General features: G+C 41.1%; 1 protein-coding gene and 1 long non-coding RNA gene across 6 annotated transcripts; both read left to right on the forward strand.

The window, feature by feature from the left end:
* The first annotated feature begins 166,412 nt into the window (after window positions 1–166,412).
* sgcd (sarcoglycan, delta (dystrophin-associated glycoprotein)) lies at window positions 166,413–710,122 on the forward strand. Of its 4 annotated transcripts, XM_072264009.1 has the most exons (10): window positions 501,117–501,317; window positions 504,357–504,414; window positions 513,955–514,114; window positions 531,457–531,645; window positions 593,826–593,927; window positions 623,092–623,179; window positions 633,227–633,346; window positions 657,893–657,965; window positions 692,849–692,972; window positions 709,177–710,122. In XM_072264009.1, exons 3-10 carry the CDS (start codon window positions 514,097–514,099, stop codon window positions 709,351–709,353), a joined length of 891 nt encoding a protein of 296 aa, XP_072120110.1. In that variant the 5' UTR covers window positions 501,117–501,317; window positions 504,357–504,414; window positions 513,955–514,096; the 3' UTR covers window positions 709,354–710,122. The 4 variants fall into 4 exon arrangements, with proteins under 4 accessions (XP_072120111.1, XP_072120110.1, XP_072120112.1 ...); XM_072264010.1 differs by lacking the exons at window positions 501,117–501,317; window positions 504,357–504,414; window positions 513,955–514,114 and adding exons at window positions 166,413–166,475; window positions 325,043–325,119; XM_072264011.1 differs by lacking the exon at window positions 513,955–514,114 and having other exon boundaries at window positions 501,118–501,317; window positions 709,177–710,121.
* A 209,449-nt stretch (window positions 710,123–919,571) lies between these two features.
* LOC140200535 (uncharacterized) lies at window positions 919,572–1,049,786 on the forward strand. 2 transcript variants are annotated; one of them, XR_011886655.1, is made up of 4 exons: window positions 919,572–919,791; window positions 979,637–979,675; window positions 1,036,273–1,036,387; window positions 1,046,357–1,049,786. It is a non-coding gene; the product is annotated as an uncharacterized lncRNA (long non-coding RNA). The 2 variants fall into 2 exon arrangements; XR_011886656.1 differs by lacking the exon at window positions 919,572–919,791 and adding an exon at window positions 971,670–971,926.
* The last annotated feature ends 22,931 nt before the right edge of the window (window positions 1,049,787–1,072,717 follow it).

Consider the following 1,072,717-nt stretch of genomic DNA (forward strand, 5'->3'; position numbering starts at 1 on the left):
TAATTGTAATTTGTCCTATAAAATTTAACTACTTCATCTCAGAAATAGATGGATCTTTCAACATTCCTAATTGTCTATAGGCTCAATAGACATCCCTAAAGCTAATAATATAGCTTGATCTTGAATTGTGTAGTCATTATTTACTTACAATGGGTGGTCATGAGATTGACACTGGCCACTTCAGCAGAATTGCTGCTCAATTACCTTTGTGAATAGTGTGTAAATAATGTTATGTGCTACCATTATGTTGACTGATTATTTTTTATTATATGTTATTGAGGTTTTATTAAACCTGACAGTCTATTAACATAAACAACAGGAATTCTGCAGATGCGGGAAATTCAAGCAACACACATCAAAGTTGCTGGTGAACGCAACAGGCCAGGCAGCATCTGTAGGAAGAGGTACAGTTGACGTTTCAGGCCGAGACCCTTCGTCAGGACTAACTGAAGGACGAGTGAGTAAGGGATTTGAAAGTTGGAGGGGGAGGGGGAGATCCAAAATGATAGGAGAAGACAGGAGGGGGAGGGATTCCGTCTGGGTAGCCTCCAACCTGATGGCATGAACATCAACTTCTCTAACTTCCGCTAAGGCCCCACCTCCCCCTCATACCCCATCTGTTACTTATTTTTATGCACACATTCTTTCTCTCACTCTCCTTTTTCTCCCTCTGTCCCTCTGAATATACCTCTTGCCCATCCCCTGGGTCCCCCCCCCCACCTCCTTGTCTTTCTTCCCGGACCTCCTGTCCCATGATCCTCTCGTATCCCCTTTTGCCTATCACCTGTCCAGCTCTTGGCTCCATCCCTCCCCCTCCTGTCTTCTCCTATCATTTTGGATCTCCCCCTCCCCCTCCAACTTTCAAATCCCTTACTCACTCTTCCTTCAGTTAGTCCTGACGAAGGGTCTCGGCCCGAAACGTCGACTGCACCTCTTCCTACAGATGCTGCCTGGCCTGCTGCATTCACCAGCAACTTTGAAGTCTATTAACATAAATGGTTTAAGTTGCAGACGTGCTGATGTCTGCTGACTTTAATGACTATATCTGCTAATGTCAATTAGTTTTCACACTCTGTGCAGCAGCTCATCCCAGTGATGTCATTGGCCCAGAAGGAAAGATTTCTAGTTTATGGCCTGAGCAAAAAAAACACAGATTATGATTGGCTGCCCCTCACAGAAATCACCCAATCACTTCCATTGATTTATGGTCAGGCACTCAGTCAAATAACTAGATATTAGTCTGTAAGCAAGCTATATTCACCTACTACCCACAGAAACACACCGTAAGGTAATTCACAGGGACATAATAAAATTTCAAATGATATCATGCCACAGAAAATATAAAGAGGTGACTAGAACATTGGAAGCAAAGGATTGTAAGGGCAATTCAGTACAATGAGCCTAGGCAAACATCTAGTCAACCATTCTCTGCTCTTTTCCATAACATTGTAAATTATTCCTTTTCAAGTATCTATCCAATGCTCTCTTGAAGGCACTAATTAATTCTCTCTCTGGTACCGTTGCAGGCAGTGAATACCAGATAATCACTACTCCCTGCATTTAAAACATTTTTTTCTCTGTATCATTTGTCCTAAATTTTAAGGAGCCATTTCCTAATGAATACAGTTGACCTTAGCTTAAGCTATCAAAACCAGTACAGCTTGATCAATCATTGTCTGGTCCAAGGAGAACATTCCCAACTTCTCCAGTTTAATCTGCACATGAACTCTTTCATCCTATGAACTGCATGTATTTGAACTGCGGGGCATTTGGGAATGGAAATCCTGAAATGTAGCACCCAGAAGTTTGTAGATATAGCTGGTGATTGTACAGAAAGCAGACAGCAAAGGTAAGTTAGGCAGAATGGGAGTGAAAGACCATAAGTCAAAAGATATTCTGGAAGGAGATGTGGAAAGGAACAGGGATTGATTATTCACCGTCAGTGGTCCAAGGTCTTAGCAGGTTAGAGAAATTGTCATGATTAGCTCCCCATGGATGTGATTTCAGAAAGATCAGTGAGAGCAGAACATGAGACAATGGTAGTGGCTGTTCATTAGGAACAGTAGTGGTATTTAGTGAATCCTTTGGAGATCCTATGAGCAGCAGGTTACCATCGCAGTTTGCATAATATTATTATAGTGCCAGTGACCTGGGTTCATTTCTGTTGCAGTCTGTAAGGGCCTTGTATGTTCTTCCTGTGACTATGTGGGTTTCTTCTACAATTTCTGGTATCCTCCCACAATCCAAAGACATACAAGCTAATTGGCCACGTGGGTGTAATTGGGCGGTGTGGGCTTACTGGGCCGGAAAGGCCTTTTACCGTGCTGCATCTCTAACGAAATTGCAGAATGTTGTATATGAGACCTACCCAAGGACAATTAATCCTTGCAATAGTGGCAATGATGTCAGAAGGAAAAGAGACATGTTGGAGTAGATTCTGCATGGATTCAAAAAACCTTAGGGAGAATACAATAAATGGGTTGTGACATAACCATGTGGCGAGAAGAGGTGAAGGTCAGATGAGAGAACTCAGGATGGGCGAAGTGATGAGAAGTTGGCCTTGCTAGGCTAAGGTTTGAAGGGATAGTAAATATGTACCCTGAATAGCACAGAGGAAGTTAGTGTGCAAGGGCCTGTCAGAGATTAGAAGACAGGTTCTACTTATTAATAAAGGACATTGAGTAGATAATCTCAGCAAATCCAAACTTAAAGTTTTAAATCCAGTTTGATGGTTTTTATTCAGCTTGTCCTATAGATGAACCAATATCCAAGTGCAAAGATTATTCTGGACTGGTGTAGGAGCCACTTTCCATACAGAAAATAAAAAAAGCATTTTGCAGGAAGATTCTTCAATGGAGTACAAGCCTAAATCAGAAACACAAGAGATTCTGAAGATGCTGGAGATCCAGAGCAACACGCACAAAAAGCTGGAGGAACCTAGCAGGTCAGGCAGCATCTATGGAGAAGATTAAACAGTTGACATGTTGGGCTGAAACCCTTCATCAGGACTCCATCAAGTTACAGCGTAGTGGGTTTGATACAGCGTCCAGCAGAGAAAGACGCTGGACTCAAATGTAGCAGTAGGTAATATCAGCAGAGAAGCAAGTGATAATGGACTTGAAAGGGAGAATTTGCGTATGTGTGTAAAAGTAAATCATAGGGATCAATATGAATGAAAGAGCTGATGCAAAATACAGCTGGATAAAAAAAAGAGGACTGCAGAAGTTTGAATGTTAATGTTTGCTTTATGAGACAGTTCAAATAATGAAGAACATTGGAGCAGTTCTGATGGGTCAGACGAGTCAGTGGCCACAGGAAGCAGGCAGAAGAGCAGAGATAAATCAGCAACAGGGGATCAGAATAAAGACTGTAAAGGCAACCAGCAATGGAACATTAAGCCGGCCCAAGGTGGAGGGAGAAACATCTGAAAGAGAAGCAGACCAGCTACTACAAACAGACATTCCACGAGAAGGCAGGGCATTAGCTCTAAGTGACTAATAAATGTAATTATTTATTATTATTTGATTCTCAGTAAAGATCAGTCTGAGATTGCTCTTGAAAATTGCCAGGGAGGCAAACTGCAATGTGCAGTGTGTGTGCCCCAGCACATGAGCACCACCAGGAAGATTACTGCTGATACTGCTCTCTGCCTTTTTTCCATTTGTCCAAGAGGTCAGTACAAACTACTAATGCCAATCGACAAAATTCTCAAAGGTAGCCTTCCCCCTCCCTCCCAGCCAATGTCATTGCTTGGGTCGCTGACTGTACTACACAGAAGATCAAGCCAACATTTAACTATTAATTGCTGAATTAGTCATTTTGAGGTATCCACTGGGGCTCCTCAGGCACACACAGCAGCACTAATTCTCCAAAACTTCCTGCACTCTCAGCAGCCAGCCGAGTAATTTTTATGAGACATCAGTCTTTTGTTAAGAATAGCCTCTGGCTGCGCTCTTTTATTACACTGCCAAATATACAAAACAAAATCACAAACTGTAGGAGTGAGAGTAGGTTGCTTCCTGGATATCATTAGCATGTAGTATATCCATTTGATACATCAGCAGATGTTTTATTGCTACCACAATGTACTTATTTCGAGATGCAGCGTGAATCAGGCCCTTCCAGCCCAATGAACCACACTGCCGAGCAACCCACTTGTTCAACTCCAGTCTAATCATAGAACAAGATACAATGACCAATTATTCTACTAACTGATACATCATTGGACTGCGGGAGGAAATCGGAGCATGCAGTCACAGGAGAATGTAAAACTCCTTACAGACGGTGCTGGAATTGAACCTCAAACTCCAACATCCTGATCGGCAATAGTGTTGCGTTAACCACTGTGCTACTGATGTGCCCTTACATGATAGGTGTAGAATATAATTTTTAGTTGTAGTCTTATTGTGCAGCATTTTGAAAATAATATTTTAATATAGACATGTGCATGGGGCTTTATTTACTCTGCTCTTTCATTATTTATATGTTACATAACATTGGCACTGAAAAGTTCTTTAACAATTGAAATAATTTTAGAAAAGTCTGGCTTTTCACTTCTAAAGTTTAAGAAATGAACCAGAGACAAGCCTACATCGACAGACTCCATCTGATGATACTATCAGGCTTGTATTCTCCTACAATAATGGTATTCACTATCTCTTAGAAGTATGCATGTGTTTATTAGAATAAACAATTGATTGGTAATATCTGAATAAAAAGACATCCTTGACATTTGAGCACCATCCAAAGAGATTAGCTTTATTTGTCACATGTGCATTGAAACATGTAGTGGAACACGTCGTTTAGCAGCAAATCAAATCAATGAAGTTTGTGCAGGCAGCCCACAAGTGTTGCCATACTTCTGGAGCCATCTTAGCAAGTTTGTCAGTGCCTGTTTTTGAAATTTTGCTTCTCTCTTTTAAGTATTTGCTCTGGTAGAATCATAGATACAGCTGTACAGCATGGAAGCAGCCACTGTGGTCCACCTCATCCATATTAACTGAGATGCCTGCCTATGTACTAGTTCATTGAACAAGGAAGATTGGTTGTGCTGTTCAAAGAAGAGTGGGGATGTCACACAGTGCCCAAAACAGTGCTTACCAAAACTACCAAATCATTTCATAAATCTCCATCAAATCTATTTCTACCCTTCTCCACCCTAAAGTGTGAACCCCTTTACCAGTCTGCCCATTCTGTAGGCAGAGCCAAAGCCATCATGGGTGTTATGTCTTGTAACTCCAAAAAATTAAACTAATTCAAAGGAAACAAGAGCCGGGAATGCAAGTCTAACTTAGTTTTCTACCTTAAGTGAGGCATGCATGTATCCTATGGTTACATACTTTTACTTCTAACCTGTAATGAATTATTTAAGCAAGAATGCTTAATCAAACAATATATTTACAGTATCACTCAAATATTAAATACACAACACTCCTTTCTGCATAGCTATAACATGCTCCTCCCTGTACCTTGTTTGGTGAATAAGGTGGCAAGCTAGCCATTTCTTTAGCATTAGTCTATTTTACAATAGACTTGGTGCTGAACCCAGCACATTTAGAATGCATGCAAGGAGCTGGCCGGATTCGAACCCAGGACCACCCACTCCGAAGACCGGTGCGGATGCCGCTATACCACCAGTTGGCTACTTACATATGGAATAAACTCCATCTCAATATAGAATGTGTCTCAGCTTATTGTATATACAGTAGACTATATAATACAACTACTAAATAGATATCAGAACATAGTAAATTTTAAATTGTCCCATTCAGGCCTAAAGATTTTGGATGGTTTCTTACTCTTGAACGACAACGTCTTTCCTGACAAGGAGGTCACTGTGTTTGGCAAGTGAGACTAGTGGCTGTGAAAAGGTGCTGGGACCTCCTCCATGGTGGTTTAGGAGTTGACTCTAAGACTGCAGGAAGTGCTTCTGGTGGTGGTAGCCACCTTTCTTCTTCTTTCTTTTTCTTCTAGCTTGCGCATCTTGATCTTGAGAAGGAGCATTTAGTTCACTGGAGTATTCTCTTAATAAGCCTTCTATTGGTTTCTTTATGATCTGATCACTTTGCTTGGTTTCCTCATCCACATCATTTGATGAATCCTCTGTTATCGTATTTCTATTGACTCCTCTTTTTTGCCCTTCTATTCATCCAGTAGGGCTTTGGTCTTTGCATTTTCTTTTACAAGCTGCTTTTGTCTCCCATTCGAAGTTCATGTAATAATCTTAATGCATGCAGAGTAGATTCTATTTTTTATATACTCACAAAAGCCCAATGCTTACAACTTTCCTGAAACTCCTTGAACTCTCTTCCAGCTTAAAGCCAAGCCAAATTTCGAGAGTGCCTGAATAACTTATCAGAAGCTTACTCAGATATATTGCTTACAAAAACGATTGTAATCAGACCACAGCTTTTGTCATTTTCTTGATTCCCCTGAGCAGCATGGTTCTTCCTTGGTCTAATATGTTTTCCAACCAGAAGTACAGGGGATGGCACCACACCTGTTAGCCCATTGTTTGGTAATGTTTAATGGTAACCAACTAGAGACAGTTGTAGCATCATCTAGTACCTTGCTTAATTTGCTTTCAATTGATTCTATTATAGGGAATGTTGCAGGAAAAGGGTGGATAGATCTCCAATCAAGCTGTAGTTGTCATGGTCACTTCCACTCCCACAATGCTGGCCCTCCTGTTTTTACCACATACAAGCCCAATGTAGCTTGCTGGTTGTTGTACTTCACTGTTATCAATATCACACCCAATGGAGTTACCTTTTCTCAAGTATAAATTCTAAGTTGGGTATCTGCAGGCTTCAATTCAATATCTTTGAAATGCCATTCAAGCTCATTTTGTGGAATAACTGAAACAGCCAAGCCTGAGTCCAATTCCATGCAATTAATTTTCAGTTCACTTCTGGGGCAAACCATATTGCTTGCCTGTTGTTAGTTTTCACATAATGAACTTCAAGGCTACTCAGTCCTGTGTCACTTTCATTATTATCAGAATTTTTGTCAAGAGTATGCAGACTAGTGCTCTTTTTGAAACGTCAACTTGATTTTTTTTTTAGCTTTTTCTCTTCCCCATGCAGTCCATTTATTTTTGTCTGCCTGACAGGCTCTTTGTATGCGTCCTACTTTGTTGCATCTTCTGCAAGTTTCACTTTTAAAATGCATTGGGTCTATTTTGTGTGAGCCCCTGCTGCAACGGAAACATAATCTGTTTGGAAAGGGAGGCCTCCGTCTATACAATGCAATTTAGTTCATTCCTGACTATTACTCAATTGTACCTCATCCTGCGGTTTCCATTGAAACAGTGATTTCAACTGCTCTTTTAAATGTAAGTTGTTCTTCAGTTAGGAGTCCTTTTTGAATGCTTTCTTTTAAGATTCCACAAACTAAATGATCTCTCAGTTCATCATTAAGCCTATGCCTGAACTGACAATGCTCAGACAATCAGTTCAATTCAGCCACATATGCTGAAATGGACTCCCCTTCCTTGTAATTCCACTTATGAAACCTAAAGTGTTCTGCAATCAACAATGCATTTGGTTCTAAATATTCCTACATTACTTTTGCAAAATCAGCAAAGCTTGTTTTGGCTGGTTGGCTTGGAGCAGTCAAACTCCTAAGTAAACTGTTTGCTTTTAAATCCAATGAATTCAGCAAAATTGGCACTGGCTTCTCATGGCTATTCCACTCACTTTAAAATAGTGCTCAATATGTTCTGTATACAATATCCAGTTGCCCGTTGAGTAATCAATGCACCAATCTTTCCATGTAGCCAGCAATTTCTGTTCTTTTTTAATGACTATTATCACACAGTACTCACTGTTTATGAACCCGTGAATTCTTTCACGTTTTGTATTTTTTTAATTTGACCATTTTTCCTTCAGTGAAGAAAACGTGCTAATCCGAAGGGAAAAAAGTGCAGCGCTTCTTTTTTTTTTAACTTGACCGTTTCTCACAGCATTTTTTTTAACTCGACTGTCACCCTGTGCTTCAACAGGTAGGTAGTTGAGTAGGATTTGTTTAAAACTTCCTGTTATGTCTTGTAACTCTAAAACATTAAACTAATTCAAAAGAAAGAAGGAGCTGGGAATGCAAGTCTAACTTAGTCTGTTACTTTAAGCGAGGCGTGCACGTATCATGTGGTAGCGTCATGACATATGCTATTTATGTACTTTTACATATAACCCATAATGAATTATTACTTAACAACAAATAATGGCTAAACAACCTATTTACAATATTACTGAACTATTACTGAAATATTAATTACACCACAATGGCTCCTATGGTCCCCACCACTGAGGACATCTTCGAAAAGCTGTGTCCCAAGAAAGTGTCGTCCATTATCACCGTCTAAGACATGCTCTCTTCTCATTAGGGAGGAGGTGCAGGAGCCTAAAGGCAAATACTCAAGATTTTAGGAAGAGCTTCTTCCCCACTGCCATCAGATTTCTGAATGGTCCATGAAAGTATGAACACTATCTCACTATTTTGCTTTTTGCACTATTTATTTTTTAATATATTTTTTACTGTACCTTATAATATTTTCTTTATTATGTATTGCACTGTACTGTTGGCACCAAACAACAAACTTCATGAGATATGTTAGTGATAATGAACATGGTTCTGATTTATATAGTTGGAATTTCACATTCCTTAGATCTTTCTACTAAACTTTTTATGTATCTTCCGCAAATCTGTTTTTTTTTGTCCTACTCATTGTTTAGTCACCACACAGGCTGTGGTAATGTTTTATATAAACAAATGGATTTTATGGTATTGTATATGTACTTCGCATCAACTCCTCACTGTTTCATGGAATAGCTTAATCCACAGAAGTACAATAAGAACAAGAAAAATATCAAGAAGTACTAAGTATAATTGTCAAAAAGAGCTTTAGTATAGATTAAAAAAGACTGTCATATGGCCTTTATGAATCCAATTACTGCAGCACTTCTGATAATAAATGGCTAACATTATAAGTTAATTGGAACAGATTTAACTAAATATTTGAAGAACTCAGTTTTCAATTATTGCTTCCTATTTTATCAAATGTTTGTAATTATTTATAATACATATTAGTAGGCCTTCTAATATAAGGATTCATTTCATTGAATGCACCCTGAAAGATAACTACCAAATTTCTGATGAAACTGAAAAAAAAATTCTCTGCAGTTGAATCGTTGTCTTCAAAGGTATAAAAATGCAGTCTCTCTCTCACCAGCTAGGCATTGGAACCTAAAATGACAGCCAAGCGATTTGATCCAGTCACACATCATTATCTTTGCAACGATCCAACAGCATATACTAATTTGTAGAATCTATTTCTGTGAATTCTGACAGCACACTAAGGCGGCACTTGAGAGAGGTTTCCCATAAATAGAGGTAAGATTAGTACAAGTGCTTTTCATACAGCTGGAATCCATGATAGAAAAAATATGGGCTTGCATTAAACGCTTTTTACATCCCAAAGTACCTCACACCTAATGGAGTAATTTTGAAGTTAGTCATCGTTGCAGTACAAAAAGTACAACTGTCGATTTACAGAAGGCAAATCCCACTTATAGCAATGTGCTGAAGTCCAGATAACCTGTTTTAGAACCGTTGACTGAGTGATAAATAATAGCCAGGACACCAGCGTTAGTTCGGGTGTCTTCAGGATATTTGCAGGAGGCTATTTATATTTATGTGAGAACAAATAGACCTGAATTTTCTGATTGTGGCTAGCTGCTTAAGTTCACCAGCTCTTAGATCCATGAAAACCTGTAAACATTCAAAAAAAATTGTTAACATACTATACCTACAGTATTACATTTTTATGACTTAATTGTTTTAAAGCACAAACTTAGATACATGTGTTATTTTTCTCCATTGGAGTGGATGGAGGAGAATGGCACACATATAGTGGGAATATCCTCATAATAGTTGCTAGAGAATTACAGAAATAAGAACAGTAGATGTTGGGAATACACAGCAAGTCAAGCTTCTTTCTACAGAATGAGGAACAGGAAGAACACCCTCAATATACTGGAGGAACTCAGCAGATCAGGTAGCATCTATAAAGAGGAATAAAGAGTCAATGTTTCAGGCTGAGACTCTTCATCAAGTACTGTTGAAGGATCTTGGGTCTAAATGTTTACTGTTTATTCCTCTGCATACATCAGGGGTTTTGAATATGGGGTCTATGGACCCTTTGCTTAATGGAATTGGTCCATGGCATTAAAAAGGTTGGGAACCCTCGCCATAGATGCTGCCTGATCTGCTGAGTTCCTCCAGTATGTTGACTATGTTGCTCTGGATTTCCAGCATCTGCAGAAACCATTGAGCTGAAAGAGAAACAAGACTAAAGTTTCAGGTCATAAGAGATTCTATGGAGAGATACAAACAGTTCACTTTCCAGGCTGACACCCACCCTCAGGACATATGGGGTCATTGCTGTTTTGCTTAGCACTTTTTCTGTTTTTATTTGATCAGAACCACACTAATGAAGGATCCTTGTCCCTGAAATGTCAACTCTGCTTCTCTCTCCATAAATGCTGCCTGATCTATTGAGTAACTCCAGCATTTCGGTGTTTATTTCAGATCTCCAGCAACTGAAGTTGTTTTTTTTTGTTAAGTTTAGCTTTATTTGTCACATATGCACCGAAACAGTGAAACGTTGAGTGGAATGTGTTGTTTGAGACAAATCAAATCAGTGAGGATTGTGTTGGGCAGCCCGCAAGTGTCGCCACGCTTCCGGTCCCAATACAACATGCCCACAGCTCACTAACCCTAACCATATATGTTTGGAATGTGGGAGGAAACCTGGAGGAAACCCACACAGTCACAGGGGTAATGTACAAACGCCATACAGTAACACCGGAATTGAACCATAACTGGAGCGGTGAAGCAATGTGCTAACTGTGCTATGCTACTGTGCCGCCCCATTTCAGGGAATGACAAGAAAATGGTATCTCACTGCTCTGCTGTAAGGTGGAACGTGGAATTCTCTGGCTAGCACGTTTTAGGGAGATTGGAACTTCTACCTTCATGCACGGTTGTTCTGTGCAGTATTTCTCATGAAAATCTGGACCATGGGTTCATCTAGATGATGGCACCTACATCAGCACAGCAATGCCATCAGTAGTCCTCTAGCATCAACACCTCGATTTCTGAGGTCATGTCTAAGGTCTGAGCCTTGAAACCAGAACAATCTCTCTGAAAGATGAGGCGGATATAATGCAATAAATGTATTTCACATGTCATTTGCAAATGAGGTAAATGAATCTTTTGCTTTCCTTCCTTAAATTATATATAAAAGTTGTGATGAGAAGATGAATTATGTGTGAAAGAACACAATGTACTATTGAAATTACAACAATAGAATAAAAGCTGCCAAAACATACCTGTCATAAAGTAATACAGTCAAAATGAACTGACAAATACAGACAAAAATCAAAAAGCAATATAAAACTGAATACTAAGAGAATGAAGATAATAGGACTGTATGCATAGAATGGTGAAACAGAAATTACATGAAAGAGAAAAAAAGACCCAGTGTGTATTTATGGCTGGGTAGAACAAAAAAGGAAGTAGAGCTGAAGAAGGCATTTCCTTTGAAGTACAGAATGATCGGAGAGTTAACGGTTGCTGGTAAAGACAAATAATAGTGTGTTGTCTTTGAGCTAAGACAGAAAATGGTCATCATTTGATCTGTGTCTTTGTATTAAACTTGAGGAAAGACTTCAAAGGAAGCAGATGTTCATGGGTACCTGAAATATGGACCCTTAATAAGAATGATTGGACTCTATAAATAAGTGAAGGGAAATTTATCAGAGGGAGATATCTTTCTACTGTTTTTTATCTTTTTGTATTTGATTTGAAAGCCTCGGAACATTTTACCCTTGTGGCCTTGGAGTGGTGCTTGCACAGACAAGTGTGAGGGAGGTACTGTAAATGGAATAAAGCATATCCTTGCTTTAGTTGGCAGAAGGGTAATAAAAGCCAAAACATTGGGTTTTGTTAACATTGTATGACCCCTGTCTGTCGTACAAGCGCATTCCCTTCCCAGCCATGATATTTCTGACCTACCTGATTAACACTGAAGCTAGTTTTCCAAATCTTCATCAAAGCTGCTGTAGCCTGTTGGAAGCAGCCTGATTTGTCATTTATTATTGGAACAGAGAGAGTCTATGAACTGCTTATCAGAATAGACAGAATAAGAAGGAAATAATCATAGCCATTGACCAAGTGGAGATGTACCCAGAAGTGATCACAATTTTGTAAGAATTGTTACAACAGGTGAACCATGGAGAGGGATATTCAGAATGAAACAAGATAAGAGAGCGGTGAGTTGGGTGTAGATTAGAGGGTATAAAGTTATTCAAGGTATGTGATCACATTAACCATTCTTATAGAATGGACCCTGCGAATTCTGGCCAGGTCCTTTACACAATAGGCCCATTATTTGCAACTGGTGCTTATGTTCATCTCATAACCAATCTGATCTAATTTGGATGTGCAGGGTCTACTTTGCTGGCCTAAAATGTCTTAAACTCCAGCTGTGTGGCCTGAATAGCAACACAGCTCCAAGGCTGTGCTTAATCCTGTCTGCAAAACTATCTCTGAAAGCTTTAGACATCTTGAAATCCCCACCTAGCTCCAGCAGCTGTCCAAACTCTTTAAATATTTTATTTTAAACCTATTGAATTGAAGTAAAGAATTTACCAGATATGAGTTATTGAGTTTCTTTTAAGAATAAAAATACAGGGGATGAGACAATTAAACCAAACCCTTCAAAAATTAAGCAAAACCTGAACATTTTTAAAAATGTTACTTTTTCCTTCCAATTGCTACAAAAACAATTATGTTATGACGTCTTGAGTTTGGATGTTAGAAAGTTTCAGCAAGGCTCAGTAATCTGAGTAATTGCTCAGTAATCTGAGGATGTCACCAAACCTCCAGACTTGCTGCTACTAAAACAGGTAAATGTGGTCAGTTCTCATAACATTGGGAACACGTGGTGTTTTCACATACATGAAATAGTTAATCATATAAAATATTAAATGGGGAGTCAAAGCATTTTATCCTCCATTATAAAAATGCACTGAAGATATTACCAGTCATGATTTTAAATGAGCTTGATTTTTGCAGCACTTCTGTCCTTGGGAGATTGGATATATTGACAATATGACATAAAATATATTAAGGAACTTCAGTGGAAAGTTAGATTACCAGATACATAAATGTTTTCCAAGATGTGCATTAAAACGACTAGAAGTGGCAGTGTCATCTAAGGGAAAACTGGCAGGCTTTTTTACACCAGCTGTAGATTTTTGGAATAGGTTAGCATCAGCTATTAGTGAATGATAACAATAAATAGTTATAGAAGGAATTGATTGTGTCACTGAGAAAATGAAATCAAAAATAGAGTTTCCTCACACCTTGCTTTTTAAATTTTTTTTATATATATGATACTAAGAGCTTTGTTGAATATGAAATCTAAGAAAGGCACACTTATTATTGTATAGATTATATCACAATTGGACTGGGAACAAACATGAGTCAGAAGTGAAAGACTAGATTTCATGCTGTAGGTATATTGCTTTTGTAACTGACATAGATTGATAACAATGTCCAACAGGATTTTCTTGTGTTGCTTTTAGGGGCAGTTCTATGCTTATCTCACTAGGTGGCTCTGCAGGGCAGTGTTTTTTTATACGTCTATGTGTTCCCAGGCTAAAGGGTGTCAGCCATCTTGGCTGAGGTGAATTGTGAGTTTTCAAATGTAATTATTCCTTTTTTAGTCTTTTATTTTTTTTAAAAAATCTTCATTACTTCCACTCTCCAACTAACAGGTTTTGTTGCTTGCTCTGTTCACTGTTTGTTTCTGTATAATAATGTATTGAATAATTATACTTGTTTTCATTGAGATATCGCAGAAGGAGGTCATTTGACTCACTATTTCAATGCCAAATGTGTCAGCATGGACATTATTTATTCATTTTATATTTCAATTCGACCTCCTCATCCATATGTAACTCCACTCAAGCTCTACCTTGTCTCGCCAGCACCTCCTCTCCTCTCCTTCTGTCGTACTTTGCATTGCCCTCTATTCATACCCTCTAGTCATGCAAAGTTCTCATATGCCAACTGTTTGACCCTTTAATATACCCAGGAATCATGGATTCATGCAGACTTTATGACACTGAAGAACATTCAGTCCATCATGCTGTGACAATAAAAAAAGGGCTATCCAATCATAATCCCACTTTGGTACTATAAGTAAAACTTACGAAAGACGCTTTTTTATTGCAAAGATTAGTTCTGCCTTTGTTATTCTTTCAAGCACCAACACTCAGACTCCTACTAGTGATTGAGTGAAAATTAATCTGTATTAATATTCCTTCCAGTTATTTTGTCTCTGCCCTCTAATTTTGACCTATCATCTAAAGTATGCAGGTCCTTCTTGTGTCCTGCGTTCTACCCTTCATAATTTAAAACATCTCAGTTAGGTCTCCCCCCCACCACTTAATCTCCCCTGTTTAGAAAAAAATCCAAGCATTCTTCATAACTAAAATTTTCTATTGCTGACAAGAAATAAACTCTTAAAAAATGAATCACCTCTGTAATGAACTTAAGAAGGATCCACAGGTAAGTCTCCAGCCTGCTGTACAGTTCTTGTTGGCAGCTACAGCTGTTCAGATGAACAAAGTGCTTAGATGGAAAGGGAAGAACTGATGATTTTTTATCTGTTCTATGGATGGCCCATTTGTCTGGCTGGGATACGTTGTATCCAAAGAGTGATCATCATATAAGCAGATTCAATCGATCAGTTCCCTTGCTATGCTGTCCTTGGCTCACTGTTCATTTCGGCACTGGAACTCATTGAGTAAAAGTGACCAAAGGAAAAAATTATGAGCTCTGATTTCTAAAAGAGTACAGGAGGATGAATCAATGTTAGAGAGTGAAAAGGGATTATAAACTCTGTGACCACTTTATTAGGTACCGGGTGTAACCTGCTGTGGTCTTTTGCTGCTGTAGCCATTCACTTCAAGGTTTGATGTGTTGTCTGCTCAGAGATGCTCTTTTGCACACCACTGTTGTAACATGTGGTTATTTGAATTACTGTCACCTCTCTGTCAGCTTGAACCAGTCTGGCCATTCTCCTCTGACCTTCCTCATAAACAAGGCACTTTTGCCCACAGAACTGCTGCTCACTGGATGCTTTTTGTTTCTTGCACCATTCTCTGTAAACTCTAGAGTCTGTTGTGTGTGAAAATCCCTGCAGATCAGCTGTTTCTGAGATACTCAAACTGCCCCGTCTGGCACCAACAATCATTCCACGGTCAAAGTAACTTAGATCACATTTATTCCCCATAATGATGTTTGGTCTGAACAACAACTGAATCTCTTGCAACACATACAAAATGCTGGAGGAACTCAGCAGGCCAGGCAGCCTCTATGGGAAAGAGTACAGTTGACGTTTTTGGGCCGAGACCCTTCATTGGGATTTCCAGCAGCTGCTGTTTTTTTTCTTGTTTGTAACCGAATCTCCTGTCCATGTTTGCATGCTTTTATGTATTGAGATGCTGTCACGTGATTGGCTGATTAGCTATTTGGATTAATGAGCGGGTGTACAGGTGTACCTAATAAAGTGGCCACAGAGTGTACATAGAGGATATTGTCAGAGTGGAGCCCAGAGATGATAAAGAGAAGTACTGAGAGGCACCAAGGAATAAATTGAGAAATGTAGGAGTTAAAAAAGGAGGTAACAAAAGCAATCTCCGTGTTACAGAGAAGGTCCAGGGAATATAGAAAGAGAAACTGATAGGTGTCCGGACAACATAAAGAGAAGCAGAGAGAGGCGTTTATGGAAAATTGCAAGTTTTTAAGAGGTGTCATTGGGATAGAAAGAAAGTTACAGGCAGGTGTTCATGGAATGTAAAGAAAGTACAGAGGATAAAGTGATGTTTATGAAGGTGTGCAAGGGAAATAGAGTGACTTGCTGAAAGGTATAAAATGGATACAGAAGGAGTTACACGCAGATGTCTGTGGGATGTAGGAAGAAGGACAGAGAGGTGTCCATAGGACACAGAGATGGGTATGTACTAATGAGCAGGGGTGTTAAATAGTTATTGAGAGATGTCCTGTAGGTACAGGGAGTGTTTCATCAAAGAGTCCAGAGAATGCAGAGAGAGGCCAGGAGATACAGAGCTATGTACCGCTGTCCAAGAGATCTAGGAGAATACAGAGAGCTATCAGGAAATGTGGAGACATAGGCAGGTATCCAGGAGGCATTGAGGAAGTTAAAGTATGGTGTCTGAAGGATAAAAAAGAGAAGTACAGAGAGGGGTTTCCAAGAGAGAGTATACACAGAGAGGTAAAAAGAAGATTGTGGTGAATATGGGGAGTGGTAGAGAGATGAATTTTGTGGCAGAAAGGCAGCGAGATGTGCAGGGGATAAAGCAAGAGGTTCAGAGAGGGTGTAAGGGAATGTAGTAAGTGGAGCAGAAAGATTTACAGAGGATAGAGGGAGATATAAAGGGATGCCAAAGTCCCTCAGGAAGAGGTACATAGAATGTTCTGGGAATAGAGGGATACACAGAGCACTGAAGAAGTAATCTAAAGAGAGGTACACAAAGATGATTAGTGGTTACAGAGAGAAGAATGGGGGTAATTATCACTATATTGGGGAAAGAGGGGTGCAGGCATAGAGGAGGATGTAGCCTCATCAAGGTGCAGTGGAGAAGGGACAGAAAGAGATCCAGGGAATCAGGAGATGCAGACAAAGGGGTGTTTTGAGAGGATGGAGAGATTCAAAGGGTATACATTGAACAACAGAAGATGCTTGGAGGATATAGAGAGGGAGAAACTAAGGGGTCATGAGGGTATTGAGAGGGACTGAGGTTGGGGGTATAGAGAGTGGTACAGAGAGAGGAATAGAAAGAAACAGAAGGTGTGTGGGGCTAAAGAGAAATGGACAAAGGGAGTGGTCCGGAGGGTACAGAGAGGGTCAGAGGGTATAGAGAAAGGGTCAGAATGAGGTCAGGGTTATGTAGAGGGAAGGAAAGAGGCAGCAAGAGAGAGAAGGAAGTGTTAGGGTGTGGAGAGGGTGAGAGTGGGATCGAGATAGAGTGGCACAGGGAGAATCATTGAGAGGGATATAGGATGAACGGAAAGAAGTGCTGTGTGGAGGCAGACTGAGCGATGATGAACCTTTGCCACTGAAATTGATGGCATCGCGGAGAGATGGAACGGAGCTGATTTTCTATAATACCCCAGGCTGCACCGAGAGCACAGAAACATTTCTGACCAACAATGTGTGGCTCTGCCGCTGGTATCTCGCCGCCCTTCTTTTTAAAACATTCCCTTTATTTGCCCATGTCCCTTTTATACCTTCTATATTTTGAGAGCGCGCAGAGGCTGCGCTATAAAAAAAACACACCACTCCCCCCCCACCACCTTTTTTTCTCTAATCCCAGGAAGCTGAGTCGCTTGCGTTCGAATCTCTTTTACTCGGTCTTCCCCCCACCCCCAACACCTCCCCCCCCAACAAAAAACAAAATTTTGCAGGGATTTGTTTGTTTCTCCCCCGGCCGTGAAAGGACAATGGTGTTAGAAGGGAGAGCCCGAGCCGCACTCCTGTCTCGGCTCCTGGGCTGGAGACCTCTCTGCTGCTGGTGATGTCTGGTGGAATCTCTTCAGAGCCAGCGAAGAGGACAGGGACTACCGTCTCGGGTTTGTGTGCAGAGGAGCGCGCCGGTCCGTCTTCAGACTGCTGTCGCTGAATCAGAGGGAGCGAAAAAGGCAACGAGAGAGTGGAGGGGGAAAAAAAAACTCTTGGATTTTTTATTCTCCTGGTTTTTTTTTTAAATCCCCGTAGCCATTAGAGGACGGAGATCCCAGCTGAACAGCGGCTCATGGAATTTACTGTATTGGAGAGTCTGTGGTTCTAGCAGGCAACCCTTCAATCAATTGCATACTTGAGTTGTGTGGACTGCTGGGTGTTTTTTTTGGCCGCTGTTCAGAGGTAGGTTTGGATCGTCACCGGAGCTGAGTTTTCTCATGGCTACGAGATTGACGCGTGAGTCTTTTTATCCCAAGTGTATGACGATGTTTATTGTTATCATTGTTGTGTACTCCCCGATCTCCGGCGGCACGGGGGGATTGCACTGTTCGTGTTTGCATTTGCAAAGTCTCTTGGTATTTCCTCTGCACCTGGGATATGCGATTAGGACTTCACTTCTTCGGGCACTTAAAATCGGTCCAGTTTCTGTTTACGGCGAAACCTTAACCTGGGGATTAAAAAAAACACGAGCAAGTTATTTAGATTTTCTTTCGGGCGTAGGAAAGGATGTCACACTTCTCCGCGACGTTTCTAAGTTGTTTTACGTTTTGTTATTACCAAAACGTGAAAAGTATTCTTGTTTAGATTTTCTTCTACCTTGACTGAAGGTGTATTGTGACACGGTTTATGTGTGGGGGTGTTTGAAAAAGGGATGGGAGAAAGGACAGGACTAATTCGGACGATGCTCCACGGAGATTTTACATTTGAAAAGATTCTACTTCTCACATACATTATCGACACTTGGTAGAATTTCCCATCTGATGAACGTTCTTCTTAATAGCTGAATGTTCTTACAGCTCTTACAGCAAGGGAGATATATACTTAGAACTAGAAGGCAGCGCATCGTAACTTTCCACGATTGCTCAACATCACTCCGTACAATATATTCCGTTGGATCTCTCCTTTTCCCTCCCATCCCACTAAAGCTGGGATAAAATGCAATTAAACATGGCAGTTATTGAAAGCTTCGCGATGCAATGAGGCATATATAATGACATTTGTCTTTGGTTCTGATTAGGAGCCAGTCTCTACATTTTATATTTTAAAGGGGAGCGTAAATGGTTTTTAAATTTATAGGTTTCCTGTAGCCTAAGTGCTGAAATGGACCTTTCCAATCGGGTTGGACTTTAGTAGTTGTTAACATTCTGTAGTTGTTGTTAAACTATGAACGTTGAATAACAAAAGAAAACATTTTGTTTTACAATCACATATGTTGTTGTTCTGAAAATGTGTCAATTAGTTTAAAAAATGTTACCTTTTTGGTCAAATACATGATAAATTTTCTTGCTCGCATTTAGAATGGAAAGTCTCTAGTTAAAGTTGTCGAAGTGTAATATTACCTTCCTGCCAGAAGTGATGCTGTAGAATTAGTTTTAAGTCAATTAGTTCTTGATATTGAATAACAGAAACTTAGATGCTTTGATCAATGATTATCTGCTTTGCAGATTTCTGTGAGATTTACCATTTATTTGTAAGAAAAATCTACACTTAAAAATATATTGAGAATGACGAATCTGCATATGTATGTATGAAACCAATCTTAACAATAATAAAGGGCTTTTTTATGTTACTATCATATATAGTTGATCTCCAGTGGCATTGTGCACAGATAATAAAGATATAGAAAATTCATCAGCTGGAAAATGGGGACAGAGGATAATTGATATAATGTGGGGAGATGAGATGTAATTAAATGTTTTGCACCTGGCACTCATCCATTTCAATTTAATGTGTTAAATTTATTTGCAAGTTAGTTCAAATATATAAATTAACAAAACAATAGCTTACAACTGAATAGTGAGGAATGCAAGATAAATTCCCATATCAGTATTCCTAATGCTGCGTTTCTTTCCTTGCCCAGATAACATTGCTATGCCTCTTCTGAAATGAGACTTGATACAGATGGATGTAGTTATACGGGGGTAGTTTAAGAGTATCCCGTGAAGTGCTCATATTACTGGCTGAGTCAAGTTCAAATATAGCCAAGTTATTTTGAGAATCTGACTGTTTTTCAATTCGTGATCAACTCAAATGAAAATAAAGCGATTGTATCTGAGCTCTCCCAATATTTCTGAAGCTGGATATATTGACATTGAATGAAATAGCCTTCAGTTTTATCTCTAGATCTCTCCTTCCTAATTCTGATAGCAGTTCCTTAGTGATCTGTGAACCTCCCCCACCCCCCGCACTCACCCATTCTTCATCTTCATTGCACTCACTAGTTGAGACCTTGTGTTCAAATGCCAAAACCTTGAACTCCAAACTTCCATCCAGCTCCCTGTCTGAATGTCTGTCTGTCTGAAGTGGGATTTCTTAACGGAAATGGAAAAAAAAAGTTCTCTGCAGTCTAAGTTACTTTATCGTTGATATGCTTCTTTTGCATGACTAGCATTTTTCAATCTAATCCTGATTTATAGAAGCCTCTCTCAATGACTCAAAAGCTCAGAAGAGCTTGCCAATATTGCAGTGCTTGGTAACTACCTGAATAGCCAAACGTTATTGGGATCTGTGCAGTTATTGCCCAGCCATATTTTCAATGCCTTTCGTCGGTCAGTAGACTCACTGTGGTATGAGGCTGTGCTCAAAACCAGCACCCTTTAGAGATTCTTTGCATTGATTAATACCATTTAGATCCATTGCCAATTGTGTGGAAAATTCATACCTAATTTGTAAATATGGCAGGGACTCTGAGTACAATTTCTTTTGAAATGTCAAAGCAGATATTTTCCATTGCTATAGTTTGTTTCTATTATTAGCAGAAATGCAGATTAATTTACACTTAAATTTCACATTTGCCTGCCTTTACTGTAAACTCCAGATGCAAAATGAATGGACAATACTTCTAAGAACTGTTGTGATCAGTCTTTGCAAAACATTTGACGAAGAATAATTAGAGGCTTTTGGTCAAAGCATTGCTCGATGTAACTCCCATCAAAAGGGAAACTTGAAAGAAACTCTAAGGCAAAGCATTAATGTTTAGCACTGTTAGAGCAACAAATAGGGTAACATAGTTCATGTGATTCAGCTTATACTGAACGACCCAGGTGTATTTGCCTTCATCCCTTCATCTGCGCTCATCCTATCCTCCTACCACGAGACTTCGTCTTGTCCTTACCTACCATCCCGTGAGCCACAACTTCAGCCATCTCCAGAAGGATCCTACCACCAAACGTATTTTTACCTCTCCCCCACGTTCTCTCCACTTTCTGCAGGGATCACTCCCGCCATGCTTCCCTTGTCCATTCATTCCTCCCCACTGATCTCCCTCCCAGTACTTATCCCTGTTAGCGGCCAAAGTGCTACACCTGCCTATTCACTTCCTCCCTCGCCTCCATTCAGGGACCCAAGCAGTCCTTCCAGGTGAGGCAACGCTTCACCAGTGAATCTGCTGAGGTTGTCTATTCTGTCCGGTGTTCCTGATGTGGCCACCTCTGCATTGGTGAGATCTGTCGTAAATTGAGCGACTGCTTCGTTGAGCACCTCCACTCTATCCACAAAAGCGGAACTTCCTGGTGGCCAGACATTTTAACTTTGATTCCCACTCCTGTTGATATATGTCGGTCCGTGGCTTCCTCTTGCTCCAATGTTGTGGCCACCATCAGCTTGGAGGAACAACACCTTGTATTACCTCTGGAAAGCCTCCAACCTGATGGCATGAATTTCAATTTCTCCTTTAGGTAAAATAAAAATTCCCTCCCCCTCCCCTCTTCTATTGCCCATTCTGGCCTTCTACCTCTTCTCACCTGCCTATCACCTTCACTTGGTTCTCTCTTCCTTCCCTTTCTCCTATGGTCCACTCTCCTCTACTGTCAGATTCCGTACTCTCCAGCCCTTTTCATACCCACCTAGCTTCCCCTAACACCTTCTAGCTCACCACCTTCCCCTCCCCTGCTTTTTTTTCCTTTCCAGTCCTGAAGAAGGGTCTCAGCCAGAACATCAATTGTTTATCCATTTCAGAATCAGAATATGAATCAGGTTTATTATCACTGGCATGTGACGTGAAATTTGTTAACTTAGCAGCAGCAGTTCAACATAACCTAGCAGAGAGAAAAGAATAAAAGTAAAATAAAAAATAAACACATAAATCAATTATGTATATTGAATAGATTCAAAAAATGTGCATAAACAGAAATACTGTATATTAAAAAAGTAGTGAGATAGTGTCCAAAGGTTCAGTATCCATTTAGTAATCAGATGGCAGAAGGGAAGAAGCTGTTCCTGAGTCACTGAGTGTGTGTCTTCAGGCTTCTGTACCTCCTACCTGATGGTAACAGTGAGAAAAGGGCATGCCCTGGGTGCTGGACACTGCCTTTCTGAGACATCGCTCTCTAAAGATGTCCTGGGTACTTTGTAGGCTGGTACCCAAGATGGAGCTGACTAGATTTACAACTTTCTGCAGCTTCTTTTGGTCCTGTGCAGTAGCCCTTCCATACCAGACAGTGATGCAGCCTGTCAGAATGCTCTCCACAGTGCAACTATGGAAGTTTTTGAGTGTATTTGTTGACATGCCAAGTCTCTTCAAACTCCTAATAAAGTATAGCTGCTGTCTTGCCTTCTTTATAACAACATCGATATATTGAGACCAGGTTAGATCCTCAGAGATCTTGACAACCAGGAGCTTGAAACTGCTCACTCTCCCCACTTTTGATCCCTCTATGAGGATTGCTATGTGTTCCTTTGTCTTACCCTTTCTGAAGTCCACAATTAGTTCTTTCATCTTACTGACATTGAGTGCCAGGTCGTTGCTGCGGCACCACTCCACTAGCTGGCACATCTCACTCCTGTACACCCTCTCGACACCACCTGAGATTCTACCAACAATGGTTGTATCATCAGCAGATTTGTAGATGGTATTTCAGCTATGCCTAGCCACACAGTCATGTGTATATAGAGAGTAGAGCAGTGGGCTAAGCACACACCTTGAGGTGTGCCAGTGTTGATTGTCAGCGAGGAGGATATTTTATCAGCAAACCACACAGATTGTGGTCTTTTGATTAGGAAGTCAAGGATCCAATTTTTAGAGAGAAGTACAGAGGCTCGGATTCTGCAACTTCTCAATCAGGATGGTGGGAATGATGGTGTTAAATGCTGAGCTATAGTCAATGAACAGCATCCTGTCGTAGGTGTTTGTGTTGTCCAGGTGGTCTAAAGCCGTGCGGAGAGCCATTGAGATTGCGTCTGCCATTGACCTATTGTGGCAAAAAGCAAATTGAAATGGGTCCAGGTCCTTTCTGAGGCAGGAGTTTATTCTAGTCGTGACCAACCTCTCAAAGCATTTCATCACCATCAATGTGAGTGCTACCGGGCAATAGTCATTAAGGCAGCTCACATTATTCTTCTTAGGCACTGGTATAATTGTTGCCTTTTTGACGCAAGTGGGAACTTCTGCCCGTAGCAGTGAGAGGTTGAAAATGTCCTTGAATACTCCCGTTAGTTGGTTAGCACAGGTTTTCAGAACCTTACCAGGTACTCCATAAGGACCTTCTGCCTTGCAAGGGTTCACTCTTTTTAAGGACAGCCTAACATCGGCCTCTGAGATGGAGATCACAGGGTTATCAGGTGCAGCAGGGATCTTCATTGCTGTAGCTGTGTTCTCCCTTTCAAAGCGTGCATAGAAGGCATTGAATTCATCTGGTAGTGAAGCTTGGCTGCCATTCATGTTATTCGGTTTTGCTTTGTAGGAAGTGATGTCTTGCAGAACCCTGCCAGTGTTGCCGTGCATCCAATGTCGCCTCCAACCTCATTTGAAATTGTCTCTTCACCCTTGAGATAGCCCTTTACCAATCATACCTTGTTTTCTGGTACAGGCCTGGGTTGCCAGTCTTGAATGCCACAGATCTAACCTTCAGCAGACGACATATCTCCTGGTTCATCCATGGCTTTTGGTTTGGGAATGTACAGCAAGTCTTTGTGGGCACATACTCATCCACACAGGTTTTAATGAAGTGGGTAACAACTGCAACGTTTCATTTCCGTAGATCCTGCCTGACCTGAGTCCCTCCAGCATTTTGTGCGAGTTGCTTTGGATCTGCAGAATATCTCGTGTTTAAACTTGCAGTTTTACATCTTGGTCATTTTCTAAAAAGTCATCACTTTGAAACAAAATATTGGTGACTGATATGGCTTTGTTAAAATTATTTCTGTGACTGAATTATGCAATCATATACCAAATCTAGCGGATGGCTTTGCCTGATTATGTTAACTTATTTCTGAAAAATAAACCCTAAAAATTGCCCATAGAATACAATCTATAAAGTTAGTTGCTCCATTTCAAATGGAAAAATTGAAGGTACTATCAACCACTACTTGAAAATACATAGCTCTGAAGCTAGCTATTCCAACTTGTATTTTTTTTTAAAAATTGCATGTTTCCCTTCAGTGACTGAGAGCAATACCACGGGAGTCTCAATGCGCTCTGTGATAATTTTTTATGTTAAAATTTTGAGCCTGAGATTGAATTATTAGCGGGATTGAACAAAGCAGAATTTTATTTATTTTGACATTTTGCAGTGTCAGTGCTGCAAATCTTCTGACTCCATTGTAAGATGGTCACTCAGAATTAGAAAGGAGCTGCTTGAAATATTAAATTGATAAAACAATGAATGTGAGAACTCTGGGAAGACTGGAATATTGGTCACGCGTGCTGGGCATTAGAATTATTGTAGAAATAGAGAAGGCAGCATTTTCATGCACATTGGCTGCTTTTAAAACAATAAATGTGCACTTCCTGTAAATGTTGCACTTAGTACAGTATTCATTCTTTTTCAATCTTTTTATTAATTTCATAATAATAAACATACCGTAGTATTGATACAAAGTTGTTGGGATTACTTTGTTATGATTAACATAGTTAAATATAAACCCAATTGACACATGAGTATTAAGCCTCCCAAACATACAGGATGCAACTGATTTGATTCAGCCTGGAGCCCGGCCCTCCGGGATTAAGTGTCGGCTTTGGGGCCCGACCCAATCGACAGCCTCGGCTCCCGGCAGCTGGAAGTGGCAGCGGAGCCTCCCCCGACACTTGGCCTGACCCGGAGCGCCCGATGACGTGACCCGCCGATTGATCCCCGCGGGACGCGTCCACCAACCTCAAAGAGCTGTCAACAACACACTGCATCAATGGAAACCCGGAAAGATGCACTATTTACCAAGGAAGCGTGGAAAAGGAGCTGGGCTGCTGGTCACATTGAAGCTGAGGGGTTTTAGGGGCCTCTGCCCACCATCCTACTAGCTAATGTGCAAGCCATAGAGAACAAGGTGGATGATCTTAAAGGGAGACTCACCTACTGCAGGGAGATGCAGAACTGCTGTGTATTCTGTTTCACCGAGACCTAGCTCTCCCCTGCCACCCCCGACGGTGCCATCCGACCGGAGGGATTTTCGATCCATCGGATGGACCGCACAGTGTCTTTGGGCAAGACAAGGGGAGGTAGTGTCTGCCTACTGATCAACACTATGTGGTGCTCGGACACATTGGCACTGACAAGCTCCTGCAGCCCAGACCTGGAACACCTGTATGTGAAGTGTCGTCCCTACTATCGGCCACAGGAATTCACCTCGGTCATACTGACAGCGGTCTACATTCCCCCCCAGGCGGACGTGGAGTGTGCTCTGAACATACCGTATGCCAACATCAGTGAACTTGAGACCAGGTATCCGGAGGCTTTGCTCATTACAGCTGGGGACTTTAACCAGGCCAATCTCACAAAGGCGCTGCCAAAGTTATGCCAACATGTCTCCTGCCCCACTTAAGGCCCGAAAAGACTTGACCACTGCTACACAGCAGTCAAGGATGCCTACCATTCCTTCCCACAACCTCACTTCAGAAAATCGGACCATCAGGCCGTACTCCAACTCCCGGCTTACAAACAGAAACTGAAGCGGGAGGTCACAGTGTCAAAAGTAGTGTCGCGTTGGATGGAGGAAGCGGATGAGGTCCTCCGTGACTGCTTTGAATCGCTGGACTGGTTAGTATTCAAGGACTCGGCAGCTAACCTCGATGAGTATGCCTCAGCTGTCACGGACTTTATTTGGAAATGCATGGAGGACTGTGTGTCTCGCAAGACGATCCGGGTATTCCCTAACCGGAAACCTTGGATGGATTATGAGGTCAAGTCCCTTTTGAAGGCTAGAGCTGTGGCTTTTAAGTCCGGGGATACCAGTCGCTACACGGAATCCAGGCGTGAACTCCGGAAAGCCATTAAGGGCGCCAAGAGGCAATATCGAGCCAAGTTGGAAGCCCTGGCTAACCAGAGGGATGCCAGTAGACTATGGCAGGGTCTAAATGAGATCACTGGGCGCAAAGAAAAGACTGGGAATATCAATAACTGTGGCGCTTCTCTTCCTGACGAACTTAACGTATTCTACGCAAGATTCGAACAGAAGAGGAGCGTCCCGCTCCCTCCGGATGAACCGGACCTGGTGGCATCGAGATTCATCATCACCGAGGAGGATATTAGAAGGGCCTTCCTGAAAATAAATCCAAGGAAGGTGATGGGCTCAGATGGCGTCCCGGGACGGGTTCTCCGGGCCTACGCAAGCGAGCTAGCTTGAGTGTTTGCTGACATCTTCAACTGCTCCTTGCTTCAGTCTAAGATCCCCTCATGTTTTAAGAAGGCAACGATAATCCCAGTGCCGAAGAAGAGCAAGGTGGCGTGCCTGAATGACTATCGACCTGTGGCTCTGACATCAATCGCTATGAAGTGCTTCAAACGATTGGTTATGGCACACATCAACCACAGCCTACCGGTCAACCTCCACGCTTTGCAATTCGCCTACTGGAGCGACAAGTCAACGGCAGATGCCACCTCTCTGCCCCTACATTCCTCCTTAAAACACCTGGAGAATAAAGATGCGTACGTAAGGCTCCTTTTCATTGACTACAGCTCTGCCTTTAATACCATTGTTCCAAATAAACTGATTCTTAAGCTCTGGAACCTGGGCCTTAGCACTCAGATCTGCAGCTGGATCTTCAACTTCCTCACAGACAGGACCTAGGCTGTAAAAATAAGGGACAAGCTCTCCTCTACAATCACTCTGAGCACCGGTGCCCCACAAGGCTGTGTACTCAGCCCCCTGCTGTACTCACTGTACACCCATGATTGTGTAGCCAAGTTTCCATCAAACACAATATATAAGTTTGCTGATGACACAACAATTGTAGGCCGTATCTCGGGTAACGATGAGTTTGAGTACTGGGAGGAAATAAAGAACCTGGTGGCATGGTGCGAAGACAATAACCTATCCCTCAATGTCAGCAAGACGAAGGAATTGGTTGCTGACTTCAGAAGGAGTAGTGGACCGCAAGACCCCATTTACACCGGTGATGCGCAAGTGGAACAGGTCAAAAGCTTTAAGTTCCTCGGGGTCAATATCACAAATGACCTGACTTGGTCCAACCAAGCAGAGTCCACTGCCAAGAAGGCCCACCAGCGCCTTTACTTCCTGAGAAAGCTAAAGAAATTTGGCCTGTCCCCTAAAACCCTCACTAATTTTTATAGATGCACTGTAGAAAGCATTCTTCTAGGGTGCATCACAACCTGGTATGGAAGTTGTCCTGTCCAAGACTGGAAGAAGCTGCAGAAGATCGTGAACACAGCGCAGCACATCACACAAACCAATCTTCCGTCCTTGTACTCACTTTACACCGCACGCTGTCAGAGCAGTGCTGCCAGAACAATCAAGGACACGATCCACCCAGCCAACACACTTTTCGTCCCTTTTCCCTCCGGGAGAAGGCTCAGGAGCTTGAAGATTTGTACAGCCAGATTCGGGAACAGCTTCTTTCCAGCTGTGATAAGACTGCTGAACAGATCCTGACACGGATCCGGGCCGTACCCTCCAAATATCCGGGCCTGCCTCTCAGTTTTTTTGCACTACCTTACTTTCCATTTTCTGTTTTCTATTTATGATTTCTAATTTAAATTTTTAATATTTACTATCGATTTGTACTCCAGGGAGCGGGAAGCACAGAATCAAATATCACTGTGATTGTACATTCTAGTATCAATTGTTTGGCAACAATGAAATATAAAGTATATAGTATAATATACAAAAAAAAAGAAAGAAAATCATGAAAAAGGAAAAAAAAATAAAAATATACTCCAAAAGAGAAACTAACCTAAACAGTGTTAATCAACTAAACTAAGAAAAAAAAGACGTGGCTGTTATATAACATCAAAAAAAAGGAATCATTAGTGTCGTTGACTCCACTCCTCTCAACGTATATTAGAACGGAATAGAATAAGTTTCGAAAGGTCAAATTACATCATATGAAAATATTGGGTAAATGGCCTCCAAGTCTTTTCGAATTTAATAGAGGGATCAAAAATAACTCTTCTATTTTTTTCTAAATTTAAACACAGCATAGTTTGGGAGAACCAATGAAATGTGGTGGGAGGATTAATCTCTTTCCAATTCAGCAAAATAGATCTTCTAGCCATTAATGTAAGAAATGCAATCATCCGACGAGCTGACGAGGTTAAGTGACTTGATTCTATCATTGGTAACCCAAAAATTGCAGTAACTGCTTAGTACATTATTCAATTACATTTTGTAGACTTATCATGGAAAGTTGTTGGGTGCTATTCCCAGAACAAACATATCAACACCAGCACCCTCTCCTAGCACATTATCTCCAAGACCGAACCTCTAATTACACTCAGTTAGATCTGAAGTCTGGGGCATGTCCTTCACATGCCTGACATCAGACTTCTGAAACAGCTACTTTGGGCTCCAGTGTAGCAAGGGTTTACCTGAAATACAGAGGCAGAGATCCAAGGATATTTTCAAAGCCTCCCTGAAAATGGTTCCATTCTTGTGGAAGTTGCTGGACCACATCTGCTCAAAATGGAGGAGCAACATTTGAGAGGGCACTGAAAATCTGGAATCAACATGTCAGGAATATTCAGAAGTCCAGGAAAGAATGCACTGCCCGCTTCTTCAAAGGTCAATGGTGAAAGTAAATTTATTATCAATGAGCGTATGCGGTACGTCACCATATACTACCCCGAGTTTCATTTTCCTGTAGGCATTCACACTAGAACAAAGAAATAGAATAGAATCAATAAAAACTGCACACAAAGACTGACAAGCAACCAATGTGCAAAAAAAGACAAACTCTGCAAGTACGAAAAACAAACTAACAAATAGATAAATAAATAAATAAAACTGAGGACAAGAGTCCTTGGAAGTGAATCCATAGGCTGTGGAATCAGTTCGGTGTTGAGTGAAGTTATCTGCGCTGGTTCAGGAGCCTGATGTTTGAAGGATAAGAACTGTTCCTGACCTGATAGTGTGGGACCCAAGGCTCTTCTACCTCCAACTGGATGGCAGCAGGGAGAAGAGAGCATGGCTGGATGGTGTGGGAACTTGATGATGGATGCTTCAGTACTTTATCAAGTACTTCCTGCTTCACCTTAACTACCTCAGAATTCAAGGAACAGGAATGGAAGTCAGTCACCCTAACATAAATTTGAGCGTTGAAGAGCTGTAAAGAGCTGTTAAAAGCCTTTAACTTTTTTTCTAAAGTACATATTGATATTTAATGTGGTGCATTATTGTGTCTATGGGTCAACATCCACAGGAAATGATTTTTACTGTGCTGCATTTCTTCTTTACTTTTGGGCAGCTCTGAGTGTACTCCATAAATTCTTAACAACCTCGTTCACTTTAACCACACATTGCAATGAAACTGATGCTTCTCCACAAGTATTCCCCTAGCAATGGCAATGCCCTTAATGAAAAGGAGAATTAAACTAAGCAACATGAATGTCTGCTCCTAGAAACCACAGAGCTTACTTTCTACTAATGCTCTGAAAGGCATTATCAGCATTGCCATGACTGTGCCAGACTACATCACCTTAGATTGGATTCCCCTTCTTAAATTCTAAATCTAGTTCAGAACTGGTAGAAGCAAAATAAATGTTTTTACACATTTCATTAAACTGAAAACATGTACAGATCTATTCTCTGAAATACTTAGGAAGACTGTACCACGATTTCTTTCAGAAACAGAATGTGCCTTTAATGAGTTTTATTTTTGAAAAGAAATTGACTGTTCAGCACAGTATGGGGCAAAGATACAATACATGTTAAGGCTTTATGTTGTCGAGTTTAGAATTTAGTTTATTTTTCATTTCTGAATTCTAATTTCCTGTCTGAGCGATCGAGGATTACCATTGACTTTTGATGTAGCTTCGCGATCTATCCCCAAAAAAACAACACACACAAGTTGCTGGAGGAACTCAGCAGGCCAGGCAGCATCTATGGAAAAAACTATAGCTGATGTTTCGGGCCGAGACCCTTCAGCAGGACAGGACTGGAGAAAAAAGTTGAGGAATAGATTTACACCTCTCTGTTCCAACCTACTCCTCATCTTTTATCTCCAATCCTGCCGAAGAGTCTCGGCATGAAATGTCGACCGTACTCTTTTCCATTGATGCTGCGTGGCCTGCTGAGTTGCTCCATCATTTTTTGTGTCTTGGTCGGATTTCCAGCATCTGCAGATTTTCTCGTTTGTGACTGTATCCCCAAAAGATATTGTTTTGGTACATGTATACATATTTGTTGTGGGTTGGTGTTCGCGTACGTGTGTGGCCTCTGGGCATCCTCCTGCTTAGTAAACAAATGTTTGTCTCGATTCCAGTTTCCTACAAATACATTTTCTAAGCTGTAATTTCATCATTAAGGATTAATGGCAACATTTGAATGCATTGCTTTGGAATTTGGGTCTTAAATGACAAGGTCCATTCTGTTGATGGGAGCAGGGTTCCTTATTTCAAAAGAAGTGAAAATAGACTTGTGCTCTTATTTTTTAGAAAAGGCAGTGATATCTTTGACTGAGGAAATGTAGTTGGGCACATAAATATTTTGCAGGTTCGCATTATTTTTGTAAGGATAGGAAGAGGGTATTGTTGTCCACACTGTACATGAGGCCAAGGTCAGTGGTAATAGTAAGGGTGGGCACAGAACAAAGTACGAACAGTATACAGTATGTCACCATATACTACCCTGAGACTTCTTGTCTTGTGGGCAAATCTATGATGCAGTGACAGTTCTTTATTGCATAATCTACTCAACTAATTAATATGTGAGACCTTGACTATTCTTTTGATCAATAGCACAGAGATTTGAAGGCATTATTTTGTGTTATCCTTGCCTTTACTTCTTGAATTCCTGCATAATGGTGCAAAAGGCACCTCCAAATAGTGTCACAAAAATTGATATTGAAGACAGTGATGACATATATTATATTTTTGTAAAAAATATGTAGTACAGTATGGGAAGAATGTATTGAGGGAAGAATGTATTGAAGGATGAGAGTAAAAGGTGTACTGTAGTAGCCCAGTGACACACTGTCGAACAGACTCTTACTTCAGTTTAGCAGGAGATGAATGAGAGTCTTATTAAAAGGGAGTTTTTTTTAATCAACATTATTATCCCTGTAAAAATGTTCTAGAGAAATAGTAATAATGCTCAGCTTATGGCAAAAGTAATTTAGAATTGAGTTTGATTTAACATCCTCATTAAGAATTCAAACTGTATATAGAAGTTTTATGTAAGTATCTCATGGCTCCTGAATCATTTTCATCCTTCTCTTCTGTAATTGTTATTGCTGGAAACTGAGGTTGCTGAAACCTTATGCATTTGGTCTAATCCATGTTTGTGGAGCACCCTTTCACATTATGCTGAATACTGCCAACTTTCCTCTTTTTGGTAATCAAGGGCGGCTGTGGCACATGGCCAAAGTTCAAGTTCAAAGTAAATTTATTATCCAAGTATGTATATTGTATTTCACCATAGATGCTGAGATTAATTTTCTTGCAGTCATTCAAGAAAGAGGTTTGTCTTGCAGTTGTGATGCTTCAGTTAAAAATTTTGCCTATTACGATCACCTGAATATGAATTTAAAACCCTGTCGTGTTAATAACTTCTCTTCTGCAAGAATGTAATGCTGAGATTTTATAAGGCATTAGCCAGACTGCATGGTGTATTGTGAGCAGTTTTGAGCTCCTTATCTAAGAAGAGATGTTGGCATTGGAGACGATCCAGAGGAGGTTTACAAGAATGATCCCAGGAGTGAGAGGATTAATATATGATGAATGTTTGATGGCTCTGGGCCTGTACTGCTGGAGTTTAGAAGATTGAAAGGGTATCTGAAAGGCCTAGCTAGAATGGACTCGGAGGGGATGCTTCCAATAGTGGGGGTGTCAAGGGCCAGAGGGCACAAATCCAAATAAAAGTATGTCACTTTAGAACAGAGATGAAGAGGAATTTCTTTATCCAGAGGGTGATAAATTTGTGGAATTTATTGTCAGAGATGGCTGAGGTGACCAAGTCATTGGGTATATTTAAAGTGGAGGTTGATTAGTTCTTGATTATTTAGGGTGTCCAAGATAATGTGGAGAAGGCAGGAGAATGGAGTTGAGAGGAATAATAAATCAGTGGAACAGACTCAATATCCAGTGGCCTAATTCTGCTCCTATGTCTTATGGTCTTTTCAGCTCCTGGTTTATCTATTGCCTTGTCACAATCACAGGCTAATCTCGTCTCTGCTCTGGACTAAGAAATCAGCTTCCAAGGCAAATGAAAACTGGAGAACTAGTTGAATCGTGACCCCTGTAGGCAATAATCTAGATGTGTACCATTTAAAATGCAACAACCTTCTCAAAAGCTTGCAGGTATGCCCTCTGTAACTCACCAACCATTGTAGTTACCTAAAACTGTTCAAAGTGCCAAGTAAAATTATTTCTGAAGTACCTTGAGAGTAATTTTCTTTCAGGCATTCACGGAAAAAAATAGAGTGATGGAGTGTAGAGTCATAATCATAGAAGACTCAAGCTCAGAATCAGGCCCTTTGGCCCATCTAGTCCATGCCAAGCAATTATTCTGCCTAGTCCAATCGACTTCCCCAGGCATGGTCATTTGGTTCCAAACAATTGGTTTATTGATCATAACAGAATGTCTCTCTCTGGTGCTTCCCACTCCCTCCCATCTCCCTTCCCCTTTCCCAATCATGATTCCCCTCTCTCTGCCCCCTTCCTACTCTCAGTCCACAATAGAGACTCATATCAGAATCAGGTTTATCATCACTCACCTACGTCATGGAATTTGTTTTTTTTTCTGCGGCACCAGATACTATCCTGAGATTTATTTTCTTGAAGGCCTTCACAGTAGAGCAAAGAAATACAATAGAATCAATGAAAAACTACACCCAAGTAAAGATGAATAAGCACCCAATGTGCAACAAAAGTCAAAGTATGCAAATACAAAAACAATTAAGTGATTGATTAATTGATAATAGCTATTGAGAACATGAGTTGTAGAGTCCTTGGAAGTGAGTCCATAGGTTGTGGAATCAGTTCAGTGTTGAGGTGAGTGAAGTTATCCACGCTGGTTCAGGAGCCTGATGGTTGTCAGGTAACAATTGTTCCTGAACTGAGTGGCGTGGGGCCTAAGACTTCTGTACTTCCTGGATTTCAGTGCTTTGAAAGGGATAGAGAGGGCGGAAAAAGGGGAGGAGGGGTAGCATTACTGGTCAGGGATACTATTACAGCTACAGAAAGGGTGGGTAATGTAGCAGGATCCTCTTTTGAGTCAATATGGGTGGAAGTCAGGAACAGGAAAGGAGCAGTTACTCTACTGGGGGTATTCTATAGGCCCCCTGGTAGCAGCAGAGATACAGAGGAGCAGATTGGGAGGCAGATTTTGGAAAGGTGCAAAAATAACAGGGTTGTTATCATGGGTGACTTTAACTTCCCTAATATCGATTGGCACCTGATTAGTTCCAAGGGTTCAGATGGGGCAGAGTTTGTTAAGTGTGTCCAGGATGGATTCCAGTCACAGTGTGTGGACAGGCCGACCGGGGGAATGCCATACTAGATCTAGTACTAGGTAATGAACCGGGTTAGGTCACAGATCTCCCAGTGGGTGAGCATCTGGGGTACAGTGACCACCGCTCCCTGGCCTTTATAATTATCATGGAAAAGGATAGAATCAAAGAGGACAGGAAAATTTTTAATTGGGGAAAGGCAAATTATGAGGCTATAAGGCTAGAACTTGCGGGTGTGAATTGGGATGATGTTTTTGCAGGGAAATGTACTTTGGACATGTGGTCGATGTTTAGAGATCTCTTGCAGGATGTAAAGGATAAATTTGTCCCGGTGAGGAAGATAAAGAATGGTAGGGTGAAGGAACCATGGGTGACAAGTGAGGTGGAAAATCTCGTCAGGTGGAAGAAGGCAGCATACATGAGGTTTAGGAAGCAAGGATCAGATGGGACTATTGAGGAATACAGGGAAGCAAGAAAGGAGCTTAAGAAGGGGCTGAGAAGAGCAAGAAGGGGGCATGAGAAGGCCTTGGCAAGTAGGGTAAAGGAAAACCCCAAGGCATTCTTCAATTATGTGAAGAAAAAAAGGACGACAGGAGTGAAGGTAGGACTGATTAGAGATAAAGATGGGAAGATGTGCCTGGAGGCTGTGGAAGTGAGCGAGGTCCTCAATGAATACTTCTCTTCGGTATTCACCAAATAGAGGGAACTTGATGATGGTGAGGACAATATGAGTGAGGTTGATGTTCTGGAGCATGTTGATATTAAGGGAGAGGAGGTGTTGTAGTTGTTAAAATACATTAGGACAGATAAGTCCCCGGGGCCTAAACGGAATATTCCCCAGGCTGCTCCACGAGGCGAGAGAAGAGATTGCTGAGCCTCTGGCTAGGATCTTTATGTCCTTGTTGTCCATGGGAATGGTACCGGAGGATTGGAGGGAGGCGAATGTTGTTCCCTTGTTCAAAAAAAGTAGTAGGGATAGTCCGGGTAATTATAGACCAGTGAGCCTTACGTCTGTGGTGGGAAAGCTGTTGGAAAAGATTCTTAGAGATAGGATCTATAGGCATTTAGAGAATCATGGTCTGATCAGGGACAGTCAGCATGGCTTTGTGAAGGGCAGATCATGTCTAACAAGCCTGATAGAGTTCTTTGAGGAGGTGATCAGGCATATAGATGAGAGTAGTGCAGTGGATGTGATCTATATGGATTTTAGTAAGGCATTTGACAAAGTTCCACATGGTAGGCTTATTCAGAAAGTTAGAAAGCATGGGATCCAGAGAAGTTTGGCCAGGTGGATTCAGAATTGGCTTGCCTGCAGAAGGCAGAGGGTGGTGGTGGAAGGAGTACATTCAGATTGGAGGATTGTGACTAGTGGTGTCCCACAATGATCTGTTCTGGGACCTCTGCTTTTCGTGATTTTTATTAACGACCTGGATGTGGGGGTAGAAGGGTGGGTTGGCAAGTTTGCAGACAACACAAAGGTTGGTGGTGTTGTAGATAGTGTAGGGGATTGTCAAAGATTGCAGAGACACATTGATAGGATGCAGAAGTGGGCTGAGAAGTGGCAGATGGAGTTCAACCCGGAGAAGTGTGAGGTGGTACACTTTGGAAGGACAAACTCCAAGGCAGAGTACAAAGTAAATGGCAGGATACTTGTGTAGTGTGGAGGAGCAGAGGGATCTCGGGGTACATGTCCACAGATCCCTGAAAGTTGCCTCACAGGTGGATAGGGTAGTTAAGAAAGCTTATGGGGTGTTAGCTTTCATAAGTCGAGGGATAGAGTTTAAGAGTCGCGATGTAATGATGCAGCTCTATAAAACTCTGGTTTGGCCACACTTGGAGTATTGTGTCCAGTTCTGGTTGCCTCACTATAGGAAGGATGTGGAAGCATTGGAAAGGGTACAGAGGAGATTTACCAGGATGCTGCCTGGTTTAGAAAGTATGCATTATGATCAGAGATTAAGGGAGCTAGGGCTTTACTCTTTGGAGAGAAGGAGGATGAGAGGAGACATGATAGAGGTGTACAAGATAATAAGAGGAATAGATAGAGTGGATAGCCAGCGCCTCTTCCCCAGGGCACCACTGCTCAATACAAGAGGACATGGCTTTAAGGTAAGGGGTGGGAAGTTCAAGGGGGATATTAGAGGAAGGTTTTTTACTCAGAGAGTGGTTGGTGCGTGGAATGCACTGCCTGAGTCAGTGGTGGAGGCAGATAACACTAGTGAAGTTTAAGAGACTACTGGACAGGTATATGGAGGAATTTAAGATGGGGGTTATATGGGAGGCAGGGTTTGAGGGTCAGCACAACATTGTGGGCCAAAGGGCCTGTACTGTGCTGTACTATTCTATGTTCTATGTTGCATGTTCTTGCGCAATGGATGCAGTGAGATGAGAGCATGGTCTGGACATTGGGGATTTTTGATGACGGATGCTGCTTTCTCTTGGGTGTGCTCCATGTAAATCTACTAAGTGGTGGGTCGAGCTCTGCTTGTGATGGACTGGACTGCATCCAACACTTACTGTACTCCTTTCCTCTCCTGGCCTTGGTTTTTCCACACCAGGCCGTGATACTGGAATCAAAGTGAAAACACTTCCCGACTGTGACCTGCGATCACCAAAGGGAAAGTCTGCTTAATCTGTATCAAAGTGCACAGTAATTCTTGGCTTCTGGAGATTGATTGTCTGCTTCTGATGCTGAACATCAGTGATCTACATTTACATTTCACAAAGTGCGCAGGATTCTGGTGCCGTTTGGGAAAGAGGTGCTTTGAGGAGTGTTAACCTTTAATGGTTACTGATGTAGGAGATTGCGTCAGTATATACATATGCTTATAAGTTGTTCTTCCACAACGTAATTATTTTTGAAAGAAGGAGTGACTGAGAGATGCAAGAGTTTAATAGAATCACACTCCGTAGCATCTAGTAGTTGCTGGCTGAACATACCTCAGTGTCAGCTCTTGTATGTCTACCCAGCACACTGGATTCACTCATCATCACTTCTGTGTTTCTCTTGAACATTAACGTCAACTTCTGCATGAGTACAGCATGCACCAAATGAAATGGACTGTTTTGTTTTCATTTAGGAGCCTGTGCACCATCCCTTTTAAATAAATGATGTGCACTGGCTACATTTGCTAACATCTAGTCCTATCTTTACTGTAAGAAACAAAAGTTCATGAAAATTAGAATAATATTAAAGGAAGAGTAGTTATTTGAAGTTTCATATATTAAAGTTTGGCATTCATTTTGGCTGGTGACTTTTGTGTATTTCCGATTGACATGAAACAATATTATTTTACAATTACCTCCGTGACAGCTCTATTATATATAAGCAGTAAACTGCATTGTTGCCTGACCACTGGAGGCAGGACAGGCTGTCTAGGTGATGGAAGAGTTGGTATTCTATCCTCATGCATGTCCTATGAAGACATCAAGTGAAGAAATTGGCACATGTACCACTTTGAAAGCCCTACACCTTCTGTGGTGATGATGTACGCTTTCTATATAAAAGCAAAGTGTGAGACCTTGCTGCACTTTAATGTAGTCATCCCAGAAGGGCTATAACCTGTCCAGGAAGACTATAGCAGCAATAATCAGTTTTGTGAACTGACACGTCAGTCTATCTGGTTTCTGCAAAAGGAGCTGGGGTCATTTATATTTAAATAAACTTGTTTATCGTTTAATCCATTATTCTTAAAAGGCAATTGCTTGTGCGTCAAGCAACGCACACAAAAAATGCTGGTGAACGCAGCAGGCCAGGCAGCATCTATAGGAAGAAGTACAGTCGACGTTTCGGGCCGGGACCCTTCGTCAGGATACAGGCCTGCTGCGTTCACCAGCATTTTTTGTGTCTGTTGCTTGAATTTCCAGCATCTGCAGATTTCCTCGTGTCTGCTTGTGCATCAGCCTCCTAATCATAGCTATGTTCTACTGAATTTCACAACTTGTGTCGATACTAGTACATGATATCTCAGAGTATGCTGGAGGGCTTCCCTTCCTTGCACCGCTTGCCTTGGGTTACAGTGTGTGACCAACAGAGCTGAGGAAGAGAACTCAGTATATTAAAAAAATCTCTTCTAAAGGAGCTTTCGAACATAGAAAAGTATAGCACACGAACATTCCGCAATATTGTGCTGAACTAATTAAACTAGAAGTTAAACACATAATGAAACTACTTCCATATGCTCTTATCCCTCCAACCCCTGTGTATTCATGTACTGATCTAAGAACCTCTTAAATTCCTCGATTGTATTTGCCTTCACTACTATCTCTGGCAGGGCATTCCAGGCACCCATCACTCCGTTAAAGAACTTGTCCTGTACACACGAGGAAATTTGCAGATGTTGGAATTTCAAGCAACACACATAAAAGTTGCAGCAGGCCAGGCAGCATCTTTACGAAGAGGTACAGTCGAAGTTTCAGGCTGAGACCCTTCGTAGGACTAACCGAAAGAAGAGCTAGTAAGAGATTTGAAAGTGGGAAGGGGAGGGGGAGATCCAAAATGATAGGAGAAGACAGGAGGGGGACCTCTTACTAGCTCTTCTTTCAGTTAGTCCTGATGAAGGGTCTCGGCCCGAAACGTCGACTGTACCTCTTCTTAGAGATGCTGCCTGGCCTGCTACGTTCACCAGCAACTTTTATGTGTGTTGCCCTGTACATCTGCTTGAAACTATTCCCCTCTTACCTTAAATGCATGCAATTTAGTATTAGACGTTTTGACTCTGGAATAAAGATACTGGCCTCACATAACCTTATATACTTCTATCAGAAAACAGTAGTCTTAGAAACAGGAAATCTGTCTCTCATTTCTAGGACTGTGCATTAATTAGACACAAGATATCACGGAAGTTGTTGGTTTGCTCTCTGTCTTCTGACATGTTTGTTTGAGATGAACACAAGGAAATCTGGGTATGATTTTCCAATTTAATGTGACAACTGATGAAGAAAGATATTCAATACCCACTGAGATTTTGTTAACATCAAGGACTGAATGATCTGCTTCCACTGCAATAGCTGCATGGATGTCTTTCCTGATGCACAGGACAATGGATTCCTGGGGCTGGTTTATAGTTGTTTTTCACCATGAGAATCCCCGGAGCAATATTTGGATGCACAGCTGCAAGCTATTTTCCCTTGTTAGTGCTCGTTTCCGCTCAACAGCATTCCTTATGTCTGTAACATGAATATTCAGGAAAATAATTGGATTTTTGTCAGTTCGTGCAAATAAAACCCATTGCAATTAAATGGTTAACATCTCAGCAAGCTGCAAAACAATATTTCCCTAGTTTCTGAAGGAGAGTCATTTATAATCACAGCATTAGCTTAAAGGGAAATGCTAACAAGATATATTTAAGTATAAATATGTAAATATCATGCGAGTAGGTGACGTATTGACCATTTACAGTGTGATGTATGTCCTGGTGTTTGTTGTTGGCCTACTGAAAAGCACACCCCCTTAGTTGGAAACTCCTCCTGGTGTTATCTAGACATTATTATAGTTGGAATTTACCAACACCAGAAGGATAATTCCACCTCCAAATGTACCTCATTTGGCGGCAATCTTTGTCGCTGACAAAGATTGACACCGGAGAAAATAAAATTAAACAAAAGCTGCAGTGCTTCCAGAGTAGTTATCAGGAGCACCCCCCCCCCCCCAACTGGAGGGGAAACAAGGATAGGCATTACAGTACATTTTTGAAAAAAGCAGGCATGTTGAGCAAGAGAGAGAGTGAAAAGGGTCAGGCAGACGAAATGGCTGTTAAAGTGTTGGTGTATTGAATAGGAGGGTTGCTGAACATAATGGAGTTACACATATTGGAGTGTTAATATAGCAGCATCATTGTTTAGGCAGGAAAAGGGTGAAACAGCAGCTCTAGCACAGACAGTCTACACAGGTATACAATTGAGCAATGACTCATTCGCAGTGTGAATGGAAATATTCAGTATACTTGGGATAGGAGGTCACATTAATAATGCTGAGGCTTTGAATACTGTTGTGGATGAGCAGAAGAAAGGGATTTTGCTGATGGAGGTTGATTCTGAAACATGAGGTGGACAGCTTGATCTGGTGGAATACCAAATGTTTCTCTTGCAGAGGTGGTGCAGAATTAGCAATAGTATTCGCTGATTCTCCAGTCGAGGAGGAAGAGTGCCCGAAGTTACACTTGTGGAATCAGAAATTGAGAGAAAACGTGAGTGATAATGTTGGTTCATTGAAAGTTCTTGATGTGTGGGTATATACACACTGCTGATAGGGAGAGCGCTGCAGGATTTTCATTCAGCAATGGTGAAGGAACAGTGATTTATTTCCAAGATAGAACAGTGTGTGGCCTAAAAGGTGGTGGTGTTCCTATGCTTCTGCTGGCCTTGTCCTTCTTGCTGCTGGAGATCATGAGTTTGTAAGATGCTGTCTAAGGAGATGTTAAAATGCACCCTGTAGATGATGTAAGTTGCATCTACTGTGTGTCATTGGTGGAGTGAGGGAATAGTTGTAGATGATATACCCATCTAGCAGGCTGCTATGTCCTGTAGCCCCTAGTGTGTGGGAAAGTGGTAGAACTGGGGGATACTAATGGGAATGTGGGTAGGATAAAACTTGGGATTAATATAGGATAATGATCCATCTTAAACACAAGAGGATCTGGAGGAACTCAGTAGGTCAGGCAGCATCTATGGAGGGGGATATGGAGTCGTTGTTTTGGGCTAAGACCCTTTATGTTACGTGACCGGCAACAATGAATATCAATTGAGACAGGTTATATAAAAACAACCAAACATTTATTAAACACGGATAAACAATAAAAAAAACAAACAAAAACTTTAAACGGAAGTTAACCGCTATGTAGCCGTTCAACAAATCGTCACTCGGCACTGGTTCTTAAAGCGTTAAATGCGAAAACAGTTCTTAAGGTGGTAAAGTCAGATATAGTCCTTAAAATGGTAAATTCGAAAGTACAACAGACTTATACGTTTAATTGGGAGAGACTTCTCTGGAGAAGGATTTCTTTATAGACGCGACTTTCCTGTTGGTTCTGTCCAAAGGATTCATGATGCAGGAAATAAACAGTTTAAAACAACTGACCTTAAATTCTAGAGAGCAAACCTTTGCATGAACTCTTTTCTCTTTTGGCAAGAGTTATCCTCGATGCAGGTCGCTACTCCTTCAACGAAGACTCAATAAGGTCGATCCTTTGTTAAACAGCCGAACGATACCGACTCCTCTCAATCCTTTCGGTCCTGTACTTGGATAAAGTCTTCACTCTCCCGTACTACTGGAAAAAGGTACATCAACACATCTAGCAAAAATTGCCAGTCCAGCACTATTGTACCTTGCAACAGAACGTAACACTCCGCTTTAAAAATGAAACTGCGTCATAAAAACAAATACTCAACAGAAACAGAGATACATCAATGTTCTAGCTAGAAAACTAAAAACTAAAAACTAACTGCGTCATCTGAGGTCTTCCCTTATATACCCATGGTGCACATGTCATCATGTGACCTCACATTGGCGGGAAAATTACATCAGATGACCTCCAAAAGACCATTACATCATTCTCACAAAAAAAAATCACAGATCTCCTTGAGTTATGTAACATTTATCAGAACCACAGCAATCCTGATGAAAGGTCTCAGCGCAAAACATCAACCGTTTATTCCTCTCCGTATATTCTGCCTGACATGCTGAGCTCCTGCAACATACAGAGTGCTGCAATGGATGGTCGAAAGTCAGCATGGAGATTTGTGGGCTGAAGGGCTGAGAAATTGATTCTGTGCTGCATCTTTCTATAACTCTATTAACCTGTGACTCTATGAAGTAGGTGCAGCACCAGAGTCTCAAGCATTGTTGAGAAGGTCCAAGCATCTGAACAAGCCAGGAAACAGACTGAAGATGTTTTTGTTTTATTGAGGGAGAGCAGTGTGGTATATTTGTGTGTAAAAATGTGAATAAGTCTTCTGTGCATCTAATATAATGAGATTATCATAAATGTGACGTAAATACCTGTTATTTGTTAATTTACAATATAAAGGTCATACACTTAATCTTAAAGCTCCTGGAGACTTTTACGCATTATTATAGTTAGACCTTATCAGCCTTCTGAGGCTGCTGCACAGACTAATTCCACACACACTACCCCCAGTATATGAGAGCACTGGTGATGAATAATAAAATCGTTTATATGTCTCACGTATAGTTGATTTGCTAACTCTAGTAGTGAAGTTGCTTGCGGACGTACTAAACCTGACACTGTGAAGGGGCCTGAAGTACAGCTGAAGAGATGCATCCATTAACCCTGGAGTGCTTCAACAATTGTGCTTCAGCAACTCTGTATGTTGTATCAGGACAGATGAATTATTAAGCTCAACAACTCCTCACAGCCAATTCCTCTGTGGGTGGCATGGAGACCAACCAATAAAATAAGCATTTCTGCTTCTAAAATATACTTTAAGCATTGTGGTCATCAGACTGTCTTGCCATTTCTGATTTTATATTATAGTGTGAAATAATTTATTAAGAGATATTGAAGGAGAGCAGCAATGTAAAACATTCTAATGTTTGTTGAAGGCTTTATTTATATCTTGAGAATTGAGAGTTAAGAGCTTTTATTCAGCAGCTCTAGTGTTTGAGGAGGCTGAAAGACTGCATTCGATCGTCATTAGTGGATCCAATTCTTACTTAGTCTTTTTGTACTTTCTATTGCACCCTCCTACATCTAACATCCTTTCACTAAACACTTCCAACCCAGTGTAGAAAGCATGCATTATTCATTTGCATGTATTTGTTTATTGAATCGACAGGATCCACTTTGATCCTAGAGTTGAGATGATGGAGTCGTTAAGCAGCAAGGAGAAGCAGTGAATGAAGTGATGACAACAACCTCTATAGTTTTCACTCCTTTTGTGTCTGATTTACAAAAAAAGGCTTCACCAGCACAGAACATCATAGAGTTTGGTACTTTTGCAGGGTACTGACTACAAAAATGAAGGAAGTATGCACATAAGGTGTTGGAAAGTTGGGAAATCATGTTGCAGGTGCATATAACTTTGATTAGGCCACATTTGGAGTATTCTGTGTAGTTCTGGTCACCCCATTACCAGAAGGAATAGAGTCATAGAGCACTACAACACAGAAGCAGGCCTTTGGCCCATCTAATCCATGCTGAACAATTATTCTGTCTAGTCCCATCGACCTCTCCACCTGGGCCACAGCCCACCATTCCCCTTCCATCCATGTACTTACCGTAATTTCTCTTACGTGTTGGAATTGAACCCATATCCACCACTTCCACACTTGCGCCACGCTCTTAGTGAAGATGTTCCTCCTCAGGTACCCCATAAATATTTCACCTTTCACCCTTAACCTATGACCTCCAGTTGTAATCTAACCTAACCTCAAGGGGAAAGGCTTGATTGTGTTAACCCTATCTATACCCTGAATAATTTTGAATACTTCTATCAAATCTCCCCTCATTCTCCCACATTCCAGGGAAGCAGAGATTTTGGAGTGGGTGCAGAAGAGGTTCACCTGGATGTTGGCTGGATTAAAGATTATTAGCAATGAAGACAGGTTGGATAAATCTGGATTATTTTCCCTATGTGTTGGAGGCATGAAGTTATGAGAGGCATGGCTAGGGTAGATAGAGTTTGTTTCCCAGGATGTAAGTATCAAATACCAGCTACCATAGTATAAAAATGAAAAGGGAATGTTCAAGAGGGATTAACAAGGCATGTCTTTTAAACTCAGATCGGTAAGTGCCTGGATCACCAGGAGAAGTGATGGAAGCAATACTAGACAAGCATAAGAACAAACAGGGGATGGAGGGAAAGAAACCATGTGCAGACAGGTTGAAATTGACATCCTGGTTGGAATAGATATCAAGGGCTGAAGGACCTGTTTTATATGCTGAACCTTGAGACCTTCGTTGGTCAGAATCTACCATTGATGTTGCATCCTTGCTGCATATATACGCAAGCTAGGCAGTCAAAATGAAGAGCAAGCTGCTGCCCATGTAGCAAGCTCTTCCTCTCCACACAACCGATGAACCCAAAGGAACGGCAGAGACCAATACAGTTTGGCACCAGCAGCATCGCAGGAGCTGCCAGTCAGCGTTGAACTCAACATAGGACTGCTTTAGGGTCTCCAGCTCTGGATTTGCCCCTCAGAGTTTACTCATGAAGCCTTCCCATGAGTGGGTGTAGCTGCAAGGCAGCGGTGGTTTGAGATCAGAGTTTTTCTTCTCCTAGCTGGGCTGCCAACAACAGCTGCCAAGCCCCGTCTGCCCATAGGTGCCAGTAACCCGCCTTTGCCCATTTTCCTGTCAGTAGAAACAGCTCTGACGGGCTTAGTAGCTAAGCTACACGTGAAGGTCAAGAGTCGGACTTGGTTGTCAGAGGTTATTTAAGGTGCACGCCACTGGGAGTATTTAATAAATATTGAGAGCTTGTCCCCATTACCACCTGCGGCTATAACAACCTTAATAAACCTGTACGCTGCACAACCCTATGTTATGTGTTCTATGTAACATATTCCAGTTTAAGATGGCACTGCCGAAGGCGAGTGACAACTTTCTGACCATTACCAAACAAGAAATACAACTAAATGCATTTTAAACTCTATTAATAATACTTTTTCTGTAAAAGATTATGGAAAACGATCACCGCAATCAATGAAGAGGCAAGCAAAGGCACTGCTGAGTTGAGGGTCAAAGCAGGCGGGTGCGAGATGGAAGTCAGACGAATTCGACGCACTCTTGAAGTGAAGTCGGGGTGAGCTCAAGGGATATTCAAGGCGATATTAGTGTGAGCTCGAGGTATATTGTTGGTGAAGTTGGGGTAAGTGGAGCAGAGCAAAGTCAGAGCAGATTGGGAGCTTGTCCACCTAAGCCAAGAGCGAGGTTTGATTGACCTAAGCACCAGGCAGAAACGTGGCGGCAGGGTCCAGGCCCAGAGCATTTCAATCTAACAGCACCTGGGCCTTAGAGCAAGGAACGACCTGATGTTTGGACAATTTAAACACTGGGCCAGGTGGTTTGAAAAGGCAGGGTGTCGGGACAAGCAGTGAGGTTGGGCCGGTTCTGCTCACTGCCCCACACTGCCCTGCACTGCGCTGAGGCTGTGACCTGCTTCGGCTTTATACCTGAGGACTTAGTTTCGTTCTAAATGCTGTTTGCTTACTTTTATTGTTTGCATGATTTGTTTTTTTCTCTCTCTCTCTGCACATTGGGCATTAGGCATTCTTTTGGGTTTCTTATTTTGTGGCTGCCCGTAAGGAGAGGAAGCTCAAGATTATATAATGTATACTCACAACACGCTGGAGGAACTCAGCAGGTCGGGCAGCATCGTGGAAAAGATCGGTCGACGTTTCTACGGATGCTGCCCGACCTGCTGAATTCCTCCAGCGTGTTGTGAGTGTTGCTTTGACCCCAGCATCTGCAGATTATTTTGTGTTTGTATAATGTATACATACTTTGATAATAAATGCACTTTGAACTTTGAACTATGATTCACAGCAAGCACCTACAAAGATTGGTATGATAATGACCAAGTAATTCTCCTAAGTGACGTTGAATAAGCAGTAAATAATGACAAGTTTACCAGCGATAATTTCTTCGGTCTTCTTTGAAGTTGAGCCATGTGATCCACCGGACTGTACCTCTTCCAAAATGTGGAATCTCTAGCACTGATTGTTTGCGTTCACTCATTGGAGTGGGACAGCGACTTGCCATCAGCCAAGGAAGGTACATTGATGCAGGAGGTGAAGCCATTGTCCCCCTTCTTTCAGCAACCTCTGTTCAATGCCATCAGTTGTTGTTTGCTTGTCCTCCCAGTGACCATGTAGGTATCACCCCGGGGATGTTCTGCGTTCCTCCGGGATCCCTAAGATATAATATTTGGTAAGTTCTTTGATCACTATAAATTGACCTTAATATGTGGGGAGCTGGGAGGTTGATGAGCATGTTAGTGAAAATTGGGTAACTGGAAAATAACTGGGGCAATGGGATTGCTTTGAAAGTTAACATGGGCCTATTTTCTGTATCAATGAAAAAAGTGGCAGTAATATCCCTCATTTTTACATTCTGATGAAGGGACTTTTTCTCTCCACAAAACCTATTGCAATCTTTTTATGCTGTTTTCTATTATTACTGGTTTGGTGAGAAGCAATATGGCAATTTTCACTTTTTAACTTCTTGTTTGATGGAAAACTACTTAGGAACCTAAGAGTAACACTTTATAGACAACTTTCACTTTAGATACCTGTAGAAAGGCTCACTTCTTATCCTGGAATAATGTTGATATGATAATATATTTGTTAGAGAGTCATAGAAAAATACAGCACTGAAACTGGCCCTTCAGCCCATCTAGTGCATGTCGAACCATTTAAACTGCCTACTTCCATCGAATGTCATGCATTCTAGTGGGAGAAAATAGTAAATAATGAACTGATATGATAAGCATATTGACTGATGAATTAAGCATACTGGATTATGACTCAGCTTCTTTTGTGTTTGTGAATACATCAAAATGAACCATTATTTTGATTTCTAGAGCAGTAGTGTGCACACAAGCGTGCTTGGTGGCTAATGCTGTTGGCACTGAGTACATTTAATCAGAGGTACAATCTGCTAAACTGTTCAAAATAGAACATAGAACAGTACAGTACCGGAACAGGCCCTTTGGCCTACCATGTTGTGTCAAGCTAGATTGGTGAACCATTTTGGTGATGTTAGAAATAGTATGTATACTTTTTAGCAATGGCTGAATAGAGGCATCATTTGTTTTCATCAGAAGAACAAAGTGAAAGAATAAAACTTTTGGCAGTGTATTGTTGGAACATTTAATGTCAAAGTAATTATACATTCCATTCAAATATTTAAAAGAAAAATGGTTAAAATATAAAACGATTCTTCAGACTACCACTATGGGCTGATCTCCTTCAATGCTGTGAAATTCTGATGCCAAATTCTAACCAAAAAAAGATATTTAAGCTTGCTATGGTATCACAGTGATACCTAAGCAGAGTCATGTTTACAATTCTGTCAGAATAATCCGAAGTACTGACTAATTTATCCACAAACATCCTCCACATTGATCAAGGTGATTTAGTATTTTCCTGATGCTATTACATTTAATATTAGTTAACTGAGCAGAGGTCAAGGATTGCATCCTGGACATACATGGATGTTGAAACAAAACATGTATATCCGAATTATATTTATATAAAAATTAAATCACAATTGTATCTACAAGGCAGTACATTGCAAAGAAACCTGAGAATAAAAAAGTACATGTTTTTTTTTAACTCAGTGCAATATTTGAGACAACCACATTCTGTTATCTTAAGTAAACTATGCTCAGTGGTGCAGATGATTAAAGTGAAATAAATTTAAGAAAACATATCAATTTATAGAAGAGTGAAGATAAAACTACCAATCCAGAGCTAAGCACTAAAGCACACATCAAATTGTTTTGTTTCAGTTAATTTGGTGGCTATGCAGCTTTCCAAAGCACAGAACTGTATCAATTTATAATGGAAACATACAACATAAAAGTCCAGTTTAAAATTGCCCCTCTCCCTTGACATTCTTTCTAAAGAGTGGTAAACTCGAGAAGCTACAAACCTCTGCTGTCCAGTAAATTATTTTGTACCATTTGATTATATTGTAACTTATAGTAATTTTTACGTCTTGCTTTTATGCTGCTGCAAATTAGCAAATTTCACAACATATGTGATAATAAACCTGATTCTACTTCTGATTCCATGTCCCTAATCCCACTATCCAAATCACCCATTGTCACTATGCTCACTGACCTTTGTTGGTCCAGGGTAGATAGTGCAGTTTTAAAAGATTATTGTCCTTGTTTTCAGATTATTCTGTGGCCTCAAATATCCCAAGGCCCTTAAAATGTCTGCGGTAACTGCCCCTCCACAACTCTGATGTCTTGAACTTTAATTTTAATAATTCCCCTGTTGGAATCTGTACTTTCAGCTGGCAAGATACTTATGTTCTGAAATTTTATCCATCAATCACTTGTTACTCCTGCAAGACATTCCTTGAAGCAGGGGTTCCCAACCTTTTTTATGCTGTGGACTCCTACTATTGACCCAGGGGTCTGTGGACTCCAGGCTGAGAACCTTTACCTTAAAGCCTATGTGTTTGAACAAAATTGTCTGTAAACATACACATTGCAGATCCAACAATGGGCATTCTGCTGAAGAACATTGTGGGGTAATTTTCATAATAAAAATATAATGATACAAGATCTTTATAAGACCATACGATATAGGAGCAGAATTAGGTCATTTGGCCCATTGAGTCTGCTCCACCATTTCATCATGGCTGATCCAATTTTCCTCTCAGTCCCAATCTCCTGCCTTCTCCCTGTATCCTTCATGCTCTGACCAATTAAGAATGTATCATCCTCTGCCTTAAATATACATAAAGACTTGGCCTCCACAGCTGCCTGTGACAACAAATTCCACAGAGTCACCACTTTCTGGCTAAAGAAATTCCTCTTCAACTCTGTTCTAAAAGGATGCCCCTCTAATCTAAGGCTGTGTACTGTGATCTTAGACTCTCCCACCAAAGGAAACATCCTCTCTACATCCACTCTATCAAGGCCTTTCACCATTTGATAGGTCAATGAGGTCACCTCTCATTCTTCTGAATTCTAGTGAATACAGGCCCAGAACACTTTTCATATGACAAGCTATTGGATTCTGGAATCATTTTTGTGAACCTCCTTTGAACCCTCTGCGTTCCAGGTATGTGGTTCGACCATTTTATCTTGTGTAAGAATAAGAAATAAGCTCTGATATTTTTTTCTTTAAATCTCTCTGATCCTCTACCCCACTTCCTTCATGTTAGTCAAAACTACCCTTTGTTCTAATACTTGACACATCCCTATTGTCACCTGATGTGGAGAGTTTAGATTGCTTACATTGGAGATACAAAAGATGTCAGATGCTCAGATCTGGAGCAACAAACAATCTGCTGGATCAAGCATATCTGTGGGCGGAAAGGAGGTGTTGATGTTTTGGTTCTAAACCGTGCATTCGGACTGAAAGATGAGAGGCCAGGATAAAGAGGAGAAGGGGAGTGGGAGTGGAGGGAGGGGTGTAAAATGAGGGTAGAAGCAAAAGGTAGTAAGGTGAAAAGTAAAAGTGGCAGGCTGACAAATCCAGGGCAAGCATCAAAAAGGGCCACTTTTCAACATAATTGTATAAGGGCTAAGAGAGTTGTAAAAGCACACCTGAAGGCTTTGTGTGTCAATGCAAGGAGCATTCATAACAAGGTGGATGAATTAAAAGTGCAGATTGTTATTAATGAATATGATATAGTTGAGATCACAGAGACATGGCTCCAGGGTGACCAAGGATGGAAGCTCAACATTCAGGGATATTCAATATTCAGGAGGGATAGACATGAAAGAAAAGGAGGTGGGGTGGCATCGCTGGTTAGAGAGGAGATTAACACAATAGAAAGGAAGGACATAAGCTGGGAGGATGTGGAATCGATATGGGTAGAGCTGCATAACACTAAGGGGCAGAAAACGCTGGTGGGAGTTGTGTACAGGACACCTAACAGTAGTAATGGTTGGGGATGGTATTAAACAGGAAATTAGAAATGTGTGCAATAAAGGAACAGCAGTTATAATGGGTGACTTCAATCTACATGTAGATTGGGTGAACCAAATTGGTAAAGGTGCTGAGGAAGAGGATTTCTTGGAATGTATGCGGGATGGTTTTTTGAACCAACATGACGAGGAACCAACTAGAGAGCAGGCTATTCTGGACTGGGTTTTGAGCAATGAGGAAGGGTTAATTAGCAATCTTGTCGTGAGAGGCCCCTTGGGTAAGAGTGACCATAATATGGTGGAATTCTTCATTAAGATGGAGAGTGACATAGTTAATTCAGAAACAAAGGTTCTGAACTTAAAGAAGGGTAACTTTGAAGGTATGAGACGTGAATTAGCTAAGATAGACTGGCAAATGACACTTAAAGGGTTGACAGTGGATATGCAATGGCAAGCATTTAAAGATTGCATGGATGAACTACAACAATTGTTCATCCCAGTTTGGCAAAAGAATTAACCAGGGAAGGTAGTGCACCCGTGGCTGACAAGGGAAATTAGGGATTGTATCAATTCTAAAGAAGAAACATACAAATTAGCCAGAAAAAGCAGCACACCTGAGGATTGGGAGAAATTCAGAGTCCAGCAGAGGAGGACAAAGGGCTTAATTAGGAAAGGGAAAAAAGATTATGAGAGAAAGCTGGCAGGGAACATAAAAACTGACTGTAAAAGCTTTTATAGATATGTGAAAAGAAAAAGATTGGTTAAGACAAATGTAGGTCCCCTACGGACAGAAACAGGTGAATTGATTATGGGGAGCAAGGACATGGCAGACCAATTGAATAATTACTTTGGTTCTGTCTTCACTAAGGAGGACATAAATAATCTTCCGGAAATAGTAGGGGACAGAGGGTCCAGTGAGATGGAGGAACTGAGGGAAATACATGTTAGTAGGGAAGTGGTGTTAGGTAAATTGAAGGGATTAAAGGCGGATAAATCCCCAGGGCCAGATGGTTTGCATCCCAGAGTGCTTAAGGAAGTAGCCCAAGAAATAGTGGATGCATTAGTGATAATTTTTCAAAACTCTTTAGATTCTGGACTCGTTCCTGAGGATTGGAGGGTGGCTAATGTAACCCTACTTTTTAAAAAAGGAGGGAGAGAGAAACCAGGGAACTATAGACCGGTTAGCCTAACATCGGTGGTGGGGAAAATGCTAGAGTCAGTTATCAAAGATGTGATAACAGCACATTTGGAAAGCAGTGAAATCATTGGACAAAGTCAGCATGGATTTGTGAAAGGAAAATCATGTCTGACGAATCTCATAGAATTTTTTGAGGATGTAACTAGTAGAGTGGATAGGGGAGAACCAGTGGATGTGGTATATTTGGATTTTCAAAAGGCTTCTGACAAGGTCCCACACAGGAGATTAGTGTGCAAACTTAAAGCACACAGTTTTGGGGAATGGTATTGATGTGGATAGAGAATTGGTTGGCAGACCGGAAGCAAAGAGTGGGAATAAACGGGACCTTTTCAGAATGGCAGGCAGTGACTAGTGGGGTACTGCAAGACTCAGTGCTGGGACCCCAGTTGTTTACAATATATATTAATGGCTTGGATGAGGGAATTAAATGCAGCATCTCCAAGTTTGCGGATGACACGAAGCTGGGCGGCAGTGTTAGCTGTGAGGAGGATGCTAAGAGGATGCAGGGTGACTTAGATAGGTTAGGTGAGTGGGCAAATTCATGGCAGATGCAATTTAATGTGGATAAATATGAAGTTATCCACTTTGGTGGCAAAAACAGGAAAACAGATTATTATCTGAATGGTGGCTGATTAGGAAAAGGGGAGGTGCAACGAGACCTGGGTGTCATTATACACCAGTCATTGAAAGTGGGTATGCAGGTACAGCAGGCAGTGAAAAAGGCGAATGGTATTCTGGCATTTATAGCAAGAGGATTCGAGTACAGGAGCAGGGAGGTACTACTGCAGTTGTACAAGGCCTTGGTGAGACCACAGCTGGAGTATTGTGTGCAGTTTTGGTCCCCTAATCTGAGGAAAGACATCCTTGCCATAGAGGGAGTACAAAGAAGGTTCACCAGATTGATTCCTGGGATGGCAGGACTTTCATATGATGAAAGACTGGATGAACTAGGCTTATACTCATTGGAATTTAGAAGATTGAGGGGAGATCTGATTGAAATGTATAAAATCCTAAAGGGATTGGACAGGCTAGATGTAGGAAGATTGTTCCCGATGTTGGGGAAGTCCAGAACAAGGGGTCACAGTTTGAGGATAAAGGGGAAGCGTTTTAGGACCGAGATTAGGAAAAACTTCTTCACACAGAGAGTGGTGAATCTGTGGAATTCTCTGCCACAGGAAACAGTTGAGGCCAGTTCATTGGCTATATTTAAGAGGGAGTTAGATATGGCCCTTGTGGCTAAAGGGATCAGGGGGCATGGAGGGAAGGCTGGTACAGGGTTCTGAGTTGGATGATCAGCCATGATCATACTGAATGGCGGTGCAGGCTCAAAGGGCCGAATGGCCTACTCCTGCACCTATTTTCTATGTTTCTATGTTTCTAAAAGAGTCCGAGGTGATTGGTGGATGGAGGAAGGGTGTAAGATGACAGGCAGGTAGTGCCGGGTAGGGGACATGAGTGGGGTGTAGATTTGGAAAATAGTGGCAGGTGAATGATAATTGCAGGAAGACACAGAGTGTAAAAATGTGCAATAATGCAGTGCCTATAAAAAGTATTCAGCACCCCCCCCCCCCCCAGGAAGTTTTCATGTTTTTTTTTACAACATTGAATTGCAGTGGATCTTATTTGGCTTTTTTGACACTGATCAACAGAAAAGAATCTTTGTGTCAAAGTGAAAACAAATTTCTACAAATTGATCTAAATTTATTACAATTATTAAACACAAAATAATTAATTGCATAATTACTCATCCCCTTCAACTCAATATTTAGTAGATGCATCTTTGGCAGCAATTACAGCCTTTAGGGTGTGTGGATAGGTCTCTATCAGCTTTGCACAACTGGACACTGCAATTTTTGTCCCATTCTTCTTTACAGAATTGCTCAAGCTCTGTCAGTTTGCATGGGAATCATGAGTGAACAGCCCTTTTCAAGTCCAGTCACAAATTCTCAATTTAATTGAGGTCTGGACTCTGACTTGGCTGCTTCAGGACATTAACTTTGTTCCTTTTAAGCCATTCCTGTGTAGCTTTGGCTTTATGCTTGGGGTCATTATCCTGCTGGAAAAGAAATCTCCCAACTCGCAGTTTTCTTGCAGACTACGTCAGGTTTTCCTCCAGAGTTTCCTTCTATATTGCTGCATTCAATTTACTCTCTACTTTCAGAAGCCTTCTAGGACCTGCTGCAGTGAAGCATCCCCACAACATGATGCAGCCACCACCATGCTTCATGGTAGGGATTGTGTGTTTTTGATGATGTGCGGCGTTTGGCTTAAGCCAAACATAGCATTTTGTCTGATGGCCAAAAAACTCAATTTTGGTTTCATTAGACCATAGAACCTTCTTCCAGCTGACTTCAGAATCTCCCAAATGCCTTTTGGCAAACTCTAGCCATAATTTCTTGTGAGTTTTTTCAACAATGGCTTTCTCTTTGCCACTCTCCCATAAATCTGCAACTGGTGAAGCATTTGGCAACAGCTGCTGTGTGTGCAGTCTCTCCCATCTCAGTCACTGAAGCTTGCATCTCCTCCAGAGTTGGCATAGGTCTCTTGATGGCCTCCCTCACTAGTCCCCATCTTGCACGGTCACTCAGTTTTTGAGGACGGTTTGCTCTAGGCAGATTTACAGCTGTGTCATATTCTTTCCATTGCTTGTTGATTGACTTAACTGTACTCCAAGGGATACGCAGTACTTAGAAATGTTCTTGTATCCATCTCCTGACTTGTGCTTTTCAATAACTTTTTCACACAGTTGCTTGGAGTTTTCATTTGTCTTAATGGTGTAGCTTCTGCCAGGATACTGACTCACCAGCAGCTGGACCTTCTTTTTCTTCTCGGACTTTTAATGGAGGTTGGCAGTCCAACTTAAAAGTGCACTACTGCCAGCAACTGGACTGGAGTGTGGTGTAGAGAGTTGGGAAATAAAACCCCTACTGGTTCCTTATCAAATGAGGCCTAAATTAGATTATAAATAATGAAAGACAGTATTGTGAATTAAATTAAAGTCACTTCCTTAACTTAGTAACATTTTAAATGAAAACTATCGATGCTGAAAGATAGTACTGCAGCCCGCATTTGCTCTCGTTCAACCTCATATGCTTCACATTGTAAAAGAATGTGTTCAACTGTTTCATAATGATGACAAAACCTACATACCCCAGAGACATGCTTTCCAACAAGTTATAAGGAATAATTAAGCATAGTGTGCCCAGTTCTAAGTTGAGTCAATATAATTCATTCCCTTTTTGTTTTACCCCCTTCTCTCATCAATCCAACAGTTTTATGTATTATGTAAAGGTGTCTCCCCTTATGCCATAATCCTCTAATACCTTGCCCCACCAACCCCCTAGCTTCTGACTTGCAAAGGAGAAGGTCTGTCTCCACAGTTGAACTCTTAACAGCTCTTTTGGCCAAATAATCAACCGCCCATTTCCCTCAACACCTTTATTTGCAGGGACTCATAAGAGGTAGAGGTAAACCAATATTTCAAACATGAAATAAAGTGTGAAGAGCTTCCGGCAGTAAGTCTGACCTACTGTCAGAATTACCTCTTTTAAGACTAGTCAAAACCGAAAAGGAGTCTGAACAAATTATAACTTTCCAAGAACAAATTTCCTCCACCCACTATAAGCCCAAAATGATAGCAGCCAATTCTGCTGTATATACTGATAAATGGTTAGTAAGATGTTTCTTTACTGTACCTGTAATTCAGGCACAAAGCAGTCACAGCAACAAATTATCTTTTGATCCAGCAGTAAAAATAGTTAACATATCTCTATCATTTTCCTTAACATATTGATGAATCAACCTACTCAGCAGTTGGATCTTCCAGATACTGGTGTATTTTTACTAGTCAATAGAAACACCTCGACTGCACTCAGATGATCTCCATTTAACTAATTATGTGATTTCTAAAACAAATTGGCTGCGCCAGTGATGATTTGGTGCGTCATATTAAAGGGAGTAAACCAATTATTTTGTATTTTATATTTGTAGTTAACTTAAATAACCTTGAAGAGATCTGTTTTCACTTAGACATGAAAAAGTCCTTTTCTGTTGATCAGTGTCACAAAAAGCAAAATTAAATCCACTGTGATTCAATGTTGTAAAACAATAAGACATGAACACTTCTGGGGGGGGTGAATATTTTTTATAGGCACTGTAGATGGAGAAAGGCGGGGAAGGTGGATAGCTGCTGGAGGGATAGAAGCAGGAAAACAAAATGCTACCCATGTTCTGATAAGTACAGGAGGTGATATTAGGGGAGAGGTGAACGGCAGTTGGTGGTGGGATGGAAGGAACCTGCCTGTGAAGTTAGTGAATGTGAGGCAGACAGGGATGAAAATGAATGGAGGGAGGAGGAAAGATAAGTAAAAGAGGTGAGAATGGGAACCATTAGGAGAGAGGCGAACAGCAGCTGGAACTACATCGGGTGTTGGTAGGGTAACCTGTGTAAAGTGGGTGGATGGAACCAGGAGGGAAAGCGGGGGCTCAACACAGAGTTCTTCCAGCAGAAAGCTTGTTTATCCAATCACATTCCTGGGAAAGCAGCTTGGACCATGTTACTAAACACAGCTGTATAAATACAATTGTATTGTAGAAGCAATTATGGTGAGTACAATTTGAAAGTAGACAGGAAAGTAAACTTCGGAAAGCACAATGACTTTTTTCATGAAAGTTTACCTAAAAGCAAATTTAAATGATGGATGGAAATTTATCTTCTCTGGTATTTGTAAAGATCCACTTGTGAAAAGAGGTTGTATGATCTCAAATCATATTCTAGCAAGAAGTTCAAAGTATAAAACACAGGAATTGGCACTCAGAGAGAGGGTCATAAAAATATGGCTGATGTACAATCTGAAAATAACTAAATGGGAAGGGAGACTGTTCCTTTTCACTGCTCTCTAAAAAAAGCACAACATTATTTTATTTAATTGTATCATTGGCAGGCAGTATACATATCACAGCAACAGTGCCAAATGTCGCAGTTGTTTTTCTGTATGTGTATGTTTGTGAAGGACTATTTTTATGGAAATTAGCCTGTTATTTAAGAGGGAAATTCACTCTACTGCTTTTTTTTTGTACACTTATGAATATTTATGAACAGATTGAGTCAATAAAAATAGCAACAGCTGTAAATTTGAAATGAGGGATTTGGGTCTCACCCACCCCTCCAGCTTGCCCTCTCCTGAGGGGAAATGTATCATTGTACCGTGGAAACATTCTTGTGTCTTGTCCTATGATCTCAATATTTTGTCCACAACCTCAGCATTGTGTTAGGAATTCACAAATAAACTCCTGTTCAACAGCTGTTGGGGTACTGTAAAATGCATAAAAACCTCATCATTTTCTGCAAATGTCACATGTACTGCTATTAAGTATGAGCATTATGGCATGCTGTGATAATATTTAAATCAGCCAGTATCTGTAAATTAAATATTTGCCACCGCAGACCTGCCCTTTGATGTTTTTAAGTCGATCTGGAGTATATGCTTAACCCATCTCCATGAACTATGAGGATAACATTTCTCAATCTCATTGTAATGTAACTGTATTCGCCATAATGCTATGCCAGCTGATGCTGTGTGGGAGCAGCTACATTTGATTCAGATTCCTTCATCACATGTACATTGAAAGTCACTGTGAAATAAATAGTCAACATTTCAGGCCAGGACCATTCATCAGGACTGGGAAGGAAGGAAGCTGGAATAGGAAGGTAGGGGGAGGGGAAGGACTACAAGCTGGCGGGTGATAGGTGAAACCAGATGAGGGGGGAGGTGGATGGGTGGGGGAGGGGCGCTGAAGTAAGAAGATGGGAGGCGATTGGTGTAGAGGTAATGGGCTGAAGAAGTAGGAGTCTGATTGGAGAGGATAATTGACCGTGGTAAGAGGGAAGGAGGAGGGGCACCAAAGGGTGGTGATGCATAGGCAAGGAGAAGGAATGATAAGGGAGCCAGAATGGGAAATGCAAAAAGGGAGAAGGGAAATGAGGAGAAATTACTAGAAGTAGGAGACTTTGATGTTCATGCCATCAAGGTAAGGTAGGAGGGTAGCGTTCCTTCTCCAACCTCACTATACCAATAGAGGAGGCCATCACCTCTTCCCTCTTCCTTTCTTGTCCTGATGTTTATGGTTTTCACTGTATAACACAAGAGATTTTGCAGATGGTGGAAATCTAGAGGAACACACACAAAATGCTAGGCAGCATCTATGGAAAGGAATAAACAGTCGATGTTTTGGTCTGAGACCCTTCCTGAAACATTGAATGTTTATTCTTTTCCGTAGATGCTGCCTGACCTGCTGAGTTCCTCCAGTCCATGTAACTTATAAACAGGAGGACTGAAAGGGGCCATAAAATATCCTTGTTTTGAGTAAGATTAAATAAAATCTGAAGGCCTTTTATACATGCAATAAAAACAAAAGCATAACAAGGAAAAGGGTAGGACCAATCAAGGATAAAGCAGAGAATTAATGCTGAGAGCTACGGGTAATGGGCAAGATACTAAATGAGTACTTTACATTATTAGCCAGTGAAGGGGCAGGGCTTCAGGCTCTTGGATGATTGGGATCTCTTCTGGGGGAGGTATGACCTGTTCAAAAGTGACGGGTTGCACCTGAACCCGAGGGGGACCAATATTCTTGTGGGTAAGTTTGTTAGAGCTGTTGGTGAGGGTTTAAACTAATTTGGCAGTGGGATGAGAACGGGAGCAATAGGACTCAGGACAGGACAGATGGTAAAAAAGTAAAGGTAGCGTGCAGTCAGACTGTCAGGAAGGGCAGGCAGGTGATGGGACATAGTCGCAGCCAGCGGGGTAAGTATTGGTGCATTAGGGATGCAAAATCAAAAACGGTAGCAAATACGGTACTCAAGGTGTTGTTCCTCAATGCGTGGAGTATCAGAAATAAGGTGCATGATCTTGTTGCACTATTACAGGTTGCGAGGTATGATGTTGTGGCCATCACTGAATCGAGGATGAAGGATGGTTGTAGTTGGGAGCTGAATGTCCAAGGTTACACGTTGCATCGGAGGGATAGGAAGGTAGGCAGAGGGGAGGCATGGCTCTACTTGTAAGGAGTGGCATCAAGTCAGTAGAAAGATGTGACATAGGATTGGAAAATGTGGAATCCTTGTGGGTTGAGTTAAGAAACTGCAAGAGTAAAAGGACCCTGATGGCAGTTATATACAGGCCTCCCAACAGTGGTATGAGAGAGTAGTTGGCCAGAGTAAATTGGAAGCAACTGTTGGCAGGGATGTCAGCAGAGCAGCAATAGTGTGCATTTCTGGGAAAAATGAGGAAGGTGCAGGACACATGTATTCCAAAAGTGAAGAAATACTCAAATGGCAAAATAGTACAACCGTGTCTGGCAAGGGAAGTCAAAGCTAATGTATAAACAAAAGACAGTGCGTACAACAAAGCAAAAAGTAGTGGGAAGATAGAGGATTGGGAAGTTTTTAAAAACCTACAGAGAGCAACTAAAAGAATCATTGGAAAGGAAAAGATGAAATATGAAAGCAAGCTGGCAAATAATATCAAAGTGAATAGTAAAAGCTTTTTCAAGTATGTGAAAAATAAAAGAGATGAGAGTGGATGTCGGACTGCTGGAAAATGAGGCAGGAGAAATAATAACGGGGGACAAGGAGATGGCTGATGAACTAAATGAGTATTTTGCATCATTCTTCACTGCTGAAGACACTAACAGTGTGCCAGATGTTGTAGTGTGTGAAGGAAGAGAAGTTGGTACAGTTACTATTAGAAGGGAGAAGGTGCTTAAAAAGCTGAAAGACCTAAAAGTTCATAAGTCACCTGGACCAGGTGAACGGCACCCTAGGGTTCTAAAGGAGGTAGCATTAGAAATGTTATTTTAAAAATCATTGGACTCTGGCATGGTGCCAGAGGACTGGAAAATTGCAAATGTCACTCCACTCTTTAAGAAAGGAGGAAGGTAGCAGAAAGGAATTTATTGACCAGTTAGCCTGACCTCAATGGTAGGGAAGATGCTAGAGTCAATTGTTAAGGATGAGGTGATGGAGTACTTGGTGACACAGGACAAGATAGGACAAAGTCAGCATGGTTTTCTTAAGGGAAAATCATTTGGAACCTGTTGGAATTCTTTGAGGAGATTACAAGTAGGATAGATAAAGAGGATGCAGTGGATGTTATATATTCGGACCTCCAGAAGTCCTTTGACAAGGTGCTACGCATGAGGCTGCTTACAAAGTTAGGAGCCTGTGGTATTACAGGAAGGTTACTAAGATGGTTAGAGCATTGGCTGATTGGAAGAGGCCAGCGAGTGGGAATAAAAGGATTCTTGTCTGGTTGGCTGCCAGTGACTAGTGGAGCTCCACAGGGTTCGGTGTTGGGACCACTTCTTTTAAGCTCTATATAAATGAGTTAGATGATGAAGTGAATGGCTTTGTTGCCAAGTTTGCAGTTGATACAAAGATTGGTGGAGGGGCAGGTAGTGTTGAGGAAACAGGTAGGATGCAGAAGGACTTAATGGGCAAGAAAGTGGCTAATGAAATATAATGTTAGAAAATGCATGGTCATACACTTTGGTAGTAGAAATAAATGTGCGGACTATTTTCTAAGTGGGGAGAAAATCCCAAAATATGACACACAAAGGGACTTGGGAGTCCTTGTGTAGAACATCCTAAAGGTTAACTTGCAGGTTGAGTCGGTGGTGAGGAAGGCAAATGCCATGTTAGCATTCATTTCAAGAGGTCTAGAATACAAGAGCAGGGATGTGATACTGAGGCTTTATAAGGCACTGGTGAGGCCTCACCTTGAGTATTGTGAACAGTTTTGGGCTCCTCATCTTAAAAGAGATGTGCTGGCATTGGAGAGCATCCAGCAGAGGTTAACAAGGATGATTCCAGGAATGATAGGGTTATTATACGAGGAATGTGTGATGGCTCTGGGTCTGTACTCACTGGAATTTATAAGGATGAGGGGGAGAAGCTCATTGAAACCTTTCAAATGTTGAAAGGACTAGACAGAGTAGATGCAGAAAGGATGTTTCCCATGGTGGGGGAGGCTAGGATGAGGGCACAGCCTCAGGATAGAGTGAAGAAAGTTCTTTAGCAAGAAGGCAGTGAATTTGTGGAATTTGTTGTCACGTGCTGCTGTGGGGGCCAAGTCATTGGGTGTATCTGAGGCAGAGATTGATAGGTTCTTGATTGGACATGGCATCAAAGGTTACAGGGAGAAGGCCAGGAAATAGGGTTGAGGAGGAGAAAAAAAAAGATCAGCCATGATGAAATGGCAGAGCAGAGTCGATGGGCCAAATGGCCTAATTTTGCTCCTATGTCTTATGGTCTTTTGGTTTAGCCCTAGCCTAATCACAGGATAACTTATGATGACCAATTCAACCAGGTAACTGGTATGTCTTTGGACTGTGGGAGAAAACCAGAGGATTTAAAGAAAACCAACGCATTCCATGGGGGGGAAGTACAGAGTCCTTACAGATGATGTCGGAATTGAACACCAAGCTCTGATGCCCTGAGCTGTAATGACGTAGTGCTGACTGCTACTCTACCATGATACTCTGGGGCAAGTTGCCATCAAGGAGGAGTAGGCATTTGGGTTATTGAAGAGTATTATAGAATATACAGTAAGTCTCCGGTGTCTGATGGGATTCATCTCAGGGGAGTTATGAGGAAAGGCAAGGGAGGCAATTGTTGACGCCTTGATGGAGATCTTTGCATCCATTTTAACTAAAGGTGAGTCTCAGATATCTAGAGGGTCACCGGTGTTGTACTGAAGGGCAGGCTGGCACAGCACCATTATGGTTAGCAGAATTGCTTTGCAGCTGCAGCAGTTACTGACTGAGGTTTGATTCACATTGCTCTCTACCTGGGCAGAACGCTTGGCTGTTCTTCCCTTGACCGCATGAGTTTCCTCCAGGAGGATGGCGGCACGTGTGTTAGAGTAGAAATTGTCAACAAACCAATTAGAACTGGAGTAAACACTATCTGTGGAACCTGGGAATTTTGGTGAGTCTGAAAGGATTTTAGCAGTATCTGTTAAAGGCATGAACATGTGTGTGTGGGTGTATGTGTAGCTCTGTAATTTATACAGCGATAGTAGCCTAAAACTACTTAGTAAGTTAGATGTGATATGTTAAAATCACAAATTAGTATTTAATTGGTTATTATATGGTGCAGGAGACCAGTGTTACATCAAGACTGCAAGAAAACAGTTTTTTTCTTTTAATCTTTCTAGTCTGTTATAAAATTTAGGGTTATTTAACAATAAGAAGAGTAATGGTGCTTATTCATGGTGCTTAACAAAACATAATGTATTTAACGACAATATTAAAGGACAATTGAATGCCAATAGTTTGCATTTTATTTGAGTTTAGTCCAACTCTTTTATGTGCTTTTATATTTTGAAATTCATGTTGTTTTCACATTAACTGTTTTTGAAAGTTCTTGAATGTCAACGTCATTGAGAAGAAATTGCAGGATTCACAGCAGGCTAAATAGGAGGTCCTGGCTTAGTGATCGGTCAATTTTTTTTCACCCATTTTATAAATTCTTTGGGTGGATTTCTCAGTGTAGGTGCTGGGAGATTACTGCAATTCTGCATTCCACCATTGGTCTTCAGGAAGAGCCCAACCAGAAAATAGTCGATAGATCTCTGGTGAACAGTTGTCAGTGCATTTTCGGTTTCATGCACATGAAAATCCCAATATCATTGACATTCATGTAGTTACTTTACATGCAGAACTGCTACATGTAAAGGCCTAAAGTTCCTGCATACTTGTCTTATAATTTTTTTTAATGCTGTAAATATTAAACTTTGTGATTTTACCGTGATCTGTTTCATGCACATGGATGATAGAAAAATGGAGGGTTATGTAGGAGGAAAGGGTTAGATTTATCTTGGAGTACTTTAAGAGGTCAGCATAACTTTGTGGGCTGAAAGGCTTGTACTGTGCTGTAATGCTCCATGTTGTATGTTGTATAGTCTATGTTACCAGGGATCGAAGCTTTGTTGCTGTGGATTGGACAGTATGGTTAGCATGTGTTGTAAGTCTTTTTCACACTCCACTGTTTTATCTGTAAGGTTTGAATTTTATTTGTTTCTGTTTTGTGGATCCATACGCAGTGACTTCACACTTCCCGAGCAATTAGTGTTGTACTTTGTGTGGAATTGGATAGTTGTTCAGTGTTGGCTATGTCTTTCCTAACAATTCAGTGCTTGCTAAACAACAGACGTTAGTACTAAAAAATGATACAGTTTATTCAGCTTTGTATTTAACGTCAATGTGGAACATTCCCAGTTCAGGATAAATGTAGATAAAATAGCATGAATGTTGTCTTTTGAGGTGCATGAACTCCAGAATTTAGATTTTGAGAGGTTAGATTTTAACCCATTTGATTGAAGCATGTACAGAATAGAATGTGCTTTCTGTATTAGTGAAATACAATATCTGTTAAGGAATTTCACATTGGCACACTTTTAAAAATCATTTTGACAGATACTGTATACCTGATGCATTTTAATGATTCTTACAACACTGAATGACATATTTGCCCTGACCTAGCTGTGTTTTCTATCCAATTAGTTATGTTAGTCTGCTCCTGCAAATGTATACATCCATTCTCTTTTTGAAAGTAACTGTTAAATGTGTTTCCAGCTCCCTTTTGGGCATAACATTAAAATGTGCAACATCTTAAGGTGCATGATGCATTGATAATGAAGTAAACTGGATTTTATTCTTGCAAGAAATACTTAGAGAATCTATTGTTTTATTACAGAAATATTTTATGTATAATCATAAATTTTATTATACTTAACAATTTTCATAGATTCTGCAGATGCTGGAAATCTTGAACAGCACACACAAAATTCTGGAGGAAATCAACAAGTCAGGCAGCATCAGTGGAGGGGAATAAACAGTCAACATTTCAGGTTGATGAAGGGTTAGTCAGAAATGTCAACCCTAGATACAATCTGACCTTCTGAGATCCCACAGCTTTTTCTGTTGTTCGTAAAAAAATTGATCTGATTCTCAAGAATGGCTTAATTTTGAATATTGTCACCAGCTCCAGCGTTTGGCATGCGATTCACTAAACCTGGAACCTTTTACAAAAGAATAAGTTGAACCATAGATATGGTGAAGGTTTAGAAGATGACTGTTTCGGGGTCTTGAAAAAAATGATTGAAAAATATATTGTGGACGGTGCTCCCAAATATTATGTGATGCCTCTGCATGACATCAGATTATGAAGGTATCGAACAGAAAATAAAATGGTTGATCTTCTCAACTATTTATTATTTTTTATTTACTGATACAGCATGGTGTTAGCCTCTTTCAGCCCAACAAGTCCGCGCCGCTCAGTTACCTATGTGACCAAGTAACGCACTAACCCTTACATCTTTTGGATGTTGGAGGAAACCGGAGCACCCAGAGGAAACCCATGCAGGCATGAGGAGAACATACAAACTCCTTACAGACGGTGGTAGGAACTGAACCTGGATGCTGGGACTGTAATAGTGTTACATTACTGGGCTGCCACATGCCTACCTTGAGTCCGAATGCACGCAAATCCTAACTTGTACACTTTCACTGGGACTTTGCTGAGAAAGGATAAATCACTGTTTTTTTTTGCTGAGAAACATCCAAAGTTCTTCCACCTTTCATGACTAGTTAAGATAGGAGGTGCAACTTAATTTGCTATGGAAAAAAATTTCATTCATTTTGCAGACAGCGTTTGTTCTGCACTCAACAGGAATTCTGCAGATGCTGGAAATTCAAGCAACACACATAAAAGTTGCTGGTGAACGCAGCAGGCCAGGCAGCATCTCTAGGAAGAGGTGCAGTCGACGTTTCAGGCCGAGACCCTTCGTCAGGACTAACTGAAGCAAGAGTGAGTAAGGGATTTGAAAGTTGGAGGGGGAGGGGGAGATCCAAAATGATAGGAGAAGACAGGAGGGGGAGGGATGGAGCCAAGAGCTGGACAGGTGATTGGCAAAAGGGATATGAGAGGATCATGGGACGGGAGGTCTGGGAGGAAAGACGGGGGGGGGTGGTTCCCAGAGGATGGACAAGGGGTATATTCAGAGGGACAGAGGGAGAAAAAGGAGAGTGAGAGAAAGAATGTGTGTATAAAAATAAGTAACAGATGGGGTATGAGGGGGAGGTGGGGCATTAGCGGAAGTTAGAGAAGTCGATGTTCATGCCATCAGGTTGGAGGCTACCCAGACGGAATATAAGGTGTTGTTCCTCCAACCTGAGTGTGGCTTCATCTTTACAGTAAAGGAGGCCGTGGATAGACATGTCAGAATGGGAATGGGATGTGGAATTAAAATGTGTGGCCACTGAGAGATCCTGCTTTCTCTGGCGGACAGAGCGTAGGTGTTCAGCAAAGCGGTCTCCCAGTCTGCGTCGGGTCTCGCCAATATGTAAAGGGCCACATCGGGAGCACCGGACGCAGTATATCACCCCAGCCGACTCACAGGTGAAGTGTTACCTCACCTGGAAGGACTGTTTGGGGCCCTGAATGGTGGTAAGGGAGGAAGTGTAAGGGCATGTGTAACACTTGTTCCGCTTACACGGATAAGTGCCAGGAGGGAGATCAGTGGGGAGGGATGGAGGGGATGAATGGACAAGGGAGTTGTGTAGGGAGCGATCCCTGCGGAATGCAGAGAGAGGTGGGGAGGGAAAGATGTGCTTAGTGGTGGGATCCCGTTGGAGGTGGTGGAAGTTACGGAGAATAATATGTTGGACCCGGAGGCTGGTGGGGTGGTAGGTGAGGACCAGGGGAACCCTATTCCTAGTGGGGTGGCGGGAGGATGGAGTGAGAGCAGATGTACGTGAAATGGGGGAGATGCGTTTAAGAGCAGAGTTGATAGTGGAGGAAGGGAAGCCCCTTTCTTTAAAAAAAGAAGACACCTCCCTCGTCCTAGAATGAAAAGCCTCATCCTGAGAGCAGATGCGGCGGAGACGGAGGAATTGCGAGAAGGGGATGGTGTTTTTGCAAGAGACAGGGTGAGAAGAGGAATAGTCCAGATAGCTGTGAGAGTTGTTCTGCACTGTCTCCTCATTCTTCACATTGCAGTTGATGCCATTTATATCATCAAGCATGGCGTTTCTGCCTACTCCGTAGACTCTCACTATGGAAACCACAAAAGGTGGACATAAAATATTTCATAATGCTTTCTGAAGGAAGATCAGGAGTTGTCACTGGAGGTGTGACCATTTCTTAACCCTCAGCTACCAATACCTAAAGAAATGATGTGATCATCTTTCACATACCAGCTTGTGGAAAATTTTGTATGTGTATTTGTGTTGTATGCTATGCTACAAAAGTGACTGTGGCTAAATCTCTGTTACCCTGATGCTTGAACAAGTGAGGTTATTTATTTTTCCATTTACACATATAGTATGGTAAGAGGCCCTTCTGGCCCAATGAACCCGTGCTGCCAAATTACATCCATGTGACCAATTAACCTGCTAATCCATGCGTCTTTGGAATGTGGGAGGAAACTGCAGCGCCTGCAGGTCACAGGGAGAACGTAGAAACTTTTTACAAACAGCCTCGGGAATACAACTTGGGTTGCTGGTGCTGTAAAAAGAACAATGTGCTAACTGCTAAGCCACCATTCGAAACTGAATAATTAACAAGTTGTTGAGATTTGGACATGCTAGGAGGTATAGATTGTATGGACAGCTCGAGACTGTTTCCCATAGCGGAAATGGCTAATACTAGGAGATATAATTTTAAGGTGATTGGAGGAAAGAATGGCGGGGGGGGGGACCCAGAGGATGGGCAAGGGGTATATTCAGAGGGACAGAGGGAGAAAAAGGAGAGTGAGAGAAAGAATGTGTGTATAAAAATAAGTAACAGATGGGGTACGAGGGGGAGGTGGGGCATTAGCGGAAGTTAGAGAAGTTGATGTTCATGCCATCAGGTTGGAGGCTACCCAGACGGAATATAAGGTGTTGTTCCTCCAACCTGAGTGTGGCTTCATCTTTGCAGTAGAGGAGGCCGTGGATCGACATGTCAGAATGGGAATGGGATGTGAAATTAAAATGTGTGGCCACTGAGAGATCCTGCTTTCTCTGGCGGACAGAGCGTAGATGTTCAGCAAAGCGGTCTCCCAGTCTGCGTCGGGTCTCGCCAATATATAAAAGGCCACATCGGGAGCACCGGACGCAGTATATCATCCCAGCCGACTCACAGGTGAAGTGTTGCCTCACCTGGAAGGACTGTTTAGGGCCCTGAATGGTGCTAAGGGAGGAAGTGTAAGGGCATGTGTAGCACTTGTTCCGCTTACACGGATAAGTGCCAGGAGGGAGATCAATGGGGAGGGATGGGGGAGACGAATGGACAAGGGAGTTGCGTAGGGAGCGATCCCTGCGGAATGCAGAGGGGGGGGGAGGGAAAGATCTTAATTTCTATGATATTAGATTGCTATACACCCCACACCTTGAAAATTAAAAATCTCCTGAGATGAATATCTTTGTAATTTGCTTTGGAGTTTTCTGAAACCACCTCTGGATCTTCCTTCGTTTGGAAGTAAACAGCATAGCTACGAAAGTGGGAGTCCCACTGACTGATTTTGGTGGGTTCTTGAGGAAAGGTTACGCAGATTATGACTAAAAACTATTAAGTTCAGAAGAATGAGAGGGGATCTCACTAAAACATGCAAAATCCCTATAGGATTTGATAGGATAGATGTGGGATTGACCTTTCCCTTGGATGGGATATCACTAAATAGGCGGTCAGAGTGTCAAATCTTAAGTGTGTATACAGACTGTATAGTGCAGATGCTTTCTAAATTGATTTTTATTTTTATTTTGTTTCTATCAAAAATGTGTTTTTTAAATAATCCTTCCACTACCATAGAATTAATTCAAAACTACATTTCAGGGATTAGAGACAGAGATCCATAAAATCACCAGCTTCCTGATATGCTCTCTCATCAAAGAAATCTTGAAGTGCGGAAGGGAACCACAAAACCTGTAACATTTCTGTTTTTAAATCAATGGGGCTCTTAATAATGCAGTTTTTATTGTGAATCTCTCTTGCCTCTTAATAATTGTTAATACTTGCAATACAATTAGATCTTAACTTTCTGGAGCGATTGAACTAATAACCTATAGATAACAGATTTTCGACTTTGACTGGCATTGATGGTCACGAAGATGATTAGACAATAGAACCAAGCAATCCTCTTAGAGATAATTGACCCATTGTCTCACTCGCAAGCATCACTTTGCAATCATTTCAGATGGACAAGGGGACAAGATGGTATTTAATCATTGGTTACTTGCTATTTCAACTTCACATCACCCTCTTGGCATTATGGGATTAAAAAGAAAGTAGATCAGAGTGATGGATTGCTGTGAAATCAATGGCCAATATCAAAATCAACTCATTTCAATAGTAGATAGTGGGTTTTCCAGTGAAGATTACCAGTTACCTTGTGGAATATAAAATTACCTAAGTACTGTTTTAAATTTACTCTTTATTAGCAGCCTTACAATATGAATGACAAAAGACGTCAATGGCTTTACTGTTGCATAACGTCTTGAGGACAATTGGACAGAAAGCCTATTAAAAGCTACATTTCATGTCTGCATTCTTCCTCTGGGGAGTGCTTCATATAATGGATTGCACATTCTACACAGCAGTTCACTAACTGCAAATTACTGAGCTCTGTGTTCCAAGTTTCACCAGTAAACTTCTTTATTTAGGTAATCTTCAAATGTAGAATGGCTCTTTTTGTTTTATCTGGGAGACATGAATTTACAGGAAAGGTGACAGAGTAGTCTTTTTCTAATTTGCAGATGTATTAGCCCCCTGTGGAATTGAGTTGAAGGAGTGGTTATGTTATAGTCTTGAATCAAAGGAGAATCAGTAAAGGTTTTCTCATTTTAGGGATACACACATTGAAATAAAGGTGAACGTATAATCTGCTCTGGTAAAAAGGATTCTGATCAATAAAAGAAAATTCATTCATGTGTATATAAATAAAGTTTAATTTTCTTGGAATTGTGTCTTTGAGATGAAATCCAGCTAATTAACAATAAACTGATGATATTATATTGTGCATTGAGTACAGTCAGGCATTTCTGGATTGTCACAGAGGTATTGTCAGAATAAATGAATTGTGAAACAAAGCTGGAGGAGGGTTAATCAAAGGTAATAAAACAGATAACCTCAGGTCAGGCAGCATTAATAGATCGTAGAGTTATGGAGTAATACAGCATGCATACTTGCTCCTTGTTCTAACAAGTACCTGCCTACCATGGTGCTCACCCAGTTAGTCGCAATTTCCTGCCTTTGGCCATATCCCTCTAAGCCTCAACCCTCCATGTACCTCTTCAGATAATTATTAAATGATGCTTTTGTATCTGTCTCACCAATTCCTCTGGCAGCTCATTCCATGTACTCATCACCTTCTGCATGAAAATGTTTCCCCTTGGTCCTTTTAAATCTTTCCCCTCTCACCCTAAATTTATGCCCTCTTGTTTTGGATACCCCTACACTGGTTACAGACTGTTACTATCCACCTTACCTACGCCTCTCAGAATTTTATTTCAGTAAGGTCGTCCCTCATTGACTTACGTTCCCCGTAAGGTCGTCCCTCATTGTCCTACATTCCCCGGAATAAAGACATAGCCTGGCCAACTATTCCCTATAAATTAGGCTCTATAGTCTTGGAAACAGCTTCATAAATCTTTTTGCACTCTTTCCAGTTTAATAGCATCTTTCCTGTAAAAGAGTGGACTAAAACTATACACAGTTCTAGAGACCAGTGGCCTCACCAACAGCAATTGCAACATAGTTTCCCATTTCTTGATGCCCTGACTGATGAAGGACACTATGCTGAATGCCTTGTTCATCACCTGTCTACATGTGACAGTGCTTTCAATGACCTATGCATTTCTCCTACCTGCTTCTCTGTTCCATTGCACTCCCTAGTGCTCTACCATTCATTGTATAAGTCCTACACTGGTTTGACTTTCCATAATGCATCACCTCACACTCATCTGTAGTGAGATCCATTTGACACTTCTTTGTTCACTTCTCTAATTGATCAGGATCCCCCTGTAACCTTCAATAACCTTATTCACTATCAACAGTCTCCTAATTTCATTTAATCCATGAATTTACTGATTAAACCTTGTGTATTCCTATCCAAATCATTTGTATGTGGTCCTAACACTGACCCCTGCAGAACACTAGTCATTGGCCTCCATCTGAGATGAAACCTTCAACCACCACCTTCCGCTTTCTATCTTAAAGCCAGTTTTGAATCCATTTAACTAGCTCTCCTTGAATTCCATAGGACATATCATTTCAGACCAGTCTACCAGTTCTACTTTCATTGAAGGCCTTGCTGAAGCTCAAGTAGGTAACCTCCACTACCCTACCCTAATCTACAGTTTTGGTCAGCTCTTTAAAAAAAACTCAAAAAAGTTTTGCGAGCAAGACTTTCCACGCACAAAGCCATCCTGCCTCCTCCTAATCAGATCCTACCTCACCAAATGCAAGTCGATCTTGTCCTTTAGAATTCCCTCGGGTAATGTTCCCACTATAACTGTTAGGCTGACTGGCTTGTAGTTCCCTGGCCTGTCCTTTAGAACTCCCTCTAGTAGCTTACACACCACTGCTGTTAGGCTGATCGGCCTGTGGTTCTGTGGCTTGTCCTTGCTGACCTTCTTAAACAAACTGTGGTAAGAGAAACATTTAATGTTTCAGTTCCTAACAAGATAATTGAAGATTTGGTCAAATGGAATTTTTATTTAAAGGAAATGTTTTTTTATATAATGGTGTAATTTTTCAGAAAGAAGAGAAAGGAAGAGAAGAAAAACAGGAAGCAGAGATACGAAGGGGTGGAAATCAGAGAGGAGAACATGGCGGGAAAGAGGACTGTTTGATTTTGTGGTTGAGGGTGGGGAATATAGAGGGGGAAATAACAGAGGTTTAGTAGCAACAACGGTCAAATTACTTCATTGTCTCTTGATATTTGTTGTTGGAGGTGGTGGACAGAATAGTGAGAGGAGATTAAGAACATTGGTATGGGGGGAGGGGTGAAAGAAATTTGTGTGTTAAATTAGTTAAGTGCCAGGACTGGAGCTGTGGCTCCTTATCCATTCATCATCCTTCATGCAAAACATTATGACTGAGTCCCAGCCTTTTAAATGAGAGTTGCTTGCAGCCGTCTACAGAGCCCATGATAGGTCGTTGCATGTGTTAACATGGCCACTAATATACATAAGCAGAAAAACCCAGTATCTAAACATGCATTGCATAATAGGTCATAAGATCATAAGGTACAGGAACAGAACCAGGCCATTCGGTCCAGATCTTGGTGCACAAATATATCAGCGATGACCTAATTCTGCTTATCAGATTTGGAATATCTCGCATTTTAGTATCGTCAATTTTACTTGCCGCCGGAGATTTCTGCGATCATTTTGGTAGCAGTATACATTCCATCTCAGGCTAATGTCATACAGGCTCTAGATCATCTGAGCAATGGGAGCAACATGCATGAAACAGCACACCCTGGTGTCTTCACCATCAGTTTGGGGGATTTCAACCAGGCCAGCCTGAAAAAGTCACTAAATAATTACCATCAGTAAATCACTTGTCATACCAAAGGAAACAACACACTGGACCACTGTTACACCACCATCAAGAATGCCTATTGTGCTACTCCCTGCCCTCACTTCGGGAAGTCTGATCACCTTGCAGTATTTCTACTTCCTGAGTATAGGCAGAGACTGAAGACTGCAGCACCAGCAGTGAGGACCAAGAAGGTATGGACAAATGAAGCACAGGAGCGCTTACAGGACTGCTTTGAATTGGTGGACTGGGCTGTATTCAGGGATTCATCTTCGAACCTGGATGGGTATGCTGCAGTTGTTACCAACTTCATTAAAACGTGTGGATGAATATGTGTCGACGAAAACTTGCTGTGTATTCCCAAACCAAAAGCTGTGGATGAACCAAGAGTCATCTGCTGAGAGCTAGATATGTGGCAATTAAGTCTGGTACCCAGGTCTGTACAAGAAAACCAGGTATGACTTGCGAAGAGCTATTTGAAGGACAAAGAGATAATTCCAAGCCAGGCCAGAGGCAACATTGGATGTACAACAACTATGGCAGAGTTTGCAAGACATTACCTCCTACAAAGCAAAACTCAATTGCATGAATGGCAGCGATGTTTCACTACCAGATGAACTCAACGCCTTCTATGCCCACTTTGAAAGGGAGAATATAACCACAGCTGTGAAGAGCCCTGCTGCACCCGGTGACCCTATGATCTTTGTCTTGGAGGCCGATGTTAGGCTGTCTTTAAGGAGAGTGAACCCTCGCTAGGCAACAGGCCCTGATGGAGTACCTGGTAAGGCTCTGAAAACTTGTGCCAACAAACTGGTGCGAGTAGTCAAAGACATTTTCAACTTCTCACTGCTATGGTCAGGAGTTTCCACCTGCTTCAAAAAGGCAATAGTTATACCAGTCCCTAAGAAAAGCAGTGTGAGCTGCTTTAATAACTAGTGCCCTGTAGCACTCACATCTATAGTGATTAAACGCTTTGAGAGGTTGGTCATGGCTAGAATGAGCTCTTGGACGCACTGCAATTTGCCTATCGCCACAATAGGTAGACACAATCTCAATGGCTCTTCACATGGCTTAGACCACCTGGACAATACAAACACCTATGTCAGGATGCTGTTTATTGATTATAGCTCAGCATTTAACACCATCATTCCACTCATTCCCGATCGGTAAATTACAGAACCTGGGCCTCTGTACCTCCCTCTGAAATTGGATCCTCATCTTTCTAACTGGAAGACCACAACCTGTGCGGATTGGTGATAATATCTCCTCCTCGCTGACGATCAAGACTGGCGCACCTCAGCAACCTTGCACTCGATGTCAGTAAAAGGAGAGAGCTGATTGTGGACTTCAGGAAGAGTAAGACGAGGGAACACAGACCAATCCTCATAGAGGGATCAAAAGTGGAGAGAGTGAGCAATTTCATATTCCTGGTTTTCAAGATCTCTGAGGATTTAACCTGGCCCCAACATACTGATGCAGCTATAAAGAAGGCAAGACAGCGGCTATATTTCATTAGGAGTTTGAAGAGATTTTGTCTGTCACTCAAAAACGTCTATTGACGTACCATGGAGAGCATTCTGACAGGCTGCATCTCTGAGGGCACAGGAAGGCTACTGCACAGGACTGAAAGAAGCTGCAGAAAGTCGTGAAATTAGTCAGCTCCATCTTGGGTACTAGCCTCTGTAGTACCCAAGACATCTTCAAGGAGCGGTGCCTCAGAAAGGCGACATCCATTACTAAGGAACCCCTTTACCCAGGATATGCCCTCTTCTCATTGTAAGGAGGTACAGAAGCCTGAATGCAATTCAGGAACAGCTTCTTCCCCTCGGGCAGATGATCTCTAAATGCACAATGAACCCATGAACACTGTGTCACTTTTTAAAAATATGTATTATTTCTCTTTTTGTAATATTTTTAATGTACATTCATATATACTTTAACTGTTTTACTTTTATACTTTCTTCCATGTATTATATTGAACTGCTGCTGCTAAGTTAACAAATGTCACTACATATGCCGGTGATAATAAACCTGATTCTGATTCCGATAACCTTTTATGTCCCAACTAATCAAGAACCTATCAATCTCTGCTTTAAATATACTCAAAGACTTGGCTTCACAGCCATTCATGGCAATTAATTCCACAGATTTACATTCTTTGGCTAAAGAAATTCCTTCTTTTTTCTGTTCTAAATGGACGTCCCTCTTGTCTGAGGCTGTGACTTCTGATCCTAGACTAACAACTATAGGAAACATCCTCTCCACATCCACCCTATTTAGGCCCTTCAATATTGGGAAGGTTTCAATGAGCTCCTCCCTCCCCATTCTTCTAAACTCCAGCGAGTATAGGCCCAGGCTAATCAAATGTTCCTCAAATATTAACCCTTTCATTCCTGCAACCGTTCTTGTGAACTTTGACTGGACCCTTTCCAATGCTTCTCCAATCTGTCTAAGTCCTTCTGCAGACTCCTGCTTCCTCAACTCTACCTGCCCCTCCACCTATCTTTGTATCGTACACAGAGTTTGCCCACAAAACAGTCAATTTCAACATCCAAATCATTGACAAACAACTTGAAAAGAAGTGGTCCCAACGCAGACTCCTGTGGAATACCACTAGTCACTGGCAGCTGACCAGAAAAGGCACCCTTTATTCCCATTATTTTCCTCCTGCCAGTCAGCCAATCCTCTATCCATGCTGGTATCTTTCCTGTAATACCATGGGCTCTTACCTTGTTAGGCAGTCTTGTATGTGGCATCTTGTCAGCTGCCTTCTGAAAAGTTCAAAGTTCAAAGTGAATTTATTATCAAAGTACATACCTGTCCCAATGTATAACCCTGTGATTCTTTTTCTTGTGGGCAATCACAGTAAATATGAGAAACACAACAGAATCATTGAAAGACCACACTCAACAGGGTGGACAACAACCAATGTGTGAAAAAAACAACAAATTTGTGCAAGTGCAAAAAGAAAGAGAAAATAAAGAGAAAATAAAGAAATAAATAGTAAATAAATAAACAATAAATATCGAGAACATAAGATGAAGTATCCTTGACATTGAGAGAGTTCAGTGATTGAGCAAGTGAAATTGAGGTGAAGTTACCCCCTCTGGTTCCAGAGCCTGATGTTTGAGGGATAATAACTGTTCCTGAGGTTTCTGTACCTTCTTCCTGAAATTCCTCATTTCTCTTCGATGCAACAATCTTGGCCTTAGGTCCTCAGTCTTGTTCTTCAGCGACTGTACACCTGCTAACACGATGCTTGGTATTTGGACTTTCGTTCATTAGCAAAATCTTCACCAACCTCTATTGATGTATGGTGGAGAGTATATTGACTGATTGTATCGCGGCCTGGTATGAAAATGCCAATGCCTTAGGACAGAAAATCCCACAAAAATTAGTGATAGGCCCACGGGTAAAGCCCTCTCCACCACTGAGTGCTGTTGCAGGAAAGCAGCATCCATCATCAAGTGCCCCCACCACACAGGCCATGTTCTCTTCTCACTCTTCTCATCCTCACCAAATTCTACAAAGGATGTATTGAGAGCATCCTGAGCAGCTGCATCACGGCCTGGTTCGGAAATTGCACCATCTCGGATCGCAAGACCCTGCAGTGGATAGTGAGGTCAGCTGAGAAGATCATCGGGGTCTCTCTTCCCGCCATTACAGACACTTACACCACACGCTGCACCCGCAAAGCTAACAGTATTGTGAAGGACCTCACGCACCCCTCACACAAACTCTTCTCCCTCCTGCCATCTGGCAAAAAGTACCGAAGCAGTTGGGCTGTCACGACCAGACAGTGCAACAGTTTCTTCTCCCAAGCCATCAGACTCCTCAACTCTCAGAGTCTAGACTGACATCTACATAATTTATTATTATATTGTAATTTGTCTTCTACTGTGCCTATTGTCTTGTTTATTAATTATTGTACTGCCCTGAACTGTTTTGTGCACTTTATGTAGTTCTGTGCAGGTCTGTAGTCTAATGCAGTTTTTATGTTGTTTTATGTAGTCCAGTGTAGCCTTGTGCTGTCTCACATAGTCTAGTGTAGTTTTGTGTTGTTTCATGTAGCACCATGGTCCTGGAGGAACGTTGTTTCGTTTTTACTGTGTATTGTACCAGCAGTTTATGGTGGAAATGACAATAAACTTAACTTGACTTGACTGCTGCCTTCAGGCAGAAGGTACAGGAGCCACAGGACCCACATCACCAGGTGCAGGAACAGTTGTTACCCCTCAACCCTCAGGCTCTTGGATCAGATGGGATAACTTCACTCGCTTCATCACTAATCTGTTCCCACAACCAATGGACTCACTTTCAAGGACTCTTCATCTCAAGTTCTCAATATTTATTGCTCATTTATCTATTATTATTATTATTATTTTTCCTTTTGTACTTGCACAGTTTGTTGTATTTTGTGTGTGTGGTTGTTGTGTTTCTTAGATTTACTGTGTATGCCCACAAGAAAACAAATCTCAGAGTTGTATATGGTGACTTATGTGTACTGTGACTCTAAATTTACTTTGAAATTGAAACTTTGAACTTCTAGATGACATGCTGAATCTTCACAAACTAAGAAGGTAGAGGTGCTGCCTTGCTTTCTTCATAATAACTCTTACGTTTTGGACACAGGACAAATCCACTGAAATGATAACACTAAGAAATTCCAAGGAACACAAGAAATCCAAGTAAACAAAGTTCAAAGTACTTTTATTATCTAAGTAAGTACACTTTATACAACCTTGAGATTCACCCCTTTACAGGCAGCCACAAAACAGAAGAAATGCAATAGTACCCTTTAAAATAAGAAAACAGTCATATACCCAGTGTGCAGAAATAAAATGTGCAAACAGTAAAAGTAGGCAAATAACATTCAGAACTGAAGTTCATAAAAGTGAGTTCATAGACAACAAAGCCAGTCACAGCTGGTCCAGACCATAGCCAGATGAGTAAATCTTGCCAAGTGGAGAGTTAAACACTGGCCCATCCCTCGCATCCAGCTGCGATGCCCTGGCCTTTTCAATCTGGCCTGGTGCTTAAGTTGGCCAAACAGCAGGTCACTCCTCAAGGCTGATTTATACTTGTGCGTACCAGCTTGTGCCGAAGCCTACGCAAGTGGGCTATGCCGTTGTGAGCATTTATACTTGTGCGTTGGTGTGTGTGCGTCGCTGTGCAGTTCGGGCATGTACACGCATGTGCACATCACACATGCCCCTGCAAGGCTTCATGGTCATGGTAGTCTTTCTGGGGGTAAACAAGTTGAAAGCGAGTGTCTTTTTTCGTAAAAACGAAATGTGTCCTCCATAATTTCAGAGGTCTGTAAAGCTTTTTGGAAAGCATTGCAGCCAGAGTTCCTTCCCTGCCCTTCAGTCACCCAATGGGAAGCTATTGCAGCGAAGGAGGAAATGCGATGCTACCAAGCGGACCAGTCACAGTTGTTGTGGTCTGCGTTGCCGCGACTTGTAGTGACATTTTGGGAGAGGTGCGCTTCAAGCTACAGCGTAAGGATCCGTGTAGGCACTGCGTAGGGTTCGTGGCTACACTGTACCTACGGCGTCGATTTGACGCACAAGTATAAATCAGCCTCCACTCTCAGAACCAGGCCCTGCTGCTTTAAAATGCTCTCGGGTGCCTCGATTCGTCCCATACCCGACCTTTACATTCCAGTCTGGCACTTAAAGTAGTCAAGCATTGGCTCATTCCTCACTCTCAAGATTAGCCACTTTATTCCGTACACTGTGTGCATTAAAATATAACACTGTCAGTCCTGTATTCATCACTCTTTTCAATTTTGCCACCATGTTACACTTCAGCTCATCGCACTGACTGCAATTTTGCCCTACCATCTGCCTATCCTTCCTCACAGTCTCACTACAGACTGTATCTACTTGTATTCTAACTGCCCCATCTTCAGCTCTATGACTCCAGTTCCCATCCCCCTGCCAAATTAATTTAAATCTTCCGCAATAGCTCTAGCAAATCTCCCAACAAAGATCTTAGCTCTCCTCAGGTCCAGGTGTAACCCATCTTTTTTGTGGAGGTTGTACCATTCCCAGAAAAGATCCCAACGATCCCAACGAAATCCGGCCCCTGCAACAGATCCTTAACCGTCCATTCATCTGTCCTACTGTCCGCTTCCTGCCTGGACTAGTATGTGGCACGGGGGTGGGTGGGGGGGGGGGTTAGTGGTCAGAGATTACTACCTCCAGGGCCAGATGGTCTGCATCCCAGAGTGCTTAAGGAAGTAGCCCAAGAAATAGTGGATACATTAGTGATAATTTTTCAAAACTCTTTAGATTCTGGATTAGTTCCTGAGGATTGGAGGGTGGCTAATGTACCCCGCTTTTTAAAAAAGGAATGAGAGAGAAACCAGGGAAGTATAGACCGGTTAGCCGAACATCGGTGGTGGGGAAAATGCTAGAGTCAGTTATCAAAGATGTGATAACAGCACATTTGGAAAGCGGTGAAATCATCGGACAAGGTCAGCATGGATTTGTGAAAGGAAAATCATGTCTGACGAATCTTACAGAATTTTTTGAGGATATAACTAGTAGAGTGGATAGGGGAGAACCACTGATGTGGTATATTTGGATTTTCAAAAGGCTTTTGACAAGGTCCCACATAGGAGATTAGTGTGCAAACTTAAAACACATGGTACTGGGGGTAAGGTATTGATGTGGATAGAGAATTGGTTGGCAGACAGGAAGCAAAGAGTGGGAATAAACGGGACAGAATGACAATAAACGGGACAGAATGACAGGCAGTGACTAGTGGGGTACTGCAAGGCTCAGTGCTGGGATCCCAGTTGTTTAGACTATCTTATATTCTTATGTCTTATGGTCTTGTGTCTCATGGTCTTATGATCTAAAATATATTAATGACTTAGACGAGGGAATTAAATGCAGCACCTCCAAGTTTGCGGATGACACGAAGCTGGGTGGGAGTGTTAGCTGTGAGGAAGATGCTAAGAGGATGCAGGGTGACTTGGATAGGTTAGGTGAGCGGGCAAATTCATGGCAGATGCAATTTAATGTGGATAAATGTGAGGTTATCCACTTTAGTGGCAAGAACAGGAAAACATTATTATCTGAATGGTGGCCGATTAGGAAAAGGGGAGGTGCAACAAGACCTGGGTGTCATTGTACAGCAGTCATTGAAAATGGGCATGCAGGTACAGCAGGCGGTGAAAAAGGCGAATGGTATGCTGGCATGCATAGCAAGAGGATTCGAGTACAGGAGCAGGGAGGTACTACTGCAGTTGTACAAGGCCTTGGTGAGACCACAGCTGGAGTATTGTGTGCAGTTTTGGTCCCCTAATCTGAGGAAAGATATTCTTGCCGTAGAGGGAGTATAAAGAAGGTTCACCAGATTGATTCCTGGGACGGCAGGACTTTCATATCATGAAAGACTGGATCGACTAGGCTTATACTTGCTGGAATTTAGAAGATTGAGGGGGGATCTTATTGAAATGTATAAAATTCTAAAGGGATTGGACAGGCTAGATGCAGGAAGATTGTTCCTGATGTTGGGGAAGTCCAGAACGAGGGGTCACAGTGTAAGGATAAAGGGGAAGCCTTTTAGGACTGAGATGAGGAAAAACTTCTTCACACAGAGAGTGGTGAATCTGTGGAATTCTCTGCTACAGGAAACAGTTGAGGCCAGTTCATTGGCTATCTTTACGAGGGAGTTAGATATAACCCTTGTGGCTAAAGGGATCAGGGGGTATGGAGAGAAGGCAGGTACAGGGTTCTGAGTTGGATGATCAGCCATGATCGTACTGAATGGTGGTGCAGGCTCGAAGAGCCAAATGGCCTACTCCTGCACCTATTTTCTATGTTTCTATGTATCTGGGTTGTATTTTTGCAGAAATAGAGAAAATACTACAGGGTTCACAAACTTTCTAGCACCACTGTATATCAATTGCCACTTTACAATATCATAGTTTAGTCACAAGACAGTTGAATTGTCTTCATAGCCAATTAAGAGTGTATGGAATATAATGTAGAAAATAAGATAAGTAGTTTGTACTGAACACGAAAATGATAATGATCAGATAGTCCTTCTGTTGATTAAAGATTGGTGTAACATGACCTCTGCTGCTCACCATCCCTCTTGAAAATCTTCTGTAGCCATTCTTGACCCCAGCGCTTGGGAGGCAACACACCATCCTGGTGTCTTTTTAGTGGCCACAGTATTTCCTATCCGTACCCCCAACTATCAAGTCTCCTATTGCTGTCGCTCTGCCTGACTTTACCTTACCGGCTGAGCCTCACAGCCAGCCAAAATGCTACTGGCTTGACTGCTTGCTGCTGCTGTTGTGCCCTGACAGGTCATCAGCCCCAGCGGTATCTAAAGGGGTATACTTGTTGCTAAGAGGAATGGCACAAACTGCTTATTCCCCTTAATTCTCCTGGTAGTCACCCATCTACTGTCTGAAGCCTGGTGTCTGGGTGTGGCCACCTCAGTATACGTCTCATCCGTCCTTATGGTCCTGAGTGCATCCAGCTCCAGTTCCTTGACCTTATCATTCAGGAGTTGAAGTTGCGTGGACTTCCTGCAGATGTAATCACAGAGAGACCATTAAGTTCTCTAAAACCCCACAGTTTGCTGCTGATGCTCACTGCAAAGGGAGGTCATCCAACTCCATTCCAATGGACAGGAGATTCCATGGAATTTTCTTTTGGTCTGCTGGAGCAGCAGTGCAGATGCCAGCACCAATCTGCACCTCTGGATTCTCATAGTCCGACCTCTATTGACAGTATTTATATCCTTACGAAGACCTCCCAACCCAGGGTTGCTACTCTATCCCCCAGTCCCACCTCTTTCCTTCCACAAAACTGGGCACTTGTCTTCAGTCCCTGAGAGAACACTTCCATATTGTTTTTATTTTCCGTTCATGTATCTATTCATTCAGTAGCAACATTCCCGAGCAGATGGAAGAATGCCGTCTGCATTTTGATATGTTGATTTAAGAAGATGGAGTCTGCTAGGCTTGGCATTGACGCCTGTGAGAACCTGCAGCTGGGAAGAGCTAGAAATGCGTTGCTGAACCTACTGATACAGAGCGAAGAGACAAAGACACTCTTCCCTCTGTAAGTTCTCTCCAAAGACACTGTTCTTCCAAACACACAGTAGATTCTGCAGATTCCAGAAAAGGGTCCTGATGAAAGGTCTTGGAGCCCAAGACATCAACTGTTTATTCTCCTCCATAGCTGCTGCCTGACCTGCTGAGTTCCTCCAGTATTTTGTATGTAACTCTTCCAAACACACAACTGAGCATCTCTGCGTAGCTTTCACAAATAATATCACGATGATCTAACTCAAGGGATTCTGCAGATGCCTGAAATCCAGAGTAACACACAGGAGGGACTCAGCAGGTCAGTCAGCATCTATGGAAAGGAATAAAGAGTCAATTTTGCGGACTAAGACCCTTTGTGCGGACTAGAAAGGAAGGGAACAAAACTTGAAAAAGAAGGCAGTGTGGAGGAGGGGATGGAGTACATGCTAGAAGGTGATAAGTGAAGCCTGGTGAGGAGGGTGGTAGGTGGGTTGGGGAGGGGGATGAAGTGAGAAGCTAGGAGGTGATAGGTGGAGAAGATAAAGGGCTGAAGAAGAAGGAATTGGATAGGCGATGATAGTGGACCATGGAGAAATGGTTGGAGAAGTGTTACCATAGGAACAGGCAGGTGAGGAAAAGAGAAGGGGAGCCAGCACGGAGAATGGAAAAGAGAGAAGGGGGAGAGGGCAAGTTTTATAGGAAGTTAGAGAAATTGATGTTCATGCTGTCAGGTTGGAGGCTACTCGGGTGGAATATGAGGTGCTGCTCCTTCAGCCTGAGAGTGGCCTCAGGTGATCTAAATGCAATTTTAATATCATTAAAAGATGGCAATGCAATTTCTAGCCCAGAATCTGCATTTGCTGTTGATGATTTTGCAACCTTAGTATTATAATGGAACACACAGCTGGTTAGGAAATAGAGTCATCTATAGCTGAAATGAGGTTTCAAGGACAACCTCTTTTGTATTGGATTTATACGATCGCTTATCATATTTTGCAGTGCAAAATCTATAATGCAGTTTTATTTCTGAATTTAATAGATGGTAACAGATCTATTAAACACAGATCCTTTTAAGAATATGATATGGTGGCTTAGTGATGATGGTATTATTCCAGTGACCCAATGATGGTGACTTTCAATTTCATCATGAAATTGAATTCAATAAATCTGGTAATGTGTAGGTCAGCACCAGAAGCTGGTATTTTGTTGATAAAAGTTCAGCTGGTTCAAATAATGTTCTTCAGGAAAAGGCCTGCTTGGTCTGGTTATGTGATTTTAGTTCTCTGCTAAATGATCCGGTGTTCTCAGGACAAGGTATGGATGGCAAGTTCTGCTGTGTCAATTTATACACATTCCAATAATAAGTAAAACACTATTCTTTCTGTAGTGTGTTGTGCTGATGTTATGATGGTTTAGTTTTAATGATAGCTTCACTCAGGATAAACAATTTGTCATGGTCTGGTCCGTGAAGTCCGCATTCCGGTTCACAGTCCGGTCTATTGATCCTTGTTCTGGGTTTTCCTGTTTTCTCCCTTTTTCTGTTGAGTGCCTCAATTGAGGCACCTGATTCTCATTTTGGGCTGGCTACATAAATAGCTCCTAGGTTCAGATTCATTTACTTGACTGTTACCTTCTCTTCCCCTTCCGCCTGAAGCCTCGCCTGCGTCCTCCCCCGTAACGCCGTCAAGTTCAACCGCCGGAGCAAGATCAGGGCCTTGCTGTGTCAAGATAAGGAACAGTCTGTCGTTGTTTGGAATTGTCTCTTTGTGTCCTCGCCTTTGCTAGTTAGGTCCAGCCGTTTGCTGCTACCTTATGTTGAGAACCGTCTCTTTGTGTCCTCACCTTCGCTAGGTAGGTCTGGCTGTTTGCTGCTACCTTGAGTTGGGAACCGTCTTTGTGTCCTCGCCTTCGCTAGGTAGGTCTGGCCATTTGCTGCTACCTTGTGTCAGGAACCATTTCTTTGTGTCCTCGCCTCTGCTAGGTAGGTCCGGCTGTTTGCCGCTACCCTCACTGGAGAACTGTCTCTTCGTGTTCAGTGTACTGTGTATAGAAAGAGCCCTGGCCCTTGGTCCTGTTCCCAAGGAGGGGTCCCAGCTCTGTGTTATATGTTCCTGTGATCAAGTCCAAGGCTCCGAGGTTCCTGAGTACCAAGTCCAAGATTCCAAGGTTCCTGTCTCCCAAGACCAAGTCATGGCTTCGTGTTCTCATCCTGTCCATGTGCCTCGCCCAGCCCTGTGCTGGAGATCCCTCGTCCGGTGCTGCAGTTCCCTTGTTGTGTCCAGGAGTCTCACATCAAGTCCTGTAGCCACGCCACATCCTGTAGCCATGTCTTGTCCTAGCCTAAACCCGGATTCCAGGGTTCTGAGTCAAGACCCAGGTTCCTAGTCCTAACTAAGACCCAGGTTCCGGGTCCTTCTCCAGGCTCTAGTTCCGGAGTCCCGTGTCCCTAGTCTAGGCTCCTTGTTCCTATTCCTTGTCCGGGTTCCGTGTTTCTTGTCTATGTTCTAGCCCAGGCCCTGCATCCTAGTCTCGTCCAGGGCCTATGTCTATGTCCAGGGTCCTTTCTTCCCCACTCCCCTTGCTTTCTTGCCAAACCTAGTCCTGTTCGTAGTACTTCAGTGTCTGTGTCTTGCATTTGGGTCCGCTCCTATCGCCCCCTTATGACACAATTGGTCATCTTTTCTCTATTTTCACCACTTTTTGTGCCATCCTATATGTATGTTTGTGGATTTTTAAGTCTTTTCAATTCATCTTCTTAATGTTAAAGATGCCCTTTAATATAATTTTCCTTTGTGTGACTTTTTCAGTTCTGAAGTTCTCAAATACTATGGCTTTGAGGTGTTAGGAGCATTTCTAATAAAACATGAAATCTAGTATGATTAATCTCAAAACTGCAAACAAACAGCCAATTTTAGTGGCTTCGCAATCAATCTCAACCACCAAAAGTTTGATTTGATTTTTGTTTCTTCTTCTAAGTAGCTTGCTGCGATCTCTCTGAATTTCATTAGTAATGCAATCATTTCATATCTAATCCAAATTTTATTCTTACTTATCAGTGCTTTCAAAAGCAGATCCATCAATCCTCTTGTATTGTTTTCCAAGAGCTATTTCATCTCCGGGTACAAAAACAGCAGTGTGGGATACTGTGAATGATCAGTAGTGATGAAAATGTAGCAGCTAGTGGTGTTGCTTTGGTAATTCTGATCTTTTTAATGTTTCTCAAGCAACTAATGGGCTAATTAATCAGCATAAGTATTGAGTAATTTGCTAATTCAGAGTGCACACGTTTGGAGGAAAATTGCTCCATGGAATTCCATTTTAATAATCAAACATGAAAGGCCATATGATGGGAATCTAGAAGAGTAGGTTTTGGATTGGGAAAATACTTACAATGGTTACTTTGTTGGGTACAGGAGTAGAACTGGGTGAGGTCTTCTGCTGCTGTAGCCCATCCACTTCAAGGTTCGGCATGTTGTGCACGCAGAGATACTCTTCTGCACACCACTGTTGTAAGGCATGATTATTTGAGTTACTGTCACCTGCCTATCAGCTTGAAGCAGTCTGGCAACTCTTTGCTGACTGCGTTCATTAATAAGGCTTCTTCTGTTTTTGCACCATTCTCTGTAAACTCTAATGACTGTCGTGAGTGATACTCATACCACCCTGTTCTGACTCCAACAACCGTTCCATGGTCAAAGTCACTAGCATCATATTTCTTCCCCATTCTGATGTTTGGTCTGAACAACAACTGAACCTCTTGACCATGTCTGTGTGCTTTTATGCATTGAGTAGCTGCCACACATGATTGGCTGATTAGATATGCTGAAGAGCAGGTGAACAGGTGTACCTAGTGACGTTGCCACTGAGTGTACAAGGGTACACGGGAAACCCAGAAGTAATTGAGTTTGCTTACCAGGCAACTTTATAATTCAGACACTTCATTATTATTTCTATTGCCCTGAGTAAATTGAGGAAGCTCAGTGATGTCAGTTTCAACAGGGATTTTTAAAGTGACATTGGAAACATGACATTTGATGGATGCTGAAATTAGCAGCGCCGCATAGAGAATGGGGAATGTGCAGTGCAATGCTGAGAAGCAAGCTCTGCCCCTCAGCTTAGTGACTGATTGTCAGCTGCCATGCTGCTGTCTCAAGGCTATGGAGTGAGATAATCTTCCTTGCTGTAAAACAGAATAAGTTGTGGCTGGAGGTTACCAGTGAAATTGGCATTTGAAGTAAGACGATGAAATGTGTTTACTGACCTTGCCAGATTAATAAACTTGAGTATAGCGGCTCATTCACCAAGATGCGCATTATATCTCAACACCTTCGCTCTAATATTTTAAACCTACTCTAGTCTTTCTTCTCACACCAGTTCACTTTGCTTGTTTTGCATTTCCTCATATCCCCCTTAGTTGGGCTCTCTGACCCAGTTTCATCTTTACACATTATCAGATCTTTCCTTTAAAATAACCTTCATCCATCTGATCAAGACTTAACATTGCCCTTCCTCATGTGATTCTTCATTCCTTCTTTATGGAAGATTCAAGCATAAGACACTGGTGGGGGTGTTGCAGAGAATTGGAAACATTGACAAATTTGAGTAACTCCACCTTCCAGGAAACCCTGGAAGTTCAAGTGCATGGCTAGTGGGTGTTTTAGACAGCTGCTAATTGACAAGAGGTTTCATCATTACTCAGTTGCATTGCATTGACCACACTATGATCACTATGATCACTATGGTCACACTGTGGTTACTGCATTGACCACACTATGATGACCTTGAAGTCATCAAACATTCAGCTTACAGTGAACTGCACTTGTATTTACTGACAAAATTGTATTATAATAGGGGCTGCAGCAGGATGTGGTAGGTGCTGTAAGTATGAGATTAAAAATACGAACTCCCAAACAAACCAGCATCATTAAACAGTAGTAGTGTGATCACTTGAATTGAATACAAGGTTTTTCTAAGGGGTTATTCCCTTAATGGAGAAAGCCTATGTATGGTATGGAAACAGCAATGTCCTTGAATGGAAAATCCTACAAAAAGTAGTGGATATGGTCCAGACCATCATGGGTAAAACACCATTGAGTGAATTTGCATGGAGTGTTGTTGCAGGAAAGCAGCATGCACCGTCAAGGACCCCCACCACATAGGCCATGCTCTCTGTTTGCTACAGACATCAGGAAGAAGGTACAGGAGCCTCAGGACCCCCATCAACAGCTTTAGGAATAACTATTACCCTTAATCATCAGGCTGCTGAACCAGAAGGGAAAACTTCACTCAATTTCACTCACCCCATCACTGATCGTTGATTGGAACATTGTGCGGATGCAACAGGAGCATTCCCATGTAGATCCGACAAAGAGCTTGAAAAAGTACCAAGTTTTTTGACAGGAGTCGTTGATTGGAGTACTGCATAGACACAACAGGAGCACTTCTGCGCAGCTCTGACAAACAGCTTTTAAAAACCCAGTCTCTGTAAAAAGAGGTGCGCCCAGCAGAGCGGTCATTGTGGGAGTAGTCTTGATTCAGAGTAGTACGGTTTAGACTCAACAGGGCTTTGCCGAGGTCAGGTAGAGGCTAGGTAAGTTCATTCCTTATTTCTTATTCAACTCTAAGGAGACTGAGGGCATGTCTACAGAGCCAGTGTTCTGTTCTGGGTGTCAGGTGTAGGATTTCCAGGAGACTCTCAGCCTCTTCGATGGCCACACCTGCAACCAGCTGCATCGAGATCCAGCTCCTTAGAGACCGTGTTAGGAAACTGGATCTGCAGCTCGATGAGCTTCAGCTTGCTAGTGAAAGTGAAGCAGTGATAGACAGGAGCTACAGGGAGGTAGTTACTCTAAGGTTCAGGAGACAGATAATTGGGTGACTGACAGGAGAGGGAAGGGAGAATGTCAGGTTGTGAAGAGCATCCCCTTCAACAATAAGTACTCCATTTTGAGTACTGTTGGGGAGGACGACCTGCCTGAGCAAAGCAGCAGTGGCTGTGTCCCTGGCACTGAGTCTGGCCCTGTGGCTCAGAAGGGTAAGGAACTGAGGAAGATGGCAACAGGAAGAGAGGACTCTATAGTCAGAGGGAAAGATAAGCGAATCTATGGACATGAAAATGAAACATGGATGGTAGTTTGCCTCCCAGGTGCCAGGGTCCGAGATGTTTTTGGATACGTCCACAATATCCTGAAAAGGGAGGGTGAGCAGCCAGAGGGTATGGTACATATTGGCACTAATGACCTAGGAAGAAAGAGGGAGTAGGTCCTGAAAAGAGAATATAGGGAGTTAGGAAGGAAGCTCGGAAGCAGGAGCTCAAAGGTGGTAATTTTGGAATTGCTGCTTGTGCCATGCGACAGTGAGGATAGGAATAGAATCAGGTGGCAGGTAAATGTGTAGCTGAAGAATTGGAACAGGGGGCAGGGATTCAGACTTCTGGATAATTGGGAATTCTTCTGAGGCAGGTGGGATGATAAGTTGGTAGCCTAAGGTAGAAGGAGATGAGTTATACCGCTCCCGTTACATGCACGTGCAGTTCAACTCTTTGAGTGAAAATGCAGAACGTTTGAAATTAATAATTCATCTCCTTCTACCTTAGGCCACAAACTTATCGATCACCCCTGCTGTGGACCACTTTCTGGAGGTCTAAGACGCCGACTTCTACAAAGAAGGGATCCGTATGCTCCACAACTGCTGGACTAAGTGTGTAAATGTAGGAAAAATAAATGTGCTAGGTTTTCTAAAATTGACTCCTTCTACCTTAGGCCACAAACTTATCAATCACCCCTCATATGAGGGCAGACTAGCCAAAAATATAAAGCAGGATACCAAAAGTTCTTTTCAATTCTATAAAGAGTAAAAGTTGATAGTGGACCACTGGAAAATGATGCTGGTGAGGTAGTAATGGGGGACTAAGAAATAGCAGATGAACTTAATGGGTACTTTGCATCAGACTTCACAGTGGAAGACACTAGCAGTGCGCCAGAGGTCTGTGAGTGTCAGGGAGCAGGAGTGAGTGCCCTTGCTATTACAAAAGAAAAAAATGCTAGACAAACTGAGAAGTCTTAAGGTTGATAAGTCACCTGGACCAGATGGACCACATCCCAAATTCCCGAGACAGGTTGCTGAAGAGATAACGATGGCATTCCTCATGGTCTTTCAAGAATCACTTGATCCTGGCATGGTACCGGAGGCCTGGAAGATTGCAAATGCCATTCCACTTTTTAAGAAGGGAGGAAGGCAAAAGACAGGAAATTATAGACCGGCTAGCCTAACCTCAGTGGTTGGGAAAGTGTTAGAGTCTATTATTAAGGATGATGTTTCAAGGTACTTGGAGACTGATGATAAAATAAGTTTAAAATTAGCATGGTTTCTGTAAAGGGAAATCTTGCTTAACAGATCTGTTAAAGTTCTTTGAGGAAGTATCAAACAGGGTGGACAAAGGAGAGGCAGTGGTTGTCATTTACTTAGATTTTCAGAAGGCACTTGATAAGTTGCCACGCATGAGGCTGCTTAACAAGATAAAATCCTATGGCAGTGCAGGAAAGATACGGGCATGGATAGCAGAATGGCTGACAGGCAGGAGGCTGCGAGTGGGAATAAAAGTGTAAATAGCTGGTGACTAGTGGTGTTTCTCAGGGGTCAGAATTGGGACCACTACTTTTCACGTTGTTTGTCAATGATTTAGATAACGGAATTGATGGCTTTGTGACAAAGTTTATGGATGATACGATGATAAGTGGAGGGGTAGATTGGGCTGAGGAAGCAATGCGATTGCAGCAGAACTTAGACAAATTGGAAGAATGGGCAAAAAAGTGGCTGATGGAACACAGTGTTGGGAAATGTATGTTAATGCATTTTGGTAAAAGGGACAATAGTGCAGAGTATTATCAAAATGGGGAGAAGGTTCAAACATCAGAGGTGCAGAGAGACTTAGGAGTTAATTTACAGGCTGAGTCTGTGGTAAAGAAGGCAAATGGAACATTGGCATTCATCTCAAGGGGAATAGAATATAAAAGCAAAGAGATAATGCTGAGCCTTTATAAGACACTAGTCAGGCCTCACTTGGAGTATTGTCAACAGTTTTATGCCCCATATCTCAGAAGTGATGTGTTGTCATTGGAGAGAGTCCAGAGAAGGTTCATGGGGATGATTCTGGGAATGAAAGTTTTTTTGAGGAGAGTTTGGCAGCTTTGGGCCTGTACGCACTGGAATTTAGAAGAATGCTGGGGAATCTCATTGAAGTCTACCGAATGTTGAAAGGACTAGATAGGGTGGATGTGGAGGGGATGTTTTCTATAGTGGGGGTATCCAGAACTAGACCGCACAACTTCAAAATTGAGGGGTGACCCTTTAGAACAGAAGTAAGGAGAAATCATCTTCGCCAGAAAGTAGTAAATCGGTGGAATACTCTGCCACACACTGCGGTGGAGGTCAAGTCTGTGGGTGTATTTAAAGCAGAAGTTGATTGTTTGCTGATCGGCCAGGGCATCAAAGGATATGGCGAGAAGGCAGATGTGTGGGGTTGAGTGGGATCTGGGAATGGCGGAGCAGACTCGATGGCCTGAATGTCCTAATTCTGCCCCTATGTCTTATGGTCAAACTGTTCCCTTACTTTCAAAGGCTCTTCATTACATGTTCTGAATATTTATTGCTTATTAATTATCATTATTTCACATTTTGTTTTGTTTTTGCATTGTTTGTTGTCCCTTGCATATTTATTGTTTGTCAATCCTGCTTGGTGTGGTCCTTCAGTGATTCTATTACGTTTTGTAGATTTACTGTAAATGCCTGCAAGAAAACGAATCTCGTGGTGACATATATGTACTTTGATAATAAATTGACTTTGAACTTTGATTTTGTTTAACGTGTGGAGGCTGATGCACAGGCATCCACCGTGCAGTCGTTGACAGATCAGGGTCAGGGTCCAGTGTCATGGAATACAAGGCTTTTCACTGCTGCAGCCTTCCTCCAGCTTCACTGCTGTTGCGATGTGTCATCATCGTCTGCCGACTCCACCGATGAGATATTGGTTGGATTGCTCTTTGTCTAGAACCTCCCACTTGACCTTAGCACCAAGAACAACCTTACCAGGAACTAAGCTCCAAACGACATTGCTCTCGGGATCCCAGGAGCTCACAAGCCTCTCCACCATGACAAGGTGACAATATTCGGAGAAGATATATTAAGTATATAGCATGGAGATTTTGATTGGTTTTGGATAGTTCTGTAGAAGTTACCAATCACTAACAGGGCATGATGAAAATCTGTCATGTTCCCAGATGGCCAGCAAGTCCTGATTGATTGCTTTTGCTAAATGAAGAGTGAATGTATTTTTAACATCATCATACTTACCATACATAAACTGAAGAGAAATGCCTTTCTCAGGGTCTAAGGGGTAAGTGTAAAACTGTTGTCTGCCGTAATGACTTAAGATGTATGGGACTGGCATATCTGTTGATATAACCAGGCCACAATAGCTCAAATAGGAATCTTAAACATTTAATTTTGTGGTAATTTTAGTGGCTTACCCCACCGAAGGATAGAGATGTTTTTTGCGCTTTTCAAGAAATTATTTCAGATGTTTTGCCCTGACATTGAGACCCTCCACTTTACTTATCCCCATTTCCATTAAAGTATACATGCTCATTTTTCCATTCCTAGTGTGTTGCCCTTTCCTGCCCTTCCCATGACGAAGAGTTGTTGGCCTTCATCAACCGTGAAATTGAGTTTAAGAGTCGAGAGGTAATGTTACAGCTATATAGGACCCTGGTCAGACCCCACTTGGAGCACTGTGCTCAGTTCTGGTCACCTCACTACAGGAAGGATGTGGAAACTATAGACAGGGTGCAGTGGAGACTTACAAGGTTGTTGCCTAGATTGGGGAGCATGCCTTATGAGAATAGGTTGAGTGAACTCAGCCTTTTTTCCTTGGAGCGGCAGAGGATGAAAGGTGACCTGATAGAGGTGTAAAAGATGATGAGAGGCATTGATTGTGTGGATAGTCAGAGGCTTTTTCCCAGGGCTGAAATGGCTAACGCGAGAGGGCACAGTTTTAAAATGCTTGGAAGTAGGTAATTTCTAAGTGAGTACATGTTCGACACAGCATTATGGGCTGAAAGGCCTGTATTGTGCTGTAGGTTTTCTGTTTTTTTTTTGTCCTCTGGTGTAAGTGTTTAGTAGTCAATTAGACCCCCAAGAACACTGTATGTTAGCACCAGATTTGCCCCTGAAAAGATCACAGCATTTTTCTGTAAGACCCACCCATTGAAATTTCATGGCCCTCCTGTGAAAGAAGTCTGCCCAAAGATACGTGTTCCAATTAGAGCAACACAAATGCATGGCACCATGGCACAGTAACCTGTGCTACTGCCTCACATTTTCAGGGACCTGGGAATAACCCTGAACTCAGCTGTGGGGAGTTTATATATTCTCTCCGTGGCTGCATGGGTTTCGTCTAAATGCTCAGAATTCCTCCCAAATCCTAAAAACTGTACATTGCACCTTAGTCTAGTGTAATAGAAAAAAAAGAGAGAAAGAATCAAAGGGCTGTTATTTGATGGGCATGTATGGGAGAGAATATGTTATAGGGATATAAACAGAGAAGGAAAGGGAATAATTGGAATCCTCCCCTAGGAACAGTCATGGACTGATTAAGCTGAATGTTCACCTTGCATATTGTGATAGGACTGTCATATCTGTGCAGGTGCTGCTGGATCTCATAATAACTTCTCCCCATGAGAGCCACTGTGCGGTTTCATGAAAGGCTGTAGTGGAGGTGAAGGATAACTCCAGGGAGTTGTTATTGTGCAATCTTCGGAATGAGTGGCCACATCCAATCTTTTGTCATGATGGAGTCCTGTGCCAAAGAGAGAAGAATGATTATTGAGGTGAGATTCGCAACGTGATGCATGGAGATGCATTAATGGAAAATGCTGCAAGCAATGATATAGCAAAGAATAATGATTGTACAAATGTTGCAACCATTGCAATATGTTTGTCAAATGTAGTCATTAAAACATTGGAGTCAGATCATTATCCTTTAATTTGCATTCCATTAAGGACTTCAGATGTTAATGCTTCTTATTTCTTTCTCTCCTGACATAGGAAATTTAATTTCAATTGAAGGCAGGTCAGAGGGGCTGTTTCATAAAATAGGATGTCCTTGCATGTACGTCTGATTCTGTTTTGAGGTCAGGTACAACAGCAAGACTCCTGATCAGAAATGTCTAGTCTATTTTGTAGAGGCTGTGACTTCACCTGGAAATAGTGATTAACACTATTCACCTTGGCTATACTCTATACTGTGTTGCACATACTGAAAAAGAAACAAATGCTGTGTATTTGAATTTTGAGGTGTGCCTATTAGCATTATTTCCATTTTGATTCACACCTATCTTTGCCAACTTGAGCAAAAAGTGAACAATCTAGCTTCCACACATCAGTCAGAAAGATTGTACTAATTTCTGAGCAGCCTTATTGTTCTTCTATCTTTGTTGTAAATGAATTCTGGATAATTATTTTCAATTTTACACTTGTATGCTGTACAAATAGTCTTAGCAAATAGTTGTCTGAAGGTCAAAATTGTTGGCTTCCAAATCCTTACACAGTCTACCTAAAGGTGGTTGTGACCAGTTCATTAACCATTAACTTTGATATAACTTTTTTTATTGGCTAGCTCCTGACTGTCTTTGTTTTAATCCTTCATTTGACCCAGTGAGAAATCTCATTGAAAACATCTTGCTTATCTTTGGGGGAAAGAATCACTGAAATCTTGTTTGGCATTTGAAAAGAGGACAATGTATGTCTTCTTCAGTAAGTTTTGAACCTGTAATAATCTATCAATTTCTATTATTTTGTGTCATTCATACAGAGTTCAAGGATGTGAAGTCACAATTATATTTTTGTAATTGTACTATGTTTGTGTCTCCGATTATTTTCATTTTATCTTTTCAATACCTTAAAAGATTAATCAAGGAATGGAATCAATAATTTTAATTATAAAATGTGAATAGCTACATACACATACAAAGATGGCTATTAATCCAGTTTTTTGACTAGCATTTGTTGATATTACTTGTTTCTCTACTACAATTTTTCATTTCTGATTTAAGGAAAGTACTTCCTATATCTCAAGCTCCACATAATCTTGACATCACTCACTCTCAATCAATCAATGCCATTCTTGCTTATATAAATCAAATAGGGATTCACATATATTTTTTTCACTTTGATTCTTTTATGTAGTTTTGCAAATGGAACAATATAAAACCAATTTCATTAAGTCTGGGATGCAGACTTTGTGCATCCAAATATAGAGTAAATAATAGAAATAAAATATTTTCTTGTTTCTTTTAGGGCAACGTATGAAATTCTTTTGGAGGAAAAGCATAGGCCTTTGCTGCTTCCAAAATAGAACAAAGATTGGTCCAAAAGCCAGCTTCTCTTCTGCTAGATCAAAACATGAGAGACCACGTGTCTCATGCCATGGTTTTATTGGGATCTTAGTGAGAAGGCTAGAAAACGTTGTGATGATATTGAGTGTACCTATTCAAGAGTCCTAAACTTGTCAAAATTCAAACTCTGTATACGTCACCATTAACTACCTTGAGATTATTACCCTTCAGCCAGCAGACTCTTGAACCAGCGTGGGCATCTTCATTTACAGTAGAACAAAAAAATCAATGGAAAATTACTCACATACAAATGATGACAAGCAACCAATGTGCAAAAGAAGACAGACTGAGCACATACAATAAAATATTTTTCTCAGCTTAAGCTAGTAAACCCTGAGGTACAGGCATAGCCAAGCACTCTCATTTCTCAATTGCTAGGAACTTTCAGACTCTTCTAGTGATATTTAGTATTATTATTGTTGTGGCTGTGAATAAAGTCACTGGAGAGACACTGACGCTAGTGGATATAGAAGTCTTCATTCAGCATTTTAGAAACTCTTGGAAGAAGATGCCTGATTGACCAAATACTACATGACATTTTTATATGCTAAGGATCAAAGGTAATAGCACGACAATTCCATAGTTACAATGTATCTACAATGCTTCCTTTGAATTACATATAATTTTCAAACACCTCCTTCTTCACACTCACACTCCAGACACCCAAAAATGAAAGCTAATCAGCATTGTCCTCCCCTATCTCTCTCTCTCTCTTTTTCTCTCTGCATGCATGCATATGCAGACCTCAAGTGCAATCAAACCCAAGCTGCAATTCCAGGAAGACTATGGTTCGGAGTTGCATTTTAAATTCAACCTGCAATCCACATTCACATCTGAAGATTGGTTGCTGTTGAAATTAATATTTGCTATATGCCCTAACTCCAGAATATGCTGTAATAGTATCATTATTATATTTTTCATTTCTTCTTCTTCTTCTTATTGTGTGTATCTATTCAATACAATGGCTCCAAAATAGAGGCACTCATTAATACAATCTCAGAACAGAGTAATGAAACAAGAACACCGAAATGGCAGAAGGGATTCAGAAACAAAATTGAAACCTTAAGAGTAGAAATAGCCCAACTAATGGAGTATAAAATGGATAACCCAAGCAGCAAAGTTAAGAAAAAAGCTAAGGAAATATAAGGCCACACAAGACAGAAAGAACCTAACAAAAACATTGTACAATTTTTAGAGACCCTTTAACAAAAGCTTGGTGCATAGACTAAAGCCAGACTAAATAGATAGATGAAATGCGGCAGATGATGAAAGACTTCAGGAATAATGAAAAAGATTCATACAGAACATTGACACTAAATTTGACCAAAATGTCACCAACCCCAACGCATAATTACCAAGAAACACAAAGAATAATGAACTTTTGGCCTATTATCTGGTCAAATATGGCAATGCACAATCAAGAAGCAAGCTGGAATTGGGAGGAACAAAAACACACTCATATAATTGAAGAATATCTGATGAAGTTACAATGGATATGCTAAACATGGTTATAAATAATAGCCACAACTGGAAAAGTACCTGTAATGATAATATTCATAACTATTGGTATAAAATATATTTACGTTCATGCATATCTTTTAATATATATCAATAATACTCTTAAAAATGCTGAAAAATTACTTGAATTTTTCACAGAAGGTAAAATATATCTCTTACCTAAAGGAGAAATCACAAACGACCCATCAAAATATTCTCCTGTTACTTGTTTACAAACTACTTATAAAATTTGTGACTAATCACCACTCACTTATACTTCTTTTTCAGATTATGAAAACATTCAGTCCTCTTCTATTGTCATTTAGAAATGCATACATGCATTAAGAAATGATACAATGTTTCTCCAGAGAGATACCACAGAAAACAGGACAAACCAAAGACTAACACTGACAGAACCACATGATTATAACATTTAGTTACAGCAGTGCAAAACAATACCATAATTTGATAAAGAACAGACCATGGGCACGGTAAAAAAAAAGTCTCTTACAGAAGAGTAGAAAGGATGTAAAGAACAACTGAGAATAGATTCTGTAACTCTAAATCAAGCCTGGCAGAAAAGCAAAGATCTTTCATGTTGCTATATTGACTACCGAAAGACATTTGACTCTGTCCCACAATCATGGTTAATAGAAGCTTTAAATATATATAAACTACACCCGATACTTGTGAAATTCCTTCAACATCTGATGAAGCATTGGCATACTATAATCATCCTATTTAATAACAACCAAAAAGGAACAACTGTTGTGAAAATAAATCAAGGCATTTACCAGGGTGACTCTCTAAGCCCACGATGGTTTTGTCTAGCTCTAAAACAGCTCTCTTCATTTACTCAATTGGATGAAAATTGTGTTTCAAATCAGAGACAACCAAGCAAATTATACCTTGCAACACCTTCCATGCACGGATGAGTTGAAATTGTATGCCTCTTCATCAGTAAAGCTAAAGCAATTAATTCAAATAGTAGAACTATTTTCTAAAGATAAACATGAGCTTTGGACTAGGTAAGTGCAGAACTTTAAACTTAACAAAAGGTGCAATAGAGCTCTTAGAGTACAAAACAGAGCAGCAGGATACAATACAACCAATTGATGAATATGAAACATATAACTATCTGGAAGATCAACAAGCTAAGAAAATAGATCATAGTGTGATAAAGGGATCTTCTGATATGATAACACTGAGGAAAGATGTGGATTGGCTCAAGGACCTCTGGCTTTCTCCTCCTGGAGTCAATAATCAGCTCTTTGATCTTGCTGACTTTGAGTGAGAGGTTGTTGTGGCACCTGTCAGCTTGATTTTTCAATCTCCCTCTTATATGCTGTATCATCACCACCTTTGATTCAGCCAATCAGAGGTTCACGGGGCATTTAGAGAATGGCTTTGAAGGCCCATGACACGTGCTTCTTTTTTTTCCTAATCATTTTAAATGATTAGGCATTTGCATACATTCCATTGCCTCCTTGAATCGTTCTGATCTTCAACTGAATTTTGTAACTACTTGAGCATTTAACAGTTAATTTGTTCAATCCAAATGAATAATGATAATTTATTAATTTCATTGTGAAATTGGACTCATCATGAATACCTCTGACAAAGCTATGATGAAAATTGGGATTAAGTCATTAATATCTCCCTCAGATATTTAAGAACAGCTGGTGTAGCAACCAGAAAATGTGTATATTGGTCCAATAAGGTGTGTGTCTTCCAGATTAAGTTGTGTGAGTGGTTGTAAAGATGTGTGTTCGTCCATCGTCGAGAGCTGAGTGCCAGGTTAGGACCAAATGTGGACTAACCACCTTGAAAAGGGTGCGATATGTTCCCCCACCAGAGGTGCTAGCCTTCCCTGACACCCCATACACCCCGAAGATAAAAAAGATACAGTGAAGATGCAGTGCGGCAGAGCCATTGCCATCCGGAATTCTTTTGCACTCCTGTCAGCAAGATCCCTATAATAGATTAAGGAATGTAAAATAGATGATGACCATATCTTTTGCTCATTATGTTTTGGAACAATGTTTGTGGAACATTGCTATAAACAGCTACATTTACTAAATAGCAGTATTGACCATGACATTAATAACTGTGCTTAAAAATGATCATGTTTTATGTAAAGTGAATTGTAAGGTTTTAAGGCAATGAAGGTTGTCACATAACTCCAAGAATTTCTTGTAACTTGCTGCACTGTGTTTCAGTTTTATGGGAGTGCAGATTGGATTTTATTTCTCTCAGTAGTGAATAATAGTAAACAATAAAACAGTAGTTATAGAGGAAGCCAACTCTGGAAGTGGCATTTAGTCAGCAGTGGCAATTAGAGGAATTACCGAGGATTTAATTTTGAGTAGACTGAGCTTTGGCATACATTATTTTGCAGAAAATTGAGCAGGAAACAGACATTTTAGCCCATCATGCCCTTGCTGACTATCAAACTTCCACCTGTGCTAATTGTACACGAAAATTATCTTTACTTTTTCATCTCCATTAAATCCTCCTCTGATTCACCAAATTCTCTTGCCACCCATATACACTATGGTTAATATATTGTGGCCTTTTGCCTGGCTATGCATTTTGTGTTGATATTCAAAACTCCAAACTGAAGAAAATATTATAAAATACGAATGAAATTATTCAATAAAATTATTTAATTGTACAGTATAAAGTGAGGTGTTGTGGTTCTATGGATTAGTGGAACATTGGCACATAAAACAAACACAATTAACATTGTTAATGATTGCATATCATGAAGGAAGATAATGTATATTTGATCATTAAAGAATAACATCATAAGGACAACAGTCTGTAGGTTGTAACATTAAGGGGTTGAGATATAGTGTTGCACTGTGTTCATAGGTTTGATTGAATGCCTATTGTAAGCAATATGACCTGAAGTATTGTTAACAAGTAGAATTTGCCCTTATATTACTGTGTTTTGTAGGTTTGCCAGCTGTCCAGAATCTCCCTGGTGCCTGAAATTGGAATTGGTTTATTCGTGTCAGATACACCAAAAACAGTGAAAAGCTTGTCTTGCATACTTTTCATACAGATGAAACACGGTGCATCGAGTTAGAACAAGGTAAAATAATAACAATGCAAAATAAAGTGTAACAGCTGCAGATAAAGTGCAGTGCAAGTGAACAATAAAGTGCAAGTTTATAATGAGATGGCTTGTGAAGTCAGGAGTCCATCTTGTCACTCTAGGGAACCATTTACTATTCTTATAATGATGGGGTAGAAGCTGTCCTTGGGTCTGGTGGTATGCACTTTCAGACTTTTGTATCTTCTGCTGGATAGAAGAGGAGAGAAGAAAGAATTTCCGGGGTGGGTGGTTTATTCGTTTATGCTGGCTGCTTTACTGCAGCAGCAAGAAGTACAAACAGAGTTCATACAGAGGAGGCTGCTTTTCATGATGTGCTGAGCTGTGTCCATAAATTTCTGCATTTTCTTCTGGTCATATGCAGAGAAATTGCCTTACCAAGCCTTTATGCAAGCATTGATTAAAAAACTACTTGTATTTTCCACAGTTATTACTGGGAACAATCAAGGAGAAATATTAAAAGGACTTTAAAGTATTAAAAGGAAACACTAAAATTCTTCAACACTTTTGATTTTGCTTGTACAAATACCAGTGGGAAGGTTTTGGATTGGCAAGAACGGTCGGCAAGGGTAATTATGAATCTTTTTTCTAGCTTGTATTGCAAGCTTTATATCAAGATGTTGGCTATTGGAGTGGTAGAGGAGTGGCCTGGGACAATTAGAGGGAGGAAATCTTGGCAGGAAACCTTGAGAAATGCAATGGTACCAAGGTGTTGGAGAATTAGCACTGCAGTATGAACAGTGTAACAAGGCAAGTTTTACTTTGCTGAGTTACTTTTGGTTGTCAGAACTTTCAAGTACAAGTTGTCAATCTATGTGCTAATAAAGGTCAAATACATTCCTTAAAACATTGCATGTTTCTTCCATGCAGTACAATTGAATGTTAGACAGTCTGACTTCAGTTTAAAAATTTTGTGAGATGTGAATAAACAACAAAAATGCATTTAAGGGAACATTATGAAGAGCATATTGAGGTAGAAACAGCTGCCTCTGAACAATCATTTGGCTCTTCACCATGTCCACCAGGGAAAATCTAGGCTGCGTTACAATACACCTTTGTTTTTTCTTTAATGAGATTGCAGCAATTCTATAAATAAAATGAAGTGAAAATCAATGTGATTATTAGAGATGGAAAAGGCATAACTGTATCTATTACGCTGTCATAAATCATTCAGGTTAGAAAGAAAGCATTTCATAATGACGAGTTTCTTATTTAGAGTGTTTGAGTTGTTATAGTTTTTAATTCCTTCACATTTAATGCATTTCTCAGCATACTGACATTAGATCCCTCCTATCCAGGCCATACCTTCTCTTTGCAGCTACCATTATGCAGGGGGAACAGAAGCCTGAGGTCCTGGACAATGGGGTTCAAGAACAGCTGCTTCCCTTCAACCATTTAGCTTCTTGCACCATCTAGCAATATTCTAATCACCTTGACAGTTTCTTAACACTATGACCACTTTGCACTAAAATAGATTTTTTTTTCTAATTGTGTTTTCCCATGGTAAAAATTGTGTATAATTTATGTTTTTCTTGTGAATGCTGCTGATATGATGTGATGTACCTGTGAAGATGCTGCAAGTATTTTTTTCATTCTACCTGTGCGCACATGTACTTACATATATGACAATAAACTCAACTTTGACCTTTGACTTGTACCAGCCCACTAGCAATGACCTACAGAGTAACAAAAGGTAGATAACCAAAGGTAGTGTGTTGTGTTTACTTATTTTTTAATTTTGAACATCTCTGTAATGGATGGTCTGTTTAATTTTAGAGTCAACTACCATTAAGAGCTCAGTGATATATCCAGGACTAGCACCCATTGAAATCCTTCACTCTTCTCACTTCTGGTAATTTCCCCTGCTCCCTCTTCTTTCTTTATCCATCCAACATTCTGGTCCCCTTCTTATGCTTCTTTTCTCCTCACCTGCCCATCACCTCCCTCTGGTGCCCTTCCTCCTTCCCTTTGTCCCATGATACACTGTCCTCTCCTATCAAACCCCTCCTTCTTCATAGAAACATAGAAAACCTACAGCACAATACAGGTCCTTCAGCCCACAAAGCTGTGCTGAACATGTCCTTACCTTAGAACTACCTGGGCTTACCCATATTTCTCTAAGCTCCATGTATCCATCCGGGAGTCTCTTAAAAGACCCTATCATTTCCACCTCCACCACCACCGCCAGCAGCCCATTCCACACACTCACCATTCTCTGAGTAAAAAACTTACCCCTGACATCTCCTCTTACCTACTTCCAAGCACCTTAAAACTGTGCCCTCTCGTGCTAGCCATTTCAGCCCTGGGAAAAAGCCTCTGAATATTCACATGATCAAAGCCTCTTATCATCTTATACACCTCTATCAGGTCACCTTTCATCCTCCGTCGCTCCAAGGAGAAAAGGCCAGGTTCTCACGTTAAGGCATGCTCCCCAATCCAGATAACATCCTTGCACCCTTTCTATAGTTTCCACATTCTTCCTGTAGTGAGGTGACCAGAACTGAGCACAGTACTCCAAGTGGGTTCTGACCAGGATCATATATAGCTACAACATTACCTCACAGCTCTTAATCTCAATGCCATGATTGATGAAGGCCAATACACCATATGCCTTCTTAACCACAGAGTCACCCTGAGCAGCTTTGAGTGTCCTATGGACTTGGACCCCAAGATTCCTCTGATCCTTCACACTGCCAAGAGTCTTGCCATTAAATCTATATTCTGTCATCATATTTGACCTATGAAAATGAACCACCTCACACTTATCTGGGTTGAACTCCATCTGCCTCTTCTCAGACCAATTTTGCATCCTACCAATGTCCTGCTGTAACCTCTGACAGCCCTCCTCACTGTCCACAGCACCCACAACCTTTGTGTCATCAGTTCATTACCTCTTCCACTTATAACTAACCAGGCTTTTTACTTAATTTCACACCCACCCACCAATTTTCCCCTCACCTGGTTTCCATAAGACCATAATATATAGAGGCAGAATTAGGCCATCTGGCCCATTGAGTCTGCTCCACCATTTCATCATGGTTGATCCAATTTTCCTCTCAGCCCCAATCTCCTGCCTTCTCCCCATATCCCTTCATGCCCTGACTAATCAAGAATCTATCAAACTCTGCCTTAAATAGACATAACGACTTGGCCTCCACAGCTGTCTGTGGCAAAAAATTCCACAGATTCACACTCTCTGGCTAAAGAAATTCCTCCTCTTCCCTTTCTAAAAGGACACCCCTTTATTCTGAGGCTGTGCTCTCTGGTCTTGGACTCTCCTCTCCACATCTACCCTATCAAGAAATTTCACCACTCGATAGATTTCAGTGAGGTTACCCCTCATTCTTCTGAATACCAGCGAATAGAGGCCCAAAAACATCAAACACTCTTCACCTATCACCTGCCGGAATTCCAGAGCAACACACACAAAATGCTGGAGGAACTCAGCAGGCTGGGCAACATCTGTGGAAATGAATAAACAGATGATGTTTTGGGCTGAGGCATTACTTCAGGATTGGAAAGGAAGGGAGAAGAAGCCAGAATAAGAAGATAGGGGATGGGGAGGAGGACAAGCTCGAAGGAGATAGGTGAAGCCAGGTGGGTGGGAGGGGGGGAATGAAGTAAGGAGCTGAGAGATGATAAGTGGGAAAAGGCAAAGGGCTGGAGAAGAAGAGATCTGATTAGAGAGGAGAGTGGATCATGGGACAGAAGGAAGGGGGAGGATCACCACAGGAGGGTGATAGGCAGGTGAGGAGAAGAGTGTAAGAGGCCAGAGTGGGGGAAATGAAGAAGAGAGAAGGGGGAGAGGATATTTTTAACCAGAAATTGATGCTGGAGGCTACCTAAGTGGGATATGAGGTGTTGTACCTCCAAGCTGACAGTCATCTCATCGTGACAGAAGGGAAGGCCAAGGACCAACACGTTGGATTGGAAATGGTGATAGGAACTGAAGTTCCACTCCATCCACAAAAAGGCAAAATTTCCTGGTGACCAACCATTTCAATACCTATCCCCATTCCTGTTCTGCCCACATTTTGTGTGTGTTCATCCATCACCTGCAACTTGTACTCCTTCCCCTCCTTCCATCTTATACTGGCTTCATCCCCCTTCCTTTCCAGTCCTGATGAAGGGTCTTGGCTAAAACATCGACCGTTTATTTCTTTCTTCAGATGCTGCCTGACCTGCTGAGTTCTTCCAGCATTTTGTATATCTTTCTCATGGACTTGAAATGTAAATTTTGTTTCTCTCTCTACAGAAGCTGTCTTGCTTGCTTAATATTTCCAGTGTTTTGCTTTTATTTCATTCTGGATACATTTTGACGGGCTCTTATTATTCTTATTGGAGGACAGTCATGTTGACAAGCATTTTGCTTTCTGTTCACAGTGTAATCACCCTCATCTTGTGTTTACTGACGTTATCTGTACTTCCTCGTGACTTCACAGGTCAAGGATAGCAGGCCCTTCTTTTCCTGTGACATAGAGCATGAAATTAATTTCTTTCCCTTCATGCGTCCCTTTGATTTACATCATTCTAAGTTGTGAAATTTTGCCTTTCCTATGAGTTGCAGGCATAATGTTGCTTTTTCAAAGATGTTTTCCTTCAGATCTCCATATTCTAACTGGTTTTCAGGGAAGATCTTCAATATGAAGTAGGTGTTGGAACATTAATATGCATTATAATTTTAATTTGAGTGTGTTAGTTATGTGGTTATTTCTCACTCTTTTACTGCTGTGGATGGGTTCTGTTGCCATTTCTTTGGAAACTGGTAGATCCAGTGGTTATGATGTTTCAATATATGTTGTGTCCACAAATTCTCTTTCAACCTCCATGGCCTGATGATATTTCTTTTCTTTTGGTCATTTTCCTCCTTTTTCTGGCAAATCGTTTATATGCTTTCTTCTTTGACTTGTACTTCTATTGCTTGCATAAACCTTATAATCCATTGATTGTCTTTGAGCAAAGGTGAGCTACAACTCCTACATAGTCTTCTTTTGGTGATGTTTTCATTCTTTTCTTTCTGTTTTCTAATAGTACCAATGCTGTTTTCCTTCGTAGAAATAGTCAGGAAATCCATTGTTTGAGTAGTCAGCATCTTCATCTATCTACTTCTGGTTTCCCATTGTTTGTCTATTTTTATTGGCTGTACTATAATGAGTTATTTCTTGATCAAAACCTATTCATTGCAAAATGTGCTGAATCCCAAAGACTCATCCCGATCAGTGACTTCTATAAAGTGGTATTCTCACGTGGGTTTCTGAGCCTTTTAATGAAATTGTCAATATGTTTTGGATCTCATGTCTGTTTCAATTCCAGCTTCAGGTGTGAGCTGAATTTTTCAAATATCTTATTGAGACCTTTATTTTCTCGTTTACATATTTCCCAGCCATTGAAATAATCTAATCCTCCCTCAAATCCAACTCCTTATTTCAGGTACCCACAATCTGCAGGTTTTGTATTCATTTTCTAGTCCTTTTTTTCTCAGCACATCGGGGTGTAGCTGTCCCTTTCATTACTCATATCTGTAAAAAGCTGCACAAAACCACTTTTCATTTTCGTTTATATCTTCTGAATATTTCCAAGAGATAATCAGCTTGCAGTCATTACAGTCGCCTTACACACACTCAGTGCATGCAATAACCATGGCGAATTATCATTTTAAGAGATAAATTCAGCATTGACATCATTCATGTGTTGTTGAATTTTACCCATTTGACTGTTCCCTGAGCTCTAATTCCTAATATACATTAACAATCAAATTCACAATTATTTAACATATGTACTAAATATACAGTGAAATGCACCTTTTGTGTTACTAACCAGCACACTCAAGGATGTACTGGGGCAGCCTGCAAATGTCACTGTACATTCTGGTGCCAAAATAGCTTCTTCTTCGACTGTCCATTGATTTTTGATGTTGACTGAGGCCTGGGCAAGGTTGTATGGAAGACCGGCAGTTGCCCACGCTGCAAGTCTCCCCTCTCCACACTACCGATGTTGTCCATGGGAAGGGCACTAGGATCCATACATCTTGGCAGCGGTGTCATCGCAGAGCAATGTGTGGTTAAGTGCCTCGCTCAAGGACACAACACGCAGCCTCAGTTGAGGCTTGAACTAGCGACCTTCAGATCACTAGACCGACCCCTTAGCCACTTGGTCATGCGCCACACTAGCCAAAAAAGCATGCCCACAATGTTCAGCAGAACAATGCAAGCAGTAGCAACAACAACAAAACAACCTCCTTTCCCATGCTTTTCCACTCATACACAGATAGCCCCAGGACAGGCCCCCTCTAGGCCTTCAGTCCTTGGCCCTGGGCTTTCAGACTGACAGACTCCAGTCTCCAACGACGAGTCCCTGGCCTGGACCACTGACTGGCAGACATCAGGCCTCCGACCTCTGAGCAAGCTGACTCAGGGATGTGAGTGACCTATTCCAGCACCTCGTTTGTAGGTTCCATAGACCATAAGACATAGGAGCAGAAATAGGCCATTTGGCCCATCGAGCCTACTCCATCATACAGCCATAGCTGATCTTTCTTTCCCCTCCTCAGCCGCACTCTCCAGCCTTCTCCCCGTAACCTTTGATGCTGTGAATGATCAAGAATCTATCAACCTCTGCCAACAACCTGGTCTCCACAGCTGCCTGTGGTAACAAATTCCACAAAATCCACACCCTCTGGCTAAAGAAATTTCTTTGCATCTTTGTTTTAAATGGACATCCCTCTATCCTGAGGCTGTGCCCTCTTGTCCTAGATTCTCCCACCATGGAAAACATCCTTTCCATATTAACTCTGTCTAGGCCTTTCAACATTTGAAAAGTTTCAATGAGATACCCTCTCATCCTTATAAATTCCAGTGAATACAGACCCAGAACCATCAAACCTTTCCTGTTCGATAACGGTTTCATTTCCAGAAGCATCCTTGTGAACATCCTCTGAACCCTCTTCAATGCCAGCATATCTTTTCCTAGATGAGGAGCTCAAAACTGTTCTCAATACTCAAGGTGGGGCCTCACCAGTGCCTTATAAAGCCTCAGCTTCTATTCCATCGGAATGGAGAACTTTTCTGCCAAGCACTTCAGCATTCCAGCTTTGCTCAACAGCAGGCTACTGTGCTGTGAAAGGTTACCCTGAAGATGTATGTCAAATTCCTTTTGAGTGACTGATGCAACCAAATTCACTACGATCCATTTCACACTTTTCAAGAATACGTCATCTTCCGAGGACTCAAATCTTCTCAATGCATCTGAGCAGCTGAGTTCATGGTACAGATGAATTTTGTTGGTCATTTTGATCAATCTGTGCCTTAAATTATGCCTATTTTCAGGTTATATAGGCCATGTGTTGCTGAGAAATGCACTTGAAGTACTGCCTAGTAGTGTGTGATGTGGCACGTTAGTTCTACATAGAATGTTTGCAAGTATAACAACATAGAATTCCAATACAGCATCTGCAGATTTTCTCTTGTTAATAACGGTATAGATTCAGGTTTCCTGTTTGCTGAAATGTAATGGATTATTCAATTGTATGCGAGAGGTGGAGACTGGCGTACTACATACCACAGTTTATGCACATTAGCCCTTCTGAGTAATTTCTGCTTTAAACCATTTTTTCCAGGCTTAGAGGCCATCCTGGGGACTTATATCTGAAGTTAAAGTGCTTTTAATCTACTTTTCCTAGTATGGTTTTGATAAACAGACTCTTGACCCCAGGTCTAGCTCATTCTGTTTTGTCTATCACTTGCACTGCACTTTCTCAGTATCTGTTGTACTTTGTCCTGCTTTCTATTATTGTTTTAACTTGTGCTACCTCCATGAATTGTGTAATGATTTGATTGTATGAGCAGTATGCAAGACAAGGTTTTCACTGTACATGTGACAATAAGGAACTAAGTCCTAATCAATCGGTACACTGGTCATGACAAAAAACCTTTGGGCCGTCTTTCCAGCTTATCAAACGTGAACATCACGTTGGAAATTTCCTGCCTTCCAAGGGGTGCTTGTCTTTACAAGGTAACTAGAAGTCTTACAAAGATGGCTGAAACTTATCCAGCCATGAACCAAATGGTTGACTTGACCAGAATTCAAGTTGGAACAAAAATGGGGAACATTCCCAGCATGCCTCTCTTAGTCACAAACTGATTCCTGAATGATGTGTCTTTTCACAACTCAAGATTTATGAACTCTTTGATTTTAATTAAAATACGTTGTGTGTATAAGTAGCATCTTTCTGCAGTGTGTTTACTGCCTCTGAAAGAAGAAAATGTTTTGATTAGAATAGGAATTATGCTTTCACAAGAATTTTTTTGTGGGTCATGGGGTGGCAGATTTGATTTGTGAGCAGATGGCTAAGCTTTTTATTTTCTCAATGTTTTCTTTAACTAAAAATTCCTTGGCAAAGCTTGCTTCCGCACCAAGCCGTTGGAATCAAAACCATTTTTCATGCAAAGAAATAAATCCCTCACAACATCAGAAAGGTTTACTTGATTATTATACTGTAGCATTTGAGAAAATCTGTCCTCTTTTCAACCTTGACACACTTCCCTATTCTCTCAATTACTTGCTGGCAAGATCGCTTTCCTTTTACTACCATCATCCCGACACAAAGCCATATCTGTTCTGCCTGCAGATGCACATCCTGCTTTTCTGACTATGCTTCGAAAATTGAAAGCATGTCTTAAAGATTTTTACATCAAACTTCAATAAGTCTTGGCTGAGTATTAATATTTTTGGTCTGATAAAACTGATCAAAGACTTGGAAAAACTCGATGTTTCTTAATCGTACACATAGAAAATTACAGCTGAGGAGTGAGATCTGCAAATCACTTGCTTTTATAAGAAACAGGTCCTACATAACTCCTTAGAAAAGGGCAAGACAGCATTGCATAAAAAGCTGCATATGTAAAAATTGGAAATACAGTTTGGAGCAATCTCATTTTGGAGCAATAGCCTAAACGTAAGCATATTTTCCTTTTTGCGTGTATTTCTTTAAATAACATTCAGATTAGAATAGATAACTCTTGTAAAATTTAACTGCAAATCTTAAAATCAAGCACACAAAAGATTATGAGAATGAATGTAAACATGGAGGGATTCAAAACAACTTTAGAAAGTGAGGCTGTAGGGGGAGAGGAAGCGTAGTTTCTATAGCAACAGAAGTCTGAGTGTTGGATGAGTGTCAAGGGAGCACAAATGTGGAGTGTTATCCCATTTTCTATAAAGAATCGGCTTGTTTTTCTTGGGTGGGTTGGGATATCGGACCGATAGCACAGCTGAGACTAGAGCTATTTCACACCCAGGCGTTGCAATAACAGATTTCTCATCAGCAATGGATGCGCTAGCTCATCTCATATGGTAAGTGGGAAGATTGCAAACATTCTCATCAAGAATAACACGGCGAAGTAAAGTCATGATGAATTACATGGCAACAAGTTCAATTGTGCTTTCTTCCTCAGCAACACTCTTCAGAATTCCATGGTGACCCACATCCACTGGAAGGGATTAAAGGTACAAATCCAGATTAATCTTCTGCTGTAATTGGTGAGAAAGCAATGCAGCTGTGAACAATTATTTCCCCATGTGGCCTGAGAGTCATGTTTTTACATGCAACTATATCTGTGGAAAAGTTAAGTAATTCTGCAAGGGTGGAAGAAAGGTGATTTCTCTGTCTAGTTGGGGAAAGGGGCTGATTAAATCAGAACAGCTTGAAGAACTATTTTTAACTTTTGCCTTTAAGGCAGCTTGATTGCATTCATTGTGCAATGGTATTAATATTCAAAATGTTATCATTACTCGATGTCTAATGGCATAGGAGTTTTCTTCGGTGAGTGATGCTTATTCACTTTGGAACTGTACGGAGCTTCTGTCCAGCAGTTTCATAATTCACTACCGTTTAATTGTAACTTAGCTTTGATTGTCGACACTAGTTTCTTAATTCATTACCATTTACCTTTAAATATTGGTCATTTTAAGCATTGAATCTTTTATGACCTTCAGGGGCATTATGCAATCTTATTCTCAGTCATAATGAAATATTTTGCCTATTTTGAACAGTTGCTTACAAGCTTAATAAAAATATTAGATCAATAATAATATAAGACACATTGTACTTAAAAATAACAGTGACTAATAATATCAACTACAAATAAAGTTATAGTAGAGTCTCAGAGGAGAGTAGAAAGAATCATAAAAATTTTATTCATGGCTACTATTAGTAGTGAAGTTTGAGACTAGTTGACAAGTCATGAAGACTATACCAGGAAGGTCTTGGGCATCCTTTTCAAAATTTTGACATGACCATGCAAAAGGAAAAGATATTTATAGAAGCATTATTGATGTCGAAGCTGCTGGAGGATAGAAATCAAAGAATATGAGTACAATGAACTGTGGTAGATTCAAGTCTGTCAAAAATAAAACCCCACTGGTGCTCACCCACTGGTTATTTTAAAACTTGCATTAATCTTATAGTTTATTCTGTATTATGCAGTGGGAGTTTTGCCTGATGCCTTTTGGATAAGTATTCCCAGGCAGTTGGGAAGAATTGAGAAGATAAAATGATGAATATGATAATCAAAATTGAAATTAATATTTTATGTATTTTTTAAAAAATATTTACATGTTAAGTGTTTTTAAGGTGATGCTGCTATGGTTGGCTGTGCCATTTAATCTGTTATTCCTTTAAGTCCTTGATAAAGCTATTAAAGATCTGCAAAGTGATTTGGACCAGCTGGGAAAATGGGCTGAAAAATGGCAGATGGGGTTTAATTCAGATAACTGTGAGGTGTTGCACTTTGGAAAGCAAACCATGGTGAGAATTACACTCTGAGTGGTAAGGCTCTGAGATATGCTGTAGAACAAAGGGTCCGTGTAATACAGATGCACAGATCCTTGAAAGTGGCATCGTAGATAGATAGGACCATAAAGAGAACTTTTAGCACATTGACTTTCATAAATCAGGATACTGAATTGAGTACGGGAGTTGGAATGTTATGTTGAAGTTATACAAGATATTGGTGAAGCTAAATTTTGAGTATTGTGTACCATTCTGATCACCTACAGTACCTACAGGAAATATATCAATAAGCTTGAAGGAGTGCAGAGAAAATTTACATGAATGTTGCTGGAACTTGAAGACCTAAGATACAGGGAAAGGTTGAATAGGTTAGGACTTTACTCCCTAGAGCACAGGAGAATGAGGGGAGATCTTATAGAGGTTGGCACAATTATGTGTGCTATAGATACGGTGAATGCATACAGGCTTTCTCCTCTCAAGTTGGATAAGAATAGAATTAGAGGCCATAGATTTAGAATGAAAGGTGGAATATTTAAGGCTAAATCTAAAGAAGAACCACTTCACTCAGAGGGTGGTGCGAGTGTGGAACGAACTGCCAGTGGAAGAGATAGGTAAGGGTTCATTTGTCAGACTTAGAAGAAGTTTGGACAGGTACATGCATGTGAGAGATATGGAGAGCTATGATCCGGGTGCAGGTACATGGGACTAGGCAGAGAAGCAGGCCATAAGGACTAAATAAGCTAAAGGTCCTGTTTCTGTGCTGTAGTGCTCTATGACTCTATAACCTCTTATCTGAATCTTTAAATAGTTTACCACATCTTGCCAACAATCATCATCTTCATCAGGTGCCATGCCCAGTTTGACCTTTGACTGCCATGGCCCACACACTCCTGTTTCGGGTCAAGTGGATCAATTCATTGGTATTCATTTCCAGTTCTCTGGCTGTTGTCTCGATCATCATTTGTCTTTGTCTTCCTCTTACTTTCTTCCCTTCAATCTTTCCCATAATTACTGTGCATTCTAACTCCTCTTTCCTAATCACCTGTCCAATGAAGTTACATAGCCTTTTCATGATCTCATACGTTATTTCTCTTTTTGTGTTTGCTCTGTTCATAACATCCTTGTTAGGTATTCGTTTATTCCATGATATTCTTTGCATCCTCCTCAAAAACCACATCTCTGCTGCTACAGTTCGTTTCCTCATGTTACTAGATATTGTCCAACATCCTGAGCCATATAACATAATGTATAACATATAAATTATTGCCCACTATAAATTATTATAATTTGTAGTGATTCAGTGATTTGGAGCTGCAATACTTCTTCCATTTTGTGTATCCCCACCCCTTGTCTCTTCATTGGCTTATTTGGTCACTCCTGAGCCAGGCTGTGGATTCAAGTCCCGCTTCAAATACATGATCAAAAAAAAATCTGTGCTAAGTATGAGTGAAGAATTGGGCTGAGAGGTGCCACAACAACCTCTTACTTACTGTCAGCAAGACCAAGGAGCTGGATATTGCCCTAAGGAGGAGGAAACCGAAGATCCATAAGCCAGGTGGAGAGGGTCAGCAACTTTAAATTCCTCAGTGTTATCACTTCAGAGGATCTGTCCTGGGCCCAGCATGTCAGTGCAATTACAAAGAAAGAACAGCAGTGCCTCTACTTCCTTAGGAGTTTGCGAAGATTCAGCATGGCATCTGAAACTTTGACAAACTTCTAAAGATGTGTGGTGGTGAGTATATTGACTGGCTGTATTACAGCCTGGAATGGAAACACCAATGCCCTTGAATAGAAAATACTCTGAAAAGTAGTGAATGCGGCCCATTCCATTACAGATAAAGTCCTCCCCACCACTGAGCGTATTTACATGGACTGCTTTCGCAGGAAAGCGGCATCCATCATCGATGGCCCATGCTTTCTTCTTGCTGCTGCCATCAGGAAGAAGGCAAAGGAGCCTCAGGACCCACAACCTCCAGGTTCCTGAACAGTTATTACCACTTAACCATCAGGCTGTTGAACCAGTGGGGATAACTTCACTAGCCCCATCACCAAACTGTTCCCACAACCCATGGACACACTTTCAAGGACTTTTAATCTCACATTCTTGATATTGATTGTTTATTTATTTATATTTTGTATTTGTACAGTTTGCTGTCAATTGCAATGTGTTGTTTGTCCAACCTGCTGTGTTCGGTCTTTCATAGATTCTATTATGTTCCTTGGGTTTACTGAGGATGTCTACAAAAGCACGAATCTCAAGGTTGTATATGGTGATATATGTGTATTTATTAATAAATTTATCTTGAACATTGGTTATTAGCACACTGCTTTTTGTAAGGGCTTGCTGTGCATGAGTTGACTACTACAATTCATGACTACTTCATTGGCTGTAAAACACTTGAGGATGTTGTGAAAGGATTAATGAATGCATAACTTTCTTTCTATAATAATTATCTGTGACACTAAATCTGATGTTGCTTTAAAATGTAAAAGCAAGGAAATGTTAGTCTTTTTTAATAAAGCAATTTAAATTCAATTGGAGAATGCATTTAATGCTATTAAAACCGTGATTCATTATTTCCATTGAAGGCATTACTTTAATATCAGACTGATATCTTCCTGCTTGCTGGTGATAAATGTCAAATATCAACTTGCTGCAGCACAGTATAAAACAATTTAATGTAGCTGACCTGCAGTGGAGCAAACAGAATAATAATAGTGTGAGTTATGGAGATAGTGTTTCATATCATTCTGGTGTGCCATAATTATTTGTTTAATTGGATGCAGGCTTCCTCTGAGTGGGACTTGCTCTTACTACCCATGAGCAAATGAGCAGCGCGTTCTTAACTCTAAATGTATGTCCCCTGAGGCTGCATGCATGGATCCAGGATCTTCAGGTCTGGCTGCAGTCCTGCTGAAGGGTCTTGGCCCGTCGACCGTACTCTTTTTCCATAAATGCTGCCTGGCCTGCTGAGCTCCGGCAGCATTTTGTGTGTGTTGATACAGAATACTGAATGATTGTACCACGGCCTGGTATGGAAACACCAATGCCCCTGAATGGAAAGGCCTACAAAAAGTGATGGATACAACCCAGTGCATCTCTGGCAAAGCTGTCCCCACCATTGAGCTCATCTACAATGAACACTGCCACAAGGAGGCATCATCCATCGCCAAGGACCTTCACCATTCAGGCTATGCTTTCTTTTCTCTGCAGCCATCAGGAAGGTGGGACAAGATCACTGGCTTTAGGAACAGTTATTACCCTTCAAACATTAGGCTCCTTGAGCCAGTGTGGGTAACTTTATTCACCAGAACTCTGAAATGATTCCAGAACGAATGAACTCACCTTCCAGGACTCTGTAATTCATGTTCTCTGTATTATTTTTATATTTATTTACAATACTGTGGAAAAGTCTTAGGCACATATATATGGCTAGGTTATCCAAGACTTTTGCACTGTACTGTATTTGCCAACGTGGAGCAAAAAACGAGTTTGTAAATCTGGTGTGACCGAAGGACTTTGGGAATGGCGATGGCAGAGGGTTGTGGGACAGGTGGCAGAGAAGAAGTTCCAGTGGTGGGGGTGGTGTGGGGGGAGACACACCCAGCCCTGAGACACCAGGCAACATCATGTGATTCCAAACAATTGGTTTATTGGCACTTCCCGCTCCCGTCCCTCTCCCTTCATCTTTTTCCAACCATGATTCCTGTCTCCCTGCCCCTCCTCACTCTCAGTCCACAATAAAGACCCATATCAGAAACAGGTTTACCATCATTCACATATGTCATGAAATTTGTATTTTTTATTGCAGCAGTACAGCGTAGTACATATAGTTACTACAGTACTGTGCAAAACTCTTAGGCACCCTAGCTATATATCTGTGCCTAAGACTTTGGCATAATACTGGATTTGCGTAATTTGTTTTTTTTTGCACTTTGGTTGTTTGTCAGTCCTTGCTTGTGTGTAGTTTTTCATTGATTCTATAATGTGTTTCTTTGTTCTTATGTGAATGCCTGCAAGAAAATGAACCTCAAGGAAGTCTATAGTGACATAGACTACTTTGAAATTTGAACTTTGACAAACATATGTTAAGAACTTGCTGGAATTGTACTTTTTAACTTCATGGCCTTGTTCTATGACTAAACAGAAATGGATGCACATTTAAATGGTCATAAAGCATGAAGTTTTAAGGCTGTTAGTGGAGCCAATAATTTGGACGTCCTCTTTTGCAATCATTCTATGAAATCCTTCTTTTAACCATTTGAACAAAGTGTATTGAACTAAATCAGGATAAGGCACTGCCTTTCTAGATTTCCCCACCCTGTCCTTTAACCATGCTGCTAATTTTATGAAGAGATTTGACTGTGAGAAAAGGATCTGGCATTGTCTCCCTGCAAGGAGGTGAGAACTAGGAGCAATATGCATCTAGAGATGTGCCAGCCTTGATTGATGCTCATAATGACCTCTAATATGATACAGTCCGTGAATTGAAATTCTGCAGGTACAGTTGTAAATTAAATATTAAGAGATAAATTATTGGAGTCTGAGAAAGCAGATCAGTGTGAGGATGGAAGGATTATTAATAGCATCACACTTTAATATTTGAATATTTATGAAGTATATTAGAACTGCAGAGTTTGTCATTGGCCTAAACTGGTTAGATTGGAAAACCATGCTGTGTGCTTTATTTAATGCACTCTTGCCCATTATCAACTTTAAATTCTGATAAGGTCATTCTTAGTAGGACAATTTAGGAAATCTACTTGAAGTACAAATCTAAATAATTCAAAAAAAGGGGGGATTTTGATGATTTCATCTTCCTTTTTTTAATTGAAGTTGATCATCAAACAAACATTTCCATAAGATGTATTTCAGATATTGTACATATACATCATATAATCATATTTGCTGCAAATCTCCAGATATTTATCTGAAGTATACACCTATAGAAAAAAGAGGAAAGAAAGAACAAGCAAAAGGAGAAAACTATGTATAAGTAGGGAATGATTTTTTTTTACAACATATTCATTGATTTGTGAGAATAAAATCAGGCCTATGGGGTGTTATGTAGTTGAACCATTTTTCCCATATGAATCAAATTGTTCCAACTTATGATTAACAGATGCTCTTATCTTCTCCATTTTGTAAATGTCCATTGTAATTTCCATCCATGTGCTTAAAGTCCATCTTCCTTCTTAAAGATTTATTGTCCATTGTCTCATTTCTTACAAACTAACTTCCCTTGAACGAAACATTATGTATGTATGTATGCATGATTTGTTTGCACATTGTTTGGAATGTAATATATGTAGGTCCTCTTATACACGTGTCCCATTTAATATTACTGCTGATTTTAACTCTCAAATTTACTAGATTAAATTGAATCACTAAATCATACCATAATTGTTATTCTAATCTTTTTCTCTTCTACATGTATTTGCTTTCATTTGAATTAATTATTGACAGGTTGTACTCTTTGCGAGTCAGTGGCTTGCTGCTTTGCACAGGTCAGTTTGCACCTGACTCCCATGTTAAAGTCAGAAACAGGGTTGTTATCACTGATATGGACTTCTGGTCAAGATGGCAGCAGCAAACAACGATCCCATGGGTGATATCTTTCAGACAGCAAAACTTCCCAATTATTTCACTTTTTCGACACCTTCTGCTTGTTTTTTTTGTTTTGTTTGTGTTACGAGAAATAGTTGGAGCCTATGATGTATGGTTTGAAACTCGATCGAAGAATCCAGTGCTGTGCTGGGTCTGGAGAGCTGCCTCGTGGAGATCAGAGACTGGTGGGGGGTGGGGTGGTGATGGAAGGCTGAAAACGTCCAAGAACAGAAGCTCACTCATGGAAAAGACCAGAGATGATGTGTTGGGTTATGAATAACTCCATCTCAAAGCGGCGAGGAAGATTGAAGCATCGAGGTGAATGCGGAAGGACTCAGCGATAGTTTGGCAGCTGGATTGGTGCGTTCAACCCCGGGTGGGTAGTGTTTGACACTGAGTTGGCAGCATTAGGACCCGGGTTGGTGGTCACTCTTTACGGAAGGAATGAATTCGTGCAGCGTTTCTCCTAATATGCAGCAAAAAGACGTTTTCCCATATTCTGGAATCAGTGTAATTATTGGACTGTACTTTATATTGGTTTTCCTTCAGATTTTCAGTGTTTTCTTTTCTTGTGGTTGATCTGCCCGTGGGTGATCTGTTATTTTTTTTGTGTGGGCGGGGGGGGGAGCGAGTTGGGAATTTGGTGCTTCTGTCATTTTTCTTCTGCAAGTGAGAGATCAGGGATTGTTATGTGTAGAGGATCATTGCTTTGCAGCTGTTTGTTGCTGCGGACAAGGGGGGGATTATTGGGTCTGCAAGTTTTGTTTCTTTTCATTTTCATGCCAGTTGGAGGGGGAGTTGATTTATTTTCTTTCATCAACACCCGTGGTCTTTCTGTATTTAATGGCTGCCTGGAGTAGACAAATATCAGAGGTGTATTACACATGCATACTTTGGCAATAAAATCAACCTTTGAACTTTTGAACCTTTGTTGTGAAACTTACCTTGCGGCAGCAGTACAGTGCAATATATCAAAAATTGCTATGAGTTACAATAAGAAATACATAAAAATTTAATTAAATAGTGCAAGCAGAGAGCAAAATAGTGAGATAGTGTCCATGGGTTCGTGGACCATTCAGAAATCTGAGAGTGAAGGGGAAGAAGCTGTACGTAAAATGTTGAGTGTGTGTCTTCAGGCTCCTGTACCTCCTCCCTGATCGTAGTAATGAGAAGAGGGCGTGTACTGGATGGTGAAGGCCCCCATTAATGGATATTGCCTTCTTGAGACATCACCTTTCGAAGATGTCCCAGATGGTGGCTAGGCTTGTGACCTTGATAGAGCAGGATGAGCTTCCAACCCCCTGTCATGCTTTCTGATCCTGTGCACTGGAGCCTCCATACCAGACACCGTGGCAGCCAGTCAGAATGCTCCAATGCACATCTGTAAACACTTGCTGGAGTCCATTATATCGTAACACAGAAGCCAAGAACAAGTTGGAATTCCTTTATCCAAATACATACTGAGCCAAGGAGCTGGGTACACTTGGCACTAACCCCCTTAGCTTTAGGCCAGCACAGCTAGATCTAGGAATTGCTGACTTTGATTCCAAGTGTAAACACTGCTTTTTTAAAAATTTAATCAATTTTAATATTTTCAATTAGCTTCTGTAACTTGGAAGGAGTTTTTAATTAAATTTATTATTTTTATTTTGATTCCTTTTTAATTATTTAAATCAGTTTGAACTGTTAGTAAATGTCTGTGATCATCAGTACTATTTAATCGCAATTTAATCTCTGGGTGCTGCCTCAGGATCCGCTGCCTGAGGTCTAGTCACTTTACATTAATTAGCCTGCTTCGTGAGGTGGCCGTTGTACTGAGGCCTTGTGGAAGGCAGTGTGGGAGGGGGAGGTGGATGCAAAAGTAAATGCCAGGAGTTAATATAGGCAGTGGACCATGGAGAGATAACCCTCTGAAGCCTCGCCCCATGCTGAATCCTGTCCATGTTTTTGTTTCATGGAGATTGCCAATGTGCATTGTGTTATTGGAGCAAAATTACAGTCAAACGGAAAGTAATGATTGCAGCTTCAGCTGTGCTTTCCTTTGTGTTTGGGCACTGAACCTAGGGCAAGTGAGTGGACAGAACCTGTAGTTTAGGCTGGGGGAGGTAACCTGTGGTGGAAATGAGTAGGGAGTGTGCTTTTGGGTTGTACTGTAGTTAACCTCCAAATCCTGTCTGTAGATTTGTCTGACCCTTATCTCCGTGCCTCTTTCCCTTCTTTTCCAGTTTTAATCTTCTCGTCACCACACACTGCTATGCTGGTTCTCCTCCCCTGCCTCTCCTCTCCTCCCCTGCTTCTTTCTCCTCACTGCCCCACCTTCCTCCCTCTTTCCATGCTCCATCTTTCTGTCCTATTACATGACATAGCCTTCAGCCCTTTGTCACTTTCACCTGTCTCTTCCCAGTTCCCGGTGCCATTCCCACTCTCTAGCCTATCAAGCCCTTGTGCAGGGCAGGATTGCTGGAAGGTGGACCAGTCCTCCTGCACCACATACATACCTTGTCCTGAAGGACTTGGAAAAGGAAACAACTGCTTTCAGTCTACAGGGATGCTCTAATAGACACCATATTCAAGAAGGAAAACAGGGCAGATTGTAGCAATTACAGAGACATCTCCCTCCTGTCAACAACACGCAAAGTGCTTGCGCGTATCCTTGTCAACTGACTCCTTTTGCTGTCAGAAGAAGTTCTCTCTGAATCACAGTGTGGTTTCTGTCCATCTAGAGGTACCGCAAACATGATCCTCACAGCATGCCAATTAATGCTGTGAACAAAAGCAACCCTTGTAGTTGGCTTTCATAGATTTGACAAAGGCATTTGATACAGTAGACTGGCAAGCTCCCTGCGTATACTGTCAAGACATGGTTGTCCTGCCAAGTACTTATGAATACTGAGGTTACTGCATGATGGCATGTCAGCCACAGTACCCAGTAATAGTGACACTGAATCAGAACCCTTCACTGTCAAGACAGGAATTAAACAGGGCTGTATCATGGTTCATGCTTCAAGCTAATTGTCATTCAACCATGAATATCACCAAACAAAACAGTGTTACTCTGGGGCCAAGGTACAAAACACAGTACCAACAGTCATACACAGCACAAAGCACATATATAGGACATATAAAATATCAGTAAAATACAGTTTGCATATACTCTGAAGAAGAGCACCAATGTATCCTGAGTGCCTTTGCTAAGGCATATAGAGCCCCAGGATCTAGATTTGAATAAAAAAAGGCACGGGTCCTATATCAGTCACTGCCAAATCAACCACTTATCCAGCCCTCCATAAAGGTTGACAATATTGCCCTTGAAAATGTAGACCACTTTCCCTACCTTTGTAGCATTTTCTCTACAAAAGCAGACATTGACTCACAGATCAGCCACTGCTTGTGTAGTGCTAGATGACCCTATGCAAGATTAAAGAGTATTTAAAGATTGTGACCTACAGGTCCAAACAAAGCTTTTGGTCTGTAAAGCAGTCGTCATACCTATATTGCTGCATGAAGCTGAATTATGGACCACATACAGTAAACACCTGAAAGTCTTGGAACAGTACCACCAAAGGTATTGAGGATCAGCAGGAAGGACAGACGCACTATCACCAGGGTTAGGGTACTGGAAGAGGCCAACATGAACAGCATCTCCATCACAATAAAGCAACACCAATTCTGATGGATAGGTCGTGTCATTCAAATACTTAACACATGTCTCCTTAAACAAATCCTTTACACCCATTTGAAGGAAGATCAGAGAGCCCCTTGTGGGCAAAGGAAATGCTTTGAAGATAACATCAAAATCAGTTTGAAGAAATTCAATATTCCATCTAAAAACTGTGAAGACACTGCACCCGATAGATACACCTGGAGGAAATCTGTGCAAGAGGGAGCGGCGCTATGAGAGCGAATTCTGCTGTGCCGCAGAGAACGAACAGCAGCTGCCAAAGGAGAGACCGAATAGCCAAAAGACCCAGTCACTAACCACAGCTACCAGTTACTGTACCAGAATACTGTATGTGGATCCCAGATCAGCCTCTGCATCCACCTGAAGACCCACCAATAGACAGCCCCTTAGGAGAACTTCTTACCCGACTTGAGCGATCCCATGTATCTATCACCTGTCTACCCTTGCTGCACCACTTCCTTCCATATTTTTATACTGGCTACACCGCCCCCCCCACCTCCCCCATCTTCCAGTCTGGAATCTAGACCCTTAACTTGAAATGTCAGCTATCCATTTTCCTCCTTCGACCAATGGAGTTCATTCAGCATCTTGTGCATCCCCCCCCCCACCCACCCAGTGGGAAGTCTGTTGTGTTTTTCTTGTATTTAGCTCTGTATAGTCTTGCCTGTTGCAGACTTAAGCAGAGATACAGTGATTTTTTATATATATATATATATATAAGTGAGTGCTGCTGGCTTGACCAATATTTAGTGTCTGTTTTAAAGTTTCACCATCCCATTCACTTCCTGTAATGTACGGGAAGGAGTGTGAGTATTTATGAACTGATTGCACTATATGGAATGACTTTTGATATTTTATAGGAGACATATCCATTAGTTGAGAGTTAGTTGCTTTTTTTGTGTTAGTAAGTGGCAACAGCAAAGAGCTTAAAGATAACATACTAGCTGTGCTCTTTTCAGAGATATTAACATTCATTGCTGGGATCTGGAGTCACACGTGTATCGGTTAAGGTAAGGAGGGTAAATTTCATTCCCTGAAGGTCTTCAGATGGGGTTATGTGACAAATGGTCAGTTCCGTAGACATTTGAACAGAAACAACTTTTTAGCATCTTAGACAAGCTCTGATAGTCTTCCTCACTGTCCACTACTCCTCCAATTTTGGTGTTATCTGCAAATTTGCTGATCTAGTTTACTACATTATCATACAAATCATAGATGACAAACAACAAGGGACCCAGCACTGATCTGTATGGCACACCACTAGTCACAGGACTCCAGTCAGAGGCAACGATCTACAACCACTCTCTGGCCTCTCCCAGGAACCAATGTCTTTTTATCCAATTTGCTACCTCACCTTGAATGGAAAATGACTGAACTTTTTAGATCAACCTCCCATGTGGGACCTTACAGTCCATATAGACAACATCCACTGCCTTGTCTTCATCAACTTTTCTGATAACTTCCTTGTAAAACTCTATAAGATTGGTTAGACACGACTTACCATGCACAAAGCCATGCTGACTATCCTAATCAGTCCCTGTCAACCAAATACCTATGTATCTGTGTGTGTGTGTGTGTGTGTGTGTGTGTGTGTGTGTGTGTGTGTGTGCACCCTCAACCCCTGGTGGAGTCATCGGGGTGCTGTCATGACAAGCTTTTTCTGGTATGCAGGTTTTTTTTTAGTTATAGTCATAGTCATAATATATTGATCTTGGGAGAAATTGGTTTTCATTACAGTTGCACCATAAATAATGAATAGTAATAGAACCATACATAGTTAAATAGTGATATGTAAATTATGCCAGTAAATTATGAAATAAGTCCGGGGCCAGCCTATCGGCACAGGGTGTCGGGAGTTGTAAAGTTTGATGGCCACAGGCAGGAATGACTTCCTATGACGCTCTGTGCTCATCTCGGTGGAATGAGTCTCTGGCTGAATGTACTCCTGTGCCCACCCAGTACTTTATGTAGTGGATGGGAGACATTGACCAAGATGGCGTGCAACTTAGACAGCACCCGCTTTTCAGACACCACCGTGAGAGAGTCCAGTTCCATCCCCACAACATCACTGGCTTTACGAATGAGTTTGTTGATTCTGTTGGTGTCTGCTACCCTTAGCCTGCTGCTCCAGCACACAACAGCAAACATGATAGCACTGGCCACCACAGACTCGTAGAACATCCTCAGCATCGTCCGACAGATGTTAAAGGACCTCAGTCTCCTCAGGAAATAGAGACAGCTCTGACCCTTCTTGTAGACAGCCTCAGTGTTCTTAGACCAGTCCAGTTTATTGTCAATTCGTATCCCCAGGTATTTGTAATCCTCCACCATGTCCACACTGACCCCCTGGATGGAAACAGGGGTCACCGGTACCTTAGCTCTCCTCAGGTCTACCACCAGCTCCTTAGTCTTTTTCACATTAAGCTGCAGATAATTCTGCTCACACAATGTGACAAAGTTTCCTACCGTAGCCCTGTACTCATCCTCATCTCCCTTGCTGATGCATCCAACTATGGCAGAGTCATCCGAAAACTTCTGAAGATGACAAGACTCCGTGCAGTAGTTGAAGTCCGAGGTGTAAATGGTGAAGAGAAAGGGAGGCAAGACAGTCCCCTGTGGAGCCCCAGTGCTGCTGATCACTCTGTCGAACACACAATGTTGCAAGCACACATACTGTGGTCTGCCAGTCAGGTAATCAAGAATCCATGACACCAGGGAAGCATCCACCTGCATCGCTGTCAGCTTCTCCCCCAGCAGAGCCAGGCGGATGGTGTTGAATGCACTGGAGAAGTCAAAAAACATGACCCTCACAGTGCTCGCTGGCTTGTCCAGGTGGGCGTAGACACGGTTCAGCAGGTAGACGATGGCATCCCCAACTCCTAATCGGGGCTGGTAGGCGAACTGGAGGGAATGTAAGTGTGGCCGGACCATAGGCTGGAGCAGCTGCAGAACAAGTCTCTCCAGGGTCTTCATGATGTGGGAGGTTAATGCCACACGAGGTTGAGTTGTTAGCTCAACACTCAACCTAGGGACGGATGGAGAGCATGCAAGGGAACCGGCCGGATTCGAACTCGGGACCTCTCGCCCTGAAGTCCAACGCTGATGCCACTACGCCACCAGCCGGTCAACCCATATATCTGGTCACTTAGAATACCTTCCAATAACTTTCCCACTACTGATGTCAGGCTCACCAGTTTATAACTTCCTGGCCTATTCTTAAAGCCTTTCTTAAACAACAGAACGACATTAGCTATCCTCTTCTGACACCGCACCCATGGCTAAGAAAGTTTAAATATCTCTGCTAGGATCCCTGCAATTTTTGCACTTGCCTCCCACAGGGTGTGATGAAGCACCTTGTCAGGCCCTGGGGATTTATCCACCCTAATTTGCCTCAAGACAGCAAACATGTCTTCCTCTGTAATCTGTATAGGACCCAGGACCTCGCTGTTGCATTGCTTCATGTCTATAGACCCTGTGTCCTTCTCCCAAGTAAATACAGATGGAAAAAAAATGATTTAAGATCTTCCCATCGCTTTCAGATCCACACATAGATTACCACTCTGATCTTCCTGAGGACCAATTTACTACCTCATCTTGAATGCTGAAAGACTGAACCTTCTTGACCAAACTCCCATGTGGAACCTTGTCAATTGCCTTGCTGTTGTTTTTTGTTTTGTTTTTTGGAGAGTTCTGATGACTTCACCTGCGAGAAGTGAAGTTATCCTCTCTGGTTCAAGGGCCTAATAGTTGAGGAGTAATAACTATTCATGAACCTGGTGGTGTGGGTCCTGGGGCTCTTGTACCTCCTTCCTGTTGGCTGCTGTGAGACGAGAGCATAACCTGGATGGTAGGGGTCTTTGATGATGCATGTTGCTTTCCTGTGAGAGTGCTCCTTGTAGATGTGTTCAATGGTAGGGTGGGCTTTACCTATGTCCACTACGTTTTGTAGGCTTTTTCCGTTCAAGGGCGTTGGTGTTTCCATAACAATACAGATCTATAAAGTATATGCATAAGATTAGCTTATATATATAGTCTTCCTGGTAGCAGCAGGACATAAAACACAGTGGGACAGTGACTATGTCAGTGTAGATTCGAAGTGTGGAGTGTAAGTGTAAAGTAGCAGTATATGGTGGGGGAGGAAGGTTGCTGAGGGGCTGCAGAGAGCAGTGGCTGACTCGTATTTTAGTTGTGGTGGGGTGAGTTAGTGGGTGGAAGTGTTGATCAGCCTGATGGCTTGGGGGAAGTAACTGATTTTGAGCTTAATTGTCCATTGCTTCACTGGATGTAATCTAGCTGTGTATGTTCAGTAACTATCCTAACAGTCCAGACTCTACTTTTTCCTCTCCCTCCATTTAGCAGATCCTGACCTGTTGGGCATTTCTGCCAGTTCTGCATTTTTCAGCCTTTACATTTTTTTCACTTGTGTTTTTATTTTCCGCTGTCTCTGCCAGGCTTTCTTTTTCAGAGTTCAAAGTTCAAAGTAAATTTGTTCGTAAATGTCACCATTTTCTGTCTTGAGATTCATTTTCTTGCAGGCATTCACAGTAGAACAAAGAAGTAGAATAGAGTAATTGAAAAACTACACACAAACATAGAGTGACAGGTGACTAATGTGCAAAAGAAGACAAACTGTAAATTCGGGGGGGGGGGGGGAATCGTAAATAAATAAATAAACAAATAATACTGAGAACATGAATTGTAGAATCCTTGAAAGTGAAACCATAGGTTGTATTCAGTGATCAGTTCAGTGTTCAGTGCTGAAGTTATCCATGCTGGTTCAGGAGCCTGATGGTTGAACTGTTCCTGACTGTGGTACTGTGGGACTTGTACCTCCTCCTTGATTGGCAGTGGTGAGAGGAGGGCGCGGCCTGGATGGTGGGGTTCACTGATAATGATGGATGCTTGACTCTCTGTCTCTTTAAGTGCTCTCATTTCAATATACTTACACTCCTCTGTTCATGTTCTCTCCCCTCCCTTCCTTCATCAACTAATCAATTTGCTACCCACACTGCAACTTAAAACTAATCTCATTCATCTCTTTCCCTGTTCTAATGAAGGGTCACCAATCTGAAACTTTAATTTGGTTTTCCTTCCCACGGATGCTACTTGAGTGACCTAGTTTTTCCGGCAGCTTTTATTTAGGCTCCATTTAATATCAGCCTGTTGGTAACCTTGATGCTAACCTGTTGGCTGGCAATAAAAAAGAACGATAAAATGCTTTCAGCTGTAAATGGTTCTGACTTGGCAAATGAGGAGTTTATCAGCTGCAGGTCATCGCTGATCAAGTGGGCAGAATGTATAAAATGAAGCCACTTGACAAATTTGCAAAGCAGTTTAGGGATTTTTGTTTTTCAGGGGAGCCTGCTTTGTCATTTTGAAAAGTAGTTCTGTTTTACAATTTCAGAATATAAGAGTCCATAAGACCATAAAACATAGTCACAGAATTAGGCCATTTGGCCATCGCGTCTGCTCCACCACTCAATCGTAGCTGATTCTCTTTTGCCCTCCTCAGCCCCACTGCCCAGCCTTCTCCCTGTAATCTTTGATGCTGTGTCCAGTCAAGAACCTATCAAGCTCTACCTTAAATACAGTCGACCTTCACTCATCCGACTACCTGTAATCCAGTTCCTTCAATGATCCGACACTTGATTAACGTGTGCACCCAATGACACGGCCTCCAAAGCTGCCTGTGGTAATAAATTCCACAAATTCACCACCCTCTGGCTCAAGAAATTTCTTCACACCTCTGCTTTAAATGAATGCCCCTCTATCCTGAGGCTGTGCCCTCTTGTCCCAGACTCCCCCACCATGGGAAATATCCTTACCACATCTACTCTCTCTCATCTACTCTTTCAACATCCGAGAGGTTTAAATAAACCCCCCTCCCCCCATCCTTCTAGATGTGAATACAGACCCAGAGCTATCAAATATTTCTCATATGGTAACCCTTTCATTCCCAGAATCATCCTTGTGACCCCCCTCTGAACCCTCTCCAATGCCAACATGTCTTTTCTTAGATGAGGAGCCCAGCTCTGTTCACAATACTCAAGGTGAGGCCTCACCAGTACCTTATAAATACTCAGCATCACGTCCCTGTTCTTGTATTCTAGACCTCTTGAAATGAATGCTAACATTGCATTTGCCTTCCTCACCACCAACTCTACCTATAAGTTAACCTTTAGGTTGTTCTGCACAGGGACTCCCAAGTCCCTTTGCATCTCAGATATTTGGATTTTCTCCCCACATAGAAAATAGTCAGCACATTTATATCTTCTACTAAAGTGCAGGAACATGCATTTCCCAGCATTGTATTTCATTTGCCACTTTCTTGCCCATTCTCCTACTCTGTATAAGTCCTCCTGCATCCTACCTGTTTCCTGAACACTGCCTGCTCCTCGAACAATCTTCATATCATCTGCAAACTTGGCAACAAAGCCATCTATTCCATCATCTAAATCACCTTTACTCAGTATAAAAAGAAGTTGTCCCAACACTGAACCCTGTGGAACACCACTAGTCACTGGCAGTCAACTAGAAAAGGATCCTTTTATTCCCACTTGGTGCCTCCTACCAATTAGCCAATGCTCTAGCCATGCTCGTAACTTTCCTGCAATACCATGGGCTTTTAACTTAGTAAGCAACCTCATGTGTGGCACCTTGTCAAAGGCCTTCTGAAAGACCAAATATACAACATCCACTGCATTCCCTTTATCTATCCTACGTGTAATCTCCTCAAAGAATTCCAACAGGATTGTCAGGCAAGACCTTCACTTAAGGAAACCATGCTGACTTTGTCCTATATTGTCCTGTGTCACTAGGTACTCCATAACCTCATCCTTAACAATTGACTCTTAACATCTTCCCAACCACTGAAGTCAGACTAACTGGTTTGTAATTTCCTTTCTTAAAGGGTGGAGTAACAATTGCAGTTTTCCAGTCCTCCTTGCACCATGCCAGAGTCCAATGATTTTTGAAAGGTCATTACTAATGCCCCCACCATCTGTACTGCTACCTCTTTTCAGGACCCTAGTGTGCAGTTCACCTGGTTCTGGTGACTTATATACCTTTAGGTCTTTCAGCTTTTTGAACACCTTCTCCTTTGTAAGAGTAACTGCACTCACTTCTCTTCTGTCACACCCTTCAACACTGCTAATGTCTTCCACAGTGAAGAATGATGCAAAATACTCATTTAGTTCATCTGCCATCTCCTTGTCCCCCGTTATTATTTTTCCTGCCTCATTTTCTAGTGATCCTGTATCCATTCTCATCTCCATTTTGTTTTTTACATATTTGAAAAATCTTTTACTATCCACTTTGATATTGCTTGCCAGCTTGTTTTCATATTTCATCTTTTCCCTCCTAATGATTCTTTTTGTTGCTCTCTGTAGGGTTTTGAAAGCTTCCCAATACTCTGTCTTCCCATTAATTTTTGCTTTGTTGTATGCCCTCTCTTTTGCTTTTACATTAGCTTTGACTTCCATTGTCAGCCACGGTTGTACTATTTTGCCATTTGAGTATTTCTTCAGTTTTCGAATACATCTATCCTGCACCTTCCTCAATTTTCCCAGAAACTCATACCATTGCTGCTCTGCTGTCATCCCTGCCAGCATCTCCTTCCAATTTACTTTGGCCATCTCCTCTCTCATAGCACTGTAATTTCCTTTACTTCACTGAAATCCTGTTATGTCAGACTTTACTTTCTCCCTATCAGATTTCAAGTTGAACTCAATCATATTGTGATCACTGCCTTCTAGGGGTTCTTTTACCTTAAGCTCCCTAATCAACTCATGGAAAAATATAGCACAGATACAGGCCCTTCAGCCCCATGACTCTATGCGAACCGTGGTACCTACCCAGCTAGTCCCAATGTCCTGTATTTGGCCCACATCCCTCTCAGACCTGCCCCTCCATGTATCTATCTAAGTGCTTCTCAAATAATATAATGCACCTGAGTCAACCACTTTCCCTGGCAGTTTATTTCATATACTCATTGCCCTCTGCTTGAAGAAGTTACCTCTCAGTTCCCTTTTAAATCTTTCCATTCTCACCCTCAGTCTATGCCCTCTAGTTTTGATCTCCTCAACTTGGATGAAAGTTCAAAGTAAAATTTATTATCAGAGTACACACATGTCATCATATACAATCTGGAGATTCCTGTTCTTTGGGCATACTTAGCAAATCTATAGAAGAGTAACTGTAAACTGTAAACATCAGGAACTGTTAACTGTAAACAAACTGTGCAAATGCAGATATAAATAAATAGCAATAAATATTGAACATGAAATAACAATAAAACAGAGTCCTTAACTGAGTGTGGCTATCCCCTTTTGTTAAAGACCTTTACCATCCACCTTATCGATACCTCTCATAATTTTAAATAGCTCCATAAGGTTGCTCCTCATTCTCCTGTGTTCCAGGAAATAAAGACCTTGTCTGACCAGCCTCTCCCTACAACCCATGCTCTCAACTCCTGCAACATTCTTCTAAATATTTTTGCAAAGGATACCTTGATACCTTGAACACATATTTTGGGTTCAGTGGTATTCTTCCCAACCTCTTCAGGTTCTACAGTGACTCATCCCACACAGTCTGCAGAATCTGCTGCTAATGGTATAATGTAGTGTGATGGCAGAAGAGAATGCACAGAGTTGTCTTTCTAGACATGTAAACTGTATCATGTGGTGTTTGCATAAGTCTTCTTGCAGTTTCAAGAATGAAGAGAGCAGATATAAATTCATCTTCTTCTATACCCTTCCATCAAAGACAATGATTGTCCAGTGATTAAATTATATTTTGTTCATAGTGGAATTGGTGGATGTGAGTTCATTTGCAACATCAAAGAGAAGTTTGGTAAGTATGTAAATGGATGGGAGGGATATGGAGGACTATTATCTAGAGTTCAATTCTGCCATCCCAAGCCACAAACAAAATTCACTCGAACCTCTTTTTTTATCAAACCAATTTCTATGGACATATGGTTGAAGCTATCCTGACTAGTTGTATCGAGGTCCGGTACAGCAGTTTGAATGAGCTCGAATGTGAGGAGCTGCAGAATGTAGTGAATTCTTGCCCAATAAGTCATGGGCACATCCCTTCCCACCACTAACAGCATTTACAGGAGGCATTAACTCAAAAAGGCAACATCTAGCATTAAAGGTCCCCACCATCCAGGCCAGGCCAATTTTTGCAGCTACCATTGGGTGGGAGGTACAGAAGCCTGAAGTAAACCAGCTTCAGGAACAGCTACTTTCCTTCAACCATTTGGTCCTTGAACCCACCAATAAAAGCCTTATTGACTTTGACCACCTTGCACTCAGTCAGTCAGTCAGTGTATGCCGTCCCGAATCGGGGGTTGGCAGCTATGCACCTCCATCTTCTTCGATCTTGTGATAGCACCAAGTACAGCCTCTCCTCCAGTTTGTTCTCGCTGGCCATCTTGGCACCGCCCGCCACCGCCCCCGCCGAACTCGAGCCCGAGGCCGTGTCGGCCTCCAGCCGTGGCCACTTCTTTGAGCTCGGCCCTTCCTTAGGCGGAGGCCCTGGGCAGGTCCAGGCACACGGTGTAGCGCCCAAGTTCATCATGTCTCTTCTAAGTGCAAAGCATACAATTCGTAGATACGTGGTGAGGCTTTAATCTCTTCCACGGAAGAAGGCTGTTGGCTCACAAGGAACTCATCCACCCTTTGTCTGGTCTTGTTTTTTCAGTCCTGCTAGGTGTCCTCACAGCCTCCTCACCAGACTAAGTCTGGTGGGGGAGCTGGCCCAAGTCATTGACCACTCAACCACGGCCCCTGGCCGAACGCCGGGTGCCCGCCCCCCCGCCGAATCTCTCCGAGTGTCTGGTGCCCGACGGAAAACCATGGTCAAGCGGCTGGTGACCAAACTGGAACTTTGCACTAAGATGGACTTTTTTTGTGGTCTAATTGTGCTTTCTTGTAAAAATTGTGTATACATTATGTTTAATTTATGTTTTTCTTGTGACTGCTGCTTATATGATGCTATGTGCCTGCAATGCTGCTGCAAGTGTTCCATTGCAGTTGTGCATATGACAATAGACTCAACCTTGACTTAAACTCAGTCATTGAACTGCAGTACGCATAGGTCCAGAGGGTAAGCTCTAAGTCATCATTGACTGTCTTAAGCTTCCACTGCTGGACATTGTGTTACCAACAATAAGAGACAAAATGAGAGTCTGGAAAAATTAGGTCACTTTCCATATAATGGAGCCACCTCATAGCAAAGGCAGACTTTAATGATAAGGTTGCTTTCAGTTATCAGCACAGCCTTTTACATTAGCATAAAAAGGTTTTTTGATGCTGATGGCCCAAAGCTTATGGTCTACTGGGCAGCATTAAACCTTACACATTCGTACGGTGCTGAGGTATGAGTGACCTACAGCAGGTACTTTAAAGTACGGGTGAGGGGCGTTGCCAATGTTGCCACTGCAAAATCCTCAAAATCTTTTGGTAGGATAAACAAATGAACATCTGTGTTCTCGTCCAGACCCACACCCTCATCATTGAAGCTTTAATTACATTCATTTGGCTCCAGAGGTCAAGCTACTTTACTTACATGACTGACAGCAGATTTAAGAAACAGAGACGCTACCCTGAACTTCGTCGGTGACAAGACGTTACTGGGAGTACAGGAAACAATTCAAAGCTATCCTCTCAAAATCTCAGGGAATACCTCACACCTGCCATCCTAGAATGGGTCCACGTGCTCTTCAGGTACTCAAGTATGTGGAACCCTGGTGTAAACACTGGAAGGAATGCACCAACTCCCATATATCCATCCACACTAGCATCTCCTGTTCCCCCTGTGGCAAAATCAATGGTCTCACATTGATTTCAGCCATGTCAGAACTCACAGAAATGGAGTGGAAGCAAATCATCCCCAATCACCAATGAAGTGGAATATAGATGAAGAGTTTCTGATCCCCGTGACCTATTTATACACTGTGCTCATTACACTTTGCCATTGAAAGAAAGATTCATTTACTCCTATTCTGTTTTCTGTTATCCTGCTGGCCATAAATTCAAGCAACATGTACTTGCCAGTCCACGAGCTTTTATTTTCTGCAATAATCTTTGATGTGACACCATGTCAAATACCTTTGGGAAATCTTAATACATCCATCAGTTCAACTTAATCCACAGCACATGTTACTTCCTCAAGGAACTCCAATATTCTACTTATTTTCTGTTTGTGATCGAGAACCGTGCTGTGTTCCTGTTGTTTATTACCTTGTGTTTCGATTTACAACCTGCTCCTCTCTGTCCGATTTTCTGGTATGAGTACTAGATGGTCTTTTCAAAAGCTTAATTGCACAGAAAATGGCTATAGTAAATCTGACCTGTGCACTTAAGGTCACAAAATACTGTTCCCTTTCCCAGAGCAAGGCTTTGGGATTTTCTTTTGACTGTTGGCTACATCATATATTGAACACACACAAAATGCTGGAGGAACTCAGCAGACCAAGTAGCATCTATGGAAAAGAGTAAACATTCGGCGTTTCAGGCCAAGGCCCTTCATCATTTGTGTGTATCGCTTTGGATTTCCAGCATCTGCAGATTTTTCGTATTGTGTACCTTATACATTGGTGATTCCCGAAGGAAGGATACTTCTGACACTTGTAGCTACCATCTCTATGGAAGCTGTAACCTTGCCACCCAATGTATAAATGAGGCTGCTTTGCCCATAGACTAGACTGGATGGTCTAGACTAGACTAGATGGTCTTTTGGACCATCCCAGAGGAGGTTTATGAGAATGATTTGGGAGTGAAATATTTAAGGTATGAGGAGTGTTTGACGGCTCTGGGCCTGTACTCAGTGAAGCTTAGAAGAATGAGGGGGATCTCACTGAGACCCATAGAATATTGAAAGGCATAGATAGAGTGAATGTGGAGAGGATATTTTCTATAGTGGAGAAGTCTAGAATAGACAGCCTCAGAATAGAGGGCTGTCCTTTTAGAACAAAGATGAGAAGGAAGTTCTTTAGCCAGAGGGTGGTGAATCCGTGGAATTCTTTGCCATGAATAGCTATGGAGATGAGGTCATTGGGTGTATTTAAAGAGAAGGTTGATGGGTTCTTGAATAGTAAGACCATCAAAGTTTACAAGAAGCAGACAGAAGAATGGGATTGACAGAGATAGTAAATCAGCCATGATGGACTGGTGGAGCAGACTCGATAATCTGAATGGTGTAATTCTGCTCCTATGTCTGATATGGAAATTCAGAGTGTGATCTAAAGGCTCTTCAGCATTGCAGTGGCCTAATGGATGCTTTAGCACAATGTGCAATCACTTACTCTTTCTCCCACCTTCTGACTGTGAGCTTTGAATATATAGATCTTTACTATGCCAAACGGGTGTTGGCTGATACAGTATTTTAATTACCAAACCAACTCTGCATGTGGGCTATTAAATTAACAAATGTGCAGAATCCTTTAGTGCCATTTTCTGTGACATTAATGTTGCACAGCTCGGCAGAAATGGTGCTCGGTGTTGGACAGCTGGTCGGAGGCTCGGAATTTTCGGATGGACTTGGAGTCAGACTGTGGTCGGATGCTTCCAGGATGCTGCATCGGCAAGTTGGTGGCGCTGGAGATTTACCGTCTGCGTGCGACGATGGGACTTTTGAGAGACTTCGAGACTTTTACCGTGTCATGGTCTGATTTTATCAAATTACGGTAGTGCTTTGCACTGTTGTAACTATATGTTAAAATTATGTGGTTTTGTTAGTTTTTAAGTCGGTTTGTCATGTGTTTCCGTGATATAATTTTGGAAAAACACTGTATCATTTCTTAATGCATGCATTACTAAATGACAATAAAAGAGGACTGTGTGTCCTCATAATCTAATCTAATCTAATAATAATTACAACATGGAGGCAGGCCCTTTGCCCTACCAATCCATGCCAGCCATCAAGTACTCATTTAAATCTAATCCTCTTGCAATCCCATTTTTATTCTCCACATATTTACATCAACTTCACCCAGATGATACCTCTCTGACATCTTTGGAGATGGGAGGAAACTGGAACACCTGGAGGAAATCTATGCAGTCACGGATAGAACATGCAAACTCAAACACACAGCACTGGATGCCAGAAGTTTGGCTAGTGATTGGAAGTTCTGCTTTCTGAGAGGATAAGAATGTTGTTGATGTTAGCCTTCATAATAAACTGATTATGTACTCCCATTTTGCAGGGACACTCATTGAGCTGGCAAACAATGCTCCTGCAAGAGTTCCCAAAATTAATCCCTTAGATCAAATTTCAAGTTCAAGTTCAAGTTTATTTGTCTATCTATGAATATAGTCAAATGATAAAGTGTTACTCAGGGGCCAAGGTGCAAAACATAGTACTAACAGTCATACACAGCACAAGGCACACATACCACATATAAGATTGTAGTAAAATATAGTCACACATATAACAAAATATAGCGTAGGTCCCTGAGTCCATGAATGTTGTAGTGGTCTGCAGTCGAACACAATGCAACTTGTCTTCTGCTAAGCGAACACTGGGGGCAGGATTGACTCCAGCTTGGACTCTGTACCACCCCACTTCCAGTGGAGGACAGCGATTCTGATGCCTCTTTTCTGGGCAGCTGTAAGCAGTCGACACTGCGACTTGAGGCCTAGTCCTTGCTCCAACTGAGGCCTCGTAACTCCCCTGCCATCTACCAATAAACCAGTGAAGCGGACTTGCAACATTCCACATTAACAATGTCTAACAGGGTCTTACAATCACAAGCAAAACGATTAATATAATCACTCACTGTTAGAGTGCACACCACCTTTGCACACTGACTCTTCCAACACCTCTCTGACACAGGCAGCAGCACGATTCACACCAAGTACAGCTCCTTCAGTTTCTCCGCCAATGAGAAACTTGCTGATGGAGTAGACCTGCAGTACTTTAAGCTCTTAATGTCCATTTTGGTTTTGTGATTGTAAAAATATGTTTTAAAAAGACCAAAACAGCTTTGGTTGGCCCCATAGAAGCTGCTGTATTCGAGCTTGCCACCATCTTACTGGAAGGGTTTCATCTGATTCACTTGGTGATTCTGTGACTGGAAATTTATTGAAGCTCAGTATTTCATGACGTTCTGCAAGTACTGAGTCCTCTGCTATTTATGATATATATATAATTGACCTGGATGATAAGGTAGATGGGTGGATTAATGCAGTGGTCCCCAACCACCACCGGGCCGCAAAGCATGTGCTACCAGGCCACGAGGAAACGATATGATTTGGCAACGTGACTGTGTTGTTGACTTACTGGCTGGCACCTTCTTGCCTAGACTCTTGGCAGCAGAAATATTGCCAAATGTAACTGACCAAGAAACATTTTTCTTAAAGGAAAACGTTTTAGAAAAAGGATGGTATGTAATTTTCGTGCAGATAATTTTAGCATGTAAAAAAGCCAGGAAAAAGCCCAAAAGCCAAATGAATTTTCTGACGCCAACCAAATTGGAAAAAAGCCAGATTTCTGGAATTGGAAACCCAATCTGGTATCCCTGTATGAGTCAGCTGCACCTTTCCTCATTCCCTATCACACACACTGTTGAACTTGAACACACGCGAGGTCATTACCCACACGTCATCCATGTCAGCACGGGAAGAAGATCAACTCTTCAAGCTGGCAAATGACAGCGGACTGAAAAGTATGTTTTGACATAACACCTCTGCTGGCATGCTGGATCAAAGTCTAGGCTGAATGTCCTGAGGTAGCCACAAAAGTGCTGAAAAAATGGCTTCCATTTCCGACATCATATCTCTGTGAAGCGAAATAGACTGGACATAAGGAACCCCCTTCGAGTATCGCTGTCTCCCATCACCCCTCGATGAGACTGTCTTGTTGCAGGGAAACAAGCCCAGGGCTCCCACTGATTCAGTGATATAAGTGTGTTGCAATGATTTTGTATGCTCATATGAGGAAAATATGCGCTGTGTGTTTAATATTAAATTCGTTAGATAAACCCTTTTAGAAATGAAATTGAGTCTATTAGCCACATATACGTGACCTATCACCTATATTCTGGTTGTGATTAACACAGCCCCCCCCCCCCGTCAGCCAGTATGCAAGAATATTGTCAATATTAAACCGATCCGCGGTGCAAAAAAGCTTGGGGACCCCTGGATTAATGCGTTTGCAGGTGGTATGAAGAATGGTAGTGGTGTGGATCGTGCAAAAGACTGGCAAAGTGTACAGTAGGATGTCAATCATTTGCAGATATGGGTGGAGGAATAGCAGATGGAGCTTAACCTGGCCAAATGTGAAGTTTTGCACTCTGGGAGGGCAAATGTAAAGAAACAGTACACTGTTAATAGCAAGACCCTCTAATGGTGTTGATGTACAGAGGGATCTTGGAGTCCAAGTCCATAGCTCCCTGAAAGTGCCCATGCAGGTTGATAAAGTGATAAAGAAGGCAGATAGCATACTTACCTTTATTAGTCAAGAAACTGAATTGATGAGCAGTAGCCTCCTCCCTGATGAGAGTGAGACAAACTGTGTAAGAGCAAGGTGCACGGGTTCCTTCATGATGTTACTGGCTCTTTTCTGGCACCTTTTTGTGTATATGTCCCTGATGGTGGGTAAGTTGGTGTTGGTGATGCATTAGGCAGTTTTGGCTACCCATGATAGAGCCTTCCTTCAATGCTGCAGTTCTGTTTAAATGTCTAATATTAGAGGCATTTAAGGTGAAAGAGTAAGTTCAAAGGAGATGTCTGGGCAAGTTTTCTTTACACTGAGAGTCAAGACAAGTCAAGTTTATTGTCATTTAACTATATACATGTATATAATGTATATAACTATATAAGGTACAGTATATAGAAACGAGAAGGTTCTCCGAACCGGAATGTAAAGCACAGTAGTACACTTAACACACATAACACATGATAACTTATGGAGGTAAGGATAAAACTTACAGATGTATCGCACATAAATAACAAAATAAGATGCATTAATATTAAATATTGTAAGGTACAGAACAGATTAACCAGTGATACTTTGAAGACGATGTTGCAGGGAGTTCAGAAGCCTAATGGCCTGGGGGAAGAAACTGTTTCTCGTCCTGACCATTCTTGTTTTATGCATCGGAGTCTCCTGCCTAATGGTGGAAAGTCAAAGAGGATGCTGGATGGATGGGTGGGATCCTTGCTAATACTAAGGGCCCTACGAATGCAGTGCTCCTGATAAATCTTCTGGATGGATGGTAGGGAGACCCCTATGATCCTCTCTGCTGTTCTGCAAAGGACTGTGAGGAACATTTGTTCCGATGCTCGACTGATCCCATACCAGATGGAGAGTGGTTGTTGCTTGGAATTCTCTGCCTTAGGGCAAAAGGTAACAGAGATATTCAAGAAGCTGTTAGGCAGGAACATGAATATGCAGGAATTGGAAGAACCTGGACATTGTGTAGGCAGAAGTGATTAGTTTAGCTGGGCACTTCATTACTAATTGAATTATTTCAGCACACATGTGGGCCGATGGTCCTACTCCTATGCTGTACTCTTCCATGGTCCATTTTCTATTCCCAGCTGCAGACAATCTGATCGTTTATGGCTTGGGTTTCATTTATCTGAACGTCCCTTATCTCGCTGCGGCCCTGAGAGACAGGGCATTTAGACAGTCAAACAAAGCGTCTGAAGTTTCACTTTGGGGAGTGGATTGCGATTGTGGATGACCAAAGTGCTTTTTGATAGAAATACTTTATTTTAATTATAATATTTTAAAATTAATCTCATCCTTTATGATAGATGATAGAGACATTCTGTTCCCACTGGTATTATATATTTATTAATGTACTGAGCTGTCTCACACTGTGACTTTCCTGACAGGTGCTTGCTCTCATTACATTTGCTTGCAGAAAATTCTTTAATTTGAAATATATAATGAGGCTTTAAATTTGCAAAACCCATTCCTGACAATTGACAAAATGAACTGGTGAGCCATTGGTGTGTGTTCTCCTTAGTGAATGATTAAACACTCTTGTAAAGCTCAAAATAGAGACAAGGAACAGATGGAGAGGTAATAGAAAAGAATCTTGGTGATAGCTCGGTACCACTCAACCACCATGTCTGGTTTGACTCCAGGAATGACACACAGTGTACCGCTGCAAAACATCCCTTTGTCACAGTGTAGCTTCCCATGTCAATAGAGTTTTCAAATCTGCAGAGAGTTGTACTATTTATACATGTATCCTCAAAGTGAATTCAATGATGTGGCATCAACTTATATACAAATTTGTTTTGCTTTTGTCGTATATGGAAATGTTAAAACCGAGTGATTTTTTTCCTTTGCATTGGTAGATTGCACATTCTCTGAATACTAACCTATACCATCCCTGAGTTTTTTTATTTACTTCCTACAAAAGCCTTTTATATCTTGCATATAGCACGTATTATTTTTGCAGGGCTATTATTAAGGAGACCTGGCTGGTGGCGTAGTGGCATCAGCGTCGGACTTCGGGACAAAAGGTCCCGGGTTTGAATCCAGCCAGCCGGCTCCCCTGAACGCTTTCCATCCGTGCTGAGTTACAAGCTGGTGATCTCTTTGGAAATTCACCTGGCAGAAGGCAATGGCAAACCACTGCTGTAACTTGCCTCGTACGCGATTCCTCACTACGTCAGAGAAACGTGGAGGGAAATCGCCTGCTAACCGGAGAAACTCCGGATGCGACGTACCTTTCCTTTTATTATTAAGGATTTGCAGGTGTGATTTTGCTTTTACATTGTTGTAACTAGGCATTATCGTAACTTTCATCTATAGAATCATGACCAAAGACCAGTAGTCTACATTCACAGTACAGTACAAGCACTTCAGCCCAAGATGCTGTGCCAGACCTTTAAACTACACCAAGATCAATATCCTTTCCACATAGACTTCAATTTTACTTTTATGCATGTGAAGAAATCACATCCTTAAGAGTCTCCTAAATGCCCCAAAAGCAGGGGTGGCCAACCTTTTACATTCTGTGCGTCAATTTTTTCACGCAGGAGTCCAGATGTGATTTTTTCACGCACGAGTTCTATATTAACATTTTTTACAAGAATTGAATGGGGGTACAAGAGTTGTATGGCACATCTGAACTCGTGAGTGAAAAAGTTGACGCATGAATGTAAAAGGTTGGCCACCACTGCCCTAAAGTATATGCCTCTACCTCTACCTCTATAGTGCATTCCTTTACTTACCTCACTCTTCATCAACATTCCTCAATTAAAATTATGTGCTCTCATATTAGCCATTGCCACCCTGCATGTCCACTCTGTCTCTGTCTCTTATCATCTTACACAGCTCTTATGTAGTCACATCTCATCTTCCTTCCCTCCAAAGGGAAAAACCCCTAGGTAGCTCAACCTTTCCTCATAAGATATGAGTTGTAAAATATAGGAAATTAACCAACAGGATATATGCTCCGGACCCAGGGAGTCTTCATTAAATTGCAGTTCATTAAAAGTTTCTACATTTAATACTTTGACTAGAATATTTTCATCTTTTGAAAGAGTATGTTTTATTGACCATGGTTAACTTTGTAAAGAAACATTTTGAATGAAAATTGACAATGTGGCATCTAATTAAATGCCCTACTCTGCAGATTTGTATTACATATACAGGCGACTCCAAACCATCCAGGGAACGAGTATGGCAGCTGGAAGCTCAGGGTACATCTCTATTGTCTCAGGAAACTCGGCTGCCAGGATGGACTCCTCTTCTGCTGTCCTCCTGGCTAATGTACAGTTTCTGGAAAATAAAACTGAGAATCTCAGAGTTAGACTACAGTACTGCAGGGATATCAGGGACTGTTGTGTACTCTGCTTCACAGAAACATGTGTCACCCCCAGCATTTCAGACACTGCGCGGGCTTCACCATCCACTGCATGGACTGGACAGTGGCGTCAGATAAAGGCAGAGGTGGCGATATTCGCTTCATGATTAACGCATTGTGGCAGTTAGATGTCATCTGTTCTACTTGCCAAAGAAGTTTTCTGCCATCATCCTGGTTGCAGTGTATATTCCACCACTGGCAAACGTCAAGCTGGCACTGGAGGAGCTGAGTACCATGTTCAACAGTCAGGACACAATGCACCCTGATGCCTAATGATCGTTATAGGGGACTTCAAGCAGAACAACTTGAAGATGTCTTTGATCATCTACCACCAACATGTCACCTGTGGATGTCAACACAATATTATTCCACCACTAAGAACGCTCATGGTGCCACTCCGTGCTCACACTTTGGAAAGGTTGTCCAAGTCTGGTCACAACACGACTGCAAAGGCGTGGTCAGGGAGGTGGAAGGGTGTTTACAGGACTGCTTTGAATTCCTGGACCATGTTCTGGGATTCAGCTTTGGATTTGAATAAATATGTCACTGCTGTCACTGACTTCTTCAAGAACTGTGCAGAAGAGTGCGTTTCTTTGAGAATGTACTGAAATTTCTCAAACTAGAACCTAAGGAGGAAACAGGAGATCTACAGTCTGCTGAGAGCAAAATCTGTGATGTTCAAGGCAGCTAGCTCAGAACTCTATAACAAGGTCAGGTACGACCCATGAAAGGCCATTGTAAGAGCGAAAAGGCAAATTCATCTGAAATTAGATACAATTGGATCCATAACAACTGTGGTAGCGTTTGCACACCATTGCTTCCTATAAGGCAAATCCTGACAGTATGAATAGCAGTGTTGAAACAAGAGAAAATCTGCAGATGCTGGAAATCCAAGCAGTCCTGCTGAAGGGCTTCGGCCTGAAACATTGACTGTATTCTTTTCCATAGATGCTGCACTCACAACACGCTGGAGGAACTCAGCAGGTCAGGCAGCATCCGTGGAAAAGATCAGTCAACGTTTCGGGCCGGAACCCTTCGTCGGGACTGAAGAGGGAAGGGGCAGAGGCCCTATAAAGAAGGTGGGGGGAGGGTGGGAAGGAGAAGGCTGGTAGGTTCCAGATGAAAAACCAGTAAGGGGAAAGATAAAGGGGTGGGGGAGGGGAAGCAGGGAGGTGATAGGCAGGAAAGGTGAAGAAGGAATAGGGGAAAACACAATGGGTAGTAGAAGGAGGCGAAACCATGAGGGAGGTGATAAGCAGCTGGGAAGGGGGCAGAGTGAAATAGGGGTAGGGGAAGGGAGGGGAGGGAATTACCAGAAGTTGGAGAATTCTATGTTCATACCAAGGGGCTGGAGACTACCTAGATGGTATATGAGGTGTTGCTCCTCCAACCTGAGTTTAGCCTCATCATGGCAGTAGAGGAGGCCATGTGTGGACATATGCGAATGGGAATGTGAAGCAGAGTTGAAGTGGGTGCCAACCGGGATATCCTGTCTGTTGTGGCGGACGGAGTGGAGGTGCTCGACGAAGCGGTCCCCCAATCTGCTTCTGGTTTCACCGATGTAGAGGAGGCCGCACCGGGAGCACCGGATGCAATAGATGACCCCAACAGACTCACAGGTGAAGTGTTGCCTCACATGGAAGGACTGTTTGGGGCCCTGAATGGTGGCAAGAGAGGAGGTGTAGGGACAGGTGTAGCACTTACGCTTACAGGGATAAGTGCCGGGTGGGAGATCCATGGGGAGGGACATGTGGATCAGGGAGTCACGGAGGGACCGATCTCTGCGGAAAGCAGAGAAGGGTGGAGAGGGAAAGATGTGCTTAGTGGTGGGTTCCTGTTCAAGGTGGCAGAAGTTGCGGAGGATAGTGTGCTGGATCTGGAGGCTGGTGGGGTGGTAAGTGAGGACAAGGGGAACTCTGTGCCTGTTGTGGCGGGAGGATGGGGGTGAGGGCTGAAGTGTGGGAAATGGAGGAGATGTGGGTGAGGGCATCATTGATAATGGCGAAAGGGAATCCACGATCCTTAAAGAAAGAAGACATTTGAGATGTCCTGGAACGGAAAGCCTCATCCTGGGAGCAAATGCGGTGGAGACAGAGGAATGGGGAATAGGGAATGGCACTTTTGCATGTGGCAGGGTGGGAAGAGGTGTAGTCTAGGTAGTTATGAGAGTCACACTAACTCTCTGTGAATCTGTGAGTGAATCCCCACAGCATCTAGAGCTCCTGTGATCTCTGTCTCAGAGACTGATCTTGGAACATCTTTCAAGGGCTGAATCCTTGCAAGGCATCAGGCCCTGAAGATGTACCTAGCAGGCCACTGAAAACCTGAGCCAACCAACAGACTGGAGTGTTCAAGAGCTTCTTCAATCTCTCCACTGTTACAGTCTGAGGATCCCAGCTACTTCAAAAGGGCAGAAATCAGACCGGTGCCCAAGAAGAACAGGGTAAGTTGCTTCAATGACTATTGAATGGGAGCACTCTAGCCTTCTACGCTAATGAGATTGTTTATGTCTAGAATTATCTCCTATTTGAACAAGAACTTGGGCACGCTGCCATCACTTATCGCCAGAAGAGCCCTATAGTGGACATAATCTAACTGGCTCTCCACTCTGCTTTGGAGCACCTAGCCAACAGCAAAACATACATCAAGCTGCTGTTTATCAATTACAATGTGGTGTTCAATTACATTATCCCTCCAGTATTAATCACCAAGCTTCTAAATTTGTACCTCTGTACTTCCCTCAGCAACAGGATTCTCAGCTTCCTTATTGAAGTCAGAACAGGTCAGTGATAGCATCTCCTCCTCACTGACAACCAACACAGGTGCTTGTGCGTGCTTACCCACCGCTCTTCTCTCTATATACTCATGAATGCACGGCTAAGGATAACTGAAATGCTATCTGTAACTTCACAGGTGACAGCACTGTTGTTGGTAATATCTCAGATGCCAGCAAAGAAGCGTACTGGTATGAGATAGATTAGCTTGTTGAGTGATGTTGCAACAGCAATCTTGCATTCAGTGTCAGCAAGGCCAAGGAATTGACTGTGAGTTTCAGGAAGGGGAAATCAGGTGTACATGGGCCACTCGTCATTGAAGCATCAGTGTGGAAGGGATGAACAGCCTTAACTGCCTGGGCGCCAACATGTTGGAGGGTCTGTCCCGGACCCGACAAATGCAATCAGGAAGATGGCACACCAGCAGTTCTTCTTCATAAGGAGTTTGAGATTTGCTATGTCACCAAAGACACTTGTAGACGTTTCTGGATGTACGATGGAAAGCATTCTGACTGGTTATGTCGCTGACTAGCATAGAGGCATAAATGCACAGGATTACAAGAGGCCATGGAAGGCTGTAGACACAACCAGCTCCATCACAGGCACAAGCATCTCCACTAAGAACAACTACCTCAAGAAGGTGACAGGGATGTTTTAATGGTTCATGATTTAGGACATGGCCTATTCTCATCACTGCTCAGGGAAATTTCACAGGATTCTGAAGACCCATACTCAATGATTCTAGAACTGCTTCTTCCCCTCCATAATCAGCTTTCTGAATGATCCATGAACAATAGTTAATTATTCCTCTCTTAGGTATTATATTTAATTTGCAATTGCAGTGATTTTATGTCTTTGCGCTGTACTGTTGCAACAAAATAACATACTTCCTGCCGTATAGAACAGTGACAATGAACCTGATTCTGACCCTGAGTCTGATTCTATCTGTTGGCATCACTCGTCTCTTCCTGATATGTGAATTTGAAGCCTCTTTCAATGTGGATTCTTTTTATTGTCCTAATTTTCTCATTTACATGTCTGAGGGAGTGACTAATTAAATAGAAGGGATTAATTAGACAATGTTGGTAACTGGTAGCTGGTAGCTCCCAAACCAGTGTTGATATTTCTAATTGCAGTTTTTTGGAAAAAATCTGACTGAACATTGTAATTCAAATATGATTGAGTGTTTTTTTTTGCTAGATGTTCTAATTATGAATGTAGCCTAACATTAATATAAGAGTTAACTACTACATAGGTTTGATGAGTTGTATAAATAATTTCAACTATCTTACTCAACCCCAGCTCCCTCCACTGAGCTACTGTACGTAAATATAATTGTGAAGATAGAATGTTGTTTTTCTCTAAGCTGGAAGAAAAGTATAATCAAAATAGGCTATTCACAAATTCACTGTTTTGTCTCAAAGGCATATGCATCACTGGGCAGCAAATTTAACTTAAAAGAAAAATCTCCACATTCCTCCCACAACAAAATACTGTGGGCACTGGAAATCTGCACTATGGATACCCGTGTTTTTTGGATGCAGCTCTCAAACTTCTGACCTGCACCATCAGTAAGGACACAATAAGGACAGAGGCAACAGAAAAAATGCAGTTTCCTCTCTAAATTGACACCATCCTCACTGGGAAATACATCATGACCCATTATTGTTGTTGGTCTAAACCCTGGAACTAAAAGGAAAGATGCTGACCAAGAATTGATAGAGTTGAGAAGGATTTCCAGTGCAAATGTGTCAAGGGTAGAGTTAGATGGTGTCATGGAAATGGAAAACTTTAGCAGAAAACTGTATTTTTTTTGAAGCTTACTACAGGGTCAACTGTGCCACATAGGCTGTGAATAGTCTAGTTCCATTATACTTTTCAGAAAGAGATTAGATATTAGGGTCGGGGAAATTTAAGTTAGTTAGAGGACATTTCTGCTCATCCATTACTGGATATTAGACAAGCAGTTTGATAATTTAGATGCTGCTTCTCTCTGAAAATGAAGAAAATAACTTTTAACCTAATATAATAACCAAACAATTTCTCTGTCTATATTGTAGTGGAGAAAAGTATTTCACAAGGACAATCTTAATTGCTTGGCTGTAATTGGTTTTGTAAGAGATAGTGTATTTTTTCTGTTATGTGGGTAATAGCAGCAACTCCATCCCTAGTGCCTCCTCTTGAACTAATGCAGTCCTGGAGAAGTGCCTCATCACTATGCCAGGTGCAGCTGAAAAGGGTGTTTCATGGTTTTGGAGATGATTCTGAATCGGGATTAAGAGTCTGCAGGTGGATGTCAGCACACTATACTGCATCTGTAGGTGGAAGGCGTATTTGATCGTATTTGATACTCTCTGTGTGAAGAAGTTTTTCCTACAGAGAGAGTGGTGAATCTGTGGAATTCTCTGCCACAGGAAACAGTTGAGGCCAGTTCATCGGCTATATTTAAGAGGGAGTTAGATATGGCCCTTGTGGCTAAAGGGATCAGGGAGTATGGAGGGAAGGCTGGTACAGGGTTCTGAGTTGGATGATTATCCATGATCGTACTGAATGGCGGTGCAGGCTCGAAGGGCCGAAGGGCCTACTCCTGCACCTATTTTCAATGTTTCTATGTCTGCACTGTGCAAAATAACAAATTTCATGACTAATGTCCGTGACAATAAACCTGATTCTCATTCTAATTCTGACAATTTTCCAGACATGTTGACTTTTACCAATGTTCCCGGCAGATTCCCTTTGATATCACACAAAATACCAACTTGCAAACACAAGAGACTGGCGATAATGAAATCTGCAGCAACCAAACAATTGCTGGCTCAGTGGGCCTAGCATCATCATTCAGAGGACCGAAACCATCAAATACACCTTCCACCTACAGATGCAGTATAGTGTGCTGATATCCACCTGCAGACTTTTAAAAACATGACAAATTACTATGATACAATAGTGAGTAAATAAATAAAGTAAAAGAGGACTAGTGAGGTAGTGTTCATTGGTTCATGGACCATTCAGAAAAGTAAATGTAGCATCATGCCACACTTGGTCACATGGGCTATGTAAATAAACTCTGCCACCTTTTGTCACTAGGTGCTGCTATTAGCAAGGTCATTACTACATAGCGGAACTGTTAAATACACTAGAAGAGTATGATGACACAAGATTTGTACTGCACGGCCATTTCAGTGTATGTAAATAATAATTTTGATGACAGTACATTTACATGATCTTCAACACCTCCATTCATATGAATATTTGGAAAACCATATGTCATATGTATTGAATTAAAAGAATTTTAATTTAAATTTTAGAAGGTTTTAAAATAATATACCTTAAAGACTGCAACTAGCGGGGCACTGTCTACGCTACCCCGAGCTACTTGCCAGCCTAGTCATCATACGGGAGCCCAAGCACGGGGGGGATGAACCCTGGGCACCATCCCAAGACTATGGTCAACACGCTCCTAGAAGACAGCGGCGCGGCTAATGTAGACGAACTGAACATACTAATGAGGGAGAGGGAGAAGTGGAGAGTCCGTCAACATCCCTGACGCTGACCCCCCTAGGCTTGAGTCGACGTAGTAGTAGTACCTTAAAATAAATTACATCAAGCAAACAAGAAGTTTAGTGAGCACATTCTTAATAAAAAATAATACCTGAAATGTTTCAGTGAGAAATTTTTGCCATTGTATATCGAATATATTGGTTGCAACAATGTTTTACCTGTCCTTAAAGGGCTTGAGTGGAAGACTTAATAGTAGAAAGGATATAAATATGAGTTAGATTATCATCAGTATTTCCACAGAAGTTCTCATTTCATTACCAAGTTTAAACTGAAACAGAAATCTTTGGCTACGTCTACACTACGCCGGATAATTTTGAAAACGAAGCTTTTTCTCTTCGTTTTGACCCTCCGTCCACACTAAAGCGGCATTTTCATCCCCTGAAAATGGAGATTTTCAGAAACGGTCTCCAGAGTGAATAAATCTGAAAACGCCTAATATCTGTTGTAGTGTGTATGGGGTAAATGGAGAGATTTAAAAATGCTGTCATGACAACACCATAACAACAATGCTTTTTCTGCTTCTGCTTGGTACATAGAAACATGGGAACATAGAAAATAGGTGCAGGGGTAGGCCATTTGGCCCTTCGAGCCTGCACCGCCATTCAGTATGATCAGGCTGATCATCCAACTCAGAACCCTGTATCTGCCTTCTCTCCATACCCCCTGATCCCTTTAGCCACAAGGGCCATATGTAACTCCCTCTTAAATATGGCCAATGAACTGGCCTCAACTGTTTCCTGTGGCAGAGAATTCCACAGATTCACCACTCTCTGTGTGAAGAAGTTTTTCCTCATCTCGGTTCTAAAAGGCTTCCCCTTTATCCTCAAACTATGACACCTCGTTTTGGACTTCCCCAACATCGGGAACAATCTTCCTACATCCAGCCTGTCCAATCCCTTTAGGATTTTATACATTTCAATAAGATCCCCCCTCAATCTTCTAAATTCCAGAGAGTATAAGCCTAGTCGATCCAGTCTTTCATCATATGAAAGTCCTGCCATCCCAGGAATCAATCTGGTGAACCTTCTTTGTACTCCCTCTATGGCAAGAATGTCTTTCCTCAGATTAGGGGACGAAAACTGCACACAATACTCCAGGTGTGGTCTCACCAAGGCCTTGTACAACTGCAGTAGTACCTCCCTGCTCCTGTACTTGAATCCTCTTGCTATGAATGCCAGCATACCATTCACCTTTTTCACCGCCTGCTGTACCTGCATGCCCACTTTCAATGACTGGTGTACAATGACACCCAGGTCTCGTTGCACCTCCCCTTTTCCTAATCGGCCACCATTCAGATAATAATCTGTTTTCCTGTTCTTGCCACCAAAGTGGATAACCTCACATTTATCCACAGTAAATTGCATCTGCCATGAATTTGTCCACTCACCTAGCCTACCCAAGTCACCCTGCATCCTCTTAGCATCCTCCTCACAGTTAACACTGCCGCCCAGCTTCGTGTCATCCGCAAACTTGGAGATGCTGCATTTAATTCCCTCGTCTAAGTCATTAATATATATTGTAAACAACTGGGGTCCCAGCACTGAGTCTTGTGGTACCCCACTAGTCACTGCCTGCCATTCTGAAAAGGTCCTGTTTATTCCCACTCTTTGCTTCCTGTCTGCCAACTAGTTCTCTATCCACATCAATACCATACTCCCAATACTGTGTGCTTTAAGTTTGCACACTAATCTCCTGTGTGGGACCTTGTCAAAAGCCTTTTGAAAATCCAAATATACCACATCCACTGGTTCTCCCCTATCCACTCTACTAATTACATCCTCAAAAACTTCTATGAGATTCGTCAGACATGATTTTCCTTTCACAAATCCATGCTGACTTTGTCCGATGATTTCACCGCTTTGCAAATGTGCTGTTATCACATCTTTGATAACTGACTCTAGCATTTTCCCCACCACCGATGTCAGGCTTACAGGTCTATAATTCCCCGGTTTCTCTCTCCCTCCCTTTTTAAAAAGTTACATTAGCCACCCTCCAATCCTCAGGCACTAATCCAGAATCTAAAGAGTTTTGAAAAATTATCACAAATGCATCCACTATTTCTTAGGCTACTTCCTTAAGCACTCTGGGATGCAGACCATCTGGCCCTGGGGATTTATCTGCCTTTAATCCCTTCAATTTACCTAACACCACTTCCCTACTAACATATATTTCCCTCAGTTCCTCCATCTCTCTAGACCCTCGGTCTCCTACTATTTCCGGAAGATTATTTATGTCCTCCTTAGTGAAGACAGAACCAAAGTAGTTATTCAATTGGTCTGCCATGTCCTTGTTCCCCATGATCAATTCACCTGTTTCTGACTGTAAGGGACCTACATTTGTCTTAACCAATCTTTTTCTTTTCACATATCTATAAAAGCTTTTACAGTCAGTTTTTATGTTCCCTGCCAGCTTTCTCTCATAATCTTTTTTCCCTTTCCTAATTAAGCCCTTTGTCCTCCTCTGCTGGACTCTGAATTTCTCCCAGTCCTCAGGTGTGCTGCTTTTTCTGGCTAATTTGTATGTTTCTTCTTTAGAATTGATACAATCCCTAACTTCCCTTGTCAGCCATGGGTGCACTACCTTCCCTGGTTAATTCTTTTGCCAAACTGGGATGAACAATTGTTGTAGTTCATCCATGCGATCTTTAAATGCTTGCCATTGCATATCGACCGCCAACCCTTTTAGTATCATTTGCCAGTCTATCTTAGCTAATTCACGTCTCATACCTTCAAAGTTACACTTCTTTAAGTTCAGAACCTTTGTTACTGAATTAACTATATCACTCTCCATCTTAATGAAGAATTCCACCACATTATGGTCACTCTTACCCAAGGGGCCTCTCTTGACAAGATTGCTAACTAACTTTTCCTCATTGCTCAATACCCAGTCTAGAAGGGCCTGCTGGCTAGTTGGTTCCTCGACATGTTGGTTCAGAAAACTATCCCGCATACATTCCAAGAAATCCTCTTCCTCAGCACCCTTACCACTTTGGTTCACCCAATCTATATGTAGATTGAAGTCACCTATTGTAACTGCTGTTCCTTTATTGTACTGTGCAAGCACTGCCGGACGGCTGTTATAAAGCGCGGTCGGTGTGAACGGCGTGAGAGAGTTAAATTGTAAAGTGAGCTTTTTTGACTATTTAAAAACGCTGTCATGACGTGCCAGAACAGATGGCCGCAGCGCGGCATTTCGTTGTTTTCTTGAACGCAACATCCCACACAACCTAACAATTTCTGAACAGACGGCAACGAGACTGAAGCCAGAAGAGTTAGAAATGTACTCACCAAATACTTTGACCCATAGCTTACTGAATAAATAAGTATACTCACTTTGCCCTGTTTTCTGTCCTTGCTTGTATGAAGGTGGTTTACCTATTTATGCAAGTACTTCTCTGACAATAGATGTGTAACAGCCTAATGTAACATTGTATGGAAATACAAGATAACACTGATGCAGACATGTTTTATACATTTAACAAGGTGCTTTATTAATGCAACAGAGTTAGTCAGTTTTTCAATGTTCATTGTCAGCCGGGTCATACTGTCCGTGAACTCCCTGTCGGTTGCCTCCATACACTCCAGTATTTGTTGTTTTTTTTTAGTTTTAAGTCCGCCTGTGCGAGAACCAAGAGCAATTCCTTTGAAGTTTTTCTACTCTGTAACTAGACAAACGCGCACTAAGTATACCGTTTCCTCTTCGCTTGTTTTCTGTGTGTCCTGCGCGTGCCCAGTAGAGGAGATTCACCCAAATATCCATGTTAGTGTGGACAGAGATATTTTGAAAAATGCTTTGTGTGTACGCCTGTTGTTTTTACTCGAAACCGGCATTTTGAAAATTATCCGGCGTAGTGTGGACGTAGCCTAAGTTATACTTCCATGTTTTATTGAGTTGACACATACCAGGTGAAATAATTTATTTGAAATGGATAAGGGAACATAAATAAAGGATTTAAATCAGTGGATTAAAGTGGGTGTTAAATAGTGCTAACAAGATTCATTTGCAAGTGTAAATTTAACTCACATTTGCTGTTTCTGGAGATCTGGAGTGGTGTTGCAGACTCTCACAAGTTTAGCACTCAAGTGCTAATTAGACTCATTTCTCATTGAGCATAAATTGTAGGCTCCACATTGATTCAGATAGCAGGTAGGGAAGAAGTTAAGGATGTATGGGGTTGAATTAGAAAGGGTTGCATCATTTAAATTTCTGGGAGTTATATTTGATTCATGATTAACATGGGCAGACCATATCAGGAAAGTTGAGGAGAAATGTAAAAAAGTAATAAATGTGATGAGATGTTTGACTGGTAGGGAATGGGGAGCAAGTTGTTCAGCTTTGAAGAGAATGAATGTGGCTTTAGTAAGATCTGTATTAGATTATGGAAATATAGTATATGGATCAGCAGCTAGGTCTCTTATAAGGAAACTGGATGTGATTCAGGCTCAGGCCTTGAGAGTATGCAGTGGGGCTTTTAAAATGTCACCAGTGTCAGCCCTACAGGTAGAAATGGGAATAATGCCTTTGGAACTAAGAAAGATGCAACTGATGGCAAACTCCTGGGCTAACTTACAGGGGCACAATGATTCTCACCCTACTAAAGGAGTGTTGCAGGAGTGCTGGGAAAATGGGAGGTTTCAGAGGGATACCTTTAGTTGGGTAGGGAATGATATCGCAAAAGAATGTGGAGTATTTGATCTGAGGATAAGTCCTTCAGTAGTTTATCCGGTTGTAGCTCCATGGAAGCTTGTATGGCCTGACATAGACTGGCATTTGTTAAAGGTAAAAAGGAAAGAAAGATATAAAACAGATTTGGTAAATGCATTTAACTGTCATGTGATGGAAAAGTATAATGATTATACTCACATTTATATGGATGGTGCGAAGGAACCTGAAACAGGAGTGACAGGGTTTGGGGTGGTAATACCAACAAAAGAAATTGGAATCAGCAGAAGAACATCTAATAAGCTAGGGGTGTTTACAGTGGAGATGCTGGCAGTGTTGGTTGCGTTGCAATGGGTGCAGAAAGCCAGACAAGCCAAAGCATTGATATGTTCAGATTTATCCTCAGTTCTAGCAAGTTTAAGGTCTTTTCACACAAACAGTCGGCAAGATGTACTTTATGAAGTCCTTCAGTTAGTTACAAGAATTGCAAATCAGGGAGGTCAGGTAAAATTTCTATGGGTTCCAGCACATGTAGGGGTGAAGGGGAATGAGAGGGTGGATGAGTTGGCAAAGAGGGCGTTAAAGAAAGAAAATGTGGAAATGCATATTAGTATCAGTAAAGCAGAGGTTAAGTGTGTAATCTGGGAAAAAGTCAACCGAATGTGGCAAGAAAGATGGGACAGGGAGGGGAAAGGGAGGCATTTATATCAAATACAAAAGTGTTGCAGTTACTAGGGTAGGTAATGGAAACAGAAGAGAGGAAATTGTGTGGACTAGGTTAAGGCTGGGGCATTGTGCATTAAACAAAACATTGAAAATGATAGGGAAACACCAGACAGGATTGTGTGAGGAATGTCAGGAAGAGGAGTCAGTAGAACATGTAGTTTTGTGTTGCAGGAAGTATGGGATACAGAGAGAGATGATGAGAAATAAATTAAGGGAGTTGGAGATGCAGGAATTCACATTAAAAGGGTTGCTGGGCATGGGTGAGAGAGCACAAGTCCGGGTATTTTTAGTGTTTTTAAGGGGTACAGGGGTTTTTTATAGAATATGACGAATAAACAGGAATAGGACACTAGGATGGGGAGGGTGAAGTGTAGGTTTGTGTGTGTGTATATATATATATATATATATGTATATGTATGTGTGTATGTATATATATATATACACACACACACAATTGGGTGAAGGGATTTAGAATGTATGTCTAGTGCACATTCCGGAGCAGAGAGTGGCGGTAATGCACCATTAAGCTGGATGCCAACCGCCGTAAAACAAGATACAGACAGACAGACTCAGATAGCATCATATTCAGGGACAAAAGGGGAAAAAAAAGATGGCAGAGGTTCTCAAACGTGTACCCGAAGAGTTCTGGAGAAGGAAGGATGCTCTTTGCAGTGAAATTCTAGTAATTTGGTATGTAATTGTTTTAAAATTCTGCAAGTTCAGCAAATGGCTCATTTATTAGTCATGAATGTGAGCTGGGGTTACTGAGTGCAAATAGGATGTGCGGTCAGAGCTGGAGCTGAGGTCTGATGTGCTTGTTTATTTCCAGTTCCTTTTAACTTAACTGATGAACAGGAAAATTGTATGTTAATGCATAATATTAAAAAAAAATGTTTGACTATTTAGTATTGGTTTATTATTGTCACATGTGACAATAGTAAACCCATACCAAATAACCAAGCATATTTTTGCATGCTGTTTACACAGATCAAATCATTTACAGAAAGTGCAGTGCAGGTAAATGATAAAGTGGAGGATCATAATGAGGCAGATTGTGAGGCAAAGAGTCTTTGAATGGACAAATAGTCAGTCTGTTTTCAGTAGGAGTTGTGTCCAATTGTTCATAAAATGGTCTGGCTCTGTAAATGTGCCAGCAATTCTGGATTATCTGAACTTTACTGAAACTGAACGGAGGGGAGGTCAATGTCACACTATCATTCACTTGCCTCAGCTTCTGTACAAGCATAGCTGCTTCTCTTCAGCCATGCTTTCTCTGATTTCAAGGATCAACTGTGTTCAACATATACATTTACATGCATCAGGAATTTGCTGTTGGTGTGTTGGTATGACATATAACAAAAAAAACATTCATATCCAGAATGAGGTTTTCATGAAGAACTTTGTTTTGTCCAGTGAGTCTTAAAAAGATGGACGAACACAACACTTTCTCTTTACACTCAGTGCCACTTTATTAGGTGCCCCCTGTATCTAATAAAGTGGCTACTGAGTGTTTGTGGTCTTCTGCTGTGGCCCATCCACTTCCAGGTTTGACGTGTTGTGCATTCAGAGGTGCTCTTCTGGACACCGCAGTTGTGACATGTGATCATTTGAGTTGCCATGCCATTCTTGGCTGCTTAAATCAGTCTGGCCATTCTCTTCTGACCTCTCTCGCTAACAAGGTATTTTTGCCCACAGAACTGCTGGATGTTTTTGTTTCTCACACCATTTTCTGTAAACTCTAGAGACTGTTGTGTATGGAAAGCCCAGGAGATCAGCAGTTTCTGAGATACTGAAACCGCCCCATCTGGCACCAAGAATCATTCCATGATCAAAGTCACTTAGGTCACATTTACGTCCCCATTCTGATGTTTGAACTGAACCTCTTGACTATGTCTGCGTGCTTTTATGCATTGAGTTTCTGCCATATGATTGAGTGATTCGATAGTTGGATTAACAAACAGGTATACCTAATATATTGGCCACTGAGTGTACACAGACTAAACGTTTTGCTTGCCTGTTTATATACTGTTGACTGGAGTGTTCTCACAGACTTCTTGTAATACGTCTCATAGATCTTCACAGCTTCAGCAGCTTATCAGTATGAAAATATGTTCACTTGTTTGATTTTGAGAAAAGATGGGGTTCATTTGCTCGTTATTATTATTTGAGTTAATTGATAGATTTCCTCCACATATCTAATTGTAAATTTTTGTTACATTTTATTTTCCTTGCTGGCCGTTTGATTATCTTTAGAAGCTTTTTGTATGATGCATGGCTCCGGGGTTGAACACCTAACAGGGTTTTTTTTCTCACTTTTTCTTACTTGGTAGGTTTTTTCTCTTTTTTTTAATCACCAAATTTTTTTCAATCTTTAAAATACTTTTTTTTTTCTTGAGACATTGTTAGTGTTGCTTACTTCAATGTACTCTTGTTAATTTTGGATAATAATAAAAAGATTTGAAAAGAAAGAAAATATGTTCACTTCTTTAAATTGCATGAAATATCCAGAATAACACATGAATTACTCGCAAACAACAGGAATTCTGCAGATGCTGGAAATTCAAGCAACACACATCAAAGTTGCTGGTGAACGCAGCAGGCCAGGCAGCACCTGTAGGAAGAGGTGCAGTCGACGTTTCAGGCCGAGACCCTTCGTCAGGACTAACTGAAGGAAGAGTGAGTAAGAGATTTGAAAGTTGGAGGGGGAGGGGGAGATCCAAAATGTTAGGAGAAGACAGGAGGGGGAGGGATAGAACCAAGAGCTGGACAGGTGATAGGCAAAAGGGGATACGAGAGGATCATGGGACAGGAGGTCTGGGAAGAAAGACAAGCGGGGGGGGGAACCAGAGGATGGGCAAGAGGTATATTCAGAGGGACAGAGGGAGAAAAAGGAGAGTGAGAGAAAGAATGTGTGCATAAAAATAAGTAACAGATGGGATACGAGGGGGAGGTGGGGCCTTAGCGGAAGTTAGAGAAGTCAATGTTCATGCCATCAGGTTGGAGGATTACTGCTGGTGAACTGTTTGCTTTTTTAAACCCAAATCAAAAGGCTGCCTTAGGAGTCAATGATCTGCTCCAAACTCTTTGTGCACAGAAGTACTGAAATTCCGGTAGTAATGGCATCTTCTCGCACCATGGAAAACTAGACAAAAGCATAAGCTAGTAGGGAGTAAGGGTAAACAATCTTCCCAACGGTCTATTATCAGAACTGAATCACATGGAAATATAGAAGATAGGAATAGGAGAGTGTCATTTGGCCCTTCAACTGCACTGAGCCATTCAATATAAGGATATCTGATCATCTGCTCCAACCCCATTTTCACACAGACTCCCCATGCGACCTGATTCATTTTGTGTCACAAGATTTATCCATCTTTCTTAAAAATATTCAACAACTTGCCCCATGCAAGGCAGTAAAGTACCCACAGTTTAAAAAAAAAAAAAAAAAAAAAAAATCTCCTTTTCTAGTCCTAAACCTCTTGTACTTGAGACTGTGAGTCCTCATTCTAGAAAGCACAGCCCCAGGGGAGACACACTTTCCATATCTAGTCTATTTAACGCTGTCAGAATTTTAGATTAAGATTAAGTTTATTTGTCACGTGCATTGAAACTTGGAAGGTCAACAGTGTCGCCATGTTTCTGGTGCCAATGTATCATGCCCAAAACTCTCTAACCCTATCTGGTATATCTTTGGAATGTGGGAGGGAACTGGAACTCCTGGGGAAACCTATGTAGTCAGCTGAAGAAAATACAAAGCTCTTACAGACAGCGGATGGAATCGAACACAGCTTGATGATTGTTGGTGGTGTAAAGTGATTGCGCTAAACACTATGCTACCTTACCACCCTTCATAAATTCTTAGAAGTTTTAGTTGGATCCCCTCTTATTCTTTTGAGTCCTAGTGAATACAATATAATCAATATTTGTATGGCAGCCTCAGCTTTCCAGGTATCAGAGTTGCATGAAATCAACATAATCTTTGCTCCTCTTTTAAATTCCTCTGAAGTAGATGTGCAGACAAGTGCCAGTCACCAAAGGATAACTAACTTTCCTTAGAATGAGCAGTTTAAGTGCTAGTTAATGTTTTGGAGAGCTGTGGGTGGTTATTTCTATCAGTATTTCAGCTCCATTACCAAGACAACATCTTGTGCTATATGCGGGTGAAATCAGCTCAAAACCATATCCTGATCACCTCGGAGGAAGATTAATGTCTGAAACTCCTGGCAGAGTCCGAAACTTGAACCTTTAAACTATGAATTTGAAGATTATCCCACTGACTGGAAGACCTTTACTTGACATTTGGTTGTTAATTTGATATCATTAGTTTCATATTTACACTCCTATTTATAAGTCTGTACCACATGTGGCTGTCAGTAAATCACCTTTCACCTGCATTTCTGTATTCATTGCTTTAAACACTTAACATTTTAGAAACTTCTTTTTAGCTCTGCCATCAGATTTCTGAATGAACCATGAAAACTACCTCATTTTTTAAAATTCTCTTTTTGCACGACTTAATTTTTAAAAATATTTCTAGTTGTAAATGATAGTTTTTTAAAAAATGTATACAATTGAGTTTCTCCTACGAAACAACAAATTTGATGACTTGTGTCATCATTCTGATTCTGAAATGTCCCTTAAGCCCCAATGGAATACGTGGTTTCAGAGAATGTTTTCTGGTCCTGCTAATCTATCCAGTCAATTTCAGCAGTGATAACACATAGAATAAACCCTGAACCAATTATACTGTCTAAAACCAAGAACTTGTTCAAAACCAAGAGTCAAAACTCCTTGGGTTTTACTTTCTCTGAAGGAGAGGCAAATCTCCTAAGCAAAATTCAGTTTGGACATGGGTGAAATGGAACTTGTTTCAAACAATGGACACTGTTGTTTGTCAAGGCATTGCGTAGGGGAGTTAGGAAGTTTCGTTAGTTATCTAAGATATTGTTGAGTCCACACTTGGAATATTCTATACAGTTTAGGTTGTCCTAGTATAGGAAAGATGTTATTAAACTAGAAAGAGTGCAGAAAAGATTTATCAAGATGTTGCCTGGACTTGGAGACCTGAGTTCCAAGGAGTGATTGTATAGACTTGGACTTTATTTCCTGGAATGTAAGCGATTGAGGTGTTACACAACATAAGTTAATGAGGGACGTAGAGAGGGTGAAAGCACATGGTATTTTTTTCTACCAAGGATGGGTTACTTTGGTTTAAGATGAGAAATGAAGAAATTAAAAGGAACATGCTTCTTCACACAAGTGGTGGTATATATTTGGAATGAGCTTGCGTAAATAGTGGTTGAGACAAGCACATTAGCAACATTTAAAAGCCATCTAAGTAATTACTTGGTTAGGAGAGGTTTAGAGGGCTATTGGCCAAATTTGAACAGAAGGGACTAGTTTGCTGAGCATTAATGTCAGCGAAGATGAGTTGGGCCAAAAGGCCTGTTTCCATTCCTTATGAGCATATGACCACATCATTGCACCTTATGTTCAACACAAACTCGATGGGTATAATTCTGAGGGAAAAAATTCCTCTCTGAAACTGCCATGCAATGTTATGTGAACTTTGAACTCAATTTATAGATGCTCCTCGGATGTACTTAAGAGGAAATAGGGCTTTAAAAAGAGAGAGACACTTCTTAAGAAGCACATGAACTTTAATTGTAGTGACAGATCAAATATGCATGTTCTTGTATCTCAGCTGCTTAGCTAGAAAACATTTTCAGCAGTAAATACTGCGCTGGTGATTGTTGGAAGAAAAGCAATATTTATTTCTATATTTAAATCCGAGGAATTTCTTCAGTATAATTTCTCACTGAAAATTAACCAGCAGCAGTTGTTATATTAAATATTTTTCACATTATGTTGCACATATTGGTGAATGTAGAAGTTGAGAAGGAGGTGGAATCATTTGAAAACTGAATTGTAGAAAAGGAAATATGCTGAAAAATATCTCGGGTGGACAAGCCACTGTACATGCTAGAGTTCTCTTTAGTTATGAAAGTAGCTTGTATACACCCACTGGCCACTTTATTAGGTACAGGTGTGGAACCCAGTGTAGTCATCTGCTGCTCTAGCCCATCCACTTCAAGGCTCAGCATGTTTTGCATTCAGGATGCTCTTCTGCACATAGTTGTAAAGTGTGGTTATTTGACTCACTGTTGTCGTCTTGTCAGCCTGAACCTCCTCTGATCTTTCTCATAACAAAGGTGTTTTCACTCGAAGAACTGCGGCTTACTGGAGGTGTTTTGTTTTTGATTGGCTGATTAGATATTTACATTAATAAGCAAGGGTAACTAATAAAGTGATCACTGAGTATACTTTCCTTTGGAGTGGCATGGTTGGCACAACACTTTACAGTACTAGCAAGCCAGGCTCAACACCCACTGCTGCCTGTAAGGAGTTTGTACGTTCTCTTTGTGATTGCATGGGTTTCCTTCAGGTACTCAGGTTTCCTCCCAAAGTCCAAAGATGTACAAGTTGGTGGGTTTGGGCTAGGTTAGTTGCTGGGTGGTGTGGCTGAAAGGGCTCGAAGGGTCTATTCCACACTGTATCTCAATATAAAATATACTTTCCTTGTTCTTTGAGAACAAAATAACCTGAAAATTGTAGATTAACTGGTATAATGTCAGAAATGTAATGGGAATTACTTAGGAATGCATATGTTGGATGCAATTATTGAGCATTTTGAAGTGGAAGAGTTAATCATAGACAATGCACAATGAGCTTGCATTTATTACAGACATGTGCATGATTAGGTAGACAAAGGGAAATTTTTATATGTGGTTTATCTGTAGTCACAAATCATTTTTGATAAGATGTCTTCTAATATTTACTATATATGTGAAAATTTATATTAAATGAAATATGACAGAAAGGAGCTGACAGAACAAAATGTTGAGAGTAAATGACTATTGCTTAGACACTTTAAACACTCAAACGAATCTGCTCCAAAATTTCCACAGAATCTTAGAAGCCTGCTTTGGTTTGTACGCAGTGTAAATTGATGCATTATATGCATGAGCAGAACAAAATCTGGAAATTTGGGAGGTAATAAATTTGGACAGCGTTGAGGATTGCAGATGTCTACTGGAAGGCAGGCTAGTTTACAACAGAGGAGGGTATGTACTTGGTACATGTGACTTAATTTGCATAAAATCAATATACTCTGGGAAAATTAGGAAAGAAAAAACAAGAAATGGGATTGTACTTTTACCAGGGATGTGAGAAGAAGTCCCTGGATTTTGGGGGAGAAGTTTGAATTGGATGAAATATAAACAAGACAATATTGTATCAGATATACGTACATAATCTGACTTGAATTGGACTGAATAAAAGCATGTCATATACTGATTCACAAATGAGAACACTTTCCTCCTGTTTTATGTGTATTTACCAATTTTACAGATGTATCATGGAAAACATCCTATATGGATGCATCAGAGCTTGGTATAGTAACTGCTCTAAGATGGCAAGACATTACTCAGCTGTGAACAGTGCTCAGTCCATCACGCAAACCAGCCTCCCCTCTGCTGATTCCATCTACATTTACTGTTGATTTGGGAAAGCAGCTAACATAATCAGAGATCCCTGTCACTCTCTTCTCCCCTCTCCCTTCTTCCAATGGGCAAAAGATACAAATTCCTGAGTGTGAACCACCAGACTCTTCCATCTCACTGTTATCAGACTCCTAAGTGGACCTCTCATGCACTAAAAGATGAACTCTTGATCTCCAATTCTACCTGGGCGTGGCCATTGCACTTTATTTTCCTACCTGCATTGCACTTTCTCTGAAACTGGAACACAATATTTCTTTTTACTACCCCAATGTAATTAATGTAGCTTCATTGTTTGGATAGCACACAACACAATAGTTTTGCAGTGTACATTGGTGATTGTGACGATAATAAGCCAGTTCCAGTGTCCAATTTTACCCCCTTGTTCCCTGAAATGACAAATCCAATTGAATAGCATTGCCAAGAAGGCTAACTGAGGCTTAGTTTTACATGTAGAACATAGAATTATAATCTATTCATGTAAACCATTGAAATGTACAAATAGCACCCTATTATAAAATGAGTGTTCATGAGAGTAACAGACAGCATAGACATTCAAAGTGTGGGAAAGTATAGTAAATGGTTGCAACTTAAGATAGTGGACTGATCTAAGATGGCAAGATCATTCTTGGCCATAATGAACTTGAATTGTGGTCTTTAATGTTAAATTGCATTTGATAAAGTGATGAGGAAAGGACTATTCCTTTAATTTAGGATTATTTGATAAGTGGACATCAGTTTAAAATGCACCACACACAGATTCAGATGTATTCACAAATATTCAGAGGCTAGTAAAATACCTTTGCTGATGTTTTTGGATAGAAAATGTTACTATATAGTAAGTGATTAACTGCATTATATTGCCTCCAAAGAATAATATTTGATGCACAAAAAGATGAAAACTACAGAATTATAGTGTGCTGTTAGGAATCCTTTTGTATAACTCCAATAAAATCCACATGATTTCTAACTGTAATGCAAACTTCTATGGTATATTTGGTACAGGTGGTCATACTGTTTAATTTAACCCTTGTGAAAATCAAGGCCAAGTATTTACTAATCTGGCATTCTTCCTTTCTTTCCTACAAATCCAACTCCTTTATCTTCAAGCAGCTCCATTTTGACTCTAGGCTTTCTTACATTACAACTGCACAGCTCTTGAAATTGGTCAGAATCCAAATGTATCCACAAATTTTGAGTAATTAATGATTAATTTTAGCTCAAATGGACTTTGTTCCCATTTGTTCACCTGAGATTCTTTGGCATCGTAACAGAATGGAAGAAGGGATATAAAAATTATTATTCAAACATGACAAAGCAAAATGTACCTGGACAGCTATCAAAACTGATTTATTTCTGTCCATGAACTCATTCAATCAGAAAGTAAGTAAATGGTTGGCCATGAAAGCAGATCTAAATTACTGAGGTAAGCATTCAACTGGATAAACTTTAGTGAACATTTTATAATCAAGCACCATTCATGCAATAACATTATTTGTGGAAAACTATTATGTAGCTTAAATAGCATGTTATTGGTAAACCTTGCAAGATTTTGAAATGCAAAATAACATGTTGGGACCATTGTAAGAGAATAAAATTGATGTTCTTTGTTAAGTGGGAAACAATACGATGTGGCTCAAACAAAGTTTATTCACCTCAGGAAAATATAAATTAGAAATTATTGAAAGAATTGAGCACAGAAAGAAAAAGGAAGTAAACCTGTACTTGGAAGTTGATCAGTTTCACTGGTTCTCTCCAATATATACCCTAAATAGTCTGGAGAATGCGCCTTTTTCTGTTGAAGGAAATATTTAATTCATTCACTGGATATGTGCATCGCTGTCATTTATTTGTCCATGCCTAATTTCCTTTGAGATTTATTGTCTTGTGCCTCTGCAGGCCATTTAGATCACACGACCTAGGAACAGAATTCTGAGTCTGTTCCACCATTCTATCATTGCTGATTTATTATGCCCCTCAATCCCATTTTCCTCCCTTCTCCCTGTAACCTTTGATGCCCTTATTAATCAGGAATCTAACAACCACCGTTTTAAATATACCAGATGACTTGGTACATTTAAAATGGTGGCATAGCCATCTGTAGTAATGAATTCCACAGATTCACCACCCTCTGGCTAAGTACTGTGAATCTGCGGCTGAGTGCAAGCAAGCGTAAAACTCTGGAGGCATTTTAAATTCAGGCCGGCAAAGGTGCAGACTTCCTTCCGTGAAAGACGGGAAGCTTGAAGACTATTGCCTGAAGAACTGCTGGTCATTGGCCCTTTGGGCCTTCGCATGTCCCTGCTCCTTCTGGATTACTTGTTCAGTAAGGCATGCAATATGACTATCTATCTGGAAATGGCTTAAAAACAATCTGGATCATGATTCATAAGTATTTTACATTGGAAGTTAATGCAATAAATTTTAGTTTGAAAGACAGCTGCATACATCTTAGGAGAATCATCTTAGTGCATAATTAGAATGAGGTTACTGACCCAATGGATAAAATATGTTCAGGTAAGTCCTATTGTATACTTTGGAATCCCAATCAGAGAATCATAGAACATAGAATAGTACGGCACAGTACAGGCCCTTCGGCCCACATTGTTGTATCGACCCTCAAACCCTGCCTCCCATATAACTCCCCCACCTTAAATTCCTCCACATACCTGTCTAGTAGTCTCTTAAACTTCACTAGTGTATCTGGCTCCACCACTGACTCAGGCAGTGCATTCCACGCACCAACCACTCTCTGAGTAAAAAACCTTCCTCTAATATCCCCCTTGAACTTCCCACCCCTTACCTTAAAGCCATGTCCCTTTGTATCCAGCAGTGGTGCCCTGGGGAAGAGGCGCTGGCTATCCACTCTATCTATTCCTCTTAATATCTTGTATACCTCTATTATGTCTCCTCTTATCCTCCTCCTCTCCAAAGAGTAAAGCCCTAGCTCCCTTAATCTCTGATCATAATCCATACTCTCTAAACCAGGCAGCATCCAGGTAAATCTCCTCTGTACCCTTTCCAATGCTTCCACATCCTTCCTATAGTGAGGCAACCAGAAATGGACACAATACTCCAAATGTGGCCTAACCAGAGTTTTATAGAGCTGCATCGTTACATCGCAACTCTTAAACTCTATCCCTTGACTTATGAAAGCTAACACCCCATAAGCTTTCTTAACTACCCTATCTACCTGTGAGGCAACTTTCAGGGATCTGTGGACATGTACCCCTAGATCCTTCTGCTCCTCCATACTACCAAGTATCCTGCTATTTACTTTGTACTCTGCCTTGGAGTTTGTCCTTCCAAAGTGTACCACCTTACATTTCTCCGGGTTGAACTCCATCGACCACTTCTCAGCCCACTTCTGCATCCTATCAATGTCTCTCTGCAATCATCAACAATCCTCTACACTATCTACAACACTACCAACCTTTGTGTTGTCTGCAAACTTGCCAACCCACCCTTGTACCCCCACATCCAGGTTGTTAATAAAAATCACGAAAAGTAGAGGTCCCAGAACTGATCCTTGTGGAACACCACTAGTCACAACCCTCCAATCCAAATGTACTCCCTCCACCACGACCCTCTGCCTTCTGCAGCAAACCAATTCTGAATCCACCTGGCCAAACTTCCCTGGATCCCATGCCTTCTGACTTTCTGAATAAGCCTACCGTGTGGAACCTTGTCAACTGCCTTACTAAAATTAATATAGATCACATCCACTGCACTGTCCTCATCTATATTCCTGGTCACCACCTCAAAGAACTCTATCAGGCTTGTTAGACACAATCAATTATCACTGTTTTGTATGATGTGAAATTCGTTGTTTTGACACAGTGAAAAGACATAAAATTATTGTAAATAAGTTAAATAGTGCAAACAAAAGGAATAATGAGGTAGCGTTCTTGAGTTCAAAGACTATTCAGAAATATGATGGTGGTTTAGTTTTTAATTTTTTAAAAATATGTTTTTAATTTTAAAAAGTTAAGAGTTTTGTTTTAAAGAATTGTTTAAACTTATTTAAGGAGTTTTTAATATCCCTGACAATAGAAAATATTGGAAAACATTTGCTGTGTTGTTAAAGACTGTCTGGTGACCCAGGAGCAGATGCTCGAGATGGTATCTGAGGCCTACCCATTACATGGAGTTCATTTCTGCTTTGTGCACCAAAATTTGGGTGCAGAAAGACAACTCACTAAACTCTCCATGACTTGGAAAAAGTGCGGAAGGGCACAAATGGCATTTGGTGAGTCTGGGCAGTTCTTTGTGTCAGCTGATCCACCAACTCATCACGAACCAGATGGGTCTTTATTCAACAATCCAGTAGCTTCATGCATTTCTAAGATTAGTATTTTTTCCAATTATGTTGCTTAATCTGTTAGATTTAAATAGAAGTGTGATATGAATTCATTTTTTCTGTATTATCAATCCAGGCTTTTGAATTATTCACTCTTTAACATAAGTTACATGCTATTGTATTTGCATTGGATTTCCAGCAATGCAGATCATGTATTTTACATTTGAAGTTAGTGCAGCAGTTAATTTGATTGACAGCTGCATGCGTATAAAGAACACATTTAAAGGGTCAACTTAGAGCTTCTTCACCTCACAAGATGTTTAGAAATGACAGCTTTACTATCATCCAAAAATAGAACGTTTGATGGTTCAGCTCTAAAGCTGCAGTCAGGTAAATTGCAAATAGACCATAATTTTCCTAATGATGTCTTTGACACATAACTAACTATTAAGTATAATTGTCTCAAGAATCCAGGAAAGCAGTGTGATATAATAGGAATGTTTTGTTTTAAAATTTCTGAATAAGCAAGTATGCAAGTATCTCCAAGCAGGAAGTTTAACTTGTACTGAATGAGAGAATGTGTTGTGACTTTACTGAGACTTATAAGATTTTGAGAGGGATTCAGGGGATTAATGCTGGAGAGTCTGGAACTGTGGAATATAGTTTTAGTCTAATGGGCATTGTGCTTGTGTTGGAATATAAATTTTCCAGGTTTTGATGGTGTGTGTGTGTCTCTTGGTGTGGTGGGACAGGTGTGTTTGTGTGCCTGTTCTCATAAGTTATATGTTTTTAAAGTTATAGAATTATACAGCATTGAAACAGGCCCTTTATCCCAATTCACTCATACTGGTAAGGCAGTAACCATATAGTAACCATATGGTCTGTAAAATTTCAAAGTTGTTCTAGAATTTTGAAGGATGTTGTTTCAGATCTGTACATATACATGTATTACATTCTGCAAGGTTGATCTTGATTTTAACAGGGTTGATCTATTCTACCCCTTCTGCCTTACTCAACAATGTGTTGACATCAGTGTGATGATATTACTTAAGGTAGGTTCTGACCAAGTGGTTAAGGCGTTCGTCTAGTGATTTGACGGTCGCTAGTTCGAGCCTTGGCTGAGACAGCGTGTGTGTCCTTGAGCAAGGCACTTAACCACACATTGCTCTGCGACGACACCAGTGCCAAGCTGTATGGGTCCTAATGCCCTTCCCTTGGACAACATCGGTGGCGTGGAGAGGGGAGACTTGCAGCATAGGCAACTGCTGGTCTTCCATACAACCTTGCCCAGGCCTGCGCCCTGGAAACCTTCCAAGGCGCAAATCCATGGTCTCACGAGACTAACAGATGCCTATTAGGTTCTGACCTGCCTCCAGAGGAAGAAATGGTGAAAACAACTAAAGAAGACTGTAACCCATCACATTAGCTCTGCAACACTGAACAGCTTGTTGATAATCTACTCCAGTTAACAAAGATTTGTAACCATAGCATTATTATGCTACTTGAGACAGTTGTTACTCTTTCCCAGCAGAGGTGGTTATTGTAGTGTCTGCAGACAGGTGCATAATTTATCCAAATTAGTTCTTGGTGAAGATGAATAGCTATATAATGATATCGCTATAAAGTTCAGAAAGCTGTTCCTGCAGAAACTTTGGCTCAAGTGGTTTCTGCTCACTGGAGTGTTAAAACATCTTTTCTATATCATGCCCACATGTTATCCGTTTGGAAACATTGGTAAATGCAGCATCAATTTCCACCTATACCCCGCTAACACCAGCATCTGTACCCAGCTAACAGCAGCATCAGTTCCCTCACCAGCATCTCTCATGTTTCTGTTTAAAATGTTGGACAGTTTGCTCGACATCCAGTGTTGGATGAATAGAAGTCTCCTCCAGCTAGATGATCAAATGACTGAGGTTTTGTCTTTATTTTCCCTCTTCCCTAGCCTTCAAGTTTATCCTCTCTGTGGCAGTAGTGTGAAACAGGCAACACTCATTCCTGTATACATCAAAACTAGTCATCTTGCACTGCCTTTCACTGCTCATCATAACAATAACAGCTCTCTGTGTGTTGAGCTTGTGCCTGTGGTAATCCTTCAGGAGACCAAGTTCCTCAAGAAGTTATTGTGACTCAGCTCCCTCTAGTGGTTGGATGATGGTGAAAACAGCTCCACATGTGAGACTACCGATCGCTAAGCGTTCTTGTTTTCTCGTTTGATGAGGGGAGTCATCAGGTTATTATCAGACTCCCAACTGTGACTTAATCATAACTTGAACTGTCCATAAATGAGCAACAGTGTGTGGGCGGAGGATCACAGAAGCAGCTGTGACGGGAGAGTGAGCAGGCACATGAAGAGCAGGCCTCACTGTCTCCACGAGTAAGCAAGTCCAGTCTGCTTAGTGTTCCCAGCTCTGCGTGGCTCAGGTCAACCTGATGTTGAGGCTTGAGAGTTGGGAATGGGGTGGTGGGAGCAGAAACACCTTGTCCTATTCCCACCAAGCAGCTGGCAAATCTATCCCACTGTTCTCACAAATGCTCGTTCATAGGTACATGCAGTGGGGATAAAGGGATCCTATTCTGGTTGGCTGCCGGTTACCAGTGGTGTTCCGCAGGGATCAGTGTTGGGGCCGCTTCTTTTTACATTGTACATCAACAATTTAGATTATGGAATAGATGGCTTTGTGGCTAAGTTTGCTGACGATACGAAGATAGGTGGAGGGGCCGGTAGTGCTGAGGAAACGGAGAATCTGCAGAGAGACTTGGATAGATTGGAAGAATGGGCAGAGAAGTGGCAAATGAAGTACAATGTTGGAAAGTGTATGGTTATGCACTTTGGCAGAAAAAAATAAACGGGCAGACTATTATTTAAATGGGGAAAGAATTCAAAGTTCTGAGATGCAACGGGACTTGGGAGTCCTCGTACAGGATACCCTTAAAGTTAACCTCCAGGTTGAGTCAGTAGTGAAGAAGGCGAATGCAATGTTGGCATTCATTTCTAGAGGAATAGAGTATAGGAGCAGGGATGTGATGTTGAGGCTCTATAAGGCGCTGGTGAGACCTCACTTGGAGTACTGTGGGCAGTTCTGGTCTTCTTATTTAAGAAAGGATGTGCTGACGTTGGAGAGGGTACAGAGAAGAATCACTAGAATGATTCTGGGAATGAGAGGGTTAACATATGAGGAACGTTTGTCCGCTCTTGGACTGTATTCCTTGGAGTTTAGAAGAATGCGGGGAGACCTCATAGAAACATTTCGAGTGTTAAAAGGCATGGACAGAATGGATGTGGCAAAGTTGTTTCCCATGATGGGGGAGTCTAGTATGAGAGGGCATGACTTAAGGATTGAAGGGCGCCCTTTCAGAACAGAAATGCGAAGAAATTTTTTTAGTCAGAGGGTGGTGAATCTATGGAATTTGTTGCCACGGGCAGCAGTGGAGGCCAAGTCATTGGGTGTATTTAAGGCAGAGATTGATAGGTATCTGAGTAGCCAGGGCATCAAAGGTTATGGTGAGAAGGCAGGGGAGTGGGACTAAATAGGAGAAAATGGATCAACTCATGATAAAATGGTGGGGCAAACTCGATGGGCTGAATGGCCTACTTCTGCTCCTTTGCCTTATGGTCTTATGGTCTTATGGTACCTTGGGTATTGGTAATCCATGAAGTAGTTGGTAACCGAGGATGGAGGAAGTATAATTAACTACTTAAATGAACACTGCTTTTGAAATTTTGTATTTCTTTTTGGAGTGTCTAGGTAGCAAGGTTTAGTGGTTTACTAAATTTGATTTTGTTGATGCTTGTACTTGCATCATAATGTAGTTCAAGTCAAGGTGACCAATATTGCCTCTTCCTTTCAATATTGCAATCCAATCATGCATTAAATAAGGGGGAAAGAATGGAATACATTTTTTTGTTTCAAATTGTATTACAGAAGAAGTTTGTAGGTGTAGATATGTACTACATTTGATTAAGATCTTTGGCTCCAGCCAAAATAGGACTCAGAGTTCTGAAGAGTTGCTTACTTTTACTGAACCATGTAAATGCTCCACTCCCAGTCCTGTGGTTCAATGGTATAAGCTTAAACTGCAAGATTCAGTATCAGAGAAAACTCTTGTAGACTTTATGGCATATTGAGGAGTTTGCTGAACACTTCAAACATGTTGGAAGAATGTCACAGTGTTTGTGGAATGCAATATATGAGTATTCATAGAACATGGAACATTCAAATGAGGCTGCCAGTGTGAAGAAACGGAATATTAACCAAGCTCAACGAATGGAGAAATTGGTGAAAGAAACACAGCATGTGTGACATCCAGGAGCTTTTGTCAATAGCTTACTTTTAAATTGTAGAGTCATAGAGCAGCACAACATGGATAGAGACCCTTTGACCCAACCAGCCCATGCTGATCATGGTGGCCACCCAGCTAGTCCCAGTTTCCTGTGTTCAGCCCGTATTCCTTTAAACCCCATCCCTCCATGTACCCATTCAAATGATACCGGTGTACTCCTCACCAGCCATTTCCTCTGGCAGCTTATTCATTATACACACTGCTTTCCGTATGAAAATGTGCCTCTTATGTTCCTTTTAAATCCTTGGTCTCTCACACTAAATCGCTTTCACCTAGTTTTGCTCTCTGCTACCCTGGGAAAAGGCAGTCACCATCCTCCTTATATTTTTAAACATTACTGTAAGGTTGCTCCTCATTTTCCTATCTTCCTAGGAATAAGACCAAGCCTGGAAATTCTCTCCCAATAATTCAGACGCCCAACCTCCTAAATCTCTATGCTCTTTCTTGTTTAGCACTCGGTAATAAATGAGACCACAGCAAAACTAGTAGCATGAATCCTGTTGGGAAGAATAACAAAGGTGGAGATGGCAGTGATCTACTGTACACAACATATAAGCTGTACTTCCTAAGTTGGGATTTTGCTGGAGCAACATTCAATGACACCGAAGGAACTCGGGTCAAGGTGTGTCTATGGAGAGAAATACACTATTGACATTTTGAGTTGAGATCCTTCATCAGGACTAGAAAGACAGGGAAAGTATGAAAAGGTGGGGGCAGGAGTGGAGCAAGAACTGGGTGGTGATTGATCGATCTAGGTGAGGGGGGATCCTTCACTGTATCATTTCTTCAAGGTGTGTCTATCTAGACTTAGTTACTATCTTCTCCTTGAAGAGAGCCTGTGAGGTCCTCTCTGCTGCTCTTCTGTTCCTAGACCATGTGCTCATTCAGACCCTAGACCCCCACCCCCAACAATAACTCACCAGCTTTTGCTCCACCATTTCCCTCACTATTTTATAATGGCCGTCTCTCCTCTTTCTTTCCAGACCTGGTGAAGGGTCTTGACCTAAAATGTTGACTTGCCTATTTCATTCCATAGATGCTGCCTGACTTACTGAGTTCCAGCTTTGTGTGTTGCTCCAGATTTCCAGCACCCGAAGTCTCTTGTGTCTTCAGAATTCTGCTGGACCTTTTTCTTGCATCAGTGTTCATTGAAGGCAGAAGGCTATCAGTGGAACTTAAACTGATGCTGCAGAACTGGTGACCTATGAGCAGGAGACAGACTGGGGTAGGACGTGTACGGTGAACAGTCAGGCCATGAGGAGTGTTATGGAGCAGAGGGACCCACAAAGCATGTGTATAGTTTTCTGGAAGTAGTTTCACAGGTAGATAGCAGGGTGAAGAAGTTGCTTGGCATACTGGCCTTCATTGAGTACTGGAGTTGGAAAATTATGATGTAGTTTTATAAAATATTGATGAGGCCACACTTGGAGTATCAAGCCTCTGTAGTATCCAAGACATCTTCAAGGAGCAGTGCCTGGGGATGGTGGCGTCCATCATTAAGTATCGCCACTACCCAGGATATGCCTTCTTCACACTGTTAACATTGGAAAGGAGGCAGGCAGTCAGCAATTCAGGAACAGCTTCTTCCCCTCTGCCACATGATTTCTAAGTGGACCTTAAAACCATGAACACTACCTCACTACTTTTTTATTTCTGTTATTTTGCACTAGTTATTTTAACTTAACTATTTAATAGACATATATTCTTAATGCAACTCAGTTTTTTCTCGATTTATTTATCATGTATTTCATGGTACTGCTGCCATAAAGTTAACAAATTTCACAACATATGCCAGTGATATTAAATCTGATTCTGCGCATTGTGTACAATTTGGATAACCTTGTTTAGGAAAGATCTTATTAAACTAGAAAGCGTGCAGAAGAGATTTACTTGGATGTTGCCCAGACTTTGGAGCCTGAGTTACAAGGGGAGATTGGATGGACTAGAACTTTATTCCCTGGAAGGTGGGAGATTGAGGGGTGACCTCAGAGTATATATCATGAGCGGCAAAGACATGATGAAGGCATGTAATCTTTTTCCAAAGTGAGGAATTACTAAAAACAAGAAGGTATAAGTTGAAAATCAGGGCAGCTTCTTCACACAAAGGGTGTTGTGTATTTGGAATGTGTTGCCATAAATAATGGTTTGAGCAGGATGCATTAGCAACATTTAAAAGCTAGATAGTTAAGTGCATAAATAGGAGTCGTTTAGAAGGCAACGGGCCAATTATGGGCAGATGGATGTCAGTACGGATGTGTTGGGCCAAAGGACCTGTTTCCCTGCTACATGAGTCTGATTCTGCAACAATCAGAGATAAAGTTGGATTTAATCGATCGTAGAACAGTACAGTACAGGCCCTTCGTCTTACAATGCTGTGCCGAGCCTTTAGCCTGCTCCAAGATCAATTTAACCTTGCCCTCCACATACTGTAGCACTCAATTTTTCTATCATCTATCTGTCTATCTAAGAGCCTCTTTTTATAAAAAATTTCCTAAATTATCTGCCTTTACCACCCTCCACCCAGTAGCAGCATGTTATATGCAGTCACTATGTAAATCTAACCAGGTGACCATTGTATATAATTTTTTTTTATTGTTATTGTGCACTTGTGTACCCACCTTAGTAATGCTGAAATAGCTACCTGTGCCTTTAAATTGGAGAAGGGAAGATGGTGGCGTGATGCAGCTCGCAGTGGCCACACTGGTGGTGATGTCTGTTATTTGTCAAGTATGGTGCCGAGCACAATCCTGATTTGATGGAGACGGACGTGAGAGCACGGAGGAACATCTGGTGAAACTTCTGAAATGCCTGCTTTGCTGCTGCTGCTATTGTGTGGTCCAGAACCTCTGGAGGAGAAGGCCCCGAGTCCTTGGCTTTGTTTGTTGCTCGGCGGCCGGGGCGGGGTCAAAGTGCTCAGCAGAGGATGGTGCTCGGAGAGGCTGTGTCAGAGGCTCGAAGTTTTCGGATGGACTCAGAGTCCGCTGCGGTCGGGTGCTTCCAATGGTGCTGCATCAGCAAGTTGGCGGTGCTTGGAGGTTTATGGCGGGGAGTGTTCCTTCCTTCTGCTGCCTGCGTGAGATGATGAGTCTATCGGGACTTTGAGACTTTTTTTTTTTACTGTGTCCATGGTCTGCTCTTTATCAAAGTATGGTATTGCTTTGCACTGTTGTAACTATATGTTATAATTATGTGGTTTTGTCAGTTTTAGTCTTGGTTTGTCCTGTGTTTTCTTGTGATATCATTCTGGAGGTACGTTGTATCATTTTTTTAATTCATGCATTTCTAAATGACAATAAACAAGGACTGAGTGTCCTCATAATCTAATCTATATAGCTACCCGTGCCTTTAAGCAGCTACCCATGCCTTTAAGAGAAAATGATGATGTCACTTTACATGGGTGGAGTCAAATGAAGAGTTGCCATGTTCCAGAGGGAACAACGTTCAAGTACCTTTCCCAGGTTTGGTGAGGAAAGATTTTCATGAGTAAGTTGATCAGCACTGGTTTGTGTGATTGGGTGACATTCTTTATCGGCCTACTAGAGTGAGTGAGGAGAACCTGTTTCAGGGTCTAGCTTATATGTGTTTGGAAGTTAAGCTTGTGTGTGCCAAATAATTGCCACTACCCTATTGGTTTCTATATTTTGTTTTATTTATTTTCATACTGCATACATAACAAGGGTGTGGTCCGAAAGTAAACTGAGATTGTAACAGCAGAAACTGTTTTTTTTAAAAATTCATTTAGTCATTTTTATTTTGATACCCTCTTTCTGCATTAAAACACCTAAAACAGATACAGGAATTAAAGACCCGAAAAAGTATTTGTTGTCCTGTGTGTCTTTTTCCCCAGGCCACAAAATGTTTAAAAAAAAAACAAACAAACTTGCCTGACATTTCCCTCTATACTTTCCTCCTCATATTAACCTTTTCAGCTCTAGGAAAGAGGCTGGCCACTTTATCTATGCCTCTTATCATCTTAAACACCTCTATCAAGTCACTTCTCACCCTCTGCTACACCGAAGAGAAAAGCCCTAGCTCATCCAAACTAATGTCAAGACATGCTCTCCAATCCAGGCAGCATTCTGATAAATCTTCTCTAAAGCTTTCACATCCTTCTGAAACGAGACAACCAAAACTGAACACAATATTCCATGTGTGCCCTGAGAAGAGTTTTGTACAGCTGCAACACTTCCTTGCAGTTCTTGAACCCATTCCCCCTACTTATGAAGGTCAACGCACCATGTGTCTTCTTACCACCTTATCAACTTGCGCTGCAAAGTGGTGGGGTCTGTGAATGAGATTGCAAAGAGATCAAGGCCATGAAGACACTGTGTGTACCAGCTGTAGTTGGAATGTATGTAAGATGTTTTGTAAGGGAAACCAAGTTGCACCTGAAAGAGAATGATTCACCTCAGTTTTCAAAACACACCTGTACAACTAAGTGCAATAAATATGATGAGTCATGAACTGGAATGACAAGAGGAAGTAGCTTTCATCGTTTTCCCCTCTTCCTCGCTATTAATAAGGGTCTTTAACCTGAAAGGTTAACTGTTTCTTTCTCCCAGAACAGCCCAGAACAGTTTCTATTATGGTAGGTATTGTTGAATGAGTTGAGTTTTCTGTCTGTTTTGTGCTAACCATTCCTGTGGTGAAGAGAATTGGCATCATTAGAAACTGTGGAGATTACAAGAAAACAATCAGCAGAGAGGCGAAGGTAGTCAGAGGCCACTAATGTCTGATAGAATGTTTAATTTGAAATTAAATATTTATAGCTTGGGTGCATTCCTATGACTATAAATGCCTTGGAAGTTGGATTTCTGCAGGAGCATCACAGTACATTTAAGGAGATGACAAACATATGTTAGCATAGACTTAACATAAATTAAACAGAACTTGCACAACAAAATAATCATTCAGAATATTACTGCTAGTTGAGAGAAGAAAGTACGATATTCTCTGAGACAGGGTCAAGGTTTTACAGGGAGGTTCAAGGAACTGGTGGCAGTGGGGCAGAAGATGAACCTTGGGGTGTGAGGCATCGGGCTCCTGAATCTCTTGCCGAAAGGCAGCATTGAGAAGAGGACATTGCTCAGACAGTGGGAGTGCTTAATGACAAATGTTACCTTCCTGACACATTGCCTCTTGTTGGCATCATCAATGGTGGGAGAGCTGTACCCATGACTAAACCACCACTCTATCCTCTTGCATTCCTGTGTGTTGGAGCTTCCAATCTGAGCTGCAATGTACCTAGTCAGTATGCTTTCCACTGAATACTGACATTTATTCAATCAGTGGAGAGATTTTTATATCCCCTGGTATATATTTATCAGCAGATTGAGTTGTATAAAGGATCAAAGCTGTATATTGTGTAAATATTCCCCTTTGCTTATTCCAGTATGGGACAGAATCAGCTCTTGACTATTTTCCTGCGAGCATGCATTGGTTGAAGCCCTCGTGTTATATAACACATTGGTATCTGGAAAGACGGAACAGAAACACAAAGAGAATCTAGAAGGTTACTTTAATTCTATGGAAGAGGAATATGACTGAGGAAGGACATGAGTATCTTTGTTTTTTCAGTCCTCTATCTTGTCCTCAATGTGGCAGCTGAAAGATATGAGCCAGTTGTGTGAAAGTTTCCAGCAGTGTTGAATGCACTTTGACTGACTATCTTGACTGAGCTGAAAATCAATTTATAATTTATAAACCTCAATGATAGTTTTTGCTGTATTCCAAGACGTATAGCAGTTTCTGCTGAACTCACAGATTCTTGTTTAATTTGATTCAGTGAAGCCTTTACTGTTGGAGTGTGATATACTTTATGAAGAATTGAGAATATGTTTTTGCATCAACACACTTTACAAACCTGAAAAATATTACTCACAACTAGAAAAATAGATTTACCTATAATCTATGTACTGAAAAATCCTTCAACTGTTTTTAATCATTGGATCATCATGATTTTATGAACCTTAAGTTCAGCTGTTTTGGGGGATCCAATAGAATACCTCAATTGGCCTCAGCCAGAGCCAGTGATGGGTGTTAATAGCTTCTTTCTATCAGGATCAGAATCAGCTGTTTCTTCTTGTCATTATTTTGGTGCTTTTTCTTTTTAGTATCATCTGGACATGTCCCACATCCTTACTGTAGACAACACAAACCACAGACAAGAAGCATAATCTGATTCTAACTGCCACACTGAGTCATTTGGACTTGGCTTATCAGAGATATTCCTTTTGTTTTCACTCCTCCACTAGGCTTTGTTCCTCGGTCTGTCTCTACCACTGAAATCGATCATCTTCTGTCTCTTTTCCATCGGCTCCTCCCACTTTCCCCAGACTCGACGGGTAGTCATGGGCACACGAATGTAAGCATGGTCATGGTAGTTATATAGCTTTTCTGTGCTTCTTGACTATTTTTGTATTTTTATTCAAATAAAAGGTGACCACATTTCTTCCTCCTCAGAGAGCCAAGGTTTGTTCAAAAGATATGATTGTCTTGTTATTAATTCCCTCCAATGGTTGGATGACAGTGGGAGTAGAATGACTTTTGCACACAGAAGCACATTATGATTGCTGTGTTGCATTTACTCGATACTTGCACAGACAGAACAGTGCTATCATGATTAAGCCACATTTCAATTTACATAACATCATCAGCCAGTACCCCTACCACTACTAAAACTCTCATCCATGGTTCTATTACCACCACAAATCACTCGTGGCCATCCTACTTCATGTAGTCTTGAAATAATCTATAACGGTTGGCCATTTCCTGATTATTGCTTTCTGTTCAGCCATGGTCATTGTGCTGCTACTTAGACTCTTGGGCAGTGTCTCACATAGAATTCTTCCTTATTTCCCTTTATTGTAATCTCCTCTCCCTTCCCTAGTCTTCAATTCTGTCTATCTGAACCAATCACCTCTTTCACATTCCCTTCCCAGTGGCGCTACCATGTTCTCAAGCCCTTAATTCTATTTCCTCTGGCTATTGCCACTTTGTAGTGCTTTTTATTGCATTACTCCAGCTTGTGCTACTAGACTCTGCTGTTGCTTTGCATTTGTCACTGTATTTATTGTTATTATTATCGGGTACAGTATGGTGCAAAAGTCTTGGGGTGCTTAAGATGTTTGTGCCATATTGTAGTAATTTGTATTTTACACTACTGCTGCCACAAAGGAAAAACAAATTTCATGATGTGAATGACAATAAACCTGATTCTAATATGGGTCTCTATTGTGGACTGGGAGTGGGAAGGGGGCAGGGAGAGGGAAATTGTGATGAGGAAAAGGGGAAGGAAGAGCGGAGGAATCGCCAGAGGGACATTCTGTAATGATCAATAAACCAATTTTTTGGAATCGAATGACCTTGCCTGCTGTCTCAAAGGCTGGGTCATAGTCATACTTTATTGATCCCGGGGGAAATTGGTTTTCGTTACAGTTGCACCATAAATAAATAGTAATAGAACCATAAACAGTTAAATAGTAATATGTAAATTATGCCAGTAAATTATGAAATAAGTCCAGGACCAGCCTATCGGCTCAGGGTGTCTGACCCTCCAAGGGAGGAGTTGTAAAGTTTGATGGCCGCAGGCAGGAATGACTTCCTATGATGCTCTGTGCTGCATTTCAGACGAATGAGTCTCTGGCTGAATGTACTCCTGTGCCCACCCAGTACATTATGTAATGGATGGGAGACATTGACCAAGATGGCATGCAACTTAGACAGCATCCTCTTTTCAGACACCACCGTCAGAGAGTCCAGTTCCATCCCCACAACATCACTGGCCTTCCAAATGAATTTGTTGATTCTGTTGGTGTCTGCTACCCTCAGCCTGCTGCCTCAGCACACAACAGTAAACATGATAGCACTGGCCACCACAGACTCGTAGAACATCCTCAGCATCATCCGGCAGATATTAGAGGAGACTGAGGTCCCCAGGAAGTAGAGACGGCTCTGACCCTTCTCTGAGCCTCAGTGTTCTTAGACCAGTCCAGTTGATTGTCAATTCGTATCCCCAGGTATTTGTAATCCTCCACCATGTCCACACTGACCCCCTGGATGGAAACAGGGGTCACCAGTACCTTAGCTCTCCTCAGGTCTACCACCAGCTCCTTAGTCTTTTTCACATTAAGCTGCAGATAATCCTGCTCACACCATGTGGCTGCACCTGTACCAATCCCTACCCCGCATTTGGTACCCCTTTTGTGCCAACTGTCTCACACTCCTCCCCACGGCACTCCACCCTTGCCATTAATTTAATTTTTATTCTTTCTTATTTCCCTTCTAATATTTGTATGTTTGTATATCTGTGCACTTGTAATACTACAATGACACTTGATTTCATGTGGGATCCATAAAGTGTCTGGTCTGTCTATACCTAAAATCCTTTGCTCCCACCAGAATTACAAACTTGCTCTCTGCTCCACTTTGACAAATATAGTACCCTGGAAAACGTCTTGGATACCCTAGCTATATATTCAAGGGGGATATTAAAGGAAGGTTTTTCACTCAGAGAGTGGTTGGAGTGTGGAATACACTGCCTGAGTCAGTGGTGGAGGCAGATACACTAGTGAAATTTAAGAGACTACTAGACAGGTATATGGAGGAATTTAAGGTTGGGGTTATATGGGAAGTAGGGTTTAGGGGTCGGCACAACAATGTGGGCCGAAGGGCCTGTACTGTGCTGTACTATTCTATGTTCTACATATATGTACCCAAGACTTTTGCACAGTATTGTATACTGCTTAATCTCTGAGCTTCACACTTCATTGCACCTTGAAGCTTCCTCTGGAGAAATTTGGCATGTCCCCATTGACCCCTGCCATTTTTTATCGATACACCATAGAAAGTGGTAGTACACCATCAGTGGTAGAGAAGTTATTGGAGAGAAAGCTTATGGATGGGATTTATGAATGGGAAAACAATGGCCTAATTATGGAGTGCCAACATGACTATAAGCGGGGCAAGTCATGTCTTATTAACTCGATTGATTTTTTTTTTTGACGAGGTGATGCGAGTGATTAATAAAGTTAAAGCTGTGGATGTCATCTACGTAGATTTTACTAAGATGTTTGACAAGATCCCTCATAGGTTGCTCATCCCGAAGATTAAGATGCATGGGATCCATGGTGAATTGGGCGTTTGGATTCAGAGGATGGGGCGGGCTGGACGCAGGACAGACAAGGAAAGAAACACAGCAATGATTAGAAGCTGAAGACGAACTGTTAACAGTGGAATTAGTAGTGAGTATTTACCCTACTAACTTGAAACCCTCAGGGTGAAACCCCTGGAGGAGAGGCAATAGCCATAAAAGATTTATTGAAGAACACGCAGCAGCTTTAATGAGACAATATTGGCAGAGACCAGTGCCCAAAATCCGTACTGTGTGGTCAGGAACTAGACTGTAAAATCATACCAAGGCATTTGGTCAAGTTTTTGTACAAGTTTGTGAACAGACTTACTGTGGATGATAAACTATTTCATTCCAATGAACCAAGAAACAGATGGCGAGCTGCCCAGGATGAAGAACCAGCGTGGGAATGGAATGTGTAATTTCGCAGAGGATTTAATACAGTTGGATGTACAAGTTTATTATCATTCGAACAATCTGAACTTGGTTTTCTGCAAGAACTTATTATTTTTGCAAAGACTTTGATAAGTTACTGACTGAGATTTACTTTGTTTAAGAGTTGTGATGTTGGAGAATTGTCGTGAAAGGAGTTAAACTGTGTGTATATATTATTTTTGAATTTGAATTTAAACTTAAACTTGTAGATATACTGCCTGGAACTGAAATTGAAGTTAACTATAATATTTGAGAGTAGGAATTGTATTTGGTTTTCTAACTAACTAGGGATGTAAAAAGGAAAGTTTAGTGTGTAAACTTTTAAATAGGGAATAACGCCAGATCTAATTAGTTAGAGAAATTGGAGTAACAAAGGTTACTTTAATGAATATCACTGATTCTAACTAAACAGGAATTTGGCTTTTGTTGATATGTAAGATTTGGAACCTAAACAGAATGTTTGAATTCTGAATTGTTCTTGCTCATGTAAATATTTTGTACATATTGTTCTTTTCTTATAAACAAAGCCTTATCTCCAGAAGTGTGTGGTTTCTATTCACTGCCTCCTTCCAATACCTAGAACCTTCTGATGCCCTATTAGCTACCTAGTGTAATTTGATTTTCTCAAAAGAGTGCGATGACTAGTCGCACATGATCAGACCGGTGCTACACAGGTGTTACAAGTGGTTGAAGGGACTTATTCTAGCTGGAGGTCTGTGATTAGAGGTGTTCCATGGGGATCTGTGGTGGGACCTCTGCAGTTTGTGATGTATATAAATGTCCTGGATGAAAACATAGATGGGTGGGTTAGTAGGTTTGCAGCTGATATGAAGGTCAGTGGTGTGTTGTACAGTGTAGAAGACTGGCAAAGAATACAGCAGTCTATTGATCAGTTGCAGATATGGTGGAGAAATGGTAGATGGCGTTTAACCCAGCCAAATGTGAAATGTTACACCTTGGTAGGTCAAATGCAAAGAGACAGTACACTGTAAAGGGCAAGACCCTTAACAGAGCTGATGAGCAGAGGTATCTTTGGGTCCAAGTTCATAGCTCCGTGAAAGTGGTTACACAGTTTGATAGGGTGGTTAAGAAGGCATATGACATGCTTGCTTTTATTAGTCCAGGCATTGAGCTGAAAAGTCAGGAGGATATGTTGCAGCTTTTTAAAACTCTAGTTGGGCTGCATCTGGAGTATTACGTAGAGTTCTGGTTGTCTAAATATAGAAAGGATATTGAAGCTTTGGAGAGGGAGCAGAAGAGGTTTACCAGGATCCTGCATGGTTTAGAAGACATGTGCTATATTGAAAGTTTGGACAAACTTGGGTTGTTTTCTATGGGGCAGCAGAGACTGAGGGGAGATCTGATAGAGGTTGATAAAATTATGAGAGGCGTAGACAGAGTAGACAGACAGGATCTTTTCCCAAGTGTTGAAATGTTTGATACCAGCGTGCATGCATTTGAAAGTGACAGGGTGATTTCAAAACAGATGTGAGGGGGATTTTTTTATTATTACACACAGAGTGGTGGATGGCTGGAATGTGCCACTTGGGGTGGTGGTAGAGGCAGAAATGTTAGAGATTTTTAAGACATGTTTCGATAGGCACATGAATGTGATGAAGTATTTAGACATTGTGTAGGCAGAAGAGATTAGTTAGCCATTTGATTACTAATCTAATTGGTTCGGCATAGCATTGTGGGCTGAATGGCCTGTTTTCGTGTGGTACTGTTCTATGCTCTATGCTCTAAAGCATCCTATCTGGACACCTGCTTGGTATGGCAACTGCTTGGCACGGCAACTGCTTGGCACATGACCTTAAGAAACTGCAAAGTTGTGTGCTCAGCACATTACAGAAACCAGCCTTCCTTCATGAACCATGTCTATACTTCTTGCTGCCTCAGTAAAGCAGCTGGCATCATTAACGACACCACCCAGCCAGGGCATTCTCTCTTCTCCCCTCTCCCATCTGGCAGATGATACACAAAGCCTGAAAGTATGTATCACCAGGCTCCAGGACAGCTATAAGACTACTACATGGTTCCCTAGTATGATTAGATGGACTTTTGCCCTTGCAATTTACCTCTTTATCATCTTGCACCTTATTGTTTACCTGCACTGCACTTTCTCTGTAGTTGATTCTGCATTCCTTTCTTGTTTTACACTTATTATTGTAACTCGTTCTTCCTCAGTGCACTGTGTAATGATCTGTTGGTGTGAACAGAATGCAAGATAAACTTTTCCTGTAATTTTTCACATATGACAATGATAAACCAATCACAATACTAACCCATTATATGAACATCAACTAATCCGAATATCAATGGTAATCAATCTTTCTATTCCCTCACTCTCTTACCATTCCTGTCTCTGCAAATCTTCTCATTTTTGAGACATTGCTTGGCATCTTTTATTATCGGAGGTTTCGGATTTCAATATACAATGGTGCTAGAAAGCTTGTGAACACTGTAGATCAACACTAGTGTACCTCAGGGGTGTGTGCTTAACCCACTGCTCTACTCTCTCTATAGCCATGACTGTGTGGCTATGCATAGCTCAAATACCATCTATAAATTTGCTGATGATACAACCATTGTTGGTAGAATCTCAAATGGAGATGAGATATGTCAACTAGTGGAGTGGTGTCGCAGCAATAACCTTGCACTCAGCGTCAGTAAGACGAAAGAGCTGATTGTGGACTTCAGGAAGGGTAAGACAAAGGAACACATACCAATCCTCATAGAGGGATCAGAAGTGGAGAGAGTGAGCAGTGTCAAGTTTCTGGGTGTCAAGATCTCTGAGGACCTAACCTGGTCCCAACATATCGATGTAGTTATAAAGAAGGCAAGACAGCAACTGTACTTCATTAGGAGTTTGAAGAGATTTGGCATGTCAACAAATACGCTCAAACTATAGATGTATCATGGAGAGCATTCTGATAGGCTACATCGCTGTCTGGCATGGATGGGGTGGGGGAGGGCTTCTACACAGGACCGAAAGAAGCTGCAGAAAGTTGTAAATTTAGTCAGCTCCATCTTGTACCCAGTACCCAGCACATCTTCAAGGACCGGTGTCTCAGAAAGGCAGAGTCCATTATTAAGGACCTCCAGCACCCAGGACATGCCCTTTTCTCCCTGTTACAATCAGGTAGGAGTTACAGAAGCCTGAAGGCCCACTCTGTGATTCAGGCATAGTTCCTTGCCTTCTGCCATCTGATTCCAAAATGGACATTGAACCCATGAACACTACCTCACTTTTTTAATGTGTATCATTTCTATTTTTGCACAATTTTTAATCTATTCAATGTACGTGTACTGGGATTGACTTACTTATTTTTTTCTTGTATGTTATGTATTGCATTGAACTGCTGCTGCTAACTTAACAAATTTCATGACACATGCCGGTGATAATAAATTATATGATTATGAATTCTCTATTTCTGCAAAAATATGAGCTAAAATGTAATCTGATCACGCAAGTCCTAAAGCTAGATAAAGAAAACCCAATTAAATAAATAAATAATTATACTTGTTCATTTATATAGTGAGAAAATTGATCCAATATTGCATGTACTTGTTGGAAAAACTGTGACCCTTGGCTTTCAGTAACTGGTGTGACCCCCTTGTACAGCAATAACTTCAATGAAATGTTTCGGGTAACTGTTGATCAGTCCTGCACATTAGCTTGGAGGAATTTTAGGCCATTCCTCCTTACAAAACTGCTTCAACTCTGGGATGTTGGTGGGATTCCTTGCATGAACTGCTTGCTTCAGATCCTTCCACAGCATTTCTATAGGATTAAGGTCAGGACTTTGACTTGGCCAAGCCAAAACATGTATTTTCTTCTTTCTAAACAATTCTGTTGATTTACTTTGTCTTTCAGATCATTGTCTTGATGCACTATCCAACTTCTATTAAGCTTCTGGTGATGGATTGCTACCCTGACATTCTCCTGTAAAATATCTCGATACAATTTTGAATTCTTTGTTCCCTCAAAGAATGCAAGCTGTCCAGGCCCTGAGGCAGTAAAGCAGCCCCAAATCATGATGCTCCTTCCACTAAACTTCACAGTTTGGATGAGGTTTCAGTGTTGTTGTGCAGTGCCCTTTTTCGTCCGAATATAGCAAAGTGGATTTCTGCCAAAAAGTTCAGCTTTTGTCTCATCTGTCCACAGAACTTTGTCCCAGAAGCACTGTAGAACATCCAGGTGATCTTTTGTTAACTTGAGACATGCAGCAATTTTTTTTTGAGAGAAGTGGTTTCTTTGTTGTGTCCTTCCACGAACACGATTCTTGTTCTGTATTTTTCTAATAATGGACACATGAACAGAAACTTTAGCAAGTTCTAGAGATTTCTGCAGGTCTTTTGTTGTTGCTGTAGGATTCTTTTTGACCTTGTTCAGCATTGCACATTGTGCTATTGGTGTGATCTTTGCAGGATCCCTACTTCCAGGGAGAATTCTTCTAAAGTCCTCTGAAAGTTCTTTTGATTGACATATGGTGCACATAATCAGATCTTTCTAGAGAAGAGCAGGTTCTGTCAGTAACCTGACTTTGTGTGTCTTTTTTATATAATATAGCACCTGTAGAAGCCACACCTCCAATCTCATCTCATTGATTGGAACACCTGACTCTCAATAGCTTTTGAAGAGGGCATTATCCCAGAGGTTCACTTATGTTTTCCAACAAATGCATGTAATATTGGATCATTTTTCTCAATAAATAAATGAACAAGTGTAATGGTATTTTTGTGTTATTTATTTAATTGGGTTCTCTTTACCTAGTTTTCGGACTTGCATGAAGATCTGGCATTTAGGACTGGCATTCATAGCAAGAGAATTCGAGTACAGGAGCAGGAAGGTACTACTGCAGTTGTACAAGGCCTTGGTGAGACCACAACTGGAGTATTGTGTGCAGTTTTCGTCCCCTAATCTGAGGAAAGACATTCTTGCCATAGAGGGAGTACAAAGAAGGTTCACCAGATTGATTCCTGGGATGGCGGAACTTTCATATGATGAAAGACTGGATCGACTAGGCTTATACTCTCTGGAATTTAGAAGATTGAGGGGGGATCTGACTGAAACATATAAAATTCTAAAGGGATTGGACAGGCTAGATGCCTGAAGATTGTTCCCGATGTTGGGGAAGTCCAGAATGAGGGGTCACAGTTTGAGGATAAAGGGGAAGCCTTTTAGGACCGAGATGAGGAAAAACTTCTTCACATAGAGAGTGGTGAATCTGTGGAATTCTCTGCCACAGGAAACAGTTGAGGCGAGTTCATTGGCTATATTTAAGAGGGAGCTAGATATGGCCCTTGTGGCTAAAGGGAGGGGGTATGGAGAGAAGGCAGGTACAGGGTTCTGAGTTGGATGATCAGCCATGATCGTACTGAATGGTGGTGCAGGCTCGAAGGGCTGAATGGCCTACTCCTGCACCTATTTTCTATGTTTCTATGTTTCTATCTGATCCCTATCTCGGTTGTATTTTTGCAGAAATAGAGAAAATTCTACAGGGTTCACAAACTTTCTAGCACCACTGTATATCAATTGCCACTTTACAATATCATAGTTTAGTCACAAGACAGTTGAATTGTCTTCATAGCCAATTAAGAGTGTATGGAATATAATGTAGAAAATAAGATAAGTAGTTTGTACTCAACAAGAAGATGATAATGATCAGATAGTCCTTCTGTTGATTAAAGATTGGAGATTTGCCAGGACATTAGGGCGATGCACTTTTTCATACTGGCTACCTAATTCGAGATAACACCTCAGCCAGCTGGAATGCAGTTGATTAACTAATTCTGTCTATCAAGTTTGATGGTTACATAGCTGTCAGGGATTGTGGTTGATTTTATATATACACACCTTTTCTAGGTAAGTATTCTCTGCACACTGCAGCTTTATCTGGAGAAATTACCTTACTTTTAAGAGATGAGTTATGATAGATTCTTTTTTCCCCTGCTTTTTAAATAGGCTCTGTTTTCTTCCTAAATTGATTGTGTTTGCCGTGTAATAGACTGTTTGCTGTGCAGCACATGGCCTGCTCTAGCACAAATTATTACAACTTTGCTTCAAAATAGTGCCATTGGAACCTTTCCATCCACTCTAGGATTTATTAGAAACTTTTGAGAGATTTGTATTTGGGTGGGGTGGGGGGAGAGAACAGTTCAAGGAGTTGTTGACACAGCACAAAAAAATACCAATTACCTTGGTTGGAGCTGTGCAGAAGGAATGAGGATGATTAAAGGTAATAGGAGTGTTTCTTCAAGTTGAATCTTGGGCTCTTTATCAATCAGTTGTGGCATTTACAGGAGCCTGACCATCTGCTGCACTCAATCAGTGTCAGTGCACATCATATCACCGGCCACAGGTGCTGCAGTTCTGGGCTGAAATTAGCTCAAGGTTTTCCTGGGCCTAAGTTGCTGCGGCACCACGTCAGGTTTCACTCATTTGCCAAGTATTTAACTTCCATGATTTTATGATTTCTGAAATAAATACATATCAGGACTGGGTTGGATCTCACATAGAATCATAGAGAAATGACCAAATAAAAACAGATCCCCTTGCCCACCTGGTTCATTCTGATGCTTATGATCCACGCCCAAGAATTATAAATATGTGACATGATCAAAAGTACCCAGCCCTTGATTGTTCAATTCCACCAGGGTAACTTTCTACAGATTTCTGAACTTTTGTTATGTTGCCATTGACTGGGGCATGTGCCTTTGATTGATGAATCAATTTTTCTCTCCAATGAATAAAGATGTTTCTCTTCCATTTTTTATTAAGAGATTGTCTTTTTATGGCCCCTTAACTGTGGTTTCATCTGCAAATGAAAATATCCTCTCTCCATCTGTCTCATTGTCCTCATTACCCGAAAAACTTCTGTTAGGTCACTCAGGCGTCTCTTCACAGAGGTTAGCCTCAGTGGGTTCAGAAAGTAAAATCGAAAACATTATAGATGCTGGAGCTCAGCAGGTCAAGCAGCATCTGCAGAAGGGAAACAGTGCTGATGCTTGCCAGCGATTCTGCCGGATGTGAGTAGAGTTATCTGCGTAAATTGTCATAGAGACATAGAGCACTGTTGTACAGAAACAGGCCCTTCAGCCCATCTAATCCATTCTCAATTATTATTCTGCCTAGTCCCATTGACCAGACCATGGTTCATTGCCCCCTACACGCCTCCTATCCAAGTGCATATTCCAAACTTCTCGTAACTGTTTAATGCCCACCACTTCCACTAGCAGCTCGTTCCATCTCTCACCATCCTCTGAGTGAAGAAGTTTCCCTCTCATGTTCCCCTTAACATTTCACTTTTCACCCTTAACCCATGACCTCTCATTCTATTCTCACCCAACCATATACATTGCCCCAATACATTGTACAATAGTACATTAAGAAATGATGCAATATAGAGAAATAAAAAATTTGGGTCAAAAAGGTAGTAGATGACTACATAAACTAAAGGAAGTGTTGAATAAAAATAGAGTAGAAGACTAACACACAAACTTAGCCAATTCTGCTACAAGCAAAAGAAACTCGAGTACAAAGGAAAATGGAGTCCCAGGAAGGAAGGATTTTGAGTTGTCCTGAAACACTTCCTTTTATTTTCTGCAAGATATTACTGAGCATGTCAAAGAGTTTGTTTTTGTGCAGCAAATTAAATGGCATATATTGGATAAGTTCGGGGCATTTAAGAAACTCTTAGATAGCCATCCATTTTTCAATCATCCATGTGCCCATGTAGAAAGGAAGGGTTAGACTGATCTTGGAGTAGGTTAAAAGGTCAGCACAATATTGTGAGTTGAAGGGCCTGTTTTGTGCTATAGTGTTCTATGTTTGAGTTGGTTTCACATTCTCTCTGTAATCACTTAAGGATGTTCAGTGTTTCAGTTATATGAATTGTAATTCTGTTGTTAGGCTCATTTTGTTTTCCCTATCTCTTTGCTAGCCTGAAGTTCAACTTGAAGTTCAATCATATAGCACTGTTTATTTCACTAAAACATGATTACCGTTTCCAGTGTATTTTGCATCTTCTGGAAATTCAACTTGACACTTCTTGGCAGAGGCTGTTTATCAATCAGACATGATATCAGCATCAGGCAGGCATTGAATGATGATATTTCACTTATTTCTGACATGTTGGTGGAGTTATTAGATCACATTTCCAGGGGATGGCCATCAGTTCAGAGAAAAGCACATTTTTCTTGGTACCACACATGGTGCTGTTAGAACCCAACTAGAAAAGACCAAAGCTTGCTTTCTAGTCTTTGGCACTCATCTTTCACCCTTAGCCCCGTAGCCGCCTCTCCCTCAACAGTGCTGGTTCCATAAGACACAGGAGCAGAATTAAGCCGTTTGCCCATTGAGTCTGCTCTGCCATTCCATCATGGCTGATTTATAATCCCTCTCAACCCCGTTCTTCTGTCTTCCCTCCTGTAACCTTTGATGTGCTTACTAGTCAAGAACTTATCAAACTCCTCTTCAAATCTATCCAGTGACTTGGCCTCCACAGCCTTTGTGGCAGTGAATTCCTTAGATTCACCACCCTCTGGCTTAAGAATTCCTCCTCACCTCTGTTCTAAAGGGGTGTTCTTCTATTCAGAGGTTGTGTCTTCTGGTCCCAGATTCCCCCAATATAGCAAACATCCTTTCCAGGCACTCAATCTATGCCTTTCAATGTTTGATAGGCTTCAATAAGATCCCCTCTATTCTTCTTTACTCCAGAAAATACAGGCCAGTACGTTCCTCAAAAACGTTCGTCATATGTTAACCCTTTCATTCCTGGGATCAATATGGTGAAGTTCTTCTGGACCCTCTCCAATTCCATCCAGTGCACTGTTTTCAGATAAGGTACCTCTGTTCCACTTGGCACTTACCTTTGTGCCTTCAACCAAGCAAACTTGGAGTGTAGGATCTACTGAGAATAACACTGTGCAATGAACACATGGCACGGCTAATGCCGATGCTTTGCAAATTCTAGGCTGACGTTTGGAATATTTGAAAGAAAATCAACAAAAATAAAAGGATTATTTTTTCCCCACCTGTTTTCTTGTTCTCTTGCACTTTTGTCAGTTCCCTGCTGTGGAGCAGGTTTTCAGGTGATCATTAACATGTGAGCCTTTAATGACTGCCAGTAGGGCTCCTAACCTTGGGAGGCATCATGGTTCTATTTGAGTCTCAGTTACTGTCTCTTTATGACAGCACCTTGTCATTGTGGTAGGGATCAGGCAAGTCATCACTGATTGTATATGGATTCAGGTACTAATAACTGCTTTTGCTTCTGCTGCTTAAACTTCTTTAAAATGATCCATAATGAGCCCTCAATTTATTGAGAGCTATGCAAATTCATCTTCCTGCAAATACTTGACCTGTTCAGAAATGGTTGTAAATCGTCAAAAAATAATAAATCCAGGCAATTCTTTCAGGACATTTTCAAGGAGCGGTGCTTCAAAAAAGCTGCATCCATCACTAAGGACCCCCCCCCCACACACAGGGGTCGGCAACGTTTTTGCCTCTGTGGGCCAGATCGCGTATTAATGAGTGGACGGTGGGCCAGATAAATGCCATTTTTAAAAAAACTTGAAATATGGGAATTATCCATTTAAATATATCTAGTTATGTTTTGCCTCAAATTAATGAATAACGCATGCTAGAAAATCATTTGTGCTCAAGGTTGCCTACCCCGATAGAACATGGGTTGTTCTCATTGCTACCATCAGGGAGGAAGTACAAAAGCCTGAAGGCACACAATCAATGATTCAGAAACAGCTTCTTCCCCTCTCTGATTTCTGAAGAGATATTAAACTCATGAACACTACATAACTACTTTTTAATGTCTATTTTTGACTGATGTAATTATTTAATATATGTATTTACTGTAATTCTTATTTTTCCATTGTTATGTATTGCATTGTGCTGCTGCAAAGACAACAAATTTCATGACATATGCTGGTGTTATTAATCCTGATTCTGAGATGCTGAAAATCCAGGGTAACGCAATCAAAAGGCTGGAGGAACTGGGCAGGTCAGGCAGCACCTAAAGGCAGGGGTTCCCAACTTGAGGGTCATGGACTCCTGCGTTAATGGTAGAGGTCCATGGCATAGAACGGTTTGCTGTATGGAGAGGAACAAACAGTCGACGTTTCGGGCAAAGACCTTTCATCAGGCTGAGTTCCACCAGCATTTTGCGAGTCAGTAAAAAGTCTGGTTATCTCAGAAAAGACCAGAAAAATGTGCAGCTGTGTAAGAACTGATAATTTACTGTCACCTTAATGGAAGGCATATAAACAACTTCATATTTTTCTTAATTACTGAATAACTCATCTCTGGTGGTCAGCATCTGTTCCAGCATTCAGTAACAAACTAACAAGACAGCAATGCCCTGACTTTTTTTTTTAAAAGCTGCTGTTTCTAATTATGATGTTCATTCACAATTGAAAGATACATATTCCTCCTGTGCTCGTGAAGCAGCTCACAAAACATTAACCTTACCTTGGGCTGTCAGTCACCATTAGACGGACACTTCAGGCTTGCATGTTGAAGTCTTTCAGCACATTATTTAAGCCACTCAAGGTGACTGCTTCAGAATGACACAGTAAATGCAAATGGCACTCCCACAAGCTTCCTGCACCGTCCTTGCTGTGGATGCTACAATGAAGCATGGAAAAGCGTCCAGTAAAGTGTGTTTGCTCTCCTGTGGGCTTATTTTTTTTTTGTATTTTAGGAACTCAGCAGAACTTAGTTCTTTCCACACACCAATCTATCACCTGTGGAACTGGGGGGAGCCAACCCACTTGACCATTGATATATCACCATCAGGAATGCTTACCGTGCCATCCCATGTCTACACTTTGGAAAGTCCGATCATTTGTTTGTACTACTGCTCCCAGTGTATAGGCAGAGACTAAAGACCACAGCATCAGCAGTGAGGGCCAAGAAGGCATCACCTAGGGAAGCGGAGGAGGACTGCTTTGAGCTGATGGACTGGACAATATTCAGGGATTCGTCTTCAAATCTGAAGGAATACACCACAGTTGTCACCGACTTCATCAAGACCTGTGTGAGTGAGTGTGAGCTTTCATAAACATACTGGACATACTCCAACCAAAATCCGTGGATGAACAGAGAAATCCATAGTCTGTTCAGGGCTAGATCTGTTGCATTCAAAACTGGTGATCCAGAAAGATAAAAGAAGTTCAGGTATGACCGAAGGAAGGCTATTTTAAGAGCCAAAAAGAAAACCCCAGTTCTGATTGAGGTTAGAGATGGAATCAGATGGACATCAGCTCTGGCAAGGTTTGCAGTCCATTAAGTGAAACTTAATATCATGAATGGCTGTGATGCTTCACTCCCAGATGAGCTAAACACCTTTTATGAACACTTTTAAAGGGAGAATAATACTACACCTGTGTGAATCCCTGCAACATCTGGTGACCTTGTGACCTCTGTCTTGGAGGTTGACATTTGAATAACTTTCAAGAGGGTTAACCCTTGCAATGTGTCAGGCCCTGATGGCATACCTAGTGGGTCTTTGAATACTTGTACTCACCAATTGGCAGGAATGTTCAAGGAGATCTTCAATCTCTTACTGCCACAGTCAGGTTCCCACCTGCTTCAAAAAGGTGACAATCACACCAGTGCCCAAGAAGAGAAAAGTTGAGCTGCTTCAACGACTATTGCCCAGTGGCACTCATATCTACTGTGATGAAGTGCTTTGAGAGATTGGTCATGGCTAGAATCAACTCTTGCCTAAGTAAGGACCAGGACTCATTGCAATTTGCCTATCGCCACAATAGGTCTACAGTAGATGCAATCTCAATGGCTCTACCCTCGCTCTTAGATCACCTGAACAATAGCAATCCTTACGTCAGGCTGCTGCTTATTGACTACAGCTCAGCATTCTTTTTATTGTAATTTATAGCTTTGTTATTATATATTGCAAAACAACAAATTTCACGGCATATGCCGGTGATATTGAACCTGATCCTGATTCTGAATTGTAATTGAGCTGGGACACATGGGAAGCGATAGGTCCTGAGGGGGCAAAGGGAGAATAATTGAGTTCATCAGTGTCTGACCATCATGCATGTGCAGTATATGTGGAAAGACTGAGCAGTGAGTAAGAACCTATTGTGTCAAAGATAAAGACCAAAATTTCCTTGGACAAATAACATTTAAATCCATTCTTGTGTTTTTATTTACATGTAATTTTGAGATGGTCAGTGAATTACATCTTTCTTAAAAATTTTATTGTGTTCTTTTCTTGAGTTCAACTTAGAAAGTTCGTAAACTCTATAACTGTCAGAAGCCCTTAAGGTGCTCTTGTTCCAGAGCAGCATAGTTAACACCTAACGTGTCCTTTTAAATAATCCTCAAGGATCCTATCTACATCTTTCAGTAGACAGCAAGATTTGTCTGGCCCAGTTTAAATATAGATTTATATAACTTGCCTTTGTCATGTGCAGCAGAACCAAGCCACTGAGACAGTTTCAGTCAATGGTGATAAAAGAACATTAGAAATAGAATAAGGCCATTCATCCCACTGCGTCTTGCTCCACCAGCTCAGCTCATCTTTTACCTCTGTGCTACTTTCCAATACCAGCCCCAGGTTCCTCAGTTCTCTTAAATTCTGAATATCTGTGGAGGTCTATTCCAGACAAAATTAATTGAGAGGATCAAAAGCAACTGCAGAAAGTTGTAAAATTAGTCAGCTCCAGCTTGAAGACCAGCCTCCATAGTACAGAACATAGTACAGCACGGTACAGGCCCTTCAGCTCACAATGTTGTGCCGACCCTCAAACCCTGCCTCCCATATATCTCCCCACCTTAAATTCCTCCGTATACCTGTCTAGTAGTATCCAAAACATCTTCAAGGCGCAGTGCCTCAGAAAGGTGACATCCCTCATTAAGGATCCCCACCACACAGGACATGCCCTGTTCTCATTGTTACCATTAGGAAGGAGGTACAGAAGCTTGAAGGCACACACAAAACGATTCAGGAACAGCTTCTTCCCCTCTGCCATCTGAATCCTAAATGGACATTGAACCCATGAACACTACCTTCCTTTAATTATTTCTGTTTTTGCACTATTTTAAATTTAACTACTTAATATAGCGTGTGTGTGTATGTATATGTGTGTGTGTATATATATATATATATATATATATATATATATATATATATAAAATGATTTTCCTTTTTTCTATATTTTCATGTATTGCATTGTACTGCTGCTAAGTTAACAAATTTCACAACGTGCTGGTGATATTAAAGCTGATTTTGATTCTGATTTTAATAGTTATGTCAATTCTCCAGATTCTTAAAGTTAAGCTTTTGAAAAGAACAAACACAATTTCATTATGACAGATTATCAACCAAAATAAAATCCAGCTCTGTACTGCATTATAAGCCTGTGTGTAAGGAATTTGCATCCCTCTATATCTTTGAGGTCTCTCACTGGCATTTTAGTAGGATTAAAAGATAAAGATTATCATAATTTGTTACATGTAATCAAAACAGAAACATACTGCAAAATGCATCGTTAGTGTCAAATTAAGTCAGCAAGGATAATGCTGGGCAGCCCATAAATGTCAGCATGCTTCTGGTGGCAAAATAGCATGCCTCAACTTCCTAGCTGTACGACTTTTAAGGCACTATCATAGGCATTTGGACATCGACTCAGGCCTAGGGGGCTGGCGTTGGGCACGATGACAGACTCTTCACTTCTCCCTCTCCCTCATCAGTGTGTTCAGTTCATCTATATTAGCCACGCTGCTGTCTTCTAGGAGCATGTTGACCATAGTCTTGGGAGGGCGCCCAGGGTTCATCCTCCCATGCTTGGGCTCCCATATGATGGCTAGGCTGGCAGGTAGCTCGGGGTGGCGTAGACAGTGTCCCGCTAGTTGCAGTCTTCTCGCCTCGATTTTAGTGGTGAGCATCGGTAGGTCATCATAGAGCTCGATGTTCATCATGTGCTGTTGCCTACTCACGTCAAGAGCCATCTGGAATATTCGTGTATAGCAACCATCTAGAGACTTTCACATCGTCTTGGTGAGTGTCCATGTCTTGCATCCGTACGTGAGAATTGACTCTATGACTGCTATGAAGATCCTCTTTTTAAGCCCTCTGGTCAGGTACAACTTCCAGATTTCCTTCATGTCGTTCATAGCCCTCCATGCCAGCGCCTTCCGTATCTTTATGCCCTTCTCCGAACTCATCAAACTTGATCCGAGGTACCTGAAGTTAAAGACTTTCTTGATGGTATCATTCTTTACGGTCTTGAGAGTACCTTCGTTGCAGTTAAACGCCATGTACTCTTGTCTTTTTAGCATTTAGGTGAAGTCCAACTTTATTGCACTCAATTTCCACTTTTGTCAGTACCTGCTGTAGTTCCTCCATCTGGTCAGAGAGCAGGAGTATGTCATCTGCAAAATCGAGATCTGTGGGTGTAACTGGTCTGACCCTTTTGGTTCGTCCTGGTTTTATGGTAAAACTGAGCTTGTCATGATCTTTGATAGCTTGACATAGAGCATAATCAAGGACGATTATAAAGATGTAGGGTGCCAGAGTGTCTCCTTGCAGCACACCAGCTAGGAGCTCAAACACTGCTGTTTCTTTGTCTGGTGAAACAACTTTCGCCATGGTTTTGGTACAGCTGGACTCTATTGCTCTCAGTAGAAGGTCTGGTACTCTGTAAGCTTTCAGGATCTTCAGCATTTTGCCTCGGTGAATGGAGTCAAAAGCTTTGTGAAAATCAATGAAAGTAAGCACGGCTGGTAGGTTGTTCTTCTTGACTTCCTCGATGATCCTATGGAGAGCAAGTATTTGCATTACTGTTGGGCGCTTCTGCCAAAAACCATTCTGATTGAACCTCAGCTTAAGGTCAATGGCAGTGCGAATCCTGTTCTAGATCATCCAATTGTATAGCTTTGCTAAGGTGCAGGTCAAGCTGATGCCGTGGTAGTTGTCTGTCTTCGTGAGTCATCCTGACTGGGATGATGTTTGAGAGTGACCACTGTTCTGGTTTGTCGCCTTTCATCAGTGCCGTATTACATATGTCCAGCACGATGTCATCCAGGTCGCAGTTTTTCAGGACATCTGGTGGTATCCCATCTGGTCCAGCGCTCCTGCCGTTTGAATGCATATTTGGCCTTCCTCAGTTCCTCAATGGTGAATGGGCCGTCATTGATGTCGACTTGCTTTAGTATTGTGGGTATGTCCCCTTCTTCCGTGATTGTTGGAGGGCTTCCCAGCAGGTTCTTAAAGTGGATAAACCATGTCTGGACATGGTCCTCTGCTGTTTTACCACTTATTTGACCTGATGGGGACTTCTTCCGTCTGCTGATCTCGTTGACTAGGCGCCATGCTTCTCTATGCTGCTTGTCTTCATTAGCAGCCTCTACCTCTCTAATCCTCTCAGCTAGTTCCTCTTCCTTCAGTTGGTCGTAGGTGGTAAAGAGATTCTTCTTTGCTGTCTTGAACTTGTCTCTTAGCTCTTCTGTTTCGCTCCTAAGTTCGGCATGACAAGCATTGACCACACTTCTTACTGTGACAACGTCAGGATGCTTCAAGATCTGGCTCTTCTTGATTCGCTTCACAGTAGGCAAACTCTTTGTTGCATCTGTGTGTGTTTCCCAATTTCATTGCAATATTATACTAAATGTATAAATTAAGTGAGTAAGAGGACACCTTCAGGTTGTTTATAGGGACTGAACCTACCCAAGATCCACAAACCTGCCTGTCCAGGTAGACCCATTGTCTCAGCTTGCTCCTGCCCCACCGTACTCATTTCTGCATACCTCGACACCTGCTTTATCCCCGCTTGTTCAATCCCTTCCTACCTATGTTCGTGACACTTCTCACGCTCTGAATTTTTTTCGATGATTTTAAGTTCCCTGGCCCCCACCGCTTTATTTTCACCAAGGATGTCCAGTCCCTATATACTTCCATCCCCCACCAGAAAGGTCTCAAAGCTCTCCGCTTCTTTTTGGATTCCAGACCTAACCAGTTCCCCTCTACCACCACTCTGCTCCGTCTAGCAGAATTAGTCCTTACTCTTAATAATTTCTCCTTTGGCTCCTCCCACTTCCTCCAATCTAAAGGTGTAGCCATGGGCACCTGTATGGGTCCTAGCTATGCCTGCCTTTTTGTTGGCTTTGTGGAACAATCCATGTTCCAAGCCTATACTGGTATCTGTCCCCCACTTTTCCTTCGCTACATCGACGACTGCATTGGCGCTGCTTCCTGCACGCATGCTGAGCTCGTTGACTTCATTAATTTTGCCTCCAACTTTCACCCTGCCCTCAAGTTTACCTGGTCCATTTCTGACACCTCCCTCCCCTTTCTAGATCTTTCTGTCTCTATCTCTGGAGACAGATTATCTACTGATGTCTACTATAAGCCTATGGACTCTCACAGCTACCTGACTATTCCTCTTCTCACCCTGTCTCTTGCAAAAATGCCATCCCCTTCTTGCAATTCCTCCGTCTCCACCATATCTGCTCGCAGGATGAGGCTTTTCATTCCAGGACGAAGGAGATGTCTTCCTTTTTTAAAGGAAGGGGCTTCCCTTCCTCCACCATCAACTCTGCTCTCAAACGCATCTCTCTCATTTCGCGCGCATCTGCTCTGACCCCATCCTCCTGCCACCTCACTGGGAATAGGGTTCCCCTTCTCCTCACCTACCACCCCACCAGCCTCCGGGTCCAACATATAATTCTCCGTAGCTTCCGCCACCTCCAACGGGATCCCACAACTCAGCACATCTTTCCCTCCCCCCCCCCCACTTTCCGCAGGGATCGCTCCCTACACGACTCCCTTGTCTATTCGTCCCCCCACCCCTTCCCACCAATCTCCCTCCCGGCACTTATCCTTGTAAGCAGAACAAGTGCTACACATGTCCTTACACTTCCTCCCTCACCACCATTCAGGGCCCCAGGCAGTCCTTCCAGGTGAGGCGACACTTCACCTGTGAGTCAGCTGGGGTGATTTACTGCGTCTGGTGCTCCCAATGCGGCCTTCTATATATTGGCGAGACTCGACGCAGGCTGGGAGACCATTTCGCTGAACACCTATGCTCTGTCCGCCAGAGAAAGCAGGATCTCCCAGTGGCCACACATTTTAATTCCATGTCCCATTCCCATTCTGATATGTCTATCTACGGCCTCCTCTACTGTCAAGATGAAGCCACACTCAGGTTGGAGGAACAACACCTTATATTCTGTCTGGGTAGCCTCTAACCTGATGTCATGAACAATGACTTCTCAAGTTCCATTAATGCCCCACCTCCCCTTCGTACCCCATCCATTATTTATTTATTTTTTATTATTAATTTTTTTCTCTCTCTCCCTTTTCTCCCTCTGTCCCTCTCACTATACCCCTTGCCCATCCTCTGGGCTTACCCCCTCCCCCTTTTCTTTCTCCCATGATCTTGTCCCATGATCCTCTCATATCTCTTTTGCCAATCAACTTTCCAGCTCTTAACTCTATCCCTTACCTCTCCTGTCTTCTCCTATCATTTTGGATCTCCCCCTCCCCCTCCCACTTTCAAATCTCTTACTTTCTCTTCTTTCAGTTAGTCCTGACCAAGGGTCTCGGCCCGAAACGTCGACTGTACCTCTTCCTATAGATGCTGCCTGGCCTGCTGCGTTCACCCGCAATTTTTATGTGTTCCTTGAAATTCCAGCATCTGCAGATTTCCTCGTGTTATAAAATTCTTGATTTGTTTTGGTTAAAACTTGGGAGTCAGCAACCACAAAGCTCTAGAAATTATAGGCAACTGCTGGATTTTGCTAACACTATGATAAAATCATCCTATGTCTTGTTCTTGCTGTTCAGTATATTCTTGTTTAGGAACAAAGGAACAGGAGTTGGCCTTTCAGTCCTTGACCATAGTCTGCCAGTCTTTTTTTTCTCTGACTGCTTCATACATTTTAAAGCCTTTCAGTAACAAAAGTCTATTCAAACTTTAAGGTTCCACATGTCTGATATTCATCCTTTTACTAGCAAGAGTATTCCAGATCTGAATTATCCTTTGTGTGGAGAAAGTGCATTCTGATTACATTCCAAAAAAAGGTTAAGATCTCATTATCCCATTGGAATAAGTAACTTCTTAATACCAATCCTTTTAAAACCTTTTATTATTTTAAACACAATTTTAAATTAGTAACTGTCACCATTGGCTCCACAATCGAACAAATCAATCTTGCCCTGTTAATTATAACAACTAATTAAAGTGAATTAGACCATAAGAGACCATTAGATACAGGAGCAGAAGTAGGCCATTTGGACTTTTACAGTTTAGCTTTGGATATGGAATTCTGGACTGCTCCTGCCATTACATCCTTCTTGGTTGCAGCCCAGAATGTGATAGCAGTCTAATCGCATAAAGCAGAATATTAACTTTGGTACACATTCATCATCTGAGCCATGCATTAAACACAAGAGCATAAAGCCTTGTGTGCTCTTCTCTAAATCTGAAGCCACTGGAACTGAGCTGGGGAAGGGCTGTACAATTCGTAATGGCTATATTACATGTTTCACATTTGTGACTAAGGCTAGATTTTTATCCTCCTGAATCACTCTTGGCTATTTATATCACGTAATCTCCTGTGACCTTGCATTCTGATAAATACATGTGGCTGGGACAAGAAAATAGTTGCCAATTAAATATATAAATATTTGAAATCCACAAAATCCTCGTATTTTAACTCAAAGATCCCTCTGCTCCCTTGGATACCTGAGTAGATATTATTGCACATTCTGTGGCCTCCTTTCAGGTGCAGAAAGAAAATAAATCAATATCACTACACAATTGCTGTCAGGATGTCAATGGAACCAATCACCATGAGGTTGTAAATGGCAAGGACCTCGTTGGAAAGTAAGTGAATGCTTTTGAAGGAGATTGTTGAGGTGGTTTTAAATCTTCCACTGAAGAGTGAGTGTGTGAGCACATGGTTATCAGAGCTCACAAATGTGCAAAATTGAAGGAAAGATATAAAGAAAGGTAATGAGAAGCTAAAACAGGGTATTTTTCTACCCGTGAGATTGCTTTGGTCAGATGGATTGTCCACTACACAGGCTTTTGGTGTCAGAAGGCCTGCTTTAAGTAATATTAATCCAACCTTAGAAATTGCAAGAAAGCAATAGCTTAGACTATAGGTTCATCAGGGGATTTGCTGTCTGCCTGTTAAGATGACTTTAAGTGACCTGTGTAGGAAACTAGAGGCAAATGCTGCATGGTAAGCAATATCAGACAATGTCCGAGTTCATTCCAACTCACTGGCCTCACCTACGAGTCTCAGGCCATGTTCCGTCCTAGACTTCTGCTCTATTTTACTGTGTGTTTAAAACTAACAAGAGTCTTGTCAAAGTGATGGAAGATAAAGTGGTACCGATGTAAGTAGGGCTGAAATCCAATAGGCACAGAGTTAATGTAAAAGGAACAGAGAACCATGGTGACACCAGGTGACATTTCACACGGCTATCCATCCTGATCTGAAAATCACTGCCTGAAATGCTGCTGTAGAGAACCTGAATGGGTCTGATGTGTGCCTGGTAGCACCGTCCCATGCTGTAACAACTGCCTGATGTTCTGATTCGGAAGAAATAACAAAATGGTCCATACTTTGAGGAACAACCGTTTCTATTTCCCCTTCACAAATTAGCATGATTTTGTACGATCAAGTTTCAGCTGTCAACATTTGTGAATTAGAACAAAATGGGATAATCTAATTTAGAGCTCTTAGAACTGTGGTTAACTTGAAAAATTATAACAATTGAATATTCCAAAAACAAATGGTTTTGAATTAAATTCTCAGAAAGCATATAACGGTATTTTAATGCTATTATTGTATGTTTGGACTCTTACCTGAATATTTTGGGCACATTCATACTAATCGCTATCCCTGATATCCAGAGGATACACCTGTCTGTAACAGTTTCTAATGGGTAAATCACAAAAAGTGAAAAAGTGTGGCTTGATCCTGTCTAAAGTGGAATTTGGCTCTTTCCTGTTGAAGTCCTGGTAAACAGAAAATTGTACCACGCACTTCCTGTTGTGATTCACCCTATCACTCCCCACTAACCCTCTCCCTCAAACTGGAAATTTTAGAGCCCTTCATACTTTAAGACAGTATTCTCATAAACACAAGAGATTCTACAGATACTGGAATTCTTGTGCAATACACACAAAGTGCTGGAGGAACTCAGCAGGTCAGGCAGCATCTATGGAGAGGAATAAATAAACTATGTTTCAGGCCGAGACCCATCATCAGGACTGGAAAGGAAGGGGGAAAAATCCATCAGTGTGCATGGCTTGAGTTCATCACTTAAGAACAGGAATTGGATCAAAGGTTCTTGAGTGTAAACTGGCCATAATCTTTACTTGTACCAAATCCTATTCATCCATCCACCTGGTGCTTATGACCTACACTGGCAGTTTGAATTGATAATTCCTGTTCTTACTTTCAAATTCATTTATGACCTTGTGTGTAACATTCGCTAATACTACAATTGTCCAGAGCCTTCTGCAGTTCTTTACTTCTGGCCTTGTCCCTTAATATTTTGCCATGGCCAAACCTCTGGAATTATCTCTCCTAATTTCAGCTGTCAAAACTTAATATATTCTAGATTTTTTTCATCTATGCTAATATTTCTTGCAGTGTTTGGTTTCAAAAGTTCTTTGACAATTGCTCCAGGGGAGCACTAAGGACTGTTCCAATATGTTAAGTGGACTATATGAATACAAATATGTCTAACCCTCATAAACACAATAGACCAAACAGAATATAACCATTAGGCATAGGATCAGAATTAGATCACTTGGCCCATTGAGTCTGCTCCACTGTTCTATCATGGCTGATTTATTATCAACCCCATTCTTCTGCCTTCTCACTGTAACCTTTGATGCCCTGACTATCCAAGATCTATTAACTTCTACTTTAAATATACTCAGTCACTTGGCCTCTGCAGCCAACCATGGCAATGAATTCCATACATGCACCACCCTTTGTCTAAGAAATTCCTACTCATATCTGTTCTAAATGGACATACCTCTATTCTGGGTGACCCTGGTCCTAGACTCTTCTACTAAAGGAAACATCCTCTTCACATCCACTCTCTCTAGGCCTTTCAATATTCTATAGGTTTCAATGAGAACGCTCCTTATTCTTCTAAGCTCTAGCAGGTACAGGCCAGAGCCATCAAATACTCCTCATACATTAACCTTTTCATTCTTGGAATCGTTCTTGTGAACCTCCTCTGAACCTAGTCCAATGCCAGCACTTTTTTTCGATAAGGGGCCCAAAATTTCTCACAATACTCCAAGTGTGATCTGACCAATGCCTTAAAAAGTTTTAGCATCACATTCTTGCTCTTATATTTTAGTCCTCTCAAAATGAATGTTATCTTTACACTTGCATTCCTTACCCCTGACTCAATCTGCAAGTTAACCTTTTGGGAATCCTACACAAGGACTCCCAAAGTCCCTTTACGCCTCTGATTTTTGAATGTTCTCCCCATTTAGAAAATGGACTACGTCTTTATTCCTTCTACTGAAGTTCATGACCACACACTATCTTCCATCTGCCACTTCTTTGCCCATTCTCCTTATCTGTCTAAGTCCTTCTGGAGACTCCCTGGTTCCTCATTATCTGCCTCCCCTACCTATCTTTGTACTGTCGGTTCAATTCTGTCATCCAAGTTATTGACAAATGACACGAAAAAAGTGGTCCCAGTACCGACACCTGTGGAACTCTCTTGTCACCGGCAGCCAATTGGAATAGGCCCCCTTTATTTTGACACTTTGTCTCCTGCCAGTCAGTCAATCTTCTATCCATGTTAGTGTCTTTTATGTAACTATAATCTTTCAGGGCTCTAATCTTGTTAAGCATCCTCATGTGTGGCACCTTGTCAAAGGCCTTCTGAAAATCCAAGTATACAACATCCATTGACTGTCCTGTTATTTCCTCAAAGAATTCCAAGAGATATATCAAGCAAGAGTTCCCCTAACAGAAACCATTCTGAATTTGTCCTACTTTATCATGCGCATCCAAGTACCCCAGAGCTTCATCCTTAATAATGGACTCCAGTATCATCCCAACCACAGAGGTCAGGCTAACTGGCCTATCATTTCCTTTCTTCTGCCTCTCTCCCTTCTTAAAGAGTGGAGTTTTCCAATCGTCCAGAACCATTCCTGAATCTAATGATTCTTGAATGATCATTACTAGTGTCCCCACAATCTCTTCAGCTACTTCTTTTAGAGTACTGGGGTGTAGTCCATCTGGTTCAGGTGACTTATCTACCTACAGACCTTTCAGCCTCCCAAACTCCTTCTCCTTAGAAATAGCAACTACGCTCACTTCTACCCCTTGTCACTTACGAATTTCTGGCATACTGCTAGTGTCTTTTACAATAGAGATTAATGCAAAATACTTGTTAAGTTTATCTGCCATTTCTTTGTTCCCCATTCCTACCTCTCCAGTGTAATTTTACTGTGGTCCAATATCCACTCTCTCCCCTCTTTTACTCTCTCTCTCTCTCTCTCTGTATGTACGTATGTGTGTGTGTGTGTATATATATATATACCTCAGACAAAACATTGGTATTCTGTGGGATATTTTGGGCTAGCTTACCTTCATATTTCATTTTTTTTTCTCTCCTGGAAGTTTGTATTTCTTTCATAGATGTGCTGCCTTCTTTGAACCACTGTAATTATTCAGCTTCAAAGTAAAACGTTCGTCACTGTGGCTGAAAAGGAACTCATCATTTTGCTTTTCAGTCAACTCAAGCATAAGGCAATCAAACCAGCTGCGTTTGAATATATGAAATTGGCTTGAAATTGTCTGGGCGACTGCTGTTAGAAATGATGAGGCAGCTATATTACCCTTCTTCTGTGCCAGTATCTTCAGAATTTGTTACAACATTATTGGACAACACTCCACTTTAATAATAGCTACTTTGGAAATCTGAAGGAAGAAAGTTATTCCTTAACATTGATTTCACATTAACTTTTCCTGAAAGGAAGTTCAGGGAAGCATCACCCAACACTTCTCTACCTCCATATTGTCCATCTTAAGTTAAAGTGAAAGAAACGGAGACTTGCTCCAGTCAGGTTTAACCTAAGAAAATTCAAAGCAAGAAAGCAAATGCAGTGCTGTGATTTAAAACAATTTTGACAGGTTACCATGACATCAGAGACAGATATTATCTCATCAGTGCTGACAGGCTTGTGGAATAACAACTTTCCCCTTCACTGGACAAATTACAAACACACCTCTGGTTTACTTTTAAAAAAACAATAAACAGCTACCTGCCACCCAAATGTGAATGAAATTAAACTTTATCCATATCTACATCTCAATTGGATCTTCTACAATGATGATAATTAAAGCCTCATTGGCCATAATGCCATAAGACATAGGATGAGAATTAGGTCATTTGGCTCATTGAGTCTCTTCATTGAACTCAGGATGTGAGGTACATCAAACATTAAAACAAATCCTGCAAAAAAATGTTTTAAAAAGTAAGTAAATATGTACCTTCAGTCGCCACTTTATTAGCTACCTCCTGTTCTGAGTGTATGAGTGTATGTTCATGGACTTCTGCTGCCGTATCCTTCCACTTAGAGGTTTGTGCATTCAGAGGTGCTCTTCTGCACACTGCTGTTGTAGTGTGGTTATTTGAGTTACTGTTGCTGGTCTGTCAGTTTGAACCAGTCTGTCCATGCTCCTTTGACTTCTGTCATTAACAAGGTGTTTTTTTGCCCACAGAACTGTCACTCACTGGATGTTTTTAGTTTTTTGCATCATTCTCTGTCAACTCTAGAGACCATTGTGTGTTTCTGAGATACTCAAACCACCCCAACTGGCACCAACAATCATTTCACAGTCAGTCTCTTTAATCGCATATCTTCCCTATTCTGATTTTTGGTCTGGACAACTGAACCTCTTGACCATGTCTGCATACTTTTATGCATTGAATTGATGCCATATGATTGGCTGATTGAATATTTGGATTCAAAGCCAGTGTGCACATGGCGGGTTGGAGAAGCATCTCCACTGAAGGAGGTGTAAGATGTTCCTTCTCTCCGCTAGTCTGTAGGCCATTCTTAGCAAGATGTACCACCTGCTTAGCCCCCTGGTCAGGGCCATGTGAAGCCATGGATGGTTGTATGAACAGCTGGTGTATATCACAAGTCTTGGTCATAGGGCCACTGACACCAGGCAGACAATCTCTGAAGAGTATTGATAATGGCTGGGGTCACCCATCTTGTAAAGATACCTCCCAGGAGAAGGCAGTGGCAAAACACTTATGTATAAATATTTGCCAAGAATATAAGATCATGATCGCCCACATCATCCATCATGGCACATAATAATGAAGATGTTGGTACAAGTGACCCAATAAAGTGGCCACTGAATGTACATTGTGAGAGACAAAACACAGAAAGAAGCATAGCAGGGTGATTCAATTAAGCACAACCAAGTCCCCCATTAGGGACTTGGATTGTCTAAAGTGTTCTCTTCACCCAGACTGTTAGATCAATCTGATAAAATCTAGAGAAAGAATTTGAAAATTATTAACAAATCATTTACAGTAAAGAAAGTATTTTAATTAACTGGCATGTATCCAAGGATTAAAATCAAATAACTATTCATTGAAGGATGAGTTGGGCATTGGAAAACCAGTGGAAAAGCTATATCTTTTTGATGCATGACTGTCAGCTTTGTGGTGGCCTCTTAGGCATAACTACACAAGGTCCTTGAATTTTCCTTTGAGGAGTGATGTTTCTTACTGTCCTAATCTTCACTAAGAATGAGTAATGGCTGTGTGTAAATAGTTTTAAAGCTAAATCTTGTTTGAATTAATAGAAATTAATTATGTTCGAAACTGATTTTAATATAATGCTGATCTCTTTGGTTAACTGTATTGAGCAGTCACTTTGTTCTTCACTGGAGGCTAAACTGGTCCTGGCATCTGTTCATTTTGTGGAAAATAGCTGTGGTATTCACATTTACCCTACTCTATTATAGTTGCAATCATGTTCATTCTTAATCAAATTCCATGATTAGGGATCTAAAGAAGTATCTTATTGCTTTTGGAAGCAAGCCTGGATTTATCTACGATCTTTGAATAGTAAGGGTTAGATAAATCCTGGCTGAAATTGTAACAACGAAAAAAATGGCTTTATCTGGAAGCAGTTTCCCCCACAGAAGATCAAAAGCTTTGCAGTGAAGAGCTTTAGAATGTCAACAAGCTCATTGTTCAAAACTGGAAAATGGACGATATAACAGAGACCAGAAAAATGCTGTAAACTTGACTATCTTCAAGATCAGATACAAATCCTTCAAAAGTGATACTTTGAGAGTACAAAGCTTGTATGAGCCTGTCAGAATAAAAGATAAAGATAACAAGTGTAGGGATCCCTGGTTTTCAAGCGATATTGAGACCCTGGTTAAAAGAAAAAAGAAGGTACTTAACAGGTATAGGTAGGTAGGAACAAATGAGGTGCTTATGGAGTATAAGAAATGCCAGAGAACACTTAAGAAAGAAATCAGGAGGGCTAATAGAAGGCATGAAGTTTCCAGAGCAGACAAGGTGAAGGAGAATCCTAAGGGATTCTACAGATATGTTAACAGCAAAAGGGTACAAGGGATAAAATGACAAGGTAATCCATATGTGGAGCCAAACAGATGGTGGAGATCTTCAATAATTTTTTTTTTGCATCTGTATTTACTCAGAAGATGGACACAGAGTCTATAGAAGTGAGGCATAATGGCACCTACTTCATGGACCCTATACAGATTTCAGAGGAGGAGGTGTTTGTTATCCTGAGGCAAATCAGGGTGGATAAATCTCCAGGCCTGACAGGTTGTTCCCTTGGACCCTGTGGGAGGCAAATGCAGAAATTGCCAGGTCCCTTGCAGAGATACTTAAATTACGCTTAGTGACAGGAGAGGTACCAGAGAATTGGAAGATGGCCAATGTTGTTTCACAGTTTAAGAAAGGCTCTAAACAGAAAGCACGAAATTATAGGCCGGTGAATCTGACATCAGTTCTAGGAAAGTTATTGGAAGGTATTCTAAGGGACCAGATTTGGAAGTATTTGGATAGGCATGGACTGATTAAGGTTTGTCAGCATGGCTTCATGCGTGGTAGGTCATGTCTCACCAACCATATAGAGTTTTTTGAGGAAGTTTATCAGGAAAGTTGTTGAAGGCAAGGCAGTGGATGTTGTCTACATGGACTTTAGCAAGGCATTTGACAAAGTCCTTTATGGGATGTTAGGAAGTTTTGTTCGCTCGGCATTCAAGATGAGGTACTAAATTGGATTAGATATCGGCTTTGGGGGAGAAGTCAGAGAGCGGTAGTATGATTATGATTATGAAGACATGTAGTCCTCTTTTATTGTCATTTAGTAATGCATGCATTAAGAAATGATACATTATTTCCTCCAGTGTGATATCACAAAACACAGGACAAACCAAGACTGAAAAAACTGACAAAACCACATAATTATAATATATAGTTACAAACAGTGTAACAATACCATAACTTGATGAAGAAGTCCATGAGCACAGTAAAGTTCAAAGTTTCTCAAATGTCCCACATCTCACACAGACGGGAGAAGGAAGAAAAGCTCTCCCTGCCATGCCGACCACAATCCGACTCTGAGTCATCCGAAAACTTCAAGCTCTGATCAGCTCTCCGACACCGAGTACTGAGCGCCATCTCTGTCCAAACGATTCGACCTCCTTCTCAGTCGCCAAAAGCAGGCAAGGCCGGGGATTTTGAGGCCTACCCTCCGAAAGATTCCCGACCACACAGTAACGACAGCAGCGGACAGGCATTTCAGAAATTTCTCCAGATGTTCCTCTGTGCTTTCACGTCCATTCTCCATCAAATCAGAATTGTCCACGGCCCCTATTTAACAGATACGATATCATTTTTCACCGGAGAGCTGCACACCTAGTGGAGGGTTGCCTCTGTGACTGAAGGCTTGTGACTGGCGGTGTGCCACAGGGATTGGGCTGGGTCGGTTGTTGTTTGTCATCTATATCAACAAACTGGATAATAATGTGGTTAACTGGATCAGCAAATCTGGAGTGTAGTGGACAGTGAGAAAGCCTATCATGATTTGCAGAGGGATATGGATCAGCTGGAAAAATCAGCTGGAAATTAATGCAGACAAGTGCAAGTTGTTGCTTTTCGATAGGACCAACCAGGGTAGGTCTTACACAGTGAACGTTAGGGCACTGAGGAATGTTGTAGAACAAAGGGAACTGGAAAACAGTCCATCATTCGTTGAAACTGGTAACACTAGAGCCATAAAGAAAGCTTTTGGTACATTCATCTTCATAAATCAATGTATTTAGTACAGGAGATGGGATGTTATGTTGAAGTTGCATTAGACATTGGTGAAGCCTAGTTTGGAGTACTGTGTGCAGTTTTGGTCACCTACCTACAGGAAAGATGTAAATAAGGTTGAAAGAGTTCAGAGAAAATTCATAAGGATGTTGCTGGGTCTGCAGGACCTGAGTTATAAGGAAAGATTGAATAGGTTAGGAGTTTATTCCTTAGAGCGTAGAAGATTGAGAGGAGATTTGATAGAGGTATCCAAAATTATGAGAGGTTTAGATAGGGTAAATGCAAGCTGACTTTTTCCACTGTAGTTGGGTAGGACGACAAACAGAGATTGGGGTGAAGGGTGAAAAGTCTAAGGGAATCATGAGTATTAATTTCTTCACTCAGAGGGTTGTGAGAGTATGGAATGAGCTGCCAGCACAAGTGGTGCATGCGAGCTTCATTTCAACTTTTAAGCAAAGTTCAGATAGGAACATAGTTAGTAGGGGAATGGAGGGGTATGGTTGAAGGGAGTAGGTAGTTTAAGTGGTTTTGGCATGGACTAGATGAGCTTGTTTCTGTGCTCTTCTTTTCTATGACTCTAAATCCAACTGTGTTAATGGTAGTGGATTCTTCTTGCATCCTGCTACATGGAAGGCCACTGTCAGATTCCTAAACCATTTCCTCTGTATGGCCAAACAGCTGTAAGATGCAAGTTTATTTTGATTCAGTCCCAGAATCACAGTGTGGATTCTGTGCATTGAGTGGTACAGTGAACATAATGTTTAGCTTAAACAAAATGAAACACCAGAAACAGGGCTGGCAGTTATACATGGCCATTTCTGATGTTTGCCCACATAAATTCATCTACATGACATGTTTGCTTCATGACAGCATGCAAGTCATGATCCTGTTGAAGAGATCCATAGAAGAGCCAAAATCATTGCAAACTGTGGTCAATGCTTTGTTGTCCAAAACTTTCTAATTGCAATATCTCACCTCACCTCTAACAAGCTTGCTGCAGTGTGAGGTTAATCTTAAGAACTAATGGGAAACTATTCAACCCATCTTGACTGCATTCTGCATTGAAGGTCATTCTAGTATCGGTTCTCAAGCTGAAGCATGCAGGCAATGCTTGTGCCTGCACACACACTAGATTCCGAGTTCTGAGCCACAATCTACTTAAAGATATGGACAAGGAAATCAAAACTTCAAAGCTGTATAACATGAAGACCGAGAACCCAACAAACCTGCCATTTACTAATGCCATTGATCTAATGCAACACCCACAAAATGCTAGAGGAACTCAGCAGATCAGTCAGCATCAATAGATAGAAATCTATATTTGACATTTCAGTCAGCAGAAACGAGAGAGCTTACAGAATTGATACTTAGAATGGTGAAGACGTATAGAATAGAAGTAAATACTATGAAAAATAAGGTGATGGTAGCCTTCAAGACTACAAATAGCAATGTTGATGTGAGGATTGTTAATCAAAAACTAGAAAAGTAACATTTTAAATATCTGGGAGCAACTTCAGAAAAGCAAGTCTAAATTAAATTGTGTAATTGTGTAAGGGTGAAAGGAGCCTGATGGTAGTTATATACAGGCCTCCTAACAGTAGCTGGGATCTGGACTACAGATTACAAAGGGAATAGAAAAGGTGTGTCAAAGGGGCAATGTTATGATAGTAATTGGCGATTTTAACATGCAGGTAGATTGGGAAAATCAGGTTGATACTTGATCTCTTTCTTTCTTTCTTTATTAATCTTTTCATTGATTTTAAAAGAGCATATATACAAACAAGAGGAGAATTATCTCAAATATATATATCAATAACAATACAAACAGTGAGTGAAATAGACATTATCAAAATCATACATGGTATTAAGCTAATATGTAGTATATAATAGAAAAGAAGACAGCTAATTCTCCTCATCAACTCAGAGAGAGAGAAAAAAAACTTCAAATGTTTAAAATGAGAAGGAAAAAAAACCACTACACTATATTAAAAAAGGGTTAGAAAAGGGACTGGACAGTCCATTCTGAGGATACGACCAAAAAAAAGGAAAGGCTTTCTGATTAAATCTAAAACTTCAAAAAAAAAATTGGAAGAGTAATAAATCAAATCAAATGAAAATATTGAATAAAAGGTTGCCAGATTTGCTCAAATTTAAAGGATGTATCAAATGTCCGACTTCTTATTTTCTCTAAACTTAAACAGGACATAATGGAGGAAAGCCAATAAAAGACCGTAGGTGGATTAGAATCCTTCCACTTCAATAAAATGGCTCTCCTATCCAATAAAGTTGAAAAGGCTATCATACCTTGAGCGGGAACAGGAATGTTTCCTGCTTCCGATGGGATAATCCCAAAAATTGCTGTAAGCAAATTAGGTTGTAGCTTCAGATCCAAGACTTTTGTTAGCTTTTTAAAAACATCTCTCCAAAAGTTATCTAGCTTTATACAAGACTAATACATATGAGTTAAATTGGCCACCTCAATATTACATCTGTCACAAATAGGATTGATGTTGGAAAAAATACGTGCTAGTTTATCCTTTGACATATGGGCCGGATGCACTACCTTGAACTGTATCAAGGAATGGCGGGCACAAATAGATGAGTTATTAACCAAATGAAAAATTTTACTCCATTGGTTATCTGAAAATGACTCTTGAAATTCCAATTCCCAAGCACGTTTAATTGCACGTTTAATTTTATCATTAGATATCATTCGTAAATTCAATAATCGTTTATAAATTATAGCTATCAACCCTTTTTGAAGTGGTTTAAGCTGAAAGAGAGCATCTGTCATATTAGGTGGATAAGCAGAAGGATAATTTGGCAGCAAACCACATAAAAAATTCCTAATTTGTAAATATCTAAAAAAGTGTACATTAGATAAATCATATTTATCCACTGAGAAAAAGACATTAAACAGTACCCTAAAAACAAATCTGTAGAAGTTATTATTCCTTTGGTTTTCCAAATTAAAAAGGCCTTATCCAAAATCAATGGTTTAAAAAAATAATTGGAATGGATATTACCAGAAAGAATAAAATTATTTAACTCAAAAAATCTACGAAACTGAAACCAAGTTCTTAACGTATGTTCAATAATGGGATTAAAATCTTTTCTACTAATCTTAGAAAACAAAAAGGGAAGAGGAGCTCCCAGTAAAGAGGCCAAAGAAAACCCCTTCACTGAGTTTTCGTCCAAATCCAACCATGAAGGACATTCATGTATGTCTGAATAATGAATCCAAAAAGTAATATATTGAATATTAATTGCCCAATAATACATTCTTAAATTTGGCAAAGCCATACCACCATCCTTTTTATAATTTCTGCAGTAAGGGTTTACTCAATCTAGAATTTTTATTATTCCAAATATAAGATAAGGTTTTAGAGTCTATTCTGTCAAAAAATGTTTTAAGAACAAAGGAAGGAACTGCCTGAAATATACCTAAGAATTTCAGTAGAACTATCATTTTAATAGCATGAATTCGACCTATTAATGATAATGTCATAGGTGACCATTTAGAAAACATTTGTTGGGTGTAATCAATTAATGGGAGAAAATTATATTTATACAGGTCCTAAAAGTTTTAGTAATTTTAATACTAAGATAAGTAAAGTAATTTTTAGCAATACTAAAAGGTACTTTGTGATAGTGATCCAAGTAATTATGAATGGGAAATAACTCACTTTTATGTAATTTTAATTTATATGCAGAAAAACTACTGAATTCAGAAAATATAGATAACATAGAAGGAATAGATTTCCTAGGATCTGAAATATAAACTAACAGGTCATCTGCATACAAAAAACCATGTGTACTTTCTTATTACCCTGAACAATATTGGAATCTCTAAGAGCAAAAGCAAGGGGTTCTAAAGCCAAGTTAAATAACAAAGGGCTAAGAGGACATCCCTGCCGAGTACCTCTGTATAATCTAAAGTAAGGAGATTTTTGATTATTAGTTACAACCACAGCCATAGGGGCATGATAGATCAATTTGATCCAGGAAATAAATCCCGGACCAAAATTAAATCTTTCCAAAACATCAAATAAGTAAGACCACTCCACCCTATCAAAGGCTTTCTCTGCATCAAGAGAAACAACACATTCTGAAATATAAACTAATAATGTTTAATAATCTTCAAATGTTGAAATGTGAATATCTATTTTTAATAAATCCAGTTTGATCATTGGAAATAACACTAGGTAAAATACTCTCAAGTCTATTAGCCAGATCTTAGAAAGAATTTTAAAATCCACATTCAGTAGAGAGATTGGTCTATAGGAAGCACATTCAGATGAATCTTTTTCTTTTTTAGGAATAAATGAGATTGATGCTTCATAAAAAGTTTTTTGGAGATTCCCAAAGGATATAGAATCAGTGAAAATTTGACATAAATGAGGTGTAAGTATTTCAGTGAAAGTCTTGTAAAATTCCACTGTATATCCATCTGGACCTCCAGAGCCTTACGTGGTTGGGAAGAGGATATACCCCTTGCTATTTCCTCTTGTTTAATAGGTGCATCTAATGTATTCATACCTTGGATAGAAATTTTAGGTATATTCAATTTTTGCAAAAATCTATTCATAAAAGTAATATTGCCTGAAAATTCAGATTTATAAAGGTTAGAGTAGAAATCTATAAATACCTTATTAATTTCATAAGGATCTACTGTTTCAGTTCTATCAGATCTTCATATTTTCAGGGTCTGTCTTCTAGCCATGTTTGCATTTAATTGACTCACCAGTAATTTGCCTGAGTTGTCTCCATGTATATCAAATTGACTTTTAGATTTAAGAAGTTGCTGTTCAATGGGAAAAGTCAAAAGCAAATCATGCTGTGTTTGGGGTTCCACCCTTTCCTTAAAGAGATCTTCACTAGGCAATACTGAATAAACTTTATCTATTTCTTTAATCCTATCAGTAATCACTAAAAGTTCCACCTTGGTTTTCCTTCTTAAACCTACTGACTATGAAATTATCTGTTCCCTAAGAAAAGATTTCATCGTGTCCCAAATAACCAATTTTGACATTCCCTCAGTTGTATTTAATTCAAAAAATAGAGAAATTTGCTCTTTAATAAAGTTTACAAAGGTTGAATCTTGTAGCAATGTAGCATTAAATCTCCACTGATGTATCTTCAGAATATTATCAGAGAACTTTCATAGGTGCTTGATCTGATAACGCAATCACATCATATGCACAATCAGCAACAGAGGGCACCAATCGCGTGTCCAGCAAAAAATAATCAATTCTTGAGTATTTATGTTATATGTATGGAAAAAAAAAGAAAAATCCTTATCTTTAGGATGCGTAAATCTCCAAATATCGACCAAGCTGTATTTTAATAAAAAAGAATTAACGCAAGTCGCAGCTTTATTAGGAAGCGACGGATTGGTGGACGATCTGTCAATCGATGGATTGAGACTGCAGTTAAAGGTACCGCCAATAATCAACTTATATTCATTTAAATTCAGCAGCACAGAAAATAGCTTCTTAAAAAATTCAGGGCTATCTATATTAGGTGCATAAACACACACCACAGCCACCTTTTGACCACACAACAGACCAGTAACAATTAAATATCTTCCAATTAAATCAGTAACAGTATTAAAATGTACAAAAGGGATTTTAGAATTAATAAAGTATGAAATAAGGGTCCCTGCCAAAATTAAAAAAAAACGATTTTCATCCTGCCTATGGATATGAGTCTCCTGCGCAAAAATAATATTTGAATGAAGTGTTTTTAATTTCTTAAAAATCTTTCTGCGCTTAATAGGTTGGCTCATTGTGTTCAAATTCCAGATACTGGATCTCAAGAGTGAATTTGTTGAATGCCTATGAGATGGCTTTTTAGAGCAGTTTGTCATTGAGCCTACTAGGGCATCAGATGTACTGGATTGGGTGCTATAAGACCATAGGAGCAAAACCAGGCCATTCAGCCCATCGAGTCTGCTCTGCCTTTCATCATGGCTGATCCCGGATCCCATTCAAACCCATACGCCTGTCCTCTCAGCATATCCTTTGATGTCCCACCAGTCAGGAAGCTATCAGTTTCCGCTGTGAATATACCCTTAGAGTTAGCATGCACCATAGCACTCTTTGACTGAAAAGGTTCCTCCTTTCTTAAAAGGTCAGTCCTGAAGGTACCTAAGTCACCTGGACCAGATGAACTGCGCCCTAGGGTTCTGAAAAAGGTAGCAGTAGAGATTGTGGAGGCATTAGTGATGATCTTTCAAGAATCATTGGACTCTGGCATGGTTCCAGAGGACTGGAAAATTGCTAATGTCAATCCACTCTTTAAGAAAGGAGAGAAGAAGAAGAAAGGAAATTATACAGCAGTTAGCCTGACCTCAGTGGTTGAAAAGATGTTGGAGTCAATCGTTAAGGATATAATCGTTATGGAGTACTTGGTGACACAGGACAAGATGGGACAGAGTCAGCATGGTTTCCTTAAGGGAAAATCTTGCCTGATGAACCTGCTGGAATTCCTTGAGATTACAAGTAGGATAGATAAAGGAGATACAGTGGATGTTGTATATTTGGACTTTCAGAAGACCTTTGACAAGGTGCCAGACATGAGGCTGCTTACCAAGTTAAGAGCCTATGGTATTTCAGGAAAGTTACTAACATGGTTAGAGCAGTGGCTGATTGGTAGGAGGCAGTGAGTGGGAATTAAAGGATCCTTTTCTGGTTGGCTGCCACTGACTAGTGGTGTTCTGCAGGGATTAGTGTTGCAACTGCTTTTTATGCCGTATATCGATGATTTTCATGATGGAATAGATGGTTTTGTTGCCAAGTTTGCAGACGGTACAGAAAGATTGGTGGAGGGGTAGGTAGTATTGAGGAGACAGGCTGCAGAAGGACTCCGACAGATTAGAAGAATGGGCAAGAGAGTGGCAAATGAAATAAAATTTTGGAAAATGCATGGTCATGCACTTTGATAGAAGAAATAAATGTACAGACTAATTTCTAAATGGGAGAAAATCTAAAAATATGAGGTGCAAAGGGAGTTGGGCAATTTGGAGGTTGAATTGGTGCTGAAGGAGGCAAATGCAATGTTAATATTCAGTTCAAGGGGATGAGATTATAAGAACAGGATGTAATGCTGAGGCTCTATAAGGTACTAGTGAGGGCCCACCTTGAATATTGAGAACAGTTTTGGGCTCCTCATCTAAGCAAAGATGTGCTGGCATTGGAGAGGGTCTGGAGGAGGTTCACAAGAATGATTCCAGGAATGAAAAGTTTATCATATGAGGAATATTTGAGAGCTCTAGGTCTGTACTCACTGGAATTCAGAAGGATGGGGAGGGTAATCTCATTGAAACCTTTTGAATTTTGAGAGGCCTAGACAGAGTAGATGTGGAAAGGGTATTTCCCAGGGTGAGAGAGTCTAGGACAAGGGCACAGCCTCAGGTTAGAGGGGCGAGCATTTAAAACAGGGGTGCATAGAAATTATTTAGTCAGGGTGGTAAATTTGTGGAATTTGTTACCATTGGCAGCTGTGGAGGCCAGGTCATTGGGTGTACTTAAGGCAGAGATTGATATGTTTTGATTGGCATGGCATCAAAGGTTATGGGTAGAAGGCTGGGGAGTGGGGCTGAGGAAGTGGAAAAAAAAGGATCAGTCATAATTCAATGGTGGAGCAGACTTGATGGGCCAGATGGCCTACTTCTGCTCCAATGTATTATGTTCTTATGGTCTTGTATCCTCTGAAATGGTAATACTGAGGAGTTTAAAGTTGCTGAACCTCTCCACCTCCGATCCCCCAAAGTGAACTGGCTCATAGGCCTCTGGCTTCCTCCTCCTGAAGTTAATATTGGGAGTTGTTGCAATTTTTGAGATTGCTCAACGGTTGCAGCACCCTGAACTGATGTGATGTGGCTACCCTGATGGATACTCTGCCTTCTGTTTACTTGTGCCTGGTTGTTTTATTGCTAGATGCAGAATACGTCTCTTGGTAGTGCAACATTACTGAAAGGGAAATCACTAGATCTAATAGATATAACAGTTACATATTCTAAAGGATTAGGGTCAGATCATGTTTACCTTTTAAATTGTAATTTTTCATTTACCAGTTAAACTTATTCATCCAATTGAATAATGTTTATCTGGCATAAAAATCAAACTGATGCATTTCCCAATTCTATTTAGGATTCTGTTTAAGAGGCACTTTAATCACTGTTATCCTCCTATTGCGTCAGTGCTAAACTCACATCCGTCAGTCCCTAGTCAAATCTTCCTTTTTGGTCCAACCAAAATTTATCTTCACTGACTGGATGACAGATGTTCTATAAGATAAGAGCACAAAGTGTAAAGCAATTACTCAGTTTCCCATTTCCCTGTGGAGGAGAATTGTAAGAGATTCTGTGATTCTTCCATCTGATACCAAGAATTTCATAAACTGCATGTATCATTTATTTTGTCAGTTTTTTGAAAAAAATTCTTGAAGCAACTTCACTCATTCTAGTCGTAAACGTTCTCCATAAACTGCACACTATTGCACTTAATTCAGCTGTATCCATCTTTCCTCCGTCCCACTGTACTGGATGAAACAGTTTCAGTCAAACTTAGAATAGTCACTGAATGATGGTGTTTTCCTCTTGTTCTGGTCAATATTTGGCTGTTAGAATCCATCACTGTTGATTAGCATTCAGTTTCAGTGAATTCACCTGGAGAGGCATAGATAATGTTCGGAATTGCTTTTTTATTGAAAAACCCAGGGACTGAATTTGAGAGAAATCAGGAAGAAAGATGATTATTTTTATAACCTTGGCACTTTCCCTTTCTCATAGTTAGCTCTTTCATTAGAATGAATGGGCTATATTGACACCAGCTTATGAGAGAAGTGGAGTGGGATAGGATTTTAATCTCCTCCACCTACCTGGAAGGGATGAAAAGGTTTAAAGTGGGATATCTGACCACTCTGTTCTGTTCCCAGTGGTAACCTGATGACCATAAAGGCAAATGCTCAGCTAAGTTCAATGAATAAATGCATCAAACAAAAGAAGCAAGAAATAGATTGGAATTAGAGGCCAATTAGGCTAGAGTAGGGATTGCAATATTATGTTGAGCAAAAATGATCAGAATTGGATTTGCTTTCTTTAGCTTACGTGACATGAAATTTGCTATTTTGTGCTAGCAGTATTGTGCAAAGACATAGTACTCTAAATTATAAAATAAATTAATCGTGCAAACACTAATGGGGTAGTGTTCATGAATTCATGGATCATTCAGAGAAATCTGGCGACAAAGAAGAAGCTGTTTCTGAATCACTGAGTATGGGCCTTCAGTCTCCTGTAACTCCTCCCTGATGGTAATAATGAGAAGAGGGCAAGTGATGATCCTTAAAAAAAAAGGATGGTGATGGTCCTTAAAAATGGATGCTGCCTTTTTGAAGTGCATCCCTTGAAGATGTCCTTGATGGTGATGTGGGGGGGACAGTTTTGACCATGATGGAGCTGGCTGAGATGACATCCCTCTGCAGTCTCTCACAATCCTGTACATTAGAACCTCTATACCTGTCCTTTATGCAACCAGTCAGAATGCTCTCCACCATGCCTCTAGAGAAATTTGCAAGAGTCTTTGATGACACAGCAGCTCTCTCAGACTGATAATGAGGTAGAGCTTTTTACAGGCCTTTTTAATTGTATCAGTGTTTGGACCCCGATGGACAGATGCTCTGCGATGTAAACACCCTAGAACATAAAGCCTGCTCACCCTTTCCACCACTAATCCTTATATCCCCTGAATAAGGATGGTTATGTGTTCTCCCAATTTCCACTTCCTAAGTCTGTAAACAGATCAGTGATTTGCAACTGGAAGATGCTGGCAAAACTAACAGTATATTTTAACATTTAGGCTTTTATGAATAGGCTTTTATCTGATGTTAGTTGGCAACCTCATCCCAGAATTAACAAATTTAGCTCCGAGTCTAATGTTAATGCACTCAATCTCTTTTCCAGTACTGTGTACATTGTTAATACTGAAGATCTAGTATAGCTAATAATAGAATAGGTTTTGTCTGTCTTTCAAATTAGATGTTAACTAGAGGCCCTGGTATTTCCTTTAGATGTTTGTAAAATATCTCAGAAAACCATCCAAAGAGGAGAGTGAGCCCTCTTGTTTGTTCTAAGCAAGAATTCCTGCAAACAGTTTATCCTTTTTTTCTAAAGTATTTCTTTCGTGGAGTCCAAAGTATATTAATAGTCAGCTCGATTTTCCAAAAGTGATAGTACTGCAGAATTACTTTATTGGATGTGAAGTCCTGAGATATGATGCACACCATCTAAAACTTTGGTTGTCTAGTTCCAACATTCAGATTTTTGCGTCAAAAGCCCCGCTCAAGCCTCTGTTTAAAAAACTCTGGTAATTTTCCTGTTTATCTTCACAGCTTGTAAGTGTTATAATTTGGAGAATCACAAATAGAAGCTTGAAATCATTTTTACATTGTCTCTCTTTCAAAAACACCTTTCCTTTTCACTTAGGGCCTGGTCTGTTGGTTCCAACTTCCATTTCTTTACCACAAGCCTGTTGCAGATTTTCTCAGTTCTCATACATGCTTTAAATTACCCCATATCCCCTGAGTCAGCTTCAGTTTTCATTGTGTGAAATTTCATGGACCGGTGTTTTTGCCAGTAAACTCCTTCTTTCATACTTTTATTGTGGTTTGACATGAAAACATGTTCTATACCGGGGTGGCCAACCTTTTACATTCCATGCGTCAATTTTTTCACTCACAAGTTCAGATGCGGCATACAACTCTATAGCCCCATTCAATTCTTGTAAAAATATGTTAATATAAAACTCGTGAATGAAAAAAATCGCATCTGAACTTGTGCATCAAAAAATTGACACATGGAATGTATAAAAGGTTGGCCACCCCTGTTCTATACTGTTAATTCACATTTTCTGCTGGCTTGGCACCTTCCCATTGCACAAACCACTTTAGCCTGGCTTGGCACTAAACCTGCTGGACAATTGTTGAACTCTGTAAAATTTACAAAGTAGTTCCTTCAGTGTTATGGAAAGGGCTATGGCGAAAATGCTTGAAAATTGAGTTAATAAAGAGTTAAGGGGAGATATTGGAACTCATAGTGATTGTTCATATCTCAGAATGACCTAATCTTACATTCTCAAGATGATGCCCAGCAGACATTGTGATCCAATTCATGCTAAATTCATTTCAGTAAAACTATTAGTTACATTAGGGATTTGAGAACAAACATCAAAAATATAATCTGAGTAACAAGAATATAAAAATTTCATTAATTCACATTTCTGTGGTCTTACTTTTTGATAGGATGCTACTAAAATGTTTAGAAAACAATTGTGAACATTTTGCAACTTGAAAACAGAAATTCTGCTGTGGCTTATTGGTTTTTGAATACCATAGAGGAAGACATTGCTGCGGACTTTTGCATTTGAATTTTCATTTGAATTGATTGCAACATCTCTGTCCTGTGCATATTTGAAATAATATTAAGGATAGTGCGCTGCAGTGGCAGTTAGCGTGATGCTACTACAACTCGGGCATCAGAATTTGGAGTTCAATTCCGGCGTTGTCTGTATGTTCTCCCAGTGACCATGTGGCTTTCCTCCGGGTGCTCCAGGTTACTCCCATAGTCCATAGATCTACTAATCTACAGTTAGGGTACGTCCACACTACGCCAGATCATTTTGAAAACAAAGCTTTTTCTCTTCGTTTTGACCCTCTGTCCACACTAAAACAATGTTTTCATCCCCCGAAAATGGAGATTTTCAGAAACGGTCTCCAGAGTGAATAAATCTGAAAATGTCTAATATCCGTTGCAGTGTGTACAGGGTAACCGGAGCTTTTTAAAACCGCTGTCATGACGTGCCGGAACAGATGGTGACAGCGCGGCATTTCATTGTTTTTTTCTTCTTATTATTATTATTACTACTTTATTGTCGCCAAACAATTGATACTAGAGCGTATAATCATAACAGCGGTACTTGATTCTGCGGTTCGCAGAACCTAACAATTTCAGAACAGACGGCAATGAGACTGAAGCCAGAAGAGTTAGAAATGTACTCACCAAATACTTTGACCCATAGCTTACTGAATAAATAAGTATACTCACTTTGCCCTGTTTTCTGTCCTTGCTTGTACGAAGGTGGTTTACCTATTTATGCAAGTACTTCTCTGACAATAGATGTGTAACAGCCTAATGTAACATTGTATGGAAATACAAGATAACACTGATGCAGACATGTTTTATACATTTAACAAGGTGCTTTATTAATGCAACAGAGTTAGTCAGTTTTTCCAATGTTCGTCGTCAGCTGGGTCATACTGTCTGTGAACTCCCTGTCGGTTGCCTCCATACGCTCCAGTATTTGTCTTTTTTTGTCTTAAGTCCTCCTGCGCGAGAGCCAAGAGCAATTCCTTTTAAGTTTTTCTACTCTGTAACTGGACAAACGCGCACCAAGTATACCACTTCCTCTTCGCTTATTTTCTGTGTGTCCTGCACGTGCCCAGTAGAGGAGATTCGCCCAAATATCCGTGTTAGTGTGGACAGAGATATTTTGAAAAACGCTTAGTGTGTACGCCTATCGTTTTTTCTCGAAACCGGTGTTTTCAAAATTATCCGGCGTAGATTAATCAGTCATTGTAAATTGTCCTGCGATTAGGCTAATGTTAAATAGGTGGGTTGTTGGGCGGAGCAGTTCGTTGCTCTGGAAGGGCCTGTTCTGTGCTGTATCTTTAAATAAAATAAAGAAAGAATGCTAACCAGCACATATTGAACCCGCACTGTTCTTTATACATAAGACTTGGCAATACCATGTTCAATAATATTAAAAGTTCACTAGTGTCTTTAACTGTGGTATTTGGCACGTGGCTTTATCTACAGCAGTGCTGACATTTGAGATCAGTATTGAAAATGACAGGAACTATTCATTTTGGTGGTTTCCTCCAGCTGCCCAGGTGGATTCACACATACATTAGAGCTGTCAAATGATTAGAAAGTAATTGGCAATTAATTTGGTGATTAAAAATTTAATCTCAGCCATAATCACATTTAATTGATGCAATTACAGCATTCCATCTCATTCAAGTTTGTTTTTATTACCAATGACTAATTCGATTTCCAAAGCTTTACTTCATCCATCACCTGTGCTGTGTTATTGGGTTACTCGCCATTATCCCCGCTCTGGGCGTAATCACAGGCTCTGCTTGCTAATGCCCATGATTAACATGTTAAAGAAATTAATCGCTATCGGAAAAACTGCTATAGGTGGAAAAATGGAATAGAAGTATATGCTAAAGGGCTAAGGTGGATGTTGCGTGAGGAAACTCAAATGAAGAATAAATACAAACATTGGTGAAGGAACATTAATGACATTGTTTTGCATTGTGAAATCTCATGTCATTAATTGTAAATTCTAGCTGTAATTAATCAGCAACCGTACTTGTATGCATTGACCTGAATATATGTAAGGGACCTCAAGTTTGATTCAGTTTTTCAGGCACCTCAAAGGTTCACTAGTGTTTTCTAATGAATGATTTAAAATAGTTTTTGAAATTGAATATTTTTACTTATGGTTGTCCTTTTGACATTATGATTCCTATTTCTTAACTATATTTTGTACAAACATTAAGAAAGAATAAAGAGTGAGATTCTCCTTTTCACGAGTATCCTCAGTTGTAATGTCATTTACCTGATATCTCAATATTCACCCTCATTCACTCTCTGCAAAAGTAACCTAAGTTTCAGAGGCATTTTATTCAGTAAAAAACTTGCTTAAACAGTTGGAATCCTTAAAGTTGCTTTCTTTCTTAATTGCATCCTTTTAAAATCTTCCTTACCAAACGTCGCTGAATTACTAGCCCACTGTCATATGGAGCAATTTACTAAATGATTGACAGCTCTGAAGAAAAAATTACAGTTTAAAAAACCAAGATAATATACAACACTTACTTTCTGAAATAAAAAGATTCAAAGGTTCATTTATTATCAATGTATGTTTGCAGGATACAACTCTGAGATTTGTCTTCTCCGGATAGCCATAAAACAAAGAAAAACATAGAAGTTGTTCAAAGAAAAATATCACACACAAAAAAGACACATCTCAACGTGATCACCACCCCCCCACACAAAAAAATCTCACAAATGGCAATAAGGACATCAACCCCTCCACGCAAAAAACAAATTGTGCAAATGGCAAGAACGTCAAACCCTAAACCTCAACAGCCCCCCACAAAAGAATCTAACAAATCGCACCAAATGGCAGCAAGAAAGAATGGGTGAAAACACCAATTATAAAAAACATCAAACTGAAAGAATTCAGTCCAATCCGTAAATCACAGAACTTTGTTAATATCCTCTGACAACGTTGAGGGAGAAAGAGAGTTGCACCACTCAAATGCAGAGGCTTTTCCTCAGGAGGAGCAAGCAACAGGCCGTCACACACAGCCACCTTCCCTCAGGAGCGGCAAGCGATAGGCCGTCTCACACAGCCACCTTCCCTCAGGAGCGGGAAGCGATAGGCCGTCACACACAGCCACCTTCCCTCAGGAGTGACAAGCGATAGGCCGTCACACACAGCCACCCCTCAGGAGTGACAAGCGATAGGCCATCTCACACAGCCACCTTCCCTCGGGAGCTGCAAAGAAGAGAGCCACACAGCAGCGAGTTTTCTGCATTCACCTCGATGTTTCAATCTTCCTTTATGCTTTAATTGGCGAGAAATGGAGTCGATCATGGGCTCACTCCCTGTCTCTAAGCTGCTTCTCCTTGAGGCCGTTGGTCTTCTGGAATTTTCACGGAGATAGCAAAGCACTAGGGTCACTTAATTGATCTCCAAACTGTGAATCTCTTAACAGTTTCAAAAACGCATTTAAGATAAGAAGAAGAGGTAGAAGAAGTGAAACAAACAGCTTCATGGAGTATCTGGAACAAAGGGGAAGTATTGTTCACTGGTGCTATCTTGACCAGAAGACACCTACTTTACTTTCTGACATAATAAAAGACAATAAAATATACCAAGTGCCTGTACAGTTTTCCAAAATGATGTACTTTCCTTTGGCACAAGCTCCCTGATAGTTTGATCAATTGTCCCTCCTGAACTGGTCCTGACTCGTTTTAGCCTTCAGGAGCTTGTTGTCAAGCATTGATATTCATGATGGTGGAATTTTTATATACTGATTCATGGTATATTCATTGCTGCTTCAGCCAAACAACCCTCTTTGGTTGGCTTCCTGAGATGTTGCCTATTCTTCCAGCAATGGGCACACTGCTCCACTGTGAACTGATACCATTAGGGTGTGGTGTGTTATTTTATTATCACTATTTGTTACTTAGTGAGCCACGCCACCCAGTAACCCACCTATTTAACCCTAGCCCAATCATAGGGCAATTTACAATCACCAATTAACCTACTAACCAGTGCATCTTTGGACTGTGGGAAGAAACCTTTGTGGTCAGGGGAGACCGTATAAACTTCTTACAGATGGCACCAGAATTGAACTCTGAATTCTGACTCTCTGAGCTGTAAGAACCACTATACTATCATGGCACTTTTTTGTTTTCTTTTTCCTTTTTCTGATTTGTGTTTTTGTTGAGTCACATTGGTGTTGATCTGACATGTACTTTGTCCTCATTGTTTTTTCTGACCCATAACGGATGGTTTTTGATGCCTCTATTGTAGTAGTGTACCTGTTTTCCTCAGCCTTTATATCATTTTTTTTTCACTTTGGTTTCTGGAGGATGTTGAGAATAGAGATCTAAGGTGACAATCTAAACCTCTGCACTGGTTTGCTTGTCATCCTGGGGTGTTGAAGGCCAGAATGTAGGGGCCCAACAATGATGATTGGGCCTTCATCAGCGATTTGGTGGCCCCTTCTATGTGGCTCTCCACTTTTCTATTACTCCATGGAAAGTGCGATGATGCTCTCTGGTGATCAAAGTGCTAGTCCTTTGGCAACCTTACAAAGTTCCAACCTGATGGCATGAACATCGACTTCTCTAACTTCCGCTAATGCCCCATCTCCCCCTCGTACCCCATCTGTTACTTATTTTTATACACACATTCTTTCTCTCACTCTCCCTTTTCTCCCTCTGTCCCTCTGAATATACCCCTTGCCCATCCTCTGGGTCCCCCCCCCCCCCACCCAGTCTTTCTTCCTGGACCTCCTGTCCCATGATCCTCTCGTATCCCTTTTGCCAATCACCTGTCCAGCTCTTGGCTCCATCCCTCCCCCTCCTGTCTTCTCCTATCATTTAGGATCTCCCCCTCTCCCTCCAACTTTCAAATCTCTTACTCACTCTTCCTTCAGTTAGTCCTAATGAAGGGTCTTGGCCTGAAACGTCGACTGCACCTCTTCCTAGAGATGCTGCCTGGCCTGCTGCGTTCACCAGCAACTTTGATGTGTGTTACAAAGTTGTCTTCTCTGCCCTGTGGCCTATTATCAGAAAAGGACCACACAGATCTAGTAATCTGGTACACACAAAATACTGGAGGATCTCAACAGGTCAGGCAGAGTTGGTGGAAGAAAATGAACACTTAACATTTTGGCTAAGTCTTTCATCAAGAATTAAGGAGGACAAGCTGGGTGATGATAGATGAGTGAGCCTAGGTGGGGGGGGGGTGAAGTAGGTGAGAATGAGAGTGGGAATAATGCAAAAGGCTGGGAGGTGCTAAGTAAAAGTTGCAAAGGGCTGAAAAGGAGGGTTAGGAGGGACAGTGGATTATGGAATAAAGGAAAGCTGATGTAGAACCTGAGGGAGGAAGATGCAAGACAGAACTGACGTAACTGAGTCAGGCTTGTAGGCCTCTTTGCTCGCACACGCTTTTTCAGTTTTGCCCACAAATCTTCTATCAGATTGAGGTCAGAAAATGGTGTCAAATCTTGTTCATCCTTGGGAGCAATTTCCAAACTCCTGAAGGTACCACGTTTATCTGTACAAACAATAGTACGCAAGTGTAAACACCATGTGACCAGGCAACCGTCATACCGCTCAGGAAGAGGACGCATCCTGTCTCCTAGAGATGAACGTACTTTGGCGCGAAAAGTGCCAATCAATCCCAGAACAACAACAAAGGACCTTGTGAAGATGCTGGAGGAAGCAGGTAGACAAGTATATATTTCCACAGTAAAACGAGTCCTATATTGACATAACCTGAAAGGCAACCTGAAAGGCTGCTCAGCAAGGAAGAAACCACTGTTCCAAAACCACCATAAAAAGCCAGACTACAGTTTGCAAGTGCACATGGGGACAAAGATCTTACTTTTTAGAGAAATGTCCTCTGGTCTGATGAAACAAAAATTGAACTGTTTGGCCATAATGACCATTGTTATGTTTGGAGGAAAAAGGGTGAGGCTTGCAAGCCGAAGAACACCATCCCAAACGTGAAGCATGGGGGTGGCAGCATCATACTGTAGGGGTGCTTTGCTGCAGGAGGGACTGGTGCACTTCACAAAATAGATGACATCATGAGGAAGGAAAATTATGTGGATATATTGAAGCAACATCTCAAGACATCAGCCAGGAAGTTAAAGCTCAGTTGCAAATAGATCTTCCAAATGGACAATGACCCCAAGCATACCTCCAAAGTTGTGGCAAAATTGTTTAAGGACAACAAAGTCAAGGTATTGGAATGGTCAACATAAAGCCCTGCCCTCAATCCGATAGAAATTTGTGGGCAGAACTGAAAAACCATGTGTGAGCAAGGAGGCCTACGAACCTGACTCAGTTACACCAGTTCTGTCTGGAGGAATGCAGCAAAATTCCAGCAACTTACTGTGAGAAGCTTGTGGAAGGCTATCCAAAATGTTTGACCCAAGTTAAACAATTTAAAGGCAATGCTACCAAATACTAACAAAGTGTATGCAAACTTCTGACCTGCTGGGAAAGTGATGAAAGAAATAAAAGCTGAAATAAATCATTCTCTCTACTATTATTCTGACATTTCACATTCTTAAAATAAAGCAGTGATCCTAACTGACCTAAGACAGGAAATGTTTTCTAGGATTAAGTGTCAAGAATTGTGAAAAACTGAGTTTAAATGTGTTTGGCTAAAGTGTATGTAAACTTCTGACTTCAACTGTAAAAGTGTGTGTGTGTGTGTGTGCTGTGTTTTGTGGTTTTGTGTAAGGGACCAGTTATTAGACAGTACTGGGTAGTTTGTTGAGACGGGTCACCAGCTGCAAAAGCTGGTTCCTGACCATCTGGGGTGCCAGAGGATGTATGTATATTCACTTGGTGGGCAACAGATTAAGTGTAGCTTAAGTGTACTGAGAACACTTGGGTTGTGTGGGAGATTCCAGGTGCTAGAGGGTGTGTATACTCATTTGGGCAATTGTCAGTGTGTGTCTGACTGCGTGTGGGAAAACTTGAGAATCATAGCCTAAGACAATGATAGTGCAGAGATATTTAACTTTTTATGTAAAAAAGGATACAACAGAACTATGGGCTCAATTATGAAGAGGGGAGAACTCACAGAGTTCTCCATAAACTCCATAAACTTGAACAGGGATTGGGACGAAATTGGGCGGGTTAAGACTTGGAGCCTGGAGGAACATTGGCAGTAGTGGAAACGCCAATCAAAGAGGAAGGGAGATAAAGCAGCAGCCATTGTACACCAGGGATATTTACAAGAGAGAACAAAATGACTGGAATCACATAGTGCGCAAATAGTAGAGATACAGAAGGAAAAGGATGAAATAGAGAGCAGCAACAAGTAGAGCTGGACAGATTGAAGGAACGAGAGAGAGAGAGGGAGAGAAGGAAAAAAGAGAAAGAAAGAAAATGAACTATCAGATCAATACAAGAACGAGTTAGGGATCTGGGCAGACTCAGAGGTAAATGGGATAAGGCCCAGCAGGTGGGAGCTTGCTGGCAACAATCATGGGAATGACAGCTGAAGAAAGTCATGAGGTAAGTTGGGAAGTGCAGGACCAGGAAGTTGACAAGTGGGAAAGTGCCCACAAACAGGACTGGTTTTAGACTTGGGGATAATGGTGGGATCCACCTACTCCACAATATGTTCATAATCAAGGGAAATTGATTGAAAAAAAGGGAAGCGAGTTCATAATGAGGTTGTAGCAGATACAGCTGCTGGAAGGACACAGAGGACTTGCATTGTGTGTCAACAACCAGGGCACCTAGCAAAGGACTGCCAGAACAGTAATAGGATGGAAAAGATGAAGGTTTGTTAAAGCTGTGGCCTCATGCCATGGTCAAATGCAATGTCACATAAAAGAAGGTGTAGCAGTCACACACCAAGACAGGCATTAATAACAGCAGAATCTCCACATTGTCCCCTGACCTGATTATAGAGCTAGTAAAGGTAGCATCCAAGTCAGACAAACAGCTATTGGCAGCCCCCATTACCAGTGACCCACAATTAGAGCAGGAAGGTGTGAGTCTCAGGTGCCTGAAATCGGGGGAGCGCATCTCCCAGTTCATTCCTGTTTTTTTTTCCCCAAAGAATGAGGGTACTGTCCTGGGAATAAATGCATTAAAGGAGGCAGGTGTCATCAAAGATTCAGGAAATGGAGAAATTACATGGACAAATTGGTAAGTTGATGGAGGAGATCCTGAGAGGCAGGATTTATGAACATTTGGAGAAGTATAATATGATTAGCAATAGTCAGCATGACTTTTTCAAGGGCAGGTCATGCCTTACAAGCCTGATTGAATTTTTTGAGGATGTGACTAAACACATTGATGAAGGAAGAGCAGTAGATGTAGTGTATATGGATTTCAGCAAGGCATTTGATAAGGTACCCCATGCAAGGCTTATTGAGAAAGTAAGGAGGCATGGGATCCAAGAGGACATTGCTTTGTGGATCCAGACCTGGCTTGCCCACAGAAGGCAAAGAGTGGTTGTTGATGGGTCATATTCTGCATGGAGGTCGGTCATCAGTAGTGTTCCTCAGGGATCTGTTCTGGGATCCTTACTCTTCATGATTTTTATAAATGACCTGGATGAGGAAGTGGAGGGATGAGTTAGTAAGTTTGCTGATGACGCACAGGTTGGGGGTGTTGTGGATAGTGTAGAGGGCTGTCAGAGGTTGCAGCGGGACATTGATAGCATGCAAAACTGGGCTGAGAAGTGGCAGATGGAGTTCAACCCAGATAAGTGTGAGGTGGTTCATTTTGGTAGGTCAAATATGATGGCAGAATATAGTATTAATGGTAAGACTCTTGGCAGTGTGGAGGATCAGAGGCATTTTGGGGTCCAAGTTCATAGGACGCTCAAAGCAGCTGCACAGGTTGACTCTGTGGTTAAGAAAGTATACAGTGTATTGGCCTTCATCAATCGTGGAATTTAATTTAGGAGCTGAGAGGTAATGTTGCAGCTATGTAGGACCCTGGTCAGACCTCACTTGGAGTACTGTGCTCACTTCTGGTCGCCTCACTACAGGAAGGATGCAGAAACCGTAGAAAGGGTGCGGAGGAGATTTACAAGGATGTTGCCTGGATTGGGGAGCATGCCTTATGAAAACAGGTTGAGTGAACTCGGTCTTTTCTCCTTGGAGCGACGGAGGATGAGAGGTGACCTGATAGAGGTGTACAAGATGATGAGAGGCATTGATCATATGGATAGTCAGAGGCTTTTTCCCAGGACTGAAATATCTGCCACAAGAGGGCACAGGTTTAAAGTGCTTGGGAGTAGGTACAGGGGAGATGTCAGGGGTAAATTTTTTACGCAGAGAGTGGTGAGTGTGTGGAATGGGCTGCCGGCAATGGTGGTGGAGGCAAATACGATAGGGTCTTTTAAGAGACTTTTGGATAGGTACATGGAGCTTAGAAAAATAGAGGGCTATGGGTAAGCCTAGTAATTTCTAAGGTAGGGACATGTTCGGCATAATTTTGTGGGCTGAAGGGCCTGTATTGTGCTGTAGGTTTTCTATACTTCTGTGATTCTAAGCCAGGGTAAATGAACACGTACTGTGGGCTGTGTGGGTTTGCGAGCTGTAGTAATGGTGGGGCAGTTCATATTACACACTCCACACATCACTGTAGAGCTCCTGAATACCGGGAGGCTGAGAGCAGTGACCGGTAGTCAGAGGGCAGCGTGGGAGGCAGTTCTCATCCTTAAAGACAAATCAGTAACCACAGTGAGAGACACTGGAGTGAATCTTGCCATCCTACAGAGAGAGTGGCAACTGGAAATAGAGCAGGTGAGTACATGGATGAGAAGCCATGGACTGGATTGGCTGTGGTGATAGTGACAGGAAAGGAATTAGCTCGGTGCAGATGACAGAACTTGTGCCTTTAAGGGTCTCGTCAGTACTTTTTTCGATAGCTGCTGCCTGGCCTGCTGAGTTCTTCCAGCATTTTGTGTGTGTTGCTTGGATTTCTAGAATCTGCAGATTTTCTCTTGTTTGTGATTGGCTTTAATAGAAACACTTTTCTACAGCAGGGGGAGGAGACTGACAGTGGGTATGCTTTTGGGGTGGTGCATTGCTACCTGATGACATGGGAATGAAGGGGATTTGTACCCTCAATGGGTGCAGGTATTCAGCATGGGCACTGAATACAAGAACAGCTAGAAGCAGTGAAGTTGTTTACAGAGGTAGCAGTGATTAAAGTAAAGACTCATCAGAGAGAGGAAAGTAAAGAGCGGAAGGGGAATGAGTGGGCAGACCTCAGGGCAAAAGAGAGGCGGAAGGCCACGAGCCAACAGAAATTACTGGCGTTGAAGGAAAACCTACTGGAGTCAATCTAGTAAAACTGTCTGAAGATGTGGAGGCAGAGGAGAAAGAGATGTGGAGAAAAGGAGGGATGCTTAGGGAAGGGGTAGCTGTTGTCCCAGCGTGTATTAGGGAGATATGGCTAAAGTGGTGCACCAGGGAATGCGCAATATGGTCATGAGCCTCCAGCAGTCTTCGCCATGGTCAGGGACATCGAGAAATTTTGTCGGACATGTATCATTTGTGCCCAGTTTAACCCCAATGGGGCAATAAAAGTGCAGCCAGCAAATTAGTCACCCCTGAAGGGGCCCTGCTGGTGGTGTAGTGGCATCAGTGCTGGACTTCGGGGTGAGAGGTCCCGAGTTCGATTCCAGCCGGCACCCTTGCACGCTCTCCATCCGTGCTGGGTTAAGAGCTGGTGATATCTTAAAAAAAACTCACCCGGCAGAAGGCAATGGTAAACCACTGCTGTAACTTGCCTCGTACACGATTTCCCAATACGTCAGAGCAGCGTGGAAGGAAATCGCCTGCTAATTGGAAAATTCCGGATGCGACATACCTTTCTTTCTGAAGGGGCCCTGGGAAAACATACAAATAGACTTCATGGAGTCCCTGCCAAAAGCAGGAGGAAAGCTACTGCCTGGTGATCTAGGATCACTTGACCCAGTGGGTATAGACTTTCCAATGAGAGATTGTACCACCAGTGCAGCAGCGTGGATTTCAGCTCAGGAAATTCTCCCCAGGTGAATTTGGATGAGAAAGTACATTTTACAGGGAACGAGGTGAAGAAAATGTGTAAGCTGCTCAGGATTCAACAGTGATTCCATGCACACTACCACTCTCAGAGCTCAGGGGTAGTAGAAAGCATAAATTCAACAATCAAAACTGCCTTAGCTCAAGCTGTAACAGAGACAAGAAAGACACGAGTTGATGTATTGCCAGGAATCCTGATGAGATTGTAAGCAAACCCCAAACTGCACACTGGGTCTTAGCTCTTATGAATTACTGATAGCGTCAGCAATGAGACTCCCTTATAGGGTGATTACAGGTTGCAGTGAACCTGGAACTTATAGGGTAAAGGACTCTTGTAACCAGCTGACAGTCTGAACAAAGCGACAGCAGCATGTTGCTGATCAGAGGGAGCCAGAGGGAGAGATGATCCTCCCACACCTGGGACACCGAGTCACGATAAAGCAGCTGTCTAAAAAGGTAGAGTTCGCCCCCAGGTGAATTGCACCACCGGTAATGCTTCTGACAAATGACACTTGTGTTGGTATACTGACCTGGCGAGGCAGGCTTTGGAAACACTGGACCCGGGTTAAACCGTATGACTCTCCTTCTTGCCACCCTTACAGACAGAACAAGAGATCAAGTCCACCCGTCAGCGGTGTCATTACAGAGAATCCTCGTGATGAACACCAGGCTGCTGCGTCACCAGATGGAAGTAGAGCCACAGATGAAAGAGAATGAAGTGCAAATGCAGGAGAGAGCGAGAGAGAGAGAGAGAGAAAACTGCGAATAAAATTTAAAATGTAAGGAGCAGAATTAGGCTATTTGACTCACTGAATCTGCTCTGCCATCTCATCATGGCTGATTCATTTCCCTCTCTACCCCATTCTCCTGCGTTGTCCGCACAGCGAATCGCGCCCTAACATGGTAACTATACTTTGTAATGAAGGTTGTTTCTTGGAAGTAGCATTGATCAGAATAGAAAAGTATCGGGGAAAATAGATGTGAAAAGATCTGAGTTAAGGCAGAGACACCAAGTTTCACAGCCTCAGTGGCAAGGCAGACCAAGAAAGCCGGAAGAAGTACACTGTGTCAGAAGGCTGCCACACCAGCTGAAGGGGGAGTGAACACAAATAAGCCAGGCCCTTTCAGTGGCTGGGCCAGCTATTGGAAGGACAGTCCAAGAGGGGGTGCCACCGGGACGAGGTCCTTGCAGTTATTCAAATATAGACCAGTCCAAGCCCTCCTGTAGATTGATCAAAAAGACTGGTTGTCAAAATAATTCTGACTATCTTCTGTCAGGGCATGGAGCATGAACTGTTGTCTGTGAACATGAAATAAAGTTACCTTGCTGTGACCCTGCCCTCAGAGTAACTACCAATAACCACTACTGCTAGTCAGATTGAATGGAGTTCATGAATGAACAGCTCCGTTCAAGTCCAGCCACAAATTCTCAGTTGGACTGATGATTGTCCCACCAAATGCTGTTTTAATGCTGGCCATGGTCATAAATATGAAATAACCCATAAAGGACAGGCAACAAGAGAGGAATCATCTGTATGCCTAGATTGATATTATACTTGATGCACATGTCAAAGCGAGAGTTAAACAGCATGAGAAAGCAGTCATGGGCACTAACATAGGCATAATGCACAGTGAAATAGGCACTGAATTTAAAGTGAAAATAACGTGATATTGGCTTCATTTGGGAAAGTTGACAAATTTGATAGCACTAATGAAGGCTGTGAGTTGTGTATCGAGAGGGTTGAACTTAATTGCATTGCAAACAATGTGGAGGAGCAAAAGAATGCCCCAGCACCTCTTAGCTTAATGGCGTGAGAACGTAAGTCTCTTATACAACTTAGTAACTCCTGAAAAGTCAGCAAGCAGGACGTTCGATGAAATTGTTACAATTTTACAAAACCACTGGAGCCCTAATTCACTGGGAATAGCTGAGAGATTTAGATTTTGCAAAAGGATCCAGTCTAAAGATGAAAGCCTTTCTGAATACCTTGCAGAACTCTGGAAACTTTTCCAGTTCTGTCACTTTAGAGTTGGACTTTCTGATGCATTAAGGGACAGGCTTGTATGTGGCATGCATAGTTAAAGCACTCAAATAAGGCTACTGGCGGAAAGAGACCTAACCTTAGAATGGGCATTCACCATTGCAATATGGTTAGAGACCGTAGCAAAGGATGCAGCAGAACTAGAGAAAAGGAGTTTAGAATGTGAAACGCAAAAAATGTCCCTGAATGATGCAAAAAGCCAAAAATATTATCGATGTGGCAAATCCTCGCACGATGCAAATGACTGTTGGTTCAAAGAAAGAGTCTGCAGGAAGTGTCACAGACAAGGTCACATAGAGAGAATGTCCAAGGCAGACAACAAGCCCAACTGAGTGAAAAGTCACAAACACAAAACTGAGCAACTGCATAAAGTGACCGAATGTGAAACAGACAACACAGAGTCTGACGAAGTTGAGCTGTCATGCCTAGAACTGCATAGTATTACCAAAGTAGATCACAAAATCATCTGGAACACAATAGATGTGTCTGGTGTAAAGCTGAAAATGGAGCTGGACACAGGGTCAGCTTTGTCTATAATTTCAGAGGCTGACTATAACAGACTGTTTTCTAAGATGCCACTAGAGAAAACTTCAGTGATGCTAAAGACTTACACGGGCAAAAAAAATGTACCCAAAGCCAAACTGAAAGTGAAGATGACGTATGGAGGCCAAACACAGCAGATAGAACTTTATGTATTGAAAAGTAAAGGGTCAGCACCTTTCGGATGTGAATGGTTGAGAAAAATCCAACTAGACTGCACTCAATCTAAGTTCTCAGTGTGCCGCAACAGACACAGCAGCTCATATGTTAGCTTAACCGGAGACTGCCACAACTGCTTATTGCTAATGAGAAGGCGTTTGAGAAGGGGATTGGTAAACTCAAAGGCATGAAGGCTAGAATTGAACTGGATGAAACAGCAACACCAAGATTACATAAAGCGTGTCCAGTGCCTTACGCAATACATCCTAAAGTGGACGCTGAACTGCAGAGCTTGGGAGGCGACTGGAATTCTCTTCAAGGTTGAATTGAATTGAATCGACTTTATTACTTACATCCTTCATTAACATGAGGAGTAAAAATCTTTACATTATGTCTTCATTCAAATGTGCAGTGTGCAATTATAATAATTTATAATAAATATTCTGTACAACAGGATGCTCAATATAACAGAAATACAATTGTATCAGCATGAATTAATCAGTCTGATGGCCTGGTGGAAGGAGCTGTCCCGCAGCCGGTTGGTCCTGGCTTTAATTCTGTGGTAGCATTTCCCAGATGGTAGCAGCTGGAACAGCTTGTGGTTGGGGTGATTCGGGTCCCCAACGATCCTTCAGGCCCCTTTTACACACCTGTCTTTGCAAATATCTTGAATAGTGGGAAGTCCACATCTACAGATGTGCTGGGCTGCCTGCACCACTCTCTGCAGAGTCCTGTGATTGAGGGAAGTACAGTTCCCATACCAGGCAGTGATGCAGCTAGTCAGGATGCTCTCAATCATGCCTCTAAAAAAAGTACTTATAATTTGGGGGTCCATACCAAACTTCTTCAACTGTCTGAGGTGAAAGGGGCACTGTTGTGTCTTTTTCACCACACAGCCTGTATGTAGAGACCATGTGAAATCCTTGCTGATGTTTATGCTGAGGAGCTTAAAGATATTCACCCTCTCAAGCCCAGATCCTTTGCTGTCAATTGGGGTTATCCTGTCTCCATTCCTCCAGTCCAGTCCACAATCAGCTCCTTTGTCTTTGCGACATTGAGGGAGAGGTTGTTTTCTTGACACCATCGTGTCAGGGTGATGACTTGCTCGCTGTAGGCTGCTTCATTATTATTTGAGATTAGGCCAATCGATGTAGTGTCATCAGCAAATTTAATTAGCAGATTGGAGCTGTGGGTGGCAACACAGTCATGGGTATACAGAGAGTAAAGGAGGGGGCTTCGTACACAGCCCTGAGGGGGACCTGTGTTGAGGGTCAGAGGGGCAGAGGATCAGAGGGTGAGGGTCAAAGTATGGGTGGAACAATTGGGCTATGCCCATTCTTACATGATAAAGAAAGGGAAGGCTGGAGCCGTTCGCATATGTGGGAATGCCAAGGTGAACATCAACCCTCTGCTGCAGTATCTCCTGCCACAAATAGAGGACATTTTTGCAATTTTTGCAGGCAGAGAGAGGTTTTCAAAGATTGACTTGTCACAAGCCTATCTGCAAATGGACATTGAGGAGTCAAGCAGGAAGTTCCTCACAATGAATGCTCACAGGGGACTGTTCCAGTATTATCATCTCAGCTTTGGCATCACATCAGCTCCAGCAATCTGGCAAAGAGCAATGGACCAAGTGCTCCAAGAGATCCCATGAACACAATGTTACCTTGATGGCATCATCGTGACTGACAAAAATGATGAAGCTTACCTCCAGAACCTTGGTAAAGTGTTTACTAGACTGAGTGAGTATGGTCTGCGTGTAAAGAGAGAGAAATTTGAGTTTTTCAAGAATGAAGTTTCATGTTGTGGACAAGTCATTGACAAACAAGGCTTACATACGTCACAAGAGAAGACTGAAGCAGAGCTGTAGGCACTCAAACCGGAAAATGTGTCACAACTCAGGTCATACTCGGGCCTTGTAAACAACTACCACCAATTTCTCTCAAACATTGCTACAGTTTGCATCCATTGAACGTACCGTTAAGAGACAGGAGCAAGGTGGGAATGGACGGACATATGTGAAAAAGCATTCAAGGAAACAAAGAGACTAATAACATTTGATGAACTGCTCACCCATTATGATCCATCCCAGTCCATCAGACTGGTGTGTGATGTGTCTTCCTATGGCATTAGAGCCATTTTGTCACACATTATGAAAAATGGGTCTGAACACCTGATTGTGTTTGCTTTAAGATGACTGACAAACACAGAACGCAACTACACACATATCGACTGAGAGGCCCTTAGTCTAGTTTGGGGAATACAGAAGTTCCATCACTACCTCTACAGACAAAAGTTTACTCTAGTGACAGTTCACCAGCCCCTTGACCCCTTTTCTAGTCCCAGAAAGGGAATTCCAGTGATGACTGGTTACAATATTGGGCACTATTCCTAAGAGCTCACTCTTATGACACAGAGTTAAGTGGTACCAAACAACACAGCAACGCTGATGGCTTGTCACACCTTCCACTAGTGGCACTGAAGGAGAAAAGTCTTCATACTGTGACCCGGTAGAAGTGTTCCACACCGCATTGATGGACCAGTTACTGGTAACAAATTCTGAAATACCAAGGGAAACAAGGAATGACCTGACATTGTCAAAAGTCTATGAAATCACCATGCAAAGATGGCCAGCTCATGGTAACCCTATGTTTCCAGCGTTGTCAGTGAGATAAGACAAACAGCTGGTATGTCAAAGAGCACTGATGTGTGGATCTCATGTTGTGATTCTCTCTAAACTGTGCACCAGAGTGTTTGAAAATCTGCAAGAAGTACACCGGGGTAGAGTCAAAATGAAGAGTCTCACTCAGAGCTACATGTCGTGGCTGGGAATAGATAAACAGATTGAAGACTTGGCCAAAAGCTGTTCTGGATGCCAAAGTTTTCAAAATGTAACCTCACAGACACCTTTACACCCTTGGGAGTGCCCATCATCACCATGGCAAAGAATACATATTGACTTTGCTGGGGCATTCATGGTCTCCATGTTTCTGACTGCTGTGGATGCTCATTTGAAGTGGCGGAAGGTCGTACTTAATGAAGTCAATCACGTCAGCAAAGGCTGTCTCCACGTTGAGGACTATCTTTTCCAGAAATGGCTTATCAGAACAAATCGTGAGTGAGTGACAACCAAACACAATACATATCAGAAGAATTCCGGCTGTTCATGAAGAAAAATGGCATCAGATATTTCAAGTCAGTTCCTCACCACCCAGCAATGAATGGTTTAGCTGAAAGGTTTATCCAAACCTTCAAGAAGTCCATTAAAGTGATGGACAAGGAGGACATTTCTCTACAGAGCAAGGTAGACAACTTCCTTTTTGTGTATTGGAACTCTGTTCATGTGACAACAAATTAAACACAAGGAGGCAGAGTGGAGTGATGATGGTACCAAACGGCGACTCCTTTGGTTGTATCTTCGGAAGCAGCTCTATTTCCATCTTTAGTATCTTTAATTTTCCCTTTCAGGGTTCTTTTGAAGACCCTGACCTGGAGTTACACACTGACTATGGGTCTTTGCGGGCATGGGACTCGCTCTTGGGGTTTCATGACTGGCCATTGTTCGGCACGCCAAGGGCTCGGCCTAAGTGTTTGGCTTGGCTTTGGAAGCCTGGGATCTTGGGGCTCTGGAGACAGGCGGATCGAGGGTCGGTGTTGCAGCAGGAGACCCTTGTGTCGTCGGGGAGCAGGAATATCTGTGGCTGTGTGCCCAGAGACTCGTGATCATTGGGCACAGAGCTCGAAAAAAGTGATGTGGCGGACTTTTAACATCATAAAAGGGATTGTTGCTTGCTGCCCGCGCAGGAGGGAGGGGAGCTGAGGGGGGGTACTTTGGGGTTCCAACATTTAACTGTCATTCATCCTTTGGGGCACTCCTGGGTTTTCATGGATGGTTGTGAAGAAAAAGCATTTCGGGATGTATATTGTATACGTTTCTCTGCTATTAAATGTACTTTTGAAACCTTTGAAACCTGCAATGCTGTTCATAAGCAGGAATCTAAGATCTTGCATAGACCTTCTGAAACCAGACCTCCAGAGGGAAGTACAGAGTAAACAGTTCAGTCAGTTGCTAAGTGAAGCAGCAAGGAGCATTGAGTTTGGACAGGAAGTTCTAGCGCGTGATTACTGAGAAGACAAGTGGACACCTGGTAGGATAGCTACAAGAACTGGACCACTGATGTACACAGTGGATGTTGGAGATCAGACACGGAGACATCACGTGGACTATACACTGGATGCTCAACCGAGGAAAACACCTGAGTCGACTGAACCCATCAGGATGGACACATTACGGTCACCAGACTTACCACTCAGTGATGATCATGTCACTGACACCAGAGTCCAAGAACGTTGTCTTAGACAAGGCACTTACGAACCATAAGTCCAGAGGCACGACGAGAATGTTATCGTTGACAAGACTCCCGCCAGACGTAATGCTACTCCACAGGTCCAGACATACCATCCTGAAAGAAGCAGAGTGCCACCCAAAAGACTGAATCTTTAGAACTGTACATATATAGTTTATGTTGCATTAATCTAAAGGTAGAGGAAGTGTTATGTATGGATCTATTTCTTTTAAAGCATGACCCCCAGCCCAGCACTACGTATTAATCAGTTGCCTGCGCATGCTCATTGTTCTCTCTATCTCCTTGCAACGTGAAAGTACCAGTTAAAGCCATCACCTGTGTGTGTGCTTTTATTTAACTAATATTTAGTTATGCACAAAGACAACAAGTACCACTAGGAGAAATGTATTTTCCACAGAGTAAACTTATCAGAATAGAATGTATAGGATCATAGGCTCTGGCTTGAAATATTTTGAAATTTTGCTTCCATGTATCATAGAAACTCTCTTATTTACCCAAGTTCCCATATTTTTTTAGGTTCCTTGCTAAATATATATCATACTTCTATGCACTCAACTGATTTTATATCAATAGTGTTATGAAAACACTTTATTTCCTAGGACTCCATGTTCAGATCATGGGCTGTATTGAATGATTTTATCTATTCTGTCATCTTCCTTACTTTAAACACTACTATCAGGTTACCTCTTAAAATCCTCTTTGTTAGAAAACAACAAATTATTCTAATCTCCCTTCATAGCAAATCTGGGACTATGTTTGAAAAGTTGACTAGGTTGGAAAGAGAACCTGATATCATATTATAATTCACGCAGGAGAGAGACATGGTGGAGATTGGAAACCTAAAGATGAGCACAATTATCCAAGTGAGGTTTGACCAGTACTCTCATAATTGCTGCTCTTGATTTAAATGCCCTTGATTATCCATTTTCTGCACCATTTGGCTAATGTGTTAATGCTTTTTGATGAACAAGAAGTGCCTCAGTTCTCTTTGCACATCCTCATTTTTATTTATTCCCAACTGCAAACCTTGTCCTCGGTTTTGATTATATCAAGTTTTATTTTCTGTTACTCTAATCACATACGCAATTTATCCTACTTCTCCCACTGCTATTGAATTTATAGCCCTGTTTAATATCAACTGTAAATTAAAAAGTATTCCACTCCATTCTCTAGCCCAGCTTGTTTTTTTTTTAAGTGTAAGGGGGTTTCGTCTCTTATGTTACTGCGTAGGCTAATTAAAATGGTTTCTTTGTTATGTTATACTTGGGAATGCTTCTTTGTTATGTTAAATGCTGAGAATGTCCTCCGCTAGCAGTTTGTTGAATCACATTACTGATAAGAAGATGTTGTGAACCAATTGCGATAGTTGTTATGTTTTTGGTGTGTCTGTAAAATATTGTATGCACGGAGTTTTGGGGCAGAAGGCAGGAGAGAGAGCGAGAGAGGATGGACCAGGTGCTGTGATGTCCGCTAACGGGGTCGGACCCCGAGCAGGGCGTTCGGCGAGGAGAGGAGACGGACTCGTGTGGAGCGTCTGGTCGACCACCGTTGTTGGTCCCAGGCGGCCGGTCGAGGTGGTCCGAAGGGTCACAAGGGTCTGGGGGCTGTCCTGTACCAGGAACAGGGAAACGGATTGAGGCCAGTCGTGTTTGTCAGCCGGAGCTTGTCGCCATCTGAGAGGAACTATCCCACTCACAAGCTGGAGTTCTTGGTGTTGAAATGGGCGGTGGTGGACAAGTTGAGTGACTATCTATACGGGGCCCAGTTTGAGGTGAGAACTGACAACAACCCCCTCACTTATATCCTGACCTCGGCAAAGCTGGACACTACTGGGCACCGGTGGTTAGTGGCCTTGTCTGACTATGAGTTCAGCCTGAAGTACCGGCTGGGGAGTCGGAACATCGATGTAGCTGTTCTATCTCGTCGGGCGCACGATGAGTCGGGCACGGCTGAGGAATGGGAGAGTGTCCCTGCCCCGGGAGTGAAGGCCATATGTCAAGTTGGGAGCGACAGGGAAGCAGGAGCCCTGATGGGGCCGGATCGGGCGGTGGATCAATTGGGGGTTGACGATGACACGCTACCCACTGTTTACTGTAATGTGACTGCTCTGAGGAACAGGCAGCTGCCGGAGTTGAGCCCCCAGGAAGCGGGGGTGGCTCAGTGTGATGACCCAAGCATTGACACCATCTGGTACGCAGTTAGACAGGGGGATATGGCCCAGGTGGAGAAGGCGAAGCATGCCTCCGTTCCCCTACTACTGAAGGAGTGGCCTCGGTTGAAGCTGAAGAACCACGTCTTGTACTGGGTCACGTCACCCCCGGACCACCCCCGGCGCTGGCAGCTGGTCATGCCTGTGAAGTATCGGAAGACTGTGCTCCAGGCACTACATGATGATTCCGGGCACTTAGGGGTAGAGAAGACCTATGGATTAGTCAAGGACCGGTTTTACTGGCCCCGGATGAGGGGGGAGGTGGAAGAATACTGTAAGACCGTAGTCATTGCATCAGGAGGAAGACCTTGCCTGCGCAGGCGGCTCCGTTGTCCCACTTGCAGAGTGCGGGACCCATGGACCTGGTGTGTATGGATTTCCGTCTATTGAGCCAGACACCAGCAACACCGCAATGTCTTGGTCCTCACGGATCGCTACACTAGATATGCGCAGGTCAAGTTGTTGTACAGTTCGTTTTACAACTGGTGTCTGAACCATTTACCCTTGACAACCGCAAGGGCACCAGAGATTTTGGGTACCAGTGCCAGGAGTTATTCAGAAGACGGTGATTGGTTAATGACCCTGGAGTTCATGGGGGCATTGTCTGGACACCCAGCGCGTCGAGTTGCTTCTGAGGACGTATGTAGCAGCCTTGAGCCGGTACCGAATTTAAGCGAGCGACCCTGGGGCTACATAAGAAAGAATTAAGTTCAGTTTCTGACCCTGAGAGATTCTAGCAATGTGCTGTTTTGTCCTAACTAGAACAATCAAGCAGATCATTTCTTGTAACTTCACATATAGAATCTTTATTAGTCGTAAAAAATGCATGTAAATAACATCCCCTGAACTTCCTCTCTCAGTTCCTCGAAAAATCAGGTTGTTTCTTTTTCATACATCTTGTTTTCTCCAAACCTCAGTGACATTTTTCTATCAATTAATCATTTTCCAAGAGCCCAATTGTAGATATTTCTTGATAACTACTGTAGGATTCTATGGCATGTAAATTTTCTTACTTTTTGACCCTGCTGATTTTCCTTGAGTAGTGCTATGAAGATACAGTCATAATTAAATATAATTTAATGCCACTAGGTTCAGGAGGAGTTATTGCCCCTCGGCCATCAGGCTCTTAAACCAGAGGGGATAACTTCACTCAACCTCATACCCCATCACTGAACTGTTCCCACAATCAATTAGTTCACTTTCAGTGGCTGTTCATCTCATGTGCTCGATGTGGTTGATTTATTTATTTTTCTTTTGTATTTACATAGTTTGTTGTCTTCTGCTCATTGGTTGATCCTCTATCGTTTTGGGTGTGGTCTTTCATTGATTCTATTATGGTTCTTGGATTTACTGAGGATGCTCACAATAATATGAATCTCAAGGTTGTAAATGGTGACATATATGTACTTTGATAATAAATTTACTTTGAACTTTGAACTTTGTAGACATTCTGCGTTGTGTTCTGATGTGCCATAAGGGATGGGAGCAGAATTAGGTCCTTCTTCCCGTCGATTCTGCTGTGTTATTCCATCATGATTGATTATCCTCCTTAACCCCTTTATGCCTATGGGCAAGATGTAATGTTTGGATCAATCAGGATGAAATTCTCAATTAAATATAATAAGAATAATAAGTGCTGGAAACACAGAGCAGGCTAGCTTCCATCTAAAGTTAATGTTTCATCTCATTTCTTGTTTCTCATTTCAATACTGACTTGACCAAGTATGGAAATGTAGGAAAAGAGGTAAGGAATGGAGGAAAGCTATAAAGTTAGGCTTATGAAAGAATGGGAGCCATAAGGAATTAAAACACAAAAGAGGAAACAGTGATAAGTGAAAGGATATGATGATTAGCTAAGAGGACCAAAGATGGTTTCTGTATATGGAAACAGCAGAAACATTACCACATTCCCTGTCAGGAAAACTGGGAGCAATACTGATATTTGTCATTACTGATACCTGATTTATGAATTTTTACCATTAAATCATGGGCTATTTGGTGTACTTGTGCTTGATTTTCAATCTATTTTTTGCTATAATGAGTGATGTATTGCCCTCTGATTACTTCAATACATGATATCTAAGTATCTGTGATTCATTTCATCCTTCTCAATTCATGGTGTTACACTTACAGAATGTTTTCAAGGAAGGCATCACTTTCATAAATTGAGGCATGGCTGTAGTTATGATCTGGTACTACTGAATGTGGTATTTGAAAAGGTGAAAGGTGAAATGCTTTAATTTGAGCACCCATTGTATGTCATTAGAACAGGTTGGAAATCCAAGCTCATACAGGTCAGAATGGAAGAGGGAGGAAGTATTAAACTGGCAAGAGACAAGGAGCTCACAATTGCAGACTGAACAGAGGTGTTCCTTGATATAATTCCCATTCTGTGTTTTCTCCTTTGCAGAGTCATAAAATCATCACTGCCAGTAAGAATACAAAATACAAGAAATAGAAGCAAATCTATTCTACCAATCTGTAAGATCATGCCTGATGTAACCTTTCTTTCAACACCACTTTCTTGCTCGATCCCCATATCCCCTTGACTCCCTTTTAGTTCAAATATCCATCAATTTACATATTGAATACATTCAGTGACCCCACCTCTCAGATATAAGTAAAGCACTACTTCACCTGCATAGAATAGGTGAACCATAGATATTAGGAAGTGAGGAGGTGAGAGCACAGGGTTTACTTCCTGAACCTGCAGTGCAAAGTGATATGTGAAGGGAGTAGATTTCAGAGATGACTAAAGAGGGGACTAGAGTAGCAAGATGAACACTGAAGGCGGAAAGGAAGATGGATATTTCTAGCTTTTTCTCAGATTTGTCGCATCTATTGATCTTAGAGTGTATATTGGGAGATCTACTGTTTCATATCAATTGGCTCAATATTAAATTCAAGCTGAATTAATAATTATGTATCAACTTACTGTTTACATTTGCGGAGAGAAAACACATAAAATGTATTAATTGCCAATAGTTGCACAATGCTTCAATGTTTGTGAGTTTCTTGTACCACATTTTATTAAATAAGAATGTGTACATTTTTAGTCTAATATATAAATGCTATATTTCAGACTGAGTAATCCAGATATCTACCACCCTTGGTGTGAATAATTTTGTTGTATAATATTTTCTATGTGTAGAAGCATGTTATCTTGTAAATGTTTTAGGTATGGGACTAAATCTTCTCATAATAAATTATTGTATTATTAGGCTTAAAAGGTTCACTCTTATACAGCAGTAGTGACTGGACAAAGTAAATCAATAGGAAAGAAACTTAATTGAAGAAAGCTCTATAAAGCAGAGCTTGGTACCTTAATATAGGCTAATAGCTCCATTAAGTCAGACAAAACTAAAGATGACTGATAATTTCAGATGCAGTGTACAAAACCCTGAGGTAATAGTGTTGAATCAAATTTAGATCATTCAGTGTAACATATGCATTGTCTGAACATCCAAATGAATTTTGTGTTAAAATATATCCCTAAATCATAAAAGTGCAAATTGACAGTGGCTCTGAATATTTTGAGTTAGTTTGTCTCTTTGAGTGGAAAAACAGAAAATAATCAGTTTTTATGTTCAATCAGACCTCATTATCTGTGAGGGATGAAGGAGTTGACTTTGTGGATAACAAAAAGGGTGGATGCACTAAAGCTCTCTCCTGTGTAAAAGCAGTAATAGGCATTAACCTGAGTGGCTTCCACTTGTTCCTAAATCACAGCTCTGAATGTTCAAAGCACACAATTTTGGTGGTGATGGGAGGGATATACCTTGCTGAGATTCTCCCATTTCTCCACAACACCCTTCACCTTAATGGTCTCAGTAAGTTGAAGGATTCTCAAATCCATGAAGCCATACTTGTTTCAGTGAATAATTACCACAGCTCCTTTATGTTTGGAGCCATACTATACCTGGTGAGACTTTGTAATATAATTTTTATTGAGTTTTCAAAAAGAATACATGAAAAGATAAAATCTACCCTCCCCCCCTCCCCTTAACCCCCCCCCATATATAGTCCTACCTAAAAAGAAAGAAAAGAGAAAAAAAAAGAGCCGCCTGGGCATTGGAAGGTTTCCACATGCTCCATGGGATTCAAAATAAATTTGATATAATTATTCATTACTTTCCCCAAGGGACCAAGATCTTTATCAGAGCACTTAAATATGCCATCCTATCTTTTGTAAATAAGGGCGCCAAATATTCAAAAATGTTACATATTTATCTCTTAAATTATAAGTAATTTTTTCGAGTGGACTAGAACTAGCCATTTCATTATTCCAACAATCCATACTTAAATACGAATCAGATTTCCAAGTAACTGCTATAGTCTTCTTAGCTACTGCCAATGCAATTTTTATAAATTCTTTCTGATATTTATTCAATTTAAGTTTCGGCTTAATCCCTTCAATATCACCTAATAGAAATAATACAGGGTTATGTGGAAGTTGAGTTCCAGTAATTTGTTCCAATAAGACTCTTAAATTTATCCAAAAGGGTTGAATTTTACCTGGTGAGAATTTGAGGATTTTCGAGTATTGAACCTGTCATTCAGAGTACAGCCATACTCCAGCTCCCACTTTCAGTAATTAGTTCTCATCCTATACGGGAAGAGGCTGAATATGTGTTTCAATTTCCTGGACAGTCCTTTTAACAAACAGATACTATAGTTGACGACTCTGGAGGATTAAGCAGTATTTATCATCACTCCCAGTAATATACAGCTGGACAAGTACATGGATCCAAGCATTCAGGTTCAGATTAATTTATTATTTATTATGTGTACATCAAAACGTACAGTGAAATGTGTTGTTTGCGTAAACAATGAACACAACCGAACGATGAAGAAGGGCCAATCCTGAAGAAGTGTGTCGGCCTGAAACATCGACTGTTTATTCATTTCCATAGATGCTGCCTGACCTGCTGAATTCCTGCAGCATCTTGTGTGTGTTGCTTTGGATTCCCAGCATCTGCAGAACTTCTTGACTTTATAACCTAAGAATGTGCTGGACTCGCAGACATCAGACCTCTGTCTCACAAGCTCGCAGATGTGGGGATTTGGTAAATAGGCCTTGACTTCCATACCGACTGACTTTGGTCTTTGACCTTCAGTATTTACCCCTGGACTCTCTGATGGTGGGACTTCAAACTCCAGGCCTTGAACTTTGGTCTGATTCACTGACCTAGGGGATCATCAGCTCTTGTACATCCTGACCACACAGACAGTCCACTGATCTTAGGACCCACCAACGTGGAGGGACTCACCAACCTGTGGGGGAGAGGGGGGAAGTAGTTTTCATCCACAGTACTTTCTAACCTGACATCTGTCCACTGGGATCACTGGCCTTGGACTGCGAAGCACTCCAACCTGAACTCCAGCCTGACCTTTAACTCATCCTTTAACTCCTCCACATCCCCATCTCCCAACCCAATCCCAACTCTCCAATCTGTCCCCAAAACCATCCCTGTGAACTTAAAAGAACCTCAAGTGACATTGAAGCTAGGCACCACCTTGACCGGAATCTTAAAGTTGATAAACAAGACCAAATGTACACAGACATTAAAACAAAAGGTTTGAAATAGCATGTGATCCAGAATTGCTTGTGATGTAACTAGATGGCTTAGGCTTACTTGTTTGCTTATTCCTAAGAAGTGGAGCATAAAAGTGTGACGAGAAATATCAAATGCCAATTTTTCTAGAGTCCATATATGAAATGATTAACCAACTAGCAAGACCACACAGTAGACACTACTGCACAGAAATGAAGCTATCCATAAGCCCTCAGCAGCTAATTCACCCGCTGCACATAATAAATATCCCTTCCCACAGCTTACGACATTACACTGCATGTATTTCTAATTCACCCTACTCATGCATATCAGCAGTACTTCAACCAATTTCTTGAAAAGTGCAAGTGGATTCTTTGAAGTTACTTAGCTAGGAATTCCATTTTATTAATTCAACAGAGTAGTTTCTCTGAAAAGGGAATGCTAAATGCAATTTATGATTCCGTGGATGCATAGCACTTAAGAGAATTGTAATATGGTCCTCTATGCCTATAATGCACAATTGCCATTGCTTCTGCAATGTTTTAGCACAATTATGCACTTTGTGAATGGTAAGATCCCTGAGTGTGAGGGTTTACCTCAATGGAGGATGAACGCCGGCTTTACCTAAGTTAGAGAGTTAATCTTTACCTGAGCATCAATTGGAAGACTTCTGGGAGTGGTCAGTGTACGTTATAGAGTAACAGAGCATGGAAACAGGCTATTTGGCCCAATTCGTCCACGCCAACCAAGGTGCCCACCTAGACTTGTCCCATTTGTCCCCATCCTTCTAAAGCTTTCCTCTCTATATACTTAAACAAATGTTGTCTCGTTAGTCATTATTGAACCTACCTCAATCTCATTCTTTTGCAGCGCATTCTATATATGCATCATTCTCTGTGTTAAGTAATTACCTCTCAGGTTTCATTTAAATCTTCATTCTCTCATGTTAAACCTATACCCTCTAGTTTTTGGTTCCCTTTCCCTGGGAGAAAGACTGTGTGCATTCACCCCATCTACACTCAGTGGCCACTTTATTAGATGCTACAAAGATATTACAAAGATCTAATCAGCCAATCGTGTGGCAGCATCTCAATGCAAAGAGAATGCAAGCTTGGTCAAGAGGTTTAGTTGTTGTTCAGACCAAACATCAGAATGGTGAAGAAATGTGATCTAAGTGACTTTGACCATGGAATGATTGTTGTTGCTCGATAAGGTGACTTGAGTGTCTCAGAAACTGCTGATCTCCTGGAATTTTCATGTACAACAGTCTGTAGAGTTTATAGGTAATGGTAGGAAAAACAAAATAAAAAAAACCAGTGAGCACAATTCTGTGGGTGAAAACACCTTGTTGATGAGCAAAGTCAGAGGAAAATGGCCAGACTGGTTCAAGCTGACAGGAAGGTGACAGTAACTCAAGCAACCACATGTTACAACAATGGTTTGCAGTAGAGCATCAGAGCATCTCTGAATGCACAACAGATCAAACCTTGAAATGAATGGGCTGCAGCAGCAGAAGACCATAGACACAAAACTATTTAGAGTCTTCTCCAACCAGAAGCCTCCAGATGAACTAAAAAATCCGCAATCTACCAAGGGCTAAGTCAGTAGCATTCAGGTGGGGTGACCAAGAAAAATACAAGAGTTCCAGGTACGAGCTCCAAGAAGCCATCTCACACACTAAGTGCTAATTCCTGGCCAAACTTGAATCACAGAAGGCTGCTCGACAGGTGTGGCAGGACTTGAATGATATCACCTCCTACGAAGTGAAAAGTGATATAGGTGACAACAAGGTTTCTTTCCCAGATGAGCTCAATGCCTTTTATGCTCGCTTTGACTGACAAAACATGGAGGCATCTTTATGAACTTCTGCAACCCCCGATGACACTGTGATATCAGTCCCTGAGGCTTCAGGAAGGTAAATCCACAGAAAGCGTTCAGCATAGATGGGGTACCTGACTAAGTACTAAAGATCTGTGCTGAGGAATTGGCTGGAGTGTTCACCAATGTCTTTAACCTCTGGCTTTGGCAGTGTGAAGTACCCACCTACTTCAACAGGCTTCAATTATACCAGTGCCCAAGAAGAATATAGTAATCTACCTCAAAGTCTGTTGTCTACGAGCACTTAGATCCATTGTGATTAAGTGCTCTGTGAGGTTGGTAATGAAACATATCAACTCATATCCAAAGAGCAACTTGAATCCGCTCCAATTTGTGTATCAACACAACAGGCCAACACCAGCTGCCAGTTTGTTGGCTCTTCACTCAACCCTGGAACATCTGGACACTGAAGATGCATACATCAGGATGCCTTCAATGACTGCATTCAATACCATTATCTTCTCAAAACTAATAAAATTCCAAGACCTTGGTCTCATAATCTCAAAATGCAACTGGATCCTCGATTTCCTCACTTTCAGACCCCAGACAATCTCCTCTACAATTACCATCAGCACAGGTGCATCAGAAGGCTATGTGCTTAGCCTCCTTTATATTTATGACTATGAGGTCTAGCATAGTTTCAATGCCATATTTAAGTTTATTGACAACACCACTGTCATTGGCTGAATCAAAGGTGGTGATCAGGAGGGAGATCAATCTGGCTGAATGGTATCACAACAACAACAACCTCTTACTCAATGTGAACAATACCAAAAAGCTGATTATTGACTATAGCAGGAGGAAACTGGAGGTTCATGAGCTATCCTCATCAGGGAGAAATAGGTGGAGAGTGTCATCAATTTTAAATTCCCTTGCATTATCATTTCAGAGGTTCTGTCCTGTGTCCAGCTCATGCGCCATCACAAGAAAGACACAGCTGTGCTTCTACTTTCTTAGAAGTTTGTGAAGATACAGTATGTCATCTAAAACTTTAACAAACTTCTATAGATGTGCACTGAAGAGTATACTGTCTAGTTGCATCGTGGCGTGGTATGGGGACACCAATGCCCTTGAACAGAAAAGCTTACAAAGTGTAGTGGATACAGTCACAGGTGAAGCCTTCTGGAGTATTGAGCATATCTCCAAGGAGTGCTGTGACAAGACAGTAGCATCCATCATCAAGATCTTCAACCCCCCCCCCCCCCCCACGGTTCAGCCCATGGTTGCCGTTGCCATCAGGAAGGAGATACAGGGATCTCAGGAACCACTCCACCAGGTCTAAGAACAGTTATTACCTCTCAACTATCAGGCTCTTGAACTAGAGGGGATAACTTCACTCAACTTTACTCATATCAACACTGAACTGTTCCCACAACCTCTGGACTCACTTTCAAGGACTTTTCATGTCATGTTTGCAATATTTATTGCTTATTTATTTATTATTATTCTTTTTTTTTCTTTTTATATTTGTACAATTTGTTGTCTTTTGCACATTGGGAATTTATCTTGTTTTGCGCAGTTTTTCACTGACTTTCTTGTGTTTATTTTTATTTACTGTGAATACCTGTAAGAAAATGCATCTCAGGGTATTAAATGGTGATATCAATGTACTTTGATGATAAATTTAATTTGAATTTCTGAACAGACAGAAATACACCAGTGGTCACTTTGTTAGGTACCTCTTTTTATCCAATGAAGTGGCCACTAAGTCTGTCCCTCATGATTTTATACACCTCTATATTGTCATTCTTTAAAAATGTCTTCCAGCTCCCTTATAAGTATTCTGTTCAGTTCATGATACTGATGGCAGATCTGACTGGGTGTCACTCTCTGACAGCACTGTTGGAGATGCCACAGAACCCATTTTCTATACCTATGTTTGCCAAAGGCCAATTGCCTGGTGGCTATGGCTAGAGTTTGCATGTCAAAGGCCATGGTTCCTGTGCAACTTGACAAGTAATATGAAGTGTCTGCTTCAACTGGAGTTCATGTAATTCCAAACACAGTTCAGGAAAGTTTCAAATGATATGGTTGTATCACTTTGCACCAGCCTTTAGCTTTTGAAAATCAACATGATTTCATTCAATCCTTGTAGTGCCCTTCACCCAATTTATGCTTTTGTAGTGCATTATATTTATAGATAAACAAGTGTCACAAAAAAGATAATTGCATGTTTTCTCCTTCAAGGGTTGAGAATTAAATCAAAAGTAGCTTCGGCATGTTTTCTTGGGTGCAAACTAAAATTCAGCCGACGAATGATAACAATATCATATATCAAGACTGAGTGCAATTGGAAGCACTCCAAGAATAATTGTCTTTTCCACTCTTCTTTAAAGTGCACGCATAATGTTCAGAATCTGAATCCAGTTTATTATCACCGGCAAGTGACGTGAAATTTGTTAACTTAGCAGCAGCAGTTCAATGCAATACACAATATAGAAGGAAAAAAGAAATAATAATAAATAAAATAATTAGCTTCTTTCGGTCCTGTGCAGTAGTCCCCCCCGCCCCCACCAATATCAGACAGTGATGCAGCCTATCAGAATGCTCTCCACGGTACAACTATAGAAGTTTTTGAGTGTATTTGTTGACGTGGCAAATCTCTTTAAACTCCTAATGAAGTATAGCCACTGTCTTGCCTTTTTTATAACTACATTGATATGTTGGGACCAGGTTAGATCCTCAGAGATCTTGACACCCAGGAACTTGAAGCTGCTCACTGTCTCCAATTCTGATCCCTCTATGAGGATTGGTATGTGTTCCTTCATCTTACCCAACCTGAAGTCCACAATCAGCTCTTTCGTCTTAGTGACATTAAGTGCCAGGTTGTTGCTGTGGCACCATTCCACTACTTGGCATACCTCACTCCTGTATGCCCTCTCACCACCACCTGAGATTCTACCAACAATGTGAACACGAGGAAATCTGCAGATGCTGGAATTTCAAGTAACACACATAAAAATTGCTGGTGAACGCAGCAGGCCAGGCAGCATCTATAGGAAGAGGTACAGTCGACGTTTCGGGCCAAGACCCTTCGTCAGGACTAACTGAAAGAAGAGATAGTAAGAGGTTTGAAAGTGGGAGGGGGAGGGGGAGATCCGAAATGATAGGAGAAGACAGGAGGGGGAAGGGATGGAGCCAAGAGCTGGAAAGTTGATTGGCAAAAGGGATATGAGGGGATCATGGGAGGGACAGGAGGCCTAGGGAGAAAGAAAGGTGGGGGGAAGCCCAGAGGATGGGCAAGGAGTATAGTGAGAAGGACAGAGGGAGAAAAAGGAGAGAGAGAAAAAATATATAATAATAAAAGATAAATAAATAACGGATGGGGTACGAAGGGGAGGCGGGGCATTAACTGAAGTTAGAGAACTAACTTAGAGAACTGGGTAGCCTCCAACCTGATGGCATGAACATTGACTTCTCTAACTTCCATTAATGCCCCACCTCCCCTTCGTACCCCATCTGTTATTTATTTATCTTTTATTATTATATATTTTTTCTCTCTCTCCTTTTTCTCCCTCTGTCCTTCTCACTATACTCCTTGCCCATCCTCTGGGCTCCCCCCCCCCGCCTTTCTTTCTCCCTAGGCCTCCTGTCCGTCCCATAATCCTCTCATATCCCTTTTGCCAATCAACTTTCCAGCTCTTGGCTCCATCCCTTCCCCCTCCTGTCTTCTCCTATCATTTCGGATCTCCCCCTCCCCCTCCCACTTTCAAATCTCTTACTATCCCTTCTTTCAGTTAGTCCTGACGAAGGGTCTTGGCCCGAAACGTCGACTGTACCTCTTCCTATAGATGCTGCCTGGCCTGCTGCATTCACCAGCAATTTTTATGTGTATTCTACCAACAATGGTTGTATTGTCAGCAAATTTATAGATGGTATTTGAGCTATGCCTAGCCACACAGTCATGGATACAGAGAGAGTAGAGCAGTGGGCTAAGCACACACCCCTGAGGTGCACCAGTGTTGATCGTCAGCAAGGAGGAGATGTTATCACCAATCCACACAGATTGTGGTCTCCGGTTAGGAAGTTGAGGATCCAATTGCAGAGGGAGGTACAGAGGCCCAGGTTCTGCAACTTCTCAATCAGGATTGTGGAAACGATGGTATTAAATGCTGAGCTATAGTCGATGAACAGCATCCTGATATAGCTGTTTGCATTGTCCAGGTGGTCTGAAGCCATGTGGAGAGCCATTGAGATTGCATCTGCTGTTGACCTATTGTGACAATAGGCAAATTGCAATGGGTCCAGGTTCTTTCTGAGGCAGAAGTTCAGTCTAGACATGACTAACCTCTCAAAGCATTTCATCACTGTCAATGTGAATGCTGCCGGGTGATAGTCATTAAGGCAGCCCGCATTATTATTCTTAGGCACTGGTATAATTGTTGCCTTTTGAAGCAAGTGGGAATTTCGGCCTGTAGCAGTGAGAGGTTGAAAATGTCCTTGAATACTCCTGCTAGCTGGTTGGCACAGGTTTTCAGAACCTTACCAGGTACTTCTGCCGTGTGAGGGTTCACTCTCTTTAAAGATAGTATAACATCGGCCTCTGAGATAGAGATCAGATCACAGGGTCATCAGGTGCAGCAGGGATCTTCACAGCTGTAGTTGTGTTCTCCCTTTCGAAGTGTGCATAGAAGCTTTGAGTTCATCTGGTAGTGAAGCATCGCTGCCATTCATGTTATTGGGTTTTGATTTCTAGGAAGTAATGTCTTGCAGACCCTGCCAGAGTTGCCGTGCATCTGATGTCACCTCCAACCTCATTTGAAATTGTCTCTTCACCCTTGAAATAGCCCTCTGCAAATCATACCTGGTTTTCTGGTACAGGCCTGTGTCGCCAGATTTAAATGCCACAGATCTAGCCTTCAGCAGATGACTTATCTCCTGATCCATCCATGGCTTTTGGTTTAGGAATACACAGTAGGTCTTTGTAGGCAAACACTTATCCACACAGTTTTAATGAAGTCAGTAACAACTGCAGCATACTCATCCCAGTTCGAAGATGAATCCCTGAATAGAGTCCAGTCCACCGATTCAAAGTAGTCCTGTAGGCACTCTTGTGCTTCCCTTGTCTGTACTTTCTTGGTCCTCATTACTAGTGCTGCAGTCTTCAGCACCAGTAATATGGGAGCCCAAGCATGGGAGGATGAACCCTGGCCGCCCTCCCAAGACTATGGTCAACACACTCCTTGAAGACAGCGGCGTGGCTAATGTAGATGAACTGAACACACTGATGAGGGAGAGGGAGAAGTGGAGAGTTCGTTATCGTACCCGATGCCGGCCCCCTAGGCCTGAGTCGATGCAGTAGTAGTAGTATTCTTCAGTCTCTGCCTATACTCAAGGAGTCAAAGTACAGTCAGGTGGTCAGACTTCCTGGAGTGAGGGCTTGGGGTAGCAAGGTAGGCATTCTTGATGGTGGTATAGCAATGGTCCAGTGTGTTGTTTCCTCTGGTATTACAAGTGATCTGTTGATGGTAGTTGCTTAGTGACTTTTTCCCAGACTGGCCTGGTTAAAATCTCCCAAAACAATGGTGAAGGTGTTAGGGTGTGCTGTTTTGTGCATATTGATCTCATTGCTCAGATCATCTAAAGCCTGCTTGACATTGGCCTGAGGTGGAATGTAAACTGTTACCAAAAGGACCCCGGGGAACTCCTGTGGTAAGTAAAAAGGTCAAAGATTAAAGACAAAAATGAAGGTACAAGGTCATTCTAAAGAGAGGGTTGTCTCTGTAGAAGAGCAGGCTGCCTTCAAAGACCCATTGTTTTTGCCTCCTCTTGCCCCACAAAGCTTATCTCTCCATACCTTGACTTAATTTTTTTTTCCCTTTCCCAGGCCTTTTCTACCTACATTCAGGACACCTTTCATGTCCTCCACCATTTTAGCAATTTCCATCTCCCTGGTCCCAATTCCTCATCTCTGTCTTGGACATCCAATGTCTAGGCACCTCCATCTCCCATCAGCAAGATATTAATGGCCTTGGTTTATTGTCTGGAGAAAAGAACCAGCTCCCCTCCATCAATAATCTCATCTACCTTTCCGAAATCACTCCTAACCTCAGAAATTTCTCTTTTGATTTATTTCACTTTCTACAAATCAAAGGTTTAGCCATGGGTGTTCACAAGGGGTCCAGCTATGCCCATCTTTTTTCTTGTTAGCTACATGGAGCAGTCTTTGTTTCAAACCTACTATCAGCCTTCCTTAATTCTTCGTGCACTGTATCTATAAAAGCATTGAACATAGAACATAAAACAATGTAGCACTGTATGGGCCCTTCGGTCCATGATGTTATGCTGACCTTTTAACCTTGGAGCTGCTTCCTGCACTCATGTGGAACTCATCGATTTTATTACTTTTGACACTAACTTTCACCCTGCCCTCAAGTTCACTATTTCTGACACTTTCTTTTCTAGATCTCTGTCTCCATATCAGGAGACAAACTATCCATTATAAATCTACTGACTCCTTCTCTCCTGTGAGGATGCATTCTTTTTTACTCACTTGTCCCATCTTTACTGAATCTGCTCTTCAACAAAGGAGGAATGCAGAGGAAAGGAAATTATAGGCCTATTAGTCTGACCCTGGTGGTAGGGAAAACGTTAAGGATGCGGTTTTAGGGTACATGGAGGCACATGATAAAATAAGCTGAAGTCACCATGGTATCCTTAAGGGAAGATCTTGCCTAACAAATCTGTTGAAATTCTTTGAAGAAATAAGAAGCAGGATAGACAAGGGAGAATTGGTGGATTTGACAAGGTGCTACCCATGAGTATACTTAACAAATTAAGAGCCCATGGTATTACGGGAAAAACACTGGCATGGATAGAGCATTGGCTGATTGGCAGGATGCAAAGAGTGGGAATAAAAGGAGCCTTTTCTGTTTGGCTGCCAATGACTAGTGGTTTTCCACAGGACCATGGGTTGGGACCGCTTGTTCTTGCATTATATTCATTGATGTGGGTTTACAATTGATGGCTTCATGGCCAAGTTTGCAAATGATATGAAGATAGGTGGAGGGCCAGGTAGTACTGAGGAAGCAGAGAGCCATGGGCAAAGAAGTGGCAGATGGAATACAGTTCGGGGAAGTCTATGGTCATACACTTTGGTAGAAGAAATAAAAGTGTAGACTATCTTCTAAGTGGTGAAAAAAGTTCAAAGATCTGAGGTGCAAAGGGACTTGGAAGTCCTTGTGCAGGATTCCCTGAATGTTAATTTGCAGGTTGATTCAGTATTGAGGAAGGCAAATGCCATGTTAACATTCATGTTGAGAGGACTAGAATATAAAAGCAAGGATGTAATGTTGAGGCTTTATAAAGCTATGGTAAGGCCTCACAGATTATTTTGAATAGCTTTGGGCCCGTGATCTAAGAAAAGGTGTGCTTGCATCTGAGAGGTTAAAAGAAGCTTCAGAAAAATGATTCAGGGATTGAAAGGCTTATCATACGAGGAGCGTTTCATGGCTCTGGGCCTGTACTCACTGGAATTCAAAAATATGAGAAGGGGATCTCATTGAAACTTATTGAATGTTGAAAGACCTCGATAGAGTGGATGTCAAGAGGATGTTTCCTATGATGGGGGAATCTAAGATCAGAGGACACAACCTTAGAATTGAGGGATGCCCATTTAGAATGCAGCTGAGGAGGAATTTCTTTAGCCAGACTGTGGTGACTTTGTGGAATTCATTGCCACAGGTGGCTGTGGAGGCCAAGTCATTGGGTATATTTAAGACAGAGGTTAATAGATTCTTGATTAGTTAGCAGGCATGTTGGGTTAACACTCTTGGAATTTGGATGAGTTGTTAGAATATATCCCTAGAACAGTTAAGGTTGTACTACCACCTACTTCGATGAGATCTGGTATACCCATCAGAATGTATAACTTTTATAAAATGATGGACTTATCCACAAAGCTTGCACTGTGTTTCATCAATGGGATATAACACTTTGTAAGGATTAAACACGAGAAATTCTGCAGATGTTGGAAATTCAAAGCAATAAACACAAAATATTGGAGGAACTCAACCGGTCAAAAGGTGGGTAGAGGGGAAGGAGGATAGCCAGGAGGTGATAGGTAGGAAATCAGAATTAAAATATTTGTTCATTCCATAGATGCTGAGTTCCTCCTGTATTTTGTGTGTGTTACTTTGTAAGGATGACTTCCACCTCCATAATAACACTGTTTTGAATTCTGCTTATCTTGTGTTTCTGGCAATTGTTTCCTACTAAGGGTCTCAAACTAAAGGTTCTTTTTCTGATATTTAGTTTCTCTTCTGATCGTATCTATAGAAGCATCTTGTTTCTATGTTAGACACTGATGCTGCCTGATCTGCTACATTTCTCCAGTACTTTGTGTGTGTCACTTTGTAAGGGTGACTTCCACCTCATGGTAACACTGTTTTGACACTGACAATGATCTTGCTAACTCCCCCAGTTTAGACAGTTTGCTATCCTTTCCAAGTTGCTATCCATTAAAGTTGCTTAGACCTGAATTTTTCACTGAGCTACATTTTCCTCAGGATTCAGGAACTTCATACTGTGCGGCAAGTGCATCCAATGTTGATAGATTGAATCTCTTGCTTCTTGTCTTGTGTAAAAGAGTGTCATTGTTTCATTTATCAGCTTCTATTGTGGAGAAAATTACACTGTCATCACAATTTTTGTTTCAACTTGGTCATTAGTTGTAGACATTCTCCACCGTGTAACAGGCATGTGTTTTCCCTCATGTCAATGTCACCAATAAATCCAGATTCTGTCATTGTTCCTTCAGACCTGTGAAGCTACATTTCCCTGTGGGACTGGATTAAGGATGGATTGGAATGAACATTGTAATGAAAGGAGTTAGACATAGCCTTTTCTGTCTTAGTGCTGAATGTACTAAGTGTAACCATTTATTTAATGTATACTATATATACAATGCTAGCTTGCTTGTACGGAGGTGGATTAATTTGATTAAGTGTAATAATTTATTATCTCCTCAGCAGATACATATAACTTTAAAATTGACAACAACAGCACTGCCAGGTCAAACCCGTCCATGTTGCTAATATAAACTGCGACTGTTTGCACTTGCAACTGTGATTAATCAAGTAAGCTTCCTGCTGAACGGGATGTAAATCAATAATTGCTTTCTTTATCACCGTGCCGGAAATATGGGGTATCCTCAGTCTTATAGGGGAAGTACAGACTGAGTTCTTAAAAATGAAGTGAACTATAATAGCATAAAAATAAAATTGTACAACATCACCAATAGTGGAATTAACCAGAAATTAAAAAAAAAATGTTCATATGGGAAGAAAACATAGGCTAGAATTTCCATCAGCTCATGCATAACTTTTATATATTTCATGGTAGATTTATATCCAAAAATGATAACTAAAAGTGCTTGGCAACTCTGTATGTATATAAGATTCTTTCAGATGTTATAGCACGATAAGACACAGGAGCAGAATTAGGCCACTTGGCCCATCGAGTCTGCTCCGCCATTCTATCAAGGCTGATTTATTATCCAACTCAAACCCAATCTCCTGCTTCTCCCCAAAACTTTTGACTAACCAAGAACCTCTGCTTTAAGTATGCTCCATGATTTGGACTCCACAGCCATCCATGGCAATGAATTCCATGGATTCACCACCCTCTGGCTCAAGAAATTACTTCTCATCCCTGTTTTAAATGGATATCCCTCTATTCTGAGGCTGTGCCCTCTGGTCTTAGACTGACTCATATAGGAAACACGTCCACTCCATCTAGGCCTTTCAATATTTGATAGGATTCAATGAGATCCCCCCTCATTCTTCTAAAGTCCAGTGAGTACAGGCCCAGAGCCATCAAATGCTCCTCATATGTTAGCCATTTCATTCCTGGAATCATTCTCATGAACATCCTTTGGACCGTCTCCAATGCCAGCATATCTTTTCTTATATATGGTGTTCAAAACTGCTTACAATGCTCCAAGTACGGTCTGACTAATGCCTTATAAAGTCTCAGCATCATACCCTTGCTTTTATATTCTAGCCCTCTTGAAATGAATGCTAACAATGCATTTGCCTTCCTTGCCACCGACTTAACCTGCAAGTTAATCTTTAGGGAATCCTGCACGAGGGCTCCCAAGTCCCTTTGACCCTCTGATTTTTGGATTTTCTCTCTATTCCGAAAGTAGTCTATGCCTTTATTCCTTCTACTAAAGTGCATTACCATACACTTCCCGACACTATATTCCTTCAGCCGTTTCTTTGCCCATTCTCCCAATCTGTCCAAGTCCTTCTGCAGGCTCCCTGCGTCCTCAGCACTTGCTGCCTGTGCACCTATCTTAAAATTATCTGCAAACTTAACCACAAAGCCATCAATTCTGTCATCTAAATCGTTGACATAACATGAAAAGAAGTAGTCTCAATACCAATCTGCTGTGTCTATGACACATTAATGTATGGAAATCATTGACTACAGTGCATTAATGTCAAATATGATTGATGATGCTGCTGCAATATTCTCGTGCTTTCTCATATTAAGTGGGAACCAAATGCAGGAGCAAGGCTTCACAGTAAGAGAAGACTTGTCTATTCCAGTTTTGTTTAAAAGGCTGCTGTTGTGGATTATGTCAACACCAGGAATCTTCAAAGATGGCCTCACGATAATCCATCTCCCAAGTAAACTTTCCTCCTTTCTTGACTGGGAGGCCAGTGGTAATTCCTGGACCAAGCGGAAATGTTTGTCAGAGATGTATGGGGATTCATCAAATTTGTAAGAAATGTTGGAACAGATACTAGAATAAACCTTTTATACCTTACACGAAATTCTGATATATACCTGTACTTGTACATGGAGGAAAATATATAGGCCCATATACTTTATGTTCATGAAAGTCACTAAAATGTAATGATTAATGTTTTAATGAGAGGTAAGACCATACAATGTTGGAGCAGAATTAAGCCTTTCAGCCCATCAAATCTGCTCCACAATTCCATCATAGTTGATTTATTATTCTTCTCAACTCCATTCTCCTCCATTCTCCTCTCTTCTCCCCATAACGTTTAACACCCAAGCAATCAAGAACTTACCAACTTTGGCTTAAAATGTATTCAATGATCTGGACTCCACAAATTCTAAAGATTCACTACCCTCTTGCTAAAGAAATTCCTCTTCATCTCTGTTCTAAATGGATGTCCTTCTATTCTGAGTCTGTGCCTTCTAGTCCTAGAATCCCCCACTACAGAAAACATCCTCTCCACATCCACGCTATCTAGGCCTTTCATTATTGATTGGTTTCAATGAGATCCCCACTCATTCTTCTAAACTCCAGTGAGTACAGGTCAAGAGCCATTAGACAGGCCTCATACATTAACTTTCCTTCCCAGAATTAATCTTGTCAACCACCTCTGGAAGCTCTCCAATGCCAGCTCATCTTTCCTTCAATAAGAGGCCCAAAACTGCTCACATTACTCCAAGTGCAGTCTGACTAATGCCTTATAAAGCCTCAGCATTGTATTATTTCCTTTCTACTCTAGTCCTCTTGGAATGAATGCTAACATGGCATTTGTGTTTCTTACCACCTACTCAACCTATGAGATAAGTTTTAGGGAGTCCTGCATGCATGAGGAATTCCAAGTACATTTGCACCTCTGAATTTTGCATTTTCTCCCTATATAGAAAATAATCTACACCTTTATTCCTTCTACCAAAGTGCGTGACCATACACTTCCATACACTATATTCTATCTGCCAGTTCTTTGCCTATTTTCCCAATCTGTCCAATTCCTTCTGCAGGCTCCCTGCTTCCTCAATACTACCTGCCCCTCCACCTATCTTTGGATCGTACACGGAGTTGGCCACTAAGCCATCAATACCATCATCCAAATCATTGACATATCGTGAACAAAAGTGATCCAAATACCAACCCATGTAGGTCATCACCAGTCACTAGCAGATCCAGAAGAGGCCCCCTTTTTTTCCCAGTCTTTGCATCCTGCCAATCAGCCAATCTTCTATCCACGCTAATATCTTTCATGTAATACTATGGGCTCTTATCTTGTTAAACAGCCTCATGTGTGGCACCTTGTTAAAGGCCTTCTGAAAATCCAAATAAATAACATCCACTGACTCTTCATTGTTGAAACTACTTGCTATTTCCTCAACAAATTCCAACAGATTTGCCAGGCAAGGTGTCCCTGTAAGGAATCCATGCTGACCTTGGTCTATTTTATCATGTGCATACAAGTGCCCTGAAACATCATCCTAAATAATAGACTCCAATATTTTCCTAACCATTGAAGTTGAGTTAACTGGCCTATAATTTCCTTTCTTCTGCCTTCCTCCCTTCTTAAAGAGTGGAATTTTCCAGCCCTTCAGAACTATTCCAATATCTAGTGATCCTTGAAAATTCATTACTAATGCCTCCACACTCTCCTCAGCTACCTCTTTCAGAATTCTGGGGTGTAGTCCATCTTGTTCCAATGACTTAACTATCTTCAGACCTTCAGCTTCCCAAGCACCTTCTTCTTGGTAATGGCAACTACATGTCTGTTCCCTGGCATTCTCATGTTTCTGGCATACAGCTAGTGTCTCCTACAGTGAAGACAGTTGCAAAATATTAAGTTTGTCTGCCACTTCTTTGTCCTCCATTACTATTTGCCCAGCGTCATTTTCCAGTGATCCACTATTACCTCTCTTCTATTCTTTATATATCTGAAAAAGATATTGGTATCATCTTTTAGGTTATCGGCGAGCTTACCTTCATATTTCATTTTATCTCTCCTGGCTTTTTTAGTTATCTTCTGTTGGCTTTTAAAACTTCCTAATGCAATAACTTCCCTCTTATTGTTGCTATATTATATGTCGTCTTTTGCTTTTATGTTGTTTTTGACTTGTCTTGTCAGCCATAGTTGCCTCATCCTCCCTTTAGAATACTTCATCTTTGGAACGTGTCTATCTTGCATCTTCTAAATTTCTCCCAGAATCTCCAGCCATTGCGGTTCTGCTGTCATCCCTGCTAATGTTCCCTTTCAATCATATTTGGCCAGCTCCTCTTTCATGCTTCTGTAGATTCCTTCTCTGTAATACTGATACATCTGACTTTAGTTTCTTCATCTCAAATTGCGGGGAAGATTCTATAATATCATGATCACTAACTCCTAAGGTATTTTTTTTTACCTTAAGCTCCCTAATAAAATTTGGTTCATTATACAATATCCAATCCAGAATTGCCTTTCCCCTTGTATGCTCAACCATGAGTTTTTCTAAAAAAACATCTTGTAGGCATTCTACAAATTCCCTCTCTTGGGATCCAGCAGCAACCTGATCTTCCCGACCTACCTGGATACTGTAAACCCCCATGACAATCATAACATTGCCCTTTTTACATGCCTTTTCTATCTTGCATTGTAATTTAATGCTGATTATTACTTGTGTGTCAAATGTATGCAGCAGGTATTGCATACCCTACGCCGTAGCCTGACATGCACCTCCCCAAAAATGCAACTCATTCGTCATGGCGACGCAGACCACAACAACTGTGATTGGTCCCACTTGGTAGCATCGCATTTCCTCATACATATTTCCGGTTGCTTTTCTCCGCCATGTCTGTACACTGATGCGAAATAAATGGTTGGAGACGATGAACCAAATCGTCAAATCTACCTGCTGACATTCGAAAATATTTGAAATACATTTCCTTGTCCATGTCTCTCACGAAGAAACTCAACACAGTGGCATAGAAACCCCACTGCCAACTAGGGTTTTGGCAGTGAATTGCAGAGCGACGCAGATACAACTACGCATGCTTGCTACGGCGTAGGGCTACGCAAAATTATAAATCAGGTCTACGGCGTAGCCCGTACGCACAAGTATAAATCAGCCTTTATATACCACATCCTGACTACTGTTCAGAGGCCTTACATATCTCCCATCAGGGTCTTTTTCCTTTGCAGTTTCATAATTCTACCCCCAAGGATTCTTCTGATCCTATGTCACCTCTTTCAAGTATCCAATTTCCATTTTTCCAACAGAGCCACCCCACCTCACCTGTCTACCTGTCTGTGCTTTCAATACAATTTGTATTCTTGTGTGTTAAACTCCCAACTATAATCTTCTTTTAGCAACAATTCAGTGATGCCCTTAGCATCATACCTGCCAATCTCTAACTGTGCTATGAGATCATCTACCTTAGCACATATACTTTGTGTCTTCAAATCACGGCCTTCAGTCCTATTCATTATGCTTTTTAATTTTGCCCTCGTATTACACTACAACTTGTCCCACTACCATGCAATTTCACCCTATCAGCTGTCTGCCTTTCCTCACAGTCTCGCTACACACTGCATCTACTTGCATACCAACTGCTCCATCTTTAGCCCTATCACTCTGGTTCCCATCTCCTTGTCAAATTAGTTTAAACCCTCCGCAACACCTCAAGCAAAATTCTCCAAATGGATATCGTTCCCCCTTGAATTGAAGTGTAGCCCATCCTTTTTGTGCATATCTGCAGAAGGGATCCCAATGATCCAGAAATCTGAAACTCTGCCCCCTGCACTAGTTCCTCAGCCACTCGTTTATCTGTCCTATCATCCTTTTGCTCCCCTAGCTAACATGTGGCACTGGGAAGTCCAGAGATTACTATCTCGGAGGTCCTCCTCCTCTTTTGCCTCTTTCCTATTTCCCCATACTCACCTTGCAGTCTCTCTTCCCCTTTCTACCTATCTCATTGGTACCAATGTACACCACAACCTCTGGCTGCTCACCCTCCCTCCTGAGGATATTCTGCAACTACTCCAAGATATACTTGATCCTAGAACCTGGGAAGTAACACAGCATCCTGTTGCCTTTTTTTGCGGCCACAGAATCTCATGTCCATCCTCCTAACTATTGAGTTTCCTATTGCAATCGCTGGACCTCCCTGCTGAGCCTCTTTGCCAGCCACGGTGCCACTAGCCTGGCTGCTGTGCCCTGATAGATCATACCCCCCAGTAGTATCCCATGGGGATACTTGTTGCTAAGGGGAATGGTCACTGGGGAACCCTGCACTAACTGCTTGCTTCCCTTACATTTCCCGGTGGTCACCCATCTACTATCTGAATCCTGCACTCTTTATGTGACCACCTCAGTAAATATCTCATATATGAGGTTTTCAGCCTCATCAATGGTTCTGAATACATCCATCTCTACATCTCATTTCCTAGACCTTCCTAGTCAGGAGCTGAAGTTGGGTGCACTTCCTGCAGATGTTATCATCAGGGAGACTGCTAGGTACACTGCAATACCACACCTTATAGGATGAGCATTCCACTGCCTTAACTACCATCCTGTAGACATTTGTTATAACTTTGGCTTTAAGTTCTTAAGCTTTAAGTTTCACAATCAAATAAATGATTCCAAAACACTCAGCACCCTTAGACTCTGCCTTTTTTTGCTGAAGTCTGTTGAGCCAAAGCCTGACCACTTTAGCACTGGCCCACTCATACAACGGTCATTCCCACTGTGGCCATTGCTGCAATGAATGCTCCCACAATGCACACTCCAGTTACAGGTTGCTTCTTTTTATAGGCCCTTGCTAAGTTATTAATGACCCAAGCAAAATCCCAATCTGCAGAAAAGTCCCGACATACCCCGGTCGCTTTTTAAGTCTAGCGTGTAAAGTCTGCATGGAACTATCTTGAACTCACTTCACTACTTCCCAATTGCAGACAATTCCTGACAGGCCCCAGATGGATTTTAAATCTGGCGTGTAAAGTCCACAGTGAACTGTCTCCAACTCACTTTACGATCTTCCGCTCTGCAAGCTCTTATCAAATGCCTAATTATTCACAATCCAATATCTCCTCGGGAACTGTGGTGTGCAGATTTTGAAGATTAGCTTTATTCGTCACATGTACATTGAAACATCGAATCATAGTGAAATGTGCTGTATTGTGTCAATGACCAACAAGCTCCGAGATGTTGGTCTGCAAGTGTTGCCATTTTTCTGGCACCCACTTGGCATGCAACTTACTGACTCTACCTCCTATTTCATTGGAAAGTTGGAAGAACCTGGAGCACTTGGAGGAAACCCACACAGTTCTGGGGAGAACATACAAGTTCCTTACAGACAATGGCAGGAAGTGAACACTGATCTTACAGCTAATGCTGTAAAGTGTTATTCTAACCACTATGCTATATGGAGTAAGAATAAATAAATTTGCAATGCCTTAATGAAATTATACAGGCTCACAATTGGAGGTGGAGAAATAAAAACCAAAATGGTAGTAACAGGTTTCAGTGAGCCGAGACCATTCTTTCTCAGCTAGTTTCATACACAGGTAATAAACTAATTTCATAAGTATATCAGTGAAATCCATACCTAAGAGTTTCAAATGTAATTCTTTTTTTTTTTGGACAGCCATGTGATGTGTGGGTTGGATAAATTAGCTTTATTATTGAGCAGCACCACGGTTTTTCAATCAGAACCTGTGTCATACCAGAGTCTGGGTGATTGTGATCAATATCTGTAACTGTGATCAATGTCTCAGGAGATAAGATCATAAGACATAGGAGCAGAATAAGGCTATTCAGCCCATGAAATCTGCTCCACCATTCCGTCATGGCTGATCCCGGATCCCACTCAACCCATACACATGCCTTCTCGCCATATCCTTTGATACCCTGACCAATCAGGAAGCTATCAACTTCCGCCTTAAATATGTGCACAGACTTGGGGTCCATTGCATTCTGTGGCAGGATACTTCACAGGTGCATTACTCTCTGGCTAAAAAAATTCTTCTTTTTCTCTGTTCAAAAAGGATGTCCCTCAGTTTTGAGACAGTGTCCTTTAATCCTGGATACCCCCACCATATGAGACATCTCTCCGCATCCACTTAGCTAGTCCTTTCAATGAGATCTCCCTAGTTTCAATAAGATCCTCTTCTAAATTCCAGTGAATATAGACCAAAACACTCCTCATATGTTAATGCCTTCATTCCCAGGGTCATTGTCGTGAACCTTCTCTGGACTCTCTCCAACGACAAAACATTATTTCTGAGAAAACTGTTGAGAATACTTCAAGTCTGGCCTGACTAGTGTCTTACAAAAGCTCTCCTTGCTTTTATATTCTGTTCCCCTTGAAATAAATGTCAACATTGCATTTGCCTTCTTTACCACAGACTCAACTTGTAGATTAACCTTCTGGGAGTCTTGCACGAGGATTCCTAAGTCCCTCTGCACCTCTGATGTTTGAAGCTTCTCTCCATTTAGAGAATAGTCTTCACTATTGTTCCTTTTACTAAAATGCATTACCACACATTTATCAACACTGTATTCCATCTGCCACTTTTTTGCCCATTCTTCCAACTTGTATAAGTCCTGCTGCAATCGCATTGCTTCCTCAGCACTATCTACCTCTCTACCTGTTGTTATATCATCCACAAACTTTGCCACAAAACTATTAAATGCATTATACAAATCATTGACAAACAAAGTGAAAATTAGCGGGCCTAATACTGACCCCTGAGGAACACTACTAGTCACTGGCAGCCAACGAGAAAAGGCCCCCTTTATTCCCACTCACTGTCTCCTGCCTGTCAACCATTCCTCTATCCATGCTAGTATTTTTCCTGTAATGCCATAGGATTTTATCTTGTTAAGCTGTCTCATGTTTTGCACCTTGTTAAAGGCCTTCTGAAAATCCAGGTAAATGACATCCACTGCCTCTCCTGTGTCCACCCTGCTTGTTACTTCCTCAAAGAACTCTAATAAATTTGTCAGGCAAGAATTCCCTTTACAGAAACCATGCTGACTTTAACTTATTTTATCATTGCTCTCAAAGTACACCAAAACCTTATCTTTAATGATAGTCTCCAACAATTTCCCAATCACTGAGGTTAGGCTAACTGGTCAATAATTTCCTTTCTTTTGCCTTCCTCCCTTCTTAAAGATTGCAGTGATGTTTGCAATTTTAGTCCTCTGGGACCATGCCAGAATCAAATGATTCTTGAAAGATTATGACTAATACATCTGTTATCTCTTCAGCAGCCTCTCTCAGGACTCTGGTCCAAGTGAACTTAAGACCTTTCAGTTGGCCTAGCACCATTTCCTTTGTAATGGCACTCACTCCTGCTCCCTGACGCTCTTGGACCTCTGGCACACTGCTAGTGTCTTCCACAGTGAAGACTGATGCAAAGTACCCATTAAGTTCATCTGCCATTTCTTTGTCCCCATTACTACCTCACCGGCGTCATTTTCCAGTGGTCCGATATCCACTCTCACCTGCGTTTACTCTTTATATAACTGAAAAAAACTTAGCATCCTGCTTTATTATTGGTTAGTTTACCCTCATATTTCATCTTTTCCCTTCTTATAGCTTTTTTACTGCCTTTTGTTGGATTTTAAAAGCTTCCCAATTATCCAACATCCAACTTACTTTTGCCTCCTTATTTACCCTTTCCCTGGCTTTTATGCAGTCCTTAACTTCCCTTGTCAGCCATGGTTGCCTACTCCCGCCATTTGAGAATTTCTTCTGTGGGATATATTTATCTTGCACCTTGTGAAATGTTCCCAAAAAGCTTCAGCCACCTCTGCTCTGCCATCATTCCTGCAAGTATCGTCCTCCAATTCACCTGGGCGAGCTCCTTTCTCATGGATTGTAATTCCCTTTGTTCCATTGTGATACTGAGACACGTGATGTATGCTTCTCCCTCTCAAATTGCAGTATGAATTCAATCATGTTATGATCATTGCCCTCTAAGGATTCCTTTATGTTAAGCTCCCTACTAAGATCTGGGATATTATGCAATACCCAATCTAAGATGGCCTTTCCCCGAGAAGGCTCAAGCACAAGCTGCTCTAAAAAGCCATCTTTTAGGCATTCAGCACATTCCCTCTCTTGCAATCCAACAGCAACTGGATTTTCTGCATCCCCTTGCATATTGAAGTCCCCCATTACAGTTGTGACATTACCCTTATTACATGCCTTTTCCAGCTTCCTTTGCAATCTCAGCCCCACATCTTGGCTAATATATAATTCCCATAAAGGTTTATTTACCCTTGAGTTTCTTAACTCCATCCATAAGGAGTCACCATCCTGTGACCCTATGTTACCTCTTTCTAGAGATGTAATCAGCCACACCACCACTTACGTCTTCCTGCTTGTCCTTTCGATACTAAGTACATGCTTTGATGTTAAGCTCCCAACAATAGCATTCTTTCAGCCATGACTCAGTGAAGCCCACAACGTCATACCGAGCAATCTATAACTGCCCCATGAGTTTGTTCACTTTATTCCAAATGCTATGCTTATTTAAATACAACACCTTCAGTCCTGCATTTTTTGCCCTTTTGAATTTTGCCTCTTGGTACAATTTAACTTTTTGCTCTGTCAGCATTTGTACTCAATCATTGATTTGTCCTTTCTTACATTTGTGTTGCATCCATCATCTACTTGTAAACCTACTGGCTCATTCTCAGCTCTGTCATACTGGTTCCCATCCCTCTGCCATATTAGTTTAAACCACTACCAACAGCTCTAGTAAACTGCCCACAAGAATATTGGTCCCCCTTGGATTCGAGTTCATCCTGTCCCTTTTACACAGGTCCCACCTGTGCCAGAAGATGTCCCAATTATCAGAATCGGAATAGAATAAGAATCAGAATCAGGTTTATTATCACCAGCACGTGACGTGAAGTTTGTTAACTTAGCTGCAGCAGTTCAATGCAATACATAATCTAGCAGACAGGGAAAAAAATAAATAAAATAAAACATAATAATAAATAAACAAGTAAATCCATTACGTACATTGAAGAAATTTTTAAAAAATGCAAAAACAGAAATAGTGTATATTAAAAAAAAAGTGAGGTGCTGTCCAAACCTTCAATGTCCATTTAGGAATCGGATGGCAGAGGGGAAGAAGCTGTTCCTGAATCACTGAGTGTGTACCTTCAGGCTTCTGAACCGCCTGCCTGATGGTAACAGTGAGAAAAGGGCATGCCCTGGGTGCTGGAGGTCCTTAATAATGGACACTGCCTTTCTGAGACACTGCTCTCTAAAGATGTCCTGGGTACTTTGTAGGCTAGTGTCCAAGATGGAGCTGACTAGATTTACAACCTTCTGCAACTTCTTTGGGTCCTGTGGAGTAGCTCCTCCATACCAGACAGTGATGCAGCCTGTCAGAATGCTCTCCACGGTATAGAAGTTTTTGAGTGTATTTGTTGACATGCCAAATCTCTTCAAACTCCTAATAAAGTATAGCTGCTGTCTTGCCTTCTTTATAACTACATTGATATGGTGGGACCAGGTTAGATCCTTAAGAGATTTTGACACACAGGAACTTGAAGCTGCTCACTCTCTCCACCTCTGATCCCTCTATGAGGACTGGTATATGTTCCTTTGTCTTACCCTTCCTGAGGTCTACAATCAGCTCTTTCATCTTACTGACGTTGAGTGCCAGGTTGTTGCTGAGGCTCCATTCCTCTAGTTGGCACATCTCACTCCTGTACACCCTCTCATCACCATCTGAGATTCTACCAACAATGGTTGTATCGTCAGCAAATTTATAGATGGTATTTGAGCAATGCCTAGCCACACAGTCATGTATATATAGAGAGTAGAGCAGTGGGCTAAGCATATACCCCTGATGTGTGCCAGTGTTGATTGTCAGCAAGGGGGATATGTTATCACCAATCCGCACAGACTGTGATCTTCTGGTTAGGAAGTCGAGGATCCAATTGCAGAGGGAGGTATAGAGGCCCAGGTTCTGCAACTTCTCAATCAGGATTCTGGGAATGATGGTATTAAATGCTGAGCTATAGTCGATGAGCAGCATCCTGTCATAGGTGTTTGTGTTGTCCAGGTGGTCTAAAACCGTGCAGAGAGCCATTGAGATTGTGTCTGCCCTTGACCTATTGTGACGACATGCAAATTGAAATGGGTCCAGGTCCTTGCTGAGGCAGGAGTTCAGTCTAGTGATAACCAACCTCTCAGAGCATTTCATCATTGTCAACGTGAGTGCTACCGGGCGATAGTCATTTAGGCAGCCTATATTATTCTTCTTAGGCACTGGTATAATTGTTACCTTTTTGAAGCAAGTGGGATATTCTGCCTGTAGCAGTGAGAGGTTGAAAATGTCCTTGAATACTCCCGCTAGTTGGTTGGCACAGGTTTTCAGAGCCTTACCAGGTACTCCATCGGAACCTTCCGCCTTGCGAGGGTTCACTCTCTTTAAAGACGGCCTAACATCACCTTTTGAGACAGGGATCACAGGGTCATCAGGTGCAGCAGGGATCTTCACAGCTGTAGTTGTGTTCCCCTTTCAAAGCGTGCATAGAAGGCGTTGAGTTCACCTGGTAGTGAAGCATCGTTGCCATTCATGCTGTTGGGTTTTGCTTTGTCGGAAGTAATATCTTGCAGACTCTGCCAGAGTTGCTGTGCGCCTGATACACCTCCAAACCTCGTTCGAAATTGTCTCATCACCCTTGAAATAGCCCTCCGCAAATCATACCTGATTTTCTGGTACAGGGCTGGGTTGCCAGACTTGAATGCCACAGATCTAGCCTTCAGAAGACAACTTACCTTTTGGTTCATCCACGGCTTATGGTTTGGGAATGTACAGTGAGTCCTTGTAGGCAAACACTCATCCGCACAGTTTTAATGAAGTTGATAACAACTGCAGCATACTCATCCAGATTCAAAGATGAATCCCTGAATACAGCCCAGCCCACTGATTCAAAGCAGTCTTGTAGGTGGTCCTGTGGTTCCCTTGTCCAAACCTTCTTTGTCCTCACTGCTGGTGCTGTAATCTTCAGTCTCTGCCTATACTCAGGGAGTGGAAGTACAGCCAGGTGATCAGACTTCCTGAAGTGAGGGCGTGGAATAGCACGGTAAGCATTCTTGATGGTGGTGTAGCAATGGTCCAGTGTGTTGTTTCCTCTGGTATTACAAGTGATCTGTTGATGGCAGTTGCTTAATGATTTGTTTCAAACTGGCCTTGTTAAAATCTCTTAAAACAATGGTGAAGGCATTAGGATGTGCTGTTTTGTGCATGTTGATCCCATTGCTCAGATTATCTAAAGCCTGATTGATATCGGTCTGAGGTGGAATGTAAACTGCTACCAGAATGACCCCAGAGGAACTCCTGTGGTAGGTAAAAAGGACAACATTTTACTGCTAGATATTCCAGGTCTAGTGAGCAGAATTGGGACAGCACTGATATATTTATTCACCAAGATGAGTTAATCATGAGACATACTCCTCCACCTCTGTTTTTGAGACACTATAGATCTGCCCTGACGGTGTATTGTAAACCTGTCAATCTGAATCGCTGCATCCGGTACGGAAGGGGTTAACCAGGATTCCATGAAACACACATGCTCCTCATATCCCTCTGATTCAGCACCCTGGCTCTGAGTTCAGCAGCAGTACTCTTAATGGATACGATTAAATTATCCAGAAATCTGTATCCCTGTCCCCTGCTCTAATTCTTTAACCACACATTTATCTGTCACCTCATTGTACTCCTACCCTCACTGTCGCATGGCACAGGCAGCAATCCTGAGATTGCTGTCCTTGAGGTCCTGCTTCTCAACTTCCTTCCTAACTCCCTGTATTCTTTTCTTCAGGACCTCCTCCCTTTTCTACCTATGTCATTGGTACCAATATGTACCAGGACTTCTGGCTGCTCACCCTCCCTTTTCAGGATATTGTGGACACGTTCAGAAACATCGCAGACCCTGGCACCTGCCATCCATGTTTCTTTGTCTATCTGTCCCCTTAACTATAGAGTCCCTTATTGCTGCCATCCTCTTCTGTTCCCCACTCTTCTGAGCCACAGGGCTGACTTAATGCCAGAGGCACAGCCGCTGTTTCTTCCCCCAGGTAGATCGTCCTCCCCAACAGTACTTATGGTTGAAGGGGACGACCACAGGAGTGCATTCCACTATCTGATGTTTTCCTTTCTCTCTCTTGACAGTCACCCATTTATCTTTCTCCTGTCGCCTTGGGGTGACTCGCTTCCCGTAGCTCCTGCCTGTCACCTCCTCACATTCCCTTACAAGTTGAAGGTCATCGAGCCGCAGCTCCGGTTCCCTAGCACGGTCTCAAAGACCTGGTTGCATTGCATTTGTGAATGGATCAATGACATGGCTACATGAATGGCACACTGTGCCATTAACATTATTCAAAAAGTCATATCATGCTCCTTAGACATGTGGCAGCCTGCATCAGTCTGGCAATTCTCCTTTGACTCTCTCATTATCAAGGCAGATTTACCCACAGATCTGCTGCTCACTGGATGTTTTATGCTTTTTGCTCCATTTTCTGTAAACTCGGGAGACTGTTGTGCATGAAAACCCCAGGAGATCAGCAGTTTCTGAGATATTCAAACCATCCTGTCTGGCATCAACAATCATTCCACCATCAAAGTCACTTACATCACATTTCTTCCCCAACCTGATATTCGGTCTGAACAACAACTTGAATCCGTTGTCCATGCCTGCATGCTTTCGTGCGTTGAGCTGCTGCCATGTAATTGTCCGATCAGTTACTTGCATAAACAAGCAAGTGTACCTAATAAAGAGGCCACTGAGAGTATAGTGCTTGTATTAATATGATGCACTTCACAGAATAAATTTCCAGTAGAAGCAAGAGTTGTCATGTAATGACATTACAAACATTAACAAGGAGGCAGCGAGGAGCCATATAATTCTTGGAGTTAAGTGATTTGCCTGCTTCTTCACAATGTGTTGGGCAACAAAGAATATTAGTGCTTGGCTGTAAGTAGCAAGAAAAACTGATTTTCATAAGGCTCCGTAGTATTTCTGAGCCGGTAACAGCTGTGATCTGTCATATTGGGCACACAATATAACATGACGCTGCCCTGTGGGGAAGAATTAAAAACAGAGGTATGGAAGACTGATTGTTCCTTTCTCTTGTGAATATGCTGTGGGCTAAGCCACAAATTCCATGATGATTGTATAATATTGAACATCGTATTACTCTGTTTTATTCAGAGGAATTATGACCATTCTGTATATTGAATATATTATCTCTGGGTGCTGCTGGAAATAAATACAGGAATGTGGTATAGAAACAATGGAATGGAAGCATACACTCACGTGGCTCTTGCTAAGTTCATTCAGAACCACGAGCATGTGAATATTAAGAGGAATAGATAGGTTGGACAGCCAGTGCCTCTTCCCCAGGGCACCGCTGCTCAATACAAGAGGACATGGCTTTAAGGTAAGGGGTGGGAAGTTCAAGGGGGATATTAGAGGAAGGTTTTTTCACTCAGAGAGTGGTTGGTGCCTGGAATGCACTGCCTGAGTCAGTGGTGGAGGCAGATACACTAGTGAATTTTAAGAGACTACTAGACAGGTATATGGAGGAATTTAAGGTGGGGGTTTATATGGGAGGCAGAGTTTAAGGGTCAGCACAACATTGTGGGCCGAAGAGCCTGTACTGTGCTGTACTATTCTATGTTCTATGTTCTATGAATTTCATCCCTGCATATTATACTGTTAGGAAATGTAGAGGAGCCTGTGGATGAGAGCTGTGTTTAAATATACTATAGGTGATGAGTTGGAAACAAGTGTCAGGAGACTTTTGTTAGCTGGGTAGAGTCTGGGAGGTACTCATTGTTCCCTATCTCTCCATTCCTCCCAAGGCCCATTTAATGACAAGTAGCCCCCTAGGTCCTCCTCCATACCAGTGCTGTGTAGACCTCCTGTCTGATCCTCGCTGGGAGAGAACAGCTTCAGAGGACATCAGATGCATCCACCTCTACCACAAAAGGTTCAGAGGGGTTCGGAGGCAGAGAATGGGAGTGGTGGTGAATTGTCTCTTGAGCTCCCCAAAAGCCTGGTCTGCAGCATTAGACCAGGTTATCTATGAGGCAGATGATTTTGTGGGGGAAGTGAGAATGGTGATTTGGCTGTATTTCCTGATGAGGGAGTGCATTTGGGGCCATTCAATGATGGTACACACTTTCTCTGGGTCTATGGTTAAGCCTTGGGGTGAAAGGACATAACCCCGAAGAAATTTACTTGTATATGGAACTGACATTTCTCAAACTTGCAGTACAGTTGGTTTTCGAGGAGATACTCAGGGACTGAATGGAAGTGACAGACATGGTCTTGGGGGTCCTTGAACAAGTTGAAGGTGTCATTCAGGTAGACGAGCACATACCTGTGTAGCATGTCTCTTAGGAGCTCATGAATGAAGGCTTGGAAAATGGCTGGACTATTGAAAAGTCTGAAAGGCATCACCAGGTATCTGCAGTGGTTAGTGAGTGTTATGAAAGCTGTCTTATACTCAGCTCCTTGGCAGAAGCGGATCAGGTTGTATGTGCTCCAAAGATCCACTTTGTTGAAGATCTGGGCCCTGCAGGGAATTTCAGATGTTCTATCCACCAAGGAGAGAAGGTAGCAGTTCTTAATGCCAATTTTGTTAAGTCCATTGGAGTCAATGCAGGGATGAAGGCCCCCATTTTTCTTCAAATGCTGCCACTGATCCTCTTGTCCACATAGAGGTGTGGAGGATTACAGACAGAGTGAGTCGGGCTATGGTGCTGGAGAGAGGGACTGGAGAATCTTACTGGATAGAAACCCACTGCCTCTACCTGGTGGTGCAGCTTTCTCGGATGTAAAGGGCATTTGATGTGCGAGTGATCAGCTGCTCTGCAGTGAATGGATAAGTTGTTTCTCCACCGATGGTCACGCTCTTGGGGAGTTAAGGGATCTTTTCCTAGGTTCTGGAGGCATTGCCGATGAGGATCCTACAACCTGAAATGGTTCTGCGAACTGAACTGGGCTTCTGGCTGGTGATTGGACAATCATTCCATAAGAAGCTTGACAACATGGTATAGGCCAGAGTGTTGAGGCTTTCAAGGTTGGGAGCATCTTCCAGGTAGAAAGCTCGCTCTGAGATGCTGTGCTGGTAATAAGTTAGCAATGCTTCCACATTCCAGCTGCATTCCCCTATGAAGGTCCTGAATTCCATGGTGCAATCCAGCACCGAGCATGAGCCTGTTTTTTTTTTGTATTGTTATTTCTGTTTTTGTACATATAAATATATATATATTTATTGTAATTGATTTACTTATTTATTATTTTTATTTTATTTTATTATTTTTTCTATATTATCATGTATTGCATTGTACTGCCATCACAAAGTTAACAAATTTCACAACCTATGCTGGTGATATTAAACCTGATACTGATTCTCATTCTGTTATTGGGAACCCCTGCTACAAGTCCCTGAACTCCTCCATCCTGATCAAAAAGGCGCAACAGCGCCTTTATTTCCTGCGGAGCATGAAGAAAGCTCACCTCTGTCCCAGGATACTGGTGAAATTTTACCGCTGTACCATTGAGAGCATACTCACCAACTGCATCTCAGTGTGATATGGCAATTGTCACGTATCAGGCCGTAAAGCACTCCAGCGTGTGGTGAAAACTACCCAGCGGATTATCGGCACCCAATTGCCCACCATTGAGAACATCTACCATAAATGCTGCCTGGGCAGGGCGAAAAGCATTATCAGGGATGCATCTCACCCTAACCATGGACTTTTTACTCTCCTCCCATCTGATAGGCACTACAGGAGCCTCCGCTCCTGCACCAGCAGGCACAGGAACAGCTTCTTCCCTGAGACTGTGATCCTGCTGAACCTCACATCACAGCGCTAAGCAGTATTGCATCCGTATTGTACTGTCTCAGTACTTTTATATTTGTGTGCTGTAGCACTTTTTTATTCGCAGTTATTTTGTAAATAACACTTCTTTGTATTTCTGGTCAGATGCTAAGTGCATTTCATTGGCTTTGTATCGGCACTCGGCACAATGACAATAAAGGTGAATCTAATCTAGTCTAATCTAATACTTCAGGTGTGTCCTAACCAATATATTATAGAGTTATAACATTACATCCTTGCTCTAATATCCTATGACACATAGGATACATCTCATATGTCTTCTTATCAACTTATCTACTTAAACCGCCACTATAATGAGTCTTTGAGGTCCCTTATTTGACATTACTTTGTATTTATTAGGATTAAAAAAGCAAATGTGTAAGGAGGAATGCTATCTGAGTTTACTTCACCAGTAGCTGCAATTTGAGGAAGCCTGCAATGGCTACAAGTATCCTCGTCTACTCTGATTGCTCTGGTGAATGGAAGCAACAGCAGATAAAGACTTCTCTCCTTGGGTATGGAGCTGAATGACCTCTTTAACGCAGTGAAGTGCAGCAGATTGTGAATTATGGCAGAAATCAGTAACAGCATCTGGAAACATTCTGAAGCTAGGAAGCTGTGAGTGACAGTGATCTTGACATCTAAAGGCATATGTACTTAAGGTCACAGGCAGTCATAAATCTCAGTCAGAATTCCTTTGGTGAAGGTTATCCAGTCTGTGCGTTATTTATTAGAATTCTGCTCATGAGCACACCTAAAATGTTGGGTGATGAGCCCCCTATGCCCCTTTGTACATGATCATTACAGGTACTTGAGATGTCTTGGATGTTGTCCATCTCTGTGCCATTGAGCAAGTATAGTGGTAGGCATAGGCAATTCTCCACTAGACGTCAGTTGCTGATGATGAAAGCCCATTAAGAGATGAATTTTTAAGTAGTGTACTATGATGGGAAAAATGATGAGCAAACAAGAAATACTAGAAAATAAATCCATTTTCACCCTTCTAGTGTACTTGAAATACTTGTATAAATTATTTTGAAGTGCTTGCAATAATTACCTGTTCAAATTCTGTCCAGTAGAAAACTGGAGCAGATACTTTTAAATATGTTACATCCTAGGGTGAGTGGTATTTCTTCTTCATTATTCGTGCATGTAATAATGCTATCAAGAGGCATGTAACTGACTAATTTCATTGTAACTTAAATTTGTGTAAAAAAGTACAACAATGACTTATATTTTTCAATTACAGTCCAATAATGTTTGGCCGCACGGTAGTGTGGTGGTTAGCACGATACTTTACAGTATAATACTTTCTCCCTGTGACTGCCTGAGTGCTCCAGTTTCCTACCAGTGTCCAATGATGTACCAGTTGGTCATTGTAAATTTTCCTGTGATTAGCATTGGGGGGTTGCTGGATGGTGTGGATTGAAAGCTGGGGGGGGGGGGCGTGTGGGCATATTCTGCTCCGTATATCAATAAGTAAATGAGAGGATCTCTCAGCAACTTGGAACAATGCATCTAATGATAACTATATCCTGACTAAATATCAGGAGTCAGATATCCTTCAGGGCACTAGGTAAACACAGAAATGGGTACAACTTGCTCCAGTCTAGCTTAAGTTTACTTTCAGTTGATCAGGACTGTTTCACTGGATTGCAAGATGGAATTTCTTTGCCAATAACTATAAATTATGCAGAGAAAGTGAAAGCAAAGTGATATCCTGTACGAATCACTTAGTTAAAATGAAATGTTCCGTTTAGGTGCACTACTTCAAGAAGGATAACCAAGGTATGAAAACAGTTTGTAGGCTTTTAAAAATTTTATTCTTTGCTCATTAAGGTAGTTGAGATGTACAGTCAACCCAGGTGTTAATCTTTCTAACAACCATGGAATTGATTTTCATTAAAAATACAACAACCTTATAGAAAGGAATGCTTACAATCTACAATTCCAAGTTCAGAATGATTAAATTCCAGTATTTCAGGAGCTTTTAAGGTTATTTCTGTGTCTATATCTCTCTCGGTATTCTTCATAATCTGTTTTATCCATTTCCTCTGGGCCAGCCAATAGACTTTATTCATTACCAAGATGTGCATATCACTAGCATTCCAGTATTTAGTACTCTTGTGAAGATGCTGGTGAATTACCCTTTTGTCCCTCGGGTAAATGCACTCCATTGGTTTGATCAGGAGATCCTGTCTTTAGATCCAATGATATTGACAAAACTGTGATGGTTTCCCACACTGGAATTATTTGCTAATTTCTATTTGGACAGATATTTCTAGCAACACAGAAACTGGCAGCTATATTTGCGTCTGATATTTCTGCACTTCATTCTCTGTCCTTTGGCTGTAAGATGTTTTTGGGATCTCATGATTCTCTTTCATTCTCTTTGCAAACTCTCAAAAGGAAAAAAAAATCTTTCAAATTCAACTATTGCAATGCATATTCATATTGCAATGAATAATGCAGTCACTTCTTTTAATCAAGAACTTAATGAAATTTATCATGCAGTAAAGTTTTTGACTTTCTATTATTAAAGGAATTAGGCATTAGAAACTGAAAAAAATCTCACACCTGTCCTAATTTTACTGTTTTTAAAATGAATGAAAAGTCAGTTCATTTAATTTCAAAACAGAGACTACCTTGAATGCCTTGGAAGAAGAGGACTGGAGGGTTTCATTAAAAATGAATGTTCTCAAGTCCTCTTATGTAGCAAGCAGAAACTCTGGGGAAACGACATTGTTAAACTATACAATTCTTATAACCTGTGGCATAAATTGTTAGACTTTTGTAGTCAGGTGACTTGAATAAGTTATGAGCTAGGGCAGGCACATTGCTTGTTATGGAGGTGCTCTCTTTAAATTATGTAATCGTCCGTAAGATGTCCTGAACTGAGGCAGTAATGGAATTTTAAAAGCTCCCTCAGCTCCAGACCACAGTATGGTACAGTATATGGGATAGAATTATTTTAAAATTACATTTGCCCATTAATTTTTCTGAAACCCTTGTTACTATATTATATTTGGCCAGAACAGGTATTTGGGCACCTACAAAATTCTTATGGGACATGACAAGATGATGCAGAGAAAATGGCTCCGCTATTTGTGATCTCTAGATCTTGTGATGACTATAACAATTCACTGTGTTGAGATAGGGGTCACCATTCAGGGCAGAGGTTAGATTTCTTCACAGAGAGGGCAATGATTCTTCAGAATTCTCCATCCAAAGGGCTGTAAAGACTCAGTTGCTGAGCATGCCCATGACAGGAAATGTCTTTTTTAGATGTCAGGTTAGTAGAGGAAAATGTCAGCTTTGATCTTTTGTCTAAGACCCAAAGAGTCTTAGAGATATTCAGCATGAAAACAGTCCCTCCGGCCCACTAAGCCACTACAACTATCAAGCACTCATTTACAATAATCTAACATTACTTCTATTCTTCTCACATTACCATCAAGTCGCCCCATATTTCATGTTGGGGCAGGCATGAAGGGCCACGCTGCTGTCAGGGACGTGGTAGGCCAAAATACCTGATTCTATGATGTATGAGTCCACGTCTCCATGACAGTGGTCGAATGGCTTTCTCCTACTTTTGTTTCTATGTTTTCGTACAATGTACAACATGCTGACATTTATTCCATGCTGGAAGAGAGTTATGCTTCTGATTAACATCTTAGAGGTAAAAGTTGAACCTGAAGCACTTGGAGGATGAACACCACAGGTCCAAAACCATTGACTTCAACTTGATTGAGGGCAATTCTAAGGTGGACTAGGAAAATAAGGTGTGAGACTGCTCAAACGTTGAGCAGTAGTATATTTTTAAAAAAGCCCATTGACAGTGCTCGGCAAGACTTTATCCCAATTACAAAGAGAACATAGAAATGGCAGATATATTAAATCAATTTCCACTTTCTTCACCGTGGACTGTCAAAGATAACATATGAAATATTTCAGATAACATGGAAGAACATAGCAACATCCCACTCACAAAACACAAAGCAATAGAGAATCTCACAAAGCTAGTTGTGGACAAATTGCTAGGCTGGCACCTGAGAGCTTTACAGGTAGTAGCTGCAGAGATAATGGACTGATTTGTTGAAATTTTCCAAAACCCATTAAATTTTGGGAGGATACTAGAAGACTGGAAAACAGGCAATGTGACTCCCTTGTTCAAAACCTGATGAAGAAGGAAGGCAGGGATCTCTAGACCAGAAAATTCATTAGAGTCAATAATCAAATAGGAAATAACTCATTATTTAGAAAAGCTGAATATAATCAAACATAGTTAACAGAGTTTTATGAAAGCTAAATCATGTTTGACAAATTTGTGCAGCATGTGACAGGCGTGTTGTTCGGGGGAACTTATAGATATAGTGTACTTAGGTTTTCGAAAACCTTTGCCAAGATGGTACAGACGGGATTGAAGGACCACTTTGTCATGCTCCTTCATTCTGTCCACATAATTTCCCAGTGGCAAACCATTTTAATTCCAGTTCCCATTCCCATCCCAATATGTTGGTTCCTGGCCTCCTCTACTGCCAAGATGAAGCTACTCTCAGGTTAGAGGACCAACACTTCATATTCCTTCTGGGTTGCCTCCAAATTGAGATGTCAACATCAATTTCTCCAACTTCATGTAATTTATCCCCCATCCCATTGCTCTCTTCTTCCACTCCAAATTCTGCCTCCCTTCTTACTTCTTCTCTTCTCCTTACCTGCCTATCACCTTCCTCTAGTGCCCTTTCTCCTATGGTCCACTGTCTTCACCTATCAGATTCCTTCTTCTTCATCTCTTCACTTTTTCCAACTGTCACCTTCCAGCTGCTCACGTCTTCCTCCCTCCCTCACCCACCTACCTTCCCCTTCACCTGGCTACACCTATTACTTATTAGCTTGTAGTCCTTCCCCCTCCCCCACAACCTTCTTATCCTGACTTCTTTCCCCTTCTTTTCTAGTCTTGCTGAAGGGTTTCTAACCAAAATAGTGACTCTTTATTCTTTTCAATAGGGGCAGCCTGACCTGCTGAGTTAACTCCTGCATTTTTTAAGTGTTACTTGGGTACCAAAGAGGTTGGTGCATAACATATGAGCTCCAGGCATGGGAGGAAGTGTTAGTATGGACTGAAAACTGGTTATCCCATAGAAAATGAAGAGTTGGGATAAACCTCATTGTTGGTGGAATGTAACCAGTAGAGTATACCAGGTATTGATTCCTGGCCCTTAATTGTTCATTATTTTCATTAATAATTGGGAGGACAGAACAAAAATGTGAGGTTTCCAGTTTGCTAGTGATATGAAATGATCACTGGTGGAAGAGCATGTTGTGTTGAGGACCCTTGTGATTCTGCATTGGGGTATAGATGGATTGGATGATTGGGTAAAAACCTGGCAAACGGAGTTGAATGTGAAGAACTGTGTGGTCATAGGTATCAGTAAGAGGAATCAAAAGGTGGATTAATATCCAAATTGAGAGAGACCGTAAATCAATAAAGCTCAGAGGGATCTAAGTGTTTTCAAGTACATGAATCATAAAAAGCTGGAAGATTGAAGCACGTAGTTCAGACGGCAAATGACAGTTTGGCCTTTATTGTGAAGGGATTGTAGTTTAAAAAGAGGAGGTTTTATTGGAGTTGTACAGGGTGTTAGTGAAACTATTTCTGCAGTACAGTGTACACTTTAAGTCCCGTTCCCTAAAGAAGGACATAATAGTATTGGAGATTTTCAAAGGAGATACTCCAGGCTAATTCAGGGCATGAAAGTTTTCTTCTATATTCCTTTAAGTTTGGAAGGGTGCTTGAGAGGATAGTTGTTGAGTCGTTTTTATTAGTGGGAAAGTCACAAACAAAGAGGCATAATATTAAATAATGGGCTAGTCATTTCAAACTGAGCTATATAGACATTATGACTCTCAGAGGGTAGAGGATCTCTGGAATTCTTAGCCCCTGAAGGTGAGTGAGGAGATTCAAAGAGGGGAAGAGATAAATATGTGAAAGATCAAGGAAATGATATTCTTGGAGAAGTGGCACACAGGAGGAACTGAGGCCAGCATAAATCAGCTATGATCATATTGAATGATGGGACAGACTTGAGGCCAACTCCTGCTCCTATTTTAGAGTTACAGATTTTTACTGCATGAAAACAGAGCCTTCAGCCCAACTCAAGTGTGGTGGATACAATAGGGTCTTTTAAGAGACTCAGAAATTTACATACACCTTAGCCAAAAATGTTTGAACTCAGTTTTTCACAATTCCTGACATTTAATCCTAGAAAACATTCCCTGTCTTTGGTCAGTTAGGATCACTACTTTATTTTAAGAATGTGAAATGTCAGAATAATAGTAGAGAGAATGATTTATTTCAGCTTTTATTTCTTTCATCACTTTTCCAGTGGGTCAGAAGTTTACATACACTTTGTTAGTATTTGGTAGCACTGCCTTTAAATTGTTTAACTTGGGTCAAACGTTTTGGGTAGTCTTCCACAAGCTTCTTACAGTAAGTTGCTGGAATTTTGTTCTATTCCTCCAGACAGAACTGGTGTAATTGAGTCAGGTTTGTAGGCCTCCTTGTTCACACACACTTTATCAGTTCTGCCCACAAATTTTCTATCGGATTGAGGTCAGAAAACGATGTCAAGTCTGGTTCATCCTTGGGAGCAATTTCCAAACGCCTGAAGGTCCCACGTTTATCTGTACAAACAATAGTACGCAAGTATAAACACCGTGTGACCATGCAGCCATCATACCGCTCAGGAAGGAGACATGTTCTGTCTCCTAGAGATGAACGTACTTTGGTGCAAAAAGTGCAAATCAATCCAAGAACAACAACAAAGGACCTTGTGAAGATGCTGGAGGAAACGTATAACATATAACCATATAACAATTACAGCATGGAAACAGGCCATCTCGGCCCTTCTAGTCCATGTTGAACTCTTACTCTCACCTAGTCCCACCGACCTGCCCTCGGCCCATAACCCTCCATTCCTTTCCTGTCCATATATCTATCCAATTTAACTTTAAATGACAGCATCGAACCTGCCTCAACCACTTCTGCTGGAAGCTCGTTCCACACAGCTACCACTCTCTGAGTAAAGAAGTTCCCCCTCATGTTACCCCTAAACTTTTGCCTTTTAACTCTCAACTCATGTCCTCTTGTTTGAATCTCCCCCACTCTCAATGGAAAAAGCCTATCCAAGTCAACTCTAGCAATCCCCCTCATAATTTTAAATACCTCTATCAAGCCCCCCCTCAACCTTCCACGCTCCAAAGAATAAAGACCAAACTTGTTCAACCTTTCTCTGTAACTTAGGAGATGAAACCCAGGCAACATATTAATTAATCTCCTCTGTACTCTCTCAATTTTATTGACATCTTTCCTATAATTCTGTGACCAGAATTGTACACAATACTCCAAATTTGGCCTCACCAATGCATTATACAATTTCAACATTACATCCCAACTCTTATACTCAATGCTCTGACTTATAAAGGCCAGCATACTAAAAGCTTTCTTCACCACCCTATCCACATGAGATTCAACGTTCAGGGAACTATGCACCATTATTCCCAGATCCCTCTGCTCTACTGCATTCTTCCATGCCCTACCATTTACCATGTATGTCCTATTTTGATTAGTCCTACCAAAATGTAGCACCTCACATTTATCAGCATTAAACTCCATCTGCCATCTTTCAGCCCACTCTTCTAAGTGGTCTAAATCTCTCTGCAAGCTTTGAAAACCTACTTCATTATCCACAAGTATATAGACAGGTAAAATGAGTACTACATTGATATAACCTGAAAGGCTGCTCAGCAAGGAAGAAGCCACTGCTCCAAAACCACCATAAAAAGCCAGACTACAGTTTGCAAGTGCACATGGGGACAAAGATCTTACTTTTTGGAGAAATGTCCTCTGGTCTGATGAAACAAAAATTGAACTGTTTGGCCATTATGACCCTTGTTATGTTTGGAGGAAAAAGGGTGAGGCTTGCAAGCCGAAGAACAGCATCCCAACCATGAAGCATAGGGGTGGCAGCATCATGTTGTGGGGGTGCTTTGCTGCAGGAGGGACTGGTACACTTCACAAAATAGATGGCATCACAAGGAAGGAAAATTATGTGGATATATTGAAGCAACATCTCAAGACAGCAGCCAGGAAGTTAAAACTCGGTTGCAAATAGATCTTCCAAATGGACAATGACCCCAAGCATTCCTCCAAAGTTGTGGCAAAATTGTTTAAGGACAACAAAGTTAAGGTATTGGAATGGCCATCACAAAGCCCTGACCTCAATCTGATAGAAAATTTGTGGGCAGAACTGAAATAGAGTGTGCGAGCAAGGAGGCCTACAAACCTGACTCAGTTACACCAGTTCTGTCTGGAGGAATGGAAAAGAATTCCAGCAACTTACTGTGAGAGGCTTGTGGAAGGCCACCCAAAACATTTGACCCAAGTTAAACAATTTAAAGGCAATACTACCAAATACTAACAAAGTGTATGTAAACTTCTGACTCACTGGGAAAGTGATGAAAGAAATAAAAGCTGAAATAAATCATTCTCTCTACTATTATTCTGACATTTCACATTCTTAAAATAAAGTAGTGATCCTAACTGACCTAAGACAGGGAATGTTTTCTGGGATTAAATGTCAGGAATGGTGAAAAACTGAGTTTAAAAGTATTTGGCTAAGGTGTATGTAAACTTCTGACTTCAATTGTACATAGAGCTTAGAAAAGTAGAGGGGTAGGTAGTTGGGAAATTCTAAGCAGTTTCTAGAGTAGGTTACTGGTCAGCACAACATTTAGGGCCGAAGGGCTTGTAATGTGCTGCAGATTTCTATGTTTCATCCATGCCAACTATGTTACCCAATGAACTAGTTCCATCTGCCCCTGTTTAACTCACAGCCTTTCCTATTCGTACTTATCTACAAATGGAAAAGAACACTTTTCTTGTGCTCCTCTCCATTTGTAGAGATATGAGAGTATGAGAAGGATTAAAAATGCTGTTATGTTTTCTCAATTTGTATATCCTTTGTTTTGCTGATAACCTACAAGGAATATTTTCCTTTCGTTTTTGTACCCTTCCTGTTAGGAGGAACCCAAACTCAAAAGAGTTTTAAACTCTGCAGGCTAACTTCTGTTTAAATTCGGTCTTAATTTTAATTTTTCTGAACCTGTGGCCTTTGACTTAATCCATTGTTCTAGATTCCTACGTTACCTATCTTTGCTAAAGTAGCCAAATTCTTGCCCCTTGACAGTCAACAGCAGTGGACTTGCTGAAATCTCAATCATCAGCATCCTACTGACTAGAAACCTAACTTCAGCAAGACACGAGACAATCAACATCGAAGATAAAGCGAAGCTTCAGTATACATCAAATGGACCAGCTTCATCTTCTCCTTTTCCACTTTGAGTGCCAAAGATTCCAAAGAATCAGGATGTTGTGTTTGTTCAAGGAAGCTTTGAACACATTGTTGAATCTCTTCCTCTGCCTGCTTTGTCATCGCATTCCTTGATAAAATTACGAATAATCTTTGTTTTAGGAGTCTGGTTCATGACCAAGAGTGAGCCCACAACAGATTTATTTTTAACTCAGCCATGGAATCAGCCAGGGACAGAGGCCATCCTGCCTCTCTTGCGTTTTATATAATTCACTTCACTCCTTGTTCTTTTCTCATAGCCACTTTTCAATCCACTTCCTTTTTGAAAGTTACAGTTTTGGTTGCAACATCCTTTCAAGCAGTACATTTTAGATTATAAAAAACCTGTTACATAAATTTGTCTTCTGGCCAATCTTGTTTAGCAGCCTTATCAATTTGTCAATCAATGTATCTCACCTTCAGTCAGTACATATCAACAGAGGATTGCTCTAGTGTAACAGTAAAATCCATCCTGAATCCAGCAATTCATGAACAACATAATTAAAACATCTCTCAAACATACTAATCACATGTGGTAATATTCAGCAAATCATCCCAACCTAGACATGAGTACTGACCTAGGCTGTCATAGTGTAGTGATGCTCATCCAAATCTAGATGCTTAATCAGAAGATACATACAAATCAACCAAATATGATTGGTTGGCAGACTTGTGTGTAAATCTGCTTAATATGTTCACTTCAAAATTGTTACATTATATTCACAGAGAAGCAAAATATTGTGGGTGGTTGTGTAAATCTCAGGTTCGGCTAGCGGCTTAATCTAGGGAAAGACAGCCACTGGCCCTGCCAAACTTGAGAAAGCTTGTTTGGATGGATACTGCGTGACGTGTTCCCCTGTTACAAATCAGCACCACAAGATAACAAACAGTACACCATATGCAATTAAATGATTGAGCTTTATAATTCTTAATTTGACTATATGGTTAGTAAAGAAACAAAAGAGGAAAAGGGCCTATTCTCACGAGACAATCTAATGCACAATGTTGGAGGTCACGGTTCCGTCCATTCGTTTCCCTGTCGACCTCTTCCTAGCGTCGCCGACCCTCGGACCCTTGCTCCCAGTCCACTCTGTCTGGCGGTCTACCAACTCTCTGAGAGTGGCCATTACATTAGCAGTGAAACCTTACAGCACGTTACAGTTATAATCTGAAATAGAGGTAGAAATTCCTGCTTATCAATAGCAGATTAGGTTTATCTATGGAGTGAGAAACATAGCCTAATGTTTCTATTCAGATGTCTAAATTTCATTTCCCCATCAGTAGCAATAAAACCTGAAAATGCTGGGGATACTCAACGAGTCAGACAGTCTTGGTGGAAAGCGGAACAGTGTTGATGCTACGGTCAGTGACCTTTTCTCATCATTGGAAAATAAGAAAAGAAAAGTGGTTTATTTGCAGAAAAGAGTATAGTAGTGAAGAGAGAGTCTGTGATTTGTGGATTGGGAGTGTTAAATATGTCCCCCACACAACAGAACAGAATTTTAGAACCAGAATCAAATAGAGACCCTGTTATAAAATATTTAGTCCTCTTGACTGGGGATAAATTTCTGACTTTATCTTTCATTGGAACATCCATTTGCTTTTCTTTATTCAGCCTCCCAGGTTACAAACAGATTTCTGGCTTCTAACCCTCTCTGTGGATGCTCCTTAATTCTTTATTTATATTTGGGTATATTACAAACTTGCCTATCTCTCAAGGTTTTTTTTTTGAGCAAAGGGAAGAAAAAACATGATCCTGTTCTTTTTACAAATACTGGTAGGCTTACTGTGTTTTGCCAACGTATTTCTATTTTATTTTAAATTACAGAACCTGGGGACCCGTTCTGGAGAAAGAGGGACCTATGTGGACCAGACGGGATACACTATAACAGTGCCAGGAATAATACCTTCATGGGAAGGGTTATTAGTGCTCTCAGGGAAGGTTTAAACTACTTGGCAGAGGATGGGAAGTTAAACATAAAATCAAAAGAAAATCAGAACTGGAAGTGGAAGGTAGTGAGAGAGTTTGAAAGCTAAATTAAAAAAAAGTTTAGGGAATAGATTTTGAATGAAGGTATATTTTAAACACAAGTCATTGCATCAGATGAGCTGATTTCACATGGTATTATGTTTATAATAGCCCTCCTCATCCATGTTGACTAAATATTTCTAAACTTTTCCCATTTGTATGTAATAGGGCCATATCTCTCTATGTCTTTCCTATTCAGGTACTTGTCCAAATACCTTTTTGATTGTAATTGTAGCTGCCGTTACCAGTTACACTGGCAATTTGTTCCAGATAACCACCACCCTCTGTGTGAAAATCATACCCCTCAGATCTCTTTTAAATTTCCTCTCTCTCACTTTAAACTTGTGCCCTCTGGTTCTAAATTGCCCGGCTCCTGAGACAGGGTCTGACTTTTTAATCCTATCTATATCACTCATAATTTTATAAACCTTTATAAGAACAGCCTTTATGCTCCTATATTCCATTAGTAATAAATCCAGCCAATCAAATGCTCACCATTTCAGCTAATATCCGGGTGAATCTCTTTTGCACTCCCCCTCATGCTACCGCCCCCTCCTCCACAAATGAAACTGTCCCTGCCGAGACCCAACCAATATTCAGGTATGGACTGATATCTGGCACATAATACCTGCACACAAAAGAGCCATTAACCACCTACCCTTGACAATGAATAGCATTGCCATTGCTGCACTTCATAACATCAGTACCCAAGAGGTTACCATTGACCAGAAACTCAACTGCATCCATCACATAAATACTTTATCTCAGGTCTACCAAAGCGACTGATATTTAGTGGAGACTGCCTTATCCCCTACAATCCCAAGGCCTCTCCATCAATGATGAAGCTCAGGTCAGGAGTAAGATGGAATGATATTCCAAGAAGATTGCCACTATCCATGAGGAAGCAGCCTGCCTGACTGGCACCCCATTCACCACGCTAAGCATTAATTTCATCTACTGCCAATGCACAATAGTGGCAGTGGGCACTTATACATTCAGACCATCCTGACAGTTTCTCCAAATCTGTGTAGTTTGAAAAGGAAGAAAAATATAACCGAATAACTGAAAGAAAATTAGTAACAGGTAAATTATTGGAATTCATGTTCAGGTAAGTTATAGAAAAGCAAAGATTAATTACAGATTAATTGCATAGATTTGTTAAGGTAAGTTTCCTCTATCAAATTTGCTAGTGTTTTTGAAAAGGTAACAAAAACAGTTAATAATGACAATGCATTTGATGTAGCCACATGGATCTTAGCAAAGCTTTTGACAAGGTTGCACATAGTATGCTGGTTTAAACAAATAAGATCCTGGAATCTAAAGGTGAGTGGCAAACATAATCCCAAACTGGTTCAGAGATAGGTGTCAAAGAGTAACTGTTCAATGGTGTTTTTGTGATTAGAACACTCATACAAGTGGGGTTTGGCAGATTTTAGCACTTGGCATCTTACTTTTTGTAATATCTGTGAATGACTTGGAGTTAAATGTCAGTGCTATATCAGAAAAGTTTGCAGATGACACAGAAACTGACTGTGAGGAGAGAAACTTTGAACCAGAGGACAATTTGGATGAATTGGTCATTTGGACAGAAAAGTAGCAAATGTATTTAACCCAGAGAAGAGTTGGATAATGCACTTGTGGAAGTGAAAAAAGACAAGGAAAATTATAATAAATGTCAGGAGGTAGAGTGGTGTTCAGGAAAAAAAAATGTGTCAACCATATCCAAAAATGGTAGGAAATGTTCTGAAGGTTGTTAAATAGACAAACAAGATCTTTTCCTTTATTAGGCAAAGATAAAAGCAGGAAGTTATGTAAGAAATGTGTACGCTACGTACACATAGCAAATGTACTGTGTACGATTTTGGTCACATTATGAGAGAACTGCGATTGCACTGGAGGTTCAAAGATAGGATTATCTTTTTCAAAGCGGCATTTATTCCCCAAGATATTTCTGTTTTTTCTCCCTTGTTGATCAGTTTGAAATAGACGTCTGGAGTCTAGGACGACAATGGAAGGTTTGTTTGCATATCTACGCTCAGTGACCACTTTATTAGGTACCTCACTGAGTGTATATTTGTGCTCTTCCACTGCTGTAACCCACCCCACTTCCAGGTTCGACATGCTGTGTATTCAGAGATGATCTTCTGCACACCTTTATTGTAACGCATGATTATTTGAGTAACTGTTGCCTTCCTGTCAGCCTGAACCAGTCTACCCGTTCTCCTCTTCTAACCTCTCTCATTCACAAGGCATTTTCATCCGCAGAACTGCTGCTCACAGAATTTTTTTTTTGCACCATTCTCTGTAAACTCTAGAGATTATTGTGCATGAGATTAGCATTTTCTGAGGTACTCAAGCTACACTGTCAGGCATCAACAATTATTCCACGGTCAAAGTCGTTTGCTGTAGATCACACTTCTTCCCCATGCTGTTGTTTGTTTGAACAGCAACTGAATTCCTTGACCATGTCTGTGTACTTTTAGGCATTGAGTTGCTGCCACATGATTAGCTGATTGGATATTTGCATTCACAAACAGATGTACAGATGCACCTAATAATATGGCCACTGCATGTATATCAATAGTGGCTTTGCAAGGGAGATCATTGCAGCAATAATCTTCATTTTCCCTCTTTCTGTTAACCTGCCCACACCAGTAGCATGTCTTAATATTGTTGATATCTCCCCCATCAATAACACTGTTAAATTTTTCTCTGAGATTGTAATGTCTTAATTTGGGGAATCAAACAGCATTTGCAAATCTCTGTACTTATCAAAGTCGACAAGAACATCACCAATGTGTTTAAGTCATTTTCATTGAATATGAAGGATAAATCGCCTGGTGTAATAAAGTTTTTGGAGAAAACACAACCTACCATTCTGTAGTGACAGTTTAAAGTTTATGCTTTATTTCTTCTCCTCTTTGTGTCTGATATATGTACTGTTATGTGCTTAGCTTGGATTATTGATTTCTGTCTTGTACTGTCACAGGTAATTAGGTTTTATTTCCCCATGAAAAAAACCCAAGTCATCTTTCTCCATCTGCTCTCTGATGCTTCAGACAGTGCAGATGTATGCAGAATGGCTTTGTTCCTTACAGGGAAAGTTCAAGGATATTTGAGCCATATGTCACTAATGGAGATTTGCCAGCCACTACATTAATCTGGAAAGCATAACCTTAAAATTGAAACGATCAGGATGACCCACCTGTGTGACTTTCTGAAATCCACTTGGAATACTTGATTTTTTATTTTTCTTTAACAATCCAAAATGATGGTAGTATGAGTGACAGTGAAAAGACATAAAAATATACGATAGAGCTGCAGGAACTGGGCCCCTGAGTCTGTTTCACAATTCAAATAATCATGGCTGAATATGGGGCAAATAAAACAAAATCTGTCAATTTGATATCCAACAATTATTCTTAAAAGGACTTTGGTCTTTGTGAAGTCTTCTGCTGAATATTACTATGGATTTTTGCAGAGGATCTGGACCAGCTAGAAAAATGGCAGATGGAATTTAACGCAAACAAGGGTGACATGTTGCATTTTGGGAGGACTAACAGTGTAGGTCTTACACATTGAGTGTCGGGTGCTGAGGAGTGTGGTAGAGCAAAGGGATCTGGGAATACAGGTCCGTAATTCATTAAAACTAGTGTCACAGGTAGATAGGGTCATAAAGAAAACTGTTGGCACTCTGGCCTTCATTGATCAAGGTAGTAAGTATACAGAAGCTGGGATGTTATGTTAAAGTTTTATGTATAAAATGTTGGTGAGGCCTAATTTGGAGTATTGTATGCCGTTTTGTTGGTGATCAACAGAAAAGATGTAAATAAGATTGAAAGAGTACAGAGAAAGTTTTCAAAATGGTGCTGTTACTGGAGGACCTGAGTTATGAGGAAAGATTGAATAGGTTAGGTCTTTATTCTCTAGAACTTAGAAGATAGAAGGGAAATTTGATAAAGATATACAAAATTATGAGGGGTATAGATAAGGTAAATGCAAGCTGGCTTTTTCCACTGAGTTTGTGTAAGACTACAAATGGAGATTATGGGTTAAGGGTGAAAGGTGAAATGTTTAAGGGGAAGATGAGGGGAAACTTCTTCACTAAGAGGGTGATGAGAGTGTGGAATGAGCTGCCAGCGCAAGTAGTAGATGTGATTTCGATTTCAGCATTTTAGAGAAGTTTGGATAGGAACATGGATGGGAGGGCTATGGTACGGGTGCAGCAATAGGACTATGCAGTTTAATGATTCAGCATGGGCTAGATGGGTCAAATAGCCTGTTTCTGTGCTATAGTCTTTCTTTGAGTCTATTCTTCTCTGATATTCAGTGGGTCAAGTTTTTCCACATTCACCAAGCCAGTCCTAGTAGAAGGGATGTAACTGTTTTATTGATAGAAATATTTTGTCTGTAGAGTGCTGTAACAAAGAAGCTGAGCTATTATTTATCAAAGTTGGTAAATAATGGTTGACAAAATCTTGATATCGGCAGATCATAGAGGGATAGAAAAGTATATTACAGTGTTTGCTGCCACATTAAGGCTACAGTAATACCTGTCTTGAGCAAAAGCATTTCACATATCCGAAACTTCTGTTATTCATTAAAATGCTTTCTCAGGATTTTTATAAATTATTTGAACATAAGAATACAAGAAGTAGGAGCAAGAGAAAATAATTTCATCTTTTGACTTTGCTCTGCTATTCAACAAGATGTTGGTAATCTTTAATCTCAACACTATTTTCCTTACTTTCCACAAAAATTCATTGACTTCTTTAATATTCAGAAATGTATTATCTACATTCAGTGGCCACCTTTTATGTACCTCCTAGGCCTAATAAAATGCCCACTAAGTGTATGTTTGTGCAGTCCATCCACTTCAAGGTTTGATGTGTTGTGTTTAGAGATGTTCTTCTGAACATTACTGTTGTAACGTGTGGTTATTTGAGTTACTGTCACCTTCCTGTCAGCTTGAACCAGTTGGGCTACTCTCCTCTATCTTCTCTCATTAATAAGGCATCTTCACCTGCTGTCATAAGGGGGCGCTGGGAACGGACCCAAATGCAAGACACAGACACTGAAGTACTAGGAACAGGACTTGATTAGAGAGCGGAGACAAGAACACAGACTTGGGCTAGGACATTGGCTAGGCAAGCGGGACCAGGACAAGGAACTGGGAACTAGGAGCCTGGGTTTGGACTCCAAGCCGAAGACTAGACAAGGACCCAGAACCTGGGTCTTGACTCAGGCTCGGACTCCAGAACTAGGCTCGGACATGACGTGGCTTCAGGACATGACGAGGCCTGGGTTCTTCGAGGCGAGGACATGACGAGGACTGGGTTCTTCGAGGCGAGGACATGACGAGGCCTTGGGAGACAGGACTAGGCAAGGCTACAGGACAGAACGAGAGACTCCTGGGCAAGACGAGGGAACTCCAGCACAGGATGAAGCACATGGACAGGATGAGAACATGAAGCCCTGACTTGGTTGAGGGAGACAGGAACACAGAGCCAGGACCCCTCCTTGGGAACAGGACATAGGGCTGGTACTCATACACAGAATGCTGAACACGGTGAGACATTTCCCAACACTAGATAGCAGCAAACGGCCAGTCCTCCCTAGCAAAGGTATGGACACAGAGATAGTTCCAAACAACGAAAGACAGTTCCTTATCTAGGCACAGCAATGCTCCGGTCTAGCTCCAGCAGTAGAACTTGATGTAGGCGAGACGAGGCAAGGCTTCAGAAGGAAGATGAAGGGAAGGGAACAGTCCAGCAACTGAAGCTGTCTGTCTGTCTGTATCTTGTTTTACGGCAGTTGGCATCCAGCTTAATGGTGCATTACTGCCACTAGCAACTGAAGCTGAACCCAGGAGCTGTTTATGTAGCCAGTCCAAAATCAGAATCATGTGCCTCAATTAGAGCACCCAACAGAAAAAGGGAAAACCAGAAAACCTGGAATAAAGAACTATAGATCGGACTGTGAACTGGAATACAGACTTCTCGGACTGGACCATGACACCTGCAGAATTGCCAGTCACTGCATGTTTTTTTTGTTTTTCTTACCAGTCTCTGTAAACTCTAGAGGCTTGTGTGTGAAAATTCCAGAAGATCAGCAGTTTCATAAATACTCAAACTGCTCTTCTTCTTCTTCTTCTTCCTCTTCTTCTTCCTCTTCCTCTTCCTCTTCTTCTTCCTCTTCTTCTTCTTCCTCTTCTTCTTCCTCTTCTTCTTCTTCCTCTTCTTCTTCCTCCTCTTCTTCTTCCTCTTCTTCTTCTTCTTCTTCTTCTTCCTGTTTAGACGCATCTAGGCATATCTAGGCCCTCTGCAGGATGTATAATTAATTACAGAACTTCAAGGAACTCAAATTCTCGAATACAACCTAGTCTCACGTATAAACTGAATGATAGACTCTTCAATCAGATGTTGATTCTCTTGATGGCCAAACAAAGATTTAATAGAAAACCAAAATAAATTTAAGCCAGACAGCCTCTTGAACAACATGTTTCTTTCAATTTTGTATCGATTACAGCTCAGCAAAACATGCTGGACTGTCTCTGGACTACCACAGTCACCTAATCCAGTAGGATGTTTTCCTATTATCTTTAAATAATAGCTTAGCCTGCAATGCCCCAACCTAGTTCTTGTAAATTTCACCATATCTCTACGACTTAAAAGGTAACAGTCTGAGACCTTTTTCACTAGTGGGTGACTAGAAAAATAATGCCTGCCCCTTAATTCATTTTTCCAATCCACCGGCCACTTCTTCTCAATACCTTTTTTAATCTACTTCTCAATTCTGCTCTGCCTAGGGGAACTCTAATTTCTACTTGCCTGCTCCGTAAGGAAGACTTTGTAATGCCATCCAGAATTTCATTTCCCTCCACCCCAGCATGCCCAGGTATCTATGAAAATCTAACTGCACAACCCATCTTCCCTACTCTAAACAAAACTAAAAGAATCTCAATAACTATGTCAGGACGAGCTTTTGATTTACTCCCTTTTATAGACTCTAAGGCAGCAGCAGAATCCAAACAGATGATAACCTTACATGGTCGAGAGTCTTCTATCCACCATAAGGCCCGGAGGGTTGCTACTAATTCTGTTGCAAAGACAGAAACACCATCTGAAACCCGGTGACCAATCTTAACTCCAAGTTGAGACACATACATCCCAAATCCTACCCTACTGCTCTCTGGGTCCACTGAGCCATCAGTAAAAATCTTCAGATAAGATCCCCATTTATTATTTAAATATTTATTTTTGATCAACTGAACCTCTTGACCATGTCTGCAGGCTTTTATGCATTGAGTTGCTACCACATAATTGGCTGATTAGTTATTTGCATTAATGAGCAGGTGTACAGGTGTACCTAATGAAGTGGCTACTGAGTGCATGCTAGAATGAATCTCCAGTGTAGACAATTCCAAAAATACATTCTTCTTATCTCAGTCCTAAATGACTTGTACCTTATTCTGATTCAATTACTTCTGATTGTAAACTGCCCATTCTGGGAAAGCATTCTCTCTGTGTCTAGCTTGTCAAGAATTCCTTTGATTATTAACATATCCCAATCTGTCAGCATTTAAAAAATATATTGAATTTCCCCTCAACTGAGTTGTTGACATGGATTGTGAAAAGCTGGGGTCCACGGACTGATCTCAACAGTACCTTACTAGTCAATGCAGGCAGATATGCTAATTCTCCCTCGTTTTTTTCTGCCCAATAATAAGCTCTCAATCTATGTCAATATATTATTCCCAATTTTGTCTGCTCTAAACTTGTTGACTAGCATCTATATGACAATCTTTACGAGAGCCTCCCAAATGTCCAAATACACTATAATCACTAATTCCCCCTTATTTACTCTGTTAATCTCCAGTCAATTCTGCGAACATAATTTTTCCTTTACAAATCCATATGCTGTATGCTCAATCTCATTCATGTTCTGTTATTAGTTTCCTCAATATAGATCCTAGCATTTTTTCCACCACTGTCTTTAGACTAAGAGGGTGGGGGTTTCCTGTTCCCTCATTTCTTAAAGAATGGTTTATCCTTCAACTCCAGAATCTAAAGATTTTAGATGATAACCAGAATAAAGATTAAGAATTTCTTAATCAGCTCCCCATTTAGTAAACTGATTATGTATTCTGTAATTATATTACCACCTATTTTTAATTATGCCTCAAAATCCTCCAATTTAAAAATCATACTGCTCTTTAATTGCAACACTGCACATTTTTATAATTAAAATGTCTGTTATTTTCCTAATTTTAATATTATTCCTGTTTCTAAAAACAGTGCAATTCTGTTTCTGCACAAATTTGCATTAGGTATTTTAAGGAAATTAATTTCATACGTTTCATAAAATATATTTGTCTAACAGATTAGCCGTCTACTTTACCAGCATCTTAAAAGGTGTTCATACTCAGGCCATGGCTGCACAGCTACAAAAGCAAACTTTGAACTATGGTGAGTGAGATGCAGTTGCTGACATGCACAACAATGCATGAAGTGTCTAAGGTATTGGACAACTAAGACCTTAACTAATGACTCAAACAAATAATCTGTTTGAATTCTGCTGTCAGAATTTGAAGTGAGTTTGAGATCAATGTGTTTGTTTCAATGATACCTTTCAGCAAAAGAAAGCTGTGTTCTGTCCTGTGTGTTTGCTTCTCTACCAGTGGAATTGACTCAAAATGGCACTGTTAAGTGTTTTAGAGAGCCATCTAGTCATATCAGGGTTTGGGCAAACGATATCCTAGCTGATCTTTTAAAACAGAATTATTATCTTGCTTTTCTGGGCCCTAAAGATAACACATCCTTTGCCCTCCTACTTTTTTATTATCTTTATTTGCTGATGAGAAATTTCCTTGTGAAGGAATATCAGAAGTAAGTAGTTTTGTCTGAGATAATGTATGCAGAATGATTCAGCATGAAATTCATGTGAACACACATAAGATTGGTTGTAATAGAGCAAAAAGACCTGGGTTTTAACAAACCATTTGAAAAAGGCCGGGGGTAGAGTAGAATAATTTTGATTTTATTCACTGGAGTTTGTGTTCAGTGCTAGAATTTTGGAGGTCTGGTTTCTTTCAGGGTTGCTGTATAAGCTGAGGAAGATCTGTAGGTGCTAATGATATCTTTAGTAAAGTTAATACAAATGATAATCTTTACAATGCCTCTTGCAGCTATAATGTTGGCAATGAATGCAAAATCCAAGGAATGTTAAAACAGTTGAAAGCTGTTGAAATGTTTACAATGAGATTCATAAATCCACATAACCAGATTTAAGGAGCAGTACTGGCTCAAAATGTATTATCCATCAGCTTTCCATTCTCCTTTCACTGCTTTTCAGGAGCTTGGCTTGAAGGGCTTTGGGCCAAGGACAGGGAAACGGGATTAATCTGCAGTTCATTTTTGCTTCCATGGACTAAATTGCCGTCTCAGTGTCAGAAATTACTGTGATCCTGTGATATTACTCAGAGTATTTCACATACTACATCCATCGATATTTTGTCCTCTGCGCGCTAAATCTGCTTAATTCACGAATAATCCATCTCAAGATGCACTATTGCCATGTCACCCACTTCCGTCATTCCCATCGCCTGCAATCTGCGTTCTCAAATAGGCTGCATTTACCACTGTGCCTTCTGGTATCAACAATGTCAGCTAGTTACTATTTCTACCCACCCTCCCCCCAACCTTCCACAGACTTTGGGAATTTATCAAACATTCAATACAGTTAGCAGTTTTGTGGGCATTTAATTGATTGTGTTATGTATAATATGAGAATTTTCTGGAGCTTGGCTTTTGTGCTTCATATTCAGCAGTGGCTTATCTCTACACAAAGGTAACTTGCATGATCTTGAATGTTATGAGTAGATTTCTATCTGACATACTATACTGAGTGCATTCATGTCTGAATCCTGCTAACAAATCTCATAGATACCCATACATACATAGTTATGGGGGCACTAGTGATTATTTGGAAAAAATGTCATGTTTTCTGACGGATATACAGCACAAATCCATCTGCCTTACTGGGGACAATTGTGCTCATGGCAAAATATCTTTAGGGTGTTGATTTCCATAGTAACAGATAAAGTTTCTAGTTTTTCCATTTTCATTCTTTATAGCTCATATTCACCAAAAATAGTTACCGAAATTTATCTTTTATTTCATCCATTAAATATCCTTTTAGTTTTTGTTGCTCACAGCTACCAAATTAAGTGAAAATAAAGCATTCCAGAATTAAATGATATGGATCTCAAGGGTACTATTGTGTAGAAAAGAACATGAAGTTGAGTTGAGAAATCCAGAAGAGATTTAGTTTGGTTCAGAACCATTCTTAATTATGAGCAATTAGCATTTTCTGTACCTTTCCCTAAACCCAAGAGTAGAACATTGAATAAAGCCTCTAGGATAAAGTTCAGCATTCATTTTCCTAACTGTCATACAAAGATCCACTTCTATTTCATAAATTATACGTCAAAAACAGGAAAGGACACTAATTATTTTAATAATTTTCAAGCAATGAATATATTTAAACTCTTCCATTCTACAGCTCACTTTGAGTAGAGTTTATAATAATTAAAATGGAAGGTTTGGACATTCTTGGCTGGTTGGGCAGAACCTGTGATAGAGTTGGTGTAGTTGAAAGGGAATTGACCTAAAGCATGAATTTGTTCCTCGCATCACTAACCGATTGAGAATTACAAAGTTTTAGATTATTAGATTATGAAGACACGCAGTCCTCTTTTATTGTCATTTGGTAATGCATGCATTAAGAAATGATACAATATTTCCTCCGGTGTGATATCACAAAACGCAGGACAGACCAAGACTGAAAAAACTGACAAAACAACATAATTATAACATATAGTTAAAACAGTGCAACAATACCATAACTTGATGAAGAAGTCCATGAGCACAGTAAAAAGTTTAACGTCTCTCAAATGTCCCACATCTCACACAGACGGGAGAAGGAGAAAAAGCTCTCCCTGCCATGCCCGACCACAATCCGTCTCTGAGTCATCCGAAAACTTCGAGCCTCTGAATCAGCTCTCTGACACCGAGTACTGAGCGCCATCTCTATCCGAACGATTCGACTTCAATCTTGGTCGCCAATAGCAGGCAAAGCTGGGGATTTTGAGGCCTTCCCTCCGGAAGATTCCGGACCGCGCGGTAACGACAGCAGCAAACCAGCGTTTCAGAAATTTCTCCAGATGTTCCTCTGTGCTTTCACGTCCGTCTCCATCAAATCAGAATTGTCCATGGCGCCTATTTAACGGATACAATATCATTTTTCACTGGAGGGCTGTGCACGCGCGGCGCACTGCTCTCTCTCCTCCCACTGAGTTTATAGTATATGCCGTATTTTTATATTATGGTAAATCATGATGTTGAATGGAACAAGTCCAGAAAAATGACCATATAGTTGCTTGAATTATTTGAAATGCTCCACTAATTTTTTGTAGTAGAAAACTTTCCATTTTACTGGGTCTCTCCTACACCTAACTTCAAGAAGCCCTTCAGGGCAACTAAGCACATCTTTCATAAGGGTAAACTTAAAATCTTAATGAGATTTTTGTCTAATATACTATTTATAATAATGAGGTAAATTATAAGGAATAAGTAGGTTAATCACAATGTTGTTGTAGTAATACTGAATAAGTGTAAAGTTTGGATCTTTGTATCAGGATGCTAAAGCAGGGACCCAATCGTAGACCAAGTACTATGTGCACTGTGATACTTACTGAGTAACAAATCCAGAGGGGCAACAAAGTCAGCGTCAAAGTTCAGGCGGAGATCAAAAATGCCAGAGAAATCCAAAAACCAAAATTGGGAAACGCAGAGTCGATAATCAGACGGACAGAGCTGGAGAGGCTCCAGAAAACTCACTGCCACAATCTGGCAACAAACAGGTGAAAACACAGGACTAAAGTACACTGGGTAATAAACAGAGAGGCAGATGATAGGTGGAACATGATGAGACACAAGTGACAGCAGAACAGGTAATAATGAGAAACAGGTGAGAAGCAGAGTACTCAGTAATACAGGAGCTGGAGTAGAGCAAGAGTGGGGGCAGGAGCAGGAGCAGGAGCACATGGGGCATGAAATCAAACAAGAGCACATGGCGATACAAGAACACAGAATAATGGCTAGGGGGAAAACACACAAATAGACAAAGTTCAACTTGAGGTACTGACACTTTGATACTGAAGAGTACTTGGATATGAATTTACACCCACAATATGAGGTCTCATTCTGGTCTAGCTGATTATATTTCGGAAGTGAAGAAGTCTAAGTAATTGGGTATCTAAGGCATATTTTGGGACAGCTGTTAACAGTTGGATTCTAAGTTTGAATCCAATGGCAAAGAAGTACTTTCCATTTCAGATATGTTGTGATTACAAAGCTCTATAGACCTTTCATGGGTTTGGAGCACCATTTAAAAGGAACTACAGATTGTTTGACGGTATCCAATCTCTTGCAGAGGATTGGCAACCTGTGTGAGCAGGTCAAGTGACATATCCTTCACCAATCCAAGTGAAACATTTGCACTGAGGCATACAGAGTTGAAATGAGGAACTGTAAGTTAGGCAGTAAGTAAGTTAATGTAAAATCATCCTATTTAAGCAAAATAAATTTGCGAAAAATATGCAATCAATAAGATAAAAGTGAAAGGAAAACAAGTAAAATATATTATTTCAATGATCAAAGTAAATTTATTATTAAAATGCATATACGTCACACTATACTACCTTGAGATTCTATTTTTGCAGACATTCACAGTAGAACAAAGAAGTACAATAGGGTCAATGAAAAACTAGACACAATAACTGACAAACAACCAATATGTTAAAGAAGATAAACTGTTCCTTGCGGCAGTACAGGACCAGGTAGTCAACACAAAAAATTATCAAAAATACATAATGAAAAACCAACAAATTAAAGATGATAAATGTAGAAAATGCCATAAAAAAACAGGGAAAAAAATCCAGTAAATTACAGGATCCTCTAGCAGTTTAGCACAATCTGATTACTTACACAGGTGTAATCAAAATACTATAAACACAAGCCTGATCCAGATTTAGAGTCAGAATACTATAAATTGTATTATGACCAATAAGTTATTACAGATAGAACAATCCATAATGACCATCAAGATGAACAAGCAAGAACAACTTATTTAATAGATATAGCCATTCCAAACACACATAATTTACAGACTTCAATAAGTGAAAAATACCAGAAATATGCTGAATTAAAAGAGGAAGGTGAAAGACTTTGGAACATGAACCAGGTATACATTGTCCTGATAATAATATCTACAACTGGTGTCATCTCGAAGGCACTACACAATTGCATTAAAAAGTTAGGGCAGCACGGCAATATCTAATCTTCAGAAAACCACAACACTAAACACTACTAGAATAGTCTGAAAGTTCCAAGCAATTGACCAATGAATGTGCTTGGCTACCCCTGTACCTCAGGTTTTACCAGCTTGAGCTGAGAAAAAAATAATAAAGTAATAATAAATAAAATTGAGAACATGAATTTTTAGAGTCCTTGAAAGGTAGAATATAGGTTGTGGAATTATTTCAGAGCTGAGATGAGTGAAGTTGTCCATGCTGGTTCAGGAACCTGATTGTTGAAGGATAATAACTATTCCAGAACATGGTGGTGTGGGACCTAAGGCTCTGGTACCTCCTTCCCAGTGATTGTATGTAAAACTTTATTAATCAAAGCTCTAGTAATGTTGCATCATGTCCAGCAACTGTGTGTGCTGTTGTACTATGTAAATATTGTGCACTTGTGTTTATAGATGATGACCCTTCAATATCAACCTGAAATGTTAACTCTGTTTCTTTCACCACAGGAAGCTGATTGACCTGCTGAGTGTTTTTAGCATTTTCTGTCTTTATTCAGGTTTTCTCCATGAGCAGTTTAGTTGTTATTTGATTAATATTTTTCAGTGTTTGTTCAGAAACATTTTAAAGCTAGCAAAAATAAACAATAAAAAATTGAAAATGACTAAACATTTTAAAAGATTGTCATTTGTAAATGTATTAAAATTATTTAAAACACTTTGCCACAAATATTATTAAAATAGAATTTTCCTTATTCATACTATTTATTCTCTTAGACACAACATATAAATTAAACTGAATGTCTTTATAGGTCCTGCATCAGATGTAATTTGGTTTAACACTTTAGAACAGATTTCTCTCTGGGTTTTCCACGTGGACTCCAACCTTGGGACCCAACTGGTAAATTGTTGGTGAAGCTTGGCTACAAGCTCATGATTTCTGCTTTTGTGTGAGAATCTCAAACTTGTTGGCACTTGCAAGGGTGGGTGCATTTGCAGTGTTTGTAACAGCAGATACATGCAATTGCATATACAGTATGTCATTTATAGATATCAGCTATTTCTAGAATTGACAAATAATGGTTTTTCATAGATTACTGGAGTATCATGCACGGAGTTGAGTAGGTAAAGCTGGGCAAGTTTTAAAATTGGATAAAGAATTTTACAAAGAAGGTAATTTTAAAATTATAAGAACATTCCTTCCCAGCGCAACAAATATTATCCAGAGATGCATACATTTTATGATATTTGGTGCCCTTTTATCATTCCTACTTTCCACAAGAAAACCAATACATGTGATGCTGCTAAGCAACAGAAGCATGAATAATAAAAGTACATATTATGTTTGGATCAAGCTTATTATGGTTGGATCATAAAATTTAGGTTATTATAGAACAAGGTAAATGATTTGGCTCAGTGGAATTTATCACCTCATTTCATGCCTGGAATTTACAAGACATTGGTAAAAACAAGAAAATCATCAGAGATAAATAGTATGCACAGATAGTAAGTAAAATGAGACTTAAATCCCTGAAATCGTACTTTGAGGGAAAGAAGTTTGTTCCATCATTCGAATTTAATAACTGGAATAAATCTGGAGGGTTTAGTCCTCATGGTTTTAAGGCAAGATCCTTGCATAAAATGAATGTCAGTCATGACCTCAACATATCCCAAAGTCTTTGGAATATAACAAAAACAAAAACTGCAGATGTTTGACACCTGAAATAAAGTTAGAAAATACTGGAAATGCTCAACATCTGTAGAGGGAGAAATTAGGTTATTATATCAGTCTTGGTGAAGGGCCTTCAACTTCTAACATTAACTGTGTTCATTTTCCCATAGATGCTCTGAGACCTGCTATACTTCACTCACTGAACACTGAACATTACATAATCTATGGACTCACTTTCAAGAACTCTACAACTCATGTTCTCAGTGTTATTTACTTGTTTGTTTGTCTGCTTTTTTTCTTTTTTTGTATTTGTACAGTTTGTCTTGTGTCTAGTTTTTCATTGAGCCTATTTCTATATTCTACTGTGAATGCCTACAAAAAAACTGAATCTCAGGGTAATAAATGGTGATATATACATACTTTGATAATAAATTTACTTTGGACTTTGAACATTGAACAATTTCAGTTTTATGTCAGATTCTCTGTATTTCTTTTTGTGATTTTTATTTACTATTGAATTCGCCAGCACTTTTCTTTCAGGAAGGCCAACCTTGAGCAGACTCTCCTCTGCTCTCTGACAGGATTTCTGTCTGCCTCTTTTGTCCTGTTCGGCCTCAGTGGTGTTGGTTCTTCTTTCCTTCAATGCGGAGTTCTAACAAAGGGCCTTCACCATGAAGCTTCGACTCTCTTTGTCCATTGATGCTGCCTGACGTGTTCAGTGTTTTCAGCCCTTCTGTTTATATTTGACAGACAATGAAATACTGTCAAATGTTACAGTAATTCAAACAGCTAAGCATTTAAAAAATATATTCCCATTTGCTGAGAACATCTGACTTGAGATTCATTTGCCACTCGCCATTATTTTTGTGTTCTTTATCTTGTTGTGTTATCTTTTTGTGCTGCGTCAGATCCAGAGTAACAATCGTTTTGTTCTCCTTGTGTGCCGCAAATGACATTAAACAATCTTGAAATTGGTTCATCTTATTTCATTACTTTTATTATTTTGAGGTGCAACATGGAAAGTGTCCTTCCGGCTCTTCGAGCCATGCTGTCACAACCCACTATTTAACCCTCGCCTAATCACAGGACAATTTACAATGACCAGTTAAACTACAAGGTAGCGTAGTGGTTAGTACAGTGCTTTACAGTACCAGGACCCGGGTTCTGTTCCTCCCACTACCTTTAAGGAGTTTGTAGATTCACCCCGTGACCACGTGAGTTTCCTTCTGGTGCTCCGGTTTCCTTCTACAGTCCAGAGACATACTAGTTGGCAAGTTAATTGGTCATTGTAACTCGCACAACACGCTGGAGGAACTCAGCAGGTCGGGCAGCATCCGTGGAAACGAACAGTCAACGCTTCGGGCTGAGACCTGGTGAAGGGTCTGCTGTTCGTTTCCATGGATGCTGCCCGACCTGCTGAGTTCCTCCAGCGTGTTGTGCGTGTTGCTTTGACCCCAGCATCTGCAGAGTATTTTGTGTTTACAATTGGCCACTTTAAGTGGTCCCGGATTAAGTCTGGAGTTTTGCTGGATTGCGCAGCTCGAGGGGCCGGAAGGGGCCTATTCTGCGCTGTACCTCGGTAAATAAATAAAAACCAGTACATCTCTGGACCGTGGGAGGAAACTCAAATACCCGGAGGAAGCCCACGTGTGCACGAGGAGGAGGTACAAACTCCTTACAGGTGACGTCGGAATTGAACTCCCAACTCTGATGCCCTGAGCTGTTATAGCCTGGTGCTAACCACTACGCTGCCGTGGGCGCAGTTAAAATGGGCACAAATTGTTGATTATTTATTGGCAATGTTGCTGAATTATGGATTGAGTTCAGCAAGCTAAGCCTGTGAAAATACTGTGCTGTGATGGATTATAGAGATTAGCTTTATTTATCACATGTACATCAAAATATTGAAGCATACAGCGAAAGGTGTTGTATTGCGTCAAACACTAACAGTCCGTGTATCGTGCTGGGGCAGCCCACGAATGTTACCGCACTTCTGGTGCCAATATCACATGCCCACAACACACTAACTCCTAGCTGTATGTCTTTGGAAACCAGAACACCTGGAGAAGACCCATATGATCACGGGGAGAACATTACATCCTCCTGATTGTATAAAATTATCATCTTTTGCCATTGAAATATGAGAATTTAATGAAGAACTATTCTGCATTAAAATTGCCATTCTGGAGGCAATGACGAAGGGAGAAGTCGATAGGAAGCTACAAAGCGTGACAACAATCATTGTCAGCTCCCAGTGGAGGTTGGATGTAGGGGATTCGCAGCCCATTCTTTAGCAACTTGGGCATCGAGGGAGAGAGGAAGAGGAGAGCCATCCGCAGTACCACCGATGCAGCAGAGAGGGCCTCAAGATGGCTGTGGCTCAAAAAAGGGGAACCATGGAGTCATAAGTAGCTAGCCATCTGGACACAAGCTGGGGTCAGATCAGCCCCGGCTGGGTCACCTGAAGGAGGGTGTACGATGTTGAAAGACTTGAAACACCCGATGATTCCAGGAACATCACTGAAGATGTGTCCAGAGGCATCAGTAGATGCATGTACACAGCCAAATCATTGTGTCTGGAGGAATAAGAATGATGCTTGTTGAAAGACTAATTTATAAAGATTTATTGCAGGCAACTCTTGGAGACATAAAAAAATTGTGGAACTATGCTGTTCAGTCTGTGGTTGCAAAAGCTCACCTGTAATTAACCTTTATGAGTTGGTGTAACTGTAGACTGTTCATTCCATTCCCTGGCTTTACACTAAGATTTACAGCACATGAATTAACTAGTGAAATATTTGGTCTGTAGACAAATGTTGTAGATGCTGGAAATACTCAGCAGGTCAAGAGAGAAACAATTTATTGCTTGTGCCATACTGCTGTTCAGCTGCTGTGCCATTTCAGAAGGTAGTAACAAGTCAACCACATTGCTGTGGTTGGAGTCATAGGCAATAAATAATGATCTTCTCAGCAACAGCACATCCTGTGAAAGGATGTACATATTAGTTCATGTTGATATTCTTGTTGTTTGTGCAACTTGTTTTCTTTGTGCGAGAGGTGGGGCTGATATTCTTGTTAACGTTTGTGTGCTTTGTATTTTGTGTGGGGGATTTGATGTTCTTGCTGCCATTTGTGTGATTTGTAATTTGTGTGGGGGTTTGATGTTCTTGTTACCTTTTGTGTGATTTGTAATTTGTGTGGGGGTTTGATGTTCTTGTTACCGTTTGTGTGATTGGTATTTCATGTGGGGGATTTGATATTCTTGCTGCCATTTGTGCAATTTGGTTTTTGTGTGGGATTTGATGTTCCTGTTACCTTTTGTGTGATTTGTATTTTGTGTGGGATTTGATGTTCTTATTACCGTTTGTGTGATTTGTAATTTGTGTGGGGGGATTTGACGTTTTTGTTGCCGTTTGTGTAATTTGTACTTTGTGTGGGATTTGATGTTCTTGTTGCCGTTTGTGTGATTTGTTTTTTTTATGGGGGGGTGGATTTAATGTTCTTGTTGCTGTTTGCACAATTTGTTTTTTTTCTCGTGGGGGATTCGATGTTCTTGTTACCGTTTGTGTGATTTGTTTTTTGTGTTGGGAATTTGATGTTTTTCTTGCTACTTGTGTAATTTGTCATTTGTGCGGGGGATTTGATGTTCTTATTGTCATTTGTGTGATTTGTATTTTGTGTGGGGGGGTTTGATATTCTCGTTGCTGTTTGCACGATTTGGTTTTAGTGTGAGGGATTTGTCATCCTTGTTGCCATTTGTGTGATTTTTATTTTTGTGTGTGTGTTGGGTTGATATTTTTTTTTTGAACCCATCCCATTGTTTACTTTCTTGGTTTTCTTGGTCTGTGGAGAAGACAAATCTCAGGGTTGTATATTACATGCATACTTTAATAATGAATGTTCTTTGGATCTATGTATTAGTTGAAGCTGTCTAAAGCTGTCTACAGAATATTATAAAATTCTTGGTGATTATAGTTCACGGCTTCAAAGTACACTTATTATTGACAAATGAAATTGTTGAGAAATAGATCATATCTGAAGTTTTTGATCCATTATTCAAATTCAAGCAGTTCCAAGTCCTTTGTGGAACAGATGAGAAGGAAATAAATTTCACCTGTTCTTTGTGAACAATGCCCAGTATCTAGACAAATGGAACCATGCCATTTTACACCAATTATATTCGTCATGGGGTTTTGGATCTCATGCAATTTGACGTAGAGTAGAATTTGGAATGCGATTATCCCAATAAAACAGTTTCATTTTAATTGTCTAAATGCAGGTAAGATGTGCCTCCTGTGCTCTGAATATGGCATTGAGGTCACTTATTGACAATCTGCTGTTTAATTCTGAAGTATGGAATCTGACATTGGAACTGTCAGGCAAATATTCTTCCTCCCAGTTGGAGAATCTTCTCCACTTCATTTGTGAAGGAGAAAGACAGTTCAGAAGCTAAAAGAAAGATTTACTGAATTACCGATTTAAATCAATACCATCAGGCAAACTGCTCTCTTTGTAAATCTAGCTTTAAATGGAATCTGCACTTATCCTGTCAATAATTACAGGACTAATATTATATATGTCTTCAACCAATGTCTAAGTATACTCCACATAAACTGAAATCCCTCTTATACAATATCTATATTTTTTGTCACTTTGGAAAGGTATATTTTACATTCATGTGGAGTTCTGATCTTGTATTCTTTTTAATATGGGATTCACACTTCACATGGACTCATTGTAATGCAAGACTGTCACCTGATTAATAAATTGTTAATCACCTGATTAATAAGTTTTAGCAGGTAGATTTTGTGCTCTATTGGCAGTTCAAAGTTATGTTTTATAGTTTGTCATTTTTCTTTGATATTCTTTGTCTCCCTTGAACTCAGATAGAATCATAATCTTCTATCACAGGGTCAATGGTATGGGGCAATCAGAAGACCTTGAGACATAGGAGCAAAATTAGGCCATTTGGCCGATTGAGTCTGCTCCGTTATTCAATCATGGCTGATCAGTTTCTTCCCCCCACCCCAGCCCTACTCCTGGGCCTTCTCCCCATAACCTTTGATGCTGTGTCCAATCAAGAACCTATCAAGCTCTTCCTTAAATACATGCAACAACCTGGCCTCCACAGCTGTGGTAATAAAGTACACAAATTTTCCACCCCCTGGCTAAAGAAATTTCTCTGCATCTCTGTTTTAAATGGACACCCCAACATCCCGAGGCTGTGCCCTCTTGTCCTAGACTCCCTCACCATGGAACCATCCTTTCCACATCTACTCTATCCAGGCCTTTCAACAGAAGGTTTCGATGAGGTGCTCTCTCATCCTTCTAAGTTCCAGAGAGTAGAGAAGCAGAGCCATTAAATGTTCCTTGTTTGATGAGCTTTTCAGTCCTGGAATCATTCTTGTGAACCGCCTCTGGCCCCTCTCCAATGCCAGCACATCTTTTCTTAGATGAGGAGCCCAAAACTGTTCACAATACCAAAGGTGAGATCTCACCAGTGCCTTAAATAAATAAAGAATACTGGGGAGAGGATGCAGTTTTCTATGTTTAACGATGGGGTTTAATGTTTCCTCTATATTGATTTTAATAGGAAATGTCATTCTGGTGATAAAATGTGTCTACTGTTGTGGCAGTAATAACAATAACACTTTAGTTACATTTGGAACTGGGTTTTCTGTCCACTTGAGAATGACTTGTTTAAACAACCGTAGTATGTTAGAAACAATGACGCTAATAAAATCCTGCAGATGTTGAATACTTGAAATAAATTCCAGAAAATCTTTGAAATCTTTCTGGGGCAATATTTATGCAGAGCATGATAAAGTTAATATTTGGAATGGACTAAAATGTTCATCTAATATAGAATAGAATAGGTAATTTGATGTTCATGGGAAAAAATGTTCATATAAGCTGATATTGGTTTATATGAGTTTGTTGGTGAAGTATGCCCTTCATAATGTCCAGGGCCTTGAAGTTCAAATCTTCAATTGACCTGACTACTGAAATTACAAGGTAGCAAGTACAAGCTTTACTTGCTTTGTGCTTCCCGCATAGAATTTCACAATACTGGAATGGTTGCATACAAAACATTTGAAATTGCATTATGGGAATCTCACAGCCAATCTCAAATGCACTTCTTAAAGACAGATGATAGTGTGGTTGAAAGATAGTTTGAACTTGTGAAGGTTGCTCTGTTTTTTTATCTATACAACAACATAATTGCTTTGTTCTGAATACTGAATCAAAAATATCAAATGTGATCTTTTCTAAAACAACTCCACATATTCCATGTTAATAAACACAGAAAGTAATACCACGTCCAAGTTTTAAATAGTTTTCTTGGGTATTCACCATTAGGTCTTTTATTTTCCTACCACCTTCAATAGGATAGGTTTGTTTGGGAACCTATGGGATGGGGAGGATGTCGGGAGAGATTGCCATATGTAAGTATCATAATACCTGGTATATTTGCCTTATGTCGATCATTACCTCAAAACACCCTTTTTTACTCTTTACACATATTGAATAAATGAGATAACCTGCCCACACTGCCTTTAGTTCAGCAGTAGAATATTTATGCCTAAGATGAACTGTAAATAATTATGTAATGGAAAGGCCTCTCTCTGCAAAAGCATAAGCTTCTGCAGCATGACGTTGTCATCCATCTTATCCCAGGAGTCATGTCTCCTGTTACTCAGATTGCTGTGCTCACATGCATCAAGTGTATCACTCTGGAAAGCAGGTGTCAGCTTGACTGAAAGCTGTAAGGCTTTTTCAGCTTGTGGGGGCTCCGTGAAGTGTTGGATGTAACAGGGAGCACTCATGTTTGCACCAGGACTCTTAACCTCAACCACTCATAAGTGTCAGGTATTTCCACTTACTTATGGTTCAGGTTGGATATGACCCACTAAGAAAAACATTCTACAGGAACTATTTGTGGTGGCTTCATTTTGTGGCACTTGTTATGAGTATCCCTTGAAAATATGGAAGTATGCCCTCTACACTGATGTCTGCTTGCCTTGTAGTGGAGCACCTTGATCTTGCTGTCCGTTTTCAGCTCCTTCCCTGTTATTTAAATCTTCAAGAAACTGTAGCAACAGACTGAAAATACTGTGGATGCTGGAATTCGGAATTAAAAAATAAAGCATGTGTTTACGACCCAGCAGCTCAGTGATTATTTGTAGAAGAAACAGAGGTAAAATTTCAGGTTGTTGACCTTCTACTGGTGTCATTCAGAGATTGTTAATGCCAAGATTGTTCCTGTGTCATCAGTTAACACAACCTCATCATGGTCTGATAAAAACATAACAATTTGTAAGCTTCTAGTTGTGTAGATTATTAATAGCTTTTAAGATATGTAGGACTCGCTGGATGAAATCTGAGCCTTTTATGACATGTCAATTCCCACTGATCTGCTAATAATTCAGAGCCGGATTTGTCTTGTCAATCAGCAGTAATGCCCTGGAGTATAATTATAGGACTTATACCTGGCCTGCTACGGACTGATAATAAATTGTTATGTAGACATCCTGAGCAGAAATGTTATTCATAACAAAAGGCCATTATTTAAAGTTCAGAGATTATAATAACCTTGATGTGATTATTGATATTATGATAGTTTATCTACCTCTGTATCTTTCTTTGCTATTAGCTGAGTCCAGTATTTGCTCACAACTATCTCAGGGATCAATCCATTGATAATCCAGTAAGACGTGACTTCCCTGACTGTAATACCTTTCTGGCCAATTGGACTTATACAGGTTTTCAACTTTAATTTTATTTTTAATTTGAGGTACAGCATGGAACAGGCCCTTCAGCCCAATGAGCTGCACTGCCCAGCAACCCACCTGTTTAACACTAATCTAATCCTAGGACAATTTGCAATGGCCAGTTAACATACTAACCGGTACGTCTTTGGATTGTGGAGGAAAATGGAGCACCAAATGAAACACAGGCGATCAAGGGGAGAATGTACAAGCTCCTCACAAGCAGTGCCAGAATTAAACTCTGCATGCCTCAAGCTGTATTAGCTCGCGCTTACTGTTGTTGCAATGAACTTGCAACTAAAATACGGTTTCATTTCAACTGGGTTTCAGATGTCACGTCAGTGACAGTAGAGTTATATATCCACAATGGATTGCATTTTAAAATGAGAAAATTAAACTTTAAAACTTCTCTATCTCTCTTGTTGAAACCTACTAACAGCACAGTAACAGCTAAAAACACTCTTTCTTATGTTCTTGAACTCAAAAGCTTTTGACTGTGGAGCTTCACCTTGTGACTATATTGATAATATCGAAGCCTTCTGGATACCAAAACCACTGGAGGTGAAGAAGATATTTTATTTATACATGACTTGCCCCTCACTCCCCCCTCAACCCAAGCTCTCTAACTCCCAACTCTGTTCTTATGGTTTGGATATGTACAAAGGTTTTGTTTTTTTCACAACATTCTGGGATATACTGTATACTTCTGGAAGAGTTTAGTATCACAAACTGTCTCTACCGTCCAGCTGTCTGGCTCTGTTAATGTTGGTACAGTTCACCACTTTCCCTGCAGGTATAACCACAGACTAAACTGGACTGATTTACCATTGGATTGGTCTGTCGTGATTCCAATCTTCCACTTCATTAGCAAAAAGCATTAGTATTGGTTTATTATTGCCATACGTACCAAGATACACTGAAAAGCCTGTCTAGCATGCTGTTTTTACAGCTCAAATCATTTCACAGTACATTTGAGTTTAAGGCAAAACAATAACCATACAGATTAAAGTGTAAAAGCTACCAAAATTAAAAGAGCAATGAAGGTAAATGATAAGGTCCAAGATCATAACCAGGTAAATTGTGAAGACAAGACTCTATCTTATCATACAATAAGTCCATTCAGGAGTCTGATCGCAGTGGGATAGAAGCTACCCTTCAGACTGGTGATACATTCTTTCAGGCTTTTTTATCTTCTGCCTGATGGGAGAGGGAAGAAGAGAGAATGTTGAAGGTGGGAGGGGTCTTTGATTTGCTGCTTGCTTTACGGAGGCAGTGAGAAGTATAGACAGAGTCTATAGATGGAAGGCTGGTTCCTGTGATACGCTGAGCTGTGTCCGCAATACTAAGGTTTCTTGCAGTTACATGCAGCGCAGTTGCCATACCAAGCCTGTTACGCATTTTGACAGAATGCTGTCTATGGTGCATCGATAAAAATTGGTAAGAGTCAATGGGGGCATGTCAGCTTTCTTTAGGCTTGTGAAGAAGTGAGCCTTCCTGACGCTAACATGTTTGGACCAGGACAGGAGGTCTGCTCCTGTTTAATGAAGTATGGCGTTTATACATGACATCACCTTGATAACCACAGTTTTTGAAATCGAGACATCTGAAACAGAAGTTAGACAAAAGGCAATCCAAGAATCTATGATGTCATTCTTACTTTGAAACTGAGAGATCTCAGGAATCAAAATAGAAAGTATAGGTTTTGCCACAATGTGCCTTAAAATTTCCATAAAATGTGAAAATTTATTGGACTTCATGTGCCATAATTATTTTAGGTTTGAGATGAATTATCTCAGGCATTAGAACATTGGAACAGGAACACCTCAAGCCACTTAATGAGATCACGACTGATCTGTGACCTTACTCAATTTATCAGCCTTTTCTCCACATTTCTCTATACTTTGAGCAGAAAAGTCTCTACTCACTTGGTCCAAGCAGGGCATTGTGGATCAAGCTCTCACTTACTGTAGCAGCACCGCAGAGAGTGGTGAGTGCATGGAATGGGCTGTCGGAGGCATTGGTGGAGGTGGAAACAATAGGGTTTTTTTAAAAGACTCCTGGACGGGTACATGGAGCTCAGAAAAATAGAGGGCTACGGGTAAGCCTAGGTAGTTCTAAGGTAAGGACATGTTCGGCACAGCTTTGTGTGCCGAAGGGCCTGTATTGTGCTGTAGGTTTTCTATGTTTCTAATAAAAATAATTAATAATAATCATATTGAAAAACATCTGGACTGCTGTCTGGTCTGAGGAACTTGAATGGAAAGGGAAGGGCGATGTTGTGGGGATTGTAAGTGAAATGCAAGATGATCTCACGTATTGGAGGTGGAACGAACTGCAGATAATGGAATCTGGAATGACAGAAACAAACTGGTTGAGGAATATACAGAGTCAGGCAGCATCCACAGTTGTTGTTTCGGTTTGAGGCCCTTCATCTGAACTGAAATTGATGTTCCTCTTTCCAAAGGTTTAATCTGGTCATGCTCTGTCAGCAAAAATGCCTGTTTCTGTGGGTTTCTGTGGTAGTTCATGCTATAAATTTTTGTGCTAACCCTCTGACACCAATCAATGTTTTTTAAAGAGTTTAATGTGAACAGCAAGAGAAAACATGTCAGCCCATTTCATGATCTTCAGTAGACATACTCATTGAGCCTGGATTCCTGTCAAGGGCAGACTAATTCAAGAATATTACTAAAAAGCATACTAATTGGCTCTTTTGCCAATCAGTCTGCTCCTGTTTAATTAAGTATGGCATTTACACAAGAAATCACCTTGACAACCACTATCATGGAGGTCCAGAGTATTATAAATCTGAAACAGAAGTTGGACAATAGGCAAGCTACAAACTATAATAACATTAGTTTAGTCTTCTAACTTTAAAACTGAGATCTCAGGAAATAAAATAGAAAGTACAGGTTTTACAACAATGTCTCTTGAAATTTCCATAAAATGTAAAATCTTGTTGGACTTCATTCATGCATTATAATTATTTCATTTTTGAGATGAATTATTTCAGGCATTAAAACACTGGAACATGAGCACCTCAAGCCGCTTAATGAGATCGCGACTGATCTGTGACCTTACTCAATTTATCAGCCTTTTCTCCACATCCCTTCATACCATTCATTAACTAAGATCTATCTATCTCAAATTAAAATTAATAATTGACATAGCATCAATTGCTGTTGAAGATGGAGAGGTCCAGAGAGTTTAGTGAATAAGTATGTACTAAATCTTACTTCTGAGTGGATTGGCTCTGAACTTAAGTCTTGCTCCTTCTCTTCAATTCCCATCCCACCTCCACCTGTTGTTTCCCTTAAGCTGTTGAAAGCTTCAATCAAATTTTCCCTTAACCATCTATATTTTAGTAGAACTGTTTAAGCAGTTCAGGGCCTCATAATTAAACCCTAGAAGTGTGGAAGCATTTTAGCAAACCAACAACATACTAGCCAAAGCCAAAGCAAGGGGAGGAGAAGATGGCGGCGCGACGCAGCGCGCGTGGCCTCTCCGGTGAATGATATCTGTATTTGTTAAGTAGGGTACCGTGCACAATTCTGATTTGATGGAGACAGACGTGAGAAGCACGGAGGAACATCTGGAGAAACTTCTGAAATGCGCACTTCTCTGCCGCTGCTACTGTGCGATCGAGAATTTCCGGAGGGGAAGGCCCCAAATCCTCGGCTTTGCCTGTTGCTTGGCAGCTGGGGCCGAGGTCGAAGCGCTCGGCAGAGATGGTGCTCGGTGTCGGAGGGCTGGTCGGAGGCTCGAAGTTTTCGGACAGACTCAAGAGTCGGCTGTGGTCGGGTGCTTCCAGGGTGCTGCATCGACAAGTTTGTGGCGCTGGAGGTTCATGGCAGGGAGAGTTTTCTTCCTTCTACCGTCTGTGTGAGATGATGGGACTTTCGAGAGACCTTGAGACTTTTTTTTTACCGTGCCCATGGTCTGTTCTTTATCAAATTACGGTATTGTTTTGCACTGTTGTAACTATATGTTATAATTCTGTGGTTTTTGTCAGTTTTTCAGTCTTGGTCTGTCTTGTGTTTCTGTGATATCATACTGTAGGAACATTGTATCATTTCTTAATGCATGCATTACTAAATGACAATAAAAGAGGACTGCGTGTCCTCATAATCTAATCTAAAAAAAAAGGCAATATATCCTCCTGAAGGAATATATTGGAGGCTCATCCTGGAGTTGGAGGACTGCCTGTGTGTGTGGGTGGGAGGGAGGAAAGGGGTTTGTTTTGCTTTTAATATTTTCTTGCTTGTTGTATTCTCTGTTGTTCTGCTGAGAATTGTAGGCATGCTAGGTTGGTGCCAGAATATGTAGCAAGACTTGGGAGCTGCCTCCAGCATATCCCTGGTTTGTGTTGGTTGTTACTTGGTGTTTCAATGTACATGTGACAAACAAATCTGAATCTGAATCTGAACTAGGCCTGCTGCCCTGAGTTGTTCAAATCAGGCTAAGTGTAATGCCAGCATGGATCACCGTAGCTTCCCTCTTCTTGGATCATTAGTCCAGTATCAATATTCCATTATAAATTTGTACAATCATTACAGCATTTAGTCAATCAGGCCTAAGCTGCCTCTGTGCAAGAACAATCCATTCAATAAATTTCCTGAATCGTTCTTCATCCTATTACTGTACTTATTTTCCTTCAAATGTGTATCTAAATTTTAAAAATCTGAGATTGAAACAGCAACCACTCGCTCAACTTCAGCAAAATTAAAGAGCTGATAATTGATTTCAGGAAGGGGATAGAGGGTAAACCTTGGCAAATCTACATTGGAGGATCAGAGGTGGAAGGAGTCAGTGGCTGTAAATTCCTGGGCATTAACCTGTCTGATGACCAATCCCAGGCCCTGCACACAGATGCCATCATAAGTAAAGAGTGCCAGTACTTTTACTTTCTTAGGAGGTTAAGGAAGTTTGGCTTGTCATTGAACTTCAAGAGGTGTATTTTTCAAAGCATGCTAACTGACTGTGTCATTGTCTGCTGTGGCAATTTGAATGTCCAAGAATGTAGGAAGCTCTAGAAGGTAGTTGACTCTGCCAATATATCTCAGATACATTCCTCCCCACTGTTGACAGTATCTACAGGAAGTACACATACAAATGTGGATTAGCTTTATTTGTCACATGCATATAAAAATATACACAGAAATGTGTTGTTTGCGTCAAATCAAAACAGTGAGGGTTATGCTAGGTGGCAGGCAAATATCACCATGCTTCTGGCACAACATACAATGCCCACAACTCACTAACCCTAACCTTTTTGTCTTTGGGATGTGGGAGAAAACAAAAGCACCCAGAGAAAACCCACATAATCATTGAGGGAATGTACAAACTCCTTACAGACAGCAGTGGGAATTGAAACTTGAATTTAGGGCTGGTGCTGTAAAGTGATGCGCTAATCCCTAATCACTATGCTACCAACAGCCACTGCCCTACCCTCAACAATCATCTTCATTACCTCCTCAAAAATCTCCATCAAATTTGTGAGACAGGACCTATCATGATCAAAGGCTTTCCCTAATAAGTTTATGCACACGCTCAGCGATTCTGAGGGGAGCAGCTTCTTCCCCTTTGCATTCGATTTCTAAATGGACATTGAACCCATGAACGCTACCTCACTTTTTTGTTATTTATGTTTTTGCACTACTGTTCTTAATTTAACTATATAATGTACAAAGTACATATATATACTTATTGTAATTTATTTATTTCCCACATTTATCATGTCTTGCATTGTACTGCTAATATATTTCACTGACTAAACCTGATTCTGATTAAAAATCTCTTTCAGTAATTTCCGTACTACTGAGGTAAGATGTGCCATCCTATAATTTCCCTGTTGTCTTTCTTAAACAAAGCAACAACATTGGCTATTCTCCAATCTCTGGCACCTCACACGTGGCTAAAGGGGATATGAAGATCTCAGTCAAGACCCCACAATCTACTTGTTTCCCTGTATTCTGGGGGAGATTTCATCTGGCCCAGAAATCTGAACCACCTTGATGTATTTCAAAGCATCCAACACCTCCACCACCTTAATATCTGCATGCCTAGAATACCACTTTCTGCTCCCTGATCTCATCATCATCTATGTCCTCCCTTTGGTGAATACTGATGCAAGCTATTGTTTAGAGACCAAACCCATTTTATCTGGCTTCTTGCATAAAGCTCCTCCTGTGTTCTTGAGTTGTCCTCCCTTTTCTTAGCAACTCTCTTTCTCTTAATGTTTGTATCAAATGCTTTGGGATTCTCCTTACCCCTATGTGTCAAAGATATTTCGTGGCCCCCTTTAGCCATCCCAATTCATTGATAACGTTATTTCCTTAAAGAGCTTGTCCAATTTCACCTGCCTAAACCTCACATATATTTCCCTACTCTCAAATGAATTTCTGTTATGCCTACAATGTCATAATAACAAGTTCCTGTTATGGCTAAGCTCAACTACTTTGTCCATTATACTTATTGCTTCTTACCATATCCATTAAGTTGGTCATTCCTGTCCTTCTTTTCAGCCTAATTGATCTACCTTCCCCTCAATTCCTCCATTTCCTGATATAGTTTTCAGACTCCTGCCTTGCCAGGTTAAACCCTCCTGTGTAGCATTAGTAAACTTTATTGTAAGAATATTGATACTGCTTCAGTTCAATCTTTTCTTCTTGCAGTGAAAGTCAAAGTAAATTCATTATCAAAGTACATATATGACCCCAAATGCCACCCTGAGGTTCACTTTCTTGCAAGCATTTGCAGGAAAATAAAGAAATGCAATAGAATATTTGAAACTCTATACATAACTGAACACTGACAAACAACGTGCTAAAGAAGAAAAAATGTGCAAATATAAAAAAAAATATTACTGAGAACTTGAATTGCAGAGTGCTTGAAAGAAAGCCTGTAGCTGTAATATCAGTTCAAAGGAGAGTGAGGTTATCCATGGTTCAGGAGCCTGATGGTTGTCGGGTAATAACTGTTACTGAACCTGGTGGTGTGAGTTCCAGGTCCCACCTGCCCTGGAAGAGATCCCAATAATCCAAATTTCTTAAGTCCATCCTCTTACATGAACACTTTAGCAAATATTCAAGTGTGTTATCTTCTTATTTCTGACTTCACTGGCAGATGGCAAATGCAGTGATCCTGAGACTACAAGCCTGCATCTACAATCTCACAGTAGTCATCATTTTAATTCCGCTTCTCATTCCATTTGCAATATGTCAGTCTATGGCCTCCTCTACTGTTGTGATGAGCCCACATTCAGGTTGGAGAAGCAACACCTCATATTCCATCTGGGTATCCTCCAACCCGATGGCATGAACATAGATTTCTTGAACTTCCGGTAATGCTTCCCATCTTCACCATTCCCCATTCCCATTTCCCTCTCTCACCATATTTCCTTATCTGCCAATCATCTCCCTTTGGTGCTCCTCCCACTTTTCTTTCTTCCATAGCCTTCTGTCCTCTCCCTATCAGATTCCCCTTTCTCCAGCCCTGTACCTTTTTCACCTATCAACTTCCCAGCTCTTTATTTCACCCCTCCCCTTTCCCAGTTTCATCTTTCACCCTGTGGTTCTTTCTCCCCTCCTCCACTTACTTACTGACTCCTCGTTTTTCTTTCCAGTCCCGATGAAGGGTCTTGGCCCGAAATGTTGGCTGTACTCTTTTCCATAGATGCTGCCTGACCTGCTGATTTCCTCCAGCATTTTGTATGTGTTGCTTGGATTTTCTCTTGTTTAAGCCTGGAGATGGTCTTATTTTAACTTGCTACCCAATTTCTTAAATTCTTCATGCAGCAATCATCTCTCTTCCTGCTTATGTCTTTATTACCAATATGGGCCATCACTTCTGGCTGCTCACCCTCCCCTTTCTAGTGATAACCAGCAATATTCAGTTCTGGCTTGTTTCTTTTGCTGGAAGATCAGCCATTTTCAGTGGGATCACATGATCTCTTGCATTGAGCTGATGGTCTCCAAGCAGCACTTAACATCTAACTCTATATATATATATCCTTCTGATCATCCGATACAACACAGAGCCTTTGGGGATGGCATTGTTTTACCCTTCATATCATTGTGCTGATGCTCTGAGCATTTGAAACTGTATAAGGAGAGTCTTCATTACCACCATCTAGACTCTATCTTGACGAACGGTTCATGAAAGGAGATATTTTCCCAGATCCTGTCAGGTTGAGGAACTGCCCATTTTGGTCCCTCCTTTCCTCTCCCCTTTTTCCATGCTTATCATTGATTGTGAGGGATCATAGCTTGATTGTGAGGGAAACATCTTCCCCTGCAAATGGTGAGATGAGGGATGCGGATAAGGAGAAGCACTCCTCCTAGTTGTATAAGTATGCTGTCTCTAGGAGCAGGTGGGCAGGAGATGGGTGGAAAATTCAGCCTTCTGGCTCCACAATTAATTAATTAACAAAGGCATTTTGTGAGATAGCCTTTGGCAGTTCTACTTAGGAGGTCTTCAAGCTGACAGATATGTATGCCAAAATAATACATAAAGAACCTCAAGAAGGGCTGTTTGCAGATCCCTATTTGAGGAATGGTCTCGGATGCCTACTCAGTAAGGTGTATTACACACCTTGGCAAAAATTATACACAGAAAGTCACATGGATACTGTTACTGTAAACTGCACAATACCAAATTTCTAGGCTAGTGTTTCTATGATATACTAACAGGGAATATTAATGTTATGTTACATGATATTCAATGCTGTCTTGGTCAATAGAATATTTAATAAACATCATGTACACTAACTTTACATTAATTTATACAATGGCAAAATCTACGCTTACTAATGAACCATGCAATGAGATTTGCATCAAGTCCTTAAAAAAAAATTTCATATATTGCATTATCGACAGCTCTGTACCCTGCATAATATTTTTAGGCAATGATATTGTAGATTCAATTTTAAGAGTTTAAGATCCGAACAAATTAATTGCACAGGGAGCTTCACAGAACTCGCTACTGGCTCAGGATCAGTATTGACTACTTCATCAGAATCAGGTTTAATATCACTGGCGTATGTTGTGAAATTTGTTGTCATTGCAGCATTTAGTCACATTTACGTTAGTATAACATTCTTATTCTGTGGCCAGACTTATGATGGTACCTTTAGTGTTTTATCAGGATGAACAGAATGAAGCACTGGTATTACCAAAATAGTAAGGAATAATCCAGTAGAGAAATTAATAAATAGTCAGTACTCCACTTTAATTCAAATTTCATCCCCTAGTCTGTTCAATTCTCCTATGCTTTTTATCACATTTCGTTAGACTGACAGCTGGAATTCTGTGGGATTTGTACTGGACATGTTCACAGTAGCTTTCAGGGTTAAATGAGCTTCATGGTTACACACTGTAATGCCTCACAGTTTCTGTGCAATTATTGCTGAAAGGTCACCGTTATCATTAACGGGAAGTGATGCTGAAGAAGGCAAATATTTCTGGCGATGAGAGTAATAAAATTACGTCAAAGGAATGTTGAAGAAAGGTACCTGGCAGTACGCAGAAAAGAAGTCAATAGCACCCAGCGCTCTCCTCAGGGGTTGGCAAAATGAAGCCACTGCTGGTGTGTGTGTTCAGTTTGGGGAGGGTTACTCAGTTAGCACTTAACACCCCTCAGTAGTCAGGCGAAGGGCATTGGTCTATAACTGCTGAGGGCAGGTGACGGACACACTAACAACCTAAAGAGAGGCAATATTGATAAGGCTGTACCAGGATACTGTATTTTGGGTTGGCATATATGCATATAACAGAATATATTGTCAGCAGTCTGCTGTGGATTTATTGTTGGCTTTACATTTTAATTCTCTTTATTAACTTTACAGCTCTTTCACTGCTTACCATTCACAGCTGTACTGTGTGGACAGGCCATACATTCAAAAGCTCCACTTACAATTGAAACCCTCAGCACGAATTTCTGGAAAAGAGCTTCACACTATAAATCATTTTAACTCTATTTAACTGCATGATGCATGGTTAACTAACTGGTACAGTATGGGCTGCAGGTTGCCCACATGTCTGTCACTGTGTATGCTCCTTCAATTTACAATATCTGAAGACAAATTATACGCCCTCTCAACAATGTAACAAATAATGTGAGTAAACTGGAGGAGAGCCCAGAACTTAACAAGTCTATAATTCGTTTGGAAGGAGCCAACGTGAACATCTTTGCTCCTTAAAAAAAATAAACGAATTGAAGAAATTAAAGCCAGACCTTCTTTTGTGTTGGGTAGTTTAATCATTATCATGCTCATATTTACTAATAATGCCCATTTCATAGTTTAAAAAGATTAAAATTAATTGGCCCAAGTAGGCGAATAATCCAACCATCAGTGGAAGAATTAGCTGAGATATCCGAAAATATATTAAAGTCACAGTCTTTGAGGAGTTGTTTAAAAGCTAGGAAATTAAAACGTAAAACCAAATAGTATGCATGGTAAGTCAAAAGTCAAAAAAAGTCAAGTCAAGTATATTGTCATTTAACTATATACGAGGGGTGATTGATATATTCATGGCCTAAGGTAGAAGGAGTCAATTTTAGAAAACCTAGCACATTTATTTTTTTCAATATAGTCCCCTCCTACATTTACATACTTAATCCAGCGGTCGTGGAGCAACTGATCTCCTTCTACCTTAGGCCACAAACTTATCAATCATCCCTGATGAGTTATTAACTTCAAACTTTCTGCATAATCACTCAAAGCGTTGACCTGCATGTGCATATAACGAGAGCTGTATAACTCATCTCCTTCTACTCTAGGCTACAAACTTCTCAATCACCCCTGCTGTGGACACTTTCTGGAGGTCCAAGATCTGTATCCTCCACGACCGCTGGACAGTGTGTGTAAATGTAGGAGGGGACTATGCTGAAAAATAAATGTGCCAGGTTTTCTAAAATTGACTCCTTCTGCCTTAGGCCACAAATTTATCAATCACCCCTCATATGTATATGCCATCAAACAAGACATTTCTCCAGATCAGGGTGTAAAGCACAATAGGACATGTATCACACAATAACTTGGGAAATCACAAACGAGAAAATCTGCAGATGCTGGAAATCCAAACAACACACACAAAATGCTGGAGGAACTCAGCAGGCCAGGCAGCATCTACAGTGGAAAAAATAGTCTCGGCCCAAAACTTGGACGATATTATTTTCCGTAGCTGCTGCCTGGCTTACTGACTTCCTCTAGCATTTGTGTGTGTAACTTAAGAAAGTAAGAATAAATTCTACAAATGAATAAACATAAATAAACAAAGTAAAATGCATAAATTAAATATTGTAGGTACAGATGTGGCGGAGAGTTCAGGAGCTTAATGGTCTGATGGAAGAAACTGTTTCCCATCCCGACCGTTCTTGTCTTTATGCATTGGAGTCTCCTGCCTGATGGTAGAAAGTATCAAGAGGATGCTGGATGGGTGGGTGGGAGGCTTTCTCATTGTAGCACTCACTCACTAAGATATCCCAAAGAAGGAGTATCAGACGCAGTAGATAATCCCGACCGATTTGCAGCTGAAGTGTTGTCTCAACTGAAGGAACTGTTTATTGCCATGAATGGTGCTGAGGAAGGAGGTGAATGGGCAGGTGTAGCACTTCTTCCACTTGCAAGGATAATTGCCAGGAGGGAGATCAATGGCAAGGGATGAATGGATAAGGGAATCATGGAACAAATGATCCCTGTGGAAAGCAGAAGGGAAAGATATGTTTCATGGTACGTTATCATTGGGAAATATATGTTTCCCAATGATAACATCATTTCTAAGTAGTATTGTTATTATATCCACTTACCTTTCAAATACTGATGTGTACACCAGGTCTTCAAGGATTTCAAAACATATCATTAAAACCAATGACTTTAGCTGATGCACTTCACTGCTCTCGGGTTTTACAAAGATCATTTGCTGCTTCATTTGACAGTAAACATAATCATTATGTATATTTTTATTATGGGTTAGATCAAATTTATTGGAGAGCCATGGTACATAGAACTCGATGATTGAGGTAAATTCAAGGGGGAGAAGTTAGGGTATTTTTGATGTCATCAGGAGCACTGGTATTCTAGGATACTGAGCATGCTTTGAGGCCAGCAAGGACAGGATTATTTGATTGGTGGGATTTACTTGCTAATACTTCTACAAATTAAAATTTGTGATGAGGCATTCAGACACTAGCAAAAAGGCTGAGAAGTCAACGATAGTGAAAGTTAAGAGTAAGCCTTAACTATTACAGAGGTGATCTTGGAGTCAGGATTGAAGTTAAGGAGATGTTTGGAATAAATGTTTAGGACATTGTTGCAGGTCTTCTGATTCTTCCAGTTCTAAACTGGGCTGTTAGCTGAACATTTGGGAGAGAAGTTAACTCAAATAAAGGTTAATTTTGAAATAACAAAAAAAAACTACATACAGCAGAGGATGGACACAGAGAAAGGGGTTCACTGAATAATTATTTTGTCTTACTTTTTGTGAATTTATCTAATAATATACAACACTGGAAAAGAATTAAAAATATGAATACAGCTGGTTACATAAAACAATTGGCACGTCAAAGGGGAATATGATAAAAGTAATAGGTTTGATAAGAACTGTCCCAGATGATGTGAAAGCACTTTAGGATATTAATGAGAGATACAATAGATGATGCACTGGGCTTTTTATGAAAATCTTCTACAAAATCTATAGTTAAGCATTTCCAAAGTTTTACAGGTTGCATGAGAAAACTGATGGATTACTAGTGTTGTTTGTGCATCCATAAGGAGAGATGGAACAAAGCTTGGAACGATAGGTCATTATACTTATTCAGAGGTTATTAGACTAAATTAGAATCAGATTTATTGTCACTGACTTATATGATGTGAAATTTATTGTTTTGCGGGATCAGTAAAGTGCAGAACCATAGAAATAGCTATAAATTACATAAAAAAATAAATAGTACAATAAGAAGGAAAAATGAGGCATTTTTGAAAAATGGACCATTCAGATATCGGATGGTGGGGGTGAAGAAGCTGTTTCTAAATCACTGAATGTGGGTCTTCAGGCTCTTATATCTCGTCTCTGAAGGTAGTCATGAGAACAGGAATGCCCCAGATGGTGAAAGTCCTTATTGATGGATATCATCTTCTTGCTGTATTGCCTCTTGAAGATTCCCTCGATTTTGGGGAGGTTGTGCCCATTTGCAATTCTGTGCATTGAAGCCTCCATTCTCAGATATGATACACCAATCAGAATTCTTTCCACGATGCATCTATAGAAGTCCATAAAAGTCTTTGGTTATATACCGAATCTCCTCAAACATGTAACAAAGTGCAGCCTCTGGTGTGAATTTTGAAGGTAGAAACTGTGCATGCTCCAGGGACATTGTATCAAATTATGAATGGCCACAGAATGTCTGGTGGAGAACACCATAAATAGTGAAATGATATTGTATTACTCCAGACCTCAGTTTAATTTTACTTGATAACCTGAGGTTATTTACTTCACTTTAAGCAAGAACATGAATATTATTTCTGGTTGCTGTGAGGGATTTGTACTTAGTGGACAATCATCACCAAGTGCTGTATATCTTTAAGTAGATTGATGCATACGTAATAAAAATGTATACAAGTCTGATGACAAAATATATTGAGTTCCTCTGCTTATTTTTCAGCTTGCAGAGGAATGTGCACTCTCTTTAAACATAAGAAATCGATGAGGCAGAATACTACTTGGCCATTTAGCAATTATGTGCTATCACTTACTATCTGATGAAGGCCAGAACTGTAATTGAGCAGTAAATTATATGTTTTTTTTTCCTGAATGATGAGGAATTTTTGATGTTTTTAATCTTTTCAGGATAACTTTAGATTTCTAAGGCATAATATCTTCTTTGTAACACACTTTTAACACTTTGATTGCCGCAGAACTATTTTCTGGTTATGTTCTATAAGTAATGGTCTATTTAGACTGAGAATGAGTTGGTTGGTTGGATGAATATCCACTTGACTTCTCAGAAACAGGCTTATGATCACCGGCATATGACATGAGATTTGTTAACTCAGCAGCAGCAGTTCAATGCAATACCTAGTATAGAAGACCATAAGACCATAAGATGTAGGAGCAGAAATAGGCCATTTGGCCCATTGAGCCTGCTCCACAAATCAGTCATGGCTGATCCAATTCTTCCAGTCATCCCCACTCCCCTACCTTCACCCCATACGCTTTGATGCCCTGGCTAATCAAGAACCTTTCTATCTCTGCCTTAAATGCACCCAGCGACTTGGTCTCCCACATCCACTGATGAAACAAGCTCCACAGATTTACCATCTTCTGACTAAAGTAATTTCTCTGCAGCTCTGTTCTAAATGGATGTCCTTCAATCCTGAAGTCGTGCCCTCTTATCCTAGACCCCCCTATCATGGGAAGTAATTTTGCCATATCTAATCTGTTCAGGCCTTTTAACATTCAGAATGTTTCTATGAGAACCCCCGTCATTCTCCTGAACCCCAGAGAATACAGCCCAAGAGCTGCCAGATGTTCCTCATATGGTAACTCTTTCATTCCTGGAATCATTCTCGTGAATCTTCTCTGAATCCTCTCCAATGTCAGTATACCCTTTCTAAAATAAGCAGCCCAAAACTGCCCACAATACTCAGTGTGGTCTCACGAGTGCCTTATAGAGCCTCCACATCACATCCTTGCTCTTATATTCTATATCTCAAGAAATGAATGCCAAAATTGGAGGTTAGACTTTAGGGTATCCTGCACAAGGACTCCCAAACCCTTTGTACCTCTGCGTTTTGAATTCTCTCCCCATCTAAATAATAGTCTGCCTGTTTATTTCTTCCACCAAAGTGCATGACCATACACTTTCCAACGTTGTCTTTCATTTGGCACTTCTTTGCCCATTCCCCTAAACTATCTACGTCTCTCTGCAGGCTCTCTGTTTCCTCAACACTACCTGCTCCTCCACCTATCTTTGTATCATTGGCAAATTGAGCCACAAATCCATTAATCCCATAGTCCAAAAAATAAATAGTAATACTAATAATAAATAAATAAATAAATCAATTACAGTAAGCATATATTGAATAGATTTAAAAATGTGCAAAAAAAAAGGAATACTGTATATCAGAAAAAGTGAGGTAGTGTCCAAGGGTTCAATGTCCATTTAGGAATCAGATGGCAGAAGGGAAGAAGCTGTTCCTGATTTGCTGAGTGTGTGCACACACCCTGAGGTGCACCAGTGTTGATCCAGTGAGGAGGAGATGTTATCACCAATCCACACAGATTGTGGTCTTCTGGTTAGAAAGTTGAGGATCCAATTGGAGAGGGAGGTACAGAGGCCCAGGTTCTGCAACTTCTCAGTCAGGATTGTGGGAATGATGGTATTAAATGCTGAGCTATAGTTGATGAACTCCATCCTGACATTGGTGTTTGTGTTGTCCAGGTGGTCTAAAGCCATGTGGAGAGCCATTGAGATTGTGTCTGCCATTGACCTATTATGGCGATAGGCAAATTGCAGTGGGTCCAGGTCCTTGCTGAGGCATGACCAACCTCTCAAAGTATTTCATCACTGTAGGTGTGAGTACTACCGGGTGATAGTCATTAAGGCAACTCCCATTATTCCTCTTAGGTACTAGTATAATTGTTGCCATTTTGAAGCAAGTGGGAATTTCCGCCCGTAGCAGTGAGTGGTTGAAAATGGTCCTTGAACATTCCCACTAGTTGGTTGGCACAGGTTTTCAGAGCCTTACCAGGTACTCCATCGGGACCTTCTGCCTTGCGAAGGTTCACTCTCTTTAAAGACAGCCTAACATAGGCTTCTGAGACGGAGATCACAGGGTTATTAGGTGCAGCAGGGATCTTCACAGCTGTCATGTTCTCCTTTTCAAAATGGGCAGAGAAGGCGTTGAGTTCATCTGGTAGTGAAGCATCGCTGCCATTCATGCTATTGGGTTTCGCTTTGTAAGAAGTAATACCTTGCAGACCCTGCCGGAGTTTCCGTGCATCCGATGTTGCCTCCAACCTCATTTGAAATTGTCTCTTTGCCCTTGAAATAGCCCTCCGCAAATCATACAGTACCTGGTTTTCTGGTACAGGCCTGGGTCGCCAGACTTGAATGCCACAGATCTAGCCTTCAGCAGATCATGTACCTCCTGGTTCACCTATGGGTTTTGGTTTGGGAATGTACAGTAAGTCTTTGTAGGCACACACTCATCCACACTGGTTTCAATGAAGTCAGTATCAACTGCAGCATATTCATGCAGCATAATCTTATGGGATTATGTCCTATATCCCAATTCTTAACTCATGTTGATCCATCTATTTGCTGTTTTCAATTAATTGGCTTTGAAGCAAAAGTTATGTGCAAAAAACAACAGATAATCAAAATTCTTTTTTGAAAAAAACATTCAAAATATGAAAAATCGTCAGCTTGTGGTCTTCTAGTCACATAAGGATATACCTACATTTAATAAGTAGAGCAGGCAAACTTTTGTAAGAGAAAAAGTGAACTGGACAGTCCTTATCAGCAGAATAGTACATGTAAATTTATTATAAACTATTTAAAAATTAAGCAGCTAATATTTTGAGCCCATAAATAAAAAAAACTACATAATTTGGAAGTCTGAAAAAATAGAAAATGCTGAAACACTCAGGCAGACTCTGTGGAAGGAAATACAGAATTACTATTTCAGAACCTTCAGCAGAACTATTAAGGTAAAAATGAGGTGGGGGCACAATTAGACTGGATTAGGAAATAGATTTAGATTTTTGCTGGTCCATGAGCCAGTCCTCATTGGAGGATCAGAGATAGAGAGGGTCAGCAACTTTAAATTCGTTAATGTTACTATTTCAGAGGACCTGTCCTGAGTGCAGCACTTCAGTGCAAATATGAAGAAAGCACAGCAGCACCTCTACTTCCTTAGGAGTTAGTGAAGATTCAGCATGACATCTAAACATTTGACAAACTTCTATAGATGTGCAGTGGAGAGTATATTGACTGGTTGTATCACAGCCTGGTATAGAAACACCAATGCCCTTGAATGGAAATCCTACAAAAAGCCGTGGATGCAGTCCATCATTGAAATGTTGTCACAGAAAAGCAGCTTCCATCATCAGGGACCCCAACCATCCAGTACGTGCTCTCTTTTCGCTGATGACATCAGAAAAAAGGTAAACCCTCAGGAACGGTTATTACCCTCAACCATCAGACTCTTGAACCAAATGGGATAACTTCACTCAATCTCAAGGAATTCTGCAGATGCTGGAAATTCAAGCAACACACATCAAAGTTGCTGGTGAATGCAGCAGGCCAGGCAGCATCTCTAGGAAGAGGTAGACGTTTCGGGCCGAGACCCTTCGTCAGGACTTCACTCAACTTCACTTGCCCCCTCATTGAAATGGACTCACAATGCATGGACTCACTTTCAAGGACTCCTCATCTCATGTTCTTGATATTTATTGCTTATTTATTTATTATTATTTCTTTCTTTTTGTTTTTGCGCAGTTTCTTGTCTTTTACTCACTGTTTGAGTATGGTTGGTATGGTCTTTCAGTGATTGTATTATGGTTATTATTCTATTAAGGATTTATTGATTATGCCTCCAAGAAAATGAATCTTAGGATTGTGTATGATGACATATATGTACATTTATGATTAATTTACTTTGAACATTGAAATACTGCTAATAGGGTGATACTAGGGTGGCTAATGAAATTCCATTACCTAGAGAGCTGCCTGGTTGAGGGATTGGTTTCAATAGGTGCATTTAATGTCAAAGAAATGTATACAATATATATCCTGAAATTCTTTTTCTTTGCAAACATCCACAAAAACAGAGGAGTTCCCCAAAAAATGAATGACAGTTAAATGTTACAACCCCAAAGCTTCCCCCCCCCAGCTTCCCCCTCCCACACATAAGCAGCAGGAAAATGACTAACCCCGCCTCCTTCCCCACCAGCAAAACACATCTGCACCCCCCACTGAGCACTCAAGTGAGCAGAAAGCCTCAATTAAAACACAGACTTGCAGTACCCCAAAGACTACTCGTTCACCCGGTAATTTGACATACCATTTGTGGGTTGTGACTGTGTACATACATCTATTGATGCTTCTGGACACATCTTCAGTGATGTTCCTGGAATCATTGGGTGTTTCGGGTCTTTCAACATCATACAACCTCCTCCTGGTGACCCAGCCGGGGCTGATCAGACTCCAGCTTGTGTCCAGATGGCTAGCTACTTATGACTCCATGGCTCCCCTCTTTTGAGCCACAGCCATCTTGAGGCCCTCTCTGTCGCATCGGTGGTACTGCGGATGGCTCTCCTCTTCCTCTCTCCCTCAATGCCCAAAATGCTGAAGGCTCTAACTAAAGAACGGGCTGCGAATCCCCTACAACCAACCTCCACTGGGAGGCACCTCGCTCTCCATCCAGCCTGCTAACAGTTGCTGACCAGTCCTGCGTACTTGGAGAGCTTCCTTTCAAAGGCCTCCTCCAAGCTATCTTCCCATGGGACTGTCAGCTCCAGCAGCACCACTTGCTCAGTAGACTCAGACACCAGGACAATGCCTGGTCGCAGGGTGGTGGCTGCGATATGGTTGGGGAACTTCAGCTGCCCTTCGAGGTCCACCAACAGCTGCCAGTCCCTTGCAGAGGTCAGAATGCCTGCAGATGTTCTTTTGGCAAGTATTGGCTGCTCCCCAGCTCTGACAAAGGCAATGGTCTGCTTGGAGGGTCGAGACCACTTCGCCCACTCAACTCCTGCGCTGACGGCTTCAGCGATGGTCTTCAGGACCTCATCATGCCTCCACCTGTACCGTCCCTCACCAAGTGCCCTTGCACAGCCACTGAGGATGTGCTCCAGGGTTCCTCGCTTGGAGCACAGTGGGCACGCAGATGACTCTGCCTTGCCCCATGTGTGCAGGTTTGATGAGCTTGGAAGCACATCGTACACTGCCTGGATGAGAAATTGGATGCGGTGTGGTTCGGCTTTCCAAAGGTCATCCCAGGTCACTTTCCTCTCAACCGCATTCTCCCATCTTGTCCAAGCTCCCTGTTACTTCATTCCCACCGCCTTGCAGGCTCTCATCTCCTCCACTACTGCTCTCACCTCCTCCTGAACTAGACGGCACCTTTCCTTCCCTCTGGTGTCCATTTGGGGAGTTGGAAAGGATCCTAGCCCAGCTCGGCCTTGTGTGACCACTCCCACCAGCCTCCTGTGACGCAGCCTCGCCTCTGCCTCCTGAACAGCTTCCTCTGCCCTCCACTTCCTGCCAGTACTTACTTGGATCCCTGCTCTAGCCACCTTCGGGTCACTTGAGTCCCTATACTGTAGCACTTCTCTGGCTCTTGTTACCTTGAATTCTTCCTCCAAGGATTTGAAGGGCAGTTGCAGTTTGTTGTGGTGTCCATAGAGTGCGATGCTGCTCAGGCTCTTTGGCAGCCCCAGCCATCTCCTAAGGTGTTTGCTAACCCTCCTCTCTAAGGTTTCGACTGCGAGATCGAAACTGCATAGACGAGGAGGGGCCACAGGATTCTGGGAAGAATGCCATGCTGATACACCCAGGCTTTAATCTTCTCAGGTAGGCCAGACTTGTCCACAGATTTCAGCCAGTCATCCAACTCGGTGCAGGTTGCCTGAATGGATGTTGTGTCCCTTAAAGAGCTGTCAAAAACTTTGCCTAAGCTCTTTACTGGCTTTTCTGTGATAGTTGGATGCCTGCGATGCTGAACCGGAACTTGTTCTCTATGTTCCCTTTCCTCAGCACTATCGATCTTGATTTGGCAGGTTTGAAACGCATCTGGGCTCACTCCACGGGCTTTTCAAGCCCTTGCAGAATCCTCCAGCAGCCTGGGACTGATTCTGTGGTGACTGTGAGGTCATCCATGAATGCCCTGATAGGTGGTTTCCGTTGAGCGGAATTCATTCTGGGCCCTCTGGACTCTGGTTCAGCAGACTTAGTGAGCATGTTCATGGCTAGGGAGAATAGTGTCACTGAGAGTGCACCCTGTGATGATGCCAACCTCCACCTTGTGCCAGGTTGATGTAATTGCTCCTGAAGAGACCCTCATCCTGAAGTTGCTGTAATAATCAGTGATAAGTTCTCTGATTCTGCTGGGGACGTGATATTTGGTCAGTGTGAGCTGCACCAGCTTGTGCGGAATGGAGCCATATGCATTTGCCAGGTCCAGCCACAACACTGACAGGTTGCCCTTGTTCTCTCTGGCCTCCCTGATGAGCTGTGTCACCACACCGATGTGCTCCAGACAGCCCAGCATCCCTGAAATGCCACCCTTCTGGACTGATGTATCAATATAGGTGTTCTTTGCTAGGTAGGTGCACACCCGGTTGGAAACTGCACTGAAGAAGATCTTCGCCTCGACACACAGCAGGGAGATGATGCGAAACTGATCTATCTGGGTGGCATTTTCCCTCCTTCGGGATCCACACCCCTTCAGCCACTCTCCACTGTTCTGGGATCTTCCCCCTTCTCCAGAAGATTCTCAGGATCTTCCACAAATGCAGCAGGAGTTTGGGGCAGTTCTTGTACACTTTGTACGAGGTGTTGCTTGGTCCTGGAGCTGAGCTTGCCCTTGCTTTGCGGACGACCTCTCTGACTTCCTTTAGTTGCAGCTCTGACATGTCGAACTGCACATCCGGTTCATGTGGGTCTATTAGGATGTCGCACTCTCCCAACTCCTGCTCTCTTTCAGGATCATTATATATCTTCTTCAGATGTTGGTCTATGTCTTCCTGTGAACAGGCCAGTTTCCCACTGCGCTTCTCCCCCAGCAACTCCTTAGTGAACTTGAAGGGGTTGGCGATAAAGGCAGCACGTTTTCGAGCCCTTTCACGACTCCGCCTCCGATGCCACTCTGCCCAGCGGAGGACCCTGATTTCTTTCGTAGTATGCACATCAGCTGGGCCAAGCCAACGCGCTCCTCTTCTCCTGCCTCCTTGTATTGTGACTTCAGCGCTTTCATCTCCTGCCTGATGTTGTGGATCCTCAATGCTCTTTGGTTCTTCGAGTAAGATGTTTTGGAGCCTTCCTTCTCCTCTTCTCCGAACCGTTCAGCTGCAATACTAACAATAACTGTTGTCATGGTTTGCAGCTTCCTATCAACCCCTCCCTTCGCCGTTGCCTCCAGAATTTGGTTAACATCGTCATCAAACTGCTTCCACAGTGAAGTCATGTTAGCTGCAGGCCATTTGATCCGCCTCCTGTTAGATTTCATGTTCGAGGGATTAGTTTGCAACACTTGGAGGTTCCGGGCACTATGGGGTGACTCCGGGCCTGGCCCCTCCTTCGCCTCACCAGGTTGGATACCTGCACGTTGTGCTGCTCCTGCTCCTGCAAACTCTTCATCCTCGCTTGGTGGATCTTCAAGCCGCGATCGTTCTTGCAGATTTTGGCACATGCACACTGCTTCCTCATCGTCGTTTGTTCATTGCCTGGGCCTGATGTCGTTGTGTCCATCCGACTGGGGTGCTCATCCTCCCCCACCTCTCGGGCACCCCTGGGGGTATCTTTTCCTTAGATTCTTTGTAGCTTTTGTGGGGGTCCTCCTCTCAGAGGATGCAGATTGGGTTGCCAGCCCGTTCTGCCCTGGTTACCGTCTCTCCGGGCTGTCACTGACTCTCCAGTCGTCACCACTCTTTTCGTGGTTGTCACCCAGTCTTTCCTGGTTGTCACTGATTAACTCAGGGTGTAAGTTGTGTACATACATCTATTGATGCTTCTGGACACATCTTCAGTGATGTTCCTGGAATCATCGGGTGTTTCGGGTCTTTCAACATCATACAACCTCCTCTAGGTGACCCAGCTGGGACTGATCAGACCCTAGCTTGTGTCCAGATGGCTAGCTACTTATGACTCCATGGCTCCCCTCTTTTGATGTAATGTGACCTAAAGGAACATAAAAGTATTCAAAGTTGTTGCTGAGACCTGGAACCCAAAGGAGGATGCTGGAAGTGTGCAGCATATTAAACAATACCTGTGGAATGATAAAAACGAATTGCATTTTACATCTGGGACTTCTTACAGCCAGCTGTCATGCAAACAGTAAAAATAAAATATCTGAAGTTGTTGAATTCATGATTGAATTTAAAAGCTTTCAACATGCCCAGACTGGAGATGAATTGCTGCTCCTTAAACCTGCATTGAGTCTCTGAGGAAAAGTCCAGGAGACTGCAGACAGGTAAGTCAGAATGGAAGTGGAGTGGACAATTAAGGTGCTAGACACCTCTGTCTGGCTGAGAGAGGCTGAGAGCAAACGTTCAAGAAACCTGTAAAAAACAGTAGAAGGCTCTGGTAATTATGATTAAGGAAAGCCAAGGTGAAGGAAAAAAGGAAGTACTGCTGAAGATTTAGTGATTGCTTTGTGCTGCACCTCCATTGAGTCATAAGGGGCAACCCTGAGCTTCCAGTTGCAAGTCATATTAATTTTCCTTTCCAACTGCGTTCCAATCTGTCGTAAAATGGTTTCCTGCACTGACCTAATGAGGCCCAGCATAATCCTATCATCTTCCACCAGCATATGATGCAGCCTTTGGGACTCAATACAGAATGAAGCAGTTTTGGGTACTGGTTTATCTGTTTGCATCAGCACTGGCCAGTTCTGTTGTAAATAATCCATCTGTAACATTAACCCAGATCTTCTCTCTCTACATAGGCACTGTGTAAGGTAGTGTAATTTACTACATTCTTCTTTGGATTTCAAGCTGCTTCAATAGCTCTGCCCTGCAATAACAACTTCTACATGTACTTTTTTTTTTCTCTCTTTTCAACTTCCCTCATGAACCTAACAACCAGAAGGTTCCTTACACAGGGAAACTACCTTGACAACCCTGGTCTTACCCTGCCTGCTATATCCCATCTATCCCTACTCCACTCTCTCTGCAACATGAAATTAAGCTGTTTTCCAGCTTTCACCGAGATCTAGGACCCGAAATGTTAACTTAGTTTCTCCTACCACTGGCAGTGTCTGACTTGATGGTTGCTTCTACAGTTTTTGTGGGTAAAGTTGCATAAAGCCTGATGCGACAAACAGAGTTGATAAAATTCAAAATCTGTAATAAATAAAATCTAGCATGTTAATCAAGAATTTATTTAACCTTACTTGCCTGACAGGAACACTTAAAATTATTGCAGTTACTTAACACTCCTCAATCTACCTTGCTAATGTAGACACCAACTTTTCAGTAGGTTTCTGGATGGGCAGCCAAGTTACCAACCCAAAACTAATGATATTTCTCTTTAAATCAGCGAACTGATGTTATTGATACATTGTCTTTAGCCTTAACTCTATCCTGAGCAATAAAGAACCTTGTTTGTTTTCATATGACTGAATGGAGTCTGAATCAAATAACGTGATGGAAGTGCCTAGGCTTGTGAACTTTTTCCATTATTTTTAATTGCAAACACAGGGGACCCTGTGGCACACAAGCGAACACAGGGGACACTGTGTCCTGAACTCCCAAATTCCCTCAGTAAAACCATCCAGATTTCCCAGATCCATACACACCTGACAATTGACTGATGGACATGACCTGCAGGATTTTCTAGAGACTATTTCTGCCTCTTGCCCATCTGGAATTAAGTTTGGGTCTGCAAGAGTAGAGATGCCTGTCAGTTTAATTATCCAATCCACTTCTACTCTGACTTACCTCTCTGCAGCTTCCTGAACTTCCTCACTGAGGCTCAATGCTGGTTTGAGTAACATCATTTTATCTTCAGTCTGGGCATATTGCACTGTAATGTGATTTTGATTCAAGTTCTACGATGGGTGATTGATAAGTTTGTGGCCTAAGGTAGAAGGAGATGAGTTATTAACTTCAAACTTTCTGCATAATCGCTCGAAGAGTTGACTTGCATGTGCATGTAACGGGAGATGTATAACTCATCTCCTTCTACCTTAGGCCACAAACTTAACAATCACCCCTGCTGTGGACACTTTCTGGAGGTCTGAGATCCGTATGCTCCACTACCACTGGACTAAGTGTGTAAATGTAGGAGGGGACTATGTTGAAAAATAAATGTGCTAGATTTTCTAAAATTGACTCTTTCTACCTTAGGCCACAAACTTATTAATCACCCCTCGTAAATTCAGAATTACCTTTTTGCGTTTAAAATCCTCGTTAGATCCATCTACAGTCTCAACTGAGTACTAAATCCCTTTCAGACTGATGTCACCTTCCACCATTCCCCACAGCTCTATTATTCAGTGCTTGCTCTTGCCATCTTCAGTCCTTTCTTTATCATTTGTCCCTAAAACCCATCGTTTTTTTGATGCGCCTCCCCTAACTTGCTCTCTAAACCTCAATATTCATATTTTTATTCATTTTTTTCCTGTCTGTGATGAGGTATATTTGATTTGGATACTTCTTGATTTCAAAGTATATACAACACAGAAACAGATCATTCAAATTAAAGACGCACTAATGATTAAAGAATAACACATCTTCATCTAACATCCATATCAACATAGCCCTACATTTTTCTTTCATGTCTTTACCATTTTAAATCCATTCATTCTCGTCAAGCTAACTGTTTCTTTTGGTGGTAAGTTACAAATTCTAACCACACTTTGGAAATAGAATTTAAAATTATAGATGTGTTTGAACAAGCCTTTGATTATATTCATGCTGTTCCTGGTATTGGTAGCTGGGATATAGTTCAACTAGTCACACTGACCTGCCCCGGTAGGATCTCATGGCACATTCATTGTATGCCCGGATGAACAGATTATGTAGGACTGATTGCATTTCTCTATTCACAGCTTGTAGTTCAAGGTCCTGAATAAAATAAACTGGATGACATGCAGACCATGAATAAAAATTGATTTCAGATCTGCTACATGTCGTTTATAACTGGTCTGAGTAGAAAACCATGAGCAGCCTATGGAGGAATTATACAAGACATTTGGTGGAGATTTATTGTAGAATTGTATTGTTGTATAAATAATGTAAATTGAGAATAGTTCTGATCTATATTCAGTTGGACTTCAGAGATAAAAAGACAGATGTAGGGAGAGAGTAGTGGAGTGAGCTATTACAGTCTCCTTTCCTTTCTAGGACTTCAGACTGAACCCAGCCCACAATGATAGGATGGAAGTTGTTTTGCAGAAGGAAATGATCCTCTGATGCTGAAGGTAAGATAGTTCATAAAGTGAGGAATAAAAAAAGGTCAGTTAAATTGAGATTATAAAGTGAAGGGGAAAAACTATTCCACTCTGAAGCAGTAAGACCTTGATCAGGTTGTAGAACAATTATTCACCTTTGGTTTCCTTCGCTAAAGAATATTACTTTTTGGTGGATCCTTCTATGGTCAACTTTTAAGATTGTAACTTTTAATTATTTGAACTTTGACTTAGAAGATAAAGTAGTGGACCAAATATTAACCAAGTCATAAGACACAGACCATAGGACATTTGGCCCATTGATTCTGCTTTGCAAACCTAAGAGGGTCAGCATTAGGATGCTTTCAATTAACATAGAGTTATTAATTTTGAAGTGAAAAAAATTGCTTTGAGGTGGGACTACAAATAATTATGCAATATGTTTATTAAATGACACAATCATAAATTTGTTATGCATTCAAGATGCCAATTAGTTTGTCATGTTTAATGACCTGGTAAAATAAAGATTGCTGTTGTGCGTGGTACGTAGCATTTCTGGTTATAAATTAGTTTAATTAAAATGCCAAGCTCTTCACAAAATTTGGAGTCAAACTGTTAAAAGTAACAGTTCTCTACATGCATGGTGCTGAATTTTAACTCTGCAAATGATTTCATAAATTAATTTTCAGAGGGTGATTTATGACTTAGTGCACATAGTAAATTTGTCAGTCTTTCGACTTGGTTTGATGTAAGAAGACATTAATACTTATGAGTAGAATTTGCAATTTAGTATCAGCTGAAGTACCAATCGAGGAAATAATTCTGATGTTGCCTCATGTATGTTGGCATTGCATGGGGACTGAAATATTGCATTGTCTTTTCAGAAGAAATTAGTTATGTGCCAGATTTAAACTGAGGTGAAAATAGTAACTTCTCAGCTGACTTACTTCCCTGTGCTCTGCTGGATTCTTTCGTGTTTCATTCTTCATTTTCCAGTTGCATTGTTTCTACAATTCCAAGTTGCACTACAAAGAGCAATAGGCACAAAAAATTAAGGAAGGATGCCATGTGTACAAGAATGAAAAATAATCTGTGTTTGGTGAAAGAATGCAATTAATTTACAAGCATATTGCAAACATAGTAATCAGTTGTAATGTCATATATGAATTATTGATATTTATTTGATTTGTACTTTTATATTGGATCAAGTAATTGTTAAATTTGCCTGTTGCTAAAATGCAGATTCTATGGCTGATCCAGAATCAATTCACTAGGATATACGGAGAGTGACTGCCTGGCTAACTCACATCTGGTGTGGCTAGCAGAGCTGTTGCCTCACAGTCTCATAAACTAAGGTTCAGTCTTAACTGATGCTGCTGTCTGTTCTTACTATGCACTTTCTCACTGTGTCTTTTCCCCACATACTCCAGATTCTTTCCTTATGTCAAAGATGTGTGCATTGATGTTAATTGGCCACCATAAAATGCTACTAATGTAGTGGCAAATGGTAGAATCTGGGTGCAGTTGATGAGAATGTGGGGAAAATAGAATGAGATTAGTGAAAGTGGATGTTAGATGGTCTATATGCCTTGGTAGAATAATGAGACCTTTTTCCATTCTGTACGACTCCATGACCCTATCTTACTGTAGCTCTGAACAGGAAGCTCTATCAAATCCATCCAGTTTACATTTAGGTTTGTACCAGTTGTGCATGCGCTGTGCATAATTGCCCATGAAACTAAATCCTAATAAAAAGGAAGCTTTAGTCAGGGTAAACTGCTGTATTTTTTCTTCATCGTGTCCTACATAACTGCAACTGTTTTGAAATAAAAATATTTGAAATTTGAAAAAAGAAATGGTTGAAAAGCTCATGGTCATTTTGAATGTTGAAAATATAAAAGTGTTCATAAATATTTTAAGATTTAACATGTTTTATGCATTTAAAACGACTGAGGTAGCTGAACACATATACTAAGAAAATAATGAACTTTTATCTGAATTTTTAGAGGAAATTATACTTTGTGCATTGTAAGCAAAAGTGTTTCAAAAGTGGTACATATCTAAATTTCTGGAGAGTTGAGAGAACGAAGGGAGAAGGGATTGCAATTAGTTCGGTGTTGATAGTTGGCATAAACTCTTTGGGTTGCTTCCATGCTTTCATGCTGTATCTCTCTAGCAATCAAAGTTATTTGGGGACTCTGGGATTGTCTGTAACCAAGAAGGATTTATGAACTATAGTGAAATATGTTGCCATTGATTGTAGCAGATTATTTATCATTTGATTATGAGACAGAAAATCATTGTCCTGGATTTTGTATGGAATCACACAACACTATCAATCAGTTACTGACAATATCTGTAGAATTCCTGCACACATGTGGAAGCCACAATGTTGTTGGAAAGTTGTGGCTTTTCTAAAGAGTATGTTTTGACTCTGGACTCCTTCTGGAATTCAACAGCAGTCTGTGAAATTTTAGTAATTCCACAGCAACAATAATAGGAAAACTATCCAAATTACTGGTGCCATCTTAGACCCGGTGAAGGAATAGTATCTCTATTCAGTTGTTACATTTAAAAATTTTTTAGAGCACTTAACTGTTCTAATTGTTATGAGTTTGCATAAAGTTTAGCATTTTTAAATATGTATGAAGGGATGCATAAACATTGTGTTCCTGGTACCCTGGACAGTTTGCTATTCCAGATTGCAAACAATTCTGTTCAGTTGTTTTACGGGCAAGGCTTCTTTGACAATAGACAAAAGGTGCAGGAATAGGCCATTCGGCCCTTCGAGCCTGCACCGCCATTCACTGTGATCATGGCTGATCATCCCACAATCAGTACCTGTTCCTGCTTTCTCCCTATATCCCTTGACTCTGCTATCCTTAAGAGCGCTATTTAACTCTTTCTTGAAAGAATCCAGAGAAGTGGCCTTCACTGCATTCTGAGGCAGAGCATTCCACAGAACCACAACCCTCTGTGTGAAAAAGTTTTTCCTCAACTCCGTTCTAAATGGTCTACTCCTTATTCTTAAACTGTGGCCTCTGGTTCTGGACTCCCCCTACATCAGGAATATGTTTCCTGCCTCTAGCGTGTCCAATCCCTTAATAATCTTATATGTTTCAATCAGATCCCCTCTCAGCCTTCTAAATTCCAGTGTATACAAGCCCAGTTGCTCCAAACTTTCAACATATGACATTCCCGTCATCCCTGCAATTAACCCAATGAACCGACGCTGCACTCCCTCCATAGCAAGAATGTCCTTCCTTTGGCTTCACTTTCTCCTCATTATTGGACCCCTCTGCCTCCACATTTTGTCTATTCTTTTCAATTATATTGATTGCGAAATTGAATTTTCCTCTGTATCTATGATAGGTATAGTAGCTATATACACTCAATGGTCAATTTATTAGGCACACCTGTACATAGCTCATTAATACAAATATCTAATTTGCCAATCATGTGGCAGCAACTCAGGCATAAAAACATGCAGACATGGTCAAGAGGTTTGGTTGTTGTTCAGACCAATCATTAGATTGGGAGAAAATTTAATCTAAGTGACTTTGACCATGAAATAATTGTTGGCACCAGATGGGGTGGTTTGAGTATCTTGGAAGCTACTGATTTCTTGGGATTTTCACGCGCAATGATCTCTAGTGTTTACAAAAATGGAAAAAAAAATCATCCAGTGAGTGGTGGTTCTGTAGGTAAAAGCATCTTGTTAAAGAGAGAGGTCAGAGGAGAATGGCCAGAAAGACGAGAGTAACTCAAACCATGCATTACAACAGTGGTGTCCAGAAGAGCATCTCTAAATGCACAACGTGTTGAATGTTGAAATGGATGGTGTACAGCAGCAGAAGACAATAGCAGGTTCCACTCCTGTTACCACTTTATCAAGTATCACCTAATCACAACTCAGGAATGATAGAATTGTAGATGGCACAGTAGCACAATGCTTTACAGTACTAGCAACCTGGGTTCAATTCCCACCACGCCCTGTGACCGCATGGTTTTCCTCCCACAGTCCAAAGACGTACCGCTTGGTAAGTTACTTGGTCATTGTAAATTGTCCCATGATTATGCTAAGATTAAATTGGGGATTGCTGGATAGCATGGCTCGAAGGGCCAGAAGGGCCTATTCTGTGCTGTGTCTCAATAAATAAATAAGTGTAAGTGAGCCAAACGAGGAAGGATGTAAAGCTTTGAAAAGAGGTATTAGATGCTCCACATATGATGGAAAATGACCAACATGAAATAGTTAAGCATTAGGCTGAAAGATACCTCAGTTTTAATTAACTGATCATATCCAGTCAATGTAAAACTATAATCAACAAAGCCTAATAAAATACTTAAGTACGTAACTGCAACTTAGATTATGAGAACACTCAGTCCTCTTTTATTGTCATTTAGAAATGCATACATGCATTAAGAAATGATACAATGTTTATTCGGAGTGATGAGAACAGGACAAACCAAAGACTAACACTGACAGAACCACATAATTATTAGTTACAGCAGTGCAAAGCAATACCATAATTTGATGAAGAACAAACCATGGGCACGGTAAATAAAATCTCAAAAGTCCCCAAGTTGATTGACTCCCGAGTCCCCAATAGCAGGCGGCAAAAGGGAGAAACTCCCTGCCATAAACCTCCAGACACCGTTAACTTGCCGATGCATTGGAAGCAGCCGACCACAGCCGACAATGAGTCCATCCGTCCGAAAACTTCGAGCTTCCGACCAGCCTCTCCGATACAGCCTCCCGAGCGCCTTCGATCTCACCCCGGCCGCTGAAACACGCAGGCTTCGGGGCCTTCTGCTCCGGAGATTCCGGTTTCCACACGGTAGCAGCAGCAGCGAAGTGGGCATTTCAGAAGTTTTCCAGATGTTCCTCCGTACTCTCACATCCGTTTCTCCATCAAATCAGAATTGTGCACGGTCCCCTACTTGACAGATTACAGATATCATTCACCGGAGAGGCCGCGCCTGCTGCATCGCGCCGCCATCTTCTCCTCCTCCCAATTTGGGGAAAGTAATGAACAAGCTGTAGAATGCTTTAGTTAAAGCACACGTGAAGTATTGGTTCTGGGTTCTAAGGGAACAACTGTAACATTCATTGCCGGAGGCAAAGCGAAGAAAAGCCACAAGGCTGGATCCTATTACCCTACAATATTATCTGTGAAGCCATCAGAAACTCTGCAGGAATCGTGAAGCAAAGATCCCATTGTCATGAGAGCTCTGGATTTCTGCAGCATTTATAAACTTTGTTCTAGAAGGATGTGACTTCAAGCAAATTTATAATGAATGAGGTTCACGGGCAGAGTTGTTTGAACTTTGATTGCATTCCGAGACAGGGTGTTCTATTTCTGTGTCATTTTTGCATCAGGTAGTCGTATCACTCACTTCCTGCTTTGATTTTGATTACCACTGCTCCTGTACTCCGAGGCCGAGGTGAAGTCAAAATAGTTTTTCAATGGTGCCTTGATTGAGTTCCCTGTTTCAGAATCAGGTTTGATATCATTGGCATATGTTGTGAAATGTGTTTTTTTTTGCAGTAGCAGTACATTACAATGTTGTTCGTCCATCGTTGACATCGAAGAGGACCTCGACACCATAATGATGGTGTCGAGACTAGCGTGTGATTTAGATTTAAGTGAGGGAGAGTTGTGCAGCGTCAGCCTCACTCTCTCTTCCCAATTCCCATCTGGATCCAGTGGCAAGACCCAGTCGAGATGGCTGGAGATGGGACTAGGCGCAGTGGATGACCAGGACGTCTTCTGTGTCTTGTCCTGCTCTACACGTTCCACGATGCTTGCAGAGACCGCCTTCTTGGCCGTTGGACCTTCCATTGGTCTCGTCCGCTCAATCCGCCGGAGTCTGTCTTCACATGCTGGGATAGACAACTCCCTATCTCACCGAGGGTTTGAGACCCGTTGGCTACCCTCACCTGGTTTAGCCGGCTTGTCAAAGCCGTTGCCCAGGGTGTGGCCGCTGTCGCATGCAAACAGCTATGGGGAGCCACAGGTGAGAGCTGAGTGCCAGGTGGGGACCAAAGGTGGACTAACCGCCCTGAAAAGGACGCAACATGTTCCCCCACCAGAGGTGCTACCCCTCCCTGACACCCCATACACCCCACATTACAATACATAATAATGAAAAAGTATAAATTACAATAATAAGTATATATTAAAAAAATAAATAACTAGTGCAAAAAGACAGGGAAAAAGTAGTGAGGTAGTGTTCATGGGTTCATTCTCCATTGAGAAATCTAATGGTGGAGGGGAACAAACTGCTCCTGAAATAATAAGTGTGTGTCTTCAGGTTCCTGTACCTCGTCCTTGATGGTAGCAATGGGCATGTCCTGGGTGATGGGGGTCCTTATTGTTGGATGCCATCTATTTGAGGCATTGACTTTTGCAGATGTCCTCAATGCTGGGAGGCTAATGCCCATGTTGGAGCAGGCTGAGTTTAAAGCTTTTCAAATCCTGTTTAGTGGCCCCTCCATACCAAATGGTGATGCAGCCATTTAGAATGCTCTCCATGGTACATCTTTAGAAATTTGTGAGTGTCTTTGGTGTCATACCAAGTCTCCTCAAACTCCCAATGAAATACAGCTGCTGTCATACCTTTTTTATAATTGCATCTATGTGTTGGGCCATGACAGATCTTCAGAGATATTGACACACATAAACTTGAAATAGATCACCCTGCTGAAGGGTCTTGGCCCGAAACGTCAACTGTACTCTTTTCCATAGATGCTGCCTGGCTGCTGAGTTCCTCCAGCATTTTGTGTGAATTGCTCACCCTTTTCACTTCTGATCCTTTGATGAGGACTATACTTTATTGTCGCCAAATAATTGATACTGGAACGTACAATCATCACAGCGATATTTGATTCTGTGCTTCCCACTCCCTGGATTACAAATTGATAGTAAATATTAAAAATTTAAATTATAAATCATAAATAGAAAATAGAAAAATGGAAAGTATGGTAGTGCAAAAAAACGGAAAGGCAGGTCCGGATATTTGGAGGGTACGGCCCAGATCCGGGTCAGGATCCGTTCATCAGTCTTATCACAGTTGGAAAGAAGCTGTTCCCAAATCTGGCCATACGAGTCTTCAAGCTCCTGAGCTTTCTCCTGGAGGGAAGAGGGACGAAAAGTGTGTTGGCTGGGTGGGTCGTATCCTTGATTATCCTGGCAGCACAGCTCCGACATTGTGCGGTGTAAAGTGAGCCCACGGACGGAAGATTGGTTTGTGTGATGTGCTGCGCCGTGTTCACGATCTTCTGCAGCTTCTTTCGGTCTTGGGCAGGACAACTTCCATACCAGATTGTGATGCACCCTAGAAGAATGCTTTCTACGGTGCATCTATAAAAATTAGTGAGGGTTTTAAGGGACAGGCCAACTTTTTTTAGTTTGTGTTCCCTTGATCTACCCTTCCTTGAATGGAAAATACTACAAAATGTAGTGGATACAGCCCAGTCTATCACTGGTAAACCCTCCCCATCTTTGGGCATATCTATTCGAAACACTGTCATAGGAAAGCGGAATCCATCATCACGGACTCCCAGCACCCAGGCTGCTCCTGTGTCTTATGGTCTTACGGACAAGCTCTCTTCTCACTGCTGCCATTAGAAGGAAGGTACAGAAGCCTCCGAATTCACAGTTCCAGTTTCACGAACAGTTATTTCCCCTCAACCATTAGGCTTTTGAACCAAATGATGAATCTTTACACAACTTCTCTTTCCCCATGATTTAAATGTTCCCACAATCTATGCACAGACCTTCAGTGACTCTTATCTCATGTTCTCGATAGTTCTTGCTTATTTATTTATGTTTATTATTTCCTTCTTTTTGTATTTGCACAGTTTGTTGTCTTTTGTACACTGGTTAAACACACAAGTTGGTGTAGTCTTTCACTGATTCTCTTACGGTTATTACGGATTTATCGCGTATGCCCGTGACAATGAATCACAGGGTTATGTATAATAATTTGATTATAAATTTACTTTGAACTTTGAAGTCCACAATCAGTTCCTTGATCTTACTGATGTTCAGTGCGAGGTTGTTTCAACACCATTCAACCAGCTGATCTATCTCTCTCCAGTACAGCTCCTCGATAATGGTTGTGTCATCGGCATATTTATAGATGGCATCTGAGCTGTGCCTAGCCACACAGTTGTGGGTGTAGAGAGAGTAGAGCAGTCGGCTAAGCACACATCCCCCAGGTGCACCGGTCAACGAAGAGGAGATGCTATTTTTGATCTGCCCAGAATGTGATCACCCAGTGATGAAGTCAAGGGAAGTACAGAAACCCAGGTTTTGGAGCTTATTGATTATAAATGATGGTATGGTTGTGTTGAACTCTGAACTGTAATCTATAAACAGTAGCCTGATATAGGCATTGCTATGCCCAGGTGCTCCAATGTCGAGTGGAGAGCCAATGAGATCGCATCCGCTGTGGACCTACTGTGCCAGTAGGCAAATTGCAGCAGAATCAGGTCCTTGATTAGGCAGAAGCTGATTCTAGCTAGAACCAATCTCTTAAAGCACCTCATTACAGTAGATGTGAGTGCTTCTGAGCAATAGTCATTGAGGTAGTTCACTCTGCTCTTCTTGGACACTGGTATAACTGTTGCCCTGCCCTTTTGAAACAGATGGGAACCTCCAACTGCAGCAGTGAGAGATTGAAGATGTCCTTGAGCCCTTATGTCCATCGGCACAGGTTTTCAGAACCCTACCGCACACACCATTCCTTGAACAAGGTTCACCTTCTTGAAAGACGTTCTGATGTTGGCCTCAGAGACAGAGATCACAGGGTCACCGGATGTTGCAGGGATTCGTACAGGTGTAGTTTTATTCTCCATTTCAAAGTGTTCATAAAGGCATTGAGCTCATCTGAGAGTGAAGCATCACAGCCATTCAGGATGTTAGGTTTCACTTTGGAGGAAGCGATGGCCTACAAACCCTGCCAGAGCTGGTGTGCATCCAATTCTGTACCAAACCATAACTGGAATTGTTTTCACACTCTTAAAGTAGTCCTACCTGGACTTCTTGTATCATACTGGATCACTAGTCTTGAATGCCACAGATCTAACCCACAAAAGGCTATGAATTTTTTGGTTCAACCGTGGTTTTTGGTTTGGGTATGTCCAGTACGTTCTTAAAGGCACACACACATACACTCAGGTCTTGATAAAGTCAGTGACAACTGTGACATTTTCATTCAGATTCAAAGGTGAACCCTGAATATTATCCAGTCCATCAACTCAAAGCAGCCCTGTATGCATCTCTCCGCATCCCTTGACCATATCTCTTGGTCCTCACCACTAGTGGTGCGGTCTTTAGTCTTTGCCTACAGTATATGCTGGGAGGAGAAGTGCAGCAAGGTGATTGCACTTTCCAAGGTGCAGGCGTGCGATGTCACAGTAAATGTTCAAACAGCATGTTTCGTGGACCTTTTGTTGACTTTGTGATTTCTGTCGAGACAGACAAATTTGAAGGAGTGGCATTCAAAAGGGTTCCTTGAATCCTCATGGCAAGTATGATGGAGCCGGGGAGTGTAGGTGGTGGTGGGGGCGGGGAGGGGGGCAGCATTTGAGAGCAGAGGGTTCATGGTGAAATTCCCATGGATTGATTGGAGTAGGTTATGATATGTTACAGTATGTCAATGGATATGTCGTTGGGTTCAAGATATCTGATATTTAGCAACAAGTAAGCCATTGACTTGGGCTTGACTTAAGGTACTACTGACTGCCTATGTGGATGAATTCAACTGCATATCATTGGGTTTAGTGTGACAGCTTGTTAACCACCAGAGGGCAATAGTCTGTGGCACGTTATATGTGCGTGACCTTCTTAATTAGAATATCATTTATTGAAAAAATTTCTATTAACATTATTAATTAAATGAATGAAATACAAGAAAAGACCTCCCAGTCAATAGATCAACCTTCTGTGAAGTATACACAGCCACATCTGGTCAAATCATTGTCATTTGCGGGATTGTTCCCAGCATTATAAAAGTGACACAAATTCCCAGTGGCTTACCATTCCTTGCTACCCTGGTTACTTCCTTTTTCACTGTTTATTAAAGAGCTATAAAATATTCAGCCATCCTCAAGATTGACACAGTTATTAGAGTATATGCTAATTATTGGCTAAGTACCAAATTTGCGGATTTGTGAAAAGCAATAACTGTTTAAAAGCAAAATCACTCAAGTAGCTTAACCCCAATGTGCTCAGCCCTTCTCAGCCTTTAACAAGGTTTCCTCACTTACAAGGTTCTCCTTGTATGAATTCAGCAGAGCTGAAGGAGACTGTTGTTGTTCCCTTGGAGACCTTTGCTGGTCTTGTGCATGCAATATTAACAAACAGTAACCCCTGTGTAACAGCAAGCTGAGTTTTACTAAATGTCTGACAAAAAAAATCTCCAGATTTAAGGTCTCATGGCACATATATTTAGTGAAATGTAATGTGCTTTTTTCCTGAGCAATCTCAGATTTGAAAAAACTGATAATATTACTGAATCACATCACCAGCTGTTCTGCTTTACTTGTTCAAGATCAGGTATTTTGCAGATGCCTCTTTAACTCTGTAAATATTTTTAATTATCAGTCTCTCTTTGCCTCACCTTGGTTTCAGGAAGATTATCCTCATTCACATCCATAGCTGTTATCAGAATATTGCTTATTATGAGGGTTCATTAGGATTAATGTATATTAATGTTATCAACATCTTTTGTGAGAAAGGCCCTAAAGTGTCAACAGATTAAGCTCAGGACGTTCTTTCACAATGCTCCAATATTGCACTCTGGCTGCCATATTTGTCCAAAGGCGTTGGTAAAGAATGACCATCTGCATGAAGCAGTAGAGAACTGAAGACATCAATGGAATCCCCAGTAGCATGAGTCCCTGTTTAGAAAGAAGACTCGGGATGGCTTCATGCAGGAAATAGCCAATTTTGGACCACTAGTAATGACAGGTTTGGTGATGCATTTTTTTTTGCTGCAAGGACAAAGTAGTTACCCCAAGAAAATATTCCTTGCAGTGGATTGACTGAACTATTGTGCCAATTATCGCTTCCAATTATGGATCAATTCCACACTGGTTTACAGCCAGGAACCTACTTTGAAGACCAGTGAAGATCTCACTTTAGAAGACTGATGAGATACATGTAGCATCACTTTCATCCCATCAGTTTTGAAATGTGTTATTGTAATTCTTAAGCTCAAGCAACAAATAGTGCTCTATGAAAATGGGGAACTATGTCATGTCCAGTTTCTGCACAGCACCGTCTGGAGTCTGGAACAGAGGAATACAATAGAAGGGTTGCTTCAGTGAAGGAATGGCATTCACCACAAAAACGAGCCTTCCAAGGAGGAATTTTCTCCTTGACTAGGATTCAAAAGAACAAGAAAGAACCAGAGTGAAAAATGCAGGAAGTGCAATCTATAAAACAAGAAAAAACTGTTTATCACAAATGCCTGACTGTTGCCATAATGGCTTTCGAAGCTTCTAAATGGCGCATGGCAATTCAAGCCTTAAAGAGGTTGGGAAAGTAGAATGCAAACAGAGCAAGTAATCTTTTGGAACTTCCTTTTAGCTACGCTCAGATAATGTTTCAGTGCTTTGGATCATCATGTTTCCAGTTTCCTGCTTAGATTCACCACCTCAGGTTCTCATCTGCTCTCGCCCACTCTCTGTGGGGGGATGGAGTACAGAATGAGCTGACCTCTTTCGCCAAACACAAAGCCCCCTCATCCACTGAGGCAGAGTGGCAATAACACCTCATGTAGTCCTGAAGCCCTACTCCAGAACATACTTTGACAACCATTAACAAAATAAAAAGCTTTTTACCTGGTTTTAAATATTTCAAAACTATTCCAGTTGATATTAATAATTAATATAAAAATTGATATTAATTTAATTAGTACACCATTAAACAATAAAAAGCTAATTATAATAAGTAATGTACTTACCTTCAGATATCTTTTTCTACAGGAACCCTCAGGTGTAGATCTGAAAGCCAGATTTCCTTATTTATTAATTTTCTTTAGTCATTTTCTGGGACCTAGGCATCGTTTTCAGGGCATATTTATTATGCACCTTTAATTGAACATACTTATGATGAGACACTGCACTCTTTCTGGTGACCATGTTCTCACAGTGCCGTTGGATATGGTGTCCTGCAATTTAGACTGAGCTATGATAAAGGATTAGCAATGTGTTTCCTGACAATCTGCAAGTGGTGGTGTTCCCATGCACCTGCTACCCTCACCCTCCTTGGTGATCGTAGGCTTGGGAGGTGCAGCGCATTAGCCCTGGAACAAATGAATGTTGCTGGCAATGAATGGGATAGCAGTCAAACAGGCTGCTCTAGCTTTGATGGTGTCAAGTTTCTTGTGAGTTGGTGGAACTACAGTTATCCAGGCAAATGGAGAATATGCCATTATGATCCTGACATGCATTGTAGATGCTGGGAGTCTCACTCATTGAAGGTTAAATATCCACTGCAATGCTCATGTAGACACAATATTTATGGGGCTGGTCCAATTATATGGCCAATCAGTGGACGTCCCCAGATGTTGATGGTAATTCCACTGAATGTCAAAAATAAGTGGTTGGGCCCCCTTTTCTTGGAGATAGTCATTGCCTAGTATTTTTACGGTGCGGTTGTTACCTGCCAGTTATCAGCCAGTGGCCAAATGTTCATGAGGTCCTGCTGCATGCAAGTATGGACTACTTCATTTGCTGTGGATATAAAGTGTATCTGGATCCTTCAACACTGGAGTCAGGATGTTCAGTTTGGTGCTTCAATACTTGATTTCCAGGATGTATTAGACTTTCACATTGTGCTAGTTATTCACTGCCCTTTAGCCCTTTACCTTTGCCACATATCACCTACCAGCTTCTCACTTCATCCCCCATACCTCGCCCACCCACCTTCCTCCTCACCTGGCTTCACCTATCACCTTCCAGCTTGTACTCCTTCCCCATCCTCCACCTTCTTATTCTGGTTTTGTCCCCTTTCCTTTCCAGTCCTGATAAATGGTCTCAAGCCAAAACATTGATTATTTCTTCCTTTCCACGGATGCTGTCTGACATGCTGAGTTCCTACGGTATCTTGTCTGTGCTTCTCTGGATTTCCAGCATCTGCAGAATCTCCTGTGTTGATGAACTTAGAGCATAAGACAGTACATGGAACTATGACACTGGGGCTGTTACAAAAACTTCGGTGTCAGAAGGGCAGCAATGGCTGCTGGATGTTCCAGGGCTTAGATGTTTCAAATGGGACAGGGAAGGAGGTAAAAGAGGTGTGGGGTTGCATTCCTTATCAGGGATAATATCACAGCTGCAGAAAGGGGGTATTGTCCACTGGGTCAGTGTGGGTGGAAGTCAGAAACAGAAAGGGAGCAATCACTCTAGTGGGAGTATTCTTTAGATCCCCCAATAGTAACAAAATTCAAAATTTGAGGTATTGTGGCGAGCATTTGGTCCATAATGACAGATAAGGAAGCTCTTTTACTCACAATGGTTTTATTGTGATAAACACAAAACAGACTGGGCACCATAACCCGGAGAGTGAACCCAATCAGTCTCACACCGACGGGGGAGGTGACCATCACACACCCCGGTTACAGTTAGGGTGACCCACAAATACACAAGCAAATAATTGTATAACCCAAGCTAAGGTGTAACAATAAACAAACTGGAACGTCCCACCATAATCCCATAAAAGCATTTTAACACAAGAACAATAAACAGTACTGGTCATTAGAAACGCAGGGGCGGGCTGTCGACCACGCCCACACCCAGAATGTCACACTATATTTATTAACAATGTTATACAACCTTGAGATTTGTCTGCTTACAGGCAGCCACAAAACAAGAAACTTGAAAGAACCCAATTTTTAAAAAGACCAACACCCAATGTGCAGAGGGAGAAAATAAAAAACAAATCATGCGAACAGCAAAAGCAAGTATTCAGAATGAAAGTGAGTCCATAGATCCGAAGCCCAGAGCAGGCCCATAGCCTCAGCCTCAGTTCATCACACAGCAGGGCAAATCGTCGCGAAGCTCACAGACACGGAGCTAGGAGCAGCTGGAGCAGGAAACAACTTCAGCCTCAGTGCCGAAGAGAGCAGCAAGCAGAACCAACCCAACTCTCACCTCTGGTCCTGACACCCTACCTTTTCAGTCCATCTGGCCCGATATTTAAATTGTCCATACACTGGGTCATCCACTGTACTCGAACTCAGGCCCCATTACATCAATATGATTTGGGCTGGACCCCGCTGCCACGTTCCAGCCTGTACCCGACCTTCCCAAATTTGCCCAGCACTAAGATCAATCTAACCTTGTTCCTGGTTTAGGTGGATGGGCACTGAAACTCCTCCGCTCCGCTCACTCCAACTCCGTCTCAAACATGCCTCGAACTTGCTCCAGCTTTGCATCGCACCTGCATGCCTCGACCTTCGAGCAGCCTCTCCTTCACTTGCCTCTTCATTGTTTGCAGTGATTGTTTAGCACTAAAACAGAGACACTGAGGAGCAGATTGGGAGGCAGATATTGGAAAGGTGCAAAAATAGTAGGGTTGTGTGATAGCTTACCTAAAATTGATAGGCACCTCCTTAGTGCAAAAGATTTAGAACAGGAGGATGCCTAGAGTAGGGGTAGGACCAAATAGGGATAGAAGAGAAAACATGTGGCTGGAGTTGGAGGAAGTAGGAGAGGTCCTTAATAAATGTGTTGCTTTAGTATTAAGCAGTGAAAGTGATCCTTATGAATTTGAGCTCAGTGTAAAATAGTTTGTTATGTTTGAACATGTTAATGATAAGAAAGAGGTTATGCTAGAACGTTTGAAAAACATTAGGATGGATAAGACCCCAGGCCAGACAGGATATACCGCAGTTTTCTATGGGAAGCGAGGGAATAGGTTGCTGCATATTTGGCAGTGGTTTTGTATCCTCAGTGGCCACAAGAGTAGTACCAGATTGGAGTGTGCCAAATATTATTCCTTTATTCAAGAAAATAATAGGAATAACCTTGGGAATTATAGACCAGTGAGTCATATGTCAGTGCTGGGTAAGCTACTGGAAAAATATCTTAGAGATGGAATTTATGTGCATTTAGAGAAACAGTCTGATTCAGGATAGTCAGCATGGCTTTATGAGGGCAGTTCATGCCTTATGAGCCAGATTGAATTCTCTGAGATTGAAGGTAGACCAGTGACAGTACTGTATGTGGATTTTAGTGAGGCATTTGACAATGGTTTTCAATGGTAAGTCAAACTTGAAGGCAGAGTACAAGGGTAATGGTAGGATACTTAACAGTGGGGATGAACAGAGGATCTTGGGGGTCCATGTACATAGATCCTTCAAAGTTGCTGTGCAAGTTAATAGGGTGGTTAAGAAGGCATATGGAGCATTAGTCTTCATTAGAAGATTGTGTTCAAAAGCTGCAAGGAACTGTTGCAGCTCTATTAAACTCTGGTTAGATCACACTTGGAGCATTGTGTTCAGTTCTGATCACCTCATATTAGAAAGGATATAGAAGCTTTAGAAAGGATGCAGAGGAGATTTACTAGGATGATGTCTGGATTAGAACATATGAGGATAGGTTGAGCAACCTAGGGCTTTTCTATTTGGAGAGAAGGAAAAAGAGGTGTGGCTTTGAGAGAAGTGTACAAGATAATAAGAGGCATAAGTAGAGTAGACGGGCAGAGAGATTTTTCCTGAGTAGAAATTACTAATTACAAGGTGTCATCATTTTAAGGAGAAAAGCATGGGGGGGGGGATGTCAGAGATAGGTTTTCTACACAGAGAGTGATAGGTGTGTGAAACCTATGATGATGGTGGAGGAACATACATTAGGGACATTTAAGAGACTCTTAGATGGGTACATCCGTGAAAGCAAAATAGAAGTCTATGTGGGAGGGAAGGGTTAGGTTGACCTTAGAGCAGGTTAAAAAGTCAGCACAAAATTGTGGGTCAAAAGGCCTGTATTGTTCTATACTGTGCAATGTTCTGTGTTCAATATGCTGTCAAGGAAAAGTGAAGCAGTGCTACAGGCCAAAAATTGAAGCTCAGTGGAACATATCTAATTGATTGTTTCAAAGTTTGATGTGATTGTAGGAATTTGCAATTCAAGTACACAGCAAGTAGCTATTGTGACCCGGAGAGGACAAGACAAATATACGAGGGATGATTGATAAGTTCGTGGCCTAGGGTAGAAAGAGTCAATTTTAGAAAACCTAGTACATTTATTTTTCCTACATTTACACACTTAGTCCAGCAGTCGTGGAGCATATGGATCCCTTCTTTGTAAAAGTCGGTGTCTTGGAAATCCAGAAGTGGTCCACAGCAGGTGTGATTGATAAGTTTGTGGCCCAAGGTAGAAGGAAATGACTTATTAACTTCAAACTTTTTGCATTTTCTCTCAAAGAGTTGAACTGCATGTGCTTGTAACGAGAGCTGCAGAACTCATCTCCTTCTACATTAGGCTTATCAATCACCCCTGATGTAGACCACTTCTACAAAGAAGGGATCCGTATGCTCCACAACCGTTGGACTAAGTGTGTATATGTAGGAGGGGAGTATGTTGAAAAATAAATGTGCCAGGTTTTCTAAAATTGACTTCTTCTGCCTTAGGCAACAAACTTATCAATCACCCCTCGTATTGGGTAGTGGCATCTTCTACAGAATATTGTTAAAGGTACTTCATTACAAGGGATGGGTGAAGGTTTTGGAGCAGGTTCTGTAAAGGTTTTCCGGGATATTGTCTAGATTAAAGGGTGTTAACTATAAGGAGAGGATGAGCAGACTTGGACTGTTTTCTCTGGAGCAACAGAAGCTGAGGGAGTGACCTAATAGAATTATGAAAAGCATAATATCAGAGTCTTTTTCCCAGGGCTGGAAGGTCAAACGTTTTAGGGAAGATGAGACAGGCTTAAAGGAATTGTGTAACACAGTTTTTTTCATGTGGAGAGTGTTGGCTGTCCGGAATGTGCTGCCAGGAAAAGTCATGGAAGCAAATATGATAGAACCTTTCAAAGGCATTTTGATAGACACAGCAACGGACAGAGAAAGAAGAGATATAGACCATGTGAAGGCAGATGTGCAGGGGGCCTGTTCCTGTTCTGCAGAAGGAAGGACTTTTAAAAAAGGGCTTCGAGTTTCTGGTTGGTTGCATATTTAATTGAGTGTAAATTGGCTAAAATCAGTGAGATTGCTATAAAAAGTAATGGAATTTTAAGCACAACTGGTATTCCACACAATCCATTTCCACTGTTCATGGAAGCTTAGTCTCGGAAATGGCCGTGGACCCAGAGGTAGTAAATCAGCAGTGGGACTTTCCACTATTCATTTCCTTGCTGGCTTCACAGGAGACTATAAAGCTCAGCTGTATCTCATGGGTACAGCAATATAAGACAGCTTTGAATGGATTTTGGAAATTTAAAAAAAAACTTATTGTGATCTGACTGACTAAAATATTTGTTTGTATTTTTTAAAGAAGTGCATCTGTGGCCTTTATTAATTAAACTGTACCAGTTTCAGGATCTTAAATTATCAAGGAACATTAAAAAAAACTAATTTAAAAGAAACTGTTCTAGAAATTTAATCCTGCAGGAAAAAGAAATATTTTTACACACCAGTATTTAAGCAATTCCTGTTTGCATATTTAACACTTAAACAGGTACCTAGACATCCCTTCCAGGTGGGGCAAAGATAACATACATCTCTTCCGACCTGTCTGTTACATTTAGCAATTGTAATGTGGTCTTCTCTACATCAACAAGACCAAGTTTAGACTAGTAGATCATTTTGCAGAGGTCTTGCACTCTACTTAGGTCTCTTCTGTCTTGATTCAACTCCTTATCCTCTCCCTCACCTGGTTCCATGTGCCTTTCCTCCCTTCCTTTTCTGATTCTATATTTCACCATTTTCCCCTGCACCGACACATACCCCTTTCCCTCATTCACAGTGTTCCATCTGCCCAACAAGTCCGACGATCCCTCCTCCATCCCACTCATCTGGTCCTACCTATTATTTACCAGCATCTATCTCATCCCCCTCTCCCCCTTCAATGCACTACAATCTCGGTGCTGATACAGAGTTTTGACATGCAACATTGACCATCTCTTTGCCTCCACAGAGTTGTATTCCTACAGCAATTTAGTTTTGAAAGTGTTCCACTGTTCCTCAACTGTCCTACCAAATAGCCTGTGCTCCCAATCCATATTAACCAACTCCTCCCTCATCCTGTTGTAGTCCCCCTTGTTCAAGCATAATACACTAGTTTTAGATCTAACTATTTCATCCTCCATATGTATGTGAAATTCGATCATACTATGATCACTCTTTCCAAGAGGATCTCTGACAACAAGATCGTTAATCTTACCTGTCTCATTGCACAGGACTAGATCTAAGATAGCATTTTCCCTTGTAGGTTCACTAACATACTGCTCAAGAAAGCCATCACGGATGCATTCTGTGAAGTCCTCCTCAAGACTTCCTTGACCAACCTGATTCACCCAATCTATGTAGAAGTTAAAATCCCCCATGACAACTGCCGTTCCGTTCTTACAAGACTCAGTTATTTCTTGATTAATCGCCTCTGCCACTGCAATATTTTTACTAGGTGGCCTATAGACAACTCCCACCAGTGATTTTTTTTCCCTTTACTATCCTTAATCTCTAGCCAGATGGACTCAGCATTCTGCTCCATAGATCCTATATCGTCTCTCTCTCACACTCACCCTGATCTCATCCTTAATTAAGAGTGCCACCCCACCTCCTTTGCCTTCCTGCCTATCTTTCTGTATTACCTGATAGCCTTGGATATTTAATTCCCAGTCATCTCCACCTTGCAACCAGGTTTCTGTAATGGCCACTAAATCGTATGCCTTGGTACTGATCTGTGCCACAAGTTCACTAACCTTGTTTCTAATACTACGGACATTTAGATAAAGTGCCCTTATACTCATCGTCCTTTTAGAATCTCGTGACCTATGCGATTTTTGCTTTTTACTTTTATTCACTCTACTCTTACTTTATCCTACACTAACTTTGGCTTTGGTCTCTACATCACTTCCCTCTTCTTTTCTGTGTGGGTTCCCATCCCCCTGCCGTATTAGTTTAAAACCTCCCCATCAGCAATAGCAAACAATCTTCCTAGGACATTAATCCCGGCCCCGCCTAGTTGTAGACCGTCCAGATGGTACTGTTTCCACCTCCCCCAGAAGTGATTCCAACGCACCAAGAATCTGAAACCCTCCCTCCTGCACCATCGTTCAAGCTACATATTCATTCTAGCTATCCTGCTATTCCAACTCTGGCTAGCACATGGCACCGGCAATAATCCTGAGATTATTACCTTTGAGGTCCTACTCTTTAATTTATCTCCTAGCTCCCTAAATTCAGCTTGTAGGACCTCATCCCGCTTTCTTCCTATATCATTATTACCTACATGAACCATGACAGCTGGCTGCTCACCCTCCCCTTTCAGAATGCCTTGCAGCCTCTCCGAGTTTTCTGTTCCAGATTCTGGTATCTGCAGTCTATTGGGAATTCATTAGTGTTTGGTGTCTATACTGAAGATGGAGATTTCCTTCCCTTCCCCCCCCCCCCCCCCCCCAGTTTTAGTGAGAGATTTTGTGTAGGTCAATTGTAATCATAACCAACAAACTGCTGATTCATCTTGTCGGAGATTGACCAGTTTCACCAGATTATTTGACCCTGAAGAGAAGAAGATGCCGTTGGGATAAGAAGGATATTACAACTATACCCTGTCCAGCCTCCTTGGATATACCCTGTATCATAACCTCTGAAAACTAAGAACAGAAAACTCAGGATTGATTTCTATAAATAAATTCAATTTTCGTCAGCCCTTCAACTCTTCTACTTCTCAGCTTCCAGTTTCTTACTTCATCCCCCCACTCCCCCACCTTTCCCCTCACGTGGTTTCACCTATCACCAGCCAGTTCGTATTCCTTCGTCTTCTTCCACTTTCTTAACAAGGCTTGCCCCCTTTCTTTACTGTCCTAAAGAAGTGTCGTCACCTAAAACATCAACTGTTTATTCCCCTACATAGATGCTGCCTGATTTGTTGAGTTCCTTCAGCAGTTTTGTGTGTGTAAATCATGCTGCTATTGCTGTATTTCCTCTCGGTTAAAGATACAGTCGACAATGGTTCCCTAGTTAATTCAGTGCTGGCAGAGAGTTAATCTGGGGATTTTTGTTGTCCAACATACAGAGGATATGCTGGAGGAGCTCAGCAATTCAAGCTGCATCAACGAAGAGGAATGAACAGTCGATGTTTTGGACAAAGACCCCTCATCAGCACTAATTTTCCTTGTCCACAGGATGCAAAGCATATCATGAGGCAGTGACAATTTGGGAATGTCTTTGAAAAGTGATTATTACTTTCATTAACATGTCTGTGTGCAGCAGTTTGTGTCCTGTGAGTGCTGATGTGTTTGTCATGCAAGAATCTTTTGTGGTGCTATATGAGATAAAATTATGTATTATAAAGGAATTTACATTCTTTAGTTCTCTTGCATATTTTGGAACAGATTTGATCATCATTAATGTGCTCATTTAATCCCACTGAGATGAAGCAGTTGATCTGGGAAGAATCAGCTGCGTGCTTTTGAGCTGCCTAAGAATTTGCCTTGTTCAATAAAATATGTATGTTAATGTACATCAGTTCACTGACGGAATCTTGATGTGTTTGTATTTTGTCTATGTAAAAAGACAGTGAAAAGGTAAACTAATATTTGATAGACAAGATAGAAACAATGGAACTCTAGAGCTCTGTTATGTGTCTGTCAGTGAAAAAACTGTCTAATCCCACTTACCACACACCAAATATTTATTGTGTTTCTGCTAATACCTTACAAATTGTTCATTAATTTATTCATTCTGGCTATCCCAGGTGTTATTATTGATCCTCTGTTGCCCTGGTACTCTGTGCCTTGCTAGGGGGTATTCTTAAAACATCCACATTCTTGTAAGTCTGGGATCATCTATAAACCAGAACAAATAAATACCGTAGTTTATCCTGATGGGCATTAATGAAGCAGATTGTATTTTTACAACAATCCAGTTGTTTCATCATTACTGACACCAGCATTAGTTTTTAATGTTAGATTAATTCAGACATTTAGATATAAATTCCCTAGTTATCATACTGGATTAGAATTTGATATCCAGATAAATAGTTTACTTGTATCTAATCCATTTATACTCCTTATAAATTTATACCCCCTGACATCCTGAATTCTGAAGAAAACAACTTATTCAAATATTCTTCATTGCTAAAATTTCCCTTTCTCTTTTGAACCTTATCTGTACAATCACGGCTTTCTGGTAATGTGATGATCAGATTGTAATAAGAATTTACTTGCAACAGCATCACAGGAACATAGCGTAAGAACACAATATTCACAAGAGAAAATTAAACATATTTATACAAAATTGTACAAGCAGGAACACAAAGAAAAACAAAGTCCACTGCAGTGCAAAATGAGTTCAAGTGATCATAGTGTTGCTATGCTGAGATACTAATTATGGTTTTGCAAGTTGGTTAGAGGAGGTAATTGTTCCTGAACTTGTTGGAGTGGGACTTTTGGTTCCTCCTGTCCTAATGTAGTTGAGAGAAGATGGCCTGGTTTGAGTAGTGAGGGCCTTTGATGATAGTTGTTGCCTTCTTGAGGAGCACTCATTTAGGTACTTTTGATGATGTAGAGGGATGTGCCTGTATGAGTCCAGTACTCTCTGCAGCTTCCTTTTAGCAAAACCCATGTGCTCTTATATTTTCTTTCAGTCTCAGGTAATCAAAGAAACTATTAATAATCAACTTTTAAAAGATCCAATGAAGGGTCTCTATCTGAGATGTTGACTGTTTACTCTTTTTCATAGATGCTGCCTGGCCTGCAAACTTCCTCCGGTATTTTGTGTGTGTTGCTTTAGATTTCCAGAATCTGCAGCTTCTTTTTGTGTTTGTTAACAATTAATTTTAAAATACTTTCTCCATCTTTTTTGCTCTCTTCATTTCTTGTAGATATGCACTCCAACATTTCACTGCCCTTCTGTTTATTGTATATTCCCTCACTTGCTTTTCCTCACTAAGTGTAATATCGTACAGTAATCAAAATTGAAATCCATTTGATGCTTTTTGATTTGATGCTACTGATATTTCCTGCAACCCACAGATTTCTTTCACATTATCAGCCGTAGAAATAATTATTGTAATACCTCCAAATCTCTTAATTACAGCTTCTCCATCTGAATCGTATTCATTGTTGTATAACACAACCAAGGGACCTAGAACTCTGCCCTGAAGAATCTCAAAGAAGCACTCATCGTATGCACAAAGACTCATCAAACATTATCCTTTGGTTTCGCTAAGCTAATTTTGAATTCTGCTTTCCATTTTCTTTTGAATCTCATGAGCTTTTACTCTTATCAATCTGTCCTATGGGACCACATCTAGAATTTTATTACAATCCATGTAGAACACATAGACCTCATGGCCATATAAGATTGTGTGCATGTGCTAATATCATAATTATGGTTGCAAGGTGGTCAAAGCTGGCAGCTGAATATTCATGATAATTTGACATTTCAGAAGGAATAAAGAAAAAGGATAAGGAAGTAGATTAGCAAAGGATGAAATTTCTGTGGTGGGAAAAATGATACCGTCGTAAAAGGTAAAGAGTTTGAATCAGTTCAAACAGAAGTAAGAATTAGGAAGGGTAAGAAGTGTTGGGATGACAATCTAAGTCACTAAACAGTAATTATATTGTAGGACAGAGTATAAGTCAAGAATAATGAGCTGTGGTAAGAAAGGTACTGAAATTATTATGTGTGATTTTAATTATCATACGGATTGGAGAAATCAAACTGGCAATAGTGGCCATGAGGAGAAACGCATTGCATATATTTGCTATAGTTTTATAGAGCAACATATTGAGGAGCCAACCAGAGAGCTGGCTATTGTAGATCTGGCACTGTATAATGAGATAGGATTAATTAATGATCATATAGGAAAGGATCCCCCAAGAAAAAGTAATGGTAGCATAATTGAATTTAAAATGCAGCTTGAGGGTGAAAGGACTTGATTTGGAACTAGTGCCTTAAACAAAAATATAATAATATAAAGAGAAAGTTGGCTGAAATGGGCTGGGGGGAAATAGATTAAAAGTAGATCAGCAGTGGCAGGCATTTGAGGAAATATTTTATAGATCTCAGCTAAGGAAATGAAAAACAAAGGTTTTATAAGAGAGAGGCATGCTCCATAGCTATGGATGCTAAAAATGTTTTAAAGGAAATGCATACAGTTTTATAAAGATTGTTGTTAGGCTAGACCATTGGGATTGTATTTTAGAAACCAGTAATGGATGAACTACAAAAAAAAGAGAACTAGAAGATGAGATTAAACTAGCAAATGCTATAAAACAAAGAGTATGTGCTCTGCAAGTAATAAAAGGGTTGAGAATAGCTATACTATTGGGAAAAAGAAAACAATAGAAATTCTAATTAATTATTTTGGATAAATGTTCACTGTTGGTTAGCCTTTAAAACACTAAAGGCACTAGAAACAATTCAGTCATAATAGATAATCCAGAGGGTATAGTGATGGAAGAACTTAAAGCACTTTTTATCACTAGGAAAGTACTAGATAAATGACTTGGGCTAAAGGCCAGCAAAGCCCTATGGACACAATGAACTTTACAATATCACAGACCTTCAAAGAAGAAAATAACTGATATGGTGGACCCTTAAGCTAAGACTACCAAAATATTTTGGATTCTAGAGAGGTCCCAAAGGATTGGAAAACTGTTGAAGTAATGTGATTTTTCAAGGAAGGAGAATGAGAATTTTCAAATATATAGCTGTGCAGGTTGGGCCTACACTCATTGACATTTTTAAGAGAGGGAAGCTTATTTGCATTTCTAAGGGAGAAGTGCCAGAATGAATGCGGGGGGAATAATTTCCCTGTGGTGATATCAAGAACATGGGGCCATAATTTCAGAATATTTTCATCAGAATGATACAGATGTAAGAAGTGATTTATTTTATTGGAAGCTTACAAAACTTTGGAACTATCTACTGCTGAGAGCCTGGAGGTGGAATCACTGAATATATTCAAGGCATAGAGTGACATATATTTGAACTACAAATGAACTAAAAAGGAATCAGAGTGTATGGAGAAAATGGGAAAGTTAATATTGAGCCCAAGACTAGATCTTATTGATTGGCAGTGCAGGATTGACTCCTACTCTAATTTACTATTTTCTTATTTCATTTAGAACCTGCTATCCATATTAACTTTCCTTGTTATTTCAAGGTAGAATTTATCATCCTTTCCTTATTGCCTGTGAATTGACTGACCCTTGAAAGTCCAATTTAGAGGACATTTAAGAATCAGTCACATTAAGTGTCTCATAGAGTGCAGACATAGAAAGGATGGTAGACATTCTCTCTGAAGTACATTAATTAACAAGATGAATTGTCATGCAATCTGGTAATTACAGAGTCAACATTTTAAAGACTTTTTTAAATTTCAGATTATGAAGTAAATTTGAATTCCACATCTGCCATTGAAATATCGAAGTTATTGTGAACCTTGCGTAACAAATCCATGCTGATGATCTTGATTAGTTTCTAAATTAGTGTTGTCATTCAAGCAGTTTTCCAGTGATATTTATCACTTGTAACATTGAGCGGACTAGTCTGTAATTACTTACACTCCATTTTTAAGAATGATTCAGGGGTCATACCTATGGCGAGAGATGAATGGACAGTTACTGTAGTTGACTGAGTTGCGTCAGGACTACAGGGAGGTGCTCTGAGTAGGACACTCCTGAAGATCTCCAGGAGGAATGATACATTTTTTGCATGCCTGCACTTTGGGAAGATTCCAATGTAAGCAAATCCCTGTGCGCATAATGCTTACTCTGGGGGGTGAAAGGTAAAGTGAAGAAGTTGTCATCTTCCTGTGAACGCAGTCTGGGTGGCTTCCCTCATGCAGCTCTGATCAACGAATTGTGAGTCATGGCAGAAATCACAGAGAGCAGCCAGAATAAGAATAATATTGATTCTGAAAAAGATTGTGTGACTTTAGTCTTCTGTTTGCATTCAAGCAGTTGGGGAGTAGTTGTGAGGATTAAATGAATGTAAAGAATCAAGTTTGAATGCTTATTCTTTATATAATATAATTTTAGGCAAAACTGCATTAGTTATAAAAAAAGGCAAAATGACTGCATACATAGGAATCTGAAATACAAGCACAGAATATCAGAAATAGTCAAGAAGCCAGGTAGCATCAATGGAGAGAAACTCTGACAATAATTCATGACATAAGCATTAACTTCACAGAGACTTGCTGAACTGTTGACTATTTTGAGCATTTCTAGTTTTCTTTTCATGGTTAGTAGAACCTTCTTGTTCTCTAAGTAAGTATGTATCATTTTTCGGATCAGCAAGGTTGAAAGTAGCACTGGAGGTGAATACTGCATGTTGATCTGTTGTAGAAGTTGCAGGGGTTTTTGTTAGGTGAATGTTGCCAGGACAAGTGAAAGTCTTGCCAACAGATCAGTAGCTGCATTTCCCAGCAGGCCGTAAGACATTTAGGTGAAAGATTGTTCTACTTTGGGTGAAACCAATTTTCAATCTCACAGTTCTGCTGTTGTTCATAATTGTGTGATGAAGTGAAATAAAATGAGCAATTGGAAAACTGCATTTTTGGAGGTCTGGAGGAGATGGAATAATCACCTCAAAGACTTACATGAAAGATGCTTCTGTTGACGAGTGGAATGAAAACATTTTCAGTTATATGACCGAAAACCAGCTGATTCTTAGACAACTTCTTCAAGGTCTCTAAACCTCCTTGCTCCTGGTTACTAGCCCCAAGCTTCTACAAGTATTACTTCTTTAAGGTAAGAGTTAACTAGTAAAGCAACAAGCCTTGCGGGGGGGGGGGGGCCTGGTAAATGGATAGTCCTGTAGATTATCTTTCTAATTCTTCAGGAGACCTGGTTTATTTTGCATTGCCTAATAAACAATTTTACTATTATTGTGAAGTGAACCTCTTAATTAGTTTGAAGCTTAGAGTGAAAGTCAGATATCCAGTAATCAGTAAATAATCTATCAGAAACTTTTGAGTATATTAACTCTTGGAGCTCAATTGCAGATTCTTTCTTTCTATAGAATTTTACCTTTCCCTTTTGATTAGCAAAATGCAGCAGGCAGGCTTATTTCTTCCTATTTATTGCTTCTAAAAGTGCAACCTTGAATTCTTTTGACATTTGATGATGATGTAACATAATACTACCGCGTTTCAACTTAGTTCCCTATTAGTTCTGACATTCTGTTTCAAATCTGGATGACAATAAGAGATTTTCTTTTGACTAGGTCATGCTTTGAAAGCTTAAAACTGATAGTAATTCAAATGATCAGCTTCGTTACATTTTTGCTGATATGTATTAGAATAAAAAAAAAGTTTCTTAGTCTGATCGAGAGTGAATTTAATTTTCAATCTACAGATCCCAGTTCTACTGGTAAACTTTCTTGAATAATTGATTATAACATTCACCATATCCATGTGATTGTTTTCTTGGCTTTATTTTATATAATCTATGGAATATATTGGGACACGGTCACTGATTCACTTTAGCAAGGCCTTTAATACGGCCTTACATGGGAGGTTGGTCAAGAAGGTTTAGTCCCTTGGCTTGCAGGATGAGGTAGTAAATTGGATAAGACATTGGCTTCATAGGAGAAGTCAGAGTGGTAGTAGATAGTTGCCTCTCTGACTGGAAGCCTGTGACTAGTGGTGTGCCACAGGGGTCAGTGCTGGGTCCATTGTTGTTTGTCATCTATATCAATGATCTGGATGTTAATGTAGTAAACTAGATCAACAAATTTGTGGATGACAGCAAGATTGGAGGTGTAGTAGACAGCGAGGAAGGCTATCAAAGCTTGCAGTGGGATCTGGACCAGCTGGAAAAATGAACTGAAAAAGGGCAGATGGAATTTAGTGGAGAGAAGTGTGAGGTGTTGCACTTTGGGAGGAAACATGGGGGTCAGACTTACGCTGTGAGTGGCAGGGCACTGAGGAGTGCAGTAGAACAGAGGATTCTGTAAATATATAGCCTTAATTCCTTGAAAGTAGCATCACAGGTAGGTAGGGTTGTAAAGAAATCTTTTGATACATTGCCCTTCATAAATCAAAGTACTGAGTACAGAGTTAGGAGGTTATGTTGAAGTTGCATAAGGCTTTGGAGAGGCCTAATTTGGAATATTGTATGCAGTTTCAGTCACCTGTCAAGAAGAAATATGTCAATAAGATTGAAAGAGTGCAGAGAAAATTTATAAGGATGTTGCCAGATCATGAGGACCTGAGTTATAGGGAAAGGTTAAACAGGTTAGGACTTTATTCCCTACAGCATAGGGAAATGAGGGGAGAAATGACAACAGTATACACAATTATGAGGGGTATGTATAGGATAGTTACAAGTAGGCTTTTTTCACTGAGGTTGGGTGAGACTAGAACTAGAGTTCATGGGTTAAGGGTGAAAGATGAAATGTTTAAGCAGAACATGAGAGGGATCTTCTCCACTCAGAAGGTAGAACAAGATGCCAGTGAAAGTGGTGGAAGAGGGTTCGATTTCAAAACTTAAGAGAAATTTAGATAGGTACCTGGAGGGAGAGGTATGGAGGGTTGTGGTCCTGGGTGCAGATTGATGGGCAGGTTAACAGTTTGGCATGGACTAGATGGACCATAGGGCCTGTTCCTAGGGTTGCCATCTGTCCCGTATTAGCCGGAACATCCGGTATATTGGGCTAAATTGGTTTGTCCCATATGGGACTGCCCTTGTCCTGAATTTGACTGGTACTACTCTGTAATCACCAAAGGGTACACTTACAGACAGATCCTAGATGTGATACAACAGCGTGTGTGCGTGTTGCATGTGCTGTTGACGCCACACACGAGTGATTCACCTCTCTTCCAATCACAGGCCCCATTATGCACATCAATTGTGTGCTATATTTTGCCAATTCCTGCCAAAACAAAAAGTTTCAGTAATGTTTGGTGTTGTTCGGTCGGTTTGGCATGTACCAATATAGATAAACCTCCAAAAAAGAAAAGACTGTGCAGCTATAACACACAATGGGAAGCAAAAAAGATGTGGGTTAAGCCCGTCAGCGGTGACTCGATGTCGACGAGTCTTTATGCCATCGGGAATTCTCAATTGGCCATGGAGGTGAGATTGACCTAAATCAGCAGACTTCGACAGAAGTGCACAAGAAGGCCACACTAGCTAAAGGTGCAAGTAATATTGGTGCATTCTTCGTGAAATCTACTGTGGAAAATGACAAAATCGCAGCAAGTGAAGCCTTGTATGTGTATGGTTAAACACGGCCTCAGCTACAACAGCACCGACTGTCTTGCTAAGCTCAACGGTGCTTTTTTTAATGACTCAAATATTGTGAAGAAGATGCACTTGGGAAGAATGAAAGCTGAGATGATTACAATGCGGGATATTATGGATGATTTGTCCCCGGCTGAAGAAGGTGAGCCCGTGGAGCCCGCGTATTTCTCAGTTGCTACCGATGCCTCAAACAAGGGAAATAGAAAAATGTTTCCAGTGTGCGTGAGATATTTCTCTGTGTCTGATGGAGTGCTGTGTAAGTTACTTGACTTTTAAGAAGACAGTGATGAAACTGCAAATGGCGTACATCAAGCTCTGATGAGCTGTCCGGAAAAGTATGAACTGGATATTAGACACATCACAGCCTATGCAGCAGATAATGCCAATGTAAACTTTGGAAAACCCCACTCAGTTTACCAGTTATTGAGCAGTGCCAACAATCGCATTCTGAAAGCTAACTGCCCAGCTCACATAGCTCATAACGCCTGCAAGAAAGCCTGTGATCAGCTGTCAGTGGATATTGAGACAATGTTTCAAAAAGGTCTACAGCTACTTCTCAATATCTGCTTCCCAAAGAGAGGAACTGCGTTCATTTTTTGCCTTTGTTGACATTGAGTGGCGTGAAATTCTGCATCATGTTTGCACACGATGGCTCTCTCTTCATCCAGCTGTCGAACGTCTCCTGCAAAGCTGGCCAGCTCTGACGTCATACTTCAGGTCCCTTGAGACCTGTCCTGTGGCACTGAAGAGGGTTTTTGAGGATGAAGAAAAAGCTGGAGCTACTGAGATTTATCTGTGCTTCTTCCATAATGTGGGGTGTGTTTTTGACCAACTCGTAAAAAAGCTGGAGGAAACAAAGCCCTGCATCACAGATGTTTACGAGGAAGTCCAGAAGTTCAAAATGAAGATGCTTCAACAGAAACAGGACAGCTTTTTTGGATACTAGACCAAGCAGCTGATGGACAAACAAGTGCCAACACAAAGGTCCAAGCAGCAACAGGACTTTGTGAAATTCTATGACTCTGTCATTACGTACATTGACAAGTGGTTCGATTTTTCACCAGAAAATGTAATGATGAAACTGAAACCGATCGGCCTCTATGAGGAGCTCTCCTTCACTGACCTGGAGCAGGTGGTGGCTGCCCTCAAAGTGACAGAGACAGTCAATATGTACTAACTCTATGAAGAGTTTTGTGCTAGCCGGGAGGAAATACAGAAAGCCAGACAGGATACCACAAAATCCACCAGTGAGAAGCTGGTGGCAGTTTTCCAAAACACAGGAAAAGCCAACTTGATGAACATGTTCAGGATTGTCTCATTTGGCCTCAGTGTGCCAGGCTCAAATGCCTTTGTAGAGAGGATCTTCTCTCTGATGACCATGAACTGGTCAGACTCAAGAAACAGATGCAGCACAGAGCTGATCAAAAATGAACTTCAAATATCTGTGAACTGTGACGTCATGTAAGGACTTCTCTCTGGCTGTGCAAAAGGACAAAGGACTGCTTGAATCAGTCAAGAGCAGCAAGAAATATCCATGGAAAAAGTAGACTTGGTGAGTCCCCCCCTCTTTCCCTCTTTTGCAGTGATTATATGATTATATGTCTACTCTATAGGCACATACAGATAGGGTTATTTGGTGTTACTTCATGTTTGGCTGGTAGTCAGGTTATGCTTTGTATTATGTCTGTATGTATTATGTCTAGTCTGTATTATGCTTTGTTATAATTTAGTGTTACATTTCATACTGAAGATATGTATACATGTTTCATATATTGGATTTGTTTACCTGTTCAGGGTTGTTGTGTATCTTTCTCTTTCTCTCTCTCTCTCTCTCTCTCTCTTCCCCCTCTCCCTCTCTCCCCCTCTCTCTCTCTTCCCCCTCTCCCTCTCTCCCTCTCTCCCTATCCCTGTCCCTGTTACCATCTGTTAGCTGCCAGCCCCCTCAGTCACTTCATCCTGGGCCTGCACCAAACCCACACCGCCGTGGCACGCCACCTTTTGTCCCTTATTTGGGAGTGAGAAAGTTGGCAACCCTACCTGTTCCTGTGCTGTAGTGTTTTATGACACTATGTCTCTTCACAATACTGGAAAATAGCCAATGAATCAAATTAACAAAAGGAGGTTTCATTAAAGTAAAAAGCTGACATTAAGGGAGAACATTCTTGCTACGGCTCATTTCCAAACAGATGAACTAGTTCTCCATCCACACGTTTGTAACATTGTATAGAAAACATCTGGTCATTCTGCATAGTTCTTAAAGGGAACACACCCCATATTATATTAACCAAATGTGATACCTTCCTCCTTAAATAACAAAAAAGGGAAAAAATCATTCAAAATAATTATCTTACATCTAAGTTCTTCAGTTTGGCGCAAAGGTATCCAGGTACTTGAGCTGTTAAAATGACCTTCCAGATCTCATCTTATGTCTGTGACTCCAATACGAGAAATTCTCTTCTATTACGATCTTACGTGATCAATGCAATGACCTATGCTGAAGTATAATGGACTTCCGACACATGGTGTTGACCTGATGTGGATTTCATCTTCGGTTTTTCCATCCCTAGGCAATAACAGATCATTGGCACCTCTGTGGTAGATGTTTGCTGGTCTTTGGCTCCCTTTAGTTGCTTCCTTATACATTTTTCTCCCCACACCTGATTCTAGCAGCCACTCTGTTGTTGTGAATAGTTCTAATGCATCTTTTCATAAGGGACGGTATTGGAATACCCATTGGCCTTTGCATTGGCGTATAGGTAAGGCTTCTCTGATACGGGTCTGACACTATTGATTGATGTTGTTCGATTCCTGGGCCACTTTTGCAATTCCGTTGCTCTGACGGCAGTGAGGTAATGCTGTCCAGTTATCAAAGTGTGAGTGTGGTGAATCATGGCTTATAATAAGTCATCAATTTCTCAGGGATATTATATCTAACAAACTCACTTTTGAGCCTGTGAATAAATATTGATGAACCTATTTCTCCCAAATTTGAAAATTAATCTACTGTCACTGAATACATTTTCCCTTCTGATGAAGGAGATTTGATTTGATTTTTTTCCCCAGGGCCTGTTTGGAATTTGATGAGACTTGACTGTTTTCTTTTGATAGTTCCTTTAAATTAGTCTGCAGGTCTTGTATTTCTGCATTTCATCTCGCAAAGATTCTTAGCCAATGGATGCTTGCTCTGCAGAAGCAACTATTCATGGGCAGATGTACGAAATTAACATATTTGGTTATGTCACACCGCTTTGCCTTGGGAAGAATTACTTTTTCGCTTCTACTCACTGTACTCCTCACGTAGAAGTATGGTCTGATCCGAGCTCATACTCTGTCTGATTTCATTGTGTTAGGGTCTATATTAGATCATTTTGTTTGACAGTCCCTTCAGTCAAGTACATCAATAAGAAAACGTTTCAAAATGCTGACTGTTGCTAATACAGTATCATTGCAATTTTTGTGCTCTTGAGATGAGCTCAGCGAAGTGTGGGTGCTTTATGAGTTACCTTGCCCAGGCGATGCTTGATCTTTATGGCATGCCTGCATCCTCACAGGTACTTCCTGCAACCTCTTGGTTGCTCTACAGAGGAGTCTCAAGATACTAGTGATCACCATGCAAATGTGCAGTCCTCCTATTTGAGTCTTGGTGAAACTTCTCCAAACTAAAGATCACTGCAGTTGGCATGATGGAAATACCCATGATACACATCCACTGTAGGTGAATAATATTGTCCTAATATCTCAGCTGACCCACCATCAAGTACGTTGTTTACGAAACCAATTTTAAGGATTTGTTACTTGTTACATACACCTGTTTGAGTGCATTCTCCAGTTACCCTATAAGGTAACTGTAGTTTGCAGTGTTAGTTCCTTCTTTTTGTTATTTCAATATGATTTCTGGGATGGCCATCTATTTAGTTTGTTTGACCATGTCTTCATGAGTTTTCAACCAGCAATATTCCCCTTACTTTATGGTCATCTGTATGAGTAGCTCATACATCCCATTCATGTGGAGCGGGATTCATTTAAAGAGTTGACAAACTGCTGAAGCATTTATAGTCCTGTGGCATCTAGCTCAGCATTCATTTCACTTCCTTGTCTTTTGCTGGATCTGGCTTTACAACATCAAAGAAATTCAAAGGAATACTTTCTAATTTCTAGCTTCAATTTTTATTTGGTCAACTTCAGTTGTTCTGCCCTTAATTTGCTCACTGAGACTCTCCACTTCCGGTTGTGTCCTAACTCTGTATCTTCCATTTTCCCATCTTCAAAGACCAATGTATTACCTGCTGCAGTCTTTACATCACTGGGTGCCCAGTTGCAGCGTCCAGTCCTTGTGAAGTTTCTGCGCTCTGCTAATTCCAAAAGGCTCCATTCTGCAACTTCTGTATAGAAATTGAACAGTGCATTGAAACAAATTAAATAAAAACTCACTTCAACAAGTTCCACAGGCCGGATCTATTTTTTTAGTCTCTGCTCTTTTTAAGATAATATCAAAGGATTATCTCTGGACCTGGTTGTGAATAAAGAACTAAAAATGGTCAACTGTTTATTTCTAGACAGATTGCAGAGCGCTTGGGATGCTGCTAATTAATTCTCCTTTGTTTCCTATAAGGGCTTTATGATATCGTCCAATGAGATACAGAAGGTATTAATTTTCAGTTTTCTAAATTTCCTTCTGTAGCAAGCTTAATTTAAGGCTTGCTCCACTTGATGTATTCTTTAGACAGGTTACTTGCTAGGAATTCTGCTTGAGTGGACATCTTTATTTCTTTCAGCGTGCCTCATCTCAGCTGAATTACATAGCTCTGCCTTATGCTTCATTTCCATGTTATGGAGCAGCTAGTAGAGCTACTGTCTCAGGGTTGAACCCTGACCTTCAGTGAATCCATGTGTCATTTGCACATTCTTCCTGTAATTATGTTGATTTCCTTTGGGTGCTTCACTTTCTCCCTCATCCCTTACTTCCTTGCCACTGTAAATTATCACTAGTGAGAGGGAGAACATAAGGAGAATAGACAGATTTATTTGTTTATTTACTTAGCGATACATTGTCATATGGGCCCTTCTGATCCTTCGAGCCATGCTGCCCCAGCTTAACAGTAACTTAATGATGGGACAATTTACACTGACCAATTAACCTACCCTGTATGTGCTTGGACTGTGGAAGGAACTGGAGCACCCAAGGGAAACCCCACACATTCCACGGGGAGGACGTACAGATTCCTTTCAAATGACACTAGAAATGAACACCAAAATCTGACTTCCTGAGCAATATACCGTGGCGGATATGAATACGGGCAGAATGAAAAATGGGATTGATGTAGGATTAGTGTAAAGGTGTGATTGATGGTTAGGGTGGAATCATAGGGCCAAAGTGTCTGTTTCTGTGTTATCTCAGCTGGGAGAGATCAAACCAGTTATCCTAATTCAGATAAGCTGTGCAAAGTTTATAGTTTTATTTATCAACATTTCTGGTGTCACAATCTCATTGTCTTTTTACTGAAGTACTATAACATTGTCAGTGATTCACATTTAAGAAAAAAAGCACTTTGTTGTAGAAAAGAAAAATTAATAGTGAGGGCAACTTCTTCACCATGACTTATCTTGACATGACTGATGTGTTCCACCCGGATTTATTTATTGAAATATAGTGTGGCACTTTGAGCCACAGCACCCAGCCACTCCCAAGTTAATCCTAGCATGATCATAGAACAATTTACAAGGACCAATTAACCTACCAACTGGTGCGTCTTTGGACTGTGGGAGGAAACTGCAGTACCGGGAGAAGACCTACGTGGTCATGGGGAGAATGTACGAACTCCTTACAGGCAGCACAAGGGTCATCCATACTGTAAAGTGTTGTGCTTACCACTATGCTACAGTGCTGACCAATCCGCATTAACAAAAAGCTATACTAACACATAAAGAACAATTGGTCACATGTTACAATTCTTAAAGGGTCATACAAATCTCTTTGTGGGCCAAAGGGCCTGTATTGTGCTGTAGGTTTTCTATGTTTTCTATTTCACGTGGGAATAGTTCTGCTTATTTGGAATTTGAACTCAAACCTTTGCCTTGATGAGAGCAGTTGGGTAAGAATGTTAACTTGAAGAATGGAATACATTTTTCAAAGTACAGTATCATCCAAGCATAAAGCTGTAAATTAGCTGTCCTTGACGTGTATTGCCCAGTTTACTACACGATTGATTTCAAAGGAACTAACCCTATAATGGTTTTCTTAATAGGTGTAAAGTTAAATAGCTACCCATGATTTGGGTATTTTGAATAACAGTGGCAAGTTCTCTAACTTGCATCTAACTTAGATAAACTGCAGAACTTCAATTGCACTAATGATCCCTTGGAAAGCTGGGATCCAGAGCTCCATTTTGAACTAAAGAAGCATAATTTTACTGCAACACACATAAAAGTTGCTGGTGAACGCAGCAGGCCAGGCAGCATCTCTAGGAAGAGGTACAGTCGATGTTTCAGGCCGAAACCCTTCACCAGGACTAACTGAAAGAAGAGCTAGTAAGAGATTTGAAAGTGGGAGGGGGAGGGGGAAATCCAAAACTCTTCTTTCAGTTAGTCCTGATGAAGGGTCTCGGCCCGAAATGTCGACTGTACCTCTTCCTAGAGATGCTGCCTGGCCTGCTGCGTTCACCAGCAACTTTTATGTGTGTTGCTTGAAATTCCAGCATCTGCAGATTTCCTCGTGTTATACTTTTACTGCAGTGTGTTTTGGAAGTACAAACAGAAAAATAACTGCATGATTAACAATCCCAAGAATCTAACTCTGAAGTTTTCCTATTGTCCTATTTTCAAATTTATGGGAATAAGTTTTGAATTGTAATAAATAAATAAACTTATTTTTTGAACATCACACTCATAATGCTGGAACAACTCAGCAGTTCAGGCAGCATCTGTAAAATGGAATGAACAGTTGCCGTTTCAGGCCAAGACCCTTCATCATTTTTTATTCCTCTCCAGCATTTTGTGTACATTGCTCTAACTTTCTAGCATCTTCAGAATCTCTTGTGTTTATGATTTATTTTTAAAATCATTTTTAAAAGGCAGCAGTATTCACATTTAAACTATTTACTGCTGAGGCCTTTGTTTACATTAAAAGCATTGTACAGCAGATTGGCAGACATCCCACCCTGCAAAAACTCATTTCAGGGAGGTAGCACCATCAATTTGCGGGAGGCTTCCGGGAGAGGTGGGATGTCTGCAATAGAGTAGCTCCTTAGCAGCTGGCCAGCTAGTTTAAATAACGTTAGCTATGCTAATGAATGAATGACACCTATTAAACTCACCTCAGCATGTCTTTTACAGTCTTAATCCACCATGGGCAATAGAAAAGTCACTGTTCCAAACAGTGCAACAAGCAACACTGTCATTATTTTGACCCCTATTAGGCAGGGGTACACTTTAGTGTGGTCTGGGGTGACGTACGTTTTACATATTTTTTTTGGAACACTCTGCCATGGCGCACTCTCACTTGTGCGCTCTCTCTCTCTCTCGTGGTCACTTGGGCGCTCTCAAGCGCTCTCGCTTGCTTTCTCTCTCGCTCGCGCACTCTCGCTTGTTTTCGCTCGCTCGCTCTCTCTCGCTCGCTTTCTCTCCCTTGCATGCGCTGTCTCTCGTGGTCGCTCTCGCGCTCTCTCTTGCTTTTCTCTTGCTCGCTCTCAAAAAAATTGATTTCCGTGATATTGTATATAATTTGCAGGCATCAGGGAGCCACTACTAATATGTGGCAGATTCCCGGAAGTTCCGGGCGATGTGGGATGTCTGGATTGACCAGTTGTATAAAATAAAGAAAGTATCATTGTGGTCTGCTTTTTGCCTCTTCTCCTACTGCTAGTCTGCTTCTTGACAGCACTGGACATTACAGTGATCTAACAAGAACAACCTGCACTCATGAAGGGGCAGCGAGACACAGTCTTCAATGAGAACTAATGTTCACATTTTGAAGGCATCTTGCTCTTTTTATTTAGCTTCAAAAAGACTATTATCTGATGCCAAGGGAATCCAAATTATTCAAGTGATTGTTTTGCTCAATCCTGTTCTGATAGTGGGACAGGAAACATCTGAACTTGTTGAAACTAACTGTTGTCTTCCCAGGTGTACAGTGAAGCTTATGTAGACTCGTTCAACCAAACAAAAATAATAGTACCCTCAGTCGTGTTCTGTGCAACAATTTCATTGCAGCTGGTCTCTAAGCAGCAAGCCAATTCCGTCTTTTATTCAGGAATCCAAGCTCTTTAAACTGTCATCAACACCCTTCTACTTCAATTAGCCACACTATTTCATCTTGACTGATAAGCAACTTACTCTTCGTTTTTAATTAATAGTCTCCCCGCTACTTTATTTCAGTAACTCTCACCCAACCACAACAATTAACAGAATTATTGTTATCAGGTTAGATAAGGGTGACTTGATTTGAAGGAGCAAGTAATTTTTCAACCTTCTGAGTAGCAGATGATATGTCCTGAGTTATTTCAGATCTTTCAGAACATGTTTTAAAATGGAAGTTGGGATTGTGTTCTTATAAACATTAGACTTATTATTTTATTATAGCAAGTGCTAGGTTTTTACATGCAGCTTGCATTTATATTGCAACAATAATATAGTTATTATACCAAAGCAATTCACAGAACTGTAATCAAACAAATTATGTTGCCGGGCATAATAAACCGTTTACTGTCTATTTGTAATCGGAATTTAATTTTCCTCTGACATTCAAACGTAGAATTATGGAGCAGAAATAAGTATATCTCCTGTGGCTTTGTTATCACTATTCTTGACTTTTCTTCTGTACATCTGGCAGCCTCCTCTTGCTCTACTCTGTAATTTGATGTCACCTAAGCTCTGTTCTCCATTTTGTACTCACACCCTGATCATTCATCATATCTATGCTTGCTGAATTCTAGATTCATGTTACTGACCCTGAGGAAGTTTTGTTTGGAGTTATGCCCAACCCGTACATGATAATCTTCTGGAGCTCCTGACGACTTCCAATGCAGTCTTGGAAACCCCATGTGCTCAAGGTGTTTGATTCTGCACTCAGTGACAAAGAGATGAATTTTGTGATGGCCTGCAGACTGTGAATTGTGGCATAGATCAGCTGTTTAGAATCAGGTTCATAACATGAATTTATTGTTTTGTGGCAGCATTAAAATGCAAAACACAAAAAAGCAATAGTATTAGTTACAATAAAAGTAGAATAGTAAATAGTTCAAAAGAGGAAGCGTGAGGTAGTGTTAATGGGTTCTCGACCATTCATGAACTTGGCTGTGTCTGCAACCCTCTGCCTCCTCTTTCCATCCTGCACTTTGGAGCCTCCATGCCAGGCAGTGATGCAACCTAGTGGTACACCTGTAGATCATCCAGAAATTAAAGTACTGTATGTGGTTAATAATGACCTGCATGCAATCAGGTGTTTAGACAGGACTGGGGAATCAAGAATAGGGGACAGTTCTTGTTCCTCAGAATGATGCGTGGTTGGAGTGAGATTAGCAATGGTGACAATTCTGTCACTAATGGCAGAGGAAACCTTTGCCTCTGGAAATGCTGGTATTCGGGAAGTTGGCGGTAAAGCATATCTCTGGTTCACCTACTTACAGATAGAGTCCCTTGGCCAAAACCTGCATCCTCTTGTCTCTTTAGGTTCATCAGCCTTGCACTGGCATTACTCAGCTCTGATCATACTAGCAGTCTAGTAAAAACGCTACTTTGTCCCATAAATCTAGCAAACTAGCTGACGTAGTTCAATCAAATTTACCCCAAACTGCTATTTTCTTTTTTTTTAATTTAATTTTTATTTGGATAAGGAATTCACAAATATCATGTACTTTTTTCACACATATAACCTTTTCCATTTTTTTATATGTATAAAACAATTATTTATGCATTCTTAAGTACACATTGAGATGATATAAAAGGAAAATAAACATTTAAATAGATAATTATGTACTGTGGTAAATCTAACCTATTAGGCTAAGTAATGGAATTAGTTGTTAAGAAAAATGGTAATAATGGTTTCCATATAACCCTTCTGGACCATTTCCACTGGTCCAAAATGTTGTATATAAGCCTATGTATCAACCATTGTAGGTGTTTATATCCTAATTTGTTCATGCTTGCTCCTGCCCGCAGACATAATTATCCAATCCCTATGTACTTATTTACTTAATTTTTTCATTTTTTTATCCCTTTCCCAAATCTTTCCCTTTCTTTGTGTTAATTCTCTATTTTCCAAAAGAAAACAAAAAAAAAAACAAACATTTAGACTAGGGGTACTTACGTTAGCAATATTACTGTGTTGATGAGAAGAGCAGTATAAATCATTAGGAGAGTCACCTAAAGTCTGCTCGCATTGGGGTTATATATTCAATCCATTTATTCCAGATTTGATAAAGTTTTTCTTTTTGAGTTGTCAGGGAGTAAGTCAACTTTCCCATTTTAAATATTTCCAAGATAATTTCGCACCAATCTTCTAATGACCTCTCCTTCTAACTCTATCACTTGCAAATATGTGAGTAATTAACAAATCCTTTAATCAAATGCATGGCTTCTCCTTCCTGTCTAAACCTTTTATTTTTTTGTCAATGCTCTACAGAATATGACCGATACAGAAGCATGTATCACTTTCTAAAAGTACTGTAGCAGTCAGTTGGGCTGTTGGGGATAATAAAGTAGGGGGAAGCTTAAGTGGGAGGGGGGGTGAGTTAAGTTGCAGGTCTGAATCGTGAGAAATAGTACAGAGGCCATAGGAGGAGACGAGGTGAGGAAAATGGGGATTTGGGAGTGTTGGTATGGAGGGGTCGAGTTGGGTGTGTGGGAGTGGAGGTTGGGCAGCAAAAGGTACTAGACGGATGTAGAAGGGACTGTGGGTTTAGGAGGCGTATGTGGGGAGGGGGGTGGGTGTGAATGTGAGGTGAGGGTGAGAGTGGCCAGAGTGAGTGAAGGGGTCTGGATGTGTGGTGCTTGGGGAAAGGGCAGTGTCAGTGTATCACTTACAATGGAAGGGGGCGATGTCGGGGGGGGGGGAGGAGATAAGCTTTGCTCTCTAGGACCCCAGACTCCATGCCCAGTGGAAGTGAAGTTGGTGTTATGCTGTTTGGAATATGATGACCAATTTGTACATCGTCACCCGGTCTGTTACTGATAGCAGTTTCCGGAGATAGGTTTAGGGTTGGTTACTTCCAAGGAGCAATTAAGGAGACAATTTTTGCCAAATTCACACAATATAGATCTTGCATTCATCACAAACATAGATCTTGCATTACAGGAAGGTCTTCCCAGAGGATAGGTTCATAGCCTTCAGATTACCTGTGAACGATAGGTGGCAAAGAGGAACCCCTTGTGGTATGGTGGTTTGAGTGATGTGTGAAAAATGGCAAGATAGACCATCTCTACTGCCTTCTACAATATATATCCTCCTCACTGAGATTTTACCAAGGAGAATTTAATGGCAACTAGTTCATAATTTTCTAATATTCATTCAGAAATTGTCAGTTTTAATTTGAGCAGTGTATTTATGTAACCCAGGTTAATTAAACGCAAAATTGTAAAGTTAGAAAGTTCTACCTGCGGAAGGATGAAAATGAGGTTTACCGATTTTTAAGAAAGAGAGGATTTGAAAAAAAATGCTATGCGAGGGCAGGGCGGGCTGGACACAGGACGGGCAAGGAGAAAAACGCAACATCGATTAGAAGCTGAAGACACGAACTGTTAAGAGTGGAATTAGTAGTGAGTATCTTTACCCTACTAACTTGAAACCATCAGGGTGAGGCCCCTGGAGGAGAGACAATAACGATAAAAGATTTATTGAGGCTACAGCTACAACACGCAGCAGCTACAATGAGACAACATCGGCAGAGGCCAGTATCCAAAATCCCTACTGTGTAGTCGGGAATTAGTTCTGCAAAATCATACCAAGGCATTTGGTCAAGTTTTTTACAAGTTTGTGAATTGACTTACTGTCGATGATCGACTATTTCATCCAACAACCCAAGATGGCGAGCCACCCAAATGAAGAACCAGCGTGGGAATGAAATGTGTCATGACGCAGAGGATTTAATACAGTTGAATGTATAAGTTTATTTTCATTTGCAGAATCCAAATTTGATTTTCTGCAAGAACTGATTGTTTTGATAAGTTACTGAATGAAATTTACTTTAACCGTTGTGGTATTGGAGAATTGTGAAAGGAGTTAAATTGTGTATATATAATTTTTGAATTTGAATTTAAACTTGTAGATATACTACCTGGAACTGAAACTGAAGTTAAATTAGATTTTAGATTTTTTAGATTAGGTTATAAGAACACTCAGTCCTCTTTTATTGTCATTTAGAAATGCATACATGCATTAAGAAATGATACAATGTTTCTCTGGAGTGACATCACAGAAAACAGGACAAACCAAAGACTAACACTGGCAGAACCACATAATTATAACATGTAGTTATAGCAGTGCAAAGCAATACCATAATTTGATGAAGAACAAACCATGGGCATGGTAAAAAAAAAACGTCTCAAAGTTCCCGAGTCCCCGATAGCAGGCGGCAAAAGGGAGAAACTCACTACCATAAACCTGCAGGCACCGTCAACTTGCTGATGCCTTGGAAGCAGCCGACCACAGCCGACACTAAGTCCGTCCGTCTGAAAACTTCGAGCCTCTGACCAGCCCCTCCGATACAGCCTCCCGAGCGCCTTCGACCTATCTCCGGCCACTGAAACAAGCAAAGCCGAGGATTCGGGCCTTCTGCTGCGGAGATTCCGGTTACCACACGGTAGCAGCGGCAGTGAAGTGGGCATTTCAGAAGTTTTCCAGATGTTCCTCCATACTCTCACATCTGTCTCCATCAAATCAGAATTGTGCACAGTCCCCTACTTGACAAATTACAGATATCATTCACCGGAGAGGCTGCGCGCGCTGCCGTCGTGCCGCCGCCATCTTCTTCTGCTCTAATACTTGAGAATAGGAATTGTATTTGGTTTTCTAATCAGCTAGGGATAATTAAAAAAGGAAGTTTAGTTTGTAAACTTTTAAATAGGGAATAAAACTAGATCTAATTAGTTAGAGAAATTGGAGTAACAAAAGCTATTCTAATGAATGTCATTAATTCTAACTGAACAGGAATTTGGCTTTTGTTGATATCTAAGATTTGGAACCTAAGCAGAATGTTTGAATTTTGAATTGTTCTTGCTCATGTAAATATTTTGAACATTTTGGATTTTTTCATATAAACAAAACCTTATTTCCATAAGTGTGTAGTTTCTATTCACTGCCTCCTTCTGATACCTGGATTCTTCTGATGTCCTATTAGCATCTAGTGTAAACTGATTTTCTCTAAAGAGTGCAACGACTAGTCACACATGATAAGACTGGTGCTACACAGGTGTTACATTTATACATCAATGACCTGGATGAAAATGTAGGTGGTCTGCTTAGGAACCGTGCATAATGACATGAATTGTGGACAGTGAGGATGGTTGTCAAACATTACAAAGGGATATAGATCAATTGGAAATTTGGGCAAAAAAGTGGGAGATAGAGTTTAATCTGTACAAGTATAGGGTCAAATGCAAAAGAAAACTATACAGTAAATTGGTGTATGCTTAGAAGTATTGTTTTACAGAGGGATTTTGGGGTGCAAGTCAAGAGCTTCCTGAAAATGGCACCACCAGTAGATAGTGCAGAAAGAAGGCATACGGCATACTTTGCTTCATTCCTCAGAACATTTAAGTATAAAAGTTGACAAGTTATATTTCAATTATACAAAACTTTCGTGAGATCACATTTGTATGCTGTTCTGCTTGCGGCAATACTGGAAAGAGGTGAAGGTTTTAGTTACAGGAGGCTTTACCATGGCTATAAGGAGAGTATGGAGAAACTTGAATTATTATACTTATACTTTATTGTCGCCAAACAATTGATTCTAGAACGTACAATCATCACAGCGATATTTGATTATGTGCTTCCCACTCCCTGGATTATAAATATTAAATATTAAAGATTTAAATTATAAATCATAAATATAAAATAGAAAAATGAAAAGTAAGGTAGTGCAAAAAAACCGAGAGGCAAGTCTGCATATTTGGAGGGTACGGCCCAGATCCGGGTCAGGATCCATTCACCAGTCTTATCACAGTTGGAAAGAAGCTGTTCCCAAATCTGGCCGTATGAGTCTTCAAGCTCCTGAGCCTTCTCCCAGAGGGAAGAGGGACGAAAAGTGTGTTGGCTGGGTGGGTCGTGTCCTTGATTATCCTGGCAGCACTGCTCCGACAGCGTGCAGTGTAAAGTGAGTCCAAGGACGGAAGATTGGTTTGTGTGATGTTCTGTGCCGTGTTCACGATCTTCTGCAGCTTCTTTCTGTCTTGGACAGGACAGCTTCCATACCAGGTTGTGATGCACCCTAGAAGAATGCTTTCTACGGCGCATCTATAAAAATTAGTGAGGGCTTTAGGGGACAGGCCAAATTTCTTTAGTTTTCTCAGGAAGTAAAGGTGCTGGTGGGCCTTCTTGGCAGTGAACTCTGCTTGGTTGGACCAAGACAGGTCATTTGTGATATTGACCCCGAGGAACTTAAAGCTTTTGACCTGTTCCACTTGCGCACCACTGATGTAAATGGGGTCGTGCGGTCCGCTACTCCTTCTGAAGTCAACAACCAATTCCTTCGTCTTGCTGACGTTGAGGGATAGGTTATTGTCTTCGCACCATGCCACCAGGTTCTTAATTTCCTCTCTGTATTCAAACTCATCATTACCTGAGATACGGCCTACAGTTGTTGTGTCATCAGCAAACAATTATTATTGGTAGAACTTCAGAGGCTGAGGCATGACCTGATAGAAGTATGTAAAATTATGGGAGGCATAGATAGGGTAAAGTTTTTTTTTCCCAGGTGGAAAGGTGAAATAGTAGAGGGCATGGGTTGAAGGTGAGAGGGGGGATATTTAAAGGAGATGTGTATGGCAAGCTGTTTTACACACAGAATGATGAATGTCTAAAATGCCCTTGGTGGTGGAAGCAGATATGGTAGCAATGTTTAGGAGGCATTTAGTTTTCTAACAGGAAATAACAGGAACAGACATCAGCCTGGATTCTGTACGCACATCTTCATTGTGGATCCTGAATACTCTTCCAGATGCAAGTGCCAGCACACTGACTTGCACTTATAATTTAGAGATTAGTTACAAGCTTTTCTTGATGACATTAAAGTGCAAGATGGCTTTAAATGAAAATCCTTCCATTGTTACAAATGCAAGCCCAAGAGACTGGCCACAGACCTGCCATTCATTTGCCATTTCAACTATTTTGTTGAGTGAAAGAGTGAGGGAAACTTAACAGCCTTTTTAATCACAGGATCCCATTTTAATATGGATCAACAAAGTATTTAACAATGCTTTCATTGAAGGGCTATGGATTTGTGAGTCTACATTTCTCAGGCTGTCTGATAGATGCAGTAAAGCAGCATGTACAAATCTTCCAAGACCCAGAGTCACGCAGTTCAAGTGGTAATTGTTGAACTTCTATTCTGACAATTAAAATCCTCTTTCAAGGCACTATCTGTCTGAAAAGAAATGCAGGGTTTTAGAAATTCACCTGTTGGGTTCTTCTCATGAAAATATAGATTCACAAAGGCTGTTTGTTATGTTTCTATGGAAATCCTTGGGTGATAAGGTAATGGCTGTAAATACCACTTCACTTCAGAGACTAACAATCTTGGTCTTTGCAGCAGAAAAGATTCCAGACAATTTAACACAATTTCTGACAGGGGAGGAGAAGAAATAAACCATGAGGAAGAATCACAGCAAGGGCAGGATGTCAGATTTGTCAAATAATTCCCAATATTAAAATGTTTATTTGTAAATATTTATTTTTAATATCTATCATTCTCTATGAAAGGTCATAGTTTCAAAGAGAATGCTTATAGCTGGATCTGCATTTGATTTCTGAGCTCTTTGATTAAGTTGTTGTCAAACTTAAGTATAATGAATAAAAAAGTAACTTAAATAGACAATGGTTGAATCTGAATTATTTCCTTTTGCTTACTAACATTTGGAATATTATTAACTTCATATTTTATTTATAAATTCAACTTAAGCTGAGATGTGTGAGATGGCATGTTTATCATATAAATTGGCATGCTCTGTGCAGTCTGAAGCTTGTGTCTGTGAGGGGATGCCTTTGAGGTGTAGCACATTGGAACCCCCTGGAAGGAATACCTACACACAAGCTCCAGGAGAATGCCATGTGCCAAGTTGGATTTGCATATCAAAGACTGTTTATACTAAAAGCTTGCAGCTTCCTAGAGAGAGGCAAAAGAAATCTACACATAGCTGTTGGCAAATATGTCTTCAGGTCATGTCGGTAGTCAGCAATAAAACAGTGTGAGATGCTTCATTGTATAAAATATATTTTAAATCATTATAGTGGGGATGTAGCATTCCCTTTTGCAGGTACAAAAGTGCAAACAATATTAAGTTGGTATACCCTTATCCACTGATCTCAACTTGACTACCAAATTTAAAATCGATATAGATCCTGCTTATTTGGATTATCTAGTGTTAATTAGGATGTATAAACAGAGAAGTTTTGTATCACCAGCAGTTTCTATTGTTCATGGATGATTCTCTTTTGATGTTTGATACATTCTACTGATTTGCACAAGCTGTATATAATCTCCATGGGTGTCCTGGTTCTAAACTGAGTTATAGAAATCTACAGCACATTACAGGCCCTTCGGCCTACAATGTTGTGTGATCCATTAGATTAGATTATGAGGACACGCAGTCCTCTTTTATTGTCATTTAGTGATGCATGCATTAAGAAATGATACAATGTAGCCTACTCTAGAAAATAGCTAGAATTACCCTACCACATAGTCCTCTATTTTTCTAAGCTCCATGCACCTATCCAAGGGTCTCTTAAATGACCCTATTGTATCCTCCTCCACCATCGTCACTGGCAATGCATTCCATGCACCCACCACTCTCTGTGTGAAAAACTTACCCCTGACCTCCCCTATGTATCTACTTCCAAGCACCTTAAAACTATGCCCCCTTATGTTAGCCATTTCAGCCCTGGGAAAAAGCCTCAGGCTATCCACACAAACAATGCTTCTCATCATCTTATACACCTCTGTCAGGTCACCTCTCATCCTCCATCATTCCAAAGAGAAAAGGCCAAGTTCACTCAACCTATTCTCATAAGGCACGCACTCCAATCCAGGCAACATCTTTGTAAGTCTCCTCTGCACTCTTTCTATAGTATCTATATCCTTCCTGTAGTGAGGTGACCAGAATTGAACACAGTACTCCGAGGTCTTATATAGCTGTAACATTCTCTCATGGCTCTTGAACTCAGTCCCACAGCTGATGAATGCCAACATGCCATACGCCTTCTTAACAACTCTGTCAACCTGCTCAGCAACTCTGAGTGTCCTATGGATACGGACCCCAAGATATCTCTGATCCTCTGCACTGCCAACAGTCTTACCATTAAAACTACATACTGTCTTCAAATTTGACCTAATAAGATGAACCAATTCACACTTGAACTGGGTTGAAGACAACCTGCCACTTCTCAGCCCAGTTCTGCATCCTATCGATGTTCCGCTGTAACATCTGACAACCCTCCAGACTATCCACAACACGCCCAACTTGGTTGTCATCAGTAAACTTACTAACCCACCCTTCTATTTCTTCATTTAGGTCATTTATAAAAATCACAAAGCGAAGGAGTCGCAGAATAGATCCCTGTGGAAGACCACTGGTCACCATCCTCCATGCAGAATACAAGCCATCTACAACCACCCTTTCCCTCTGTGGGCAAGCCAGTTCTGAATCCACACAGCAAGGTCTGCTTGGATCCTGTGCCTCCTTACTTTCTGAATGAATCTTGCATGGGGAATCTTAACAAATGCTTTGCTGAAACCCATATACACTCTATCCACTGCTCTGCCTTCATCAATGTGTTTTGTTACATCCTCAAAGAATTCAATCAGGCTCTTAAGGCACAACCTGCCCTTGACAAAGCCATGCTGATTATCCCTAACAGATTATGATCCCTAAGCAGATTACGTAGTTTGATTTTGCAATTATCAATGTAGTTTTGATGCTTATGTGATATGGATATTGAATTGTGTAAGGTAAAGGAAACAAGTAGGGTAGTTATGGAAAGTATGACAATTAAAGAAGAGGAAGTACTGACACTTTTAAGGAATATAAAAGTGGATAAGTCTCCGGGTGCGGACAAGATATTCCCTAGGACTTTGAGGGAAGTTAGTGTAGAAATAACAGGGGCTCTGACAGAAATATTTCAAATGTCATTAGAAACGGGAATGGTGCCAGAGGATTGACGTATTGCTGATGTGGTTCCATTGTTTAAAAAGGGTTCTAAGAGTAAACCTGGCAATTATCGGCCTATGAGTTTGATGTCAGTGGTGCGTAAGTTGATTGAAAGTATTCTTAGAGATAGAAACATAGAAACATAGAAAATAGGTGCAGGAGTAGGCCATTCAGCCCTTCGAGTCTGCACCACCATTTATTATGAACATGGCTGATCATCCCCCCCTCCCGCCCCGCCATATACCCTGTTTAAAATTTCTCCTTTTCACTGTGTCCCGCACCCAGCCCATTCTCCCAAAATATAACGTTCTTTAACTCGGCCACAGATATATATAATTTTCTGGATAGACAGGGTCTGATTAGGAACAGTCAACATGGATTTGTGCGTGGAAGGTCATGTTTGACAAATCTTATTGAATTTTTTGATGAGGTTATGAATAATGGTGTATAGTTCCCTGAAGATGGAATCTCATGTGGATAGGATGGTGAAGAAAGCTTTTGGTTTATTGGCCTTTATTAATCAGAGCATTGAGTATAGGAGTTGGGATGTAATGTTGAATTTGTATAAGGCATTGGTAAGGCCAAATCTGGAGTATTGTGTACAGTTCTGTTCACCGAATTGTAGGAAGGATGTCAATAAAATTGAGAGAGTACAGAGGAAGTTTACTAAAATGTTGCCTGGGTTTCATCTCCTAAGTTACAGAGAAGGGTTGAACAAGTTAGGTCTTTATTCTTTGGAGTGTAGAAGGTTGAGGGGAGACTTGATAGAGGTGTTTAAAATTATGATGGGGATTGATAGAGTTGACGTGGTTAGACTTTTTCCATTGAGAATGGGGAAGATTCAAACAAGAGGGCATGGGTTGAGAATTAGAGGACAAAAGTTTAGAGGTAACGTGTGGGGGAACTTGTTTACTCGGAGAGTGGTAGCTGTGTGGAATGAGCTTCCAGCAGAAGTGGTTAAGGCAGGTTCTATGTTGTCGTTTAAAGTTATATTGGATAGATATATGGACAGGAAAGGAATGGAGGGTTATGGGCTGAGTGCAGGTCGGTGGGAATAGGATAGGGTAAGAGTTCGGCACGGGCTAGAAGGGCCAAGATGGCCTGTTTCCGTGCTGTAATTGTTATATGGTTATATGGTTATGTTATCTGTCAATTTGCCAATACTTCCCTGGTTTGCAAATGCCCAACATGTACAACTGTTTGGAAGACCAGTGCTATGGATTTGCTGGCAGAGCGGCAGGTATTTTCTGGTGTGGAGGAACTCACTTCAGGACTGCACGGCTGACTTACGAACTGGTCGGATAATGAGAAGTTCAGAGGTATGGAAGCCTAATGTAACCTGGCGACAACCTGTAAATGGAATGTGCACAAGGTCAACATTTGATGCTAATCGCTAAATCCATTTCATTTCCTGGTGTAGGCTCAGCAGGCAGTTTTGGCAGTGGACAAGCCCATGAAGACCACAGGCAGAGAAATGTTCTTGATTAACAGCTGGCAAATTTGGAACATTCACTTTCCTGCAGGAATCTGGAAGTTAGTGACATTCATAAAAGCTCTGAACTGCCAGAATTTCCCAACTATATTATGGCCATCATTGTTAAAAAGCTGATTCTGGAACAATGAAGAACATAAAGTCAAATTTAATAGCAGTTTTATTAAAGGTTGAGAATTTAATAGTGCAACATTCAATCATCACAAAGGACTTTAAAAGGAAAAATGTTTCTTGGTAGACCTTAATGAGTTTTTTTGAAGAGGTAACAGAAAGGCTAGACAAATTGAGTTATAATTTATCTAGACTTTCAGAAAGCTTTTGATAATGTACACCTTAATAGACTAATGAATAAGGTCCCCTGAGCTTGCATTCTTAGACAATAGCAAAGTGAATTGTTAACAGGTTTCAAGGCAGACACTAGAGAATGGAAGTAAGAGGTAGCTATTCACAGTAGAAACTGGGACCATTCCCATTCACACTTTTAAAAATTAGCTTTATTTGTCACATATATGTTGAAACGTCAAACATTAGGTAAACATTTATACTGGAATCAGTTTTATACTTTATACTGGAGTCAAAAACACAATTTCCAAATTTGCAAATGATACTAAACTTGTGGTGGTGAGGTGGAAATGTCAAAATTGAGGAGCACTGGATTAAATTACAGAAGGACCTAAATGAATTTAAAGAATGTGTAAATAACGGACAACAGAAGTTCAACAAAGTTAAACATGAGGTAAAAAATTTGGTAGGAAATAACAGGGAGGTCACATATGGAAAGCTCCCTTCTGGAAAGCACTATAGGACTATTAAAACAAAAAATCATGCAATTTAAAAGCTTCTTCCCCCAGGCAGTTAATCTGATTAACCTCTCTAATTAGCCCACTCTCCTCTTTATTTTTATATAATTCTTTATTTGGTATAATTGTTGAATATTGTAATTTCTTATAGTATGTAGCCGCAACGTACCGCAGCAATTTCCTAATACGTGTAAGTGTATATGACGGATAAAGTGATCCTTATGACTTGGAAGTGTGAATCTATGTGCATAGAGAAACTAAAGGATCCGATGGTACAATCCACCAAGAATTAAAGAATGTGCCAAAATGCATAAAAAAGTAAAATTATCCCTCTGTCTCTGCTACATCTGTTCTTGAGATGAGGCCTTCCAATCCACGACATCTAAAATATCCTTTTTAAGAAAATAGGGCTTCCCCACTGTTATTGATGTGGTACTTGCCTGTATCTCCTTTATTTCCTGCATTTCTGCTCTGCCCTGCCCTTACTCCACTTCCATTCCCATCCTCCATGCAAAACAGGAATAGAACTCTGATTTTTTAAAGCGCAGCGGAAGGATCCCAACCTAGAATGTCATTTGCCCATTTCTTTCAATAAATGCAGCCAGAGCTGCTTAGTTCTCCCTGCATTTCGCATGCTGATCCAGATTCCAGCATCTGCAGTCTCTTGTTTCACCCGACCATAGTTCTGATCAAAATGCCCATGAAAGAGCAGAAGTTTAAAGAAAAATTGAAAGACGGCAGTTGACATCAGGAAGAGGTACAGTTGACGTTTCGGGCCGAGACCCTTTGTCGGGACTAACTGAAATAAGAGCTAGTAAGAGATTTGAGAGGGGGAGGGAGAGGGGGAGACCCAAAATGATAGGAGAAGACAGGAGGGGGAGAGATGGAGCCAAGAGCTGGACAGTTGATTGGCAAAAGGGATATGAGAGGATCATGGGACAGGAGGCCCAGGGAGAAGGAAAAGGGGGAGGGGGGGAAACCCAGAGGATGGGCAAGGGGTATAGTGAGAGGGACAGAGGGAGAAATAGGAGAGAAAGAGAAAGAATGTGTGTATATCTTGGCTCCATCCCTCCCCCTCCTGTCTTCTCCTATTATTTTGGATCTCCCCCTCCCCCTCCCATTTTCAAATCTCTTACTAGCTCTTCTTTCAGTTAGTCCTGACAAAGTGTCTCGGCCTGAAACGTCGAGTGTACCTCTTCCTAGAGTTGCTGCCTGGCCTGCTGCGTTCACCAGCAACTTTGATGTGTGTTGCTTGAATTTCCAGCATCTGCAGAATTCCTCGTGTTTTGAGTTGACATCAGGATGGCATTTGAAGGAGTTTGTCAAGAATTCCAAGCAAAACTGTGTTCTGTGGAGGCCATAAAGGCAACATAATACAAGGAGAGATGCTGAAATCTGGAGCAGCAACAATCCAGTCCTGATGCTGGTTTTCAATCCTTAATGTCAGTAATCCATTCCTCCTCCTACTGATGCTGCTCTATCAGTTGAGTTCCTCCAGCAGATTGTTTTTTGCTGCTGACACATAGGGAAAAGGCTGCGCTTATTGTGGAACAGTCTTTACAATCACAGGATATTACTGAAGAATTATTGTAATAAATGTTTACAGCCCCATTACCTTTAGCTGCTTCATCAATGACCTTTTTAGACTTGGCTTCCTCTGCTTTGTGCTGCTTTGGTTCCACTCCCTGTGCTTGCCCTGTGGATGTATTTTACTCTTGATTAATTCAAATTCTCTGTTCAATCTGATAGCTGTGTTTAGAACTAGATTTTCAGCATAAATTTGGGAGCTCACTGTTTCAAAGAAATTGTTAAAGTAATAAAAATATGTTGAGTTCATTCAGAAATAAATGAGTTTATTAACATAAAGATTTGTTTTTGCACTACCGTTTTTGTATCATTCCTTTGTGGTATGTCTTGTTTAGTGAGTTTGGGGAATGGGGTCGAGGAAGGTTGCACAGAAGGAGGTACATAAAATTTAATTCCAGAACTCGCTCACGGAAAAGATCTGGCAAATGAACTGCAATGAGTAACACAAACAATCTTTGCTGGCTTGGATGGATATGGTTAATTTCCATCTTTAGGTCTTGTTACTGGTTTACAAATTTTAATTTCTTTAATTTTATCTGGTACTATTTTATGCTCTTTGTCAATAATCTTTGCAGTTCTTTAATTCAATCTGGTACCAAGAACCTTAAATGAAACTATGTGTCAGGATCTGTAACAAATCCTACTCTAAATGAAACACCTTGTCTGGTGAAGGCATTTGAGCCTAGTTTGATTCATCAGAAACAGATATATTTGAGTGCTACTTTAGTCAAATATTAAGTATAACATTTTGAAAAGTGCCAAGCATGAATCATATATCAACAATACACTGAGTTTTGCCATTGATCAAAAGCATAACTGGTTTAGCTCTGAAACAATATCAACCACAACAGTCAGTCAGACAGAGCTCTTGATGCTCTAGGGCAGGGGTTCCCAACCTGGGGTCCTCAGTTAACGGTATTGGTCAATGGCATAAAAAGGGTTGTGAACCCTTGCTCTATATAATACTTCAGGTGTGTCCACCATCTTCCATTTAAGAGTGTAATGGAGTACACTCCACTTGTCTGGTTGACTGCAGGAGTATCAATTTTCTGGAAGCTTGACACAATCCAGAATAAATCAATCTGCTTGATTAGTAGCCTATGCATCTGCCTGAATATTTATTTCCTCATATGTTGTCTGCAGCATACTGCATTTCTAAAACCTATCCAGAAGTGCTGCTCTGGCAGTGCTTCCCAAACCAGAGATTATCTGCCTCCAAGAAAGACAAGAATATGAACTAATTCTCCTCCAAGTCTCAACTCATCCTGGCTTGGAAACGTATTGCAATTTGCCATCATTATTGGATCTAAAACCCTGGAACTCACTGAGATTAATTTCATTTGGAACATTCCAGATGCCCAGTTAAAAGGGGTTTCAAGAAGTTGGTTATGGCTAGAATCAACTCCAACCTCAGCAAGGACCTGGACCCTATAAAATTTGCCTGTTGCCACAATAGATCTACAGCGGAATTGATCTCATTGGCTCTCCACGCAGCCTTAGATCGCCGAGACAAAACAAATACCTATGTCAGGTTGCTATTATTTGACTACAGTTTAGCGTTTGACACCATCATTCCTACAGTCCTGATAGAAAAGCTACAGAACCTGGGCCTCTGTACCTCCTTCTGCAACTGGATTCTCAACTTCCTAACCGGAAGACTACAATCTGTATGGACTAGAAATAACATTTCCACCTCACTGACAATCAACATTGGTGCACCTCAGGGGTGTGTGCTTAGCCCACTGCTCTACTCTCTCTGCACCCATGACTGTGTGGCTAGGCACAGCTCAAACGCCTTCTATAAATTCGCTGTTGATACAGCCATTATTGGCAGAGCTTCACATGTGACGAGAGGGCGTACAGGAGTGAGGTATACTAGTTAATTGAGTGGTGTCGCAGTAGCAACCTTGCACTCAATGTCAGTAAGGCCAAGGAGCTGATTGTAGACTTCAGAAAGGGTAGAACGAGGGAACTCAAACCAGTCCTTGTAGAGGGGTCAGAAGTGTAGAGTGTGAGCAATTTCAAGTTCCTGGGTGTTTATACCTCTGAGAAACTAACCTTGTCCCAACATATTGATGCAGCTATAAAGAAGGCAAGATAGTGTCTATATTTCATTTGGTGTCTGAAGAGACTTAGTATGTCACCTAAAACATTCACAAATTTCTACAGATATTCCGTGGAGAGCTTTCTAACTGGCTGCATGCACCATCTGGTATGGGGGGGCTATGGCAAAGGATTGAAGTAAGCTGCAGAGAGTTGTAAAATTAGTCAGCTCCATCATGTGTACTAGCCTCCATAGTATCCAAAACATCTTCAAGGAGAGGTGTCTCAGAAAGGCAGCATCCATCATTAAAGACCCTCACCACCCAGAACATGCCCTCTTCTCCTTTTTACTGCCAAGAAGGAGGAACAGGAGCCTGAAGGCACACATTGAATGATTCAGAAACAGCTTCCTTCTGCCCCTCTGCCTTCTAATTTCTGAATGGACATTGAACCTGTGAATACTGCCTCACTACATTTTTATTTCTGTTTTTGCACAACTTATTTAATTTAACTATTTACTATATATACTATTACTGTAATTCACATTTTTTCTACGTTATCATGTACCGCAAAGTTAACAAATTTGACGATATATGCTGGTGATATTAAAGCTGACTGATTCTGGTGAGAACTTTCTCTTTAAACATGGCTCATGGTTTGTACTTCTTTGGCAAACTAATGAGTTCACAAGAAGGTATAGAGTCATAGAGAGACAGACTTTTTGGCCCATCATGTCCATTCTGACGATGAATCATCCACTTAACTCATCCTGCATTATTCCCATATTTAACTCTCCCCACGTTCTCTTCCACTCTCCCCAGATTCTAAACCATCTGCTTATCAGAAACGTTAACCATGGCCAATTAACCTGCGCATCTTTGAGATGTAGATGGAAACCATAGCACCCAGCAGAAACGTACACAGTCACAGGGAGAACCTGCAAACTCCATGGTTTTGTGAGCCAGCTGTGCCAATTGAGTCCACAAGAGCTAGTTATACAGTAGCAAGTCTACTTGAATTTTCAAGAGGTATAGGGAATAAATAAAATAGATCCATAAACTCTTAAAAGGATGAGATGAAATAAATTGCAAAATATTGTAGCTACTTAAACCATATATGGATGAAACCAGACTAGGTCCTGGGCAAGAACATAAATGTGATAACTTTTCATGTCAAAAGTTAAAAGTTGAGGGATACATCCACAAACATGACACACAATCATTCTTCAGGCACTTATTAGTGGGGAATGCATCTTTTTTGACTTCTTCTGTCAACTGAAACTTCAGAGTAAATTTATTGTCAAAGTACATATATGTTACCATATATAACCCTGAGATTTATTTTCTTGCAAGCACTCGCAATAAATACATAACAGAATAACAACCATAATACCCTACCAACTTGGGCTTTCATCCAGTCTACAAAAGAGAACAAACTGCGCAAGTACAAAAAGAATGAAATAATATTAATAAATAAATAAGCCATAAATATCAAGAACATGAGATGAAGAGTCCTTGAAAGGGAGCCCATAGGTTGTGGGAGCATTTCAGTGATGGGGCGAGTGAAGCTGGGTGAAGTTTATGGTGTGAGTGAACCACCTTGGATTCTGGAAGGCTGGAACATGACTACAAGCACTAGGTCAGAGGGATAATCTAGGAACTAACAGAGCTGGTAGTGTTGCTTTTCAATGAAAAGACTGCGCAATTATACCAATGTACAGGCTTATGAAAGGCAGGTTATGACTAAAAGATAAACATTAAATTCTTTGAATGTATAATGGATGGATTATGATAATATTATAAATATTTAACAGATTCTTTTTAAGGTGACATTGTTAACTTGTCACATGAGATCGGCGAATGTGGAAAATCTGCGTATGCGAAGGATAGTGATTAATGGTCATTGTCCTTAAACAGCTATAAACAACTGAGGATATCAGGCTCAATTAAGATGCTTCTGCATTTCATAACAGTGATTAATGTTCTTGATGTGAATTTATCATAGACTACTAAGATCTACAGAGATTTAGTAACTGAATATATGAATTTCAAACAGCATTTATTATTGAGAAATGAATTGTAATGTCTTTCAACAGATGCATTTTTATTGGTGGTGTTGAATGGTAATGCAAGTGCATGGACTTAGTTAATATTGAGCATGGTGCCAATAGGAAAGCCAAATTGCTATTGCAATCATGTGCCAACACCTAAACATATTATTACCACACCTATTACCTTTCTGTTAATATAAAATGGATACAAGAATTTCCACAGATCATAAACACAAGTGTAACAATGTTCTGTAACAGTGGGTTAGAACACACTTGACCCTATCTGTACCTCTTGGTCACAACCCCTCCCCGCCTCTATGGTCACGCTAACCTTTTCAAGCTGTGTAGCTCCAAGCATCCTGCTGGTGTTATGGGAACAAAAAGGTGGAGCGGGTCATAGGTGGTAGAGAGTAAGGCTCCCAGCATAAACTGGTGCCTTCTGACAACTTGTGCTGTCCAGGCACTATCTCACTACAGTCCAATATCTCTGAAGATCAGAAGCTTGGAAAAGCAGAAAAAAAACAAAATAATGTAAAAAAAATCAAATTATTAAGAAATATTTAAATAATAAATTTATTTAACAGCATTACTGCATTTAACTTATTAAACATACAAATATTCAGTGAAGTAAGAAGAAAAAACAGAAATATCTGCTTTTACACATACACAATGCTGGATGAACTCAGCAGCTCAGGCAGCATTGGTGGAAGGGAGTAAAGAGTCAATGTTTTGGGCTGAGACTTCACTAGGAATAGTTCTTAAGTGAAGATCTGTGACTCGGTCAAATAAGACGGTAAGACAGAAGCAGATCTAAGTTATTCGACCCATTGACCACCATTCCAGCATGGCTAATTTATTTTCTCTCTCAACCCCATTCTCCTGCCTTATCCTCATAAGCTTTGATGCCCTTACTAATCAAGAACTTATCAAACTCCACTTTAAATATACCCAATGACATGGCCTCCACAGTCTACTGTGGCAATGAATTCCATAGATTTCTCTACCCTCTGCCTAAAGAAATTCCTCCTCTTCTTTTTTCTAAATGGACAGCCCTCTATTCTGAGGCTGTTCTTTCAGATCCTAGACTATCCCACTGTAGGAAACATCCTTTCCACATCCACTCTATCTTGGCCTTTCTATATTTGATATGTTTCAGTGAGATTCGAGATTCCCTCATTCTTCTAAACTCCAGTGAGTACAGACCTTGAGCCATCAAATGCCTTCCAGTAGTAGCGTGAGGTTGATGTGCCAAGGACAAGCCGCAGTGAACAGGTCTCAGGGACTGAGTCTGGCCCCATGGCTCGGAAGAGAATAGAGGAGAAGACGAGTCATCGAGGTACCTGTCTCCTGGAACTTATGGGTGACTACCTACTACCTATCAACTCCTCCTTCTTCCGCATGAGCCTAAGGTTATCCAGCTGCAGCTCCATTTCCTTAACACGGTCTCTGAGGAGGCACAGCTCAGTGCACTTAATTATCAGGGAATTTGGAGGTCTGTCCGAGTTCCAGTAGCTCACACAAAGAATAACCTTAGATTTATTGCTGACTTCACATCCAGATTTAATTTCGCAGGTTTCACCCAGTGCTGGAATCAGTGATCATTTTATTATTCAAGCAAAACTGCACACAAAGATTAAAGTTCCCCCTAAACCACCTCGTAAAATTCCGCTTTGGAGAAAGGTGAACGGTGAGGAATTCGAGGACTTAGCAAAACAACTTGGGAGAGACTTCTTTAACTTACAACCAGTCAAAAGATCTGTTGAAGACAGCTCGGTGTGGCTGAGAGACTCACTAAATGATATTGTTACGAATCATGTTCCTCATAAATTTATTAAGGGCCGTATGCGTTCTCCTTGGTTTTCAGCGAAATTAGAACATCTCTGTAGTAAGAAAGAGAAATTTTACATCCGTGCCAAAAAAAGTGGTACAAGACTGGACTGGAACAAATTCACCAGAGTGCGAAAGCAAGTCGACTGTACCATTAGGAGTGCTCATAAACAACGTGTTTCTTCAATTCTTGAGGGGGAGCATCCAAGGATTTTTGGAGATATGTGAAATCCAGATGGACAGACAACACTGGTGTCCAGATGCTAAAGGTGAACAACTGTCTGATCACTGAGGACCAGGAGAAAGCTGAAGCTCTTGCAAACCAATTTCAAAATGTTTTTACGACTAAAGCTATTGTGCCAGACCAGATTCAGAATCAAGCCCTTAAGATCACAGCTGAAGAACTAGCTCCTGTTCTGCATTTTATTTTCCAGCAGTCGCTTGACTCAGGTGATCTTCCCCTGGACTGGAGAAAGGCAAACATCACTCTTTAAGAAGGGTCAAACCACCAACCCAGCAAATTATCATCCTATTTCTTTAACAAGCACTTGCTGTAAACTCTTGGAGCATATCATTGACAGCAATCTGATGAGGTACCTTAGCAGACACAATATTCTTGCTGACAACCAGCACGCTTTTAGGAAGGATAGATCATGCGAGTCTCAGCTTATCCTGACAATAAATGACCTGGCCAAGAATTTTGATAACAATGTCATCAATGATTTAGTAGTGCTCGACTTCTCCAAAGCATTTGATGTTATTCCCTACCAAAGATTACTTAGGAAGATCGACTTCGACGGTGTTCGCTCCAATACTAAAAGATGGATTTCCAGTTTCTTGACAAAACATCTTCAACGTGTGTGCGTGAATGGAATAAGTTCTAAATGGCATCCAGTGTTAAGTGGTACACCCCAGGGTACAGTGCTGGGCCCACATTTGTTTTTACTTTACATTAATGAAATCCACGAGAAAGTCTCAAGCACAACCAGACTTTTTGCTGATGATTGTTTGATATACTGGCCAATTAAGTCAAGTGATGATGAAGGTGCTCTCCAAAAAGATCTTGATAGTATGGTTGAGTGGTCTGAACAATGGGGCATTCAATTCAATCCTTCCAAATGTGAAACCATACGTGTCACCAGGAAGAGAAAACCAGGTAAAACGTCATATAAAATCCTAGGTGTCATCCTTGAAGAAACCAAACATATCAGGTATCTTGGTATCAAAATCCAGAATGATGTACGCTGGAATAGTCAGACGCATCATGCAACAGTGAATGCAACAGGAGTCCTAAATTTTTTGAGACGCAATTTTCATCATTGTTCAGCTTCAATTAGGGAGAAATTGTACCTCACCATTGTTAAGCCACGTTTGGAATATGCAGTTGCTGCATGGGACCCATATACAAACAAAAACACTACTTCCATTGAGTGACTCCAAAGACAGGCAGCCCGATTTGTCATAAATACCTATGAGAGAGAAGCGAGTGTTACTCAACTTTTAAATTCATTAAAGTGGAACTCTCTCCAAGATAGACGTGAAGCACAGCACCTGACCTGTTTTTACAAAATGTTAAATGGTCAACTCGACATAGACTACCAATCCCATATCAAACCCAAACCTATTAGGAGCAGGCGAGGGCACTCAACTCAATTTGAAATACTAACTACCAAGTCAGATGTGTACAGCAATTCATTTTCCCCCCGCACAATTAAAGCATGGAATAATCTTTATTCTAACACAGTCACACAACCAAACCCAATTAAATTAAAGGCAGCTTTTCTTCTTCCAAAATCTCCTTATTAAGCCCACCCTCCGCCACCTCCAGTTTAAATTCCATGCGGAATATTCTGGAGGATCAAGAACCAAGAACCAAGAACCCTGAACCCTGGACCCAGTTTCACTGCTCCAGCTGTGTTCCCATTGTGTCAGAACTTTAGGGTCCATCCCATAGTTGACCACTAGAAGCCCTCAGTGGGCTAAACATTCCAGTCTTACTGCATTACTTGTATGGTTATTGACTACATCTATGCCTAGTTATTCTGAGTACTTAAAAAACTTGATCATGTGCCTGTTTTGTAATCCAGTACAGTATTGCCTTTGAGCGGGTTTTTTTTTGCCCTTGCCTTGCTATTTTTGTATTTTGGACCTGTTTTATTTTGGAATTTTGGATTCATTCTGTTACTATTTTTTGGGATTTCTTACCTGCTCCTTTTGACTCCTGTTTTTGTTAGTTTGAAGCATTTCTGTTTTGGATTGTTGTCTTTGTTTTGGAATGTTGTAATGTACCTGTCTGAATATTCATTCTGGGTCCGATGTGATCTCTGGACCTGGGTTCAATTCTCTCTCAGCCCCTTGGGTATAGCGTTAGAGCTCTGGACTGCCATGCTGGAGACCTGGATTCAAATGGAGACAGGCCTGACAAATAGACAGAGAAAGAGAAGAAAAAACACTTACTACAAACTCAATTAGAACCTACACCTGCTCTAGCCAAAGTCTGCCCACCGGCCCACTCACTGGCTGCTCTGTTTACACTTCGCTACCTTTTGGTTCTTCATTGGTCAGGGCATGAAGGGATACAGGGAGGAGGTAGGAGACTGGGGCTGAGGAGAAAATTGGATCAGCCATGATGAAATGGCCAAGCAGACTCAATGGACCAAATGGTCTAATTCTGCTCCCATACATTATGGTCTTGCGGTCTCTCGGTGACTCAAATAAAACTCAGTCCTAATAAGACTTGTTCTTTTCAAATGGCAGCAATGCTGTTCTCCGATTCACTAATACAAAGAATGATTCATTCCTGACAAGTCTTGTCCTTTTCAAATGACTCCTGCCCTGCAACCATGCTGATCTCTCACTCGCTAATCCAACTGAATTTCAAAAGAAGTGAGATCAAGTGAACGTCGTCACGCAAGATGTGACATCTAGAGCTGCAGCAAAGCTGGGAGACCATATAAAAAGTGTATCTGGCCCCTCTGCTCATCAATTTACAGCGTGCACCTGAACTTAATGATGAGTCCGACAACAGAAGCAGGTGCAAATGTGTCACATTCCTGACTTCTGCATTCCAGTGCATAAACCTGAACGTTGAGAAGACAAAGGAAATCATTGTGGACTTCAGGAAGGTGCAGACAAGCCATCCCCCTCTGCGAATATATGGCTCCTCCACAGAGAGAGTTAAGTGCACCTAGTTTCCGGGAGTTCACATCATGGATGACCTCACCTGGTCCCTTAATATCACCTCCCTGAACAAGAAAGCACAGCAGCGCCTCACATTCCTAAGAAGATCGAGGCAAGCAAAGCTCCCACCCGCTATCTTAACTGCGTTTTGCAGGAGCACGATTGACAGCATCCTGACAAGTTGCATCTCTATCTGGTATGGGATCAGCTGAGCATCAGACCTGAAGTCCAAAGGACCGTGAGAACAGCAGAGGGGATCATAATGGTCTTCCTACCATTCATCAGGTACATTTATCAGGAGTGTTGCATACACAGGGCCGTGAGTATTATTGAGGATCCCACCCACCCATTCAGGCATCCTCTTTAATTTTCTACCATCACAAAAGCGAGAACAGTCAGAATGAAAAACAATTTTTTCTCCCAGACCATTAAGATTCTGAACACCCAGCCACATCATATTCGAGGTGTCACTGGTTAATCTGTTCCATAACTTACAATATTTAATATTAATTCACGTAAGTTTGTTATTTATGCGTGATTTATCTGTAGATTTTATTGGTACCTTCATAAGTTATTGTGTGTTATGTGTATTATGTGTTTTACACCCTGGTTCACAGAAAATTTGTCTCATTTCTATATACATTATATACATGTATGTAGTTAAATGACAATAAACCTCACTTGTCACTTGTCATCTGGATCACATTTGCCACACATCGTGCAGCCAGCCAGCAATTCCACCCAGACCTGGTAGCAAACTGTCACTATAACGTGGCTTATTATCACTTATTGTGTTGATGTGGTTTGTGTTGGATCCAGTTGTCATTATGACAAGGAACAGGGGAAAAAGAATCATTATGTGAAATAAAGATACCTTCTATTTTAGATAGTTGATTAATAAAGTTATGTTTAATCACATTTGGAAACAAAATGAAACTATATTAATGGGGAAGCATGAGCAAATAGTCTGTATATTAAAAAAACTAAAACGAAATACCAATAGAATAATTAGCACTTCCTTGTGACATACTACTTATTGCCTCATGTTTGAATATTTTCTAGCTTTTGCGACCTGCAGTTATGACTTTACGTGTAGTAGTAGTAGTCATACTTTATTAATCCAGGGGGAAATTGGTTTTCGTTACAGTTGCTCCATAAATAATAAATAGTAATAGAACCATAAATAGTTAAATAGTAATATGTAAATTATGCCAGTAAATTATGAAATAAGTCCAGGACCAGCCTATTGGCTCAGGGTGTCTGACCCTCCAAGGGAGGAGTTGTAAAGTTTGATGGCCACAGGCAGGAATGACTTCCTATGGCGCTCTGTGTTGCATCTTGGAGGAATGAGTCTCTGGCTGAATGTACTCCTGTGCCCACCCAGTACATTATGTAGTGGATGGGAGACATTGACCAAGATAGCATGCAACTTAGTCAGCATCCTCTTTTTAGACACCACCGTGAGAGAGTCTAGTTCCATCCCCACAACATCACTGGCCTTACGAATGACTTTGTTGATTCTGTTGGTGTCTGCTACCCTCAGCCTGCTGCCCCAGCACACAACAGCAAACATGATAGCACTGGCCACCACAGACTTGTAGAACATCCTCAGCATCATCCAGCAGATGTTAAAGGACCTCAATCTCCTCAGGAAATAGAGTCGGCTCTGACCCTTCTTGTAGACAACCTCAGTGTTCTTTGATCTACCTGCAGTAGATATGTGAATGGAATGGAATGGAATGGAACTGTGCTTTAGTTGGGAACATTCCTGTGTCTTTGGTTATGATGGAGGAAAGAGCATTAATGAAACAGTTGAAGACTGGGCCTAAGAATTGCCCAGGGGAACTCCTGAGCAATATCCTGGGGATGAGATTATTGATCTGGAGGTCTGCAGTTGGGTGGGTTCTGGTGAAACCTAAAATGAATATTGGTGAGCAAATTATTCTTGAGAAACGAGCTGCTCAGTGGTAGACAGCACTATTGATAAATCTTGCATTAATTTGCATTTGACTAAGAGTGGTCTAATTGGGCGGTAACTATCTAGATTGTGGTTATCTTGTTTTTTGTGTCGGGACATATTTATAGTAGGTAACTTTCCACTTTGCTGGATAGATTTCAGCAATGTAACTATACTGGATGTTCTGTTGTGAGTCTGATAGGACTCAAGTCTGTCAGTCAAGTTTGGATTGGAGTGAGCATTGTTCTGATAAAACATTTGCGCTGGGTTGAGAAGATGTATGCTAGCCTAGCTACATTCTTTATCCCAGTCCTGATGGTTTGCTTAATATACATTTTCTGTAACATTGTGCAAGAAGCTTAGCAAGAATAGTTACGTTTCTGCACAGGGTCAGATAAAGAAAAACCCTTTCAGTATTCTGGAAAGGTTCAGGCCTTATATTGGCTGTGGTTGGTTTGGGTTAAGTTTGGTCAGATTTTAAATTTAGATTTTCTTGTATACATACAAAGTATGCCCAATTCCTATTTCCCTGGACCGAGGAAATAAAAATCCATAAATATTAACAACTGGTGTATTGTAATGATTTTGTGGATAGTGACCTCTGGCAGAAGAACAGAAGTTTTCCTTCAGTTAATGATCTTCGACGTAATAGAGCAGCATCACCCTGAAAATTAGAAATAGTACTCTAATATTGATGTCTTGCTATAAGGGATTACAGCTGCAATAGGCTCCAATTAAGTACTTCATAACCCGTCTTTTTTAACTTTGTATCTGAGTTGGGCATGTGTACACAGGGATTAATTCAAACCGCAGAATTTAGTGAAGTTAGTTGAAGTGCAAAAGGCGAATTTCGGAGGGCATCAGAGTTATTACCTTGATATAAGTGCAGTCGAGAAAGGATATAACTGGTTCAGTAGCTGAAGATAGATGATTCTCGATAAATGTATACCTGATGCAATATCATTCCAATGCACCAAATCCCTTCCATTGCATTGGAGACAATGATAATTAGAATGGAAGTCCCATGGTGCTCATTTAGTAGATAGATTTTTATGGTAAGTTCTAGGTCATGAATGTGCTGCTATATTAACCATCCGTCTGAAATTGAAAATGATGACTTAAGGCAGCTAATACGAGAGCGTACTTTTCAGTTTCTTACAGGCCAGTATCTCTGTTTTCTTCATCTGAAATAATTTTTAACTCATTAAATTGAGTAATGTTAAGACTGGAAATCAAATCACTTCATTGCAGTTGGCAGCAAACAGTTCTAAACGAGAGTTTAATGCTAAATAAAGCTTTCACTACCATAGTCTGAAACTTGGAAGAGGATCCTCCTGTGACCGAGATGTAGACTTGAAATGGCTTGAAATAGCTGTGTGCACTTACAGGAATACTGCCTGATAGGAACCTATATTGTGGTTTCATCTCTTGCTTCTACTTCAGTTAATGATTAATAAACTAAGATACTAAACTAAACTTACTCAGCACATTGGTTCCACCGCACAATCAGTTATCTTTTTTCTAAGGATTATTAAGCTTGACCACTCAATGTATGACAAAAGTTCATTAAAAAGATGAGTTAGAAATTTTTGTGACCTGCAAGAAGTTGTGTGTTTCTACCATGCTATCCACTTATCAGCTGTGTTGGATTTTTCCCTTTCTCCTTTCTTTGAGAATTATGTCAAGACTCAACAAGCACAATTGGGACAACCACTGATCCCATTACTTGTAATCTATTTAATTTGAGGTTTTTAATCAGCATTTTTAAACAGGATCTTAACTTTTTCTGATAAGCTTGGATGAGGCAAAGTACAGTCAGATAACATTTGGTCCCTGAATGTACCATCTCTCTGCTGACTGCAAGTTACAAATGCTCCGGGCTAAAAACGTGCTCAGATTTTAAAATGTCTTCTTACCATTTATACCAGACTACAGATCAATTTTAAATAAAAGAAAAGAATAAGGTATTAAATATTTAAATATATTTTCCTGCTGCCTATGAAGAACGCTTGGGGCTACATATGGAAATAATGTTAAATACAGTCGATAAATATGCTAAATTTGAAATCCAAGTCCCCATCAAGACTATTGCTCTCTCATATTCTGACATTGCCTACAGTATGGTCCTCTCAAAGTTCAAAGTAAATTTATTATCAAAGTACATATATGTTACCGTAGACTACCTTGAGATTCATTTTCTTGCAGACATTTACAGGAAAAAAAGAAATACAACAGAATTTTATGAAAAACTATACATAAAGAGGCAAAGAATGACAAACAACCCATGTTCAAAAGAAGATAAACTGCACAAATAAAAAAATAGTCCTGAGAACAAGTTGTAAAGAGAGTTTGAAAATGAACCTGTAAATTCCAGAATCTGATGAGAGTAGTGGTGATTGAAGTTATCCATGCTGGTTCAGGAGCTGATGGTTGTAGGGTAATAACTGTTCCTGAAGCTGGTGGTGTGGGACCTTAGACTTTTGTATCTCCTGTCTGATGGTAGTAGAGAGAAGAGGGCATGGCCTGCCTGGTGGGGGTCTTTGATGACGGATGCTGCTTTCTTGTGGCAGCGCTCTGTGTAAATGTATTCTGTGGGGAGGGCTTTGCCTGTGAAGGACTGGCCGGAATCCACCACTTTACCATTCCTGGGTATTGATTTTTCCATATGTGTCCTTCATGCAACCAGTCAGGATACTCTCCACCGTGCACCCGGCCATACCGCTCCATACTCCTCCCATCCACGTACCTATCCAAACTTCTCATGAATGTTAAAATCAAATCCGCATCTAATACGTCCACTGGAAGCTCGTTCCACACCTGTACCACCTTTTGAGTGAAGAGGTTTCCCCTCAGCTGCCCCTTTCACCTTTCACCTCTCACCTCAAACATATAACCTCTATTTCTATTCTCAACTAATGTACAGGGAAAAAACCAGCATGATTTCACCCTATCAATATGCCTCATAATTTTTATACATCTATAAGATCTCACTTCATTCTCCTGTGCTTAAAGGAATAAAATCCAAATTTATTAAACCTTTCCCTATAACTCAGATCTTCAAGTCCTGGCAACATCTTTACCTGCCCCATCACCTCTGTCTCCCTTCCCTTTCTTCCATGGTCTTCTATCAGATTCCCCCTTGACCTGTCCTTTATCTTGTTCACCTATCAGCTTCCCATCTCTTTACTTTATCCCCCCCCCACCTCCTGGCTTCATTTATCATCTACCAGCTTGTACTTCTTTCACCCCTACCTCCCACTTCTTACTCTGACTTCTCATCCTTTTTTTTTCCCAGTCCTGATGAAGTGTCTTGGCCTGAATTGTTGACTGTTCACTCTTTTCCGTAGATGCTGCCTGGCCTTCTAGGTTCCTCTAACATTTTGTATGTGTTGCTGGCTAAAAAGAGTTAACATATGAGAAGCGTTTGATGTAGTCACATCAAACATCACAGTCACATCACATCACAGTTCTGAAGAATGAAGAGTAATCTCAATGAAATCTACTGAATATTCAAAGCACAGACTCGAGGAAATCTGTAGATGCTGGAAATTCAACAACGCAGACAAAAAATACTGGTGTACGCAGCAGGCCAGGCAGCATCTAATAGAAGAAGCACAGTTGACGTTTCGGGCCGGGACCATTCATCAGGACTAAATGAAAGAAGAGATAGAAAGAGATTTGAAAGTGGGAGGGGGAGGGGGAGATCCAAGATGATAGGAGAAGACAGGAGGGGAGGGGTGGATCTAAGAGCTGGAAAGTTGGTTGGCAAAAGGGATACCAGGCTGGAGAAGGGAGGGGAGAAAGAGAAGGGGAGAGGGGAGCCCGGAGGGTGGAGAGCAGGCAAGGAGTTATAGTGAGAGGGACAGAGGGAGAAAAAGAGAGAGAGAAAAAAGGGGCAGGGGGAAGTCCTAGCGTGCAATTGGGGAGGATGTTTCCTAAGATGGATGAATCTTGGACCAAAAGATTAAACCATCTTTGGCTAATTTGATATTTTGACTCTGACACCAACATAGAATGAAGTCTCAAACAAGAGGAATTCTGCAGATGCTGGAAATTCAAGCAACACACATCAAAGTTGCTGGTGAACACAGCAGGCCAGGCAGCATCTCTAGGAAGAGGTACGGTCATCGTTTCAGGGCAAGACCCTTCGTCAGGACTGAAGTCTGGCTGTTTAATGTTGTGAATTCATCTGTTCCGTATGTCCTTATGATAGTGAAGGATATTCAGCCCATTCAATCGATGCTGGTTTACCTCAGTTCCCTCATTCTAACACACCCGTACAAATAGAACAATATACAATGGCCATATAACCTACCAGCCTGTACATTTTGTGTGTAGGGCATCTGGAGAACATCCATGCAGTCATAGGAGGAACATGCAAATTTCACACAGACAGCACCAGAAGTCAGTATTGAACTTGGAGTCATTAGTGTTGTGAGCAATGCATTTGCTGATGTACCATTGTGCTATCCCCTCTCTTAGAGTGCATTCACTTCCTATTTCTTTTCTTTATATAACACACAGTTATGTTTAAAATATGCCATATTCTGTGGGAATATCTCAACTCCAAGAGGAATGTCAGTAAGTGAAGGGTGGCAGAGGAACAAAGCTGCCAGGGATCAATGAAAAATAACATTCAGGGACTTTTTATTATTGTTCTGGGAGCTGATCTGGATGTTTATCCAATGTTCAGAAGATGAAATATCTGCCTCCTGCTGCTGGCTGGCTTGTTTCACTGAATCCTCTTAACACTGCATCTGAAAACTGGTTGGTGGGTGGATTGTGTGGGTGATGGATTGATTAAGAGATGGAATTGTGGTTTATTGATGGGTCATTCTCCCAGTTTCTATTGGTTTTGCCATTTTGCAGAGTCTCCACTGACCTGAAGCCACAATGTACTACTTTCTTTAAGAGTCTTAAGTCATTAGAGAACATCAACAATGTGTGAAATGGGTTTGGATGACTGATAATGAGGAGAATGAATCACACAAGCAGCTTACTTACTTGGTTTGATTTAATAGTGGCAGCTGTCTTGAAGTCCTAAGATAACCAATTTTGGTCCAATTTTGCCTTTCATTCAGTTTACTAAAGCTTTACCAACATCTTTCATCTGAACCAATTCCAGAGTGATGTCAGAGTGATGTTATCAAAGTGATTTTTGAATCTTTTAATTGGATTCGTTAGATGCCCTTATTTGTACTAAGTTCCCGATTTAGTTTATTCCTGTTGAGTTCATGTTTCTGGTGCAGAACATAGATGTGAATCCTGGTGTGGTTTCCTGTATATCGGTAAGGCCCGATGTAGTTTGGAGAAGGGCTTCGCGGAGCTGCTATGCTCTGTCCGGCAGAAAAAGCAGGATCTCCCAGTGGCCACCCATTTTAATTCCACCTCTCATTACCATTCTGACTTGTCATACCATGGCCTCGTCTACTGATGTGATGAGGCCACATTCAGGTTGGAGGAGCAACACCTTATATTCTTTCTGGATAGCCTCCAACCTGATGACATGAACAACGACTTCTCGAACTTCTGTAAATGCCCCCCCCCCCCTTTACCATTCCCCAATTCCCCTTTTCCTCTCTCACCTTATCTCCTTGCCTGCCCATCACATCCCTCTGGTGCTCCCCCTCCTTTTCTTTCATCCATGTACTTCTGTCCTCTCCTATCAGATTTCCCCCTTCTCCAGCACAGATTCTCTTTCACCAATCACATTCCCAGCTCTTTACTTCACCCCTCCCCCCTCCTGGTTCACCTACCACCTTGTGTTTCATCCTCCCCCGAAGCCCGCTTTCCGCAGTGATCTCTCAGTCTGTGATTTCCTTGTCCATTTGTCTCTCCCCACTGATCTCCCCCCCAGCATTATCCCTGCAAGAGGCCAAAGTGCTACACCTGCCTCTTCACCTCCTCCCTCAGCTTCATTCAGGGCCCTAAACAGTCCTTCCAGATGAGGCAAGACTTCATCTGCAAATCCTCTCGGGTTGTCTGTTGTGTTTAGTGCCCCCGATGTGGCCTCTTCTACCACTGGTGAGACGTGTCATAAATTGGGGTACTGCTTCACCAAGCACGTCCCTGCCGACTGCCAAAAGCAGTACTTCCAGGTGGCCAAACACTTTATTTTGATTAATTTATTGAGATACAGTGCGGAATAGGTCCTTCTGGCCCTTCAAGTCACACCACCCCGCGATCCCCCAATTGAATCCTAGCCAAATCACAAGACAATCTACAATGACCAATTAACTTATCAAAAGGTACATCTTTGAACTGTGGGAGGAAACCCTCACAGTCACGGGGAGAATGTGCAGAACCCTTACAGGCAGTGCTGGGAATTGAACCCAGGTTGCTTGTAATGTAAAGTGTTGTGCTAACTACTATGCTACTGTGCTGCCCAATTCCCATTCCCATTCTGACATGTCAATCCACAGCCTCCTCTTGTGCCACGACAAGGCCACCTTCAGGGCATAGGAGCAGCACCTTATATTCCGTTTGGGTAGCTTCCAACCTGATGGCATGAACATCGATTTCGTGTTTTGGTAAAAAAATGTTTTCCCTCCCCCTCCCTTCTGTTTCTATTTCACATTCTGGCCTCTAACCTCTTCTTACCTGCCTATCACCTCCTCCTGGTTCCCCTCCTCCTTCCCTTTCTCCTGTGATCCACTCTCCTCTCCAATGAAATTCCTTCCTCTCGGGCCCTTTGCCTTTCCTACCCACCTGGCTTCACCTATCACTTTCTAGTGATCTTCCTTCCCCTCCCCATCTTTTTGTTATAGCACTGTCTCCCTTCCTTTCCAGTCCTGAAGAAGGGTCTTGGCTCGAAACACAGTATTTCTTTCCATAGATGCTACCTGACCTGCCGAGTTCCTTTAGCACTTTGTGTGTGTTGCAGAAGGTACGAAAGTCTGAAGGCAAGTAATACCAGTCGCAAGGACAGCTTCTGTCTTGCTCTAATAGTATGACTATTAAATGATGCCCTAGTGTAATCAGATGGACTCTTGACCTCACAATCTACCACATGATAGTTTTGCACTTTATTGTTTACCTGCACTGCACTTTCTAAATAGCTGTTACACTTTTATTTTGCATTATTATCACTTTCCCATTGGACAACGAGACATTGCAAAATGCATCCTATCATTGCGTTCTGTAGTGTGAGCTTTGATAACATATTGATAGGAATATGAAGGAAGAACAGAAAGACATTTTGGGGAAGTTTTCATTAATTATTGCAGTTTGATTTGATGCTGAACCCTTGTTACTTCTACAGTATGATGTGGGTTAGAAATAAGAGAGTGCCATGTAAAAGTCACTTGGAAGTGCATTGTGCACTCTGCACCTTTGTTAATCTCACCTTTCTACTTGTATTACCTTTCAACACCGCACCATACGCATATGTCACATCCTCTCTTCCTTCTAATTAATCAACGAAAGGCTTGCACACAATGAGTCAGTCCCTAAAGATTGCAGGCAACTTGCTTTTAATCACATTGCCTTTTAAAAACTGGCTTTGTGTGGGAATGTGTGCTTGCTTTTTTGAGAAAATAAAGCCTTTACATTACTTTTACTGCAAATTTCCTTTCATTTTAATATCTATGTTATTAAGTCACCTTTTAGCATATTGTCAGTTTTCCCGGATTCCTGGAACTTGTCAGAGGGAACAGTAGTATTGAAGGGGGCTGAAGCATTGACAGGCCAAATTTATCAGCGGGTGTTACAGTTCCTGTTTTTTTTTTGTGTGACTTAAAGCCTTGGTTGGCAGAACTTGTGGTGAGAGTTAACTTTGTATGGCTTGAAGTTTAGTTGCTAAACTTTGTAATTCAGTATGTGCAACCTTGCTTCTCTAAATGGTCACATCACCCTAAGCGTTGCTACTGCTGCTTCAGAACTCAGGCACCACAATGAACAGCAGATGGAGCCCATAGAGCCGCAGGGACAGCAGCAAGCTGCTGCTCACAGACCTTCAGGAGTCACTTCCAGGGCCCTGATGGAGGTATTTACAGAATTTGCAGTTGCTGACACACAATGCACGAGGCAGATAATTGATGGCTTCTTATCATGACCAACAGATATATCAGCAATGAGTCTGGGCAGAATGAATGTGTGCTCAGGTTTCTGAGCTAAGCCAACTTCTCACATATGAAGGGTGTCAACAGACATCCCACCTCTCCCGGAAGTTCCGGGAGTCTCCTGCATATTGATAGTGACTCCCTGACACCCGCAAATTATATACAATATCGCAGAAATTGATTTTTTTGAGAGCGAGCGAGTGAGAGGGCGAGACAGAGAGAGCAAGTGACAGACGTCGCGAGAGAATGACAGAGAGAGCATCCTGATTAGTCTCTCTTTGTTCTAGGTAGACTTGTCAGTTTTCTCTGTGGGCGGGCTTTACAGTCGACCTCTCTCTCTCTTTCATTGTCCATCAGTTCAGTTTAGTGTCCTGCAGCACCATGGCAGAGTGTTTCTATTGCCCATGGTAGGTTAAATGAATGTAAAAGACATGTTGAGGTGAGTTTAACAGGTGTCATTCGTTCATTAGCATTGCTAACATTACTTAAACTAGCTGGCTAGCTGCTAAGGAGCTACTCTACTTTGATATCCTACGTGATGAGGCCAAACTCCCTGTAGACTTGCTTAAAATTGTAATAGAATAAAAAAAGACTCCATTATAATATAATATAAATACATATTTTAATGAGCGGGGGGGGGGGAATGGTGTTGTGGGGAGCGGGGGTGGAGGTGCTACCTCCCTGGAATGAGTTTTTGCAGGGTGGGATGTCTGTGTCAATGATTCATCATGTAGTGATCAGTGCTTTCTCAGATCAAAATGTTTATCAAGTACAGTACCTTTTGTTCCATCAATATGATGTAAAATTTGTACGAGCCCTGAGGCTTAGTAGGCAACTGAGCTGTGCATCACACACTCAGAGATCTTTCCACTGCACAGTTCATCAGAACAGAGCAAACCGAGGAAAGCGTAAATCCTGGTTTTAGGTTTTGTGGGGTACACAAAGATTACCTACGTGGCCGCCTAAGCACCAAGGCTGCTTGGGAAAGATAGACAGAGACAACAGATGAGAGGAAAAAATGTGCTTCCTGCACTGCTTCTACCTTTTGCCCAGTAATTAGGATCCTTGAGGTCTTCTGACAGGTTGATGAGTCCAGTGCTGGGGAGTAGGATTCTCTCAGTGGACCGACTTTGTCTGGTCAACCACCGCTGAATGCTATTGAAAGTTTCCCTGTAGTAGAACCCTCATCCACTGAGCCTGAAATTATTGGATATAGGTCTTGCTACAAACACTTGAGCTCATAACTCTAGTGAGATAGTGAGGGAAATCCACACTCACCCAACTTGAGGGGCAAAGGCTACATGCATTCACCCTATCTATCTCCTTCATAATTTGGTATAACTCTCAAAGATCTCCCCTCATTCTCCTCTACTCCATTGTATTGACATACACCAATGTTACGTTGGACTACAATAAGGAATGTGAGAAGTTGCTGTGTTTCTTTACTAACACAAGCACGAGGAATTCTGCAGATGCTGGAAATTCAAGCAACACACATCAAAGTTGCTGGTGAACACAGCAGGCCAGGCAGCATCTCTAGGAAGAGGTACAGTCGACGTTTCGGGCCGAGACCCTTCGTCAGGACTAACTGAAGGAAGAGCTAGTAAGAGCTAGCTCTTCTCTTACTCGTTCTTCCTTCAGTTAGTCCTGACGAAGGGTCTCGGCCCGAAACGTCGACTGTAGCTCTTCCTAGAGATGCTGCCTGGCCAGCTGTGTTCACCAGCAACTTTGATGTGTGTTGCTTGAGTTTCTTTACTTTGTTTTTTTATAAGTTGCTAACCGAGTATTCCTGGAGATACAGTAAATATTTTCATTTTGTTATTCCATTGGAGGAAGGTGATCAGTAAAACACTTACTCAATGTGAAGTGTTGGGACTAAGCAGATTGCAGCATTGATCCTCCAAAATATTTTTTCAGTAATATTTTGGAATTCTTTTTCAGAAATGTTCCAGAGAATGTGGAAATAAAACAGTATCTGGTTATTACCACCAATTTGAATAGTTATTCAGACATAAATAGTATTTTCTGCTGAAGGTGTAAATGCCATTTGCTGCTATCCCTGGAGCTCCACAAACTCTCTGCCTGGGACAGTCTATGTAACCAATAAATGCAGATAATCAACTCTTTAAGAACATATTGAGCCAAATTATTAATGCTAATGTAGTTGGCTGCTTGCTAATCCCTGTCTTCCATACAGTAGAAATGCGTCCTGTAGGTTGAGCAAATCTATTGCGTTACACATTAGAGACAGAGACTCTTGGAGGTTTTATTGTACAGCCGCTGGCTTTCAAACACGCAGCGCGGCAGCACAATAAAACAGTCGTTTTATCAATAAAATATAACTGCTGGAAACAACAGCTGGTCATGCAGCACTTATACAGAGGGAGAAATGAGTCTGGCATGGCAGGGCAGCACAGTGGAGTAGCGGCCAATGAAACAGCATCACAGCGCCAGTGATCTAACTTCAACTCTCACCGCTGTCTGTAAGGAGTTTGTACATTCTCCCTGTGACTGTGAGGGTTTCCTCCGGGTGCTCCGGTTTCCATCCACATTCCAAAGCCGTACAGGTTGGTATGTTGTGGGCAGGCAATGTTGACCCCGGAAGTGTAGCAGCACATCCTGGGACTGTGTTGGCCGTTGACACAAGTGACACGTTTCACTGTATGTTTCAATGTACACGTGCCAAATAAAACTAGTCTTTAATTTTTATCTCTGAAGTTGATGTTTTAGGTTCACAACCTTTCATTCTAACTAGGCATAATGTGAGAATGTCTTAGAACCAATAAAACCAGAAATATGGGCAAATATATTCAATAACATCTGAATAGGTTATTCCTCCCACGTTATCTACAAGTACAGTATGTATAAATATTCCTGTTTATTTCACTTCAGCAGCTGAAACCCATCGTCACAATCCCCTCCTCTCATCTTTCTCCACCTGCTTTATGTTTGTCCTTTCCTCTAACTCTTGGTCTACTCCATCTGTTATTCACTTCTCACTGTTTTCCAACTGCACCCCAGCTCACTTCCTCACCCTGACACTACCTGCCTGTCATCTTATATCCCTCCTCAATATTCCAATTGCCTCAGAATCCTTTCTCACCACTCCTCTTCTCCTCTTAATATTGAGCATCTTACCCCTACCCTCTCAGTCCTAATTGAGGCTTTTGACCCAAAATGTTGACAATTCCTTTCCTCCCAAAGACGCTGCATGACCCACTGAGATCCTCCAGCAGGCTGTTTGTTGGAAAATTCTGCATCAGATGCAAATGAGAAGATATAGTATGGTTATGTTACTGTTTTAGTCACCTGGAGCCCCGGCCTAATGATCTCAATTATGTAAGTTCAATATCAAATTGGGATTCAACCTTTTAAAAATATACAATAATAAAAACTTGGTATTACGAAAAGTCAACAAGAAGTAGTTAGATTTATATAGCAAAAAATAAAATAAATTGTCAGCCAGCTGTTTTGCTGGTTATCTTATTACAGAACAAGAATTCAGCTGTCCTTAAGCCAATATGACCTGGGTTTGTGATTCCATGTCAATTTGGCTAACAGCATCTTTGGTTCATTAAGTCACTCAATAGTATTGCCTTGCCAAAGTCCCACAATTTGAGGAGAATGCTAACCTTCATATTCTCAAGGCAATCACATCACCAGTCCGAATCTTGAGAGCAAATCACTATCCTGTTTGTTGCAGATTTCAAAAATGCAGAATGTCAGCCTCATTTCTCCCAGAATTTATCATTCACTTATTGTCTGCTGCTATTAATTGATTTGTCAGTCAAATAACTCTGGAGTTCAACACTTCACTTCGAATCTTCGAATGCATATACTACTGGTCTGCGACATGCACGTGCACAGAACACATGCGTGTGCGTGCATGCCACCCCCCCCCCCACACACACACACACATGCACACTCAGTAACTGGAGTTGCAGAACTGATAAACACATTATATTTTTTAATTTTTGAAAGAAGTATTACACTCTCACTTTTAGACCTTTATTAGATACATTTGATTACATACTGACCTCAATGCACTCTTTGATAATTGGTTAAAGTGAATATGTATTAAATTTTATCCTGCTGATATTGCTCTTTAATAGAAAGAGGCCTTAATTAATATTATAGATTGAGGATTAAGCAAATAAATGAAGTCAGTGTAATTGTGTACTCAGCCGGTTCCCTGATTTGTGCTGGTGGATTTGGCAAAGCTCTTTCATGTTATGTCAACGCCACGAGTGAATGATGCTTGAAGATAAACTGAAAAATGATCAGTGCAACTCAGTATATGACACTCATCTGTTGACTGTACTCACTGGGAATATTTAATGTTGCAGCTCATTTTCCGTGTCATTTGACAGAATTTCCAAATTAATATCCCATATCCATCACCAAACGCCTCCTTTGAAATGGACTAAGCCGAGCTAGAACCATTTTGAGGTTGTTTTATATAATTATAACATGAATAGGTTCAAATCTTTTTAATGAATTCAAATTTTTTGTCTAATAGTCTTTAAGAGATTGTTTGCTTCCTGCCTACTCCCTCTCCCATTCCTCTGGTTTCCTCAGATATAGTTTTTCATACCATATGCTACTCACAGCTGAGAGGATGGAAGATTAAGTTCGTTCTTTGCCTCTTCATGTAAACTGCGCAAGAGCCCAAGGCTCCGAAGTTCACCCTTTAAGGTGTATCTGTCTTTTCTCTACCTCTCTGTCCTCCATTACAAAGCCCAGTAAAATTTAATTGTTTAAAAATATTTAGATCAATTGCTCTAATGCTCTGTGTCAATTTTTGCTTGGCTCTGCCTTTCTGAGATGCCTTGTCACAAGTGCGGTTTTGAAAAACCAAATTGTTGTTGTTGGGCGAGTGTTGCCACTTCATGTTCACTTACAGTGGCATTCAAAAGTTTGGGCACCCCTGGTCAAAACTTCTGTTACTGTGAATATTTAAGTGAGTAGAAGATGAACTGATCTCCAAAAGTCATAAAGTTAAAGACGAATCATTCTTTTCAACATTTTAAGCAAGATTAGTGTATTATTTTTGTTTTGTACAATTTTAGACTGAATAAAAAGGAAAGGAGCACCATGCAAAAGTTTGGGCACCCCAAGAGATATGAGCTGTCAGATAACTTTTACCAAGGTCTCAGACCTTAATTAGCTTGTTAGGACTATGGCTTGTTCACAGTCATTGTTAGGAAAGGCTAGGTGATGCAAATTTCAAAGCTTTATAAATACCCTGACACCTCAAACCTTGTCCCAACAATCAGCAGCCATGGGCTCCTCTAAGCAGCTCCCTAGCACTCTGAAAATTAAAATAAATGATGCCCACAAAGCAGGAGAAGTCAATAGAAGATAGCAAAGCGATTTCAGGTAGCTGTTTCCTCAGTTTGTAATGTAATTAAGAAATGGTAGTTAACAGGAACTCTGGAGGTCAAGTTGAGGTCTGGAAGACCAAGAAAACTTTCCGAGAGAACTGCTCATAGGATTGCTAGAACGGCAAATCAAAACCCCTGTCTGACTGCAAAAGACCTTCAGGAAGATTTAGCAGACTCTGGAGTGGTGGTGCACTGTTCTACTGTGTAGTGACACCTGCACAAATATGACCTTCACAGAAGAGTCATTAGAAGAAAACCTTTCCTGCGTCCTCACCACAAAATTCAGCATCAGAAGTTTGCAAAGGAACATCTAAACAAGACTGATGCATTTTGGAAACAAGTCCTGTGGACTGATGAAGTTAAAATAGAACTTTTTGGCCGCAATGAGCAAAGGTATGTTTGGAGAAAAAAAGGGTGCAGAATTTCATGAAAAGAACACCTCTCCAACTGTAAAGCACGGGGGTGGATCGATCATGCTTTGGGCTTGTCTTGCAACCAGTGGCACGGGGAACATTTACTGGTAGAGGGAAGAATGAATTCAATTAAATACCAGCAAATTCTGGAAGCAAACATCACACCATCTGTAAAAAAAAAGCTGAAAATGAAAAGAGGATGGCTTCTACAATGGGATAACGCACCTCAAAATCCACAACGAACTACCTCAAGAGGTGCAAGCTGAAGGTTCTGCCATGGCCCTCACAGTCGCCCGACCTAAACATCATCAAGAATCTGTGGATAGACCGCAAAAGAGCAGTGCATGAAAGACGGCCCAAGAATCTCACAGAACTAGAAGCCTTTTGCAAGGCAGAATGGGGGAAAATCCCCCAAACAAGAATTGAAAGACTCTTAGCTGGCTACAGAAAGTGTTCACAAGCTGCGATATTTGCCAAAGGGGGTGTTACTAACTACTGACCATGCAGAGTGCCCAAACTTTTGCTTCAGGCCCTTTTCCTTTTTTGTTATTTTGAAACTGTAAAAGATGGAAATAAAAAAGTAATCCTGCTTGAAATATTAAAGAAATGTGTCATCCTTAACTTTATGCCTTTTGGAAATCAGGTCATCTTTTACTCGCCTAGCTATTCACAGTAACAGAAGTTTTGACCAGGGGTGTCCGAGCTTTTGCATGCCACTGTATCCCTCATTGTGATGGTATTGGCTTCACTGTGCACAAATCCCTAAACTCAGAAGGAGATTTTAAGCCCTATCTGATACAGGTATGATAGGTATCCTCACTATAGAGAGGCTATACTGTTTCGACATACTCTCACCTTAATCACTCATCTTCCTCTTTATCAGCCCCATTCTTTATTGTATCCCATTGAAGGAAGGACAAAGGGAAAATAAATAACATAATGTAAAATATAGTGTTATAGTTATAGTCATATTGAATGCAGTGCAGGTAAACAAATAAGATACAAGGGCCATGATGAGGTAGATTGAGACATCAAGAGCTAATCTTTATCATACAAGAGTCGATATTAGTGGGATAGATGTGGATTTGACTAGCGGTTTGTGTTTTTATCTATTGCCTAATGGAAGAGGAAAGAAGGGTAATATTATGCTGCCTGCTTTCTTGATCTATAGACAGGGTCAGTGGTAGGCAGGCTGGTTCTCATAATGGAGTGAACTGTCTTCACAATTCTCTGCAATTTCTTGTGGTCTTGAACAGAGCAGTTGCTATACCAAGCTGTGATGAAACTGGATATGATGCTTTCTATGATGAATTGACAATAATCTGCCCTTCTTCCCACTGACCCTACTCTATTTTACAATTGCTCTATATTTGTAGTACTGATGATATCTTTAACACCAGTGTTTCTGATGTTTTCTCATTCTCCTCAGACTGTAATTAACATCCTCCTTAACAATGTAGTCCCTTTTCTTTCTGCCCCTATCCCTTCACGGCATCCCTGAACTATACGACAACACCAGCCTCCCTCTTCAATAAATCAACATTGCTTGCATATTTAACTTGATGCCACCAGTAAGCAGACAGAATGCAATATGTAGGGGGAAGTTAACTCACCCAAAAAGTGAATAAACATATACACACCCAGTGAAGTCAATTGTGTTCTGTGGAAAAACACTGACAAATGTTGAAAGGAACAAGTAATAGTTTTTGAAGATGACAATACAGACAGTATAGTAAAAATAACATGGTGGAGAGGGTGTTATAAAAATAGAAAGCTCTTGAAATTTTAAGCAGATCAAGCAGCATGAATGGATGGAATGAATTTATAGTGATCTGTAGTTAGGATATAGAATATTTGAATTAGAAGTAGCAGAAGGAAAGATAATTAAAGTGGACAAATGAGGAGAAGCTGATGATCATATCTATAAGTTGAATGAAGATACAAGAGAGAGAAGATGCAAGAATTTGGAGCAACAAATAATCTACTGGAGGTACTCAGTGAATGTGTAACCTGAAGTGTTTTCTTCCTTACCAGTCGAAAGTGGATAATACTATGAACCACACATCGAAAGGATTCATGTAAATTGTTCTTTCAATGAGAAGAAAGATTTATGGCCGCAGATATTTGGACCAAAAGGAAGCTTTGAAGAGAATGTACCTTGATAAATAAAGGTACTCGGAGGAGTAGAGCAAGTTATTACAGGGGCAAAGGTACCTTCAGTGCTGTGGAATGGGAGAGGGGAGGAATATCACTTTTAGCTTCTCACTGGAAATGTGCCTGCTTTTCTTCTGTCTTACCCTCTTGCTAAGACACTTTGTTTTACTTAAGACAAACTAGGTGCACCAAGTTCTAATCTGTAAACTAGCCACATTTAGAATGTCGGACCAACTTAGCGAATGATGTCAGGACGAGAAGAAGTTTTGTCATTGATTTGCTGGAGTTAATCTTTTGAGTTTAATTGATGTTGCCACTATTTAACCTTGTGTTCTCTACAAGAGGGCTTAACACGCTTCTGAAGTTGAAGAGTAGGAAACTTTTTCATTATTCTGTATTAGTATTTCTTGATTTTGAGAATGCAATGTTTTAAATAGATTCCATTTGAGTGGAGAGTTTTAAAAACATCTAGCAATCTAATTTTCAGTTGGCCTGAACTGTCAGTCCCGCACAGACAGGCACCTCCTAGTCTCCACCTAGTTAACAGGAGTGACCTGCCACTCAGTTCCACCTCATCACCTGCAGCCTATTTAAACCCAGTTCTTACCCATCGTCCTTGTTAACACATCAAACAAGCCAGCCTCAATCAGTTGCACCTAGTCTTCAGTCAGCTTGTTGTCTGTGGTGTTTTGTACCTGTTCTGTCTTGTTTTGTGACCCCTTGTGGCTTATTAGTTTGTAGTTGCTATTAAAGTTATCACTCGCTGCTAACTTGTCTCTGCTGCTCTGCTCTTGGGTCAAGCCTCCTCTGCACTTCTCGACAGGACGGGTGAACCAGCAATTACCCAAGCAGACTTGGCTTGCCTAAAGGAACTTGTCCATCGATATGAGCACACAAAGAAGCAGCAGGAAATCACTGGCCACCTGCTCACAACTCTCAACAAACTCTCCACCTTGATGCAGCAACCTTGCACCAGTCAACCTCCCTCCTCAGAACCCCAAATTTTGATGCCCAAACATTTCAATGGATCCCCAACCTGATGCTGCAATTTCCTGTTCCAATGTGTCCTGCACTTCGAGCTGCAGCCATCTCTATATACTATGGACTGAGCCCAGATTGCCTTTGTTATCTCTCTCCTGACTGTGTAAGCTCTGACCTGGGGTGCCACTAACAGAGAAAATAAAACCACCATTTGCAATAAATATGAGGAATTCACCACTGAGATGCACCGATTTTTTGACCATCCGGGAAGTCGAAGGGAGGCAACAGATTAGATACTTTGCCTGTATCAAAGCTCACCTTCAAGTGCTTGAAAGATGAGCTGTCTACCTGAGAGATACCCACCGACCTTAAAAGCATCATCACTGGCCCTCTGTATTGGTAAGTGACTCTCATAAACTATCGCCCTGGTTCTCTGGTCCCTTCAAGATTACACATCAATCCTGATGAAGGGTCTCGGCCCGAAACGTCAACTGTACCTCTTCCTATAGATGCTGCCTGGACTGCTGCATTCCACCAGCATTTTGTATGAGTTGCTTGAATTTCCAGCATCTGCAGATTTCCTTGTGTTTACGTCAATCAGTCTCTCTGTTGGTTTACTTGTTATTATTTACATGTTTTTTCTCGTCTGCGTCCTTTAACTGAAATTCTGAAGAATCACATCTTCATTTCCTTAAAAAGAAAAAACAAATAACAGAATTAACCATTAAACAAATCTGAACAAAACTGAAACTCTGAAGCTGGGTCTTCGCTATCTGGGCCATGACTCTTCTTGTGCTGCTTCTTTTTCTGCTTTGCTGCTTTAGGCTTTTCTTCATGTATCTCAACTAAACTTTTTGGTATACTCTCACATGTCTCCTGGTTAGAATCTGGAACTTCAGGTAAGCAGTTCACGCTATCCTCCTCAGCAATCTGCTTCCCTGCTTCTGTTTGGACTGTATCTTTCCTAATTTCTTCCACTTCCATTTGTAATGAAATACGAATCTTCTTTGCTTCATCTAATTCATTCATTAACTGTGTAATCTCTTTTTTATGCTGAGACTTCATTATTTCAATAAAACCTCTCAATTCCGTTACTTAAGCTTTCACTTCTTGCTTATCAATGTTGAAAGGCATGGACAGAGTGGATGTGGCAAAGTTGTTTCCCATGATGGGGGAGTCTAGTACGAGAGGACATGACTTAAGGATTGAAGGGCGCCCATTCAGAACAGAAATGCGAAGAAATTTTTTTAGTCGGAGGGTGGTGAATCTATGGAGTTTGTTGCCACGGGCAGCAGTGGAGGCCAAGTCATTGGGTGTATTTAAGGCAGAGATTGATAGGTATCTGAGTAGTCAGGGCATCAAAGGTTATGGTGAGAAGGCGGGGGAGTGGGACTAAATAGGAGAATGGATCAGCTCATGATAAAATGGTGCAGCAGACTCGATGGGCCGAATGGCCGACTTCTGCTCCTTTGTCTTATGGTCTTATGGCCTATACTGGGCCTACTGTGAGTGTTCTTGCTCTGGACGGTGATTTAGACTGAATCTCATATTCTCTCAGTGTCTCTTTCATTATCACTTGCATTGAAGCAACCTCTTCCTCCCATTGCTTTTTCACATCATCAATTGCCTCCTGTTTGGTCGTCTCAGACACTGCAGCAACTGCTTTTATATTCTCCATGTCAGCATTGTCATAAAGCGCATCTATATAAAATTGCTCACGTTCATCTTCAATCACTGTATTTACTTGTTTCATTTCATTTTCCTTCTTTCTACTTCTACAACAGCATGAAAACTGATTAATCTTACCACAGTTATAACAAATTTTGCCATATGCGAAACACTGATTTGGACTGTGTTCCCGTGCACAGCGATCACGTGACTTTTTTTTACAAATGCCGTCTTGCTCTCCGTCGGTTTTGTCGATGTATTATTATATTTCTTGATATATTCATGCTTTTTAACAGCGTTTACATTGTAGTTTTCAACAAAAAGCTCTTCAGTCTGCGACTTTACGGTCTCAGAAGCTTTGCAGATCGCGAAAGCTTGTTCAAAATTTAAATCTTGCTCACGCAAAAGCCTTTCTCTCAGAGCATTATCTCGAATGCCACAAACCAGTCTATCTTTAATAAGAGAGTCTGTGAGCAATCAGAACTCACACGTTCTACTACGCTTTCTTAACTCAGTCACATAATGATCAACTGTATCAGTAGCCTTCTGCGCACATGTGAAGAATTTATTCCGCTCATACGTTAAAGTACGATTCGGTATACAAAATAATTCAAATCTGTCCATTATCGACTTTAAATTTAAATTATTTCCATCTTCAAAGACAAAATTATTGTATACCTCTACTGTGTCATTCCCGATCACGTGGAGTAAAAGCGCCGCTTTGACTTTGTCCGATTTTTCTTCATAATCGATTGTCTATAAGTACAGTTCAAATTGTTGCTTGAATATCCTCCAATTCTCAGCTACATTCCCAGTCAGGTGCAATTTTTGTGGGGTTTGTACACCTTCCATTTCACCAATTACCATTCGAACTTTATTCTTTTTTTTCGATTATCTCCATTTCACAATTCTCCCATATTATTCTTCCAAAAGCACTTCTGACACCATGTTATGTTGCTTCTATTTAAACATTCCGTGGGTTAACAATAAAGAATCATATCCTGGAAGAACTAGAGAACTTTTATTTACAGAAATAAACAAACACCTCTTAACCCCGCCACATGCTGAAACATTCTGGCAAACCCTGTGCATGCTCTGTGCTGACCAATCAGGAACTGGCAGATCATTGCACGTGATATCACCACAGAGCCGACTAAATTTACAACCCTCTGCAGCTTCTTTCGGTCCTGTGCAGTAGCCCACCCCCCATACCAGACAGTGATGCAGCCTGTCAAACTGCTTTTTACGGTACATCTGTAGAAGTTTTGGAGTATATTTGTTGGATTTATTGGATATTTAGTTTGTTGCATTGCATATGCAGAACTTTTGACATGAATTTAGAGTAGATTAATTGAGCCCTTTCCTGTTTCAAATGGAGACCAGCAGAGTCACAATCACAATGATAATGAATATTGCAGTATTTAGTGAGTTTTAATTTGATGCTAAATTCCAAGCAAACAAAGTTTTTAATCCAGGCATTATTTTCTCTTTTTTGTACATAAGCCAACAAATTAGCCAAGAGTTTATTTACTGCATGTCATTGCCAAAGGCAGGAACCATGGGATGAGAGACATATTGGCTCTTGATGATATAGTATTCATAGTTTACATAGTATTCAATTTTATTTCCCGATGTAAACTGGCTTACTTCTTCAACAAGGCAAGCTATCCAGTGTTTTAAGAACAATGTAGCCCATGGTCTAGTTGGAATAAGCTCTGAAAGAATTAAGAGCACAGAATAATCCATAAAGTAGTTGATGTAATTTAGCAAATGAGTCAACATAATTAGTTTAATTAGCAAAGTTTTATAATGTATGCTAGTTGACTACCAGTACATTATGTAATCTTTTGACTGCAATGATTGAAGTGGTGATGATAGCAACTAAACTTGGCAGCCAAGAACTAAGGCTCAGACTTTTCCTCCTGCTCGTCTAATGTTGTAAGAACTTGCAGAAAACACCACAGTAGTTAGTAAAATCTCAGGTAGTTATGATGGGGCAAATAAGAGTGAGATAGATCGACCGATTGAGCGGTATCACAACTACAAGCTCACATTCAATGTCAACAAGACCAAGGAGTTGATTGTGGACTTCAGGAAAGGGTAGTCGGAAGAACACATACCTGTCCTCACTGAGGGGTTAGTGGTAGAAAGGGTGAACAGCTTTAAGTTCCTGGGTGTCAACGTCTCCGAGGATCAGTCCTGACCCAGCACATTAATATATTCACACAAAAGGCATGCCAGCTGCTCTACTTTGTTAGGAGTTTGAGGAGACATGATATATCACCAAAGATTCTTGCAAATTTCTATAAATGTAGAGTGGAGAGCATTCTGGCTGGGTTGCATCACAACCTAATGCTGGGACTTCAGTGCATAGGATTGCAACAGGCTGATAGGCTTAGCAGGCTCCATCATGAGCAATCCTGTCCCCATTATTGAAGACAGCTTCAGGAGATGGTGCCTTAAGAGTGCAGCATCCATCATTAAAGACCCTCAACATTCAGGTTGTGGCTTCTTCTCATTACTACCATCAGGGAGGAGGTTCAAGAACCTCATAACTCACACTCAAATGATTTAGGAACAGCTTCTTCCCTGTCATCATCATATTTCTGAAGAGTCCATGAATGCTCTCATTATTCCTATTTTTGCACTTTTTATTTATTTTGTAATTTATAGTAATTTTATATTTGTGCTATACTGCTGCTGCAAAACAGTAAATGCATACGACAAAAAGATGGTGATAAAAACAACTCATTCTGATTGTGATTCTGTCTTTGGAGAAGAACTGGGAAAAGCCTGAGGTAATTTGAACCTTCTGCAATGTTTGAAACTGTGTGTTTCTAGTGCTCTAAGGCTGTTAACAATGTTTTCTTCATTGACATCCATTGATTACACAGAACATGAACTATCCATCAAACATTGTTTAAAATCTTACCAAAACTCTTGAAAGTAGTTCGTGATTATTATTTACATTATTTCAATTAATAATATGAAGAAGTCATTTACAGAAGGCAAGTGCACTCTTGTCACATTCTAACACCAGTTGATGTCATGGCTGAAATCAGGCTTCCTTTTCAAAACTAAGGTCACAGCTACTGGAAGCACTCAACTGGTCAGTTATGGAGAGATAATTAGAATTAATGGTTCAACTACAGGGTTTATTTTTTTCAGAACTTGGAAAACTTATAAAGTGGACATGGTATTTAAACTGGTAAAGAAAGAGTGAAAACAGAGGGCATTTTGAGAAGACTGACATTCAAAAAATTGTACATCTTAAACTGTAGTCTTTTCTTTTTTATTGAATTTAGAGCTGAACTTTTGGTGATGGTCATCTCTCGCCTATCTGCCTGTCCCATCAATACGTGTATCCTTGGGTGTTAAGCTCCCAACTATAATCTTCTTTCAGCTATGACTCAACAATGTCTTTAATATCATACCTGCCAATCTCTAACTGTGCAACAAGATCGTCTACCTTTGTTCTGTATATTGGATGCATTCAAATGTATCATATTCAGTCCTATATTCATCACTCTTTTTGGCCCCCTGTTACAGTTTAATTCATCCCAATGACTGCAATTTTGCCCTATTATCTGCCTGTCCCTCCTCACCATCTCACCACACATTGTGTCTAGTGGTATACCAATTGCCCCATCCTCAGCCCTATCACTCTGGTTCCCATCCCTCTGTAAAATTAGCTTAAAAACTCCCCAAAAGATCTAGCAAACCTGGCCGCAAGGTTGTTGGTCCCATTCGGGTTCGGGTGTAACTCATTGTTTTTGTACAGGTTATATATTCCTCAGAAAAGATCCCAGTGATCCAGAAATAGAAACTCTATCCCCTGCACCAATTCTTTGGCCAGACGTTCTTCTGTCAAACCATCCTATTCTTACCCACACTGGTGTGTAGCACAAGCATCCATCCAAAGATTATACCCATGGAGGTCTTGCTTTTCAGCCTACTGCCTAACTCCCTATATACTCTCTTCAGGACCTCCTCCCCTTTCCTCCCTGTGTCATTGGTACCACTATGTACCATGACTGCCAGCTGATCACCCTCCCCTTTTAGAATGCTGAGATATCCCTGACCCTCGAACTTGGGAGGCAGGATACCATCTATGTGTCTTTGTCATTTCCTCGGAATTTGCTGTCTACTCCTCTAATTGTGGAATCCTCTACCAATACTGCACTCCTCTTCTCCCCCCACCTTCCTTTCTGAGCCACAGAGAAAGACTCAGTGCCAGAGATCAAGTTACGGCAGCTTCCTCCTGGCAGGTCATCACCTCCAACAATATCCAAAGCTGAATACTTATTATTGAGGGGAATGGCCACAGGGGTACTCTGCACTGGCTGTCTATTCCTTTTCCCTCTCCTGACTGTCACAAACATACCTGCCTCCCTCAACTTAGGGTTGACCCCCTCCCTGTAGCTCCACTCTGTCACCCCCTCGTTTTCCTGTATGAGTCAAAGGTCATCCAGCTGCAGTGAAATTATCGTTGTGGAATATAGCATGGATACAGGCCCTCTGGCCTGACTAGTCCATGCCAACCATGGTGTGAACCCAGCTAGTCCCAACTTCCTGTGTTTGGCCCGTAACTCTCTTAACTCCGCCCCTCCATGTACCCATCCAAGAGTTTCTGAAGTGAAATGTTGTACTTCCTCTGGCAGTTCATCCAAATATACTCATCACCCTTGCTATAATGAACTATTTAATCGATTCCATAGATTAAAACTGCATTTTGCAGCCTGCCACATATGCTACGTATTTTAAAAGGTAGATATCTGTAAATGCGTTGTTCCTCATACAAAGTACATTTTGTAATCATGAATCCAGAGTGACTCAGTATCAGACATTTTGGCAAGAAATCATTCTCACATTTCAAAAATTATATTTGTGTATCAGAATCTGGGAACTAATAGAAGAGTGCATGGGAGGTTACCTGCTATTTCCTGTAGGTAATTAATCAATTATCTCAGCCCATATGGTATGATATTTATCAAGAAACATGCTAATGACATTGCCAAATTGGAGATAGCTTAGCTGTTGCTAATCCAAATCAAAGATTTCCAGGAGCTGCAAATCTGAAATAAAATGTAAAATATTGGAAATACTGAACATATGTGGCAGTACACGTGGAATGAAAAATACAAATTAGTATTTCCGGTCAATGAGTTTCATCAGGACATCTGGAATGGCATTGAACCAAAATATTTTCCCCATTATATCTCAACTAATGCTGCCTGATCTGCTGAATGTTTCCAGCATATTGTGTTCTATTGCTTGCCACCAAGATCTTGATTAAAAGCTTTAGCGTACTTTGGTGATGAATTCCAGAAATGGCATATGATCTATTTTATAATGATGTTGTAAAGTGGATAAGGGAGGAGGGGTTTTGTTGACGTATGAACCTTACCATTAAAAGTGTAATTGTTCCAAAATAAAACATCAACCACAATAGTAACCAACAGCAAGTTGGGTGGCACCTTCAACCTGTTGACATTGGCTTCACACAGAGAACTGAAAGATGTTCTGGGTTTAATGAGCTACAGTATATCAACATGCTCCTATTCTATTTATGCCAGCATAAATGTTACATGTACAAATCAAGAGAGAAAAAGGAGACTTAGTCCCTTGAACCTGCTCCACTTTTTGATAATTACATACCTGAGCTCAAGTTCACATTTCCAACTACCCATAGTAACCTTCCACCTTCTTGCTTAGTAAAAAATCTATCCACCTGTGCCTTAAGGATATTCAAAGATTCAGTTTTCACTGTTCTTTGAGGAAGAAAGTTTCAAAGAATGCATAACCCTTTGAGAAGAAGTATTTTGGCTCATCCTTGCCTTGTGAGTAACCCTTTATTTTGAATCAATGATTCCTGGTTCTAGATTCTCCCACGGAAGGAAGCTGTCTCTTCACATATGCACTGATAATTCCTGATCTTTGGGTTTGGGATTGAATCAAATCTCATAGTTGAGGTACCACATGGATGCTATCTTGATACGATATAAACACCAATAGTATGTTGGTAATTCTTGGTGGAGGAAATTCTCTAAAAAGTTGTCAGCTTCCTCTAGGTTGGGTGATTAAAAATATAACAAAATGACTTTACATGCAGAGAATCCTGTAGTAAGGTCTATTGAATTGAGGGTATTATTTTTACTTGGGTGTTTTCCTGTATTATATAAGCAGATTGGTTAGAAGATTTGCCTTGGGCTTAGCATAAAACAGCCGGTAGCATCTTAAGCTACTCATCAGATGCCGTGTCTGACTATTGATGCAGTTGATCCTGTAAAAAAAAATTGAGCAGCTGGAATAACAAGGGTCTAATGCACACTGCTCCCTGTACTGCCTCCTAAGATGAATTTCTACTTCATTATTTAGTATCTGATCACTATTTATGGGACTATATTCAAGTTGGTTGCAACACACATAAAAGTTGCTGGTGAACGCAGCAGGCCAGGCAGCACCTCTAGGAAGAGGTACAGCCGACGTTTCAGGCCGAGACCCTTCGTCAGGAAGTTTGTCATTCAAGTTGGTTGCTTTGATTCCCAACATTACAAAAGTCATTACACCTACAATGTATTGCTTTGGACACATTGAGGATATAAAAAAAGTTTTATAAAGCTTCTTATTTTAATCATTCCTATTTTTCATTTCTCTGGGTCTAGACAGTTCTGATGAACAACAATGTCTAGTTCTCTTCTCTTTAGGATCATGGTTGTTTGTTTGATATCTACTTTTTAGCCCAATGGTCACAACTGATGTGATGACTATTAGACTTACTACAAAATGAAATAATTTTGTAATGATAATAGCCTCATTACAGGAACGATGTAGAAACTTTAGAAAGGGTGCAGAGGAGATTACTGGAATGCAGCCTGGATTAGAGTGCAATACAAGTTAATAGCCAAACTTCTTTGTTTCTTGAAACAACATGCTGTCCATTACAAACAGGATGACTTTGAAATGTCATGGGAAGAATACATAGTGCGTTTTCAGATAAGGTAGTGCTTATGCAAGATAATAAGTGACAAAATGACTTAAGCCATGATGACTTAACTGTAACTTGAGTGGCTCAGCTAATATGTAAAGACATCCTTGAACAACAGAATTTCATGATAACATTCAATAAATCCTGTCTTTCAAAAAGATAGAGAGCATTTATGTCAGGAAGTCTCTGAGGAATGTGTTTTTGGTTTCAAGAGTATAAATTGTTTACAGAAGGAGTTTAGAATAGAAACACACCGAGTCTTTATATGTGGCATTTGCCTTTGATGTCGGCAAAATATGATGCATAATGGAATAGGGCTTTCAACAGATTTTCAGGGAACTCAGAAGAAACAGAAACCAAGAACCTGCTTACTATTTGAGGAGTTCCATATGTTAGAATATGGTATGTCTATTGTTGAATTGAAACATGTGGTTCTGAACCAAAAAAAATTGGAAGGTTGCTAATTCTTGAATGTTGGAGAGTTGAATCAGTGAAATGCAAGACTGAGCGTCCATACTACTCGGAAATGGCTTGGAGTTTACAAATAGTTGCTTGTTCTAGTGCCAGTGGTCTATAGATTAAATGCCCAGGTAAGTGGCACTGAGCTCATTCCACCAGGTTATTGCTATTCCTATCATTTCTTGGCTACCTCATTTGGGACAATTTATAGAAGTAGAGATTTGGTACTGAGGATAGAAAGGAATATTGCAATGCTGTGATTAATGGATGGAGATGTCTTGAGCTCTTGAGAACTATTTTTGAATCCCATGGATAGAATTCAGTCAGATTAGCCTGAGCTACTGAACAGGGCAAAATTATTGTTTCAGACAATTGACTTAGAGAGTGGAATCCATGAAACTCTCCTTGATAGTAAGTAAACAATAGAATTTCTGTTGGTAAAAAAAAACACAAGAGATTCTGTAGATAAAAATTGCTGGTGAACGCAGCAGGCCAGGCAGCATCTCTAGGAAGAGGTGCAGTCGACGTTTCAGGCCGAGACCCTTCGTCAGGACTGGAAAGGAAAAGGGCAAAAGTCAGAATAAGAAGGTAGGGGAAGGAATACAAGTGACAAATGATAGATGAGACCATGTGAGGGGGAAGGTGGGTGGATGGGGATGGAGGAAAGAAGCAAGAAGCTGGGAGGTGATAGTTAGAAGAGGTAAAGGGCTGAAGAAGGAGTCTAATAGGAGAAAACAGTGAACCATAGAAGAAAGGGAAGGAAAGCAGGAAACAGAAAGAGACAGTATTCACTGAAGATCTCACCCTTGGATTTATTCACTCTATCAGTCTAAGGGAATGTCTGCTGTAATATGTTTCTTTATTCTGCATTTAGTCAAATTTTCTCTATCATTGGCATATAATGGACATTTGTTGGCAGTTATTCAAAAGAGCCTAATGACTGCCAACAACTATCCAAAAAGCATGTTGAGCCTTATTTCAGCAAGCATTATTATTCAGTTCTGCTCTCTTTTCCACCCTATCCAGCAGGATTAAATATTTAGTAAGGCAATGAAGAAGGCCGTTGGTCCCATTAAATATCTGCTGGGTTTTGGTGGGGCTGTTTTACCAATTACATCCCCCCAACTTTTTTTCCTATAGTTTTGTTCTTGTATAAGCTCTCAGTTGCTTGTCCATTTGAATTCCCTGATGGATTGTACTCTCATTGTTCCTCCTGGCAGAGTTTATTCTAATACCTGTTCTAATATTTTGTTCCTTATAATTAATAAAATTTTTGACTGACCGTGTTTGAATCAGTTTTGGTAAAAATGTTGGCAAATTGGTGATCATTTGCATAATGGATAGATTTGGAATTAAAGTACAACTTATGCTGAAGAAATCGAGGTCATATAGTCTGATGAATAATAGGAATACATTTATCCATTTTGAAAAGACTAAAAATAATGATGCTTTATTTGTCACATGTACATCAAAACATTGAAACATGCAGTGAAATGCATTGTTTGTGTCAACAACCAACACAGTCCAAGGATGTGCTGGGGCAACCTGCAAGTGTCACCATGCTTCTGACGACAAAATATTGCGCCTACAACTTACTAACCCTAACACTAACCCATACATTTTTGGAACGTAGGAGGAAACCAGAGCACCCAGAGGAAATCCACACAGTTACAGGTATAATCTACAAGCAGCTTACATACAGTGGTGGGAATCGAACCCCAATCTTCCAGTCACTGGAGCTGTAATGAGTTATGCCAGCTGCTACATTACTATGCTACCCCAAATGATAGCAAAACTGAGCTATTTCAAAGTATGCCTTAACTTAGGGCTGCAAACCATTCAGGGGATCTAATTCTTGAAGTAATTTCAGATAAATCTAGACCGGGGATATTTGTGACATCATGGCCTAAGGCAACGTGATACTCATAGGTCAAGGCAGTCTTTTGTTGAGAGTTTGAGATTTGCCACAGATTACTGTTTTGATAGTGACCTCTTCATTCAGAATCTGAATCAGAATCAAGTTTAATATTACCGGCGTATGTCGAGGAATTTGTGGTTATGTGGCAGCAGTACCTTGTAATAAATAATAAAAACTGTGAATTATAGTAACTATATATCTACTTGGTCAAGGGGAAGAAGCTGTTTCTAAATTATTAAGTGTGCGTTTCCAGGCTCTTGTACCTTCTCTTCTGAAGGTAGTAATGATAAGAGGGCATATCCCTTTTGAGGCATCACTCCTTGAAGATGTCCTAGATGCTGGGCAGGCTAGTGCCCATGATGGAGCTGAGTGAGTTTACAACTGTCTGCAGCTTATCTCAATCATATACATTAACAACCCTGCCATACCAGACAGTGATGCAACCAGTTAGAATACTCTCCATGAAACATCTGTAAAAACTTGCAAGGTGTTTTTGGTGACATACCAAATCTCCTCAAACTCCTAATGAAAAATAGTCGCTGTCATTCCTTCTTTGTAGTCACATTGATGTGTTAAATCCAGGGTAGATCTTCTGAGATATTGACCCCTGGGAACTTAAAATTATTCACTCCTTTCACTTCTGATCCCTCTGTGAGGACTGGTGTGTCTTCCCTTGTCTTATCCTTTCTGAAGTCCACAGTCAATTCTTTGGTCTTACTGACATTGAATGCAAGATTGTTGCTGCAACCCCACTCAACTAACTGATATCTCTCACTCCTTACGCTTTCTCTTCACTGTCTGAAATTCTGCCAACAATAATTGTGCCATCAGCAAAATTTTTAGATGGTATTTGAGCTCTGTGTAGCCACACAGTCATGGGTGTAGCAAGAGTAGAGCTGCAAGCTAAGCACTCATCCCTGAGATGTGCCAGTATTTATTTTCGGCAAGTTGAAGATGCTATTTCCAATCCGCACAGATTGTGGTCTTCCAGTGAAGAAGTCAAGCATCCAGTTGCAGAGAGAGGTACAGAGGCCCAGGTTTGGTAACTTTTTGAACAGCCTTGTAGGAATGTTTGTGTTAAACACTGAGCTGTAGTCAATAAATAGCAGCCTGACATAAGTGTTAGTACTGTCCAGATGAACCAAGGCCACATGAAGAGCCAATGAGATCACATCTGCTGTAGGCCTATTGTGGCGATAGGCAAATTACAGCAGGTCCATGTCCTTACTGAGACAGTAATTGATTCAATGACAGAATGAGCTGATAATACACTCTCAAGAATCAATAGGGTCCCAAATGTCAATATCTCACTGGCTTTGCTGATCAAGTTTATGTAAATGAGTATAAAAATTGCATTATTATCTGGTCAAAAGAGCCTTAGGGCTTGAACAAGGCAATAGAGAGTACAGATGGAGCAGACTTGTTCAAGGTATCTGCCAGTTCAGAGTTGTACATGTTTGCTTCTTAAACCTGTTGGATAAAGCAATTGTATTTGAAAATCCAAATCCTCAGGATTCAACACATTTTTCTTTAATTTCGTACTGTCTTCTTTCTGGAGCACTTTGATAGTTTGATGCATAACATTTAACTGTTACATTAAAGGAGATAAGCTGCTGAACTGAAGTGTTGGACCATCTGCACTTTAACCAGAGCATTTTGCCAAGTACCTGTAATTAGATAAATTTCAGCCATTCTAATTGTTAATTACACCATTCTTTTGGGGTAATAAATGTTATTAGCTGTTTGATCTGTTTTTATACTGTTCATCTTCCTTTTATCTAATTTTTGCCGTGATATTTGTCATATGTTGAAAGACTAGAGCGACTGGGCTTGTATACTCTGGAATTTAGAAGGCTGAGAGGGGATCTTATTGAAACATATAAGATTATTAAGGGATTGGACACACCGGAGGCAGGAAGCATGTTCCCGCTGATGGGTGAGTCCGGAACCAGAGGCCACAGTTTAAGAATAAGGGGTAGGCCATTTACAACGGAGTTGAGGAAAAACTTTTTCATCCAGAGAGTGGTGGATATGTGGAATGCTCTGCCCCAGAAGGCTGTGTGGAGGCCAAGTCTCTGGATGCTTTCAAGAAAGAAATGGATAGAGTTCTTAAAGATAGCAGAATCAAAGGTTATGGGGATAAGGCAGGAACTGGATACTGATTGTGGATGATCAGCCATGATCACAGTGAATGGCGGTGCTGGCTCGAAGGGCCGAATGGCCTACTCCTGCACCTATTGTCTATTGTCTATTATTGTCTATTTCAATTGTTATTACGATTAGTTTATAAGGCTCATTAAAGCTGTTAGTAAGAACACATGTACCCAACCAGTGGCGAGAAAAATTCTACCTACTTTACTTGGTATCAGTATTGCACAGTCTTTGTTAGATGGAAACCATTCTAGACAAGCTATCGTATTTGTTCTATCAAAATATGATGAAAAGGACACTACTAAAATGGTGAAATTCAGGTGAATTGATGCTGGAAATCCAGAGCAACAAACACAAAATGTTGGGAGAATTCAGCAGGCAGGCAACATCTTTGGCAGGAGGAGAAGAGAAGCAGCACGCCATGCGTGCGCAGCCCTCCGGTGAAAAATGATATCGTATCTGTTAAATAGGGGCCGTGGACAATTCTGATTTGATGAAGATGGACGTGATAGCACAGAGAAACATCTGGAAAAATTTCTGAAACGCTCGGTCGTTGCTGTCGTTACTGCGCGGTCGGGAATCTTTTGGAGGGAAGGCCTCAAAATCCCCAGCTTTTCCTGCTGTTGGCGACCGAGAAGGAGGTGGAATCGTTCGGATAGTGATGGCACTCAGTACTTGGTGTCGGACAGCTGATCAGAGCTCGAAGTTTTCGGATGACTCAGAGTCGGACCGTGGTCGAGTATGGCAGGGAGAGTTTTTCTTCCTTCTCTCCGTCTGCGTGAGATGTGGGGCATTTGAGAGACTTTGAACTTTACTGTGGTCATGGACTTCTTCATCAAGTTATGGTATTGTTGCACTGTTGTAACTATATGTTATAATTATGTGGTTTTGTTAGTTTTTTTCCAGTTTTGGTCTGTCCTGTGTTTTGTGATATCACACTGGAGGAAATATTGTATCATTTCTTAATGCATGCATTACTAAATGACAATAAAAGAGGACTGCGTGCCTTCAAATGATGCAGCCTGACTACTGAGCTCTGCCAGCATTCTCTTCTCTGTTTTTTAAAATAATGTTATGGTCATTTCATATAAATCTTCTTCTTTGATGAGTAATCACTCTGTTGCCAGCTCACAGTACATTATCTTTTAACCTAAGTGACAGCTGTGTAAAAATTACCTTAAATACAGGAAAATTGTGATTGCCATTAATTAAAATGGTGCACAACTTTGATAAGCGCACTCAAGCTGTGTTTTTGGAAAACCTAACCACTCAAGGCAAGCAAAAAATTCTTGATTAACAGGCAGAGAATTTCTGAGCCAAATTGCTATGGGTTCAAATCCCACTCAAGAGACTTGAGTACAAATACCCAGGCTGACATTTCATTGCGGTAATGAAGCAGTGCTACCATTTTTCACTTGGGAGATTAAACTAAGCCTCATCTGCTCTACCATTTTGATGCAAAGGATCCCATTGTACCATTGTGAGAAACTGCTGGAGGTTACCTCTGGTGTCCAATATCCATTCTATTATCAATTTCACCGTACTTTCCTCCTTTTGAAGGGCTTCAGTATGCAAACTGATGTGTTTCTTCCATTCTAAATATGTTCCACAGCTTGCAAAATGTTTTGGGAATGTGTAGAAGGTAGTTTATAAATGCAATAAACTTTAAAAAAAAGTAAAAATCTGGATCATGTTGCCATAAGAGCATTTGAGAAATCAAGATTGGGAGATGCATTTAAGGAAAATAGAAATAAAAATCTGAAGGCATTAAGAAAAAGAAAATTATTCTGATTCAGAAAGTTCAGATTAAGAAGGATGGAATGAGGCTCCAGTATTTCTGAGCATGATGGCTTGTTCTGGCTTGATGAAATTTGAAATTTAAAAAAAAAATGTGGCATTTATAATACATCACCAGGTAAAAAAAAATATATTTCAGTTCATAATGCTGGAGTGCTTAAGACCATGCAATATCAATTTCTGAAGAACCAGTGGTTAAAACTGTTCTTCGTTTAGCACGTTTATGCAGATTAAATGGACACAAGATGAATAAATTCATTGTGTGTGTGTGTGTGTGTATGTGTATGTACGTATATCTATGTGTCCAAGCCATTGCTAACACCTTTGAGCTCATATTCTGGGTGGACACTTAAAACTTAAATCAGGCATTTGTAAATTTCATTGAAGGACCCAGTCCCCTATGGGGAAAAATGGTTTCAGGTTAAAGGACAACATATCAAACCTGTTACAGCCAAAAGTCATTTGTCTTGCCAATTATTTTAATGGAATCAAGGAAGGCAGATATTGTAATGATGGAGTTCAGATCAGATTTTATCATTACTTTATCACCGTATGATGGTTTTTTAGTGACAATTCTCAGACTTTGTCCTTTTTAAGTAAGCAGTAAGAACTGTTTGGTTTAATAAATCACATGAACTGATTTATTCTTTTCTCTCAGTATTACCACATGCAATCATGTAAAAATAATTGCAAGAACAACTTTTATGTTGATGTGCTGATCGTCTGCTTAGTTAAGACTTCATAGACTCTACAATGATCAAAGGATTGTGGTCCGTGATATCGAGTAGTAAATAATTCATTTCATAAACTATTGTTATTTTTCTGTGGTTTTACATTGTGCTTGAGTTGAGGTGTGGAAACTGTGTACTTCCATTGTCATTTCAAGATTTTTCTTTGATATGGTTGTGTAGTTTCTAAATATGTACGAAGTCGTGGTCCTACATTGACGTGTGATTGACTCCTTGCATTGGATGGATGACAGAACTGGATTTATTTCAATTTGTGCTACCCTGTTTATGAGATCTTGTTTGCAGTAATCCACAAAAGAAAGCAAATGGTCCCTGAGACTAGTGAACAACAACATCAAATTCGATTGCAGACCTGAAAAACATGTCATATTGCAGAAGAAAGTATGCACAAAATGGAGTCAACTTCTTCTAATTCTCTTCTTTGGAAATAATGCCTTGTAGTTCTGAAGTCTAATTAATTATTAAAATGTAGTAAATCTACTAAACTATATACTAAAAATTGTTACGGGTTAGCAACTAAATATGCTGACTTTTGTGAAACAGCCAAAGACCCTATAAAAATCAATAATTTATAATGACACATGATTTAGCTTATCTATTTTCTTTCAGGACCCTAACCTTAAACTTTTCCAGAGTAAGTTAATTTAGGTCTCAAATCCAAAATGCAATTTTCCTCCATTGAATTCAATGGCAGTCATTTTAGTACAATATATTTATGTACACTTATGATTATTTAACTTAAATAACAAGGATGAATTACTGCAGTTTCTTCACAATACAAATGAAGGATATATTTGGAATAAGTACACTAAATTACTTTAGGATTATGTTCCACTGCATGCTCAATATAATTGCTTGTTATCATGCTCGCCCCAGAGCTTTTGAATTTTGCAAGAAAATGAGGTAAACTGCAAAAAACAAAAATGTTATGACTGTAAAACACTGACCTTAGCCTTAGCCTAAATTGCAGGGCTGTTTTTGAAATCCATTTCTTGAGGCTGTTGATTAGCTTTTATATATTCTCCAGATTCAAGAAGCTATTAAATACATTTGTGGGAGAGGGTCAATTATTAGATGCAATGAGAAAGGTGGATAAGATTTGCTGAACAGAGTATAGTGTTGCAAAGTAGATGGGACAAGGAAGATTGTTTATTTTTCCTTAATCAGACTCCCTGTATTCTGAATATATTAAATTATTATTTTTTTCATCACTTTGTGCTTCTGTTCTAAGCTGTAGTATTTGCTCTCTTATTTTATTTAAATATAGATAATTTACTTATTTGCACTTCGTCCTATATTTTCAAACAAGATTCAATGTTTTACTTTAAAGGCCATTAGTCAAATGTGTGGAAATTATTTAATAATTTACTTTATGTGACAAGTCAAAGAATTTTGATTTTTTTGGGTAGTGCATCTTAAAAGAAATCCCATCTCTGCAAACGATTGAGCTTCTGCATGAAACAAGGCATGATGGCGATTTAACAGAATCAATGGCCCTCACTACCATGTATGCATGAGGGGAAGAAGACCGGCAGGTTGAGTTTGGATTGTGCTCCACAAGGAAGGGAGTGGTGTGGGTGAGGAAACTGAAGGGATGGGGGGGGGGGGAGAGTTAAGCCAAGTATAAGAAGATTGGGATCTCATATCTATCTCTTTGAGGAGTGGGATGGTGAATGGGTGGTGGGAAGAGATTAGATTAGATTATGATTATGAGGACATGCAGTCCTCTTTTATTGTCATTTAGTAATGCATGCATTAAGAAATGATACAATGTTCCTCCAGAATGATATCACAGAAAACAAGACAAACCAAGACTGAAAAACTGACAAAAACCACATAATTATAACATATAGTTACAACAGTGCAAAGCAATACCGTAATTTGATGAAGAACAGACCATGGGCTCGGTAAAAAAAAAGTCTCAAGGTCTCTCGAAAGTCCCATCATCTCGTGCAGACAGTAGAAAGAAGAAAAACTCTCCCTGCCATGAGCTTCCAGCGCTGCAAACTTGCCAATGCAGCACCCTGGAAGCACCCGGCCACAGCCGACTCGAGTCCGTCCGAAAACTTCGAGCCTCCGACCAGCCCTCCAACACTGAGCACCAAGCACCATCTCTGCCGAGCGCTTCGACCCCCACCCCGGCAACAGGCAATAGGCAAAGCCAAGGATTTGGGGCCTTCCCCTCCGGAGATTCTCGATTGCACAGTAGCAGCGGCAGTGAAGTGGGCATTTCAGAAGTTTCTCCAGGTGTTCCTCCGTGCTTCTCACATCTGTCTCCATCAAATCAGGATTGTGCACGGTACCTACTTACAAATACGATATCATTTTGGAGTGGTCCTGCACGCTGCGTCGCGCCGCCATCTCTCCTCCCCCCCTCCTTAGGGTGCTGGGATTGCACTTTGTGATAGAATGTTTTGATCATTGTCTTCTGCCTACAGTTATAGTATTGACTGCATTTTCAGTTTCACTGTTGTGTCTGTGATACTCCGCTGAGGATTAAATGACACTCATGAGAAACTTCAGTTTGGTGTGGTTTAAATCTATCATCATATGGAGAGTCTAAAAAGGCTGCAGGGGATTATGGGGAGATTCAACAGAGTTGCTCAAAACCATGATGAGTTTCATAGACTAAATAAGCAAAAGCATAACCAAGCACGATGTGATTTGAACTGATGTGAAGACACTAATGCGTATAGTGAGTTCTTCTATTCTGGAATCCACTGTCTGAAAGTAAATTTGGAACCAGGAACTGGATAAGTACTTAGTGGAAAACTGTCCTTGGGTGTAGAAGAGGGGCAGGGAAATGGGAGTGACTTGATAGTTCTTTCAAAATCCCACGTGGATATGATGGGTCTCATGGCCTCATTTTATGATGTACTGTTATATAACTCTATGAAAGCAAAATCACTGAACCAAGAAGTGTTCAAATTCCCACTTCTACAGAGGTTTAGATATTCCAGCTTAGAGAAGGAACACAGACAAAAATGAGACCTCTTTGACATGCTTGCAGTGCATATACTCTCAGACATAGGACATAGGAGTAGAATTGGGCCATTTGGCCCATTGAGTCAACTCAGCCATTTGATTGTGGCTGATTTACTTCCCCTTCAGCCCATTCTTGTGCCTTCTCCCTGTAACCTTTGATCCCCTTATTCAGCAAGAATCCATTGACCTCCACTTTAAATATACCCAATGACGTGACCTCCACGGCCATCTGTGGCAATAAATTCCAGAGACTCACCAATCTCTGGCTAAGTAAATTCCCCTCATTTCTGTTCAATATGAATGCTCTTCTACTCTGAGACTGTGGCCTCCGGTCCCAGACTCTCTCAAAATTGGAAACATCATTTTCACATCCCATCTATCTAGGTTTTTCAATGTTCATTAGGTTTGAATGAGATTACCCCCCACCATTCTCCTAAACTCCAGCCAGTTCAAAGTTCAAAGTTCAAGGTAAATTTATTATCAAAGTATGTATATGTCACCAAATACTACTCTGAGATTCATTTTCTTCCCGTCATTGACAGTAATACAAAGAAATACAATAGAATCTATGAAAAATTACTACAATTTCCGTTTGGTTTTTCTTCCGGGGCGCCTTCAGGCAAACTCATTTCAGCACAGCTCGATTGGTATGATTAAATATTCCCATTTCAGCTTGATACAGCTGAGAATCACAACTGCAACCAAGGTCTGTACAATTAATAAAGATGTTTTAGTGTGATTGAACAATCTACTTCTGCCTAAAACTGACTGAAATAATGCCGATTGTGGGTGTACTTCTCATCAGGCTCTTCAAAGGAACCATTGCTGTTCCTCGGGGCTACAAGTCCATTTAAAAGAACGGAGTTTTTGACTCCCAATATGAACTATTCTGCTGGTAAACATACAGTCTCTAGTAAATAAAATTGACAATCTCAGAGCTAGGGTGTTGTATCGTAGGGACATTAGGACAGCGTGCATCATCCGCTTCATGGAATCATGATTAAACCCTTCCGTACTGGACGCAGCAATTCAGATTGACGGGTTCACAATACACCGTCAGGATAGGACTGTCAAGTCTCTCAAAAGCAGATGTGGAGGTGTATGCCTCTTGATCAATTCCTCTTGGTGCACAAATGTGACAGTAATATCCCCAATTCTGCTCTCTAGATTTGAAATACTTTGTAATGAAGTGTCGGCCATTTTACCTGCTGCAGGAGATTTCTGCGATCATTTTGAGAGCAGTGTACCTTCCATCTCAGGCCAATGTCAAACAGGCTCCAGATGATCTGAACAACACGATCAACATGCACGAAACAGCACACCCCAACACTTCCACCATCATTTTAGGGGATTTTCACCAGGTGGGAAGAATTTAAAAGGAGAGCATTTTTTCTTCAGTCGTTTGATCAAGGCACAACTGCGCAGGTGCGTGGGCATCAGTGAGTTAGACCAGCAAGAAGAATTTAAAAGGAGAGCATTTTTTCTTCAGCAATTTGATCAAAGCACAACTGCACAGGCATGTGGATATCAGCGAGTCAAAACAGCAAGAAGAATTTAAAAAGAAGACAGCTTCATAGAGTGGGCACTGGACAAGAGGGAGTCAGAGTGGGATGGGTTTTGGCTCAACAGGGCTTTGTTTATAACAAGTTGTCGAGGTAAGTTACTTGTGAAGAATAGGAGCAGGAAGTATGTCTGCGAGGCCAGTGTTCTGTACTGGGTGTCAGATATGGGATGTCTGGGAGACTCCCAGCCTCCCAGACGGCCACATATGCGCCAGATGCGTCAAGCTGCAGCTTTGTAGGGATCGGATTAGGGAACTGGAGGTGCAGCTCGATGACCTTCGTCTGGTCAGGGAGAGTGAGGAGGTGATAGGTAGGAGCTAGAGGCAAGCAGTCACACTGGGGCCTCAGGAGGCAGATAAATGGATAACAGTCATGAGAGGGAAGAGCAAGAGTCAGATACTAGCGATTACCCCTGTGGCTGTCCCCCTTAACAATAAGTACTTCTGTTTGAGTACTGTTGGGGGCGATGACCTACCTGGGGGAAGAAACAGTGGCTGTGCCTCTGGCACAGAGTCTGGTCCTGTGGCTCAGAAGGGTAGGGAAAGGAAGAGGATGGCAGCAGTGATAGGGGACTCTATGGTTAGGGGGTCAGACAGGCAATTCTGTGGATGCAGGAAAGAAACACGGATGGTAGTTTGCCTCCCAGGTGCCAGGGTCTGGGATGTTTCTGATTGCATTCACGATATTGTGAAGTGGGAAGGTGAACAGCCAGAGGTCATGGTACATATTGGTACCATGGTAGGAAAAGGGAGGAGATCCTGAAAACAGACTACAAGGAGTTAGGAAGGAAGTTGAGAAGCAGGACCTCAAAGGTAGTAATCTGGGGATTACTGCCTGTGACACGCGACAGTGAGTATAGGAATAGAGTGAAGTGGATGATAAATGTGTGGCTGAGGGATTGGAGCAGGGGGCTGGTATTTCTGGATTATTGGGACCTCTTTTGGGGCAGGCGTGACCTGTACAAAAAGGACGGGTTGCACTTGAATCCCAGGGGGACCAATATCCTGGTGGGGTGGTTTGCTAAGGCTTTTGGGGAGAGTTTAAACTAGAATTGCTTGGGAGGTGGGAATTGAAGAGACAGAGGAAGGGGCGGTTGGCTCACAAATAGAGAAAGCTTGTAGGCAGTGTGAGAGGGTGGATAGGCAGATGAAAGAGATCGGATGCGCTCAGACTGATGGTTTGAGATGTGTCTATTTTAATGCAAGGAGTATAATGAACAAAGCGGATAAGCTTAGAGCGTGGATCAATACTTGGAGCTGTGATGTTGTGGCCAGAGACTTGGATGGCTCAGGGGCATGAATGGTTACTTAAGTGCCAGGCTTTAGATGTTTCAGAAAGGACAGGGAGGGAGGAAAAAGAGGTGGGGGTGTGGCACTGCTGATCAGAGATAGTGTCACGGCTGCAAAAAAGGAGAAAGTCATGGAGGGATTGTCTACGGAGTCTCTGTAGGTCGAAGTTAGAAAGAGGAAGAGGTCAATAACTCTACTGGGTGTTTTCTATAGACTACCCAATAGTAACAGGGACATAGAGGAGCAGAAAGGGAGAAAGATTCTGAATCGATGCAATAATAACAGGGCTATCGTGATGGGAGATTTTAATTTTCCCAATATTAATTGGCATCTCACTAGTGCAAGGGGTTTAGATGGGGTGGGGTTTGTTAGGAGTGTTCAGGAAAGTTTCCTGACACAATATGTAGATAAGCCTACAAGAGGAGAGGCTGTACTTGATCTGGTATTGGGAAATGAACCTGATCAGATGTCAGGTCTCTCAGTGGGAGAGAATTTTGGAGATAGTAATCACAATTCTATCTCCTTTACCACAGCATTGGAGAGGGATAGGAGCAGACAAGTTAGGAAAATGTTTAATTGGAGTAAGGAGAAATTGTGAAGCAATCAAGCAGGAACTTGGAAGCATAAGTTGGAAGCAGATGTTCTCAGGGAAATGTACAGCAGAAATGTGGCAAATTTTCAGGGGATATTTGTGCGGCATTCTGCATAGGTATGTTCCAATGAGACGGAAATGATGGTAGGGTACTGTAACCATGGTGTACAAAGGCTGTTGAAAATCTAGTCAAGAAGAAAAGAAAAGCTTACGAAAGGTTCAAAATCTAGGTATTGCAAAACTGGGCTGAGAAACGGCAGATGGAGTTCAACCCAGATAACTGTGAGGTGGTTCATTTTGGTAGGTCAAATATGATGGAGGAGTATAGTATTAATGGTAAGACTCTTGGCAGTGTAGAAAATCAGAGGGATCTTGGGGTCCGAGTCCATAGGACACTCAAAATTGCCGTGCAGGTTGACTGTGTGGTTAAGAAGTCATAGGGTGTATTGGCCTTCATCAACCGTGGGATTGAGTTTAAGAGCTGAGAGGTAATGTTGCAGCTACATAGGACCCCGGTCAGACCCCACTTGGAGTACTGTGCTCAATTCTGGTCACCTCACTACAGAAAGGATGAGGAAACTATAGAAAGGGTGCAGAGGAGATTTACAGAATGTTGCCTGGATTGGGGAGCATGTCTTTTGAGAAAAGGTTTAGTGAACTTAGCCTTTCCTCCTTGGAGCGACAGAGGATGAGCGGTGATTTGATAGATGTTTACAAGATGATGAGATTTGATCGTGTGGATACTCAGAGGCTTTTTCCCAGGGCTAAAGTGGCTAACATGTGAGGACACAGTTTTAAGGTGCTTGGAAGTAAGTACAGAGGAGATGTCAGGGGTAAGTTTTTTACGCAGAGAGTGGTGAGTGTATGGAATGGGCTGCCGGCGACGGTGGTGGAGGCGGGTATGATAGGGTCTTTTAAGAGACTCTTGGATAGGTACATGGAGTTCAGAAAAATAGAGGGCTATGGGTAACCCTGGGTAATTTCTAAAGTAAGTATATGTTTCGCACAGCATTGTGGGCCCTTTATTGTGCTGTAGCTTTTCTTTGTTTCTAGGCCAGCCTGAAAAAGCCACTGAATAATTATCAACAATAAATCACTTGTCGTACCTGAGGAAACAACACACTGGTCCACTCTTACACTGTTATCAAGAGTGCTTACCATGCTACACCAAGCCCACACTTTGGAAAGTCTGATCACCCGGCTGTACTTCTACTCCCTGAGTACAGGCAGAGACTGAAGACTACAGCACCAGTAGAAATGTTTGAAGCCATTTTTGTTCATGAATAGTCTGAACTCTTTTGGTATGTATTGTGGTCCGTTATTGCTCACAATTTGTTCAGGTAAGCCATTTGTGGAGAAGACAGTCCTGAGAGCAGAGGCGGTCTTTGCTGGGGTGGTTGACTTCACTGGTATGTCCTCTGGCCACTTCAAATGAGCATCCACAGCAATCAGGATCTTGGAGTCCATGAATGGCCCAGTGAAGTCAATAAGCACTTTTTGCCATGGTGAAGGCAGCCTCTCCCATGGGTATGGGGGTACATTTTGAAGTTTGTAGAATCCCAAACAGCTTTTAGTCAAGTCTTCAATCTGTCTATCTATTCCTGGCCACCACATGTAGCTCCGGGTGAGACTCTTCATCTTGACATCATGTCATGGTCCTTCATGCAGATTTTCCAACTCTCTAGTGCACAGGTTAGAGGGAACCACAACACGAGATTCATACATTGCCATTCCTTGAAATTCTTGTCTCACTGAAAACTCTGGAAACAGGATTACCATGAGCTGGCCATTCTTGCATGGTGATGTCATAGACTGTTGACAATTTCAGGCCATTCCCTGTTTCTCTTTGTATTTCAAAATTGGTTACCTGCAACTGGTCTACCAATGTTGTGTCGAACACCTCTACTAGATCACAGAATGAAGACTTTTCTTCTTCAGTTGCCAACAGTGGAAGACGTAACAAGCCATCAGGATTGCTGTGCTGTTTGGTACCCTTGAACTCTATGTCATCAGAGTGGCTTCCTAGAAAAAGAGCCCAATGTTGCTACCAGGTAACAGTCATCACTGGAATTCCCTTCCTGGGATTGAAAATGACACAAGGGGCTGGTGATCTGTCACTAGCATAACATTTTATCTGCAAAGGTAATGGTGGAACTTCTTTATTCCCCATACTAGCCTCTCAATCAATCTGTGTGGAGTTGCATTCTGCACTCATCAGTGATATTGAAGCAAATGCAATCGGACCTTCAGATCCATCTTTCATCATGTGTGACAAGATGGCTTCAAATGCCATAAGGGGATATATCGCGTGCCGGTCTGATGGGCAGAGATAGGGCATAATGTGTAAGCCGTTCATCAAATGTTTTTAGTCTCTTTGTTTCCTTAAATGCTTTTTCATATCTTTCTGACCATTCTCACTTTGCTCCTGTCTGCAACAGTGCATTCAATGGGTGCAGCACTAAAGCAATGGAGAAACCAATGTTCATAATTAACAAGGCCCAAGTTTCTGGTTTGGGTTCCTGTAGCACTGCTTCAGTCTTGTGACTTATGTAAGCCATGCTTGTCAATGACATGTCCACAATATGAAATTTCATTCTTGAAAAACTCTTATTCCTCTCTCCTTGCACGCAGGCCATACTCACTCAGCCTGGTAAGCATTTTACCAAGGTTCTGGTGGTGCTCTTCATCATTCTTGCCTGTCACAATGATGTCATCAAGGTAGCATTATGTTCCTGGGATGCCTTGGAGCATTTGGTCCATTGCTCTTTGCTAGATTACTGGGGCTGATGTGATGCCAAAGACGAGATGATAATACTGGAACAGTCCCCTGTGAGTGTTGATTGTGAGGAACTTCCTGCTTGACTCCCCAATCTCCATTTGCAGATAGGCTTGTGACAAGTCAATCTTTGAAAACCTCTCCCTACCTGCCAAAGATGCAAAAATGTCTTCTATTTGAGGTAGGGGATACTGCATAGTATGCTCACTTTGAAAACCCAATATATGCGAAGAGCTCTGGCCTTCCCTTTCTAGATCACTGGAACAATGGGTGTGGCCTAATCACTCCAGAGAGAATGCCAGATGCCTCCAAGCTCTGAAGTTCCGCATCCTCTTTTGGACGTAGTGCCTAAGGCACTGGATACGCTTTATGAAATATTGGTGTTGCTGCTTCATCCAACTCAATTCTGGCCTTCAATCCTTTGAGTTTACCAATACCCTTCTCAAACATCAAAAGGGCCACCACTGATCTGTTGATGAAACATTGAGAGCTTTGATTCTGTTACAGTCTAGTTGGATTTTTCTCAACTATTCGCATCCAGAAAGTGCTGCTCCTCCACTTTTCAATACATAAAGCTTTAAATGCTGTGGTTTGCCTCTGTACGTCACATTCACTTTCATTATGCCTTTGGGAGACACTTTTTCGCCTGTGTAGGTCTTTAGCAGCACTGAGGTCTTTTTTAACGGTAGCATAGAAAACAGTCTGATGTAGTCAGCCTCTGAAATTATAGACAAAGCTGACTTTGTGTTCAGCTCCATTTTCAAGTTTTACACCAGACACAACTATTTTGTGATCTGCTTCAGTAATGCTATGCAGTACTAGGCATGACAGCGCACCTTTGTCAGACCCTGTGTTTTCTGGTTCCATTTCACATTCAGTCACTTTATGCGTTTGTTTAGTTTTGTGTGTGAAATTTTTCACCCTGTGTGTTTTTTCTCTTTGGTTGTGCTTTTTGTCTGATTTGCACACTCTCTCTCTGTGACCTTGTCTGTGACACTTTCTGCAAACTTTTTCTTTGAACCAATAGTCATTTGCAATGTGGGAGGATCTGCCGCATCAATATCAGTTTTGTCTTTGGCACCATTCAGAGACATTTTGTGTATATCACATTTTAAACTCTTTTTCTGTAGTTCTGCTGCATCCTTTGCTGCAGTTTCTAACGATACTGCAATGGTCATTGCTCATTCTAAGGTTAGGTCACTATCTGACAGTAGCCTCTTTTGAGTGCTTTGACTATGCATGCCACATTCAAGCCTGCCCCTAAGTCCATTTCCAAAGTCACCGTATTGGGAAAGGCTGTGCAGTTCTGCAATGTATTCAGAAATGCTTTCATCCTTTGGTTCCTTTGTTAAATCTTAATCTCTCAGCTATTACCAGCAGTTTAGGGCTCAATTGATTTTGTAAAATTGTAAAAATTTCATCGGACGTCTTGCTTGCTGGGTTTTTAGGGGTTACTAAGTTGTGTAAGAGCCTGTACGTTTTAGCACCTATTAAGCTAAGAAGCATGGCGGCTTTCTTTTTCTCATCCACGTCGTTCACATTACAATACAGTTCAACCCTCTCGATATACAATTCCCAGTTCTCATTAGCACTATCAAATTTGTCAACTTTCCCGACTAAGATCATTGTCACATTATTTCTACTTTAACTTTGCTGGTTGTGTGTCTCTCACTATGTACTGTGCACTGTTACATACACAGCCTTTGTTAGCGTCCGTGACGGCCTTCTCTGTCTTGATTAAATCTTTGCTCTCGCTGTCCCTCCCTGAAGTCTGTCCTTCCATAACTGTCGGTGCCATTAGTGATATTTGCTGACATTCAGGTTCGTACTCCTCGCCAATTCGTTGTGCCTGTACAACTATATATCAATTAGATTAAAAGCACGAACGCAGGAGATAGCTTTAATTGGTGTATTCACATTGCAATAAGAGAGAGAGAGCAATGCACATGTGTAGGCAACAGGTCAGTGCACATAGGTTATTTATCAGTCCAAATGTAGTGCTAAGAAGAGTGATTGCTCTAAAAGAAATAGATCCATACATTATAGTATCTACTACTTTTTGTAGGCTTTTCCATTCTAGGGCATTGGTGTTTCTCTATCAGGCCAATGTGCAACCAGACAGTGTACTCTCCAACTTCTATTTATAGAAGTTATATAAAGTTTCAAATGATATGCTGAATCTCACAATCTTCTAAGTAAGTAGAGGTTCTGTATTGTCTTCTTTGTTATGGCACTTACAGCATGTGCTGGACCCAGGACAGATCTTCTGAAATGATAATGCCATGGAAATTAACGTTGCTAATCATTTCCAACTCTGATTCCCCCCTTCTGCAGTCAATAATCAGCTCTTTGACATTCAGTGCGAGGTTGTTGTTATAGCACATTTAGCCATTTAGGTGGAAGAACATAGAACTTAGAAATCTACAGCACATTACAGGCCTTTCAGCCCACAATGTTGTGCCAACCATGTAACCCGTTCTAGAAACTGCCCTGAATTTCCCTAATGCAAAGCCCTCTATTTTTCGAAGCTCCATGTACCTATCTAAGGGTCTCTTAAAAGACACAATTGTTTCCGCTACCACCGCCGCCGCCAGCAGTGCATTCCACGCACCCACCACTCTCTGTGTGAGAAACCTACCCGTAATATACCCTAGATATCTATTTCCAAACACCTTAAAACTATGCCCCTCGTGTTAGTCATTTCAGCCCTGGGAAAAAGCCTCTGGCTATCCACACAATCAATGCCCCTCATCATCTTATACACCTCTATCAGGACACCTCTCATCCTCTGTCGATTCAAGGGGAAAAGGCCAAGTTCACTCAAACTATTCTCATAAGTTACACTCTCCAAATTAGGCAACATCCTTGTAAATCTCCTCTGTACTCTTTCTACAGTATCTACATCCTTCCTGTAGTGAGGTGTCCAGAACTGAACACAGTACTCCAAGTGGGGTCTGAACATACCTCACAGCTCTTGAACTCTATCCCATGGTTGATGAATGCCAACACACCACAGGCCTTAACAACGCTGTCAACCTGCGCAGCAGCTTTGAGTGGCTTATAGACACGGACCCCAAGATCTCTCAGATCCTCCACACTGCCAAGACTCTTACCATTAATATTACATTGTCTTCAAATTTGACCTACCAAAATGAACCACCTCACACTTACCTGGGTTGAAGTCCAACAGGCTCGTAAGGCACGACCTGCCCTTGACAAAGCCACGCTGACTACCCTAATCAGATTATGTCTCTCCAAATGCTCATAAATCCTGCCTCTCAGAATCTTCTCCAACAACTTGCCCAGCGCTGAAGTCAAGCTCACTGGTCTGTAGATTCCTGAATTGTCTCTACTCCCTTTCTTGACCAAGGGAACAACATTTGCAACCCTCCAATCCTCCGGTAACTCTCCAGTCTGTATTGATAATGCAAAGATCATCATAAGAGGCTCAGCAATCTCCTACCTCGCTTCCCACAGTAGCCTGGGGTATATTTCATCTGGTCCCGATGACTTACCTAACTGAATGTTTTTCTAAAGCTCCAGCACATCCCATTTTTAATGTCTATAGGAAGGAGGATAGTTGGAAGGTGACAGGTAAAGTCAAGAAGAAAGGGAAAGTAAAGGGCTGGAGGGGAAGGAATCTATAGGAGAGGAGAGTGGACCATAGGAAAAAGGGAAGGAGGGGGGGATGCAGTGGGAGGTGATAGGCAGGTGATAAGAGGAAGAGGCCAGAATGGGGAATAGAAGAAGAGGGGAGGGGGAGGGAAAACATTTTTTACCGGAAGAAGAAATTGATATTCATGCTAGCAGGTTGGAAGCTACTCAAACAGAAGATAAGGCTTTGCTTCTCCATCCTGAGGGTGGCCTCATCGTGTCACAAGAGGAAGCCATGGGCTGCCATGTTGGAACAGGAATGGGAATCGAGCGGCAGGGTTGCGTAGTGGTTAGCACAATGCTTTACAGAACAGGCTATCTGGGATCAATTCCCACCACCACCTGTAAAGAGTTTGTACGTTCTCCCCGTGTCTGTGTGAAGATGCTCTGGTTTCCTCACACTGTCCAAAGATGTACCGGTTGGTAGGTTAATTGATCATTGTACTATGAATGATCCTGTGATTAGGCTAGGATTACATCAGGGGGCGAGCTTGTGGGGCCTATTTTGTGCTGAATCTCAATCTGTTGCAGATGTTGTGGGGATGGAACTGGACTCTCTGACGGTGGTGTCTGAAAAGAGGATGCTATCTAAGTTACATGCCATCTTGGACAATGCCTCCCATCCACTACATAATGTACTGGGTGGGCACAGGAGTACATTCAGCCAGAGACTCATTCCACCGAGATGCAACACAGAGTGTCATAGGAAGTCATTCCTGCCTGTGGCCATCAAACTTTACAACTCCTCCCTCAGAGGGTCAGACACCCTGAGCCAATAGGCTGGTCCTGGACTTATTTCCTGGCATAATTTACATATTACTATTTAACTATCTATGGTTTTATTACTATTTATTATTATGGTGCAACTGTAATGAAAGCCAGTTTCCCCTGGGATCAATAAAGTATATGACAATGACTAAATAAATAAATAAATAAATGTAAGATGAAAATTAGCGGGCCCATTGCTGACCACTAGTCACTGACAGCCAATCGAAAATGTGCCCTTCACTCCAGCTCTTTTTCTTCTACCTGTCAGCCAATCTCCATGCTTGTTTCTTCCCTGCAATATTAAGGACTCTTACCTTGCTTAGCGTCTCTTGTGTAGCACCTTGTCAAAGGCTTCTCAAGTTACAAGTAACCAATATCCACTCAATCTTCTTTGTTTATCCTGCCTATGTCCTCAATGAATTCCAAAAGGTTGTCCAGCAAGAAAATATGCTGACTTTAGAAACATGGAAAACCTACAGCACAATACAGGCCCTGTGGCCCTCAATGCTGTGGCAGACATGTACTTACTTCAGAAATTACCTAGGGTTACCCATAGCCCTCTATTTTCCTAAGCTCCATGTTCCTACCCAGGAGTCTCTTAAAAGACCCTATCGAATCTGCCTGCACCACCGTCGCCGGCAGCCCATTCCATGCTCTCACCACTCTCTGCGTAAAAAACTTACCCCTGACATCTCCTCTGTATCTACTTCCAAGCACCTTAAAACTGTGCCCTCTCACATTAGCTATTTCAGTCCTGGGAAAAAGCCTCTGACTCTCCACATGAACAATACCTCTCATCATCTGAAACACCTCTATCAGGTCACCTCTCATCCTCCGCCACACCAAGGAGAAAAGACAGAGTTCACTCAACCTATTCTCATAAGGCATGCTCCCCAATCCAGACAATATTCTTGACTTTGTCATGTTTGGCAAGGATCGCAAGACCTTACATCTGCAGACCCCAGAGCCTGCTGGCCCCGATGCTAGCAGGCATGAACTTCAAATTACGGCCCCCGCCATTGATCTCGCCGGCTCTAGCACCCTAGGGCATATTCAAAACCCGGACTCCAGCAACGACCATGGAGACATTCAAAGTGATTGCACAACCACCAGCTGCGACTCCAGCCTCGAACTCCAGGCCGGGTCTTCACGTGCTGCTATTGTGACTCCCGTCTCCCCTTCACCCACCAATACTCTGCAATCCCGTCTCCCTCATATTCCATCAGCTACTCCTGGGCCCTCGGAGGCTCCTTCTTCCTCTCACCCCAATCCTCCCCTCTCCACTGACACCACCAGCCCCTCTCCCCCTCCCCCCTCTGATCCCACTTCTCATCCGTGCCGGGTCTTTACCATCCCCTCCAACCTTCAGCTGTCTGAGGCAGAGCGCTCTGTCCTCAGTAAGGGCCTTATCTTAGTCCCCCTTCGCCCACACCTCAGCGAGTTCCGCGTGCGCCATGACGCTGAACTCTTCTTCCGCCGGCTCCATCTTCGAGCCTACTTCTTTGGCAAGGACTCTCCCACCCCCACTGATGACCCCTTCTCCCGTCTTCAACCCTCCGGCTCTTCATGGACACTCCGCTCTGGTCTTCTGCCTGCTCTGGATCTCTTTATTGCTAACTGCCGATGGGACATCAACCGTCTCGATTTCACTGCACCTTGTTCCTATTCCAACCTCACTCCTTCCGAACGCTCTGCTCTCCATTCCCTCTGCACTAATCCTAACCTTACTATAAAACCTGCTGATAAGGGGGGTGCTGTTGTAGTCTGGCGTACTGACCTCTACCTTGCCAAGGCACAGCGACAATTTGCGGATACCTCCTCTTATTTACCCCTCGATCATGATCCCACTAAGGAACACCAGGCCATTGTCTCCCACACCATCACCAACATCATCCGCTCAGGGGATCTCCCACCCACTGCTACCAACCTCATATTTCCCACACCCCGCACTTCCCGTTTCTGCCTCGTACCCAAGATCCACAAACCTGCCTATCCAGCTAGACCCATTGTCTCAGCTTGCTCCTGCCCCACCGAACTCATTTCTGCATACCTCAACACTGTTTTATCCCCCCTTGTTCAATCCCTTCCTACCTATGTTCATGACACTTCTCACGCTCTGAATTTTTTTGATGATTTTAAGTTCCCTGGACCCCAAGGCTTTATTTTCACCATGGATGTCCAGTCCCTATATACTTCCATCCCCCATCAGGAAGGTCTCAAAGCTCTCCATTTCTTTTTGGATCCGAGACCAAACCAGTTCCCCTCTACCACCACTCCGCTCCGTCTAGCGGAATTAGTCCTTACTCTTAATAATTTCTCCTTTGGCTCCTCCCGCTTCCTCCAAACTAAAGGTGTAGCCATGGGCACCCATAGGGGTCCCAGCTATGACGCCTTTTAGTTGGCTTTGTGGAACAATCCATGTTCCATGCCTATACTGGTATCTGCCCCCTCTTTGCCTTCGCTACATTGACGACTGCATTGGCGCTGCTTCCTGCACGCATGCTGAGCTTGTTGACTTCATTAACTTTACCTCCAACGTTCACCTTGCCCTCAAGTTTACCTGGTCCATTTCCAACACCTCCCTCCCCTTTCTTGATCTTTCTGTCTCCATCTCTGGAGACAGCTTATCTACTGATGTCTACTATAAGCCTACTGACTCTCACAGCTACCTGGACTATTCCTCTTCCCACCCTGTCTCTTGCAAAAATGCCATTCCCTTCTCGCAATTCCTCCGTCTCTGCTGTATCTGCTCTCAGGATGAGGCTTTTCATTCCAGGATGAAGAAGATGTCCTCCTTTCTTAAAGAAAAGGGCTTCCCTTCCTCCACTATCAACTCTGCTCTCAAACGCATCTCTCCCATTTCACGCACATCTGCTCTCACCCCATCCTCCTGTCATCCCACTAGGAATAGGGTTCCCCTTGTCCTCACCTACCACCCCACCTGCCTCCGGGTCCAACATATAATTCTCTGTAAATTCCGCCGCCTCCAACGGGATCCCACCACTAAGCACATCTTTCTCTCCCCCACCTCTCTGCTTTCCGCAGGGATCACTCCCTAAGTGACTCCCTTGTCCATTCATCCCCCCCATCCCTTCCCACCAATCTCCCTCCAGGCACTTATTCTTGTAAGCGGAACGAGTGCTACACATGCCCTTACACTTCCTCCCTAACCACCATTCAGGGCCCCAGACAGTTCTTCCAGGTGAGGCGACACTTCACCTGTGAGTTGGCTGGGGTGATATACTGCGCTCGGTGCTCCCGATGTGGCCTTCTATATATTGGCGAGACTCGACGCAGACTTGGAGATCATTTTGCTGAACACCTACGCTCTGTCCGCCAGAGAAAGCAGGATCTCCCAGTGGCCACACATTATAATTTCATGTCCCATTCCCATTCTGACATGTCTATCCACGGTCTCCTCTACTGGAAAGATGAAGCCACACTCAGGTTAAGGAACAACACCTTATATTCCGTCTGGGTAGCCTCCAACCTGATGGCATGAACATTAACTTCTCTAACTTCTGTTAATACCCCACCGCCCCTTCATACCCCATCCGTTATTTAATTATTTATTATCGTATATTTTTTTCTCTCTCTCCTTTTTCTCCCTCTGTCCCTCTCACTATACTCCTTGCCTATCCTTTGTGTTTCCCCCTCCCCCTTTCTTTCTCCCTAGGCCTCCCATCCTGTGATCCTCTCATATCCCTTTTGCCAATCAACTTTCCAGCTCTTAGCTCCATCCCTCCCCCTCCTGTCTTCTCCTATAATTTCGGATCTCCCCTTCCCCTCCCACTTACAAATCTCTTACTATCTCTTCTTTCAGTTTGTCCTGACGAAGGGTCTCGGCCCGAACCGTCAACTGTACGTCTTCCTATCGTTGCGGCCTGGCTTGCTGTGTTCACCAGCATTTTTTATGTTTGTTGCTTGAAATTCCAGCATCTGCAGATTTCCTCATGTTAACATCCTCATAAATCTCCTCTGCACTCTTTCTATAGTTTCCACATCCTTCCTGTAGTGAGGTGACCAGAACTGAGCACAGTACTCCAAGTGGGGCCTGATCAGGGTCCTATATAGCTGTGACATTACACTTCGGCTCTTAAACTCAATGCCACGGTTGATGAAGGCCAATACACTGTATGCCTTCTTAACCATAGAGTCAACCTGCGCAGCAGCTTTGAGTGTCCTATGGACTCGGACCCCAAGATGATCCTTCACACTGCCAAGAGTCTTACCATTAATACTGTATTCTACCATCATATTTGACGACCAAAACGAACCACCTCACACTTATCTGGGTTGAACTCCATCTGCAGCTTCTCAGCCCAGTTTTGCATCATATCAATGTCCTGCTGTAACCTCTGACAGCCCTCCTCACTACCCACAAAACCTCCAACATTTGTGTCATCAGCAAATTTATTAACCCATCCCTCCACTTCCTCATGCAGGTCATTTATAAAAATCATGAAGAGATGGGGGTCCCAGAACAGATCCCTGAGGCACACCACTGGTCACCGAACTCCATAAAGAAAATGACCCATCTACAACCACTCTTTGCCTTCTGCAGGCAAGCTAACTCTAGATCCACAAAGCAAGGTCTCCTTGGATCCCATGCCTTCTTACTTTCTCAATAAGCCTGGCATGGGGTACCTTATCAAATGTCTTGCTGAAATCTATATACACTACATCTACTACTCTACATTCATCAATGTGTTTAGTCACATCCTCAAGAAATTCAATCAGGCTCGTAAGGCATGACCTGCCTTTGACAAAGCCATGCTGACTATTCCTAATCATATTATGCCTCTCCAAATGTTCATAAATCCTGCCTCTCAGGATCTTCTCCATCAACTTACCAACCACTGAAGTAAGACCCACTGGTCTATAATTTCTTGGGCTATCTCTACTCCCTTTCTTGAATAAGGGAACAACATCTGCATCCCTCCAATCCCCGGGACCTCTCTTGTCCCCATTAATGATGCAAAGATCATTGCCAGAGGCTCAGCAATCTCCTCCCTTGACTCCCACAGTAGCCTGGGGTACATCTTATCCGGTCCCGGAGACTTATCCAACTTGATCCTTCCCAAAAGCTCCAGCACATCCTCTTTCTTAATGTCTATATGCTCAATCTTTTCTATCTGCTGTAAGTCATCCCTACAATCACCAAGATTCTTTTCCGTAGTGAATACTGAAGTAAAGTATTCGTTATCTCTGCTATCTCCCCCGGTTCTATACACACTTTTCCACTGTCACACTTGATTGGTCCTATCCTCTCATGTATTATCCTCTTCACATTCTTGTAGAATGCCTTGGGGTTTTCCCTAATCCTGCTCTCCAAGGCCTTCTCATGGCCCCTTCTGGCTCTCCTAATTTCATTCTTAAGTTCCTTCCTGCTTGCCTTATAATCTTCCAGATTTCTATCATTACCTAGTTTTTTGAACCTTTCGTAAGCTTTTCTTCTTGACGTGATTTAAAACAGCCTTTGTACACCATGGTTCATGAGCCTTACCATCCTTTCCCTGATGCATTGGAATGTACTTATGCAGAATGCCACGCAAATATCCCCTGAACATTTGCCACATTTCTGCTGTACGTTTCCCTGGGGACATCGTTCCCAGTTTATGCTTCCAAGTTCCTACCTGATAGCCACATAGTTCCCCTTACTCCAATTAAATGTTTCCCTAACTTATCTGTTCCTATCCCTCTCCAATGCTGTGGTAAAGGAGATAGAATTGTGATTACTATTTCCAAAATGCTCTCCCACTGAGAGACCTGAGACCTGACTAGGTTTATTTTCCAATTCTAGATCAAGTAGATCCTCTCCTCTTGTAGGCTTATCTACAAACTTTGTCAAGAAACCTTCCTGAACACACCTAACAAACTCCACCTCATCTAAACCCCTTGCTCTCAGGAGATGCCAATCAATATTTGGGAAATTAAAATCTCCTACCATTACAACCCTGTTATTATTAAACCTTTCCAGAATCTGTCTCCCTACCTGCTCCTCAATGTCCCTGTTACTACTGGATGGTCTATAAAAAACACCCAGTAGAGTTATTGACCCCTTCCCCTTTCTAATTTTCACCCACAGAGACTCAGTAGACAATCCTTCCATGACTTCCTCCTTTTCTGCAGCCATGACACTGTCTCTGATCAGCAGTGCCACGCCCCCACCTCTTTTGCCTCCCTCCCTGTCCTTTCTGAAACATCTATAGCCTGGTACTCTAAGTAACCATTCCTGCCCCTGAACCATTTAAGTCTCTGTAATGGTCACAACATCGTAGCTCCAAGTACTGATCCATGCTCTAAGCTCATCTGCTTTGTTCATGATGCTTCTTGCATTAAAATAGGCACATCTCAAACAAACCATTGGTCTGACCACATCCCTTCTCTACCACCTGCCTATCCTCCCTCTCGCACTGTCTCCAAGCTTTCTCTATTTGTGAGCCAACCGTCTGTTCCTCCATCTCTTCTGTTTGGTTCCCACCCCCCAGCAATTCTAGTTATTCTCTCCTCAATAGCCTTAGCAACCTCCTCGCCAGGATATTGGTCCCCCTCAGATTCAAGTGCAACCTGTCTTTTTCGTACAGGTCACGCCTGCCCCAATAGAAATCGGAATCCCTGCCCCCTGCTCCAATCTCTTAGCCACGCATTTATCCTCCACCTCACTCTATTCCCATACTCACTGTTCTGTGGCAAAGGCAGTAATCCCAAGATTACTACCTTTCAGGTCCTGCTTCTCAACTTCCTTCCTAACTCCTTGTTGTGTGTTTTCAGGACCTCCTCCCTCTTCCTACCTATGTCATTGGTACCAATATGTACCATGACCTCTGGCTGTTCACCTTCCTACTTCAGGATATCATGGACGCGATCAGAAAAAAATCGGTCCCTGGCACCTGGGAAGCAAACTACCATCCACGTTTCTTTCCTGCATCCACAGAATTGCCTGTCTGACCCCCTGACTATAGAGTCCCCTATTACTGCGGCCTTCTTTCTTTCCCTACCCTTCTGGGCCACAGGGCCAGACTCTGTGCCAGATGTGCGACCACTGTTGCTTCCTCCAGGTAGGCTGTCCCCCCCCCACCCCAACAGTATTCAAACAGAAGTACTTATTGTTAAGGGGGACAGCCATAGGGGTACTCTCTAGTACCTGCCTTTTGCCCTTCCTTCTCCTGACTGTTACCCACTTATTTGTCTCCTGAAGCCCAGGTGTGACTACCTGCCTGTAGATTTTCTCTATCACCTCCTCACTTTCTTTGACCAGATGAAGGTCATCGAGCTGCATCTCCAGTTTCCTAACCTGGTCCCTAAGGAGCTGCAACTCGACGCACCTGGTGCAGATGTGGCCTTCCGGGAGGCTGGGAGTTTCCCAGACATCCCACATCTGACACGCAGTACAGTATAGCTTTCGCCTTGTTTTGTTGTATGCTTCCAAATATACTGAAGTCCCATCCTTTACAATGGGCTTCTAACATCTTGCCCGCCACTGAAGTCAGGCTAGCTGGCCAGTAATTTCCTGTCTTTTGCCTCCCTCCCTTTTTAAAGACTGGAGTGACATTTACAATTTTCTAGTCCTCCGGAACCATTCGAGAAATTGGGGAATCTTGAAAGATCACTATTGATGCCTTTATAATCTCTTCTGTTATGTTTTGTAACTGCAAAACATTAAATACTTCAAAGGAAAACGGGAGAGCTGAGAGATGCATGTCTTTTTGCTTACTTTAAATGAGGCACGCAGATATCACGTGCTTATGATGACATATGTAATTCATGTATTATTTATATATAACATAATTAATTATTGAAATAAACAAGAATGTTTATTCAAACATATATACAACTCAAATATTACTGAAATATTAAATACACGCCACTCCTCCTTGCTTAGCCAGAAACTCCAACCCATTATAGAATGCACCTCAACTTATAAACACAATATACTATATAATATAACCACTGATAGCACCGGTGAACCTCAGTGATTTCTGGCTGGTGGCTAATAAAGCAAGTAAAGCAACTAAATACTTCGTTAATCACAGTTTTTCTGACAAATGATCATCCCAAGTAATAGTCTGTAACTTCCCTTTGGACTTGGAGACAATTCAATGTGGCAGAACCAAGACAAGGCGAGGTGGTGGACCCTTGTCAAGAGCGAGGAAGACCTGAGGTTTGATTGTTTCAAACGTCATGCTGAAGGCCAAATCGTGGCGGCAAAGTCTGGGCACCAGAGTGTACCGATCCGACTGGACCTGAACTTTGGACGGAGGCTTAATTGCAGTGCTGAATCGAAAATGTTGGTTACAGGCCAAATCGAGGCAGTGAGTTTCTGCCAAAAGAGCGAATCGAGGCGATGGAACCCATTGTTTGGACGTCGATTTTGGCGCTGGACCAGTTTGAAAAGGTCAGGGTGTTGGGCCTGAGGCGAAAGTTGGGTGGGTTCAGATCACTGCTCCACAACCTGGCTCTGTGCTGAACTATGGGACTCCCTTTGCGGATTTCAGTTCAGAACGTTATTGCTTGCAGTTACTGATTGCATGATGTGCTTTTTTTTCTCTCTGCACATTGTGTGTTTGAGGGTCTTTTTATGGATTTTTTTGTGTTTGTTTTGTGGCTGCTTGTTAGGAGAAGAATCTCAAGCTTGTATAATGTATCAGGTAATCTCGAGGTTGTATAATGTATATATACTTTGGTAGTAAATGTACTTTGTGGGCACGTGGCCAAGTGGTTAAGGTATTCGACTAGTGATCTGAAGGTCATGAGTTTGAGCCCTAGCCGAGGCCGCATGTTGTGTCCTTGAGCAAGGCATTAACCACACAGTACTCTGCAACGACACTGGTGCCAAGCTGTATTGGTCCTTGCCCTTCCCTTGGACAACATCAGTGTCATGGAGAGGGGAGACTTGCTGCATGGGCAACTGCCGGTCTTCCATACAACCTTGCCCAGGCCTGCGCCATGGAAAGTGAAGACTTTCCAGGCGCAGATCCATGGTCTCACAAGATTAACAGATGTCTTAGAAATGTACTTTGAACTTTGTCCTATACAGACATTTACAGTACAGTAATTTTTAAATTGCTGTGCAGGCTTTCTTAATCTTGTGGGATCACATTTTTCCTGACAAGGGGGGATCACTCTGCTTGGCTGGTGAGACTTGTGACTGTGAATCAATCTTAGGGTCTGGAGTCTCCTCCATGCTAATTGAAGTAGTTGAATCTGAGACTGCAGAAAGTGGTTCTGATAGCGGGAGCCACCTTTCTTCTCTAAAAGTTGATTCCATTGTCCTCAACTAATCAATGTGTTGTCTCCAGATGATATCAGATGCAATCTACCCTGTGTAGAAAAGTGGTCCAGTTCTGTCCTTAATCCTTCTGAGTACCCGATTTTAATCATCCCTGTAGTCCCTCACCAGGATTGTTTGTCCAGGAGTGAAACATCACACCTCCTTGTTTGAAGAGCCTTCAATTTGCCTCAGCTGTTTGTCCTGCATAATCCCTTTGAGATTGGTTTTCAGGAGATCCAAGCATGAACGCAAGGCATGACCCAGAAACAGCAAAGCGGCTGAGTTGTTGGCCATGGAGTGTGCTACATTGTAATATGAAAGAAGGAAGTTGGTGAGGTCCTGATTCAGTGACAGTGTAAGTGTTCTGATGACATTGCACATGGTGCATTCTTTAGATTCTGGACAATATTTTCCACCAAGCCATTTGTAGCTGGGCTGTATGGTGCAGATGCATTATTCCATTCATTTTCAGGAATGGATGAAATTGTTCCACAACAAACTGTGGTCCATTGTCATTGACTAAGTATTCTGGAATACTTCTCAACACATCAACAGTGTGCAAGGCTGTAGTGGAAGCTATTGAGAACACTTCTGGCCTCTGTGTAGCTGCATCCTCTACTACCAAGAAATCTGTGCCCATGAATGGTTTGTCAAAACCCGCATGGATTCCTGTCAGGGTTATGCAGGCCATTCCCAGGGATGGAGAGGTTTTGCTCTTGGCATCTTCTGGACATGTTAGCAGTGCGTGATGAACTGCTTGATCTGTTGAACTATCTCGGGCTACCAGACAAGTTTTTGAGTTGAAGCTTTATTTTTAACCACGGCTAGAAAATGTAGTTCTTTCAGCACTTTAGCACTCAGCATGGATGGTAAAACAACTCTCAATCCACCCTAACGTAATTAGGTCAAGAGCAAGTTCATCCCAGTGCTGGTAAAACAGGGAAATAGAGTTTCTGTTGCACATTCCAGCCATTTTGGGTGGCCATGTAGAGCTGAGACAGTGTGGAGTCTTTACTGATTTCCTTTTGGATTATCTCTGCCATAATAGGGAGAATTTCAATTTGCTTCAGGAAAATATGTCATGCGGATTGTCCATTTTCGCAAATGTTTCCATTATTTCCTTTTCCAAGTGCAAACAGGACAATCCATCAGCGTTCCCATGATTGTTCATCCTCTTAAACTCAATGCTCTAATTGTGTCCTCCAAGAAACCGAGCCTATCTCTGCATTTGTGCTGCTGTTGTTAGTGGAACACCATTCCATGGATTGAAAATGGACAATAGTGGTTGATGATCAGTAAAGAGGGTGAAGTCTCTCCTAAACAAGTACTGTTTGAAATGTTTTGCACCCCCAACCAAACTCAAGACCTTTCTGTCAATCTGTGTGTAATTTTTGTCTGCAGCAGTAAGTGATCATAATGCAAAGGCACTGGGGCATTCACTTCAATCACACATAATATGTGACTTGACTACATAAGGCAGGGCATACAGGCAAGCTTCACTGGATGATATGCAGCATAATGTGTGAGTACAGAGTCTGATGTCGCCATTTCCTTTGTCTTTTTGAAAACCACCTCACACTGCTTTATCCATTGCCATTTCTTCCCAGTCGGTAGTAAGGAGATCAAGGAGTGGATCACAGTAGCCAGGTTTGGCAGGAAACTATTATAGTGGTTGACAAACCCTAAGAAGGACCGCTACTGTGACGTATCTTTTGGACTTGGGGCATCCATACTGCTTGAATTTTCTCAGTACATCTGTGTACTTCTTATGTGTTGATGGTGTGACCACAGTAAGTGATGATTGATTTAAAGAATTCACATTTGTTGCATTTTGCTCTAAGTCCATAATCTTGGGATCTTTTTAACACAGTCTTGAGATTTTGGAGACATTCCTTCTCATCTCTACCAGTAACAATGATGTACATAAGACCATAAGATATAGAAACATAGAAAACGTACAGGACAATACAGACCCTTCGGCCCATAAAGCTGTGCCGAACATGTCCTTACCTTAGAAATTACGTAGGGTTACCCATAGCCCTCTATTTTTCTGAGCTCCATGTACCTGTCCAGGAGTCTCTTAAAAGACCTTATCGTATCTGTCTCCACCACCGTCGCTGGCAGCCCATTCCATGCACTCACCACTCTCTGCATAAAAAACTTACCCCTGACATCTCCTCTGTACCTACTTCCAAGCACTTTAAAACTGTGCCCTCTCGTGCTAGCCATTTCAGCTCTGGGAAAAAGCCTCTGACTATCCACACAATCAATGCTTCTCATCATCTTATACATCTCATTCAGGTCACCTCTCATCTTCCATCGCTCCAAAGAAAAAAGGCCGAGTTCACTCAACCTTGTAAATCTCCTCTGCACCCTTTCTATGGTTTTCACATTCTTCCTATAGTGAGGCGACCAGAACTGAGCACATTTCTCCAAGTGGGGTCTGACCAGGGTCCTATATAGCTGCAACATTACAGTACCTCTTGGCTCCTAAACTCAATCCCATGGTTGATGAAGGCCAATGCACCGTATGCTTTCTTAACCACAGAGTCAACCTGCACAACAGCTTTGTGTGTCCTATGGACTCGGACCCCAAGATCCCTCTGATCCTCCATACTGCCAAGAGTCTTACCATTAATACTATATTCTGTCATCATATTTGACCTACTAAAATAGGAGCAGAATTGAGGCCATTTGGCCCATTGAGTCTACTCCACAGTTCCATCATGGCTGATCCAATTCTCCTCTCAGCCCCAATCTCCTTCCCTCTCCCCATATCCCTTTATGCTCTGACCAATCAAGATTCTATCAACTTCTTCCTTAAATATACATATAGACTTGGCCCCCACAGCTGCATGTGGCAAAGAATTCCAGAGACTCACCATTCCCTGGCTAAAGAAATTCCTCATCTCCATTCTAAAAGAAGCCCCTGTAATCTGAGGCTGTGTCTTCTGGTCTTAGACTCCCACCATAGGAACCATTCTCACTATATCCACTCTATCAAGGCCTTTCACCATTCGATAGGTTTCAGTGAGGTCACCGCTCATTCTTCTGAATTCTTATGAATACAGGCCCAGAGCCATCAACGCTCTTCAAGCCATTCAATCCTGGAACTACATTTGTGAGCCTCCTTCGAACCCTTTCCAGTTTCAGCATATCCTTTTTAAAGGGATCAAACCTGTTTACAATACTCCAAGTGCGGCCTCATCAGTGCTTTATAAAGTTTTAACATTGCATCCTTGCTTTGTAATTCTAGTCCTCTTGAAATGAATGCTAACATTGCACTTGCCTTCCTCACCATTGACCTAACCTGGAAATTAACCACTGGGGAATCCTGCATAAGGACTCCCAAGACCCTTTGCACCTCATTTTTTTGTATTTTCTCTCCATTTAGAAAGTAGTCAACCCTTACATTGCTTCTACCAAAGTGCACGACCATACATTTCCCATCTGCTTTTCCTACGATACTTAGTGAATTGAAATATATGCTGCTCAGGACACTAGATGCACCATGCTCAAACTTTTGGTTCCTAATTTTGTCTGAGGTCTCACCAACATCTGCCTCCACAGCCTCTCGACTAACTGTTCTGGCACTCTGGTTCCCATCTCCCTGCAACTCTAGTTTAAACCCCACCATGAAGCATTAACAAACCTTCCTGCTAGGATATTAGTCCTCCTCCAGTTCAGGTGCAAACAGTCTCTTCTGTACTGGTCCCACCTTCCCTATGATCCAAAAATCTTATGCCCTGCATCCTACACCAAATCCTTATCCACATATAAACTATATAATTTTTCTAGTTCTGGCCTCACTAGCATGTGACATGGGTAGCAATCCTGAGATCATAACACTGGAGCTCCTGCCCTTTAACATAGCACCCTGAACTCCCAAAGCAGAACCTCATCACTTGTCCTACCCATGTCATTGGTAGCTACATGAACCACGATTTCTGGGTGTCCACTCCCACTGGTAACAATAGGTGCCTGGACAGTCACGCAGCACCTAGCCCATAGCTTTCTGCCAGAGTGCAGGTGCAGCTGCTACTCCAAAAATATGACTATTATTGTGATAAAGCCCTTTGTGAGTGTTTATGGTGAGAAATACTTCAGAGTCTTCTTCCACTTCTATCAGTAGGCGGGCCTCAGCTAAGTCCATTTTGCTGAAGTGTTTTCCTCCAGGACGGTTTGCAACAATATTCTCTATCTTGGGCAGAGTTTATTGATTTACTTTAAATACTAGGTTGATAGTGATCTTAAAAATCACTGGAGATCCTGTCAGACTCATTCTTCTTGGCTACTGCAACCATTGGTGTTGCCCAAGGGCTCCACTCAACCTTGGAAAGAATTCCTTCAGCTGCCATATAGCTCACTGCTACTTTATCACGGGTGGTATGAGGAACCAGATGGATTTTGCAAATCTTGGGTATGGCATTTTCATTTAACACTATTTTATACTCCTGGTATGTTGAGTTTTCTAATGGCATCCTTGAACACTTCTGTGGCATCATCCAGTACTTTTCTTAATTTGCTTTTAGTTGACTATTGCAGGGGATGTGGCATGCAAATTGTGGATGGATCACTAATCAAGTTGGGTTGTTTCAGCCAATCATGTCCCCACAATGTGACTGTCCTGTTGTTATCACACACGTCCAACGTGGCTTGTTGGTTGTTGTATTTTACTGTCATGAATGTTTATTAACTTACCTTCTGCCCTCTTTAAAAAAAACTCAACTGTCTCCGCAGTGAATAGAGACTAAATACTTATGGAAATAAGGTTTTGTTTATAAGAATAAAACAATATATACAAAATATTTACATCAGCAAGAACAATTCAAAATTCAAACATTCTGTTTACGTTCCAAATCTTAGATATCAAACTACAACAAATTCCTTTTTAATTAGGATCAGTGATATTCATTAGAATAACCTTTGGTACTCCAATTTCTCTAATTAGATCTAGTGTTATTCCCTATTTAAAAGCTTACAGACTAAACTTCTCTTCTAACTAACTAGGGATAAGTAAAAAAATATACAATTCCTATTCTCAAGTATTAGAGTTAACTTCAGTTTCAGTTCCAGGTAGTATATCTGCAAGTTTAAATTCAAAAATTATATATACACAGTATAACTCCTTTAACAACAATCAAATTTGGATTCTTCGAATAAAAATAAACTTATACATTCAACCGTATTAAATCCTCTGCATCATTACACAGTTCGTTCCCGCGCTGTTTCCTCAACTGGGTGGCCTGCCATCTTGGTTTGTTGGATGAAGTAGTTGATCATCGATGGTAAGTCAATTCACAAACTTGCACAAAACTTTACCAAATGCCTTGGTATGATTTTGCAGAACTAATTCCCAACTATATGGTAGGGATTTTTGGACACTGGTCTCTACTGATATCGTCTCGTTAAAGCTGCTGCATTTTACAGTTGTAGTTTCAGTAAATCTTTTATCGTTATTGTCTCTCCTCCAGGAGTTTCACCCTGAGGGTTCAAGTTAGTAGGGTAAAAATACTCACTACTAATTCCACTCTTAACAGTTTGTGTCTTCAGCTTCTAATCGATGCTGCATTTCTCGCTTTGTCTGTCCTGTGTCCAGCCTGCCCCGCCCTCGCATAGCATTTCTTTAATTTTTTAAAAAAATTGATAAACCTCACTTTCATCCCTCGGCAGGTAGATCTTTCTAACATTACAATTTTGGGTTTAATTAACCTGGGTTACATCTTCTTCCCCTATAGCTTTTTTAAAAAAAAATTGCCTCCTATAGGTTTTTAAAAGCTTGCCGATCCTCCAGCTCCCCACTATTTTTTGTTATGACGTATGCCCTCTGTTGTGTTCTTTATATTTATACGTATCATGGGTTAACAATTAAGAATCATATTCAAGAAGAATTACAACTTTTATTTACAGCAACAAAACCAAACCGCGTTTTTACCAAGCCATGTTCCAGATCATTCTATCATTTATGCGCATGCTTAGAACTCTTTCCAATCACGTTCTTACACGTGATATCACCACATCTTCCTTTCCTTAAAAAGAAAAGGAATTAGCAACATTAACCACAATAAATGCATAATTTAACATTGTCTCTATCGGTCTCTCTGGGGGTTTACGAACATGAGTAGACCTTCTAAGTGGTTCACACAGTTCTTGTGTTTTATTGTTATTTCCATGTTTTATCTGGTCTGCATCAATTAACTGAAACTCTGAAGTTGGCTCTTTCTTGAGGTCTTTGTGATTTCTTCTTAACACTGCTCCTTCTTCTGCTTGGACCATGTATGATCTGGGTTGTACTTCTTCAACTACCGAGCTTTCTTAATTCCTTCCACTTCCATTTGTAATGAAATAATGAATCTTCTTTTCTTCATCTAATTCATTCATTAACTGTGTAATCTCTTATTTATGCCGAGACTTCATCATTTCAATAAAACTTCTCAATTCCTTCACTTGTGCTTTCACTTCTTCAATTGGATCCTGATTCTTGTCACTCTTTGGCTTCAGATCAGTATTGTACTGTACTGGCAGTTTTGGTCTCTGACCTCCTGCAGAGGTGAGATTGTGATGAAATGCATGGCCCATTGATGCATGGGCGTTACTTCCAGAGGGCAAAATTGCAACTCCTCGTTTTGGTGGCAATGCTTTGTCAGATGCTGGTAACAAAGAGATGGGTCTGGAAGCTTTCATTATGACTTCTAACCGTCCATTCTGTCGCTGTATTCTGACTCTCTGTCACTGTCCAGGACTAATACTATTTTCACCGAGTTCAGTCTCTCACAGGCAGATAGACCCAGTATTGACTGTACATTCTTCGGCACCACCACAAATGAAAGCATGTGCACAATATTTTTGTGTGATACTTTTGCCACACATGTTCCTTTAACTGGAATGTCTGCACCTGAATACCTAGTCACTTTTATATTTGTCTTATGTAACTTTGGTCTTGGCTTTAATGCATTAAACTCAGATTCTGCAAGAACATTTACTTGTGCTCCAGTATCATGTTTAAACAGAATATTGTTTTGGTTCACTTGCAATGGAATAGTCCAGTCATTCTTACTTAGTTTGTTTTCACAAAGCACATCTATATAAAACTCAAGTTCAATTTCAAGCACTGCATTTACTTGTTTTATTTTCTTTCTACTTCTGCAACAGCGTGAAAAATGATTACTCTTACTGTAGTTGTTGCACATTTTCCCTTATGCTGGACACTGTTTAGGCCGGTGCTGCCACCCACAGCGATCACATAGCTTTTTCCTCTCAGATGACGTCTTGCTCTCTGTCAGTTTTGTTGTCGTTTTTTTATTTTTTCAAATATTTTCACAGTTCCTCACAGCATCTACGTTGTAGTTTTTAATGAAAAGTTCTTTAGCCTGTGATGTCACGGTTTCCGAAGCTTTTCAAAGCATCAAAGCTTTTTCCCAAGTCTAAATCTTGTTCTCTTAACAGTCTTTCTCTCAGACCATTATCTCAAATGCCACAAACAATTCTGTCTTTAATGAGAGAGTCCATCAGTTCTCCGAACTCGCATGTTTTACTATGGTGTCTCAACTCAGTAACATATTGATCAATTGTTTCAGCAGCTGTCTGCGTACATTTGAAAAATTTATACCGCTCATACGTCACAGTATGCTTCGGTATACAAAATGCTTCAAATTTGTCCATTATTGACTTCAAATTTAAACTATCTCCATCTTCAAAAATAAATTGATTATATACCTCAATTGTGTTGTCACTTATTACATGGAGTAGAAGCACAAAAGTAGAATTTCAAAACGTTGTTTAAATTTTCTCCAGTTCTCAGCTACATTCCCAGTCAGCTCAAGTGTCGGTGGAGGTTGCAAATCTTCCATTTTTAAAACCGTTCGCTGTTACGTACCCCGTAACTGGGTTGCCAAACCAGCAGAAATGGATCACTCAGTTGGAGTCTGGATTACTAGAACTAAGAAAGTTTTATTAAAAAAACAAGCAACACAGTAATCAAAAGGATAATAAATGCAACAGTTCAGCAATGATAAACACACATGTGCACAGAATTAAGATAACAGCATCAATCAAGCTCTATCGTTGTCTAGGGGTAAATGACCAATTTCAAAGTGACACAAAGTTCAGTCCAATTTAGTTCAGTTCACAGTAATCGTTGCCATGGCGATGGACAACGTGGGGGGAGGGAGAGAGAGAACGACAACGACTGCTCATTCAGAACGGCTTCCACTCACAGACCGGCGATATTGCTCACAAGCAGCTTTCGGGTGGGTCCTTTGTGATGTCACCTGAGGTCACCGACTGTGACCCCTCCTCCAGATGCGGTCGATCCTCTGCAGTGAACCCGGCACCCAAGCGAGGGTGGACACACACTGGGTTCCCGCTGATCGTACCTTTCCACCCTGTGCGTTTAAGGCTGATTCCCAGATCAGCCGTCCAAGCGCTTCCCACCGACTCGTGAGAGGCGCACCGCTTCCAGGGTCTCGTTACCTCGAGTGTCGTGTGTGTCCTGCCTTAGCGAACCTGTCCCTTTTTATCCCCCTGCTGGGGTATCGCCTGTCCATCACTTCAAACAGTTCAGGGTTCAAAGGGGGAGTCGCTCCAGATAGCTCTCTCTCCCGTCCCTTCATTACACATCTCCAGATCGCCTGTCCATCACTTCAAACAGTTCAGGGTTCAAAGGGGGAGCCGCTCTAGACAGCTCTCTCTCCCGTCCCTTCATTACACATCTCCAGACGCTGCTTCATTGTTCCTTATCTCTCCTTCCCCTGAGGACAGGTGGCAGACCAACTGCTGATGCCACTGATGCTAACCCAGGCCAGCAAACATCTTAATTTATGTGTATTCTCGTCACATCGCGAACGCCAAAACAGTTTGAATTCTTTTCTTCAATTATCTTCGCTTCTACTGTGTTAGCGAATGTACTATTCTTCCAGACCTACTTCTGACACCATGTGTGTTCTTATATTTATACATACCGTGGATTAACAATAAAGAATCATATTCTGGAAGAATTAGAACTTTTATTTACAGCAACAAAACCAAACCACATTTTTACCAAGCCATGTTCCAGATCATTCAGTCATTCTTGCGCATGCTCAGAACTCTTTCCAATCACGTTCTTACACATGATATCACCACACCCTCTCTTTAGTTTTTATGCTCTCTTTGACCTATCTTGTAAGTCACAGTTGCCACAGCCTCCAATTAGAATGCTGCTTCTTTGGAATGCACTGATCCTGCACCTTCCAAATTACTTCTAGCAAGTCCAGCTATTGCTGCTTTATTGTCATCCCCACTGTTGTTCCCTTTCCATTTACACTGGCTACCTTTTCTCTCATCCTCTGTAGTTACCTTTATCTCACTGTAATACTGATACTGTAACAACACAGGTGTGTCTGAGCACAATTGCAGACAGTATTGGTCAAATGACTTCCAACCTTACTTCAACAGTCAGAAGCACTCAACACAACTGTCTTGTCACATTCACTTGTTCAGATTCAAACTATAATACACAGGCAACAAGAGTTCACAGAGAATATAACAAAATGGCTTCAGATAAGATGTCCTCCAAGATTCAAGGTTTCAGGAGAAAATCAGGCAAGTCAGTTCACAAAACAAAAGTGTTTCCACAGGCTAGATCCCAGGTAACTCTTTTCACAGAACCAGCACAGGAGAGTAACTTTAGTAGATGCTTCTAACCTGTAGAGCATCAAGATTGAGCAACTGGTAGACACAGCCACCAGCCTTAAACACTTCTCAGTCAGTCTCAGGTGTGTCTTGTAATCCAATTGAGATTCCCCCCAGTGATTAGGGTTGAGGATCTCTACCCCAAAACGTGGCATCTTTGCTCTTGGAGGTGTTAGTGTCCCCTACTGGGCACTTCAGGTGTTAAAGGTACAACTGATTTTAGCTTCACTCTCTCAAACTGCAGGGTGAATTCTATCATATTCCAATCTCTTTCTCCTAAGAGTTCCTTTACCTTACGCTCCCTAATCAATCTAGTTCATTACATAACACCCAATCCAGACCTGCTTTTCCCATAGGAGGTGATGGAGTCCTGAACTTCTGGTAATGCCCCCATTCCCCCTCTCCTTCATCATTTCTCATCCCCTTTTCCCTCTCTCACCTTATGGCCCACCCATCGCCTCCCTCTGGTGCTCCTCCCCTCTCCCTTTTCTTTCTTCCATGACCTTCTGTCTCTTGCACCAATCAATTTCCCAGCTCTTTACTTCATACCACCTCCTTCAGGTTTCACCTATCACCTTATGTTTCTCTCCCGCCCCCCCCCCCCCACCATTTAAATCTACTCCTCAGCATTTTTTCTCCAGTCCTGCTGAAGGTCTCGGCCCGAAACGTTGACTGTACCCTTTTCCATAGATACTGCTTGGCCTGTTAAATTCCTCTAGCATTTTGTGTGTATTGCCTGCTTTTTCCATAGCTCTAAAATGCCATCTCATAGACATTCTTCAAATCCTTCTTTCATGAAACAGCACCAAGGTGATTTTCTTAATCTACCTGCCTATTGAAATCCCCTATTACCATCATAATATTGCCCTTTTTACATGCATCTCCTGTCACAACCACAACTCTGTCACGCTGTCTGTGCACCCTTGCAGAAGGGCTGCAGAATGGGATTAGCAATCATACTTGAGAGTATGCATGTTCCAGCCAACTGGTGTTTCATTGTGGTAGTATTTCCTCTCATTCCAGTCTTGCTGAGGCTTGGCTAAAGGCAAGGCAATACCTGCACTTCTTACCTAATGTCCTGGTTCTGAGAAAGAACACTTCCATTTTGCCTGACATTAAGAAGCGATATTTAATTAGTATGAAACTATTACAGCATTTCGGCCATAACCACACGTTCCTGTGATTTTCTGTCTTCCATTTTAATTTGTAACCCTATACTTGCTACTGTTTGGAGGTCTGTATAGAACTCCTATTTGAGTCTTTTTACCCTTGCCATTTCTTACAAGATGTAGAATCCCACAAGGATTTTACATCTTCTGATTTTATGTCACTTCTTTCTAGGGATTTGATTTCATTTACTACCTGTCTGTCCTTTCACTACCAGGGATGTTGGATGTTAAGCTCCCAGCTGTGTTTTTCTTTCAACCATGACTCTGTGATGCACACAACATCCTACCTGCCAAGTGCTACAGGAATATCTACCTTATACTAATGGAAGCTTGAAGAAGAAGAGGAAGCTGACTTGATTTTGCCTTCTCTTTGAACGGCAGCTAACATCCTTATCAGTATGAGACTTGGATAAAACGTGGATGTACAGTATGACAAAAAATAACTGATTTGAGTGTCTCACAATGCCTTGGAGCTTATGTGTTTAAAGCTTTAATCATTTTGCATTTGCCCATCTGGGCTGAGGGTGTTTGGAGCTCTTGCAAGATTTAAGAGAATATGAAGGTTTTGATCTTGTTGGTGCTGGCTGTTGTCAGTGCTGAGTTTGAAGATCTGGGACATCAATGCCCAGCATGTGATGGAGCTGCTAATGAAGCCACGAGAGAGCAGAGAGTAGCAACACACAGCCCACTGTGATGGATCTACAGTACAGGAGAACGCTGATCTCATGACAGAGACAAATAGGTTTGCTACTTTGCTTATTACAGCTTGTAAACTGTGTAGGATTAATGAAAAAAGTGTTTTGTGTGTTCCTTACTTTTTGATGGTATCTCCTTAGAGTGACCCATGTTTTCATTGACAAATGAAAAACTGAGAAGAGAATTGATGGTGATTCTACACACGAAAACCCCTCCTGATTAAAAAAAGACGACTGGTCAAGTTATGCAGTTTCTGAGAGGCTTTATTCTGATTACTATTGATGAAACGTGATTCTGCACCATCCATTGAAAATAACAAGATTTCCATGCAATAACATAAAATGAAGGACATTTGTAAAATTCTTAAATTCTAAAGCTTGAAGAATCTTGCTTCCCTGGCACCTCATCATTTTTGTTTCCTTTCAGTTGTCTTGCCAGAGGGAGTCTAAGTAACTAGACTCTGATTTCAGGTGGAAAATTCTTTGTCTAGGTAAAGAAGAGGCTCTATAATTACACAGGTCTGGCATCTAATTCCCTCTAAATGGCCAACAATGGTGATCACTGATGATCAAATCAAGAAAATACAGGCTCCAATGTACAATTTGATGTGTATTGAGACTACCTTTTCTGAAACAAATAAATAAAATGGGATCTTATTATGTTTTCAAGGATCCAGTTGCGCAAGGAGTTATTGAGGCTGAGGCTTTGGAGCTTGTAGATTAGTTTTGAGGGGATGATGGTTGTAATCAATGTAGAGCATCCTGATGCAGGCATTTTCACTGTCCAGGTGTTCCAGGGTTGAGTGAAGAGCCAGTGAAATGGCATCTGCTGTTGACTTGCTGTTATAGTAGGCAAAGTTTACTGGAACCAAGTCACTCCTCAGGCAGGAGTTGATAGGCCTCATCACCAACCTCTCACAGTGGATGTCACGTCTCATGAATCTAGCTGAACTTTTTGACGTGGTGTCCAAAAGGATTGAGGAGAAGAGCGGTGGATGTTGTCTATGTAGTCTTTAGTTGGTCCTTTGGTGAGACCCTGCATGGTAGACTTATTTATTTATTGAGATACAGCGTGGAATAGGCCCTTCCTGCCTTTTGAGCTGCACTGCCCAGCAACCCCGGTTTAACCCTCGATTTAGCCTAATCACAGGACAATTTACAAAGACCGATTAACCTACTAACTGGTACATCTTTGACTGTGGGAGGAAAGCAGAGCACCTGGAGAAAACCCATGCATTCCACAAGGAGGATATACAGACTCCTTATAGATGGTGTTGATCTTGAACTCTGAGCTCCGACACGCCGACCTGTAATAGCGCCATGCTAACCACTACACTACCATGGCGCCCTATAGTGACTAGCCCAGAAGGTTAGATCACATGGGATCCAGGGTGAGCTGGCCAATTGGATACAAACTTGACAGTGGTAGGAGGCAGATGATGGTAGTGGAGAGTTGTTTTCCAGGTTGGAGACCTATAACTAGTGGTGTACTGTTGGATTTTCTGTTCCTTGTCCTATACAGTATATTAACAACAGTAAGACAAAGGAGATGGTGATGGACTTTAGGACGACCAAGCCTGCACTACTCCCTGTTACTATTGATGGTGAGGATGTGGATGTGATGAGGACCTACAAGTACCTGGGGATGCACCTGGATGACAGACTTGAGTGGAACACCAACACAGAGGCTGTGTACAAGAAGGCCAGAGTCACTTCTACTTCCTGTGGAAACTAAGGTCCTTTGGAGTATGCAGGCCTCTCTTTCACTTATTCTACCAGACTGTTGTTGCCAGTACAATCTTCTATGAGGTGGTGTGTTGGGACAGTGGCATCAACACGGGTGATGCCAATAGACTCAATAAACTGATTAGAGATCTTGGCTCTGTTATAGAAGTCAAACTGGATGTACTGGAGGCTGTGGTAGAACAAACGACCCTATGGAAAGTCCTGGCAATTCTGGACAATATTTCTCACCCTCTGCCTGTCACCTTGGCTGAACAGAGGAGAACTTTCAGTATTAGAATAAGACAAATGTGCTGCTCCAAAGAATCATTCTTACCCTCGGCCATTAGGCTCTACAATGAGTTAATCTATAGCCGGGGAAGTGATGACCCCTCCTGTTAGACTGTTATTAACCTCTGTTTACCAGAGCTCTGTTTAAGCTCTGTTTACCACACTCTGCTATCGCGGACACCCTGTGCAATACAGTGTAATATGATCATCACTTCTTAACTGGACAGTGTGAATGTGCACCCACTACTGAATAATATTACAGCAATTCTTGCACTACGACCTTGTCAGTGTGAACTTGTAAATCTTGTAACCATTGACTTGCAAATCTTGTTTTTAAGGTAACTTTTTAAAAAATTCTTTCTTACTTCTCTTCTAATATTTGTATACCTGCGCATTTGTAATGTTTCTGTGATGCTGTAATTTCCTTGAGATCAATAGAGTATATATTTATCTATATGGATGAGAACGTAGGTGGCATGATTATTAAGTCTGCAGATGGTAGATATGGTAGACAGTGAAATAGGTTGTCTAAGGTACAATCAGATATAGGTCAACTGGGAAAGAGAGTTGATATAATAATACAAGTGTAAACTGTTGCATTTTGGTAAGTTAAACCATGGCAGGTTGTATCCAATGAATGACTGGACTCTGGAAAGTGATATTGAACAGAGGAACTTAGGGATACAAATACATAGTTCTCTGGAAATGGGAACATAATTCACCAGGGTGGTGAGAAAGGCATTTGGTATGTTTAGCTTATTCATCTGAGGCATTGTGTGCGGTAATTGGGAGATCATGTTAGAGTTGTAAAGATCTGGCACAGTTGTACACATTTGGAGTACTGAAGCAATTCTTGATACCACACTATAAGAAAGATATGATTAAGCTACAGAGAGTGTAGAAAAGATTCACAAGGATATTATCTGGATTAGAGTGCTTGACTTAGTGATTGGACTGTTCCTGTCTTCCCTGGAGCAAACGAAGATGAGAGGTAACATAATAAAGGTAGATATAAATTTATGAGAGACAATGTCTGTTTAACAGGGTAGGATTGCTTAGAACACAAAGGTATAGATTTAAATGAGAAGATGGAGGTTTAAAGGGTATATGAGTGATACATCTTTTACACAAAAAGTCATTGGTGTCTGGAATAAGCTCCAGCGAAGGATGTGGAGACAACAACATTTAAGAGGCACCTGTACAGGTACGTCAATGAGTAGAGTTTAGAAAGATATGGAATTAATGCAAGTAGCATTAGTTCAGGTAGGCATAATGGCTGGCACAGATGTGAAGACTGAGGAACTTGTTTCTAAGCCAGACAACTCTGAGATACTGGAGCTGTAGACCAGGAATCACATAGAGGGCATACTATGTAAAGGTCGTAAATCTCTTTTCCTGGGGCCATAACTGTATTAGAGGTGTTTTGTAAAAACCTTACGGTTTTGTGGCCCATACTGTACCAGCAATTATCCCAAAATTTATTCAATTACTTGAATTTAAATTCTCCGGTCGAGGTTTAAATTTATGCCCACTGATCTATAGTCCTGTTCTCTGGATACTAGTCCATTAATTTAACCTCTGTGCTCATATACTGCTGCTTAAAAGCTGTGTTGTCCCGTAAGTCAGTGGCCCCTAACCTCCAGGCCGCGGACCAATACCGGGCCGCAAAGCATTCAGGGGTGCAGCGGTAGCCGGAGTGCACCCAGCACATCTTTAAGGCTTTTTTTCTTAAAGATGTGCTGGGTGCGTTCCGGCTACCGCTGCACCCCTGCATGCTTCGTGGCCCGGTATTGGTCCCCATGGCAAGGTCCATCTGCTCATGTACCACTGTGCTATCGGTTCTAGTGTACAAGACTTCTTAGGAAGGGATGGGGAGAGAGACAAATATAGATTCAAGAATAGGCATTTCAAACTCTCTCTGAGAGATAGTGGCTGGTTTAAATCATTAACCCCATTTATCCACTTTAAGCCCAATGCCCTTAACGACAAGAATCTATTCACTTCAGATTTTCCAATGACCTCTGTTTGTATCCAGTGCTCTTTGCATTGGAAAGCTTCAACTTCTTGCACCCTTTGTGTATAGAACTGATTCCTGACTACTCTGCTGATCAGCCAGGCTTCATTTTAAGGTTGATTCCATTTGCTAAAGTTCCCTCATGAGCTAAAAAAAAGTCTATACCTATCATGAATGTTTGTTTAAATTTCAGATATATATATTTTAATATTTAGCATTATAAGGCATACAGGCATAGATTTGTAATTTTTTTTAAATCTTGAAGTTTCAGTGATGATTTATTAAATTTGCAGTACACTCCTTCTAATAGTGTTAGGGCCATCATTTTCAGAGCAATTTGGGAGTAGATGAAAAGAAAGCAGCTGGTGTGCCAGGCCAGGAGGAAGGGAGAGAAGAGTGAAGAGCATTTTAAATCCATGAGCGGGTTTGGGAGGAGGGCTGCCATCCCTGTGCAAAGAACGAGAAATGAACTTCTCGGCCCAGAAAATGAGTTGGGCTTTTGGAGCTGGGTGGAAATTTTTCCACCCATAGATTGTCATTGTCAGGAATTCCTTATGCCAGAGAGTAAGTGGATGCTCAGTTGCTGAGTATATTTAAGATGCGATCTTTAGATTTTGATCATTAAGTAATGCAACAGTAATGGGGATAGGGTGGAAGAGTAATGGAGAACTCAGAAAAATAATGAATGCTGTAGCAACAACGCGGCTACCTGGACGATCTGCTCCGCTGTTTTTATTTGAATGAATTGGCAAGAGGAAACACTCTCACAGATTTGTCAAGAATTAGATTCTTCCTTATGTCGATGGTAACCTTTTCAAGTTTGCTTGACCTTTAAATTAATGAATGTTAAATAAACTTGCAAATTAATTCAGAGAAACACCCATGCCTCATTACACTTTAATTATGGGCTATTACACGTAATGTGGATTTATTCAGGGGTATTTTAGATTGTAAGTTCTTTAGAAATAAGCATGGATTTTTCTAATATACTCTGTAAGCAGATTTCACTACCCTCGATGGCTGTAGAAGTCCTGACATTATGTTTATCCAGAGATTGGTAGATTTCTGGATATAGGGATCGTGCATGAAAATTATGTTGAGGTTGAAGATCAGCCATGCTCTTGATGAATGGTGGAGCAGGACTGAAGGGCCATCTCATCCTATTTCTAATTCTCCTGTGCTTATATACACCCAGTGGCCAGTTTATTAGGTACACCTGCACACCTGTTAATTAATGTAAATAATTAATGCAGCTATCATGTGACAGCAACTCAATACATTAAAGCACGCAGACATCATCAAAAGGTTCAGTTGGTGTTCAGACCAAACAACAGAATGGGAAAAAATTTAATCTAAATGACTTTGACCATGAAATAATTACTGGTGCCAGATGGGGTGGTTTGAGTATCTCAGAAACTGTTGATTTTCTGGGATTTTCATGCACAACAGTCTCTAGAGTTTATAGAGAATGATGCAAAAAAAAAAAAAAAACAAAAATAAAAAGAAGTGAGTGGCTGTTATGTGGGGAAAAAATGCCCTGTTAATGAAAAAGGTCAAAGAAAAATGGCCAGACTGGTTCAAGCTGACAGGAAGGCCAGAGTGCCTCAAATACCTGTTAAAACAGCAGGATGCAGAAGAGCATTTCTGAACACACAACATGTTGAACCTTGAAGGGGATGGACTACAGTATCAAAAGACCATGAAAGTATACTCAATGCCTATATTATTAGGTACAGGAGGCAATTTGATGATGCTATTGGTGATAAAGGTGTCGTAATATGATTCTGGTATTTCTGGAAATGATTGTTGAAGGGAGTTATGTTGGTCTCTTTCATTCTCTTATCCACCTTTGCCTTAAAGATTTCAGGTTAGTACTTTCTTTGAAGACTGAAATAACTGAAACAAGCTGATGGAATTTTAGTCCTTGTATTTTTTGAAGTCACTTAATTTTATATTGAGTGCAATAGATTCAAAATGTGGATTGTCTTCATTAAGAGACATGGTGGACACAACCATCACTGCAGTTTGCTCAATAGAGTGTGGATTTGTTTGATAAGTTATTATGACTCCCTCTTCTTTTGCTATTTGGATATATAATGGATTCTGATTAATTGGGACACATCTGGACCAGTACCTTTTGGACCAATTAAGCAACTGTTCCAATTAACTGAATCTTCATGGAAATAGTTAAAAGATATAAAAGTCAAACTGCCATTTAACTGAATAACAAATTATGTGTTTAAATGAAATACATAACCAATTAGAACACTACCAATACTTCTACAATACTATAAAACTGTATTAGTTCCTAATAGTTATCAACAGAGGAATTCATCTACTCTGCACTTTTGATAGACTGTAAATGAACACAATGAGCACAGACACGTAGAAAAGATAATGAACTATCTTCATACAATACTTTAGGATGATTGCATTCTCCAGGTCTTCATTTTCATTGTAACATTCAAGATGATTGTCAATACCTTCATAATTCCTAACTTGTTGAAGTAGTGACATCATTTATTTTCACTCTTGGCCATTCTTGGCATCCCTAAGCCTGCTTGAAATCACTGTGAGTCAAGCATCTCCAAATTGTCTTACTGCTTATTTCTCACCAACTATCAGTGACAAAAATCACTGCTTTTTGAACATGAACATACTCAACTGGCACTATTTAGAAACCGATCATTCTAAGCAAGATGTAATATGTAACAGCCAAGCAAGTGCACGTGACTGTCTCTAGTTAGAACCTATTCAGCAACAGTCTTCTGTCCCAATTAAGTGGCATACTGTCCCAAATAAACAAAGGGAATCTCGGCTATTTCCTCGATTTAGTTTCTGCTCTTTATGAGTTCTTCCAAATAAATGTCTGCCCTGATTATCTGATGGACCAATAAACCAGAATCCACAGTATATTGCTTTTAAATAAATCTTTTGTAGTTATAAGTATGTGTGTTTGTAGTAGGGGTGGAATCAAAAATGGTGACACAGTGAACTGTGCACCCATCTTTCTCATAACTGTAAATCTCTGTTTTATGATCTGCTTCCCCCACAGTTGCATACTGCCCATAATCACAAGTTGAGAAGTGGAAAATGGCAAGTCTAATCATCAACAATAATTTCTCAGTGGAATAAGAGACTGCCAACACCACTTGAGGCTGAATATAAGGGCAGAATATGCCCTGGAATTCATACAGATTCTAAATTCAGCATTGGTATGGAGCTATTTTGGATTTGTTTCACTGTTAATCTTACAAAATGAATACTGAGTCAAGGCCTAATCTCATTTAGTTAAGTATTAGTCTTTATTAGTCTATGGAGAATGGTCACACACTTCTTACCACAGCAATTAGAATTAATGAAGCATCATTAAGCTATCACTAGAGGAACACTATCAAACAAATTTTAACATTGGGCTACATAAGAAAGTATTAAGACGGATAATTCAAATGCACAATCAGTAGGATAAAGTTGAAGAAATATTTTAAAGAAGAAAACACAGTAGAGGCAGAGAGGTTTAAGGAGAAAATCCCCAAGCCCAGTTGTTCAGCGGTTAAATACACTTCCGTCATTGGTGAAACATTTAAAATGATGGATGCTTAAGAAGCATAAGTGGTATCTCATTTATAAAGCACTCTTTAGACCCATGAAAATTCATTTAATGTGTTTAGAACAGAAAGATATCATGGTGTCTCTCTGTGAGCAAATGTATCCCTACATCGTAGTAAGGACTTCCAACATTCTCATGGTTCCAACATGATGGCTGTATCCAAGGGGGGGTTAAATACTCTTCTTTACTAAATTACTGTAACTGATTGGGTAGCACTTCTACTCTTTATGAAATTCATCTAGAATTAGTTGAAGAAAAATCAATGAAAAAAAAATCAGATGAGTTCTCTAAGATAGGCAGTCTGCTCTGTCAAGTTACACAGCTCTATGAGAGAGGGAGGCTATTTCATGCTAGTTCACAGATGAATCCTTGTCTCTCACTAATCTTCCTGGAAACCTATTCTTCACTCAGACTATTACCTCCTGACCCAATATGTCTTTGGGATATGGGAGGCTACTGGAGCACCTCAAAGATACCCACATGACCACATGCAGAGCATAGAAACTCTGCATTGACAGCACTGGACATAAGAGCTGAAGCTGGGTTAGCCAAAGTATCAACAGCATCTCGAGTTGCTGTGTCATTCTGCTGGGAGATACTCTTTTTATAAACTTCCTTTATAAGACAAATACTTTTTTTGGAATTATTGTACCCTTCTCTAAGTTATGTTGAACTGCCTGGAGCTAACTTTGCAATCAAACAAATTACTGATTAGAAAATTAGAAAATATTCACTTCTCAGCCCATTGCACCTGATTTTTACAGGAGCTCACATTCAGCTCTAAGTCAATGCCTTCATTTCAGCTTGCTATCCTTGAATCATTATGTGGTCAGTGTTCAGTACATGAGCACATTTAATGATATTTCACTATCATTAGGTTTTCAACCAGCTCATTGAAAAGTAGGTGTTTGCTTTGTCTGTTTGATTTGCTGCCACCTTTTGCAAGCAGCCAAAATAGCATTGGTGTAGCTGGTTGTATTTGTCTCAGTCTGAATCAGAAGGATGTGCCACAGCTGGATTTTGCTGCAATATCTGTCATTCAGGGCTTCAATTAAAAATAAATTCCTCTGCAATTAAATTAAATATCTCATCAGTGCAATGTATCATTCTGATCAGTTTTACTCACACTGGTTTTCAACACTCTCCTAGTTAGGGAAAATGTTTTCTCCCGTGTGTATCAAGATGTTTATTTTACGTTTGCTAAGTTGATGAACGATAATGATCATAGATCTAATGGTATTGACTGATAAGCATTGCTTGAATTTAAGCTCAGGATGCTGAGAGGAACCTTCCCACCTGTTTGTAGGAATTTTATGCAACTGATGCCAGGGAGAAGCTCAAATTTCCAATATGCAACTTTTAGCTGTCTTTATGCTTTAATGTATACCACTAAAGTGTTGCAACTATTGTAAATGGTTTTATTCTAATTAATTTGTTTTCCACACTTGTCAATTCCTATAATCCTAGGTAAGACTGTCAGTTGACATAAAACTCTAGGCATTTTCTTTTTTTCATACTGTTGAAACTGAACATTAGCAAATAGATAACTCCCTGATTTTTTCACTTTTATATAATTACTTGGTGTAAAATACTTACAATCTAGAGAGAGAGCTGAAGTTATTTCATTAATTTAAACAGAATTCAAAAATAATGATATAACAAATTAAGATCCCTAATTTTAGTGTTTGAGTTGTAAAAAAGTGGCTTCACCAGTAAACTGGAACTGATATTTATACATAAAAGTGAAAAAATAAATAAAGCTCTTGTAAAATCTGAGAACTGTAAAACAAAGATTATAAAGGATTTATTTCTATAATAACGTTGCTTTAAATATCCATTTTGTCAAGTTTTTTCCAACTTTGCCAAATTAAGTCTGTGAATGACTACCAAGGAACACCAATTGGGTCAAGAGGGTGCTCTTCTCAAAAGGTTATATCTAAAGACTAGCTACATAAATCTGATCCCATTAACACTACAGCCAGTATTTGAGTAACTAAAGTCATAGATAAGGCTTTAAATTTATGCATGGGTGAAGTGGGAGGAGGGCGCAGTTTAGTGCAGAGTAGTGAGATGGATAACGATAACTAAGAATCTGACAAGAAAGGACCAAGCATACAAATATAAGAATATATCCCCAACTAGAGGCAGAGCAGCAAAAAGTGCTATAAAGATCAAAACTGATTGTTATTTCTGTGATTGATACACATAGTGGCTATAGTTCAAATAGCCAGTACAAAAGCATGGTTGCAGGGTGACTGAGACTGGAAATTAAATAGTCCAAGATATCATGTTTCAGAATAGTTCAACCTACGAGGAGTGATTTATAAAAATGGGCATAGATTCTCAACATTATAAATGAATAAATAATTATCTCATTGAGACACAGGAAATTCTTAAGTGGTTTGACAGGATGGATACAGAGTAGTGTTTCCCTTAGCTGCATTATAGGCATTTTGACGTTTGAAGTGCAACTAATCAAAGGTATTTTAGATATGCCATTAAATAACTTTTACAGGGTCAATCTTACTTGACATTCTATCATTTCAGTAAGTGTTTTCTGCTTGATTAGAATGACTATTGTTATAATGTTTGTCCTTCCAAAGTGTACCGCCTCACACTTCTCCAGGTTGAACTCCATCTGCCACTTCTCAGCCCACTTCTGCATCCTATCAATATCTCCCTGCAATCTTCGACAATCCTCTACACTATCCACAACACCACCAACCTTTGTGTCGTCTGCAAACTTGCCAACCCACCCTTCTACTTCCATCCAGGTTGTTAATAAAAATCATGGAAAGCAGAGATCCCAGAACAGATCTTTGTGGGACACCACTAGTCACAATCCTCCAATCTGAATGTACTCCCTCCACCACGACCCTCTGCTTTCTGCAGGCAAGCCAATCCTGAATCCACCTGGCCAAACTTCCCTGGATCCCATGCCTTCTGACTTTCTGAATAAGCCTACCATGTGGAACCTTGTCAAATACCTTACTAAAATCCATGTAGATCACATCCACTGCACTACCCTCATCTATATGCCTGGTCGCCTCCTCAAAGAACTCTATCAGGCTTGCTAGACATGATCGTCCCTTCACAAAGCCATGCTGACTGTCCCTGATCAGACCATGATTCTCCAAATCCCATAGATCCTACCTCTAATAATCTTTTCCAACAGCTTTCCCAGCACAGACGTAAGGCTCACTGGTCTATAATTACCCGAACTATCCCTACAAACTTTTTTGAACAAGGGGATAACATTCGCCGCCCTCTAATCCTCCGGTACCATTCCCGTGGACAATGAGGATATGAAGATCCTAGCCAGAGGCTCAGCAATCTCTTCCCTCACCTCATGGAGCAGCCTAGGGAATATTCCGTCAGGCAGCGGGGACTTATCCATCCTAATATATTTTAACAACTCCAACAGCTCCTCTCTCAACATGCTCCAGAACATCAACCTTACTCATTTTGTCCTCACCTTCATCCTCTCATTGGTGAATACTGAAGAGAAGTATTCATTGAGGACCTCGCTAACTTCCACAGCCTCCAGGCACATCCTCCTACCTTTATCTCTAATTGGTCCTACCTTCACTCCTGTCATCCTTTTTTCCTTCACATAATTGAAGAATGCCTTAGGGTTTTCCTTTACCCTACTCGCCAAGGCCTTCTCATGCCCCCTTCTTGCTCTCCTCAGCCCCTTCTTAAGCTCCTTTCTTGCTACCCTATATTCCTCAGTAGACCCATCTCAACCTTGCTTCCTAAACCTCATGTATGCTGCCTTCTTCCACCTGACTAGATTTTCCACCTCACTTGTCACCCATGGTTCCTTCACCCTGCTATTCTTTATCTTACTCACCAGGACAAATTTATCCTTTACATCCTGCAAGAGATCTCTAAACATCGACCACATGTCCATAGTACATTTCCCCGCAAAAACATCATCCCAATTCACTCCCGCAAGTTCTAGCCTTATAGCCTCATAATTTGCACTTCCCCAATTAAAAATTTTCCTGTCTTCTCTGATTCTATCCTTTTTCATGATAATGTTAAAGGCCAGGGAGCAGTGGTCACTGTCCCCCAGATGCTCACCCACTGAGAGATCTGTGACCTGACCCGGTTTATTACCTAATACTAGATCTAGTATGGCATTCCCCCGAGTCGACCTGTCCACATACTGTGACAGGAATCCGTCCTGGACACACTTAACAAACTCTGCCCCGTCTAAACCCTTGGAACTAATCAGGTGCCAATCAGTATTAGGGAAGTTAAAGTCACCCATGATAACAACCCTGTTATTTTTACGCCTTTCCAAAATCTGCCTCCCAATCTGCTCCTCGGTATCTCTGCGGCTACCAGGGGGCCTATAGAATACTCCCAACAGAGTAACTACTCCCTTCCTGTTCCTGACTTCTACCCATATTGACTCAAAAGAGGATCCTGCTACATTACATGCACTTTCTGTAGCTGTAATAGTATCCCTGACCAGTAATGCCACCCCTCCTCCCCTCCCCCCCCACATCCCTTTTAAAGCACTGAAATCGAGGAGTATTGAGAATCCATTCCTCCCCGGTGCCAGCCAAGTCTCTGTAATGGCCACTACATCATATGTATCCAAGCTCTCAGTTCATCACCTTTGTTCCTGATGCTTCTTGCATTGAGGTACACGCACTTTTGCCCTTCTACCTTACTATCTTTATACCCTTTATTCTGCTTCTCTTTCCTCAAAGCCTCTTTATATGTTAGATCTAGCCTTACTCCATGCACTGTACATGCAGTTCTTGCATGACCTTTATCCTCCTCCACCTCACTATCTACTCTAACGCTCTGATTCCCCTTCCCCTGCAAATCTAGTTTAAACCCCCCCCAAAGCAGCACTAGCAAACCTTTCCACAAGGATATTGGTCCCCCTCCATTTCAGGTGTAACCCGTCCCATCAGAACATGTGCCACCTTCCCTGGAACAAGGCCGAATTGTCCAGAAACATGAAGCCCTCCCTCCTGCACCAACTCCTTAGCCACGTATTTAGCTACATTATCTTCCTATTTCTAGCGTCACTGGCACGTGGCACGGGTAGCAATCCTGAGATTGCAACCCTGGAGGTCCTGTCCTTCAACTTTGCACCTAAATCCCTAAACTCTCTTTGCAGCACCTCCTCCTCCTTCCTATACACGTCATTGGTCCCTACATGGACCATGACATCTGGCTGCTCACCCTCCTTCCTGAGAATACCGAGAACTCGATCCGAGATATCGTGGACCCTGGCGCCAGGGAGGCAAGAGACCATCCGGGATTCTTGATCTCTCCCACAGAACCTCTTATCTGTCCCCCTAACTATTGAACGCCCTATCACTACTGTTCTTCACTTTTCCCTCCTTCCCTTCTGAGCTGAGGGTCCAGTCTCAGTGCCAGAGACGCGACCACTGCAACTTGTCCCTGGTAGGTCGTCCCCACCAACAGTGTCCAAAACGGTATACTTATTGTTGATGGGAACGGCTACAGGGGTGCTCTGCTCATTCAGTCTACTCCGCTTCCCTCTCCTGACAGTCACCCAGCTACCTGCCTCCTGACTTTTAGGGGTGACTATCTCCCTGCAAATCCTGTCTATTTCTGCCTCTGCCTCATAGTCATAGTCATACTTTATTAATCCCGGGGGAAATTGCTTTTCGTTAATAAAGTATGACTATGACTATGAGGCAGCATATTTAAAATAAGGTCTGCTTTCATGGAAAGATAACAATTGCATGCACTCTCATCAGTGTCTCTACATAAGGTGGAGATGTAAACAGCACATTTTCTATGCTGCAGATTTTAAATTTTAAATAATGTCTTGTTGTCTATGTCTAAAGTGTCTTGTTATTTTGACCCTTCATCAAGAACCAACCCACTAGCATGGGTGTGAATTAGACGGAGATATCAGTGTGTTGTCCAACCTCATATAATGGAACTGGCTTTACCCTTTGAAGAGTGACAAGCTCTGATTGTGAGACGTTTTTAATTACCTTCCAATGTATTTGCTAACAAGATCTTCAGCTACAAACTCATTATTGTCTTTATCAAATTTGCATGGTACTCTAATGTGAATTGTCATTGGATGTTTACTACATTAAAAGCTCTGTATAAATGCAGAACAAAATACTACTGGAAATCATGAATAAAAATAAAATGCCTGATAGGTGTTCGTCCTCAAATGTATTTTCTATTCACAGATTTTGCCTGACCAGTCACCGGCATGTCAAAAGAAAACATTTTGAGCTCTAGTACCTTTTAATCCCTCAGAATTTACAAAAAAAAAGCCTACTTTCATGCTTCTCTTCTATAAAAAGGGGGATCTCATTACCCTTGCATTTGCAAAGTTAAGGTCATTGTTCTTGGTCTCAAATTTAATACAATTTTTGAAAAATTGCAAATATTGCTATAACATAAATCTATTTTAAAATACAATCCTTGCAGAGAATAACATCTTTTTGGGTAACAAAGACCAGGCACAGGCTAACAGAGCAACAGTAGCCATTAAAACTATTGAACATTAGCACAGTTGGACAGGGTGACAATAATTATTTGTGGAAATGAGACAGCAGTATCAGATAAATACTGAAATAAATTCAGTGGATATAATACTATCTGTTTCAAATTAAGCATGTTTTCAATGGAAATTGCATGCTTGATGTTAAGGCTCATTTGGTGCATAATTTAAATAAAAGCTGAAATTAAATTTTCATTCCCTTTCTTATCAAATATTTGCTGACAGAACTTTGCAAACTATTCAATGGGATTAAAAACTGGCTTGTTTACAGCTTAGATGTATAAAACTCTTATAAGTGTTTTTGTCACGTGAGGTAAAAGTTCTGGTTTCACCGATATATATATATACACGTGACTTTGAGTCTTATGTGCAAAGAACAGTGTTACTTCAAGTGCACTGTACAAATATGTATGTTGTATAGCAAAAAAGAATGAAATGCTTTCTATAACTTTTCACCATGGAGCAACAATATTTTTCTCTTAACAGTGAATGGATGACCTATGTGTAACTACACGGAGTCTTCGACAAGAGTGATTGTCGCAGACGTCCACACATTTTTGCTTGATTTACAGTAAGGCTAGTAGACGTCCCCTGCTTTCTCCTACGGTTGCATGATTCAGTAGACAGGAGGAAGAATGGATGCATGATAAGAAGTAAAACCACAGTGCATTCCGGTATAGGATAGAAACATAGAAAACCTATAGCAAATTACAGGCCCTTTGGCCCACAAAGCTGTGCTGAACATGTCCCTGTGCTTTGCCCATAGCCCTCTATTTTTCTAAGCTCCATGTAGCCGTCCAGCTTAGAAATGGGAACAAGGATTGAATTTATAAGATATTCTATGGGTGCCATGGTAACGTAGCGGTTAACACAACACTATTGCAGCTCAGGGTATCAGACTTTGGAGCTCAATTCTGGCATTCTCTGTAAGAAAGTTTATCCAGTACATTCTTCCTTAGTGCATGTGGGTTTCCTCCCACAATCCAAAGATATGCTGGTTAGTGGGTTAATTGGTCATTGTAAATTGTCCCGTGATTAGGCTAAGGCTTAAATTGATGGTTGCTGGGTGATGTAGCTCGGTGGGCCAGAAGAGCCAAGTTGTAATGTCACGTAACCCGTGACGGGAATAAAGAACCAGCAAAGATGGAAAACACTTTGGAGTTCAGTATTGCTATAAACTAATAATATTTATTAGTAACTACGCAATACAGTAATATAAAGGTAGATAAATCAAACAGGTTAGCAATGATTATATATATATGTATATCAGTAAGTGTGGAAATATATGTATGAAAAACCAAGCTTCTTTAAGTCTAGGGTATTGAGTTGAGTAGTGATGGAGAGAGAGAGAGGGAGAGATTTGAGTCTTCAGGTGAGCTGACGCCGTCGATCTTCTCGTTGTCCTTCGAAATCCTTTAAAAGTCAACGACTGTGACTTCAACAAAGGGGACCATTTTTCTGTGGTGGAGCTATCGCCTAGGCGAGGGTGGACACATGGACTACTCCCCACCAGTCAACCCCTTTCCTTTTCACTGCAAGAGCGACTGATTGATCAGCCTGATCGATCCTCCAAAAATCCACTTTTTCTATGGGCAGAACAAAGCTCATTCAGTGTCCCAAAACATGTGTCTAAGGTCTGCATCATCTGACCTTCTCTTTATCTCACCGTACTGGATACCAGCTGTCATTCAAATAACTCCTTTTTCTCTTCTCTGTGTAAGAAATGCAAGCAGGCAAATGTCCTTGAGAAGTATCAACAACCTGTGAGCAGTCTTCATCTCTCTCTCTCTTTTAAAAACAAGCTGTTGGTGTTAAAGAACACTCTCTCTCTCTTTTCAAAAGCACAGTTCCTAGGGGTAATTCAGGATCCCGTCACAGTAAATAATATAAAATGAAATAACTAGAAATGGAAATGGTACCACATGGCCAATGTGCAACTCAATTACATTTTAGCTACCATTCTTGGATATCATTAAGGTAAACAAATGCAGCCTGACTGTGGAGTGATGGAATGATAGCTTGTGTTGAAGAGTTTGATGTGATAGAACAATGGTCTGTGCTGATGAGGTGGTAGTCTATGCTGTTAGGAGTGATGACCTGTGTTAGTGAATCTGGTATGAGAGAATAAATGTTTTGTGTTGATAAGAATGAAGAAAGGCTGCAGTTATGTTCCTTATTGATTTCTTACTGGAAATTGGAAATAATGTATTTCCTTTAGAATCATAGAAACAGAAAGCACAGAAAGATTCCCCATGGTCCAACTCATCCATGCCAACCATGATGCATTACATTTAATAAGCAGCTAATTGTAACAATGAAGTGGAGATGTTACAGTGAAATGATATGGATGAAAGAGAATAAAAGAAAACAAATGAAACTTAAAGATGAAGGTGCAGCCTAATTTGTATTTAAGACACTAGTTAGTTAAAAATTATGATAGTAAAAAATCCAAAATTTTAAGAGCCTCTCATTGGAGAGAGAAAAACATTAAAAAAGTGATAGTGATGGTAACTGGCAAGTTATTCATAATAAAATGATTCTGAAATACAAATGGGACACTAGACTAAGCTCTGAAAACTGATTTTTTTTTTTATTTGCCTTAAAATATTTTTGCTCTGTTAAAAGCACAGACAGAGATCATTTGACTCATTCATTTCTGGCTAGCTGGCAAATGTCCTATTGCTCCTCTTCTTTCTCTGTATTCTGTAACCAATTCTGTTCATTTCCATTTTTGATTCTTTTTCCATTAACCAACACTAAGGAATTATTAACTGTAACCAATAAGCTACTATAAACCATTTAGGTCATGCTATAAAATGCTGCCTAAGAAAAGTGGTTCTTAAAGAACATTATGTCCTCCTTATAAGTTGATTTTAGAGAAAAAAATAACCTTTTTTTATAGATAAAGCCTATATTAGAAAGTGTTTAAATTCTGTCCAATGAACTTTAGAGAAAGGAAAGCAGAAAGCCAAAGTGACTGCTTTCTGACACCTGGAACCCTCCCACAGACCTTTGTTACCATGTCCAATCAACAGAAGATTAATTCTAGAAGATTACTTAGTATTTAGCAGTGTTCATTATATTCCAACACTTCAAACAATTGATGGCAGCCAAGAATAGAAAGCCAGCTGCCATCTACTGAGTCCCAAGATGTAGAACTAGACATTGATTGTTGGAAAATCGTTGCCTGTTTTCCTGTTGTTTTTCTTGTCTCTGATGTTTCTACAAGGTTTTGGAAATGTGTTTAGTCATCTGAGATTTAGATAACGGGAATGTTCCCTGAGCTTTCGTGATTCTTCAGAATAAAAATACTATTTAGTTTGCAGTAGTGCCACTGAATTCAGGTGATGAAAAGTACAGCTGAGGCATGGATATTTTTGAAAAAAAAGTCAAATAATCAAGCACAACATGTAATAAATATTTAGGTAGATTTTCAACTTGATGCCTTATGGTACAATATGCTTTGCAAAAGTGACTCCTCCCATGGAAACGGCATATTTTTCTTCTATTAATTTGAATGAAAATGAAAACCAGCAATTTCTACAGCAGGCAGCCTATTGTAAGTCAGTTTTATGGTTGAATAACATTGAAAATATAATCTATTTTAATTTAGATTCCAATATGTAATCCATACCGGTTGATAGAATTGCTAGGATTGTTCTAATATATAACTGGGTAGCACTTTTACCATTGTTTATCTGGGTTTTATATATGATGCATAAAATATTTTGTGTTTTGACTTTGCGATAAATCAGCCTAAGTGACATTGACAGGCAGCTAAACTTAATCAGTTACAGTTGGACAAGGCTGATTGGGTGGACTACAATTTAGTGAAACAATCACAAAAGGATGAAGTTAGGTGCACAGAAAGATAAGAACACGTGAACATGAGAAATAGAAACGGGGGTATATATTCCCTCAATAAAATCAGAATTGATCTGATTTTGGCCCGACCCCTAGCTTCTGCTGAATCTCCATAATTATTTTCCCTCTATAGCGGGGGTTCCAATCATTTTTCTACCATAGACCCTTACTATTAATCAAGGGGTCCATAAGCCCCAGGTTGGGAACTCCTGCACTGTAGTATAAATATCTATCTACCTCAGCCTTGGATATTTATCTTGGGGGTACAGCGTGAAGTAGGCCTTTTGAGCCCTTTGAGCAACCCCTGACAATCCCGATTTAATCCTAATCTAATCATGGGACAGTTTACAATGTCCAGTGACCTACCCATTATGTCTTTGGACTGTGGGAGGAAACTGGAGCACCCCGGGGAAGATCCACGCGTTCCATGGCAAAACCTACAGACTCGTTGCAGATGATGCCAGAATTGAACATCAAACTCCAATGCTCCAAGTCATAAAAGCATCACACTGATCACTTGCACATCTCTAGAAGGTAGAGATAATACTCCCTCAACTCATAAATGGGTGACCCGTTACTGGAAACTGTTTTAGAATCTCCTGTGTTTATAAAAGATGGTGTCTGCTTTTTATCACCATCTCACCAGTCAAGTAAAATTCTGCCTGAAATAGCCTTATTATTTGAAGCTTCCATTCAGAACTCTTGTATATGAGCTGCTGACACTGTGTGAAATCAGGGCATGATGTTTTCAGAGAATATTGCAACAGGTGGTGTTTCAGAAAGCCTGGGGTATACAGTTATTATGGGTATAATACAATGTACGTTGTACAAATTAGAATAACACTCTTCCACATAACTATATAAGCAGGGTTGTCCCTGTGCAGTATGGTCTTGGTACAATTTTTAAAGCACAGAAGTATTTCCAGGCAATTATCTGAGATTGTTATCTTCGTGATCATTGTTGTGTTTTGGCAGGTGGCCCAAGAGCTACTATTGCAGAGATATTAAATACTACATTAAATAGCCTTGAGGAGAAGCCAAGAGCTTTAGAGCATATGTTAGCTCTTCAATGAAAACTAATTACATCATAAGACATTGGAGCAGAATTAGGCCATTCAGCCATCGAGTCTGCTTTGCCCTTCCATCGTCGTTGATTTATTATCCCTCTCAATGTTATTATTTCAGTTTTTGCACTATTTTTAATTTAACTATTTAATATACATATATATACTTACTGTAATTGATTTACTTATTTATTTTTTATATTATCGTGTATTGCATTGTACTGCTGCTGCTAAGTTAACAAATTTCACGACATATGCAGTGATACTAAACCTGATTCTGATTCTCCTGCCTTCTCCCCACAACCTTTTCGACGGCTTTAATAATCTGTTACTATTAGTTTACTAATTGGAACCTGTTGTTACTAATCAAGAACCTATCAACCTCTGCTTTAAATATAACCATCAACAATGAGCATAGGAGCATTCTATCACAAGCAGACAAGAGTTCCTTACATGCAGGTATTCTTAAATTGTTTCTTCCTAATTTAACTAATGCTACTACAATGGTATTTTTTTCACACTTTAAACACTGTTTGGTTGCTTGTTTAATCAAAGCAATTTATATTTAAAAGTCATTTTAACTGAATGTCTTAACAAGTAGTATAAAGTATAAAATTAAAGCTTAGAGAGGGAATCCAGAATTTGGGAATCTGAGCAATTGAAAGCATAGCTGCTAATCCAGATTAAACTAATTTACTGAACCCATGATCAGGAAATGTCACTGATATTGCTGAGTTGGGACAAGTTACAGTAATAGAGAGTCATGAGTTCTTGGAGGGTTTATACATCAGGTTTGAACATTTGATCTGAAATTTAGGCTGTTCAGATCACTCTTGTAATGTACACTGCCTTCCTTTTACCATTTAACAGTTGACATTTGTAACCTCCAAGTATTCAGATTTAACTCTTTATTTCTCATGATTTCCTTCAAAAGTTTGATAACTTTTCTCATCGGCTAAATATTGAAAACTTTCTGATCCTTGACAGAAACATATACTTTACAGTTTGTCCACATTTCTTTGTTCCCCATTAATACCTCCCCAGTAATATTTTCATCAGTCCTGTGTCTACTCTTGCTTCTTTTTAATCTTTATATATCTGAATTTTTATATTGCTGGTTATCTTACATTCAGAGTTCTTTCTTTGTCTCCCTATTGCATTTTAGTTGCCTCCTGTATGTTTTTAAAAACTTCCCAATTCCCTTGTTTCTAAGGTCCACCCAAATGACCTTGTCAGATGATCCCTCAAGAATTTCCTCTCTAAGCACAGCTGTTATGTCCTTCCTTATCAAAATATAACACCCCTCCAATCTTACCTGCACATCAGTCATGCCTAGAGAGTCATTATCCAGGAAATTGAGTTGCCAGTCCTGCCTTCTGTTATGAACACAATATCTCAGTCCCTGGAAACAATCCACGACTTCAGTTCACTCATCTTACCTGTTTAGCTATGTTTATTGAAATAGCTGCAATTTAAAGCAGTGGTCCTACCTGTCCTTATCAGAAGCTAACAGGCATAATAACTGGTTAGTTTTACCAAGAAGAGACTTTTCATTAAATACATTCAAAGGTTCAAAAAAACAGACAAAAATTCATTTATTATCAAAGTAGGTATACAGTATACAACTCTGAGATTCATCTTCTCCAGATAGCCAAGAAATAAAGAAAACCATGGAAGTCATTCAAAGAAAAAACATCAACCTCCCTGGCACCTTCACTACGGAAAAGGACCTTGACAATTGTAGGGATGACTTACAGTGGACTGAAAAGCTTGAGCATATAGATATTAAGAAAGAGGATGTGCTGGAGCTTTTAGAAAGCATCAAGTTGGTTAAGTTACCACGACCGGACAAGATATACCCCAGCCTACTGTAGGAGGCAAGGGAGGAGATTGCTGAGCCTTTGGCAATGATCTTTGCATTATCAATGGGAACGGGTGAGGTTCTGGAGAATTGGAAGGTTGCAGATGTTGTTCCCTTATTCAAGAAAGGGTGTAGAGATAGCCCAGGAAATTATAGACCAGTGAGTCTTACTTCAGTGGTTGGTAAGTTGATGGAGAAGACCCTGAGAGGCAGGATTTATGAACATTTGGAGAGGCATAATATGATTAGGAATAGTCAGTATAGCTTTGTCAAAGGCAGGTCGTGCCTTATGAGCCTGTTTGAATTTTTTGAGGATGTGACTAAACAAATTGATGAGGGTAGAGCAGTAGATGTAGTGTATATGGATTTCAGCAAGGTATTTGATAAGGTACCCCATGCAAGGCTTATTGAGTAAGTAAGGAGGCATGGGATCCAGAGGGACCTTGCTTTCTGGATCCAGAATTGGCTTGCACACAGAAGGCAAAGAATGGTTGTGGACGGGTCATATTTTGCATGGAGGTCGGTGACCAGTGGAGTGCCTCAGGGATCTGTTCTGGGACCCCTTCCCTTTGTGATTTTTATAAATGAGCTGGATGAGGAAGTGGAGGGATGGGTTAGTAAATTTGCTAATGACACAAATGTTGGGGGTGTTGTGGATAGTGTGGAGGGCTGTCAAAGGTTACAGTGGGACATCAATAGGGTGCAAAACTGGGCTGAGAAGTGGCAGATGGAGTTCAACCCAGATGAGTGTGAGGTGTATCGTTTTGGTAGGTCAAATATGATGGCATAGTATAGCATTAATGGTAAGACTCTTGGCAGTGTGGAGGATCAGAGAGATCCTGGGGTCTGAGCCCTTAGGACATTCAATGCTGCTGTGCAGGTTGACTGTATGGTTAAGAAGGCATACAGTACATTGGCCTTCATCAACCGTGGGACTGAGTTCAAGAGCCGAGAGGTAATATTGCAGCTATATAGGACCCTGGTCAGACCCCACTTGGAGTACTGTGCTCATTTCTGGTCACCTACCTACAGAAAGGATGTGGAAACTATAGAAAGGGTGCAGAGATTTACGAGGATGTTGCCTGGATTGGGAAGTATGCCTTATGAGAATAGGTTGCGTGAACTCGGCCTTTTCTCCTTGGAGCAATGGAGGAAGAGATGTGACCTGATAGAGGTGTATAAGATGATGAGAGGCATTGATCGTGTGGATAGTCAGAGGCTTTTTCCCAGGACTGAAATGGCTAGCACAAGAGGGCACAGTTTTAAGGTGCTTGGAGAAAGGTACAGAGGAGATGTCAGGGGTAAGTTTATTACACAGAGAGTGGTGAGTGTGTGGAATGGGCTGCCAACAACGGTGGTGGAGGTGGATATGATAGGGTCTTTTAAGAGACTCCTGGATAGGTACTTGGAGCTTAGAAAAATAGAGGGCTATGGGTAACCCAAGGTAATTTCTAAAGTAAGTACATGTTCGGCACAGCATTGTGGGCCGAAGGGCCTGTATTGTGCTGTAGGTTTTCTATGCTTCCCTCCCCACACACAAAAAAAAACAAATATTGCAAACCCCAGACCCCCAACCCCCTCCCTCGAACAAAAAAGCTAACAGATCGCTCCACATGGAAAACAGCAACAAGGACATCAAACCCCAAATCCCAACCCTCAATGCACCAAAAGGCAACAACACAGACCGGGGGAAAACCCAGCATCCAAAAAATACCCATAAAACTCAAAGAGACCAGTATGAACTACGGTCCACAGCCCAATTCATAAATCACGGAATTTCGATAACATCCTCCAACATCGTTGAGGAGAGCGGCTACTCAAACACAGAGGCCTTCCAAGATCCGTCACTCACAGTTGAGAGATTGCACGGCGGCAAGCGGGAGGCCGGTATTTGCCTCGATGCTTCAGTCTTCCTCGATGTTTTAATTGGCAAGAAATGGAGTCAGTCAAGGCTTCTCGCCCACCTCTGAGCTTCTTTGCTTTGAGGCAGTTTGTATTCGCATTCCCCTCCTGGAATTTTCATGGAGAGAGCAGCGTGCTAGATCACTCAATCCATTTCCAAAGTGTAAGTCACAGTTCCAGAAACACATTTAAGATAAAAAGAGGGTATAGAAAACATAGGAAAAAATGAAAATAAGCAGTTCCATAGACTGTTTGAGAGACAACGCCCAAGGAGTTGCTGTTCGCTACTGCTACCTTGGCGTCTTTTCTCTGTCAAAAGCTTGATTAAAAACTACAGTTTTGAGCAGCATACAGCTGTTAAAAATTTCTTCTTGGCTTGCTGATATTTATCTAAAGATCATAACAATTGAAAAGCCTTCTGAGCTGTAGTTTTGGGGCTAAATCTTGTTCAAGCTGCTAATAGTTTTAGTGAAGGAAACATCAAGGATACTTGTCTTTATTGTGTCTAAGGTTTTGCAGCTTGTATGGATCGCATCTTATAACGGGATATCTCCTGCATGTTATAGAGCAAGTAATGAGTGCTGCTGCCTCTCAGCTCTAATGGCCTGGGTTCAAACATAACCTCCAGTGCTGTCTATGTGTAGTTTACATACGGTTTCCCATGGTGTTGATTTGAAGTAAATGATTTTGAAGTAAAAGTATTAAACATCAAGTTTGTTGTCATATGCACAAATCTGGTGAGGTACGGGTACAATGAAGAAATTGCTTGGAGCAGCAACACCAGTGTGCATACAGAACTACACAATTTGAACTGTACATAAACTATACAAGACCGTGAAGTAAAAAGACTGTAAAAATCAAGCCATCATTGCAAAAAAAAAAACACAGCCAGGGAAAAGACCATGGTAGTGCAAGAGGAGGTCTGTAATGTTCTGTTGCTGAGGCTGGGTTAGAGTTATGCAGGCCAGTTCTAGAACCTAAGAGTTGTAGGAAAATCTTTAATCTGTGCGTTTGAGCTTTAGGCCTCTGTAGCTCCTGAATCAGAATCTGAATCAGGTTTAATATCGCAAGCATATTTTGTGATTTTTTTTTTGCAGCAGGACATTGTTATATATAATATGATGAAAACTATAAATTACAATAAGTATATATTAAAAAAATAAATTAAGTAAGTAATACAAAAAAGATAGGAGAAGAGAAGTGAGGTACTGTTCAGGGATTCACTGTCCATTCAGAAATCTGATGGCAGAAAGGAAGAAGCTGTTCCTGAAACATTGTGTGTGTGTCTTCGGGCTCTTGTACTTCCTCCTTAATGGTAGCAATGTGAAGAGGACGTGTCTTGGATGATGGGGGTCCTTAATGATGGATGCAACCTTTTTGAGGTATTGTCTTTTGAAGGTGCCATTGGTGGGGCTGTCTGAGTTTACAGCTTTCTGCAGTGTTTTCTGAACCTGTGCAGTAGCCCCTCTATACCATATGGTGATGCAAATAGTTAGAACGCTTTCCACGGTCTATATTCTTGTTGCCCAATGGTTGCAGCAAGAAGACGGCATAATACAGATGGTGAGAATCCTTGGCAATAGATATTGGCTATGTTGTGTTACATGAACAGTACCATTTAACTAAAAAAGCATATAAAAATAAAGCAAAATATATATTTTTAGATAGTACCTCACCTTCCTCTCTGCCCCTGAATCTTTGCCTGACATTTCCCTTTTAAATCAGTGAGGTCACCAATGTTGCACCAAGCAAGAAAGTAAGGTTCTGCAGCTGGACTGCATGTGGAATCCAATGGTGGAGCAAACTGACATTATTTGGCTTTCAGTGTGCATGTATGAATGCTGCAACTTAATTCAGCTTCAGTAGCTGAACACTGGTTGTTCAATCTGAATTGCTGACAGAAATCAGTTCTGGGATGCTGTAACAAAAAGTATTTTAAAAGTTTCATTCCTAGAAGTTTTGTGAAAGTTTTAGATGAGTTGCTGAATCTTCTAAGAGAATAGAGGCACTGCTGTGTTTTCTTGGTAATGGCACTTAGGTGCTGGACCAAGAAGAGATCCTCAGAAATGATGACACTGAGGAATTTAAAGTTACTGACCCTCTCCAACTTTGATACACCGGAGGATTGGCTCATGGACCTCCGGTTTCCTGCTCCTGAAATCAATAATCAGCTCCTTGGTCTTGCTGATATTGAGTGAGAAAGCAGAGAATTCTCCTCGTGTATGTGAGGTGTTGCTCCTGCACCCTGGAAGTGCCTTCATCGTGGCAAAAGAGGAGGCCATGGACTGACATGTCAGAGTGGGAATGGAGATTGGGTTTTAGTTGATTGGCCACCAGGAAATTCTGCTTTAGGTGGATGGAAAAAAGCTGCTTGACAAAGCAGTCCCTGAATCTCACCAATGAGGCTACTCTTAAGGTAGAGGAGCAACACCTCATATTCTGTCTAGTAGCCTCCAACCTAATGGCATGAACATTGGTTTCTCCTTCCAGTAATTATTTTCCCTCTTCCTTCCCTCTTCTTCTATTCCCCACTCTGACATTGTAACTCTTCTCCTCACATGCCTATTATATCCCCCTTCTGTCCCTCTTTTTCCCTTTCTCCCATGGTTCATTCTGCTCTCCCATCAGATTCCTTCTTCTCCAGTCCTTTACCTTTCCCATGCATCTTGTTTCACTATCACCTTCTAGCTAGTCTTCCTTCCCCTCACCCTCCCAACCTTTTTATTCTGGCATTTTACCCCTTCCTTTCCAGTCCTGAAAAATGGATTCAGTCCAAAACTTTGACTGTTTACTTATTTCCATAGCTACTGCCAGACCTCCATCATTTTGTGTTGCTCTAGATTTTCACCATCTGCAGAATCTCTTGTGTTTAAAATCATATCCTGACAAGCCTAAGTTTGATACAGCCAGCAGTAACTTCACCAATTCATCAGACTCGAGTATTTGTTGAGATATTAGCCGTGATAGCTTGGGCTAAAATATTGTGGCATTATATTATGTGGCATCTTTTTAATGTATATCTACTCATTAATGCAAATATCTAATCATCCAATTATGTGGCAGTAATTCAATGCATAAAAACATGCAGACATGGTCTGGAAGTTCACATGTTTTCCTACCAAACAGATTGGAGAAGAAATGTAATCTAAGTTTCTTTGACTATGGAATGATTGTTGGTGCCAGAAGCGGTGGTTAAGTATCTCAGGAACTGCTGTTCTCCTGGGGTTTTCACGCAAAGGAAAGTCGAGTTTAAAAAGAATGGTGAAAAAAAAGTCACCCAGTGAGCCACAGTTCTGTGGGCAAAAATGCCTTGTTTTTGGGAGAGGTCAGAGGAGAATAGCCAGACTGGCTCAAGCCGACAGGAAGGCGACAGTAACTCAATCATGTTACAAGTGTAACCAGGTGACCGTTGAATATCATTTTGTTTTATTGTTAAAGTGCACTTATGTATTCACCTTGGAAATGCTAAAATAGTTGCCTCAGCTTTTAAGAGAAAACGATGATGTCATTTTGCATGGGTGGAGTAGAATGAAGAGTTGCCATGTTCTAGAAAGGATGATGTTCAAATGTTTTTCCCAAGTTTGGTGAGGAAAGATTTTTGCAGATAAGTTGATCAGCACTGGATAGCGTGATTGCAAAGTTCCTTAATCAGCCTATGTAGCATGAGCGAGGAGAACTCACTTTACCGTCTAGCCTATATGTGTTTGGAAGTTAAGTACATGTGTGCCAAATAATTGCCACTAACATATTGGTTTTGTATATTTTGTTTTAGTTATTTTCATACTTCATATGTAACAAGGGTGTGGTCTGAAATTAAACTGAGATTATAATAGCAGGAAGTGTTTTTTAAATTTATTTTGTCTTTTTTTTGATGCCCACTTTCTGCAATAAAACATCTAAAACATATAAAGGAATTTAAGACTCCCAAAAAATATTTGTTGTCTTGTCCCCAGGCTACAAAATTTGGTACCAGGAATGGGACAATTCCAAGCCAGTTTAGAGGGTTTTTGATTTTTGTATGCAGTACAATATACAATCCATTATACAGTAGTGGTGAAGAACAAGACATCCACCCCCGTGGGATGGAAGGAGAGCCTGTTATCGCACGGAGACTGTGGTAGAGCCTTGAGACCAATCTGGGACATGGGACTGACACCAGAACGTAGAACTCTGGCAGTGATTTTCTGCAAGAGATGTCTGCAACCCCTTTTCCAGGCTTGTTGTAGAGACTTTAAAGACTTGAGTTTTCAAAATGTTGCACTCAGAAAATGAGTAAACTGAATCTGATTTGAATGAACAAATAAGAGTGTTACACAGTAGGCATGAGGAAGCCATGGCACTATAGATAAATCAAAAGACCCTGTTTATACATTCCAAGGGAAAGACATATTGCTCCATTTACAAGGGATGTCGAGAAAGATGGAAGGTCTGTTGATGACTTTATTGAAGAAGTTGAACGGGTGCTTCGTGCTAGAAATCAGTCTGACTGGGATCAGTATGATTTTGTTATGTCACTGTTCAGGAGTGCAGCTCTAGAAGAAGCACATACGCGCAGTGATGCTGAGGAGGACCAGGCTGATGACTTGTTCACCTATCTTACGGAAGTTTTTAGTGACAACCATAGTAAACCCCAGCTGTTGCATAACTTCTATAGTCGCAAACAGCGTGAGGGTGAAGACATAAGGGAGTTTTCACATGCCCTAGCCCAAGCTCTTAACTTGCTACCAAATCATTCCCCTGATGCTGTGGTCAATAAGAGGGTGGTGCTCAAAGATCAATTTATAGAGGGCATCAAAGATCCTTCCCTTGGAAGGGAGCTCCACTGATTTGTGCAGAGCAACCCCGAGACCTCAAGATAGAAGTGCGGGAGGAGGCCTGTCTGTGGTTTTCAGAAGAAAAGGAAGTACAAAGACCTTAAAGTCAAAGTGTAGCAGGAGCCAGGCACAGTGCTCAACTCTCAAAGCTCAGGAATCTAAGTCTTGTCATTCTAGACGATGTCCTTAAAGTAGTTGCAGAGCAGGGCAAAACCATTAGTGAGTTGATTCAAGCAATGAAAGATCTTGCTATACAGAGAGGTGTTCCACATGCTACTAGCAGTAAACCTAAGTTACAGGGTAGGTTCACAAAGGAGGGGGAACCAATATGTTTCAAGTGTCAGATGGGAGGGCATGTAGCAAAGAATTGCCCACAGAAGCGAAGTGCGAAGTATGTAAAGCCTGAATCCTCCAGCCCTCAGGTTGTTGTGAGTTGGACATTTCGAGGGAATCTCACAGCCTCAGATAATGTACAGCCAGCCTGTGACCATGTGCTGCAACGTACCACAGGGACATGCCCAGTTGTTGAGCTTAAGGTATCAGGTGTCTCTGTCCATTGTCTGTTAGACACAGGTAAAGTGAGCACCATGACTGAGCAGATCTTTCAAGAACACTTGAATGGAGAGGATGAGGTTATGTTGTCCACCTCTGGCTGGCTTAGGTTAACAGCCACTAACGGTCTTGGTATTCCTTACCTTAGGTATCTAGAGCTAGAGGTTCAAGCGATGGGCATGAAGGTACCCAATTGTGGCTTTCTAGTCGTCAGAGATCCTGTTAGCACTGACCTACAACCTGTCCCGTGCATTGTAGGCATGAACATTATAAGGCAATGTAGACAACTTGTCTACGCCAAATTTGACATGACCCTAGAAGGAAAGTTGGATTCTGATAGGAGAGGTGTTTTCCAGAAAGTGCAGATACGCACTACTGAAAAGAAAGCTATAGTCCCAAGTATCGGGAAAAGAAACTGAGTACATATCTGCTGAATCTGTTGTTACCATTGTGGCTAGGAAGGCCACTGGAGATGCTGAGACTGACCATAACATGTTACTTGAGCTACTTAACACCCCTCTACTAGGCGGTCTTGTAGTTATTCCCATGCTTGTTGACTCTTGTTGTACATTACCAGTACAGGTTTTAAACCTCTCTCGAGAGGATGTATGACTGTCACCTAGGACCTGGCTGGGTATACAATCAAAGGTAGAATGCGCAGATAGTTATCAGCAAAGTGCAGTAAGATTTCAGCAGATCTCAGCTGGCATTAAACAAGTAACTGTTGGTGTAAAGGAGGGTAGTAACCCCATGCTGAAGTCAATTCTAGACAAACTTGACATTGGGGGTAGTGAAGGACAACAAGCTCAGCTAAGAGCTTTACTGGCTAACTACCTGGATATCTTTGCAGTTGAAGATGAAGACCTTGGGTACGCTGATGGGTCAAGCATGAAATTTATTTAATTGGTGAGCCCATTTCACAGCCATACCATCGCGTTCCGCCAAATCAGTACAGTGAAGTGAAAGAGCACATCTCAAAGTTGTTGAGGAAGGGTGTGATTCAGGACAGCAATGGTGCATATGCCTCACCTGTGGTGTTGGTCCGGAAGGCTGATGGTAGCGTAAGACTGTGTATAGATTATCAGAGACTGAATATAAAGACTAAAATGGTCACTTTCCCCCTCCCACACATTGATGAGAGTTTTGATGCTCTGCGGGGAGTGCAGTTCTTCTCAACGATAGTCCTTGTGAGTGGTTATCACCAAGTGGTGGTAGAGGACTGCAATAAGCATAAGTCTGGTTTTTCAACCCCGTTTGGTCTATGTGAATATATTCACATGCCATTTGGGGTCTCCCATGGGCCAGCAACTTTTCAAAGGCTCATGCAGGCAACCATGAATGATTTAGTCCTCCAAATTATGCTGGTATATCTGGATTATATTCTGGTGTATTTGCAGACTTTCCAGGAACACTTGGAGAGGCTTGACACTGTGCTTCAGCATCTCAGGGGGACTGGTCTGAAGGTGAAATTGGAAAAATGTCTTTTTCTGTAGTCAGAGGTTAAGTTCGTAGGACACCAGATATCAGCCAATGGGATAGGCACAGATCCCGAGAAGGTCTCAGCTGTTCAGCAACGGCCAGTACCATCTACAGTCAATGATCATTTCTTGGCTTCTGTAGTTATTATAGACGGTTCATTCAGGGTTTCTGAAAGATTGCAGGTCCGCTGCATGACGTAGTGAATTTTTGTCTTGGTGCAGGGAGTCCTAGTAAAGCAAACCAGCTGTTAAAACAGTCTTGGATGGAAAAATGTCAAACTTCCTTTGGCTTCCTCAAAGAGAAACTGACCACCTATCCTCGGCTTTGCTGATTTCACACAGCCTTTCATAGTGGAGATCAATGCAAACAGTCACGGACTGGGAGCTGTTTTATACCAGCAACAGGGAGAGACAAAGAGGATTATTGCATATACAAGCCAATGACTGAGAAATACTGAAAAGAATGATAGGAATTATAGTAGCATGAAATTAGGGCTGTTTGCACTTAAATGGGCTATAGTCAAATTTTGTGGTTACTTATTGGGTTCCAAATTCCCTGTAATAACTCATAACTATCCTTTATCCCACTTGAAAACTGCCAAGTTGGGGGCAATTGAGCAGAGCTGGATCTCACAGCTATCAGTGTTTAATGTTCAATATCGTCCAGGTCAGGGCAATACCGTGGCTGATTCTCTCTCTAGGCAGCCTTTTGCAGGGGAGCCTGAACCTATCTCAGAGGAGGCTGAGTTTGATGGTTCTGTGGTGAACTGTAGTCTGATCGGTCACAGCACTGCTCTTGACGTGGCACTGGTTATAACTGGTCTTAAAAGCTGTAAGATTAAGCAAATTTGAGCTCTTGAAGCTGGCACCAGTGATGTAAGTGATCTGATGCAAGGAAACAGCCCAGCCTTCCTGGGTTATTCTACTGGGGATTGGCACACTTTTCAGCAGCAAGACCCTGTGTTAAGTGTTTTCAGAAACTTATGGGATAGAAAAAGAAAGCCAAATGGCAAGGGACGTAGAACTCTGCCTAAAACGGTTTTGTCTCTGTTAAAGCTCTTGGACAGTGTCAGGGTGCAAAAGGAGTTACTGTATCGTGTAGCTGAGGATGAGAAGCACGGGGAGTGTCATCAGCTTCTGCTACCTACCAGCTTGAGGAGTAAAGTGTTAGGGTGTATACAGCCATCAAAGCATAGAGCATACTCTGCACTTGTTGAGAAGCAGATGTTTTTGGGTGGGCATGGGGATGTGGCACAGTGGATCAAAAATTGTCTGCGTTGTGTTTTAACTAAAATGCCACAACCTAAGATCCGTCCCCCCATGAAATCATTGCTTGCTTCCCTGCCTCTCGAAGTTGTCGCTGTAGATTTCACTGCATTGAGCCGGCAGCTGATGGGCGTGAGAATATCTTGGTAGTCACCGACATTTTTACAAAATTCACCAAGCATTCCCAACTCAGGATCAAAAGGCAGATACCACAGCAAAGGTGCTCTTGAGGGAACGGTTCATGAAGTTTGTTGTTCCTGCGAGGTTGCTTTCTGACCAGGGCCGTAACTTCGAAAGCGAGGTCATATCTGGGCTTTGCAAATTGTACGAGGTAAATAAAAGTTGTACTACTCCCCATCATCCTACTGGCAACGCTTAGTGCGAGCGTTTCAACAGGGCGATGCATGATTCGTTGCATACGTTGCCTCCAGAAAAGAAACGCGGGTGGCCAGAGCATCTACCCAAGTTAGTCTATGCGTATAATGTGACACCACATGCAACCACCAGATATTCCCCTTATTACCTGCTGTTTGGTATTGATCCCCACTTGGCAGTGGATGCTCTCTGGGGTGAGAACAGTCTATGGACAGGAAATATGACTGGTTAACTATACACCAGAAATGACTGAGTGATGCTCATGCCAGAACAAAAGAATACTCTGAACCGAAGGCTGCAGAACGCATTGCCTCACAGGATAAAATTCATTGTCCCAAGATTGATTACCTCTGCAACAGACCATTATGTTGCAATAAGATTCAGGATGCTTGGAAATTGGGGTGGAGGTGCTGGACAACACATACACCATGGCACCTTTGGGGGGAGGGCCTATCAAGAGGATAAACAGAGTAGACATCAGGCCCAGTGAGAACATTCCCACCCCAGTTCCTCAGAGGAGACTGCAAACTCCTGTAATTGAGGATAATCCTTCCCTGGGACATGAATCAGATTCTGAGGATTCAGAGAATGATGTGATACTGGGAGAAGATGTGTGAGAACAGGGTGTACATAATCTTGACCCTAGCCTTGACAGCAAAACTTCTGGAACTGAGACCATAGTGCCAGTGACATCTGATACAGGGTCAGATGTTGGTAGTCTTCCTGTTGCAGCATCCCTCAGGAGTAAAAGAGTAACTGCTGGACAGCACTCTAACGCACGTCACAAACCAAGGTCAGATCCAGATGTGGCCTCCATAAGTTTTGCAGCAATGTCACAGATACTGGCCACTCGAAGTTCAGTTCTATTCAGAGAAGCAGTTAATGAGGTTAAAAGTACTCTTGCAGCGAGTGAGTGATCGAGGACACTTACTGGTTTGCAGGGGAGAATGTAACTGTTGCATATCATTTTTTATTGTTAAAGTGCACTTACGTATTCACCTTGGTAATGCTAAAATAGCTACCTGTGCCTTTAAAAGAAAACAATGATGTCATTTTGCATGGGTGGAGTAGAATGAAGAGTTGCCATGTTCGAGAAAGGATGATGACTGAATATTTTTCCCAAGTTTGGTGAGGAAAGGTTTTTGTGAGTAAATTGATCAGCGCTGGATAGCGTGATGGCGAAGTTCCTTAATCAGCCTATGTAGCGTGAGCGAGGAGAACTCATTTCAAGGTCTAGCCTGTATGTGTTTGGAAGTTAAGCGCACATGTGCCAAATAATTGCCACTACCATATTGGTTTTGTATATTTTGTTTTAGTTATTTTCATACTGTACACATAAGGGTGTGGTCTGAAGTTAAACTGAGATTGTAACAGTGGGAACTGTTTTTTGAATCTATTTTGTTGTTTTTATTTTAATACCCTCTTTCTGCAATAAAACAACTAAAAAAAATAAAGCAATTTAAGACCTGAAAAAGTATTTGTTGTCCTGTGTGTGTATTTTTTCCCAGGCCACAAAACTAGAGTGGTTTGCAGACGAGTATCTGAATGCACAAAACATTGAACCTTGAAGTGGATGGGCTACCACAGTAAAAGACCATCACTGGGTTCGACTCTGGACCTAATAAAGTGGCCACTGAGTTTATGTCTCAGTGACATTGTTGATTCCACACATTGGTAATTGTTGTTGATGCCTTGAATGAAATACGTTGCGACAGATCAGCGTGAGTTCATCTTCATTGTGGTAGCAAAAAGGAGACCTGCAGAGACATCAAATTCAAAGGACATGGTGCAGGGGTTTAGTCTTCTTTCCTGTTCCCTAACCAAACTTGAAATATTGATAGTTTCTCTTTCCACTGGGAGTGCCTGATCATAAGGTATCCTCCTCATATTTTCTCTTTTTATTTCAGATTTCCAGCTCTGATTTCATTGAAGCAGTAATTAAAGATTGCTCTTGGTGTTCAAGTTCAATGAGGGAAAAGGAAATGGAGTTATGCGTGAACTTTTGCCCATCTTAATTGCATATAATTCCTATTAGCTTCTACATTATTTCTGAAACAAAGTGTGATTCACCTATTTTACAGCTGAAATTAGGAGCGCCAGTTGGATGTTAGTACACATTGATCTCTCCTCAAATAACGTCTGCCTCTGTACTAACCTTGTATTCTCAATGCCAACGGAGACATCTGTTTCCCCAATTTCCTTGGAAGCGTTAAATCTGCAACTATCATGTAAAAATAATAATATTTATTCAACAACATCAGAAACTTACAAGTTGCAATACTTTATTCAGTCTTTTGGATGGCTTAAAGCCACACATTTTAGCTTCTTGACATTTCTTAATTCTCTGTGGGCATGAACTGCTGTGTGTTATGTGATTGCTTAATACCATGCTACACAGAAATCCATTCTCAGACAAATAGCATTCTACGTATGGCAGCATCACGTGAGATAGAATTCTCCGCTCTGCTAAAAAATTATCAACAAAATGCCAGCTCATGTAGAAATTTTTTTTATTGCTGAGAGCCATCCGGTTATTCATGTGTGACTTTATCCTTAATGTGCTATTTTATTGAATGTTAAGACTGATGGCTTTGTAGGTAAATGTAACATTATGTTATTAAAACATTCACATTATTCTCCTCACAAACTTCACTGAATATCCTGTAACTATATAAAAAAAGCATATAAAAAGTAAATGCAAAATAATTGGAGTGTTTTTTCATTATCCGAATCATGAACCGGAAGTATCCCAGATGCAATCACTCATACCTGCTATTATTTATTGTGATAAACATCAGTCTTATCCACAGCCATAAAAAAAATTTCTGATCCATTGTATTCAAATGATGCATAAATCATTCAGGATATCCTACCATTTTCTGTTGATCATACAGGCAACAGAATGGCATAAAATATCCAACAAGTGACTTCATTTAACTACTTAATGGAAGGGAATAATGTAGTACTGGGGACTAGAAAGAACATAAGAAATAATGCAGGAAGTAACGCAGCATTAGAAGACGACACAGGATTATATGGCCTCTCATTTGTAATCCACTGTTCAATAAGATCATGGCCGACTTTTTACCTTGGAGTTACTTTCCTGCACTAACTCCATATCTCTTGATTCCCTTACTATTTAAAAATCTATTGATCTTTGTCTTAAAAATTCCCAGTGACCAAACCTCCACAGTCCCCTTGTGTAGAGAATTCCAAAGCTTCACTTCATCTTGCTGGAATTTCTTCCCATTTCTGCATGAACAGCCTGCACTTAATTGTAAAACTGTGACCACTTGGTTCTAGAGATGTCAACTAAAGAAAAAACTACCCTGTTTCTAAAGATGTTTCTAAAGATCATTCCTCATTCTTCTCAAGCCAGGTGTGTGTAGGCCCACCGGTTTAATTTTGTGACAAACCGAACATCTGAGACATCCACCTACTGACCCTTTACCTGACTCCATATGAGTGAAGATACAAGAATGAGTCTGTTTTCTGTAGTGAAAGTAGAGGCCTATATGAAATGGTTGTCTTTCGCAGGTTGAGATGCGGTGCCAAATAAAGAATATTGTAAGAGGTAAACTATAATAACTCTACAGAGGAAAGAACCAACTTAAATTTTCAGGGGAAAAAATAACATTCAAAGGAAGTGACACCCGCAGCAAATTGTGGTGGGCAGTAAGCATATTACTTCAGTGTAAATGTCAAATGAAGTTAGCACATAATATTCAAAAGCACTGTATTGAGAGAAATACCCAGGATATGCAGTGGCAACATCTAAACTGGGGATGCAAAAGGTGTGCAGCTTTGTATACAGGACTGCATAATTAGTCAGCCTTTAAAATATTTTTAATATTATTTCTTAGATCTGTTTTTTCCAAAATTGTTATTGGCAGAATATAATTATCCGGAACAAAGTAAATGGAGAGAAATAAGTGGAGAGAACACTCAAGCAATGAAAACAACTTGAGGCTAATCAGTTTAACCTTAGTCATGAGTAAACTTTTAGAGTCAATAGTCTGAACAAAATAGCATTTGGAGAAGTTTGATTCAATGAAGGAGAATCAGCACAAATTCTTACAGGCAGATGATGTTTGACTAATCCAGTGCTATGTTTTGGATGAGCTACCAGAGAATTTTATTGAAGGGAATGAGGTTCATTCCCTGAGGAATGTGGATTTTCAAAAGGTATTTGACAGTTTCTCATAGAAGGGAGATTGGTAGAATAACATGAATAACAAAAAAAAGCTAAAGGACAGAACATAGAGTTGTGCTGAACTATTACTTTTTAGACTGCAGGATAATAGGCGTTAGTGGTTCTCAAGGGTGATTCCAGAGAAGAATGAGAAGGAATCCTGGAAGATGGAATTGAGTAGAATAAAGATTAAACCCAGAATAAGTAAGGTCCATTTCAAATTATTATTTCTAAGCAAGTGTACTCAACAAATACACGTAATACAGTCAGTGACTACTTTATTAGGAATCCCCTGTACCTAATAGAACAACCACTGAATGGAAGTCTGCGGTCTTCTGCTACTGTATCTCATCCACTTCAAGGTTTGATGTGTTGTACATTCAGAGATGCTCTTCTGTAGACGATTGTTGTAACATGTGGTTATTTCATTTAGTGTCACCTTCCTGTCAGTTTAAATCAGTCTGATCTCTTTCATTAGCAAGGCATTTTCGCCTACAGAACTGCCATTGACTGAATTTGTTTTCTTTTGCATCATTGTATGTAAACTTTAGAGACTGATGAACGTGACAATCTCAGTTTCTGAGCTACTCAAAACACCCTGTCTGGCACCACCATCATTCCACAGTCAAAGTCACTTAGATCACATTTCTTCCACATTCTTATGTTTGGTATGAACAACAACTGAACCCCTTGACCATGTATGTATGCTTTTATGCATTGGGTTGCTGCCATGTGATTGGCTGATTAGATATTTGCATTAATAAACAGGTGTGCCTTATAAAGCGGCCACTAAATTTATATTTTGGAAAACAAACAAAACTGTAGATACTGGAATCTGAAGCAAAAAAGATGCAGTAAGCCATTCAGACAACATCAATGGAAAGAGAAACCAGTTAACATTTCATTTTGAAGATGATCAAAGGTTCTGATGAAGGGTCTTTAACCTGAAACATTAACTAATTTCTCTTTCCATAGACGTCACTGGTTAAGTTCCTCCAGCATTTCTATTAATATATACTTTCCTTGTTTACTGATGTGTTTAAGGATACCCAGGGTGAACACGCTACTTGGAAAGGTCCAGAGATGAGAATACTTATTATCTTCTGTTCTTTAAAACTGAAAGTTCATCAATATATTTGGGTGAAACTCTATTCAGTGTTCTTGAGTGCTGGAAACAGTTTTGCCAGAGCAGAAAATGACAACGAAGATTTAAAAAATTGCATAGTATTGTAGGAGAATGTGTTCAAGTAGAGAGTTTTTGCTTTACGTTGAGCTTTTATTGAGTAAATATCACAAATGCTGAAGTGCTGCTTTTTTTTGCCATTTACAGCAAGTCCACTGGAGCCAGTCTGTCTCCTGCTTCTGTTTGTATTTCTATTTTCATGTGTGAAAGGCTGGCTGAGCAAAGCTCCAAACGCCTGATGGCCTGTGTCGTGTGGAGCACACTCCTAGGAAATGTAATATTGCTTTCAAATTGTCTGGCAGTCAACCCTTGGGCTGTGGCTTATATCTGTTCTGACTGTGCAACCTTCAGTGAAGCAGGATTCAGACTCATGGAAACAATAATCTGCCCTCTTCTCCCAGCCTTTCTCCCCCCTCATCTCTCACCTCATGCTGATCTAACCTTGAAAGTCAATTTTAAGCTGTATTTTTTCTTTTTCTCTAGCCTCTTGTATTTTCAGAATCAAAGATGGCTGATGGTCTGGTATTATAAAATATATTCTTGTGTATTATTCTGGAGAATTGGCATTAAACATTATGTATTATAAGATTTATTTAAGAAGCAAAGATGCTCCCCTAATCATCAGGGCTGCAGCACACAGTGCAAAGTAGAAGGGGCTGAGGTTTCACTTCTAGGGTGAGAGCACAAGCGCTGTTCCTCCCGAGATGACCTCCTCGCTAATGATACATCGTACAAGTTCACCAGAGAATCCTGCACATGGGCTCTTAAGTCATTTGCATCTCTGATTTCTGAATTCATTTCCTGTTTTCAAAGTAGTCTATGACTTTATTCTTTCTACCAAACTGTATTTCATTTGCCACTTCTTTGCCCATTCTCCCAAACTAAGTCCTTCTACAGACTCCTTGCTTCCTCAACACTACCTGACACTTTATATTGTCCACAGTCTTGGCCACAAAGCCATCAATTTCTTCATCCAGATCACTGACATATAATGTGAAATGGAGCGGTCCCAGCTCCAACCCCTGTGGAACACCACTAGTGAACGGCAGCCAACTAGAATAGCCCCGTTTTATTTGCACTCCTTGCCTTCTGCCCGTCCTCAATCCCTAGTATCTTCCCTGTAATACCAACGTTCAAAGTTCAAAGTAACTTTATTATCAAAGTACAAATATGTCACCATATACAACCCTGAGATTTATTTCCTTGCGGCGATCACAGTAAATACAAGAAGCACAATAGAATCAATGAAAGACCCCAACTGGATGGACGACAACCAGTATGCAAAAAAACCCAACAAACTGTGGAAATGATCAAGAAAGAGAAAAACATATTTAATAATAATTAATCAGCAATAAATACCGAGAACAGGAAATGAAGAGTCCTTGATAGAGAGTCTAGTTCAATGGGAACAGTTCAGTGATGGGGCGCCTGAAGTTATCCCCTCTGGTTCAAGAACCATGGGCTCTTATCTTGTTAAGCAACCTCATGTACTGCACCTTGTCAAAGGTCTTCTGAATATTCAAGTATAAACCAGCGACTCTCCTTTGTCTATTCTGCTTGATGTTTCCTCAAAGAATTCTGTGGTAACTTCTACTTTGAAAAGGCACACCCGACAACTTCATGCCCAAAGAGACAACTTTATCTCGAACGTCAAAACCGTTATTTATATACAGAGGGTTTCACAACCCGTACGGTATGGCAGGAACACTATATACACAGCACACCGGAAGTAAAAAGAACGGAAGTAGAACCCCCCCCACCATTATCCTAATTCATATTAACTTACTTTTAATAATGCTCACATTACAACACTTCTCCCCCTTTAAAATGCAAAATTCCCCAAATGTAAAAAACTAGGAAATAAAAACAGTAGAGTTATTAACTGGCGTACCCTTGAAAACTTATACAAGTATCTCAGCAACAGTTTATCAATATAAAACATCTGGAAAATATGACAGATTCAACATTTAATCTAACAACAAAAAAAATTGTCCCGTCAAAGATTCAGTCTTTCAGGAGGTTTACGAATGCGCTGTGATCTGCGCACTACTCCCAGTGACCCAGCAGGCACCGCTGGTGAGGGTGTTTTGGGTGGATCTGGTTTTGGAGGCATGAGAGGGGTCTGTGTGTCTGCGTGAGAATGTCCATCCTCCTCAGGGGACCCCGACCCCTCTGCCAGCGTCTCGCCCTCTGACAAAGTCACTGATGGACATGCTCCCACAGTAGGCTTTCTCACAAATGGAAATTCCATGGAACTGTCTGACTCTGAGCCGGTATCATGACGCAGACGCACATGATCCTGATGTCTGCGGAAAACACGCCCATCAGTCAGCTTAACAACATAGGAGACGGGACCACTCTGCTTAAGAATAACCCTAGGCAGCCATTGCTGATCGTTTCCTCACATAGACATTGTCATCCGGTTTTAACTGCCTCTCTCGTGCATGTTGATCATGTCCCTCCTTCTGCTTTTCCTGCTTTCTCTCCACTTTAGCTTTCATGTCCGGGTGCAGCAAGTCCAATCTTGACTTGGGCCTACGCCCCATCAGCATCTCTGCTGGAGTGTGGGCAGTCATATTCTGTGGCGTGAGGCGGTATTTATACAGGAAACGTGAAAGCTGAATGCTAAGAGAGTCCCCTGTCATCGGCTTCAGGTCTTCCTTCACTGTCTGAACAGCCCGTTCAGCCAAACCATTTGAGGCTGGGTGGAAAGGGGCTGTCCGAATGTGATGAATGCCATTCTGCTGCATGAACTCACTGAACAGCTCAGTGGTGAACGTCGGGCCCTTATCAGTGACCAGAGTGTCAGGCAACCCGTGCACTGCAAACACTTGCCTGAGTTTGTCTATGGTTGAGGGGGCTGTGATGTCGATCCATTTAGAATGCGCATCTACCATTACAAGAAACATCTGCCCCATAAAAGGGCCAGCAAAGTCCAAATGTAGCCTAGACCGGGGTGATCTGGCCACTCCCATGGGTGCAAAGGAGCTGGTGGTGGCATATTCTGATTAGTCTGACATTGCGTGCATGATTTTACCTTGTTCTCCAGATCCTGATCCATTCTTGGCCACCAAACGTAGGATCTTGCAAGGCTTTTCATTCGAGACACCCCTGGGATGAGTCTCATGAATTTCCTCCACAATCTGTGAATGGCCAGGGGAAGGCACGATGACCGTCGCCCCTCAGAAAATGCAGCCATCCTGCAGACTGAGTTCTGTCTTGCCTTTGGCATAAGGCCTCAGTTCCTCTCCTTCCACAACTCTGGGCCAACCTTATAAAAGAAAATGTTTGACTTGGGACAGGACTGGGTCCCTCTCTGTCCACTGCTTGATCTGGGTCACCTTTACAGGTGTCTCTGACAGCCTCTCCAATGAAAGCACAGTCTCTGGAGGCACATATGTAGTATCAGGTGTCTCAGGTAAAGGTAGTTGACTCAGTGCATCAGCATTTGCATTATCCCCACCTGCTCTGTACACTATAGTGTACTGGTAGGCTGACAATGTAAGAGCCCAACGCTGTATCCTAGCTGAGGATAGCAGTGGGATGCATCTAGTCTCGCTGAACAGGCTCATCAGTGGTTTATGGTTGGCAAAATTGTAAATACGCATACGTAAAGGTACTGATGAAAGTGTTTCACCGCAAAAACAATGGCCAGACCTTCTTTGTCTAGCTGTGAATATCCCTTCTCAGCAGCTGTCATGGTACGTACGTGAAGCAAAGCCAATAGGCTTTTCTGAATGGTCCTCCATTACATGTGAGAGAACTGCCCCAACTCCATAGGGCGAGGCATCACATGCAAGGGTGATCTCCTTGTCTGGGTCATAGTGAACAAGCAGCTTCGCTGAGTGAGGGAGTTCTTTCACTTCCTTGAAAGCTTTCTCCTGCTCTTCACCCCACTGCCACTTAGTGTCATTGTGAAGCAGCTTATACAGTGGGGTCAAAACCCTTGAGAGGTCAGGAAGAAACTTGCTGTAATTATTCACCGTGCCCAAAAATGATCCGAGTTCTGTGACGGTCTTGGGGCTTGGGGCTTCCTTAATAGCTCTCACTTTGTCCTCCACAGGGCAAAGCCCCTCAGCTATGACCTTGTGTCCCAGGTGAGTCACACTCGATGCCAGGAACACACATTGTCCTCGTTTCAACTGCAGCCCTGCATCTGAGAGCCCCTTCAGCACCCGTTCTAAATTAGCCAGATGCTCCTCCTCCGTAGCCCCCGTGATCAAAATATCATCAAGATACACTGCTACGTGTGGAATCCCCTGCAGCAAAGTGTCCATTATCCTTTGGAAAATGGCAGGGCTGGACACCACTCCAAACACCAGGCGATTGTACTTGAATAATCCCTTGTGTGTATTAATTGTAACGTACTCCTTTGAATCCTCGTCGAGCAGCAGCTGTTGGTAGGCATGGCTCATGCCCAGCTTGGTGAACAGCTTACCCCCTGACAGGGTCGCAAACAGGTTATCCACCCGTGGCAATGGGTACTCCTCCAGCCCAGAGACCTGATTCACCGTAAGCTTATAATCCCCACATATCCTCACCGTTTTGTCTGCCATCAAAACTGGAACAATGGGAGCCGCCCACCTTGAAAACTGGACGGGCTCAATGATGCCCAGCCTCTGTAAACGTTCCAACTCTTCCTCGACTTTGCCTTTCATGGCATAGGGCACCGACCTGGGCTTAAAAAAACGAGGTGTAGCCTCAGGGTCGACATGGAGTTTCACTGTCACACCCTTTAGTGTTCCTAGCTCGTCCCTGAAAACGTCACTGTACCGCTGCAGAATGTCCTCTGTCGTGTGGGCATACTTAACTTCATGCCAGTTTAGCCGGATTTTGTGAAGCCAGTCACGACCCAAAAGACTGGGCCCCCAGCCCTTAGCTATCACTAGCCTGGCTTCAGCCTTCTGACCCCTGCTGAAATGCCCACATATAACACCCCTAAATGAGGTATGGGCTGCCCCGTATAGGTCCTAAGTTTGAGCTTTGACGGTCTAATGGGAGGCAGGTTGGACCCCCATGTCCTCCTGTAGATCTCCTCACTAATGACTGATCCAGTGGCCCCTGAATCAATCTCAGATTTAATGTCCTCTCCCCTGGCAGTGACTGTGGCATAATATGGTTCAGGTGGTTCCTCATCTGTTTCCACTGCAAACATGTTGTAGGCGCACACTGCCTCTTCATCTGCTTCTTCTAGATGGTGTGTGGCTGCCTGAGCCTGTTGAGCTTTCCCCTGCTCAGGCTTAATCTTACCCTTTGAACTTCTGCACTTTTTAGCTAAATGTCCCTTTTTGCTACAAGCATGGCAGATAGTGTCTTTGAATCTACAATCGTTGCATAGTGCGTCCCTCCACACCGGAAACATTCCACCCGCTTTGCCTGTTTTCCAGTCTCCCTCCTGACTTGGTGCACTGCCTCCGACTGCAACCCCCCATGTCCTTTCTGGATATCCTTGACATTATTAGCAGCCATCTCCATGCCTTGGGCAATCTCTAAAGCTTTCTTGAAAATCAGCGGTGGGGTTTCCTCTAACAGGCAGCATTGTATGTCGTCATTATTAATGCCGCATACCAATCTATCACGGAGCATGTCTTCCAACATCGCTCCAAAATCACAATGCTCTGACAGCTGCCGAAGCTCAGCCACAAAATTGAAATTTCTACTTTGAAAAGGCACACTTAACAACTTCATGCCCAAAGAAACAACTTTGTCTCGAACGTCAAAACTGTTGTTTATGTACGGAGGCTTTCACAACCCGTACGGCATGGCAGGAACACTATATACAAAGCATACCGGAAGTAAAAAAAATGGAAGTAGAACCCCCCCCCCCCCATTATCCTAATTAGTATTAGCTTATTTTAATAATGCTCGCATTACAACAAATTCCAACAGATTTGTCAGGCAAGCTTTCCTCTTAAGGTAAATCTTACTCTTTATTCTGGAGACTTCAACAACCTTTCTTGCACTCTGCTTCCCTTTTACAGTACCATACTTTTCCAAGCTGTTGAACCAATCTCCCTAATATAGTTTAAAGCCCTATCCACAGCCCTAATTATGTGGTTTACCAGGATCACAGTCCTAGCATTGTTCATTTGGAGCCCATCCCTTTGGAACAGCTCCCTCTTTCCCCGATACAGGAGCTAATCACTCACAAATTCAAACCCACTTCTCCCACACCAAACATTGACCAAATATATTTAACTTTCTTAACTCTGTGCTAATTTGCATTTGGCTCAACTAACGAGAGATCAAATAACAAGTAATCAAGAGATTATTACCATTTTGGTTCTGCATTTTAATTCATTCCCTGAATGGTTTAGTGGGATTTGCAGCAATCCTGAATGTCCATAGGTGTCATTACATCAATTAGCCTGTTTGTGAAAATCCAGATCTATTTAGCTACCTGTGGAATTAAAATTCATCTCTCTGGATCAATGGTCCAGGACCCCAGCTCCCAGCACAGTTAATTAATTACAGCACTTCCCTACATTGTATAAAGAAAACCATTATGGGAATCATATATAGGCCTCCAAATAGCAGCCAAGGTGTGGGGTTGAGATTGCAAAAGGAGCTGGAAAAGGCATGTTATAAGGGGGATGTCACAATTGTAATATGGGATTTCAATATGCAAGGGGATTGGGAAAATTAGGCTGGTGTCAGATTGCAAGAGACGGAATTTGTTGTGTGACTACTAGATGGCATTTTCAGAGCAGCTTGTGCTTGAACCTACGAGGGGAAAGACTATCTTTGAATAGGTGTAATAACCCAGATCCTATTAGGGAGCTTAACGTAAAGGAACTTTTAGGAGGTAGTTATCATAATATGAATGAATTCATGCTATAATTTGAGCGGAAGAAACATAGATCACATGTATCAGTATCACAATTGAATAAAGGGAAATATAGAGTCATGAGTGAAGAGCTTGCCCAGGTGGATTGGAGGAGGATACTGGTGGGGATGATGGCAGAACAGAGAAGGCTGAAGTTTCTGGGAGAAGTTCACAAGTCACAGGATAGATATGTCCCACAGAGGAAGTAGTTCTCAAATGGCAGGGGTAGGCATCCCATGGTTGAGAAGGGAAGTTAAGGATTTCATAAAAGCCAAGGAAAGGTCATATAATGTAGCAAAAATGAGTGGGAGGTTAGATGATTGGGAAGCATTTAAAATTGAGCAAAGGACAACTAAAAAAGCTATAAGAAGGGAAAAGATTAAATATGAGGGTGAACTAGCCAATAATCTAAAGCAGGTTACTAAAAGTTTGTTCAATTATATAAAGAGTGGAAGGGAGGTGAGAGTTGATATTGGACCACTGGAAAATTATGCTGGTAAGGTAGTAATTGGGGTCAAAGAAATGGCAGATGAACTTATTGGGTACATTGCATTATTCTTCACTGTGGAAGACACCAGAGGTCTGTGAGTATCAGGGAGCAGGAATCAGAGCTAAGGTCTTAAGGTGGATAAGTCACCTGGACCAGATGGACTACATCCCAGAGTCCTGAGAGAGGTTGCTGAAGAGATGACGGATGCATTGGTCATGATCTTTCAAGAATCACTTGACTCTGGCATAGTCATGGAGGACTGGAAGATTGCAAATGTCCTCATGCAAGACTCCCAGAAGTTTAATTTACAGGTTGAGTCTGTGGTAAAGAAGGCAAATGCAATGTTGGCAATTATTTCAAGGGGAATAAAATATAAAAGCAAGGAGATAATGCTAAGGATTTTTTAAGACATCAGTCAGGCTGTCAGTTGGAGTATTGTCAGCAGTTTTGGGCCCCATATCTCAGAAAGGATATGTGGTCATTGCAGAGACCATAGGAGATTCACAAGGATAAGTCCATGAATGAAGGGATTAATATGTGAGGAGCATTTGGCAGCTTTGGGCCTGTACTCAGTAGAATTTAGAAGAATGCAGGGGGATCTCATTAAAACCTACTGTATGTTGAAAGGACTAGATAGGGTCGATGTGGAGAGGATTCTTCCTATGGTGGAGGTATTCAGAACTAGAGGGCACAGCCTCAAATTTGAGGGGTGACCTTTTAGAACAGAAGTAAGGAGGATTTTGTTTTAGCCAGGGAGTAGTAAATCTGTGGAATGCTCTGTCACAGACTGGTGTGGAGGCCAAGTCTGTGGGTATATTTAAGGCAGAAGTTAATAGCTTCCTGATTGGATACGGCGAGAAGACATGTGTATGGGGTTGAGTGGGATCCGGGATCAGCGATGGTGGAATGGCAGAGCAGACTTGATGAGCTGAATGGCCTAATTCAGCTCCCATGTCTTATGGTCTTAAGGAAAAGGAACAATTTTTTTCTGAGAGTATGGAGACACAAGTCAAACAAAGTATAGATAAAGTTTATACGGTCACAAATATTCAACAAAATACTAGGGCTCATCTCTTGAAAAACAAAGACATCAAAGTTTAAAGTTCAAATTTCAAAGTAAATTTATTATCAAAGTACATATATGTCACTATGTATGTTATTCAACAAAGATTCATTTTCTTGTGGGCATATTGAATAAATCTATAATAAAATATTAACCCATCACAGAATCAATGAAAGACCACACCATTCTTTCAACCAGTGTGCAAGAGTCAACAAACTCTGCAAATACAAAAAAGAAAGAAATAATATAAATAAATAAATAAGCAATAAATATCGAGAACATGAGATGACGAGTCCTCAAAAGTGAGTCCATAGGTTATGGGAACATTCCTAATATGAGCAGCAAACAGTGTACGTTATTTTGAGTAGCTCAAATGTTCTTGTGCACCATGTAGAGGAATTTAATCCAAATCTGAACTTCTAAATGCAGTCAGGTCCTTTGTGCATCAGTTGTGAAGTTTACAAGATTTATTCCTCCATGCATAAAATGTCGACCCACATGGATAATACTGACGCTTGGTTCTAGTGAGATATGCAGGGTTTTCATTTGAAAAATTGATGATTTCTTTCCTCCCACAGATGCTGCTTGGCCCACGAGGTCCTCCAGCAGAATGCTTGTTTGTTCCAGATTCCAGCATTCTTAATCTTTTGTGCCTTCAATGTATTGCTTAAATAATAATGCCTGAAAGTTAGGTGTCTCTGATGTATTGACTTTGTTTTCCTAAAGAACAACTACGCTCTAAAAAATTACTGTGATCAAACTAGAACCAAATTTTACACCCTTGCCTTGATATTCATTTCCAAAGGGTGGGGTTCATTCAAATTGCAGTCTAAAATTCTGAATGGAAATTCTTGACTCATTATTGTCAACCACCCCATTGATGAAGCTGCAGTTTATATTATTCAAATCATTTCTCAAAATTCTTCTCGGGGCTTTTTATTTCAGGGAAGGTATTTCAAGTCCAGGTTCAAATTCAGATTTAATTGCCTTTCAACTATACATGAATACCCATGAATACAGCCAAACAAAACAGCATTATGCTGGCACCAAGTCGCAAAACACAGTATCAACAGTCATACACAACACAAGGCACATATAGCACAGATAAGTTAGCAAGCACATTTAAGATATCGGTAAAATACAATCACACAAAAAAATATTGTGCAAGTCCCTGAGCCCCAGCATGTTGCAGCAGTCTTTAGTTGAATCCGATACAACTTGTCTTCTTTAAAAAAGCAAACGAGGAATTCTGCAGATGCTGGAAATTCAAACAACTTGTCTTCTGTTGAGCGAACACTATGGGATAGCACTGATTCCAGCATAGACACCACACCACCATCACCTCTGTCACTCCAGTGGAACACCTGACTCCGATGCCTCCCCCGGGCGGCTGCAAACAGACAGCACCACAGCTTCAGGCCTTATCTTCACTATGACTGGGGCCATGTAGGTCTCCCGTCACTCGCCAGTGAGCCAATAAATTGGGCATGCAGATTTCCACATCACCAATGTCCAACAGGGTCTTGCAATTACAAGAGAAGTGACTTAAGATAAACACTCGTTGTTTGATTGTTCACCTTTGGTCATCCTAGTTGGAAGATATTGCTCAGATCACTTTCCTTTTCATTATCATTAATTAAAATTAAATAATTCAGATTGTTCACAGTAAAAATAAAAAAAGGGCTATTGTCAATATGGAGATACAGAAATGTCATTTCCCAAAATATAATTAAAACCAGTGAAGAATATGAATTGTAGACTGTTTCCAGTAAAGTACTAATGGCTTACACATGTTTAAATTGAATACAAACCGCCTCCTAAAGAGAGCAAGGAATAGTGCATAATTTAAAATCAACTTTTAAGAAACTTGATGTCTGAGTTAGAAGATATGTAGGACCTTGTTTCTCGGTTAGGTTCCTAAAAACAACAGTGGAAGAGGGTCCAAATCAACTGAGCTGCCTTCTATTCTGCTGCCCTCTTGGAACTTGACCAAAGTGATGTAAATCAAGCTGACTGGCCGAGTAGAATTTAGTCATGGAACGATTACTTGGTCAGCAGTGCTTGTGCTCTGCATAAGATTCAGGAAATTCTTTAGGCCTGTGGTTGAACTTGGCTGGGGGACACACTATTGGAAAATTTTGAGTCGGCCCGCTAGTCCATCCCAGCCCAGTCCAGCCCACATGCTATAGTTGGTAAGACGCTTCTCTGCTGGATGTTCTGACACACCCCAGTCTGCCTCAGATTAAAGGACTGAAAGGTAGGGTAAAAACAAGTGCTATTACTTTAAATGTTCTGCTGCTCTTTAATCACATTCTTTGGTGTGCTTTTATCTGTGCTGCATGCTTTTTTGTACTAGATTAAAGGCTTAAAGACTTTTTCCCTGTTGCAAATGAGTGACTTTATAGTTAAGTTAAAATAGTGAAAGGCACTTGGCTGAGAAGCAACAGCTGTCTGTGAGTTTTAAAGCACGGATAACTTCAGAGCTTACTGTTGCCATCAGGCCACTCTAAATTTAGACAGCTGCTCAACAACTCTCGGCTTTTAAGGAGGTTCTCCTGAACGCTCAAGTTTGTTTGGAAGTGGAGGAAATTCAAAGTGTCTCAGGGCAGCTGGCAGCAGTGTCTGCTTTTAATTGTTAACTGAGAATGTACGAGTGAAATGAAAATCGAAACATTTTTCAGCTTCATGTTAATTTGTTCAGGATGATTTTTCCATAAGGAGCAACCCCCCCCCCCCACTTCGATGGAATGTTTAATTTGAAAGTATATACACTGATATGTAAAGTAATGATGACAGTAAAAGCACTCCTTCCTCACTAATGCCTGCTTGCAGAGCCACCCGAATCTCACATTTTATCTGAATATTTTAACTCAGTACGTGGGCTATTGTGATAAAGTGCAGCAAAGGCTGGTATTATTAATGCCGGGGAAATACTTATGAACTTTTCTTATCATACTCATACTGGTGACAAGTTATTTGACCTTGCTATTTGTCACTGACTAGCTCAATGCGACCAGTGTTTGATCTTCTGTGTCATTCTTCGACTTTGTTTTATGCAGTTAAAATAAGGCGAATGTTGCAGAGCTGATATTTATTTTGCTTCTACAAACAACCTCTTGCTTCTCTCTCTTGCAATATCCACCTCTCCTCCTATCCTCCACATCCAAAGATCTTAACACGCAGAGATTTAATATTCTCTTTATACCCCGTCCAACAAATTTTATAAACCTACTTTCAATTCTTGGAGGAAAGCTAATGAAAATGGAATGACCTGCACTTCTTCATCTTCTACCTCTAGCATCTTCTTCAGCAACATGATGTCCAACAGTGGACTACAAAAAAAAAGTGCAATTGTTGTTTTAAGTGGGAAATGCAGGCGTGAGTTTGTACACAGGAAACACAAGCATGTGGATTAAGAACGCTGGCAATAACCCGTTGAGTTACAAACTGGGACTGGATAGGCTGGGCGTACAGGAGACTGCAGACACTGGAAACTGCAGCAAGAAGTAAATTGATGGAATAAATCAGCAACATCTAAGGAATGAAATGCACAGTCGATGTTTTGGATTGATACCCTTGAGATGTAGCGGGAGTATAATCAGTATAAGGAGGTGAGGGGAAGGGGTAGAGCAGGAGCTGGCAAGATTTAGGTCTTGGTGAGAGGGGTGAAAGGAGATGGTGAAACAGTGGAAATAGTAATCGAGGACGGAAGGTGATAGCTGGACGCAACAAAGGGCTACAGATGCTGGAATCTGATTGGGAAGTCAGTTGGAATGTGGAACTAAAAGGAAATGGGGTATACAGATGCGAAAAGTGGGGCGGGGGGGGGAGGGAGAGGAACCATTTGGAGGATATATGGAGCTAGCAGCTGGGAGCACCAGAAAGCACTGGCAGACAGAACCAAATGCTCAGCAAAGCGATTGCCTAGTCTGCGCTTCATCTCACCGAGGTAGGGGAAGCCACAGCGAGAGAGCTGAATACAGTGAACAACAATGAAAGCCGTTTAGAATTGTCAATTGTGATGAGGTAGGGGCATGTGTTAAACTCCTAGAGGATAGGTTGGGACTGTTTTCCCTGGAGCAAAGGAGTGGCCTTATAGAGGTTGATAAAAATCATGAGAGGCAGATAGAAGGGAGATGATCATGGACCTTTTCCCAAGGCTGGGGAGTCTAAAATTAGTGGCCATGGGTTTACGTTGAGAGGGGAAAGATTTAGAAGGGATCTAAGTACAACCTTTTCATCTAGAAGGCAGTGGGTATATGGAACCAACCATCAGAGGAAGTTATAGAGGTGTGAACAAGTACAACACATAGAGTCATAGATTGTTAGAACAACACAGCATGAAAGCAGGCCCTTTGGCCCATCTAGTCTGTGCCATACTTGAAATGGTTTAAACTTGATACATGGATGGGCAAAGTTTAGAGGGGAGATAGGAAGACAGATGGGACCAACGGGTAGGCACCTTGGCTGGCATGGATGAGTGGGACTGAAGGGCTTGTTTCCCTGCTGGACAACTGTGGCTTAATGACTCTTAACACTTGCCTTTTCTCGTTAGAAGGAGTATAGATCATTTTATAGTTGTGTACAAAAGCTGCAAAGGCCTCTTTTTAATGTCCTATGTAACAGTGGGGCTTTCTTGCTGTGCAGTACTCACACAGTGCTGCTCTGAAGCTCAAGCCTGTCGAACTTGAACAGCCTATATAGCAGAGGCAAGAGTGCTATCATTTGAGCCACCATTGACACAGCAATCTAATTTGCTTTCATAACGTCAGTCCAAATAGCCCCTTTATGTCTATGCAGTCATATTATCATTAGATTTATATCCTTGTGGTTTGGTAAAGAAAGCACTAATGTCTTTATCTTTTGAAGAAAACTGATTTTATGTCTAGCCTAATTAAAAAGCTTCACTGGCATATTTTATCTGGGGATTCCTTTGAGATGTGGTGCATTAGAAATTCAAAGTAGTTGTCCTTCCCTGAATCTTGATGAAGCTTGATTCAGGGAAAAACTCTTCCTTGACAAGGTTTGTTTTGTTTTGTGCTGTTAACTTACTTTGATTTTAGCTATAATAAAAACAATTTCTTTTGCTCTTCTGTGATCTGTTTGATTGTGAAGCATTATAGTGGTTACTGTTGTAAAGGCTACAGCATATATGCATGAGTAGGCTGTTGCTTCTGTTGATTTTTTATCTATTACTTGCTGGAAGTGTAAGCTGATAGTGATATGGTGAGGGCAACAAGACACCTGGTATCTCTATGAACAATGAGACTGACAGCTTGTCTCTTTAACAAATTAGATTTAAAGTTTGAGAAAGAAGTAAAGTCAGGAGGTACAAGAGGAGCAATAAATATAAGGTAAACAAACCAAGTGTGAGTCATGAGTTAAGACTGCTTCCTTCTATATTATGACATTAACTGTTCTGATTATTCAAGTTAATCTTCCTTACTAATCCTCATATCCATGATTTCCTCTGTATTCAAATCTATCGCACAACTTCAACACTCACTAAGTGAGCCGTCGTAGAATTCTGGGGCACAGCATTCCAAAGATTTGCAATCTTCTCAGAACAGAACTCTCTCCTCATCTCAGTCCTAAAGGCTGATAACTTACCCTGAGTCTAATCCATTTCAATCCAAGACTCTGTAGCTAGGGGATTCTCTTGGGATCAGTACTGCCAATTCACCTCAAAAAATTATATTGTCTCAGTTAGACCATCTTTTTAATTCTTGTGAACTTAAGTGATTTGCTTCATAGAGCAACCCTCTCATCCTCTTATGAACTTCTGCTCCAATTCTAATAAAGAAATACACCTTTTTTCAAGGAAATAAACCAAAAACTGCATACTATAAACACTGGTACCATTCCTATAAACTAAAAAGACATACCAACAAGTTGCAGATGAACAAGCCGTCCATTACAGTAATTGAAATTAGACAAATGGATTTTAATTCACCCTGTGCTTCTTCCATATTTCACAATCTTCTTTATCCTATTCTTAATAAGTCTGAACTCCTCTCCATATTTGTACAGTTTCATATAGTTTCTTTGCCACTATGATGATTTCACAAATATATGTTATTTCCTTAGTTATCCTTTTTACACAAATGGTCTAAAAGCTTTTTGAGAACATACATCTCAGCATATTGTTCACAATTCACAATTAATGCTGTGAAGCTAGCTTCCTTAAGCACATAAAACTCCCGACATTAATAAATCAGTTATTTGATATGCTACATGTATCCATCTGATCTACAAGTGTCCTTGAACTAAGCCACTTAGAGTCAGCTGGTCTGTTTTAAACAAGTCAGATGAAATAACCCATTGTTTTATACTACACCTTGAGCAGCAATAAAGCAGGTGTCGTTACTTTCCACAGAGAGAGTGCCTGTGCTACAAATAGAGCTTGTTTGCAAAGCTGAGTTTTTAACTTCAGACTGATTACTGCTTTCCATTTACATTTGAAGAACTGAAGACTGACTCCCACTACCTGAAGCTAAACAAATTGTTAGTTGGAAGTCTACTTATATATCTGGTTGTTCTTACAAGTGGCAGCTGCTGTGTTTCAAAAGCAGAAATTAAGGAGTGACTATCCATCACCATAGTTCCATTATGTAGTGAGCTAGGAGACTGGATAAGAGCAGTAATGTATGTATGTGGTGCAGCTCTATTCATTTGAATGGGGTCACCAAATCTCACTAAAAGATAAGCAAAGACAAGTGGCTTGTTTAAATTAATAGTAAGCTTAATTTTTGTACATGAATCTCTTGGCATTTTAAATGAATTTATTTTGAAGTATTCATTGGTGACATTTAGAAACAGTGCAAAGGGCTTTTTGACAGCACTAGCTGTCAGAGAACTGTCGGAGTGGTGTATAGGTAGGGTCTTAGTTCTCAGTGCCTGTGGTGTCAATGCTACAACATTAAGAAAGGCTGGAGTAAGGGAGATGTATGGGCACAAAGAATGTGTGTGACAAGGGTCCCCTGCAGGTGGAGAAAGCAAAGCTTAAGCTGGATCCAATGCTATTCAGTCCAATGTTCTGAGCTGGAGGCAGAGAGGTGAGTGAAGTTGTATTTATACTCATACTCTTAGCCAGCAGCCTTGGCATTCTCTGATAAGTTTACTAGGTATTCAATATGTAAATCATAAAAAATAATAGATAGGTTTAAAGTAAGGTTTTTTTTGCAAGGCAAAGGTCAGAATAGTATTTGTTGGATTTTCAGGTTTTGGAGACTTGAAATGCATTGCATGCCACTTAAACCACCAGAATTGTCAAATTTTCACACTTCAAGCCAAATTGACATCAATTGCAGAACCTTATTTTTCCAGCAATATGCACCTCTTTATCTTTATGATCCAGAGCTTCTAATCTTTGTCTGGAAATGGTTGAAAATGGTATGTTTTATATGAGCCAAAATAACATTATTGTGTGTTCTTTTAAAGAACATTGACCGTGCCCACAGTTTGACAGGATATCCTGCTGAACTTTTTGTTGTGCCAAGGTTCCCAGCATTAGGGAAGAGATTTAAGTCACTCCAGCACTGGGGAAGGGAAATGAAAAATTAGGATTGCCGGTACATTTAGCTGAATCTTGTATTCTTCTTAATTCAATAAATAGATGAACTTAGGAAACTGGTTTCTTTCCTCTGCTGTACCAACACTTCATTTGGTGATAGGTTTATTACGGTCCCATGTTCTGAGATGCAGTGAACACTTTGTTTTGTGTGCCTTCCATACAGATCATTTCAAAACATAAGTACATGGAGGCTGTACAAAGGGAAAAGCAATTACAGAATGTGGAATACACTGTTATGGTTACAGTTACAGAGAAATTACAGTGCTGGTATGCAATAAAGTGCAAGGGCCATGACAAGGTAGACTGTGAGGTCAAGAAATCTATCTGTAAGACCATATGCCCATAAGACAGAGGAGCAACATTCAGCTGTTTGGCTCTTCGAGTTTGCTCTGCCATTCCATCGTGGCTGATTTATTATCCCTCTCAATCCCACTCTCCTGTAAACTTTGAAACCCCTGACTAACTAAGAACTTATCAAACTCTGCTTTATCCAAGAGATAAATGCAATACTCACTTTTGTTATCTAGCGCTCAAATTTATTGCAACAGACTCCTTCAATAGAACCATAGAAACTACAGCACAGAAACAGGCCCTTTGGCCCTTCTTGGCTGTGCCGAACCATTTTCTGCCTAGTCCCACTGACCTGCACACGGACCATATCCCTCCATACACCTCCCATCCATGTATCTGTCCAATTTATTCTTAAATGTTAAAAAAGAACCCTCATTTACCACCTCGTCTGGCAGCTCATTCCATACTCCCACCACTCTCTGTGTGAAGAAGCCCCCCCTAATGTTCCCTTTAAACTTTTCCCCCCTCACCCTTAACCCATGTCCTCTGGTTCTTTTCTCCCCTTGCCTCAGTGGAAAAAGCCTGCTCACATTCACTCTATCTATACCCATCATAATTTTATATACCTCTATCAAATCTCCCCTCATTCTTCTACGCTCTAGGGAATAAAGTCCTAACCTATTCAACCTTTCTCTGTAACTGAGTTTCTCAAGTCCTGGCAACATCCTTGTAAACCTTCTCTGCACTCTTTCAACCTTATTTATATCCTTCCTGTAATTTGGTGACCAAAACTGAACACAATACTCCAGATTCGGCCTACCAATGCCTTATACAACCTCATCATAACATTCCTGCTCTTATACTGAATACTTCGATTAATAAAGGCCAATATACCAAAAGCTCTCTTTACGACCCTATCTACCTGTGACGACACTTTTAGGGAATTTTGTATCTGTATTCCCAGATCCCTCTGTTCCACTGCACTCCTCAGTGCCTTACCATTAACCCTGTATGTTCTACGTTGGTTTGTCCTTCCAACGTGCAATACCTCACACTTGTCAGTATTAAACTCCATCTGCCATTTTTCAGCCCATTTTTCCAGCTGGTCCAAGTCCCTCTGCAGGCTCTGAAAACCTTTCTCACTGTCTACTACACCTCCAATCTTTGTATCATCAGCAAACTTGCTGATCCAATTTACCACATTATCATCCAGATCATTGATATAGATGACAAATAACAATGGACCCAGCACTGATCCCTGTGGCACACCACTAGTCACAGGCCTCCACTCAGAGAAGCAATTCTCTACCACCACTCTCTGGCTTCTTCCGTCGAGCCAATGTCTAATCCAATTTACCACCTCTCCATGTATACCTAGCGACTGAATTTTCCTAACTAACCTCCCATGCGGGACCTTGTCAAAGGCCTTACTGAAGCCCATGTAGACAATATCCACTGCCTTCCCTTCATCCACTTTCCTGGTAACCTCCTCGAAAAACTCCAACAGATTGGTCAAACATGACCTACCACGCACAAAGCCATGTTGACTCTCCCTAATAAGCCCCTGTCTATCTAAATGCTTGTAGATTCTGTCTCTTAGTACTCCCTCCAATAACTTACCTACTGACGTTAAACTCACCGGCCTATAATTTCCTGGATTACTTTTCAATCCTTTTTTAAACAACGGAACAACATGAGCCACTCTCCAATCCTCTGGCACTTCACCCGTAGACAGCGACATTTTAAATATTTCTGCCAGGGCCCCCGCAATTTCAACACTAGTCTCCTTCAAGGTCCGAGGGAACACTCTGTCAGGTCCCGGGGATTTATCCACTTTAATTTTCCTCAAGACAGCAAGCACCTCCTCCTTTTCAATCTGTACAGTTTCCATGGTCTCACTGCTTGATTCCCTCAATTCCATAGATTTCATGCCAGCTTCCTTAGTAAATACAGACACAAAAAACCTATTTAGGATCTCCCCCATTTCCTTTGGTTCCGCACAAAGCCGACCACTCTGATCTTCAAGAGGACCAATTTTATCCCTTACAATCCTTTTGCTCTTAATATACTTGTAAAAGCTCTTTGGATTATCCTTCACTTTGACTGCCAAGGCAACCTCATGTCTTCTTTTTGCCCTCCTGATTTCTTTCTTAAGTATTTTCTTGCACTTCTTATACTCCTCAAGCACCGATTTACCCCCTGTTTCCTATACATTTCATAGAACTCCCTCTTCTTCTTTATCAGAGTTGCAATATCCCTTGAGAACCAAGGTTCCTTATTCCTATTCAATTTGCCTTTAATCCTGACAGGAACATACAAACTCTGCACTCTCAAAATTTCCCCTTTGAAGGCTTCCCACCTACCAATCACATCTTTGCCAGAGAACAACCTGTCCCAATCCACACTTTTTAGATCCTTTCTCATTTCTTCAAATTTGGCCTTCTTCCAGTTCAGAACCTCAACCCTAGGACCAGATCTATCCTTGTCCATGAAACTAATGGTGTTATGATCACTGGAACCAAAGTGCTCTCCTACACAGACTTCTGTCACTTGCCCTAATTCGTTTCCTAACAGGAGATCCAATATTGCATCCCCTCTAGTTGGTCCCTCTATATACTGATTTAGAAAACTTTCCTGAACACATTTTACAAACTCTAAACCATCTAGACTCCTAACAGTATGGGAGTCCCAATCAATGTATGGAAAATTAAAATCCACTACCACCACAACTTTATGTTTCCTGCAGTTGCCTGCTATCTCTCTGCAGATTTGCTCTTCCAAGTCTCGTTGACTATTGGGTAGTCTGTAATACAATCCCACTAATGTGGCCATACCTTTCCTGTTTCAATGATAGCAGCAACATTGAATCACAGGGACTCTGACATATCTCTGTCAAAAACTCCATAATTAAATATCACGGCAGTTCTGGCTTCAGTGCCAATTATGCCAGTTAAGTGCAGAAGCAAGGCTGAGAATGATTATTTCAAGAACAATGGTAAAATAATGTCTCAGAATTTGCTGACACTGATGACCTTCCTCCACTGACTGATAAACAATGAAAAAGTTTGAGCTTGCCATTTCGCTCAGTTCGAGATCCGGTGAGTGAGAGAAGTTTGGGGCTACGATCCATACTCCCTTGACGGAACGTCATTATACCATAGGTCTTTGTCCCACGTATACAGGTCAACTTTCTTCCATATGAAGGTCTGGACCTTGACAGGGTCTGGCTGCCATTTAGCCCTTCATGTTGTGTCTTGGGGCTACATCTTTGCCAGATGACATACAAATTCAATGCTCTTCTCTTCAATTTCTTTAGCCTACTTTGTGCCAACGTAGTGACCTTCACGTAGTGAGCACCATTGACTTAGGGCCCCACTGTTGTGTTTCAAACTCTCAATTTCTTCTTCTTTACAAGAGATGGTCTAATGCTATTGCTTAATAACGGCTGCCAACAGTAAAAAAAAAGTCCATCTCTGACTCCCTTTCGTATTTGGAAACCCTGTTTCTTTGAGAATTTAATTAGATGGTGACCCAGTTTAAAACCGTGTGGTTACAGCTTATCGCTCCATCCATTGGCATTCCTGAGGCTGTCAGCAGATAGGCTAAAGTGCCAAAATGCAAGAAATTATCTGTCCATCCCAGTACCTGATACTCTTGGGAACCAGGATTCAAAGTTCAAAGTAAATTTATTATCAATGTACATATATGTCACCGTATATTATCCTGGCATTAGTTTTCTTTCAGGCATTTACAATAAATACAAAGAAACACAAAAGTATCAGTGAAAAACTGCAAACAGCAAAGACAGGCAAACAACCTGTGAAAAAGACAACAAATTGAGCAAATGCAAATAAAGAGAAGATAATACTAACAAATAAGTAATAAACATTGAGAACATCAGTTGTAGAGTCCCTGAAAGTGAATCTATAAGTTATGGAACCAGTTCACTGTTGAGTTGAGCGAAGTTTTCCACTCTGGTTTAGGAGTCTGATGGTTGAGGGGTAATAACCGTTCCTGAACCTGGTGATGTGGGACCAAGGCTTCTGTAATTCTTTCCTGATGGTAGCAGTGAGAAAACAGCATGACCTGGATGGTGGAGGTCCTTGTTGATATATGCTACTCTCCTGCGACAGTGCTCCTTGTAGATGTGCTTAATGGTGGGGTGGTCTTTATCTGTGAAGGATACGGCTGCATCCACTACTTTTTGTTAGGGTTTCCATGCCAGCATACCAGTCCATGATATAATCAGTCAGAATACTGTCCAACGCGCATCTATAGAATTTTGTTAAAGTTCTGGATGACTTGCCAAACTTTCGCAAACTTTTAAGGAAGTAGAGGTGCTGTCGTGCCTTCTTTCTAATTGCACTTAGGCTGTGGTATCAGGATAGATCCTCTGAAATGATAACGCTGAGGAATTTGAAGGTGATGACCCCCTTCACCTCTAATCCCATGATGAGGAGGGGCTCACAGACCTCCGGTTTCCTCCTCCTGTTGTCATTAATCAGCTCTTTGGCTTTAGTGACGTTGAGTGAGAGGTTGACAACAATAGTGTCATCAGAAAACCTAAATATGGCATTGGAGCACTACTTAGCCACAGTCATAAGTACAAAATGAGTAGAGCAGGGGTTAGTCACACAGTCTTGTGGTGCATCTTTGCTGATCGTTATTGTGGAAGAGATATTGTTACCAATCCAAACTGACTGGGGTCTGCAAGTGAGGAAATTGATGATCCAGTTGCACAAGTTGTCTAAGTCTTTCCAACTCAGTGATTAGCTTTGTGGGGTTAATAGTGTTGAATACAGAGCTGCAGTCAATGAAGAACATCCTGATGTATGCATTTTCACTGTCCAGACCTTCCTGGGTTGAGAGAAGAATGAATGAAATGGCATCTGCTGTTGACCTGTTGTGACAGTATGCAAATTGGAGTGGATCCAAGTTGCTCCTCAGGCAAGAATTGATAGGTTTCATCACCAGCCTCTCAAAACACTTCATCACAGTGGTTCTTCTGGTGGAAGTGATACCTCATCCCTTGCACAGCTAAGTTCTCTTTCTCCAAAGGCCTCCAACGCATGTGTGCCCTGGCAGAGTTCAGCGAGTTCAGTGAGACAAGCACGTTCAAAGTAAATTTATTATCAAAGTACATATAAATTACAATAAACAACTCTTAGAATGATTTTCTTAGGGGCATATACTCAATAAATCCATAACCGAATAATAACCAAAATAGAATTAATGAAAGATCAAACAGTGTGCAAAAGACAGCAAACTGTGCAAATACAAATAGAGAGAAATAATAATAATAATTAAATAAGCAATATATATTGAGAACATGGGATGAGGGAAAAGTCCATGAAAGTGTGTCCTTAGTTTGTGGGAACATTTCAATGATGGGGCAAGTGAAGTTGAGTGAAGTTATCCCCTCTGGTTCAAAAGCAGGTCGTAAATGTTCCTGAAACTGTGGTGTGAGTCCAGAGATTCCTATACCCTCTTCCTGATGGACGCAGCAAGAAGAGAGTATGGCTTGGGTGTTGGGGGTTCCCTGATGATGGTTGCTGCTTTCCTGAGACAATTCGCCATGTAGATATGCTCATTGGTGGGGAGGATTTTACCTGTGATGGACTATAAGACCATAAGACATAGGAGTAGAACTAGGCCACCTGGCCCAGAGAGTCTGCTCCGCCATTCAATCATGGCTGATCCTTTTTTTTTCTCTCCTCCTCAACCCCAGTTCCCGGCCTTCTCCCTGTAACCTTTGATGCCAAGAAGTGGCAGATAGAATATAGCGTAGGGAAGTGTATGGTCATGCACTTTGATAGAAGGAATAGTGCATAGAGTATTTTCCATAATGGGGAGAAAAGTGAAAAATCAGATGTGCAAAGGGTTTTGAGATTCCTCTTGCAGGATTCCCTAAAGTGTAACTTGCAGGTTGAGTCAGTGGTAAGGAAGACAAGTGCAATGTTAGCATTCATTTCAAGAGAACGAGAGTATAAGAGCAATGTGTATTGCTGAGACTTTATAATGCATTGGTCAGACTGTACTTGGACTATTGTGTCCAGTTTTGAGTCCCATATCTAATAAAAGATGTGTTGGCATTGTAGATGGTCCTCAGGAGTTTCACGAGAATGATTCTGGGAATGAAAGGGTTAACGTGTAAGGACCATTTGATGGCTCTGGGCCTGTATTCGCTGGAGTTCAGAAGAAAGAGGGGATATCTTATGGAAACCTATCAAATATTGAAAAGCCTGGATGGAATGGATGTGGAGAGGCTGCATCCTATACTGGGGGCATTTAGTATCAGTGAGGAAGAACCTCAGAATAGAGGGACATCCATTTAAAATGGAGATGAGAAGGAATTTCTTTAGCTAATGGGTAGTGAATCTGTGGAATTCATTACCACAGACTTCTGTAGAGCCCAAGTCATTAAGAATATTTAAAGCAGAGTTTGACAGATTCTTGTTAGTCAAAGTGTCAAAAATGGGGAGAAGGCTGGAGAACAGGGTTGAGAGGGTTAATAATTCAGCCACTGTGCTTTTGGTGAGGGAATTTCATAATTGAGACCAAGTTACAATGAAGGATTGGCATCTTCATGCAACAGTTGGGCTGAAAGGCTTGTTTTTGTGCTGTATAACACTCTTACTCCAGAATTCTATGTCAGGATGGTATGAAACTTGGTTGGTGACATATAGATAATTGTGTTCCTATGCATTTGCTCACCTTACCTTTGTGCATTGCACCCCATCACAAAGCCTCACCGTTAGCCTTTATCCTCTCCCATTTTCCTCTGCAGTTTAAAACTTGTCACAAATTTTTCAGTTCTAATGACAAATTTTTGTGCCCTAACACGGTGATACTGTGTTTCATTCCACGACTTCTGCCTGATCTGATGGGTATTTTCAGGGTTTTCTATTCCTCATTCAGATCTCCAGTGGCCACAAGATTCTGACCTTCTGACTTAGAACAATAACATTGGCTGTAAAATTTGGACAATGTCAGGCCTAAACAAAATTCATTGTTGTTACATTTTTGTCAGATTTTTGCAACTATTCTAGTGTCTTTGGAGAGAGTGTGGCCTGCTTGGAGAGTATTAGCTACGAGAGTGGTTGGGCAAGCTGGGATTGTTCTCCCTGGATCACTGGAGGCTGAGGGGTAACCTGATAGAAGTATTTGACATCATGAGAGGCAGAGACAAGGTAGGTAATTAGAGTCTTTTTCCCTGGGTGCAAATGTCAATTAGTAAATGGCATAGCTTTCAGGATTGTGGGGGAAAGTTTAAAGATTTATGAGACAAATTTCTAACACAGTATAGTAGGTACTTGAACCATATTCCAATACAGAATAGTCGCATGAATAGGGGGATATTAATCAAATGGAATTAGTTTGGATTTGCACAGGTTTCTTGGGCCAAAGGGCCTCTTCCTTTTAGAAACCATAGAAACTACAGCACAGAAACAGGCCCTTTGGCCCTTCTTGGCTGTGCCGAACCATTTTCTGCCTAGTCCCACTGACCTGCACACGGACCATATCCCTCCATACACCTCCCATCCATGTATCTGTCCAATTTATTCTTAAATGTTAAAAAAGAACCCGCATTTACCACCTCGTCTGGCAGCTCATTCCATACTCCCACCACTCTCTGTGTGAAGAAGCCTCCCCTAATGTTCCCTTTAAACTTTTCCCCCCTCACCCTTAACCCATGTCCTCTGGTTTTTTTCTCCCCTTGCCTCAGTGGAAAAAGCCTGCTTGCATTCACTCTATCTATACCCATCATAATTTTATATACCTCTATCAAATCTCCCCTCATTCTTCTACGCTCCAGGGAACAAAGTCCTAACCTATTCAACCTTTCTCTGTAACTGAGTTTCTCAAGTCCCGGCAACATCCTTGTAAACCTTCTCTGCACTCTTTCAACCTTATTTATATCCTTCCCATAATTTGGTGACCAAAACTGAACACAATATTCCAGATTCGGCCTCACCAACCTCATCATAACATTCCAGCTCTTATACTCAATACTTCGATTAATAAAGGCCAATGTACCAAAAGCTCTCTTTACGACCCTATCTACCTGTGACGACACTTTTAGGGAATTTTGTATCTGTGCTCCCAGATCCCTCTGTTCCACTGCACTCCTCAGTGCCTTACCATTAACCCTGTATGTTCTACGTTGGTTTGTCCTTCCAATGTGCAATACCTCACACTTGTCAGTATTAAACTCCATCTGCCATTTTTCAGCCCATTTTTCCAGCTGGTCCAAGTCCCTCTGCAGGCTCTGAAAACCTTCCTCACTGTCTACTACACCTCCAATCTTTGTATCATCAACAAACTTGCTGATCCAATTTATCACATTATCATCCAGATCATTGATATAGATGACAAATAACAATAGACCCAGCACTGATCCCTGTGGCACACCACTAGTCACAGGCCTCCACTCAGAGAAGCAATTTTCTACCACCACTCTCTGGCTTCTTCCATCGAGCCAATGTCCAATCCAATTTACCACCTCTCCATGTATACCTAGCGACTGAATTTTCCTAACTAACCTCCCATGCGGGACCTTGTCAAAGGCCTTACTGAAGTCCATGTAGACAATATCCATTGCCTTCCCTTCATCCACTTTCCTGGTAACCTCCTCGAAAAACTCCAACAGATTGGTCAAACATGACCTACCACGCACAAAGCCATGTTGACTCTCCCTAATAAGCCCCTGTCTATCCAAATGCTTGTAGATTCTGTCTCTTAGTACTCCCTCCAATAACTTACCTACTACTGACGTTAAACCCACCGGCGTATAATTTCCCGGATTACTTTTCAATCCTTTTTTAAACAACGGAACAACATGAGCCACTCTCCAATCCTCCAGCACTTCACCCGTAGACAGCGACATTTTAAATATTTCTGCCAGGGCCCGCGCAATTTCAACACTAGTCTCCTTCAAGGTCCGAGGGAACACTCTGTCAGGTCCCGGGGATTTATCCACTTTAATTTTCCTCAAGACAGCAAGCACCTCCTCCTTTTCAATCTGTATAGTTTCCATGGTCTCACTACTTGATTCCCTCAATTCCATAGATTTCATGCCAGCTTCCTTAGTAAATACAGATGCAAAAAACCTATTTACGATCTCCCCCATTTTCTTTGGTTCCGCACAAAGCCGACCACTCTGATCTTCAAGAGGACCAATTTTATCCCTTACAATCCTTTTGCTCTTAATATACTTGTAAAATCTCTTTGGATTATCCTTCACTTTGACTGCCAAGGCAACCTCATGTCTTCTTTTTGCCCTCCTGATTTCTTTCTTAAGTATTTTCTTGCACTTCTTATACTCCTCAAGCTCCTGATTTACCCCCTGTTTCCTATACATTTCATACAACTCCCTCTTCTTCTTTATCAGAGTTGCAATATCCCTTGAGAACCAAGGTTCCTTATTCCTATTCAATTTGCCTTTAATCCTGACAGGAACATACAAACTCTGCACTCTCAAAATTTCCCCTTTGAAGGCTTCCCACCTACCAATCACATCTTTGCCAGAGAACAACCTGTCCCAATCCACGCTTTTTAGATCCTTTCTCATTTCTTCAAATTTGGCCTTTTTCCAGTTCAGAACCTCAACCCTAGGACCAGATCTATCCTTGTCCATGATCAAATTGAAACTAATGGCGTTATGATCACTGGAACCAAAGTGCTCCCCTACACAGACTTCCGTCACTTGCCCTAATTCGTTTCCTAACAGGAGATCCAATATTGCATCCCCTCTAGTTGGTCCCTCTATATACTGATTTAAAAAACTTTCCTGAACACATTTTACAAACTCTACACCATCTAGACCCCTAACAGTATGGGAGTCCCAATCAATGTATGGAAAATTAAAATCCCCTACCACCACAACTTTATGTTTCCTGCAGTTGCCTGCTATCTCTCTGCAGATTTGCTCTTCCAAGTCTCGTTGACTATTGGGTGGTCTGTATAACAATCCCACTAATGTGGCCATACCTTTCCTGTTTCTCAGCTCCACCCATAAGGACTCAGTAGACAAGCCCTCTAATCTGTCCTGCCTGAGCACTGCTGTAATATTTTCCCTAACAAGCAATGCTACTCCCCCACCTTTCACTCCTCTGCCTCGATCACATCTGAAACATCGGAACCCCGGAATATTAAGCTGCCAGTCCTGCCCCTCCTGTAGCCAAGTTTCACTAATTGCTACAACATCATAATTCCACGTGTCAATCCACGCCCTCCACTCATCCACCTTCCCCGCAATACTCCTAGCATTGAAATATATACACCTCAGAAGATTTTTACCACCACTCACAACCTTTCTATCAGTGGATTTGCTTAAACTTTCAATATCATTTATTTTCACCCCAGCCACACTGTCAGCTCTGGCACTCTGGTTCCCATCCCCCTGCAAATCTAGTTTAAAGCTAGATTCTGTACTATTCTACAAATAAGAATCAGCAAAGCAGTCTGAACATCTTGCAGCTCTTTATTATATTGTAATTAAGTTCTTTGAAGCCATGCATCACCCCAGCACAGTTCTTACACATCTGCTAGATTTAGATGTGCGCTGGTAATAGATAGTAAATTTTGTGAGTAGGGCAGGGTAACTCAAAGCATGAAATCCTTGGAAGATTATAAACTGATATGGGATATACAAATGCAGAACACTCCATGGTCTCACTGTTTAGAATGTTTTATGCCTGTATAGAATAGAGGTTTACTTGTAAGTTTTCCATTTCTAAAAATAAGATTCGAAAATACATGGTGGATTTCTTTGGGAGATTTAAATATTTCCATGTAATGTTTAACAAATGTGCAATGATATTAAACTTCCCAACGTGGCAAATTGGAGGAAACAAAATTGCTGATGTATGTTTAAAAACAGATCATTCTTGGTGGTATTTAGAAGAGTTCCGAATGAGATGTATGTGCTAGCAGACTCTTACATCCACTTCTAAGTAAGGAGAATAAAGTTAAAGAATTATCGCTGGCACTAGTAATTTGCGTAGAAACGTAAAAAATGTTGTCAGACATGTGTTCTCTGTTCCAATTCTAATGAAGGATTCATGGTTGAAAATTTACAGTACTTTTTAAATTAACTGTCTTACTAAGCATTTTGAATGCTTCAGTTTGCTTCATCTTTCCACTGCATTGAGTTTTGGCTACCAGTTCAGAATGAACAAATAAGGATTGGGATTATCCCATCAAAAGCATTTAGGATTAGTCAGTGATTTAAATTTTGTGGGTATTTCAGAGTCATATTTCAAAAGGGTTTTGTCAAAAATACATTCTTACATAGAATGCATCTCTTGGAGCCACCAACTCCCATTAAATATTGAATCTATTATGAGTTTTTCCAGGCAGTCCACCCTAATCCCAAATCTAAATTATTTAGAGGATGAACGAAAGTTCTGATCTCCCTCTCCCACTGAGGGAAGGTTTGAAGAAGTGAAAAGGTGGCTGTTTTGCTTGATGCACAGAATTATTTTTCAAGAAAAGATCTCAATTTTATGCTAATAATATTTCCCATGAAACTGTCATCAGCTTTGTGTTATCCATATGGAAGCACTAGAGTATTGATAACTATTACAAATGTCTTAGAGTTGTGTTGTCTATCACAAATGTCTTGGAGCTGTGATGTCTATCTCAATGTATTGCCGTGCTGGACAGAGAATGTGATTTTGCTTTATACTTCTCTGCTGCTTGGAGGTGTAAATTTGGATGCCACAGTCTTCTGTAGAAGCGAAGTCATTAAGAATATTTAAAGTAGAGTTTGATAGGTTCTTGTTAGTCAAAGTGTCAAAGATGGGGAGAAGGCTGGAGAACAGGGTTGAGAGGAATACTAATTCAGCCATGATAGAATGGCAGAGCAGACTCAATGGGCTGAAAGACCCAGTTTTGCTCTTATGCCTTAAGGTCTTCTGGTCTTACCAATCCATCAGTCAATGCTGTTAAAACGGCTTTACTTTTTGAAAATTGCTTGCACAAATTCACTAACAGTCACTGTGGAGTAGCTAACATAAATTCTCATGAGGGCTGCTGTTAGACGAGTTGGTAGTTTATCATCGCCCATCACCTCGTACCCCACTGAAAAGCCAGGATCAGAATATTCTGCTCTGCCAGTTTAGAAGGTGCAAAAAAACCTGCTCTAGGTTGGACCTGGCACTAACACAGCTTCTCCATTCACATCAGCTTATATTTCTCACATATTATAATTTTTTTTAATGTCAGAAACTTTCTTGATTAGAATCAGGCACATTCATGCTGAGGCAGGCTTTTTGTCCAGACTGTGTAGCTCGTTTCAGTGGGACTTCCGAGCTTCCTGAGCAGACATAGGGCACAGTGCAGGCCACTTTCCTTTGCAATGTTCTCTGCCAACCCTTCTCTGGGCAATTCAACTATCAACACACACACAATGCCAGAGGAATTCAGCCAGTCAGGTGCATCTATGGAGGGGACTAAGCGGTTGACATTATGGGACAAAACCTTTCATCAGGACCGGAAAGGAAGGGGAAAGTTGCCAGAATAAGAAGGTGAGTTGGAGGAAGTAAATACAAGCTGGCACGGTATATGTGAAACCTGGTGTGGGGAAGGGTGGGTGGATGAAGAGAGAAGATGGAAGGTGATAGGTGGAAGAGGTAAAGAGCTGAAGAAGGAGAAATCTGAAAGGAGTGGACAATGGACCACAGGAGGAAAGGAAGGAGGAGGGGCACCAAGGGGAGATGATGGGCAGGTAAGGAGAAGAGTAGAGGTAAGACGGCAGCCAGAATGGGAATGGGAAAAAGAACAACTATCAACAACCCCTTTATCCACTCATGGTAACTCCCACAACTTTAATGCCCATCTCTCAACCCAATCCTCACCATCAAATCTGCCACTACACCTGACACACCTATGATACAGGAAACTCTTGTCAATTATTGACACTGTTACCCCTCGCCACAACGTCCATCCTTCATTGTTACTTCCAAACACTGAATCACAACTCTTCAAGTACACAGTAACAACCTTCTATGAATGAGACTCACGTGATCACAACCCTGCCCCTAACGCACACCCACCGTTCTTCACTGCTCTTGATCACAAATCCTAGGACTTGCTCCAGACCTGAATTTACTCAATATTTTTGCACCTTCTAAACTGGCAGAGCAGAATATTCTGATCCTGTCTTTTCAATAGGGTACGAGGTGATGGGCGATGATAAACTACCAACTCGTCTAACAGCAGCTGAGTTATTTAAACAGCAGCTGATTACCAAATATCACAAAAAAAAGTCTGAGGATGAATTTCGTCCTCAAAGCAGCATTGTTTGAGATAGGTAAAGGTTTTCGCTCTCGAAGGCCACATATGTTCTTCGGTATAATCCTGAGTATGTGCTCATGCAAAGGTTTCCTTGTAGTTAAGAATAAAATGATGAATATAGATTGGAATGGGTTAAATTCTCAACAGTGTTTATAAATGTGGATTTGATTGAAGTAAAACATTTTTGCAGAACAATGGTGATTTTTTCAAACTTCCTGCAAAACACTATTATTATGCTGTGACAACCAATTAAAATGAGCATCAGCAAAAGGTGGTTCCTAGAAATGTTATTTTTGCCTGGGTGAGGAAGACGTTATATATGTGCAGCTGCACAATCCCTGGTGACAGAGAGCTGCAGTGGCTTAGTGGCCCATTCTTAAGCTACCTACACTGTTAGGAATGCTAGAAAGTAACCATTATCCCAAAGGGGCAAATTGAGAGTGGATAGTGAAATTGGAAAGGGAAATGGAAAATACTGAAAATGGTGTAAAGCTGAGTGTCATCAAGGGGATTAAATGAAATTATGTTTCATGTTTAAAGCTTTTTGCTTAGACTTTCCCTAAGAGCTGATCATTTTCAGAGTAAGACCTGGCTGACTTGGGTGTGTGGGTCAAGAATCAAGTTATCCAATCATAGCATCTCTTAGACAGGTCCAGCAAGGGTTGTTAGTAACAGACAGAAGAACACATACTTATATGGAAACTATTTGATGAAGCTATATAGCAACCACAGTAGGACCACCAGACATAAATAATTATTTTCGCCAAGCAGTAAGACTGATTAACACCTCCACATGGTAACACACCCTACCTTAGCCTCCACCATTGCCACTTTATTGTTTCCTGTCAAAGTCACCTTTGCTTGAATTTCCAGCATCTGCAGAATTCCTTGTGTTTATGCACAGGCAGTCCTGTACCTAGCATCTCTTTATGTACATACAGCCAATTTCTGTGTATAAGTTATCTTATGTATTTATATTTATTGTGCTTTTTTTATATTGTGTTCTCTATCTTATTGTGTTTTTTTTGTGCTGCAAAAGATCTGGAGTACCAATTATTTTGTTCTCCTTTACACTTGTGTACCAGAAATGACTTTAAACAATCTTGAGAACTGGGAATTGAGAATTAGCTGTCTTGGGAGAGAAGAGTATGGGAAGCCATTTCTCTGATTTTCAATCCAGGCACCTGGTCCGTAAGGCATCAGGGTCTGTCTTTGTGTTGAAGTGGGCAGCACAGTGGCATAATTTTTAGCATAACACTATTACAGCGCCAGTGAACTGGGTTCAATTCCCACTGCTGTCCGTAAGGAGTTTGTACTTTCTCCCTGTGACTCTGTGGACTTCCTCTGGGTGCTCTGGTTTCCTTCAATGTTCCAATGAATCAGCTTTTCATTCTGTCGGCTTTGGCTCACGGGGGCTATCATATCCTATTTGACATGAAGTCTCAGTAGCCAATTTATTAGTTACATCTGTACATCTGCTTGTTAATGCAAATATCTACTCAGCCAATCATGTGCCAGCAACTCAATGTATAAAAGCATGCAGACATGGTCCAGAAGTTCTGTTATTGTTCAGCCCCAACATCAGAATGGGTTAAGAAATCTGATCTAGGTAACATTAACCTTGCAATGATTGCTAGTGCCAGAACGGTGTGGTTTGGGTATCTCAGAAACTGCTGATCTCCAGGGATTTTCATGTACAGTTTATAGAATTTATAGAGAATGGGGCAAAAAATGAAATGCATCCATTGAGTGGCAGTTCTGTGGGCTAGTGAGAGAGGTCAGAGGAGAATGGTCAGACTGGTTCAAGCTGACAGAAAGGCAACAGTAACTCAAATAACCACGTTACAGCAGTGGTGTGTGGGAGAGCATCGCTGAACGCACAACACGTCAAACCTTGATGCAGATGGGCTTTAGTAGCAGAAGATGACGAACGTAGAGTCAGTGCCCACTTTATTACATACAGGAGGCTCCTAATAAAGTAATCTCTGAGTGTATATCAATACATTAAAAGTATTATTCAGTTACAAGTACAAGATCAATCCTATCATGGGTCCTAGCCTTCATTGTATCCAAGGCATCTTCAAGGAGCGGTGTCTTAGGAAGACAGCATCCAGCATTAAGGACCCCCACCACCCAGGACGTGCCCTCTTCTCATTGTTACCATCGAAAAGGAGGTACAGAAGCCTGAAGACACACACTCAGCGACTCAGGAACAACTTCTTTCCCTCTACTATCTGATTCCTAAATGGACATTCAACCTGTGAACGCTACCTCACTATTTTATTTATTTTTGGGTTTATTTTCTGCACTGCTTACTTTAACTTAACTAGTTACTAGACATATATTCACTTACTGCAATTCAATTTTTTATTGCTATATTTATTTATCATGTATTTCATTGTTCTGCTGCCATAAAGTTAACGAATTTCATGACATATGCCGATGATAGTTAACCTGATTCTGATTGGTGGACTGTCATCGAACACTTACATCATTTGAAACTTGACTGTATTGAGTGCAGTAGCTCTATAGCACAGGAAACTTTCTCCCATTACGGTAAAAATAAATGATTTGTGCTTATACACGTTATAATTTCAAAGGAAAGAAATCTGATAGAAAATTGATAACACAGGTCAGAAAAAGCTGTCAGAGCTCTGGGCATCTGGAGTTTTAATGGAGCAGAAGTGGGGGGGGGGGTGGGAAGTTTGAGGAAGAAACATCCAGGGAAAAGAGGGAAAAAAAGCAAAGGAGAATAGGAAATAATACACACTACTGTGCAGAACAATGAGCAAAAACAATGAAAGCAAAGAAAATAAAATAATAAATTCAAACCTGTGAAGCATGTTTAATGGGTACAGAGGAGCATGTCCCAGGACAATGTGGGACATGAATATTGTGCAGTTGAAGTAGCAATTATGTGTGTACAGAGGAGATGAATTGTCTAATAAGAGATGAGAAAACTTAGACTGAAGTTAAAAAAGCTAATACACAGGAATAACTTGGGTAAGTGAGATCCCCTGCAAATTTGAGTTAAGGAGAGGGTAAGGTAGGGACCCCTTGGTCTAGGATCTAGCATAGCTTAGTTGTATAGGGTAACTACAACTTGTTCTTCTCTTGAATAATACAAAGCTGTTAACTGGCTGTATTGAACCAGTGAGTTGTATGTTTTATAATCCATCTGTTCATGACTTTCTAAATCAGGAACATCTTTTATTAAAAGGCAATTCAGATTTTGTTTTCCCATTCCCTCAAGGGCTCAGCAAGCAGCTGGGCCCCGTAGATTGAAAACATTATGAATTTGATCATCATCTTGTGAGGAATTCGTGATACGGGAGGTTGCAGGAGGGAATTTGCACTTTTGTTCAATGCCTTTTGATTAGAGAAGGTGAAAAAAAATCAGATTCATTTTCTCAATCAATACCCAGCAGACCCCCTTCAGAAAATAAATGCATGCAGACTTTGGATGAAAGTTGGTCATGATGTTTTTCAAATCCATATGACCAGCTTACCATAGAGACAGAAGAGAGTGTAAATGCTGGAAAATGGAGCAGGAAACTATCTGTGGAGGAACTTGGGGGTTGGGGGGGGGAGGTTTGAACAGCATTTCCTGGGGGGAGTGGGGGAGGAATTGTCAAAGTTTCTTTACTATTTTGGGTGAAATTCAGGAAGGCTTTTGGCATTGATAAATCCCCTCAATACTCTGCTATGGTGTTAGCAATAGAAGGAGAGGAAAAACACGGATGAAATAATTGAAGACTGTGTTTCTCCATTTACTTTGGAAACAAAAACTTGCAGAAAAACAGTACTTCCAAGCACATCTTAAATTTACTTCGAATTTTGAACTGTGTTCTTGCCTCAGTTGGTATCAAAATTGTGGAGGTGGGAGGAGAACAATCTAAAATGCGATGTGATGAAAATCTGAAATTCCTCACAATCAGAAAAACACTCGACCCATTGTATCTAATATACGGAGGAATGTAAATCGCACACAATCTTACTGCAGTTTGCTAGCATTTCTGTATTGAAAAATGCTGGGCCTTAATTCACCCTTTGGACCATTTTGGGTTGGACAGGCAAGGACGTGAATCAGAATCTTACTCTGTAAGCAAGAAGTTTAGGCATGGCACCGAGGTGTAGCAGTTACTGTAACACGATTGCAGTGCCACTGACCTGGGCTGCATTACTGCTGCTGTTTGTAATGAGTTTGTACATTCTCCCTGTGATCATTTGGGCTTCCTTCAGCTGCTCCAGCTTCCCCCACAATCCAAAGACATATGGGTTAGTAGGTTATTTGGTCACTTGGGTGTAACTGGGTGGCATGGGCTTGTTGGGCCAGAAGGGTCTGTTACTGTGCTGTATCTCTAAATAAAAAGTAAATAACTAAATAAAAAGAACAAATTTCCATGTATTTTAACTCTAATTGTCCCATATCGGACCACAAAGCACTCCAGCGTGTGGTGAAAACTGCCCAGCGGATTATCGGCACGCAATTTCCCACCATTGAGAACATCTACCATAAACGCTGCCTGGGCAGGGCGAAAAGCATTATCAGGGATGCACCCTAACCATGGACATTTTACTCTCCTCCCATCCGGTAGGCGCTACAGGAGCCTCCGCTCCTGCACCAGCAGGCACAGGAAGAGCTTCTTCCCTGAGGCTGTGACACTGCTGAACCTCACATCACAGCGCTAAGCAGTATTGCACCCATATTGTACTGTCTCAGTACTTTTATATTTGTGTGCTGCAGCACTTTTTTATTCGCAGTTATTTTGTAAATAACACTATTCTTTGCATTTCTGCTGAGATGCTAAATGCATTACATTGGCTTTGTATCTGTACTCGGCACAATGACAATAAAGTTGAATCTAATCTAATCTAATTTCATTTCTTTCTGACCTTCCCAGTCCATTCACAAGGATTGGAGAAAAGGATGTTTCATATATGTTTACAGGAAGTGGATTGGCAATTATTATCCATTTGTAACAACCATTGGGAAAGCAGAAATTCTGTCTATCTAGCAAGAGACATCAATGAGCTGCTTCTTGTAGGGAGTGAGGGGGTCCGGGGAGATAATTTTATATTGAATGAACTCCATCCACTCATAAGAGATTGTTTTTCTCTCTATATGCAATGCATACACATTAGAGTTCCAATAATCTCTATCCAACTATTTTGAAGTCCTGATGGTTTAACTTCTAGTTCACTGAGAACTTACTCCCATGTTCCCTACAACTCGCCTAAGTTCCAAGCTGCTTTTCACACATTGGGCCGTTGCTTCTGTGCTCCATTCAATACATAGAAACTCCATTTCCCACGCTCCCTTTCACCAGTATGGGCCCAGCTTTCATAGTCCCTATAACTCACTTGGGGCCCTGGTTCCAACAATCTCTTTCAATCACCTGGTACTATTTTCCATGTCCAATTGTAACTTACCTGATACATCTTTTATGATCCCCTTAAATTTAACAGGTTTACTGAAAATGTTATTATTCTGTAAAATATCTAAAAATAAGTGAATTGAAAGTGTACTGAACATTTAATAAAGTGACATCTGTGAGCCCAATACCATCTGAGTCCTCAGCATGCAGCATTAACAGTTTTACTGCAGTTTACTTCATGTCCAAGCTATTTGATTTTGGCCTTGAATTCAGATAAATTGCCTCACAGTCCTGCATCCCTTCTGAAAACTTAAGCATCAAGGATCAACTTCATTCGCCATATACATTTACAATAAATAGAAACTTACAGTGTATTCTGGTTAACAGGGACACACTGGGACCAGTACATTTTGGCCCAATTAAGTGGCTGCCCCAATTAGCTGAAGTTTCATGGAAGTAGCAAAAAAGTATAAAGAAGACAAACTGAGTAACAAATTATGTATTTCAATGAAATACGGAATAAATCAGAACTAATTGAACTACAGTACTATAAAACTCTGTATTAGTTCCTAATCATTATCAACAGAGCAATTCATCCAGTGTACACTGCAGTTTCTTTTGACAGTAAATGAACAAAATCAGCGCAGCACCAAGTGCAAATAATGGACTGACTTCATGCAATGCTTTTGATGATTACATCCTTTAAGTCTTCATTTTCTTTGTAACATTCAAGATGATTGCTGATACCTTCAAATTCTTCATAGGTCCTAACTTGTTGATGTAGTGAAATTGTTTCATTTTCACTCCCGGGCGTTCCTGGCATCCTGAATATTGAAAGCACAGTGAGCAAAATAGTTCCGAATTGTCTTACTGCTTATTTCTTGCCGATTATCAGTGGCAAAAATCACTGCTTTTTGAAGAACCACATGCAACTGATGTTACTTTAAAATTGCTCGCTGCAAGCATGGTGTAGTGTCTAATGGCCACACAAATGCACAAACTGACACTAGTTAGAAACTGTTGAGCAACTGTCTTCTGAACCAATTAAGCAACATAGTGTCCCAAATAAATGAAGAGGATCCTGGCTATTTTTTGATTAGTTTTTGTTCTTTAAGAGCTGTCACAAATAACTCCCTGTCCCAATTAACCGATGGACCAATTAACCCAAATCTATTGTATATTAAAATAAGTTAAAATACGGAAATGGAATAAAATAGGTATAAATACATAAATGCTAGCAAGTATTTAGAATATAAACAGCATTATAAAAAGTGGTTTCAAATTTTTACAATGCGGTGCTGTGACTGAGCTAATAGATAGAGGGGGGTGGGGGCTCACCAGAATGATTGATCATATTAACTGCCTGGAGGAAGAAACATTTAAGATGGTGTGAAGTTTTTGTTTTAATACCCTTATAGTACATTCCAGAAGGGAGCTTTTGTAAAATGCAGTTTGTAGGATGTGTTAATGTCGACATAGATTTTTCTTGCCCGCTTATTTGTCCTGGATACATATAAATCCCACTGTAATAGGAGACTGCATTCAATGACAATAATAAATCCCCACTGTCTTACAATTAGGTGATCATAATTAGCCAAGAAGATACTAGAATAAAATTTGGAAAATTGGAAAATTATATACATTTCTTGTCCTGCATTGATGGTAGACTGCAGCCAATGATAAAATCAAATCCCCATTGCTTTACAATTAGGTGATCATAATTAGCAAGAAATTACTAGAAAAAAATTAAAATTGCAATTAATAGACATTTGTTTAGGAGAAGTTACAGGAACAGACCTAGAAACTGGATCTGGATGTGGGAGGCACAATTAGTAAGTTCATTGATGACACAAAGATAGAAGATAGAATATAGAACTGCAAAGCACAGAAGCAGGCACTACAGCCCGTCATGACTACACCAACTGCAATGCCTGTCTCACTGGTTTAATCTCACCTTCTCCATTTGTGCATGAATCAGCCAATGATAACCAGATTTACTTCACAATGATGGAAAGAGCCAAAACTTTTCCTGGTGAAGAAAGTATCGAAAGGACAGTAAGAGATTTCAATTGAATACTTCTAGATATTTAGTTTTGCAATTAGTGGTAGCACCTCAGTATCAACGTATTAGGATTATACTGCGAAGACGTTTAATCCTAACCACCTACTAAAAGTCTTGGTTTTTGAGCTATATTTTTCTCTTCCCTAGTTCTAGTTATGCCTCTTTTTGATTCAGAATAGATGATTATTTTGCAGTCACTTAAGTGGCATCTTCCTCTCCAAAGTCATCCTCTTCTCTCTCCACCATTACTGCTTTTTATGATCTCATTTAAACCATTTTTGCATTGATGTTATTAGAAAATATTATTTAAACTAGAAGTCAAATATTAGTGTAGTCAGCAGTATTATAATGCAGAGTCACATTTTAGAAGAAAAACAACTGTAGAAAAGATCATTTGGAATCAACTGGAGTTAATTGTTTTTTTTTATCTAATTTGGGCTGGGTTGCTTCGACATAAGTATAGTCACATGAAGGAAAAGATGTTACGTACAGCCATTCTTAAACATGCACTACAGTCTGATTTCCAATTAAACTTTACTTTGTGCTGGAGATGTAAGGGACACGACACTGGACCATTTGTACTGTGAAGCAAAGTGAGTGATTCAACATGTCACAGAATGAATATTGAATTCACGGTTATCACCATCATCTTGCTGAGTGCAGCAGACAGCAATTTCATCAAATACTTTCTTTACAATGATACAAATCATACATCATCAGGGTGAACCATGTCTTATGTTACTTATGTAAATTATCACCTTGATGGAACTGCCGCATGAATTTTCTTTCTTTGCCAAAAAGAAAGGTTTACTAGATTTTTTCTTACCTTATTCCCTGTATTTCAGTGAGGCCATCCTAATATTAGCCTTTCAGTTCCTTCTTAACTTACCTCTTCTGTTTATTTCCCTGTGATTCCACCCTCAACCAACATCAGAACATTCTATTCCTCTCTAATCCAGTGATCTTTTTAGCTGTGTGCTGTGTGTTCAAGCAACATTGCTTTCACTTAAATTTTTGATGGATGTTTTTTGTAAGTAAAATAATTTTGCCCTTTAAAAAAACAGAATAATGTTGAGGGGTAGGAGGGAGATGTGATGATCCAAAGTGAAAATTATATTTGACATTTTATATGGATTTTGTTTAGGTTTTGCTGAAGTTTAGCTTCTTCTAATTCATTTTTTCCTCTGTGATTAAAACTGTTAAAAGGGAATCCATTGGGAGCTCTGCATTTTATTCAAATAATGTTTGAAGATTAATAATGTACGTAATTATTCAATTGCTTCATTTTTGTGCTTCAGTTATCCAAATATGCTCTGGAAAATAAACATAAAAATAGGTTGAAATGTTTGTTTTGGTCCTTATCACACAAGCAGTTGTAGTTGATTTAAGGAAGCAATTATGCAGTAAAGCAACACCCTCAAAACATTCAAGTTAACAATCTCTACTGTATATGAAATTTCATCAGAGTTCCATTATTAATGTAGAAAGGCAAATTAATTCTTATCAGATGAAATGAAAATGAAAGAATATATATTTTAATTGATCTAAGCTGATTAGGATCCACTGCGAGTTGACACTGCAGTCTAATTTTATGTAAAATAAATTACTTGACAAGAATGCAAAACCTGTAGGTTAAATATTGTAACTGTTATAAAGCTGTTAATGTTCCAAGTTGCTCATACTGATTGTTAGAAAGGTTCACTGATGTTGAGGAGTCCTAGAAGCAAAAAGATTCAGAACAGGGATGGGCTCTGATGACTCAGCAGTACTTTAAAAGAACACAAGAAATGGTGGTAAAGAAAGACTATAATAATGCGAATTCTAGAATCTGAGAGAATTAGGTAAGAAAATCTTTGATTCTAAAAAGACAGTGTCTAATTCTTCAACAGAATCTTTAAGCATCACTTTACAGCAGCAGTCTGTAGTCTTTCAAAAGACCCTTTGACTGAAACAGTAGCATATGTTCCCAATAATTTTAAGATACTATGATGACTCCGTACTTGCTTTCAAATGATGTGCATAAAATCAGTTGCAGTATCTTACAGAGCTCCAGCCTGACAAGAAAAATTAACTAATCATCGTCCATTCTGAGCAAGAATAATGGTGACTGTATGTAGTCTTGTTGGTTTCATGTAAAGCTGATTACATTTGATGAACTGTGCTGATTATGCTGTTTGAACTGAGTGCCAGCTTAAGGCAACTGAGTAAGTCACAGGGTTGAATTGTGTCAGTATTGTAGTTTGATCTGCAAATGAAAGAATATTTCTGCGGAAATCTGGAAAGTGAGTTTCTATTGACTGAAATTGAAACAGAAATTTGTGACTCAGAAGGACATCATTGTATCCATGAATTCAAAGAAAAATTAGCTTTTTGGGTTTCCCCTACTTCTCAGCACTTGATGTCCAGCTCAGTAGGTCTTCATGTCTTCATCCTATTAAATCAAGGATAAATTCTGCCTCCACCCCTCTTTCAGCAGTGATTTCCAAACTTTACTGCTTTTTAACCAGAATGAGAATTGGTGGCGGCAGTTTTGCGGGTAGACAGATATTAGAATCTGAAACTCTGAGTTACAAAACAATATTAATTACCTTGTGGCATTAATTTGCAAGGAAAAATATCACCATCAGAAGGAAAATAATAGCAGAATTAGCTCTCAATGAACAATTCATTTGCTCTTATAACTAATGACCAAACCTTACAAGTATTTACAGTCTGATAATTTGTGTGAATTTTCATGTTGCAGGATGCATTATCAGAAGCATTTTCATTTTTTTGCCAAAATAGCATTTAAGGTCAAGAGTTCCTTTATGGAGGGAGGAGGCACATGAGAGAAATGCCTAGAAATTGGACTCTGTACGCTTTAGGGTGACCTATTATAGTGCTGCAGAAAGCAGTGCTACCAAGTCCTTAAATGCAAAAAAAAAAATACTGTGTAATTGAGTTGTCCTTTCTTTAAGATATCATATCATGGTTTGATCTCTTTTAAATGTGTTAAGACTGAACCTACATATTGCAATGGATCTCCCTCAGATACAAATAGAATCCAGAGTACATACTATATCATACATTCAGAATGATATGTGTATAACTTAAAACAGGAGGATGAAGTGATTATGTTATGAAGCTGAGGCAAAGGGTTGTTAATGAAGATAAAGCGAAGCAAGTCAAATTGCCAGTCGTTGCATAAAACCGATTTCAGTGGGGCAGTAATGATGTTGGTTGGCATGGTAAGGTGGCAGAAGCAATTTCCTATTGGTGAGCCTCAGAATGCTATACACATCGGTTAATGAGGAAAATCCAGTTATCTTTTATTTAATAAAATGTATTTTTTTGCATTTTCAATGTCTATTGTTTTGTTGGCATTTTATATTGTGAGAACAGTAAAAACCAACAAGGCCATGTAAAGGACAATCAGTTCATCAAACCATACTATCATTCAATGAGATCATAGCTGTCATGTACCTCAACTTATTCTCACTGTCAAAAACTAATCCCACCATATGCAGTCTATCTGACCATTCTATATGTGTGAATGTTTTTCCTGAAAACCACAACTATAAGGATGGAGATGAAATGTAAACCTGACATGGAGAGCTCACATGAGTAGGTGGGATACAGGTTTTATAATTCACTAAACCTTGACCTGATCCCATCAATGTACTGCTGAACAGGCTAGATCAGAATTTAATCCATAGTCTGGATAATAATAATGTGGTAAATCTTGACAATTAATATTGGTTTTGTGGAGAAACAGATCATTCTTGTTATATTAATAAGCTTTTTTGTTATTCAGATGACACAGGAACAGTACTTGACTCAACGAAACAACATCCAGACCTCAGAAAACCAATATGTCTACAAAATTGGGATTTACGGCTGGCGAAAGCGGTGCCTTTATTTGTTTGTCCTCCTCTTGATGATTCTGCTGTTGGTGAATCTTGCTCTGACAATATGGATCCTGAAAGTCATGAATTTTACAAAAGTAAGTAGCAACAATGAAAATGATTTATTTTTAATATGTAAACTATATAAAGTGATTACATATGAATGCTGGCAATTAAAAATGACCAATTAAAGAAACGTTAATAATTTTTTTCATTATATACAATTCAGTCTGCTTTGGCTGAAACACATGTGTCTATGGACTTGCTGTCCAAGAATTTGGTGTTGCTTTTGGTGATCTCTGAGGAACAACCTTCTCCTCCTCAGTCCACAGTCACAAATCAAAACTGACCTTTGGCTCCAATTTAGCTGGACTGATAATTGGATCAGGGAATGCTGGTGGCCTCTCTACCCTCGATAATCTCTCTTTTGTCCCATTTCTCAGTGAGGTGGGTTTATAGGCACTTGATTTAGTAGTGAACATTTAGATGTCCTGTTCACTTTTATTTCATCATCTATTCTTTAGGTCACAGGTTTCCTACTGGACCTCAGTCTTCAGGTGACTGTAAAGCTGTTTCATTTGTCCTGAGTTGTAGTACTCCAGTTCAAGAATTACTTGCTGTTGCAATTAAGTGGCACTGGATTTTATCAACCCTGTCCTGGAGTTTACTGGTACGGAAATCAGACGTCTCTTCATGGATACTAAATGCGGTGCCTTGACCTCTGTATCTCCTGTTCCATAAGGCATAGGAGCAGAATTAGGCCATTTGGCCCATTGAATCTGCTCCACCTGTCATCATGGCTGAATGTTCCATGGGTGTCAGATTGTTTGTGAGGTGTTGTCTGAGACTTTAAACATTGATTTTCAGGTGACAATGTTCCTAATAATGCTGTTCTTTTCTAGCCAGGAAGATGGAAGTAACATAACAAATTAAACAGTGGTCAATGCAGCAGTCTATGCAGTGCTCAATGATACATTGAGATCGGGATTACAATAATAACAGTTAACATGTACAAGCACAAATTCCAAGTTACAAATATAATTTAACCTCCCAATCTCATAGTAACTGACCATTAAAAAGATATTTTATAAAGAGAGAAAAAAGAAACCCCCTAAACTAAAAAAAACAAGTAAACTAAAAAAAAAAGAAACAAAGCTTGGGCTGTCACATTACCTCGGCTAAAATTATTATTTGTCGTTAACTCCACTCCTCTATACACGAACAAAAAATTACGACAAAAGATTTAGAAGGGGTCAACTTACATCATATGAAAATATTGAATAAATGGCCTCCGAGTTTCTTCAAATTTAACCGAAGGATCCATAGTACCACTCCAAATTTTTTCCAAGTTTAGGCATGCTATCAATTGGGAAAAGCATTGAACTGTAGTGGGGGGATTAGAATCTTTCCATTTAAATAAAATGGATCTTCTGGCTATTAATGTAACAAATGCAATTAGACGACAAGCTGACAAGGATAAGCAACTAGAGTCTATCACTGCTAGTCCAAAAATTGTGGATAATAGGATGAGGTTGAAAATCAATACGCAAAACTACTGAAATAATATCAAAAATATCTTTCCAATATTTTTCTAGAAGAGGACAAGACCAGAACATATGTGTCAAGGAAGCTACCTCAGAATTACATCTATCACAAACAGGATTTATGTGGCAATAAAAACAAGCTAACTTATCCTTGGACGTATGAGCCCTATGTACCACCTTAAATTTTATCAAAGTGTGTCTGGCACACGTTCAGGAAGTATTGACTAATTGAAGAATTTTCTCCCATTTTTCTGCAGATAAAGATATTTGAAGTTCTCTTTCTCACTTGTTCTTAATTTTATCAGATGTAGCTAGACGTATTTTCATAATCAGATCATAAATAAGTGCTATTAAACTCTACTGATAGGGGTATAAACCTAAAAGTTTTTCTGTAACTTCAATTTGATGCGATATTGGAAAAGTAGATAAAGTAGCATTCAAAAAGTTTCTAATCTTTAAATATCTGAAAAAGTGTGATCTAGGCAAATTATATTTATTAGACAACTGTTCAAAGTACATAAAACAATCATCCATGAATAAATAACAAAAGTATGTTATTCCCTTTGTTTTCTGTAGCAGAAAAGCTTGATAAATTCTAGATGGTTGAAAGAAAAAATTAGATATAATAGAACTTGACAGGATAAATTTGTTCAATGCAAAGAATTTACAAAATTGAAACCATATTCATAATGTATGTTTAATTATTGGATTTATCACTTGTTTATTTAATTTAGTAAGTGCAAAGGGAAGCACAGCTCCTAGAATAGAATCCAGTGAAAATCCCTGTACAGACTCCCGCTCGAGGTTCATCCATTGTGGACTTTGAGTTTCATCCAATTCTTGTCTCCAAAAAGTTAAATATGGAATGTTAATTGCCCAGTAGTAAAATCTAAGATTCGGCAAAGCCAAACCGCCTTCATTCTTTTGATTTCTATAAATATTTCTTACTTAACCTAAGGTTTCTATTCTGCCATATATATGAAGAAATTTTACAATCAATAATATCAAAAAAAGATATAGGGATAAAAATTGATACCATCTGAAATAGATACAGAAATTTAGGTAAAATACTTTATACTTTATTGTCGCCAAACAATTGATACTAGAACGTACAATCATCACAGCGATATTTGATTCTGCGCTTCCTGCTCCCTGGATTACAAATCGATAGTAAATATTAAAAATTTAAATTATAAATCATAAATAGAAAATAGAAAAATGGAAAGTAAAGTAGTACAAAAAAACCGAGAGGCATGTCTGGATATTTGGAGGGTACGGCCCAGATCTGAGTCAGGATCTGTTCAGCAGTCTTATCATAGTTGGAAAGAAGCTGTTCCCAAATCTGGTCGTACGAGTCTTCAAGCTCCTGAGCCTTCTCCAAGAGGGAAGAGGGACAAAAAGTGTGTTGGCTGGGTGGGTCGTGTCCTTGATTATCCTGGCAGAACTGCTCCAACAGCGTGTGGTGTAAACTGAGTCCAAGGATGGAAGATTGGTTTGTGTGATGTGCTGCGCTGTGTTCACGGTTTTCTGCAGCTTCTTCCGGTCTTGGACAGGACAACTTCCATACGAGGTTGTGATGCACCCTAGAAGAATGCTTTCTACGGTGCATCTATAAAAATTAGTGAGGGTTTTAGGGGATAGGCCAAATTTCTTTAGTTTTCTCAGGAAGAAAAGCGCTAGTGGGCCTTCTTGGCAGTGGACTCTGCTTGGTTGGACCAAGTCAGGTCATTTGTGATATTGACCCTGAAGAACTTAAAGCTTTTGATCTGTTCCACTTGCGTACCACCGATGTAAATTGGGTCGTGCGGTCCGCTACTCCTTCTGAAGTCAACAACCAATTCCTTCGTCTTGCTGACATTGAGGGATAGGTTATTGTCTTCGTACCATGCCACCAGGTTTTTAATTTCCTCTCTGTACTCAAACTCATCATTACCCGAGATACGGCCTACAGTTGTTGTGTCATCAGCAAACTTATATATTGAGTTCGATGGAAACTTGGCTGCACAACCATGGGTGTACAGTGAGTACAGCAGAGGGCTGAGTACACAGCCTTGTGGGGCACTGGTGCTCAGAGTGATTGTAGAGGAGAGCTTGTCCCCTATTTTTACAGCCTGGGTTCTGTATGTCAGGAAGTTGAAGATCCAGCTGCAAATATGAGTGCTAAGGCCCAGGTTCCGGAGCTTAGGAATCAGTTTATTTGGAATGATGGTATTAAAGGCAGAGCTGTAGTCAATGAAAAGGAGCCTTACGTATGCGTCTTTATCCTCCAGGTGTTCTAAGGAGGAATGTAGGGCCAAAGAGATGGCATCTGCCATCTTCACCTTAATAGTATTAATTCGACCAATCAAAGATAAGGACAATGGGGACCATTTAGTAAACAGTTGTTTAACATGATTAATTAAGGGCAAAAGATTAACTTCAAATAAATCCGTATGCTTCTCAGTAATTTTAACACCCAAAGAAGTAAAATAATCAGTAACTAATCTAAATAGTGATTGTCTATTAATTGGAACTTCCATATTTAATGGAAAAAGCACACACTTATCAAGATTCAGTATATAACCAAAAAAACTACTGAACTGAGCAAATAGTGTTATTACTGCAGGCACAAGGAAATCTGCAGATACTGGAAATTCAAGCAATACACCTTAAAAGTGCTGGTGAACGCAGCAGGCCAGGCAGCATCTCTAGGAAGAGGTAGAGTTGACGTTTCAGACAGGGACCCTTCGTCAGGACTAACTGAAAGAAGAGATAGTAAGAGATTTGAAAGTGGGAGGGGGAGGGGGAGATCCGAAATGATAGGAGAAGACAGGAGGGGGAGAGTGGATCTAAGAGCTGGAAAAGGGAAAGGATCATGGGACAGGAAGCCTGGGGAGAAAGAGAAGTGGAGAGGGTGGAGAGCAGGCAAGGAGTTATAGTAAGAGGGACAGAGGGAGAAAAAATTGAGAGAGAGAAAAAAGGGGTGGAAAATAAAAAAATATATAAAATAAATAAATAAGGAATGAGGTGTGAAGGGGAGGAGGGGAATTAAAGGAAGTTTGAGAAGTCAATGTTCATGCCATCAGGTTGGAGGCTACCCAGATGGAATATAAGGTGTTGTTCCTCCAACCTGAGTGTGGCTTCATCTTGACAGTAGAGGAGGCTGTGGATAGACATATCAGAATGGGAATGGGACATGGAATTAAAATGTGTGGCCACTAGGAGATCCTGCTTTCTCTGGCAGACGGAGCGTAGGTATTCAGCGAAACGGTCTCCCAGCCTGCGTTGGGTCTCGCCAATATATAGAAGGCCGCACCAGATGCAGTATATCACCCCAGCCGACTTACAGGTGAAATGTCGCCTCACCTGGAAGGACTGTCTGGGCCCCTGAGTGGTGGTGAGGGAGGAAGTGTAAGGGCATGTGTAGCACTTGTTCCACTTACAAGGAAAAGTGCCGGGAGAGAGATCGGTGGGAAGGGATGGGGGGGTATGAATGGATAAAGGAGTCGCGTAGGAAGTGATCCCTGTTTAAAGCAGAAAGGGGGGCGTACGGAAAGATGTGCTTGTTGGTGGGATCCCGTTGGAGGTGGCGGGAGTTACGGAAAATTATATGTTGAACCCGGAGGTTGGTGGGGTGGTAGGTTAGGACAAGGGGAACTCTATTCCTAGTGGGGTGGCGGGAGGATGGAGTGAGAGCAGATGTGCGTGAAATGGGAGAGATGTGTTTGAGAGCAGAGTTGATGTTGGAGGAAGGGAAGCCTCTTTCTTTATAAAAGGAAGAACATCTCATTCATCCTGGAATGAATAGCCTCATCCTGAGAGCAGATGCAGCGGAGACAGAGGAATTGCACATGGATTTCTCTGGGTTAGGAATATATAGTAACAGGTCATCTGCATATAGTGATACTTTATGCATCCCATTCCCATGAATAATGTCAAATATATAGGTGAATCAGGGATAGCAATTTGCCAAGGGCTCCAGGGCAATATCAAAAAGTAAAGGGCTTACAGGACAGCCCTGCCTAGTACCTTGAAAAAGCCTAAAAAACGGGGATCTCTGATTATTGGTAAATACAGCAGCTGGAGGTGTACGATATATCAGTTGAATCCAGGATATAAACTTTGAGCTGAAATTAAATTTCTTAAGTATATCAAATAAATATTCCCATTCAAGTCTGTCAGATGCCTTCTTGGCGTCAAGCAAAATAACACATTCTGGTGTTTTAATTGAAGTGGTGTATACAATGTTCATTAGCCTCCTAATATTAAAATGCGAGTAATGATTTTTAATAAATCCTGTCTGATCTTCGGAGACAATTTGTGGTGGTACCTTCTCTATTCTAATTGCTAATATTTTGGAAAAGATTTTAGAATCTACATTCAACAAAGGTATAGATCTATATGATGCACATTCAGTGGGATCTTTATCTTCTTTAAGAATTAATGAGATAGATGCTTTATAAAATGATTGTGGTAATTTACCTACAGATAAGGCATCTTTAAAAATTCTACGTAACCAGGGAGAAAGTACGTCTGAAAAAGGTTTATAAAATTCAACTGTATACCCATCTGGGCCAGGTGTTTTACCAGAATTCATCGAAAAAATTGCTTTCTTTATTTCCTCTTCAGTAATGGGTGCATCTAATGTTAAACATTCATCAGCTGGTAATTTCAGAATATTTAGTTTCCTTAAAAATTCATGCATTATGGTAAGATCATCAGGAAATTCTGATTGATATATAGTGGTATAAAATTCTTGAAAAGATTTATTAATTTCATCATGGTCAACCGTCAAATTACCTTCCTGTCTACGAACTTTATTAATCTGACGTTTCGCCAAAGCAGCTTTCAATTAGCCAGTAACTTACTCGATTTATCACCATGTATGTAAAATTGACTCTTAGTTTTAAGGAATTGATTTTCAATCAGGGCTGTTAATAAACTATGTTGCATCTGAAGTTCAACTCTCTATAAAGCTACAAATTAGGAGCAATAGAATACTTTTTATCAATTTCTTTAATCTTATCAGCCAATGTACGTATTTCACTATTAATACATTTTTTCACTCCAGCAGAGTATGAAATAATTTGCCCACAGATATATACTTCAAAGGTATCCCATAATATCTCACTGGAAATTTCTTCCATTGAGTTAGATGAAAAGAAAAATGCAATCTGTTCTTCAATAAAATTATCAAAATTTAAATCTTGAAGCAAAATAGAATTGAACCGCCATTGTCTAGTACTAAAAATTGCATCCCTAAATTTAATTGATAATTTCAAAGGCGCATAGTTGGAAATGGCGATTGTATCATACTCACAGGTAGTGACAAATGAAACTAATTGAGAATCAATAAAGAAGTAATCGATTCTAGAGTAATTATGATATACATGAGAAAAGAAAGAGAACTCTTTATCATTAGGATCTAAAAACTTCCAAACATCTAAAATTCCTGCATCAACTAAAAAGGAATTAATAAAAATAGCAGATTTGTTTGGATGTGCCTGATTGGGTGCAGACCTATCCATCATAGGATTCAAACAACAGTTAAAATCATCGCCCATTATTAACATATATTCATTTAAATTGGGAAGAGATACAAATAAATGCTTAGAGAATTCAGGATAATTTAATTTGATGCATAAACATTAACCAAAACTACTTTTTGGTTATAAAGTAAACCAGTAATTAATAGAAATCTACTATATGGGCCTGCGATTATATCATGACGAACAAATGAGATTGAAGAATCTATAAAAATGGAAACACCTTTCACTTTGGTCGATGAGTTTGAATGAACTATTCTTCTTTCCAAAACCTAAAAAGAACGCTGATTATCCTCCTTCCTCACGAGTCTCCTCCACAAAAATAATCTGAGCATTCAATCTATAAAAAACTTTAAAAATCTTCTTCCGTTTAATTGGATGGTTCAAACCATTCATGTTCCATGAAACAAAGTTAATAATATTATTCATTTTCCTTAAATAAACCATATGGTAAGTAAAGGGTTAACCAAATTGTACTATAAACCCAAGAATCAGAAAGAGGAACAAAAGTTTAAAGAGGAACCGGAAGTTATGACAATACAGACATTTTTCGTAGTTTCAAGTCAACCCAAGTGAAAAATACTAAAGTAAAAGTAACCTCCTCCCCTCCCAGAGCCCCGAAACTTGGCCAATAGGCAGCCAGTAAACTGTCTAAGAACCACCCAATCACCATCTCTCTTGACGGCAAGTCTCCAATTCTAAAAAAATTAAAATAAAAACCACCCATAGTCTAAACATTGTGAAAGGAATGCCTATTACAGTTAGATGAAAAAAAAATCAACCCTTTACAGACCATTTTAAAAAACCTGGTCTTAAGAAATAAAACAGAGTACAATCTTAATAATATTTCAAGAAAAATAGAAAAAAAACATAGAGCAGACATAAGTGAAAACGAAGTACCAGAGGACTCAGCCCAAGGGCAAAGCTCTACGAACTTAAAATGTCTGAATCTATAAGCTGGTTATTAACTAATAAACCAGGTGTATACAAACTTAAAGGAATGGTAAATTAATTAAACATCCAAACTCAAAAGAATGTTCTTCAAGAAATTGTTGTGCAACCTCCACGGATTTAAACCATTTAAACGAATTACTGGGTAAAACAACTCTTAAGCGGGTGAGTTATAGCAGCGCTGGTCGAAAATTCCTTTGATGTAGTTCCAACATCACCGATTTAAAACACGAACTTTCTTGCAATACCTCAGGGCAATAATCTTCAACCAAACGAAACTTGATTTTGATGTACAATAATTCCTTCCCAACGAGCAATTCGAATTAAGTGCTCCTTAGTACTCACATAATGAAATCGAAGAATTACAGGATGCGGATTTAACTGTTCCGATGGTTTGGGTCTTAGTGATCGATGTACGCGATCGAGTACTGGAGGAGAGGAGAAGACCTCCGAGCCAAAGACTTCCATTAAGAATTGAGAAAAAAATTTAGTAAGGTCCCCACTCTCAACGTCTTCACTGAGTCCTATTATTCACAAATTCTGTCTGCAACTATGACTCTCCAAATCAATAATCTTGGCTTTATACTGCTCCAATGTACGAGTAGTTGAATTTAATTTCTTTTCCAAAGAGTTCATTCTGGAATCCCTCTGTTTCCCTGCTTCAGTAAGCTCTGAAATTTGCCGTTGCTGTTTTCTGCTCTCTTTTCCAAGTGCTATCAATTTACTTTGATTCTCCTTCAACATTACTTCCAATGTAGCGAATTTCTTGTCAAGTTTTTCATCCAATATGTTCGAAATAGCTTGCAAAGTAAGTTGAGGCTGTTTAGGTTGTTCAAAAGTACCTTCCTTCTTCCTGTTTCCATTATCAGTTTCTTTGCCTTCGGCTAATGCCTTTCTTAGTCTGGTAGACATTTCCATCGATTAGACTTCAAAATTCAAACATATAAAGGTGTTAAAGACACTTTGATATATATAATAGAAGGGTGATAAGAAAATTGAAAAATGTCCAGAGCCCAGCCAAAATATGACCTACTCCATCTAGCGTCGCCAAGCGAGTCCCTTGTAGCTTTTTTAATTATTGTCTATTGTGTTAATGACGCTAATGACCTGGTTTCGCCTCAGAGAGAACATGAGGATCATGGGAGATTTCTTATTCCACACTAGAGTTACTAAGATGTCATTCTTGGAAACCAAACCTACCTCATAAGACAAAGTTTATTCTGTAGTTTGCATAAGCAGAAGTAATCACAACCTTCTTCTGTGAGTTTGCTGTCTCAGACTCATTTTGCATCAGGATTGGAAGGTCAACATCCAAATATCTGAGCTCCATGGGAGCTCCCGTAACCTCCCACCCTCACTCTCCCTTAGTCACCCACCCCTTGCTCATTGGACCCTTTCTTTCTTCCCTTCCCCAGGCACCCATCCTAATTTTTTCTCAGCTGTCCCCTCCCTGGCATGCTGGCATAGTGGTTAGCACAATGCTCTACAGTACAGGAGACATGAGTTCAGTTTCTGCCACAGTCTGTAAGGAGTTTGTACGTTCTCCCCATGACTGTGTGGGTTTCTTCTGGATGCTCCAGTTTCCTTCCACAGTCCAAAACAATACTATTTGGTAGATTAATTGGTCAGCGTAAATTAACCCACGAGTAGGCGCAGATTAAATCGGGGGTTGCTGGGCGACATGGGTTGAAGAATTGGAAGGGCCTATTCTGCACTGTATCTCAATAAATAAATAATTTCAGAGCTTCTTTCAGTCCTGTGCAGTAGCCCCGCCCCCCCCATACCAGATAGTGATGTAGCCTGTCAGAATGCTCTCCATGATACACCTATAGAAATTTTTGAGTGTATTTATTGACATGCCAAATCTCTTCAAACCCCTAATGAAGTACAGTTGCTGTCTTGCCTTCTTTATAACTGCATCGATATGTTGGGACCAAGTTAGATCCTCATAGATCTTGACACCCAGGAACTGGAAACTGCTCACTCTCTCCACTCCTGATTCCTCTATGAGGATTGGTATGTGTTCCTTCATCTTATCCATCCTGAAGTCCACAATCAACTCTTTTGTCCTACTGACATTGAGTGCAAGGTTGTTGCTGTGACACCACTCCACTAGTTGGTATATCTCACTCCTGTACGCTCCCTCGTCTCCATCTGAGATTCTACCAACAATGGTTGTATCATCAGCAAATTTATAGATGGCATTTGAGCTAGCCTAGCTACACAGTCATGGGTATAGAGAGTAGAGCAGTGGGCTAAACATACACCCCTGAGGTGTACCAGAGTTGATCGTCAGCGAGGAGGAGATGTTATCACCAATCCGCACAGATCGTGGTCTTCCAGTTGGAAAGTCAAGGATCCAATTGCAGAGGGAGGTACAGAGACCCAGGTTCTATAACTTCTCAGTCAGGATTGTGGGAATGATGGTATTAAATGCTGAGCTATAGTCAATGAACAGCATCCTGACATAGGTGTCTGTATTGTCCAGGTGGTCTAAGGCCTGTGAGGAGCTATCTGCCATTGACCTATTGTGGCGATAGGCAAATTGCAATTGGTCCAGATCCTTGCTGAGGCAGGAGTTCAGTCAAGTCATGACCAACCTCTCAAAGCATTTCATCACTGTAAATGTGAGTGCTACCAGGCCATAGTCATTAAGGCATCTCATACTATTCTTCTTAGGCACTGGTATAATTGTTGCCTTTTTGAAGCAAGTGGGAACTTCTGCTTGTAGCAGTGAGGGGTTGAAAATGTCCCTGAATACTCTCACCAGTTAGTTGGCAAAGGTTTTTAGAGCCTTACCAGGTACTCCAACGGGACCTTCCACCTTGTGAGGGTTCACTCTCTTTAAAGACAGACTAACATCGGCCTCTGAGACAGAGATCACAGGGTTATCAAGTGCAGCAGGGATCTTCACAGCTGTAGTTGTGTTCTCCCTTTCAAAACGTGCATAGAGGGCATTGAGTTCATCTGGTAATGAAGCATCACTGCCATTCATACTATTGGGTTTTGCTTTGTTGGAAGTAATTTCTCTTGCAACCCACAATCTCACTATTCCTCTCTGCCACCTCAGCAAATTAATTCCATTCATCCTCGAACAAAGTTCTCCTTGTCACTTCCTCACTCTCAAGTCTTGAGAAAAACATTGGGGGGTAAAAAAGAAAAATTGCATAGTTTTGACCAAAGCTTCTAGGATTTAATATTCACTCTCTGGTCCAGTTGTCTGTTTTCTTTCTTTTAAGTTACTTGTTAACACCATCACATCTCCCTCATTATTACTTGGTTTTGTTACCAATTTAGTTTAATAATGTGAAGTGCCTTAGGCTGTAGTATAATGTTAAAAGCTCCATAAACCCAAACTTCTATTCTTATTACTAAAGTGGGACTGTATTGCTTTAAGCCTGCACTGTAAAGAAAATTACAGGTCCAAATGTAGTAGATTTAAAGGACCATTTTAACTGCCCGGCACTCTGTTTCTACTGACGGTGATTGCTTGCACATTCCTTTAACTTTTACTTCCTGCTTAATTCAATCATTTCCTTTCATTCTGCACTTGTTAGTGACTCCTAAGATGTTTCTCTCCGCTTCCACTTTTTTTTCTCTGCTTTACAAATTACAAAATTCATTTCCTGTGATTGATATTTTTTCATGGAATATATAGTATATTATTCAAAAAGCGCTTTTGGGCATCTTTTATATTTCTAGCATTCAGCTAAAAATTCTGTCAAAAGTGCCATCAGTTTCAGGGTTTATCTGTGAATGCAGAAGGCCACAGCTTGCTGGCTGCTTTCTGACAATCATTTCCAGATTGTACTCCAACACTGGACTGTGCAGTACCTCACCTCATGGGATCAGACCAGCCAAGAAGTGCAATTTGAAAATGGTGGATCAGCAAAAGGTAAATTCAGTGGTGAATATGTGCAACGTCACCGGGTCAGGAATCCTTTGTTTTGAATTGTAGTACTTCCAGTTCAATAATTACTTGCTTTTGAAGTTAATTAGTACTGGATTCCTTGAAACCAGTTCTGGATTTCATTGGTACTGAAATCAGAAATCTCTTCATGGATACTAATTATGGTGCCTTGACCTTTGTAGCTCCTGTTCCATTGGTTTCAGATTGTTTCTGAGGTGTTGTCTGAGATTTTCAACATTGATTTTCAGGTGACAATGTTCCTGGTGCCTTTGTTAATTTTTAGCCAGGATGATGGAAGTGACATAGTAAGTGAAATGGTGGTCAATGCAGCAGTCATCGGTGCTGGTGATATCTGTCAGGCCACAAGTGATACTAGCATCCTGTTTGGTTAAAATGTAATATAACTTGGAATCACGGAGTTATAGGGTTATACTGCATGGAAGTAAGTCTTCCAACTCAATGCAGGTCTTTCTGAGCCGGTGCATTTTACCTGTATTTGACTCTTACTCCTCTAAATCTTTCTATTCATGCATCTCTCCAAATGTATTTTTAGTATTATGCTGCTGAGCTCTTTGCCACCACCCAGGTGTCACTGCATAGGTCTCATATACTGTTTACTTTTTAATTTGTGTTGCAAATGCATCTTATAATTTGTTAATTTACTTGTGGTAATATTACTTCATGTGTTATGTGTGTGCAAGTTATTTGTACTGTGTTATGCACCTTAGTCTGGAGGGATATTTGTTTTGCATGTGTGCTTTTGAATGACAATAAACTCAACTTGAACTTGAATGGTACCTGCCTCTAGAGCTTGTTCCATATACTCACCACCCTCTGTATAAGATGTGCCCATGTCAGAGTTAGGGGGTGAGTAACTCCATGCGTACAAAAAGTTGTGAACCACTATATCTATATGAATTTCCTAGTTACTTCCTTCTCTCCTGGTTTGTGTAGTATTGTATGATCTTCAGTTCCTTGTCTGAAAATAGATTGTGATTCCTTGCATTTAATTAATGACTTTTAGTCTTACGAAGTGACACGGGACTAAAACCCAGGTTGAATCCTCCAGGCCGAATTGATTTTCAAAAATATGAACTGATTGTGGATAATTTAATGTCATTATTATGCGCAAAATATTTACTTTTGTTGGTTCATGTCATTTACGATTAGTTTTGCTCTGACCATTTGTTAACACTTTAAAAGGTGCCTCGACAGACAGAAAAAAAAACTCTGTAAATGTTTATACTGTATGAATCTTTAATTAATTGACACTGATAATGTCTGAAAGAGAGCAATGTTAATTGCTGGTAATGCAGTTTAATTGTGTATTGTTAATTGCCTTTCCCTGGGGACTGCGCCTTTTTCTGGAGTGCTGAGCCATGTGCTGAATCCCGTTAGTTGTCAGAATCTTTACTTTACAGTCTTCTCTATTTTGCATGGATTGAGTATGTATTCTGAGGTATGTACAGTATCTATGACAGCATTGTCATCTGCATATTGGAGCTCCATGATGGAAGTCATTGACACCTTGCTCTTTGCCTTGAATCTGTTAAGGGTGAAGAGTCCTCCATCTGTCCTATAGAGTCTGGACTCCTTGTGGGAGGTCTTGGCCTGTGAGATGGAGAATGGTTGCAATGAAAACAGCAAATGGAGCTGGGGAAATGATGCACTGCTGTTTGACCTCAGTTTCAAGGTTAAAAGGTGCTGTTTCAGAGCCACTGTTGCTGATGACTGTTGCACTCATATCACTACTTAAGAGCTGCAGGATCTTGAAGTATTTCTCCAGGAACCCTATTTTGGACAGTACCTGCCAAAGAGCAGATCGATTTAGAGTCAAATGTTTTTATAGGCCATATAAGGTGGGAGATTTTGTTCCCGGGCTTTATTCTGCAGCTGACACGCTGTAAAAATCATGTCAGATGTCTCACTGGCCGGACGGATGCTACTCTGGGATTCAGGCAGGAGATCCAAGTACCTGGTTGTTATACTCATGTAAGTGCACAAAGGGTTGCAGGCTGAATACTTTTTCAAGGCACTATATACAAATGACCTTCAATGGCAGAATAATTCTATTTGCTGTAAGGGTTCACATCACAAAGCCATGTTCAGATTTGTCACTGCCTATTCTGCTGCCTCTGCAAAATTTTACAAATCTACTGGAAGCATAGAGAACCAATGTCAGATTCCTGTCCCAGGCCAATATACTCAGAACTGAGTGTTTGTATTGGCAGGTAGGTCAGTTTGTCCAGACCCCCAAAACACATCTTCTGCTCCAAGCTCTACACTGCAAGCAGTCCCTAGGGGTACAGGAGTAAACTCTTAACTGCATTCTCAAAAACTCTGTAACCCACACACACAAAATGCTGAGACCCTTCAGCAGGACAGGAAGAAAAAAGATGAGGAGTCAGAATTAGAAGGTGGGGGGAAGTTAAGGGAGAAACACAAGGTGATATGTGAGACCTGGTTGGGGGGAGGGGTGAAGTAGAGAGCTGGGAAGTTGATTGGTGAAAGAGAAACAGGGCTGAGAAAGGAGAATTTAATAGGAGAGGACAGAAGGCCATGGAAGAAAGAAAATGGGGCAGGAGCACCAGAGGGAGGCTATGGGCAGGCAAGAAGATAAGGTGAGAAAGGGAAAAGAGGATGGGGAATGGTGGGGGGGGGGGGGGGAATTACTGGAAATTTGAGAAATCGAACTTGGAGGCTACCCAGACGGTAGGTCGAGGGATAGAGTTTAAGAGTCGCGATGTAATGATGCAGCTCTATAAAACTCTGGTTAGGCCACACTTGGAGTACTGTGTCCAGTTCTGGTCACCTCACTATAGGAAGGATGTGGAAGCATTGGAAAGGGTACAGAGGAGATTTACCAGGATGCTGCCTGGTTTAGAAAGTATGCATTATGATCAGAGATTAAGGGAGCTAGGGCTTTACTCTTTGGAGAGAAGGAGGATGAGAGGAGACATGATAGAGGTGTACAAGATAATAAGAGGAATAGATAGAGTGGATAGCCAGCGCCTCTTCCCCAGGGCACTACTGCTCAATACAAGAGGACATGGCTTTAAGGTAAGGGGTGGGAAGTTCAAGGGGGATATTACAGGAAGGTTTTTTACTCAGAGAGTGGTTGGTGCGTGGAATGCACTGCCTGAGTCAGTGGTGGAAGCAGATACACTAGTGAAGTTTAAGAGACTACTAGACAGATATATGGAGGAATTTAAGGTGGGGGCTTATATGGGAGGCAGGGTTTGAGGGTTGGCACGACATTGTGGGCTGAAGGGCCTGTACTGTGCTGTACTATTCTATGTTCTATGTTCTAATATAAAGTGTTATTCCTCCAGTCTGAATGTGGCCTCATCGCGACGGTAGAGGAGGCCATGGATTAACATATCGGAATGGGAATGGGAAGTGGAACTGAAATGGCGCTCCCTGGGAGATCCCGCTTCTTCTGGCGGATGGAGCATAGGTGCTCGGTGAAGTGGTCTCCCAATCTACGAAGGGTCTCACCAAATTATAGGAGGCCACACTAGGAGCACTGAATACAGTAGATGATCCCAGCAGACTCACAGATGAAGTGTTGCCTCACCTGGAAGGACCGTTCAGGGCCCTGAATGGTAGTGAGGGAGGAGGTGTAGGGGCAGGTGTAGCACTTGTTCTGCTTACAAGTATAAATGCAGAGGCTGGTAGGGTGGTAGGTGAGGATGAGAGGAACTCTATCCCTGGTGAGGTGGTGGGAGGATGGGGTGAGGGCAGATGTACGCGAAATGGAAAAGATATGGTTTAGGGCAGCGTTGGTGGTGGAGGAAGGGAAGCCCCTTTCTTCATTCTGGAATGAAAAGCCTCTTCCTGAGAGCAGATGGAGTGGAGATGGAGGAATTGAGAGAAGGGGATGGCATTTTTACAAGTAACAGGGTGGGAAGAGGTATAGTCAAGGGAGCTGTGAGAGTCAGTGGATTTATAATAGACATCAGTAGATAAGCTGTCTCCAGAAATAGAGACAGCGAGATTGAGAAAAGGGAAGATGTCAGAAATAGACCAAATAAATTTGAGGGAAGTTGGAGGGAAAATTGATTAAGTTAATGAGCTTAGTATGGGTGCTAGAAATAGCACCATTGCAGTCGTTAATGTAGCATAGGAAAAGTTGGGGAGTGATACCAGTGTAGGCTTGGAACATAGACTGTTTGAAGTAGCCAACAAAAAGACAAGTAGAGCTGGGACCCATGCAAGTACCCATGGCTACCCTTTTGTTTGAAGGAAGTAGGAGGAGCCAAAGGAGAAAGTATTGAGAGCGAAGACAAGTTCTACTAGAAAGAGGAGAGTGGCAGTGGAGGGGAACTGGTTGGGTCTGGTGTCCAGAAAGGAATGGAGGGCTCTGAGGCCTTCCTGGCGGGGGATGGACTGGACATCCATAGTGAAAATAAAATACTTGAGGGCCAGGGAACATGAAATCATTGGAAAGAAATGTCACAGGTGTAGGCAGGAATGGACTGAACCGGGGGGATAAAACTGAATCGAAAACTATGTGCTACTGTTATGGGACCAACCAATAAAACGATTGATGATTCACTCATGGAAAAAAGTCCTACAACAAGGGTGAGACACAAAAAACTCTGAAGATGTAACAGCACACACAAAATGCTGGAGGAACTCAACATGGCAGGTAGCATCTATTGTATGGAGGAAAATAAACAGTCGATGATTTGGACCTGCTGAGTTCCTCCAGCATTTTGTGTGTGTTGGTAATAGGCCATAAGACCAAGGGGCAAAATTAGGCCATTGGCCCAGTGAGTCTGCTCCACCATTCAATCATGGCCGATCCTTTTTTTCCCTTCTCAGCCCCGGTCCCTGATCTTCTGCCCATAACCTTTGATGCCATGTCCAGTCAAGAACTCATCAATCTCTGCCTTAAATACACCCAACGACCTGGCCTCCACAGCTGCCAGTGGTAACAAATTCCTCAACTTCAACACCCTCTGGCTAAAGAAATTTCTCTGCACCTCTGTTTTAAATGGACACACTTCTATCCTGAGGCTGTGTCCTAGACTCCCCCACCATTCCACATCTACTCTGTCTAGACTTTTCAACATTCGAAAGGTTTCAATGAGATCCCTCCTCATCCTTCTAAATTCCAGTGAGTACAGACCCAGAGCCATCAACCGTTCCTCGTATGATAACCCTTTCATTCCCAGAACCATCCTTGTGAACTTCCTCTGAAACCTCTCCAAATGCCAACTCATCTTTTCTTAGATGAGAAGTCCAAAACTGTTTACAATACTCATGGTGAGTGCTTTACAAAGCCTCAGCATCACATCCCTGCTCTTGTATTCTAGACCTCTTGAAATTAATGCTAACATTGCATTTGCCTTCCTTACGAGGAACTCAACCTGCAAGTCCGTTTGCATCTCAGATTTTTGGATTTTCTCCCCGTGTAGAAAATAGTCTGCACACTTATTTCTACTCCCAAAGTACATGAACATGCATTTTCCAACATTTTAGAACATAGAACATAGAAAGCCTACAGCACAATACAGGCCCTTCAGCCCACAATACTATGCTGAACATGTACTTACTTTAGAAATTACCTTGGATTACCCATAGCCCTCTAATTTTCTAAGCTCCATGTACCTATTCAGGACCCTCTTAAAAGACCCTATTGTATCCGCCTACACCACTGTCGCTGGCAGCTCATTCCATGCACTCAGCACTCTCTACGTAAAAAAACTTACCCCTGACACTTCCTCTGTATTTACTTTCAAGCACCTTAAAACTGTGTGCTCTCATGTTAGCCATTTCAGCCCTGGGAAAAAGCCTCTGACTATCCATATGATCATGCCTCTCATCATTTTATACACGTTTTATTTCATTTGCTATTTTCTTACCCATCTCCTAATCTGTCTAGGTCCTTCTGCAGCCTAACTTGCAAACTTTGCAACAAAGCCATTTATTCCAGCATCTTAATCATCGATATACATTTTGTAGCCTGGGGAAAAATACGCACGCAAGACAACAAATACTTTTTTGGGTCTTTAATTCCTTTTTCTGATTTAGATGTTTTAATGAAGATAGAGGGTATCAAAATAAAAATAAGGAAATGAATTTAAAAAACCACAGTTCCGGCTGTTACAATTTCAGTTTAATTTCGGACCACACCCTTGTTATGTATGCAGTATGAAAATAAATAAAACAAAATATACAAAACTAATACAGTAGTGGCAATTCTAAAAAAAATACCAAACAACATTAGAATCCCATCAACCCTGTACCTTATACACAACGTCAAAAATATGAGCAAATACATCCCATTGTAACTAAGAGATACACACACTTTGGCACACATGTGCTTAGCTTCCAAGTACATCAGTGAAGGCTGATGCAGAATAATTGCTTATCTCATCTGCCATCTCCTTGTCCCCCATTATTAAATCTCCAGCCTCATTTTCTGGCAGTCCTATATCCACTCACATCTCTCTTTTATTTTTTACATACTTGAAAAGCTTTTACTATCCACTTTGATGTTGTTTGCTAGCTTGCTTTCATATTTCATTATTTCCCTCCAAATGATTCTTTTATTTGCTCTCCATATGTTTTTAAAGGCTTCCCAATCCTTTATCTTCCTGCTAATTTTTGCCTTGTTGTAAGCCCTCTCTTTTGCTTTTACATTAACTTTGACTTTCCTTATCAGCCATGGTTGTAGTATTTTGCCATTTGAGTATTTCTTCATTTTTCAGCTACATCTCTCCTACACTTTCCTATTTTTTCCCAGAACTACATGCCATTGCCGCTTTGCTGTTATACCTGCCAGCATCACCTTCCAATTTACTTTGGCCAACTCCTCTCTCATACCACTGTAATTTCCTCTACACCACTGAAATACTGGTACATCAGACTTCACCTTCTCCCTATCAAATTTAAAGTTGAACTCAATCATATTGTGATCATTGCTTCCTAAATGTTATTTTATCTTAAGCTCCCTAATTGCCTCCAGTTAATTCCATAACCCTCAATCCAATATAGTTGATCCCTTGTAGGTGCAATGACAAATTGCCCTAAAAAGCCATCTAGTATGCATTCAATAAACTAACTCACTGTCTTGAGATCCATTACCAGCCTGATTTTCCCTATCGCCCTGCATGTTAAAGTCTTCCATAACTATCATAACGTTGCCTTTTTGACACACCTTTTCTATTTCCTGTTGTAATCTGTGGATAACGTCCCAGCTGCTGTTGGGAGTCCTGTATCAGGTACCTTTTACCCTTGCAGTTACTTAACTCTGGGTTAAATGCTCATTTTATAATTCAAACAGACTGAGAGCACCCTTTATTTTAAGGAACTCATTTATTAATCTGGGAAGGATAACTTATACTTCATTTGGAAAATTATCTAGCATACATCAGTGAATTCGAATTAATAGCATTTTGCAAAAAATATACTTGTTTTCTTTCTCAAGAAGTGACATGAATACACATTTTACAACTTCTTGTGAAAATACAATTTTTTTCAATTTAATAAAAGTCATTAAAAGAATAGGGCAGGGAATTTTAACCAGGCACCTGGGTCGTTAAAGTTACCTGAAGTGTTCCTGCATGCTCTTTCAGTCAGGAACTGACTGATCATGCCTGTAACATGCTCATCTGAGAAAGCAATACTCAAAGTCTGTGGGGTGGAATTTCATAAATACATATACACTTTCAGTGATAACATTTAAATTGGGCTTCCCACCAGGCCAACCAATTGGTAAAGAGAAATTTCCTTCAAAGTTGAAATTTCAAAGTAAATTTATTATGAAAATACAAATATTCACTGTCTGCAACCCTGAGATTCATTTTGCTGCAGGCATATTCAGAATCAGAATCAGAATCAGGTTTATTAATCACCAGCATGTGTCGTGAAATTTGTTAACTTAGCAGCAGCTGTTCAATGCAATACATAATAAAGAAGAAGGAAAAAATAATAAATAAGTAAATCAATTATAGTAAAGGTATAATATAAGTACAGAAATAATATAGATTAAATAAGTGAGGTAGTGTTTACGGTTTCAATGTCCATTTATGAATAAATCTATCTATTAACCAAAATAAAATCAATGAAGGACCACACCAACTTGGGCATTCAACAGTGTGCAAAAGACAACAAACTGTACAAGTACAAAAAAGAAAGAAATAATAATAATAATAAATAAATAAGCAATAAATATCAAGAACATGAGATAAAGAATCCTTGAAAGTATGTCCTTAGGTTATGGAAACATTTCAATGATGGGGAAAGTGAAGTCGAGTGAAGTTATCCCCTTTGGTTCAAGAGCCTGATGGTTGAGGGGTGATAACTATTCCTGAATTTGGTGCTATGAGTCCTGAGGCTCCTGTACCTTCTTCCTGATGGCAGCAGCAAGAAGGGAGCGTGACCTTGGTGACGGGGTCCCTGCTGATGGATGCCGTTTTCCTGCGACAACGCTTCCTATAGATGTGCACAGTGGTGGCTGGGAGAAGAAGGCGTACTCCAATCTTAGACCTCTGATGCAATAATTTCAATTCCCTCCACTTCTACCTATCACAAGAGAAGAGGTCTTTTCAAGAATTAATAAACATCACTTAACAGTTGCAATTCTGCCAGAGGCAAACTGGAAATAAACTTGCCAATGCATTTTCCCATAATTTAGATCCTGGATTGAGAAATATTTTCTGATGAGACTAAAGTCAGAGTGGTTCATTTGCATGTGATGCTTAAATGTTTTCTCCAGCTTTCTGATGAGACATCATCGGAGGTTCAGGAAACCCAGAGACCAATGGAATGAGTGCACATTCTATTATTTCATTAATGTTGTGTATGAACCATTGAGAAAACACATTGCATGTGCCTTCCTATTTGACAAGTAAAATGGTAGAAGGAAAACTAAATAGTTTTATCATTTTAAGTCATATGTGGAGTAGTAAACAGTCAAATGAAGGAATTCAGTGAGTCGAGCAGCATGTGTGGGGAAAAAAAATTATCAACATTTCAGTCAAAACTCTGCATCAGTCTTCATGCAGGGTTTCAACCCATATCAGACAATTTATTTCTCCCCACAGATGCTGGTCAATCACTGATTTCCTCTAGCAAGTTGCTTTTTGCTCCAGATTCCAGCATGTGCAGTCTCTTTTGTGTGTGGAGCAGTTCGCATTTCCTTTTATCCAGGCTTGAAACTGGATCACACTGCTGAGATAAAAGTGACCTATAATCATTTTCTGAAATTGTACCAATCTCCAGACATCACCAGACTGTAAGAATCCAGTACAGCGGGGGAAAATATTCGGGAAGTTCTGCAGCAAGTTCATGAGGCTAAAAGTTATCAGTGTAGCAGGCAGGGGTAGACGTGGTGCTTTCTGATATCAGGTCAGTACTCATTATTGGGGAAGCCTAACTGTAAACGGAGCATGGACTATATCCGATCAAAGAACATCTGTTACCGTGAAAATCAGAAAAGATATCCCTGTATCCCTGCTTGTTAAATGCACCCTGAAGTGAATAAATTCTTAACAAAATAATGAGGACGAAGTGATTAACAGTTCCACTTTCGGAGATGATTAACATTTTATTGTTCTATGTTTTATATCTATGCGACACATAATAGATTTGAAAGGTTCTGTACATTCTTCTGCATTTTCATTAGATTTAGTGAACTCTTTTCTGAAAATTCTGATTTAAATATTACAGATTGATCTGACATTCCAGCAACATTTCACATCGATACAAACAATGTTGAGATCCATCGCTGATTGCCTTTATAGATTTTCTCTTCAAATTAACCTGTTTTATGCATCTGCCTTGAGCACACATTACAGTGCAAAATATGTACATTCTAGAATTAAATGGTACAACAGGGAAGACATAGAACAGTCAATTAAACCCAGAAATATTTGGTGTAATCAATCCACGGTGTGCCATTGGTCTCAAGAATCAAAGTTCTATTGACATAGGCAGGAGGAGAAATTGGCGGCGTGATGCCGCGCGTGCGGCCGTTCCAAATTGATATCGTATTTGTGAAGTAGGATGCCGTGTACAATCCTGATCTGATGGAGACAGACGTGAAGAAGTGCGTAGGAACACCTGGAGAAACTTCTGAAATGCCTGCTTCACTGCTGCTGCCACTGTGCAATCGAGAATCTCCGGAGAGGAAGGCCCCAAATCCTTGGCTTTGCCTATTGCCTGTTGCCGGGGCTGGGGTCGAAGCGCTCGGCAGAGATGGTGCTCAGTGCTCGGTGTCGGAGAGCTGGTCGGAGGCTTGGAGTTTTCGGACGGACTCGGGGTCGGACTGTGGTCGGATGCTTCCAGGATGTTGCATCAGCAAGTTTGCGACGCTGGAGGTTTACCGTCTGCGTGAGATGATGGTACTTTCGAGAGACTTTGAGACTCTTACCGTGCCTATGGTCTGTTCTTATCAAATTATGGTATTGCTTTGTACTGTTGTAACTATATGTTATAATTATGTGGTTTTTGTCAGTTTTTAAGTCGGTTTGTCATGTGTTTCTGTGATATCATTCCGGAAAAACATTGTATCATTTCTTAATGCATGCATTACTAAATGACAATAAAAGAGGACTGCGTGTCCTCATAATCTAACCTAACATTGGTCCGGCAGATCTTTGTCTGTCATGTGAGCTTTCAGGGCAAGCACATTCAGTGGAAGGTACAGAGAGTCATTGTAGCCACTCAGCTCTCTGCCAGCTCCTAATAGAGCAATTCTATCTGTGCCATTCCCCCATTACTTTTCTCTACACCAGCCTATTATTTCTCCTTAAATGCCAATCCAATTTCAGTCTGAAGGCTCTGGCCCTCTGTGAGAAAGATCCTTTCTGTATTTCCCCACAACTTTAAATCCGTCTCCACAGTTATCTGCTAATGGAAACAATATAAACAGTCACAATCCTCTACATCTTTATAAAATCTCCTCTCAATCTTCGTTACTGCAAAGAGAACTACACAAGCTTCTCCTGCCCAACCTTGTAGAAAGTACTTCATTCAAGGACACACTTAAGACTCAGTCAGAAGATAGTCTTGAAACTTCTTTAATGAGGTCACTCCAAAATGCAGGATCCAACTTGCAATGTTCACGTCTATGCCTAAACAAGGACGACTACAATGGGATGAGAGACGAGTTAGGTAAGGTAGACTGGGAACACAAGCTATATGGTGGGACAGTGGAGGAACAGTGGAAGACTTTCAAGGAGATTTTTCATGGTGCTCAACCAAAGTATGTTCCAGTTAAAAGCAAGGACAGTAAAGAAATAAAGCAAGGCATCAAACTAAAAGCTTGTGTGTAGAAAGTCACCAAGAGTATTGGGAAACTGGAAGATTGGGAAAAGTTCAAAAAGCAACAAAGAACTACCGAGCTAGCAATAAAGAAAGGGAAGATAGATTATGAAAATAAAATAGCACAAAATATAATAATTATATAAAGTGGAAAAAGTGGATGTAGGTCCCAGAGGACGAGAAGGGGGAATTGATATTGGGTAATGAGGAAAAGGACAAGGCTTTGGATGACTATTTTGTGTCAGCTTTCATGGTGAAGGACATGTCTAACATGTCGATGGAGAGATGACATGGATGTGATTGGAGGTAAGGACCTTGATGCAGTAGCTTAAGTTCCATGATCCTGTTGGAATGCATCCAAGGATACTGAAAGAAATGGCACAGGTTATATTTCAGGCTTTAGTGATAATTTACCAAAATTCTCTGGACTCTGGGCAGGTTCCGGCAGATTTGAAGAAGACTAATGTCATGCCACTGTTCAAAAATGGATGTAGGCAAAAGGCAGCTAACTATAGGCCAGTTAGTTTAACATCTGTAGTTGGGGAAATGCTTGAAGCTATTATTAAAGAAGAAATAACAAGGCATCTGGAAAAAAATGGATCCATCAGGCAAACAGAGCATAGGTTCAGCAAAGGCAGGTCCTGTTTGACAAAATTACTGGAGTCCTTTGAGGACATAACAAGCACAGTGGATAGAGGGAACAGATGGACGTTATTTACTTGGATTTCCAGAAGTGATTTGATAAGGTGCCATATAAAAGACTTACCCATAAGATAAGGATGCATAGAGTTGGGGGTGATGCATTAGCATGGATAGAGGATTAGCTAACTAATAGAAAGCAGAGAGTTGGGATACATGAGTGTTACTCTAGCTGGCAATCAGTGGTGAACAGTGCGCCGCAGGGATCGGTGCTGGGCTCGCAACTGTTCACGATATACTTTAACGATCTGGAAGAGGAGACCGAGTGTAGTGTATCTAAGTTTGTTGATGACACTAAATTGAGTGGAAATGCAAATTGTGCAGTGTATACGGAGAGTCAGCGGAGAGATATAGATAGGATAAGTGAGTGGCAAGGGTTTGGCAGATGGAGTACGATGTTGGTAAATGTGAAGGAAAAGTGGAAGGTCAGATTATTATTTCAATGGTTAAAGGATGCAGCATGCTGCTGTGCAGAAGGACTTGGGAGTGCTTGTGCATGAATTGTGAGTTTGCAGTTGCAGCTGGCTGTCAAGAAGGCGAATGGAACGCTGCCCTTCATTGCTAGAGGGATTGAATTTAAGAGCAGGGAGATTATGCTGCAACTGTACAGGGTACTGGGGAGGCTGTACCTGGAGTACTGCATGTAGTTCTGGTCTCCTTGCTTGAGGAAGGATATACTGGCTTTGGATTGCGGTACAGAGAAGGTACACCAGATTTATTCCTTGAGATGAGGCGGTTAGTCTATGAGACAAAATTGAGTCACCTGGGACTGTACTCGCTGGAATTCAGAAGAATGAGAGGAGATCTTATAGAAACATAAAATTATGAAATGGATAAATAAGATAGAGACAGGAAAGTTGTTTCCACTGGTAGGTGAGACTAGAACTAGGGGATATAGCCTCGAGATTTGGGTTAGTAAATTTAGGATGGAGATGAAGAGGAGCTGCTTTTACCAAAGAGTGGTGAATCTGTCGAATTTTCTGCCCAATGAAGCAGTGGAAGCTACCTCAGTAAGTATATTAAAGACAACGTTGGATAGATTTTTGCATGGTAGGGGAATTAGGGGTTATGGGGTAAAGGCAGGTAGGTGGAAATGAGCCCATGGTCAGATCAGCCATGATCCTATTGAATGGCGGAGCAGGCTCGACGGGCCAGGTGGCCTACTCCTGCTCTTATTTCCTATGTTCTTCTGTTCTTATCTCCATGCCTTCCTCCTGAACCAAACACTCTCATCAGTAGAGCAAAAGATTACCTTAAAGACAGAGATAACAGTCGAGCATGTTCTTAAGCTTCCTTGAAAAGAAACAACGGCCTCAACTCATGGGAATCCCTGCTTTCTGACCTCTCAAGATGCAGAAGAAAAGCCTGAGAAGTTGCCAAGTGCCTTGTATCTCTGCAGCAGGAGCTCAGGGGTTAGCTGAAAGTGGGAAAGGAGCTCCAAAGAACCCACAGCCTGCCCATACAAGGACTTCCTGCACCACCTGTAGGTTGTTGATCGAATCTGAGCACCTACCTTAAAACCAAAAAAATGAAATGTAAGCAAGTCATTTCTAAAGTTTTTAAACATTTTGTCATGTTCAATGGTTACCAGCTTCAGTACTCAACCACAAAGCACTGTTTCATTAGCTACTAGCCTCTAACTCAGCATATTGTCCCTCCTGTCAGATCGATCTTCCCATTATTCACGCCCACCACCCTTCTTCCAGTAATCTGGTTTCACCTATCAGCCCCTGTTTCACCTTTCTCTGTCACCTCTTTATGTTGGCTATCTTCCCTCTACACTCTCAGTCCCAATCTTGGGTCTTTGCCTGAAATGTCGACAATCCCTTTAACTCCAGAGTTTCTGCTAGACCTGTTGAATTCCTCCAGCAGTTTGTGTTCTGCTCTAGATATCAGCATTTGCAGTTTCTAGTGTGTCTGCCTGTGCTGTTTTGAAAACATCTGATTAATTTTGTTGCTTTAGGGCTGAACAAAAAATTCTAAAATGTACAAAATTTAAAAAATCTAATTTATCAGCTTAATGATTGACCAGTTTAGTGAATCAATCTACCCTTCTTGCTGAGTGCAACCACCTTCTTCACACTTGACCAATGAGGGCTCAAACATCATTGATGCATGACTAATAAAAATGTTGTATGCAAACTAACAGCTAATTGTAGCACAATACTCAGTTGGTCAATGGGAGCTCAAAAACATGTTTAATGTAGTTTTGATACAGTCCAGGCTATTTTTCTTAGGGGCAGATAAAATGGGAAGAATTTGTTTTAACCTTCATTAAGCACTTCACAATGCTTGACATTAATTTTGGTCTGAACAATGATCAATGGTATACACAGTATTAACCACAATAGAAATTTATTTGCAAAATTCTCAGCATTAACAAGTGGTAGAACTTTGAGAAGCAAAGGCAGATTGAAGAACAACAGAAAGTTTCTCTAAGCTTCTGAGGAAGTAGTGATCTGAGGTGAGTCATAAAGTCGTAACAGACCGTTCAGAGCAGTTGTCCACACGGACTAAGTGGCACCCAGTAGTAATAATTCCATCTTTAGCACTTGGCCCATAGCCCCTATTCCTAGGCAATCCAAGTATTCTTCCAGACATTCCTTAGTTGCTGTTTGTGGCTCTACTTTCCTCACTTTCTCTGATGATGGATTACGAGTACTTACTACTCTCTAGATAATAAAGGTTTCCCACAGATCCCTGTTAAATCTTACTCATGTCCTTTAGTTTTTCCAACCACTGATTTGGGGAAAAGTTTTCTACCATATACCCTATTTGTAGTCTTAATAATGTTATATACTTCAGTCATGCTCCTTCTTAGCCTTCTCTGCTCCAGGGTAAATAGATCTAGACTTTGCAGTGTCTCCTCAATGCCAACACACACTATTCCAGGCAAAACCCCAGTGAATGTCCTCAGCGCATTGATCTTACCATTCCTATACAAAGTGGAGTGAAGAGAAAGTTATGAAGGTAACCACATCACTCAGAAATAAAAGGGTCTCCCATTTACCAGGTAAATAGCATGTGGCTTCAAGGTATTCAATATTTTGTTAAGATTTGCCATGATTCAGGTACCGCAATGCCTGTGATTTTATGAAGGGACCATTGTTAAATGTTTTGAATCCGTACTGTTTGTTAAAAGGACTGAAAGTGATGCAGTCAAAAGTGTCAAGAAAGTGTGTTGCTTTGGACATGAGATTGCAAGATTTGGAACAACACCGTGTGTGTGTGTGTGTGTGTGTGTGTGTGTGTGTTGGGGTGCTGGGGTTAATTGGTTAATTGCACTGAAACAATGGAAATTCCAGTTAAAATGGGAGGAAAATTCAGTCTAGACACTAACCTTGGATCGCTTCTTTCAGAAGAAAGTGTTACAACCTGGCTCATTTCCAAACACACCACAAGCCCACTCCCCAACCTCCACTACCCAAGCTATTTCACTTCATCTCCTGCTGTTACTGTTGTTTTGATGCGTTCATGAGCTCATTTAAGTCAGTTCACTATTTAATGAATAACCTAAGCTTATCCTCGAGAAAGCCATTCATCACTCTGTCAGAAATGCATCCCAAAACATATAATGGTTTTAGTCTGTTGTCTATCAGAGTCATCAACTGCAAGCATGTGTATCCTGTCATTAGAATAGAGGGTCTATCCTTGGATCATTCAGTCACAATGAGCCTGTTGTACCATAGTGTCAGTGAGCAGGCAAGGGAGCAGAACATTTGTTGGGCTTGTCAATTCCACAAGATTAAGGTGCTTTCTATATTAATGGATCAGTCAGTCACTACAGAAACTCTGAAATGTGTGCCATTATGTCAGTCACACACCAACGAGTCAGTCGTATCATGGAACCAGTCATCTTACACAGAAAATGGAACAGCACTTTGGCCCACTTTGTTGTGTCAACTTATATAATATATGATCAATATAATCCTTCCCTCCTATACAGCCCGTAACCCTCTATTTTCTGATATCTATGTCCTATTTAAGAGTCTTTTAAATATCAGCCTCTACCACCACCCTTGACAGTGCTTTTCACACAGGTATGCAAAAGACCTACCTCTGACACCTCCCCTAAACCTTCCTCCAAGGATGTCCTCTGGGATTGGCCGTTGTCGTGCTGGGGAAAAGGCACATGCAGTCCACTCTGTTTATGCCTTTTATAATCTATACACCTAATTCAGATGTTCTCTAATCCTCCTTTGCTCCAAAGAGGAGCTCAGTTGCATTTTCCTCATAAAATATGTTCTCTAATCCAGGCTACATCTCGGTAGCTATAGATCTACATTGTTATGCATGATATCAGGAATAATGGTAGGAATATTGTGAGTAATCTGGAGTATTGTGAGCAGTTTTGGGCCCCTTATTTTAGAAAGGATGTGCTGACATTGGAGAGGGTTCAAAGGAAGTTCTCAAAAATGATTCCAGGATAGAACGGCTTCTTCTGTGAAGAGTGCTTGATGGCTCTAGGCCTGTATACACCAGAATTCAGAAGAATGAGGGGTGACCTATTTGAAACCTATTGAATGTTGAAAGGCCTCGATAGAGTGGATGTGGAGAGGTGTTTCCTATAGTGGGAGAGTCTCCGACCAGAGGACACAGCCTCAGAACAGAGGGTTGTCCATTTAGAATGGAGATAAGGAGGAATTTCTTTAGCCAGAGAGTGGTGAATCTGTGGAATTTGTTGCCACAGGCAGATGTGGAGGCTAAGTCTTTACATATATTTAAGGCAGAGATTAATAACTTCTTGACTGGTCAGGGTATGAAGGGATATGGGGAGAAAGCAGGAGATTGAGGCTGAGAGGAAAACTGGATCAGCCAATGACGAAATGGCAGAGCAGTCTCGATGGGCCAAATGGCCTAATCCTATATCTTATGGTCTTATAGTCTTATGAATTTTCTAGTGATAGATCATATTATCTGAATAGGGTATTAATATTTTGAATATTAATGTTCAGATATGATTATGCAAACATCTACACTGTTAGTGTGACTTCATAATCTTTAACTGCAAGAAGTCAAACATGTTGTCTAGCTGTAGATGCATTCACTGCAGTTTACAGATCACTTAGATTCATAAGCAACAATCAGAATAATTCACATTAATACAGGCTCTACACATAGCAGGACGCCTAGAATACAATCTGAGTGCTGATGGAACTGGTCTCACTCGTTATTTATCATCTGTTGTTTTAATGAATATCAGATGCTCTGTGGGCACATTTACATTTTTTGCCCGTTCAATTAGACTGAGAAACATATGCTGCCCTTCCAATCCTTTCTAGGGATTATCCAATCAGGTGGAAAAATGTCTCAGTGGATCAGTAATACCCACACACTGTCAGAATTTACTGATTACCGAAAACAACACGCATGTTTATTCCCTACGATACACTGTTTTAAACTGAAACTAACAAATGCAATGAAGGTGTGAAAATGCCCACTCATAATTTTTCCCTTGTATTTAAAAGTATTTCTAATTTTAACTCACCACTAAAATCTCATCGTTTATGGTTGATTTTAACTGCTGCTTTTATTACTAAATGGACCATTGAGATATCTCCCTGGAGTAACTTCAAAAGGAGATTTATCTTTAAAAAATTGACTTGAATGCGAGTCTCCAAGACAGTGACTGTGACTGTAATTAACATAAGTGTTGATGTACAGTAATTGAATATTTCCACTGCTGGTTATAATTAAAGTTTAGCATACAATCTAAGGCTTAGTCTTAAACTAAAATTTGATGATAATATCTGTTGATACAGTATGCTGTGATACATTCAGTAAGAGTGGCTAACTATACCTATATATATGGCACTAGGCAGCTCTGTAGACAGAGTTTTGATAAAAGAGAGCTTGTGTTTTATAATTCCACAAATTGAACAAAGTGGATATCCTAGTGGGCTTTGACAGAACCAAAGCTCTTTGAAAGTACCAGCTGTGAAAATAGTGACAGAGAGGGAGGGAGAGAGAATTCCTATGTGTGTGTGTTTTTTTTATTATTCACGCAACTATAACATACACATTGCTGTCGTTAAATAAAGGTTGAATGTTTGAGTTTTATTTTAGGAAGATTTTAGGAATACTGGCAGTCAGAAGTTGTCTGCTTACATAATGGTATCTTTCTTCAAGAACAGGTGCTGAGAAGTTTCTGAAGTTTTTGCTTTTCGCACTATTCACTATAAATTCTAAACTGTTGTGCATGTAAACCCCAGGAGATCAGCAGTTTCTGAAATACTCAAACCACCCCATCTGGCACCAAGGTCAAAGTCACTTAGGTCACATTTCTTCCCCATGCTGGTGTTTGATTTGAACAACTGAAGCTCGTGACCATGTCTACATGCTTTTATGCATCGAGTTCCTGTCACATGTTTAGCTGATTAGATATTTGCATTACAAGCAGGTGTACAGGTGTACCTAATAGAGTGGCCACTGAATGTACAGTGTTTACTTCACAGTAGGAAGTGGTACAGAGAAAGGAAGGGCATTCTTATGTCAGCTGTTATATTAGGTTTGCTGTAATCTTTCAAATTAAAGTATTTGACCACAGAATAAGAAATCTGTTTTTTCCATCCTTTACTAAAATTTCATGGTCAAGATTAGTGATAATACTGCATAGTGGGGTTTAAACTAAGGTTGTAGGGGGATGGGAACCAGAGTGCTTGAACAGTTATTGGAGATGTTGGTAAGGCCTCAGGCAAAGTCAGGAATCAAAAGGGTGAGCATGCTGCGACTAGTGTCCTGAGTTGTGTATATTTCAATGCAAGAAGTATCGTAGGAAAGGCAGATACGCTCAGGGCATGGATCGGATCAACACGTGAAATTATGACATTGCAGCCATTAGTGAGACTTGGCTGCAGGAGAGGCAGGACTGGCAGCTCAATATCCCAGGGTTTTGTTGTTTTAGGCGTGACAGAGCAGGACGGATTAAAGGAGGAGGTTTGGAAAATGCCATGGCAGTGGTCTGTCAGAACAGACTGGAGAACTTGACTACTGAGGTATTGTGGGTGGAATCGAGAAACAAGAAAGTTATGACCATGTTAATGGGGGCTATATTACAGCCCCCCCCCCCAACAGCCTGTGGGTTTCAGAGGAACAAATTTGTAAAGGGATTGCAGATTGTTTTAAGGTTGCTTTAGTAGGTGATTTTAACTTTCCGCACATTGACTGGAAATCCCATACTGTAAAAGGACTAGATGGCTGCTCCCAACTGCAGCTCTTCCATTTCACACATGTCGGCTCTTACCCCATCCTCCCACCACCCTACCAGGGATAGGGTTCCTCTTGTCCTCACCTACTACCCCACCAGCCTCTGCACCCAGCACATGAAGCTTCCGCCACCTCCAGTAGGATCTCACCACCAAGCACATCTTTCTGTCCTCCCACTTTCTGCAGGGATCGCTCCCTACGTGACTCCCTTGTCCATTCTACCTTCCCCACTGATCTCCCTCCTAGCACTTATCCTTGCAAGTGAAACAAATACTACACCTGCCCCTACCCCTCCTCCCTCGCTACCATTCAGGGCCCTAAACAGTCCTTCCAGGTGAGGTGACACTTCACCTGTGAATCTGCTAGGTCATAGTCTGCGTCTGGTGCTTCCGGTGTGACCTCCTTCTACTGGTGAGACCCGACGTAGATTAGGAGACCACTTTGCTGAGGACCTACACTCCATCTGTCAGAAAAAGTGGGATCTCCCGGTGACCACCCATTTTAATTTCATTTTCCGTTCCCATTCTGATATGCCTATCCATGGCCTCCTCTACTGTCGTGATGAGGCTACATTTAAGTTGGAGGAGCAACATCTTTTGTTCCGTTTGGGTAGCCTCCAACCTGATGTGATGAACATCAATTTCTCAAACTTCCTTTCATGTTCCCCCCTCACCATTTCTCATCCCCTTTTCCCTATCTCACCTTATCTCCTTGCATGCCCACCAACTCCCTCCAGTGCTCCTCACCCCTTTTCTTCCTTCCTTGGCATTCTGTCTCTTTCACCAATCAACTTCCCAGTTCTTTACTTCATCCCTCCTCCTTCAGGTTTCGCCTATCACCTTGTGTTTCTCTCTCCCCTCCCCCACCTTTTAAATCTGATCATCGGCTTTTTTTTTGCAGTCCTGCCGAAGGATTTTGGCCTGAAACGTCGACAATACTCTTTTCCATAGATGCTGCCTGGCCTGCTGAGTTCCTCCAGCATTTTCTAGATGGCATAGAGTTTGTCAAATGTGTTCAGGAAAGTTTCCTTCATCAGCACGTGATACCAGATCTGCAATTAGGGAGTGAGATGGGGCTAGTGCCAAAAGTTTGTGTTGGGGAACGCTTTGCATCCAGTGACCACAATGCCACTAGTTTTAAAAGTAAACAGGAAAAAAGATAGGTCTGGTTCATGAGATTCTAAATTAAAGAAAGGCTAATTTTGATGATATCAGCAGTGTGGATTGGAACAGGCTGTTTTCTGGCAAAGGTATACTTGGTAAGTAGGAGGCCTTCAAAAAATTCAAAGATTGTATGTGCCTGTCAGAATAAAAGGTAAAGATAACAAGAGCAGGGGACCGTGGTTTTCAAGAGATACTGAGGCCCTGGTTGAGAGAAAAAAGGAAGTGCAGAGAAGGTACAATTAAGCAGGAACAAATGAGGTGCTTATGGAATATAAGAAAAGGAAGAGAACACTTAAGAAAGAAATCAGGAAGGATAAAAGTAGGCAAGAAGTTGCTCTACCAGACAAGGTGAAGGAGAATCCTAAGGGTTTCTATAGATATGATAAGAGCAAAAGGATTGCAAGGTTATAAAATTGGTCTCCTGGAAGACCAGAATGTTAATCCATGTGTGAATCCAAAACAGATAGGGGTGATCTTAAATGAATTCTATGCAACTATATTTACTTAGGAGATGGACAGTCTACAGAAGTGAGGCATTGTGGCTTCAACTTCATGGACCCTATACAGATTGCAGAGGAGGAGGTGTTTGCTACCCTCAGGCAAATCAGGCCTAATTTGGTTTAATCCCCGGGGCCTCACAAGGTGTTCCCTCAGACCCTATGGCAGGCACATGCAGAAATTCCTGAGGTCCTAACAGAGATAATTTGAAACATCCTTAGCAACAGGGAGGTAGCAGAGGATTGGAGGATAGCTAATGTTGTTCTGCTGTTTAAAAAAAGTTCTAAACAGAAACCAGGAAATTATAGGCCGTCTGTCATCAGTTGTTGGAAAGCTATTGGAAGGTATTCCAACCAACCAGATATATAAGTATTTTGATAGACATGGACTGATTAAAGATAGTCAGCACGGCTTTGTGTGTGGTAGCCATGTCTAACCAATCTTGTGGAGCTTTTCAAGGAAGCTACCGAGAAAGTGGATGAAGGCAAGGCAATGGATATTGTCTACAGCAAACTTTATTAAGATGTTAGACAAGGTCCACATGGGAGGCTGGTCAAGAAGGTTCAGTCGTTTGGCATTGAAGATGAGGTAGTAAATTGGATTAGATATTGGCTTTGTGGGAGAAGTCAGAGAGTGGTAGTAGAGGGTTGGCTTTCCAACTGGAAACTTGTGACTAGTAGTGTGCCACAGTGATCAGTGCTAGATGTTTGTCATCTATAACAACAATCTGGATGAGGTTAACTAGTTTAGCAAATTTGTGGATGACACCAAGATTAGGGGTGTAGTGGACAGTAAGGAAGACTATCATAGCTTGTAGAGGGATCTGCATCCGCTGAAAAAAGGCAGATGGAATTTAATGCAGACAAGTGTGAAGTTTTGCACTTTGGTAGGATCAACCAGGGTAGGTCTTACATAGTGAATGGTAGGGCACTAAGGAGTGTGGTGGAACAAAGGGATCTGTGAATACAAGACCGTATTTCATTAAAAGTGGTGTCACAGGTAGGTAGAGTCGTAAAGAAAGCTTTTGGCACATTGGCCTTCATAAATCGGTGTATTGAGAACAGAAGATGGAATTTTATGTTGAAGTTGTATAACTTGTTGGGGAGGCCTAATTTGGAGTATTGTGTGCAGTTTTGTTTATCTACCTGCGGGAAAGAGGCGAACAAGGTTGAAAGAATATAGAGAAAATTTACAACAATGTCACTGGGTCTGGTGGGTCTGAGTAAGAAGAAAGATTGAATAGGTTAGGACTGTATTCTTTAGAACATTGAAGATTGAGAGGAGATTTGATTGAGATATACAAAGTTATGAAGGGCATTGTTAGAGTAAATGCAAGCAGGATTTTTTCACTGAGGGTGGGTGGGACTACAACCAGAGGTCATGGGTTAAGGGTGAAGGGTGAGAAGTTTAAGGGGGATATGAGGGGAAACTTCTTCACTCAGAGGGTCATGAGAGTGTGGTAGGAGCTACCAGCACAAGTAGTACATTGAAGCTCGATTTCAACATTTAAGAGAAGTTTGAATAGGTACATGGATAGTAGGGATATGCAGAGTTATATTTCTGGTATGGTTCTAAGCGAATAGACAATTTAAATGGTTTTGGCATGGTCTAGATGGGCCGAAGGGCCTGTTTCTCTGCGGTACTTCTCTATGACTCAATCTCTAGAATCACTTTATCTGAAGGGGTCAACATCGTCTAAAGTTATGTCAAAAAAGAAAATGTATCTCAGAATATTTTGATGATAGAATCATAAAGCTAATATAACGTTAGAAATACTGAAATGGAATACCAGCCCAATTTTATTGAAATGCTTTATGAATTCTGACTAAAGAAGGGGATATGAAAATATGTATTCAATAAACCCTGCACGAAAATTGATGGGAGATTTGGAAAGGAAAAATAAATGGGCCAATAATATTCTTCTCCCCTGAACGTTACCGTTTACTCTGTTAAATGGATTTTACCATCATTCATGTCATCTAATACTCTGTGTTTCTTTTTCATGCCTGATTAGATCAATTCTACTTGGCAGTCTCATGCCAGCCACTAATGCTAATTGACAGTGATCAAATAGGAGTGTTGCCACATTGTTTTTTACACCATGTTCAGAAAATCAATTCCCAAAACATTACCCTTAGATCAACAAATCATTTACCAAGTAATGGATTGCTCATCTGCGCACACCCTGAAACAGAGGCCTATATTAGAATGTTGCCATTAACTACTAGCATAACTTTAATCTCAGTGAACTTTTTAAGTCTCTTTTGCTTATGCTTTATGTCATTTGTGGTTGAGAGGCTTAAATCCACACTGATACTCGGAAGGAGAGAGATGACATATGAGTAGTGATTGGTATGATTTGGTTCATATTCATTAGAGTGCAGGGAAATAAGAAATACACCTCATTGATAGATAAACAGATACTTCATTGATCCCTAAGTAAAAGTGTCACAGTAGCATTACAAGTGCACAGATACACAAATACCAAATCTTAAAAGAGAAGTAAGAAAGAATAAAAAATAAGTTTCTGCAAAGTGTAACAGGAGGTGTCATCACTTCCCCGACTATAGGTTGACTCATTATAGAGTCTCATGGCTGAGTATAAGAATGACCTCATATAGCGCTCTTTGGAGTAGTGCATTTGTCTTAGTCTATTACTAAAATTGACCCTCTGTTCGGCCAAGGTGGCATGCAGAGGGTAAGAAACATTGTCTAGAATTACCAGAGTTTTCCATGGGGTACTTTGTTCTACCACAGCCTCAAATATGTCTAGTTTGACTCCTGTAACAGAGCCAGCCTTTTTAATCAGTTTATTTAGCCAGTTGGTATCACCCACGTTGATGGCATTGTCCCAGCACACCACCACATAGAAGGTTATACTGGCAACAGCAGACTGATAGACATATGTGAAGGAGAGTATAAAGTATAAAGTCCTGACAGTGCTGGAGGGGTTGGATGGTCCTAATCATTGGGAAGTCCAAACCAAGGGGGCTGTGGTAAACCATATATATATGTTGTAACTGGGTTAACTGTCTGGATGCGCCCCTCTACTGACTGACCCTGTGGCTCCTCCCACAGAGTCCTGAATAAAGGTGTTCGCCTTGCCCCTCCCCCTCAGTCCAGGGGCAGACACTCACCGTGGAGGTCGTATTGGACAGCGAATAAAAGCTTTTCAGTACTTTACCAAACCTCAGTCTTTTGGAATTATTGAAGGTGCTTCAATTTTATTCACTGTACATTTTAAAACATGGAACAGGTACTGAGACCAGAAAAATTAGACCTCAATCTGCAAACACCTGACGCTGGAAACGCTTTCGAACTCTGGCTGGCTTGCTTTGAAGCGTATCTAGAGGAGATTAAAGCGACCGACCCCGTAGCGAAGCGCAGAGTTCTACCCTCCAGGGTCAGTCCACAGGGTCAGTCAGCAGAGGGGCGTGTCCAGACAGTTAACCCAGTTACAACATATATACATGGTTTACCACATTCACCCCTCCTTTTTTTTTAAAAAGAGTCCTGCGGGGTGAAGTGACTGACAATATTTACAAGAAGTATATTTACAGGTTAAGAGTATCAGGCGGTCGAGTCCGTCGCTGTGATCTACGTAGCACCAGTGGTGATTGCGTCAGCGATGGCGGTTGTGCTGGCTCCGGCCTGACTTGAGGTGCCAGCACGTTAGGCATCAGTAATCCCTCGTGCGTGTGCGTCGCGCCCGGTATGGAAGTGTCGTGTGGTGTCTGTAAAAGGGACTGCCAGTCTCCTGCTGGCAGAGGTCCTTCCCGAGGCACTCCACTCCATCCGCTCCCTGTTATGCACAGCCACCAATGCCACCCCTCATGAGCGGCTCTTTTCTTTTCCCAGAAATTCTACCACTGGAACCACCCTACCAACTTGGCTGACGTCCCCGGGGCCAGTGCTGCTCCGGAAACATGCGAGGAGCAATAAATACTCCCCGATGGTCGAGAGGGTTCACTTACTTTATGTGAACCCTCAGTATGCCTATGTGGTTTCACCTGATGGGTGGGAGGACATGGTCTCCATCCACAACCTGGCGCCTGCAGGAGCACCGGGCCCCTACCCTGAACACTCCGTGGTGACTATTGACCCCATATCCACTGATGTATGTACCTACGAGACACCGCGCACTCCAAGCCCTACACAGACACCACACGACACTCCCATACCGGGCGCGACGCACACACCCGAGGGATTAACAATGCGTAACGTGCTGGCACCTCAAGTCGGGCCGGAGCCAGCACAACCGCCATCGCTGACGCAATCATCACTGGTGCTACGTAGATCACAGCGATGGACTCGACCGCCTGATAGACTTGACCTGTAAATATACTTCTTGTAAATATTGTCAGTCACTTCACTCCGTGGGACTCTTTTTAAAAAAAAAAGGAGGGGTGAAAGTGGTAAACCATGTATATATGTTGTAACTCGGTTACCTGTCTGGATGCACCCCTCTGCTGACTGACCCTGTGACTCCTCCCACAGATTCTTGTATAAAGATGTTCGCCTTGCCCCTCCCCCACAGTCCGGGGGCAGACACTCACCGTGGAGGTCATATTGGACAGCGAATAAAAGCCTTTCAGTATTTTACCAAACCTCAGTCTTTTGGAGTTATTAAAGGTGCTTCAGGAGCACAGCCTAAAGATAAGGAGAAGCCATTTATGAGACATTTGTTCACCCAGATAATGGTGAACCCAGTGTTTTTCTCTACCAAAAAGGCTGCTAAGGCTAAATCATTCTATACACTTGGAAGAATTAGGTGTGGAAATAATGGGCAATGAGATCATGGAAGGCTTTAATGACCTTCTCCTGCTCTTTGATAGTACTTACCTTATCACAATTTTAAGGGAAGTTGTGCACTGCACTGCTCTGAGGGAACGCTGCCTTGTACATGAAATTTAAACTGAGGCTTGGTATGTTTCTCAGGTGCATGTAAAAGATCACCTTGGACTACTTTAAACTTGGTGGCTAGCCAATAAACTTTCCAAATAATCAGTTACAGATTATTTGGTCTTTCTCACATTTCTATTTATGGGGGTTTGTTGTGCATGAATTTCCTGCTGTGTTTTCCTACACTGTAAATGTGTTGTACTTCAAGTGCTCTTCATTGGCTTTTAAACACATTGAGTTATTCCGCCAGAAAAAGAAACAAACCATTCAAATGTAAGCTTTTTTTCCTGCTTCTCTGGGAAAATAATCCATGTTCATAACGTAAGTTGTTATGATCATTTGCTAATATCATACCTACTGTATGGAATCATTTTTCACAGTTTAGTGCTTGGGTTTTAACAATACAGTGAAATAATGTACTTAAGTGACTGTAAATGAGTTAACGCTACTTCATCCCACCAAATTCCTAAAGCTATCTTGACTATACCTCTTCCCACTCTGTCTCCTGTAAAATGCCATTCCCTTTTTTCAGTTCCTTCAACTCCAGCACATCTGTTCCCAGGATGAGGCATTCCATTCCATGACATCAGAGATCTCCTCCTCCTACAAAGAATGAGGTTTCTCTTCCTCCATTCTTTGCAGGAGTAACACTTAATATTCTGTCAATGTAACCTCAAAACCTGATGACATGAGCACCAATTTGTCCAAATTTCAGTAATTTTTCCCTCCCCCTTCCCTCTTCTTCATTTCCCCACTTTATCCTCTTATCACATCTCCTTTCTTGCCTATCAGCTCCTTGTGGTGGTCCTCCTCCTTCCCTTGCCCCCATGATCCACTCTGCTTTCCTATCAGATTCCTTTTTCTCCAACCCTTTGCCTTTTCCACTTACCACCTCCCCTCCCACCCACCTACTCACCTATCACCTTCGAGCTTATCCTCCTCCCCCTCCCCCACCTTCTTATTCAGGCTTCTTCCCTCTTCCTTTCCAGTCCCGATGAAACAGTGACAGTTTATTCATTTCCATAAATGCTGCCTGACCTGCTGAGTTCCTCCAACATTTTTTTCTGTTGCTAATTGATCCCTTGTCACTTCTTGTCAGGCGATGTTATTGCCTTACGTGGCGTTTCAAAATCAACACTAGAGAATGTGGAAATGCATTTACTTGCTCAAATTTTTATTGAACCCGACATTGACCTGGAGCTGCATTGTACAAGCAATGTATTTGCAATATCAACTAATAGTTCTGGACTGGAAAGTATTTGACCAACACATGAAAGGGGCAAGCCATGATTGCAGCTAAATATGGCAGTATCATTCCTGTCCCAGAATAGAGCTAAGCATATGACTGGTATGGCAGATTTCTGAATAAGAATAGACCTGATTAGTTTTATTTGTCACATGTACAGTGAAATGTGTCATTTCAAATCAACGAGGATTGTGTGTGGCAGCCTATAAGTGTTGCCACAGCTCACTAAGCATACATTTTTTGGAATGTGGGAGGAAACCAGAACATCCAGAGGAAATCTATGCAGAATGTACACACTTCTTACTCACAGTGGTGAGATTTGATCTGTGATATTGCAGCCCACTCTGTAGTAGCATCACGCTAACAATTACACTACTGTGCTGCCCTACTTACAGAGTTATAGAGTTAGCTATTTGATAATTGTAACATTCAGGTACAATAAGGAAATATTTACCTTTCAAGGGATGAACTGAAGAGAATGAACAGTATCAAAGACTGTGGATTCTGGTAAATTGGGTCATTGGTTAATCAGGGAAACCACTTATTTGGGACAACTGGTAAAAGCAAAAGTTAATTGAGAAAATAGCCAGGATTCCCTTTCTGGCTATTTTCAGGTTTTGAATAGCGTTAGATGCATGTGTTTGGTTTCAAAAAACAATGATTTTTGTCACTGGTTGTTGGCGAGAATTAAGCAGTAAGACAATTCAGAACTATTTTGCTCACTGTGGTTTCAAGCATTCAGTCTTGGAGATGCCAGAAACGGCTGGGAGTGAAAATGAAAAAAAATCACTACTTCACCAACTTAGGACCTACAAAGAATTTGAAAGTATTAATAATCATCACAAATGTTATAAATATATTGAAGATTTGGAAGATACAATAATCAAAACCATTGTATGAAGGCAGTCCATTATCTGTACTAAGTGTCTCCACTGATATTGTCTACTTACAGTCAATCAGTAGCACACTGCAGTGTACACTGGATGAATTCCTTTGTCGATAACTATTAGGAACTAATATGTATTTTTATAGTACTGCACTAGTATGGGTAGTGCTCTAATTTGTTCTGTATTTCATTTAATTACATAATTTGTTACTCAGGTAAACAATGATTTGTTTTTTTTATACCTTTTTAGCTGTTTCCATGAAACTTTGACTAATTAGGGCAGCTGCTTAATTGGGCCAAATTGTACCAGTCCCGATGTCTCCCAATTAACTGGAATCCACTATAGTTGAAAAGGAATTTTTATTTTTGCATTTCTAAATCAAATTTCAACCATCGGCTTGTATGCAAGTGTTTTCAATAGAATAATAAATCTGAAACAGCATCTTCAAATATGCAAATATTCGTGTTTGCATATTCATGACTGTACAGCACCTGTGTACAAATGAAATGGCACAAATGTTAAAGCTCATCCCCCAACATGAATAATTCAATCTAATTGCATCGTCATGTTAATTCTTTGGGTTTTAGGAGACAGGAAATTAGTTAAATAAAGCATAGTTTAAGTGTTTTAACTTTTAGCCTTCTGAGATTGTTTATGCAAAGAGTAAACATCTGACAGAACAAGGCATTAATCCCAGCACAGTATAGGATACAGACAGTATGGTTAACAATGTACTGGAAGGTTGGGATAAGACATAGCATTTCTCAAATGCATGGCTGCTTTTGAGGTTCTAGTGCCTCTTGGGAAATGATTGCAAACTTTAAAACTTTGATTAAGCAAAACATGAATATTTCATATACAGGCTGTGCCTGATTGGCAGCAATTACATTCCAGATTTCTGTTATTTCACATGGTGAGGTTGCTGTTAATATTTTCTCCATGTCCCCAATGCTATTATATTGGCCCTTTATTTTACAAGCTTGGGGTGTTCCTTATATTGATATCCTATACCTAATCTTGTCTACTCCAAACTTGGAGAACTTATTCTGTTGGTCTAAATCATCTGGAGCCAGCTGATAAGATCTGTGTAGCAGAAGAGCCCTGTATGGTGCACAGGGAAAATCCTGACCCTGTGGTATCACTGGAAACATGTGATAATGGCAAAAGCTTACCTACCGCTCTAAAGTCTGTCAAGGTTGTTAATGTGTCTGAATTTGAATGTCTGTGGGGATCGAGGGAGGAGTGCATTAAATGGTGGTTGCTATTGCCATGCAAACACAGGCATTCACCAGCAAAATCTGGGCAAGTTGTATGCAGAAATCAATGTCTATGTCTTGCTTTGCTCATCCCAATGATTTACACCACAAAAATTCTTTAATTTTATTATCCTTGCCGAGGAATGGAAACCCAAACTGCTTGTCATTTAAGTTAAACACAATTAAAGCCCTAACTGTTGCAAATAAGGTATAGGAGCAGAATTAGGCCATTTGGCCCATCGAATCTGCTCCGCCATTTCATCATGATCCATATTTTCCTCTCAACTCCAGTTTCCTGTCTTCCCCCCATATTCCTTCATGCTCTGACCAATCAACAATCTATCAACCTCTGCCTTAAATATACATGAAGACATGGCCTCCACAGCTGTCTGTGGAAACTAATTGCACAGATTCACCACTCTCCAGTGAAAGAAATTCCTCCTTATCTCCATTCTAAAAGAATACCCCTCTATACTGAGGCTATGACCTCTGGTCTTAGACTCTCCCACCATAGGAAGCATCCTCTCAACATCCACTCTATCAAGGCCTTTCACCATTCAAAAGGTTTCAATTAGTTCACCCTTCATTCTTCTGAATTCTAGTGAATATAGGCCCAGACCTATCAAACAATCTTCATATGTCCAGCTGTTCAATCCTGGAATTATTTTCAAGAACTTCCTTTGAAACCTCTCCAGTTTCAGAATTTCCTTCGTAAGATAAGGGACCCAAAACTGTTCTCTATACTCCAAGTGAAACCTCTCCAGTTCTTTATAAAGTCTCAACAAGATTTCCTTGCTTTTATATTCTAGTCCTCTTGAAATGAATGCTAACATCTCATTTGCCTTCCTCACCACAGACTCACCCTGCAAATTAACCCATAAGGAATCCTGCACAAGGACTCCCAAGTCCCTTTGTGCCTCAGTTTTAATCAACAGCCTTGCAAAAAAGACCAATAATTGCTTGGTGTACCTGCACATCAACTTCCTATTTGGTGTTTCCAAGATACCATAATCTTTCTTAATGCCAACACTTAAATGTTTCTTATAACTTAGAAAAATAATGAAGCTGTATCTGCTGTCAAAGTCCACGTGTTACTGTTGGATTTGGAGCTCCATATGTGTCAGTCCACTTCACCACTAGACTCCAATTGAACCTGGTCTTGTTGAGGTTCTTCTGTAATGTGCTATTTATGCCTTTTGAATCTGACACAGGATTGGAGACCCTGTTGAATTTGATGGGAATTATATGGCTGTAAATTAAAAGGTGAATTGAAAGATAAGTTTCTTTTTAAAAATTATTTCAGTTTAATTTAATAGTTTCAATTATTTATAATTATTTTAGGACTACAATTTGTTTTTATTTAGTTTTTTATAATGTTACTTAAAATGTAAATATTATAACTGTTTATAACCTATCAAAACTTCCTCAACGCTTTTACAGCTGACACAAGAAAGAGCCTTGGTCCAAAACACCGACTGTTTATTCCTCTCCATAGATACTGCATGACCTGCTGGGTACCCTGATTTACCCCTTGCCTAGTTACAGGATAATTTACAATGACCAATAATCAGTGAACCAACCAATCAGTATGCCTGGATGCAGCAGGACTAGGGAGCTCTTTCTTGGTACGTTAGTAATGGGATTGCTTCACCTTTCCTATAGACAAATGCCTACACAATTCAACAAGCATGTCCTGTGATCTAATTTTGCCTGGTTGACACTTAAGAATCATAGTCAGAATCAGGTTTATTATCACTGGCATGTGTCATGAAATGTGTAGACTTAGTAGCAGCAGTACAATGCAATACATGATAAAACAGAAAGAATAAATCAATCAATCAATCAATTAATTACAGTCAGTATATACAGGTTTCCCCTGCCATCCGAAGGTAGAGCGTTCCTATGAAACGGTTTGTAAGCCGAAATGTCGTAAAGCGAAGAAGCAATTACCATTTATTTATATGGGAAAATTTTGTGAGCGTTCGCAGACCCAAAAATAACCGACCAAATCATGCCAAATAACACATAAAACCTAAAATAACAGTAACATATAGTAAAAGCAGGAATGATATGATAAATACACAGCCTATATAAAGTAGAAATACTTTTCCACAATCATTACTGAACTGTTCTCCGTAGCGAAAATCTCACGCAAGCGCTGGTGGCAAGAACACTCTCTACAGTAACCTTTAAGCTATGAAGCTGCCAAATCATACCAAATAACACGTAAAAATACACAACCAATATAAAGTAGAAATAATGTATGTACAGTGTAGTATCACTTACGGGAATCGGGAAGATAGCGAGCACACTGATGGTGGTGTGTTATGCTGAGTCGTCGCAGGTTGAGTGGTGCAGTGGCCCCCACCCTCCAGGCCACTGACCGATACATTGCCGCAAAGCATGCAGGGGTACAGCGGTAGCTGGGAGGCACACAGCACATTTTTAAGAAAAAAGCCAAAACAAACATGCTAATTAATTAGGTGCAGCCTGACACGTAATTGTCGGCCCAGATCAGTGCCGATTTCCGATTGCGTCATCTCTGATCTGGGCCGACAATTACGTGTCGGAGGCACCTAATTAATTGGCATGTTTATTTCAGCTTTTTTCTTAAAGATGTGCTGTGTGCCTCCCGGCTACCGTTGCATTCTCCACGAATCGGTATCTGTCCGTGGCCTGGGTGTTGGGGTGGTGGGACACTGGGGTGTCATCTCATCGTCATCTGTTTCCATTAGAGCAGGCAGCTCATCTTCTTCTATCTCTGCCCACCTGGATGTCGAAGGTCGAGGTTCATTGCTGTGGCTGATGTGGAAGGCTTGCTTGACTGCTGAGCCTCGCGCATTTTTCTATCATACAGTTCTTTGTAAGGACTCAAACCATCCTGCAAATATCTCCTAAACCAACGTACCCTTTCAAAATTAAAGTTGTACTTTATCATTACTCATTTGGTTTCGATTGTTATCCTTTTTTCTCTAATTGCATCAGCTCTTCATCTGTCAGTTCTTGGTCATGGGATGCCATAACCTCTTCAACATCATGTTCGTCAGCTTCCACAAGCCAAACTCACGTCGTTCTTACTTTGTTCACCACGATCAAAATGCTTAACTATGTCTAGTTTTACGCTAAGTGTAACACCCTTACGAGCTCTTTCAGGCTTTTCCGATACCTTAGAACTCATCTTGCAAATGGCTGCTCACAGGCTCATGTTTAAGCAAAGCTGTTCGGAATCTGGGGGAGAGCGGCTGCTCAGGGCGCACGCTGCCTTTTATCGTGTGCTGATTTTTTATGGCGCACTGCTTTTGTTTTGTAACAGTGAAAACACCTTCTGAAAGCGAAAACGGTACTAATGTAGGTCTTTCGTAACAGTGAGGTTTCGTAAAGCGAACGTTCGAAAAGCCGGGGACACCTGTATATTTATATTGAATGGATTAAAAATAGTGCAAAAATGGAAGTAATATATATTCTTTAAAAATGAGGTAGTGTTCATGGGTTCAATGTCCATTTAGGAATCAGATGGCAGGGGGGAAGAAGCTGATCCTGAATCACTGAATGTGTACTTTCAGGCTTTTGTACCTCTCTCCTGACAGTAACAGCGAGAAAACTTCATGCACTGGGTGATGTCGGTCCTTAGTAATGGATGTCGCTTTTCTGAGGCACCACTCTTTATTATAGATGTCTATGCTGCTCTTCTATATTTCACATTGAGCGAAGTTTCACCTAACTTTAAGATAATGGTGGATTAAGAGATACACAAGAGGGCCATGATTTATGATATGAAATGCAATTCTTCCACTGCATATGTCCACAGCATGTTATGAATGCTATTTCCTGAGATGATTGAGATTCCGCCTCAATAGTGTATATCACAAAATGTATTCAGGCCATCCTCAGTGTGAAGGTGGAACCCTGTCTCTTAACAGACCGTCCAACGATAGATCCTACCGAAGTATATCTGTGATTGGTAAGGATAAAACAGGAGCAATGCACACAAAATGCTGGAGGAACAAGTGAGTCCTGATAAATAGTCTTGGCCTCACAACGTCAACTGATTATTCTCCTCCATAGATGCTGCCCGACCTTCTGAGTTCCTCCACCATTTTGTGTGTGTTACTCTGGATTATCAACATCTGCAAACTCTCTTATGTTAAGGAAAAAGCCTAGTTAGGTTTGATATCTTAATTTTAGTTCACCTATCAGAAGACCAATCCGACATCTTTATCCTTCAAGATGAAACCAACTCAGGCACTCTTACATGCCTTTCTTTGTGATGTCATTTGTCCTGTGAGGAACAACAGAGTAGAATGGGCCCATGTACTCCAGAATTTTGAAGAATGAAAGGTTCTAACAAGACTTGCAAAGTAAAGATGCTTCCCCTTTCAGGAGACTCTTGAACCAAAGGTATCATTCATTTCCAGATCAGTGTTGGTCACTTATGACTGAGACGAGAAAGAAATTCTTCTCAAAGTTTGTTGTGAAGCCTTGGAATTCTATACTCCAGACGGTGTTTAAAACCATGTCTTTAAAAATAGAGAGAAATTTTTGGAGTGTTCATGAATTCAGGCTAATGAGTCAAACAATGAAGTGACAGGATTGATAAATTAATGCTGATTAATAGAGTTTTGAACTAAGGGCATCCAGAGTTACGGAGATTCAGCATGTAGGATGATCAGATGCTATCTTATTGGAAGTTAACCAGTATTGAAGGTATATATACTCCACTCTTGCTTCTAATTCCTATTAGACATTCAAACTGCGTAATATTTTGCTCAGTCACACCATTGAACATTAGACATTGCAGTTTATGGTACAATTGTGCATTCTTCTATTCTGATTGATCCTCCAGTAATACCAAAGCTTTGGTCTACCATTGAAGGGACACATAAGCACAACTTAATCCCATATTTTATCAAAAAATGTCTATATCAACCTCTGGTGGACCAATCCCTAATTAAATAAAATCTAGCCAGGATTCTAGCTGAGCAAAGAGACCCTCCTGCAATTTTCTCTGTGGTGAATCTGTTTACCCTAATCCTGCTGCTATCACCAGCAGTAACAAACACAAGTATCTTATAGCTAGCTACCTGTGCATTGGAATTATGCAAGCACCTGTTATTTAGAGCTAGTCAAACTACTTAGCTGTAAAAAAGACTGATGTTATTGTCATCCATAATGAACATTATTTCTTTAACCCTGGGATGAATCTATGTGTTTACCGATTGTTATTTCAGGCAATGGGAAACTATACATAATGTCCTGCTTGATTCCAAGTTGAGCTTCAGATCTCATTTGATGCTTATTGGATGGGTTCAGTAATATTTAATACAACCTTTTTAAATTAACCTTTATATCTAAAATATTGCTAACATCTACTGCTGCTCTCCCTCAGCCATTCATCTCTGAAATTCACATCTGTGTTAATGGTTTCATCCATTCCAATTTTTTTTTTCTTATTCTCTGGTATCTCTAAGTTCTACTGATCATGTTTCAATTTAACACGTCATGGTTGGAATTGCTAATTAACACTATTTCCCGATTCCTCTAAGGATCCATTAGTGATTTGATGTGTATCTTTTACCCTTACCCTCATCCATTATCTTCAACCCTTCCACTTTAAGGGTTTTCATAAGGCTAACTTCTCTGTCAAATGCGCATGTGATGTGCGCATGCGACTAAGTGCCGATTTTATCCCCCCCCCCCACAAATCGGTTTTGCCTTCATCTTCCCAAACATAGTGTACATCCATTATTTCTACTTTATATAGGCTGTGTATTTATCATATCATTCCTGCTTTTAGTATATGTTAGTGTTATTTATTTTCTGTTTTATGTGTTATTTGGTATGATTTGTTAGGTTATTTTTTGGGTCTGGGAACGCTCAAAAATTTTTCCCATATAAATTAATGGTAATTACTTCTTCGCTTATGCCATTTCGGCACGAAAGGTTTCATAGGGACGCTCTACCTTAGCGGGAGAAGTACGGGACAAACCAATTTAGCCCAGTATACGGGATGACCTGGCAAATATGGGACAGCTGGCAACCGGATGTTCAAGTTCAACAGGGCGTGACAGGGAATGAGGGAAGGTGCAGCCGATTCATTTTGTTTCCTCACGGCCCGGTAGCACATGCTCTGCGGCCCGGTACCGGTCCGCGGCCTGGTGGTTGGGGACCACTGCACTATAGTTTTCAATGCACTTCCACTTAATAAAGAATTCCCATTTTCTTGCCTCAACTGTTTTTGGAATCAACTAACATTGCAGACAAGTACAATGATAAAAGAATGCATTTGTTTATTATTTGCTTGTTGATGATGAAATAAAGAAAGTGGAGTGAAATTTGTTCTGATTTTAGAAGTCTCTCCCATGTTCTGCTGAAAGTAGTAATGCTATTATTATGTTTTGCCACTGAAGCTCAGACATTCGGGAGTCCCAGCAACAAGGATCAGAATGAAACTTGGCACTGTTGCTATATATTTTGATTTAAATGGTAGGCCTGATTTCACATCAAGAGTATGCACTTGTTGCAGTAGATGCTAAAAATAAAAACCAATGATGGGTAGAAACTCAGAGACCAAACATTCCTCAGCTAGGGATTAAAGTTCTGTAACCATCTGATGGTTCTCATCATTCACTGATAACTCACCATTAGCAGAAAGTTGGAGATTGACAAAATTTATTTCTTAATTATAGTCCTTTACGGAGCTTTTTTGCCTCTGGAACATTCATTAACTTTAGGGAGCTGTTATTTTCCTAATGCTAAATTGCTTGATGTTTTAACTCTCCTCTCTTCCCCTAACAAATTCTATATTTTCAATATACTTGTCTAACAGTAAGCCCTGAATAAATTACAATGACCTTTGATTTGGAAGCAATAGGCACCAGGCTTTGTCACTGGGTATATTTGCTTGCCTTTTGACTTGTTCTGCCCATTTGTCATACCCTTTTGTAGTCCTGGCATTAAGTTTGTACCAGAGCAGAAGTAATTGTGACATACTATCTATTAGCAAGAATGCTTAGTTTCATCTTTGTAACACTGGTATCAGCTGACCCACCTCAACAGCCTCTCCAAGATGTCTGTAAATCCACATAATTTTAAACTGCCTCAATCCATAGATACCATGGGCACAAATTCTTTCATATTTCACTGCTAATCAATACTGACTGATAGTGTTACTCATTATATGAGAAGGCTTTCTCGTCTAAGTATTGATTGAATGTCAGAATAATGTAGAGGGACCCATGCAACAGTTACCAAAGCTTAATATTCACTTCAAGCAGTCATGAAAAAGCATTCCATGCCTCAACAGCTCTTGAGCATAAAAATGGGCCACCCAGTAAATGAAGAAGGAACTCAAGGATATCCAATTAGACTGTCAAGCAAGTCCAGTTTAAAAAAACTATTGAGAGATTATGCATCACCATTGATTTGGTTAAGTATGTTAAAACAATCTTCCTTTCCAGTTTGTTTTCTCTGGTAGTTTCTGCTCAACAACAGGAGTGGCCTCGGTTGCATGCAGACATGCGCAATCAGGCCTTCACTCCAGTCTTGAAATAAGATTCAAGGTTCAAGATTGTTTAATATCATTTTCAGTACACAAGTGTAATGGAGAACAAAACAATTGTTACTCCAGCTCCACAGCTCTGATGAAGCACAAAACAAGATAAAGAACATAATAATAAAAAAAACACAATAAATGTAAATATATCATCATCATCATTTGACATGGGCAATCATGCCTTTGACCATAATAATCCTTGGGAATTTTTTCTACAGAAGTGGTTTACCATTGCCTTCTTCTGGACAGTGTCTCTACAAGATGGGTGACCCCAGCCATTAGCAATATTCTTCAGAGATTGCTTGCCTGGCGTCAGTGGTCACATAACCAGGACTTGTGAAATGCGCCAGCTGCTCTCATGACTTCATATGACCCTGATTGGGGGCTAAGCACTACACTTTGCCCAAGGGTGACCTGCAGGCTAGTGAAAGGAAGGAGCGCCTTACATCACCTTTGGCAGAGACATATTTCCACCACACCACCCAATAAATATATGTTATACTGTAAATGAATATACATAGATTGATTACTTGTCCATAAAGAGAGGCAAGGCACAAGAATGTCTATTCATAAGGTGACTGACAGAAAATGATGAAGTAATGGAGGATGAGGGTGTAGAGGGGTAGGTTAGTGGGCAGAGGTGTTGATCATCCTTATTGGTTGGGGAAAGTAATTGTTTTTGAGTCTGTTAATCCTGGCATGGATGCTACATAACCTCCACCCTAGTGGGAGTGGGACAAACAGACAATGAGCAGGTTTGTTGGGATCCTTCATGATGTTACTGTGCTTCTTTTGGCATCTTTCTGTAAATATGTCCTTGACGGCAAGAATGCAAGCTGATGGTAATGATGCTTTGGGCAGTTTTGGCTTCCTATTATAGAGCCTTCCTTTCTGCCACAGTGCAGTTTTTGTACCAAGCCGTGATGCAGCATGTTAGGATGCTCTCTACTGTGCATCTGGAGAATAATGTCAGTATTGACGTGCATTGTCCACCTCTCTTCAGCTTCCTCATAAAGTAGAGGATATAATCAAAGTAGAGTGAATGTTGCATCTGAACTGATGGACGTTGCCTGCAAAGAGCAATGTTTCATAGAAGTATCTTATATAAATGTATACTTGTGAGAGTAAAGCAATAGGGATAGCAAGTGTTGGACTTAAACATTAAAAATGCCTGTTTCTTTTTTGGTGCAGATGGTTTCGTTGCTGCCCCATTACTTTCACAATTGGCTTCATTGCAATTTTTTTTGAGAGCACACTCAGTATTCATGTATTCATATGAAGAAAATTAAGGTTCGAAACAGATTTGTGAAAAAGAATTGGGAAAAATTTCCCTGGGGTTGTACTACATCCCTTTTATGATAGAATGATTACACACATGAGCCTTGAAATTCTATCAAATTGCATAATATTTTAGTGTGCATCAAGAATGAACATTTCCTAAAACCTGATTGCTAAGTGTGTTGGGTTAGTCTCTAAGAGTATTGTGTGCTTTTGGTATCTTTGTTCTCTGTGGTTAAGATGTGTCTCTGTATGAAGGCTGCTGAAAGGGCATTGATCATCTTCATTTTTTTTTCTGATTATACTGTATTGGAAAGGTGAAGACTTTGACTGTGAGATCAAATCACACCTGAAAGCCTCCCTATGTTGCTCAAAGCATTCAAATTTGCTCAGGCCACTGCTGAGTGATATGTTGGTAAAGTCTCCTACATTTTTCCTGAATCTAACTTGCTATACAGTATTCCAATTTATATTGTTCACGTTGTTATGTTTTATAACTATAAAATGTGAAACTAATCAAAAGAAAAACACAGGGACCCAGGCTTAAACGTGCATACTTCCTTTTTTACTGTTGTGAGTCGAGATGTGATGATATCATAACGTATGCCATTCATGTACTTATACATATTATCTGGAATGAATTATGTAAACAACAAAGAATATTTGAACAATATGTTTACAATATTATTAGACTATTACTGAAATACTAAATACACAACACACGTCTGCACCCTTTCAGCTGGCAGTACCTTGAAAAGAACCAGCTAACGGCATTGTGCATGTTAACCATATATTGCAGCACAAAAATCCCATGTTCTACAGTGCAACCCAGGGATGGAATCCAGCCATGCTGACTTGAGGAGTCAGATACACTTTGTATCTGACAATTTTAAAGCAGCTATGGATTTGGTAATTATTGTTAGCATATTTATTTAATTGGGATGGAAAAGATTAGTAAATGTAAGTTTTTTGCATCTTTATTTTAATCAGTATTTAAAATTATCAGTTATATGTGTTGAAATAAATTTGGTGTGTATTTTTAAATAACTTAAAAATACTTATATATATGTTTGCCTTTTTAACATGTGAGATTAGCAGAAGCACCTAGACCAGTTTCAAAGGCCTTTGACAGTATTAGCTGGCAAAGAAAATTAAAGTACACACCACATGGGGCAAGTATCTACCCACATATCACTGCACCTTGAAGACTGTGTCTGTGGCAGTTAGGCCTCCAGCTCGACTGGGCCCATATGACATCAAAAGATTAGTGAGGGGGGGAGGATGAAAACCCAGGATCAGACATTAGTGAATGCTTCCATTATCAAAGCACTTCCCCTGAGATTGGACTACCATCCATTTCCCCCAATCTTGTGATATTTCCCATAGGCCCTAATATCTCCCACTGCCCTTCCTCCCCTCACTTCCTGTCACCAACAAACACCTTGCTACTATCCACTTCCTACACTCCACCCCACTCCCACTCAGCTATTTGGAGAGGAGTCCACAGCCCAATCAGTCATGAACTTATTGAGTGGCAGAGCAGGTTTGATAGGTCAGATGGCCGAATCCAGTTTTGTATGTTCTTATGTTGCTGCGGGGGACAATGGCATTTTTATTTTTAATATTTCTATGATATTCAGAGATATACTGAAATTATTAATTTAAATAAATAAAATAAAATATATTTTAAAAAAGTTAAAAATATAACTTTAAGATCAAATTAAAATATAGTAAGTTAGATAAAATTTAAATGTAATGAAAAACAAAAAGTAAATAATTACCTTAACTTGAATTTAATCGTTCAATGGATATCTGTGATCTCATTCAAATGCATTCATGTCCCAGCATCAAAGACATATTAAAAATGAAAATGCATTTGCCCTTTGCAAGCTGTCATGTATTATCAACAGTAAAGCTGAGGGGCCTGATAATGTGCACCAAGCCCCTCCAATCAGTGACATCTATCACTGAGCAGTGCCAGGATCCACAGTGGGGTGGGGTGTCAGATGTGCCAATATCTAACCGCCAGCATATTTCTGACACACATACTTAAGTGCCTGATTCAGAAGCCAAGGATGCTCTGAAGGTCAGAGGATGTGTGGGCAGCTAAATTTCATGACACTTATACCCTGGGTACGCACGTCCATGTCAATAAACTTGAAACTTGAAACTTGTAACAGTAGTTGTTTACAGAACTGCTGCCACAGCAGAGTACCAACTGGCTCGTTATTTAAATGGAAATCTTTTGATGAAGTACCTAGTGCCGAGGGTATGGAGGAACTTCAACCTGTTCATCTGCGGAATAAGTGATAGGATGTTAAGTAAAATTGAGCGGATTGCAAAACGTGTGATCTCTCTGATCATGTCAGTTCGATATCAGGATAAAAATCACTCCATACATCCAGAACCAATGGTTTAAATTCCCAAAAGTGCAACAGGAAACAAAGGATAATTGATGACTAGAAAACAAAACAGACTGAAAGTAATCCATAAATCTGTTCTGATATAGGCTTTGCAAATTAGATGGATTTTGCAAGTCACAAATTAGCCTCCTTTTCTGCTGGTTTCTGAAAGCTTCCTTCACTCAACCATCCTAGGTAGCAAGCAGTGCTAACTAATGTCATGATAATTGGTGTAACCCGCAGCATTCCCTCCAGCTATTCAAGAGATATCTAATCTATGAACATGATAACTCTTTGATGAGGTGCATTGGGTATGTTATTGCCTTCTAGATGATGGGACTGTCATTGGCCTTGTGGGAGACCATTACCACGTGAGAAGCATTGAGCTCTGCAGGTTACTGCTCTGTTATTGGTGTGTATAATCTATTTTGAATTGATTACTCAAAGTGCCCTTGTTAGCTGAACAAATAATAGGATGGTGCTGCAGTAGAGGCTAATCATTTGTTGATTTAAAATATTTTGGCTGGTGAAATGAATACTAATAAGGTATTAGATTGATCAAATGGCCTGTTGTCCTTTGGGATTATACATTAACTGTAGTATGAATGCTGTCAATATGAGATCTGTGTATCAGGCCTGAGAGTTTAATTTCTTTCTGAAGACTCATTACATTTTTTGATGCTTTCATCTGATATGAATACAGATTTGGTAATAAGATGGTCAGGAAGTGTTGGGTGTTAGCCTGAGATCTTGGGAAAGGTCACACAGAAAACCTAGTTATTATGACGGAGTTATTTCAGTATTTAACTGATTCTGGGACATGATAGGCACTCGCTGTCACTCAATAAAGTACAGTTACATGTAGAAATCCAAAGATCACTGCAGTTAATTATATCCCCAGAATGAATTGTGTATAAATGACTGCTGCCTCAGTATTTAATAGTTTGAATGAAATGGAGTCACTGTATTTATTCAGTAATTACAAATGAAAAGACAAAGAAACATCTTTGAACTAAAACATCAATTCTATTTTTCTCTCTACACATATGCTCCCTAACTCACTGAGTGTTTCTAATATTTTCTGTTAGATGTCAGATTCAGGAGCAAAGTAACTTGTCATTGCTGTCTGAGGATTATTTAGAGTTTTACAGCCCAGAAATATATTCATCAGCCTACCATGTCTATGCTGCCCTTGCCCATCTACATTAATCCAATTGGCTCATGTTAGAGCTGTACCCTTTTATGCCTTGCATGTTTATGTTTGACAAAATGTCTCATAAATGAAGTAATTCCACTTGATTCAACCATCTCCTCTGAGCAGCGCATTCTTGATGACAGCCATTCTCTATGTGTAAAACCTTTCCTTCAAAACCCCCTTTAAAATTCCTTACTCTCACCAAAAACTTTTACCCTTTTCCTTTTGATGCCCAAGATTTTAGTTGTGTAACTTATCTTTCTTTCTCATAATCTTATATACTTCTATCAGATCTTCTCTCAGCCTCCTTTGCTCCAAGGAAAATGAACACGGCCTATCAAATCTCTCACCATATCTAAAGTCCACCAAGCCAGGCAAATTCCTGGTGTATCCTGGTGTACCACACAGGTACTGTATATCTCTTCCGCACTCTTCCTAATGCAATCACATCCTTCCTATAGTGTGGCAATCAGAACTGCACACAATACTTTGTGTGTTTTAACCTGTGTTTCTACAAATGCAGCATAATGTCCCAAATTTTATATTTTATGACTTAACCTATGAAGGCAAGTAGGCCACATGCTTTCATCAATACCTTTATCTGTCATTGTTGCACTTTCAGGAAACTGTGGACTTGGACCCTAATGTCTCACTGTCCATCAACATTCCTGAGCACCTTTCTATTTAATATATACGTGTTACCTCCACCTAACTTCCCAAAATATATCACTTCCCATCTGTTGGGATTAAATTCCATCTGCCAACAGTGCCCAATTTTCCATTTTTCAATGAACAGAGAATGCTCAAAACTGTTCAACAAGTTAAGCAGCAACAATGGGCAGATAAAATAATTTTAGATATGCTTGTTTTCTCATTTAGTGGAAAAGAGAGGAGATGGAATAGTCTTGAAAAAAGTCTTAAGTGGCAGGAAGATAAACTAGAGTTTTTTTTTACTCTAGATACAATTAGCAGCCACTTTATTAGGTACCTCCTGTACCTAATGAAGTGGGCCCTGAGTGTAATTTCATGGTCTTCTTCTGTTGTAGCACATCTACTTCAAGGTTTGATGTGTTATACATTCAGAGATGCTCTTCAGCACAGCACTGTTACAACATGTGGTTATTTGAGTTACCATTACCTTCCTGTCAGTTTGAACCAGTCTGGGCATTCTCCTTTGACTTCTCTCATGAACAAAGTGTTTTCACCCTCAGAATTGCCACTGGATGTTCTATAGTTTACTGCACCATTCCCTGTAAACTCTCGAGTATGTTGTGTGAAGAAATCCCAGGAAATCAGTTTCTGAGTTACTCAGACCACCCTGTCCGGCACCAACAATTGTTCCTCAGTCAAAGTCACTTCTTCCCCGTTCTGACTTTTGGTCTGAGCAACAACTGAACCTCTTGACCATGTCTGCATGCTTTTATGCACTGAGTTGCCGTCACATCATTGACTGATTAGATATTTACATTAACAAGGTAGTGTACAGGTGTACCTAATAAAATTGGCCACTGAGTGCATGTTTAGTTGCTAATAAATAAAGTGTTGTAGCACGCCACTACATTTCATCCCATAATATTACATCCTTTAACCTTACTGAATTTACACTACAGCCAATGATTCATAGTTTTGCAATATTTGAAGCATAATTACTGTTTTTTTTTACATATTGTGGGATTACTTTGCAACATAAAACCTTGCTTTTTTTTCCTCCTAACAAGATTGTCAACTGTTTCAGAATCCCTTGGAAAGTAAAACACAGGGAAAAGTGCAAGGATCTTAATTACATAAGCATTGCTAACAGCAGCTGTTATCAACAATATAATGTGTGTATAATATGCAAAAATGCAAGACACATAGTATTACGATGTATGCATCCTTCTCATATGATATTGCCTATATTTAAAGATATATAGTGCACACCTCTTCAGCCATTTTAACAATGATATAAAGCATTCCCAGGCACAGCTCTAGCAATATTTTATGCACAGCAGTTGTGATATAATTCTCATCCACCAGTGGCATAAAGTATGAAATATGTCTAAATCATTGATTTAATGCAGTGAGAACTGCATGTTCAGCTAAAGATATAACTCTCACATGTACTGTGATATAATGTACAGAATTCTTGTAATACTGTGTCAGCTATATAATGCATGTATGCCAATGGGCACATGCTTGATAACAAATGTAGAACCAAGTCTACTTAACATTCGGATCACCAGCAGTATTCAGCACACTTGGCTAGTGACATTGTGATCATTTCACTGGCAAAACATGCTAATATCTCCAGTGATGTTCAGTACTCATCCAGCCAAAAAATATCCATACCATGTTGTTACAGAACTCATACTGCCAGAGATATAATGGTTGTATCAGCGGTCATATAAATCTCATATATAACAATATACCCTAGTGGCCACTTTATTAGATGCCTCCTGTACCTAACAAAGTGGCCATTGAATGTATGTTCCTGGTCAGCTGCCGTAGGTCGTCCACTTCAAGTTTCGACATGTGTGTTCAGAGATGTTTTTTCTACATACTATTGTCGCAATAAGTTGTTATTTGTGTTACTGTTGCCATCCTGTCAGCTTGAACCAGTTTGGACAATCTCCTCCAACTTCTCTGATGAACAAGGCATTTTTGCCCACAGAACTGCTGCTAACTAGATATTTTTTTCAACCATTCCACCGTTCTCTGTAAACTTCAGAAACTGTTGCGTGTGAAAATCCCCTGTCTGGCTCCAACAACCATTCTACATTCAAAGTCACTTAGATCATATTTGTTCCCCATTCTGATGTCTGAACAAAAGCTTAACCTCTTGACCATGTATGCAGGCTTTTATGCATTGAGTTGCTGCCACATGATTAGCTAATCAGATATTTGCATTAATAAGCAGGTGTACCTAATAAAGTGGCCACTGAGTTTAATAATACACACAATGATAGTAAAACCCTAGCAATATGATACTCATGTTCCCTGCTGTATAAAACTTGCACTGCATGTTATATAATGCACATTCAGCCAATGATATAATGCTGGATCTTGTAGGGAAGAACGAGCATTTTGCATTCCTTGCACATCCCCACATTGTTGGGTTGTTTGCAAAGGGCTGACTCCTCTGACCCTGGGCTCTGCCAAGTCCAGGAGCAATGCCTGCATGACAATTGGACCTCAGGCAGTGAAGTGTGGAGACTATGCCTCTGGAAGGCCCCAAACAGGCAAGCTGGGGAGAACTTTGCCAGCTGTGAAAGTTCTGAGGTATTTTAATAGCATTAAGTATTTATTACATTCAGTCAGAGAAATTTAAATTAAAACTGAAGTTAAAAAATAAAAGATGCTTAAAAATCAAGGCATGAAACCTCATTAAACACATGAAAAGCATATTTAATTAAAACATTAAGCTGTCAAAATAATTAAAAGGACACATCTTTCCTTTGTCTTCTAACCCATTGGTCTTGTGTTCTCACTGAAATCGGTGGGCTATCAGAACCATGGCTGCTCCATCCTGTCTCAGGATTCCAGTGGTACCATCGCCAGCCTAGCCCTTCTCCCACCACCACCATCACACCCATCTGCAGAATCTCAGCTAGACCCCGCTCTTAGACTCCCTGTGGATCCTAGTGATTGAATGTATTGACAGAGCAGCTCCATCTATAATTCTGTAAATCCCAGATTTCTGCAATCGTAAGCTTGCATGGAAGTCTGAGATTTACAGCACTCAACTGGCTGAACACTGAGGTTTCCGGTTGGAACCAAAACAAGAATTCAGTGATGTCTATCCAAAGCCACGAAATCTACATCACTATTTTGCTCTCATTTTGCACAATTTATTTATTTTTAAATAAATTTCTTATTGTAACTTATACTATTGCACTGCAGTGCTACTGTAAAACACCAAAGTCTACACCACACGGTATGCCACTGATAATAAACCTGATTTGGATTCTGGAGTACAGACTTGTAAATTCTAAATCACAAGTGCGTTGTCCAGTTTTCCAGCAGGTAAGGGTGTTCCAAAAAGATAACTCCATTTTGTTTAGTTATTATTCTTTTGTACATTAAGGAAGGCTTGAAGATACAATCTTGATAAAACTATTTTTAAAAAATAATTGTTAATAGTTAGTGGCCCATTTTCTTGACTCCTTGAAATGTGGGAGCTTCCAAAGGTGTGAGCCTTCTTTCAGCGTGATCTCAACTCTTCAGTGCTTTTGGGTGACCTCACCTATTTCCGACATTAGGTAGTGAGCTCAGAACACGGAATAGCAGCCGCATAAAAATAACAGCTCTCGTGCAGCAAAGAAATGCTCAGCTGTCGTTTGCATCTCTCAGTGGGTGGATTATATTGCTCCATACATTAGGACAACATATCATTAAGTTGGTACTTCAGTGACAAAAAAAACCTAAGCTGTTTTTGCAACAAAACAGAACTGATCTAAATGTAAAAATAAGTTGCCTTTGGATTTCTTCAGGTAGATTCAGTCCTTAGAAAACTCTTGACAGAACAGCACTGTTTTGCTTGGAGCTGTATTTCAGTGTCTTACCTTCCATAATATCAGTTTATCTGGATTTTGTGTTGCTTTGAAAGTTTATAATATGTTTACTAAAAACTAATTCAAAGATTACACTGTGTACTCACCTCTCAATCTATTTTTTTAAATTTCAAAATATACTTTATTCAAAAGTAAATTTATGTACAATAAATCATTCAATGACTCTCAATCCTTTACCGATGTTTCCATTACGAGCTTTATATTTCCACACTTTTAGCCACCCTCAATCTAAAACTGAAATTAGCTATGCTACTTTTAAGTCTTATAAAACACATCCACCATAGTAACATAGTTTACATACGGTGTTCATGAAGTAGCTTCTCATTTACACTGGGAGGCTAAGCAAGATGAAGACTGTAGGACAGATCAATCATGTCTGTCCTAGTACTATTTAGCATGCCAGTTTGGGGTCATTGCTTACTATAAACAGCTCAGCAGAGCCCTATAACTGAATTTTTTATGTCAGCTGTGTGGTGCTCAGCCTGTCTGCAGAAACTTTAGGTTGAATAAATTGTCTAAGCCTAAAATCTTTATGACTTTTATATTAGAAATTTTGCAGTAGTGCCTATTAATGAAAATTGAAAGCACTCATACATACTAATGAGTGAGGGACACACACTCACACACAATTTATTTTCTATTCATTCAACAATGAATACTTATCTATTTAGATTAGCATTTTGTGCCCATTCCAAGCTACCTGTGAGAAGGCTGATGAGGAGTGTCCTTCTTGAACCATCGCAGTCCATGTCGTAATAAGGGAGAAAAAAGGAGGTGCATAGTAGCTATAGGCAAGTAGGAACAGATGAGGTGCTTACAGACTACAAGATATGCAAGAGAGAAATCAGGACGGCTAGAAGTTGCTCCAGCAAGCAAGGTGAAGGAGAGTCCTAAGGGATTCCACAGGTAGGTTAAGAGCAAAAGGATGGCTAGGAACAAAATTGGTCCTCTGGAAGACCAGAGTGGTAATCCGTGTGTGGAGCCTAAACGGATGGTGGAGGTCTTAGATGCATTCTTTGCATCTGTATTTACTTGGGAGACAGATTCAGAGTCTATAGAAATGAGGCAAAATGGCATCAACTTCTTGGACCTTGCACAAATTGTAGAAGAGGAGCTATTTACTAGCCTGAGGCAAATCAGAGTGGATAAATCCCCAGGGCCTGACAAGGTGTTCCCTCGGACCCTACTGGAGACAAGTGCAGAAATTACTGGGGCCCTAGCAGAAATATTTAAATCATTCTTAGCGACAGGAGAGGTACCGGAGAATTGGCAGATAGCCAATGTTGTCTTGCTGTTTAAAAAAGGCTCTAAACTGAAACCAGGAAATTATAGGCCAGTGAGTTTGACATCAGTTGCGGGAAAGTTATTGGAAGGTATTCTAAGGAACTGGATACGTAAGCATTTGGACAGACATGGACTAATTAAGGATAGTCAACGTGGCTTTGTCCATGGTAGGTCATGTCTAACCGATCTTTTTTGAGGAAGTTACCAGGAAAGAGGATGAAGGCAAGGGGATGTTGTCTACATGGACTTTAGTAAGGCATTTGACAAGGTCCCGTATGGGAGGCTGGTCAAGAAGGTTCAGTTACTTGGCATTCAGGAGGTAGTAAACTGGATTAGACATTGGCTTTGTGGGAGAAGCCAGAGAGTGGTAGTAGAGGGTTGGCTCTCTGACTGGAGGCCTGTGTCTAGTGGTGTGCCACGGAGATTGGTCCTGGTCACCTGTATCAATGATCTGGATGATAATGTGGCTAATTGGAGAGCAAATTTGCGGCCAATGACAAGATTGGGGGTGCAGTGGACATGAGGAAGACTATCATGGTTTACAGAGGGACTTGCATCAGTTGGAAAAATGGGCTGAAGAATGGCAGATGGGATTTAATGCAGACAAGTGTGAGGTTTTGCACTTTGGTGGGACCAAATATGTGGATCTTACACAGTGAATGGCAGGGCACCAACGAGTGTGGTAGAACAAAGGGATCTGAGAATAAAGGGGAAAACATCTTCACTCAGCGGGTCGTGAGTGAGTGGAATAAGTTGCCAGCTCAAGTGGTCTATACAAATAGGTTAGGACTGTATTCTTTAGAAAGTAGAAGACTGAGAGGAGACTTGACAGAGGTATACAATATTATGAGGGGCATTGTTAGAGCAAATGCAAGCAGACTTTTTTCACTGTGGTTATGTGGAACTACACTCAGAGGTCATGGGTTATGGGTGAAAGGTGACGTTTAAGGGGAACATGAGGGGACACCTTCACTCAGAGGGTTGTGAGAGAGTGGAATGAGCTGCCAGCTCAAGTGGTGTATGCAAGCTCAATTTCAACATTTAAGAAAAGTTTGGATAGGTACATGGATAGTAGGGATATGGAAGGCTATGGTCCAACTGCAAGTCGTTGGGAGTAGGCAGTTTAAATGGTTTTTGCATGGACTAGATGGGCCAAAGGGCCTGTTTCTGTGCTGTACTTCTCTATGACTCTATAATAGTTTACCCACAATACTCTTGGAGAGAGGGTCCCAGGATTTTAACTCATCAATAATGCATGAATACTAGTTTGCTTCCATGTCAATATATATATATGTAAGATGGTGATTGGGGCACCAGTCAAGGAAGCTGTATTGATTTGGATGCTGTTGCATTTCCTGAACTTTGTCGGACACTGTCAGTAAAGTAATTTGTAGCAAGTCAGAAGTGAGCCAATGCACACAGTATACCCAGGTTCTTGCAGCTGCATCATTTACATGGCTGTTTAGTGATGATGGTATTGAATTTGTTGATGACAATAATGTCAAAGGGTGATGATTGATCTCTCTTTAATTGAAGATGGTAATTTCTTTGGCTTTTTTATGATACAACAGTTACTTGCCACTTATCAGCTCAAGTCTAAATGCTGTACAGGTCTCACTGTGTGTAGATGCAGACTGCATCATTATCTGAACATTTGCAAGTAGAAATCACTTGCGAGCATCTGACCTTACTTTGGAGGGAAGGTCATTGCTGAAGCAGCAGAAGGTGGAGTGCTCTTTAACACCTTATCCTGACAACCACCCCTTCCAGTAAAGAGCATCTGTTTTACATACAGTTATCCCTCATACTTACTTCAGTGGAATTTCTGATAGCTGTGAATTTGTCCTCAGGGAACCTGTGAGTGAACTGTCTAACTGCTCAGTGTGTAATAGATTTCACAGAATTCTTTAAGGTGAGTGTGCTGAGGTTTATAGACTGCTCCACTTGAAGGGATTGGATAATTAAAGTGTCTCAGAATGCAATTGGTTCTGATTTAGCTCATTGTATTGAACATTTAAGCAATTTTTATTTGTATATCAGTATAAAAATACTGTAGCTGTCCATGAATATTTCAATGTTTGCTCAATCTTATGGACTTCTGGAGCAGTTAGGAGAAAACAAGGAGCACTATAAAGATTTGACATAGATAATATGCTCAATATTCTTCCCTTCCCCAAAACCAAAACTACTTTTATTAAAAGAAAAAGGCAGGACTCTCAATTAACCAGAGGAATAAGGCCTATCCTAACTAAATTATGGCGCAATTGGGTTCCAAATGTTTGGTGGCTAAGATAATATTTTATTCCATAATTACATTATTTGTTTGTTAAAAAATACTATGTGCAGGATTTGAGACAGAGAGAACTATTCAGACCAATGGTAACTAAATTTACTCCAAAAACAGTGAAGAAGCAATGAGATCCATTAGATCACTCCTAGAACTAGCAATCTTTGGAATAGATTCTTCACCTTGCCATCTGAAAAGAAGATGCTGTCCAAGTTGCATGCTATCTTGGACAATGTCTCCCATCCACTACATAATGTACTGGTTGGGCACAGGAGTACATTCAGCCAGAGACTCATTCCACCGAGATGCAACACAGAGCGTCATAGGAAGTCATTCCTGCCTGTGGCCATCAAACTTTACAACTCCTCCCTTGGAGGGTCAGACACCCTGAGCCAATAGGCTGGTCCTAGACATTTTCTGGCATAATTTACATATTACTATTTAATTATTTATGGTTTTATTACTATTTAATTACTTATGGTGCAACTGTAACGAAAACAAATTTCCCCCGGGATCAATAAATTATGACTCTGACTATGACTGACTATGACTGTGACTATCTGAGCCGCTATCAAATTGAACTTGCTCATTGCCTAAATGTGGGTTTGATGTATTTATTTCTTGCCAGCCTGTGGTTTGACATTACCATTTTTTTTTCCATTGCAGGATGGCATGGGGCATCTAAGAATCACTGACAAGGGTTTGCGGTTAGAAGGACCATCTGAGTTTTTGCAGCCTTTGTATGCCAAAGAAATCCGATCCAAAGCAGTAAGTAAAGAATTCCATAAGTGCTATGAGAGGGCAGTGTTGAATTCAGTCAGCACTGATGCATGGGTATAATATGTGTACTCCAAGTCAGTAACGTTCAGTGATACAAAATAAATTTATTCTATTTTTCTCAATGCTATCACATTTGCAGTGCTGGATGCAGTAGCTATGCACAGCTGTCCTGCATGTATGGTCTAGGATACAGTCGATTATGTGCCATTACACCATCTGCTCACACTTAAGCCATGAATAACACAGGAAGCATAGTAACCATAGTGTTTCAATCTCTCAGTGGTGCCACATGGCAGGCAACAAGCACCATCAATCATATCCATTGGCAGTTTCTTAATTACCTGGCAAGACAATATTGGACTGCTTTTACTGGATATAAGTCAGCAGCGATCCAAACACCGAGCTGCACCATTTTCTGCTCAGATGGATTAGCCCTCTGCGACATAGTGTGTGTGCCACATTGCAGTGAGCTAATGTAGCCTTTTGTTGCGTGAATGAAGTCACAGGAGAAAAGTACTGGTAGGTATGTAATAGCCTCTTTATTCCTCAAAACAAGATACAGCAGGCGTGATATGGAAGCAACACACACAAAATGCTGGTGGAACACAGCAGGCCAAACAGCATCCATAGGAAGAAGCACAGTCGACGTTTCATGCCGAGACCCTTCATTAGGACTAACTGAAAGAAGAGCTAGTAAGAGATTTGAAAGTGGGAGGGGGAGGGGGAGATCCGAAATGATAGGAGAAGACAGGAGGGGGAGGGATAGAGCTAAGAGTTGGAAAGTTGATTGGCAAAAGGGATACAAGGCTGGAGAAGGGAGAGGATCATGGGATGCGAGGCCTAGGGAGAAAGAAAAGGGGAGGGGAGTGCCAGAGGAAGATGGAGAGCAGGCAAAGAGTTATTGTGAGAGGGAAAGAGAGAGAAAAAGAGACACAGAGAGAGAGAGAGAGAAATAGGAAAAAATAAAAAATAATAAATAAATAAGGGATGAGGTAAGAACGGGTGGAGGGGCATTAACGGAAGTTAGAGAAGTCAATGTTCATGCCATCAGGTTGGAGGCTACCCAGATGGAATATAAGGTGTTGTTCCCCCAACCTGAGTGTGGCTTCATCTTGACAGTAGAGGAGGCCGTGGATAGACATATCAGAATGGGAATGGGATGTGGAATTAAATTGTGTGGCCACTGGGAGATCCTGCCTTCTCTGCTGGACAGAGCGTAGGTGTTCAGGAAAACGATCTCCCAGTCTGCATTGGGTCTCACCAATATATGGAAGGTCGCACCGGGAGCACTGGATGCAGTGTATCACCCCAGCCGACTCACAGGTGAAGTGTTGCCTCACGTGGAACGACTGTCTGGGGCCTTGAATGGTGGTGAGGGAGGAAGTGTAAGGGCATGTGTAGCACTTGTCCAGTTTACAAGGATAAGTGCCGGGACGGAGATCAGTGGGAAGGGATGGGGGGGGATGAATGGAAAAGGGAGTTGTGTAGGGAGTGATTCCTGCGGAAAGCAGAAAGATGGGGGAAGGGAAAGCTGTGCTTGGTGGTGGGATCCTGTTGTAGGTGGCTGAAGTTACGGAGAATTATATGTTGGGCCCGGAAGCTGGTGGGATGGTAGGTGAGGACAAGGGGAACCCTCTCCCTCGGGGGGGTGGCATGATATGGAGACTCTTTTAGTTGAAAAAGGTCTGCCTAGCCCAACACTACACAACATTTTATGTGCTAAAGATTAAAGAAAATTCAGGACAATTCAGACAAACCCATATTTACAATCCTGTCTTTAAGCTACACATGTGACAGTTTCAAATGCCTGGATCCTCCCAGCGTCACACCTAAAATAAATGTTAATTACTGCTGTACCATGCCATGGGATGCTGATTGAATTCATGCATATGTAGACAATCAGTTACCTGCCTGTTTCCTGGTCTTTCTAGCCTGCATTTATAATAAAATTTTCAATGCATATTCGAATCTGAAGGCTAGGGGCTGAAGGTGGTTAAGTTAATTGCTGCAGGTGTTAAGCCCAAAAATTGCTCTAACACAGCCAATGAAAATCAGGTTGTTGCAGTTTTCAGCGTCCTAATGCAATGCCATCAAGCTGCAGTGCAGACATAGTACAGTAAACACAATTGGCAATCAAGGCCTTTCTGCTTGAAAACACTTTGTTATATCTACCATATATGCATTTTTCTCTCTTGGTAGGAGTTCCTGTAAACTAACCACGATGCAATAGTACCTACCCTTTTCCAAATACTGGTGCTTTAGTACCTTAAACAGTAGAGTTGAGTAATTACAGATGAAAGAACAAAGTATTTCAATCATAAATGTAAATGTGGTAATTTGAATTGAAAAGTAAAACTAGAAATTTAAATTGGGACCCAATTTATATGACTGGCCTGAATTAATTATCGTCTGCCACCCAACATCCCTTATAGAGGGTACTGGTTGTGAAATTTTTTTGCTGTGTTATGTGAGATTAATTTCAGTTTTGTAGATGATTGTGAAATATGGGCAAAATGGTTTTATGTAATAAATGCAGTTATTTACTGGAAATTACGGAAGGATTTCAGGAGCGCAGCAGCCAATAAAGAGGTTGATGTTACTAACATCTAACTTGAGCAGCTTCAACTTTGCCGTGCGATGATGTGAGAGAATAGATTTCCCACCTGTTATACAACTCACATGATTTTCTTTTCCAATGGATTTTCACTTCTCTCATGGGCAGACTAATGTTGAGGATGAATATTTGCTATATAGTGTAAACAGATTGAAACTGAAAAGTCTCTTGGGCCATATAATCTTGGAAATAAGACACAATGGAGTAAATTTGCAGTGTGCAGGGCGTGATACTGAAAAATTAATTGCATACTTGAGAGGTTAAGCAGGGTTGGAATACAGTGTAGCAAAAACCAAACGTGCTTTGCTGCCAAATCGGAACATCCTGCCTCTCAAATAAATGTAGAGGAACCCACGGTATTATTTGGAAGAGGAATTCGAGCTTCTCGCCTTGGTCATTTATATCATTGCTGTTTGTGGGGCTTTGCAGCATAGTAATTGGCTGCTACATGTCTATATTAAAAACTATAAAGGTATCACCAGATGTAGGGGAATCTAGAATATTCTGCAGCCATGAAAATTGGCACATTTTTTTACATATTAGTATGAGAATAGACCATTCATTGCATTGATCTTTTAAATACTTTCAAAAAAAAGACTTGCTAATATTTTGATAAGCCGAATTCAGGATAAGATAAATTATTTGTTTATTCTCAATAGGTTTTTCATATCTAATGGTATCTGTTTGCAAACTTAAGATGTGGTGTTCCTTCCAAAAAAAATCTATCTTCACATAAATTTTGAATGTATGTTCAAATTTACATAAAAACTCTTAGTTATTTCTTTGTGATGAATACTAATTATAACAATGTAAAGAAGATATATCATGGCTTCATTTTATGTTTTTATTTCAGATTCAGTTGTCAAATTAGTTAATTGTCATGCGATGCAGGACAGCTTTTCTCCTTGCTTTGTCCACCCATTCATGTTTCAGTTGATGATTGAAAAGTGAGTTGCAAACTCATGCATTCAAACCGTATTCTCCTTAATCCACACTCATGAATAATGGAGTTGGGTCCTGGAACTATTTCTGATCATTGTCCTCTCTTAGAGAATCTGATCCTGTGCAGAAGAAGTGGATTGATTTTTTTGTTTCCTCTGATGTGCTAACTAGCTCAATGCATTCTGCTTCCCTGGTGGTCTGGGTTGGGTTCATGTGATCAATTTCCCTGGAGATTCACTCCATAAAACATTTTAAGATCATATGCCATTGTATTCCTTCTATTGGCAGACCACCTTGCAACTTAATATGTCATTGTTAGAACAGTTCTTATTTTTTTTACACACACTCTTTTCTCCTCCTGTCTTGGTGAAGCACTAAGGAATGTTTTTCAAAATAAAATTTGCCAAATTGTTATCATTTTCTAGAAAATAGCAGGGGAGAAGGACTATCTTGTATTTTGCAAGAGCTTACTGTGTTACATTAGGCCTAGTAACCATTCCCAATTTTTCCTTTCAATCTATTCAAAAAGGAACAGGTATAAACTTCTCTCCAGAATGGTGTCAAATGTTACCAGGTGTGCAACGTCCTTCTAAAGGGGAAAACTATTGATGAGCTGTGCATCTCCTGCATTACAAAACTATTCCATTATGTATTTTCTGGGATGGCGCGCTGCCTTTCAGACAGGTGAGAACAGCAGGTCAACACTCACAGCACGCTGGAGGAATTCAGCAGGTCGGGCAGCATCTGTGGAAACGATCAGTCAACGTTTCGGGCCGGAACCCTTTGTAAGGACTGAAGAGGGAAGGGGCAGAGGCCCTATAGAGAAGGTGGGGGGAGGTTGGGAAGGAGAAGGCTGGTAGGTTCCAGGTGAAAAACCAGTAAGGGGAAAAATAAAGGGGTGGGGGAGGGGAAACAGGGAGGTGATAGGCAGGAAAGGTGAAGAAGGAATAGGGGAAAACACAATGGGTAGTAGAAGGAGTTGGAACCATGAGGGAGGTGATAGGCAGCTGGGGGAGGGGGCAGAGTGAAATAGAGATAGAGGAAAGGAGGGGGAGGGAATTACCAGAAATTGGAGAATTCTATGTTCATAAGAAGGGGCTGGGTTCCGGCCTGAAACATTGACTGATCATTTCCACGGATGCTGCCTGACCTGCTGAGTTCCTCCAGCGTGTTGTGAGTGTTGCTTTGACCCCATCTGCAGAGTATTTTGTGCTTGTGAGAACAGCAGGTCATTCTCTGCGGAATGAATGAAAAGAATTGACCAGCAATTGAAAGGTCTTTTTTCATTCTAGGGTCTCTTTCCATTCGCATTTTCATGTGTTTTTGTTTCAGATTTCTACCATCTACATCCCCCAGCCACTTGTTCCATAATAACTCAATATTTGCCTTTTTCCGTTTTCCCATGTGGACTCCGAAATTGATACAACTTAGTGTCTTTCTGTACAGATCCTTCCTGACTTGCTGGGCTTTCGCAGCATTCTCATTTATTTTAGGTTTCTGACAACCGCTGAGTGGGCAATTTCAAGCCACAAACTGATGTTTCTCCCTCCCCTCTCCTTCACTATTTGCCCCTCCCATTAGTGGCCATTAACAAACATTCACCACTCTTTTCCGGTCCATAACTATCTGTGTCAACAGTCTCTTTGTCGTCATCCTGACATGGACATCCATTGTGTTTTCTCTTGCCCTCGTCCTTCTCTGCAAACTGAACTGTGCCTGTTTCTCTCTTTTTCTCATTTCAAGAATGGTCATTGACCTGAAGCATTAAAATAGTTTCTCTCTCCACAGATTTTGACTATCCTATGGAACATTTGCAGACTTTGCTCTTTTTACTTCAGATATCCAGCATCAGCACTTTTTTTGCTCTCCAGATTACTATTCAAGATGGGTTTCACACAGAAATGACCTCGCATCCTATGTCACTATTGTTACCATACATAACGGTGTCCATAATTATAAATATAATAAATATACAAATTTTCCAATGTCTTTAATCTGGCCATATGTTGACCAACCGTTTTTCCAATCTTTGAATATGCATACCATATTTGTAAGTCTTGAAAATCTCTTGCAAAGTGCTTCTAAGGGAACAAAGTGCCTGTTCATAGTTTGTGATGTCAGAGACTCATCAATGTCTTCTATGCCTCTGGGCCTAATATAGTATTGTCTTCTTTGTTTTTTACACATGGCCACAATACTAGGTTATTTATCCTTTATCAAAGACCTAAACTAGCAATGTGAAGCAAATGGTTCTGACTGTATTTATCAGACATCCCACCTTTCCTGGAAGTTCCGGGAGTCTCCCACATATGAATAGTGGCTCCCTGATGCCCGCAAATTATATACAATATCACGGAAATCAATTTTTTTGAGGGCGAGCGAGAGAAAAGCAAGAGAGAGCGCGCGCGAGAGAGAAAACAAGTGAGAGAGAGAGAGCGTGAGAGAACAAGAGAGAAAGCAAGCGAGAGCGCGAGAGCAAGCAAGCGAGAGAGAGAGGGAGAACGTGCCATGGCAGAGTGTTCCAAAAAAATATAAAATGTATGTCGCCCCAGACTACACTAAAGTGTACCTCTGCCTAATAGGGGTCAAAAATAATGACAGTGTTGCTCGCTGCACTGTTTGCAACAGTGACTTTTCTATTGCCCATGGTGGGTTAAGACTGTAAAAGATATGTTGAGGTGAGTTTAACAGGTGTCATTCGTTCATTAGCATAGCTAATGTTATTTAAACTAGCTGGCTAGCTGCTAAGGAGCTACCCTATTACAGACATCCCACCTCTCCCGGAAGCCTCCTGCAAATTGATGGTGCTACCTCCCTGAGATGAGTTTTTGCAGGGTGGGATCTCTGTATTTATCCTCATCCATGTGTCCATGGCCTGCTCTTCTCACTGTTGTATCCAGTGAACATTGTTTTCTACTGACCTGAATTATTTTAACTCATCCCTGCCCCATTGTTATTTTCCTGTACCACTCAGATCTGCTCTCTTTCACACATGCTGAGCAGTCTCTCTTTCAATTCTTTTTGCCATTAACTTAGATGATGTGGTAATTAGCCAGTTTACTTCCTAGCATGTCTTTGGATTTGGGAATAAATGGGAACAGTAAGAGGAAACTCTTGGGGAAAGCATGCAAACTCCAACACAGGCAGCACTCAAGGTCAGAACCAATGTATCAAAGGTCATTCCACATGGTGCATTCAATTCTTAAAGATACATTCACACTGATATACGATACATCTTATATGTTTAACTTGGTATATCAAAGGATATGAGGGTGCAGAAACACAGGAAATGCTACTGCCTCCATCTTCCTCCCATGAATGTACTTCTCAGTTAACAAAAACTAAGGGCACATGAAGCAAAAATTAAATATTAATAATAATAAATAATCATTTTATATTAATACTTTAAATGTGTATTTCTTAGTTATAAAAAGAATCCCATTATCAGTGATGTGGTTCAAATAATCCAAAGATCCAATAAGAATAGCAAGGAAAGGAACATCTGAGAACTAAAGTCATTGATCTTGATGTTGTTTGACTGTGGTCTTATCAAACAAAGGCACTTCAGTTAATAGAATAACTGTTATAAATCAGTTCATGAGCACCAGAAAATCCATCACAGTATTGGCTGGTGTATGCACGAATCTTGCTTTGAATTGAATTTGGAGCTACTGAAAGCATAAGCCAATAGCAAAAATGCAAAACAAAATATATTGAATATATCATCTATTTAATCTTTGTTACTTGTAAAATATAAATCTTAGCTGACATATTTCACTTTGTGTTGAGCTATACTGGATTTGAATTAGGCTGCTGCTTACTCCTAATGTATGTAATTTTGTTTTTGAGACCTAAAGATTGCTATTGAATTACAGGAGTATTATACGTGTGAGGCTGCTGAATAAAAGAAAACAACTCTCATGGTAGTAAATTACCTATAATTAGTACAGGTTGAGCACCCCTTTTCCAAAGTGCTTGGGACTGGAAGTATTTCAGGTTTAGATTTTTTTGGATTTTGTTATATATAATAAGAAAGTCTGGAATTGCCATCAGCTTTGACTCTAAATTTATGTACTACAAGTGAGCAGTCTTTGTCTTACAATTGTTCATCACACTTATGTACTTAATAGTAAAAATTATTACATACCATTAATATAATATGTGCACGGTAACAAACGCAGCAGCACAACATCGGGAGAATACCTGAGTCAGTCGTTGAACAACAACAAATAACGGCAGTCTTTCAGTCTCCACCTACAATGTCGTGATTTGATTAAAAGTTTACACTACATAGCATTTGTATTTTACTTTTTAGGTTTTATGTAAGGTATAAAAAAATAATCAGCATAGTAGACTTGCTCTGGTGCTTGGTTTTCAACAGTGACGATCTTAGCAATGAAGTTATCATTTCATTTATCTGCTGCTTCGTGATCAACAGATGTTTTATCTTTAAAATTTTTTAAGTCTTTAAAAATTTAATGCTGTGTCTTTTCTTAAATTTCTGCAACCAGCCTTCTGAATATTCACAGTTACCTTCAATTTTCAGTTTGTTGTGATAGATCTTTGCTTGTTTCATAATCAGCCTACCATTAAGCGGCATATGTTCTCTCCGACACTGATGAATTCACTCTTTCAATACACGATCAAGACCTTCATATTTTCCGTTATGCTGTGTTTTTCTATTTTTCATTAATTTCTGTTCATTACATATGTGATGTCACTTCTCAGAACTGTCTGTGACACACAGAGACCTGTGAAATTTTCCTTTCGTGATGTCATTGTCAGCGCTCAAAAGATTTCAGATATCAGAGGTTTGGGAATTTTGGAATTTTAGATAGGGGATACTCAATCTGTATATATTGAACCTTCATGATGTTAAAGGCATAACAATAGAGTCACATATATTATTTATGCAGAGTGGAGGGAGCTTTACTCCACATTTTATCCAGTTTCAATTTAATCTTGTTGACACAGAACAAGGAATTGTTCCATTCTTCTATTCTTTCAGATGCCTAGATTCTTCATGGAGTGGAATATGAAGCTGCCGTTAAAATCATAGAAGTAAAATATGATTCATTACTTGTGTAAAACTTTTGTGGATACTCTTAGAAATTTATGAAAATTAAATTAGGCAACTAAGGGACCAGCTGTCACCACATAACCATTACCATTTTCTAAATTAATCTTGACTTTTAAGCAATATAATATATTGCAGACAACTGCAAGGGCCATCTGCTGTCTCTGGCAAAATGGGAAAACCCTTTGGAGACAATTGTTGAAAACGTGACATTGTTTGTGGCCCCTCACGTTTTCTTGATGTGACTGACAGACAGATTTTTGTGTGTAGTATCTTTCAGCTACATGGAAGTAGTTTATGGATGGTTTCAGTATGAGGGATCCACTCTGCTGTACCAATCAACTGTTATATTATAGTTATTTTGGGAAATTAAATAGCAGATGCTTTTTTAAACAAAAAATAACGGAGATACACATTTGTGCACATTATTGAAACACTATATTGTTAAGGCATTGGACTAGCGACCTGAGGGTCGTGAGTTTGAGCCCCAGCCGAGGCAACGTGTTGTGTCCTTGAGCAAGGCACTTAATCACGCATTGCTCTGCAATGACACTGGTGCCAAGCTGTATGGGTCCTAATGCCCTTGGACAACATTGGTGTCGTGGAGAGGGGAGAATTGCAGCATGGGCAACTGCTGGTCTCCCATACAACCTTGCCCAGGCCTGCGCCCTGGAGAGTGAAGACTTTCCAGGCGCAGATCCATGGTCTCGCAAGACTAACGGATGCCTTTAAATATTTTTTGGATATCAGAGAAATTGAACAATATGGAGATATTACAGGAGACTGTCACTGAGATTAAATATCAGGCATAATTGAATTGAACAGCAAAGCATGCAAGGCAGTGCGGGCTTCTATTTCTGATATCCTTAAGTTCATTTCTCTGTACTTGTGTTGTTTCAATATCAGCAACTACGATGAATAAAAAGATAATAATGGAACTTATATATTGGGGAATGTCAGTATTTAGTTCTATGCTACTGACACGTGCTTCTATAAATAGCAGCCACTCTAAGGCTTCTATATAAATTCAAAACTCCCTACATTGGTGTCAGCTGTCCATGATATTTGCCCTGTCTGACCTACGAAAGTTGGTTGCTCTTAGATTCTCATAGTTGCAGAGATTCCCCATTGGCTATTTTCTTGAACAGTCTGTACCAGGACAGATAAGCTCAGGAATACAGCTTTCGGTAAAGGGGGTCTGCAGTGGTGCACTAGTAAGAAAGTTGTCAATGCAAAGTCAAAGTCATAGAGTCATAGAGCACCTCAGTGCAGAAACATGCCCGGTTTCTGCCTAGAGCAATCTACCTGCAGCTGGACCATATCCCTCCCATCTGTGTACCTATCCAAATTTCTCTTAAATGTTACAGTTAAATCTGCACCTAAAACTTCCATCTCTATACCCCTTATAATTTTGTACACCTCTATAATGAATAATAAATCAGAAAGTACAACTGCAAGGAGCCTCTTTAAAACATTAGTTTGACAATGACTAGAGCATTGTTCACTATCTCAGATGTGAGCCTTTGGAAAAGATATGAAAGCCTTAAAGGGGATGCTGAAAAGAATTACAGGGATGAGGGACTTCAGTTACTTTGATAAACTGCAAAAATTTAACGGCCATATGAATCTATCTGGGTGTTGTTTTCAATGGCTTTGTAGGTGGACTTGGTTTCGTAGGTTGGTTTGCTCTGTTTCTCTCAGAAACTTCTCATCTGACAAACTGCAGGAGGCAAGAGTATTTCTGGATGGAAGCAAGCTTGGACTAACTAAGTTCTTGGCAGATGTGAATGGTATTTGTGTATTATGAGTGGAACATTTGATGGGTGCCAGATGGAAGTGAGCACATGGAAGTAATTATGCTTCTTTCTTATTACTTTGTTTTTTTTCTTTGAGATGAATATGCTAGAGGGTCTGGAAATAAAAGTAGTTAAACACAACCCCAGCCATTTGACGTTTGTTTGGATATGACAGGCAAAACCTTAGAGTTAAGTAAATTTCATTTCAACTGATGTAGAGAAAAAGGTCAATTAATGCAATTGACCCAATATTTACCCAACGTTTCTACAGTTGTATGTGAATTTTAAAACTTTTGATGATCAGCCAGTATTACAATTCTGTTGAGACAACCAACAAGAAACACACACATAGTTAAGATAACATTATATGAGGATTAATAGATGTTCCTTTTTTACTTCTGTAAGTACTGGTATAATATTTCAGTTGGCATGATATAACGATGTGAATTCTTTGCTGTGAAGAAAATCTACTTCACACTTGCACAAAATCTAAAGTATTCAGAATGTCTGTATTGACTTCAAGATAAAGCTGTCTTCTGCATGGGGCCTCCCTCTGTCCCATTCTAGCTGGATCCTGGCACTGAATGCTGGCTGCCTCTACACCATATTCGCAATTATGGCATGAAGCAAAACTGATTTGATGTAATTGTACCATGGAGACATTACTTAGGCAGGGAATGTATCTGGCAGTGCATTAAAGTAAGAAACCAATCTGTTCTAGATGGAGGGAAGCATGAAGCAAGCCCAGAGGATGACAGAATTCCTTTAAAGTTGTTCTGAAACTTCAGTAAAAATATTTTTTTTGTTAACCTTGTCGAGGCATAGAAGGATGTGTAAAATCATGAGGGATTTAGATTGCACAAACACACACAGTCTTTTCTCCAAAGAAGAGGAATCAGAAACTAGAGATCAAAGATTTAAGAGAGAGGAAAGACTTAAAAGGGATCGAGAGATAATTTCTTCATACAGAGTGGGATGCGTATATGGAATGAGCAGCCAGAGGAAGTGTTTGAGGTAGGTGAAATAACAACATTTAGAAGACACAGGGACAGATACATGGATAGGACGGATTTAAAGGGACATGGGCAAATGGGACTAGCTTAGATTGGCATCTTAATCAGCATGGGCGAGTTGCACTAAAGGGCTTATTTCCATGTTGTATTACCCCGTGACCCGTAACTCTGGATTGCAAGTAATCATATAGAATTCTGAAGAAGTACCATTGTATCTAAGAACATTCTTTGTAACTCAGTCAAAGGAAGCTGCTTAACAAATAGTTCAGTGCAACTGGGCCTGGGCCTTCAACTTCAAGTTGTTGTCCAAGGGAAATAACATTCTAGTAAAACATTAAAGTTTAAACCGAATGCTGGAAAATACATAATCTACATGATAAGCTGCAAATTTACACCAAATTATCCAGCAGTTTTCATGACTTAAAGCAAGGAAACATAAGAAACAGGAGCAGGAGTAGCTCAGACTTCAAGCCATCATACTTAAGTTATTGTGCGTCCATGCAGAGTCTTGCAGTCTGAGCTGCAGGTCAAGCATTTAAGACAATTGTTCTCACATTAATAAAAACAAAGGTTCCATCCAACTATCCTCACTGCTCAACAACCTCCTCCAACATAAAAAAGTAAACTGTATAAAGTGGATTATGTTCCATATTTCAAGGACTGTCTTACAATGAAGACCTCAGTGAAAAAAAATCTTCACTTTCCCAAATTCACCTGTAAGACTTAAAGCAGCTCATGGTCTACCTATAGCTGTGAGTCAACTTCAACCATTAGAGATAACAAAAGTAGTTCTCATCAGAACATTAATATGACGCTGAGATGACACTACTCTAAAGCATAATGGGTAATCAATGTCTTAAAAGAATGGGACATCATCATCTCTTTCAGACAAGAGTCTAATGGAAGGGAAACAAAGACAGCCTGTAATGGAGACAAGAGCAGTGCATAGGAGCAAATGAAGAAAGGAGTAGAAGCAGGCTAGGCTTTTAGCCTTTGAACTTATTCTTTCTGTCACTAAGACCGTTTCTGAACCTTGATCTGACTCACTTTCGCAACTGGTCTTTATATAGCTGCTGCTTTAAAAAAGAAACTTGGTCTTGAATATCCTCAATAACAGACTGTCCAATGTCATGTCATACAGCAGAGAAAATTCCAAAGACAAATAAAGAAACTTCTCCTGATCTCACTTTGGCATGGTCAACCTTAATCATGAGACTGTTGGCCAGCAAATTAATTTTTTTGTTTTTTTTTGTTTTTTTTAGGAAAAAGAAACCAGCAAATTTGATTATGTTGCACACAATACTACAGAATTAAGTTATTAAAGCAAAAAGTGGTTGCTGATCAGGGGCATCATGTAAATTTCCAAAGTTCTCATATCTTAGCTTTTCATTATGACTGAAGTTCTAATGCACGGGCAGCTGCAGTCTCGCAACAATGGATATCATGCAGAAGAAGACTTTCACATTGCTTGTGTGGCCTGCTTTTGGTATAACTTGAAGATGCATTCCCTGAGGAGAATCTAGACAGGCATTCAGGAAATGACCTACGTTGGCCCCTTTCAAGGTAGATGTTTAATGGTTCTCCCACAGTTACCTAATGTCATCTCTCTTAGAGCACCTCTTATCTAATTCCTCCCTCCAAAATTGTGACCTTTGGTCAACCCCTCTTCAACCACTACCAACGTAGCAACTAACCCTTCCCCAACAACAAACTCATTCATTAACTTCACTTTCCCAATGATCAATTCCCTATCCCTAGTTATCGGAATTACCCACCTCTACCCAACCATCATTGATTGCAGCTCCTGTAGTCATCGCATTTGATTTCCTGCTCTATGCCCAGGTACCACATTGACCTCATAATTACAGTTTATACTTTTTAGCAGACAGTCCTTGCCCCAATCTCTCAAATCGGTGACCACGAATTATCCCCAATCTCCTCAACCTCCCCCCACAGCTTTGAACTTTGGTACACTTAGACACCTCTCTTCATGGTTATCCAGACTTGGCCTGCAGGCCTAACTTGGATTTATATAATTTCCTTCATGTGCTGTGCTGCTGAGGATCATTCTCTGGAGAACTTCTCAATATCAGTACCTCTTCCATTGGCCGCTGTGAAATGTCTGCGATTCCTAAGCATATATTCCTACTTTTAGGTTCTCCTTTTAGAAATAACAGCTCTCAGTCTGTTACAGACCTCAAAGTCTGAAGTTTTGTTGAAATAAGCTCTTCTAAACTACTAGGATTAGAGGACCATTCTACTCAATCTCTCTTCAAGAAGCAATCATTCAAAGTACAATAAAATAAAATTACAGAGAGGATGGGGGTTGGATGGATTGGGCAAAGGAAGTATTTTCGATGTGGGCAGGCCAGGGCTGTCAAGTTGATGTGAATACTTACAGAGCTGCCTGGTCAATAAATAGTTCAGGAAAGTTTGAGAGAAAGAGAAAGCAAACATGGAGGTAGTAACCTTGTTGAGGGAACCCAAAACTAGAAATAAATTGTTAGTTTTATTCATCCCTCGTTTTGCCCCACTGTGTTGCAAAGGTTCCTTTTATCCTCTACTCTCCTACGCTCTCTGCAATTTAACTAATTTTCTCACTTTCCTCATGCTGGTGAAAGATCATTGACTTGAAACATTAATTCTGTTGCTTATTTCACAGACGTTCTCTCTCTAGCTGAGTGTTTTCAGCAATGCTGTTTTTAATTCAGATTTAAAATATCTGCAATTGTTTTGTTTCAAAACAATGCAAGATGATCCACTTTTCTGTATTTTTTAAATGATAAGAAAATAGGAAATGTTGGTGTTCAAAGGGATTTAGATGTACTTGCATGCAGGTTACTGAACACTGATATGTTCGTGCAACAAGCAATAACAAAGGCAAGTGATATGTTAGCCTGTATTAAGAAAGGATTTGAGCACAAGGTTATAGATATGATACTGCATTTATGTGATGAGACTGTATTTAGGGTATTACCTGTACATACAATTTTGATTTTCTTGCTTAAAAAAATATCTTTGCCATAGCAGGAAAGTGACAAAGATTTATTAAGCTTTGCTGTTTATGGAGACATTATGTAGACTAGGCCTAGTCTACATAGTCTCTAGAATTTAGGAGAATGAAGGGTGATCTTAACGGATCTTAAAAAGGTAATTCTTTGAAGAGTTGACAGATTAGAACCATAGAACACTACAGCACAGAAAACAGGCCATTTGGCCCTTCTAGTCTGTGCCGAAACTTTATTCTGCTAGTCCCATTGATCCGCACCCAGTCCATAACCCTCCAGACCTCTCCCATCCATGTATCTATCCAATTTATTCTTAAAACTTAAGAGTGAGCCCGCATTTTCAGATGGCAGCTCGTTCCACACTCCCACTGCTCTCTGAGTGAAGAAGGTCCCCCTAATGTTCCCCTAAACCTTTCCCCTTTCACCCTAAAATCATGCCCTCTCATATCTATCTCTCCTAATCTAAGTGGAAAGAGCCTACTCACATTTACTCTGTCTATACCCCTCATAATTTTGTAAACCTCTATCAAATCTCCCCTCATTCTTCTACACTCCAAGGAATAAAGTCCTAATCTGTTCGATCTTTCCCTGTAACTCAACTCCTGAAGACCCGACAACATCCTAATAAATCTTCTCTGCACTCTTTCAATCTTACTGTGAGTTCAGTACAGAAACAATAGAGATTGAAATTGCTCAAAGCAAACAGGTAGTGATTTATGAATATCAAGCAGCTGTACATCTAAAGGAAACCAAAGAATCCCAGTAAAACTACCAGAACTCAAATCTGCTTGGAGTGAAATTATGGATTGAGTGCATTGGCCTATCACTTAAATAAGGTGAGAGTTAATATCAATATTACCACGCTAGAGATATGAAGCATTCCATGTTTGGGAGGAAGAGTCAGATGAAGGTAGCATGCTGTAATAAAGATGGAAAGCTTTAACACTGCCCAGTGAGTGAATTGGTACTCTATACCAGGTGAATGAGAACAGAATGAAGAAATAGGAAGCAGAATGACATAACTCCTGCTGTGAGATACAGGCAACCAAAAAGTAAGGGAAGAATAGAGATGGAGATAGTCAGACATTTCAGAAAAATATAGTACCTCAATAGAAGAATAATATTGAAGTAATTTAATACTCAGAATAAACTGGAAGTCATCAATATGAACTCTGAGTGTTCATTTGATAATGAGCATTACCAAATGTGAGAATGCATGGATTTGGAAGAATCTTATTACATTGAGTCATAGAATCATAGAGAACAACAGCACGGAAGCAAGCCCTTCAGCCCTTCTAGTCCATGCCAATACCATAGATTCATATGGGGGAAGGTGTTTGCTTCACTGTGAAGGGTTGACAAGCAATGGTGTCATTCGACTACCTTGAACCTTGGCTTTTCTTATTCTTTATTATTAACTTGCATGCAAGTCAAACAGCTGAATATACAGATTTCAAAATGATATAGAGAAGGCACAGTTGTTTTTGGAGCTGGACCATGAGGGTGGATATTAACATGGAGTAAATTCGGAAGAGGGGAAAGCCACAATGAATGAGGTGTGTTAGGTCACTCACTGTCTGTAAGGAGTTAATACGTTCTTCCCATTACTACGTGGTTTCCTCCAGATACTCTGGATTTCTCCCACATTCTAAAGATATGCAGTTCGAGATAGTAAGTTGTGAGCATACTACTGGATGTTGGCACCAGCACTGTGGCAAAACTTGTGGCTGCCCAGCATAAACTTTGCTATTTTGATTTGATACAAAATGACACATTTCACTGCATGTTTTGATGTGGACTTGACAAAACTAATCTTTAATCTTTCATCCTGAACCTGACAGAAACATATCTGAGTGTTGTTCTTATTATAACAGGTTGGCTGATGTGGAGAAACAAAGCAACTTAGGCAACTATGCATAGCAATCAGGAAAGGTCATACATGGAGACAGTAGCTAACTGAAAAGGCTAATGACCTTCATCTCAAGAAGAATGGAATTCAGTAGGGATGAGATTTGGTCAATTCCACATCGAAGCTGCTTTTGGGGTCTGGAGAGACATATTAGTATTGGAAAGAAGTTCACTAGAAATGATAACAGTCTCATAGCATTTAAGTTATGAAGAGAGACTGGATAAACTTTGCTTGCATTTTCTTGAGTTTAAACAGTCGAGAATTGATTTAACAAAGGCCAATATTGACCAAGTCACCTTCAGAAATGCTGACAGTTCTGGTAGAACGGTCAAGATTTCTGTTCAAACAGGCTTTCTCTGAGCTGCCACGCTGCTGATTACCAGAGATTTCCCACTTGTGCTGCAACACTGGATCCCGTATGGATTGTGATGAAAATTCAGTGTTACATTTGCTTAAATTCTGAAGTGATATTTGAATCTGAAACTCTGACTTGTGGGTTAGTTTGACCAATTGCATTCTCATTGACTTGGTGTAGTTAATTGAATTGACAATAAGCAGAATCATCTTGTGATACAGCAAATTTGTTATTACATTGAAGTTCTCGATGTGCAAGTGTTCTAACCTGTTAAGAGTTAAGATCATAAGACTTGGGAGCAAAATTCAGCCCATTGAGTCTGCTCCGCCACGTGATCATGGCTGATTTATTTTCACTCTCAACCATATTCTCCTGCCTTCTCCCTGTTTACCTTTGACAGCCTTACTAACCAAGAATCTATTAATCTTGCCCTAAATATATCCAAGGTTTGGACTTCACAGTTGTCTATGGCAATTAATTCCACAGGTTCACCACCCTCTGGCTAAAAGACTTTTCCTCATCTCTATTCTAAAGGTACATCTTATATTGTGAGGCTTTGCCCTCTTCTTCTACATTCTTCCACCTTCAGAAACATCCTCTCCATGTCCACACTATCTAGGGCTTTCAATATTCCAGAGGTTACAAGAAGGTCCTCTCTCATTCTTCTAAACTCCAGTGAAGCTTGGCAACTCTTGTTGGCTGCCTCTACCACAGCCCTCGACTCAACTGGTGCATTTCACTGTATATTTCGATGTACATGTAAAAAATAAAGCTAAATTTTATCTTTAGCAACACACACAAAATGCTGGTGAACGCAGCAGGCCAGACAGCATACATAGGAAGAAGCACAGTCGACGTTTCGGGCTGAGACCCTTCGTCAGGACTAACTGAAAGAAGATATAGTAAGATATTTGAAAGTGGGAGGGGGAGGGGGAGATCCAAAATGATAGGAGAAGACAGGAGGGGGAGGGATAGAGTCAAGAGCTGGAAAGTTGATTGCCAAAAGGAATACAAGGCTGGAGAAGGGTGAGGATCATGGGACGGGAGGCCTAGGGAGAATGAAAGGAGGAGGAGAGTGCCAGAGGAAGATGGAGAGCAAGCAAGGAGTTATTGTGAGAGAGAGAGAAAAAAAAGAGAGGGAAAAAAGGGGGGGGGGGAGGAGGAGAGAGGAATAAATAAATAAATAAATACATAAGGGATGGGGTAAGAACGGGAAGAGGGGCATTAATGGAAGTTAGAGAAGTCAATGTTCATGCCATCAGGTTGGAGGCTACCCAGACGGAATATAAGGTGTTGTTCCTCCAACCTGAGTGTGGCTTCATCTTGACAGTAGAGGAGGCCATGGATAGACATATCAGATTGGGAATGGGACATGGAATTAAAATGTGTGGCCACTGGGAGATCCTGCTTTCTCTGCCAGACAGAGCGTAGATGTTCAGTGAAATGGTTTCCCAGTCTGCGTTGGGTCTCACCAATATATAAAAGGCCGCACTGGGAGCACTGGACGCAGTATATCACCCCAGCCGACTCACAGGTGAAGTGTCGCCTCACCTGGAAGGACTGTTTGGGGCTCTGAATGGTGGTGAGGGAGGATGTGTAAGGGCATGTATAGCACTTGTTCCACTTACAAGGATAAGTGCCGGGAGGGAGATCAGTGGGAAGGGATGGGGGGGATGAATGGACAAGGGAGTCGTGTAGGGAGCGATCCCTGCAGAAAGCAGAAAGATGGGGTGAGGGAAAGCTGTGCTTGGTGGTGGGATCCCGTTGAATGTGGCAGAAGTTACAGAGAATTATATGTTGGACCCAGAGACTGGTGGGGTGGTAGGTGAGGACAAGGGGAACACTATCCCTAGTGGGGTGGCGGGAGAATGGGGTGAAAGCAGATATGCGTGAAATGGGAGAGATGCGTTTGAGGGCAGAGTTGATGGTGGAGGAAGGGAAGCCCCTTTCTTTAAAAAAGGAAGACATCTCCTTCGTCCTGGAATGAAAGGCATCATCCTGTGAGCAGATGCGGTGGTGACGGAGGAATTGTGAGAAGGGGATGGCGTTTTTGCAAGAGACAGGGTGGGAAGAGGAATAGTCCAGGTAGCTGTGAGAGTCCGTAGGCTTAAAGTAGACATCAGTAGATAAGCTGTCTCCAGAAAAAGAGACAGAAAGATCAAGAAAGGGGAGGGAGGTGTCGGAAATGGACCAGGTAAATTTGACGGCAGGGTGAAAGTTGGAGGCAAAGTTAATGAAGTCAACGAGCTCAGCATACGTGCAGGAAGCAGCGCCAATGCAGTCGTCGACGTAGCGAAGGAAAAGTGGGGGACAGATACCAGTATAGGCTTGGAATGTGCACTGTTTTCCTCAAAGCCAACAAAAAGGCAAGCATAGCTTTCTACAAAGCCAAATCTTTAGCATGTTACTTGAGGGCGGTTCTCAGAAAAAGATCAAGCATTAATATTTATTGTTAAAAATGCAAACAGGAAGGTGAAAATATTGGTCTTCATCTTGATTATGGCTTGTAAACCGTGGAGTTCTGTGCTACGTAACTGACTAATTGATTAATCATAAGATATTGGAGCAGTTTTTTTTGGTTGCAAAGTGGCTTCAATGTTTGACCTTACGCCATAATTATAAAAAGAATTTCAAGTTTAAGTCCTGCTTTATGAAATTAAAATTGTGCTTCTGTCTTATTTAAAATATGAGAAGCTGACTTATGCATTCAAAGACAGTTGGTGCTGCCTGGGATTTTAATTGCTGTATCCCTCATGCAGAATCAGAATCAGGTTTAATATCGCTGGCATGTGTCGTGAAATTTATTGACGTATATTAAATAGTTAAATTAAATAAGTAGGTGCAAAATAGGAATAAAAAAATAGTGAGGTAGTGTTCATGGGTTCAATGCCCATTCAGAAATTGGATGGCAGGGCAGAAGAAGCTGTCATCTGTCAACTTTAAAGTGAATGCCTTATGAAGCTGAGGCACATGGAAGGAAGTGGCAAGAGAAATCAGAAAATGTCGAGGAGGGAAGTTGAGAGGGAAGGGCAGAAATCAGGAAAAGGCAAGGATTGAATGACATAATGTTAAGTAATAGGCCTACCCTCAAGCTATGGAGCAGATCTATTGAGATATGTGTTGTCACTAGAATGCACACTGCTATTAGGCTTCTACCATTGATTGAAGCCTCTTTTGAGGAGATGCTGTTTTTCACATGATGCTGAATTTCCGTTTGATTTATAAATGTTTACCCTTTGGAGAAAAGGTGAAAAAAAATCAGTGTTAATAAAAATAAAGTCGTGTCGACCATTTTATTTACAAATGGTTCTTGACTTAATACACACTTATTTCTTGTTTTACTGTGACTAAATAATGGTTATAGGTCAAAACCTTCCAATCCACTTTCCGTTTTAAGAGAAAACTATATGCTGTGGATATTGTTGACAATATCACATGCATGAAGTATCACAGGAAAATGACTTCAGCATTTCCCAAATCAATTTCCCAATGGATGCGACTCTTGCCAGAAATGTGAGCAAACATGGCAAAACATGTGTGTTTCTATTTAGCTAGATGAATCTCACTATTTTCTCTGTGGCATTGTCTGTTTTTATCCATATTTGTGCATTGTAATTATCTGATGGGATTATTTTGTAATGTGTGCATGCCTTGTTTCCAATTCCATGGTTACCAGCCTGGTGTATCCCGATACTACTAACAATTGTCTCTGTGCAGGCAGCCTGCTTGGAGTCAGTCCTGTTCAAACCTATCAAAACCATTCTCTCTAGATAATTAAAACTTTCTGTGTTTGCATGGAATAATACGAGGCTGAAGCCATTCTTTGTCTCACCATCTGTTCCCACTACTTAACATATTGTCGTCCAGCGATAGTGAATTTACATGACAGCAACCTCACAAGCAGTTAAATGATTATACTAAGAATATAAACAAGAATTGTACTTGGAATACCTTGTTAATGGATATTCAATTTAAAGTAATATCTCATTTAAGTCATTAATGTACATTTTTTCAATATTTTCTGTTTTTTCTTACTAGTGAATATATTGGAAAATGCTGGAGAGGTGTTACTTCCATTTAATTTGATTATGTCATCTTATTTTATATTTGTATCTTAATACCTCCGGTGTTTTAAATAAAAGAAAACTGTTAATTCAGCATGCTTTGGATTTTAGTAGTGCTGGACTGGCAGATTTTCTGGACTATTGGGTTATATTTAAACTTGTATTCCTACACTTCTAATTCAGTTCAAGTTCAAGTTTAATTGTCATTCAACCATACATGGATACCCAAAAATACAGCCAAACAAAACAGTATTCCTCTGAGGCCAAGGTGCGAAACATAGTACTAACAGTCATACGCAGCACATAGCATGTATTGCATATGCAAGATAGCAGTAATTGATACAGTCACACTGCAAGTTATATTTCAGTCCAACTCCCTGTGTGACATGCTCTGTAAATTGACGTTGCATGGGTGTTATCATGAAGAACAATCAGTTCTCAGCAGTCTACAGGTGAACGTACACATCCACACAATCTAGCTTGTCGTTCCAATGATCGAACACTGGAGGACAACATTGAGAGGAGGGGCTAGCCCCCTACCCAGCGTGGACTCTATGCCATAATGCCTCTGGTATCTCCTCCCTTGGACTGCTACAACAGGCAAGCCATGGCTTGAGGCCCAGTCCTTGCTCCGACTGAGGCCACGCAGCTTCCCTACCGTCTGTCTCACCAACAAACAAGGGAAATGCACTTGCAGCATTTTACATTATCAATGTACAACAGGGTCTTGAGATTGCAAGAGGAACATTCAAGACAATCACACACACTTAGACCGCACACTACCTTTGTGCACCAACTTCAATTGCCTTCCTTTGGCAGGCAGTGCCTAAGTTAACACGAAGTCCAGCTGCTCCACTGATGGGGTAGACCTGCAGTACTTGGTTCTTAATGTCCAGCATTAATAGTCATAGTTATAGTCATAGTCAGACTTTATTAATCCCGGGGGAAATTGGTTTTCGTTATAGTTGCTCCATAAATAATAAATAGTAATAGAACCATAAATAGTTAAATAGTAATATGTAAATTATGAAAAAAGTCCAGGACCAGCCTATTGGCTCAGGGTGTCTGACCCTCCAAGGAAGGAGTTGTAAAGTTTGATGGCCACAGGCAGGAATGACTTCCTATGATGCTCAGTGCTGCATCTCGGTGGAATGAGTCTCCGGCTGAATCTAAGAACTTCAAATAAGATACAAGGCTACACGGGAATGCCAGGCGTCGGTGTCTAGAGGGGAGAAGAGGAATCACTGGCTTCCAATGTATTGAGGGAGCATGAAAACCAGTTAAATTGAGCACAAGGATCTCAGGCCCTGGTGTGTTGAGAGGAAACCCAGGCCCCCCAGTGTACTAAAGAGAACACAAAAACGGCAGGTCCTGCAGCATTGAAGGCAGCATGGGCATCAGCAAGTCCATGATCCAGATGTTGAACCCTTAGGATTTCTGAACAATCAGACAGTAGATTATCTGAGTTTTACTACATTAAGATCATGGATGGAGCTCCTGCCCCTGTTAGGATTGGCTATGGTGTCCTAGTGTGCTGCTTTTTGAGTGATCCGCTCCCTGTTAGATTAGTGCTGGGATTCGATCCAGGGAGAGGAAAGGTAAAGGCAGCTGGCATTACTACTTCAGCTTGACATTTGTTGTACAGTGGATACATTTTGATAGTGAATGTGAATTGATTTATAAATAAAATATGAACAATCTGAAAATACATTTTTTATGATCACACAGTGGAAGGGTTTGGTGAAGGAAATCAAGTAGTTTATTTTGACCAGCGAACATTGCTAAGCATTGGTTAAAGCCACACAGACTGCCTCAGTTTCCTTGTAAAATTGTTGACGGCCTTCGGCTCATATGGAAAAATGAGGAGGTGATATTTAGAAGCTATAGGGAAGTAATCATCCCTAGGTTGCAGGAGGCAAGACTGTCAGGACAGGGAAAGGGAATAGACAGCTAGTTCAGAGTGCTCCTGTGGCTGTTCTCCTCTATAATAAATATACTGCTTTGGAGACAGGGCTCAACCTACTGGGGAAAGGTGCAGCAACCATGTCTTTGGCACTGAGTGAAGGTGAAAGAGACACCTGGATAGTACAAATTAGCCAGAAAAAGTGGCTCACCTGAGGACTGGGAGAAATTCAGAGTTCAGCAGAGGAGGACAAAGGGCTTAATTAGGAAGGGGAAAAAAGATTATGAGAGAAAACTGGCAGGGAACATAAAAACTGACTGTAAAAGCTTTTATAGATGTGTGAAAAGAAAAAGATTGGTTAAGACAAATGTAGGTCCCCTACAGACAGAAACAGGTGAATTGATCATGGGGAGCAAGGACATGGCAGACCAATTGAATAACTACTTTGGTTCTGTCTTCACTAAGGAGGACATAAATAATCTTCCGGAAATAGTAGGGGACCGAGGATCTAGTGAGATGGAGGAACTGAGGGAAATACATGTTAGTAGGGAAGTGGTGTTAGGTAAATTGAAGGATTAAAGGCAGATAAATCCCCAGGGCCAGATGGTCTGCATCCCAGAGTGCTTAAGGAAGTAGCCCAAGAAATAGTGGATGTATTAGTGATAATTTTTCAAAACTCTTTAGATTCTGGACTAGTTCCTGAGGATTGGAGGGTGGCTAATGTAACCCCACTTTTTAAAAAAGGAGGGAGAGAGAAACCAGGGAATTATAGACTGGTTAGCCTAACATCGGTGGTGGGGAAAGTGCTAGAGTCAGTGATCAAAGATGTGATAACAGCACATTTGGAAAGCAGTGAAATCATCGGACAAAGTCAGCATGGATTTGTGAAAGGAAAATCATGTCTGACGAATCTCATAGAATTTTTTGAGGATGTAACTAGTAGAGTGGATAGGGGAGAACCAGTGGATGTGGTATATTTGGATTTTCAAAAGGCTTTTGACAAGGTCCCACACAGGAGATTAGTGTGCAAACTTAAAGCACATGGTATTGGGGGTAAGGTATTGATGTGGATAGAGAATTGGTTGGCAGACAGGAAGCAAAGAGTGGGAATAAACGGGACATTTTCAGAATGGCAGGCAACGACTAGTGGGGTACCGCAAGGCTCAGTGCTGGGACCCCAGTTGTTTACAATATATATTAATGACTTGGATGAGGGAATTAAATGCAGCATCTCCAAGTTTGCGGATGACACGAAGCTGGGCAGCAGTGTTAGCTGTGAGGAGGATGCTAAGAGGATGCAGGGTGACTTGGATAGGTTAGGTGAGTGGGCAAATTCATGGCAGATGCAATTTAATGTGGGTAAATGTGAGGTTATCCACTTTGGTGGCAAAAACAGGAAAACAGATTATTATATGAATGGTGGCCGATTAGGAAAAGGGGAGGTGCAACGAGACCTGGGTGTCATTATACACCAGTCATTGAAAGTGGGCATGCAGGTACAGCAGGCGGTGAAAAGGCGAATAGTATGCTGGCTTTTATAGCAAGAGGATCGAGTACAGGAGCAGGGAGGTACTACTGCAGTTGTACAAGGCCTTGGTGAGACCACACCTGGAGTATTGTGTGCAGTTTTGGTCCCCTAATCTGAGGAAAGATATCCTTGCCATAGAGGGAGTACAAAGAAGGTTCACCAGATTGATTCCTGGGATGGCAGGACTTTCATATGATGAAAGACTGGATGAACTAGGCTTATACTCATTGGAATTTAGAAGATTGAGGGAGGATCTTATTGAAATGTATAAAATCCTAAAGGGATTGGACAGGCTAGATGCAGGAAGATTGTTCCCGATGTTGGGGAAGTCCAGAACGAGGGGTCACAGTTTGAGGATAAAGGGGAAGCCTTTTAGGACCGAGATGAGGAAAAACTTCTTCAAACAGAGAGTGGTGAATCTGTGGAATTCTCTGCCACAGGAAACAGTTGAGGCCAGTTCATTGGCTATATTTAAGAGGGAGTTAGATATGGCCCTTGTGGCTAAAGGGATCAGGGGGTATGGAGAGAAGGCTGGTACAGGGTTCTGAGTTGGATGATCAGCCATGATCATACCGAATGGCAGTGCAGGCTTGAAGGGCCGAATGGCCTACTCCTGCACCTATTTTCTATGTTTCTATGTTTACATTGCCTCCCAGGTGCTAGGGCCACGGATGTCTCAAATCAGTTCCATGGCTTCCTAAAGGAGGGGGGTGAACAGCAGGAAGTCGTGGTACATATTGGTACCAATGACATAGATAGGGAAAGGGAGGAGGTCCTGAAGAGAGTATATAGGGAGTTAGGGAGAAAGCTGAAAAGCAGGATCTCCAGGGTAGTAATCCATGGATAGCGAGCTGTGCCATGTGCCAGTGAGAGTAAGAATAGGTTGATTTGGCATATGAATTTATGGCTGGAGAATTGGTGCAGGGGACAGGGTTTCAGTTTTCTGGATCATTGGGTTCCCTTTGAGGAAGGTATAATCTGTACAAAAGGGATGGGTTACATCTGAACCCGAGGGGACCAATATCCTCGCAGGTAGATTTGCTAGAGTTGTTGGGGAGGGTTTAAGCAAATTTGGCAGGGGGACAGGAACGGCAGTAAAAGTGCCAAGGATGGGGCAGTTGGTGTACGGCTGAATGCAATGTGTAGTCAGACTGTGAGGAATGACAGGCAGAGGATAGTCGAAAACTACAGTCAGTGGGATGAGTTAAAGTGTAACAGGGGTCAAAATCAAAAATGGTGATGAATACAGGACTGAAGGTGTTATACTTGTTTGCATGCAGTATAAGGTAGATCAACTTGTAGTGCAGTTAGTGATTGGCAGTTATGATGTTTTGGGGAACTGTAAGAAAATCATAGTCGGGAGCTCAACATCCATGGTTACACATTGTATCGTAAGGACACTATGTAGGCAGACACTATGTGGCTCTTTCGATTAAAAAAAATGCAATCATTCCTCAGAAAGAGGTGGCATAAGATTAGAAGAAGTAGAATCCTTGTGGGTAAAGTTAAACAACTGCAAGGGTAAAAAGACCCTAAAGGGAGTTGTATTCAGGACTCCAAACAGCGGCCAGGATGTGGGATATAAATTAAAAAGGCATGTAAAAAAGGCAATGTTGCAATAATAATGTGGTATTACAATATGCAGATAAATTGGACAAATTAGGTTGGTGCTAGATCCCAAGTGAGGGAATTTGTAGAATGTCTACTTGATGGCTTTTTAGAGCACGTTTTAGTTGAGCCGACATGGGGAACAGCAATCTGGATTGGGTGATGTGTAATAGCCCAGATTTGATTAGGGAGCTTTAAGCAAAGGAACTCTTAGAAGCCAGTGATTGTAAAATGATAGAATGCAATCTGCAGTTTGAGAAGGCCAAGCTAAAGATGGATGTGTCAGTATTACAGAAGTATGAAAAAAGAGCCAGCCAATGTTGATTGGAAGGGGACACTGGAAGGAATGATAGCAGAACAGTAATGGCTGGTGTTCTGGAAGTTTGGAAGGCACAGGAAAGATACATTCCAAAGATTAAGATGTTTCTTAAAGGGAGGATGAGGCAACATGGCTGACAAGTGAAGTCAAAGATAGCATAAAAGCAAAATGGGGACATATAATACTACAAAAAGCAGTGGGAAGGTAGAGCTTTTAAAAACCAACAGAAGGCAATTGAAAAGCCATAAAGAGAGAAAAGATGTAGTTTTAGAAGACCTCTGACAAAATGCCGTACAGGAGACTGCTTAACCAGGTATTACAGGAGTAATACTAGCATGGATAGAAGATTAGCGGACTGGAAGGAAGCAAAGAGTAGAAATAAAGGCAGACTTTTCTGATCGGCTGCCGGGTGGCTAGTGGTGTGCCACAGGGGTCAGTGTTGGCACCATTTCTTTTCACATTTTGCAGAGTGTCAATGATTTGGATGAAGGAATTGGTGGCTTTGAGGCCCAAGTTTGCACGTGATACAAAGATAGGTGGAAGGGAACGCAGTGTTGAGGAAGCAGGGAGTCTGCACAAGGACCTAGACAGATTAAAAGAATGGGCAAGGAAGTGGCAGATGCAGTATAGTGTAGGAAAGTGCATGGCCACACACTCTGTTAGAAGGAATAAAGGCTTAGATTATTTTCGAAAAGGGAGCAAATTCAAAAATCAGAAATGCAAAGGGACTTGGGTCCTCATGCAAGTTTCTCTAAAAGTTAACTTACAGTTGAGTTTGTGGTAAGGAAGGCAAATGCAATGTTAGTATTCATTTTGAGTGGACTAGAATATAATGCTAAGGCTTTATAAGACATTGGTCAGACTTGGAGTCTTGTGAGTATCTAAGAAAGGATGTATTGGCATTGGAGAGGGTCAAGAGGAGGTTCACAAAAATGATCCCACGAGTGAGAGTGTTATCATATGAGGAGCGTATGATGGCTCTGGGTTTGTACTCACTGGTGTTTGGTAGAATGAGGGGTGATCTCATTGAAACATACTGAATATTGAAAGATCTAGATAGGGTGGATGTGGACAGGATGTTTTCTATAGTGGGGAAGTCTAGGACCAGAAGGCACAGCCTCAGAAGTGAGGGCCATCCAATTAGAACAGAGATGAGGAAAACTTTCTTTAGCCAGTTGGTTGGGAATCTGTGAAGTTCATTGCCACAGACAGCTGTGCAGGCCAAGTCATTGGGTATATTTAAGGTTGGTAGGTTCTTGATTAATCAGGATATCAAAGGCTACAGGGAGAAGGCAGCAGAACAGGGATGAGAGGGATAATAAATCAGCCATGATAGAATGATGGAGCAGACTTGATGGGCTGAATAACCTAATTTTGGTCCTATACTTCATGGTTGTATGGTCTTCTTGAAGCCAGATTCAGCTGAGTGCTACAAGGTATTAACCTCTGTGTTGTGAGTCTGTACAGAAAAACAAGTTATGTTAATCCTCATTAAGCATGATTGCAGGGCCCACATTCCATGTTATAATGTGTCATAGGCTTTTCATTTTAAATGGCATTCTGTGTGGCTTCTAAGACATCACTTACAAGTTTTATTCCTGTGTTAACAAAATGACCCATTGTCTATAGATTGCCAGCATGAACTCTACATCAGATGCAGAAGAAAAATCATATCACAGTCTTAACTGTGCTGTTATCATTAATAGATTGAACAAGCATGGCAAGTGTTTTATGTTATTAATTTACCAGAGTGAACAATAATAGTATTTAAATGCACTTTAAAATCAGTTATAATGGTTGACATCCAGATAGTTTAAAATAAGGACAAAATTGGCTCACTATGTAAGCCATCTATACGAAGCAGATATTGGAAAGCAGGAAGGACTTTCAGTTCTCATTCTTATTGTGATCTAAAATTGTTACCACTGTCCTTATGATAAAATGTCTTTCATATATTCCTTATTAACTTAATAACTTACAGACCAATGCAAATTAAATTTCTGCATTTAAGTGTACTATTCATTCTTGATGTAACAGCAGTGATAGCTTTTAGCATTTCTGCCTCCCTAAACAATAACATTTCATGAAATTCAAGACCTTGACGATTATTTTTTCCACTTATCCACTGAAGTGGTTCCCTTTATGAGTGTTTCTTGTATTTATCCATCAAAATATTTAACTTAATTTATAATTTGTTTCTCATGCACTGCATTGGATGTTATGCAGCAAAAGTAGCAGTCTGTGGTTACCCCCATGATATTAGAATACCAAAATCTAACCTCCAGGTCATTTCATCTTCCGAGGTGTGGGCAAGGTTCTGTGAAAGTGTGAAGCGAACCAGGCTACCAAGAGCTGTTTCTTACATGTTTGACAACTGTCAGTCAACCTGATGTCAGCAACAGTCAGCTATATTTGCTCATGTAACCATAATTATTGTATAGAGGAAATACATTATAAGTACCCTGAAATATTTTAGTATATAAATGCAAGTGCCATTCATAAAGGAAACAGCTCCAATAGAGGGAAAAAATGATATTAAAATCTAGAAACCTATTGTGTGTGGGAAAATTACTGCTGTTTCATAATGTGAGAATGTTTTAATTATTTCACAATATTTTACGATGGTTTAATTAGTTCTTTAAAATAAATGTTTTGTCTGCATATATCGTCTGTTAATTGGCTATAATAGAGGCAAAACACTGTAGAGTCAAAAGCCTTTAGCAATATCTGATTGCCAATTTCCATCAGGAATTTTGTGGGAGGGGCCTCAGTGCTTGGAACTTGTTCCAGTCATGCAGGGAATCAACTTGTTTGTCTCAGCATTCAGTAAGGCAAATGCAGGTGAGTGGAAACTGTTGAGTTCAGATAGAAGATTGAATGCAACAAGATCTGGCCCATTATTCTAACTTATTCTTTATACCGTACATAAGCAACAAGAGTGTTCCAGTTATAATTTATCATGGAGCTTCAAACATGAAGGTATGCACCTAATTATGTTTTCTCTGATTTTTTATAGGATAGTTCTCTTTACTTGCAGTCTTCTAGGAATGTTACAGTGAGCATCCGCAATAGTGAGGATCAGACAGTTACGCAATTAAATACAGGTAAGATGGAACATCAAGGAGAGGGTACAGCACACTGCGGTCAGATCCTGAGCTGGATCTATTGAAAGTAGCTAGAAAGAAGATCGCCACTCAGGATATTAAAAAAAAACCAATAAGACATGCAGCAGAAATACTAGTAAAAGAGTACTTTAAGACTATAAGGTATTGGAGCAGAATTAGGTAGTTCAGGTTATTGGGTCATCTATGCCATTCAATTTTGTCTGATCTATTTTTCTCAATGCCATCCTGTCTTCTCCCTGTGAGCCTTAATCCCCTTACCAATCAATAACCTATCAATCTCTTCCTTAAATATACCCAATGACTTGTCCTTTACAATCTTATGTGGTAATGAATTCCAAAGATTCACCACTGTCTGGCAGAAAAAATTCTTCCTCATGTCAGTTCTGAATGACCTTTATTCTGAGGTTACGCTCTCAGATCGTAGACTCTCCTACAGATGGAACCATCCTCTCCACATCCACTCTAGTCGACCTAGTAGCGGCTGCTAGTTATGAATATATTAAATCATAAAGACCCATTACACTCATTCTCTGTTTACTTTGCAATAGGTATCAATAATGGAATTTTCTGTTCCCATGTACACGCTGGACAGATTACCAGCACCCAGACCCTCCCTCATGTTCAATTCTATTGACTGAAAATCTTGAGCTCGTTTTTTCATCCCTGTTGCTTTGCAAAAGTTATGATCTGACTTCTCCGTGAAAAGATGAAGGATAAACCAATCATGTGTCCTATCCTCCCGAGCACTTTGCACGAGGCTCCGCACTGGTCTTCTCAGGCCAAATTCACGACAGCCATGGATATCCACTTTTATCTAAGCTGAGCAAAGAGAAGTGGTAAAATGAGCCTTAGCTTGTTTTGCAAATATACTACAGAAGAAGACATTCTCAAATAGCAGAGGTAGGCAACTGTGGCAAACAAGGGAAGTTAAGGACTGCGTAAAAGTCAAAAAAAGGGCATATAAGGTAGCAAAAGTGAGCAGGAAGTTGGATGATTAGGAAGCTTTTAAAATCCTACGAAAGGTGAATGGAAAAGCTATAAGAAGGGAAAAAATGAGATACTAGCAAATAATATAAAGTAGGACACCAACAGTTTTGTCAGTTATATAAAGAGTGAAAGGGGGGGGTGAGAGTTGATACTGGACATAGAAACATAGAAACATAGAAAACCTACAGCACAATACAGGCCCTTTGGCCTACAAAGTTGTGCCGAACATGTCCCTACCTTAGAAATTACTAGGCTTACCCATAGCCCTCTATTTTTCTAAGCTCCATGTACCTATCCAGAAGTCTCTTAAAAGACCCTATCGTATCTGCCTCCACCACCATTGCTGGCAGCCCATTCCATGCACTCACCACTCTCACCACTCTGAGTAAAAAACTTACCCCGGCATCTCCTTTGTACCTACTCCCCAGCACCTTAAACCTCTGTCCTCATGTGGCAACCATTTCAGTCCCGGGAAAAAGCCTCTGACTATCCACACGATCAATGCCTCTCATCATCTTATACACCTCTGTCAGATCACCCCTCATCCTCCGTCGCTCCAAGGAGAAAAGGCCGAGTTCACTCAACCTATTCTCATAAGGCATGCTCCCCAATCCATGCAACATCCTTGTAAATCTCCTCTGCACCCTTTCTACAGTTTCCACATCCTTCCTGCAGTGAGGTGACCAGAACTGAGCAAGTACTCAAAGTGGGATCTGAGCAGGGTCCTATATAGCTGCCACATTACCTCTCGGCTCCTAAATTCAATTCCATGATCGATGAAGGCCAATACACCGTACATCTTCTTAACCACAGAGTCAACCTGCGCAGCTGCTTTGAACGTCCTATGGACTCGGACCCAAAGATCCCTCTGATCCTCCACAATGCCAAGAGTCTTACCATTAATACTATATTCTGCCATCATATTTAACCTACCAAAATGAACCACTTCACACTTATCTGGGTTGAACTCCATCTGCCACCTTCGCAGCCCAGTTTTGCATCCTATCAATGTCCCGCTGTAACCTCTGACAGCCCTCCACACTATCCACAACACCCCCAACCTTTGTGTCATCAAGAAACTTACTAACCCATCCCTCCACTTCCTCATCCAAGTCATTTGTAAAAATCACGAAAAGTAAGGGTCCCAGAACAGATCTCTGAGGCACTCCACTGGTGACCGACCTCCATGCAGAATATGACCCATCTACAATCACTCTTTGCCTTCTGTGGGCAAGCCAGTTCTGAATCCACAAAGCAATGTCCCCTTGGATCCCATGCCTCCTTACTTTCTCAATAAGCCTTGCATGGTGTACCTTATCAAATGCCTTGCTGAAATCCATATACACTACATCTACTGCTCTACCTTCATCAATGTGTTTAGTCACATCCTCAAAAAAATTCAATCAGGCTTGTAAGGCACGATCTTCCCTTGACAAAGTCATGCTGACTATTCCTAATCATATTATACCTCTCCAAATGTTCATAAATCCTGCCTCTCACATCTTCTCCATCAACTTACCAATCACTGAAGTAAGACTCACTGGTCTGTAATTCCCTGGGCTATTTCTACTCCCTTTTTTGAAGAAAGGAACAACATCTGCAACCCTCCAGTCCTCAGTAACCTCTCCTGTCCCTATTGATGATGGAAAGATCATCGCCAGAGTCTCAGCAATCTCCTCCCTCGCCTCCCACAGTAGCCTGGGGTACATCTCATCCGGTCCCAGCGACTTATCCAACTTGATACTTTCCAAAAGCTCCAGCACATACTCTTTCTTAATATCTACATGCTCAAGCTTTTCAGTCTGCTGCAAGTCATCACTACAATCACCAAGATCCTTTTCCACAGTGAATACTGAAGTAAAGTATTCATTAAGTACCTCACCTATTTCCTTCGGTTCCGTACACACTTTCCCACTGTCACACTTGATAGGTCCAATTCTTTCGCATCTTATCCTTTTGCTCTTCACATACTTGTAGAGTGCTTTCAGAATTTCCTTAATCCTGCCTGCCAAGGCACCTCATGGCCCCTTCTGGCTCTCCTAATTTCCTTCTTAAGCTCCTTCCTATTAGCCTTATAATCTTCTAGATCTCTAACGTTACTTAGCTCTCTGGACCTTTTGTAAGCTTTTCTTTTCCTCTTGACTAGATTTATTACAGCCTTTGTACACCACGGTTCCTGTACCCTACCATAACTTCCCTGTCTCATTGGAACGTACCTGTGCAGAACTCCACACAAATATCCCCTGAACATTCGCCACATTTCTTCCGTACTTTTCCCTGAGAACATCTGTTTCCAATTTAAGCTTCCAATTTCCTGCCTGACAGCCTCATAATTCCCCTTAATCCAATTAAACGATTTCTAACTTGTCTGTTTCTATCTCTCTCCAATGCTATTGTAAAAGAGATAGAATTATGATCACTATCTCCAAAATGCTCTCCCACTGAGAGATCTGACACCTGACCAGGTTCATTTCCCAATACCAAATCAAGTACAGCCTCTCCTCTAGTAGGCTTATCTACATATTCTGTCAAGAAACCTTCCTGAACACACCTAACAAACTCCACTCCATCTAAACCCCTTGCCCTAGGGAGATGCCAATCGATATTTGGGAAATTAAAATCTCCCATCATGACAACTCTGTTATTATTACACCTTTCCAGGATCTGTTTCTCTATCTGCTCCTCGATATCCCTGTTACTATTGGGTGGCCTATAAAAAACACCCAGTAAAGTTATTGACCCCTTCCTGTTCCTAACCTCCACCCACAGAGACTCCGTAGACAATCCCTCCATGGTGTTCACCTTTTCTGCAGCCGTGACACTATCTCTGATCAACAGTGCCACACCCCCACCTTTTTTACCTCCCTCCCTGTCCTTTCTGAAACATCTAAAACCCAACACTTGAAGTAACCATTCCTGTCGCTGAGCCATCCAAGTCTCCGTAATGGCCACCACATTATATCTCCAAGTACTGATCCACGCTCTAAGCTCATCCGCTTTATTCACAACACTCCTTGCATTAAAATAGATACATCTCAAACCTTTGGTCTGAGCACGTCCCTTCTCTATCACCTGCCTATCCTCCCTCTTGCACTGTCTACAAGTTTTCTCTATTTGTGAGCCAACCTCCTCTTCCCCAGTCTCTTCAGTTCGGTTCCCACCCCCCAACAATTCTAGTTTAGACTCTCCCCAGTAGCCTTAGCAAACCTCCCCGCCAGGATATTGGTCCCCCTGGGATTCAAGTGCAACCCGTCCTTTTTGTACAGGTCACACCTGCCCCAATGATCCAGAAATCTGAATCCCTGCGCCCTGCTCCAATCCCTCAGCCACGCACTTATCCTTCACCTCATTCTATTCCTATTCTCACTGTCACGTGGCACAGGCAGTAATCCTGAGATTACTACCTTTGCAGTCCTGCTTCTCAACTTCCTTCCTAACTCTCTGTAGTCTTTTTTCAGGACCTCTTCCCTTTTCCTACCTATGTCATTGGTACCAATATGTACCACGACATATGGTTGTTCTCCCTCCCACTGCAGGATATCTTGGATGCGATCTGAAACATCCCGGACCCTGGCACCTGGAAGGCAAACTACCGTCCGTGTTTCTTTCCTGCATCCACAGAATCACCTGTCTGACCCCCTAACTATAGAGTCCCCTGCTGCCTTCCTCTTCCTTTCCCTACCCCTCTGAGCTACAGGGCCAGACTCTATGCCAGAGGCACAGCCACTGTTGCTTCACCAGGTAGGCTGTTCCCCCCCAACAGTACTCAAACAGGAGTACTTATTGTCAAGGGGTACAGCCACAGGGGTACTCTCTAGTACCTGACTCTTCCCCTTCCCCCTCCTGACTGTGACCCACTTGTCTGTCTCCCATGGCCCCAGTGTGACCACCTGCCTATAACTCCACTGGACCACTGGAAAATGATGCTGGTGAGATAGTATTTGGAGACAAAGAAATGGCAGATGAACTTAATGGGTACTTTGTATCAGTCTTCACTGTGGAAGACACTAGCAGTGTGCCAATGGTCCATGAGTGTCACGGAGCAGCAGTGAGTGCATTTTCTATTGCAAAGGAAAAAGTGCTAGGCAAACTCAAGCTGGATAAGTCACCTGGGCCAGAGGGACCACATCCCAGAGTCTTGAAAGAGGTTGCTGAAGAACTAACAGATGCATTGGTCATGATCTTTCAAGAATCACTTGATTCTGGCATGGTCCCAGAGGACTGGAAGATTGCAAATGTCACTCCACTCTTTAAGAAGGGAGGAAGGAAAAATAAAGAAATTATAGGCCAGTTAGCCTAACCTCAGTGGTTGGGGAAGTGTTGGAGTTTATTATTAAGGATGAGGGTTTGGGGTACTTGGAGACTAATGATAAAATAAGTCAAAGTCAGCATGGTTTCTGTCATGGGAATTCTTGCCTGACAAATCGGTTAGAGTTCTTTGAGGAAGTAACAAGCAGGGTGGACAAGGGAGAGGCAGTGGATGTCATTTACTTGGATTTTCAGAAGGCATTTGATAAGGTGTCACACATGAGGCTGCTTAACGAGATAAAATCCTATGGCGTTACAGGAAAAGTACTAGCATGGATAGAGGAATGGCTGACAGGCAGGAGACAGCAAATGGGAATAAAGGGACCTTTTCTGGTTGTCTGCCAATGACTACTGGTGTTCCTCAGGGGTCAGTATTGGGACTGCTACTTTTCACGTTGTTTGTAAATGATTTGGATAATTGGATTGATGGCTTTGTGGCAAAGTTTGTGGGTGATATGAAGATAGGTGAAGGGGTAGGTGCTGAGAAGCAATGCAATTGCAGCAGGACTTAGACAAATTGGAAAAATGGGCAAAAAAATGGGTGATGGAATACAGTGTTGGGAAATGTACGATAATGCATTTTGGTAAAGGGAATAATAGTGCAGAGTATTATCTAGATGGGGAGAAGGTTCAAACATCAGAGGTGCAGAAGGACTTGGGAGTCTTTGTGCAGGACTCCCAGAAGTTTAATTTACAGGTTGAGTCTATGGTAAAGAAGGTAAATGCAACATTGGCATTTATTTTAAGGGGAATAGAATTTTAAAACAAGGAGATAATGCTGAGACTTTGTAAGACACTAGCCAGGCTGTGCTTGGAGTATTGTCGACGGTTTTGGGCCCCATATTTCAGAAAGGATGTGTTGTCATTGGAGACAGTCCAGAGGAGGTACATGAGCATGATTCTGGGAATGAAGGAGTTAACGTATAAGAAGTGTTTGGCAGCTTTGGGCCTGTATTCACTGGAATTTAGAGGAATGCAAGCAGATCTCATTGAGCCCTACCAAATGTTGAAAGGACTAGATAGGGTAGATGTGGAGAAGATGTTTCCTATGTTAGGGGTATCCAGAACTATAGGGCACAGCCTCAGAATTGAGGGGTGACCTTTTAGAATGGAGGTAAGGAGGAATTATTTGAGCCAAAGAGTAGTGAATCTGTGGAATGCTCTGCCAGAGGCTGTAATGGAGGCCAAGTCTGTGGGTATTATTTAAGGTAGAAGTTGGTAGCTTCCTGATCGGTCAGGGTATCAAAGCGTCTGGCAAGAAGGCAGGTGTATGGGATTGAGTAGGATCCGGGATCAGCCATGATGTAATGGCGGGGAAGACTCAATGGGCTGAATGGCCTAATTCTGCTCCTATGTCATATAGTCTTATGGTATTATGTCTTCACACAGTGATCCAGAGTAATTTTTAATCTGATCACCCAAAGGGTAATAGTCCAGTGGGGCAGTTACAGTCACTCAACTCACGTACCTGCTTTGGAGTTGTTGTTCCCACCACCTGTCTCCAGTGAGCATGTGGCAAAGACCTATGAACTCCAGGTTACCTTTTAATATATGATTATTGGGTCCTATTGTCATCATCAGCATCCAACTACTTTTGCTGAGAAGTTAGTGAAGTTACTAGAACAATTCACCAAATGGGACCAGGTCCAAAACAGAATGAAAAAGACAGATTCAATTTTACTTTTTAATTTCCTTCTGGATCCCGGTGAATTAGCAATGTCTACGCATTGGCCTTCTGGATCTTCGCTTTCTTAGTCTTTTCCCAACCAATATAATGAACTCTTTTGAGACTGACTGGAAACTACTGTCTGAAAATGCAGAAAATCACCAGATAATATAACCCCTATCTGCTCAATATCTCCTCATACTGCATATCTACCATATCTGGCCCATGTCTGGAAATAGTTTCATGAATCTTCGCTGCTTTCTCCCTTAATTAAGGCCGATGTGCCATTTGCCCTCTTAATCATTTAGTGCACCTTCAGTGTCTCTGCCCTCGAACTCATTTGCCCTTTCAACATCAACACACCCAGTCTCTCATCTTGCTTTATTGCTATGTAGAGCAAAGCAATTAACCTGACATTTATCCAAAACATGCTCAATGTGCCATGATCTGGCCCATTCACTCAGTTTGCCCATCTCCTTTGACATCTCTTTAAATCATCCAAAGTACAGGCCACCGTAGATTATGAACACCTGACTTTTGGGCACTACTAAATATGAACAAGCTCCAATAATGTTCTTAAATTTAAAAATCTGATACATGTGCATAAATATGAAAAGCAAAAATGGCTTCCTCACTCTCTTCACATTCAGTAATTGCTTTTTTCTTATTAGCCTTGTGTCCTTTTGATGCCATTCACTACAATACAGTAGAGGTATGGTTATCCTATCATGTGATTTTTGTGTATTTTCTAAATTATGAACAAAGTTGATTTATGAGCATCAGTAAAGATGGGAACCAATTTATTACCTGGGGGCATCATGTGCTTCATAATCCTCATCTAGTTCAGTATCTTCATCACACTTGTAATTGCTGATATTTATTGTGAGTAGCAGGGGATAAGTCCAATCCCCATTGGACTCTATTAATCACAGCCTGATGACTTAAAACAATCTGCTTGCTCCCACTCTTTGATTTCTGTCAAAGAAAATTCTTATCTATATCAGTGTGTTACATCCCAATGCCATGTGCTCTAAATCTGTTGATCAATCTCCTGTACTGAGTGATATCAAAACCTTCCAAAAATTAAAATATGTCTTATCTACTTATTCCCCATTATCTGTTCTAGTGGGAACATCCTCAAAGAGTTTCACCAGATTGATGAAATGTAGCATTCCTGTCATAAGTTCACATTGCCTCTGCTTTTGTCATTGCATCCTTCTTCATAAGTACTAACGTTTTCCATACCACTGACATTAGGTTAACAAATTTTCTTTCTCCCCTGTGTTAATCATTGGGGTCACATTTTCTGCCCTCTAATAAATAGAAACAATCTATAGTCTATAGAACGCTGGAAGATGATAACAGAATCTCCACTATCTTTAAAGCTACCTGTTTCAAAACCATAGGATGTGAATCATCAGGTCCTTGTGATTTTTTTAGCTTTCAACCTCATCAACCTTTCTGTTACTAATTTTTGACTCCTGCTTCCTTTTCTCAATTCCTCATTCTTACTGGATTCTCTAGTATTTCCAGCAATTTTTGTGTACCTTACGTGTTTTTGTATGGGAAGACAAACACAAAATAACTGTTTACTTACTCTAGAATTCTTCTCTCTGTCTAGAAGGGCAATATGAGCCCTTATAGTCCATTTTTATATTTCAAACCAGTCTACTGTCATTTTTTGCCTCACATCTCTTTATGTTTCTTGTTCCTCCTTTGCTGAATTCTAAAATGTTACCAATTCCCAGGCTTACTGCTATTTCTAACAACTTTTTAAACCTCTACTTTGAATTCAACACTATTTTTAATTTCTCTTGTCAGTCACAGATGAATCACTTTTACCATTGAGATTATATACCTTGAAGGCATTATATATTTCTTAATAATAACCATTGCCTGTCCTCTATTATACCTTTCAATATACTGTCCTCATCAACCAGAGTTATCTCTTCTATCATGTTTTTAATAGTTTCCATTGCTTTGACTTAAGACCTTGGTTTTGCATTGGACTACCTTATTTTCAAACTCAGGAGTGTTTCTTTATGAGCTTGCTCCATTTTGAATGTTGAAGGTGGAACTTTGCTCGTGATTATGAGCTGCATATTGTAGTTATTTGTTTTGGTTTCAATTCCATTGAGCTTACTCTATCTGTATCTTCAAAGTGGAGTACAACATGCACAGGCTACTAAATAAGGCATGAAGCACACATAAACAAGGATGAAATTCTATTGCCACATCTCCAAGGTGAATATTGCTGAGCAAGGAGGATGAGGAAAATAACAAAGATTAATTGAATGCAACAAAAATACTTCTAGGAGATAACTGAGAGCTAACTTTGAAGTTACAGCTGCTGAAATTAATCTGATATGGTTATAGTTATGATTGCCAGCTTACTTGATTTTAACAGGCAATGTTCTGCTTTTTAGACCTGTAGAGGCAGAACAAAGAGAAAGTATTTGAGTTAGCCGCTTGACTAACTTCAGTGTTGATTAATTTATCTATTTTTAATGGTTCTGCTCTTTGTCAATACAGCAGCAACTACTGCTGGTCACCTCTTTCTCACCCTTCAGGGATGATGGAAGATATTACATTGGTGTATTTTCAGACAGTTTAAAACAGAAAAGTCTTTTACAGACCTAATAGTGACAGACATGCATATGATTACGGTATGTCGCCATTTGGACATCGGTTCCCATGCAGCATAAACTAAAGAAAGGAAGAAAGATAGATATATTTATTAGCTAGAATAATTAGTTTAGGGTGATGTTTATACAGTGGTTATCTTAACTTAGTATGTATGTATATTGCAAAATGGAAAAAAGAAGAATGAATAAACTTTGTCACCATATGAAGTGGGTGACAGGCAAGTAATCAATTCATTTTAGTGTTCCAACCAAGCTGAATAACTGCCAAATATTGAGTAATTCCAGTAACTGAGTGACTCCAAACTTCAAAGGAACATGTATAAATAAGAAAAATGTGGAAATTAGTCAGCTGCTTGTGTTTCTACAAATGACATGACTCAGCTTCCAGTACCTCTTATTTGTCTTCTTGTTTTTCCACAGGAAGTGAAGCTGTAGAAGCACGTGGAAAGAGGTTCGAAGTCAACTCAAATACTGGGAAGTTATTGTTTTCCGCAGAGGACAGAGAAGTGGTTGTTGGTGCTGATCGTTTACGAGTCTTAGGTATTCAATTTCTTGTCATACAATTACTTATAATTTACCTGTGCTCAGAAAGTGACCTTTGATGGCAAAAGTCTCTCATGATATTTTTCAGAAACCTATGTATTGCCAGGAAAATTTAAAACATCTGGACAAAATCATGTGACCCAATCATAAATAGAATAGTAAATACATATGCAACACACATCAAAGTTGCTGGTGAACGCAGCAGGCCAGGCAGCATCTCTAGGGAGAGGTACAGTCGACGTTTCGGGCCAAGACCCTTCATCAGGACTAACCGAAGGAAGAGTGAGTAAGAGATCTCTTACTAACTAAGAGTTAGTAATCTCTTACTAACTCTTCCTTCAGTTAGTCCTGACGAAGGGTCTCGGCCCGAAACGTCGACTGTACCTCTTCCTAGAGATGCTGCCTGGCCTGCTGCGTTCACCAGCAACTTCGATGTGTGTTGCTTGAATTTCCAGCATCTGCAGAATTCCTGTTCTTTGCGTTAGTAAATATGTATGTAATGTTGACTATTACAAGGGTTCATTTAACATCTTCAATTCCTGTGGGCCAATGGTAGCATAAAGATACAATAATTCCAAAAATGAAAGGATATATTAAAGGTATTTGAAATTATGTATCATATCTCACTAATGTTGTTGATATATTACAATTATTCTTCTGATTTTATACTGGTCTCACAAAGCGACATATTCTCGGGCAAAGCAAGACTATTTTCTTTTGAAGTTGGAACAACTTGTCTGGCAGTTGAATGAATATCAGAAAGGTCATTGGAGTGTGTTTCCAGCATTTCATTAGAAACCAAGGCTGAGGCATTGTGGAAGCTATGGTGGGGCAAGGGTTAATATAACGCCCAGGCAAGGATTGGTTGCAGGTAAGAAAGACCTTTGAAGAGCATTATGGAGCGGATCAACACACACAGATACAGATTGCTGGAGGAATAGCCAGACAACATTTATGGAAAATGTTTCAGGCCGAGTCCCTTCATCAGGACTGGAGGGAAAGGTGAAAGTCAGATTAAGAAGGTGGGAAAGGAGGAAGAAGTACAAGGTCGTGGGTGATAGGTGAAGGCTGGATGAAGTGGATAAGGTATTCGCATGGGAGCAATCCCTACAAAAAGTGGAAAGTTGAGAGGGGGGAGGGAATGATGTACTTGGTGGTGGGATCGCCAGTCATCCCTCTCCACTGACCTCCCTCCTGCTACTTAACCTTGCAAGTGGAACAAGTGCCACACCTGCCCCTATACCTCCTCCCTCACTACCATTCAGGGGCTTAAACAGTCCTTCCAGGTGAGGCGACACTTCACTTGGGAGTCTGTTGGCGTCATTTATTGCGTTCGGTTCTCCCAGTGTGGCCTCCTGTATATCGGTGAGATCTGACATAGATTGGGAGACTGCTGCACCGAGCAGCTATGCTCCGTCCGCCAGAAAAAGCAAGATCTCCTGGTCACCTCCCATTTCACTTCTACTTCCCATTTACATTCTGATATGTCAGTCCTTGGCCGCCTCTGCTGTCGTGATGAGGCCACATTCAGGTTGCAGGAGCAACTTATATTTTGTCTGGGTAGCCTCCAGTCCGATGGTATGAACATCAATTTCTCGAACTTCTGGTAATTGCCCCACTCCATCACCATTCCCCATTCCTGTTTACCTCTCTCACCTAATCTCCTTACCTGCCCATCACTTCCCTCTGGGGCTCCTCCTTCTTCTCTTTGTTCCACAGTCTTCCACCTTGTCCTGTCAGATTCCCCCTCCTCCAGCCCTTTAATCTCCTTCACCAATCAACTTCCCCACTCTTTATTTCACCACCTACCCCTCTTCCAGTATCACCTGGTACATCTTCCTCCCCTCCCCTACCTTCTTACCCTTACTGCTCATCTTTCTTTTCGGTCCTGATTGTAGGGTCTCAGCCCAAAACATCAACTGTTTTCTCTTTTCCATAGCTGCTGTCCGGCCTGCTGAGTTTCTTCAACATTTTGTGTGTGTTGCTTTGGATTTCCAGCATCTTCATACTTTCTTATGCTTGTGATTGTAGACCATATTCCTGGAACCACACTGGAGATGAAATAAAAATAAAGCAAAAGTATGTGAAACACATGTAACAACTAAAGGACCATTGCCTTATTAACTTCGAAGTATCATCGGTTGTTAGCTTGTAGACTCTATTGCCTTTTAACACCTCTATTGTGAATAGTGATTGATCTTGCAAGTAAGGAATTCAAACAAACTGTTTCCCAAATGGTCAATATCCAAGGGCAATCATCAATTCTATATAAAAATGGAATTTCTCTGTTCAAACTTCAGAACAGTGTGTTGATAGAGGCCATACTATTTTTCTTAAGCACAAGTAAAGTAAAGTATGATTTTGGAGTGACAGAGAGTGTTCAGACACCAGCTAATCGGTGATGACAGTATAAAACAGCGAGTGATAATAAACATTGATTTTGAGCTTTGCATCACTTTTAGTCTTAGGGGTGTTGGAGTTTTATAGAAGTGGCCATGTTTGCAAACCTTCATTGATATTGGCCGCATCTCTTTGTTGAAGATGCTGCTGATGTTTAATTGGTGTGACATATGGAGAAGATTAGAAGAGGATCAGAACATGATTCTAGGAGTGTGTTTTGACAAAGAGTGCTGTTCATTCTTATGCACTGTAAAAGGAATTAGATCAACTTTTCATTAAACCTGAAAGCAAGGACTGCAAAGCAGGTAATGAGTCAGATCGTTTGTGATCACAGGAAGTTCCAGCACCAGATAGAAACTTGCCTGAGGTAAGACTCCCTCTGCTTGCTCTCTCTATAAAGGTTGTAAACATGGAATATTTCATTAAAGTATTAAGGCATAAAAATATCATGTCCTTTATGGTGACAGTGAATAAAAATATTTGAAGCAGATATGGCTACAGAAAGTAGGATTACCTGTGAATTGCTTCGACAAAGAGTCAGGAAAAGCACAATGACCTAACTGTCTTTGACAGTGAACTTTTTGATTCTTGGCTACTTGATAACAATCAAGTAAAAATATTATCTTGTGTGCTATTCATTTTGAGTATTGCTGACAGTTGAGGGTGTGCAGATATAATGTGGAAGTCCAGTAAAAATGGATTTGGGAAAATTGTTGGCAAAGGTATTACAATGGTGAAAAATATTGAGAAGGGCAGTCATTGCAAAAGAACGTGAAGATGTCTGCTGAGAAAAAATAGAGGTTGGAGACAGGGCTGATAAAGCTCTGATTCTCTGCACTATGCTTCTTCTTTATGATCTCGAACACTAGAATACATTACTGTTTTCTTTAAATAGTAACTCACCTACTCTACAATCCAACCAAAAAGGGATATTTTGGATTTGAAGATTTAAAAGATTCTGGAAAGGGCTAATTAGTTCTGCTAAATGTCATATCATGTCAAAATAAAACTACCAAGTGGCAATTGCCCCTAATTGCTTGTGTTACCATGGCTTAATGGTGAAAGACAATTAAATATTTTAAAAATGTAATTATATCCCGCATAATATATTACCTGGAGATTATTGTCTCCCTAAAGAGATCATTAGTTCAGTTATGAAAGCAAAATATTTCTGCAACATATCATTGATCAATTCATTGTTCCTTACAGATTTCAGAAATACTCAAGTGTTTATTCTGGATAGTTTTTTCAGGCCAAATGTTCTACTTCAGTATTTTAGTAATGGATTAATGTAATGGAAGATATAGCATTTCCTAACACAAAGACCAGTGTCTAATACAAAATACTTAATGCTAATACCTTCCTTCACAATGGTTTTCAACCAAACTGTAATTGTAAATAATGGGGTTAGCTGTAATGCAGAGCCAGTTTCAAGTGGGTGGAAAAAGAATGTAGAATGTTTTTGCCAGTTTATGTTTGTGATGTTTTACATTTTAGACCAGTTTGCATGCCCTTGTTGACTGGACTCTTTAGGCCTTATGAGGGATACAGTCAAACTTGAATGAAGGTCCGTTTTCATTTAAAGGAGAGCCATTGGTTGCACTCCGCACAGATTCCATTGAAAATTGGACAACAAGGACATGGAGATTTGCATACTGTAAACTCATGGAGCTTCATCACCCTATCCTCCACTAGTCCAACTGTTTTGTAGAATTCATCAGATCAAGTTGAAGAATAGTACCAAGGGTCAAGTTACCGTTGGGTACAGAGCCCCATGTTTTTATTAGTTTCCAGTCCTTAGTTGTTTTTCCTGTTTAAATAATTGAGTAAACTTAACAATTTTCCAAGCTTAATGTTGGACAGGAGTTCAGACTGATCACTACTGAGATTGCTTACACAGAGACAATAAATAGCTCAACGAAAATGATCTTCCCACTAATACAAAATTCTTGTTCTGAGAATAGCATTATCCTTTTGTTTGGATAAATGTTTGTCTAATTCAAGGAAGATGTGAATGTAAGGAATAGAAGCTGGAGTAGACTCTCCAGCTTCTTGCAACTGCTCTGTCATTTATTGGTTATTACTGGAATCAATGGCCACTTTATTAGGTACACCTGTACACCTACTCTTTAATGCAAATATCTAATCTGCCAGTCGTGGCAGCAACCCAATGCATAAAAAAAATGTGGACAATGTCAAGAGGGTCAATTGTTGTACAAACCAAATGTGGAAGAAAGGTGATCTGAGTGACTTTGACTGTGGAATGATTGTTGGTGCCAGATGGGGTGGTTTGAGTTTCTCAGAAACTGATGATCTCCTGGGATTTTAATGCACATCAGTCTCTCGAATTTACAGAGAATGGTGCAAAATCAAGAAAAATCCAGTGAGCAGCAGTTCTGTGAGCAAAAGTGCCTTGTTAATGAGAGAGTTTAGAATGGCTCAAGCTGGCATGAAGGCAACTGTAATTCAAACCCAATAAAACAGTGACGTGTAGACGAGCCCCTCTGAAAACACAGTATGTTGAACTTTGAAGTGAATGGGCAATGGCAGCAGAAGACTGGGAGCATACACTCAGTGGCCACTTTATTAGCTACCTCCCATACCTAATAGTGTGGCCATTGAGTGTATTTCTCTCTCTTTTCACACCATTTATCTTAAATTCCATACAAACTAAAAATCTATCCATGCCTGCCTTAAACTCATTCTCTTTGAACAGTGAATTCTACAAGTTCGCCAAGTAGATCCTGCAAATATTGCCTGAAAGCCACAATTGTTCCCCCTTCCTCATTTATACTGTTCTTTAATAGAACAGGGAATGTAATGAATTGACTGATTATGACTTCTTGATGCAAATCCAAAGAAATCAGCCAATGGAACCAGTTAGCAAAAAACATAGGTTTAAAAGCATTCATAAAAATTTACGAAGATTCCAGCTGCACCAGTTCAAAGAACTGGCTTTTACTTTCTTAAATGGTGTTGACAAAGTGATAGGAAATTGACACAGTAAGTTAGTAGGCTGCAGGGAAACCCAGGGGAGCTATCTGAGGAGGCATGTTGGTTTTAAGGCTTAAACAGATCTGTGGTCTTTTGAAGGGAATTTCAATCAGCACTCTCAACTAAAGAAATATGCAGCCTCCCCTTAAGTAACTGTGCTTTGTCGCATATCAATTTATGTAATCTGCATGTTTGAAATTATGTGACCTGCATCTCTGAAATTGTTTCAAAATTAGTTCTTACTTAGAGTTGAGAACAGAAATTGTCACAGAATACTTTAAGAAGTTCAGATCAATACCAATTCACTATATGCATTGTATTTCTCATTTTAACAACTAATCCACTCTACAATGAATGGTTTTCCTTCTTCTCACAAGGAACAGTTTTGCTGGATTGACAGATGTTAATTGACTTCACACTGAGCAGATGTGTACACAGAAAGAAATGGAAAAAGAATAGTGTATAAAAGGGATCAGAAAGGGAGTGATCTTACACAATTATTACAAAACTCAATAGTTTAGAACAGGGTAGGCAACCTATGGCCTGCGAAGGTATTTTGGCTAGCCCACGAGTAAATATTGGGATACTATGCTTATCCGGCCCGCGAGCGATTTTTCCTTATTCTGAGTGTTTCACACGACCACACTGAGGAACATGCATGGCGTCTTGTTACGCTGGCCCCGAGTTCCATTTTGTTCCAAACCAAACACTGGTATATACGAATGACGGGAAGACAGACTACCTTATTAATATGTATTAGATACTCTCTGTGCATGCGCAGGTTTGCCTAGAAAATGTTGCTGTGAAGAAGGTGGCAAATATCAGGCAACATTACGAGACCCGCCATAGTGGAAATTTTAACAAGTTTATTGGGCAAGCAAGGAAAGATGAAGTTGAGCGAATGAAGGCTAGTTTCGGAAAACAAACGTCATTTTTTTGCCAAGAAAAGCAGTGAAAATGAAGGAAATACCCGTGCCAGCTACGAAGTCTCAAAACGTATTGCAGAAAAGATGAAGCCTTTTACAGATGGAGAGCTTGGCCTTAACTGTCGCTGCTTGGCCTTAACCCTGCCATGTGTCGCTGGATTCTGGATTTCTTGACAGAGAACACAATCAGTCCGTGTTGGCAGGAACATCTCTGACTCCATCACACTGAGCACTGGATCCCCACAAGGCTGTGTGCTTAGCCCATTGCTGTTTGCACTGCTAACACATGACTGTGCAGCCAGATTCAAGGAGAACCTGATCATTAAATTTGCTGATGATACCACAGTGGTGGGGCTCATCAGCAAAAATGATGAAACAATGTACAGGGAGGAGGTCAAACACCTATAGAGCTGGTGCAGTGATAACAACTTGATGCTTAATGTCACCGAAACCAAGGAGATGATCGTCGATTTCAGACGGTCTCAGCCTGAGCACACACCCCTCAGCATCAGCGGCTCCATAGTGGAGAGAGTGGAAAACATCAAGTTCCTTGGGGTGCAGATCTCGGACAATCTCACCTGGTCCAGGAACACCACTGGAATTGTGAAATGGGCCCAGCAGAGATTGCACTTTCTGAGGAAGCTTAAACAAGCATCACTCCCCACTAACATCTTAACTACATTCTACAGAGGCGTGGTTGAGAGTGTGCTGACCTTTTGCATCACAACCTGGTACTCCAGCTGCAGTGCTGTTGACAAAAAAGCCTTGCGGAGGGTGGTTAGGGGAGCAGAGAAGGTTATTGGGGTCTCCCTACCTTCTGTCCAAGACCTCTTTCAGAGTCGATGCCTCCAGAAGACACGGTATATCACCCCTCACACCCTCTCCATGAACTGTTTGTTCTTCTGCCATCAGGCAAACATTACAGAAGCATCAAAACTAAAACCACAAGGCTACTAAACAGCTTCCTCCCACAGGCAGTCAGACTGCTAAATAGCTGCTCTACCTGACTCTGCTTTGGACACTTTTAACTCGCACTGGACACTTATAACTTGATTTTAACTGACATGTGGCTGTTGTGTTTTGCTATTTATTGTTATGTTTATTATTTAGTGTTGTGTTTGTTATGTTATGATTGCACTGCTCCTGGGAAACGCTGTCTCATTCTGCCCTGCAGAGCTGATGTACGGTTAGAATGACAATAAAGTTTTTTGAATCTTTTGAATGTTTACTGGCAATGGTGGATATTGTTTGTCCCAAAAAGAAATCTTTATTTGCATCTATCAGCCTGTCAGCAAGAACGATCACACGGCAAGTTGAAGAATTGTCAGCAGATGTTAAAAATTGTTTAAGGGATGCCTGCAACAAATTTGCAATTTTTTTCAATTGCACTTGATGAGAGCACAGACTTGAGAGACACTGCTCAACTTGCAGTGTTTGTGCGAGGAGTGACCTCAACTTTTCAAATTTTTGAAGAGTTTATTCAATTAATTCCTATGAAGGACACGGTTACTGGAGCAGACATTTTTGAAGCTTTGTTGAAAATGATGTCAGAAATGTAACTTAATGTGTCGAAGCTAATTGGCATCACAACTGATGGGGCACCAGCAATGGTGGGAAAGAAAAAAGGTGTCATCGCATTGCTGCAAGGACAAATGGAAAACCTTGGAATCGCACGGAAACTGGTTAAAATTCATTGCATTATCCATCAAGAGGCATTATGTGCAAAGTCTTTGAAATTAAGGGATGTTATGGACATTGTTGTGAAGGCAGTGAACCTGATCTGATCTCGTGAATTGAATCATCGCCGGTTTCAGTAGTTCTTGTTGTATACGGATGCAGAATATGGGGACCTGGCTTATTTCTGCAATGTACGCTGGTTTAGCCGAGGGTCAATGCTGGAAAGAGTATTTGCATTGCATAAAGAGGTGGCAATATTCCTTGAAAGCAAAAATGAGGCTGCTTCACATTGGCTTGATTGGCTTGCAACCTTGGCATTTCTTGTGGACATTACATCTCATTTAAATAACTTGAATTCACAACTTCAAGGAAAAAAAATCAACTGATACATGAGATGTATGGTCATATTGTGGCCTTTGAAAGAAAGCTGCAATTGTGGGAGTACCAGCTTCAAAAAGGAAATTGTGCACATTTTCCCACTTTTCAAACAAGTAAAGCACAAGATCCAGGCATTTTTGTAAATATAGTCCAAGAATTGAGCAAAGAGTTTTCATCTCATTTTGCTGATTTTTGCTTGCATGCAAATGAGTTCAAGCTGTTTGCTACTCCATTTGACGTAGAAGTGGACACTGCATCAGAAGTTTTTCAAATGGAATTGATTGAGATGCAGTGTGACGACATATTGAGATCAAAATTTCATTCTGAAGATGTGTCAATGCTTGACTTCTATAGAAAATATATTCATTCAAGTGGGAAGTATCCTAGCTTAATGGACCTTGCAAAAAAGATGGTATCATTGTTTGGCAGCACGAATCTGTGTGAGCAATTATTTTCAAAAATGAAGCACACAAAGAACCATTTTGAGAACAAAATTGACTGATGCTCACCTGGATAATGTCTTGCTCTCGGCATCAAGTCTGACACCCAATACTGAGAAGCTTTCAAGCAACAAACAGCATCAAGTTTCACATTGATTTATCGACTCTTTGCATTAAAATTTTCTTTTCTATTATACTTAATTTACCACCATCCAATGCAGCATGTTCATACGTTTTATGTTTAAAGATTCCTTGTGTCCTTTTAATAGATTCAAAAGATGCCTTGATTGAAATAAATTGCAACTAAACTGAGTTCTTTGATTACTAATTGGCATCCTTGGTTAAGCACAAATAATTTTCTAGCATGTGTTATTCATTAATTTGAGGCAAAACATAACTAGATGTATTTAAATGGGTAATTCCCATATTTCAAGTTTTTTATGGTATTTATCTGCCCCACCGTTTGCTCATTAATACGCGATCCTGCCCACAGAGGCAGAAAGGTTGCCAACCCCTGGTTTAGAAACTCAGTCATGTGCTGCATATCTTTTATGTGCTACTTGGTTTAAGCAAGGTGTAAAACCAGTCACTTAATGTACATCTTAATGTCACTGATGCAATGTTAAGTACATACATATAATAATAGAGCATGATGAAGATGAAAGTTGGTGACTTCTGAGTTTGTGAGCTCTTACTGTGCATAACTGTAAAAAAGACCAAGAATCATCTTGCTTTTGTGCAAAACCTCTTTGATGTTGTGCATGCAGAAGAATTACTTGTTCATGAGCCAGAAGACACCAGCACAAGTCTTTCATGCAAGTGCCACTTTAGTCCACATTTTATGAATGATACTATTTCTAGGCCATGGACTGTGTGATTGTACAGAATTCTGACCTTGGTAGTCAGGAATCTTCACTGCAGTTTCAAATCATGAATGAGTGGAGGGTTAATATCTTATACTATTGCTTTCAACCCTTTACATTCATTCGGCTCTGTTCAATTGCAATATTCAACCATGACAAAATGCAGTTCTTAGTGTCCAGGCTCAATGCAAATGTAACTATTAATCAGTTCCATTGTTGTTAAATGTTATATATAATTCTATACAATTGAAGGATGAGAGATACAGAAAATATTAAAGCAAAGGAAGTGCGTATATATAATGTTAGATATAAATTATTATTAGATATTATAAATTATTAGATATTATTTATCTAATAGATATTCGTGATAAATGGGCAGAGGAAGAAGTGGGGGGGTGATGATACTAAGTGGAATTTCATGCTTTTGTGATGGAGGTGTTATTAAGTTTGCTTAAACTGAGCAACAAGGTTGTGAGCAATCTTATTTAGTCTGAAACATTATTCCAGAACGAATAGAGTACCACACAAAACCATGAACAGAAAAGAGGGGAGTTTAAAAGACTTCTCAATATTTGGAGATGATCTTGACACATTACCTTTAGCTGCTTTCATGGAAGCACAGAAGTACTATAAATTTGAGCAAAAGCACGGAGGTACAAAGATCTATGTCATCTGTGACAATGCGAATGGAGGAGGACAAAGGACAGGACACTTAGAAATTGTAAAGCCGGTGGAAAAGGGAAAGGAAGAATCTATTGCTGGGGAATGTATTTCTCTCATTCACTCAGTGAGGTGCTGGAAGAGAACCAGCAAATTAAACTAACAACTGAGAATGCTTTATTTCCAAAAGAACTTACATTGCGCAAAGCAGCATTCCTTGCAGAGAGAGACAGCTTTTGGCAGCCTTTAGCATATTTATAACAACATACAGAGGAAAGCTGGCAATGGATAATAATTCTTAAAGAGGCACATGCATAATATTACATAAGCCACAGGGTATCACCTAATATTACATAAGCCACCCTTAAGGAATCCTCTGAAATTATTAGGTAAGAATGGCATAGAACAAGGCCAGTTCACCAGAGCTGTGAACTGAGGAGCAAATGAGAAAAATACTAATACAGGGAGCAGCCAGAGTATCGCAGAATCAGAAACTGCTGCTTTAATGTGGTTTTGTTGCTGAAGGAAACCATTAGAGGAATTCATAGTGGGGAGCAAATCAGTGATCCTCACCCTCAACAATTTCTCTTTCAGTTCCCCTCACTTTTTCCAGACTCAAGGAGTAACCATGGAGACCCTCATAGGCCGCAGCAATACCTGTCCTTTTGTTGACTATGTGGCACATTCTATGTTCCAAACCTTCTCCAGTAATGCTCCCCAACTCTTCCTGCACTACTTTGACAAATGCATTGGTGCTGTTTCATGCACCCATGCACCCATGCTGAGTTCACCAATTTCATCTCCACCCTGTCCTTAAATTCACTTTGTCCATTTCTGATATCTCTCTCCCCTTTCTCAATCCCTCTGTCTCTATTTCTGGGGACAAACAGTCTATCAGCCGATAATTCTTCCCACCCTGTCTTCTGTAAAAAAAATGCCATTCCATTTTTCCTAAGTTCCTTTGTCTTCCCCACAAATGTTCCCAGGATGAGGTTTTCCATTCCAGGAGATCACAGCTTTCCTCATTCTTCAAAGAATGGTTCTCCACCACTGATGCTGCCCTCACCTGCATTTCCTCTATTCCTCAGAATTCCAAGCTCACCCCATCTTCCCACTGCCTTAGCATGGATAGAGTTTCTATTGTGCTCTCCTACCATCCAGGAGCCTCCATATTCAAAGCATCAATCTCTGCAGTGTCCGCCATTTTCAATGGGTCCCTTCCACCAAACACATCTTCAACTTCTCCCCACTCTTCACTTTCCATAGGAATCGTTCCCTTTATGATTCCCTTGTCCATTTGTCCCACCCCAGTAATCTCCCTCCTGGCATTGATCCCTGCACATAGCCAAAGTGCCATATCTGTACATTCACCTCCGACCTCACCTACATTAAAGGCCCCAAAATTCCTTCCAGGTAAGAGAACACTTCACTTCTGAACGTGTTGGGGTCATCTACTCTATCCAGTACTCACGATGAGGCCTCCACTGCATTGATGAGACGTGATACAGATCAGGGGAACTGCTTTATCACATATCTCCGCTTCACCTGCAATGAAAAAGATTTCTCTGTGGCTGATTATTCCAATTTTGATCCTCATGACCATTCTGATATGTCACTCCATGGCCTCTTTTCTGCCACAATGAGGCCACTTTCAGGCTGGAGGAGAAATACTTCATATTTCCTCTGGGTAGTTTCCAATTTGATGGCATGAGCATTGATATCTCCGTCTGCCAGAATTCTTCTTTTACCCCTCCCTGTTCCCTCTTCTTCATTTCCACATTCTGCCCCCCCCACCTCTTCTCCACACCTGCCTATCACCTGCCCCTGGTGCCCTCCTCCTTCTCTTTCTCCCATGTTCCATTCTCCTCTCCTATCAAATTCCTTCTTCTCCAGACCTTTACCTTTTCCACCTATCACCCCCGGCTTCTTACTTCATCCCCCCTCCCCACACCCACCTGTCTTCACCTACCATCTTCTAGCTTGTACTCTTTCTCTCCCCCCATCTTCTTATTCTGGCTTCTTCCTCCTTCCTTTCCTGTTCCGATGGAAGGGTCTTGGCCCAAAACATCAGCTGTTTATTTTCATAGATGCTGCCTGACTTGCCGAGCTCCTCCAGCATTTTGCGTGTTGCTGTGCAGAATCCCTTATGTTCAGAAACTTAGGGAACAAAAGGCAGTTTGGAGAATGATTGACAGCTAAGGAGGACAAAAATTGAATGACAGGTTTATTTGAGAATTTGCATGATCCATTTTTCTTATATAATGTTTTATTTTTAACTAGAAATTACTTCAGTTGTATTGAGGCAACTTGTATTTGTGAGTCAACTTGTGGCATTACACCATTAAATCTAGCTCCATTACCTCTGTGACAGAATTGGAGCTCTTTTCTTGCCATCAGACGGAGTAAAATAAATACCAGTATAACAGTATTCACTGCTACACTTTCTATTCTCAGCATAATCTTTCATAGTGGCAATCAGATTCTGTTTTTAAACCCATCCATCTGGGTGGGTGGACATGTAAATTCACTCCCATTAATCACTCTGGATTAGTTATGAGATGCCATCTCAGTTTTGCTCTACTGAGCAAGTTGCAAAGACATCTAGCCAAAGAAAGTGAAGACCTTCCCTTGTTCAACAACAGTAAGGTCTGGTTGTGCAACTTTCTAGAACTTTCCTTGCAATTCCTAGAGAAATGAAATTGTTTCTTCAGATCAGTTTGATGCTTTCTTCGGGTTGTTCTCTCTCTTCTTCCTGATCACTCAGGGACAACACAACTTTGCAAAGAATTGGGAAATCAGTAAAAGCCAGATGAGGTTTTAAGTTACGTTAAAAAAAAACTTTTGATGAATTAATTTCACCTCGGCCTCTGTACCTCCTTCTGCAATTGGATCCTTGACCTCCTAACCGGAAGACCACAATCTGTGCAGATTGGTGATAACATATCCTCCTCGCTGACGATCAACACTGGTGCACCTCAGGGGTGTGAGCTTAGCCCACTGCTCTACTCTCTGTACATGCATGACTGTGTGGGTAAGCATAGCTCAAATACCATCTACAAATTTGTAGACGATACAACCATTGTATCTCAGGTGGCGATGAGAGGGCGTACAGGAGTGAGATATGCCAACTAGTGGATTGGTGCTGCAGCAATAACCTGGCACTCAACGTCAGTAAGACGAAAGAGCTGACTGTGGACTTCAGGAAGGATAAGACAAAGGAACACATACCAATCCTCATAGAGGGATCAGAAGTGGAGAGAGTGAGCAGTTTCCAGTTCCTGGATGGCAAGATCTCTGAGGACCTAATCTGGTCCCAACATATCGATGCAGTTATAAAGAAGGCAAGACAGCGGCTATACTTATTTAGGAATTGAAGAGATTTGGCACGTCAACAAATACACTCAAAAGCTTCTATAAATGTACCATGGAGAGCATTTTGACAGTCTGCATCACTGTCAGGTATGGGGGAGGGTGCGGTGGGGGCTACTACACAGGACTGAAAGAAGCTGCAGAGGATTGTAAATCTCACCAGCTCCATCTTGGGTACTAGCCTACATAGTTCCCAGGACATCTTCAAGGAGCGATGTCTCAGAAAGGCAGCGTCCATTATTAAGGACCTCCAGCACCCAGGGCATGCCCTTTTCTCATTGTTACCATCAGGTAGGAGGTACAGAAGCCTGAAAGCACCCACTCAGCAATTCAGGAACAGCTTCTTCTCCTCTGCCATCAGATTCCTAAATGGACATTGAACCCTTGGACACCTCCTCATTTTTTTTAATATACAGTATTTCTGTTTTTTGCACAATTTTTAATCTCTTCAATATACGTATACTGTAATTGATTTACTTATTTATATTTTTTCTTCTATATTATATATTGCATTGAACTACTGCTGCTAAGTTAACAAATTTCACGTCACTTGCCAGTGATAATAAACCTGATTCTGATTCTGATTTTGCAAGTCACACTCAAGTAGCTCTGCACTTGGGAAGATGATTCTGAGGTGACAACACTCAAAAAGCTGGAGGAATTTACAGGTCAGGCAGCACCTACAGAGGGAAATGGGCAGTCAATGTTTCAAAAACATGGATATTGTCTGAACTGCTAAGTTCTTCTAACATTGGTGCTTTGCACCAGATTCCAAATTTTGCAGTTTCTTGTGTCTTCATCTTGACTCTGAGGTTGTTGATATATAGACTCAGACATCCCACCCTGCAAATACTCATTTCAGGGAGGTAGCACCATCAATTTGCAGGAGACTTCCGGGAGAGGTGGTATGTCTGCAATAGAGTAGCTCCTTAGCAGCTAGCCAGCTAGTTTAAATAACGTTAGCTACGCTAATGAATGAATGACATCTGTTAAACTCACCTCAACATGTCCTTTACATTTTAACCCACCATGGGCAATAGAAAAGTCACTGTTGCAAACAGTGCAGCAAACAACACTGTCATTATTTTTGACCCCTATTAGGCAGGGGTACACTTTAGGGTAGTCTGGGGTGGCATATGTTTTATATTTTCTTTTTTGGAACACTCTCCCATGGCGCCCTCTCTGTCTCTGTCTCTGTCTCTCTCTCTCGTGCTCGCTCTCTCGCTCTCTCACGCTCTCTCTCTTGCTCGCTCTCAAAGAATTGATTTCCGGGATATTGTATATAATTTGCGGGCATCAGGGAGCCACTATTAATATGTGGGAGACTCCCGGAACTTCCGGCAGAGGTGGGATGTCTGTAGACTCTACATCTTCAATAAAAATATTTTTCTTCCAGCATGAGATTGCTTCCAACATGTAAAATTTGCAAGGATAGAACTAATGTTTTTAGTTATGTTTCCCTTCAGAAGCTAGTTCTGCACGAACCTTCGTTACACCAACATGAATATTTAAAATGGATGTATTGTGGAAGTCTGTCTGGGCTGCTCACTTTATTCAATCAAGGGAGCAGCTCCTGGGTTTTTGCCATTGGCAGTCTATAATAATCTGGCAGCGATTCAGAAAGTGGATTTTTTTTTTCCTTTTCCTCTGGTATGACATGATGATTGCCTTGAATGTAGTAACTTGTTTAAAAAAATGTTTAGGCAGGATATAGATAGGTAGGAAAATTTTGTGCAACACGACCTTGGAACTGCTACCGCTGTCAAGGTGGAATTATTTAAAAAATAATTCTGGACATAAATTGGTTTGTATCAGCAAATCACTGGCCCTTCTTTATACCATAGCTGATTGTCTATACTGTTGTATACAATAGCAAGCTGATTTATATAGCAAGGTCAGTAACGCCATCAAACACACCCACTCCCACCCATTCTCTATCTTCATACATATACAGTGGCATGCAAAAGTTTGGGCATCCCGGTCAAAATTTCTGTTACTGTGAATAGCTAAGCGAGTAAAAGATGAACTGATCTCCAAAAGTCATAAAGTTAAAGATGAAACATTCTTTTCAACATTTTAAGCAAGATTAGTGTATTATTTTTGTTTTGTACAATTTTAGAGTGGAAAAAAGGAAAGGAGCACCATGCAAAAGTTTGGGCACCCCAAGAGATTTGAGCTCTCAGATAACTTTTACCAAGGTCTCAGACCTTAATTAGCTTGTCAGGGCTATGGCTTGTTCACAGTCATCGTTAGGAAAGGCCAGATGATGCAAATCTCAAAGCTTTATAAATACCTTGACTCCTCAAACCTTGTCCCAAAAATCAGCAGCCATGGGCTCCTCTAAGCAGCTGCTTAGCACTCCGAAAATTAAAATAAATGATGCCCACAAAGCAGGAGAAGGCTATAAGAAGATAGCAAAGCGTTTTCAGGTAGCCGTTTCCTCAGTTTGTAATGTAATTGCAAAATGGGAGTTATCGGGAACGGTGGAGGTAAAGTTGAGGTCTGGAAGACCAAGAAAACTTAGGGTTCCCCTTGTCCTCACCTACCACTCCACCAGCCTCCGGGTCCACCATATAATTCTCCATAACTTCCGTCACCTCCAATGGGATCCCATAACCAAGCACATCTTTCCCTCCCCACCTCTTTCTGCTTTCCACAGGGATTGCTCCCTATGCAACTCCCTTATCCATTCGTTCCCCCCCCCCATCCCTTCCCACCAATCTCCCTCCCGGCACTTATCCTTGTAAGCGGAACAAGTGCTACACCTGCCCTTACACTTCCTCCCTTACCACCATTCAGGGCCCCAGACGTTCCTTCCAGGTGAGGCGACACTTTAGCTGTGAGTCGGCTGGTGTGATATACTGCGTCCTGTGCTCCTGGTGCGGCCCTCGATATATTGGTGAGACCCGACGCAGACTGGGAGACCGCTTTGCTAAACACCTACGCTGTGATACTTGCCAAAGGGGGTGTTACTAAGTACTGACCATGAAGGGTGCCCAAACTTTTGCTTCGGGCCCTTTTCCTATTTTGTTATTTTGAAACCGTAAAGGATGGAAATTAAAAAGTAATCTTGCTTAAAATATTAAAGAAATGTGTCATCTTTAACTTTATGCCTTTTGAAAATCAGGTCACCTTTTACTCGCTTAGCTATTCACAGTAACAGAAATTTTGACCGGGGTGCCCAAACTTTTGTATGTGTCATAGATATGGATTTTGAAAAGAACATTCTATCATAGTTAATGGTACCAAATCTGCAGTGATAACATGTGGGAATCTGCTCAAGCTAAACAATTTTCCTTTCAGACTCTACAGAAGAGACATCCAATTCTCCACACTATGTTCTGACAGATAGGAATTTTACAATTGCTGTGCTCATCCACTTTCCACTGAATCACCAACTCAGACTCTTTTCCTCAGTATGTAGCTTGACAGTTTCAAACTTCTGGCATGGGGTTCAGTGAACAATCTTCTGTCACTAAAAATTATAGGTGCTTAATTATTAGCATGGACAATGGGCAGAAGGGCCTGCTTCTGTGTTTTACGATTCTATCCTTTCTCTCCCCAGTGGTGGGACAGCTGTCTGAGTGCCCATAATGGAGATTATGAGTATTTACCTTCAGTGTACCTGAAGGCATGATTTGAAACATGTAATAGTTCCGTCTCCAGATTCAGGATCAGGATCAGGTTCAATATCACTGGCACAGTAGTAGTACCTGTAATAGGCAAGCTGTCGATCCCAGGGGATCATAGGTTTGCGCCTCTGGTGGACTGCGTCCTCTCCAGGGCGCAAGCCTGGGCAGGAAGATTTGAAGAACTGGCTGTTGCCCATGCAGCGGGTTCCCACTCTCCACATCACTGATGTGGTCCAAGGAAAGTGCAAGCGCCGATACAGCTTGACGCCAGTGTTGTCGCAGAGGTTGCCAAGTTGTAAACAAAATCAAACTGCCTTAGGGACCCTGGCTCCAGATTTCTTCCATGGGGCTTACTCCTGAAGCCTTTCCCATGGGTGGGTATGGCCGCAAGGCAGTGGAGGTTTAAAATCAGAGTTTTCTTTTCCTAGGCAGACTGACGAGCCCCACCCGCCTGAAGCAACTGGTTTAGAGGTGCCAGTGGTCCACCTTTGGCCCTTCTCTTGTCAGTAGAAACAGTTTCACCAGGCCCAGTAGCTAAGCCACACGTGAAGGCCAAGAATTGGACTTGGGTGTCAGAGGCTGTTGGAGGTGCACACCATTTTGGAGCACTTTATAGGTAGTGGGAGTTTATCCCCACTACCATCCCACCATGACAACCTCAGGAACCATCACTGACATATGTTGTGAAATTTGTTGTTATGTGGCAGCATACATCTTTGGAAAGGTGAGATGCAATTAGAATTGGAAAGGAGAACCTCAAAGCAAGAACAGGCTGTTATAACTCACCCAATTTATTTAACCCCAAAATTAAATCATCCTCAAGGTGGCCAGACTTTTAGGCTTGGAGGGACATTTTCCAGCCAGAGTAAATAAAGATTGCCAACCAAAGATCTTCAGGCACTTCCATTCAGATGATGTACTAGTGTACAGAAGCTTAGTGGAAATGTGCATTGACAACAATGAACATTCAGTGCTCCTTTGATACAATATCAATTGTTGAATATTTTATTGAGCCCACAAGGATCATGGAAACTCTAGGAAGTTATGGCATGTGTCAGCATTAGACTAAGGTAGATAAGCAAAGTAATGGCAGAAATGTTGCATGTTGAAGAAGAAGATAGGTCACATGCACATCAAGCACTGAAACATACAGTGAACTAAATTGTTATGCATGTAAAGTTTTATGCTGAGTTTTGGTAGCCGATTGATGACATTCATTGGTTTTAGCTAAAGAACTGTTACATTTAGACCACCACTGGAGAGGGCAGAGTACCATCTATATCCAAGTGAGTGCATTCTTTAACTTCTCATCAATGCTGATGAGCGTCTCCCGCTCCATCCTCCCATCATCCCATGTCCTTCCACAAACATGAGAAAATCTACAGTTGCTGGAAATCCAGAGCACCTCATGCAAAATGCTGGAGGAACTTAACAGCCCAGGCAGCATCTATGAAAAAGAGTAAAAAGTCGATGTTTGGGCTGAGACCCTTCATCAGGACTGGAATGAAAGAGGAGAAGTCAGTGTAAGAAGGTGGGGGAGAGGAGGAAGATGTCCACGGTGGTAGGTGATAGATGAAACCGGGAGAGGGGGAGAGTTTGAAGTAATGAGCTGGGAAGCTGATTGTTGAAAGAGATAAAAGGGCTGGAGAAGGGGGAATCCGATAGGAGAGGATAGAAAACCATGGAAGAAAGGGAAGGATGAGGAGCACCAGAGGGTGATGATGGGCAGATAAGGAGAAAAGGTGATAGAAGGGAACAGGAGTGGGAAATGGTGAAAGAGGGGTGGGGGACAATTACTGGAAGTTCGAGAAATCGGTGTTCATGCCATCAGGTTGGAGGCTATCCAGATGGAATATAAAGTGTCGCTCCTCCCACCTGAGTGTGGCCTCATCGTGGCTCTAGAGAAGGCCATGGACTGACAAGTCAGAATGGGAATGGGAAGTAGAATTGAAATCACCAACTAGATGACAACATCACCTGACTGTGCGGGTGATGTGCTCCCTCCCAGATGCGCTGAACAACTTCTACACTCGGTTTGAGGCGGATAATGACGTGGGGGTGAGCAAGACCACCCCTCCTCCAAATGACCAGGTGCTATGAAGAGAACCCTGCACAGGGTCAACCCACGGAAGGCTGCTGGACCATACAATATTCCTGGCAGAGTGCTTAGAGGATGTGCAGACCAGCTAGCAGATATTCTCACTGACATCTTCAACATCTCCCTGAGCAGCGCCGTGGTTCCTACGTGCTTCAAGGCCACCACGATCGTCCCCATGCCAAAGAAGTCTTCAGTATCCTGCCTCAACGACTACCATCCCATTGCACTCACATCCATCATCATGAAGTGTTTCAAGAGGCTCGTCATAAGACACATCAAGTCCCTGCTGCCCCCCTCACTGGACCCCCTGCAGTTCGCGTACCGTCCCAACTGTTCAACAGACTATGCCATTTTCATCACCCTCCACCTGGCTTTAACCCACCTGGACAAAAAAGGCACGTACATTCGAATGCTTTTCATAGACTTCAGTTCAGCATTCAACACAATCATTCCACAGAAACTGTTTGGAAAGCTGAGCCTACTGGGCCTGAACACCTCCCTCTGCAACTGGATCCTCGACTTCCTGACTGAGAGACCTCAGTCAGTCCGGATTGGAAGCAGCATCTCCAATACCATCACACTGAGCATGGGGGCCCCCCAGGGCTGTGTGCTCAGTCCACTGCTGTTCACTGCAACACACAGCTCGAACCACATCATCAGGTTCGCCGATGACATGACTGTGGTGGGTTTCATCAGCAAGAATGATGAGTCAGCATACACAGAGGAGGTGCAGCGGCTAACAGACTGGTGCAGAACCAACAACCTGTCTCTGAATGTGAACAAAACAAAAGAGATAGTTGTTGACTTCAGGAGGGCACAGAGCAACCACTCACCGCTGAACATCGACGACTCCTCCGTAGAGATCGTTAAGAGCACCAAATTTCTTGGTGTTCACCTGGCAGAGAATCTCACCTGGTCCCTCAACACCAGCTCCATAGCAAAGAAAGCCCAGCAGCGTCTCTACTTTCTGCGAATGCTGAGAAAAGTCCATCTCCCACCCCCCATCCTCACCACATTCTACAGAGGTTGTATTGAGAGCATCCTGAGCAGCTGCATCACGGCCTGGTTCAGAAATTGCACCATCTCAGATCGTAAGACCCTGCAGCGGATAGTGAGGTCAGCTGAGAAGATCATCGGGGTCTCTCCTCCCGCCATCACAGACATTTATACCACACACTGCATCTGTAAAGCAAACAGCATTATGAAGGACCCCACGCACCCCTCATATAAACTCTTCTCCCTCCTGCCATCTGGAGAAAGGCACCGAAGCATTCGGGCTTTCACGACCGGACTATGTAACAGTTTCTTCCCCCAAGCTATCAGACTCCTCAATACCTATAGCCTGGCTTAACACCAACCCTCTACTGTGCCTACTGTCTTGTTTATTATTTATTATTATTTATTGTAGTGCCTGCACTGTTTTGTGCACTTTATGCGGTCCTGGATAGGTCTGTAGTCTAGTGTAGTTCTTGTGTTTTTTCTTAAGTAGTGCAGTGTAGTTTTTGTATTGTTTCATGTAGCACCATGGTCCTGGAAAATGTTGTCTCGTTTTTACTATGTTCTGTACCAGATCAGTTATGGTTGAAATGACAATAAAAAGTGACTTGACTTGAAATGGGTCCCGCAGATATACGGGAGGCCACACTGGGAGCACTGGATGCAGTAGATGACCCCAAAAAACTCACAGGTGAAGTGCCGCCTCACCTGGAGGGACTGTTTGGGTCCCTGAAAGGAAGTGAGGGAGAAGGTGTAGGGGCAGATGTGGCATTTGTTCCAATTGCAAGGACAAGTGTCAGGAGGGAGATTAGTGGGGAGTGATAAGTGGACAATGGAGTCACGTAGGGCGTGACCCTTTGGAAAGCGGAAAGTGGTGGGGAAGGAAAGATGTGCTTGCTGGTGGGATCCCATTGAGTATGGTGGAATTTATGGAGAATTATGTGCTGGACGTGGAGGCTAGTGGCAGGGTAGGTGAAGACAAGAGAATCCCTGTCACTGGTGTGCTGGCGGGAGGATGGGTTGAATGTCCCTTCCTTGTCTTCTGCTCAGTTATTCCACCATCTACCTAATAAACCCCTCACCACCACAATATCCCTTATTCCAACCTTCTACTTTATTTGTTTGACCAAAATCTTACTGATGGTGGAGAAAACTCAAGGGGTTGATTGATCTAGTGCTGCTCCTGTTTCTTTGCTTATTGTGTTTTGAACAGTATATTAGCTCTCCATTTCCTTTGGTGATGGAACTATTGAGGTGGAAGGGCATTTTATCATAGGCAATATCCTGGGCTTTGTGTGTGGTGGAATTTCAGAATTAGTTCAGCAAACTCGCTACAGGCCAATGATTTGGTCCCTCAAACATCAAAGAATATTCCTATGGAATATCTCTTTGTCACTCAATTAATGATGAAGTGATAGGCTGTGATTTCTGTGAGGGGTTACATGTTTCATTAACTCAGAAGTGGTTAGTTACTTTCCCATTGTAGATGACACATTATTTTCTTTGGAGGTGGAGTAGATTTCATGTCTGAGTCAGAATGCTATGAATTAAGTCCAAGTACATAAAGTGGAATACAAGTTGGCAGACACACCAGTGCTGAGGGAATGCTGCAATGTCAGAGCTTGTATCCTTTGGATGAAACATTAAACTCATGTGCTCTCGCAACTTACTGCCTGTTATGCCTGTTGGCATTTAGGGCAACAATGAAGGTCCTCCATCTCCTTGGCAGTGTTCTGGGCTTCCTTCCTCATGCCTGCAGTTTCCTCCTCTTAGCTTTCTCTACTATCAGCCATGCAAATCCAAGTTGGAGACTCAGGAACGCTGTTGCACACAGATGTAGAAAGATTCTTCATTGCTGTTTCCGTAACAGTTTTGTCTGACCAGTCAGGGTTGTTAGACCTGATTTGAACCCCCAAACCAGAAGAAACAGAGGACCACTCTTAGTCTAGCCTCTATCCTTTGACCTGTTTGGCATGGGTGACCCTTCTGAGAGCCAAAGCATAAAGCCCTGACTCCAGGCAGCATAGCTCTCTGAGTTACTGAGGCACTCAAGCCTACAAATCACAACAATGTTATGGTCCTTTTGGATGCTATCCTCTCAGGGTGATGTAAAATTTTACATTGAACTATTTAAGAGGTGAACAAGTCAGTTCTTCCCAGCACCTGACCCAGTATTTTGTCTCTCACTGAACATAATCATGTACAATTTAGCTACCAACAGTGATTACACTTCAAAATGGCTTTATGACTTCCTTGAGTTATGTAAGGTTTACGCATAGATGTAATTCTTTATACCAGATACTCAGCTGATTTATTTAAAAAGATGAACAATAGAGCTTTATTGTTTTCAGTTATATATAATATAACTCCATTCTTTTTCTTAAAGGTCTGATTTGGGAATAATAGGTTAGAGTCACTGCAACTTCAGTCTCTTGGTTGTATGTGGTAACATGAAGGTCCTCCATCTCCTTGGCAGTGTTCAGGCCTTCCTTCATCATGCCAGTAGTTTCCTCTCAGTTTTCACTACAGAGTGGAATAAATTTACTTTGAACTTTGAACTTTCTTTTATTTGGGCAATGTCACATTGGCAGAAATCAAGCTTGGGTGTCTCAGAGTTCCAGTCACCACACCAATTTTCTCAGGAACTAATTCTCTTTCTGCCCTATAAACATTTAATTATTCACTTTATCTGATTTGAAGCCTATAGCTTTGGTAAAGGACTTAGGTCTTGATTATTAGACAGAACAACAGGAGTCACATCGAAGCCTTTCTCATTACTTCAGTGGGTTTACTTAGGCTGTTCGGAATTACCTAATCTCAGAGAGGGTATATAAGAAAGTTAAATCTCCTTCATTATTTCAGGATTACAAACCAGATCCCCTAGGGTTTCAGGATTCACTTCCTGATGGCTGTGGAATTCCTGACTGCAGGAACATCAGACTCAAAAATGGTTACTTGCCCCACAGCAGTAAGGCTGATCAACACCTTCACATACCATACTCCCCACCACTACTACTTTATAATTTCCTGTCAGAGTGACTTATGTAAAGACACTCCTACCTAGCTTCACTTTATGTATAAAGCTATCTTACACATTTTATATTTATTGTGTTTTTTTCTATTAAGTTCCTTAACTTATTGTGTGTGTGCGTGTGCGCGCATGCGCCCACGCTTTTTCTTGTGCTCTATCAGATCTGGAGTACCTATTATTTCGTTCCCCTTTATACTTGTGCATTGGAAATGAAACAAAGCAATCTTGAATCTTGAATATTGAAATATCCACATGAGTTTCAGGTGGAGACTGGATTACGCATGTCTGGGAGGCCACCTTGTGGTTAAATAATCTGCGTACAGTTACAACAAAAGCGGGTAATGATCAATGAGGCAGGGTACTAGTGTAAGGCTACTGTCTGTAGAAACAAATCCTAGAAAGCAATCGGGTTTTCATTTACAAGTTCCACAGAATTTGAAAGTGAAAGAAATAAGAAGCAGATCATTGTCCACCAATAGCAAAACAGTATCACCATTTATAAAGAAGCAGCTTTGTATTTTGTGACTGTTCCTCAGATTTCATCTCTTGCTTGTACCTTGAGCTGGGTAATAGGTTGTTGCGGGGAGTTGATGGGCTGTTTTTTCTTGTGTGATTTGAAGGAAAAAGATCTGCTCTTTACTTTCTTCTCAGTTAAATTTGAGATCTTTTGTGATACTCTCCATTACTTCCGGGTCCCTGAAGATGTTGTGATCTTTTTTGGTGGTTATTCTTGATGAAACATGATCCATCTCTAACTTATAGTTATAGATCAATCCTGGAGCCCTCCATATTGTGAAACGATGCTTTGGTGCATCAACATAATGCAGTGAAATGTATTTTTTCCAGTGAAGTCTGCAAGCAGCAGTGCAAAACCCAGCAGGTTTACATTTTAACAGCAGGCTTAGATACGCTTACTGCTGTCTGCAGTCCACTTGGTGGGAGTAGGAATTCTATATGGTGTGTTTATACCCACGTGTTGATATGTGTAATATTGTTAAAGTTTATTGAGACTGGTTTAGAATTGGGGAAGTCTGAATCATAATATTTCTTCATTAACATCAATTGATATTTCACTCTAGGTGCTGAAGGGGCTGTGTTTGAGAGTTCTCTAGAAACACCACAAATCCGGGCCGAACCATTTAAAGAGCTAAGGTATGAAACATGACTTTCCCCGTTCTATGTTTTTTTTCCCTCATTCTGTTCACTCTTTCATCCTCCTTTTCCATACCTTATCTCATTTTCCTTCCCATTATGCTGCTCTTTCTTATCACTGGCATTCCAATACACTCCCCACAGAGGTATCATCTCTCAGGTGCGATGATAAGCCAAAGTTTGTCAAGTCAAGGAGGAGGACAAAATAAAATCTCTGACGTTATTTTGTTCAAAGTTAGGGAAGGTCAATTTTATCCAATAATCGACATAATAAAAAGGAGATTACAGAGTTATTATTACATTGCTGCTTATGAAGATTTGCTGTGCAGATGTTGTCTTCCCCATTGCACACATTACAACAATGACTATTATTCAAAGGTAGTGAAGCACTTTGGGGGTATTCTAAGGTTAAGAAGGATGATATATTTCTTCATGCTTTTGTTTTCACTTCTTCTTACTCTCTTCATCTTTGTATCTTTGTTCTCTTTTCCTTTACTCACTGGAGAATTTTTTCACTTCATTTATTATTTCTCATAATTTTTCTTCCCTTGGTGATGAACATTAAAGTGAGTTCAATTTACAGAGTTAGCTTGCGGAAAAGTCTGACTGAATTCTCAAAAAACTTTATCAAGATAAGAACAAACCTTGGATAGAAACCTTATCATGGTTGAACAATTGTGGATACAGAGATCTGGGTAGACCGGCTGAGTACTTGCACTTGTAATACTAGACATAGTCCATGGGGGTGCATGGAGTATATCTTCTATTACAATACAAGTACTCAGCTGGTCTCACTAGATCTCCGGACAGGCAGACTAACTATTAATGCAGGTCATACCTCACAAGGGTTTATATGCATGCATGCTTCCAGAATTCAGTGCTCTACTTTATAGAACGTGTAATTTTGAGCATTTTTGTTTTACAACACAAGGGGGTGAAGCTGATTTTTGGTGGCAGTGGGAAATGAACATTTTATGAGTCAGTACTCCGTTTACAGCACAACTGATCATCTTTTTTCCATGAGATCATGGGTTGGCTCTGAAACAAGGTACTGAAATTTTAGCACCCATTTCACACAATCATCAAAGATCAATTTCATTACCACCAAACTGCAATATTAATAAAAATCATGATAAAATTGCAGTGTTGAATTGTATACCTCAAATGTGGAATTCCATTATTAAATGATGCATTCCCATAAATCTATAAAAATCTTCATTTTTTTTAGTTATTGTCCTGATTTCAATACTTAAAAAGTCTGTAAAATAAAGAAGAGGACATTAAAAAAAATCAACATGCTGAACATTTGATGTCAAGGTTTCTTTAGTTTTAACAATATTTCAGTTCTTTGTTAGGAAAATAGTTTTTCCTATATTTAACATGAATGCCAAAGTTGCAATCATTTGCTTTAAGGGCTCAATTTTATGAACAGTGTTGATCCAGGGACTAAGGGCCCCCTGATTTATCAGTGCTGTTCAGCTGCTGCCACAAGGCAAACTGCCATTTTAATCTCTGGAATACCTCAAACTACTCCTTTAAGACTTTGTCACATGACAGAATTAGATAGAGCCTTTGCTTCCCTTTCAAAACTATTACTGATGAAGTTTCATTCACATCAATGACGCCATTTTCTTGAGCAACTGGAAGAATTGTGATAACAAGTTCTTACAATCAAAATACATTAAGCTTACAATGCTCCGCCTCGTTACAGTGGTCTCTCCTTTTCTGACTCTAGGTCAGCGCATCCTTCACCCCACCACAGATGGCTGTGTTTTCAGCTTTGCTAAATCCCAAGCACTTAAATTCTACCTCTTCACTTCCCCAACACCTTCCTATCCCATTTAAAACTAAGTCTTCGGACAACCATTCTACATGCTTTTGGCAAATATATTGCTGCAAAGTTCTCTAGGTTTTTTTTTACGCTAATGTTACTATACAAATGTAAACTGATATAAGAATGAAGGTTGGATTTAAACGCTCAAGATATACATTTAATATATTGTCTTCTAATATCAATTAAGTTCTCATTTCTGAATAATGAAACATAACTTTGTGTGAGTGGGTGGGTGGGAGGGTAGGAGAGGGGCCCGTTTTGCTGTGGTTATCTTGATTTGTTATTGTTGTTGCTGCTACATGTGTTGTTCACATGTTCTACCAGTCTTTTGTTGCCAGTACAATCTTCTATGTGGTGGTGTGCTGGGGCAGTGGCATCAACATGGGTGATACCAACAGGCTCAGTAAACTGATTAGAGAGGCGGGCTCTGTTCTTAGAGTCAAACTGGACACACTGGAGACTGTGGTAGATCAAAGGACCCTATGGAAAACCCTGGCAATTCTGGACAATGTTTCTCACCCTCTGAAAGCCACCTTGGCTGAACAGAGGAGCACTTTTAGTAGTAAGACCATAAGACCATAAAATCATTCCTGGGATCTTTCTAGTAATAGACTGAGACAACTGCACTACTCCAAAGTGCGCTATATGAGGTTATTCTTACACTTGACCATTAGACTCTATAATGGATCAAACTATAACTGAGGAAGTGATGACTCCCTCCTGTTAGACTGTTTGAGGTAACTTTTTTTATTCTTTCATACATCTCTTCTAATATTTGTATATTTCTATATCTGTGCACTTGTAATACTACTGTGACACTGTAATTTTCTTTGGGATCAATGAGGTATCTATCTATCTATCTTCTGCTGAGCAACGTTGGTGCTGGAATGTGTAGCAATACTTATGGGCTCTCCCAGCACATCCTTAGGTGTGTTGGTTTTTGGTGCAAATGGCACGTTTCACTGTATGGTTCTTATGTGATAAATAAATCTGAATCTAAGGATTTATCGAAGTTAATCACTTATTTTTAAAAAATCTGACTTAAAAGAACAAACTCCCCGCTTTCCCTGGGACTCACACGGGTATTTAGCTACAATGGTTTTGGACACTTGTTTAGCTAATTTGATTGCGTCTTATGAAAGTATTATCAAATCTCAACATTTGAGAATGTCAACATCCTCTGGGAATCTGCACTAAAAACTTGACTGTGACAGCCATATCTTATGCGTATTGGCTGCAAGTAGAGGGGCAGGATAAGGCTGATTTTGATAAATGAGCAGATTCATGCTTGATATATAAATATACAGAATTTTGAATATGCTTAGAGACACATGGTGTAACCAGTAGAACTACTATTAATTCATTATTATAAAATTAAAGGAAAAATGTGTAGTTTAAATTCTAGGACATTGTGTACAGGTTAAGTACACACCTTATCCAACTACAGAAGTTAGACCAACACACAAAAATGCTGGAGGAACTCAGCAGGTCAGGCAGCATCGATGGAAATGAATAAGCAGTCGATATTTTGGTCTGAGACCGGTCAGGACTGAACATAAAGGAGGAAGAAGCCAGAATAAGAAGGGGGGGTGGAATAGGAGGAGGAGGACAAGCTCTAAGGTGGTAGATGAAGCCAAGTGAGTGGGATGGGGCGGTTAAGTAAGAAGCTGGGTGGTGATAAGTGGAAAAGGTATAGGGCTGGGGAAGAAGGAATCTGATGGTGGGGGAGAGTGGATCATGGAAGAAAGGGAAGGAGGAGGGGCACCAGGGGAGGAGATAGGAAGGTGAGGAGAAGTAAGAGATCACTGGGGAAATGAAGAAGAGAGATGGGAAAAAAATTACCTGAAGTTGTAAAATCAATGTTCATGACATCCTGAATGGAATTTGAGGTGTTGCTCCAAGTTAACAGCGTATTCCTTTTGCATTCCGTCCTGTTCAAAAGTTGCAGTGATATTGCTGATTTTTTATTTCTTTATCTCTTCTGAGTGTAAAGAGATAAGGATTCATCAGCAGCATGCTGAGATATTTGTTTACTATTCAGTGGTGTTAAATGTGCTCTAAGGTTTTACCTGAGTGGTACATGCAGCATCTATGATGCAGTCCCATTGTCTCGAATAAAACTGAATTCTGGAAATAGAACATATCATGCAGTTACTGTCATATAGCACAGTGAGCGATCAATCCTTACAGATGGCCTAGATGTTCTCCTAAACTACCATAACAACTAGGCAATCATTCCTTAGAGTTTTGGCAAAATTATGACACCTAATTGAAAATGCCCAATAGAAAGTCTACCCCAATAATCTTTATCATCTTTAGTACTGAACACATCTTTATAAAATGAGTTATGTTCAAATCTTTTCTTTGGGGAAAGATCTAAAGAGCAAATTCAGAACTATTAATGACTGGCTTCAATAATTTTAGTTCTAATCTTCATCCTATGGGAAACATAGAGTACAAGCTTGCTCTTGAGATTCACACAGAGGGGGAAAGTGCAGCAAAGTTTCAGTGACTGAATTATTTCTACGACGTGGGCATTTTTAACAGCGAACATCCCTTCCTGGATCATTTGTCTGCCAGTACTGAGCCTCTGTCCACTTAGAAGACCCAGTGCCCCCGAGAGATCCAGAGTCACCTGACTTATCTTCAGTTTTTTGCAGATGCAGTGAAAAGGAATATCAACCCCACAACGTACTGAGAAGCAGGCTGGCTCTCCTTAAGCATATTTTCCTGTCCTATGTTACTGTGTGGACTATTCACGGACAATATTTTCCTGAGAACCACAGTAGTGTAGTGATGAGCATTACGTTTTACAAGGGCCAACCATTGGGGTTCATTTCCCACCATTATCTGTAAGGAGTTTGTACATTCTCCCCATGATATCTGGGTGTTCCTTGGGAATTTAGCATGGGACTTCCGTCTCTGAGGGAAGTTTAAACTTTCAACCTGCCGGATAAGACCATTAGACCATAAGATATGGGAGCAAAATTAGGCCATTTGGCCCATCGAGCCTGCTCCGCCATTTCATCATGGCTGATCCATTTCCCTCTCAGATCCGATCTCCTGTCTTTTCCCCATAACCTTTCATGCCACATCCACTGTTTCGAGGCTTTTCAACATTTGATAGCGTTCAATAAGATCCCCCCCCCCTCATTCTTCTGAATTTTAGTGGGGACAGGCCTAGAGTCATCAATCAGTCCTCAAATGGTAACTCTTTCATTCCTGGAACCATTCTTGTGAACCTCTATGAACCTTCTCCAATATCAGCACATCCTTTCTTAGATAAGGTGCCCAAAACTGCTCACAGTACTCCAAGTGAGGCCTTACCAATGCTTTATAAAGCCTCAAGATAACAACAATACATTTGTACAACCTGAATGTTTCATTATTCTCATTTACCATTTCTGTCTATGATCAAAGCAGAAGTCAGTCATACTGCTGAGTATCAATCTACCTGGATATTCAGATTCTTTATACATTCAGGTTTTCAACTTTAAAATAAACAAAATCTAATTTTACTTGTGGTCAGTAAATGGATTTGAAATGAATGAGCAACTTGCGAATTGGTATTACCACTTTGGGTAATAGGAGAATACTTTCAGCTATCTCATTGTCCCTGACATTCTCAACTTGACATCCATATATGAGTGATTATTGCATTAGATTAGTTTGTCAATGTTCAATGATATTTTGGCTCAGCTGGTAGAACTCTGGCTCCTGAGTCATGTGGTTTTGGATTAAGTTCCTCCCTGCAGACCTGAGCAAAATGTTCTGGAGAAATTCAATGCTCAGGGATTGCTGTATTGCCGCAGGTTCTATTTTCTGCAAAGATATTGAGTTGAGACTCTGATTGTTCCCAATTGGAAGTAAAAGAAAAATCCTATGGCACTTCGAAATGAATTCACAAATTCAGCCAAATTTTACTCCTCAATCAGTAATCCTAAAACAGACGATCACGTTGCTGCTTATGGGATTTGATGGACATGTTTATTGTACCACTCACTGATGATGTTTCAAAGTAAGACCATAAGACCATCAGACATAGGAGCAGAATTATGCCATTTGGCCCATTGAGTCTGCTCTGCCATTCGATCGTAACTGGTTTATTATCCCTCTCAACCCATTTTCCTGCCTTCTCTCCCTAACATTTGATACCCTTACTAATCAGAAACCTATCAACCTCCACTTTAAATATTTCTAATAACTTGGCCTCCACAGCTGCCTAAGGCAATGAATTCCACAGCTTCGCCATCCTGGCTGAAGAAATTCCTCCTCATCTCTGTTCTGAGGAGACTTCTTTCTATTCTGAGGCTATGCCCTCTGGTCCTAGACTCCCCTAATATAGGAAACATCCTCTCCACATCCACTCTATCTAGGCCTTTAGACATGAAGCACTCTGGAGCATGTGACAGACACAACTTATTTTTTTGTCTTTCTGATGGAAAGATTGCCATCCGATTGTGTTCTTCGGTTATTAGCAACTACTATAGAAGCCACTTCTTCATTCAGGCTCTTCTTGATGTGTTTCCCTCTTCCTACCTTTGCTTTTTTTCTTATTTATCTCTATCATGTTGACTTTCTTACCTCTTGCACTTTGCTTCCTGGTTCTGTATGTGTATCACTACCTCTGATCAATATTTGGTGGCTCATCACAAACTAATTAAACTGAGATCTCATTAGTGAAAACAAACAGGTGTAGGAGAGTGTCTGCACCCTGATGAGTACCACACTAGCAACAGTAATTAATCTTTATATTAAACTACTGGCTAACCTTGAGAGGAAAGCAGATGCTAATAAACAGCACAATTAAAAATAAAAATCTGCATTATGGATATTTCACAGCTGATAAGAGCAGTCTCGCGAGCAGAATATGGGCATAATGCTGAACTCAAAACTTAATGAGGATTCATTGAATTCCCTTAATAACACAGCAGATTGTTTCTTTTATACATTGTTGTCTGGAAGATCAATCAGGGAGCTGATTTTATGTTTTCAGGGCACAATGTTGATCTAAGACATTGAATATCAATTGTTTCTGCAAAAAAATATGTATCTAATGGATTTATAATGGTAAATTTATATGTATCAGTTCCAATTGGCCCTTGCTGTTGGAAGGGTCAGGGTGTGAATCTTGAGACTCACTCATGTCTGAAACAAAAAGCCACAGTGTTGGTTGCTTCTTCACAGGTAGTTTATCCCAGCAAAATTGTCAGCATTGTATGTTCTGTTTCATCACTTGGATTCCGGATACAGGTTTAGAAGTGATGATGCATGGGACAGAAAAGAACCTCATCTCCTCCTGGCTTCACAAAAGCACCTTATCGGTGGTGTAGCAAAACTTAAGTGGATAATGTCTAGCAACTGTTCCATGTGCCACTGACCAGTTACATTCAAACCTAAAAGTTAAAGGGCCTCACATAATCAGCATTAGGACAATGTGCTGTCATACCACTAAGCCTGTATGTCGTATGATATTTTAATGGCAAGAAACATTCCAATATTTAACCTATTCAATGTTTCTTAAAACTTACAGTTGGAAGCTTACAGTACACAACCCTTCTTTAAAGGGAAATACTTCTGAAATTTAAAAAAAGGCAATAGTAAGATCTTTTGTCTGCAAAAGGCAGAGCAGTATACCAATTACTTCTGAAGTCAAGGAGCCGTACAGCACTGGAATGAGCTCTTTGACTCAACTTATCTACACAGACTAAAAGGTGCTTATTATCCAATAATAGTAAGGAAAGCAATTGTTCATATAGGCTACCATTTTAATTTGAGTCATGATGTGTTCAGCATATAGATTAAATAAGGAGGGTGACAGAATGCAGCCTTGTCGTACTCCTTTCCCAATCTTGAACCAGTTTGTTGTTCTGTATTTAGTTTTAACTGTTGCTTCTTGGTCTTGGTACAAATTTCTCATAAGGCAGATCAGATGTCAGGTATCCCCATTTTCTTTGAGGATTTGCCATAATTCATTATGGTCCACACTGTCGAAGGCTTTAGAGTAGTCAATAAAACATAGATAAATACATTTCTGAAATTCCTTCGATTTCTCCAATATCCAGCGTAGGTTAGCAATTTGATCTGTGCTGCCTTTGCCTCTTCTAAAACCAGCTTGTACATCTGGCAGTTCTCATTCCATATATTGCTGGGGTCTTGCTTGCATGATCTTTAGCATTACATTGCTAGCATGTGAAATTAGTGAAATTGTTTGGTAATTTGAACATTCCTTTACATTTACCTTCTTGGGAATTGGGATATAAACTGATCTTTTTCCAGTTTAAAGGCCATTATTCCGTTTTCCAGATCTGCTGGCAAATTGCATGCAACACTTTTACAGCACGTCTTTTAAAGTTTTAAACAATTCACCTAGAATCCTGTCACAACCTGCAGCCTTATTATTGGCAATGTTTTCTATTGCCCATTCAACTTCACTTTCCAGAATGTCCAGCTCTCGATCGATGTCTTGGCTGTTGGGAACTTTCCTGTACAATTCTTCTGTGTATTCCTGCCATCTCTTTTTGATATCTTCTGCTTCTGCAAGGTCCTTCCCTTCTTTGTTTTTTATTCTTTGCGTGAAATGTTCCTTTGATTTCTGTAATCTTCTTGAATAGATCTCTTGTTTTTCCAATTTTGTTGGCTTCTTCAGCTTCTTTGCATCGCTCCTTTAAGTTTCCTTATCTTTCCTTGCTATCTTCCTGAAGAGCAGAGACATAACATTGTCTACAAAGATCCGTATAGTCAAGTCTACAGTATTTCCAGTTAAGGCTATGAGCAAGGCTGTGAGAGCTGAACCTTTTGTAAGGTTCAGCTTTTGTTTCAACTTTTCAGCTTTTGTAAGGCTGAATACAAAAAGATCGACACCTTTGAACTTGGATGCTGAGGAGGAAAGTGTTCAGAGTTCATCAGACAGCAAGAAGATGCAACAAATCAATACTTGAAGAGAGACAGCCAGACTGATCACTAGGAGGCTTGATTAAGAGACAAAAGTTCAAATATTTTGGCCACATCATGAGAAGACGGGATTCCTTGGAGAAGACTCTCATGTTAGGTAAAACAGGTAAAAGAAAGAGAGGACAACAGAGGCTAGGTGGATAGGTAATACTACTCAGACAATGCGTATGACCATGGGGGATCTTAGAGAGGCAGTTTCCAACAAGAAGGCTTGGGGTGCAGAAGTCCGTGAGGTCACGAAGAGTCGGACTCAACATACGCCTGAAAAAGTACAAAACCATTTAAATGGGGCTTTCAGTTGGGTTTTTCATGTTAAATATGGGTTATTAAGCACTGTATTTCCTGTAAAATCAGACAGTTGTATAAAATTTCATATTGATTATATACATGTAAAGATATCCTTTTGAGGAGCCTCTGCTTTCAACTTGATCTTCCTGTACCCTGTCTCACCAGCATTAGACTGCACATGGTTTATCAGATGGAGAATTACACAGCAGAAACTAATTCAGCTTAGCACCGATGGAAATTCTAAGGATGGAACACTTATTGCATTTCCACTAATTTTATTTGTTATGTGATATAGCAAAGTTGATCTATAAAGTACCATATTAGGTAGCAAACAGATGTTGTGGTGAGAAGTAAAAATTAAAGCAATATGCATGCAGGACATATTACTTTCATTAATCTTTAAAAGGAAATGTATTATGTGTGTAGAAGTTTTCTTCCAAATATTTAGACTTCTACCTATTTCCAAAGTAAACATGTCAGATTTTGTTTCTTTAAATCTTTTCCTTTCGCAAACGTCTCTTTGAGACTTGAGTAGAATTCATGAGATGTTATCTGTCCAGTGAAAGACTGCTTGGAATTCTTTAAAAAAAAGTAATCTGTGAGTCTTTTCTAATGGAGCAGGCATAATGCAATTGAATTTACTCTTTGTGGAAGGATTAAAAAAAAAGGGAGAAAAGAGAAGGAAAAAAAATGACAAAGGCGGGTATGGAAAGTATCCGAGACTAGTTCAGAGAAACAAAGGCTGTGAAATAATGGAGAATAGTAAATTAGATCCATTAACATGGAGTGCGAGGAAAATGTAGAAGCCATGTATCTGTTCACTAGTTGCATTATATTCTGCGTTGCATGTTTACTATATTTATTATGGTAACTAGTCACATGAGTGGGAGCATGGCGAAAGTCTTCATGCTTCGTTCGGGCAGTTTGGGAGCTGGGGAACAACGGAAGCCGTATCTTTTGCTGACCACTCACAACTACGCTTAGGTGGGCACACTTAAGATTCTTCGCTTTGAGATTGAATGTTTGCTAATTGCTAATGTAGCCCTTAGGTTCGCCCAGCTCGTGTTTGTCCGGTCCGGAGCGTCCAGTAAGAGGGCTCTGCCCTCAGGCATATTTTGTTGCAAATAGGAAATAAAGTTGGGCCTCTTTTACTACTCATGAACAATTAAATATAAGGATCAGGAATGTTAAATATTCTGCGTACTTGCCCCACAAGGAAGGAAATTATTGATACTTCTCCTTGCATTATTTTTTATCTTTTTCAAAATACCATTCTTATGCTGTCTCTCTGTTCCTACCTCTCCATTGTTGCACGTGGTTAGAGCTTAAGATAAGCACAACCCCTGCCCCTTCTCCATTCCTTCCTCAGGTTCGCCTTAATGAAGAGAGGCAATGTTCCGTTAACTTTCAATTCAATGGGGTTTTGTGCTGTTGATTGGTAACTTTACAGCTTCTTTCTGCTGCAAAGCAGCAGACCTTTCATCGCCTTCCATTCCATAGTGTGGTTGTAATTCTGACATTTTGTTTAAGACAGTGAGGAAACTCAGTGTTAAGTGTACAGTTTAACATCAATAGCCTGGGATAGCTCAGATTATATCGAGGATGAAACATCATTTATTCTGTCTCAAAGTAGAACTGTTTAAAATCAATAGTGATAACAGAAAATGCTGGAAAAATTCAACAGGTCATGCAGCATACGTGGAGAGAGAAACAATTAGTGTCTCAGGTCAGACACTTCCATCAGAACTAAAAAAGGGAAAACAATTCAGCCTAAATCGCAGAGAAGATAGTGAAGCGCAGTTTGTCTGTTAGAGGGTGAAATGATGGACGTCTATAATAGACAGTTAAGCTTCTTTGACACAGTAAATTCTGAAGATGCTGGAAATCCAAAGCAACATACACAAAATGCTGTAGGGACTCAGGAGGTCAGGCATCATCCATGGAAATGAACAAACAGTCGATAGGTCAGGCCAAGACCCTTATTCAGGACTGGAAGAAAAGGAGAAAGATGCCAGAATAAAAAGGTGAATGGAGGGGACGAAAGATAGCCAGGAGATGATAGGTGAAGCCGGGTGGGAAAGCAAAAGAGCTGAAGATGAAGGAATCTGATAGGAGAGGAGAGTGGACCATTGAAGAAAAGGAAGAGGTAAGAGGTTAGAGTGGAGAATAGAAGAAGAGAGGAGGGGAAGGGAAAAAAAATTCCAGGAAGGAGAAATTGATATTCATGCCATCGGGTTGGAGGCTACCCAAATGGAATATAAGGTGTTGCTCCTCCAACCTGAAGGTGGCCTCATCGTGGCACAATAGAAGGCCATGGACCAACATGTCAGAAAGGGAATGTGAATCGGAAGTAAAATGTTGAGCCACCAGGAAATTCCATTTCTGGCAGGTGGAGTGGAGGTGCTGGACGAAGCAGTCTCCCAGTTTATGAGGAGTCCAACCAATGTAGAGGAAGCCGCATCGGGAGCACTGGACACAATAGACGACCCCAGCAGATTCGCAGGTGAAGTGTTGCCTCACCTGGAAAGACAGTCTGGGTTCCTGAATGGTGGTGAGGCAGGAGAGGAATGGGCATGTGTAGCACTCTGGCCACTTGCAGGGATAACTGCCGGCAGGGAGATTAATGGGGAGGGATGAATGGGCAAGGGAATCGCGGAGTGAAAGATCCCTGCAGAAAGCAGAGAGAGGGGAGGAGGTAAAGATGTGTTTGGTGGTAGGATCCCTTTAGAGATGGTGGAAGTTGTGGACAATGATGTGCTAGATGCAGAAGCTGATGGGGTGGTAGGTAAGGACAAGAGGAACTCTATCAATATTAAGGCGGCATGAAGATGTGGTGAGCGCAGATGTCTGAGAAATAGAAGAGATGCAGGTGAGGGCAGCATTAGTGGTAGAGAAAGGGAAATCACATTTTTTGAAGAAGAAGGACACCTCTGATGCCCTGGAAAGGAAAGCATCATTTTAGGAACAGATGCGTAACTTTACCATTACCTTGTCATGCTGGAGAGGCTTGCAAGTTCCTGAGATCCTAAAAGCAATACTGTCTGGAGTTTGGCTACCTTGCACTTAGCTCCTGGTCACCAATTTTGATAAGGTCAAGTGGGAGGTTCCAGACAAAGAGCAATCCAGCCAAGACCACAACGGTGGAGCTGCCGATGATGCCACATCACAAAGGCAGAGGAAAGCTGCAGCAGTGAAGGGCTCCTCGTTGCCCTGCACTCCGTGCCACTGCACCCTAATTATGATATGTCAAGGACCATGTGGTGACTTGCCAGGGAACCCATTTTGTAGGTCCCAGATTGGTCTGAGGACCCACTAATAAACAATCCTTTTGCAAACAGTAAAAAAAACAAGTTTTCTCAAGTTGGAGACTTACATATTTCATCCCACAGGCTGCAAAATGCCCTAATTTTCATTGATTTTTTTTTAAATGCAGATGCTGGAAATTCAAAATCAAAAAATGCCAGAAAAACTCAGCAGGTCTGGAAGTATCTGTGGAAAGAAAAACAGTTAACCTTTCAGGTCAATGACCTTTTATCAGAACCAGAAAAAGTTAGGAAGCAGAGAGGAATCAGAATGTAATCAAGTTTATTTTACTTTGCTTTGATTGAATAGTGTATCATACATAATAGGGAATTTTGCAAGTTCCAAGAGAGCTCATGAGTTCACCTGGACTTGCTGAATGATTTTCTAAACTCGGAGCATTTAAATATTTTGACAAATCAGACATTCTATCTCTATACTTAGCACATTGCATTTTACCAGCTGGCAATAACTGTCTGTGCATGGTAGAATTAGGTTCATATCCAAGTGACATGAAGAAATCTTGCTAGTGTGGCTGCTGATTCACGGTTCTGAGGCACTCAAGGATGTCACAGTGAATCAGCTTTCATTTCTAGAGCTAGAGTTTGATTTGAATCCAGCTGTTAGAGACAAAAGGACGCACAATTCTCAGTCTGCTCTTTTGGAAGTTAAACATCTGCTTTCCATCAGTAGGGATAATTCCACAATATTTGTATGTGTGAAGGTATGTAACAACCATTTTATGCTGATAAATTACTTTGGTCTTAGGGTAATTATCATATTGAGATGAGAATACTGGTTATGCCTGGAGTATTCCTGAAGAAGTCTGGTGTTTAGTTACAGCAAAGTTAAATGTATTTTACTCTTAAGATCTATCCTACCTCTATGTTCTTTGCAAATGGTAGTATTTAAAGGGAAATATGGTTCTGTACTCTTTGCTCTATCCAGGCTGACTGAACTTTTTGGGCATGTGCATAGATTTCTATCCTGTCCATCATCATTCCAGCCCTCTAAGATCCTTCCTTCCCTCCTCTGTAATCTTTTAGTATCTGTGTATCTATGTATATATGGCTTTTGCACCAAGAGACATTATAAAGTTGCTTTCTTATTTACTTATTGAGATGCAGCTTGGATAGGCCCTCCCGACACTTGAAGCTGCACCAACTAACAATCCCCTGATTTAATCCTAAACGAATCACGGGATGTTTACAAAGACTAATTAACCTACCAACCGGTACATCTTTGGACTGTGCAAAAACTCATGCAGTCATGGGGAGAACATACTGCCTTATATAACATAAGGCATACATACTGCCTTACAGGCAGTCATGAAAAATTCTCAATATGGTGCAGGAAACAAAAAGCTAAGGCCCAGATCAGAGCACTAATAAAATAAGTGGTTTTACATATTTTTACATTTAATTGATGTTTTATTTTGAGATTTATATATTATACTCACCACACCAGAAGGAAAAGAACATACCTCTGATAGTAAGTAATCTTGGTTGAATAATATTTGTTTCAGAATTAATCACGCAGATATTGTTACAGAGATAAAACCTCTGTGCGATGTACTTCAGGCACTCGTCTAGTGAACTTCTTTCTCTGAAGGAAGGCTCTTTCCACTTAGCTTAATGGCATTTTTGATAAGAGTTCTTTCAAGGAAATGATTCCCATTGTTGCATACTTTTTAGTAATCAAGCAGGCCTACACAATTATTATCTGCGCAACACCCACACAGGCACAATTTCAGAACCGCATTTTTGACAGCTGTTTGGAATCAAGACAATTCTTTGTTGACGTTTTTTGCAGCCGTCACATGGACTAGATTCTTCATTTTCCATGTCTGATAATTTGCTGCTCAGAATGAGGGCAGAGGCTGACATTTCTGCCTCTAAGTACGAATTTGTCCCATGGATGGCTTTCTATTTGTGTGAATACCCAGAAATCACTCTGTTTGGCCGGTATATTTTATGCCATTTGCTCAAGACCTATTATATTATCTTGGTAAATTAGCCTATTTATCTCAGACTCTAAGCTCTTGGAACCCTGATTTGTTTATGTGGAAAAGACTGTAAAGCAGCATTTCTAAAGTCCCTCCTACACTGTTTCCCCTGTTCATAACTCAGGAGAGAGAAATGAATATTCTTCTCTTGAGATATTAGGTATATGTCTATCTATTCAATTTGACTAATTCCTTCCACTCCTGGGTATTTTGCTCATGTTTGTTGTGTGTAGCTACACAACAAGATGTAAATATTAATCAGGTACTGATTACTCAAGAATTACTGCCAGAATTGCAATCTCCTACACTAGTCTCTGAGGATATTCTTAGAAGGTCAACAATTTAAATATATTGTAATTGTTTTATCCCTTCCTCTCAGAGCAATCTAGAATTACCCAAAAATTTGAAATGTTCAGCTTGAGTTTAATTAGCAAAATATATTTTCTTAAAAGTTAAATGTGCATGTTGTAACAAGAGCTTTTATAACTATAATGACAGATGATTATTAGGAATTGAATCCACAAATAAAAGTTCCCAGCAGTTGATTTTTTTTTATTGTAGGATAATTTTTCAAGATTCTGTCTATTTGCAAAGTCATTGGATGGGAACCATGTTGTATAATAAATGGTTTCCTCTAGTTCTGCCTCAGAGCTTTTTAAGGCTCAAATGGCAGAGTTTCAAACAGAAAAAAGCACAGAGGAAATGAATTTCAATCTTTTTCCCCCTCCCCCACTGGACAGTTAAATTTGCCACGCTGTTCTGAAGTAGCAATTGTCAACCACTCAATCATACTAAACTGCACCTTTCTCATTATGCTACCACAGCTGGAGCTATTTTTACTAAAATAAATGCTGCAGATTCCATGTGAGTTATATGGTTGTCGACAGGCTCTTCAAGTCTAGTGCATCTCAAGTGAAAGTCAAATCTTGTTACGCAATGTGCTCTGTGCAGATGAAATTAAAATTCTGTTCACATTTCAATGCATTGAGGCTGCTATGACTTTATCAATCGGAAGCAAAACTTTTTTTTTTAAGCATGGCCAAATGAGGGTGGAGAAATTATAAGTAGGATGATCTAATACTCTTTCAATTTTAATCCCATTGTACACCCTTCCGAAGTGAGTGCAGTCCCACTGGAATCATCTATTAACAGACTTGCCTTTGACAATGAGGTTGTGCGACCAGCCATGAAGAATGTTTGTGACAGCCATCAACTTACCTTGTACTTCTATTTCCCCTCATTCACACAGTGCCAAACTCAGCTGGCTGTAGTTAATATTACGAACAACAGCAAAAAAACAAATCATTTACAGTATGACATGCAATCCATTATATCTATCAGTTGAAAATGGCCTATGTAACCTTGAGAAGGCCATCAGTTTGAGAGGTAACTGAATGGAGAGGGTTCTGTCCAGCATCTGCACCAGGTCAGGCTTGATGCTTAACTCTGATTCGCAAGAGAGTGGATGGAAAATATGGAGGTAGAATTAGTAGATCATTTTAGGGCAGGGTTTCTCAACCGGGGTTCCGTGGAGCACTAGAGCTAATGATTTAAAAAAAAAATAAACATTACTTTTGGAACTTTGCACAGTGTGTGATGCTAGCCTCACTGTGGTGGGCAGTGACTGAGCATCCCCATTAGCAATTTCGTGAGAGTTGTCTCAGCCCAGCGTGGCAGTGTGCAGTAGGACAATGTGTACTTGCTTGAGCCCAATCTCAGTTTTTGATGCAAGCTAGGGGAGGCCATCGATAATTGCTGAGCAATGTATTGCACGGAGGGGAGGATGGTAGGCTGACGAGGAGCGTGAAGCGCTTTTTCCAAGCATTGAATGGACTTGCCCAACTTGGGCTGCGAAGTCGGCCTCTCCCTCACAAATTACCTCCCCAAACTTACCCTTATGGGCCACCGACTGACTTATGGGAGCAAACAAATTCTACCACTGTAGCAGAAAATTGGAGGAAAATTTTCATTCCAAGGAATTTTTACATGTCATGAATCAGCTGCTGGCGTGCCGTTTTGCCATTTTTATAAATGTTGCAGAAGATGAATTGATAGGTTAAAAGTGAATTGTATTGTGAAGTGTTTGTATTTTTTGCGGTTTTCGCATTAAGTAACTTATTATGCTGTTCTTATTAACCCCTGTGTTAGGACAAGATGAAACACAAGAAATTGAAAAGGTTTCACTCACAAACAATATGACAAGTCAGTACTTTAATGACATGTCACATGATGCTGAAGAGGTTTCGTGTGATAAACTGAAAAACAACAGCTTCTCTATCCAGTTTGATGAGTCGACAGATTTCATCAATAAATCTCTTGTTGTAGCATTTGTAAGATTTGTAAATGATGGTGACATTCAGGAAACTTTTTCTGTTGCAAAGAGCTTCCTGAAACATTAAAAGACTAAGATATATTTAATGTTTTGTCTTCATATCTGGAAATAAAAGGTCGTCTTGGAGGAACTGTGTTGGCATCTGTACTGATGGTGCCCCATCAATAGTTGATTTTGTGAAAGGTTTTGTTTCTCTGGTAAAAAATGAAAATCCTGATGTCTCAACACACACCTTTCTTCACAGAGGTGCTGATGTCAAAAACTTGGAGGTGAAATGAAAAAAGTTCTGGATGATGCGACAAAAATTGTTAACTATATTAAACAAAGACCAGTTCACTTGAGAATGTTTAAAAATCTGTGTGAAAACCTGGACAAAGAGCACACCAATCTCCTGCTACATACAAATATCTGGTGGCTTAGCAGAGGAAAAATTCTCAATAAGGTGTTTCAGTTGAAAGATGAATTGCAGGAGAACTTTCAAGAAAATAGTAGGCCAGATTTTGCTGAATGCTTTGAAGATGAAGATTGGCTGCAGAAACTAGCCTACTTAGCAAACAGTTTTCATCATATGAACCAGTTGAACAAGTGTCTACAAGGCCCTGGAGAAAATGTTTTAACTTCAACTGACAAGATTCTTGAATTTAAAAGGAAATGGATCATTGGAAAAATCATGTTGCAAAAGGAAATATTGAAATATTTCCACTGCTGCTTGGGCTTGAGAGTCAGAAAGTCTTGAATTTTATTGAAAACAGAAATTTATTATGTTTGTTTTATGAGTTTTTAAAATTTATGAAAGGGAAAGAAATAGAGAAATGTCAAGAAACGTAAGCAAAGCTTAAATACCTGTTTTTTTTTCAAGAAAGGTTGGTTAAAAGAATTCATTCTCTACTCAAAAGAGCATTGATAATCATTTTTGGATTATTATATCTACAACTTACTGATCACGCTAATGTTCTGCGAGCTGTAGATATAATAATTTTTACGCAGGTGTTCCCTGAGATCTGAAAATTATTTCAAGGGTCCCTCCAGGGCAAAAGGTTGAGAAAGGCTGTTTCAGGGCAATAACTTTTCAACATTAAGTTTATTGATATGACTTGCAAGTTCTCCTTCCTCTACATATGTTGGCTTCCTGAATAATACTGGCAATTTTTGTTTTTATTTCCAATTTCCACCATATGTTCAAATTTTAAAGTAAATTTGTTATTAAAGTACATATATGTGCAACCAAAAACAACCCTGAAATTCATTTTCTTGTGGGCATTCTCAATAAATCCATAACAATATAATAACCATAGAGAATCAATAAAAGACCACACCAACTCGGGCTTTCAACCAGTGAGCAAAAGACAACAAATTGTGCAAATACAAAAGGAAATCCTAATAATAATTCAATAAACAATATATATATAGAGAGAGAACGTGAAATGAAGATTCCTTGAAAGTGAGTCCACAGGTTGGGTGAACATTTCAATGATGGAGCAAGTGAAGCTGGGTGAAATTATCCCCTTTGGTTCAAGAACCTAATGGTTGAGAGGTATTAACTGTTCCTGAACCTAGTGGTTTGAGTCCTGGGGCTCCTGTACCTTCTTCCTGATGGTAGCAGTGAGAAGAGAGTTTGTCCTCGGTGTTGGGGGTACCTGACGATGGATGCTGCTTTCATGTGACAATGTTTCATGCAGCTGTGCTCAATGGTTGGAGGGTTTTACCTGTGATGGGACTGGGCTGTATCCACTACTTTTTGAATGATCTTCCTTTCAAGAGTACTAATGTTTATATACCAGGCTGTGATGCAGTCAGTCAATATACTCTCCACAAACCATCTATAGAAGTTTGCCAAAGTTTTAGATGTTATGCTGAATCTTTGCAAACTCCTAAGGAAGTGGTGACACTACCGAGCTTTCTTCATAATTACACTTAAGCGTTGGGCCCAGGACGGTCCTCCGAAATTATAACACAGAGGAATTAAAGTGATTTTGTTAGGAATTTAAAGTGTGATGATTTTGAATGAAAGTTTTGATTTACTCTTTGCCCTCTGCATGCTGAACCAACCCAAAGCTCCTGCAATGAGCAGAATCTCTAATATTAGTTTTAGAGAACAGTAGCAGTTCAATGCAATACACAGAAGTAAATAATAATAATAAATAAGTAAATCAATTACAGTATACATATATTGAATAGATTGAAACTTGTGCAAAAACAGAAATAATATATATTAAAGAAGTGGGGTAGTGTTCATGGGTTCAATGTCCATTTAGGAATTAGATGGCAGAGGGGAAGAAGCTGTTCTTGAATCGTGGAGTGTGTGCCTTCAAGCTGCTGTCCCTCCTACCTGATGGTAACAGTGAGAAAAGGGCATGCGCTAGGTCCTGGAGGTCCTTAATAATCTACGCTGCCTTTCTGAGACACTGCTCCTTGAAGATGTCCTGGGTACTTTGTAGGTTTGTACCCAAAATGGAGTCAACTAAATTTACAATCCTCTGCAGCTTCTTTTCGTCCTGTGCAGTAGCCCTTCCCCCACCATACCAGACAGTGATGCAGCCTCTCAGAATGCTCTCTGCGGTACATCTATAGAAGTTTTTGACTGTATTTGTTGACATACCAAATTTCTTCAAACTCCTAATGAAGTATAGTTGCTGTCTTGCCTTCTTTATAACTGCATCGATATGTTAGGACCAGATTAAGTCCTCAGAGATCTTGAGGTCCAGGAACTTGAAACTGTTCACTCTCTCCACTTCTGATCCCTCTATTAGAATTGGTATGTGTTCCTTCATCTTACCCTTCCTGAAGTCCACAGTCAGCTCTTTCTTCTTACTGACATTGAGTGCAAGGTTGTTGCTGCGGCACCATTCCAATAGTTGATATATCTCTCTCCTTCACACCCTATCGTCACCACTTGAGATTCTACCACCAATGGTTGTATCATCAGCAAATTTATAGATGGTATTTGAGCTATGCCTAGCCACATATCATGCTAAACTGTACCTCGTGACTTAGCTGGCTGTCAAACAAGTCAAAGATAGTGAATGACTCTAAGATCCCTTAAAATTTATTTCAAAAAATTAAAAGCATAAAAATATTTCATTAAATGTTTTAAAATAATAAAAGCTATTAATTTCAAAATAATTTAAATATATTTCATAAAACAATGGTTAACTTAGTGCTTCACAATATTTTCCTTGATTTAACCAATTTCCCCTGGGATCAATAAAGTATGACTATGACTATTGAAGTCAATGGAAAAACAATTCTTTCTTGTGAATGATGTTCATGCAAATACCCTATCATTACTGAAGCTGGACTATTGTACTGATACACTGGAGTGGGTGAGAACTCAATGAAGAGTTAAGAATTAGAGTTTGGAAAACATCAGCAAACAATGATCATGACTTCAGAATATTCCTGTTTTGTGGAAATGCAGGTGGATGCTGATCTCTGAGAAAAGTATGATTGCCTTCTAACTTCTGCTCCAAGGCAAATTATTACTTTTATAGCTCATCCTTGAATTATTTGTTGAATCTATGACTTCTACAATCGTGTTACTCATGTCAATGCAAGTTGCTGAACATTCAGGCTCCATGCTATAAATCCAGAAGTGTTTTAGACATGCAATATAGAATGTCATGCTTCTATGAAAACATAAGCATTAGAAACAACAGGAAGGAGTCCAGCTGTCCAGGAATTCTTTGTTGTTAGGTAAGACCTTGACTGAGCTTGTATCTCTGTTCTTACTCCCACCCCTCGTTGCCTTTAATCCCCTTGCTCTTCAAAAGTCTCTCAGTCTCGCCATTAGTACATTCACAGACTGATAATTCTAATGCTGGCATCTCTATGTTCTGAAAAGAAAAGCACCATTTGTTTGAAAAGCCAATATTTCATCAGAGGAGTAACAATTGAAAATGGATGGAACTGCGCAATTATTATCAACTCAGTCTCCAGGGAGGCTTTAGAACAACAAAGGAGTAACTGTGTTGCAACTTACTTTCACTGCAATTGGTATCCACAGCTATAATGAAAAAAATCCAAACCCACTGTGATGTGTACATATAGCAGTGAATAGTGTCCAATTGGCAACAGTACAGTAGTATTTTTAGTGTTCTGGGATGACAGGTGGACCTGGTTTTACCAATTAACCAGTTGGCATATTTTTACTGTTTATGATTTGCATAAGGCTGCACCAATCACATGTACCACTGTGCAGTTGAGCAGGAAACCACAAGGCCATAAGATATACAGCAGAATTAGGCCAATTGGCTCATTGAGTCTGGAATCCACTTACACTTTCGTTAGCCGGCCAAATTCATGCAGTTAAAATGATGATTTTACCAAAATTTTTATATGTATTTCAAAATATCCCCTTTTTTTAACTAAGAAGTTTTTTGATCAGGTTGACTCTGTTACAAACCCGCCATCCGAAGGTAGAGCATTCCTATGAAATGGTTCATAAGCCGGAATGTCATAAAGCGAAGAAGCAATTACCATTTATTCATATGGGAAAATTTTGTGAGCATTCACAGACCCAAAAATAACGTACCAAATCATGCCAAATAACACATAAAACCTAAAATAACAGTAACATATAGTAAAAGCAGGAATGATATGATAAATACGCTGCCTATATAAATTAGAAATACTTCTCTACAACGATTGCCTGCATTGTTCTCCGTAGCGAAAATCTCACGCAAGCGCTCTTGGCAGAAACACAGCACAAGCGCCATCGGCAGAAAATCTCACGCAAGCGCTGTTGGCAAGAACACTCTCTCCAGTAACCTTTAAGCTATGAAGCTGCCAAATCATACCAAATAACACATAAAAATACACAGCCCATATAAAGTAGAAATAATGTATGTACAGTGTAGTTTCACTTACCGGAATTGGGACAGCGCCGAGCACACTGATGATAGTGTGTTAGGCTGAGTCGGAGGTTTGGGTGGTGCAGTGGCCCCCACCCTCCGGGCAGCGACCCGATACCGATCCGCGAAGCATGCAGGGGTCCAGCGGTGGCCGGGACGCACCCAGCACACCTTTAAGAAAAAAGCGGAAATAAACAAGCTAATTAATTAGGTGCTGCCCGGCATGTAAATGTCAGTCCAGATCAGGACCAATTGCCAATTACATAGAGCAAGTGAAATCGGCAATCGCTTCAATCTGGGCTGACATTTACGTGCCGGGCGAAACCTAACTAATTAGCTTGTTTATTTCGGCTTTTTTCTTAAAGACGTGCTGGGTGCCTCCTGGCTACCGCTGGACCACTGCATTCTCCACAGATTGGTATCTGTCCGTGGCCCGGGGTTTGGGGTGGTGGGACACTGAGGTTTCGATTGCTATCCTTTCCTCTTCCAATTGCATCAGCTCCTCGCCTATCAGTTCTTGGTCATGGGATGCCAAAAACTCTTCAACATCATCTTCGTCAACTTCCACAAGCCAAACTTACTTAGTCCTTACTTCGTTCACCACGATCGAAACACTTAATTATGTCTAGTTTTACGCTAAGTGTAACAACCTTACAAGCTCTTTTAGGCTTTTCTGATACCTTAGGACTTATCTTGCTAATGGCTGCTCACAGGCACGTGTTCAAACAATGCCAACAACAATGCCGTTCCGAATCCAGGGGAGAGCGGCTGCTCGGGGCACGCGCTGCCTTTTATCGCGTGCTGATTTTTTTTTTTTGCGTGCTGATTTTTTTTGCATGCTACTTTTTTCGTAACAGTGAAAACACCCTCTGTTAGCGAAAACAGGGAACTAATGCAGGTCTTTCGTAACAGTGAGGTTTCATAAAGCGAACGTTCGAAAAGCGGGGGACGCCTGTATTTCATCTTTTGTTTGGAATAATAAAAAACCAAGAATTGGTAAATATCATTTACAAAAATTAAAAAAGGATGGAAGTCTTGCTCTGCCTAATTTAAGAATGTTGTATTGGGCTGTTAATATACGTTATATGTGTTTTTGGTTATATTGGGCTATTAAAAATGAACGATCACCTTGCGCTGATTTGGAATTGAAAGCTGTGAAACAGTTTCACTTAACCTCGTTATTAGGAGCTTCTCTACCGGTACAATTGGCCAAAATTGCTAATTTAAATTTATATCCTGTGATTAAGCAGTCATTACGAATTTGGTTCGAGTTTCGTAATTTTTTTAATCTCAAAAAATTTAAACTTTTTGGTTTATTTTATCAAAATTATTTATTTAAACCTTCATTAAGTGATCCTACCTTTCTTCTTTGGAGGAATAAAGGAGTTTATTCCTTCATGGATCTGTTCCAAGATGGCTGATTGATGTCTTTTGAGAAATTCGTAACTAAATACTCTCTCTTGTATTCACATTTCCTGCAATGTCTTCAGGTCAGACAATTCTTACAAGAATATTTAGGTAATTTTCCATATATACAGGATTCTGACCTGTTAGATATTATTTTAAAAATGAACCCTTTAGTGAAAGGTTTTATTGGGAAAACTTATAATTTATTGTTACAACAGCACAATTACCCTTTACTTATGATTAAGCAAGATTAGGAGAGAGAGCTTAACATGACCTTGAAAACAGAGGATTGGTTGCGAATTTTAAAGTTAGTTAACTCTTCTTTGATCTGTGCCAGTCACTCTTTAATTCAATTTAAAATTGTACACTGTTACTATTTGACAAAGTAGAGACTGCCTAAAATGTTCCCTAATGTTGATAGTCAGTGTGATAGATGTAAGACTGAGACAGCTACATTGACACACATGTTTTGGTTGTGTTTTATATTGAAACATTTTTGGAAACCTATTTTTTCTACAATTTCTAAAGTTTTAAAAATTAATTTACAACCTAATAAATTGACAGTTTTTTTGGTATAATCCCTCAATATATTCATGGTATTTCTCTATCAGACTAACAAGTAATTGCATTCATTATATTATTGGCCAGAAGGGCTATTTTGTTGAAATGGAAAGATGCTTCAGCTCCTACTTTGATACAATGGTTCTCTCAGGTGATGCTATGTCTTAGTTTAGAGAAAAACAGAAGTCAAACTTTTGATCCTCGATTTGATTTCAAGAAAAGGTGGGGTTCATTTTGCCCGCTACTATCATCTGATTTGAGTTAATTAATATGGTTTCCTTCCGATTTTTGTTTAAATGGATTTGAGTTGGAGGATTGATGTTTTTCTTTTATGGAAGCTTGTATGACGTATAGCTCCAGGGTTGTGCTCCCAATGGGTTTTTTTTTCTGTCTTTTTATAGTTAGTAGGGTTTTTTTCTCTTAGTTAGTAGGGGTTCTTTTTTTTCTTTCTTTTTTCTTTCAAAAAAATATTCTTAACACTTTATTTTTTCTTATTATTGATATATTGCTTAGCTTTGTTAATCAGTTATTTGCTAATTTACTTCTTCATTGTACATATTGACTTGATTACATTAATGTATTTTTTGTTGATCTTTAATAATAATTAATAAAAAAGATTTTAAAAATGAAAATGAGTCTGCTCCACCATTCCATCAAAGCATCAAAGCTGATTTATTATCCCTCTCAAATCCACTCTCCTATCTTTTCCCTGTAACATTTGATACCCCGTTTAATTAAATAGCTTTAAATATACCCAATGACTTGGTCTCCACAGCCATAAGCAGCCATGAATTTCACACATTCACCACTCTCTGGCTAAAGAAACTCCTCCTCATCTCTGTTCTAAAGTGAGGCTGTGCCCTCTGGTTCTAGACTCCACCTCAAATCTAGGCCTTTCAATATGTGATAGGTTTCAATGAGATCCCCCCTCATTCTTCCAAACACCCCAAGTACAGGTCTAGATCTATCATGCACTCATGAAACATTAACGCTTTCATTCCCCGGATGATTCCCATGAACCTCCTCTGGACCTTCTCCAATACCAGCACATCATTTCTTAGAAAGGAGGCCCAAAATTGCTCACAATACTCCAAATACAGTCTGACCAATACCTTATAAAGCCTCAGCATTACATCCTTGTTTTTTCATATTTGCATCCTCTTGAAATGAATTGCATTTGCCTTCCTTACCGCCGACTCAACCTGCAAGTTAACCTCTGGGGAATCCTGCACAAGGAATCCCAAGTGCATTTGTTCCTCTGGTGTTTGAATCTTCTCCCCATTTAGAAAATAGAATACGCTTTGATTCCTTCTACCAAAATACATGACCACACATATCCCTACACTATATTCCATCTGTCACTTCTTTTCCCATTCTCCCAATCTGTTCAAGTCCTTCTGCAGACTCCCTGCTTCCTCAACACTAACTACCCCTCCACCTACCTTCATATCGTCCATAAACCGAACCGCAATGCCATCAATCTCGTCACCCAAATCATTGACATATCAAATCGAAGTTCATCATATAGTCCGCTCCTGATTGTTCTGTCGTTGAATTAACAGACCATACTCTGCTGCTTTTGGGTTCCTATGCACTGTTTGACTCCTGCTATGTAATTGACAACAGAATAATTTCTGTTGTGTAACTGATAGGTTAACAGGCTTGCCTAGCGATTATCTAGCCATATTGTAATATAATAACGGTTGAGTTGAAACACATTTGCATGAAGAATCTCATAATTAAGAAGGGAGGAAAACAGTAGACTGAAATTCCAGTTGCAGGGGCTCTAGGTGTGTACCAGGATCAATCTGAGCTATGGTAACTCCAAGATCTACCAACATGCCAGTGATTAAAGGCTCACAGAGTAATACTGATATTGAAAGAGGGTATTAATGGATGACACAGCTTGATTTCTCATGTTGATTCTGATATTTTCAGCAGAGGGAATTAGGAAAAAATTGCACTGTAATTGTAATTGATTCGGAGGTTGATCTCTGCTGACAGGGCACAGACATCTAGGCCGGCTTCCAACTGTGAATGTCAATAAGGACTCCATCTCGACTGTTGACAGGAAATTAAATTCAAGTGATCTGATGATGGTTTTCCTATTACTTAATAAACATCTTAAGTACTGGCTACTTCATATAACTGAGTCTTGTAGGTTTCAGGTACAGGCAAGCTTGTGAGTCCTAATTCTAAGCCAGATACTGAAAGTTTTATAATATTTTGAAGTTGAAAATGACAATTTCTGTCAAAGTGTTTGATATTTTTTCTAACTTAAACTTGTTTTCTGTTTCTCAAAAACAGTAAACAATGGGAGCTCACAGATTTCTGAACTATATGAGATTTTGCATGAAACAATTAACACATAATGTTCAAGATGAACCACTCCAATTTATACATGTCTTATAGACCTCACTGAGAACACAGACTTCAATCATCCATTGTTTGTTCGAATAATGAAAGCTAAATAAGTGTTATTAGAGGACCTAATGTAGCCAACTTTGGGAAGATTACAACAATGAATGAATTGAGAGGATTGTTACAAGTACAAAAGAAAAACTTCTTAGAAGTTTCACTGCAAACAGTTCTTCATGATAGACTTGTCTAAAATTTCTGCAAGTGCCAGGTTTCTGTATTTAACAGGAAATATATCTGAATGCAAAGTAACTGAAACATGTGCAGCCCCCCTGGCCACCCTCAGGGTCGCTCGGCTCACTGTCGCCTAGGGAAACAGCCTCGGCCCCGCCAAACTGGGTAATTAGTTTGTGTGGATGCTGTGTGATGTACCCCACCCCGCCCAAATAACAGACAATACACCAGATATGATTAAATGATTTACAGTTTATAGATATTACTGGAACTATATAATTAATAGGGAATAAAATATAAAAGGAAAATAAATGGCGCCACACTTATCAAAGTTCAATCTCTTTGTGCACAAAACAGTTGGAGCTCAAGAACCTTCTTCTTCACCCTGCGACCCCTCAGACCACCTCGACCGGCTGCCTGGGACCAACAACGATGGTCAACCAGATGCTCCACACGAGTCCGTCTCTGTCTCCTCGCCGAACGCCCTCCTCGGGGTCCGACCCCGTTAGTGGACATCACAGCACCTGGTCCATCCTCTGTCTCGCTCTCCCGCCTTCTGCCCCAAAACCCCGCGCATACAGTATCTTCAAATACACCAAAACCGTAACAACTATCCCAATTGGTTCATAACATCCTCTTATCAGTAACGTGATTCAACAAACTGCTAGCGGGAAGAACTTTCTCAGCGTTTAACGTAACAAAGAAGCATTCCTAAGTATAACATAACAAAGAAGCCATTTTAATTAGCCTCCGCAGTAACATAAAAGACAAAACCCCCTCACACTCTCTCCCCACCAAATAAAGTCATGTCCTCATGATTTCTAAATAACTCACCAACCAGTACTGCAGACACACAACACACACATACACAGATATGCACAGTGACAGTGCTCCCCAAACAGTGGACCTTACGCCTGTCCCACGGGCGCTACATAGGCCAACCTATCTGGAAGCTTCTTAACCCTCCGAGATCTCCGTATCCCCTCACCTAAACCCAAAAGGCTCAGACACTACTAGGGATACCTCGGGCCTGCTTACCAACTCCTCTCTCACTCAGGCCACCACTACAGCTCGGAGCCCCCTGTCCCGTGTCCGGGGCCCCGCTTCTTTTCCTTCCTGGTCCTGCCATAAATCAGACTGCCCACAGCTAGCCCTCCCCACTACACCTGACTCAGTGGGAGAAGGGCCAAAGGTCCCTTCCTCAATCACGGGGAAGTTAGCGAAAGGCAGCATGCACCACATGCCAGCACATCATCCTTCGAATCCGTATTCTTCCTCATTCCCTCGATCGATAGCTGCTGTTCAAGTTTCTCCAAACTGAAACATTTAACCGGGGCTACCCCTTCAGCCTCCAGTTTTTTTCTTCCTGCTGACGTCTTCCAGGTCAACTTTCAGTTTTTCCAGTTCATTTAAACTCGCGATAGTCATCTTCAGGTTCCTTTCAAGCGTCCGCCTCCCTTTTCCGAGATCTGTCCTCCATTTCTTCACCTCCTCGGGAGTGTAGTCAAACTCCCCTCCCTAGGCTCTCGGTTTTCTGTTGGCCTTAGTCAGAACACTTCCTTGATCTTCCCCAACTTGTAAGTCTTCCAATCTTTTCTGAATCGACGTCTTGAGTTTCTGCTGATTGCTTCGAAGGTGGGTCATTGTTTCTTCTTGCTGGATTAATTCATCAGGACATGACCGCAGTGTCGGCTCGGAATTCCGTTGCTCCTTCTCCATGTTGACAAGCGTGAATTCCAAGTCTGCAATAGTCGTCCCACAAGTGCGGCACTCAGTCTCCGGCCGGCATTTCTGAGTACTCAGTTCAGCGGTGCAAATCCCCTCTCTCCCCTGTGTCTCATTCAGATTGACAACCCGGGTTTCCATCCCCAAGTCCACCACCATCTGTTCCAACACCAGGAAGTTCAACTGGTATGTCAGGTCAATTTTCTCACATTGCACCAAACTCCTCCGGCCAAAAACTCCTCCACATTTGACACTTCGCTTCAATCGCCCGGGCTCAGCCACTCGCCTCGCCTCATCGTCCCTCCAGGCGAATCCAAGCTCTAGGCAGTCATCCACATACGCCAAAACTCCACACACCTTCACTTCCCCCATGGTCTTCTTCATGCCCCGCGCAAAGGATGCAGGGGCTCCGGATATGCCCTTGGGCATCTTTTCGGATTGGAATAATCCTAGGGAACTAATAACGGCCATCTTGGCTCAACAGCCGCACTCCTCAGGATCTGGCAACATCCACTCCTCAGATCTAGCACATTAAACCACGTCGCATAATCCACACACACGCTGCCTTCATACTCCACGCCGCTAGGGTCCAGTTGCCGCGACCTCTCTCTCAATGAGGTGTCTTCAGCGGTCAACTCCCCTCCCTCGTGGTGGTTCGGAGCGTCTACTAAGAGGGTCTCACCCTCAGCTACTTTCCCCAAGCCGTACCACCGCTGGGTCTTGTTTAAATTCGGTACCAGCTCAAGGCTGCTACACACGTCCTCAGAAGCAACTCGACACGCTGGGTGCCCAGACAATGCCCCCATAAGCTCCAGGGTCATTAACCAATCATTGTCTTCTGGATAATTACTGGCACTAGTACCCAAAGTCTCCGGTGCCCCTGCGGTTGTCAAGGGTAAATGCTTCAGACACCGGTTGTAAAACGAACTGTACAACAACTTGACCTGCGCCCCGGGGTTGAGGATGGCTTTAGCATCGCTTCTCTCTATCCATAACGACACCCTGGGGCGTGGCCCCTCTAAGCCTTCAAGAATAGGGTCTTTTCCTTGCAGAACTTCATTGGTACATTGCTGGGAACGTGCTTCCTCAGGGACCCCAAGCCGTTCCCCCACTGGGCCTCCACTAAGTTTCCCAACACCTCTCTGATCAGCTGAACAACTGATCCCCTGAAATGATCCCCCTGGCACTGCAAGCAATTTAGCCGCCCTCCTCACCAGAGAAGGCACACTGAAAACTTTCCCTCCTTTCTCAAATAACTGACAGCTGTCACTACGGTGTAGGTGAACCTGACAGCTCTAACACCGTCACCAGCCCGCCTACTCAAACTTTCAACCAATCCCTGTCGCTCTCCCTCAACCAAGCACTGCCACTCATCTAACAACTGTGAGATCCGCTCCGCCCACGTCTCACACATCTCCGCCCCTCCTGGGGTGGACACTATCCCCAGTGCCAGGCAGAGCCTGCCAGAGCTAGAACATTTATTCGCAGACCCTACCTCCAAATCAGACCACTCTTTCCTCTCTCTCCCAAACGCATGGACAGCCCCGAGTGCCACCTCCAACTCGTCAATGTCAGCCTGAACTCGAACAAAGACCGCACCCACAACGCATACAACAATCACCAGCAAATAACCCACAGAGACACGCATTACAGATTTAAACAGGGCACCCACACAGCATACCAGTAGACCCAATCCCGGACAAGCCCCCACAATACAGCCCCCCGGCCACCCTTAGGGTCGCTTGGGTCGCTGTCATCTAGGGAAACAGCCTCAGCCCCGCCAAACTGGATAATTAGTTTGTGTGGATGCTGTGTGATGTACCCCACCCCGCCCAAATAACAGACAATACACCAGATATGATTAAATGATTTACAGTTTATAGATATTACTGGGACTATATAATTAATAGGGAATAAAATATAAAAGGAAAATAAAAGGCGCCACACTTATCAAAGTTCAATCTCTTCATGCACAAAACAGTTGGAGCTCAAGAACCTTCTTCTTCACCCTGCGACCCCTCGAACCACCTCGACCGGCCGCCTGGGACCAACAACGGTGGTCGACCAGATGCTCCACACGAGTCTGTCTCCGTCTCCTCACCAAACGCCCTCCTCGGGGTCCGACCCTGTTAGCGGACATCACAGCACCTGGTCCATCCTCTATCTCGCTCTCCCGCCTTCTGCCCCAAAACCCCGCGCATACAGTATCTTCAAATACACCAAAACCATAACAACTATCCCAATTGGTTCATAACATCCTCTTATCAGTAACGTGATTCAACAAACTGCTAGCGGGAAGAACTTTCTCAGCATTTAACATAACAAAGAAGCATTCCTAAGTATAACATAACAAAGAAGCCATATTAATTAGCCTTCCCAGTAACATAAAAGACGAAACCCTCTTACTCATGTTTCTTTTCATTCCTTCCTGGAGATGGTGAATATTTTTTCATTCATCCCCTTACTTATAAAAAGTTGGGGCTCTTTAAAGAAGATTACTTTCAGGTAGCAATAGGTTTGCAATTATATAATATATTTATAGGCAAATGGTCCATTATTAGAAGAGGATCTGAGTAAAAGAATAAAGATGTCTAACTCTTATTTTATAGTCCCTTGTTGAGGCAGCATCTGAAATGTTGAGTACAGGTCTGGTGATCTTACCTAAAAAGATATAGTTGTGATAGAAAGAATGCAGTGATAATCCACCAGATTGAATCCTGGTTAGTGAGCATGTTGAATGAGGAAAGATTAAACAAACCAGGTCAATATTCTCTTGAGCTTAGAGGAATTTATTTCTTTATTCTAGCCCTTTGATCCGCACCGTCCAGCAACTCTAGCCTAATCACAGGGCAATTTACAATGACCAGTTAACCTACTGATCTTTGGACTCTGGGAGGAAACTGGAACACCTGGAGGAAACCGACACAGTCACGGGGAAGAACATCCTTACAGGCAGCAGCAGGAATTGAACCCGGGTCACTGCTAGTGTGAAGCATTGTGCTAACCACTACACTTCTGTGCCACCACTATTTCATTAAAAGGAGCAAGGTTATTAAGAGGTTTGACAGGAGAGGTATATAATTAATTTTTCTCAGTTAGCATGTCTAGAACCAATGATTAGAGTCTGAAAGTTCATGACAGAGATGAGAAACTCTTTCACTTAAAAGGTAGTGAGCCTTTTGGAATATTCCATCTAAGAGCACTGAAGACACTCGGCTATTTGAAGTTATTGAATAAATTTTGTACAGAGATTGATTTCTCTTTAAGCATTAACACAGTCAAAGGATGGGGTGGTAGGGTTTGAATGAAAGTGGCACCAAGGTAAAAGATCAGCCATAATCTTATTGAACAACAGAGGAAGGATACTGAGTTACATGGCCTATTCCTACTATTTTTTATTTAAATTATTTTGCCTCTGATCACTTATGCCATAAGTACTAAATTAAATGGGCACATGGGCACGTGGCCAAGTGGTTAAGGCATTGGACTAGCGACCTGAAGGTCGTGAATTCGAAATTCATCCGAGGCAACGTGTTGTGTCCTTGAGCAAGGCACTTAATCACACATTGCTTTGCGACGACACCAGTGCCAAGCTGTATGGGTCCTAATGCCCTTCCCTTGGACAACATCGGTGGTGTGGAGAGGGGAGACTTGCAGCATGGGCAAATGCCGGTCTTCCATACAACCTCGCCCAGGCCTGCACCCTGGAGAGTGAAGACTTTCCAGGCGCAGATCCATGGTCTCGCAAGACTAACGGATGCCTACTAAATTAAATTAAAAATTAAGAGATATATTTGAAATGTGATGTTTCATAACATAGGAAACACATCAGCCAATCTGTGCGCAGAAAGATTCCAGAAAATAAAAGCAATATGGCATCGACCAGATAAACACTTTTAGAAGATCTGATTAAGAGCTAAGTATTGGTGTAGAGATGGGGGCAATTCCAGACTGTACCAGGGATCTTACATGTCTACCTGAGAGAGCAAGTAGAACTTTGGTTTAACATCTGACCTGAATAAAAGTGCCTTGAGAAGTGCAGTGTATTCTCAGTATGACTTAATGTGAGAGCTCAAGAACCTATAAGTTACTCACGCAAAGATAAGTGTACTGCCATTAAGTCACCAATGAACACAGATGAAACATATTTCTGTCATTGTGGAGTAACACTAAATCAGAACAAGTAAGTAGATAGGTGTCTTCCAATGAACATAAATGAACCATTTGAGTTTCTAATTAAAGAAAGTGGTGGAGGAATGATTAGAAGAGAAAATCCTGATGGGATATTGGCATTGATCATTCTTGTGGATGTCAGAGCAGTGCACTTGCCACCAGCACTCTATTTCCCCAGGCCACAAAATATAATAGCTTGTGTGCCCCTCAGTTATTTCCCTTGTGAGGCAGGCGCAGCACTAACTGCCAAGAAGCATCCTAGATTGGCTGCTGGATCTCCTGCAGATCATCAGATGCTCACTTGCATATTAGAGGATTTATCTTCTCAGCACCACTGGGGAGCCTTCCCCTTTACAATTTTGCCAACACTCTCAACAGCAATACTTTATTTTTGCCAAACAATTGATACTAGAGTGTACAATCATCACAGTGATATTTGATTCTGCGCTTCGCGCTCCCTGGAGTACAAATCGATAGTAAATAGTAAAAATTTAAAATATAAATCATAAATAGAAAATAGAAAAGGTAAAGTAAGGTAGTGCAAAAAGCTGAGAGGCAGGTCCGGATATTTGGAGGACATTGAGTCAGAATCAGGGTTTCCGTTTCTGCCTGCTAGGAGACATAAGGGCAGATCTTCAGACGAGTAGCAGGTTATCTGAGCTGACTCGTCTGCTTTTGACCATGTTCTTTTTTTCCCCCACACTATGTTCCCAGATGCCATCTTGCACTGATTGGAAGCGCCCAGCACTTAACAGTGTTGACAGCTGTTGAGCTCCGCTCTGAGACCCACTGACTACGAAGCTGTCATTTTCTTTTTCTAAATGTATTTGAGTTCCACAAAATAAACACTCAGGAGCTATTACAAAATGAAAATCAAACCAATTTTGTTTTCTTTTAATTTTAACAACGAAAAACACAGTCACACACTTTAAAACAATTAAATACTTTTAAAGTTATTGAAGGTGTCAGGCCCTGATGGTGTACCTGGCAGGACACTGAAAACCCGTGCCAACCAACTAGCAAGATTGTTCAAGGGCATCTTCAATCTCTCACTGCTGCAGTCGGAGGTTCCTACCTGCTTCAAAAGGGTGCAATCATACTAGTGTCCAAAAAAAGCAGGGTGCAAGACTATCCAATCAGTGACTATCACCCAGTTGCACTCACATTACTGTGATGAAATGCTTTGAGTGGTTGGTCATGGCCAGAATCAACTCCTGCATAAACAATAACCTGGACCCTCTGCAATTTGGCTATTGCCACATAGGTCTATAGTGGATGTAATCTCACTGGCTCTCCCGCCTTAGAATACCTGGACAACAGCAACACGTGCATCAGGCTGCTGTTTATTGATTAAAGTTCAGTGTTCAACACAATGATACTCTTAGTTCTAATCAACAAGCTCCAAATCCTGGGCCTCCTTACCTTCCCCTGTGACTGGATCCTTGGCTTCCTCATCGGGAGACATTGTCAGTGCGGATCAGAAATAGCATCTCCTCTTCGCTGAAATCAACACTGGCACACCTCAAGGATGCGTGCTTAGCCCACTGCTCTACTCTCTCTGCACGCACCACTATGTGGGTAGACACACCTCAAACGGCATCTATAAATTTGCCAATGATAGAACTATTGCTGGCTGAATTTCAGAGGGTGATGCGGAGGCATACAGGAGCGAGGTAGATCAGCTGATTGAGTGGTGTCAACTTTGCAAGACCAAGGAATTGATTGTGGACTTCAAGAAGGGCAGGTCGATGGAACACACACTGGTCCTCACTGAGGAAAATCAGCGGTGGAAAGGGTGAGCAGTTTCAACTTCCTGGGTGTCAACATCTTTAAAGATCTATCCTGGGCCAAAAGTACTGGTGCAACTACAAAGAAAACACAATAGCTGTATTTCATTAGGAGTTCAAGGAAACTTGGGATATCACCAAAGACTCTTGAAAATTTCTAGAGATGTACTGTGGAGAGCATTCTAACTACTTGCATCACCATCTGGTATAGAGGGGCCACTGCACAAGATTGGAAAAGCTACAGAAAGTTGTTAACTCAGCCAGTCCATCATGGGCACTAGCCTCCCCAGCACTGAGAACACCGTCAAAAGACAATACCTCAAAAAGTGGTCCAGGAGTCTGAAGACAGACTCAGCATTTCAGAACAGCTTCTTTACCCCAGCCCTCCCACCACCATCAGATTTCTGAATGGACAATGAACACCACCTCACTCTTTTTTAAATCTCTTTTTGCACTTCTAAATTTATTTTTTATATATACTTATTGTAATTTATGGTTTATTATTATTATTATTATGTATCACAATGGACTGGTGCCAAAGACAACGTATTTAATAGCACATGCCAGTGATTTTAAACCAGATTCTGAATTAACTCAAATCAGATGATCTGCATTCCTTTCTCTTGGCTGTCCGTTCTTCCAGCATTCAGATTTGAGACAGGTTTCAATAGGCCTTCTCCACCTTCAGTTTGGACAGTTTAACAGCCTGGGAATATTACTTGCTCTTAAGAAGAAGATCTACCCATTCAAGTAAATATGGAGACTCGTATGACTATGAATGTATCATATTATTCAATCATTTGTACCTATCTGATAACCACCTGCTACCATAACATTACCTTCTAATCAACATATTGTCAAACAAATTTAAAAAAACCTTATCCATGTTATGCATCCATCATCTAGCATTGTGACTGATAGGTTCCCCCGCCAACCTTGATAAAAATTGTAACCAATGAATTTATCTCATTAAAGTAGATTGTCAAGTGAGAGTTTGCAAGATGTATTCATCACCAATTCTCTGATGAAGGACAAGTGATAAACACTAACTACCAGTGTCATTTTTTGACCCTAGGCTAGAATCACCCACACGCTCGCTTATACTGGAAGCACCGAAAGGAGTTGTTATTGAAGCAGAGGCAGGTAACATGGAAGCAGTTTGTCGAACGGAACTGAAGTTGGAATCCGAAGATGGTGAAGTGAGTGAATGAATCTAATTCATTTGAAAAAAAACCTCTGTATTGTACAATGGTGAAGGGTGAAATTGGTTAGCACAGACTTGCACAAGAATGGAGATCAATTCCTGTCCTAAAATATGCAGCCAGCTGATGTCCCATTTTTGAGCTTCAACTCTCATCTAGATTAGGCTGTAAATCTGTAGGATCAACCTCTCTATCCCCATGCAGGAAGGTACAAACAAGGGTGAGGATTTTGATACTGAGATGTTGATTAGCAATGGTAGATTAACATAACAGGGTTAACAGGTAAATATAACATGATACAACTTAGACAATGGGCAGGAGAATATCAACAACTTGCCAGGTTTCTTTGAAAACACCCCACTAATCCATGGCTTTTCCTGCCAAGGAGGGTAAGTGGCCAAGTGACCAGAAATGCCACTTCTGGCAAATTCCCCACTGAGGGTTGCACCTTTACAAATCATTACAATTTCCTTCATCATGCTGGAGCTCCCCATCTAACTAGGCTCTGGATGTGCCCTTTATCATTGTGAGTTCTGTGGTTCAACAGGACAGCTTAGTGCAATTGCATGAGAAGTTTAGTGATGGGCATGAAGTGCAGGCCTAACCAATGAGTGGGTAAAACAATACTAATGAAATCCCCAATACTAGTTCATCATTGTCTTAGCAGAAGAAGCCAGAGAGTGGTAGCAGATGGCCTCCTCTCTGACCAGAGGCCTGTGATTAACGGTGTGCCACAGGGGTTGCTGCTGGATCCATTGTTGTTGGTCATCCGTGCCAATGATCTGGACGTTCAGTAAATTGGATCAGCAAGTTTGTGGATGACTCTGATACGCAAGTGTAATGCACAACAAGGAAGACTATCAAAGCTTGCAGCGGGATCTGGGCCTCTAGTTCTAGTCTCACTCAACCTTGATGGAAAAGGCCTGCTTGCATTTACCTTGTCTACAGCTCTCATAATTTTGTATACCTCTATCAAATCTTCCCTCATTCTCCTAAGCTCCAAGAAATAAATAACGTATTCAAACTTTCCCTATTACTCAGGTTCTCAAGTCTTGGAAACATCCTTATAAATTTTCTTTCTACTCTTTCAAACTTATTGATAGCTTTCCAGTAGGTAGGTGACAAGAACTGCACACAATACTCCGAATTAGTCTTCACCAATGTCTTATGCTACTTCAACATACCATCCAAGCTCGTGTACCAATACTTTGATTTATGATACACAATGTTCTAAAAGCTCTGTTTAGCGCCCTATCTACCTATGTTGCCACGTTCAAGAAATTATGGATCTGTATTCCCAAATCCCTCTGTTGTATCACACTACTCATTGCCCTACCGTTCACTATGTAAGTCCTACCCCGATTTATCTTCCCAAAGTGCAGCATCTCATACTTGTCTACATTGTCTACATTAAAGGTGAAAGGTAAAATATTTAAAGCAAACCTGAGGGGAAGCATCCTCACTCAGAGGGTGGTGCAATTGTGAAGCATGCTGCCAGAAGAAGTGGTGGATCCAGGTTCGATTGCAATATTTAAGAGAAGTTTGGATAGTACATGGACGGAAGGGGTGTAGAGTACTATGGTCAATGGGACTGGACAGAAGGCCAGGTCGGCATGGAATTTTTGGTCAAATTTCTGTGCTGTAGCACCACATAAAAGATTCCTGTGGTTAATAAAGTACAATGTTCTCCTAAATTACCAAACTACAGAAGACTATATTATCCAATAAAGTCCACAAAACTCCATTGGTTAATATAATTCACTGTACACCCACAATTGGAAACATACATTGCACTCCCTCAGCTGGTCTCCTTCACCATTCTTTTTGAGCCAATGACTCTCCTTCAGTTAATAAAATACATTCCATCAGTTAATTAGGTTGATGGCATTCCCTGGGTTTATAAAATTCACTCCACTCAGTTAATAAAAAATACGTAGTATTCATTTACTCAACAAATCCTGCTGCTTCCCTTTAGCTAATAAAATGTGTAACAATACTTTTTCAGTTAATAAAGTCCATAGAACTCCTTACATTGATAATTTCCACTTCGTCGTTCCAGTCGATAATATCCATTCCTCTCTTTCAGAACAAAATCCACAGCATTCCCTCCGTTAATAAAATGTAGGGCACTCCTTCAATTAATAAAATGAGCTGAAATTTTTCCATTGCTAAGATCCAAAAGGATTTCCTCAGTCAATAAAATCTATTCCATACTTACAGTGAAGTCAGATACTCAGAACAAATTTCACAGCATCCCCAGTTAAGAAAATAGCCAGTGGTTTCTCAGATAATAAAACTCACTCCACTTGTTCAAGTAAAAAAAAAATCCACTGCACTCTACCCATTAATAACTCCCATTAACACAGTTAATAAACCCTTTCCCTGCAAATGTGCAATTACTAACATCTCCTACCTCACCAAATTCAGCCACGGATATTCATTTACTTTATAAGATTCACTATAAATCTTCATGTAATAATTTTCTATTTACTGTAGTTCTTGCTGATACCCTGTCCCTGAGTTCTCCAGCTACATCAAAGCCTCATGCATTAAATTTGTTTCTTCTTCCTCAATCAATATTATGTATAACAAACAGATCATAATGACCAAATAGCTCATGACACACCATTCTTAACCAGCTATAATCGCTCAAATGTAAAAATTTTAATGTTTTGTACATCTCTCCTCACGTCATTTTGCTTTTATTTTATTGAGATACAGCACGGAATCGGTCTTTTTTGGCCCTTCAAACACCAAATTTAACCTTAGCCTAATCATGTGGCAGGAATTGAACCCAGGTCGCTGGTACTGTGATGTATTGTGCTGGCCACTGTGCTACTGTGCCGCCCCACAATATGTGGTGGGGCACATCAAGGATTTTTTTTTTGTGTGTGTGCCATACTCTGGCAGAGCCTCAGCGACCACTTTTTCAAGTGGTTGTCTTGGATTCTGTGAGTGGTCCCCCATGTCCTTCTCACAGTGCCATTTTTTTTTTACGAGGCCGAGTTGCGAGCTCGACACTCAATCTGGCACGGATGGAAAGCATGCCCGGGAGTGGCCCAACTGGGTTCGAACTCGGGAACCTTCGCTCCAGAGTCCGGCTCTGATGTCACTGCGCCCACCAGCCGGCCAATTTACAATGACCAGTTGTAACCTTCTAACTGGTGCATCTTTGGGCTGTGGGAAGAAACCAGAGCACCTGAAGGAAATCAAAGTTCAAAGTATGTATGAGTGATACAACCTTGAGGTTTGCCTCCTTACTGGCAGCCACAAAACAAGAAACCCAAAAGAACCCATTTTAAAAAAGGACTAACAAACACCCAATGCACAGAGAAAGAGAAAAAACACATGTCATGCAAACAATAAAAGCAAACAACAGCATTCAGAACTAAAGTGAGTCCACGTTCATGAAACCCGGAGCAGGATCACAACCTCGGCCTTAGTTCATCACACATCAGGGCAAATTGTCACAAAGCTCGCAGACATGACAGCTTGAGCAGACCACAGCTCAGTCTCAGTGCCATAGAGAACAGAGTAACCATTGCAGAGCAGCAAGTAGAACTGGATCAACCCTTGCCTCTGGTCCCTGACGCTGGAACTTTTTGATCCATCCAGCCCAGAGTTTAAATTGTCACATCAGCGGGTGGTCTCTCACACTAGTACCTGGGCTACGTCACGTGGATGCATTCTGGGCCTGAACTCTGTTGCCATGTTCTGGCCTTTATCCGACCTTTCCAAATCGCCCCAGCACTTAGATCAATCCAGCCTTGCTATCGATTCAGATAGACGGGCTCCAAAACTCCTCTGCTCTGCTTGCTCCAACTCCATCTCTGACCGTGACTCCATCCCGAACATGGCTCAGTCTCACTCCAACTCCATCTCGCACCTGCACGCCTTGACTTTCTGGTCAGCCTCGTCTTCACTCACCTTTTCATTGTTTGCGGTGGTCACTTACCACAATTTTCCACAGGGAAAGTATTATTAATAAAGTACTTAATTGTATTTCTTGCTTTAAGAACTGCCAGGAAACTGACACTCATCTTTGGTAGCACCCATCTTAAACCAGAACACATGGTCATAGGGAGAACATGCAAACTCCTTACAGATAGTGGTGGAATTGAACTCTGAACTCCAGAATGCCCCAACCTGTATAGTGTCACACTGACCGCTACACAACGACATTTACTACTTTTTAAGTTGTGCTACTTTTGCCTAAATCTCCATATTTGTCAGACGAATTGATGAACTTGTCACAATCACCACTTTTCACAGTAAATTTGTTTTGATGGTGTAAATTATGAGTTTATTAGCACCTTTGAAAGTTCTTACTCTGATGAACTGACTTGGAAATTGTCTGGACGGCTGAATCCCAGAAGCTCTGTTGAGAAAATTTCTTTTTGTTATTCTTCTTTATGTTTCAACAATTCCTTATATAGATTCTTTTACATAGTCTCACTGGGATCCTTCAGTTAATCAAATGCATTACTCATTACAGTAAGGGGACACAGTAGTGTAATGGTTAGTGTAATACTATTACAGTGCCAGCTGTCAGATTGGGGTTTGATTCCGATTGCTGTAAGGAGTTTGTACATTCTCACCATGACCGTGTGGGTTTTCTCCAGGTGCTCCGGTTTCCTTCCACACCCTTAAAATGTACGGTTAGGGTTAGCAACTTGTAGGCATGCTCTGTTGGGGCTGGAAGCATGGCAATAACTACAGGCTGCCCACACAATCCTCGCTGATCTGATCTGATGCAAACATGGATTTCACTGTATGTTTCCATGTACATGTGACAAATAGGGAAAATTCCTCGGCACTGCATCTATTATAATAAATTTCACTGAATCCTTTAGTTTATGAAGTGCACTGCACATCCTTATCTGATAAAACATTGCTACTAATAATTATTTATTGAATGAATACAGTCGTGCATTTTCTCAGTTTAATTATTCCATTGTCATCCCTCACTTAATGATGTGCACTGGCCTCCCTCAACTAAGTAAACTACTGTACTCTCAGCTGATACTCACTCAACTAATAAAGTGCACCTCAGTTAATAAAATGCTGAATGATCCCACAGTTAATAAAATGCACCGCACTCCTTTTGAAAATCTACTGTAATCCCTGAATTAATAAAACTTACTCCATTTCCTTTTTTTTGTAATATAATTTTTATTGAGTTTTCAAAAAGAATACATGAAAAGATAAAATCTACCCTCCCCCCTCCCCTTAACCTTCCCCCCCCCCATATATAGTCCTACCTAAAAAGAAAGAAAAGAGAAAAAAAAAGAACCGCTTGGGTGTTGGAAGGTTTCCACATGCTCAATGGGATTCAAAATAAATTTGATATAATTATTCGTTACTTTCCCCAAGGGATCAAGATCTTTATCGGAGCACTTAAATAATGCACAGATTTATAGTGCTGATTCATTAATTAAAGTCCCAGAGCATTCTCTGGGACTTCTATATATATATATATATATATATATATATATATATGTATATATGTGGCTCAGTCTGTCTAAGTAGACAATGGATGCGCCCGCTTGGGGCGCAGACCTGGGTGATGAATATTGAGATCCTGGGCTGTCCAGACATCAAGATCCCCCTCTTGGCCCCGCGAATGTGGTCCAAAGGAATACGAAGCAGTACATTTGGCATCAGCTTGGTTGCAGGAGGTGCCAGGAGTTGATATGGCACATCATCCAACCACCTTAGGGGCTCCACTCCGGATTTGTGTAGGGTTTTTCTCCTTAGCCTTCTCTTCCCCAAAGATACCCACAAGGCAATGGGATCCGTAACCCTGGATAGGGGCCCATACCGGGTACTGTCAGCTGGAGCCAGCTGAGCCCGGGACTCATGTGAGGCAGGGTCGTCATGCCCTGTAGTAGTGATATATGGAGCCACTACCCACTACCCACATACATATATATAGAGCATTCTCTCATTTCATAAAATCCACTGTGCTTCCTCATTTTATAAAACCAATAGTATTAGTTCAGATAATAATCCACCTGCACTCCACTGGTTAATAAAATCAATGACACTGCCTTATTTAATAAAATCCAGTGCACTCCATCTGTTAAAAGCATCTTCAGCACTTCCCAGTTAATAAATTCCTCAACACCACCTCAGTGAATAAAGATTGCAATACTGTCTTGGTTAATGTAATCCACTGCACTCGCTTAAAATATGAAGACCACTGTGCAGTTTTTGTTATTAAAATCCATTGCACTAAGCTTTCTCACTTAATAAAGTCTATTTCATCCTTCAGATAATAAGTTATTCCACTCTCTCTGTTCTGGAAATCCAATGCACATCCTCAGTTAACAAAATGGACTACACACTTTCAATTAGTAAGATCCAAATTCATGCTTCATGGATAAAAACCATACACTGTCTCAGTTAATAAAATCCATTGTCGTCGTCTTCTTCTTCTTCTTCTTCTTCTGCCTTTCAACTCAATAGTGAGCATAGGCCATCAACAACCTCTTTCCAGATCAACCTGCCTTGTGCATATCTCTCCAGCTGTGACCATGTCATTCCCATTCTCCTGGCGTCGGTTAGCACTTCCCTCCCACATGTGGACTTGGGCCTGCCTCGATTTCGCTTGCCTTGAGGATTCCATGTGAGAGCTTGTCTCGTGATACTATTCAGGGACTTCCTCAACGTGTGTCCTATCCAGCACCACTCCCTTCTCTTGATCTCTGCCTCAATTGGTGTCTGGTTGGTCCTTTGCCATAATTCTGTATTGTTCACATAATCTGTCCATGTTAGCCCCAAAATCTGACACAATCGTTTGCTGATGAACGTCTGGATTTTTCTGATTACTTCTGATGTCAGTCTCCAAGTTTCGGAGCCATATAGGAGGACAGATTTGACATTTAAGTTGAAGGTTCTCAAATTGGTTCTTAACTTTAGTTCTTTTGCCGTCCAAACTGAATGTAGTATTATGAAGGCTCCTATGGCTTTTTGGATCCTGGTCTTTATATCCTCATCTGTACCTCCTTTCTTGTTGACAATGCTTCCCAGATAGACAAATGACTCAATAACTGTGTTGTTTCCTGCACTTACTCTTAGTAATTTTGTTTTCCCTACATGGATGTGTAGCCGTATTTTCTGCAATGTGGAGTCTAGAAGATCTGTTTTCTCTTGCATCTGGGTATGGCTGTGTGACAGTAGTGCCAAATCATCAGCAAAGTCAAGATCATCTAGCTGTCTGAACAATGTCCACTGTATTCCATTCTTCTTGCCATCTGTTGTTTGCTTCATAATCCAGCCCACCGCTAGCAGGAAGAGAAAAGGGGGACAGTAAGCATCCTTGTCATACCCCGGTGTTCACCTTGAAAGTATCTGATAACTGACCCATATGGATTACCCTGCATTCCATATCTTCATAGATCTTCTTTACCAAGTTAGTTAACTTCTCTGGAATCCCAAAATGGCTCATTATTTTCCACAATGTCTCCCTGTCCAGGCTGTAAAATGCTTTTTCAGAATCTACAAAATTAACGTACAGTGATGTGTTCCATTCCAGTGACTGTTCAATGACAATCCTAAGAGTTGTAATCTGATCAATGCAAGACCTGTTTTGTCAAAATCCTGCTTGTTCAGCTCTAGGCTTCTCATCCACCACAGTTTTCAATCTCTCTAAAATGATTCTGCTCAGAACTTTCCCTGGCACTGAAAGCAACATTATCCCTCTGTCTTTTGCATTCCTGGAGATCTCCTTTCTTAGGGATTTTAACTAGATGTCCTGTTCTCCAGTCCTTGGGTACTTCTTCTGCTTCCCAGATCTTTTTTATGATGTTGTGCATCATTTCAGTAGATATGTCCATACTGCTCTTGAATGCCTCTGGAGGTATGCCATCAATTCCTGCAGCTTTACCATCCTTTAGGAGCTTGATTGCCATTCTGATCTCCTCTTTGGACGGAGTGCCACAGTCTATCTCTGGGTTGTTCTCTGTTTGTGGGATGATGATGGTTCTGGTGGTGATGGTCTGTTTAGGAGCTGCTCAAAGTGTTCAGCACATCTTTTGGTCTGGTCCTCAACTCCTGTCAGAACTTGCCCTTCTTTATCCTTAATTGGTCTTTCTACTGGTTGAAATTTGCCAGAGAGGTTCTTGATTGTGTCATGCAGTCTTTTCATGTGCCCGTTTGATGCTTCCTGCTCTGCTTCCTTTGCTAGGTCTTCAATATAGTTCCTTTTGTCCATTCTTATGCTTGCTTTCACTTTCTTATTTGCTTCTGCATAGTTTTTCTGTGCAACAGTCTTTGATGCTCTTGTTTTGCTTTTGTTAAGTGCATCCTTTTTTGCTTTTCTTTGCTCTATTTTTCTGAGAAATCCATGGTTCACGTTGACGGTCTTTCTTACCTAGAACTTCTTCACATGTACCGGTCCAGACATCTTTAGCTTGTTCCCAGATCCCCTCCACACTTGATTCTTCATTTAGGTTCTCCAAGGCTTGAAATCTGTTCTGCAATACTAAGTTGAAATGTTGTCTTTTCCCCTGGTCCTTCAGAAATTGTGTTGCATAGCTTTTCATTTTGCTTGTTGCAGCATAGTTCCTTTTAAGTTTGAGCTGAAGCTTACCAATAACAAGGTGATGATCTGATGCCATGTCTGCACCTCTAAGGACTCTGACATCCTGCATGGATCTTCTGAACTTCTTACTAATACAGATATGGTTGATCTGGTTTCCTGTTCGATGATCTGGTGAAATCCATGTTGCCTTGTGGATCCGCTTATGAGGGAATATGCTGCCACTAGTTACCATTTTGTTGAATGCACATAAGTCTACAAATAACTCTCCGTTTTCACTTTTGTCTCCAAGTCCATGCTGCCCCATTATTTCTTCAAATCCTGTGTTGTCATTTCCAATTTTAGCATTAAAATCTCCCATGAGGATGGTGATGTCTCTTCTTTTCAGCTTCTCCAGGAGTACTTGCAGTCAGTTGTAGAAATCTTCCTTGACAATGGTATCCTTGTCATTTGGGCGTGGGCTAACACAATGTTTAGCTTTATTCTCCTATTACTGGTGCGGAAGGATGCAGACATGATCCTGGGTCCTGATGTTTCCCAAGCCAAAAGCGATCCCTTTGCTTGTTTTGATAAGATTAATCCTACTCCCTCAGTGTGTGGTGCTTTCTCTTCCGTGTGTCCTGAATAGATGACAGTTTCCCCTGAAGTGAGTTGTACTTGCCCTGAATTTGTCCATCTAGTTTCACAGAGTCCCAAGATATCTAATTTATTGTTCTGAAATTCTTTTGCCACTTGTAGGGTTTTCCCGACAAATCATGGTCCTCACATTCCAGATGTCAATTCTGGAGCTCTTCTTGGTTGACAGTAGGTTTTTGGGTGAAAGAGCTTCATTTTGGCTTTCACCTCTCCACGTCATACAGCTCTCCAAAAGAGGCCCTACCTCTCCCAAGACTGGCGGGCTTGGTTTTGATTCTGCTGATGTTTCTGTAGCAATAATTATTTTTACAGGATAGGGCTGCTAACCCTATGCCCAACCCTCCTTAGTCACCTTTTACGACATGCGTGGCAGGGTACAGCAGTTCTATTCTTTTAAAGGACCTGGAAATCGCATGGGTCATTGTATTAGACTGTACTAACATAGTTAATCAAATTATCTGCACACTCTCCATTCATAAACTCCACTTCTTAAGAAAGAGAAACCTATAAGCAGTTAGCCGGACACATGTAAGGAAAATACTAAAATAAATTGATCGATTTATTTCATCCTTGTCATCAAGTTTTACTTTACAGTTGTTTTGACATGGCGAAACTCTCAGTCTAACAGCTGCTTGATAAGTTCTTACTTTTGTGGATTCCTGAATAAATCATTTTGGATGGGAAATCTGACTGGCCAGTTTCAGTCTCAAAGTGGGTTCTTTATATTCTTATTTATTGCACAGACCGCTCACAGAATTTTGTCCAGTGATCTTTACAGCATTTTCTGGAAACTTGGGTTATGCCCTTCTAACTTAGGTCAGTCATTCCCCTGTCAGAGCAGAAGTGCATATTAAGTTCAAGTTCAATTAAATTTTATTGTCATTCAGCTGTACCCATTATGCCGCCAAACGAAACAACATTTCTCCAGTGTGATGAGAGACCTTGATAAGGGAACCCAAGTGCTGGAGTATCGAGGCTAGGATTGAGACACGGTACGAGATTGAAACAAGAACTGAGCACTGAACAAGACACTAGGTGATAAACCAAGTTGGGCTTATGATTAAGCACTAAACCTCCATTCAGGTGCTCCTTAAATACTGATGAAATGCCAGGTGAGCTCAGTGCCTTCAATGCCCACTTTGAAAGGGAGAATACAACTACATCTGTGAAGATCCTTGCTGCACCTGATGACCCTGTGATCTCTGTCTCAGAGGCCAATGTTAAGCTGTCTTTAAAGAGAGTGAACCGTCACAAGGTGGAAGGTCCCAATGGAGTTCCTAGTAAGGCTCTGAAAACCTGTGCCAACCAACTAGCAGGAGTATTCAAGGACATTTTCAACGTCTCACTGCTACGGGCAAAAGTTCCCACTTGCTTCAAAAAGGCAACAATTATACCAGTGCCTAAGAAGAATAATGTGAGCTGCCTTAATGACTATCACCCAGTAGCACTCACATCTACAGTGATGAAATGCTTTGAGAGGTTGGTCATGGCTATAATGAACTCCTGCCTCAGCAAGGACCTGGACCCATTGCAATTTGCCTATCGCCATAATAGGTCAACAGCAGATGCAATCTCAATGGCTCTCCACATGGCTTTAGACCACCTGGACAACACAAACACCCATGTCGGGATGCTGTTCATCGACTATAGCTCAGCATTTAACACCATCATTCCCACAATCCTGATTGAGAGCAGAACCTGAGCCTATATACCTCCCTCTGCAATTGGATCCTCGACTTCCTAACCAGAAGACCACAATCTGTGCGGATTGGTGATAACACCTCCTCCTCGCTGACGATCAACACTGGTACACCTCAGGGGGTGTGCTTAACCCACTGCTCTACTCTCTATATACACATAACTGTGTGGCTATGCATAGCTCAAATTTGCTGATGATACAGGAATCTCAGATGGCGACGAGAGGGCGTACAAGAGTGAGATATGCCAAATAGTGGAGTGGTGTCGCAGCAACAACCTGGCACTCAACGTCAGTAAGATGAAAGAGCTGATTGTGGACTTCCAAAGGGGTAAGATGAAGGAGCACATACCAATCCTCATAGAGGGATCAGAAGTGGAGAGAGTGAGCAGTTTCAAGTTCCTGGGTGTCAAGATCTATGAGGATCTAACTTGGTCCCAACATATCAATGCAGTTATAAAGAAGGCAAGACAGCGACTGTACTTCATTAGGAGTTTGAAGAGATTTGGTATGTCAATAAATATACTCAGAAAACTTCTATAGATGTACCGTAGAGAGCATTCTGACAGGCTGCATCACTGTCTGGTATTGGGGGAGGGGGCTTCTGCACAGGACCGAAAGAAGCTGCAGAGGATTGTAAATTTAGTCGGCTCCACCTTGGGTACTAGCCTACAAAGTACCCAGGACATCTTCAGGGAGCAGTGACTCAGAAAGGCAGCATCCATTATTAAGGACCTCCTGCACCCAGAGCATGCTGTTCTCTCACTGTTGCCATCGTGTAGGAGGTACAGAAGCCTGAAGGCATACACTCAGTGATTCAGGATCAGCTTCTTTCCCTCTGCCATCCGATTCCTAAACGGACATTGAACCCTTGGACACTACTTCAATTTTAATATATAGTATTTCTGTTTTTTGTGCAATTTTTAATCTATTCAATATACGTATACTGTAATTGATTTAGTTTCTTATTTATTATTATTTTCTTCTTCTTCTATATTATGTTTTGTATTGTACTGGTGCTGCTAAGTTAACAAATTTCACGTCACATGCCGATGATAATAAACCTGATTCTGATTCTGATTCTGAAATCCTGGTGCCAAGACATGGCATCCAATTTGCGAGATGGTCCTGAATCTTTAAAGGGGGTGCACCAACTATCCATGCTGAAGAACTGGAGCGTCGGCATTCTGGAAGTTGGCACAGTTGGGTGTGCATCATAACGTCCAAACCAAAGTGCACAACACAATTCATGTAACTCACAGAATACATGAACTAATATTACCATAAATAAATTAACAAATAATCAGGTGGGCTTACAACACAATTTAAAAAAATAAACAGTATAGTGCTACTGATGCTTTATATATGATGAGACCTGGGTGGTGACAAGGAGATCAATAGGGTACGGACTGGGGGCAAAGCAGCTGTTTCCCATCCTAATGGTTCTTATCCTGATGCTGCTGTACCTCCAGCCTGATGGCAGGGGTCAAAGAGATTGCTGGATGGATGGGAAGAATCATTGACAATGCTAAGTGCCCTGCGTACGCAGCACTCCAGAAAATATCACTGATGGTTGGAAGAGAGACCCCGATGATCCTCTCAATATTCCTTGCAATGCTTGGTCAGATGTCTTGGAATTCCTGTGCCAGATAGATGGTGATTCACAGGGCTGAAAAGAAGGATGGTCTATTTGCAGTCTGTTTGGAAATGCTCCAGAGGTGGGCTGTTGATTCTGAACTTAACAAATGCACAATCATAGGGGAGCAGATACCCATTTTGCAGAGGTTGGTCTCTAGTGTTGGCACGCCAGTGTTGAAAATTTAAGCAAGTTGTATTATCCATGTCGCAGCCACTGGCACAAACTATTATTTCCCAGGAGATCTCCTCGGACTCTGTAGGTCACGAGTGCAGCTCTCTTTCCAAGGTTTCTTCTTCTGTCATTTTCCTGGGCCAATATCTCATCTGTACCCCAGTTATTCAGACTGTGGCCTCTCACAGCAGGATACAGCAGTTGGCAACTTAAAACAGGAGGTTACACATCTAGGCCATCTGGGGTTCCCTTCATGCTGCAGGCAGTGGGCATGGTATGTCAGGACTGAGGGGGCTAGGCCAAGTAAGCTGAGCTTAAGTTGAGCTCAGCAAGCTGAGCAAGTAAGTTCTGAGTTGTTTTAAAATTATTATTATTTTGGATAATGATGAAAGACAATGGCATTTATATATTAAAATAAATGTTCTATAAGTAGTTAATGTTTCTGTAAAGTGAGGCCATATTATTAAGAAACCCCCCCATCCAGATATCCCACACATTTTGCATAGACTGTGGATGACTGCCTGTGTTTCAGAAAAGCCCCCTATCTCCTTTAAAGGCTCTATTATAGCGTCAAATATTATGTTCTGTCTGGAATATATCGTTGAGGCCACTTCTAAAGATGGATGAGAAGGTCACTGAGGGCCTCAATTTCTGAATTACGTGTTCCTGCCTTGGGCTGAGATATAAATCCCAAATAAAGGGATTCATGTCGTGAGCATTCAACTGCGGGAAGTTCAGGATTCAAGTTTGTTTAATATCATTTCCAGTACACAAGTGTAAAGGGGAACAAAATAATTATTACTCCAGATCCTGTTCCAAGTGAGAAAAGGAGGAATTGTGAATGAATAGGAAACATTGGTACCTCAGGGAATTTCAGGACTTCTGTGTTACTATAAACATGAGCCTGAGCTATCCCAAAATACAACAGGAGAAGGACTACCTCCACTGGCCTAACTGGACTCCACAGGCTCCTTGTAATTTTAGCTACAAAGACAGAAGGGAACACATATTTCAAAGTTTAATAATGACACTGTTGTCTTACTTAGTTCCTGCACATTTATGTGCCTGTCTGCGCACGTTCATCGTGGTCATCTGCCTAATTTTGTGTGTGTGTGTGTGAGAGAGAGAGAGAGCACACATATGCCCACGTACCTGTATATGCATTTACATGTATGAGGAATTTGCTGCAGTGTGTTGGCATGAGATGCAAAAAGAGAGAATATGTAAAGTATCTTCACAAGAGTTCGAGCTTTCACCTTGAGATAAGGTCATGGCGTTTCTTCTAGAAATACCCCAGTGTTCTAGGTGCTATCTTGTGAGAACTGCCCTGTAACACCCTTCTGCTGGATGCTCTTCCATGTGATCATGAGTGGCCCTTTGGTAAAAAGGATTTATTTCCTCCTCTACACATCCATAAGGATCACAGTGCCAGTGACCTTGAGGATCTTAAAGGCATGCTGCCGTGCCTTCACGACTTTCTGTCCACCATTTTCATATGTCCATAGGAAGCACCATTTGCCGGTGTTCACTGAAGATCATCTTCTAAGGCAAGGGATCCTAATGTCATTTAATGATGCAAAATGCCGGTGCTGAATTCATTATTTAATTATTGTGTCTTGTGTCGTTTTATCATGTAGTCGCACTGGTCACCGAAAGCACACCGGCAATTTTTAATGGGATCTCAATTTAAAACTATGACTCAGCAGCAAAAACGTGAACCCGAGCCACATTGTGAGGATTAACACTTCACTTCAGGAGTGATAGAATCTCTTGGCTCTTTACTAACAGCATTAATAAATCTAGACACCTGCCACCACTGATGGAAGGCAGAGCACTATCAGCATTGTTAAGAGCAGCATTTTCATGTTCAATACAGCCAAGGCACAAGCGGTAAATTAACACATTCATTGTACCCTTTCTACCAAAATCAAAGGTAATGAACATGCGGTGTTATCGGATAATAACTGCATAGTGCTGTAAGGATTAATGAATGTACAGTGTTAACTATTTAAATTCTGCAACATTTAAAAGATTATTATATCCCTTGAACCATCACAGTTCAAATGTTTGTGTAAAAGTCAGCATTCTGAAACTGTAATCTTAAAACCTTCTGGCAGAAATGGTTCCAGTATAATTTCTGTCATGATTTCAAGTTCTCTTTCATGCTTTATTTAGATTAAGCAGGATGACATTGTTAGAAAGTAACATCAACATTTCAGCACTCAGCCAGTGACATTCTTGCCTGTTCAATAATATCAAAGTCTGTCTATTTACCATGATGTTTTTTTCCCTACTCTTTGTGGCTACATTATCAAATGTTCAATTCCTTTGTTCTTCTGAATGAGGTAATCACATTGGAAATTGATTTGCAGAAACGAAGAAGCAGTTAGAAGGGTAAAATTCATGGAAAGTGGCCTTATTTTTTCCCCAGTAAAGGGGCCTAAACAACAAGCTGGACTCAATGGGATAGGTATGATGTAAAACCACCTGAAGAGAAATAGAACTGGAAACAATACAGCATTGAGTAATTAATCCACCATCACATATTGTAGTTCGAAACCAATATCTATTCCAATACTTCCCATTCACATTTAGAAACATGAACACCAGACAGTCACGAGCAAGAGCAGTGCAAGATTGTCTCAAAAAGTAGAAGCTTAATCAAACGAGTCATGCTTGTGGAAGGGAGAAGAAAAATATTTTGAGGACATCCTGTGTTTCAATGCAGATTGTGAAATGTTTAGCTTCTGTGTACAATGTCAAATAATTTATTTGAGAAATGAAAAAAAATGATTTTTTCTCACTGCTATCTAGATAAAAGAGACTGCAGACGCTGGGATTTTGAATTACAATGAATATTGTAAACGTTATCAGCACCTGTGGAGGCTAAAGGTGTAAGTCAAGAGCCTGTATCAGGACAGAGAGAAGAGGAAAGGTTGCCAGTGTATAGCAGTCAAGAGTAGGGTTGTGGAGGGTTAAAACTTGTGGTTACGGAGGGAATAGGAAAGTTGAACATTCTGAGAAATGGGGGGTGTGTGTGTGTGTGTATATAATGTAATTGGGAGGGTCAGTGTTCATATATTCGATTTTAAGCTGTCTATTCTAACCTCCCAGTCTCTTATTAATTTATCAAACTTCCTCCAGTCATCTCCACAATCAATTGTTCCCCCATTCTTTATCATATATCTTAATCTTCCTGTTCAAGAAACAGGGATATTATTGGGGCTGTCGAAATGTACCTAATATTTCAATTGATATCTGCATATGACTTTTAGACTATGTTTATTAACACAGGGATGGTTCAACATGCTCTCAGTATTCTGATTTTACATTTTCATTTGTGAGTGCAGGAACACAAGACAAATGTCATTATCCTTTGTATAAAATGGATAAGGAAAGCAAAACTGCACTGGCATTGATCAGAATTCTTTATTATTTTTTAGATGTACTGAGTTTGAAAATCTCATGTGAACTCCCTGATGACTTTTTTAATGACATATTTTGTTTTCCTTCTCAGATCAGTTTGGAAGCCAGGAAGATAAAATTACCCAGACTACCTATGGGTTCGTACACTTCCACACCGTCTGCTCGACAGAACATCTTTGAGGTGTGCGTCTGCCCAAATGGAAAACTATTCCTGTCACAAGCAGGGGTGGGTTCTACCTGTCAAATAAGCAGCAGTGCCTGTCTATAAAGGGGAAATAAAAATAATTTACAGAGGGACAAGATCCACAGACACCACCAACGGGCAGGTTCCGACCTTGCAAATGCGTGGCCATTTCTGCATGGTACCAGCCTGCCGAACACTGTGGAAAAGGCCTCTTGAATGGACTCTGTGCTGACTGATTTCAACCCTGTTGTTTCAGTATAAGGGATAAAAATGAAGCAGTGATCATTTATACTGAGACATGTTCCTATAACATCTCTGTTCAAAGAGGGAGAAAAACAAAAGTATGCCTTTGCCTTAACTGAATGCACTCAGCAAGGAAAGCACATTATTTTTAAGTTTCATGTGTGTAATTGGGAGTGCAAGGATTACAAAATATGTAAACTGATCAAAATCCATTATGGAAGTTGAACCCAATAATCATCAGGTTATGGACTGTAGAAGTTTTGGTTGTGTATATTAGGAAGGAAATGAAATAATATAGAAGGTATAACAAAGTAATGGTTGTTTATTTTCTACCCTTAAGGTACCATAAGGTAGTGTGATGATGGGTGTCAGTAATCACAATAATCCCGTTTTGAGGGATTTTCTTTTGTGGTACATCAATGTACTCCAGTTATACTGTTCTTTTTGAAGTCTAACATCATAAAATATTGATCAATTAATAAATACTTCACTTTTTAATCCTTTTTTTGGAAAGTTTGTTGAATTAATCTAAGATGATCATTGAATGCAGTACTGAGGGAGTACTGTATTGTCAAAGATGCCATGTTTTTAATGAGTTACTCAAGCTTCTCCTGTCTGCTTTTGTGGGTATAAAAGAACCCATGGATTTATTTTAATAAAATATTCATCCTTCAATAGATGATACTAAAAAAATGTCTGTTATATTAAATGGATGTCCAGTTCAGTACTGGGTGGAGGACAAATTGCATGGTTGGGTTGAATTGTTCTCTGATCTTGGTAATCCATTTGCAAATATTTTGTCACCATACAAGGAGACATCATCAGTGCGTTGCTCACTTATGGTGTGTCCTCTGAATGCCTGGCCTTTATATACCTATCAACCAGTTGATTGGCTGTCATTATGGTATCTCAATTGTGACATAGGGAGGGGGTTATTTGGCTTTTATACACCTATCAATCACCTGAAATGGGGAACCAGCCCCTGGCAAAAATTAAGCCATGAACTCACTCGCTTCCGACTCCGACCTCAGTTCTGGGGCCCTGCAGGATACAGTCTCCGCCATGCCAAGTTTAGGATCCAGCTCCTACGGAGATCTCGAAACTCTCCAAACCGGAACCGCTCTTACTGCCGCTGGGTCCCACCGCCTATCCTATTCCCCCACTACCCTCTTTCCTCCCATCGACTCCCAAACATCCCTCTACCCCTCATTGACCATCTATTCCTCTGATTCCTCATCCTCCCCTAACCCCGCTCTCCCTGAACATCCCTACCCCCCTCTCCCTCCTGAGACCTCCCACTCTTCACCCTCCTCCGACCCCAGCCCCAACCCTTGCCGTGACTTCACCATACCCTCTGACCGTCCCCTCTCTGAGGCAGAACATTCTGTCCTTAGCAAGGGCCTCACTTTTGTCCCCCTCCGTCCACACTTCAGTGAGTTCCGTGCCCGCCATGACGTTGAACTCTTCTTCCGTCGCCTACGTCTTCGAGCCTACTTCTTTGGCAAGGATTCCCCTCCCCCTACTGATGACCCCTTCTCCTGTCTTCAACCCTCCTCCTCCTCCTGGACACCCCACCCGGGCCTTCTACCTGCACTCGATCTCTTCATCTCCAACTGTCGCCGAGACATCAACCGTCTCAACTTCACCACTCCTCTCTCCTGTTCCAACCTCACTCCCTCTGAACGCACTGCCCTCCACTCTCTCCGCACTAATCCAACCTCACCATCAAACCCGCTGACAAAGGTGGTGCCGTAGCAGTCTGGCGGACGGACCTCTACCTCACTGAGGCCAAACGGCAGCTCTCTGACACCTCCTCTTACTTACCCCTGGAACAGGACCGCACCAAAAAACATCAAACCATTGTCTCCTGCACAATCACCGCCCTTATCAACTCCGGAGACCTTCCATCCTCAGCCGTTAAACTCATTATTCCCATACCCCGTAGCGCTCGGTTTTACCTCCTCCCAAAGATACACAAGCCTAAATGTCCGGGTAGACCCATAGCTTCTGCCTGCTCCTGTCCAACCGAACTTGTATCTGCCTACCTGGACTCCATTTTGTCACCCCCAGTTCAGTCCCTCCCCACCTACATCCGCAATACATCCCATGCCCTCCACCCCTTCAATAACTTCCAGTTCCCCGGTCCCAACCGCTTCATCTTTACTATGTATGTCCAATCCTTATACACCTCCATTCCCCATCAAGAAGGCCTCAAAGCCCTCTGCTACTTCCTGGATAATAGACCTCACCAGTTCCCCACCACCACTACCCTCCTTCAGTTGGCGGAACTGGTTCTCACACTTAATAATTTCTCTTTTGGCTCTTCCCACTTTCTTCAGACTAAGGGTGTAGCTATGGGAACTTGCATGGGACCCTGCTACGCCTGCCTCTTCGTTGGTTATGTGGAACAGTCTGTGCTCCAAACCTATTCTGGTACTTCTCCCCAACTTTTCCTTCGATACATTGACGACTATATTGATGCTGCTTCCTGCACCCATGCTGAGCTCGTCAATTTCATCGATTTTACTTCAAACTTCCACCCAGCCCTCAAATTCACTTGGTCTATCTCGGACACTTCTCTCCCCTTTCTCGATCTCGATCTCTCGGTCTCCACTGACATCTTCTACAAGCCCACTGACTCTCATAACTACCTGGACTATACCTCTTCCCACCCCGCCACATGCAAAAATGCCATTCCCTATTCCCAGTTCCTCCGTCTCCGCCACATCTGCTCCCAGGATGAAGCTTTCCGTTCCAGGACATTTCAAATGTCCTCTTTCTTTAAGGATTGTGGTTTCCTTTCAACGGTGATCAATGATGCCCTCACCCACATCTCCTCCATTTCCCTCACTTCGGCCCTCACCCCATCTTCTTGCCACCACAACAAGGGACAGAGTTCCCCTTGTCCTCACCTACCACCCCACCAGCCTCCGGATCCAGCACATTATCCTCCGCAGCTTCCACCACCTTCAACAGGACCCCACCACTAAGCACATCTTTCCCTCTCCACCCCCTCCGCTTTCCGTAGGGATCGATCCCTCCGCGTCTCGCTTATCCGCACATCCATCCCCATGGATCTCCCACCCGGCACTTATCTCTGTAAACGTAAGTGCTACACCTGTCCCTACACCTCCTCTCTTGCCACCATTCAGTGACCCAAACAGTCCTTCCAGGTGAGGCAACACTTCACTTGCGAATCTGTTGGGGTCATCTATTGCATCTGGTGCTCCCGGTGCGGCCTCCTCTACATCGGTGAAACCCGACGCAGATTGGGTGACCGCTTCGTCGAGCACCTCCACTCTGTCCGCCACAATAGACAGGATCTCCCGGTAGCCACCCACTTCAACTCTGCTTCCCATTCCCATTCAGATATGTCATACATGGCCTCCTCTACTGCCATGATGAGGCTAAACTCAGGTTGGAGGAGCAACACCCCATGTACCGTCTAGGTAGTCTCCAGCCCCTTGGTATGAACACAGAATTCTCCAACTTCCGGTAATTCCCTCCCCCTCTCTTCCTCTATCCGTATTTCACATCACCTCCCTCATAGTTCCGCCTCCTTCTACTACTTCACATTGTTCTCCTGTCAATCACCTCCCTGCTTCCCCTCCCCTACCCCTTTGTCTTTAAAATTACTGTTTTTTTCAACTACCAGCATTCTTCAAACCCTCCCCAAAGTTCTTCTTTCCGTCCTGACGAAGGGTTTCGGCCCGAAACGTCGACTAACTTTTCAACTGATGCTGACTGACCTGCTGAGTTCCTCCAGCGCATTGTGAGTGTTCCTTTGACAACAGCATCTGCAGATTATTTTGTGTTCACCCATCAATCAGTTGACTGGTTGTCATTACGGAATCTCAATTGTGACGTAAGGAAGGGTCTCATCACTCATTGGTTGCATGGTGAACTCAACCTTTATGGAATTCTGGCTGGATTGGCTGATAAATGGGATCAAGGTCTGCATGTCTGTTTATATCATACTTCTAAGAAGACACCCTCCCTACATCACAGTTGAGTTTCCATAATGACAACCAATCGACTGATTGATAAGTATGTAAAGGCCAAGCATCAACCACCCAAGCTCCACATTTTATGTGTTATTTCCAACAAATTCCATGTTTCTATACATAAGAAATATCAGTCACATTTCAAGATAATTCATTGGTTGGGAAGTACTTAATGGAGCTCATGATAAGTTACAATTAACACAACATCTAACATTATAGGTTGATCAATATTTCAGTGCAAAACAATGCTACAGACTCAACTCTAAAATATGAAGGCATTTTTTTGCTTATCCCAATAGATCTCCACCAACCACCAATTGCGGAAGAATTGAAACATTTTTTGAATGGTGCAGTGCCTTTTCTTTTTGTCCTTTTTCTCTGAACCAAATGCTACTTATGTTCTCCAGCTGACCACATTACCTTGAAAGTGGTCCCAGGGTTCCATGATCTCGTTCAATTACTTGCACTAACACATTAGACTAACCTCCTCAGATAAATATGGACAAAGCTTATCGTCGGTTATGCCAATGGTAAGTGGCATGAGCTGCCCAGGCTGATTTCAGTAACTCAGGAACACACAAAGTGGAAAAAGTTGCCACCAATCTGTGAGAAAGAAAATTGAAGTTTGTTCCATTATTTGGTGTAATGGCCTCTACATAGATTTCTTTACTAAAGAGAGGTAAATTGCTTGATGATATAAATGATATTACTAATGAATAAATTTCCAATATAATCCAGAACATTTAAAGCTGGCTATGGGAAATGGAAATATTTGTGAATCACTGCAATATTAAAACTTAAAGTAGCGTTTCTTTGCAGAATCATCCGCAGAATCTGTCACAACTTACTTTTTAGATTCTTGCCTCAGATACACATGATAAATTTTAAACAATTTCTCTGTTGTCATTTAAGCCGCCACACTACCAGTGCCAGTATTGCAGTCAACTTCTCAACAAGATAATGACCTTCATTCTTCTTAAAAATATTTCTTCCTTTGGATAATTGAATCTGTAGACTAAAGCTCAGCAAAAATGTCAGTATCTATTTAAAGGCATTAGTATTGCTTTTCTTTAAAATAAGCAGTCATATTAAAATTAATAACTGCTTATTAAAATTAATAAGAAGATAATAAGTAAATGTTTGTTTTTGAAATTCCACAGAAAAGCAATGACTGAGAAAACCATTATTTTGATACTAATCCTAAAACAAACACTAGAATATTAGTTACTCTTTGTACTTGCATTTCAGGAGACACTTGCATTGAAGGATAGCCCAATACTAGCACCCATTCAATATCCCTAACCAAAAATAGTATGATGGGAATTCAGTCAGACAGTCCATATATCAAATACTGTTTTCATTTTCTGTGATTTGATGAAGAGCCGAGTAAAATGTCACCTTGTGTCCTGTCAAAGGCTGCAAGATTAGGGTCACTTGCAGTACACAGATCTAGGAAAAAAGAGCAAAGTACAATGGAAAACTCAGGGCGGGATGAGCAGTAAAGACAGATCAGAAGATTTTCCTGATTCATTTTAAAACACTCATCATTGGAAATGTTAGGAGTTTTATAATTCAATTTATTGGCTATATAACCTAAAGTTAAGCTTAAACAATTTTATCACAGAAATCCTATCTGATATTTTTAAAAAAGAAAACACATATCATTTAAAATGTTTGAGATTTCTAATTCAAGTTCTTGACTATGTCAGATGAAATTAATCTTAAACAAAATTAAAGTATTACTGGCATTCAAGAATTTGTATCATGCCTCTCTATATCAGTCCCATACAATAAGAAAGTTGTTACCACTGTAATGGATATCATCTGAATACAAAAGCGTTTTCTGCATCTTCTGGCATTGTTGCTACTGTTACCTAGATCTTTTTTGCGAAATGCATTATCTTCTCTCTCTCACCTCTTGGTCTTTTTTGGTCCAATTGTATGCCTTTTTGCTATAATCATTGTCACCACTCTGATCACATCTCAGAACAAAATTATGATAATTTTCTTCTATGCTTTATTTTTCTCCATTCTCACTTAGAGGAATGATTAAGTTGTGTACTTAATGTAGTACATAATGTAGAATCTTTCTGCAGATGAAGCAGTTCTATGCCCATTGGGTTAGTTCTGAGATGCTTCTGCATTTTGCCAATCTTATAAAGTTTCAGTTTACCCAGCATAATATTGTACATATAGTAAGCTTTAACTTTTAACCAGGAGCACAAGATTATTTTTATAAAAAGACCCCTTTTTTTCCTGTCATTGGACTCGTGATTATCGGTCTGGTGCACATTTTGATATTTTTTACAGTAATTGGTGAACCCACTGGTCATAGAAGGTAAAACCTGCTCATGTTGGAAAGATTAATGTGTTTTTAGAAGAGTAGTGAAGTGTGAGGTTGTTTTTTTTTGCATTAAAACGTATTATTTACTCAATTTCCCTCTGCAATTTGCTGAAGTCAATTCCAGATTTTATGCAGAATGCTTAGATCTCTGGCAGGGCTGAGTAAATAGGTCCATCCATCAGTTCAAATAAACAATATTTTGGTGATTTTGCTGTTTATTGGTAGAAGTCTGAGGTAAATAAAAGAAATTAAACTGTTAGTGAAATGGCGCTGAAGAATTATAAAAAATTTATAACTCAGAAAAGGGTAATTATTATGAGTTTCAGCTACCATATTTCATCAAAATCTATCTGTACTACATATTCCTATCTTCATTACGTACTACTTCCTCACACATTCCATCTGCTAGCAATTTTTTTCCCAGGAAAATAATAGGATACTTTCCATTCTTCTTCATAGTCCAGATGAATGTTTTCAACTCAAACATCACCTGTTGATTCTTCTCTACAGATATGGCCTGATTTGCTGAATTCCTGCGGCATTTTGTTTTTCTTTTGCTCCAGATTCCAGCAGCTGCATTCTTTACTGTCTCTACTTGCCGCTCTTGCAAATCAGAAGAATGCCAACAAACAGCTCTTGGGTTTTTACTCCTTCAACGAAGATAATCTGGGAATATTTTTATCATTTAAACCTATTCATGGCACCAGGTTCATGTGAATACCGTAAGCCATAATGCATTGCCAAAGCCCCAGGAAAATAGATTTTTTTTAATAATATCTCTTTTACTGTTGGAGTTTTTATCACAGTATGAAGGGTAATATTGGATACTACAGGAGCTGGGAATCTAAGATAGCTTTATAAGGCATTGGTCGGACCACACTTGGAGCACTGTGAGAACTTTTGGATCCACTATCTAAGAAAGGATGTGCTGGCATTGGAGAGGGTCTAGAACAGGAACACAAGAATAATTTTGGGATTTAAGGAGTTAATACTTAAAGTGCTCTAGGTCTGTACCTGCGAGAGTTTAGAAGACTGAGCAGGAATTTCATTGAAAACTATTGAATATTAAGCTCTACAGAGAGTGGACTTGGAGAGGATATTTATTATAGTGGGGGAGTCTAGGACCAGGATGTCCCTTAAGAAAAGAGATAAGGAGGAACTTCTCTAGCTAGACGGCAGGGAATCTGTGGAATTCTTTGCCACAGATGGCTGTGGAGGTCAAGGTCAGTGCTATCATGTTTGCTGTTGTGTGCTGGGGCAGCAGTCTGAGGGTAGCAGACACCAACAGAATCAATGAACTCATTCGTAAGGCCAGTGATGTTGTGGGGATGGAACTGGACTCTCTCACGGTGGTGTCTGAAAAGAGGACACTGTCTAAGTTGTATGCCATCTTGGTCAGTGTCTCCCATCCACTACATAATGTACTGGGTCGGCACAGGGGTACATTCAGCCAGAGACTCATTCCACCGAGATGCCGCACAGAGCGTCATAGGAAGTCATTCCTGCCTGTGGCCATCAAACTTTACAGCCCCTCCCTTGGAGGGTCAGACACCCTGAACCAATAGGCTGGTCCTGGACTTATTTCATAAGTTACTGGCATAATTTACATATTACTATTTAACTATTTATGGTTCTATTACTATTTATTATTTATGGTGCAACTGTAATGAAAACCAATTTCCCCCGGGATCAATAAAGTATGACTATGACTATGTCATTGGGTATATTTAAAATGGAAGTTGATAGATTCTTGATTAGCAAGAGTGTCAAATATTATGGGGAGAAGGCAGAAGAGTGGGGTTGAGAGGGATAATAAATCAGCTATGATGGAATGGCAGAGCAGACCTGATGGCCTGAATGGCTTCTTTCTGCTTTTGTGTCTTATGGGCTTATGATCTAAAATAGAGAATGTTGGAAATGCTCAACAGGTTGAACAGCATATGTGGAGAGAAGAACAAAGGAACTATCTTGGGTAGATAACCATTTGTAAGGAAGATGACATCAGTTGGCTTTGTGTTTTGATATAGGACAACTTTAATCATCAGAAAAGCTTTTGTAAGCACTTGGTAAAAGTTCTTCTGATATCACTGCTAGGCACAACTATCTGTTTGGTTTACAATAAAATATCATAATGTTGCTGACATAAAGAATTTCCATGTCACGATCCCAACCGTTAATTTCCCATTTTCTCCTAATTCCCTTTGACGGCGACACAAGTGGTTCTCATCAAGACCTGCAGCATAAAAACCCCGGCTTTGCATCCACTCGTGGCCAGATCGTTGTTTAGCCAGTGTGGTAATTAACGTTCCTGACTGCTTAGGATTGTGTATTCTAAGTTTTACCTCAGTATCGAGGTTTACCTGTGTAACTCCATCTCTCCGTGTCAAGAAAAGTATTGTCTTCCGCTTGCCTTTCTACGCTCCGTGTCAAGATAAGTTTTGCCTGCCACCTGTCTCCTGTTCGCTGTTCAGCGCCAGCAACGCCCTGTGTCAAGATAAGTTCTGCCCGCCTCCTGCTCTCCTGTTCACCCTCCTGTTTGCCGTTCAGCTCCAGCCACTCTCACACACTCATCTGCATTCTAACTCAATCTCTGTGCCAGTGTCCTGCATTTGGATTCGCCCTGTTTTTTGCAACAGAACGATCTGGCCACCATGGACCCAGCGAGCACAAATAACCTTCAACAAGCCCTCGCCAGTCAGGGTTCCCTACCGGGACAGCGCGACCAACTCCTCCGGGAGGTCATGGAGAATCTCCGTTCCCCGTCTGCTCACGTCACACAGATCGGTAACCAGGTGGACCGTGTCTCCACTCACTTCACTCAACCAACTCCTGGAACACAGCCAAACCAGCCCAGACTGCCTGTAGCGGCAACCCCCCATGTGTCAGCAACACCCCCGCCAAGAGATCCTCACATACCTGAGCCGGAGCACTACGTGGGAGATTTGGGGAAGTGCCGGGGTTTCCTCCTTCAGTGCTCCCTGGTGTCTGAACAGCAGTCATCAACTTACTCCATGAATAAGTCAAAGGTTGCTTATATCATGGGGTTGTTGAGGGGAAGTGCATTAGCGTGGGCCACAGCAGTTTGGGATAACCAACCAGATATTTGCTCTTCTTTCACCACCTTTAACGTGGAAATGAGAAAGATCTTTGACAACCCCGTCCGTGGTAAAGGTGCTGCCAAGCATCTATTCATTCTCTGCCAGGGCTCCTGCAGTGTTGCCGAATATTCCTTGGAGTTCCGGATGTTAGCGGCCAACTCGGGGTGGAATGGTGAGTCACTCTAGGGCGGTTTTCGGAATGGACTCAGCGACATGGTGAAAGACGAGTTGGCGGCAAGAGATGACACCGACAGCCTGGATTCCCTGATCTCCCTGGCCACCAGGTTGGACAATTGCCTCCAAGAACGCCATAGAGAAAGAACTGGTTATCCACCACCTTTGGCCACTTCTCGGCACTCATTACCACCTCCCGCCAGAACAAGCCTCTCTCCTCCTTCTGTACCCTGAGTAGCTCCCAGCCCGGCCGTTTCCACTGCCCAGTGAGAGGAACCCATGCAGCTGGGACAGATCTCCCACTGAACAACTGGAGATTGAGAGCGGTTGAGTGTCTATATTGCGGCCAGTCCAGCCACTTCCTTGCCACCTGTCCCCTTCGGCCAAAAGAGGAAGGCTCACCAGTAGCAGTGGGGACCCTGGTGAGCCAGACAACCGTCCCTTCCGTCCCCCGACCCCGGATGCAGCTTCAAGCCACTTTGTGTTACAACCAACAGTCCTTGTCTCTGTTAGCACTAGTGGACTCCGACGCAGAGGGAAACTTTTTGGATGAAAACTTAGCCTTCCAAGCCGGAATTCCTCGGGAGCCATTGCGTACCCCCTGGACACCCGGGCACTGGACGGTAGACTCCTGGCCCGAGTCACGCACTGCACGGAACCCCTGCTTCTCCTTCCCTCCGGAAAGCATCAGGAACAGGTACGATTCAATTTAATTTCCCCTTCTCAATCACCTGTAATTCTTGGCCATCCCAGTTAAGCCGTCATAACCCCCACATCAACTGGCCCACCGGGAAGATAGTCAGCTGGAGTTCGTTCTGCCATTCCACTTGTCTGCAATCAGCCTTTCCCCCAGTGGAGGTCACCGCGACCTCGTCCGCCTCTGGGACCCCTGACTTGTCCAAGGTTCCCGTAGAGTATCATTGGAGAAGTGTTTAGCAAGCAACGGGCCTTTTCTCTGCCCCAACAAACCCCCTGGAGAACAAGCTATTTGTTAAGGCAGAGAAGTGCGAGTTCCATGCCCGTTCCATCAGTTTCCGGGGGTACATCATTGACGGTGGATCCCGAAAAGATCCGGGAGGTGGCAGAGTGGCCAAAACCGACGACACTCAAACAACTCCAGCGATTTCTGGGGTTCGCAAACTTCTACTGTCGCTTCATCAGGGACTACAGCTGGGTGGCAGCACCCCTTACTCAGCTCACCTCTCCTGCAACCCCTTCCACTGGACCCCCGAAGTGGACTCAGCCTTCACAGAGCTTAAGAGGCGTTTCGCCTCCGCTCCCAGCCTGGTCCAACCTGACCCCTCCTGCCAATTCATTGTGGAAGTCGACGCCTCCATCTCTGGGGTGGGGGCGGTCCTCTCTCAATGCTCCTTCCCAGACCAAAAGCTCCATCCTTGCACCTTCTTCTCTCGCATCTTTCCCCCGCCAAACTGAACTACGAGGTTGGGAACCGGGAGTTGCTGGCCATCAAACTCGCCTTGGAGGAGTGGAGGCACTGGCTGGAGGGAGCAGAACATCCATTCGTTGTCTGGATGGACCATAAGAATCTGGCATATATCCAAACAGCTAAACGCCTGCCAAGCACGTTGGGCACTATTTTCTGGCTGTTTCAAATTCACCATCACCTATCGTCCTGGTTCCAAGAACAGGAAGCCAGATGCTCTCTCTCGTCAATATGTCTCCGAGGAGGGCCCTTCCAACCCTGATACCATCCTTCCACCATCCTGTGTTGTGGCTGACCTCACCTGGGAGATCAAGTCCATAGCCAAAGAGGCCCAATGGACTCAACCTGACCCAGGCAATGGACCCCCCAGTTGCCTCTTCGTGCCTGACTCTGTCCAGTCTCAGGTTCTCCAGTGAGGGCATACTTCCTGTTTCGCCTGCCATCTTGGAATCAATCAAACTCTGTCCCTTCTGAAACGGCACTTCTGGTGGCCCACCATGGATGCTGACACTCGCTCCTTCGTCTCTGCCTGTTCTGTGTGTGCCCGCAGAAAAGCCTCCCATCGGCCACCTGCTGGGCTGCTTCGTCCCCTTCCTGTCCCTGGCCGCCCTTGGTCCCACATTGCTCTGGATTTCGTCACTGGACTACCCCCTTCACATGGTAACACTGCTGTACTCACCGTGGTGGACCGTTTCTCCAAAGCTGTGCACTTCATAGCCCTTCCCAAACTCCCTACAGCTCATAAAACAGCCAACCTCCTTGTCCAACACGCCTTCTGCCTTCATGGAATTCCCTCTGACATTGTTTCTGACTGGGGCCCACAATTCATCTCTCAAGTCTGGAAATCCTTCCGTCAAGCCCTCGGAGCTTCAGTAAGCCTGTCTTCCGGTTTCCAGCCACAGACTAACGGTCAAACAGAGCGAGCAAATCAGGATTTGGAAGCAGCACTGTGCTGCATATCCGCCAACAACCCGTCATCCTGAAGCACCCATCTCACTTGGGTGGAGTATGCCCACAACTCCCTGGTCAGCACCACCACCGGAATGTCTCCTTTCGAATGTTTCTTAGGCTATCAACCCCCTCTGTTTCCTGGCCACGAAGACGACATTGCTGTGTCTTCAGTTCAGGCCCATCTCCACCGGTGCCGCAAGACCTGGAAGGATGCACACTCGGCCCTGCTCCCTTCCGCTGACCGCAACTGGAGGATCGCCGATTATCACCGAGTTCCAGCGCCCAATTATTGGCCTGGACAGAAGGTTTTGCTCTCTTCAAGAGACATCCCTCTCAAAACTGGATCCAAGAAACTCGCCCCTCATTACATCGGACCATTTGAAATCGAGAGCCTCATCAGCCCCTCGGTGTTCAAAATCAAACTGCCCAGATCTATGCACATTCATCCCACGTTCCATGTCTCTCAATTGAAACCTGTGTCTGTCAGCCCTTTGTGCCCTCCTGCTGAACCTCCTCCAGCCACCCGGGCCATTAACGACTACCCAGCTTATACCGTCCGGCGAATACTGGATGTGCGCCGCCGAGACAGGGGTCTCCAGTACCTGGTCGATTGGGAGGGATACGGTCCTGAGGAGCGCATGGGGATTCCCAGCTCCTTCACCTTAGACCCTTCCCTCATCCGAGATATCCATAGTGACAATCTGGACAAGCCTGGTGGTTCACCTGGAGTCTTCTGTTGGGGGGGAGGGGGTTACTGTCACGGTCCCAACCACTAATTCCCCATTTTCTCCTAATTCCCTTTGATGGCAGCACACCTGGTTCTCATCAAGACCTGCAGCATAAAAACCCCGGCTTTGCATCCACTGGTTGCCAGATCGTTATTTAGCCAGTGTGGTAATTAACGTTCCTGGCCACTTAGGATTGTGCATTCTAAGTTTTATTTCAGTACCGAGGATTACCTGTGTAACTCCATCTCTCCGTATCAAGAAAAGTATTGTCTACCGCTTGCCTTTCTACGCCCCGTGTCAAGGTAAGTTTTGCCTGCCACCTGTCTCCTGTTTTCCGTTCAGCTCCAGCAATGCCCTGTGTCAAGATAAGTTCTGCCCGCCTCCTGCTTTCCTGCTCACCCTCCTGTTTGCCGTTCAGCTCCAGCCACTCTCACACCCTCATCTGCATCCTAACTCAATCTCCGTGCCAGTGTCCTGCATTTGGGTTCCCCCTTTTTTTTGCAACATTCTGACCCTCTACTGGTCAATAACTTCCGACTATGTTGTGCAAGACTTCTCCAAACACAAGTGAATAAAAACTCACCTTAAATCCACAATATCTTAATGGTTATGTACTTTGAATCGTTTTGACCTTTTGAAAGATGTCTTCAAAATGTCCTTGAAAAAAAAACGCAACATCCCCATCAACTCCTGGAATTCCTGACTCACAATCACCTAAACTAGAGGAGCAGCTTACAGGCTGGCACTCAAAAACTTGAACCTATGCATCAACTACACAAAGAAGCCTGACATGAAGAGGGAAATTACGCCATATCCCACAATACCCACTTGCCCTTTCAATCAGGTACATCCAATGCTATTTGTGTAGAGATTGGATGCCCCACCTTGGCCTTATTAGTCTTCTCAGAACACATAAAAAGAGCTGAAAACAAGTCTTCCCTGATCAGAGGGGACCACCTAAGGAGAAAAAGGGGAACACACAGAGTGCTATTCTGTGTATCTGATGGCAACTTTCTATCTTACTCTGCATTCCTCGCACGCTCTGTTAGTTCATAATGATTTTCTATATGACACATTACCAATAAGTTCTGTTACTCATTAAAACATCCACACCACAAGGCCACAAGGGAATTTGTTTTAGTAACATCATTGGATCTGTTAACTGAACTCTGTAGGCTTCCTAATTCTGATTGGTGATATTTGACTGACCAGAATATATGTGTTCTCTGCTGTAAGCGAAGGCTGAACAATCACATAAACGGTGCAAATGAGTTGCAAGCAAAGGTTTGAGGACATAAAAACTGTTTGTTTTTACCTTCATTATATTGCAATGAAGCAATTTATTCCCAATTTTCAACTGTAGGCTAGGAGAAAGTATATATTTTGATTTCTATCAAAATGCATAGCACGAGTGTCTATTTTTATAAGTTTCACTTTTTTATTCTTTCACCTCATCCTTTCAGGTCTCAAGTTGCATTATTCAGCCAAAGGCCTTTGATGGTGCTGTGTGTTTGTGATTAGGAAGTACCTGAAAGTAATCTAGATTCAATTCCCCTTCTTCATTCCTTCTTCCTTGTAAAAAAAAATGCATTGGCATCTATTTTCCTCTATCATCCCCTGTCCCAGCCAATTCTCCACCTACACACTAATGTCACATATTGCAGAACAATTTATACCAATCTTTGCATCATAGTTTCACCCCTGAAGTGTATCTTCTTGTATAATTTGTTGTCTCCCCACGTATAGAAATTCTTCTGACAGTAATGGCTTTCATCCAAGGTTGTATTTTTAAAATAATTTTTGTTAGCTTGAATCAACAAGCAATAATCTTTAATGAGTGAGTGATATAAGAGAAATGGAGATCTAAAGACTTTCAATTTATGTGTTGTCAGTACTTGGGTTATACCATCAAGATGTTTTGTATTCTGCTCAAATAAATAAAGAAAGAACTATGAGACTTGTGCATGCTTCTTCAGGCTGCCAGGAAATGAACTGAGTGATCACTCATGGGTTGGAAAATTGAGAGAAGGGGCATAGATTTATGAAGGTGGGTTCTGAAAAAGGACGTGGTGTTTCCCACAAACCAGAAGAACTAGGACTTTGGGATAATGCTCAGGGAAGCTTTAAGCAAAATATTACTTAAGACGTAACTTTGCCACCTAAGGAAAAGATTACTGCCCAGCCCGGTGGATGTACTGAAACATGAAAATGATGGGCAGTAATCTTGCCTATTATCCCTCTACTCCCATGCTGTTGGGAGTATAGGGATAATAGGCTTAGTGCCAGGCAGATGATTAAGAATGCATGAGTAGTTCCTGAACTTATGATAAGTGATAGAAAGGCTGACAGATTGAACAGTCTTATTTATTGCTGCTATGGTCTTTGGTGATCATAACACTTCTGGATCACTTTAGCTGCCCTGGGATTTGTGGCTTATGTCCATGGAATGACATTGCCACCCGTTGCAGTGCAGTGTTAAGAGTGCTTTTGCTATAACATAGTAGAAACAAGTAGAGTGATTACCTTGTTATTGCAAATCTCTTGAAATAAATTGTTTCTCTTGTTTCAGTAGAAGTCTCATTAAAATGTTAGATGGTTCCGTGTCTTTGCTAGTGAGTTCTCGGGAGAGGCTAAGTAAGCTCAATCTGTTCTCCACAAGGTGGTAATACAGAAGAAGAAAAAGTTTATAAATATTCATTAGGAAACACAATAAACCTAACCCCAAATTTCTTCACTATTTCCAAACTGATTAGTGCAATGAACTTTTACCCAAAAACAAAAAATAAATGACGCATTCAGAAAATGGCTGCCACGGTAGCGTAGCAGTTAGCGTGACGCTATTACAGCTCAGGGCAATCCGGTGTCTGGAGTTCAGTTCAGGCTCCATTCTGTAAGGAGTCTCTGCACGTCTTCCCTGTGGAATGCATGGCTTATCCCTGGCTGCTCCAGACTCCTCCTACTGTCCAAAGACATACCCGGTAGGTTAATTGATCATTGTAAATTGTCCCAAGACTAGGCTGGGGTTAATCGGGGTCATGCCATTGCGGAGACAGCATGGCTCAAAGGGCCAGAAGGGCCAACTCCATGCTGTATCACTAAATAAACAAAATACATAAAAGATAAAAAACATCCTTGTTAATCTTCACCGTAAGATAATCTAAGTGTCTCGTTGATTTGTCTTCCGATGATTTTTTTTTGTATTTTACAAATCAGGCTTAGTACATACAGAATGCTGGGGGTCAGGCAGCATCTATAGAAATGAATAAACAGTTGAATGTTTCAGGCTGAGACTCTTCTTCAGGATTGGAAAGGAAGAGGGAAGATGCCAGAATAAAAAAGTATATTCACCTAATCCCTGAGCCGCCCTGTTCTAATTTGTTTATAATAACAAGATTATCATGACAACATAGGTTCAATACAGTTTTAGGCTGAATCTGGCTAAATTCATCAATTGCAGACATCGCACCTCTTTGGGAAGTTCCAGGAGTCTCCCGCATATTAATAGTGGCTCCCTGATGCCCACAAATTATATACAGTATCACAGAAATCAATTTTTTTGAGAGCGAGCGAGCGAAAGCAAGAGAGTGCGAGAGAGAGAGAGAGAGCGAGCGCGCGCCATGGCAGAGGGTTCCAAAAAAAGAAAATATAAAACGTACATCACCCCAGACTACACTAAAGTGTACCCCTGCCTAATAGGGGTCAAAATAATGACAGTGTTGCAACAGTGACTTTTCTATTGCCCATGGTGGGTTAAGACTGTAAAAGACATGTTGAGGTGAGTTTAACAGATGTCATTCGTTCATTAGCATAGCTAACGTTATTTAAACTAGCTGGCTAGCTGCTAAGGAGCTACTGTATTGCAGACATCCCACCTGTCCTGGAAGTTCCGGGACTCTCCCGCAAATTGATGGTGCTACCTCCCTGAAATGGGTTTTTGCAGGGTGGGATGTCTGCAGTTGGTGTAGTCAAAATTATTGAATGATGGTGAAACCTAGAGCTGTATGTAATTCTCTAACACAAATTAACTATAGCTTGAAACACTTGTACTGCTTAGCTCAATTATCGATATTTAACAGTCGTGAAAGTTCAAACTTATTTGAGGCTTTTCAGCAAGTAACAAAAGCAAATTCAGGCATGGGCTGCATCATGTACTGAATGTGTGGGAATTGTGTTCCAAGTATCCTCTGACATGAATATTGTAGGGAGTCCAGCAGTTCCAATTCGATTATGAACTGGTCCAGCAATTTTAGCGGAAGTTTGTACATTCCCGTGCAGACAATTCAGTGATTCTACCGTTACAAATGCTGCTCTTCATTGCATTGACTGGCGACTGTATGGTAAGCATTTCATCTACTTCCATTTAGCTGGTGTGCTGTTTGACTTGATTTTACACATTTGACTTGTGAGGCCACCCATTCTTGAGTAAAGGAAACAAGTAATGAGGGGGGTTTCAGAGCAGTGCTTGTAGCTTCCATAGGTGAGCAAACACCAGTTTAAAATGATTTACCCGCCAAAGGAGAAATGCTGGAGGGGTGGTGGCAGAAAATAGATAAAAGAAATTCTAAATTTTAGGATGTTAAGCCTCGATAAATAAAGACAATTTCATCGAAGAACTATCCAATCCCTTGTAACAGGTTTATTAGATTATTCTAACAGAACTGAGTACTGCATATATAAGAATCAATTCATGGAAACAATATAAATTATAATTAGTAATAAACTACAATCAAAGTGGCCAACTAACACCTGGTGACAAAATTTGCATTCTCATCAAGAAATTAGATAAATTTACTGTATTTTTTTTATTTCCTGTTCAGCCCATGCACATTTGGATATACGCAAAATAGCTTATAATTTAGAACATAGAACAATATGGCACAACAGCAGCCCATTTGGCCCACAATGTCATGCAGAACCAGCTAAAAAGCAAATCATAAACACACAAACACTAATCTCTCCTACCTACGCAACCTCCATATCCCTTCATCTTCCTTACATCCATGTGCCTATCCAAATGTCTCTTAAAAACTTCTCATGAATTTGCCTCTGCTACTATAGCAGGCAATGCATTCCACGCATCCAGCACTCTCTGAATAAAAAAATTTACCCCTCACGTCTCCCTTGAACCTACCCCCTCTCACCTTCAATGCATGCCCTCTGGTATTAGACATTTCTACCCTGAACAATAGATACCCTCCACCCACTATCTATGCATCTCATAATCTTGTAAACCTCTATCAAATCTCCCCTCAGCCTCTGGTGCTCCAGATAAAACAACGCAAGTTTATCCAGCCTCTCGCACAGCACATGCCCTCTAAACCTGGCAGCTTTCTGGTTCTCCAAAGCCTCGACATCCTTCCTATAGTGGGACGACCAGATCTGTACGCAATACTCCTAGCCAGAGTTTTATAGGGTTGCAACATAACCTCCTGACTTTTGAACTCAATGCCTTGACTAATACAAGCAAACATTCCATAAGCCTTCTTAACCACCTGTGTAGTTACTTTCGAGGAACTATGAATTTGGATCTGTCTGCTCAGCAATACTGTTAAGAACCTTGCTCTTAACAATGTATTGTTTCCTTGCATTTGCCCTACCGAGATGCAACACCTCACAGTTATCTGGGTTAAGCTCCATCTGCCATTTCGCAGCCCATATCTGCAACTGATCTGTATCTTGCTGTATTCTTTACCGGTCTACTACACTGTGCACATCTCCACCGACCTTGGTATCATTCGCAAACTTGCTAACCCATCAATCTACATTTTCATGCAGGTAATTTATATAATGGACATCACAAACAGCAGAGTTCCCAGCACAGAGCCTTGTGGAACTCCTCTAATTACAGACCTACAGCCTGAAGAAGTCCCTTGAACCACTACCTTCTGTCTTCTCTGTACAAGCCAGATCTGAATCATCCAAACAGCCAATTTACTACAGACCCTGTACATCTTAAACTGCTGGTTCAGCCTTACATGAGGGACTTTGTCAAATGCCTTACTAAAATCCAAGCAGAAAACATCCACTGCCCTACCCTCATCACCTTGTCAAAAAATTCAATCAAGCTGGTAAGGCACGACCTGCCATGCACAGTGCCATGCTGGTTTTTCCTAATTAGGCCATGAGTTTCCAAATACTCACATATCCCATCCTTAAGAATTCTCCCCGACAATTTCCGTTCAACTGATGTGAGACTCACTGGACTTAGTTCCCAGGATTTTACATTTTTCCCTTCTTCAATAGAGTTACGACATTAGCCGCTCACCTGTGGCATGAGTGGACATGGAGATGCTAGTCAAGAGACTGGCAATCTCATTTCAAAGGTCAAAGGTACATTTAATGTCAGGGAAATGTATACAATATACATCCTGAAATGTTTCTTTTTGCAACCATCCACGAAAACCCAGGAGTGCACCCAAAGAATGAATGACAGTTAAATGTTAGAAACCCAAAGTACCCCCTCCCCGGTGCATAAGCAGCAGAAATCAACGATCCCCCCTCCCCCACCAGCAAAAAAAAAGCATCAGCACCCACCACTGAGCACTCAAGCATGCAGCAAAGACACGGACTTGCAGTACTCCAATGACTACTTGTTCACCTGGTATTCAACATACCACAGACTCTCTCTCTCTCCCTAATAAGGCAGAAAGAGGGGAGACATAACAAACAACTCACTGATTTACAATGTTAAGAGTCTATTGCATCGCTTTTTCTATACTCTGTGCCCAAAGATCTCAGGTCTCTGGGCACACAGCCGTAGATCTGCCGACTCCCACAACACACCGATCTCCTGCCAGGACACCGACCTTCGATCCGCCCGTCTCCAGAGCACAAGATCTCAGATCTCTGAGGCAAGCGAAGCTCTTAGCCACGTCCATGCCATGTTGAATAACGGCCAGTTGTGAAACTCCGAGAGTGGGTCCCATTCCCACAAAGAACCGAAATCAGCGTGTAACTCCAGGTCAGGGTCTTCAAAATTCTCTGCATCTAAGCAAATGTTACTTTCTTTATACAACACATATCAAAGTTGCTGGTGAACGCAGCAGGCCAGGCAGCAACTTTGATGTGGGTTACTTTCTTTATTCTTGAGTGGTCCTTCCCGCTCCCTAGCTATACTTTTTCTGCTGATGTAGATATAGAATGCCTTGGGATTCACCTTAATTCTACTTGCCAAGAACTTTTCATGGCCCCTCCTGGCTTTCTTAATTGCTTTCTTAGATCCCTAACTATTCACCCACTGAAACACGGAAACATCAGCATTATTTAGCAAGGTTTGGATTCAAGGCTTATTATTGATCCTTTTGTGGAAAATTTTTGGTTCTTTTGTGACCTTATGTCATATCTTAATTGTAAGCACTTGAAACTGATTCTGGAAAGAATTCTGATCAATAATGGTTACTACCAGCTCGAGCATGTGTTACATGGATGTGTTTAAATAATCACTCAGAGTGGAAATTAAATATGATAAAAATGTTGGATACATTCGAAAAGGACAAAAACTTCTAAATAGCATGGAGGATGTGTTCCTTCATGCCATACTGCCATAGGGATACACAGTACCTGTACCTATAAAAAATAACCCCCCCCTCTTGGAAGTTTCCATTTTTTATTGTTTTACAACATTGAACCATAATGGATTTAATTTGGCTTTTTTGACACTGATCGACAGAAAAAGACTTTTTTGTGTCAAAATGAAAACAGACCTCTACAAAGTGATCTAAATTAATTACAAATACAAAACACAAAATAATTGATTACATAAGTATTTACCCCCCCCCCTTTAATATGACACAACAAATCATCACTGGTGCAGCTGATTGGTTTTAGAAGTCACATAATTAGTCAATTGGAGATCACATGTGTGCAGTCAAGGTCATTCAATTGATTATTGTAGAAACACACCTGTATCTGCAAGATCACACTGCATATCCCTGGGAGTCTGTTAGTTCATCAATGTGTTAGGCAAAATATTATGATATATTTACTATTTTTACTGATGGATCAAAAGATAATTTAACAGGGAATGTTGGTGTGGCTGCTTTTGCGCTGGAAATACAGGTAACAATAAAGAAATATATTACTAACCAGTTATAAGTATATATTGCAGAGCTGGTTGCTATCATTTTGGGCTTACAGTGGGTGGAGGAAATCTGTCCTTGCAAAGTTATAATTTGTTCAGATTCTTTTTCGGTTTTGACTAGTCTTAAAACAGGTCATTCTAGCAGCAGGTCAGATTTACTGCTGGAAGCTCTTCAAACTTTATTTCATATTCACAGTATTGGTCTTCATGTCTGCTTCTTAAGGGTCTCTGTACATAGAGGTGCTGAGGGGAATGAGCAGGTCGATTATTTGGCCAAAAAAGCTGTTAAGATTACATGTGTGGATAGAGACCTTCTACTTAGCAAATCAGAGGCTGAGGAGTTGGTGGGGTGAGGAATTAGGAGATTATGGCAAGACCTGTGGGATAATGAGCATAAGGGGAGACCCCTTTACAGAATACATAAAACTGTTGGGTTGATGGGAGGATGGAGCAAGACAAGAAGGAAAGAAACTATATTAACTCGATTTAGAATTGGGCATACCATGCTTAATTATTCTCTATATTTTGTTGGAAAACATCACTCTGGGGTGTGTAGGTTTTGTCATCATTGTGAATATTCTGATTTCCTTAGCTACATATGTCTAGGGAAGACAATCTCCTGTCTTGCCAAATGTGTGAGAGTGAGATGTGAGCCCTCCCCCATCTCCTTACCTCACCACCTCCCCCAAACCCCTTGTTTGTGTGGATGCTGTGTAATTCGCTACCCTGTTAAAAATTGATGCTACAAATTAACAGACAGTACACTGCATACAATTAAAGGAATTATTTACAAATGTTTGTATATGAACCTTAACTAAAGGGTTAGTAAAGAATAACAAAAAGAAAAGGGTCCATTCTAATTAAACAGCCAAATGTCTACAATTTGGAGCTCACCTTGAACTTTTCTGTCACTCATGCGCTGGACTCTTGGTCAGCGTGAAAGCACACACCACCTTCTGAATGTTGCTCGCAATCCATCTTGAACAAACGGGTCTCCCAGCAGATCGTATGTTACAACCAGTTCTCCCCAGCGTCTTCTCTCCTCTTCTCGAACAAAAGCTCAAAACCAATCTTATTGTCCCTCATCAAGAAAAACCTCCTGCTTATTGGATGGCACACATTTTACATCATCCCTTCTCTTCAAAAATAACCCAAACAGGCTGAAAGCAGAACAAACAGCTCTTCCACAGCTGTTAAATTAAATACCTACAGTGTAACAGTAAAGATGTGAGCCAGGCCACTACAATTATGAAACAGCTTAATCACATCTGTTACAATATGAAGCATACAAGGTTGAAAGAAAACAAATACAGGTTGCATTACTAGTTTTGGGTTTGACAGTTTACATTTTAAAATCTTCACTAATTTATGGAAGTGAGTTAAATTTAATTCACAATATTGTCTTTCATTATTTACAACCTCTAAGGCTATTTGGGGTCATTTAATTTCCATTTGATAAAGAACTAGTAGGGATTTTATTTCCCAAATCTCTACACCACACTCCAATCTAGTTGGTGGCAGTAATGTAGCTTTAAATTTGGCTGCCACCTGCCATCAAAAGTCAGAAGAAGTAGGCCCTCTGCTGGTGAGTCAGTATCATGGCAAACACTACACCATGAGGACAAAAGAACACTCCAAGCAACTCTGCCAAAAGGTTATTGAAAAGCACAAGTCAGGAGATTGATACAAGAAAATACCCAAGTCACTGAATATCTCTTGGAGTACAGTTAAGTCAGTCATCAAGAAATGGAAAGAATATAGCACAGCTGTAAATCTGCCTAGAGCAGGCTGTCCTAAAAACCATTCAAGAAGGGGACTAATGAGGAAGGCTGCCAAGAGACCTATGACAATTCTGGAGGAGTTATAAGCTTCAGTAGCTGAGATGAGAGAGACTGCACATACAACAACTGTTGCCTGGGTTCTTCACCAGTCACAACTTATTGGGAGTGGCCAAGAGAAAGCCACTGTTGAGGAAAAAGCTCACATGAAATCACGGCTAGAATTTGCCAGAAGGCATGTGGGAGGCTCGGAAGTCAGCTGGAAGAAGGTTCCATGCTCTGATGAAACCAAAACTCAACTTTTTGGCCATCAGACTAAACACTATGTTTGGCATAAGCCAAATACCGCCCATCGTCAAAAACACACTATCCCTATCGTGAAGCATGGTGGTGGCTGCATCATGTTGTGGGGATACTTCACTGTGGCAGGCCCTGGAAGGCTACTGCAGGTAGAGGGTAAAATGAATGCAGCAAAATACAGGGAAATTCTGGAGGAAAACCTGATGTAGTCTGTAAGAGGACTGCAACTTCAGAGGAGAATTGTTTTCCAGCAAGACAATGACTTGAAACATAGAGCAAAAGCTACACAGGAATGGCTCAAAAACAACAAAGCTAATGTCCTGGAATGGCCAAGTCAGAGTCCAGACCTCAATCCAATTGAGAATTTGTGGCTGGTCTTGAAATAGTCTGCTCATTCACGAACCCCATGCAATCTGACAGAGTTTGAGCAGTTTTGTAAAGAAGAATGGTGAAAAATTTGCAGTGTCCAGATATACAAAGCTGATAGAGACTTATCCACACAGACTCAAGGCTGTAATTGCTGCCAAAGGTGCATCTGCTTGAAGTGGGGTGAATACTTATGCAATCAATCATTTTGTGTTTTATATTTGAAATTAATTTAGATCACTTTGTAGTGATCTGTTTTTACTTTAACACAGAAGTCTTTTTCTGTTGATCAGTGTCAAAAAAAAGCAAATTAAATCCATTGTGATTCATCATTGTAAAACAATAAAACATGAAATCTTCCAAGCAGTGAATACTTTTTATAGGTACTGTAATAAGTATGTGTCAATATAGGAAGTAATCAGAGATGTACAAATTAGAGGGTGTGTCCATTTGTCCTAAGTTGTTGTGATGCTCATGATGGTGTTGGTATGGTCTCTCTGATGTCAAGAATGTAATGCTCTTATGTATTAGTGCAAATACAATTCAGTGCATCTACAGGCCCAGTGCAATTGAACTGAGCAAAATCAAATATCTTTTTAGACCTATCATAAAAATCCTTTGAACATTCATTCTGTAAACAGAATACTTTTTGTGCTACTATTATAAAGATGAATATTATTTTATTGATCAGCCATATGAATCAATATTTGGGGTTTCCTTTGAACATTTTAAACAAAATCCTTACACACTATGCAAGCAAATAACACTAATACAAACTGCAATAATGCTATGCATAGGAACAGATATTTTACTATATTGTGCTTTCTGAAAGAAATAAATAACTATTTCTCTTAAGGGGATGAGCTGTAATCTTGTAAATTATACTCTCACTGTTTAGACCCCTGAAAGTGTGATTGAATTTATGACAATGTAAAAAATGAAGGCTCTGAATTATTTTCTCGTTTCAATATTCATTATCTTCCAATTACAATTTAATTCCATGTCACTTTACATTAGATGTTTAGGAGAAAGTGGAGTACAACTTCACCTGCTCATTAATGCAAATACCTAACCAGCCAATCATGAGTCAGCAACTCAATGCATAGAAGCTTCCAGACATGGTTAACAGATTCAGTTGTTATTCAGACTAAACATCAGAATGGGGAAGAAATATGATCTAAGTGACTTTGACCGTGAAATGATTGTTGGTGCCAGACTGGGTGGTTTGAGTATATCAAAAACTGCTGATCTCTTGGAGTTTTCAAGCAGAAAAGTTACTAGAGTTTACAGAAAATTGTGTGAAAAATATCTAGTGATGTTATTCTGTAGGCAAAAATGCCTTGTTAAGGAGAGAGGTCAGAGGAGAATGGTCAGACTGGTTCGAGCTGACAGGAAGGCCACAGTAACTCAAATAGCCACATATTACAACAGTATTGTGCAGAAGAGCATCTCTGAATGCACAATATGTTGAACCTTGAAATGGATGAGCTACAGCAGCAGAAGGCCAAGAACATATACTCAGTGGCTACAATAAAGTTGCCACTGACTGGATACTCCTGGAACTAGTAAGTAAACACATTTACATTGAATTCTGATGTGAAAAATGTGCATGATCAGCAGGTGCTCTGTGCTCACCCTGTGACCAATGGTCTATAATGGAGAGTCAGGGAACTTCACCATTCCTACTTTTTATGGGGTTTGTAAGTAAAGCACAGTGACTCGGAATAAAAGCACCTCTTCCTATTAGCCCTCCCATGAGGGACTGGAGACATACAAAGAAACTTAAAAACAACAGATGGTAAAATCCAAAAGTTATAGATCTCTGACTGAGTAGTGTACTTCTGAAATCCCAGCAGCAAAATAAATGTGCTTTTATGGGCTTTAATTCCCTCTCCACCTACGGAATAATTTCCCATAATATTATACCTCAGTAATCCAAACACCAACTGGCATATGGACGGAAACCTAGCCAGCTGTTTGAATATGCAAATATAAACTATTTAAATACACACAACTCAAAAGCTGATTAACTCTATATTTGAATCTAAAACTGGAGCAATCCCTAATTAGACAGAACAGTTGCAAAAATACACACATAATTGCACTTTGAGAGGGCACTGAAATTTTGGCAGCTCAGAATATCTAAAACTCTGATAGTTGAAGAGACCCCTCCCCCTTTCACCCGTAGGCACTGTTCCCTCTAAGCTGAGCGCGCACGGTTTTCAACCAGTGCACAAAGGAAATTAATGTGCGCACAAAAGATTAGTTACCTGAAATAATGTAGTAATTAATAATTATACTTATTGAAAATAATCTTTCAGTTAACTGAAAAAATAGAAAAAATAACTGAGTGACGTAAATATGTATGTTATTTTGTTGTTATTCTGTGCAATTTTATGTCAAATATTTTGTAAACTTACATAAACTCTGCCATTTGCGCATTCAATGCACACATACTTTTGTCACAGAAAAAAAATTTGCACAACGTAAGATTTTTGCACACACTGACTACTAAAAATTAGAGGAAACATTGCCTCTAGGGTTTTAATTCACTCCAGATGATAAAATGAGTATCATTTTTCTCTCAAAAACATATTTGAGCAGTCAATATCGAAGGACAATTAAGATGAACTAATAGTGTTTTTGTTTTTAAATGATGTTTGATTGTCTCATTTGAAGAGGTTACAACTGCAGACATTATAGGAAAAGACAATTGACCTGCCTCAGTGATCCTCTAAGGTTGAGTTTAAAATTCAATAAATTAATGTAGGCTCAAATTTTCACTGTTCAGTACCTGTGCTATTTCTAATTATTTTCTGGAGTCAGTACTGCCATTGGATCCAAAGATGAGAACTTGTTAGAGTAGGTGAATCATTTGATTAATCATCTGCCAAACCTTTAAAGTGTTTTCATATCTTTATTCAGTTGATCCACATAAACATCAGAAAAAATCCATAAAAAATAGATATTGATCCTATCAGAACATAGAACATAGAATGTATACCAGTATCGTGCAGGAGCAGTCCACTTGAACCACAATGTTGTTTCGGACCAATTGAATGGCCGACTAAACTAATCTCTTCTGCCTAGACAATGTCCATATTCTTCCATTTTTGACTCTCGTTCATGTATTCATGATGGAGAATGAAATATAACCAATAGATTTTCATTTTCACCAAATGGATGATATTTTGACTCATATGCAGATGTCTGAATTGGTAAGTTTGCAGATGATACAAAGATTGGTGATGTTGTGAATAGCATAGAAGACTCAAAGTACACAGGGGAATGTAGATATAGGGCTGAAATGTTGACTGTACTTATTTCCATAGATGCTGCCTGGCCTGCTGACTTCCTGCAACATTTTGCGTATTTTACCTGGAATGTTCTTTTAATAATTAGTTGTTGAATTCCTACCATTTTTTGGCTTTACTCAGTAGCTTCAATCAGATATATTCTCTTGTACACAAACAACAATAGAGTCAAAGAATTCCCACACAGTTCAACCATTTTGCCCAATGGTTAGGAAGGCTGCTATGCTCATCCTTGAATACTGAATGCTAGCTGGTGAGAAGATTACTTGAAGAGGGACTGAACCCAACTTGTGATGCACCACGTAAATGTTATATAGGGATGAAAGAAATATTCACTCTGCTATTGTCAGCACAAGAGATTCTGCAGTTGCTGGAAACCTACAGCAGCACACAAAAAAATGCTAGAGTAATTCAGCAGGTCAGGCAACATCTATGCAGGGGAATAAACAGTCAAAATTTTGTGCTAAGACCCTTCATTGGTTCTGAAAAGAAAGGTTGCAGAAGCCAGATTACGGCAGATAGATACTTTATTGATCCTAAAGGAAATTACAGTGTCACAGTAGCATTACAAGTGCACAGATATACAAATATGTAAGTACTAGAGGAGAAGTAAGAAAAATGAAAAAAAAGTTACCTCAAACAGTCTAATGGGGGGGGGGGGTCATCACTTCCCCTGCTATAGGTTGACACATGTACAGCAAAATGGCCAAGGGTAAAAATGACCTCGTATAGTGCTCTTTGGAGCAGGACAGTTGTCTTAGTCTATTACTAAAAGTTCTCCTCTGTTCAACCAAGGTGGCACGAAGAGGGTGAGAAGCATTGTCCAGAATTGCCAGGATTTTCCATTGGGTCCTTTGTTCCACCGCAGCCTCCAGTGTGTCCAGTTTGACCCCTATAACAGAGCCAGCCATTCTAATCAATTTATTGAGCCTGTTGGCATCACGGTGTTGATGCCATTGCTCCAGCACACCGCCAATAGAAGATTGTACTGGTGACAACAGACTGGTAGAACATGTAAAGGAGAACCTACATACTCCAAAGGACCTCAATCTCCTCAGGAAGTAGAGGCGACTCTGGCCCTTGTTCACAGCCTCTGTGTTATTGTTTCACTCAAGTGTGTTATCCATGTGCACTCCCAGGTATTTGTCCTCACCACATCCATGTCCTATCCATCAATAGAAACAGGGAGCAGTGCAGACTGTCTTCCTAAAGTCCATCGCCATTTCCTTTATCTTACAGATGTTAAGAAGGTAGGAGGAGGGAAAGGAATAAGGAGGAAGGGAAGGAGGAGAAATTGCCTGAACTCAGAGGAATCGATATTCATGCTGTCCAGTTGGAGGCCATCCAGATGGAATACAAGATGTTTCTCTTCCAATCTGTGTTTGGCCTCATCATGACAGTAGAGGAGGCCATGGACAAACATGTCAGAATGGGGATGGGAAGCTGAATTGAAAATGGTAAACATCAAGAGATCCTGCCTCTTGCAATGGAGAGAGTGGTGCTTGTTTTGTATTAGTAATATTGTTAATATATTGCTTGATTAAGCCTTCTTTGTTTAAATAATTCATTATGGGTAAGCCTTCTTTGTTTAAATAATTCATTATGGGTTATATGTAAAAATATGTGAATGGCATACGTCATTATGCCACCATGTCATAAGCGCATAAGATCGCAGTGCTAATCCACTCCACGCAAAATAGATATGTACTACATGCATTGTAAAATTGCACTGAGTAGAGTAGCTTCACAATCTCATTGTCTTAAGCAATGACAATAAAGTTCTTTACTAAAGTAAAGAATTTAATTGCATGTGTTTATCCCGGTCTCCCATGTTTTTTTTTTGGTTAATCTATGGAGTTACAAACATAACAGTGCTCACTTCCGTTGTTGTGGGTCACCAAGTCAACTATTATCTTTGAATTGCAAGTAACATGGAAACTCGGGTATATGTGCTAAACTAGTTTCAGTGGCAATTCCTACGTCTCCAAATCAGATCCATGCCTGCCTGGTACCAAAGCAATTATTTATTTTGCAGTTTCAAATGTTTCTGTCGCCCCTTACCTTTTTTATTTCATAGGCTTTATAAATGTATATTTTATAGATATAGAGGACGTCAGAGATTAGAGCTTGGATTTTTATCTAAAGAGAAGCTTAATTTAAAGTTCAATCATTTTGTGTACGTATCTCACTTCTATCTTTATCCATATTGAGTGAGGGACAAATATTGGCTAAAGTGTCTGAACCATTGGATTAGCGTCAACTAAATGTGTCACCTGAAGGATAGTATTTCTGACACTGCAGCATCACCACAGATCTTCAATTCAAGCAAACTCTACGAGGTTTGAAGCTCACAAACTTCTCACCAACAGGCAAGTAGTCAACTGAAACCTCTGTATCAACATAAAATTTTACACAAGATATTACTGCTTGAGCTCTAACCCTTTGAAATGCAGACAAGTTGTCTGCTAGCATCAATATTAACTGTGTGACTGGGATCAGGCTTGATACTTTCTCAATTACGGATTATTATTATAATGTGAAATACAGCGATACAACTCAGCCCTTGATTGTTATATAACATCTGATGTTTACTCAATATCCATTCCCAGAGGACAGAGATTATGATGTCAGTCTGAAGCCTGAGTTTTTCTATTGAATCATAAAAATCACCAGGGAATCTTTCAAAATTAAGCCAATAAAAATAAATGCTTCTATAATATTCTTGAATTTTATTCTCCATTAGTTTTCATATTTGAAATCCAAAGAAGGTAACAATATTAACAAATATGGGAGAAGTGTAGTCCAAGGCAGCTAAAACTAACCTTGGGCGTGATATTGCAAATGAGGAGCTGTATAAGGATCTTCATTGATTGTATCATAATATCAGACTCACACAATTCATTTGCAATCCTACAATTTCTAAATTAGTAGCTTTTCCAATGATGCCAGCAGCATCCGTTACAACAAATGCATTTAATGGAAAAACAGAAAGATTCACTTTGAAGATAATCACAATTCTTTGGAATAGTTTCATTTTTGTAGCTGTTGTCGTGACTACTTTGTTACACAACAATGCCCTTTTGTTGAATTCACAAATAGCATTGAGTGACAAAATTTGATTTCTAATACAACCCAGGCTTGAATTTGAGTAGCTAGAAGCCCATTTATGCTTTAAAAATAGAACTCTGCTTAAGCAAATGGATATCAAGGGGCATAACTGGGACTTGGAAAATAAGTGAAGCTGATTCCTTTTATATCTTCTTCTAAAATTCCAAGTACTAAACACATCCATGTGTAAAATTTCATGGAAATTTGGCACATTTTTTTAAGTACAGTGAAAACTAAGTTGTCAAAAATCCTGCAGTTTCAAATGTGACTAACACCAAAGGCATCTAAGTGAACTTGACAGAATGTAACTTCCCTTCACTGGGTTGCATTGAATTCAGATGTCTATTAGCCCAATTATATTTATAGAGCCTAAATGATTTGATGCCCAGCTTCAGAACGTCATCTCTCTGCATTTAAAATTTGGAAATGTTTGATTTAGTTGCCAGAGTCAATTTATGGTAGTGATGCCACAGATTCTGTGACGGAACACTAAACATGAGAAATGACATTCAATGGTTTAATTTAATATCAGGGAATGTATACAGTATACAAACTGAAATCCTTACTCTTCACAGACATCCACGAAACAGAGAAAAACCACAAATAATAAATGGCAGAAAAACTTTAGCACCCCAAAGTCCTCCCTCTCTCATCCCATGCACAAGCAGATGCAACAACATCAATCCTCCCCCTTGTTTCAGCAAAAGCGTCAGCACTCTTACCACCCACCATGCAAGCCCCCAGAGACCAGGATCTAGAATCCATTAAAAGTCACTGTCCATCCCAACACTTCAGCATCTCAGCAGGCCCTCCCTGTCACCAATGAGGGAGACAGAGATATCACTCCTGCCACAGCGATAGGGGACATCGACGTCTTGCTTTTTCGATGTTACAATCTGCAGCGCTGCTTATTTAAGGCATTTAAGGCATGGACAGAGTGGATGTGGCAAAGTTGTTTCCCATGATGGGGGAGTCTAGTACGAGAGGGCATGACTTAAGGATTGAAGGGTGCTCATTCAGAACAGAGATGCGAAGAAATTTTTTTAGCCAGAGGGTGGTGAATCTATGGAATTTATTGCCACGGGCGGCAGTGGAGGCCAAGTCATTGGGTGTATTTAAGGCAGAGATTGAAAGGTATCTGAGTAGCCAGGGCATCAAAGGTTATGGTGAAAAGGCGGGGGAGTGGGACTAAATGGGAGAATGGATCAGCTCATGATAAAATGGCGGAGCAGACTCGAAGGGCCGAATGGCCGACTTCTGCTCCTTTGTCTTATGGTCTTATTCGAGTTCCCCCGACTCAGAGCCAACAGGCTCACTCACCATCGGAAAAGAGAGACAGAGAAAGGGATTGCTCAAATGCAGAGGCATCCGACAGCAGTGCCACCTGTTCTGAGCTTCCGCGACACTTCAGTCGGTGACATCGGTGAGGAATTGGGTCGTCCGTAGGACCGCATCCCGAAGGCACACCTCTTCCAAGCCTCTCCTGGAAGTACAGAAACTCAGGCTGCTCAGCGAGTTCCGAAGAGTGAGAACCCACCACCCATGAAGAATATAGTCTGAGTCCAGCTTTAGTTCATGGACTCAGACAGGACCCCAGCCACCTTGAAAAAGAGAAAAAGAAACATGAAAACAGGAGATTTAAGCTGTTTCTGAGATGAACTGAGAGAAGTTTCCCAGGTCTGCAAAACTCTCTGGCACCATCTTTAGCTCCTCTCTCTCAAAATATTTCCTTTGGGGCATTGATGGGTGGTTATTCTTAAATACATTCGTACGTGATCCAATCTGTTGATGATTTATTATGCCTAAATGTCCTGTCGATTTCATTAGCTTGTGTTTAATTTTTAAAGAGATTCCCATGATGGCTTTCTGTGGATTAAAAACAGGGCATGATATCTTGCTTATATTCTGTACATCACTGGCAAACAATTTAACCTAAGCACCACTCCATTTAAGGGGTATTTAGACAGACACTGAACTAGGTGAGGTGTAAAGGCTGTGGTGTCATAATACGCGCTGGCAATATGGGAACCCAAGTCAAAAGGAAAGAAAGACTCCGGTGTAGGGACAGCAATGTGGGTTCATTCATAATAATTCCAAAAGAACATCAGTGGCTCAGCTGACCGACACTGGAAGAAGTAACATTCTCAAAACTAGAACCCCGTGATTTACGCTAATCCGGCATCTGCTTAAATAATACAAGTAATATGCAATCCCCGAGCCCATCAAAATAAACTGAATTAGTTTAAGCAAAAAGCACCAGGAGACTGCATTACAAAGGTCAAGTGGCTTGAGAAAAACACAATGAACTCTAAACAATTAATGACAGCTAACACACACAAAATGCTGGTGGAATGCAGCAGGCCAGGCAATATCTATAGGAAGAAGTACAGTCGACGTTTCGGGCCGAGACCCTTCGTCAGGACCAGGGTCATCGGTGGGGGTGGGAGAGTCCTTGCCGAAGACGGAGCTGGTGGAAGAAGAGTTCAGCGTCATGGCGCACGCGGAACTCACTGAGGTGTTGGCAAAGGGGGACAAAGGTAAGGACCTTACTGAGGACAGAGCGCTCTGCCTCAGAGTTGAAGGTCAGAGGGGATGGTAAAGACCTGGCACGGATGAGAGCTGGGATCATAGGGGGGAGGGAGGCTGGTAGTGTCAGTGGAGAGGGAAAGGTTAGGGTGAGAGGAAGATGGAGCCTGTGAGGGTCCAGGAGCTGACGATGGGTCCTGACGAAGGGTCTCGGCCCAAAACGTCGACTGTACTTCTTCCTATAGATGCTGCTTGGCCTGCTGCGTTCCACCAGCATTTTGTATGTGTTGCTTGAATTTCCAGCATCTGCAGATTTTCTCTTGTTTGCGTTTTTTAATTAACGACAATTAACCAATTCACGCGCTCTAAAAACCTCAGCGCTCAATGATCTCTGGCGCCCTACACAGGCCAGAAGAGCTCATTACATGTGGTCCTAATATGGGCATATGCAATTACTGTGGATAGGTGAGAAGATAGACTTGGATGGGATGAGTTGAAATACCCATTTCTGCTTTGTATGACTCTATGAAATTGTTATAAATCTCTGCATTGAACAGTGCTGCAGACCAAATTTGAATGCTGTAGCCCTGCAGACAAAATATGAGAAATCTATTAGCCCCATTTTATATTAAGAATAAAATACCGCGTAAGCATGTGCTAATCAGTGAAAACCACAGGGACCCAAGAAAGAACATGAAACTCTTCTCACCTAGTCTTTGAAAATTAAACCTTTGAACCTTTCACTTCAATGCACATTCAACTCTGCATTCAACACTTTCCTGGTCAGGGTACAGGGCACTGAATTCCTGTAGAAAGCTGGAATATATTTTGATTAAAGTAAAAATTTCATTAAGCAAATAATGGGTCTCTTTTTGATCCGTGCTATATCTTGGGTGGGTTTTGATTAGCTGAAGAGTTCTGTGAAATTTTAAGATTCCACCCCCACCCCCTCCCCCCGGTCATGAGTTTCCTTAAAGTTCCTTTGCCTCACTTGTTGGGGATAGAGGGTATATTCAGGGTTTTGGGGAAGGGTGGCTGAAGCAATGAGGTCTTCAACCATGGGTGATGCAAGCAATAAATCAATCAAGTTCACAGCCTTTATATAACCGTCAGGTTTGTATGTTTATATTAAATGAAACTGAATTTTTGCTTTATAAAATTTAACCTGCAGCAAAAATCATTCGACTAATATTATTTGATAACATGCAAACTAAATTTGACATCCATGGTTTTCTACTTTTGGTTCATGATTTTTAAACATCCTGGCATATAAGGCCAATGTAAAATATGCAGTGAAGATATTCCTAACATAACTTTGTTAAAAGTGGTACCTAGTTTGGGAAATACTCAGAAAAGCCACTATTTTGACAAATGTTCTGCTTTTTCTAGTTTTTTTCCCTTTCCGCATGTGCTATATAGAAGAGATTCCAGGCTAAATTCTTAAGAAATCTAAACTTTTTTGTATATTTCAGTCATATTAAGAGGCGTCACTTATTTAGTATTGAAGGCTTTCAGGTAATATTTCACGATAGCTGAAGCTTAGGGCACCACAAAACTACTAAATAGTGCTCAGTTGAAACCACACAGTTTACCTTCAGGACCTATCAGTAAACCTCAAAAGGCTGCTTTAACAAGGTGTCACCACATTCATTAGTGCATTATCTGGGTTTATAGAACTAGCCACTCACAAGTCTTCCTTCCCAACTAGTCCAGCTGAGGACGTATCTGGCTCAAGGGAAGAATACCAATGTAGCCAAATGGCCATTCTATATTCCAGTATACCACGTGTCAATTTATTGTAAAGATGTTACAATCAGGAAGGATATGCAGCAACACCTCTCCCATGATTGTTCTCAACACTGGCCCCCCACAAGGCTGTGTCCCCCACCCCCTACTCTTCTCACTGTCCGCTCACAACCACATGGCCAGATTCTGCTCCATCTCCATCTCCAAGTTTGCAGGTGATGCCACTGTATTGGGCAGTATCTGAAGTAATGAGCCAGAGTACAGGAAGGAGATAGAGACCCTTTCAACATGGTGTCATGTCAACAATTTTTCTAACAATGTCAACAAAAGGAAAGAGCTGGTAATACACTTTAGAAGAGGGGTGAAAATGCTCTTTTTACACACTGAGGCCAAGACGGCTGAGAATGTCAAGTTCCTATGGGTAAACGTTACCAATAGCCTGTCACGATCCAACCACATTGAAGTCACTGCCAGGAAATGACTCTATTTCCCTAGGAGGCTAAAGAGAACTTTTATTGACGCACTACAGAAGGCACCCTATTCTTGATGCATCATGGTTTGGTATGGCAACCACCCTGACTCTGACTTTAATAAACTGATGAGGGGCGCAAATAAATCTCAGCACATCACAGAAACCAGCTTTCCCTCCATGGATTCCATCTACACTTATCGCTGCCTCAGTAAAGTATAATCAAAGACCCCGCCCACCCCGAACATTCCGTCATCTCTCCCCTCTCATCAGGCAGAAGATACAAAAGCCTAAAAGCATATACCACTTGGGTCAAGGATGGCTTTTACTCCCCTGTTGTAAGACGATTGAATGGTTCCCTATTGTGAGAAAATGGATTATTGACCTCACAATCAATCTTATTGTTACCTTGCACCTTACTGTCAACCTGTATAGCACTTTTTTCTGTTCTCTTACACTTTCCTCTGAACCCTGTTATTGTTTTACATTGAACTATGAAAACACACTGTTGTAATGATATGGTCTGTCTGGGCAGGATGCAAGACAAATCTTCTACAGTGAGATCTCAGTGAATCAGGTAGTATCAGGACTGGATGCCATCAAGTTGGAGGCTACCCAAATGGAATATGACGTGCTGCTCCTTCAGTCTGAGTATGGCCTCATCAAGGCAGTCAAGGAGGCCACGAACAGACATGAAAGAATGAGAAGTCAAATTGAAGTGAGTGGCCATTAGGAGAGCCTCCTTTTTGCAGTGGAAAGAGTGGACATACTCCTTCCCATACCTCACCTTATTTTAGCTTCTGCCCCCTCCCTTTCCAGTTCTGATGAAGTTGTAACCCAAAACGTCAACTGTTTACTCCCCTCCATAGATGCTGCCTGACTTGTTGAGTATGTCCAGAATTTGATATATGTTGCTTGAGATTACCAGAGTGTGCAGAATCTCTTGCATCAACTTAATCTATCATTTCACAAGTGGATCTACCAATAATACAGATCACATCTCTGAAAGGGGGCATTGGGGTTTGAAAGCAATAGATTCTGAAAAATGAAAAAGTCATGGATAATTTTGAATTGTTTATCCACTTTAGAGGCACTTTGCAGAAAAAACACCAAATACCTTACAAGAATCTAACTATTATCATAAATAACACCAAAAGTGTGAACAAATCCTGCATAATTTTCTCCTCTGTATGTTAAAATCTTATTACATTGTGTTTCATGATGACTTATTCTTTCCTAGAAAATCCAAATGGCAAATCTTCACTCCTTCTTAACCTTTCCACTTGTGAAATGTTGGCTTTTTACAGCTCAGGCTGTATACAGAGTTTCATCTATGGCACTATACGTGGCATGATCTGTTCTGGATGGTATTCGAAACAAAAGCTTTTCACTGTATCTCAGTACATGTGACAGTAATAAACCAAAACTAATGATCTTCACCTTCACATCAACTATTGTTAATCCTGATGGCGTCCTTTATCCAGTCTTTTCAAAAATAATAAGAACAATAGTAATAACAATAATAATAAAAGACAATTTGCAGTACAAGCAAGGAAGAACAACTTACTTAACAGATACAGCTAATCCAAACACACATAACATACAGAAATCAATAAATGAAAAAGACCAGAAGTATGCAGAATTAAAAAAGGAAATTGAAGGACTACATAATGTGAACAGGGGAAACATTGTACTATTAGTAATATCTACAATTGGTATCATCCCAAAGCCACCACACAACAATATTAAACAATTAGACCTAAACAGCAATATTTATGTACATCTCATAAAGCCACAATATTAATCAGAATCAGATTTATTATCATCGGCATGTGTTGTGAAATTTGTTAACTTAGCAACAGCAGTTCAATGTAATACATAATATAGAAGAAGAAAATAATAATAAATAAGTAAATCAATTTACAGTGTATTTAAATTGAATAAATTAAAATAGTGCAAAAAACAGAAATACTGTGTTTTAAAAAAAAAGTGAGGTAGTGTTTACGGGTTCAATGTCCATTTAGGAAATGAGTGGCAGAGGGGAAGAAGCTGTTCCTGAATCACTGAGTGTGTGTCTTCAGGCTTCAGTACCTCCTTTCTGATGGTAACAATGAGAAAAGGGCATGCCCTGGGTACTGGAGGTCCTTAATAATGGACACTGCCTTTCTGAGACACCGCTCCTTGAAGATGTCCTGGGTACTTTGTAGGCTAGTACCCAAGATGGTACCAACTAAATTTACAACCCTCGCAGCTACTTTCGGTCCTGTGCAGTAGCACCCGCCCATACCAGACAGTGATGCAGCCTGTCAGAATGCTCTCCACAGTACAACTACAGAAGTTTGTGAGTGTATTTGTTGACATAACAATTCTCTTCAAACTCCTAATGAAGTATATTTACTGTCTTGCCTTCTTTATAACTCCATCGATATGTTGGGACCAGATTAGGTCCTCAGAGGTGTTAACGCCCAGGAACTTGAAACTGCTCACCCTCTCCACTTCTGATCCCTCTATGAGGATTGGTATGTGTTCCTTTGTCTTACCCTTCCTGAAGTCCACAATCAGCTCTTTCATCTTACTGACGTTGAGTGCCAGGTTGTTGCTGTGACACCACTCCATTGGTTGGCATACTTCGCTCCTGTACTCCCTCTCATCTCCATCTGAGATTCTACCAACAATGGTTGTATCATCAGCAAATTTATAGATGGTATTTGAGCTATGCCTAGTCACACAGTCATGCGTATAGAGAGAGTAGAGCAGTGGGCTAAGCACATACTGTTGAGGTGCACCAGTGTTGATTGTCAGCGAGAAGAAGATGTTATCACCAATCCACACAGATTGTGTCTTCTGCTTAGAAAGTCAAGGATCCAATTGCAGAGGGAGGTACAGAGGCCCAGGTTCTGCAACTTCTCTATCAGGTTTGTGGGAATGATGCAAAGACATTTACATAACTTTATTTTTTGAAATATATTGATTCCTTTATCTTTGACTTTGGCGTGGCATTAAAACTTTATATTGTAATGCCAAATTTAGCTGAATAACTTGTTTGCCTTTTCAACTTTAATATGGAATCTAAATTGATTAGTATTTCAGGTGAGAAATTAACTACCTTCACAAGTGCAGCCTTTCAGATGAGATAATCCTAAAGGCTCTGCTTCAGAACCTTTCCCTATTACTTTAAATTTTCAAATATTTACCTACTTTGCTTTTCAAAGGCTATCTGTCACGTCTGTATTTTAAAGGTCATTTACCACTCTGATTTTCCATGTGTATATAAATCAATTCTATAAACCTGTCTCTGCTCATTTGGTGACATGAATTTAGAAACATAGGAACAAGTAAAGACAATCTAGCACTTCAGTTCTCACATTTTTTTATTATATTTAATTCTGCCTGGACTCCAACTATCCATATTGATGTCTTTTGACCAACAAACTTGCAGACACAACATAATGCAGATGTGGTTATCTGGAACAAAAATCAAACTGCTGGAGGAATTTTGTGCGTCAAACAACATTTGTGGAGGGAAGGGAATTGTCATTATTTCAGGTTGACACCCTGCATCAGGATTGAGAGTGGTAGCCAGTATAAGAGGACAGGAGGAAGGGAAGAGGCCTGAAGGTGAGAGGTGAGGGATGATGGGCAGGTGGTGGCTAGTGGGAGAGGAGCAGGGTGGCATTGAGTGAAAGAAGCATGTGGGTGATAGGTGGAAGTAGATAAAGGAAAAAAAAACAAAAACAAAATTTAAAAAGTCAAGTCAATATACTGTCAAAGTCCGAATGTGTCACCATATACTTGGGAGTTATTTGCTTGTAGGCATTTACATGAAAATAAAGAAATACAATTGAATTTATGAAAAGCTATAAATAAAGACTCAGAGACATCCGATGTGTAAAATAAGACAAATTGTGCAAATCAAAAAAGAAATAATGCTGAAAACAGAAGTTGACTCATGGCTTGTGGAGTTCTTGAAAGTGATTCTGTAGGTTGTGGAATTAGTTCCAAGTTGCAGTGAATGAAGTTCGGGAGCCTGATGCTTGGAAAGGGGGCAGATGGAGCCAGGTGGGGGGAGGTGGGGTGAAGAAGGAGACATAGGTTGGAGGATAGTGAGTTCTGTAGCCTGGGGAAAAATACACACACAGGACAATAAATTCTTTTTCAGGTCTTAAATTCCTTTATCTGTTTTAGATGTTTTATTGCAGAAAGAGGGTATCAAAATCAAAATGACAAAATAAATTTAAAAAACAGTTCCCATTTTTACAATCTCAATTTAACTTCAGACCACACCCCTGTTAAGTATGCTGTATGAAAATAAATAAAACAAAATATATAAAACCAAAACGGAAGTGGCAATTCTTAAAAAAAACACAAACAATGAATCCCACCAACCCTGTACCTTACACACAACATTGAAAATATGAATAAATACATCTCACCTTAACTAAGAGAAATACTCACATTTGGCACACAGGTGCTGAACTTCCAAACACATATAGGCTAGACCTTGAAACAAATTCTCCTTGCTCATGCTACGTGAACGGGGATTAACACATTCACATTACTCTGTTACAGTCACATTCAGTCATGAAACAATAAACAAAGACAAATAAACTTTTACAATATATTGCTTTGTAGTTGAATTACTAAAAAGACTAACCTAGTAGGCCAAATAAGGAACCTCGCAATCACGCTATTCAGTGCTGATCAATTTACTTGTGAAAATCAAAAGCATCCACATGTAAAACACGTCAAATTACTGATATTCTGGATTTACAAGCAAGTATAATTGGATTTACATGGATATTATCAAATATTCACCTTTCTTCACCAAACCTGGGATAAGCATTCGAACGTCGTACTTTCTAGAACATGGCAACTCTTCGTTCTACTCTACCCAGGCAAAATGACATCACTGTTTTCTCTTAAAGGCACAGGCAGCTATTTTAGTATCACCAAGGTGAACACATAAATGCACTCTAACAATAAAAAAATGATATTCAATGGTTACGTGGTTACATGAACAAGGACACACGTGTTGTAATCTGATAAGTAAGTTGATAATGGAAACCATCTGAGGGTGGAACCAGGTGAGGAGGGAATCCAGTGGATGAAGTGTGGGAAGATGGCGGATGAAACCAGATGATGGAGAGGGTTGAAGTGGGCAATGTGGGACTGTGGGTGGGGGGGGGAGCAAGAGGAAAGATGAAAAAAAATGGGTAGACTGGAGTAGATTGGAATATGTGAAATGGGTGTACAGAGTTTAAAGATTATCTGATATTGGAAAATTTGATGCTCATACCATTGGATTGTAGACTACCTAGGTGGACTATGAGCTGTTGTCATTTTAGTTTATATTTGGCTGCACCCTGGCTGTGGTAATGGTGAAGGATGAACAGGTTGATTTGGGAATGGGAAGAGGTGTTGAAACAAAGATGTTATGTCTTCTTTCTAACTTCATAATACTATGAAGATTTCCATTTTATAGTGCACTTGTGTATTTCCATTTTATAAATAAATAATTTATTTTAAATAATTTATATAATTTCATGTTAATTTCAACATGGAAGTTTACCAGTAGCAGGCACCTAAATGGAACAGTTATTCTCCAAGTCACATAACATAGTCAAAGGTATTTCCACGTCTTTGTAAAGATGAGTTCAAAGTTCTGGAATTCTTTATCCAGTAGCACCTGCAAAAGAAAATGAAAAGGAAAGAAGAAGGAAGATACTGGAATTCTGAAATAAAATCAGAAAAATGCTGTGAGTATTAAACAGGATAGGCAGCATCTGTAGAGCAAGAACTAAGGCTGTGCTGAAGAATTTCCATAACAAATTAATTACCTAAACCCATCACCTCTACTGAGGCACAGGCTGCTGACAGCGTTCATCAGAGTCCTCTGTCCTGGGCCAGTCTTTCAAGTTGTCCCCAGGTGTACCCATCTTCTTGGTGTATCCTTCCTCACCCAGGGATGAGGCCTTTGGAGCTTCTGTTGACATTTCTGTAGCTCTGAGCTTTAATGTAATAGGGTTGCTGACCCCATTCTCAACTCTCCTCTTTTCATAGTCAGGCTTGGGGCTGTCCATGGCAGAGTTTTCACCACAAAGGCTGCAGTGGTTCTTGAATGCAACTCATCATCTCATTCCTAAGGGCACTTAGGACGAGGAGTCAAATGCTACTCTTGCCCATTATATCTACAGCACATGAACAAATAAAAAATCATCAGAAAAGACAGACAGTAAATCTCTATATTAGCGTATTTTTGCTGCAGTACTTTTGTTATTTAACAAACTTATTTTCATTAAACCTACAAGAAATGAAAAGCTTGGCAAAGGTTCTGAATACACAATGTCCTCATGCACATTCAAGCCGGGGCTCAGCTGGTAACAGTAATAGAGCTTAGGTGAACAACAACTAAATGCATCTTGCATGATGTGGATATAATTAATGCCAGCACTGCATTAATACATAAAAAATGGTTTGCCATGTCTTAAAGTAAAACAGCACAGAAACAGGTCTTCTGATTGAGTGATCAAGCAAGCATTTGCATTAATTCTACTTTATTCTTCTCACATCCTCACACTATGAAGCTAATACTACCATTTAGGATTTCATCTGAGAGCTAGTTAGTTTCCTTAATGAAGCAATGCTGAAAATAAGGAAAGCAGAATGAAAGACATCTTAGCTACAGAATTTAAAGGAATGTAGAGAGCTCCTCATCCTGAAAGACCTTTTGTCAAACAGGTGTCTACACAAACCATTTACTATCAGTGCGTTAATAGCAATACTCTTGCAATAAAGATGACAAAGGGAAACGAGCAGAGTAGGACAGCCAGCTGGAAGTGATCTCACCAGGTCTTTGAGAGCAAAAGAAACTATAGATGCTAGAAATATGAAATGAGCCCCAGGAAATGCTGAAAACATTCAGCACTTCCTGCAGCTTCTATCTAAAGAGAAAGAGAGTTGACATTTCAACTCAGAAACCCTTCATATGAGCTAGGAAAAAGATAAAGCAAGTTGGTTTTAAGTTGAAGACGGATTGAGGGAGGAATGAATGTATACAAAAAGGGAAATACATGTGGTAGTGCGAGGCCAGGGTTACCATGGTGATGACTTATTGGCAAAGCCATAAGGTTGATGGGTAATGAGGATGGTTATAGCGGTAGAGAATGCAAACAAAGGCTCACTTGAAAGCTTTGAAATACCGAGGTGCAGGAGATGCTTCACTGGTCAAGATGCACTTGTAGAAAAAAAAGTCAGTATTACGGACGGATTACACAAGAGCAATGGCTAGTTCTGACACAAGTAAGTTACCTGCAACTGAAGAACTCAATACTGAGTCCAGAAAGCTGTGACATTCTCCTACAGTAAGTGAGGTGCCCGAGTTTATCCTGGGCCTATGCACGGTGACCAGGGTACTGGCACTGAGCATGGGTTCATGGTGCAGAAGGGAAAGAGAGAGAAGATGTTGGGAAGATGTTAGTCAATTATTAAGGATGAGGTTATGGAGTACTTGGTGACACAGGACAAGGTAATACAAGGTCAGCATGGTTTAATTTAGGAAAAATCTTACATGATGAACCTGTTCAAATTCTTTAAGAAGATTACAAGTAGGATAGATAAAAGATACTCAGTGGATATTGTACATTTGGACTTTCAGAAGGCCTTTGACAAGGTGCTACACAAGAGACTGTTTCAGGAAAGTTACTGACATGGTTAGAGCATTGGCTGATTGGTAGGTGGCAGCGAGTGGGAATAAAAGGATCCTTTTCTGGTTGGCTGCTGGTGACTAGTGGTGTTCTGCAGGAGTCAGTATTGGGACCACTTCTTTTTTTTGCTGTGTATCAATGATTTAGATGATGGAATAGATAGCTTTGTTGCCAAGTTTGCAGATGATATGAAGATTGGTGGAGGGGTAGGTAGTGTTAAGGAAACAGGAAGACTGCAGAAGGACTTAGACAGATTATGAGAATGAGCAAGAAAGTGGTAAATGAAATACAATTTTGAAAAATGCATGGTTATGCACTTTGGTAGTAGAAATAAATGCACAGACTATTTTCTAAATGGGGAGAAAATCCAGAAATCTGAGATACAAAGGGACTTGGGAGTTCTTGTGCAGAACACCTAAAGGTTAACTTGCAGGTTGATTCGGTGCTGAGGAAGGCAAATGGAACGTTAGCATTCATTTCAGGAGGTCGAGGACACTGAAGCTTTATAAGAGACTGGTTAGGCCTCACCTTGAATATTGTGACCAGTTTTGGGCTCCTCATCTAAGATAAGATATTCTGGCATTTGAGAGGGTTCAGAGGAGGTTCACAAGGATGAATCTGGGAATGAAAGGGTTATCATGTGAGGAACATTTGGCTCTGGATCTGTACTACTACTACTACGTCAACTCAGGCCTAGGGGGCCAGCGTCGGACACAATGACGGACTCTCCACTTCTCCCTCTCCCTCATCAGTGTGTTCAGTTCATCTACATTAGCCACGCTGCTGTCTTCTAGGAGCATGTTGACCATAGTCTTGGGAGGGTGCCCAGGGTTCATCCCCCATGCTTGGGCTCCCATATGATGACTAGGCTGGCAGGTAGCTCGGGGTGGCGTAGACAGTGCCCCGCTAGTTGCAGTCTTCTCGCCTCAATTTTAGTGGTGAGCATCGGTAGGTCGTCATAGAGCTCGATGTTCGTCATGTGCTGTTGCCAACTCACGTCAAGAGCCATCCGGAGCATTCGTGTATAGCAACCATCTAGAGACTTTCGCATAGTCTTGGTGAGTGTCCACGTCTCGCATCTGTACGTGAGAATGGACTCTATGACTGCTATGAAGATCCTCTTTTTAAGCCCTCTGATCAGGTTCGACTTCCAGATTTCCTTCATATCGTTCATAGCCCTCCACGCCAGCGCCTTCCGTATCTTTATGTCCTTCTCCGAAATCATCATTCTTGACCCGAGGTACTTGAAGTCAAAGACTTTCTTAATGGTACCATTCTTTACAATCTTTGAGAGTACCTTCGTCGCAGTTAAACGCCATGTACTCTGTCTTTTTAGCATTTAGGAGAAGTCCACTCAATTTCTCAACCCTTGGCACTCCTTCTCTGCCATCTGTCCCACACCCCTCCTGTGGTGCTCCATCCTCACCATTCCCATCATCCTTTGCTCCCACCAGACTCTCTCACGGTGGTGTCTGAAAACAGGATGCTGTCCAAGTTGCATGCCATCTTGGACAATGTCTCCCATCCACTACATAATGTATTGGTTGGACACAGGAGTACATTCAGCCAGAGATTCATTCCACCGAGATGCAACACAGAGCGTCATAGGAAGTCATTCCTGCCTGTGACCATCAAATTTTACAACTCCTTCCTTGGAGGGTCAGACACCCTGAGCCAATAGGCTGGTCCTGGATTTATTTCCTGGCATAATTTACATATTACTATTTAATTGTTTATGGTTTTATTACTATTTAATTATTTATGGTGCAACTGTAACGAAAACCAATTTCTCCCGGGATCAATAAAGTATGACTATGACTATGACAACCTCACTCTCTGCTCCATGTTGAGAATTGCAGTACTGTGCAAAAGTTATCCTAGCATTCTATACGTGCTAAAGCTTTTGCACAGTACTGTAATATGCATAATGCGAGCATTTGTAGGGAGGGTACCTATCAAGAAATTGTGCAGCATATATTGTTTGAATGCAGTTCCTATGAGGTGCAAAGGAAACATCTAATTGCTAAATTGAAATATTTAGGATGGATAAGGTCTAACATAGAAAGTTTGTGAGGATATCACTGTCCTCATAATGTATATAAGTGTGTATTTTACTTTCTGAAAACCAGTAGAATTTTTGATATTATTTGAGTTTTTTGGGATGGGGGAAATTAATGCGTATACTCCTGTTTCTTTGCTCCACACTCCACCTCAGTAGGTAGTGATAATGCACCTTAGGTTGGTCTGACAACCATCAATAAGCTTCACAAGAAGAAGAAGAAAAAGAGCAGTCATTGTTCACTCATTGAACCAGCCGGCCTGATCAAATTGTTCCTAGCTTTCACTCTCACAGCCTAAAGTTTACTTTGTTGCCTGTGATGTTTAGCTTCTATCTTTTCATGTTTTCTGGCCCATCATGGCTTGTTATTTTGCTGTCTATTATTGTTTACTGCTAAATCGTCCCCACTGCTCTGCTTTTGTGTCAAGCCTCCTCTAGATTTCCCAATTGATCCAGCAGAGTATGCTTACCTGACACGAGCACGTGAACCTAAAGCAGCAAGAAATCATTGTCCATCTGTCTGCCACTCTCTCCAACTCTCCCCCCTCGATGCAGCAGCTCTATATAAGCCAGCCTCGTCCCTCTGAGATCTAGCCTCCCATGCCTGCATACTTTGACGGATCTCCATACTGATAATTCAGGTTTCTGTCCCAGTGTGTCTTACATTTCAAACTTCAGCCATCTCTGTATTCTACGGACTGGCACAAGGTCACCTTCCTCATCTATCTCTCTCTTGACTAGGTAAGCTCTGATCTGGGCCACTACCAACTGTGACAATAAGGCCACCATTTGCAATAAATATGAAGATTTCACCACTAAGGTGTGCTGGGTTTACCACCGTCTGGGAAGTGGAAGGAAGGCAACAGATCGGATACTTTGCCTGCGTCAAGACTCACATTCTGTGCTAGATTACACCGTAGAACTGAGGACCCTCATGGTGAAGTGCAGTTGGAAGGAAGAAGTGCTGCTGGCCCATCACCATCACAGCCACCTCAGAGTGCTTGAAAGACCAGCTGTCTACCTGGGAGATGCCCAACAACCTCAAAAGCCTCATTGATCTAGTGATCTGTATTGACAAAAGTCATGGAATGATCCCCTAGATCATTGGCCCCATTTCTTCCCAGAACTATTTCAAGGTACATCACAAATGCCTCCAGGGCCTATGCTGTTAGGGGGAGCTCCCTTAGCCACCTACCCCCCCCCACCCCCGCCCCAGCAGAGCTTGAGTGTCAGTGGAGCAGCAATTTGTATGCTTACTGCGGAGCATACGCCCATTGCATTTGGGAAACTGTGCCTCCAGGTAGAGATGAGGAGTTTACTATCCGGCAAGCTCTCCCAGCCACTTCTTCCAGCATCATAGACCATCTCACTGTCTCTGTCCTCCTCCACACTCTGTTAGCTCTGAACGCCCAGAAGGCTAATGTGGACTCCGACGCAACAGACAACTTTCTGGATCAGACTCTGTGCGCACAGCTTGGACTCCCTACTGAACTTACTTCTAAAATTAACGGCCATTGATATCCCTTGGAGGTTGGGATAGTCAGGGCGCACACATAGCCTGAGCACATGAGGGTTGGAGAGCACTGCGAGTCCATCCAATTCCTTTTGATCAACTTACTCAATGACTCCTTGCATCCTTGCATCCATTCTTTCCACTCACAACCCTCACTTCACCTGGTCATCTGGTGTGCTGCTGAGTTGGTGACCCACAAGCCTGCAATCTCAGTTGACTTTGCCACGTAAATCCGTGGAGGCGAAGGAAACCCTCGGCCTTATCAAACTCCCACAGGAATATCACGACTTAGCCATCACCTTCAGTAAAAGGGAAGCCAGCACTGCCACCTCAGAGACCACACGGCTACTCAATCAACTTCCCCCCAGGCACCAACCCTCCCTGAGGTCATCTATTCTCCCTTTTTCCTCCTCAGACCCAAGCCATAAATGACCGCATCATCAAATTGCTACAGCATGGCTTCACTTGTCTATCCCAGTCTCCAGCTGGTGCAGGATTCTTCTTTGTCAAAAAGAAAGATGGGAGTTTTGTCCCTGCATTAACTACCATGGACTCAACAAAATCACCATTAAGAACTGCTATCCTCTCTCCTTGATTGATAGCATATTCACAGCACACTACATGGCCCAGATCTTCACCAAACTGGACGTAAGGGATGCATACAACCTGAGAAGCATTCACTAGGGGATGAGTAGAAGACAACGTTCATTATGTCCAATAGCCACTATGAGTACTTGGTGATGCCTTTTGGACTTTACAACATTCCAGCCATTTTCCAAGCCTTCATTAATGAGATACTCTGAGGCATGCTACCCAGGTATGTGTTCATCTATCTCGACAACATCCTCATCTTCTCCAGAGACCTGTCACATCATTCTGTCCTTCAGCATTTTGTTGAAAACCAACTTTACTGCAAGTTAGAAAAATGGCAGTTCCACACTCCAGTCATTTCCTTCCTGGGTTATGTCCTTTCACCCAAGGCCATAACCATTAACCCAGAGAAAGTGTGGGCCATCATTGCATAATACTGACCGTGCACCCTCAAACAGCTACAGCACTTCCTGGGCTTCTCCAAATTCTACCACCATTTCATCAGGAACTACAGCCAAGGGCCACCCCTCTCTCCTCCCCAGCCAAATTGCCACCCTTGCAGATAGCCTGATCTGCTGCTGCTGACCACACTTTTGAGGAGCTGAAGAGATACTTCATCACAGCTCCCATTCTCCACCATCCAAACCCCTCCAGACTTTTTGTGGTAGAGGTTGATGTATTTGACATAGGCACTGGGGACACCCTCTGCCAGTGAGGACTGGACGGGAAGACGTACCCTTGTGCCTTTTTCTCATGCAAGTTCAACCCTCCACACTGCCATTATGGAATAGGAGAAAGGGAACTACTATTAAATGGGCCTTGGAGGAATGGAGATACTGGCTGATGGAAAACACCAAGCTATTCCTGATCTGGACTGACCACCAGAATCTCATATCTATACCAAAGACCCACCAGCTCAGCCCACATCAGGCTGCATACACGAGGAATTACTAGCTCTTCCTTCAGTTAGTCCTGGCGAAGGGTTTCGGCCCGAAACATCGACTATACCTCTTCCTAGAGATGCTGCCTGGCCTGCTGCGTTCATCAGCAACTTTGATGTGTGTTGCTTCCACATCAGGCTGGCTGGGCCCTCTTCTTCAAACAACTTAACTTCACCATCTCCTACCAGTCTGGTTCCAAGAACGCAAGGGCAAATACCCTGTCACAACAGTTCGACCCAGCTGAAGTGGAGACCAACCTTCAGCTCCTCATTCCCTTCTCTCAAATCCTTGCCTCTATCATCTGTGACATTGAGAACCAAATCTACCAGGCCCAATAGCACAAGCCTGCTCCAGCCAACACACCTAACATCCGCAAGTACATGCCGGCAGCCATGCGCTCTGATGCATTCCAGCGAGGCTATTCCTCACCCATCTCCAGCCATGCAGGCACACGATGGATTCTGGGTTTTCTGCGATGTTGGTTGCTTCTGTCACCCACTATGATCACAGATGTATGATAGTTCATCACTGCCTGCCGTCAGTGCATCGTGTCCAATTTCTCCAGGCTTCTGGGCTCCTGCAGCCCTTACCAGTCCTTTGACACCCATGGTCCCACATCGCCATGGATTTCACCATGGGTTTGCCACCTTCCAGTGAGGCCTTGGTGATCATGACAGTGGTGGACCAGTTCTCCAAGCTGGCTGAGAAGGTGGTCGTGGTTCTCCAACATGTAGTTCACCTCTACGGCTTCCCTTGAACATTGTGTTGGATCAGGGCCCACAATTCGTCTCCCGCTTCTTGCGACACTTCTGCTTTCTCCAAGGCACCTCAGTGACTTCGTCTTCTGGCTATCATCCGCAGACCAACAGTCGGTCAAAAAGGGCCAATCATCAAGTAGAGAAGTTTCTGCGATGCTTTGCTGCCCCTTTCCCTTCCACATGGCAAAAGTATCTGCTCTGGGCCAAGCTCTTTATGCAGCCTGAGGACCATGTCTGGCTGTTCACCAGAGATCTGCCCCTATGCACTGATCTTGCAAACTCTCACCCCAGTTCATTGGTTCCTTCAAGATTACCAATCACATTAATCCAGTCACTTACTGCCACCACCCCTGAGGATCACACCTAGCTTCCATGAGTCCTATCTGAAGCCTGATGTCCATGGACCACTCAATCAACATGAGCATGCACGTCCAGGACCTAGGATGGTAGAAGATGATCCAGTGTACATGGTCCGCCGGTTGCTGGATTCATGTCACTGTGGATGGGGTGTGCAATACCTGGTCGATTGGAGGAAAGATGTTGAATTCCATCCAGCTACATCTTGGATTGATCACTCATTGATAGGTTCCACCAGACCGGATCATCCTGGGCTATCGGGTGCCAGCCGTGGGGGTGGGGAGTGTCTTGCCAAGCTTGCTCCCATTGCCACTTCTCAATCTGTGCATGCAAGCACCTCCCAGTCTCCACCCAGCTAAAAGGATAAACCTGCAGCCTATTTAACCCTAGTTTTCATCCACTGTCCTTGTTCTGATCAAACCACCCAGTCTCAATCAGTTGTTCCTAGATTTCACACACTTAGCCCAAAGTTCATCTTGTTACCGGCTGTGTTTAGTTTCTGTTCCCATGTGACTTATTATTTTGCTGTCCATTATTAAAGTTATCGTTTACTGCTAAAATGTCTCCTATTTAAATCTGTTCTTTTGGTCAAACCTCCTCTACATTTCCTGACAGTTTGAGTCAATTTTTGAGTAGCACCATTTAAGAAAGCATGTACAGGAAAGAATGATGAGAAGATTTAATAACAGTATGGCTGACAAGGATTTATTTTGTGTGACAAGATTAGAGAAACCATAATTGTTCTTAGAGTAGAAAAGTTTAAGATATAATACAATCACAGCTTATAGGGACCCAACCATAGGAGGAGAGTAAATCATTTATCATGCTATCTGACGTGAACAAACATAATACATGAGGAAGGATCTCATTGAAGCTTATCGAATGTTGAAAGGCCTCGATAGAGTGATTGTGGAGAGGATGTTTCCTGTGGTGGGGGGATGTCTAAGACCAGAGTACACAGTCTTTGAATAGACGGATGCCCACTTAGAATGAAGATGAGGAGGAATTTCCTTAGCCAGAGAGTAGTGAATCTGCGGAATTCTTTGCCACAGGTGACCATGGAGGAGAAGTCATTGGGTATATTTAAAGCAGAGGTTGATAGATTCTTGATTAGTTAGAGCATGAAGGGATATAGGAGAAGGCAGGAGATTGGGGCTGAGAGGGGAATGGATCAGACATGATGAAATAATGTAGCAAACAATGGTATAGCAATTCTGCTCCTATGTCTTATGGTCTTACATGGTGGTGCACCAGCAGGGTTAAGTTGGGTAGCCAGACTCCAGCCGATACTGAATCTTAATCAAATATACATTTCAATAGGATGAAAGGGGAAAGTTTTTTCTACTTGCGTTTAGTTAAAGAAAAGGAAAGCATTTATCTTCTTGTTGGAGCTTTATTTATAAGTTGTATCCCTGCTCAAAAGTCACTCTACGCCCTCTTCAGCAAAGAAGTTTAGTTCAATGGGAGCTTAAATATAAGAAAGTCTGTAACAGATAAAACAAAGACTTCAGAACATCTTTTATTTGAGTAAGAATGCGGTGCCCACAGCTATTTGGTATGTTTAAAGCAGTTAAGGCATCGAAGTGGAATATTGATTCACTCATGATGAAATAGATGGATTAAGAGGCAGGTTTGCAAGAGACAATTACCTTGGGAGAAGGCTCATGTAGGACATAAATATCAATGGCCCAATTAGGATGAGTGATCTGCCTCACCTCCATGGATTCAGAGATATTCTATAAAACTGCAGCCACCATAACATGCAAATGACTAGCCTTCAAAAATGTAATTTTGGGCAGTAAATTGGTAAGTGATTTGAATAAATTGGTAAATGACCAGAGTTACAAAATACACGTGGGCTAAGATGTTAACTGTCCTGTGCTATCACCAGCGGGATCATCAGTTGATCTGCCACCTGTCTTCAGGAGTTTCGGCCCGCTTATGATCAAGACTCCTTCAAGGTGGTGGGCCAGCAGTGCTAAAGCACCACCTCCCACTGGTGAGCTTAAAAACTTGGCATCTGCCTCTATCAGAGTTGTTGGTCACTTCCATCCAACAGATAGTCTACTCTTCAGGTGTCTATGCAACTACTGAAGGGTTTGCAAGATATGTATACACTGTCTGACATTACAGATGATCTTGATTCTATTCATACTCAATAGCCACATATACAGATATCCAGCAAGTATCTAGGCGCAACAATCAAAGGCAGTGTCTGGATCATTTTTTCTATTATGGGAGTATAGATAATCTGTGTCAATGTCCCTACTGAGACCTTACTTATCTGCGTCACAGTGTCATATGTATTTATCACTTCCTTACTTAGTGAAAAAAAAATTGCAAAGGAGACAATCAAATGCATTTTGCAATAAGAATCAATATTTACTCTATTTATAAGATTTGCATTAAAATTCATTTTCATATTTTCCTCTATGAGCTTTGATAGTTCCTGAAGTCATTGTAGTCAGAAACAGTAGAGAGTGGTAGCTGTAATAAGGCTTCCAGGCAAACTATCAAATTACCTTCTACTTTACCATTGACCTGCCAACTGCCATTGTTATAGGTAACAAGGATTATTTTGAATATTCTATATTCATTATTTCAGTAGTTTGCATAAAACTATTAGAAATTTTAGTTCATGTATCAGACTTAATGTATTAAATTGCAGAGAGAGACTAATTTAAGTAGTTGGATTTGGAGAACCCAGCACACATTATGAATTTAAGCATTTGAACCAGAAATGAGACGAGAATTGTTTTCCTATAATTTATCAGTGCATTAATTTGTTTTCTCCTGAAATGAACATTGAATTTTCAAACATTTAATCCTTTTTTTCAAATCACATTGCTATATCGTTTTGGAAGAAGAACTGGTCCTTAGACTCAATGCTTAATTTTAACTTTAATATTATTGAATACCTATTTCCTTTCAGTAGGACCATATCACACTTCTTTTCACACTATATGTCAATGATTTGGATGAAGGAATTGATGGCTTTGTGGCCAAGTTTGCAGGTGATACAAAGGTAGGTGGAAGGGCAGGTGGGTTGAAGAAGCAGGATGTCTGTAGGACGACGTTGACAGATTGGTGGAATGGGCACAGAAGCGGCAGAAGAAATAAAGGTGTGGATTATTTCCTAAATGGGGAGAATATTCAAAAATCAGAGGTGTAAAGGGACTTGGGAGTTCTCATGCAGGATTCCCTAAAAATTAACTTGCAGGCCAAGTCAGTGATATGGAAGGCAAATGCAATGTTAGCATTCATTTCAAGAGGACTTGCATACAAAAGCAAGGATGTAATGCTTTTGGGGCATTAGGGCATTAGTCAGATTGCACTGGGAGTATTGTGAGCAGTTTTGGGCCCAGATGTGCTGGCGTAGAAGAGTGTCCAGAGGAGGCTCACAAGAATTATCTAAGGAATGAAAGGGTTAACATATGAGGAGCATTTGATGGCTTTGGGTCTGTAGTCACTGGAATTTAGAAGAATGAGGGGTGATCTCATTGAAACCTATTGAATATTGAAAGGCCTAGATAGAGCGGATGTGGAACAGATGCTTCCTGTAATGGGGGAGTCTTGGACCAGAGGATCAACCACAGAATTGAGGGATATCCATTTAGATTAGAGATGAGGGGTTTTTTTTGCCAGAGGGTGATGAATCTGTGGAGTTCATTGTCATATGGCTGTGCAGGCTAGTTCATATTTAAGGAGGAGATTGTTAGGTTCTTGATTAATCAGGGCGACAAAGGTTAAGGGGAGGAGGCAGGAAAAACGGGGTTGAGAGGGATAATAAATCAGCCATGATGGAATGGAGTAGAAGACTTGATGGGCTGAAAGGCCTAAGTCATCTCCTATAAACTTATGGTCTTGTAATATTAATACATGACACAAACTTTCTCTTCACAATTGACATTTTGTGAAGTCAGTGTTGCAGTTTGCAAGTAATGACCTATGATGTGGCCTCTGTTATCATTGTTGACCACACATTCAACATAACTGAATTTTCCTTTTCATTTCCCTTTGCAATTTGTCATACCTTTACTTCAGTGGATGCGGCCGAGTCCTTCACAGGTAAAGCCACCTGATGATGCAGACAATCAGCATTCATTATCAGGGATGCTCACCAGCCAGGACAAGGGGATATCTTAACTCAACATCACTTGCTCTATCAGAGAAATGTTCCCAAAAATTATGGACTCGCTTTCAAGGACTCTTCATCTCATGTTCTTGATATTTATTGCTTATTTGTTTATTATTATTATTTTTTTTTGTACTTGCACAGTTTGATGTCTTTGTCACAGTGTCCAACACTGGTTGAACACCCAAGTTAGTGCAGTCTTTCATTGATTCTATTATGGTTATGATTCTATTATGGACCTATGGAGTATGCCTGCAAGAGAATGAACCTGAGTTGTATATGATGACATATATGTACTTTGATAATATATTTACTTTGAGCTTTTTGAAAAGAAATGACCTAAGCAGATAAAATGTTAACTGGACCACCGACTGATAAGTTCTAGGTTAAGCGTCGAGCTTTTTGAAACAGGCTTTGTAATTCCACTACTTAAGAAAAGAGAAGGAGAGGAAGCAGGAAACTACCAGTCTTTGAGCTGAACATCATTAGGATGGTAAGTACTGGAATCAATAAAGAAGCATATAATAATAGAAGAATAAAAGGACAGGGCAGAGTCAACATTGATTCATGAATGGAAAATCATGTTTGATAAATCTATTGGGGCCTTTTGAGGAGATGACTCGTGGAAAGAATAATGGAAAACTATTGAGACTAGTGCAAAGAGATACAGGGGAAATATAATGAAATGAAATGGAATGAGAATTAGTTATTTGAACAGAACTTAAAGAGTTATCTTTCTCTGGTTAGCAGTCTGTGACCATAAGTACCCCACTTATAGGTATGTATGATCAATATCTATGATTTGTTTGAGGACACAAAGCAGCATATTTCCAGGGTTGCAGCTGATAAGTGAGGTGATTAACACTGGAAGTTAAAAAGGCTGGAAAACAAAATTGTATTTTTCTCTGCTTCATTTAACAGATAAAGTACTATGGGATAGAATGCATAGGGTTTAACCTTGATAATATTGCCAGTGGAACCTTATTGAAAGAACTCTACTGACTTATGGTTTTCTAATTTGTATTTTTAAAGTGCTGTGTATTTACCACGATATAAATTAAGTCTATAATTATTGAGCACACAAATACACAAGCTGATGACATGAATGTAAACAAAGACAGATTACCTGGTTTTCAGCTTGCACTAGTATGAGCTTTGCCATCCTGGATTCTCCATTCTTGCTGACTTCTGACCCCCCCCCCCCCCCCACCACCACTTGTGAGAGGAGGGGGAATGGCACATGTTGTTGCCATAGGTACCCAGAATATTACTGATAATCAACGCATTGTGAAATCTGGCCCAATGTAATTAGTTACTGACTGATCAGCTGAATATCCTGGCTCTCATGGTCCTAGCCAAGCTCTGATATTTATGCCTGCTCTTTTCTGACCATGCCTGAAGATATAAGTAAACTTAATGGGATACTTGACACAAACTGGAATGTTTTTGATCAGTAAACATAAGAGAGCTCAAATCAAGTTCTGATAAGAGGATTGAAACCTCATGGTCATTTAATTAAGGTGACACTCACAAAATGCTGGAGGAACTCAGCAGGCCAGGCATCGTCTTGGGAAAAGAGCACAGTCGATGTTTCAGGCTGGGACCCTTCAGTAGGACTGGAAAAAAAAAATTAGGAGTAGATCTAAATGGTGCAGTAAGGGAAGGAAGAAACACAAGGTGAGAGGTGAAACCGGGAGGGGTGAAGTAAAAAAAGCTGGGAAGTTGAGAGGGAAAAGGGGCGGGGAATGGTGAAGGAGACCAGGGAGAGTGGCTGTGCCATTACCAGAAGTTCAAGAAACCAATGTTCATGCCATTAGGTTGGAGGCTACCCAGTCTGAATATAAGGTGTCGTTCTTCCAACCTAAGTATGGCCTCATTGCAACAGTAGAGAAGGCAATAGATTGACATATCGGAATTTGAATGGGAAGTGGAATTAAAATGGGTGGTCACTGGGAGATTCCACTTCTTCTGGCAGACAGATTGTAGGTGCTCGGCGAAGCAGTCTCCCAATCTACATTGGCTCTCACTGATATACAGGGAGCACCAGACACAATATGTGACCCCAACAGACTCATAAGTGTAGTGTCATCTCACCTGGAAGAACTGCTTGGGGCCCTGAATGGTAGTGAGAGAGGAAAAGCATTTCACCTGTGAGTCTGTTGGGGTCATATACTGTGTCCAGTGCTCCCAGTGTGGCCTCCTCTATATCGGTGAGCCGTGACGTAAATTGGGAGACGACTTCGCCGAGCACCTGCAGTCCGTCCGATAGAAGAAGCTGGATTTCCCAGTGGCCACCCACTTTAATTCCACTTCCCATTCCCATTCTGATATATCTATCCATGGCCTCCTCTACCGTCACGTTGAGACCAAGCCCAGGTTGGAGGAACAACACCGTACATTCCACCTCGGTAGCCTGCAACCTGATCGGATGAACGTTGATTTCTCGAACTTCTGGTATTGCCCCACCTCCGTCTTCTTCACCATTCCCCATCGCCTTTTCCCTCTCTCACATTATCTCCTTGCCTATCCATTGCCTCCCTCTGGTGCTCCTCTCCCCTTTTCTTTCTTCCATGGCCTTCTGTCCTCTCCTATTAGATTCCCCCTTCTCCAGCTCCGTGTGTCTTTCACCCATCAACTTCCCAGCTCTTTCCTTCACTCCTCCCCTCCTGGTTTCACCTATCACCTTATGTTTCTCCCAGCCCTTTTAAATATATGCCTCACCTTTTTTCCTTCAGTCCTGCTGAAGGTTCTTGGCCCAAAACATCGACTGTACTCTTTTCCATAGATGTTGCCTGGCCTGCTGAGTTCCTCCGGCATTTTGAGTGTGTTGCTTGTATTTCCAGCGCCTGCAGATTTTCTCTTATTTGTCATTTAATTTATTTTGTGATACAGTGTGCAGTAGGCCTTTCTGCCTTTTGAGCCATGCTGTTCCAGCAACCTCACAATTCCAATTAACTCTAACCTAGTCACAGGACAATTTACAATTACCAATAAATTGGCCCACTATGTCTTTGGACTGTGAGAGGAAACCATAGGACCTGAAAAAAAAACTATACATTCCACAGGGAGGACCTATAGAGACTCCTTACAGAATGGTGTCAGAATTGAACACTGAACTCTGGAATGCCCTGAGCTGTAATAGCATCACACTAACCACTACGCTACCATGGTGCCCACTTACAGATGTACATACATAATTATTTCACTGTTTGACACAATCAGGCAAGGAATTGATGCTCAATGCTCTGTGCTGGGGAAGGAAAGAATGCTCACGTCTACACCTCCTCGAGTTAACTCCAGGGAATTGTACTCAGGAATTTAGAAAATACTTCAGCTTTGGCTTACCTTGGCAATCCAGTACAGTGATAAAGAGAAAAGGGAACCAAAAATAGAAACATTTCTGTTGAGTAGCTCTGTTCTGCAATTTAGAGCAAAAGATGGTTTTGATTATTTCAGTTTCTCTGATTCTTTTTATTTTGTAGTTCTGTAGAAGTCAAATAGAAAGACCAAGAAACTCATGATGACAAAATATAAAAACTTAGGATTTCACCTAATCAAAGAACAAATGCTAGATGCAAACACGAGGAAATCTGCAGATGCTGGAATTTCAAGCAACGCACATAAAAGTTGCTGGTGAACGCAGCAGGCCAGGCAGCATTCTAAGAAGAGGTACAGTTGACGTTTCAGGCCAAGACCCTTCGTTAGGACTCTGAAGGGTCTCGGCCCGAAACGTCGACTGTACCTCTTCCTAGAGATGCTGCCTGGCCTGCTGCATTCACCAGCAACTTTTACAAATGCTAGATAGTTGGGATCCCTGCATAATGAATTTGACACTGCTTTCAGCCAAGGTAATCAAGAACATTTAGAGGCATATATCAATATTGATAAAATTACTGACACATCCCATTGACATCCTGTAAATTTGAAAAGATATATGTCGTCCTACTTCATCTCCATCAACTCTTCTCTCTGACAATGAACCAACAAAAAAAAAATCCTTCCTTCTGTAGGAATCATGATAACAAGTTAGAAATGCTTTATTGGAATTGAGAGAGCAAGAGCCAGTTGTCAATAAAAGAGTCCCAAAGTGACTATTTGCAGCTACTGTCTTGGGATGCGTGACGGTAATCCATCAAGTTGATACATTGTTGGCAGTTGCAGAATGAGATAGCTTTAAAGAAGCTTTTTTGTGCTCAGACATAATCATGAGCTGGAAATTCCCTTCGTATAATTCCTCTGAGATGACATAGAAGGAAGCCATTAAACCCAGTTCTCAGAGCTTTATTTTCAATCTCATTACCCCTTCTCTCCAGTTATTCCGCCTATCTTCCGCCATGTGTCTATAAGCACCCTATCCAGCTACACTGGGGTAATTTATACACACCCTCCCCACCGTTGAGCATATTTACAAGGAGAATTGCTACAAAAAAGTGGCATCCATCATCAAGGAGCCCCACTATCCAGGCCATGTACTTTTCTCGCTACAACCATTGAGAAGGAGATACAGGAGCCTTAGGTACCACACCATCAGGTTCAGAAACAGTCATTGCCCTACAATTACCAGGCTCCTGAACTAGTTTGAATAATTTCACTCATCTCAATTCTGAACTGATTCCACACCTTACAGACTCGCTTTTAAGGACACTACAATTCATGTTCTCTGTATTATTTTTTTAATTTACACAATCTGTCTTCTTTTGCATGCAGGTTGCTTGTTAATCTTTGTTCATGTATAGTTTTCATATATTTGACTGTATTTCTTTAGTTTCCTGTAAATACCCAAAGAAAATGAATCTCAAGGTAGTGTCTGGTGACATTATCGTACTTTGATATTAAACTTACTTACACTTTAACTTCGACTTTGAACCACCAATCATCATGTCTTCACAAACCCATGCTGTCACAGAGAGAACATGTAAACAACATGCAGACAAACCAAAGAAGAGAATTCAATGTTGAAAGAACTCAGCAGGCCAGGCAGAAGCTCTGGAAAAGGAGACCGTCAACGTTTCATGCCAAAACTCTTCAGCAAGACAATCCTGGTCAGTAAGTAAGCACTTAGATCTAATTGGTCACCTGCTTATCTTCTGCCAGAATGAAGATAAAATCAACCTTTTGGAGTTATCCACTAATTGAATAACGTACATAGAACATAGAATAGTACAGCAAAGTACAGGCCCTTCGGCCCACAATGTTGTGTTGACCTTTAAACCCTACATCCCATATAACCCACCACCTTAAATTCTTCAATATACCTGTCTGGTAGTCTCTTAAATTTCGCTAGAGTACCTGCCTCCACCACTGACTCAGGCATTCCACCACCAACCACTCTCTGAGTAAAAAACCTTCCTCTAATATCCCCCTTGAACTTCCCACCCCTTACCTTAAAGCCATGTCCTCTTGTATTGAGCAGTGGTGCCCTGGGGAAGAGGCGCTGGCTATCCACTCTATCTATTCCTCTTAATATCTTGTATACCTCTATCATGTCTCCTCTCATTCTCCTTCTCTCCAAAGAGTAAAGCCTTAGTTCCCTTAATCTCTGATCATAATGCATACTTTCTAAACCAGGCAGCATCCTGGTAAATCTCCTCTGTACCATTTCCAATGCTTCCACATCCTTCCTATAGTGTGGCAACCAGAACTGGACACAGTACTCCAAGTGTGGCCTAACCAGAGTTTTGTGGAGCTGCATCATTACCTCATGACTCTTAAACTCTATCCCTCAACTTATGAAAGCCAACATCCCATAAGCTTTCTTAACTACTCTGTCTACCTGTGAGGCCACTTTCAGGGATCTGTGGACATGTACCCCGAGATTCCTCTGCTCCTCCACTCTATCAAGTATCCTGCCATTTACTTTGTACTCTGCCTTAGAGTTTGTCCTTCCAATGTGTACCACCTCACACTTCTATGGGTTGAACTCCATCTACCATTTCTCAGCCGACTTCTGCATCCTATCGATGTCTCTCTGCAACCTTCGACAATCCTCTGCACTGTCCACAACACCACCAATCTTTGTGTCATCTGCAAACTTGCCAACCCACCCTTCTACCCCCCACATCGAGGTTGTTAATAAAAATCACAAAAAGTACAGGTCCCAGAACCGATCCTTGTGGGACACCACTAGTCACAACCCTCCAATCCAAATGTACTCCCTCCACCACAACCCTCTGCTTTCTGCAGGTATTTATAGAAACATAGAAACACAGAAAACCTACAGCACAATACAGATCCTTCGGCCCACAAAGCCGTGACAAATATGTCCTTACCTTAGAAATTACCTAGGGTTACCCATAGCCCTCTATTTTTCTAAGCTCCATGTACCTATCCAGGCGTCTCTTAAAGGACCCTATTGTATCCGCCTCCACCACAGTCGCCGGCAGCCCATTCCATGCACTCGCCACTCTCTGCGTAAAAGAACTTACCCTTGACATCTTCTCTGTACCTACTACCAAGCACCTTAAAACTGTGCCCTCTCGTGATAGCCATTTCAGCCCTGGGAGAAAGCTTCTGACTATCCACACAATCAATGCCTCTCATCATCTTATACTCCTCTATCAGGTCACCTCTCATCCTCCGTCTCTTCAAGGAGAAAAGGCTGAGTTCACTCAACCTATTCTCATAAGGCATGCTCCCCAATCCAGGCAACATCTTTGTAAATCTCCTCTGTACCCTATCTATGATTTCCACATCCTTCCTGGAGTGAGGTGACCAGAACTGAGCACAGTATTCCAAGTGGGGTCTGACCAGGGTCCTATATATCTGCAACATTACCTCTCGGCTCCTAAACTCAATCCCACCTTTGTGTCATCAGCAAATTTACCAACCCATGCCTCCATTTCCTCATGCAGGTCATTTATAAAAATCACCAAGAGCAGGGCTCCTAGAACAGATCCCTAAGGCACACCACTGGTCACCAACCTCCATGCAGAATATGACCCGTCTACAACCACTCTTTGTCTTCTGTGGGCAAGCCAGTTCTGGATCTACAAAGCAATGTCCCTTTGGATCCCATGCCTCCTTACTTTCTTAATAAGCCTTGCATGGGGTACCTTATCAAATGCCTTGCTGAAATGCATATACACTACATCTACTGCTCTACCTTCATCAATGTGTTTAGTCACATCCTCAAAAAATTCAACCAAGCATTGACAAAGCCATGCTGACTATTTCTACTCATATTATGCCTCTCCAAATGTTCATAAATCCTGCCTCTCAGGATCTTCTCCATCAACTTACCAACCACTGAAGTAAGACTCACTGGTCTATTATTTCTTGGGCTATCTCTACTCCCTTTCTTGAATAAGGGAGCATCCTCAACCCTCCAATCTTCTGGAACCTCTCCTGTCCCCATTGATGATGCAAAGATCATTGCCAGAGGCTCAGCAATCTCCTCCCTCGGCTACCCCCCCACAGTAGCCTGGGGTACATCTCGCCTGGTCCTGGCGACTTATCCAACTTGATGCTTTCCAAAAGCTCCAGCACATCCTCTTCCTTAATATCTACAGGCTCAAGCTTTTCAGTCCTCTGTAAGTTATCCCTACAATCACTGAGATCCTTTTCCATAGTGAATACTACCCTTGCTATCTCCTCCGCTTCTATACACACTTTTCCACTGTCACACTTGATTGGCCCTATTCTCTCATGTTATGCTTTCATTCACAAGGAGAAAGCTGACTCTTTTGAATCCAAAATTGTCTGAATGATACAATAAAAATATCTAATTTTTAAAAATACTATAATTGAATTTTGTTATTACTTGTGTCTAAGATAAACATTCTTCTTTGTATTCGTTTTCTTTGGCAAACCTTTAAGATTGAAGATAACTTTCTTCCACTGTTTACTCTGAGGTGACTAACATGGAACTCACTGAGCCTACCACGGATCAAGTCCTGTGCAATAAAAGGTAATAGTGGTGAACTCTTAATGCCATTTACTGAGAGATCTAAGAGCTTCTGAAAAAGAACTTAAGGTTCTCAGTGAACATTCCCTCTTCCCAAATCATTAGGGGCCCAAAGAAATTTCTGAGATCATCCTTGAACTTTTCTGCTGTCCACTTTCTCACAGTTTGCTATGACAGAGATCAGAATAGAGCACTTCTTTCAGCAGTCAGGTGTCGTGCATGCAAAAAAATACACAATAGGACTTCAGTGTTGACTATAATGGCCTTGTAGAGGATGTTGTCATTGGTTCATTTATCTTGCTGGAGGATATTGGGATGTTTACAGAGCTAGTGCTGGTGGTGTCCCTCCAGAACCTTGAAGTGTCTGCTGTAAATAGTTAATCTCCAAAACACTTACGGAGGCAGAACACAATAAACATTAGAAAATAGGAGCTGGAATAGGTGACCAGATCCCTCAGCTATGACCCCTTACCCTATTCAATATGATTATGGCTGATCAATGCTGGCTTCAGGTCCTTCTCTGTGCCAGTTCCCCATAATCCTCAATTCCTCCATCTTTCATTCTTTTTTTTTTGTAATTTATTTTTTATTGAATTTCATCATCAAACAATCATTTCCATAAGATATATTTCAGATACTGTACATATATATCATTAAATCATATTTGTCATAAATCTCCACATAATATTTATCTGAGGTATACTCTTATAGAAAGGAGAGGAAAGAAAAAACAATCGAAAGAAGAAAACTATGTATAGAGTAGGGAGTGATTTTTTTAACAATATATTCATTGACTTGTGAGAATAAAATCAGGCCTATGAGGTGTTATGTAGTTAAACCATTTTTTCCAGTATAAATAAAATTGTTCCAATTTATGATTAACAGATGCTGTTATCTTCTCCATTTTGTAAATGTCCATTGTAATTTCCATCCATACATTTAAAGTTGGGCTCTCCTGAGATAACCATTTCCTGGTAAGAGTCTTTTTACCAGCCACCAGCAGTACATTCATTAAATATTTATCTCTTTTCAACCATTCTTGAGGTATATACCCAAAATATATGGTCTTACTCTCTAAGGGTATTTCACACTTAAAGATGTCTTGTAGGGCATTATGTATCCCACTCCAATAATCTTTGATAACGGGGCATTCCCAGAAAATATGATAATGGTTTGCACTTTGAATTCCACAATTCCTCCAGCAAGCAGGGGAGTTACTATTATAATGGGATTTCTGAGAAGGTGTAATAAAATATCTTATCAAGTTTTTCCACCTGAACTCGCTCCATTTCTGTGAACTGGTACACTTCCATTGATACCTCCATATTATTGTCCAGTCTTCCTCAGATATTATTATCCCTCCTTCCTTCTCCCATTTTGGTTTAATGTATGAAGTCCAATGTGTTTTAAGATTTGACAAACCCTTATAAACGCTTGAAATTATTCTACTACCATTGTCTGAATTATATGCTTTTCTAAATAGCTCTATCAGACATGAACTTCCCTTGGTTATATTTTTAACTGTCCTATTAACATACTGCCGCATCTGTAAATACCGATAAAAGTCTTGATTTTCTAGTAAGTGTTTCTCTTTGGACATTTCAAAACTGAAAGGTGTTCCTTCTTTCATTATACTGCAAATAACTGTTATTCCTTTAGCTGTCCAGTCCTTAAATCTAGCATCCAGTTTATTCGGCGTAAAATCCGAGTCATATACACACCATTTAAGAATTGCAATGTCTCTCTCTAGTTTATATTCTTTTATAATAGTTTTTCATACTTTACAAGTCCATTTCACCCACGGGTTGTCAATATTATTTATGTAACTTTGTAGATTGTTATTAACCAAAATTGCCTGTATGGGGATGGAAAGTATTCTCTCCTCAATGTTTTTCCATTGAGCGCCATATGATGGGTTGCACCAGCATATCACGGCTCTCAACTGTGCTGAAAAATAATAATCTCTAAGAGGCAATAGGCCTCATCCCACCCCCCTTTCCCTTGGCTAATTGCAAAGTTTTGAGACGAACCCTAGGCCTTTTACCTTGCCATATATATTTTGATAGCGTCTTGTTCAATTCATTGAATTGATTTTGGTTATCTCTATTGGTAGGGTGTGAAAGAGATACAGTAGTCTGGGCAGTATATTCATTTTAATAGATTCAGTCCTTGAACTGAGACCAAGAAAAGGAATTAGGTTCCATCATATCATTAACAACAGGAATTCTGCAGATGCTGGAAATTCAAGCCAAACAACATGCTGAGCTCGTTGACTTTATTAACTTTGCCTCCAACTTTCACCCTGCCGTCAAGTTTACCTGGTCCATTTCCGACACCTCCCTCCCCTTTCTAGATCTTTCTGTCTCTGTCTCTGGAGACAGCTTATCCACTGATGTCTACTATAAGCCTACTGACTCTCACAGCTATCTGGACTATTCCTCTTCTCACCCTGTCTCTTGCAAAAACGCCATCCCCTTCACGCAATTCCTCCATCTCTGCCGTATCTGCTCTCAGGATGAGGCTTTTCATTCTAGGACGAGGGAGATGTCCTCCTTTTTTAAAGAAAGGGGCTTCCCTTCCTCCACTATCAACTCTGCTCTCAAACGCATCTCCCCCATTTCACGTACATCTGCTCTCACTCCATCCTCCTGCCACCCCACTAGGAATAGGGTTCCCCGGTCCTCACCTACCACCCCACCAGCCTCCAGGTCCAACATATTATTCTCTGTAACTTCCGCCACCTCCAATGGGATCCCACCACTAAGCACAACTTTCCCTCCCCCATTCTCTCTGCTTTCTGCAGGTATCTCTCCCTATGCGACTCCCTTGTCCATTCGTTCCCCCCCATCCCTCCCCACTGATCTCCCTCCTGGCACTTATCCTTGTAAGCAGAACAAGTGCTACACATGCCCTTACACTTCCTCCCTTACCACCATTCAGGGCTCCAAACAGTCCTTCCAGGTGAGGCGACACTTCACCTGTGAGTGGGCTGGGGTGATATACTGCATCCGGTTCTCCCGATGTGGCCTTCTATATATTGGCAAGACCCGATGCAGACTGGGAGACCGCTTTGCTGAACACCTACGCTCTGTCCGCCAGAGAAAGCAGTATCTCCCAGTGGCCACACATTTTAATTCCACTTCCCATTCCCATTCTGACATGTCTATCCACAGCCTCCTCTACTGTAAAGATGAAGCCACACTCAGGTTGGAGGAACAACACCTTATATTCTGTCTGGGTAGCCTTCAACCTGATGGCATGAACATCGACTTCTCTAACTTCCGCTAACTTCCCCACCTCCCCCTCGTACCCCATCTGTTATTTATTTTTATACACACATTCTTTCTCTCACTCTCCTTTTTCTCCCTCTGTCCCTCTGACATACCCCTTGCCCATCCTCTGGGTTCCCCCTGCCCTTGTCTTTCTTCCCGGACCTCCTGTCCCATGATCCTCTCGTATCCCTTTTGCCAATCACCCGTCCAGCTCTTGACTCCATCCCTCCCCCTCCTGTCTCCTCCTATCATTTTGGATCTCCCCCTCCCACTTTCAAATCTCTTACTAACTCTTCCTTCAGTTAGTCCTGACGAAGGGTCTCGGCCTGAAACGTCGGCTGTACCTCTTCCTAGAGATGCTGCCTGGCCTGCTGCGTTCACCAGCAACTTTGATGTGTCATCATATCATTATCTTGTTATATCTTCCTTAATTTTTTTTATATATAGGCTGATAATTACTTTCTGATAATTTTGCCAAATCTTTTGGCATAATGATGCCCAAATATTTGGCGGACTCTGTTTGCCATGCACAAGGATATCTACTTTCAATTTCTCTTAGTGGGCTATAGTTATATGAAAGTAGTTGGGTTTTATCTATGTTGATCTTGTATCCTGATAATTGGCCACGTTGTTCAAAGGATTGCATCAATTTAGGTAAAGAGTACGTTGGTTGCCCTAGATTAGGGGTCGTCAACCCGTCGATTGCTATCGACCGGTCGATCTTTCAGACTTTCCCAGTAGATCCCGAAGAAAAATAAAAAATAAATACACAAATACTGTTGTAATGTGGGCATTATAAAAGTAATACTAATTAGGATAATGGTAATATAGCAATATTTTCGCTAAAAAGCTGTTTGTAAAGAGAGATTCTTTCCAGGTTGCGGGGGTTTAGTTCCGTTCTTTCTGCCCAGTGCGCATGTGTGTAGTTCCCCCACCATGCACCGCATTTTCAGCGTAGCCTGTGCTGCATCAGTGACCAATCAGATTAAGTAGAGTACAGACTGTCGCAAACATCAATATACGGCAGTGTCCCCAACCTCCGGGCCGCGAAGCATACAGGGGTGCAGCAGTAGTCGGGATGCACACAGCACATCTTTAAGAAAAAAAGCCGAAATAAACAAGCTAATTAATTAGGTGATGCCTGGCCCAGATCAGAGGCATGCAATCGCTCATGATATCCTGATAGCGTGGCGGAAGCTCCATGAAAGAAGGCAAAAGTATACAAATTCCATCCAGAATGGGAAGAGGAATTTCTATTTACCTTGGTGAAAGACAAGTGTGTATGTATGTTGTGCCACCAAACACAAGCACTGACTAAAAGAGGGAATCTGGAGCGGCACCACAACACCAACCACCAGGAATTTAAAGGCACCTACACCCCAAAGAGCACAATATGTGCCAGGAAAGTTGAGGAGCTGAAATTGAGGTTGAAGGCCCAGCAATCGTTTTCCACAAAACATGCTGCTCAAAATAGGTCTGCTATTGAAGCATCATTTCGTGTAACTCACCTTTTGGCTAAACACAAGAAGCCTTTTACAGATGGCGACTTATTCAGGGAAGCAATGGTCATTACCACAGAGACTGTTTTAATGACTTTAAAAACAAAAACCGCATCACAACCGCAATACATCATATACCGATTGGCCCTGCAACAGTGACAAGGAGGGTAGAGTCATTGTCAGAGGACGTGGATATTTTTCACTACAGTTCGATGAATCCCTGGATGTAATGCAAACAGCTCAGCTTGTTGTATTTGTCAGAATGGCTTTCCAGGATTTTACAACAAAGGAGGACTTCCTCACTCTTTTGCAATTAAAGGAAAGAACAAGAGGTGAGGATATTTACAATGAGTTTAAAAAAATATGTCCATGAAATTGACATCCCCATTCATAAACTGGTGGCAATTACGACTGATGGGGCCCCAGCAATGCGCGGTGTGCGCGTCGGTTTTATACCACTAAAAGTCAGTGCCTACTTCGGGTCAACTTATCTATGTGAAATTGCATTTTCACAGATGAAAATTATTAAATCTAAGTACAGGAGCTGACTTACTGACAGGGTTGCCAACGTTCTCACTCCCAAATAAGGGAAAAAAGTAGAAGTCAAATTCCGGGACATTTGTGTTTACCCCGAGAAAGGCTACCATGACCATGAAGCTTTGCCCGGGCACTTGCGTGTGCATGTGCGTACGTGCCGATTTTTTTAACCCCCCACGAATCAGTTTTGGCTTAATTTTCATTACTTCTACTTTATATAGGCTGTGTATTTATCATATCATTCCTGCTTTTACTATATGTTAGTGTTATTTTAGGTTTTATGTGTTATTTGGTATGATTTGGTAGGTTATTTTTTTGGGTCTGGGAACGCTCAAAATTTTTTTCCATATAAATTAATGGTAATTTCTTCTTTGGCGTAAAGCACTTCTGCACAAAAGGTTTCATAGGAACGCTCTACCTTAGCGGGGGAAGTACGGGACAGTTGGCAACCCTACACCTCACAGACTGTCTCAGACTGGCTGTCTGTAGTTATAAGCCAAATTTCAGGGAACTAGCAGAAGATATTCAGCCCCAGTCATCACACTGAGTGCAACTGTCAATTTTTATTAATTTATTTTTCATGTTGAAATAAAATTAAATAATGAAACTTAGAATTTAAGGTGTAAAGTATTGTAATATAGAACATAGAATAGTACAGCACAGTACAGGCCCTTCAGCCCACAATGTTGTGCCGACCCTCAAACCCTGCCTCCCATATAAGCCCCCACCTTAGATTCCTCCATATACCTGTCTAGTAGTCTCTTAAACTTCACTAGTGTATCTGCCTCCACCACTGACTCAGGCAGTGCATTCCACGTACCAACCACTCTCTGAGTAAAAAACCTTCCTCTAATATCCCCCTTGAACTTCTCACCTCTTACCTTAAAGCCATGTCCTCTTGTATTGAGCAGTGGTGCCCTGGGGAAGAGGCGCTGGCTATCTACTCCATCTATTCCTCTTATTATCTTGTACACCTCTATCATGTCTCCTCTCATCCTCTTCCTCTCCAAAGAGTAAAGCCCAAGTTCCCTTAATCTCTGATCATAATGCATACTTTCTAAACCAGGCAGCATCCTGGTAAATCTCCCCTGTACCCTTTCCAATGCTTCCACATCCTTCCTATAGTGAGGTGACCAGAACTGGACACAATACTCCAAGTGTGGCCTAACCAGAGTTTTATAGAGCTGCATCATTACATCGCGACTCTTAAACTCTATCCCTCGACTTATGAAAACTAACACCCCATAAGCTTTCTTAACTACCCTATCCGCCTGTGAGGCAACTTTCAGGGATCTGTGGACATGTACCCCGAGATCCCTCTGCTCCTCCACACTACCAAGTATCCTGCCATTTACTTTGTACTCTGCCTTGGAGTTTGTCCTTCCAAAGTGTACCACCTCTCACTTCTCTGGGTTGAACTCCATCTGCCACTTCTCAGCCCACTTCTGCATCCTATCAATGTCTCTCTGCAATCTTTGACAATCCTCTACACTATCTACAACACCACCAACCTTTGTGTCATCTGCAAACTTGCCAACCCACCCTTCTACCCCCACATCCAGGTCGTTAATAAAGATCACGAAAAGTAGAGGTCCCAGAACAGATCCTTGTGGGACACCACTAGTCACAATCCTCCAATCTGAATGTACTCCCTCCACCACAACCCTCTGCCTTCTGCAGGCAAGCCAATTCTGAATCCACCTGGCCAAACTTCCCTGGATCCCATGCCTTCTAACTTTCTGAATAAGCCTACCGTGTGGAACCTTGTCAAATGCCTTACTAAAATCCATATAGATCACATCCACTGCACTACCTTCATCTATATGCCTGGTCACCTCCTCAAAGAACTCTATCAGGCTTGTTAGATACGATCTGCCCTTCACAAAGCTATGCTGACTGTTCCTGATCAGACCATGATTCTCTAAATGCCTATAGATCCTATCTCTAAGAATCTTTTCCAAAAGCTTTCCCACCACAGACGTAAGGCTCACTGGTCTATAATTACCCGGGCTATCCCTACTAACTTTTTTGAACAAGGGAACAACATTCGCCTCCCTCCAATCCTCCGGTACCATTCCCGTGGACAACGAGGTCATAAAGATCCTAGCCAGAGGCTCAGCAATCTCTTCTGTTGCCTCGACAATATTCTTAAAGAAAGACAGCTATGGCCTGTTTGATATGCTAGTTACAGTGTTTTCTTGTTTGAATTAATTTGAAAGTTTGACAAAAGTATTTTGTGTAATTCAAATACAATTCACCCAAATAAAAGGCCTCAAATTGGAAGTACAGTCTGAGCTGTTTTTTCTCTAAACGATTTAGTAGGTAGATCTTCCTTTCACTGAGGTCGAAGTAGGGGATCTTGGGCTTAAAAAGGTTGGTGACCAGTACCCTGGATAGATCAAAATGTCATCTGCGTAACAGGCCAATTTATGCTCTGTCCCTTTAATAGTAATTCCCATGATATCTTCACTTTGCCTAATGTATTGAGCCAATGGTTCCAGATATAATGCGAAGAGTAGCGGTGACCATGCACAACCCTGTCTCTTGCCTTCTAGGGTAAAACTATTAGATAAATATCCATGGCTTTTAACCCTGGCAGTAGGGTTGTCATATAGTGCATGTATAATTTTAATAATTGTGTCATGTAGACCAAATCTATGTAAAACTCTGTAAAGAAAATTCCAATTAACCGAATCAAGTGTGTTTTCAGTGTCCACGCTTATCACTATTGCTTCAATTTCATTTATTTTAATATGATCCATAATGTGAAGTGTCCTTCGTATATTGTCTTGTGTTTGGTGTTGTTGTATAAAACCTGTCTGAACATTATGTATCAGTGTGGGTAGAAACTCTTCTAATCATTTGGCCATGATGGAGGTAAATATTCTATAATCCACATTAAGAACAGATATTGGTCTAAATGACCCACATTCCAGTTTATCCTTGCCTTCTTTTGGTATAGCTGGGATTATCGCCTCCTTCCAGTTAGGTGGCATTTTCACCTTTCTTAGGGCTCAGTTCAGTGTGGGGAGTAAAATAGGAATTAACTCACTTCTAAACTCTTTATACCACTTTGCCGTATATCCATCTGATCCTGGTGACTTGCTTAATTTAAGCCTACTAATTGCAGTTTTTAGTTTTGCTTCAGTTATGTCAGCAGTCATCGTTCTATTTTGTTCTTTGTTGAAAGTGAGTAACTCTAAAGAATTCAGGAAGGTATCAGCTTCCCCCTGGAACTTTGGAGTATAGAGTTTTGTAAAACATTTCAAAAGCTTCTTGAATTTCACTTAGCTTATTTTTTTATCACTTTTGTTCTTGGATCCCTTATTCTATGAATTGTATTTTCTGTTATCTTTTTTTCAGTTTCCACACCAGTATTTTTATAGATTTAGATCCACTTTCATAGTGTCTCTGTTTCAGAAACATTAATTTTTTTCTAATTTCTTGTGTAGCCAAACTATTAATTTCCTTCTTAATTTTTCTATTGTATCCTGTGCCAAACTCAATTTGTGTTTTTTTTTCCAGTTCCTTCAGCTTATTTTGTAATTCTTCTAATGTTCTATTCCTTATTTTTTTTGTTATATGAAGATATCACTATAATTTTCCCCCTGAAGACAGCCTTCAGAGTATCCCTTAGAATGGGAGGTGAAACCTCTCCATTATCATTGAATTCTAAGTAAAGACCAATTTCTTTTTTAATTTGTTCTTTAAAATAGGGATATTCTTTGGTTGCAGGTCAAAATCAACAGATAAATATATAGGTGCATGGTCACTTACATCTATTGTCCTAATTCCACAGGTGATTATTTTGTCTATCTTTTCCAAATGTTATGAAATAGTCTATTCTTGTATATACAGAATGGGGAGCAGAATAATGAGTGTAATCCCTTCTGTCGGGGAAAAGGTCCCTCCATATATCAATTAGACCAACATCCTCAAAAAGAGCGTTAACTTTCTTACGTAAGGACTTTGTTTCATAAGTTTTTCTATTGGAAGAGTCTAACTTTGGTTGTAATAATTCCTCCATCTTTCAATGTTTTTATCATTCTGCGCCTTAGTTTTTTCTAATGACCTGGTCTCTGCCATCTTCTGGAGCAGCGTGCTCAGAGATTCACTTCTGTCAAAAATAAGAAGTTTCTATGCACCTCAATTTTAAATGACAGTCAACCCATTAGCAAATTTTCTCAATCTGTCATCTATTTTATATCTCAATACATTGTCATTACTTAGTTCAGATTCAGAACTCATAGTTACTGTTTCTACAATTCAAATTTTAATCTTAATGAAGAATTCTAACATTAGATTGATCTTCCATAAAATACCACACCCACCAAGATTGTGAATTATTCCTTTCTTTTTCTTTATTAATCTTTTTATTGATTTAAAAGGAGCATAAATACAACCAAGAGGAGAATTATCTCAAATATATATATCAGTGATAATACAAGCCGAGATTAAGATAGACATTGACAAAATCATAGATATTAAACTAGTATAATAAAAAAATGAAAACAGCAAATCTCCTCATAACAGTTTATGAAGAGAAAAGAAAAAACATTGAATTTTGAATGAAGAGAAAAAAAACCACTACACTATATATAAAAAAATACAAACAAAAGGGACTGGGCAGTGTGAATTATTCCTTTATTGTAACTATTTTCTCTTATTTGTGACTCTCCTGCTATTGAAAGTACCTTAAAATCCACCCGGTCAAGTGCTTTTTGGGTCTTATATGCTTTCTCTGATTGGCGAAGACTGGGCTCTGTGACCTGCAGACAACAAATGATACAATGCTAGCTTGAACGGAACTGAATATGCATGGGCTCTTGTGGTTCTCTTTTTTTTCCCATTAGCATGATTTCTTCTTTTTTCGTGCATTGGTGATTTGATGTTTTTCTTTGAATGGGTTCCATGGTTTTCTTGTTTCATGGCTCTCTGTGGGAAGATGAAACTTAGGGTTGTTTACTGCATACATGCTTTGATAATAAATGTTCTTTGAATCTTGAATCTTCGAATAAGATCTCCCAAGGCAGGGATCACTTATTCCAGTAAATGGTAACTATCAAAATGGTTATCGTATCATAATAAAATTTAAAACATCCAATGTTTTGACATGAGTCTGCTTGCAATAGTTCTAATATTTGATATCAAACTATATCTAATGACATTGTAGAATCTTTAAATAATGCTTTCATTGTTTGAAGAACTTTTGCGTCCCCTCTGACTTAGCTCCTTATATCTGCTGAGAGAAAAAAAAATAAAGCAGCAAGTAAAATTCATTTGGTAGGCTAGTCGGCCTGACTTCAGTTGTTGGAAAGTTGTTCCAATGTTTGTATTACTTAGGATAAGTCTTAGGAGTACTTGGAGACACATGATAAAATAAGCCAAAGTCAGCATGGTTTTCTAAAGGGGAAATCTTGCCTGACAAATCTGTTGGAATTTTTTGAGGAAACAATAGGCAGAAAAGATTGGCTGACTGGTAGGAGGCAAAGAGTGGTAATAGAGTGGGCCAGTTCTGGTTGGCTACCAGTGATTAGCGCTGTGCAACAGAGGTTGGTGTTGGGACAGCTTGTTTCTTGTAATATGTCAATGATTTAGATGAAGGAATTGATGACATTGTGGCCAAGTTTGCAGACAACACAAAGGTAGGTAGAGCGCTGGTAATGTTGAGGTAGCAGGGTCTCTGTAGAAGGACTGAGACATTTTGGGGAAATTGGCAAAGAAGTGGCAGATGGAATATAATGTAGTGAAGTGCATGGTCATGTGATTTGGCAGAAGGAATAAAGGTGTGAACTCTTTTCTAAACTGGGAGTAAATTCAATAAACAGAAGTACAAAGGGACTTGGGAGTCTTTGTGCAGGATTCCCTAAAAATTAACTTGCAGGTTGAGTCAATGATAAGGAAGGCAAATACAATGCTAGCATTAATATCTCAAGGGCAAGAATACGAAAGCAAAGATGTAATGTTGAGTCTTTGTAAGGATTTGGTCGGACCACACTTACAGTATTGTGAGCAGTTTTGGGCTCCTTATCTAAGAAAAGATGTGCTGCCTTTGGAGAGGATGCAAAGGAGGTTCATGAGAATGATCCTAGGAATGAAGGGGCTAACATTTGGGGAACATTTGATGGCTCTGGGCCTGCACTGGCTGGAGTTTAGAAGAGTGAAGGGGGATCTTATTGAAACCTAATGAATATTGAAAGGCCCAGATAGAGTGGATGTGGAGAGGATATTTCCTCATAATTAAGGAACATCCACTCAGAACAGAGATGAGTAGGAATTTCTTCAGGCTGAGGGTAGTGAATCTGTGGAATTCATTTCCATAGATAGCCATGCAGGCAATGTGTATATTTAATATGGAGACTGATGAGGTTGTCAAAGGCTACAGGGAGAAGGCAGGAGAATGGGGTTGAGAGGAATAATAAGTCATCCATGGTGGAATGGCAGAGCAGACTCAATGGTCCAAATGCCCTAGTTCTGCTCCCGTGTTTTAATATTTCTCCAGACCATGGGGCACCACAATACATATATCAGACATAGTACATAAAACAAAATATTACCACAATTAATTTAATATAATTCAAAATGCATGTGAAACAATAACTTGGATTGCATGCATCACATATCATCTGTTGAAACATTAAGAACCCAGAATAAAGCACTGAGTTTGAGCTCTGTTTGACCTTGTTTTCTTCAATGAAACCTGTAGGTCTGGATCTCAGTTAAGTCTAAGATTACATTCTTCATATCTCAAAGCTCCAATGTAGAGACATTGTCCAGTAACCCTGCCCATCAAATAAATTGTGTTACAGGGATTAAAAATAAGTCTCATGGCTCAAAATGAAGAGAGGAGGCAATGGCAAGGCTTCCCATGAAAATACATCAGTTGTGGAGCCATTACATCTGAGAAATGGTGTGGATAATTCTACTACTGTGGTACAGCTTGCTAAAGGAAAAAAAGAGACACAGTTCATCATCTTTTAAAATGCTTGTACTTCTGGCCTGCCCCTTTAAATTTAGAAATTAGCAATGTCACTTCAGTATAGAAAGAAGATAGGTGAACATAGAAATTCTAGGTCTATTAATCTGATATCAGTTGTGGATAAATGAGTATGATCTGTTTTCTTGGAGTCTAAAAAATTATTTCCAGCAGGAATCATTAAATGTGACCGTGCTTCCTTTTCTGCTTCTGATACTCAAATGCTGGCAAAGATGGGCAAGTAGCCTATTTGCAGGGTTCTGGCAAAACCTCTGTATAATCAGGCCCCTAAATAGCATACATAAATGTTAACTGGGGAACCTTTGTCCTTCCAGTTTAAGCACTCCTCATCAGGGAAGTATAAGTGGCCTCATCTCAGTCTTCCCTCTAATGAGAATGAACTCACCATCTGATGAATAATAATCGCAAACCAAAGTAGCATGGTGGAGAATACAGCTAATTTGTGTTATTTTATTAACAAAACTTCAAATGCTGCAAACACAGAGCATTTCTACCATCAGCTGTATTGAGCAATGGTAAGCTTTAATACAGGCAATTCAGCAGAATTCTCAATTCCCTGGTGCACTGATTCACTAAATTATGATTCACACATTGACAGTTGGATTATTGATTGTCATTTTTCAGGATCTGTGCATCATTGGAGCAGCCAGCAATTATTGGTTACCTTAATTGCTCCTGAACAGGATGGCTTGCTTGGCCATTTCAGGTCATGAGACTACTGAACTCCCTGCCACCACCCAGGTCTCATCACTTATAAAACACCAGTAGCTTTTTACTGTTTACTTTTTAACCTGTGTCGTAAATGCACCTTATGCTAAATATCAATCTTCTGGAACATATTTCGCTATTAATTAAGTTATTTGTGGGGATAATATTTTACATGTTGTGTGTACTCTGATTTGCCTCTTGGTCCAGATGAATTTTGCTTCATTTGGCAGTATTCATGTACACGATTGAATGTCAAAAAACTTTAACTTGAACTTGGATTACATTTAGGTAGGCCTGGGTAAAAGCAGCAGGGTCCTTTGCCCAAAAGTTCAAAAAAACTATAGGCTTTTAATCCAATGTAATAGTTTTTGGTCATATTTTTATAGCCCGGACTTTTAACAGAACTTAACTTTAACAGCTGTCGTGGGCGGTGAGATGTAAAATCAATACCCCTGGATTGTTAGTTCACGCCTCTGGATTACTAGCCTGCGACTTAACTGCTCTTCCAACTCCACGACGAAAGTATTCTGACAGCAGAAATAAGTACTATGGTAATGCTCGCACAGAAGTGATAAAATAAATTACAAGGTTAAGTTTTACATTAATTAGTTACATTTCCATTTCAAAGCACAATTCTTAATTAATCCCTTGGAAATACTTAAAGAATCAAAGCAAAAATAGTAAAAGACAGCATGCGGATGTAAAAATATTTTTAATTAAGCAGAATTAAAATGAAAATCTGTGTTATTGTTCTTGGGCTTATTTAGAAGAAAAGCTGTTGGAAATCTATTGATGTCTGCAATCATAACATAGAGAAAGTTTTTGAATAAAATGCATGTTTTATCTAAATATGAAACCAACTAATTTTCTCTGTAGTTGAACTTTGATTATCTGCCAATTTTGATAAACTCCATCATTATGTCAATAATTCAGTCACTATTCTAAACAGAATTCCCACATGCAATAATAATCTGGTGTATTTTTACAGTAGCATAAATAAATTAGTTTCATATTTATTGAGAAAACCATCTTCAGCAAAATTTTTTGCTAAACCTTTCCTCTTTTTATATTTTCCTGTTTCTAATCATAACAAAATTGTGTGAGAAAACATTATTACATTAATTTCACAGATTATTTAATGAACAACATTATTAAAAGTCAAGCTTTGGTTCTATCTCCTTTCAATGAACAAGATCCAAGTACATCTTCTTAAAAAGGTTGTTTCCTCCAAAAGTGAGCATGAGTTGGCGTTTTGATGTTTTCAGTAGGCACTTCTTTGTTACTGCCTTCGTTAATGATGAACCAAGTGGTTACATCAAATTAAAGCATACTTTTTCATGTTTAACATGAAGAGTCAGAATAACTTAATTTTACCTTTGATGTGGTGAGCCAGTGTGGACATTACTTGTGCCTACTTTGCTACAGGCATCAAAATTTACCATAATTTTATTTAAACCATTCTGGATGCATACACCAATTGCAAGGTCAGCATTCTCTGCCAGCTCCTAATTATCCTTGGAAATATAGAAGTGGTGTCATGTGTGACGCCAAGCAGAGCTGCAGGACGGATGATGTAAATGAGAGAGATAACGGAAGACAATGGAGAAACAATCAAAATGTTAATAAGAGAGAAGAGAGAGATTAACGAGAAAGAAACACAATTCCGATGTTGGCGTCTGCGACAGGCCGTTTGCTTTGAACCTGAACTGTTTGAAGTTTGATGGACAGGTGATACCCCAGCAGGGGGATAAAAATAGCAGGTTTGCTAAGGCATGGGACACACACGCCTCAAGAACCTGGAAAGCGCAGTGTGCCCCACAGGGTGGTAGGGGTTTGGAGGACCGGTTCGCGGGAATCGGTCAGAGGCTCACAGGGTGTAAAGGTACGATCGGTGGGAACCTGGTGTGTGTCCGCCCTTGCCTGGGTGCCGGGTTCACCACGGAAGAACGATCGCATCCAGAACGGAGGGGTCACAGTCGGTGACCACAGCTGGGCGATAGAGCTTGTTTGATTCCTATTACCCTATTTCTGTGTATATGTGTATACTATCATTGCTAACCTGTTATATTTATATCCTTGCGATTAGTGTACTGTATTACATATTTCTTTAAAAAAACTTTATTAGTTCCTAGTAATCACAGACTCCAACACGTGTTCCATTTTTGCTGGTTTGGCAACCCAGTTATGGGGTACGCAACAGTGGACTAATTTCTTGGATAAACTATTTCACTTTTGTAAGTTCAGTTGCAATTCTGTTAATTACCATGGTCAGGATGTTAATCAATTGTGAGGAAGAGACTATTTTTGTATGATCCAAACTGTATATTAAATACAATATATCACTAATTGTACACAATTATATAAATATTTGAATAACACGCAATCCTTATATCCTAGAATAATGACATTTCAGTTCTTATTTTTGTAAATTAGTTCTATTTCTGCCTGGTTAATATAGCATTGATTGAAAAAAATATTTCTCTAGAGATGTGCTGCCAAATCAATGCCTTTAGACAAAATACTTACTAATGTCAGACCACACAGGAAGAGGAAATAAGTAATAACTTCAACAACTATAATAAGGCTAGGCAAGAAATAGATGCCATCCTGGTCAGACCTCATAATTTAAACAAAATTGTTTTGATTCCGTCTTCAAATATTGCAACATGTAAGTTAGGTTTAAAGTTTGAAATTGGAAATCTTTATTTATTGTCATTTCAAAAAAGTTTAAATGATATATAAAGATGAGGGCATTATAAGATAATGAGGGACATTGATCACATGGATAGCCAGAAGCTTTTCCCTAACACGAGGGGGCATAGTTTTAAGGTGCTTGGAAATAGGTACTGAGGGGATGTCGGGTAATATTTTTCACCCAGGGAGTGGTGGGTGTGTGGAATGCACTGCTAGCGACGGTGGTGGAAGCAGATAAAATAGGGTCTTTTAAGAGCCTCTTACATAGGTACTTGGCGCTTAGAAAAATAGAGGTCTATGTGCTAGGGAAATTCTAGGCAGTCTGTAGAGAACGTTACATGGTTGGCACAACATTGTGGGCCGAAGGGCCTGTAAGGTGCTGTAAATTTCTATGTTCTATGTATATATGCTGAACCTATACAAAACGGTAGGTGAAACCTTTCGCTATATACAGGATTAACTTAGTGGCACTTCCATTTATTTTCAATAGTGAACTTATTGCAGGAACATTTTAGGGTGAGGATGAGGTAAAGAAATATTAATATTCTATTTCTATTGTTTTAGTAATTGGAAAGAAGTATTAGTTTAATTTTAAGACAAAGAATGGTGATTTTGAAGGCTAAGGTTAGCAACAAATATTATAAACTGTGTTTAACATTTTGACAAACACAAGAGATTCAGTTGAGACCTGATAAAGGGTCTCAGCCTGAAATATCAACTCTTATTCCTTTCCTGACTGCTGAGTTCCTGCAGAATTTTGTGTGTTTAACATTTTTATTCAGATATTGGGCAGACAATGCCAGGTGCAAGTAAACTTCAGTTTACTTCTTTTACATCCAATATTGTCTTTAACTTGGTTAGCACATACAGTATGTTGAAGTACAACTACTGATATCAGGTTGGTGTTTTTATGATAACTGGAAAAAGGGAAAAATGTAAATTTGTTTTACCCAGTAAATTGTTAGAACCTGAATGAACAACCTAACATAATTGCTACATTAACTCTAAAACTGGAGCATATATTTGAGCAGAAGGTATTTGCAAGATTGTAGTGAAATACTGCAGAAGCAAGATCAACTGATTAAATGTTGCAAAGGCTGAATGGCTGTTTTTGTACTGTACAAACCTATGGTTGTTCACAATAGAATCATTGTACGTATTGTAATAATAGCTGAATTGATCACTGCAAACATCATGCATATATGCACAATGCGACTGGATACTGCGGAGATTTAATGAATAAGCTGGAGCAACCTGGTTCTTTGTTATACTATATTAAGGGATTTATATTTAGATCTTAGAATATTCTCAATTCATCTGTAAAATCACTTGATGCTACTTAGTATTGTACCTGATAATTGCTTCCCACAACAGTTGATCAAACATTTGTTAAATTCTAGGCTTTGTATGTGTGATAGGGACATCATTATCTTTTTGCTGATCATAGTGGGAATGTGCACCAAGCAGATTTTGCGAGTAGAAAGCTGATGTTGGAAAAGTGAAAGGTAAGGCAAGCTCAATCTTGGAAGCCCCTTGTGCCACAGACAGCTGTGGAGGCCAGGTTGTTGGAAATATTTAAAGCGGCTGTTGATAGATTCTTGATCAGTAAGGATATCAAATACTAAGGGGAGAAGGCAGGAGAATGTGGTTGAGAGGGTTAATAGATCAGCTATGATGTAATTGCGGAGCAGACTCAATGGGCCGAAAGGCCTAATTCTGCTTCAGAGCCTTATGGTCATAAGGTCATAAGGTCGTATGGTCTTATGTCACGGTTTTAAAAGCGTGAGGGGTTGGAACAATGCACAAGGCAGGGCAAGTACAAGTTTTCTTTTTCTTCCTCCTTCACAGAGATTCTGACGACTGTAAGAATATAATGAAAGATTATCATCCTGAAACATTAACTCTAAATCTATCCCCACACATAGAGCCTGGCCTGATAATTACTTCCAGAATTTTGTCAATTATTTACCTACAAAATTGACACAGTGGCCTTTCTGAGTCCAAACAAAGGTGTAATTGTTCATCCTTTACAACTTTTTCATGATCGCAAGACACTGCGAAATACTAAGAACACCAAGCACCACAAGACTACCCCAAAAGCATGTTGTTGGATAGCGACGAAGCTGGAAGTATTGCAGATCATTTTGCAACCTACTTCGGCCACCAAGTGAACAAGGCGTCAGAGGTGGTGTGTGGAGATGGTGCACAGTCCAATGGATGGTGCGGGTGATTGTCTTGGATGTTTTTGTCATGATCGCAAGACCTTGTAGGACGTTGGAAATGCAGGGTCCAATTCACTGGTTCATAGGCAAGACCAACAACAGGGGAGCTGCATAGCCTCGGTGGTGGCGCGGACCAGGACCTCATAAGGCCATAAGACCATAAGTCATAGGAGCAAAATTAGGCCACTCAGCACATCAAGTCTGCTCCTCCATTCTATCATGGACAATTTATTATCCCTCTCAACCCCTTTCTCTTGCTTTCTCCCCATAACCTTTGATGGCATCACCAATCAAGAACCATCAATCTCTGTTTTAAATATACTCAATGACTTGTCCTCCACAGGTGTCACAGCAATGAATTCCACAGATTCACTTGTTACATACACCTGTTAGGGTGCATTCTCCAGATATCTTATAAGGTAACCATAGCCTTCAGCCAGGAGCAGATGTCATCAGATGGTTCCCAACCTTCACAGAGTGTTTCGACCCTTAACCACGACAATCTCCAGTTGGTGGGCCAGCAGTGGTGGCCAAACCACTGCCCATCTGCTCCTGGCTTCCAGCTTCCCTCTTCTCGCCTACTCCAAATCCAACAAGAGGCTCATTCTACCACTTCCCCCATCCTACGAGCAGCTTGTTTTTTGCTCCTTTTGTCCAGGCACAGAGCTGACAACAACCGCCATGCTGGTTTGGCTGGGAGACCTCTGCAACCGATCTCCACAGGGAGCAACCATGCCTGCCATCCCTTGTCTTTACACTCCTGCACTAAAGGCTGGTACTTCAAGGCCTTTCTCTCGTGGGCCTCTTCCCATCCCCCCTCCCACGGCACAGCCAGCTCAACCAGAATTATTTTCCTGTCTTCAGTTGACCACAGTACAATGTCTGGGTGCACGGTTGTGTGCACCACATCTGGGAACTGTAGCCTCCTTCCCACATCGACCCTCATCTCCCAGGACCTGGCCGCTAGCAGCAGATTGGGCTTTGGTTGTTTGGTTACGAAAGGCCTGGCTCCCTCTTTGATGAAGGTGATGGCCTTCCTCAAATCTGTCCAAAGATATTCCTCCTCAACTCTGTTAAAATGGATGTCCCTCTATTATGAGGCTATACCCTCCGGTCCTAGGCTCATCTATCTTAGGAACCATCCTCTCCACATCCACTCAATTTAGGTCTTTCAATATTTGATAGGTTTCAATGGCATTTTCACTCATTTTTCTACACTCCAGCCTGTACAGGCCCAGAGCTATGAAATGCTCCTCATACATTAATCCTTTCATTCCCAGAACCATTCTTGTGAACCTCTGCTGAACCCTCTCCAATGTCGGCATATAATTTCTAAGATAAGGGTCCCAAAAAAGGTATCGAGGGAGATGGAAGATCTAAGGCTGTGTGCCCAGAGACCCGAGATCTTTGGGCACAGAGCTCAGAAAAAGTGACGCAACGTACTTTCAGCATTGTAAACCAGTGATTTGTTTGTTATGTCTCCCCTCTCACTGTGAAATGGCGACATTTCTTTCTCCCTTATTAGGGAGTGAGAGAGCCTGTGGTATGTTGAATGCTGGGTGAACAATGTAGTCTTTGGAGTACTGCAAGTCTGTATCTTTGCTGCTGCCTTGCTCACGCTTGGGTGCTCGGTGGTGGGTGCAAATGCTTTTTTTATGCCAGTGGGGAGAGAGGGGATGTTGCTTGCTGCCACTTATATGTGGGAGGGAGGGGAGCTGGAGGGACTTTGGGGTTCCAGCATTTAACTTTCGTTCTTTCTTTGAAGGAACTCCTCTGTTTTCATTGATGGTTGCGAAGAAAAAGCATTTCAGGATGTATATTGTATACACTTCTCTGACATTAAATGTACCTTTGAAACTTTAAAACTGCTCACAATGCTCCAAGCGTGGTCTGACCAATGCCTTGTAAAGACTCAGCATTACATTCTAGCTCTATATTCTAGTTCTCTTGGAATGAATGGCAACATTGCATTTGTCTTCCTTGCCACCAACTCACCCTGCAAGTTAACCTGCCCAAGGACTCCCTAAGGCCCTTGAACCTCTTATTTTTGAATTTTCTCCCCATTAGAAAATAGTCTATACCATTTTTCCTTCTATCTTTGGTTCTGTCTTCACTAAGGAGGACATAAATAATCTTCCAGAAATAGTAGGGGACAGTGAGATGGAGAAACTGAGGGAAATACATGTTAGTAGGGAAGTGGTGTTAGGTAAATTGAAGGGATTAAAGGCAGATAAATCCCCAGGGCCAGATGGTCTGCATCCCAGAGTGCTTAAGGAAGTAGCCCAAGAAATAGTGGATGCATTAGTGATAATTTTTCAAAACTCTTTAGATTCTGGACTAGTTCCTGAGGATTGGAGGGTGGCTAATGTAACCCCACTTCTTAAAAAAGGGGGGAGAGAGAAACCAGGGAATTATAGACCGGTTAGCCTAACATTGGTGGTGGGGAAACTGCTAGAGTCAGTTATCAAAGATGTGATAACTGCACATTTAGAAAGCTGTGAAATCATCGGACAAAGTCAGCATGGATTTGTGAAAGGTAAATCATGTCTGACGAATCTCATAGAATTTTTTGAGGATGTAACTAGTAGAGTGGATAGGGGAGAACCAGTGGATGTGGTATATTTGGATTTTCAAAAGGCTTTTGACAAGGTCCCACACAGGAGATTAGTGTGCAAACTTAAAGCACATGGTATTGGGGGTAAGGTATTGATGTGGATAGAGAATTGGTTAGCAGACAGGAAGCAAAGAGTGGGAATAAACGGGACCTTTTCAGAATGGCAGGCAGTGACTAGTGGGGTACCGCAAGGCTCAGTGCTGGGACCCCAGTTGTTCACAATATATATTAATGACTTGAATGAGGGAATTAAATGCAGCATCTCCAAGTTCGCGGATGACACGAAGCTGGGCGGCAGTGTTAGCTGTGAGGAGGATGCTAAGAGGATGCAGGGTGACTTGGATAGGTTAGGTGAGTGGGCAAATTCATGGCAGATGCAATTTAAAGTGGATAAATGTGAAGTTATCCACTTTGGTGGCAAGAATAGGAAAACAGATTATTATCTGAATGGTGGCTGATTAGGAAAAGGGGAGGTGCAACGAGACCTGGGTGTCATTATACACCAGTCATTGAAAGTGGGCATGCAGGTACAGCAGGCGGTGAAAAAGGCGAATGGTATGCTGGCATTTATAGCGAGGGGATTCTAGTACAGGAGCAGGGAGGTACTACTGCAGTTGTACAAGGCCTTGGTGAGACCACACCTGGAGTATTGTGTGCAGTTTTGGTCCCCTAATCTGAGGAAAGACATCCTTGCCATAGAAGGAGTACAAAGAAGGTTCACCAGATTGATTCCTGGGATGGCAGGGCTTTCATATGATGAAAGACTGGATGAACTAGGCTTATACTCGTTGGAATTTAGAAGATTGAGGGGGGATCTGATTGAAATGTATAAAATCCTAAAGAGATTGGACAGGCTAGACGCAGGAAGATTGTTCTCGATGTTGGGGAAGTCCAGAACAAGGGGTCACAGTTTGAGGATAAAGGGGAAGCCTTTTAGGACGGAGATTAGGAAAAACTTCTTCACACAGAGAGTGGTGAATCTGTGGAATTCTGTGCCACAGGAAACAGTTGAGGCCAGTTCATTGGCTATATTTAAGAGGGAGTTAGATATGGCCCTTGTGGCTAAAGGGATCAGGGGGTATGGAGGGAAGGCTGGTGCAGGGTTCTGAGTTGGATGATCAGCCATGATCATACTGAATGGCAGTGCAGGCTCGAAGGGCCGAATGGCCTACTCCTGCACCTATTTTCTATGTTTCTATGTTTCTATCTAAGTGCATAACCATACATTTCTCTAGACTATATTCTATCTGCCAGTTCCTTGCTCACTCTCCCAATCTGTCTAAGTCCTTCTGCATGCTCTCTGCTTCCTCAACGCTACCTGCCCCTCCACCTATCTTTGTATCATCTGCAAACTTAAGCAAAAAAAGTCATCAATTCTGTCATCCAAATCATTGACATATTATGTGAAAAGAAGTGGTCCCAATACCTACCCCTGTTGGAACCATAACTGGCACCCTATATTCCCACTCATTGATTCCTGCCAGTCAGCCAATCTTTTATCCATGCTAGTACCTTTCCTGTAAAATCATGGGCTCTTATCTTGTTAAACAGCCTCACGTGTGGTACTTGTCAAAAGCCCTCGGAGAATCCAAATAGACAATATCTACTGAACCTCCTTTGTCTATCCTGCCTGTTATTTCCTCAAAGGATTCCAACAGCTTTCTCAGGCAAGAGTTTTCCTTAAGGAAAACCATGCTGACTTTGGCCTACTTTATCATGTGCTGTCAAGTACTTCCAAAATCTCATCTTTAATAATGGACTCCAATATCTTCCCATCACTGAAGTCAGGCTAAATGGCAAATAATTTTCTTTTTTCTGTCTCCCTCCCTTCTGAAAGAGTGAAGTGAAATTTGCAATTTTCCTGTCCTCCAGACCATTCCAGAATCTAGTGATTTTTGAAAGATCATTACTAATACCTCAACATCTCTTCAGCCACCTCCTTCAGTTCACAGGCGTGTATTCCAGCTGGTCCGGGTGACTGAGCTATAGTACATTCAGACCTTTCAGATTCCTAAGCAGCTTCTCCTTTGTAATAGAAACTACATTCACTTCTGCCCTGTGACACTTTTGAACTTCTGGCATACTGCTGGTGTATTCAACAGTGAAGACTGATGCAAAATACATATTAAGTTCATCTGCCATTTCTTTGTCCTTGATTACTACCTCTCCAGTGTCATTTTCCAGCTGTCCGATAACCACCCTTGCCTCTCCTTTACTCTTTATATATCTGAAAAAAAATTGGTATCCTCTTTAAATTATTGAGCAGCTTATCTTAATTTTTCATCTTTTCTCTCCTTTTGACTTTTTAGTTGATTCTGTTGGTTTTTAAAAGCTTCCCAATCCTCTAACATTCCACTAATTTTTGCTATATTAGATGCCCTCTCTTTTGTTTTAATGCTGTCTTTTTTGCTCATTTTTATGCATGATCAATCTACAGGCTATGATATTTAGGGACCTGGGCTATATTACTTTTTTAATATTTTTTGTAACCGTATGTTTTCTGCTGCCATATGTTAGGCGGCAAGGTGGAGATATATCTTTGACAAAGGAGGTGTAAGGCACTCCCTCCCTCCACAAGCCTGCAGGTCGCCCTTAGGTAGGTTGTAGCACATGCTAAGCCTTCTAGTCAGGGTCACCTGAAGCCATGAGAGCAGGTGGTGGAATGTTATGTGACCACTGGCGCCAGGCAGACAATCTCTGAAGAATATCGATAATGGTTGGGGTCTCCTGTCTTGTAGAGACACTGCCCAGAAGAAGGTAATGGCAAATCATTTCTATATAAAAAAAAGACCATGATTGCCCACATCATTGGACATGGCACATAATGAATGAATGAATGTTATGGGCTATACGTACTGCATGCTGTGTGTGATTGCTAGTACTGCATTTTGTACCTTGACCCCGGAGGCTGATTTCGTATGTGTGGTTGAATGACAATTAAACTTGAGCTTAAAGCACATTGAGTACATGTTGCATCTGGTACCAACCTCCAATTGGGTCCTTCACAAAAAAAAAAACAATTATAAAATTGGACAAAGATTATTAGAACCAGCTCTCTGGTGTTTTCCTCACAGAACCTTGCTCTGAAGTGGAACCTGAGTGGCTTCTGAGTGCTTGCCGTACTGATTACTGTGGAATGTGATTGATCTTAAGGGAACTGTCCATATGGCAACTGCAGAGCAGCTGCTTGAGAGGCTACCACAGAAATGATGAAAATGAGAATGTGAGGACATGTTATCCCTGTGTATGGATAATCCTCAAATGATGCTCTGTCCTCATTAAGTCCCAAGCCATAAGTGGCAGTCACAATTCCGCAGCTCAATGGAGCATTAGTTGAAACAAGGCTGTGAACCTGTGATGTTGTTTAAGTAAACCTGAGCATTAAATACTGAGGCAAACCAGTGCCAGCCATTGTAGAAGCCATGAATATGACTTTACAGTCCTTTAACTGACAACTTTATTACCAGTCCCTGATGTATATGATAAGCTTTCTATGAAGTTTGTGGGTTGTACTATATTGCTTCATTTTTGTTGACTTTGGTGGGAAGTTGTTGTGCATGACCTGTGATGTCAGCAGGTACACAATATACACTATGACAATATCAAACTTGCTTATTGATGTGCCTTGGCTATTTTTTCAACAGCCACAATATAACCCAGTAGTATGATCTGATCAATGTAAGATCACTTTCATGCGTGATTAGCATGTGAAAAGCATTTACTAAAATATTCAATTTTGAATATTTTATGTCTATATTAATGAAAACAGAAAAAAATTCATGGGGACAATTTTGCTTAAGATCAACTTGAGTTAGAGAAAGACTGGCTTCTACTGTTCTTGACAATGCTGTTGATAGCAAAGCAGAGAGCAGACGTAAACATCCGTGTTATTTCTCCTTTCCTCTTGTTGATGGAACTCACAATTGATTCTGGCAACTGATGAAGTAGGTAAACATGAACTCATGCAAGGATTCAGGAGAGAGATGCTGTTCTCAGTTAATGCAATCCTACTTTGATATATTGCTCACTCTCAGCTACACCGTGTAAAGAGATTGAATGGTTTTTGTTCTTTGAGGAGAGCTTCAGGAAGGCAGACCTATAGGTTAACATTAAGCAGATCTTTTCGGTTAATAGTGTGAATCCAATACGTTGTCAATGCTTGGGTGAGCAACTATCAGACCAGTTCAATGAATGTCCAGCAGGCTCTATAATGGTCAGGAATCTTCTCCATGAGAACACCTGTTATACAGGAGTGCAATACATCGACTGGTTGAGTGGTGCCGCAACAACAACCTTCCATTCAACATCAGTAGGGGCAAGGAGTTGATTGTGGAGTGCAGGAAGGGGAAATTGAGGGAATACAGACCAGTCCTCATCAAGGGATCAGCAGATTCAAGATCCTAGTTATCACACTCTGTGAAGATCTACCTTGGGCCCAACATATTGATGCAATTACAAAGAAGGCACACCAGCACCTATATTTCTTTAGGAGTATGAGGAGATTTAGTATGACACCAAAGACACCAGCAAATTTCTACAGAAGTATCATGGAGGATATTCTAACTAGTTGCATCACTGCCTGGTGTGGATTGGAAGAAGATACAGAGGGTTGGAAACTCAGCAGCTCCATCATGGGAACTAAGCTCCCCAGCATTAAGGACATCTTCAAAAGGCATCCATTATTAAGGACCCCAATCACCCTCAATGTGCTCTCTTCTTATGTTGTTGTTGTTCGTCCATCGTTGACGTCAGAGAGGACCTCGACACCATAATGATGGTGTCGAGACTAGCGCGTGATTTGGATTTAAATGAGGGAGAGTTGCGCAGCGTCAGCCTCACTCTCTCTTCCCAATTCCCATCTGGATCCAGTGGCAAGACAGTCTAGATGGCTGGAGATGGGACTAGGCACAGTGGATGACCAGGACGTCTTCTGTGTCTTGTCCTGCTCTACACGTTCCACGACGCTTGCAGAGACCCCTTTCTTGACCGTTGGACCTTCCATTGGTCTCATCCGCTCAATCCGCCGGAGTCTGTCTTCACATGCTGGGATAGACAACTCCCTATCTCACCGAGGGTTTGAGACCCGTCGGCTACCCTCACCTGCTTTAGCCGGCTTATCGAAGCCGTTGGTACTAGAGATGCCACAAGAGATGACATAATAAATACAGAAATACAAACTGAGTCTGTGGCAAAAAAAAGGGGCAGCCCCGAATTTAAACCCCTGAAAGCAAAGTGAGTTGCCGTTTCTGACAGCATTTTGAAATCACCTCCGTGCATCCAGAGATACTGTTTGACCAGTTGAATTCCTTCAACAGAATTCTCTTTGCTCCAGGTTCTGGCATCTGCAGTCTCTCATGTCTCAATTTTGCTACAGTCCTTGGTAATCATTGATACATTTCTTTAGATACTTTCATGAGTTGTCTACCATCATCTGGCACACAAAATGCAGCTTCCTCCGAGGAATAAACATATATTCTACGATTCAAACTTATACAGTCCCTAGGTACACCATTAAACAGTGCACAGACCACTAACGCAGTACTATCCTGATGATTGCCTGGCTTATAGATAATGTTCCCCTCCGCAACCTGAGCAGGAATGTCAGAATCAAAACAGGTTTAATATTACTGACATGTGTTGTGAAATTTCTTGTTTTGCAGCAGAAGTAACTAAGTAGTGCAAAAAGAGAGCAAAAATAGTGAGGTAGTGTTAATACGTAGGAAGGTTCATTGTCCATTCAGAAATCTGATGGCCGAGGGCAAGAAGCTGTTCCTGAAACATTGAATGAGTGTCTTATTTCCTCCTCTCTGATGGTAGTTATAAGAAGAGAGTGTATGGGGTGTTTGGGGTGTCAGGGAGGGGTAACACCTCTGGTGGGGGAACATGTTGCCTCCTTTTCAGGGAGGTTAGTCCACCTTTGGTCCCCACCTGGCACTCAGCTCTCACCTGTGGCTCCCTGTAGCTGTTTGCATGCATCAGCGGCCACCCTAGAAGAATGCTTTCTACGGTGCATCTATAAAAATTAGTGAGGATTTTAGGGGACATGCCAAATTTCTTTAACTTTCTCAGGAAGTAAAGGCTCTGGTTGGCCTTCTTGGTAGCGGACTCTGCTTGGTTGGACTAAGTCAGGTTATTTGTGATATTGACCCCGAGGAACTTAAAGCTTTTGACCTGTTCCACTTGCGCACCACCGTTGTAAATGGGGTCTTGCGGTCCACTACTCCTTCTGAAGTCAACAACCAATTCCGTCATCTTGCTGACGTTGAGGGATAGGGTATTTTCTTTGCACCATGCCACCAGGTTCTTAATTTCCTCTCTGTATTCAAACTCATCATTATCCAAGATACAGCCTACAATTGTGGTGTCATTAGAATTTATATGTTGAGTTGATGTGTGCCATAACCAATCTCTTGAAGCACTTCATAGCAATTGATGTCAGAGCCACAGGTCGATTGTCATTCAGGCATGCCACCTTGCTCTTCTTCAGCACTGGGATTATCGTTGCCTTCTTAAAACACGAGGGGATCTTAGACTGAAGCAAGGAGCAGTATCTCTAAATAGCAACATTCCATTAAATTTCTTGATACCCTTCTTCACATTTTGTCTGTCAATGTACGCAGCAGCCTGATATTAATCACTTAAATACAATAGCTGATATTCCCAATATCAGATTATGATACTATGTGCAGTTAACCTACCATCTGAAAGTCATAGTCATAGTCTTAGTCATACTTTATTAATCCCTGGGGAAATTGGTTAATCTCTGGGGAAATCCCTGGGGAAAAGGGGTTAAATATTGATTCTATTGCCCACTGCTTTCATCAAACACTTCCTCATACAGAAATTAAAAATGAAAAACATATTCTACATTCAACATTGATTATGCCAACAATTTTGTCCATATATTTGTGAAAATATACAGAACGAAGTTATCAGGAAGTGTTTTGTTGCCATGGGTGTGTGGCTGAAATATGACAACACTAATAGCTTTAGAGATATTTGTTTCTGCATCCTTGGCAGCATCCATTTTGTAAGTTCAATACAAGGATGGAGATTTTTGTCAAGTAACATGTTAATGTCTGATTTTATATGTCTTAATCTTTTTAATTATTTTTTCTCTCTCTAGTTGATTTGGGACATATTCATGAATCATGTGCAAAAAACTTCGACTAAACTAAAAGATATATGAACTTTTCAGTCCACAGAATCATGGACTGGTGTTTATATTATCAATTGAATATACACATGCCTTGTTCAAACGCCTTTGTATTTTAAGACATTACTGATAAGAAAATGGACACTTTTATATGCTCTGCAGTCAAATTTTAGTTGAAAATTGGAGACCAAGTGCGACGGACAACATTGGCCATTTTCATTCTGATCTTTCTTCAACTTATGCAATTAAGCATGGAAGGATTTGGACGTATCTGGAATTTCCCAGTGACATTGGCGTTCTCTTGCCCATGGTCCCTAGCCCTGTCTCCAGCCCCTGACTTTTTTCACATGCTCTGCACTGGGGAAAATGTGTGAAAGAAAGGTCCCGTGTGTCCACTAGCCTTGATCATCTGTACACAATGCCTGGTTCTGCATTCATAGTCAATTTCACAGGAGAGGAATGTTGAACAAAATATTCATAGCTGAGAGAACTGTAGAATGAATACTCCATTAGAGGCAATAACAAACTGTTGGGGTTTTATGGAAGTGTCTGCAATAAAAAAATACAGTCAGGAAATTGGAAAATGACTTCAACCTACCTGATTGTTTTATTAAAGCTGCAGTCTTACAGTTAAACACCAGGGCTAAAAATTAATCAACAATTATGATTGTATGAGGCATATTTTTATGCACAGAAGAGTAGCTTGCATGTGAGAGCGTAGGCTGCCTGGAATATGCCAGCAGGGGAAGTGATGCAAGGAAATATGAAAGCAAAGTTTATGAGGCATTGTATCAGGCACATAAACAGGCAGGGAATGAAAGTATGTAAGACCACGTGTAGGCAGATGGGATTAGTTTGGATTGGCATTGTAGCCGGCACAGATGTCATGGGCCATACATTGTACTGCAGACATTGCTTCCAAGCAACATAAAAGACTAAATAAAACTGAGCAAACATGAAGCCTGCTGTTAAATTTCAGGGTGCTTCAGACAGTCTGCTCCAAACACAGGGAGTCACCTGTTGCTAAAGTAACACAGAGACAGCTGAAACTGAGTCAAAAATAAGTCAAACTTGATGATATTCTAAGAGTTTGTGACATTCGTTCCTATGTTTTATTGTTCTGTGTTCCATGTATATTTAAGTGTAATGTCCTGGTTCATATTTTTTACTGTTATGCTGTATGTATTTCAACAGGGGTCCCCAACGTTTTTTGCAACGCGGACCGGTTTCTTATTGCCAATATTCTTGCGAACCGGCCGAACCGGGGGTGGGGGGGGGTGGCGGGAGGCGGTAGGGTTGCTGACAGACAAGAGTAGCAGTGAATTACATTGTGCTTACCCCAAGAAAGACTACAATGACCATGAAGCCTTGCGCGGGCACCAGTGCGCATGAGTGATTTGCGCATGTGTGTACGTGCCGATTTTTTTCTACAAATCGTTTTTGGTGATTCTGTTTGGGGGGAGGGGTGTTAATTATGACCAGATTAGGTGTTAAGTGGCTAATACACTCACTTTCGTTTCTAAAAGGGTTTATCTAATGAATTTAATATTAAACACACAGCGCATATTTTCCTCGCATGAATATAGTGGTAAGTCAATTATCGGGGAGCTTCAAGTAAGTGTTGAACGAACTTCCAGTAGAAGTGGTAGAGGCAGGTTCGATATTATTATTTAAATAAAAATTGAATAGGTATATGGACAGGAAAGGAACAGAGGGTTAGGGGCTGAGTGCAGGTCGGTGGGACTGGGTGAGAAAGCGTTCGGCACGGACTAGAAGGGCCAAGATGGCCTGTTTCTGTGCTGTAATTGTTATATGGTTATATAAGTCACTTATAAGTCAACAGCATCATAACATTTTAAGTAACGTTTGGATGTTAAACGCACAGCACATATTTTCCCCGTATGAACATATAAGATCATTGCAACACACCAATATCGCTGAATCAGCGGGAGCCCTGGACTTGTTTCCCTGCAACAACACGGTCCTATAGCGGGGTGATGGGAGACAGCGATACTCGAAGGGGGTTCCTTATGTCCAGTCTATTCTGCAATTTAGTTTTCAATGCATTCATCGCAGAAAACTCAGCTTTGCAGCGATATGATGTTGGAAATGGAAGCAACGTTTTCAGTGCTTTCGTGGCTATCTCAGGATATTTAGCCTTGACTTTGATCCAGAATGCCAGCAGAGATGTTCAAATGTACTTTTCAGCCCACCGTCATTTGCAAGCTCGAGGAGTTGATCTTCTTCCCGCGCTGACATGGATGACGCACGGGTAATGGCTCAACACTGCCTGACATGGAGTGAGGAAAGGTGCAGCTGACTCAAATCGCCAAATCACATCGTTTCCTCGCTACCCGGTAGCACATGCTTTGCGGCCCGGTGGTTGGGGACCGTTGTATTTCAATTTGTGCTGTTCTGTAAGAGCTATTTGTTCTGCTTTCAGCCTCTTTGGGTTATTGTTGAAGATAAAGAATGTTGTGAAATGTGTGCCATTCAATTAGCGGGAGGCTTTTCTTGGTGAGAGGCAATAAGGTTGGTCTTGGGTTTTCTTTTTGTTGGAGAGGAGATGAAGAGAGAAGATACTGGGGAGAACCGGTCATAGCATACAATCTGGTGGGGGCCCTGTTTGTTCGAGATGGATTGCAAGCGATGTTCGGAAGGTGGTGTGTGCTTTCACGTTGACCGGGGGCCCAGCGTGTGAGTGACAGAGAAGTTCCAGATCAGCTCCAACTTGTGCACATTTGACTGTTTAATTAGAATGGGCCCCTTTCTTTTTGTTATTCTTTAATAACCCTTCAGTTAAGATTCATAAATATAATTCCTTTAATCATATGCAGTGTGCTGTCTGTTATTTCATGCCATTAATTTGTAACAGGGTAGCGAATTACACAGCATCCATACAAACCGGGGGTTTGGGGGACTTGTGCCCCAATCTCACGTTTGGCAGGGCCGGAGATTGTCTTCCCAAGACTTACGCAGCCGAGGAAACTAGAGCGTTTCGTAAGCTTAGCTGATTTAATATTTATTTATCAAAGTCACATCTCTAGAGCCATGATGCTAAACTACTTTAGAGACAAGTGCTTAGGGACAAGCAAAACTTTCTACATAACATCCCAGCACAGCTATGAGAAGGGGCAGAGGGACTGTTCAAAAGCCAAGTGATGGAGACAGCCTTCCTTGGCCTGTCTTAACTTTGGAGCCATGCTGAAGCAGCACCTAGAAAGGAGTAGTGCATTTCACTCCTACAGAGGCAATGTGTGAAGTTAAGCAAAGGAACTGGTCCTCATTTCCATTCACTTCCTGTTGTAGTGAATAGCTGAAAGTATAGTACTTTTTGACTGTACTTTTTTTCCATTGATGCTGCCTGGCCTGCTGAGTTCCTCCAGTACTTTGTGTGTGTTGGCTGGAGATACTGTACATTCTGGTCAGCGAAATTGTCCTTTGTTGTGATGGGCAGTAGGTCGATTCAGCAGGTCACCAAACTGAGTTAGATCAGGTGCAACATGAACTGATGAACTTGATATGCTATTACCTTTACCTAAACATAAATCAGTGAACTTTTAAAATCCCATGGTCAATATTCCAATATTCCAAAATAATTTCCAACATTCTGGAATTAGGTACCTAAATCTATTTTAGAAGATCATGCTTCAGGTTTCTACTCATTGACAGCAGGATATAGCACAAACAACATTAGCTTCCAATTTTCTGAATATCTGAAGAGAAATCCTTGTCCTCAGCCATTCTTGCCACTGCATCATGGCAACAAGTTGAATCAAATGCTTGCTTTGGTATGAATGAACTTTTAACCTCTCAGTGATTTCAATACAAGGTTTTAAGATCCAACTTAATTCACTGCTATAGAATCCCTCTTGTTTACAACTTAAAAGTATTTACTTCTGCTTCCTTATGTGAAACATTACTGATTTCAACAGAATAGAAATCAGACAAGGTATGAAATGGATTGCATTTTCCTTTTCTGCCAGAAGCCAATTTCACTGAACAGGTATCATTGTAAAGTATCTTGAATGTACCCGACCGTCAGGATGAAAAATTTAACATGAAGCTCACGTGCACAATTTTTATTCTGTGTTATATAGTTTAGCTCCAATGTTGCCTCAAGGAATGTACATGATTAATATTACATTCTCAGTTCACGAAAGCCTTTTAAAAGTCATACTCTGTGCCAGCATGTGAATTGTTAGACGGAATGGTGAGCAACTTGTGTATTAACCAAACAGTATGTGGCACAAATGAAGCTATGGGTCATTGAGAATCAAAAGAGTGAAATCAATTAACCGCAGCACACATATTAACTAGCAATTATACATTCCAGCCGGACACTTGTATACTTCATTATAGAATCCACCTAACTGTGAAGTAAACTTCCCAATGTGAACATTCAATTGTACCTCAGAAAATGCTTCAAAACAACAGAAAATTCAAGACTTTCATATATCATTGTTCAAACATAAGACCTGCTGCTGTAATTTCAGAGTGCTTAAGGCAGTCTGCTACAAAACAGAATCACTTTTAGCTAAAGAGCAACAGAAGCAGCTGAAACTCAGTAAGGAATATGCCAAAGCCTAGCAACTAAAGATTCCAAGAGTTCATAGCATACCCTGTTGGCAACACACATGGAACTGGCAGGGAGATTATATTTAAGAGTTCAGGTAGGATGATAGAAATTTGCAGAGGGGGCATCAAGAGGGTAAAATCAATTACTGTAGCCACATCGCTCAAATTAACTGATAATTATGCATTTCAGTCAGAAACATTTATAGAAACATCCATGTTGCTGAGGAAGAGCTCTCTATTGCAATCTCACATTTCTGCATCTGGTCCCTAGCTTTGAAGATAACACTTTATTTGCACATCCAAGTAGTCTTCAAATTCTATTTGTGTCCTCAAGGTGATTGGCTTCTTCTCATCTCCTCTCTAATCCTTCTATCAAATGCTTTAAAGTAATGCTTGTGATGATTGGCCTCTTCCCTAAGAGAAATTGGTATTTATGTCCACTGTTACAATATCTTATAATTCTATGCACTTCTATTGAATCTTCTCTCAGTTTCCTCTGTTCTGAAGAAAACAAGTCCTGACAATCTAATCTTTCCTCAGAGCTAAAATATTACATTTCTGGCATCATCACTGTAAACATCCTCACATCCTTTCTAGAAGCGATCATAACCTTCCTTTAGCTGTTAAGCTCTCTAGCTGTGGTCTGACTAATGTTTTCTAGTTTTCCTTTACAAGGAGCCTGCAGATTGTGTGGTTAGTCAGAGGCTTTTCCCCAGGGCTGAAATGGCTAGCATGAGAGGGCATAGTTTTAAGGTGCTTGGAAGTAGATGTAGAGGAGATATCAGGGGTACGTTTTTTACACAGAGAGTGGTGAGTGTGTGGAATGGGCTACTGGCAGCAGTGGCGGAGGCGGAAACAATAGGGTCTTTTAAGAGACTCCTGGATAGGTACATGGAGCTTAGAAAAATAGAGGGCTATGGGTAAGCCTAGGTAATTCTAAGATAAGGACATGTTCGGCACAGCTTTGTGGGCTGAAGACCCTGTATCGTGCTATAGGTTTTCTATATTTCTATGATCTAACAACTGCTGCTGGAGGACCAGCAACTCAATGAAAAATTCCCCTTACTCTTCCCCAAAATTCACTGGTCTTCTAATGCGAGGTGTCATAAGGTTAGCACAGAAACGGGCCATTCAGCCCATCTAGTATGTGCTGAACTATTTATCTGCGTAGCACCTGTACCATAACCCTTATACCCCTCCCATCCATGTATATATTGTGCCGGCAAGCCCACGCGGCAAGCGAACCGGCTCCAGCAGTCGCGGGCGAGTCTGCAGCCAGTGGCAACCGAGGGGGCTCTGAGTGCGGGGCAGACCTCGGCCCGGAAGCCTACATCACTTCTGCCCTGCAAAGAGAGGGGGATGCTGGGAGCGGGCACTTAAGCCCGCGTGGATTGAAACAGTAAACAGTTCAACCAGACCCTGCTTGACTGAGCGTGTTGCTTTCACTCGTTGCGCATCAGCATGACTACATTGGTGACCCCGACTGTCCAAAGGCATTTGGACCCAGCATGAACGACTCGGCTCTACAGAATGCAGTTTCCCTTAAACTACCAACCTTCTGGACCACTCAACCCCTGGTCTGGTTCAAGCAAGCAGAGGCCCAGTTCCAGGTCAGGCAAGTTGTCTCAGACGCCACCAGGTATTACTACGTAGTGGGCGACCTCGACCAGGAGACGGCGGGCCGCGTTATCGACTTTCTGCATCAGCCCCTGGCAGCAGACATGTACGAGGCACTCAAGGCCCTGTTAATCCGCACACTTGGCCTCTCCCGCCGTGAACAGGCCACGTGGTTACTGCATATGGACAGCCTGGGTGACCGCATGCAATCAGCCCTGAGGAGCGATATACTAGCACTGGCAGACGGCCATGGCCTTGCCTGCTGTTTGAACAGATCTTCTTGGAGCAAATGCCAGAAAACATCCACTTTCTGCTAGCAGATGAAGACTTCAGAGACCCGCGCAGGGTGGCTGCCCACGCGGATGTGCTTTGGCGCGCCAAACAAAATGGCGGAACCACCATCGAAATTAGTACTGTGGCACGGCCGAAAGCCCAGTCCTCCCACACCCCAGCAGCGGAACACATAACACCCACTCCAAGGGACGGCACCACTTCTGAGTCTTGGTGTTTTTATCATCAAAGGTGGGGTTCCAGGGCCCGCCGCTGCCAACCGCCATGCTCATTCCATGGGAAATGCCGGGACCAGCCGTTGCTGATGTCTACAGCTGCTGGTCACCGTGATAGCCTCCTCTACTTTTGGGACAAGCACTCCAGGAGTAGATTCCTGGTGGACACAGGGGCGGAAATCAATGTACTACCCCCCTCGAGCTATAATACCCGAACTAGAAGAACAGGACCGGAACTTATGGCAGCCAACAGCAGCACCATCTGCACCTACGGCACAAGAACCATCCCCCTGCAGTTCGGTTCCAGCGGCTTTACATGGACATTTACGCTGGCTGCAGTATCACAGCCATTGCTGGGTGTGGACTTCCTTCGCGTGCACTGCCTGCTCGTGGATTTGAAGGGACGACGATTGGTCGATGCGAAGACGTTCCAGATTTTCTCCCTCGGTGAGGCCAGGTTACCGGCCCTGCACCTGGACTCTGTCACTTATTCCGACAACGAGTTTGCTAGAGTGTTATCGGAGTTCTCATCTATCATCACCCCGCAGTTTTCCTCAACAGACCCCCAGCATGGCGTGATGCTCCACATCCCCACACAGGGTTCTCCCCTTCATGCCCGGGCTCGCAGGCTACCGCCCGACAAGCTCTGCCTCGTGAAAGAGGAATTCAAAAAGATGGAGGAGATGGGGGTTATGTGGCGTTCTGACAGCCCGTGGGCCTCCCAAATTCCATATGGTGCCTAAGCCTGCGGGAGGGTGGAGACCGTGCGGTGACTATAGGAGGCTGAACGATGTCACCACGTCCGATCGCTATCCGGTACCGCACATCCAGGACTTCACGGCCAACCTGCACGGGGAGCGCATCTTTTCAAAGATTGACCTGGTCTGAGGGTATCATCAGATCCCAGTCCACCCGGACAATGTACCCAAGACGGCCCTCATTACCCCCTTTGGCCTGTTCGAGTTCCTCAGGATGCCGTTCGGGCTCAAAAACGCGGCGCAGACATTCCAGCGCCTGATGGACGCAGTAGGGCGAGATCTGGACTTTCTGTTCATCTACCTGAGTGACATACTTATCGCCAGCCGCTCCCACCAGGGACATCTAGCACATTTACGCCTGCTCTGCCGCCGCATAAGCGACTACGGCCTGGCTATCAACCCTACCAAGTGCCAGTTTGGCCCACCCACCATGATTTCTTGGGACACCGGATCGACCGCCATGGAGCTGTGCCCCTGCCTGAAAGAGTTGAAGCCATCCGGCAATTCGCCAGACCCAGCACTGTCAAAGGCCTGCAGGAATTTGTTGGGAAGATTAACTTTTATCACCATTTCCTGCCCTCAGAGGCCTGGATCCTGCGGCCCCTTTTTGGCTTGACGTCCGGCAAGATCAAAGAGGTCACCTGGATAGAGGAGGGGACAGTGGCTTTTGAACAAGCCAAGAACATACTAGCAAACGCTACGCTCCTGGTCAACCCCCGGGTCGACGTCCCCACTGCCCTCACTGTGGATGCCTCCAACGCGGCAGCTGGCGGCATGCTCGGGCAGCTCATCGAAGGCCAGTGGAAGCCGCTCGCTTTTTTCAGTTGGCACCTACGACCCCCGGAATTTCAGTACAGAGCTTTCAAAAGGGAGCTGTTGGCCCTGTACCTTGCCATCCAGCACTTCAGGTATTTCCTGGAAGGGAGGCAGTTCACGGTATTCACAGACCACAAGCCCCTCACTTTCACATTTGCCAAAGTGTTGGAACCGTGGTCGGGCCACCAGCAACACCACCTGTTGTACATCTCAGAGTTTACCACCACGATCAAGCACATCTCCGGGAAGAACAACATGGTAGCCGACGTGCTATCACGCACCTCTGTCCAATCAGTGCACTCTCTGTCTCCGGGGGTGGGTTATGCGGCGTTAACTAAGGCGCAACAACTAGACAGCGAGATGCCGGCGTACCGAACCACAGTCTCAGGACTCCACCTCGAAGACATACCCATTGGGCCTGAAGGTAATGAGTTCCTTTGCGATGTGTCCACCGGGCAAACTCGGCCCATTGCCCCGACCCTTTGGAGGCGCCGAGTTTTCGATGCCTTGCGCGGTTTAGCCCACCTTTCCATCCAGGCGACCATCCGGCTGATCACAGACAGGTTTGTGTGGCACGGCCTACGCAAGCAGGTTGGTCACTGGGCCAGGACATGCACGCACTGTCAAACCTCCAAAATCCAGAGGCACGTGAGGGCCCCACTGCAACCCTTCCAGCCAATACATAGGAGGTTTGAACATGTCCACGTGGACATCGTCGGCCCACTGCTGGTTTCGAGAGGAGCGAGATACCTGTTCACCATGGTGGACAGGTTCACAAGGTGCAAAAAGTCAAAAATGTTATTGACATGGCAAATCCTCCCATGATGCAAATAACTGTGGGTTCAAAGAAAAAGTTTGCAGGAAGTGTTGTAGACAAGGTCACATAGAGAGAGTGTGCAAGGCAGACTAAAAGCACAACCAAAGAGAAAAACTACACCAAGTGAAAAGTTTCAAACACAAAACTAAGCAAGTGCATGAAGCAAATGAATGTGAAACAGAATCAGACAACACAGAGTCTGACGAAGGTGAGCTGCCGTGCTTAGAAATGCATAGCATTACTGAAGCAGATCATAATCGATGTGTCTAGTATCAAACTGAAATTGGATCTGGACATGGAGTCAGCTTTGTCTATAATTTCAGAGACTGACTACACCAGACTGTTTTCGAAGATACCATTAGAGAAGACCTGAATGACACTAAAGACCTACACAGGTGCAAGGTGTCCCCCCAAACTGAAAGTGTAAGTGACATATAGAGGCCAAACGCAGCAGTTAGAGCTGCTCAATGCTAATGAGAAGGTGTTTGAGCAGGGGACTGGTAAACTCAAAGGCATGAAGGCCAGGATTGAAATTGATGACCCAGCAACACCAAGATTCTATAAAGCGTGCCCAGTGCCTTACGTGCTACGTCCTAAAGTGGATGCTGAACTCCAGAACTTGGAGATGTTTGGAATTCTCTCCAAGGCCGAGTGGCGTGATTGGGGCATACCCATTGTACCGGTGATCAGGAAAGGGAAGTCTGGAGCCATACACATATGTGGGGATTTGAAAGCGAGCATCAACCCACTGCAGACTACTGTACAGTATCCCCTGCCACAAATAGAAGACATGTTTGCATCTTTGGCAGATGGAGAGAGGTTTTCAAAGATTGACTTGTCACAAGCCTATCTGCAAATGGACATCGAGGTGTCAAGCAGGAAGCTCCACATAATCAACACTCACAAGGGCTGTTCCAGTATAATCATCTTGACTTTGGTGGCACATCAGCTCCAGCAATTTGACAAAGAGTAATAGACCTAGTGCTCCAAGACATCCCAAGAACACAGTGTTACCTTGATGACATCATTGTGACCGGCAAAAATGATGAAGAGCATATCCAGAATCTTGGTAAGGTGCTTGCCAGGCTGAGTGAGTATGGTCAGAGTGGAAAGAGAGAGGAATTGAGTTCTTCAAGAATGAAATCTCATATTGTGGACATGTCATAGACGAGCATGGCTTACATAAGTCACAAGAGAAGAATGAAGCAGAGCTGAAGTCACCCAAACCAGAAAATGTGTCACAACTCAGGTCATATTTGGGCCTTGAAAAATATAACCACTGGGTTTTCCATTGCTGTAGTGCTGCACCTATTGAATGCACTGTTGCAGATAGGAGCAAAGAGCATTTAAAGAAACAAAGAGACTAATAACATCAAGTTAACTGCACATACATATTATGACCCATCCCTGGCAATCGGATTGGCATGCAATATGTCCCCTTATGGCATTGGAGCTGTTTTGTCACCCACTATGAAAGATAGATCTGAACATCCATAGAAACATAGAAAACCTATAGCACAATACAGACCCTTCGGCCCTCAAAGTTGTGCCAATTGAATCTTGATTTGTCCTTTACATCTGTAGTTCATGATCTAAGGATTTTTTAATTATCTTTTACCTTTAAGAGTACAGATACTTCTGTAATGGAGGAAACATGGTAATCAACTTATGCAGAACAACTTCTGCAAATAGCTGTGTGACTTTGACTAGACCATCTTCTTTAAAATTTGGCTGAGACGCCAAGAGCAGCTTCCATTCCAAGGGAAATGTCACATTCATCTAAGAGGACAGACAGATCCTTGGTTTAATATTTCAACTGTAAGACAGTGACTCATTCTCTTCCAATTTGATTTTTTTAATTTTGGGGGATGTAGATATCATCGCCAAGACCAGAATTCATTGCAATTCATATCAGGAAATAGTTTCCAACATTTAGATCCAACAAGATAGTGTGCATTTTGGAGAGGAATCTGCAAGTGATGGTGTCCCATGGCACTTGCTGCCTTCACCTTTCAAGATGGTAGTGGTTATAATTTTGGGAGGTATTGTTGGATATATCATTAAGCGTTGCATTTCCGTCAATGTAATTCAACATGTTAGAAAGACACACAGAAAGTCAATTCAGGACCAGAACACTGAAGTCTATTATTCATTTATGAATATGAATTTAGTCACTGTATATTTAGTCTTTATTCTGCTCAGACCTTCAATGATCTTCAGAAATTGATTAATTAGATTTTTTCCCTTTCTAATGTGACATTTTCCTGCAGCTAAGTAACTATGTGTTATAAAGCTTGAAAAATGCTGGACTGAGCAATGACAGGCAGCAAGCCACTTCCAGTTACTCAATGAACACAATACATTTTACTGTGTTTGCATGTGATTCACGTATTGCTTTGAGCTTGTCTAGTAACACGGAAAGACCTAGCTTCTGTTGCTCTCTGCCAAGTTGAGACGAGTCCCTATATAAATGATTTATTTTTTCATTTACTTTCCCTGTTCTTTCCCCTTATTTCTTTACCTTTTCTCTCATTGGTGTCTCCTTTTTTCTTTCATCTTCCAATGGTAGGATATTGAGTGCCTAAAAAGAATCAACAATGTGCTCTTTTATTCCATAGAACTGTTGTCGTTTTCTATAGATTTGTATGAAACAACCCTGAGAGAAACTTTGAAAGGTTTCTTGGCATGTTCTAATTTCAATCCATCCATCAAACCTGCTGGCATAACCTTCATCTCATTGCAGCGAAATGCGTCTTTGGCCATTTGTTTTATCATTGCGTGTAATGTTTGAAAGTCTCCCAATTTTTGCAGCGTGCCATCTCCTAAAAAGACTCATAGCGTATCTGCATGTTGTTGTTGGATATTTTATTGGTGTTGATGACTCATGAAAAAGACAGTAGCCTATGACTAACAGAATAAGATGCAATGATTCACCAAATATGATGCCACCTTCACCTCTGCACCCTGCTTGCGAATTCATTAGCCTTCCCCGATACATAAACACTGGCTCTAAAAGAATAATAATTTACTTGATCATTGGGTTATGTCTCAGCCTGAGAAAGTCACTGGGTTGTACCTTACCCTAGGTTACATTTATAAAAAGATTGTCGGAATTCTGTGGTGCAGTGGTAAATGCACTAGAGATAGAAAGAATGGATCAAAGTTGTGCATTTTTGCCATTTCTTTCATGACCTCTGGCGAATTTTGATGCAATTCAATAGAAACTTGATTAGAGAGACTCTTAGTTGTGTGACGAAGAACCAAGTTATCGGAAGATTGATACTGATGAGAGAGATAAGGGAGACAATGGAGAGGCGTTCAAAATGTTAATGAGAGAGGAGAGAGATTAACGGAAAAGAAACACAGTTAAGAGTATTGACAGGCCGGTTGCTTTGAACCTGAACTGTTTGAAGTTTGATGGACAGGCGATACCCTAGCAGGGAGATAAAAGGAACAGGTTCGCTAAGGCAAGACAGACACCACGAGATCACGAGATAACGAGACCCTGGAAGTGCGGTGTGCCCCCACAAGTTGGTGTGAGTTTGGAGGTCTGGTTGTGGGACCGACCATAGATGCACAGGGTGAAAAGGTACCATCGGCGGGAACCTGGTGTGTGTGTCCGCCCTTGCCTGGGTGCTGGGTTCACCACGGAAGAACGGTCGTATCCGGAACAGAGGGGTCACGGTCGGTGACCTCAGAAGACATTAAAAGGGCTCGCCCAAAAGCTAACTGCGGGGAACATCAAAGGTCTGTTGAATCAAAATTTGCATTCGCTCTCTCTCTCTCTCTCCAACGGCACAACAGTGATTACTGCAAACTGTACTCAGCTGAACTGAACTCTGTGTCACTTGAGACTGATCATTTTACCCCTAGACTGCGATAGAGCTTGATTGATTCCTATTATCCTAGTTCTGTGTACATGTGTGTTTTATCATTGCTAACCTGTTGCATTTATAACCTTACGATTAGAGTACTGTGTTACTTATTTCTTTAATAAAACTTTCTTAGTTCCAGTAATCCAGACTTCAACTAAGTGGTCCATTTCTGCTGGTTTAGCAACCCAGTTACGGGGTACGTAACAGTTGGTACAGGTGTATCTGTCATGTAGAATGCTTTTAAAAATGAGACAGAGTTCAGGAGCAAAATGTTCCTGATAGAGTGAAAGCCAAGGCTGGTAGGATTAGGTAACTCTGGTTGATGAACGACTTGGAAAAAGAAAGAGGAAAATGTTAGGTATAAGTAACTGTGATCAAACAAAGGATGTAAGGATACTCTTAGGAGGTAAGTCAGAGGGCAAAAAAGGGGACATTAAATAACATTTGTAGATAAAGTAAAAAGGAATCCTAAACGCTTTTATAATTTTATTAAAAGCAAAAGGATACTAGGAAAAGAATTAGTCCCCTCACGGCTCAGTGTGGACATCTATTGTGTGGAACCATGGCAGAGGACCAAGGTTTTAAATGAACCCTTTTCATTTTATTTACCACGGAGTGTCCAGAAGCTTACAAAAGTGGAGATGTTGACAATCCTGAGGTGTGTAAAGCCTAATAAATCCCTAGGGCCTAACCAACTGTATCTTAGAACCTGTGGAAAACAAGGGAAAAATATCGCTAGGGCCCTGGCATGGAATTCTATGGTTTCCTTAACCTCAAGTGAGCAAACAGAAACCAGGAGGGTGGCAGATATTGTAATTTATTTAAGGGCTGAAAGGGCAAGCCATGGAACTATGGGGCACTGAGCCTAACATCAGTATTGAGAAAGTTACTGAAGGAATTCTGAGAGACAGGATATATCTGCATTTGGAAAAGCAAGGATTGATTAGAGATTGTTATGCATGGGACATCAGGCTTCAGGAATTTGATTTGAGTCTTTGAGGAGGATTGATGAGAGCAGGGTGTTGAAGGGTGTACACATGGATTTCAGCAATTCCATTGACAAGGTACTGCATAGCATTATAATCCAGAAGGTAAGATCAACTGAACAACTGGGTACCAGGGTAAACTAAACAACTGGATACCAAAATTTCACAAAAAGCAGAATTTCTTGATGACGCCAAAAGCAGAATTTCCCAGAGGCAAACCACTTTAGTTCCTATTCCCTTCCCTACTCAGACGTATTGGCCAATGGCCTCCACTCTTGCCATGATGAAGACATGAGGCCACTCTCAAGGTGGAGGAGCAACACCTCATATTCAATGTAGGTAGCCTCCAGTCTGATGTCATGAACATCAAATTCTCCTTCTGGTATTTAATTTTTTTCCTCCTCCTTACCTCTTCTTCTATTTCCCCATTCTGGCCTCTTATGTCTTCTCCCCTCCTTCACTTTCTCCCGTGGTCATATCTCCTCTCCTATCAGACTCCATCTTATCCAGCCCTTTACCTTTCCCACTGACCTGGCTTAACCAATGACCTTTCCCTCCTTCCCTCCCCTCACTTTTTTATTCCAGCATTTTCCTCCCTCCTTTCCAATCCTGAAACACCAACTGTTTATTCATTTCCACAGATACTACCTGCCCTGCTGAGTTCCTCCAGCATTTAGTGTGTGTTACTCTGAATTTCCAGCATCTGTAGAATCTCTTGTGTTTATAACAGAATACAAAAAAAATAAGCTTGGTGGAAGGCATCAGAGGGTTGTTGTAGAAGGTTGTTTCTTAGATTGGAGTCTTGTGACCAGTGGTATGCCAAGGGGTCATGCTTTGTCACCTATTGTTTTTCATACATGTTAATTTGGATGAGAATTTAGATAGCATGATTTCCAGATAAGCAAATTACCTCAAAGTTGGTGATGGAGTGGAGTGGAGATTGAAGATGGTTCCCCAAGGCTACAGCAGGATGTGAACCAACTGGAAAATGAGCAAAGGAACGGCTGATGGCATCTGACTCCAGCATTGGTAAAGTGTTGCAATTTGGGAAGTTACACCATAGCAGGACATTCACAATGAATGGTACGGGTGTGGGGAGTGTTGCAGGATAGTAAAACCTGGAAATGATAGTACAGAGAGACCTGGGAATACTAGTTCCCTGAAAGCAGCGACGTAGATAGACAAGGTGGTGAAGAGAGCGTATGGAAAGTTTGCCCAGGGCACGGAGTTCCAGAGGTGGGACATTGTCGTAGCTGTATAAAGCAACAGAGAAATCACACTTGGAGTATTGTCTGCCCTTCTGGTTGTCATTCTGTAGGAAGAATGTGAATAAACCAGAGAGGGTGCAGAAAATATTCTCAAGAGTGGTATTGGTATTGGAGCATTTGAATTACAAAAAGAGGCTGGATAGGATGAGACTGCCATCCTTGGAGAAAACATGGATAAGACTGACCTTTTAAGATTTATAAGATTATGATTGGCATATAGATAAGGTAACTGGTCACAGTCTTTACCTCATGGTAGTAGAGTCTAAATCTAGGGGACAAATATTTAAACTGATGGAAAAGATTAAAAGGGGGCATGAGAGGGAAGTTGTTTTTTTTCCACACAGGGTGGTGGATATGTAGAATGAGCTGACAAAGAAGTGGCATTGCCATCTACATCTGAAAAATTTATAAGACATTTGGACAGATAGAAAGATAGGAATAGATTGGAGAGATATAAAGCAAATTCCTGTAGAATTAGGTAGCATGCCTGCAGGGTTAGTGCTTTGTTCAGGGTGTCAGATGTGGAAATCCTGGGAGACCTCCAGCCTCCCTGATGGCCACATCTGCGGCAGGCGCACCGAGTTGCAGCTCCTCAGAGACCGTGTTAGGGATCTGGAGCTGCAGCTTGATGACCTACTTCTTATCAGGGAAAGTGAAGAAGTGATAGACAGGAGCTACAGGGAGGTAGTCATCCCTAGGCTACAGGGGTAAGAAAACTGGGTCACTGTGAAGAGAGGGAAGGGAAATGCCCGGATAGTGGAGAGCACACCTGTGGCTGTCCCCCTCAGCAACAAATATCTTGTTCTGAATGCTGTTGAGGGGGATGACCTGACAGGGGATGCCCACGGTGACCGGGTCTCTAGCACTGAGCCTGGCGCTGTTGTGCAGGAGAGAAGGAGGGAGAAGAGAAATGCAGTAGTCGTGGGGGATTCCATAGTCAGGGGAACAAACAGGAGATTCTGTGAGCCTGACAGAGATACCCGCATGGTGTGTTGCCTCCCAGGTGCCAGGGTACGGGATGTCTCGGATCGGGTCCTGAATATTCTAAAGGAGGAGGGTGAGCAGCCAGTTGTCGTGGTACATGTTGGTACCAATGACATAGATAGGACAAGGGAGGAGGTCCTGAAGAGAGATTTCCAGGAGTTAGGAAGGAAGCTGAGAAGCAGGACCTCCAGGGTAGGAATCTCGGGATTGCTACCTGTGCCACGTGCTAGCGAGGGCAAGAATAGTCGGGTCAGGCAGATGAATGCGTAGCTGAGAGACTGGTGTAGGGGGCAGGGCTTCAGATTCTTGGATAATTGGGATCTCTTCTGGGGAAAGTATGACCTGTTCAAAAAGGACAGGTTACACCTGAACCCGAAGGGGACCAATATCCCAGCGGGAAAGTTTAATACAGCTGTTAGGGAGGGTTTAAACTAATTTGGCAGGAGGATGGGAACCGGAATGATAGAGCGGAGGAAGGGGAAAACAGAAATAAATCTAAGATAGTGAGCAGTAAAGATGTAAGGAAAGACAGGCAGGTGATGGGGCAAATTTGTAGCCATTGGGATGAGTTGCTGTGTAATAAAGTTGCAGTGAAATCAAAGCAAAAACTATCAAATACTGGTCTTAAGGTGTTGTACTTAAATGCACGCAGCATAAGGAATAAGGTGGATGATCTTGTCGTACAGCTACAGATTGGCAGGTATGATATTGTGGCCATCACTGAGACCTGGCTAAAGGATGCATGTCTCTGGGAGCTGAACGTCCAAGGATACACGGTGTATCGGAAGGATAGGAAGGTAGGCAGAGGGGGAGGTGTGGCTTTATTGGTAAAAAATGATATTAACTCATTAGAAAGAGGTGATATAGGATCAGAAGGTGCAGAATCTTTATGGGTTGAGCTAAGAAATAGTAGGGGTAAAAGGACCCTGATGGCAGTTATTTATAGGCCTCCAAACAGCTGCAGGGATGTGGACTACAAATTACAACTGGAAATAGAAAAGGCTTGTCAGAAGGGCAGTGTTATGATAATTGTGGGGGATTTTAACATGCGAGTAGATTGGGAAAATCATATCAGCACTGGATCTCAAGAGAGAGAATTTGTAGAATGTCTGCGAGATGGCTTTTTAGAACAGCTTGTTGTTGAGCCCACTAGGGGATTGACTGTACTGGATTGGGTATTGTGTAATGAACCGGAGGTGATTAGAGAGATTGAGGTGAAGGAACCCTTAGCAGGCAGTGATCATAACATGATTGAGTTCACTGTGAAATTAGAAAAAGAGAAGCCGAAATCTGATGTGTTGGTATTTCAGTGGAGTAAAGGAAATTACAGTGGCATGAGAAAGGAACTGGCAAAAGTTGACTGGAAAAGGACACTGGCAGGAAAGACAGCAAACCAGCAGTGGCTGGAGTTTATGCAAGAAGTGAGGAATGTGCAAGACAGGTATATTCCAAAAAAGAATAAATTTTCGAGTGGAAAAAGGGTGCAGCCATGGTTGACAAGAGAAGTCAAAGTCAAAGTTAAAGCAAAGGAGAGGGCATACAAGGAAGCAAAAATTAGTGGGAAGAGAGAGGATTGGGAAGTTTTTAAAACCTTACTAAAGGAAACCAAGAAGGTTATTAAGAGAGAAAAGATTAACTATGAAAGGAAGCTAGCAAATAATATCAAAGAGGATACTAAAAGCTTTTACAAGTATATAAAGAGTAAAAGACAAGTGAGAGTAGATATAGGACCGATAGAAAATAATGCTGGAGAAATTGTAATGGGAGATAAGGAGATGGCAGAGGAACTGAGTGAGTATTTTGCATCAGTCTTCACTGAGGAAGACATCAGTAGTATACCGGACACTCAAGGGTGGCAGGGAAGAGAAGTGTGCACAGTCACAATTATGACAGAGAAAGTACTCAGGAAGCTGAATAGGCTAAAGGTAGATAAATCTCCTGGACCAGAAGGAATGCACCCTCGTGTTCTGAAGGAAGTAGCTGTGGAGATTGCGGAGGCATTAACGATGATCTTTCAAAAGTCGATAGATTCTGACATGGTTCCGGAAGACTGGAAGATTGCAAATGTCACTCCGCTATTTAAGAAGGGGACAAGGAAGCAAAAAGGAAATTATAGACCTGTTAGCTTGACATCAGTGGTTGGGATTTGTTGGAGTTGATTGTCAAGGATGAGGTTACAGAGTACCTGGAGGCATATGACAAGATAGGCAGAACTCAGTATGGATTCCTTAAAGGAAAATCCTGCCTGACAAACCTATTACAATTTTTTGAGGAAATTACCAGTAGGCTAGACAAGGAAGATGCAATGGATGTTGTATATTTGGATTTTCAGAAGGCCTTTGACAAGGTGCCACACATGAGGCTACTTAACAAGATAAGAGCCCATGGAATTATGGGAAAGTTACATACGTGGATAGAGCGTTGGCTGATTGGCAGGAAACAGAGAGTGGGAATAAAGGGATCCTATTCTGGTTGGCTGCCGGTTACCAGTGGTGTTCCACAGGGATCAGTGTTGGGGCCGCTTCTTTTTACATTGTACATCAACGATTTAGATTATGGAACAGATGGCTTTGTGGCTAAGTTTGCTGACGATACGAAGATAGGTGGAGGGGCCGGTAGTGCTGAGGAAACGGAGTGCCTGCAGAGAGACTTGGATAGATTGGAAGAATGGGCAGAGAAGTGGCAAATGAAGTACAATGTTGGAAAGTGTATGGTTATGCACTTTGGCAGAAAAAATGAACGGGCAGACCATTATTTAAATGGGGAAAGGATTCAAAGTTCTGAGATGCAACGGGACTTGGGAGTCCTCGTACAGGATACCCTTAAAGTTAACCTCCAGGTTGAGTCGGTAGTGAAGAAGGCGAATGCAATGTTGGCATTCATTTCTAGAGGAATAGAGTATACGAGCAGGGATGTGATGCTGAGGCTCTATAAGGCACTGGTGAGACCTCACTTGGAGTACTGTGGGCAGTTTTGGTCTCCTTATTTAAGAAAGGATGTGCTGACATTGGAGAGGGTACAGAGAAGAATCACTAGAATGATTCCGGGAATGAGAGGGTTAACATATGAGGAACGTTTGTCCGCTCTTGGACTGTATTCCTTGGAGCTTAGAAGAATGAGGGGAGACCTCATAGAAACATTTTGAATGTTAAAAGGCATGGACAGAGTGGAAGTGGCAAAGTTGTTTCCTATGATGGGTGAGTCTAGTACGAGAGGGCATGACCTAAGGATTGAAGGGCTCCCATTCAGAGCAGAAATGCGAAGAAATTTTTTTTGTCAGAGGGTGGTGAATCTATGGAATTTGTTGCCACGGGCAGCAGTGGAGGCCAAGTCTTTGGGTATATTTAAGGCAGAGATTGATAGGTATCTGAGTAGCCAGGGCATCAAAGATTATGGTGAGAAGGTGGGGGAGAGGGACTAAATAGGAGAATGGATTAGCTCATGATAAAATGGCGGAGCAGACTCGATGGGCCCAATAGCCTACTTCTGCTCCTTTGTCTTATGGTCTAAATCAGGGCAATTGAGATTAGCTCAGGTAAAGACATTGGTTGCCATGGCCAATTTGGGCCAAAGAGTCTGTTTCTGTGCTCCATTACTTTATGATTTTATGACTTCAACACCTTAAAAGTTTTTGACATCCAAGAGGTAGTTGTTTAAAGCATAATCACTGTTTTACAAAGCCCAACAACTAATCTAGACACCAAAGGCTCTCACAAACAGCAATGTGAAATTACTGTTTAAGTTGCTTTTGGTGTTGTTGATTGAGAGATTTAATACTGCTCAGAGTACTAGGGGTAACTTGTATTCTCCTTGTAATATCACATAGGATCTTTATGTCCACTGAAGAAAGCAATGAGTTACTTGCTTTAGTGCCTCAGCTGAAGTACAGCTATATCAATTCTCCTGCATTTTAGAGTCAACTTGGATGGTATAGTTACATCTCTAGATTGGGCAAACTACACCAATTATAACTGGACACATTTGCTATCATTGTAGACAGTGTCAGTATCATTATCCCTTTGTTGGCATTTATCGTGAACTTTTTATGGTTATTTCCACATATAGTGCATTTCCTTGGTCTTATTTCAATAATCCTACTCTTGGATGACATTTTCTTCATTCTAGGCTGGAAGGATATTTAAAACGAAGCGGTAAATCGGGTAATTAAGTTTGCCCTACTCAGTACCTCTTTTGAGTAACAAGATAAGCCTTGCCAGTACGTTTCAATGCTGGTGGTTCTCTTCTGTTGAACAAAGATATGCAATCAAAACAAGCATTATTATTAAAAGCAAGCTAAATTGTACTAGTGAGACCTGATGTTTGTTGCCTCAACTTCTTTTAGCATCTACTGAGAAAACCTTCTGGCATTGATTTATTCATCATCTCCTTTGAAACATTCAAACCATTTTTATAACTGCCTCACATTCCCCTGTTTGCTTTTAGCGTCTTCCACTATTTATTCATCAACATCGATGACAATTGTCCTTGACAACAGAACAGTAGTTTAAGCAGTTCTGTGTACTTGTCCTACAGTCACCCTTCATTGCTGTCTGTATAGCTTCCTTCACCTTGGAATATATCCAAACTCGTTTATCATGTGTGGCACTATCCCTGAGCTCAGTGTTTCTTATGGGGTTCTTCCTCTCTGTTGACCTTTCCAACTCAAATTCCTCATTTACCTTGATTATTTCTGATTTTATTTTCATTCTCTGCAACTTTGCTAATGTCATTGCTGATACACTTGACCTTTTCAATAGTATTTTTTGTTGTTTCTTTCTCGGTGATACTACTACCATTATCAAACTGATGTGTTTCACAAAATACATTAATTATAATATAAACTAATAATTCTGTATCATAGAATTAACATAAAATGCTGAGGGGACCAATTGGCCTTAAAACTAACAGTGGGAAGGCCATAAATCTCTAGCTGTAGAGAGTTGTGTAAATAACTGTTCACTTTACTGGCTTTTAGTCTGCCATCCTTCTAGTTCTTTAGGACCTGTGTTCTCTGACATTCAGAGAAATAGACAAAATATTAACGTTTATGTTGTCATTAAAGATCATAAAAGTTAATGGAGAACTTTTCACAAAATTAAAATAAAACTGAGTTAATAAAAAGTGGCTAGAAGTAAATAAAAATGTTACTGAAGTAAAATAATTTCAGTATGTTTATTGTAAGCAACATACTGCCAAACTGGGATATTGATTGTAATAAATAGGATATCTGGTCCTAAACCAGTTTAATGCTCAGGTATCTAGCATTAAGTGACCACTCATGGTGTCCACTGACTGAGTGCAGTGACCAATATGACCTCAATCCTTCATTCAATGGGTTCTTGACCTAGAGGACCTCAGTAAGACAGGGACTTGAGACCTCATGAATAGTTGAACAAGGCCATCTCTGGCTGCAAAATTTAACCCTTCACGTTCAAGATTGTTTAATGTCATTTCCAGTACCCAAGTGTAAAGGAAAACAAAATTACTGTTGCTCCAAATCTGATGCAGCACAAATAAACAGTAAGATAAGGAACATAATAATAAAAAGACACAATAAATATGAATACATACAGATTGATTGCATGTCCATAAAGTGACTCTAGGCACAGTTGTCTCTGTACATAATGTGACTGACAGGAAATGATAAAGGAGTGGTGATTGTGTGTGTGGAGGAGTGGGTTAGTGGGTGGAGATATTGATCATCCTTACTGCTTGGGGAAAGTAACTGCTTTTGAGTTTGGTGGTCCTGGCATGGACTCTACATAGTCTTCTCCCGGATGGGAGTGGGACAAACCATCCTTTGTCCTTCATGATGTTACTGGCCCTTTACTAGCACTTCTCTGTCTGTATGCCCCTGATGGTGGGTAGGCTTGTGCCAATGATGCACTAGGCAGTTTTGACTACCTGTTGTCGAGCCAGTCTGTCTGTCGCAGTGCATTTTCTGTACCAGAGAGTGATGCAGCACGTTATGGTTCTCTCTACTGTGCTTCTGTAGAAGGACGAGAGTATAGATGTGCATAGTCCAGCTCCCTTCGACCTCCTCAGAAAGTAGAGGCATTGGTGAGCTTTCCTGATTATATAGGATGAGTTCTGGGACCATGAGAGGTTGTATGAGATGTGCACTCCGAGGCATTTGAAACTGCTCACTGAAGTCGATAACTATTTCCTTTGCCTTGCTGACATTGAGGAAGAGGTTATTTACCTGGTACCAGGCAGAATATTTATATTGAAAATTAATTAGCAGAATGGAATATTACCCATTACTAAAAATAATTTCTAATCCATGGGGGGCCAATTATATTCTTTCACATTGCATTCATTGCTGAATCCTAATAAAAGCATGACTAATTGGTGAAGAATTATTCATCCTGGATCACAATTTATATGAAATGCAAATTGGAATATTTTGTGTCACAATGATTTTAATTAATTAAACCAGGTTGTTCAGCAATATTAATGAGAGATTTGTGAATAATTTTGGATTAGATTAGATTAGATTAGATTGTGAGGACACTCAGTCCTCGTTTATTGTCATTTAGAAATGCATTAAAAAATGATACAATGTTCCTCCAGAAAAATATCATAGAAACGCAGGACAAACCAAGACTAAAACTGATAAAACAACATAATTATAACACATAGTTACAACAGTGCAAAGCAATACCGTAATTTGATAAAGAACAGACCATGGGCACAGTAAAAAAAAGTCTCACGTCCCGATAGTCCCATCATCTCACGCAGATGGTAGAAGGGAGAAACTCTCCCTGCCATGAACTCCAAGTGCCGCAAACTTGCCGATGCATCAGAAGCACCCAACCGCACCTGACTCTGAGTCCATCCGAAAACCTTGAGCCTCTGACCAGCCCTCCGACACTGAGCACCGAGCACCATCTCAGCCGAGCGCTTCGACCCCGCCCTGGCCGCTGAGCAACAAGCAAAGCCGAGGACTCGGGGCCTTCCCCACTGGAGATTCTGGATCACACAGTAGCAGTGGCAGCCAAGCGGGCATTTCAGAAGTTTCACAGATGTTCCTCTGTGCCCTCACGTCTGTCTCCATCAAACCAGGATTGTGCACGGCACCCTACTTGACAGATAACAGATATCATTCACCGGAGTGGCCGCTGCGAGCTGCGTCGCGTCGCCATCTTCTCCTCCCACTTCCTGAAACAAGAGTTAACAGTGCTTAATTGCTCTCAGTGATGTAGACCCGAACAAGTGGTCGTCCAATCTACGTCGGGTCTCACTGATGTACAGGAGGCCACACCGGAAGCTCTGAACCTCACCAGTCTCACCTGTTTCTCTGAGCTCTACTCCTTTAATGTCGAAATCCAGTATCTGGTGATATTGGCAGACATCCCACCTCTCCTGGCAGTTCCGGGAGTCTCCCGCATATTAATAGTGGCTCCCTGATGCCCGCAAATTATATACAATATCACGGAAATCAATTTTTTTGAGAGCGAGCAAGAGAGAGCGCGAGAGCGACCACGAGAGAGAGCGTGAGAGTGACCACGAGAGAGAGCAGAGCAAGCAAGTGAGTGAGAGAGCGAAAGAGAAAGCAAGCGAGAGCGCTTGAGAGCATGTGAGTGACCACGAGAGAGAGGGAGAGAGAGAGAGCGCGCCATGGCAGAGTGTTCCAAAAAAAATATAAAACGTACGTCACCCCGGACTACACTAAAGTGTACCCCTGCCTAATAGGGGTCAAAATAATGACAGTGTTGCTTGCTGCACTGTTTGCAACAGTGACTTTTCTATTGTTCATGATGGGTTAAGACTATAAAAGACATGTTGAGGTGAGTTTAACAGGTGTCATTTGTTCATTAGCATAGCTAACGTTATTTAAACTAGCTGGCCAGCTGCTAAGGAGCTACTCTATTGCAGACATCCCACCTCTCTCGGAAGTCTCCCGCAAATTGATGGTGCTACCTCCCTGAAATGAGTTTTTGCAGGGAGGGATGTCTGTATTGGTATCATGACTTCAAGTACCCCATAACTTGAGTTCAGTTATGATCATAGAAATGGATGGAATATTTTGGATGTTCTGTGACAGGTTTTGATGTTGTGTATACCATCAAATAGACCTTAGTTTCTGCATTATGAAGAAGATATTTTGTAAATTCTACTTTACATATCAATAGCTGCTAGAAATAATAATCCCTGTAAATTTAGTGCAAGATTAAAAGAAGCCATTTAGCACATAGAGTATTCCGAAGCATATAGAATACTCAGAAGCATATAGCTCTCATGAGTCAACCAATTAATTAACTCCAGCAGATGCAATGGATGCAAAGTCCATTATTGTCAGGATAAACCATATTCCTGCTGACGCCATGTTAAGCAGTTGCATGTTGAGTCACCAAGAAGCAAATGGTGCCTTTACAATTAAATTATTAGCAAGGTTATTCCTGCAGAGAGAGAGAGAGAAAACAAAACAAACCCTCCAAAATGTACACTGAGGTTGTGGCTTTGAACGTTATTGATAATTATAATTATTTTCTATGATCTAATTGACAGTAAATGAGGGAATCAAATAAAAAAGTAGCAATTAATATGCTATGGCCTACTTTTTTGGAAGTAAATATCAATTCAATATTGCCAACTGATCCAGGACTTGTGGTCAGTGGTGAAATCACTGTTCTTGTTACTAAACACTGAATAAGGGTTGAATTCAATTTGTGCCTACTGGGATGCCAGGAAGGTGGGGATAGAAGAGTGGGGATAGGTTCATAGATGGCTGATGAACTTTCTGATGCACAGCTGGACGAAGTGATGGCTGTAATAATGAGCCTCAGCAGCCTCTTACAGGCAAAGCTTATATTGGGATTCATTGCTTCTTTCACTGAAGTAATAATTATGAAGTTCAATACTTCAGCCTTTTGGTGTACCTAAATGGGCCCTATCAAGTTTTAGATAGGTAGATAAACAAATCTTAAAATTATTAAAAGCATATTACCATTTAAGTGCACACAAGTAATAGTAAAATATCTCAATTAATATCTTACATTCAAATTCCAAGCTATCAATTTGTTTAAATTTCCTTTCTTCAGAAAAAAAATCTGTGCCGTGTAAATACAAATCATATCAAAGTATCAGCTACAAGCACGATTGATATTTGCAGAAGAAAAATTGCAAAGTTTTGTGCAAAGTATAATGCATATCTGTGCTGACAACTAAAGCATTAAACAACTGTAGGAGAGAAAGGTTACCAAACTGATTTCAGTTCTGCCTCTTTCTGGAATATCGTTTTAGCTATGATTTTATTTTCTGATAGAAAAACATAGTTCAAGTAGAAATTCCCTAATGCTCAATTGAATTGTAACATTCATTGCTCTGATCATGCGAGTTCTAATTACTAGTTCATATTAAAGCTATTCTTTAATGCTCTCCCACCCTTCCCAAGTTCTACTTAGCTGAGATCTCTGAATCCTGAGTCATCTTTCTTGCAAATCAAATACATCCTCATCTGCTCTAATCAGAATGAGTGTTTGTGTAGCTTCCTCACCTGGTCATTTTCTCTGTTTGCAAATGTCTACCAAGTCACTAGACTGACATTTCCACATTTCCCCAGTAACCCTCTCTTTCTTGCTCTCTGTTTGTGCCTTTGCTTTATCACACCAATTCCTTTTGTAAGACCATAAGATATAGAAGCAGATTTAGGCCATTTTGCCCATCAAGTCTGCTCTGCCATTCCATTGTGACTAATTGAATTTTCCTCTCAGCCCCAATCTCCTGCCTTCTCCCTGAATCCCTTCATGCCCTAGCCAATCAAGAATCTATCAACCTTTGCTTAAATATACATAAAGGCTTGGTCTCCATAGCTGCTTGTGGCAAAGAATTCCACAGATTCACCTCTCTATAGCTAAAGAAATTCCTCCTCATCTCCACTTTAAAAGGACGCCCCTCTATTATAAGACTGTGTCCTCCGGTCTTAGACTCTCCCACCATAGAAAACGTAATAAGTTATGTTTTACAATTAACTTTTATCTGAGAAATCATCTCTTTCCACATACTCTGATCCTCCAATACAGGTTAATAATTGGGTTCTTATTTCTTCCAATTCCGCATCAGACAGATTATAATTTTGTTCATTCTGTTCATCAAGGGAAGAGAGGTGGTGGCATGCTGAATATTTTCTCAAGCTGTTTAAATTGTAAAAATACCAGTGTTGGTAGCTTCATGTCTTTTGAGTATCTTTGCCATAGTTATTCAAAAAATGCAACATATGAGTTGGTCTATAATAGGCCCACAAGACCATAAGACATTGGAGCAGAATTAGGCCTTTGGTCATTGAGCCATTTATTTATGGCGGATCCTTCTTGTTTCTCCCTCCTCAGCCCCACTCTCCAGTCTTCCCCCCTCCCTCCCCATAACCTTTGATGCCCTATCCACTCAAAAACCTATCAAGTTGTGCCTTAAATATACCCATTGACCTGGCCTCCACAACTGCCTGTGGTAACAAATTCCACAAATTCACTACCATCTGGCTAAAGAAATTTCTCTGCATCTCCATTTTAAATGGACACCCCTCTATCCTGAGGCTGTCCCCTCTTGTCCTAGACTCCCCCACTATAGGAAACATCCTTTCCACATCTACTCTGTCTAGGCCTTTCAACATTCGAGAGATTTCAATGAGATCGCCCCTCATCCTTCTAAATTCCAGCAAGTACAGACCCAGAGCCATCAAATGTTCCTTGTCTGATAACCCTTTCATGCCTGGAATCATCTTTGTGAACCTCCTCTGAACTCTCTCTAATGCCAGCACATCTTTTCTAAGATGAGAGGTCTAAAACTGTTCACAATATTCAAGGTGAGGCCTCACCAGTGCCTTATGAAGCCTCAGCATCACATCCCTTCTCTCGTATTCTAGACCTCTTGAAATGAATGCTAACATTGCATTTGCCTTCCTCACCACCAATTCAACCTGCTTATGTGAGAATGCTGTTCTTGGACTACAGTTCAGCGTTCAACACCATAATTCCCTCAAGGCTTGACAAGAAGTTCAGGGACCCTGGGCTTCACCCTACCTTGTGTAACTGGATCCTGGACTTCCTGTCAGATCGCCAGCAAGTAGTAATAGTGGGCTCCTTTATTTCTGCCCTTCTGACCCTCAACACAGGTACTCCTCAGGACCGTGTACTAATCCCCCTCCTTTACTCTCTGTGTATCCATGACTGTGTTGCCAATTAAACTTGCTGATGACACTGCACAGATAGGCCTGATGTCAAATAACAATGAGGCAACCTACAGAGAGGAAGTCATCACCCTGACACAGTGTTGTCAAGCAAACAACATCTCTTGCAATGTCACAAAAACAAGGGAGCTGGTTGTGGACTACAAGAGGAATGGAGACAGGCTAACCCCTATAGACATCAATGGATCTGGGGCTGAGAGGGTGAACAGCTTTAAGTACCTTGGCAGAAACATCACCAAGGATCTCACATGGTCTGTTCATACCGGCTGTGTTGTGAAAAAGGCACAACAGCGTTTCTTTCACTTCAGACTGTTGAAGAAGTTTGGTATAGCCCCCTAAATTCTGAGAACTTTCTACAGGGGTATGATTGAGAGCATCCTAATTGGCTGTATGACTGCCTGCTATGGGAACTGTACTTCCCTCATCACAGGACTCTACAGAGAGTGGTGCAGTCAGCCCAGCGCATCTGTAGATGTGAACTTCCCACTATTCAGGACATTTACAAAGACAGGTGTGTAAAAAGGGCCTGAAGGATCACTGGAGACCCAAGTCACCCCAAACACGAACTGTTCCATCTAGGAAACATTACTGCAGCATAAAAGCCAGGACCAACAGGCTCCTGGACAGCTTCTTCCACCAGGCCATCAGACTGCTTAATTCAACTGTATTTCTAAGTTCAACTATCCTGTTGTACATAATATTTATTATAAATTACAATAATTACACATTGCACATTTAGACGGAGACGTACTGTAAAGATTTTCACTCCTCATGTATATGAAGGATGTAAGTAATAAAGTCAATTCAATTCAATTCTTTGCAGAAGTTCTGATTCTGTCTCAATTCACAGATCTCCTTCTGTCAGTTGCATGTCATAGATAGCAACTCCACCCCTCCTGTTGCTTTGTGTTGAACTGGTGTTGTCATTCTGACCTATGGGTCTATATGGTCTCCCCATCTTCCTTTTTAATTTTTCTCTTCAACTTCGGAGAGGATCATGGAGAAATTTTGATTTCCACTCTTTAACTGGAAGTCAATAAGAGACAGATACTGAACCAAAGATACATGAGGTGGAAGTAAGACTGATGACTTCTTCAGCATGATCAGTCTGTTTAGCAATGGCATTCTGACTGCCATGCTTGTGTAGCCGGCTCGGATGTCTATGGAAAGTGGAGTTCTTGTACCTCTCTTGCATAACTTCTCTGGAGATCTCTTGGATGCTTTTATGGGTTTCTTGAGTTACATCAGGTAAATATCCAACCCTTCAAAGTCATCTGCATACTCTTCCATGAGTGTTGTATGGTCATCTTTGGTCTGTGAAGCTACTCTGAAAACTCTTTCCTTCAGCCGAGCTTTTCACATGCTCTCAGACCTAAAATTGGCTGTACTCACTTTGAACAGTCAACAGCTGTGCTTTTAGGTGCTGCCCCTTGTACTTGAAGGTCACTACACAGCTCCTTTTTTACTGGAACCTTCTCTCCAGTATAGCCTGTCATTTTTAGCTTAACTGGATAAATCTTCCTCTTCACGTTGAAAGTCTTGTAATCATCCATGGACAACAGATTCACCTGGGCTCAAGTGTCACACTTGAATGGAATCACTGTCTGATTCACAGTCACTGGAACAATCCATTATGGTTTAACAGCAGCAGCGGTCTGTACAAAGACATCCTCCATTTCCTCAGAAACTGTGTGCACCAAGATATCCTGAAGTGGGAGGGTGAGGAGCCAGAGGTCGTGGTACATATAGGTACCAATGACATAGGTAGGAAAAGGGATGAGGTCCTGAAAGGAGAATATAGGGAGCTAGGAAGGGAGTTGAGAAAAAGGACCGCAAAGGTAGTAATCTCAGGATTACTGCCTGTGCCACACGACAGTGAGAGTAGGAATGCGATGAGGTGGAGGATAAATGCATGGCTGAGGGATTGGAGCAAGGGGCAGGGATTCAAGTCTTTGGATCATTGGGACCTCTTTTGGCGCAGGCGTGACCTGTACAAAAAGGACGGGTTACACTTGAATCCTAGGGGGACCAATATCCTGGCAGGGAGATTAGCGAGGGCTACTGAGGTGACTTTAAACTAGAATGGTTGGGGGGTGGGAATCAAATTAAAGAGGCTAGGCGTGAGGAGGTTAGTTCACAACAGGGGGATGGGAACCAGTGCAGAGAGACAGAGGGGTGTAAAGTGAGGGTAGAAGCAAAAAGTACTAAAGAGAAAAGTAAAAGTGGTAGGCCGACAAATCCAGGGCAAGCATTAAAAAGGGCCACTTTTCAACATAATTGTATAAGGGCTAAGAGAGTTGTAAAAGAGCACCTGAAGGCTTTGTGTGTCAATGCAAGGAGCATTCGTAATAAGGTGGATGAATTGAAAGTGCAGATTGTTATTAATGATTATGATATAGTTGGGATCACAGAGACATGGCTCCAGGGTGACCAAGGATGGGAGCTCAACGTTCAGGGATATTCAATATTCAGGAGGGATAGACATGAAGGAAGGGGAGGTGGGGTGGTGTTGCTGGTTAAAGAAGAGATTAACGCAATAGAAAGGAGGACATAAGCCGGGAAGACGTGGAATCGATATGGGTAGAGCTGCGTAACGCTAAGGGGCAGAAGACGCTGGTGGGAGTTGTGTACAGGCCACCGAACAGTAGTAGAGAGGTCGGAGATGGTATTAAACAGGAAATTAGAAATGTGTGCAATAAAGGAACAGCAGTTATAATGGATGACTTCAATCTACATGTAGATTGGGTAAACCAAATTGGTAAAGGTGCTGAGGAAGAGGATTTCTTGGAATGTATGCGGGATGGTTTTTTGAACCAACATGTCGAGGAACCAACTAGAGAGCAGGCTATTCTGGACTGGGTTTTGAGCAATGAGGAAGGGTTAATTAGCAATCGTGTCGTGAGAGGCCCCTTGGGTAAGAGTGACCATAATATGGTGGAATTCTTCATTAAGATGGAGAGTGACATAGTTAATTCAGAAACAAAGGTTCTGAACTTAAAGAGGGGTAACTTTGAAGGTATGAGACGTGAATTAGCTAAGATAGACTGGCAAATGACACTTAAAGGATTGACGGTGGATATGCAATGGCAAGCATTTAAAGGTTGCATGGATGAACTACAACAATTGTTCATCCCAGTTTGGCAAAAGAATAAATCAAGGAAGGTAGTGCATCTGTGGCTGACAAGAGAAATTAGGGATAGTATCAATTCCAAAGAAGAAGCATACAAATTAGCCAGAGAAAGTGGCTCACCTGAGGACTGGGAGAAATTCAGAGTTCAGCAGAGGAGGACAAAGGGCTTAAATAGGAAGGGGAAAAAAGATTATGAGAGAAAACTGGCAGGGAACATAAAAACTGACTGTAAAAGCTTTTATAGACATGTAAAAAGGAAAAGACTGGTAAAGACAAATGTAGGTCCCCTACAGACAGAAACAGGTGAATTGATTATGGGGAGCAAGGACCTGGCAGACCAATTGAATAATTACTTTGGTTCTGTCTTCACTAAGGAGGACATAAATAATCTTCCGGAAATAGTAGGGGACAGACGGTCCAGTGAGATGGAGGAACTGAGCGAAATACATGTTAGTAGGGAAGTGGTGTTAGGTAAATTGAAGGGATTGAAGGCAGATAAGTCCCCAGGGCCAGATGGTCTGCATCCTAGAGTGCTTAAGGAAGTAGCCCAAGAAATAGTGGATGCATTAGTGATAATTTTTCAAAACTCGTTAGATTCTGGACTAGTTCCTGAGGATTGGAGGGTGGCTAATGTAACCCCACTTTTTAAAAAAGGAGGGAGAGAGAAACCGGGGAATTATAGACCGGTTAGCCTAACGTCAGTGGTGGGGAAACTGCTGGAGTCAGTTATCAAAGATGTGATAACAGCACATTTGGAAAGCTGTGAAATCATCGGACAAAGTCAGCATGGATTTGTGAAAGGAAAATCATGTCTGACGAATCTCATAGAATTTTTTGAGGATGTAACTAGTAGAGTGGATAGGGGAGAACCAGTGGATGTGGTATATTTGGATTTTCAGAAGGCTTTTAACAAGGTCCCACACAGGAGATTAGTGTGCAAACTTAAAGCACACGGTATTGGGGGTAAGGTATTGATGTGGATGGAGAATTGGTTAGCAGACAGGAAGCAAAGAGTGGGAATAAATGGGACCTTTTCAGAATGGCAGGCGGTGACTAGTGGGGTACCGCAAGGCTCAGTGTTGGGACCCCAGTTGTTTACAATATGTATTAATGACTTGGATGAGGGAATTAAATGCAGCATCTCCAAGTTTGCGGATGACACAAAGCTGGGTGGCAGTGTTAGCTATGAGGAGGATGCTAAGAGGAAGCAGAGTGACTTGGATAGGTTAGGTGAGTGGGCAAATTCATGGCAGATGCAATTTAATGTGGATAAATGTGAAGTTATCCACTTTGGTGGCAAAAATAGGAAAACAGATTATTATCTGAATGGTGGCCAATTAGGAAAAGGGGAGGTGCAACGAGACCTGGGTGTCATTATACACCAGTCATTGAAAGTAGGCATGCAGGTACAGCAGGCGGTGAAAAAGGCGAATGGTATGCTGGTATTTATAGCGAGGGGATTCTAGTACAGGAGCAGGGAGGTACTACTGCAGTTGTACAAGGCCTTGGTGAGACCACACCTGGAGTATTGTGTGCAGTTTTGGTCCCCTAATCTGAGGAAAGACATCCTTGCCATAGAGGGAGTACAAAGAAGGTTCACCAGATTGATTCCTGGGATGGCAGGACTTTCATATGATGAAAGACTGGATGAACTGGGCTTGTACTCGTTGGAATTTAGAAGATTGAGGGAGGATCTGATTGAAATGTATAAAATCCTAAAGGGATTGGACAGGCTAGATGCAGGAAGATTGTTCCCGATGTTGGGGAAGTCCAGAACAAGAGGTCACAGTTTGAGGATAAAGGGGAAGCCTTTTAGGACGGAGATTAGGAAAAACTTTTTCACTCAGAGAGTGGTGAATCTGTGGAATTCTCTGCCACAGGAAACAGTTGAGGTCAGTTCATTGGCTATATTTAAGAGGGAGTTAGATATGGCCCTTGTGGCTACGGGGATCAGGGGGTATGGAGGGAAGGCTGGGGCAGGGTTCTGAGTTGGATGATCAGCCATGATCATAATAAATGGCGGTGCAGGCTTGAAGGGCTGAATGGCCTACTCCTGCACCTATTTTCTATGTTTCTGTGTTTCTATGTTTCTCTTGGCAGCCCGAGCTTTGCAACACTTCACAAAATGATTCCTCTTCCCACACTTATTGCAGAACTTTCCACAAGCAGGACACATGTTTGGAATGTGACTACATCTGTATATGCTGCATTTGCTATTTGAGTCTATCTTTCTGCTTTGCTGTTAATTTGCGAAAGAGTTTGTACTCTGCCCCTCTGTTTCCACAGCATGAACTGTTGTTTCTGTACTGTGCAGCTCCTTAGCTTGAGATCATGTGATTTCCACTGCCCTACACATATCCACAGTGTTTTCCAGCTTTAAATCTTTTTCATATAACAGGCTTTCTCTGAGTTCACAATTTGATGTTCTACAAACTATTTTGTCTCTAATTAGTGAGTCTATCAAATCTGCAAACTCACAGGACTTAGTGTGTGAAGCTCAGCTAAGCATTGGTGAAAGCTAATATCTTGTTTCTGGTCACAGAAAAAGAAATTATATCTTTCAAATGTGATGTTTTTACTTGGGACAAAATACTCCTCAAAGTTTGTCATCAGAGTGCCCAATGTCAAGACTACCTCATCAATTTGAAAGCTGTTACAGATGTCCAAATCATCCTCACCAATTATGCGTAGAAGGGTAGACACTTTCAATTTTTCCTTCACCCCTCCAGCTCTGCTCACCACTAATTATATATTGAATCGCTGTTTGAAGCAGTTCCAATTATCAGTTAAATTGCCAGTAAATTGCTTAGGTGCGGGTGGACTTTGGTTATCCACTTTGGGCTATCATCTGAATCTCTCTTGGTTAATTCAGTGAACCACAGCAGCTTCAGGACACAATGAGCTCTTGGCCAGCAGCTCCTCTATGTTGGAATCTAATGTCTCTTTCTTAATCGCTCGTGGTACACTTACTTTCTTTGTTTAGTTCTCATCCCATTTCTGACACCATGTTGTGCCTGTCCTTGATAAAAGACAAACTTATTGTGGGTCTAACGCATATTTATTTACAAAATGGTTTCAGCCCGACGTGAGTGTGTGTAACCAGCTCACCAATGTCACTTCTGGTTCCAGGTGAACTGCACGCATTGCACACTGGGAACTGCAGTTCGTTAATATAACAGAGTTATAACATAATAACACAGTTGCCACTCTCAAGGAGCTACCAACTTGGATTGCAAGATCTCTCAGCTCAGCAACACTGTTAAGAATCTTGCCCTCAACAGTGTACCGTCTCCTTGTATTTGCCCTGCTGAGGAGTAAAGCCTCAAATTTACCTGAGTTAAACGCCATCTGGCATTTCTCAGCCCATATCTGCAACAGATCTATATCACACTGTATTCTGTACCAGTCTTCTACACAAGTCCACCAATCTTGGTATCATCTGTAAATTTACTAACCCACCCTTCTACATTTTAATCCAGGTCATTTATATACATCACAAACAGCAGAGGTCCCTGCAGAACTCCACTAATTACAGACATTCAGCTCAAGTAATTCGCTTCAACTACTATCCTCTGCCTTCTATGAGCAAGCCAGTTTTGAAATCAAACAGCCAATTTGTCGTGAACCCCATGCATCTTAATCTTCTGGATTAGCCTTCCATGAAGAACTTTGTCAGACACCGTGATCGAAACTCCTTTACTAAAATAAGTTTATCTGAACTTCAAGAAATAATTACTCAGCTAAAATCCTCCTTGATCTTATCCCCACAGGCTTTTTTAAAGAAGTTTTTGACACGCTATCGACAGTGTACTTGACATGGTTAATTACTCACTAGTTCCTGACATTTTTCCGGATTCCTTAAAAACTGCAGTAGTTAAATCCTTGCTTAAGAAAGATATTCTAACCTGCTCTGTTTTGGACAATTTTAGATCTGACTTTTCAGAGTAAAATTTTAAAAGAAGTAATTTTTGACATTTAAATGATTACTTGAATAAAAATTCAATTCTTGACAAGGATCAGTCAGGTTTTGGATCAAATCGTAGTACAGAAACTGCTTTGCTTAAGTAGTTAATGACTTCTGGCTTAATACTGATGCAGGAAACTTATCAGTTCTTCTTCTCTTGGATTTGAGTGCAGCATTTGATACCATTGATCACAGCATTCTCATTCTTATTAACCGCCTTAGTTAATGGGTATGTCTTTCTAGTACTACCTTAAATTGGTTTTAATCTTATATAACAGGAAGAAAATTCTTTGTTAGCTGTGTTGATTGTGTGTTCAAAATCCACGATATTGTGTTTGGTTTGCCCCAAGGATCAATTCTTGGCTTGTTGTTATTCTCACTCTATGTTGCCTCATTAGGTCAGATAACTTCACAAGGTAAATTACCACAGCTTTGCAGACAACACACAACACTATCTGTGTATTATGCCAGAGGCCCTAAACCCTCTGGTCCATGGCCTTACTCTTATTATAGAATAAATTAGTTCGAATTTCCTTAAACTAAATAAGGAAAATACAGAAATTTTGGTTATTGGTAGCAATAAAAAAAAGTGAATCTTAGGTATAAACTTGATCATCTAGCCTTACAAATCAAGCCATAAGTAAAGAATTTAGGCACTTATTGACGGAGTTAAATTGCAATTCACATATTAACCATAATATACTACATTCTTTCATTTAAGAAGCGTTGCAAGAGTTCGATTTCTTATAACATCTCAAGATGCAGAAAAATTGATCCATGTTTTTCTTTTTAGCTGATTAGACTACTGGACTGCCTAAGAAAGACATAATTCAGCTGCAGCTTGTTCAAAGTGCAACAGCAAGAATCTTAATCAAAAAAAGATCTGAGCACTCTTCACTGGATTTAGCATCACTACACTGGCTGCCTATGCCCTTTAGGGTCAATTTTAAAATACTCTTTAATTGTATATAAGGCTCTGAACAATCAAGCACCTCTGTATATTTTAAAATCCCTAATCATAATCATAGATCTGTGAATACTGATTTGCTCGGTGTTCCTAGAGCCAAGCGTATAAGAACTGGTGATACGGCCTTTTGTTCTTACACACCAAAAATCTGGAATGCTTCTACTGACTGAGATATGCCAGGCCAGTACTTCTAAAATCCTGCTTTTTTAATTTGGCCTACTTATAGGATTACTTAATGTCTATTGATGTTGATTATATTTATATAAGTTGGTGTATTCAATTGCATTTTATTCTATATAATGTTTGCCTTTACTTACGATTCTTAATTTTGTCTTGTAATTTTATAACTCTACATAGATTATAAAGATAAATCAATAAAGCACTTTGAGCCTGCATTTTAATGCATGAACAGTGCTATATAAATGAAGTTATCATCGAAAAAGGATCTAGTGCTTTCCCGGTGTATATGATGAATAAACCCTTCTCAGGCTTCCAGCTGGGTGCAGGTATTGATTATAACCGACGTTTCGCTGACAAACACTACCATCTTCATCAGTGATGATGCCTTGGTATGTCTATACCAGTGGTATTTATACCCTCTCGTAGTGCATCACTCTTGATTGTTTAGTCCTTATCCAATCAGTTTTCCACTCCTGACCTTGTTTACAATTGAATTCCAGTTCTTACTGAGAGAAAGAGACATTCGTCTTTGTTAACATTATTTTCCTCCAGATTTACTTCAATGGCTTCTTTTACTGAGCAGTGTCAAAAGCCATTGGAGTGGCACAGTATTTTGTGCTGTCCAAGTCAATCCTATGACCATTGCAAATACAGTATTTTGCTACCGCCAATTTCTCTGGGTAACCCAAATGGATACACCCTTACACCCCAAATGCTTCTTCAGATATATCAATGACAGCTTTGTACTGTGGCCTCAAGTACTCCAGGAATTCCAACAGTTCCACGACCATCTGAACAGTATACACCCAAACATTCAATTTACAATGGAGATGGAGAAGAATGGTTGCCTCGCGTTGCTGGGCATTCTAATCCGACACAAACTGGAAGGTAGCTTTGGCCATGGCATCTTTCAGAAACCCACTCATGCGGACTTATATCTCAACAATAACAGCCACCATCATGCCTCCCAACGTAGATTGGCTCTTTCTTTTTTTTTATTAACTGTGCAAAAACTATTTTGGAACTAGAGAGTCTCCCTGAGGAAATAAGACAATTATGCACGATGTTCCTACAGAATGGCTATAAGGTGAAGGAAATTGATCAGGCCCTTAAAAGGGCTGATAGAAAAACCAGGAAACCTAACGTCGAGGAGGAACCTGTCACTACCACCTACCTTCCCTATATTTCCACGGTTTCTGGAAGGATTGCCAGGATCCTGAAGAAATACTGGATTAATACCATCCACAACCTCATAAGGAAGCTCAAGTCACAGCTTATGCAGGTCAAAGATGACCTGGGACTTAATTCAGTTGGCATTTACAGGATTCCCTGTGAATGCAGAGCAACATATCTTGGCTAGATGGGACGCACAGTGGAAACTCGCATCATGGAGCACAGGAGGTGTTTCCATTTTGGTTACCCAGAGAAACTGGCGGTAGCAGAACACTGTATTCGTAATGGCCATAAGATTGACTTCGACGGCACAAAACTAATGTGCCATGCCAATGGCTTTCGGGACCACCTGGTGAAGGAAGCCATTGAAATAAAACTAGAGGAAAAGAATTTTAACGAAGATGAAAGTCTCGCTCTCTCTATGTGGGAGCTGAAATTTGATTGTAAGCAAGGAGGGACTGTGGAAACCAATCAGGAGGGACAGACTACAGGGTTATAGATACCATTGGTCTAGACATACCTAGGCATCATCCCTGAAGAAGATAGCAAAGTTTGTCATTAAAACTTCAGTTGTAATCAATACCTGTACCTGCCTAGAAGCCCGAGAAGAGTTTAAAGTTATCACTATTATTATTACTATAATTATCATCTGAAGCTGACCTCCTATATTTTGATTTGAACAGCATTATTCCAAACCATAAGCAACGCACACAAAATGCTGGAGGAACTCAGCAGGTCAGGCAGCATCGATGGAGAGGAAGGGCTGAGGCCCTTCTGTTATCTCCTTTAAACATTCCTTTAATATGCTTTTTTTTTCAGTCCGTCCTTTGGCTGGCATAGTTTCAGGGTTTACATCAGGAGCATAGTGACAGGGCTAGAGAAGCTCTCAATTTTCTTCAACAAAAGACTTACCATAGAAATTCAGCCACATGACATTTTAAATGTCAGTTTTTGCCTTAGAAGTTCTATATTTTTCCATTTAAATCTATACCATACCAGACCTTTTCTTAATGACATAAGTAATTTTTCCATTAGAATTGAGAGTTATCCCTAATACCTTGTTTCAGGCACTATTTGAAAGGCTTCTGTTGTTATCCAATAGGTCTGCCTAATCTTCCCTGGTTAATCCTTCACATGCAATATGCAGGATACCTTAAAGCTCTCCATTCAGCACCTCTGAAGGGACAAGAGAATGGGAAACTGTTTCATCCAGGGCATTTTCATGAGCAGAGTAATAGGGATGCATAACTTATTAGAGAGAGTAAAAGAAAACTTCCTACTATTTTCATTTCAGGGGTGATCATGCTAATTGAAGAAATGAGGAAACTCTAATGTGTCCTCAGGGATTCATTTATTCTACTGGCATAGATGAGTACATGAATAACAATTATTTTAAATAGGTTCTCCAAATGGACACCCTTGATAGAAACATGAGGAATTCTGCAGAAGCTGGAAATTCAAGCAACACACATCAAAGTTGCTGGTGAACGCAGCAGGCCAGGCAGCATCTCTAGGAAGCGGTACAATCGACGTTTCGGGCCGAGACCCTTCGTCAGGACTAACTGAAAGAAGAGCTAGTAAGAGATTTGAAAGTGGGAGGGGAAGGGGGGATCCAAATGATAGGAGAAGACAGGAGGGGGAGGGATGGAGCCAAGAGCTGGGAAACATTTTAATTCCACATCCCATTCCCATTCTGATATGTCTATCCACAGCCTCCTCTACTGTAAAGATGAAACCACACTCAGGTTGGAGGAACAACACCTTATATTCCCTCTGGGTAGCCTCCAACCTGATGGCATGAACATCAACTTCTCTAACTTCCGCTAATGCCCCACCTCCCCCTTGTACCCCATCCGTTATTTATTTATATACACACATTCTTTCTCTTGCTCTCCTTTTTCTCCCTCTGTCCCTCTGACTATACCCCTTGCCCATCTTCTGGGTTTTTCCCCCCCTCCCCCTTTTCCTTCTCCCTGGGTTTCCTGTCCCATGATCCTCTCATATCCCTTTTGCCAATCACCTGTCCAGCTCTTGGCTCCATCCCTCCCCCTCCTGCCTTCTCCTATCATTTTGGATCTCCCCCTCCCCTCCCACTTTCAAATCTCTTACTAGCTCTTCCTTCAGTTAGTCCTGATGAAGGGTCTCGGCCTGAAACGTCGACTGTACCTCTTCCTAGAGATGCTGCCTGGCCTGCTGCGTTCACCAGCAACTTTGATGTGTGACCCTTGATAGAAATATAACTTTGCAGGGAACATGTTTGGGTTAATCTTTGGTGGGAATTTTCTCAATGCTTCCTCTCTGGCTTTGTGATTTCTTCAGAAGCACAACAGAAAGCTATTTGTATGCATCAACCTCCAGTGAAGCATACGCAGTTTACTCTGTAATCGAATCGATAACAAATTTTAGAACACTATTTTACTCAAGGTATTTAATTACTAAATGTTTTGTTACAGGAAATTCTTCATTAGCCACTGTTTTCATTTTCTTACCTCATAATTTGAATGCCCTTTTCCAGTATTTTGTGACATTTTCAGAAAAAAAATGTATGATTTTGGCCAAGATGCCTGGCATATGCAGGATTCCATTAGTAATTATAATGAGATTGCAGGATTGTATTTAATTTACAAACCCCAATGGGTTGAATTTGGTTTTGCACAAAAACATTTAATTGCCAATCAGCAGCCTATTCACACATGGTTTGATTTTTCTAAACTTGGAATAGGTATTAAACAAACAACTACATGGCTGCTTTTTTTTTCCAGCCATTCCAATACCCCCAAAAACCCTTAGGTTAAGGAAGTGAAGCAAAAAGCATGTCTATGAAAGAACATCTGATTTTAGTGAGATTTTTATGAAGGTAAAGAATGTCTCTTCTGGGGAATTAAACACCTTCCTACTTCTCTGGATATCAGGATAAAGTGTTCATAGTTCATGTATAATTCAGGCTGTTTACCTATTGGACTTTTCAACATGGATTCCCAACCTTTCTTATGACATAGACCAGTACTATTAAGCAAGTGGTCCCCTGTTAAATAGATACTTCTTCCAACAATAGAATACTATTCCAATCTAGGATGGTGGTGAACATTGGTAGCTCAGGTTGAGACATTTGACACTGTGGTGTTCGCCGAACTTGGTAATGACCTTGCAGACATTTCATTACCAATCAAGGTGACATCCTCAGTTTCTCTCTGGGAGTGCTCATGTTTATAAAGAACCACCCCCCTTCTGTTTGCTTGCCTCCATCCTGATTGGCTACCCCTTCAGTTGACATTTGAGTTCTATTGGGTTGTATTTCTCTGGCTCTTAGGGATTCAAATTCCTCATGCCGGCTTTGTGTTTGTGTGCGCCAGAATTTCCGTGGTGCCCCAGCTAAAGTGGTGTCCTTCTTGGTCTTCATATACCACGATCAGCGACAGTGGATCCCCATAAACGAATTGAGAGTTTACATCATGTCTGGCCAACGTAGTTCTTGTTGCATTCTCCACAGGTGATCCTATACATCACATTGCTCGAGCCTCACTCCTGACCCTGAGTTATGACTGGACAATCTCATCATTTTGTCTACCTAAATGTTCCCCTTGAACCTGACTGATTGTACTCACCAACTATCAAACACATTTCATCCTTTCAACCTTGACTATCAACTCTTCATCCCATCTCCCGGTCCCTTCTTCACATACTAACAATGCAAGCCAAGCCCCGAACAATCAATTTCTGGGCCTTTGAAGAATGAGAAGTCTGAAAGTAAGTGTTGAGAGAAAAGCTACAATAGTTCAGCTTCGATACCAATGAAGATTTCTGGTGCATTGAAAAGGTTGAGATGGACGATGAAAAACCATGCAAAACGTGCAGAATTTTATTGAAGTCAATGCAGTAAATTTTTGTAAATTGCACAGCTAAGAAGATCTTGTGAATCATAGATTGAAAGTAAATATGTAAATTTGTTTCTTACTCCCACAGTTGCAGCATAAATGAAATACTGCAGTGTCTAATGGGCTGAAACTCAATCCATTTAGTTAAATGCAATTATTGAAAAGCAATGGAAGAAAGGCAGGAAGATGCACATTAAAGGATGCCTTTCAATGTATTTGTGTCACTTATGAGGCTGGCCGCTTCCAGACTGCAGACTGAATATGAATTTGGAAAACTCTAAACACAAGTGTAAAAAAAATGCCTTTTAATTATAGCCATATCAAAGTACTTACCTGAAACTTGCTTTCATTTATAGCCCTCCTGATACCCTTGGCATCAGAATACAAATAAGGCATCCGTTAGTCTTGCGAGACCATGGATCTGTGCCTGGAAAGTCTTCACTCTCCAGGGCGCAGGCCTGGGCGAGGTTGTATGGAAGACTGGCAGTTGCCCACGCTGCAAGTCTCCCCTCTCCACGACACCAATGTTGTCCAAGGGAAGGGCATTAGGACCCATACAGCTTGGCACCAGTGTCATCACAGAGCAATGTGTGATTAAGTGCCTTGTTCAAGGACACAACATGTTGCCTCGGCTGGGGCTCGAACTCACGACCTTCAGGTCTCTAGTCCAATGCCTTAACCACTTGGCCACGTGCCCACACATCAGAATACAAAGTGACACTAAACTCCTTTCTCTCTTTAACAGAGTCCGGCAATATGTTGAAACTAAAGCCGACTAGGAAATGCTCTCTATTCACTTGGAGAAATCCTTCAGAAGCTTTCTGCTGCTCAGGTGAGCTTTTATGATTCATTGAAAATGAAGTGATTTTTATGATATTTTGATAACTTTGAGAGATTTTGATACATCATAACAATTGTACATAAATATTCTATCCGTTCACTGACAAATTATCTGAAGTGCGTAGAATTTTTTTTAGAAAAACAACTATTTAATAGACACTATACAAAATTTGTAGTTTCCTTTGAGCTATTGTTGATTTTGTTTTCACCCAGGTGATCTATTCAAATTTCTACGTTCATTCATTCATTATGTACCATGTCATATGACAAGGGTAGTCATGGTCCTTGACCATTATTGTTCTTGGCAAACTGTTCTTCAGAAGTGGTTTGCCATTGCCTTCTTCTTTACAAGACAAATGACCCCAGCCATTATCAATACTCTCCAGAGATTGTCTGCCTGGAGTCTATGGACGCATAACCAGGAATTGTGATATGCACCAGCTGCTCATATGACCGTCCACCATCTGCTCCCATGGCTACACATGACGCTGATCGGAGGGTTGGGGGGGGCGCAGGAGTGGAGGTGTGGCGCTAAGGAGGTGCTAAACCTTGCCCAAGGGTGACCTGCAGGCTAGCAGAGAGAAGGAGCGCCTTATACCTCCTTTGGTAGACATATCTCCACCCCACCACCCACATTAAATAAGTTATTTTTTCCCTCTTCCCAAAGAGTGCATTCACACCATTATAATAGTTTCAATAGGTATATTTAATGTCAGAGAAATGTATACAATATACATCTTGAAATTCTTCTTCTTTGCAAACATCCACGAAAACAGAGGAGTGCCCCAAAGAATCAATGACAGTTAAATGTTAGAATCCCAAAGATCCCTCAGCTACCCTCTCCCATGCATAAGCAGCAAAAAAGCAATGGCGCCCCCCCACCGAGCACTCAAATGTGCAGCAAAGCATCGATAAAGACACAGACTTGCGGTACCGCAAGGGCTACTCATTCACCCGGTAATTCAACATACCACAGGTTCTCTCTCTCCCTAATGAGGGAAAAAGAGCTGATTCCATTTCACAGCAAGAGGGGAGACATAACAAAACAACTCGCTGATTCATGGTGTCAAGAGTCTGTTGTGTTGCTTTTTCTGAGCTCTGTGCCCAAAGAACTCAGGTCTCTGGGCACACAGCCAGCAACCAGCTCACTGCTTATGATCTTCCATCTCCCCGATGCAACAGGCAGCGGCACCGACCTTGAATCTGCCCACCTCCAGAGCTACGAAAATCCGGCACCCTGAAGGCATGCTAGTCTTCCAGGCCGGATCCTTGGCGTATCGAAAAGCTGCCGGTCGTGAGGCCCTGAGGGCAGATCACACTTCCACAAAGAACCGAAGTCAGTGTGTAACTCCAGGTCAGGGTCTTCAAAAGAACCTTGAAAAGGGAAAAAGGAGATATCAAAGATAGAAATAGCACTGCTTCTGAAGATGCAAGCAAAGGAGTTGCTGTTAGGTGCCAATGTTGACGTTTCAACTGTACGCTGAAAATAAACCTCTTCTGAGTGAAAATTGGCTCCTTGATGTGGCTTACTCATGAATTATATTTTCAAGATCTGGGCAGTTCCAGCAAAGACATTATTTGTTATCCATTCATATTTGCTCTTGAGAAGTAGCGATAAGTAACCTTCTTGAACCACAGCAAGTCTTCAGTTGAAGGTATTCCCTCAGTGCTACAGGGCTGGGAATTACAGCATTAGTGTTGAATTAGTCGCAATTAGCAGGGGACGGAATAATAGTGCTGATGGATTATAAGACCATTATGTTTTGGCTTCAAGGCTTCTGCACAGTTGTGTGCATTGATCTGCGCTTCCACGGGAATTAAAACTTGACTATGCAATGAGCAGGCCGGTGGTGTAGTGGCATCAGCACCGGCCCTCGAGGCGAATGGTTCCAAGTTCGAATTCGGCTGGCTCCTTGCACGCTTTCCATCGGTGCTGGGTTGAGCGTCAAGCTAGCAACTCGGCCTCTTAAAAAACAGTCAAATGCAAAAGAAATGGCAAAAATTCTACCCAATGCACCACAAGGAGTGAAAGTAACAGCAACAATGCAATGAACAGCAGAACAAGCTGCTAGAAAACACAGGAGGAGAATGGGGGAACAAGGGCTCTCTCTAAGAATGCTTACCCTTCTGGAGTGTTCAGAGCCCCATACTCTGACCTGAACCTAAGCATGGAAAGATGTGTGACATGTCCATGCTTTGATAAGGGTTTCAGAACTGAAACCTGCCATCTATGACAGCAAGAGAAGAACAACATTGCCACTGGCTTTCAAAATCTCTACTGATATCAGCATATGTCTAATGTGTTCATTACAGGCTCAGACTGGAGATGTTCATAGGAACTACATGTCTTTCTCTGAGACAACTGGTGTCATTTCATTCCTTCTTTCCAGCAACCAGTAAGTAAAGTGAACATGAGGATTCCTGATGATTACAGACTTCTCCATGGTGCAGAGTACCATTGACTGCAATCCCAGTGCTTAGTGGGTGTGAGGTGACAAGTAACGCACTGACAGCAATTTCACAATGTTCATCCAGAGTCTCTGAGCTGTCCCATCAACAGTTATGAATCCTGCATTAGGCACATTTTCTGTGATATCTACACTTGCGCTCTCACAATGAATTATAAGGTAGCTATAAGACAATGAGGTCCATCCACTGATGACATGGATGATAACCATGGTGCAGAATCCTCACGGGCAGTTCTTGTCAACAGATACCATGCTGCCATATAGAACCTGGAGAATTGCCCTGCCGTCCCTGTAATATGAACTCAAAGAAGAGCAAGGCAATTCTTCACATTTCACACGGCAGCACGGTGCTTGTTGTCAAAGCTGAAATATGGATTCTACACTCATTATTCATAGCAATGAAGCTTTTTACAATCCTTCAGAGAGGGCCATTGGGAACAGAGGGTAAGGTACTTTCTGAAAGGCAGCGTTCCAGCTGTGCAGCATTCCTTCAGTAATGTCTCTCTGGGTCAGTTTAGATTTTGTGCTATGGTGTCAGGAAAGTTCTAACATCACAAACATGATTATAATATTGTGGAAAGTGAACTGATCTGACATCTCTGGCTGATTTTTGAATTACTTTTCGCATTTTCCCCATGCTTCAGTGTAGCTATTCCCTTCCTCCCAGATAACATCTAGTACTCCTGTCTTTGGTACTCTAGTAGCCAGAATTACCAAAAAGAAATGAACTTTCCTTCTTTCTGATGTCAACCTAACCATCACCAGCTGCTGATGTCCTCACAGCATGTATGTTTGTCTGAATTAGATAAGGTCTACCTTCTTCAAGAAATCATTCAGCAATGGTCGCCCTACTGCCGCTTTCCAATTTTATAACACTTCCCGGTCTTGGGCACTGATCGCAGTCTCATCAAGAACGTATCAGCATGTCTCATACAAATTCACAAGCATTTAATCAGGGCCATAGGGAGACCAGTCTCAGTCTTGCAGCAGACAGGAGGATGGACATTCAAGACCTCGATTTCAAACATCATGTGGATATTGCGCACAGGGCTCTCTCACAGTATCATGGATGAAGTCAGAAGGTTGTGGGATGGTGAAAACAGCCTTGTGATAAGAACCCCTTTGTGATCCAAGCAGTTGCCAAAGTGCTTCTCAATCAAAGGCATACTTTTTGAATCGTAGCTATAATTACAATTAGGATGTGGTAGCCAAAGAAGAATCCGGATATCTAACTTATCTACGAGATCTGACTACCCATGTCAGGGTTGATTGGATTGGGTCTGTATTCAGATTAAATATCTGAGTATGAGCGGGTCCAGTTCAATACTTTCTCCGGATCAGGATAATTCTCGTTTTAAAGATTGCTATGTTCATAATTTGGGCCAGCACAATAGATGCAAGTCAGCTGTGGAAAAGATGTTTAATGAAACATCTTGGGTTGGATTTATATTGGACCTGATCCGGATGAATACAGATCAGCTTTTAATGTGTTAACTGAACAGATTTCTCACAAATTCCAACACACGGCGGTGGGTTAAGTACAGATAATCAATTTTAGTAATGTGGTTTTACAAATAAATAATGACCATGACAACTGGCAGCATCAGAGCCTCTGGATCTTCCTTCAGTCTGGACTCCATCTGCAGCTTTTTTGGGTAGCAAGCTGAACTTGCTGGGCAACGCACACAAAATGGTGGAGGAACTCGGGTTTGGGCTGAGACTCTTCATCGGGACTAATGACTGGTTATTTCAAACATCTTAGATTCCATCACTCTTCGAGTACTTGCTATCCATTGTTCCTTTCTTCCATTTGATAATACTGTCATCGAACTACCACTTTTTGAAGGAGGAGACTTCCAAGGTAAAGAGCCTATGAAGAACGCACCACTGCTCACTCCCTATTCAGCAAGCACCAATAGGTAATTGATACCCCCTCCCCCACCCCGAGCAACCAGGATATATAGACTGGAGGAGTCTGCTGTGCAAGGTGACATTTGTATTGCAAGTGAATAGGGGTTGGCATTGGAAGGTGTTAGGGGAGGTAAGTGCACACAAACTTCACAGAACTAATTTTAATTCCTATTAAGAATTCAATTGGTGATTCCCCCACAAAACTCACAGCAAGAAGTCTAGGAAATTTAATTTTGGAGTCTGATTTGATTATTGCAGACCTCTTAGTTGACCTATTTATATCCTTTCGTAGCCTCTTCATGTCCTCCACAATTTACTTTCCCACTTATCTCAGTGTTACTATCAGATCTGATGATGGATTGATAATAAGGTTTGCCCATGAGCTGAATTCATTGTATAGTTTCATTTGCAATCATTTATCCCTTCAGAGCTAAAATTGAAGAAAAAGATTTGTTATTTTGTTACCATGTCATGACAGTGGACAACATGATGTGGATAACAACAGTGGTAATGGAAAAGATGAGGGTACATGACACATTGTAATACACATATCTTCTATTCTCTCATCTCAGTAAATTAAAACCAAGCCTTTGACAGTAGATTATTCAATACAATGTTATCAGAAGATTATACGTAATGTACTTGTTCCTCAGGAGAATATATGTGGATCTTTAGATTATACTCAGTGACTGATCCATCCATCAACTCCTCTATCCAGTAACACAATTAAAATCCTATTAACCTTGATAGATGTATTCAGAAGCTTTTAACTGAAAGATATTTCAATTAAATGCTTTCAACTCATTGTCTATCAGCAATTTATTAATTTACCTGCTTGATAAGGTAGCTTAGAAACTTGTGAATACTTTAAATGCTTTCAATAGGAAGTCTTGAGGTTAACGTTTCTTGAAAGGGGATTGTTAACAAGGTGAGCTTTGTTTTCTTTGAGGCAACTGATTTGATCTGATCTATCTACTTCTAGATTCTCTCAGTGAACATGTTTTTGATAGTGTATCCAGCAAGTCAATGAGATTCAAAGAACTATGTTCGATCTGAGCCCACGGACTCCTGTAGTAACTTGATTGCAAAAAACCTTGTAAGGACTTGATTCTATGCTCCTTGTTTTGCAATCTCCATCACATCTGTTCTGAACTTTCCAAATCAATCCCTCTGATGTTCCTTCCATTTTCCCCAAATGACAATTCTGCTCTACCATAGCTGACAGGGTTCTCAACTGCTTCTCTTCCTGTATTCTTATTTCCATACTGATCAAAGAACCAGGATTGGTTTCCCTTTTACTTACTGTAGTGCTTGACTAAAACTGAGGCACATGGACACTGTAGCTGGGAAATAAAAGTCTTTATTCACACAGCAATTCTTCACGAGAGGGAGAGAGAGAGAGAGAGAGAGAGAAGAGAGGAGGATCCAAGCAAATCTCCCTCTCTTGACATAATGTTTAATACTTCTTTAATGTAAAGATAACAATAAATAATTAATTACATTTTCAGTTGTTTTAATTACCTACTTGACTTTAACATTTTGAATATAGTCTGGTAAATTTACAGAATTACATATTTAAAATGATAGCACATCCCAACGAGCTGAAACCCTTTAAATATTCAATATGTCTGTTCCAAAAGCCAGACACCCAAAATATACCCCTTTGTTATGGTGTTGAAGGATAACTAGACTGAACTCCTGCCTCAGCAAGGAAATGGACCCATTGCAATTTGCCTATAGCCACAATTGGTCAATGGCAGATGCAATCTCAATGGCTGTTCACATGGTCTTAGACAACCTGGACAATACAAACACCTATGTCAGGATGCTGTTCGTCGACTATAGCTCAGCATTTAATACCATCATTCCCACAATCCTGATTGAGAAGTTACAGAACTTGGGCCTCTGTACCTCCCTCTTCAATTGCATTTTCGACTTCCTAACTGGAAGACCACAATCTGTGCAGATTGGTGATAACATCTCCTCCTCACTGAGGATCAACACTGGTGCACCTCAAGTGTGTGTGCTTAGCCCATTGCTCTACTCTCTCTATACCCATGACTGTGTGGCTAGGCATAGCTCAAATACCATCTATAAATTTGCTGATGATACAACCATTGTTGGTAGAATCTCAGATGGGGATGAGAGGGCATGCAGGAGCGAGATGTGCCAACTATGCTGTTGGCGACCCAGATTGAGGTCGAATTGTTCAGATAGAGATGGTGCTCAGTACTTGGTGTCAGAGAGCTGATCGGAGGCTCGAAGTTTTCGGACGACTCAGAGTCGGACTGTGATCGGGCATGGCATGGAGAGTTTTTCTTCCTTCTCCCGTCTGTGTGAGATGTGGGACATTTGAGAGACTTTGAACTTTTTACTGTGCTCATGGACTGTTCTTCATCAAGTTACGGTATTGTTGCACTGTTGTAACCGTATGTTATAATTATGTGGTTTTGTTAGTTTTTTCAGACTTGGTCTGTCCTATGTTTTGTGATATCACACCAGGGGAAATATTGTATCATTTCTTAATGCATGCATTACTAAATGACAATAAAAGAGGACTGCGTGTCTTCATAATCTAAACTAGTGGAGTGGTGTTGCAGCAACAACCCCTTGAACTCAATGTCAGTAAGACAAAAAAGCTTACTGTGGACTTCAGGAAGGGTGAATTAAAGGAACATATATCAACCCTCATAGAGGGATCAGAAGTGGAGAGAGTGAGCAGTTTCAAGTTCCTGGGTGTCAAGATCTCTGAGGACATAACCTGGTCCCAACATATCGATGCAGTTATAAAGAAGGCAAGACAGAGACTGTACTTCGTTAGGAGTTTGAAGAGATTTGTTACGTCATTCAAAAACTTCTATCGATGTACCATGGAGCGCATTCTGACAGGCTGCATCATTGTCTGGTATGGAGGGTCTAGTATGCAGACCAAAAGAAGCTGCAGAGGGTTGTAAATTTAACTGGCTCCATTTTGGGTACTGGCCTACAAAGTACCCAGGACATCTTCAAGGTGTGGTGTCTCAGAAAGGTAGTGTCCATTATTAAGGACTTCCAGCACCCAGGGCAAGCCCTTTTCTCACTGTTACCATCAGGTAGGAGTTACAGAAGCCTGAAGGCACACACTCAGCGATTCAGGGACAGCTTCTTCCCCTCTGCCATCCAATTCCTAAATGGACATTGAACCCATGAACACTACCTCACTTTTTAAATATATATTATTTCAGTTTTTTGCACAATTTTTAATCTATTCAATATATGTATACTGTAATTGATTTACTTAATTATTATTATTTTATTTTTTTTCTATATTATGTATTGCATTGAACTGCTGCTGCTAAGTTAACAAAATTCATGACACAGGGTAACTCTAGGTAATTTCTAAAGTAAGGACATGTTCGGCACAGCATCATGGGCTGAAGGGCCTTTATTGTGCTGTAGGTTTTCTATGTTTCTATGCCAGTGATAATAAACCTGATTTTGATTCTGATTCTGATTCTGAATATACAAATAACTAGAAGGTTAAATGACAAAGCAGATCTACCCTGAACTGTGTATTACAGTAAGTGGCAGGGATACACCTTTAACATTCGTCTATTGTATTCCCCTATGTAGTTTCAATGGGACAGAGTCAGAATGATTGGTTTCATAGCCACAAAGTATCAGATGGAAGTTAAATTGTGTACAGGTTTTATTGCCTGGTTTTCATTTTAATTGATCCATAATTAGGCCATTCAATGCCGTTCACCCGCCAAATAATGATACCCAACACTTAACTTGCATCTCATCTGCTTTCGTATTGAATGTAATTTCAGAAATCTCGAATGGAATGACACTGTCAAACATTCCTTCTCCTCAACTTCTCCTCCAGGAAACTCCTTTAAAATTATCAAAACATTTTGCCTTTTGTTTTCCAGATATGCTCATGTGTAATTAAAGAAAATGCACTTTCACCTCCTCCATTCCCACCATGAATCCTCTCAAGTGAAACAACAATTTACTTTCTCCTCTTTCAACATAGTATACTGAAACCACTCTTAACAATCTTCACTTCTTTACATAGAAGAGATCAATCACAGATTGGATGATTGCTTTGCAAAAGGTTTCTATTCATTTCTCAATTATGACCCATAAGTTTTCAAACCTCCCTTCAAACTCAGCCTTTTTCATTGCAGTCATTTCACTGACACAGCATCTCTCCACATGGCCTCTGCGCCTATCTTGGCCAACTTGATTTCTGGCGTTGGCTCTCCAGTTATTGAATGAGTAGTGGAAAGACCTTGATGAACATTAAACATGCAGTGTCTGTTGTGTTGTGCAGCTATTTTGCAGTCATAGGGTCTCAGATCAAACCAACTTTGGCCAGAGGTTGGTTTATGTTGGTGCATAGGAATTATTATGCCCCTGTCTTTTGTTCAAGCCCTTTTCAGTCAGCTCTGATGATTATTTACATGAAACTTTAACCTTGTATGTCTTTCCATAGGTGATGCATGATCTGCTGAGTATTTCCAATATTTTCTCTTTGAGACCTTTCTAGACACAGCAAAAATGTATCAATTTCCAGTAATGATTACTCATTTAAGTATCATCTAGACCAAACCTTTTATGTTTCTTTACTTGTCCTAAGACCAACTTCTTTCATCTTGCATGACTCATGGTTAATATAAACTAAGCTGTCGTGTTTTTAATCCCGTCAAAGGCTATTCCATTTTGTACCTTCACTGATCTACGCATTGAGAGGCTTTCATATCTAATTTTCTCCTGCATTAAAGTTCACAGCATTGATTTTTCACAACTGTTGCCTGAGATACTGAGTACTTCCAACTCTGTTTTGTTTTTCTTTATTTTAGTTTCCTTGCTTTGAATTCTAAATTTCCTTATCCAATGGGCAGCTGACCTAAATCAGAGAAACATGATTTTTGAAAGATTAGTTTTATTTTTCACATGTACATTGAAACATTAAAACATACATACATTACAGTAAAATGCATTGTTTTGTGTCAATGACCAACATAGTCCAAATGTACTGGGGCAGGTTGCAAGTGTCACAACACTTTACTAATAAGATTTCCACCAAAGACCGATGGGCAAAAGAAGGTCGCAAATCCTGGTTAATACAGTGAACAGTAAGCAGACTTAATTCTCTCTCTTATTCTATCATATTCTATAACTTCGCATGTCCTTCAGAGGGAGATAGGGATGGGGTCTGAGAGAGATTTTCTTGCATTATCACAAACCAAGTGGGTTGCTTATCGACTCTGTTCAGTTTAGCAGATGGTTTAACTTCACTGTTCCTAGCAGATGAAGAACTGTCATCTGCAACAGCTTCATGTTTCAACAAACCAAGGTGGTATCTCATTTCCCCTTAAATCAAAGTTAGATGTGGGTATTAGGTCTCTGAATTTATCCCATTCAGATAGGTTTCTTGGAAAACTGCTTTGAAGGCTGAGTTCTGTTGTTTTACCAAAGATATGCAATTCACACATATTTTCTGTCCCATTACATTTCATTCCATGGCAAGCTAAATGGGCAATCTGCAGAACCACTGTTATTATATTTGAGAGTGTAGTTTCTCTTTTGGCTAATTAAACTATTCAACAAACCGTGTGATGAAAAGTTTCCCCTTCCATTTTAAGCACTTCACATGAGTATAACTGCTACATGCAATCTACCAAGTGATATGTTATAATAATTATGATGTGGTTTTATGACGTTTGTACTCTTAACCATATTAACCTCTGCACATTTACAATGGGAGGGTCCAGAGGTGGCTCACAAGGGTGATACAAGGAATGAAAGGGTTATCATATGAGGAATGTTTGATGGCTCTGGGTCTGTACACACTTGAATTCAGAATGGTGAGGCGGAATCTCATTGAAACCTTTTGAATGTTAAAAGGCCTAGAAAAAAGTAGACGTGGAAAGGATGTTTCCCATGGTGGGAGAGTCTAGGACAAGAGGGCACAGCCTCAGGATAGAGAGGCGCCGTTTCAAAACAGAGATGCTGAGAAATTTCTTTAGCCAAAGGGTGGTGAATTTGTGGAATTTGTTGCCACATGCAGAGGTGGATGCCAGGTCATTGGGTGTATTTAAGGCAGAGATGGATAGGTTCCTGATAGGACATGGCATCAAAGGTTACAGGGGGAAGGCCGGGAACTGAGGTTGAGGAGGAGATTAAAAAATAGGATCAGTCATGATTGAATGACGGAGCAGACTCGATGGGCCAGATGGCCTATTTCTGCTCCAATGTCTTATGGTCTTATGGTCTAACCACAGTGTGTTAAGTCTGAAACAATGACCAAAAGAAAACTGGAAGAGTGAGGCAAACACAAGAAAATCTGCAGATGCTGGAAGTTCAAGCAACACACACAAAATGCTGGTGGAACGCTGCAGGCCAGGCAGCATCTATAGGAAGAAGTAGGAAGAGTGAGGGTTGCCTGTGGCTTTCAATTGTCCCTTTTTTATTTTGAAATAGCAACAAAGAAAACATGGATTCTCTGTAAAATTCTTCACTATCAAACCAATATACTTTCAAAATCCCTAGAGAGTAATTATTTCAAAGAGTTTCTTCACAACTGTTTTGCTTTGTTTAATGGAAGTTCAATTGTTTATGCAGAAAACAAAGTGTAGTGTGCTATTAAAATTTAATTAGAATTAGACTCTCACAGAGCAGATAAAGGCTCCTATATATATGCTGCCTTTGTATATCAGACATTTATCTGTTGACATTTTTGAAACTTGATTTGTGCTTGTGTGTGCCCTTGAGTGTGATTTAATTAGACCGTGCTGAACTGATGGCATAACCACTTACAGCAGACAGGTTCTCCAGCTGTCAGTCCTGTTGAAACACTAATGTCATTTGGAAAGCTTATCTGGGAGAGTAGTGAACAAAGACTCTACATGACTTATTCAGACAGAGAGATTCTCTTCAATGGATAACAGGTCTTGCTGATAACATGCAGAGGTTATTTTTTGAGTTTTGAACTGGAGTAAAAGAAAACTTTCAAGTTTTTAATTTTAACAAAGAAAGGATGTATTTGATTTATGGAAAATAATTAATTCTACAATACTTTGTAAACTATACATTTTTGTATGTGATCCTGAAGAACAGAAAAGCCATAGTTTAAATATTACGCCATCATATTATTTTGAGTTTATTTTTAAATAAGCTATCATCCACGTCAGAGTGCTGTAGGTCCCCAATTATAAAGGGATCGGTATATTTCAAGGAATATTAAGACTGGATAGGACATGGGTGAAGAGCAGGATCAGCCATAGTCTTATTCAGGACACAGCAGGTTTAGGAGGGTGTGTTGCCTCACCCTACTTCCATTTCTTCTGTTAAATCTCACAGTACAATTTCAATAGAAATGATTAAACTGAGCAAATATTTAACAGCCTTATTTATAACATCATCAAGATACACATCCTTTCTTCCTAGTGGCATTACTGCTTGATTTTTCTTCTACTCAACTGTAGGAAATAAATTACAATTCTTTATTTGGCTACTAATCAGTGGGGAGCAGGAGTATATTTGCTCCTCTTACTTAAAACTGTTTACAGAGTGGAGTTTATTTCTTGCAGTGCAACAGCCAAACCTACTGGTTGTTTTTGCTTGATGGGAGTAGCGAAGGATGAAGAAATAGGACTGAATCTCTCTTGCCAGAATCAGTGAATTGGAACTGTAATTGTTAATATGGTATTAGTGTTGAGCACTCCAAAAATCTTTCAGCAGTTCTTCTTCTTTAGATAACTCCTTGGGATTGAGGATGGCTTGCTTCCACTCTGCTTTTGAGATAACTGATCAAGTCATGTGGGAACTGCAAACTTTCCCACTGATGAAGCAGGAGGCAGGTTCCTTCTGTCACTTACAGTGCATGTTCCTAATGCATTGCTTCAGGGTGTTCAATATCATCCTGAATACACTTGCTTGATATTCTCCCACAACAATGGTGAGTACATTCCAAACAACGAAAAATCTGCAGATGCTGGAAATCAAAGTAATACACACAAAACGCTGGAGGAACTCAACCAGTCAGGTAGCATCTATGGAAAAGAGTAACAGTTGAAGTTTTGGGCTGAGATCCTTCATCAGTCCTGCTGAAGGTCACAATCTGAAACGTTGACTGGTTACTCTTTTCCATAGATACTGCCTGGTCTGCTGAGTTCCTCCAGCCTGTTTGAGTATAGTCCTCCTGTTTCAGGAGTTCGACATCGGGCACATTACAATTGGTTACATGGATGTAACTGGCCAGTGTGGGCTCATTGGGCTGGAAGAGGCTGTTAGCATGCTGTACCTCTACATAAAAGAAAAATTCAATCCTGTCAGTGAGTTGTAGAGCCTCCTGTACCATTTCATCCATCATCTTTTCTTTAGATCATTAGTTTTCTGCTGAATCTTTGTTTTCAGATAGCAAGAGAGCAGCTTATTTTCCCCTGAATAAAAGTGGAGTTTCTATTTCTGGAATACCTTGTATTTCTAGTTAATTAACTCCTATACTACCTAGTCCTTCTCAGCTAACCATCCTGATTCTTCTTGGTAGAGAAACTAAGAGTCTCTTTATAGGTACCATTTAGGTGATTGCCGCCCATGTGGAGATTACCGACGCCTTAAAGAGGCCATCACCCCTGATTGCTCCCTGGTCCCACACGTCCAAGACTTTTTGATATGTTTAGCCCGAAAGTAAATTTTTCCCAAAGTCAGTCTCGTTAGGAGCTACCATCAGGTGCAGGTGTGCTTGGAGGACATTCCCAAAACAACTGTGATAACCCCGTTCAACCTTTTTCAGTTTCTGCGCATGCCGTTGCAGCACAGACTTCCCAACAGGTAATGCACTTGGTATTAAAAGACTTAGATTTTCTTTTTGTTTACCTAGGTAACATACTTATTGCTAATGTGTTCAAACTAGACCATGTATCTCATCTGCAAACACTTCTTGGGTGCCTAAGCCAACACAGGTTGATTATTAACCCTGTTAAATCCCAGTTTGGGTTGTCAACCATTGATTTTCTCGAACATCACATCTCCGCAGAAGGCGCAAAACCCCTCCCATCAAAGGTAGCCGCTACTATGGATTTCCCAATGCCCCGCAACACTAAAATACTACAGGAGTTTTTAGGTATGGTGGATTTCTGCCCCCGCTTCATTCACAAGCTGCTGAACTTATGTTCCCCTTATATAGTGTGCTTAAAGGAAATACTCCTAATCAAATGCTTGACTGGTCAGTGGACATGACCAGGGCATTTGATGACAATAAGTAAACTCTTTATAATGCAACCCTACTGGCACATCTGCTCCCCAATGCACCCATAGCCATTACAACTGATGCTTGAGACTGTGCTGTTGGTGTTGTGCATGAACAGATGGTTGGAGGTATGTGGCAGCCGCTGACCTTCTTCAGCCGGCAGCTCTACACCCCCCATCCCCCTAAGGAAGTACAGCACATTTTACTGTGAGCTTCTTGGTCTCTAGCTGGCTGGCTGCCATTTTCGTTTTCTTCTTGGCGTTCACCATTTTACAGCGTTCATTGACCACAAACCCTTCGTGGACATGATGGCCAAAATATCAGGCCTTGGTCTGCTTGGCAGTAATGCCACCCAGCCTACACACCTGAGTTCACTGCAGATATACAACATATTAAGGGGAAAAATAATGTCCTAGCTCAGCGGTCCCCAGCCACCAGGCCGCGGAATGGTGCCGGGCCGCAAAGCATGTGCTACTGGGCCGCGAGGAAACGATATGATTTGGCGATATGAGTCAGCTGCACCTTTCCTCACTCCCTGTCACGCCCACTGTTGAGCTTGAATGCACGCGAGGTCATTACGCACGCGTCATCCATGTCAGCACGGGAAGAAGATCAACTCCTGGAGCTTGCAAATGACGGTGGGCTGAGAAGTATGTTTGACATAACATCTCTGCCGGCATTCTGAATCAAAGTCAAGGCTGAATAACTTGAGATAGCCACAAAAGCACTGAAAATGTTGCTTCCATTTCCAACATTGTATCGCTGTCAAGCGGAGTTATCTACAATGAATGCAGCGAAAACTAAATTGTGGAATAGACGGGACATAAGGAGTATCGGTGTCTCCCATCACCCCTCGATTACACCGTCTTGTTGCAGGGAAACAAGCCCAGGGCTCCCACTGATTCAGCGCTATTGGTGTGTTGCAATGATTTTATATGTTCATATGGGGAAAATATGTGCTGTGCGTTTAACATCCAAACATTACTTAAAATGTTATGATGCTATTGACTTATGTGACTTATAATTGACTTATCACTATATTCATGCGCTGTGTTACATAAAACCTAAAATAACACTAACATACAGTAAAAGCAGGAATGATATGATAAATACACAGCCTATATAAAGTAGAAATAATGTATGTAGAGTGCAGTTTCAGTGAACAGAATTGCCAAAAACGATCTGTAGAAAAAATCGGCACGTACATGCATGCGCAAGTCATGCATGCGCACATAGGTGCCCACGCAAGGCTTCACGGTCATGGTAGTCTTTCTCGGGGTAAACACAACGTATTTGACTGCTACTCTTGTCTGTTGGCAACCCTAACCGCCCCCCTGGTTGGCCAGTCCGCAAGAATATTGTCAATATTAAACTGGTCCGCAGTGCAAAAACTGGTTGGGGACCCCTGCCCTAGCTGATTACCTCTCATGGCCAGCCATTGAGGACATACACTGTGCTGGCATGGCATCTGACCAAGTTACTGACCCAGAGATCCAGACTTACAGAACAGCAGTCATGGACCTGTGATTGGCTGACGATAAGTTTGGAGAAGTGGGAGTTTCTCTCCCGTGCGATGTCTCAACCCATCACCTTTGCCCCATCGTGCCCACAAACCAGAGACAGACTATTTTTGCCTCCATACATGGCCTCTTGCATCCGGGCCGGAAGGCCTCACAGAAACTGGTTGTACTAAGGTTTGTTTGACACGGCCTCAAAAAGGATGTGCGTGATTTGACTGCAGCTTGAATGGGATGCCAGCGAGCACGAATTAACCATCATGGGCACCTTTTGAGGTCCCAGAGCAATAGTTTGACCATGTCAATGAGGACCTTGTTAGTCCGCTTCCCCCTTCCCATGGTTTCATACACCTTCTCACCATAGTGGACCATGCCATTAGGTGGCCAGAGGTCGTCCTGCTAGCATCAATGATGGCTGCACACCTGGCTCAGATGTACATCAGCACCTGGGTTGTTTGGTTTGGAATCCCATCTGATATTTCTTCTGACCGCTGTTCCCAATTCATTTCAGACCTCCGGGCTGTGATGACCCAGAACCTGGGCGTTAGGCTGCACCACACCACAGCGTATCATCAGCAGTCCAATGGCTAATGCAAGCAGTTTCACCACTCCTTAAAGGCTGCCCTGAGGGTTTGCTTGACCAATGAGTATTGGCATGATCATCTCCCATAAGTCCTGCCAGGGCTCAGAGCTGCTCCAAAAGATGACCTGAAGTCATCCTTGGTTGAGTTGGTATTCAGGCAGCTGTTACAAGTGCCAGGTGATTTCATTCCTGATGCCATGACGGCCTGGTTGGCCTCTCAATAGCGTTCCACCCTCCTCAGTAAATTGATTTCCTTTTCACCTATTCCTACCTCTCATCCTGCATATAGCACCCTTGTGTTCCTGTTGACCTACTTTCCACCTCAGTTTTTTTTCATCTGCTATGATGCACACCAGCATTTCCTTTGGCCTCTTAATGATGGCCCATCCCACATTTGGAATGGAGAGAAAAGACTTTTATCATAGATGAGAGGGGTAAACCTAAACATATTTCAGTAGATCGCCTTCAATCGACCACAAAGATTTGAATTATTCTGTTGCTATGCCCCTAGCATTGCAATATGACCCGGAGCATGTCAACGCACCTCTGGATGAGCCAGAGACACCTGCGGTTCCTCCACCCATGGAACATGGACCTGAGCCAGATGACTTGTCCGAGCTCCAAACACGCTCATGATGCCAGTTTCAGTGAATTCTAGGGGAGCAAGGGGGCCTGCTGTGTGGAGTAATGTAATTGGGGGAAATGTATACAATTCACAGGCACTGACATTGAGTGGCGTTTTCGCTTTAAAAGGCTGGTCTGATGTGATGATATTGTTACGTAATGATTTTTAGTGCCCTGTAAGTTTAGGTTTTGGAGCTCAGTAAAGTGTGTTACAGGTTTCATTAAACATAAAAACACCTCACTTGATCTTATTTGCGAAAATCTTCATTGGTGCAAATTGTATCCATAGATCCTTCCCAGCTTACTGAACACTTACAGCATTTTATACTTTTAATTTCGGAATTCTGCAGTATTTTGTATTTGATTCCTGCAGATTAAGAATAGTTTTGATGCTACTGATGACTAAGTTTGAGAGAATGCAAAGTACGTCAGGTATTGGATGCTCCAGATCGGATCCGCCTAGAGGTCCAGTGTCCATGTCGCCTATTACCCAAACATTTTTGGGAAAATATCAGAGGAGAACTGTCTTTTCAGGTTCATGCTTAACAGTGATGCAGTTAAAGAACCTTTGTTCCATCTCGTCCAACCTTAACCACAGTGGCAATATAGCCAGTGGTTTTGGAGATCATTGTCCCAGGCTATCGTCCCGGCATGCTTCAAAGCAGCAAGCGTCATACCATATCCCCAAGACGTAAGGGGCAAGATGTCTTAAGGACTACAGATTGATGACACTCACTCCTATAGTTGCCAAGTGCTTGGAAAGATTGGTCATGTCCCACATCAATCCTGTCTACTTTGGACTAGCACCAGTTTGCCTACAAGGCAAATAGATCAACTGAAAATGACAATTCTACTGCCCTTCATACTGTGTTGGAACCCCTGGAGCACAAAGACCCGTATATCCAGATGCTTTTCACTGATTACAACTTGGCCTTTAACACTATACCACCGAACAAGCTGACGATCAAGCTCCACAGTCTAGGTCTCGTACACCAACCTGTAACTGGATCTTGGACTTACTCACTAATCGTACCCAGACGGTGAAATTAGGGAAGTGCATATCAACCCCACTAACCCTGAACACCAATGCCCTGTAAGGAAGCCCACTTCGCTACTCCCTCCTCACCTATGACTGTACTGCTGCTCATGCTACAAACTCAGTTATCAAATCTGCAGACGACATAACTGTGATTGGTCTAATCACAAACAATAACAAATCTACATATAGAAAAGAGGTGCTGAAACTGTCCGATTGGTGCAGGAACCACAACCTATCACTCAAAATCAAGAAGACAAAATAAATGATTACTGACTTCAGGAAGGCAAGAGTTCCCAAACAAGACCCACTATTCCTAAATGGTGAGGTAGTGGAAAGGGTCTCCAGTTTCAAGACTTTGGGGAAGAACATCACCGAGGAGCTCTCTTGGTCTGTCAACACAACCTCGATAGTAGAGAATGCACAACACCAACTATACTATCTGAAAGCACTTAAGGAGAGCTAATCTGCCTCAAAAATTACTTCAACTTTTATCAATGTGTGACGGAGAGCATACTGACATATGGAATGACAGTGAGGTACTGTAGCTGCAGCAAGGCAGATCACAAAGCACTCCATCAGGTGATTAGGATGGCTCAGCACATCAATAGGACTCAACAACCAGACCTGGAGACAATCTACAATTCTTAATGCCCACGGTGCGCTCATCACATCCTTAAAGACTTATCCCAACCCATCCACTGTCCATTCAGTCTCCTGCTGTCTGGTAGGAGATACAAAAGCATCTTAACCAACAGAGGAAGACTGAAAAACAGCTTCTTCCCGAGGGCTGTTGTGCAGATGAATAATGCTACACCCTGGTTTCCCAATGGCTTTTGAGTGATATGGACTAACAAAGTCGCTTGTTGCATGTTAATATAGCATTTTTTTTTAATTAAGCCGTACTGTCTGCATTGTAAATCTCTGTTTTGCATGGACTGGAGTAGCACCGCAGTTTCATTGTCTTAAGCATTGATAATAAGGTTCTATTCTATTCATATATACAGCTCCTTCCTGGTCTCCTATAGATTTACTTACATTATAGTTTTCCATGCATATATAAAATATCATAAGAATGACTGATGAATTATCAAACATAAACAAGTAAAACATCACATTTTTCACTGAATAACCAGAAATGTGTTTTAGCGCTGCCCTTCTCACTATTGGCTGATTATATTTTCCTAAGTGAATTGAAACCCATTTTACTCTATCATTGTGCAGCTGGCAATGATTGATCAACACAGAATATTGCAGGTGCTTGATGGCCCGGCAGTAATCGGGATAATTTCTTACTACGACCACCATCTGTGCCTGCCTAATTTGAATGCAAAGGCATATTGTAAAAATGGGCACTCTTGGACTGATACCAAGCATTTCAAACATAGCTCACAACCCTCTCTTCCTCATCTGTAAACAAGAGCTGAGCATGGATGTAACCAGGCAGATGCATATCACCATGGATCATGCTACAGGATTTTAGGGTGAAAAAAAAAGATTGGACTTAAAAGGTTTGGACATCCACTACTGTTCAGGGCCCAAATTCAGATGGTGCAAAATTTACATTTCCTCTCACGCTCTAATGCAAAATTCCAGAATCAGTTCAATATTCCTGGATCATTCAAATCAATTGGAAAGGCTGTAAACAAAGGTGGGGCTAAGGTAATGTGGGGATTGCTGGAGGAATATGTTGATGGGATTGAACTGCATTTGCAAGGAAAGAACAAGCAGGGGAAATATATGTGGCAGTAAAGAGTTGTCAATTCATTGAGAACCAAGCTCACAACTCCAAGGCACAAATAGAAGAATGGGAGATACAGAGAAGAGCAGTTACAACTGCAATCAGAAATAGAAGAATGTGTGTACTTGACTGTCAGCAAAGAGCATTTTTTCAACATTTTTATCCAGTGAAATTAACACATTACATGAGCTCAGATTCTCCAAAAGCAATCCATAGCCAAAAAAATATTTTTAAATTGAACTCACTTTTGCAATACAAAAAATCTGGTAGAGTTTTTGCTAACTACAAGCTCCCATAAATGGTAGTATGATAATGTCCATGTAATCTACTTATATCATATTGTTTAAGGGAATAAATTGGCCAGAAACCAGACAAACAGTCATGCCCTTCTTTTAAACAATCCCATAGGATTATCAGCAGCCATCGTAGAAAGCAGGAGAGTTACCTTTTTAACTTCTTAAAATGAATAGCACCTCCAAAAACATTGCACTAGAATTTCTAAAAAAAAAACACGAGGAAATGTGCAGATGCTGGAAATTCAAGCAACACACACAAAAAACACTGGTGAACGCAGCAGGCTGGGCAGTATCTGGCCTGCCCGATGCTGCCTGGCCTGCTGCGATCACCAGCATTTTTTTGTGTGTGTCACTAGAGTTTCTGCATGGTTTCACTATTTAGTTTCTGGGGTCAGAACAGCTCCTGCCAACTGAGATATGGTTGATACTTGCAAGGTAAAGCTTTAAATCCAGCAGGAGAAGTTGGTAATTGGGATGCTGGTCACCCATTTAACAATGTTATGAGCTATTGATTAGCTAAATGACTGCACTGCTGCTAACAGATGTTGGACGTCACTTTCAGTGAAGCTTGTGGCCCTTCTTTTTTATAGTTTCTATGTGCTGTAGCTTCTTGTTCTACCTCTAAGTGCAGTTCAGTTTTAACTACAGATGTTGAGTATGAGACTTGAGTATTAATATTGAGATGTACCTTTCTTTCACCCCTTCCCTTCATTTTACTTTTTTTTATTCCCCCCTACTCCTCCATTCTACGCTTCCCATACAGAGGAACCTTTTACTCCTATCTCTACCATTCCTTCTCCCCTCCTCCTGACTGAACTTCTCTAACACCCATCTGTTTCCTTCCCCTCATTTCTTTACTCCTATTGTCTTGACACACCTTTTGCTTCCAAACTTTGTACTTCCTCCTTGCCAATGCATTATATTAGACCCTGTTGATCTTTCTGCTGAAAAGCAAATCAAGTCTGAAGAAAGAGCGTAACTGGATACATGCTTGACATATAAAGGAAATTCTACTAAATCTTTCAAAATAACAATTGAGAAATGGAGTCAGGACGAATGAATGGGGCTACGGAGAAAAAAGACAGAAAAGGCAACAAATATCCTGGTGGAATGTGACTCCTTACTGATTATGGTTAGTGAGTTCTAACTCGTTGATAATCACTTTTAATAGTAGTTGAAGGAGTAGTCATTTTTATTAGTTTTGGAGACATGTACCTGTAGCTCATGAACCCTATTCATTAGACTGCAGCCAATAACGGTTTTAGTAACAACAAAGCAATTGCTGACCTGTGATAGATGAGGCTGCAGATTATGTCTGCGTGTGATGCATCCTTAATGAGACAAGAGAATTTTCCTTTAACTAAGAACTTGCCATATCAGAATGTTAAATGACATATCTCAAGGGATCCTCAAAGGATTCTGTTAACTTTATGCATTAACAATGGTAATATTATAAATTTTTAATGTCTCTTAGTAAGCAACTCTGATTTTTTATGCATGCAGTGTCTTGTGATACCAATGAGAATTGCTGTTATGGTGGTGCAATGGTTAATTTCTGAACTGGCCTCCAGGGAATTAGTTATTGATCCGAAGGTGGATTCAAGTTTCACCTGTGGACAACTGATAACTTTCAATTCAAGTGGTCAAGTTAATGTGAAATAAAACTATAAAACCAGTGATGGTGACAGTGAAGTTATTGGGTAGTTGTAAGAAGCTTATAGACAAAGAAATTTGCAATCTTTATTGTGGTCTGGACCAACAATACAGTTGATTCTTCACTCTTTTTGTAATGGAAAACAGCGTTCGGGTACACTGAAGGGTAGAAATAATTATCTTTGCATAATGAATATACTAAGCTGGATAGGGAGAAATATTATTTAAAATTTGTGCTAAAATGTTAATGCAAAGCACACAATATGATAGCATCACTGCTTCTGAAATTTGCTCTATTGAGTGCGACTTTGGAAATGGAATACAATGCTACCAATCAAAGACAATTTTCCACATTTGATACAGCACAGTATCAGGCCCCTCCAGCCCTACGAGCCTGTGCTGCCCAATTACACACATGTGACCAAATAACCATCTAAACCGTACATCTTTGGAATGTGGGAAGAAGGCAGAGCACCCAGAAAAAACCCAAATGGTCACAAGGAGATCATACAAGCTCCTTACAGACAGTAGCAGAATTGAACCTGGGTCACTGGTGCTATAATAATGTGATGTTAATGGCCATATTATCTTGTCGCCCATAATATAAATAGTTCATATTTTCTGCAATCACTAAATTTTACATGAGCATAAAATTGTTTGTTTTCATCCAATAATAATTAGATCAGATAGGAATATTTCTAATGTGTTCAGTGAAACCATTTGTTGCATTTTAGGCAAAATCACTGTTATTGTCATCGGGCTTACTATCAGCTTCATCATTGCAGTTTATGAGGAAAGTTTACCCAGCCTTTTAAAACACTCTTTATAATGGTAAATAATGCAGAAGCCAGCAGTGGTGTGATGTTTTTATATCTTCCCATCCCAAGGTGACTTTATTAACTTCCAGCATTGCGGTAAACATTTCTCCCTCAGCACAATACAAACTTACGCACCATGAAATTAATACTTAACCACTACAATACTTTTTTGTTGGTTTTTAATTTAAGATTAATATGTTTCTCTTGTAATACTGCGTTTTTTTCTAGAAACCACATTACAAAATCAAAATCTAAGCTTTTTTTTAAATGATTCACTGTGGATAATGGCAGATTCTCAAAGTCAAAGGGAAGAGTGTTCAGGTTTTTTCCCACATTTTAATACAGGTATTAATACTTAATTGAAATGCCACACAAATGTAATATAATCTAAATGCTTAACACAGTTGTATACACTTACATGGGCTTCAAATTCACCAACAATACCACTGTTCTTGGATGAATCATGGGTGGAGATGAGTCAGTTTACTGGTTGAATACCTAGCTGAGTGATGCCACAACAAAAAGTTCTTCCTTAATATCGGAAAAGCTAAAGAGCTAGAGGGTGAACATGCAACAGTCTACACTGGAGGGGATCAGTGGTGGAGAGAGTCAGCAGATTTGAATTCCTGGGCATTAGCATATTGGATTACTCTTCCTAGACCCAGCACATACAAAGCATAACAATGTTTTACTTTCTGAGGAAATTCAGGTGATTTATTAGTGTGAGGATTAGGCAAAGAATGGATAACAGCCCAGCGTTGTGCGGTTCAATTGTTTAGACATGATAGAGCGGGAAGGGTGGCATTAATTGTCAGGGGAAATGTCAAGGCATTGCTCAGACAAGATGGACTGAAGAGCTCAACTAGTGATGCTTTATGGGTAGAACTGAGGAATAATCAATGTTAGTGGGTTTATATTACAGACCACCCAACAGACCCTGGGATTTGGAGGAGCAAATTTGTAGAGTGATTGCTGACTGTTGCAAGAAAAATAAGGTTGTGATAGAAGGTGGTTTCAACTTTCCACATATTGACAAAGAGTTCCATACTGTAAAAGTGCTGGATGGGAGAGAGTTTGTCAAATGTGTTCAGAAAAGTTTCCTTAATCAGTACATAGAGGTCCCAACTAGAGAGAGTGCAATACTAGATCTCCTATTCAGGAATGAGTCGGAGCAGGTGACAAAAGTTTGTGTAAGAAAATGCTTTGCATCTAGTGTTCATAATGCCATTAGTTTCAAGGCAATTATGAAAAAGAATAGATCTGGTCCTGGGCTTGACATTCTAAGTTGGAGAAAGGCCAATTTTGATGGTATCAGAAAGGATCTAGTAAGTGAAGAATGGCGTACTTCTTTTCTGGTGTACTTGGTCCGTGGGAGGCTATCAAAAGTGAAATTTTGAGAGTACGGTGTTTATATGTTCTCATCAGAATAAAAGGCAAGGATAATAAGTTTAGGGAACCTTGGTTTTCAAGAGATATTGAGGCCTGGTTAAGAAAAAAGAACAAATGAGATATTTGAGTATATGAAATACAAGGCAACACTTAAAAAGGAAATCGAGAAAGCTAAAAGAAGGCTAAAAGTAGACATGGTGAAGAAGAAGTCTAAGAGCTTCTACAAATATATTAAGAACAAAAGGATAGCAAAATCCAATCAAATCAAATCAAGTTTAATTATCATTCAAACATACATAGATACAGCTGAACAAAACAGTATTCCTCTGGGGCCAAGGTGCAAAACATACACAGCAATTTTCAAAATAGCAACAAAAAAATATATATTCCTGTAAAAAAAATACATACATAGTCCAAGACCCTGAGCGGCATGTCCCTTAATTTGATGGTACAGTTCCCAACAATCCAGCCTGTCATTCCATCGATCAAACACTGGAGGACAGCACCGACGGGAGAGGCCAGCCCCCCACCCAAGCACCCACACCACACTACACTAGCTCCAGTGTCTCCTCACCTAGACTGCAGCAGCAGACAAGCCCGTGGCTTGAGGCCTAGACCTCACTTCAACTAAGGCCACACAACTCCCACACCACCTCTCTCCACCAAATAAGGGGAACAGTTCTGCAGCATCTTACATTTCTCACAAGAGAAACGTGCAAGATAATCACCCACAGGCCTTTGCGTACCAACTCCAGTACCTTGGAGTGGTTGACAGCAACGTGGTCTGCAGTCAAGTCAGCTCCTCCAAACACAATCCAGTTCCCCAACACACCAGCTGGCTTCTCCACTGACATGTCGACTGGCTCTTTCAACACCCAGCCAGCTACTCCGATCAATGAGTAGCTCAATGTATAGCCTAGTGATCATAAAAAAAAATACATTTAACACATTTAATAATGAAAAAAAACACCTTTAGCTGGCTCCCAAGAAGTCACTGCATCCAAAAGCACAGCTTGGTCCTCTGGAAGATCAGACTGATAATCTATGTGTGGAGCTGAAAGAAATGGGTGAGATCATCAATGTAATTTTTTCCAAATGCACTTACTTAGGAGATGGGCACACGGTCTATAGAAGTGAGGCAATGCAGCAACAAGGTCATGGACGCTATACAGATTACAAAGCAGGAGGTGTTTTTTGTCCTGAAACAAATTAGGGTGAATAAATCCCCACGGCCTTTGACAAGGTCTTAAGTGGGATGTTGGGCAAGAAGATTCAGTCGCTTGGCATTCATGATGAAGTGGTAAATTGGATTAGACATTGGCTTTGTGGAAGAAGCCAGAGAGTGGTAGTAGATGGTTGCCTCTCTAACTGGAGGTCTGTAACTAGTGATGTTCCACAGGGATTGGTGCTGGGTGCACTGTTTGTCATCAATATCAATGATCTGGATGATAATGGGTAAACTGGATCGGCATATTTGCGGATGACACTGAGATTGGGTGTTTAGTGAACAGTGAAGAAGACAGTGACGTCTGGACCAGCTGGGAAAATGGGCTGAAAAATGGGCAGATGGAATTTAAAGTAGACAAGTGTGAGGTTGCACTTTGGTAGGACAACCTGTGTAGGTCTTACATGGTGAGGGGTAGAGCAGAGCAGAGGGATCAGGGGATACAGATCCATAGTTCCTTGAAAGTGGTGTCACAGTTAGATAGGGTCATAAAGTATTTGGCACATTAGCCTTTGTAAATCAATGCATTGAGTACAGGAGTTGGGATGTAATGCTGAAATTGTACAAGATATCGTTGTGCAACACACATAAAAGTTGCTGGTTAATGCAACAGGCCAGGCAGCATCTCTAGGAAGAGGTACAGTCGACGTTTCGGGCCGAGACCCTTCGTCAGGACTAACTGAAAGAAGAGCTAGTAAGAGATTTGAAAGTGGGAGGGGGAGGGGGAGGGGGAGATCGGAAATGATAGGAGAAGACAGGAGAGTGAGGGATGGAGCCAAGCCCAGAGGATGGACAAAGGGTATAGTGAGAGGGATAGAGAGAGAAAAAGAATGTGTGTATATATATATAAATAAATAAATAAATACTGGATGGGGTACGAGGGGGAGGAGGGGCCCCATCCGGTATTTATTTATTTATATACATACATTCTTTCTCTCTCTCTCCTTTTTCTCCCTCTGTCCCTCTCACTATACCCTTTGCCCATCCTCTGGGCTTGGCTCCATCCCGCCCCCTTTTCTTTCTCCCTGGGCCTCCTGTCCCATGATCCTCTCATATCCCTTTTGCCAATCAACTGTCCAGCTCTTGGCTCCATCCCTCCCCCTCCTGTGTTCTCCTATCATTTTGGATCTCCCCCTCCCCCTCCCACTCCCACTTTCCAGTCTCTTACTAGCTCTTCTTTCAGTTAGTCCTGACGAAGGGTCTCGGCCCGAAACGTCGACTGTACCTCTTCCTAGAGATGCTGCCTGACCTGCTGCATTAACCAGCAACTTTTATGTGTGTTCCTTGAAATTCCAGCATCTGTAGATTTCCTCGTGTTTGCGTTTTTAAGCTGTTGTTGTGGCCTATTTGGAGTATTGTGAGCAGTTTTGGTCACCTACCTACAGAAAAGATATAATTAAGATTGAAAGACAGCAGAGAAACTCTACGAGAATGTTGCTGGGACTTGAGGACCCGAGTTTCAGGGAAAGGTTGAATAGATTAAGACTTTATTCCCTAGAAGGTAAAAGACTGAGGGTAGATTTGATGAAGGTATACAAAATTATGAGGGGTGTAGATAGGGTAAAAGTAATCACGCTATTTTCACTGAGATTGATTGAGACGATAACTGGAAGTCAAGGATTAATAGTGAAAGGTGAAATATTTAAGGGGAACATAAAGGGAAACTTCTTCACTTAGAGGGTGGTGAGAATGTGGAGTGAGCAATCAGCACAAATGCCAGATATGGGTTTGATTTCAACATTTAAGAGAAATTTGGAGAGGTACAGTACATGGATGGGAGTGGTATGGAAGGCTACGGTCCGAGTGTAGGTCGATGGGACTGGATAGATTATGGGTTCGACACAGACTAGATGGGCCACAGGGCCTGTTTCTGTGCTATAGTGTTCTATGACTCTATGACAGAGAATGCAGAACATGAAGCTAAATGTGAAGGCTGTGACAAAAATGAAGCATTTCTAACTCCATTAGTTTATCGATTTGACTTCATTGTGGTTGGCAGGAGATGGTGCTCACTGCCACCTAAAGAACCCTCGGGGTGTGGAAATAGATGTGGTAGAAAATGGCACATTTTAAGAATCTAAGAATTTTACACTGCCTCAGCAATATAAAGTGACAAGATTCAAAAAACATTACCTCCCTTTGAACTTACATTTTTGTTTGTCCACATCAAAGCATTCACTTATAGGTATGTCAGAGAATTTTAAACTTCAACAAGGCAAGTAATCCCATCTACATGTCTCCAACTATCACTTTCACCTCCGCATGAACTGCAAATCTGCTAATTATCAGGCAGGAAAGGCTTCACACTGGTCGTGGAGCAGTCATTATTGACAAATGCTATTATGTAATAATGTAAAATCCCAATGTACGGTTTGGTGCAAAACATCAACACAATAATGGACTGGACAAATGTTTGATCCATATCTGAACAACATGTTAGCTGATAATACAGTATTTATCAGTGAACAAAATACAAGGCTATTGGCAGTGCCACAGGTTGACTGCAGGTGGCAAAGATCTGGCTCTTGAATTGAAGCCAGCTGAAGCAGCTGTCTTGGCTTTTGCCCAATGGATATGAATTTGGAGCTGGTTTAATCATCCCATCTTTCCTTCTTCCCTCTTCCTTCACCAAAGTTATGAACCATAAAATGTTATATGCTTTAAAACTAATTTATACTGAGTAATATCAGTTTCTAAAAATAAAATTCTGAAACTGACATTAAACTCACATTATGAGAGAACAAATATCCAATAAAGCACTGCTATATTAAAGCATATTATAATAATTATAAAGGCTGCATTTCCATTAAGGTTGGGTAATACTACAAATAGAAGTCATAGGTCAAGGGTGAAAGGTAAAACATATAAGGGGAGCCTAAAGCAGATCAGCTGTCAGAGGCCATGTACTCAATGAGGTGTTCTTTCTTTCTTTCTTTCTTTCTCTCTTTCTTTCTTTCTCTCTTTCTTTCTTTCTCTCTCTCTCTCTTTCTCTCTCTCTCTTTCTCTCTCTCTCTCTTTCTCTCTCTCTTTCTCTCTCTCTCTCTCACTCTCTTTCTCTCTCTCTCTCTCTCTCTCTTTCTCTCTCTCTTTCTCTCTCTCTTTCTCTGTCTTTCTCTCTCTCTCTTTCTTTCTTTCTTTCTTTTTCTCCCTCTATCAGAAAGTTGCTTCTCGCTGTGAAAGGGGACAAATCTTTTTCCCTTTATTAGAGGGAGAGAGAACCTATGACGTGTCAAATTGTCAGGTGAATGGTTAGTTTTTGTTATACTACAGATCGTGGTCTTTATCAGGGTGGCTTGCTTTAGCATGCTTGCTGGGTGGAGGGTGCTGATGCTTTTTTGTGGAAGTGAGTGGGGGTAGGGAGCTTTGCTGCTGCTTCTGCGTGGTAGGAGGAGTTGGGGGGCTTTGGAGTTCTAATGTTTCAACTAGCACTTGTTCTTTTGTTTCCATGGATATCTGTGAAGAACAAGAATTTCAGGTTCTATACATATTGTATACGTTTCTCTGATACTAAATGCAACTGCGGAACTACTGTATTGAAATTCTGCACTCACAGGGTGGTGCAAGTGTGGAATGAGCTGCCAGTGGAGCTGGTGAATGCGGGTTCGATTGCAACAATGTTTTAAGTGAAACATTGGGGCGCCATGGTAGTGTAGCAGTCAGTGTGACACTGTTACAGTCCAAGACGTTGGAGTTCAGAGTTCAATTCCAATACCATCTTCAAGGAGTTTGTGGATGAGTACTCAAGGAAGAGTACACTTCCTTGTGGATGAGTAGGTTTCCTCCTACATTACAAAGCTGTACTGGTTAGTAGGTTAATTGGTCATTGTAAATTGTCCTATGATTAGGCGAGGTCGGTTGCAGGGCAGTGTGGCTTATTGGGCTGGAAGGTCTGTTTCGTGCTGTATCTCTAAATAAAAAGTGGAAATAAGTAAGAGACATTTGGATAAGTACAAGTATGGGGGTTATGGAGGACTATAGTTCAGGTGCAGGTTGATGGGACTAGGCAAAATAACAGTTTGGTATGAACTGGATGGCCGAGGAGCCTGTTTCTGCGCTGTAATGCTCTATGACTCTACAAATCTAAGACCACTTTCACCTGTGAAACCTCCTAACTCCAAGTAGTCATGCAAGAAGAACAAAGCTAGGACAGAATAATGTGCTCACTTACATTTTTTTTTCATTAATAAGTCTAGACAAGCAATAGATGGAGGTACTTCAACTTTCAAGCCAGTCATCTGTGATGAGTTATGGCTCATGAACCAATGAAAATGTCATTGGCATGATTCTTTGAGGTTATTCTCACCCTCTGTACCAGCCAAAAGCTCATTGTTCCAACAAAGGTACCAGAAGAAGTAGCAGTGCGGCTTTTTTGTACCTGTTAAAGTAACAATGATTTTCCTTAAGCTGGTATAATGATGCCACCTAATGGGGAAATCAAACAACTACTGCAACTCAGTTCCATTCATTTCAACAGAATATGATCATAGCTCCAGTGTTATGGTAAATCCTCCAAGACTTAAGAACAGAATTAGGGCATTCAGCCAGCAAGACTGCTCAGTAATTTGATGAGGCAGTTTATTTTTCCTCTCTCCTGCCTTCTCCCCATAATCCTTGATGCCGTACTAATGAATCCCCGCTTTAAATATACCCAATGACTTAACCTCCACAGCCATCTGTGGCAACTAATTCCACAGATTCATCTCCCTCTGGCAAAGAAATTCATCCTATTCTCTGTTCTAAAGGACATCTTTCTATTCTGAGCCTAGACTGGACCCAGACTCTCACTGTTGGAAACATCTTCTGCGCATCCACTCTAACTAGGTCTTTCAATACTTGGTGACTTTCTATGAGATCCCCCTTATTTGTCTAAGCTCTAGTGAAAACAGGCGCATATGTAAAGCCTTTCATTCACAGGATCCTTCTCGCAAACCTCCTCTGGACCCTTTTCGCTCTCAACGTATCCGTTCTTGAATATGGAGCCCAAAATTGCACACAATACTCCAAATGTGGTGTGAGCAATGCCTAATAAAGCCTCAGCATTACATCCTTACATTTATCTTCTAGTCCTTGCGAAACAAATGCTAACATTACACTTGCCTTCCTTACTACCCATTTGCAAGTTACCCTTTCGGGAATCCCGTATGTGGACTCCTAAAATGCTTTGCATTTCCAATTTCTGAACTTCTTTCCAATTTTTTAATTTTTATTTTATTGAGATACAGTGCCAGGTAGTCCCTTCCAACTCTTCGAGCTATGATGCCAAGCAACCTGAGCCTAATCACAGGACAATGTGTAACGACCAATTAACCTACTAACTGGTACATCTATGGACTGTGAGAGGAAACACACATAGTCAAATGGAGGTCATACCACTTCTTACAGGAAGTGGTGGGGACTGCACCCAGGTAGTTGGTGCAGTGCTGCTCTGTATTTTTTAGAAAATAATCTATGCCTTCATTCCTTCTAACAAAGAGTATAACAAAGAGTGAAATACAATGTGTCAGTATTTCAGCGGAGTAAAGGAAATTACAGTGGCATGAGAGAGGAACCAGCCAAATTGACTGGAAAGGGACACTATCGGGAAGGATGGCAGAGCAGCAGTGGCTGGAGTTTATGCAAGAAGTGAGGAAGGTGCAAGACAGATATATTCCAAAAAAGAAGAAATTTTTGAATGGAAAAAGGATGCAAGCATGGCTGACAAGAGAAGTCAAAGCCAAAGTTAAAGCAAAGGAGAGGGCATACAAGGAAGCAAACATTGGTGGGAAGACAGAGGATTGGGAAGTTTTTAAAAGTTTACAAAAGGAAACTAAAAAGGTCATTAAGAGGGAAAAGATGAACAATGAAAGGAAGCTGGCAAATAATATCAAAGAGGATACAAAAAGCTTTTTCAGGTATATAAAGAGTAAAAGACAAGTGAGAGTAGATATAGAACCGATAGAAAATGATGCGGGAGAAATTGTAATGGGAGATAAGAAGATGGCGGAGGAATTGAATGAGTATTTTACATCAGTCTTCACTGAGGAAGACATCAGCAGTATTCCGGACACTCAAGGGTGTCAGGGAAGAGAAGTGTGCGCAGTCACAATTACAACAGAGCAAGTACTCAGGAAGCTGAATAGTCTAAGGGTAGATAAATCTCCCAGACCAGATGGAATGCACCCTCGTGTTCTGAAAGAAGTAGCTGTGGAGACTGCGGAGGCATTAGCAATGATCTTTCAAAAGTCAATAGATTCTGGCATGGTTCCGGAGGACTGGAAGATTGCAAATGTCATTCCACTATTTAAGAAGGGGGCAAGGAAGCAAAAAGGAAATTATAGACCAGTTAGCTTGACATTGGTGGTTGGGAAGTTGTTGGAGTCAATTGTCAAGGATGAGGTTATGGAGTACCTGGAGACATATGACAAGATAGGCAGAACTCAGCATGGAAAATCCTGCCTGACAAACCTACTGCAATTTTTTGAGGAAATTACAAGTAGGCTAGACAAGGGAGATGCAGTGGATGTTGTATATTTGGATTTTCAGAAGGCCTTTGACAAGGTGCCACACATGAGGTTGCTAAACAAGATAAGAGCCCATGGAATTATTGGAAAGTTACATACGTGGATAGAGCATTGGCTGATTGGCAGGAAACAGAGAGTGGGAATAAAGGGATCCCCATTCCAGTTGGCTGCCGGTTACCAGTGGTGTTCCACAGGGGTCTGTGTTGGGTCTGCTTCTCTTTACGTTGTACATCAACAATTTGGATTATGGAATAGATGCCTTTGTGGCTAAGTTTGCTGATGATACAAAGATAGGTGGCGGGGCTGGTAGTGCTGAGGAAACAGGGAGTCTGCAGAGAGACTTGGATAGATTGGGAGAATGGGCAAAGAAGTGGCAAATGAATTACAATGTTGGAAAGTGTATGGTTATGCACTTTGGTAGAAGAAATAAATGGGCAGACTATTATTTAAATGGGAAGAGTATTCAATGTTCTGAGATGCAAAGGGACTTGGGAGCCCTCATGCAGGATACCCTTAAGGTTAACCTTCAGGTTGAGTCGGTGGTGAAGAAGGCGAATGCAAAGTTGGCATTCATTTCTAGAGGAATAGAGCGTAGGAGCAGGAATGTGATGTTGAAGCTCTATAAGGCACTGGTAAGACCCCACTTGGAGTGCTGTGTGCAGTTTTGTGCTCCTTATTTTAGAAGGGATGTGCTGATGTTGGAGTGGGTTCAGAGAAGATTCACTAGAATGATTCCAGGAATGAGAGGGTTAACATATAAGGAACGTTTGACCGCTCTTGGACTATGCTCCTTGGAATTTAGAAGAATGAGGGGGGACCTCATGGAAACATTTTGAATGTTGAAAGGCATGGACAGAGTGGATGTGGCAAAGTTGTTTCCCATGATGGGGGAGTCTAGTACGAGAGGGCATGACTTAAGGATTGAAGGGCGCCCATTCAGAACAGAGATGCAAAGAAATTTTTTTAGCCAGAGAATGGTGAATCTATGGAATTTGTTGCCACGGGCAGCAGTGGAGGCCAAGTCATTGGGTATATTTAAGGCAGAGATTGATAGGTATCTGAGTAGCCGGGGCATCAAAGGTTATGGTGAGAAGGCAGGGGAGTGAGACTAAATGGGAGAATGGATCAGCCCATGATAAAATGGCAGAGCAGACTTGATGGGCCGAATGGCCAACTTCTGCTCCTTTGTCTTATGGTCTTATGGTCTTATAAGGTACGTTTCCCTGCACCATATTCCATCCGCTACTTCTTTGCCCATTCTCCTAATCTGTCCAGGTGCTTTTGCAAATGTACTGCTCCCTTAACATTATCTCTCTCTCCACTTACCTTAATATCATATGCAAATTTGGCCTGAAAGCCATCAATTCCATCATCCAATTCATTAACAAATAACCTGAAAATTAGCAGTCCATGGAACCAGAAAAGGCCGCTTTTATTTCGATTTTTTGCCTTCTGACTGTCAGCTAATCTTCTGTCCATAGTAGTGTCTTTCCAATAACCCAATAGACTCTTATCTTGTTGATCAGCCTCATATGTGGCACCTTAGCAAAGGCCTTCTGAAAACACATATAAACAACATCCACTATAAACCTGTCTATCCTGTCTGTTAATTCACGAAGAATTCCAACATATGTATCAGGCAAGATTTCCCCTTAAAGAAAGGGGAATTTTACTGTTTACTTCCAAATATCCTGAAACCTCTTGCCAACCATTGATGTCAGTCTAACTAGCCTATAATTTTAAATATGAGAATTTCTGCAGATGTTGGCTATCCAAAGCAACGCACACAGAATTCTGGAGGAGCTCAGCAGGTCAGACAGCATCTTCGGAAATGAATAATTGGTCAATGTCTCACGCTGAGACCCTTCTTCAGGACAAATCATTTCATGTCTATAATTTTGTGCCTTTTGCCTCTTTTCTTTCTTGAAGCGGAGAGTGACATTTGCAATTTTCCAATCCTCTTGAATCATTCCAGAACCTATTGATTCTTGAAAGATCACTACTAACGCTTTCACTAATAATCACTGCAAACGCCTGCACCATTAGTGGTAGCTGTAGGTACCTCTTTCAATTTCATATTACTGTAATTACTATTAATATGGTTTATAGTTGATTATAATGAATTGTGACATAAATTTGTTTCTTTAATCTCTGCACCATTCTCTGATTCTCTTTCTTCCTAACTTACCTTTCCCTAAACCTATCCTAACATCTCCTGATCAACCTTGATGTTAAACCTTGTCCAAGAATGACTTACTGTGATAAAGACTCAAGCTGCTGCAGGTGCTTTGAAATATATTTTTCAGCTGTACTTTGTTCTGCTCTTGAGAAAGTCTAAACAAGTGGCCCAGTCTGACGCACTGGCAGAGTTCAGAGAACACTAATACAAAAGTATGTGCTCTAATTCTGAAATAAAACAGATATCACTGGGGAAACTCATGTTTAACAACAGTGGAGAGGAAATTCAAGAAGTTGAGCTTTGACTAACAACACATCTGGATAGCGGAAGTTTTAGCAGAGGAGATTTCACTCAGGCTCACTGCCTGGGTAGAGAAGTCAGCAGCAGGTCACAGCAACATAATGGAGCTTTGACCAGCGACTGATCCATACATCGGAAGTTTGAGAGGAGGGGACTTCACTCAGGTTCACCGCCCGACTAGAAAAAGGCAGCAGCAGGTCGAGACAATGTAACTGAGCTCTGACCAGTGGTCAATCAGCGTTTGGGAATGATTAGCAAGAGAAAATTAAAGGAAGGCATGGACAAGCACAGCGGCCATCGTCTGAGTGGAGAGAGTTAGAGTGGTGACCTTGAGGCTTTAGTTCTTTGAGGTTTCTGCGGAGAGAGGCTTCAGTCAGAGAGGACAAAGAAAAGAAAAGCTCTTGGTGAAGTATTTTTCTTCCTTACCTCCTTTATATCAGCTCAACTAGGACAATAGAGATGCCAGGCAGGATAGCTGAATGCTCCTCTTGCAGGATGTGGGAAGACAGGGAGACCTCCAGTGTCCTAGATGACTACAACTATGAGAAGTACATCCAGCTGCAGCTTCTGACAATCTGCATAAAGGAATTGGAGCTGGAACTGGATGAGCTCCGTATCATTTGGGAGGCTGAGGGGGTGATAGATGGGACATATAGAGAGGTCGTTACACTCAAGGTGCAGGACACAGGAATCTGGCTGACAATCAGGAAGGGGAAACGGGTTAAGGAGCCAATGCAGAGTACCCCTATGGCCATCCCCCCTCAACAACAGGTATATCACTTTGGATACTGTTGGGGGTTGACCTAACAGAAGAAAGTCACAGTCATTGGGTCTCTGGCACTGAGTCTGCCTCTGTGGAAGAGAAGGGGGGCAGAAGAGGAATGCTGTGGTGATAGGAGATTCATTAGCTAGGGGAACAAACTGGAGGTTCTGTGGGCAAGAACAAGATTCCAGAATGGTATGTTCCCCCTATGTGTCAGGGCCTGGGACATCTCACTTCAAGTCCTCAGCATTCTTAAGTGGGAGGGTGAACAACCAGAGGTCATAGTCCCAATGACGTGGGTAGGATGAGTGACAAGGTTCTGAATAGGGAGTTAGATGCTAAGTTAAAAGACAGGACTGCCAGGGTTGTGATCTCAGAATTGCTACCCATGCCACATGGATCTAGGAAGATTATACAGTCTAATACAAGGTTAAGGAGTTGGCATAGAATTTTTCAATCATTGGCCTCTCTTCCAGGGAAGGGGGTACCTGTACAGAAGGGATGGTTTTCACCTGAACTGGAGGGGGACTAATATCCTAGCGGGAAGGTTTGTTAATGCTGCACTGTGGGATTTAAACTAGAGATGCAGGGGGATGGGAACCAGAGTGCCAGAACAGTTAGTGGAGAGGTTGTGGAAGCAGATGTTGATGAGACCTCAGACAAAGTCAGGAGTCAAAAGTTTGCGCATGGTGATACTAGTATTCCGAGCTGCATATACTTCAATGCAAGAAGTGTCATAGGAAAGGCGAATAAGCTCAGGGCATGGATAACCACCTGGAATTATGACATTGTAGCCAGTAGTGAGATTTGGTTGCAGGAGAGGCAGAAATGGCAGCTCAGTATTCTGGGGTTCCTTTGTTTTTGATGTGACAGAGAAGGAGGGGTGGAATTACAAGTCAGGGAAAATGTTACTGCAGTGCTCCATCAGAACAGATTGGAGATCTCGACAAGTGAGGTGTTATGGAACTGTGAAATAAAAAAAGATAGGACCGTATTAATGGGGCTATATTACAGACCACCAAACAGTCCTGAGGATTTAGAGGAACAAATTGATAAAGAGATAGCAGACTGTTTCAAGAAGCATAGGTTGTTACAATAGGTGATTTTAACTTTCCATATATTGACTAGGAATCCCATACTGTAAAAAGACTAGATGGGATAGAGTTTGTCAAATGTGTTCAGGAAAGTTTCCTTCATCAGTACGTAGAAATAACAATGAGAGAGCATGCCATACTGGATCTGCTATAGGGAATGTTACAGGGCAGGTGACACAAGTTTGTGTAGGGTAATGCTTTGCATCCAGTGATCACAATGCCATTAGTTTCAAATTGAATATCCAAAAAATTAGGTTTGGTCTATGGGTTGAGATTCTAAACTGGAGAAAGGCCAATCTTAATGGTATCAAAAATGATCTGGCAAATACAGATTGGGACAGTCTGTTTTCTGGGAAAGGCATACTTGGAAAGTGGGTCCCTTCAAAACAAAATTTTGAGAGTACAAATCACGTATGTGCCTGTTAGAATAAAAGGTAAAGATAACAAGTATAGGGAACCTTGGTTTTCAAGAGATATTAAGGTCCCGGTTAAGAAAAAAAGGAGGTGCATAGCAGGTATAGGCAGATAGGAACAAATGACGTGCTTATGGAGTACAACAAATGCAAGAGAACAGTTAAGAAAGAAATCAGGAAGGCTAAAAGAAGACATGAAGTTGGAACCAAAACAGTTGGTGGAGATCTTAAATGGATTCTTTGCTTCTGAATTTACTCGTGAGACAAATACAGGGTATTTAGAAGTGATGCAAAGTGGCAACAACTTCATGAACCCTGTACAAATTACAGAGGAGGAGGTGTTTGCTACCCAGAGGCAAATCAAGGTGGATAAACCCCCAGGGTCCTGTCAAGGTGTTTCCTCAGACCCTCGGGAGGCAAGTGCAGAAATTGTCGGGGGGTCCTAGCAGAGATATTTAAAACACCTTTAGCAACAAGAGAGGTACTGGAGAATTGGAGGATAGCCAATGTTGTTCTGTTGTTTAAAAAAGGCTCTAAACAGAAACCAGGAAATTATAGACCAGTGAGTCTGACATCAGTTGTGGGAAAATTATTGGTAGGTATTGTAAGGGACTGGATACGTAAGTATTTGGATAGACCTGGTCCTGATTAAGGATAGTCGTGCACAGTAGGTCATGTTTCACCAACGTTATAGAGCTTTTTGAGGAAGTTACCAGGAAAGTAAATGAAGTCAAGACAATGGATATCTGCATGGACAACAAGGTATTTTTACAAGGTCCTACATGGTGAAGAAAATTCAGTCACTCGGCATTTGGGCAGAGAGTGGTAGTAGATGGTACCTCTCTAACTGGAGGTCTGTGACTAGTGATGTGCTGCAGGGATCAGTGCTAGGTCCTTTGTTGTTTGTCATTTATATCAATGATCAGGATGATAATCTGAATGAAATTTGAGGATGACACCAAGATTGGGGGTGTAGTGGGCAGTGTGGATGGCTATCATGGGTTGCAGAGGGATCTGCATCAGCTAGAAAAATGGCGGATGGAATTTAATGCAGATGAGTGTGAGGTTTTGCACTTCAGTGGGACCAACCAGAGTAAGTCTTCCACAGTGAATGGTAGGGCACTGAGGAGTGTGGTAGAACAAAGGGATCTGGGAATACAGGTCCTTATTTCATTGAAAGGGGTGTCACAGGTAGATAGAGTCATAAAGAAAGCTTTAGGCACATTGGTCTTTATAAATCAATGTACCGAGTACAGTAGATAGGATGTTATATTGAGAATGCATAAGACATTAGTGAGGCCTAATTTTGGAGAATTGTGTGCAGGTTTGGTCACCTACCTTCAGGAAAGGTGTACACAAGGTTGGAAGGGTGCAGAAAAAAATTACAAGGATATTGCTGGGTCTGGAGGACTTGACTTATAAGGAAAGATTGAATAGGCTAGATCTGTATTCTTTAGAATTCATCAGCGGTCAGTATTGAAACCTCTGCTTTTCACATTGTTTGTCAAAGATTTAGATAATGGAATTGATGGCTTTGTAGCAAAGTTTCAGAATGATTCTAAGGTAGGTGGAGGGATAGGTAGTGCTGAGAAGCAATGTGTTTGCAGCAGGACTTAGACAAATTGGAAGAATGGGCAGAAAAATGTCAAATGGCAGTGTTGGGAAAAGTATGATAATGCACTTTGGTAAAAGGAACAATAGTGCGGATTATTATCTAAATGGGGAGAAGGTTCAAACATCAGATGTGCAGAGGAACTTAGGAGTCCAATTGCAAGATTCCCAGAAGGTTACTTTACAGGTTGAGTCTGTGATAAAAAAGCAAATGCAATGTTGGCATTTATCTCACGGGGAGTAGAATATAAAAGCAAGGAGGTAATGCTGAGCCTTTATAAGACACTAGTCAGGACGCACTTAGAGTATTGTCAATAGTTTTGGACCCCATATCTCAGTAAGGATGTGTTGTCATTGGAGAGAATCCAGAGGAGGTTCCCAAGGCTGATTCCAGGAATGAAGGGGTTAACATATGATGAGCATTTGGCAGCTTTGTACTCACTGGAATTTGGAAGAATGCAAAGGGATCTCATTGAAACCTATTGAATATTGAAAGGACTAGATAGGGTGGATATGGAGAGGAAGTTTCCTATGGTGAGGGTATCCAGAACAAAAGGGCACTGTGGGGCGACCCTTTAGAAAAGAGGTGAGGAGAATTTTTTTTAGCCAGGGAGTAGCAAATCTGTGGAATGCTCTGCCACAGTCTGCGGTGGAAGCCAAGTCCATGCATATATTTAAGGCAGATCATTTCCTGATCGATCAAGGCATCAAAGGAAATGGTGAGAAGACAGGTGTATGGGGTTGAGTGGGATCTGGGATCAGCCATGATGGAATGGCGGAGCAGACTCAATGAGCCAAATGGCCTAATTCTGCTCCTATGTCATATGGTCTTATGGCCTTAACATAGAAGATTGAGAGGAGAGTTGATAGAGGTATACAAAATTATGAAGGGCGTTGTTAGGGTAAATGCATACAGACTTTTTCCACAGAGGTTGGGTGAGACTTGAACTAGAGGTCATGGCTTAAGGGTGAAAGTTGAGAAGTTTAAGGGGAACATGAGGGAAAACCTCTTCACTCAGAGGATTGTGAGAGTGTGGAATGAACTTCCAGCATAAGTGGTCCATGTGAGCTTGATTTCAACATTTAAGAAAAGTTTAGATAGGTTCATGGATAGTAGAGATATGGAGGGCTATGGTCCCAGTGCAGGTCAATTTAAGTGGTTTCAGCATAGACTTGATGAGCCGAAGGACCTGTTTCTGTGCTGTACTTCTCTATGACTTTGTGACTCTAAATTCAGAGAAGCAGCCATTCCAGTTTTGTAATTCACATTTCCAGCCTTCAATTCTTTGCTCTGTCAATTTCAATTCAATATATCTTTCTCTATTTGCTCTTCTATACACCTTTAGTTATGCACTTGTCATTATCACCGTTCTTCAGCTGATACAGCCACCACTTTCCTACGCACTGTCAAGGACCCTCTCTTCTGTCCTCTCTCCCCTTTTTCTCTGTAACTTTAAACTTTTATTTTCATCTGTTTTTACCTTAATTCTCAGGAAAGGTCACCAATCTGAAATATTTTAATCAGCTGAGTAGCGCAATGCAGTCTCTCTCTCTCTCCCTCTCCCTCTCTCCCTGTCATGTATTTCTAGAAATTTATTTCATTCTAACATTTGCAGTATTGTGCTATTGGAAAGAGAAACAGAGTTAACACTCCAGGTCAATTACTTTCTATTTCACTCCTCACAGCTGGTGTACACAGCATTTTTATGCTTCACTTCACAGTGGATTTCCTTCTTTTCAATATTCCTCCTTTCTTGCAGGAGGGAAAACCCACCAGTCCAAGGGAAGTCAGCAGTTTTGGAAAACAGAATTTTAAACTTCATGGAGAATAGGAAGGAAGCAATCAAATAGTTATGTTCGGAGGTCACAAGGGGCAGAGACATGGGTGAAAATTTAGCGGATGGCAATCTGAAAGAGGAAAATGTCAAGGTTAGAATGAGGTTGATGTGTAAGATACAGGATCAGAAGTTCAAAGTAGGGTCAAAAGAACGCCATCTCCTTCTCGCATTCTCACCCTGTCTCTTGCAAAAACGCCATCCCCTTCTTGCAATTCCTCCGTCTCCGCCGCATCTGCTCTCAGGATGAGGCTTTTCACTCTAGGACGAGGGAGATGTCTTCCTTTTTTAAAGAAAGGGGCTTCCCTTCCTCCACTATCAACTCTGCTCTTAAACGCATCTCCCCCATTTCACGTACATCTGCTCTCACTCCATCCTCCCGCCACCCCGCTAGGAATAGGGTTCCCCTGGTCCTCACCTACCACCCCACCAGCCTCCGGGTCCAACATATTATTCTTCGTAACTTCCGCCACCTCCAACGGGATCCCACCACTAAGCACATCTTTCCCTCCCCCATTCTCTCCGCATTCCGCAGGGATCGCTCCCTACGCAACTCCCTTGTCCATTCGTCCCCCCCATCCCTCCCCACTGATCTCCCTCCTGGCACTTATCCGTGTAAGTGGAACAAGTGCTACACATGCCCTTACACTTCCTCCCTTACCACCATTCAGGGCCCCAAACAGTCCTTCCAGGTGAGGCAACACTTCACCTGTGAGTCGACTGGGGTGATATACTGCATCCGGTGCTCCCGATGTGGCCTTTTATATATTGGCGAGACCCAACGCAGACTGGCAGACCGCTTTGCTGAACATCTACGCTCTGTACGCCAGAGAAAGCAGGATCTCCCAGTGGCCACACATTTTAATTCCACATCCCATTCCCATTCTGACATGTCTATCCACGGCCTCCTCTACTGTAAAGATGAAGCCACACTCAGGTTGGAGGAACAATACCTTATATTCTGTCTGGGTAGCCTCCAACCTGATGGCATGAACATCGACTTCTCTAACTTCCACTAAGGCCCCACCTCCCCCTGGTACCCCATCTGTTACTTATTTTTATGCACAGATTCTTTCTCTCACTCTCCTTTTTCTCCCTCTGTCCCTCTGAATATACCTCTTGCCCATCCTCTGGGTCCCCCCCCGCTTTGTCTTTCTTCCCGGACCTCCTGTCCCATGATCCTCTCGTATCCACTTTTGCCTATCACCTGTCCAGCTCTTGGCTCTATCCCTCCCCCTCCTGTCTTCTCCTATCATTTTGGATCTCCCCCCTCCCCCTCCAACTTTCAAATCCCTTACTCACTCTTCCTTCAGTTAGTCCTGACGAAGGGTCTCGACCTGAAATGTCGACTGCTCCTCTTCCTACAGATGCTGCCTGACCTGCTGCGTTCACCAGCAACTTTGATGTATGTTGCTTGAATTTCCAGCATCTGCAGAATTCCTGCTGTTTGCGTCAAAAGAACATCAACTATCAAGGGAGGAAAATGGACTAATTTTCAAGGACTCTGCAACTCATATTCTCAGTAATATTTATTTATTTACCTGATTTTTTTTTCTGTATTTGCAACTTTGTCTTCTTTTGCACAATAGTTATTTGTCGGTCATGTGTGTGAATTTTTCATTGAATCCATTGTATTTCTTTGTTCTACTGTGAATACCAGCAAGAAATTGCATCTCAGGTCGTATATGGTAACATATACAGTACATACCTTGAGAACAAATTTACTTTGAACTTTTGAACTTTGAATGGAAGTAAAGGTGGAATGCAAAGATTTTGATAGGATTGAAGATTGTGGCTATGGTTTTCAAAATACTTAGCTGCAGACAATTGCCATTCATTTAAGACTAGATCCCAACCAAACAATCTGCCAGTTGAAGGAGCAGAGGAGCTGAGAGGAATGAATGAGGTGTAGAGCTGGATGTCCAGCAAATATGGATTTGGGCTGAACCAATAATAGAAAATGCCGGAAATAGCAAATAATGCAGCATCTGCGGAAGGAAAAGCAGGTTGAATCAGAATCAGATTTATTATCACTGACATATGTTGTGATATTCATTGTTTTAAGGCGGCAATACAGGGCAGGACATAAAAATTGCTATTAGTTGCAAAAATAAATAGATTAGTGCAAAAGATGAATACTGAGGTAGTGTCATGGCTCATGTACATTTCAGAAATCTGATGGTGGAGGGGAAGAAGCTGTTCCTGAAGCACTACGTGTGGGTCATCAGGCTCTGTGGTGGTAGTAATGAGAAGAGGGCATATCCTGGATGATGAGGGTCCTGAATGATGGCTGCTGCCTGTCCTCAGTGATGAGAAGGGTTGTGCCCATAATGGATCTGGTTGAGTCTACAAACCACTGAGGTTTTACCAACAACATGGTGTCATTGGCGAATTTACATGTAGATGGCACCCGAGCAGTGCCTAGCCACACACTCATGAGTGTAGAGAGAATAGGGCAGTGGGCAAGCATGCATTCCTTAGATGCACCTGTGCTTGTTTACCTAGGCATTTGGGGTAGCAGTGAAGGTCCTCCATCTCTGGTGGTGATCGGGGCTTTGTTCAACATGTTGGTAGCTTCCTCTTGGTTTTCCTGGGTGGAGACACAGGAATACCATCGCACAAAGATGTAGAAGGCATTTTCATTGCTGTTTCTGTAACAATTTCTTTTTACCAGTCAGGGTTGTTAGCCCTGAGCTGAACCTCCGAACTTGGAGGATCCATGGACCACTATTAGGCTGGCTTTTACCCTTTGACTTGTTTGACATGAGTAACCTTATCCAGAGCTAATAAAGCCCTGATTCCAGCTAACATACCTCTCCGGTGTCATTGAGGCACGCAAGCCTCCAAACCCTACAACAACGTTGTGGTCCTCTTGGAGGGTTGATGTCAGCAAGGAGATGTCATTACTATCAACACTGACTGTGGTCTCTCACTCAGGAGGTCAAGGATCCAGTTGCAGAGGGCAGTATAGAGGCCCAGGTTATGATGCATATTGATTAGTACTAATGGGTTGATGGTGTTGAATATTGAGGTGTTATCAATAAACATCAGCCTGCCATATGTTTTACTGTAGTCTAGGTGCCTCAAAGGCAAGTGGAGAGCTAGTGAGATTGCATTTACCATGGACCGATTGGTGGTGGAAGATAAACTGCAGTGGGTCCAAGTCCTTGATCAGGCAGGAGTTAATTCTATCCAAGATCAACCTCTCAAAACATTAGATGTAAGTGATACCCGGTGATAGTCATTAAGCAAGCTCACCCTGCTCCTCTTGGGACTGATGTCCCCTTGAAGGAGGTGGGAAACTCTAACTGCAATAGTGAATGGCTGAAAATGTCCTTAAGCACTCCAGCCAGTTGTTCAACACAGAACTTTAGTACCCTGCACCATCAGGGCCTGACACCCATTGATGCCCTTTCCTCAGGTGTATTTTCAAAGCATTTTGAACTGGTTAATTTAATTAATGGAGGAAGATATTTTAAAATACAAATAAAATGCTGGAAACAACATCTTCAATCACAGACTTTTTCTTATCTCTATCAATGTTGCCAACCCAGTGATGGCTTCCTGTGTTTTCTGTCTATAGTTCAGATATCCAGCTTCTTCAGAATGGGCCCCATGGTAGCGTAGCAGTTGTTGCTATATTGTTACAGCTTGGGCCGTTGGAGGTCGGAGGTCAATTCTGACATTACCTATACAGAGTCTGTACTCCGTGGAATGCGTGGATTTCCTCTGGGTCCTCCAGATCCCTCCCACAGTCCAAAGAAGTACCAATTAGTAGGTTAGTTGGTCACTGTAAATTGTCCTGTGACTGGGCTAGACCTAAACTGGGGGCTACTGGGTAGTGTGACTTGAAGGGCTTACTTTAAATAAATAAATAAATAAATTTCCATCCAGATTCAGGTTAATTTCTTTTTCACATGATCATTAAAACCTACAGTGACGTGCATCATTTGCATGAACAACTAAGGATGTGCTGGCAGCAGCCCACAAGTGCACAGTGGTGTAGTGGTTAGCACAATGGTTTACAACACTGGCGACCCGGGTTCAATTCCTGCTGCGGCTTGTAAGGAGTACATTCTCCCACTATCCAAAGATGTACCGCTTGGTAGGTTAATTGATCATTGTAAATTGTCTATGGCTAGGATTAAATCAGGTCATTGCTGGATTGCATGTCTTGAAGGGCCTGTTCTGTGCTGTTTCTCAATAATAAAAAATAAACGTATCATTCCGGCACCAACATAGCATGTCCACAATGCTAGCAGAAAAACACAGAGCACAAAAACACAGAGCACAACAAACAACAAAACAGCAAGAGCAAAATAAACCCCTTTCCTCCCCTCCATCCACACACACCTTGGCAGTCCTCCAACCCCAGCAAAGTCTTCCAGGCTTCAGCCATTTTGTTTTTGTAATTCAATTAGCATACTTTACAAAGATCAACAGTACATTACAGCTCATGAATTTAATTAGCATTATACATTGTGAAGTTTCAAATGTGGCATCCAATTTGTGCATAGCAACCTCCCATCAATCATTTAATCAGTTTTAGAAATGTCAGTTCACCTTTACATATTGGTTAAGGGTAGCTTCAACAGAAATGAAGACGTCAGATATGACTCTTAATTTTTGCCCCAAACAATTATTCTTCATTTAAGCCTGGATGATAAGTCAGAACAGCCTGGAGGTGGTGCAAGTGTTAAGAGTTATGATGGAAGTGTGGAACGTAATGTCATCAAAATATTTTGAGATGCAAACAAAAAATTCTGAAAACACTATAACTTTCAGATCTTCAGAAAATATCAATGGGATTTTTTTTTTGTCAGTTCCTTCAGAAACCTGACAACACCTTGGTTTAACATTTCATCAGAAAGGCAGCACTTCTAAGATTACAGCACTCTCTCACAAATGGGGAAAAATAAAGCACCAGACTAGATTTTGTTTCCTTGTGTTTCTGGGTAAAGACCTGACTCAGATTTAGAAGTTAAATTTTATCACCTGAACCACAGTTGACACTACAAGATCTTTGTGCTAACCAGTTGAAAGAGATTCTGTTGGTAACTGCCTCTGATGGATCAAAGCAGTAGTCCATTACATACCAGGTAAAAATGAGAACAATAAATAGTGACATCAAACAATAGTAAAGGAGGTTAGATTACAAACTTACTTTAGCTAATTAAAGGTACATATGCTGTATTTTGTTAGATTTGAACTTGGGATAAGGAATAGTAACCTAAGAGGCAACTTTTTTCAACAGAACACTGGCTCGTCCAACAAAGTCACACCAATGGTACAGGCAATTCTTAAAGACTAGTGCTGTGACATTTTTTCCACCCACTTACATGGGCTGATGATGCTCAGAATAAAATTGAAGAGCACTGGGACAGCAGTTCCACAAGAGCATCAGCATAAAATTTGGCCTTAAGAATCTGGGGTATGATTTGAATCAATGATCTCACTCAGAGGTGAGCATGCTGTACGTTGATTGTCAGGTGACTCACATAGTAACAGTTGTAGCAGACAAAACCACATTCATAAATACCCATCTGTGTCCAGACACCTGGACAATGATTTTCAATGATTTGAGTACAAGAACACCTGGTCACTTAAAATATTAACATTAATCAATCTCTCTAATTTAAAAAAAGACTCTTCTGTTTTGTACGCCCCAGTATATAACTACACAACTTACCTGTCATGCTCTTAACCCCTGATTCGGTTTGTCTGCATCCCCTTGAAGTCACAATCCCACCTGGTTTTATAACATCAGCAACATGACATTTGGTCATTTCGGCAAATCTATTGATAAAGAAAGTGAATTAAGTGATCCCTATGGTACCCCACTAGTCATAGACAGTTAACTTATGAAATATTTGGGGTATTGTGCGCAGCTTGGGTCACCTGCCTACAGGAAATATGCAAATAAAGTTAAAAGAGAAAATTTACATTGCAAAGGAAAGATTGAACAGGTAAGGACTTTATTCCTTGGAATGTAAAAGATTGAGGGGAGATTTGATAGAGGTGTACAAAATTATGAGGGGTATAGATAGGGTAAATGCAAGCAGGTTTTTTTTTTCCACTGATGTTGGGTGGGACTACAACTAGAGGTCATAGGTTAAGGGTGAAAGGCTTAAGGTGAACATGATGGGAAACTTCTTCACTCAGAGGGTCATGAGAGTGTGGATCAAGCTGCTAGCGCAAGTGGTGCATGCAAGTTCGATTGCAATGTTTAAGAGAAATTTGGACAGGTACATGGATGGTAGGGGTATGGAGGGCTATGATCCCGGTGCAGGTTGATAGGATTAGGCAGTTTAAATGGTTCAGCATGGACTAGATGGGCCAATGGGCCTATTTCTGGGCTGCACCTTTTTATGATTATGACTCTGTAAGAAATATCTGGTTTCTCTCACTCTGCCCACATATTTGTACTTCCTATTTACTTTAAGGCCTCCCTAATGTTATGCCCCACACTTGTCTTTACTCAGCCTTGTTTGTCCCAAAACAAAACAAATCCAGCCGACTCATTTCTTTATTTCTTCAATTTTCCAGCAAGGGGGAAGTGAGGTGGCAGGGGCAAGGTGCCAGGCAAAAGGCGTTCCACCAAGTTCAAATGATTTCTGGTATTTCTGACCCTACAGCTCAAAAGTATAAATTTTAACAGGAGAAAACTAAACAAGGAGTGAGGGGTTGATTTATGAGAGAATTCCTGGAACTACAGAATCTCTTTGCCCAATACCAAATTTTACTCTACGTTTCTGAGCTGTACGCTGACAAGTTCCCTCTCTGGAGGAGGATGCAGCTATAATTAACCTGCCTCCTGCTGGCAGCAACATGGGGATGTTATGACACCTGACATGGGAAGATCTGATTCCAGGATTGAGGGTAGTGCAGGAACTTTGGGTTCTTGGAGATGGACTTTCCTTCTCTTCAAAGTCCTCATCACCTGTCTTCATCCGCTGGATTTTCTGAGACCTGTGAAACTCATACATCTTGGGTTAAACTTGGTAAATGAGAAAACACAGCTACTCTGGAATTCAGACAGCACCTGGATTTCAAAGTCAACAACCATTCATAAGGTAAATTGAGGCTGAGTTTTATTATTTCTAATCCCAGAAATTCTATTCCACTCCCAAATATTGGACATGAATTACATCAGTTGGTAGTATTAGAATTTCAAAAATATGCCAAGTAGATTTCCTATTTCAAGCCTCTCTTTTAAAATCAGTACAATTCATATGTTGAGCTTTTAAAAGTTGATAGAGTTCTACAGGAACCTAAATCTAGGTGAGCAAATATGCTTAGAAAGCTGACAAGAATTGTAGATCTTTGTAAAGCATTTTTTACTGTACTGATCAGAGTGCCATTGAGAAACATCATTACGCCAAACAGAATACAGATTAGTTTGCATCTGTTTGAGGTTTCAGCTTTGGGCAGCTCAAGCCTAAACACATGGGCTGAATCTTGTCCTCTTACAAAATAAATGTCGTGGAGCTGCAGTTGTGTTAAAAGGTGACTGATCTAATTGCTAATTTGGTTTCTCTCTCCATACTGTCTGCCCAACCTGTTGAATACTCCTAGCATTTTCTGTTTTCGTTTCAGACTTGCAGCACCTGTCTACTCTTAACTAAGCCAATTCATTTGAGCTACCAGTCAGCAGATTGTCTGCCAATGGGAAAGGAAATTTCATTCTGATATTGGGGCTGCAGAACGCAGTGGCTTGTTTCTTTGCTTACACCTACCCCCTCACTACCATTCAGGGCCCCAAACAGTCCTTCAAGATGAGACGACACTTCACCTGCGAATCTGCTGGGGGTCCCGGTGTGGCCTCCTGTATTTCGGTGAGACGCGACGTAGACTGGGAGACCATTTTGCCGAGTACCTTCGCTCCATCCACCAGAAAAAGTAGGACCTCCCAGAGTCTACCCACTTCTGGAAAGATTAAAAATCATTGCAGCAAGCTTTGAACTGAAGGAGTCTTAATTTAATAATAATAGCTAGCTTCCTCCAGAACACATTGACAGAACTCTCGTTCTGGAGTTATCCTTACACATGTATGACTTCTTCCCTACTGGAGGCGGAAAACAGTGCTGCTGGAAACATTTACAAGTTGTCTGTCAGATGCTTGGCGGGAAATCAGATGGTAAATCCAGAAGCACCTAATAAAACACAATAAAAACTGTATTTCCATCATGATGGAAAAGCGATGAAAGTGATTCAGTTTGACAGCTGTTAAGAGTTTAAAGAGGCAGCAGAACTTGAAAGTGGCAAATCTCCCATCTCCCATTCCCATAGACCATATTCGCCAAGTACAGTTAGTACAAGAACAAAAAACATTGCTGGAGGATCTCAGGGGGTCAGGGGGCATCTATTAGGGGAGAGGAACTGTTGATATTTTATGTCAAAGTCCTGCATCAGAATAGTCTGAGTCAACAACTTCTTTTCCTTCGTGGATGCTATTCAGCGATCGTTTTTTTAGCTCGAGATTCCAACATTTGCAAGTTTTTGTATCCCTTGTCAATGGGAGCTAGATTGCTATGGATTGATAGAGTAAATTAACCTATTTTGATGGATTATAGCAGTTAATTATTCCCTTTATGCTGATTGACGAGCTCTCCAGCCTGCACCAAGCTCTGAAACTGTATTGAGAGAAAGAGTGGTGCCGAGGTATTAGGCAAACACCTCACTTTTTCTTCCCTTATGGGGGCAACCACGCATTGTGAGCAGGCTGACTGACCAGGCCTCATGACCAAGGTTTTCCCGCCTCCTCAACTGTCAGCTTGCAATTTCGTTTTGTGACGATTCGGTTGGTTACTGCAATTAGAATAGGGCCTGAATTTGCGGAGAAATTTCCTCATACTTATGACATCTCTGCAACATATAGAACTATTATGCAGAAAGAAGTTATTGTGTAAATTCTAATCTATTAATTACCTTACATCATCATTTCCTGGGATATTTCTGTTTTTTTTTTCAGAGTAATGCCTGGCAAATAATGGAAGCGCTAATTATTACAGCTTCATCCTACCATGAACAACAGGATGAGATTGTCTTTGTGATCATGGCAGCTTAAGTTAGTATAGAACACTCAGAATCCATAACCTTAAAAAAAACAGAAGAGGTAGAAGCAGGAGTGGAGCATGAGGGCATCACTGGGCTGTGGCTATAAGAAGGCTACAGTTGGGAGCTTAACAGCAAAGGATATACTTTGTATCAAAAGGATAGGCAGGAAGGCATAGGTGGTGGCGTGGCTCTGTTGGTAAGAGATGGAATTACATCTTTAGGAGGTGGTGGCATAGGGTCAGAGAACGGTGAATCTTTGTGAGTGGAGTTAAGAAACTGCAAGGGTGATAAAACCATTATGGGGATAATATAGGCCTCCAAATAGTAGCCAAGGTGTGGAGTTGAGATTGCAAAGGGAGCTGGAAAAAGCATGTAAAAAGGGTAATGACACAATTGTACTAGGGGTCTTCAATATGCCAGGGGATTGGGAAAATCAGGTTGATGTCAGATAGTAAGAGCGCGCAGTTATTGAATGCCTAAGAGATAGCTTTTTAGAGCAGCTTGTGTTTGAGCCTATCTTAGATTTGGTGTTGTGTAATAAACCAGATTGTATTAAGGAGCTTAATGTATAGGAACCCTTAGGAGAGAGTGATCATAATATAATTGAATTCATACTGCAGTATGAGAGGGAGAAGCATAACTCTCATATATCAGTATCACCAAGGGAAACCAAATGTTGACAGCACTAGATAGGGTGGATGTACAGAGGATGTTTCCTATGGTGAGGGTTTCCAGAACTATCCGGACCAGTCTTAAAATTGAGGGGCGACCTTTTAAAATGGAGATAAGGAGGAATTTTTTAGCCAGAGAGTGGTGAATCTGTGGAACACTCTGCCACAGTCTGCAGTGGAGGCCAAGTCGTGGGTATTTTTAAGGCGGAAGTTGATAGTTTCCTGATTGGTCAGGACATCAAAGAATATGGTAAAAAGGCAGATGTATGGGGTTGAGTGGGATCCAGGATTGGCCATGATGGAATGGTGGAGCAGATTCGATGGGCTGAATGGCCTAATTCTGCTCCTATGTATTATGGTCTCATGGTCTTAAGTGGGCCTTGAACCCCCTATATCATTCAGTGAGATCATGATAGATCTTACACCTCGTGCAAAGTTCATTCTAATAACGTTGTCAAAGAACATCTTGAAAATTCTATTTAGTGCATAACTTTCGCTTTTATGCATCCTAAAGGGCTGATCCCATATCATGAGACTCTGATCTCTGTTATTGTATCTTCAATCCCTCTCAGAATACTATATGCTTTTTTATATTCAATCACTGAGGATAGGAGTTTCACAGATTCCTTAAACCTCAATTAAGTCACTAAAATAAACCTATTTCCCAGATGTTTAATTTTTTAGTGCTACAGTTAATTGTATTTTTTGAAGAATATGTTCCAAACCAGGTTCATCCACTGGAAAGTGAGTACTGGTGGCCTCATTGCAATATCCAGGGCAAAGGGAACCACAGAAAGGGAATATGGAAAACAAACTTGAATACCTTAAATGTCTTCATTATCTATCCTGATGGGCAATAAATTGAAGATGTACGAAGTATACAATGTATTACAAATCTGACATTCGGCTGTATCAACATAGAAGGCTTGAGCATATGTCTGCCACCATGAAGGAAGTGCATCCTTTCAAATGCACTCCTCTGGATCTCAGCTTAAAACATCGACTATTTGTTCTCCTCCACAGATGCTGCCTGACCTACTATGTCCCTCCAGTAGTTTATGTGTATTACTCAAGATTTCCTGCACCTGCAGAAACGCTTGTGTTTATATTTAATAGTCTTACTTCTGGATCATTTTACACTGAGGAACATACTCTGTGTTTACATTATTCTCCTTCCATTTTCTTTTGAAATGTATCTGAGGCATCTTTAAAACTGTTCTATTTTTATTATTAATTTTCAGATATTGATGTTCAAAAGGATCTTGGGGTGCAAGTCCATGACCCCCTAAATATGGCAACATAAGTAGATAGGATGATAAGGGAGGCACTCAATGTACCTGCCTTCATCCGTGGGTTTACGGAGACTAAAAATAGGAAAGTCTTATTTCAGCAGAATAAAATTTTTGCTGATCCACACTTGGAATTCTGCTTGCCACATTACAGGAAGAATGTGGAGGATTTGGAGATCCGGCAGAAAAGGTTCATTTAGATGTTGGCTGAATTAAAGAACATAAGCAAATAAGAAGAGGCGAGGCAAACCAGACAACAGGAATTCTGCAGATGCTGGAAATTCAAGCAACACACATCAAAGTTGCTGGTGAACGCAGCAGGCCAGACAGCATCTGTAGGAAGAGGTACATTCGACGTTTCAGGCCGAGACCCTTTGTCAGGACTGAGGCAAACCAGGACTGTTTTCAATGAAGCGTCAGAGATTGAGGGGTGAACTGATATGAAATTATGAGATATACAGACGGACTAAATCATCAGTCTTTTTCCCAGCTTGGTAATGTCAAATACCTGAAGGTATATCTTTAAAGTCAGAGGGAGAAAGTTTAAATAGATTTAAGAAGGAAATTTTTTGACATAGCAAGTGGTATGCACTTCCAGGGGAGGTCATGCAAGCAGATCTGATAGAGCAATTGACAGGTTCATGAACTGGCAAAACATGGGTGGATATAGAACATGTGCAGGCAGAAGGGATTAGTTTTATTTGACATTATGGTCAGCACAGACATCATGAGCTATTGGGCCTGTTCCTGTGCTGTTCTGTTCTGTGTTCAATTGGAAAAATTACAGAGCTAAGCCTTTCGGGTATGACTGAATGGTTTTGCATGATGGTTGGCATTTACCCATGGCAGCTGCCTCTTGGTTATGAACAGGAAATGGAAAACAATGCTTCAAGGAAATGGTGAGCTTTTAGTTTTCCAGTCCAGCTTTAATGTGCAAAATATGAGGACTGACATTTGCCATATGTCATATTATTACATCTGCTAAACTATGAAGTAGCTGTTTTTGCTGTCTAAATAAAAGGGACGCTTAATTCAACTAAAGCTCCTCTGACATGTAAAGTAAATCTGACTCTCAAGTGGCTAGTTTGTAAGTCTTGCAGCGCAGATTTGCTGTACATTTTTCTCTGTTCGACTGCGACCTTCGAAATATCTAATGAAAGGGGATTTTAACTTTGTGAATCTATCCTGAGTGCCTTATCCTCTAGTAAAGCCATTTAGTGAGCCGTCAATGCAGCGCACCCGGAGTGGCATATTGTCTAGTAAATTGCATTTATGAACTGTGCCCCCTTGCTAAGAAGATTTAAATGACATGTTTGCTTTTCAGGATGGATTCACTGTTAACTAACATATCACTATGCTCCTGACATTTCCTGCTTTCTGCACTTGGTGAAAATATGTCAGGTTTTCATTCCTTCATTCTTCAAAGGATTATGCAGTCTCTGACCCTCTATTGAGCACAACAGCATAAAACAAATCCAATGGGCAATTATGACTGGATGGGTGCTTAAAGTTGCTTGAGTTACTTATACGGCCTCAAAGTGGAAGATACTGGATTATCAGAAAGGGAATGTTATTCTTGCATACTGGATCCTAATTAACAGACTTGAAGTCTGCTACATGAGCAGCATAATAATTTGATTGCATTTTTAAATATCTGATTTATGAGAAAGGAACAAGAAGAAATATGTATCATTGTTTTCATTGTGTACACCCTGAAATCTTTCATTCATTTCTGAATTATGTGTCATCTGCCAACTTTGAAATGATGACCTGCTTATATTAGAAGGAAGATTATCATCATGTCACAAAAGGCCAGTAAGTTACTTTAAAATGAACTGCACATATCAAACCAACAATTAAAATTAGGCTCCTAAGTCCTGAAGCAAACCTCAAAAATGAATGCAATAGTGGAGAAAAACATGAAAAAGACTCACTGGTTCTTCAGGACTATCTCATCCATACATGGTAGAAAATATTAATTTGTCTGTAACCCTCTCTCCGGGGCTCATGTACAAACTCTGCTAACAGTCATATGACTCAGCGGGGAGAAGCCCACCTTTCATATATAACATACGTCTAAGGTCAGTATGATTTGGGGTTCAACCAAACAGGAAAGTGGGGAAGTTTCGATTCAGGAACAGCGATTGTAGCCAATGCTGTGTAAAAATTGCTCACACACAATTATCGGTCGCCAAGAAATGACATATCATAGATACACTAGCATAAAATTATAACGAAAGTATATTTACTAGTTTTCAACTTTATCAAATAATTAACAAGAAGAGAAAGATAAAATGGCCCGTTACAGTTAAACCAGCCCAATGTGCACATAAACATTGGAGCTCATTTCTGAAGTAGTCGGGTATATCACTGTACTCATGTGTTGAACCCAAGTTCTCTGTGAAAGCACAGACTTCCCTTAAAAACCATCTCAAATAAACTGGCTAACTTAGAAGTGTTGCCTCTTCCTCCTTGGAATCATTCATCTGCACAAAGCACTTCTTACAACGGGATCTCTCCTTCTGGCAGCATTCTGCGGGCATTCTCCCTTGTGTTCCACTCCCTTCAAAAGCCCCAAACCAGATTACAGTCCTTCAGCAATCTGAGTTACAACACGTACCCAAGCAATCCTGATTGGCTGACACAACATTCCAAAGTTGGATATTGTGGCTCCTTATCCTTAGCCAAAGCCAAAACGCTCTTACTAGCAGGTTTCAAAGGCTTCAAAGATACATTTCATGTCGGAGAAATGTATACAATATACATCCTGAAATGCTTTCTCTTTTCAACCATCCACGAAAACAGAGGAGTGCCCTCAAAAAATGAATGACAGTTAAATGTTAGAACCTCAAAGATCCTCTTAGATACCCTCCCTCCCATGCGTAAGCAGTAGCAAGTCAACATTTTCCCCTTCCCCCACCAGCAAATAAAAAGCATCGGCGCCCACCACCAAGCACTCAAGTGTGCAGCAAAGCAACAGCAAAGACACAGACTTGCAGTACCCCAAAGACTAGTCGTTCACCCAGTATTTGACATACCACAGGCTCTCTTTCTCTCCCTAATAAGGGAGAAAGAGGTGTCTCTGTCTCACAGTGAGAGGGGAGGCATAACAAACAGCTCACTGGTTTCCGATGTTAAAAGTCCATTGCATCACTTTTTCCGTGCTCTGTTCCCAAAGATCTCAGGTCTCTGGGCACACAGCTGTAGATCTTCTGAATTCCACAACACACTGATCTCCTGCTGGGACACCGACCTTCAATCCACCCATCTCCAGAGCCATGAAATCTCAGATCTCTAAAGGTGAGTGAAGCTCTTAGGCCGTGCCCTTGGCATGTTGAATAACAGCCAGTCATGAAACCCCAAGAGTGGGTACTATTACTGCAAAGAGCCAAAATCAGCGTGTAACTCCAGGTCAGGGTCTTCAAAAGAACCCTGAAAGGGAAAAATAGAGATATTAGAAATAGAAGTAGATCTGTTTCTGAAGATGCAAGCAAAGGAATCACCGTTAGGCCCCATTGACACTCCTAAGCTCCTCCTCTAATAGGTCACACTGCTTTTGCAGAAAACTGCTAAAATAAAAAACACTCACAGCATAGCAGAGGTATTACATGTCAATTTCTACACAGTAAGTTGAACATTTTCATCATCTTTTTCCAGATCTGCTATTGAAACAGTCCATGTTTCCTTTTAAATTTTCACCTATTCACCCTCACCACAAGTGACAAGCCACATGCCAACATGTGAGTAAGGGTCATCAGAATATTAAAGTTTCACTGACAGCATAAACATAATAAGCAACACACACAAAATGCTGGAGGAACTCAGCAGGTCAGGCAGCTTCTATAGAAATGAATAAACAGTTGACATTTCAGGCCAAGACCCTTCTTCAGGACATAATAAACATAATAAATTATCTAAATTTTATATATTTTATAACTCTCTTAAAGTACAAAATTCTGACATATAATTTTCATTGCACTTGCATAAATACACTACCTATTATGAGATCGAAGTACTCATAGACATTTATAGCAAATTAGATTATTTTGATCAGTATTCACAATTGTAGAGATATGCTCCAACCTACATACATAAAATAGGACTGAAAACAACAAGGCAATTGATTAATCTGTTTATTCAATGATACCTATTGATTGATAAAACTATACAACACCTTATGGATAACTATCTGATTTAACTAAGGCCATATGCAAATAAAGCCCTTTGAACATTACTCCAATAAAGTCTATATCCCGTACAGACCTCCTATACCATGTCCCTCAGAAACACATATCTATCCTCCCCTTAAATCAGGGGTTCCCAACCTGGGGCCCACCCTTGCTTAATGGTATTAGTCCATGGCATAAAAAAAGTTGGGAACCCCTGTCTTAAATGTCATTCTGCTTTTCAGTTCAATACTTCCTTCCTTTACCCTATTAGATTTATCGAGTGACTATTTCATAAGTTTACTCATACTTCCAGCTCTACACAAATAATGAGGGAAAAAAAGCCTCAAACCATAGCTGCCTTTACCTTTTTTCTGGTCCTGACCCCTTTTTGACTTGAGTAAAAAGTTTACCCTGCATCCCCACACAGAACTATGGCTAAAACTACATGCTGGCACAGGAGTGCAAATAGTGTGTGTGTGTGTCTCCAGTTTGAATTGGGCATCCTTTGCACTTACTCAGAAGAGCATCTTATTGATTGCTAGCAGAAAGAGATTAGGGTGTTGGTAGATGAACCAAGTGGGCAGAAATAAAAATCATCTGTAATATTACAGCTGGAGTGCAATTGTGTTCTGTATCTTCTAAGCCTCTCTCTTTCTGGGGCCATTTCTGAGATACCTCCTGAAGGGAAATGAAGAGTTCTTGGGTCAATCAGAGGCTATTTTTTGTTGTGCTTGTACTTTATTGAGATTGACAACTGCTTGGTTCCTCTTCGTGTTATCTGAGCAAGTTTGCTGGGTTATCACAAGCTCAGTACCAAATGGCAGGAAATAACTGTTCCTTCTTGTTTCCCTTTATTAAAATTTCTCCGTTGTGATGTGTTGCATCCCTGCAATATATGATGTACAGAGTGTTTCAGAAATGCTGAAGAATTCTGGCAATGAAAAAAAAACAGTTTTGGATATCTATGAGGAAAACAGATTTCAAAGTTTCTTTTTCTTCTGTTTCAGTCTTACTCTGAAGTGTTGAGTAAGGTCCACAGCAAAGATTCGAGGTGAAACGGAGGACATAAAGTTATTACAAAATGTCACGTTACATTTAAAAAGGAACCGTTACCATTACTCCTGATAGCACTTGTACTTGTTATAAAAATCTAATTTACTGAAAGTAACAACTCAAACATCGGGGTGAAGAACAGCTAAATAAAGATTGAATAGATTTTTTTATCAGTATTTCTTTGATGATGTACTAAGCAAGATGAAACTGAGACAACGTTTTGATAATTTCACTGACTTCTTTGTTACTCCACCTTTTTAGCCTGTAATGAGTTTAATAGCCATCATTTGTCTTGTTCAATGACATTAACATGCATCAGTTGGAAAAAATATATATCATAAATTCAAATTATTTTTTCAGCTCCAATGCCATGAGATCTCCCACAGGATCAGAAGATACTTCATAGAACATAGAACATAGAATAGTACAGCACAGTACAGGCCCTTCGGCCCACAATGTTGTGCTGACCCTCAAACCCTGCCTCCCATATAAGCCCCCACCTTAAATTCCTCCATATACCTGTCTAGTAGTCTCTTAAACTTCCCGTACATTTAAGGGCTGGGAATTAAAGGTTGAATCATCTGCATTTCAAATGTAGTAATTTCTTCATAGCTTGATGAGGAGAAGCCTAACACAGATTAGACATGCTTCTCTGCCAGTGAAGAAAAGACTGTTGTTGATTAATCTAATTGAACCTCTAAATGGAAGTTATGTAACACTGAGAAATGGAGTCATGTAGAAAGAAGTCATACCAGACAGACAAGAACTATTCTCATGAGTACTGGTGAGAGCTACAGTATGTAAAAACAGTCAGTGGCCATTTTATTAGATACATTTGTACACCTGATCGTTCATTCAAGTATCTAATCAGCCAATCATGTGGCAGGAACTCAATGCACAGAAGCAGGTAGACAGTGTCAGGACATTCAGTTGTTGTTCAGCTCAAACATCAAAATGGGGAAGAAATGCAATCTACGCAAGTTGATTTTTGGTGGCAGACAGGATAGTTTGAGTATCTTTGATTATCTAGGGTTAGGGGTACCAGGGATTTTAATGCACTATAGTCTCTAGAGTTTGCAAAAAAAAAACCCAAAAAGCAACCAGTGAACTTCAGTTCTGTGAGCAAAAATGCTTTGTTAATAAGAGATATCAGAAGAGGCTGGCTCAAGCTGACAGGCAGGCAACAGTAACACAAATAACCACACGTTGCAACGCATAACACATAGCATGTTGTATTTGAGTGTTGACTCCTTTAATTTTCCTTGTATTGTGACATGACAGCTTCTGCTTAGCAACAACCAACTTTGCATGACTGACTGTAAACATTATACTGTTTACACCTTTTTATCACTTCAGTTGCTGGTACCTAATTACATCTGCATTATTATTACATAGAGGATGCAGATTCTAAATAATCAAAAAATATATATGGAGGAAAACATTAAATATTCTTCCTAGCTCCTTTATGTGAAGTTGCACTGATGTTGAGATCACTGTTTGAAAACTTAGACTAAATCATTGGCTGCGCTTTTTGGACTGGATGATGCAGCCTTAGTTTCTAATTTTAAACATGGATTACGTTTGCACATTGTTCAAATATTCAAGCAACATTTCAGGGTCTTGCTTTCCATTTATAGTCAAAATTGTCAATGGTATTTAATGAAACACTTTTATAGTGTTTTTTTGCTTTTCATTCTCCTTCACACTTCAATGTGCAATAAATAAGTAACTGTCTGTTCTAAATCCAATTGAAATCGTGTTTGAATGAATGACTGGTTCTGAAAGGTAGAAATGTGGGTTAAAAGAACTGTTGATTCAATTTGATGGCAGAACACTGAAAGTAATGCATAACTCCTCAGCACAGACAAAAACTTAACACCCCACTCCATAAACATCATCACTATCTCCATTCACTACACCACCCTCTCCAAAAACTTCCCCTATAACACCAGTCAACTTCTGACAAGCTGCAGTATAAAATGATCATAAAGTGAACTACTCAATAGAAGGAATACTAGAGGCTTTATATGCTGCTAGAGCATACAGAGAAGACTTAAATGCCAAAGTACTCAAAGGAGGTACATTTCTGGTAATGTGTAACTCGTTTCTTCACCAAAGTTGCATAGGCATTACTTTGAACAATCTTCCTACCTCAGAGAAATTATGCAATTTTCATACGCATGAATGTTGTGAAGTTCGTCATTAGGAAATCTATCCTTGGCCTTTCAGATTAGTAGATAAAACTTTCAGAAAGAGTCTGATTTGATATCCTGCATAATAAAGTACATGACATAAATGCTCTTTTTCTATTTACACTCCCAACCATTTACTGAAGCACAATTTGGGGTCTGAATAACCACTGGCCTATATCCCAAGAAATATCTCAGAAGAAAGCTGATGACTAAAGCACTCACAAATCAACTGTCAGGAAATAACTGTCCTCCATTGACAAACAAGTCACTATCCGAGAACCAATCCCCAAGGACTAACAGTTTTGTTTACAAGTTCTGCTATTAGCACAAAATTCTTGATTAGTTAGGGCATCAAAGGGAGAATGGGGTTGAGAGTGATAATAAATCAGCCATGATGGAATGTAGAGCAAACTCGAAGGGCCGAATGTCCTAATTCAGCTCCTCTGTCTTATTTTCTTATGGTCTTAAAATGTGAGAGGTGAGTGGCTTTAATTTCAATAGGTAGATGGTGTGATAAACTTACATTTCGGGTTGGCCAATTCACCTTCATTTGGAGAATCATTGAGTCATACAGCATGGAAATGGGCTTTACATCTCAACCAATCTGTTCAACCATCAACCACCCATTTATATTAATCCTGCTTTTATTCTCTTTACATTCTCATCTACTCATCCTCCTAATATCCTACTGCTCAAAAGGAACCTACTCTTCTTTGAGATATAGGAATAAGCCATAGCACCTGAGGGAAACCCACATGGACACAATGAGAATGTGCAACCGTTGGCCAGAAAATAGACAATAGACAATAGGTGCAGGAGTAGGCCATTCAGCCCTTCAAGCCAGCACTGCCATTCACTGTGATCATGGCTGATCATCCACAATCTGTATCCAGTTCCTGCCTTATCCCCATAACCTTTGAATCCGCTATCTTTAAGAGCTCTATCCATCTCTTTTTTGAAAGCATCCAGAGGCTTGCCCCCACAGCCTTCTGGAGAAGAGCATTCCATATATCCACCACTCTCTGGGTGAAAAAGTTCTTCCTCAACTTCATTCTAAATGGCCTACCCCTAATTCTTAAACTATGGCCTCTGGTTCTGGACTCACCCATCAGCGGGAACATGCTTCCTGTCTGCAGCTTGTCCAATCCCTTAATAATCTTATATGTTTCAATAAGATTCCCTCTCAGCCTTCTAAATTCCAGAGTATACAAGCACAGTCGCTCCAATCTTTCGACATATGACACTCCCGCCATCCTGGGAATTAACCTTGTGAACCTACGCTGCACTCCCTCACTAGCAAGAATGTCCTTCCTCAAATTTGGAGAACAAAACTGCACACAGTACTCCAGGTGTGGTCTCACCAGGGCCCTGTACAGCTGCAGAAGGACCTCTTTGCTCTTATACTCAATTCCCCTTGTTATGAAGGCCAGCATGCCATTAGTTTTCTTCACTGCCTGCTGTACTTGCATGCTTGCTTTCAGCGACTGATGTACAAGAATACCTAGATCTCGTTGTGCTTCCCCTTTTCCTAACTTGCCTCCATTTAGATAATAATCTGCCTTCCCATTCTTAACACCAAAGTGGATAACCTCACATTTATCCGCATTAAACTGCATCTGCCATGCATCTGCCCACTCACCCAGCCTGTCCAAGTCACCCTGCATTCTCATAACATCCTCCTCACATTTCACACTGCCACCCAGCTTTGTGTCATTGGCAAATTTACTAATGTTACTTTTAATTTCCTCATCTAAATCATTAATATATATTGTAAACAGCTGCGGTCCCAGCACTGAACCCTGCGGTACCCCACTGGTCACCACCTGCCATTCCGAAAGGGACCCGTTAATCGCTACTCTTTGTTTTCCGTCAGCCAGCCAATTTTCAATCCATGTCAATACTCTGCCCCCAATACCATGTGCCCTAATTTTGCCCACTAATCTCCTATGTGGGACTTTATCAAAGGCTTTCTGAAAGTCCAGGTACACTACATCCACTGACTGTCCCTTGTCCATTTTCATAGTTACATCAAAAAATTCCAGAAGATCAGTCAAGCATGATTTCCCCTTCATAAATCCATGCTGACCCGGACCAATCCTGTTACTGCTATCCAGATGTATCGTAATTTCATCTTTTATAATTGACTCCAGCATCTTTCCCACCACCGACATCAGGCTAACCGGTCTATAATTCCCTATTTTCTCTCTTCATCCCTTCTTGAAGAGAGGGACAACATTAGCCACCCTCCAATCCATAGGAACTGATCCTGAATCTATAGAACATTGGAAAATGATTACCAATGCGTCCACGATTTCTAAAGCCACCTCCTTAAGTACCCTGGGATGGAGACCATCAGGTGCCGCGGACTTATCAGCCTTCAGACCCAATAGTCTATCCAACACCATTTCCTGCCTAATATAAATTTCCTTCAATTCATCCATTACCCTAGGTCCTTTGGCCACTATTACATCTGGGAGATTGTTTGTGTCTTCCCTGGTGAAGACAGATACAAAGTACCTGTTCAACTCGTCTGCCATTTCCTTGTTCCCCATAATAAATTCACTCGCTTCTGTCTTCAAGGGCCCAATTTTGGTCTTAACTATTTTTTTCCTTTTCACATACCTAAAGAAGCTTTTACTATCCTTGATATTCTTGGCTAGTTTACCTTCGTACCTCATTTTTTCTCCGTGTATTGCCTTTTTAGTTACCTTCTGTTGCTCTTTAAAAGTTTCCCAATCCTCTGGCTTCCCACTCGTCTATGCTATGTTATACTTCTTCTCTTTTATTTTTATACTGTCTATTACTTCCCTTGTCAGCCACGGCCTCCCCTTACTCCCCTTAGGATCTTTCTTCCTCTTTGGAACAAACTGATCCTGCACCTTCCGCATTATTCCCAGAAACACTTGCCATTGCTGTTCCACTGTCATCCCTGCTAGGGTATTGTTTCATTGAACTTTGGTCAGCTCCTCCCTCATAGCACCATAGTTCCCTTTGTTCAACTGTAATACTGACACTTCCAAGTTTCCCTTCTCCCTCTCAAATTGTAGATTAAAACTGATCATATTATGGTCACTACCTCCTAATGGCTCCTTTACCTCAAGGTCCCTGATCAAATCCGATTCATTGCACAACACTAAATCTAGAATTGCATTCTCTCTGGTAGGCTCCAGTACAAGCTGCTCTAAGAATCCATCTCGGAGGGACTCCACAAACTCCCTTTCTTGGGGTCCAGTACCAAACTGATTCCTCCAGTCTACCTGCATGTTGAAGTCCCCCATAACAACTGTAGCATTACCTTTGCGACATGCCAATTTTAACTCTTGATTCAACTTATACCCTACATCCAGACTACAGTTCGGGGGCCTGTAGATAACTCCCATTAGGGTCTTTCTACCCTTAGAATTTCTCAGTTCTATCCATACTGACTCTACGTCTCCTGATTCTATGTCCCCCTCTCGCAAGGGACTGAATATCATTCCTCTCCAACAGAGCCACCCCACTCCCTCTGCCCATCAGTCTGTCCTTTCAATAGGACGTCATGGAATTAAATCTAAGTCACTGGAACTGTGAGGCAGTAGCATTACCAGCTACACCCAGACTGATTTGAAATGGAATGGAAGTTCCCCAGTTTTAGTAGCAAAAGATGATGCGCAGTGGTTTTATGGAGAGTGAAGTATCTAATCCTTCAACTACACAAAAAAAGGGTGGGTATATAACTAGATCTCCACTGATAATAACCTCATTACCATTCTCGGTGTCTTATTATGTCCAGACATGGTACTGCAGGACAGCACTGGAACATGGTGAACCATTGCTCTCTGTAGATATACTCAGTTGTTGAATGTTGTTGTTTTTTGTCACAAGTCACCCCAACGCACCACAGCACGTTCCTAATGCAGTGGATTCCAGTTAATTGGGCCATCAGTTAATCATGGCAGCCGCTTATTTGGGACAACTCTTAAAGAACAAAAGCTAATCAAGAAAATAGCCGGGGTTCCCTTCATTTATCTGGGATAATATGCTGATTAGGTACAAGCTATAGATGGCATCAGAGGTTTTGCTGACCTGGGCGACATCTTCCAGTTTACTGTGAAACAGTTTACATCTCCTGTTCTCATGTCTCTTTTTTCCATTCCAAGGTGGCTGGGGTCCTGTTAGAATACATGATCTACATCTGCAATCAAACTACATTCTTCATGGGCAGTGAGTTCCCGCTCTTCAGAACTCGCTGAGCAGTCTGTGTTTCAAGATATTCAGGAGCGGCTTGGAAGATATGTGTCTTTGGGGTGTGGCCCTGTGGACGACCCAATTTCTCGCTGATGTCACCATCTGAACTGATATGGTAGGTTGAAACATTGAGACAGTAGGTTCGGAGGCTTCTGCACTCAAGCAATCTCTCTCTCTTGATAGTGAGAGAGAGTCTGCTGATTATCAAGTTGGGGAAACTCAAATAAGTGACGCTGCTGATTGTAATGTTGAATCAGTGAACTGTTGGCCTCCCCTCTTGCTATGACAGCTGAAATATCTCTCTCCCCCTTGTTACTGAAAGAGAGAGAGCCAGTTGAGATGTCCCAAAGTGTTAGGATGGACAGTAGTTTTCATGGTGTCTGGGAACTTGCTATTGCATTGTGGGTGGTGGGGGGAGCTGATGTTTTTGCTGGAGTAAGTGGGGGGAGGGGAGTTGGGAAGGTTAACGCTTTTGATGCTGCTGGTGCATGGGAGGTGGAGGAGTTGGCTTTGCGGTTCTAATATTTTTCTATCATTCATTCTTTGGGGTATTTTTCTCTGTTCCTTGGATGTCTGTGAAAAGTAAGAATTACAGGTTGCATACTGTATATATTCTCTGATGTTAAATTGAACTATTGAACCATTAATTGGAACAGGAGATTTCTGCTGAACAGTTTCTAACTAGCGTCAGTCATGTGCATTGGTGTGGTCATTAGACACTACACCATGTTTAGAGCGAAAAGTTTTAAAATAGTGTCAGTTGCGCGTATGTGTTGGTAAGAAATCAGCAACAAGAAAAGTCAGGACCATTTTGCTCAGTGCAGTTTCAAGCATTCAGGCTTGGCGATGCCAGAAACACCCAAGAGTGAATGTGAAAAGATTTCACTACTTTAATAATTTAGGAACTACAAACAACTTGAAAGTGTCAACAATTATCTTGAATCTTATGGTGCAAATGAAGAGGATGCAATAATCAACAGCATTGTATGAAGGCAATTCATAATCTGCACTGATTTTGTTCATTTACAGTCAATCCAAACAAATGACAGTGTACACAGGATAAATTCCTCTGATGATAACTATTAAGAACCAATACACAGTTTTATAGGACTGTAGTAGTATTGGTATTGTTTCGTATTTCATTTAAACACACATCTTGTACTCAGCTAGACAGTATTTTGTCCTTTTTATACCTTTTAACTATTTCCATGAAACTTCGGCTAATTGAGGCAGCCAGAAAATTCGGCCAAAATATATTGGTCCCAATGTGTTCCAGTTAACCAGAATCCACTGTACAAGTAAATGAATAAAGTTGAAGGGTCCTCAGCCCAAAACATTGACTGTACTCTTTTCCATAGATGCTGCCTGGCCTGCTGAGTTCCTTCAGCATTTTGTGTGTGTTGCTCAGATTTCCAGCATCTGCAGATTTTCTTTTGTTTGAAAGTTGATCTTTATTTCCTTGACCCTTTCCTTATTTCCTAAATATAATCATTCTACTCTTTTAAATCTAAATTCTATGACCTTAAGAATCCGCATCTTTATTACTTTTCCCTGGTTAGTACCTCAGTGTGGGTGAGGGTACTGTGATGCGATGAAATTATATGTGTGAATGGCAGGTAAAACAATGATTTTCACTCTACCTCAGTGTATATGACAATAATAAACCATTTACCAATTTAATATTAATGAAAGAGGTAAAGAAAATATGTTACACTAATTAATTCAATAGTTATTTCAGAATAACATTACACAGACCCATTGTGGTTTAAATCAACTTGAATTAGCTTTCTATAGTCAGGCCTCAGCTCATGATTGTGAACAAAACTGATATGCAGCAGAAATGCTAATCAAATTATCTTTCTGAAATATTGAAATTCCCTGTACCAATTGTAGCACGGCTTACAAAAGTTCATATACATCAATACACTCTTAAATTTCATGCAATGAGCTCTCTTAAGGTGGTCATTGAATATGGATGATGGTTCACTAATGAGAATACTTTCTCTGGAACTATTCACAGACATGTAAACAGGATGTCTGAATAAACTGTCAGAATGCAATTAAGCAAATCAAAGGCATCCATTAATCTAATTGATAGTAACCTTTGAAGGTCTTGAAATAACAAGATTTAATGTTCAAGCTCTAGTCATAGATCAAAATACATATCACCATGTGCATCAGCATGCTGTCTTCCTTGGAGATTGGGGAATTATGATAACCAGCCAGCCCCATAATAATAAAGAAGGAACCAAGCTTTATAAGCTTTATCTTAATCAACTAAATGTTGGAATAATGTAAAATATCAAAATTACAATAAGGTTCTGGCAGCCTTCAGAAGTATTTGAATGTTTAGATAAAAGTGTTCTTTTGGGCTTCTGTATATTGTTACTGGTTCAGAAAATAGCAGCTAACACAGGTCTGCATGATGTCTTACTCCCCTTAACAGCAGGGAAACAAATTAAAAGTGAAGGAAAGTTATGGACAAAAGTATAACTTTTACTTCATTTAGTCCACTCCCTCCGCAATATTATGTAGGTTGGACTCCCTCGTGGAATCCAACCAGAATAATATACTGTCTAACTGAGTTTCTTGCTGCAAGTGTCCCATGTCAATTGTAGGGTGATCAGGGGTTTAGATGTTACAGCTTGCAGTTCTATGAATGTATGTCTATGTGATGGAGCAACCAGTGATTGATCTTCCATTATTCTTGCAGATGCTTCGTCCAAGACATTGGTGTCATGCCTCATTGTCAATCCTTACGTGGCATGCACATATTTTATTTTTCCTGACTGTACAATGGAGGTTGTAGATTGTAGCCAGAATTTGCAGTTTATGTCATTAAGGGAGAGCATGTGAATTGAATATCTTGTGATATCATCAGGGCATGATACCAGACAATCATTAGTCAGGCTGAGAAGAATTGTGCACAGAAATGCCTGGGCCAATTCCCCAATGGATGCAATTTCTTCCAGAAATGATCATTAGCACAATCTACCTCAGGTAAAGTTGCATTAATATGCAATTGTTCATGAGGAAACAAGTGCTATTGATTAAATTTCTCAGTCCGGTTAACTGTATTCATCACCTCATAGGATATACATTACTTTGGCACTTTTCAATATGAAGGTCAGATTTAAAATTCATGAACAGACTGTCCATATCATGGAACCAGAGAATTGTTATGAAGCCATTTAGCCCATCAAGTCTACGCTAAATATATCTCCTGCAGTGAAGAGGTTTTAATTCTCCAATGTAACGTGGATTAGGCCCTTCATGTCACACCTTCCCAGCAACTCTGACAACCCTGATATGGCGCTAATCTAATCATGGGTCAATTTACAATGGCCAATTAACCTATGGCACATCTGTGGGAGGAAACCAGAATGCCCAGAGAAAACTTACACGTTCCACTGGGAGGACGTAGAGACTCCTTACAGATGATGCTGGAATTGAAATCTGAACTCTGGCGCCTCAAACTATAATAGTGTCGCGCTAACCACTACGCTACCGTGGCAAACTGGTTGATCATCCTGATGGAGGATGGGAATTCTGAGAGGCCCTAAGTTTATTTTAGCCTGTTAAAGAAAGATTCCTTTCATTCTCTGGAAGAGGTTGATTTCCCTGAGAATGAAATGACAGATAAATAAATAATAAGGAAGTCAGAAGTAAGAGAAGAGCGTAGGAAGAGGCATTGAGAGCAAGAGTGAATCAGTCATAATCATATTCAAAGGTAGAACAGGGTTCAAAGCAACTTCTTCTATCATAGGGAAGAGAACTTCACTCCTGTGGGGCAGATTTTAATTTTCATTTGTGAGCCAACAGGAGTGGATGGCAATTCCCCACCAACTCTCAGTCAGAATCTCGGAAATCTAAATAAGTAGCCTCATTTGAGCATCGCTTGTTGCTTGCTCATTGACCTTTGGTAGATTATAGAGGCTGGCCAGTGCAAGGGGTAGGGGGAAGGCGACAAAAGTTGTTGGGTGTGGGGGGGTGTGGGGGAGGTAGGCAATAATAAAGAGAATCCTGGAGACTGTCCTCTCAGTCTGTGCAACTGCAAAGTAAAGGCCATTTGATAGACCATAAGCAGGAAAATTAAATTCAAGCTTAATTGCCTTTCAAACAAAAACACAAGAATATAGCCAAATAAAACAGTGTTTGTCAGGGCCCAAGATGCAAGTCACAATACCAACAGCCACACACACAGCACAATAGTTCAATTTAATAACAGAAAATGTATACAAAATACAACCTAAACTTCTAACTCTCTGCAGACATCCTCAAAACAGGAAAAAAAACCCAAACAATGAATGGCAGAAAAAAAAGACATAGAAACCCTAAGCCCCCTGCCCCTTCTCTCACATAAGCAGCAGCAACCAGCATCAACCCTTCCCCCCTCCCCACCCCACTTATTCTGGCATAAAGTGTCAGCATTTCCACCACCCACCATCCCAGCAACAGCAAAGCCCCCAAAGAGAGACTACTGTCTATAGTACATCAAAAACTAACTGTTCACTCCAACCTTTTCAGCATCCCACAGGCTCTCTCTCTCTCTCACTTACAAGGGAGACAGATGTTGCTCCTTCCACAATGACAGGAGAGAGAACAGTCACTATTTTGATGTCACAGTCAGTCTGAAGTGAGTTTTTTTTATTTCGAGCTCTCCAACTCAAGAATCAGCCAATCAATTACGGAGTGCAGAGCCCTCTGACAGCCACTTTCGCTGTCTTCAATGTCTCGGCTCTCACTATGCATCGGCATGCAACAACGGTGAGAATTTGTGTCCACGGGGCCACACAGGCTCCAAAGTCACCTGAACTCAGGCCAAACCTGGACATACCAAAATGCGGCCGATCAGCCAGCTCCAAGAACGGGAACACACCATCATGTTGAACCACAGTCTCTTGAATGTTGCTGTAGATCAAAGGTGCCAATAGGGCCCCAATCACCCTGAAAAAGAAAATAAAGACATTAGAATAGGAAGAATTCAACTGTTTCACTGCTAAGCTGGGAGAAGTCACCTGCTGGCACCATCTTTAGCTCCGCCCACAGGGCAAATATGGCTCACATAATTAAGATATCACATATAGCCCAAGTCATATAGTCACAAAAAATATAGCCCAGGTCCCTGAGTGCCATGGCCCGTAGATTGATTGAGCATGGGATGATTGTCCTGGAGCTATGTTCCTTCAAGAACAAGTGAACTGAGGAGTGTGGTAGAACAAAGGGATGTGGTAATACCATCCATAATTCATTGAAAGTAGTGTCACTGACAGAAAGGGTCATAAAGAAAGCCTTTAGCACCCTGGTCTTCATTAATCAAAGTACTGAGTACAGGAGATGGGATGTTGTGTTGAAGTTGTACAAGATGTTGGTGAGGCCTAATTTAGAGTATTGTGTGCAGTTTTGGTCATCCTCCTACAGGAAAGATTTAAATAAGGTTGAAAGAGAAAATTTACAAGGAGATTGCTGGGTCTGGGGGACCTAAGTTGTAAGGAAAGAGTGAAAGGTGAAAAATTTAAGGGGATCATGAGGGAAAACTTCTTCACCCAGAAGGCCATGGGAGCATGGAATGAGCTGCCAGCACATGGTGCATGCAAGCTCGATTTCAACGTTTAAGTGAAGTTTGGATAGATACATGGATGGTAGTGATATGGAGGGCTATGGTTCCGGTGCAGGTCGATGGGAGTAGGCAGTTTAAATGGTTTCAGCATGGACTAGATGGGGCGAAGGGCCTGTTTCTGTGCTGTACTTTTCTATGACTCTGTAACCTCAAGTACACAGCATTTCTTTATCACGTGCTAGTGTAGCCGCAGAGAAATGCATCCAGCTTATCTTCAACCGAGCAAACACTGGAGAGCAGCACCAGTGGGTGGGGCCATCCCGGACCACCTCCAGAATCTCCTCCCCTAGGCGGCTGCATCAGGTCACCCCGCAACATGAGGGCCTGGTCCCCGTGACAATTGAGGCCATACAGCTCCCCGCCGTCAATCTCGCCAATTAACCAGTGAACCAGACTTACAGTATTCTATGTTATCAATGTCCAGCAGGGACTCACAATCACAAGAAAAACATCCAAGATAATCATTTGTACCATTTATTGAACTGCGCACCACATCCATGCAACACCCTCGATACCTCCCACCCTGGGTCACTGCAGCAGGTAGCAAGAGAGTATACAACAAGTACAGCACCACCGCTGTTGAGCAACTTGCTGCTGGGCTAGACCTGCAGTACTTGATGTTCCTAACATCCAGCAGTGTCTTGCGATCATAAAAAAGACATAAGGGATGAACAATTACATCTTTGTTTGGAACCAGAGAATCCACTGCAACCAAGCATGCCACCACCTTACAGAAAATACAAAATAACACAAGATATTCAGCAGATGCTGGAAATCCAGAGTAACACACAAAATGTTGGTGGAACTCAGCAGGTAATGCACTATCAATTACTCCAAAAGACTGGAAGTAGAGTAAATACTGCAAGGCTTTTATTAACAGTAAATGGACACACGTCCATGCTGAATATCTGTCCTGGACTGAGGGAGGAGCAGTGACACAATCGCCTTTATTCAGGGGTCTGTGGGACGAGCCACAGGAGCAGTCAGCAGAGAGGCGTGTCCAGGCATGTCCAGACAGGTGACCCAGTTACAACCTATATACATGGTTTACCGCAGCAGATCAGACGCATCTATGGAAATGGATGAAGATTCAATGTTTCTGGCTGATGAACGGTTTCAGCCCGAAATATCGACTCTTTATTCCTTTCCACAGATGTTGCCTGACATACTGAGTTCCTCCAGCTTTTTGTCTGTGTTACTCTAAATTGAAAGTAATGTTTAGTTACAAGGGGAGAGTAACTGAGGACAGATAAATAAAAATGGGATGGTCTTCTGCTGAGTATAACTGCTCGAGCGTTTGACTCTGAAAATTAAATAGAAAAAGGAATATGAAGCAGAGATATCCAAAAACTCTGTCAGATCTTGACTTGGCTCCGGCATATGCCTTTGTTCTGCCAATTCATAGAAACATCAGTAATAGCAGCAGCAATAACCTGACCTGCTCCTCAAACCTCTTCCACCTTTCATTAAGATTAAGGCTGATCTACATACATGATGTAAAGGAACACCACACCATATTTTCTTGCCACCATTGTAAGGAAATTCTTTAGGTTGCCATGAAATGATTTTTCCAGTTATAGAAAGAACATTTCATGGCAAAAGCTTAAATTATGTTTAAACATAAAATTAGCATGGACTTCACCTTAACTGAGTTCAAGTTCATCTTACCGTCTGTCATTCAAAAGTTGTTCCTAGAGTGAAGAGAACCCTGTATGCATTGCAGTAAACTGTAAGCTGATAAGCTGATGAATGGGAAAGAAATAGAAGAATATATGGATCAATTTGGATGTGCCGGAGCAAGTTTTTGTGGAGCACAAGACCAGTAGAGAGTAAGATTGTTATCCTATTTTATGCTGTAACTTCAATAAAATCCAATGTAGTTTTGAAATGTCTATGTGAGTTAAAATTGGATTTTTGACATTTACAGTTATTTTTTGTTTTATATTATTTAGCATTCCTGCTTCTGAGAGATCAATAAGCTGGCTGGTTAAAATTGTAAACCTCAGGATATGTAATATCCAGTTCTTTTAGCTCTTAACCCTCCCCACCATCCAAGGCTCCAAGCAATCCTTCACTTGCACTTCTTCCAATCAAGTGCACAATATGGTTTTGTCCACACCAGAAAAAATAAATGCAGATCTGATGATTGTTTTCCTCAGCACCAACTTCAGTGTGCTGGTCTGGCCTTCCCAATGCCTGCCACTAAAATGTTTCTCCAAATTTTGGATCTGAACTATCTGTCTGTGTCTCCAGCTTTGTAATAGTGAGGCCTAATAGAATTTTGAGGAACACACTTCAGCTTTCTCTAGGGATATTGCAGCCTTTGAGACTCAATTTTGAAGTCTATAACTTCAGCTAATTTGCCCTCCCTTCATATGATTTTTCCATTACTGCTGTTTGTCATCCATGTGTGAAGTGGAATAACTTTCTCTTTGCTCTCTTATAACGTGATCTACTGGGCACTCTGACAGCAATGCATTACATGGCTTTCACATTCCTTTGTTTATCTTCTCCCATTAATCTTTTTCAATCTTTTTATTAGGTTTCAAAATTAAACATAACAATATTAGTAATGATACATAGAGATCGGGATTACAATAATAACAGTTAACGTGTACAAGCACAAATTCCAAGTGGTAAATATAGTTTAGCCTCCCAAACTCAATTCTCCCATTAATCTATCAACCAGTATTTCATCTTTACCCTACAGCAATATCAGCCTCACCTGTCACAGATACATTCAGTGGCCATTTTATCAGGAGGTACCTAATAAAGTGGTCACAGGTGTACATTTGGGGTATTCTGCTGCTGGGGCTCATCTACAAGGTTTGAAGTGTTGTGCGTTCAGAGATGCTCGTTTGCACATTATTGTGGTATCACATGGTTATGTGAGTTACTGTTGCCTTCCTGTCAGCTTGAATCAGTCAGGCCATTCTCCTCTGACCTCTCGCATTAATAAGGCATTTTTTCCCACAGAACTGCTGCTCACTGGATTTTTTTTTCTGTTTTTCACACCATTCTCTATAAGTGCTAGAGACTGTTGTGCATGAAAATCCAAGGAAATCAGCAGTTCCTGAGATACTCAAACCATCCTCTCTAGCATCAATTCCACAGTCAAAGTCATATTCCACAGTCAAAGTCACTTAGCTCAAATTTCTTTTGATGTTTGGTCTGAACAGCAACTGAACCTCTTGACAATGTCTGTGTGCTTTTATGCTTTGAGTTGCTGCCACATGAATGGCTGAAAGAGCAAATGTAAGGATGTACTTAATATAGTGGCCACTAAGTGCATAAGTAGTCATCACTTTTCCTGTTTTGGTGAAGGATTTTGGAGCTCTAATGTCAATTGCTTGTCTTTTCGTAGATTCTGCCTCAGCTGTAAGTATTTACAGTATTTTATGTTCTTATTTCGGATTTCCAGTATCATTTACATTTGATGATATAATTACTAGGATCTGTGGTGGGCCAGAACCTATATAAGAGCAAATCTTGACAAGAAGGAAAAAAAAGGTTACTTTCAAAATTGCAGGTTGTGTTACTATTAATCTGTTTGATTGTTGGGATAAATAAATAACTTTTGTGGTGATAATAATATTAGCAGCATTAGGGTTATGTTTAAAAAGCAAATGTTATTTGAATTTGACGTGATTACATGCCATCTGTTATTGCTTGAATTATTTTGCTTTTATAGTAAAATAGTGTAAATCTTTATAAAGGTAGGACACTTTTACTTTTAAATCGTTCAGAAAATTAAATTGCTTGCTATCAATTTATATAGGTCTTGTCTATTATCATCTGCTAATGCATCAGTCCCCATTCTCCAAAACTATCTGAAGGTCAGTTTTACTTTTATGAGCTTTTGTTTTAAGCAGTGTTTATGATTTCAATCAGTGAATGCTGAAAGGTGAAAGACTTCTTGTCCTGCTGGTCTGTGGTTTGTTATTTATCAAGTGTTGAAGCTGTTTCAGTGAACAACTGCATTACCCTATAATAATGGAACCAACTTCCTATCATGACATAATCTAATTGCCTCAGTAGTGGTATTTGTCATCATTTTTAATTTACAATAAAATACTGGTGAGAATTTTATTTTATGCTTTCTTAATTGTTATATTAATGTATAATTTCTAGATGTGTTTGTTGACTAAAAAACCTGCTGAAGTTTGCTTAGTCAATCAAAGCAGAAATGTTTTGAGACCAGAAACACAAGAGACTGCAGATGCAGGAATCTCGAGCCAAAAACAAACTGTGAAAGAACTTAGTCAGTTGAGCAGCATCTGTGGATGCAAGGAGACATCTTTTGCTTCGAGACCTTGTATCTGACCGAGAATGTGGAGGGAAAATAACTAGCACATGGGAGTGAGAGGGAGGCGTGACATAGAAGCTGATAGGTGGAACCAGAGGAGATGATGAGCAAAATTGGGGAGGAGGAGAGTTGAGACAGAGGCTAGATGGTGAAAAAGGAAAGGAGAAACAAAAGGGAAAGCAAAAAAATTAGGCAGGTCCAAGTGAAGGAGGGGAGGGGGAAAGAGGAGAAGAGCAAGACCTGTTGTGCAAAGAAAATAAGTTAACATAGAGACCATCCTGCCAGTCATGATTGCACTAACAGCAACCAGAAAATGGAATGGGTTGTCATCTTGAGTTGAAGGCCCCTTCTCTCTTAGAAATGTTTCTTTCTTGAACAACAACCAGAGAGCTCCAACCATTGTTATTACTGCAGTCTTGCCCAGAGGCTATTCTCACTAATGGCCTTTCAAACTGAGAAGAAGGCCAGAAGAAAGGACCCTGTCCTGTAGCACTAAATAAATCACAAAGTAACAGTGAAAGGAGGTTCTCATTTTATCGCAAGAGCTGTAATGCAGTCCTTTGCAGAGTTAATGAGCTTAAGGAGAAGCAGGCCAGGTACCATGATCCTCATCTGACTGCCAGAAAAGATTGGCGCTAACTGCTGAACCCATTAAGCAAGTCATATGATGTAATGCGGCAGGAGTGTACTTGTGAAGTCCCACTAGGCTGTTACCATACATTTATTGCTGTTTAATACAGTGACAGAAAATGCCTTGCCTCTGTTCTATACAATTATTGTGATATTAATTGGGCAGTTTATCTGAACTCACCAGACAAACTGGTTTCAAAGAAAATTATAGATTTTATATAACTGTTGAGAATGGTAAATGCTAAAAGAATTTTGCAATTTGCAGTCTGTCAAAGCCTTATCCAGGCCCTTTCTGTTCTGTATTGACATGGGAATTTTTTTTTTATTTTAACTTCTTTCTTCTTGCATCTTCTTGTCTCACTTAGATCCCTCCTGTTCATTCTCCATGTTAGGGAGGTAAGGAGATACAAAAATGAAAGAGGGATTTATAATGCAACATTACCATCAATGCTATGTGGTTCCAGCTATAGGATCCAACATTCTGGAATGATCCTATTCAAATACTGAATTTCACGCAGTAATGATTTTTGATCAAACTCCAAGAATTGAAAATAGCAAACACAAAATAATCTGCAGATGCTGGGGTCAAAGCAACACTCACAATACGCTGAATTGAAAATAGCACTTTGGAGGAGTGACCTGGATCCTTGTGGTATAAAGAGTGAAGGTGCTGTGTCTCTGAAATGTTTCCTGAACAGTTTTAATACTGGTGTTGACAGAAAACATTTTGTACAGAAGATGACATTGCATTGAAAATGCACCCTGAATTCCTTTCTCCTTTGCTCAAGCTTCTCCAATTTCATAAAATTATTTTCCTCCTCCTCCACCCACCCACCTCAACTTCCTTCCTTATCCAACTATCTAACTCCTCCATTGTTTTGGTCATTATCTTCAACTGTTTCTATGTATAAACTTGTCTATTTCTTCACTTCTGTGTCTTTTATCTCTCCCACACTTTTCTCCAATTTTTGAGAGATTTCATTTTCACCTATTTGTTTCCTGGCATTCACGTTGCTCATTCATCACCTTCACACAGTCTCTCTCTACCTATCTATCTCTCTTACTCTCTCTCCTCTTTGCACAATTCTTCTTTTTTGTTATTTTTCCCCTCTTTTACCCTCTTATTTGCTTCCCTGGGAAATAGCAGGATTATAACAAAGGAAAGGTGGCAAGGTGGTATCATCAATGGCCACAGGTTACTGAGGTGGTTATAATAAGCAAAGTTTTCAACTTCTCCGGCACTCATTTGGATTGTCTTAGAGTGAGGTACTTAGAGTGGTAGAATTTTTAAATGAATCACGAGAGCTTTTTGAAGTAGCAAGTAAAAAGTCTGATTGGAGAAGGGGAATTACTGGGCCAAGCGTTAGGAAATGTAACTTGGCAAGTAGCTAGAGTGTAACTGGGAGCGCATTTTAGAGAAAGCAACCATAATTTTGGAAATTTTAATGTAGTTATTGAAAAGGATGATGACTGGATATTAAAATCTTGAACTGGAGAAAGGCTGATCACAACTTATCAAACAAAACCTGGCAAATTTAGACTAGGAACAACTACTTACTGCTGGTCTACATCAGACAGGTAGAAATCACACAAAAATGAAATCCATGATGCAAGGGAATTCAAGGCCAGAGAGGTGAAAAATCAAGGCAATATCTGCAAGTATTGCTGGATCTCCAGGAGTATTATTAGTTATTTAAAGGGTTATAACTATGGAAATGGAAAACATTGGAGGGCTAACATGAATATAATAAATGAGTGTGGAGAGGTAATTAAAAAAGTTAAACATGGACATGCAATATCACCAGCAGACAAGATTAAGGGGCATATCAGAATACTTTTTTAAAGTATATTAAGGACAAGAAAGAAACCAGAGAAAATGTAAGGTTCATTAAAGATCAAAGGGGCACTGTATTCACTATGGACAAAGCCGTTGCATTTGGAGGGAGAAGTGAAATTCTAGAGAAAACCATCTTAAAAAGAAAAAGGCACTATTGCCTTAGCAATCTTTGAGCTGGGTAAGTCCCCAGTACCTAAGGAAATTATCCCAGGGAAACAAGATTGACAGAGATCTTTAAATCTTAACTGTCCATGGGTGTGATGGCATATGACTAGAGGACATCAGATTTGGTATGACTCTGACTGAGAATTTTGAGACAATGGCTTCCAAGAGTCTTGTAGTTGGTGTCATTTTTTTGCAATAGGGATGATGATTTTCTTGGGATCAAATTTTCCCAGCACCGTTCAGCTCTCAGAGGCCATTGAAGGTAAGTAAATTACCTGAGGTAATAACAAATATAATGGCATACAATGGCTGAGAGCCTAACGTTCCCCATTTTATAATGTTAGTAGTAACATTGAAAAAGATCTTTTGAACATTGACCTGCTTTATACTTCTGCTGTGGGAGATATTTTTTCCCTATATATTACTGAAAAGTGATCACATATGAGAAGCCTCTGGTAGATAATGTTATATTTTGTAACTTTAAAACATAAAACAAATTCAAAGAAACTCACAGGAGTTTCAAAAATATGGGTGTAGTTTGAATTTACTTTAAGAGATGCATGCAAATATCATGTGGTAGCAATTGACATATTTTTACATATAATCCATAATTATTTAAACAAATATGAATACTTAGTCAAACAATAGTCAAACAATATACTAACACACCCCCCCAGAAGTTTTCATGTTTTATTGCTTTACAACATTGAATAACAGTGGATTTAGTGGATTTAATTTGGCTTTTTTGACACTGATGAGCAGAAAAAGACTCTTTTGTGTCAAGGTGAAAACAGAGTGATTTAAATTAATTACAAATACAAAATATAAATAATTGATTTCATAAGTATCCCCCCCCCCCCTTTAATATGACACTCCAAATCATCACTGGTGCAAGCAATTGGTTTTAGAAGTCACATAATTAATTGAATGGAGATCTGTTTTTGGAGACCTATGTGTTTCAATTGATTGTAGTAAAAAACACCTGTATCTGGAAGGTCCAACTGCTGGTGAGTCAGTATCCAGGCAAAAACTACACTATGAAGACAAAACAAAACATTTCAAGCAGCAACATGAAAATGTTGCTGAGCAGTACAAATCAGGAGAAGGATACAAGAAAATGTCCAAGTCACTCTTGGCGTAGAGTTAAGTCAATTGTCAAGAAATGGAAAGAATATGGCACAGCTGTAAATATGCCTAGAGCAAGCTGTCCTCAAAAAATGAGTGACCATGCAAGAAGGGGACTAGTGAGGGAGGCCACCAGGAGACCTATGACAACTCTGGAGGATTTACAAGCTTCAGTGGCTGAGATAGGAGAGACTGTGCAAACAACAACTGCTGCCTGGGTGCTTCGCCAGTTGCAGCTTTATGGGACAGTGGCAAAGAGAAAGGCACTGTTGAAAAAAACTCACATGAAATCTTGGCTAGAGTTTGCCAGAAGGCATGTGGGAGATTCTGAAGTCAGCTGGAAAAAGGTCCTTAGGTCTGATGCAGCCAAAATTGAGCTTCTTGGCCATCAGACTAAATGCTATGTTTGGCACAAGCCAAACACCGCACCTCATCAAAAACACACCAAACCTACTGTGAAGCGTGGCGGTGGCTGCATCTATCTGTGGGAATGCTTCACTGCGGCAGGCCCTGGAGGGCTTGTAAAGATAGAGAGTAAAATGAATGCAGCAAAATACAGGGAAATCCTGGAGGAAACCCTCATGTAGTCTGCAAGAGAATTGTGACCTGGGAGAAGATTTGTTTTCCAGCAAGACAATGACCCCAAGCATACAACAAAATCTACACAAGAATGGCTTAAAAACAGCAAATTTAAAAGCCTGGACTGATCAAATCAGAGTCCGGACCTCCACCCAATTGAGAATTTGTGGATGGACTTGTAAAGGGCTGTTCATTCATGATCCCCATCCAATCTGACAGAGCTTGAGCAGTTTTGTAAAGAAGAATGGGGAAAAATTGCAGTGTCCAGGTATGCAAAGCTGATAGAGACCTATCCACACAGACTCAAGGTTGTAATTGCTAGCAAAGGTGCTTTTACTAAATACTGATTTGAAGGGGGTTGAATACCTATGCAATCAATTATTTTGTGTTTTATATTTGTAACTAATTTAGATCAGGTTGTAGAGATCTATCTTCACTTTGACACAAGAGTCTTTTTCTATTTGATCAGCATCAAAAAAGCCAAATTAAATCCACTGTGATTCAGTGTTGCAAAACAATAAAACATGAAAACTTCCAAGGGGGTGAATATTTTATATAGGTACTGTACATACAAGATTAATCAAATATTATCGATATCAAATACAGAGCAGATAACTGACATGTTGATGGGGGTGAGAGCTTGTAAGGAGTAGTATGGGCAGATAAACAAAAACAAATCACTGATAGTTGAAGAGAACCATCCACAACAAAAACTTAAAATGTTGCAAGTATTTCTGTCAGACAGCATCTGGGCAGACAGAAACAAAATGTGATCAATACTCTGTAGTCCAAGTTAGTCTGTCAGGAGTTCTGATGAAAGACCATCAAACTAAAATATTAACTGTGTGTTTGACTCCACAGATGGTATTTGTTGAATATTGCCAACGTTTATAACTGTTTACATGGTGATTTGTTCGCAATATGCCTGTGACACAAACACATCTGTTGTTCCCAACGTCATCTTTACTTGATCTCTACAGATTCTGTTAGAGTTCAAAATGAGGGAGAAAACTGTCATGATCCCTGTGGCTTGCCATAGAGCACTGATCTGCTTGGGTTTTAGAGCACCTGTATTTATTAATCATTATCTTAACTAGAGTTGTTAAGGCCTTGTGTTTTTGGTTTAATCTTATCAAGTTAATTGTTGCTGGCATGTTTTGCCCACAGTCTATGGTTATTTTCAGGAGGATTCTCAGTCAGTGCCCTTCATGGGGTCATTGTGTCGGACAGGATGATTTACCTTGTGGTGTCACTCTGGCGCTCCTCGGAGGGTCTGCTTCTGACGTTTAACCTCTTGCTTCTTCTCCTGAGGATCCTGCTGTTCCTCCACACCTGGGCACAGTCCTTCGTGAGCAGACCGTGACAGAAACCTCCTACGGAGAAAGGCCAATATTTGCAGCAGCATCCAGGCACAAAGCATCATATAAGCAGCATTGACAAGAGCAACATAAATTCTACATGAATTTTACATAAAAACTCAATTATAAACAAACAAAACAAGACCTCTGTAATGCAGTGTGGTCAATGGTTATGGTGTTGCTTAATCTCTAAGGTTTTGTCAGTTAATTGAAGAACCATGTGGTTGAAGGGAAGAAGCTGTTCTTGAACCTAGTGGAGTGGGACTTCAGACATCTGTACTTGCTGCCCGATAATAGATGCAAAAAGACTGCATGGTCCAAGTGGCGAGGATCTTTGATGTCAGATGTTGCCTTTGTGAGATCATGCCTCCTGCAGATACTACCAGTACAGGGAGAGATGTGCTCATGATGCGATATTCTCTGCAGCTTCTTAGACTTCTGCGCATTCCAATTGCCATACCAGGCCATGACACAACTAATCAGGAAACATTGAGAAGTATATCTGTAGAAGTTTGTTAGAGATTTCAGTGACCATAAGACATAGGAGCAGAAGCAGGCCATTTGGCCCATTGAGTCTGCTCCACCATTCAATCATGGGCTGATCCAATTCTTCCAGTCACCCCCACATCCCTGCCTTCTCCCCATACCCTTTGATGCCCTGGCTAATCAAGAACCTGTCTATCTCTGCCTTAAATACACCCATTGACTTAGCCTCCACAGCCACTCGTGGCAACAAATTTCATAGATTTACCACCATCTGACTCGAATAATTTCTCCACATCTCTGTTCAAAATGGACGTCCTTCAATCCTGAAGTCGTGCCCTCTTGTCCTAGATTCTCTCCTACCATGGGAAATAACTTTGCCATATCTAATCTGTTCAGGGCTTTTAACATTCGGAATGTTTCTATGAGATACCCCCTCATTCTCTTGAACTCCAGGAAATACAGCCCAAGAGCTGCCAGACATTCCTCATATGGTAACCCTTTCATTCCTGGAATCATTCTCGTGAATCTTCTCTGAACCCACTCCAATGTCAGTATATCCTTTCTAAATTAAGGAGCCTAAAACTGCACACAATACTCCAAGTGTGGTCCCACAAGTGCCTTATAGAGCCTCAACTTCACATCCATGCTCTTATATTCTATACCTCTAGAAATGAATGCCAACGTCGCATTCGCCTTCTTCACAACTGGCTCAACCTGGAAGTTAGCCTTTAGCCTTTAACTCCCAAGTCCCTTTGCATCTCTGCATTTTGAATTCTCTCCCCTTTTAAATAATAGTCTGCCTGTTTACTTCTTCCACCAAAGTGCATGACCATACACTTTCCAACATTGTATTTCATTTGCTACATTTTTGCCCCATTCCCCTAAACTATCTAGGTCTCTCTGTAGACTCTCTCTTTCTTCAACACTACCCTCTCCTCCACCTATCTTCCTATCATCGGCAAATTTAGCCACAAATCCATTAATCCATTAATCCTATAGTCCAAATCATTGACATACATTGTAAAAAGCAGCAGTTCCAACACCGACTCTTGTGGAACTCCACTGGTAACCGGCAGCCAGCCAGAATACAATCCCTTTATTCCCACTCTCTGTTTTCTGCCGACCAGTTAATGTTCCACCCACGCTAGTAACTTCCCTGTAATTCCATGGGCTCTTATCTTGCTAAGCAGCCTCCTGTGTGGCACGTTGTCAAAGGCCTTCTAAAAATCCAAGTTCACCACATCTACTGCATCTCCTTTGTCTACCCTGCTTGTAATTTCCTCAAAAAATTGCAGTAGGTAGTCAAGCAGGATTTTCCTTTCAGGATACCATGCTGGCTTTGGCCTCTCTTGTCATTTGCCTCCAGGTACTCCGTAATCTCATCCCTAACAATTGATTCCAACAACTCCCAACCACTGTCGTCAGGCTAACAGGTCTATAGTTTCCTTTCTGTTGCCTCCCACCCTTCTTAAATAGCAGAGTAACATTCATAATTTTCCAGTCATCCAGTACAATGCTAGAATCTATCAATTCTTGAAAGCTTTCTGTTATTGCCTCCACAATCTCTCCAACTACTTCCTTCAGAACCCGAGGGTGCATTCCATCAGGTCCAGGAGACTATCCACCCTCAGACCATTAAGCTTCCTGAGCACCTTCTCAGTCATAATTTTTACTGCACATACTTCACTTCCCTGATACTCTAGCATGTCCGGTATACCGCAGACGTTTTCCACCGACTGATGCAAAATACACATTCAGTTCCTCTGCCATCTCTGCGTCTCTTATCTATCGATACTATATCTACCCTCAACTCTCTTTCACCCTTTGTATACTTCAAAAAGCTTTTAGTATCTTCTTTGATATGTATCGCCAGCTTCCTCTCATAATTCACCTTTTCCTTCCTAATGACATTCCTAGTTTCCTTCTGCAGGTTTTTAAAAGCTTCTCAATCCTCTATCTTCCCACTCCCTTTGGCTTCCTTGTATGCCCTCTCTTTTGCTTTTACTTTGGCCCTGTATTCACTTGTCAGCCACGGTAGTGACAGGCTGAATTTCCCTAACCTCCACAGAAAGGAAAGACGCAGGTGTGCTTTTCTTACGACACATTTCACCATTTGTTTCAATATTTTGATGCACATGGGACAAATACAGCTGAGCTTTAACTTTATCTGAATCTACATGCTGGACCCAAGACAGTCATCTGATACAGTATGTTAACACTTAGGAATTTAAAGCTTGACTCTCTCCACCAATGATTCCCCATGTAGACTGGTGGATGTTCACCCTCCTTCTCCATCATGAAGTCAATAATCTGTTCTTAAGTTTTCCTGGCAATGAGCAAGAGGTTTTTGATGTGGCACTCAACCTGTCTCATTCTGGTAAACCTACTCACCACTACTTGTGATTCATCCAACTACAGTAGCGTCATCAACGAATTTGAAGACAGCTTTGGATTTGTCCTTTGGCACTCAGTTCTGTGTGTATAGAGAATCGTGCAGGAGGCTAAGCACACAGCCCTGAGGTGCACCTTTGTTGCTGACCATTGAGGGGGAGGTATTGTTACCAAACTTCACTGACTGAGCTAAACAGAGCCAGCTGTCAGCTGGTGACTCCAAGGATGCCACGGTGTTGCTCACAGGTAACTAGCCCACAAATTTACCTGTATGGCTAAGAAGAGCTGCACTCCAAGTGGGGAACAGGGGACAAAAGTAAGTTATTTTTTTTTTTAATGTAGAATTTGTTTTAATATTTCAATGTGATTTTTAATATTTTTTACAGCAGCTCAAAGATTCTAAGGTCTCTGAATATCTGAGACATTTAAAAATTATTACAAGTGCTTCCCAGCTTTGACCCAGCTCAAGTATTGCTTCCTTTTAAATACTGTTGGATGTACTTCAGCGAAGGAGACATCTCAGTATTATACTGGTGGAGGCCTAGTCACCATTGGACCTTTTTTTTCCTCACTGCCTGACTCCCAGAGCCTGAGTGTCAGCTCTAACACCCTCTGCATGTGGCTCAGGTACTCACAGTTGGGTGGGGGCAGCAGATCAAGTCTAGTTCAATCTAGCCCATTATTTCATAGGAAAGGGAGGTCCTCCAAAATTACTCTGCCAGCCTGACACTGAATTGTCTTGTGTTATGTACTAGATCTCTGAACCCAAGGAACAGATATTTGGCATGAAACTTTAATTGTCTGAGCTACCCTCTGTTCAAGACCAATTCCTTTAATTTTCCAGAGAAGGCAAATCTATTACCAATACTAATCTTTTATCTTTATAATGCTTAATCACTGCTTAAGCCAATATTTAAGCTGCTACTGCGATTCATTGTGTGCTATTCAGCTTTGAATGCCATTGACTAACACAGGCAGCATTTGGTACGAAGGGCAGTTACCAGATTATAAATCTGACTGCTTCTGGGCTCTGTGTTAACACATGAGTAATGCACAAATTCCTACATTTGTGTACATGTTTAACATATTAAAATCAATATTGAGAGAAGGGACTCTGGACTCCCTGGCCACAACAATCCTCTCTTTCCTGATTATACCGCCAATTTAGTCATGTAGCCAACACTTCATTACACAGCTAATATTCTGAAGAGGGCAATTAGTTGACACAATCATGCTTTCGCAGCACCCCAGAAGGACATAATCAACTTAGACAAAAACAATATATGACACAGATTCTGCATTTCTTTTATATAGTTATCCAATTTTTAATTTTGCTGGGCATTTCATAGGAACATATGTTGGTTGCAATAGAAAGAATTCTTACTGGGTGATTTATATTTCGTACTTGAAAAAGTTATAAATTTTCCACCTCCACTCTGCAAAATTACATCTGGTTTCAACTGACAAAACTATCATAAGCCCTAGAGATACAGATCCTCCAACTGTTATGAAAATGGTCTAAAACTCAAGTGCCACTGGCAGCCCCTACTTTTGGCTTTGGCTGAAGTTCTTTGCAATTTGGCACAGAATCCTTCCTAAAAAAAAATGTACCGTAACACCCAGCATGGGGTGGATTTGACTGAGCTTTGCAAAGAATGTCCAGCTCGAAGTATACTTCTGGTCACTATATTATGGGGAAAATGTGATTGCACTGGAGAGGATAGAAAGGGGTTTTATAAGGATGTTACCAAGAATGGAAAACTGTCACCCTAAAGTAAGACGGGATAAGCTGTTCTTGTTTTCTTTGGAACAAAGGAGGCTGGGGGTGGACTTCATTGTGGTGTATAAAGCTATGAAGGGTTTTCATAGAGTAATTACGAAGGGCCCATTTCTCTCAGCAAAGAGCTCAAAACCCAGTTGGCATTGCATTAACGTGCTTGGTAGAAGAATTGGAGGGTCAAAGAGGAATCATTTTGTCATGGAGAGTATCAAATAAATTTGGAGCAAACAAAATAATAGCTGAGGTGGAAACCCTTATCAAATTTAAATAATACTTGACTGTTTCACGTGCTCTTCAAGAGATGTGACCTTCAGGACTACGGGTCTAATATTGGAAGATGAGAATATGCTACCTACCTCAATTTTGATCGCATGGACGCATGAGCTGAGTAGTCTCCTGTATCATTAATAGTCTGTTATGACCTAGGAATAATTATGTTTCTTAAGAGGTGAGATAAAGTAGTGCTGTATAGGGTTAGAGGAGCAGGGATGCAGCCCTGGTTTTTAATCTCTAATATCTATCCTGGTGACCTGCTGGAGGTCAGGCACAAGGGCAGAAGATCTAAGATTTTGGAAGTAATTGGATGCAGGGTGACACGTGAGCATTGGGTGGGGAAATCCAGCATTCCACTGGCCAGTTGTAGTTCAGGAACCCGAACGATATTGACAGAGAAGGGTCTAAACACCAAGCCACATCAATGGACCACGTAAGCTTAGTCCTAACACTGAAACAGGCCTCAATTCTCCATAGGCTGGCTTTGACATGTGTGACTAAGGGCACTTGGAGATCCACAAGTGTGAGGGCAATTTTCCTATTGAAGTTCAGAGATGTGCCTCTCTACATATGCCCTATGGAATCCAGGTTTATATGCATCATACATACAATCCAATTTCCAGCATAGTGTATCTCTTAAATTAAGAACTTTTACAGAATGGATTAGCTATTTTCAGATGCAATTCTCTTGTGCGGTTCTAGAGGGAACTTCTGGCCCATTATGTTCCCTTTCATATTTCTAGGGGAGGTTCACACTTGGATCCTCCTGAGAATGTGATTGAAATTAGCAGTGTGCAGGGGAAAAGTATATTTGCATGCCATTATGTTTGCTTTGCATAAATACTGCAATTAAGCAGGGTTAAAAATGTTGCTTGGTGGAACTGATTGGTTAAAAAATTATCACCTAAATTACTCAATGCCCAAAAGTTGTATAGGGAAATGAGCTCCTTAATATTGATATGGACACTGGTTTGTTACAAAACAGAAATCATCAGGACTCCTGTATTTAGTTTAGTTTACAACAGGATCAAAGTGTGTGCAGCAAAGTCTGATTCATCAGGTTAAGTCACAGTGGTGCATTGTATGCAAAGTAACGTTACAAAAGAAAAAAATCAGGTGAGATGCTTCAAATGACAAGTCAAATGTTGATAAAAATCTGCTTTAAAAGTATTTTACTTGAATTTTAATTGAATAATTTCCCTGTGGTATCGTACTGTTGCATATGTCCTTTATAAAAAGGAACATCTTGAGACTATTTGTGACGTACTCTTATATTATGCAATGGATATGACTGAAAGCCAGGCAGTCATCTGGCCTCCAAATCAGCTCTAATTTATTTAAGCTTTTATGTTGTAATGTTACCAAGGGAGTTCGTACTTACGCAATCAATCAATGAAACATGTAGCTTTGGGTAAGTCTCAATGCAGAAAGTTCTAGATTAGCAGACCACAAAATATCAAAATACCAGTTGGGACATTTATCACTCCAATTAGATTTGTTAACAATTGTAACACAACAAAAACACAGTATTGTGCTTGAATATTGCTCTTAATGTGTCACAGGATAAACGCCTCAGTCGTAGGGAGGACTGGGCGTCAAGACGCAGAGTTGCCTGTTTACAGCCGCTCGGGAGAGAAGCATAGGAGTCAATGTGCGCCACCGAAGGCTGTGAGGTGCAGTGTCCAAGCTGGAGTCAGTGCTGCTCCTCACTGTTCCCTCAGAAGAAGACGAGCTGTATTGTGTTGACTGCAGACTGCTGCAACACGAATGCACTCAGGGTCTTGAACTATAGTTTTTGCACTACTTTATTTTACTGATATGTTATATATATTTGCTATCTTATATGTGGTCTCGGCCTGAAACGTCGACTGTACCTCTTCCTAGAGATGCTGCCTGGCCTGCTGTACTTCATTTGGACCTTTCGCCTTGCGAGGGTTCACCCCCTTTAAAGACAGCCTAACATCGGCCTCTGAGTCAGAGATCACAGGGTCACCAGTGATATCTGTTAGCTGTCACAGATGCTAACAAAAGTGTGAGTTCAGTGCATAGAACACAGTGAAAAACGCACTGAACTTAAAGTGAAAATAACATGGCACTGGCTTCAGTCAGGAAATTTGACAAATTTGATAGCGCTAATGAAGGCAGGGAGATGTATATCGAGTGGGTGGAACTGTATTGTAATGCAAACAAAATGGAGGAGGAAAAATAAAGTCCCTACGCTTCTTTGCTTAATGGGTGCAAGAACGTACAATCTCTTACGTAACTTAGCAACCCCTGCCAAACCAGAGAGCAAGACGTTTGATGAAACAGTTACAATTTTACAAAATCAATTGGGCCCTAAACTGCTGGTAATAGATGAGAGATTTAGATTTTATAAAAGGAACCAGTCGAGGGATGACAGCATTTCTGAATACATTGCAGAACTGCACAATCTTTTCCAGTACTGTGATATTAGGGATGGACTTTCTGATGCATTAAGTGACAGGTTTGTATGTGGCATGCATTCAAAAGAGGCTACTATCCGAAAGAGACCTAACCTTAGAATAGGCATGGTCCATTGCAGTATTGTTAGAGACTGCAGCAAAGGATGCAGCAGAAGTACGGCAAAGGAAGTTAGAATGTTAAATGCACAAAATGTCCATGAATGGCGCAAAAAGTCAAAGATATTATTGATGTTACAAATCCTCCCATGATGCAGACTGTAGGTTCAAAGATAAAGTCTGCAGAAAGTGTCGCAGACAAGACAACATAAAGAGAATGTGCAAGGCAGACAAAAAGCACAACTGAGTGAAAAGTCTCAAAAACAAAACGAAGCAATTGCATAAAGTTACCAAATACAAAACAGAATCAGACAACATAAAAGTCAAACATAGAATTGCATAGTATAACTGAGGCAGATCACAAAATCATCTGGATCACAATAGATGTGCCAGCTGTAAAACTGAAAATGGAGCTGGAAACAGGGTTAGTTTTGTCCATGATTCCAGAGGCTGACCACAGCAAACTGTTTTCTAAGATACCATTAGAGGAGACCTCAGTGATGTTAAAGACTTACACAGGGGAAAAGGTGTCTCACAGAGGCAAACTGAAAGTAAATGTGATGTATGGAGGCCAAACACAATAGTTAGAGCTTTGTGCATTGAAAGGTGGAGGATCAGCACTTTTCCGACATGAATGGTTGAGAAAAATCTATCTAGACTGGCACTTAATCAAAGCTCTCAGTGTGACATCAACAGGCAACGACAGCCCAAATGGCTGCACTAACCAGAGACTGGCACAGCTGCTTAATGCTAATGGGAAGGTGTTCGAGAAGTGGATTGGTAAACTCAAAAGCATGACAGCCAGAATTGAACTGGCTCAAACAGTAACACCAAGGTTCCATGAATGTGTCCAGTGCCTTACACACTAAGTCCTAAAGTGAATGCTGAGCTGCAGAGTTTGGAGGCATCTGGAATGCTCTCCAAGGATGAGTGGAGTGATTGGACCACGTCCATTGTCTCGGTGATCAGGAAAGAGAAGGCCGGAGCTGTTTGCATATATGGGGATTTCATGGTGCGCACTAACCCGGTGCTGCGTACTATGCAGTATCTCCTGCCACAAATAGAAGACATTTTTGCATCTTTGACAGGCAGGGAGAGGTATTCAAAGATTGACTTGTCACAAGCCCATCTGCAAATGGAGATTGAGGAGTCAAGCAGGAAGTTCCTCACAATCAACACTCACAAGGGACTGTTCCAGTATAATTGTCTCGTCTTTAGCGTCACATCAGCTCCAACAATTTGGCAAAGAGCAATGCAGCAAATGCTTAAAGATATCTCAGGAACACAGTTACCTTGAGAACATCACTGTGACTGGCAAAAATAATGTAGAGCACCTCCAGGACCTTGGTAAAGTACTTACCAGGGTGAGTGAGTATGGTCCGTGTGCAAAGAGAGAGAAATGTAAATGTGAGTTTTTCAAGAATGAAATCACATATTGTGGACATGTCATTGACAAGTATGGCTTACATAAGTCACAATTGAAGACTGGAGCAGTGCTGCAGGCACCCAAACTGGAAAATATGTCACAACTCTGGTCATAATTGGGCCTTGGTTATAGACTGAACAACAGGAATTCTGCAGATGCTGGAAATTCAAGCAACACACATCAAAGTTGCTGGTGAACACAGCAGGCCAGGCAGCATCTCTAGGAAGAGGTGCAGTCGACGTTTCAGGCCGAGGCCCTTCGTCAGGACTAACTGAAGGAAGAATTAGTAAGAGATTTGAAAGTGGGAGGGGGAGGGGGAGATCCAAAATGATGGGAGAAGACAGGAGGGGGAGGGATGGAGCCAAGAGCTGGACAGGTGATTGGCAAAGGGGATATGAGAGGTCCGTGGGACAGGAGGTCCAGGGGGAAAGACAAGGGGGAGGGGGAACCCAGAGGATGTGCAAGGGGTATAGTCAGAGGGACAGAGGGAGAAAAAGGAGAGTGAGAGAAAGAATGTGTGTATAAAAATAAATAACGGATGGGGTACAAGGGGGAGGTAGGGCATTAGCGGAAGTTAGAGAAGTCGATGTTCATGCCATCAGGTTGGAGGCTACCCAGACGGAATGTAATATAGCGGAACAAGTGCTACACATGCCCTTACACTTCCTCCCTTACCACCATTCAGGGCCCCAGACAGTCCTTCCAGGTGAGGCGACACTTCACTTGTGAGTCGACTGGGGTGATATACCGCGTCTGGTGCTCCCGATTTGACCTTCTATATATTGGCGAGACCCGACGCAGACTGGGAGACTTCTTTGCTGAACACCTATGCTCTGTCCGCCAGAGAAAGCAGGATCTCCCAGTGGCCACACATTTTAACTCCACATCCCATTCCCATTCTGACATGTCTATCCACGGCCTCCTCTACTGTAAAGATGAAGCCACACTCAGGTTGGAGGAACAACACCTTATATTCCGTCTGGGTAGCCTCCAACCTGATGGCATGAACATCGACTTCTCTGACTTCTGCTAATGCCCCACCTCCCCCTCGTACCCCATCCGTTATTTATTTTTATACACACATTCTTTCTCTCTCTATCCTTTTTCTCCCTCTGTCCCTCTGACTATACCCCTCGCCCATCCTCTGGGTTCCCCCCCCCCTGTCTTTCTCCCACGACCTCCTGTCCCATGATCCTCTGATATCTCCTTTGCCAATCACCTGTCCAGCACTTGGCTCCATCCCTCCCCCTCCTGTCTTCTCCTATCATTCTGGATCTTCCCCTCCCCCTCCAACTTTCAAATCTCTTACTCACTCTTCCTTCAGTTAGTCCTGACGAAGGGTCTCGCCCAAAACGTCGACTGTACCTCTTCCTAGAGATGCTGCCTGGCCTGCTGCGTTCACCAGCAACTTTGATGTGCGTTGTTAGTTATAGACTGCTATTGTGAAGGCATGTTTATTGGGAATATGGGCTTATGAAAGGAAAATTGAATGTTTTGTACATATACAGTTTTATGTTGCATTAATCTAAGGGGAATGAAGTGTAATATATGGATCTATTTCTTTTAGAATAATGACCCCCAACCCCAGCACTACTTATTGATCTATTGACTGTACATACGCTGTGCTTACACATGTGCATTTCTCTCTCTCTCTCTATCTCTCTCTCTCTCTATCTCTCTATCTCTATTTCTCTACCTCTCTATCTCTCTCTCTATCTATCTCTATCTCTCTATTTCTCTATTTCTCTATCTCTCTCTCTCTTTCTCTCTTTCTCTCTCTCTCTCTCTCTCTCTCATGAATACACTAGTTAGAGCCATCTCCTGTGTATGTGCTTTTATTTAATAGATATGTAGTTGTGCACACACAGACAAAACACTATTAACACCTGCAACTATAGGATACACACACATTGAAGTATTCAAGAAGTATTCTTGCTTGGGTTAACTTGAGGAACTCATATTTCATCACATATTGTGAAATGTGCCTGTTCTTTTTGGATCTAAAAAACTACATTTGAAATTATACTACTGAGGGGATGGATACAGATATCTTTTGAGACTCAAGTGAAAAATGTCAGAAATATTTTTTGGTTCCTGGAAACCTCTGTCTTGAATTCTTGTCAGATTTGCAATTTCTTTCGCTGGCAACAGCACTGACCTGCATCAGCTCACTGAACAGAAGTGGTTCAATTGTCAGTTTGCTCCGCATCCTCTCAATCCCCACAAGATCATTTTTTAGAAGCCAGCCACAGGCCCAAAAATTGCTATTGCAGCAAGAACTAAAAGTGAACACTTACTAATTCGTTTTCTTAAAAGTAAAGTAAGTTTGATAAATTTAGTCATAAGACTAGAATTCTCTGCGGTACTTGTCGAGCTGCATCTGTGCATAATCATCATTAAGAATTTTCTTGTACTAACCATATGCTTTGATCTCAAAAAATCTGTAAAATTGGACAGAGGTAAGGACACCTTGTTGTATATGAAATACTGTGCTAAAATGGAGCCGCAGCCATTCCTTTTAGGGTTTCTTTGCATGGCTTGCAATTGATGTGTCATTGTTGTGTTGTCCACTGGAATGTACATCTGCACTTACAGAACGTTCTCAATAGCAGGCAGTGCACAGTTGTGGGAAAGTCAGATGTGAAGTTGAAGGAGAGCAGGTTTGATTGTTACCTCTGAGCCTACACCTTCAGTATGTGATAAGTTGGGCTGGCTGACCCCCAAGCCATTAGCAGGTTCGGCTGAGGGAAGTGAAACCTCTTCACTCAGAGGGTAGATTGAGTGTGAAACGAGCTGGCAGCAGAAATGATAGATGCAGATTCAATTGTAACAGTTAACAGAATTTTGGGTAGGTACATGGGGGGGTTCTTTGGAGGGATATGGTCTCATTGCAGGTAGAAGGGACTTGGTAGAAGATGAACAAATGAAATTTATTTCGGTCAGTACAAACATAACAAAAAGCATCATTTTCAACAATGATTTCATAACGATGACTTCATAGGACAAAATTACAACAAAAAAACATAGATATCCTTTTAAACAGACCGAAAGAGTGTAGGCTGAAGCTACAGCTTATTACGCCTACCCCTCTAACTTATACAAAAACATATTTGTTGTTGATCAGGTCAGCATGGACTAGATGGGCCAAAGGGCCTGTTTCCAGGCTATAGAACTCTATGATTCTATGACCCTAAGGGCCCAGTGAATACTGCATACAGGTAACTGCTAATAATTGTTAAAAGGAGCTTCAGTAAATTAGTCAATTTTTTGCTGTTCAGTGAAATGTGGAGTGAGGAGACAACTCACATTGCAGTGCAGTCTTTTTCACTGCAGTCTCTTTCCCTCGCCCTGTTAGTTCATAGTGAAGGGTGTAGATTTCTCCTGGAATCTTTAGCTTCTCCCAGCAGGGGAAGAATCATCAGCTGCACAACCTATGACGTTATTGGCAGCTCAGTCGGCATAGATCAACCATCATTTCTGCTGAGGTGAATTACATCTAGATGTGAACAGGCTGATGTTCTAACTGTCAAAACACACCTCAGAAATATTTGTCAGCTTGATTTGGTATGTGTTAAATGGTATTAGTGCACCGCTCGTGCATGAATGAGTTTAGTTCCTAAGCGGTTTGCAATAGCATAGTCACCACCAGAAGCATGAAGGTGTGACTTTTATCTCTTGGTCTCTGCATTTTACGTGCATTTCCAAAAAAAAATCAGGCCAGAAAGAGATGGAGTAGCACCATCAGGTAGAAGACTGGATATTGGATTTAGCCTCCTCACAGTTTATTGCTTCATCACAGATTATTGTCAATCCCCCATGACTGTTCTTTTCACTACCTTAAATCCTGGCTTTACTTCATTTATTATCAGCCAGCACAACCCTTTATGCCAACCATCCTTGTGAGCCCCATATTCAGTACACAATGGCCTGAAGTTGGAATTTTCATCTGAAATTAATTTGCCAGGATATCAATGGGGGAATCTTGCCAGCTTCATCCCAATGTAGCCCACAGCTCAATCCCAGATGTTTTAAGCCTAGCCTTTTAACAGCAAGGAATAGTCCATATCGTGGATCATTAGTTTGGCTAATTGTACTACCATAAATTCGCTCTTATGCTTAATTAAAATTTTTAATGGGAAATCCCTGAATTAATTTTACCACGGAGGTTTTGTGTTAACTCCACCATGGACAGTCCCAAGCCCAGCTGCAAATGGAGAAGAGTTGGGCATGGGTCTAGCAACCCCATCCCTTAAAAACCCAGAGTGACAGAACAACAGAAGCTCCAAGGACCTCATCCTTGGAAGAAGAAGGATCTTCCCATAGAAGACGTATGAAGTTGTGTGGTGGATGCCACAAGGTCAATCAACCTTCTACCATCCAAGACCACCACCACCGGAACAATCCGCAGGGAAAACGGAAGCAAGCCATTGAAGCTGGCACCAAGAAAATGGGCTGCAGCTGGGGGCAATTTGAAAGACTGGCCCAGGATAGACGACTCTGGTAAGCTTATGCCCCAGTAAGAGCGATGGGCTTACTGACTGATTGGTGCAGACAAAAAACTATTGAGAACCAAAATTGTAAGTTCTGCTCAGAAAGCAAAAACAGGCAGGAGATGCCGGTAAACTGAAACAAGGTAGAAATGGTTGCAATGCAAGTCAGCAGATCTGAAATGAGCAAAGTAAAACTATTGTTTTAGCCTAATGACCTTTCAATAAAACTAGGGAAAGTTAGAAATCAAACTTGTTTTAAATTGCAGAAATAGAAAAGTGGAGAACACAAAGGGAATGTTTAACAAACTGGAGACAAGGAAGGGCTGAATTGACACGTATGGTGGCGCTGCTGTCAGAGAGAGTGTGGTGAAGGCTATTCAAATTCAGCTGACCTGTTAACCTGTAACGTTAGCACTGTTTATCTTTTTTCACAGACATTTTCAGGCCTGCTGTGCATTTCCAGCATTTCCAGCATTTCCTTCTATTTTGGGTTTCTCTCAACTGCAGCATTTTATAACTCACAGTTCTGGCACATTCTTTCTTCCTCCCCTCTTTTCTTATGCATTAATTCCAAACATTAATAAATGTATGGGTTGTGATCAACAAGCATTCAACATTCTCTCTAACCAGCACCTTCACCATTTAGACCATAAGACATAGGAAGAGAGTCAAGCAATTCAACCCATCTAATCTGCTCCACCATTTGATTATGGCTGATTTATTTTCCTTCTCACCCCCATTTTCCTGCCTTCTCCCCATAATTTATGATGACCTTACTAATTAAGTACCTATCAGTCTCCATTTTAAATATACCCAGGACTTGGCTTCCACAGCTGTCTGTAGCAATGAATTCCACAGATTCACCACCATCTGGCTAAAGAAATTCCTCCTTATCTCTGTTCTCAAGGGATGTCCTTCTATTCTGAGGTGGTGTCCTCTGGTCCTCGACTTCCCCACTTGTTATGTAAATTCTCTTGCTACTGGTAAGTTAATGTGGCAATGACAATATTTTATCATTGTCAGTACACACAGAGTTTATTCTTTCAGTATCTCTTCGACTTCACATCATCAAAAACATTCTCCATCCCTCCCCCTTCTCTGGAGCTTAAAATATGCCTGTTTTCCATTTCTTCCCACTTCTGATAAAAATTTATCAAATTGTAATTCTGTCTGAGGATGCTGCCTCACCAGTTGTGTATTTCCAGCACTTTCAGTTTGATTATAAACACTGCTTTTGTTTTAAGAGTATACTTTAAATTTGTGATTGTATTTACATAGCACCATGCTATAAAAATATGTACAATTAACATTGCCTGCGTCATTGGGAGAGCCACTTATTATACGTTTACCTCTTATTTGAGCTCATCCAAACTTCTGTCAACAATGTTTAAAAAATAGGCTGCATGCATACTGACAAAGCCAAAATATTATCTTTACAGTTCTTTCCGTATTAATTTATAAGTAGCAACATAGCTTCCATAACAAGCCAAGCAACCATGTGCTGCTTAATTAGCTGCTCTTGTTGCAGAGGTTATTTTATTGCAGACAAGAATTTGTATCCAAATTTGATTTGCAATTGGGGGAAAATCATCTATGGGTGTTTGACAACAAATAGAATCTCATGAGGTAGTGATTAGATCACGAGAATTTTATGCTTCATCTGGGAGGCAAATATTGGTTCAATATTGACATATAGGTCATTTTTCTTATTATGATTTATAGTAAATGTGTATTGCACTGTACAGCTGCCACAAAACAACAAATTTCATGATATATGTCACTGATGAAAAACTTGATTCTGATTCTGATTTAAATATTGGCCTCCCAAATGTTGCATAAAACATTTTATGCTCCATTCCATGCCTATTGACTGAGTAACTATAGCAGCTGATACACTGTATTTCTTCCCAGCAACAGGAAGTCTCAATTTCACACTAAGATTTGCAGTGCTATATCAGCTCTTAAAGCCATTGATAAAAAGAGTAGATGAAATAGTATGCACTGATTTCATCTTTCTCCTCCCTGTGTTCCCTCTTGCATTATCTCTAGTGTTTCTTTGTACATGTTCCATTAAACAATTGCAAAAGGCAGATCCTTATCTTGAATTTTAAAAATGATATTTTTGTACAGTCTGCTCTTATTCAGTCCAAGTCTAGCAGCAGCCAATGAGAGAGGAAAATCAAAAACCTGTTTACTTGTCAGCAACATCTTCTCACTTTCCTCTTCAATTTCTATCCTCTCTACTGTAATGTAGCAAAAAAAAAGCACCTTCAAGCTGTAGAATAAAAAGAAGGAATAAAAATTTACTCTTGGTCAGTTATACAAGTCCACAGTAATTTACATATTTATCCGATCTCTTTGTTGCTGGCAATGCTGGCAATTTTTGTCTTTCCCTAAATGCCCTCTGGGCCATTGGAAATGTGTTGTCAGGTGTAGCGTCAGATATAGACCAAAAAATATATATGTATAACAGTTTGGCATGGACTAGGTGGGCCAAAGTACCTGGTTCTGTGTTGTAGAGCTTTATGACTCTGTGACTCTATCACAAGCCAGTGACATGCTGAGCTTAAAAGGTATGGATGACAAATTCCCACCCAAAAGGATGTTGGCAGCCAGGTGAGCTTGTAAAATAAAATGGTAGCTTCATCTTCATCTTTACTGCCATTATTTTTATACAAGATTTATTTAATTATCTGAATAATAATTGTCCAGCTGTCCTCGTTGAATTCAAAGCCATGTCTTTGGAACACAATATCCTAAGTCTCTGGATGCTAGTCCAGTAACTCAGCACTCTGCTAACATAGCAGCTGTATGTTCCATTGAAGTTAATGAAGACAAGTGTTTAAAACCATCTACAGTGAGCATCAGTTTCAACATTACACATTTAGCACAAGCTATCAGTTTCTTAAGATCAGTTTTTTTTTAAGATCAGCATGTAACTGACTTGAGATAAAACAGAACTGGTGTTGTTATATTCTGCCATTCGATTATACAAACTATTTCTTTCCTTTTTATTGCACAAAGTAATACAGGAAACATCCTCAGGACAGTACAGAGATATATAAGAGGTTTAGTCAGAGAAATACTAAAAGCTTGTTTCTAGTGCTTGGAAGAATATCAACAACTCAGAGTTGTTGATATTCTTCAAAACATTAGAGACAATAATTCAGAATATTATTAGAATTAGAATAACAAAAAAGATGAGAATAACATTCAAATATTAGAATAACAAAAAGATGAGTTAATTTGAATAATAAATCAATTAGGGAGAAAAATTGTTTTATAGTACTTTGGAGTTGAGGTGCTTTTTCACTTGTGTGAGGGAAACAATATAACAGCATCCAAAAGGGGACTGTTTATTGTTTATTGCTTACTGTTTAAATTAAACAAGGTAAATGCTTGAATAGGAAAAATATAAAACAATGATCAGAGACTCCTTCATGGTTTGGGATAATTTTTTTATGATTCTAGCTTAGCTGATTTGAAGTGGTTCTTAAGTGCTTCAGAACTAAGTTCTTCATCTTACTGAAGAAACACTTTAAATCAAGGCCACATTTTCATCTTTACCTCACACCACAGAAGGAAGAGACAGACCAGGGTGAGTTAAAAATCCCTGCTGCTAACATGGGCCTCCTGAAGATAAGCTGCAAAACAGGACTGGTAAGGCTTGGAAACAGATAAGCCCCATGTTGGCAGGCTTGTTCATTTCTTCTGCCAATTTCCATAGATGATGTCACCAGTGCATAATGTTTAATCAAATATAGTCCAACAAAATCAACAAGATTAAAAAAACACAAGAAAACGGATGCTTGAGATAACCTTAGTTATATTAATGTGTTTCTGTTAAAGATCTACAATTGACGGAATTCTCTTTTCAAAGGAAAAACCTTTTATAAAACTATTTTCATCAATTCCTCTTCTTTTGTACTCCCTGAGTTAAGAATCACTTCTCAGTTTGAAGCTACATGACTCTGAAAATTCACCTCTGAAGTTAGTCATTAGGACATGTTTGGAACAACCTAACACTACTCTTCCTGCCCAACAAAAACACAACTAATATTAAAAATCAACTAGATAAAGGATTGCAGATATGAATACAATCCTATAATTTCATGATGACATGAATAGCGACGTAATGAGCTACATTCTGACTAACACTTTCATATAACTTCTACTTCAAAATGAATGAAGCACAGTGCTAATGAGATCCATTTTCTTTTTGGACCAAGAGAGTTATAGAAATGGCCAGTGTAAACAATTTTACTGTTTTATGGAGGTTACAGTGAAGCTAAGCACGATGGTTTGTGAGGTTTAATAAGATACTTGGGACCTTTCGGAACTTTTCAGTGGACTGCAATCATCAAACGATGCTGCTGTGAGGGCAGCACGAGGTTCAAAGCAACATTTTGGATCTTTCGGAACGTTTTGGCAGGCCTGCAATCATTACAATCTTTTAAGCACTCAGCAGGGACGAATAAAGATAAATGAGGTATAAGCAGAATGGGCATCGTTAGAGTAGCCATTGTTCAAGTAGACAATGTCAGAGTGGCCAGGTTTTGATTCAACAGGCTTAATCAGGAACAGGAACAGGCTAGAACTTAAGTTTGCAAAGTTAGATGTGTAACAAATGTGGGCAGGATGGTAGTTCAGGCAGGGAACGTTCCTCCTGAGAGATGTGGGATTTCAGGGTACCTAACCATCTCCTTGAAGACCACATCTGCAGGAAGTGCACCCAATCTCAGCTCCTGGCTGACTAGGTCAAGGAACTGGAGCTGGAGCTGAACATACACAGGATTCTCAGGAGGCCGAAAACCTCATAGATGAGACTTTTGCTGAAGTGGTCACACCCAGAGTGTAGGCTTCAGTTAGTAGATAGGTGGTCACCAGGAGAAGTAAGGTGAGTAAGCAGTCAATGCACAGTCCCCCTGTGGCAATTCCCCTCAGCAACAAGTATACCCCTTTGGATGCTGCTGGGGGGTGTGGGTTGGTGTGGAACAGACCAGGCCAGTGGCAATGTGGCCAGAGCTGAGGCTTAAAGGGAAAGAGTAAAGTCAGGCAGACTGATAGTGATAGCAGACTCGATAGTTAGGGGAATGCACAAGAGAATCCGTGATCATGAAAGAGACGCCAGGATGGTGTGCTGCCCCCAAACTGCTAGGATGTCTCAGTGGCTGCAAAGGATTCTTAAGAGAGGAGGTGAGCAGCTAGAGGTCATGGTGCACTTTGGCACCGATGACAAAGGTAGAAAGGGAAAGAGGTCCTGCGTAGTGAGTATAGGAAGTAAGAGAGGAGGCTGAAGAACAGGACCTCCAAAGTAGTAATCAGCTTCAGAACAGAGAGTGGAGGGATTTCTTTAGCCGGAGACATATCTCCGTTTGTGACGTATCTGTGGAATTAATTGCCACAGATGGCTGTGGAGGCCAAGTCATTGCGTTGAACTGTTCACAGTTCAGTGTTCTGTGTTCTGTGTTTCATGCATGAAGGATATAACAATCTCTAATATAACATTCATTCCTGTTATGCCATGGACACCTTGGTCTGCCTTCTCTGTTGAAACATTCAATGTCTCAGTGGTGTCTTACATATTAGAATGAAAAATTGAAGCAGATGTATTTAACTAGTGATATGGAATTACAGGTCAGTGTGAGAAATGTAGAAGAGATCCAATAATGATATTAGCTTCTGTGCTGATCACGTTTGTTCACTGTTTGCAGAAAACAATAGACCAAGCAGAATGCTGAACTGTGTTGTTAATTCAATTCAGGTCAAACTTAAAGTCATAATGCTAAAGCTGTGTGGGCCTCTTCCTTGGGTTATGTGCTCAGCTTGCCATTAAAAACGGAGAATGATTTACATACTGTATCTAACAATTAAAAAATAGACAATAGGTGCAGGAGTAGGCCATTCGGCCCTTCGAGCCAGCACCGCCATTCACTGTGATCATGGCTGATCATCCATAATCAGTATCCAGTTCCTGCCTTATCCCCATAACCTTTGATTCTGCTATCTTTAAGAGCTCTATCCATCTCTTTCTTGAAAGCATCCAGATACTTGGCCTCCACAGCCTTCTGGGGCAGAGCATTCCATATATCCACCACTCTCTGGGTGAAAAAGTTTTTCCTCAACTCCGTTCTAAATGGCCTACCCCTTATTCTTAAACTGTGGCCTCTGGCTCTGGACTCACCCATCAGCGGGAACATGCTTCCTGCCTGCAGCGTGTCCAATCCCTTAATAATCTTATACGTTTCAATAAGATCCCCTCTCAACCTTCTAAATTCCAGAGCATACATGCCCAGTCACTCCAATCTTTCAACATATGACAGTTCCGCCATCCCGGGAATTAACCTTGTGAACGTACGCTGCACTCCCTCAATAACAAGAATGTCCTTCCTCAAATTTGGAGACCAAAACTGCACACAGTACTCCAGGTGTGGTCTCACCAGGGCCCTGTACAGCTGCAGAAGGACCTCTTTGCTCTTATACTCAATTCCTCTTGTTATGAAGGCCAGCATGCCATTAGCTTTCTTCACTGCCTGCTGTACTTGCATGCTTGCTTTCAGTGACTGATGTACAAGAACACCTAGATCTCGTTGTACTTCCCCTTTTCCTAACTTGACTCCATTTAGATAATAATCTGCCTCCCTGTTCTTACCACCAAAGTGATAACCTCACATTTATCCACATTAAACTGCATCTGCCATGCATCTGCCCACTCACCCAGCCTGTCCAAGTCACCCTGCATTCTCATAACATCCTCCTCACATTTCACACTGCCACCCAGCTTTGTGTCATCGGCAAATTTGCTAATGTTATTTTTAATTCAGGTGGTAACTGTGGGGAGAAAAAAAAGAGCTAAAATTTCGGGCTAATGATTCCTCATTAGAACTTGGAAAGGGAGAAAACGATCTAGTTTTAAGGAAGAGTCAATTAAGAGCAACTCTTATTAGTGAGCCTGGATTCATATATCGATCAGACTGGTTACTGATGGCTGATTCTCTTTCCTGAATGACAGTAATGAACCAAATAGATTTTTACAACAATCTAGTGATTACTGATTAACATTTTTTTTAATTTACTTAGTTCCATGAGTTGAATACTCAAGTTATTGTGGTAACCTTTAGGTTTTTGTCACTGAATCAGTTGGCTAAACCTTTGGCTGTTACTCCAGTAGCTTAACCATGGTACCACCAGACACTTAGCTTGTTTACATGTGGAGAAAGATTACACGTTTGTGACCAGCTTTAAACAAAAAACAAAAAAGTTCCCAACAAGCAGATTTATGATGAACTGAAAAAAAGAATTCATAGAAAATCCAGATGAGGTCACAAACTGGTGCTAGCCTTCTAGAGCCTTATAAAAGGCAAATACTGGGAAACCGAAATAAAAATTGAAAATATGGAAATAAAGGGCATCTGAATATAACATTTGAAATAAAAAGATTAAACCTTCTGCCTCTTCTGCCTTTAAATAAGATCAACAATATTTATTTCAGGGCTGTTTACCAGTTCTAATCCCATATCCCTTGATTTTTTCTAATAACCCAAAATCTTTTAATCTCTGCCGTGGACCTACTCAGCAATTGAGTTGAAAATGCGAAAGCTTCACTACGCTCTATTTGAAAAAAGATATTTTCCTCTATTATGATCATTCTTCTCTAAAGTCCCTATAACTTAGAGACATAGAGAAATTCAGTATGGAAACTCACTCACTGTGTCTTCACTGTGACTATTAATTGCCCAACTATACCAATTTTATATTAATCTATTTTCTCCATATTCACAACTTCCCCAGTCTCCTCATATCCTACCACTCACCTACATATTAGAGTCAATTCACAGTAGCCAATTAACCTACAAACCTACAGATCTTGGGTTTGTCAGAGGAAACTGCGGCACTCAGGTCTCAGGAAGAATATGCAAATTCCACACAAGTAGCACCGAAGAAGGTCAGGATCTCTGGCACTATAAAGCAATGGCCATATGTACTTCAGGATTATTAGCCACCTCCTTCTTGTTCCACAGTACTGGTTCTAATACAGCCTGTTCCTTTACAGGTTTCTCAACATGCTAATCTAAAAATCCTTTCATGAACATATCATGATTTTGTCCTCATTATTACAGCTAATTTGGTTTCCCCAGTCTGAAAGTGGATCAATTTCCATTACCATTGCAATAGCCATGTGATGTGTGCTTACAATTTCCTGAATTATACTGTACACAATGTCACTACTTCTGTTAGGGGACCAATAAATGATTCCCACCAATATTTCTGTCCCTTGATGTTCCTAAACTCCGATCAAACCAATTCTACTTCTTATTATTCTGAGCTATCATCCTTTCTCCTTACTGAAGGTATTGCATTGTTTTGAACAAGGCCTCTTCTCCGTTCTATCTCAATTTTTAAAGTTAAACATCCCAGAATATATAATTCTCAAAAACTTTAATCACACCTCTACAATGGCTAGAAACACACACACAAAATGCTGGAGGAACTCAGCAGGCAGCATCTATGGAAAAGGATAGTCAACGTTTCAGGCCAAAACCCTTCGGCAGGACTGATAATCTATAACGGCTATTAGATTGTATCCATTGATCTCAATTTGCGTCAATTGTTCATCTATCTTGTTATGAATTCTGCGAACATTAGTATAGAGTTTTTGTCTTGCACCTATCTTTTCTCTGCTCTGACTCTAACTGAAGGCCAGTTCTTGTCTTTTGGTGCTCTGTCGATTCTTGACAGACTTGACCTATGTTGCTATATAATGCTATCATCTAGTGTTCTCCCTTCACAATGTCCCTCATCCCATCCTCCCCCATCTCACCTTCCACCCAACAAAACTTGATTTAATGCCTTATCTAGAGTCTTAGTTATATTATTCACAGGGGCACATTGGTCCATTCCATTTCAAGCAGCACTCATCCCAAAGCAACAGCTTTATCTTCCCCCAGTATTGTTGCCATTGCTGTATGAAGAGACACCAGACAGGGATAATTTAAAATGTAGATGAATAACTTCATCATTTTGATAAATAGCATAGATCCAAAATTACTATTTTTCCTCATATGCCTACTTTATATTTTGCTGTTTTATTGGCCAGAACTAAATGGGGAAATTCAACAGTTGTTTTAATTTGTACCTTCATAATTATCCATAACCATTGCCATCTCCAACGGGATCCCACAACCAAGAACATCTCCCCCCACCACTTTCCGCAGGGATCGCTCACTACATTACTCCCTCGTCCACTCATTCCTCCTCACTGATCTCCCTCCTGGCACTTATTCTTGCAGGTGGAACAAGTGCTACACCTGCTCCCTCACTGCCTTTCAGGGCCCCAAACAGTCCTTCCAGGTGGGGCGACACATCACCTGTGAGTCTGTTGGGGTCATCCACTGTATCGAGTGTTCCCAGTGTGCCCTCCAGAAAACTGGTGAGACCCGACATAGATTGGGAGACTGTTTCGTCGAGCACCTATGCTCCACCCACCAGAAAAAGTGGGATCTCCCCATCACCACCCACTTCAATTTTACTTCCCATGTTGATTCCAACATGTCAGTCCATGGCCTCCTCTACTGCTGCAATGAGGTCACACTCAGGTAGGAGAAGTAACATCTTGTATTCCGTCTGGGGGTAGCCTCCAACCTGATGAACATCGATTTTACAAACTTCTGGTACTGCATCCATTCTTCTTCTTCAATATTCCCTATTTCTGTTTCCCTCTCTCACCTTACTTCCAACCTGCCCATCACTGCCATCTTCCTCCGCCATGAGGAGGAACACTTTCTTCCATAGTGTTTTACCCTCTCTACTAGATTCCCCCTCCTTCAGATTCCCCTCCTCTCCTTCAACATTCCCTGTTTCCGTTTCCCTCTCTTACCTTATTTCCTACCTGCCCATCACCTCCCCCCACCCCAGTTCTTCACCTCCTTCCCTTTCTTCCATGGTTTTATCTTCTCCTATCAGATTCCCCCTCCTAACTCTTTCACCAATCAACTTCCTAACTCTTTATTTCACTCCCTCCCCTCACCCAGTTTCATCTATCACTTACCACCTTGTGCTTCTTCCTCCCTTCCTCCACTCCCACCCCCCTCTCACCTTCTTACTCTGTCGACTCATCTTTCTTTTCACTCCTGATGAAGGGTCTTGGCCCAAAATATTGACTGTTTCTTCTTTTCCATAGATGCTGCCTGGGCTCTGAGCTCCTCCAGAATTTTGTGTGTGTTGCTCTGTATTTCCAGCATCAGCAGGTTTTCTCATCGTTGTTTAATTCAGTGGCAAAACAAAGATGAAGAAAAGTCATTCTTTTGAAAGTTTTTCACAGGGAAAATGAACAAGGTACAGTTAGCTACCAACACAATTGATGCAAGATTTTGCTTTGATAACATGTACTTTGCCATAGTCTCAAGCACCCTCCACTTCCAATTAAAACTGATCAGTTAGTACATTCAAAATTGTGATTGATTCCCAGCCAAGTTACATCAGAAGAGAGGAGTGCTTGAATGTGAATTAATCCACAACATTTATGCTTAGCTATGAGAGGCCAACTAAAAAGAATTACAGTATTGAAGAAGGTCCAGGAAGACACTGACTTATTTAAACAGTCAACTACAAAACAAGACAGGGCAGAAAATGACAAAAGAATCCTCCTTTGTGGATTTGGAATGACAAGTTGGGCTAGTACAGTCCCGATACGCTTTGGGTAATGGCCTAGAAAAGCTATTCACTCCAATGTTCCAAGTGATCTATGAAGCATCAAAAAATACTTGAATCCAAATTGTTGTATTTACCAGGTAGCTATAAGAGATGCTGGCTGAATATAACGGGCTGTCAAAGTCTTGTCATATATGAGAGAAACCATTTGATTTGATAGCTATGAACTGGTGCATTGCTGCTAGAAGTCAAAGTCCTGAATCAGAGAGGCAGAGATATTCTTACTATTGGATAGGAATATTACTACAGGAAGGATGTGGAAACTATAGAAAGGGTGCAGAGGAGATTTACAAGGATGTTACCTGGATTGGGGAGCATACCTTATGAGAATAGGTTGAGTGAACTTGGCCTTTACTTCTTGGAGCGGCGGAGGATGAGAGGTGACCTGGTAGAGGTGTATAAGATGATGAGAGACATTGATCGTGTGGCTAGTCAAAGGCTTTTTCCCAGGGCTGAAATGGTTAACATGGGAGGGCACAGTTTTAAGTTGCTTGGAAGTAGGTACAGAGAAGATGTCAAGGGTAATTTTTTTAAGCAGAGAGTGGTGAGTGTGTGGAATGGGCTGCTGGCGATGGTGGTGCAGGCAGATACGATAGGGTCTTTTAAGAGACTCCTGGATAGGTACATGGAGCTTAGAAAAATAGAGGGTGATGCGTAACCCCGGGTAATTTCTAAAGTAAGTACATGTTCGGCACAGCATTGTGGGCTGAAGGGCCTGTATTGTGCTGTAGGTTTTCTATGATTCTATGTTTCTATGGATACATAGCAGTAATTGCTCAGTGAAAAAGCAGAGAAATGATATATATAATGAGACATACCTCAAATTTAGGGGAAAACAATTGTGACATATCTGATGGGTATAGATTTGAACTATTAATGTGAACCTGAGTGCACTGAGCATCAACAGCTGATGGCTTTCAGAGGAATATCGTACAAAGCATTGATAGAAGCATCAATAATCATTATTAAAGGACTGAACGCTACATAAAGATTTTGAATGAAGATCACACAGCCTCTATAATGTTCTAGTGTCTGTTTTTTATACACTGACTGTAAAAGGAATATAACAGACTCATATTCTGATACCTGCCAATGACTGAGATTGCTTATTCATGCAATTCAAGTCAAAGAATGAACTTCTAAAAATAGCAATATAATTAGTGTTTCTTTAACACAGGTTACCAGATGTGATAACTGGAGCTATATATTCACCAGCTGGAAGTTAGTCAGCATATAAATTTACACAGGATTACACAAAACGTGACATTTATTCCAAGTTGTCCATGCTGTATTTGTGTTCCATTTAACTACCTCCCATCTTTCTTCTACATTTATCAGTAAAATTGTATATTTCCTTTTCCTTAAAATGTCCAGCTTCCTCCTTGAATGTACCTGCACTATTTGTGTCAGCCACTCATAGATTCGATGGGACAGAGTGTGTGTATTTTAATGCTTGTAGTGTTATGAGTAAAGGTGATGAACGTAGATACATGGCACTATGATGCTGTGGGTATTACATAGACTTTGTTGAGAGAGGAAAGGGTGCCTAATATCCCAGGGTTTCAATGTTTTAAAAAAGATAGAAACTGGGACTTCCTGAGTGCAAGAGGTTTAGATGGGGCAGATTTGTTAGATGCATCCAGAAGGGTTTCTTAAATCAATATGTTGATAGCCCAACAAGAGGAGGGTCTGTAAGGGGGTTGGTGTTGGATAATGGTCAGGCTATGTCTATGGTTGAGTCATTCAAATTCCTGGGGACTGCAGTTACCAATTCAGTGAAGTGGGACAAGCACATGATGCTCATCACTAGGAAAGCCAAACATAGATTGTTTTCATATGCCAGCTTAGGAAATTTAAATCTCAGTGTGCATCCTGATTAATTTTTACTCAGCCATTATTGAGAGTGTAGTGACCACCTCTATCACTGTTTGGTTTCTTGCCTCCTCCCCCCTCTCTAAGTACAGGTTGTGGCAAGTGGTTCACAAAGCGGGGAAGCTCATTGGCTGTCATCTACTGACATTAAAAGACCTGTTCATTGCCAGAGCAAAGAAAAGAGCTAGAAAAGTTACAGTTGACTCCACCCAACCTAGCAGTCACCTATTCACCAAATTGCCATCATGGAGATGCTACAAATCCATCATCACCAGAACTACATAATCTCCAAGGCTTCTTTCCTGTAGCCATCCAGCTTCCCAACAAAACTCACTCAGGTGTAAAACACTACCTGTCTCTGTATAAGTGGTCTTTCCTGCTCTCCTGGCTCTGTTGATAATAATTGAGTCTGTTTCATTATTGGCGTTTGTGCATGTGACCACTCTGCTATTTGTTGTCTTGTAAATTGTCGGTTGCTATTCCATTGTCTGTTATCATATTGTCCTGTGTTTATGCTTGGCCGCGAACCACAATCAATTCTGGTATGTTTCATATCCTGGCAATAAAGTGATCTGTTTCTGATTCTGATGACCCTGGCCAGGTGACTGACCTTTCAGTCTGTGAACAGTTAGGCAACAGTGACAACGACATCTTGAGCTTTAAGCAACACATATAAAACACTGGAAGATCTCAGCAGGCCAGGTAGCATCCATGGAAAAGAGTGTAGTCGATGTTTTGGGCCAAGACCCTTCATCAGGACTGGAGAAAAAAGGATGAGAAGTCAGAGTTAGAAGTTCTAACTCTGATGTTGTGGATAGCCTAAAAGTCTGGCAAAAAATTACAACAAACTGGTATGGAGGCTCCAGTGCACAGAATTACAAGAGGCAACAGAACTTCCACCATCAAGGACATCTTCAATGGTGGTGTCTCAAGAAGGCAGTATACTTCACCATCCAGGACATTCCCTCTTTTTGTTATTACTACTAGGAAGGAGGTACAGGAGCTTGAAGACCATACTTAATGAATTAGAAACAGCTTCTTCCTCTCTGCAGCAGATTTCTGAATGGTCCATGAATCCATGAGCACTACATCATTATTCCTTTTTTTGCATTGTTGATATATTTTGTAAGTTATTTTAATTTGTTGTCTTTGCACTGTGCTACCGCCTCAGAACAACAAATTCCATGTCACATAAGACGGTGCTAATAAATCTGATTCTGATTCTGAGTATGAGATTGACCAGAATCAGTCATCAAATCTGCAATTTCCACATTTAGGTTCAAGTGCCCAAATCAAAACTCACTTGCATTTATGGGGCCAACTTCTCACTTTTTAATATCCCATTTATGAACAAGATTTGAACCTAAGTCCTTACAATTTCTGTTACTTAATGGACTATGAAAATAACTTATTGTTTGATGCATTTACGAAATGAAGGGCCTGGAGACCAAAACTCAACAGTAGGAAAATTGCATCAGTAATCATACAGCATAAACACACATTAAAATAGATTAGCCACCCAAGAATAAAATCAATTTAGATAATGCATGAAAACAACCAAATTAAAATGCACTCTGAATCCATCAAGAACGTCACTCTGAGTTTATGCTGTTTAATTGATAAAGTAAAGTCTCCAAAAAGATCAAACAAACTTAGCGGAAAGGAATAGTAATAGTATTTTGGCATGAAGAACTGCTAAGTTCATGATGATAATTGTGGTTCAGAAAAACTTTTCCCAAGTCTTGAGAGAAGCTTAATGATAGTAATTACTGCCTCAAAATTTGATTTGCTGGCAGTGGGACTGAGACTGAACACATTAATTTACATTTGTTTTATATTTTTCTGGAAACGTGACCTCCCTGGCATGAATTATACTTCCATGTCTGATATGATCACTACACTGGACAAACCTTCCCTATGCCAAGACTTCTTGCTGAGGATTGCAAGTGAAATTAAATAAAGTTGCCCTGGTTGTGCTGATCATTGTTACAGAGGACACTGATCTCCTGCTAGCTGAATCATACACCATCCATCTGGAATAGTGTCCAGTGCTGTTCTCAGCACCCCTATTCATTATTAACCAATAATTGTCGTCCATCCAAACTCCAGGCACCGATCTGAACTCTCACCATTATCCTTCTCCTTCTCAAATCCCAACAAAGGACATGACTTCTATCCTACAAGGTGCCTTCTCTTTGCAGATCTGGAAAATACAATAAAGCATATAATGGCTTTGTAGTAATGGGCGCTATTGAAGCTTCAACAGTAAACCTATTTGGTGCAGTGCTGCAATAACATGTACAGTCTGGTATCCCTACCTATGGAATGATCCTTGTGCAACACAGGGAGTGCAGAGAAAATTCACCAGACTGATTTACCTATAAGGAGAACATAAGCAGGATAAGACAATACTCTCCGGAATTTGGATAGATGAACTGATCACACTAGAAGTACAAGATTCTTAAGGTGTTCATCAACACAGATATGGAGTTGATGTTTCCCATGGTGGTGTGTCTAGAATCAAAGGCTGTAGTCTGAAAATTAGAAGTCAGCTATTCAGGATGGATCCAAGAAGAAACTTCCTCAACCAGAAGAGGTGAATCTTTGGAATTCTTTACCCAGGAGGGCGTTGGAGGTTAAGTCACGATGTGGACAATATATACTGTACATTAGATATTAAGGGAATCAAGGGATATGAGCTTAGTGAAGAAAGTGACGCTGGAATTAAAGATCATCTATGATTTTATTTTATGGCATCAGAAAGCAGGAATGAGGGTTTGAATGGCCTGCTCCTACTCTATTCCTTATGTTCTTATGAAGAAGGAACGATCAAGGAATGGCTGTCAAATACAACCAATGGATGGACTATATTTGGTGAGGCTGGTTATAACAATTACGCATGAAGTTTGCACAAAAAAAATCAGAGTGAAGTGCTAATTACGAGAGGATAGAGGAAATAAATACTTCTTATCTGCACTTACTGTGGAGGAGGACATGAAAGCTACTGAGTTCAATGAAGAGGAAAGTGTTATTCTGAAACATATTGACATTAAGAAAGAGGAAGAGGTCCTGAGGTGCATAAAAGCTGGGAAAATCTCCAGGCCCTGACCAACTGTATCCTGGGATATTGTGGAAAAAAGAAATAGCTGGACCCTTCAGAGATTTTTGTATTTTCCTTAGCTGTGGATGAGGTACTGGAAGAGCGGATAGTGGCAATGATTATTTTCATTTAAGAAGAGCTGCAAGGACAAACCAGAGAACCCAGGTAAACCCAATATCAATAGTAGGAAATTTATTAGAGTGTAGTCTGAAAGAGAGGATTTAACTAAATTTGAAAATGCAAGGACTGATTAGGGATCATCAGCATGGCTTTGTGTGTGGAAAACAGCATCTCACAAATAAAATTGAGCTTTCTGATGAGCTGATGAAAGCAGGGTAGTAGCTGGTGCCTACACAGGCATTAGCAAATCCTTTGACAAGGTTCAACGTGGTAGTCTGGTCTAGAAGGTTTGATCATAAGAGAACCAAAATGAGCTGCAAAATTGGCTTGGTTGTAAAAAAAACTACCAACTTTGTTTCAGATTCTGGCCTCATCAGTGCCTTGTCTCTCAGATGTGTGATCTGCAAAGATCTCATTTGCTTGCACAACCCTTTACCTTATAAAGGACATGGAATAGTTCTAGTTTCCAGGAGGAACAGGGTATAAATACAAATAGTTATTAATGGAAGCAGAGCAGCTCAATGTTTATCAGGATTAAGATTCTTGAATAATTCATTGTTAATGTTAGGTTAAGTTTTTATTTTCTGTTAGCAAGCAATGCTTTCGGTGGAAATCTGTATTGCCCCAGGCTTTTTGCTCCAATATTGATTATTCTGACATTAGTTACATTATTTACACTTGTGAAATTTCCATTAAAATGGCAGCTTGACAAAGTAAAAACAACTTATCTCTCCAAATGCAATATCACTTGGCTATTGCTTGATTATTCACTTTAAATAAAAGTCTTTCCTTTCTGTCCTGTATTCACTAACCTTGTTTAAAAGTTTAAGTACTTATTTCAGCCCTAACCATTCATCATTGTTTTGAAAGCTAATTATTGCAGTTAGAATTTTCGTTAACTTTATAAATGGGTGATAGTGAGATGTCAATCTCAACATTTTCATCCAAGTTACTATAGCTATACACTCAGTGGCCACTTTATTATGTACACGTGTGCACTTGCTCATTAGTGCAAATTTCTAATTAGCCAATCATATGGCAGCAACTCAATGAATAAAAGCATGCAGAAATGGTCAAGAGGTTCCGTTGTTCTTCAAACTAAACATCAGAATGGGAGAGAAATGTGATCTACTTGTGCCAGCCTGTGCCAACAAACTAGCAGGAGTATTCAAGGACATTTTCAACTTCTCACTGCTATGGTTGGAAGTTCCCACCTGCTTCAAAAGGCAACAATTATACCAGTGCCCAAGAAGATTAGTGTGAGCTGCCTTAACAACTATCAGCCAGTAACACTCACACCTGCAGTGATGGAATGCTTTGATTGATTGGTCATGGCTAGAATCAACCCCTATATCAGCAAGGACATGGACACATTGCAATTTGCCTATTGCTGCAATAGGTCTACGGGAGGCGCAATCTCAATAGCTCTTCACACAGCCTTAGATCACCTGGACAATACAAACACTTATGTCAGGATGCTGCTCAGTGTTCAGCACATCATTCCCACAGTCTTGATTGATCAGCTACAGAATCTGGGCATCAGTAACTCCCTCTGCAATTGGATCCTCATTTTCCGAAATGGAAGACCACAATCTGTGCAGATTTGTAATAATATCTCCTCCTCGCTGATGATCAACACTGGCGCATTTCAGGGGTGTGTGTTCAGTTCACTGCTCTACTCTCTCTTCTCCCATGACTGTGTGGCAAGGTATAGCTCAAATGCCATCTATGAACTTACTGATGATACAACTATTGTTGGCAGAATCTCAGATGGCGATGAGGGGGCATACAGCAGTGAGATATACCAGCTAGTTGAGTGATGCCACAGCAACAACCTTGCACTCAACGTCAGTGAGGCCAAAGAGCAGATTGTGGATTTCAGGAAGGGTAAGACCAAGGGAACATGAACCAATCCTCATAGAGGGATCAGAAGTGGAGAGAGTGAGCAATTTAAAGTTCCTGGGTGTCAAGATCTCTGAGGATCTAACCTGTTCCCAATATATCGATGCAGCTATAAAGAAGGCAAGACAGTGGCTATATTTCATTAGGAGTTTGAAGAGAGGTTTGTCAATTAAAACACTCAAAAACTTCTACAGATGTACCGTGGACAGCTTATTTCCCACTGCAATACAATTCATAAATGGACATTGAACCCATGAACACAACTTCACTTTTTAAAAATATTATTTCTAGTTTTTGCACTGTTTTAAAATTAATTATTTTATATATTTATACATGCTTACTGTAATTGATATACTTATTTTTTAGAAACATAGAAAAACTACAGCATAATTCAGGCCCTTTGGTCCACAAAACTGTGCCGAACATGTACTTAATTTAGAAATTACCCAGGGTTACCCATAGCACTCTATTTTTCTAAGCTCCATGTACCTATCCAGGAGTCTCTTAAAAACATCTTATTGTATCCGCCTCCGCCACCGTTACCGGCAGCCCATTCCATGCACTCACCACTCTCTGCGTAAAAAAACTTATCCCTGACATCTCCTCTGTACCTACTTCCAAGCACCTGAAAACTGTGCCCTCTCGTGATAGCCATTTCAGCCCTGGGATAAAACCTCTGACTATCCACACAATCAATGCCTCTCATCATCTTATACACTTCTATCAGATCATATCTCATCTTCTGTCACTACAAGGAGAAAAGGCCAAGTTCACTCAACCTATTCTTGTAAGGCATGCTCCCCAATCCAGGCAACATCCTTGTAAATCTCCTCTGCACTCTTTCTATGGTTTCTACTTTCTTCCTGTAGTTAGGCGACCAGAACTGAGCATAGTACTCCAAGTGGGGTCTGACCAGGGTCCTATATAGCTGTAACATTACCTCTCGGCTCTTAAACTCAATCACAAGGTTGATGAAGGCCAATGCACCATATGCCTTCTTAACCACAGAGTCAACCTGTGCAATAGCTTTGAGTGTCTTATGGGCTGGGAAACCAAAATCTCTCTGATCCTCCACACTGCCAAGAGTCTCACCATTAATGCTATATCCTGCCATCATATTTGACCTACCAAAATGAACCACCTGACACTTATCTGGGTTGAACTCCATCTGCCACTTCTCAGCCCAGTTTTGCATCCTATCAATGTCCCACTGTAACCTCTGACAGCCCTCCACACTATCCACAACACCCCCAACCTTCATGTCATCAGCAAATTTACTAACCCATCCCTCCACTTCCTCATCCAGGTCATTTATAAAAATAACAAAGAAAAGGCGTCCCAGAACAGATCTTTGAGGCACACCACTGGTCACTGACTTCATGCAGAATATTATAATCCATCTACAACCACTGTTGGCCTTCTGTGGGCAAGCCAATTCTGGATCCACAAATCAAGGTCCCCTTGGATTCCATGTCTCCTTACTTTCTCAATAAGCCTTGCATGGCGTACCTTATTAAATACCTTGCTGAAATCCATATACACTACATCTACTGCTCTATCTTCATCAATGTGTTCAGTCACATCCTCAACAAATTCAATCAGACTTGTAAGGCATGACTTGCCTTTGACAAAGCCATGCTGACTATTCCTAATCATATTATGCCTCTCCAAATGTTCATAAATCCTGCCTCTCAGGATTTTTTCCATCGTCTTACCAACCACTGAAGTAAGACTCAATGGTCAATAATTTCCTGGGCTATCTCTACCTTCTTTCTTGAATAAGGGAACAACATCTGCAACCCTCCAATCCTCTGGAACCTCCCCCATCCCCAGTGATGATACAAAGATCATTGCCAGAGGCTCAGTAATCTCCTCCCTCACCTCCCACAGTAGCCTAAGGTACATCTCGTCTGGTCCAACTTGATGCTTTCCTAAAGCTCCAGCAATCCTCTTTCTTAATGTCTATATGCTCAAACTTTTCAGTCCACTGTAAGTCATCCCTACAATTGCCAAGATCCTTTTCCATAGTGAATACTGAAACAAAGTATTCGTTAAGTACTGCTGCTATCTCCTCCAGTTCCATACACATTTTTCCACTGTCACACTTGATTGGTCCTATTCTCTCACGTCTTATCCTCTTGCTCTTCACATACTTGTGGAATGCCTTAGGGTTTTCCTTAATCCTGCTCGTCAAGGCCTTCTCATGGCCTCTTCTGGCACTCCTAATTTTATTCTTAAGCTCCTTCCTGCTAGCCTTATAATCTTCTAGATCTCTATCATTACCTAGTTTTTTGAACCCTTCATAAACTTTTCTCTTCTCCTTGACTAGATTTTCAACAGCCTTTTTACACCATGGTTTCTGTACCCTGTGTCATTGGAACCCAAATATCCTCTGAACATTTGTCACGTTTCTGCTGTACATTTCCCTGAGAAAATCTGTTCCCAACTTATGAACCATAGAACCATAAAACCATAGAACATTACAGCACATAAACAGACCTTTTGGCCCTTCTTGGCTGTGCCAAACCATTTTTCTGCCTAGTCCCACTGACCTGCACCTGGACCATATCCTTCCATACACCTCCCATCCATGTATCTGTCCAATTTATTCTTAAATGTTAAAAAAGAACCCTCATTTACCACCTCGTCTGGCAGCTCATTCCATACTCCCACCACTCTCTGTGTGAAGAAGCCCCCCCTAATGTTCCCTTTAAACTTTTCCCCCCTCACCCTTAACCCATGTCCTCTGGTTCTTTTCTCCCCTTGCCTCAATGGAAAAAGCCTGCTCGCATTCACTCTATCTATACCCATCATAATATTATATACCTCTATCAAATCTCCCCTCATTCTTCTAAGCTCCAGGGAATAAAGTCCTAACCTATTCAATCCTTCTCTGTAACTCAGTTTCTCAAGTCCCGGCAACATCCTTCTAAACCTTGTCTGCACTCTTTCTACCTTATAAATATCCTTCCTGTAATTTCATGACCAAAACTGCACACAATACTCCAAATTTGGCCTCACCAATGCCTTATACCAGCGGTCCCCAACCACCGGGCCGCAAAGAATGTGCTACCGGGCTGCGAGGAAACAATATGATTTGGCGATAGGAGTCAGCTGCACCTTTCCTCATTCCCTGTTACGCCCACTGTTGAGACTGAATGCACGCGAGGTCATTACCCGCGCGTCATCCATGTCAGCGCAGGAAGGAGATCAACTCCTCGAGCTTGCAAATGACGGCCGGCTGAAAAGCATGTTTGACATAACATCTCTGCCAGCATTCTGCATCAAAGTCAAGGCTAAATATCCTGAGATAACCATGAAAGCACTGAAAACGTTGCTTCCATTTTCAACATATCTCTGCAATGAATGCAACGAAAACTAAGTTGTGGAATAGACTGGACATAAGGAACCTCCTTCGATTATTGCTGTCTCCCATCACCCCTCCACAGGACCATCTTGTTGCAGGGAAACATGCCCAGGGTTCCCACTGATTCAGCGATATTGGTGTGTTGCAATGATTTTATATGTTCATATGGGGAAAATATGTGCTGTGTGTTTAATATCCAAATATTACTTAAAATGTTATGATGCTATTGACTTATATCACCATATTACAATTACAGCACGGAAACAGGCTATCTCTGCCCTTCTAGTCCGTGCCGAATGCTACTCTCACCTAGTCCCACTGACCTGCACTCAGCCCATAACCCTCCACTCCTTCCCTGTCTATATACCTATCCAATTTTTCTTTAAATGATAATACTGAACCTGCCTCTACCACTTCTACTGGAATTTCGTTCAACACTTACTACAAGCTCCCCTGATAATTGATTTATCGCTATATTCATGCGAGGAAAATATGCACTGTGTATTTAATATTAAATTCGTTAGATAAACCCTTTTAGAAATGAAATTGAGTGCATTAGCCACTTATCACCTATATTGCGTTCGTGATTAACACCCACCCCCACAGAATCGCCAAAACCGATTTGTAGAAGAAAATCGGCACGTACACACATGCGCAAATCATGCATGCACACTGGTGCCCGCGCAAGGCTTCATGGTCATTGTAGTCTTTTTGGGATAAACCCAACGTATTTGACTGCTACTCTTGTTTGTTGGCAACCCTACCACCCCCCCCCCCCCCGCTACTCTGGTCGGCCAGTCGGCAAGAATATTGTTAATATGAAACCGGTCCGCAGTGCGATAAAGGTTGGGGACCCCTGCCTTATACAACCTCACCATAACATTCCAACTCTTATACTCAATACTTTGATTTATAAAGGCCAATGTACCAAAAGCTCTCTTTATGACCCTATCTACCTGTGACACCACTTTTAGGGAATTTTGTATTTGTATTCCCAGATCCCTCTGTTCTGCTGCACTCCTCAGTGCCCTACCATTTACCTTGTATGTTCTACCTTGGTTTGTCATTCCAGAGTGCAATACCTCACACTTGTCTGTATTAAACTGCATCTGCCATTTTTCAGCCCATTTTTCCAGCTGGTCCAAACCCCTCTCCAAGCTTTGAAAACCTTCCTCACTGTCTACTACACCTCCAATCTTTGTATCGTCAGCAAACTTGCTGATCCAACTTACCACATTATCATCCAGATCATTGATATAGATGACAAATAGCAATAGACCCAGCACTGATCCCTGTGACACACTACTAGTCACAGGCCTCCACTCAGAGAAGCAATCCTCCACTACCACCCTCTGGCTTCTTCCATTGAGCCAATGTCAAATCCAATTTACTACCTCTCCATGTATAACTAGTGACTGAATCTTCCTAACTAACCTCCCATGCAGGACCTTGTCAAAGGCCTTACCAAGGTCCACGTAGACAACATCCACTGCCTTCCCTTCATCCACTTTCTTTGTAACCTCCTCGAAAAACTCTAATGGATTTGTTAAACATGACCTACTACACACAAAGCCATGTTCACTCTCCCTAATAAGTCCCTGTCTATCCAAATACTTGTAGATCCTATCTCGTAGTACTCCTTCCAATAATTTACTGACATCAAACTTACCGGCCTATAATTTCCCAGATTACTTTTAGAGCCTTTTTTAAACAATGGAACAACATGAGCTATCCTCCGGCACCTCACCCGTAGATACCGACATTTTAAATATTTCTGCCAGGGCCCCTGCAATTTCAACACTAGTCTCCTTCAAGGCTCGAGGGAATACCCTGTCAGGTCCTGGGGATTTATCTACTCTGATTTGTCTCAAGATAACAAACACCTCCTCCTCTTCAATCTGTATAGGTTCCACGACCTCACTACCTGTTTGTCTTTTTTCCATTGACTTCATGCCAATTTCCTTAGTAAATACAGACGCAGAAAATCTATTTAAGATCTCCCCCATTTCTTTTGGTTCCATACATAGCCGACCACTCTGATCTTCAAGAGGACCAATTTTATCCCTTACTATTCTTTTGCTCTTAATATACCTGTAGAAGCTCTTTGGATCATCCTTCACCTTGACTGCCAAAGCAACCTTATGTCTTCTTTAAGCCCTCCTGATTTCTTTCTTAAGTATTTTTTTGCACTTTTTATATTCCTCAAGCAACTTATTTGCTCCCTGTTTCCTATACATGTTATATATCGCTCTCTTCTTCTTTATCAGAGTTCCAATATCCCTCGAGAACCAAGGTTCCTGATTCTTACTCACTTTGCCTTTAATCCTGACAGGGACATACAAACTCTGCACTCTCAAAATTTCACTTTTGAAGGCTTCCCACTTACCAATCACATCCTTGCCAGAGAACAACCTGTCCCAATGCACGCTTTTTAGATCCTTTCTCATTTCTTCAAACTTGGCCTTTTTCCAGTTTAGGACCTCAATGTGAAGACCAGATCTATCTTTATCCATGATCAAGTTGAAACTAATGGTGTTATGATCACTAGAACCAAAGTGTTCCTCTACACACACTTCCATCACCTGTCCTAACTTATTTCCTAATCGGAGACCTAATATTGCATCCTCTCTAGTTGGTGCCTCTATATATAGATTTAGAAAACTTTCCTGAACACATTTTACAATCTGTAACCCATCTAGACCTTTAACTGTATGGGAGTCCCAATCAATATGTGGAAAATTAAAATCCCCTAAGATCACAACTTTATGTTTCCTGCAGTTGTCTGCTAAGTTCTGCTAAGTATGCTTCCAAGTTCCTGCCTGATAGCTTCATTCTTCCCCTTACTCCAATTAAACGCTTTCCTAACCTTTCTGTTCCTATCCCTCTCCAACACTGTGGTAAAGGAGATAGAATTTTGATTAATATCTCCAAAATACTCACCCACTGAGAGACCTGACACCTGACCAGGTTCATTTCCCAATACCAAATCAAGTACAGCCTCTCCTCTTGTAGGCTTATCTACAAATTGTGTCAGGAAACTTTCCTGAACACACCTAAAAAACTCCACCCCATCTAAACCCTTTGCTCTAGGGAGATGCCAATCAATACTTTGGAAATTAAAATCTCCCACCACGACAATCCTGTTATTATTACATCTTTCCAAAATTTCTCTTCCTATCTGCTCCTCGATGTCCCTGTTACTATTGGGTGGTCTATAGGAAACACCCAGTAGAGTTATTGACCCCTTCCTGTTTCTAACTTCCAGAGACTCAGTAGACAATCTCCCTCCATAACTTCCTCCTTTTCTGCAGCCATGACACTAACTCTGATCAGCAGTGCCATGTCCCCACCTCTTTTGCCTCTCTCCCTGTCCTTTCTGAAACATCTAAAGCCTGGCACTCTAAGTAACTATTCCTGCCCCTGAGCCATCCAGGTCTCTGTAATGGCCACAACATCATAGCTCCAAGTATTGATCCACACTCTAAGCTCATCCACTTTGTTCATGTTGCTTCTTGCACTAAAATATACACATCTCAAATCATCAGTCTGAGCGTATTCCTTCTCTATCACCTGCCTATCCTCCCTCTTGCACTCTCCAACCTTTCTCTATTTGTGAGCCAACCGCCCCTTCCCCCGTCTCTTCAGTTAGGTTCCCACCCCCCAGCAATTCTAGTTTAAAGTCTCCCCAGTAGCCTTAGAAAACCTCCCTGCCAGGATATTGGTCCCCCTCGGATTCAAGTCCAACCCATCTTTTTTGTACCGGTCATGTCTGCCCCAAAAGAGGTCCCTATGATCTAGAAATCTGAATCCTTTCCCCTTGCTCCAATCTCTCAGCCATGCATTTTATCTTCCACCTCACACTATTCCTATATTCACTGTCGCGTGGCACAGGCAATAATCCTGAGATTATTACCTTTGAGATCCTGCTTTTCAAATTCCTTCCTAACCCCCTGTAGTCTGTTTTCAAGACCTCCTCACTTTTCCTACCTATGTCGTTGGTTCCAATTTATTCTAGATTATCATGTGTTGCTTTGAACTGCTGCTGCTAAGTTAACAAATTTCACCACATCCGCTGGTGATAATAAACCTGATTCTGATTCTCATTCTCATTCTAAGTAACTGACTATGGGATGATTGTTGGTTCCAGGTGGGGTAGTTTCAGTGTCTCAGAAACTACTGATCTCCTGGTATTTTCACACACAACATCATAACAGTGTCTGAATTTACAGAGAAAATGCAAAGAAACAAAACATCCAGTAAGCACAACTTCTGTGTGCAAAAATGCCTTGTTAATGAGAGAGGTGAGAGGAATATGACCAGATTCGTTCAAACTGACTGGAAAGTGACAGTATCTCAAATAACCATGGATTACAATGGGGGCGTGTAGAAGAACATCTCTGAATTCACAACACATTTGAACCTTGAAGTGAATAAGCTACAGCAACAGAAGACCATGAACATACACTCAGTGGCCACTTTATTAGACACAAAGGGTACCTAATAAAGTGGCCACTGTGTGTAAAGTTCAATGAATAAAACAAGTTGCCATTTTCCTGTCAGTTTTTTCAAGATTGTGTATCTTTAACATCTAATGTTATTATAGTGCATATGCATCTGTCATCTTTTTAAAAATTCATGTGCGTCACCTGAATTATTGCTAACCCAACTCCTAAAATAACAGAAGTTTTTCTTTTTGCACACAAATGACTCCAACAATTCATTCTGGTCAATTAAACTACATAACCATCTGTCAGGGAGGAAAAGGATTCTATGGTACAATTTCAAAGAGCAGGATAGTTAACTTCAGTAAAGCAGATTATTTGGCTTTCTACTTGTGGGAACTTGCAATATATAAATTGAACTCAGCTTTCCCATGTAACAACAATACCTTCTCTAAGTAAATGTTTCATTGGCTGTTGAATAATTTTGAGGTTTTCTTGATTCATGCAAGAATTCTCTATTTTTTTTTATTTTGTTTTTTAATCCAAACTGCTTTTGAAATCTAATACAATCATTTGGAAGCACTGCATGTCATTCAATCTTAGATCATTCTTACTATCAATTTTTTTTAATATAGTCATAGAATCAGAGAAAAGTACAGCACAGAATTCAGGCCCTTCGACTCATCTAGTCTGTGCTGTGCTGAACCTTTGAAACTGCCTACTTCTATCAAACTGCATCAGGACCATAGCCCTCGATACCCTGCCATCTATGCACCTATCCAAACTTCTCTCAAACATTGAAATCGAGATTGCATGCAGCACTTGTGCTGACAGCTTGTTCCACATTTTCGTGGCCTTCTGAGTGAACAAGTTTCCCCTCATGTTCCCCTTAAAGTTTTCACCTTTCACCCTTAACCCATGACCTCCAGTTGTAGTCTCACCCTACCTCTTTGGAAAAAGCCTGCTTGCATTTACCCAATCTATATTCTTCATAATTTTGTATCTCCCCAGAATTTTCTACATTCCAAGTTATAAAGTCCTAACCTATTCAATCTTTCCTTATAACTCAGGTCCTCCAGGCCCAACACAACCTTGCTCTCTACTCTTTCAAATTTATTTACAACATTCCTGTAGGTAGGTGACCAAAATTGCACGCAATACTCTATATTGGGCCTCATCAATGTCCTATACAGCTTAAACATAGCATCCCATCTTCTGTACTCAATACACGAGGAATTCTGATGATGCTGGAAATTCAAGCAACACACATCAAAGTTGCTGGTGAACGCATTGGCTTTGTGGAACAATCTATGTTCCGTACCTATTCTGATATCTGTCCCCCACTTTTCCTTCGCTACATCGATGACTGCATTGACACTGCTTCCTGAGCGCATGCTGAGCTCATTGACTTTATTAACTTTGCCTCCAACTTTCACCCTGCCCTCAAGTTTACCTGGTCCATTTCCGACACCTCCCTCCCCTTTCTAGATCTTTCTGTCTCTCTCTCTGGAGACAGCTTATCTACGGATGTCTAATATAAGCCTACTGACTCTCACAGCTATCTGGACTATTCCTCTTCTCACCCTGTCTCTTGCAAAAATGCCATCCCCTTCTCGCAATTCCTCCGTCTCCACCGCATCTGCTCTCAGGATGAGGCTTTTCATTCCAGGATGAGGGAGATGTCCTCCTTTTTTAAAGAAAGGGGCTTCTCTTCCTCCACCATCAACTCTGCTCTCAAACGTATCTCCCCCATTTCACGCATATCTGCTCTCAATCCACCCTCCCGCCACCCCACTAGGAATAGGGTTCCCCTGGTCCTCACCTACCACCCCACCAGCCTCCGGGTCCAACATATAATTCTCCGTAACTTCCACCACCTCCAACGGGATCCCACCACTAAGCACACCCCCTCTGCTTTCCGCAAGGATCGCTCCCTACGCGACTCCCTTGTCCATTCGTCCGCCCCATCCCTCCCCACTGATCTCCCTCCTGGTACTTATCCTTGTAAGCAGAACAAGTGCTACACCATGCCCTTACACTTCCTCCCTTACCACCATTCAGGGCCCCAGACAGTCCTTCCAGGTGAGGCGACACTTCACCTGTGAGTCGGCTGGGGTGATATACTGCGTCCAGTTCTCCCGATGTGGCCTTCTATATATTGGCGAGACCCCACGCAGATTGGGAGATTGTTTTGCTGAACACCTACGCTCTGTCCGCCAGAGAAAGCAGGATCTCCTAGTGGCCACACATTTTAATTCCACACCCCATTCCCATTCTGACATGTCTATCCACGGCCTCCTCTACTGTAAAGATGAAGCCACACTCAGGTTGGAGGAACCTGATGGCATGAACATTGACTTCTCTAACTTCCGCTAATGCTCCACTCTGTCTCGTACCCCATCCGTTATTTATATACACACATTCTTTCTCTCACTCTCCTTTTTCTCCCTCTGTCCCTCTGACTATACCCCTTGCCCATCCTCTGGGCTTTTCCCTCCCCTCCCCCTTTTCCTTCTCTCTGGGCCTTCTGTCCCATGATCCTCTCATATCCCTTTTGCCAATCACCTGTCCAGCTCTTGGCTCCATCCCTCATTTTGGATCTCCCCCTCCTCCTCCCACTTTTAAATCTCTTAATAGCTCTTTCTTCAGTTAGTCCTGACGAAGGGTCTCGGCCTGAAATGTCGACTGTACCTCTTCCTAGAGATGCTGCCTGGCCTGCTGCATTCACCAGCAACTTTGATGTGTGTTTCCTGTACTCAGTACTTTGATTTTTGAAGTCCAATGTGCCAAAAGCTTTCTTAACGATCCTATGATGCTATTTTCAATAAATTATGGACTTGCATTCCCAGGTCCTTTCGTTCTATAGCACTCCTCAGTGCCCTAACATTCATTGTGTAAGACCTACTGTTGATGGTCCTACCAGGTTGCAATACCTCACACTCGTCTGCATTACATTCCACCTGCCATTTTTCAGCCCATTTTTACAGCTGGTTCAGATCCCGCTGCAAGCCATGATAGCCTTCCTCGCTGTCCACTGCACCCACAATTTAGGCATCTTCTGCAAATTTGCTGAATCCAGTTAACCACATTTTTATCCGGATGGTTAATATAGATGACAAACAACAATGCAACTAGCACCCATCTCTGCGGCATTCCACCAGTCACACGCCTCCGGTCAGAGAGGCAACCATCTACTACCACTCTGTCTTCTCCCACAAAGCCAATGTCTAAACCAATTTACTACCTCATCTTGAATGCCAAGTGACTGAACCTTTTTGACCTGCCTCCCACACAGGACCTGGTCAAATACCTTACTAAAGTCCATGTAAATAACATCCACTGCCTACCACACACAAAGTTATGGTGACTATCCCTAATCAATCCATGTCTATCTAAATATTCATATGTCCAATCCCTTAGAATAATTTTCCCGCTACTAATATCAGGATCACTGGCCTATAAATTCCTGATTTACGTTTAGAGCCTTTCTTAACAGCAGAACAACATTGACTAACCTCCAACCCTCCGGTGCCTCAGCTGTCACTAAGGATGATTTAAATATTTCTGCTAAGGCCCTGGCAATTTCTGCACTTGTCTCCCACAGGGTCTCCCTAGTCAGGTCGTCGAGATTTATTCACCCTAATTTGCCTCATAACTGCAAACACCTCATCCTCTGTAATTTGTATAGGGTCCATGAAGCTGATACCACTTGTCCTCACTTCTATAGACTCTGAGTCCATCTCCTGAGCAAATACAGATGTCAAAATAAGTTTAGATGTGCCCATCTCTTTTGGCTCCATGCATGGTTTATCATTTTGATCTTCCAGAAGACCAGTTTTGGCCCTTGCAATCCTATTGCTCTTAACATGACTGTAGAATCCCTTAGGATTTTCCCTTACCTTGTGTGCAAGGACAAGTTGCTGCCTTCTTTTAGCCCTCCCGATTTCTTTTTTAAGTGTTCTCTTGTATTTCTTATACTCCATAAGCAACTCATTTGTTCCTACCTGCCATACCTGCTACGTACCTCCTTTTTTTCATAACTAGGCCCTTAATATCTGTTGAAAACCAAGGTTACCTAAACCATCATCTTTACTGTTATTCTGACAGGCGCATTTAAGCTCTTGAAAGGCTCCCATTTACCAAGTACACCTTTGCCAGGAAAAAACCTGTCCCAATCCACACTTGCCAGATCCCTTCTGATACCATCAAATTTGGCCTTTCTCCAATTGAGCATCTCAACCACAGATGTGACCTATCATTTTGCATATTTATTTTGAAACTAATGTCACTATGATCACTAGATGCAAAGTGTTTCCCTACACAAACTTCTGTCACCTGCCCAGCTTCATTTCCTAATAGCAGATCAAGTATTGCATACTCTCTCACTGGGACTTCTACGTACTGACTAAGGAAACTTTCCTGAACACATTTGACAAACCCTATCCGATCTAGTCCTTTTACAGTATGAGAGTCCCAGTCAATATGTGGAAAGTTAAAATCACCTACTATAACAACATTATTTACCTTGCAACAGTCTGCAATCTCTGTCATGAAATTTGTTGTTTTGTGGCAGCAGTACATTATAATAAAAAAACTACCAATTACATTAATAAATATATATAAAATATTAAAATTTAATTAGTAGTGCGAAAGGAGAACAAAAAGAGTGTGTTAGTGTACCTGGGTTCATTGTCCATTCAGAAATCTGAAGGAGGAGCAGAAGAAGCCGTACATGAAATATTGAGTTTGCCCCAATCCACACTTTCAGGCTCCTGCCCCTCCTCCTTCATGGTAGCAATGAGAAGAGGTCATGTCCTGGATGACGTGGGTCCTTCATGATGGATGGCACATTTTTGAGGCATCTCCTTTTGAAGATGTCCTCTATGCTGGGGATTCTAATGCCCATGATGGAGCTGGCTGAGTTTGCAACTTTCTGCAGCTTTTTCTGAACCTGCACAATGGCTCCTCCATACCAGATGATGATGCAACCAGTTAGAATGCTCTCCACAGCACATCTGCAGAAACTTGCAATAGTCTATGGTGGCATTCCAAGCCTCCTCAAGCTCCTAATGGAATATAGCTGCTATTGATGCAATTACAAATAAGGCACCACATGTTGGGCATAGGATAGATCTTCAGAGATGTTGACACTGCTCACCCCTTTCACTGCTGATCCCTCAATGCGAACTAGCATGTGGTCACTCAACTTCCCCTTCCTGAAGTCCACAATCAATTCTTTGATCTTACTGATGTCCAGTGCAAGACTGTTGTTTCGAGACCACTCAACCAGCTGATCTATCTCACTACAATACGCCCCACATCACCATCTGAAATTCTGCCAACGATAGTTGTGTCTTTGGCCACTTTATGGATGGCATTTGAGCTGTGCCTAACAGCACAATTAAGGATGTATAGAGAGCAGAGCGGTGGGCTAAGCACACATCCTTGAGGTGCATCAGTGTGGATTGTTAGTGAGAAGGGAATGTTATTTCCAATCAGCACTGACTGTGGTCTCCTGATAAAGCAGTCAAAGTTCCAGCTGCAGAACGAGCTACAGAGGTCCAGGATTTGGAGCTTGATGATTAGTACTGAGGGTGCAATGGTGGTAATTGCTGAGCTATAGTCAATAATCAGCAATCTGACGTAGATATTGCTATCGTCCATGTGTTCCAAGGCTGAGTGGAGAGCCAGTGAGTTCGTCATTCTTTAAACTTCCTTGCTCTTTAATTCTTTATCTCTATATTTATAAAGTCATGGATTCTGCTTCCTTTTTTAAACTGCTTTTGAATCTTAAACACAAAATAATCTGCAGATGCTGGGATCAAAGCAACACTCAAAACACGCTGGAGGAACTCAGCAGGTCAGGCAGATTCCGTGGAAAAGATCGGTCGACGTTTCAGGTCGGAACCCTTCGTCAGGACTGTAGAGGGAAGGGGCAGAGGCCCTATAAAAATGGTGAGGGGATGGTGGGAAGGAGAAGGCTGGTAGATTCCAGGTGAAAAACCAGTAAGGGGAAAGATAAAGGGGTGGGGGAGGGGAAGCAGGGAGGTGCTAGGCAGGAAAGGAAGAAGGAATAGGGGAAAACACAATGGGTAGTAGAAGGAGGCGGAATCATGAGGGAGGTAATAGGCAGCTGGGGGAGGGGGCAAAGTGAAATAGGGATAGAGGAGGGGAGGGGGAGGGAATTACCAGAAGTTGGAGAATTCTATGTTCATACCAAGGGGCTGGAGATTACCTAGACGGTATATGAGGTGTTGCTCCTCCAACCTGAGTTTAGCCTCATCATGGCAGTAGAGGAGGCCCTGTATGGACATATCTGAATGGGAATAGGAAGCAGAGTTGAAGTGGGTAGCTACCAGGAGATCCTGTCTGTTGTGGCGGACGGAGCGGAGGTGCTCGACGAAGCAGTCCCCCAATCTGCATCGGGTTTCACCGATGTAGAGGAGGCCGCAACGGGAGCACCGGATGCAATAGATGACCCCAACAGACTCACAAGTGAAGTGTTGCCTCACCTGGAAGGACTGTTTGGGGCTCTGAATGGTGGCAAGAGAGGAGGTGTAGGGACAGGTGTAGCATTTACGCTTACAGGGATAAGTGTCGGGTAGGAGATCCATGCGGAGGGACATGTGGATAAGGGAGTCGTGGAGGGACCAATCCCTGTGGAAAGCGGAGAGGGGTGGAGAGGGAAAGATGTGCTTAGTGGTGGGGTCCTGTTGAAGGTGGTGGAAGCTGCGGAGGATAATGTGCTGGATCCGGAGGCTGGTGGGGTGGTAGGTGAGGACAAGGGGAACTCTGTCCCTGTTGTAGTGGCAGGAGGATGGGGTGATGGGGTGAGGGCCGAAGTGAGGGAAATGGAGGAGATGCGGGTGAGGGCATCATTGATGACAGCAGAAGGGAAACCACGATCCTTAAAGAAAGAGGACATTTGAGATGTCCTGGAACGGAAAGCCTCATCCTGGGAGCAAATGCGGCAGAGATGGAGGAACTGGGAATAGGGAATGACATTTTTGCATGTGGCGGGGTGGGAAGAGGTATAGTCGAGGTAGTTATGAGAGTCAGTGGGCTTGTAGAAGATATCAGCGGACATTCTGTCTCCAGAGATGGAGACTGAGAGATCGAGAAAGGGGAGAGAAGTGTCCGAGATAGACCAAGTGAATGTCGATGAAATTGACGAGCTCAGCATGGGTGCAGGTGAGTGTTGTTTCTGAATCTGTCCTTCCATTTTGAATAAAGTATGCACAAAATTGTACCCTCAGTTTATATTGCCGCCTCTTATTTTCCTCTCAAAATATAACATTTTGCAAATTTCAACATAAAATTACCTATGCCACCTTTCCACTTATCCCTCTGTACCTTCATGAAGGGCATCTTGGCTCTCTTCACAGTTCCCTATTCCTACAATTTTTTACCTCCTGTTTTTGTTCTTGAGGCAACTCAGAATAAATTCACTTGAATTGAATTGAATTGACTTTATTACTTACATCCTTCAAATACACGAGGAGTAAAAATCTGTATGTTAAATCTCTGTTCAAATGTGCAATGTACAATTATAGTAATTTATAATGAATATTATGTACAACAGGAGAGTCAATATAACATTGAAATACAGTAGCATCAGAATGAATTAAGCGGACTGATGGCCTGGTGGAAGAAGTTGTCCCGGAGCCTGCTCTTATGCTGCGGTACCGTTTTGGCGACATCAAATCAAGTGAAAAAAAGATTTAGCTCGTCTAGGAGAAAGGCATCTGTTATGTGTCCACAGTTTTGTTTTCCTGGGAGTCCATAGTTTTATTTACTGTGGGCATCACGTGTCTCCATTTTCGTTTTACTGGGAGTCCACAGTTTCGTTTCTGTAAGCGTTACCCTATGACATAGGCCGACGGTATAAAGAAATGTGGACAGTGCATTGTGGAGAAGGAGTCGAAGGAAAGAGAAAGAGAGTGAAGACTGCAGGCTTCGAGCTATCAGGAAACAGCTCACGATCGAGAAGGGTAAAGTCTAATACTTACCCATACCCAAAGGATTGGGTTAATCAGCGGCACACTGTGCATTGTGGAGACATATCAGTCCTTCGTATGATCCATGGGTGTGGATTTCGTGACAGTCACTTTGTGAAATCGCTCTTCGTGGGCTTCGGAACAGTATTCCTCAGCTGGGATCTTCGGTAATTGTTCCTTCGTTCACTAGCCGTGGAATCTTTGGAATTTGTCGTGATCACCTCGTTGCTGCACTGTGAATCCACAAGTCTCTCCTCTCACCTTTTTCGTGAATTACTGGGACTCTCTGAACTGCCACTTTAAGACTGTGCTTGAGTAAGATTTGTTAGGAACATGTTCTAAGTTTGACTGTTAGGGAGCTATAGATGCATAACACTGTTAACTTCTGTTTAAGAAAGTAGTTTATTTAACTTTTTATATTTTTGAGTAGATGTAATTAAATATAGTGGTTTTAGTATTAAAACCTGACTCAATTTGTCATCTCTTGCTGCTGGTACGTTGCGAATTCGTGACACATCAATGTTGGAAACTCCATTGTGTTTAGCTTTGAAGTCTGCGATGGTGTGCAGACCTTGACATAAACTGCGTGTATTGTTGGTGGAAAGTTGAGTCTGAATCTTTCTAGGATGAAGGGTTGTCTTATGAAAAATAGTTGAACAGCTTGGTCCTATATTGCCCAGAGTTTTGAAGAATAAATTATCTAGTTGAAATATTTTTGATCCAGATGGACTGTAACAAGTTAGACACTGAGGGGACATCTGTCCTCTTGGGAATCCAGAACTAGAACGTTACTATTACTAGAATAAGGTTTCAACCATTTAAGTCAAGAAATTTCTTTGATGTGAGTCCTGAATCTTTAGAATTTTCAGCCTCAGAGGGCTAAGGAGATTGAGTAGTTAAGATCAGGATAGATTTTTGGAATATAGGAGAGTCGGGTGCCATGGGCAACAGGGAAGGAAATGCAGCAATGGTTTGGAGCAGACCAGCTGAGATCTTACCAAACAGCAAAGCAGTCTCAGGGGACGTGCTTCCTCTTTGGGTTTCTTATATGCTTATATTTTGCTGTCTAAGCACTGGGCTCTGGCATTCTTTCCATTTTGTTTTTTTAAAATCCACGACTTTTTATCCGACATGTGCTACTATCTACTTATATGCCTGATGCAATTTGTCTGATAATACTACTCTGAAGTGTTTTGAGTCACTGAATTCTTCTCCACTTCCTTTTGTTTCGGTCATCCCTTGGTGCCATTGTCTTGTTTCGGTTCTATTTATTGGGTTCTGATTAAATCAATTTGAGAACTGTGGGCTTTGTCTCTGGAGAGGTAGGAGGTGCTTGATAGGGAAGGTGGGTGCATAATACAGGATATGTTGCTCTCCTTTCACTTTCCCTAGGGGTTTCATTTGCTCTTGATGAAGAGACTTGAGCTGCTTGGTGCTATATCAAATTCTCTTTCTCTTGAATTGTCCAGAAATATGTAGTTTAGATTATGTAACACTCAGTCCTCGTTTATTGTCATTTAGAAATGCATGCATGCATTAAGAAATGATACAATGTTCCTCCAGAGTGATATCACAGAAAAACAGGACAAACTAAAGACTAACATTGACAGAACCACATAATTATAACATATAGTTTACAGCAGTGGAAAACAATACCATAATTTGATAAAGAACAGACCATGGGCATGGTAAAAAAAACTTTCAAAGTCCTGAGTGGATCGACTCCCAAGTCCCCGATAGCAGGAGGCAAAGGGAGATACTCCCTGCCATAAACCTCCAGGCACTGACAACTGTCAATGCATTGGAAGCACCCGACCACAGCTGACACTGAGTCCGTCCATCCGAAAACTTTAAGCCTCCGACCAGCCCCTCCGATACAGCCTCCCAAGCACCATCCTCTGCCGAGCGTCTTCGACCTCGCCCAGCCGCCGAAACAAGCAAAGCCGAGTACTTGGGGCCTTCTCCTCCGGAGATTCCAGACCACACAGTAACAGCAGCAGCGAAGCGGGCATTTCAGAAGTTTCTCCAGATGTTCCTCCGTACTCTCACGTCTGTCTCCATCAAATCAGAATTGTGCACAGTCCCCTACTTGACAAATAACAGACATCACCACCGAAGTGGCCAAGCGCGCTGCGCCGCGCCACCATCATCTCCTCACCCTCAATTGAAGATGTACATATTTTCAAGGATGATTGGAGCACATGCTTGAACTATTTTCTCTGCTCTCCTGGTTATTTCATACTGTGGTTTTCAGAGGTGTGTGCTGTGTACTAGGGGCAAGGTGAGATACGATCTTTGTTTTGCGATATACAAAATATGGCACATTCGCACACACTTCAATGAACAAGTAAACAAGGACTTGGAGCTCAGCCACCAACCATACAAAAGCAAGCATCCTCAGCACTTTCCTGCTCAGTGACTGGAGCCGGAGTGATTGTAGTTCACTCTGAAGATTGAACTGTTTAACTTTTCACTAGCTCCAATCCATTGCAAAGGATGCAATATTTTGATAGGAAAGATTGAGAAGAAGGTTGGATCAATGGCATGGCTTTGCTTGATCCATTCTACATGGAACTCAGATTGTAATGAGTCTATTCATTAAAATCATAGTTTGTACCAGAATCAGAATTAGAATCAAGTTTGTTATCATTAATATATGTAGTGAAATTTGCTGTTTTGTGGCAGCAGTACAGTGCAATATATAAAATTTACTATGTTACAATAACAGTATATATTTTTTAAAAATTGATGCCAAATGAGAACAAAATAGTGAAGTATTCAGTATGAATACTATGAATGGTTCATGGACCGTTCAGAAATCTGATGGCGGAGGGGAGGAAGCTGTTCCTAAAGCATTGAGGGTGCATCTTCAGCCTCAGGTACCTCCACCCTAATGGTAGTAATGAGAAGGGGGTATGTCCAGGATGGTGGGGTTCCTTCATGATGGATGTCACCTTTTGGAGATGTTCTTGTGAGACTAGTGTCCATGATGAAGCTGGTTGAGTCTGCAACCCTCTGCAATATTTCCCACTCCCGCGTATTGTGCTTCCATACCAAATGGCAGTGCAACAGGTCAGATGTACTTTGCCATGCTCTCCACTGCACATCTATAGAAAATTGCTAGAGTCTAAGGTGGCACAGCAAAACTCTTCAAACTCCTAATAAAATCTAGCCACTGGCATGCCTACTTTGTAATTATATCAATGTGTTGCGTCCATGATAGATCTTCTGAACTGCTTACCATCTTATTTCTCACAAACTATCAGTGACAAAAATGACTGTTTCTTGAACACAAACACACACAACTGACGCTACATAAAAACTGTTCACTCGAAGCATCTGTAGATGACTGGTGCTGGCTAGAAATTGTTCGGCAACAATCTCCTGCCCTAATTAGAGCAAAGGGCATAGAGAACATAGAAAACCTACAGCACAATGCAGGCCCTTCGGCCCACAAAACAGTGCCAAATATGTCCTTACCTGAGAAATTACCTATAGCCCTCTATTTTTCTGAGCTCCATGTACCTGTCCAGGAGTCTCTTAAAATTAAGTGGCATGGTGTCCCAAGTAAACAAATTGAATCCCGGAAATTTTCTCAGTTCATTTTTGTTCCTTAAGAGTTGCTCCAATTAAGTCGCTGCCCTGATTAACTGATGGCTCAATTAACCAGAATCCACTGTAAACCCAAAATCTTGGTCTCCAAGCTAGCTGTGATAATGAACCTCACAGATTCTGTGCCCTCTGCACTCTTCAGAAATTCCTCCTCATCTCTGTTCTAAAGATATGTCCTTGTTTCTGAAGCTCTGCCCTCTGGTCCTGGATTCTCCCACAATATCCCTGCCCTTCGCATAATTTTTAATAAGTATTTTGATGTTACGCCATTTGGTATTTCAGTCCTCTACATGGTTGAAGTGAATCTGTGGTTGTGTTCGTCCATCGTCGAGGACCTCAACACCATTTGATGGTGTCGAGACTAGCGCGTGATTTGGATTTAAGTGAGGGAGAATTGCGCAGTGTCAGCCTCACTCTGTCTTCCCAATTCCCATCTGGATCCAGTGGCAAGACAGAGTCGAGACGGCTGGAGATGGGACTAGGCGCAGTGGATGACCAGGATGTCTTGTGTGTCTTGTCCTGCTCTACACATTCCACGACGCTTGCAGAGACCGCCTTCTTGACCGTTGGACCTTCCATTGGTCTCGTCCGCTCAATCCGCCGGAGTCTGTCTTCACATGCTGGGATAGCCAACTCCCTATCTCACTGAGGGTTTGAGATCAGTCGGCTACTCTCACCTAGTTTAGCCAGCTTGTCGAAGCTGTTGCATGGGGTGTGGCCGCTGTTGCATGCAAACAGCTACGGGGAGCCACAGCTGAGAGCTGAATGCCAGGTGGGGACCAAAGGTGGACTAACCGCCTTGAAAAGGATGCGACATGTTCCCCCACCAGAGGTGCTACCCCTCCCTGACACCCCATACATCCCAAGTCTGTGGTAGATTAGTACTCAAGACAGAGTACTAATCAGTACAATTCTGGCAGAGCTTTTGCATGAGCAGTTATATGGTCAGTTTGGAAAAATGGCAACATGAAATTTGTTGACACTAGGTAGATGAGGAAGATTTCCATTTCTCAGTCCTGAGATTCTTTAACTTTGTGAATGCAAAACAAATAATTAAAAATGTTAAGGAAAATCAAAAGGAGGCACAACCAATGATCATTGCCTATGTTTATTCTCGGTGGGCATTTCAGGTAGGTGGAAAGAAAGTAAAATTAATTGCATGAAGAAGTTCAATTTTATTTTTATTTTTAAAATATCATGTTGCTTAATCCAACATTTCACAAATGAAATTTAACCTATTACTCATTAGTTCTAATTGAAAGCAGACTGCATGTGTTTTTATTGCAATTGTGTCAAATAAAATATTTACTTTGTTTCAAGTTTCCATCCTACCTACACAGCCACCCTCCCCTCTTCCTCATCCAACCACAGACAGCTAATACCGAACCATCAGTGTAAACTAGCATGAAAAGTTTCTGCATCTTCTTTATCCTTTCCCTAGAGAAATACATCTGGCAGAGTTGAGGGATGATTTGCAATGAGAATATTATATTATAAGGTCACTGAGGATTTTCTTCAAGTGTTTGGGCCTCATTCTGCACTGCACATGAACATTTCAGGCAAATATTCACAGCTGTTTCTTTGTTAAATATATCACTGATGGATTTCACATACGAGGCAGATTCCTGGCAAACTGTGACAGGGAACAGAAAATGATGTAAAATGGGCTGGGGTTTGGTTTCTTGTTACATAAGACCATGGGTGGTTGTGGGGTTTGTGTTGGGGCGTAGCTTGGCAAGTACTCAAGGACATTTTTTTCATTAACCACTTGTTACTAGATGAGGTTCCATAAATGAACCTTTCCTTTGGACTCTATTATGACAGAGGGAATGAGCAGAGACCGCAGAAATGAAGGCAATTTGCTAGAAGAGGAGGTGGAGGAAGGCATGAAAAATGAGGAACAAGAGAAAGAGGATAAGAAAGAATGGCACAGCAGTCCAAGTTACTCCCTTAAGTGAAATAACTTAAGACCATAATACCATACGAAATAGGAACAAAATTAAGCCATTCGCTCATTGAGTCAGTTCCACCATTCCATCATGGCTGATTTATTAGACCCTATTCTCCCGCCTTCTCCCTGTAACTGTTGACATCCTTATGAATCAAGATCCTATCAGACTCCGGTTCAAATATACCCAATGACTTGGCCTCCACAGCCATCTGTGGCAATGAATTCCACAGATTCCCCACCTTCTAGCTAAAGAAATTCCTCCTCATCTCTGTTCTAAAGAAACATCCTTCCTTTCTGAGATTGCGCCATCTGGTCCTAATGTCCCTCACTACAGGAAAAATCTTCTCCACATCCATTCTGTCTAGCCTTTAAATATTTGATAAGTTTCAATGAGATTTCCCCCTCATTCTTCTAAACTCCAGTCATTTCAGGCCAAGAGCCTTCAAACACTCCTCATACAATAGTTCTCTCACTCTGGGGGTCATTCTCGTAAACCTCCACTGGACCCTCTCCAATGCCAACACATCCTTTCTTAGGTATGGGGCCCAAAACTGCTCACAGTACTCAAAGTGAGTCCTTATCTGTGCCGTATAAAGCCTTATAATGCTTGCTTTTATATTCTAGTCCTCTTAGATTATGAAGACACGCAGTCCTCTTTCATTGTCATTTAGTAATTCATGCATTAAAAGAAATGATACAATATTTGAAAGAATCTTGAAATTGAAATATCTTGAAATAATTGCTAAATAAATGAACACCAATAAACATTTTCCCCAGGCACCAATTGTCCCACAGCTTTAACTTCTCTCTGACACTGACCACTTTTGTCCAGATCACATGACAAAAAAATCTAAACCACATTTACAACTTAAGTTATGCTCTATTGCATACGAGCCTCATTAATTACTGTTGTATATTCCATTTGTGTTTGTTTAAATAAAGGGAATATGCCTGCCCTTGTGCTCTTACACACAGTTGTATGACACAACCACTATACAATAACCAGATAAAGATTATCTTTATTTCTCACAAGTGTACTGAAACATCGAAAAATACAATGAGATGTATCATTTGCCTCGTCAGTTGCGAAGCGCTGGGGGCAACCTCCAAGTGTTGCCAAGCTTCCAGCACCAACACAGCATGCCCACAACTGCTTAACCCTAGCCAGTAAGCCAGTTTGATTGTGGGAAGAAACTGGAGCATGCAAAGGGAACCCATGCGGTCACAGGGCGAATGTACGAGGCAGCGGTGGGAACTGAACACTGACCTTCCGATTGCTGGAGCTGTAATAGCACTACACTAACTGCTACACTATTGTGCCACCTCTTGAAGAGCAGTCTCCAGTAGCTATGAACCTGAAAGACCTGGCTTCAGACTGCAGTTAGTGGCTTGGCAGAACATTACTTTGACCAGAACAAAACATTGATATTTTTGCCCTCATATTTGTCAATCTTCTTGAAAACTGAACTAGTCAGGCTGTTGTATTTCACAGTAGGGTGAATATATAGATTAATAATTACAGCCAGATTCAGCTACTTCAATTAGTCCTACTGGCCTCAAAGTACAGTACTGTGCAAGAGGCTTAGGAGTATGTATATAGCCAGGATGCCTAGGACTTATACCCTAGGAAAAGGTACAGAAGAGATTTACCAGGATGCTGCCTGGTTTAGAGAGTATGCATTATGATCAGAGATTAAGGGAGCTAGTGCTTTACTCTTTGGAGAGAAGAAGGATGAGAGGAGACATGATAGAGGTGTACAAGATAATAAGAGGAATAGATGGAGTAGATAGCCAGCGCCTCTTCCCCAGGGCACCACTACTCAATACAAGAGGACATGGCTTTAAGGTAAGGGGTGGGAAGTTCAAGGGGGATATTAGAGGAAGGTTTTTACTCAGAGAGTGGTTGGTGCTTGGAATGCACTGCCTGAGTCAGTGGTGGAGGCAGATACACTAGTGAAATTTAAGAGACTACTAGACAGGTATATGGAGGAATTTAAGGTGGGGGGTTATATGGGAGGCAGTGTTTGAGGGTCGGCACAACATTATGGGCCGAAGGGCCTGTACTGTGCTGTACTATTCTTTGTTTTTCTATGACTTTTGCACAGAACTGTATTTGTCAATGTGGAGGGATAAGCAAGTTTGTATATTTGGCAGGAGCAAAGCATGCTGGGAATAATGAGGGTAGAGTGCCACTTGAGGGATGTGCGACAGGTAGCAGAGAAGGAGAGCTAGGTGTTGGTGGCGGGGAGGGGGCACACATGCAGCCACACCCAGTCCCGTGACATCAGGCAAGATCATTTGATTCCAAACAATTGGTTTATTGGTCACTGCAGAATGTCTCTCTGGTGCTGCCCCCCCCCCCCCGTTTCCCTTGTCCTTTACCCAGCCATGACTCCCTTCCCCTTGCCCATTCCCACTCTCAATCCACAATAGAGCAAATGTCGAAATCAGGTTTATCATCACATATGTTGTAACTTTTTTTGCAGCAGCAGTACAGTGCAATGCATAAAATCACTGAAGTACCGTGCATAAGTCTTAGGCAACCAAGCTATATATTTATATAGCTTGAATTTGCTGGCTTTCTCCATTATTTCTTATTGTTCATTATTTGTTCATAAAACAGTTGTTCTCTGATGGGTAATACTGTCAGAGAACAGAAAGAATCGCTGGGGATCACTTTTTATTCAAGCAAATGGTTGCATTTGCTTGGATAAAAAAGAAGTAATGCACTTCTTTTGTACCATACTGACTTTTTTTTTGTAGGAACAGCAAAAATAGTTCAGCAACACCTGTGAGAGCCCTATTACCAGAGGACAATGTGATTTATCACTGAGATTTCTGGTGGTACAGCTGTCAAAAGCATAAAAAGGTCAGTATTTTTTCTTCAAAACCCTTTAGCAGTCTTTGTGTTTTGCATCTAATTTGATCAAATGATTGATAAGTCAGGTTCTTACAAATAAATAACTTCACGTCATGTGGCTTGGGAATTAGTTGTTATGACTTGCCCTCCAATTTTACATATTGCAACAAGGTATATAATTCATATTGTAATATATTATGTGTAACTGAATATGTACAGTTGATCGATGTTCTTCTCCGAGTCAGCAGTGATTTTGGTTCTTTGGGGAGCTTATCTTGTGCCACTATTTTTGTTCTTTGCTGGACATGATCTTGGTTACTTCCATAAGGGCTGTGTTTTCAGTCAACTTTCTGATAAGTTGAAATGCAGCTTCCATCACCTTTGCACGCTAGGACGTAACAGACAACATTATATGCAGCGCAAATCTTAATAAGCTAGCACACCAGAATACTCAAGAGAACCGCAGTTTATCAACAACCTACCTTTGGGTGGTCTTAAGAAAGGGAGTTGGAGTAAATGATCTCTTCCCAATGTATATTTGTGGTTACTTTCAATATAGTATTTTGCACTATCTTCTCAGACTGACCTTCACGGTCTGCCTGAGAACAATCATGTTTTCATTTTCCCAAAGTGATTTTCATGACATTTATGGGGGGGGGGGGGGGAACTGAAATTACCCATCTGGCTGTCTAGTTTCGGAACAAGTGCTGAGTTTTCATAGTGCAATGAGTGAATCATCCAGCTGATGTCATTTCCGTGATTCTCCACAGAGGTTTGTTTGCTTTCTCCATGATAGAATCCAAATGCCCCTGAATTCTGCAATCAGACTCCAGAAACTAGGTTGAAGGAAACAAAAGAAAAGGCACAGCAAAACACAAAATTCCCAGGAAAACAATTTTCTTATATATGAATGGCAAAAGGTCCTGTTAATGCCAATCACTTGGTCTAATACTTCCAGAGCTATTACCTTTACTAAATGTGACTGAAAACTTGATGAAGGGCCTTGGCCCGAAACATCAAATGTTCATTTCCCTCCATTGATGCTACTTGACCTGCTGAGTTCCTCCAGCATTTTCTTGTGTCTTGCTGAAAAACCTCTATATCTGTCATTCTGTTTTAAAATGCTGAGTGCAATCATAGGCAGATGTACAATGCTATCACATTTTTTCTAAAAACATAACTCCATAAATCATATGTATATTAACCTCTATCTGAATAACCTAGCAAGCAATAAATATTTCTCAACGGCTGTTAATTAATACCATAAGGTACTAGTGCCATCAGAAACCTGGAACATAGAGAGAAATACTAACAATGAAAAACAAGGCAGAATCATAAAAGTTGGTAAAGGAACATGCTTTTCCTTCCGGTTTCAAGTAAAACAAAAACACAAGTTTCAATTCTGGTTTATTTTAAATTGTGCTTTATAACCTTGCTCAATTTTGCCAGTGTGCAGCAGATTTTATGTTCAGTGATATGCAAATATATTTGAGCTGAAACTCAGGGGAAAAATATGTTCTTGAATACAGGAACAATTCTTGACCTCATAGCTTTAATATCACTTGTTATCCCTAATTGGAAACTATATATAGCCAAGTATTTAGAGATATTTTGGCACTTAATGATCACTTCAACTTTAATAGTTAATTCTCCTTCTCTCTCAAAATCAAATTAAAACTATATTTTTAATATGACATTATTGTTTAAATGCTATACAAGTTCAGCAACAAAATTCTATTGTACTGACAATGGCATATTTTTGGTGTGTAATGGACAGTTCTTCAATCGACGGATATAATTCAAAGCAACAGGGTTTTGATGTTAGTCTTCTTTATCTAAAAGCATTTTAATTGAAATGAGAAATTCAGTGCCTCCAAGGTGTTTATGTGGATCCTGTTACCTTCTTGCCGTAGTTGCATTTTTGGATCAGTGCGGAAGCACACTTCTGAGTCACATTGACTCGAAATGAATACTAAGTCAGAACATTACTTAGAACTGGCACAAGGATGGGTGATCATATGGAAAATGCCAAGTCTTTACTGGTGAAGAACGAAATGCCTTTGTAAGATTAACAATCAGCTACAGTGGTGGGAGTCTGCAGATGGAACTGATTATTTGAATCTAATCAAAGCTTGATTTCACTCTTGGTTATCATTGACGACTTACAATGCATATAAAGCACCTAATTTTGTACATAAGAAAGAGAAACACGTGCACTGGTTCTTGTACAAAATTACCTCTCTGCTATCGGTAAGAACTGTGGTCTCAATCTGCTCATCCTAAGTAAGCGTGCTCAAATCTGTTTGCTCATTAAAGCATGGAACAGGTGGCCAGTGCTGTACAGTGTATAATTCAATATTAGTTAGGGAACCTGTCCATTCCACCCAGCCGTGCATAGTATTTTCAAATAATAATTGAAACTTAAGCATTGAGGAGCAAAGCCACCTTGATGTAGTAGTCCAAAGACCCCTGAAGATGGCAGCACTGGTAGGATGATAGAGGAGGCATACAGGCTGCTAGCTCTGATTAGCGGTGATATAGTGTATAAGAGCAGGGACGACTTATTTTTGCAGAACATTGGTTACACAACAGCTAACATGTTGTGTACAATCCTGTTCACCACACAAAAGGAAGGATATGATAATACTGGAGCGGGTGCAGAAGAGATTTAACAGGATATTACATGGAATGTTTTGGTTACTTGGAATATCTTGGTTGAACAGAAAAAGCTAATTTGGCTTAAGGGTGTGGGGAGTGGGGATGGAAAGAGGAAGCTGATGGAAGTATGCAACACTACGAGAGGCATAGATAAGGTAGAAATAAACTTTTCCCCATGGCAGAAGTGAAAGGTAAGATGATTGGAGGGATTCTGAGGAAGGTTTTCTTCATCCAGAGGGTGATTGCAATCTGAAACACATTTGCAGAAGGTAGTGGAGGTAGGTACTCTCACAACATTTTAAAAACCTCCAAATAAGCTCTTTAATCACCAATGCTTAGCAGGATCTGCACCAAATGCTGATAAATGAGGTTAGTATTGATAAGTACTTGATGGTTAGCATGGACATGATGGGCCAAAGGGCCTGTTTTTGGGGTATAGGGCTCCAGAAATCTATGACTTACAAAGGGAATTTCTCCTATATTGAAAAAGAATTAGAAATCATTGACTGCTGCTTGCTAATCTCAATTTTTAAGTTAGTATTTGAACTTTGATAGTACTACAAAATGTAATGAGTGATATAAGGGGCCAGAAACAGGATGAAGTTTAGTTTGCAGAAAACATCTTGAGTAGCATAACTTGAACATGATTTACTATTTAGAGTTCAACTGAATTGCACTTAATTTGTTTCCAGCACCACAACAGATCATGTTACTGTTTCCAGTCAACTGTATGTACCAGTATATCTTTTATGTTCATTGTATTGGCCATTCTGTTCAGTACTTTGTATGACTGTTGCACCTAATATGATCTTTGGAAGATTTATCATGACTAGTTAAGGATCTACATGTGTCTGAGTAGCCAAGATTGTGGGCTAGCTGGTCGAATTCTGTAGCAAGATTTCTGGATAATTTTCTAAAGCTAACCCCTTCTTCAGTGCTGGGTTTTAGAAATGAAATTTCATTTTCAGAAGCAAATTCTTCGTTGATTGATGAGCTGCTGTATTCAGTGGAAACCTGCTTCCAAACAGCATACATCTCAGAGAAAACTCCATGTTGTGATGCAGGGTCAGAATTAGAATCAGGTTTAATATCGATGGCATATCTCGTGAAATTTGTTATTATACGCCAGCAGTGCATTGCCATACATAATAATAACATAACCAGGGCATGTCCTGAGTGATGGATGCTGCCTTTTTGAGGCTTCACTCCTTGAAGATGTCCTGGATGCTGGGAGGTTAGTGCCCATGATGGAGCTGACTGAGTTTACAACTTTCTGCAGCTTATTTCGATCCTCTGCAGTGCCCCACCCCCATACCAGACAGCGATGCAGCCAGTTAGAATGTTCTCCGTGGTACATCTGTAGAAATTTGTGAGTGTCTTTGGTGACATATCAAATTTCCCCAAACTCCTAATGAAATATAGCCACTGTCATGCCTTCTATAAAACAGCATCAATATGTTGGGCCCAGGATAGATGCTCAGAGATGTTGACATCCAGGAACTTGAAACTGCTCACCCTTTCCACTTCTGATTCCTCTATGAAGACGAGTGTGTGTCCCCTCATCTTACCCTTTCTGAAGTCCATAATCAATTCTTCAGTCTTACTGATGTTGAGTGCAAGGATGTGGCTGTGACACCACTCAAGCTGCTCATCTATCTTGTTCCAGTAGGCCTTCTCATCACCATTTCCTCCACATAATTTGGGTCTGATGCTGTAATTAGCTCTAGGAATTCTCAACTGTGTACACTGGTGTTCTGAAGTCCCTTCATGTAAAGTAGACTTGCATCTTCATAGGCAAAATGGCAATCAGCTTAAGTTGATGGGGTTTCATAAAATTTACCTATTCTCATTCACTTGAGAGGTAGTTTTGAAATAGCAGGCCAAAAATATATCCAGGAATTTAAAAGACAAAGGAGAGATTAAGGATTGCTTTATAATTACTGTTTATAAAAATAACAGTCAAAAGTGTAATTTGTCAAGAAGTGATTGACCAGAAGCTGAGACAAAATAAAGATACAAGGGGATGATACTTAGCCATGTCAAAGGGAAGCAACAAGAGGTTTAAAATAGTGGACACCGTCGAGTAGAGGATGACTGAGGTAGCTTGGATTAAAACCTCATGCAACTTTGATACTTTATTCTGCAAAAATTGTCTTCACAGACTTTTACATCTACCTTCACTAGCTTTGGATAAATGCAGCATGTACTGTTGGTAAGCTATCTTGTAGGTTTGTTATCTTGAAAGCAACCATCGCTGTAGGTTCCAAGTTGGCACGATCCAAGAATATAAAGCCAAGTCTCATTCCAACATAAATAATGTTTTCTTCTGAGATAATTAACTTGTAAAAGCATGCATCACACTGATAAATGTGTCTATATATTTGTGCTGGTACATTTGCTTATATGGATTCTAATGACAACTGGATAGAGGCAGTGATTTATCTTTGTGATTCTTGGCTTTAGTGATGAAATTCTGGCCAGCACAAATAAGATTTAGGACGTAATATGAATGTTTAAGATGTAGTTCAGTGCTACAGCACCTATCTTCAAAGTTAAAATTGACATACAAGAAATGTAGAGGATGCTGTCTTTACAATAGTAATTAACCGATCACTTTTGTTTGGAAAATATAGCACAATATCCGAAACTCATTATAATTGTGTTATCTTTTCTTCATACTATTGTGTTCAAAATTATACTTATCACTTCTGCCTTATCCTCTTTGTTTAATACTTGGTAGATTGTATTGGTTTAGCGCAAACTAAATTTAACCTGGGCTGGAACAAAAACAGAAATTCAGGAAAATGCTGTCATAGGATGAATAGAATCACGATGACACCATTTGTTTTACAAATTCCTCCCTCATCTTCTGTCCCCGTGGAAACCTACTTGTAGTTTTTTCTTTCCCAGACCCAAAATGTTGGCTGTTTCTCTTTCCACAGGTTATTCCTGACTCATTGATTTTTTTCCCCCAGTATGTTCTGTTTTTGATTCAGATTTCCAACGTCTGCAGATTTTTAATAACTTTAATTAATCTAGCTCGGGTTCAGAATGGGCAGATGAAGCCCTGGGCTCATCCACATGAGCTCTGGGCCCTTTCACTCCCACAATCTGGATCTGCGTTCTCTTCTACCCAAAACCATTGGGAGTGATATCCACGGCAGCCATTAGGAAATGCTTTCTGGAGGGACGGTAATGCTTTCAGGGTCCCATTACTGCAACAAGAGGGTGCACTGAAGGTCCGATAGGGTTTGGTACAGTGATGGCAGGAGGTGCAGTGGGTTTGCAAGGTGATCTCAAGATCTGCTGGTGATAGGAGGGATATGAACGACCAACTGAGACCTCAATGGCGGAGCTGGCAAGGATGAGGACACATTCTAATGGCAGTGAACATGGAGGAAGGTGACAGCTGTGAAGAGTCTTCCATTATCTTTCATTCCACACCACTGAACCCTGACCCTGATCTGTCAAGGACCATGCGTCGGCCTCCTCACATAAAACAAAGTCACCTACAGGTGTTCTCCAGTAAGGGAACAACACCTTGGGAGAATATCATACTCAACTCAAGTGATCAGACCATTACAATGAAAGTCCAAGGATCAGGGGACCCAAGAACATCTTTAGAGGAGTACTCCTGCAGAGTCGTTCCACTGGCTTCACAAGCTGCTCTTTATGACAGTTTTCACCATATTTGTCATCATTTCTTAGCTCTGCAGGAACTAATGGAGTTGGATAGGGTGAATGTAGATGACAGAATGCAATTGTTATGTCAGAGGAGGAGCAGGTGTCTAGCGGGACAGTTAATGGGAGGTCCAGCAGAGGTGGCTGTCCCATAGAACTATGTCTGGATATTTTTTTTCTCCATTGGCTGACTAATCCTTCTTGACAGACCCCTTAAGTTTTGTACTTTTCTTGGACATTTAGTGTACCTGATTATTTAATTATTTATTAATTATTATGAGTTATTCATCACTTATTCCCGTGGAAGCTGTTTGCACTTGGACCCAGTGGAATATAAATTAATTCCTTTACCAAGCACTGGTGCAGTTGTTACATTTGCTGAGTACCCTTTCACAACTGTGATGTTGCATAATGTAAGTGAGTCATTTGTTACATGACATAGTGAATATTAATGAAGAACATGCATCCAATTTCTATGGTAAATAACTTGTATCTTCAAAACCGGCACAGCAAATAAAGCATTAATTTACTTCTGAGTGAAAGCATTTAAAATACTCATCATCACCATAGTCCAATTGGTCACTCTTAGCCCGCATCTTTTCATTATGTATAAACAAGTAGACTAACAAACATTGGTAAGAAGGCATGGTAATGTAACATTAGTATTGCTGCCTGAGAACTCAAGGGATCTCAGTCTAATCACATCCTCCAGTACTTTTTGTGTAGACTCTCCGTGACCAGGTCGGCTTGCTCCTGTTTCTACACACCTCCCTTGCAACATTCATTTATTTTCTTTCTTTCTCTCTCTATCCCTCTCCCTCACTCTCTCTGTCTCTCTCTCTCTCTCTCTCTCTCTCTCTCTGTCTCTCTCACTCACTCACTCTCTCTCTCTCTCTCTCTCTCTCTCTCTCTCGTGAATGAAGGGATAAGGTGAATCCATTGGGCTGAACAGCGCATCACTCTCCCCATGTCATAATAAGTTAGTAACCCCACTCTCATTCCTTATCGTACAAAATTGTTGAATTTTAAGTGAAATCATTTCAAAAATAGTAATTTCCACATGTAGCTTTTAAAATGCTCTTGACAGTAGTGACTTTCCCACATAATATAAGAATGAAAAATTGCCCATTGTATAACATTTTAAGTACAAACTGTTTAAAATTATGTCGACTTAAAATGTACAATACAGACTTCTCTGTTTCTCAGTAGTGTTGAAAAGCTGAGGTGTTGTCATGGCTCCCATGGCTGAGGTTTTATTGTTTTGTTGCTGTGGCAACTCCAGGCTGCAACAATCATCTGCCCGTGGACCCAGGCCATTGTGTAATTAGCAGCACACTTGCCAAGTTGTTACTGAAAAGTCTGTTGTAATTATTGTTGCAGGTAAATCCCAAGATAACTACGGATTCCAAAAATACAAAAGTAAGTTTCCCTTTACATAAATGGAGTCTGTCAAGGAAAGACATGAAGAAGATATATTGCAGGTTGTAAAACCTGCAAAATGACTGCATTTTTTATATTTGCCATTAGATTTTACTGTAAAAGTATTTGCTGAGTTGTGGAAGCTGTAACAATAAATGTGGATACCTGATATTTATATCCTTACTGAATAAAATGTGCTGTATAAAATAATGGGATTCAGAATGAGAAAGGGGAAATGAAGAGAGAGAGAGAGGGAAGGAAGGAACTTTGAGATAGGAAGGAATAAGAATAAAGGAATTTGAGACAAAGGATTGAAAGTTGGAGGGAAACTGAGAGGAAAAGAGGAGGCAAGGGAACAAGGGAGACTGGGGACCAAGCCTAGGGGAAAGTGGTTGACAAGAAGATTTAAAGAAGGAATAGGAAAGGACAGATATCCATGTCCATTTCTCTGTGTGTGAGAGAGAGAGAAAGAGAGAGAGAGAGAGATTGAGATTATGTGTCCTTGAGTGGAAAGACAGTGATGTCAGTTTTTACATTTGTGTAACATTGAGTATCCAATCATCATGGACACCACTGGATCAACAATTTGCTCTGTGTGCAAAGGCATCCCACACCAAAAGAAGTCACAATGGCATCTTTCACTCTGCAAATAAAAAGTTCACATTCTTTATCGATAGCCCCAAAATGGCTAATCTGAACATTGCTCTTCTGTCACAAACAAGAGTAAAGATGCTCTGATATTGACATCTCAGCTCTCAGTGAGAGAAATGGAAGGATGCTGGCTCAAACAAATAGGCAAATAGTGAGCTAGCTGCAAGAATAAAAGAATAAGCTAACTGGCATCTCTATTATGGCCAGTGAATCTCTCAAGGCATTTATGCCATTTTAATATGGAACCAGCATGATCCAGTTTTCAGTATATGAATTCAATCCTGGAAGCTTCAGAAAGAATAAGGAAGAATTGTACAGTGATTTCGAAAAAGACCTGGCCTTCTTTTCTTTGAGAGACAAGTGATTCATTGGACAATGTCAATGGGAAGATCAGGAATGCATGCATATCATTGTCATGGGCAACAACTTTATCTGTAAGAATAAAAATTATGTGACCTCATGGCTGCACCCTTGATCTAGACTTTAGTACCTGTTGGAAAATGCCATAATGATAATGGCATCAGGCACACCATAACAGATGCCGGTAACTATTGATCTAACCACACCTTAATCTACACAAGAGTATAAGCACAAACAATTCTGCAGTTGCTGGAAATCCTGAGAAACTCACAGAAAATGCTGGAGGAACTCGACGGGTTAGGCAGTATCTATGGAAGATGAATTTCCAGTCCTGATAGCTGGTTACACCTATCACCTGCCAGTTTGACCTCCATACTCTCCTCCAACTTTCTTACTCTGCCCCTCCCCAACCTTTCATTCTAGTCTCAATGAAGGGTCCCAGCCTGAAACATCAATTGTTTATTCCTCTCCATAGGTGCTGCTTACTGCTAATGTCCCCCAGCATATTGCATGCATTAATCTATACCAGGGATGGCCAACCTTTTACATTCCATGCATTAATTTTTTCACTCACGAGTTCAGATGGGCCATACGACTCTTGTGCCCCCATTCAATTCTTGTAAAAATGTGTTAATATAAAACTCATGTGTGAAAAAAATCGCATCTGAACTCGTGCGTGAAAAAATTGATGCATGGAATGTAAAACGTTGGCCACCCCTGATCTATACTGTTACTCCATCAGCTCAACCATAAACTATGATAAGAGAAATGCTGCTGTAAATAGCAAAATAATCCAGGAATTCATCCACATATAAAACTCATCTCAGTCGAAGCCCACTGGCAATTTGACATCTCCAGACCAATAAGGCAAGTCGAGCATTCACAGCATGTTTGACTGTCCTGAAGTCCAATTCTGAAGAGATTCTCACCTTCCCTAACATAAATGTATTTCCCCAGAATTTCCTACAGCTGTATCATAATGTAAGTTAAAGAGGATCTGACTGTGGTAGGTTTCCAGCAATGATCTGCAAGCCCTGGTACTTACTCGACAGGTCCCCTTTCACAAATACTGAAATAAGTTTCCATCTATTGGCCAAGCTACCCAAATGAGAATCAAGGCATCATTCAGGTGTGGTGCCACTGGATGCAATAGTGAACAATGGGGTCCGTACACTGGTGCATCAGACACACAGAGGACCAGGAAAAGAACAGTTTACCATTACGTCTTCTATATATTAACAGCTTCTTGTTTATTCTTTTTACACAGAACACATAACTAACATACTAGAGCCATAGAGTCACAAAAAACTACAGCACAGAAGCAGGCCCTTGGGGCCCACCTAGTCTACGTCGAACCATTTAAACTGCCGAGTCCCATCGACCTGTACCCAGAGCATAGCCATCCATACTATGCAAGAAACCCTATGCAAGGGTTTTAAATCTCTGCTCCATTCCTTGTCAGAAGAAAGATCATTCACCTGAAATGTCACCGCTGTTTGTCCCTCTGCCGCTGCCATCTGGCTTGTCAAATCTGCCCGGTAGTTCTTGTGCTTACTGCAGCAGCCCCAGTAACTTAGTCTTTGTTATCGACTGCAAGCAGTAGTGTGAAAATGACCACAAGAATGCAGGCCGTGTCCTCCATTTTGAGCAATGGATTTCTGCTGCCCAGTTTACTGTAGAAGGTGAAGAATTGCAAGGAGCTTGGGAAGATTAAGAAGCTGGAAAATATTACCAAACATTATTATGCAAAAGTCTATTGCATTTGCATCAAACTTCATCCTTTCTAAAGGACATATTCCTAAATTGACTGATTCTTTAATTAAGATACTAGTAAAATAAAAATAAATTTAAAACATTAATTATATCAATAAATATACTTGCAAAGATGTGTTATGAATCCTTAGAACTGTACAAACACATAAATTAATGTAAATATCTGTAGGGGCATACAGTAAAAATAAATTTGGAAGGTCACAACACACTGGAGGAACTCAGCAGGTTGGGCAGCATCCGTGGAAAAGATCGGTTGACGTTTCGGGCCGGAACCCTTCGTCAGGACTGTAGAGGGAAGGGGCAGAGGCCCTATAAAGTAGGTGGGGGGAGGGTGGGAAGGAGAAGGCTGGTAGGTTCCAGGTGAAAAACAAGTAAGGGGAGAGATAAAGGGGTGGGGGAAGGGAGGCAGGGAGGTGATAGGCAGAAAAGGTGAAGAAAGAATAGGGGAAAGCACAATGGGTAGTAGAAGGAGGTGGAACCAAGAGGAAGATGGTAGGCAGCTGGGGGAGGGGGCAGAGTGACATAGGGATAGGGGAAGGGAGGGGGAGGGAATTACTGGAAGTTGGAGAATTCCAAATTTGGTATGAACATAGAACGTGACCTTCATTAGGTGAGGAATTGAGTTCAAGAACTGAATTGAATTGACTTTATTACTTACATTCTTCACATACATAAGGAGTAAAAATCTTCATATTACATCTCCATTCTAAATGTGCAATCTAAGTAATTTGTAATAAATAGTATGTACAACAGGACAGTCAATATAGCATAGAAGTACAATTGTATCAGTGTGAATTAATCAGACTGATGGCCTGGTGGAAGAAGCTGTCCCGGGGCCTGTTGGTCCTGGCTTTTATGCTGCGGTACCATTTCCCGTGTGGCAGCAGATGGAACAGTTTGTGGTTGGGGCGACTTGGGTCCCTAATGATCCTTTGGGCCCTTCTTACACACGTCTCTGTAAAAGTACTGAAGAATGGGAAGTTTACAACTACAGATGCGCTGGGCTGTCCACACCACTCTCTGCAGAGTCCTGCGAATGAGGAAAGTACAGTTCCCATACCAGGCAGTGATGCAGCCAGTGAAGATGCTTTCAATTGAGCTCCTGTAGAAAGTCGTTAGGATCTGGGAAACCATACCAAACTTCTTCAACCATCTGAGGTGAAAGAGGCACTGTTGTGCTTTTTTCGCCACACAGCTGGTATGTACAGACCACGTGAGATCCTCGGTGATGTGGATGCTGAGGAACTTAAAGCTGTTCACTCTCTCAACCCTAGATCCATTCAGGTCAATAGGGGTTAGCCTGTCTCCATTCCTCCTGTAGTCCATAACCAGCTCCTTTATTTTTGCGACATTGAGGGAGAGGTTGTTTTCTTGACACCACCGTGTCAGGGTGATGACTTCATCTCTGTAGGCTGCTTCATTATTATTTGTGGTAAACCATATATATGTTGTAACTGGGTTAACTGTCTGGACACGCCCCTCTGCTGACTGCCCCTGTGGCTCCTCCCACAGAGCCCTAAATAAAGGTGATTTTGCCTTGCCCCTCCCCCTCAGTTCAGTATTTACCCTACTTCAGTCTTTTTGAGTTATTGAAGGTGCTTAATTATTTGAGATTAGGCCAATGAATCTAGTATCATCAGCAAATTTAATTAGCAGATTGGGACTGTGCGTGGTGACACAGTCATGGGCATACAGAGAGTAAAGGAGGAGGCTTAGGACACAGCCCTGAGAGGCACCTGTGTTGAGGGGCAGGGGACAGAGGTGAGAGAGCCCACTCTTAGCACTTGCCGGCGATCTGACAGGAAGTCCAGGATCCAGCTGCACAAGACAGGGTGAAGGCCAAGGTCTCTGAGCTTTTTGTTGAGCCTGGAAAGAATTATGATGTTGAATCCAAGTACAACGTTCTCATATAAGCATCCTTCTTCATCAGATGTGTAAGTATGGTGCGTAGGGCTGTGGCTATTGAATTATCTGTTGATAGGTTGTGTTGGTAGGTGAATCGTAGGGGGTCCAGTGTGGGTGGCAGCATGCTGCAGATGTAGTCCTGATCAGCCTCTCAAAGCATTTGCTTATTATTGAGGTGAGTGCAACAAGACGCCAGTCATTCAGACATGTTACCCTGGTCTTTTTAGGTGCAGGGACAATGGTGGATGTTTTGAAGCAGGAGGGCACTCTACACTGGGAGAGGAAGAGATTAAAAATGTCTGTAAACACACCTGCCAGTTGTGCCGTGCACAACCAGAGTACCCACCGTTGCATGATTATGTTGCAGCTCTATAAAAAACCCTGGTTAGACCACACTTGGAGTATTCTGTTCATTTCTGGTTGCAGCCCTCCACAAACGATATACAGGCTTTAGTGAGGTGCAGAGGAGGTTTGCCAGGATGCTGTCTGGATGAGAAGGTATGAGTTATGAGGATAGGTTGAGTAAGATAGGGCTTTTCTCTCTGTACAGAAAGCGGATGAGTGGTGACTTTCTAGCGGTGTATAAGATGATATGAGGCATAGATAGAGTGGGAAGCCATTGCCTTCTATCCTGGTCAGAAATGGCTAATATAAGAGGGCATAATTTAATGTGATTGGAGGAAAGTATAAGAGGAATGTCAGAGACAGGTTTTTTACATGGATAGGGGTAGATGCATGAAATGTGCTACCAAGGTTGGTCGTAGAGGCAGATACGTTAGGGACATTTAAGACACTCTTTAGGAGGCACATGGACAAAAGCAAAATGGAGGGCAAAGTGAGAAGTAATGGTTAGATTCTTTTGGAATAGGTTACAAGATCGGCAAAACATCATAGGCCAAAGGACCTGTACTGTGCTATATTGTTCTATGTTCTATGTTCTGACACAGTATAGTGTGGAGAAACAATTCTTTGAAGTGCACTTAAACTCTAATAATCTGGTATGCTGGGATCTTGGTGGTGCCAGATGGCAGACTTTTTTTGAATTATTGGATGTTATTCCCATTTTAGAACATATTTCAAATTCACTGTTTTCAGAACGCACACAGTGGTATAAAAAATTTTCCTGTGAACTGAGTAAGTTTTAAGAGTCTGCAGGAAACAGCACCTGGTGATTTTTAAAAGAACAGAAGAAGCAAGGCTGAGTAAGATTACAGGGAATGCAGAAACCAGGGCCTCATCGTGTAAATGGGAGTTCAAGAATCCTGAAGCCCAGATGTGTAAAAGGGAGCACAGAAATCGGCACCCCGTAAGCCAGCTGACAAACCAATATGATGTCTGAACAATGGGATAATGTATCGTCAGAGCTTTACCTTATCCTGAGGCAGTGGTATTAGAGTCATAAAATTTAGATTAGAATGAGTGTAACAGTTATAATAGAAATTGTGATTAGATCTGCAGAGAGCATCTTGCAATGAGTTGCTACACTCTAGCACACTGCTCTTCTCCTGTTACAGTTTATTCTCCATTATGCTATTGTTCTTCCCTTGAACTGCCTCAGTGTACTGATTCAATGAAATGATCTGTATGTAATGGATGGTCCCATACTGAAATGGCTAGTGCATTGCTTTACTGCAGCACTGATCACGGATCGGAATTAAATTCCTGCCTCTGCCTATAAGGTATGTTCTCCCTGTGATCGTGTGAGTTTCCTCCCACATTCCAAAGGCATACAGTTAAGGTCAGTGAGTTGTGGGCATGCTATGTTGGTGCCAGAAGCATGGCGACACTTGCAGGCTGCCCAGTCCTATTCTCGCTGATTTGATTTGATGTAAACAACAGGTTTCACTGTATGTTTCAATATTTCAATGTACATGTGATAAATAAAGGTAATCTTAATCAATTGAGATGCCACGGTAGCGTAGCGGTTAATGCAATACTCTTACAATTTGGGCTATCAGAGTTCAGAGTTCAACTCCGATGTCCGCTCTAAGCAAGTTTGTAGCTCTTTCCTGTGTGCGCATAGGTTTCTTCCAGGTGCTCTGGTTTCCTCCCACAGTCCACTGAACCTACTGCTTAGTAGGTTAATTGGTCATTATAAATTGTCCTGTAATTAAGTTGCTGGGCAGCGCGGCTCCAAGGTCCAGAAGGGCCGATTCCACAATGTATCTCTAAATAACTTAATAATAAATACAACTAAGCTTTTCACTGTGTCTCATTACATGTGACAATAATAAACTAATTTAGCAATTCACCTTCAGTATTAGAAGTCACATTTATATTTTCAAGCAAGTTGCATGCCCTAGGACATAGTCAGCCCCTGCGAAATGTGGTGGTCCAAACATTCATAAATCAGACTTAATAAGGCAAGATCTATTGCTTGCCACTTCAACATCCTGAAAATGTAAAGGGAATAGGTAATTTTGGGGAGAGAGCTTTGACTGAATGCAATCAGTGACTGTGATGCAATACCCATTTGTAGGGTAAGGATTGGTCATCAGATATTGGGAGTCAATGATCAAAAGGTGTGATTGAAAGTTGGTTTGATGGTGTTGGTGGCAAGTGATGCGGGAAGCAAATGATGGTCATGAATTTCTAGCATAGGGGTAGAAATTGCTACAAAGCAGCATTATGACTTGCCCATTGGTGAGCAGGATAGGTAAATTCTTTAAAGCCAAAATGCTAATAATGACCAGGATCTACTCAGGGATGCTCCCTTAACTTGGATGGAAATTTCTGACTATGTGATCCACAAAGTAAATTTTACATCTATTTCTCTTTCCATGCTGCCTCACCTGATGACTGTTGACAGTATTTTCCACTCTTATTTTAGATTTCCAACAACTACTATTTGTTGATGATTGTCACACCTTCACTTACCTTTCCCATCCAGGTCACTAATTCCATTCAGACGACTCGGTTTATGATGCAGCCACCAACCATGGCTGGAATAAGTTATTCAGCTTTATTTGAGGCTTTGATTTAGGTGACTGGTCCCACCTGAAATCTTAATACTGTGCCTATTGACAGAGGTGGAAGTCGACCATGCCCATGTCTGATCTCCAGTATGTTCCATACTGCCATACTGCACTCAGCTAAGGAACACTTGACCCTTAAGAAGTACTTCACCTGAAGTCAAACAGAGGTACACCTGAGGACCCTTGAGTCCTTTGTCCAACTGCCATCAAAACTTTTCATTTAAATGTAAACGATGTGAAATTAAATAATCATGTTTTCATCGTTATGAGTTACGTTTTTAATTACCTCTGAAGTAAGCCACTTAAAATATGTTGAACGAAAAGCCAGACTGACTGGGGCCTTGAAGTCCTCTCCTAACTTACGTCTGAAAAAGGAATCAACAGCTGTTTGATTTTCAGCAAACTGGTAAATCCTTTATTCTATAGTTCAATGTATTATCAGGTTCCAGCCAGGAAGATGACTAAGTTTAAGCAAGAAACTGCAGTAGACGAAAGCATATATTCCATACTTTAAATTAGGACTATCTTTATTCTCTTATTCTGTTCTTCATTTGTTATATTGGAATGCTCACAAGCATGTGATTTGCTGCGGAGCTTCAAAACATACGTCATTTTTGTTCCCCTTGACTGCTGAGATAAAACAAGAGCTTTGTTTTGAAGAGATCTTGCAGACTTCAAATGTTTTAGTTCATTCAGTTGTTTTTAGTGATAAACAGACTTTCTCTGCATTGCGTTACTTATTTTTTTCTTTCTGATCTTTCAGTCAACACCTCCTGACATAAAGCTTTCTTGTCAGAACAGAAAGGCCTTTAGAGAGCTTTACCATTATAGTCTTGTCCATGACTTTCACTGCATTTTGATATGATTTATTACATCATTTAATTCTCATTTTCTGAATTAGTCAATAATTAAAATATAGGTGAAGGTCATCTTACACAGTTGTGTAAACTTCAATGGTAGATGCACCATGGTCTGGTTTATTTCTGAGACAAATTTCACCACTAAAATCTTTCAAAGGAGTAGAGAAATTATTTTAAATTGGTAGAGGAGGGAAAATTAATTCATCATATAGTTTTTCCATTTTAACCAGTTGTCTACCTATCAAAATTCAAATTTATTATCAAAGTATGTATACCATATACAGCCTTGAGATTCATCTTCTTCCAGGCAGCCACAAAACAAAGAAACACAATAGAATTCACTTAAAAACACACAAACAACAAGACCATCACATATCCAATTTTCACAAGAGGAAAGTTGCGCAACGTTTCGGGCCAGAACGTTGATTGATCGTTTCCATGGATACTGCCTGACCTGCTGAGTTCCTCCAGCGTGTTGTGAGTGTTGCTTTGACCCCAGCATCTGCAGAGTATTTTGTGAAAGTTGTGCAAGTTGTTTAAAAAAAAGTAAACAAAAACATATGGGACATGAACTGCAGAGTTCCCGAAAATGAGTCCACAGCAGTGGAGGCCGTACAGTGCTAAGGCGAGAGAAGCTGGTGCAGTTTGGCTCTGGGCAACAACTGGTCCTGAACTTGGTGCTATAGGACCCATGACTCCTGCACCACCAACTCAAGGGTAGTAGTGTGAAGAGAGGGAGACCAGTCAAATGCAGCAGACGTTCATTTAATGCTCTTATCCTTGACGATTTTAACCTTGTACATCACTCTTATCAGCGTGGATTACTGGAGCTGGCCATGGGATCATGGCCTCGATGCAGCCTCTACCCCCAGTGACGGCCATCCTGGCCATGCCTGCATTCTCAATAGTCCAGTTCACTGAATTCACCAGGAGATCACAAAAGTACCAGGTCATTTAGTCAGTTCAAAAGTACATCCTTAAAAGGGAAATTACAGGCTGCTGACTGCAGTAATCATAGTTCAGCAGAAGAAGTATATCTATTAGAGTATCTAGTTGTTTTGTAAGCTGTCTGCAAAACATCACTGTTGAGTGCCAGCACCATCTTGCCAACAAGTCATCTTGATATCAGTGTATGGTCCAGGAATTCATCGATTTCTATCCTTCACTTTGGCCCAAAATGCAATACAGTACAAACATTAAAAAAAAGATCTGCATTCTACCAACGGATCTTGAGATTTGGCTCAGTAAAATTGTCAATAACTCTCAATTAATACCTAAATTGCATGTATTCATAAAAAGCTCAATTGACACTGATTGAATTAATTTTCTTAAAATCTTACATCAGCAGGGTAAAGTCCTCGGTAGTGGTCCCCTGCGGTGAAGTGACTACGGATAGCCTGTCCCAGGAGTGGTAGAGGAATTGTGGTAGAGTTGAGAACTGAGGTGTCCAGGTTGTTATCAGCAGGTGCGACCCCCCCGTCCCCGATATGATGGAGCTGATAGGGAGATGGATCCGCTAAGGGGAAGGACTATGCGGAGGGCTGCTGGCAGCCGGTGTTACGCGAGAAGCGGAGCGGCCAGTATTGTCTGTTATAACTGTGGTGAAGAAGGACACTTCCGGTGGGAGTATGAACGACGGGACACCCTTTGGAGATTGAGCCCCTAGGTACCTAAGCAGAGACAGTCATGTGGAAAACTTAAAAGAGACCTAGTGAGAGGATGCCTGGCTTATCAGAGAGGATACATTCCCAGCAATATATCAAGGAACACCCTAAAGCAAAGAACCATATTCCTGAAGGCTTAGTGGGGCCAAGCTCCAGTATATCGCTGCAGATAGAGATAGAGAGCATTATGCTAGAGCCCTACTTAACACAGGGTCACAGGTCACTTTGCTGTACCATTCATTTTACCAATATTTGACATATTTACCATTGACGCCATTCAGTGCACTAGAGATCTGGGGTCTTAGTGTGGGTGATTATCCGTAGGATGGTTATTTGTCAGTGAAGCTGGAGTTTTCGGAGGCTGATGTGGGAGTGGCTGAGGCTCTTGATACATTAGCGCTGGTTTGTCTGGACCCCATTAAGAAGGGCAGCGTTTCAATTCTTGTGGGGACCAACACTCCTATTGTGAGGAGGCTCATAGGGGCCTGCAAGGAGAAGGCTGGAGAGAGCTTTCTGAGAACATTGTCTGTTCACCCGGTGTTTGAAGCTGCTTTTGAGGAAATGCATGGCTGCACTAGGCCAGATAACGAGTTTAGATGAGAGACTGTGTGGTTCACCCAGTCCAAGCCAATCATGTTACGGCCCCAGGAAGTAGCGAGAGTAAATTTCCCAGAATGCCCGAAGGTGAAGCCCTCTTGGTGGATGCTGCAGAAGACCACGAGGATGAGTCAGGAGTGCCTGCTGGGGTACTGGTGTGGCCTGAATTGCAGAAGCCCTCAGTTGTACAGGTGAACAGGATGGCAATGATTGTCAGGAACACTACGAAGAGGGAGGTCACTTTCAAGTGGGGGGGTCCCTGGCACATCTTTTCCCGGTCACAGTAATGTCTAGTATCCCTGTAAGACAAGCCAAGGAGAAACTAGTGGAGAAAGGAGGAAAGTTGACCTCTGAGTCATTCAACTTTGGGGATCCCCTGGTACCTGCGCGTTGGAAGAAGAGATCGGTAGAGAAGATGTTGAAGGTGGAAGGTGTCTTTTCCACTGAGGAGTTTGATGTGGGTTGTTCCAAGAGCACTCGTCACACTATCCGGGTGACCGAGGACACCCCATTCAGAAAGAGGTCAGGCAATTGACCCTGCAGAGGTGGAAGAGGTTGGGCACCATTTGTGTAAGTTGAAGGAAGCTGGGATCATCACCGAATCCTGAGGCCCCTATGTGTCCCCAGTAGTAGTGGCCAGAAAGAAGAATGGGAAGGTATGGGTGTGTTTGGACTATAGGACTCTGAACAGGCGTACTTTTCAATATTTTCAATGCTCAATTTGTTTCAGAAAAACTGTCAAGAATTTCCTAGCATTCTTTAGTATTAGAATGACTTCCTAAGAAAGAAAACATTTCCAAATATCTGAAATAATTCCTTGTCTTTATATTATCATTGAAAATGCCAATTCATCTCAAAAAGCATACCCAAGTAGACAAATTTTAATCCCTTCGTCACTAAAAAATGGCTATTTACCACATATTTAGTCATTCCCAATTGTCGTGTTTTAAACTGATAGTTTCATTTTATTGTTCTATAAAATGTTTTCCAAGAATTAATGTCCATGACATCCATTGACCTTCCTCCAGTAATGTGTTGAATAGTTTTAAGTGTCTCATATCTATTTTTCAAAAAAACATTAAATTTGTTGAACTATATCATAATTTTTAAATCTAATGCCTTCCTTTTTTACCTCTAAGCCTACCCTGGGAAAATAAGACTGGATACTTATTGCATTTGCTAGGGTAATCATTTCCATATATGCATTAAATAATAATACTTGGTGAGAAAGGTCTTGATTAGTCCAAAATTTAAAAGCATAGAATGGTTAAGGGAAAGGTTTGAAATCTTAGTTTTCCTACATTAAGATGGATTGATAATAAAGAAACACATCCTGATCTACATTCTTTACAGAAGGTCTTTCATGTCACCTGGCATCAACCTTACTTACAACTTAAAATATAGTTTGCATTCATTGGTGTCAACTGTGAACAAGAAAAAATGCAGTAAGGGTAAAATTTAGAACAAATATGTTGAAAATTTATTTGATTTTAACAAGTACCTAAATATCAAATTGTTTACTTTGTCATAAAGTGATCAATGCAACCAATCTGGTTCTCATCTTCTCAGATTTATTCTTTTTTTTTAAAACTTCATGAAGTTTAAGGTATGACCTTCATGCTATGCTGAATGTCAAAACTGGATTTTTTTTTAAATACATGTGATTATTTTAGGTCTTATATAATCTTAAGTCTTTTTACTTCAATCACAATGGTATGGAAATAGATTCTCTTGGACTTTCTTGGCCACTGGCTGTTACAGCCAAATGGCTGCCCAGCGGCTTCAAGTAAGGCACGGTCAGGATTGAGAGGTAGTTTCAGTCGCACTTGACCAGCTGTCAGCAAGTGGAAAATAAATACCCTAAGCAGCTGTGGGCTACAATATAATTGTGTGACCCAACCAACCTTCTTGAGGGCAAGGTGGGATCCACAATGAGTTAGAGAACTATGAGAAGTCCAGTTTTTTGGTGAGTAAGCCGAAGTGGAAGGTGAAGGAGTATTGCAGTTCCATCTTATCCCACAAAACTGAAGTGAAGCTGATCTTTCAATTGCCCTTTCAAAGTGTTGCCAGCAGAAACTCAATGGAGTGAGTTGTTCTCACACAGTAAACTGGGTCACTCGTACCTCATAGCACGTATTTTCATAATAAGTTAGAGAGTCATGTCAACCAGTGGAATTTCCAGAGAACAATTATGCCAATCCCCTCATGGTTACAGTGGGAGTTGGGTGTTACATCAACCCTCCCCCTCAACTTTTCTTGGGCATTTCCTCCTCTAAACCATTCTCATTGGACAAGAGGACTCAGAATGATGTTAAGCACAAATTCACAAAATAGATTGATTTGTACTGATATTTGCATGCACATGCAGAAGTGAAGACCTGTGTTGTAGATAATAGAAATTCTGAAGATGCGGGAAGAATTCAGCAGATTAGACAGCATTTATGGAGAGAAATATAATAAACAGTCAATATTTTGGGCTGAGATCCTTCAGTAAGATTTTGTGGTAATACAAAATTTAGTGGTGGTGCAAATTTATCAGAATGATAAACAAATAAAACTGAATCTTTTGTATAAAATAAAGCCAAGTTCAAGGAGATAAACTCAACATTTGGTGCAAGGTACATGTATTTGGGACTGAACCATCCATTATACCCTGATATGTAATTAAAGTAGTTAACTTCTCAACCCTAGTTATTCTGCTAGCTGATAGATAAGATTACACTCACTTCTGGCAACTGCACCACACAGGTCACTCACAACCAGCAGTTTGGTTGCTCTGTCAAACACTCTTGTTCTGGAGTTTTAGCTTACTGGGAGTTGGCCAACACTCACCCTTAATATGAACTCAGACAAGCTTATCAAATTTCCATCTCAGTACCAACGGATGTAATATGCTTTAGTGATAGTCAATTGTTACTTGCAACAACAGATACAGATTAACTGTGTTTCATTTATTTTACCCTAGAAGTCATTTTTTTTAGATCTGCATGCTTTGATCTTTAATTTTTAGGCTGCAATGTGTCAACAAGCAGTGTTGAAGCTGGAGACCCAGAGCGTCATCCATCAGGCATTTGCTTGGAAGTTAATGCTGAATAGCTTGTACTGTTCTTTACTCAGAGGGTTGTAAATGTTTTGGAATTCACTACCCAGAGAGCTGTGATTGTTCAGGCTTTGAATATAATCAAGGCTGAGATTAGTACACTTTTGGACATTAAAAGGAAAAGAAAACAGTGTATTTGGAGGGTTAAATGGAGTCGTGAAATGTCCTTGGCAAGTATGACGAAGAAAAGTCCCAAAGCACTTTATGCATATATTAATGCAAGGGGGTAGCTAAGGAAAGGGTAGAGCTGCTCAAGAACAAAGGAGGGACTTTATGCCTGGATCCAAAGGAAGTGAGCAAGGTACCAAATAAGTACTTGGCATTAGTATTCAGTAAGAAGGATATGGAGGATAGTTGAGATTAAGGAGGTGTATGCTGATAGCCAAGTGCATGTTGATCTCTAGAAAAAGATGGTGTAGGGCTTCTTGAAAAACATTAAGCTACATATGTCCCCTGGACCTAATGGGATCTATCCCAGCTTGTTTGGGAAGCAACAGAGGAAAATGATGAGACCTTAACAGAGATCTTTAGATCATTAACCACAAGCAAAGTTCAAGAAGGCTGGAAATTATCCAGTATTGTTCTGTTATTTAAAACAAGCAATGGGAATAATCCAGCATATTATAGGCTTGTGATTGTTACATCAGTGGCAGGGAAATTACTGGAGAAGATTCTTAGAGATAGGACTTACTCCCTTTTGAAAATCGTGAACGTAGTCGGGGTAATCAGAATGGCTATGCGGAGAAGTTTATACCTTGCAAATCTGTTTGAGCTTTTGAAGTTGGGATGATGATTGATGGATGATGGTAGGATAGTAGATATTGTTTATAAAGATTTTGGTAAAGCATTCAATAAGGACTTCTATGGTAAGCTAATTCAGAAGGTTAGTCAAATAGGATTCATGGTGACTTGGTAGATTGAATTCAAAATTGGATTGGCCATGGAAGACAGGGCAGTGGTGAAGGAGTGTAGTTCTGACTGGAGGTTCGTGATCACTGGTTTTCCACAAGAATCAGTGTTAGGTTCTCTGTTGTTTGATATCTCTATAAATGAAGTATAAAAAAATGAAGGTGGGATGACTAGTAAGTTTTCAGAAGACACAACATGGGTAGGAAAGTTCAAAGTACATTTTATTCTCAAAATATACAGTGGCATACAAAAGTTTGGGCACCCTGGTCAAAATTTCTGTTACTGTGAATAGCTAAGCGAGTAAAAGATGACCTGATTTCCAAAAGGCATGAAGTTAAAGATGACACATTCCTTTAATATTTTAAGCAAGATTTCTTTTTTATTTCCATTTTTTACAGTTTCAAAATAACAAAAAAGCAAAAGAGCCCAAAGCAAAAGTTTGGGCACCCTGCATGGTCAGTACTTAGTAACACCCCCTTTGGCAAGTATCACAGCTTGTAAATGCTTTTTGTAGTCAGCTAAGAGTCTTTCAATTCTTGTTGGGGGGATTTTCGCCCATTCTTCCTGCAAAAGGCTTCTAGTTCTGCAAGATTCTTGGGCTGTCTTGCATGCGCTCCTCTTTTGAGGTCTATCCACAGATTTTCACTGGTCACTGGTAGAGGGAAGAATGAATTCAATTAAATACCAGCAAATTCTGGAAGCAAACATCACACCGTCTGTAAAAAAGCTGAAGATGAAAAGAGGATGGCTTCTACAACAGGATAATTATCATAAAAACACCTCAAAGTCCACAATGAACTATCTCAAGAGGTGCAAGCTGAAGGTTTTGCCATGGCCCTTACGGTCCCCCGACCTAAACATCATCGAAAATCTGTGGATACATTATACTTTATACTTCATTGTCGCCAAACAATTGATACTAGAACGTACAATCATCACAGCGATATTTGATTCTGCGCTTTCCGCTCCCTGAATTACAAATCGATAGTAAATATTAAAGATTTAAATTATAAATCATAAACAGAAAATAGAAATATGGCAAGTAAGGTAGTGCAAAAAAACTGAGATGCAGGTCCTGATATTTGGAGGGTACGGCCCAGATCCGGGTCAGGATCCATTCAGCAGTCTTATCACAGTTGGAAAGAAGCTGTTCCCAAATCTGGATAGACCTCAAAAGAGAAGTGCATGCAAGATAGCCCAAGAATCTCACAGAACTAGAAGCCTTTTACAAGGAAGAATGGGCGAAAACTCCCCAAACAAGAATTGAAAGACTCTTAGCTGGCTACAAAAGGCGTTAACAAGCTGTGATACTTGCCAAAGCGGATGTTACTAAGTATTGACCTTGCAGGGTGCCCAAACTTTTTATTTGGGCCCTTTTCCTTTTTTGTTATTTTGAAACTGTAGAAGATGGAAATAAAAAAGAAATCTTGCTTAAAATATTAAAGAAATGTGTCACCTTTAACTTAATGCCTTTTGGAAATCAGGTCATCTTTTACTCGCTTGGCTATTCACAGCAACAGAAATTTTGACCAGGGTGCCCAAACTTTTGCATACCACTGTATATAAATTATACAACCTCGATATCCTTCTGCTTAACAGGCAGCCACGAAACAAGAAACCCAAAAAAACCCAATTTAAAAAAGACCATCACCCAATGTGCAGAGAGAGAGGAAAAAACAAATCAAATCAAATAAGATGAATGATAAAGTAAGGATCAGCAATCAGTAATAATGGACTCCATAGACCTGAATTGGGAGCAGCCAGAGTAGGCTGTATTCTCAGTCTGAGTCCATCACACAGAAGCAAATCACCGCGAAGCTCGCTGTCACTCAGCCCGAAGCACCCGAGGCATGGCACAGCCTCCAAGGAGAGCAGAGTAAAACATCGCACAGTAGATCCAGCTCGACCCTCACCCCCAGTCTTGACACCTTGTCTTTTCAGTCCAGCTGGCCCAGCGTTTAAACTGTCTAAGCATCAGGTTGTCCCCAAAGCAGACCCAAGCTCCAGCCCCACCACGTTGATACACTTTGGGCCACTTCTGTTGTGGAAACCAAAGAAGGTTGTCAAAAGATGCAACAGAACATAGATCAATTGGAAATATAGGCAGAGAAAAGGCGTAATCCAGACAAGTGAGAGATGTTGCACTTTGGGAGGTCAAATGAAAGAGCTATACATCCAATGGTAGTCCCTTAACAGTATTGATTTACCATGAGCTATTGGGATGCAAATCCATTGCTCCATGAAAGTGTCGAAACAAATGGATAGTGTGGTAAAAGATGGCATACAGCCTGCTCACCTTCACTGACGGGGGCATTGAGTACAGAAGTTTGGAAGTCATGCTGCTGTAAAAAACTTATGGAGTACTGTGCGCAGTTCTGGATGCTGCATTACAGGAAGGATACGGGGCTTTGGGAAGGATGCAGAAGAGGCTCAGCTGAGTTTTGTCTAGATAGCATCAGCTATTAGGAAAGTTTGAACAAACTCAGGTTGATTTCTTTAGAGAGTTAAAGGCTAAGGTGTAATCTGTTAGAAATATATAAGATTATGAGAGACATGGATAAGGTAGATATTTAGAGTCCTTTCTCCAGGGGGGAAATGTCAAAGATGAGAGAGGGAAAGCTCCCAGGAGATTTACGAAGCAAGTTTTTTTTTACACCGAGAGTGGAGATGCTTGGGATGTGCTACTGGGGAGGTGGTGTCAGCAGGTTCGGTAGCAACATTGAAAGGGTATTTAGAAAGGCAAATGAACAGACAACGAATATAGGGAGAGAGACCATGTGCAGATAGATGGGATAGGCTTAATTTGACATCATGGGCCAAAGGGCCTGTTCCTGGGCTTTACTTAAATTCTATGTTCTATTAAGAAAACCAAGGAGGAAATAGTTCCAATATAAGGTTAATTGTTACATTGAATGTAAAAGCACAAGTGGAAGGCCTACAGTTGCTCCTTTTGGTTATTTTTTTTATTTAGAGTTATAGCACGTAACAGGCCCTGCTGGCCCAAAGAGCCCTTAACCTATTAACCCTTGCGACTTTGGAATGTGGAGCAAACAGAGAACCCAGAGGAAACCCAGGGTAATGGGGTAAACGTATACACTACTTATAGATAGTAGCAGAATTGAACCTGGTCACTGGAGCTGTAATTGTCATTGTCTGGTCCGTGAAGTCCGCATTCCGGTTCACGGTCCAGTCCACTGACCCTTGTTCCAGGTTTTCTGGTTTTCCCCGTTTCTGTTGAGCACTCTAATTGAGGCACATGATTCTAGTTTGGGCAGACTCATAAATACCTCCAGAGACCAGGGCTTGGTTGCTGGATTGTTCCTGTCCAAATATCCTGTCTGAATCCCTTCTCTTGCTTCTGTTGCCTTGCCTCACTGCAACCCCCCCAGTGGAAGGCTAGTGCAGTCATTGAGATATGGATTTGGCTGTTCTGTAGCCTACTGAGGTTATCGGCTGCCTCAAGTCTTGGAGCCACCCTGGACCTAACTCCCTTCCTGTCCCTTGCCTCTGTCGGGTAAGTCGGGCCAATTGCTGTTACCCTGCGGTCGGTTCTGTCCCTTGCCTCTGTTGGGTAAGCCAAGCTGTTTGCTGTTACCCTGTGGTTGGTTCTGTCCCTTGCCTCTGTTGGGTAAGTTGGGCCAATTGCTGTTACCCTGAGGTCGGTTCTGTCCCTTCCTGTCCCTTGCCTCTGTCGGGTAAGCCAAGCTGTTTGCTGTTACCCTGTGGTTGGTTCTGTCCCTTCCTGTCCCTTGCCTCTGTCAGGTAAGCCAGGCTGTTTGCTGTTACCCTGCAGGTGGTTCTGTCCCTTCCTGTCCCTTGCCTCCATCGGGTAAAAGTCCTGCGTCCTGCCCAGGAGTTACCCTTGCCCTGTCATGTCCTCGTCTGGCCTCTAAGAATCCGAGCCGCCAGGAACCCAAGCCTCGTCACGTCTTTTTCTGGTCGTCAGCAACCCCAGCCTCAAGCCTCGAGACCGAGACCCCAGCCTCGTCCTGTCCCACAGTCATGTCATGTCCTTGCCTGGTTCTGGGGCCCGAGCCCGAGGCAAGACCCAGGTTCTGGGTCCTTTTCCAGTCTCTGGCTCGGAGCCCAAGCCCAGGCTCCTAGTGCATAGTTCCTTGTTTGGGTTCCCTGTCTTTTCCATGTCTTAGCCCAAGTCTGCATTCTTGTCCCTGCTCCTTGTCTGTATCCTGTCATGTCCCTACTCAAGTCAAGTCCTGTTCCTTGTACTTCAGTGTCTGTGTCTTGCATTTGGGTCTGTTTGCAACACCCCCACTATGACAGTAATAGCATTACACTAACCATGCTGTGTTTGTGTTTGGGAATTAGCTGAAGAAAAAGTTGGGGTTAACCAAATATGCTAAAGAGAAGGGAGCAGGACCACTGAAACAAGCACATGATATGGTAAATGGCTCTTATAAAGAAAGAAAACAGGGAATGCATAAAGAAATGTTCTAATCCTGTCTACCGTGAAGTGAACTGAGATTAAGGTAGAAGGGAGATTTGTGTTGAGTCATAGAATTATAGATTTATAGAGCACAGAAATGGGCCCTTCAGTAAAGTGGTTCTTTCTAACAATTCCTTCTAAGCTAGTCCCATTTGCCCACATTTAGCCCATATCGCTCTAATACTTTTCTTTCCATATACCAGTTCAAGGACTATTTAAATGTTATTAATATACCTCTGTATTTTTTTTTTTCTCCCTGGTATGTGGAATGAGCTTCTGACTTGTGTCTGCTTATCAGGTCCTTTCCTCCCTCCACCATTTTAATTCTTTGTTAGATTCAGAGCCCAAGCCAGTTGACAAGGCCCAGATGTAAATGTCAAAGTAACACCTTGACAATGTCATCAGGATCCACATAAAAAATTTTAACCCTGGGTCTATTTATTGCTTGAATGATTTCCAAAAATTTGCCATCAAAACCAGGACCAAACATGCAATTAAAAAGAAATATAATGATCCATTCAGGTTGCAAGGACAGAAGGATTGGCCTTTTCCTGTCTGTGTTTTCTCTTTTTCCATCCATGAATATGGTAAACTTTCCACAATCCTTAGTTTTCTTACCGAGGGCTACATATAGGGTTAATCACACCAGTCTGATTCTTCATCCTCAGCCCCCATTCGTCATTAGAATTATGAATCCCATCTGTCAGCATGCCATATTATTGATGCTGGATTTGGACTGTTGGGTATCCAAATGAGCCAAGTAATTCAAATCTCACTCTGGGTCAGCAAGAGGAAATTGAGGCTTAACCCTGATACCTATTCTGAACTAAATCCAGGACTTTTAAACATTCTGGAAGGCAACAAGGTTATCAGCATCAAAAGAGAAAAATTAACAATATTTTTAAAATCTTTAGCCATATAATCCACCAAGAGCAACCAAAAGGGTTTTGCATCTTGTTCTCTGGCCCTTCATTACTTTCTTTAGAAAAGTAAGCCTAATGTTCATTCTTTCACATTATGAACATTCCTCTATATTTTGTTTGGCCACTGGGGGGAAAAAAATGCACATTTAAAACAATTTGATTGTCATTGAAACATCTGAAACTTAACTCTTTTGTTGCAAAATGTGTTCTCACAATGGGAGTCAATTATTTTCCATGCTGAGTCATGGAGCATGTGGGTAACTACAAAGACCAAAGCTTCTACATTACTTGGACTACATTCTTGAACCACTGCAACTGACGTGCTAAGGATGCTTCCACAGGAATGTTGGAGATGGCTTCTGGACTAGACCAAGGGCAGGATAATGTGCTCCCTGGTGGAGAAACTGCAAATGTGTTGTTCCCAGGTGCAGCTGTCTTAAATCTTCTGACTGTAGCTCACACAAGTCATCGACAACCCATTCACACTAATGTTAATCCCAATTTGTTTGAAAATCCCTCCATTTTCACCAACATCCCCAACCCCCAGATTCTATCAATCACCTACATCCCAAATGAAATTTACAGTAGCAAATTAATTTACCAATCCCTGAATCTTATGGAATTGAGAATAAATCAGAGCACCTAGAGGAAGCCCACATGGTCGCCAGGAGACCACACAAAAACAATCTTTCTTCAGGTCGATGATGATTACTATAATTGATGGAATTGTAACTGGCTGGACTGAATTTCTCCTTCTTTGCTGACAGAAAACAATTAAGTAGTTTTCCACTTTACTAGATAGATACTGTTGTCATAACTATGCTGGAACATGTTAGCTAAAGATGTGAACATACAACTTCTTTGATAGTGTTTCTGGATTGAATATGACTTGCTTCACTTCAGTTTTGTGTGAACTGATCTGGCTAATATGGCCAGTGTGGGAACCATGCATTCTAGCACAGACAAAGGGGGAAGTAGCTGGGACATTGGTGAGATGGGACAGTCCTTCTGTCATAAACACAAGAGATTCTGCAAATGCTGAAAATCCAGAGCAACACACACTAAATGCTGGAGGAACACAGCAGGTCAGGCAGCATTTATGGAGAGGAATAAATGGATGACACTTCAGGCCGAGACCCTTCATGTAGATGCTGCCTGACCTGCTGAGTTCTTCCAACATTTTGTGTGTGTTACTCCTTCTATCACTTGGTCAGAGCATCTTTGTGTTACTGATGCATAACCTCAAGTTTGTCCCAAACCATCCCAAATGCTCCTTCTCTACTTTGAGAAGTCATGAACCAAAGGTCACCACAAGCCAATGGGGATATTGCACTTTTTAAAAGTATCTTTGAGCACACCCTAACATATTTTTCTCTGCCCAACTGGTAATCTCCTTCCATGCAGAGCTCGGTGCACAGTGCCTGTTTAAGAAGGCTGTGGTCAGGCATGCAACCGCATGGCCAGCAGCCAACTGAGACTGATGGAGGCATGTAAGTTGGATGGGAAGGTACATTTATTTTTAATTCGGACAATGCAATGCAAAAATAAAATTTATGGGGCCATTGCATTTACTTTAATATATGAAGAAATTTACCTCATCGTCATGCATCAGCTCTTATCATACCCAGCCAAAGAGCACAATGTGTAGAATTATTCAGTTATAAGGAATTGTCGCCATATATTTTGTGAAGCATGAAGCCGATAATAAGAAATCTGCATCAAAACCTTAGGAGAGCATTCAGATTGTTTCCACTATTCACTGAGTTGGAAAAGTGTTAATGTGGGAAGATTGTTTTGTTCAGGGACTTGGCTTTGAATCTTCAAATCTGAGTCATCTTGAAACTGAATCCAATAACTCCATTCAGATTCCACTGCACAATGTGCAAAGCTGCTCTGACAACTGACCGGTGAAAACAGTGAAAAACTGAAACGCACTCACACGCACTCACACGCACTCACACGCACCTTGCCAGAGGATGATGACCAATGACAACTTTGGAGCATAGGAATATGTATTCCAAACAATACATCTTAGACAACATAAAGTTACTTCCCAATTTGAAATAGACTAAATGAATCCTGATTTTTTTCAAATTATTTTCCCCCATTCCAAATAATTAATGACTTATTTTCTTTACTGTTATTAACATTGCCAAGTCCCCCACTGTCAACATCCTGCCAATCCTCACGGATGAGAAACATAACTTGTCCAACTAAATGTTGTGATTACAAGAACAGTTCAGAGGCTGGGTATTCTGTGGTGAGTGAATCAGCTCCCGTCAGCCCAGACCCTTTCCACCATCTTCAAAGGACAAGTTAGTCATGTAATAAGATGTTCTCACTTATTTGGATGAGTCAATTGAGTCTAACAATACTCATAAACACAAGGGATTCTGCAAATGCTGGAAATCCAGAACAACACTCACAAAGTGCTGAATGGACTCAGCAGGTCAGGCAGCCTTGATGCAAAGGAATAAACAATTGATGTTTCAGGCCAAGACCCTTCATCCGGACAGGAAATTAAGGGGAAAAACCAGAATAAGAATGTGTGGGAGGGGAAAGAGTGCAATCTGGCTGGTGGTTGGTGAGTGGGAAGTTGGGTGGGTGGGGGAAAGGGAGGTGACAGGTGAGTGGGAAGTTGGGTGGGTGGGGAAAGGGAGGTGATTGGAGGGAAGAGGTGGTGTTAGGGAAGAGTTAGGTTAATCTTAAAATAGGTTATAAGGTTGCACAACATTGCAAGCCAAAGAGCCTGTAGTGTTCTGTAATCTTCTATGTTCAATCTAACCCTTCTCTCCTACATAGCCCTCCAGTTTTCTATCATCCATGTGCCTGGCTAAGGGTTTCCTAAATGTCCCTAATATATAATATCTGTCCTTAAGTGTACAGCATGAACGTAAGTGTCTAAAGCCTTAGGAAATGGGTGTCTATTTGCATGCACTGTCAAAAATTCTTCCAACAGATGGCTAAACTGTGTTTAGGAAATTGTGGGATGGAAGTATGTCTTGTGAGTCAACTGACAAACACCATGATAAACTTCAGTTCTGCATTTCCAGCTCAATACATCCCCAGAGCGGAAAACAGCAGGGAAAGCATTAATAATTCTGTCATCACAAACATCTGAAGAAATAATGACACTTTGATTTGAAGTCATAAATACACTTTAATAAAATTAGAAATTACAAATGAGGAAGTTCAGGCAAACTGAGAGGAGAAAGATCACGCAAGTCAAACAATGTGTAAGGAAGTGGCTGCTGATCCTAACCACATGATGCTTTGTGCTTTTGGGGGGATTATTGGCCTGTTTACTGGAGAACAGTATGTCAATTTATAGAAAATAGAATTAAAATGTTGATAAAATATTTAAAGGATAAGTAATGAAAGACCCTGCGAGATATAAACAAATAAGAGAGTATGATAGGTGGTATCATCATAGTATAGTAGGTAGGTCATATTGGCAAATGTTGTGGATTTTTAAGATATGATTAACTTAAGGAAGGAAAAGTGGTAAACATACGTAGATTTAAAGAACAGGCATGAAAACATCACACAGGAGATTAACCCCTAAATTCAAATGGAATAGAACATGGAGCAGGGATTCTTCCTGGTGTGGATCTGTCATTGTTTAATCAGTAAAAGCCAAGGGTCAAGCAGAAAGAAAGAAGCATGTTTGAGTGTTTTATGGGGCCATTACAGATTACATAATGCATAAGCAATGTAAAATTATGGATAGAATTGAATTTGTCCCTTTTGCACTGCCATGAAATTAGTGGGTCCCAAATGAAGTTAAAAGGAAAGGCTAAAAGAACTGCATTAAGTAACTAGGTTAAGTGTTAAAATGTCAAAAGGCACTGAACATTGAAAATTGCAGCTAAAGTTAAAAGTTCAAAGTAAATTTTCTTATCAGATTACATATACAGTATGTCACAGCATACAATCCTAAGATTCATTTTCCTGCAGCCATACCCAGCAGATCTATAGAATAGTAATGATAGCAGGATCAGTGAAAAGATCAAGTAGGGTACAGAAGACGACAAACTGTGTAAATGCAAATATAAATAAATAACAATAAATAATGACAACATGAAATAACAAGAAAAAGAGTCCTTACAGTAGATCATTGCTCGTGGGAACATCTCAATGGATGGGCAAGTGAGTGTAATTATTCCCTTTTGTTCAAGAGCCTGATAGTCGTGGGGTAGTACCTGTTCTTGAACCTAGTGGTACGAGTCCTGAGGCTCTTGTATCTTCTACCTGATGGCAGCAGCGAGAAGAGAGCATGGCCTTGGTGGTGAGAGTCGCTGATGATGGATGCTGCTTTCCTACGACAGTGTTTCGTGTAGATGTGTTCAATGGTTGGAGGGGTTTACCCATGATGCCCTGGGCCAAATGCATTACCTTTTGTAGGGTTTTTCATTCAGAGGCATTGTTGTTTCCATACCAGGCCACGATGCAGCCAGTCGATACTCTCTCCACTACATATCCATGGAGGTTTGTCAAAGTTTTTCACGTCATGCCGAATCTCCACAGCCGTGCTATCTTCACAATTACACTTACATGCTGGGTTGTGAGACTGGGAGTGAATATATGCAGCATAATTGAAAAAGAACATGAGTAACAATAGTGTACAATTCTGTTGATACTTGTGAAAATTGTTATAATTTATTATATAATAAGTAATGTATGCAAATAATATACTATGCCACAAAGGGTTTACCATAAACGTCAGAAATGGTGAGTTCAGTCAGAGTACCAAATGCTCTATTCGCAGTGCAGTATGAACATTTTTATCATTGTAGGATCTCAATGTTACAGTAGAGTACATTTAATTGACATCTTATTCCTGGACTTTGTGCAATGTGCTCCCAGTTTAATTTTGAATTAATAACAAAAGCTGTAGGTTTATCTAGAAGCTTCAATGTGGGCTACATTGGAGGAAATGTGCTATGTGACTTAAGATGTTATGTACTGCCTGATTGACAATGGAAAATGTAGCTGTGCCAAGGTGAATTCTCATGAAATGCCAAGCCAATTTCTGATAGTCACTGGCCAATATCGAAATGATTGCTATTATGAAGTGATATTCATAAAAATAGCTTTTTATGCAATTTACACATACTACATTTATGGGTTCTTGGGTCTAGTTTCTCGGTGTGAGATTTCAGCACGGTAACTAAAAAGTATAGAAAATTAAATATGAAAACATCATTTTGAAAATGGTGAATACTCCCTATAAATCTTGATGGTTATTTCTGGTCCTTTTACATCTCTTTATACTTAGAACAAAAGTTTTAATTCTTTCTTTTACTTCTCTGACATGAAAGATTTTATGAAACACAGCAAAGGATGACAGGAGTGAAGGTAGGACCGATTAGATAGATAGATAGAAAGACATACTTTTTTGATCCTGAGGGAAATAGGGTTTCATTACAGTTGCACCAACCAAGGATAGAGTATAAATACAGCAATATAAAACCATAACTAATTAAATAATAATATGTAAATTATGCCAGATGGAAATAAGTCCAGGACCAGCCTATCGGCTCAGGGTGTCTGACCCTCCAAGGGAGGACTTGTAAAGTTTGATGGCCACAGGCAGGAATGACTTCCTATGACGCTCAGTGTTACATCTCGGTGGAATGAGTCTCTGGCTGAATGTACTCCTGTGCCCAACCAGTACATTATGTAGTGGATGGGAGACATTGTCCAAGATGGCATGCAACTTGGACAGCATCGTCTTTTCAGACACCACCTTCAGAGAGTCCAGTTCCATCCCCACAAAATCACTGGCCTTACAAATGAGTTTGTTAATTCTGTTGGTGTCTGCTACCCTCAGCCTGCTGCCCCAGCACACAACAGCAAATACGATAGCACTGGCCACCACAGACTCGTAGAACATCCTCAGCATCGTCCGACAAATGTTAAAGGACCTCAGTCTCCTCAGATAATGGAAACGGCTCTGACCCTTCTTGTAGACAGCCTCAGTGTTCTTTGACCAGTCCAGTTTATTGTCAATTCAATCCCCAGGTATTTGTAATCCTCCACCATGTCCACACTGACCCCCTGGATGGAAACAGGGGTCACCGGTACCTTAGCCCTCCTCAGGTCCACCACCAGCTCCTTAGTCTTTTTCACATTAAACTGCAGATAATTCTGCTCACACCATGTGACAAAGTTGGGAAGATAAAAGATAAAGATGGGAAGATGTGCCTGGAGGCTGTGGAAGTGAGAGAGGTCCTCAGTGAATACTTCTCTTTGGTATTCACCAATGAGAGGGAACATGATGACAGTGAGGACAATATGAGTGAGGTTGATGTTCTGGAGCATGTTGATAGTAAGGGAGAGGAGGTGTTGGAGTTGTTAAAATACATTAAGAAGGATAAGTACCTGGGGCCTGATGGAATATTTCCCAGGCTGCTCCATGAGGCGAGTGAAGAGATTGCTGAGCCTCTGGCTAGGATCTTTATGTCCTCGTTGTCCACGGGAATAGTACCGGAGGATTGGAGGGAGGCGAATGTTGTCCCCTTGTTCAAAAAAGGTAGTAGGGATAGTCCGGGTAATTATAGACCAGTGAGCCTTATGTCTGTGGTGGGAAAGCTGTTGGAAAAGATTCTTGGAGATGGAATCTATAGGCATTTAGAGAATCATGGTCTGATCAGGGACAGTCAGCATAGCTTTGTGAAGGGCAGATCGTGTCTAACAAGCCTGATAGAGTTCTTTGAGGAGGTGACCAGGCATATAGATGAGGGTAATGTGATCTACATGGATTTTAGTAAGGCATTTGACAAGGTTCCACATGGTAGGCTTATTCAGAAAGTTAGAAGGCATGGGATCCAGGGAAGTTTGGCCAGGTGGATTCAGAATTGACTTGCCTGCAGAAGGCAGAGGGTCATGGTGGAGGGAGTATATTCAGATTGGAGAGTTGTGACTAGTGGTCTCCCACAAGGATCTGTTCTGGGACCTCCACTTTTCATGACTTTTATTAACGACTGGGATGTGGGGGTAGAAGGGTGGGTTGGCAAGTTTGCAGACGACACAAAGGTTGGTGGTGTTGTAGATAGTGTAGAGGATTGTTGAAGATTGCAGAGAGACATTGATAGGATGCAGAAGTGGGCTGAGAAGTGGCAGATGGACTTCAACCTGGAGAAGTGTGAGGCGATACACTTTGGAAGGACAAACTCCAAGGCAGAGTACAAAGTAAATGGCAGGATACTTGGTAGTGTGGAGGAGCAGAGGGATCTGGGGTACATGTCCACAGATCCCTGAAAGTTGTCTCACATGTAGATGGGGTAGTTAAGAAAGCTTATGGGGTGTTAGCTTTCATAAGTCGATGGATAGAGTTTAAGAGTCGCGAGGTAATGACACAGCTCTATAAAACTCTGGTTAGGCCACACTTGGAGTACTCTGTCCAGTTCTGGTCGCTTCACTACAGGAAGGATGTGGAAGCATTGGAAAGGGTACAGAGGAGATTTACCAGGATGCTGCCTGGTTTAGAAAGTATGCATTATGATCAGAGATTAAGGGAGCTAGGGCTTTACTCTTTGGAGAGAAGGAGGATGAGAGGAGACATGATAGAGGTATACAAGATATTAAGAGGAATAGATAGAGTGGACAGCCAGCACCTCCTCCCCAGGGCACCGCTGCTCAGTACAAGAGGACATGGCTTTGAGGTAAGGGGTATGAAGTTCAAGGGGGATATTAGAGGAAGGTTTTTTACTCAGAGAGTGGTTGTTGCGTGGAATGCACTGCCTGAGTCAGTGGTGGAGGCAGATAACACTAGTGAAATTTAAGAGATTACTAGACAGGTATATGGAGGAATTTAAGGTGGAGGGTTATATGGGAGGCAGGGTTTGAGGGTTGGCACAACATTGTGGGCCGAAGGGCCTGTACTGTGCTGTACTATTCTGTGTTCTATTTATGTTAATTGTATTCAAAAATATTAAATTTTAAATGATATTTACAAATATACAACTGCTAACATTTTTAATGTAGAACATATCAGATCAAATTATGTATATTGTTAATTATTGTTTACTTGACAGATTTCAAAATAGCTTTACAAGACAGCATCTCATATTACATAAATATTCCTCAGCTGCTCCATACAGTACTTTTCACCCTTTCAGAACATAGTGTCCTTCCAAAATGAAATCAGAGAAAGAGGTTAATGAAAACTACTCAGTATAAATTTGAAATATCTCCCTATCCAGCCATCAAAATTTGAACCACTTCCATATCTGAACAAGAGGATTCTTATTTAAATTGTTGGACTTATCTGGCTGTTTCTTCATGATGGGATCTTGGTATGCCATCTGGAGGGGAAAGATGTGGATGAGTCAGGTAAACACTAAGTATTGTCCCAGATTAAGTTCAAAAGTAAATCTTAAAATAATAAAATGCAATGTTTTGGCCAAGATTTTGCATACAATTTATTTAAATTAATTAAGAGCTTGGGAGCTATTTGTTAAACTGATGTCTCAAATAGAATCTGGGCTGTGGCTCAATGATGCCAAAAGATAGTAAATGAAACAAAAAAAGTGAACCCAAAATTCCAAACTCTCAAATCTGTGAAGCTTTTCTGGAAGACTCAACTGATAGTTCAAGTACTACTTTTCTTAGAATAAACCCGCAGGAAAGCTGCTACTGTTTTCCTTAAAGTGTGCCCTTTATGTTGAAAAGCACCCAAGCTTTTGTCTTGAAAATGCATGGAAGGTAATTACTAGAAAAGTTGCTCCCAAGTAACTGTACTTGGCTTCTCCCCTTTTGTATTATTCCATCCTCTGGACAACTGCTGTGGCATGAGATAGTTTGAAAAATAAGATTAACGTTAGTAAAAGAGCCCAGACACTCAGTGGCCATTTTATTAGCCACACCTGCACCCCCTGCTCGTTAATGTAAATACCTGATCAGCCAATCATGTGGCAGCAACTCAATGCATAAAAGCATGCAGACATCGTCAAGAGGTTCAGCTGTTGTTCAGACCAGACATCCGAATGGGGAAGAAATGTGACCCAAGCGACTTTGACCATGGGATGATTGTTGGTACGAGCAGGGGTGGTTTAAGTCGCTCAGAAACTGCTGACCTCCTGGAATTTTCATACACAACAGTCTCTAGACTCTAGAGTCTAGAGTTTACAGCAAATGCTACAAAATACAAAAAACATTCAGTCAGTGGCAGTTCTGTGGGCAAAAATGCTTTGTCAATGAAAGATGTCACGGGAAAATGGCCAGACTGGTTCAAGCTAATGGCTTTGGAACAGTCTGTGCTCCAAACCTATTCTGGTACTGCTCCCCAACTTTTCCTTCGGTACATTGACGACTACATTGGTGCTGCTTCCTGCACCCATGCTGAGCTCATCAATTTCATCAACTTTACTTCAAACTTCCACCCAGCCCTCAAATTCACTTGGTCTATCTCGGACACTTCTCTCCCCTTTCTCAATGTCTTGGTCTCCATCTCTGGAGACAGACTGTCCACTGACATCTTCTACAAGCCCACTGACTCTCAATAGCTACCTCAACTATACCTCTTCCCACCCTGCCACATGCAAAAATGCCATTCCCTGTTCCCAGTTCCTCCGTCTCCACTGCATCCGCTCCCAGGATGAGGTTTTCCATTCGAGGATATCTCAAACGTCCTCTTTCTTTAAGGATCGTGGTTTCCCTTCTGCTGTCATAAATGATGCCCTCACCCGCATCTCCTCCATTTCCCGCACTTCCTCCCGCCACCACAATAGGGACAGAGTTCCCCTTGTCCTCACCTACCTCCCCACCAACCTCCGGATCCAGCACATTATCCTCTGCAACTTCCGCCAACTTCAACAGGACCCCACCACTAAGCACATCTTTCCCTCTCCGCTTTCCGCAGGGATCGGTCCCTCTGCGACTCCCTGGTCCACATGTCCCTCCCCACGGATCTCCCACCTGGCACTTATCCCTGTAAGCATAAGTGCTACACCTGTCCTTACACCTCCTCTCTTGCCACCATTCAGGGCCCTAAACAGTCGTTCCAAGTGAGGCAACACTTCACTTGTGAGTCTGTTGGGGTCATCTATTGCATCCGGTGCTCCCGGTGCGGTCTCCTCTACATCGGTGAAACCCGACGCAGATTGGGGGACTGCTTCGTCAAGCACCTCCACTCCATCTGCCGCAACAGACAGGATCTCCCAGCAGTCACCCACTTCAACTCTGCTTCCCACTCCCATTCAGATATGTCCATACATGGCCTCCTCTACTGCCATGATGAGGCTAAACTCAAGTTGGAGGAGCAACACCTCATATACTGTCTAGGTAGTCTCCAGCCCCTGGGTATGAACATAGAATTCTCCAACTTCTAATAATTCCCTCCCCCTCCCTTCCACTATCTCTATTTCACTCTGCCCCCTCCCCCAGCTGCCTATCACCTCTCTCATGGTTCCGCCTCCTTCTATACCCATTGTGTTTTCCCCTATTCCTCCTTCACTTTTCCTGCCTATCCCCTCCCTGCTTCCCCTCCCCCACCCCTTTATCCTTCCCCTTACTGGTTTTTCACCTGGAACCTACCAGCCTTCTCCTTCCCACCCTCCCCCACCTTCTCTATAGGGCCTCTGCCCCCTCCCTCTTCAGTCCTGACCAAGAGTTCTGGCCCAAGACGTCGACCGATCTTTTCCACGGGTGCTGCCATATCTGCTGAGTTCCTCCAGCGTGTTGTGAGTGTTGCTGGTGCAAGCTGACAGGAAGGCGACAGTAGCTCAAATAACCACTTGGTACAACAATGGTGTGCGGCACAGCATCTCTGAACATACAACACACTAAGCCTTGAAGTAGATGGACAACTAATAAAGTACCTAATGCAGCGGCCGCTGAGGGTATACTTTGATCTGACTTTCTAAGGTTTTCGTCTACCTGATTCAGTAACAATTACAATTCATTAAAATCTGTGAATCTTGCTTTCTCTCATTCTGATTAGTATTTTCTAAGACTATATTTTTATGAAATTTATAATCTGTTTATCCAAATAAGTTCCTAAAACTTCAATAATCAAACTTCTTAATAAAGATTATGCTCACAGATCTGTTAGAAATATTACTATTCAAGATGAATAGTAAAGTTTGTAAGGGCAACTAATTCAGTTCCTCTCTGGGTTACTAAGTGACTTTGAAGGGGATCTTCTATTTTGGAATTGCTTGATTTGAACAAAATTAAACCTAAGAACATTTTTAAAATAGGAAAAGGAGGTCCATAGGGTGACCAACCTTGCTCCATCATTCAATAACATTATCACTTATCTGATAGTTGGACTCAACTTCACTTTCTGCAGCTACATAACCCTCAAATCCTGTGTGGTCCAGAAGCTTACCTCAGCCTTGCATATACATTATGACTCAACGTCAAGCATTCCAAAGATTCACATTCTTCTGAGCAATAAAATTTCTTTTTATCTTCATCTTAAGTTTCTCCTTATCTTTCTCTTTTTCCCTTATTAGGGGGAGAGAGAGAGCCTGCGGTATGTCGAATTATCGGGTGAACAAATAGTTTTTGGGGCACTGCAAGTCTGTGTCTTTATTGAGGCTTTGCTGCATGCTTGAGTGCTTGGTGGAGGGTGCTGATGCTGTTTTACTGGTGTGGGAGGGGAGATTGTTGCCTTGCTGCTGCTTGTGCGTGGGAGAGGGAGCTGAGAGAGGGCTTTGAGGTTCTAATGTTTTAACTGGGCATTCCTCTGTTTTTGTGGATGTTTGTGAAGAATGTTGTTTACATTTCTCTGACATTAAATACACCTATCGAAATAGGCAATTTCTTATTTTGAAATGTTACTTCCTCATTCTAGATTGCCCAGAAAAAGAAATGTCTTCATAGAACCTTATACCTTTCAGTAAAATTACCACTTATTCTTCTGAACTGCAATGAGAACAGACCCAATCTGCTAAACCTTTCCTCATTAGATTTCACCCCAGGAGTCAGCCCAGTCAAACTTGCATCTGTTGCCTCCAAACATATTCTTCTGAAAATATAAACCAGAAGTGTGGACAGAACTCAGGTATGATCCAGTCATTATTCTGTGTAGTGGCAGCATGTCTACACTCCTTTTATATTCAATTTCACGTAATTAAATCCAACATTCCATTTGCCTTCCTAATTATTTGCTGTATTCTCATACTAACCTCTTGTGTTCATACTCAAGGCCACCCAGATCTTGCTGTACAGTGACTTTCAGTAATCTTCACAATTTAAACTATTTCTATTCTTCCCACAAACAGCACATTTTCTCACATTCCACTTGCCACTTTTGTTCTTTACTCACTTTAATTCTAACCAGTCAAGATCCCTTTACAGACTAGCTGATTCCTTCTTCACTACCTATTTTTTTCATCAATCTTTGTGTCAGCAACAAACTTTGATGCAATACACTCAGCGCTTTTCGAAGAGGCTCAAGCTGAAGTTTCATGCAACAACATGAATAATAAATGCATAAATAAAGTGTATTTGCATGGTGCTTTGCTGAGGGCATTCACATTTACTTATTACGCCATACAATCAATAACATTCTCTGGAGGAGTGCAAACATTCTTAATGTAAGCTATTCATTTCATTTGGCTAGAGGTAAAGTTTATGTGGTAGGAAAAAAGCATATTTCTCCTTTCAGATAGCGCTGTTTTCTTTCTGACTTGGCAATTTTCAAAAGATAATAACATTTTTCAATGACAGTTTACAATTATAATAGGAAGTTCTTAATGATGTAATTAGTTGATAGTGACCATTGTCACGGCACTGCCGTTGATGTCTCCAGTCAGACAGTTACGTATTTGGCCAGTTTGGTTACAGGTTCTCAGACTGATTATGGAGTGGTGGGACATGTGAGGAGAGAATATGCAACCAGGTTTGCTTTCACTGTGGCTTGGAAGAATGAGAAGGGATCTATTAAAATCTTACAAAATTCTGACAGGGTGGAGAGCCTGGATGGATGGGGGATGTTTGGGCTGTCTCAGGTTGCGAGGCAGGAAATTTAGAACTGACTTGAGAAATTTAAGTTGAGGAGTGCTGTTGTAGTGTAACCATTAGCGTAAAGCTATTACAGTACCAAAGACCTGGGCTGCAATTCCTGCTCCTGTCTGTAAGGAGTTTGTACGTTCCCCCGTGACTGCGTGGGTTTCCTCCGGGTGTTCAGTTCCTTCCTGCACAGGTTAATTGGGTAGCACGGGCTCACTGGGCCAGAATGGCCTGTTACCCTGCCACATCTCTAAACTAAATTAAACAAAAATTAAAAGTAAAAAAAAGGTTTGTTAATGGAGGGCTGTGGATGACAAATCACTGAATATTTTTCAAGATAGAAAAGTTTCTAGAAACAAAAGATATTGGAAGAATGTGGGAATATAGAATTGAAGTAGATAATCAAAGTTCAAAGTACATTTATTATCAAATTACAAATACAGTGGCATACAAAAGTTGGGCACCCCGGTCAAAATCTCTGTTACTGAGAATAGCTAAGCGAGTAAAAGATGAACTGATTTCCAAAAGGCATAAAGTTAAAGATGACACATTTCTTTAATATTTTAAGCAAGAAAACATTTTTATTTCCATCTTTTACAGTTACAAAATTTCAAAAAAGGAAAAGGGCCCAAAGCAAGGGTTTGGACACTCTGCATGGCAGTACTTAGTAACACCCCCTTTGGCAAGCATCACAGCTTGTAAACGCTTTTTGTAGCCAGCTAAGAGTCTTTCAAATCTTGTTTGGGGGATTTTCGTTCATTCTTCATTGCAAAAGGCTTCTAGTTCTGTGAGATTCTTGGGCCGTCTTGCATGCACTGCTGTTTTAGACAATAGACAATAGGTGCAGGAGTAGGCCATTCAGCTCTTTGAGCCAGCACCGCCATTCACTGTGATCATGGTTGATCATCCACAATCAGTATCCATTTCCTGCCTTATCCCCATAACCTTTGATTCTGCTATCTTTAAGAGCTCTATCCATCTCTTTCTTGAAAGCATACAGAGACTTGGCCTCCACAGTCTTTTGAGGTCTATCCACAGATTCTCAATGATGTTTAGGTCAGGGAGCTGTGAGGGCCATGGCAAAACCTTCAGCTTGCACCTCTTGAGCTAGTCCATTGTGAATTTTGAGGTGTGTTTATGATCATTATCCTGTTGTAGAAGCCATCCTCTTTTCATCTTCAGCTTTTTTACAGACAGTGTGATGTTTGCTTCCAGAATTTGTTGGTATTTAATTGAATTCATTCTTCCCTCTACCAGTAAATGTTCCCTATGCCACTGGCTGCAACACAAACCCAAAGCATGATCGATCCACCCCCGTGCTTAACAGTTGGAGAGGGGTTCTTTTCATTAGGCTTGTTTAGATGTTCCTTTGAACCTTTCGAATGGAACTTTTCAAAGGAACAACTAAACAAGTGAAGCACCTTCAATTACTCCAAAAGACTGAGGTTTGGTAAAATACTGAAAGGCTTTTAATCGCTGTACAATACGACCTCCACAGTGAGTGTCTGCCCCCGGACTGAGGGGGAGGGGCAAGGCGAACACCTTTATACAGGACTCTGTGGGAGGAGCCACAGGGGCAGTCAGCAGAGGGGTGTGTCCGGACAGGTAACCGAGTTACAACATATATACATGGTTTACCACATTCACCCCTCCTTTTTTTTTAAAAAGAGTCCCGCGGGGTGAAGTGACTGACAATATTTACAAGAAATATATTTACAGGTTAAGTCTATCAGGCGGTCGAGTCCGTCGCTGTGATCTACGTAGCACCGGCGGTGATTGCACTGGCGATGGCAGTTGTGCTGGCTCCGGCCTGACTTCAGGTGCCAGCATGTTAGGCGTCGGTAATCCCTCGTGCGTGTGCGTCGCGTCCGGTATGGGAGTGTCGTGTGGTGTCTGCATAGGGTTTGGGGTGCACGGTGTCTCGTAGGTACATACATTGGTGGGTATGGGGTCAATAGTCACCACGGAGTGTTCAGGGTGGGGCCCGGAGCTCCTGCGGGCGCCGGGTCGCGGATGGAGACCGTGTCCTCCCGCCCATCAGGTAAAACCATGTAGGCATACTGAGAGTTCGCATGAAGTAAGTGAACCTCTTTTGACTATCGGGGAGTATTTATTGCTCCTCGCATGTTTTCGGAGCAGCACTGGCCCCGGGGACGTCAGCCAAGATGGTAGGGTGGTTCCAGTGGTCGATTTTCTGGGAAAAGAAAAGAGCCGCTCATGAGGGGTGGCATTGGTGGCTGTGCATAACAGGAAGCGGATGGAGTGGAGTGCCTCGGGAAGGACCTCCTGACAGCAAGAGACCGACAGTCCCTTTGACCCGAGGGCTAAGAGTGTGGCTTTCCACACTGTGCCATTCTCCTTCTCTACCTGTCCATTCCCCCGGGGATTATAGCTCGTGGTCCTACTGGTTGCAATTCCCCTAGCCAGTAGATATTGGCGCAGCTCATCACTCATAAACGAGGACCCTCTGTCACTGTGGATATAGCATGGGTATCCGAACAGAGTGAAGAGCTTGCGCAGGGCTTTTATAACTGACGTGGTAGTGATGTCGGAGCAGGAGATGGCGAAGGGGAACCACGAATACTCGTCAATTACGTTAAGAAAGTACACATTGCGGTCGGTGGAGGGAAGGGGGCCCTTAAAGTCAACACTCAGTCGCTCAAAGGGGCGGGTGGCCTTGAGGAGTGGTGCCTTTTCGGGTCGGTAGAGGTGCGGTTTGCACTCTGCGCAGACTTGGCAGTCCCTGGTCATCATCCTGATCTCCTCAAGGGAGTAAGGCAGGTTCCGGGCTTTCACGAAGTGGGAAAAGCCGGGTGACTCCCGGGTGGCAAAGGTCTACATGTAGGGCGTATAACCAGTTGATCTGCGCGCTGGCGCATGTTCCCCGGGATAGGGCATCGGAGGGCTCGTTGAGCTGTACATGATGTCATAGTTGTAGGTGGAGAGTTCGATTCTCCACCTCAGAATTTTATCATTTTTGATTTTGCTCCGCTGCTGATTATTAAACATGAGTGCGACTGAGCGCTGGTCAGTTAGCAGGGTGAACCTTTTGCCGGCAAGATAGTGCCTCCAGTGCCTTATAGCTTCCACTATGGCCTGGGCCTCTTTCTCTACCGCAGAGTGCCGAATTTCAGGGCCTTGAAGGGTACGGGAGAAGAACGCCACTGGTCTTCCTGCCTGGTTGAGGGTAGCAGCCAGCGCAAAGTCGGAGGCGTCACTCTCTACTTGGAAGGGAATGGCCTCATCCACCGCATGCATTGCTGCTTTGGCAATGTCCCCTTTTATGCGGTTGAAGGCCGCGTGGGCCTCGGCAGAGAGGGAGAATGTGGTGGACTTGACCAGGGGGCGGGCCTTGTCTGCATAGTTAGAGACCCATTGGGCGTGATATGAAAAGAAGCCCAGGCACCTTTTGAGGTCTCTGAGGGTATTGAGAAGAGGGAGTTCCAACAAGGGGTGCATACGGTCGCAGTCAGGGCCAATGACTCCATTCTCCACGACACACCCAAGGATAGCAAGTCGGGTGGTCCCAAATACACACTTGTCCTTGTTATAGGTGAGGTTGAAAGATTTGGCCGCTTGGAGAAATTTTTGGAGGTTGTTGTCGTGATCCTGCTGGTCGTGACCACAGATGGTGATGTTATCCAGATATGGGAACGTGGCCTTCAGTTGGCACTGATCCACCATCCGGTCCATTGCCCTCTGGAAGACAGATACACCATTCGTGACACCAAAGGGGACGCTCAAGAATTGATAAAGCCTGCCGTCCGCCTCGAAGGCAGTGTAAGGGCGGTCCTCCCGGTGGATGGGGAGCTGATGGTAAGCAGATTTTAGGTCTATGGTCGATTACACCTTGTACTATGCTATCTGATTGACCATATCCGCGATGTGGAGTAGAGGGTACGCGTCGAGCTGCGTGAACCTATTGATGGTCTGGCTATAGTCCACGACCATCCTATTCTTCTCCCCGTTCCGAACAACCACCACCTGCGCCCTTCAAGGACTTGTGCTTGCCTCAATGACACCCTCCCTGAGCAGCCGCTGCACCTCTGACTTAATGAAAGCTCTGTCCCCCGCGCTGTACCTCCTGCTTTTAGTTACCACAGGTTTACAGTTGGGGGTCAGGTTGGCGAACAGCGGTGGGGGAGGGATCCTGAGGGTGGAGAGGCCGCAAGTGGTGTCAGTAGTGTGGCAGTTGGCATGATGTTGGGTGGGATGCGCGGGTCGGTGTGTGTGTGTGTGGTCAGTAGCGGGGTACGTGACATATCTCTACAAAACAGGGGATTTATGACAGTAATTGGCGGGAGGGGCCCATCATACTTCATCATGCATTTCAGGTGGCTCTGGAAGTCCAACCCCAACAGCACAGGGGCACACAGTTGAGGCAAGACCAGTAACGTAAAGTCCCGATATTCTGTGCCCTGGACGAACTCAGCACTCGATACCCCGGGGCGTTGTTGCCGTGTCGCTAAACGGTGCCGAGCATAGACGCTGTTTATCGGCCGCAGGTATTGTCTTTTGAGTGCGTTCATTGCGCTGTCGTAGTTCGGCTGGTCTCTGATCAGCGAATAGACCCGTGGACTGACTCTGGAGAGTAGAACTCTGCGCTTCGCTATGGGGTCGGTCGCTTTAATCTCCTCTAGATACGCTTTGAAGCAGGCCAGCCAGAGTTCGAAAGCGCTTCCAGCTTCAGGTGTTTGCGGATTGAGGTCTAATTTTTCTGGTCTCAGGGCCTGTTCCATGTTTTAAAACGTACAGCGAATAAAATTGAAGCACCTTCAATTACTCCAAAAGACTGAGGTTTGGTAAAATACTGAAAGGCTTTTATTCGCTGTACAATACGACCTCCACAGTGAGTGTCTGCCCCCGGACTGAGGGAGAGGGGCATGGCGAACACCTTTATACAGGACTCTGTGGGAGGAGCCACAGGGGCAGTCAGCAGAGGGATGTATCCAGACAGGTAACCGAGTTACAACATATATACATGGTTTACCACAACAAGCCTGATGTATTTTGGAAACAAGTCCTGTGGACTGATGAAGTTAAAATACAACTTTCTGGCTGCAATGAGCAAAGGTATGTTTGGAGAAAAAAGGGTGCAGAATTTCATGAAAAGAACACCTTTTGGAAATCAGTTCATCTTTTACTTGCTTAGCTATTCACAGTAACTGAAATTTTGACCGGGGTGCCCAAAATTTTCCATGCCACTGTATGTCACCATTTAGAAGCCTAAGATTCATTTTATTGTGGGCATACTCAATAAATCCATAGTAGAACCAATGGAAGACTACACTATCTTGGGTGTTTAACCAGTGTGTAAAAGGTAACAAACAAAAATAAAGAAATCATAATAATAAACAAATAAGCAATGAACATCAAGAACATGAGATGAAGAGTCCTTGATAGTGAGTCCATAGGTTATGGGAATTCTTCAATGATGGGGTAAGTGAAATTGAGTGAAGCTGAGATTGACAGAAGGCTGATGGTTGAGGGGTAATAACTGTTCCTGAACCTGCTGGTGTGAGTACTAAGTCTCCTGTGCCTTTTTCCTGATGGCAGCAGCAAGAAGGGAGCTTGACCTGGGCGGTGGGGGACCCTGATGATGGATGCCGCTTTCCTGTGGCAACACTCTGTGTAAATGTGCTCAATGGTGGGAGAGCTTTACCCGTGATGGACTGGGCCGCACCCTCACCTTGTGTCAGATTTTCCGTTCAATGGCATTGGCGTTTCTATGCAAAGGCTGTGCATCATTATATTCAATGGGGGAGCGGGAGCAAGCTTCAAGAGCTCAGTGTTTTCTGTGTTTCTGTCCCACTAACCAGTTGTAAAAGGAGAAGAACAAATTTCAGTTCCTTTTATTGTGTCAATTCAGACAGACAGAAAACATGCTGTATCTGACTTCTGCTTGGTCCTCATCATTATTCACAAACTATTTCTGTTACTTGTACTCTTTTGTTTCAAGTTTGGTCACAAAGATCACCAGATAGTTCTGAGTCATTGTACTACAGAACGAAATAATATCTTACAATTTATCCCTGAATGGGGGAGGCAGTATTCAATATTGAAAAACAATTTACTAATCTGGCCTTAATATAAATGTTAGGTTAAAGCAAGTGATGGGGAAGACATTACTTCTAGGTCACTGACACTAAACGCATTGGAGAAATTATGACAAAATGTGGGTAGCTGATCATAGCTGCCAGCCAATACTTGCAAACAATTTCAATGCTGCCAGTCAAAGATCTATTTCTGGCTTATGATCATGTGACCAACAATGGCCATCTGATGGGTCTATTAGCAAAACTGCTTGGAAATGAATTCTGGAAGCAAACTCAGAGGTCCTACACCATGGGGAGTAGGTGTAGGGGACCGTCTAGACAGCTTTCTACATGTAACTTGTGTACAGGTAAAGGCAGGAAGCTTAACTTGATAAACAAATCAATAAAAGTCCACAAGTTTCCTTTCCACCTGGTTGATAAATGAAGAAAGACAGCAGTGACATCATTATAATACTGATCATGTGAGCTGTAGTAAATTGTCTACTGAGCAGGGATATTTGTAGGAAAACGGACCATTTTAAAATGTTTAAAAACATGAAGACCATAGAGCATTGAATTCCAGGGTTATTTAATCAACCAGTATGGCAGACTGAGACTTATAAATCAGATGTTGCACAAACTTGGCCTCTCTGAAATCTCTGTAGTAAAGCACATCTCACTAACTCCAGGTCTCATTTACTGATGAGTGATCACTTATCAAATTTAACACCCTTTAAAAACAATTTCAACTATTGAGATCTTGGATGAGTCCAATTAAAACTGGGGGACAGTGACCACCACTCCCTGGCCTTAGCATTATCATGGAAAAGGATAGAATCAGAGAGGACAGGAAAATTTTTAATTGGGGAAAGGCAAATTATGAAGCTATAAGGCTAGAACTTGCGGAGGTGAATTGGGATGATGTTTTTGCAGGGAAATGTACCATGGACATGTGGTCGATGTTTAGAGATCTCTTGCCGGATGTTAGGGATAAATTTGTCCTGGTGAGGAAGATAAAAAATGGTAAGGTGAAGGAACCATGGGTGACAAGTGAGGTGGAAAATCTAGTCAGGTGGAAGAAGGCAGCATACTTGAGGTTTAGGAAGCAAGGATCAGATGGGTCTATTGAGGAATATAGGGAAGCAAGAAAGGAGCTTAAGAAGGGGCTGAGAAGAGCAAGAAGGGGGCATGAGAAGGCCTTGGTGAGTAGGGTAAAGGAAAATCCCAAAGCATTCTTCAATTATGTGAAGAAAAAAAAGGAGGACAGGAGTGAAGGTAGGACCGATTAGAGATAAAGGTGGGAAGATGTGCCTGGAGGCTGTGGAAGTGAGAGAGGTCCTCAATGAATACTTCTCTTCGGTATTCACCAATGAGAGGGAACTTGATGATGGTGAGGACAATATGAGTGAGGTTGATGTTCTGGAGCATGTTGATATTAAGGGAGAGGAGGTTTTGGAGTTGTTAAAATATATTAAGACAGATAAGTCCCCGGGGCCTGACGGAATATTCCCCAGGCTGCTCCACGAGGCGAGAGCAGAGATTGCTGAGCCTCTGGCTTGGATCTTTATGTCCTCGTTGTCCACGGGAATGGTACCGGAGGATTGGAGGCAGGCGAAAGTTGTCCCCTTGTTCAAAAAAGGTAGTAGGGATAGTCCGGGTAATTATAGACCAGTGAGCCTTACGTCTGTGGTGGGAAAGCTGTTGGAAAAGATTCTTAGAGATAGGAACTACAGGCATTTAGAGAATCATGGTCTGATCAGGGACAGTCAGCATGGCTTTGTGAAGGGCAGATCGTGTCTAACTAGCCTGATAGAGTTCTTTGAGGAGGTGACCAGGCATATAGATGAGGGTAATGCAGTGGATGTGATCTATATGGATTTTAGTAAGGCATTTGACAAGGTTCCACATGGTAGGCTTATTCAGAAAGTTAGAAGGCATGGGATCCAGGGAAGTTTGGCCAGGTGGAGTCAGAATTGGCTTGCCTGCAGAAGGCAGAGGGTGGTGGTGGAGGGAGTACATTCAGATTGGAGGATTGTGACTAGTGGTGTCCCACAAGGATCTGTTCTGGGACCTCTACTTTTCGTGATTTTTATTAACGACCTGGATGTGGGGGTAGAAGGGTGGATTGGCAAGTTTGCAGATGACACAAAGGTTGGTGGTGTTGTAAATAGTGTAGAGGATTGTCAAAGATTGCAGAGAGACATTGATAGGATGCAGAAGTGGGCTGAGAAGTGGCAGATGGAGTTCAACCCGGAGAGGTGTGAGGTGGTACACTTTGGAAGGACAAACTCCAAGGCAGAGTACAAAGTAAATGGCAGGATACTTGGTAGTGTGGAGGAGCAGAGGGATCTCGGGGTACATGTCCACAGATCCCTGAAAGTTGCCTCACAGGTGGATAGGGTAGTTAAAAAAGCTTATAGGGTGTTAGCTTTCATAAGTTGAGGGATAGAGTTTAAGAGTCGCGATGTAATGATGCAGCTCTATAAAACTCTGGTTAGGCCACACTTGGAGTACTGTGTCCAGTTCTGGTCACCTCACTATAGGAAGGATGTGGAAGCATTGGAAAGGGTACAGAGGAGATTTACCAGGATGCTGCCTGGTTTAGAAAGTATGCATTATGATCAGAGATTAAGGGAGCTAGGGCTTTACTCTTTGGAGAGAAGGAGGATGAGAGGAGACATGATAGAGGTATACAAGATAATAAGAGGAATAGATAGAGTGGATAGCCAGCGCCTCTTCCCCAGGGCACCACTGCTCAATACAAGAGGACATGGCTTTAAGGTAAGGTGTGGGAAGTTCAAGGGGGATATTAGAGGAAGGTTTTTTACTCAGAGAGTGGTTGGTGCATGGAATGCACTGCCTGAGTCAGTGGTGGAGGCAGATACACTAGTGAAGCTTAAGAGACTACTAGACAGGTATATGGAGGAATTTAAGGTGGGGGCTTATATGGGAGGCGGGGTTTGAGGGTCGGCACAACATTGTGGGCCGAAGGGCCTGTACTGTGCTGTACTGTTCTATGTTCTATGTTCTAAAGAAACTATTGCACACTGTTCTAGAAATTGTAATTCTGTATCATAAAATTTATCATTCATTCAGCACCTCACTTGGCTCCAAATTAGAGTTCTCTTCTAAGAAATGATTGCTAGAAATCTGTTGACTTCAACAGAATTGAGTTTCAGAAACACTTTGATGGGGAAAAGTGGAAACAATATTTCTGGGCATATTTGATGCTCACTTTTATTAAAATCAGTGTAAAATTTCAAAATAATGAGGTCCAAATTTGGCAGAATTCTTTTTCATTTAGAATTATAAAGAATGTGTACTTTGGCTGGAGTTTTTTGTCCTTCCTCCTCGACTTTCTCAGTACTTTGTTGCTTTGATTTACAGTTTTACATTGATATTCTATCAGAATTGATGAATAATATACTTGTCCCTTTATTTATGGGGAGAAAGATTATACCGATATTCAGGGCATGGAAATACATTATCACAAAGGTATTTCATAAGGTGGACAATAGCACAATGGTTGCCAGAGTTATTTGGGCCTCATTTGTGGGGTAGCATTCCTAAGTCAAGTGAATGATAAAGTTGAAAAATTGGAAATAACCTTGTGTCATTATGCATTATTAGTTGGAGATGGAGAGTTGGGTTACAAGAAAATGATCAGGTCCATTAAAGTAACAAAAGGTGTTCCTCGAAGATCTACAATCACTAGATAATTCTGAGTCATTGTACTACAGAGGGGAAAAAAAATCTATATCTTATAATTGAGTGGGGGAGGGAGTGAACAATACTGAAAAACTATTTGCAAACCTGACATTAATATAAATGTTAGGGTAAAGTAAATGTGACTCTAGATTTAATGAGGGATTTCCTGATATATTTACTGTCCTATGATAGGTAGGAGGCCATTAAAGTAGTTTTGACTTTAAATCCATGAACACGGAGTTCACCTCAATTGTGGCCTCTTCCGAGTTCTCTTTCAATGTGCACTTGTGTGTTTTCTGTACATTTCTATTTATATATTTCATTCCCAGTTTGAGGATGGCAAGTGTCTGTATGTTGTGTAAACACAGTAGCACCATGTTGCAATGATCAACGTGTGGTAATGTTCCTCAGGTCATTACAACCCACCAAGCTTAAAGCCACAATTACTCAGTTTAGTATAATGCATGAATCCAGTGGTCACCTGTGATTAAAAGATCTTTCTCCATTTGATACACATAAGCCACAGGGATGCATCATAAAATGGAGTGCCCACCTTTATCTGTGTCTTCCAGTAAGCTGCTAGTGGACTAACACACACGCTCCCACCCTTTTAACGTCTCCTGGCTGGCTGTCATCACTGTTGACTGGCCCAAGCTGATGTGGTCCTTTAACGACATTGGGTCCTGCATTTTTGCGTTACAATCTATGACAGAATGGTCGCTGGATTTGTGTAAAGAGATTACAGTGTGAATTTATTTGTTTATGTCTTTATTTAGAGATGCAGTGCTGTATAGGTCCTTCCAGCCCTTGGAGCCACGCTGCCTAGCAACCTCAACAACCTCAGTTTAACCCTAACCCAATCATAGGGCAATTTACAATGACCAGTTAACCTCCCTGGTACATTTTTGGACTGTGGAAGGAAACCAGAGTGTACCTGGAAATAACCTACACATTCCACAGGGAAAATGTACAGAGACTCTTTATACAGGATGCCAGGATTGAAATCCAAACCCTGATGCCCCGAGCTGTAATAGTGTCGCGCTGACTGCTACACCACCATACCGTCCTGCACAGAGCCAACATGCACAATGAGCTCTTCTCATTACAACCGACAGGGAGGAGGTGCAAGAGCCTGAAGACCCACACTCAACATTTTAGGAACAGTGTCTTTCCCTCGGTCATCAGATTTCTGAATAGTCCATTCTCCAGTATTCCTCTTTTTCATATTTATTTGTTTATTTGTTTGTTTGTTTATTTATCTATGTACCTATTTATTTCTTGTATCTTATAGTGTTTTTTATGTCTTGTGCTGTACTGCTGTCATAAAACATCATTTAATGATATGTGTAAATGATAATATTAACACATGTTAACGATATATGTCAATGATAATAAGCCTGATTCTGGCAGTTCCTTGTCACAACCCAGCTCCACTTAGAGTAGCCCCTTAACTAATTGTAGAATTAACTTCTTAGCGGGCTAAAATGACCTTGTACAAGTTCAGCTTCAAACACCCTACTTAGTCCTTTTGGTTCCCTGCTGTGCAGAAAGAAAAATGGTATTTCCACTCTCAATGCAGCACCTCTTCACAAATCTCATGTTTACTCTGATCACAATCAAGTTGCTCACCGAAACATAAATAGTATTCACACTTTCTCATTAGTGTCAAACTCAATCAAATAATTATTGCATTGCACTGGCGGAGGTGTGCAGGTAGAGCAGATGGTTCAATAGGCTATGTTTAAAGTGGATTCCCACTGCTTTGCTTTCCACTGCATGTAAAATATCAACATGGTGTCATTTTCTAATGCCAGCTGAGATTATCTGGCTCTTAACACAGCTTGAGTACTTAGCCTATGTACCTGCTGAAGGTTCTCCATTTTAAGCCTGAACCAATGCTCAATAGGATCTCAAATTGTTTAGCAATCAAAATAAATCAGAGCTCTCTGGAGAACTTCACAAGCTGGAACATGCAAGGAAAAATATGTTTGGCCAATGATTGGGGAAAATGTATCTTTTTCGTTGGTGGCCAGTACCATTTACAATAATTACAATAATAAATAGAACTCACTCTTTACAATCTACAGTATATCCCTGTGGAAAGAAATGTGTATTTTGGAAATGTCATGCCTTGTGCCAGATGACATAACCAACCACAAGTAAGGGAATAGTAAATATGGGGCTTAAGAGACCTGCCACAGTAAACTGTGATTCACCAAGGGTTGCAAACTAATAAAGCAGTTTAAGTGAACCTCTAGAAATTACAGAAAGATCTGAAATAGTCTAACCTTGTTATATTTGTAAGGAACATTAAAAATATTCCAGGAGTTAATTAAAAAAGAGCTTCCAAAACTAAAAATATCCATTTACTTTCTTCTGAAACCACAAGAAGTTTCCTTTTATTCTTGGTGTCATCTTTACTTTGCATTATTTATAACTCTGTTTCTCAGTCTTTAGTTGCTAATTCTCCTTGACATGCTGTTCCTCAGTAACTTCACTTGAAACACCCACCTTCACTCACCACCTTGTCTTTCCAGCCCTCACTGGGCATCAGGCTGCCAACCCAACATTCAGACGTGTTTGAGGCGAGAATCTTTCAATTAAGTACTCAGAAATTTGAAATCATTATCGATGGTCTCTGCCAAGAAGATTTTTCACCAGCCACTGATTCTATGCTCTTCCCTGACCATTGTCTCTGGCTGTTGCCAAACAGACATCATATTCATCACATCATAAAGACCACACAATGCTATCTCTCTCTTGTAGCACATGATGCTGCACTCCTACTGTTGCCAAACCAACTCGTATATTTATTACTCCTCAGACTTGACTAACTCTACACTCTTCAGGACGTTTGTGCATTTTCCACCCTAGGTAATCCTGATCTCACCCTAAACTGTGATATGTTCTCCCTCACATTAAATCCTATCGAGTCTTCACTCTTGCACTCACTAACTTACTTTATTCCCTAATCCACCAATGTCACAAATATCTAATAGGCTCTTGTGTGTTGCTGCTTGCATAAGCTAATAAATGGAGGACAAGCTATTGACAGAGCACCCTTTATTGAGGGAAGTACTGTAACTTCCAACTAAACAGCAGTGTATGGCATAACAGTGTATCAAAGTCGCACATGGTACACTCAGCTTTTAAAGATGCACACAGTCTCAGTTTTAAACTTTGTTGTGTTTGGATTCCTCTACTTCACACTCCTCTGCTCTCTGTAACTCTCTCAAGTAAATCAGTGAGTGAGACCTTCTGAAATGTAACTGGGCAACCATAAGCAAAGACAGCCATTAAACACCTATTATACCAAGCAATCCCAAGCAATGTAAGGTCATTCACTGTGAAGTGACATTGTTCTGTCAGCAGGCCAAACAATATTTATCACAGGCAAAAGGAAAGCTAGCCCCTTTGTAATGTAGTCATGCGTAAACTACTGCAGAGTCGCTGACATTTTTCAAGTTTTCTTTGATATCAAAGCTGAAGAACTTCGAGTAGATGTCTATATTTTCACTGATATATACCCTGTTTTCCCTTGTGCCCTGTCCTTCTCTTCAACCAAGGCTATAGTATCTTCTCATAAAATTAAACTTGTTTCATGTACAGAATGAAATATCTGTAAAAGTGTGGTATTTGATTTCAGCTGAAACTTTTTTTTAAGAGGATTTGGGAAATACTATATTGTCTGCCAATGTTATTGAATATAATCAAAGCTGGATAATGTATGTTACTTGAATGAATGAATGATGCGACTTCCCTCAAGTTTCATTAGAACATATAATGCCATTTATATGTAGTTAGGAGCATGTAAAATTGTATACTTGTTTTAAACTCATTTTTTTTAATTTTATTTTTATTTGGTAAGGAATTCACAAGTATCATGTACTTTTTTCACACATATAACCTTTTCCATTTTTCTATATGTATAAAACTATAATTATTTATACATTCTTAAGTACACATTGAGATGATATAAAAGGAAATTAGACACTTAAATAGATAATTATGTACAGTGGTAATTCTAATCTATTAGGCTAAGTAATGGTATTAGTTGTTAAGAAAAATAGTAATAATATTTTCCATATATCTCTTCTGGACCATTTCTACTGGTCCAAAATGTTGTATGTAAGCCTATGTAACAACCATTGTAGGTGTTTATATCCTAATTTGTTCATGCTTGCTCCTGCCCCCAGACATAATTATCCAATCCCTATGTACTTATTTACTTAATTTTAACATTTTTTATCCCTTTCCCAAATCTTTTCCTTTACTTGTGTAAATTCTCTATTTTCCAGAAGGAAAAAACAGTAGACATTTAGACTGGGGTGCTTACGTTAGCAATATTACTGTGTTGATGAGAAGAGCAGTATAAATCATTAGGAGAGTCATCTAAAGTCTGCTCGCATTGGGGTTATATATTCAATCCATTTATTCCAGATTTGATAAAATTTTTCTTTTTGAATTCTCAGGGGGTAAGTCAACTTTTCCATTTTAAATATTTCCAAGATAATTTCGTGCCAATCTTCTAATGTAGGTGGTATTGGATTTAGCCACTTTCTAGTGATTGATTTCTTACCTGCCGCTAAGAGGGCCTGCAGCAACTTTATATCTTCCTTCTGTTCAAGAAACAATACATGCCCCAAATAGAGCGTCTCAAAGTTCAGAGGTATACTTGTTTTAAACTCATAACTTGTAGATTAAGCCCCAGTATAACTATCATTTAGGCCAATAATGCACCCACACTTACAAGAACTGAATGCAAGGAGTAACTTTGCCCAAAAGATGGTGGAGTGAAGTTGTTGAATAGTGGCAGGGCCTCTGACAGGCCTCAGGATATACTGAGGAAGCCCAGCCCACACAAGAAAGCTTTGACAGACAGTAACATCTTGCACCCCCAGCAACGGCAGCAATAGAATTGCAAGAGGCATTTCAAACTTAACAAATGCCTCTACTATTTAAATGCTGTGAGTTTTAAAAATATTATTAAACACTTTAAAGTAAAGTAATGCTAATGTTTATAAATTACTAAAGACAATACACTGAACTAAAATAATGTTAAACAAAGGAATTTAACTTCCTCTCCGCGGCCTAATTTGTAGTATCCCAATCTCCATTTAACTCTACCATGGGCAGTCCCAAGCCCACCTGTGAAAGGAGGAGAGTTGGGCATGGGCCTACCAACCCCATTTTGTAAAAACCCAGAGCAACAGAAATGCAAAAGAAGCTCCAAAGACCTCATGCAGATGAGAGGAAGTTCCTTCACCTAGAAGACGTATAAAGTTGTATGGTGAAAGTGGAAGCTACAGGGTCAATCAACCTTCTATTGGCCCAGGACAAAGGACTCTGGCAAGCTGTCTCTGGCATAAGCAGCCTATGCCCCAGTAGGGGTGTTGGGCTCAAGGAAAATAATCTCCACTCAAAGCAACTGGATCCTCAATCCCACATTATGTCTAACTTGAAATGATTTCCTTCGTGTAAGTGCTGGGTTGTCTCAACAAGTCTGGGCGCTGCCACTGAATGTCATATAGAGGAACAGATTGATAGATTCTGAATTAGCAGGTAAGGCCAGAGCTTCTGCATTTGATAGCTCGTGTGCAGGAAGCCCATGAAGTAATGCTTCCATTTAGGTGGATGATTGTTTCATAGATCCATTGGGAATCGTTGGCATTTACCCATAAGTCTTTAACCATTATCACACTTATATGATGCAAAATTCTGGAGGATCTCAGCAGATCAGGCAGCATCTATGGAAATGAATAAACAGTTAATGTTTCAGGCCAAGATCTCATTTATATACTGCTCTTATGCAGACCATTCATTGAATTTGCTGACATATCATCAGCAAATGTATTTTAAAAGTAACGTAATGTTGCTCCCTGGGCTGCACGAAGATGAGAGCTTGAGATCCTGGAACTAGCCTCACAGTACAACCACACTCCTTCCACACCTACCATTCTTCTTATTTTTCATCTTCTCTTCAGTCTCACCCCTTCTCTGGGTTCATTACCAAACAAATTTCACCTATTGAGTGTTCGTCCATCGTTGACGTCGATGAGGACCTCGACACCATTATGATGATGTCGAGACTAGCGCATGACTTGGATTTAAGTGAGGGAGAGTTGCGCTGTGTCAGCCTCACTCTCTCTTCCCAATTCCCATCCGGATCCAGTGGCAAGACCCAGTCGAGATGGCTGGAGATGGGACTAGGTGCAGTGGATGACCAGGACGTCTTCTGTGTCTTGTCCTGCTCTACACGTTCCACGACACTTGCAGAGACCGCCTCCTTGACCGTTGGACCTTCCATTGATCTCGTCCGCTCAATCTGCCGGAGTCTGTCTTCACATGCTGGGATAGACAACTCCCTATCTCACCGAGGATTTGAGACCCATCGGCTACCCTCTCCTGGTTTAGCCGGCTTGTCGAAGCCGTTGTCCGGGGTGTGGCCGCTGTCGCATGCAAAAAGCTACGGGGAGCCACAGGTGAGAGCTGAGTGCCAGGTGGGGACCAAAGGTGGACTAAGTGCCTTGAAAAGGATACAGCATGTTCCCCCACCAGAGGTGCTACCCCTCCCTGACACCCCATACACCCTAATGAATATACTATAGTTTAGCACTCCCCTGTTGGAGCACAGGTTTTCTGCTATATAATCTGACAAAATATGAGGCTTACATTAACAAAGCATAAACAGCTTTCTTGGAGAACACAGTGAAATCTGTCTAGTGTTAACAGCAGGTAAACCAGAATAACAAAGCTCCAGCTGTGTAATTTTCATCTGTCTATTAGATAAGGTTGTGTTGAAAGAAACTATTATACATTATCTGTAGGAGTCATGTATCTATTTATTGTCTGTCTGTATTGTATTTGTGTTTCACATCCTCACTTTTGGTTAAGATAATTTGTCACGTGGGTTTGAGGTGGCAGTAAAAATAAAAGAATTTTACCTGTTCCCCTACGTGACGGCATAGCAAGGGGGTGAGCAGGGAGCACATCTTTTTTGTTGACTGCCTGTCTTTGAATTTGATCCAGTTACACTCACCTCATTCATTATTGTTTTACATGAATTACAGAAGAGTTGAATTATTTTATTTTGTAATAAAGGATTAAAAGTACTTTTTGACTTGGAGTTCAATTAGTTGGAAGCACGTCGCACAGTGCAATACTCCCTCACTTAGCCTCTTGGTGACTTTTAGCTTGCTTTCAAGAAGTCATTACATTATTGATTGAACAGTTAGTGTATCATACAATTAATAGCCAAACTGAATGAAACTATCCTGGACAATTCTTAAGTTCATTTCCTTAGATATGGTAATGTTGTACTTTATTTCATAAAATTCTTTTAAAATATTGTACATAACATTTATAAATTAATTAAATATATCAATTTCTTCCATTTAAAGACAATTGTACCTGTGGTAACCGGTGAGACATGATTATTAATTATTTGTACTTTGAGACTCATTTTATTCCAGAGTGACTCTCGTAGAATATAGAATGGTCCAGCACAGGGAAAAGCCTTTCAGCCCACCATCTCATTCTGACCACAACATTTCTAACTAATCCCATCCGTCTGCACATGATCATTTTCCCTCTATTCCCTGCCCGTTCATGTCTTAATGCTTCTTAAGCTTTGCTGTTGTATCTGTTTCTAGTACTCCCACCCTGGAACTCTCTATATAACAAAACCTGCATCGCATATCTCCTTTAAACTTCCTCCCTCTCACCTTAAGCATATTCCCTGTAGTATTTGCACACACAAAACGCTCGAGAAACTCAGCAGGCCAGGCAGCCAAGACCCATCACCAGGTCCTTCTTCAGGTAACTGCGACAGTTTGGGCTTCCTCCAGTTGCTCCAGTTGCCTCCAACGTTCCTAACACGAGGGACTGGTAAGTTAACTGGTCGTTGCATATCACGCCTGAGTAAAATCTGGAGAGGTTGGTGAGAATGTGGAGAAAATAGATAACAGGGAAATCAATTTGTGGAAAATGAGATTATTCCAGACACTGGCATAAACTCAAATGAGTCAAAAAGGCCATATGACAAAAGGAGATACGGAATATGAACGCTCTATAGATTCCACCACAATCTCAGTCAACAAAATGTTGTAGTTTGTTTACAGAAAGTGCATCAATTTAAAAGTTGCTGGTGAACGCAGCAGGCCATGCAGCATCTCTAGGAAGAGGTACAGTTGACATTTCAGGCCGAGACCCTTTGTCAGGACCCTTAGTACCTCTTCCTAGAGGAGCTGCCTGGCCTGCTGCATTCACCAGCAACCTTTATGTGTGTTGCTTGAAATTCCAGCATCTGCAGATTTCCTCGTAAGTGCACCAATTTGTTCTGTCTTCTGAAGGTCATGCCATTAGCAAGGTAAGTTTATGTCAGAGGTTATGATCTATTAGTTGCTAATAATAAGGTGTTTGTCACAATGGTTTTGCTTAATAATTACCCATGGACAATACTGTTTCTGATTATTTCTGGTGAAGAACAGTAAACAATGAAAGTTAAGAAAAGAAGACTGCTACCGTAACTTATCTTCCAAAATCTATTTTTGTGGAACTAAGCTCTACAAGATTCGTAATAGTTATCATTCATCATGCCTATAAAAATGTGAAAAAAATTTAATGCTGAGCTAGCTTCAGTTCTTGCTGGCTTCTCTTCTGTTTGGGTTGCCATTCGTACTATGCACCACAAAAAGCCCACATACCCTGTTGTTCCTCTGTAGACATAATTAATTAAAATTGGAATTGATTTATTATTGTCACATGTACAGAAATACAATGAAAAGCTATTCTGCATACTGTTCATACAGCTCAGATAATGGCGCAGTGTATCAAATTAAAACAATAATAATGAAGAATAAAATGCAACAACTACAGAGAAAGTACATTACAGGTAAACAAGAAAGTGCAAGATTATAAAGAAGTAGATTGTGAGGTTAGAGTCAAACTTATACGAAGAAACTATTTCTAGTCTTACAACACAAAACAATAAAGTACATTGACAGAGAAAAGATGAAATGCTTAATAATACAATTTTCTAGGAACCTGAGTGAATAAAAGTATCACACGCCTGTAAAGTAAACTGTTGCATGAATTATTCTGCCATGAGAATCAAATATAACTTTTACATTACCTTCCTACAGAGGATCATTTGCACCTAATCCATATTATTTGAATATTGACTGGTCCCTGAAGCCATTGTCAGTGCCTTATCAAAACTGAGTAAAAGTAACCTGCAATCACTCAGTCACTTATTTAATCGATGTCCTTTCTGCTTGAGCATAATTATCTCAATGAAGTTATCCATTCAATAAGAAGGATCTAACAGCATTTATTTTAATTGCAGCAAGTCAGAGGCAGGTGATAGTGTACGACTGCAGATTAATATGATAGGATGTGGCAAAAACTGTGTTGAATGTAGTGGGTGGCACCTCATATTATCCTCAATTTCTGATTTTTTTTTTTAATTTTAGGCCTAATTTCTATGACAACAGCCATTTCATACATGCATATACAGGTATACTGCACGCTGCTCCAAACAAGTGTCATTGAAACCACTCTGCTGTTCATAATATAGAAGGAGGGCTGAAGGGATCTGAGGTAAGGTGCAGTTAAGTGGGTTGTTTACTAATGTGAGCAAATAGGGAGTGCTGGACAGAACCAATCCCAATACCTCAGCACAAACAAACAGCATGCCGACCACTGGTGTTTGTCAGTCAATTCTTGTATTATTATGCCAAGAGCAGCTTCCCTGAGCCAGTGCTTTCTGAGGTCATGTGCCACTGCTGAGTGCAGTGAAATAGAGAAAAGGTTTGCAGCTTAATGTTCAACGAAGGGAAAGATTAACCATTTCTTGCTCCCCCTGGTGACAAGGTGTAACTATAGTAGTGGGTTCTACAGTACATGATGCACAATTTGTTTTCCCCTAATAGTTTCTAAACAAACGTTTTTGTTCAAGTGAACTACACTTTATTATTTTAGTCCTGGTCTATTATAATTCCTCTCTCCAGTTCAAGATTCAAGATCATTTAATGTAAAGGAGAACAAAATAATTGTTACTCCAAATCTGATGAAGCGCAAAAAAAAGATAAAAACACAATGAATATAAATACATAAGACAGCTTATATACATAGATTAATTGGATATACATAAAGTGACAATAGGTCACTTAGCTTAGTTGCCCTTGTTCTGTTTAATAACACCAGTATCACGGCCAACTCCATCAAATGGCTGAGTTGGAATCTTATGTGTTTTGCAATCTTCTGAGTGCATTTTGCACAACTTAAATTTCATCAAGTGTCACTGGTGCCAAGTGCTACAGCACTCACAGTGTTCACCACAGAGTTAGATCTAAACTGGACAGTTGGGACTGTTCCAGCATTCATTACACCACCTATGATTTCTACCTGGACTGCTGATGTATTTACCAAAGCACTGACCATCCATGAAGGAAGGTTCAGTTTTTGATTTTTTTTTAAATCTTTAACCTTCTCATCTATAATGAGAATAACTTTCTCACTCTTCCCAATTCCCCAATAATTTGCTGACTGTGGATTTACGATTCCTACACTTCGTCTTACTGAATGCTTTGTTATCAATACAAAGTCATATAGGAGATTATTACAGTGCAGTCGCAAAGCTGTTAGTGTAATGTTGTACACTGCCAGCAGTGGCAGTTCAATTCCCATTGCCGTCTGTAAGGATTGTAAGTTCTCCCCGTGACCACATAGGTCTCCTCCGGATGCTGCAGTTCCACAGACATTTGTGTTAGTAAATTGTGGGCATGCTACGTTGTCACCAGAAGCATTGCGACACTTGCAGGATGGCCCCAGCACATCTTCAGACTGTGATGGTCTTTGACCCAAATGATGCATTTCACTGTTTCAATGTTTTGATATGATAATCTTTATCTTTATAGCCCATTGGTTCCATTCCCCCTGCTTTTTCTCTCTAGCACTGTAAATCATTCCCTCTTAAGTGCTCATCCAAATCTCTATTTTATACCGTCTGAGATTCATGCAAGTAGCGAATTCCAGATTATAACTACTCTCTGAGTATAAAGAATTTTCCTTATATTCTCACAGCTTTCACTGAAAATTGTATGTTGCTGTCACCTGCTCCTTGAATGATCAGTTAACAGAAACAACTTCCCTCAATATACATTAAGTCCTTGTTAGCTGCTGTCTCACTGTCTGAAGATTCACATACTCCCTAATCAGCTACTGGCTACTATAAGGACCATTCGTATTGTAGCAGATTCCTCCAGGCCATTTCCTATGGTGTTAGGTGAAGATTATTTGCATGAAATAGATTGCATTTGATGACTTGCGCTGGCAACCATGTGAAATCTCAATTGTCAATGTGAGGCGGGAGCGAGGATTGAGGTCAGATTACGACTATCAAGGTGCAAAAAAAATGCACAGATTTGCGGCCAGGAGAAGGACTAGGTGTTTGGGCCAAGTGCACCACCACATTGGGTCATGGTTGAGTGTGGGAATGGGTATCCCAGGATTTTGACAGTCTGAAGCTAACAATGGGGGGATGGTGGGTCAGTGGGGGAAGGAGGGAGGTGGGGAAAGGTGTGAAGAGGGTCTGATCACTCTATGTCAACAAGAAAGCATATGGTATTCTTGCCTTATCCTTAAACTCAACACTAAGAGTGAAGAAGTCGTGCTAGGGTTATATAAAACTTCAGGCAGGTCACTCTTGGAGTTCTGGTCACCCCATTATTAAAAGTATATGGAGATCCTGGAGAGGGTACTGAAGAGGATTATCAAGATGCTGCCCAAATTAGAGGGTACGAACTGTAGGGAAAGGTTGGACAAACTTGGGTGTTTCTCCCTGGAGCATCAGAGGCTGGGGGGAGGCCCGGAAGGGTTTATAGAACTATGAGAGGCATAGGTAGGGTAAGCTTTTCACCAGGGTGAAAATGCTAAACAACAGAAGATATGCTCATAAGGCTGAGGGAGATAGTTTAAAGGTGACATGAGGGATAAGTTTTGACCCAGAGAGTGGTGGGTACCTGGATTTGGTTAATACAGCTGGTAGTGAAAGCAGGCAATTTGATAGAGTTTAAGAGGTTTTGTTTTGATGTAAGTATAAAGGGAATGAAGGGATATGTATGATATACAGGAGGAGGACATTTAGAACAAACTGGAATCAGGACGATTTAAAACAATTCATTCTGATAGAAATTCAATAAAACCTGGTCCTCCTAGTCATTCACCTTCTTTCAAATGAAAAGAGTTGTACTTTTCTGGCATGCTGGACAGGTGTATTCCCCATTGTAGGATCGTAATGGAGTAAATCTGATTTTGCACTTGGGTATTGTGCAATGGAGGTCTATCAGTGGATAGTAGAAGGGAAAATGTAGATGAAGAGCTGCCATTAAAGGGAGAGCGTAAACACGAGGGATTCTGCAGATGCTGGAAATTCAAGCAAAACACATCAAAGTTGCTGGTGAACGCAGCAGGCCAGGCAGCATCTCTAGGAAGAGGTACAGTCGACGTTTCGGGCCGAGACCCTTCGTCAGGACTAACTGAAGGAAGAGCTAGTAAGAGATTTGAAAGTGGGAGGAGGAGGGGGAGATCCAAAATGATAGGAGAAGACTGGAGGGGGAGGGATGGAGCCAAGAGGGAGAGCTTCGTGTTTGCGCACTTATCTGCTGTAATCTTGCTGAACTTTCTAACACATCAACAATTCCATTCTGACTGACTTGCTCTCTCTTCAATATTTGGACAAACCTCTCAAATTTTGATTTAATGTCTTCCTGTGGGGTGATGGGGGATGTTTGTGGCCCTTTTACTGGTGCTATATAAACAAAAATTGTTGATAACATTTCAATAAGAACAGGATCAAAAACAAAATATAGCTCAGTAAATAAACACCCATTTTTGAATTACTTACTGCAAATCCCACATTGGCTGTGTCAACTAACTCTAAACCCACAGAATTTGAACACAGGAAAGGGCTTCTTAAAGGAAGATAATGGAGAGACATCCTCTTAGAATGGAGATGAGGAGGAATTTCTTCAGCCAGAGGGTGGTAAATCTGTGGAATTTGTTGCCACAATTGGCTGTGGAGGCCAAGTCATTGGGTGTATTTAAGGAAGAGGTTGATACATTCTTGATTAGTCAGGACATGAAAGGTTATGGGGAGAAGGCAGGAGAATGGGGGTGAGAGGGAAATGAATCAGCCATAATGAAATGGCAGAGCAGACTTGATGGGCTTAATTCTGTTCCTGTGTCTTATGGGCTTATTGTAAGAATACACTCAACATTTGTCAATTAATCACATCAATAACAAAATGGAGGCTTACCTGAAAAAAAGGTATAAATCTTTACTGAACCTGATGCATGGCCTAGAGTTAACAACACTCAAAATCTAATTGGGCCATATGTTCAGGAATCAGATCAATGACCCTGCCTACCCAGGAGTTAGGTATTGACTTGCACTGAGACCTCAATAATGAATAGGTCTCTGGTAACATAATTCTGAAGCCCTAACCCCCGTCATCCTCTTACAGAAGTCAAAGTTGGAGTACAGCTTCACATCACATCAAAGCCTGAGAGGTTCTTAAAGAGTTTTAAAATATCCCTTATAACTAAATAAATGTTATTTGAAAGATAAAACAATGACTAAAGTGCATTAAAAACCAACAGTGTACTAAAAACAGTAAGCTAAAATGAAATATATTTATTTGAACAATCACATTCCTTTGCTATTCCAGAGAATTGGGATTCCAACTGAGTGTTATCTGAGTCCCAGCTAGACATCAGCATCCATCTCCTGGGTACATCAAGGGATAGGCAAACGAATCAGCGAAGTGTGAAATGGAGTGGCAGGTATGGTGACTTCTGACACTTAGTAAGTCACTGCTTTACTTGAACGTCCACAAATTCAAACTTATAATTTTTATTGAACACCCACAAGGAATATAATTCATTATCTTATATTAATGCACATTGTAAATGATATTTCAAGTGTATAAGTTTTTTAAAGATAAAACCATCACTCTTATTTGATGTCACAAATAATTTAACTATATTTATTTACAAATCAAAGTTATTTAAATTATTCATTTGCAAGGGTATCGTTCACCAGTTACTGGAATATTGCAGTGGAATGTATCAGATGTAATTTCAGAATCAGAATCAGGTCTATTATCACCGGCATGTGAAGTGAAATCTGGGGGTTTAGGCTGCCTGATATAAAATTAGCAGTCTATGAAGTTTTGATTCACAGGAAAAATTTAAATTGTGAGGTTAGGAGCACTGTTCCCTCTAAGATGCGTTGGTGCACGGCCACACACGAAATGCTCCTGCACACGTAGCCTTTGTTGCTGCGCTGCTGGAATCTTCTTTTAGAACATAGAAGAGTACTACACAGGAACAGGCCATTTATCCCACAGTGTTGTGCCAAGCCTCTAAAAAGCAATCAAAAACACCCAAACACTAATCCCTCCTACCTACACCATGTCCGTATCCCTCCATCTCCCTTACATCCATGTGCCTATCCAAACATCTCTTAAAAGCCTCCAAAGTATTTGCCTCTACCGCCACACCAGGCAGCGCATTCCAGACATCCACCACTCTCACTGCAGCTCCAGACAAAACAGCCCAAGTTTCTCCGGCCACTTATGATAACATATGTCCTCTAAACCAGGCAGCATCCTGGTAAACCTCTTCTGCACCCTCCCCAAAGCCTCAACATCCTTCCTATAGTGGGTCCACCAGAACTGTACGCAATTCTATCCAGAATTTTACATACCTGCATCATAACCTCTTCACTTTTGAACTCAATTCCTCAACTAATAAAAGCACACATTCTATAAGCCTTCTTAACTACCTTATCGACCTGTGTAGCTACTTTCAAGGAGCTATGAACTTGGATCTCAAGACCTCTCCACACTGCAGTACTGTTAAAAACCTTGCCCTTAACAGTGTACTGCCTTGTTGTATTTGTGAAAAACTCATCCAGTTGGTAAGTCACGACCCGCCAAGCACAAAGTCATGCTGTCCCTCCCTAATTAGACCATAGTTTTTCAAATGCTAATATATCCTATCCTTAAGAATTTTCTCCAGCAATTTACCTACAACTGACGTGAGACTCACCAGTCTATAGTTCCCAGGGTTTTTCCTTGTTCCCTTCTTAAATAGAGGCACAACATTAGCTACTCACCAGTCCTCCGGGACTTCACCTGTGGCTAGAGAGGACATAAAGATACTGATTAAGGTGCTTGCAATCTCCTCTGTTGCCTCCTTCAATAATCTGGAGTGAACCCCATCAGGTCCTGGGGACTTATCCACCTTAATACTCATTAGGAGGCCCAACACTTCCTCCTCCTTGACCTCTAAATGCCCTAACATATTTATACACTGAGGACTGATCTCCTGGTCTTTCATATCCTTTTCCATGGTAAATGCCGAAACAAAGTACTCATTAAGTACTTCATTCACATTCTTTGCATCCAAGAAAATGTTGCTCCCTTTATCCTTGAGTGGTCCCACCCTCCCCCTAGTTATCCTCCCACTCTTGATGTATGGAAAGCCTTGGGATTCACCTTAATCTCACTTGCCAAGGACTTTTTATTGCCCCTCCTTTCTTTAATTTTTTTTCTGGCTTCTTTATTCTCCTCATGTGCTTTGAAGCTTTACATACTTTATCTTTTTCTTCTTGACTAAATTCATCACCTCTCCGGACATGCATGGTTCTTTTATCTTTCCATCCCAATCCTTCCTTCTAACAGGAACATACCCTTCCTGTACTCTATGAAACTGATTTTTAAACACCCTCCACATGTCTGATGTGGACTTGTCAGAGAAAAGGTGTTCCCAATTAATGCTTCTTAGTTCCTGCCTAATGCCCTCGTAATTTGTCCTTCTCCAATTTAAAACCCTCCCACATCAATCATATCAAACCTTATCGATAGCTATCTTGAAAATTAAGGAGTTGAGGTCGCTGTTCCCTATCTGTTCACCACTGAAAGATCAGTCACCTGACCAGGCTCATTACCCAACATCAGATCCAGTATGACCCCTCCTCTCATTGGACTGTCCACGTATTGTTGTAAGAAGCCTTCCAGGATAGATTTAACAAATCCAACCCCATCTAAATCCCTTACACTGAGAAGGTCCCACTTTTATAAAGGAAGTTGAAATCCCCCATGACAATGACCGTATTATGTTCAAACATTTCCTTAATCTGATTACATATCTATTCCTCAACATCCCAGTGGCTACTCAGGGCTCTGTAGTACATTCCCATCAGAGTGATTGCACCCCTCCTATTCCTGAATTCCACCCAAATGGACTCAGTATCTGACCCCTCTATTATGTCTTTTCTGAGTGCAGCTGTGATATTGTCCCTGATTAGTAGTGCAAATCCACCACCTCTTATATAATGTTTGATTAAAGTGCTATGCAGTTTTCAAGGCATGTAAAAATTTCCTGCTCAAGGAATGGTTGGTCTGCGCAGTTGTAAAAAGAAAGAGGGAACGTTGGTTAGGAGCAAGAGGCAACAAAGATATAGTGAAGGTTATTCAGCAAAAACAATTTGCAGTTTTATAGAGACTTTAATATATCAAAACAACCCAAATGCTTCCCAGCCACGTTATCAAATAAAATTTGACATCAAGCAATATGAGAAGATATTAGGGGCAATTATCAGAAGCTTGATCAAAGAGGAAAACTTTAAGGAATGTAGTGAGGAAGGGGAGGAAACTTTTCATATTAGCTTTCCCAACAGTTGTCACTGTTTCTTAACTGGCAGAAATGCTGATTAAGATCAAATTCAAATATAAAACGTTTGATTAAAGTGAGCTTCCTCAAATTACAAGAACTTAAACATATAGAAAGCGTTCAGGCATCAGTCAGATCTCAGTTATGTTCCTCTCCCGGTCAGAAGCTAGTCAGACCTGTTTTATCTCATTGCCAGACTTTTTTCTACTCCCTGATGAATTAGGAATCAATTCAAATTTGAAAATGACTTTGAAGCTCTGCTTCCATAGAAGTGACCTTAACATGTTGAACAGCATCAGTAATGAACATTGATCAGCCCTGAATATCCATGGATTTGGTTGTGCTGGCTTCATAATGCTTCTCTTCCCCAGTTGATTTAGAGATTAAATCACTTCCTATAAAATCGGTAATGAAAGCCAGATGCCATTTCAAAGCTCAATTTGATATTTTTCAGTGAACCTCATCTTGTCTAAAGCATCTGCTTTTGAGAAACTTCAGTGTTTTCCTGAAAAGATTTGTTTCATCTGATTAATTCATGGTAACAAGTAATATTACAGACAACAAGATAACATTGAGTTATTTATTTTTCTACATTTTATGTTTTGAAAATTATTTTAAGGTGATTTAAGAATAAATAACCTGGCCTTTAGGGAGTCCGTGCAAAATACTTAATCCAAGAAAATATGCTAGGAGAATTTAATTTTGAGAGGAAGACAATTATTGTACAGTCAGCTCAATCTCCTTCATCCTGATCCCACCCAACATATGACTCAAGTAATCATTATTTAAGTGCGAACCTAAAGTTAGTGTGCCATTCGCTGATCAGATGACATTCACGTGCCATAAAGAAAATCTTGCAACACAGAAGGAGACTAATCATTTCAAGATTAAAAGCAAGAAAATGCAGGTGCTGACAGTCTGAAATAAAAACAGAAAATGCTGCATATACTTAGAAACTTAAATGACATCTTTAGTGAGAGAAACAATATTAATATTTCAAGTCAATGATCTTCATTAAAAAGTAGTCTTTGTTGTCAGTGTAGATAATGAAGCAATGCTATTATCTCTGTTTGCATCTCTATGGGTGCTGCCTGGCCTCGTGGATATTTCAATATTTTCTGTTTTTATCAGACCGGGCCTATATTTTGCGTTCTCTTGAAAATTGATTCACTTATTGCCACTTATCAAGACTTAATCCATTATTTTCTAAAATTCCTCTTTCATTTAATTATTTACTTCTCTTTTAAGTCAACTAGTCAGCACAATGTAGATCTGTTTCAAGTAAGGGCTGAGAAATGGCAGATGAAGTTTAACCCAGATAAATGTGAGGTGAGCATCTTTGTAGGGCAAATGCAAGGAGACAGTACACTGTTAAGGGCAAGAATGCAGAGATATCTTGGGATCCAAGGTCATAGTGCCTTGAAAGTGGCTGCACAGGTCAATATAGTGGTTAAGAAGGCTGATGGGTTGCTTGATTTTACTACTCAAGACATTGAGCTCAAAAGTTAACATAGAAACATAGAAAACCTACAGCACAATACAGGCCCTTCTGCCCACAATGCTGTTCCAAACATGTACTTAGTTTAGAATTTACCTAGGGTTATCCATAGCCCTCTATTTTTCTAAGCTCCATGTACCTATCCAGGAGTCTTTTAAAAGACCCTATAATATCCACCTCCACCACAGTCGCCAGCAGCCCATTTCACGCACTCCCCACTCTCTGCATAAAAAACTTACCCCTGACATTCCCTCTGTACCTACTTCCAAGCACCTTAAAACTGTGCCGTCTTGTGTTAGCCATTTCAGCCCTGGGAAAAAGCCTCTGACTATCCACATGATCAATGCCTCTCATCATCTTATACACCTCTATCGGTTCATCTCTCATTCACCGTCACTCCAAGTAGAAAAGGCCAAGTTCTCAACCTATACTTGTAAGGCATGCTCCCCAATCCAGATAATATCCTTGCACCCGGTAGAGTTATTGACCCCTTCCTTTTCCTAACTTCCACCCACAGAGACTCAGTAGACAACCCCTCCATGATTTCCTCCTCTTCTGCAGCCATGACACTATCTCTGATCAACAGTGTCAAACCAACAACCACACCTCTTTTGCCTCCCTCCCTGTCTAAAGCCTGGCAACTTTATAAAACTCTGGTTAAGCCACATCTGGAGTTTTGCATACAGTTATGGTTACCCCACTATAGGAAGGATATTGAGGCTTTGGAGAGGGTGCAGAAGAGCTTTACCAGGATGCAACCTGGTTTAGAGGACATGGGATATCATGAGATGCTGGATAAACTTGGGTTGTTTTCTCTGGAGTGGCAGAGGCTGAGGAGAGGTCTGATAGAGGTTTATAAGATTATGAAAGGCATAGATAGAGTAGACAGGGAATATCTGTTTCCCAGGGTCGAAATATCTAATACCATAGGGCATGCGTTGAAGGTGAGGGGGTTAGGTTTAGTGGGATATGAGGGGTAAGTTTTTTACTCAGAGAGTGGTGGGTGCCTGGAATGCACTGCCTAGTTTGATGGTAGAGGAAAATGCGTTAGAGACTTTTAAGAGACGTTTGGATAGGCACATGGATGTAAGGAAGATGGAGGGATATGGAGATTGTGTAGGTAGGAGAAACTAGTATTTGGGTATTTTTGATTTACTTTTTAGATGGTTTAGCACAACATTATGGGCTGAATGATCTGTCCTGTGCTGTGCTGTACTGTTCTATCTTCTATGATTAAACCTATCTTCCATGGTGCCCTCCCACCCAAGATAACACAACCCAGATATGAATAGTTGGCTGAGCTAATCCTTCATAACTAAGGGTCTTTCTGTGAAGTGGAATGCGTTGTTACCACTGAAATGGTCTCAGTTGATGGATCCTGAGCTCCGGAATGCTGGTCCTGTTGCTCACTGCTGTCAAAGGCCTTAGATATTTTTATAATCACTTTGAAAGGGAGACTATCCAACAGCTGTGAAGATCCCTGCTGCACCCAGTGATCCTGTGATCTCTGTCTCAGGGACCGATGTCAGGCTGTCTTTCAAGAGGGTGAACTCTCACAAGGCAGCAGGCCCTGATGGAGTACTTGGTAAGGTTCTGAAAATTTGTGCCAACCAACTGGCAAGTGTATTCAAGGATACTTTCAACCTCTCATTGCTATGGTTGGATGTTCCCACCTACTTCAAAAGGACAACAATTATACCAATGCCTAAGAAGAGTAGAGTGAGCTGCCTTAATGACTATTGGCCAGTAGCACTCACATCTATGGTGATGAAATGCTTTGAGAGGTTGGTAACGGCCAGAATTAACTCCTGCCTCAGTAAGGACCTGGACCCACTGAAATTTGCCTGTTGCCACAATAGGTCAATGGCAGACGCAATCTCAGTGGTTCTTCACACGCCCTTAGATCACCTGGACAACACAAACACCTATGTCAGGATGTTGTTCATTGACGATAGCTCAGCAGTTAAGACCATCATTCCTACAGTCCTGATCAATAATCTATGGATCCTGGGCCTCTGTAACTCCCTCTGTAATTGGATCCTCGACTTCTATATTTGATTAAGAGTTTTGAGGAGATTTGGCTTGTCGCCTAAAACACTCAAAAACTTCTATAGATATACCATGGAGAGCATTCTGACAAGTTGCATCACTCTCTGGTGTGGGCGGAGGGGCTACTGCACAGGATCGAAAGAAGCTACAGAAAGCTTTAAAATTAGTCAGCTCCATCTTGGTTGCTAGCCTCCATAGTATTCAAAATATCGTCAGGGAGTGTTGCATCAGAAAAGCGGCATCCATCAGTAAAGCCCCCCTTCACCCATGAAATGCTCTCTTCTCTTTGTTACCATCAGGAAGGAGGTTCAAAAGCCTGAAGGCACACACTCAGTGATTCAGGAACAGTTTCTTCCTATTTACCATCTGATTCCTAAATGGGCTTTGAACCCATGAACAGTACCTCACTTTTATTATTTCAGTTTTTGCACGATATTTAACTTAACTCTTTAATATACATATATACACTTACTGTAATTGATTTACTTATTTATTGTTTTTTCTATATTATCATGTACTGCTGCTGCTAAGTTAACAAATTTCACAATATGTACTGGTAATATTAAACGTGATATTTGCTTCTTGGATCAGGGAGGGGCCTCTTGTTTTTGCCAGGCTGGGCTTTCTAAACATAGCAAATGCCACTTGTAAATATCAAACAGTTGTAATTTAAACTTCCAATTAATCTTCTTTGTTTATGTTCTGGTTGTAAATGGGAACTAGTCTTCAGTTCGTCAAATGTAAATGGAAAACAATAATCAGCTTGAAGTAGAAAAAAACAACTTTGTAAACAAGCTCTGTCTATAGAAAGCTGGATGTTGGATCAGTTAAAATTTAAAGGCATCCTCTTAATTTATAATCTTCACTCTCCAGGGTGCAGGCCTGGGCAAGGTTGTATGGAAAACCAGCAGTTGCCCATGCTGCAAGTCTCCCCTCTCCACAACACCAATGTTGTCCAAGGGAAGGGCATTAGGACCCATACAGTTTGGCACCAGTGTCATCGCAGAGAAATGTGTGATTAAGTGCCTTGCTCAAGGACACAACACACATTGCCTCAGCTAGGGCTCGAACTCACGACCTTCAGGTCACTAGTCCAATGCCTTAACCACTTGGTCACATGCCCACATGTGTTGGATCAGTGCATTTGGCTTATTGCAGCTCAAGAGGTGCCTATAAGACAATGGGTTATTTGATTTGGCTTCTTTCAACATAGGTAATGCTTGCTAAATTGTTTAGTTGTGGATACTAGCAACTAATTACACCATGGAGAATAAACAGGGAAGTGTCCTATCTTTGAAGATTGGGTAGTTGCAGTATAAGCTCTCTTTAGTGAGGGTAATCACGGTTACTTATATCCAAAATGGTTTGAGGTATGTGTTTGAGTTTAGAACATTGTGGTCAGCGAAGCCAATACAATCTCCAAATGTTTCTGATATGCAAGAGACTTTTAAAAGTAGTTCAAGTAAACCTACCAAAAAATACAAGATTTATTTAGTAAAAAAGACAAATAAAAGAAGCTATATTGAAACATAAATTCATAAAATCTATTAAAATATTAAGATATGAAAACTACTTAGCTGCACCTATGTTTTTGTTCAATATTTGTGATCCTGTTCAAGTGCATCCATCCCCCTGCCTGGTATACTTGTGCTTTACCACCAGAACGTGGGCAGGTGGCCAAGTGGTTAAGGCATTGGACTAGTGACCTGAAGGTCATGAGTTCGAGCCCCAGCCGAGGGAACGTGTTTTGTGTCCTTGAGCAAGGCACTTAACCACACATTGCTCTGCGATGACACTGGTGCCAAGCTGTATGGGTCCTAATGCCCTTTCCTTGGACAACATCGGTGTCATAGAGAGGGGAGACTTGCAGCATGGGCAACTGCTGGTCTTCCATACAACCTTGCCCAGGCCTGCGCCCTGGAGAGTGAAGACTTTCCAGGCGCAGATCCATGGTCTCGCAAGACTAACGGATGCCTTTAATTACCACTAGAATAAGTGTCATGTCCAGCATTAATGTGGGAGATCAGATGTAAATACACCCATTGTCTCGTAGACAGATTTTCCTTTATGGTTTTCTTTGATGCGATCTTCTACCACTCCTTCTTACAGCTGCTATCCTCAGGAACTGTACCATTCTTACCATACTTGTCATTCTGAAACCAACCCTTTAACTTGATTGCTTCTATGACTTTCCCCACCTCAACCACTGACCCCAGTAATATCCATTCTGATCCAGAGACCTAACCTTCAGGTAGTCTCTGACTTTCCCATCTCAATACACCTGCAAGCAGGTCAGAAGTGAGTGGAGAGCAAGAAGAAAGTTGCGAACAATTCTCTATGGAACTACTAGAAAGACAGGCGACGTGACAGCATAGCATTTAGAGTAATGCTATTACAGTGCCAGCAACTCAGGTTCAACACCACTGCTATCTGTGAGGAGTTTGCACGTTCTCCCCATGACCACATGGTTTTCCAGTTTCCTTTCACTTTCCAAAGACATTACAGTTATTAATTAAATGTTCTTATGGATGTAATTGGGCAACATGGGCTGATTGGGCCTGTTACCATGCTGTATCTCTAAATAAAAATAAAATTTGGGAAAAGGATCATCTTCTATTAAAATATTGCCCCAGTTCAAAAAAATTACATGACTAAATTTATGAAATAATTTTAGTAAAATCTCTCAGACTTCTGAATAGCTCCTTCAAATCATGTCTCCATTTCCAATTAGCTAAAGAAGCCCCTTGCCAAGAAATTGCATGGTGCCTGTTTGGATAGATTAAACTGTCGGCACACAGAGGCTAATGAAACTTTTGTATTGGATCTCATTATTGAAAATTTCTGTAATATGAGCTTCAAGTTTTGTGCATTACTGAACAGGCCTTCCAATATAAATCACCTTTCATGTGTGCACTCACTCCTGTACAGCACACAAAAATGGTAAAATATATGGTTCAGTTTAGCAGATTGGTTATGGGGGGAGAAGGCCCTGGAGATGGGAGGGTTGAGATTAGTGTCAGGGATTCGCAGGGCACTTTAGTCAGAATCAGAAGGGGTCAAGCTAAAGTGAAGAGTAGGGGTGGATATTGGTCTTACTGGTGATAAGCTAAGGGTTACTGTCAGACCAACCGACATTGACGAGTCTGGGTGACAGCTTCCAAGCGGAAATGATGCAAGCAATACCAAAAAAATAATTTGAAGGAAATTATATCAGGATTGCAATGGACACATTTAACAACAAGGAAGCAGATTCGATAAGTTTACACCCTCTCTGCCTAAGGCCAAAGCAAGTTTCAATCTTGCAATAAAGTTCTGCTGCAGTGGTCATGCTTTTGAAGCAGCTCAATTTTGTTGTTCTGCTACATGAACAGAGGTCTCAATGCATGTTTGAAGCACATCCCAACAAAAATCTGGAAATGCATTCCTGGCACAATAAGCAAATTACATGAAGTAGCACACACAGAGTTTAAAAGGCTTATTCCAATGTACGACTATGACTATAACAAATCTGTTGCATGTTTCCACAGATCTTCAGATTTCTTTCACACGATCACTTGCAGTAAGGGTTACAGGACAACAAATCTGGACAGGAATCATAACCAAACTCCTCGTTAGCCAGTGCAGTAGTGCAATCTCTTCTTTAGCCAAGAAATGGATCCTCGACTTCCTCACCTTGAGATATCAGCATGTGAGAATTGGAAATAACATCTCCTCCTCGCTGACAATCAACACTAGTACACCTCAAGGACGGAAGAAGAACCTCAAAACTTAATTGACATAATTGTTGAAGAAACTGCAAGAATGGGTCTATCTATCAATTGCAAAAAGACAGAATGTATGGTGATATCCAAAAAGAAGGAGAATTCTATCTGCAGGCTGAGAATAAACGGGGAAGACATAAAACAAGTACAGAAATTTTGTTACTTAGGAAGCTGGTTGACATCAGATGGCAGGTGCGACATGAACATCAAAAGAAGAATAGGGATGGCTAAAGACACCTTTACGAGATTGAAGAGTATACTGACCAATACTAAACCAGGCATGATAACCTGCCTCAGAGTACTGAAATGTTACGTTTATCCAGTTAAGTTATATAGCTCAGAATGTTGGACAATATCTAATAACATGAGGAAACGAATTGAAGCAGCAGAGATGTGGTTTTTGAGGAGGATGCAAAGAATATCATGGATGAAACGAATATCTAATAAGGATGTCATGAACAAAGCAAACACAAAAAGAGAAATAATGTATGAGATCATGAAAAGGCAAAGTAACTTCAATGGACATGTGATTAGGAGAGAGGAGTTAGAATGCACTGTAATTATGGGAAAGATTGAAGGGAAGAAGGCAAGAGGAAGACAAAAAGACAAATGATAATGGAGACAGCAGCCAGAGAACTGGAAATGAATACCAATGAATTGATCCACCTGACCTGAAACAGGAGTGTGTGGGCCATGGCAGTCAAAGCTCAAAGTGGGCATGGCACCTGATGATGATGATGATGATGACACCTCAAGGATATGTGCTTAGCCCACTGCTCTACTCTCTCTACACCCACGATTATGTGGCTAGGCACAACTCAAATGCAATCTACAAATTTGCCAATGACACAACTATTGTTGGCAGAATTTCAGATGGTGACAGGGAGGGTACAAGAACAAGCTAGATCAGCTCTTTGAGTGGTGCCGCAACATCAACCTTGCACTAATGTCAGTAAAACCAAAGAGTTGATTGTGGACTTCAGGAATGGGAAGACAAGAGAACACACACTAGTCCTCATCGGGAGATCAGCTGCCAAAAAGGCAAGCAGTTTCAAGTTCCTGAAGATCTATCCTGGGCCTAACATATTGATGCAATTACAAAGAAACACCACAGTGGCTATATTTCATTTGCAGTTTGGGGAGACTTGGTACGTCATTAAAGACACTCAGAAACTTCTACAGATGTATGTGGAGAACATTCTAACTGGTTGCATCACCATCTGGTATGGAGGGGCCACTGTACAGGATCAGAAAAAGCTGCAGAAAGTTGTAAACTTAACTAGCTCCAACATAGGCACTAGCCTCCCCAGCATTGATGCCTTAAGCAAGTGGTGTCCATCATTAAGGACCTCCATCACTCAGGACAGTGCCCTCTTCATCAAGGAGGAGGTACAGGAGCCTGAAGATACACACTCAACGTTATAGAAAAAGCTTCTTCCCCACCTCCCTCCCCCCCCCCACCATTATCTGATTTCTGAATGGACCATGAATTGATCAGCACTACCTCAATATTTTTTTCTTTCTTTTTTGCACTACTTATTCAATTTAATTTTCGAACAGATTCGAAGAGAAGAGGAGCGTCCCGCTCCCACCGGACGAACCAGACCTGGTGGCATCGAGATTCATCGTCACTGAGGAGAACGTTAGAAGGACCTTCCTGAAGGTAAATCCAAGGAAGGCGATGGGCCCGGGTGGCGTCCCGGGACGGGTTCTCCAGGCCTGTGCAAGCGAGCTAGTTGGAGTGTTTGCTGACATCTTCAACTGCCCTTGCTTCAGTCTAAGATCCCCTCGTGTTTTAAGAAGGCAACGATAATCCCGGTGCCGAAGAAGAGCAAGGTGGCATGCCTGAATGACTATCGACCTGTGGCTCTGACAACAATTGCTATGAAGTGCTTCGAGAGATTGATTATGGCACACATCAACCACGGCCTACCAGTCAACCTTTGCAATTCGCCTACCGGAGCAACAGGTCAACAACAGATGCCATCTCTCTGGTCCTATATTCCTCCTGGAGAATAAAGATGCATACGTAAGGCTCTTTTTCATTGACTACAGCTCTGCCTTTAACACCATCATTCCAAATAAACTGATTCCTAAACTCTGGAACCTGGGCCTTAGCACTCAGATCTGCAGCTGGATCAACTTCCCCACAGACAGGACCCAGGCTGTAAAAATAGGGGACAATCTCTCCTCCACAATCACTCTGAGCACCAGTGCCCCACAAGGCTGTGTACTCAGCCCCCTGCTGTACTCACTGTACACCCATGATTGTGTAGCCAAGTTTCCATCGAAATCAACATATAAGTTTGCTGATGACACCACAATTGTAGGCTGTATCTCGGATAATGATGAGTTTGGGTACAGAGAGGAAATTAAGAACCTGGTGGCATGGTGTAAAGAAAATAACCTATCCCTCAACGTCAGCAAGACGATGGAATTGGTTGTTAACTTCAGAAGGGGTAGTGGACCGCAAGACCCCATTTACAACGGTGGTGCGCAAGTGGAACAGACCAAAAGCTTTAAGTTCCTTGGGGTCAATATCACAAATGACCTGACTTAGTCCAAGCAAGCAGAGTCCACTGCCAAGAAGGCCCACCAGAGCCTTTACTTCCTGAGAAAGTTAAAGAAATTTGGCATGTCCCCTAAAACCCTCACTAATTTTTATAGATGCACCGTAGAAAGCATTCTTCTAGGGTGCATCACAACCTGGTATGGAAGTTGTCCTGTCCAAGAACGGAAGAAGCTGCTGAAGATTGTGCACACAGCCCAGCACATCACACAAACCAATCCTCCATCCTTGTACTCACTTTACACCGCACGCTGTCGGAGCAGTGCTGCCAGGATAATCAAGGACATGACCCACCCAGCCAACACACTTTTTGTCCCTCTTCCCTCTGGGAAAAGGCTCAGGAGTTTGAAGACTCATACGGCCAGATTTGGGAACAGCTTCTTTCCAACTGTGATAAGACTGCTGAATGAATCCTGACCCGGATCTGGGCCGTACCCTCCAAATATGACCTGCTTCTCGGTTTTTTTGCACTACCTTACTTTCCCTTTTCTATTTTCTATTTATGATTTATCATTTAAATTTTTAATGTTTGCTATCGACTTGTACTCCAGGGAGCGCGAAGCGCAGAATCAAATATCGCTGTGATGATTGTACACTCTAGTATCAATTGTTTGGCGACAATAAAGTATAAGGTATTTTTTTCTTTCAATATTTTTATTAGTTTCTACATAAAAGAATACAGAGTACAAGGAAGTATATGTACAGGTCGAGAAAAACAACTGCCAATTACATTATATCTATTTAGAATAACAATCTTATTACCCTGTGTTCATGTAGGTTAGTCAAAGTTATATTGAAATATACTAATTTATTACAAAAAAAATCTAACCCCTACCAAGACCAAAGCTGTTTACTAAGGAGAAAAAAAGGTAAAATACCTTCTCGTATAATAAAAATTAATAATATCCAACATCTAAATTTAAACAACGAATTGAGGGTTTTGAAAGTTTTGAAAATAATTCAGAAAGGGTCCCCACAATGTTTGAAAGTCTTGATGAGATTCAGAAATTGAACAACAAATCTTCTCTAAATCTAAGCATGACATAACATCGCATAACCGTTGAGCATGAGTAGGAGGAGAGACACCCTTCCATTTAAACAAAAGTACCCTCCTAGCTATAAGAGAGCTAAAGGCCAAAATATGTAAATCTGATGTCTTCAACTTGATGTCTTGTCTAGCAACAATACCAAATAAGGCTGTCAGAGGATTAGGCTTAACATTGACTTTGAAAAGTAAAGAAAAAGTTTGAAAAACTTCCTTCCAATATTTTTCAAGACATGGACAAGTCCAAAACATATGAATTAATGAAGCTTCTCCATTATTGCATCTGTCACAGTAGGGAGATATATCCTGTCACAGTAGGGAGATATTTTTCTACATATACTTACTATAATTTATAGTTTTTTATTATTACGTATTGCAATGTACTGATGCCACAAAACAACAAATTTCATGACATACGTCAATGTAATGAACCTGATTCTGATTCTGCAGTACTATAGAGGCCAAATACGAAACCATGTGTGTTTCTGTATAGATTAATTAATTCAGCACAGATAAGATTTGAAACAATATTACTCTTTTCCAGATGGCTTGAATCAGCAGCTCGATGTTTGACTGGCACTCCATTCACTATGCTAAACATCCACTCCTGCCACCAGTCATGAACTATGCTTTAGAAAGCTTTGGTTGCTCACTAAGACAGCCCTCACAAACCCATTCCCTCTAAAACAGGAGTTCCCAACCTGGGGTCCATGGACCCCTTGCTTAATTGTATTGGCCCATGGCATAAGAGGGCTGGGAACCCCTCCTCTAAACGGTTCAAGGCAGTAGACACTGGGCAACCTCTACAAATACACTTTCAACTCATATGCCATCCTGACTCGGAGGTATATCAGTTTCGTTATCATTCAGACGAAGTTTTGGAACTTCATATTTATTAACACTGTGGAATGTACCTTCACTCACAGAACTCCGCAGTTGAAGTGGGTGGTTCAACTCCAACTACACAAAGGCAATTCAGCATAAGCAGTAAATGTTAGTATTACTGGCATAAATGCTTGTTAAAAAAAGATACCTCTGTTGAGTGTTTGCAAGTGAGGGAGATAGCCCTCCCTGTAATTTCCTAATTTGAAATTTAGTCCTCTGGCAATATGATACTTGGGAACTTCAGCTTCTCTTCTACTGCGTGTATTGTTTTCTGAATGTTCCTTTTAATCTAAATTGTTTGGTTTAGTTTACTTGATATTGCATAATTAGGTTACCAGTTATGTATTGTACCCAAGGGAAGGGCCTTGAATTGAGTTGAACTCCTAGAAAGTCTATACTAAAGTAGTTAAGTGCGGAGATTCACATAAACCTATCAATGTGGACTTGTGAAGCTGCAATCAAATTGTTAGCCTCCATCTCTCAAGGACCGAAATGAAACTTATTTGGCCAAACATTGCATGGTGAGTCATCTTTGAATCACTGCTACGGAATTTTACATGCAATGTCCTATCATGAAACATTCCCCTAAGTATTATTAACAATAATATTCTAAACATCTGGAATGCACTTCTGATGATCTGAGTCCAAATCAGACCTAATTTCAGAATGTCTACATGTATTCTAACAAACCATACATGAAAAGGAAGCATGAATTCTGATAACAACTGTTTTCATCAGTGGAACTATCAGCAAACTTCATCAAAGGAAGAGGAAATTATAAAGAACAGGGCTACACTTTTTGAAAAGCAAACAAAGAGCCTGCAGATACTTGGAATCTCAAATAATATCAGAAAATACTGGATGCACTTAGCAGCTCAGCAGGTTATATCAAACACGTTCGATCTCCAGCTTCTCTGAAGTCTGAGAAAGATCCATCAATCTGGTGCATTAACTCTGTTTCTTCCTCCACATCTGCTGACCTACTGGGTATTTCCAATGTCTTCTGCTGATAATCCACATCATTTTAATCTGAAGCACGTAGGGTGAGTAAATTTATGTAAGCATCCCTATACTTGTAGACATAAATATTGATCTATGCCTTCCTCAGAGCCCTTATGTTTTGGGATCCATTTCAATATTTAAGGCTTGTTGGCAAAACTTAAGGATGTCCAACAACAAACTTAGATGGTATCACTTTCCTCTGTGCTAAATGCCAAACAGAAAAATATATTGAGTATTGAAAAACCAGTTACCATCCCTCCCAGATTTATTTTCCAGACTCCTGGATCCTATTAAAGTGTAGTTTTAGATGTGAGCAGCTGCCTTTTTGGAGAAAACTGACACTACTATAGCCTAGCCCAGGTGGAGATATGAGGCTTACATATTCTATCTCCATTTTACCACATTTATCACTTCTCACTACTTTTGCTCCCTTGCCAAAATATGCTCACACTGTATGAGCTATTTCACTGCACAGCAATTTATTAAAGCTGACCAGTCATGCAAGAACTATCCACCAGCAGTGGGATGAGGTCATGTAAGCAATAAAACAAGAAATAAAATGGTAAGAGCTTGTCTGAGGGGATAACTTCAGAACAAATCAGTCCACTCCCCTGCCTCAACACCCAGATTTCAGAACTACACATTCGTTCTGTTACAAAATAAAATAAAATTCAGATCTGAATCTAAATGTCAATATGACAACCTCAAGCACAGACTTTGGCCCAGGGTAAAGAGATTTATGCTGAGCCTCAGTATTTCCCTAAATGGTGATGTGCACAATCTACTATTGGGTGGCAGAGAGGGGGATCCATCACTTTAAAAATAATACATTTACAGATAAGGTTGCTCATGGTCACAAATTCCAAGAGTTGTAAATTCCTTCCACAATCAAGCTCAAACAACTTAATATTTTTTAAAAACTTGATTTCTCTCTGGTTTTATTTTTCATTAGTTACATGTGACAACATACACTTGCTGTTGTCTATTCAGAGGTCCCAAAACCCATCGGGCACAGTCACCCTTAGACTGAATTCACTAATGATCTCAGACACAGACTCCATTAATGTGTCACAAACACGAGAAAATCTTGAGTCTTGATGAAGGGGCTCAGCTCGAAATGTTGACTGTTTACTCTTTCCATAGGTGCTGTCTGGCATGCCGAGTTCCTCCACCATTTTGAGTGTATTGCTCATTACTGTCTGTAGGGCTATCAGAAGAACATTCAATAGGACTAGCAGGTTCTGACAACAGATGCCAGTCTGTAATATACCAGTTGCAATACCTTCTGCCATCTACACCAATAACCACATTGTCTTTGTTGGTCCACTTGCTTAAAGGGACCAAGTTATACTTCTTTTTCCCATGATCTATTTCAACCGGATCCTTTCCAGCTCTGTATTGTGTCAATGCCCACCCATCAGATGCCAGGTGTCTTTCAGCTTACTCACCTTTCCAGCCTGCAGTCCAAAGCTTTGGGCCAACTGAATTAAGGAGATGCCACTCTCATAAGACTGTCCCTGTCAGATTGCTTGGATATGGCCCAAGTGCAGAGAGGTACCCTGAAGTGGGTCGATAGTTCACAAATTTTTAGATTATGAGAACAGTCAGTCCTCTTTTATTGTCATTTAGAAATGCATACATGCATTAAGAAATGATACAATGTTTCTCTGGAGTGATATCACAGAAAACAGGACAAACCAAAGACTAACACTGACAGAACCACATAATTATAACATATAGTTACAGCAGTGCAAAGCAATACCATAATTTGATGAAGAACAAACCATGGGCACGGTAAAAATGTCTCAAAGGTCCCCGAGTCGATCGACTCCCGAGTCCCCGATAGCAGGTGACAAAAGGGAGAAACTCCCTACCATAAACCTCCAGACACCGTTAACTTGCCGATGCCTTGGAAGCAGCCGACCACAGCCAACACTGAGTCCGTCCGTCCGAAACCTTCGAGCCTCCAACCAGCCCCTCCGATACAGCCTCCCGAGCACCATCCTCTGCCGAGCGCCTTCGACCTCGCCCCGGCCACTGAAACACGCAAAGCCGAGGATTTCGGGGCCTTCTGCTCTGGAGATTCCGGTTACCACACAGTATCAGCGGCAGCGAAGCAGGCATTTCTGAAGTTTTCCAGATGTTCCTCCATACTGTCACGTCCATCTCTCCATCAAATTAGAATTGTGCACGGTCCCCTACTTGACAGATAACAGATATTCATCACCGGTGAGGCCGCGCGCACTGCCGTCGCGCCGCCATCTTCTCCTCCTTTTTAATACAAACAGAGTTTTTTAAGGGATAGGAAAGCAATAAATGCTAGGCCGGACAGGGCTGTTAACTAAAACTCTCAAACACAAAACTAGATGCCAACAGCACGGCTGAAATGAATATCTAAATATAAAACGAATATTGCTAGTCTTCAGTGTCAGTCAAATCGATAGTCCACTTTCTCAGGCAATGTTAGTAGGCAGCATAACATTCCTGTGCTTTGCTCAAGTCTCGACATATGCTACAATGAAAAAAAAGGAGTTAAGTACCGTCATAATAGAATAATAATTAGCTGACACATGCATATTCACAAGTGCAATTACCGAATCAGCTGTGCTGCCGAGTCTATGGTTGTGACAGTCCCTATGGGACATTAGCAAATAAAATTGAGTAACAGATTTCATATTGACTGAGGGGTTCAGAGTGATTGCATCTCTGCTATTGTCTGGTGGAGTCTACCAGACTTCAGGTCAGGCCAGGTAGAATACCTGGATATAAATTATTCATCCTTGGAAGTCATCAGAACAATGACTCTTAACTTGATATCTCCATATCTCCACTTTCTAACAGGTGTCATTGAATAAATGTAGTCGTAACTAATTTTTCCCCTTGAGATTTAAAATGTGGTTCTAGGATGCGTGTACTGCTGTCAAGAACAGTATTCATCAGGTATTCCTATTTCTTCTTAAAAATAAGTTTCTGTGGCATATACAGATATTAAAGCTGACCAGTCATGCAAGAACTATCCTCCAACAGTGGGATGAAGCCATGTATGATGTTCTTGATGTTCCTTTCACAGTGTTCTGAATTTGAACCTGGTTATCCAATCAGAACATAATAAAGCCTGACCAGTTGGGTATGTGTGCTCATAAACTATTTAATCCAGGTGGGGTATAGCCATTCTATGAAGCCAGAGAGTAAGACAGACAAAGAGTGGGAGGAAAGTAAGGGAAGGAGGAAAGATATGTGTGATAGAAAAACAGATGGAGAGATGGGGTATATGAGAAGACAGAAATGGAGATGGAAAGAGGAAGAGAGAGGGGGGGATAGAGAGAATTAGGAATACAGAAAGATAACAGATGGTTAGAGTAAAGTAATCTTGTCTGGGTTGGGTTGAGTTGATTAGAATACAAAAACAAGGATGTAATTCTAAGGCTTTATAAGGCATTGGTCAGATCACATATGGAGTTTAGAATGACGGAGGATCTTGTTGAAGCCTACTAAATATTGAAAGGTCTGGATAGACTCGATGTGGAGAGGGTGTTTCCAGTAGTGGAAGAGTTCAGGACCTGATTGCACAGCCTCAGAATAACAGAATGTCCTTTAGACTAGAGATGAGGAGGCATTTCTTCAGTAAGAAGGTGGTGAATTTGTGGATGATAGATGACTGTGGAGGCAAAGTCAATAGTATATTTAAAGCAGAGGTTCTTAGTTCTTGATTAGGAAGGGTGTCCAAGATCATGGGGAGAAGGCAGGAGAATGGACTGAGAGGGAATGATCAAATGATGGAGCAGTCTCAATGGGACAAATAGCCCAATTAGGCTCCTATGTCTTGATCATCTTATAGTCTGATAGATCCAAGACAGCTCAGGCTTTATACCTAGGCAGACCTCAATTCTAGAAAAGTAGCTCCATTTTTGGGCCCTGTGTGGATGAAGGAACAGTGATATATTTTCTACAGGATGATCACAACTAGGAGGTGGTGGCTTTCCTTCCCCATTTTTTATAAGTTGTAGAGGAGCATAATTTTTGGGAGGTGTTTTTGAAGAAGATTTAGCTAGTTACTACTGTATCATCTGTGAATGGGGTGTCATCTGAGCAGCTGCTTTTCCTGGATGGTGGCAAGCTTCTAAGATGTTGTAGCTGCACCACCTGACCAAATGGAAAGTATTCTATTTTCTGTAAATGATGGAATAATTTTAAGGTGTCAGAAGTTTGACACACTTGATTCTGATATTAATTTATTCAAGTTCAAGTTTGCTGTTTTTTTTCCAGCCATATACACGTATACGGCTAAATGAAACAATGTTCCTCAGGGACTAAAGTACAAAACACAGTATATATATCATATACAACACATATACACGTATACGGCTAAATGAAACAATGTTCCTCAGGGACCAAAGTACAAAACACAGTATATATACCATATACAACACATATACATGTATACGGCTAAATGAAACAATGTTCCTCAGGGACCAAAGTACAAAACACAGTATATATATCATATACAACACATAAAATAATATTAACACAATAATTTTAACAGATTAAAAAGAAGTATTATGTAGATATACAAGTTGATACAAAATTTATATATGACATATAGCTAAATACGATATATTCCATCCAGTTACTGCCACAGACCTAAGTTTGCTGGCCTGTATGATATTTCTTGTGACTGGAAACCTCACATTAACCATCATTGCTATTTTATAACATTCCACATGATAAGCTGATTGACCATTTCTTCATATGTAGGGCTCTCAGTATACTAGGTGGACTGTTAACTGTTGATTGCTTATTACCAAAAATGGCTTCTCTGAAGTGTTATATTAAAATGTCATAATCATAGTCATACTTTATTGATCCTGGGGGAAATTGGTTTTCGTTACAGTTGCACCATAAATAATTAAATAGTAATAAAAAAACATAAATAATTAAATAATAATATGTAAATTATGCCAGGAAATAAGTCCAGGATGAGTCTATTGGCTCAGGGTGTCTGACTCTCCAAGGGAGGAGTTGTGAAGTTTGATGGCCACAGGCAGGAATGACTTCCTATGACGCTCTGTGCTGCATCTCGGTGGAATAAGTCTCTGGCTGAATGTACTCCTGTGCCCAACCAGTACATTATGTAGTGGATGGGAGACATTGACCAAGATGGCATGCAACTTGGACACCGTGAGAGAGTCCAGTTCCATCCCCACAACATCACTGGCCTTACAAATGAGTCTGTTGATTCTGTTGGTGTCTGCTACCCTCAGCCTGCTGCACCAGCACACAACAGCAAATATGATCGCACTGGCCGCCACAGACTCGTAGAACATCCTCAGCATCACCCGGCAGATGTTAATGGCTTCTAGTGATGTTAGCTGCTGAGCAAGGGGTTCCCTGTAACTGCGATGTTTGGGTTATACAGAGAGATAAATGGAAATTGTATTCATTTGTTAGCCAATGGAAGTCATGTTCTGTTATCATGTATATGTGTGCTGAGTTGAGGAGCGTGGGCTTTTTCGGGAGGCGAGCAGAGAGGACGGACATGTAAGGAACGGCGGCGGTTCCCGGGCAGCGGACACCAGACCTCAGGGGTTCGGAGGGTGGCGGAGTCTCGGAAAGACGTTGTGGATGGAATCAAAGGCGTGAGCTCCAACGTATTAAAATATTATGTGCACAGGACTGATAAGTTACTTATGTGGCGCCTTTTCTTGTAGTTGTTTCTACTAACCCAGAACCAAAAATTTGCTATAATGTATAATTCTTTACTCGTACTTTGTACATTGTTTCATATTTGCATCGCGGCTGATCATTGGGCAACTCACACCTTATCCGCACCAAAGCAATTGCACTGTTTGGTGGGGTTGACGGCTATTCACCCTAGGCAATGGGGGGTCAGTGGGACAAAGACCCGTACACATATGTGGCTCTCCACTAATAACATTGAGACATTGATCCCACAGAGTGTGAATTTACAGTATGTCTCTCCTTAAATGCATTACTCATGGAGATAGATTAATTCTCAAATATATGCTAATCTATCATTTCACCCTTCTAGTAATTTTCATTCCTCATGACTGTCTCCCTGTTAGAAAAGAGGTAAGACTTCCACTATGATAGCGCCTTTCATAAAATCAGATGTAATGTTGGGAAATATGGCAGTCAATTTGCATATAACAAAATCAAACTTAGCAAATGTAATAATGATTGGCTAGCCTGGTTTAATAATATAGACTGATGAATTAGATAAATATTTTATTGTTCCCAAAGGAAATTACAGTGTCACAGTAGCATTACAAGTGCACAGATATACAAATATTAGGAGAGAAGTGCGAAAGAATAAAAAATAAGTTAAAATAAGTCAAGCAGTCTAACAGGAGGGAGTTATCACTTTCCTGGCTATGGGTTGACTCATTATAGAGTCTAATGGCCAAAGGTAAGAATGACCTCATATAGCACTCTTTGGAGCAGGGCAGTTGTCTTAGTCTATTTCTAAAAGTGCTCCTCTGTCAGCCAAGGTGGCGTGCAGAGGGTGAGAAACATTGTCTGGAATTACCAAGATTTTCCATAGGGTCCTTTGTTCTACCACAGCCTCCAGTGTGTCCGGTATGTATGACACCTATCACAGAGCCAGCCTTTCTAATCAGTTTATTGAGCCTGCTGGCATCACTCGTGTTGATGCCATTGCCCCAGCACACCACTGCGTAGAAGGTTGTGCTGGTGGCAACAGGTAGGTAGAATATGTGAAGGAGAGGCCTGCATACTCCAAAGGACCTCAGTCTCCGCAGGATGTAGAGATGTCTTTGGCCCTTCTTGTACACAGCCTCTGTGTTGGTGCTCCATTCAAGTCTGTCATTCAGGTGCATCCCCAGGTACTTGTAGATCTTCACCACATCCACAACCTCACCATCAATAGTAACAGGGAGCAGGCTTAGTCTTCTTAAAGTCCACTTCCATCTCCTATGTCTTACTGATGTTGAATTGCATGAATCATTTTGCATCATTTGACAAAGTCCTCCACCTGGGCCCCCTGTATTCATCTTCCCCTCACCCCCCCCCCATCCGTCTTCCTTTTATACACCCAACTATTGCTGGGTCATCAGAGAATTTCTGCAGATGACCTGACAGTGTTGTATTAAGTCCAAGGTATACAAGGTAAACAGGAAGGGAGCCAATACAGTCCCCTTTGGGGCCCCAGTGCTGCTTATACCATGTCTGACACACAGCTCTGAAGCCACACAAACTGTGGTCTGCCAGTCAGATCATCCATTATCCAAGATACAATGGAGGTGCCAACCTGCATCGAACAGAGCTTTTCCCCCAGCAATAAAAGCTGTATGGTATTGAAGGCACTTGAGAAATAAAAAAAACATGATCCCTACAGTTCTGCCCTGCTTATCCAAAAGGGATTAGGCTCTGCTCAGCAGGCAGACAACAGCATCGTCAACTCCAATGTGCTCCTGGTAGGTAAAATCTGATCTGAGGGCTGATCTGACCAGGGATCAGAGATGAGCCAGGACTAGTCACTCTAGGGTCCTCTTGATGTGTGAGGTCAGGCCACTGGACAGAAGTTATGCAAGACCTTCTTGGGTACTGGAACCATACACGATGTTTTCCACACAGTCAGGACCCTTTCCGGGCTGAGATCCAGATTGAAAATGTGCTGGAGGGCTCCACACAGCTGATCGGCACACTCCTTGAGGACTATGGAGTTCACACTATCCAATCCCAATGTTTTGCCACGTCTGAGTTTCCCCAAAGCCCTTCTCACCTGCTCAGTGGTGAAGGCGAGTCTGTGATGATTGGGGAGCTGGTGAAAGGAGGGGGCTGGAGGGATGTGAAGATCAGAACGATAGCTGGTATGTGGAGGCTTGGATGTGGATGGTGGATATGAAAGTTAAGTCATCAGGAATCTCATCTGCTAGTCTTCAAAACAGTGCCACAGAATATTTTGCATTCACCTGTGAAACCAAATGGAAAACTTGGTTTAACATCTCATTTGAAAACTCTCACCTCCAACTGTACAGCAGCCCACTTCTACTGCATAAACCTACAAAATTCTTGTTTAGAAGATAGGGTGGAGCCTCCAAGCTGAAATTAACTTCTTGTCTAACTTTTGTGCAAAGGCCAATGCGTCATCTAATTCAACTTTGCAAATATGAAAGACAGAATATTTTATTTCTGAGTGCTTATTTATTAATTATCATCCAGCTATCTAGGTGATTCCTTGCAATGAATTGGGTAGTCTTGTTTGAAACCTAGGGAGCTTCACAAGCTACAGTATGTCCTACCCATCACGAATGGGCAGTATTATCCATATTTAACTCTGCCTTATACTGTAATTAGGTTCTTAATAAAGGAAGACTGTTGTCCAAGTCATCCATGCCAGTTTCCTGATCTCCAAAACTCTATGTTATCCAAAAGCCCATGAACTTATCTTACCCCTCATTAATCTACATATTGAATTCCACCATCTATGGGCTCAATGGTGCATCAAATTTCACCAACTAGAGCAAGAATTCCCAGAGAATATTTGTAATGAAGACTTACTTAGAGACAGCAAGTGAGCAATTAGCATATTCTGAGTAGCTTTCTGGTCACAAAATGCCAGAACTTGGTGACTCCAAGGTTACATCTATTTGGTGAAGATCAGTAAAGATGATGACAGTGATTGTTGGTTCATTAACTCATTGAAATCCCGAAAGGATCACCAATATACCTTGCATTTACACATGTTATTGCTAGATTATGAGATTTTTGTCTTTCAAATCTCACGGTAAATCGCACGGTTTAGCTCTTCAGGAAACACTTGGCCCATTAATCTGAAGAACACCACCAAGACAGGGGTGAATTGGAAGTTTGTCAGGATCCTCCAATTTTCCATTCACGTCTGGCGCTATACAGGGAAGAAAATAGTACCAACATCTTTGTCCTCAATTACAAATTCAACTGCTTTAGATTTACCTAATCAATCCAAAAATATCACATATTCACTGATATTCAAGCCAACTCACTAACTCAGTCACGGCTAATAAAGACCTCAGTCATCACAGCTCAACACCCTGTAATGTTTCCTTACTGGCCTTCTACATGCTATCTTCCTTCTCACCTTTAAACACCCATCAAATTCCTTTTTGGCTGCTACTTTGCTAACATGTTCAAGACAGCCACTCTACCTTGAGAAATACCTTATGTTGCATTCTAGTTTGAATCCACAATATAAATGCAGATTGTTGTTTTTGTCATTGAATGGCTCAATGCTTCACTGGGCAGCAGGTTTATCAGCTGAGCCATTCAGATAAGCGATTTGCAAATACTTACAGGCCTATTCCATTATTCTCTTAGGGATAGTTAGAAAACTGGGACAAATTCTCACTCCGATCTCGTTAGTGAGCAGTAGAGAATACCAGTGGTAGTTCTAAACCATCAACTAATTCCACTGATACCATGAAAGGCATTTCTCCCATCACAGACTAATTAGTTGCCTAATGAGAGAAAGCATAAAGCTAAAGAAAGGAAAAATATTACTACTAATAATGTTAAATGCTGCAGCTGCCATTGCTACTATGTATATACACACAGGAATAGAATCTGGTGTGGTCTTCTGTTGCTGTACCCCATCCACTTCAAGGTTCTACATGTTGTGCATTCCGAGATTCTCTTCCGCACACCCCTGTTGCAACATAGAGTCATAGGGAAGTACAGCACAGAAACAGGCCCTTTGGCCCACCGAGTCCAAGCCTACTCCCATTGACCTGCACTGGGACTATAGCCTTTAATACCCCTAACACCCATGTATCTGTCCAAACTTCTCTTAAATGTCAAAATCAAGCATGCCTGCACCACTCGTGCTGGCAGCACATTCCACGCTCTTACGACCCTCTGAGTGAAGAAGTTTCCCCTCATTTTCCCCTTAAACGTCTCACCCTTAAGACATGACCTCTGGTTGTAGTCCCACCCAACTGCAGTGGAAAAGGCCTGCTTGCATTTACTCTACCTATACCCCTCATAATCTTTTATACCTCTATGAAATCTCCTCTCAGCCTGCTACGTCGTAATGAATACAGACGTAACCTATTCAACCTTTCCTTGTAACTCAGGTCCTCCAGACTGGGCAACATCTTTGTAAGTTCTTTCTGCACTCTTTCAACCTTGTTTACATCTTTCCTGGAGGTAGGTGACCAAAACTGCACATAGTACACCAATGTCTTATACAACTTCAACATAACAACCCATCTCTTGTAATCAATACATTGATTTATAAAGGCCATATGGTTATGATTATTTGAGTTACTGTCACCTTCCTATCAGCTTGAAACAGTCTGGCCATTCTCTTCTGATTGTTCTCATTAACAAGGCGTTTTTGTCCACAGAACTGCCACTGACTGCATGTTTTTCATTTTTCACATCGTTCTCTATTATCTCTAGAGTCAGTTTTGCATGAAAATCCCAGGAGATCAGAAGTTTCTGAGATACTCAATCCATCCCGTTTGGCACCAACAATCATTCCACAGTCAAAGTCATTTCAGTCGCACTTCTTCCCTTTTATGATGAATGGTCTGAGCAACAACTGAACCTCTTGACCATATATGAATGCATTTATGCATTGAGTAAGTTCCACACGATTGGCTGAGTAGATAGTTGCATTAGCAAGCAGGTGTACAGGTGTAGTATTATGGCCAACAAAGGCAGTCTAATGTTTGGTAGGAATGTTTGATTGACACATGTCAATCTTACATTAGAAAAGAAACCTATGATTAGGGTACTCTATTATCATGTAATCCAAGCAGGAGAAATGACTTCCCATTTTTATCCCAGAACCATGAGTCTACCAGGTAGACATGAGATGGAATCAGATTTATTTCAAGAAAAGATAGCTGAGAGGTTATTAATAAAAATCATTTGCAGTAAAGGCACACTTTGGCAAAGTATTTCAATAAAACATGTAATCAGAATATAAAAAAATATGATCAGCCATTTGGCCCATTGAGCCTGCTCCATCATTCAATAAGATCCTGGCTGATCTAGGAACAGACTCAACTTCACCTACCTGCCTTTTCCCCATAACTCTTGATTCCCCTGCTATGCAAAAATGTGTCTAATTATGTCTTAAGTGTATTTAATGAGGTAGCCCCAACTGCTTCCCTGGGCAGAGAATTACAGATTCAGTACTCTCTGGAAAAAGGAGTTTCTTCTCATCTTTATCCTAAATCTATTCCCCCTATTTTGAGGCTGTATCCCCTAGTTCTAGGGACACTCACCAGAGCCATTGAGGAAATTCCAACTGCTACACATGGAATGACATGGAAGGAGCATACCTCATCTTCAGAACAATGTGCATGTACTTCCATTTCATCTTTAAACAAGAGTTCAAGCAAGTATTTGATTTTCAACCCTGTTCATTTCATTCCCTTTATATTTTGCTTTTGATCGAACTATCTCTTCAATCTGTATGAACAAAGTTGAATGGTACCTCTTACATGTGAATGACAAAATGAAATTGCAATATTGAGCTGCTACAGAGTAGTAGATTTGTAGAGAATTCTACTTCTCTGTAGATTTTTATTTCCCCAGAGTAAAAGTAAAGTCATGGCTCTAAGATTTTCGCATCTTTCAAGATCTCAGGAGACTTTTAAGTGCTTAAAACCAATGGAGCGCTTTAAAAATGTAGTCAGTATTGTAACTTAAGACAGGTGGTGGACATTTTTCACATCAATGTCCCACAACCTACAACTTGACAATGACCAGATGATCTATCTTTAGTTGTTCGTGAATTTGCAAGGATGTATTTGTAAGTAGTGTTGCTGTTGAAATCCCTTCATAACTGTCTGAAAAGTAATTTTGATAGAGATCTGTTTTGTCAGCTAGTCCTCTGGCATGGTGACAACAAATGACATAATGTGACATCAGGAGGGTAGAAAAAGGAGAACTGCTTTCTTCAAATTGCAACAAAAAATGTGGATGTTTCATACACTTTGTTTAAAATCATGTCTGGTACAAGATGATAGCAAGGGTTCTGACCAACTTTGAACCAAATGAGGTTAGTTACCTAACTTTGCAACCTCCATGTTTTAGGCAATTCAATTCCTCTGTTTTTTTTAATATGAGCTAATATCCCTGCCAGGGTGTAAACCAAGGTAAAAATACTTCAGTCTCACTGACTATAAATCTGTTTATAAAAAAGATAACCAGGCATGTGTTCAGACATGTTTTTTTTTCTGTGCGCCTAACTACAATCTTTGAAGAGATATTCAGTTGTCACATTGAGAGAAAACAGGCAGGAATTTTTTTCCCTAACTATTTTATTGTAATGCTAATTGGCACTGTGCCACCTCTTCAAGGAGTCCTGTGCGTTAAACAAAGAATGGACATAGGAAGGGCAGCGGAGCCACAAAATGATCTGGGTCTCAAGTTCTGTTGTTAAATGTCAGATTTCAAAATGGCTGATTTATGTGCCCCAACTATAAAATGGTGCTGCCTGTGGTACATCCATTCAATGAGCTGATAAAGAACCTTGTATTTTCACTTCTGCATTAAATATGAAAGCTACAAAAATGTATCCATGATTTTGGATCCTTGGTTATGAATTTGCCCAAGATCTAGTACAAGAAAAAGTTTGGAAAATATAGTGGAAGGTTTAAATTTGAAGTAGGCTCACTGCTTCAAATCACTGAAGGTGACTTTCTACTGCATTAAACTGCTATAGAAATAATAAGAAAGAAAATCTTACAGATTTTTAATGGACAAGTGGAGTAATACACAGATTTAAGGCTTCAGGTCAATGATCATCCATCAGAACTGATTTTTTTTCTGAAGACTATTAAAATGAAGCATTAGGCTCATTTATACTTGGACCTGAATGTGGCTTAGACCTCTCAGCTTATCAATATTCAGAACACTTCTGGACTTAATAATGAGTAAGGGCACATTTCTAACTTCTGCACAGTAGTTCACTAGTGCAGACCCCTGAAAAGTCTGTCATGTATACTGTAGCCAGTCAGAAGTTCTCTACAGCATCACTAAAAAGCAGAAAGCACTAACTCCACTGTTAGAAATGGTAGCTCTGACACTAATTGCTTCCCACTAACTCTGTTTTTCTTTCACAGATGCAATCTGACTTGTAAAATATTACCAGAATTTTCCATTTTTATTTCAGATTTCTAGCATCCACTGTGTTTTGCTTGTGTAGGGAAGATATCTCAGTTTAGTTCTTTCACACAAAATATATTTGATTTTGAACAAAGTAACTATTATGTACGTATGTGACCTATCTCTGAGTACTGAACAATCCCTAGAGCTGATTTAAGTACTTGATAGTTCTAACCATTCACTTAATTAACTTAATTGTGATTGGTTGGAATTTGTATTTTTAGTTAAGATCTGAGTGAAAAACAGGATCCACCATACATAGTTTTTGTGTAATGAATCTAATAGATATCAGGTCCTGTGACAGTTCTGGAGGAATAACAGGGATTTATCCTGGCCAATATTCCTCCCTCAATTAACCATCAAAAATGTGGATTAAGAAACTGAAATTCCACAAGAAATCCACGAGTATTCCATTGCAAGTTTAGTGGAATACTGATGATCTCATAAGTACTTCAGCATCTAATTAGATAATCCCTGTATTAGTCCCTCGATGTGCATTGTCGTTGTGGGACCTTGCTGTGCATAAGTATCTGCTTATTGAATTACAAAAGCGATACATCTTTTTATAGATCAATATGGTCATTACAAGAGTGATGACCTAAGATTTTTCTCAGTGGTGTAAAAGAGCAGTCTATGAAAATCCATTCATTCAAATGCTTAAAGCATGATGGAGTGTCTGGAATTTACTTTAGGGTAAGAAAATATTAGACTTGTGCAATAGGTTGCCATTCAAGTGGTGAACATAGATTTGGAGTTCTTTACGGGTAAACTGCCTTGTTTGTGCCTGCGGTGAAAAATGCTTCATACAAGTTATCCTGTTATGGAAATCACCAACAATGTCATCTCCAAGTCTTGTTTTGGTAGACCAAAAAAAATCGGAAAAGGTGTTTTTTTATTACCATTAATTGGCCTGAGTTGCTCTTTACTTCTTTTTATCTGGAGGTTACACGGATATCCACTGACTAGGGAAATTTCTATTGTGGACATAACAGACTACAATGGACAGTACAGCCGCTAATACGCAGTATGTACAGCACTCCCAGCAGGGGATGGATTTCAAGATAAAATCACTGAAACCCAATCACATCACACTTTCTTAATCAACATTATGCAAATACAATGTGATAACATTTCAAAGCCACTTCAGGTCACACTGAAGAATCAAGAAGTTCTCGGGTGAATCACAGGATGTTCTAATGCACTACTCAATGACAATACTCTTTTGGAGCATTGTTGGGAATTTGGATCAGGTTGTCCAGGAGACAACAGTTGATAGGCAGCCCTGGGACAATTAGTTTTTCCCAGTGCTGGGCAGGGATTTCCATCTGATGCTGGGATGCATCTTAGGATGCGCTGGGACACAATCATCAGTGACGTAACCTGGGGTCATTGGGTGTTTTGGGTCTTTCAACATCACCCCTTTTGATCCATTGCCATCTGGAGGCATCTCAGCAGCCTCTAAGATGGTCCTGATGGCTCTTTTCTTTGCAGCCTTCATAACGCCAGGGAAAGAGAAGGTTCTGAACAGCAAGCAGCCAGCAAATCCTCTACACCCCACCTCTATAGGCTTGCATTGTACCGTCCAACACCGTCTCTGTCACCACTCTATCAGCTCCTGGTATTTGTCTTTCTCACCCTCAAACATCTCTTCAGTACAGTCTTCCCAAAGCACTGTCAATCCTACCATGACCACCACCCTCCACCCTTCAGAGTGCCTATCCCTGCAGAGTGGGATTGCCTCACCAGTCCCCTATTTCACTCCTGGCACTCTAATGTTCAATGCTTGGCTCTCTTATCTACTAATCACTGATAACTGAACCATATCCTCCCCGAAAGTTCCCATTTCAGACCTGCTCCTCCAGCCCCACACCAAACACTTGCCTCATCCATCTTTGGGTTCCTCCCAACCCACTCTGCCTGATTCTGATTCTGATTTGGAAACACAAGACACACCGCCCCTAACAGCAAAGAGCTCAAAGTTCAAAGCAAATTTATTATCAAAGTACTACCCCAAGATTCATTTTCTTGCAGGCATTCACAGTAGAACAAAGAAATACAGCAGAATCAATGGAAATGGCTGACAAAGACTGACAAAACTCTTTCTTTTCCTCTAACCACAGCACCAACCCCAGTTACTTCAATTTCTGAATCAAATCTTTATCGCTGTTCCCAGACACTGGAATCTCAATGTGCGAAACCCATTCAATTGCAATCAAAATGAAATACACCCAAGCAATAGACAATTTAAGGTACAAGAGAATTTCTGAGCCCCTTTCATTTAATTCCTCTTTTTTGGGGGATTATCTTTGTAATGTAGTACTGCTTCACAATAGTATTCTGTCTTGCTTTATTTTATTCCCTGGCGGTGGCAAGAACATCAAATCCACATTTATATTCCATCCCTTGTTGGCCTAAGAAAGTAGTGGTTCATTTTTGCTTTGAGCAACGCACACAGGTGCTGGAGGAACTCAGGTGGACAGACCGCAGAAGGAAATGACCAGTCAACATTGCTGATGAGAACTTTCATCAGAAGTGTAAAGGAAGGAGTCAGAAGCCATAATAAAAAGATGGGAGGAGGGGTAGGAGCACTAGCTGACAAGTGATAAGTGAGACCATGCGGTGGGGAACGTAGGTGGTTGGGGGAGGGAGGGTATGAGCAAATAAAAGGGAATGATGTGAGGAGCTAGGAGGTGATAGGTGGAAGAGGTAAAGGTCTGAGGAAGGAATCGGATAGGAGAGAATAATAAATCACGGAATAAAGAACAGGAAGTGGGGAACCAGCGGAAAGAAATGGTGTAGTAAGAATCTTAAAATGTCAGCCAGAGCGCAAAGAACAATTGTTTGGATCAAGTGTATGATGTGCAGTGGGGTGGGAGGGTGACCTGGGTGCTAGGTGACCAAGGTATTGTCTCTGCAGGCCTGAGCCTGTAGTGCCCGAGGCAGTGATCACATGATGGGTCGACCTGGACACAGGATTGACCCAGGTAGGGGTAGAAAAGTGATCAGGGTATAAAAGAATGAGCACACCGGTGGGTTAGGGCTCTTGGACTTGGGCTCACCATAGGTAAGGTCATGGCTGATGCTGTGGACCAATTGGAACGGGGTGCTGCAGTTAAACAGGCTCAGGTGCGCTTCCGAGATAAGCACCTGAGTACAGAGAGGAAATTAAAAACCTGGAGGCATGGCGCGAAGACAGTAACCTATCCCTCAACATCAGCAAGACAAAGGAATTGGTTGTTAACTTCAGAAGGAGTAACGGACTGCATGACCCAATTTATATCGATGGTGCGCAAGTGGAACAGGTCAAAAGCTTTAAGTTCCTCAGGGTCAATATCATAAATGACCTGACCTGGTCCAACCAAGCAGAGTCCACTGCCAAGAAGACCCACCAGCACCTTTACTTCCTGAGAAAACTAAAGAAATTTGGCCTGTCCCCTAAAACCCTCACTAATTTTTATAGATGCACCGTAGAATGAATTCTTCTAGGGTGCATCACAACCTGGTATGGAAGCTGTCCTTTCCAAGACCGGAAGAAGCTGCAGAAGATCGTGAACGCGGCGCAGCACATCACAGAAACCAATCTTCCATCCTTGGACTCACTTTACACCGCACGCTGTCGGAACAGTGCTGCCAAGATAACCAAGGACACGACCCACCCAGCCAACACACTGTTCGTCCCTCTTCCCTCCGGGAGAAGGCTCAGGAGCTTGAAGACTCATACAGCCAGATTTGGGAACAGCTTCTTTCCAACTGTGATAAGACTGCTGAACTGACCCTGACCCAGATCTAGGCCGTACCCTCCAAATATCCGGACCTACTTCTTGGTATTTTTGCACTACCTTACTTTCCATTTTTCTATTTTCTATTTATGATTTATAATTTAAATTTTTAATATTTACTATCGATTTGTAATCCAGGGAGCGGGAAGCGCAGAATCAAGTATCACTGTGATGATTCTACATTCTAGAATAAATTGTTTGGCGGCAATAAAGTATGAAGTACCACTTGTTGTAACTTAGCAGCAAAATATGACATGCGTACCATTGTGTGCACAAGGCTTATTTCTATCAGGTCTGCGAACGGTCCTTAACCTTTGGCACAACAGACGGGCAAGTCATGAAGGCAGGAGAGAGGAAGAAAGGAAGAGAAGGAGTGAGAGAGCAACCAGGATAAAGGAATACAAAGCGGGGTGGGGGTGGGGAACAGAGGAGAGCGGTTAATGTAAAATAGACAAATCCATGTTCGTGCTACAAGGTTGGAGACTACCAAAATAGTATTTGATGTGCTGCTTTTCTAATCTGCACCCAGCCACATCATGTTCAGTAGAGGAGGCCATGAACAGGCACGTTGATACGGAAGAGGAAGTAAAATTGAAACGGATGGCCGCCAGGAGATCTTGGCTATTGCAGTCAGTGGGGTGAAAGCACTTTGACGAAGCAGTCACCCAATCTGCTATCAGCTTTAGGTCTTACTGATGTATAGGAGGCCACACCAGGGGCACTGGATGAAATAAATGACTCCGACAGACTTGTAGGTACAACACTTAGGATTTCTCAGTGATTTCCAAATCCATTCCACTTCACAGTCCCACACCAATGCGTTTGTTCAAGGCCTTCTCTACTGCCCTGTTAAGGTCCAGCACAGATGTTGAAGGAGCAACACCTCATATTCTCCCTTGGTGGTCGACAACCTGATGGCATGAACATAAACTTCTCTAAGCTGGTAACCACTCTGCCTTTGTTTTCCCACATTCTGATGGCCTCCCAACCCTGCTCTCCATGGTCTACTTTCCTCTCCTATTAGATTCCTTACCTTTTCAAGGTCTTTATTTCTTCCACATATCACCTCCTAGCTTCTCACATCATTCTCTTTCATCATTCCTCCCCCACTCACCTACCTACTACGGGATTTTATGATATTTGTTTCAGTAATTAATTTGTCATTTAATTTAATCTAATTAACTGAGGCCAGAGTTGATACCTGAGGAACAGGACTTCCCTGTATAAATTTCACCAACAAATTGAATGGCGTGTCTTGTTGTCTTCTGTTACTCCCACCTACCATTCCTCTGTACTCCATTCCAAGTTTCAATTAATGCTATTTCACAATGTAAGAATCAAGACAGGTAACTCTCTCCACTGGTTTCTGTCCTGCCTGCTCACATCAGACAGCTCATTGAACCTTTAAGGTAATTTGTTGCTCTTCCAGAGATCTCTTTTGACATTAGTCGTGCTGAATGAGATTGCTTAGTCCAAAAGAATGGCCATAACTCAGAGCTAAGATGTCACCAGAGGGCAGCTTCTTCAGGCTCATCTGCAAAACAGCTAAAATTTCTTCCCCTTAATGTCCGTACTTTCCTGTTCAAGGTGGATGGCATTCTGTCAGAGTCCATGATCTAAAGCTGCTCTGAAACTTGATTCTCTACGATGGTTGTTCCTGCTCTGGAAGCTCACTGACCGGCCGTTTTCTCGATATCCCAAGGATGCAGTTTGGAAGACACCTGCCTTCAGGGTGAGGTCCTGTGGGTGGGCCAATTCCGTGCAGTGGTCACCAAGTGAGGCGTCTCGGGAGAAAAAGAACTCTCTCTCTTCTCTCTCCTCTCTCCTCTCTGGAGTGTGCTGCCAATCCTCAAGTCGGAGAAACTTGGAATAAGGCAACGTGGCAGACTGTAACATAGTAACAGTGACTATTTTTGTTGGTCTCCCATCTCACTATAATGATACTTCTCTGTCCCTTGCTAGTGAAAGAGAGAGCCTGTGGCATGTTGAATTGTTGGGTGAACAATAGTTTTTTTTGATTTACTACAGATCATGGTCTTTCTTTTGGGGCTTTGTTATTGCTTGCTAGGTAGGTGATGGGCGCCGATGCTTCCAGCTGAATAAGTGGGGGAGAGTTGATGCTTTGCTACTGCTTGTGCGTGGCAGGGGGAGGGGGCTTTGGGGGTTCTAACACTTTGCTGTTATTCATTCTTTACAGCTTCTGTGAAACCCCACATTCGTGGATTTCTGTGAAGTGCAAGAATTTCAGGTTGTATACTGTATACATTCTCTGATATTAAATTGAACCATTGATCTATAACCTCTTTGATTAGTGCACTTTATGTATGACGCTATCAAAAGCAGAGGCAGCTACATTTACAAAACTAACTGGAAGCCTGTGGCCTGTGGTGTAACCAGGACGATAAATTATAGGGGCAGAGCTAGGGCATTTGGCCCATTGAATCTGCTCTATCATTCCATCATGGCTGACTTATTATTCATCTCAACTTATTTTCCTGCCTTCTCCCTGTAACCTTTGACACCCTTACTAATCAATGTCCCCTTTAAATATACCCAATGACATGGCCTCCACAGCTATCTACAGCAATGAATTCTACAGATTCACCACCCTCTGGCTAAAAAAATAATCATTCTCATCTCTCTTCTGAAGGGGCATCCTTGTATTCTGAAGCTGTGCCCTCTGGGGTCAGTAAGATAGGGAAATGTACTGGAACCCTTGCCACCTGTGATATGCATTAATGATTTGGAAGAGTAGGAGAGTCTGAGTGAAAATGCTTTCGCCTGGAGGAATTGAGATCTGTAATGCACTCTTTGTGAGAGCAGGGTGACACCATGGGAAGTAGTTGGTGGCAGGTACGCTCACAATATTTCAGATTTAGACAGGCTTTAAAAGCACTTTAGCATAGAGTTAATTTCTGGAAAATGAAGCTAGAATACAGACCATTCCAAAGTTATGATCCCCCAACGTATGGTCATCCCAACATACAAGAGAGCTCCCATATAATTATTAAATTCAAAAGTCTGATGTACCTTCATACTTCTCTCCTACCAATGACAGGGCAAAATTTCCACTCTCTCTATTTTTACTAATGGTTCTATCTTGTCAGTTGCATGTGCTTTTGATCCCATTCATTAAAATCTTGTGACGGTATGATTACAACATTGAATGATTTTTGTATACTTTCTGACTTAGACAAAGTTGACTGAAGGCATCTGTAAATACGGAACCCAATTTTCACCCGGGAATGGCCTGCAGATAGATTTTGATGGCCAGCACAGACATGGTGAGCTGAAGGGGCTGTTTCCTTCATGTGTGAACCAATAACTCTATGACTAATAATTCTGGGATGCTATACTATAGGGAGGATTGCTTGGAGGACTGTTTACAGCAGAGGAACATAGCTGGAAGAAAGCATCATCACAACATGTGATTCACATGGCATAGAATACTTTCTCCAGGGAAAGGGGAACTTCTCTTGCTCCTTTAATTTAGCTGAGGGATTTGGACGATAAAATCTTATTAATTTATGTTTTTTTGGCCTCACCAGAAGGCTATGATTCTCTTCATCTTTTCATAAGTAGTCTATTAATATGCAGACTAGTTAGATTGTTGTAGTTATGAGGAGGAAATTCAGGTTGTTTCTATATGAACGACAGTTCCTTTCAATTAACTTTCAGAGAGCCAGAGGCTATTACATTTGGGGAAG

The sequence above is a fragment of the Mobula birostris genome, chromosome 7 (assembly GCF_030028105.1).
Source record: "Mobula birostris isolate sMobBir1 chromosome 7, sMobBir1.hap1, whole genome shotgun sequence".
NCBI classification, from domain to species: Eukaryota; Metazoa; Chordata; class Chondrichthyes; order Myliobatiformes; family Myliobatidae; genus Mobula; species Mobula birostris.

Coding starts and splice junctions, on each gene's coding strand:
- sgcd (XM_072264009.1), top strand. Junction 623,180..633,226: donor AGTTACGCAATTAAATACAG/GTAAGATGGAAC, acceptor GTTTTTCCACAG/GAAGTGAAGCTGTAGAAGCA. Junction 657,966..692,848: donor GAACCATTTAAAGAGCTAAG/GTATGAAACATG, acceptor TTTTGACCCTAG/GCTAGAATCACCCACACGCT.